Source organism: Capra hircus, chromosome 4 (assembly GCF_001704415.2).
Source record: "Capra hircus breed San Clemente chromosome 4, ASM170441v1, whole genome shotgun sequence".
Taxonomy (NCBI): Eukaryota; Metazoa; Chordata; class Mammalia; order Artiodactyla; family Bovidae; genus Capra; species Capra hircus.
In genome coordinates, this window is record NC_030811.1 from 81,288,823 (window position 1) to 82,442,255 (window position 1,153,433).

General features: G+C 37.1%; 2 protein-coding genes and 1 non-coding gene across 9 annotated transcripts; all 3 read right to left on the reverse strand.

The window, feature by feature from the left end:
* On the reverse strand, positions 16,697–16,768 carry TRNAC-ACA. The gene has a single exon. It is a non-coding gene; the product is annotated as a tRNA-Cys (tRNA).
* Positions 17,851–109,031, reverse strand: HGF (hepatocyte growth factor). Of its 2 annotated transcripts, none has more exons than XM_013963237.2 (18): positions 108,713–109,031; positions 101,630–101,795; positions 95,958–96,070; positions 94,125–94,239; positions 88,720–88,847; positions 82,657–82,777; positions 81,199–81,317; positions 61,779–61,953; positions 58,341–58,468; positions 44,783–44,885; positions 35,321–35,454; positions 31,102–31,140; positions 29,809–29,905; positions 27,334–27,408; positions 26,315–26,461; positions 25,731–25,837; positions 25,466–25,611; positions 17,851–21,496 (listed from the first exon to the last, which is right to left on the reverse strand). In XM_013963237.2, exons 1-18 carry the CDS (start codon positions 108,798–108,800, stop codon positions 21,320–21,322), a joined length of 2,178 nt encoding a protein of 725 aa, XP_013818691.1. In that variant the 5' UTR covers positions 108,801–109,031; the 3' UTR covers positions 17,851–21,319. The 2 variants fall into 2 exon arrangements, with proteins under 2 accessions (XP_013818691.1, XP_017902767.1); XM_018047278.1 differs by having other exon boundaries at positions 88,720–88,862.
* CACNA2D1 (calcium voltage-gated channel auxiliary subunit alpha2delta 1) lies at positions 376,996–912,451 on the reverse strand. 6 transcript variants are annotated; one of them, XM_018047279.1, is made up of 40 exons: positions 911,980–912,451; positions 800,956–801,037; positions 767,545–767,661; positions 623,273–623,332; positions 585,166–585,207; positions 566,666–566,795; positions 525,914–526,045; positions 508,860–508,929; positions 503,557–503,607; positions 499,656–499,755; positions 470,324–470,482; positions 465,169–465,273; positions 451,124–451,202; positions 450,224–450,273; positions 448,969–449,058; positions 443,795–443,872; positions 441,797–441,871; positions 441,507–441,581; positions 438,189–438,245; positions 434,914–434,985; positions 433,567–433,638; positions 430,684–430,745; positions 424,302–424,378; positions 423,002–423,022; positions 422,289–422,349; positions 414,274–414,371; positions 413,147–413,234; positions 411,254–411,316; positions 410,479–410,582; positions 409,488–409,574; positions 405,800–405,867; positions 405,402–405,440; positions 403,749–403,820; positions 402,213–402,365; positions 402,075–402,127; positions 400,423–400,478; positions 399,901–400,030; positions 397,788–397,897; positions 396,592–396,674; positions 376,996–381,042 (listed from the first exon to the last, which is right to left on the reverse strand). In XM_018047279.1, exons 1-40 carry the CDS (start codon positions 912,072–912,074, stop codon positions 380,926–380,928), a joined length of 3,333 nt encoding a protein of 1,110 aa, XP_017902768.1. In that variant the 5' UTR covers positions 912,075–912,451; the 3' UTR covers positions 376,996–380,925. The 6 variants fall into 6 exon arrangements, with proteins under 6 accessions (XP_017902768.1, XP_017902771.1, XP_017902770.1 ...); XM_018047282.1 differs by lacking the exon at positions 438,189–438,245 and having other exon boundaries at positions 434,914–434,970; XM_018047281.1 differs by lacking the exon at positions 438,189–438,245.

A 1,153,433-nucleotide genomic window follows, 5' to 3' on the forward strand; every position in this document is an offset into this window, starting at 1 on the left:
ACATTTAGAATAAGCTCAACCCCCTCACCATGGCCTACAAAGCTATAGATGATCTGTCTCCTTTCTGCATCCAAACCTCATCTTTCACTATTCTCCAAATCCTCTTCTAGACACTCAGGCTTTCTTGCTGCTCTCATTCTACAAGAATTTGATGTCTCATGTCTTTTATTTTCTCTTCTCTCCCTGTGGAGTACATTGTTTTCCTCCCTATATCCTCTTTCTCTATTCAGATATGATCTTCATGAAGAAAGAGGTCTTCCCTGATTATAGATCTAATACCACAGAGTGTTCTTCTTATCTTCCTACTCTTTTATTTAAAAGTTCTGAAAACATTTTTATATTTTAAAAATCTGTTTACTTGTTTATGCCTGGATCATTCATTGCTATGTTCCCAGTGCTTAGAAAAGTGCCCAACACATGACATCTGTTCAATAACTATATGCAAGTTAAATTAATTAACAAATGTTGTAACTTAGAGCAGGGCCTAGTTTCACATTCTTAAATAAAAGGCTTATTGTACTGCTTCAAGAAATTTTCATGAGTATCAACAAGCAAAAAATAATTGCCTTGACATATGTACTTAAAAACCAGGAAGACAGACCATAGAAATACAGCAACAACACTAGTATATCTGTCAAAATAGATGTTTTAGCTATTTCATCCTGGTATTCTGAAATAATGAGAATAGTGCATGTCATGGTAGAGGAAGATGAAAAAAATCTGTGGTTAAAAAGCACAAATTGGATGTGAACATTCAATAACTACCAACCATACCTACTTTCTAATATTCCATTAACTTTCAAGTAAAATGAAGATATACAGATATTTTAAAGTATTAAGTTAGAAATCTATATCCATTTCTTACTCTAGTGTCTGTCATATAAGAAATACTCAATAAATACTAGCTGTTTAATTTTTAATAAATATACTTTATATTTTAGGTATATAGCACATCACTTCTTTCAAGTAGATTACCAAATCATAAATATTTTTCAAATCAAATGTCTATTTGATAATGAAAAAGTAGGCACTGCATTGGATATACACATTAATGAGGAATTTGGCATTGTAGAATAAAACTTTCTAACATGTATACTATCATGTAAGAATTGAATCGCCAGTCTATGTCTGACACAGGATGCAGCATGCTTGGGGCTGGTGCATGGGGATGACCCAGAGAGATGTTATGGGGAGGGAGCTGGGAGGGGGGTTCATGTTTGGGAACGCATGTAAGAATTAAAGATTTTAAAATTTAAAAAATAAAAAACTAAAAATAAAATAAAATAAAATAAAATAAAAATAAAAGTGAAAAAAAAAAAAAAAACTTTCTTCCTCATAAGTACATAGACTCCACATAAGAAATTCCTGTAGAGTATCAGGCTTTGGTAATATTTTTAATCTATATGTTTTATCATGAGAATATAGTTATGTTTATTTAAATGGAGCATGCATAAAAAGTATTATTCCACTTTCTCTTCTGCATAAAATCCAACTCTTTCATAATTATTCAATATACAATGGAATCACATGAGTTTGCCTGAATACTCATGACAAGATGATAAAAACAGTTTTGTCTTTCTAATTTAAACAAGATATTGTTTATCAGGCACAGAGGGAACATACATTAACATAATACAGGTCATATATGACAAACCCACATTTAACATAATACTCAACAGTGAAAAGCTGAAAGCATTTCCTCTTAGATTAGCAACAGGACAAGGATGCCCACTCTCACCACTTTTATTCTACATAGTTTTAGGAGTCCTGGAAATAGCCGAGAAGAAAAATAACTAAAAGGAATCCAAGTTGGAAAGGAAGAAATAAAACTGTCACTGTTTGCAGATGACATGAACTACACATATAAAATTGTAAAGACACCACCAGAAAACTACCACAGCTCATTAAAGAGTTTGATAAAACTGAAGGATACAAAATCAATATACATAAATCTGTTTCATTTCTATACACTAACAACAAAAGATCAGAAAAAGAAATTAAAGAAGCAATCCCATTTACCATCACATTAAATATCATAAACTACCTAGGAATAAACCTAACTAAGGAGGCAAAAGACCTGTACTCTGAAAACTATGACTCTGATGAAAGAAACTGAAGACAGCACAAGCAGATGAAAAGGTGTATATATTCATGGATTGGAAGAATCCATACTGTTAAAATGACCATACCACTCAAGACAATCTACAGATTGAATGCAACCTCTATCAAAATACCAACAATTGTACACTGTAGATTCTTCCCCACAAAATTGATTACAATAAAAGTATACATAGTGAAAATTAAACTGTTTTAAAAAGTGAAATTGCAGGACTGTGATCAGATGAAAACAGTAAAAGAATGAATATAAAAGGAGAATGTGAGGGGATGTGAATTTTCCTCAGCGTATATTCCCATTCTCAGTCTAAATAACATGGAGTACTAATTTGAACCCCTTACAAATACCTGATTGTCCCTTTATATAGCCTGATCCTGTCATTTAAAGAAAATGTTATTATTACTAGATGAGTTACATAATTATGTCACTACTTCCTCTAAGTATGTGCATGCCTGCTAAGTTGCTTCAGTTGTGTCCAACTCTTTGCAACCCCATGGACTGTAGCCTGCCAAGCCCCTCTGTCCATGGGATTCTCCAGGCAAGAACACTGGAGTGGGTAGCCATGTCCTTCTCCAGGGGATCTACCTGACACAGGGATTTAACCTGTGTTTCTTATGTCTCCTGCATTGACAGGAGGGTTCTTTACCACTAGTGTTACCTGTATAATAATATTGACTTGTTATCTTTCCACCCTTTTCCTCTAAGCCCCATTACACAAAGAAGAGAGAGCTATATGTTAAGTTCAGTTCACTAGCTCAGTCGTGTCCGACTCTTTGCGACCCCATGAATTGCAGCATGACAGGCCTCCCTGTTCATCACCAACTCCCGGAGTTCACTCAAACTCACGTCCATTGAGTCAGTGATGCCATCCAGCCATCTCATCCTCTGATGTCCCCTTCTCCTCCTGCCCCCAATCCCTCCCAGCATCAGAGTCTTTTGCAATGAGTCAACTCTTCACATGAGGTGGCCAAAGCACTAATTCCTTCCAAATAACACCCAGGGCTGATCTCCTTTAGAATGGACTGGTTGGATCTCCTCGCAGTCCAAGGGACTCCCAAGAGTTTTTTCCAACACCACAGTTTAAAAGCATAAATTCTTTGGCACTCACCTTTCTTCACAGTCCAACTCTCACATCCATACATGACTACTGGAAAAACCATAGCCTTGACTAGACAGACCTTTGTTGACAAAGTAATGTCTCTGCTTTTGAATATGCTATCTAGGTTGGTCATAACTTTCCTTCCAAGGAGTAAGTGTCTTTTAATTTCATGGCTGCAATCACCATCTCCAGTGATTTTGGAGCCCCCAAAATAAAGTCTGACACTGTTTCCACTGTTTCCCCATCTATTTGCTATGAAGTGATGGGACCAGATGCCATGATCTTAGTTTTCTGAATGTTGAGCTTTAAGCCAACTTTTCCAGTCTCCTCTTTCACTTTCATCAAGAGGCTCCTTAGTTCCTCTTCACTTTCTGCCATAAGGGTGGTGTCATCTGCATATCTGAGGTTATTGATATTTCTCCCAGCAATCTTGATTCCAGCCTGTGCTTCTTCCAGCCCAGCGTTTCTCATAATGTAGTCTGCATAGAAGTTAAATAAGCAGGGTGAGAATATACAGCCTTGACGTACTCCTTTTCCTATTTGGAACCTGTCTGTTGTTCCATGTCCAGTTCTAACTGTTGCTTCCTGACCTTCATACAGGTTTCTCAAGAGACAGGTCAGGTGGTCTGGTATTCCCATCTCTTTCAGAATTTTCCAGTTTATTGTGATCCGGATAGTCAAAGGCTTTGGCATAGTCAAGAAAGCAGAAATAGATGTTTTTCTGGAACTCTCTTGCTTTTTCCATGATCCAGCGAATGTTGGCAATTTGATCTCTGGTTCCTCTGCCTTTTCTAAAGCCAGCTCGAACATCTGGAAGTTCACGGTTCATATATTGCTGAAGCTTGGCTTTTTAAGTAGTCACATAAAAAATTTAAATGTTTTCTTTAAATAAATAAATCTTCCCATCACATAGTTTGCTCTTAATAGCATTCCCCCAAATTCATTCTCCACTTCTTCCTTAAAAATAGCATCCACAATATTTACTTGGGCATATGGAGCCCAAGAGTCTACCAACTCTTTCAGCTAAAGTTTGTCCATGAGACTAAGTTATGGCCTGGTGACTCCTGGGAAGTGATCTCAAATGGAGGATGTCCTTCTAGCCTTCCTTTCTTTTTCCTGCTGTCTGGAAAACAGACTGTGATAGAACTCTGAGCAACTACTTTGGACCTGAAAAAGCACTGAGTACTGAAAATGATGCAGCAATAAAATAGATTCCTTGATTTACCATGCCAACCCTGGACTCCTACCTCCAGATTGTTTTTACATGAAACAGGAATAAAATTATTATTTTGAATTTTTGTCAATTGTAGCCAAACCTAATTTTAACTGAAAAACCCACCACTGTGGGACTTTTGTTTATATTACTGTCAGAATAGTTAATATTACAAACTATAACAACAACAACAAAAACCTACAAAAGTATAGATGGAAAGTTAAGTACTGATAATTAACTGAAGACTTAAGGGGATCCAAACTACTATTGATTAACTTAAAATCTAAAATTAAAATAAACCCAAGGTCATAATTATTTTTTAAATCATTCATGTGTATAATTTTCTAAATTCCATTTCATAGAAGGGAAGCAAAATATCAGAATCTGTGGTTCATTGATAAACACCCACTCCCCCTGCAGTCCTGAACGTATTCGGTGACATTTGATGTGGAAGCAGAAGCTCCAAGGAAGAGGGATCAACTGTGAGAATAACATCACAGGAGTTTTACATGTGACTGTTGTTCAACTCCAAAGGATTAGTCCCAGATAACAACCACAGAACTGAGATTGTGTTGCCCCAGGGAAGGTAGCTTCTTAAAGGATATTCATCTAAAAACAGATGGAATTGATCTAGAGCAGTGTTTTGCTCCCAGACAACAGGTCTGGCAGAAACTGAACAAGAAAGTGGGACCCAGCCAGTCAGCTGGTTAGGATAAAGGACAAGAGAAGGTTACACCTAGGGTCAAAAACTTATGAAGTTAGCAACTAATAGAGATGGTAGGCAGAACTACGTCAGGAAGACAGAAGACCATGAAAAAGTTATTGAGGGAAGAAACAGAGGAACAAATAAAAAGAAACAAATGGTAAAACACATCACCATTTTTTCAAGCAGCTACCGTGATATGTTTGCATGAAGCAGAGTTAACAAGGAGGGAAGAGGTATGGAGTGAGCTCTGAGGTCACTGAGAAGGTTGGTGTCTGCATCCTGGCAGATGCAGAGTCATATTTATGATCTGCCCTTGTCATGTGTGCCTTTTAAAAGGATCACTCTAACAGTATGGAAGAGGATGGTTTAAGGGAGAACCAATTTGTATTTAGCCTTTTACGATACTGAGGCAGTGGAGGGAAATAATGAGGGCTTCAACTAGGGGAGAAGAGGTAAAACGGAAGAGGAATGAGCCTTTTCAAGACATAATTAGCTGTCAAAATCAGCACACCTGGAGATCTGAGCTGTAGGGAGCAGGGAGAAGAATGGTATGAACAGGGCTGTCACTGTAAGAAGCCAGTGCTCTTGTTTGGTGGGCTTGCAGATGGTACTGCCATGACTGAAATAGAAAATGTTGGCAGAAAGTCAGGTTCAGTGGGAAATAACAAATTCTGGGTTTGGTACAGTTTTGTCTTTTTGAGTAAACCTCAGAAGAGCATTTTGGACTCTAGATACATTAAACTCAAAGCATAGCATGGCAACCCACTCCAGTATTCTTGCCTGGAAAATTCCATGAACAAAGGAGCCTGGCAGGCTATAGTCCATGGGGTTGCAAAGACACGACTGAGTGACTTCACTTTCTTTCACTTTACTTCATAACACTGTAAGAAAAAAAAATTAGTTGACTAAACCGTATGCCACATTATTATGAGGTTAATAAAAATAACATTTATTTTTAGCTTACTGTTACTATTACCAAAAAACCCCACAAAATCAAGCTTATCCACTGGACATCATTGACCATATACTTAAGTGACAAAACTTGGAATGATCCAGGGGCCACATTTGCCAACACTACTCCTTCCACCTTCAGGACTATAACATCAAGGAATGAGACTGCACGGTTCCCAGACAGGATCACTAAAGAAGGCTTTGGGTATGTTTTCAGACAGATGAACATCCTGAGAATGCTCAGGAGGTAGAGACAGAGTTTGAAAAATCAAACTGGTGAATTAAGGTAGCTGAGCAATATATAAATCATGTGTATAATATTGAGAACTATAAGTACTATTTCAATAAGCCTTTAATCTCAATGTATGACCTTGTATTTGGGAAATTTAAAGCTGGAGTTTTAAACTCATCTCCTTACAGTTTGCACAACCACAGAACACCACTGACTCCACATGAGGAACTGAAAGTAATTCTAATCTGCAAGCAAAACCAAACTTTTTAAAATTGCTTTAAAAAATAAAATCTCTGGGTGAAGAACTCTTGCCAGTTTCTGAATTGGTTAGCCCCAGGAGATTTATTTACCCAGGGGTCGGGAAGGACAGTCCTATGCACATCATTTCATTTTACGCTACTGCTTGTTAGCGTATGTTTTTGCTTCTTCTGCATTTCAACTCTGTTTCTGCCAAAAAACTAACACATCCCCACTCCTCCCCCACCCCACCCCCACTTGTCCTTAGAAGGCTTGTTCCCAGTCAGAGATGGGATCAGATCACAGACTGAGATAGGGAAGGAAGCCAGATGACACCCACCTTGGCTTATTCCTTAGTAGGAGTTTGCTGGATCTCTACCTGGGATTGGGCCTCTCTGCCAGGAATTAGGCCAGATTCCTTTAGGCTGTAAAATAAATTGAACTTCACTTTTGTCTGGGCAGCAATTTAAGTTTTTATTAACCCTTCTTTTTAAATTACTATTTTTTTAAACTATAGTACTTTTGAGGTTTTGACTAAATTTCAGTATTACATATTTTATGATCTTGGTTCAAAATAAGTAAATAATAAAACCAAAGTTTTGAATTTTATAAAGAAGTAGATTTTGTTTCTGGAACTGGCTCTGCCTCTAGCTATGTCGTAGCTAGTTATGTCTAGCTATGACATAACAGATAAGTCATTCTGTTTTTCCCTCTGTAATTTGCAAATGTGACTTTTAGTATAGCTTTGCATCTGTGAAAGTCTTTGATTCCACATGCGTGCTTGTCATTTCAGTCTTGTCTGACTCTTTTCAACCCTGTGAATGGTAGCCCGCCAGCCTCCTCTGTCCATTGGATTCTCCAGGCGAGAATACTGGAGTGGGCTGCCATGCACTTCTTCAGGGCATCTCCCACCCAGAGATTGAACCCATGTCTCCTGCATTGGCGGACAGGTTCTTTACCACTAGCACCACCTTGCAAGCCCTTGATTCCATGTAATATAGTGCAAAAAAAAAAAATGTGTAAATCAAGTTTTTCCAAGGACTGCAGTGACCATTTGTAAAAGATTATAATTTCCTTTGGAGCTTTTTCCCTCTTTCATATCGTACATTCTCGTATCTGCAATTACAGAGCAAGCACCATTACGCCTTTGCTTTAGAATAAATTCTGAGTTTTTTTCCCCCATTGGAGCTCTTTTGAATTCTTACCACCACATGTTTCTCTATGATTTTTATTACTTGTCTCACAAGGCTGTTGTATTTTTTTTGTCAATCAGTTCAGTTCAGTCGCTCAGTTGTGTCCGACTCTTTGTGACCCCATGAATCGCAGCACGCCAGGCCTCCCTGTCCATCACCATCTCCCGGAGTTCACTCAGACTCATGTCCATTGAGTCTGTGATGCCATCCAGCCATCTCATCCTCAGTCGTCCCCTTCTCCTTCTGCCCCCAATCCCTCCCAGCATCAGAGTCCTTTCCAGTGAGTCAACTCTTCGCATGAGGTGGCCAAAGTACTGGAGTTTCAGCTTTAGCATCATTCCTTCCAAAGAAATCCCAGGGCTGATCTCCTTCAGAATGGACTGGTTGGATCTCCTTGCAGTCCAAGGGACTCTCAAGAGTCTTCTCCCAATAGCTATTACCTAACTCTCCCATCAGAGGTAAAGAAACTTCCTCTGTGGAACTAGCTCCTCACCCCTCTGGCCTTCAACTCCATCATAAGTAGGAATACAAGTAACTCATCTTTTAGTCATTTACATTTAAAGGTGAGGAGGTCATACTCTTTTAGCTGATGATGACTCACGGAACTTTGGGGAAGGCCGGCTGAAAGCAGCTGTCCCTGGAACAGCTTTTTGCTCATATCCTGTCCAGATGATGGCAGTGTTTTCTTGTTTAAATAAGTTTCCCCCTTTGCCCTACTTTGCTAGAAAATAATTAAATATACATTAGATAGGCTAGAAGGGAAGAATTAAGCAGAATTAATATTGAAAATCTGCTCCTATGTTCTTTTTACAAGTTATTTGAACATCTCTTTTTTTCTAAAATTAATATAGTTATGAAAGTGAAGTTGCTCAGTCACATCCGACTCTTTGCGACCCCGTGGACTATAGCCTACCAGGCTCCTCCGTCCATGGAATTCTCCAGGCAAGAATACTGGAGTGGATTGCCATTTCCTTCTCCAGGGGATCTTCCTGACTGAGGGATCAAACCCAGATCTCCTGCATTGCAGGCAGATGCTTTACCCTCTGAGCCACCAGGGAAGGCCAATTATAGTTATAGAACCTGCCTATGTAACATTGCGATGCTGGTTAAATGAGATAAAGCAGAGTCTGACAAATAAAAAGCGCTGAATGGATGTTATCTATTGTTATTAAATCATCTTCAAATATAATTTAAAAGTTATCATGATAAACTTATCAGTCTTGCACTAGCAAAGGAAACCTTTATACATTTTCTTTTCTTTCTATCTTAATTTTTTTAAGGCAGAGTGGGGACTAGCCTAGGGGTGCAGTGGGTGTGGGCAGGCACTCTCTGACCAGAGGAAAAGATGTTTGTGGTTCTTTGAGTGACAGCCAGACATTCACTACATGGAACAGGATCAGAAGAAACCTTTATAATTTCATCTCTAAAACTTGTTAGTGTTCTCTCCCTTTGAGACGTTACATTATTCCCTTGATAATAAATGCATAAACCTCTTTGAATCTGCTAAAAACGTCAGAAGATTCTTGGAAATGTAAGGAAAAGGGTGCAGAATTTAAAAGATTAGTATCCTGGAAAACTGATTAATAAGGGAGAAGATGGAAAAAAAAAAGAAACTCTATACTTAATTAAATAATTAGTAATGCAATGAAGGAAATGTTCAAAAAATAGAATAAAACTTATATTCAAATTGTCAGGATTTTAGACTATAGCAGTACAGAAAGATTAAGGGAAGATAAACATAAAGCTCAGTGAAATCTTATCATATCCTTCTGAAGTTATTCACACTTCTCAGTTAACACTTGCAGGTCTTTATCTTATGCTTGTCTCCCAGACTTGTCTGTATTTATAATTAAAGTAGAAGCCAAATTTTATTTATTCATTATTATATTTCCAGCACCTAGTTCCATCACAGTAGGTGATCAATAAATATGATCAATAAATAAAATAGAAGTATGTCACAGAGGCTGATAGAAACCTCCTCCTTAACACGACTACTGAAGAAATTTGGAAGTGTTATTATTTTAATAGCAAACAAAATTTAATAATTTATGAAATTGGAATTGATTGAAAAATAAAATATCCTGCAAGCAGATAATTACTGATACATTTATTTTAAAAATATTATCATGTAATACTTAGTTGGTACTGAAGATGAATGTGTGAAGAATTTACTTTTAGCCCACATTCTCAGGGAGCTTACAATCTAGGAAGAGAGACTATGCAAATAACAATTTAATTAATGGAGATAAATGTTCCGAAATAAAAGTGCATCATACTTTGAGATGTGTAACTGGGTTGGGAGCACTGGTGTGGGGACAATTTGTGACATTTAAGTTGAAGAATGAAGTAAGCATTAGTCAGGGAAAAACTGGTGGGTGGAAGGTAATTCCAGGCAGAAAGAATAGCTGATACAAAGACTTTGAGGAAGTAAAGAGTTTAACATACTCCCACATGGAAAGAGTCTGATGTAGCTGAAATATAGTGAGCAAAGAGAAAAGAGTGGATGGTGGTTGAGTTAAATAGTCATGGACAGTTCATATAGACATAGTAGGCCAATAGGAATAAAGGAGTCTCTGGATTGTGATTTGGGCAAGCCAGATTGGTGTGCCTTTTGAAAAAAAGATTGAGGGGAAAGGAGGGAGTAGTCTTTAGTTTTGGAGTCATTCAGTTTAGATGATGAGGGTGCATCCAAGTAGTGATGTCAAGTGGGCAGCTAACTTTTGCCTTTGTGCCTCCATTTGATACCTCAGTTCTTCACTGTTATGCAGTCTCTCTGGAGTTCCAGCCATTTCATCTATTTGCTATGGCAGAGGAAAGATACTAAAGCCCTTGAAGGTGAGAAGGGTGTTATAATATTCCCCAGAGCAATATTAATATATTGAGAATTTTAATTTTTCCTTATTGGATCATGGGTATGATGTAATTGAGGAAGGCAGCAAGCAAAAAAGGAATGGAGATGATGAAAGAATAAAAATGGGACACTGACCGTGAATAGAGAAGATCTATACTCATACTCTATATTTGCTAACTTTAGGGTCACTCCTTATACTTAGTTTTTACAAGTGGATTTAGAAATACAGATGACTGTGACAAAGAAGGAAACAGACTAATAAAGAAAAATGCTTTACATAATTTTGTTGACTTTACTTCCAGGGACATGTAAACAACCTCCAGAAAACTTTCCCAGCTCCCTTCCAGATTTTTTTTTTCCCTTTTTCTCTTTCTTTTCTTTTTATAATCTTTTCTTGTCTTTTTTCCCTCTTGGTTTCCTCACTTCCAAATAATTTCAGCAGATGAGAGGATACTGTGAGCACTAGTAAAATGGGGGGGGGGGGGGAAATGGGCTATTTTCTTTTTTTCTATTTTTAGTTTTGGGTGGTAAAATATTGTTATCTTATGATTTTTGTGTTATCAATTTTGCTTTCATATTAATGATATGAAAGATCAGGTAAGTGGTACACATATACCAATAAGTATTTTCCTAAACTCCTCCTGTCTAAATTTTATGCAAGTACAAAAGGGAAAATCATGTAAAAAAAAAAAAGAGAGAGAGAGATTGATCTGGAAAAATATGCCAAATGGAAAGATTGCTGAGAGATGTTTTTTGGGAGACAGAAATTACTGTAGATTATTAAAGACAATAGCAAACTCATACTGTATAGTTACTACTTCCTCTAGTTCAGAAACTATGTAAATCTTTTCCTGTGCTTCATTTATCAGAACTTTAATGCAAGAGGTATAAATATCATCTTCATAATTGTAAGGAGGTTTTTGTAGTACAGTAAATTTGAAAAACATGCTATACCATACTCCTTTGTGTAGCTTCAAAACACATATGAACATCTGAAGGCCCTTGACAACTGTGCAGCTAAGTGACCTATTTAAAGCATCCGAGCGTCTCTAAAACTTATTCAAGCCCCAAACACTTTGTTCTCAGCACAGCTTTTAGTATCCTATAGAATGGTGGTCCATGACAGACTAGTCTGGGTGAACTTACCTAAGTCAATGAGGAAACATTTCCTATTTTAAGAAGTGTCCATAGTAAGAGGTTCTGAGCTTTCTTATTCATTTTTGTTTTTTATAGTCTTCAGAATTATGGAGCCCTACATGATACTTAAACTGACATAAATATTAATCTTATTTTCCCCAAATTCTTACATTCTTAATCACAAATATCTAAGCATTTATTTCCTCTCAGAATGACACTTTGAACAACCAAAGAATATGTTAAATCATGTGTGTACCTTCTCTGATAGACAGAGTGCCTGAAGAACTATGGAAGGAGGTTTGTGACATTTGTACATTGTACAAAAATGAGGAGGCAGGGATCAAGACCATCCCCAAGAGAAAGAAATTCAACAAAACAAAATGGTTGTCTGAGGAGGCCTTACAAGTAGATGTAAAAAGAAGACAAGTGAAAAGCAAAGGAGAAAAGGAAAGATATATCTATTTGAATGCAGAGTTCCAAAAAATAGCAAGGAGATATAAAAAAGCCTTTCTCAGTGATCAATGCAAAGAAATAGAGGAAAATAATAGAATGAGAAAAACTAGAGATCTCTTCAAGAAAATTAGAGATACCAAGGGAACATTTCATGCAAAGATGGGCACAATAAAGGACAGAAATGGTATGGACCTAACAGAAGCAGAAGATATGAAGAAGAGGTGGTAAGAATACATGGAAGAACTATACAAAAAAAATCTTCTGCTTCTACTTTATTGACTGTGTCAAAGCCTTTGACTGTGTGGATCACAACAAACTGGAAAATTCTGAAAGAGATGGGAATACCAGACCACCTGACCCGCCTCTTGAGAAATATGTATGCAGGTCAGGAAGCAACAATTAGAACTGGACATGGAACAACAGACTGGTTCCAAGCCAGGAAAATAGTACCTCGAGGCTGTATATTGTCACCCTGCTTATTTAACTTATATGCAAATACATCATGAGAAATGCTGGACTGGATAAAACACAAGCTGGAATCAAGATTGCTGGGAGAAATATCAATAATCTCAGATATGCAGATGATACCACCCTTATGGCAGAAAGTAAAGAACTAAAGAGACTCTTGATGAAAGTGAAAGAGGGGAATGAAAAAGTTGGCTTAAAACTCAACATTCAGAAAACAAAGATCATGGCATCTTGTCCCATCACTTCATGGCAAAGAGATGGGGAAATAGTGGAAACAGTAACAAACTTTTTTTGGGGGGGCTCCAAAATCACTGCAGATGGTGATTGCAGCCATAAAGTTAAAAGATGGTTACTCCTTAGAAGAAAAATTATGACCAACCTAGACAGCATATTAAAAAGCAGAGACATTATTCTGCCAACAAAGGTCCATCTAGTCAATATGGTTTTAAAGAAAGCTGAGCACAGAAGAATTGATGCTTTTGAATTGTGTTGTTGGAGAAGACTCTTGAGAATCCCTTGGAGTGCTAGGAGATCCAACCAGTCCATCCTAAAGGAAATCAGTCCTGAATATTCATTGGCAGGACTGATGCTGAAGCTGGAATTCCAGTACTTTGGCCACCTAATGCGAAGAAGTGACTCATTTGAAAAGACCCTGATGCTGGGAAAGATTGAAGGCAGGAGGAGAAAGGGACGACAGAGGATGAGATGGTTGAATGGCATCAGCAGCTCAACGGACATGAATTTGAGTAAACTCCGGGAGTTGGTGATGGACAGGGAGGCCTGGCGTGCTGCAGTGTATGGGATCATCAAGAGTCGGACGTGACCGAGCGACTGAACTGTACCTTCTCTATTTTGAAAAGACTTTATCAACTTTTAACACTCCATGGTGTCCAATTTCTACTTATTAAATATTTTATTATTATTATTTTATAGAAAATAAAGGTTTAGGGTATAGTCATATATTCCATACTTTCACTGAATTTTAGTTTAGCCACGTGAAAAATAAGATATATGAAAACTAGACAATATTTTGTAAAGCATTGAAATATATGGAAAAAAACCCCACTAAAATCCATATCTGCCTTTTCTGTTTTATTTTATTGCAACATTTTATCTGAGATTTCTATCAGTTAAGAAAATTCATCAAATCAGGATCTTTTGCTAATTGAGTAACAATATTGTGAAACTTTCAATGCACAGCAGATGGCATATTTTAACATAAGTCATAAGTGGACTATTCTTGACTCAGAATATTTTTGCAATAACTGACATAATCCCTTTCCCCTAAAAGATATGACATGAACATCCCCTCCAGCCCACACATACAAAATCAGACCAGAAAATGTTTACCAACCTAATCTAAATTATATTAGGTTGTATGAAGTAAATATCAGTGTCCATCAGTAAACTAAAATCTCTTTTCCATTTTCATTTTAATAACTACATTTATAAATTTAAATGTAAAACTCTTAAAGTTAATATTTCCTCTCTTTTCTAGTTGCATGTTCTAGTTTGTGAAATACAATAAACATTTTAAAATAGCCCCAATTACTAATTCAAATTAATAATGCAATTAAATATAAAACCCAAAATTCTTAACCTTCAGTGTGAGTTGCACAATTTGTATAAACACTTTAAGTCTCTGGATGATACTGATAAGCCTTCAAAATGAGAATGGACTATAAAATATTAATAATGATATGATTGGGGTATTATCATGTGAAAACATATAAAGGATATACAAATATTAATGACAAGATATTGCCGATGCCTTCAAGGAATTTAAACTGAGTGGAGGTAGGATGCACAGTGAAAACAAAGCAGAAGGTGTCCAGTGACTTTCTAACAGAAATACTGCAGGCCAGGAGAGAGTGCCAAAATACATTCAAACTGATGCAGGGACAAATCTAAAACCAAGAATACTCTACTCAGCAAAGCTGTCATTTAGATTTGAAGAAGAAATAAGAGGATTACAAACAATCAAAAGTTAAAAGAATTCAGCAGCACTGACTTTACCACAGCATAAAAGGAATTTCCCTAAGGGGAAAAGTGAGGGGAGAAGAGGGTGAGACTTAAGGGAAGAGTAAGGGAAACTTATATTACCATATGTAAAATAGATAGCCCAAGGCTCAGGAACCTCAAACAGGGGCTCTGTATCAACCTAGAGGGGTGGGATGGGAGGGAGATGGGAGGGAGGTTCAAAAGGGAGGGGATATATGTATACTTATGGCTGATTCATGTTGAGGTTTGACAGGAAACAGCAAAATTCTGTAAAGCAATTACCCTTCAAAAAAAATAAATTACTTGAAAACAACACAACAAGAAATGATAGAAAAGGTCAATGAAGCTAAGAGTTGGTTGTTTGAAAAGTTAAAATAAAACTGATAAATCTTCAGCTAGCTTCATCACTTCACTTCATGGCAAATAGATGGGGGCAAAGTGGAAACAGTGACATTTTATTTCCTTGGGCTCCAAAAATCATTGCAAATGGTGACTACAGCCACAAAATTAAAAGATGCTTGTGCTTTGGAAGAAAAGCTGTGTCAAACCTAGATAGCATATTAAAAGCAGAGACATCACTTTGCCAACAAAGGTCCATATAGTCAAAGCTATGGTTTTTCCAATAGTCATGTATGGATGTGAACATTGGACTATAAAAAGGGCTGAGTGCCGGAGAATTGTTTTCAAACTATGGTTCTGGAGAAGACTCTAAGAGTCCCTTGGACAGCAAGGATATCAAACCAATCAATCCTAAAGGAAAAAAACTCTGAATATTCTTTGGAAAGACTGATGCTGAAGCTCCAGTACTTTGGCCACCTGATGGGAAGAGCTGACTCATTTGAAGAAAGCATGATCCTGGGAAAACTGAGGGCAGGAAGTGAAGGTGGTGACAGAGAATAAGATGGTTGGATGGCATCACTGACTCAGTGGACATTAGTTTCAGCAAACTCCAGGAGACAGTGAAGGACAGGGAAGCCTGGAGAGCTGCAGTACATGGGGTCGCAAATAGTCGGACCCAACTCAGTGACTGGACAATGAATAACAAGATTCATGAAGAGAAACATAATGATTTTTCCAAATCAATAAAATCAGAAATAAAAAAGGAAAAGTTACTATACATACCACAGAAATACAAACAGTAAGAGATTACTATGAACAATTATATGCCCCCCAAAATGCACAACCTAAAAAAATGGATAAATTCCGAGAAACAGACAATCTCACAAGACTGAATCAGGAAGAAATAGAAAATATGTCCAGATCAGTTACCAGTAATGACTATGAATCAGTAATAAAAATCAACATCTGAACAAAGAAAAGTCTAAGACAAGATGGCTTCGCAGGTGAAGTCTACCAAACATTCCAACAGTTAACACTTACCCTGCTTAAATTATTCCCAAAAATTGACAGGGAAGGAACACATCTGAAGTCATTCCGTGACCAGATAAAGACACCATGAGGAAAAAAAAAAAACTTGCTCTTCAGAGTGCGTTTGTGCGTGCATGCTTAGTTGCTTCAGTCGTGTCCGACTCTGGGATCCTATGGATTGTAGCCTGCCACTGAACCCACGTCTCCTGTGTCTCCTGCATTGTAGGCGGGTTCTTTACTCACTGAGCCACCTGGGAAGCCCGTTCTTCATAGTACTATAAAATGTTTCCCAATTACCTTAAATATAGTTTTATCTTAAAGTTATTAATACTTTTAAAAACAGCTTTCCCGAACAACACATGCAATTGAGATATTTGCAAATTCATGAGCCAAAAGAAAAATTTGTACTGGCTAAAATAAGACTTTTAATATAAGTTATACATGAAAGTGGTGTAACTTGGTGAAATGATATGGAAAGCATGTCTAGGGCTGTGTAGATTAAGGATGGTGCCTGTGCACAGTAATAATGGAATGAAAGAAAGAAAGTGAAGTCGCTCAGTCATGTCCGACTCTTTGCACCCCTATAAACTGTAGTCTACCACACTCCTCCATCCATGGATTTTCCAGGCAAGAGTACTGGAGTGGGTTGCCATTACCTTCTCCAGAGCATCTTCCCAACCCAGGGATCGAACCTGGGTCTCCCGCATTGTAGGCAGATGCTTTACCATCTGAGCCACCCGGGAAGTTCTAATGGAATAGAATGGAAATAAAACTCCTGGATTAAAACACTGAGGAATTGCAAACCAAGGTGATTCTATTCAGGACACTGACAAGTGGTGACTAATTAAAGCATTATAATTTGTAAGAGTAAATAAAAACATTATATTAAGAAGCCAGCAAAATCCAAGTTTTCCTTCTCAGACCCCAGATATTATCACAACTTTCTCACTTGCTCTCTCACTTCACTGAGTATCCTATTATAATACCATCTCTCAAAGGAGCTTTCCTGGACTATTCTACTTAAAATAACACAATATAGGTTTAGGATGAAATGGAATTTTAGAAAAGAGTGAGAAAAAATTAAAAATTAGAAATATTAACAATATATACATTTGAAATGTTCTTATTGACACCAAAAATGAGTGAATACATATATTCTACTTAGATCATAACCATTAAAAAGATTAAATATTTTATAATGGGCTCTAGAATTAGATATATTAATCATCACTTGAGATGAGTATTTATGCCAGAAAAATTGGTAGAGCAACCTTTTTGAGGGAGAGATAGTATAATATAACTTGAAATAGTCAGTGGTGTTATCTCTTTTTGGTTAGATCAACTGATAATTAGTTCTTCCAATTTTGCCTCCAATTTGAATGAAAAGAGTGAATTTGATTCATATTTATTGTGAATTTAATGTGTACATTGAAGATAAATTCTAAAGTGATTAATTGACTTATAATACCCTTTGTAATATATAGTAACATGGTAAAGGAATTCAGACGATCATTCATGACAACTTGTATCATGGCATCACTCTAGCAAATATGAAGAATGAATAATTATATTTTGCAGTGGAAGAAACTGAAGTCCATAGAAATTTACAGTTTACGGAAGATCACTGATATTACCATAGATAGAAGTTGTAACAGAATAATAGCTTTTGTCTTAGTTCTATACACAAGTTATATGATCTTTCTTGCAATTAAGCATCTATAATTTCTGTCAATGAGATCACTGTCGTTTGTTTTCTGCATTAACCCCAGAGCAGATTCAAATATGTCCACTTATATAACTAAAATGAGGAGAGCATTTTGATAAAATATTTTATTAATAATAATAAGCATGGTTATAAAAATAACAACTTTATTAACTACAGAAAATTTATATACATGTCATAACCACAGTGTTCCCCTTTGGGTAAGCATCCAGCTATACCACTCAATAGGCAGCTTATCTATTTCCTATTTACATACAAGACAAACAGTAATAACATCCACAGTATTCCATTTTCAGTTTCCTAAAGACAGAAACTTTCTGTGCAAATGGAAGTGAACCTACTGAAAATCACACTGTCAATATTTATAGGGTCTAGAGAATTTTAACTTTTTTTATATTAGCAAATTCTTAGTTCAAAATTCAGTTGAATATTGAAAGATAAGTTCTTTAGGATTTTATTATGAAACATAATTTATTCACATAAAGATTATATCTCATTCAAATTAACTTCATTTCTCAAATGAGTTTGTCTATAAATATGGGATATAATTGATTGAAAGTAGTTCTTTTTTGGACTTATGTCAATTTAAAATATTTTTAGTGTGAGTTTATTAAAATTCTTCACCAAATGATCCCTATATTACAAAGCCAGTATTTTTTTTTTAATGTTTAGAAAAAGCAAGAAAATTCCTGACAGCAATTTCTTATTTCTTGACAGTGTTTTTTTCAAGAGAATGTTGTGGCTATAACATTCACTTTCTATAGTACCATTGGTACCAACAAGAAATATTCACAGGAATAAGTGAAATATAATTTTGTTATCACATGTCATTATTGTTATTTTTCTTGCCCTACAGTGTCTCACATTTCCCATAGTTTGAAACACTTAGATAGCAAGCAAGAGCCTGTTAATACTAGAGATTCACTCAATATAAACCATTTTACTGAGGACCTGCCCACAGCAGATAGGTAACAGTCATTACACATTTTACAATAAAATTAAAGAAGTACACAAAAGGATTATCATTCCTTCTGCACGGCAGAGGCATTATGACAAATATTTTAATTTTACATTACTATTCCTGGTAGACATAAGAAAATGTCCACAATTATAACAGCACATAACCATTATTCAAACAGCCAAAATAACAATATCATTGAAAACTTCTAATTTAAAGATTCTTTTTTCCATGACTCAAATGAAATGGATTTTTCCATAAATTGGATTTTTTATTTTTTATTAAGAAAAAAGAATGCCCAGGAAATAGTATTTTTCACCAGAGAAAAATGACACGGTTATTCCCCATTGCACCACCTAAAATAACATGGGTCTTGTTCATCTTGCTTTTATATCTATTCCATCAATCTCCTATAAAAAGGAAACTCCCAAAGAAAGGACTGCTTTTTTACACATGTCTGATAGTTATTGGTGGTCTTGTTTTATCCTTTAATAAATGGAAAACGCTGAGTTCAAAATGTCTATAAAGTTAGCTTCATTTTGTTATCTATGTCATCTCTATCCCTCAGTGGAAATTTAGAGGAAAAGACATAAAAGAAATATTTTTAAATGTGAGTATTTAAAAGAATTGCAATTTAGTAAGTGTTTTACAAATATCATTAATATGTGACAATAAAATTTTGTCATTTAGCAAGAAGAAACTGAAAAATACTTTAATATCTAGACAATTTACCTTGGAAATTTCTGTTTGATTATAATGGTATATTATATAAGGGACAGAAAAATACAATCAGATACACTGATATGTACTAGCAACTTGTTGGATTTCTCTTCACTTTCACTGTTTCTTGATACCAGCACATATATTATTACAAAAAATAAAGAAAATGGCACAATTTCAAAAATAATTTTGAATTTGCTGCCCATAATCTGAACTAAGTTCTTGAGTAAAATTAAAACCATTTTATTCAAGGTTGAACAGTGTCTTCTGGAATTTTTAGAGCGTCATTTGGATCCCTGGCCTTAATTGAGACCATCCAAAAGTTAGAGAAATGGACATACTAGATTCAAACTAATCAAATAATTATTTTTTAAAGAATTTTTATACAGGAATATTTTGTGAAACTTCAGAACATATAATAATTACTCTTTGTTATCTCATTTCTTGACAAATACATGATCTTTAGCTAATCATGACTAATATAGTAATAAATATGGTCTGGTTATTATCATACAGAATACAAAATCTGAAATTTCCCATGCATTAGGAAAGATCTATGTAAAATTAACTAAGATAAAACAAAGGTATTTTGATAAAATACCTCATTCAGCAGATTTAACTGTACTTTAAAAAATAATCGAATACAGAGTTTAGAGAAACTAGTTCCTTTCCCTTTACATTTTTTCCTTTACTGTAAAGTTTTATTAGACTAAAAGACCTCCAGATAGACAAAGTTATTTTTATTTCTTTCTTCATTATATATTTTAATGCATAATTTGGTGAAAGGCTATTTACAAATTTTAGAGACAGGGGAATTTTCCTCTTAAATATTTGTTTTTAAATTAAAGAAGATGAGAAAGAAGCCAATCACAGCAGCAAGTCTTAGACTTAACATCCTTAAATACATCTTAAGGACCAAAACACTTTTAAATTTCAATTAGTTATCTCTCACTTTTTTAACTACTTTAGGAAAAAAGATCTAAAAATGCCTTGCATAAATAAGTGTCCCTAAATTTGAAAGAAAGAATAAAATAGCCTATTCCCTTTAAGAATTAGGAACTATCTAAAATAACTTGGAAAATAAATATATGTAAGCACCTAGGTTAGGTGTTATTTAGCTTTGTGTGTCATGACCACACCTCAGTTGCCAAGGAGTAGAGGTCATCTGCAGATCATATGGAGGAGGATCTAGTCACTTCTATCTTGCACTTTTCCTTAATATTCCTACTAGTCTTTAGAAAATTTTCCTATATTTTTCTTAAGGAAAAACTATAAAATACAATTTCGGAATCTTTAGGGATTACATTAGATACACCACCGTTTGCACTGTAGTGTATGCACATGTGTACCCATGTATTTGCATATAGGTATATGTTTTTGTAAAAAAAGTATATGTACCAGTATTACAGGATACACGACGAGGAGGAATGACTGAACTATAATGTATAGCATATTAAAGGGAATATAATTTAATATAGAGTTACAGTTTAAGGACACAAGATGTAAATTGTTTTTGTGAGGTTGAAATAATGTTTAACTTATGGTTTATTTATTATTATGAAACTAACCTTGGAAAGCAGCTGAGAGAAATTAATTGATTTTTTCCATTATATCTTTAGCATCCAGCAATTATACCTTTGCATTTTTTAGTTCATTCAAGTATCTTCAGGAGATATGTTACTACACTTGCATGTACCTTAATTCATTTCAACATTTACAAAATAACACTGACAAAACGACAGCAAACGCCCATAAATATTAATGAGTATCTTAACAAACATGACACTCAAGTAGTTGTCTCAAGATTTTTAAGTTACATTTTAATTCCATGTACTCCAAAATCTTCATGTAAAAGAGACCTGTGTTATTGGAAGCTTCAGACAGTTATACCAGCTACGATTGTGGTGCCTTATACGTTAATATAATTTTGTGTATCCATTTTGCATAATATGCCACTCGGACAAAAATACCAGGACGATTTGGAATGGCACAGCCACGACCAGGAACAATGACACCAAGAACCATTCTCATTTTATGTTGTTCACAAACAAGTGGGCCACCATAATCTCCCTAGGAAGAAGACACGCAATAATAACAAGAAAGTATTATTTTAGAAATAAAAATTAACAAATCATTAACATTTCATATATCAATTTATATCTCAAATATATATATATGTAAAAAAGAGAATAACTTCAACTAATGATAATGTCAACTAATGTCAATATGAAGACATTCAATTGATGTACTAAACCATTGGTTGTCTTTCTATTAGACAACTCAAGACTGAGATAAGTACAAAGGTTCAAAGGTGTTCTATCATGTGTAGTAATCATTTAAGAATGATTTGTCTTTTCTAAAATAGTCACTCATGTTTTAAAGCGGTTTTTGCTTTTGTTCCATGCAGACTAATTAATACATAACCACTGATAGCTTTTTAAGAAAGTAAATTTTATATTCATTCTGGTTTTCTTCTGGTGTTCCGAGTATGTTCAATATAGAAAAAATGGAAAATATAGACAAATACAGTATCAAAAACACCTCACCTGTAATCATACAGTTTAAATGATTAAGCCACATTAACTTTTATCTAATTTCTTCCCTTCCCTCAACCCTGCCCCCAAAATGATTTTAACAAGTTAAACAAAAACTTGTAGGTAGTAAAATAATTCTATTTACTGTTTAGAAATTGCTTTTCTGGGCCTAAAGAAGGAATATTCCTGCACTTACTGTTAGTATTAGTAGTTAACAGAGTTAGTTATATTTATATTCTTAGTCTTTGTGGAAAGCTAGTATGGTAACTCTTGTATAATCATATCTTCATAAGTGATAGATAAAAGATGAGTAGATTAAGAAAAGGATTTGCATGTATATTTTTTTAATATAGACCTTATGTTTATACTCATTGTTATATGTCATCATTAGAATGTGCTGCATCACTTTTTTGTGCCATGTAGCCTCCTGGGATTGTAGTGACTGACTTTTGGCATCTTTTCATCTAGAAGAATGCTTGGGACTATCTTCATTTTCTCCCAACAGTGATGAGATAAACTAAACTACTGCAAAATTTAATTCTGTAATCCAAGTGGAAACACTCTATGATAGATAAAATCAAGGTGGGGGTGACTAGAAGATAAAATACTAAGGAAAATAGTTTATTCAAAGAGACTTGATGCAGATGTCCAGAAGGGACTTGTGGGCACAGCGGGGGAAAGAGAGGATGGGACAAACTGAAAGAGCAGAGTTGACATACACACACTACATGTGTAAGATAGATAGCTAGTGGGAAGCTGCTGTCGAGCACAGGGAACTTAGCTTGGTGCTCTGTGATTACCTAGAGGAGTGGGATGGGGAGGGGTGGGTGGGGATATATGTATACTTATAGCTGATTCATGTTGTTGTACAGTAGAAACCACAACACTGTAAGGCAATTATCCTTCAATTAAAAATAAATGAATAAATAACACACAAAAAAGTGCAATGAAGTGAAAGTCTTCTGAATGCCAAAATTCATCATAAACAATGTTCAAATAAAGCCACAGATTGAAAGAACACTTGAAACTCCTACAAATCAATTTGAAAAAGACAAATGACTTAACAGATAAATTTGAAAATGAATGAAAAAGTAATTAGAAAGTATGATGAAAACAGGAACAGATGCTTAAATGTGTGAGCAATAAAATCTGATTAAACAAAAATGAGATAAATTTTGAACTGGCTTCCCTGGAGCTCAGACAGTAAGGAATCTGCATGCAATGCAGGAGTTCTGGATTTGATCCCTGGATCAGGAAGATGCCCTGGAGAGGAAATGGCTACCCACTCCAGTATTCTTGCCTGGAGAATTCCATAGACAGAGGGCTACAGTCCATGGGGTCATAAAGAGTCGGACTAACACTTTCACTTCTTCATTTGTACCAAAATATTGAAAATTGACGATACTGAGGCTTAGCAATGGGAAAAGGGGATTTCTTTTTCATATAGTGTTTCCAGAAGAATAATTGATATAAACTTTTGAGGGCAATTTGACAGAATGTGTAAATTATCTAAATTTGCTTTAATGTTGTCATTCCATGTTAAGAATCTATCCTAAAGAACTTATGATTCAGACACATGCAAAAAGATTTCTCTATAGGAATATCAGTTATGCTGTGTGCTTAGTCTCTTAGTCATGTCCAACTCTTTGCAACCCCAAGGAGTGTAGCCCACCAGGCTCCTCTGTCCATGGGGATTCTCCAGGCAAGAATACTGGAGTGGGTTGCCATGCCCTCCTCCAGGGGATCTTCCCAATGCAGGGATCGAACCCAGGTCTCCTTAAACACAGGTGGATTCTTTACCATCTGAGCCAAGAGGGATAGCTCTGCTAATAGTAGCAAACAATTACAAACTAAACTAAGTATTCAATAAAGAGTAGGGGTTAATTTTTTAATTAAAAATAAAAGGGGATATATGCATACATATAACTGGTTGACACTGCTGTACAGCAGAAATTAACACAACATTATAAAGCAACTATATTCCAGTGATTTTTTTAAAAAAGACTTAATTAAACTCTGCCACATGAATTTATCTGGTTTTTAAATTTATGCACCGGTGTTCACTGATACAAATTGTTCAAGTCAATTACATTTTTAGAGACTTTCACTATATGTGATGCTATTGCTATCCTACAAATGTTTAAGAGATATCTTTTTCAAGTGTTTAGATTTCAGTGGTTTGGTGATTATCATTTCAAATAACAGTGATGTAAAAAAATTAAGCATTTTTAAGAAGTGGCTGAATCAATTTGAAGTAAATAGATAAAAAATAGCAAATATGTGATAATATGATAAATTTTTCAGTGCTAAAGTTAGGAATCTAAGAGTAAATAGATGATAAACCAGATTACAGGCTATCCAGAAGAGCAGTTGTCAAAGTAATATTGGCAGTAGGACTTGAATAAGTATAAACTTCCTAACTATCTCAAAGACTTGATTTAGCTCAACATTTTTGTATTTATAGAGCTCTTTGGGGAATAAATAAACAAATAGATAAAAAATATTCCTAGTAAATTTTCATTTGTTATAACAGGCTTAGTGATGTTAGATTTACTGGAACAAAAAACACCAAATTCCAAAGTGGTTATAAACACATAATCAGTTTCTTATCATATTATTTTCAAGCAATTTAAACTTTTTTTTAACTTAAAAATGTTTTATTTTATTTTCAAATCTCAAAACAATATATTCATAACATATGTACTTCAATACAAATTTACGCTCCGTAAATAGGGCATTTTCCTAAAACTCAAAAGATATTTCACCATTACTGAACTTATTCCATATTTTACTACACATAGTATTTTATAATTCCAGAGTTCTCAGGGTTGGAGAACTTGTCTCTTGAATTGAAAATACATCTAAAATAGCAGTTTAACAGCTTGTTTATGTTAAATAGGGATAGGAACACTGCCAAGTAGAAAGAACAGTTGCCTAAGAAATGAAAATGTCCAAACTCTTAAAGTCACAAACTTTGACCTTCTGGTTTTTTAAAATAGAAGTGTACACGCACACACGCACGCACGCACGCACACACACACACACACACACACACACACACACACACACACTGGCTTAACCAAAAACACATTTAAAGGTTTAAAACCAAGCATGGATCTCTGACTAAAATTAATAGAGTTAAGTTAGAATTTGGGAAGATCAGATAAATTTAGAAAAACATTTTAAAAAATGGAAGCTATGGTATCAAACTGCACGTTGGACACTTCTAATTTGAACAGCTTTCTCTTAGAGTTTTGGCTGTATTAATTTCTTGCTATATGAGAGATGAATGGCATCTTAGTTTGCTGCTAATGAAACATAGATTGTTCACTGTTTAGCTAAAAGAGATATACAAGAATAATAAAGGTTATATTTTCCAATTCCTCTCTCTTACGATAGGCAGATGTACAATGATTCTTATTTGAGAAAAATAGAAAAAAATTATAAACAGGAAAAAATATGCTATCTACCACATGTTACTTATTTTTAAATCCCCCTTTTTTACCTCACATGGTCCTGATACAATATTTTCAGCTCCAGCACATATTTCAGACTCATTCAGAGTCACCTTCCCTTGATGATATTGGCTGCATTTCTCATTCCCCATAATATAGAGATGTGCTACTCGTAGTAGGCCATCGGAGTTGATCACTGGAATGGTGCAAAATATGTATGGTTAATGAGCATAGGGTAAAGTGAAAAAATAAACAGTTAAAAATATTTTCGTAAAATAAATATGATATTGCTTTCTCTTTTTTAAAATAGCTTACATCCAGTGTAGCCCCAGCCATAAACACTGCAAGTGGTTTTTTCAGGAATTGTGCACCCATAATTAGGTAAATCAATTGTACTAACAAAATCATCCAAAATAGCAGGCCTGAAAAAAGAAAATATAATGGTAAGTACCTTTGATTGGATTCGGCACAAAATAAACATATTAAAATGTAGTGTGAAATACTTCAATACTTAAATACTTCATTTAGAAAGAATAAACAATTTTGCTTCAAGTAGGTAGTAGAGAAATGAATATTTATTTGAAAATATTTAAGAGTAAATGGTCATTGCTATTTTTAAATCATTATTTTACCTGTTAAAAGTTACCATATAATTGCTCACTAAGCTTGGTTTTAGACCAGGATAACCATATTGTTGGCCCAGTTTCATTTATTCACATATGAACAATTTGAAAATGCCACTCTCTTTGCCTCTGTATGCATATACACACATATATGACATGTGACATATGCTTTATGATATATTTACATGAGAGAGAAAGAATAACCACAGAGTTGAAGAAAAGGTTTCAACCATTCAAGTGTATGTTAAAAATATGAAACTGTCTAAAGGAACTAACCTAGCAAGCTTCAATAATACCAGATCTGATCCTTCAGGCCCATATACCAGTTGGGTAACATTTAGAACCTGTTTGCGTTTCTCATCTCCTCTCCCATGGACATCATGAATTCCAAGCCAAGCTTCATAATCTTTCAAGTCTTTGTTTCTAAGTAAAAAATTAAAATATAACTTTAAATTATGCAATATTATTTATATGTATTGTTATATTAGCTTACAGGGGCAGATAAATAACCTAAATTTAAAGTTCAAAGTATAATAAAGGGCAACACATTTTTTTTATTGGAAGATTCTGAATACTACAAGAACATATAAGCAAGAAGAGCCTTTAAATTGCTGAAATTCTAAATGGCTATTTTTTCAACTTGCTTATTCTTGCTAGAGAGTAGATCATTTATGAAAAATTCTCAGGTAAAGCATATTACAAGAATTATAATTTATTGCAAGTTTTCCTTTTTATCTCAAAGGTATATATGTTTGGCTTATGAGTCGGACACGACTGAGTGAACTGAACTGAACTGAACTGAACTGAAGATTTATAGTAACAAAATCAGTATAATCTTGATGAGAATCAAGAAGTAAGCTAACAAATGCTATCTCCTTATCTTTTCCTTAGGCTAATTTACTCTGAAAATCATTCTCAGTATTATTCTGAGGCTGGCTCTACATAAGAAAGAAGTGAGGACTGAAAGAAGTTTGTTGCTAATTCAGAAAAAGAATTTCTATCTAGAAATATAGACTTCAAGAAGGAGGTTAGGGTAAAAATTATTAACATAATTCTAGCAAAATTTTCTCCCAAATGAGAGTAGTGCTAATCATAGAAAGAGGTAGACAGAAGTAGTACTCATAAATAAGTATTAATTAAGTCAGTTTCATAAGCTAAATCTAAAATAAAAATAAATTAATTTGTTCACCCTATGCCGGTGAATGTCTGTTAAATGAATATACATTCTAGGGGGAATCTAGGGGGAAGCCATACATATTTTTAAATGCTTAAAACAAATATTGGTTTCACTTTACCGAGAAGGGAAACACTGTCTTGCAGTAAGAATCCAACTTTCCTTTATCAATGATCCTCCGCAGATATGTTTATTTCTAAAAGAAAGAGGAAAGAAAAACAAGTAACATCTGTACAGAAAGAGTGCTTGCCAATTAATGCAAAACCTATGGCTCCATTTGTTAAGCATAAACACATTGAGAGGAAACTGTAGATATTAACCCAAATAGAATAAAATGAGTATTTTTTATCAGAAGGATGATACTTGGTGATGTAGTATTAGAACTGGTTTTTCATAATGTGATTATAATTTTATATAATCAACTTTAGTGATCCATTACCAAACACATGTTCACATGTGTGTAGTCTATCCTTATAAGAGAAAGTATGTGCTATAAATATAGGATATTTAGACCTAATTTAAATTCAGTGTTTGATTATGAAAATGACAAATTTGAGTTTTTATTTAAATTCTGAAAACCATCTTGTAGTAACCATATATAATATTTATGCACTATTTGCTTCTTTCATTACCATTATTTAGTTCTGATATGTTAACTTAGGATATAACTGAGTAAATTTGTTTGTCCAGATTAATATCAACAATATAACATTTTTACTTATCAAATTAAAACAGTTTTTCAAGATATATCATCTAGGAAATTATAATATATTTGTAAAGAATAATAAATACTAGAATATTTATTTGATGATATTCAAAATCTATAAATGTGTTCTTTTTTGGCAAACACATGGGAAAAAGTACAACTACTCACAATTTACATTTCCAAAGAGTACAGATGTTCAGTGCTTCAGAGAGTAATAGAATAATATTCCCAGACTAAGACATTTATTTACGGCCTATACCACACAGGAGGATAAGAATATAGAGAGAGTTTTAGTTTCTATTCCTCTGTATGAGTTTTGGAAGAATAGATAAACAGCTGTTGTTACTAAGAACTTAGATTTAAAAGGAAAAGAGTACTTTTTAAAAAAAGTTTATACTACACTGATCTGGTGAAAAACAGTTTCACCTACTTCTCCAAAGATGGCAACTTCAAAAGGAAGTCTCCTATGAGTAAGAATAAATTCAAAAGTATTTAATGAGATTTGCAGAGATCCTCTAATTAGCTCAAAGATGTTGATTATTGGGAATTTTTCTACAGTAAAGAAAATACCACCCTCAAATTTTACAGCCTTCATTATGTCTTCACATTGCATGATTAACTTTAATATTCTGGTGAGTTTCATAATTCTATTTTAGTTACTACCCTACAATTATCAGCATAAAGCTTTATAAAAATTGATGAGTTACTCCTTGAAAGAAAGACACACTAAGGGAACTCTAGGTCATTTTCTACTTGGTGTCTAAAGAATATAAACCTCATGCTTATTAAGAACTGACTTATTCACTGAAAGAAAAATAGCCAGTTTCAAGTTGTCTCTATTCTACTTTAATGTCACTGTGATTTACTTATAGTAAAAATGAATTTTATTCCTAAATTCTAGGAGGCTAGAGTTAAAGAAACAGGGAAGGTTTAGAAAAAAAAAAAAAAAGGAGATATTCCAGTTTGTATTTAAAGAATAAAAATTTTGTAGGCATAAAATATGGAGGAAGAAAGTGCCCACAAACAGCACAAAGGCCAGAGGGAGAAACATGGAGCGTCTTGAAAACAAGAGAAAATGCGGCTAGAATTCGGGTGCACTTTGGGATATGTTGCATGATGACATTCCAATAGAGATAGATATAGAAAGAATAAATTTTAACATTCTGATTACCATATGGTATAATATGTGTAGTATATAGAAAGTTCTAAGATCAGGTTTTAAAGCTAGCTCCTATTTTCAGTATTTACTTCTTAAATAATTTTGTATAATAATATATTTTGAAAACCTATTTTACATAGAACATGGCATTGATTTTTACACTAAGCAATAGACATGTCTTATCATATCAAATATTATAATCTCAAGACTGTTCAACTATCAGTATAACTTATATTTTTCTTAATGAAAGAATATTCCAGTATTTTAAATTATTGCCATTTTTAATCAGAATGACAATGAAAAAATCAGAAATTAAAATCAGATATAACTGTTTTACTCTGATTGTGCATAAACATGTTAGAAAATAATCTCATAATATCCTTAATTGGGAAATTAACATGAGTATTACAACTACCATGGTTATATCAAAGTATAAGTAGGTTTCCTGTATAGTTGTCTTTTGCTTAACAAGAACTAAAATGTCACATCAGGGACAATGCCAACACATATGGGACTTTTGTAAACATTTAAAACAGCACTATCTCTGGAGGCACAAACTGCAAAATCCAGGGATGTTTGGTAAGCAGAACGTGATTAGTCCTTCTTGTGTCCCCCTCATATGGGCGCCTTGTGCAGGGCACAACCTCATGGCTGCATATGGCCATACTGCTGGGAATATAACTATTTGCAAATAATCCAAATATGTATGATTTGTGTCTATTAATAATTACCTGTATTTCAAACTAACCATCCATCCTACATTTGTTCGTGTTGGAATTCCATTTACAACTCGCAATTGTTTTGTTTTGGCGCAAGATATTACAGGATCTAAAAAGAGGACCAAACAACATTTTGACAAAACATTTTGAAACAACCTGTGCCTCTCAGCTCTCTTAAGCGTTGACGGTAACTACACAAATGTAACCACTGTAATTGTGTCAGAAGAATATTTTGGAAAAAATCAAAGGTAAATAGTGCGACTACAGTGCCAAATCAGACCCAAAATGTTTGCTCGCCTCATCTAAGTAGATAGATAACAAAGAAAAAGTAATCAACTCAAGGTCAGCAGAACTGACATCATAGTGACAATGACTTTGCTCTCTATGTACAAGTTCTTCAGGTCTAACAGCAATTGTATTTTCCTTACCAACCTCAACACAACAGAATGATGCTATTTACAGTGCCTTTTCCCCCAAATATCAATGGAAAGCCTTAGTGGGGGAAAAAATATATATATTTGATTTATTACTTCTGAATTTGTATAGTAAGAATGTAGAACTGTTTTGCAACGTGTTAACCAAAGTGATCTTAATTGAAATTTTATCCAAATGACATACTTATGTTTAAGTCATTATATCCAAATGATATAACACAGACTCTTTGAAGTAAACTTTTTCCTGACCCTCACCAGTGTTCTTTGCTTTATCCTATCCACTCTTGTCCATGGTCTAAAATAGATTTCCATTTGCTTCTTCAGCCTGGGACATAGCAGGTGGTCTCTCAAACCAAAACATTTGAGTAACTTCCTTCAGCCCAAGAAATGTGTGATACAAGCAGCTCCTAAACGCAGTTTAGATTTTCCTAAACTGAGGATTAACTAAACCTTTCACATTGTGTCATCTTTTGCCTCACAGAAAATGCAAAGAGCTTTAAAGATAGAGCAGGATAAAGACAGTGCATAACTTTCCAACCTTCTGGTTTCATTCTTTCTAACTTTAGCATCCTGATTTAATTTAAAGGATGGTGAAGGTCCACTGGATATATTCTGTCCCAAGTTAAAAGCACTATACATACTTTTTCAAAGTTTAATATAACATTTTCTAACAGAGCAATGAATTTTGATATATAGCATACAGTTGTCTTTGTAATACCTTTATACATTCACACAGGAAAAAGTGTTTAAATAAAACATTTTATTTTTATGATGGAAGTTTATATAATGATATTTTTAGGAAGCAAATAATGACATCATTTATGACACATAGGTACTGAGATATAATCAATTCTTTTGAAGGATTACTTACGGTCTAAATTGACTATTGTAGGTGTGGTATCCCCCTCACCTGTAAAAGCAAATATATACATGTATACATAATTCATGCATACATATTTCTGTTATATAAAAATAAAATGTACTATTCAATAGTACATCATTTTGTATTGAAACCCAAATATCCATGAATTGATAATTTAAGACAATTGTTTACATTTATTCAAAAAATAATGTAATAGTACCTTTTTGAATAATTCTGTATCACTTTTACTAGACAAAGTTGAAAGTATGGTAGTGGGTGATGTGAGGAAAGCCCTGTTTTATGATTTTTGAAGACTCTCAGGAATGTGGTTTGATGATGTTGGCAGTTTGAATTACACTGCTGGCACCGAGGAGCTGTCTCATTCTCCCAACATGCCAAACATTGTACACAATGAACATTCCACTGCTTATTATTGTTTCTTTGGGCCATTCATATAAACTATATAGCTTTACTGTAATTTTGGCCCATTTACATTTTTGCTGAAAATTACTTTTATCTTTTATATGATTAAGGATAACTGAATCTTCCCCTATGTTTCAGAAAACATTTTTTTAATAATTTGATAATATAGAAATCAACCTCACTCATGGAAAAAGAGGAATAACAAAATATAATTATGTTTTGTCAGAATATTTCAAAGATTGGTTTTTCTCAGTTGTAAAGGGAAAAGTATAAAAAAAAAAAGAGTACTGGAAACTGCAAATACATTATGGCTAACACTTCATACTTAATTCTTTTTTATAACCTCTCTACTGAGTGGGGTTTAACTGTTGCAAAGAGATTGGCTTGGAAGATTCTAGAATTTAAAAATACTTAAGTAGTAATGAATGAGACCCAAGACATTTCCTGGATTTTAATGTGTGACTGTTTAGAATTGATGACATAGAGTTTAGTCAGGCATTGTTTAGACTCAGCTGGTTGTTAGTCCCTAGAAGTGCCCTGAGATCAAATAAACCAGCAACAAAACAAAAAAGGCATATAGATTCCTTTGTAATAGATGCAAACTTGATTTTCATTTATGGGGAATTCTGAGAAAATTAACACATGCTAAACCGTTTTTGTTTATGCTCATTTTCCAGATCTAGATATTTTAAGTGAATGAGCATAAAGGTGAACTATGAATTTCATCATTTCCTTTTCCTTTTCGTTTATCCCGAGGGAGAGTTTTGTCTGAGAGTCAGCTGAAGTAGTTGTTTTAGTTCATAGTATAAATGTGGTCATTAAAACATCAAGGATATTGGTTTTTCCACCTAATTTCTAAGAATTCCAAACTGAAAAGCTATTTATTTCTTATATTGTTGTGGTGAGAAAAGACTAGACTATTCATTGTATTCTTTTTTTAAATAAATGTTTAATAAGATAACATTTGGGATAGAGCCTAAAGGGCACTTAAAAAAACAAAACATAAAACTATAGTTCTTAAAACAAAAGTTTAATCTCCGAAATTAAAAACTTTTGAGGCACTGTGATTCACTGCATATTCATTGTATTGTTAATTGCATGTCAAGTTTCCTATTTCTAAGCATCAAGTTAATAGTCCTGCAAAGTATTCAGTTTGTTATTGTGCTTCACTAAAATATTTAAAATTTTTTAAATGTTTAGATATTATAATTTAGAGGCTTTAATAATTATATATATGTATTTTTTTTTTCTGGAAGCCAATATTTAGAAAAGCTGTAAAACCACTTAAAGTCAGATTTCTAAATATTATGGGTAGTTTGTTAGATTTCAAATTTTTAAAAAGCATTGCTAGTTTCTTCAGCTTTCAAGGCCTTTTCCCTGTTGCTTTCCCTTTTCCCTTTTAAAATACTATTTTCACATCTCCTCTTTTACTTTTCCTTCATATCTCTACCATAGTACTCAAATATCAACAACTATATATGATACAAATCTTGTTTATATTGACTCAATTTAACTTTGAAGAAGGAAAACTTGTCAATGATAAAGGTTTTTCCTGTGGAACAGTAGAGATATATATATCTATGTGTTGATATATGGCCTCAGCAATGGCACCCCACTCCAGTACTCTTGCCTGGAAATTCCCATGGATGGAGGAGCCTGGTGGGCTGCAGTCCATGGGGTTGCTGAGAGTTGGACACGACTGAGTGACTTCACTTTCACTTTTCACTCTCATGCATTGGAAAAGAAAATGGCAACCCACTCCAGTGTTCTTGCCTGGAGAATCCCAGGGATGGCGGAGCCTGGTGGGCTGCCGTCTATGGGGTCGCACAGAGTCGGACACGACTGAAGCGACTTAGCAGCAGCAGTGAAAGCATAAAGAAAACTTTCTTTTAATAGATCCTTAAAGTTTCAACTCAAATTCAAAACTTTATGAACAATGCATATTTTCCAGGCTGACGTTTGTATTCCCATTTCATTATATATTTTAATATTAATATGTATGTGTTTAAATGACTGTATTTGTTATTAGGTATGTAGCTGTCTCTTCTCTACATTGAAAATGATTTAAGTACAGGAGACACTTTATATTTTCTATAACTAGAATGTTATATAGGGCTTTGCAAACAGTAGCAGCTCAATTTAAAATTATTAATAAATGAATAAGTAAATGCAAACTGAAGTGGAAGGAATTTACCCAAGGCACTTCAAGTGTTAGAACTACAATTTTCACCTGGGAAGTCAGAGTTGCAACTCTAAACCACTGTATTCTCTTAATACTTAGATACTTAAATATATATCTAATTAATACTTAGATACTATATAAGTAGATATATCTCTATTTAATACTAAGATATAGCGTGTGTTCATGTATAGACAAATATAAACATTTCTACAGTTTTACTTTTGCCTCTTGATAATCTTGAAATATATAACATATCATTTTGTAAATATTTTTTTAAAGGAATACAAAAAAAAGAAATACAAACCTTTGCATGTTTTGTAATTAATGCAAATGTACAGTGTGAAAATGATATATACAATCTCTGAAGTTAAATAGGTAAGAACTCAAATCTTCTGAAGATAAAATATTTTTAGCCTTTCACTAGTGATAAATGTAAGTAAATCCTGGTTATAAATATAGGTAGAACAATGACAGCAAAATATTTGCTGAAATTAATGTTCAGAATGCATTGAAATAAATGTTATCTGAAATAGCATTTAATCAAATGCTACTAACGCCCCCAAGTCTTTCAATACCACGTTACTAATTTTTAGTTTAAAAATGTTAGTTGAACATATGTTCTAAATTTTTTTAAATTAGGACTTCCCTGGTAGCTCAGTAGTAAAGAACCTGTCTGCCAGTGCAGGAAACACAGGTTCAGTCCCTGATCTGGGGAGATCCCATGTGGCAAGGAGCAACTAGGCCTGTGTGCCACAACTATTGCGCTTGTGCTCTAGAGCCTGTGTGTGTGTTAGTTGCTGAGTCGTGTCTGACTCTTTGTGACCCCATGGGGTATAACCATGGAGTGTAGCCAGGGGCCTCCGTCCATGGGATTTTCCAGACAAGAATACTGGAGTGGGTTGCCATTTCCTTCTCCAGGGGATCTTCCTGACCCAGGGATTGAACCAGGGTCTCCTGCATTGCAGGCAGAAAATCTTTACCATCTGGGCTAATAGGAAAACCCCCAAAGTGAAAGTCGCTCAGTCCTGTCCGACTCTTTGTGACCCAGGCCAGAATACTGGAGTGCCTTTTCACTTCTGCAGCAGATCTTTCCCACCCAGGAATTGAACTGGGGCCTCCTGCATTGCAGGCAGATGCTTTACCAACTGAGCTATCAGGAAAGCCCCAAGGAGACTGGAAAGGGTAGCCCGTCCTTTCTCGAGTGGATCTTCCTGACCCAGGAATTGAACCGGGGTGTCTCCTGCATTGCAGGCCAAGTCTTTACCAACTGAGCTATGAGGAAAGCCCTCCTGAATCAATATATATTGCTAATATCAAGTTTATTGATGGTGGAGCAACGCAGTCTTTCTAGCGCAGTCAGAACCATGGCCATGTATTGCTTCTGGATTCCAAATAGGAATCTTTTGAGGGAGGAAAAATCTCTTTTAAAAGGTCAGCAAAATGTCTCTTTGTCTAGAGGAGAGATGAAATTGTGTGTATATGTATTGCCGTCTGGAGTGCATCCTTATTTTGGGATCAACTCTAGCCCTCTTGTATTACTTCCACCTCTGATTGAATTATCATTGTAGGGCATGCAGTATATTTAAAATAATTCATCTGAAAAAGATCACAAAATGTACTTACAACGAGAAATAGGGCAATAATCCCAAGGAATGAGAGGATTCCCTGTGTAACACCAGGGACCATGGGCATCGTCATCAGGATTCCGACAGTAATTCTTATTCAGCTTAGTAGCATCTGGTTCCCAGAAGATATGCCTGCATAAACAGCAAACTGGGAACATCACAAGAAGCACACATCTTGTCCAAGAGAAACAAAACAAGAAGATACAACCCTAGCACATAATTTTCATTACAGGCACAACATAAACTACCTGCTGTGAATTTTTCTTTTTTATATTTTGAGACTTTGTTGTTGTTCTTGCAGTTTGGAAGCATGTTCTTTAACTGAGGAATAAGGCTGAATAATTAGCATAGATAAAATTATTTAAAAATTATTACATTGTTTCTATTAAATAATTATACTGGGAAGGTAACAATGCACCATGCAAGAAAGAAGCAGATGATAAAGATCTAAGTTATAAAATGTATAAAAATATAAGCTATTGCAAAAATATTTATTTTTTCATGTTTCAGAAACATGCAAACAAGCTTCACTAGCAACACTGCTATGACAACATACAGGAAGATACACTGAAAACACAGTGTGCTAATAAACTTATTAAATTTGAAAATTTCACTTGTCATTTAAGATATAGTTTTTGAAAGATAACTGAGTAACATTTCAGGCTATCCCATTTTACATCTTAACTAAATTTAGTACAAAAGAAAAGCAAAAAAATGCTCTATATTATTTTATTAGACCATGCCCACTCATATGTGTTCTGTGCTTAGTCTCTCAGTCATGCCAGACTCTTTGTGACTCCATAGACTGCAGCCCACCAGGCTCCTCTGTCCATGGGGATTCTCCAGGCAAGAATACTGAAGTGGGTTGCCATTCCCTCCTCCAGGGGATCTTCCCAACCTAGGGATTCAACCCAGGTCTCCCGCATTGCAGGTGGATTCTTTACCATTTGAGCCACCAGGGAAGCCTGCCCACTCATATCACATCAACATTAATTACCATCATGCTTGAATTTAATTAATGTGTCATTTTTTAAATTTGGGAAGAACTTCAACATAGAGACTTGGACTGTCTTTCCAAACTCAGGTTCACTTTTTGGACCAATAAAACAAGAAAGACCTGCATGTAACAGATTCTACTATGTAGACTTGCATACTTACTTAGGCCAACCTGAAGACAGGCTCTAAGATTATGCAACTTTGTATTTGAGGAAATTGAAATCCACAGAGAACAATTAATTTGTCTAGGGTCACATATTTTTTCAGCTGTAGATCAGGTGTTTGAACATGTAGCATTTTCCAGAGTATTCGTTCAAAATCATCACATTGCGTTACCTCTTCACGCAGTCACAGATTTGTTCTTAAACCAAAATGGTACCATGCAACTTACTCATTCATCAATAGCCTACAAGTTCTTTCCAAATGACTTTTAACTATTCCCAAAGGCAAATCAAAACACAGTGAATTTAAAATGATAATCATTGTAGTTTCTGAATAAATATGTCATAAATTTCCAGTGATATGTTGGTAAATATTTAGCAACTGAACTTTGAACTGTGTATGGAAGGAGTCTTTATTTGCTGTCCTTGCAGATTTCTGTAGCATAACTACTTTCACCATAAAACTGTCAAGCATCTAAAGCTGGAATTACTGAAGGCAGAGTTGGTTACAGTTATTTCTTACAAGCATGTGAAATGCAGGGCTGAATGGAGCACAAGCTGGAATCAAGATTGCTGGGAGAAATATCAATCACCTCAGATATGCAGATGACACCACCATTATGGCAGAAAGTGAAGAGAAACTAAAGAGCCTCTTGATGAAAGTGAAAGAGGAGTAAAACAGCTGGCTTAAAACTCACATGCAAAAAACTAAGATCATGGCAACCAGTCCCATCACTTCATGGCAAATAGAAGGGGAAACAGTGGAAACAGTGACAGACTTCATTTTCTTGGGCTCCAAAATAACTGCAGATGGTGACTGCAGCCATGAAATTAAAAGATGCTTGCTTACTCCTTGGGAGAAAAGCCATGACAAACCTAGATAGCATATTCAAAAGCAGAGACATCAGTTTTCTAACAAAGGTCCATCTAGTCAAAGCTATGGTTTTTCCAGTGGTCATGTATGGATGTGAGATTTGGATGATAAAAAAGCTGAGCACTGAAGAACTGATGCTCTTGAACTGTGGTGTTGGATAAGACTCTTGAGAGTCCCTTGGACTGCAAGGAGATCAAACTAGACAATCCTAAAGGAAATCAGTCCTGAATATTCATTGGAACGACTGATGCTGAAGCTGAAACTCCAATACTTTAGCCACTTGATATGAAGAACTGACTCACTGGTAAAGACCCTGATGCTGGGAAAGACTGAAGGCAGGAGGGGAAGGGGACAACAGAGGATGAAATGGTTGGATGGCATCACTGACTTGATGGACATGAGTCTGAGCATGCTTCAAGAGTTGGTGATAGACAGGGAAGCCTAGCATGCTGCAGTCCATGTGGTCGCAAAGAGTCAGACACAACTGAGTGAATAACAACAACAATGGATTTTTAAAAATATGGCATTGGCGTTGCTGTTTTCAGCCATTCCATACTAGAGAGTAAGATCCATGATGGCAGAATTCTACTTAATTTTGAATTCCTAGAACTGCAATTTCCAATAGAGTAACTACTAGCCAAATGTGGCAACAGACAAAGTAGTATGTGACCTCCAAACTGAAAGGTGCTGTAATTATAAATACACACCAAATTTTGAAGCTTTAATATAAAATGTAAAATATCTCATTAGTAATTTTATATTGAATACATATATGAAATGAAAAGCTTTAGAAATGCTGGATAATATAAACCTATTGTTTAAAATCAGATTGATTACATCCTTTGCAGCCAAAGATGGAGAAGCTCTATACAGTCAGTAAAAACAAGACTGGGAGCTGACTGTGGCTCAGATCCTGAACTCCTTATTGCAAAATTCAGACTTGAATTGAAGAAAGTAGGGAAAATCACTAGGCCATTCGGATATGACAAGTCAAATTCCTTATGACTGATTATACAGTGGAAGTGACAAATAAAAAGATTAGATCCATGGATAGAGGTTTGTAACAGGAGGTGGTGACCAAATCCATCCCCAAGAAAAAGATGCAACAAAACAAAATGGTTGTCTGAGGAGACATTAACAAATAGCTGAGAAAAGAAGAGAAATGGAAGGCAAAGGAGAAAAGGAAAGATGTACCCATCTGAATGCGGAGTTCCAAAGAATAGCAAGGAGAGACGAGAAACCCTTCTTAAGTGAACAATGCAAATAAATAGAGAAAAAGCAATAGAATGGGAAAGACTAGAAATGTCTTTGAGAAAATTAAAGATACCAAGGGAATATTTCATGCAAAATGGACACAATAAAGGATAGAAATGGTATGGACCTAATAGAAGCAGAAGATATTAAAAAGAGGTGGCAAGAATACACAGAACTGAACAAAAAAGGTCTTAGTCACCTGGATAACCACAATGGTATGATCTCTCACCTAGAGCCAGAATGTGAAGTCAAGCGGATCACAGGAAGCATAAGTACAAACAAAGCTAGTGGAGGTGATGGAATTCTAGCTGAGCTATTTCAAATCCTAAAAGATGATGCTGTGAAAGTGCTTCACTCAACGTGCCAGCAAATTTAGAAAACTCAGCAGTGGCCACAAGTCTGGAAAGTTCAGTTTTCATTCCAATCTTTAAGAAGGTCAATGCCAAAGAATGTTGAAACTACCCCACAACTCCTCCCATTTCACATGATAGTAAGATAATGCTCAAAATCCTTCAAACTGGGCTGCTGTCATAAGTGAATTGAGAACTTCCAGATGTAGGAGATGGGTCTCCTACAGAGGAACCAGAAATCAAATTGCCAACATATGTTGTATCATAGAAAAAGCAAGGGAGGTCCAGAAAAACATCTACTTCTGCATCATTGACTGCACTAAAACCTGTGACTGTGTGGATCACAACAAGCTGCGGAAAATTCTTAAAGCCATGGGAATACCAGACTACCTTACTTGCCTCCAGAGAAAACTTGTATGCAGGTCAGAAAGCAACAGTTAGAACCAGGCATGGAACAACAGACTGGTTCAAAATGGGAAAGGAGGACATCAAGGCAGTATATTGTCACCCTGCTTACTTAACTCACACCCAGAGTACCTCATGCAGAATGCCAGGCTGGATGAAGCACAAGCTCGGATCAGGATTGCCAGAAGAAATATCAGTAACCTCAGGTATACAGATGACACCACCCTAATGGCAGAAAATGAACAGGAGCTAAAGAGCCTCTTATTGAAGGTGAAAGAGGAGAGTGAAATCACTGGCTTAAAACTCAACATACAAAAAACTAAGATCATGGCATCTGGTCTCATCAGTTCATGTCAAACAGAGGGGGAAACAATGGAAACAGTGACAGGCTACTACAAAACTTAAAAGTGCAAGTGCGGCTTACATATTTGAATTGCATATTTGTGTTAGAGAACACTGCTTTAGAACTATCACTGTTCGTGACAGTAAGTCAATCGAAACTGAATAATCCACTAGTGAGTAAATTTTGAAACAGAATAAGAACATTAAAGTGGAACCGGGAGCAAAATAACTCACCTTCTCTAGATCCTTCAATTCTTATACACACACATAGAACTACCTTCGGTATATAATTATGATGGTCAAATGTGATAACAACTCATACAAAGCAACCATATTGTAGATACTTTATTAAATGACACTACCTTTCTTCCTCTTAATCCTTTTGCATATATTCTGGGATATTTAATAAAAATCTCTTCTATGTGAATAAATATGTCTTATATTTCTTTTATTATTTCAAACACACTAGTGATTTGCTGGGGAAAGATAAGTGGAAGGTAACTGCTTTTTTGTGAATATGTTCAATGTCAAAATCTCATTGTCTGAAATATGGGTTTTCAATTCCATATCTATTCCATCAATTATAGAAAAACAGTGTGTCAAAATAAAGGTATATAAGGAAGCATATCTCAATAGGTTTTTAGTAAAGTGGAATTTTAAAGTATCTAAGTTCATGAAGATGATAACATCAATTTTATAAACTACTATTAATAAATAATTATGAGAATATAATCATGTAATGTACTCTATGAAACACTAGATTTGACATTTATTCATGTCTTATCAAGTTGTATAATTGTTTTCTCAATATGAACATATGCTGCTTAAAGGTGAAGCCAAAACATATGTCTACTTTTTGTTAATGTCCCCAAGGCACCTTTTATAGACCAGAACGCACAGTAAATGCTCAATAAATATTTGCTGGTTTGAATTGTTTGCCACATAGGGAGAAAATGTTATATTGAGTTACACTGAATAATCAATCTAATGTTTCTATTAGGTTACTAAGATATATAAATGAATAGAAAGAAATACCAATGTATCTCCATACATCTACCTGCTGCTATCACTACATACTGTATATTTAAAGAAACAAATTGCTTTGGGTAGTATACTCATTTTCACTATATTGATTCTTCCGATCCATGAACATCGTATATTTCTCCATCTATTAGTGTCCTCTTTGATTTCTTTCATCAGTGTTTTATAGTTTTCTATATATAGGTCTTTAGTTTCTTTAGGTAGATATATTCCTAAGTATTTTATTCTTTTCGTTGCAATGGTGAATGGAATTGTTTCCTTAATTTCTTTTTCTACTTTCTCATTATTCGTGTATAGGAATGCAAGGGATTTCTGTGTGTTGATTTTATATCCTGCAACTTTACTATATTCATTGATTAGCTCTAGTAATTTTCTGGTGGAGTCTTTAGGGTTTTCCATGTAGAGGATCATGTCATCTGCAAAGAGTGAGAGTTTTACTTCTTCTTTTCCAATTTGGATTCCTTTTATTTCTTTTTCTGCTCTAATTGCTGTGGCCAAAACTTCCAGAACTATGTTGAATAGTAGCGGTGAAAGTGGACACCCTTGTCTTGTTCCTGACTTTAGGGGAAATGCTTTCAATTTTTCACCATTGAGGATAATGTTTGCTGTGGGTTTGTCATAGATAGCTTTTATTATGTTGAGGTATGTTCCTTCTATTCCTGCTTTCTGGAGAGTTTTTATCATAAATGGATGTTAAATTTTGTCAAAGGCCTTCTCTGCATCTATTGAGATAATCATATGGTTTTTATTTTTCAGTTTGTTAATGTGGTGAATTACATTGATTGATTTGCGGATATTGAAGAATCCTTGCATCCCTGGGATAAAGCCCACTTGGTCATGGTGTATGATCTTTTTAATGTGTTGTTGGATTCTGATTGCTAGAATTTTGTTGAGGATTTTTGCATCTATGTTCATCAGTGATATTGGCCTGTAGTTTTCTTTTTTTGTGACATCTTTGTCAGGTTTTGGTATTAGGGTGATGGTGGCCTCATAGAATGAGTTTGGAAGTTTACCTTCCTCTGCAATTTTCTGGAAGAGTTTGAGGAGAATAGGTGTTAGCTCCTCTCGAAATTTTTGGTAGAATTCAGCTGTGAAGCCATCTGGACCTGGGCTTTTGTTTGCTGGAAGATTTCTGATTACAGTTTCAATTTCCGTGCTTGTGATGGGTCTGTTAAGATTTTCTATTTCTTCCTGGTTCAGTTTTGGAAAATTGTACTTTTCTAAGAATTTGTCCATTTCTTCCACGTTGTCCATTTTATTGGCATACAATTGCTGATAGTAGTCTCTTATGATCCTTTGTATTTCTGTGTTGTCTGTTGTGATCTCTCCATTTTCATTTCTAATTTTATTGATTTGATTTTTCTCTCTTTGCTTCTTGATGAGTCTGGCTAATGGTTTGTCAATTTTATTTATCCTTTCAAAGAACCAGCTTTTGGCTTTGTTGATTTTTGCTATGGTCTCTTTTGTTTCTTTTGCATTTATTTCTGCCCTAATTTTTAAGATTTCTTTCCTTCTACTAACTCTGGGGTTCTCCAACTCTTCCTTTTCTAGTTGCTTTAGTTGTAGAGTTAGGTTATTTATTTGACTTTTTTCTTGTTTCTTAAGGTATGCCTGTATTGCTATGAACTTTCCTCTTAGCACTGCTTTTATAGTGTCCCACAGGTTTTGGGTTGTTGTGTTTTCATTTTCATTAGTTTCTATGCATATTTTGATTTCTTTTTTGATTTCTTCTGTGATTTGTTGGTTATTCAGAAGTGTGTTGTTCAACCTCCATATGTTGGAATTTTTAATAGTTTTTCTCCTGTAATTGAGATCTAATCTTAATGCATTATGGTCAGAAAAGATGCTTGGAATGATTTCGATTTTTTTGAATTTATCAAGTTTAGATTTATGGCCCAGGATGTGATCTATCCTGGAGAAGGTTGCATGAGCACTTGAAAAAAAGGTGAAATTCATTGTTTTGGGGTGAAATGTCCTATAGATATCAGTTAGGTCTAACTGATCTAATGTATCATTTAAAGTTTGCGTTTCTTTGTTAATTTTCTGTTTAGTTGATCTGTCCATAGGTGTGAGTGGGGTATTAAAGTCTCCCACTATTATTGTGTTATTGTTGATTTCCCCTTTCATACTTGTTAGCATTTCTCTCACATATTGCGGGGCTCCTATATTGGGGGCATATATATTTATAATTGTTATATCTTCTTCTTGGATTGTTCCTTTGATCATTATGTAGCGGCCTTCTTTGTCTCTTTTCACAGCCTTTGTTTTAAAGTCTATTTTATCGGATATGAGTATTGCCACTCCTGCTTTCTTTTGGTCCCTATCAAGCTACCAGCAACATTTTTCACAGAACTAGAACAAATAATTTCAAGATTTGTATGGAAATACAAAAAACCTCGAATAGCCAAAGCAATCTTGAGAAAGAAGAATGGAACTGGAGGAATCAACTTGCCTGACTTCAGGCTCTACTACAAAGCCACAGTCATCAAGACAGTATGGTACTGGCACAAAGACAGACATATAGATCAATGGAACAAAATAGAAAGCCCAGAGATAAATCCACACACATATGGACACCTTATCTTTGACAAAGGAGGCAAGAATATACAATGGAGTAAAGACAATCTTTAACAAGTGGTGCTGGGAAAACTGGTCAACCACTTGTAAAAGAATGAAACTAGATCACTTTCTAACACCGCACACAAAAATAAACTCAAAATGGATTAAAGATCTAAATGTAAGACCAGAAACTATAAAACTCCTAGAGGAGAACATAGGCAAAACACTCTCAGACATAAATCACAGCAGGATCCTCTATGATCCACCTCCCAGAATTCTGGAAATAAAAGCAAAAATAAACAAATGGGATCTAATTAAAATTAAAAGCTTCTGCACAACAAAGGAAAATATAAGCAAGGTGAAAAGACAGCCTTCTGAATGGGAGAAAATATAGCAAATGAAGCAACTGACAAACAACTAATCTCAAAAATATACAAGCAACTTATGCAGCTCAATTCCAGAAAAATAAACGACCCAATCAAAAAATGGGCCAAAGAACTAAATAGACATTTCTCCAAAGAAGACATACGGATGGCTAACAAACACATGAAAAGATGCTCAACATCACTCATTATTAGAGAAATGCAAATCAAAACCACAATGAGGTACCACTTCACACCAGTCAGAATGGCTGCGATCCAAAAATCTGCAAGCAATAAATGCTGGAGAGGGTGTGGAGAAAAGGGAACCCTCCTACACTGTTGGTGGGAATGCAAACTAGTACAGCCACTATGGAGAACAGTGTGGAGATTCCTGAAAAAATTGCAAATAGAACTACCTTATGACCCAGCAATCCCACTGCTGGGCATACACACCGAGGAAACCAGAATTGAAAGAGACACATGTACCCCAATGTTCATCGCAGCACTGTTTATAATAGCTAGGACATGGAAACAACCTAGATGTCCATCAGCAGATGAATGGATAAGAAAGCTGTGGTACATATACACAATGGAGTATTACTCAGCTGTTAAAAAGAATTCATTTGAATCAGTTCTGATGAGATGGATGAAACTGGAGCCGATTATACAGAGTGAAGTAAGCCAGAAAGAAAAACACCAATACAGTATACTAACACATATATATGGAATTTAGGAAGATGGCAATGACGACCCTGTATGCAAGACAGGGAAAGAGACACAGATGTGTATAATGGACTTTTGGACTCAGAGGGAGAGGGACAGGGTGAGATGATTTGGGAGAATGGCATTCTAACATGTATACTATCATGTAAGAATTGAATCGCCAGTCTATGTCTGACGCAGGATACAGCATGCTTGGAGCTGGTGCATGGGGATGACCCAGAGAGATGTTATGGGGAGGGGGGTGGGAGGGGGGTTCATGTTTGGGAACGCATGTAAGAATTAAAGATTTTAAAATTAAAAAAAATAAATAAATAAAACATTTTAAATCTTAAAAAAAAAAAAAAGAACAAAAACATCAAAAAAAAAAAAAAAAAAAGAAACAAATTTACATACCGGTGTAAGTCTTCCATGTTCTTATCCCACATCGAACATGTTAGTCCAGATCGTGTTTTGGATAAACTGCCCATGTAATTTTTGCCATTCCCACGATAACAATCTAAACATAAAATATATGAAAACTAATGAATACTAGGTAGTATAGAAAAAAAGACATTTTTACAAACATATGAATTCATGAAAATCAACATAAAAATGAAAGCAACACAGTGAAATATGTGCAAAGCAAAGGGACTTAACTATCTCTAATAAAATATTTTTTTAGCCAGATTCCTTCTTCATTAAAATGAAAGTTTGTACATCAAATTACAAATTTAAAAAAAAAATCCAAAGAAAAATTAAATAAGTGCCTCTTAGGAACATCAAAGAAAGAAAAACTTTGTGCTGTTTATTCGCTCAGTCGTGACCAACTTTTTGCAACCCCATGCACTACAGCATACTGGGGTTCCCTGTCCTTCACTATCTCCCAGAGTTTGCTCAAACTCATGTCCATTGAGTCAGTGATACCATCCAACCATCTCATCCTCTGTTGCCCCATTCTCCTCCTGCTCTTAATCTTTTCCAGCATCAGGCTCTTTTCCAACGAGTAGGTTCTTTGCATCATGTGGCCAAAGTGTTGGGAGTTTCAGCTTCTGTATCAGCCCATCCAATGAATATTCAGGGTTGATTTCCTTTAGAATTGACTGGTTTGATCTCCTTGCAGTCCAAGGGACTCTCAAGAGTCTTATCCAACACCACACTTCAAAAGCATCAATTCTTGGCCACTTACCCTCTTTCTCACATCCATACATGACTGCTGGAATAACCATAGCTTTGACTAGAGGGACCTTTGTCAGCAAAGTGATGTCTCTGCTTCTTAATATGCTGTCTAGGTTTGTCATAGCTTTTCTTCCAAGCAGCAAGCAAGCATCTTTTAATTTCATGGTTGCAGTCACCATCTGCAGTGATTCTGGAGCCCAAGAAAATAAAATCTGTCACTGTTTCCACTTTCTTTGCATCTATTTGCCATGAAGTGATGGGACCAGATGCTATGATCTTAGTTTTTTGCATGTGAGTTTTAAGCCAGCTTTTTCACTCTCCTCTTTCAACCACATCAAGAGGCTCTTTAGTTCCTCTTCCCTTTCTGCCATTAGAGTGGTATGATCTGTATATCTGAGGTTGTTGATATTTCTCCTGACAATTTTGATTCCAACTTGTAAGTCATCCAGCCTAGCATTCCACATGTTATACTCTACACATAAGTCAAATAAGCAGGGTGACAACATATAGCCTTGATGTACTCCTTTCCCAATTTCAAACCAGTCCATTGTTCTATCTCCAGTTATAACTGTTGCTTCTTGACCTGCTTACAGGTTTCTCTGGAGGCAGGAAAGTTGGTTTGGTATTCCCATCTCTTTAAGGATTTTCCGCATTTGTTGTGATCCACATGGTCAAAGGCTCAAGTACAGTCAATGAAGCAGATTTTTTTTTTAAATTCCATTATTTTCTCTGAGATCCAACAGATATTTGCAATCTGATCTCCAGTTCCTCTGATTTTTCTAAGCCCAGCTCCTACATCTGGAATTTCTTGGTTCACATACTGTTGAAGTCTAGCTTAAAGGACTTTGAGCATTACCTTTCTAGCATGTGAAATGAGTGCGATTGTACAGTAGTTTGAACATTCTTTTGCATTGCCTTTCTTTAATATATATTTTCCAATGGAAAAATTTTACTCCACAAAAGAGTCACAAGAGATAAAATGACTACTCATGGACCAGTCACATTTGTTGAATTGTGATTTTTGTCTTACATGAGGTTGACATTCTGGGTCATCCAAGCCAGCTGTCTCACAAACACTCTTTAATTTAACTTTGTCTGATTATCCTCATGAATGAAATCAAGTTAAATACATAAATATTATATAAGGTGATATTTTGTTGCATTTATAGCATTATTTCATGTGACACATGATGTCAGTTTTTTCAATTACTGGTGATGAGTTTGATAACCTGGTTATAAAAAGGAAAAACTTTGCTTCATATATAACAAAAACAAGCAAATAAAAAGTTTTGAGAACTTTGAGGCTGTCAACATCCTATTCCCAAACAAATTTTTTTTTAAATGGCTTAGGAATACTTTGATTAATACTGCATGAATCAGTTATTACTATGTGGGTTTTAAAATATTATCTTTCTTTCTTATGTTTCTTTCTTTCTTGGTGTTCTTCTCTAACAGAGTTTTACTTTTTCCGCCAACTCCCTTCATTTAAGTATTACTAAATACTTCTAGCAGTAGTACTAGTAACGGTATTGGCAGAACTACTAGTAGAAGTAGTAATGTAAAGAGGGACTCATGGATTCCCTTTTTACTCAACATGATGTATAATCTATTCCTGTTGTTCATTTTAATGCTCAAGTTGTTACAAATTTAGCCAATGGAAGCCATGTTAAAATGATTCCTGTGCCTTTTATCATGCCCCATGTGATTTTTTCACTTCTTTTCAACTGAGCAATTTGCATTCTGTTAAACATTGATAGGAGTGACCATATTCTTAACTTTAAAATTAAGAAAAAGAAGTTAAGTTCTTTCTAATATATATGTAGCAATTTCTATGTTTGAAAAAAGCACTACATATTCTTAAATAATCTTGCATATTTTAAAAGTAACTAAAAGTCCTGATTTTTATGTGAATAAATATGATAAAAGACTATAAAATGTTACCTAGAAATGTACATCAACATTAAGATTATTTTCTTTTAAATTTGGTAAGCCAAAGAATATTATCATTGGTTTTAAATATGCTATGTGATTAGAATAAATAATAGATGTTCTGTGCTTAGTGGTTCAGTCATGTCCGACTTTTTGTGACCCCCATGGACTGTAGCGCACTAGGAGCCTCTGTCCATGTGGATTCTCCAGGCAAGAATACTGGAGTGGGTTGTCATGCCCTCCTCCAGGGGCCCTTTCCAACCCAGGGATCCAACCCAGGTCTCCCACATTGCAGGCAGATTATTTACTATCTGAGCCACCAGGGAAGCCCAAGAATACTGAAGTGGGTACCCATCTTTTCTCCAGGGGATCTTCCTGACCCAGGAATCGAACCAGAGTCTCCTGCATGGCAGGCAAAATTTTTACTAGCTGAGCTATCAGGGAAGCCCTAAAATAATAGGTAGAAAGCTTAATAAAACTTTTAAATAAATTGTCCAGGAATTAATTTAGTAAAGTATATATTTATATTTACTAAAGTAAATATAATTTGTGAGTGAGTGAAGTCACTCGGTCGTGTCCGACTCTTTGCGACCCCATGGACTGTAGCCTACCAGGCTTCTCCGTCCTTGGGATTCTCCAGGCAAGAGTACTGGAGTGGGTTGCCATTTCCTTCTCCAGGGGATCTTCCTGACCCAGGGATCAAACCCGGGTCTCCCGCATTCCAGAAATATATTTTAGTAAAGTATATTAATTTAGTAAACTATATAAATTAATTTACTAAAGTATATATATATATACTTTAGTAAAGTATATATAAAATATACAGTAAGTATATTCAATAGCTGTGTTTTGGTATTCATGATTTAAACTTAAATATACAAATTCAAATGAGATAGGATTTGATACAAATAATATAGCAATCATTACAATACACAATAAAATTGTTTTCAGAAAGCATAATTTTGTAAAATCCAATTCTTGTATATATGCAGAATGTATCAGTTAAAATACTTTCCTCTGACAATTCTATTTTTTCCTTTATTATGAAATCTTAAACCTTTGGCTGTTAAATAGTAAATTATTTAAGTAAGCTCTCACTGAAGAAAACAATTGTGCAATGCAGTATATGGTACTGCTCTTTAATACATTTTTCATTTTACACCTATCTTTTCTGTATTAGAGAAAGAGGATGAGCTATAAGCTAGGTTTTTTTTTTTCTTAGTAAACTATATTCTAGAATAGCTTTTAATTTCCAAAAAAACGTGTAAGTTTGTACAAAGTTCTAATACACCATATAGTTTCCCCTACTATCTTATATTGGTATGATGGATTTAACACCACTATTCAACATTACTACTAACTGAAGACTATTTTGTTCCAATTTATTCATAGTTTTTACCTAGAGTACTTTTTGTGTTCTAGGACGATACCACATTACATTTAACTGTCTTGCTTTTTAGGCTCTTCTAGATGTAACAGTTTTTTCAGACTTTCTTTTTTGATGATCCTAACAGTTTTAATGAGAACTGGCATGTTATAAAATGTCCATCAGTTGGGTTTGTCTGATATTTTCTTCATGATTAGATCTAGGTTATAAGTTTTTGAGAGGGAGACATGAATTTTTGAGCACTTGCTAGCTTGCTGGCAAAAGATACTCCAGCCTTACTTTGTGCTTTTCTTGCCTTAGGCATGGATTCTTCAATTTCACCAGACAGTCATTGTTAATGATGAAAAGTAAGAGGACAAGAAACAGGTGTGCTCATTGCTATTTGGTACCATTTTTTTAGTCCCTTTCATTTGATAGAGCCAAGCTCTGTGTGTGTGTGTTCATGAATAACTGATCACTTCTAACTCCAGTCTAGTACAAGAATTTTTCCTCTTCTCTATTTTAATGGTGTATTTCCTTTCTCCCGTAGTAAGAACACTGACTGTAGGTACATGAATGTGTTTTTTCTCTTTCTCAGTTCTCCAGTGCACACAAAATAATGTCAAATCTGCTGCATCCTAACAACAAATTTATACTTTAAAGTTCAAAACACATTTATAGTTATCTACTTTTAAATGTATTTCAATGAGGCTATATATTAAAAAAATGTGTTTAAAAATAATTTTGAAATTTATTTTCCAAATTCTGTAGTAATGGTATCTCTTTGATATACAGATAGGCATACTTCTGTGCTTTCCCCCACATCTTTCTTGAGATTACTTTCTGAACATTTAAAACACTATTAAAACATTAGTATTGGTATATGAGAGTGTGTATTCAGACTGGTCTCATTTTCCCTCTTGCTTCTGTGTCATATTTGTACTCACTACTACTGACCATTAGAATAACCAATTTCATTAGTTTCTTGTTTATGGTGCTTATGTTTCTTTGTTTTTACTTTCCTGGCCAAAGATACATACCAAACATACATACATATATACATATGTAATATGAATATATAAATTATATGTATATGTTCTATATATAATATTATATCCCATTTTTTATTACTAGGAGTAAATACCTTTTATTAATAGAATACCAAATATATATTTTAGTGCCTTTTTTCATTACTAATATACTTGAAAATCACTTCATATTAATTCAAAAAAACTTTGTCATTCTTTTTGCAAATCCACAGTGTTCCATTGTGTGATTTTGCCAGAGTAGATTTGTGTTGTTTTGCTAACATAGAAAATGCTGAAATCAAAAACTCGTGCATATGAGTTTCCATATTATTGGAGCTATATATTCAGATAGTGTATTGTTAGGTGAAAAGATGGATGCATATGTAATTTAATTATTGCAATATTCCATTCCATAAGGATTTTACCATTTTTCATTCCCAAGAACAAAGTATGAGAGTTCATATTCCCATACAGTTTTGCCAAAAGATAGTGTTGACTAGATTTTGAATTTTTGTGAATCTATATGTGAAAAATAGAAGTCCCATATTATGAAAAATCTCTACTTATATTTTAATTTTTTCTTGTTACATGTGACTTTAAGCATACTTTTCATGTTCTCTAAAGAAGTCTTTATGTTCATATGTTTTGTCCATTATTTAATTTTTTGGTCTTATATTTTTCACTTTCATAGCTTCTATATATTAAAAATATTTCTCTTTATCTATGATATACATTTTAAAACTTGTTTCCAAATTTGTCATTTGTCTTTTGAAATTAAATATATAGATTTGATTATGTTTTTGTCATGACACCTTTTGTAGCTTATTTTTTTTCTTTTATTGCCTTTAGAATTTGAGTGTTAATTAGAAACCATTTTGCTACATCTAAGAAATAAAGGTATTTTTCCAAGTTTACTCCTAGTATCTATATGGTTTCCATTTTTATGCTCATATCTGTTATCCATTTGAAGTTTATTTTCAGGTATGGTGCAAAGCATAGGTTAATTTTATTATTTTTCCAAATACAACTTTATTGATCCACTATTATTTTTAAATTTTTACCCAGTGACATATTGTACCATTGTACATATTGTACCATTTTAAATATAATCTCAGTAAGGAGCCTATTTTTAGATCCTGTGTTCTGTTCTAATTGTCAATTTATTCTTGTGGTAGAACTACATTTTTTAAATTATAAACTTTTAAAAAATATTTTAGTATCTGATAAAGTTTTTTACCCCTATCACTTCTTTTTCACATTTTCCTTACTATAGTTACATGTTTATTCTTCTAGGAAAGATTTAGAATGCATTTGTTTGATATGAAAAAATTGGTAATCTATGTATTAATATCACATTAAATTTACAAATTAGCTTAGGTGAAACTGATGTATTTGTGAGGTTGAGATCTTATATCAAGAGCAAGTGATTTTTTCTGCATGCTAAAATATAATTTGGGACTTTCAGTAGTAATCTGAAATTTAATTACATAGATTTGCACATCTTTACTAAGTTTACTCCTAAGTTTTCATCAGTTTTGTTTCCTATTACAGATGTAGTTTTCTCTCTAATTATATCTTCAAACCCATATGTGAATGCTATTAATATTTGTATATTAATCATATATCATGCTACCTTAGTGATTTATTTTTTACTATTTGAATTCAGATTTCCAAGGATATTACAATTATATAATTTGTACAAAGATCTTTTGCATTTTTACTCAATCAGTAAATATGCCATCTTATCTAATTGTATAAAATGTCAACATAGCAATGTCAAAGAAAATATAATGTTAAAATATTTATAATATTAAATAGTAAGGGAGATAGTGGCCTTCCCTGGAGTCTCAGTAGTAAAGAATCCACCTGCCAATGCAGGAGATATGGGTTCCATCCCTGGTTTGAGAATATATCCTGGAAAGAGAAATCGCAACTAATTCCAGTATTCTTGCCTGGGAAATCCAATGAACAGAGAAGCCTGGCAAGCTATAGTCCATGGGATTGCAAAGAGGTGGACATGACTGAGGATGCTTTACATATATAGATATAGATATATATCTAGATACAGATATATATACAGATATAACTATATCTATATAGATACATGCTATATAATAATATAGATATAGATATATATCTAGATACAGATATATATAAAGATCTATCTATCTATCTATATATATATAGATAAATATATAGATACAGATGTATGGGTATATAAGTTAGTATGTATACCGAATATTCTTGAGTATTTTTATGAAGAATGCATGAATTTTGTCACAGTAATTACAGAATCTGTTGAGATTTGTTATATGGTTGCTTTTCTTACAACTAGGGTGAATTATATTAATGGGTTTCTAAAACTGAACCATTTTTGTACTCAGATTATATTCAATCATTATGTATTATTTTCTTAATTTCTTTATTAATTTGTTCATTCAAATTTCATTTAAGATTTTAAATTAATATTTACAAATGATATGAATGTATAGTTTTCTTCTCTGATACCTTTATCATATTTAAGACTCAATATTATAATTTCATCCAGAAATAATTTGAAATTTTTATTACATTTGTTAAGCTATAAGGACAATTAATGTAGCATTATGATCACTTGATTTGTGAATTCATCAAGGCATGATGTGGTTTTGGTGGAACAATTTATTATAAATTTCTATGTTTCTTCTATAGGAATGAGTCTAAATTTTCTTTCTCTAACATGAACAGTATGAAAAGGCAAAATGATAGGATACCAAAAGAGGAACTCCGCAGGTCATTAGGTGCCCAATATGCTACTGGAGATCAGTGGAGAAATAACTCCAGTAAGAATGAAGGGATGGAGCCAAAGCAAAAACAATACCCAGTTGTGGATGTAACTGGTGATAGAAGCAAGATCCAATGCTGTAAAGAGCAATATTGCATAGGAAACTGAAATGTGAGGTCCATGAATCAAGGCAAATTAGAAGTGGTCAAACAAGAGATGGCAAGGGTGAACGTCGACATTCTAGGAATCAGGGAACTAAAATGGACTGGAATGGGTGAATTTAACTCAGATGACCATTATATCTACTACTGTGGGCAGGAATCCCTCAGAAGAAATGAAGTAGCCATCGTGGTCAACAAAAGAGTCCGAAATGCAGTACTTGGATGCAGTCTCAAAAATGACAGAATGATCTCTGTTCGTCTCCAGGGCAAACCATTCAATATGAGAGTTATCCAAGTCTATGCCCCAACCAGTAACGCTGCAGAAGCTGAAGTTGAACGGTTCCATGAAGACCTACAAGACCTTTTAGAACTAACACCCAAAAAAGATGTCCTTTTCATTTTAGGGGACTGGAATGCTAAAGTAGGAATTCAAGAAACACCTGGAGTAACAGGCAAATTTGGCCTTGGAATGCAGAATGAAGCAGGGCAAAGACTAATAGAGTTTTGCCAAGAAAATGCACTGGTCATAGCAAACACCCTCTTCCAACAACACAAGAGAAGACTCTACACATGGACATCACCAGATGGTCAACACCGAAATCAGATTGATTATATTCTTTGCAGCCAAAGATGGAGAAGCTCTATACAGTCAACAAAAACAAGACCAGGAGCTGACTGTGGCTCAGATCATGAACTCCTTATTACCAAATTCAGAATCAAATTGAAGAAAGTAGGGAAAACCGCTAAACCATTCAGATATGAGCTAAATCAAATCCCCTATGATTATACAGTGGAAGTGAGAAATAGATTTAAGGGCCTAGATCTAATAGAGTGCCTGATGAACTATGGATGGAGGTTCATGACATTGCATAGGAGACAAGGATCAAGACCATCCCCATGGAAAAGAAATGCAAAAAAGCAAAATGGCTATATGGGGAGGCCTTACAAATAGCTGTGAAAAGAAGAGAGGTGAAAAGCAAAGGAGAAAAGGAAAGATATAAGCATCTGAATGCAGAGTTCCAAAGAATAGCAAGAAGAGATAAGAAAGCCTTCCTCAGCGATTAATGCAAAGAAACAGAGGCAAACAACAGAATGGGAAAGACTGGAGATCTCTTCAAGAAAATTTGAGATACCAAGGGAACATTTCATGCAAAGATGGGCTTGATAAAGGACAGAAATGGTCTGGACCTAACAGAAGCAGAAGATATTAAGAAGAGGTGGCAAGAATACATGGAAGAACTGTACAAAAAAGATCTTCACAACCCAGATAATCATGATGATGTGATCACTAATCTAAAGCCAGACATCTTGGAATGTGAAGTCAAATGGGCCTTAGAAAGCATCACTACAAAGCTAGTGGAGGTGATGGAATTCCAGTGGAGCTGTTTCAAATACTGAAAGATGATGCTGTGAAAGGGCTGCACTCAATATGCCAGCAAATTGGGAAAACTCAGCAGTGGCGACAGGACTGGAAAAGGTCAGTTTTCATTCCAATTCCAAAGAAAGGCAATGCCAAAGAATGCTCAAACTACCGCACAATTGCACTCATCTCACGGCTAGTAAAGTAATGCTCAAAATTCTCCAAGCCAGGCTTCAGCAATACGTGAACCGTGAACTCCCTGATGTTCAAGCTGGTTTTAGAAAAGGCAGAGGAACCAGGGATCAAATTGCCAACATCCACTGGATCATCAAGAAAGCAAGAGATTTCCAGAAAAACATCTATTTCTGCTTTATTGACTATGCCAAAGCCTTTGACTGTGTGGATCACAATAAACTGTGGAAAATTCTGAGAGATGGGAATACCAGACCACCTAACCTGCCTCTGGAGAAATCTGTATGCAGGTCAGGAAGCAACAGTTAGAACTGGACATGGAACAACAGACTGGTTCCAAATAGGAAGAGGAGTATGTCAAGGCTGTATATTGTCACCCTGCTTATTTAGATTATATATGGAGTACATCATGAGAAACGCTGGTCTGGAAGAAACACAAGATGGAATCAAGATTGCCAGGAGAAATATCAATAACCTCAGATATGCAGATGATGAAAGTGAAGAGGAACTAAAAAGCCTGTTGATGAAAGTGAAAGAGGAGAGTGAAAAAGTTGGCTTAAAGCTCAACATTCAGAAAACGAAGATCATGGCATCTGGTCCCATCACTCCATGGGAAATAGAAGGGGAAACAGTAGAAATAGTGTCAGACTTTATTTTTTTGGGCTCCAAAATCACTGCAGATGGTGACTGCAGCCATGAAATTAGAAGACGCTTACTCCTTGGAAGGAAAGTTATGACCAACCTAGATAGCATATTCAAAAGCAGAGACATTACTTTGCCGACTAAGGTCCGTCTAGTCAAGGCTATGGTTTTTCCAGTGGTCATGTATGGATGTGAGAGTTGGACTGTGAAGAAGGCTGACCACCGAAGAACTGATGCTTTTGAACTGTGGTGTTGGAGAAGACTCTTGAGAGTCCCTTGGACTGCAAGGAGATCCAACCAGTCCATTCTAAAGGAGATAAGCCCTGGGATTTCTTTGGAAGGAATGATGCTAAAGCTGAAACTCCAGTATTTTGGCCCCTCATGCGAAGAGTTGACTCATTGGAAAAGACTCTGATGCTGGGAGGGATTGGGGGCAGGAGGAGAAGGGGATGACAGAGGATGAGATGGCTGGATGGCATCACTGACTCGATGAACATGAGTCTGAGTGGACTCCGGGTGTTGGTGTTGGACAGGGAGGCCTGGCGTGCTGCAATTCATGGGGTCGCAAATATTCAGACACGACTGAGCGACTAAACTGAACTGAACAGGGTCAATTCAACTAAGTTGAATTTTCCTAGTGTATTATCCATTTTATTTTCATTTTCAGTTTTCATATGAGTTTGTATAAAATAATCTCATGTTTTCTAATTTTCCAGTTCATTGGTTATCTTTATCTAATTATTATTTTATATATTTATCATCTCTCTTGAGTCAGTTGGCTAATGGTTGTCCATTTGTTAATTTTTCAAAGAAGCATCATTTAGCTTTATTCATTAGTTCTACTATTTTTTCTTTACTTTTATAATGTCAGCTTTTCTCCTAGTTGTTTCCCTTCTTCTGTTGCTTTTGGTTTACTTTTTTATTTTTTATACTTCTTTGAGTGGGAAATTTCATTTCCCTGTCTTTATCATATATTTGGAGAAGGAAAAGGCACCCCACTCCAGTACTCTTGCCTGGAGAATCCCATGGACGGAGGAGCCTGGTAGACTGCAGTCCATGGGGTCGCAAAGAGTCGGACACGACTGAGCGACTTCCTCCTCCTATCATATATTATCGATATAAATATTTAAAGCTGTGAATTGTTTGTTTTCTACCTTAAATGTACCTGATATAATCTAATACAGTGTTTCATCAATATTTTTAAAGAAATTCTACAATTTTGATTTTTTTAACAGTTATTTAATATCCAAATGGAAAAGCTTTTATATATATGCTAATTCAGATGCTGCAAGATTTGTGCAAAAGTTTTTAACTCATCAACCTATATGTAAAATTTATGTTTCCTGTTATATACAGAGGGATAAGGGCACCATCCTTCATGTGTGTGGGTGGGGGAGGGTTGGATAGGTATGTGTATGTATGTGTCTCTCCATGCATACATATCATATACGTAACAATGCATACTATTAGCTTGGCAGTATTATACAATGATATAACTGTCTGATAAAATTTCACAACTCTGTAGGCTAACTGTCTCAATACAAATTACTCCACAGGACCCTGCAGATTGTTGTATATCATGTATATTGTTAAATAAAAAGATTATAATATATTGTTAAAATATTAATGAAAAGCAGTAAGCATGGTGGTAATAGAAAGGTCATTTTAAGGAGAATTCATGTAAATCCTAGTTGTGTTACTTTGAAAATTTAGGCAAGTTACTTGAATTCCACAAAACTAATTTCTTCATCTATTAATGTGTAGATTTACTATATAAGCAGTAACATCAACTTTGCTTCAAAACCAAAAGTCTATATTCTATTACCTGATCCTTTCATTAGTGATATATCTGTACATAAAAGCATCTTGATACACACCAGAAGCTTATAAAACAATTATTCTCATTTGCCTCTATCACTCAGAAATTAGCAGTAATTGTTTAAATGAATAAAGCAGGGACAAAATAGATCCAGCTGGTACCAAACCTTCTTTAATCATTGTTTTCAACTTTATTTCCAACTGACCTTTAAAGTCTGCCCAGGAAGAGTGAAACTGATTGAAAAGGGACTCACCCCTTCTTTCCTCTAGAACTGTTTTCGGAGTTGTTCACGAAAAATAGCACTGAGAGAAAGTCAGGGGATGGAAGAAGTATGTATAGGGCAATAAATCCATGAAACAAAGCTTTAAATTTGGTTTGGACTTTTTAGAATGATTTAGAACTGACCATGGCCATGACCATCAAAAGTAAATTTATGTGAAAGAATATGATTATTAAAAATCATAACTCCCAATTCATTCTATACCAATAAATGCCCAGAGGCCAACATTATTATTATTGTTTGACAAATGATTTTTTAAACCTGTTTCAGTGTGACTTTCCTTAACCACTGCTCCCTGAAACAATTATTTGCAATGGTTGTCTGTGTTTCCAAGTACAGTGGTGATTTATCTCAAAGCCCACTGTTGCATATCATCTCTACTGCTAACACTCCTGTCCACATCACTCTCGTTTCTTGCCTAGATTACCAAAACAATCATTCAACTGATCCCCTTGTTTTGGCCCTTGTCAGGAGCTCTGGCTATTTTTCATAATGCAGCCAGAGTCATCCAGTTAGAATTGAAATCAAACAGATCATTTAATTTCCCTTCTCAGAATCCTACAGCAGTCTCTTCTCTTTCAGAATAGCAGTGTAAATCCTTCCAGTTTGTACAAGACCTATGCAGTTTTAGCTCAGCTGCTCTCTAACCTCATCTTCTGCTACTCTCTACCTTGCTCATTCTGTAACAGCCACAATGATGTGCTGTTTCTTTCTTTTAACTTTTCAAGCACTTTCCCATCTCATCTCATTTTCATCTGCAATTTCCTCTCCCCAGAATGCTCTTTACAATTATGCACACGGTACATGCTGCTCTCCCACTCTTTCAGGTCCTGCTTAAATGTTACCTTATATGTAAGATATTCTCAGACCATTAAAATGTGAAATAGCAACCTCCTCCTCTCTCTAACTCTGGGACATTTATCTCTCTAGCACTTACACAAATTAGCTTACTATCCCCACCTCCATTTTAATTTTGCTTGTTTTTTGTTTGCTGGACATTAGTTCCATGGGGCCAGAGAATTTTCTCTACTGGTATATCCACAGTGCCTAAAACTGTCCCTGGCACTAGTACACAGTCACATAAATAAATGGATATTGAGCAAATTAATTTAAAAAAGAAATCAAACTTTGGACTTTTGTGATTTTGTTTGCTAACATACAATAAGAAATAGCTCATCTCCTATAAAATGTATACTCCCTTTAGGCATTTCCACTGAGTTTAATCATGCCCACACTGCAAAATGTCAGCTATTACCTTGTCCACTTGACACGTCACATTTTGGAATTTGGGAGCAGTAGCCAACTCGGATGTTTGGATCAGTGGTAAAACACCACGGTGACTCAGCCCCATCTGGATTTCGGCAATAATTTTCTCTTAGGTCCCTATTGAGAATAAGCATGTTAATGTGAATTGCCAGGGTTTCTTACATTGGTGAAGTCAGTGTTATTACATTTCTAGAATCCCAGAATGTATGCATTCTATAACTAGAACTCTACATTTTAGATTTGGGATAGTTTTAACAATTCAGAATTCAGTATACACAGCTGCCACTGCCCACATTACTGAAATAAATGCTGTCAGATGTCAGAATTCTTTTACTTTCACAGACCTGGAGTTTCACACAAATACTACTGCTTCATGAAAAAGAAAAATAGTACCACTTCATTATTCTCACTCATTTTTAAGACTTGGACTCTCTACTGTTATAATTTTTAAAGTCTGGTCTGTTACTCACTGTATTTTCATGGATCATAGATAATGTAGAAACAACGTTCTCTTTGCAGAAGAAAGACTATTATAATTAACAGTCTTTAATTACTCTTGTCTAAAAATGAAGTTCTACCTATTCAAACATTTGCCATGAAAAACATATTTATTCTTTAAATTCTGTATTTCTTTGATTGATTTAATTCACCACATAGATTTCTTTTAATTACAAAGTAGTTCTTTCTTGATTTAGAGATATTACCTGAAATTTTATATTTCTGTAAAATTAAGGCTTAATTACAATATAGAAAACCTACCTATAGAAAAAAGTTGTCAACATAACACATGTACTTCCTTTCCTCAGTGATATAGTTAGACATGTGTAGCTTGTGATAAGGAAAAAGTCTAAATTAATATTATCTGTATGTAGAAGGACTTTACCTTAATACAAAGTTCACGTTAAATAAAATGGGGAGTTCATGATTTGTTCCCCTGATAGTGCTCTCTAATTTGAAGAAAGTGTGTACTTTCTTTCCATAGATCTCTCTAATAATTTAACAAAATTTACATTCATTCTATAGGAAGGTATGCTATTTCACTTAGGCCCAATTAAAAATACTACACATTTAATACTACTCAGTTGACCATTAGAAACTGAAAACCATTTTTTAAAAAAGCTTGAGTTTGGTTATAAAATCAACAAGTAATAGTTTATCAAGCCAAAATAGGTCCTGACATAAACTATGTTATTTAAGGTTGTAAGAACAGTGAGTGCCAATAGATTTGACCATTCTATAGCAAATGTTCTTATTTATAACCCACATTTAAACCTTTACTCTTCTTATAAAATCATAAAATTAACTGGAGAGATGAAGAAAATCTTTTCTTCTAACTAGTTTATAATCACATTTTAAAAGATTATGTCAGTACAGTATATGTGCACTGAATTTTATATAAAATGTACAGAAATTTGCAATTTTAAATGAATAATTGCTTAGTTAACTTTTGAGTTGTAATTTAAGGCAAGATAATGGTAAAACATATATCTAAGGCTATCAAAAAACTTAAAGTTCCCCTTTTATAATCTATATCTAGAAGCACCTCATTAATCTAGATTAAACCAGAAAGTCAAGGTTTGCTCAAATATTTTTTTCTAAGTATTCATCTCACTTGAAGAATCAGTTACAATGATTAAAACAAATTAATGATTGTATGATTCATGTACATCATCACAGGCAGTATTTTTTTAGTTATAGTGCTTTAAAAATTGTCATTTGTAAGGAATCTCAGTACTGGGGCAAACAGTGTTTGGTACAACCAGAGACACCTGCCCAGTACTCCATTCTCTGCTAGCCCACAAATAGTAAATGCATCGATACTCTGAGCAAAATCATACATCAGATTTTATGTGTTTAATAACACAACTCACTTTTTGTTTTTTCATATTTATGTTTATCTTGACCAAATAACCAATTAAGAAAGAATAGCTTAGTGGTTGTGGTGGTTTAGTCACTAAGTTGTGTTTGACTCTTGCAACCCCATGGACTGTAGCCCGTGATTCTCCAGGCAAGAGTAATGAAGTGGGTTGCCATTTCCTTCTTCAGGGGATCCTCCCAACCCAGGGATCGAACCCGGGTCTCCTGCAATGCAGGCAGAGTCTTTACCCACTGAGCTACAAGGGAAGCCTTCCCCCAAAAAAGAATAGCTTAAATTCCAATAATATATAGCAACTAAACTTTTGATCATTTTTTATTGTGAAACGTGTGGATTCAATTTCTGTAATGATTTTCTTTTTCTTACAGATGAGTTTAATTTGGTTCACATATACAATCTTGAGTATTACCAGTCATTAGAAGTTAACCAGAAGTGTGCATGGCACTGATACTGTCTTCTTTGTCTCTCTTAACTATTCTTTTCTCATTTTCTTTGTTCTCTCTACTTTTATGTTTATTTCTGAGGTGTGAAACACATGGGTCAAAAATAGAGTGAATTGCTGTGAAGAAAATGAGGGAAATAAACAGAGTGGCAACAATACATTTATTATAAAATAATTTAAAAAATACAACAGGTGAGTATTTAGTATCTAAGCAAAGAACTCTGAATTGGTTAAAAAATTTTAAATCATATAAAAAACCATAAAATATATCCTCTCTCCAGTGAATGGGCCAACTAATGTTCATAGTTCTCCATCTTGAAATGTTAAGCCCTCTTATTAAAAGTCAGTTACATAAAGCCAATATATGTTATTTATAGGTGCTATTTCAGCAAGGCCACTATGAATGACACGTGTGTTATAAATTTTGAAAGCAATCATTTTATGTTCCTAATAACAAGGTGGACAATTTAAAAACACATGGCATTGTGGCTGTCCAACAAAATTCAAGTGGTGAAGAAAAGCAGCCATGGGGAAGAACATAACAAGTATATAACTGATACTCAAGGGCAGTTTCTTCAGCTTGATTCATTTATACAATTGTTTTACTTCTCTACTTGTTAAATAAAATTTTGAAACAATAAAACAATTTCATATAAAACTATAAATTTTTTTTTCAAGGCTGAAAACTCATCAGTTTACAATGTTGACTTAAATCAAGGTATGCCTTATAATCTCCCCTAAAGTTAATATGAAAATTTAAGGAAGCACTATTTTGAAAGTTTCCTGGTTATCGTTACCACTAATTTGTTCATTAAATAGACCTGCAAGAACAAAGCTGTGATCAGAAACCTAAAGATGTATTTCCCAAAGCATGGATGGTACATCAACCAACCATCTGATTCAGAATCAGCAAGAGTAGTTGCTAAAATGTACTATTTGCGGTCCAAATTTCAGACCTGAAGAATCAAAAATTTGGGGTGGATGTATCTGCCTTTTAATTGCTAAATTTTCCCTAGGCACACTAAAGATTAAGGATCACTAACATAGAAATTAGTAAAAATCAACCATTCTGCCTACTGAAATTTATAATATTTCCCTAATTTACTCACTTGCACTTGAAATTTTCAGGAGTAATGTCATGCTGGTGAGGATACTGGGAATCCCAACGCTGACAGGGAATTCCATTCCAAATGGTATTGATGGTGCCCCGGTAACCTTCTCCTTGACCTTGAATGCATTCAGTTGTTTGCATAGGGACATCTGTGTCATTCATAGTACTGTGGGCTATTGGTAAAAAGAAATAGAAATTTAAATAAAATAATTTAATTTGTCATCTAACTCTTAGAGTTCACTTGCATTTTATTTGTAGGATTTTCTGTCACATAAGTTTTTACAATAATTGAATGAAATAAAAAATTCAGTTAATCATTATTACTCTCTAATTCAACCAAAAGGAGGAATTAAAATGGTGGACTTAACTTGTTGACATTTTAAAAATATTACTTGCCCCTAAGCAGATTTATTTCTTGTCTTTTTGTTTGTCCAATTTCAGTGCTTACCATACCTGATAAAGTTCCTGAAAAATCTCAGTAAGAAAATATTTAAAGCACAAAATTAAACTTATAAAACTTGAGGTCTCTCTTTGTCTTAAAATATACTCACTTGTACAAAATATAACTCAAAGCATTCTGAAGCAACTAAAATTCATATATCTTCTCAAAACATGCATGAAAATGTTTATGTTTCCATGTAAACTCACCAGTTACCTTTAACCTAAATGGTTATTCAAGATGCCTCTGGATAAAACTCAAGTTGACACCCTCTAGGATAGTTTAAAAAGTGAACAAATGTCTTTTATTCATCTATTCTGGAATTTGATGTATCATTTCTCCAAAGGAGAGGTCAGAATTAGACATGTCTTCAGAGGCTAGGGATGTGTATAAAAATGTACCATATTTAACAGTGTAAATACTTTTAAAGTGACTCTTTAGCTTCATTTTGAATTTCTTTCTTTCTTGCAAATAATTATTACCTTATGTGGCTGAATGCTTTATTTCATCGAGTTCCTTGCAAAGGTAGTAGAGCCTAAGTTTGGAGTTGTTCTATGAAGCTTTGTGAAAAATAAAGATTAATTAATGACCATCTCAACCACTGGAATATTTTAAACACAGATTTTCACAAACTGCTTATTTAGTAATTTTTCTTTTAAAAAACTTCTTCTTCAGTTCATCTTAAAATGTGTTATTTCTTAAGTATGTGCTATAGGGAATAGAAATGCAGCTTAGAAACATCCTAAATTAAAAAGAAATCCAGATGGACATGAGAAAATGTCCACAGATTGACCCATAAAATGGACATTGAGAGTGGATGACTTAGAAATTAGTATCTGTTGATATGGGCAATGTATATTGATTCAGAGGGCTTCCCTCATAGCTCAGTTGGTAAAGAATCTGGCTGCAATGCAGGAGACCCCAGTTTGATGCCTGGGTTGGGAAGAGCTCCTGGAGAAGGGAAAGGCTACCCACTCCAGTATTCTGGCCTGGAGAATTCCATGGACTGTATAGTCCATGGCTGCAAAGAGTTAGACACAACTGAGCAACTTTCACTTCACTTCATTGGTTCAGGAAGAACAAAAATTTGGAACCGAGAAATTATCTGTATAGAAGTTCATACTATTCAAGTTCATTATGATTTTAATACTACCTGAAGTTCTTTAAGGAAATAGAAAATAAATTAAATTTCATAGATTCTGAGGGTTAGAACTATATTTCATTAAAACAAATGCTGCTAAGCTATTTTTTCTGATAATTTGAGTGGATTGTTAAATGACTTGAGGAGATTGGGTATGTGCGGGAAGTCTTTAAAGGGTGATGACTCTAAGACAGGTACTGACATATACATCTAATTATAAAACTACGATGTGAAAAAAGACAAAAGGAATGTCCCCAGGAGTCTGTCACTTCATTAGCTTAACATTTTAAGAAGAAAACTTTTCATCCCCCACTTCTTGGACACAAGCTCCTGGGCAGTAAACTTGTGACCTCAGTCAGGTCTCAGATTACTGACGATGGCAAGAAGGTCAGAGCTGGGGCAGGCAGAGCAAAAACACTTCCGCTACTCTCATGGACTTTGTTGCCTGACTTGCGTACTACAGCTCTCTTACTTTCCTAGTTATGTGTGTGTGTTTTGTTGTGAGTGTTAGTGATCCATCCTTCTCAGTATCATTTTGGCACTATGAACTTGCAGCTGAAGAATCCAGTCAGCCAGGGCCGCCTTTGGCTAGATAATGGGCCTTGCACGCCCATCAGAGGTGAACACACTCTGCTCCTTGTACCCCACTATAATTGTCTAGACATCAACCTAAACAATGTAAAAAGAGGAATGATAAAATTTTAAAGCTAGTAAAAGATAAATATTTTTCTAATTTGAGGTTAAGTTTTCAAATTTTTGGAGTCCTGGTGAAAAGAAATATCTACATTACAAAAACTCTAAGTCAAAGAAAAGACTACCTGTATAAGAATATTGAGGAAAATACTTCTTTGCTGATTAAGGCATTAAAAGTTCAGTGTCAAGTTCAGAGAAATGAATTGTTTTACTGACCTTGCACCACAACTGTAGAGGTTCCCAGAAAGTTTTAAAGAATTTGTTTTCACTTTAAAAGTAACTATCATAAAATCCTCATTTGAATAATTATGCTAAATATTTTTTTCTGAACTTTTATATTTTAAAAATGATATAAACTTATTTTAAGGAGTCACTATTATAATCACTAAAAGAGAGTGAAATTAAAATGGTTAGATAAAAACTAAATTTTTGGATTTGGATTAAATAATTGGATTTTTGAACAGATTCTAATTTGGAGGATTATTGAACAATTTCCAATTTTGAAATTATAAAAATTTATAGAAGACAAAGAATTTTTGCACATTAGTAAAAATACAATATGGTACAGAATAAATATAATCTCATTAGGTCTTGTTATAAACTGAATATTTGTGTCTTCCTCAAATTCATATGTCCATATCCTAATCCTCATGTTATGGTATTAGACAGTGGGGTCTTTGGCAAATGTTTAGGTTGTAACAGCAGAGCCCTCATAAATGGGGTTATAAAAGAGGACCCTGCAGAGCTCCCTTGCTTCTTCTACCACATGAAGACACAGGGAAGAGTTAGCCATCTATGAACCAGGAATCAGCCCCTCTATATGCCAAGCCTGCTGGCACCTTGACCTTGGACTTTCAGCATCCAGATCTATGGGAAATATATTTCTGTTGTTTAGAATCTAGCAAGTCTATGGTATTCTCTTATAGCAGCCTGAAATAAGTCTGGCCCTATCAAGATGTAAAGAATCTAAATAATATTATTGTTTTTGACTCTTTTAATAAGCACCTGTAACTTGCATTCTAAAGATCAGTCCTGGGTGTTCATTGGAAGGACTGATGCTAAAGCTGAAACTCCAACACTTTGGCCACCTCATGAGAAGAGTTGACTCATTGGAAAAGACCCTGATGCTGGGAGGGATTGGGAGCAGGAGGAGAAGGGGATGACAGAGGATGAGATGGCTGGATGGCATCACCGACTCGATGGACATGAGTTTGAGTGAACTCCGGGAGTTGTTGATGGACAGGGAGGCCTGACATGCTGCAATTCATGGGGTTGCAAAGAGTCGGACACAACTGAGCAACTGAACTGAACAGAACTGAACTTTGAAATATGTAACCTGAAACAACTTGATGATTTTACTTATTGTGGTGTTTTAATTCAGTAGAAATATTTCTTATGATTTAACTACAAACTATCAATATTTATATAGTATTTTTATTTACTTAAAAAGTACCCTCTGAAGTCAGTATTTATCCATTTCAGCTGCTAGAAGAGGCCCCATAAACAAAGCTACATAATTTGATGGTGATGTATAGAATAAATAATATAAGCAAAAAAAGATATATTAGTACAACAAGGTAACTACATAGTTTTTGTTAATTAGTAACAGTTATTGTGAGACTTTATGCAGCTATTTAATAAATATTATCTGAGGTGGACAATGAATGATTTGTCCATAGACCATTTAACTGATATAAATGTTTGATCTCTGCCGCCTACATGAATACTTATGATTCAAACAAAAGGAATTATTCCTGGTCTGCAATAAAATAGACTCCCTCAGCTGTCCTACTATATAAACATCAAAACTTGGAGCAAAAACAAAACAAATGTTTCATGCTATTTGATTTGAAAGGGCTGTTAAATGTTGGGAAATCTATTCTTTTGGACTTAATACTTAAACATTAGACCTGAATAAGGGAAGGCTTTGAAGAGTCTCCAGTGGCCTAGCAAAGTGTTAAAGAAGCACAGAAACATCCCCAGTATCAGCTGAAGATTATCAAGTTTAGCCAAAGCAACATGTTTTTAAAATATTCCATCGCAACATCCACAAATTTTTCTGCAAGTATGTCTACCAGGCTTACACCGAAAATACCAGGAACTCTTCTGAGAGTTTCTAACAAATAAAACATTTTGCCAGGGTTGTAAGTAGTGGTCACCCTTTGGAAGCAGATGCAAAGATATCTGTATGATCCTCAGTGGCCTATGAGTGAAGGAATGTTTTTCTTTGATGACTGACACAAAGTTTTCTATTTGGAAGTGCTTTAAGAAAAAAAAAAGTGCTATTGAAAAATGTCACTGTCTTGTTAGAACGTGATCAAATACAATGGGTGTCTCTTGGAACATTAACTTCACTTTGCTGGTATGGATGTGCTATGATCTTATTATTATACTATTTGGTAGAGAATTTTAAGGTCTGAATAGATTTTTTGAGAGAATTAACATTAATTGTTATGTAATTGCTAGGAAAACCCTCTTGCCTCCAAGACAATGTATAATAAATTGACCCTTTTTCTCTGTTAAAGGCTAGCCGAGTCCTTGCGGAGAGGCCACGAGGCCCTGACAGAGGTCTGTGAAAGGCAATGGAGAATGTGAGTTACACACGTACATGACAGAAAGCCACATCCAGGGCTCCATAACTTTTACATGGACAATTAGTAAATCTACATTTACAGTCCCCTTAGCCCTCCAAAAAATTTGGATTTGTTAGTGGTGACAAGCTATTGCTGTTCTTTTGCCTATAGCTAAGAACAAGTTGCTTCATAAGCCATTGGCTAAATACCTGATTATTCTTAGAATAATTCAACCCAACCTACTTCTTATTCCCAGCTACTGACGAGCAATTGAAATGTAGGATTTACTTTACGATGGTCCCTGGATATTTAGAACAATGTGTAAAGCTACTCTCCCATCATCAGACTTCTGCTCTTTGGGCCACAAAGGGCAGGATAAGGTTCAATGTAAATTTAAAGAGCTCCTTGTTTTAAACTGTCATGAGAGAATAGTATAAAGACCTCCAAAACACAAACCTCAAATTGCTTCCATGTTTTCTTTCCATGTGAACCTGGAATTCATGTCTGAAACTTTTCCCTGGACTTTTTCCAATTCTTTTCGGTTGTAAAATGCTCAGGAGACAAGACTTTCATGAAAGGTCTTCAATTTTATTCTCTTATTCCTTAGAAGATGACTTGGAAAAGACCTCCATTACAAGATCTTTCCCTTGAGAAAGGATATTGATAGCAATTTTTTCTTGACGCTGAATACAATGAGAGGACTATATTTCTATGAATCTCTGTTCTGGCCTTGAATTAATTAATAAAATTTAGACAAATAATTAGCTTTCTTTAAAGAAGAAAATGATTTACTAAAGTCAGTTTCCCAATACACAAAGACATTGAATTTTAAAAGGTTATATATTCCTTCCTTTAAGGTGATGCCAATGTACATTGGTTACTAGGAGAAAGGATTCTTCTAATTTAGTACCAATGGCAACATATCTTCTCAAGTCACCATAACAAAATAAAACTGGATAGCTTAATCAACAGTAATATATTTTCTTATTATTCTGGCAGCTATAAAGTCCAAGATTAAGGTGGTAACCAGTGATTCCTGGTGAGAGTTCTATTCCTGGCTTGTAGATGTAGGTATAGGCATACCCTTTTGGTATGTCCCCATATTGTAGAGAGAGAGATTATGCCCATCCTCTACTTTTAAGGCCACAAATCCTATTGTTTTAGGATCCCATCATCATACTTCATCATCCTTAATTGTCTCCTAAGAACCCAACTCCAAATACAATAAGGGTTTAGACTTCAGCGTATGAATTTTGAGTAGAAGAACACAAGTCAACCCATAATGATAATTTTGATGGAAATCTTAGCTATCAGAGATCTGCCTAGGCCACACTTCTGCAGTGAGGAGTTGTTCAACAAGTATGAAGTTTCAGTTATGCAAGATGAGTACGTTTTAGAGATCTAAGGTATGACAGAGTAACTATACTTGGCAATACTGTTATATACTAAACAACTGTTAAGAGAGTACACCTCAAGTTGTGTTCTTACCAAATACACACACAAAAAGGCAAGGGAAGTCAGGAGGAAACTTCTGAAGGTAATTAATATGGTTATTATTTTGATTGTAGAGATAGATTCATAGGCATATATTCAAAGCTATCAAACTGTGTTCATTAAATATGTGATATTTTTAAACATCCAGTTATAGCTCAGTAAAGCTCTTAAAAATATAAAATGGCTCTGGACACTTATATTATCAGAAGTTTAAAAAATAAGAGGGAAAAGAAAAAGGAGGCGAAAAAATAGGGAGGACGCCACAAGCTTTGTTTATTTTATTGAAGGAAAACCCATCAAGACAAGCAGCAAAGGAGCAAAACTAGCTCAGGGAAGCATGAAATCTGACAGTGAGTTGAAATGATAGGAAGAAGGTAAGAAGCAAGTCTTCCTAATTGGAAATGTTTGGGGAAAGCCGGCTTTTTACATGAAAATCAAAATGCATAGAATAAATTCCAAGAGACATTAAAAGAAAATGAAAAACTACCACTGATTAGGAAAGGAACAGTCATTCACTCAACAAAGACTTGAACTCCTGTCACGTGCAAGGCAATGTGGTTAAGTCTCTGGGCTACAAAAAAAGACACGGTCCTTACTCTTTTGGAGCTTAAAAATTTTGATAGAGAGAGCTATTAACCAAATAGCTTCAAAAATAAATGTGGAAACCAAACTCTGAGAAGTACATAGAAGGAAAGATTTATGTTGCTATAAATATACAGTAAGGAATTTGACCCAGTCTGGGAAGTCAAATGAAGAAATGATAACTGACTTGAAATTTGTACAATGGGTAGCTGTCAATTAGGTTAGGAAGGAAGAGAACATTTTTTAAGGCAGAGGAGATGGCAGGGGTTGAAGGAACTATAATGAGAATATGGAATATATGAGGTATAGGAAGGAACATGTCTGGCTGGAACAGAGAGCATGGAGAGACGTGTATATGAGGCTGGAGAGTCGGGTGAAGTAAAAGATGGTTTTGTTTTGTCTGTGTCCGAAGATCAAAGGCAGTGACTGCAGAGTTTTAAACTGGTGTGTGTGTGTGATGTGCTAGGCATAGGGAATGATATATTCAGATTTTTTTTTAATAGTCTATTTGCCAAGTGGAGAAGGAGTTGGAGGGGAAAAGCTTGTGAACATGGATATAGCTCTACTCAGAAGTCCATCTGAATATTCAAGAAAGTTCAAAAATAATTCTGTCTTAGATAAAAGTGATGAAGTGAAATGGAGATTTGAGAGCTACATAGAAAATAAAATTTACAGGCCTTAATGATGTAGCAAATGTGAGACATGAAAGAAAGAACATGTTTAGGATTATTTTAAGCTTTTGGATTTTAAACTGTGTAAATGGTGGTATCAGTCATGCAAAAAAGAGAATACAAAGCAGATTAGATCACCCTACAGGATAAATGAAGAAAACCTGAGAAAAAGAAAAGAAATGATGGAAGTCTCCAAGAAGGCCAGTTGCTGGTGATGAAGGGTGGGAACAGATATACAACAAGTATATCCTAATTAGAGTATTTTTATGGGACATCAACCTTACATATCTGACATGGAGCAAAAAAAGTTCTCAGAGGGATACCTGGCATTCCGGAGATCTTTGCAGGAATCTAGGAAGTCAAAACTGTTTTCATAACAATGCTAAAATGCCACTTGTCCTTTTTACAGTGGTATATCCAGGTGCACTTTGATGTATGATATCCCGAAAGACTGAATGCAGAAGACACTCAGCTATCTTCTTACAATTAAGGTAACATTAAAGAAATTTACCAAAAAAAAAAAAAAATCTAAACCATTATCACTGTTCTATTTTTCTGAAAAAAAAGTTATTTTTCCTTTAAAATGTTATATTTATTAACACTGAATGAGCTTATTATGTCTAATCAATTAATAAAGGTTTTTAATTTATGTTTTAATTTCTAATACATTAGATATTGACTCATGTAACTCAAACAGACCATTTGGTGTTCTCAATAATGTGTAAAGATAGCCTCAGTTTAATTGATTTAAACAATCAATGGGATACCTAAGGGACATCAGCCACAACATCAGGGACATAAACCACAACTTAGTTTTCCAGTTGCCAAAGAGCTACTAAAGTTCACTTCAGAAAAGCACAATTAGTCCTAACAAATGGTTTATTTCTCTCTGAAAAGCATGCTGCTGCTGCTGCTGCTGCTAAGTCGCGTCAGTCGTGTCCGACTCTGTGCGACCCCATAGATGGCATGAATTAATACATAAAACAAACTCTTACTCAGAATACAGAGTTCTTGTTATAGGGAAAAACCATTAAAAAATAAGTACTTCATTTAAGCACTACATGGGACCTCCAGTCTTACTACATGTTTGCAGTCTTTTAAAATTCTGTATTCTTAGAGGTCTGTTAAAGTTATAGAGCAGAGTATGTGTAAGCTCTGTCATCTGGGGAGACATCACCTTTTGAAGAATATGGTGTGAAGGAGGACTGAAAGGGCCTGTCCCAGAACAGCCTGGTACACATTTGTCAGGTGAGGAACTTTCAGTGATGCACTGATTTCAAGATGAGAAACTCAGAAGCAAAGTGAGAATCATAAACTCATAGTTCATTCAGCTTTCTCACAAATAACAGGAACTGAGAGCAGTGTTCAGAACTTTGGCTCTGGTGTAAAAACCCCATTGTCAAGGCATGTCATCTTTTACTTTAGTAGTTTATGATACAATTATGAAATTGCAATTTTATCATAGATTTTGCTCTGTTTTGTTCACTTCTCTATCCCCAGAATCTAAAAAAATGACATATAAGAGCTACTCAGTAAATATTTGTTTAATGTATTCTATAGAAAAGAGGCAAATACCTCTCTTTATGCTCTCTCTACAGTGGCAACCCACTCTAGCACTCTTGCCTGGAAAATCCATGGATGGAGGAGTCTGGTGGGCTGCAGTCCATGGGGTCACTATGAGTCGGACATGACTGAACGACTTCACTTTCACTTTTCACTTTCATGCATTGGAGAAGGAAATGCAACCCACTCCAGTATACTTGCCTGGAGAATCCCAGGGACAGCGGAGCCTGGTGGGCTGCCGTCTCTGGGGTCGCACAGAGTCGGACATGACTGAAGCGACTTAGCAGCAGCAGCAGCAGCAAGTTCTTTTTATGCTTCCTGGGAGTGCTGCTATGTCCAAGGCTTTTGCTTTCACTATTCACTTCTGATTTTGCATGACATTCATGGAAGACTGAACTTAAATATGCTTTGAGCACTGACATGAAGCACCTGCATCTCAATATAAACAGAACCAAACTTAATATCTTTCTCCTCAAATTTATTCCTCTTAAATATGCATCATTTAATCAACTTAGGAAAAAAAAACTTTAGACTTTACCTTTTCCCTACCTCATTTCCAAGTTCATCTAACTTGTCATTATAAATGGGACACTTTATATCATCATTATATATTTGAACTCTTTAATATTGTTCACATCCTTCTTCACCTTGTTATTGTCACTGTTTACTGCCTTAGTTCAAATTCTCTTTCTTACTTTACTGTTAAAATAAGCTCTTATGAGATGCACCTGCCTCCTTATTCAACACTATGCTGCTGCTGCTGCTGTTGCTAAGTCACTTCAGTCGTGTCCAACTCTGTGCGACCCCAGAGACAGCAGCCCACCAGGCTCCCCCGTCCCTAGGATTCTCCAGGCAAGAACACTGAAATGGGTTGCCATTTCCTTCTCCAATGCATGAAAGTGAAAGGTGAAAGTGAAGTCGCTCAATCATGTCTGTCTCTTCCGCGACCCCATGGACTGCAGCCTACCAGGCTCCTCCTTCCATGGCATTTGCCAGGCAAGAGTACTGGAGTGGGTTGCCAGTGCCTTCTCTGCAACACTATGCTAACCACCCAGAATATATACTAATTCTTATGGATCAGTTCAGTTCAGTCGCTCAGTTGTATTCAGCTCTTTGCAACCCCATGAATTGCAGCACACCAGGCCTCCCTGTCCATCACCAGCTCCCGGAATTCACCCAAACTTACATCCTTCGAGTCCGTGATGCCATCCAGCCATCTCATCCTCTGTTGTCCCTTTCTCCTCCTGCCCCCAATCCCTCCCAGCATCAGAGTCTTTTCCAATGAGTCAACTCTTCGCATGAGGTGGCCAAAGTATTGGAGTTTCAGCTTTAGCATCAGTCCTTCCAAAGAACACCCAGGACTGATCTCCTTTAGAATGGACCAGTAGTCTTCAAATGTTGGGGGTTTTTGTTTTTGGTTTTTGCTCTTGTTACTAAAATTATTATGAAAAATTATTTCTATTCCCTCTCATGTTTTTAAGTTGCCATCTACATTTTTATGCTAAGTTTAAATAGCTACAAAAGATGTGATTTCTAGCATGTTTTAACTATTGACAGTTTTAAAACAAAAAAATTTATATCACTCTTTTGAATGGATTTAAGGTTCTCTAAACACCACGGAGATTTATATCTACCTTTTTCTCAATAAAATGTACATTATCAAGTTCTTTTTCTCCTCAAATCATTTTCCATTCCACTTTAACCACAGGATGTTTCTTTAGTGTAATGTATTTTGTTTTATGTTGGAGAGTCTTTTATTGCTCATTTCTCATACTTTGCTGAAAGATTTTTATATATTCAAATCATTTAAAAATCTCTTGTGACTACAAAATTCTGACACAAATACACACTAAACACATGCACAGGCACAAATGTACAAATACTACACACATATATATGTGTGCATATTATGAACTGTCCTTGCTGTTTAAATGCTAAGTCATGTCCAACACTTTTGCAACAGCATGAACTGTAGCCCACCAGATAGATACCTGTGTCCATGGGATTCTCTAGGCAAGAATACATAAGTGGGTTGCAGTTTACTTCTCCAGGGGATCTTCTCGACCCAGGGATAGAACCCACATCTCCTGCATTGCAGGCCTATTACGTGCATTATGGATTGTTCTACAGTTGATGAGCTCTGTCTGACTCTGCAACTCCATGGACTGCAGCACGCCAGGCTTCCTTGTCCTTCACTATCTCTCGGAGTTGGCTCAAATTCAAGTCCATTGAGTCAATGATGTTATCTAACCATCTCATCCTATGCTGCTGCCTTCTCCTACTGCCCTCAGTCTTTCCCAGCATCAGGGTATTTCCCAGTGAGTTGGCTTTTCACATCAGGTGGCCAAAGTATTGGAGCTCCAGCTTCAGCATCAACCATTCCAATGAATAATCAGTGTTGTTTTCCTTTAGGATTGACTGGTTTGATCACCCAGCTGTCCAAGCAACTCTCAAGAGTCTTCTCCAGCACCACAATTTAAAAGCATTGATTTTTTAGCACTCAGCCTTCATGGTGGTCCAACTCTCACATCCATGAATGACTACTGAAAAAACCATAGCTTTGACTGTACGCACCTATGTCAGCAGAGTGATGTCTCTGCTTTTTAATACACTGTCTAGGTTTGTCATGGCTTTTCTTCCAAGGAACAAGCATCTTTTAATTTCATGTCTGCAGTCACTGTCTGCAGTGATTTTAAAACCCCAAAACATAAAATCTCTCAGTGCCATGAAGTCATTGAACTGGATGCCATGATCTTAGTTTTTTGAACATTTAAATGTAAGCCATTTTTTTCACTGATCTTTTTCACCCTCATCAAGAGGCTCTTTAGTTCCCCTTTGTTCTCTGCCATTAGTGGTATCGTCTGCATATCCCCTGACAGTTTTGATTACAGCTTGTGATTCATCCAGCCCAGCATTTCCCATTATGTACTCTACATAGAAGTTAAATAAGCAAGGTGACAATATATAGCATTGACCTACTCCTTTCCCAGTTTTGAACCAGTCCATTGTTCAGTGTGTCTGGTTCTAACTGCTGCTTCTTGACCTGCACACAGGTTTCTCAGGAGGTAGATAAGGTGGTCTGGTATTCTCATCTCTTTAAGAATTTTCCACAGCTTGTTGTTATCCACATAAAGATTTTAGCATAGTCAATGAAGCAGATGAAGATTTTTTTTTGGAATCTCTTTGATCTTTTTATGATCCAGCAGATGCTGGCAATTTGATCTCTGGTTACTATGCCTTTTCTAAATCCAGCTTGAACATGTGGAAATTTTTGGTTCATGTACTGTTGAAGCATAGCTTGAAGGATTTTGAGCATTACTTTGCTAGTATGTGAAATAAGTACAATTGTACAGTAGTTGAAACATACTTTAGCATTGCTTTTCTTTGGGATTGGAATGAAATTGACATTTTCTAGTCCAGTGGCCACTGCTGAGTTTTCCAAATTTGCTGGCATATTGGGTGAACTTTAATAGCTGCATCTTTCAGGATTTGAAATAGCTCAGGGGGAATTCCATCACCTCCACTAGTTTTGTTCATAGTAATGCTTCCTAAGACCCACTTGACATCATACTCCAGGATATCTGGCTCTAGGTGAGTTACCAAATCATCCTGGTTATCTGGGTCATTAAGACCTTCTTTGTATAGTTCTTCTGTGTATTCTTGCCACCTCTTCTTAATGTCTTCTGCTTCTGTTAGGTCCTTACTGTTTCTGTCCTTTATTGTGCTCATCTTTGCATGAAATGCTCCCTTGGTATCTCTAATTTTCTTGAAGAGATCTCTAGTCTTTCCCACTGTTTCCACACCGCCCCCGCCCACCCACCCCCCCACCTCTATTTCTTTGTATTGTTCACTTAAGGCTTTCTTATCTCTCCTTTCTATTCTCTGGAACTCTGCATTCAGTTGGTATATCTTTCCCTTTCTCCTTTTACTTTCACTTCTCTTCTTTTCTCAGCTATTCATAAGCCCTCCTCAGACAAAAACCTTACCTTCTTGCATTTATTTTTCTGGGGGATGGTTTTGGTTATCAGTTCCCATACGATGTTATAAACCTCTGTCCATAGTTCTCAGGGACTCTGTCTACCAGATCTAATCCCTTGAATCTACTTGTCACCTTCACTGTATAATCATAAGTGATTTGATTTAGGTCATATCTGAAAGTGGTTTTCCCTACGTTATTCATTTTAAGCCTGCTGTTTGCAATAAGGAGTTCATGATCTGAGCCATAGTCAGCTCCAGGTCTTGCTTTTGCTAACTGTATAGAGTTTCTCTCCATCTTTGGCTTCAAAGAACATAATCTCTCTGATTTCAGTACTGACCATCTGGTGATGTCTACTGGTGATGCCTGATGGTGATGACTCTGTAGAGTCATCTCTTGTGTTGTTGTTTGCTATGACGAGCATGTTCTCTTGGCAAAACTCTGTTATCCTTTGCCTTTCTTTACTGTGTACTCCAAGGTCAAACTTGCCTATTATTCCAGGTATCTCTTGACTTCCTACTTTTGCTTTCCAATCTCGTATGATGAAAAGGACATTTTTTTTTTCCTGGTGTTAGTTCTAGGAAGTGTTGTAGGCCTTCACAGAACTGGTCATCTTCCACTTCCTTGGCATCAGTGGTTGGGGCATAGACTCGAATTACTATGACTTGAAAATTTTGCCTTGGAAACAAACCAAGATCATTTTGTTGTTTTTGAGATTGCACCCAAGTACTGCATTTCAGACTCTTGTTGACTATGAGGGCTACTCCATTTCTTCTAACAGATTCTTGCCTGCTGTAGTAGATATAATGTCATCTGAATTAAATTTGCCCATTCTTGTCCATTTTAGTCCACTGATTCCTAAAATGTTGATGCTCACTCTTGCCATCTCCTGCTTGACCACTTCCAATTTACCTAGATCCATGGACCTAACATTCCACATTCCTATGAAATATTGTTCTATGAATATGTGTCCCATACATTCCTATGAAATAGTACAGCATCAGACTTTACTTTCACCATCAGGCACATCCACAGCTGAGTGTTGTTTCTGCTTTGGTCCAGCCTCTTCATTCTTTCTGGAGGAATTTCTCCACTCTTCCCCATTAACATATTGGACACCTACTGACTTAGGGAGATCATCTTCTGGTGTCATATCTTTTTTGCCTTTTCATACTGTCCATGGGATTCTTGAGGCAAGAATACTGAAATGGTTTGCCATTCCCTGCTCCAGTGAACCACATTTTGTCAGAACTCTCCACCATAGCCCATCCATCTTGGGTGGCCTTGTACGCCATGGCTCATAGCTTCACTGAGTTACACAAGCCTGTGATCCATATGATCATTTTGATTAGCTTTCTGTGATTGTGGTTTTTGTTCTGGAGGCTGTGAAATTAAAGTTCTTACTTCTTCTGTCTGCCTTCTGATGGATGAGAATAAGCTGCTAAGTCACTTCAGTCGTGTCCGACTCTGTGTGACCCCAGAGACGGCAGCCCACCAGGCTCCCCTGTCCCTGGGATTCTCTAGACAAGAACACTGGAGTGGGCTGCCATTTCCTTCTCCAAAGCATGAAAGTGAAAAGTGAAAGTGAAGTTGCTCAGTCGTGTCCGACTCTTCAGGACCCCATGGACTGCAGCCTACCAGGCTCCTCCACCCATGGGATTCTCCAGGCAAGAGTACTGGAGTGGGGTGCCATTGCCTTCTCCGAGAATTAGAGGCTTATGTAAACTTCTTGATGGGAGGGACTTGCTGTGGGAAAAGCACAGTCTTGTTCTGGTGGGCAAGGCCATGCTCAGTAAATCTTTAGTCAAACTGTCTTTTGATGGGAGGGCTGTGCTCCCACCTTGTTAGTTGTTTGGCCTAAGGTGAGTCCTAGAGTGTATAGGCTCTATGGCAGGGCTACTGGCAACCTCCAAAAAGGACTTATACCCAACACATGCCTCCCAGAACTGTTGCTTCCTGTGCCCCTGTCCCTGCAGCAGGCCACTTCCAACCCACACCTCTCCAAGAGACCCTCCAACACACACAGGCAGGTTTGGCTCAGTCTCTAGTGGGGTCACTGCTCTTTTCCCCTGGGTCCTGGTGTGCACAAGATTTTGTGCCCTCCAAGAGTCTCTGTTTCCCCCAGTCTTGTGGGAGTTCTGGAATCAAACCCACTGTCTTTAAAAGTCAGATTCCCTGGGGAGTCCCTTTGCCAGATCCCCTGGTTGCAAAGTCTGATGTGGGGCCTAGAACTTTCACAACAGTGTGAGCAGTTCTTTAGTATTATTGTGATATTGTTTGGTATTATCTGTTATGGATATAGTTATATTATTATTAGCAGTATGTAAATGATAAACAGCATGAATACATAGTATTTTCAAAGGTCTCTTTGTTTAGTGTCCCCAAGACTTTTACACCCAAGACAATATACCCCATTAATATTCAGGTAGGATTGACAGTTTACCTTTTTTCAGTACAGTAGCAAGAGGCAGTTGTCAGTGGACAGGTAGGATATTGAATTTGATTGACTCCTTAGCAATCCACGCACCTCAAGCAGAAGATTTTGAGAAAGAATTCATATGGAAAAAGAGGAGCTGAAATTTGAGGCTTTTAACCTATTCATGCCCTTAAATCCCTAGGACAGGCTTTTTGTTCCCCCGGGTTTCATGCACACTGATTTGGAAGCTACTGTCCTAGATGATGAACGAGATAAGATCATTCTCCCTGCTTAATTTTTCAGTGTTTCTCATGGCAGCTAGCTGGGATACTCTTCGATTCTACTTAATCTGCCTCACATTAATCTAATTGTCTCATCTCCTTCCATTTCTCTGTCTTTATCACATCCTTATCTATATCGACCTAATTACCATGTCATGAATATTGCAGTCTGCACCACTGATCATGTCTTTGCACACCTTTCATCACTGGCCTACCTAATCACAGCCATTTTGAGATAGAGATTATTATTAATAGATGGAAAGCACCTTTCAGTAGATGTTAAATAAATAATAGCAGTTATAATTTTCTTATACAGTTATTATATAATAAAACAAGAGTTTCAAAATCTGCCTTCAACTTTAGAGAAGACAAATGACACAGTCATAAACTCTATTCTTTTCTTCAAACATATTGAAAGCTCAGAATGAATTCAAGCAGTTGAGACTGAGAGATAACCAGAGATAGCCAGAGAGATAACCCAAGAATCAAATGATATAAGTAATACATAATAAACCAATATTCTTTTACAGCCAGTGCATATAAACATGTGTGTGATATACAGGATTCTAATACAGCCCTTAAGATTTCTGCCCATTGATGTATGTTCTGTAATCCCCTCCCCTTTAGTATGGGTATAACTTGTGAATAGCCACTTGGGAAAGCCACTCCTGTAATTAGTCTATGTTGTACAACAAAAGTGAGGAGACTTTTTTAGATGTAATTAAAGTTCCCAATCAGTTGACTTTAATTAAAGGAAGACTTCCTTGGGTGGGCTGACCTAATCAGGTGAGCTCTTTAAAAGGGTGCAGAGCTTTCTGTATCAAATCATACACAGAGTGAAGGCAAAAACTGGCCAGTTATTTTTCAATCATTTTCCCCAATAAAGATATACCATTTTCCCAGGAAAAATAAAACACTGTTATTTTTGCCTTTCACAACTCTGTGTTAAGATGAAAGAAATTATCTAGAAGCACTAAAAGATATAATTTCCTAACAGGTCCTTTTGAAATTCATCCCTAGTGCAGAATCTTGGAGAAAGCTGGCTTATAAAATTTTAATAACTTTGAAAAAAAAACTTAGTAAATAAATGAAAGAGGGTGCAGACATCAGAGGTTCAAAGTGACAGAAAGTTATGCTATTGGTCTTGAAGAAGAAAACCTCCGTATTATGAAGAGGGCCATGTGGGAGGAAACATCAGGCAGTTTCTAAGAGCTGAGCACCTTAGCACTATAACCACAAGAAACTGAACTGGAATGGGAACACTCAATCTTAGATGAGACAGTATGTCTGGTGGGCACCTGGATTGTGGACTTGTGAGATCCTAAGCAGAGAACACACCTGATTTATGCCTTAACTCCTGTCCCACAGAAAACCTGAGATAATACATATGTGTTATTTTAAGCTACCAAGTTTCTGATAATTTGATAGTTTCTGATAATTTGTTATATAGAAATAGAAAATTAGTACACAAATTTGTTATATAGAAATAGAAAATTAGTACACAAATTTCTTAATTTTTCATCATAGACTTTACTATATGTATAAGACAAAATATCTGGAAGAAAGTAATCTGTTACATTTTCCAAAATTCCTAAATGCCACTTTATTTCACTAATTTTGATTAAAGTATAGTCTCTCTATATGTTTACAAACTAAAACTTAAAATATTTTAAAAATATTCCCAAACCTTAAAATAATTTTATCTTAACTACAATTGATCCTTGAACAGCATGGATTTGAACTGCATAGGTCCATTTATATGCTGTTACGGTAGATGCTATTACCTATTAGTACTACAAGATCCCACAGTTGGTTGAATTCACAGATACAAGGGGAGCCAGGAGAGTCAGTGCCACCTAATCATCATGTTGTTCAAGGCCCAAATGTATAGAGGGTTGGTTCACAAATTCTACCACCATTTTCTTAGAATTAGTGTCCTATAAACACCACCCTCTGTTTAACAAATCCATCAGAATTGTTGCATGTTGTATAAATAGTCAACTCTGGACAGAAAAGAAAAAAAAAATCTACCTAACAGAAGTATCATATTCATTGTATTTTTTTTCCCTCTCCCAATGTCTTTTAAAAATAGCCAATCTTGTGCATGCCAGTTGAAAGGTGAATGTGCCAGTCAATATGCATGTGTGTGTGTGTGTGTTTATGTGTGTGTGTTACTACTGGTCTTATTCCAGAGACAATTTATGAGTGCCTAAAACACACACACACACACAAAAGGAAGGGAAACTATTGGTTTATTGTACCTGCTTGGTCTAGATAATGAACAGATTAATAACATTTAAAAAGTCAATGAGTTGCACTAACCCAGTCTATACAGAGAAACACTGTCACAAAAATCATCCTTTATTTTAAAGGACCAAACAGATGGTTCAGTTTCCTTGGAACACTGAGAGCCTTCCAGATTCTGCAGTTATTTCACATATGCCAGACATGTCTCTTTTCTATGGGTTTTATTTGAGTTGTCCAAAACATTTCTTTTTATTAGCAGCTTTAAGTGGAGAGATATTTACCTTGGCAGTATCACAGTGTAGATAATACTGAATAAGTTTTGTTCAAAGAAAGTCTCATCATACCAATCTAAGGAAATATGCAAATCCCTATGCATAGCCTAGTAATTGTATATTTATCATTTGGTGTGCTGGCACCTGATTATCTGCCTTTATATTTTTCTCTCCTTGTATACACATTTTTATATTAGCAAGACAATTTATAACATGATTACACTTACTAAGTTTTTGCAATGCTTACTAATTTGAAAGCATTTTAGGATCTTGTTGAAAAAAATAAGACTTCTTATACACAGAAGTAAAAGCATTATCTACATCTAATTATTATCCATGATAACTTTAGAGAAGAATAAAAATGTGTGAGTTAACCATGAAGAAGAGGACCAAGTGTACATATTTAAAGAGATATCACAAAGCAAGTAAGAAAAGAAGCCTTTATCATAAACTCAGGAGAGTAGGGTAAAGGCCAGGATGTAGACGGGCTATAGGACTGCTAAAATACAAGGTGAAAGAGAATGCAGGCCATGTACAAGGACAGCCAAAGCGGTGAAAATTAGCTACTAAAGATTAAAGATGTCTGTAAAATCTTCTATTAGACTGTTTTCTGCGTTGCCGCCTCTGTCATTCACCAGAAGAGGTCCGTAGTCAGTTGACTGCTCATGTTATGTCTGGGAGGATAGGTTAGGGAAAGGATACAGGATTGGTGGGTAAGAGTCTAAGGTCCTCACTCTTACAGCCCTAATGACATTATGATACTGCACATAATCCCTGATCTTTTTCTCATTCTGCTTTTTTCTTTTCTTCCTTTCCCTTGATAACATGAGAATGTGTAGGCCTTTACCATGAGTTTGTTTTGTGTGTATTTGACACTTGCATGTGTATCTCAAAATAATGGCTCTCTGAAAATGCAAAAGATTGGATAAGTTTATGTAACACATTCTTATATCGTTAAAACCTATACGCATTAAAGTATCAAATAGTTGTTAACCTGTCTCACTAATAATCGCCTGCTTAGATCCAGTCTGTGAGAGGAAAAGGAAGTAATAAATTAGACCCTAACTTACCGCACATTTTAATTGCACAGTACTCCCAGGGGGTGTCAGGGTCAAGAGTATAGCACCATGGCCTCGGCTTGCCATCAGGATTGCGGCAATAATTATCATCAAAGCCCTTGTCGGGATATCTGCAAACCACACCAAGAAAAGTGTCATGTAAATCTTCCTGGAACATTACCCAGCCCTCAGCTCACAAAATAACTTTTGACTTAGCTCGGATGCTATTAACTGGTGAAAGAAGAGATTTTTCTATGTTTTGCCTTACAAGGCCTGCTAATCATTGACTGCTGGGTCTATGAATCTGCATATAGCACTAAGGCTAGAGTACCATCTCCTTCAATAAGAAGTTAGGTCCATTTGGCACCTGTCCACCAGTTGAGGTCTCAAACTGAATCCCCTTCTCACAAGCCCAATTAAGGACAGAATTACATACATGTTGACCTTGTGTAGATTCTTTATTAAGAAAACAGGTCCTCTTCTAGAGCAGGCTTAAAGCTCAAACTGAAAGTTAGGTTTCAATAGCTATGTTACTAATGATAGCTCAATTTTGGAGCTAGAGCTTTCTAGGTCATGCCCTCACCTCCACCAGAGTAAAAGACAAACTCTATCACACCACTTTCTCTATACCCACCTCCCTTTAAATTAACAGGGTCCTGAATTGGTGGTTTGCTTTTAATTACTACCATATCCCTTCTGATCTCACTTGAAAGATGAGAGATGCGCTTTAAAATAAAGCAGTTTTAATTTCATCTAAAAGAGCAACAAGCAAAAAAGAGAAAAAAGAAAGCAAAAACACCATTTGGCAATTTCCAGAGAAAGGGGGAGAAAGACCTTCTTTTGTATTTATTTTTATTTTTATTCTTTATAATAAAAAAGGGGGAAATTTTCAACTAAAACATTGCCTGTTAAATTTATAGACCAAAATACATATAATTTTTAAACTCAACACGTTCGCCTGAGGAGAAAAGTAAACTTGGTTGCCTGACTTCCAGATAGGCAATTTAAGAATCTACCATAAGAAAGCAGCCAAGGAGTTGTTGATTCCACCTTTAGCCTGTGAGATGGTGTCATACAGTGACCCCACTTTACCTGAGTCACAGGAAGGGACAGCACAAGGAGGACATTGGCTTTTGGTTAACAACAATGCCATCCTCCCCAGCTTGGACATGTCAAAGTGGTTATTATTGAATGCACTTTTATCTTTTTTGCTTCCATGGAAGAGAAAGAGGAAGCATCTGTTAGTGTTTTCCTTTTGTACCCACTGATGCGCCTGTGTTCAGGAGCATCCTGATTTCAGGGACTCTCAACCTAATCAGCCAAGACCAGTTGACGCTGTAGTCAGCACTCTCATGTACCTCATCATAAATCCCTTTGTCCCAAGACTATCAGGAAAACATTATAGAGAGTTTCCATGTAATTTGTCATGTAAAGAGGATCACTTGGAAATGTGATTTGGTGGTATTTTACCTTTCTGGCAAGAATTTGTGCCGGTGTGGTGTCTGATGATCCCAGCGCTGACAAATCTTGCCTGTTTCTGTGTGATCCATGGGACCTCGGTAACTTTCCCCATTGCAGGTCATGCATTCAACTAATAAAATCAAAGCATGGCATATTAATTGCTTCTGACAGCAAAATCAAGAGCACCACTGTTCCATTTAAAGAACAGTAAATCACCTATACAGCAAGGGTATTTTTAGGAAAACTTATATACTATTTTAACTTTAAATTAGGGCTTAATGTCCATTAACAGTGGCATAAAATACTCCCTACAGAACTTTTCACACAGTTTAAATGGAATTTTTGTAGTTAGTGTCATACAAAATTACCATAGGGTCAAGATACTACCTTCCTAATTTTTGATAACTATCTGAAAGGTTCCTAGAAACTGAAAAGTCCTTGGGAATTTTCCCTTTGTTGGTCTATAATGCCCAGGATCTCAATATCTGTACTGTCAACATAATAGTGCTCCCCTTTCAACTCACCCTCCAATACATACACAGAAAATGCACCATTTAGAATGAGTACACATCATACTGCTAATAGTTAATGCAAAGATCAGGACCACACAGATTTGAGAGACCAGCTTCAAACAGTAATCTAGTACTATTTAAAGAATACAAATATTTTAAAAGAAAATTCACAGTCCCTTTCTATTAGTGAGCATCCACATCGAATAACTGAGCAGACTTACATTTGTATCTAAAGCTTAGGATATGACCTACTATTCAACTTCTTGTACTCACTGTTTTTAAAAATCTATAAACTGATCTAACTATGCTAAATATCACTGTTGATTCTGTGAGGTTAATTAATAGTTTTCTGGCTGGCACCTTAAGCCACACTGAAAAGTCTGAATTATATCAACTAGCTGAAAATGAGACTTCTCAAATGGACAGGTTGATTTGATGTAGCACAGCAGGCATCCTGTGGGATAAATCATTGCTTGGCTTTCCTACGAATCCGGCAAACTTCCCCAAACACATCATTTGTATCTTGTGATTACTGATCATCTAACATTAGCTAAGTGGGAAAAGATATCAGGGTTTCATTTTATCCACTGGGATCTAGGCTAGTGAGTATTTATAGTAATTTGGGATATACTATTGGAATCATCACTTTTGAAACTTTGATTTTTATAATCTAATAAGACATTAACAATTAAATCTCTAAAACATTAAACCATTTGGCCTGATCTATATACTTCTTTTCATGTAGGTTAATCTATGAAGTAAGACAAGAGACAGATTCAGCTTCCTCTCATTTGATACTGAGCTCCCCCAGACAACAGTCGGTAAACCCCTAAGGGGGTCCAAGAGCATGTAGATAAAAGTGCTCTGGTTGGCAAAGATCAAATCCACATAGGTTACGTATTATCACATTTCAGCTTTCCATCTGAATAGGATTACAAGCTTACTTAGTCTCCATTTTGAAAAGAATGTAAGGTTTGATAGGTTCACGTATCATCGATCATTGTTGTTTGCTCCTTTGTATTGAATGGAAGCATGTAATAAAATCCTACAATCACAGATAAGGAATAAGTATACACATGTACAATTTCTAATCTTTAATAGTACTTAAGAATCAGAATACACCTATTTGTGTCCATCAGAAAATGCAGTTTATAAGAATATATCCTTTTCAAATTAGAGCGAATAAAATTATTTTGGGGGAAATTGTTGTGGGGCATTATTAAAAGAATGTTTCTCCTGAAACTTTAGAATTTTTAAATTTCTAAAGGAAAAATAGCTACACAGATGAAACAGGTCATTCTATAAGATGACCACTTTCCAGCATGAGTGGTAGATCAGAGCTTCTCCAGACTTTAATACGCATAAACGTCACTTTGAGATCTTGTCCAATAAAGGACAAGTTCTGACTCAGTGAATCAGGGTTGGGGCATTACTAGCAACTTCCAGTGGATGCTGATGCTTCTGGTTTTTGGTTCTCACATTAAGTGGCAAGTTTGTAGTTAATCTGTTCAATTCTGAAAGTTCTTAGTGTTTGGCAGTAAGACTTTTAGGAGAGAATGGATTTTCCTTAGACCTTGAAGAATAGATGATATGTGGATAAACTATAAAGGGAGCAAAATAACCTAAATGGTACCCCAAAAATGAACTAGTATGCTATGTTTCTAGTATAGTGAAAGGAGAGTTATGCATGCAGGTGCAAACCTAATGAGGTTGAAAAAAAAATAAAACTTAACATGAATAATGCTCAGTTTTGGAAGGCAATGAAAGTTGTTGTTGGGGTGGGAATTTAAATATATCCTGTGAGGACTGAGATGCTAAAAATATAGTTACATATTTTTTGATCATTCAGTATTTTGAACATGTAAGAAATCATTTGATCCTTGCAATGAGGAAAGCAAAGCTCACAAAAGTTTTAAGGGACTTACCTAAAACAGAAAATGCCAGATCTGTAACTAGAGCACAGGTCAGACCCACAGTCCAGTGCTCTTTCCATTCCCCTAATTGCCTATCCATCCTATATATTTAATTTGTTTCCTACACATTCTAACTGGCCATACTTTAAGATAGACTAAAAACAAAACTTTTAGAAGGTCAGTCTCCCTGTCTTTTTTTAATATTGTCCTCATTACCCTCTTCCCTCTTTTTACAGTAGCCAGTTGTTCTGTTGGTTTCTCACCTATTGGAGGTTACAAGAAATGAGATTGGCTCTCTTATCCAAGGATGAAAAATGTGTGGTTCTTCCTTTGCATCCAACCATCAGGTTAGTCATAAAAATTACTTTGAGAAAGGCAAATTTTGATCCATATTTACTTCTCAATCTTCGAGAATTCTAAGACTCTTCTAAGTTTTCCCAGCTCATAGTCAAGCCATCCAGGTGTAAACCAAGTCCATCTAAGGACTCAGGTGAAAGCATTAGCTAGATAATAGTTCAAGAAGGTAAGCATTGCATCTCCCGTTCTATGTTCTTTTGACTCTCTCTGTTACGGCTAATGTATTACTTAACCATTCCTGAAAGCTCTCCTCTTAAAATTAAAAAAAAAAAATTATGTCCCAGTTCTCATAAATTCAAACAAAATCTCTATTCATAAGCAGAATATCTTTTTTTAATTACAGTTCTGCCCTAATTGAGAATAGAAAAGTACACACGCTACACATTAATCATAAGTAAGATTAATTTAACACCTTTCTGGTATACTAACCAACTAAACTCAAAAATTGCTCTGTTCCATTTTTCTCAGTCTTAAAGTCACAAGTGATCTGAGTTTACAGACCGAAACAACTGTTTTGAAAGTATCTCTCAGATAAATCCAAGCTGGTGATTACTTCAGCAAAACAGAATGTTTAAAATATGAATAGTCTCACAAACCCCCATTTATAAATAATAGTTTTATTTAAATCTTTGTTTTTATAAGTCTTTTGCCACACAGGAATTACACATTTAAAGTTATGGCAGAATTATTTGGTATTTTATGTGTAAGTATTTTAAAATATAATTATATAATTTTAAAATAATAAAATGCATTTACTTGAATATTTATCATTTTAAAAACCTGTTTCAATGACAAATGATTGCTTTATTTTAAATCCCAAGCAAATGTTAAAGCAAAAAGTCAGATTTCATATACCTCAATTTTCCATAATTTTTGAATTAAACATTAATGGTAGTATTTTCTTTACATAGTTATGTAAGGTTTTAAATGTGATAAATGAGTATTCATTTTCTTTTGGAATGCTTAATATACTTCAAAGGTTTAACTTATAAGAAAATAACTTCAATCTGTAAATATAAGATATATTTTTATGAACCAAAATTTCAAAATTTCAGATAATTATTTAAAGCAAATATTTTAATATAGTTAGAAAGATTTCAAAAAATATATAGAAAGATTTCAAAAAATATATACTGTTTTACTTGTCCTTTTCCAAATAGTCCAAAGTTGATTACAGGTACTTTAATTTTAAAATATACAAAATGATGGCATCTTCAATGTTTCATTCATATAAATAACCTTTGGAACTTGACATCTGCAATATCCATATATTAAAATGTCTCACCCATACTATTTAAACATTGTGAATTTTGTGGCTTTTTCCCTTATATATATATTTTAATAGAAATTTACATCATATATACATTATTTTGTATATTTTGTATTATCCATTTTGTAAATAACTCTTTCTCTATTAATGTTTGACTATGCTTCTTCTTATTTTAGATCTTCTTTATTAAAATCCTTCTAAAACATTGCTCATTTTAGTATGAGCTTAAATATCAAAGCTCAATTCACAGTCCCTGATATATATTTAGCCCCCAGGACAGGTGTTGGTTTACTTCTCTCACAGGAGAGTTTTGCAAGTACTGTCAGACTACTGAGTAGTTTCCAGAAAAAGTATATCTATAATCTTTGATGCCACGGTGACCAACAGCATCAAGTGCCATTCGTGCTACTGAACAATGTCCTTTTCTAAGGGAGGTGTGATAATCTCATATCATTAAAAAAAAACATTCGAGATGTATACCCTAATAAGAATGACCAGAAATTTTCCCAGTCATGTATTTTTTTAGCACACTTATTTTTTGCTATGTGAATATATTTCAATGAAGGTTCTTCTTATAAACCCGGGGTTGAAAAATCACATTCCCACAGACTAGGCACACAGAAAAAATGCTAAACTGTTTAAAGTTTGACCAATTTGCCTTTCCTTGAAAACACTGTCCCAGGTCAAACAAAACCAATAAATAAAACTCTTTGCCAATAATTTCCAACCTTAAGAAACTGTGATAGCGGAGAAATCCCTAGAAGTAGGGTTTTCTTCCATGTGCAAACGTAAGACAGATATTAAATACAGACTTATTCATACAAAACAGACTTATTCATAACGTTATCACAGATCAGTTTATTATTTTTAAAAGAAAAGAAAACAATGAAGAAGTTATAGTGAACAGAATATGATATGGAATGGAAAGTAAGAATTTACAAACAGAGTTGGGACTGGCTCTAGCACATTCATTCAAGAATTTTAAACTAACTAACAACAAAAAACAAATTCGACTTCTCTGTGACAATTAGCTGACAACGGCCTTTTAACGTGATAAATATCAACCTAATATTTAATTAATATTATGGAAGAAATAGTTCAACGGTATTTGGTTAATAACAAACAAGCAAGATATCTTACTATAAAAATTGGACAGCATTCCAGCAGTAACCCCCACCCCAAGTACTTCAAAACCCTACCAAATTTTTATGAGAATTTAATCCATGTTTCATTTTGATTTTTAGAATTTTAGTTTCTGACACAACTAAAAAGCCAGCTATTACCTAGCCAGAAACTAATAAAACCACGTACAATGCTGAAATGGTTACTTTTCCTTCTCTTCAGTCATTCATTTTCCACTGGAAAAGTAAGGATAGTGCCCTTTCATGCTGTGAGAGGAGATGAATACGCAGATGTGGAGTGGCTGCCTTCAAGACAGCTGGAATCTATAAATACTAAGTTCCAGACTACGTGTCAAATTTGACTACGCGTCAAATTTGGTTCTAGATACATATTCACCAAAACACATACAGGGCATTCGAAATTTCAGTTACCCCCTTCTTTATTCTCTTCTGGTTCTATATACCCTTGCCACACCACTTCAATATAGACTTGACAAAACATCTGCAGAAGCAGGTTCTGAATGTATAGAATTAGTGTTACAAATAAAGGGCTAAGTGTCATTTGGCTCCTTTTCAGTGAGTAGATTGAGGGAGTAGATTGAGGTATATGAGCTCAAAACAGTTGATGAGGAAGCCCAAATTTTACTCTACCCAGTGAGATACCTCAGGCTCCTTTGAAATTCAAACTAACTCCCTCCATTACTTTGCATTAATTTGATGATAATCAGTTTTTAACTTTTAAAACATCCTGTAAAAATGCTCAAATAATGATCTACAGTTGCATTTGAATGGACAGCATATTCATTGTGATTTAATTCAATTCTGTTAACCTTTAATGTGAGCTGCAGTTTTACACAAAGGGGGAACAGAGTGCCCCACATGGCATTCAGGTCATTTACCTTCTGAACACTGAGGAATGTCACAGACTTCGTAGCGTACCTCTGGATTGCTTGTGAAACACCAAGGTCCCCCTTCTTCCCCTCGAGGATTTCGACAGTAGTTTTCCTGTAGGTCTTTACCCCGATAGCTCGAAGGCAAAAAGCTAGTTTTAAAATGATAATCATTACAGTATAAGAGCATGCAACTTTGGGGGGCCTATTAATTTTACTAACTAGTGGATATATTTTCCTGAAAGTGGAGAAATTCTTTACTCTATCTCAGACAGCCATATATATTAACTTTAATTCTATCACTTCCATCCATTCTTAAAATACTTTAAATTTTATAGGCATTTACCTAACTGAATTCTTGTATTCTGCACCAATAAAGAATCATTCACCTCTGAATTTGCTAATCATTCTAGAACCTAATTGAACCATAGTTTCAAAGTTCCACTCAAAGGTAGCAAATGATAGCGGAGAGCCCCTGAGGAGAGAACTGTAGAAACACTGCACTAGGCATTGACATCTCACTATTACATTGTTTATCTGAGATAATTACTTGTTTTTTTACATATTTTCTTATGAATAATACCCCTCCCCTTTTCTTCACAATTGATAAACAAATTGATGAAGTAACAGAAACAAAGATTTTAGACTCAAACTAAACCCGGACTCAAATTTCAGCTCTATCTTACTAACTGGAGATCCCAGTGGGCAATGTAGCCTCTTTCAGCCTGTTAGCTTACCTGTACACTGAGTATAACTATAACTTGTAACATCTACACCTCATGCGGTTATTTTGAGAAGTTCAAAGAGACAAGAGTAACTGAGACTTAATAAATGCTACCTATTATTAAGCACACTCCACTTAGTTATTAGATGTCATAGTAAAAGACAGAAATGCTATTCTCTTTAAAAATTTTTAAAGTTTTCACTGTGACTGGAGTGTGGTGCTTTCAGGCTTAGTTCAAAGTATTTGGCCATAGACTGAAATACAGGACCTTTGTTTAAAATTTCTAATGCCCTAGTTATAATTTTGTTATCAGCATAAAGTATTTCAACATAAAAGCAGAAAACTCCAAAGCTCTCTTTATTCTTTTGTACTGCTTGTGACCTTGGCCTCAGTGATACTGCATGTGTCTCCTAGACTGCGCATATAAATAGCATAAGTAAAAATATCTGCAGGTAACATTAGTAAGCACTTTTTTGGAAAATCCAACTGTATTTTCAATATTCAGTACAATGTTTTCCATAAAGCTTAATTTCTACTTTTACTGATCTCTGAGTTCTAAATGGTACTTAAACTACAGTCAAATCCAAAGCTTTTAGTCTGTCAGTAAATGCTATTCAAATATGTTTCCTATGCACTTAAACTTTTAGTTAAGAAATAATGATTTTTCATTATGCTGTAGCACATAATAAATAGGAACATGCCTTGGGTACCAAGCAACATTTTGCAAAGAAATCATTTAATTTGGACATGGACATGAAATACAATAAAGTCCTCAGAAAATATAAATTATTGGTCAAAAATAGTCTAAGAGACTTACTACTAACTAAACAATTTCAAGATATGAATTAAGTATAATTAACATTCTAAAATGTCAAAATAGTTTAATTCTTATTTCACTAGCATTTTAAACACTGGAGAATAATAATTAAACATTTGGTCTTATGATTGATATAAATTATAATTAAAGTTTATCATGACTTTACAGTTCTTAACAGTATTTAATTTTCAAAGAAAACAATGGCATCTTTTGTCTTAGTTTTAGCTCTATTATTCCAGAATAAATTAAGATAATCTTTGTGCCATTGTATGAAATGTATTTTCCTTTCATTTTTGCCAGTTATCCAATTTTCCATAGTAAATTTATAATGAAATACTCATTTTTCTGATAGAATCAAAACTGAATTTTACTTTATATTTTTTTCATAAAGCATTGCTTTAACCAAATCTACCTTAAAAAACCCCCCTATAATTCTTTCTTAAAAGTTTGGCTTACTATAGTAATAAGAATAGGTTATTGTTAATCATGAAAATCTACATAGTTGCCCTATACATTTCACTTGACTGGTATACAACACTAGTCCTTAGGCAATTTACATGCTTTTTGGGTTTTCAACTTGACTTACAAAATTAATGGAGTGAATTAGATTGTTATAAGTTCCTTTATTTTTATCATTTCATGTATGAAGTTTAAAAACCTAGATGATTTAATGCACACATATAAAATACCTGAAGTTTTAGAGATTTTTTGTTACACACACACACACAACACATATACATATACACTACACAGACACAAACATATACCTTTCCAGTAGATTTGTAAAGTGAAAAAGAAGCTGTGAAGAAGTAATGAATGCATAAGTCAGCAGTTTAGTAGGAAAGATGCAAGTAGGAAGGGAGAGAGATAGAGTGAAAATCTAAAATAGGTATGGGTAAAAGAATAAAGTTTTCCCAACAGAGTTAATAAAAATGAAGAAGAGAAAAATATGTGCTACTTTCCACAATTCTGTATCAGTGCATATCAAACTCCTCTTTAGGACACGCAGGGTAAAGAGCAGTCTGCATCATCTCTTCTCTTCATCCTTTGGTATATATAACTTTCACCCAAATTAACTGGCATTCTTTAGTGTTCTGTGCTTTTCTTTAACATATCATACTTGACCAAGTGATGAAGCCTAACCCTGTTCTTTGTTCTTATGTGTTCATTCAGCACATATTTATGAAAATCTATTATACCCATGCCCTGTGCCAGGCAATAAGCTCTGTAATAAACTTTTACTCACATGCACACTATTTTTGGTTCTTTGTCCTTGTGAACAAAGCTTATTTTTAGAGAGATAAGTGAAAGAATATGTCAAATTGATTTATATCCAAATATACTTGGAAATATAAATTAGATCTTCTGGGTGCTAGCCACATTTTCTTTTCTTTTAATCTGAACTCTGTTTATAAGCAACTTGATCCATTCCATCATCTGCTTCTTTAATGAATGCTGGGTGGCCAGTGAAGGATATAGACGGAGATATCAGGTCACCTGATTTTCTAGTTAAGCTTCTATACTAATTTCATCATCTATCATCATCTTCCCATTAAGCCACTTGTAAAATATTTCAATTTAGGGAGTCCACAATAAATCACCCTTCTAGACAGAGACATATATAGATATATATTTATTTTTCCACTTTCCATACAATTAATCTAAAGTTATCACTTTAAAAGTGTTAACCTATCATTTAGATATTCCAAATAGCCACTAATTGATGAAAATGTGTTGCTCCCATTAAATACAAAAAATTGATTAACCTATGAAGTCTTCTCTTCCTTAAAGCTCTATATCATAAGGAAATGTTTGTTGATTAAATAGCTGATTGGACTGGGAAGCTAGTTCCCAGGGAGATCTATTTCACATGTACTCCTTCCTGTAGCAGAGACTCACAATCATAGAGAATTTGGGTTGAAATAAGACCTTTGCTGGGTCAGTCCAGTGCACTCTCCTTGACTACAGTAGGATTGATTTCAAACACTATTCCTTTGTTCATGAAATTCTTAGATCCATCTATTTAAGCAAAATGTTTTCCTCACTATGCAGGGACTGGCACCATGCAAATCCTATAAGAGGACAAAACCAATTATATTGTTTGCTTTGTACTATAATGATAAAACTATTTTTGGAGGTATTCATGCGTAATTATAAGTAATGAATTTGACAAAAATAATTAGTTGCTTTCTGTTATACAAACACTGTAAAGCTGATTCACTGGGACGCTTGCTGGTTGGCTTTAACTAGACCAGCATCAACGATTTCATCCCAGTGTAGACCAACCAACCAACCCTTTTTCTTTACATGTGGACCGATGAACTCTGTCTCTGTTTACTGAAGTAAATCATCTTGCATGGTTATTCCCCACCAAATGAATGAAAATGAACAAAGTGGGTTCATCAAGGCAAGTAAATCACCACTATTGCAAAAAGAAGTCACAGTATGTATCCTCCTGATTTGCTGAGTATTTAAGCCCTAAAGTTGTTAAAAGTACAGGTTTTAGAGTGGCACTGGCAGGCCTCAGATTCTGGATATACCACTTGCCAGCTGTGTGTGACTTTGAAAACTTACTCAGATCTTTGCCATTCAGTTTCACCATATAAAAAATAAAACTAATAAAATCACCTACTATGTGGTTCTTGGGGGCTTCCTAGGTGGTGCTAGTGATGTCAATGCAGGAGACACAAGAGACATGGGTTCGGTCCCTGGGTTGGGAAGATCCCCTGGAGTAGGAAATGGTAACCCACTCCAGTATTCTTGCCTAGAAAATTCCATGGGCTGAGGAGTGTGGCAGGCTACAGTCTATAGGGCCGCAAAGAGTCAGACATGACTTAGTGACTGAGCACACAGGTGGTTCTTTTTCATGTTTGGGAATGCATGTAAGAATTAAAGATTTTAAAATTTAAAAAATAAAAAAATAAATAAAATTTTAAAAAAATTAAGAGGATTAAATGAGATAACCTAGGTATACTGTTTAACAAGGTACTAGGCACATGGTAATCTATATCTTCCAGTGCATCTAATAACCAGCTAGAGCTATTTTAAACTAGTTCCTGTTAAAATTATTTCCAAAGTAAGTCTTGAGAAACTTTGGCTATATATAGCTCTCTAATGAGTAGATATCTGTTTCTCCTCCATGATGTTTAAAACTCTCAGACTAATGAGCCTATGGATATTTATTCAACTTTAAATAGTATTCATCTGTTATAATGAACACAATCCTTCTCTTAACTATAGACATTTAATTTCCAAGAAATAAGAAGTTTTCTACAGTCATTAGGTGCTAGGTGAAAAGGGAAAGTTGGTCATCTGAGACACTAATTTTTAGCAAAGCTCTATAGAAAAAACTGGTGCCTGGGTTATTTCTCCCAAAAGATTCTGATTTAATCAGTCTGTATTGACACCCAAGTGGTAGGATTCATTAAGGGCTTTTAGCAATTTTAATGTGCAGGCAAGTTTGAGAACCACCATGGTTAAACAACATTTGGCTCCTAGGAAAGATGAGAATTTCTCCATCTCCAACTTAGCACAGGCAACCTCTCCACTCCAGCTGCAGAGTGCTGTGCCTTCTCACAGGCAAAAAGAAGGAAAAAAGTTTTTATTACTTTTTTATTATTTCTTCCCAAACACCAAGATCTATAAATTGAGGTTTTGTGGTGAAATAATGTTAGGCTACATCTTAATGATATATATTTTTTAGTCTTTGGCTAAATATCAGTTATTAATTCGGATAAGCCTTAGACTAAGACACTTCAGCAAAGTTGGCTAAACTATTACAGAGCTGTAGGATTAATCTGAAGGACTAACCTGGGCCTGCTGACAGACCCGTCCAAGAAAAGCTCTATCCTCTTTTCTTCGTGCTAGACTTACCTGTGTTCGTGTGGTATCATGGAATTCCAGGGCTGGCATTTGATGCCACTTTTAGTGATAGATACCGTTCCCTTGTAGCTACCACCTTTACCAATGATACAGTTTCTAATGTAGTCTATTAAAAGAAAGCAGAGAAAAATGTTATAACCATGTGTAATATATGCTGTATATATTAAATATAAAAATATAAAATTCCATTTGAATCTTTAAGTAATTAATGCTTATAAACCACCACAAATACTGAAATTTCTTGCCTAAAACTTTAACTAATATTTTCAAAATAATGCATTTAGAGTAATCCAAAACAAACAAACAACAGACCATTGAGAAGTTTTAATTTTCTGAGTATATACCTGGGAAACTCTAGAGATTAGTCTACCTGTTTAATGCAGGTTATTCTATGCTCAATTGACGAGGCAAATTTAATTTGGCACAATTATTTGCTTAAGTGCAGAGCCCATTTTAAGAAAATATTAAAAATAAAAATTTGTAAACCTATTTGAATTCAAACAGTTACTTTGAGGTAATGGAAATAACTGATCATTTTGATATAAATGATCTGATTCATTTTTTTAATTAGAAGATAATTGTTTTACAAAGTTGTGTTGGTTTCTGCCATGCAACAATGCAAATGAGCCATAAGTGTATATAGGTCGCCACAGAGCACCAGGTTGGACTCCCTGTACTATGCAGCAGCTTCCAGCGAGCTATCTAGCTTACACATGGTAGTGTATATATGCCAATGCTATTGACTGTCTTTATATCAGTAAAACTGTGTGGGTTTTTGTGTATGTGTGTGTATGTGACAATTACATTATGCTGATTATTATTTTCCATATTTTTTCTAACAGATTGGCTACTAAATTATAGGACAATCAAATAGAAACAAGCTGCATATTCCTATCAAATAACAATATATTCAATTAGCAACCCAGAAGACTGAAGATGGTTTTACACAAGATTATGAATCATGTTTAGGATTTATAGAATTATTGAGGTGTATAGAGATCATCTTATTTTCTAACATGAATTAATTTTAATGTAATCTAAGCATTTTCCCTAATAACAAATAAATGTCTGTGTGTATTACTAAATAACTAAATTTATGAAAATATGATATAACAAAACATTAAAATTGAGACACAGTATTATCAAAAACATAATTCATGATTATTATTTTGTGTGATGAGAGATTATTTTATTGATATAAATCTGCTTTTGAGCAAAGTAAATACCTTGAGAATACAGTATCAAATTACCAGCATAGACAAATTAACAAATAATATGGTCTCAATTCTTTTAAAGATTTTTTTTAAGTATATAACTAGCAATAGATCAAATTAAGTTTTCAAAACCTCCACATTTTATTATTATCAGCCATCATAAGTATAACTTAGATTAATTATCCATAGATTAAAATTTAGTTATTAGAGAAAAGTTGTTAAAATTTAGAATACTATATAAATATACATTTATACATTTATATATATATAATGTCTTAAACTAATATAGATATATAAAACATCTTAAACTAATAACTTAAAGTGGCATATTCTAAAATGAATGTGGAGAATATCAGTCCCAGGAAATGTTACTAGAAATAAACAAAGAGAGAGGGGGTAATCTAATTATGGAAAATTTGGGAAAAGCTCTTTTTAAAGGGCCACACTGAAAACAGTCAAGACGTTAGTGTCATCTGGCTTAATGGATGAATCGACTGCATAACAGATCAGGATATGATGGAAAAATCAGTTAGAAAGAGCACTGTGGCAGGTAATTACATATACTTTATACTTCATTTCATTATGAAATATTTAGAGAAAAGCCAGTTACCTTTGTTTTCATAGAGGTCAAATTCATGGCCAAACTCTTTTTTTACTCCACTTGACATGCTATTGAAAGGGAACCAGAGGCATCGTTTTCTTGCTTTATCAAAAACAAAGGCCCTGAAAAAAATATCTGAATGAAAAGAAGGAATACTACTATTTATACAGCTTTTAAAGAATAGGTACATGGTTTAACCAAGGAAGATAATGTAAAGACAGATGAATTATTCCGTATACAGAAACGAGGATATTTGAACCTACAATTTTGATAGCGAAATGAGACAAAACAAAATTAAATTTTTATAGCTGTAGACTTAAATACAAGATAGAGTAAAATTTGAAATGGTGTCATGTTATTCTACATGAAATGTAGAAAACTGAGGGCTTCAACAAGCACAATCAATATACAGCACAATTACTTGGCTTATTTATGAAGATTTTATTATTTTTGTAAGTACACAGAAAGTTGGAAGGGTTTTTTTGTGGTTATATATAAATGATTATATTTGAAATATCATTTTTAATTTTTCCAAAGTTTATAATTTTAAAAAGCATATTCTAAACTGACATGTCCTAAAATGCAATAGACAAATCACAACCCCAAGAGATCCTGCTAGCAAAGAAGGATCTGAAATGAAATGTTTGGGAAATTTTACATATATATCCTTTCTTGTTGAGTTATAAAGCATTGAAACTTATTAAAGCCTATGAAAATCCCACTATTAGTTAGCTTTATATAAGTCAATGTTTCCTAAATAGATTTGCTTGCATAAGCATTTTTAATTTTTAAGAAACTATTAATATAATAGAGAATATGCTTCTGATATATCATCTTGACAAAAATAACTAAAATGTGTTAACTCTTAAAATCATCATTCCTACAGCTAAGTATTACATTGGATTTTTGTTGCGCACTAAAAAATGTGTTTCTAAAAAAAAAGTGTTTCTAAAGAAGAATGAAATGCAAAAATCTTTTAACTGAGAATAAAGTACTTAAAATTTTCAACACATTAAGTGTTACCATGTTTTACAATACAAAAAATAAAGTTAGAACTCTGAATTATTTTATTTCCATTAAGAAATAATAATAAAACTCCTTCTTACCATGTTCATGCTAACTATAATGCCACCATGTATAAGCATCAAATAAAGAGAAATACACAGACTTTCTAAGAATAAATAAAGATATTTCACTCCCAGGCCATATATTTTGAAACCTCAATTTTCTTGCAGTTTTAGATAGTTCAAGTTAGTCACTTATTTCTTAACATTTCAACAGTTTTTAAATAATTTTAAATGAGGGGAAATAACTTTTATAAAACAAATTTTTAAAAGATGCTATAAAATTATTTAAAATATTTTATCTGTTGTTATATTTTTACATAGTACATTTTAGTCTATAGCTAAATAACTTCAAAAATTATATATATAAAATCTGTGCTTTGGTTTGCATGTAGATGTTTTCAAATATCCACCTACAAGAACATTTTATACCTGTAATAGCATTAGAAAACAAACATAAAAATATATTGTTGCAACTGATAAGAAATAACTTAATAAGAGAAAAACTGACTAATGATAGATTTTCATTTTGATCTGGAATACAGTGAACTTATGCAATACGTGTTACATTTCCCTATTGTAGGGTGTTAGGGAAAGAATGTTAAATGACTTTGAAAGTGTAATAATTAGACAAAGAATACACATGAAGATGAAAAACTAAACAAATACCTAAAAGGAAATCTTAAAATTATAGAATCAAATACCTGCCACTTAACTTCACCTTAAAATGAAAATGTACCACACATACATATGTCTTTTCTGTCAATAACATGGCAGGTGACTCACTGAACCCCATCAAGAACATGTAAGATTGCTTATTTCATTCACCATTTTCTCACAATCCATGGTAATTCATATACTCTTAGAAAACTGTTTTTGCTTATATCATCTTACACCTCTATATGGACTGGATCCAAGCTAACAAATTCCATGAATTGCATATCTTCTTTTAAGTTTGATTTTTGGAGTCTTTATCTTAGTCATATTTTTAACTACCATCTTCCTTTCAAGAATTCATTTTGTTGAGTTGTTTACGGCAGGAGTGCACTTTCAATACCATTTACCCAGTCATAGTTAGAAATTTTCATCTCTTAAGTCAGTTCTTGAACGTAAATTTTCTGAAAAGCTTAGAATTTGGCGTTCTGGTCATCTTTCTCGTACAGCAAAAAAAAATATTTTCAGTCTCTATAAAATCAGTATTGTTGACACTTCCTCAAGAGGAAACAGTGTTTGAGACTTCCACCTCATGCCTCACTGAATCACAGATGCTTTCACACAGCATTGTTGGCATTTTCCAAACATTTTTGTGTAATTGCCATTGTTTTTTAATGATTCTAGTTCATGTTACAAGCTGCAAAAAGATCTTCAATTCATGAAGAACTTACTTTTAGAGTATTACAGTATGTCCATTCAATTCTGAATGGAATCACTAAATATATTACTTAAATAGGTGTGTGTGTGTGTGCACGCGTGTGTGTGCACGTGTGTGTGTGTATATATATATATCAGTTTAGTTCAATTGCTTAGTCGTGTCCTACTCTTTGAGACCCCATGGACTGCAGCATGCCAGGCCTCCCTGTCCATCACCAACTCCCAGAGTTTACCCAAACTCATGTCCGTTGAGTCGGTGATTCCATCCAACCATCTCATCTTCTGTTGTCCCCTTCTCCTCCCGCCTTCAATCTTTCCCAGCATCAGGGTCTTTTCAAATGAGTCAGTTCTTCGCACCAAGTGGCCAAAGTATTGGAATGTCAGCTTCAACATAACACTCACAATAAACACTCAGGACTGATCTCCTTTAGGATGGACTGGTTGGATCTCCTTGCAGTCCAAGGGACTCTCAAGACTCTTCAACACCACAGTTCAAAAGCATCAATTCTTCTGCACTCAGCTTTCTTTATAGTCCAACACTTCCATCCATGCATGACTACTGGAAAAACCATAGCCTTGACTAGACAGACCTTTGTTAGAAAAGTGATGTCTCTGCTTTTTACTATGCTGTCTAGGTTGGTCATAACTTTCCTTCCAAGGAGTAAGCGTCTTTTAATTTCATGGCTGCAGTCATTACCTGCAGTGATTTTGGAGCCCAGAAAACCAAAGTCAGCCACTGTTTCCATTGTTTCCCCATCTATTTCCCATGAACTGATGGGACCAGATGCCATGATTTTTGTTTTCTGAATGTTGAGCTTTAAGCCAACTTTTGCAGTCTCCTCTCACTTTCATCAAGAGGCTCTTTAGTTCTTCACTTTCTGCCACAGGGTGGTGTCATCTTCATATCTGAGGTTATTGATGTTTCTCCTGGCAATCTTGATTCCAGCTTGTGCTTCTTCCAGCCCAGCATTTCTCATGATGTACTCTGCATATAAGTTAAATAAGCAGGGTGACAATATCAAGCCTTGATGTACTCCTCTTCCTATTTGGAACCAGTCTGTTGTTCCATGTCCAGTTCTAACTGTTGCTTCCTGACCCACATACAGATTTCTCAGGAGGCAGGTCAGGTGGTCTGATATGCCCATCTCTTTCAGAATTTTCCACAGTTTGTTGTGATCCACACAGTCAAAGGCTTTGGCATAGTCAATAAAGCAGAAATAGTTGTTTGCATTTTTTATGATTCAGCAGATGTTGGCAATTTGAACTCTGGTTCCTCTGTCTTTTCTAAAACCAGCTTGAACATCTGGAAGTTCACAGTTCACATATTGTTGAAGTGCATACTAAGTCACTTGTGTCCAACTCTTTGTGACCTAATGGACTGTAACCTGCCAAGCTTCTATGCCCATGGCATTCTTCAGGCAAGAACACTGGAGCAGGTTGTCTTGCCCTCTTCCAGGGGATCTTTCCAAACTAGGGATCAAACCCATGTCTCTTACTTCTCCTGCACTGGCAGCTAGGTTTTTTTCCACTAGCGCTACCTGGGAAGCCTACATATATTTAGGATAGATAAGTGTGAAGGGTGACACCATTTCTGAGCAGAGAACTTTGGCTGCACATTGGTGTTACCAAAAGTGGTTTTCTGCACAGGTTGGCTTAAATTTGGTGACTTAATATAACTCAACCAGAATATGGTAGAAAAGTGTGAAACCTCATATACATGAGATATGTAGAGATTTATTAATCAGGTCACATGTCTTCCCCAACACAACAAAATCATTTTCATTTCTCCTAAATAAAACGAAGGGAAGTCTGTTTTGTTTTTTCTAGCCGAAGGCTGACTAGTGTAAAAACTGAGGCTTAGCAATACTTTCCTTACTTGTGGACCCAGGAGAGTGCATTTTCAGATTCAAAGTTAAAAATCAACAGTGAGATGTGGTTCTTCCCCCAATCCCTTTGCCCTGCCCTTCTAACCCTGAGAGGGAAAAACACAATAAATCCAACCTCCTCAATCACCAGAAGAACATCTCCATAAATCTACACAGCTGAGATGCTGATTGAAGGTAATTTTTCTATTTTTTTTTTTTAAATCTCAAGACTTCTCTAGGAAAGTCAGAGAAAGATGAAATTATCATAGGAATTACTTGCAAAGTTAATTCCCCACTCCCCGTGCCAGGAAATATCTCCCTGTAAGTGGCAATTTGGCTATAAGAATACTTCTAGAGGAGATATAAATGAAAAGAAAACAGATAGTCTGTCTTCCCACTAAATCTATGGAAGACTTCCTCTGACCATGTCCTTTCTCCTCAGACCCATAACACTTATTTCTCTGAGAAAGGCAATTTGAATATAGGAATTCTGGCCATGACATTCCTAAAATCTGTGTTCACTTCATGTGTCACAACCCAAATGTAATAGAGGAGACTTCAAAAGTGACAGGCGGCCCTGTGCAATGCTACTGAAATGGAATGAAATAGGGAATAAAACAGTGCAAAGTGAGAGGAGGGAATGTTTTTTCAAGAACTAGCACATGAATTTTCTTTGGGCAATTTGGAAGACTATTCAGATGAAATTGTCACCTTCATGGCCCCAAACTCCAAGTTTTATGCTCTGAGAGTACTGACAAAGTGGTAAGGAATTTTCCTGGGAGGTGCAGAAGAACTTTCAAAAAATAAGAAAACTCCCCATTTGAGTCCCCTCATGCCTCTTTGAATTGCTCCATCACTTTTCATCTAAAACTTCATTACACTACCTCCTAACTATTTTAAGAAGCTGTTTAAGTTTTTGCTGCTAACACCAATACCCCTAGGTTTTTATCTAATTATATCAACACTTTTTATTTCTAGCCCTAAAGACAATAAGTTGCAGTAAGTTTTGACTGTTGCCCAATTTATATTCTGAAAATTCCTCCACTCCTCTTGTGAGAAAAAAAAAGAAAAAGTGTACTCTGAACAGAATATTTTAAAATATTAGCAATAAAAAGTTAATCTAATTCAATTGTTCATAAAATGAGAAAATACACATTCCATAACTAAAACCACTGTGAATTCTAAACAATCTTGTGGTTCATGTGTTCTCCCTTACACATATTCCCATCAAGTGAGAGCTAAGCCTTCTGTTATAGCGAGTAAAAACTAAAATCAAGCTTATGATTTTAAGAGCACATCCCATTGAACACAAAACTGATGATGATAATGAGCACATTCTATATTGGGAAAATTATTCTAAGAACAAAATGAAGCAACTTACTTGCAAGTGAATGGAAGTCCTTTATTCCTAATACATCTATTGGCACATTGGTCTGCAGTGTTCATTTTTTTTGTTTTTATCTTCAGTAATGGGTCCTCTTTAATTAGAGTAGTCTTTGCTGACTTTTTGAATTCATGAAGTGTGTTTCTTCTTTTCTTCTGTCCTTCTATTAATAATAATAATTTTTTTAAACATAGGGGAAAATATTTTAAGGGTCATATAGTAAAATATCCTTTAAGAACCATCTACAAGATAGTGATTTGACAACATACCAGACCTCCAGGGCTTGGAGGTAGAATGATGTGGGGAATGATACTCTCAGATAATTAAGAGCAAGAAAGGAATACTTAATTGTGAAGAAAAAATAACTTCTCATACAGAGTCACTTATCTACATTCTTTCAAATGAAGGATGCTTTTAAAAATTAGGACACAGTTCACTCTTAAGAAATAAGTAACATGATATTCTCCAAACAGTATGAAAGCAAGCGCCAGGCATATCATATCATATTATGTTCTATAATTTAATTTGTCATTTCCTTCTACAATTGATCTTATGTAACTTATAGTATTAATACTAATTAGATAAGCCAATTCAACGACAGGTGAGAAACTTCTCCTTAAAAATGGTGCACTGGATAAATACTTGACTTGCTCTTTAAAATATTTCATTCTATTCATATTTTAGTCTTTCTCATTTCTTACATAAGTGTTTTCTGTGTTTGGGGGCACTATTTCTTAGTATCGCTGAACTGCTTGTTTTGAAATCAAGCCAAATGCTATAAATCAAATGAATGTAAAACTTCATCCTTTAATGAAACAATATCATTTTTCTTCATCATAGTATTCTACCAGGCCCCTAGATACATGAAGCCTCCTACTAAAAACCTAAAGAGCAGAGCCAAAACATCCCAAAAGACTTAAATCTTTGAATAATTTTGGAATATGAAGAACTTACTTCTTCATTCTTAATTTATCCAGAGTTACCTGATCTCTAATGATGATCTCTTTCACAATAAGGATCAAATTGTCTAAGAGACTTGTAGCCATTTTATAAAGGATGGACGTAACTGTGCCTTTTCCGTGCCTGTCCAACTTTCGAATACCCTTATAGCAAAGGTAGCAATAAATTTTTAAGATAAAGAAACCAAGATACAGGGGAAAACTGACAACTTGGAAGATCTGATTCAAAATCCAGCTGCCTGGATTCAGAACCCCAGAACTCTTAAATACTTACAATGCCATCTTCCGCTAAGATTTGCTAAGAGAGTATACAAAAATATGGCTTGTAAATAGTTTCTGAGGATTTGGTTAAAGCTATCAATAGAGAAATAACTTGCATGTCAGAACAAGAAATCGTTTCCGGTCTTTAAACATGGTGAAATGTGTCGAGAAAAGAGGATGAAAATTTTTGTGCAGAAAATTGGGAAATATGGCTTAACAGAGTGAGATAACAAGAATAGCATCATACTCTGAAGCTTGCCAGCAACTAGCTCCAGTTGTTTTATTAAACATGCAAATGCTGCTCACTAATATCCATCCTAACATGAAGTCCACAATAAATAGGAGAAAACATGAATTCCTCTGAATTTCTGGTTCTCTGTAAAACCCCAAAATATAATCCCCAAAAGACTGGAACTAATTTCTATAATAATGCTTACATTTTATTTTCTTTTCTTCAACTATTCTTTGCCCTACAAGATGAAATGGCTATGGTAGAAGAGATATAATTTAGAAGACATTTTAACATAGAAACTCAGTCAACCAAATAATCTATCAACATGTTATTCATTGAGTGTGGACCAAATGCCTTGCATAATGTTGGCAGACTGATGATAATTCTGGCATTCTTATTGACTTGCCAAGTGACTTTGTTTTATTACCTTAAATGCTAATATCCCATTATTCAATCTATTGATGCAAAATAAAAGTTATAGTTGCATTAAAAGGGGTGATTTAAACTATAATCATTTGGAAATCAATTTGGATTATGAAACATTATGAATATGCAAAATTTTACTTTTGTTTTTGAAATTTCATCCTTTAATTTCTGGCATAAGAGAAGAAACTGTTATTCTCCCAAGCTAAGAAGTGGTATTATTCTTTTCAAATTTTGATTTCTGCCACATGACCATGTTAATGGGAGCTAAGTTTCACCACTAAGAGTTTTTCCTTCTTTTGACCTTAGTGCACTATTTCATAGGTGCACTATTTCTTCAGATGATTTCATAAAAATCATCTGAATTTCTGTATAAATTGGAATATTTCTTAGAGACAAATGCTAATAAATGCAAAAAATATATTCAAAAAACTATTACCAAAATGGAAAAAATATGTAATATATATACATATATATAATCAATTAAATTAACTAAAAGTACAGAACTTAAATTGGCCTAATGTATATTGCATTTAAAACATATGTTTAAGTGTGAGAGAAGAATGTAAAACTAAATTTAAAAAGTCTAAGACAAACACTGAGTTCAGATCTACATTTTACTAATTACAAAAAATAGCACCCCTGGTCAGTGCTCTGTTTTTTCTCTCAGAACCAGACAACAGAAGGAAGGCATTGAGGATGACTGTAGAGAAAAGGGGTTTCTGTGGGATCGTTGGTTGTGTTTAATTCTGCAGATCCTCAGTTGACCTATAGAAATGTGTTAATGTGTGGCTGTACCTCATAAAAAGTCTACTCTTGCTGACAAACTTTCGATCACTACCTTTCATCTAAAGATCAAAAAGTATCCTGAAAAACAAATAAATCTATAATTTCCCTTTACTAGATAATAAATAGGAGAGAAAAGTTTGTCTGGGGTTACAAAGCTAATCAGAGCCAATCAGAACCAGACACTAGGATTCCCTTTTTACTCTTTATTTCTAATGACTTAGAAACTTTCCCTTATAGTGCAGTCATCTCTACTAGGTCAGTAAATGATTACTCAAAACTGCAAAGTTCAAGCTAGTTGTACATCATGTAATCCACACACCTATAAAATTAATTCCTTCTTCAATAAAAGAAAAATTCAAAACAGGAGTCATTCAAAAACAGCATCTGAAAAAAAATTCCTTTGCTAAAAATACTTTCAACTTTCTCTTCCATATGGCTTAACAACTGATGCTTGTTTTGATAAAAACAGTTAAAACACAAACTTAATTTTGGAGGAAACTCAAAAATATCTTTGGATCAGATTTTCCCTACTATTTTTTTGTGCATGACTGTTAGTTGAAGTTTATAAACAAAATACTGAGATGAAATCAAAGGGTAAGAGATCACTGCAACTTTGTCATGCTTTCCTGTATTTTAAACTGCAACTTCTTTTCCCTCTTCCCTCAGTATGGGAAAACATTCTCAAAGCTATATTTCCTAAAGAAACTTAAGTCCCAGTTTTAGAACTGAAATCATTAGGATCTTAGTGAAAACCTACAAACAGAAAGTAGGGTCAAATGTACCAAGGTGCTTGAAGAAAGACACATTTCTCCCTCTGGTCCCCAGGCCTCACACTCATTGCTCTCAGTACCTCATATATTTCTTCTCTGTATGGACTAACCATTGACTTCAAAGGAAAATCATGCAAAGGAAAGGATTTGCAGGGTGTGGAAAGAAGCAGGAATCTGGCTCCACATATTCTGAGAAACCTACCCACGTGATTAGTGATTAACAGCTTGAAGTGGCAAGATGTTAAGATGAAAGTACACAAATAATTAATGGAAGGGAATGGTGGTGACTGGAAACTTACTTCCCAGAGGCAAAAATCATAAAAACAAGTCCAACTCTTCATTGCTGTTATCTAGGACTTGCATTCATAAGCAGACAATTTTCTCCCCTTCTTTAGAGAAGTGAACAATATCACAAGTAAAGATGTCAAAAAAGGATCAAATCAGATTTCAATCAAATGTTAGTATTTGAGAAGCAGCATACTTATCTCTTCCAAAAATATTTACAAATGAAATGATGTTCAGGATGAGTTTAGGACCCTCCCTAGGCATCTCCCTCCTGCTACTTCATTCCACTTCCTCCTTCAGCCTCTTCCTGGTCTCTTGCTTCATTGTCTGTTTCTTTCTACAGCTCTCCTCCACACCCCAACCAAAGCAACCACACTTCATCCATGTATCTTGTGAACTCAAAACCATCTGGCTGTGATCCATAATTCTAAAATAATGTAATTTAGTGTGATGTTCAAGCATACGTATGCACCATGCTCAGTCGTGTCTGACTTTGTGGCCCCATGGGCTCGAGTCCACCAGGCTCCTCTGTTCATGGGATGTTCAAGGTAGGGATACTGGAGTGGGTTGCCATTTCCTTCTCCTCCAGGGGACCTTCCCAACCCAGGGATCGAATCTGCATCTTTTTTGTCTCTTGCATTGGCAGGCGGATGCTTTACCACTGTACCACCTGGGAAGCTCATATACATGCTAGTCTATCTTATTTTTCCAAACCCAGGTCATACTCTTCCTCCTCAGGCACTCAGTACACCACCCTTACATGATTACTTGTCCTTTGTTATACTTACTCATTTCAGTACCTTCAGCCACTTTATGTTTCCCTGACTTAAATACTGAGCATACTACTACCTATATTTTCATACTCCACTTGGGTACTACATACCCCCTAAACCTTATTTGATCTTCTAAGCTAGACAGGAACTCTCAACCATAACATAATACTACTTCTAACACAGAATCATCCTTGTATTACTAGCTAAAATAGATTTTTTAAGTAAGTTTTGATTGATTTCACTGCTGCTGTTTTCAATATAAATAAAAGAAAAAATGCACATTGCATATTTCATTCATGTAGATTTAAGTAAGAATCCCAGTTCTATCCATTATCTAAGATAATAAGACAAAATAGTGAAGATTTTAACTTCAGTTTCCTTATGTAAAATGAGTCAATCCAACTATGCCAATCTTATTAGAATTAAACAAGCTTTGTTTTAGAACCAGGTCCATAACAGTTGCTCAGCAAATGTAAGTCTTCGTGTCATTTGTGCATCAGTAAATCTTGCACAGACTCCTTGACAACAGGGGCTCCTTTAATGTTCCTTTGTTGTTGTTAGAGGGAATTGGATATTTGTATCCAGCGCAGGTGGGATGATGGAGGATAATCCTATGTGGACTAGTTTCTTATTAAGATGGCTTGGGTCTATAACAATCAATATTTCTTCCAGTTTTTTTTAAACTGTTCTAAAAATATCTCCATAATACATTCTGCTTATAACTGGTTATCACCTCATTATAATACCCACTTTGTTTTAAATATTGTGTTATCTCACAGTATGTAAATTGCAGACTCATCAGATAAATCAAAAAAGTATAACCTAAGCAAGTAACAGCAATAACAAAGTTCTCAATGTTCCATGTTAGATGTTATAAAAAAGAACAGACTTTCTTTGTATGTTCTAAGAGGGCTAGCCATGTTTTCTACTTTGAAGAATGTTATGTTTTTCTAAAAACTATCAAAATAAACTTGACAAAGGCACATCCTCTTTTTGATAACAATTTTAACATTATCCACTCTAGGAATTATTCTATTATCTGTAATTCCCAAGTGACTTCTTCTTGCTTGCAGCATTCTCTTGGGTTCCATTCTCCCTATATTCAGGAAATGCAGTCATTTCAACACTAGCCAAAGTGAAATATAATTACAAATGTAGATCTCCTGCCAAAGTTTCAAAATGCATGCCAAAAGCAAATAGACATTGTCTATGGTTGATCTACTGTTTGGGTTTTCCACACCGCAATCCCCATGTATTAGCACAGATGACTCCAGGTAACCATATTCTACTTCAGCCCATCAACATTTTAATCTTTGAAACAAAAATCCTCAAAATGTTAGCCATCATTTCAATTTAGGCTAAAATCCCCCAAACCAGCAATGTCATATAAGAATTAATTTTAACACGACACATCTCAAGGGTGGTAACCTGCTAGATTGATACTTTTTCCATCTCTTTAGAAATCTAACATAAATATTTTCAAACTGACCCTTTCCACACAGTGTTGTTTTCCAAAAAGAACACGTCACAAAATCAAAGAAAGCCAGGTGGGACTGAATGACTTTTCTTGTCATTTGCAAATTCTTGGTGTTTTCACCCTTTGGATTACATTGAAAACTAGATCAGAGGGCTGATAAATTTCATATTTAACTTATCTCAAAAAATATAGCCAGTTCTCTGTCTTGTATTATTTTTTTAAAAACCATGTCTACCGTCTGGGCATTTGTTCTATTCCTTTATTCCCCTGTGCCCACCTCTGATGCTCACTACCCTCTCCTGTTGGCATCCCAGCCACGACAGTGATAATACAACCAAATACAGATGTTTCCTCTTGCCCTGATAACAACAGAAAACTTCCCAAAGCAGCAAATGAAAGTCTAAACTTCCAGGCAATATGAGCTCCCAAGCAACTCCTTCCCAACCTGTAAATCCTGGGGAGAAAGCAGGACACCAAAAGGAGCAGTTCTGCAGCTGTAATCAAGTCACACAATTTTGGCCTCCCTTGCACTGCAGTGTCCAAAGGGCAGGCTTCCATACTCAGAAAGAATAAGACCTTAGAAAAGAGGCTTTCTCTTGCATTTTTATAACATGCATATACTCAGAGTTTAATCTGCCTTCTCCAAATGAAAACCTGTATTAAGTCATAATTTGGCCCTGAATGTTGACTGAGTGAGGTGAGATAGAGGACTGCCGTGGAAAATTGTCTCTTAAAAAAAAAAAAAAATTGTGTCCCTGCTGTACTGACCATCACTGTCCCCGTTCAGATCAGACCCTCTGTTCAGCTTTAAACTTCTCCAAGCCGGTGTTAGCACTCCTTTCCCATTCCACCATCCAGGACTATCAGGCTAAGTGAGATGGGGCTGGATCAATGGGGAGATGGGTGGAAACAACAGGGGGGATGCTGATTATCATTTTAAATGCTTTTCAAACAGCAAAAGAATGTCAAAAGAAAGCTAAATGAGAGGTTCTAAAAAAACCTTTCCGCAAGCTGAGTTAAGGAAGGATGCTGGGAGCAAGGCAAAGGGAGTTAGGGAAAGCAAAGGTTGGCAAGAGAGAGTTGAATAAGACTGTTAAAGGAGAAAACTAACCTGCATAGGGGATGGCGATGGGAAGCAGGAGGAGGTGTAGGAGGACGTGCTGCAGCAGCAGCACTGGCAGAAGTCTGATCACCCACATGGTCCTGCTGGGTGTGCTGGCGGATCCCACTGGAGCAGATGCCTGGGTGGAAGAATCCTGTTCCGACTCAGAGCCTAAAAGAGCCCGTCGGCTCTGAGCTGCTTTTTATTGCGATGAGCTAAGTTTGTTGTGTGATTAACTGGAAAGATCTAGGTCTGAACTCCCTCTTACGGTAAGAAACTGTTTAACAACAGCCCTTTACTCTCTCCCACCCCCCCTCCTTTCCTCACTAACCCCCCCCCACCCCCCCATCCCTTCGCCCACCACACCACCAAACAGATCCCAGCTCCCCACCCCCCACCCCCACTCTGCTTAGGAAAGAAACTTACAAAGAAAAGGTCACCTGGCCTGAGGCCAGCTGCAGTTTGGAAGTTGGAGCTCCAGATCCCAGTGGCTCCTATCCGAGTAAGGAAGGGAGGAGCAAGGCTCAGTCCAATAGCTAAATCAAGGCACAGGCAGAGGACCAATTCGCTAAGTTTAAACAGGAAAATACATGTGTTTACATATCTATTTGGGAAAAGAGGAAGGGGAAGCAGCATAAGAAGAAAGCAAAGCGCTGCCTTTCTGTTAAATGTGCTTCAACTCCTAATCTGTCTAGTTGCACTGCTAGAGCAATCTAGGGATTCCAAACACTGACGCAGTTTCCCTAGGGTGTTAGAGCCTGGGAAATAGCTGGGAGGCAGTCTGGGAGGCAGACGGCAGCAGGTCCAAGCCCAGGTAGAAAGAAGTGCCATGAGAACAGAGTATGATACTGTGGGGTAAAAATAAATGAACCAACAAAACAAAAACACCCACTATTGTCAGGCAGAAAAATTGCCCCTCTTCAGTGGGCTCAGAGCAGGTAGCTTTGTTCAGAAGCTCAGCTAAGCTCCCCAGTTACAGCAAGGGTACCAAAAGCACATAAACTTGTCTGATTTGGGGACTGTGATAAAATTTGGTCATGCCCTCTTCTTAAAGTGTCTAAAACATTGAGATTATCCACTGCCTCTCCCTGGCAGATAAATGTGGCATGGATTCCATGTTCTGCCTCTCCTCCCTTCCTCTTTTCTAGCTCCATCCCACATGCATGCACTTCCCAGCCTCCCTCAAAGTGGAGGGGATGAAGGGCTTGCACTGGGGAGGAGGGGAGAAGATAAGGGGCGGACACTTGTGATATAGAGGTTTGTCTTTGCACCTTGAGGTAGTGCTTTGATTATTTTAGGTAATAGCTTGTGTTATTTTTAATGAATTTGGGGGTACAGTTGCCCCATGTGTTTCTGAAATGGATGCAAATAAGAACAATGTCTCTGTCTACAGAGGAAGGGAAAATGGGCATAATGTGGTCTGTCTCTGGAGCTGTCCAGAGATGGTAGTGGGCAAAATTAAAGCCATCTTCAAAACAGCCTTTCCTCCACAGCTCTCATTCCTCATCCTTCAGTTCAGCCCGCCCCCACCTCCTGAAAGGACTTGAACCTGAGGAAGAGCTAGAAAGTGAAAGTGAAGTCACTCAGCAGTGTCTGACTCCTTGACCCCTTGGACTGTAGCCCACCAGGCTCCTCTGTTCATGGGATTCTCCAGGCAAGAATACTGGAGTGGGTTGCCATTTCCTTCTCCAGGGGATCTTCCCGACCCAGCTATTGAGCCCAGTGATTGAACCTGGGTCTCCTGCATTGGAGGCAGACGCTTTAACCTCTGAGCCACCAGGGAAGAGAACTAGTCTTGAGGAATCCACTTCATCTTACCTTTTCCTATTTTTAATCCTTTTCTTTTCTCATTTTCTCCATATAAAAACAAAACCAAGCAAACACACAAATAATTTGTCAACCTCTCCTAATGTCCTAAGTACTCATTTTACTTTACTTTTTAGTCCGACTCTTAGCAACCCCATGACTATGGCCCACCAGGCTCCTCTGTCCTTGGGATTTTCCAGGCAAGACTACTCGAGTGGGTTGCCATTTCTTTCCCCAAGGGGTCTTCCCAACCCAGGGATCAAACCAGGGTGTCCTCCATTGAAGGCAGATTGTTTATGGTCTGAGCCACCAGGGAAGCCCACACGCTATTACACTTCTTGCAAATTCTCAATTTCAGTATGTTACTGTGTGACCATGATCCTGATTTGCCCCATGGTAACTCCTGTGCTTGGCTAGGGATTCAGGCTCCTTTTAAAGAAGCTAGATTTTTTGATAAGTAAATTCTGTAGGTAAACAATGAAGGACCAATCTTCCTATTTGTTTTCTCTCTCTCAGACAAAGCAGAATCAGGGCTATAAGCATAATTTCAATTATCATTATAGCTTGGGGCAAAATCTATCCTGGATAAGAAACTTAGGGCACCAAAAAGAAACTGAACAATCTTATTTAACAAGTTACACATTTTCACAGTTTTTCTTGCCACATTAAATATAATTTATTTAGAATTATTATTTATATTTCTATTTTGACAGGTTATTTGGTTTATCTATATTGAAATGACAACTAATATGCATTGAATTTTTGGTGTATGCTAAGCATTGAAGGAGATCAGCCCTGGGATTTCTTTGGAAGGAATGATGCTAAAGCTGAAACTCCAGTACTTTGGCCACCTCATGCGAAGAGTTGACTCATTGGAAAAGACTTTGATGCTGGGAGGGATTAGGGGCAGGAGGAGAAGGGGATGACAGAGGATGAGATGGCTGGATGGAATCACTGACTCGATGGACGTGAATCTGAGTGAACTCCAGGAGTTGGTGATGGGCAGGGAGGCCTAGCTTGCTGCGATTCATGGGGTAGCAAAGAGTCGGACACGACTGAGCGACTGAACTGAACTGAAGCATTGTACCAAATACTCTTAAACAGATTCTTACTAATCTTTACAATAAACCTACATTAAAAAAATAATCCCCATATATAGTTGAAACAGCTTAAGTAAATTATTTTTATTCTTAAATAACTTGCTCTAGATCCCAAAGGAATAAGATTCAGGTGAGAGAGCTGAACATCGTTGATCACAACACATAGGATGGGATAAATTTCTATAAACCTTATAAGAACAAGATGTTAATCACTAAAATTATCCTGATACCAAACATATAGGAGGTGCTTAACAATAATTTACCAAATAAATGAAAGTATAAATAATTTTAAATCTCCCAAAAGTATGATGAAATACACAAAGTAATGAAACATGCTATTATTTTACTTTGTCTTGATAAAGATTCTCATTATTTTTTCAAGTCATAATCATATTTTTCCCATGCTCTGCTCTTCCTTTATACTCCTTAGTTGTTGAATTATATAAACCCCCAAAAGTGTGAAAAATTGTTTGATAAGACAGAAAATTTTATGAAGACAATATTTTAAATGCTACAACTTGTATAATTCCTTAAATACAAGATGGATCTTCATTGCCTACATAATATCATTTTAAATCTTCCATAAGTTTAAGTTTAATTCTAGTATTCCACACAAACTAGATTGATTGGGAAAAAAAAAAAGTACAAGTACACCCCTAATGTTTTTCAAAAGCCTGTACTTGATCCCCTCCACACCGTTCAAAAAAAATCCCTGTCTTCAAAAGCCTCATGTTTCTCAATCACAAGTGATGTTTGAGTACATTTACATTAGAGCAAAACTGATAGGACTTTGTGTTCTACATTCGTGGACAACCCATCTCATTTATTAAGTAATGGGCACATATATTGTGACATTCTGTTTGCTACTACTACTTTGTAGACTCAGTTTAGTCCTACACCTGGTTTCAAATCCCAGTTACTATCTTGCTAAAAGTTTTACTTTCATTTCAGTTTCCAAGGATTAATTAAAAAAAAAAAACACTCATTACACGCAAATAAACAATTTCAATATTTAGTAGAGGATTATTTAATTTCAATATATGACCATTAAAAGAAAAATGAAATAGACACAATGGAGTGTAACAACATGTGCATCACCAAATTGGGTCAGTCAACATCCAGACTTGAACAGCGTATTCTGGGAATTCCCAAGGAACAGCAGTTTGGAGTCTCAGTTGGGAAAAGGTCTAATGCAGTGCATCCGCTCCATGGGTGAGACTTCAAATTGCAGTTTTGGGGGTTCCCACATATAATCCTAGGCCTCAAACTGATATCATCATCACTGTACATGCAAAAATGCAGCTCTGGTTTTACTGTAACATTTTTACAGTGTTGTTTGTTTTATTTTGTGAGTCATAGGATTTCGTTAAACTCCAGGCATGGTTGGCCAGATCTCCAGGGGCTCAAGAATTCCAAGACCCACTCCCTTTCTTATCTAAAGTGCCACCTGACTAGCTGTGCTTGTGGGCAGGCATGGAATCTGGGCAGTGTCCAAGCAGATCAGAAGCAAAATCAGTAGACGGGCTCTTCTGCTTCTGAAACCTGAACAAGACTTCCTCCATTTTAATTTTCCTTACAGTCAGCCGCAGGATTGTTGAGGTTGAAGAACATAGGAATAAGGCAATATAACACGAGCAATCTTGTTAATTCTGTAGGTCAAATAACAATTCCAAACAGCCTAAAAGAAACAAGATAATTAAAGAAACAAGCAAGGGGTTAAACAATATAGAAAACCATTTCTGAGTGGTAGGGGATGTTGTAAAGAAAAAGTTTCACCATGAATTAGAAGTAAGATTTTGTACATTAACTCCTATTTCAATTAACTTATTGGCTGTAGTAGCAGTAACAACAGAGTGTTCTATCAAGGAACAATTCCTTTTTTCTATGAAATTTTGTAATACTTTAGTTCTTTGCAAAATCTTACATAGGGTGCTAAGGAAAAGCTAATATTAGCAACAGACAAAGTAGGAAATAGCATTTGAGTCAGTTCAGTTCAGTTCAGTCGCTCAGTTGTGTCTGACTCTTTGTGACCCCATGGACTGCAGCATGCCAAACACCCAGAGCTTGCTCAAACTCATGTCCATTGAGTTGGTGACATGGACATTTGAGTCAATAACACCTGAATTTTCATGGAGAGAAAATAATACATGGTCCCCTTCCAATATAAATGATCAACACATGTTAGACATCTGGAAAGGGCTTCCTAACAGATATATAGACGTAGTGTTTATATCATCAGTTACAATACATACTAATTCAGGGGCTATTTAAAAAAACATATCATAGGTTTTAGGGAAAACAATTCATTGACAATAGTTGATGGGTTCTCCAATATGTGGAGTTCCCCAAGTGCAAGAAGTTGGTCCACATAGTGGTCCCTCGTTACCCTTGTCACAGTCTATCAGTAAGTTGTTGCGATGATTACAGTGACACAGGAAATTGTCACATAATACTTGTGTTCAAGGCTTGAGCTGTATCTTTACCAGAGCTGTGAAATCTAGCTGCTGCTGCTGCTAAGTCACTTCAGTCGTGTCCGACTCTGTGCGACCCCAGAGATGGCAGCCCACCAGGCTCCCCCATCCCTGGGATTCTCAAGGCAAGAACCCTGGAATGGGTTGCCATTGCCTTCTGCAATGCATGAAAGTAAAAAGTAAAAATGAAGTCGCTCAGTCATGTCCGACCCTCAGCGACCCCATGGACTGCAGCCCACCAGGCTCCTCCGTCCATGGGATTTTCCAGGCAAGAGTACTGGAGTGGGGTACCGTTGCCTTCTCTGGTGTAATCTAGCAGACAGATACATTTTGTCTATGGAAAGGTAAAGTTAAGAAAAGACTGGCTTTAAAGTCTTTGGGGCAGATGAAGTTATCCTGAGTTCTGGTCTGGCTCAGCTTTCTCTAGCTGAAGATTCACCACCAGCTTTCTTTGTATTTTTCCTTCAATTGTAGCATATCCTTGAAGGTTGAAGCATGAAGGACAAGCTGCATTATAGCCAGGCTTCCAAGAATAATCTATTCATGAGAATAAAAACTCATGGGCTAATTTTCCAATACTCAATTGTTTCAGGATGGAAGTCTATTTTATGAGTTGGTAAGTTTGAAATGCCAGGAGAAATATCAATAACCTCAGATATGCAGATGATACCACCCTTATGGCAGAAAGTGAAGAGGAACTAAAAAGCCTCTTGATGAAAGTGAAAGAGGAGAGTGAAAAAGTTGGCTTAAAGCTCAACATTCAGAAAACTAAGATCATGGCATCTGGTCCCATCACTTCATGAGAAATAGATGGGGAAACAGTAGAAACAGTGTCAGACTTTATTTTGGGGGGCTCCAAAATCACTGCAGATGGTGATTGCAGCCATGAAATTAAAAAATGCTTACTCCTTGGAAGAAAAGTCATGACCAACCTAGATAACATATTCAAAAGCAGAGACATTACTTTGCCGGCTAAGGTCCGTCTAGTTAAGGCTATGGTTTTTCCAGTAGTCATGTATGGATGTGAGAGTTGGACTGTGAAGAAGGCTGAGCGCCAAAGAATTGATGCCTTTGAACTGTGGTGTTGGAGAAGACTCTTGAGAGTCCCTTGGACTGCAAGGAGATGCAACCAGTCCATTCTGAAGGAGATCAGCCCTGGGATTTCTTTGGAAGGAATGAAGCTAACGCTGAAACTCCAGTACTTTGGCCACCTCATGCGAAGAGTTAACTCACTGGAAAAGACTCTGATGCTGGGAGTGATTGGGGGTAGGAGGAGAGGGGGACGACAGAGGATGAGATGGCTGGATGGCATCACTGACTCGATGGACATGAATCTGAGTGAACTCTGGGAGTTGGTGATGGACAGGGAGGCCTGGCGTGCTGCGATTCATGGGGTCACAAAGAGTCAGACACGACTGAGTGACTGAAGTGAACTGAAGTTTGAAATACTCATTCTCATCAAAGGTGTTTCTGATTCTCCTATAGGTTTATTATTTAAAATATTGAGAGCATTATTTAAGTTGTGTGTGTGTGCATGCTAAGTCACTTCAGTTGTATCCGACTCTTTGCAACCCTCACGATCATAGCCCACCAGGCTCCTCTGTTCATGGGATTCTCCAGGCAAGAATACTGGACTGGGTTGCCTTGCCCTTCTCCAGGGGATCTTTCTGACCCAGGGATTGAACCCACGTCTCTTGCATCATCTGCATTGGCAAGTGGGTTCTGTATCACCAGTGCCACCTGGGAAGCCCCATATTTAAGTTAGTCCTCCAGTTCTTATAAGAGCCATCTCCAAGTTTAATTAATTGCTATTTAAGCATACCATTCATTCTATCAGTCAGGCTGCAGCTTGAGAATGATAAAGAATATGAAAGACCCATTGTATATTATGTTCCTGGGCAAATTTTTATATTAATTTACCTTTTAAAATGTCACCCATTGTCACTCTGAATTTGAAGTGCTACACCATAATATAGATTAATTATCTCCAATGTTTTAATAGTTATAGTCTGATTGGCTTTCCCAAGAAGAATAGCCACTAAATACTGAGAATAGGTGTCCACAGGAGTACACACTTATTGGCATCCTTTATCTCAGAATTAATGGACCAATATAGTCAATTTACCATATTTGCCCAGGCAGCTTGCCACATGCCAATTTTCCTTTGACTGATTGTAGAAAACTTCCAAGCTTGCTATGTTGACAAATTAGACATTGTAAAGAAACAGGTTTAATGAGATCCACAGTTAAGAAAATCTTGATCCTGAGCCCACCTGTATGTTGCTTTTCTCTCAGATGGCCACATTATTGGTGTGCCCACAAAGCCAAAGTGTTTAACTCTCTGGAGTCTGAGTAGACTTCTACTGCTTGGATTTGGGTTTGTTCATCTATAATAGAGATATACCATTGTTCCATAAAATTTGGAACACTGTGAGCATCAACATGAAAGACTGAAATATTAGTAGTTTAAACAATTTCCCAAACATCAAACCATAATTCCTTTTTCCATACTCTTCAGAGGTATTTGCCAGTTAATTTTTACCCATAGGGGAAGCAAGGTGGCTGATCCACTGGCTACTGATAAAAAAATCTGCGTGTATACAGCATTCAGTTAAATTATCTTGTACTACCTGATAAACAGCATATAACTAGGTAAATTGGCTACTTTTACCCTCCTCAGCATATGTCAGCAATTTAGTAGTGACTGAGTTATATGCTACCGCTTTCTTATATATTTAGCTGATCCATCAGTGAATCGTGTGTGCTGATTTTGTTGTGCAGTTAGAGAGTCAAATGGCTTTCCCATTTTACAGACAGCTCAGTTCTCATGTGTAACTATAGCCTCTTGCTCATGGCCTTCAATAGGAATTTCAGAAATCTCTTCATTCAAGGCAGTGACCCCATATGGCACAGATATAGCTTGCTCATGAATATACCATTTCCATTTTATTATGCTGGACTCCTGAACTTACCCAACTCTGTGAGTTTGGGGTAAACTTTGTACCCATTGCATGATTGGCACTTGATGTCTTAATATTACAGTATGATCTATAGTCAATTGTTTCATATCAATCAAAGCCCAATAATAAATGAATAGCTGTTTTTCAAAGGTAATGTAATTTCTCACAGCCTCTGGAAATTTCCTACTCCAGAAGCCCAAAGGCACTCATTTGCCTTGCTGTTTATGCCATAAGCTTCAATTAGCATATAGTTCATTGATAAATACATGTAATTTTATGTCCCCTGGTTATAGTTCTTGGGGTATCTGATCTCCCTCCAAAGATAGATTGCTGAGATAAGCTTTAGAATAATTCAATTAAACTTTTTAGCAATAAAACATAACAGTCAGTAACTATTTGAGAAGTGAGTCTTGGTCAACATAAATTTCAGTCAGTAAAGCTAGAATTTAATATTTAGTAAAATACATAATTGTGTGTAGCGGGGGGAAGGGGGGGCATTAACCCTGCAGTCAGGGAAGGTTTTATAAAATAAAAAATGAAGGTTTTGAAGGAGCCAGGAAAACACAAGTGACTGTCTTGGATTTCCCATAGCACCTACTGTTTTGTCTTCTATTATTTGATTATGTATTTTTACGTCTGGTTGTGCTGGCTCTGTGTTGCTGCCCTGGATTTTTTCCAGTTGCAGTGAGCGGGGACTGCCCTCCAGTTGCAGTGCTCAGCAGGCTTCTCATCGCGGTGGCTTCTCTTGTCACAGAGCATGGGCTCTAGGTGCACCGGCTTTAGTGGTCGTGGCTTGTGGACTCAGTAATTGTGGCTCCTGGACTGTCCAGCACAAGCTCAGTTGTGGTGCACAGGCTTAGTTGCTCCATGGCGCATGGGATCTTCCTAAACCAGGGATCAAGCCCGTGTCTCCTCCACTGACAGGCAGATTCTCTACCACTGAACTACCAGATAAGGCTCCAACTGTTTGATTTACAGCTATTGTTTATCCATGTTAAACTCCTTGATTTAGGAGTAGACTGTTGATATATTCTAAGGACATCAGGATAGCAAACGTCTGACAATGAATGGTTAATTTTTGTAGAAGGAGAATGAGCTTTATCTATGTCACAGTCTTCATAGATCATTGTGAAATAATATTTAATTTACCAAAGTAACAACAGATTTGAAAAACAAATATAAATAACTTAAAGGCAAAGAAATTCACGTTGTCTATTATCAATAGCCACATTGCAAGAACACTTTGTTCTCTCTCTCTCTCTCTCTCTTTTTTTAACGTGGAGGATAATTGCTTTACAATGTTGTGTTGGTTTCTGCTGAACAATATGTGAAACAGCCATAAGTATACATATGTCCCCTCCCTCTTGAACTTCCCTCTCATGCCTCCCACCCCATCCACACACACAGAGCACCAGGCTGAGCTGCCTGTTTTACACAGCAACTTCTCACTAGCTGGCTATTTTACATATGTACATGTATATGTTTTAATACTACTCTCTCAATTCTTCCCACCCTCTCCTTTCCCTACTGTGTCCACAAGTCTGTTCTCTCTGTCTGTGTCTCTTTCCCTGCCCTGCAAATAAGTTCATCAGTACCATTTTTCTACATTCCAAATACATGTGTCTATATATGATATTTGTTTTTCTCTTCTGACTTATTTCACTCTGTAAAACAGACTCTAGGTCCATCTTCCTCACTAGAACTGACTCAAATTTGTTCCTTTTTATACTGAGTAATATTCCGTTGTATGTATGTACCACAACTTCTTTATCCATTCATCTGTCGAGGGGCATCTACGTTGCTTCCATGTACTGGCTATTGTAAATAGTGCTGCAATGAACATTGGGATATAGATGTCTATTTAATTATGTTTTTTTCAAGCTATATGTCCAGTAGTGACATTGATGGGTCATATGGTACAAAAAAGATCTTCACGACCCAGATAATCATGATGGTGTGATCGCTCATCTAGAGCCAGACATCCTGGAATGTGAAGTCAAGTGGGCCTTAGAAAGCATCACTACGAACAAAGCTAGTGGAGGTGATGGAATTCCGGTTGAGCTGTTTCAAATCCTGAAAGATGATGCTGTGAAAGTGCTGTACTCAATATGCCAGCAAATGTGGAAAACTCAGCAGCGGCCACAAGTCTAAGGTCAGTTTTCATTCCAATCCTAAAGAAAGGCAACGACAAAGAATGCTCAAACTACCGCACAATTGCACTCATCTCACATGCTAGTAAAGTAATGTTCAAAATTCTCCAAGCCAGACTTCAGCAATACGTGAACCATGAACTTCCAGATGTTCAAGCTGGTTTTAGAAAAGGCAGAGGAACCAGAGACGAAATTGCAAACATCTGCTGAATCATCAAAAAAGCAACAGAGTTCCAGAAAAACATCTATTTCTGTTTCTTGACTATGCCAAAGCCTTTGACTGTGGGGATCACAATAAACTGTGGAAAATTCTGAAAGAGATGGGAATACCAGACCACCTGACCTGCCTCTTGAGAAATCTGTATGCAGGTCAGGAAGCAACAGTTAGGACTGGACATGGAACAACAGATTGGTTTCAAATAGGAAAAGGAGTATGTCAAGGCTGTATATTGTCACCCTGCTTATTTAACTTATATGCAGAGTACATCATGAGAAACACTGGACTGGAAGAAGCACAAGCTGGAATCAAGAATGCTGGGAGAAATATCAATCACCTCAGATATGCAGATGACACCACCCTTATGGCAGAAAGTGAAGAGGAACTAAAAAGCCTCTTGATGAAAGTGAAAGAAGAAAGTGAAACAGTTGGCTTAAAGCTCAACATTCAGAAAACGAAGATCATGGCATCTGGTCCCATCACTTCATGGCAAATAGATGGGGAAACAGTGGAAACCGTGTCAGACTTTATTTTTTTTTTGGCTCCAAAATCACTGCAGATGGTGACTGCAGCCATGAAATTAAAAGACGCTTAGTCCTTGGAAGAAAAGTCATGACCAACCTAGATAGCATATTCAAAAGCAGAGACATTACTTTGCTGACTAAGGTCCATCTAGTCAAGGCTATGGTTTTTCCAGTAGTCATGTATGGATGTGAGAGTTGGACTGTGAAGAAGGCTGAGTGCCGAAGAATTGATGCGTTTGAACTGTGGTGTTGGAGAAGACTTGAGAGTCCCTTGGACTGCAAGGAGATCCAACCAGTCCATTCTGAAGGAGATCAGCCCTGGGATTTCTTGGGAAATTACGATGCTAAAGCTGAAACTCCAGTACTTTGGCCACCTCATGCGAGGAGTTGACTCATTGGAAAAGACTCTGATGCTGGGAGGGATTGGGGGCAGGAGGAGAAGGGGACGACAGAGGATGAGATGGCTGGATGGCATCACGGACTCGATGGACGCGAGTCTGAGTGAACTCCGGGAGTTGATGATGGACAGGGAGGCCTGGCGTGCTGCGATTCATGGGGTCGCAAAGACACAACTGAGCGACTGAACTGAACTGATGGTAGCTTTAGACTTACCTCATGGCTCGGATGTTAAAGAATCTGTCTGCAATGCAAGAGAGACCCAGATTGGATCCCTAGGTCGGGAAGATCCCTTGGAGAAGGGAATGGCTACCCACTGTAGTATTCCTACTTGGGAAATCCCATGGACAGAGGAGCCTGGCAGAATATAATCCAGGGGTTCACAAGGAGTCAGACATGACTGAGTGACTAACACTTCACTTCACTTCATCATGGTAACTTTATTCTTAGTTTGTAAAGAAATCTCCACACTGTTCTCCACAGTGGCTGTGTCAGTTTACATTCCCACCAACTGTGCGAGTTGGTTCCCTTTTCTCCACATCCTCTCCAGCATTTATTGCTTGTAGATTTTTTGACGATGGCCATTCTGACTGGTGTGAGGTGAGACCTCATTGTTATTTTTATTTGCATTTCTCTGATAGCGATGTTGGGCATCTTTTCATGTGTTTATTGGCCGTCTGTATGTCTTCTTTGGGGAAAGGTCTGTTTCGGTCTACCTGTTTTTTTAATTTGGTTGTTTATTTTTCTGATATTGAGCTGCATGAGCTGCTTGTATATTTTGGAGATTAATCCTTTGTCAGTTCCTTCATTTTGAAGTATTGTATCCCGTTCTGGGGGTTGTCTTTTCATCTCGTTTATGGTTTCCTTGGCTGTGCAAAAGCTTTTAAGTTTAACTAGGTCCCTTTTGTTTATTTTTGCTTTTATTTCCATTACTCTAGGAGGTAGGTCATACAAGCTCTTGCTTCAACTTTTGTCAAAGAATATCAAGAAAACTGTTCTTTTAACCCAGAGAGAAAAGCTAATTCCAGTCAGATACCAGCTTATTGTTAATAACAAAATTTGTTTATCTAGGTAATCTTAATTATCTTAGATTTAGAAGGTCCTTTCTGTAAATTTTGAAGAGGTGATAGCAATTTTTTTGTTTTTTTTTTGGCAAAGGCATCAGAGTAAAACTATAGCTGCTGATGATGAAAGGCTTAAGAAGGTACATTTAAAGCCTGATTATATCCACATGACAAAGTAACTTGGTCACTGAGGTGACATGTAACAGTTTAATGTAATAACTAGAATTATGACTGACATTTTACCAGGACCTATCAGAACTTTATGAATTCTATATAATTTCTAGAATATCTGTATTAGTAACGTTTACCATACAATATAACCTTATTGAGAAGATTTATGACTTATTTGACAGTATTTCCCATGTAACTTTAGCATACCAAATGAACCTAATTAATTTAATATCTTTCTTTGGGATGGTTCAAGGGCCCTCTGAGGCACCACAAAGTTAACTAGAGGTCAAAAGAAGTTCATTGGAATTTGATTTTAGAAAATTCTGTCAAAATGAGTGAAAGGGTTTAGAACACTGTCAGATGAGATCATAGGTCACTATGAAACAATGCTATTCACTTAGACAAAGTAACAATAAAGATTTAAGAAGCTAATACAGAACATATCATTTAAGAGGTAAAGAAAGTTAATATCTGTTGTCAAAGGCAGTTCAACATCCCCAGGAAACTTGAACCATGCATAGAACTCTTCTCTCAGGATCCACTTTTCACAAACCTCTCTAATCACTCTATATTCATCACTTTATTTTCCCATTCAGAAACAGACACGTGTAAGTCAGACCTACTTTCTTGTTCCTTAATAAAATGCAATTCCATTCCTCGTGACTTCTGAAAACATACATCTACTTTCCTTAAGCAACTGTAAACTGTCCTTTATATTAGCATTCTTCTGATTGGTGAACATAAATACTAGTGATAATTTCTAAAACTTTTTTGCTTTCTTATAAAGAATATCTCAGGATGATACCAAACATATCCAATAATAGTTCTAAGTGTTTTGTTTCTCTGTTAAAAAAAAAAAAGCCAATGTTTAGTAATTATTGTTTCAGCATCTTATTTTATTTGAAAATGGCCTAATTATTTAAACTTCCATCATTTAACTTAATTTAGTACAGCTCTAGAAATGCAGATCATCAAAACCTGGAGAAACTCTTTTAGGTAGAAATTCATAAAGCATAATTATTCCTACACCTCTTCTCTCATTTACATTTTCTTTCCTTAAAAGTTTCTTCACAGCAAGTTACTTTGTAAAGTGGGTTCAATATCTGGCCCAAATATGGAATATGCTGTTGCCAGAAACCAATTGCCCTTTACATTTCTAGGTTCTTTAGCCCATTATATTTCCCAAAACTTTATAGTTTGGGTGGATCCCTGAATTTTGGAAGGATTAATCTCCCATCCCAAGTATCAGGGTACCAGTCTACCCCTGCTTTAGGTATTACCAGATGAACTTTCTTTTATGTTAACCTCACTGTGCCAATTTTGATATTTAGCTTACATAAATTTTATGGCAGCTTTTTCAGCTGCCAACTGAAATCTGGAGACTAGGTCAGCTAAAATATAATTTTGACATGGACAATTGTCTTAGCAAGTCACATAATTATTTCTGCAATTGTGACTTCTCCTGAAACAATTTTAATTTTTGGTTTCATGTACCTTACAGTTAACTAAGAGACACATTCTTGTCCTTTCTAAATTGATACACACCCCAAGCATACAATAACTTCAAAATGTTCTGCTGCTGCTGCTGCTGCTAAGTCGCTTCAGTCGTGTCCGACTCTGCGACCCCACATACGGCAGCCCACCAGGCTCCCCCGTCCCTGGGATTCTCCAGGCAAGAACACTGGAGTGGGTTGCCATTTCCTTCTCCAATGCGTGAAAGTGAAAAGTGAAAGGGAAGTCGCTCAGTCGTGTCTGACCCTCAGCGACACCATGGACTGCAGCCTTCCAGGCTCCTCTGTCCATGGGATTTTCCAGGCAAGAGTACTGGAGTGGGGTGCCATGTTCAGCCTGCTTTAATTCAGAGTCCCAATTTTCACACAATCCGGTGAGGGGGCCCTATTCACTAGTTAATGAGCACTAAGGGAAATCTTCCCGTTCGGGAATGAAAACTTCATTAATTTTAGCCTCTTTCCTATTAGAGTGGCATTTTGTTTCACAAATCCTGCTCACAGTGATAATTTATGTTTTGCCAAAAGTTTTACTTTTGTTTCAGATTCAAAGGATTCATGAACATAAGAAATCACTTGTTACACGCAATTTCAATATTTAATAGAGGATTATTTAACTTAATTTCAATATACAGTCTTTAAAAGAAAAGAGAAATAGAAACAATAGAGACGAGTAACAGCACATACATCACCAAGCTGGACCAGTCCGCATCCAGCCTTGAACAGCATGCTGGGAAGTCTCAAGTAACAGCAATCTGGAGTCTCAGTGGGGAAAAGGTCCCATGCAGTGCATCCGCTCCACTGGCGAAACTTCAGATTGCAGTTTGGGGGTGGTTCTAGCTTATAATCCTAAACTGCAAACTGATATCATCAGTGTGCGTGCAAAAATGCAGCTCTGCATTTTCTTTAACATTTGTACAGTGCTCTTTGTTTTTTCTTGTGAGTCATGGGATTTTGTTAAACTCCAGGCAAGGTTGGCCAGACCTCCAGGGCTCAAGAATTCTAAGACATTCCTTTTCTTATCTAAAGTGCCACCTGACTAGCTGCACTTATGGGCAGGCATGGAATCAGAGCAGTGTCCAAGCAGGTCAGAAGCAAGGTCAGAGGCCTGCTCTCCTGCTTCTGAAGCCTGAACAAGATTTCATCCATTTTAATTTCCCTAGAGTTACTAATTAAGAAAGTTAATTAATCTCCCTAAAACTCAGCTTCCTTACCACTAAAATGGGACACTATGTAGCAGTACTTTGCTCAACATTTCAAATGTATTATCTCACCCACCCACCCCTGTACAGAAGCTATGTAAGATGTATGTGTTATTACTGTCTCTCTGATTTACATATTAAAAAACTGAGATTTAGAGATGATGAGTAACTTGCATTTGTTAAACTGCTAATAACATGTGATTCTAAGCCATAGCTGCCTAGATATCAAGTCACTGCTATCAAATAGTATACTACAGGGACAGAGATCCAGATTGAAAGATTAGCAATCTTCTTCCTAGTTTTAAAATTTGACTATTCTACTTAATGCTCATTATACTTTTATACAATTCTGATCTTTCCACGTAAGAAAAAAGTTCCTATGTAATCTTTGAGATGGCTTATCTTTCCCATACAACCATATCTTCTCATTCTTTCCCCCTCTTATATGTTCCACCTTCTGAGTGGTAATTTTTCAAATGTAGGCTCACCACTGATAGTCGTGTTGACTACCTATAATATAGGAAATATTGTAAACTTCATTATGAGTTGTATTGATTTCCTTTCGATAACACAGAACATGTACATAAAATATTGATCAATATATCAATTTGCCTTCACTTATATTCAAAGTGCTACTATCTGAATGTTTTTGTCCCGCCCCCTCAAATTTGAATATGGAAATTATAACCCCCAAAATGATAGTATTAGGAGGCAAAGTCTTTGGGAATGGGATTAGTGTCTTTATCAAAGTACAAAAGAGCTCCCTTTCCCCTTCCACCATGTGAGGACACACAATAAGAGGCACCATCTATGGACCAGAAAGCAGGCCTTCACTAGACACCAATCTGCTGGTGCCCTGATCTTGAAATTCCAGCCTCCAGCACTGTGGGAAATAAATTTCTGCTCTACCAACCACCCAGTCTTTATATAGCAACTCAAACAGGCTAAGACACAGATATCTTTACCAGTAGTTCCTAATGAAAAAGGAGTATATGTTCTAAGGGATAGAAAATGATTATTGGGTAATTGCTTTTCAGAAAACAAATTTAAAGGTATGTCTAATGTACTAAAGTCTCAGTACTTAGTCTGAGTACTGAGTCTCATGTCTAATGTACTAAAGTCTCAGTATTCCGACTCAATACTAATGTCTAAAGTACTCAGTCTAACACTGAGTACTAGTGCAACTAAAACTTTGGACCAGATTTAAAACATTTATAAATAAGGGAAGCAGAATCAGAAAACAATATGATAAAAGTAAGCATGATGGCATATTTATTTGAAAATTTCTCCAAGACAGGATACAATGACCACATAAAAACCTTACCTTACCCTGTGCTCTCAGCATTGGGGGCAAAGCCGTATGTTGCTATGTAAAAACTTATATTAAGTAAAATTAATACTAAACTTTCAAAGTTGCATTAGCTATGTTTCAACTGCTTAGCAGTCAAATTTGTGTGGCTCCCATCACGAACAATGCAGATATAGAATATTTCCATCAATGCAGAAAGTTCTATTAGATAATGTTGATCTAGTCTAAGATGTCATTTAAATGTGATTATAGGCTCAAATAGCAGGGTAGAGTAAACAACGACTGTTAAAGATGGAAGAAAAATAGAATACTAAAAAATAATCTGTATGTTGGTGACATTTATTGATACTTTGAAAGCCTCCCACTTTCTATTAGTATTTTATATTGTTGGAACAAGTATAACAGGACTCCAGTTACTTTATCTTTTGAAAAAAATAGCTATGACAGAAGACAGCTCTCTAGCTCATTGTTTGCAGAATATGTCAGGCACGCAGGACAGACACACACACAGAACAATTTGTCATGAGAAAAACTTTTAAAATTAGGTATATTTTTAATAAGACACCTGTCTACTATGGAATGTGATACAATCCACACATACTGAGAAAGTGGCAAGTTTTTGTCTATTACATTTTTTTTATTGACCTAATTGAAAATGACTGGCAGGACTTAATGATACATTATAGATGTAATGTAAAGTACTTTAAATTGATTCAACATTGCTTAACCACTAAAATGATTAATGATTATTCAATCAAATCATACACTCAACCCTCACCCCGATTTTTGCCTCCCTCCCAGGAAATCTGTTGCCAAATTTGTGGTAAGACCAACCACAAGGCAACATCCAGAAAAATGACAATAACATCGTCACAGGTAGGAATTGTCAAGTGTGTAAAACAGCAGTGTTATTTTTTTTCCTCTAAAAATGTGTCATACATCACTTTTCTTTGTGAAGTTCATTAATGTCTATAAAGCAATAGCACAGTGGATTAAAAAAATTCTAAAATCAAAGGGTAGTCATATGATTAGAGCTGTTCCTTGTATTTAGGGAGTAAAGAGAAGATAGGCATTGAGAACACCAGGAAATCTGAGCTAAAACTAAACTCTATGATGTTGCATTTTCAGTTTTGTTTTCTGAGCCACAAGGGGCCATTCTTTGAATCTAGGGGGCCTAGTTAACTAACACTCATCACCTTGTGCTTAGAGGCCAGCTTTTATGTATTCCCAGCTGTTGGCTGCTTTGTTAAATCTGGGAGTGCCCCCAAACTTATAAACCCTAAGCATTCCACACCTGGGATGTTGGACACTAGTATATTAGTAAAATGTATGAATTTAGGGAATCCGTGTCTTTTCTCTGAATTTAGAACCCAACAATGATTAAATCATGGTGTAAGAAAACTGAAATTTTCACAATGAGGTGTTTTCCAAAGCAACTGTTTAATCCATTTATTTTACATCTTAAAAGCCACGTAATAAAACTGAGGTTTCCTTTTTTATTATATGTACACGTTGCATGTTTATTGTGGTCTTGGGGATAACTGAGGGCAACTCCATTTACCAGATGGCACTCCATACAAGGAATTACATTTCAAACCAGAGAGAAAAAGTCTTCACCCAGCTGAGTACTGCTTTCGTGTGAATGTGTATGTGGGCAGATGGGTGGGGTGCTTGGTTGCTTATACTGTACATAGCTCATCTGATCTATTGACTCTACTTATGAATTACTTAAAGAGATATCTAACTAATGCTATAGTAGCATAGTCCCATATAACATACTACCGGTAATTTTTTTTAATGACTGAATTTCTATCTAATTTAGTTCTAAGGCAATACAGTTTAGGTTGTTAAATAAGCTTACCCTTAAATTCCTAATCTGTGAACCTGGGACTTCTTTCTCTACATGGTAGGGTCCTTGGCTGATTTGCCTCTCTTGAGTTTGGCAGTATTTGAACCCCTACAGACTTTATAGAGCCAAGGGACTACCAAATCCATCAGAATGTTGAGTGAATATGTGGAGGCAATTCAATTTATGGTTCCTAAAACTATCTATATTCTTTACTTGTTTAATCTTGCTAAAACTTACATGCTTTTTCAATTCACAGCGATGTTTGGGGGAAATAGCAAACTTATGTAAAATGCCAGGCTTAAAGAACAGATGAAGAATGTTACTGGGTGTTTTAATCTAATACTGAATGAAGGGGGAAAAAATAATTCTAGAGTGAACCAAATGTCACCCTGAAACTCTAAAACAGAATTCTACCTCAAATATTGAATAGGTGATGACTTTTAGCAGAACACCCATAATGGAGAACACTAGATTGTAGTTATTTTAAACTTTTATTTTTTATGAGTAACCTTTTAAAAATAAAATATTTTCTTTATTCCATCTACCCTTCCCAAACAATATATTTATTTTAACATTTCTTATATTTAAATATTTTATTTTTCAGGTTTTAGGTTTTGGATTTTTGTTATTTTTGTTCATTTTTTTTTCTTTCTTTTTTTTTTTTTTTCCTGTGTTTTTCCTCAGAAACAACTTCCTGACTCTTTAAAGTAGTCTTCCACATTATGGTTATTCTGCATCATCTGATAACTTAAAAAAAAAACAAAACTGTGTCTTGCTTAATTTTTAATTCAGGATTTCTATACAATATATAACTTTAATGCCCTACAATTTACCATTTCTTGTTACAGATTTATTTAATTCTTTCTTAATGTATGTCAACAGTACAAAGTCAAGACCAGCTAATTCAAGTCCTAATTATCTAACTTACTGAGCAAACCTGGAAAAAATTAATTCATTTTATTCATTGGCAAAGTGATTATAGTAAGGGTTGTAATAATTTTTTTTTAAGTGAAAACAAATTTATTCAGGAAGATGCACACTTCATAGACAGTGTATGGGCCATCACAGAGGGTGAGAGGCCTGAGACATAGGGTGATTAGTTTTTACGGGCTGAGTAATTTCATAGGCTAATGAGTGGGAGGATTGTTCCAGCTATTTGGGGGAAGGGGAGGAGACTTCCAGGAATTGAATCACTGCTCACTTTTTGTCAGCCTTAGAACTGTCCTGCTGCCTGTGGGTGTGTCATTTAGCATACTTATATATTAGACTGAGGCTGAAGTTCTACTGGAAGTCAGATCTACCACCATCTTTGATTGTGTGGATCACAATAAACTGTGGAAAGTTCTGAAAAATATGGGAATACCCCACCACCTGACCCACCTGGTGGATTCTAATCAGTTTTTGTCATATCCTCAATGGCTAATAGTTGTGCCATGCTGACTTCCCTCCTGTCTCATTCCTCACTCGAAGATTTTACTCCCATAATTTTACGGGAAGCAGAAGGACAATGGTTTTTGAGAGCCCACAACAATGTCTGAAATACCCTAGTGAGTGACTAACAAAAGCTATTTAGATTCTGAATAAGCTTTATGAATTTTTACCTAACATATCAAAAAAATTTTGAAATTTTTCTTCAAACAGCATGACAAATAGTAGTAAATTCACCATTTAATTTTATGCACTTAAACACACAAATACACATGACTACATTAAAAAAAAAATTATATTGGCCAAAACTACCATAAACTCCTTTAAGGAAAGTCAGGTTACCATTTGGTAAACCACTAGATTTTTAAGTAAACCAAAGTCTGTCATTTTACAGAAAAGAAATTTAACCTGAAAGCAAAGTTCTGCTTTTGTAGAATACTGAAAGATCCCCTATTATCTGGCATACATCTTTAGACATTGATTGATGACAAAAACACAAGATTTATATCCATTGATACTCTATTGAGATTGATTTCAGCTCGAATAAATGCTATCTTAATAGTACATGATCTGTAATAGCAAAACTTAGAAACTATTACATGCATCAACATTATTTTTGATAATTAAACAAAATTAAAATTAAATCCAATGGTATATTTATAGGTCTACAGTTACTCTCACTTTTTCACTCTCCTCTTTCACTTTCATCAAGAGGTTTTTTAGTTCCCCTTCACTTTCTGCCATAAGGGTGGTATCATCTGCATATCTAAGGTTATTGATATTTCTCCCGGCAATCTTGATTCCAGCTTGTGCTTCCTCCAGCCCAGCGTTTCTCATGATGTACTCTGCATATAAGTTAAATAAGCAGGGTGACAATATGCAGCCTTGACGTACTCCTTTTCCTATTTGAAACCAGTCTGTTGTTCCATGTCCAGTTCTAACTATTGCTTCCTGACCTGCATATAGGTTTCTCAAGAGGTGGGTCAGGTGGTTGGGTATTCCCATATTTTTCAGAACTTTCCACAGTTTATTGTGATCCACACAATCAAAGGCTTTGGCATAGTCAATAAAGCAGAAATAGATGTTTTTCTGGAACTCTCTTGCTTTTCTATGATCCAGCGGATGTTGGCAATTTGCTCTCTGGTTCCTCTGCCTTTTCTAAAACCAGCTTGAACATCTGGAAGTTCAGTTCACGTACAGCTGAAGCCTGGCTTGGAGAATTTTGATATATACAGAGTACATCATGAGAAATGCTGGGCTGGATGAAGCACAAGCCTGAATCGAGATTGCCGGGAGAAATGTCAGTAACCTCAGATATGCAGATGACACCACCCTTATGGCAGAAAGCGAAGAAGAACTAAAGAGCCTCTTGATGAAAGTGAAGGAGAGAGTTAAAAAGTTGGTTTAAAGCTCAGCATTCAGAAAACTAAGATCATGGCATCTGGTCCCATTACTTATGGCAAATAGATGGGGAAACAGTGGAAACAGTGACAGACTTTATTTTGGGGGGCTCCAAAATCATTGCAGATGGTGACTGCAACCATGAAATTAAAAGACGCTTGCTCTTTGGAAGAAAACTTATGACAAACCTAGACAGCTTATTAAAAAGCAGACATTACCTTGCCAACAAAGGTCTGTCTAGTCAAACTATGGTTTTTCCAGTAGTCATGTATGGATGTGAGAGTTGGACTATAAAGAAAGCTGAGTGCCGAAGAAGAATTGATGCTTTTGAACTGTGGTGTTGGAGAAGACTCTTGAGAGTCCCTTGGACTGCAAGGAGATCCAACCAGTCCATTCTGAAGGAGATCAGCCCTGGGATTTCTTTGGAAGGAATGATGCTAAAGCTGAACCTCCAGTACTTTGGCCACCTCATGCGAAAAGTTGACTCATTGGAAAAGACTTTGGTGCTGGGAGGAATTGGGTCAGGAGGAGAAGGGGACGACAGAGGATGAGATGGCTGGATGGCATCACTGACTCGATGGACATGAATCTGAGTGACCTCCGGGAGTTGGTGATGGACAGGGAGGCCTGGCGTGCTGCAGTTCATGGGGTCGCAAAGAGTCGGACACGACTGAGCGACTGAACTGAACCTCCCTGAGTAGTTTGTAAAGTCTTTAAAGGTAGGAGTTGAGCTTTACATTTCCTTATTATTTTTCTAAATTACCTTTGAAAAGGTAATTTGAAGAGATGCTTTGACTTAGTATTTTCACTTGGTAAGTATTCAAAATGTTTTGATTAAATGATATAATAAGGAAGTTTTAAAAAAAAAAGTTTGTACTAACCAGTTTGTGATGGCAATCTTAACCTCATTGTGGTTTCTGCCTTGCCCTTTGCAATGATGCACTACTTGCTCTCTGAGAGAAATATTTTGCAACGTGCTGTTTACTCAAGTAATCAGGAGAAAGGAAAAAAAAAGACAGAAAAAGTCACACTTGACATTGCAGGAAGATTAGCAAACAATAGTGCTGTTTTGAAAGACAGAGATCTGTATCTTTGAAAGGGGAAGTTGCAAAACTGCCTTTTCCTTTATCTATTCAGATTCCTAAGGAAGGAGGATTTTATGACTAGTCTTATCCTTGTTGTAGATTCTTTAATATGTCTGGCACTCCTCCAGTCCAAGTTTATCTGATACCCTAAGACTTCCCAGAGCCTCCTCTGGGATGTAAATCCAAAGTTCTTGTGCAAAAAGTAACAAAAAATTGATGTAGCAGTGCAAAGAAAAAGTCGAATAATTTATTTCAAAGGAGCAGAAAAACAGTTAGAGGAATTACACGAAGTCTGTCAAACACAGGTGGGTTTTGCTAAAAGTTCTGGCCACATAATCTAAGACCTGTGGGTGTAAAGTGGGTAATTGAAAGTACTTTTATCCCCCAACCTCATTGGCCCATTTACTTTTCTTGGATGACTGTTGTATTTACACATCTTATTACTAACATAAATCATTTATTAAAACCTACTCCAATTCTTGCACCTGCTGGGAAATGACATTAATAATCATTGAGTGCCCAATGTACTAATAAATGTGAGATCATACAAAGGAATAGGAGACATGATCCCTTCCAAAGGATGAATTATCTACCAATAAGCCTAACAAGGATAACCTGAGAGAACCACTAGAGACATACTGAATTATTTCATGTATTTTTATATTTAATATTGTGTTTCCATTCTTTTAATTATATTTCTTATAATTTTTAAACTGTTGAGTAAACAAGTAGAACTAGGTTTATTGTCTTTGTTTCTTTCTCACTTATCATAGATTTTGGCGATGATGATCATTCATTACCAGCCTTATTATTGTTACTGTATTTTCTAATTTAAAAATAACTAGAAATACTATTTTCACTAATTTAAGAAATGTGCCTGGGAAATCATTAGGTTATCTCCCTTATTGATTTTGCAGCAAATAATTTAAATGCATTAACTCCAGATCATAAATAATAGTAAACATTAATGGGAGCGCTGTTTAATACACAATCTATATATTATACTTTTAAAATATCTTTTAAAAAAATCATCACAGCAGAGATAGGGATAGGTACTATTGTTATCTCCACTTTACAGATGAGGTTCTGAGTTTTACTATATACCAGTAGTGTATGGCAAATATACAATGGTACCAAAGCATTCTGCTTCTGAAGTCTATATTGCTAGCCTGTCCCCCCGCCCCCCCCAAAAAAAAATAGAGTAAAATACTGCACAGTAGCCTAAGACCAGAGGATTAAGAGTTTCCTCTCATTTGAATTTGAATTAAGGCTGGAAACTAAGGAGAAACCTGTCTATTAATATAACTGATATCCCCATCTGATAGGTGACAGTATGGATTAGTCACTTCTCTTAATCATTAGTCAGGGCTGCCTCACTCTGGTATACATCTATATAACTTTCCTTTTTTTTTTTTTTTCTGAACTCTTTTAGTGGTTAGTTTTCATAGCTTTTGAAATAAAATATTGATTCCAAAATCCTAGGTGCCCATTCTTGCAAATGACATGTGAACTAGTAGTCATTAGTCATACACTCTCTCTTATTTCTTTGAAGACTAGAAATCTGCCATCATTTTAAGTAGCTCTTTCTGTTGTTTAGCATTTGTGCTGTTAGATAATTCTCTTTCATCTTGATCTGAAGTCTACCAAGGCAGAAGATATTAAGAAGAGGTGGCAAGAATACACAGAAGAACTGTACAAAAAAGATCTTCATGACCAGATAATCATGATGGTGTGATCACTCACCTAGAGCCAGACATCCTGAATGTGAAGTCAAGTGGGTCTTAGAAAGCATCACTACGAACAAAGCTAGTGGAGGTGATGGAATTTCAGTGGAGCTATTTCAAATCCTGAAAGATGATGCTGTGAAAGTGCTATACTCAATATGCCAGCAAATTGGGAAAACTCAGCAGTGGCCACAGGACTGGAAAAGGTCAGTTTTCATTCCAATCCCAAAGAAAGGCAATGCCAAAGAATGCTCCAACTACCGCACAATTGCACTCATCTCACACGCTAGTTAAGTAATGCTCAAAATTCTCCAAGCCAGGCTTCAGCAATATGTGAACTGTGAACTTCCAGATGTTCAAGCTGGTTTTAGAAAAGGCAGAGGAACCAGAGATCAAATTGCCAACATCCGCTGGATCATGGAAAAAGCAAGAGAGTTCCAGAAATACATCTATTTCTGTTTTATTGACTATGCCAAAGCCTTTGACTGTGTGGATCACAATAAACTGTGGAAAAGTCTTAAAGACATGGGAATACCAGACCATCTGACCTGTCTCTTGAGAAACCTGCATGCAGGTCAGGAAGCAACAGTTAGAATTGGACATGGAATAACAGACTGGTTCCAAATAGGAAAAGGAGTACATCAAGGCTGTATATTGTCACCCTGCTTATTTAACTTATATGCAGAGTACATCATGAGAAACGCTGGGCTGCAGGAAGCACAAGCTAGAATCAAGATTGCCGGGATAAAGATCAATAACCTCAGATATGCAGATGACACCACCCTTATGGCAGAAAGTGAAGAGAAACTAAAAGCCTCTTGATGAAAGTGAAAGAGGAGAGTGAGAAAGTTGGCTTAAAGCTCAACATTCAGAAAACAAAGATCATGGCATCTCGTCCCATCACTTCATGGGAAATAGATGGGGAAACAGTAGAAATAGTGTCAGACTTTATTTTGGGGGGCTCCAAAATCGCTGCAGATGGTAATTGCAGCCATGAAATTAAAAGACGCTTACTCCTTGGAAGAAAAGTTATGACCAACCTAGATAGCATATTCAAAAGCAGAGACATTACTTTTTCAACAAAGGTCCATCTAGTCAAGGCTATGGTTTTTCCAGTGGTCATGTATGGATGTGAGAGTTGGACTGTGAAGAAAGCTGAGTACCGAAGAATTGATGCTTTTGAACTGTGGTGTTGGAGAAGACTCTTGAGAGTCCCTTGGACTTCAAGGAGATCCAACCTGTCCATCCTAAAGGAGATAAGTCCTGGGTGTTCATTGGAAGGACTGATGTTGAAGCTGAAACTCCAATACTTTGGCCACCTCATGCCAAGAGTTGACTCATTTGAAAAGACCCTAATGCTGGGAAGTATTGGGGGCAGGAGGAGCAGAGGACGACAGAGGATGAGATGGCTGGATGGCATCACTGGCTCGATGGACATGGGTTTGGGTGGACCCCGGGAGTTGGTGATGGACAGGGAGGCTTGGTGTGCTGCGATTCATGGGGTTGCAAAGAGTCAGACATGACTGAGCGACTGAACTGAACTGAAGTGAACTGCCTCCCAGAGTCAAAAAATTAAGACCACTCCCTTTCAAACACACAAAGATGTGTACTGCTTAAGTGGTACACCTCATTCCAGTCCTTTCAAACACTCACTTCAGCTTTTTCTTAAATTCAACTGCCCTGTTAAGTCACTAAGTCCATCATGAATTAAAAACTAAAGAGATGTAATTGGATTTAATTCTTATAATGCATCTATTGACAGATTATTATATGTCTAGAACTGGGAAATGGAGAAGGCAATGGCACCCCACTGCAGTACTCTTGCCTGCAAAATCCCATGGATGGAGGAGCCTGATAGGCTGCAGTCCATGGGGTCGTGAAGAGTCAAGACACGACTGAGCGACTTCACTTTCACTTTTCACTTTCATGCATTGGAGAAGGAAATGGCAACCCACTCCAGTGTTCTTGCCTGGAGAATCCCAGGGACGGGGGAGCCTGGTGGGCTGCCATCTATGGGGTCTCATAAAGTTGGACACGACTGAAGTAACTTAGCGGCAGCAGCAGCGGAACTGGCAAATAGTTTTGTTTAACACCATACAACTTAATCCTTATAATAATTGCGAGAGATAGATACTACTGTGGGGATCAAAGCAAACCATTTCAATCCAGGTGCAAATGTTGCTTCCCCACATTATGTTCACTGTGATCTCTCAGTGTCCACTCAGTGCCACTTATCAAGCAGTTTTGTGAATATTCACATATTTCATGGATACTTAAGAACAATTACAAATACAACTTAAGTATAAAATGTACATAAATATGTTTATAGGAGCATTAAAATGATGTAGTAAAGCTATTCCCACATAATAAATCCTCATAAATTTTAAGCTGTTATTTTCCCATGTAATCCATTGTTTAACTCATGCTTATAAGGTTATGTCAGCCTGTATATTTACATATGATTTGATTATTTAATATATACAGATAAATATTTGGTAATAGAATGTTTATCTTTTTTTTCAAAATTAAAATTCACTATAATAGGAGAAAAATGCATGTTATTAAGTGAAAGCTGTTTGAAACATAAAAATTGAAACAGCCCTGCAAAAACTATTCATAAATCACAAAGAAAAGCCTTTGAAATATTTACCCACATTTAAAACTAAATATCCTGCTTTTTAACTGAAATAAAATTTAATAATGATACCATTAGGATCAGGAATAACTGTCCAATAATGTGTTTTAAATTAACTAAATGACACCTTACACTCTTTCACATCTACTCTAGGAACTCCTGATCTTCATAGTTCACAAAAATATAAACAGACTTGTCAGACCTCACTAAATTTATTAGTGAGGTTTGGCAGAATGCCTGCAGGAGAAAAAAATTATATTGCAGATTAAAGTTTAAAATGAGTAAGAAAAATAACCTCTTGAAAGCAAAGCAGCAGAGCAAAGCAGGTTGAAACTAAATGATGAAATAATGAGTTCCTTTAGTATTTATCTATTATATGCTTACCATTCCTTTTGCTTTTTTTTTTTTTTTGAAATAAAGTTCTAAAATAGATTTGCTGCAACCTGAATTCTACTCATTCTGGCAAATGTAATCAAAATCTTACTGAAGTAAATGTGTCATGAAAATGAGTGACAAAGATGAATATAAACATTTTAACTAGATGATTCTGTCACATACAGTGATCTCTTAAATTTGTTTTCACCTAAAACTTGAATTTATATAGAACCTGGGTATATAGAACTTGGATCACCCTTGTATTACTGGACTTTAGGCATGGAATATTAGGCTGTGGCTTTTTCAAAAGAAACAATGAAATAATGGATAAGAAGGTTTTTTTAATATTTATAGAAAAAAATGCATCTAAATTGCCATTCTTTATTAAGAAAACAAGAAAATATTAATGAAACATGAATGCACATATATAAATATTTTAAATGTGTGCAGAGAAATTACTGTGTTGCTTTTATTTACAAAGATTTTGATAGCTATTCATTAAAGATCTGGAAGTATAGTATTTTTAAAAGACAAATCCATTTTAAAATTTAAAAGTGAGTCAAAATATTTAAGAATGAATTGTTGTCAATAGGATAAAAGTTACCCAAGGCCTTACTGATGTGGTACATTAACTGTGTTCATGATTAACCTAATTTTCTGCTGCTGTGGTTAAAAGTGTATATAAGATATAGTTATATAATAGAGAATGTGAACCTTCTAGATGGACCTATAAGTGATTGTTAATGACAGAAAGGAAAATGACTTTTGAAAAAATAGAATTGTTTTATAGATTCTTTGTTTTGTTTTAATTCTTGAAATAAAAACAAAGAGCCTCAATTTTTTTTTCACTTCCCATTGAATATATCATAATAACAAAAACATTCAAGATAAAATAGTCAAAACTCAAACAAATTTGGAGACTAAACTATTAAGTACACGATACCCCATGAGCTACAAATTGAGTATAACCCTAACTAAAATAAAAATTTTAGTGGTAGTAATTAAAATGTAATTTTAATTTTCTGCCAAGAGAAATACTGTTTTCATTGTTGCTAATCCTGTCCAGCTATTGAACCAGCACTAATGTTACACTTATCTCAAAATAGGGCCACTGATTTCAGAGGAAAATTATGATATGTAACAGGCCAAATAATGTGTTCTGATGTAGAAAAGGATAATTCCATTTAACTGTTCAGATGTAGCAACTATTTTCTATTGTTATTAAATACTTATTATACTATGTAAATGTGATCCAAAACCACATACAAATTTGTATTGCAGATATCACCATTGAAACATTTTAGGAATGTTTGGAGCAAAAAACCAAATTACTATACATTTTTAATGTATTGGGTTGGCCAAGAGTTTTTCTGTAGGATGTTATGGAAAAACCTGAATGATCTTTTTGACTAAGCCAGTATTACTTATCTTTGAATAAGACTGAAAGATGGAAAGGTAGAGTTAATAAGTTAGCATCTAACTAGGCCCTACATATTTTCCTATCTCGGAAGTTAATCAGTGAATACAATTTAATTTGTTATCCTATTAACCCAAATACTCACCACAGTGAATTTTCTCTTTTGGTTTTTATATTATTTTATCAGATTCGTATTATGTGTTTTTCATTTTCTTTTCCCTTGCATCAGTTTTGTCTCATACACCATATCTGGGCTGCTCTCCAGAGTTAAGTCTTTCATTTTGTCTTTATAGCTTAATACTTTCTCATAGAGAGGTGTTTTACAGTCATGGCTTATCTCCTTCACACCAAGTAATAAGCGTCACTAAATTATGAATCCTCAGTATTTAACTCAGAGACACGCATACATTTCAGCTTAATTATTTGCAGTTATTCCTTCTTTCACTTTTTTTTTTGTATAAAAATGTGTTCATTGTCTACTTCCTTCCATAAAAGTTCTAGGCTCTGAAGATACACTGGTAAACAAGATAAGCAAAGGCCCCTGGTCACCTGGATATATTTTAATGGGAAAAGACAGCAAACAAGTAAATAAAAAAATGACTCAGGCTATTTCAGAAATAATAAGTGTTATGAGAACATAGAACAGTGACAGGTAGAAATTTAGATTGAATTAAGGAAGACTAAGTGGGAGAGGTAACAAGAGAGTTAAGACTAGAATATCTAAAGGAAATAGGAGGTATAATTTAAAGTGGTATTTCCAGAGTAAGCTTGTCATGTGACCTACCCTCTTAATTATCTTTAGTTACCTACTGGTCATCTCAATAAATATTGAGATGTCAACTCAGAGTCAGTTTAGCAGACCACATTATTAACTTCCTCTTTAAACTTGCTAACCCTTTACCTTTAAAATATTTTTTGGTGATGTTACCATTTTTGGTACCAAGTTCAGAATCTTGGGGCTTCCCTGGTGGCTCAGATGGTAAAGAATCTGTCCACAATGTGGGAAACCTGGGTTCAGTCCCTGGGTTGGGAAGATTCCCTGGAGAAGGGAATGGCAACCCACTCTAGTGTTCTTGCCTGGAGAATCCCGTGGACAGAGGAGCCTGGCAGGCTACAGTCCATGGGGTTGCAAACAGTCTGACATGACTGAGCAACTAACACACTTTCAGAATCTTGAGTTAGCTGACACCCACTTCCTTTCTTTCCAGAAATCATCAGTCAATATTGTTTGGTCATGCTTTCCCATCTCTTTCCTCTTACTTTCCTGCAGGCATCAACCTAGACTAATTCCATGACTTTCATAAAACAAAGTTTCTTCTGTAAAGCAAAGGTAATAACTGTATATACTTCTAGAGGAAATAACATGGAAAGAGGCAAACGAATTTTAAATGTAGCTCATCACTTATTAGCTATGACCTCAGAAATGTACTAACTTAGTTTTTTTTTTTTTTTGCTTTTTTTGTAGTAACTTACTTTTTAATTTTTTCTTATTGAAGTATAGTTGATTTATAATATTATGTAAGTTTTACATATAAGTATATCCATTATTTTTTAGATTCTTTTCAAGAATAGGCCATAACAAAGTATTGAGTAGAGTTTTCTGTGCTATACAGGAGGTCCTTATTAGTTCTCTATTTTATATACAGTAGTGTGTATGTGTGGAGAAAGCAATGGCACCCCACTCCAGTACTCTTGCCTGGAAAATCCCATGGATGGAGAAGTCTGGTGGGCTGCAGTCCATGGGGTCGCTAAGAGTCGGACACGACTGAGCAACTTCCCTTTCACTTTTCACTTTCATGCATTGGAGAAGGAAATGGCAACCCACTCCAGTGTTCTTGCCTGGAGAATCCCAGGGACGGGGGAGCCTGGTGGGCTGCCGTCTATGGGGTCACACAGAGTTGGACACGACTGAAGCGACTTAGCAGCAACAGCAGTGTGTATGTGTCAATCCCAATCCTCCAGTTTATCGCTCCGCTTACCACCACCCCCCGCCAGTAACTATAAGTTTATTGTCTATATCTGTAACTCCATTTCTGTTTTGTAGATAAGTTCAGATTTTAGCTCTCTTTAAGATTACACATTTAAATGATATCAAATGGTGTTTTCCTTTCTCTGTCTGCCTTACTTCACTCAGTATGACAGTCTCTGTGTTCATCTATGTTGGTATAAATGGCATTATTTATTCTTTTATGGCTGAGTAATATCCCATTGTATGTGTGCACTGCATCATTTTATTCCATTCCTCTTTTGTTGAACTTTTAGATTGCATCCATGTCCTGGCTATTGGAAATAGTGTGCAATGAACATTGGGGTGCTTGTATATTTCCAAATTATAGTTTTCTCTGGATATATGCCCAGGAGAGGGATTGCTGAATCCTATGGTAGCTCTATTTTTAGTCTTTTTGAGGAATCTCCATACTGTTCTCCATAGTGGTTGTATAGGTTAATATTCCCACAAACAGTGTAGGAGAGTTCCCTTTTCTCCACACCCTCTTTATGTGACAACGTATTTAATCTCAGTTTCCTTATCTTAGAGAATTCATAAAGTAAATATGGTGTACTTGCTTCACAAGAGTTTTGTAAAAGATAGGGGAATGTATCACACCAAAAACCTAACAAGTATTTAGTTAGTGTTAAGCAAACTTCCACCAGCTTCCCTGGGGGTCAGACGGTAAAGCGTCTGCCTGTGATGCAGGAGACCCAGGTTTGATTGCTGGATTGGGAAGATATCCTGGAGAAGGAAATGGCAACCCACTCCAGTACTCTTGCCTGGAAAATCCCATGGACAGAGAAGTGTGGTAGGCTACTGTCCATGGGGTCGCAAAGAGTCAGACATGACTGAGAGGAGCAACCCCACGTCCAAGGAGCGGTGGCTGCGCAGGTGCAGGAGGGCCTAGAGAAGCTATTCCATGTTCAAGGTAAGGAGGGGTGGCAGTGAGGAAATACCCCTCATCTAAGGTAAGGAGCAGCGGCTGCACTTTGCTGGAGCAGCCCTGAAGAGATACCCCACGTCCAAGGTAAGAGAAACCCAAGTAAGATGGTAGGTGTTGCAAGAGGTATCAGAGGGCAGACACACTGAAACCATACTCACAGAAAACTAGTCAATCTAATCACACTAGGACCACAGCCTTGTCTAACTCAATGAAACTAAGCCATGCCTGTGGGGCCACCCAAGATGGGCGGGTCATGGTGGAGAGGTCTGACAGAATGTAGTCCACTGGAGAAGGCAATGGCAAACTACTTCAGTATTCTTGCCTTGAGAATCCCATGAACAGTATGAAAAGGCAAAAGGATAGGATACTGAAAGAGAAACTCCCCAGGTTGGTACATGCCCAATATGCTACTGGAGATCAGTGGAGAAATAACTCCAGAAAGGATGAATGAACAGATGGAGCCAAAGCAAAAACAACACCCAGTTGTGGATGCGCCTGGTGATGAAAGCAAAGTCTGATGCTGTAAAGAGCAATATTGCATAGGAACCTGGAATGTTAGGTCCATGAATCAAGGCAAATTGAAAGTGGTCAAATGGGAGATGGCAAGACTGAACATCGACATTCTAGGAATCAGCAAACTAAAATGGACTGGAATGGGTGAATTTAACTCAGATGACCATTATATCTACTACTGTGGGCAGGAATCTCTTAGAAGAAATGGAGTAGCCATCATGGTCAACAAAAGAGTCCAAAATGCAGTACTTGGATGCAATCTCAAAAATGACAGAATGATCTCTGTTTGTTTCCAAGGCAAACCATTCAATACAACAGTAATTCAAGTCTATGCCCCAACCAGTAATGCTGAAGAAGCTGAAGTTGAACAGTTCTATGAAGACCTACAAGACCTTTTATAACTAACACCCAAAAAAGATGTCCTTTTCATTATAGGGGACTGGAATGCAAAAGTAGGAAGTCAAGAAACACCTGGAGTAACAGGCAAATTTGGCCATGGAATACGGAATGAAGCACGGCAAAGGCTAATAGAATTTTGCCAGGAGAATGCACTGGTCATAGCAAACACCCTCTTCCAACAACACAAGAGAAGACTCTACACATGGACATCACCAGATGGTCAACCCCGAAATCAGATTGATTATATTCTTTGCAGCCAAAGATGGAGAAGCTCTATACAATCAACAAAAACAAGACCAGGAGCTGACTGTGGCTCAGATCATGAGCTCCTTATTGCCAAATTCAAACTTAAATTGAAGAAAGTAGGGAAAACCACTAGACCATTCAAGTATGACCTAAATCAAGTCCCTTATGATTATACAGTGGAAGTGAGAAATAGATTTAAGGGCCTAGATCTGATAGATAGAGTGCCTGATGAACTATGGATGGAGGTTCGTAACATTGTACAGGAGACAAGGATCAAGACCATCCCCATGAAAAGAAATGCAAAAAAGCAAAATGGCTGTCTGGGGAGGCCTTATGAATAGCTGTGAAAAGAAGAGAAGTGAAAAGCAAAGGAGAAAAGGAAAGATATAAGCATCTGAATGCAGAGTTCCAAAGAATAGCAAGGAGAGATATGAAAGCCTTCCTCAGTGATCAATGCAAAGAAACAGATGAAAACAACAGGATGGGAAGGACTAGAGATCACTTCAAGAAAATTAGAGATACCAAGGGAACATTTCATGCAAAGATAAGCTCGATAAAGGACAGAAATGGTCTGGACCTAACAGAAGCAGAAGATATTAAGAAGAGGTGGCAAGAATACACAGAACTGTACAAAAAAGATCTTTATGACCAAGATAATCACGATGGTGTGATCATTCACCTAGAGCCAGACATCCTGGAATGTGAAGTTAAGCGGGCCTTACAAAGCATCACTACGAACAAAGATAGGAGAGGTGATGGAATTCCAGTTGAGCTGTTTCAAATCCTGAAAGATGATGCTGTGAAAGTGCTATACTCAATATGCCAGCAAATTGGGAAAACTCAGCAGTGGCCACAGGACTGGAAAAGGTCAGTTTTCATTCCAATCCCAAAGAAAGGCAATGCCAAAGAATGCTCCAACTACCGCACAATTGCACTCATCTCACACGCTAGTAAAGTAATGCTCAAAATTCTCCAAGCCAGGCTTCAGCAATAGGTGAACCATGAACTTCTAGATGTTCAAGCTGGTTTTAGAAGAGGCAGAGGAACCAAGTTCAAATTGCCAACATCCGCTGAATCATCAAAAAAGCAAGAGAGTTCCAGAAAAACATCTATTTCTGCTTTATTGACTATGCCAAAGCCTTTGTGTGGATCACAATAAACTGTGGAAAAATCTTCAATAGATGGGAATACAAGACCACCTAATCTGCCTCTTGAGAAACCTATATGCAGGTCAGGAAGCAACAGTTAGAACTGGATGTGGAACAACAGACTGGTTCCAAGTAGGAAAAGGAGTACGTCAAGGCTGTATATTGTCACCTGCTTATTTAACTTATATGCAGAGTACATCATAAGAAACACTGGGCTAGAAGAAGCACAAGCTGGAATTAAGATTGCTGGGAGAAATATCAATAACCTCAGGTATGCAGATGACACCACCCTTATGGCAGAAAGTGAAGAGAAACTAAAAAGTCTCTTGATGAAAGTGAAAAAGGAGAGTGAAAAAGTTGGCTTAAAGCTCAACATTCAGAAAACGAAGATCATGGCATGTCGTCCCATCACTTCATGGGAAATAGATGGGGAAACAGTGGAAACAGTGTCAGAATTTATTTTTTGGGGCTCCAAAATCACTGCAGATGGTGACTGCAGCCATGAAATTAAAAGACGCTTACCCCTTGGAAGGAAAGTTATGACCAACCTAGATAGCATATTCAAAAGCAGAGACATTACTTTGCCAACAAAGGTCCGTCTAGTCAAGGCTATGGTTTTTCCAGTGGTAATGTATGGGATGTGAGATTTGGACTGTGAAGAAAGCTGAGTGCCAAAGAATTGATGCTTTTGAACTGTGGTATTGGAGAAGACTCTGGAGAGCCCCTTGGACTGCAAGAAGATCCAACCAGCATTCTAAAGGAGATCAGCCCTGGGATTTCTTTGGAAGGAATGATGCTAAAGCTGAAACTCCAGCACTTTGGCCACCTTATGCGAAGAGCAGACTCATTGGAAAAGCCTCTGATGCTGGGAGGGATTGGGGGCAGTAGGAGAAGGGGCCCACAGAGGATGAGATGGCTGGATGGCATCACCGACTGACTCAATGGACGTGAGTTTGAGTGAACTCGGGAGATGGTGATGGACAGGGAAGCCTGGTGTGCTGCGATTCACGGGGTCGCAAAGAGTCGGACACGACTGAGGGACTGAACTGAACTGAAGCAAACTTCCCTGTCCCTTTTGATTGTGGAACTGAATGATTTAAGAAACTACTTTATTGATGGTATAAAATATTTTGTCAAATACTTTGTTGTTTTCTTTTTTATTTTTTTCTTGCTCTACTGTCCTAATGTCACTATCTGATTCAAATCCTCATCTCTCCCAGTTGAATTTTTCTCTAATCTTTGGCTAAGGGAAAAATTCAGAATCCTTCTGTCTTTACCTCTCTTATCTAGCAAGTGGAAATTATTACATTGGAGCATACAGCCTGGGATTTGAGTAGAATTGATTACAGGAGATGAAAACAGTCATTGAGAAGAGCTGTGACAGTTCAAGTATCCTTTGATTTACCTCTACCAGAAATAGTCCCTTGGGAATGAAGGCCTAAGTCCGTGCAAGATAGAAGGAGGGTTCCAATCTCCATCAGAAGGAGAAACTTCTCCATTTAACTGTGACTCCTGAGTGGGTCGAAGCCAGGTCTATTCACCTCAGTATCACCCATGCCTAGTTTCTAACATAGTTCCTAGAACATGGTAGGTGCTTAAAATGTATTTATTTTCAAGTGATGCTAATATAGTCTTGAGTAAGTTTCCAATAAGATGGGGATATATTACTACATATGAAACTTCATCATACTTCCCATGATTGAGTTTCTAAGAGTGCAGAGATTCACATGGGGAAATCTGTGACCCCTGGCACTGTGTGGTTTGAGTGACTGGTTATTCTGAAAGGATTGCAGTCATTGAGCCAATTGAGAAGAGAGTCCTTGCTTAGTCCTGTAAACCCCACACCACCCCCTGTGATCAGGAGCCTGGCAGCTTACTCTGCAGATTTTGCCAACAGAGTGACTATAATATCATAAAGCAGGTCATAGCCCTCAAAGATCAAGAGAGAATCTCTTTTTGAAGCTATCATTCCCTGCACTGGGAGGTCCAGCAAAGAGGGTCTTTTGCTGTGGTTGCTTTATTTGGTTTTGGTTTTGTTTTGTTTTTGATTTTTTTTAAACCAAGTTCAAGGCCAAAGAAGTGTATCGCCCATAAAGTAACCCCAGAACTTCATGCCAGAGGAATTTCTGACAAAATGAATGGTTTCAAATGCAACAGCTTGCTACCAAGTTCCCAGCTTGCAATCTCCCTGGAATCTGCAGTTTCAGATTAACCCTCTGCTAAAAGCCCCTCATTCTGATGCCTCTGGCATCCAATTGTCTGCTCCAACTCTGGGGACTCTCCAGGCTGGAAAAGCTAATTTGGACGACTAGAAGTGTGGTCATCCTTAAAGTCCATTTTGTTCTATTCCTTCCAAATATATATATATATGTATATATATATATATTTTTTAAAAGAATGTAAGGAAAAAGTGCAAAGCCTCTTTAAATAAATTCAAAACACAGCAGATGGAACACAGGAAGTTTTACCAAGTAATTGGAGTGATTACATGCAAAGCCCTTTCCCATAATCAAGGAGTTTCAAAGGAGGGTAGAGAGTGATTGACAGTGTTGGCCACCCTTGAAACTACATCCTGATTGGAGGAAATAATTACAAACAGGGAAAAAGGGACCCAGTCTCTACATTCTTTATTTTCAGATCTAATCTGGCAGAAGAGAGCCAATAGTGGAAAATAAACTTTCAAAAGTTTAAAATCTTGTTCTTGGGGAATAAGCAAACAGGAGTTCCTGATATACCTATGACAGATTTCCTTTTCCTTTTTCTTTCTTTATTGTTCTTTTAAAATTCATTTACTGAACATCTACTGTGTTCCAGATTGTAAGAAAGATGAAAGGATATGATGCCATGAAAGCTATTCATGTGAACTGTAAACCTAAAAACAGACATAAGCAGTCAGTGTGGCTATTAACTTTTCAAATAAAGTGATTAGGGCAAAGAGGCAAGCTGTAAGGATTACTTGCTAACTGTCTGCTGGAAAGTACATGTATATACAAATAGTGAAAATAGGTGCAGAGCAACTTCAGCTGAAGCAGGCATGGCATTACTTGACTCCAGGAATTTTAGAGTTCAGGAGAGCACTTGGAAGCCACTAGGCTAGAAGAGCATTGATGCATCTTTCTGCTCTTGATACTTTGACCCTTCGGAAGGAACAAGGCTCTTTTCTTGATGTTTTTGAAATACTTCCTCCTTTTCCCCTTTGCCTTCTAACTTGTTTTCCATTAAGTGCTCCCACCTTCAATTCTTTTTTTTTTTTCTTTTCATCCTTTTTTTTTTTTTTTAATTTTCTAAAAACTCAAAAACCTGACCATCTTTCCTGAAGATTCCCAGATTCACATTTACCTTTTGATTTCCCTCATTTGCCCGTGGTAACTATTGAACGCATAGGACTTAATTGTATACATTTTTTTTATTACTTACTCAATGCATGAATTCTGGTAAGTCCCAAGAAGGTCATGAGATAATTACGTATATCTTTTAAAAAACTTATCAGGAGTGCCCAGTCTTGGAGTCAGCTTGCAAATGCTAGAATCCTGGTTCTACCACTTAATTGCCTCGGCCCTGTAAATAAGCTACTTACCATCTCTATGCTTCATTTTCTTCATCTATAAAATGGTGATAATACCAGCATTTAATTTTTATGGTTGTTTTAAGTGTTACAATAATAAGTGTGCAGTGTTTAGCATAGTGCCTTGCAGATACTACATACTCAGTACATTTCAATTACTATTGTTATTATCAGCATTAAGATTATTTTCTCAGGAAAATCAATCCAACTAAATGGAATTCTGTTGAATAAAAATTAGAATGGGTCTAATTTCCACATTCTTTCCCAAAGAGAAAAATGGAAACTTTTCAGAATGTCACCCATTCACAAAAACGCATTGCTGCAGCCAAATGGGAAGGAACTAGAAAATCCTGAATGGAACTGGCTAAGCAGAAAGTATGTTAGGCTAAACAGTGAGACTGGTGATGTAGAGGAATAAGCCGTTAATACAAAGAGCGCTGGCTTTGAAACCCCTGATCACCTGTGGTCACGCTGGTAGAGCAGGAAGCGATGTGGCTCAGCTGCCTTCCTCACCACGGCTTTGTCCATGATGCAGTCGTTTTCTTATCATAGACTGAATATCAACAGTATTTATTCCAACTCTCTGGTATTCCATTCCATTTTACAATTAATCATTCTCTAAGGTCCTTGGTGGACTTTTTAAAGTAATTATAGGTCGCAGAGTTTAGTTGGCCTAGAACCAAATGTGGAACTTGGATGTTTTTAGAGAATCAGATAACCAACTACACTCAGTGAAGGAACTGGACCACCAGTTCTGCTGAGTGCTTTTTAATTGTAAGAAAGTGCTGAACCATTCGTGCTGAGCAAAATTTTACATATACCAAACAGAAAGCAATATGGCCTTTACAAAATGAAGTATTCCACAAAAAGCAAGTACAATGAAGCACCTTAAAAGGATATATCTTTCAAATCATGTTTAAGTAAATTATTTAATCTTGTACATTTTTCTAATTCAGTTGACATTCTCTCAGAAATCTTGTTAGCTAAATACCTTATTTACTGGTCCAACACCATCTTATGTGTGAAAAAAGCTACTTTATAAATAACTGAAATTTTAATTATGTCATCCTATATGTGGCATACATATAGGATTAAAAAGCAAATTTTAAAGTAAATAAGCTATAAATTGCATCAGTCAGTCAGTTCAGTCACTCAGTCCTGTCCTGCTCTTTGCAAACCCATGGACTGCAGCATGCCAGGCCTCCCTGTCCATCACCAACTTCTGTAGCCTGCTCAAACTCATGTCTATCGAGTCGGTGATGCCATCCAACCATCTCATCCTCTGTGTCTCCTTCTCTTCCTGCTTTCAATCTTTCCCAGCATCAGGGTCTTTTCAAATGAGTCAGCTCTTCACATCAGGTAGCCAAAGTACTGGAGTTTCAGCTTCAGCATCAGTCCTTCCAAAGAATATGCAGGACTGATTTCCTTTAGGACTGGCTGCTTTGATCTCCTTGCAGTCCAAGGGACTGTCAAGAGTCTTCTCCAACAGCACAGTTCAAAAGCATCAATTCTTCAGCACTCAGCTTTCTTTATGGTCCAACTCTCACATCCATACATGACTGCTGGAAAAACCATGTCTTTTTGTTGGCAAAGTAATGTCTCTACTTTTTAATATGCGGTCTAAGTTGGTGATAGCTTCTCTTCCAAGGAGCAAGCATCTTTTAATTTCATAGTTGCAATCACAATCTGCAGTGATTTGGGAGCCCAATAAAATAAAGTCTGTCACTGTTTCCATTGTTTCCCCGTCTATTTGCCATGAAGTGATGGGACCAGATGCCATGATCTTAGTTCTTTGAATGTTGAATTTAATTCACTGAATACATTTGTGCTCTTAAGTAATTTCCCCAGACTCAGTATATAATGGACATTAATGGAGGCAGAATAAAAGAGATAGTATTTTTAATTTTTATTTTTAATAATTTCAGTTATTCTCCCTATATTTATAAGCCAAAGAATCAGGACAGAATTCAACCACTCCTTTAACATGTGGTTGAATACTCTCTATGGCTCTAGCAGTTATAATCCTCTGGTATGCAAAAAATTATTTATGTTTTATGATATATGCCTATGGTGTGTGAGTGCTCAGTCACATCAGTTGTGTCTGACTCTGTGACCCCGTGAACTGTAGACTGCCAGGCTCCTCTGTCCATGGAATTTTCCAGGCAAGAATGAGTGGGTTGCCATTTCCCACTCGAGGGGACCTTGCCAACCCAGTGATCGAACCAACATCTCTTGTGTTTCTTGCATTGCAGAAGGTCTCCTGCATTGCAGGTGAATTCTTTACTGACGATTCACCAGGGAAGCACTATATACATTAACTTGTGTGTATATATGCATATATGACCCTATGACATGTATATATAATAAATATATATTATATAACATAAAAATATATGACAAGTGAAAGTCACTCAGTCATGTCTGACTCTGCAACCCCATGGACTATACAGTCCATGGAATTCTCTAGGCCAAAATACTGAAGTGGGTAACCTTTATATATTTACATATAATAAATATATATAAATTAATATTATATATATATGTATATATATATCATCCAGCAACTACAGAGCTCTTTTTATGTCTTTCTGTGCTGGAAATTGTTCAAAGCACTTTACCCACTGATACTAATGGAATATGTATTATCTCCCATTTTGTAGATGAGTAAACTGAGACACAGATGTTAAACAAATGTCCTAAACTCATGTAACTATTAGTGCCTGTAAATTTGGATAATATCTATTCACAGAAGATGAGTGAATAGAAAAACCTAACTGAAAAAAAGTTTTAACAAGGAGAACAGAACAGAACAGTACATTTGTTTTTGCCAAGTTATTAGCTGTTGATGGCAGAAGTTTCCTTTCTTCTGAATTTGAGCAATAGGAGTTGATTTTCAAGAGAAACATTTTAATCATTTCTGATAAAACTGATTTCTCTTCTGTCCTTAAATCATTCTTTAATTGGTAGTATAATAGAGAGAGGTCTGGATCATAACACTTGTCATTTTTATATGTAGTTTATTAAAGATTATTTTTTAATAGTTGTAACATTCCAAAACAGAAATTTTTGAAAAAGATTCTTCAGCTCCAGTTTGAAATTTTACTTGCTTTTTTTTTTTAAATTACATCAAATTACTTCCCAAGCAGCAAGGCAAATGTCATTGTGTCCATTTAACAGATTTGAAAACTGTAGTATAAAAAGGACAAGGAACTTGAAAAATCCCATTGCACCAAACTGAGATGAGTCCTAAATCTCTTCATTTCCACTCCTGTTGTCCAGCCACTTAATGTTTCCTTCTCACATCAATTGTGCCTAATATTCTAGAAACAAATGATAGTTAACTACTGGGTTTAGATAGTTAGGATGATGTCGTCCTCCCACCCAGCATGTCCCTTCTCTTTCACCCATCCACTGTGTAATTTTGCTATCAATGTCCAGCATCTGTAACTCTTCATCTGAGGGTGACTGCAAGGACTTAGAAATTGTTATCTCTAAATGGTAAGCAATCCGGAAAGTTTCCAAAGTGCCCTTGCCTGGAGGCATAACACTGAGACAAGTCTTAAACTTCTGAGTTCCTCTACAGCGTCATGATGAAGCTACCCTCTGGAGGATTTGCCTGAGATGCTCCTTGGTTTGGCTTATTCCCCTTCCCTGTTTGCCTCTCCCCTCCTTTCCCACATTACCTGGGGTGACTCCTTCATAAATCACTCATACGTGTATCCTTGTTTCAGAGTCAGTCTCTGTGGAACTTAATCTAAGAGAGATGGTATTTATTCATTTATTATTAATATTATTCTAATTCTCGTCTCTTTTTGTTTGTTGTTCTTGCTTTCTGTACAGCCCAATGACTACAATACTGTTATGTCACATTTCTGCCTCTCCCTGAGATCTAGATTTGAGCTGGTAATTACTGAGCACCATCTATGTGAACATTTTGAAAGTCCTTCTAATATCCGAAAGTGACTTCATTGTCTTCTCTGCTGCTGCTGCTGCTAAGTCGCTTCAGTCGTGTCCGACTCTGTGCAACCCCACAGAAGGCAGCCCACCAGGCTCTGCTGTCCCTGGGATTCTCCAGGCAAGAACACTGGAGTGGGTTGCCATTTCCTTCTCCAATGCATGAAAGTGAAAGGTGAAAGTGAAGTGGCTCAGTCGTGTCCAACTCTTAGCGACCCCATGGACTGCAGCCCACCAGGCTCCTCCATCCATGGGATTTCCCAGGCAAGAGCACTGGAGTGGGGCGCCATTGCCTTCTCCGTTTGTCTTCTCTAAACACCCTTAATACCTTTCCATTTTATCTTCAGTAGTGGGAATTTTTTTAAGGAAGTAACAGCAATTATTTTAATTTTTTCTGCTTTGTTTAACCTTTTTGTATTAAATAAGTCCCTGCTATCTACCTGTTCGCCCATATTTTTCAAGTAACCTTTATTACTTTTTTTTTCTACTTATTTACATTTTTATCACTTTTTTCCTTGTACTACTCTAATAATATTCTAAATTTCTCCAGTGTCTCCATTATCTATCTCAAATTTATTCTACACTAGAATGATCTCAAAATATGGTCATGAAATTTATTTGCCAGAGAAACTGATGTGAATGTTGTTATTTTAGCTTTAACAGACCACAAGTTATGATCAGCTTTCAATGAGTATGGCTTCAATGTCATCTTCTGTTTCAAAGCCTTTTCAGTGCTCTTCTTATCAACTCCATGTATGTATCACCAGTGGCCAGCCTGCAGTCTTGGTGGTGGTCTGTCTCTTAATTCAGCTCTCAAAGTGTAGCTGGCTGTTAGATTCACATGTACACTTGGTGGTGAACCCAACCCAGTTCCAATCAAAATCTCCAGTTTCATCTATTGGCAAATTTCTCCACTCAAGGAAATGTCAAAGCTCAACAGAACTATTGGCAAGCTTTATAAATGTCCTGTGCACTTAACCCCAAAATACCCACAGAGGACCCCCTCTACTTGGAACACACTTGTCCCAGTTTATCTACCTCATGACCATTCATCATTCCATCTTATAATCCAACACCCTTACCGAATTATCTTCTCTGTCTTCACCAGACAAAAAGTAGTTCCTTCCTCTTGATTTGTACATTAACTGAATAAAATATTTATCACATGACTTCTCCCTCACTTTTGGCTCTTAGCTCCTTGAAAGCAAGCTAAGAGCTCCTTGAAAGCTAAAAATACATGTTAACATCGTGTATTTTTAGTTTGAAGCACATACTAGAGGAACAAAATATGAGTGTTGAAAGAACAAATGCTAAATATTTTGTGAATACAGAAGAGTATGTGTTTTAAAGTTTCTTACTAATTCTGAGGCATAGGTCAGTAGAGCTGCTAAATTACTTTCTTGAATTCAGAATTTTGTTGAACGCCTGTGCCAGTTCCAGCAAGCCCATAAACCAGTGTCCCATTTATTCATGGTTTGTCCACAGTCTGCTTGGAGACAATATTTTGGGTTTAATTTCATTGTTTTTATATGGGGGTAATTATATATATGTATATCTTACAAATAATATGTGAAACAACAAAAATAAAAATTCAGACATTCATCAGATTTTACAAATTCAGATGTTTAGTGTTGGCACTAAAGAGTAACAGCAAGAGAAGAAACGACCATTGAAAAAGTTCCTATTGGAAAACCATCCCCAAGATTTGTCAATTATATTTGAACAAACCCCTTCTTTTTTGAGAAAGCTTTAAGTCCACATTACAGTAAACAGTGCTCATCCTCTTAAACTGCTAATGGAAATGTCATATGGTACTCTTTCAAAAGACAAAATGTTAACACCTCTTAAGCCCCCAGAATCTTTCACATCAGTTCAGTTCAGTCACTCAGTCTTGTCTGACACTTTGTGACCCCATACACTGCAGCACACCAGGCCTCCTTGTCCATCACCAACTCCTGGAGTCCACTCAAACTCAAGCATTGAATCAGATATGCCATCCAGCCATCTCATCCTCTGTCGTCCCCTTCTCCTGCCCTCAATCTTTTCCAGCATCAGGGTCTTCACAAATGAAGCTCTTCTCATCAAGTGGTCAAACTATTGGAGTTTCAGCTTCAACATCAATCCTTCCAATGAATACTCAGGACTGATTCCTTTAGGATGGACTGGTTGTATCTTCTTACAGTCCAAGGGACTCTCAAGAGTCTTCTCCAAAACCCCAGTTCAAAAGCATCAATTCTTCTGTACTCAGCTTTCTTTATAGTCCAACTCTCACATACATACATGCTGCTGCTAAGTGGCTTCAGTCGTGTCTGACTCTGTGCGACCACATAGACGGCAACCCACCAGGCTCCCCCATCCCTGGGATTCCCCAGGCAAGAACACTGGAGTGGGTTGCCATTTCCTTCTCCAATGCATGAAAGTGAAAAGTGAAAGTGAAGTCCCTCAGTGGTGTCCAACTCTTAGCGACTCCACGGACTGCAGCCTACCAGGCTCCTCCGTCCATGGGATTTTCCAGGCAAGAGTGCTGGAGTGGGTTGCCATTGCCTTCTCCATCCATACATGACTACTGGAAAAACCATAGCCTTGACTAAATAGACCTTTGTCGGCAAAGTAATGTCTCTGCTTTTTAATATGCTGTCTAGGTTGGTTATAGCTATCCTTCCAAAGAGTAAGCGTCTTTTAATTTCATGGCTGCAATCACCATCTGCAGTGATTTTAGAGCCCAGAAAAATAAACTATGCCACTGTTTCCACTGTTTCCCAATATATTTGCCATGAAGTGATGGGACCAGATGCCATGATCTTCGTTTTCTGAATGTTGAGCTTCAAGCCAACTTTTTCACTCTCCTCTTTCACTTTCATCAAGAGGCTCTTTAGTTCCTCTTCACTTTCTGCCATAAGGGTGGTGTCATCTGCATATCTGAGGTTACTGATATTTCTCCCAGCAATCTTGAGTCCAGCTTGTGCTTCATCTAGCCCAGCGTTTCTCATGATGTACTCTGCATATAAGTTAAATAAGCAGGGTGACAATATACATTCTTGACATACTCCTTTTCCTATTTGGAACCAATCTGTTGTTCCATGTCCAGTTCTAACTGTTGATTCTTGACCCGTATACAGATTTCTCAGGAGGCAGGTCAGGTGGTCTAGTATTCCCATCTCTTTCAGAATTTTCCACAGTTTATTGTAATCCACATAGTCAAAGGCTTTGGCATAGTCAAAAATCAGATTTTTTTTTTTTTTTTTTGGATTCTCTTGCTTTTTTGACGATCCAGTGGATGTTGGCAATATGATCCCTGGTTCCTCTGCCTTTTTAAAATCCAGCTTGAACATCTGGAAGTTCATGGTTCATGTATTGTTGAAGCGTGGCTTGGAGAATTTTGAACATTACTAGCACGTGAGATGAGTGCAATTGAGCATTCTTTGGCATTGCCTTTCTTTGGGATTGGTATGAAAGCTGACTTTTTGCAGTCCTGTGGTCACTGCTGAGTTTTCCAAATTTGCTGGCATATTGAGTGCAGCACTTTCACAGCATCATCTTTCAGGATTTCAAATGGCTCAACTGGAATTCCATCACCTCCACTAGCTTTGTTCATAGTGTTGCTTCCTAAGGTCCACTTGACTTCACATTCCATGATGTCTGGCTCTAAGTGAGTTATCACAACATTGTGATTATCTGGGTCATGAAGATCTTTTTTATATAAGTCTTCTGTGTATTCTTGCCACCTGCTTCTGCTGGGTCCATACAATTTCTGTTCTTCATTGTGCCCACCTTTACATGAAATTTTCCCTTGGTATCTCTAATTTTCTTGAAGAGATCTCTAGTCTTTCCCATTCTATTGTTTTCCTCTATTTCTTTGCATTGATCACCGAAAGAAGGCTTTCTTATCTCTCCTTGCTATTCTTTGGAACTCTGCATTCAAATGGAAATGTCTTTCCTTTTCACCTCTCTTCTTTTCACAGGTATTTGTAAGGGCTTCTCAGGCAGCCATTTTGCTTTTTTGCATTTCTTTTTCTTGGGGATGCTCTTGATCCCTGTTTCCTGTACAACGTCATGAACCTCCATCCATAGTTCTTCAGGCACTCTGTCTATCAGATCTAGTCCTTTAAGTCTGTTTCTCACTTCCACTGTATAATCGTAAGGGATTTGCTTTAGGTCATACCTGGTCTGGTGGTTTTACCTGTTTTCTTCAATTAAAATCTGATTTTGGCAATAAGGAGTTCATGATCTGAGCCATAGTCAGTTCCCAATCTTGTTTTTGCTGACTGTATAGAGCTTCTCCATCTTCAGCTGCCAAGAATATGATCAATCTGATTTCAGCATTGACCATCTGGTGATGTCCATGTGTGGAGTCTTCTTTTGTATTGTTGGAAGAGGATGTTTGCTATGACCAGTGCATTCTCTTGGCAAGACTCTATTAGCCTTTGCCCTGCTTAATTTTGTACTCCAAGGCCAAATTTGCCTGTTACTCTAGGTGTTTCTTTACTTCCTACTTTTGCATTGCAGTCCCCTATAAAGAAAAGGACATCATTTGGGGTTGTTAGTTTTAAAATGTCTTGTAAGTCTTCATAGAACCGTTCAACTTCAGCTTCTTCAGCATTACTGGTCAAGGCATAGACTTGGTTTACCATAATATTGAATGGTTTACCTTGGAAATGAACAGAGATCATTCTGTCGTCTTTGAAATTGCATCCAAGTACTGTATTTCTTGCAGTACTCTTTTCTTGACAATGATGGCTCCATTTCTTCTAAGGGATTCTTGCCCACAGTAGTAGATATAATGGTCATCTGAGTTAAATTCTCCCATTCCAGTCCATTTTATTTCCCTGATTCCTAAAATGTCAACATTCACTCTTGCCGTCTCCTGTTTGACCACTTCCAATTTGCCTTGATTGATGGACCTAACATTCCAGGTTCCTATGCAATATTGCTCTTTACAGCATCAGACCTTACTTCCATCACCAGTCACATGCACAACTGGGCATTGTTTTTGCTTTGGCTCCATCTCTTCATTCTTTCTGGAGTTATTTTTCACTCTTTTCCAGTAGCATATTGGGCACCTACTGACCTGGAGAGCTCATCTTTCACTGTCCTATCTTTTTGCCTTTTCATACTGTTCATGGGATTCTCAAGGCAAGAATACTGAAGTGGTTTGCCATTCCCTTCTCCAGTGGACCACATTTTGTCAAACTCTCCCCCATGACCGGTCCATCTTGGGTAGCCCTACACAGTATGGCTTATAGTTTCATTGAGTTAGACAAGGCTGTTATCCATGTGATTAGATTGGTTAGTTTTCTATGATTGTGGTTTTCAGTCTGCCTGCCCTCTGATGCAGAAGGATAAGAGGCTAATGGAACCTTCCTGCTGAAAGAGACTGACTGAGGGTGAAACTGGATCTTGTTCTGATGGCCATGCTCAGTAAAGCTTTAATCCAATTTTCTATTGATGGGTGGAACTTTGTCCCCTCCCTGCTCTTTACCTGAGCCAAACTTGGTGGAGGTAATGAAGATAATGGCGACCTCCTGCACTCAGTGCCCCCAACCCTGCAGCAGGCCACCACCGACCCACGCCTACCCTGGAGAATCCTCAACACTCACAGGCAAGTCTGGGTCAGTCTCCTGTGGGGTCACTGCTCCTTATTCCTGGGTGCTGGTGCACACAAGGTTCTGTTGTGCCTTCCAAGAGTCTATCTCCCAGTCCTGTGTAAGTTCTGGCAGCTCTATGGTGGGGTTATTGGTGACTCCACCAGGAGGGCTTATGCCAACCCAAGTTTGCTGCACCCAGAGCCTCTGCCCCTGTGGCAGTCCACTGCTGGCCCATACCTCCACAGGACATGCTCAAACACAGTTCTGTCTCAGTCACTGTGGGGTCCTTAGGTCCTGGTGCATACAAGAATCTTCAGGGTATCAATTACTTTAGATTAAATCATTCAGGATATGCCATTAGAAGACCAACAGGGTTATTGTAGATTTGGTTGTTTCTAGATTTATTATAAGTAATTCTACATTAAATATCTCATTTCTAAAATATATTTTCATTAAGAAACAGGTTAAACATTGTAGATTATTTCTTCTGAAATGTGATTTATGTCTAACAGAATGATATCATTACTTCTAAATATTCTTTGGCTTCATGTAATTATTTGATCCCATAAAAGATAGAGATTGAATATTGAAAAGCATATGGAATTCTCCAGGCCGGAATACTGCAATGAGTAGCCTTTCCCTTCTCCAGGGGATCTTCCCAACCCAGGGATCAAACCCAGGTCTCCTGCATTGTGGGTGGATTCTTTACCAGCTGAGCCACAAGGGAAGTCCCAAAAAAGGTCCATCTAGTCAAAGGTCCATCTAGTCAAAGCTATGATTCTTCACGTAGTCTTATATGGATGTGAGAGTTGGACTATAAAGAAAGCTGAGTGCCAAAGAATTGATGCTTTTGAACTGTAGTGTTGGAGTAAACTCTTGAGAGTCCCTTGGATTGCAAGGAGATCCAACCAGTCCATCCTAAAGGAAATCAGTCCTGAATATACATTGGTAGGAATGATGCTAAAGCTGAAACTCCAATACTTTGGCCACCTGATGCGAAGAGCTGACTCATTGGAAAAGACCCTGATGCTGGGAAAGATTGAGGGCAGGAGGAGAAGGGGACACCCGAGGGTGAGATAGCTGGATGGCATCACCGACTCGATAGATATGAGTTTGAGTGGACTCCAGGAGTTGGTGATGAACAGGGAGGCCTGGTGTGCTGTGGTTCATGGAGTCACAAAGAGTCAGACACGACTGAGAGACTGAACTGAACTGAAGATAGAGATAGATATACAAATTTGCCTGTACATTTTGATTGCAAGTAAAAATATATGCTTTGTTAATTCAAAATGCATAAGAATGTTTAAAATTTCCAGATTTAAATCCTGGTATATTTACTCATGCCTCTAAGATTCTTTTTATAATCCCTACTTCTGATTTAAAAGAACTTTAAAATGTATGTATTTACAAATACTTAGATATTGTAATAAAAATCCCCAATTGATCTTTATCTCCCTAATAATACCTTAAGGAATTGTATTTCATTGTTACAAAGAATGCAAATGTTTTCAGGTGAATTCTATAACGCATGTTGTCCAGTGATGTTCTTGAGCTGGTATAAATGGTAAGAACTTTAACTTACTCCTGATGCAAATGTAGGTATAGGTTAGAAAACAGTCAAGGCTCAATAAGAAATATGTTTACCTTAAAATGTAGTGTGTATATTCCTTTATATTTGGGAAAATAAGTAGTAGTTATTTTCTTCATTGTGTTATAACCCTATGTTGAAAAGGTTTCTAATAGATTCTAACTAGTTAGATAATGGCTAAAAAGAATATTTGTATAGAATTTTAAATCCATTTACCAGTGTTGGTTAGAAAATCTCCACCTCTATTGCCAATATGTGAAATAAAAATGTAAATAAAGATCAAAGGCTTTGCACAGCTGGCGATGGGGGCCACTCAATTCACACCAGGCCTCACTGAGCAGTTAACAAAGTCATGTTTAATCGTTATGCTGAGTGTCAGTGTCACCCCCAAAGCTGTGTATAGTTGGAGAGCAGGGAAGGTAAATGGAGAGGGGGTGGTAAGAGAAACTAAAAATATTGGCAATATCCCCAGGAAAAACTTGCTCTACAGAGAAGAAAAGTGGTTTGGGATTTAAAATTATTTCATCTTTAATAAGCCGATTAATTTTATACATACTTTGCCTAAACTGTTTCTTGAACTAGTAAATATTTTGATTTTCAAACAAAACCACAGGACACTACCAAGTAACCTTAAATAAGATTTGACACACTGTACATCATCAATTCCTCTCTTTAATTCAGGCATGCAAATTCCAAGCCACTTGCTAGAGAACAGGAGTGAGTTATGTCTTGCTTGTATAAGGTTGCTCTATGCACAGAATCTTCATTCATGGATTCATTTCAAAGAGCATGATGATGAATATGAATTGAATTCTTCTAGAATGAGATTACTGTGCAGAGCAACAGTGGCTGGATCCCACAGTTTGAGAAATGGATCATTCCCCCACAACACCGCCCCAGCCAATTTCTCTTTATAATGCCCTTTAAAGTCTGTCGATAATACATCTGGTGTTTGTTCTCCTAGACCGAAAATAACTAGTAGACCACCAGTAATTTAAATTGTACCCTGTTCCAAGGATATTTGACATGTGGTCCCTTTGGAAGAACTAATGCAAAAAACTGGCTCTAACCCTGGAAATAAGGTTACCATAGACTCACAGAAGGTTGCAATTAACCAATATCAAGAAGGTTAACCTGCAAATTTTTCTCTCAAATACATACTAATCTCATTTGTAAACCATTTTATGCAGTTGCAAAGAATGAAATAATAAGGGTTATAATGTTTAATTCTGAATTTGACTTCTTTTCTCTGAAAGGAAAAATAAGAAGGAAATGTCACATTAAGTTAATAGTTACCAGTCTACCAAAGAACACACACATACACAGTGAATTTTATTCAATGCTTAAAATTTATAGATAGATCTGAGAGAGAGCCTTCTGAAGACCATGAAAATGGTTTTATTTCTATTTAATTATATTTAAAGGAAATAAATAAAACTTTATAGTTCGAAGTCTTTCTCATCATTCTCCATCATTGTGATTTCTTAGTGAGGTGGGGAGAAAGAATAGACTTATTAAAATATTGACAATATATTTGTAAATTAACCATTGCACTTTGTAGATCAGGAAACTAAAGCCCAGATCACTGAAGTGATTTGCTGAGTGTGCACTGACAGTTACTGGCAAACACGAGCTAGAGATCTGTTTTCCTGATTCAAAGACCAGAACACCTTTTTACAATTCCATAGTGTCTCTCATAAAATATTCTGCATGTATATCTGTAATTGACCAAACGTGTGTATATTTAACTAGAGGTTAAAATGGAAGCACATAAAACTAGGTGACAAATTTAAATAAATTCTTGTGGAAAGAAGTTTTCGAGATTTTTTTTTTTTAATGGAGTAGAGAAAAGAGTGTGAATTTCTGATAAAAAGAAGTAACCTGTTTATTTGATCCTTATAAAAAAACAAATATGATCATGAAACATTTAAGACTTACACGTACTTTAAAGAATTATTTTAGTTTTGTGTTGACTAATTGGAACAAAGCCCATAAACTGAAATAGGGAGGAACATTACTATGTACCCTTTGAGTTGTGATGCTATCCATCCGTGCATAATAAGGCCAATAGAATTCTTGTGATATTTTTTCCTTTTTTAACCTCTGTTGCTTAAGAAAGCATGTTACAGAACCATACACCAACTAAAAAAAGCAAAATAAAATAAAAATGGAAATGGACATGAAGTATTAATTTATAAGACAAAAATAGATTTGTCCATAATAAATAAATTATTATATAATCATCCCGAGAATAAGTAAGTTATTGATTATTTCAGTCATTTAAATTTTCCTTATAGCCCTGCAGCACCATCTCCCCAGTGACCACTCTCTTATGCCCTCCAGCTCTCTTTTTCCCTTGGCTGGTTTATCTATGGAAAAGTGGATCTTTCATTTATTTCTTCTATGTGAATATTAAATACTGAAACATAGCTCATAACACCACTAAATCCTAAAACCTTAAATACTGTTGCATTAAAATCATTCTTTATTTATATATATAATATATTTAAAATCAACAAAATTGAGAAACAAAGTTGACACTAAAAATGTGAACAATTTGACTGAAGTGCAGATCTTCAAAGTGGGAAAGGAAGCAAACATTTGAAGAACTTGAAACAATGTCACTGATAATAAAGTGAATAATGGGAATAAACTCAGCAATATCTACAACTGATACTTTTACAAAGGGAAATGAAAAGAAAAAAAACATTATTTTGCAAAGTAAAAATGTTAGAAAATGTTACTTTCTGATCATGAAATTGTAACATACTCTTGACAAATTTTACTCCTGGAAATTTGCTCTTGAAAAGTATCAGAAAGTCAGGAAAGATATCAAATTTGAGTAAAAACAGTATTCAGCAACTCCTTCATATATAAGTTAATTTCCAAAATAAGCTTAGGCTACAAATTTTATGCTCAATTTCCCTTCAAAGACTAGAAAGAAAATCTTGTAGAAGGTGACATGAAAAAGTAGCTATGAAACCACAGCGATTATCACTGTGACTCTCTTCGGTTTCCTGAACCACACTTTTCTCATCTGAAAAATATGGAAACTAATAACTGTCTTGCAGAGTTGTGCTGAGATTCACAAATAGCATGTGTAAAATGCCTGATGCAGAAGAGGAGTTTAATAAATGATGGCCTGTGCTCTTTATGTGATTAGAGGACATAAGTCCGGCAGAGCATGGGAGAAACTTCAGACAGAGGACAGGAATAGAAAACGCCAGTTGTGCTAGGTTTGGCTCTATTTAATATCATCTTGGCAAAAGCAAATAATTTGTACAGTGCAGGATTTCTTATGCAGGTGCAAATGCATGATTTATGCTCTTGTAAGTAAATCTGGCTTTATGCATGGCTGACTATATATATAAAATTGGGCTTTTTTTCCAGAGGATTGTGATCATGGTATTTCTGTATGAAAGAAAGTGGAATTATTGAGAACTCATAACAACAGGAATTGTGGAAATGATGTCAGGAAAAGACTGAAATACTCGCATATAATTCTTTTAATGCTGTTATACCCACGCCCATGTTCATGGTTCATGTTTTAGAAAATAATATCTAAAAGAAGTTCAAAATTAAATCATAGGCAGTGTGCTATCCATAAAGATCTACATGGAGGGGATTGCTAAACAAGAGGTAAATTATCAGTTATTCACTTGCTATTTGTTGGGCCATAGATAAAACACTGAACACATTGTTTTAGAAACAATAATGCAGGTCAATGTCTCACTGGCTTTTTATCATCTTATTTTATTTTATTTTTTGTTTAGTCATCAAGTCCTTACTTCAAAAGATATCTTACTTATATACCTGCTATCTAAGAAAAATAAAGCTCCATCTTCTCCAATTGAAGGGGAGATGGTACTTTGGCATTCTTCCAGCTTCGAGCATAACCTACGTACTCTGATCCCAACCATCTTACCATCTTAATGTACTGTGGAACCCAGTTTGAAACAATCTTTTCAGGAATTTTTTCAGAGATTTTTTTTTAAAAAAGAGTCTGATCCATTGAATCCTTAACAATGACTACACTGTTAACTAATTTTTTCCATTTATTTCGAAAAATATTTGATATGAATCATCCATCAGTTCAGTTCAGTCGCTCAGTCATGTCCACCTCTTTGCAACCCCAAGAACCACAGCACACGAGGCCTCCCTGTCCATCACCAACTCACAGAGTCCATACAAACCCATGTCCGTCGACTCAATGATGCCATCCAACCATCTCATCCTCTGTTGTCCCCTTCTCCTCCTGCCCTCTATCTTTCCCAGCATGAAAGTCTTTTCCAATGAGTCAGCTCTTCACATCAGGTGGCCAGAGTATTGGTTTCAGCCTCAATAGTGGAAAATTCTGAAAGAGATGGGAATACCAGACCACCTAACCTGCCTCTTGAAAAACCTATGCAGGTCAGGAAGCAACAGTTACAACTGGACATGGAACAACAGATTGGTTCCAAATAGGAAAAGGAGTACGTCAAGGCTGTACATTGTCACCCTGCTTATTTAATTTATATGCAGAGTATATCATGAGAGATGCTGGGCTGGAGAAAGCACAAGCTGGAAATCAAGATTGCTGGGAGAAATATTAATAACCTCAGATATGCAGATGACACCACCCTTATGGCAGAAAGTGAAGAAGAGCTGAAGAGCCTCTTGATGAAGGTGAAAGAGGAGTCATCCATAGTTATCCTGAAAAGCCATGTGGTATGAAATCTGGATTGGTTGTTTGCCTCCATTTTCAGCATGGGTGACCTTGGCAAAATCTAACCACTCCGAGCCTCTGTGCTCTCAGATGTCTAATGTGCGTGATGATCTCTACTTATCTCAAAGGATTGTTGTACGCTTCCAATAAGACAAATACATAAGAGTGTTTGTAATACTTATAGCATTCACATTATATACTATGACACTGATTTCCATATTCAGGTTAAGAACTTCTGTTCAGTATTCAAATTGGTTGCTGATTTACTTCTCACTTTAACTGTTTGAAAGTTAACTACATTTCTCATAATGCACATTTATACAGGCATCATTAAATATTATGGCATTTTTATACTTGTAATAATAAATACATTACTTAAATTACTAATAGAATTCAACATATGAAATACACAAGAATCTTTTACTCCAAAGGAAGTAAATATATGTGAAAAATAAATCTGAACTGGAGGGCCTGTTACTTTTAGTGGCATTGATATGCCAATTCGAGTTCATGGGAACTCAGTTACTTTTCATATGCACGCATGCTCAGTTGCTCAGTTGTGTCTGACTCTGTGACACCAGGAACTGTAGCTGGCCATACTCCATGTCTATGGGATTCTCCAGGCAAGAATGCTGGAGTGGGTTGCCATTTTCTCCTCCAGGGTATCTTCTCAACCCAGGGATTGAACCCGCATCTCCTGCATTGGCAGGCAGATTCTTTATCCCTCAGCCACCTGGGAAATCAACTTTTCATATACAAGCTGAGAAATGCCAAAATGACAAGGAAAAATTCACCTTTTTGACTTTCAAAAAGTGAAGTTGAAACCAAACCCAATTAGCAGAAGTAGGCCAAATAAAAAGTGAAGGAAAACTTTGGTGCATCTCTCAGTTGAGTTCAGTTGCTCAGTCGTGTCCAACTCTTTGTGACCCCATAGACTGCAGCACACCAGGCTTCCCTGTCCATCACCAATGCCTGGAGCCTGCTCAAACTCACATCTGTCGAGTCAGTGATGCTATCCAACTATCTCATCCTCTGCCATCCCTTCCTCCTCCTGCCTTCGATCTTTCCCAGCATCAGAGCCTTTTCTAATGAGTCAGTTTTTCACATCAGGAGGCCAAAGTATGAAATTACAGCTTCAACATCAGTCCTACCAATGAATATTCAGGACTAATTTCCTTTAGGATGGACTGGTTGGATCTGCTTGCAGTCCAGGGGACTCTCAAGACTCTCCTTCAACAACACAATTCAAAAGCATCAATTCTTCAGTGCTCAGCTTTCTTTATAGTCCAGCTCTCACATCCATACATGACTACTGGATAAACCATAGCTTTGACTAGACAGACCTTTGTTGGCAATGTAATGTCTCTGCTTTTTAATATGCTGTCTAGGTTGGTCATAGCTTTTCTTCCAAGGAGCAAGCAAGTATCTTTTAATTTCATGGCTGCAGTCACCATCCTGATTTTGGAGCCAAATAAAGTCTCTCACTGTTTCCATTGTTTCCCAACTAGTTACCACGAAGTGTTGGGACTCCATGCCATGATTTTAGTTTTTTGAATGTTGCATTTTTTCCAGCTTCTTCACTATCCTCTTTCAATTTTATCAAGGAGCTCTTTAGTTCCATTTCACTTTCTGCCATAAGGGTGGTGTCATCTGCATATCTGAGGTTATTGATATTTTTCCTGGCAATCTTGATTCCAGTTTGTGCTTCATCCAGCCCAGCATTTCACATGATGTACTCTGCACGTAAGTTAAATAAGCAGCGTGAAAACATACAATATTGACATACTCCCTTCCCAATTTGGACCCAGTTTGTTGTTCCATGTCCAGTTCTAACTGTTGCTCCTTGACCTGCATACAGATCAGGAGGCAGGTCAGGGGGTCTGGTAATACCATCTCTTTAGGAATTTTCCACAGTTTGTTGTGATCTACACAGTCAAAGGCTTTGCCATAATTGATAAAGCAGAAGTAGATATTTTTCTGGAACTCTTTTGCATTTTTGATGATCCAACAGATGTTGGCAATTTGATCTCTGGTTCCTCTGCCTTTTCTAGATCCATTGCACATCTGCAAGTTCACAGTTCATGTACTTTTGGAGCCTGGCTTGGAGAATTTTGAGTATTACTTTGCCAGCATGTGAGATGAGGTCAATTGTGTGGTAATTTGAACATTCTTTGGCATTGCCTTTCTTTGGGATTGGAATGAAAACTGACTTTTTCCAGTCCTGCGCCCTCTGCTGAGTTTTCCAAATTTGCTGGCATATTGAGTGCAACACTTTCACAGCATCATCTTTTAGGATTTGAAATAGCTTAACTGGATTTCCATCACCTCCACTAGCTTTGTTCATAGTGATGCTTCTTAAGGCCCACTTGACTTTACATTCCAGAATGTCTGGCTTTACGTGAGTGATCACACCACCATGATTATCTGGGACTTAAAGATCTTTTTTGTATAGTTCTTCTGTGTATTCTTGCCACCTCTACTTAATATCTTCTGCTTCTGTTAGGTCCGTACGATTTCTGTTCTTTTTGTGCCTAACTTTGCATGAAAAGTTCCTTGGTATCTCTAATCTTCTTGAAGAGATCTTTAGTCTTTCCCATTTTCTTGTTTTCCTCTATTTCTTTGCATTGATCACTGAAGAAGCCTTTCTTATCTCTCCTTGCTGTATCTCTAAATGTATTTAAACATCTCCTTGGTTCGTCTCTAAATATATTTAAACTTCATGAGTTCTTTCTTGTCTCCCATCTTTTTTTTTCCCTTTATTATGTCTTACTATTGGTTTGTGGAACTGATTATCATTTCAGATCTCTCTGAGGGTAGCACATAAAGATTTATTCAAGTTGTTTCTGTGTTTTAAACAAGGAGGGCCTGCTTCATGGGTATGCAACTGTGCATATCACAGAGCCCTGTCTTAGAAGATGTCCCTCGGCTTCATGCTCTGCTATAGCCATTTGGAATCTTAAATAAATTTTGAACAAAGGGCCCCCAATTTTTTTTCACTGGGCCCTGCAAATTATATGATTGTGTTCCTGAGCCTAAGTCTGCTCTTCCTTCTTGGGTCAGTTTTATTCTCATTGTTTGCCTTGTCCTGCTTCTTTTCTATGACTCTTCAAACCTCTTTGGTTGTTTGTCCAGTGTTTTTAAACTGAAAAGATTAAAAATGCTCTTGGTATTCCTGTGTACACAGACAAGGGCTTTGCTCTGTCTTAAAAGTGCTCAGGCAAGGAGCCATCCCCTTCTGCAGGGACTTAAAGCTTGTTCTTGGGACATTCAATTTCTCCCTGGAATAAATTTTTAATTAAGTGTAATACTGATAAAATCACCTTTCAAGCTAGGGTCACACCAAGGTACAAATGAAAACAAACCCATCTTTATCTCTCCCGCATGTAGCAGAATACAACTATATAAATTATTTTCCCAGAAAAATCCATCTTCTTTGGTGATCTTCTTATAATCTTATCATCAAACATTTAATAAATGATTCATTTCAAGAGTTAAACAGTAGAAAATTTTACAGCTGACTTAATGGAAGAAATGCTGTTTGAGTACCTAAAGGACTCTCTCATTATATGAAGTTGGTTCAGGCATAGAGAACTTCAAGATAAAATTCTTTAGTTTTTATTGTGAACTTGAGAAAATGTTAAGGCCTGTGTGTCCCATACACACATATGTGGGTATTTCAACCTCTATCTTTTTAATTATAGAAAGAGCTGGTGTATTAATAAGAGTTAGAAATGTTCAGAAAATCCTATCGATACTGAGAAAAATTAATAAAATCAAGTTACATTTTAATTGTCTCACTGTCACCCATATCATATTCAAAGTGTTGGTAATTTTAAAATTTGAAAAATACCCCAAAGTGCAATTTTTCCAGTAGTAATTTCCACCAGTAATTTTCTCAAAAAGTACTCAAAAGAATAAAAATTCACTGTATCATTTCAATCTATGTGACAAAAACACAACTTGAATTTGTAGCAAATTAAAATATGATTTTGCATTAATAATGTAATATAGAGCATACATAGTATATATAATCTATTATATAGTGTATATATTAGTATATTACCTAATATAGAATATAATTGGACATCATTACATATAAAAGTCATATTTCCTGGTTTAATTTCTGAGCACAAATTTTTATAAGTCAGTTCAGTTCAGTCACTCAGTCGTGTCCAACTCTTTGCAACCCCATAAACCGCAGCATGCCAGGCCTCCCTGTCCATCACCAACCCCCGGAGTCTACCTAAACCCATGTCCATCAGGTTGGTGATACCATCCAACCATCTCATCCTCTGTTGTCCCCTTCTCCTCCTGCCCCCAGTCCTTCCCAGCATCAGGGTCTTTTCTAATGAGTCAGCTCTTTGCATCAGGTGGCCAAAGTATTGAGTTTCAGCTTCAACATCAGTCCTTCCAATGAACACCCAGAACTGATCTCCTTTAGAATGGACTGGTTGGATCTCCTTACAGTCCAAGGGACTCTCAAGAGTCTTCTCCAACTCTCCAATTCTTCTGTGCTCAGCTTTCTTTATAGTCCAACTCTCACATCCATACATGACCACTGGAAAAACCATAGCCTTGACTAGCCACACCTTTGTTGACAAAGTAATGTCTCTGCTTTTGAATATGGTATCTAGGTTGGTCATAACTTTCCTTCCAAGGAGTAAGCATCTTTTAATTTCATGGCTGCAATCATTACCTGCAGTGATTTTGGAGCCGAGAAAAACAAAGTCAGCCACTGTTTCCATTGTTTCCCCATCTATTTCCCATGAACTGATGGGACTGGATGCCATGATTTTAGTTTTCTGAATGTTGAGCTTTAAGCCAACTTTTTCACTCTCCTCTTTCACTTTCATCAAGAGGCTCTTTAGCTCTTCTTCACTTTCTGCCATAAGGGTGGTGTCATCTGCATATATGAGGTTATTGATATTTCTCCCAGCAATCTTGATTCCCGCTTGTGCTTCTTTCAGCCCAGCATTTCTCATGATGTACTCTGCATATAAGTTAAATAAGTAGGGTGACAATATACAGCCTTGACATACTCCTTTTCCTATTTAGAAGCAATCTGTTGTTCCATGTCCAGTTGTAACTGTTGCTTCCTGACCTGCATACAGGTTTCTCAAGAGGGAGGTTAGGTGGTCTGGTATTCCCATCTCTTTCAGAATTTTCCAGTTTATTGTGATCCATTCAGTCAAAGGCTTTGGCATAGTCAATAAAGCAGAAATAAATAGGTTCTCAAATTTTAAAAAAGACTAAATTAAAATGAGAAGCATTACCATAAAATTGCTTCCTGAGAAATCTGTATGCAGGTCAAGAAGCAACAGTTAGAACTGAACATGGAACAACAGACTGGGTCCAAACTGGGAAAGGAGTACATCAAGGCTGTATATGGTCACCCTGCTTATTTAACTTATATGCAGAGTACATCATGCAAAATCCTGGGTTGGATGAAGCACAAGCTGGAATCAAGATTGCAAGGAGATATATCAATAACCTCTGTTATGCAAATGATACTGTTGCTGCTAAGTCACTTCAGTCATGGCTGAATCTGTGTGACCCCATAGACCGCAGCCCACCAGGCTCCTCCATCCCTGGGATTTTTCAGGGAAGAACACTGGAGTGGATTGCCATTGCCTTCTCTGGATATGCAGATGACACCACCCTTATGATAGAAGTGAAGAGGAACTAAAGAGCCACTTGTGAAAGTTAAAGAGGAGCGTGAAAAAGCCGGCTTAAAACTCAACATTCAAAAACTAAAACCATGGCATCCAGTCCCATCACTTCATGGCAGATAGATGGAAAACAATGGAAACAGTGACATACTTTATTATCTTGGGCTCCAAAAGCACTGCAGATGGTGATTGCAGCCATGAAATTAAAAGATGCTTGCTCTTTGGAAGAAAAGCTATGACAAACCTAGACAACATATTAAAATACAGAGACACTGGAAAAGGAAATGGCAATCCACTTCAATATTCTTGTCTGGAAAAGTCCACGGACAGAGGAGCCTGGCAGACTGAAGTCCATGGGGTTCCATGACTGAGCACGTATGCATGAGGAGGGTGAAGGGATATGAAACTGAAACTGAAGTCCCTCAGTCGTGTCCGGCTCTTCGTGACCCCATGGACTGTAGTCTACCAGGCTTCTCCATCCATGGGATTTTCCAGGCAAGAATACTGGGGTGGGTTGCCATTTCCTTCTCCAGAGGATCTTCCCAACCCAGGGACTGAACCCAGGTCTCCTGCATTGTAGGCAGACGCTTTACCATCTGAGTCACCAGGGAATCCCTGGAGGGATATGGGTTGGTAGCAATAAACTGGTAGAACTAAAAAAAAAAAAAAAAAAAAAAAAGGAAGCAGAGACATTACTATGTCAACAAAGGTCCATCTCTTCAAAGCTATGGTTTTTCCAATAGTCATGTATGGATGTGAGAGCTGGATTATAAAGAAAGCTGGGCACCACAGAATGATTGTGCTGTTGGAGAAGACTCTTGAGAGTCCCTTGGACTGCAAGGAGATCAAACCAGTCCATCCTAAAGGAAATCAGTCCTGAATATTCATTGGAAGGACTAATGTTGAAGCTGAAATTCTAATACTTTAGCCACCTGATGTGAAGAACTGACTCAATTGAAAAGACCCTGACGCTGAGAAAGATTGAAGGCTGGAGGAGAAGGGGATGACAGAGGATGAGATGGTTGGATGACATCACAGACTTGATGGACGTAACTTTGAGCAAGCTCTGGGAGTTGGTGATGGACAGGGAAGCCTGCCGCGCTGCCGTCCATCGGGTCACAAAGAGTCAGACATGACTGAGTGACTGAACTGAACTGAACCATAAAACTATTGTCACTAGAATGACTTTATTATACAATTAATGCCCAAACCATTTATGACTTGTGGGAAGTACATATGTCCATATGAATCTGATGAGTCTATGTTTGTGTGTGTTTCCCCTGAAAGAAGGAGACAAAGAAGTTTCAGAATTATCAAATCCACCAACCATGTGTATGAATGTTGACAAAGTTAAAAAAATCATTCTTTTTTATGAAACTAAGAATACAGAGCAGTGACAGAATTTGGGAAAAGTAGAGGGATATCTTTCTTCAACTTCTTATCCTTGCCACTCTAATAATTTGATTACCATTGTTTCGGAGAAAAATGAAAGATATGTTTAAGATTTGGTGATATAAAATTTCAATTAATAGGTTTCTCTGGCTCTAATTCTGAGATAGAAATCCCACAGCCATCATGGAGTCTGCCTGTTTTATTGTGAACAAGAGTGTTTTAAAAAATGATACCTCCTACTGTTTTCATCTAGGGAATGGGACTGATAGAGGATTTGGGCATCAATGACAAGGAGCTTTTTCTTTGAAAGTAGGGAATATGTGAATTTTTATTAAATTATTGACAATGTATTTATTACTGGTTTTGCTTTTAAAAATATGCAAGTAGCAAAAACAATTAAATTACTCTATTTAGATTAGAAAGATATGTTTTCAGAGAAAGCTATTTTAAACTCTGTACCATATAAAAAATTATTTTTCTAGAATAATACTGACTTTCATCTATAGCATCATTTACAGAGCCTTATTTTTGGTATGAACTTGATACTACAGAATTTTAAAAATAATATATTTAACATATATTTTTAGAATACATTTGAGTACACACATTATTTTCAAAGATCTCTGATTTTATATTTATTTTTATGAGAAGCAGCTATATGGAAGCACTTTCTGCATCCATTTTAAAGCAGCTGTTGATCGTGTCCATAGGGATTAATAGCATGAATCCAGAAGTAGGATTTGAATCCTAACACCATCCCTTATCATCTGAGTGTCTCTGGCAACTTATTTATTGAAATTACAGTCATCAATTGGTATCCCATCTCACAGGGAGATTGTGAGGATGAACAAAGGTAAAGCATCTCAGTGTCAGACAGACAACAGGCCCTTACCGAGTGTCGGGTGAGCTACTATCGCTGTGGTTCTTGCCACTGCCACGCATGACGAGCAGTGATACATTTGGATTGATTGCCTAGCAATCCATTTCCCCTTTTTAAAGACAATACTGATTTTCTGTTGGGGAATTTCCACTCCCACGCTTTGTGTGGCTTGAGGAGACTGTAAATTCAGCACCTTCTTTCCCACTAGGGAAGCCAGTGTGGTCCCTGAAAGCTCCTTACTTCAGAGCCTTCTTCACTCTTTCCATATAGCAGTTGCAAGTGATTGTATGTCACCAAACTCAGCCAGCCACTCCCATATGGGACTTTATCCTGAGCTCCTTACCCATATGAAGCCATTAAGAAAAAATATCCAATATGCTTTTTTGCTTTTGTGGGTGCAGCCTTATATCTTTCCTTCCCAGAAGGCGATAGGTTTACTCCCTCCCACTTTTTCCTTTTGCACTCTGGCCAGCGAGTGGGGGTGAGGAGGAACAAGACTAAGATTCCCCTTTAAAGTGTTTCATTTTCTCCTGAAAACTTCTGTCTCTGGGAGCAATGACCTGTAGTCTTATCAGATTATTAAATTTCACTCTCATTTCAGTGCAGTATTCCCTCTCCCCTCAGAATAATTTGCTTACCCATATTTATCTTGACCTGACAGGGCTACTAGCTACTGGCATAATGGGATGGGGTGGAGGTTGACATTGATGGCGAGAGAAGGAAAGCAGTTACAGCGTTCGAGTGACTGCCACAATTAAATGCCTGTTATAAAGGCAAACGTAATGGAAAAGTTGGACTCATTCATTAGAGCGATAGTGCCTGGGAGAAACTGTGAAATAGTGTCTACTATTGAGACAGGAGTCACCTTGTTATAGTAACAGACTCAGGGAGAGCAGGAAAGTGGTACTTACTGAACTGTTATTGCCTGAGAGTGGCTGTCATATCGGTCCAGCTGTTGAGACTCTTAAAAGTTTGCTTCCTCTTGGGTCCAAGTCTGGTTTTTTCTACTGTCCCTTTGAGTCTGCAAGCTGCATCATATCTTTTAGAGAATTCCTCAAGTTACCCAGAGGTGGTTTCTGCTCTTTGAAGCTGAAGACTAACTGAATCAATGATGGAGAGTGTCACTTATGAGATAAACTCCTGAAAATTGGTGGTAGGAGAAAATTTGCTTTCCTGGCTTTCTATCTCATGCTTCCCATGAGACGGTTTATTCTATTCCTCTTTTTTGCCTAGCCACTAGGAACTTTAGGACCAGAAATAGTTCATGACTATAGTGGTTTTCTTTAAGCTAGGATTTTGAGGAAAATAATAATGTCTTTTTTCTGCTATTAGTACTTCTTTACCTTATTTTTAAGTTTTTTTTTTAACTTACTTTAAATTTCAACAAAGGTTTGCCTTGTATTCCAAGTTGCTCCCTTTATGTTTAAAAAATAAATCAAAAATAGAGATGGTACTTATCTTTTATTTCAGACTCTAAAGCATTTTCATCTACTCTGCTGCTCTCCTATACATAGCCCGAAAGAATCAAATGGGAAGATATAAATTTTTATTCAGTGTAATAAATTAGTCTTTAAGTTTATTTTATCAGATTTCCTTTAAATCTGAAATTTGCTTACAGGTATAGTTATGAAACTTTAGTATCAGTAAGACAGATTATCATGAAAATTTGCAAGATTCTTTTCTCCTCTGATATTTAATGTCATTGGATCCTGTTCTTTATATTTAAACTCCTCAGTGACACTCACTAATGATTAATGACCCATTGGCTCGTGCTGCCTTATAACATGAAAGTCACCGAAATGCCTTTTCCTCAGAGAGCAATTATTCTATGGAACAATATCCCCTACCTGGTGCACTGAAGTCCCAAAGGCCGGCTGTTAAACTTGCAGTTGTAATTCGTGAAAAAGTCCAGAAAGCCAAGTTTTGAACTGCTGGGGATTTTATGCACAGTTTCATTTTACTAGAACAATTCGTTTCTTTTCTGCCTTTTCTTACAAAGATTTTGAATAAGTGGCAAGAGTGGCAAAGACTTGGTTTAGATATTTTTCTATTTAAGTCCAAGAATACCTAGCCAGGAGCTGTGTATCTTCCAGTTTTTTGATTCATGACAATATACGGCTGACATGAAAAAAATGCAGAAATTCAGGCCATGTATATGTGTTCAGATGCACATCCATTTTGATATTTCAATAGGGAAAGACAATTAGAAAGAGGATACATCTCAGACATTAGTTACATTTTGTAATAGTGAAGAATGTCAATATGTAATTCTGCCTGTAAATCTCTGGTCCATGAAATAAACGATGCACCTTATTCTGATACTTCACTTGTCAGCAGAATATTCAGAGTAGCTGCCTCATGATAGGTATATAAATAAAGTCAAAATGGTTAGACTTGTAAAATCTAAAGAAGTCACTGACCTCTTTGAGATATTTGATACTGAGGTATACCTTGCCAGCTTTTCCTACCTGCTTATAAAAAATAATAATGTATGTTTAGTGAATTAGCCTGGAGAAGGCAATGGCACCCCACTCCAGTACTCATGCCTGGAAAATCCCATGGATGGAGGAGCCTGGTAGGCTGCGGTCCATGGGGTCGCACAGAGTTGGACAGGACTGAAGCGACTTAGGAGCAGCAGCCGCAGTGAATTAGCCAATTAGTATAATATCACTTTTATGTGACTTGAATTGTTTTGGTGCTATGAAAAGTACAATTAACATTAGTTCTACACAATAAGTATATATAGTCTCTTTGGTAAAATAAACACACCATATCCATTAGAGCACGATGAAGGACCAAAGCAAATGATACTGATGAGAATCACATGAATTCAGAAAATGGAAACATCATTATGAACTTCCTTGATCATAGAAGATGGGGAAAATGATTTTGAGGTGGCCCTCCAAGTGTGGTTACAGTTTTAATAAAAGAGAGATAAGAAGGAAGAAAGATGAAGTATTCAAGCTAAAGTTTTGAAGGAGAAAGAAGGTGACTTTGTGCAGGAGAAGGTATGGAAAATGGCTTCCCTTGAGCTGAGAGTAAGGGTTAAGACTTTCCTAGAAAATAAACTTAGATTAGAAAGGTCCCAAATCCCAGAAGAAGTGTTTGAGCTAGCTAGTGGCTGTGCATATTGACGGGCCGCTGATCTGAGGCCAGGGTGGCAGATGATGGGGTGTAGGCCAGGGAGTCATCCTGAAGGCTCTTTCAGTAATTTAAGCCTGAGGTGATGAAAACCCTTAGTAGTGAGGTAGCTGAGGGAATCCAGCAGGGGAGGCAAAGATGAAGGTATGATAACTCTTGGGGATAGATCGTAATTAGATGATGAAGGAGCAGAATGAGTAAAAGATGTCTCCAAAATTGCCAGCCTCATTCAGATGACTAGAAGAATAATAGTATCTGTGAGAGATACGATGCAGTTAGGACTTGATAAACTTGATGCAGTGGCAAACAGTTCAGTGGCAATACCCTAAAAGTGATTGGAAATATGACTCAGGAGAGCTGCTGAAAGTTCTGATATATATCTCTTGAGATAAAAGTGTTTATATATCTCGAGATATAACTGTTTCTATGACACTCAGGTGCATACCATAGAAATTAGTAAACAGAAAATTAGGAAACAAATTAATTTCCATTCTGGTATAAGTAAAAACAAAATGCTATATTAGGAAATCCTATTTATTCAAACTTACTATCTGCAACCCCAGATAAGTGCTGCAGCCAGTTTGAATATCAGTCTCCTTATCTGGATGTTGGAGATAATAACCTTGGCCTTTCCAAGAACATATATCAAAAGGACATATATATATATATTTTTTTAATCTAAAAATGCTTTATATTAACTTTTTTAAAAATCCCTAGTTAATCAATTGCTGTGCTGTGTTGTGTTCAGTCATGCCTCTTTGCAACCCCATTGACTGTTGCCCACCAGGCTCCTCGATCCATGGAATATTCCAAGCAACAATATTGGAGTAGATTGTCCTTTCCTACTCCAAGGGCTATTTCCAACCCATGGATCAATCCCATGTCTCTTGCATCTGGTTAAGAGTCAGCCAGTAAGTAAAAAAATTCTTATTTTTTTTTTTCCTTTGGTGCCTGTGTGTGTGTATTTGATTTTGTTCTTATCGCTTAGTGATATAAAGATATTTGCATAAGATATAAAATATATATGGCAATTAATTTCTGACTACTACACACATCTGTATTGGCTACTTACTGATAGCTACCTCAACTAGCCAGGCAACAGGCTTACCCTATGTGTTATTGGAAAGTGTAACACTTACCTTACCCATATGATGGGGAACATGACCTGACTGATGTCTAATAAGTGTACTGCAACCCACCACAACTGTCTAATACCATTTCTTTCTGCTTATCTCATTCTAGAAGCCCATGGGAGCAGTGGGACATGGCTGCCTTGACAGTTGAGGAGGAGGGAAGACTGAGAAGAGTGCCCTGTGCCCCAGATGTCATTAGGTCGTTAGTAACCAGAGTATTCTACAGCTCTCCTGCTGCAGCAGAGAGGACATGAAAAGGAAAGAGGACAAAAAAGAAGCCAAGAGTGAAGTTGAGAAGGAGAGCATAACATAGGAAAGGAAGAAAACAGAGTAATTTTTAATCACCAGCAAATGTTCTAGTGAAGTGAAAGTCACTAAGTTGTGCCCAACTCTTTGGACCCCTTGGACTGTAGCCCACAAGGTTTCTCTTTCCATGGAGTTTTCCAGGCAAGAATACTGGAGTGGGTTGCCATTTCCTTCTCCAAAATGTTCTAGAATGCTTCACTCCTATTTCTTGGTCCCTAACTTCTGATAGTCAAGGTTGTATATTGTCACCCTGCTTATTTAACTTACATGCAGAGTACATCATGCCAAACACTGGGCTGGAGGAAGCACAAGCTGGAATCAAGATTGCCAGCAGAAATATCAATAACCTCAGATATGCAGATGACACCACACTTATGGCAGAAAGCAAAGAACTAAAGAGCCTCTTGATGAAAGTGAAAGAAAAGAGTGAAAAAGTTGGCTTAAAACTCAACATTCACAAAACTAAGATCATGACATCTGGTCCCATCACTTCATGGCAAATAGATGGGGAAACAGTGGAAACAGTGAGAGACTTTATTGGGCTCCAGAATCACTGCAGATGATGACTGCAGCCATGAAATTAAAAGACACTTGCTCCTTGGAAGAAAAGTTATGACCAACCTAGACAGCATTTTAAAAAGCACAGACATTACTTTGTCAACAAAGGTCTATCTAGTCAAAGCTATTGTTTTTCCAGTAGTCATGTATGGCTGTGAGAGCTGGACTATAAAGAAAGCTGAGCATTGAAGAATTGATGCTTTTGAACTGTGGTGTTGGAGAAGACTCTTGAGAGTGTCTTGGACTGCAAGGAGATCCAACCAGTCCATCCTAAAGGAGATCAGTCCTGAATATTCATTGGAAGGACTGATGCTGAAGCTGAATCTCCAATACTTTGGCCACCTGATGTGAAGAACTGACTCACTTGAAAAGATCCTGATGCTGGGGAAGATTGAAGGTGGTAGGAGAAGGGGACCACAGAGAATGAGATGGTTGGATAGCATCACTGACTCAATGGACAGGAATTTGATTAAACTCTGGGAGTTGGTGATTGACAGGGAGGCCTGGTGTGCTGCAGTCCATGGGGCTGCAAAGAGTTGGACATGATTGAGCGATTGAACTCACTGAACTTCTGATAATTGAATTCTGCTGTGTCTCCTCTGGCCTCTACCTGGAGCCCTTTCCAGAATCTCTAGGTTCAGAGTCTTGCAGACAGTGCCATTGGCCTACTGTTGGGGTAAGTGTTGTTTATCACCACCTCTCAGCATCTAGCAGGACATAAAAGGGATAGAACAGTAAGAAATGAGACAGTTTTCTGCCTTTACACTGTTGTGCCATCACAATGGTGACCTTCTTGACCTCAAAATTCACTATTATATAAAGAAGTCACTTTTTATGTCACTGAAGGTAAAGATTTTATATTCCTCTTCCTTTCCTGTCACTGTACACAATGCATTTTCAAAGATTTCTTAACATTTAAGCCTTGGGAATTCTATTTTCCATTGTTCTGTTCATAATGTGTTTGTTATAATTTTTTAATCTCTAAGTGAGATTCAGTCAATGATAATTTCTGATTTCTTGATTTTTTAATGAAATATTTGGAAACGTCTCTATATTTTTGTATGAAAAAAGCCCTGAACTAAAATCTTTATTTATTTAAATTTTTGGTCACACCAAGCCGCTTGCAGAATATTATTTTCCTGACAAAGGATCAAACCCACTCTTATGTAAATGATAGCACTGAGTCCTAACCATTGGACCACCAGGGAATTCCCTGAACCAATTTTTTTTTTTTTTAAATCTTATCCCAATTCTACCTCAGGGGCCTTAGGCAAATCACACTGATTTCAGTCTTTTTAAATGTATGTCATCTCTGAAATTTAGTCCCCTCAATGTAAATTTGAGATGATAATATTCATCTCACTGGGCTCTTGTGACCTTTCAAGTAAGTAATATACTTAGAACATTTGTTAACCATTAGTATTTGGAGATAGCTTTGAAGTTCTATTTTTTATTGCTTTTTAATGAGAGAATCACAAATGTTTTGCAATATGGGATGACATCAGTAATAGATTGCATAATGAAATTTAAAAAACAAGTTGTATAATGAATTAAACATCTTTGAATTATGTTTAATTCAATACTCTTGATTTTATGAAGATTTAAATATCCTTTTCAAATAGAGAAAAAGTTTGCATTTTAAGACAAAGGAAAGTTGGATAAAAATAGTATTAATAGATGTTTAGAACTTCAAACAAGTAGACAGACACATGTGCTATTGAAAGATGAAGCAGTCCCGACCCACTGACAGTTTGCCACTGGCAGAATTTTCCTCTCCCAGTTGCCCCCTACACTGTATCTAAATAACATTTAAGGCTCATCATCAAGGCTGTGTCAGGAAAACAGGTACAGAGGGAATCATCCAGGTGCCTACTTTCACAGATAAAACAGAAAACAAGCACTGACGATGTTCATAATGCTATTGCAAATAAATTTGTGAATATATATTTTAATTTAGCTTTAGTCTTTATTGATTATTAGAATCATGAAGATTAAATAAAAATTTTAACAAAAAATAAGCTCATACTAGAAATAGTTTTAAAGATTTATAACTTGCATATTACAAACACATCTCTTTTCTTTCCTTATATATTAATCCATTTGGGCACTAAGCTTATTTTATGCAAGTGAAATTATAAACTGCATCTGTATTCAATTAAAATTTAAGTAAATATTTTAAATAGAGCAATATAATATATGTATATTTTCCATTATAAGAAAAATTTCCTCAATTTGATAAACTTATGAACTTTCTACAGGCATTTCCATGTTTAATCAATGAAATGTAGAACAGTATGTTTATTCATCTGAAAATCAGTGATATTTTTCTCTATTAACTCACATTCTGAGGGAAACTCTCGTGTTTTGTGTTGTGATTCCTGTCATAAAGATACTGTACAAATTGTTCACAAGAATTCTGCTATATTCACTGGCACCAGCAACCTTCAATGGAAAAGATTCGGTTTCCTTTATTCCAGAGTTTGGTGTGTAGAATTCTTTTCATAAAATATTTTTTAGTTTCAGAGGCTTGGTCTTTACCATACCCAGAGATAACATCAAATGTATCTAAACGTTGAAATAAGACAGAGTTAGTCAAATATCAGCTCAGCTTCCAGGACAAGTCATTTCATTCCCCTTTGCCTTTTCTATGAAATAGGGCTAATCAGGCTTTTCTTTCTAGGCTGTTAGGAACAATCAATGAGGCAACTCTTACAGAGACAACATAAAACCTAATAAAACTGTTAAGCACCCCACCATGATTGGCCCTGTTCTGGGAACAGAGATTAAGGGCATGAGCTTGTGTACACACACACACACCACTCTCCTTCTTGGGGCTGAAAGACACAATGGCACTGTTCTGAAAAGCCTCTGTTCATTGTCTTCTAACAAAACCACAGTTTATAAATACAAGCTCGGTGCATACTAACATGAATTGCAATAGAAATGAGGCCATATTCTCCTTGGACCTCGAATATGTTACTCTCCCACTCACCACTCAAGAGAATGCAGTGGGGACAAGGTCTACTCTCTACCCTGGACTGCACAGCTGCAAAGAGGCATCGTCTCAGCCTCCTATCAGGTGGTTTATAACAATCTCCACTCAGATCTCACTTAGAGGAGCTCAAATCCAAGGGAAAGTCATTCTGTTTGAGACACTTCCCAAAACATTAAACTGAGCATTAAAACAAGTTTTAAAAGGAAACGAAATCTTAGAAGCCCAGCTTGAATGCCTCTTTGCTATGCTGCTTTGGGGTTATTGGCAGCCTGCTATGAGACACCTTACATGCTCATGAGAAAAACTTTCTTAGATTTTTTTTTTTTAAGTTTCATCTATAACTTGATCCCATCAGTCATAAGCACCAAGTGGGGGAAGTGAAGTTACGTATGTGGTCATACCAGAAACACCAAAGTTAATTTAGGGAACTTAGCAAGAGTTTGTGACACAAATATATTTATAGTGGTATAATCTTAACGTTTTGATACTTTCCAGAGTTGGCATCACCATGCTTAGAAGAGTTTGGTTTTAACTAAATATTAGAGCAATGGCCCTTTACAGATGAAAAGAGAAGCATGTGATACTGTCTTCAGAAGAAACCTTAGTCTCTTAGGGATCTGGAATGAAGAAAGACTACAAGCCTTGCTTACAGTGGTCAGTGAAAGACTCTGAACTCCCCACCAGCCTACATCGTCATGTGGTCCACCAGAGTCTTGTGCTGACAACATAGGGATTGCTTGCTGAGGCAGCAGGATTATTTTTAAGCATTATTTAATGGTCTTGAGTTCATTTTTTTTTTAAAGCAAATGAGAGAAAAATTCCTCTTTTTTTCCATAAGTAAGGCAATACATACATGGAGACTGACCAAATCACCAAGACCTGATACAGCAAAGTTAACCATGTGAAATGAAGTTCCACTTCTCAGCAGACTGCTTGGCACCACACAAAGCCTACTTTAGAGACAAAGAAAAGGCAGCAAATTCTGTAGTATCCATCCAAGAGTCTTCATTTCTGAAATTCCTGTACAATAGTTTGTGAGGAAAACCAGACACTGAATGAATAGGTCAGGCCAGCAGACCCTAATATTGAGTGACTCTTAACAACACTAACGGAAAGTACGTGTCTGTAAACACAGGACATGGAGTCACTATGGCCCACACTTCTGATCTTTGGGGATAAGGCAACGACGGTGAGATTGGGTTCGGCCAGCTATGCGACTTTCTAAAAGGCCTCACAGTTTGACAGTTCCCTAAGGAAGTTATACAATCTTCATAATTAAAAAGTGTAGAAATTTTAATCACCACATCAGAAGTGGTTGAAAGCAAATATATTAATCTTGTTCACAGTAAACTCTGGGTAAACCAGAATGACAATTATCAAGCTACAGCAAGAAATACAGTTGTATGGGAAATTGAAAACTTTGCCCATGTGACCAGCTCATTTTCTGTATTTGAGAGACTAGCACTGGGATCCAAACCAAAATTCAGGGTGAAGCACAAAATCAGAACAGAGAGAATTACGTTGGCAGCATCTGGATCATAAGCTAAAGAGCTTGCTAAAAAACCTAGATTATCTAACCATTCCCTGGAGACCATGGGGAGGGGGATGGGAATTGTACTTTGAAAGTAGCTCGGTTTTGGCACCACTTTGCGTGTGATGTGGAGATCATCCAGCGTGCCCTGGTCTCGCTCTATGTCAATCAAATGTGCTGACCTCCACATCAAACATATACCAGCCTTCTGGCTAAACAGCTCATACCCTTTTCTCCTGTCCCCTGGCTGTAAGTAAATGAGCACTGCCAGCGGAATTCCTTCTCAAAATGTCTATGGCTGAGTAACTGTTTTTAAAACCAACACCCTCTTTGTTTATATACATTGTTACCTCCCTTTGATTTTGGTATCACCTGGGATCTATTCTGTTTGCTCAAAGGCAGACTTCTCAGAAAATAGTTAAATTTATGGAGCACCAAGTTATTATGTATAAGACCTAATTAGTTCACACATATTTTCTCATATAAGGTTCACAATTGTCCTCATAACTTACTCCTATTTTACTAATAATGAAAAGGAATTTCAGAAAATTTAACATATTTGCCCAAAGTAAAACTAGTAGAAAAATGTGGTGAGACTAGAAATCAAATATATTTTGGGTTAATTTAAATCTCAGTGCCATAACCACTAGGCATATTTCCTTGTACTTAGTTTTAAACTTCAAGTCACAAAGAATATTGCAAATCCAAACAATTGCTGTCCTCTAACTGTTTTCTTTTTCCTCAGACTTGATATTTGAGAAATGTCTAACAATGCAGTTGCCAGATTCAGACAAAAGATTCTGAAATTTTATATATTTATTTATGTTGTCCCTTTCTTCATTCTACTCATAGGTTCAGTGAGAAAATATTTCAGTTCTACTAATAAGCAAACCTTGACTTTAATAGAATATTGGAAGATGGTCTAATATCAAGGAAAATTTCTTAAGTAAATTTTTATTATGGGGTTTAATAATATGTAGTCCCATTGACGGCAAGGAGATCCAACCAGTCCATTCTAAAGGCGATCAGTCCTGGGTGTTAACTGGAAAGACTGATGCTAAAGCTGAAACTCCAATACTTTGGCCACTTCATGTGAAGAGTTGACTCATTGGAAAAGACTGTGATGCTGGGAGGGATTGGGGGCAGGACGAGAAGGGGACGACAGAGGATGAGATGGCTGGATGGCATCACTGATTCGATAGACATTACTTTGCATGAAATCTGGGAGTTGGTGATAGACAGGGATGCCTGGCGTGCTGCGATTCATGGGGTCGCAAAGAGTCAGACGAGACTGAGCGACTGAACTAACAAATTAACTAGCAATTTTTATTAGGAGAATATGCACACATATGATGGAATAAGAAAGGGCTAATAAATATTGGATACACTTTTAATTCACCATTAGTCAGTCAGTTCAGTCGCTCAGTCGTGTCCAACTCTTTGCAACCCCATGAACTGCAGCATGCCAGGCCTCCCTGTCCATCACCAACTCCCGGAATTCACTCAGACTCATGTTCATCGAGTTGGTGATGCCATCCAGCCATCTCATCCTCTGTCATCCCCTTCTCCTCCTGCCCCCAATCCCTCCCAGCATCAGGGTCATTTCTAATGAGCCAACTCTTCACATCAGGTAGCTGAAGTATTGGAGTTTCAGCTTAAGCATCAGTCCTTCCAATGAACACCCAGGACTGATCTCATTTAGGATGGACTGGTTGGATCTCCTTGCAGTCCAAGGGACTCCCAAGAGTCTTCTCCAACACCACAGTTCAAAAGCATCAATTCTTCAGTGCTCAGCCTTCTTCACAGTCCAACTCTCACATCCATACATGACCACTGGAAAAACCATAGCCTTGACTAGACAGACCTTTGTTGGCAAAGTAATATCTCTGCTTTTGAACAGGCTATCTAGGTTGGTCATAACTTTCCTTCCAAGGAGTAAGCGTCTTTTAATTTCATGGCTGCATTTACCATCTGCAGTGATTTTGGAGCCCCCCAAAATAAAGTCTGACACTGTTTCCACTGTTTCCCCATCTATTTCCCATGAAGTGATGGGACCAGATGCCGTGATCTTAGTTTTCTGAATGTTGAGCTTTAAGCCAACTTTTTCACTCTCTTCTTTCACTTTCATCAAGAGGCTTTTTAGTTCCTCTTCACTTTCTGCCATAAGGGTGGTGTCATCTGCATATCTGAGGTGATTGATATTTCTCCCAGCAATCTTGATTCCAGCTTGTGCTTCTTCCAGCCCAGCGTTTTTCATGGCGTACTCCACATATAAGTTAAATAAGCAGGGTGACAATATACAGCCTTGACGTACTCCTTCTCCTGTTTAGAATTAGTCTGTTGTTCCATGTCCAGTTGTAACTGTTGCTTCCTGATCTGCATATAGGTTTCTCAAGAGGCAGGTCAGGTGGTCTGGTATTCTCATCCCTTTCAGAATCTTCCACAGTTTATTGTGATCGACACAGTCAAAGGCTTTGGCATAGTCAAGAAAGCAGAAATAGATGTTTTTCTGGAACTCTCTTGCTTTTTTGATGATTCTTTTAAAACATTCTTAACTTTGAAATTCAGGAGGTCAGGATAATTCCCTCCTCATTTTTGTTCCTTCCTTTCTTCACTCATGGTGTTAAGATTGCTGCTGATTTACTTCAGTCATGTCCGACTCTGTGCGACCCCATAGATGGCAGCCCACCAGGCTCCCCTGTCCCTGGGATTCTCCAGGCAAGAACACTGGAGTGGGTTGCCAATTCCTTCTCCAATGCATGAAAGTGAAAAGTGAAAGTGAGTCGTTCAGTCGAGTCTGACTCTTCGCGACCCCATGGACTGCAGCCCACCAGGCTCCTCCACCCATGGTATTCTCCAGGCAAGCGTACTGGAGTGGGTTGCCATTGCCTTCTCCGGGTGTTAAGATTAGGGCAGAGGATATCTTTGGTAATAGGAGGACTATACCAGCAAAGGCAAAGTTTACTTAGCTTTTGCAATGCTCCAATTGTAAATATATGAAATATTTTAAACCTCTTCCAGCAATGACAGGTAAGGCACCCCTAGCTGCCTTCAGGGAGCATAACATAGTCTTCATTATTGGAAGAATATCTCTCCTAAGTCATGAGCTAGGTGAATTGACAGAGAAGTGAAAAATTATGGAAGATAATGAGAAGAGAGAAGACAGTAAGAGAATAATGTCAAAAGATTTTAGAACATTGGAAAAGTCCTAATTGGGCTAAAAGTTAACTCAATAGGAAAAGGAAATAAACGTTTAGACATTGGATGGCCTCTAGATTTCACTAGCATTCTGTGTCATCTAAAACGATTTTTTTCTTTCAAGCAGAAGACTATATCTACATGTCCTGCCAGATGCTAAATATATAACAAAGAGATTAGCTTATTCACATTTTCTTCTAGCAGCTTGTCCAGAAATTAAAATAACGTCATTAAACCTCAAATTCTTCCAAAGTCCTCATCTTTAATTTTGCAAAAAATAGCATCATAATTGGCAAATGTTCATTCTATCTCCTCCATAATTTCATACTTGATTTGAAAATTGTTTAACTTTTATTCACTCAACAAACTTTTATTGAATAACTACTACCAAGGAATTCAGTCCTGAATATTCCTTGAAAGGAGTGATGCTGAAGCTGAAACTCCAGTACTTTGGCCACCTGATGTGAGGAACTGACTCATTGGAAAAGACCCTGTTGCTGGGAAAGATTTAAGGCAGGAGGAGAAGGGGATTACAGAGGATGAGATGAGATAGTTGGATGGCATGACTGACTCAATGGAGATGAGTTTGAGTAGACTCCGGGAGTTGGTGATGGACAGGGAGGCCTGGCATACTGCAGTCCACGGGGTCGCAAAGAATTGGACATGACTGAGCAACTGAACTGAGTTGAACTGATCAGTTTGCCTGTGAATTAAAACTTTACCAGTTTTTGTTGTCTTCAGTTCATAACAAATACCTTCCCAGGCTGTTTAAGGCTTCTTTACTTTCCACTCAAGGTCTGTCTTCTTGCTATCTCTTCTTGCATGTCTTACTACAATGGTATAAAAATTAAACATCTTTATATTTTAAAACTCAGGCCTAAATTTACCTAATCTCTTAAGCCTTTCTTGACCCCTCCCATCCCTCTAGAATTCCTGACACCAATTCCTTTGGTCTCTGATTAAGCTCTTCGCTATTTCTATAATAATACCTAAGTTATATAGCATATCCTTAAAATATTCATCACAAACATATTTTACCTTCTTAAATACTTTTTGGAAAATTATTTCTCCTCATTTTGGTTGCTACAGTTTGGGCTGAACTGATTCCACCTTCCTGCTCACAGGATAGACACACAAGCTAATTACAATACAAAATTCCTCTGGCCACAATGCTTAACTGAGGAAGAACAAATGACCGAAGTGGTAAGAGCCAGATGACAGTTTAAAACTGATATTGACACTTGAAAAGAAAGGCCTCTTTTCTAAGATTGCAATTGCTAGGCATCATGTAAATTTGAGGGTCGGATTTTCCCCCATTTATTGGAAGCATGCCTGAGAGTGAAGTTATTAAAAAGTAAAGAACAATAAAGAAGTCAAGAGGAAGAGAATGAACAGTAAAATGCTCTTTTAGTGCCAGAATTTAGCTTTGGCTGAAGCCATTTGTACCCCCTGGATATTCCAGGTATGCTTGCTAATGGACATTACTCTCAGCTAGTTTAGGCTGAGTTTTCATCATCTGCAACCAGAAGAGTCTGCACTATTACATCATGTCTGTGTCTCTCACTACACTGTGATGTAGAAATTGCCTCTTCTATCCTATGACAGGACTTGGAACAAATGTTTATCTACATTTAAGAAATGAAGAAATGAATGGATGAATGAAAGAAAGAAATAAGTGCAGTGTATCCTAGGAATACAGGAAAACACATATTTTTGTTGTAGTTCCAGCACACCAACAATTTGGTGCCCTTCTCTAAAAACCATTCCTGAGTAAAAATTATTTTCAAACTATTGTACTGCATGGTGCTGGGTGACAGTGATGTCTGATTCCAGAAAAAAACATCCCTAAAGTGGCTTACTCAAGTTTGATAGATTTAGTAAATATCTCAGGATAATCAAGCCCTTTATTTACTTCTTAACACCAAATGACATCATCCAGGTCCTAAAGTTACTTTAAATGACACATGAGATGGCGTCTCTGTCAGTCCCCTTGGGATTGAGTTTCATGGTTTAATCAGACTCACCATTAACGATCTTCTCCTGGACAGAAATGGAGCTAATATAGTGTGATGAGAGAGTGTTGGCCAGTGGCTCAACCAGCTCTGCAAGTCTGCACATGTGGATTCTATTTTCAAACCTATGATTGATTTACTTTCTGACCATGGCAAACCACTCCGTTCTCCCATATGATGCTTATCAACAAATGGTGTCTGCTCAACTCATTTATTGAGAAAATATAACTGCATTTCAAAAACTGGAGATTATTTCCCATGAATAATTTCAGTTTTTTTACCGCATTGTTATTCTCCATGTGTGATTTACTACCTGATCAAAATAGAGTTATTTTGGGATAGGGATTTAACATTTTAGGAATTCATTATTTCCTTTTAATAAAGATATTGACCTTTGTAGATAATTTGATATTTCTCTTATCTCAATTTACATGTCATTTATAATCGCTACTGTAAAAAAAATACCCTTTGAGGATGCATGCTTTTTAAATGTTCTCCAATTGGTTCTCTACAGATTGTAAACTACTTAGCGAGGAATAGGTATTATTGATTTGACTTACTGACTTGAACTTGATGCAATAATCATCAGTTTCCCATATTCATATGCAGTGATGTGTGTGTGTAATCTCCAAAGGCAAACCACTAGAGGGAAGGACTATTCACTTGGGATTCAGTTTTCTTTTGATGCTATACAAATTTGAGCCATATTGGGAGCTTGTGATGGGAGAAATGGCATGGGCTGTGAAAAGTAATTAGAGCTTCTAAACTACTGCTGTACCTTACACTCATGAGGGTAGGACAGATGACTTAAAGGGAGTAATTTTGTTACTTGAAAACTGATACTAGACAACAGGAGAGATTATATAAGGCATTCTCATGCATTAATTTTCTGTAAATTTTTAAAAATCTGTATGTGGGTTTATGTTCAGAGTTATGTTATTATACTTACTTGTCTCCATGTTATGGAACACACTAACTATCAGCATTGTCTATTCCTTCAAGGATTGAAAAAGAAAAGTTACCTGGGAAATTATCTAAGATGACACTGCAAGGAGTATACCCATGGCAGTTTGTTTCCATGGTTAATTGTTTGCTCAGTGTTCTCTTTTCTAGGATCACTTTGGTGTTGTTATTTTGCTTTTGTTTTTTAGTTAATTATGTAGTAGTGTTAGTCGCTCAGTAGTGTCTGACTCTGCAATGCCATGGACTGTAGCCCACCAGGCTCCTATGTCTGTGGAATTCTCCAGGCAAGAGTACTGGAGTGGGTTGCCGTTTCCTTCTTCAAGTTAATTATGTACTTTGGCTTCTTTTTGCAGAAAATCTTCCATTTCTTCTGTTTCTACATTCATTTACCTTTACTTTTGCAAAATAGGGCACTAAAAATTGTTTACCTCTGTGTCTGTGCCTTTTTACTTTCCAGGTTTTATGATTGTGTAACTATGTTTTGTTTCTTTATATAAATTATTTTATCTAAAAAATTTGGTTCTTCACTGTATTTTTTCTATTTGTTAACTAATGTATCACTGCTTTTAACTCTATTTGTTCCCTTCATTAATCTTCTGTTAGGTTTATTTTGTGATCTATTTTGTTGTATTAAATGTTTAATGTAATCTTCTGCATTATTATATATCAAATTAAGTAGCATTAATCTGTAAAGCTCTAAATTTTTCATCTAAGACCTAAGTTTAGCTCTTATCATATATTTTGTGTATGTGGTGATTTCATTTTGGATATTTTCTATTTATTCTGAATATTAAGTATATTCATAAACACAAATATATTCATATATATATATAAGAATGTTATCCAAAATATATTATTTTTTGGAAATGTTATAAAATAATAAGAAGTCTTACTTTAGTGCCACAATATTTTTTCATACATATATTTGGATCAATCTTATTTACAACTATGTACATTTATAATATTTTGTTTATCTCTGTGTTTTATCTGGGATTATAGGATTTCTTGAGTTACTCTCTTATTTGTCCTGTTTCTATAGATTTGTCTTTGAAAATCTGCCATTCTTGTTTGATAAATAGTTGACCCTTGAACAATATGTAGATTAAGAGCACTGACCTTCTGCATGTTAAAAAAAATCTGTGTATAACTTAGGCAGCCCTCTGTATCCATTTGACGATTCAACCAACTACAGTACTATAGTATTTACCATTGAAAAAAAGTCTGTGAATAAGTATAAGTAGACTTTTCAATTCAAATCTGTATTATCAACGGTCAACTATATTAAATGATTCATTCTCTAGTTCAGTAACATTAGGGACATCTCCTAGAAGTTTAGTTTTAATTCTGTGCCCAATATAAATTATCTTTAGCTGTGTGTTGTTTTTTTTCCAGGCTTCCCTGGTGGCTCAGACAGCAAAGAATCTGCCTGCAAAGCTGAAGACCCAGATTCAGTCCCTGGGTCAAGAAGATCCCCTGGAGAAGGGAATGGCTACCCACTCAAGTATTGTTGCCTGGGAAATCCCTTGGACAGAGGAGCCTGGCAGGCTATAGTCCATGGGGTTGCAAAGAGTTGGAAATAGCTGAGTGACTAATACTTTTGCTAACTACTTTCTATGTCTTTTTTTATGTCATTATTTTAGGTCTTAGATATGCATATTTATTTTTTCCTAATAGTCACTTATTTGTTCATTCTGTAATGATATGTTTTGATTCTCAATTTGTTTTCCTAATTCCACCATTTCAACATATGTCTGCCTGAGGTTTCATTATCTTAATCTTGATTTAATTTTTGTTTTATTGATTTCATCTTTCTTAGCATTTCATCTAAATTTGAAAGCATTTTTTAAGAAAATCTTTTTCAGTATTTGTGTAAATTCAATAAGAAGTGTTTTTAAGCTTGTATTGAATTTTATCTTCTTAAAATCGTGGTGGTATTTTTTTTCCATAGTGGTCAGTGTTTTTCTTTCCGTCTTTCTCATATTCAGTGTGGGTAGTTATATCTGAATATTTTTCTTCAGATATAGTTGATATAATTTCCTGTGATTCTTTTACATTCTTATCTGAATTCTTTCGGTGTTCACCCCAGACTGTCATGAAATTTGAGGGCTGATTATTTTTGCTTTGTGTTCTGTCTGTATTTCTGTGCTCTTATTTTAGATAGGAGGCGTGGATTCATCAGGAGAGGCTATGTGTTGATATGATTGGTACATTTGTTCTTTTACAAGTTTCTGCTAATGCAACAGGAGAAACATTTGAATGTTGAAGTCAAATTATGAAGACTCCATCTCTCAAGGATTCAATCAGAGGAGCTGAGTTCTGCACTTCTGCCAAACTTGCCTCAGTAGCTCTCCACATCCTTTCTGAACCAGAGGAGAGAAAACTAGACAAATTTTGTAGAGCTCAAATAGAGCTTCCTGTGAGGCCCTTCCCTTGGGTTCTTACACAACCTCAGAGATTCTCGTGTAAGTTACTTTCTTTCTTGTGTTTCTGTCTGGAAAATTTCATCTTTATTGTTGTTGCCTCCCTGCCCTTCTACCTGTAAGAAGACAAACTCATTCATCTTCAGTGAATAATTCTTATGATGATGATGACATTTGCCTTTTCTTCTCTTTAGCCATCTGTCTGCAGATAAAATTAATTATTCTGGAAATGAGGTTTGCCAATTATTTAGCTTGAAGTAATCCCATTTTCCACAGCTCAATCAAAATTCTGGGAGGTAGGTAAAACTTCTGAAACAAATGTTCTTCAAATCAACTATGTTCAGTCCACCAGAATACTCATTTTCTTCTGAATATATTCATTTTTATCTTTTGTAGCTCCATATTGATGATGAGATATGAAAATTTTATGAAAATTTTTATTTTTATTTTTTAAATTTTTTATTTTTATTTTTTAAAATTTTAATATTTCTATTCCCTGTGATTTCTACAACTAAAGACAAGGCTATTTCTTTAGCCTTGCCACACTAATTTGTCCTGGTCAAGCCAAAATATCATTTTAGTTCATGTGGTATTTAATTGTGAACAGCAATGGCTGGAGGATTTTAAGGGTCACTAGGTCCAGATGTTTGGTCATTAGTCACCACCATATAACCCACCTTCAATATAATAAATATGGATAAAATAAGGAAACACTTCAGCCGTCAACAAGATTAGTGTTCAAGACTAATAGGAGCCTGATTTCTGCTTTTTAACTTTGTTAACATTTAACCCTTTGAGGGCAGAGGATTTCACTTGAAGTAAATCTCTCCTCGCACACTCTGCTCTTATTTACTGAAGTTTATATATGTTCATTAATGACACGTCCATTCACCAAAGAAGTGCAGGCATGCTTTTAAGTACTTTAATACTTAACATCACACTTCATATCTTTTTCTTAACAACATATTGGAATGTTTAAGAAGGTGGTTTTGTTGGACAGTCAAGTAATTGTCTGATAAAGTGACCTATGTCTGTGGCTACGAGCAGCCTTTTTAGAAGAATTTATTGGACGTATTTGGCTAATCTGGACTCCCACAAACAATAGAGATCCTTTCCAAACCTTCTTTGTATGTTTACTTTTCTTTTTTGTATTTGTATAGCATGAATACCAAATATATTATTTGTTTTTATTGCTAATGTATTGAATAGTATTTCTCACCTGCTGCAGTAGAAGTAAAAATGTGCAACCATATGGTGCTGGCCTTGGATTCTAGCTGCCCTGGAAGTCAGCAGGTTCCCCTGCAGAAAATTGGGAATAATACTACTAATCAGGTAGAGTTGTTGTTTGCTTTTAATTTTACATAAGTAAGCTGTCAATGAATGTTAATTCTGCCTTTCTTATTTGCATAGATGTCATGCAATATTCTGACATATATACTTGCAAGTCAAATATCTACCAGGAAAAGTAGATGAGAGTATTGTCCACAAGGTCAAAGTACCCAGATTGGATACTTTTGCTGATATTTTGCTGGCATTTTGGCATTATGTACTTCTTACAATATCTATTATTTTATATCTAGCCCTTTTATAAAAGTTCTTATACTATATTATCAGATTAGCTATCTTGTTGGTTCCATATTAGGGTAAGTTTTTCTTCCTGTCAAATCAATCCTCATTCTGTACTGTGAATGTGTTGCTTAAATTCCAGGTTTATATTAAAAAGACTTAAAAGAAAACAAAGAAAAATATATACCTCTGGCTAGTTGATTCAGTTTATTAGCACGTATTTTTAATAAAGACAAGATGGCAATAGTGATACCCACCTTGAGTACAGATTATTTTTGTTCCATTCCATTGCTCCTTAACCCTAGGGCTGGCCTTGGTAAAATCATAGCTTGCCTTCCCCAGGACTTTGAATCCCTTTTTCCACTTGTCACAGGAGCAAAGTGGCAAAACTCCAGGTAAAAATAATAATTGTTCAACTGAAGAAAGCAGTGGGAAAACAATGGATCATCTAGTCCAACCAGGAAGTGGGGGTCAATTGATTCAGTCGCAAAACAGTCTCAGAAATTCTTCCTCCTTTTATGAATTGTAGGCTTTTCTGTTTCCTGCTCTCGCTACTCCTGCTTTCTCTTTTCTCTCTTTCTAAAATTTATTCATTCCTCTGTTCTAAACGTTAAGAAGACTAATCACATTCCATATGGTCTATCCTCACATTCCATTTTTTTGAAGACATAAAACAAGCAGTTTATTTATATACCAATTTTGTGATCATACAAAAATTTATATAGCCGTCTATGTAATAACTATCTGAATTATTCACTTTTTACTGAAATATTTTAATTTTGAAAACTCACCTTTTGGTTTTATTTACTTAGTTAAATGTAAACTTACCCATAACCTTTATTTTTCAAGATGAATTCTAAATCAAAATATATGAAGTGGCTACATTTAGCATGTGTGTGTAGCATGTGCATGAATAACGATTATTGAATAACTTTATGTTGTTCACACCAGTATATACATATGTACACCTACATATGCAAATTAATATGTGTGCAAATTAATTTGAATGCATTTGCTCCTGAAAAATCTAGAAATATGCTTTACAATTCTTATATCTATCCCTATTGAATCTTGGAACAGTATCACAATTTATGTATGAAGTGTATGTTATGTTCATACACTGTTATGAAGCTAACAGTGTATGAAGCTAAAATATCCAATTTCTTTTTCAAATGTCAACCAAACACTTTACAGAATTTCCCCTCCATCCCCTCCTGTAACTCTTTTAGTTAAATTAACACAGCTGTCTAAAAACTCAGATGTAAAGCCTTCAAACGTTTTCTTGGTTTTAGAACAGATGCCTCAGGAGACTTTCCCCCAGGAAGGGTACTTTAGATTAGCACAGCCTGCTTTCCTACTACATTCTTTAAACATAACTGACAGCCCCAAAATAGAAGGACAGTTTATTTTTAGGATGTGTATGGAATTTAAAGAGAGAGCATATTTTCACCATACCAGTATGAATAAGACCAGCATAGGTTTTTTAGGAAACAAGTGCACACCATTTCAATGAACAGTAAGAGGTCAGATAAGATACTTAAACATGGCAGGCTTCTATTAGTGAAATGGATGCTTGCAAATGAGAAGAAAGGTTTGATGGTGAAGAAAGTTAGTGTGTCAGCTTAGTAGAGCTATCACTCCAGGCATAATTCTGTGCTAAGGATACTTGACATATAATGGCATTTCTGAGTGTGCACACTATGATCTGGTTTTATTGGAACACACACATCAATAGAAGCCATGTTTATTGATTAGGCAGAAATGAGACATCATGAGATCTGAGACAGAATCTGCTACCCCTCAAGAGAAGAATAGGTTTAGCAAAGGATGCAGCACCTGCTGCATCTCACCGTGAGATTTAAGGACTTTTTTTTCCTCTTAACACTGAACTGAGAAAGTAGACTTTGATAATATAAGAGAATTAGGAAACACAACCCCAAGATGAAAGGTAAAGTTATGTCACAAATTATAGACAGCTGACTCATGAAAAATAAATAGGAAGTACAAGCAAAACAAAAATAATTCTCTTGCACTCCTCCAGTTATGTGTGTCTGGTGGTGGGGAATGAGTCTGAGTATAAACCTGTGCTTTGGGCTGCAATGCTGTTCCTTTTCCACCAAGGAATTTTCCATCATGAAATAGTAGCTTTTGTATACTGCATTCCAGCTTCTGACTAACATTATACAGACACTGATTATGCTAATAGTGTTATTCAAATAATGAGACACTTTACTACACAGTGAAGACCAACAATTCCCACACAAACAACCTGCACGTCTACTTTCACTTTATTATTTTGATAACAAAGTACACATTTTTAAAGAAACCTTTTTATTTTGTATTGGAATATAGCTGATTAACAATGTTGCAGTAGTTTCAGGTAAAGAGCAAATGGGTTCAGCCATATATATACATGTATCCATTCCCCCCAAAATTCCCCTCCCGTCCAGGCTGCCACATAACACTGATCAGAGGTCTATGTGCTATATAGTAGGTCCTTGTTTATTATCCATTTTAAATGTAGCAGTGACAAAGTGCACATTTTAATACATGTGAGGCAAAAATGCACCTAATTATGACTTTTCTAATTTTATATTTTAGAAAGGTATGCAAAATAGAATAATTTTCTTTAAAGAAACTAAATGGTAGACCCTCAACAACAAAATAATTATATATATGGTAAAGGTAAAAAGAAAAATATAAAATAGATAAGAGATACAATACTTGTTGAGTATTTAATATGGGCCAGTTGAATTTTGATTTCTGATGCAACATGGCAACCGCTTGGTAGTCATCATTCGCATCCAGGCATGAGAAATGCTACACAAACTGAAAATCAAGAAATCTTAGATACATCAGAGAACTAAGGCCGTAGCTCTGTTACTCTGACCACTAGAAAGACAGACAGGCAGATACAGAGAATCACTACTTAACCTGAAGCAGACTCACTGGAGCAGACTAGGAAGGCTCTAAGCTATGATTAAAGAATTGCTGGAGACACAGTGAGATTTAAAAACTCAGAGTTGGGGGCTTCCCTGGTGGTCCAGTGGTTAAGAGTCCACCTTGCAATGCAGAGGACACTGGTTCCATCCCTGATCTGGGAAGAACACACAGGTCTTGAAACAGCTAAGTCTGTGCGCCATCAAAGACAACCTACCTTCTAGAGCCCATGTCCACGGTTACTGAAGCCTGCATGCCGAGAGTCTTGAGCTCTTCAACTAAAGAAGCCACCAAAATGAGAAGCCCGTGCACCATGGCAGAGCAAGCCCCACTCGCCTCAGCTAGAGAAAGCCCGCATGTAGCAACAAAGACCCAGCACAGCAAAAAATATATATATATATACTAACTAAAATAAATAAATAGAAACTAATCTTCATTTAAAAAAAATCAGAGGTGGCACATTCTTGGTGGGAGAGGGGCACGCTTTCATGATTTTTACTCCCAGTTACCCTATCAAATTCTGTGAAGATTTGAGAAAAATTACTTCATGTTTGCAGCAGGTGACAGGAAAAAGTAATCTTTCTAATGTATTTTCAGAGTTCTCTGTTCCTGGCCCCAAGGAAACTATTTACCAAAGCCTAATTGACTGAGGTTCTATCAGAGGCTACCCACCTAGAGGAAAATACCCAACTCAAGCTTCATCTAGCCTTTGACATTAGAGAAGGGAAATATCCAACTGAGACTCACTTAAAAAAAAAAAAAAAGAGAGACTTAATTATGGTACTATAGGTAACTTTTCTTCCCCTACACCTTACCACCATATCAACAGGGCTCCTGTATAGTAGCAAGAATACAACTAAAAGAAGTTGAAACCTCAGACACTATTAAGAAGTCTCCAGGAGCCTGCTAGGCTGCAGTCCATGGGGTTGCTACTAGTCGGACACGACTGAGCGACTTCACTTTCACTTTTCACTTTCATGCATTGGCGAAGGAAATAGCAACCCACTCCAGTGTTCTTGCCTGGAGAATCCCAGGGACAGGGGAGCCTGGTGGGCCGCTGTCTATGGGATCACACAGAGTCGGACACGACTGAAGCGACTTAGCCGCAGCAGCAGTAGCAGGAAAACCCAGAATCACAGGAGAGGCAAAAACATAGACAGTAAATGAGATGTTAGTCTCTGAAACTATGGATACAGCAAGCATACACACAACCTAAGCCCTGGACAGAAAGATATAAAATCTCATACTAAAAGTCAAGCTACCTCATTTCTTTTGCCCGATAGTCATGACTAGCTTTCAACAAGAAAATCACAAGGCCTGGTAAAGATAAAAATACACTCTGAGAGGCAAAGTAAGTGTCAGAACCAAAGCCAGATATAATGGAGATTTTTAAATTGTCACACTAGGAATTTTAAGTAACGATGATTAATATTCTGAGGGCTGAAAAAGTGGACAACATGCAGGACCAAATAGGTACTGTAAGCCAAGAGATAAAACTTCTAAGAAAAAACCAAAAGGAAATAGTGATCACAAGACGATCAGGAAAAAGAATGTCTTTGGTGGCAATCTCATCAGAAGATTGTACATAGGTGTGGAAAGAATCAGTATTTAAAGATATATCAACAGAAACCTCCAAAACTGACTAATAAAAAAAAAATTAAAAAAAAAAAAGCTAGCCCCAGGCAAGGCTTCAAAGATTGTGGCCCCTGCAGTCATCTTTCCTGCAACTTCATGAGAGATCCTCATCAGAACCTCTCAGCTAAGCAGCTCTCATAGATCAACATTGCTTCTTCAACTCCCAGTAAGTCTTTCCCAAGATAATGTCCACTGGTTTTGTTTGAGCTATTTATTTAGGTGCTTGTGCGTTTTACTTATGATTTGAATTTGCCTTTTGGATATACAATTCCCAAATTAAGTTAACATCCATCTTCTGGAAAATCACTTGCAAACAAGGTCATTATTTAAAAAAAAAAAGAATCAGAATTTGAAAACCAAAATGAAAAAAAAAGAAAATGATGGAACAGACTATCCAGCAACTGATGAATGATTATAAAAATTGTAATATATGTATAATGGGAATACCAAAAGAAGAAGAAAGAAAAAGTAGAAGAAATTTTTGAAAAAAAAATGGCTGAGAATTTTCCAAAATTGATGATAGTCACCAAATCACAGATACAGGGGAAGCTCAAGAAACACCACACAGGAAAAATACCAGAAATTCTATACCTGAGCTCATCATATTCAAATTAAAAAAATCAAAAACAGTAAAACTTGATAGAAGCCCAAAGAGGAGAAAACTGCATTATCTACAGAGAAAGAGACATAAGAATTGCATTGGAATTCTCTTCAGAAACTATGCAAGCAAGATGAGAAATGGAATGGAATATTTAAGGTGTTAACAGAGGGGAAAAATACCAACCTAAAATTCTGAATCCAACAAAATTATCCTTCAAAGGAAAGGAGAGTACTTCAGTGATTATGATGAGCCTGTGTTGGTTCACCATTATAACAAGCATACCACTCTAGCAGGAGATATTGATAGTGGGGGAGATTGTGCACGTGTGAACAGAAAGTATTTGGGAAATGTCTGTATCTTCACCTCAGTTTTACTTTGAACATATAACTGCTAAAAAATAAAGTCTTTGAAAACATTGCATTTTTATATTTAGAAAAAAGTGAAGCAGAAATACTTTCTCAAACAAAAATTGAGAGACTGTTGCCCCTGGATTTGCCTTGCAAGAAATATTAAAAGAAGTTCTTCAAAAACAAGGCAAATTATACAGATCAGAAACTCAAGTCTACATGAAGAAAGGAAGAGTATGAGAGAAGGATAACCGGAGGTAAAATACCTTATTTTTCTATTCCTAATTGATCTAATAGATAACAGTTTGTTCAAAATAATGACGACAACATATTTGGTGATTATAGCTTGTGGATAGGTGAAATGAATGATAACCATGGCTTAAGGGAAGGGGATATTCTGTTATAGGTACTTGCACTGGGGCTTCCCTGATAACTCAGCTGGTTATCAGAATGTGCCTGATATCAGGCACATATCAGAACCAGAATGTGCCTGCAATGGAGGAGACCCTGACTCAATTCCTGGGTTGGAAAGAAACCCAGGTTCTATTTCTGTGTTGGGAAGATCCCCTGGAGGAAGGCTCCAGTAATCCCCACTCCAGTAATCCTGCCTGGAAAATCCCCATGGACAGAGGAGCCTGGTGAGCTACAGTCCATGGGGTCACAAAGAGTCGGACATGACTGAGCAACTAAGCTCAGCACTCAGCACAGGTTCTTGCATTACCCATTGGGAAATATAGTATTTGCACATGAATCTGGGTTAGTTGTAAATGTGTATTGCAAACTGTAGGCAAATATGGATCAGTCATTTGACATGGTTTAGCTACCATGATTCCTTCAACTCTGTAGCAAATACTGGTATTCTATTACAGATGTGAAAATTAAACATAGTTTGCAAAAGCAAACTAAATATTTTGTATATGAGAAAACTAAGACTCATAGATATTAGTTAAATAACATCAAGAGGACTCACAATGTTAACCCATTTCCATCACCTTTCAAATCTTATAATTTCCACACAGTTCATGATGCTTCTTATTTGTGAGCCATCTTTAAAAGATCAAGGAGCAAATTCATAATTAAATGATAAAAGAAAAGCAAAAAAATAACATTTTTCTTAAAATTTGTATCAGTGTAAGAAATATGTTTGAAAGTAGTAAATCTGTTTGCCATGTTAAATAAAGGGTAAAAATGGAGAATACATATCCAAAGAAGTCTTACTTTTTTTACATTCCTGAGACAGTACTATCATCAACCAACTTAAAGGTATATGTATTGCCAATACATAGGATATCTTCCTATGTCCTAGCTGCTGCTGCTGCTGCTAAGTTGCTTCAGTCATGTCCGACTCTGTGCAACCCCATAGATGGCAGCCCACTAGGCTCCTCTGTTTCTGGGATCCTCCAGGCAAGAATACTAGAGTAGGTTGCCATTTCCTTCTCCACCTATGTCCTAGAGAGGCATCCAAATCTTATCTCCCAACCCAATTCAAAGGTTTATTTATTCCTTCAATTAATATTTATCCACCAGGTGCAGCATGTTTTAAACAAGAAGATGCTCTGACGATTCTGTGCCAGAACAGCTCTAATCATTAGAAAGTCCTTTATTACATTGTACGAAAAGCTGCCTCATTAGTCTTAATCCTGTTTCTCAAATAACCATTACATTTTCCACACAGTAGCCCTGGACATATTTGAAGTATGTCTTATGACTTGTCTGGTCTAAACATTATGGTGTTTGTCCTTTGTGGGGAGAAAAGTCACAACTTGCATTCTTCTAGAGGCTACCCTGAGGAACAGTCCCATGTGTGCAGAATATTTTTCTTGGCCCATTACATAGCTAAAAAATCAGCTGCCAAAATTAAAAATCAGAAGGTAATAGACACTAATAAATATATCTCACATTTTGGTAAATACTTGAAGATCCCAAGATCAAAGACCCTTGGAGTGGTAGCCCCTTAACGGGTCAAGCACTGCCCAGTTTGCCATATGCTTTGCCTGTTCTAATTTCCTAGGGTGGCCAAACGGCAGTTGCCATTTAACATCTTGCTCCTCTCTTTGTTCCTCTCCACCCTTTTTCCTCCTTCCTGCTTTTCTCCCTTCCTGCCTTCCTTTCTTCTTTCTTTCAGTTCTAGGTCCACTTAACTTCTTTACAATACATACCTGGCACCTTAAGCAATTAAAATTGTTTCTAAATTGTATGTCTCTAGCTCTATACAGTCAACAAAAACAAGACCAGGAGCTGACTGTGGCTAAGATCATAAACTCCTTATTGCCAAATTCAACTCAAATTGAAAAAAGTAGGGAAAACCGCTAGACCATTCAGGTATGACCTCAATCAAATCCCTTATGATTATACAGTGGAAGTGAGAAATTGATTTAAGGGCCTAGATCTGATAGATAGAGTGCCTGATGAACTATGGATGGAGGTTCATGACATTGTACAGGAGACAGGGATCAAGACCATCCCCATTGAAAAGAAATGCAAAAAAGCAAAATGGCTGTCTGGGGAGGCCTTACAAATAGCTGTGAAAAGAAGAGAAGCAAAAAGCCAAGGAAAAAGGAAAGATATAAGCATCTGAATGCAGATTTCCAAAGAATAGCAAGAAGAGATAAGAAAGCCTTCTTCAGCGATCAATGCAAAGAAATAGAGGAAAACAACAGAATGGGAAAGACTAGGGATCTCTTTAAGAAAATTAGAGATACCAAGGGAACATTTTATGCAAAGATGGGCTCAATAAAGGACAGAAATGGTCTGGACCTAACAGAGGCAGAAGACATTCAGAAGAGGTGGCGAGAATACACAGAACTGTACAAAAAAAATCTTCACGACCCAGATAATCGTGATGATGTGATCACTCATCTAGAGCCAGACATCTTGGAATGTGGAGTCAAGTGGGCCTTAGAAAGCATCACTACGAACAAAGCTAGTGGAGGTGATGGAATTCCAGTTGAGCTGTTTCAAATCCTGAAAGATGATGCTGTGAAAGTGCTGCACTCAATATGCCAGCAAACTGGGAAAACTCAGCAGTGGCCACAGGACTGGAAAAGGTCAGTTTTCATTCCAAACCCAAAGAAAGGCAATGCCAAAGAATGCTCAAACTACTGCACAATTGCACTCATCTCACATGCTAGTAAAGTACTGCTCAAAATTCTCCAAGCCAGGCTTCAGCAATACGTGAACTGTGAACTCCCTGATGTTCAAACTGGTTTTAGAAAAGGCAGAGGAACCAGAGATCCAATTGCCAACATCCGCTGGATAATGGAAAAAGCAAGAGAATTCCAGAAAAACATCTATTTCCGCTCTCTTGACTATGTCAAAGCCTTTGACTGTGTGGATCACAATAAACTGTGGAAAATTCTGAAAGAGATGGGAATACCAGACCACCTGACCTGCCTCTTGAGAAATCTGTATGCAGGTCAGGAAGCAACAGTTAGATCTGGACATGGAACAACAGACTGGTTCCAAATAGGAAAAGGAGTACGTCAAGGCTGTATATTGTCACCTTGCTTATTTAACTTATATGCAGAGTACATCATGAGAAACGCTGGGCTGGAAGAAACACAAGTTGGAATCAAGATTGCCGGGAGAAATATCAACCTCAGATATATAGATGACACCACCCTTATGGCTGAAAGTGAAGAGGAGCTAAAAAGCCTCTTGATGAAAGTGAAAGAGTAGAGTGAGAAAGTTGGCTTAAAGCTCAACATTCAGAAAACAAAGATCATGGCATCTGGTCCCATCACTTCACGGGAAATAGATGGGGAAACAGTAGAAACAGTGACAGACTTCATTTTTGGGGGCTCCAAAATCACTGCAGATGGTGATTGCAGCCATGAAATTAAAAGACGCTTACTCCTTGGAAGAAAAGTTATGACCAACCTAGCATATTCAAAAGCAGAGACATTACTTTGCCGACTAAGGTCCATCTACTCAAGGCTATGGTTTTTCCTGTGGTCATGTATGAATGTGAGATTTGGACTGTGAAGAAAGCTGAGCCCCGAAGAATTGATGCTTTTGAAGTGTGGTGTTGGAGAAGACTCTTGAGAGTCCCTTGGACTGCAAGGAGATCCAACCAGTCTATTCTGAAGATCAACCCTGGGATTTCTTCGGAAGGACTGATGCTAAAGCTGAAACTCCAGTACTTTGGCCACCTCATCCGAAGAGTTGACTCATTGGAAAAGACTCTGATGCTGGGAGGGATTGAGGGCAGGAGGAGAAGGGGAGGACAGAGGATGAGATGGCTACATGGCATCACTGACTCGACGGATGTGAGTCTGAGTGAACTCTGGGAGATGGTGATGGACAGGGAGGCCTGGCGTGCTGCGATTCATGGGGTCGGAAAGAGTCGGACACGACTGAGCGACTGAACTGAACTGAACCCTCATAAAACTTTACATCCAGAACCAAGCACATTACAGCACTTTTTAGACCACTCTTATTGATCATGATGCTATATTCTTGTATGACAACTACATTATATTCCTGCTGCTGCTGCTAAGTCACTTCAGCAGTGTCCGGGTCTGTGCGACCCCATAGACGGCAGCCCACCATGCTCCCCCATCCCTGGGATTCTCCAGGCAAGAACACTGGAGTGGGTTTCCATTTCCTTCTCCAATGCATGAAAGTGAAACGTGAAAGTGAAGTTGGTTAGTTGTGTCCGACCCTCAGCGACCCCATGGACTGCAGCCTTCCAGGCTCCTCCGTCCATGGGATTTTCCAGGCAAGAGTACTGGAGTGGGGTGCCATTGCCTTCTCCAACATTATATTCCTAGGTATCTAAAATTAGCTTATATTGAATTCACAGTCAAGTAAAATTCCCCAGGCTGAAGCAGTACTCTCTATGCAGCTGGAATTCCTTGTAAACCACCCCCAGACTCAGTACTTCCTTACATTCTAGAGGAATACTTAGAGCTCTAGCTAACTATCAGACTAAACAGAAGTCACCCCTGCCATGACCTACAGCCATGTTCATATAACTCAGCTTTTACCTTATTCTCACTTGAGTCTCTATTCTAATTACTGAGTCACTGCATATTTACTTGTGCAGAAGCTCCTGCTTGGAACCTTGCGATTCCAAAACATGTGCCTGGACCCTAAGCCCTAGCACATTAACTGATGCTATCACTGACTTTAGACAAATGTTAAGTTGCTTGTATCTCACAGAGAATATGGCTGTAGTGTTTCCCTGCGATCCTAGCGTCCTCATTTGTAACTGTGCCTGTACTCCTGTTGTACTGATTTGTGTGCTTCCGCGTAGGCTCTGGATCCCTTAGTGTCAACTCCATGGGAACACAGGGCCAGATTCAGGCCCCGCTCTTGGTGATCTGCATGATCTGCTAAGCACTGATAAGTCATAGCTACTTTTATCTTTTAAAATGTAAATAGTAGTTAACTGAGTGTTGTGAGACAGTTTGAATTATTTTTAGTCTTAATAATAGTATTTACTACCCATATAATTAATGATGTAAGTATGTGACCATTTTAAAATTAGCATAGAGTTATAGTCCCAAAACATTCATAAAGGGCCTTTAGAGTGTTCATGTTTTCTTTTTGTTCTTTCCTTTTGGTTGCTCCATGTTGCTTGTTTTGGCAATAAACTGTAAGTTATAGTTTACTTTTTGAACCTCAGTATAGAAAACCCAGGTGCTGCTAGTGGTAAAGAACCCGCTTGCCAGTGCAGGAAACATAAGAGATACAGGTTCAGTCCCTTTGTTGGGGAGATGCCCTGAAGGAAGTCATGGCAACCCACTCTAGTCTACTAGCCTGGAGAATCCCATGGACAGAGGAGCCTGGCAGGCTGTCGTCCAAAGGGTCACAAAGAGTCAGACACTACTGAAGTGACTTAGTACACAGAAGACCCTGAGCTTCCCAGGCATTGCTAGTGGTAACGAACCCACCTGCCAATGCAGGAGACATAAGAGACCCAGGATCTATCCCTGGGTTGGGAAGATCCCCTGGAGAAGGAAATGGCAACACACTCCAATAGTCTTATCTGGGAAATACAACGGACACAGGAGCCTGGCAGGCTACAGTTCATGGGGTCGAAATAGCTTGACACAATTTAGCAACTAAACGACAAAAATAGAACTTCATTAGTGTCCCTACTACATTTGCCTAGTTAGATACATCATTTCATTTCATGTTTAAACACCTTTTCAACTGTAAGTTACACATATGCATTCCAGTTTTAAAGCTTCTGAAAAAAAATTATGATTATCCCCTTATATCTACTAAGTAACTAATGCAAACTTTGAACAAGGCAAGTGTAGAGACTTGCAGCTCTTTTATATAGACAATTCTCTGAGTTAATACATTCCTTGATTTACTCATTAGTAAATCTATGAGTTTTAGCCCATCCCTTCTTGCTACTATAACATTGATGTTGTTAGTAGTTGGAAAATATTCAACAAATAAATGTGTATTCTAGCATTTAAAATTCATAGTTAAAATTTCTTCTGCATTGGTAAAATACAAATATTTCAGGTAGAAATAGTAGGTATCTGATATAAGAGATATAAGTAAATATTTGAGTGTAGAATTTGCAGAACTTGGGCTAATTCCAAGTGAATTTTAAAAAAGGGGAGCAGAATGTGTTGTGTGTGAGGGAGTATATGCAGCACTGCAGCTAACAGAGGATGGAACTTAGGAAGAGGTAACTACAACAGTAAATGATACTGTAGATGTGTGGTGTGTCAGGTACCAGTGGGATATCCAGGCAGGGATGCAGAAAGCATAGATATGTTAATCTGGAGCTCTAGAAACTCTAGAGAGGAGAAAAAGATTTGGAGTTCATTAGTAAAACAGGCATGGTGTGACACCATAGGGAATGAAGTACTTGCTCAAGAAAAGCGTGCAGATGAGAAAGAGGAGCATGCAGAAGAAAGAATCATATGAGAGACGTTTACAGGAGACATCACAGTTCAGTTCTGTCACTCAGTCGTGTCCAACTCTTTGCAACCCCATGAATCGCAGCACGCCAGGCCTCCCTGTCCTACACCAACTCTCAGAGTTCACCCAGACTCATGCCCATTGAGGCAGTGATGCCATCCAGCCATCTCATCCTGGGTCGTCCCCTTCTCCTCCTGCCCCCAATCCCTCCCAGCATCAGAGTCTTTTCCACTGAGTCAACTCTTCGCATGAGGTGGCCAAAGTACTGGAGTTTCAGCTTCAGCATCAGTCCTTCCAAAGAAATCCCAGGGTTGATCTCCTTCAGAATGGACTGGTTGGATCTCTTTGCAGTCCAAGGGACTCTCAAGAGTCTTCTCCAACACCACACTTCAAAAGCATCAATTCTTTGGTGTTCAGCCTTCTTCACAGTCCAAATCTCACATCCATACATAACCACTGGAAAAACCATAGCCTTGACTAGACGAAACTTAGTCGGCAAAGTAATGTCTCTGCTTTTGAATATGCTATCTAGGTTGGTCATAACTTTTCTTCCAAGGAGTAGGCGTCTTTTAATTTCATGGCTGCAGTCACCATCTGCAGTGATTTTGGAGCCCCCCAAAATAAAGTCTGACACTGTTTCCACTGTTTCCCCATCTATTTCCCATGAAGTGATAGGACCAAATGCCACGATCTTTGTTTTCTGAATGTTGAGCTTTAAGCCAACTTTTTCACTCTCCTCTTTCACTTTCCAGAACTTGGTTAAATTGTGACATTAACTACCCAACTGGAAAGATAATATTTTAAAAACTGAACAGCTCCCTCCAAACTTCATACAACTCCACATGAGGTACCAAATCCAAATGATTCACAGAGAAGTTTCACAAACATTAAAATTTTCAAAGCATGCACCAGTGGATTTCAACCAGGGAGCAATTTTTTTGCCAGGAGACATTCATCATTTTGGGCAACATTTTTGATTGTCGCAACTGGGAAAGGGACTGGTGTAAGGAGAGTATTCTATTGGCCTCTAGTAGGAATAAGTCAGTTCAGTTCAGTCACTCAGTCATGTCCAACTCTTTGCAGCCCCATGGACTATAGCACAACAGGCTTCCCTGTCCATCACCAACTCCATCACCAACTCCTGGAGTTTGTCCATACTCATGTCTATCGAGTTGGTGATGCCATCCAACCATCTCATCCCTGTTATCCCCTTCTTCTCCTGCCTTCAGTCTTTTCCAGCATCAAGGTCTTTTCAAATGAGTCAGCTTTTTGCATCAGGTGGCCAAAGTATTGGAGTTTCAGCTTCAGCGTTAGTCCTTCCAATGCATATTCAGGACTGCTTTCCTTTAGGATGGACTGGTTTGATCTCCTTGCAGTCCAAGGGACTGTCACGAGTCTTCTCCAACACCACAGTTCAAAAGCATCAATTCTTCTGTGCTCAGCTTTCTTTATAGACCAGCACTCACATCCATACATAGGTACAGGAAAAACCATAGCTTTGACTAGATGGACCTTTGTTGGCTATGTAATGTCTCTGCTTTTTAATACCCTGTCTAGGTTGGTCATATCTTTTCTTCCAAGAAGTAAGTATCTTTTGATTTCATGGCTGCAGTCACCATCTGCAGTGATGTTGGAGCCCAAGAAAATAGTCTGTCACTGTTTCCATTGTTTTACAACTATTTGCCATGAACTGATGGGACCAGATGCCATGATCTTCATGTTTTGAATGATGAGTTTTAAGCCAACTTTTCACTGTTCTCTTTCATCAAGAGGCTCTTTAGTTCTTCTTCGCTTTCTGCCGTAAGTGTATTGTCATCTGCATATCTGAGGTTATTGATATTTCTGGCAATCTTGATTCCAACTTGTGCTTCATCCAGTCCAGCATTTCACATGATGTACTCTGCATATAAGTTAAATAGGCAGGGTGACAATATATAGCCTGGATCCAGTCTGTTCCACGTCCAGTCTAACTGTTGCTCCTTGACCTGTATATAGATTTCTCCGGAAGCAGATCAGGTGGTCTGGTATTCCCCATCTCTTTCAGAATTTTCCACAGTTTATTGTGATCCACACAGTCAAGGCTTTGGCATAGTCAATTAAGCAGAAATAGATATTTTTCTGGAACTCTTTTGCTTTTTCAATGATCCAACAAATGTTGACAATTTGATCTTTGATCCACTACTTTTTCTAAATCCAGGTTGAACATCTGGAAATTCATGGTTCACTTAGTGCTGAAGCCTGGCTTGGAGAATTTTAAGCATTACTTTATTAGCGTGTGAGATGAGTGCAATTGTACGGTAGTTTGTATATTCTTTGGCATTGCCTTTCTTTGGGATTGGAATGAAAACTGACATTTTCCAGTCCTGTGGCCACTGCTGAGTTTTCCCAATTTGCTGGCATATTGAGTGCAGCACTTTCACAGCATCATCTTTCAGGATTTGAAACAGCTCAACTGGAATTCCATCACCTCCGCTAGCTTTGTTCATAGTGATGCTTCCTAAGACCCACTTAACTTCACATTCCAGGATGTCTGCCTAGAGGTGAGTGATCACACCATCACATTTATGTGGGTCATGAAGATCTTTTCTGTATAGTTCTTCTATGTACTGTTGCCACCTCTTCTTAATATCTTCTGCTTCTCTTAGGTTCATACCATTTCTGTCATTTATTGTGCCCATCTTTGCATGAAAATTTCCCTTAGTATCACTAATTTTCTTGAAGAGAAGTCTAGTCTTTCCCATTTTATTCTTTTCCTGTATTTCTTTGCATTGATCACTGAGGAAGGCTTTCTTATCTCTCCTTGTTATTCTTTGAAACTCTACATTCAGATGGGTATATCTTTCCTTTTCTCCTTTGCCTTTAGCTTCCTTTCTTTTCTCAGCTATTGGTAAAGCCTCTACAGACAACCATTTTGCCTTTTTATATTTCCTTTTCTTGAGGATGGTCATATTCCAGTAGGAAAAGGAATAGGTCAAAATACTGTTAAACATCCTACAGTATACAGGAGTGCCTTAGAGCAACAAATTATTAGCCCAAAATGTCAAGAGTGCCAAAGTTGAGAAATTCTGGAATAGAAGAAAAAGTTGCAAAATGCAAAAAGCTTATTCTTGGTTTATATTTGAAGGGAAAAAATTTTAAAACTATCAAAGATAGTTGTGATAAAATTATTAATAAAGTTTGCTTCCAATGGTTGATGCAGTTATACCAATAAAATATGAATAAGGCCTATGTTTTTATTAAAATAATACACATGACAGAGAAGGCTTTATTTCAAAGTGCATGGCTGATTCAACAAAATCAAATCTGGCAATATTTAATATCAAAAATAATGGAGAAAAACTACATTTCAACATATCCCAAATAATACTCAAAAAATTTAATAGCCAATCCATATAAAAAATTATAATCCTATTCTAGTGAATGAAAGAAACTTTCTTAACTTGGTAAAAAGTATAAATTTTTAAAAAATCTTATTCAACAGTAAACTACTAAAGTTATTTCTAGTAGAATTAGGAAAAAGAAAAGTCTGACATACATCACCATGTCAGATTATTCTCTATATTATAATAACATAAGAAAAGATCTAATAATAATTTTTCAAGTGGAATAGAAAAAGTAATCATTATATATTTTGAATGCTTACAGAATTCAATAAAAATGAAAAATAGTCAAATTACTGAAAATATAGAAAATTTTCTTAAAGCAAGATTAAAAAATAATTTAATACCAGAAATAATCAACTAGTCATCAAATTAAAACTGTTATTCTTCACTCTAGTAATAATGATAATAAGCTTAAAATAGAGTCTACTTTAGCTTTTGGCTACCCACTGTCTCTTCCTCCTTTTCTGTACAGCAAACTCCTCACTCTATGGTGGGGATCTGGAGATGTCCATTACATGCTACTGTGTGGGTCCCCAGCTGGCCATCTGCTTTGTCTGAATCCATTATTTTTCTTTGTCTGTTTTTACCCTATAAAGGTTCAGTTGACTCGAAATGGTTTGTTAGAGTAGTTTTATTGCTGTCAACCAAAGAACTAAAAAACGAGGTATAAAGGACCAAAAGAAAGAAAAGTTCAATCACAAAGGAAAAGAACACATGAGCAATTAGGTGTGGGTTGCTCCTGGATAGAGAAACTCAATCAGTAAAGATCATTATTCCACTGTAAGGGTGTGGCTCAATTAATTTATTTGAAAAACAAGAAAATAGGACAACTTTACAACTATAGTTCAGTGGATCGTCCCATCAGTTAAAAAAAAAAAAAAGGCAGAACAAATAAGCTCTGTTTGTTGTAGGAAGGAGTAAAAAGAAACACATACATGAACAAATATAAAAGAAATTCTGGCAATCACTTCATAAATGATAAAATTTGAATTGAAAACTAGTGAAAAGTTATTCAAACAAGTTATACCCCCACATATTATAAGCACACACTCACATGGTCCAGTTTAATTAAAGGTGTAAATTTAAAGTATAGAACCATAAAAATTTAAGAAACATGTAAGAGACTATTTTCATCACCTTGGTGTAGTGGGGGTCTAGGTTTAGAAAAAAGAAGCTTTGAACAAACATCATAGGGAAAGAACAGATATATTTGTTTACATAAAACATAATAATAAAAGTTACTACACAGCAAAAGTTACCATAAACGAAGATTGGAAATTCATTTGACAAGTGAATATGTACTTTTCCTTAGTAATCCAAGAACTGCAATTTTAAACAGCTAGTCAAATTGAAAATGATTGAAAGACCTATTGAGAAGGAGGCTCCAAACACTGGATAGAGATAAGTATATTTCTGATGGGCAGTTTGGTAAAGGACCTTAAATTATAGAGAAGTGGAAGTCGCTCAGCCATGTCCAATTCTTTGTGACCTCATGGGCTATACAACTCATGGAATTCTCCAGGCCAGAATACTGAAGTGGGTAGCCTTACCCTTCTCCAAGAGATCTTTCGAATCTGGAGATTGAACCCAGGTCTCCTGCATTGTAGGCAGATTAAGTGCACAGCAATTTCGACTCACCAAATTAACTTCTAGAAATTTATTAAATGGAAATATTTTGACAAGTACAAAAATATGATATATGTTTGATCCTTTGAGTATAGTAATAACTTGGAAACAACTTGAATGATCAACAGTGGTGGATTATTCACACACACACAAAAAAATAAGCAAAACCATGCAGGAAAATATTTATTATACAGTCATTAAATATTCTGAATTATGACTAGAAGTAATAAACAGATGTTCATAAGACATCAAGTAATATAAAGCAGGTTACTATATTCAGTTTGTGTCTACACTATGCAGTATAATCCCAAAATATTAAGACCAAGTCTGGAAAAATATAAGTCTAATAATTAAAATGATCTCTGGAAGATAAAAAATTTTAAATTTTAGATTTTTACCTCATATATTTTTGTACTGCTTGAAGTTTTCACACAGATCAAATATTATTTTTATAATTACAAAACGTTAACATAAGATTAATTTTGAAAGAAAAGTTGGATCAGGAAAGTCATACATTTGGACCCAATAATCTCACTTATTCTAGTTAATCCAAAGAAAATAATTCAAAATAAGAAAAATCTACAGAACTAGTTTATTTATAAACTATAATTTATGATTTATAACTGTTAAATATTTAAAATAGCATATGTGTACAACAATAAGAGAATATGCTATTTGATGTGAAATTGTGCATCCATTAAAAAGTAATTATGAACCTTTATAGGAACTTTACAGAGCATATTTAACAAAAATAACAAGTGAAAAAGCAAGATCTAAATTGTATGTATTTAATGAATATCCAAGTGTGTTGCAATGGAAAATAGATTTAAATGGGCATTAAGTTCGATAGGATTCTTCTTAGTATGTATGTATGTTTAAATTTTAAACTCTTAGCAATATTATTTAATTTTCTTTCATGAAAATACTTAAAAATGAGCATGCTTTGTTTCTTTCCATTAAGTCCCATTGGCTGTTTTAGTCAACTCCAGGAGGTATTTGTTTTGCCATTGATTCTTTCAGTGCTATTTCATATCATTTATCACAGCTTGTGATTATTAGTTGTGTATTTACTGATTTTCAATCCTTTCAAATTTAATCATATATTCATAAGTTCTATTTTTTCCCATTTTACTGACTAAATTCTAAGGATGTTTATTTATACTCTTTTCTAGTAAATATATTGTAAAGGTTCCACATTTACCCCTAAATTTTATTAACCCTTCAGAAAATAAAAGCTGTCCAGATATGAGAAATATATCTATAAACAAGATAAAGGGGGAGAGAACAACACACGACACTCACATGGCCCCTCTTGGGTGCCAGGCACTGTTATAGCACTTTACAAACATTAACCCCTTCAATCCAGATTGTTCACTGTCTGAGCCACCAGGCAAGCTCACTGAATCTATGGAGTAGGTACTATTGGTAAACTTTTATAGATAAAGCTAAATTATAAAAGTTAAGGACTACATAAATCCTGGATATGAACTTAGGCAGTCTGGACTCACTGGCTACAGAGTCTGCAATGCTTTACCATTAGTGTTATCTAACATGGCTCTTTGGTACTGTTATTAAATACATCAACCAACTAGTGGAGGACAGGGAAGCCTGGCATGCTGCAGTTCATGGGGTCACAAAGAGTCAGACATGACTGAGAGACTGAACAACAACAAAATCAACTAATATCATGTGGTATACACATTGAATAATTCATTTACAGAAAACTGGTGAATATACACAAATGTGGTACACATAGTATTGGCAATTGGAGGTTTTGGGGTTTTTTGAGTATTTTATGTACTTACAGGAGTTGGTCTCAAGGAACCCACTAAAATCTATCTAAACTTTATTTTTGGTCTAATTAATAAAAAGTTCTTGGTAGGGGATTTGGGGGGAGAATGTATACATGTACACATATGGATGAGTCCCTTCGCTGTTCTCCAGAAACTATCACAACATTTTAAATCAGCTATATGCCAATATAAAACAATGTCTTTAAAAAGTTCTCTCTGAAAAACTTTCTGATTTCATTCCTTTTCTCTAATTCTAAGGTGTCATTTAAAATTAAGAAATGAAATTGCATATATTTAACTTACGCAGAATCTAGACTATTTGGGAAGTTCATCTGTCCTCACTGGTTTTTTGAGACAGAGTAAATAAAAGTTGTAATTGTAAAATTTGTTGTTGTTGTTGTTGTTGTTCAGTCCTTCAGTCTTTGCCCTGTCCATCACCATCTCCCAGAGTTTGTCAAACTCATGTGCATCAAGTCGGTGATGCCATCCAACCATCTCGTCCTCTGTTGTCTCCTTCTCCTGCCTTCAATCTTTCCCAGCATCAGGGTCTTTTCCAATAAGTTGGCTCTTTGCATCGGATGGCCAAAATATTGGAGCTTCAGCTTCAACATCAATCCTTCCAATGAATATTCAGAGTTGATTTCCTTTAGGATTGACTGGTTTGATCTCCTTGCAGTCCAAGGGACTCTCAAGAGTCTTCTCCAACATCACAGTTTAAAAGTATCAATTCTTTGGCACTCAGCCTTCTTTATCATCCAACTCTCACATCCATACATGACTACTGGAAAAAACATAGCTTTGATAGATGGACCTTTGTCAGCAAAGTGATGTGTCTGCTTTTTAATACACTGTCTAGGTTTCTCATAGCTTTTCTTTGAAGAAGCAAATTAAAAGTGTCTTTTAATTTCATGGCTGCAGTCACCATCTGCAGTGATTTTGGAGCCCAAGAAAATAAAGCCAGTGTTTACATTATAAAATATGATTCCTCAAATTTTCCCAAAGTTATCTTGATTGCTGGCAATGGAAGTGGAATTTCCATTATATAGAAAGGAGCAGTCAAGTATTCTTCTTAAAGCCAATGACTCAAAAGATTTGGTCAAAAAATGTTGTAAGCTCATTTGCAATGCAATGCAAAATGTATTTGCAGGAAAACAAAATGATTATGTTTAGTAAGTAGGGTCTTCCACATGTTAAAAATGTGTTCTTCATTGGTACTTCCTAAGTTCTTGGTGAACTGTGAATTTTACAGATTAACCTTTCACCTGTTATCAATGCCATACAAAGTCAAGATATTTAAACTATAAAAATGATTATACACCTTAGAGAGAATGATTTACAAACATATTCAAAAATTTATAGTTCTATTTTTCTCCCATTTCAAAATGGACTATTGATAGCTATACTTAGGATGGTCCTATCTCATCTAATGTTATTGTTTTGGGTACATTTGACAATAAGGTACATAGGTATCATTTTGACTTGGCAATGGTACTGTGAGACATTAACAATTAAAAAAACCAAAATACTTAAAAATGTCATACCTCTTTTAGGTCAAGCAAAAGGATAATAATGCTCTACAGTGTTGTGATATATGACAATTTTTGTTTTTCTTTATTTTTAAGTGTCCCATGACTTCATAGAGAGTGGATCATACTCCTCAAACCATGAATGTAAAACAAGGTAATATATGTAAAATCACCATGGAAAGTGTAAACTAGGTATTCTTCATCATTCTTACATTTTTTAAAAATTATATTACATCTCCCTCTCCCTATCCTTCAGCCTAAGTATCAAAATGCCCTCCCTTCATTCCACACATGGTAGATTTCTGACTAGTTATTAATCAATGAAGCCATTATATAGAGTGTGGTCAGGAAACTGACCATATCTCATATTCCAAAATTTTAATTTGCTATGTTTAAACAATGGCAAGAGATGATGGCACCAAAAAATCCAACATTTCTAGTTAAAGTGTTTGTGATTTGATACTTCCTTGTAGGTCTTTAAATTCCTATCTCCACCTTCCTCAAATACATCCTAGTTAGATTCACAGTAGGAAACATCAGGTGAAATTAAACACATGAACTCTGGAATCAGTGGAATCAGACAGAATTGGGCCCCCGTTCCTAGTTTGTTATTTTGTATTTGTGGATTTACCACTGAACTCACCATTGAACTACATAATCTTCCTCAATATCAGTGTCCATAGCTGTCTAGTGAGGACAGAAATAAAACCTCTTAAATTGTTATAAAGCTTAATATACAACCTACTACATTTAGTAAACTCTCTATGCATGAGATTTAGTACATTTTCCTATAACAATTAAGGTCAACTTGTATTTGGAGAGCTATTTATTTTTAAGTGTTTTTTAATGGTACCCATGTCATGTACAAAAATATTGTCTTGCTATGGTGTACACTTGAAGACTAATAAAATATTGTCAGTCAGTTAGACCTGAATTTGAGAAGAGTGGGGAGGGAGAGAAACTAGGGTGAGGAAGAGGAACAGGGGAGGAAGAAAAAGATGGATTGCCTTGAGGGGACGGGAGATAAAGGATAAAGAATGGAGTGCAAAGGGTAAAGAAAACAGGTGAGTGCAAAGGGTAAAGAAAATTAGGCCAACAAATACACTCCGAATGGTTGTTTTGTAAGTAAAATATCAAGATTTGGTTATCACGGTGTCATCAAGCACACAGTGACACACAGGCCTCACTTGACAGGGGAGCTCAGGACCGTCAAATGACACTGAAAGCTGAAGCTGAAAAATACCATGGTCCCATGACATTCAGAAATCCTATAAAAACATTTAAAAACTCTCTTACTCACCACTAAAAATGTAGAGAACATAAAAGGAGTGAAAGTAGGGTGGGTGGATGGTAAAGAGTCTGCCTGCAATGCAGAAGACCTGGGTTTGATCCTGGGTCAGAAAGATCCCCTGGAGAAGGGAATGGCAATTCACTCTAGTGTTCATGCCTGGAGAAGCCCCAGGGACAGAGGAGTCTGGAGGGCTACAGTCCAAAGAGTCAGACATGACCGAGCAACTAACACACACACATGTAATAGGAGCTATAAACTCTTTGCCTCTTTGTCTTAACAGGAGTGGCCGAATTATATGTAAACCAAATAGTCTAAAAAGTTCAAAGTGATATGGTATTTGTTTGAGAAGTAGATGTATCTTACAGACTAATTTGGATTCTTGATGTTTAGTTTCCTCTTTCATTCTGCTTGCAACCCAGATGATAACTGAAAAGAGATATAAGAAATGTTTACAGTTTAGTTTATCCTCTCGTGTTCTTCATTAACTTACTGTGGGTGTTCTTTTAGAAGGCCAAGGTTCACGGTTCTGTTTTTTAATTGCAATTCACTCTTTCCCACTTCTTCCAGGAGCTTCAGCTTTATCATTGCTGTGAGATTTACAGCACTTCCTTCCATCGTCAGCTTGCTAATAGGCAGTGGTTGAACTCCCTGGAGTCTAAACTAGGAAATATGAGCAGTATGTAACTGCTATGGCTGGAATCGCATTCCACTTCAGAAGCTTCTTAACAGCATTCTCAGATGTGTGAATATACATTAGTGACCCAAGGGGATTACTCCCTGGCACCAAGTTTACCTTTATGAGGGGCCTGGATGATGAGACCTTCCCTCCCATAAGCAGAAGGTAAGGAGAGGCAAAGGGCTCTGATGAATTCAGAAGAAAATGTGTGGGGAAAGAGAATGCTTTTAAAAGACAGACGTTCAAAAGAAAAACTATAAAATTTTGCCTTGGGGTATGTAAGTTTAGTATTTATATTGAGTAAATAGCTAACATGTTTATCAAAACATCCAAGGGCAATAAGGCTAAGTAACATGACTTGATCTTCCTGTGTCTGTTTATGTGGACGGTAATTGACAGTAACCAACACTGAACTTTCACTTCCTGTTCACTGTAACTAGGACAGACAATACTGGGAGGATGATTCAGTTGCTCCAGCAGTAACTGCCCTTTGAAGAAAAAGCTTCCTGATTTCACCATGTCTCTTTTTAAATATTTCTGCCCTTCCTGCCCCACCCCCAACACCTCTTCAGCTTCTCTTTTTGCAGCATCTCTAACCACTCTCCCCTGGAGGCCATAGCTATCAGAAAGGCTACCCTTCAGTTTTTAGAGCAAAGAATTTTGTTTTTTGCATGGATGTGCCTATTTCACAGAAGAGGGTCACAGGTTTTCTTGCAAAAACAATGACTACATTATCACATATGCACAATCAGTGTGAAAGTCTACTGTATACTCAAGAAATATGTACAGTAAAAGGATAAGCAAAGAGAAAAGTATGGGGTTAAATTTTAAAAACCCATGATATCAGCAAAATGAGGAAAGAGTTCATTCAAAATATCAGACTCTGGAAAGCATCTAGCCACATTGTATAGCCTTTCACAACTCCTAGTAGAAATCTTTGGTTCTAGTAATAAATACACTATTTATTGTTAGTACAGCAAATATAGGATTTAATAACATATGGTATAAAATTATAAATTTTGAATGTATATGTGAATGAGTGAATGAGTAAGGATAATTTAATTAGAATTAGAAATTTCTTAGGCTGAAAATAATGGCTCATATAGTTCACGAACATTTGGGTATTCAGATTTCATCCATTAGAGTGTGTTTCACAACCCTGGCTATACATTAGAATCACCTAGGGAGCTTTTTAAAAAATGCTGCCCGAGTCCCACCTCCAGAAATGCTGATTTAATTGGTCTGTGGTGGGCCTAGGCGTGGGTATTTATTGAAAACTCTCCAGGTGATTCTAATATGCAGCCATAGTTAAGAATCACACCATTACAGCCTCGTAGGTAGGCTTTTGGAATAACTTGCAGACTATAGGAATGAATATCTCTCATTGATCTCTTAGGGTGAGGGAGCTGTGGAAGAGATAGAGAAAGAGGGAAGGATATGGAGAAGGAAAAAGAAAGAAAGAGAAAGGAAGAAGAAAGGAAATAAGAAAAGTAAATTCTGGCTATTCCACATTAATATTGAGTTCTTACTGGATATCTGTTAAATATTGACCCTATAATAATGAATATAAACAGACTATTGTGGAGCTTATAGGCAATTGACAGAAAACAGACATAAGTAAAACAGAAATGCCTATAAAATTATAAAAACCTTGAAACAAAAGGTACATAGTGCTATAGGAAAGAGTTTTTCTCTACTGTTTGGGAGGCAGAGGTTTCTCAATGAAGTGATTTTGAACTGAGATCCTAGTTACAAGAAAAGATGAGGGAATGAAGTGATGTAAGACAGAGGGAGTGGCTTCCCTGGTACCTCAGCTGGTAAAGAATCCCCCTGCAATCCAGGAGACCCTGGTTCAATTCCTGGGTCAGGAAGATCCCCTGGAGAAGGGATAGGCTACTCAATCCAGTACTCTTGGGCTTCCCTGGTAGCTCAGATGGTAAAGAATCTGCCTGCAATGAGGGAGACCTAGGATCAATCCCTGGGTTGGGAAGATCCCCTGGAGGAGGGCATGGCAACTCACTCCAGTATTCTTGCCTGGACAATCCCCAAGGACAGAGGAGCCTGCTGGGCTACTGTCCATGGGGTTGCAAACAGTTGGACATGACTGAGCAACTAAGCACAGCAAGACAGAGGGGACTGCATGTGCAAAGGCTCTGAGTCTCCACTCTTTACTGAAAGGAAACTGGTAAGATTTCTCTATAGAGAATTTCAGTCTCTCCATCGGAGGATACAGAACTTTATTCACCTTACATCCATTGCAAAGCTTGGTAGAATATCTTCCACATAGTAGATTACCCTAATAACTGAAGTAAGGAGTCCATATGTAGGAATAATTTCCCAGAGGTGGTTAATTTCACCAATTTTTACTCTCACATCTCAAGACAATGGGAAGCACAAGAAGAAAATAAAAAGAACAGTTGTAGTCAACTTTCCAGGAGTGCTCACAACCACATATAAACCTCAAACAAGGTTCAGTCACAGTTTAGTTCAAACCAATACATCTGTGAGTTTCTTTTGCTGCAGCCAGTGCTCATTCTGTATATGCCAAGTCCCTGATTTTAGTGTTTTCCCTGATTTTATAGTTCCTATAGTTTCAGGGTCCTAAAACTGTTAAGCTTTTTATTTTTTATCATGCAGAGGTCAACTATGGCACCTACTTTAAAATTGAAAATGTAGAATTGCATATCAAAATATATCTGAAATATTTTAGGTAAATGAAAAAAGCATTTATATGCTAAGGTATTCATTTGCTAAGTTATAGCATCCAGTCCCATCACTGCATGGCAAATGGATGGGGAAAAGTAGAAGCAGTGACAGAATTTCTTTTCTTGGGCTCCAAAATTGCTATGGATGATGACCACAGACATGAAATTAAAAGACATTTCCTCCTTGGGAAGAAAGCTATGACAAATGTAGACAACATATTAAAAAGCAAAGACATTATTTTCTGACAAAGGTCCATATAGTCAAAGCTATCGTTTTTCCAGTCGTCATGTACAGTTATGAGAGTTGGACCACTTAGAATGTTGAGCACTGAAGAACTGATGCTTTTCAATTGTGGTGCTGGAGAAGACTCTTGAAAGCCCCTTGGACTGCAAGGAGATAAAACCAGTTAATCCTAAAGGAAATCAACTCTGAATATTTCCTGGAAGGACTGATGCTGAAACTGATGCTCCAATATTTTAGCCACCTGATGTGAAGAGCCGATTCACTGGAAAAGACCCTGATGCTGGGAAAGACTGAAAGCAAAAGGAGAAGAGGGTGGCAGAGGATGAGATGGTTAGATAACGTCACTGACCCAGTGGACATAATTTGAGCATAGTATAGTGAAGGACAGGGATGCCTGGTGAGTTGCAGCGTGTGGGGTTGCAAAGAGCAGGTAGGACACAACTTAGTGACTGAACAACAACAACAAAAATACATAACTATTTAATAGAAAATAAAACAGAAACTTCTAGTATATTCATTATTAAGAATATAGAATATTTTTATAGAACATAGGATAGGCATTTCTGATTTATGAGTAATACTCAAGTATGTTTACTATCAATCAAAAAGAGGAAAAGAAAGGAAAGAAAGGAAAAAAATAGATATTTTAGGATACAAGAAAGAAAAGTATGCTTTTATGTATTTTCAAATACATGTGGAATTTTATGAAAAAGTGATATATGTATTTGGGTATAATTCTGCTGCTCATATTCTTCTGCTCTGAAATAAACTGAATTGTATGGATCTAGGTAAGAAGGTACTGGAACAAGTTGCCAGGAATTGAACCTGTTCTGCCACCAGTACCTTGGGAAATTAATTTCATGTAGGTTTCAATGTGAAAAAATGACATAATAATAATACCTACTACAAAGTGTTGTTCAGAAAACCAAATTCTGTTTCAAATAGAGAAGTTAGCATAGCACCTGAATCAATAGTGGCCCAAGCATCTAAAACTTATATAAGAATATCCTGCAGTGTAAGGAACTGTTATTCACTTGTAGTTTTCATAACTATATTATGGTTATGTTTTTGTTTAAAGAATATGTGTCTTTTATAAATTTATTGATATATGTATAGATGAAATAATATAATGTCTCAGATTCACATGAAAATAATTTGGAGGGATGCAGTAGATAAGATAATTAGATATATTACTGAAATTAGAAGATACATACATGGGTTTCATTTTACTATTCCATTCAAAATACAAAAATAGCCAATACGATTAACTGATTGAACTACACTTTTTTGTGCATTATTTCTTATTTCTAGTGTCTGGAAAGCCCAGCTCTCAAGTAAGCAGCTGCCTTGCCTGTATGTCCACAGCATCAGTGACTGCCAAGATGACCAAAGTTTCCTGAAAGGTGAAGAAAATGCTTGATTCTGGAGCACCCTTCTAATAGCAAGTAGGTTTATTCCCCCTCCCTGTCCATCAGTTCAGTTCAGTTCAGTTTAGTTCATTTCAGTTGCTCAGTCGTGTCTGACTCTTTGAGAGCCAGTGAATCGCAGCACGCCAGGCCTCCCTGTCCATCACCAACTCCCGGAGCTCACTCAGACTCACGTCCATCGAGTCCGTGATGCCATCAAGCCATCTCATCCTCGGTCATCCCCTTCTCCTCCTGCCCCCAAATCCCTCCCAGCATCAGAGTCTTTTCCAATGAGTCAACTCTTCGCGTACATACAAATAAAGGAAAATTATATGCAAATAGAATATATTATATAAGAATGAACTGATTTTTCAGTAAATATGAGTAAGAACAATACTTTTTTGAGGCTCAAAGATTCAAAAGCCTAGTGGATTTACTGTAGAGTTGTATGTGTAGTTGTATAAACTCTGTATAGTTGGATGAAGCAAATCTATATATGATAAAACAGGAAGGAAGAAGGCAATTTCAGGATAAAGTTATATCAGAGTAAAGAAAATATGCTAAATGTTGGCCATATGACAAATTTTCTATGACTATAAAAATGTGAATACTTTTCCAAACTTTTACAAGCCCACCCTTATGGAAAACCTTTCTAAGTAACAAGATATGCTCTATGAGAATCAGAGGGAAATGCAAATATAACATTGAACTTCATTTAGCCTAACTAAATCCCACATAATTGATAGAAGGCAGTTTTCAAGAAATCTCAAAATAAATAAATTTATCTCAAGATAAAAAAGTATACATGCATTTGTTCCACTTAAATCTAATTTTGGCAGCCTTCCTTATTGGTTAGGTTTTCATTATAATTATCAGAAAAAGATTGCTCTTAATCTTAGTAATTATTTTTCATTTAATTCATTGTTAGATCATTGTTGTGATGAAGGCAAATTTTTGACTCCAAATGAATTTTTATGATAAGGAGGTATTGTACTTCAGAGTAATGTTGTAAAGTGACTTTGGTAACGGATGTGCTTTAATTAGACCCACTCTTACAAATGTCTTAAAGAAGCCTAGATTTGTTTGGTTTTATCCTTTAAAAATATATGACTTACTGACATCCAGATACTGGTAATTAAATATAGACCCAGTGTAAACATGAGAAGCCATAAATCATAGTATCTTTTCAAAACTAGCTAGCGCACCATGTAGGCATTTCAGAAAACCTGAAGCACTGTAAGCTTGCTCAAAAAAGCAAATAACACCCTGCTTATTGCCTTTGAATTTTATTGTTTTAATTGTGTGTGATTAAAAAAGCAATGGAGACAACATTCTGATTCATGAAAACTGAGGGGAAAAAGCCCTCTGGTTTAACCTCAGAACTTGTTCTGACTTATCATATAATCTTGATGATCAGACTATTGAAAAGGAGTCACCTTCTGTTAAAAAGGAAAAGGTTATACTGAACAATGTCATTTTTAAAAATAAATAACATTACAATTACAAAGTATGTGCTTTTCAGCTGAATTTATTAATATGCATGAACAGAATTCATGGCATTTTTCTACTTTAATGATTATTTACATACGGTTTGATTTATGTGCAAAGGATACATTTAGAAACCACACAGGTTATCACTTTTTTTTAACCTTGTGTTCTTAAGTTTATGGCAAAAAATTTAGCATCCACAAGTATTTTCGTCTAATTTTAAGCTTATGCTAACGATATATGAAAGGAAGTAAAATATGTCCAGATTAAGTCTCCAGAAGAAAATGCTTCAGGTTTTACAGTTTGGGGATATATTTGCTTTTTTTTTTTTGAAATGTACAAAAAGTTCCGTAGCTCACATGGAATTATTATAGGATGTTACTGACCGTTGATGATAACCCTTGACTTTTGTCATACTGTCAAGTGGTAGGCTGAAAAAACAAATAGATTGTGATACGACTGCCAGCTTTTCAGCTGGATTTAGACAGTATTAGTGTTAGGTTACATTGCATTCATCATGATGACATAAATACGAATAATGTAGTATAGGAAAAGACACTTGACCTAAACTTCTGAACTAAGAGTCATTCTCCTTCGCCTGGGTGCTTCTTGATCCCTGCTCTAAATAACAGGTCAACCCTTCAGTTTGCCTGACATGTTAATCAAACCTCAGCATTCAAGTGCATCAAAAGTCTCAAACTATGATTCAAACTGTTTGTATCTTACATTTTTAATTGTATTTTATTTTGTATTTCATTAAGTTACATTTTTTTTTCCTTTGTGTACATATCTCCTGATAAGAATTGCTATTTGGAGTAGCCCCTGAAATAAAAGTATGTTCTTATAATAGAAGGAAAAATTGGCCAAAATGTATTTAGCATTTGTCATAAGCATTATTTTAAAGAATAGGGAAAGAGAGAGGGAGATGTAATACAATAAAAGAGACAAAAATTATGACATAGCATTTAGGTACATATGAGTCTTGAAGGAAATATATTACCACTGATGTGAGGCAAAATGTTATTGCTCTTTGCTTTTTCTAATAGGTGAAGTATGTTTTCTAAGTTTTATGAAGCTCTCAATACAGGAAGGAAAATATATAATATATTCTTGATGTTTCAAAACTAAGATTTAGGAATAGTATTTTTAAGGAAATTTTGCAAAGGAATTGAACAGACATATGATAAGGACTATGTAAGCCTATGATCACTAGATTATACAAGCAGACAGCAATTTTAAGGTGTAAGTCTAACCAACTGTCATCATTATAGCCCAAAGATTATTGCACAGTTTTGCAGTATGATTAGCATAAGTATTTGGTCTTAGTGCTAAGTCAATGTGAAGAATATATTTAATAGGTACGAACTCTATGAGGTTACTGATGGTGTGATTATTGATCAGAAGTTATTCATTTGTTTCATTTTAAACCTATAATTCTTCCTCCCTATCCCTCCAAGGTGTGACTAATTTTTCAGTTTTGATATCTACTGTGGGTTATAAAGGCAGTAGGTATATGACTGTTTTTCATAAATCCCAGAATAATTTTTCCATCTACAACCTTGATATTGGTAAGCCCTTTCCTCAGAAAATATGTTTGGTGTGGGTTTTTTTGGTCCAATCCCTAGTGGAGAATAACTCTCTAGAATGATAAATTTTTTATTAGGGGTCAAAAAATCATAAATAAAATTTAAAATACATTAAACTTTTTTTTAATTTTTTTTAATTATTTTTTTTAATTTTAAAATCTTTAATTCTTACATGCGTTCCCAAACATGAACCCCCCTCCCACCTCCCTCCCCATAACATCTCTCTGGGTCATCCCCATGCACCAGCCCCAAGCATGCTGTATCCTGCGTCAGACATAGACTGGTGATTCGATTCTTACATGATAGTATACATGTTAGAATGCCATTCTCCCAAATCATCCCACCCTCTCCCTCTCCCTCTGAGTCCAAAAGTCCGTTATACACATCTGTGTCTTTTTTGCTGTCTTGCATACAGGGTCGTCATTGCCATCTTTCTAAATTCCATATATATGTGTTAGTATACTGTATTGGTGTTTTTCTTTCTGGCTTACTTCACTCTGTATAATCGGCTCCAGTTTCATCCATCTCGTCAGAACTGATTCAAATGAATTCTTTTTAATGGCTGAGTAATACTCCATTGTGTATATGTACCACTGCTTTCTTATCCATTCATCTGCTGATGGACATCTAGGTTGTTTCCATGTCCTGGCTATTATAAACAGTGCTGCGATGAACACTGGGGTACATGTGTCTCTTTCAGTTCTGGTTTCCTCGGTGTGTATGCCCAGAAGTGGGATTGCTGGGTCATAAGGTAGTTCTATTTGCAATTTTTTAAGGAATCTCCACACTGTTCTCCATAGTGGCTGTACTAGTTTGCATTCCCACCAACAGTGTAAGAGGGTTCCCTTTTCTCCACACCCTCTCCAGCATTTATTGCTTGCAGATTTTTGGATCGCAGACATTCTGACTGGTGTGAAGTGGTACCTCATTGTGGTTTTGATTTGCATTTCTCTAATAATGAGTGATGTTGAGCATCTTTTCATGTGTTTGTTAGCCATCCGTATGTCTTCTTTGGAGAAATGTCTATTTATTTCTTTGGCCCATTTTTTGATTGGGTCGTTTATTTTCCTGGAATTGAGCTGCAGAAGTTGCTTGTATATTTTTGAGATTAGTTGTTTGTCAGTTGCTTCATTTGCTATTGTTTTCTCCCATTCAGAAGGCTGTCTTTTCACCTTGCTTATATTTTCCTTTGTTGTGCAGAAGCTTTTAATTTTAATTAGATCCCATTTGTTTATTTTTGCTTTTATTTCCAGAATTCTGGGAGGTGGATCATAGAGGATCCTGCTGTGATTTATGTCGGAGAGTGTTTTCCCTATGTTCTCCTCTAGGAGTTTTATAGTTTCTGGTCTTACATTTAGATCTTTAATCCATTTTGAGTTTATTTTTGTGTGGGGTGTTAGAAAGTGATCTAGTTTCATTCTTTTACAAGTGGTTAACCAGTTTTCCCAGCACCACTTGTTAAAGAGATTGTCTTTACTCCATTGTATATTCTTGCCTCCTTTGTCAAAGATAAGGTGTCCATATGTGTGTGGATTTATCTCTGGGCTTTCTATTTTGTTCCATTGATCTATATGTCTGTCTTTGTGCCAGTACCATACTGTCTTGATGACTGTGGCTTTGTAGTAGAGCCCGAAGTCAGGCAAGTTGATTCCTCCAGCTCCATTCTTATTTCTCAAGATTGCTTTGGCTATTCGAGGTTTTTTGTATTTCCATACAAATCTTGAAATTATATGTTCTAGTTCTGTGAAAAATATGGCTGGTAGCTTGATAGGGATTGAATTGAATTTGTAAATTGCTTTGGGTAGTATACTCATTTTCACTATATTGATTCTTCCAATCCATGAACATGGTATATTTCTCCATCTATTAGTGTCCTCTTTGATTTCTTTCATCAGTGTTTTATAGTTTTCTATATATAGGTCTTTAGTTTCTTTAGGTAGATATATTCCTAAGTATTTTATTCTTTTCGTTGCAATGGTGAATGGAATTGTTTCCTTAATTTCTTTTTCTACTTTCTCATTATTAGTGTATAGGAATGCAAGGGATTTCTGTGTGTTGATTTTATATCCTGCAACTTTACTGTATTCATTGATTAGCTCTAGTAATTTTCTGGTGGAGTCTTTAAGGTTTTCTATGTAGAGGATCGTGTCATCTGCAAAGAGTGAGAGTTTTACTTCTTCTTTTCCAATTTGGATTCCTTTTATTTCTTTTTCTGCTCTGATTGCTGTGGCCAAAACTTCCAGAACTATGTTGAATAGTAGCGGTGAAAGTGGGCACCCTTGTCTTGTTCCTGACTATAGGGGAAATGCTTTCAATTTTTCACCATTGAGGATAATGTTTGCTGTGGGTTTGTCATAGATAGCTTTTATTATGTTGAGGTATGTTCCTTCTATTCCTGCTTTCTGGAGAGTTTTTATCATAAATGGATGTTGAATTTTGTCAAAGGCCTTCTCTGCATCTATTGAGATAATCATATGGTTTTTATTTTTCAATTTGTTAATGTGGTGAATTACATTGATTGATTTGCGGATATTGAAGAATCCTTGCATCCCTGGGATAAAGCCCACTTGGTCATGGTGTATGATCTTTTTAATGTGTTGTTGGATTCTGATTGCTATAATTTTGTTGAGGATTTTGCGTCTATGTTCATCAGTGATATTGGCCTGTAGTTTTCTTTTTTTGTGACATCTTTGTCAGGTTTTGGTATTGGGGTGATGGTGGCCTCATAGAATGAGTTTGGAAGTTTACCTTCCTCTGCAATTTTCTGGAAGAGTTTGAGTAGGATAGGTATTAGCTCTTCTCGAAATTTTTGGTAGAATTCAGCTGTGAAGCTGTCTGGACCTGGGCTTTTGTTTGCTGGAAGATTTCTGATTACAGTTTCAATCTCTGTGCTTATGATGGGTCTGTTAAGATTTTCTATTTCTTCCTGGTTCAGTTTTGGAAAATTGTACTTTTCTAAGAATTTGTCCATTTCTTCCACGTTGTCCATTTTATTGGCATACAACTGCTGATAGTAGTCTCTTATGATCCTTTGTATTCCTGTGTTGTCTGTTGTGATCTCTCCATTTTCATTTCTAATTTTATTGATTTGATTTTTCTCTCTCTGCTTCTTGATGAGTCTGGCTAATGGTTTGTCAATTTTATTTATCCTTTCAAAGAACCAGCTTTTGGCTTTGTTGACTTTTGGTATGGTCTCTTTTGTTTCTTTCACATTTATTTCTGCCCTAATTTTTAAGATTTCTTTCCTTCTACTAACTCTGGGGTTCTCTAATTCTTCCTTTTCTAGTTGCTTTAGTTGTAGAGTTAGGTTATTTATTTGGCTTTTTTCTTGTTTCTTGAGGTATGCCTGTATTGCTATGAACTTTCCTCTTAGCACTGCTTTTATAGTGTCCCACAGGTTTGGGGTTGTTGTGTTTCCATTTTCATTAGTTTCTATGCATATTTTGATTTCTTTTTTGATTTCTTCTGTGATTTGTTGGTTATTCAGAAGTGTGTTGTTCAACCTCCATATGTTGGAATTTTTAATAGTTTTTCTTCTGTAATTGAGATCTAATCTTAATGCATTATGGTCAGAAAAGATGCTTGGAATGATTTCGATTTTTTTGAATTTATCAAGTTTAGATTTATGGCCCAGGATGTGATCTATCCTGGAGAAGGTTCCATGAGCACTTGAAAAAAAGGTGAAATTCATTGTTTTGGGGTGAAATGTCCTATAGATATCAATTAGGTCTAACTGATCTAATGTATCATTTAAAGTTTGCGTTTCTTTGTTAATTTTCTGTTTAGTTGATCTGTCCATAGGTGTGAGTGGGGTATTAAAGTCTCCCACTATTATTGTGTTATTGTTGATTTCCCCTTTCATACTTGTTAGCATTTGTCTTACATATTGCGGTGCTCCTATATTGGATGCATATATATTTATAATTGTTATATCTTCTTCTTGGATTGTTCCTTTGATCATTATGTAGTGGCCTTCTTTGTCTCTTTTCACAGCCTTTGTTTTAAAGTCTATTTTATCGGATATAAGTATTGCCACTCCTGCTTTCTTTTGGTCTCTATTTGTGTGGTATATCTTTTTCCAGCCCTTCACTTTCAGTCTGTATGTGTCCCTTGTTTTGAGGTGGGTCTCTTGTAAGCAGCATATAGAGGGGTCTTGTTTTTGTATCCATTCGGCCAGTCTTTGCCTTTTGGTTGGGGCGTTCAACCCATTTACGTTTAAGGTAATTATTGATAAGTATGATCCCGTTACCATTTTCTTTATTGTTTTGGGTTCGGGTTTATACACCCTTTTTGTGTTTCCTGTCTAGAGAATATCCTTTAGAATTTGTTGGAGAGCTGGTTTGGTGGTGCTGAATTCTCTCAGCTTTTGCTTGTCTGTAAAGCTTTTGATTTCTCCTTCGTATTTGAATGAGATCCTTGCTGGTACAGTAATCTGGGCTGTAGGTTATTGTCTTTCATCACTTTAAGTATGTCTTGCCATTCCCTCCTGGCCTGAAGAGTTTCTATTGAAAGATCAGCTGTTATCCTTATAGGAATCCCCTTGTGTGTTATTTGTTGTTTTTCCCTTGCTGCTTTTAATATTTGTTCTTTGTGTTTGATCTTTGTTAATTTGATTAATATGTGTCTTGGCGTGTTTCGCCTTGGGTTTATCCTATTTGGAACTCTCTGTGTTTCTTGGACTTGGGTGATTATTTCCTTCCCCATTTTAGGGAAGTTTTCAACTATTATCTCCTCAAGGATTTTCTCATGATCTTTCTTTCTGTCTTCTTCTTCTGGGACTCCTATAATTCGAATGTTGGAGCGTTTCATATTGTCCTGGAGGTCTCTGAGATTGTCCTCATTTCTTTTAATTCGTTTTTCTTGTTTCCTCTCTGATTCATTTATTTCTACCATTCTATCTTCTATTTCACTAATCCTATTTTCGGCCTCCGTTATTCTACTATTTGTTGCCTCCAGAGTGTTTCTGATCTCATTTATTGTGTTATTCATTACATTTTGACTCTTTTTTATTTCTTCTAGGTCCTTGTTAAACCTTTCTTGCATCTTCTCAATCCTTGTCTCTAGGCTATTTATCTGTGATTCCGTTTTGATTTCAAGATTTTGGATCATTTTCACTATCAATATTCGGAATTCCTTCTCAGGTAGATTCCCTACTTCTTCCTCGTTTGTTTGGTTTGGTGGGCAACTCTCCTGTTCCTTTACCTGCTGAGTATTCCTCTGTCTCTTCATCTTGGTTATATTGCTGCGTTTGGGGTGGCCTTTTTATATTCTGGTAATTTGTGGGGTTCTCTTTATTATGGAGCTTCCTCACTGTGGGTGGGATTCTATCAGTGGCTTGTCAAGGTTTCCTGGTTAGGGAGGCTTGTGTTGGAGTTCTGGTGGGTGGAGCTGGGTTTCTTCTCTCTGGAGTGCAATGGAGTGACCAGTAATGGGTTATGAGACATCAAAGGTTTTGGGATAATTTTGAGCTGCCTGGATATTGAAGCTCAGGGGAGTGTTCCTGTGTTGCTGGAGAATTTGCGTGGTATGTCTTGTTTTGGAACTTGTTGGCCGTTGGGTGGAGCTTGGTTTCAGTGTAGGTATGAAGGCATTTGATGAGCTCCTATTGCTTAATGTTCCCTGAATTCAAGAGTTCTCTAATGTTTTCAGGCTTTGGATTTAAGCCTCCTGCTTCTGGTTTTCAGTTTTATTTTTACAGTAGCCTCTAGACTTCTCCATCAATACAGCACCAATGATAAAACTTCTAGGTTAAAGATGAAAAGTTTCTCCACATTGAGGGACACTCAGAGAGGTTCACTGTTTTTGAAGACAATGGTCTGCTTTTCTGGTTGCCTGATGTCCTCTGCCAGCCTACAGAAGTTGTTCTGTGGAGTTTGCTCAGCGTTGAAATGTTCTTTTGAGGAATGTGTGAGGGAGAAAGTGGTCTTCCCATCCTATTCCTCCACCATCTTTACCTCAATCTAAAATACATTAAATTTAAAACAAAGCATGGAACCACGTTCTTGCTTTAATCATTTTAAATTTTATTGAAGGAAATTCTCATTTACTACTTAGATATTTTACAAATATAATATTATACTACTTATTAACAAAGTAGTATAAGGAGTCATGTAATTCTAATGAAGATATATTATCATTAACATTTCAATGTTGTGAATTCTAGACTAGAATTATAGTGAGTTACATGGTGGCAGTCAAAAGATATGATTCTATCCTAATCCCAGAGCCAGAGAGTGTGATCTTCTTTGAAATAAAAAGTCTACTAAAATAAGGATGTCAAAATTAAATGATTATGCATTTATCAGGATGAGTCCTAAATCCAGTGATAAGTGTTCTTAGGAGAGACACACAAAGGAAAGACATGCAGGGAGAAGGAGAAAAGCCAGGTGAAGATAGAGTCAGAAATCATGGTTCAGCAGCTACAAATGAAGGAATGTCAGTGGCATCAGAAGCTAGAAGAGGCCTAGGAGGATTGTCCCCTAGAGCCTTCTCAGGGAACTTGGGTCTGCTGATACCTCAGTTTCACTTCTGACCTCTGAAACTGTGAAAATATACATGCTGTTGTTACAAGCCACCTACTTTGTGGTCATGTGTTTTGGCTGTAGGTGCTGTGCTGTGGTCAGTCATGTTCCACTCTGCAGTCCCATGGAAAGTAGCCTGCCAGGCTCCTTTGTCCTTGGAATTTCCCAGGCAGGAATACTGGAGCAGGATATCATTTCCTCCTCCAGGTTGTCACTTGCTCCAGATCTTCCCAACCTAGGGATCAAACCCGCGTCTCTTAGCAGGTGAGTTCTTTACCATAGTGCCACCTGGGGAGCCCAATTTATTTTGATAGCCCTAGGAAGCTAATCGGAGAAGGCAATGGCACCCCACTCCAGTACTCTTGCATGGAAAATCCCATGGACGGAGGAGCCTGGTAGGCTGCAGTCCATGGGGTCGCTAAGAGTTGGACACCACTGAGCGACTTCACTTTCACTTTTCACTTTCATGCATTGGAGAAGGCAATGGCAACCCACTCCAGTGTTCTTGCCTAGAGAATCCCAGGGACGGGGGAGCCTGGTGGGCTGTCGTCTATGGAGTCGCACAGAGTCGGACACGACTGAAGCGACTTAGCACCAGCAGCAGCAGGAAACTAATATAGTATCCAAGATTACAAATTAAAGAAAACACACCCTTCAGTTGTGATTACAGACAGTTAAATAGGTGCAGGCACCACCAAATGCAGAAAGTCAGGCACCTAGGGGGTGCTCAATAAATATGTGTGCTAAACGGCATCTAACTTCTCTCTTAATACCACAATTCGTGTAATGTGAATCATGTAGAGGACAAAAAGTAAAGCAAAGATTTATCCATGGGTTTTTAAAATTTCATTAATGTGATGGGGAAGCAAATTTTTAATATTTCTAATGTTAGCATGGAACCAACATGAATCAAAAAGCCTGAATGAGAACCTCACTCCTTCCTGTCCTTCATGAAAATACATTGTGCATTGCGTATCTTCTTCACAAAGGGAAAGTTTCAGTTGAAAACATTTGTGATTTATTATAACTTGCTTTTGCCACAACACCATGAATGAAACAGCACAAGAGATTTAAACTGTTTCTAGGTAATATGAGATGCATACAAGAGAAACAAGTATTAAATATTTCATAAATGGTATGAAGCACAGTGAGCTTCCCAGGTGGGACTAGCGGTAAAGAACCCATCTGCCAATGCAGGAAACATAAGATGGGTGGGTTCAATCCCTGGGTCAGGAAGATCCCTTGGAGGAAGGCATGGCAACCCACTCTAGTCTTCTTGCTGGAGAATCCCATGGACAGAGGAACCTAGCAGACTATAGTCCATGGGGTTGAAAAGGGTCAGAGTAACTTAGCACACACACATGAAGCACCGTAAAAGAGCAACCATGAATCCCATTCCGCCCTTCATTGAAGACTTAGAACATTGAGAATAAGGTAGTTTTTACCTTGTTGTCTTTCTTGGATTCATAACCCTTCCTCTTCCATCCACTCCACCTGTTTTATCTTTCTTGTGCTTCAGAAAAAAAATAAATAAATAACCAAATTAATGGCTTAGAACAATGCCCATGTGTTATCTCAGAACTTGAGTTCTCTGCCTCATGAAAAGATTTAAGTCACCTGGCCTCATTAATAAAAAGCTGCCATCTCCCTATACAATTAATTGGACCCAAAATGCTAGGTTTCTTAAGACTGCTTCTCAAGTTTTCTGACCCAGCATGCCAAGTGTATACTAAACCAATTGAGAAATAGATACAAGAATCAGATGGAACTTCAAATTTTCTCTTTATTTCCAGTAGAGCTAGATTAGAAAATGAGACTCAACTGCCAAACAAACTCAGAGGTCATGCTATTCCTTCTGCAACTGAGTTACCACCCAGCCAGAAGGAGCAAATGATAAACAGCAGAGCCCATCAACATAAGTTTACCATGAAGAACAGAAAGCATTAGGAAGCACATAGCCTGTGAAAGGCAATTTATCGATTCACCCAGGAGCAGAGTCTTTCAACTTCTTAACTTTCCTGAATAGTAGGCAGCTTCTTGCAAGTCCCTGGCTCCTTCTCACTGCCCATCCTCACACTGGTGTCTGCACTAACTGTTGCCTTATGTTAGGCTTCCCGCCTCCAAACAAGTTTACTGTAATGTCACCATCCTCCAGTGCCTCAGCTACCCAACAGGTCCTGTCCCTCAGTGTATTATAAGAAACTTGAACTAGAGCATTTAGACTCCGAGAGTACGATTGCAGACTGAAAGCCATGTTGAAATGTGGGTAAAATATAGTGGCCACAAATGAAGAAGCATTCTCAAATGTCCTTGTAAAGAGAGAAGAAGATATTGAAATATTCATTAATTTGATATATTCCTTAATATTTGATTGCTTTTTATTCCTTAACAGATTGCTAGCACTTTCTTCAAATAGTCACTGTAGCAATGTTGTTGCATTATATATATATTTGAGCTTCCCTGGTGGCTCAGTGGTAAAGAATCTGCCTACAATACAGGAAACACAGACTCAATCCCCAGACTGGGAATATACCCTGGAAAAGGAAATGACAGCCCACGCCAGTATTCTTGCCCAGGAAATCCCATAGACAGAGGAATCTATGGGGTTGCAGGGGAGTTGAACATGGCTTAGGGACTAAACAACAATGATACATATATTTACATATCTATCACTCTGATTAGATTATGAATATCTCAGAATAAGACATCATTCTTACTCATGTTTCTCTTTATAGTACTCAGTGTTATTGCTGGCTCTATAGGTACTCAAACAGTTTTGAGAAATGAAGATGTATTATGAGCTATGAAACTTTATGAGTGAACTTCAAGAAAAAAGTCTTAGCTACAGTGCTTAAGAAAAGATAATGCCAGTATTGTCAGAACTTTGTATTAAACCAGTTTGGAGATCTGACCTAGAGAATCTCTTTGATTAAAGAAGATGCCCAGCAGACCAAATTCTGTTATCCAAATGGATATGATCCACATAGGTTTGATTTTGACTGGCCTTTCTATTGAAGGTAGCCTGATTTGGTGGAGGAAAACCCAACAGCTGCAATCCTCAAGGAATCATATTACTTTGAGTAGGGGGCAATGTTACTGATCAGGATATCAGTTCATTTTAAAATAGTATATCAGTCCGCAAATGAAAGTACAGAGGAGAGAGTACAGGACTCATCTTTTCAATCCAGATGTGGGCCTCTGAGTAAGCTTTAAGTCTAATGAGGAAATTGCAGAGCTAATTAGCAATTGGAATAAGCTGAGTTGTAGGGAATGACTAAGAGGATAAGAGAAAACTCTAGATTAGTGGGTTTTCTGGTTTCCATAGTTCAATCACAGAAACTTCGGTACCTAAAAGTTTCAATATTAAATAATAGGAAGCATTTTACAAACTAGCCTTGGCCAGGAAGCTTCGTTTTCAGGTTAAAAGCATGTGTGTATAAATTTGAATGATACTTAAAAAGATGAGAACAGAATAGAATACTAAAAGCTTTAGAAGAAACATCAATAACTTGCAGCAGTGTAATATTTAGCTCCCTTAAGAAACGGCAATATAAAATTACACTAGTCATCCATTGTTTCATAAATCTGCATTACTTAAAGAGAATTACGTTTTTTCCATGATCTTAGTTTTCCTTTCAACAAGACAGGATCAAAAATGAGATATATTTGGTGGTTGTTTTTTCCTGAATATATGCTATTTGTGAACTCTTAATTTCCTGCATTCCTCTCAGTGCACAGATTTAAGGACTTTTACTATATTTGGCTATCAATCTCTTAGAGAACCTGTAACTATAATGACATAGACACTTTATTAGCATCTCCTGGGGATCTTCCTCACTTCACCTATTGGGACACAGCCTGATTACTCATATCTACTTCTCTTCCTAGGAATCTAGGAAGCTTATATTTCCAAGATCCCTTCAAATTAAGTTTGGACCAAGTGACTGGCTTCTCTTGCATTGGCTGTGGCCTCTTTTAGGCCTTTGTGTTTATCCTCACTCCACCTATTTCAGTAGTGATCTTGGAGGCCATATGATCAAGACAGCAGGATCACAAGGTGAAAGAACCTGGGCCCCTGAGTCACCACTTGCTCAGAATATTATCTTTTTTATTATATGAGCAAGAAATAAACCTTCATCATGTTAAACCATTGAATTTGGGTGGTTATACATTACAATCACATGCATTAATTAACTTGAGTAATACTTCTAGCCTGGGTTTAATGTCTTCCATCTCACTGTAGTAACATCATATTTATGCATCTCATAACTTTTGCCTCAGTAACTTTCCCCTTGCCTCTTTCTCTCACCACCACATTTTGCTTAAGATATAAACATGAGCCAAACTAGCTGAAAACATTAACAAGTAGTAACCACTATAAATGGTTGAGTTTTGTTTTGTTTTTTTTAGCATAGCTGAACTGTAAAGAAAATGAAGCTTTCAGTAGGAAATTTGAAGCTTCATTTCATTCCAGTAATAAAGAGGGAATGTCAAGGCAAATGGAAAATTCACTAGTTCATGCTTCAGCAGGAGAATTAGGCCCCAATATAGAATCCACATCTAGAGAGCTGCAGTTTTACAAAATTAACAAGAGAAAAAGTGCTATTGAATCTGAATTAAGTGTAGAGTTGGAAAAAAGACTTCGAAATACATCTGGAATTCACAACGTTTGTCCACTTAAGACAAAGAAGAGGGCCTAGAAAAAATAATTCTCCTTGTCCCAGGGTCACAACAGAGAAATTTTGCCTATGTCAGGATTTTGGTGCTGAGAACAGTCTTTCATACAAAGTAAGAATTCCAAGCTTTTACATAGTGCTGTGCACATGGCATCCTTTGGTGGAGGGGTGGGATTGTGATGGGGGAACCTCACAAATAAAAATTAGAAAGCCACAGTTAGAAAATATCTGCCATAAAGAAGAACCAGGAAATAAGAGGTCTGTCACAACAGACCCTCAGATCCATCTGTCAAAGCAGACATGCCAGACAACAGCTGCTGCTGCTGCTGCTGCTGCTGCTGCTGCTGCGGTGCTTCAGTCATGTCTGACTCTGTGCGACCCCATAGACAGCAGCCCACCAGGCTCCCCCATCCCTGGGATTCTCCAGGCAAGAACACTGGAGTGGGCTGCCATTTCCTTCTCCAATGCATGAAAGTGAAAAGTCAAAGTGAAGTCACTCAGTCGTGTCCTACTCTTCGCGACCCCATGAACTGCAGCCTACCAGGCTCCTCTGTCCTTGAGATTTTCCAGGCAAGAGTACTGGAGTGGGGTGCCATTGCCTCTTCCAAGACAACAGCTACTCTACCACAAACATAAGGAAAATGGCTTCTCCTCACTAGTATTGAGAGACATACATCTTTAAAAGCCTATATAACTGTAGACATTTCTTTTTAGGTATTTACTGTATTACTTTTCCAAGGCTGCTGTAACAAATTGCCACCAACTGGTTGGCTTAAAACTACAGAAATTTGGAGGCTTAGTCTAGGAGTCCAAAATCAAGTTGTTGGCAGGGCCATGATCCCTTGAATGACTGTAGGGGGAAATCCTTTCTTGCCTCTTCTAGTTTCTGGTGGCTCTAGCTATCCCTATCATTCTTTCATTTGTGGTAGCCCAGCTCCAATCTTTGCTCTGACTGAAGAGGACCTTATACCCTGCTATCCTCTCTATTTCTGTATCTCCAAATCTCCCTCTCCTTATTAAGAAATGAATCATTGGCTTTAGGGCCCACTTTAATCCAGTATGACCTCATCTTAAATTCATTAATCTGCGAAGGTTTTATTTCCAAATAAGGTCACATTCACAGGTACCTGGGATTAAAGCTTCAACATGTCTTTCTGGGACACAATTCAACCCATGGCAGATATATACATGCTTGTGATGATTTAAAGAAACAGACATTTCATAATGTGCTATCAAAGATTTGGCAACATTTCTGGAGGAAAATTAGCAGTAATTATTGAGATGTAAAATGTTCATATTTTTGGCACAATGATTTCACCTTGAGAAATGTATTCTCTAGAAAATAGTTACTGCTGCTGCTAAGTCGCTTCAGTCATGTCCGACTCTATGCGATCCCATAGATGGCAGCCCACCAGGCTCCCCATCCTTGGGATTCTCCAGGCAAGAACACTGGAGTGGGTTGCCATTTCCTTCTCCAATGCATGAAAGTGAAAAGTGAAAGTGAAGTCGCTTAGTCATGTCCAACCCTCAGCGACCCCATGGACTACAGCCTTCCAGGCTCCTCCATCCATGGGATTTTCCAGGCAAGAGTACTGGAGTGGGGTGCCATTGCCTTCTCCAGAAAATAGGTGAAAGTATGTAAAAAAAAAAAAAAAGTACAAAGCTATAAAGGCTTCATTTATGATAAAAATTTAAGTACATATTATTTACATTATAATAAAGCCTTTATGGGCTTCCCTGGTAGCTCAGTTGGTAAAGAATCTGCCTGCAATGCTGGAGACCCCAGTTTAATTCCTGGGTTAAGAAGATCCCCTGGAGGAAGGCATGCAACTCACTCCAGTATTCTTGCCTGGAGAATCCCCATGGACAAAGGAGCCTGGTGGGCTACAGTCCATGGGGTCCCAAAGAGTCGGACATGACCGAGTGACTAAGTAGCAGTAGCAAAGCCTTTATATTAAATAATTTTAGTTGATAGTAAAGTATCAATAAAATAATGTTAAAATTATGTACCACAGTTTTTTGAGGTATGTGTTTGTCAAAATGTATTTTTCTAGATGCTACTGGGTTTTTTTTTTTAACATATTTATCTTCTTTTTTTTTAAATTTTCTCTAATAGTCATACCCATGTGTTACTTTTACAAATCAGGAAAAAAAATAAAACAATGTTATTTCAAAACCCACCTATTCTGTGCTCATTCCAGCTGTAGTGACCTCTCAGTCTGCAGTTATAATAGATTATATCTGTTTATCTGCTTTTTTTGTCTTTTGTTTTTCTGAATTGTAATCACATCTTTCCTCAAACCCTTTTGATCAACACTGATATCGTTTTTCATATCCTACTGAAATAATACTCTGCTGGTGTGATCACAGACCTGCTGAGGTAAATAGAAAATGATTTTGAAAAACAGCTACTTAAAAAAATAAGAATGCTACAAAAATCTCTCATACATTTAGCAAGTTACACAACACTATAAAACATGCTGAGAAGTTATGCTATTTCACAAATATGGCAGAGAACCATCAATAAAAAGGTAGCAAAGTAACACTTCAAGGAAAGAAATGGAAAAAGAAAGACATAATAATCCAGAACTCAGAAACTGAATGACTGATTGGCTAAGATACACCTGGAATTTTCACATTATTTCAATGTAACAGAGGATTTCCAATCTTGTTGTGTTATCCTTGTTTTAATAAAAGGTATATCCTACCAAGCAGACTCTAAAATTCAGAAATGAGCACATGCTTATAATACTTTAAAGCCCAATGTGTGTCAAGCCCTGCTGCTGCTGCTAAGTCACTTTAGTCGTGTCCGACTCTGTGTGACCCCATAGACAGCAGCCCACCAGGCTCCCCCGTCCCTGGGATTCTCCAGGCAAGAACACTGGAGTGGGTTGCCATTTCCTTCTCCAATGTGTGAAAGTGAAAAGTGAAAGTGAAGTCACTCAGTTGTGTATGACTCGTAGCGACCCCATGGACTGCAGCCCACCAGGCTCCTCCATCCATAGGATTTTCCAGGCTAGAGTACTGGAGTGGTTTGGAATTGCCTTCTCCGGTGTGGAGCTCTATGGAGACTTAATCGGTCCATCCACTCTATTGGTCTGTGATGTAGGAATTTACGATCTCATCAGGAACAACCACTTGACATTTAGAACAGTGCACAAAATGTTAGATTAACTTTGAAAATAACCTTTCAGAATATGAAAATAATATAAAGTGATTAACTGAAAAGATAGAAATTAGACAAGAGATCATAAACTTTAAGTTGAAAACTGAAATCAAGAAAAGCACCAAGAAAAAGTCAAGAGGTAGGGAAACTTGAAGGGAAGAATAAGCTATGGCCCAATAATATCTCTGTTGTAAATATGTGTCTTGATGGCGTCCAAGGGGATGAGACTGAATTGTTGATATACTTGATATATCAGTAACAGAGGATAACTGAAACATCTTGGACTCTATTTGACTTCAGTCTTCCTCTAAAATCCTCATGGATGATAAAAGTTTTCAGATGTGTATATATAATATTTTAGTGAACTGAAGTCATATGTGGATGTTGCAGAGCTATGTGATTGCACTGAGGTGCCACTATTTCTTAATCTGTTATGTGCTTATTCTTAACATTAGATTTTTTTTTAACTACAAGCAATTATCAGTAAGAAAATTATTTAAAACATGCCTGGCTATTTTTCTTACATCAATTGTAAAACCAACAAAAATGACTGTCCTGAATGTTGGCCAGTACATGAAGAAATATACATTCTCGTGTGTTTTTCTAGGATTTGTGAATTGGTATCCAGTTTCTAGAGGGAAACTGCTGCCTCTGTTGACCAGGCCCACCTAAGAATTTTGCTTCTGGGATTCACCCCAAGGTAATAGAAGGATGCTGCTGCTGCTACTGCTAAGTCGCTTCAGTCGTGTCCAACTCTGGGCGACCCCATAAATGGCAGCCCACCAGGCTCCCCCATCCCTGGGATTCTCCAGGCAAGAACACTGGAGTGGGTTGCCATTTCCTTCTCCGATGCATGAAAGTGAAAAGTCAAAGTGAAGACACTCAGTCATGTCCAACTCTTAGTGACTCAATGGACCACAGCCTACCAGGCTCCTCCATCCATGGAATTTTCCAGGCAAGGGTACTGGAGTGGGTTGCCATTGCCTTCTCCAATTTAAAACTAAATATCTATAAATATAACCCTTTATAGAAGTTAATCAAAAAATAATGTAGATACAGGTTTATTGATATGGGAAAGTATCTCTACTATATTATTTACTAAAGAGAATTAAAAAGTAAATTTTAATTACTGAAGATTATCAAGAATATATATTTCAATGAACCTGTTTTTATGTAGTGTGTGACAGTACACACCAACAAGTTGCTAGTTGTGTGTGAACAATCAAATGTAAGGATATTTTTGCTTCTTTATTTTAACTAAGACTATACAATAGCCATGAGATGATAGATAATAGCAAAATAAAATGGGAAGGCAGTATATTCAATTCTTCAGCCATCTGGCCCACTAATTTGGATTGTTCTGTATGGTCATTGGCTTTTTAAAGATCTTAACATACTAACTTTCTAATAAGTCTTGAAACAAGAGTAAAAAAAATGGGTACATAATTGTTAAAAATTGTTTAAATATATTGTGAAAACATTTTTATTTTAATATTAGGTTGTAAAGTGGTCATTGTAATTATAGCAGAATATATGTACAGGGTCTCCCTTTAGCCCTTGGACAATTTTTGAGTAATTGAACTGAAGCTGTGCCTGAGAATTTCATCCAACAAATATCCATGGGATGCCTATTATGTACTAAGCCCTACTCTAGGCACTGTTCAGTTCAGTTGCTCAGTTGTGTCTGACTCTTTGTGACCCCATGGACTGTAGCATGCCATGCCTCCCTACCCATCATCAACTTCTGGAGTTCACTCAAACTCATGTCTGTTGAGTTGGTGATGCCATCCAACCATCTCATCCTCTGGCATCCCCTTATCCTCCCACCTTCAATCTTTCCCAGCATCAGGGTCTTTTCAAATGAGTCAGCTCATCACATCAGGTGGCCAAAGTATTGGAGTTTCAGCTTCAACATCAGTCCTTCCAGTAAACACTCAGGACTGATTTCCTTTAGGATAGACTGGTTGGATCTCCTTGCATTTCAAGGGACTCTCAAGAGTCTTCTCCAACACCACAGCATCAATTCTTCAGCACTCTGCTTTCTTTGTAGCCCAATTCTCACATCCATATATGACTACTGGAAAAACCATAGCCTTGACTAGATGGACCTTTGTTTGAAAGGAATATCTCTGCTTTTGAATATACCATCTAGGTTGGTCATACTTTCCTTCCAAGGAGTAAACATCTTTTAATTTCATGGCTGCAGTCACCATCTGCAGTGATTTTGGAGCCCCCCAAAATAAAGTCTGACACTGTTTCCACTGTTTTCCCATCTATTTGCCATGAAGTGAAGGGACTGGATGCCATGATCTTAGTTTTCTGAATGTTGAGCTTTAAGCCAACTTTTTCACTCTCCTCTTTCACTTTCATCAAGAGGCTCTTTAGTTCTTCTTCACTTCCTGCCATAAGTGTGGTGTCCTCTGCATATCTGAGATTATTGATATTTCTTCTGGCAATCTTGATTCCAGCTTGTTCTTCATCCAGCCCAGTATGTCTCATGATGTACTCTGCATATAAGTTAAATAAGCAGGATAAAGCTGAAACTCCAGTACTTTGGCCACCTCATGAGAGGAGTTGACTCATTGGAAAAGACTCTGATGCTGGGAGGGATTGAGAGCAGGAGGAGAAGGGAACAACAGAGGATGAGATGGCTGGATGGCATCACCGACTCGATGGACGTGAGTTTGAGTGAACTCTGGGAGTTGGACAGGGAGGCCTGGCGTGCTGCAATTCATGGGGTCGCAAAGAGTTGGACACGACTGAGTGACTGAAATGAACTGAACTGAACAATATACAGGCTTGACGTACACCCTTTCCTATTTGGAACCAGTCTCTTTTTCCATGTCCAGTTCTAACTGTTGCTTCCTGACCTGCATAGAGATTTCTCAAGAGGCAGATCAGGTGGTCTGGTATTCCCATCTCTTTCAGAATTTTCCACAGTTTACTGTTGCTTCCTGACCTGCATAGAGATTTCTCAAGAGGCAGATCAGGTGGTCTGGTATTCCCATCTCTTTCAGAATTTTCCACAGTTTACTGTGATCCACACAGTCAAAGGGTTTGGCACAGTCAAGAAAGCAGAAACAGATGTTTTTCTGGAACTCTCTTGCTTTTTCCATGATCCAGCGGATGTTGGCAATTTGTTCTCTGGTTCTTCTGCCTTTTCTAAAACCAGCTTGAAGATCTGGTGGTTCATGATTCATGTTCTGCTGAAGCCTGGCTTGGAGAATTTTGAGCATTATTTTACTACGGTATGAAGTGAAGTCATTCAGTCGTGTCTGACTTTTTGCAACCCCATGGACTGTAGCCTACCAGGCTCCTCTGTCCTTGGGATTTTCCATGCAAGAGTGCTGGAGTGGGTTGCCATTTCCTTCTCCAAGGGAATCTTCCCAACCCAGGGATCAAACCCAGGTCTCCTGCATTGCAGGCAGACTCTTTACTATCTGAGCCACCAGGGAGGCCCACTCACATGTGAGATGAGTGCAATTGTACGGTAGTTTGAATATTCTTTGGCATTGCCTTTCTTTGGGACTAGAATGAAAACTGACCTTTTCCAGTCCTGTGGCCACTCTAGGCACTGAGAATAGTGCAAAACAGGGAAATTCATGAAGCTCTCATTATAGTAGAAGAGACAAATAGTAGGCAAAATAGGTAAGTAAGCGGTAGTTTATTGAATATGACAGTGTTATTTGGGAAAAATTAAGGAGGGAGTGTGCAGATTTTAATAGGGAGGTCAGAGTTCAGAAAGGATGGTAGTTACACCCCTTTTGACTATTTAGATCCACTCTTCACACTTCTGTGTCCTGTCTTGTGCCCCAGAAAAATGATCACTATGACTGTATGTATCATCCAGTTCTCTTGTCCTCTGGATTTCTAGTTGAATTTGAGCAAAGAAGTTACCAGTAGGAGATATGAAGTGAGAGAAGTCTGATTATTTACTCCCCCCAACCAGCCACCATGTTTCATCTCTTTGGTGCACTAACCTAACCATGGTTACTGTTGGGAAACTTGTATACTATGGAGTAGCTCTCAAGTTTCTCTTAATAGTTTCCTACCTCTGTCTGTCAAGCCTAGGTATTTTAAGGGATTCTCATCAGTGAGTCTTTCTGGGTAATAGCAATGCAATAGCAATGCCATCTGCTATTGCTTCTCTTTGGGTTTCCCCTGGTGGCTCAATGGTAAGGAATCTACCTGCAATGCAGAAGCCACAGGAGATGTGGGTTTGATTCCTGGGACAGGAAGATTCCCTGGAGGAGGGCATGGCAACCCACTCCAGTATTCTTGCCTGGAAAATCCCATGGACAGAGAAGCCTGGCAGGTTATAGTACATAGGGTTGCAAAGAGTCAGGAACGACCAAAGTGACTTTGCACACATGCATTGCTTCTCTTCATTGTCCTTACACCTACCTAAATTGTTTCTCCACTAAACTGTTGAAATACTGTTTTGAGTATATTGTGTCCTGCTTGGCTAATTTCTAATATTATATTTTTTAGCAAATTTTGGCATCCCCAAATAGACCTTCTACATTAGATTTGGAACTATCGCTCATATATTGAAAGATGCAAACCAAGAATCTCCTTGTAGGAATAAATGGGACTCAATTTGTGGCTTGCATTGTATTAGCATTACTCAGATTACCACTGGTAGTGACATGGGATGGAACACTGGTGGAGAATAAGGCATCTGCAAATCCTGTAATAGTAAAGCCTTTGGTCATTCTGATAATGATGATGAAGAACTGTGGGATGAGCTAGTCATTTCTGAATAACTTAAAAACATGAAAACAGAGATATACTGAAAGCCCCAGTATATAGTCAAGACCTAGCATAATCCAGAGATCAGGCAATATAAGTGAAAATTATTTACAAGAGTATAGGGAAAAGTAGGATAAAATATTGATCTATTGATTTTGGCTGAACTTAGGGAAACTGGGATGCATCTTACATGTTAGCTTAAACACTTGGTAGCAGGGTTAACAGTGGCTTGATTCATTAACCAAGTGAAAACTGAACTCTGTGGTGAAGTACTATCAATGAAACTGAAATGACAACACTACCTGGCATGCCAGAGGAATGAGCGGGAAAGCCTAAGGGATGCTGGAGTGGATATACATGTGCTACTTGCGTAAGTGGCTCAGCCACATCCTGTCTTCTTGGAAACCCAGAAGTTATGCTCTTTCCCAAAGCATTAGTGAAAGCTGTGGAATGGCGGTCTTCTGTAGACCAGAGATAATGATGGAAATGAAATATCTGAGTTTAATTTTAATGCACAACTCCTGGTCAAATGTGCCAGAAACAGGCCTAAACCATTGAAGGCAATAGGTCATAAGTATTTGAAAAAGGACACTGCAATGTGACCACAAGTTATACCATGATTCTTTCTTTCAGTCTTCTCCAAATGGAGGGAGGGGGTGGTAGAACTCTATACCAGAGAAGAAAATGCAGTGTTTTCAGAAGGCTGTTAGACTTACACAGAGGCTCTTCACTAAAGCTAATCCCTATAACTCCAAAATCCCACTATAGCTACAGCTTAGAGTGGAGCTTTATCAAAGTAGAGTGATAGAGTCGATCTCAATCTGTCTCAGAGTGAAACCAGTAATCCATCCTGTGGTTATTTTTCTAGTCCAAGCACACTCAGTAAGAATGCATATACTAATTAGCAACTGGCCAAACTCCCCACATTAATTACCTGACCATGGAGTAAGGGCTATTATGATACAAAAAAAAAAAAAAAGTCCAGTGGAAGCCTCTATAAGTGTTGCTGTACACCCAAAATGGTACATTCAAAGCAACATTGCATCTCCTGGAGAATTACACAAATTAGCACTATCATTAAGGTCTTGAAAAATGCATGGTTTGTAATTCCTCACAGATCCCTGTTTAGCTTGTCTCTTTAGCGATTATAAAACCAAATATTTCTTGAATAATGACCGGATTTTCTTGAGGATGGTCAGTAGCTTGGGCTAATCATAGTTGCTTTTCTTGATATAATTGCAGCAAATCAGTTCTTGGTACCTGATATACAGCTGTTGATGAGACATCACTTTCTTTTCAGTTCTCACCAACAAAGAGAAGGAGCTGACTTGCACCTGGAAAGATGGAAGATTTGCTTGCTGGATGTGACATGCAAGCACAGTAGGTACACTCTGGTAGTCTGGTAGGATGTCATTATAATGAGCCAGGAGGATGACTGTGGTTCCTCTGGACTATAATACAACAGAGAGACGAGCTGGCATAACACTGAGGTAAGCAGTGAGCACAGACTTCTGATTTTTCCAGGTGCAAGCCAATTACTTCTACTTATCTTTCTTGGTGGGAACTGACTTTCAAAATGTCAATTTTGTGGCATGTAAAATATTTTGTTGGTAAGGTTATTATTTTTTTTGAGAAATAGTAGATTTTAGGAGTGGGGAAGGGATGAACACCTGTGATTATTTGTCATTTTACCATCAGATCTAGTCCCTCTCTTTGCCCCCACTCTGCGCTATTAGAGTATCTATCCAAGATTTCCTCACTCTTTGGCTTTTATTGAAATACAGCAAATGTAAGGCCCCACCAGTCAGCCATAGGATGAGAAGAAAGAGAAAGTGAGAGATCAGCATATTTACTTCCCCTTATCCTCTCCCTGATGAAGTATATAGTTTGTTAGCGCCTCTGTTTTTCTGTTTACAGGTACCAGCTTCTGTCAGGTAACTTGCCTCTTAATGTTACAGCTCTTACTACTGTCAGAGAAGAGTCTCTGTCCTTGGAGCTTTTAGCTAGGGATCGTAATGGCTTACAGCTGTTGCTAATTTTTGGCTGCTTCACCATCATTTTGTAGTTTAGTTTGCTTAAACCTTTACACAGCTTTTGCGAATAATCCCTGATGGTCACAAATCTGAGCTACCAACTCATTTCTGCCAGGACGCCGGCCGACATGGAAGGTCTGACAGGGGTATGGGAAGGTAAGATTTGCAAAAATATTTTCAGAGGGAGCTAGCAATATGAATATGTTTGGAAAGAGGGTTCTGTATTGAGATGAGAGAAACACTAAGGCCTTGAGGCGAGAGTATGACCATTTTCCTTGCTTAAGAAGCAGCAAAGAGGCAAGTTTTGATGAAGCGGTATAGGCAAGGAGAAGATCTGTAAGAAATGAGATTAGGAAGAGAGGTGCTTGGATGAACTTAACATTTGTTGTAGGGAATTTGGATTTCCCTCTGTAACATGGGGTGCCATTGGGAGGTTCAAGTGTAACAGATAAGTTATTGAACAGGATCATGCTGTCTGCTGTGCTGTGAACAGACTGTAGGAGCACGTGTGGCAGAGATAGTTGCAATAATCTTAATTCAGGCTAGAGATGACTGTGGCTTGGATCAAAGTGATAGCTGTGGAGGTAATGAGAAGTAGTCATATTCTCAGTGTATTTTGGAAGTAAACCTAACAATATTTACTTACGGTTTGCATAAAGAGTGTGAGCGAAATAATAGGAATGTCTACAACTGTTTTGTCTGACCAATGAGAAGAACAGACTCACAATGAATTGAGATGAACTTTGAATTGTTCTGAAGGAAAACAGAATACTCATTTTTATCATCAATTCATTCGTTAACCCTTCTGAAGAAACTCAATATTTTGTCTATCTGCTTTATCTTATAAAATATAAACTATGCTACAATATTGCTTTTCCTATTAAATGACAAATTCTGTAGTGCTATACAATTTTCAAAAGTTTCGCACACATGATTTCATATAATTCTGAAACAATCCTTTTCTTCTCTTACCCTTATTTTGCCCCTTTCCCATTCCCTCTCTCCACTGGTAATCACTTGCTTGTTTTCTATATTTGTGAGTCTATTTCTTTTTTGTTTTACTCACTAGTTCCATCTTTTATATTTCACATATAATTGGCATTATACACTTTCTCTGACTTATTTCACTTAACATAATGCCCCCCAAGTCCATACAAGCTGCTGAAAATGGCAAGACTTCATTACTTTTATGACTGATTAGCATTCCAGTGTGTGTGTATGAGTATGTGTTAGCCACATCTTTATTCATCTATTGATGGACACATGTTGCTTCCATGTCTTGGCTGCTGTAAATAGTGTTGCTCTGAACATTGGGATGTATGTTCTTTCTGATATATTTTTGTTTCTTTTAAGATATGTTACATATTGTTTTATTGTTGCTGTAAAAATATTCTCTAGGTCAGCAGTCCCCAACAATTTTGGCACCAGGGACTGATTTCCTGGAAGACAATTTTCCCACAGACCAGGGATTTGGGGGATGGTTTTGAAGCGCATTGTGCACTTTATTTCTAATATAATGCCATCACTGATCTGACAGCAGGTACCAGCTGACGTCCCAGAGGTTGGGGACCGCTGATCTAAATAGCAAACTAGTTGAAATTTTCACACTTTATTCATTTTATTTTATTTTTAACTTTAAAATACTGTATTGGTTTTGCCATACATCAACATGAATCTGCCACGGGTGTACATAACTTCCCACTCCTGAACCCCCCTCCCACCTCCCTCCTCTTACCATCCCTCTGGGTTATCCCAGTGCACCAGCTCCAAGCATCCTGTATCCTGCATCGAATACACACGTTTTCATGCTTTATTTTCATAACACAGTGTAAGAAGCTATATAAACCAAAAACTAATTTTTTAATAATGTCTACTCAATGTTTAGAATCATCCGTCTTTTTTTACATGTAAATAATATATTTATATTAGAAAATGAAAGCATTTCTGGGGAATGGCTAAGACGTCAAAGATCATAAAATGTAATGTCAAGGACACTTTAAAAAATGTTGCAAGAGAAAAATAGTACATGTGGTTAGGTCACTGGCGTCAAAGCAATCATGTGTCTCACAAGTATAGCTGTAGGGTTTTTTTAAATTGCATAAATTAAACTGTTTTCTTAGAAGTGTTTCAGTTTACAGTAATTAGAATCTGATGTTTATTTAAAAGAATCTGAAATTATTGCTATAACTGATCCTACCATTTGCATAAGATAAAAACAAACAGTATCAGTGAAATGTTAAGATAGTCAAGACTCTATATTTTTAAAAAGGATTTATTGAAACTTACAAAAAGAACTTTAATAAGTTTTTATGCAGAGATAATTTAATGAAGTTAAACATGACTGAACAAATACTCATTCTCAAACACAGATGCATTAAGAAAAAATGCAAAGGAACAGAAAGTTGCCTTTGATTCCTTTCAGTGCAAGCTTTGATGTATTCATTTTCCTCTGGAAATTATTCCTTTAGAGAACTGTTTTAATGATAGGCAACTGAAAGACTGTGTCTTAATCATTACAATTTCAAATGTAAACCTGACCAGGGTTTTCACACCATAACTTCAGTTCAGTTCAGTTGCTCAATCATGTCCCACTCTTTGAGACCCCATGAATCGCAGCACACCAGGCCTCCCTGTCCATCACCAACTCCTGGAATTCACCCAAACTCATGTGCATCGAGTCAGTGATGACATCCAACTATCTCATCCTCTGTCATCCCCTTCTCCTCCTGCCTACAATCCCTCCCACCATCAGAGTCTTTTCCAATGAGTCAACTCTTCCTATGAGGTGGCCAAACTACTGGAGTTTCAGCTTTAGCATCATTCCTTCCAAAGAAATCCCAGGGCTGATCTCCTTGCAGTTCAAGGGACTCTCAAGAGTCTTACCCAACACCACAATTCAAAAGCATCAATTCTTTGGTGCTCAGCTTTCTTCACAGTCCAATTCTCACATCCATATATGACCACTGGAAAAACCATAGCCTAACTAGATGGACCTTTGTTGGCAAAGTAATGTCTCTGCTTTTGAATATGCTATCCAGGTTGGTCATAACTTTTCTTCCAAGGAGTAAGTGTCTTTTAATTTCATGGCTGCAATCACCAACTGCAGTGATTTTGGAGCCCCCAAAATAAAGTCTGACACTGTTTCCACTGTTTCCCCATCTATTTCCCTTGAAGTGATGGAAGCAGTGGAAATGAGAAATAGGTTTAAGGGCCTTGATCTGATAGATAGAGTGCCTGATGAACTATGGAATGTGGTTCATGACATTGTACAGGAGACAGGGATCAAGACCATCCCCATGGAAAAGAAATGCAAAAAAGCAAAATGGCTGTCTGAGGAGGTCTTACAAATAGCAATGAAAAGAAGAGAGGCGAAAAGCAAAGATATAAGCATCTGAATGCAGAGTTCCAAAGAATAGCAAGAAGAGATAAGAAAGCCTTCTTCAGCGATCAGTGCAAAGAAATAGAGGAAAACAACAGAATGGGAAAGACTAGAGATCTCTTCAAGAAAATGAGAGATACCAAGGGAATATTTTATGCAAAGAAGGGCTCAATAAAGGACAGAAATGGTATGGACCTAACAGAAGCAGAAGATATTAAGAAGAGGTGGAAAGAATACATGGGAGAACTGTACAAAAAAGATCTTCACGACCCAGATAATCATGATGATGTGATCACTAATCTAGAGCCAGACATCATGGAAAGTGAAGTCAAGAGGGCCTTAGCAAGCATCACTATGAACAAAGCTACTGGAGGTGATGGAATTCCAGTTGAGCTGTTTCAAATCCTGAAAGATGATGCTGTGAAAGTGCTGCACTAAATATGCCAGCAAACTGGGAAAACTCAGCAGTGGCCACAGGACTGGAAAATGTCAGTTTTCATTCCAATCCCAAAGAAAGGCGATGCCAAAGAATGCTCAAACTACTGCACAATTGCACTCATGTCACATACTAGTAAAGTAATGCTCAAAATTCTCCAAGCCAGGCTTCAGCAATACATGAACCATAAACTCCCTGATGTTCAAGCTGGTTTTAAAAAAGGCAGAGGAACCAGAGATCAAATTGCCAACATCCGATGGATCATGGAAAAAGCAAGAGAGTTCCGGAAAAAGCAAGAGATTTCCAGTAAGACATCTATTTCTGCTTTATTGACTACGCCAAAGCCTTTGACTGTGTGGATCACAATAAACTGTGGAAAATTCTGAAAGAGATGGGAATACCAGACCACCTAACCTGCCTCTTGAGAAATCTGTATGCAGGTCAGGAAGCAACAGTTAGAACTGGACATGGAACAACAGACTGGTTCCAAATAGGAAAAAGGAGTACGTCAAGGCTGTATATTGTCACCCTGCTCATTTAACTTACATGCAGAGTACATCATGAGAAATGCTGGACTGGAAGAAACACAAGCTGGAATCAAGATTGCCGAGAGAAATATCAATCACCTCAGATATGCAGATGACACCAGCCTTATGGCATAAAGTGAAGAGGAACTAAAAAGCCTCTTGATGAAAGTGAAAGAGGAGAGTGAAAAAGTTGGCTTAAAGCTCAACATTCAGAAAACGAAGATCATGGCATCCAGTCCCATCACTTCATGGGAAATAGATGGGGAAACAGTGGAAACAGTGTCAGACTTTATTTTTGGGGGCTCCAAAATCACTGCAGATGGTGATTGCAGCCATGGAATAAAAGATGCCTACTCCTTGGAAGAAAAATTATGACCAACCCAGACAGTGTGTTCAAAAGCAGGGACATTACTTTGCTGACTAGGTCCATCTAGTCAAGGCTATGGTTTTTCCTGTGGTCATGTATGGATGTGAGAGTTGGACTTGAAGAAGGCTGAGTACCGAAGAATTGACACTTTTGAACTGTGGTGTTGGAGAAGACTCTTGAGAGTCCCTTGGACTAAAAGGAGATCCAACCAGTCCATTCTGAAGGAGATCAGCCCTGGGATTTCTTTGGAAGGAATGATGCTAAAGCTGAAACTCCAGTTCTTTGGCCACCTCATGCAAAGAGTTGACTCATTGGAAAAGACTCTGATGCTGGGAGGGATTGGGGGCAGGAGGAGAAGGGGACGACAGAGGATGAGATGGCTGGATGGCATCACGGACTCGATGGACGTGGGTCTGAGTGAACTCCGGGAGATAGTGATGGACAGGGAGGCCTGGCGTGCTGCGATTCATGGCGTTGCGAAAGTCGGACACGACTGAGTGACTGAACTGATGGAAGGAGATGCCATGATCTTCGTTTTCTGAATGTTGAGCTTTAAGCCAACTTTTTACTCTCCTCTTTTCACTTTCATCAAGAGGCTTTTTCACTTTCTGCCATAAGGATGTTAGAATACAAAAATTCCCTGGAAGGGACTTAGAGTGGTGGGTTTTTGAGGACTCAGTATCCTTTTAATCTTTCTCTGTGTATAGTCTTTTTTATAGTAACCTGCCTGATGGCATTTCCCAACTGTTGAAGTTGATCAAGTATTAATAATTCTTTCTTCATGTCTCTCAAACTGACCTATGCTTATCTTTGCTCCTTATTTTTCCCAGCCTCCCAAACTCTACCTCTAGAAACCAAATCCCAATGAGCAAACAAACCAACAATGAAACAATCCTCTCTGTCTTTTGTCTCAGTCATGCTGATTTCCTTGACCATTTATTTCCTGAATTGACCACACTCCCCCTCCTTGCCTCCAGTCTTTGTACATGTTTTGTCTCCACCAATTTTTAGAATAATATAAAAATTTCCTTTCAATAAGCCTTGTTAGGCCCCTCATCTTTTTAAGGACTGGTTTAGATGGTCTTCTTGTCACACCATAGCATCCCCATCTATTAGTCATTTTATTTGTCTCCCCTATCTTATTGGAATTTGCTTAAATATGTTCTGTATTTTTATTCCCAATGCTTAGTGGATCCCCACTGATTTGATGCAATCAACTTTAAATTTTTTGTGGAAAATTTATTTTATTTGAAGTCATCAAATAAAAGTTGCTAGCGCAACTAGGCAAAAATTATTATATTAATAATTACAGTTGTTGGAGTCCCCCACTTCACTCTGCAGACCTGCTCACCTAACAGTAGTCTTAACATAATAGACATGGGGCAGTTCCAGAGATAATTTAAAACAAAAGTAAATTGTTTTACTTTTTACATAGTCTATAAAGATTTATATGATCCAACCCCATCTCCTGTCACTCTCAGGCCTCCTCAAGCCTCTATAGCTGTCTTGGAGATTTCTGGACACTGGATCCTTTCCTTAGATCCTTATGCATGTAATTCTCTCTGTCCTGAGTTACTTGCACAGCCCTTCTCCCTCATTTAGGGCTTGCTCAAAAAACACTCAGAGAACAGGCTAATCTGGGCACCATGTCTAAAATATCAACGTCTTGTGTGTCATTACTCTCTTGGTTTATCCTAATAGCTGTGCTTTCTTAGTAACTCTTTTCAATATCTGTTTTGATTTGCATTTTTTTGGATTTATTACTCATCTAATTATAAGCCCAATGATAAGAAAGATTTGTCTTATAAACAGCTCTGTTTCTAGGACCTGGACCAGGGCCTCACACTGGGTATAATTTCAATGAGTATTGCTGGAAGGAAGGATAGATTAAAGATTTTAAACCATTAATTTTCATGAAAAAAGTTTATTCATTGCTTCAAATCAAATTGAGGAGATGACATTCTCATATACTCAGACTAGGCATGTAGTCATCTCTCTCTTAGTTAATCTCAAATAGCAACAACAGATTGATTAAATGGTGGATTTAGTGATTATGTAGGAATAATCTTGTCAGAATTAGTAGAAATCATCTAATACATTTTAATTCATTGTGACTACAGAGAAAATTTATATATATACATTGTAAAATTACAGTAATTCCAGTTTATCAACACAAGATGTTTCTTAAGTGCTTGGGCTTTTTTCAATGTTACTATTTTAACAAAGTTGTCTTTGGGATGGTAATTCCATAAATACTTGTTGAGAATTGTAAGGCACTGGAGACAGAGCAGGAACTCCAGCTGTATCACAAATGATATTTCATTCTCCCAGCCATAGTGGTTCATGTCAAAAAGTGCCCCAAATCGGCCCTTTTGAAAGGCAGATGGTTTTGAAAGTTGCTTTTTAAGCGATTTTGAAAGTATTTGGGTACAGAGTTGTAGATGGCTACTTCCACCCCCATCTTGTAGAGTAGTCCATCTATGGTTAAGAAAATTAAGGCGACCCACAGGAAGAAACAGAAACCAGCGACAAACAAAATCTTACAGGAGGTTGTTGTGTGATTTGAACTGGTCTAATTTTGAAGCTGTCTTTTCTAAAATTTGGGTGCTTAGCTTTTCTTTCAGGTCTCTGTGCTACCACAATATATGTCCAATACATTGCTTATTATTGATTAAGCTATTACCAATTGATTTCTGTCTTTGTAACTAATAAAATTTCTAACCAACATCATTATTCATAACAAAATACTTTTTTTGAAAATTAGTATACTTTAACCCTATGAAAGTTTATGATGCTGTTAAAGAAAATAAAGATACATAAATACTTGGAATTTGCCTTAGTGCATTATAAGAACAAATTAAAAATAGTTTATATCATAAGATACCATTGGGGCTGGAGGCGAAAGTGTTGAGGGGGAAACTTTATACATGGCATATTATAATTTTTGGTCATTTACAATATTTTTTATGTTTATATTTTTAATAAAATAAATGTAGAAATATTTAAAAAGTAAAAAAATGAAAGTTAAGGCAATTCAACTCATACTGAGAATACTAAGCCTGTGTCTATACCACTAAACCATGTTATGTGTATTTGTTAGGCTAAATTTTTGTCTTGTCTTTAAATTAGGAGTGTACTAGTAATCTGATTTTGAAAAATTTTGTGATTGCTATAAGCCACCAGCCATGATAAGGCAACTTCTTAGATATAAATCATGTTTCTAAGATCAAGTCAGTGCTTATTCAAGTTGTTTTATATATTACTGTACCGTAAGAGTTTAACAGTATGAAACAAAAGACATATAACAAAAGAAAAAATCTTTCTATAAAGAATTGAGAGAGGAATCACAGAGCTAGTGTTACATATAGATTATTTTGTGTATAGAAAAATTTTGGACCAATATTCTTTAACTGTATTATTATATAGAGAGAGTGAAGATGCTAGCCCTAGGGCTCATCTGCTCTGTGATTTCATAACAGACACAGATGCAAGAATTGCTCTACACTTTAGATCTAGAGTCTCACAGAATTATGATGTGACTTTCTAGCTGCTGGAATGCATTAAGTTCACATAGAATATACATGATTCTTCTCCTCACATAGGCACTGATGTTACCTGTGTCATCTGAACTAATTTCTGACTCAACATTGCCTGGATCCTTTTCATCAAGTAAAGATGATGCATCATAGCGGAAAAGAGCAGGACTTTTGAGTCATTCAAATCTGGGTTTGAAATCCTAATTCTTTTACTTGTAAGCCTTGGGATTTAGGCCTATTACTTAACTGTTTTATGCACAATTTCCCAATAGGAGAAATGGGCTGCTAATGTTGAACATACAGATTTTTTGTTAATTTTAATTGTGAGCAGTTTGACACATAATGTTGTTGTTCAGTTGCTCAGTCATGTCTGACTCCTTGCAACCCCCAGGGCTGCAGCACACCAGGCTTCCCTGTCCTTCACCATCTCCCGGAGCTTGTTCAAACTCATGTCCACTGAGTTGGTAATGCCGTCCAACCATCTCATCCCCTGTCGTCCCCTTCTCCTATAGTATCTCAATTATTTATAGGCATTGTTACCATTACTCTATTCAACATCCAGCTCAGTCACACCAAAGAGCTGTTTGAATAAAAGCCTTATAACAAATAATGACAGAGGGAAAGCCTCTTGTAATATTTTGCTATGAGCAATTAATTTAACCTTCATCAAATAAAATCATTGTTGTTGTTATTTTAAAATACACTTTGCTCAGACTATTAAATTGCCCTGTGTCAGTTCTAGTAACAATATAATAAATTCATTATGACTATAATAAAATCAGCATAAATCCTAACCTCTCAGGGATGATGTGTATGGTGAAATTATCTGGAATTGCACACATAAAAATATTCATTCTTTCTGGAATGTATCTAAAATGAACTGCCCAAATGTGCCTGTAAGATTTTATTAAAAGTTTATTCCAATGTATACTTTACCCTATAGTCATGGTTAATGCTTAAGAATTTACAGGGTTTAAGCATTCTCTTGAGAATAAAGATTGAAAATAAGATGAATTGATTAAGCAGCAAGACAACAAAAGACGTTTATTTTGGAGACTCAGGAAATTGTAACCCAAGTCTCTTCTGAGTGTTTGCTATAATGTAATCCTAATTGTTGTTGTTTAGTTGCTTAAATTGTGTCCTGCTCTTTGTAACACCATGGACTGTAGTCTGCCAGACTCCCCTATCCATGGGATTTCCCACTCAAGAATACTGGGGTAGATTGCTGTTTCATTCTCCAGGTGATTTTCCTGACAGTTCAAACCTGTGTTTTCTGGACTGGCAGGTGGATTCTTTACCACTGAGCTCAGAGAAGCCCAATCTAATTATGTGCTATATGATTTTTCGGTAACTTCTGAATTTGCACAGACAACAAAGCCACCAAGTGTGATTTCCTTAAATGTACAGATAAGGGGTATAGTGTCAATTTTATGAATCAATACTAGAGGACAGAACAGGTAACAGACCTTTAATGGGAAAATAAAAAGTGGCAAATAGGGTTTCATGCCTACATTGGATCAGGCCAACTTCTGATTAGTTCAATTGGATCAACTTCTGATCCTTTAAATTCAAATGTTTCAATAAATGTTGTAATCTATAGGCATATTTTTCTTAATAAGAAAAATATGTTTTATTAAGAAATAAAAAGAAGAATCTTATTTCTTATAAAAAGAAATAATCTTTTTATATCATAATAAGAAAATTCATGGTGATCCAGAAGCCATCCTGGGAGAGCTTTTCATTCATATGTTTTATATAACATTCAGTTCAACTCTTTATTTACAAACTTCAACAAATATTTGTTCATTCCACACTAGACCTTTACATCCCTGAACAGATCTTCTAGAAATGAACTTGCCTCTCTGCTTCCTCTAATAAATTGAGAGAATTATTCCCACAAGAGCTTTTTGGATACTAGATATCAGCAAAATATACTAAAGTATTCAGAATCTCAATATTGTATGGCTCTTATACAGCAGTATCTTACCTATAAAGCACATTTTAAAAATGAATTGTAGTATGTGATATTTTAGGAAATCCAAGATGGAGTCTTATCTCCTACAAAGTAATAATAGCAGCAAAATCTATATGGTTTTAAGTATAAATTATGAAAACAAACTAAAAGGAAATACAATTAAAGCAAATCTCATTCTAGCAGTTGACCACACAAAAACTGAACGTATCAAAAGCCTTAGAAATGATCATCATTTAGGACCCTATGATTTTTCTACAAGGAATTTATTATAAGTGAATTATCAACAATATACATATATACAATTTGATGTACAGAGATGTTTATTGCAAATAGATTGATGTTAATAAAAAAATAAAAACAAAACCTAGAAATCAACTCTAGGTCTAACAATAGAAGAATGACTAACTTTCATCTGTTATAAATATACATTTTCACACAATTTTAGGAGTTGGGATAATGCTCATGATACAATATTAAGTGAAAATTTGACACGTACTCTATGCAGTCCCATTGATGGAAAACAACAAAGGGAAATATTTATAACTATTTGGAGTGGTGGAATTGGGATGATTATTCTCTTCCTTTATTTTCAATTTTAAAAGGTCATATAGTAATTTCTGATTTTAAAAAATCATCATCATAAAACTAAATAATACAGACAGATGGTATATATAAGACTACATATGACTGAATAAAGAATCCACCTGCAGTGCAGGAGACACAGGAGATGTGATCCCTGGACTGGGAAGATCCCCTGGAGGAGGGCATGGCAACACACTCTGGTATTCTTGCCTGGAGAGTCTCATGGACAGAGGAGCCTGGTGGGCTGCAGTCCATGGGGTCCCACAGAGGCAGACACGACTGAGTGCCTGAGCGCTCATGCACACGTGTCTAGCTTCCTTTCATGTGTGCGAGGAAGATGCTCTACTTTTTTTCTCTTTCTCATCCAGTTCACATTAGTTTTTTTACTCTTACCTACCCAAAGAGAGTTTATGCATAGTTTAAAAAAAAAAACTAAGAAAAATTCCTATAAATGACCATTAAGTGATCAGTGAGATTAATGAGGTTTGCTCATGACAGCTTTCACTGAGGAAATTGTAATATCAGCACATTTTACTTTTGATCATCATATATGATTATTTTCTGAAAGTAATTTGATAACAGTAGTACATATGGGATAGTTTTTATCCCATATTATATATAAATATGTATATGTAAGAACCTTAGAACAATATCCCCTTAAATGGAAATAATACAGGATTTTGTCTGCTGTCTTCCTCAAGAATATCCTCTTGCCTTCCAGGGTAAAATGATGTTTGCTCTTCCAGTATGAAACAAGTTTTTTGACAATACAAAACTATGGGAATATAATACAAACTTTAAATCTTCTTAAAAATATTTTATGTCATATTGGAGTATAGTTGATTTACAATGTTGTGTTAGTTTCAGGTGTATGGCAAAGTACATATATACATATCCATACATACGTACATATATACATATCAATTTTTAAAGTATTTTCTCATTTATACTATTACAGAATATTTAGCACAGTCCCCTGTGTTATACATTAGGTCTTTGCTGGTTATCCTAATTTGTCCCTCCCCTGACCTTTCCCCTTTGGTAAACAAAACTTTGTTTTCTAAATCTGTGAATTTCTATTTTTTAGACAAGTTTATTTGCATTATTTTTTAGATTCTGCATATTAATGATATAATATGATATTTAGCTTTCTCTGTCTGACCTGTTTTACTTAGTACGATAATCTCCAGGTCCATTCACGTTGCTGCAAATGGCAATTTTTCCCCATTTTTCTTTTTAATGGCCGAGTAGTATTCCATTGTATGCATATACCACATCTTCTTTATCTCTTCCTCTGTTGATGGACATTTACATTGCTTCCGGGTCTTGACTGTTGCCAGTCATGCTGCAGTGAACATTGTTGTTGTTCATTCACTCAGTTGTGTCCAACTCTTTGTAACCCCATGTACTACAGCACATCAGGCTACCCTGTCCTTCACCATCTCCCAGAGTGTGCTCAAACTCATGTCCATTGAGTCAGTGATGCCATCCAACCATCTCATCCTCTGTCGCCCCCTTCTCATCATGCCCTCAGTCTTTCCCAGCAGTGAACACTGGGGTGCATGTATCCTTTCAAACCATGGTTTTCTCCAAATATAGGCGTAGGAGTGTGATTGTTAGATCATATGGTAGCTCTATTTTTAGTTTTTCAAGAACTTCCAGGGCTTCCCTGGTGTCCAGTGGTTAAGAATCTGCCTGTCAATGCAGGTGACACACATTTGATCCCTGCTCTGGGAAGGTTTCATATATGGCAGAGCAGTTAAGCCTGTGCACCTCAACTACTGAAGCCCGTGTGCCCAGAGCCCATACTCCAAAACAAAAGAAGATGCCACAACAAAGAGTAGCCCTGCTCTCTGCAACTAGAGAAAGCCCTCATATAGCAACAAAGATCCAGCACAGCCAAAAATAAATCTTAAAAAAAAAAATCTCCATATGCTCCTCCATAGTGGCTGTACCAACTTACATTCCCATCAGCAGTCAGAGGATTTCCTTTTCTCCACATCCTCTCCAGCATTTGTTATTTGTAGACTTTGGCATGATGGACATTCTGACTGGGGTGAGGTGACATTGATTTGCATTTCTCTAATAATTAGCCATGTTGAGCATCTTTTCATGTGCCTATTGGCCATCTGTAATACCTTCTTTGGAGATATGTCTATTTAGATCTTCTGCCTGTTTTTTAAGGTTTTTTTTTGTTTTGTTTTATATTGAGCTGCATGAGCGGTTTGCATATTTTGGAGATTAATCCCTTGCCAGTCGCCTAATTTGCAAATATTTTCTCCCATTCTTTGGATTGTCTTTTTGTTTTGCAAACACACACATCTGTGGTAATCAGTCTACAATAAAGGAAGCAAGACTTTACACTGGAGAAAAAGACAGTCTCTTCAATAAATGATGCCAGGAAAACTGGACACCTGCATGTAAAAGAATGAAGCTAGAACATTTTTTAACACTGTACACAAAAATAAACTCAAAATGGATTAAAGGGTCTAAGTATGAGGCATGATTCTATAAATGATAAAACAACTAGTGGAAAAACATAAAACAATTGAGGAAAACATAAGAACACTCTTTGATGTAAATTGCAGCAATATCTTTTTTGATCCATCTTCTAGAATAATGGAAATACAAAACAGGAATAAACAAATGGGACCTAATTAAGCTCAAAAGGATTTGAACAGTAAAGTATAAATCTTTTCTATTTAAAATCTTCCCTTACTCTGAGAATCCATTCCATCCAATTGTTGGACACACTAACCAGATCGTCCACTCACAGTACAATGACTGATTTTCTTCATTTACAAGCGCATTGCAGTGATAGAATGTTTAGTGTAATATTTTTAATTGACGTAAAATTAGTATATAACATTATATAATTAAAGATTTTAAAATAAAAAAAAATAAAAAAAAGAATGCAAAAAAAAATAATAACATTATATAAGTTTCTGGTGTCAATGTTATAATTTGAAATATGTATTCATTACAAAGTGTCATCACCAAATTCTAGTTACCATTCATCATCATAACTTGATGCCCTGTTGTTGTTCAGTTGCTTGGTCATGTCCAACTCTTTGCAACCCCATGGACTGCAGCACACCAGGCTTCTATGTCCTTCACTATCTCCCAGAGTTTGCTCAAATTCATGTCCATTGAGTCAGTGATGCCATTCCGCTATCTTATCCTCTGTCATCCCCTTTGCCTCCTGACCTCAACCTTTCCCAGCATCAGGATCTTTTCCAGTGAGTCCGCTCTTCATATCAGGTGGCCAAAGTATTGGGGCTTCAGCATCAGTCCTTCCAATGAATATTCAGGAATTATTTCTTTTAGGACTGACTTGATTGATCTCCTTTCTCTCAAAAGTCTTCTCCAGCACTACAGTTTGAAAGCATTAATTCTTTGGTGCCCAGCCCTCTTTATGGTCCAAGTCTCATTTCCATACATTACTGGAGAAACCATAGCTTTGACTATAGAGATCTTTGTTGGCAAAGTGATGTGTCTGCTTTTTAATACACTCTCTAAGTTTGTCATAGCTTTTCTTCCAAGGAGCAAACATCTTTTAATTTCATGGCTGCAGTCACACTTCATAGTGATTTTAGAGCCCAAGAAAGTAAAGTCTGTCACTGTTTCCATTTTTTCCCCATCTATTTGCCATGAAGTGATGGGACTGGTTGCCATGATCTTAGTTTTTTCCGTTTAGTCAAAGCTATGATTTTTCCAGTAGTCATGTATGGATGTGAGAGTTGGACTATAAAGAAAGCTGAGTGCTATCGAATTGATACTTTTTAACTGTGGTGTTGGAAAAGATACTTGAGAGTCCCTTGGACTGCAAGGAGATCCAACCAGTTCATCCTAAAGGAAATCAGTCCTGAGTATTCATTGGAAGGACTGATGCTGAAGCTGAAGCTCTAATACTTTGGCCACCTGATGTGAACTGACTCCTTGGACAAAACCCTGATGCTGGGAAAGATTGACAGCAGGAGGAGAAGGAGGCAACAGAAGATGAGATTTTTGGATGGCATCACCAACTCGATGGACCTGAGTTTGGGCAAGCCCCGGGAGCTGGTGATGGATGGCATGCTGCTGTCTGTAGGGTCACAGAGTCAGACACGACTGAGCAACTGAACTGAACTTTCACTCTACTCTTTCACTTTCTTAAAGAGGCTCTAGAACTCCTCTTTACTTTATGCCATTGGGGTGGTGTCATCTACATATCTGTTATTGATATTTCTCCTGGCTATCTTGATTCCAGCTTGAGCTTTATCCAGCCTGGCATTTCACATGATGTACTCTGCATATAAGTTGAATAAGCGGGATGACAATATATACAGTCTTGACATACTCCTTTTCCAATTTTGAGCCAGTCCATTGTTGACCCCCTAAATCATTTATAAAAGGAATTTCAAGACTAATGACATCTTTTGAAAGTTTAATGTAGGCCATTATATATGAGACAACACAAATGATAGATACTACATAATTTTTACCAGATAATGGCCTACATTAAAAAAATATGTATTTGACAATATGTTTCCAGATGTGTTTGTGTGTGTTTCCTATTCTCATAACAAACATGAGTTTCTGCCATTAGTATCTAACTTCCCTCAATCTTCTATCAAGTAATGAAGACAGTAACATCTATAATTGTAAGCTTTATTAGGAAAATAAGTAATGAATTGTTCGGGGGTGCATAATAAATAAGAGATAAAAATGATTCATCCATCAGGAGACTATTAAGATAATATCACTGGCTTTCAGAAATTCAACCCTAGTATAATAGAAAAAAGAGCACAGGCTTGATTCTAGCTCATACTTTATCCCTTCCTAACAGTGTGGATGTGGGAAAAATAATAACTACACTTCAGCAAGGAGTTACCCTCTCAGGTATCATAAATATATTTTTCCTAATCATTAAAAGTAGGTAAACAAACTTATCAGTGACTCGCATAGAGTAGGAACTTACTAAGTATTTATTATTATTAGTTTTAAATATTTATGTAGGTTCGAAGAGAAAGTCTCACATGACGCATAAAGACATCAATTTCACCTGCCAAGTCAAACATGAACAAACGTGTTTTATACAAGTGTGTTTAAAACAGGCAGTAATATTTCAAATGTTCTCTTCAGCTCTAAAAATTGTCCTGCCTTTCTTGTGGAACTTTTTGGCCTTGAACAGTCCTAGTAGTGTTATCACGGCCTGCCCTCATTTCACTCTCTCCCCAGGTCTAGTGGATACAATCACACCTCTCTGCCAACCATGGATTTTTCTTTGCCTTTAGTCAGTTTACAAAATCTGCATCTTCACAATTCTCACAGCAGCTCCTTTTGACAATCCAGTTTTTGTTCCACAGCTTTTTGCTGTTTAGTCACTAATCATGTATCCAGCTCTTTGTGATCCCATGTACTGTAGCCCCACCCGAGTCCTCTGCCCATGGGATTCTCCAGGCAAGAATACTGGAGTGGGTTGTCATTTCCTTCTCTAATACTGCATTTTAGAATCAGGAAAAGAGGATCAGGTATAAACTGACCACTGAAACAATTTTCATTATTGAAAACCCAAGACCTATTGCAAACTATGGGTGTTACTGAAGATACCCACGAAGATGGTACTCATACTAGTTGCAGAATGTTAAAAGACTTTTCTTTGGTGTTGCACTTTTTGTCATACGCATGGTCCACAGAGGCAGAAAAGTCCATATTTTACCTATAAACCTACAGATAAGTATTTTCAATTTTTTTCTATAGCTTAAAGGCAGAGAAGTTTTTATTTTAATGCCACTGTTTTGTTTCAGATGATCAAAGCTATTGACAGGAAAGCTTACACTGTCATGCTTGTTACCCTGGTCCCAGCTTACCTACAGTCTTTCAAGTTTTCTTACTCAGAGACGCCAGTTTCCTAGTCTTGTTGAAGTCTTGTATCTGCAGCACAAAATATACCCACCCTGATCTCTGATAGGCTGGATGTTGTCCACTCATGATTTCTCCACCCTGTCCTTGGGAGAATCTCCACAGAGGTGACTTTTATATGGCTCTTCAGATTTCTCATAAGCATTATGAACATTCAGTATAGTGATATTCCTCAGGTTTTCCTTCCACATGACTTTTGCTCAATGCTCTTCACTTTCTCACTACGTTTGGTCATACCAAATTTTTCATAGCTTCCCTCCATTTTCTTTTCACAATCATAGTCTTGGGCTACCAAATCCAAACTGGATAAGAGATCAGTCAATATGAAAGATAGCATCATTCATTCTAAAAAGTGAAAGTGAAGTCTCTCAGTCGCGCCCAACTCTTTACGACCCATGGACTGTAGCCCAAGCTCCTCCGTCCATGGGATTCTCCAGGCAAGGGTACTGGAGTGGGTTGCCATTTCCTTCTCCATTCTAAAAAGCAAATCTAAAACTGTAGATAAAGCTCTGATTATATCAATAAATCTCTTCCCAATAAATAATTAATTCTCACTTGATCAATAAGGAAACAGAAGTGCAGAAATGTTAAGAAACAAATCAACCTAACAAGCAGAAGTAACACCACAACCCACTGCCAGACCTTAACTGATTTTAAAGGCTCTGCTCTCGCTAGCCAATAGCTACTGTCAGCAACCACATGACATTCTTGCTTTCTTATAACTGATCTCAAGTCTGGGGCAGATGCTAATAGACCCTTTCTAGCACCCTTTCCAGCCAAATCTGAATTTAACTCTCAGTCTTTCTCAAAAGAAATTTGCACACAAGCACTAGCAATTGGCTTTAGTTAGCATTCAAACACAAAGCTATTTTCTATCACAAAGTTAGAATGCATTCTCTCCTTGAAATAATTTAGGTGTTTGTTTATTTATCTGCAGATTGGGAAATTTGAAGAGGAAAATCTCTAAACATTCTGCCACCCTGAAATTTTTATGAAGACCACCAATCTATATGTCCCCAGAGATTACATAATTTAGAAATTCCTAGGTGTTTTCTATTGAAAATATATTTGGAACACAGTATGTTTACAGTAGAAAAGTAGTTTTACCCATGAACTTACATTCATTTTGCACCCTTCAAATATTTTTCCTCAGGGTGGAAATTTCTCATGCTTGATCACAACCCAAAGATAATTTGGTCCTGGAAAATACACACACCATATCTTTATTCATCTAGAAGGTCTATCCTGTATGTGAAGAAAAAGGGGGAAAAAATGAAGAAGAACCACACACAGTTGAAATATTCCATGTGTCTGGTCTTCACTGAGGCATAGTCTCTTGAGAATAACCATTTGAAATATGTCTTACAAATTGAATTTTTAATGGAATATATGTAGTATGAGGTCAGGAGAAATTCTTTGTTATTTCTTTGAAGTTTAATGTTTTTAAAATGAGCCAATACAGATTTAGGAATCTTTCAAAATTACATAACTGTGGTTTAGCCTTACTTTTTAACCTAGAGGTATAATCTTTTTTTTTTTTTTCCTTTTGAAAGACATCAGCAAAGATGAGAAATCTCTCCCTTTCCCATCCCCTTGCCTTTTGGCCAAAATTATGCTCTCATCTGTCCAGAGCAGAGGAAGACCCAGCCACCACATGCAAGCCTTTGTGCTTTCAGCCTGCAGCCCAGGAAATTACTACCTGTGTGGGCAGATCCTCAGTGCACAACGGTGAGGTCCCACAAAACTGAGGACTCAGCAAAAAGAAGGAGGGGGAAGCAGAGGCTGACGGGCAAAGTGGAGAGAGAGAAAAGAGGAAAGAAAGAAATTTCTGCAATTTCACCAAAATACCATCTTTTAGGGTCATAGCCAGAGCTGCACACAAAGCAGAGAGCCGGGAGTGTGTGTTCCCTTATAGGTGAAAACAAAAAACACAGAGCACCCGTAATGACATTTAAGAATATTTTTACAAAAGTGAAAAATAATATATTTACCAAATGAAAGCTCTGTGCCAGAGTTTACCTATTTACTCATCACCTCAACTCTATTTTTTTGTTTGTTTGTTTTATTTGCTGTGGCTCAGACAGTAAAGCGTCTGCCTGCAATGAGGGAGACCCAGGTTCGATCCCTGGGTCAGGAAGATCCCCTGGAGAAGGAAATGGCAATCCACTCCAGTACTCTTGCCTGGAGAATTCCATGGACTGAGGAGGCTGGTGGGCTACAGTCCACGGAGTCGCAAAGAGTCGGACACGACTGAGCAACTTCACTTTCACTTTCACTCTTAAGTCTATTTAGTACAGATTATTATTTCTGTTTCGTACATGAAGAAATTGAGGCACAGAGAAGTTAAATAAATTATCCAAAGTTCTAGGGCTTAGGTAGTGGTGCTGGGAGTTGCCTCATGGTTCTCCGACTTCCACAAACTAGGACCCTGCCTGTGCTGTCCCACCACTAGAATCGATTTATGCATGAGATCTATACATCTTTTTTAGAACCTTCATAGTACCATAGATAATAAAGCATTATAACTATTTTTTTTAGTTTTTAATAAGAGAATATGGGGGGGATCTGCCGTTTTGGGGCCCCATCACTTCCACAAAGTTTTCAACTCTTAGCACATACTATTTTAGAAATTCCCTGTCATTCTCTCCTCAGCGACATCCCAAGACTCCCTCCTCTATAAGCCAATGAGGTGCCACATGACTCAGCCTCTTTCATTCTCTCACTCTTCAACAACTAATCAGATGATTTACTGTAGTACATGGCAGGGCAATGATACTGAATCTGGAAATTCTCTTCTTTAAAGACTCTGCAGTGCCCAACATCCCATAGTATATTGGATGGGTATATTCAGGGGAAGGAGTGTGACAGACATGTGGAGAATAATCACTTCATGTCATTGTTAGTGTTATCCCTAGAAATCATCCCTTCCAATTTAGTATTCTGCTGGATATAATAAAATTCTTTGAGGAATGTAAAAGCAGTATTGTGTGGTAGTCCAAGTTGACATTAATATATTTAATATATATCTAAGTAAGATGTGCAAATATGATGTTTTCCCACTTTGCATATGTAGCGCTTACTATTTATCTCTAGTTTAAATATCTAAACAGTCAACATTAAACAGCCTCAAAGCTATCTAAAAAAAAAAACCAGATTTGTCTCAGTCATTCTTGAGTTTTTCCTCCTCCCTTCCCTACACTGCAAGTGTTCACGCAAAGGGTGGTAGCCTACCTTCCAAGACAGTAATAGACAGAATACCTATATTAACAAAGTTTGGATGAGATAGTTCAAGAGTACATCCTGTTATTAGCATTTATGATCCTGGGATATTATATTGTATTTCTATATTAGGAATATAGAAAAGCATATAAATCTTAATTATGAGTCCCAAATTATTTAGAATATAATTTAAACCTAAACCAATTTCCATGTGAGTGGTGGTAAATTGAATTAGGTTTTAAAAAAATACTCTGGCTAGATTCCCTGTAGCTAATCTATATGGTTATGCCATGTGGTTGGGAACAGGAAACACCTGTCTCTCTGCTTGCTAGCACTCACTTAACATGATCCCTGGCAAAACAGTTTTTTCAGCCCCAGTTCAATTCACCAGAGGTCATTTCAGTATGGACTATTTCAACTTGCATTACAAACCATCAGTGTTTAACAATTTTCAAGCACTTTCTGGATATGAATCATTATATAGTCACCAGAGCTTTTTAAACTATTGTCCTGAGGTCCTCTGAAAGAGATCATTTGCAAATTCCAAATTCATTGGGATTTCAATACATAAAATACCTTATTTTTACATTTTTATTGTCATACAGAGACTGTATCTCACCTTGCAAAATGGAATGTGTATTTCTAGTTCTTTGTTTTTAAAAGCATAATAAATAAAATCTATTGTAAGAGTTTCAAATGTCAGTGCAATATATTTGCCTTAGGGCTTTTAGTTTCCTTTTTTGCCTTTTACAGTGCTTGAGAACAGAATCCTCATATTTAATATCCCACTCAGGTTCTGGCTTTGAGTTTTGCAATGCAAAGTTTGACAGTTACCACCAATACAGATGCCTCAGATATGCTAGCAATTTCGGCTTTGGGAATGAATATCTAGACTTTTTCCCCCCACATTTCCATGGTTTCATAATTGGCAGTCTGCCTGGGCTGACCAAGAAAGCAACAAGTTTGGGCATTCTCTTTGGCTGTGAGTAGACTCATTTTCAAAAGAAGGAGATTAGAATAAATAGATTAGACTTGCTTTTTTCTTCAGCTTGGAAAGGTTAAGAAGCAAATACTGACTTATAAACAGCACATTGCTGAATATATGTTATGAAAAACAGCCCACAAATATTGCGCTATTTAGTCAGTCATTCTGTAGAACTGTGTGGTTGCTTAAGAGATCTGTTTTCTTTGACGCAACTACTTTTTTCTCCTGTGCACCAGACAAAAGTATATGATATCCCAAATAAATACTATATAGGTCTGGCTCTGAGTTATTTATGGTGCTACCTATCTTAACCTCTAAATTATAATCTGCTCTGTATCATATTTTACAATCTGTTCTGTTAAAAGTCAACATGACAAACATCAACATAAGAGCAAGTATCTTCAATGGAAACAAACATAAATTATACATATAGATTAAAATTTGGAGGCCTACCTGTGAATGGTTTATGGTCCATTTACTTGCCTTTATATACAGGCAACTGTATATAACTAGTTAAACCTAGATTAGGTAATCAGACAATAATGCAAAACCAAGACCAAGGTTGATATTGTTTAGTTGCTTACATTGTGTCTGACTCTTTGTGACCCCTTGGACTGTAGCCTGCCAGGCTCCTCTGTCCATGGGATTTCCCAGCCAAGAATACTGGAGTGGGGTTGCCATTTCCTTCTCCAATGGTTGATGAGGTAGGTAGAATTAGAAATGCTGGCAGAGGGCCACCCCTTTGCAACCTCACCAAGCTGCATGCCATCTTCACTCCCCAGTATGTAGAGAAGCTTCTGAGACATCAACTGTTCCAGTAATGCGGTTAGTCCATGAAAAAAAGAGTGGAGTTGGAGGTTACCAGCAACAATGTATCAGAAACAGCTGCCAGTCCTGAGTTCTCTGGGTGTAAGTCCTGCCTAAACAGGCAGCCATATGTTAACTTGTTTTCAGGAATCAGTTTCTATCAATGGAGATGTTTCTCTAGACCAAGGGAATCTCTGACAACTCTAAATTTATTGTGTAACTTTAAGAAATACATTACACTTTGGGAGCCATATTACCAAGGGAACTATAATTCAGGTCAACAGGTAGCTCAGGAGAAGAAGAGTAGGCTTTTTCCTTAAATCAAGAATCTACCAGTTCCTATATAGAAATATATCAAGATTGAAATAAATTCTTAAATTACTCCTAGTTTAGCAAAACTCATAAAAATCTGTTTCCTGAAATACCCTTTAAACTATAAGTGAAGTTTCCTTGTCAGGATGACTCAGCACATTGTAGCCAATCAGTAATGACCTAAGTAAACTGCTTGGCCAAACCAATGAGAATTAAGTTCTATGAACTTCCAGTTTTTATACTCCATAAGCCTTACTGTAACCTTCCTGAAACAAACTTATTTCCAGTTTTGATTTTGAAACCTCCTTGTTCAGGAACAATTTGTCTTTAATCCAATAAAATAGCCATATCCTGAATTTTCTTTTGACACCTTTTACGCAAAAAAATCATTTTCCAAGTAAGTATTTTAAACTTCTTATTATGAAATATAGCGCATGCCCAGGAAAGTGCAAAGCATAAATGAATTATCACAAAACAACCCATAAGCAACCACAACTGCAGTACCCAAAGAAACTTATAAACTGCTACAAATCCTGTCAAAGTAACTGCTTTTCTGAGCTTTTCTTAAATTCTTTTTTTTTTTTTTTTACTATTTCTTCATAGGCATGCATCTCTAAATAATAGACTACCATAGTATCTGTATTTTGAATTTTTTATTAATGCAATTATACAATGTGTAATCTTTTGAATTACTCAGCATTTTGTTTGGAAGATTCACTCATGTTGTTGAATATAGCTCTAGTCCATCCTTTTTTATTAACTCAAGTATAGCTGATTTATAATACTATATTGATTTTGGGGATAGAAATAGTAATTCAATATTTTGTGGATTATACTTCATCTAAAATTATTATAAATTATTGACTGTATTCTCTGTGCTATATAATATATCCCTGTATCTTATTTTATACATAATAGTTTATCCATCTTAATCCCTTACCCCCATTTTTCCCCTCCCCCGTCCCTTCCCACACTGGTAACCATTACTTTGTTCTCTGTATCTGTGAGTCTGTTTCTGTTTTGTTATTCTCATTGGCTTCTTTTTTTTTTTTTAATTCCACATACGAGTGATAACATGCAATTCTCAAACTTCACTAAGCACAATACCCTCTAGGTTCATCAATGTTGTAGAAAATGTCAGAATTTCATTCTTTTTATGGCTAAGTAATGTTGCATTACTTTCTATATATGATTTCAAATCAACTATCCCTGTATAAAAATATAACTACCATGTGATTCAGAAATTTAAGTCCTGGATATGTACATATAAATGAAACAAAAACATTAATTTGAAACGATATATACATTATAAAAATCTTAATTTGAAGACAAAAAGGGAAAAAGGGAAGAAGAGCCAGGAAGGCAACACATTTTACGGGAAATTTGGATGAGATAAAAATAAAATTTTGACTCTGATTTGTCTTCAATGATAGCCTGAACAACTTGAGCCATCTCCCTGAGCAGAAATTTAGTGAGATTTTCCTGTTGTTGAACGTACTCCAGCCACAGGGTGATTATAAAGACACAGAAATAGTTAGCTTATAATTATTATCCCTCCCAAAAGATTTTAGGAGGGTATTTTTTAGGTCCTAATAATAATTGTCCTAAGTTTTTTTTTTTTTTTTTTTTTTTTAAGATCCAGCTAAAATTTCCCCTTCCCTGCAATCCTAACCTCTTCTCTTATCTTTTACCACCTCTCACCATGAGTTCACCAAAAATGGAAGCTCTTGTGAGTAAAATTTCATGTTGATTTTGAATTGGCTGATTGAATGTTTCTTAAGTTTTGGAAATCTGTTCAAAATAATCTGATTTCTCTTGTGAGGAAAAAATAAGGCAGAACATTTTCTCAGTGGTGATTTCTCTAATCAAGTCTGGCACGATAAAATCCTTGTTATATATTTTTGAAATAACTGGGAAACATGCTTCATGTTGTAATTTGAAATCCAGAAAAAAGTCTACCAAGGCAAGAGTTCTGGGGCCTTTGTTTAAAGGAGTGGAATATTTTAATCTAATTTTTGTGAACTCTAGGAAGGTCTTAAGAAAGGAAGAGCCATCAAAGACAGCATAGAGACATAAAGGCAATTTTCTTTTTTTTAAATCCTTCTCATGGACAAGTTTCTAAAATGACTCATTCCAAGAAGAATCCTACAGAACTTTAAAGGGACAGTTCTCTGTCACTTACTAAATAAAGTTCATATGGGCAAAGGCATAAAATTAAAATAAAATTGGGTTGTGATGGGAAAACTTTAGGCATCTCTGTATCAACTCTGCTATGTAGTATTTACCCCAGAATAGTAACATTTTCACCTCCTTTCCCCACAACATAATATGAAATTTCATGAATGTACCATGGGGCAGAGGATATATTAGATCTGTCTCATCTTTGCATAAAGGAGATAAAAGCTGAGACTGTAGCTGTAGTTTGGAAGCAAGGTATTTTATCAGAAAGGTACCCTTGCTAAATAGCTGAGAGTATTGCCAGAAAACACCAAGACTGGTAAACATAGGTAAATGTCTATTCTATAATCTATCCCAGGATACTTCCCAGAAAAATGGGGTATTGCTTCTCTCCCGCCCCCTACTAAACTCCTTGAGGTCAGTTTCTTTTCCCATTAAGGGTTCACAGAATTCAAAGGAAATTCTCCTTTTTCTGAACTGATTTCACTTAACATGGGTTTTTTTTTTTTTTGGTGGATATTTTTGCCTTGGCCTTAGAGGCAATATTATGGACTCTCCTAAAGTATTTAGTTTATTTATATAAGTTGCCACTCGAGGAAGAGATGGGAGATCAACAGTATATGAACTTTCCAATGCTGGAACTATTTCTGCAGAACAGAGTCAGGAGTCTATATATCAATTTCACTAACAGCAAGAATCTGAAGACACCTGGGAACCCTGCAGCCTTCTTTTGAAGATAACTGCTGCTCAGACAACCTCAGAATTGAAATGTGGATTTCTTTATTCACTTCTTGCCTGATAGAGACAACATCAGTAAGGTGTACCTTGCCAAAGATGATGTCAGCCTTGAAGACAAAAGAAAAGATTTGACATGATTTCAAAGAAATGTCAGAGATTTCTGGGTTTCCTTAACATAAGCCCTTACCTGGAGAAGTTGCTATGAGAATTCAGTTTCTGTTTGCTAACACATAGTTTTACGGGTGTGGATTTTCTGCAGTTTTCTGTTAAATAGAAAATGGTCGAAATTAATTGCTTGTCGACAATAGCATGTGCATTACCATATGAAAGACAACTCACCAAATCAAATTATTATTCATACCCACAATGGCAGTCTTCATATTGAGAGTTACTTGGAACAGAATTAAACTAATTTGCACAAACTGAACTCAGTGCCATTTTTAAGAAAAAGGGCTGTAGGCTTTGTAGCAAAATTATTGGAGAAAGACCTTAATTTTTAAAATATGATTTTTTAAATTTTCATTGTGAAATGAAAATTAATTTCTAATGCAATCTTAAGTAAATTTTTTACTACAAGTGTTTATACATATTAGAATAAGCAGAAAAGGAAGTTTTATAGATTTCTTCAGTCTTAAAAGTTTTGAGTCACTTTTTATAGGTTGCTTCTTTTATTGTTATATTGTTTTCAGTATTTAGCAATCTATACATTCTACCTGCATGAATTTAAAATTTCCCTCTTTTTTTTTTTTTTTTTTTGATGAGCAATGACAAATCTGACTTCTATGCGTGTGTTAGTCACTCAATCATGTCCGACTCTGCGACCCCATGGACTCTAGCCTGCCAGGCCCATCTGTCCCTGGGATTCTCCAGGGAAGAATACTGGGCTGGGTTGCCAGTTCCTTCTCCAGGTACATAAATATTCAATCACGAGAAAGGATGAAATTTAATCATACTCTAGATTCATTAAAATAACTCCTGAGTGAATTAGGAAATTTCAAGTAGTCGATCAACATGGAGAGAGCAGGAGATGGGATGCAAACCTAGGCCTGCCTGATGCCAAATGCTTGGTTTCCTAAGGACTGCTATTGATTTTTGTCAGTATTTTGTCAACATTTTTTGTCAGTCATGGAACTACAAAGGACATGTGTGATAAAAGGTCTAGCAAATTATCACTTTACGTCTATGATTCATTTACTTTTCATTATTTGACTTTATGTCCTTTAGAATACAAGTATATCACATTGTTATTTTTTATCTATTATAGTTCATTTATTAGAAATTACAATAATGACTATTTTTCAAATATGTTCTACCCTATTCTTGTTTGTATAATAAAATGAGACTTTGAGCAAGCTTTAAGATAGTAAAATAAAGATACTGTTTACTGTAATTCTGATTAACTTCCCTCCTTTGCCATAACAGTTAACAATCATCTGAGCAGTGATGATACATCAAGCATTTTGCTAACTGCCTTATGTAGCCCTTGAATCTGTGCTCTGAACTAGTAATTCATGTAGCATTCATTTTGCAGTGAGAAAAGTAAAGCACAGAGAGTTTTAAGTAACTTACTTGTTCATAATAGCTGGTAAGTCGTGGAGCAAGGATTTGAAAAGTGGCAGGGCTGCCTGAGCTTATCCCAACTACATTAGCCCTACTCTCTGTCTTAATTAAATATCTATTAACTCACTCATTAAATATATATTTACTGAATGCCCTCTGTACTCATCAATGGAGATACAGAATTCCTAGACTCAAGGGGTGACAAAAGAGGAAGTACAACAGCATTAGAACCCATGACCAAGTGGGCTTTATCCCAGGGATGCAAGGATTCTTCAATATCCACAAATCAATCAATGTAATTCACCACATTAACAAATTGAAAAATAAAAACCATATGATTATCTCAATAGATGCAGAGAAGGCCTTTGACAAAATTCAACATCCATTTATGATAAAAACTCTCCAGAAAGCAGGAATAGAAGGAAAATACCTCAACATAATAAAAGCTATCTATGACAAACCCACAGCAAACATTATCCTCAATGGTGAAAAATTGAAAGCATTTCCCCTAAAGTCAGGAACAAGACAAGGGTGCCCACTTTCACCGCTACTATTCAACATAGTTCTGGAAGTTTTGGCCACAGCAATCAGAGCAGAAAAAGAAATAAAAGGAATCCAAATTGGAAAAGAAGAAGTAAAACTCTCACTCTTTGCAGATGACATGATCCTCTACATGGAAAACCCTAAAGACTCCACCAGAAAATTACTAGAGCTCATCAATGAATATAGTAAAGTTGCAGGATATAAAATCAACACACAGAAATCCCTTGCATTCCTATACACGAATAATGAGAAAGTAGAAAAAGAAATTAAGGAAACAATTCCATTCACCATTGCAACGAAAAGAATAAAATACTTAGGAATATATCTACCTAGAGAAACTAAAGACCTATATATAGAAAACTATAAAACACTGATGAAAGAAGTCAAAGAGGACACTAATAGATGGAGAAATATACCATGTTCATGGATCGGAAGAATCAATATAGTGAAAATGAGTATACTACCCAAAGCAATTTACAAATTCAATGCAATCCCTCTCAAGCTACCAGCCACATTTTTCACAGAACTAGAACAAATAATTTCAAGATTTGTATGGAAATACAAAAAACCTCGAATAGCCAAAGCAATCTTGAGAAAGAACAATGGAACTGGAGGAATCAACTTGCCTGACTTCAGGCTCTACTACAAAGCCACAGTCATCAAAACAGTATGGTACTGGCACAAAGACAGACATATAGATCAATGGAACAAAATAGAAAGCCCAGAGATAAATCCACACACATATGGACACTTCAGTGTAATAAGAGCTAGATTTAAACAAAAGAAGAAACATTAAACTCAGAGACAAACTGTGAAAGGTAGGAGAATGAATTGGGAGCTGTGCATATCACAGAGACTAAAATCTGGAAAGGTTTTGTAGAGAAACCATGTGTAAGGATAAGTAGTTCACCTGTTGAAGAATATAATGAAGGGTGTTGAAGGTCAGGACACGGTGTGTAGCCATTCAGGGGAGCTAAGTGTAAGCCCCTCTAGAGAAGGAAGAAGGGAAGCAGAGGCTGTGCTGGAACACAGACTCAGTCTTACTTTGAAAATAATGAGAATTACATCCTGAAGGGGAAGAGAAATGAGTATGGAATTTAAGGCTGCTGTTGATTAGTTACAGAGTCATGTCCAACTCTTTTGCAGCCCCATGAACTGTAGTCTGCCACGCTTCTCTGTCCATGGAATTTCCCAGGCAAGAATACTGGAGTGGGTTACCATTTCCTTCTCCAGAGGATCTTCCAGTCCCAGGGACTAAACCTATGTCTCAGGAATTGGCAGGGAGGTTTTTTTAACCCTGAGTCACCAGGGAAGCCTTATGTAATTTGGGGCAGGAAAATGAATTTTTTAAATCTGAAAAGGATTACTGGCTGCTGCTGCTGCTGCTGCTGCTAAGTTGCTTCAGTCATGTCCGACTCTGTGCAACCCCATAGACAGCAGCCCTCCAGGCTCCCCCGTCCCTGGGATTCTCCAAGCAAGAACATTGGAGAGGGTTGCCATTTCCTTCTTCAATGCATGAACGTGAAAAGTTAAAGTGAAGTTGCTCAGTCGTGTCCGACTCTTAGTGACCCTAGTATGGAAAATGAAGTGAATCAAAGGGCAGTGGGAATCTAAAGCAAGAAGACACTTAGAAACATAAGTCAGAAATGATAGAGGTAGTGATGAGAACCAGGGCAAGACTTCTTAAATATGCTTTAAAAAGGGAGATCTGCAATGAATGAAAAGGAACTCTCTAAGTAAGGCATTGTATATTCTGTGCAGGATATAATGTCCGAAAACATTAGAAAAGGACATAATGATAAAAAGTACTGGCTCTGAAAAATGGCATCACTTTATAAAAAAATCTGAAATATATCAATGAATATTTTAATATACAAAACAAAGACTACCAAAAAGAATTGGGTATGACATCTAATACTAGTATACAAAAGAAGTATGCATTAATGTTGTCAGTATATTTCATATTAAATCCTTCTCCAGTGTTTTTCCTTTAATAAATCCTATGGTCCTACATAATATATCTTTATCATATGTCTTTTATACTAGAGTAAAATAAACTTTCTGTTTATTTTCCAGACACTTGCAAGGTTTTAGAGCAGATCCCCTGAAGCTACTGAACCTTGAATTTAATCTATTCCCGTATGGCTAAGAAACATGAAGTCAAAATATTTTCTTAAGTGACAGGGTTTTTTGGGAAAGGAATGCTCTTCTTCCCTTACAACTCAATTTGATGAATAGCTTCCATATTATATTAAAAACTAACTATTTTATAAACATAGTATGTGTGGATGCTAAGTCGCTTCAGTCATGTCCAACTCATTGCGACCCCATGGACTGTAGCCCGCCAGGCTCCTCTGTACATGGAATTCTTCAGGCAAGAATCCTAGAGTGGGTTGCAATGCCCTCCTCCAGGGAATCTCCCTGACCCAGGAATCAAAGCCATGCATTTCCAGCATTGCAGGTGGGTTCTTTACCGCTGAGCCAGCTGGGAAACCCCAAACATAGTACATAAATACTTAAAAACATTTAAAATTGGAGCCAAATAGTTATTTCCTCTATTGAATGTATTTTTTGCTTTTAGATTCTGTTTGTTAAGTACTATACTTTTGAATATCTATGAAGTCTGAAGGATTGTTTTTGTAGTTGGCCTCCCACTTTGCAATCATATTTATTAAAATTATTCAGAACACTATATGCTTAAATGCTTCAATATCTAACTGCTAGTGCTTTTATTTTCCTGTTTTAAAATATTTTTTATATGTTGAGAATATGTGTTAAATCTTTTTGAGCCATTTTCATATCTGAGAGAAACTTACTACAATTTCAAACATAAAAAATTCCAACTACAGATGAAAATTTTATTTGACATTTAATTTTAGAACTGCAGTGTTTATATGATTTCATGTTCTGAATCATCAACTTCAGTTCCAGTTTGATTTTTGTTCAATTTTGAATAATTTTTATTATCTTTTAAATGTACATTGCAGAATGATATAAAAATTTTTATTATATTGCTTTAATTTAAAATGTATTTGCTAAATTTTCACAACATAAGAAAGCCTGTTCATTTTCTGAATAACTGTCTTTTTAAGTATAGAGTTCATTACATATTTTGTTTTGTTGTTAATGCATTTTTATATCATATATAATTTTGTTACTTTATCAAGAATTCTCACACACTGATTCCTTTTTTCTCTGTTCTATGTGTATTTTTTTCTTAAGTGTAACCTACTTGTCCATTTACACTTCATTATAACACTACACTGAAAAAAATTCTAAGATTTTTTAAATCTACTTAATTTGTATGATGTCTACCCTATTTACCACCTAAAATATAAATTTTTACACTGCTACCAGTATTTTAGTTGTTAAAAGATTATTTTAAAAATCTTATTAATGAATAATAAATGTTTTACATAAGAGAGAATATCCTTATGTTGCTTCTTATCTTAGGAGGAAAGTACTTGGAATTTCACCACTATGTATAATGTTTCCTTTAGGTTATTCGTATTTTATCATATTGTGCAAATTTCCTTGTTATTAGTTTGTTAAGAGTTGTTGCTGTTATGAATTGTTGTTGCATTTTCTCTTTTTTTTTTTTTAGTTTGTAACTTTTTGATCCAATTTTGTTCATTTCCCCTACACTCTATGCCCTGTGCTGACAATCAGATTGTTTGTTTGTTTTTGCTGTAAAATTGTATGAGTTTTTAAAAATATATTTTGGATATCTACCCTTTATCAGATATATGACTTGAATATGTTTTCACCCATTTAATAGAATAGGTTTGTTTTGTTAATGGTTTCTTTTGCTGTTTAAGCTTTTAGTTCGACGTAGTCCCACTTTATTTTTGCTTAACTTGCTTTGTTTTTGGTGTCAAATCTAAATAATCATTGCCTGCACCAATGTCAAGGAGAGTACTACTGTGTTTTCATTTAGGAGTTTAATGGTTTCAGGTCTTACATTCAGTTTTTAATGTGTTTTGAGTGGATTTTTGTGTATATGATAGAAGATAATGGGCCAGTTTCAGTCTTCTGCATTTGTTTCACTCTTTTTGCATCTTTTGTGACTGTCCATTCTTTCCAACACCATTTACTGGAGAGACTGTCCTTTCCCATTTTATTTTCTTGCTACCTTTCTTGTAAATTAACTGATCACACACATCTGAGTTTATTTCTGGGCTCTCTATTCTCCTCTATTGATCTATATCTTTTTTTTTTTTTTTAATGCTTTACAAAATTTTGTGGTTTTCTGTCATACATCAAGAACCAGCCATAGGTACACCTATGTCCCCTCCCTCCCAACCCCTCTCACATCTCCCTCCCCAGTCCACCCTTCCAGACTATCACAGAGCCCCTGTTTGAGTCCCCTGAATCACACAGCAAATTCCCATTTAGTTCAGCTCAGTCACTCAATCGTGTCTGACTCTTTGCAATCCCGTGGACTGCAGCATGCTAGGCCTTCCTGGTCATCACCGACTCCTGGAGTTCACTCAAACTCATGTCCATTGAGTTGGTGATGCCATCCAACCATCTCATCCTCTGTCATCCCATTCTCCTCCTGCCTTCAATCTTTCCCACCATCAGGGTTTTTTCAAATGAGCCAGTTCTTTGCATTAGGTGGCCAATGTATTATTGGCTATCTATTTTACATATGGTATTGTAAATTTCCATGTTCAGTTCAGTTCAGTCGCTCAGTTGTGTCCGACTCTTTGCGACCCCATGAATCGCAGCATGCCAGGCCTCCCTGTCCATCACTAACTCCCGGAGTTCACTCCAGACTCACATCCATTGAGTCAGTGATGCCATCCAGCCATCTCATCCTTCTTCTCCTGCCCCCAATCCCTCCCAGCATCAGAGTCTTTTCCAATGAGTCAACTCTTCACATGAAATGGACAAAGTACTGGAGTTTCAGCTTTAGCATCATTCCTTCCAAAGAAATCCCAGGGCTGATCTCCTTCAGAAAGGACTGATTGGATCTCCTTGCAGTCCAGGGGACTCTCAAAAGTCTTCTCCAACACCACAGTTCAAAAGCATCAATTCTTCAGCACTCAGCCTTCTTCACAGTCCAACTCTCACATCCATACATGACCGCTGGAAAAACCATAGCCTTGACTAGACGGACCTTTGTCGGCAAAGTAATAACTGCTTTTGAATATGCTGTCTAGGTTGGTCATAACTTTTCTTCCAAGGAGTAAGCGTCTTTTAATTTCATGGCTGCAATCACCATCTGCAGTGATTTTGGATGTTACTCTCTCCATACATCTCACCTTCTCCCTCCTCCCTTCCCCCTGTGTCTATAGGTCTGTTCTCTATGTCTGTTTCTTCATTGCTGCCCTGAAAATAAATTCATGAGTACCATCTTTTTAGATTGCATATATATGTGTCAGTACACAATATTTATATTTCTCTTTATGACTTACTTCATTCTGTATAATAGGCTCTAGGTACATTCACCTCATTAGAACTGACTCAAATGTGTTCCTTTTTATGACTGAGTAGTATTCCATTGTATATATGTACCACAAATTCTTTATTCATAGATGTCATGTCTGTGGACATCTAGGTTGCTTCCATGTTCTAGCTATTGTAAATAGTGCTGCGATGAACATTGGGGTACATGTGTCTTTTTAAATTTTGGTTTCCTCTGGGTATATGCCTATGAATATGATTTCTAGGTCATATGGTGGTTTTGTTCCTAGTTTTTAAAGGAATCTCCATATCATATTACATAGTGACTGAATCAGTTTATATTCCCACCAGGAATCCAAAAGCATTCCTTCTTCTCCGTACCCTTTCCAGCATTTATTGTTTATAGACTCTTTGACGATGGCCATTCTGACTGGTGTAAAGTGGTATTTCATAGTTTTGATTTGCATTTCTCTAATAATGAGTTGATGTTGAGCAGCTTTTCATGTGCTTGTTAGCTATCTCTATGTCTTCTGTGGAGAAATGTCCTTTTAGGTCTTTTTTACCACTTTTTTATTGGGTTGCTTGTTTTTCTGGTATTGAGTTGTATGAGCTGCTTGTATATTTTGGAAATTAATTATTTGTCAGTTATTTCTTTTGCTATTATTTTCTCCTATTCTGAAGATTGTCTTTTCACCTTCTTTGTAGTTTCCTTGCTGTGCAAAAGCTTTTAAGTTTAATTAGGTTCCATTTGTTTATTTCTGTTTTTATTCCCATTACTCTAGGAGGTGGGTCATAGAAGATCTTGCTTTGATTTATATCATCAAGTGTTCTGCCTATGTTTTCCTCTAAGAGTTTAATAGTTCCTGGTCTTACATTTAGGTCTTTAATCCATTTTGATTTTATCTTTGTTTATGGCAAAGTTTTACCAGCACCACTAATTGAAGAGGCTGTCTTTGCCCCATTGTACATTCTTGTCTCCTTTTTCAAAAATAAGGTTACCCATGGGTGTGTGGATTTATCTCTGGTTGCTCTATTTTGTTCCATTTGTCTATATTTCTGGTTTTGTGCTAGTACCATACTGTCTTGATGACTAGGTTTGTAGTATAGTCTGAAGTCAGGAAGGTTGGTTCCTCCAACTCCAACTTCTTTCTTAAGACTGCTTTGGCTATTTGTGGTCTTTTGCATTTCCATATGAACTGTGAAATTTTTTGTTCTAGTTCTGTGAAAAATGCCATTGGTAACTTGATTGGGATTGCATTGAATCTGTAGTTTGCATTTGGCAATATAGTGACTTTCACAATATTGATTCTTCCTACTCAGGAACATGGAATGCCTCTCCATCTGTTTATGTTGTCTTTGATTTCTTTCATCAGTGTCTTATAATTTTATGTATACAGGTCTTTTGTCTCCTTAGGTAGGTTTATTCCTAGATATTTTATTCTTTTTGTTGGAATGGTGAATAGGATTGATTGCTTAATTTCTCTTTCTGATTTTTCGTTGTTCTTATATAGAAAGGCAAGTGATTTCTGTGTATTGCCATAGCTAGGAATTCCAAAGCTATGTTGAAAAATAGTGGTGAGAGTGGACACCCTTGTCTTGTTCCTGACCTTAGAGTGCTTTTATTTTTTCATCTTTGAGTGTAATGTTTGCTGTGGGTTTATCATATATGGCATTTACTATGTTGAGGCAGGTTCCTTCTATGCCCATTTGTTGAAGCTTATTTTTTAAATCATAAATGGATGCTGAATTTTGTTGAAAGTTTTTCTGCATCTATTGAGATGATCATATGGTTTTTATCTTTCCATTTGTTACTATGGCATATCACATTGATTGATTTGTGTATGTTGAAGAATCCTTGCATCCCTGAAATAAACCCAACTTGATCATTGCGTATGAGCATTTCAATGTGTTGGTGCATTGTTTGCTAGCATTTTGTTGAGGATTTTTGCATATATGTTCATCAGTGATCAGTCAGTTCAGTTCACTCAGTCATGTCTGACTCTTTGTGATCCCATGGACTGCAGCACACCAGGCTTCCCTGACCTTCACCAACTCCTGGAGCCTGCTCAAACTCATGTCTATTGAGTTGGTAATACCATCCAACCAGCTCATCCTCTGTCATCCCCTTTTTCCCTGCCTTCAGTCTTTCCCAGCATCAGGGTCTTTTCCAAGGAGTCAGTTCTTTGCATCAGGTGGCCAAAGTATTGGAGCTTCAGCTTCAGCCCTTCAAATGAATATTCAGTACTGATTTCCTCTAGGATTGACTGGTTTGATCTCCTTGCAGTCCAATGGACTCAAGAGTCTTCTCCAACACCACAGTTCAAAAGCATCAATTCTTCGGTGCTCAGCTTTCTTTATGGTCCAGTTCTCACATCCATACATGGAATACTGGAATAATCATAGCTTTGAGTAGACGGACCTTTGTCAGTAAAGTAATGTCTCTGCTTTTTAACATGCTATCTAGGTTGGTAATAGCTTTTTTTTCCCAAGGAGCAAGCGTCTTTTAATTTCATGGCTGCAGTCACCATCTGCAGAGATTTTGGAGCTCCAGAAAGTAAAGTCTGTCACTGTTTCCATTGTTTACTGGCCTATAATGTCTTTGTTTTGCCTTGTCTTTGCCTGGTTTGAGTATCAGGATGATTGTGACCTCATAGAATGAATTTGGAAGTGTTCCTTTCTCTGCAATTTTTTTGGAAGAGTTTCAGAAAAATAGGCGTTAACTCTTCTCTAAATGTTTGATAGAATTTCCCTGTGAAGCCATCTGGCCCTAGACTTTTTGTTTTTTGAGATTTTTGATCACTGTTTCGATTTTAGTGTTTTTGTAATTGGGTTTCATAATTTCTATTTCTTCCTGGTTCAGTTTTGAGAGGTTGAACTTTTCTAATAATCTGTCCATTTTCTTTAGGTTGTCCATTTTATAGCATATAGCTGCTCATAATATTCTCTTATGATCCTTTGTATCTCTGTGTTGTCTGTTGTAACCTTTCCTTTTTCATTTCTAATTTTCTTGATTCGATTTTTCTCCCTTTTCTTCTTGATGAGTCTGGCTAGTGATTTGTCAATTTTATCTTCTCAAAGAACCATCTCTTAGTTTTATTAATCTTTGTTATTGTTTCCTTCATTTCTTTTTCACTTATTTCTGCTCTGGTGTTCATGATGTCTTTCCTTCTGCTGACTTAAGGGGTTTTTAGTTCTTTTTCCAGCTGCTTTAGATGTAGAGTCAGGTTGTCTATTGATGTTTTCCTTGTTTCTTGAGGTATAATGGTATCACTATAAACTTCCCTCTTAGAACTGCTTTTGCTGAATCCCATAGGTTTTAATATCTTCCCTGTAGCTTACATGGTAAAGAATCTGCTTGCAAGGCAGGAGACCTGGGTTCAATCCCTGGGTCAGAAAAATCCTCTGGAGAAGGGAGTGACAAGCCATCCCAGTATTCTTGCCTGGAGAATCCCATGGATAGAGGAGCCTGGCGGGCTATAGTTCATGGGGTCGCAAAGAGTCAGACATGACTGAGTGACTAACACTGCTACTGCTATAGGTTTTAGGTTGTCATGTTTTCACTGTCATTTGTTTCTGGGAATCTTTTGATTTCCCTTCTTATTTCTCCTGTAGCCTCTTCTTTATTTACTAATGTATTCTTTAATGAGTTTGCATTCTTAATGCAGTTTTTTTTCCCTGTAGTTGATACCTACTCTCATAGCATTGTGGTCAGAGAAGATACTTGATACAAATTCAATTTTCTTAAATTACTGAGTCTTGATTTGTGGCCTGAGATGTGGTACATCCTCAAGAATGTTCCATATGCAGTTGAGAAGAAAGTGTACTCTTCTCCATTTGGAGAGAAAGTCCTGAAGCTATCAGTTAGGTCCATTTGGTCTGATAGTTTATTTAAGATTTTTGTTCCTTATTAATTTTCTGTTTTGATGATCTGTCATTGGTATATAGGGGGTGTTAAAGTCCCTGACTATTATTATGTTACTATTATGTCTGTTAGTGTTTGCCTTATGTATTAAGGTGCTCCTATGTTGGGTACATACATATTTACACTTGTTATATCATCTTCTTGGATTGACCCCTTGATTATTATGTACTGTCTTTCTTTGTCTCTCACAATATTACTTATTTTAAAGTCTATTTTGTCTGAAATAAGGATTGCCAGTCTAGCTTTCTTTTGGTTTCCATTCACATGGAATATCTTTTTCCATCCTTTCACTCAGTCTGTATGTGTCTCCAGGTCTAAAGTGGGTCTCTTGCAATCAGCGAATATATAGATCTTGTTTTTGTATCCATTCAGTCTGTATCTTTTGGTTGGTGCATTTAATCTCTTTACATTTAAGGTAATTATTGATACATACATTCCTATTGGCATTTTCTTAATTATCTTGGGCTTGTTTTTATAGGTCTTTCCTTTCTCTTGTGTTTACTGGCTATGTAATCCCTTCAGTATTTGTTGCAAGGCTGGTTTGGTGGCACTATATTCTCTTAATTTCTGCTTGTCTACAAAACATTTGATTTCTCCATCAAAAGTTGATGGAGAGTTGAATGAGATCTTTGCTGGTGTAGTAAACTTGGCTGTAGGTTTTTCTCTTTCAGTACTTAAAATATATCCTGCCATTCCCTTCTGGCCTGCAGAGTTTCTGCTGAAAGATCTGCTGTTAATTGTATGGGTTTCCCCTTGTACGTTATTTATTACTTTTCCCTTGCTGCTTTTAAAATTCTTTCTTTGTGCTTAATATCTGTTAGTTTGATTAATATGTGTCTCAATGTGTTTCTTCTTGGGTTTATCCTGTAAGGGACTCTCTGTGCATTTTGGACTTGATTGACTATTTCCTTTCCCATATTTGAGAAGTTTTCAACTATAATTTCTTCCAAAATTTTCTCAGTGCCTTTCTTTTTTTTTCTTCTTCCCCTGGAACCACTATAACTTGAATGTTGGTGCATTTAATATTGTCCGAAAGTCTCTGAGGCCACCCTCAATTCTTTTCATTCTTTTCCCTTTATTCTGCTCTTCAGCAATTATTTCCAGCATTCTATCTTCCAGTTCATTATCCATTCCTCTACCTCAGTTATTCTGCTATTGGTTCCTTCTAGAATATTTTTAATTTCAGTAATTTTATTACTCATCCCCTTTTATTTATTTCTTCTGTGTCATTGGTGATTGTATTAGCTGTGTTTCTTGCATTTTCTCCATTCGGTTTTCAAGTTTTCAGAGCATCTTTACTATCAGTATTATGAATTCTCTTTCAGGTAGATTGCTTATTTCTTCTTTGCTTACTTGGTCTTGTTAGTTTCTACCTTGCTCCTTTATTTGTGCTGTATTTTGCTGACTTTTCATCATTTTTTTTTTTCCCTAACTTTCTCTACTTGAGGTCTCCTTTTCCCAGGCTTTAGGGTTGCATTCCTTCTTCCTTTTGGTTTTTGCCCTTGGAGGGAAAGGTTGGTTGAATGGTTCATGCTGATTTCTTGTTAGTGGTGACTTTTGCCTGTGTTCTGCTAAGCCCTGAGCTTGCAGGCTCTCTGGCCTCAGGAGATGCTGGGTCCATCCCTCCTGGAGACTTCAGTCTTCATTAGAACATTTCTTTGTCCAGATCCAATCTGGAAACCTATGTGTCGGTTTTTATGACAAACTCATACTGTTTTTATTGCTGTTGCTTTGTGGTATAGTTTAAAATCAGGAAATGTGGTGCATCTAACTTTATTATTTTTCTCAGGATTGATTTGGTGATTCTAGTCTTTTGTGCTTCAAAAAAAAGTATAGGATTTTATTTCTATTTCTGTGAAAAATGCCATTAGAATTTTGTTAGGGGTTGCATTGAATCTTTAGATTGCATCTGTTCTTCAATCTTTAAGGTTACAGGTTTTTTACCTCCTTGGTTACATTTAATCCTAACATTTTTTATTCCTTTTTAAAATTTATTTTATTGAAATACAGTTGATTTGTTGCTTTTGTTTTTCAGTCACTGAGTCATGTGTGACTCTTTTGTGACCAATTGGACTGTAGCTTGCCAGGCTCCTCTGTTCATGGGATTTTCCAGACAAGAATACTGGACTGCAGTGCCATTTCCTTCTCCAGGGGATCTTTCCCACCCAGGGATCAAATCTGCATTTCCTGTATTGCAAACAGATTCTTTACCACTAAGCCATCTGGGAAGCCAACACAAAAACAAAAAGATTCCATGCTGTTTGGGGTACAGTCTGCATGCTTGGGGCCTTTCAAACATAAAGAGCCAGTTTGGAGATCAATCCAGTTTCTTTCTTTAGGGCAACAGCATTCTTTCCTAGCTGCTTAGGTCTCAATAGGAAAGATGTGTAGTCAGCAGGATTTGAACCTGTGCAAGGAAACCCCAATGGGTTTCTAGTCCATAGCCTTAACCACTCAGCCATGGCTACTTAGACATAGTCATCTTACAATGTGTTAATTTCTACTGTACAGCAAAGTAATTCAATTATACTTATATATGTATAAGCTCTCTTTTATATTATTTTTCATATTCTGTACGGTTTGTCACAGGATACTGAATGTAGTTCCCTGTGCTGTGCAATAGGACGTTGTTGTTTATCCATTCTATATATAATAGTTTGCCTCTTCTAATCCCAAACTCCCAGCCCATCTCTCATCCACATCCTTTGCCCTTTGGCAACTACAAGTTTGTTCTCTATGTCTCTTGAGTCTTTTTCTGTCTCATAAATAAGTTTGTGTCATATTTTAGATTCCACGTAAAAACAATATCATTCTTTTTCTGAGTTATTTCGCTTAGTATAACAATCTCTGGCTTTTATTATGGTGAGATATGTTCCCTCAATAGCCACTTCAATAAGAGATTTTATCATGAATGGATAAAATTGGATATTAAATTTTATCAACTGCTTTTTTCTGCACTGTTGAAATGATATGTTTTTTTGTCTTTCCCTCTGTTGATGTATCACACTGATTTGTATATATTGAACCATCCTTGTGACCATAGGATGAATTCAGCTTGGTGGTGGTACATGATCTTTTCTGTGTGTTGCTGAATTTGGTTTGCTAGTATTTTACTGAGACTTCTTATATCTATACTTGTCAAAGAAATTGGCCTCTAATTTTTTTTTTTTTTTTTGTAATGTCTTTGTCTGGTTTTGGTATCAGTGTGATAATAGCTTCATAGAATGTCTTTGGGAGTGCCCTTCCCTCTTCAATCTTTGGAAGATTTTGAGAAGGATCAGTATATGTTCTTTTTGTAAGGTTGGTAGAATTCACCTGTGAAGCCATCTGGTACTGAATGCTCCAGGTTTTTTATTCCATATTTTTATGGAGATTTTCCCTTAAAAATACAGATTTCATTCCACTTCTAGTGCTCTATCTGTTCAAATTATCTATTTCTTCCTAATTCAGTTTTGGTGGACAGCATGTTTCTAGAAATGTGTCCATTTCTTCTAGTTTGTCAAATTTATTTGCATATAATTATTCATACTATTCTCTTATATTTTGTAATATTTCTGCAGTATCAATTTTTACTTCTCATTTTTCATTTTACTTGGGTCCTCTCTCTTTACTTCTTGATAACCCTGGCCAAAAGATTTCTTTCCCCTGGTCAGATTTCTTTCCCTTTTCAAAGAATCAGCTCTTGATTTTATTGATTTTTTTTCTATTGTTTTGTGTATCTCTATTTTATACATATCCTCTCTGATCTTTATTATTTTCTTCCTTCTACTGACCTTAGATTTTGTTCTTCTTTTTCTAATTCTTTTCAGTGATAGGTTAGATTGTTTATAAAAAGGTTTTTTTGTTTGTTCTATGAGAAGGGCATGTATGGCTATTACGTCACTGCATTCCATAGATTTTATATGGTTGTGTTTGTATTCTTTTTTTTTTTAATTTTTATTTTTACTTTATTTTACTTTACAATACTGTATTGGTTTTGCCATACATTGACATGAATCCACCACGGGTGTACATGCGTTCCCAAACATGAACCCCCCTCCCCACTCCCTCCCCATAACATCCCTCTGGGTCATCCCCATGCACCAGCCCCAAGCATGCTGTATCCTGCATCAGACATAGACTGGCGATTCGATTCTTACATGATAGTATACATGTTAGAATGCCATTCTCCCAAATCTTCTCACCCTCTCCCTCTCCCTCGTAGTCCAAAAGTCTGCTATACACATCTTTTTTGCTGTCTTGCATACAGGGTCATCATTGCCATCTTTCTAAATTTCATATATATGTGTTAGCATACTGTATTGGTGTTTTTCTTTCTGGCTTACTTCACTCTGTATAATCGGCTCCAGTTTCATCCATCTCATCAGAACTGATTCAAATGTATTCTTTTTGATGGCTGAGTAATACTCCATTGTGTATATGTACCACAGCTTTCTTATCCATTCATCTGCTGATGGACATCTAGGTTGTTTCCATGTCCTGGCTATTATAAACAGTGCTGTGATGAACATTGGGGTACATGTGTCTCTTTCAATTCTGGTTTCCTCGGTGTGTATGCCCAGCAGTGGGATTGCTGGGTCATAAAGCAGTTCTATTTGCAATTTTTTAAGGAATCTCCACACTGTTCTCCAGAGTGGCTGTACTAGTTTGCATTCCCACCAACAGTGTAGGAGGGTTCCCTTTTCTCCACACCCTCTCCAGCATTTATTTCTTGCAGATTTTTGGATCGCAGCCATTCTGACTGGTGTGAAGTGGTACCTCATTGTGGTTTTGATTTGCATTTCTCTAATAATGAGTGACATTGAGCATCTTTTCATGTGTTTGTTAGCTATCTGTATGTCTTCTTTGGAGAATTATAAATGGGATTATTTTCTTAATTTATGTTACTAATACCTCATTGTTAGTGTATAAAATGCAATATACTTTTGTGTATTCATTTTATATTTCTGACACCTTTACTAAATTTATTAGTTCTAACAGCTTTTCAGTAGAGTTCTAATGATTTTCAATATGTAATAGCTTGTTATCTGCAAAAAGTTTACTTTTATTATCATTTGAATGTATTTTATTTTTTTATTTTGCCTAATTGCTCTGGCTAGGATTTCTAGTATAATATTGAGTAAAGGCAAAAATGGTAAGGATCCCTGTCTTGTTGAGGATTTTAGAGGGAAAGCTTTCAATTTTCATCATTGAATATGATGTTACCCATAGGCTTTCACATATGCTCATTATGTTGAGGTACATTACCTGTATACTCACTTTATTATACTTTTTTAATCATAGATTGATATTGAATTAAGTCAAGTGCTTTGCATTTAATTGGATTACATAATTCTTAACCTTCAATTTGTTAATATTGTATATCACAGTAATTGATTATGAAAAATAAACCATGTTTGCATGTCTGAAATGTGTTATTCTCAATAATGTTCTATGAACCTTTTAGAGTATTATTAAACTTGGTTTGCTAATATTTTGTTGAGAATATTTGCATCTGTGATCATTGGGCATATTGGCTTGTTATTTTCTCTTTTTAAATTTAATTTTTATTTGATAGTATAGTGTAATATCAAATAATTTTTATCTGATATTACAATGTTCTATGAGTTTCAGGTGCAAAGCAAAGTGATTCAGTTTTACATATGCATATATCCATTCTTTTTCAGATTATTTTCCCATATAGTTTATTAAAGAATATTGAATAGAGTTCCCTGTACTATATAGTAGGTCCTTGTTGATTATTAATTATATATATAGTAACGATTCATGGGGTTGCAGAGTCGGACACGACTGAGCAACTGAACTGAACTGAACTGAATGAGTATATGTTAATCCCAACCTCAGTGTACCCCTCCCTCCACCTTTCCACATTGGTGACCATAAGTTTATTGTCAAAGTCTATGTATCTGCTTTGTAAATAAGTTCATTTATATCATGCTTTTTAGATTCCACATGTAAATGAAATCATATGCTATTTGTCTTTGACATACTTCACTTATGATCATCTCTAGGTCCATGCATGTTTCTGCAAATGGCATTATTGCATTCTATTCTATGGCTGAGTAATATTACATTGTATGTATGTATTGCATCTCCTTTATCTACTCATCTGCAGATGGACATTTAGGTTGATTCTTAGCTCCTATAAATAGTGCTGCAATGAACACTGGAATGCATGTGCTTCTTTGAATCAAGGTTTCTTCCAGGTACATGTCCAGGAAAGGGAATGCTGGATCAAATGATAGCTTGATTTTTAGTTTTTAAAAGAATCCCCATGCTGTTCTCCATACTGGTTGTACCAATTTACATTCCTACAAACAGTGTAGGAGGGTTTCCTTTTGTCTACCCCCTCTCCAACATTTGTTATTTGTAGACATATTGATGATGGTCTTTTTTTTAAAACTGGAGAATAATTGCTTTACAATATTGTCTTGGTTTCTGCCATACATCAACATGATTCAGCCACAGGTATACACATGTCCCCTCCCTCCTGAACCCCTCCTGCCTTCTCCCACCCCATCTCACCCTATATGTATGAAATCTAGAAAGATGGTAATGATGAACCAATTTGCAGGGCAGTAATGGAGATGCAGATGTAGAGAACAGACTTGCAAACGCAGTGAGGGAAGGAGAGGGTGGGATGAGTTGAGAGTAACATGGAAACATATACATTACTATATGTAAAGTAGATAGCAAGTGGAAATTTGTTTTGTGACACAGGGAGCTCATTGAAGTCTTGATTTACATTTCTATAATAATTAGCAATGTTAAACGTCTTTTCACATGATATTTTTCATCTATCTGCATGTCTCCTAGTGGTTTTCTGGTAGCATCTTGAGGATTTTCTATTAATATGTACAGTCTCATGTCATCTGCAAACAGTGACAGTTTTACTTCTTCATTTCCAATGGGGACTCCTTGCATTTCTTTTTCTTCTCTGATTGCCTTGCATAGGACTTCAGAGAAGTTTAATAAAAGTTGTAGAGTGGCCATCCGTGTCTTGTTCCTGATCTTAGAGGAAGTGCTTTCAATTTTTCACCACTGAGAATGATGTTTGCTGTGGGTTTGTCACATATGGCCTTTGTTGTGCTGAAGAAGATCCTCTTTATGCACTTTCTGGAGAGTTTTTGTCATAAATTGATGTTGAATTTTGTCAAAAGCCTTCTCTGCCTCTGTTGAGATGATCATACGGTTTTTATTCTTCAACTTGTTGATGTGATGTATCACATGGATTCATTTGGGGATATTGAAAAATCCTTACAATCCTGGATAAATCCCACTTGATCACGGTGCATGATCCTTTTAATGTACAGTTGATTCAATTTGCTAGTATTTTGTTGAGAATTTTTGCAACTCTGTTCATCAGTGATATGAGCCTGTGATTTTATTTATTATTTTTTTTGTGTGTGGTATCTTTGTCTGCTTTTGAAATCAGGATGATGGTGACCTCATAAGTTTGGGAGAGTTCCTTCTTCTGTTTTTGGAAGAAGTGCAGAAGAATGGGTGTTGACTCTTTAAATGTTTGATAGAATTCAATTGTGAAGCCATGTAGTCCTAGACTTTTTTTAATAGAAATTTTCAAATTGCACTTTCAATTTCAATACTTGTGATTGGTCTGTTCATATTTTCTTTCTCTTCTTGGTTTAGTCTTAGAAGGTACCTCTTAGGTACCTCTCTAAGAATTTGTCCATTACTTCTAGGTTGTCCATTTTATTGGTATATAGTTGCTCATAGAAATCTTGTGATCTTTTGTATTTCTGTGGTGTCTATTTTAACATCTTTTTAATTTCCAATTTTATTCATTTGAGCTCACTCCTTTTTTTCCTAATGAATATAGCTAAAGCTTTATCAATTTTGTTCATCTTTTCAAAGAACCAGCTTTTAGTTTCATTGATCTTTGCTATTGTATTCTTAGTCTCTATTTCATGTATTTCAGTTTTGATCTTTGTGATTTATTTCCTTCTAGTAACTTCTGGTTTTGTTTGTTCTTTCTCTGGTTGCTCTACATGTAAGATTAGGCAAATTATTTGAGATTTTCCTTGTGTCCTGAGGAGACACTGTATTGTTATATACTTCCCTCTTAGAATTATTTTTGTGGTGTCCCATATGCTGTGGATTGTCATGCTTTCATTTTCATTTGTCCCTAGGAAATTTTTATTTCCTCTTTGATTTCTTCAATGATCAATTAGTAATGTATTGTTTAGCCTCCATGTGTTTGTGTTTTGTTGATTTCTAATCTCACAGTGTTGTAGTCAGAGAAGATGCTTAATATGATAAATATCCTGAGGTCTGTTTTGTGGCCCAGCTTATGATCTATCTTGGAGAATGTGTATTCCCCTGGTTTTGGATGGAATGCTGTATAAATATCAATTAAATCCACTGGGACTAATGTGTCTTTTAAGGCCTTTGCTTCCTTATTGATATTCTGTCTGGATGGTCTGTCCACTGATGAAAGTGGGGTGTTAAATTTATCCACTATTATTGTGTTACTATCAATTTTTCCTTTTATGGCTGCTAACATTTGCCTTATATATTAGGGTGCTCCTACATTGGGTGCATATATATATTTAAGATTGTTTTCTCTTCTTGGATTGATCCCTTGATAATTATGTAGTAACAGTATTTTGTCTAATATGAGTACTGTTACTCCAGCTTTCTTTTGATTTTACTTGCATAGAATAACTTTTTCCATCCCCTTACTTTCAGTCTATATATATATATATATCCCTAAATCTGAAGTGGTCTTTTGAAGACTGCATATATACAGGTCTTATTTTCATATCCATTCAGCCAATCTATGTCTCTTGGTTAAAGCATTCAATTAATTTACATTTAGGTAATTATCAATATGTATGTACCTATTTCCATTTTTTAAATTGTTTTGGTGTGTTTGTAAGTCTTTTTTCTTCTTTCTGCTTTTGTTCTCTTCTCCTGTGATTTGATCTCTAACTTTAGTGTTGTTTGGGTTGCTGTTCCTTTTTTGTTATCCACTGTTGAATTGCAGTTTGCATTTACCATGATGCTCTGATATAGCATTCTATATATATACATTGTTTTAAGTTCCTGGTTTCTTAATTTCAAAATGCATTTCCCATATTGTACATTAGAAGTTTCTCTTTTTCTCGCCATTGCTGCTTTTGGTATCATACTTGTATGTGGATGATTACCTTCCTTTACTGTATGTTTGGTTTTACTCATGAGCGTTTCCATTAATAATTTTCTTGTTTATAGTTGTGGTCATTTGTTTTTCATCTAGTGAAGTTCCTTTAACACTTGTAAAGCTGGTTTGGTGGTGTTGAATTCGCTTAGCTTTTATTTGTCTTTAAATCTTATGATTTCTCTCTCAAAACTCAACAAAAGGCTTGCTGAGTAGAATAGTCATGATTGTAGGTTGTTCCCTTCTATCACTTTAAATATATCATGCCACTTCCTTCTGGCCTGTAGAGTGTCTACTGGAAAATCAGCTGATAATCTTATGGGGATTTTCTTGTCTGTTATTTGTTCCTTTTCCTTTGTTGCTTTTAATGTTTTCTATTTGTTTTTAATTTTTCTCAATTTGATTAATATGTGTCTTTGTGTGTTGTTCCTTGGATTTATCCTGTATGAGACTGCTGAGCTTCTTTGATCTGAATGAATGTGTTTCTTTTCCATGTTAGGAAAGTCTTCAAATATTTTCTCAGGCCTTTTTCTTTTTTATTCTTCCAGGACCTCTATAATGTGAATGCTGGTGCATTTAATGTTGTCCCAGAGGTTTCTGAGACTGTCCTAATTTCTTTTCATTCTTTTTCCTTTGCTCTGCAGGAATGATTTCCATAATTCTGTCTTCAGTTCACTTATCCATTCTTTCTGCCTCCTTTATTCTGTTGATTCCTTCTAGTATTTTTTAATTTCAGTTATTGTATTATTCATCTCTGTTCTTTAGTTCTTTAAGTGTCTAGCTTTTTATTAAAGATCATGGCATCCAGTCCCATCACTCCATGGGAAATAGAATGGGAAACAGTGGAAACAGTGTCAGACTTTTTTTTTGGGGGGGGGCTCCAAAATCACTGCAGATGGTGATTGCAGCCATGAAATTAAAAGACGCTTACTCCTTGGAAGAAAAGTTATGACCAACCTAGATAGCATATTCAAAAGCAGAGACATTACTTTGCCGACAAAGGTCCGTCTAGTCAAGGCTATGGTTTTTCCTGTGGTCATGTATGGATGTGAGAGTTGGATTGTGAAGAAGGCTGAGCGTCGAAGAATTGATGCTTTTGAACTGTGGTGTTGGATAAGACTCTTGAGAGTCCCTTGGACTGCAAGGAGATCCAACCAGTCCATTCTGAAGGAGATCAACCCTGGGATTTCTTTGGAAGAAATGATGCTAAAGCTGAAACTCCAGTACTTTGGCCATTTCATGTGAAGAGTTGACTCATTGGAAAAGACTCTGATGCTGGGAGGGATTGGGGGCAGGAAGAGAAGGGGACGACCGAGGATGAGATGGCTGGATGGCATCACTGACTCGATGGATGCGAGTCTGAGTGAACTCCAGGAGTTGGTGATGGACAGGGAGGCCTGGTGTGCTGCGATTCATGGAGTCGCAAAGAGTCGGACATGACTGAGCAACTGAAATGAACTGAACTGAACTGAACTTTCCTCTTGGTCTATGCCACCAGCTTTCTAATAAGATCTTGGTTCATCTTTATTGTCATTACCATGAATTTGTTTCAGGTAGACTGCCTGTCTTCACTTCACTTTGTTGTTTTTCTTGGGTTTTATCTTATTCCTTGTCTGGAATATAGTTTTCTGTCTTCTCATTTTGTCTAACATTCTGTGTTTGTGGTCTCTGTTCCTCAGGCTGCAGGATTATAAATCTTCTGAGGTCTGATGTCTATCTGACAGGTGAAGCTGGTCCAAGGGCTTGTGCAGGCATCCTGATGGGAGGGACTGGTTCTCGCCCACTGGTGTGAAGTGAGTTTTCTCCCTAGGTGAGCAGGGCCATGTCAAAGGGTTTGTTTAAAAGCAGTTGTAGGGTCAGCTTGACCTTAGGCAGCCTGTGTACTTATGGGTGGGACTGTGTTCTCAACTTTTTGGTTGTTTGGCCTGAGGCGTTCCAGCACTGGAAACTGCAGGCTGTTGGGTGGGGCCAGGTCTGGTGCCACTGGCAGAACCCACATGGATGAGTTCTAACCTTCTTGAAGTTTTAACCTTCTTGAAGACGTCTCTAGTATTTCCCATTCTTTTATTTTCCTCTATTTCTTTGCCCTGATCACTCAAGAAGGCTTTCTTATCTCTCCTTGCTATTTTTTGGAACTCTGCATTCAAATGGGTATATCTTTCCTTTCTCCTTTCCCTTTCTCTTTTCTTCTTTTCTTAGCTATTTGTAAGGCCTCCACAGACAGCCATTTTGCTTTCTTGCTTTCTTTATCTTGGGGATGGTCTTGATCACTGCCTCCTATACAATGTCATGAACCTTAATCCATATTTCTTCAGGGACTCTATCAGATCTAATCCCTTGAATCTATTTATCACTTCCACTGTATAATCATAACGGATTTGATGTAGGTAATACCTAAATGGTCTAGCAGTTTTCCCTACTTTCTTCAATTTAAGTCTGAATTTGGCAATGATTTGACCCACAGTCAACTCCTGGTCTTGTTTTTGCTGACTGTGTAGAGCTTCTCCATCTTTGGCTGCAAAGAATATAATCAGTCTGATTTCAGTATTGACCATCTGGTGATGTCCATGTGTAAAGTTGTCTCTTGTGTTGTTGGAAGAGGGTGTGTGCTGTGACCAGTGTGTTCTCTTGGCAAAGCTCTGTTAGCCTTTGCTCTGCTTCATTCCATAATCCAAGGCCAAATTTGCTTGTTACTCCAGTATTTCTTGACTTCCTACTTTTTCCAGTCCCCTATAATGAAAAGGACATCTTTTTGGGGTGTTAGTTCTAGAAGATCTTGAGGGTCTTCATAGAACCGTTCAACTTCAGCTTCTTCAGCATTACTGGTCGGACCATAGACTTGGATTACTGTGATATTGTATGGTTTGCCTTAGAAACAAACACAAATCATTCTATCATTTTTGAGATTGCACCCAAGAACTGCATTTGAGACTCTCTTGTTGACTATGATGGCTACCCTATTTCTTCTAAGTGATTCTTTCCCACAGTGGTAGATATAATGGTCATCTGAGTTAAATTCACCCATTCCAGTCCACTTTATTTCACTGATCCTAAAATGTTGATGTTAACTCTTGCTATCTCTTGTTTGACCACTTCCAGTTTACCTTAATTCATGGACCTAACATTCCAGGTTCCTATGCAATATTGTTCTTTATAGCATCAGACTTTACTTCCATCACCAGGCACATCCACAGCTTGGCTTTGTTTTCACTTTGTTTTCATAGCTCCATCTCTTCATTCTTTCTGGAGTTATTTCTCCACTCTTCCCCAGTAGCATATTGGGCACCTACCAACCTGGGGAGTTCATCTTTCAGTGTCCTATCTTTTTGCCTTTTCATACTGTTCATAGGGTTCTCAAGGCAAGAATATTGCGTGGTATGCCATTCCCTTCTCCACTGGGCCACATTTTATCATTACTATGAACAAAGTTAGTGGAGGCGATGGAATTCCAGTTGAGCTATTTCAAATCCTAAAAGATGATGCTGTGAAAGTGTTGCACTCAGTGCAGTTCAGTTGCTAGGTCGTGTCTGACTCTTTGCAACCTCATGGACTGCAGCACACCAGGCTTCCCTGTCACCAACTCCTGGAGCTTACTCAAATTCATGTCTATTGAGTCGGTGATGCCATCCAACCATCTTATTCTCTGTCGTCCCCTTCTCCTCCTGCCTTCAATCTTTCCCAGCATCAAGGTCTTTTCCAGTGAGTCAGTTCATCACTTCAGATGGCTAAGTAAAGTACTGGAGTTTCAGCTTCAGCATCAGTAGTTCTAATGAATATTCAGGACTGATTTCCTTTAGGATGGACTGGTTGGATCTCCTTGCAGTCGAAGGGACTGTCAAGAATCTTCTCCAACACCACAGTTCAAAAGCATCAATTCTTCAGTGCTCAGCTTCCTTTATAGTCCACCTCTCACATACATACATGACTACTGGAAAAACGATAGCTTTGACTAGATGAACCTTTGCTGGCAAAACAGTGTCTCTGCTTTTTAACGTGCTATCTAGGTGGGTCACAACTTTTCTTTCAATGCCCAAATGTCTCTTTATTTCACAGCTGCAGTCACCATCTTCAGTGATTTTGTAGCCCTCAAAAATTAAATCACTATTTTCCATTGTTTCCCCCATCTATTTGCCATGAAGTGATGGGACCAGATGCCATGATCTTAGTTTTCTGAATGCTGAGTTTGAAGCCAAGTTTATCACTCTCCTTTTTCACTTTCATCAAGAGGCTCTTTAGTTCTTCTTGTTTTCTGCTGTAAGTGTGGTGTCATCTGCATGTTTGAGGTTATTGATATCTCTCCTGGCAATCTTGATTCCAGCTTGTGCCTCATGCAGTCCAGCATGTCTCATAATGTACTCTGCATATAAGTTATTTGGAAAACTCAGCAGTGGCCACAGAACTGGAAAAGGTCAGTTTTCATTCCAATCCCAAAGAAATGCAATGTCAAAAAATGTTTAAACTACCACACAATTGCACTCATCTCACACACTAGCATAGCAATGCTCAAAATTCTCCAAGCTATGCTTCAACAGTATGTGAACCGTGAATTTCCAGATGTTCAAGCTGGTTTTAGAAAAGGCAGAGGAACCAGACATCAAATTGCCAACATCCGCAGGATCATCAAAAAAGCAAGAGAGTTCCAGAAAATCATCTACTTCTGGTTTATTGACTATGCCAAAGCCTTTGACTGTTTTGATCACAACAAACTGGAAAATTCTTAAAGAGATGGGAATACAAAATCACCTTACCTGCCTCCTGAGAGACCTATATGCAAGTCAAGAAGCATCAGTTAGAACCAGACATGGAACAGACTGGTTCCAAATTGGAAAAGGAGCACATCAAAGTTGTATATTGTCACCTTGCTTATATAACTTATATGAAGAGTACATCATGTGAAATGCCAGGCTAGATGAAGCACAAACTGGAATTAGATTGCTGGAAGAAATATCAATAACCTCAGATGCATGGATGACACTACCCTTATGGCAAAAAGTGAAGAACTAAAGAGCCTTTTGATGAGAGTGAAAGAGGAGAGTGAAAACTTGGCTTAAAACTTAACATTGAGAAAACTACGATCATGGCATCCAGTCCCATCGCTTCATGGAAAATAGATGGAGAAACTATGGAAAGTGACAGATTTTATTTTCTTGGGCTCCAAAATCACTGCAGATGGTGACTGCAGCCACAAAATTAAAAGATGCTTCCTCCTTGGAAGAAAAGCCATGACCAACCTAGATGGCGTATAAAAAGCAGAGACATTGCTTTGCCAACAAAGGTCCATCTAGTCAAAGCTATGGTTTTTCCAGTGGTCATGTATGAATGTGAGAGTTAGACTGTAATGAAAGCTGACAGCTGAAGAAATGATGCTTTGAACTGTGGTATTGGAGAAGACTCTTGAGATTCCACTGAACTGCAAGGAGATCCAACCAGTCCATCCTAAAGAAAATCAGTCCTGAATATTCACTGGAAGGACTGATGCTGAAGCTGAAACTCCAATACTTTGGCCTCTTGATGTGAAGAACTGACTCATTGAAAAAGACCTTGATGATGGGAAAGATTGAAGGCAGGAGGAGAAGGGGACGACAGAAGATGAGATGGTTGGATGACATCACTGACTTGATGAACATGAGTTTGAGTAAGCTCTGGGCATTGGTGAAGGACAGGGAAAACAGTCATACTGCAGCCCATGGAGTCACAAAGAGTTGGAGATGACTGAGTGACTGAACTGAATTGAACTGATTCTTGGCTAGCAGTTTGTTGTTGTTTTTTCTTTGAGCAAGTATAATGTATCTTGCTCCTCCCTTCCGTGTTGCAGTGTTTACACTGAAAAATCTGCTGATACCCTTAGGGGGTTTCACTGTGTATAACAAGTTGTTTCTCTCTTGCTGCTTTTAAGATATTTCTCCTTGTCTTTATTTTTGACAATGAAATTATACTGTGTCTTCAAGTCAGTCTCTTTGGATTCCTCCTCTCTGAAACTCCAGCTTTCTGGATCTAGATATTTTATTTCTTTCCTCAACTAGAGAAGTTTTCAACCACCATTTCCTAAAGAAACTGCTGTTGTCTGTCTCTTCTCGTTCTGGGATCCCTATACAGCGAATATTGGTCTGTTTTATATTGTCCCATATGTCCCTGGTGGCTCAGCTGGTAAAGAATTCACCTGCAATGTGGGAGACCTGGGTTCAATCCCTAGTTTGGGAAGATTCCCTGGAGAAGGGAACAGCTACCCACTCCAATATTCTGGCCTGGAGAATTCTATGGATTGTATAATCCATGGGGTGGCAAAGAGTTGGAGACGACTGAGCGACTTTCACTTTCATAAGTCTCTTAAACTTTTTTTTCTCAATTTCTTTCCTCCCCTCATGATTGTAGGAATCTCACTGCCCTTCATCATTTGTTGATTGTTTCTTATGCTCCATCTAGTTTGCTGTTAAACCCTTCTTGAATTTTTCAGTGTGATTATTGTATTCTTTGGCTCTGGCTCTGTGGTTTCTGTTTGGTATTTTCTTATATTTTCTATCTCTTTATTGAAATTCTCACTTTGTTCTCGCATTGTTCTGGCATCAGTAGGCATGTCTGGGACCCTTATTTTGAGCTCTTTATCAGTGAATCTCTCTTCTCTCTTTTGTTAAGGTCTTTTTCATAAGTTTTATCTTTTTTTTTTTCAATTTGAAACATAATCCTTTGTTTTTTGTTAATGTATTTTTATTATCCTGACTCAGACAGGTTTCAATACATTTATTAAATAGCTATCTTTCCCAGTTAGTCTTGTCTGGGGAGATGAATCTTGCTGTTCAATCCTGACTTAGCTCTTAATTGTTTCTCAGACTTTTGTGATTGCCCAAGCAGCTACCTTTTTTCTTAGTGATGTCCAGTAGCTCAGAAGATCTTAGCACCTAAATGCAGGTAGATTGGAACCTGAACACTGGGCAGAAGATTTTAAGTAGGCAAATATGCTTCTTTTAGAGGAGATAGGTATTTTTAATCTCTTCCTATTTTGCACTGAGATCTGGGAAAACAGCCAAAAAACAAACAAACAAAAAACCTATTTTTCACCACCAACCCAATGAACTTGTGAATACAAGACTCACTGGTTACCATATCCAGGCTATCAATCACAAATCCTCCAAGTGACAACTACAGTAGCTGAGGGTGCCAAACATGTGAACCAACTCCTTTAATGGAGACACCAATCTGCTGATTCAAGGCAAAGGGAAAACATCAAAATGTTGTCTGCTGGCCTCATCAGTCTCTGGAGAGGATTGCAGTCAGACCCTGTATGTGTGTTAAATTAGACCTTCAGGCTTCATTTTTGTCTATTGCCTCAGCACTGGGCCATAATGAGTTCCCATGAGCCTGTTAAGACTATTTTTTTCAATGTATATATTTTATTAAAGTATAGTTGACTTACAATGTTTCAGGTACATAGCAAGGTGATCCAGTTATACAAACACACATATTATTTTTGAAATGATTTTCCATCATAAGTTTTTATAAGATATTGACTCTAATTCCCTATGCTATACAATAAACCTGTTGCGTTTTGCATATCTATTTATTAATTAGACATCTCACATTCTATTCATACTAAGTCAAACAAGTGAAATCAAAATGTCATAATTTTTTTTAGTTAGGCAAAAATCCATAAGTTTTTAAAAAATGTGTATTATACATATTTATATGTATATGTGTACAAAAGCTTTTCTACTACGCTTAATAAAGGCTTGAATTCAGTTCAGTTGCTCAGTCATGTCCGACTCTTCATGCCCCATGAACTGCAGCACGCCAGGCCTCCCTGTCCATCACCAACTCCCAGAGTTTACTCAGACTCATGTCCATTGAGTTGGTGATGCCATCTAACCATCTCATCCTCTGTCGTCCCCTTCTCCTCCTGCTTTCAATCTTTCCCAACATCAGGGTATTTTCAAATGAGTCAGCTCTTCACATCAGGTGGCCAAATACTGGAGTTTCAGCTTTAACATCAGTCCTTCCAATGAACACCCAGGACCAATTACCCTTAGGATGGACTGGTTGGATCTCCTTGCAGTCCAAGGGACTCTCAAGAGTCTTCTCCAACACCACAGTTCAAAAGCATCAATTCTTCTGCACTCAACCCTCTTTATAGTCCAACTCTCAAAGGCTTGAGAGAGAACATAAAAAATAAAAAGATGGAGAAATTAGAGAACATAAACTAAATGAAGTGGGAGCACTGAATATGAAATAGAAAAAGTGAAACAAATGATATAAAACAAAAGATCATCAGACAGTCCTGTTATTTTTAAACATGGTTGCTCCTTAGACATATATCTGGAGCTCTGGGGGAAAAAAGCAATACCTGAGCATTTGTATTTTTCAAAAAAATTTCAGTATAATTCTATATGCCTCTGGATTTTAAACAGTGATTACAGGTTTTTCTATTAGATCCTACTTTTGGTGATATGGAGTTCTATCATTTTTTGTTGGCCAATCATGATACAATGGTAGTGAGTAATAATTACATAATCGCAATAGTAAAAGGTGTTTATCAGTTTTCACAATCAATAGCTAGACAAAAAAATAAAAGATGATTACTGCTGGAAGCCATAATAGGCACATGATTAACTTAACATAAAATAATTGCATACAATTTGGGGGGGAGAGAGTCAAGCAGAGTAATGTGGTAAGTGGAATTGCATGCATACACATGTTTTCATCCACCCCATCAGTCTACGTCTTCTGGTTGGTGCATTGAATACATTTACATTTAAGTTAATTATCAATATGTATGATCTTATTACTATTTTCTTGTTTTGGGTTTATTTTCTGTAGGTCTTTTCTTTCTCTTGTGTTTCCTTCCTAGAGAAGTTTCTCTAGCATCTGTTGTAAAGCTGGTTTGGTGCTGCTGAATTCTCTTAACTTTTGCTTGTCTGGAAAGCTCTTGATTTCTCCATCAAATCTGAAAGAGAATCTTGCTGGGTAGATATTCTTGGCTCTAGGTTCTTCCCTTTCATTTCTTTAAATATATCATGCTATCCCCTGCTGGTTTGTAGAGTTTCTGTTGAGAAATCAGCTGATAGCCTGATGGGAGTTCCCTTTGTATGCTATTTAATATTTTTCCCTTGTTGCTTTTAATACTTTGTCTTTAATTTTTGTCAGTTTGATTACAGTGTGTCTTGGTGTGTTCCTCCTTGGGTTTATCCTGCCTGGGACTTTCTGTGCTGCCTGGACTTGGTTGACTATTTCCTTTCCCATGTTTGGGATGTTCTCACCTATTATCTCTTCAAATATTTTCTCAGGTCCTTTCTCTCTCTCTTCTTCTGGGACACCTATAATGCAAACATTGGCACATTTAATGTTGTCCCAGAGGTCTCTTAGGCTGTCTTCATTTCTATTCATTCTTTTTTCCTGTATTCTATTCTGTGGCAGTGATTTCTACCATTCTGTCCTCCAGGTCATTTATCCTTTCTGCCTCAGTTATTCTGATATTAATTCCTTCTAGGGTATTATTCATCTCTGTTTGTTTTTCCTCTGATGGACGAGGCTAAGAAGCTAAGAGAAACCCAAATAAGATGCTAAGTGTTGCAAGAAGGCATCAGAGGGCAGACACACTGAAACCATACTCACAGAAAACTAGTCAATCTTATCACACTAGGACCACAGCCTTGTCTAACTCAATGAAACCAAGCCATGCCTATGGGGCAACCCAAGACGGGCGGGTCATGGTAGAGAGGCCTGACAGAATGTGGTCCACTGGAGAAGGGAATGGCAAGCCACTTCAGTATTCTTGCCTTGAGAACCCCATGAACAGTATGAAAAGGCAAAATGATAGGATACCGAAAGAGGAACTGCCCAGGTCATTAGGTGCCCAATATGCTACTGGAGATCAGTGGAGAAATAACTCCAGAAAGAATGAAAGGATGGAGCCAAAGCAAAAACAATACCCAGTTGTGAATGTGACTGGTGATAGAAGCAAGATCCGATGCTGTAAAGAGCAATATTGCATAGGAACCTGGAATGTCAGGTCCATGAATCAAGGCAAATTAGAAGTGGTCAAACAAGAGATGGCAAAGGTGAACGTCGACATTTTAGGAATCAGCAAACTAAAATGGACTGGAATGGGTGAATTTAACTCAGATGACCATTACAACTACTACTGAGGGCAGGAATCCCTCAGAAGAAATGGAGTAGCCATCATGGTCAACAAAAGAGTTTGAAATGCAGTACTTGGATGCAATCTCAAAAACGACAGAATGATCTCTGTTTGTCTCCAAGGCAAACCATTCAATATCACAGTTATCCAAGTCTATGCCCCAACCAGTAATGCTGAAGAAACAAGTTGAACAGTTTTATGAAGACCTACAAGATCTTTTAGAACTAACACCCCAAAAAAGATGTCCTTTCCATTATAGGGGACTGGAATGCAAAAGTAGGAAGTCAAGAAACACCTGGAGTAACAGGCAAATTTGGCCTTGGAATGCAGAATGAAGCAGGGCAAAGACTAATAGAGTTTTACCAAGAAAATGCACTGGTCATAACAAACACCCTCTTCCAACAACACAAGAGAGGACTCTACACATGGACATCACTAGATGGTCAACACTGAAATCATATTGATTATATTCTTTGCAGCCAAAGATGGAGAAGCTCTATACAGTCAACAAAAACAAGACCAGGAGCTGACTATGGCTCAGATCATGAACTCCTTATTGCCAAATTCAGACTTAAATTGAAGAAAGTAGGGAAAACCACTAGACCATTCAGGTATGACCTAAATCAAATCCCTTATGGTTATACAGTGGAAGTGAGAAATAGATTTAAGGGTCTAGATTGATAGACAGAGTGCCTGATGAACTATGGAATGACGTTCGTGGCATTGTACAGGAGACAGGGATCAAGACAATCCCCATGGAAAAGAAATGCAAAAAAGCAAAATGGCTGTCTGGGGAGGTCTTACAAATAGCTGTGAAAAGAAGAGAGGTGAAAAGCAAAGATATAAGCGTCTGAATGCAGAGTTCCAAAGAATAGCAAGAAGAGATAAGAAAGCCTTCTTCAGTGATCAATGCAAAGAAATAGAGGCAAACAACAGAAAGGGAAAGACTAGAGATCTCTTCAAGAAAATTAGAGATACCAAGGGAACATTTCATGCAAAGATGGGCTCGATAAAGGACAGAAATGGTATAGAACTGACAGAAGCAGAAGATATTAAGAAGAGGTGGCAAGAATACACAGAAGAACTGTACAAAAAAGATCTTCACAACCCAGATAATCATGATGATGTGATCACTCATCTAGAGCCAGACATCTTGGAATGTGAACTCAAGTGGGCCTTAGAAAGCATCACTATGAACAAAGCTAGTGGAAGTGATGGAATTCCAGTGGAGCTCTTTCAAATCCTGAAAGATGATGCTGTGAAAGTGCTGCACTCAATATGCCAGCAAATTTGGAAAACTCAGCAGTGGCCACAGGACTGGAAAAGGTCAGTTTTCATTCCAATCCCAAAGAAAGGCAATGCAAAAGAATGCTCAAACTGCTGCACAATTGCACTCATCTCACATGCTAGTAAAGTAATGCCCAAAATTCTCCAAGCGACTTTAGCAATACGTGAACCATGAACTCCCTGATGTTCAAGCTGGTTTTAGAAAAGGCAGAGGAACCAGAGATCAAATTGCCAACATCTGCTGGATCATGGAAAAAGCAAGAGAGTTCCAGAAAAACATCTATTTCTGCTTTCTTGACTATGCCAGGGCCTTTGACTGTGTGAATCACAATAAACTCTGGAAAATTCTGAAAGAGATGGGAATACCAGACCACCTGACCTGCCTCTTGAGAAATCTGTATGCAGGTCAGGAAGCAACAGTTAGAACTGGACATGGAACAACAGACTGGTTCCAAATAGGAAAAGGAGTACGTCAAGGCTGTATGTTGTCACCCTGCTTATTTAACTTATATGCAGAATACATCATGAGAAACGCTGGGCTGGAAGAAACACAAGCTGGAATCAAGATTGCCAGGAGAAATATCAATAACCTCGGATATGCAGATGACACCACCCTTATGGCAGAAAGTGAAGAGGAGCTAAAAAGCCTCTTGATGAAAGTGAAAGAGGAGAGTGAGAAAGTTGGCTTAAAGCTCAACATTCAGAAAACGAAGATCATGGCATCTGGTCCCATCACTTCATGGGAAATAGATGGGGAAACAGTGGAAACAGTGTCAGACTTTATTTTTTGGGGCTCCAAAATCACTGCAGATGGTGACTGCAGCCATGAAATTAAAAGATGCTTACTCCTTGGAAGAAAAGTTATGACCAACCTAGATAGTATATTCAAAAGCAGAGACATTACTTTGCCGACTAAGGTCCTCCAATCAAGGCTATGGTTTTTCCTGTGGTCACGTATGGATGTGAGAGTTGGACTGCGAAGAAGGCTGAGCGCCGAAGAATTGATGCGTTTGAACTGTGGTGTTGGAGAAGACTCTTGAGAGTCCCTTGGACTGCAAGAAGATCCAACCAGTCCATTCTGAAGGAGATCAACCCTGGGATTTCTTTGGAAGGAATGATGCTAAAGCTGAAGCTACAGTACTTTAGCCACCTCATGCGAAGAGTTGACTCATTGGAAAGACTCTGATGCTGGGAGAGATTGGGGGCAGGAGGAGAAGGGGACGACCGAGGATGAGATGGCTGGGTGGCATCACGGACTCAATGGAAGTGAGTCTGAGTGAACTCCGGAAGATGGTGATGGACAGGGAGGCCTGGCATGCTGCGATTCATGGGGTTGCAAAGAGTCGGACACGACTGAGCAACTGAACTGAACTTGATGCGAGGGACTGGGTCTTGGTCTGGTGGGCAGGGCCTCACTCAGTAAAACTTTAATCCAATTATCTGCTGCTGGTTGGCATTGCACTTCTTCCCTGGTAGTCGTTTGGCCTGAGAGGACCCAGCCGTCGGGTCTTTTAGTGCCCCTGTCCCAGTGGTGAGTCATTGCCAGCTCACACCTCCCTAGGAGGCCCTCCAACACTAGCAGGTAGTTTTGGCCAGTGTCCTGCAGTGGCTAGCAGTCACTGCTCCTCTCCTCTGGGTCTTGGTGCACACAAAATCTTGTTTGTGCCCTCCAAGACTGGAGTGTCTGTTTCCCTCAGTTCTCTGGAAGTTATGTAATCAAATCCTGCTGGCCCTCAAAGCCAGATTCCCTGGGGATTCCCAGGCCTTTTGTCAGATCCCTAGCCTGGGAAGCCTGATGGCGGGTTCAGAACCTTCACAACAGTGGGAAAACTTCTTTGGTATTATTTTCCTCCAGTTTGAGGATCATCCATCCAGTGGGTATGGGATTTGATTTTATTATGCTTTAGTCCCTCCTACCATCAGGCTGCTCCTTTCTTCTTTGTCTTTGGATGTGGGGTATCATTTTTTGCTGGGTTCCAGCACCCTCCTGTCAGTGATTGTTCAACAGCTAGTTAATATTTTGGTGTTCTCACAGAAGGAGATGAGCACATGTCCTTCTGCTCCAGCATCTTGAACTAGAACTCAAGACTGTTTCTTAATTCTCTGTATCTTTGTGACTCTAAGGGGTGCAAACCCTGTGGGCTTTCTTAGGTATTTGATTTGGAGAATTGTCTCTGGGTAAGAATCCTAAAACCTGGAGCACCACATATGGATCCAAACCCTTCATTCTCTTTCTAGGTCTTTTTCAGGAAGAATTGTGTATATAGCTCTATATTTGGTATGCCCATGGGAGATTAGTTCAAGAGACTCCGATGGCACACTACTGAAGCAGAAATCCCCTTTGCCCTTTTAAAAACTGTATTGTATAGTACTTGCTTATGAGTTGAATGGATTTCTTGTGTATATTTATATTTTATATATTTTTATAATTATTTTTTAGATATACAGTTTGCAAGTATTTTTACCCATTCTGTAGGTTGTCTTTTTGCTTTGCTGATAGTTTTTTTTTTTCCTGTGCAGAAGCATTTTAGATGGCTATACTATGATTTGTCTATTTTGATTTTGTTATCTGTACTTTTGATGTCATATTTAGAAATTAATTGCCTAGACAAACATCAAGCAGGTTTTTATCTAGGTTTTATCTAGTATTTTTATGGTTTGGCCTGTGAGTTAAGGGTTCAATGATATTTCTCTGCATGTGGATATCTAATTTTTCTACCAGAATTTCTTGAATATAATATCCCTTCCACCATTGTGTATTCTCAGCACCCTATTCAAAGATCTGTTGAATATAGGTGTGGGGATTTATGTCTGAACTCTGTATTTTGTTCCACGGGTCTATATGTTTTGTACCTGACATACAGTTTTGACAGCTTTAGGAAGTGTGCTACCTCTAACTTTGTTCTTTGTCAAGATTGCTTTGGCGATTTGAAATTTATCATTATTCTTCATGAATTTTAGAATTTTTTCTATTTCTGTAAAAAATGTAATTGAGATTTTGATAGTAGAACTTGGTGTGGTATGAACACTTTAACAGTATTGATTCTTCCAGTTAATGAACTTGAGATATTTTTCCCAATTTGTTTGTGCCTTTAATTCCTTCATCAGTATTTAATCAGAATTTTCCACAGTTTATTATGATCCACACAGTCAAAGGCTTTGGCATAGTCAAAAAGCAGAAACAGATGTTTTTCTGGAACTCCCTTGCTTTTTCCATGATCCGGCGGATGTTGGCAATTTGATGTCTGGTTCCTCTGCCTTTTCTAAAACCAGCTTGTACATCAGGAAGTTCATGGTTCACGTACTGCTGAAGCCTGGCTTGGAGAATTTTGAGCATTACTTAACTAGCATGTGAGATGAGTGCAATTGTGCAGTAGTTTGAGCATTCTTCGGCATTGCCTTTCTTTGGAATTGGAATGAAAACTGGCCTTTTCCAGTCCTGTGACCACTGCTGAGTTTTCCAAATTTGCTGGCATATTGAGTGCAACACTTTCACAGCATCATCTTTCAGGATTTGAAATAGCTCAACTGGAATTCCATCGCCTCCATTAGCAACTAAACTACTGTTCGTAGTGATGCTTTCTAAGACCCACTTGACTTCACATTCCAGGATGTCTGGATCTAGAAGAGTGATGATACCATCGTGATTATCTGGGTCATGAAGCTCTTTTTCGTAGAGTTCTCGTGTGTATTCTTGCTACCTGTTCTTAATATCTTCTCAAGCAAGGTCTGATGCTGTAAAGAGCAATATTGCCTAGGGACCTGGAATGTTAGGTTCATGAATCAAGGCAAATTGGAAGTGGTCAAACAGGAGATGGCAACAGTGAACGTCGACATACTAGGAATCAGTGAACTAAAATGGACTGGAATGGGTGAATTTTACTCAGATGACCATTATATCTACTACTGTGGGCAGGAATGCCTTAGAAGAAATGGAGTAGCCATCATGGTCAACAAAAGAGTCTGAAATGCAGTACTTGGATGCAAGCTCAAAAACAACAGAATGATCTCTGTTCGTTTCCAAGGCAAACAATTCAATATCACCGTAATCCAAGTTATGCCCCAACCAATAATGCTAAAGAAGCTGAAGTTGAATGGTTCTATGAAGACCTACAAGACCTTTTAGATCTAACACCCCAAAAGGAAGTCCTTTCCATTATAGGGGACTGGAATGCAAAAGTAGGAAGTCAAGAAACACCGGGGGTAACAGGAATATTTGGCCTTGGAATACGGAATGAAGCACGGCAAAGGCTAATAGAGTTTTGCCAAGAGAACACACTGGTCATAGCAAACATCCTCTTCCAACAACACAAAAGAAGACTCTACACATGGACATCACTAGATGGTCAACACTGAAATCATATTGATTATATTCTTTGCAGCCAAAGATGGAGAAGCTCTATACAGTCAGCAAAAACAAGACCAGGAGCTGACTGTGGCTCAGATCATGAACTCCTTATTTCCAAATTTAGACTTAAATTGAAGAAAGTAGGGAAAACCGCTAGACCATTCAGGTATGACCTAAATCAAATCCCTTATGATTATACAGTGGAAGTGAGAAATAGATTTAAAGGCCTAGATCTGATAGACAGAGTGCCTGATGCACTATGGAATGAGGTTCATGACATTGTACAGGAGACAGGGATCAAGACCATCCCCATGGAAAAGAAATGCAAAAAAGCAAAATGGCTGTCTGGGGAGGCCTTACAAATAGCTGCAAAAAGAAGAGAAGTGAAAAGCAAAGGAGAAAAGGAAAGATGTAAGTATCTGAATGCAGAGTTCCAAAGAATAGCAAGGAGAGATACGAAAGCCTTCCTCAGCGATCCATGCAAAGAAATAGAGGAAAACAACAGAATGGGAAAGACTAGAGATCTCTTCAAGAAAATTAGAGATACCAAGGGAACATTTCATGCAAAGATGGGCTCGATAATGGACTATACTACTAACTTGCTGTATTATCATTTTAAAAACCAACCTAGTTTTATTGATTTGTTTTCTTTTCTTGGTGGTGTTATTCTGTATTTGACTTGTTTCTGCTATAATCTTTATTATTTCTTTCCTTCTGCTAAGTTTGAGCTTAGTTTGTCCTTTTTATTCTAGTTTTATGAGATATAAAGTTCAGTTACTTATTAAGAGTTTTTGATTTTTTTAATATAGACAAGTATCACGGTAAACTTCCCTCTTATATTTGGTTTTGCTATATCTCATAGGTTTTAGGGAAGCTTCTCAAGTGGTGGTAGTGGTAAAGAATCTGCCTGCCAATGCAGGAGACACAAGAAACATGGATTTGATCCCTGGGTTGGGAAGATCCCTTGGAGTAGGAAATGGCAACCTGCTCCAGTATTCTTGCCTAAACAATTCAGTGGACAGCTGGTGGGCTATAGTCCATGTGGCCACAAATCATCAGACGTGGCTGAGTGACTGAGCACAGCAGCATAGCCTTTAGGATATCACATTTTTCTTTTTGTCTGCCTTGAGATATTTTTAAATTCTGTTTCTTAAAAATTGTATTTGGTTGTTTTGTGGCTGTGCTCCATCTTTGTTCCTACATTCAGGCTTCCTCTAGTGGTGCAGAGCAGGGGTTACTCTCCAGTTGTGGTGCACGGGCTTCTCATTGTGGTTACTCCTCTTGCTGTGGAGCGTGGACTCTAGGGTGTGTGAACTTCATTAGTTGCTGCACATGGACTCAGTAGTGTGGCTTGTGGGCTCCAGAGCACAGGCTCAGTAACTGTGAAACTTGGGCTCCATTGTCCCATGACATGCGGGATCCCCCCAGACCAGGATCAGACTGGTGCCCTCTGCATTGCAAAGTGGATTTTTAAAGACTAGACCACCAGAGATGCCCTAAGTTCCCTTTTATTTCCTCTTCAGTGGTTGTTCAAGTATGTCTTGTTTTGTTTACATGTGAATATGAATTTTCCTGTTTTTAGCTGTTACTGACTTCTAGTTTTATTATATTTTATTTTATTATATATATTATATTACAGTTTTATAATAATAAAATATATATATAGTATTGATATTTCTCCTGGTAATCTTGATTCTAGCTTGTGCTTCTTCAGCACAGCATTTCTCATGATGTACTCTGCATATAAGTTAAATAAGCAGGGTGACAATATATAGCCTTGATGTACTCCTTTTCCTATTTGGAACCAGTCTGTTTCCCATGTCCAGTTCTAACTGTTGCTTCCTGACCTGCATACAGATTTCTCAAGAAGCAGGTCAGGTGGTCTGATATTCCCATCTCTTTCAGAATTTTCCAGAGTTTATTGTGATCCACACAGTCAAAGGCTTTGGCATAGTCAATAAAGCAGAAATAGATGTTTTTCTGGAACTCTCTTGCTTTTTCCATGATCCAGCGGATGTTGGCAATTGGATCTCTGGTTCCTCTGTCTTTTCTAAAACCAGCTTGAACATCTGAAAGTTCACAGTTCATGTACTTTTGAAACGTGGATTGGAGAATTTTGAGTATTACTTTGCTAGCATGTGAGATGAGTGCAATTGTGCAGTAGTTTGAGCATTGTTTGGCATTCCCTTTCTTTGGGATTGGAATGAAAACTGACCTTTTCCGGTCCCGTGGCCACTGATGAGTTTTCAAAATTGCTGGCATATTGAGTGTAGCACTCTCACAGCATCATCTTCCAGGATTTGAAATAGTTCAACTGGAATTCCATCACCTCCACTAGCTTTGTTTGTAGTGATGTTTCCTAAGGCCCACTTGACTTCACATTCCAGGATGTCTGGTTCTAGGAGACTGATGATAGCTTCATGATTATCTGGGTCGTGAAAATCTTTTTTGTACAGTTCTGTGTATTGTTTCCACATCTCTTTAATATTGGAGAAGGCAATGGCACCCTACTCCAGTACTCTTGCCTGGAAAATCCCATCAACAGAGGAGCAAGCTGCAGTCCATGGGGTCGCTGAGAGTCAGACACGACTGAGCAACTTCACTTTCACTTTTCACTTTAATGCATTGGAGAAGGAAATGGCAACCCACTCGACTGTTCTTGCCTGGAGAATCCCAGGGACGGGGAACCTGGTGGGCTGCCATCTATGGGTTCACACAGAGTCAGACATGAGTGATGTGACTTAGCAGCAGTAGCAGCTGCTTGATATCTTCTGCTTCTGTTAGGTCCATACCATTTCCGTCCTTTATTGAGCCCATCTTTGCATGAAACATTTCCTTGGTATCTCTAATTTTCTTGAAGAGATCTCTAGTTCTTCCCATTCTATTGTTTTCCTCTATTTCTTTGCACTGATCACTGAGGAAGGCTTTCTTATCTCTCCTTGCTGTTTTTTTGGAACTCTGCATTCAAAAGAGTATATCTTTCCTTTTCTCCTTTGCTTTTCGCTTCTCTTCTTTTCACAGATATTTGTAAGGCCTTCTCAGACAGCCATTTCGGTTTTTTGCATTTCTTTTTCTTGGAGATGGTCTTGCTCCCTGTCTCCTGTACAATGCATGAACCCCATTCCATAGTTCACCCTTACAGCAGAAAGTGAAGAACTAAGGAGCCTCTTGATAAAAGTGAAAAAGAAGAGTGAAAAAGTTGGCTTAAAGTGCAGCATTCAGAAAACAAAGATTATGGCATCCATTCCCACCCCTTTATAGCAAATAGATGGAGAAACATTAGAAACAGTGGCAAACTTTATTTTGAGGGGCTCAAAAATCACTGCAGATGGTGACTGCAGCCATGAAATTAAAAGACGCTTACTCCCTGACTGAACAGTTATGACCAACCTAGACAGCGTATTAAAAAGCAGAGACGTTATTTTGCCAACAGAGGTCTGTCTAGTCAAGGCTATGGTTTTACCAGTAGTCATGTATGGATGTAAGAGGTGGACTGTAAAGAAAGCTGAGCACCAAAGAATTGATGCTTTTGAACTATGGTGTTGGAGATTCTTGAGAGTCCCTTGGAGTACAAGGAGAGCCAACCAGTCCATGCTAAAGGAAATCAGTCCTTAATACTCATTGGCAGGGCTGATGCTGAAGCTGAAACTCCAGTACTTTGGCCATTTGATGCAAAGAATGGACTCATTTGAAAAGACTGTGATGCTGGGAAAGATTGAAGGCAGGAGGAGAAGGGGATGACAGAGGATGAGATGGTTGGATGGCATCACCAACTCAACGGACATGAATTTGAGTAAACTTCAGGAGTTAGGTGATGAACAGGAAGGCCTGGCATGCTGCAGTGTATGGGGTCGCAAAGAGCTGGACACGACTGAGCAACCGAACTGAACTGATGCTATAGCTCCAGTACTTCAGCCACCTGATGCAAAGAGCAAACTCATAGGAAAAAACTCTGATGATGGGAAAGATTGAAGGCAAAAGGATAAGAGGGTAGCAAAGGATGAGATGGTTAGATAGCATCACCAACTCAACAGACATGAATCTGAGCAAACTCTGGGAGACAGTGAAAGGAGAACTGGCATGCTGCAGCTCATGGATTGGCAAAGAGTCAGACACGACTTAGCAACTGAACAGTAACAATAAAAATACATTAATTCTTCTCTAAATGTTTGGTAGAATTCATCTATGAAGCCATCTGGTTCTGGACGTTTGTTTTTTGGAGTTTTAAAAATTATTATTACTGATTCAGTTTCATTACTGGCAGTTGGTTTGCTCTAGGAAACAGAAGACATAGTCTATATGTTCCTGCTTCAGTTTTATGAAAGTGTAAATGTCTAATAATTGTCCATTTCTTCTAAGCTGTCCATTCACTGGTGTACAGTTGATTATAACCTCTTGTGATCCTTCATATTTCTGTGGTATTGGCTGATGATTCCCCCTTTCCATTACTGACTTCATTGATTTGGGTTCCTGCCCCTGCCTCCCCACCTTAGTGAATCTGGTCAGAGGTTTATCAAGTTTATCTTTCCAGAGAGCCAGCTCTTACTTTCATTGATCTTCCTTACTGTTGCTTGTTTTTTCGTATCTATATCATTTATGTCTGCTCTTTTTTATGATTCTTTCCTTCTACTAACTTTGGATTTCATCCTTTTTATAGTTCTTTAGGTATAAGTTTAAGTTGTTTCTTTGAAATTTTTCTTGTTTCCTCATTGAGCTTGTATTGGTATAAACTTCTCTCTTACAACTGCATTTCTGCATCCCATAGATTTTGGGTCTTTGTGGTTTTGTTTTCATTTTTCTCCAGATATTATTTTATTTTCTCTTTGATATGTTCATTGACCCATTGATTGTTTAGTATCATATGGTTTGGCCATGTTTTTGTTTTTTGCAGTTTTTTCTTATAGTTTATTTCTAGTCCAGTAGTTTTATGGATACATAAGATGCTTTATAAGGGTTAAGGTTTCTTAAACTTATTGCGACTTGTTTTGTGGACTGCTATTGAAAGCTGTGAGACTTCAGTGGTCTTGGGACTGGTGTCCACGTGCTGGCTTAGGTATACTCAGGCTGGTACCAGCTCACCAGTGTGTGAGAATGGTAACAGGGCTAGAGCCAGCCCTCTGGTTTTGCGATAGGGCCTTAGGCCCTCTGATTTAGAACAGGGTCTTGGGCCTTCTGTTGGACAGGGCTATGTCCCAAGTTGGCTGAGTCAGGGCAGCCTGTCTGCTGATGGCTGTGTTCCTGTTCAGCTAGATGCACGGCCTGAGGCTTCCCAGTACCGATGCCAACAGACTGGTATTGGGGACTGGTTCCTAGTGCTAAATATGCTAGAAGCAAGATTCCAAATGACACTTGACATCACTAGTGTCCACATAATAGAAAGAGCTTCCAGAAACGGCACCAGCCAGTGTCTATGTCATTAGGGCAAGTTCTAGTTGCTTCCTCCTTCTTCAGGACACCCTCTGACATCAGCAAGTAGGTCTGACCTAGGCTCCTTTCAAATTATTGTTTCTTCCCTGGGACCTGGAGCTTATGAGATGTTGTATGTGCCTCTTAGAAGTGGAGTCTATTTCCCACAGCACTCTGCACCTCTCAAAAGTAAGCCCTGCTGGCCTTCAAAGCTAATCATTCTTGGGCTTATCTTTCTGTTACAGAACCCTTGGTCTGGGAAACCTGGCATTTGTCTCAGAACCATTGCTCTTTAAGGGAAACCTCTGTAATTGTAATTATTTTCTCATTTGTAATAAGGATCTTGACTATACCATGACTTTGCCCTGCCTCATCTCATTGTAATTGTTTTTTACTTATTTATTTGTAGAATATATTTTCTGCTAGATTTTAGTCTTTCTTAATAAATGCTCTGTTCAGTTCAGTTCAGTTGCTCAGTCGTGTCTGACTGTTTGTGACCCCATGAATTGCAGCACGCCAGGCCTCCCTGTCCATCACCAACTCCCGGAGTTCACTCAAACTCACATCCATCGAGTCAGTGATGCCATCCAGCCATCTCATCCTCTGTCGTCCCCTTCTCCTCCTGCCCCCAATCCCTCCCAGCATCAGAGTCTTTTTCAATGCGTCAACTCTTCACGTGAGGTGGCCAAAGTACTGGAGTTTCAGCTTTAGCATCATTCCTTCCAAAGAACACCCAGGGCTGATCTCCTTCAGAATGGACTGGTTGGACTTGCAGTCTAAGGGATTCTCAAGAGTCTTCTCCAACACCACAGTTTAAAAGCATCAGTTCTTTGTCACTCAGCCTTCTTCACAGTCCAACTCTCACATCCATACATGACCACTGGAAAAACCATAGCCTTGACTCCTCTGTAGATATTTGTAAATTTAGTGGGCCTATAAGTGGAGAGGATCTTTAACAGACATAGGACTATTTGGTTTACCTATTTCTTCAAGTTTAGGTATTTTGTGTCTTTCAAGGAAGTTATTTCATCTAGGTTATGGGCAAAGATTTTTTGGGGAGGGGTAGCATTTTTTATTATCCTTTTAATCAGTAGTTTTATCTCCATTTGATTCATGATATTGGTTAGTTTGTCTCCTTGCTTTTCTTCCTGGTTAGAATCCCTAGGTAGAATGTAGGCTTCACCTAATAAGACAGTGTGATTTATGGAGAGATACAAGGTTTTAATTTATGTTTTTCTCTAATAAAGCAGGAAGATAATTAAAGAAAGATATAGGCCAAGATAATTAAAAAGATCTAATTTATATACAACAAACTTTGTTCTATAAAAATGATGAAATTATCTTCTTTTGCAGAGTTCATGGAGTAGTCACAAAAGTTGACTATATAATATTTCACAAAGAAAGTGTTTTAAAAGTACTACCTTTATAGTAATGTTTTATATAGTATATTATATACTACCTATTTTCTGGTTACGCTGCACAAAAACCAAATGTTAATTAATGACAATTACCATAAACGACTATGGTAGTAGTTCTAGTTTTACTGGATATTAAGCAAGCTGTAGAAGAAACTGGGTAAATCAACTATATTTCAGTAAAAAGGACAAGAAAAATCTAGAATTGTCTTGCCTTGCAAAACAAGGCAAAATGAAACTAAATAAAGCTAACAAAGATATGCAGCTCCCCTTTGAAAAATTAGTAACTCAAACAAAATTGTCCTGGTGCATGGAACTATGTAAAAATTGCTGTGTACTTGTAATGAATAGCATATTGCAAAATTTTAAGTTCTTACACATGTTTTGTTTAAGAAGGTCTTTGCACAACATATCTTGGTTTGTGTCATGAATGTATAATGCTTTTATAAAACTTTAAAAAATGTATTCATTTTCAATTGAAGGGTAATTGCTTTACAATATTGGCTTGATTTCTGCTATACAACAGTGTGAGTTAGCCATAGGTGTACATATGTCCCCTCCCTCTTGAATCTCCCTTCTATCTTGTACCCTTTCCCACCCATCTTGGTTGTTACAGAGCCCAAGTTTAAGTTCCCTGAGTCATACAGTAAATTTTCATTGGCTATCTATTTTACATACAGTAGTGTATATGCTTCCATGCTTCTCTCTCCATTCATCTCACTGTCTCCTTCCTCCACCCTGCCCTTGTCCATAAGTCTGTTCTCTAGGTCTGTGTCTCTACTGCTGTCCTGCAAATAGACTCATCAGTATCATCTTCCTAGATTCCATATATATATGTTAATATATGACATTTGTTTTTCTCTTTCTTACTTACTTCACTCTGTATAATAGGCTCTTGGTTCATCCACCTCATTAGAACTGACTCAGATGTATTCCTTTTTATAGCTGAGTGGAGAAGGAAATGGCAACCCACTCCAGTGTTCTTGCCTGGAGAGTCCCAGGGACGGGGGAGCCTGGTGGGCTGCCGTCTATGGGGTCACACAGAGTTGAACACGACTGAAGTGACTTAGCAGTAGCAGTGGCAGTATTCCATTGCATATATGTACCACAGCGTCTTTATCCATTCATCTATCGATGGACATCTAGGCTGCTTCCATGTTCTAGCTATTATAAATAGTGCTACCATGAATTTTTGGGTACATGTGTCTTTTTCAGTTTTGGTTCCCTCAGGGTATATACCTAGAAGTGATATGGCTGGGTCGTATGGTGGTTTTATTAAACGCTGTTCACTGAAGAAGGCCTTCTTGTCCCTTCTAGCTATCCTTTGAAACTACATTTAATTGAATGTACCTTTCCCTCTCTCCCTTGTTTTTGTCTTCTCTTTGTTCTTCCACTATTTGTAAAGCCCACTCAAATAACCACTTTTTCCTCTTGCTTTTCTTTTTTCTTTTTTTGAAATGGTTTTGTTTGCTGCCTCCTGTACAATGTTACAGACCTCGGTCCTAGCTCTTCAGACACACTGTTGTCTAGATCTAATCCCTTGAATCTATTTATTACCGCTACTGTGAATTCATGTGGGATTTGATTTAACTCATACCTGGCTGGTCTAGTGTTTTTCCTGGTTTTCTTTAGTTTAAGCCAGAATTTTGCAATAAGAAGCTGACAATCTGAGCTACAGTCAGTTCAAGGTCTTGTTTTTGCTGACTGTATAGAGCTTCTCCATCTTCAGCTGCAAAGAATATAATCAATCTGATTTTGGCATTGACTATTTAGTGATATCCATACGTAGAGTCATCTCTTGTGTTCTTGGACAAGAGTGTTTGCTACGACCAGTGCATTCTCTTGGCAGAATTCAGTTAGCCTGTGCCATGCTTCATCTTGTTCTCCAAGTCCAAACTTGCCTGTTATTCCAGGTAGATATTGACTTCCTACTTTTGCATTCCAATCCCTGATGATGAATAGAGCATCTTTTTTAGGTGTTAGTTCTAGGATTTCTTCTAGGTCTTCATAGAACTGATCAACTTCAGCTTCTTTGGTATCAGTGGTAGGGGCATAAACTTGGATTACTGTGATGTTGAATGGCTTCCCTTGGAAGGGAACAGAGATCATTGTGTCATTTTTGGGTTGTACCCAATACTGTATTTTGGACTCTTTTGTTGATTATGAGGGTTATTCCATTTATTCTATGGGATTATTGCCCTCCCTAAGGGAGGATGGCATCAAAGTTTTGAATTCATTATGTCAGCAAATCTGGAAGACCCAGCAGTCTTTTCCAGACTGGAAAAGGTCAATTCTCATCCCAACTCCCAAGAAGGGTAGTTCCAAAGAATGTGCTAACCATTGGACAATTGTACTCATCTTCCATGCTAGGAAAGTCATGCTTAAAATCTTGCATGCTGGGCTTTAGCATTATGTGAATCAAGAACTTCCAGCTGTCCAAGCTGGGTTCAGAAAAGGAAGAGGAACTAGAGATCAAATTGCCAACATTTGCTGGATTGTAGAGAAGGCAATGGCACCCCACTCCAGTACTCTTGCCTAGAAAATCCCATGTGTGGAGGAACCTGGTAGGCTGCAGTCCATGGGGTTGCAAAGAGTCGGACACAACTGAGCGACTTCACTTTCACTTTTCACTTTCATGCATTGGAGAAGGAAATGGCAACCCACTCCAGTGTTCTTGCTTGGAAAATCCCAGGGATGGGAGAGTCTGGTGGGCTGCTGTCTATGGGGTCGCACAGATTTGGACACGACTGAAGCCACTTGGCAGCAGCAGAGAAAGCAAGGGGTCAGAAAAACATCTATCTGTGTTTCATCAACTGCGCTAAAGCCTTTGACTATGTAGATCATGACAAACCGTGGAAAGCTCTTGGAGAGATGGAATCACCAGAACATCTTACCTGTCTCCTGAGAAACCTGTGTGTGGGTCAAGAAGCAGCAGTTAGAACCCTGTGTGGAACAATTGGTTGGTTCAAGATTGAGAAAGGAGTATGACAGGGCTGCCTGCCATCACCCTGTTTGTTTAATCTATACTCTGAGAACATCATGAGAAATGCCAGGCTGGATGAGTTACAAGCCGGAATCAAGATAGATGGGAGAAACATCAACAGCCTCAGATATGTGAATGATACCACTCTAATGGCAGAAAACAAAGAGGAACTAAAAAGCCTCTTGATGACAGTGAAAGAGGAGAGTGAAAGAGCAAGGTTAAAACTAAATATTAAAAAAAAAAAAAAAAAAGATCACTGACCCAATGAACATGAACTCGGGCAAACTCTGGGAAATGGTGAGGGACAGGGAGGTCTGGGGTGCTGCAATCCATGGGGTCACAAACAGTCAGACATGACTGGGTGACTGAACAACAACAACAATGGTGGTTTTATTCCTAATTTTTTAAGGAATCTCCATACTGTCTTCCATAGTGGCTGTATCAGTTTACTTTCCCATCAGCAGCACAAAACGGTTCCCTTTTCTCCATACCTCTCCAGCACTTGTTGTTGATGGATTTCTTGATGACCATTCTGACCACTATGAGGTGATATCTCATTGCATTTTGACTTGCATTTCTCTAATAATGCGTGATATTGAGCATCTTTTCATGTGTTTATTAGCCGTGTATATGTCTTCTTTGGAGAAATGTCTCTTTACATCTTCTGCCCACTTGTTGATTGGGTTGTTTGTTTTTCTGGTATTGAGTTGCATGAGCTGCTTGTATATTTTGGAAATTAGTCCTTTGTCAGTTGCTTCATTTACTGTTATTTTCTCCCATTCTGAGAGCTGTCTTTTCACCTTGATTATAGTTTCCTTTGCCATGCAAAAGCTTTTTAAGTTTAATTAGTCCCCACTTGTTTATTTTTGCTTTTATTTCCATTATTCTAGGATGTGGGTCATAGAGATCTTGCTATGGTTTATGTCATATAGTGTTCTTCCTATGTTTTCTTCTAAGAGTTTTATAGTTTCTGATCTTACATTTAGTTCTTTAAACCATTTTATCTTTGTGTATGATGTTAAGAAGTGTTCTAATTTTATTCTTTTACACGTAGCTGTCCGATTCTCCCAGCATCACTATTGAGACTATCTTTGCCCCATTGTATATTCTTGCTCCTTTGTCAAAGATAAATTGCCCATAGATGTGTGGGTTTATCTCTGGGCTTTCTATCTTGTTTCATTGGTTTGTATTTCTGTTTTTGTGACAGTACCATACTGTCTTGATAACTTTAGCTTTGTAGTATAGTCTGAAATCAGGTAGGTTGGTTCCTCCAGTTCTATTCTTCTTTCTCAGGATTCCTCTGGCTATTTTTGGTCTTTTTTGTTTCCACACAAATTGTGAAAATTTTTGTTCTTCTTCTGTGAAAAATACCATTCATAATTTGATAGGAATTGCACTGAATCTGCAGATTGCATTTGGTAGTATAGTCATTTTCACAATATTGATTCTTCCAATTCAGGAGCATTGTATATCTCTCTGCCTGTTTATGTTGTCTTTGATTTCTTTCATCAGTGTCTTTTAATTTTCTGTATACAGCTCTTTTGTCTCCTTAGGTAGGTTTATTCTAGGTATTTCACTCTTTTATTGCAATGGTAAATGTGATTGATTCCTTAATTTCTATTACTGATTTTTTGTTGTTAGTATATAGGAATGCAAATGATTTCTTTGTATTGATTTTGTATCCTGCAACTTTACTAAATTCACTGATTAGCTCTAGTAATTTTCTGATAGTATCTTTAGGGTTTTCTACATAACAGTATCATGTCATCTGCAAATAGTGAGAGTTCTACTTCTTTTGCAGTCTGGATTCCTTTTATTTCTTTTGCTGCAACTAGGAGTTCCAAACCTATGGTGATTAATAGTGGCAAGAGTGGGTGCCCTTGTCTTTTTCCTAATCTTAGAGAGAAAGCTTTCAGTTTTTCACCATTGACAATAATGTTTGCTGTGGGTTTGTTATATATGGCCTTTATTATGTTGTGATCGGTTTCTTCTATGTTCATTTTTTAGAGAATTTTTATAATTATTGAGTTTTGAATTTTATTGGCAGCTTTTGCTGCATTTGTTGAGATTATCATATGGTTTTGATCATTCAATTTGTTAATATGGTGTATCACATTTATTGATTTGCTTATACTGAAGAACCCTTGCCTCCCTGGGATAAACTCAAATTGATCATGGTATATGATCTTTTTAATGCATTGTTGAATTCTATTTGCTAGAATTTTGTTGAGAAGTTTTGGATCTCTGTTCATCAGTGATGTATGCCTGTAATTTTCTTTTTTGTGTGATGTCTTTGTCTGGTTTTGGTTCAGGGTGATGATGGTCTTGTAGAATAAGTTTGGAAGTGTTCCTTCCTCTACAATTTTTTTGCAAGAATTTCAGAACAATAGGCATTAGCTCTTCTCTAAATGTTTGATAGAGTTCACCTGTGAAGTCATCTGGCCCTGGCCTTTTTGTTTTTCAGGAGATTTTTAAATCATAGTTTCTATTTCAGTCATTGTAATAGACTTATTCATAACTTCTATTTCTTTCTGGTATAGTCTTGTAAGGTTGAACTTTTCTAAGAATCTGTCCATCAGCTCTAGGTTGTCCATTTTATTAGCCTATAGTTGCTCATAGTAGTCTCTTATGATCCTTTGTATTTCTACATTGTCTGTTTTAATCTCTCCTTTTTCATTCCTAACTTTGTCGACTTGATTTTTCTCCCTTTTTTTCTTGAGTCTGGCTAACAGTTTGTCAATCTTGTTTCTCTTCTCAAAGAGCAGCTTTTAGTTTTATTAATCTTCACTATTGTTTCCTTCATTTCTTTTTCAATTATTTCTGTCTGATCTTTATGATTTATTTCCTTCTACTAACTTTATGGGGTTTTGGTTCTTTTTCCAGTTGTTTTATATGTAGACTTAGGTTGTCCATTAGATGTCTATCTTGTTTCTTGAAGTAGGATTGTATTGCTATAAACTTCCTTCATAGAAATGTTTTTGCTGTATTCCATAGGTTTTGAGTCATCATGCTTTCACTGTCATGTTTCTAGGAATTTTTTAAAATTTTCCTTTCTTATTTCTTCAGTAACCCATTCAATACTTAGAAATGAATTGCTCAATTTCCATGTGCTTGTGTTTTCTACAGTTTTTTTCCCCTGTAATTTATGTCTAGTCTTATAGTATTGCTGTCAGAAAATAACTTTATACAATTTCAATTTTCTTAAATACACTGAGGCTTGATTTGTACCCAAATGTGGTCTGGATATGTTCCATGTGCCCTTGGAAAGAAAGTGTATTCTGCATTTGGATATAAAGTACTGAAGAGATCAATTAGGTCCATTTGGTCTAATAATTCATTTAAGATTTGCATTCCTTATTAATTTTCTGTTTTGATGATCTGTCCATGGTGGGGTGTTAAAGTTCCATACTCTTTTAGTGTTTGACTTCCCTGGTGGCTCAGATGGTAAAGCGTCTGCCTACAATGTGGGAGACCCAGGCTCGATCCCTGGGTTGGGAAGATCCTCTGGGGAAGGAAATGGCAACCCACTCCAGTACTCTTGCCTGGAAAATCCTATGGACAGAGAAGTGTGGTAGGCTACAGTCCATGGGGTTGCAAACAGTCAGACATGACTGAGCGACTTCGCTTTCATTTTCACTTTCTTATGTAGTGAGGTGCTCCTACGTAAGGAGTATGACTGGTTGGAGCATTCAGTCCATTTACAATTAAAGTAATTATTGATATATATGCTGTTATTGGCATTTTCTTAATTGTTTCGGGTTTGTTTTTGTATGTCTTTCCTTCTCTTGTGTTTCCTGTCTGTATAAGTCTCTCTAACCTTTAACATCTGTTGTAAAGCTGATTTGGCAGTGCTAAATTCTTTTAACTTTTGCTTGTCTCTAAAGCTTTTGATTTCTCCATTAATTTTGAATGAGATCCTTGCTGTGTAGAGTAATCTTGGTTGTAGATTTTTTTTGTTTTCTTTCAGTACTTTAAATATATCCTGCCATTCCCTTCTGGCCTGCAGAGTTTCTGCTGAAAGATCAGTTGTTAATAGTATGGGTTTTTCCTTGTGTGTTCAGTTCAGTTCAGTCTCTCAGCCCTGTCTGACTCTTTGCGACTTCATGAATCGCAGCATGCCAGGCCTCCCTGTCCATCACCATCTCCCAGAGATTACTCAGACTCAAGTCCATCGAGTCCGTGATGCCATCCAGCCATCTCATCCTCAGTCGTCCCCTTCTCCTCCTGCCCCCAATCTCTCCCAGCATCAGAGTCTTTTCCAATGAGTCAACTCTTCGCATGAGGTGGCCAAAGTACTGGAGCTTCAGCTTTAGCATCATTCCATCCAAAGAAATCCCAGAGTTGATCTCCTTCAGCATGGACTGGTTGGATCTCCTTGCAGTCCGAGGGACTCTCAAGAGTCTTCTCCAACACCACAGTTCAAACACATCAATTCTTCGGTGCTCAGCCTTCTTCACAGTCCAACTCTCACATCCATACATGACCACTGGAAAAACCATAGCCTTGACTAGGAGGACCTTAGTCGGCAAAGTAATGTCTCTGCTTTTGAATATACTATCTAGGTTGGTCATAACTTTCCTTCCAAGGAGTAAGCGTCTTTTAATTTCATGGCTGCAATCACCATCTGCAGTGATTTTGGAGCCCCAAAAAATAAAGTCTGACACTGTTTCTACTGTTTCCCCATCTATTTCCCATGAAGTGATGGGACCGGATGCCATGATCTTTGTTTTCTGAATGTTGAGCTTTAAGCCAACTTTTTCACTCTCCTCTTTCACTTTCATCAAGAGGCTTTTTAGTTCCTCTTCACTTTCTGCCATAAGGGTGGTGTCATCTGCATATCTGAGGTTATTGATATTTCTCCTGGCAATCTTGATTCTAGCTTGTGTTTCTTCCAGCCCAGCGTTTCTCATGATGTACTCTGCAAAGAAGTTTAATAAGCAGGGTGACAATATACAGCCTTGATGTACTCCTTTTCCTATTTGGAACCAGTCTGTTGTTCCATGTCCAGTTCTAACTGTTGCTTCCTGACCTGCATACAGATTTCTCAAGAGGCAGCTCAGGTGGTCTGGTATTCCCATCTCTCTCAGAATTTTCCAGAGTTTATTGTGATTCACACAGTCAAAGGCTTTGGCATAGTCAAGAAAGCAGAAATAGATGTTTTTCTGGAACTCTCTTGCTTTTTCCATGATCCAGCAGATGTTGGCAATTTGATGTCTGGTTCCTCTGCCTTTTCTAAAACCAGCTTGGACATCAGGGAGTTCACGGTTCACGTATTGCTCAAGTCTGGCTTGGAGAATTTTGAGCATTACTTTACTAGCATGTGAGATGAGTGCAATTGGGCAGTAGTTTGAGCATTCTTTTGCATTGCCTTTCTTTGGGATTGGAATGAAAACTGACATTTTCCAGCCCTGCGGCCACTGCTGAGTTTTCCAAATTTGCTGGTGTAGTGAGTGCAGCACTTTCACAGCATCATCTTTCAGGATTTGAAAGAGCTCCACTGGAATTCCATCACCTCCACTAGCTTTTTCATAGTGATGCTTTCTAAGGCCCACTTGACTTCACATTCCAAGATGTCTGGCTCTAGATGAGTGATCACATCATCATGATTATCTGGGTCGTGAAGATCTTTTTTGTACAGTTCTTCCATGTATTCTTGCCACCTCTTCTTAATATCTTCTGCTTCTGTTAGGTCCATACCATTTCTGTCCTTTATCAAGCCCCTCTTTGCATAAAATGTTCCCTTGATATCTCTAATTTTCTTGAAGATATCTCTAGTCTTTCCCATTCTGTTGTTTTCCTCTGTTTCTTTGCATGTTACTCATTGCTTTTCTCTTGCTGCTTTTAATATTCTTTCTTAGTGTTTAATCTCTATTAGCTTGATTAGTATGTGTCTTAACGTGTTTATCCTTGGGTTTATCCTATATGGGGCTCTACACTTCTTGGACTTGATTGACTATTTCCTTTCCCATGTTGGGAAAATTTCCAAATATAATCTCTTCAAACATTTTTTTCAGACCCTCTATTTTTCTCTTCTTCCTCTGGGACTCCTATAATTCAAATGTTGGTGTGTTTAATATTGTCTCAGAAGTCTCTGAGGCTATTCTAAGTTCTTTTCATCCTTTTTGCTTTATTCTGCTTGTCAGCAGTTGCTTCCACCTTTGTATCCTCTAGTTCACTTTTTCGTTCTTCTGCCTCACTTATTATACTATTGGTTTCTTCTAGAGTATTTTTAATTTTGGTCATTGTGTTATTTGTCTCTATTTATTTCGTCTAGGTCCATGTTAATTGTGTTCATTGGTGCTTGCATTTTCTCCACTCTATTTTCAAGGCTTTGGAACATTTTTACTGTCATTACTCTGAATTCTTTTTCAGGTAGTTTGCCTATTTCCTCTTCATTGATTTGGTCTTGTGAGTTTCTACCTTGTTCTCCATTTGCACTATATTTCTCTGTCTTTTCTTTTTTCCAAACTTACTCCATTTGAGGTCTTCCTTTCCCAGGCTTTGGGGTTGATCTATTCCTTCTTCCTTTTGGTTTCTGCGTTTTGGTCCTTACCCACCACAAAGTGGTTTGTGTTGATTTCCTTTTGGGGGTGACTTTTGACTGTGTTCCAGTGGGAGGAGGTATTTTCTTTTTTCCCTCTGAGGGGCAGGGCTGTGTGAGGTGGTCTGTTTTGGAATGTCAGTAGGAATTCTGTCTGCTGATGACTGGTTTTGTGCTTTTGCCTTGCTTATTGTTTGGGTGAGGCATCCTGCACTAGGTGCTGTCAGCAGCTGGATGATACCATGCTTTGTATACAAGTGTAGGCCTTTGTGAAAGTTGTCGCTAATTAATACTCCCTGGAATTAGGAGTTCTCTGGCATTCTGTGGTCCTGGACTCAGTGCTCCCACTTCAATGGCTCAGGCCCAATCTCTGGCCAGGAGACCAAGACTCCACAGTCATTTGCTATGATATTAAAGGGGATTAAAACAAACACATAAAGAGAAAAAGCAAAACATAACAAGAAACAAAGGATGAACCGAGACAAATGGTAAATACAAGATTAGACATATAAATACAAAAACAATGGTATATACACAGAAATATAACCAAAATATTCCAAAGAAAAGAAAGTACAAGAGATTGACTTGATGAACAAGGAAAGCAAAAATGATATCGACCAGTTAAACACAGAGCTAACTAAAACTTAAACCAGGAAAATGAGCCAAAAAAGAGTGCCAACTGGGGAATAAAGCAAAGAAAACAAACATGATGAAAAAAGAGAGAGTGAAAGAAAAGAAAGAAAAGGGGAAAGAAAGGAGAAGAAAGCAAGGGAAGGATGACAAGAAAAAAAATAGAAAAGCAAAGCTAAATAGAAGTATATATAAATGATTTTATGTATGTATAGTAAGGAATAACTACAACAGGAGAAGGGCAATAAGAAAAACAGTCAAACAGAACAAAGAACTTGAAAAAAGAAAATTTCTAATTATTTTTAAAAAGGTAAAATCTACAGCATCGCAGAAGGCCAACACAGAGGTAGAAGTATGTAAGGGGAATGAACAATGATTTTTTAAAAAAGATAAAATCTCCCAAGGTTACAGTTCCTCTTAGCTGTGGGGTCTGCCCCCTGTGGGTGGGGTTGCACTAATACCCTCTGATGATTTCCTGGTTTGGGGGACTTGCACCAGTGTTCTAGTCAGTGGGGCTGGATCGCATTTCTCTGAAGGGCAGCACTGTGTCCATAGCAGGTTTTAGGGTGTCTGTAGGACTGGTATGGCTTTGGGCAGCCTGTCTGCTAGTGTGTAGTGTTGTGTTTCTATTTTGTTGAAGGATTGGCATGGGGCTATCTGGGCACTGGTGCTGGCTGACCTTTGGGTGGTCTTGCTTTTGGTATTGTCATAGAGGTCTTTTGGAGGGCTTTTGTCTATTAATGTTCCCTGGTGTCAGGAATTCTCTAGTGGTTCAAAGTCTTGGGCTTCTCACCTGAGGAGTTCAGGTTCAAAGCCCACTGAAACTCTAAGACCTCACAAGCCACACAGCACAAAATACAAGTCCCTAATACTCTACATGAATGCAATACTCAGCAGCCCAGAACACCCAGAGGCTTACACCAAAGTCCTCTAATATTTCTAGGAAGGTCTCTGGACCTGTTGTGGGAGCATGAGGTCAGTTCAGTTTCAGATCTGATCTTACTCCAGCCTGTAGTTGCTCTAAGGTTCACAGTTGCCCCTAGAGTCCACAGTGTGTTCCCCAACTGTGCAAAGGCCAAAGTTCATTAAGGCCCACTAGCTGTCTTGGGATGGGGAGAGGGGAGGATATGGTGGCCACAACTAGAATGTACCGGGGAGCACCTGAGGCAATAGAGACCTGCTAGAGTTCTTACAGTCTGGGTCAGGTAGTGATTTCTCCCAGAGGAAAAGGCCCCAGGTCGTGGGTCCCTAGAAAGAGCTCAGCTACTTAAACTCCCAGCAAGGTACAGGCAGTAACCTGTACCTGCTCACAGCCTGGTGGTAGCTGCAACCTCTGGGATTAGGACTACATCAGTGTTGTTTTGTTCACTGCCTCTGGCACCCCTCTGAGCTTTGGCAGTGGTAGTCATGTGTATTTCTGCAGCCATGTTGAAGCAGCCCTCTCAGCACAACCTCAGGGCAACCTCCCCCTACCTCTTCCTGGAATCTTTGCTGGAGCCTCCACCCCCTGTCCCACCCTTTGCTGCAGACCTAAGCTTGCTAGCCACTTCTCTCAGCTCCCCACCCCCACCCTCTGGTCTGGGCTGAGGCTTGTGAGCTGCTTATGGGCTGAGAAGTGGTATTCTGCAGCTTTCTCTGTATTTTGCCTTTTGAGTCCCCACTGTTGCATGCCACGTTGAGGTTCCACAGCTCGCCCTTGGTCCCACCTGTGAGGGAGTTTCCTAGTACATGGAAAACTTTTCCTCCTTCCTGACTCCCTCCTTCTCTTGGGGCACAAGCTCCTGTCCTGAAGTCCTCTGTTTTGTTTTGTTTTTTTAATTATTAATGTATTTATCTTTGTCCTACCTCAATCCAAAGAGATTAGCTTGTCATTTTGGAGTCTTTGTGTCTTTTGCTATCATTTAGAAGTTGTTCTGGAGGAGTTGTTCCATATTTTGATGAATTTTTTATGTATTTAAGGGAAGCCCACTTTCTTTTCACTGAGGTCATCCTAGAAACACTGGGAGAAGTGTTATGTTTTTGTTTCTTTAATTTTTATTTTTACTTTATTTTGCTTTACAATACTGTATTGGTTTTGCCATACATTGACATGAATCAGCCACAGGTGCACCTGAGTTCCCAATCCTGAACCCCCCTCCCACCTCCCACCCCATATCATCTCTCTGGATCATCCCCGTGCACCAGCCCCAATATGTTTTATTAATAGTCTAAGGTGGCACTAGTGATAAAGAATCTGCCTGCCAGTGCAGCAGACATAAGAGAAGCAGGTGAAAAGCCTAGATCAATAAATCCCTTGGAGGAGGGCATGGCAACCCACTCCAGTATTCTATTCATGCCTAGCAAATCCCATGGACAGAGGACCCTGGTGGGCTACATCTATAGGGTCACAAAGAGACAGACACAACTAAAGTGACAGGCTGGCATGGCATTAATAAATCCCATAGCTTATCTTAAAATATATCCATGTTTGTATTAATATCATAATGGAAGCATTTGCAATTTATATAATTATTATTACTTTTTTAATGACTTAGAGATAATGGAGATACAAGTACTAACTTGAGGTCAAACAATTTTTAAGGCATAGTACATGTATTTAATCCTGTACATTGAAAAATATTAATCTTAAAATACTATAAAATTTTTCTATACTAGCATCTGCAATCAAAAAGCTATCTCCCACATGTTAAGACTTGTATTGCATGACATATGCTACTGAAAGAAAAGTAAATCTCTCAAGCTTGCTAGAATTTTATGTCTGAAGAGAGTCGATGATATGTTAGTTACAAACAGTATCAAGAAGAGATTAGTAGTTACACTAAGAAAATCTGTTTGAAGCAGGATGATTGAATAATGTATGGTTACAACAAATAATTCAGACCTTACTGTCATCGTTATGAGACTGAGATTGAATAAAAAGATTTTCTATTGCAAAATTTAAAAAAATAAAGGGTTCCTGTCAATTTCATACTACAAATTAGTGATGACAATTGCCTCATATAAGTTTCCTCAGATTCTTTCAGTTCAGTTCAGTCGCTCAGTCATGTCCGACTCTTTGCGACCCCATGAATCGCAGCACGCCAGGCCTCTCTGTCCATCACCATCTCCCGGAGGTCACTCAGACTCAAGTCCATCGAGTCCGTGATGCCATCCAGCCATCTCATCCTCGGTCGTCCCCTTCTCCTCCTGCCGCCAATCTCTCCCAGCATCAGAGTCTTTTCCAATGAGTCAACTCTTCGCATGAGGTGGCCAAAGTACTGGAGCTTCAGCTTCAGCATCATTCCTTCCAAAGAAACCCCAGGGTTGATCTCCTTCAGCATGGACTGGTTGGATCTCCTTGCAGTCCAAGGGACCCTCAAGAGTCTTGTCCAACACCACAGTTAAAATGCATCAATTCTTCAGCGCTCAGCCTTCTTCACAGTCCAACTCTCACATCCATACATGACCACAGGAAAACCATAGCCTTGACTAGACGGACCTTAGTCGGCAAAGTAATGTCTCAGATTCTTTAGAGGCTGTTTGATTCCTACAGATTTTTCAATTCAAATGAAAATTTGGAAGAGGGTTAGAATGCATATTTGTTTCAAGAAGCAAAACAAACCCAGCCTTCCCCTATATCTTTTTACAGTTATTCTCTGAAAAACACATTGGCTCACTGGAAACATAGCATGCTTTTAATGCCGTTATCTCAATTCCTGTTTAATTCATCAAGGTTGTTTCTGTCCTTAACACACTTCATTGCAGTCACAGTCATTAAGGTCAGTCGTTTGCTGTCTTATACCTAATTTGTTTGATCTCATCAACACCATTAACCTAATAGGTTACTTTCTAGTTTCTCCCATACCCCACTCCTTCTCTCTTCTTTCTGTTTCTCTTTTTCATGGCACTTTCCTGATATGGGGCATGAAATAAATCTTCAGTTAATAAGTGAAAAATAATAATTTGCCATCTTCAGATAAACTGTATATGCTGTGCTTAGTCACTCAGCCATATCCAATTGTCAGGAGAGTGTGTAATTTCCTTGGTTCTGTCTTGCTGCAGAAAAGATTTGAAATGGTGGACCAGTGATACAGCTCTGTTATAGCTCAGTTTTATTCAGCAAGCAAAGGAAAGTACACCCTCAAGGCATTAGAGTGGACCAACCCCAATGGGAGGCATTAATCCATCTTGGCTTCCTCCTTTTATACACTTGTCTCCTCCCCCGACATTGAGCCTGCCCTATGCAAATTGGACGAGCTAGGAGGGCTGTTTGTTTCACCTAAGGTTCTCACTCTGGTCCTCGGATTTTCTTTTGTTCCATTTTCACAGGCTTTTTCCTTTCTTTGTCTTCTAGCCACTGCCATTTTGGACTCATTTTTTGTATTCTAGTTCAGTTCAGTTCAGTCGCTCAGTCGTGTCTGACTCTTTGCGACCCCATGAATCACAGCACGCCAGGCCTCCCTGTCCATCACCAACTCCCAGAGTTCACTCAGACTCACATCCATCGAGTCTGTGATTCCATCCTACCATCTCATCCTCGGTCGTCTCCTTCTCCTCCAGCCCCCAATCTCTCCCAGCATCAGAGTCTTTTCCAATGAGTCAACTCTTCGCATGAGGTGGCCAGAGTACTGGAGTTTCAGCTTCAGCATCATTCCTTCCAAAGGAACCCCAGGGTTGATCTCCTTCAGAATGGGCTGGTTGGATCTCCTTGCAGTCCAAGGGACTCTCAAGAGTCTTCTCCAACACCACAGTTCAAACGCATCAATTCTTCTGCACTCAGCCTTCTTCACAGTTCAACTCTCACATCCATACATGACCACAGGAAAACCATAGCCTTGACTAGACGGACCTTGGTCGGCAAAGTAATGTCTCTGCTTTTGAATATACTATCTAGGTTGGTCATAACTTTCCTTCCAAGGAGTAAGTGTCTTTTAATTTCATGGCTGCAGTCACCATCTGCAGTAATTTTGGAGCCCCCCAAAATAAAGTCTGACACTGTTTCCACATCTATTCCCATGAAGTGATGGGACTGGATGCCATGATCTTTCTTTTCTGAATGTTGAGTTTTAAGCCAACTTTTTCGCTCTCCTCTTTCACTTTCATCAAGAGGCTTTTTAGCTCCTCTTTACTTTCTGCCATAAGGGTGGTGTCATCTGCATATCTGAGGTTATTGATATTTCTACTGGCAATCTTGATTCCAGCTTGTGTTTCTTCCAGTCCAGCATTTCTCATGATGTACCCTGCATAGAAGTTAAATAAGCAGGGTGACAATATACAGCCTTGATGTACTCCTTTTCCTATTTGGAACCAATCTATTGTTCCATGTCCAGTTCTAACTGTTGCTTCCTGACCTGCATACAGATTTCTCAAGAGGCAGGTCAGGTGGTCTGGTATTCCCATCTCTTTCAGAATTTTCCAGAGTTTATTGTGATTCACACAGTCAAAGGCCCTGGCATAGTCAAGAAAGCAGAAATAGATGTTTTTCTGGAACTCTCTTGCTTTTTCCATGATCCAGCGGTTGTTGGCAATTTGATCTCTCTTTTCTAAAACCCACTTGAACATCAGGAAGTTCACGGTTCACGTTTTGCTGAAGCCTGGCTTGGAGAATTTTGAGCATTACCTTACTAGCATGTGAGCTACCTAACATTCCCCCCTCAAGAGATGGGAGGCCAGGGAGGCTCAGGCCCAATTCTTGGGGAATAGGGGCGTTGAAGTCTCTCTGGCTACTTCCTGCTGAGCTGGAATGGCAAGGGGCATTGGGTATTGGTTATCTATGACAAGTAAACTGGCTGGAGTGGGCTGCTTCAGTCCTGTTGAACCATTGTGAGGGAAGGCTTGGCACTTGACCTTGAGGCTCTTGGGTCCCAAGGGCACAGTGCCACCCAGTGTCCCAATTGATGGCATTAGTAGCAAGCCATTTTAGGAGACTTATCACGGTTTGGACACTCTTTGGCCCAATGTCCCACCTGTGTACAGATTAAGCATTTTCCTTGTGCCTTGTCCTTCAAGAACTAGGGTTTTGCCATAGGACTTCCCTGGAGGGCAGCCAGCATCTGGGCATGCTTTATCTCTCTCCTTCTCTCCCTTTCCTGGGCCTTGGCCTCCCTCTCCTGCTCTGTTGCAAAAGAGAGGCTGCCTGGACCATTTGATCTAGACAGGCAGCAGGGTCCTGCTGCTGTAGCTGTTGTAACTTTATCCTGATATCTGATGCACATTGGGACAGGAATTTGTCCTTTAAAATCACCTGTCCCTTGTAAGAGTCTAAGTCCAGATTGGTAAACTTTTGGAGGGCCTCTTTTAGCTTTTCCAGAAAGACAATAGAGTTCTCATAAGACTCCTGAGTTATTCCTGAGACCGGGCACAATCTCTCAACTAATATTCTTCCTTCTATTTCCATGGGTAGACTTCCTTTGAGGTGAGTCTTTCTGAAGCTTATCCTACCCACTACTGTTGCAACCTGAGAGCTAGGTGTCACTGGGTCAGGGTGCAGATCCCCAGGCAGGTTGAGGTGTGACAACCTCCTGGAGATATAATCCCCAGGCAGGATGAGGCATGTCAGCCTCCTGAGAGTTGGGTCCTTTGGCAGGTCGAGGCATGTCAACCTCCTGTGACCCCTGGACTGGTGTATCCCTGAGAAGGTTGAGGCATGACAACCTCCTGGAGACCAGATGTCAAGGCATATCAACTTTCTGGGACCCCTGGACTGGTGGATCCCTGAGCAGGTTGAGGCATGACAACCTCCTGGAGACCAAATACCTAGGCAGGTCAACCTTCTGGGACCCCAGGCTGGAGGATCCCCAAGCACGTTGAGGTGTGATGACCTCCCAGGGACTGGATCCCTAGGCAGGTTGACTTCCCAGGACCCCCAGGCTAGAATTGGGCATCCCCAAGTTCTCTGGTATGACTAGTGCTGGGTAGAATTAAGGGGTTGTAATCTTAACTCATTGCTGGTTTGTCCACCATGGATGGGAATAGATATCATGATGTAAAGTAAGCCAAGCCTGTGCATTGAGACTGGGAACCTGGCGAAATAGCTGTATCCTCTTATAGCTCTGAGGTAATATAAGTCACTGATTTCCTCCCCTAGTCCTCCATAAGAGCAGTTTAGGGGATTTCCAATGGTAAAAATTTTGTTATCATAGACCCACTCTAGGTAATAACTGAAGTAATAACAAAGGTGTGGGTTATTTGGTACTGTTAGGGGCTTTAAGAGTATTTTAATAATAAGCGGGATGGAGCAATGTTGCCTACAAGGGGGCAGGGTCTTGGTTGTAGGAGTTAGTAAGTGGCTTAAGAACAAATTGATGAGAGGCAACATACCAGATGTTCCATAAAAGTGGAGTGTAGATTTGATCCAGGGCATATGTTTTTAACTTTAGGAGAAGGGTGGTAAGGGTTTGGGCCCAAATGGCCTGCTGAGCTAACCCCCAAAATGGCAAACATTGTCCCTGGAAGCCCAATTGCCCTTGAAGGGATGCTACCAACAGATTGACTTCTAGCAGGCATTGTGTTCCTGTCACTCACCCTAGTGGGTTCACTAAGAGATATTGTTGACACACATGTTGTAGGAAACATAGAAGATGAAAGCCTAAATATCTAGTGGGATTGGATATTTTACAGTATTTCCCTTCCAAGGGCCAGCTATCTTCTGGTTGTCCCTCTAGAAGATTGTAGAGACAACACTGTGGCCCCAGATGGGGCTCACAAAAAGAGCATGAAACAGGAGGGAAGGGGGCGGGCAAAACTTTTGAAAGAATGACATAGCCCAACCAAATAACATAAATCTATTAAGATCAAATAAGCCCAAGATGGCAGACAAGTCAAATTCAACAAAATCTTGGTCCTCAGTCTGCAAGCTAAATGACACACCAAGAGGTGCCATGAAAATTTCAAAGCACTATCAAAAGACTAAGGAGGGGGTGGTTCCCCAACTGTTGGAATGATCCTCCCACTCATTAACATATAAAATCATCCAGCTCACAAAAACTAACCACACATTTCATGGCTTTCGGATACACCCTCTGTGATGGCACATGCTCTGTGGACTGTGCTTCTGTCTGAATCCAAATAAATCTACCTCTTTCCTATCACTGTGTCTCTCACTGAATTTTTCTGCAATGAGACCTCAAGAACCTGAGTTTAATTAGGTCCTGAAACCACACTCTGTGGGTTTTGGCTGGACTTAAGTCTGACTAAGCACAGCACAAAGTCCCTGCCACATTAGGGTTTGAGTCCTAATCTTAGGTAAACAGTTTCAAACACAACTTTCGGAAATGGAAAGATGATGAGCTGCCCAATACGTTGTAAACAGTGGCATAGATGCAGAGAGGAGCTGAAGGACGGGAGGAAAAAGCAGTGAGAAAAACGTGCCAAGGAATCCATTTCACAACTTGCTGGAAAAACTACTAAATGCCTGACCTGTGCCCACAATTTTCGTTGGCCTGATCCTTAGCACAAAGGAGGTTAAGGAGAGAAGAACCCACTTAAGGCAACAGTTACTAGGGTGCAGCTAATAATGGAGGCTTTGGGACACACTAGGGAGCAGTCCCTGCCAGAGTCCCTCAATTGCACACACTGCCACTCACCTTTTCAAAGGATATTTGAGGAAACAAGAAACAAGAGATTGTAAAGGAATTAAGATTTTGTTAGCTATATGTCCTTCCAGCCATAGGGATGAGGACCTCCTACCTTAACCAGAGGTCTTCTGGAATCTGAGACTGAGCAGTGTGAGCTTTCTGCCGAGTTTGTTTTCGTTGTCCCAGTTTCCAGCACCCTGGGCTTCTTGTCACTTCCACTGCACTTGGGTTTCCTTCATGTCCAGCTTCCACAGCGTGAGCTTTCACTGAGTTGGGCTTCTGTGCTTGGTCTCCGCCTCGCGAGGGCCAAGCCGAGGTTGTTTCAGCTAAGCTAAATCCAAGACATGGCACCAGATATGTCGGGGGGGGGGGGGGTGTGTAATTTCCTCGGTTCTGTCTCGTCACAGCAAAGATTTGCAATGGTGGACCAGTGTTACAGCTCAGTTACAGCTCAGAGTTTTATTCGGTGGCAAGCAAAGTACACCCTCAAGGTGTGAGGGTGGGCCGACCCCAAAGGAGAAACCTCAATCCCTCTTGGCTTCGTCATTTTATACAATTGTCTCCTCTCCCCCACCTTGAGCCTGCCCTTTGCAAATTGGGCCATCTAGAAGGGCTGTTTGTTTCACCTGAGGTCCTCACTTTGGTGCTTGGATTTTCTTTTGTTCCATTTTCACAGGCTTTTTCCTTTCTTTGTCTTTTAGCCATTGACATTTTGGACTCCATTTTCCTATTCTAACTACCTAACACAACTCTCTGTCACCCTAGAGACTGTAGCCCTCCAGGCTTCTCTCTCCGTGGGGTTTCTCCAGGCAAGAATACTGGAGTGAATTGCCATGCCCTCCTCCAGCAGATCTTCCTGACTCGGGAATCAAGCCAGGGGACCCTGCATTTCAGGCAGACTCTTTACCACCTGAGCTACCAGGGAAGCCCAAACTCTGTGTACATTGTGGCAAAAATATTCCAGAGGTGTAAAAACCTTTTCATATGATCTTAATGCCATTTATAAAATTCATTTGAAACCACATGCCTTTTCTAAATTATATCATAAAATGCACTTCAGTGATAAATTAACTGTATTGCTCAAAGGGTGTAAAATGAAAAACTTCTGAAACAAAGATGAATACAGGTGTTTTGTTAATTTACACATCTTAAATGTCATTTTTCAAACTGTTTCAGTGGCCTGAAGCCAAATTCTATGCTTCAGATGAATAGAAATCTATCCTTTTTAAATGAACACTATGGGGTGACAGTTCACTTAGAGAAAAGAAATGTTTAATATATTTTCTTTACTATAACTATCAATAATGATATAGATAAACTAAAAAATATAAAAGAACCTCTTTGTAAAGCATAATCTTTGTGTCACCCCTGTATGGATATATATGCAGTTTGTACTCACAGAAAAAACAACTTTTAAACTAAAATGTAGTACCATGCCCCATCAGTCTTATAAAGCTTACTTGTGTCTCAACCATATGGATGAACATCAGAAAAAAATAATGTCAACTAGATATATATTTTTAAGAAAAAAAATTGTATTTTCATTTCCTGACTTAAAATATTGCTGTTCTAAATGTTTCCCTCAAAACTCATTAATATACCATACATCTGAAGTAATACAGTGAATTATGAAACTGTAAACTAGTCAGTGTTTGAATAAATTAATAATGGATCTAAAAGTATGTAATAAATCCATGTAGCATGCAGCACACAATTAACTCTTCACAAGCTAATAATTTTTAAAACTCTGAAATCAGATTAGTTAGTTAGTTCAGTCGCTCAGTCGTGTCTGACTCTTTGTGACCCCATGAATCGCAGCACGCCAGGCCTCCCTGTCCATCACCATCTCCCGGAGTTCACTCAGACTCACGTCCATTGAGTCCATGATGCTATCCAGCCATCTCGTCCTCGGTCGTCCCCTTCTCCTCCTGCCCCCAATCCCTCCCAGCATCAGAGTCTTTTCCAATGAGTCAACTCTTCGCATGAGGTGGCCAAAGTACTGGAGCTTCAGCTTCAGCATCATTCCTTCCAAAGAAATCCCAGGGTTGATCTCCTTCAGAATGGATTGGTTGGATCTCCTTGCAGTCCAAGGGACTCTCAAGAGTCTTCTCCAACACCACAGTTCAAACGCATCAATTCTTCGGTGCTCAGCCTTCTTCACAGTCCAACTCTCACATCCATACATGACCACAGGAAAACCATAGCCTTGACTAGATGGACCTTGGTCGGCAAAGTAATGTCTCTGCTTTTGAATATACTATCTAGGTTGGTCATAACTTTTCTTCCAAGGAGTAAGTGTCTTTTAATCTCATGGCTGCAGTCACCATATGCAGTGATTTTGGAGCCCCAAAAAATAAAGTCTGACACTGTTTCCACTGTTTCCCCATCTTTTTCCCATGAAGTGATGGGACTGGATGCCATGATCTTTGTTTTCTGAATGTTGAGCCTTAAGCCAACTTTTTCACTCTCCTCTTTCACTTTCATCAAGAGGCTTTTTAGCTCCTCTTCACTTTCTGCCATAAGGATGGTGTCATCTGCATATCTGAGGTTATTGAAATTATTTTCTAATAAAACATGTCATAACAATTTATTTGTGATAAGAACATTAAGATTCAATAAATAGTGATGTCATCAAAGTTCATTGAATCAGTATGTAAAGACAAGCAACAGTGTTCTTATCTTCATTACAGCAAATATAGGAATGCTTAATAGTTTCAGTTACAGTTAAATAGAATGGATTCAAGTCTTGTTTATCTTAGAATCTACAGGAAGGAAATATATGATTTGGAAAACTGATGGAGGAAGAAATGAGGTCAAGGTGGGGTAAACTTTAGGAGATAGGAGGAAGGTCTTAGGAAAAACTCAAAGATGAAAAATGTGCGTCAGATCAGAAGACTACCACTGTTATGTCGTGTTCTAAGGAAGTGCAATGTTTTATCAGATTTAGTAAAAAGAATGAAACTGATCAACTACATAAATGCCTCCTATATCAAATGATCCTTGAAAGCCTAGTTTTTATATATGGATTTCTGAGGAGGAAGTGGTCAGACTTCTGTCTGTGATTCATCTGTGATGGAATGACTACTAGTCAGTGCCTTTATCCAGAAAATAATTCCTGCCTGGGCAAAAATCCCATTTTTTTTCATGCTGTCTCTGCTACGCTCAGTCACATCCGACTCTTTGCAACCCTATGGACTGTAGCCCGCCAGGCTTCGCTGTCCATGGGATTTTCCAGACCAGAATACTGGAGCAGATGGCCCTTCCCTTCTCCAGGGGATGTTCCTGAGCCACAGATGAAAGCCACCTCTCCTGCATCTCCTACGTGGGAGGCAGATTCTTTACCACTTTGTCACCTGGGATGCCCCATGTTTTCAGTCTTTCCTTTTCCTTGATGTAGTCTTTTCTAGACAACCAAAATATGATTATTAAAGTAATTTTCATTTTTTAGCTTATGAAAAATTAATATTATTACAGATATCATTGTCCTTATGAACTTTAAAATTAACATGTTTAAAAAATGAATTCCTATTATATTTTTTGTGCTATTTTAAAAAATTAATTTAGGGATAACATGTCTTTATTACAGACTTTCTAATCATGCTCAAAACACACTTTTCTAATTATTCATTTAAGTTCTTTTGTAGCATTTATTTTTAAACATGTTTTTCCACATTTCCTATTATCTTTTTCCCCTAGATATTTAATCTTTTTATTCCTACCTTCCAGTGTATTGTTTTATTGAGGAAGACTCCTAATATTGTATATTAATTTTGTACCTGTAAATTTATTATATAATTTAGTATTTGTATTATTCTCTAGAGTTTAACTATTACCATTTCATCAAAAATAATTTTATCTTCTCCTTTCCAATTTTTAAACTCATTTACTTTTTTCTTTCTTGTTGCATTATTTATATAGTATTATTCAAGATAACTTGAGCTAAAATGTCATAATTTCATTAGGTCATTTTTCAGTTTTTTGTGAAAGAATGTTTTGAAGTCCTGATAAACAGAATAAATGAGAATGTAACTAACAGGGTGATGTTTTGTGAGACGCTTCTGCAGTGGAACAGATGACTGATGGGGACACTGAATGTTGCAATGATTCGTCAGCCTCATATTGCTGACGTAGTGATCACAGCACAAGTAGCATCTGGCTTTCACTTTTTCTTTTGGTTTATCCAGCATCATTGGTTGCCTTTTTCTCCTAAGAAGCTTCTAATGCCAATAGTGTATATAGTGCTTAGTCACTCAGTCATGTCTGACTCTTGTGGCGCATGGCCTGTAACCTGCCAGTCTCCTCTGTCCGTGGAGTTTTCCAGACAAGGATACTAGAGCAGGTTTGCCATTTCATACTGCAGGGGATCTTCCCAACCCAGGGATCAAACCCGCATCTCTTGCATCTCCTTCATTGGCAGGCGGTTCTTTAATTCTCCTGCCACCTGCAAAGCCACGTAGGGCTTCTTCAGTCTACGCTGGCCATCACCTCTCTGTCTGTGGTCTTTTAGTACTGAGGGCCAAGTGTGGTCATCTCAAATGTGCTACCAGTTACTGGTTCCACTGGTCACTGATGTTAATCCTGGAGTGATAGCTCTGCCCACCCTTTGTTCTTTACTCCTATTACTGGAGCTAGACTTCGCTGAGCGGACTGAACCCCAGTCCATTGTCCTGTGACCTGCCACTTCAAGGACAAAACTTTAAAATGACCATGTAATCCATTAGTTCCCAACCTTGAATGCATATTAAAATTATCTGTTGAGCAAAAAAAATTGTATACATGTCTCTGTTTCAACCTCAGATGTCTGGATTTCAGCCTTAAACGTCCAATTTCAATAATCTGGAGTGGACTCAACAACCATGTAGTAGTTTGAGAACTGTGATCCTATTTGACTGTAATGAGAACTATGATCCTATGATCCTACTTGACTGTAAAATATGATCTGCCCATCTTCTCTGTCTGAATGACATTCTATCACTACTTGGACACCTATAGGGGACTAGGGCCTTAGATAAGCCTGGGTTTATCTTTTTTTTTTTTTTTTTTAACCACTGTTCTGTGTATTATTTCCCTGGTAGATGCTCTTTTGTTAGCCTGGCTCACCTGTCAGCCTATTGAAATCTGGTAAACTGTTTCCTCTCTCCATATGTAACCTAGGCTGTAGGGAGCCAGCATAATTTACACTTAAGTGTAGCTTACATGAGAAGTTAGAAGTAAGGCCTATAACCAGGTGTACTGACTTCTAGACATCTGTTTTTGCATTATGCCTTTAATTTAGTTCTTTATTTACTTTGCCATGTTCTAGATTCTCCCTCTTTTCCCACATTTGGGTCTAGTACAGTCAATAAATATAGATTAGTGATTATGTATTTTTTTTACACATTTTCTCCCTTTGTACACATATCTCATTTTAGACAATGCTGAAAAGATCATGATTCATTATTCCACATAGCAACTAACATCTGGAGTCAATTAAAGTGAGTCTAACTCGTATACCACATGGTACAGAAGCTGGATGAAGTTTTTATTGAAGATAGACATTGGTAATGTAATATGTAATGTATATTGACCCTTTATCACATTTCATTCCACATTTCCTTGAACTTAGATGTTATAAAAAGGCATGATCAGTTGATGAGAAATTATGATATCTTTTTTTTTCAGAGGCATAGGTCCCCACAACTATGTTTTAAAAAAATTGATAATACAAATTACTTTTCACACTCTAATACTAAAGAATCTTGAAATAAAATAGCAAGAATGTGACTTAAATCATTGGTTACTGATGTATCTTATAAGAAGTCATAATGTTCAATCTTTTTTCCCTCTTTAATATTTTGTCATTGATATTCGTCTTTAAAACCATTCTTAAGGATGATATTTCTGTAAATAAAGCTGTCATACTAGATATGCACATTACATTATAGAGTTTGCCCTTTGACCAGTAAAAACTTAAAGAAGTATCTATTTGTCCTACAAGAAATAATAGCAATTGTTGTGTTTTCTAAGTTATGTTATCAAATACAGGTGTATTAAAATGAAAAAAAAATCAACCTTTACATTTTAATCATAGAAAACCACATTCAAGTGGCTTTATATGTGAATCCCAGAGACATTTATAAATTTTAAAGATCAAAACAGAGCCTTAGATCACATTCTCTAAGTATCAGGTTACATTAAAGGCTGAAGTCTTATTCTTATCCATTCACTGATCATGGCATTTGTCTAAATGATGGAGAGTAAAACTGTACCCACCACATATGATTAAGAAATGGAATCAAGATTTTTGGAAAAGATTAAGCTTAGAATAAAAGTTTCTTCTCAATGGAAATGCCTAAAACTATATGCTAGTCTAAATTTAATTTTAATTGATTTTTATAAATAAAGCTTTCTTTGTTTCATTGATTCTGTGCAAAACTTTAATTTCTTTCATCTCTAATTCTAGTTAGCATCTTCATACCAGTCACATAATTGATTTACACACCCTTTAGTATGTACCCAGTACATAAAAGCATGCTTGCAACTTAGTGTCAAAGCATAGTTGCAACTTATATATTCGTGGCTGACACCAACTTGAAGAAGACTGGGAAATTTCTGAGTGTAATGCAAAATGTAGTTGGCATTTTGAACCAGCATGTCTGCTGAGAATTCATGGTGGAATGAGGTAAAAGGATCTTGTAGCTGAGGCTATACAAAGATAGTCCGGGCTGTACTGGGAGATGGCTGAGTTTAGAACATCAGTCTTTGCAACAAAGACTAAGATGGAACCAAGATTGACAGGAGGAGAACCAAAAAGCTCCAATTCAGAAAAAAATAGTGTATTTTTCTTATGAAATTAGAGACCATAAGTTATTCCATCTGGGAACCAATTATTGCAATGGAGATAGTCACCAACATCCTAGGCCAGGCATGGGAGGCTATCAAGGATAGACATCAGCACTTGCAGCAGACATAACTCTCCTAGGTACCTCCTGTTCCCACTAATCCCTTCTATTAACAAGAGAAGCAAGATAAGAGTCTCAAGAGCCCAAGCTTAAAAACCCTAAATATCTGAGTTACTGTGTGAATGGCCATATAGTAATTTCTACTGCCAAACACTATTTGGGATTCATGAGCTAAAAACAAATTTCAGTTTGAAAGAAATATGGATACTCTAAATGGACACTGCAATTATGCTCATTTCATAACTGTAATCATCTAAAGCATATTATAAGCTCTGAGTTAATTGCCCTACTCTCTTCTCACATTGAGAATTGCTTTTTTAGTCTGAAAATTATTATAGTCAACACTTACTAACAACTTATTAGGTCTAAGCACTGCACTAATCACTTTAAATTCTCACTCATAAACGATAGAAACTATTACTCCCTCCATTTTATAGTCCAAGTAACTTAAACACAAGTAAGTTGAATAAGTTAAAGTTAAATAAGTTGCCCCAGTCACGTGGTTAGTAAACTTCAGCTCCTGACTCTAGACCTCATTGCGTAGATACTATATCACTCAGACTCATGACAGGCATTTTCTCATTGCTTTCTGACTGGCTTTAAAAAAAGTGTCTTTAGAAACTTTTAATATATTCTCATTTATTTTTATGTGTGAGTCTTTTAAAGAGATGGGCATCTGATGAACCCCTTTATTTCTGGAAAGATGGCACAAGTGGTAAAGAACCCTCCTGCCAATGCAGGAAACTTAAGAGATGTGAGTTTGATCCTTGGGTCAGGAAGAACCCCTTGCGTGGAGATTCTCATGGACAGAGGAGCCTGGCAGGCTACAGTCCATAGGGTTGTATAGAGTCGGATATGACTGAAGCAACTTGGCAAGCACTCATGGGTCTCCTCTCCATCTTTTCTATTTTGTGTGAGCCTCCAGAAATGGGAATGATAAGGGCCGAATTCCAGGGTAAAATATCCGCAATAAAAGACTTGGATTCTCCCTCCCCCACCACCAATGTTTGGATAATACAATAGGCCAGATAAAATTAGTTTAGATTTTGCTGAATTAGCTAACAAATCAAAAATTTTAGTGACATTAGCAACAGTAGAGAATGGTTCCTTTGTTCCACATCTCTTCACGCTGGGTGTAGGCTGATAAAGCCACCAACATCTCAGTGTTGCTGGCCTGTGATTGATGGATGCAGAGTACTGCAAGGGTAACGACTAAATGATCTTGTGCTCAAATGGACACAGAGCACTATCTCTGATAGTTCATTGGTCATAATTAGTCACATGGTCCTGCACAACCAACAGTGAATTTGCTTGGGAATGAATATGTATTGTTTGTAATTTGTGTGTTCAAGATTAGAGGAAGGTCAGTTATTCAAAACTGACAATTTCACTGAATTTAAACCCTATTTTAAAATTTTATGTTTTAGCACAACTCCGCACTCTAATGTGACAGCTTCTGATAGTTTCTGTATGAAAACTTGCTCCCTCCTTCTTGCTTCCCTCCTAGTTTCACTTGGAGCTTCTCTCCCTCTGCAACAAAAGTGTTGCTCTTACTCCTTGGTCAGTGGTGCTCACTCTACTCTTGTTTTCTTAGTGTTATACTTTTTCTTTTTTTTAATTTAATTTTTATTTTATATGATAGTTCATTTGCAATGTTGTTTTATTTTCAGGAATACAGCAAAGTGATTCAGTTATCCCTATGTCTTTATCTATTACTTTTCCATTTTTTTCCCTCTTCAGGTTGTTATATAATATTGAGCAGAGTTCCCTGTGCTATGCAATAGGTCCTAGTTGGTTATCAATTTTAAATATAACAGTGTGTGTATGTCAACCCCAAACTCCCTAACTAACCCTCCCATTACCCTTTTCCCTTGGTAACCATAAATTCATTCTCTAAATGTCTGAGTCTGTTTCTGTTTTGTAAATAAGTTCATATGTACCACTTTTTTTAGACTCCATATATATGATATCTTAAGATATTTGTCTTGCTCTGTCTTCACGCAGTATGACAATCTCTAGGTCCATCCATGTTGCCCCAAATGGCATTATTTCATTCTATTTAATGGTTGAGTAATACTCCATTGTGTGTGTGTGTGTGTGTGTGTGTGTGTGTGTGTACGCACACACAACACATTTTGCTTATCCACTCATCTAGCAACAGATACTTACATTGTTTCCATGTCTGGGCTACTGAAAACAGTGCTGCAGTGAACATTGGGGTGCATGCATCCTTTTGGACCATGTTTTTCTCCAGACATATGCACAGAAGTAGGATTGCAGGATCATATTGTAGCTCTCTTTTTAGTGTTTTAAGGAGCCTCTATACTGTTCTCCAGAGTGGCTATCCCAGTGTGCTCTACCCCAGCAGTGTAAGAGCATTCCTTCTCTCCACATCCTCTCTAGCAATTATTGTGGATTTTTTGATGATAGCCATTCTAACTGGTGTGAGGTGATATCTTATTGTACTTTTGGTTTGCATTTCTCTAGTAATTAGTTGAGAAACCTATATGCAGGTCAGGAAGCAACAGTTAGAACTGGACATGGAACAACAGACTGGTTCCAAATAGGAAAAGGAGTATGTCAAGGCTGTATATTGTCACCCTGCTTATTTAACTTCTATGCAGAGTACATCATGAGAAACGCTGGGCTGGAAGAAACACAAGCTGGAATCAAGATTGCCAGGAGAAATATCAATAACCTCAGATATGCAGATAACACCACCCTTATGGCAGAAAGTGAAGAGGAACTAAAAAGCCTCTTGATGAAAGTGAAAGAGGAGAGTGAAAAAGTTGGCTTAAAGCTCAAGATTCAGAAAACAAAGATCATGGCATCTGGTCCCATGACTTCATGGGAAATAGATGGGGAAACAGTGGAAACAGTGGCAGACTTTATTTTGAGGGGCTCAAAATCACTGTAGATGGTGATTGCAGCCATGAAATTAAAAGATGCTTACTCCTTGGAAGAAAAGTTATGACCAACCTAAATAGCATATTGAAAAGCAGAGACATTACTTTGCCAACAAAGGTCCATCTAGTCAAGGCTATGGTTTTTCCCGTGGTCATGTATGGATATGAGAGTTGGACTGTGAAGAAGGCTGAGCGCTGAAGAACTGATGCTTTTGAATTGTGGTGTTGGAGAAGACTCTTGAGAGTCCCTTGGACTGCAAGGAGAACCAACCAGTCCATTCTGAAGGAGATCAGCCCTGGGATTTCTTTGGAGAGAATGATGCTAAAGCTGAAACTCCAGTACTTTGGCCACCTCATTTGAAGAGTTGACTCATTGGAAAAGACCCTGATGCTGGGAGGGATTAGGGGCAGGAGGAGAAGGGGATGACTGAGGATGAGATGGCTGGATGGCATCACTGGCTCGATGGACGTGAGTCTGAGTGAACTCCGGGAGTTGGTGATAGACAGGGTGTCCTGGTGTGCTGCGATTCATGGGGTCGCAAAGAGTCGGACTTCCCTGGTGGCTCAGATGGTAAAGCGTCTATGTACAATGCGGGAGACTTGGGTTCAGTCCCTGGGTCGGGAAGATCCCCTGGAGAAGGAAATGGCAATCCACTCCAGTACTCTTGCCTGGAAAATCCCATGGACAGAGGAGTCTGGTAGGCTACAGTCCGTGGGGTCACAAAGAGGTGGACAAGACTGAGCGACCTTACTTTCACAAAGAGTCGGACACGACTGAGCAACTGAACTGAACTGAATAATTAGTGATGCTGAACAGTTTTTCATGTGCCTCTTGCCATTTGTGTGGATTCTTTGGAGAAATGTCTGTTTAGATTTTCTACCCTGTATTTGATTTGGTTCCTTGTATTTATGATGTTAAGCTGTGCAAGTTGTTTGTGAGTTTTGGAGACTAATGCCGTCGGTCACATCATTTGCAAATATGTTCTCCCATTCTGTGGGTTGTCTTTTTGTTTTGTTTGTGGCTTTTTTGCTGTGCAAAAGCTTTTGAGTTTAATTTAGAACCCTTTTGTTTATTTTTGTTTTTATCTCCATTACTGTGAGAGGCAGCTCATAAAAGATATTGCTGCAATTTAGGTCAGATAGTGTTCTATGTTTTCCTCTAAGAGTTTTATAGTGTCCAGTCTCGATTTATGTCTTTAATCCACTTTGAGTTTATGTATGGTGTTAGAGTGTTCTAATTGAATTTTTTTTTTTACACGTAGCTGTCCAGTTTTCCCAGCATCATTTATTGAAGAGACTGTCTTTCCTCTATTGTATATTTGATTGGCACTTATAGTGCTTCCATATCTTGATCATTGTAAATACCACTGCTATGAATATAGTGATGCATATATCTTTTCTACTTAGTATTTTGGTTTTCTTCTGAAATACACCCAGGAGTGGAATTGCTAAGTTATAACGTAGTTCCCTTTTCAATTGTTGGAGGATTCTCCATACTTTTTCCATACTATCTGCACCAATTTGTATACCATCAAAAGGCTCCAGCACAAAAGTTCCCTTTCTCCATATCCTTGCCCATACTTGATATTTGTCGACTTTTTGATAATAGTTAAATTCTAACAGGAGTGAGGTAATATCTCATTGTAGTTTTGATTTGCATTTTCCTGATGATCAGTGATATTGCAAATCTTTTCATTGGGCTGATGACCATTTGTATGTCTTTGCAGTGAAAATATCTATTCAGATTCTCTACTTTTTATTTAATCAGGTTGTTTGCTTTCTTGAGGTGGAGTTGAAGGAGTTGTTTGTGTATTTTGAATATTAACCCCACATAGTCTCATCATATAAAACTATATTTTCCCATTCAGTAGCTGGTCCTTTTGTTGATAGTTTACTTCACTGTGCAAAGGCATTACAGGTTGACGTAATCCTATTTATGTTTGCTTTTGTTTCACCTGTGTGAAGAGACATAATCCAAAAAAAAAAGATAAATACCATGAGGGTCATTGTCAAACAGTGTAGAAACGTATTGCCAGTTTTCTCCTAGACATTTTATGGTTTCATTTGAATTTATTTTTATGCATAGTGTGACAGAGTAGTCCAGTTTGACTCTTTTGCGTGTGGCCGTCTAGTTTTCCCACTGCCATTTGTTAGAGAGTCTCTTTTTTCCCCCTATGTTCTTCCTTCTTTGTCATAGATTAGTTTTCTATATAAGTGTGAGTTCGTTTCTGGAATCTCTATTTGATTCTGTTAATCTGTGTGTGCTTTTTGTGTGTGCTACTATAGTTTTGGTTACTGTAGCTTTTATTACATTTTGAAACCAGGAAGTCTGCTACCTCCACCTTGGTTTTTCCCTTCTCCAGATTATTTTGGCTATTCAGAGTCTTTTGTGTTTCCGTACTAATTTTGGAATTATTTTTCCTAGCTTTGTGAAAAAGGCCATTGGTATTTTGATAAGAATTGCATTACCTGGGCAGGTATGGTCATTTTAACAATATTCTTCCAGTCCATGAATATACTATATTTTTTCCATTTTTATTTTACATGCAATTTCTTTCATTTATGTGTTAGTGCTTTTGGAATGCAAGTCTTCTACCTCCTTACTTAGATTAATTCCTAGGTTCTTTATGATGTCATGGTAAATGGGATTATTTTCTTTCTTTTTATTTGTTCTTCATATTGATCCACACTTTATTGTAATATATTAGAAATAAGTTCTGGTTAATTCTGTCATTCACTGAACTTCAGAACCATATGCAATAGTAATTTAATATGAAAATTACAAAAATGTTAATTTGAAGATTATAAATTAGGGTAGAATAGCATTTGGTCAGATGAGAACACATACATGTTAGAATTCAGTAAGATCTGATCTATTGAGTGGTTGAACATTGTTCTTCATGACTCTTTTATTTATAATTCTGGTACTACTGTGGAAGTACTTGTTAAATGTTTGATAAAGGTGAAAAATTATAAGACACTAATAAAAGAAATCAAAGACAACCTTAACAGATGGAGAGATAGTCCATGTTCCTGGGTAGGAAGAATCGATATTATGAAAATGACTATACTACCAAATGCAATCTAAAGATTCAGTGCAATCCCTATCAAATGACCAATGGCATTTTTCACAGAGCTAGAACAAAAAATTTCACAATTCATATGGAAACACAAAAGACCCTGAATAGCCAGTCAAGAAAAGAATGGAGCTGGAGGAATCAACCTTCTTGACTTCAGATTATACTAGAAAGCTACAGTCATCAAGACAATATGGTACTGGCACAAAAACAGAAATATAGACTAATGGAACAAGACAGAAAGCCCAGAAATAAACCCATGCATCTTGGGTACCATGGATACCTTATTTTGACAAAGGAGGCAAGACTATACAATGGAGCAAAGACAGCCTCTTCAATAAATGGTGCTGGGAAAACTGGACAGTTACATGTAAAAGAATGAATTAGAAAGCTTCCTACACTATACACAGAGATAAACTCAAAATGGGTTAAAGACCTAAATGTAAGACCAGAAACTATAAAACTCTTAGAGGAAAACATAGGCAGAATGCTCGATGACATAAAACAAAGCAAGATCTTCTATGACCCACCTCCTAGCGTAATGGAAATAAAAACCAAGTAAACAAGTGGGTCCTGATTAAACTTAAAAGCTTTTGCACAGCAAAGGAAACTATAAGCAACCCTCAGAATGGGAGAAAATGATAGCAAATGAAACAACTGACAAAAGATTAATTTCCAAAATATACAAGCAGCTCATACAACTCAATGCCAGAAAAACAAACAACCCAAACAAAAAGTGGGAAAAAGACCTAAACAGACATTTCTCCAAAGACATACAGATGGCTAACAAACACAGGAAAAGATGCCTACCATCACTTCTTAGAGAAATGCAAATGAAAGCCACAATGAGATATCACCTCACACAAGTCAGAATAAGTAAGTGTTAGTCACTCAGTCGTGCCTGACTCTTTGTGACACCATGAACTGCAGCCCACCAGGCTCCTTTGTCCATGAGATTTTCCAGGCAAGGATACTAGAGTGGGTTGCCATTTCTTCTCCAGGGGATCTTCCCAACCCAGGGATTGAAATCGGGTCTTTGGCACGGCAGGCAGATTCTTTACTGACTGAGCTGCAAGGGAAGTCCCAAGTCAGAATGGCCATCATCAGAAAGTCTACTAACAATAAATGCTGGAAAAGGTGTGGAGAAAAGCAAATACTATTGCACTGTTGGTGGGAATGTAAACTGATACAGCCACTAAGGAAGATGGTATAGAGATTCCTTTAAAAGCTAGGAATAAAGCCACCATATGACCCAGCAATCCCACTCCTAGGCATATACCCTGAGGAAACCAAAATTGAAAAAGACACATGTGTCCCATTGTTCACTGTAGCACTGTTTACAATAGCTAGAACATGGAAGCAACCTAGATGTCCATCAGCAGATGAATGGATAAAGAAGTTATGGTACATATACACAATGGAATATTACTTGGCCATAAAAAGGAACACATTTGAGTCAGTTCTGATGAGGTGGATGAACCTATTACACAGTGCGAAGTGAGTCAGAAAGAGAAAGATAAATATAATATTCTAAGACATATGTATGGAATCTAGAAAAATGGTACTGAAGTATTTATTTACAGGGCAGCAATGGAGAAACAGGAATAGAGAATAGACATATAGACATGGGAAAAAGGGAGGAGAGGGTGAGATGTATGGAAAGAGTAACATGGAAACTTACATTACCATATGTAAAATAGATAGCCATGGGGAAATCGCTGTATGGCTCAGGAAACTCAAACAGGGGCTCTCTATCAACCTATAGGGGTGGGATGGAGAGGGATATGGGAGGGAGGTTCAAAAGAAAGGGGATATATGTTTACCTATGGCTGATTCATGTTGAGGTTTGACAGAAAACAACAAAATTCTGTAAAGCAATTATCCTTCAATAAAAATTTTTTAAATGACTGAAATATATTTTTAATCACTACAAATTTGTACATTCTACATTTCACTTTCCACATTCTTTTTAAATCTTCATACATACATGTGTGAATTTTATATCCTATAATTTTAGACTACTCCTTGGGCTTCCCTGGTGGCTCAGAGGTTAAAGAGTCTGCCCGCAATGCGGGAGACCTGGGTTCGATCCCTGGGTTGGGAAGAAGGAAATGGCAACCCACTCCAGTATTCTTGCCTGGAGAATCCCATGGATGGAGGAGCCTGGTGGGCTACAGTCCGCGGGGTCGCAGACAGTCGGACACGACTGAGTGACTTCACTCACTCATTCAAAATTATAATTTTAGAGTATACTTTGCAATTTCTGGTTTTTTTTCTGTATAGTTGATTTACAATGTAGTATTAGTTTCATGTGTACCACTAAGTGATTCAGTTATTCATGTATGCTGCTGCTACTGCTGCTAAGTCGCTTCAGTCATGTCCGACTCTGTGCCACCCCAGAGACGGCAGCCCACCAGGCTCCCCTGTCCCTGGGATTCTCCAGGCAAGAACACTGGAGTGGGTTGCCATTTCCTTCTCCGATGCATGAAAGTGAAAAGTGAAAGTGAAATCGCTCAGTCGTGTCTGATTCTCACGACCCCGTGGATGGCAGCCCACCAGGCTCCTCCATCCATGGGATTTTCCAGGCAAGAGTACTGGAGTAGGGTCCTATATATATATATATTCTTTTCAGACTGTTTCCCATGTAGATGACTACAGAGTATTGAATTTATTTCCCAGTGCTATACCTAGAACCCTTTTGATTATCTGTTTCATATATAGTTGTGTATGTATGTTAATCCCCAAAGCCTAATTTATCACTCCCTGACATGTTTCCTCTTTGATAACTATAAGATTGTTTTAAAAGTCTGAGAGTCTGTTTACACTTTGTGAGTGAGTACCTTGGTATCATTTTTTATATACCACGTATAAGCTATATCACATAATCATCTTTCTCTGACCTACTTCACTTAGTATGATAATCTCTATGTCCATCCATGTTACTACAAATGGCATTATTTCTTTTTTTTATGACTGTGAAGTAATCCACTGTATATACGTACCACAGCTTCTTTACCCAGTCCTCTGTTGATGGACATTTAGGTTGTTTTCAGGTCTAGGCTACTGTCAATAGCACTGCAGTGAATACTGAAGTGCATTCGTCTTTTTGAATTAGGATTTTCTCTAGATATATGCCCAAAGGGGGACAGTTGGATCATGTGATAGTTCTAGTTTTAGTTTTTTTAAAGAACCTCCGTATTGTTCTCCATAGTGGTTTACCAACTTACATTCCCACCAACAGTGTAGGAGGAGTCTCCTCTCCACACCCTCTCCAGCATTTCTTGTTTGTAAACATTTTGGTGACAGCCATACAGACTTGTATGAGGTGATATTTCATTGTAGTTTTGATTTGCATTTCATCTAATAATCAGTGATGCTGCCCATCTTTTCATGTGTGTCATCTGTATGTCTCTCACTGCTTTTTGAATGACTTTTTAAAATTGTCTTTAGATGATTTTAATATCTTCTCTTTATTTTTCTAAAGTGTAATCAAAATACATCTAGGTTTGAACCATTTAAAGTGATGAATATTTGATAAACTCTACAGTCTAAATATGTTTCTCCTGTCAAATTTGTTTTTCTCCTCTCATTCGTATGAATTTCCAAATACTAGAGTTATAACGGATAAATGCTGGGGTACCAATGTCCACAGAAAAGGCTTGGATTTCCCACTCCCACCACCCCAACTTATAGATAAGACAGGCAAAATAAGAAAAGATTAGATTTTGCTGAGATAGCCAGCAAGCCAATAATCTTAGTGACTTTAAGATAGCAGAGACTGAGATCTTCCGTCCACATATCTTCGCTCTAGGTGTAGGCTGATAAAGCCACCAGCATCTCAATGTTGCTCTTCTGTTATTGATAGAAAGAGAGTCTGGAAGGGTAGTAGTTATGATCCAGCCTGCCAAAGTACACATGTCATTTTTCTGATTGTTCCTATGTCATAACCAATTACATGGTCCTGTGCAAACGTCTGGACTAGTTCTTGGGAGTGAACATGGGTTGCTGGTGATTTGAGTGTTCAACTTTGAAGAAAGACGAATGAGCTAAGGACAGTTATTCCATACTGACACTTGCAGTGAACTTCAGCTCTGTTTTCCATTTCCACGCTTTAGCATACTGCCTCACTGTCAGGTGAGAGTTCTGGAGAGATGCTGCGTGAAAACTTGGTCCTTCCTTCTTCCTTCTAGCCTATGCTCGGTTACATCTTCTATTCTACTTCAACAAAAGTGTTGATATTTCTTATTGGTCAGTAATACTGCCACACCTCTGGAATTCTGTGTTTTCCAGAGGACTCTCACTGAGACTTGGAGCAAAGCATCTGTCTGCAATGTGGGAGACCCGGGTTCGATCCCTGGGTTGGGAAGATCCCCTGGAGAAGGAAATGGTAACCCACTCTAATACTCTTGCCTGGAAAATTCCATGGACAGAGGAGCCTGGTAGGCTACAGTCCAAGGGGTCACAAAGAGTCAGACATGACTGAGCAACTTCATTAGGTATTATCTGGCATCTCAATCTGAAGCTGAATAGCAATTTTCCCCCTCTGTTCAGCCTCAGGTTTTATTCTTTCACTGAAACACACCTAAATGTATGAGAAAAAATACATAGAATGCTTTATGATCACCTCTTTTTACATATCAAAATTATGTTATGAATCTGTTCTTACTAGATTTATGGGACAGATATCAGGCTTTTAATTGCTATCACAATGAGATTACAAAAATAACCCGTTCTTGTTTGGAAGAGCTCAGAATTTATCACGGAAGGATGAGAAATAAACACAAACATACAGTGTTATTATTTTAAAATAACAAAACAACTAGGAAATTAGAGAATATATAAATTCCTTTTCCTGTTAAATGAATGAGAGGCTGCATGTGAGCGAAGTGAAGTTGCTCAGTCGTGTCCAACTCTTTGTGACCCTATGGACTGTAGCCTACCAGGCTTCTCCATCCATGGGATTTTCCAGGCAAGAGTACCTTCTCCAGGGGATCTTTCCCACCCAGGTATTGAACCCAGGTCTCCTGCATTATGGGCAGACTCTTTACACTCTGAGCCAAGAGGCTGCATGGGAGAAGTAATATTTGAAATGAATATTCCTCCCCTTCTTTTCCCACCCAGTCCTTTATTTCTCTTTCCATATCCTGGATTTTTCCACTGCTATAAGTTCATTTAGGCCAAGTATGGGACACATTCAATTTCTTCATCGGATTTACAAACAAAATCCTACTCAGTATTTAGTGTTTACTTCTCAGTTAATCTAAGACCTCAGACATAGCTTCTCTATAATATTTACCTAAACAATGAGAAATTACAAACATACCTGTGAAAATTAGCACCTTTCTTTAAAACATCCATTAGATCCTTTAAAATTCTATCTTTGTAAGAAATTTAAATAAATAAGATTGGTACAAACTATAGTTTAAAGTGAAAGTATTCATTAGAATAAATACCTGTTTATGGCCAAATATTCTTTTTATTTGCCTGGCTTTCCACATGTAAACTGATGGCTTCAAGTGGTATTTATAAATGGACCCCTATTTATAATATAAAAAATATATTTTATAAAATATAAAAAAAATTATATTTTCCCCTATGCATTTTCCTGCTGACTCTTATCCTACAGCTACATGATACCTTGTTATCTCTTGGGCACATATAACGAAACCTTGCCAGTTGAACTCACGGTTTCTCCTCCAATCCAGTCCCTCTCCTGACTTGCCTTACTTAGTGAATGGTTCCATCATGTGTCTAGAATCATGGTTCAACTTAGTCCATTTGTTTCCATTAGGGTTCTTTTGCTTCAAGAAACAAAGGGTGACTAAAATCTGAAGAATTCTTTATTATTTAATCACTGTCTTTCTAACACACTGGTGAGAGAGGAGTTCACCAGCCTAGAGTTATAGGGATGTCTGTACACAACCGCCAACTCTGGGCAGATGAGACCAACAGCAGTTCGGTTGATTAGTCACGTGTACCCATGGAGAGCAGCCCTGGGGTTTCTTTGGAAGGAATGATGCTAAAGCTGAAGCTCCAGTACTTTGGCCACCTCATGCGAAGAGTTGACTCACTGGAAAAGACCCTGATGCTGGGAGGGATTGAGGGCAGGAGGAGAAGGGGACAACAGAGGATGAGATGGCTGGATGGCATCACCGACTCGATGGATGTGAGTCTGAGTGAACTCCGGGAGATGGTGATGGACAGGGAGGCCTGGCGTGCTGCGATTCATGGGGTTGCAAAGAGTCGGACATGACTGAGCGACTGAACTGAACTGAACTGAACCCACAGCCTGGGTTAGGAGGACACAGTACACACCAGGAGTCCACCTGGGGATTACACTTGAAAAGACAGTGTGCCACCAGACATTAAAGGAGGCTTTGGGGTATCAGGAAGATAAAAGCTCTAAATCCAATAGAGAATGTGATTGGCTTCCTTGAAAAATTCCATGTGCTAACAGTGAACTGAAACTTGTTACAAGGGTAACAGCAGAAACTGTTCCTTGTATATTTGATAAAGAGACATCTTATCCACAGGAGCAGAGTTAGGAAGTTCCCATTGGGCCATTCCAGTTTCAGAGGTCCACCTGGCACTTAATAGTCAGACAATTTTAGTTAGGCCTTACACACCTATTTTGTGTTCTTTTTTCTTCTGGTTTTATTGAGATATAATTGACATAGAATTTGTATAAGTTGATGATATATGACCTTTTCATACTGTTCACAGGGTTCTCAAGGCAAGAATACTGAAGTGGTTTGCCATTCCCTTCTCCAGTGGACCATATTCTGTCAGACCTCTTCACCATGACCCATCCGTCTTGGGTGGCCCCACATGACATGGCTTAGTTTCATTGAGTTAGACAAGGCTGTGGTCCTTGTGATCAGATTGGCTAGTTTTCTGTGATTTTGGTTTCAGTGTGTCTGCCCTCTGATGCCTCTCGCAACACCTACCGTCTTACTTGGGTTTCTCTTACCTTGGACGTGGGGTATCTCTTCATGGCTGCTCCAGCAAAGTGCAGCCGCTGCTCCTTACCTTGGAGGAGGTCGCCCCTCCTGACCTTGAAAATCGAGTAGCTCCTCTCGGCCCTCCCACACCCATGCAGCTGCCACTCCTTGGACTTGGGGTTGCTCCTCTCAGTCACCGCCCCTGACCTCGGGCATGGGGTACCTCAGCTCAGCAGCTGTCCCTGGCCTACTACCAACAAAGCTAATGGAGGTGATGGAATCCAGTTGAGCTATTTCAAATCCTGAAAGATGATGCTTTGAAAGTGCTGCACTCACTACATCAGCAAATTTGGAAACCTCAGCAGGTGCCACAGGACTGGAAAAGGTCAGTTTTCATTCCAATCCCAAAGAAAGGCGATGCCAAACAATGTTCAAACTACTGCACAATTGCACTCATCTTACATGCTAGTAAAGTAATGCTCAAAATTTTCCAAGCCAAGCTTCAGGAATAAGTGAACTGTGAATTTCCAGATGTTCAAGTTGGTTTTAGAAAAGGAAGAGGAACCAGACATCAAATTGCCAACATCTGCTGAATCATGGATAAAGCAAGAGAGTTCCAGAAAAATATTTATTTATGCTTTATTGATTATGCCAAAGCCTTTGACTGTGTGGATCACAAGAAACTGTGAAAAATTCTGAAAGAGAAGAGAATACTAGACCACCTGACCTGCCTCTTGAGAAATCTGTATGCAGGTCAGGAAGCAACAGTTAGAACTGGATGTGGAACAACAGACTGGTTTCAAATAGGAAAGGTCAAGGCTGGATATTGTCACCCTGCTTATTTAACTTCTATGCAGAGTACATCATGAGAAATGCTGGGCTGGAAGAAGCACAAGCTGGAATCAAGATTGCCAGGAGAAATATCAATAACCTCAGATATGCAGATGACACCACCCTTATGGCAGAAAGTGAAGAGGAGCTAAAAAGCCCCTTGATGAAAGTGAAAGAGGAGAGTTAAAAAGTTAAAGTTCAACATTCAGAAAATGAAGATCATGGCATCTGGTCCCATCACTTCATGGGAAGTAGATTGGTAAACAGTGGGAACAGTGTCAGACTTTATTTTTTTGGGCTCCAAAATCACTGCAGATGGTGACTGCAGCCATGAAATTAAAAGATGCTTACTCCTTGGAAGGAGAGTTATGACCAACCTAGATAGCATATTGAAAAGCAGAGACATTAATTTGCCAACAAAGGTCCATCTAGTCAAGGCTATGGTTTTTCCAGTAGTCATGTATAGATGCGAAAGTTGGACAGTGAAGAAAGCTGAGCACTAAAGAATTGATGCTTTTGAACTGTGGTATTGCAGAAGACTCTTGAGAGTACCTTGGACTGCAAGGAGATCCAACCAGTCCATCCTAAAGGAGACCAGTCCTGGGTGTTCATTGGAAGGACTGATGCTGAAGCTGAAACTCTAATACTTTGGCCACCTCATGCAAAAAGTTGACTCATTGTAGAATACCCTGATGCTGGGAGGAATTGGTGGCAGGAGGAGAAGGGGATGACAGAGGATTAGATGGCTGGATGGCATCACCGACTCGATGCACATGAGTTTGGGTGAACCCTGGGAGTTGGTGATGGACAGGGAGGCCTGGCGTGCTGTGATTCATGGGGTCTCAAAGAGTTGGACACGACTGAGCAACTGAACTGATGATGTATAGGTTAATGATCTGACTTACATATATTATGAAGTGATAGTCACATAAGTTTAGTGAATATCCATCACCTCATATAGATACAAAATTAAAGAAATTCAGGGAAAAAAATTTCTTTGCCTAATGAGAGCCCTAAGGATCTACTCTCTTAAAAATATTCATATGTAACATAGGGCAGTATTAGTTATATTTATCATATTGTATAAATAGATTACATCCTTGGGACTTCTGTATCTTATAACAGGAAGTTTGCACATTTTGACTTCCTTCAGCCAATTCCTACCCACACCTCCTTTCCGATAACTACAAATATAACCTCTTTTTCCCATGAGATTGTTTGTTCATTTATTTTTGAAGTATACTTGATCTTCACACTGTGGTAATTCCTGATACAGAACATAGCGATTTAATATTTCTGTATCTTGCAAAACAATCACAATAAGTCTCATTATGATACATCACCATATAAACCTGTTTTATAGTTTAACTATATTTCCATCACTGTACATTTCATACCTGTAACTCATTTATTTTGCAATTGGAAGTTTGTACCTCTTAATATTTATGTACTTCTTTCCCTTCTGTACCAGCCTCTCCTCTGTTTGTTCTTTTTATGATTCTGTTTCTGATTTATATTTATTCATTTATTTTGCTGATTTTTATTTCACATATAAGTGAAATCACACTATTTGTCTCTCTTTGACTTTTTTCACTTAATAGAATACCCTTTAGATTCATCCATGTTTTTGTGAGTGGCAAGCTTTCATTCTTTTTCATGGCTAAGTATATTATCTTTACCCATTCATTTACTGATGGGTACTTAGGTTGCTTCCATATTTTGACAATTGTAAATAAGGCTGCCGTGAACATAAGGGTGCATATATCTTTTCTCCTCAGTGCTTTGGCTTTCTTCTGATATAGCCAGGAGAGGAATTTCCTATGTTAATATGCAGTTCCCTTTTTAATTGTTTGAGTAATCTCCCCACTATTTTACATACTGGCTTCATCAATTTACATACCCCCCAATCCTCCAGCACAGAGGTTCCCCTTCTTCATATCCTTACCAATACTTGCTATTCGTTGCCTTTTTGACAATAATTATTCTGACAGGTGTGAAGTGATATTTCATTGTGGTTTTGATTTGCATCTTCCTGATAATTAGGGATGTTGAAAATCTTTTCATTTGACTGATGACCATTTTTGTCATTCAGATTCTATACCCATTTTTTAAATCAGGTTTTTTGTTTCACTAGTGTGGAGTTTAAAGTGTTATTTGTATATTTGGGGTATTAATTTCATGTAAGTCACATCACTTAAAAATATTTTCTCCCAATCAGTTACTGGTCCTTTTGTTTTAGCAACATTTTAGTTCTCTGTGCAAAGGCCTTATACTTTGATGTAATCCCGTTTGCTTATTTTTGCTCTTGTTTCACCTGTGCAAGGAAACATAGCAAAAAAATAAAAATACTGTGAGAACCAGTGTCAAAATATGTATTGCCAGTTTTCTCCTAGAAGTTTAACGGCTTCATTCTGCATTTCGTTTTGTTCATAGTGTGAAAGAGCAGTCCAGTCTGACTCTTTCCCATGTCGCTCTCCCGTTTTCCCGCTGCCATTGGCCGAAGAGTCTGTCTTTTCCCCATTGTCTATTCTTGCCTTCTTTGTCATAGATTAATTTTCTATATAAGTGTGAGTTCACTTCTATAATTACTATTTTGTCCCATTAATCTATGTGTTTGATTTTCATGCCCAGGACTGTTTTGATTACTCTATTTTTACATTATAGTTTAAAATCATGGAGTGTAGTACTTCCAACTTTGATTTACTTCTCAAAATTGTATTTTTTAATATAAATTTATTTATTTTAATTGGAGGTTAATTACTTTACAATATTGTATTGGTTTTGCCATACATCAACATGAATCCGCCGCAAGTATACACGTGTTTCCCATCCTGAACCCCCTTCCCTCCTCCCTCCCCGTACCATCCCTCTGGGTCATCCCAGTGCACCAGTTTTGTCTTTTGTGTTTCCATAAAATTTTGGAATTCTTTGAAAAATGTCCTGATATTTTGATAGGAATTTCATTGAATCTGTACATTGCCTTGGGTAGTATGGTTATTTAAATGATATTCTTCCAATTTAGGAACACAGTTTATTTTTCCGCATTTGTGTTGTATAGAATTCCTTTCATTAGCATTCTAGAGTTCTTGGAATACAAGTCTTATAACCTCTTTGGTTTGATTATCCCTAGGTGTTTTGTTTGTTTGTTTTAGGCTGATGGTACAAGGCATTGTTTCCTTAATTTTTCTTTCTTTTTTTTAAATTTTTAACTTATAACACTCATTTAATAATGGAAAAGCTTCAACAAAATTCTGGGTGATTATGTCATTCAGTAAATTTTGGAATTTTCTTTATTCAGTGTATGGGACATCATTTACAATAGTAATGGAAAACTTTTTCTATTATTTAATTTTCATTTTGTATAAAAATGAATTTAAATCAATTTCATTTTTCTTTTTCTTTAATACTTTATATTAAAGTATAGTTGATTTACCTCGTGATATTAGTTTCAGATATATAGTTAAGTATTCAGTTACGCAAATACAGTCATTCCTTCTTTTTAGATTCTTTTCCCATATAGTTTACTGAAGAAAATTGAGTAGAGTTGCTGGTACTGTACAGTAGATCCTTGTTGATTATCTATTTCATATACAGTGTTTATATGTTTATACCAATCTCCTAATTTATCCCTCTTTCTCCTTTGGTAACCATAGATTATTTCTAATGTCTGAGTCTGTTTCTGTTTTGTAAATTAAGTTCATTTGTATCTTTTCTTTTAGGATTCACAGATAAGGGATGTCATGTGATATTTATCTTTCTATGTCTTACTGACTTCATTTAGTATGGTCATTGTTAAGTCCATCCATATTGATAAAAACGACATTATTTCGTTCTTTCAGATGCTGAGTAGTTGTCCTTTGAATATATGTACCATATCTTCTTTATCCATCCCTCTGTCGATGGACTTTTAGGTTGCTTCCAGCTCTTGACTACTGTCGATGGTATTGCAGCAACCACTGGAGTGTATGTATCTTTTCAGATTATGTTTTTCTCCTAATATATGGCCAGGAGTGAGATTACCGGATCATGTGGCATCTCTATTTCTTAAGGAACCTCCACACTGTCCTTCATACTGACTATTCCACTTCACATTCCCAACAGTGTAGGAGCGTTCCTTTTCTCCACACGCTTTCCATCATTTATAGTTTGTAGGCATTTTCATGATAGCCATTCTGACCAGTGTGATGTAATACCACATTGTAGTTTGGATTTGCATTTCTCTAATAATTAGCAAAGTTGGTCATCTTTTCGTATGCCTCTTGGCCATCTATATGTCTCTCATTGCTTTCTGAGTAGCTTTTAAACAAATGTCTTGAGAAGCTTTTAATATCTTCTCCTTTGTTTTTCTGAAGTTTAATGAAAATATGTCTAAATGTGAGCCTTTTAAAATTACAATGATGATCATTTAATGAACTTTCATTTTAAAAGTTGTGTCTCCTGATCAAGTCTGGTTTTCTCCTAGCCATCATGTTTCTGTATTTTGTGTGAACCTCCAAATAATAGAATAATAAGGTGTAAATCCTGTGGTACAAATGTGCAACCTAGACACTTGTATTTTCCACTCCCCCTCCTCTAATTTTTACATAAAATGACAGGCAAAATAAGAGTAGAGTAGACTTTGCTAAGATAACAAATAAGGCAAAACCTTAGTGACTTTAACAACAGTAGAGACTGGGTTCTCTTTTCTTCATTTCTTCACTCTGGGGGTAGGCTGATGAAGCCACCAGCATCTCAGTGTTGCTGGCCTGTAATTGATAGAAAGAGTGCTCTGGAAGGGTAATAGTTAAATGATTTAGCCCACAGAAGACACATACCATTTCTCTTGGTTGTTCATTCATTGTAACTAATCACATGGTCCTGTACAAGCAACAAGTGAAGTCGCTCAGTCGTGTCCAACTCTTAGCGACCCCAAGGACTGTAGCCCACCAGGCTCCTCTGTCCATGGCATTTTCCAGGCAAGAGTACTAGAGTGGATGGCCATTGCCTTCAGGACCATTTTAATTCCTTGTGATTTGTGTGTTCAAGTTCAGAGAAAGGTGAATTGTCATCAAAGGACAGTTATTTTGTACTAACACTTCAGCTCTGTTTGTCATTTCTGTGCTTTAAGCATACATCCTCAGTCTGAGGCGACAGCTTCTGACAGTTTCTCTGTGAAGACTTGCTCCTTCTTTCTTCCTTCTAGCCTATGCTTGGGAGCAGCGTCTCCTTCTCTTCATCAAAAGTTCATCTTTCACATTGATCAGTCAGCTGTTCTCCTTGGGGTTCTACTGTTTTCTTCCTCATAATTCATTCTATCTATTCCAGAGGAATCTGACAGAGAAAGGGTGCAAACTCTATGGATGAACTGACATCTTAAACTGCTTCGTGTTTTATTCTTTCTCTGAGACACACACACACACATATATGGAAAAATATGAGTGCTTTGAGATAACCTCTTTTTATACATCAAAAGTATATTATAGATGTGTTCTTACTAGATTTATTGGACAAATATCAGACTTTTAATATTCCTGTCGGAGTGGGATTACATAGATAACTGGCCCTTATTTTGTGGATGCTCAGGACTTATCAGGGTATCAGGGTGGGAAGACACATAAATAAAAATACACAGTCTTTTTTTTTTTTTTAACAAAACAACTAGGGAATTACAGAAGACAAATAAATTAGTTTCACCTGTTAAATGCAAGAAAATTGTACAGAGGAGAAGGAGTATTTGAAATGAATGTTCCTCTTCTTTAATCACCCAGGCATTTACTTCTCTTTCCATATTCTAGGTTTTTGGTGGTGGTTTTTTTTTTTTTTTTGCTGTCTCGTAAATTTATTTAAGCTAAGTATGGAACACATTCAATTCCTTTATCAGAATTTGAGAATATTCCTACTAAATACTTGCAGTGTGTTTCAACTATGATCTAAGACCTCAGATATACATTTGTTGTCAAACTTAATTAAAATGCAAGAAATTATTTGCAAATTAACACCTTTCTTTGAAACATTTGTTACATGGTTTCAAAATCTAAAATTTTAACAAATTTTTATGTATAAGATTTCCACAAAAGAAAGTTTAGTTAAATGATTCATTGGAATAAATACATGTTTTATTGCCAAATTTTCTTTTTATTTGCCTGAACTTCCACATCAAAACTAGTGACGTCAAATGCTATTTATATACTGACACTCCACATATGTCTACTTTCCTAAGAATTTTCCTGCTGAAATGTAGACTCATATCCTACAGCTAACATATACTTGGTTCATTGTGCTTCAGTTAGTTGCATTTGTTTCAGTTAGGGTTAGATTCATAAAATAAAAACTTAAAGTATTTATAATTATATCTTTGTGGTTATTGTAATTGTTGCTTTTTACACTGATGAGATGAATTCCCATGCTAGAGTTTTAGGGGTGTCTGAACACAATATCTAATACTGGACTGATGAGACTGATAGCAGTTGGATAATCACATACACCCACAGCCTGGGGTAGGAGGACTCGGTACTCACTAAAAGTGCTCCTGATGGCTGCACTTGGAAACAGCATGAACCACCAGGCCCTGGGGGAGCTTTGCAGTATCAAGGGAGTGAAATGTCCTCTGGGTTCATCGAGTGATTATGATTGGCTTCCTTGAATAATTCCATGTATTAGCAGGAAACTGAAACTTGTGACAAAGTATAAGTATAAACTGTCCCTGGCACAGTTGATAACGAAATATCTTATTCACAGGAACAGAGTGGGAAAGGGAACTTGCAGTTGGGCCATCCCAGTTTCAGATATCGATGGAGTACTTAATATTCAGACAATTGTAGTTAGGCCCTACACAAATATTAAGAGTTGTGCTCTTTTTTTCTTCCAGTTGTATTGAGATATAATTGACACATAGCTTGTATAAGTTTAAGGTATTTGGGGAAACAGTGGAAACAGTGTCAGACTTTATTTTTTTGGGCTCCAAAATCACTGCAGATGGTGATTGCAGCCATGAAATTAAATGACGCTTACTCCTTGGAAGAAAAGTTATGACCAACCCTAGATAGCATATTCAAAAGCAGAGGCATTACTTTGCCGACTAAAGTCCATCTAGTCAAGGCTATGGTTTTTCCAGTGGTTGTGTATGGATGTGAGAGTTGGACTGTGAAGAAGGCTGAGCACTGAAGAACTGATGCTTTTGAACTGTGGTGTTGGAGAAGACTCTTGAGAGTCCCTTGGACTGCAAGGAGATCCAACCAGTCCATCCTAAAGGAGATCAGCTCTGGGATTTCTTTGGAAGGAAAGATGCTAAAGCTGAAACTCCAGTACTTTGGCCACCTCATGAGAAGAGTTGACTCATTGGAAAAGCCTCTGATGCTGGGAGGGATTGGGGGCAGGAGGAGAAGGGGACCACCGAGGATGAGATGGCTGGATGGCATCACTGACTCGATGGACGTGAGTCTGAGTGAACTTCAGGATGAACAGGGAGGCCTGGCGTGCTGCGATTCATGGGGTCGCAAAGAGTCGGACACGGCTGAGCGACTGAACTGAACTAAACTGAAGGTATACAGCTTAAGGATTTGACTTACATACATCAAGAAGTGATTATCACAGTAAGTTTAGTGAATATCATCTCATTGATACAGGTTAAAAAAAATAAAGTTTCTTTGGTTGATGAAAGGCCTTAGGATTCACTCTTAACATTCATATACAACACAGGGCAGTGTTAGTTATTTTTATCATGTTGTAGGACCTATGTGTCTTATTACTGGAAATTTGTACATTTTGGCTGCCTTCATCCAATTCCTTGCAAAACCCCCCTTTCTGGTCAACACAAATCTTATCACTTTTTCTAGGAAATAGTTTGTTCATTCATTTTTGGAACATAATTGGCCTACAACACTGTGTTAGTTCCAAACACAGAATATATGACTTGATATTTTTATGCATTTCAGAATGATCACTGCAGTAAGTCTAGTTATACGTGTGTGTGCTGCTATGCTCAGTCATGTCCAACTCTGCAACCCCATGGACTGTGGCCCATCAGGCTTTTTTGTCCATGGAATTTCCCAGGCAAGAATACCAGAGTGGGTTGCCATTTCTTGCTCCAGTGGAGCTTTTCGACTCAAGGATCAGACCTGTGTTTCTAGTGCCTCCTGCATTGGCAGACAGATTCTTTACCACTGTACCTCCTGGGGAAGCCTTAGTTAGGATATGTTATCATACAAACATTTATATTGTTCTAGAATATATTTCCATCACTCATTTATTTTGACTCATTTATTTTGCAACTGGAAATTTGTACATCTTAAACTTCTTTACCTATTTCTTTCCTCCCCTCAACATCATTTCCTCTAGCAGTCACCTGTTTGTTTGTTTTTTTTTCTGTAACTATGACTCTGTTTCTGTTTTATACACTCCTTTGGTTTGTTTATGTAGATTTCACATCTAAGTGAAATCATGCATAATTTGTCTTTCTTTGTCTTATTTATTTCACATAGCATAATACCATATAGTTCCATTCACATTGTCATGAATTGCAAGATCTAGCTCTTTCTTCATGGCTTAGTAATATTCCATTGTATATATAGAGCATGTCGTTTTTACCCTTTCATTTATTGTTGAGCACTTAGGTTGCTTCCATATCTTAATGATTGTAAATAAGGCTGCAATGAACATAGGGGTGCATATATGTTTTCTACTTAGTGTTTTGGCTTTCTTCTGATATATACCTGGGAGTAGCATTGCCTATGGTTATATGGTAGCTCCATTTTTAATTGAGGAATCTCCATACTATTTTCCATATTGGCTATACCAATTTACATACCCTCAAATGTTCCAGTGGAGAAGGAAATGGCAACCCACTCCAGTGTTCTTGCCTGGAGAATCCCAGAGACAGTGGAGCCTAGTCTATGGGGTCGCACAGAGTCAGACATGCCTGACGCAACTTAGCAGCAGCAGTAGCAGCAAATGTTCCAGAGTGAAGGTACCTTTTCTTTATATTTTTGCCAACACTTGTTATTTGCTGTATTTGGTAGTAGTTATTCTGACAGGCATGAGGTGATATCTCCCTGTGGTTTTGATTTGTATTTCCCTGATGACTTGGAATGTTGAAAATCTTTTCATTTGTATGATGACCATTGTATACATTTCAGGGAAAATATCTATTTAGATCCTCTGCCCACTTTTTAACCAGGTTTTGTTGATGTTGAGTTGTATGAGTTTTTTGTATCTTTTGGATATTAACCCCTTTTAAGTCACAGAATTTGCAAATATCTTCTCCCAATCTACAGCTGGTCCTTTTGTTTTGTTGATGACTTATTTCCCTGTGTAAAATCTTCATAGTTTGATGTAATCCTATTTATTTTTAGTTTTGTTTCACCTGTGCAAGGAGCTACATCAAAAAAGAATATTGTGAGGACCAGTGGAAAAAAGTGTAGTGCCATTTTTTTCTAGGAGTTTCATGGCTCCATTTTGAATTTATTTTTGTGCATGGTGTGGTAGACAGTCCGGTTTCACTCACTTGTGTGTAGCTGTCCAGTTTTCCCACTACCATTTGCTAAAGACTCTATCTTTTCCCAACTGTATATTCTTGTCCTCTTTGTCATAGATTAATTTTCATTTAAGTGTGGGTTCATTTGTGGGAAATCTGTTTTGTTGCATTGTTCTATGTCTTTTTTTTTTGTACCTTTGTATTATTGTGTGAAGTCAGGGAGTATGCTACATTTAGCATTGACTAATCATCTCATGGTTGTTTGTGCTATGCAGGGATTTTTGTCTTTCCAGATAATTTTGGAATTTTTTGGTTCCAGCTCTTTGAAAAATGCCATTTATATTTTGATAGGAATGTCATTAAATCTGTAGATTGCTTTGGTTTTCATGGTCATTTAAATAATATTCTCTAACTTATGAACAGACTATCTTTTTCCCCTGTTTGTGCCATAGGCAGTTTTTTTTTTTTTCTTGTCATGTCTTAGAGCTTTTTGCGTACAAGTCTTTTAGCCCTTTGTTAGATTCATACCCAGGAATTATAAGTTTTTATGATGCGATGGTAGGTAGGAATTCTTAATTATTTTCTTTATTTCTAATTTACAGTCCACATTTTACTGTAGTGTGTTAGAAATCAGTTCAGGCTGATTATGTCTTTTACTAAATTTTAGAATTTTATTTGTTTACTATACGGGATATCATTTAAAAGGCTAATTTAATATAAAAATCACAAAAATATGATAAATCAAGGACTGTAAATTAGGATAGAATAATATTTGTTCAGATTAGAGCACATACCTGTTAGAATTTCAGTCAAGATCAGATCTATTGAGTAGGGAAGTGTTGTTCTCCATGACCCTTTTAATTATAATTTGAAATTGTTACATAACTAGTACTACTGTGGATGTACTATTTAAACATTTGATAATGGTAACAAACTGAAATATATATTTTAGTTGCTATAAATATGAACATTCTAGATTTCATTTTTCAACATTCTCTTTAAAATTTGACCTTTACATGTTTGTATTCCATATCATAGTCATAGTAAAGTATTATTTGAACTAATTTTTATTAGATATTGAAGTATAGCTGATATACAATGTTTTAGTTTCAGATATACAGCTAAGTGATTCAGTTGTACATATACACATATCTATATACCCATTCTACAGAATATTTAGTAGAATTATCTGTGCTATACAATAGATTCTTATTGATAATCTATTTCACATATAATAGTGTATGTATATTAATACCAACTTCCTAATTTATTCTTCCCTTTACCCCCTCGTTTACCCTTTGGTAAACATAAGACTGTTTTTTGAAGACATTGAGTCTGTTTTGTAAATAAGTTCATTTGTATCTGTTTTTCAAGATTCCACATATAAATGCTTTCAAATGATACTGTCTTTCTCTGTCTGACTTACTTCACTTATTATGATAATCTTTAGGTCCATCCAAAGAGCTGCATATGGAAAATTTATTCTTTCTTATAACTGCACAGAATTCCATTGTGTTCTGCATGTTGTGTTCCATGCATTCCATATACCGCAGCTTATTTATCCATTCGTATGTCAATGGACTATGTCTTGACTATTGTCAGTTGTGCTGCAATGAATATTAGGGTGCATGTATCTTTTCAAATTATGGTTTCTCTGGATATATGCTCATGAATGAGATTGTTAGATAATAACAGTTCTAATTTTAGTTTTTTGAAGAACCTTCATATTGTTCTCCATAATGGCTGTACCAGTTTACATTCCCACCAACAGTGTGGGAGGGTTCCCTTTTCTCCAAACCCTCTCCAGCATTTATTGTTTGTATACTTTTGGGTGATAGTCATCTTGACAGGTGTGAGGTATATCTCATTGTGGTTTTGATTTGCATTTCTCAAATAACTAGTGATGTTGCCCATTTTTTCATGTGCCTATTGGCACATCTATATTTCTCTCATTGCGTTTTGAGTGACTTTTTAAAATCTGTCTTTAGAAGCCATTAATATCTTTTATTTTTCTGAAGTGCAATGAAAATATGTCTAAGTGTAGGCCACTTAAAGTGATGCACTCTTTCATTCAGAAAATTGTATCTCCTCTCAAATCTGTTTCTCTCCTCTCCTTTGTGTGAATTTCCTAATTCTAGATCAATAAGGGATAAATACTGGAGTACCAACAGCCACAGAAAAGGCTTGGATTTTCTGTTCCCCCTACACCAACTTAGAGACGAGACAAAAGGCAAAATAAGAAAAGATTAGATCTTGCTAAGATAACAAAAAAGCCAATAAACTCAGTGACTTTAAGAACAGCAGAGATCTTTGTCCATATCTCTTTGCTCTGGGTATAGGCTGATAAAGCTGCCAGTGTTGCTGGCCTGTCATTGATGGAAAGAGAGCTCTCGAAGGGTAATAATTAAATGATCTGGCCTGCCAAAGACACGTCATTCTCTGGTTGTTCGTACATCATAACCAATGATGCTGCTGCTGCTGCTGCTGCAGCTAAGTCGCTTCAGTCATGTCCGACTCTGTGTGACCTCATAGATGGCAGCCCACCAGGCTTCCCTGTCCCTGGGATTCTCCAGGCAAGAACACTGGAGTGGGTTGCCATGTACTTCTCCAGTGCATGAAAGTGAAAAGTGAAAGTGAAGTCGCTCAGTTGTGTCGGACTCTTCACGACCCCATGGACTGCAGCCCACCAGGCTCCTCTGCCCATGGGATTTTCCAGGCAAGAGTATTGGAGTGGGGTGCCACTGCCTTCTCCGATCACACAGACCTCTGCAAACATCTGGACCAGTGCTTGGGAGTGAACATGGATTGCTAGTGATTTGCGTGTTCAACACTGAAGAAAGGTGAATGACCTTCTGTGGACAGTTGTTCCATACTGACACTTACAGTGAATTTCAGCTCTGTTTTCCATTTCCATGCTTAAGCATACCGTCTCACTCTCAGATGAGAGTTTTAGAGAGACTCTCTGTGAAAGCTTGCTCCTCCCTTCCTTCCTTCTAGCCTATGCTTGGTTGCACCTTCTATCCTACTTCAACAAAACTGTTGATATTTTTTCATTGGTCAGCAATTCTTCACCCTGCCTCCTATTCTCCTGGGTGTTATACTTTTTTCTTTCTTGTAATTCATCCCACATTTCCCAGAAGAATCTCACTGAGATGTGAAGCAAACTCTATGTGTTATCTGGCATCTCAATCTGAAGCTAAATAGTGTTTTTCCTTAATAGTTTATAGTTTGGCCTTGAAAGACTAAAGTCTTTCATTGGGACACACCTAAATATATGAGGAAAAATAGACCAAGTGCTTTCCAATCATCTCTTTTTATATATCAAAACTATATTATAGATCTCTTCTTACTAGATTTATGGGACAAATATCAAACTTTTCATCTTTGATGTCATAGTGAGATTTCAAAGATAACTGGCCCTTGTTTGGAAGATCTCAGGATTTATTAGGGAATGATGATAAATAAATACAACTATACAATTTTTTTAAGATAACAAAACAAGTAGAAAAATTACTTAATAGGAATAAATTCCTTTTCCTGTTATGCAAGAAAGTCTATATGGGAGAAGTCATATCTGAGATGAATGTTCCTCCTCTTCTTTTCCCACCTAGTCCTTTGCTTCTCTTTCTATATTCTATTTTTTTTTTCCACTGCTGTTGCCATAAGTTCATTTAAGCCAAGTGTGGGACATGTTCAATTCCTTCATAGGAATTTATGAAAAATCCTTCTCAATATTTAGTGTTTAATTCTTATATGATCTAAGATCTCATACATAGCTTCTCTATAAAATTTACCTAAAAAGCTAGAAATTATGGACATACCCATGGATATTAACACCTTTCTTTAAAACATCAGTATGATTCTTTAAAATTCTACCTTTATAAGAAATTTGAATAAATTGGCATAAAGTCAAAGGATTCATTGCAATAAATACATGTTTATTGCAATTTTTTAAATTTGCCTAGCCTTCTACATGTAAACGGATGACTTCAAGTGGTATTTATGAATGGAACCCTCACATTTGTATTTTTTCTATGCATTTTCCTGCTGAGATGTAGACTCTTATCCTACAGCTACACGATACCTCATTATTTCATGGCACACACATATAACCAAATCTTGCCAGCTGAACTCGTGGTTTCTCCTCCAGTCTAGTCTCTCTCCCGACTTCCCTTACTTAGTGAATGCTTCCATCATGTGTCTGGAATCATGGTTCAACTCAGTCCATTTGTTTCCATTAGGGTTCTTTTGCTTCAAGAAACAAAGGCTGACTAAAATCTGAAGAATCCTTTGTTTTATCTACTTGATTGTTTAATTGCTGCCTTTTTACCACACTGATGAGAGGAATTCACCAGCCTAGAGCTATAGGGATGTCTGTACACAACCTCCAACACTGGGAAGATGAGACCGACAACATCTGACTAGTCACATACACACATAGTCTGTGGTAGGAGGACACAGTGCACACTAAGGGTCCACCCGGGAGTTGCGCTTGAGAACAGAATGAACCACCAGACACTAGGGAGGCTTTCGAGCATCAGAAAGGTAAAACTGTATCTGAGTCCAGTGGAGACTTCCTTGAATAATTCCAAGTGCTAACAGTGAACTGAAATTTGTAACAAGGGTATAAGCAGAAACTGTTCCTATATATTTGGTAAAGAGACATCTTATCCACAGGAGCAGGGAGGAGAAGTTCCTGTTGGGCCATTTCAGGTTCAGAGGTCAACCTGGCACTTAATATTCAGACAACCTCAGTTAGGCCTTCAATTCAGTTCAGTTCAGCTCATTTCAGTCGCTCAGTCGTGTCTGACTCTTTGCGACCCCATGAATTGCAGCACACCAGGCCTCCCTGTCCATCACTAACTCCTGGAGTTCACTCAGATTCACGTCCATTGAGGCAGTGATGCCATCCAGCCATCTCACCCTCGGTCGTCCCCTTCTCCTCCTGCCCCCAATCCCTCCCAGCATCAGAGTCTTTTCCAATGACTTAACTCTTTGCATGAGGTGGCCAAAGTACTGGAGTTTCAGCTTTAGCATCATTCCTTCCAAAGAAATCCCAGGGCTGATCTCCTTCAGAATGGACTGGTTGGATCTCCTTGCAGTCCAAGGGACTCTCAACAGTTTTCTCCAACACCACAGTTCAAAAGCAGCAATTCTTTGGCGCTCAGCCTTCTTCACAGTCCAACTCTCACATCCATACATGACCACAGGAAAAACCATAGCCTTGACTAGACGGACTTTAGTCGACAAAGTAATGTCTCTGCTTTTGAATATGCTATCTAGGTTGGTCATAACTTTTCTTCCAAGGAGTAAGTGTCTTTTAATTTCATGGCTGCAATCACCATCTGCAGTGATTTTGGAGCCCCCCAAAATAAAGTCTGAAACACTAACACTGTTCAGTGTTAAATATGAAAGATACTGAGAGAAAATCCTAGGATTCTTACCAGATGAAAGTTTTTTTTTTCTGTTTCTTTAATTGTACTATGAGATGATGAATATTCACTAAACTTACTGTGGTAATTACTTCATGATATATGTAAGTCAAATCATTAAGTTATACATCCTAAACTTGTACAAGCTCTATGTCAATTACATCTCAGTAAACCGGAAGGGAAAAAGAACACATAACAGGTGTCTAAGGCCTAACTGTTTCTACTGTTTCCCCGAAACCACATGTTATGTGTTTTTTTTCCCTTCCGGTTTACTGAGATGTAATTGACATAGAGCTTGTATAAGTTTAGGATGTATAACTTAATGATTTGGCTTACATATATCATGAAGTAATTATCACAGTAAGTTTAGTGAATATTCATCATCTCATAGTACAATTAAAGAAATAGAAACAAACTTTCATCTGGTAAGAATCTTAGGATTTTCTCTCAGTATCATTCATATTTAACACTGAACAGTGTTAGTTATTTTTATCATGTTGTACATTATATTCCTAGTACTTATTTAGTTTATAATTGGAAGTTTGTATATTTCGACTGACTTTATCCAATTCCCATCTACTATCACCCTTTCTGGTAACCACAAATCTGAACTCTTTTTAAGATTATTTGTTTGTTTTAAGTATAGTTGACCTACTATACTTATTTTTTAAGTATAGTTGACCTACGATACTGTGTTAGTTACTGACACACAACATAGTGATTTGATAGTCTTGTACATTTCAAAACAATCATCACACTAAGTGTAGTTATGATGTCACCATATAAACTTGTTAAATAGTTCTGAACTATACTCCCATTACTGTACATATTATACCTGAAATTCATTTATTTTGCAACTGGTAGTTTGTACATCTTAAATTTCTTTACCTATTTCTTTCTTCTACCCACCACTGTACCTTCAGGTAATCACCTGTTTCTTTAGGTAACTATAACTCTGTTTCTGTATTATGCTGATTCATTTGTTTATGTAGATTTCACATATAAGTGAAATTATGCACTATTTTTCTTTCTTTGATTTATTTCACTTAGCATAATACCCTTTCCCACTCCAGTACTCTTGCCTGGAAAATCCCATGAACGGAGGAGCCTGGTGGGCTACAGTCCATGGGGTCACTAAGAGTCAGACACGACTAAGCGACTTCACTTTCACTTTTCACTTCCATGCATTGGAGAAGGAAATGGCAGCCCACTCCAGTGTTCTTGCGTGGAGAATCCCAGGAATGGGGGATCCTGGTGGGCTGCCATCTCTGGGCTTGCACAGAGTCGGACACGACTGAAGCGACTTAGCAGTTAGCAGCATAATACCCTTTAGATCCATCCATGTTGTCATGAATGACAAGATCTGGTTCTTTTCCATGATTAAGTAATATACTATTGTACATAGAAACCACATCTTCTTTACCCACTCATGTATTGATGGGCACTTAGATTATTCCATACCTTGACAATTGTACATAATACTGTAATAAATAGTTATGGTTGTTCTTGTTCAGTCACTAAGTCATGTCCAACTCTTTGTGACCCCATTGACTATAGCACAACAGGCTTCTCTGTCCTCCACTTTCTCCCAGAGTTTGCTCAGATTCATGCCCATTGAGTCCCGATGATGCTATATACTTTCTGTCACCCACTTCTAATTTTTCCTTCAATCTTTCCCAGTATCAGGGTCTTTTCCAATGAGTCAGCTCTTTGCATCAAGTGGCCAAAGTATTGGAGATTTAGCTTCAGCATCAGTCTTTCCAGTGGCTATTCAGGGTTGATTTCCTTTATGATTAACGCTTCTGACCTCCTTGCAGTCCAAGGGACTCTCAAGAGTCTTCTCCAGCACCACAGTTCGAAAGCATCAGTTCTTCAGCACTCAGCCTTCTTTATAGTCAAACTCTCACATCTGTACATGACTACTGGAAAAACCATAGTTTGACTGTATGGACCTTTGTTGACAAATTACTGTCTCTGCTTTTTAATGCACTGTTTCGATTTGTCATAGCTTTCCTTCCAAGGACCAACCATCTTTTAATTCCATGGATGCAGTCACTGTCTGCTGTGATTTTTTGAGCCCAAGAAAATAAAAATTGTCTCTGCTTCCAATTTTTCCCCTTGTATTTATCATGAAGAGACAGAAACAGATGCCATGATCTTAGTTTTTTAATGTTGAGTTTCAAGACAGTTTTTTTCACTCTCTTTTTTCACCTTCAGCAGGAGGCTCTTTAATTCCTTTTTGCTTTCTGCCATTAGAGTGACATCATTTCCATATCTGAGGTTGTTATATTTCTCCCTCCTACCAATTTTGATTCCAGCTTGTGATTCATCTGGTCCAGCATTTATCATGATGTACTCTGCATATAAGTTAAATAAATAGGGTGACAAGTACAGCCTTGTAGTACTCCTTTCTCAATCTTGAACCAGTCAGTTATACCATGTCCCAGTCTAACTGTTGCTTCTTACCTACATATAAGTTTCTCAGGAGACAGGTAAGGTGGTCTGGTATTCCCATCTCTTTAAGAATTTTCCACAGTTTTTTGTGATCTACACATTCCCAGTTGGCACTAGTGGTAAAGAACTCACCTGCCAATACAGGAGACATAAGAGACATGTGTTTGATCCCTGGGTTGGAAAGATTCCCCTGGAGGAGGGCATGGTAACCCATTCTAGTATTCTTGCCTGGAGAATCCCATGGACAGAGGAGCCTGGCAGACTACAGTTCATGGGCTTGCAAAAGAGTCAAGCAAGACTGAAGTGACTTAGCATGCATGCCTACACAAATGTTTAGTGAAGTCAAGGAAGCAGAAGTAGATGTTTTTCTGTAATTCTGTTGCTTTATCCATGATCCAACAAATGTTGACAGTTTGATCTCTGGTTCCTCTGCCTTTTCTAAACTCTTCTTGTACATCTGGAAATTCTTGATTCACATGCAGCTAATCATAGCTTAAAGGATTTTGAGCATTACCTTTGCTATCATGTGAAATGAGCACAATTGTTTTGTAGTTTGAACATTCTTTGGCATTGCCTTTCTTGGGATTGAAATGAAAACTGACCTTTTCCACTGCCAAGTTTCCCAAATTTGCTGACATATTGAATGCAGCACATTAACAGCATTATCTTTTAGGATTTGAAATAGCTCAGCTGGAATTCCATCACCTCCACTAGCTTTGCTCATAGTAATGCTTCCTAAGGCCCACTTGACTTTGAACTCTAAGATGTCTGGTTCTAGGCACGTGACCACACCATCATGGTTATCTGGATCCTAAGACCTTTTTGGTATAGTTCTTGTGTGCATTTCTGCCACTTCTTCTTAATCTCTTCTGCTTTTGTTAGGTCCCTACTGTTTCTGTCCTTTATCGTGCCCATCCTTGCATGAAATGTTCACCTGATATCTCCATCTTGAAGAGATCTCTAGTCTTTCCCATTCTATTGTTTTCCTCTACTTATTTGCATTTTCCAGTGAAGAAGTCCTTCTTATCTTTCCTTGCTGTTCTCTGGAACTCTGCATACAGTTGGATATATCTCCCTTGCCTTTCACTTCTCTTCTTTTCTCAGTTACTTGTAAAGCCTGCTAGACAATCACTTTGCTTTCTTGCATTTCTTTTTCTTTAGGACTGTATCAGTCACAGCCTCCGATACAATGTTACAAACCTCTGTCCGTGGTTCTTTACGCACTCTGTCTACCAGATCTATTACCTTGAATCTATTCATCACCTCAACTGTATAATCATAAAGGCTCTGATTTAGGTCATACCTGAATTGCCTAGTGGTTTTCCCTACTTTCTTGAATCTAAGCCTGAATTTTGTAATAAGGAGCTGATGATTTGAGTCACAGTCAGTTCCAGATCTTGTTTTTGCTGATGGTGTAGAGCCTCTCCATCTTCGGTTGCAAAGAATATATCAATCTGATTTTGGTATTGACTATCTGGTGATATCCATGTGTAGAGTCATCTCTTGTGTTCTTGGATAAGGATGCTTGCTATGACCAGTGTGTTCTCTTGACAGAGCTCTGTTAGGCTTTGTCCTGCTTCATTTTGTACTCCAAGACCAAACTTGCCTGTTACTCCAGATATCTCTTGACTTCCTACTTTTCCATTCTAATCCTCTATGATGAAAAGGACATCTGTTCTTGGTGTTAGTTCTAGAAGGTCTTGAAGTCTTCATAGCACCAGTCAACTTCAGATTCTTCAGCATTAGAATTTGGGGCATAGACTTGGATTACTGTAATGTTGAATTTTTTGCCTTGGAAACAAACTGAGATCATTCTGTCATTTTTGAGATTGCACCCAAGTACTGCATTTTGGACTCTTGTTGACTATGCGGGCTACCCCATTTCTTCTAAGGGATTTTTGCCCACAGTAGTAGATATAATGGTCATCTGAATTAAATTTGCCCATTCCTGTCTATTTTAATTCACTGATTCCTAAGTTGTTGACATTCACTTTTGCCATCTCCTGCTTGACCATGTCCAGTTCATCTTGATTCATGGACCTGACATTCCAGGTTCCTGTGCAATGTGGTTCTTTACAGCTTCAGACTACTTTCATCACCAGACACATCCACAACTAACTGTCATGTCTTCTTTGGCCCAGCCACTTCATTCTTTCTGGAGCTATTAGTAATTGCCCTCTGCTATTCCCCAGTAGTATATTGGATACCTTCCAACCTGCTGGGCTCATCTTCCAGTCTTTTTTTTTTTGGTCTCATTTATATTCTTCCTCGCATTCTTGCGGCAGTGATACTGAAGTGATTTGTCATTTCCTCCTCCAGTGGACCACGTTTCTTCTCTGTGATCTGTCTATCTTGGGTGGCTCTCCATGAATGGCTCATTGCTTCATTGAGCTATGCAAGCCCCTTTGCCACAAGTTTTGATTCCCATAGGGGAACCATGCACCAATTTACACACCCACAATCCCTTAGCATGAAATTTCCATTTTTTCATATCCTTACCAACACTTGTTATTTTATGTCTTTTTAATAATCATTATTCTGACAGTGTGAAGTGATATCTCATTGTGTTTTCTTTAAAGATTTTTAAAAATGTGGCCCATTTTTTAAAGTCTTTGTTGAAATTGTTATAATACTGCTTCTGTTTTATGTTTTGGTTTTTTGGCCATGAGGTATGTGGATCTTAGCTCCCTGACTAGGAATTAAACCCACTGCCCCCTGAACTGGAAAACGAAGTTTTAACCACTTGACAACCAGGGAAGTCCCTTCACTGTGGTTTCGATTTGCATTTCCTTGATGATTAGTGATGTTGAAAACTTTTTTATTTGCTGATGACCAAATATCTATTCAGAGCCTCTGCCCATTTTTTAATCAGACTGTTTATTTTGTTGATGTTGTGTTGTATAAGTTCTTTGTATCTTTTGGATATTAATCCCTTATAACTCATATCATTTACAAATATCTTCTCCCATTCTGTAGCTGATTCTTTTGTTGATAACTTATTTCTCTGTGCAAAACCTTCATGCTGCTGCTGCTGCTGCTAAGTCGCTTCAGTCATGTCCGACTCTGTGCGACCCTATAGATGGCAGCCCACGAGGCTCCTCTGTCCCTGGGATTCTCCAGGCAAGAACACTGGAGTGGGTTGCCATTTCCTTCTCCAATGCAGGAAAGTGAAAAGGGAAAGTGAAGTTGCTCAGTCATGTCTGACTCATAATTTGATGTAATCCTATTTGCTTATTTTTGCTTTTGTTTCACCTGTGCTGGGAGACATATAAAAAAATATTGTGAGGACCAACAGCAAAAATTGTACTGTCATTTTTTTGTAGAAGTTTTATGGCTTCATTTGTGAATTTATTTTGTGCATGGTGTGATAGAGCAGTCCAGTGTGATTCTTTTGAATGTAGCTGTTCAATTTTCCCATTGCCATTTGTTGAAGAGTCTTTTCCCCATTGTATATTCTTGCCCTCTTTATCATAGATTAGTTTTCCACGTAAATGTGAGTTTGCTTCTGGTATCTCTAATTAGGTCCATTAATCTATGTGTCTGTACTTTTGTGCCAAGTACTGTTTTGAATACTGTAGCTTTGTAGTAGAGTTTGACATCATGGAGTGTAATCTTCTCACTTTATTTTTCCTTCTCCAGATTGTTTTGGCTATTCATGGTGTTTTGTGTTTCCATATAAATTTTAGAATTACTTTTCCTAGCTCTGTGAAAAATTCCATTGGTATTTTGATAGGAATTGCATTGAATCTCTAGATTTCTTTGTATAGTATGGTCACTTAAACAATAGTCTTCCATTTTATAAACGAGTACATTTTCTCATGTTTGCATTATATATAGCTTTTTTTTTTTTAATTCATGTCTTAGAGTTTTGTGAGTACAAGTATTTTACCTCTGTAATTGGATATGTTCCTAAGTATTTTGTTCTTTTTGATGTAGTGGTAGATGGAATTGTTTTCTTAATTTTTCTGCTCCTTTTATCTAATTTTAATTTCTAATTGACATTTTACTGGAATGTGTTATAAATGAATTCTGGTTGATTTCATCATTCACTAAATTTTAGAATTCTTGTTCAATATATTGGACATAATTTATAGTAGTAATTTAATGTATAATGCTAATTTGTGGATTATAAATTAGGATAGAATAATGTTTTTTCAAATTAAACCACACACATAGTAGAATTTCAGTCAAGGTCAGATCTATTGAGTGGGGGAGCATTGTTCTTTGTGACCCTTTTCATTATGTTGAATCCATTACATAGAACTACTCTGGAAGTACTTGTTAAACATATGATAAAGCTAACAAAGTGACTGAAATATATTTTTAATTACTACAAATTTGCACATTCTAGATTTCACCTTTCACATTCTGTTTTAATCTTAACATTACATGTATAAATTTTATATCTAGTAATAATTAGTTATAATTTGCCTTTTAAAATCTTTTATTTTTAATTTTATTAGAGTACAGTTGATGTACAGTATTCTGTTGGTTTAAGGCTTACAGTTAAGTTATTCAGTAAAACAGATACATGTATCCTTTCTCTTTCAGATTCTTTTCTTTGAGGCATTCCAGTCCTGGAGCCTGCAGGCTGTTAGATGGCGCCTGGTCTTTGTGCCAAAATGGAGACCTTCAGGTGAACTCAAGCATATCACTATTTCCTGGGGCCTCTGCCACCAGTGTCCTTGGCCCTTCAATGAGCCATAGCCAACTATGACCTCCCCAGGAGATGCACCAGGACCCAGAGGTAAGTCTAACTCAGTAGCCTATGGAGTCACTACGTTGTGCTGGGTCCCAGTGCATGTGAATTTTCATGTGTGCCCTTCAAGAGTAGAATCTGTTTCTCCCAGTCCTTTTGAAATTCCTGCACTCAAGCCCTGCTGGTCCTTAAAACCAAATATTCTGGGATTGTCTCCTCCCAGTGCCAGACACCCAGGCTGGGGAGACTGATGTGTGGCTCAGAATTCTCACTCTGGTGGGAGAACCTCTATGATATAATCATTTTCCAATTTCTGCATTGTCCACCCAGTGGCTTATGGGACTTGATTACATGAAAACGCTCGCCACTACTGTTGTCTCATTGTGGCTTCTTCTCTGCCTTTGGATGTAAAATATTTTTGGTTGATTCCAAGTTTGTTTGTTTGTTTTAAATTTTTGTATGTATGGTTGTTCAGCATTTAGTTGTGATTTTGCTGATTTTGTGAAAGGAGGTGAGCTCAAGTCCTTCTAATCTGCCACCTTGTCTGGAATCGAGCAGCTGCTTTTACTCTGGATGCTTGCTGACTCTTTCCTCAGTGTGTCCCGGCCACTATTCCTCTGATATGGATTGCGCAGGTGTGGCAGCCAGTTCTTGCTCCCCAGAAGGCCTACACAGTGTTAGTGGCGGCACTGCTTGAGCTCTCCCAGGACAGCAGGGTCAGTTCTCGCTGTTGCTCATAGGTTCCCTAGCAGAGGCAGTTGCCCGTACCCGCTCCCCGGAGCTTCTGTAGGTAGTGTCCTGTTTCTTGAGAGCACACACGCAGGGAAAGAAGCTCCTAGGGTGGTCTTGCCCTCTCCTCATGCCCACCCCCCTCCCCTCCCCCGCAACAAGGGCACCTTGCCTCTCTGTGCGGGCACAGACCCCTTCTGACTGCACCTTCATTGAAACACTGCAGCCTCGTCAGCCTGCCTCTGTGCAGCCAACCTGAGTCCTTTCCCTGGGTCTCATCTCCAAAGGCTAAGCTTCAGTGCCCAGACTCCACCCACACGCACGGGGGAACATCTCAGGCTGGGGAGTGTGTGGCAGGAGTGTGGGCCAATAGGACAAGTATTTTTTATCATTAATGGGTGTTGTATTGTTGTCAAATGACTTTTTTCTACATATATTGAGATAATAATGTGATTTTTATATTTTATTCTATTAATGTGATATATTTCTTGATTAACATATTTAACTGTCCTTGTATCCCAACAAAAATAACCACTTTGTCATAGTGTATTATCCTTTTAATGTGTTCTTAGTTTCCTAATATTTTTTTGGAATTGTTGCATCTATAGTTATCCGAGATATTGGTGTAGTTGTTTTTGAGATTTGGATCAAATACCCAGGACAGTTTGGATCTTCCTTCTTCCCAGCCCTGTAACTAAACCCAATTCATTTTCCATCTGGCCCTGTTCTCTAGTTTGCTATTTGTCTCTTGTTACCAAAATATTTTATTGCAATGATTTTTTAGAGTTAGTAATAATATGTTTATCTATGTGAATTTTTGGATGAATTTTCTCCCCACATTCTTCTATAGCTTTTGCTGTTTGTATTTCTCATCAACGTCATCATTGTATCCATACTGTCCAGCAAGTAAAAAAATCTGAAGTTCTTGCAGTATCCCTCACACCTTAGAAATCCTCTTAATGCCAAGTTTCTCTAGGCACTCCTGAAATCATCAGCATCAGAATGATTGAGCTTCTGAAACAAGAAGCAGAGGCTGGACAGCAATTAGATAGTGACTATTAATTTTATACACAAATATTTGTGGAGTCAATAGTATAAGTAAGACTGATATGTAACAGTTAGAGGTGTTATATAATATGCACATGTTGGGGAGCTGGGATGTGGACCCAGGTAGTCTAACTGTAGACCCTGGCATCTCTATTATGTACCTAATGGCCTTGCTTCAGTAAGAGCTCTTTGAGGTTCTGTGGAATAGATGAATGGGGCAGTCTGACATCACTCTGAAGCACATATTTTTAGTGGATTTTTGAAAGTTTTGGTTAGCTTTTTATTAGGGAAGACATCATTTAATTAAATACAGTATCTATAGAAACCAGATTGTTATAATATTTCCTAATTTTATTCTGACTTGCAGTATCATTTCCATAAGAATGAACCTTATTGACTGAGTTCGCTGATAATGTTTATAGAAGTCTGTGGTTCATCTCTGAGTCATTTGATATCATCAATATGACTAATAGGAATAGAATTTCCTCTGGTAGAAATCATCTTAATGGTGGTCTTATCAACCATAATCAATGAAAACTTTATTGGTTATCAGCTATGTACAACTATAGAATCTGGATTAGAAGAGAAAATAAAACATTAAAAAGTATAGTCCTCAGAAAAATTGCAATTGAGTTGGAATCATTGGGTATGTTGCCAAAAAAGTGCTCAAAAAGGGGGTTAATTTAAAACTGAGCCAGTAACATATTGGTTTTGAAAAGTCTAATTCAGATAATCTGAACCAGAATTGTCACACCTGTCATTTAACATGCCCCCAAGTAGTGTAATGGTGACTGCACACTAGAAATACCTGAGATTCTGAATTAGAGTGGATCCTGAGTCAGTATTTTAAACAAAACGAACTAATACAGCCTCCAATAAGGGTTTCTAAGTAAGTCCGTGTTAAGAACCATTATTCTGGAGTATACATTCCAGGCATTAGAGAATGGGTCATCTTTGTATCCTCAGCACCTTGCAAAAGACCACTGACAGTATTTCTGGAGAGGAAGCCCTCATTTTCTCCTCTGCACTTGTCCCACCTGTCCCTATTTCTAGTACCCTCCACTCTTTCCTACCTTGGGGGACTGTATCATTCCACACAATATTAAACTTCAAAAACCTGGGAGTAACTGTACATTTTGTCCTTTCTTTTTTAGTACAAAGAAATCATGAAATTCTTTCCAGTTTCCCTTCTGAATACTTCTAAAATCAGTCCGCTTTTTCTATCTAGCTTCCTATATGCCAATCAACACGTTTCTCATCTTGACAATAGCCTCTTAATTGGTTCTTTCCTGTAGGAATCTTTCCTGTAGGTTCTTTCTACCAATAACCCATATTTCATCCAGTGTTTTCCCTGAAATGCCAACCTCATCAAACTGTTTTCTGCTTAAAAACCTTCAGCAGCTTCCAGTTACCTAACCCCATGTCATCTGGAGGGGACTCCAGGCTATGGCCCTTTTTATCTTCAGCATCATCTTCCACTTCATCTTTAGCTACGTATCACCCTACCCCCAAGCCATACTGAACTCATAATCAGCTCCCTCCAGGTTCTTGCACGCACCCCTCAGCTTTCACACACTCTCCAGTCTTGTAACTGTATTGCTGCCTCTTTCCCTTAACTCAGTATCATGGCAACCTCCTCTGGCCACTCATTCTAGCTAGGTTATCGTATTGTAAGCTCCCACAATATATATATATTATTTCTTATATCAGAGAAATAATTCATTTCTTATTTCTGTAAGAAATAAATGTGGGAGCAATCATTTCTTATAGCACTTTATCGTAAATTCTTGTTAAATTTTCAATATTCCTACCCAGCAGTTCCATTAAGGAAGGTGCTGCTTTTTATTTTAAATAAGGCTCTACTTCTAACACTTCAATTGAATAGAGAATCAATAAATATCTTCAAGTGACCAATGATGCAGTTAATTAGGATTTGAAAAGCTCTAGGTCAAAATGATGATGCTGGCTGGGAAGATGATTGTGGTAACAATACGTAATAATCATGGAGACCGTTGTTGAGAGCTGACAGTCTGGGCCCTATATATTAATTATATCATTTAGTCATCATTATCATCCTACTGTGCAGTTACTATTATTTTTTTAAGTATGAGGAAACTGAAGCTTGGAAACGTCACATAATTTGCACAGGGTTACACAGCTAGTAAGTAGTAAAGTCAGAAGCCAAATCTAAACAGCAGATTGCTGTCACTACTTGGCACACTGCTCTCATGATAAGGACTAGGTCAGTATCTATCAGATTTAGGAATTTTACAGAGCAATATAATTTTGCAATTAAAAAAGGAGGGATTAGAGTGCAGATAAAATGATATCTAACTGAAGTTTATTAACCGTTTCACTATTTACAAGTTATCAGCTATCCCATAATTTCACAAAAGGTCATTTTTTCTTAAACAGTTTGAGAAAACAGTCCTTCTCAATATAGAAAATTGCTATTGTTACTCCAACCTTGGTACATTATATTTTGTCCTTATATCAGCGAATATGTTTTACAAGTAAACTTTAAAGACATGTTAGGGTCCTGAGATACTAAAAAACTACTATGATAAAGTAGTTTTGAAAAACTAAACCCATGCATCCAAGAAACCTCAAACTTTGAAAAACTTTTCACGAGTATGCATTTTGGTAAATATATTTTAATCCACTACTACTTACAATGTATAGTCAGATGACCGAGTCCAGATTTAATCTTGAAAACATTCATGGCAGCAATAGAGAAACTGCCTAATTTATCATTACAATAAATGTGTTGAAGAAATGTTAAATCTAGCACACTTGACACTGGTGTATGTTTTTTTAAAATTTCTTTACAATAGATATGAACATGCGACATGATTATTAATTATAGCAAATTATATTGGCTTTCCAGTTACATAGTAATGTTAAATTTTTAAAAATATGCTTATTTAAAATAATCTATTAAATAAAAATATTATTATATATTGTTGATTATATACCAATTTATAGAAAAATGTATTGGTGCTTTGTGAATAATAACCCAACTTTAAGATATAAAGAATTTGAAAATCAAGAAGTGCCCAAGACCTTGAAGTTATCAGACCTTCATACAAGGAACTTAAAATTTTCAGCGGTAACCCAAAAGGTCAGAGATAACAAGCTTTTCATATCTAAAATTTAAAGGCCTCGTTGAGATATTGCAAAGAATAGATGTTAAAATACAGACACATTTTTAGGGTTATACTTGAGGAAGTATGGGCTTCCCTGGTGTCTCAGAGGTTAAAGCATCTGCCTGGAATGAGGGAGACCCAGGTTCGATCCCTGGGTCAGGAAGATCCTCTGGAGAAGGAAATGGCAACCCACTCCAGTACTCTTGTCTGGAGAATCCCATGGAGGAAGGAGCCTGGTAGGCTACTGTCCAAGGGGTTGCAAAGAGTTGGACATGACTGAGCGACTTCACTTCACTTCTTCACTTGAGGAAGTAATGGGGCAACTGTGCAGCAATGGATAGTTGATTTTACTGTCTTAAATTGTTGTTTAGTACTAAGTTGTGTCTTAAGTGGAGTCGCAGGTAGAGGGAAGAAAGCCTGTAGAAAAGGGAGACTGAATATGCTTGAGAAAGGAGAACTGATGAGGCATGGTCCCTAGGGAAGAGGTGGGGATGGGATCAAGATGATTGATAGAGGAAATGAGGGTAGCAGGGAGTAAGAGGATTGATTGAGGGGATAAATTGGTTCAGAATGAAGCCAGATGTTCAAGAAGCAAATGTTATTCACCTTTCCCTTTTTAGTAGTTTCCCTGTTAAAATGCCTTGATCAGAAACAAGGAGTCAGATTTTCCAGTAATCACCATCATTGGTAGCCCACATACTACATTTCTTTCCTGTGTTGGTGTTCTTGCTCTCTTTTTTAGAGTTCCCAAAATGAAAAATAGGCTTACATTATATTAGATTCTACAGACTACCAGGCTCATTACTTAATACGTGAGCATAGGAGGGCAGGTGGTAAGCTGGTCTAAATGTAAAAGGCATATACAAGTTAAAAAATTCTGTATATTATACTTCACTGTGCCAGCTTTTATTTGCTATAACATAGCTATCAGCTAGGAGAGACAGTTGCGTTAATCACATTATAAAAGTTATGTGCATTTCATATATTTCACTTGTTTCTTTCAAACTATTTCCCCAAAGTCTTTAAAGAAGCATGGAAACATTATTTTTGTATAGAAAAAAATTTCTTACATAAGTCAAAAGTTTGTTTTAATAAATTCCTAACTACCTTGATGGCAGAAGCACATGTGAGAAGGGTCCGAGTTATGCAAAGGAGTTGCAATTAAATTTGTGAGTTGAGATTGAAACTGTAAAAGCACTTTTGTAATGCCCGACTTTATTTTCACAATCTAGAATTCTCTCCATTGGAAAGCCTGCTTTCTTAAAACTGCATGTATGACACAGACCTCTGGTTCTTTGAACTGAATTTTAAATAATTAAATAATCAAAGCTGGTGACTTTAAATGATAAACTTTTATTCTGAATATACTGTTTTTGCACAAGATTTAACACAACATTTTCTGGGATTATAAATATTTTTATAACAGTAATATACAAATTTTTACAAAAATGTTTTTATCAGGCTAATTTCCACAAAAGTGTCAAGAGAACATAATAAAGGGGAGAAAGTATCTTTTGTTCACAAAGCCACTTGGCCTTTTTCATGGATGCACATTGAGCGTTTCAATAAAAGTATCCCTAACAGTAATGATCCAACAACATACAGCACAACACAAAAGACAGCTGTCAGGTCACACGGTAGACTTAATTGGCATCTTTCCAAGACAGTATCCCATTAGTCTCAGAATTTCTTTGAGTTAATTTTGTGAATTAGAAATAAAGTAGATGAAACTGTTGGTAAAGGTTTCCTAAGACTTTAACATTCTGGAACTTTTTCAAGAAATCAAGAAACTTCATACTTTTGCTTTATTGATTTGTTCTTTACAGAAATGTACATGGAATAATAGCAGTATTAACATTCTATGCTATGGGAAAACAACACAGGTTCTGGTTCCAGATAATTGTAACATATTTGAAACTGTGGGCAGGTGAAACCATCATTCTACTCTATCCTCTTGAGTCACAACATCCATTTTGCTTCCCTAGGTCAGCCTCTGTACCTCTAGACACTTTAATGTCAACTAACATGATTAATGGAATAGTTCAGAGTTTAAATTAAGACATAGAATTTAAGCTTTGGTGGAGAGAAAGATTTAAATGAGATGTAAAATACAAAAGAGCATCAAATAAGCAAGTAACACTTGGGTTGCAAAGGTCACTTAAAAGGGATACTGCCTATTTGAACCCAGTAAGGCCAGTTTTAAAGTTAATAAAAGGAATATTATAGGAAAACTTACAAATGGCAGCAACACTGTCTAGATTTTTTCCAAGTTAAGCAATAATGCCTCAAGCATTAGAAACATGAAAAAAGATCATACTAAAATCTTATTAGACCCAGGACCTAAAAATCTCTTCAAACTTGCTAACTATGTCATGTTAAAAACCTGTTACAAATATGGACCACGATTAGTGTTTGGCAGTAATGCTGGTTGTTCAAATGAAGAAAATATAAACAAATCATTAATGCAAAATCCATTCCTGTTATTTAACACCAATACAAGACTTATTTTGATTTTGTTTTAGTGAAAACTACACAGCTGCATGAGCATAGCAAAAAATTAGGGAAGAAAAAGGAGTTTAGAAGCTTTTTTCTTGATCTCTTGTACTATTTAGTCTTTGAAAATTAATATTATAACAGGCTGTGATTTAAGTTATTGTCCAACAATCAAAACTCAGAAAAATTGTAAAGTAAAAATAACAATTGGATGGGATGAGTGTTAAGGTTTTTCAAAATCATGAAGACTAAACAATTTTTAGTCAGAGAGCATGTTCTTACCCAATTCATTAACATATATGTGGCTGTCATAATATATGTTTAATTTACAGAAAATAAAGGATCATGGTAAGACTTATGTACATGAACATATTTTGATGGCAAATGAAATCAAATAGGACCCTGCCAGGAGATGCCAAGTTTCACTGTGATGAACACAACAACGTAGTTGATGAAAACACTTCGGTGACATTAGCCATGAAAATATATTTAATAGATTTTAAAGATAATTTTAAGGTAGTCTGTTGTATGCTGGAAGCAATTTGCTTGTTTTAATGTGCGTCGTTTATGTACACAAGCTAACATAACTATATTTCGATATCCCCTTCTCAACACTTTCATGATTTAAAAGAGTCTAGCAAAAGTTAACAATAAGTTTTAAATATTTAATTAACAAACAACATGATTTAAACATATTGTTGCTAGAGTGAGAAGTTCCATATTTTTTTTAAATCACTTTGGTGTTTTCTAAAATGTCAATACCAGTTACAAATGAGACTACAAAATCACAACAATGTATTAGAAATGGTAACTGATGTCAACTCTTAGAACAATAGTTGGCAAAGTGATTCCATTTCCCCCTAGCCCCATTTTTAAATAAAAAAATATTTTAAATAAGGAAATGTACACAAGTGGTACCTAGGGTATATTAGTGGTGAAGGGAATTACAAATGTGTGCAAAGCTAAAAACAAAACATCTATCTTTTAAACTATGCTAAAGAACTGGTTGTATCTTTGATATATGAAGCATATTAAAGCGTACTGGATAATGTTAGTAAGATTTTTACTTAAAAATGATATATAAGAAAATTTCCAGCATAGACACATACCAGTTTCTGGCATGTTTGAAAAAAGAACAAATATCTGCATACTTCCAGCCTTCAGCAGAATTATTCCCTATAATTGTTACACATTCATTGTTTTCATCCTTTCTTCAAATACTGTTTAACCCTGAAAATAATCTTTAAAAGCATAAATAAATTCTACCATATTACTCTATAATGAAATATCTGATTTAATACACTAACCATTTTCACTAATGAGGTTGTATAAAAACAATTTTGATTATTCACAATCAAGTATTCATGTGCATACATAGAGATTCAAGGTTTCCTATTTGTTCAGATTATTGTAAAACCCTCATCAAACTGTATGGAAATTTTGGTCAAGTGCTCATATCATTCAAAATGGAGGCAACAAAAGCAGCAGCGAATTTGGGATTGTACGTGCTACTATTCCAGCGAACAGAGAGGAAACCTAGGATGTCTCTTCACTGAGAACATATATGTACTCTTCAAAAAATAAATGTGTCAAATCTGATTTATGTACTTAAAATATCTGTACATAGGTTTTCAGGCAAAAGCACGAATCTGTATAAAATCCATTAATTCCCATTTCACCATTTACCTAATCCAATCATTCAGCATTTACATTGCACAGTATATTCAGAGTAGTTTAAAGACATTTTAAAAGATGACTTAAGTGCATTACACTGCAAGGTTCAGATTCTTACATAACAATAATGTCACTCAGTTAACTTTTCAATGGACTATACTCTACAGTTAAGAGAGAAACAAACCGAAAGTTAAAATAGCAGCAGCATCATGCAAAATACCCTTGGAAACCAAAGTTCATTTATCACAAGAAAAAACATTTCCCCTCCCCCCAACAAGCTTTTCTTAGAGCATTTTGAAGTATCTGGCTAGCACTACGGAACTTTACTGTGAACAAAAAGGACATTACATCGAAGCATTTATTAAGGGCTCACATTTATGAGGAAATATGTCGCATATTAATTCTACCCTCAAGCACCTTTAATTTAATTTCTTAGTTATTATTTTCAAACAACCAATTCATTATACCCACCAAAACTTGGCCATCATTCGTGTTATATTTCTGGCAGAGAAGCCATTCTTCATAAGGCATTTTATTCATGGCATTTTTTTTTTGTAGAAAATAAGCCATTATTTCTATTTTGTCAGATTATACCAATGTTAATTCTTTCTCCCTCTGTCTCTCTCTCTATTTTCCAATAATAACTACTCAAAGCAGGAAATAATTTTTAACAGAATAAGTGAAGGAAAAAAAAAAGTAACTCTTTTTCCCCAAGAGATTTTCTTGGTAAAAGAACAAGGATTGCAGCAAGTCAAAATTAAGACAATTTGCATGATCCATAAACAACTGTGTGGGGAGCCCTTTAACATGTAATCACCAACAATGCAACAACAAATTTTCAAATTTTCCAATACAGCATGTATAGAATTTTGCTTCGATGTTATACATGGATGATGCAGCATTCACACAAGTTGAACGACCTGACACCCTGACATGCAGCCAGTGGGTGCCTTATGAGTCTGCGTCTTAGATGGATGCCATGGGGTGGGCCCAGCGAGTGGTCTGCTGAATTCACAGTTGACCCTATTTTAATGCAGTTGAGGGCTCCTGTTTCAGCAGAGTCTGGAGTTTAATCTGCAGATTTGGTTTGAGAAGGTCATAACTGGTGGTGTCTGCTGCCAGATAAAAGCCAAAGTAGAACACACTGGATGCCGATGATGGACCACAGGGAGGGGTTTAATCCAGAGACACCACCACAGTCGGTATAATCCTCCTGTTGGAAAGAAAAGGGAAAAGAAAACTCCTGAAAAATATTTAGTAAGACATTTTCCAAGTACCCTATGTTTAGTCCACTTCTGAACTCACCTTATAATGCTGCTTTGCTTTGAATCCAGATACATTACATTGTCTTATATTTTACTATTCAACAATTTTGGATTAATCAATTTTCCCAGCACCATTTGAAGAATGCTTTACATTTTTAATTGTAGAGTCTGATGATTATTAAAGGAAATACTTTAATAATAAATGCTGAGTTGAGTGATACACACCAATTTCTAAAGTAAAAGAAAACCCTTACTTTCACAGTGTCATGCATCCTTATATATTTATAAATATAAGATATAAAAATGTAGCAGTCTGTTTTATAATTCCAAAGAATTAAAATATTAGCAATTATGCTCTATAAAGCAAAGTTTGAGACTGGTAGAATAAATAAATTTGAAAAATAAGCATTTATTTTCCATATCCAGCTTCAAAGGTTGTACATGGAGCATCTGGACCTTCATCGAGAATTAAATGAACAGTAATGTAGTTGAACCCTCAAGGAAGGACACTTTGAAAACGTATATCCAAAATAAAGAGCTAAGCTAGCAAGAGAGATTTGTTCTGTTTAGAGAACCATGAAATATAAGCTACCAATTTGCTCATTTGGACCCCCTATTGTCTACTGGTGGATCACTAGATTCCTTGGTAACACAAAATTACTTTTATTCCTAGCTTCTGTATTCTGTAATATTTTTTGTATCCTTTGATTCCTTTATGAATTGCATTGAAAAAAAACTTCCTGTCTTAAGAGGTAAAATATAAGATAAGTTACAAGGATATATTATACAACATGGGGAATGTAGCAATATTTTATAACTATAAATGGGATAAAAACCTTTAAAAATTGTGAATCACTATATTTTACACCTGGAACTTTAATATTATAGGTCAATTATACTTCAATTAAAAAAAAAAAACTCCACAAGAAAATCCCTTATCTCATTGTTTTCCTAAATATCTTTTAAGAATTCACTAATCCAAGGTTCATCTTCCAATAATCAGAATAACAGGTTATGAAAGAAAATAGGTTTTATAGTCAGAATATTTTTACAAAGACTCTGAGCTCCCAGACACTAAAACAATGGCTCTTTTTGCTCACTAGGGTCTAATAGAGTGCCTGTCACCGAGCATATATAATTTCTTCTTGAATTGTATCTTAAAGCAGAAGTCTGTTAAAGGTAAATCTGAAGAAAAATAATCCATTAAAGAACATTTTGTTTTCCACATCTCAGAGGTGGGATTCCTGGATCGTATAGTAATTACATTTTTAAATTTTTAAGGAACCTCAATATTGTTTTCCATAGTGGCTGCACCAATTCACACTCCCACCAACAATGTGTAAAGATGCTCCACAGCCTTGCCAGCATTTATCTCTTGTCATGTTGGTAATAGCCATTTGAACAGGTGAGGGGATACTCGTGGTTTTGACTTGTATTGTTCTGTTTAGTGACATTAAGCATCTTTTCATGTACTATTGGCCATCTGTATATCTTCTTTGTAAAAATGCTTATTGAGATCCTTTGCTAATTTTAAAATCAGATTATTTCTTTGATATTGAGTTATACGAGTTCTTTCTAGATTTTGGATCCTGGCCCCTTATCACGTACACGATTTGCAAACATTCCCTCCCATTCTATGGGCTGCCTTCTAATTTTTTTGTTTTCCTTTGCTGTGCAGAAAATTTTAAGTTTGATGTTATCCCACATTTTTGTTGTTGCCTTTGCTTTTCCTTGGTGACAAGTCCAAACAGTCATTACCAAAACCAGTGCCAAGGAGATTACTCCCTGTGTTTTCTTCTAGATTTATTTATGGGTTCAGGTCTTCAAGTCATTAATCCATTTTGAGTTGATTTTTGTGTATGGTGTTAAGACAGTGGTCCAGTTTCATTCTTCTGCATATGGCTGTTCAGTTTTCCTGTTACTGCAGGTGTTTAATATAGTTTCAAATCAAGATGTATCATGCATCCAACTTTTTGCTTTGGATATTTGGGTCTTCTGTCGTTTCATATATATATTTTAGTATTGTTCTACTTCTGTGAAAAATGTCATTGAAATGTTGATGGTGATTGCATGGAATCTGTGAATTACTTTGGGTGGTATGGACGTTTTAACAATTCTTCTAATCTATGAGCTCTGAATATCTTCCATTTATTTCTTTCATCTCTGCCTTATAGTTTTCAATACATAGGTCTTTCACTTCATTGGTTAAAATTATTTTTACTTATTCATTTTGATGGAATTGTAAGTGGAATTACTTTCTTAATTTCTCTGGGAGTTCATTATTATACAGAAATATAAATGTTCTTTGTACATTAATTTTATATTTTGCATTTTTACTGAATTTATTAACTCAGTTTCTTGGTTGAGTCTTTAAGACCTTCTATATATAATATCATGTAGTCTGTAAATAAAGGCAGTTTTAATTCTTCCTTTTCAATTTGGATGTCTTTTATTTCTTCATGCCTATTTGCTCTGGCTAGCACTTTCGGCAATATGTTGAATAAAAGTGGTAAGAGTGGGCATCCATATCTTGTTCCTGATCTTAGAAGGAAAAGCTTTCAGCTTTCACCGAGTATGTTAGCTGTGGTCTTATCATATATTTTGTTATGTTGATACACATTCCCTTTATATCCACTGTTTTGAGAGTTATCATAAACGGCTGTTGAATTCTTGCTGAATGCTTTTTCTGCATGTTAAGACGATCATATGATTTTTAGCCTTCATTTTGTTAATGTGTGTATCACATCAGTTGATTTTGTGGTTTGTGAACAATCATTGCATTCCAGGAATAAATCCCACTTGATCATGGTGTATGACCTTTTTAAAGTATTGTTGAATTAATCTGATAATGTTGAGGATTTTTTCATCTATTTTTATCAAGGATATTGACTTGCAATTTTCTTGTAGTGCCCTTGTTGGGTTTTGGTATCATGGTAATAAGACTGACTTTGTAAAAGTGAATTAGGAAGTATTCATTTCTCTCTTTATTTTTTGGGAGTTTAGAAGGGACAGGTATTAATTGTTCTTTGAATGTATGGTAGAATTCACAAGTGAGGCCATCTGGTTGTGGACTTTGTTGGAAGGCTTTTGATAACTGATTCAATCTTCTTACTAGTAACTGGCCTGTTTAGATTTTCTCTTTCTCCATGAATGGGTCTTGATAGGTTGTATGTTTTTGAAAAATTGTCAATTTCTTTTAGGCTGTTGGATTTTTTTGCAATTTTAAATTGTATTATTATTTCTTTGTCTGTTAATATTTGCTTTATATATTTATGTGCTCCTATGTTGGGTGCATAAATATTTACAAAATGTTTATATCCTTTTGTTAGACTGACTCCTTTATTATTATGTAATGATCATGTCGTCTCTTACTACAGTTTTTGTATTAAAGACTATTTTGTCTACATATATACCTATCCAGCTTTCTTCTGGTTTCTATTTGTATGGAATATTTTATTCCATTTCAGTCTGTGAATGTCTGTAAAGTTGAAATGGGACTCTATAGTTATTATAACTGTTATAACATTTATTTAAACCTCATAATATTTAGTGCTATATATACAATAAGTTATAACATCTTACTGACTTATTTTGAGACTTAAGTTCAAATGTATTCTAAAACTCTACTCTTTTCTCCATGTTCTATGCTTTTGATTTCACAATTTACGTAGTTTTAGTCTGTGTAAACATTGATTATTGTATGACAGTTATTTTTACTATATTAGTTTATGTGATTAACCCACTGTCATTACAATATTAGATTATTCTGAATTTAACTATCTATTTTTACCAGTGAGATTTATACTTTGATACGTTTTCCTGTTACTAATTAGTGCTGTTTTGTTTCAGTTTAAAGGAGTGCCTTTAACATTTCTCGTAAGGTCAGTCTAGTGGTAATGAACTCCAGTATCCGCTTGTCTACAACTCTTTATTTATCCTTTGAACTGGAGGGACAGTTCTACTAGATAAGAGTATTTTTGGTTGGTAGGTTTCTTTCTCAGTACTTCACATACATCATGCCACTCACATCAGGCTCACACATTTTGGTGGAAAGATACTGGTAGCCTTAAAGGTCTCTTTGCTTGTAACAAGTTGTTTTTCTTGCTGTTTTTAAGATTCTCTCCTATCATTTACTTTAAAATTTTTAAATATTTATTTTATATTAGAATATAGTTGATACACATTGTCATGTCAGTTTCAGGTGTCCTGCAAAGTGATTCATTTACACATAGACATGTATCTACTTTTGGGGATTATTTTCTTGTATAGTTTATTATAGAGTGTTGCATTTCCTGTGGTTTACAGTAGATCTTTGTTGATTATCTACTGTAGGTACATTAGTGTGTATATGTTAATCCCAATCCCAAAGTGTATACCTCCCCTGACATTTCCCTTCTGGTAACCATAAGTTTGTTTTTGAAGTCTGTCAATCTGTTTCTGTTTTGTAAATAAGTTCATTTGTATACCATATTTTTAAATTCCACATATAAGTGATATCATATGCTATTTGTCTTTGTCTGTCACTTAATTCACTTAGTGTGATAATCTCTAAATCCATCGATGACATTGCTGCAAATAGCAATATTTTGTTCTTTAATGGCCAAATAATATTCTGCTGCATATAGGTACCACAGTTTCTCTATCCATTCCTCTGAGGATTGACATGTAGGTTGCTTTCCTGTTCTGTCTACTGTAGATAGTGCTGTGATGAACACTGGGGTGTATGTCTCTTTTCCAATTACAGTTCTCTCCAGATACAGCCCCAAGAGTGGGAGTGCTAGATCATATGGTAACTCTGTTTTTAGCTTTTCAGGAACCTGCATATGGTTCTCCGTAGTGGCTACATTCCCGGCAACAATGCAGGAAGCTTCCCTTCCTGTGGACCCAGTGTTTATTGTTTGTGGACATTTTATGACAGTTGTTCTGATTGGTGCAAGGTGACACACCTCATTATAGCTCTGATTTCAACTTCTCTAGCAATTAGTGACGAGCATCTTTTCATGTGCTTTCGGCGATGTATGTTTTATTTATTTATAATTAATTTTTGTTAGTGTATAGTTGATTTGCAACATTGTTGGTTTTCTCTATATAGCAAAGTGAATCAGTTATATGTGTGTGTATAGATAGATGGATTCTTTTCCCATGTAGGTCATTACAGATTATTGAAAAGAGTTCACTGTGCAAATAGGTTTTTATAAATTATGATAAATAATTTATATAATAATTTTAACAAGTATAAATTATTTTATATACAGCAGTCTCTATGTCATTCCCAATCTCCCAATTCACCCCTCCTGCCCCCTTTTTCCCCCTTAATAACCATAAGTTTGTTTTCTATATCTATAACTCTACTTTTGCTTTGTAAATAGGTTCATTTGTACCATATTTTTAGATCCCACATATCATCTGTATGTCTGTGGAGAAATTTAGATCTTCTGCCCATTTTTGATTGGATTGTTTATTGATATGGAGCTGCATGAGCTATTTGCATGTTCTGGAGAGTAATCCCTTGCCAGTTGATTCACTGCAGGTATTTTCTCCCATTGTGTGGACTGTCTTTTCATTTTGTTTATGATTTCCTTTGCTGTGAAAAAACTCGAGTTTAATTAGGTTCCATCTGTTGTGTTCATTTTCATTACTCTAGGAGGCTGATCCAAAAAGATAGTGTTGTGATTCATGCCAGAGTATTCTGCCTGTGTTTCCTCTAAGTTTCATAGTATCCGGTTTTACAATCAGGTCTTTACTCCATTTTGAGTCTATTTTTGTTTGTGGTCTTCGAGAATGTTCTAGTGTCTTTCTTTCACAGGTAGCGGCCCGGTGTTCCTAGCACCACTTGTTGAAGAGGCTGTCTTTTCTTCTTTGTTGTCATAGATTTACTCTTGATAATTTAGAGACCCATACAAAGACACATTAATTAAAATATATTTGAAATAAAACACTATGTAAATTTAAGGTGTACATGTTAATTTGATAATTTATGTACTGTAATATAATTGCCATTGTAGTGATAATTAGCACCTATTGTATTACATAAATGCCTTTTTTTTTAGTAGTTGGAATAATTATTAGTCTCTTAGCAAGTTTGATGACTATAGTAGTTTTCTATATTCAGTGTACTGCATTAGCTCTCTAGAGCTTATTTACTACTTGCTCTAAGATTGTACCCTTGAACAACATCTGTCTTATCCCCTACCCCCTATTCCATGGTAACCACCACTTATTCTCTGTTTTTATGAGTTTGGCTTTTTAGATTTTACACACAGTACTTGTCTTCCTTATTTAGCATAATATGCCCCAAGTCCACCTATGTTGTTGCAAATGGCAGTTTGCATTTTCTCATGGCTGAAAAATATTATATTGTGTGCCTATATGCACACATAAGCGTAAATTCCCCCTCTTGTTTATCTGTTCACTGGTTTACAGACATCTAGGTTGTCTCCATATCTTCTTGACTATTGGGAATAATGCTACAATGAATGTGGAGTATGGTTATTGCCTCAAAATCCTGTTTTCATGTCTTTTGCATATATACCAAGAAATAGAATTGATGGATCATAATGGTAGATTTATTTTTATTTGAGGAACCTCCATATTGGTAGCACCAATTTACATTTCAACCAACAGAATATAAATGTTCCCTTTTATTCGTATCTCACCAATACTTGCTGTCTCTCATCTTCATGATGATATCCATTCCAACAGGTGTGAGGTGACAGGTCACTGTAGCTTGTGTTTCCTTGAAGAAAGGTCTATATAGTTTTTCTGCCTGTTTGTTAGTTGGATTATTTTGTTTTTGAGTTTGATGAGTTTATTATATATTTTGGATTTTGGATATAAAACCCTTTATCTGATACATGGTTTGCAAATTTTTTCTTGAAATCTGTTGCTTTTTCATCTGGTCAGTTGTTGTTTTTGCTGTGGAGAAGCATTTGAGTTTGATGTAGTCCCATTTGCTTATTTTTGCTTTTACTGTATGTACTTTTGGTGTTACATCCAAAAATCATTGCCAATAACAATGTTGAGGTGCTTCCTATGTTTCTACTAAGTTTTATAGTTATTAGGCTTTATATTTAAATCTGTTATCCATTTTGAGTTAATTTTTGTGAATGGTGTAAGATAGGGGTCTAATTTCATTGTTCTGCATGTGTTTATCCCACCTCCCCATCATCATTTGTTAAAGAGGATATTATTTCCCATTGGGTGTTCTTGGCTCCATTATCAAATATTAGTTGACAGTGTATGCAGGAATTTAATTCTGGGCTCTGTTCTGTTGGTCTCTGTCCATTTTTATGCCACTACCATACCTTTTAAAATAATTTATTATTACTGTAGCTTTGTAGTACAGTCAAAAACAGGACATGATACCTCTGGCTTTGTTATTTTTTCTGAGAAATGCTTTGACTATTTGCAGACTTTGTCACTTCATATAAATTTTGAGATTTTTTTTTCTATTTCTGTAAAGAATACCATTGGTATTTTGATGGAGATTGTGTTGAATCTACCGTTGACTTTGAGCAGTATAGATATTATAACAATATCAATTCTTATGGTCAATTAACATGGGATGTCTTTCCATCTATTTGTGTTGGCCTCACTTTCTTTCAGGAAAGGTTTGTGGTTTTAATTTAATGGAGAACTTTCATTTTGTTGGTTAAAGTTATTCCCAGATATTTCGTTGTTTTGATGGCACTGTGAATGTGACAGTTTTCGATGCTGCATCTTTACTGTGCAGAAATACAACTGATTTTTGTATGTTGGCTTTAGACCCTGAAATTTAATAAGACTGTTGATTAGTGACAGTTTTTGGGGTAGTTTTTGTATATAGAATTGTATCAAGTGCTAATAATGACAGGTTTACCTCTTCTTCACTATGAATTTGGAGGTATTTCCTCTTCCTTACTTGGTTTCCTTACTTCCTTACTTGGTTTGGGTTCCTCTTATCTGTAACTCTCTAGGCTTCCTAGATTTGGATAGCTGTGTCTTTTCTCAGGTTAGGAAAGTTTTCAATCATTATTTCTTCAAACAGTTTTCTACCCGTGTCTGCCTTTCTTTTCCTTCTGGGACAATAGAATGTGAATTACTTGATGATGTCTCGTAAGTTGCTTTAGCTATCTTCACTTTCTTTATTCTTTTGGTTCCTGATGGAATGAATCACTGCTCTGCTTGTGAGTTTACTGATACTTTCTTCCACTTCATCTAGCCTGCTATTTGAACCCCTCTCTATTGGCCTTTTCAGTATAGTTACTGTAGTTGTCAGCTCTGTGACATTTGTTTGATACTTTCTTGTCTATTCTCTGCTGAAATTCTCACTTCGTGCATTCTTTTCCTGACATGGTGACCATCTCTATGACCATATTTTGAACTCCTCATGTCAGTCACTCTTCTCTGTATCATTAAGGTCTGTTTGTGGAGTTCTTTTTCTTTTAAAACATATTTTTCTGTTGCTTCACTTTCCTTGACAACCTGTGTTGTGGTTTCCCTTTGGATCCTAGCAGTTGAGGGTGTGCTAACATCTGTCAGTGTCCCAGTGGGGACGATCTCAGTCAACACTCAGAAACAGGCTGATTGGAGGCTGGATCCTCAGGCAGCAGCTTCCAAAGTATGCGAAAAGACTGTGGGATGGGCATTTCTGTCTGCTTCCTCTGTGGTGAATTCTGAGGGGACAGGCGTTTGAGAACTATTTGTTTGCTATGGTTCTAGGTCCTTTGATGGATGAGAATGCGAGCCCTGCTGGCTCTCAGAGCCAAGTGACAAAAGGGTGTGTCCTTTGGGAAGCTACCTCAAAAGCCAAGGTGCCAGATGGGATCACAAAAGAAGCTGTCACTGACCTGGAGTGAGTCAGAGGATCAGTGGGCATAGTCAACCCTTTGCCTGTCTCCAGGGAGTCTTGAGGCAAGTCCCTAAATGTGACCTAAATTAGAAGCCTTACTTGCAGGCAATCTTTTAAAGTATGCAAATAGCCTCCCTAAGGGAAAGGTTGGGAGAAGTGCATTTCTCTCTGCTCCCTCTTCTGAGCTTTGGAAGGATAGCCACAGGGAGTCCTTGCAAATCTGTTAAAAATTGTTTCTTTGTATTTGTAGTCTGGTGGGTCTTATGGACACAAGCCCTATTAGGCTTTCAGAGCTAGAAATTTTGCAGGCCCATCCCTCAGGTTAGAGTCTTAAAAGTTGGGGTGCAGAGAAGTTGTACATATATACAGTGATTTCCATCGCTTAGCCATAAAAAGAAAACCGAGTAAAGTAAATCAGAAAGAGGAAAACTATTATCTTATATTGATGCATATATAAGGAATCTATAAAAAGGGTACCAATGAACCTGTTTTCAGGCAGAAACAGAGATGCAGAATGATTTGAGGATACAACTGAGGAAGGAGAGGGTGGGTGAACGGAGAGAGAAGCACTGACACATATACACTATTATGTGTAAAACAGATAACTGATGGGAAGCTGCTGTACCACACAGGGAGCTCAGCTCGGTGCTCTGTGATGACTAGATGGGTGAGATGGGGGCAGGGGTGAGTGAGGCTCAGAGGGAGGAGGGGATACATGTATATTTACAGCTGATTCATGTTCTTGCACAGGTGAAACTAACAACACTATAAAGCAATTATCCTCTAATTTAAAAATAACAATTTTAAAACTTAAAAAAAAATTGGGATGTTAGATGTTCAACCTAAACCCTGCACTGCTCAGGTCGAAGCTGGAAGCTGTGAGTTCCTTTCTAATTGTATGTTGCCATGCCAAGTGTGTGGTTTATGCAGACAATGTTCCTCAGCTTTTCCTACTCATTTGGATGTGTATTACATTCACTCAGTGCATGAGAGTTGCTCATCTACTTTCTACACTTCTCTCAGAGGGTATTGCTCTTTTTACAGCTGTGGGTTTGTTAGGTCTGTGGGTTAAGGTGAGTTTTAAGTCTACTCTGTCACCATCTTGGACCAGAAACTCAATAACTCATGCTTCTAAACCTTTACCCCTGAATGCGCCTCTGAACTCCACGTGCATTAAGCACTATCACCTCTCCTTTTGATTCTCAGAAATATCTTAAACTCGCCCCTAAACATTGTTTTTCTGAATGATATTGCTAGGAGTAATGGAGCAGGTCAAAGACAACATATAGTCTGTGAGTCTTCCTTTTTTCAAATCTAATCTATCAGCCTGTCCTCTTAACTCTCGTTTCAAAATATATCCCCAGACCTACTACTTACTATGTCATGTCCAGGTTACTATTACTTCTGGCCTACCCTCTTAAAAAAGCTGCCTCCTTTGACTCACTGCTTCTAGTCTTGCTCATTAACAATTTTCTCTCCAAAAAGCAGCCTTCTTGAAACCAAATCCTTTCATGCTCTTCTTGAAATTTCTCAGAACAAAATCCAAATTTCTTATAAAGGCCTACAAAGCCTTATGTGATGTGCATCTTGGCTGCCTCTCCATCCTCATCCTCCTCTATTCCTCCCGGCTTCACATTGCTCCAATAACACTAACTTTCTCTGCAACAACAGGTAAAGGTATTTGTTATCTTAGGACCTTTGCATTTCCTCTTCTCTTTGTTCAAATACCCTTCCCCCTAGGTAGATTTCAGGTGAAAAAAACAGGATGCTGAATTACATGTGAATTTGAGATAAAAATTCACATTTTAGTATAAATGTATCTTAATAATCTCAGGCATATAATAGTGGCCTGACACATAGTAGGTATACTACAAGTACTTGATAAATGAGTACTCGTACTCAAATAAAGCAGTGGTTGATTGATTAATTAGGAACACTACAAACATAAAATACCAACTTAAAGGCTTAATTGTCACTTCACTAGGAGAGCTTCCCAGTTCTGGTTACATATTAATTTGACAGAATACAAAATTAGCAAACATACAAGACCCGTTGCTGTATTAACGCAAAATACATCTGTATGTTCTAGAAATGTTATGGAGAGAAAAATATTCTTTCTGGCTCTGCTGCCATTGTTTATATTTTTATATTTCCAATGTTTTTTTTTGGGGGGGGGGTTAATTTCCTCTGTGTGATGATGAGATATGTCTGTTTCAGTCTGGGAGGTGGTAGTTCAGATAACTTATTTGGAGTCCCTGAAGTCTGCGTGTTGATCCACACTGAAAAATCTATTCCTTCAGTTTCCTGATCATGTTTTCTCAAATGTTTTGCATGGGCAACCACGTATACCAAGACTTGAAATTATTATATGAAAATAAATTATGAGATACATTCTAAAAACATTCTAAATCACAAATGCATAGATGTGGAGAAACCTCAGCACTTTTTTTTCCCCTATCTTAGAGAGACCAAAATCCCACTAACACCATAACCAGATAAATCAGTCTGATTTTTAAAGGTTAGTGGAGTAGATAACAGACTGGTACCTTGTTTCAGCTTCAAACAGTAAAGGAATAGTGTGCCAAAATTATTTACATATATTTTAAGATACAAAAGAATAATTTTAATGTCCTTCTAGGGACCTGTCTCAAAATACTCTTAGTAAAGATAACAACTAAGAATCCCTCATTCTTTTTTTTTCTGTCCCATTACTACTCAAGGAAAAAAACATCTAAACCATGTTCTTGCCCTGAGGCTTACTTTTTCATGATTTTGCCCCAAGGCTTACTTTTTAAGACCAGATATACCAGTAAGTAAAAATCTCTTTATTCTCCTCTTGTTAGGCAAGTATTCCTTAACTCTTACTCTTCCTTCCTTTCCCCACCCAGAACCTGGGATGAGTAACTAATTGCAAAGAGTAAGAGCTCAGTGTGTGTGTATATTCAGTAGTGTGTGACACTATGGACTGAAGCCTGCCAGGCTCCTCTGTCCATGGGATTTTCCTGGCAAGAAAACTGGAGTGGCTTCCCATTTCCTCCTCCAGAGAGTTAAGAGCTCAAAGCATTGGTAAAAAGCATCCACTAAATAAGAGCTAACTCTGGAATTCAGATAGGTCTATACTTATGGAGAAGGCAATGGCACCCCACTCCAGTACACTTGACTGGAAAATCCCATGGACGGAGGAGCCTGGTAGGCTGCAGTCCATGGGGTCACAAAGAGTCAGACACGACTGAGCGACTTTAGTTTCACTTTTCACTTTCCTGCACTGGAGAAGGAAATAGCAACCCACTCCAGTGTTCTTGCCTGGAGAATCCCAGGGACGGGGGAGCCTGGTGGGCTGCCGTCTATGCGGTCGCACAGTCGGACACGACTGAAGTGACTTTGCAGCAGCATACTTACATCGCCCACAGCAGCTTCAAAGAAAATGCATATTTAAAATTATTTACGCAGGTAGATACCACATATAACTCTCTTAATAGGAATAAGATCCCTAACAAATCATTTCCTACATAGCACCTTAATACACTTACCACATTCAATCATGAGGTAGGTTTAATGTATGTGTATGAATGCACACATATTTATTCTACATATTCATTTTTCATGTTCTCAATAACATGTATTTACCAATTATGTTTGCATAAAATAATAAACTTCCTCAATAGTACATGCTATTGATTTGCTTTGTTTTCCTCTACCACTTAAATCTTCAAAAGCATTATTTTATTATCCCAGAGCATTCTGACACTCCCTCTGCCATCCCACTTTTCTCTCCTGATGCGCGCACTCTTCAGTAATGGCCACATCTCCATCTAGTGGTTTCCTAACCAAAGACTGCCTGGACAGCAATGAAGGAAGAACCTAACAAATGCTGTCTGGTTACAACAGTCAGGATTCCAAAACATCAAAAAAGAAAAGAGACTGTAATGGAACTCTGACTATAAACTCAGGCCCTAAGATATCTATTCAGTCGGACTGAGTATGTAATTCAGAAATTCGTCAGAAAATGACAAATAATGATAATCCTAGCCTAGATAATGTAAATAATAGTAAGAAAAATTAACTTAGAAATAGTGATACTAAACTATTTCACTAAGAACATCAATATCTAAAGAAATGCTGTTTAGACAATATCCATTTACATAGGAAGGGAAAAATTAGGATAATGAGCTTAGAAGGTACTGAATAATGCTTGATAAAACTGAAATCTTTCATTAATTTTGTTAGCAACTTTTGAAACAAAACTTATGACCGTCTCTAATAATTGTCCTTAGCATATTTCTCTTAAGTAAGACATTGGGAAGAGTGTATACTTTTTTTCCACATTGACATAACCTTTAGTAAAATCTTAAGAAACATTTCCAGGTAAGAATACTGGAGTGGGGTGCCATTCCCTTCTCCAGGGGCTCTTCCTGTAAGAGACATTACTGATCTTTAACTAAATATAGGAAAGTGATATGCTCTATTCAGGATTAGAAATGTGTAATATTTGAACATTGTTATTTACAAAACAACATTACTACTGGCATTTTAATAACCTGGCTTCCAGACATTTATTGTAGTGGATTTAGGGATATGGATTACTTTTTTAAATTTCAAGCCAAACACAAAAAGAAAAATTAGAGAAAGTGACTGACCATCCACACCACATGAAAACTTGCAGTAAAATGAAGATAGGAGCTGACATCATGGTACAGGCACGACTCGTTGTGCATATAAGTTGATCCTATTAATAACGGGCAAAGTAGCAAGTACAGGAAAAGGAAAGAAAACACAGAAAAGAAGACATACAAGATGAGATTTCATGCAGTTTGCTGGCAGTTAGCAGTTTATGTGAGCCTCCATTCAGAGCAGATTCACAGTGACCATTGCAAATAAGCATTACCAAAATATTCCAGTGGCTAAAAAAACACAAGGCATTATTAGCACATTAAGCTACTGAGCAAGAGTCGTACTTTCACACACAATCCATTTTACAATTTATAGGAACTTTAATATTGGAAATTTCTGTCTTTGTAAAATCTTCCTTTTGTCGTGATCAAAAAATACAGTTTCTGACGGTGAAAATATTTTGGGTGATAGGTTTTTATATGATCTTGGAAGTGCACCTGAGTAAATTTAATGTCTTTGGTGACAAATAGTTGACAAGTGAATTTTCCCTAATGAGTGACACTAGCCTTGGGTCCAAAAATAACATTATTTGGGGAATAATCTGATGCAGCAAAACTCCTTAAGGTAGAGCAGGCAGAACAAAAGAGTCCTTAAATCTGGGTCTTACTTAAGCCTCACTGTAAAAGAGGAAAAAGTCAAGTAGCTCTAACTTTGAATCAGTTTTCCCCTTCAAAGAGGAACTGATCAACAGTCCTTATGGAGGTAAAAGGATTTAGTGGCTAAAACATTTTGCATTTTTACCCTTATTCCCCATCACTAATTTTACTTCCTATTCTGCTTTTAATCTGTATTATCTACTTACATAATATTTATCTATAGAAATTCTTAATCTTTTCTGAAACAAATGTGGTTATGTGTATTTGAGTAAATAAGTGCACAATAGGTACTGCTGCTGCTGCTGCTAAGTCGCTTCAGTCGTGTCCGACTCTGTGCAATCCCATAGACGGCAGCCCACCAGGCTCCCCCGTCCTTGGGATTCTCCAGGCAAGAACACTGGAGTGGGGTGCCATTTCCTTCTCCAATGCAAGAAAGTGTAAAAGTGAAAGTGAAGTCACTCAGTCGTGTCCGACCCTCAGCAACACAATAGGTAAATCAGTTCTAAATAAATAACTTCTAGAAATGCATATTACTGAATAAATGATTTGACATATTTTTAGAATAAGCATTTCCTAAGATGGTAATGCTTTGTTTGCAAACCTTCATGCAAAGAGACATGAAGACTGGAGAACTGAGAAATATTAAAGAAGTTTAGTTTTTATAAGTAGTGAGCACCTTAAATATGGGGTTTGATTCAGAATAAAGCGTATTAAAAAATTAAAATAATTTGAAAAGTATAAAGCTACTTATATATATAGTAGTCTGAATAGTGCTTATGAAAGGAAGACAGCTAACCTATAGGAAAAGGACTGCTCATCTCAGATAACATACATTAAATATGGTGTGTAAAATTTTGTCAACTTAATCCTGTGTTACTAACCTAGTCTAATTTCAAACAATATAAAAAGTAGTTAAGAAAAATAATACAAAGCTAATAGGTGATAGAATTAGAAACCAAGTAAAAAAGTAGAATTACAAAATAAGGGGACAATAGCGATTTAACAAGTTTTTAAATATACTGAATGAAGACTAAACAAATTAATAAAATACTATAATAAAAACTATCTTCAAGATTGGAATATAAATGAAGGTAGGCAACTCATATACTATTAATAATATTTACTGTCAGTTACTATTTATTAGAAAGCCTTTAAAATCATTAGATTTATGATCTTGGAACATTAGTAAACTGGCATTGTGTTTGAAAGTACAATTTCTGTGGAAAGGACAGATAGATAGAAGAAGCAACTGTTAAGCTTATGCTAACCATGAAAAAATACTGAAATGAAAAATCTATATACCAGCAAGTATGTCATGTTAATGAGAAATACTATGGTTAAGACATTATGTTGGAATTAAAGCTGTAATTTGTCCCCTGAAATTCTTTGGACACACTTACCAAAGCATTGTTATCAAAGCAGACATCAGGCCCTTTTCGGTATCTGGGTTGCTTCACCATATCACAAGGATCTGGACCATCAGCTAAAAAGACTTGTTAAGGGATATAAAGTTACTTGTTCCCCCCCACAGAACTGAAAAAATATAATGCCATATATTTATTTCTCAAAGCAAGCAGGAGAAACCTATGACATTATTCTAGTACCGTACGCTACTATAGGATTTAAGGAACTAAACGGCCACAAATTTTCTTTTGTTAGCCTAGGGACTGTGTGAAGAAATCAACTTTTTTTCTGTGCTGTACACAGCATGGTTGCTGGCACAAGAAAGCACTCGGTAAATATTTGTAGAATATAAGCGGCTGAAATGTGCAAATGATGCACCTGTAAGACGGAGTCATTCACATAAGACCATAACAGAGGACCTTGGTGCCTCCTATTCAGCAAGACGGAAACAGAAACTGATTCTAGTAATAAACGTCCATTCCAAACATAACATATGGGAGGACTGTCTTCCCAGAAACAGCAAAAGCCAGAGGCAGTCTACCAAAACTCAGCCTGTAATGCTTGGTGAGTCACTGCACTGTTACTTAGCATATTTGCCCGCAGAAGTAGTTTTAGCACTGCTGCCACTGCAGCTGTAGCGTATGACAGGGCTTACCTTCTCTGAAAGGCTGAATAGTATTCTCTTGTGGGTACAGACCGCATCCAACTCCATTAATGATGACTGGCTGTTGACAGCTTTCAAGGCACAGCAGACCCTTTTTCCCTTCTGTCCTATACCTGGGCGAGCTGACGAGTACTCCCTCATCTGGCACCGTGTGGAAGTTTGGGCCAACAAGCCCCAGGGAGCACTGGCAGAAACCCAGCATCCTCCCAACTACCACCAGCCCCAAGCCAGGTATTCCCTGATGCTCTCTAGCCATTTTCAGAGGTCCTTGGGAATCTGCACTGCTCTCTCCACAAAGACTCACTGTGCAAGTAAGAAGCCTCTCGCCTTCTCTGAGTGCACGTGTAGCATCATGAGTCTTGACATCCAGATGAAATTTTGTGTGAAGGGTCCATGCCGCCTCTGTGAGGTGATCTCAGCACTCTGCGGTATTTTTCTCTTTCTGGGCACGAGCAATGCGATGTGGTTAAAAATGCATGGCTTTAAGATGGAATTTTCATTCCCAACCTCTCCAACGTGAAAGGATACAAGTCTGCTCTGCTTGTATGAGCAACCGTGTGTCACAGGGACAAGTTCCCTTGCTCTCAACCATTATGAATATTAAGTTGGTGTTCATAAGTTTTTCTACATGGAAGATTCTGTAGAATACATAAAAGATTAGAGAAAATGTCATTTGAGAAAAAAATAGTTTTCAAAGACTGTTACGTATTAAAAAGAAAGAAAAGAAGACTTTTGAAACAAGGCATCACATGCATAAACAGTAAAACTGAATGAGAATGATTTCTGAAGAGAAGGATTAACATGGACATATTATCTCTCAAATAAATACTAAAAAAAATTCCAACAGGAGATGTTTCTTAAGCGATAAACCTCAATGCAAAATAAGTACCACTCTGTTGTTTAGAGTTGTAAGAAATGTTTTATTTTACATGTTTAAGGAAGTGTGGTATTTATCACTGAAAATGTCCCAGAGGTGCCTTATTTTACAGTGAAGGAAACTAGGAGTGTAAAATGACTCAGCATTTGCCCAAGCTCATGATAGGCTGAAGTCTAGATCGGGGTATTAAACAAACTTTCTGTGAAGATAGAAATGCCGTCCACTTTAACCAATATAGTAGACAAATGCTTGCCACAGGATGCTATATTGAGCACCCGAAATGGTGACTAGTGTTACTGAGGTACGAAACTATAATATTAATTAGTTGCAATGACTAATGACTAGATAACAGAAATTGCCATCTGTAGCTGGTTACTACTGAATTAGGACAACACAGGTCTAGACAGAATTAAGGGCTTTGAATTTCATGTAGTGTTTTTTTTCCCCCACATCTTAAGCTGTTACCTTTCACAATAAAAATGTAGGTCTGTTGTTAAAGAGTAATTGATTTTTCAAGGAAGTGAGGTTTTCTTTTTTTCTTAACCTATTTAAGTTGGGACACAAGCACAGAGCAAATCAAAAGTAACCGTGGTTCAACTTATTATACTGGTCTTTACATTACAGTTTAACTTAGTCATTTTTAAAGTATACATTGCTACTCTTGGACATCAATTAATGAAAGACAGAAGACTCTAAACTGATAAATCCACTTAACTTGCCACAGTTCTATTTTCTGAAAGTGAGGTTCTGATATGCTAATCTCTAAACAAGACGGTCTACTTTTTGCTGATTACATGCCTGACTCCACCCCTTTCCTCTCCTCTGCATACCCTCCACCTCCTCCTAGGACATGGAGGTTTAATAAAGTAAGTCATAAAAGCATACTGACCACATCGATTAAAAATTTGTGCTCGTTGCAGTTAACCCCTTCCTGAAAATACTTTTTTTAAAAAAGGCCTGTTTTAAACTTCTTTTCCAAATTCCCTAGCGACCAACTGTTCCTGCCCTGTCACCTGCTCAGATTACCTCACCTCCTCATGTTTCCTCTTCTCTCTGTTAACACTTCTTCTAGAATAAGCTGTCCTCAGTTACTAAAAACAAAGTATTCCAACTCTGCCTTCCTGCTCTGTTCTCAGGGATACTGTGACATAGATTATCCCTTTCCTCTCAAAACTTCAAAAATCTCCACCTTGCCATTCGTTCTTTCTCTTGATACAAATAAAATAAAATTTTCCATTTCTTCCAAAAATTTTTCAAAGTGTCTTATGGACAGTGGTGAGCAACACTGATTTTGACTTCAGGAAATATGTTCTTAGTTTTTTCAGTTTCAAATCAAAGATAAGTGAACACAACAACTAAAACAATTTCCCACCCAAGGATATGTCTGTTAACCTGTTTAGTAAGTATAATTCTAATCTTATCAAAATTAATATCATTTCTGAAACTATCTCTACATTAGAAAAAATTTAATATGGATTCTTTTAGACAAAATACAAATTCCTTTATATTCTGCCTAAAAGTGGGTATAATTTTCTTGATTACACAATTACTAAAATCAGTTGAAGGAATTACAACTTATTGAAGTCAGAATTAACGTTAAAAACCTTCAGAGAAACTGAAGATCTGTGATGTTTTCAACGTAAAGTAGTTACTCATCTCTCTCTCACTCAAATGACAATCGCTGTTATTTTCTGTAATGATTATAAAAGTGAGTACAATTTCTTAGGGAAACAAGACTAGTCCAGAATTGAAGAAACGAATTACCTGGAACAGTTTCCACAATCTAATACACCACTAAATGATTTACTATCGTTATCGAAAAAATATTGAGTTTGTTCAGTAATGCAACTCTGCTTTGACAGAGAGGCCGTAAAGTCATCATCTTCCATCTCAACTGTGGGGAAAACAAAGACCATTATTATGAGGGGTCTCCCAGAGCCTCCATTTCTCAAAGAGCAAAACAAATCAATCAGTATAAGGGCAGGCACCATAATTGGCTAGTTCCTCCGTTTGGTATAGTGGCAGCGCCTAAAGGTACCCAATAACTATCATTAGAATAAATCAATTTGAATATATAACAGCTACAAAACAGAAATCAATGTGACCTAGGAATGTTTCTAAGGCATTAGGAAAGTTGTGACAAAAAGAATGTAACCTACAAAAGTGTTAAATGGTCAATCTCTCTCTCTCTCACACACACACTTTCTCTCTCTCTCTGAATTTGAACTCAGCACACCCAAAAAGAAAATTTTAAGTTATTATGATAGCATCTGAGCTATTACATACCTGCCTCAAGAAGTCGTGGAAAGGTCAAACTCAAGAGAAACTGCTGTAGAATAGACCTAAATTTTAAATACAAAAAAACTATTGATAAAAAGCTAGGTGTTTTATTTTATAAATTATATCATAAAAACCAGAGTATTTTTGCATGTACACATAAACATATTCCTTTTTTCATCTTTCTGGAAAAACTGAGAGTTTGCAAGCATTTTTATAGAAGTGTTTTTTAAATTATATAAGACATTGTAAATTTCTTTCTGTAAAAGAAGTCATGAAGTCAGTTGTCCTCAGGACCCTGTGAAGGACACACAAAGTGTGAAGATACCTAATATAAAATCTGAGTGAGGAGAACTGATAACTCTAGGGAGAATGTCATCATTTTAGTGCATAGTTTTGACATTCAAGATTTTATCCTTATTTTAGATATTGAAGCTGTATGGTAGGGAAAAAACACCACAAAACAAAAATGACTGTGTACCATGGGTTTATTAACTATTTAAGGCAGCATAAAATAAAATCCATAACGTGGGATTCATGAAATAAAATATACCTATTTAATACAGGACATATGGCACATTTCAGTTTTACAATAAATGACAATTGAGCCAAATACTGGTAAAAACTCATCTGGAACTGAGTTTAGTTAAAAGTGGGGAGAAGGGAAGGGGAAGTTGAGGAGGAGGGATTTTCTGGCCAGAAAATAGCATAAAAACAATCAAATATTTCAGGATGACTATGAGATGTAGAAAACCTTTGTAAAGCCCATCTAAATAGCATTTTACAACAGAAAGTATCATTGTTCCATTCTTCATAATTTTTGAGAAATCAGATTTTTAATCTAAAATCTTTGCTACTTTAATAAAATGGCATAATCATTTAATTTTAGCTGGGAAAGCCTCAAAATCAAGTGAACATTATATATTAATCTACATGGAACAAAACTTACACAATACAGCAAGGTAACGATACAAAAGAGAAACAGGGAGGAAGGGAGGGAAGGGACCCAGACATAACAGGAGGATTAGTTACTTGACTGACCAGACCCAAACAATGACAAATTTGATCTCCCAGACTTTCCACAGTGCCTCAATAAGCAATTTAAAAGTCTTCTTTTCATTGGTGGCAGGATATAGGTAGAGGGGAAATGGGAGGAAGGGTAGAACCAGTGAAAAGAAAGAATTAGATCCGTTTCAGGAATATGGTGCCTCTAAAATGAGGCCAGCCTTTGTATGAAGAGTGAAGAAGTAGAAAGAGAAGTCATCATATCATGAATCTGATGGATGAAGATATTTAACATGGGTATTTAAGACAATAACTAGTAAATTTTTATAGATCAATGTGATGCCTAAAATTTAAGGACTGAGTACAATATAAACACAAAATACCAGTGAAAAGAATTTCAACAGATCCATAGATAAAAGAATCGCCTGAAGAGGCAGAAGTTTGCATAAAACTGTTTTCACAGAGAAAGCTGAATAACTGTAATGGTTTTACACTGATCATTTAAGAAAAGCACACTTATGACCATTAACAATATGTGCTGTAGGAAATAATGTAGTTGCCATAATAATTATCTACATGTCTGCATTTTCATCAAATTATTTCCTATGTTACAACACTTTTTTCTCATTACCAATAAAACTAAAATTTGGACTTACCAGGCAGCAGCAGTGGCCCACCAGCCAATGTGTAATATGTCGGCTATTGATGGCTATAAAACAGGATAAGAGAGTATTACACTAATGCCCACGGAGTGTCCCTCTGACACAATGGGAAGCTGCGTGGATATTACTGACCACGTATGCTGAGCGATGCCCTGCTCCTTGTTTTGGTGCAGCTCCTGGCTCACACACCGACTGATAATCGTAAGACTTGTTATAAGCATAAACTGATATATTAATCAGGTGTCTCATCAAACTTGGATCAATCTCTCCAAAAAACCTTCCAATCTGGTACAGAAAAAAATATTATTTGGCTTACATTTGAAACTTTATTAACACTTGAATCAGTACAAAGAAAAGAAATGATGCAAAGAAACTGAAATAAAACCACTGAGGAGCTTAAAAACAAAAGCAAGTAATAAATGAGTATATGACACTTTGAAAGAACTCCCATGAGATTAGGTGTTCTCATTACTGAATGGCTCCCAATGCTATCTGTGTAAGAAATGGACAGCTTACTATGCACTAAGTCACAATCAAATGAGATAAATGGTGAAATTAGAAAAAGAAACTTGCGAGGACTGTGATGAACTGGATTAAGTCCCGTCTATAGGGATAACCTAGATAGCATATTCAAAAGCAGAGACACTACTGTGCCGACTAAGGTCCATCTAGTTAAGGCTATGGTTTTTCCAGTGGTCATGTATGGATGTGAGAGTTGGATTGTGGAGAAAGCTGAGCGCTGAAGAATTGATGCTTTTGAAGCGTGGTGTTGGAGAAGACTCTTGAGAGTCCCTTGGACTGCAAGGAGACCCAACCAGTCCATTCTGAAGGAGATCAGCCCTGGGATTTCTTTGGAAGGAATGATGCTAAAGCTGAAACTCCAGTACTTTGGCCGCCTCATGCGAAGAGTTGAGTCATTGGAAAAGACTCTGATGTTGGGAGGGATTGGGGGCAGGGGGAGAAGGGGATGACAGAGGATGAGATGCCTGGATGGCATCACTGACTCAATGGACGTGAGTCTGAGTGAACTCCGGGAGATGGTGATGGACAGGGAGGCCTGACATGCTGTGATTCATGGGGTTGCAAAGAGTCGGACACGACTGAGAGACTGAACTGAACTGAACTGATAGGGACAACCTCGAACTCATCAATTCCAATCCATAAATAATGTCATTTAGGAAAACAGTCCAGGACTGAGAGATTTTTTTGTTTGTTTTTTAAAGAGAAGCCAGATATATCAATTCAGAAGTGGAATTATTTGGCAATTAATTCTACTTTGTTTAAAATCCTCTATGAACCAAAGAGCCTACATTGACAATTGGCAAATTTGGTGTTAGAACCTTCATCTGTTTCAAAGCAGTTTGTATTAAGACTCACATTATCAACAGACTAATATGTGAAAATTTTCTAAATTCCTGAGAAATCAAAAGCAAAAGAGTTCATACCATGTTAAAATCTTTAGCAAATAAGTTTTAACAGAAACAGTACCAGAAAGTAAAACTGACTAACAAGTAAAAGGAAAACTATTTTAAGGATGTATTTTTTAATGGTTTATATTACATTGAACACTTTGGTTATCAATTTTCATAGTGGTTTGGAGGAGTTTCATAATGTTGATCAAGGAAACACACTTTGGAAACTCTACCCCTTCCCACTTTGGGTACATACCTGGTTAGTATAATCATCATGATTTGCCATCAAAAGGAACCCACCATCATCTAGAATAACACAATCCATTACCTATCAAAATAAAAATAGCAGTTAATACATTTTTAAGGAAGGTTAAGTTACATTATGTCTCCATTTTATATAGACGATTATAACAATAAAAATAGGAGAAAAGCTTAAATAACTATATCTTATCTTGAAGGTATGTGCTCAGGAGATTCTGATGAAATAAGGGTGTACATAGATTGCTATCAAACCATCAGGGCTTGAAATTCCACCACCATCCAGCCATTAAAATTGTCAACTCAGTCTGAACAATACATAAGAACAAATCAGAAAAAATCCTTTTGTCACTCTGTGGTCATCTTAATGAACCAGGAAACTGGCTAAATCAAATATTTAATAATGTATCATTTTTAAAAATTATTATATTTAAACATGTACTTAAGATTTTGACAAGAAAGATATTTTAAAAAATCCATTTGGGGCACTATCCATCACAGACTTAAAAAGAAAAAGCAGCACCATGAGGTTATTTGTAATTGTTTTATATTAAAAATATTTGGGTAATTTGGGATGTAAAAGCAAGAATCAAGAGAAAAAAATGCTTTTAAGGAAATGTAATCATATATCCTAAAATGTTCCCAGTTTAAATTATGCTTAAATACATGAATCAATTTAATAGTTTTACCATATGAAATTACAATTAAAAGCATTGTTTTCAGAATTCAGGACATAATACATTCTGTTTTCCTAATACGGAAGAAGCTTGCTAAAACCTTTGCTCTAAAAACAGCTGATACATAGTCTATGTAAAATGAATGTTACAATAATAATTAAAATTACTGGCTTATGGCTTCTCAAGATTTAGCAGTGATAAAACAATACGAAACTCCTGCTTCCCTTGGAAACATTTAGACATACATACGAGGACTCAAAGAAAATAGGGGAATTCTTATTGAGTATGAAGAAGTGAAGTGAAGTTGCTCAGTCGTGTCCGACTCTTTGTGACCCCATGGACAGTGGCCTACCATGCTCCGCTGTATATGGGATTTTCCAGGCAAGAATACTGGAGTGGGTTGCCATTTCCTTCTCCAGGCGTAACTTATCTAGTATCATTCGTACAACATCTTAAACTGTAAACAAAAGGTTCATATTAGCTTTTTCAATTTCTCAAACAAAAATGGAAGTGATAGAATCCAATCCAGGCAAGTTAAACTCTGTTTATAATTCTAAGGTTCAGTTAAAAGAAACTTTCTCACCACTATAAATACAGCACAAAAATACTCAGATAAAATGCAAAAGATGAGGGAAGACTGCATTGATATTAAGTATGCTTCAGTTAGAAACCACGGTCAGAAACAAAGCTGAAATAAATATATGCAAAAGAATCTAACACAATTGGGTCCACAGAGAATATAGTTCGTATTGATACAGCTTTTAAATGAATATTTTTAAATGTTTCTAAAGTTTAAATTTAGGAATTAAAAGCATATAACTCAAATTCTCATCAGTGAATAAGTTCACAGTTCCATACAATATTATTTTGGTATCTGATGAAAACTTCCTGCATTTTTCTTTTTTACCATTAGTCTTAGAAAGAGTAACACAAAAAGTTGTATTTAAAGATTCCATTTTAAAGAGTTTTCTTACATCACTGTTTCTTTTACAGTCACAAACTGGACCCGCACACTGAAAGACAGAAAGTACAATTATCACCTCACATTTTCTTAATAACTGGATTTTAATTATATCATTTAATTATTACCATATTATAATAATTTAGCTAGTATAAAAGATTAAATGATAGTCTAATGATTAGTTTTACCTTTATAAATTAGAGAATATCAATAAATATTTAAATGGGCATTTTAAATTCTTACATTGATAAAAGTTTTATTATTGGTTGACTAAACAAAGAAAATCTCTGAAAAAAACAGGAATTCATAATTATGCTTCAGTGTAGTAGCATTAAAAGTTGATTTTGCCACTGTATTTGATTTTTTGAAACTAGTAAATGTAGCATAGGAATTAAAAAAAAAGTATCTTACCGGATCCCTGATTGATGTTTTGGTGAAATTCTCTATCCAGGAATTTACATCAATTTTAATTCCAACAACTGAAAAACCATGAAAAGAAAAATTAACACAAAATTTTTAAGAAATGTAGCCATAATTGTCACTTATCTTTCCTCTCACATTTGAAAATTTCTAAGGAGGCAAATAGTTTACAAATAGCTGTGAAAAGAAGAGAAGTGAAAAGCAAACGAGAAAAGGAAAGATATAAGCATCTGAATGCAGAGTTCCAAAGAATAGCAAGAAGAGATAAGAAAGCCTTCTTCAGTGATCAATACAAAGAAATGAGGAAAAGAACAGAATGGGAAAGACTAGAGATCTTTTCAAGAAAATAAGAGATATCAAGGGAACATTTCATGCAAAGATGGGCTCGATAAAGGACAGAAATGGTATGACCTAAAAGGAGCAGAAGATATTAAGAGGTGACAAGAATGCACAGAAAACTGTACAAAAAATATCTTCATGACCCGGATAATCACGATGGTGTGATCACTCATCTAGAGCCAGACATCTTGGAATGTGAAGTCAAGTGGGCCTTAGAAAGCATCACTATGAACAAAGCTACTGGAGGTGATGGAATTCCAGTTGAGCTATTTCAAATCCTGAAAGATGATGCTGTGAAAGTGCTGCACTCACTACACCAGCAAATTTGGAAAACTCAGCAGTGGCCACAGGACTGGAAAAGGCCAGTTTTCATTCCAATCCCAAAGAAAGGCAATGACGAAGAATGCTCAAACTACCGCACAATTGCACTCATCTCACATGCTAGTAAAGTAATGCTCAAAATTCTCCAAGCCAGGCTTCAGCAGTACGTGAACCGTGAACTTCCTGATGTACAAGCTGGTTTTAGAAAAGGCAGAGGAACCAGACATCAAATTGCCAACATCCGCTGGATCATGGAAAAAGCAAGAGAGTTTCAGAAAAACATCTATTTCTGCTTTCTTGACTATGCCAGGGCCTTTGACTGTGTGGATCACAATAAACTGTGGAAAATTCTGAAAGAGATGGGCATACCAGACCACCTGAGCTGCCTCTAGAGAAATCTGTATGCAGGTCAGAAAGCAACAGTTAGAACTGCCCATGAAACAACAGACTGGTTCCAAATAGGAAAAGGAGTACGTCAAGGCTGTATATTGTCACCCTGCTTATTTAACTTCTATGCAGAGTACCTCATGAGAAACGCTGGACTGGAAGAAACACAAGCTGGAATCAAGATTGCCGGGAGAAATATCAATAACCTCGGATATGCAGATGACACCACCCTTATGGCAGAAAGTGAAGAGGAACTAAAAAGCCTCTTGATGAAAGTGAAAGAGGAGAGTGAAAAAGTTGGCTTCAAGCTCAACATTCAGAAAACAAAGATCATGGCATCCGGTCCCATCACTTCATGGGAAATAGATGGGGAAACAGTGTCAGACTTTATTTTTTGGGGCTCCAAAATCACTGCAGATGGTGATTGCAGCCATGAAATTAAAAGACGCTTACTCCTTGGAAGAAAACTTACGACCAACCTAAATAGCATATTCAAAAGCAGAGACATTACTTTGCCGACTAAGGTCCATCTAGTCAAGGCTATGGTTTTTCCAGTGGTCATGTATGGATATGAGAGTTGGACTGTGAAGAAGGCTGAGTGCTGAAGAATTGATGCTTTTGAACTGTGGTGTTGGAGAAGACTCTTGAGAGTCCCTTGGACTGCAAGGAGACCCAACCAATCCATTCTGAAGGAGATGAGCCCTGTGATTTCTTTGGAAGGAATGATGCTAAAGCTGAAGGTCCAGTACTTTGGCCACCTCATGCGAAGAGTTGAGTCATTGGAAAAGACTCTGATGCTGGGAGGGATTGGGGGCAGGAGGAGAAGGGGACGACAAAGGATGCGATGCCTGGATGGCATCACTGACTCGATGGACGTGAGTCTGAGTGAACTCCGGGGATAGGTGATGGACAGGGAGGCCTGGCGTGCTGCAATTCATGGGGTCGCAAACAGTAGGACACGACTGAGAGACTGAACTGAACTGAACTGAACTGAAGGAGGCAAATGTAAGTTTCTTAAAAAAAAGAATATCCATTTAATTGCAGATACACTGAGAATGCTGATTCAAATTCATGTAAAAGGTTACACATTTAATTAGCTATATATATATTTTGCTAATGATAATTTAGGTAATTTATAAAATAGCATTAAATTGAATATAATTTTAAAATTAGAGATATGTTTCTTGATGTCTTCATCAAGAAGTAATATTAATAGCCCTTAAGTGAAGTCGCTCAGTTGTGTCTGACTCTTTGCGACCCCATGAACTGTAGGCCTACCAGGTTCCCCTGTCCATGGGATTTTCCAGGCAAGGGTACTGGAGTGGGTTGCCATTTCCTTCTCTAGGGGATCTTCCCAACCCAGGGATTGAACCCAGATCTACCCGCATTGTGGGCAGATGCTTTATCATCTGGGCCATTAGGGAAACCTAATGTTCAATAGCTCTTAAGCTATTACATAAACTTCTTTATATTCATAGTTTATTTTCTACAACCTTTCCAATTAATACAATAAGCTTAAAAAATCGCTAGTGTCAGGAATAGGTTTATAAATATGAAGTCATTTGCAGGGTGAGCTTGAAGGGGCTTCCCTAACCTAATCAGTGCACGCAGTAGCTGCTGAAGGCATGTTTGCTAAAGTGCGGATAAATGAGCGGGTGAGTGGGTAGGAAAGGGCACACGAATGAGAGACTGAAAGAGTAAGTAAGGCTAGATGAGTAAATAAGCACCTGCGTGAGTTGAAGAAGGAGCAAATGCGTTGGTCACCGCATGAGTGACAGTGAATCTATGTGGTTGAACCACTGAGGGCTAAAACTGCCCTCAGGAGCAGAAAGGGATTTATCAGCTTTCTCCATCTGGTCTTTCTAAACCCTTTATAGAATTCGAACAACACTGATTTACATAGTACTTTTTTTCCTTAACTTTTATTTATCTGTTTACTCTAGCCCACTTCTAACTCCCACGGATGCTCAGTTTTAAGAACGTTTGCATTTGCTTGACTTAGTTTACCAACAATTCCATATTCTTTATTCTAAGCTTTTAAAAAAGATCCCTACTTTTTAACAGATATATAATTAGATATAACATAATTTATCTTTCTCAATGATGGAAACAACTTTTTATGTTTAAAATATCATAGACATTTACATCCTTGGTGACATCTACTCTGCTACATGGCATGTGAGATCTTCGTTTCCCAGTCAGGGATCAGACCCGTGCCCTGTGCAGTGGAAGCGTGAAGTCCTAACCAACGGACTGCCAAGGAATTCCCTCTACTTTTGTATATTTGAAATACTCTATAGGTTAGATTTCTAGAGTGAGATTGCTACATCAGTCAAACATTTAGAATTTTGATATATAGTATAAAATTGACTCCATAAATTTGTGTCAACCGTGTATAAACATAAACACACTTCTTTGAAAAATTTGTCAACTCTTTATAGTATCAATTTAATTTTATCCCCAATCTCATAGGTAACTGTGTCTCATTTTCTTTTTCACACTCGCCTGTCTTTGACTGTATTTTGGTTGAAGCTTATTGATAGCCTTCATGATAAGTACTGCTAGTTGATATGAGAAACAGTAGGTCACATTTAATTTCAGTCTTGTGTATGTGGATAGTATATATACTTACCTGCAGGTTTAAGAAGTTTTCCTTGGATGTAAATTTCTACAGCTTTGCTTACCATAATGCCTGATTCATAAGCACCAGGTCCACTTTCTAAAAGAATAAAAAAAAAAGGAAAACAAACCGCTCTAGCTAAATCCAATTATATTATATTTCTTTATTTCTTTAAATATATATAGGAAAACAGTATTTTGCTTAAATATTCTAGCATAGATATGTTATCAAGGAGTGGATGGTCTCCTCTTCCCTTTTCTTCCTTTTTGTACCAGGCTAACTGGAGTGTCCATGAATTGGCTGCATTAATTGACTTTGGAATGGGACTTATTAGCTTGGCTGCATCACTCTCATAAGCTAAAGGATGCACACCAAATCTCTGGATTATGAAACCTGCTGAAATATTGAGGAGGCTGCTGAAGTGAAGCAGAAAGACTGATCTTAGATGCATGAAACTGCTGTAAAAGATACATGTCCCTGGAAAAAACTGAAATTCCCTGAACTTCAGTTTCCCCATTTGTAAAAATGACGGTAATAAGCCCAACCTCTAGAAAGGCTGAAGGATTAAAATAGAAAGTTTTAGGGAAACAACCCAATAGAATGTTTTTAAAATACAGACTAGTAATAATTTGTACAAATATTATGCAACTGATACTGATTAAAGCAGAGTAAACTGATTAATTACATTTTTAAAAATTCAGTAAACATTCTTCAGTGTATTTGCAGTTTGTGAAATTCGGGATCATCTACATCTGTTTCACGTGCATGTCTGTAGATATGCTGTATTCACATTACTGGTTGGCTGATTTCCTGCAGATGCATTTTACTTCTTCAGCTAAACAGATACTTCAGTCTTTCCAGTGTCATGCATATGGTTCATAATTAATAATGACTGATCCGAGCAACTATCATAAAATATATTGTTTGGCAGGAAAGCAGGTAGTAACAATAATTTATTTTTAAAAGGGGAATTCAGATGAATGAATTGTAAAGAAGTACTTACTGTTAAAGTAGGGAGCAGTGAAAACATAGTTATCGTTATCTAGACTTCTTTTATAGAAGCTGTCCTCATATGTTTCTGGGTTTTCTTGCCAATTTTCTCCAGCCCTAAGGAGGAAGTGGCTCATCATTTTTATTCTTTAATCTATTTGATAACTTACTTTTCCATTTGTGGACATCACTGAACTTTACAGATATGTCTGCATCTCTGGTACGTGTAAGGAAGTTAGTGGTAATTGATGGTGTAAATGACATTCATTACTAAGCAATAGATCAGCACACAGTTAAATTAAGGAGCAGAAAAAGCTGACTCCAAGTTTTACTCTGACGTTTACTAGCCAGGTAATTATGGACAAGTCATTTAGTAAGTCAATTAATATTAAAAAGCCTACAGAGCCCACTTTATGGACTCTTCTGAAGATAAACACAGATAAAATCCATACATGAGTGAAAATAATGAAGTGCTATGCAAATATTACCAATAGTCATATTCATAATAACATTATGTTCATTTAACCAGGTTAGTTATGTCTACAAAGAGAAAAATCTCTTTTAAAACTTCTTAAATTCTGTAATATAGGTGACAAGGAAAAATACAATTGAAGAATCATAGCATGTTTTTCAAGAATGGAGTTTTTAAATAATTAAGTACTTTAAATAAACTCTAATTTAATAGTGATCAGTTTCTCTGAAGAATAGCTTCCTAATAAAGTAACGCACAGATCCTTCGAGTAGTCCTCTGCAATGTACTAACTTTTACAGATGTTATTTGAACTTACTCTTTCGGATAAACTCTGGTAATCCCACCATCAGTCACAACAAATCGTGCTTTCACTCCCTTGCTGAAACAGAAGAAGGAAAGTTTCGTCCACCTGAGTCTTTGTACGATATTTAGATGATGGTACAAAGAGAAATAAAATGGGTTCCTAAGACAAAGCTGAAACTCCAGTACTTTGGCCACCTGATGTGAAGAGCTGACTCATTTGAAAAGACTCTGATGCTGGGAAAGATTGAGGGTAGGAGGAGAAGGGGACCACCGAGGATGAGATGATTGGATGGCATCACTGACTCAATGGACATGGGTTTGGGTGGGCTCTGGGAGTTGGTGATGGACAGGGAGGCCTGGCATGCTGTGGTTCATGGGGTCACAAAGAGTCGGACACGACTGAGCGACTGAACTGAACTGAAGACAAAGCAAGCCAAGGTAAATATATCAATAGTTGCACACTACAGTTTAACAGTTAAAATATCTAAGAAATAGTTAAAGATAGGATCTTCGAGGAAGACATTTTATAAGAAACAATGATATAGTAACATTTTGAAGACAAAATGGGACTTAACAGAGATGACAGGAAGACACCCCATGTAAAGCAAAGAGTACATGTGAGGCGAAGTTAGTGGAGAGTCGTAGCGTTTGGTGCACAAAAGCGTAAGGCACGAGCTGAGAAACAATAGGAAGTAACATTTCAAGTATAAGCTTCTGAAGAATGGTCAGCTCATCTATGATCCTGAAATCCAAGCTGGAGAGCCTGCTTCACCTTTATCCTGAAATTAGGACTCTGTCTTAAAAGTGAGACTCTGGCAAGTCTGTGTTATGTGGAGAATAGATGGGGACGGGCTATGGGCAGAGAAATCAGAAGCACTAAAGGCAGAAAAATCACCTGCTGTGATGTCCTAGAAATGGAAAAACATTAGAACCTCGAGAATGAAGAAGAGAGGAAAACTTTTTTAGAAAAAAATATTTATCATTTGGTGGCTGATTAGAAATGGAGTGGAGAAGAGACTGGAACAGAACAAATGTCAGATTTCTCAATTTCTTGACTGGCTGTTCTGCTGCTGCTGCTAAGTCGCTTCAGTCGTGTCCAACTCTGTGTGACCCCATAGATGGCAGCCCATCAGGCTCTGCCATCCCTGGGATTCTCCACGCAAGAACACTGGAGTGGGTTGCCATTTCCTTCTCCAATGCATGAAAGTGAAAAGTGAAAGTGCAGTTGCTCAGTTGTGTTGGACTCTTCGCGACTCCAGGGACTGCAGGCTACCAGGCTCCTCCGCCCATGGGATTTTCCCAGCAAGAGTACTGGAGTGGGTTGCCATTGCCTTCTCCGTGACTGGGTGTAGGGAAGTACTACTGAAACATGTATAATATTCATATAAGAAATGAATCGCCAGTCTAGGTTCGATGCAGGATACAGGATGCTTGGGGCTGGTGCACTGGGATGACCCAGAGAGATGGTGTGGGGAGGGAGTGGGAGAGGGGTTCAGGATTGGGAACACATGTACACCCATGGCAGATTTATGTTGAAGTATGGCAAAACCAACACAAAATTGTAAAGTAAAAAAAAATACATAAATTAAAAAAAAAAAGAAAGCTAACTGAACATTCACTAGAGATCCTATTTTACCTCAAACACTGAGACACATACAAGCACATCAGTTTAATTTGGTTATTCACAGTGAGGTGTGTAAATACGTAAAGCTGAGTAATGGCTGATGTTAGCTCCGACACACATCCAATACTAAAAATTCAACAACTGCAAAATGGTTTTCTTGAGAAATTGTTATTAAAGATAATAAACTTTAAATTTATGAGGCCAATTTCCCCCAAATTTCCCAGAGTTGCTAAACTGAAATATAGAATATTTATCTTTTTATTAATAAGAACAAATACTTACATGTTTTTCTGCTTACTCCAGTAATTTTGGACAAGTTCATTTGTAAAGCCTGCATCCAGCAAGACTCTATTAATCAAGTCTGTGTTGCCTAACACAGAAAAAGGAGAGGCTTAATTATATCCACATAGTTTAATTAGGATAATAATGAAAAATGTATTTTTTAAATTTCCAAAGCAATTTAGAGTGGGTAATATTTCTATGAATTTATAAATGTACCCTTATTAGTTATCTGCATTTTCATGTGTGTTCCTCTTCCTCCCAGTTTTCAGGTTATGGACATAATTAGAAGTGGAAAAGCCAATTGTAAATGGGCTAAGTTATTTTCTAAATGTTATCAAAAAATAGGGATTTCAAAGCATCATAATTTCATAGACTTCATTTCAATTCACTCTAGGAAAGGAGACCATTATTTTAATCTATAATATATATAAATCAATGTTGCAAGTAATTTCATAATTTCTTTTATATTTTCATTATGTTCTAAGCCTAAAAATGGTTCTTCCTCTTATTTCCTATGATCTCTGCATTTTCTGCTGATATTACTTTTAATAACTAGGGTATTTTTAGGAAAAAAAGAATAGTTAAGATTTTGAAATGTTTTAAGAGCCAAGAATCCATAAATCTCTATGAGGTTTCAGAGTAAAATGATGCAAATTTATCTAAAAGACAAATAAAATGGTTAAAAACTAGTAAAATTTATCTATTTCAACTTTATTTATTTTATACTATCAATATTAAAACTCATTATATGAATTGGAGGATATAAATAACTTGATAAAATTGTGTTGTTTTCCTCTACATAGCAAGAACAATGCAATGAAAAAAACCTTCAGAAGATCATTCCAAATTAAATTACTCAAATTTGAGAGGAGTAAAGGTAAGCCTATCTTACTTACAGATGACCATTTGCAAGTATTTAATATCAGGCTTTGAAAATTAAAGTTTACTTAATAACAGCATGAAATTTCTTTAATATATGCAAAAAATTGAGTCAAATTGTTTCATTTTACCATTAAAAATACAAAAAGTAAATAAACCAGCATAGCAACAAACTGAACTGAACCAAGATTTGATCACTTTGAATATAAACACAGTGAAACAATGATTGCATATAAATGCATACTTACATGATGGGTTGTTTGGCGTTTTTCTATCAATAAACTCATTAAAATTTAAAAGAAATTCGGTGTTGTTATCTGATATTTTAAGGTCATTGCAGTAATCTCTGAAAAACATTTTAGGATATTAGGTGTTAAACTCAAACCTTTAAAAAAATGTTCATAGCAATCATAGGTAGTGGAAACAATTTTTTATTTTTATTTTTTAAGTTAGTGCATGATTTTGTAAGCTGTTGAATTGTTATCTCCATTTCATCTCTATAACAGAACAATATTTTTTCATTAAGTGCTAAATGTTCTAGACAATATATATTAAGCTTTTGACCTCTGGACCAAAAGGTGCTCAATAAAAATTAACTTCCATTATTCCTGTGGGTTTGGTGGTTAAGTCACTAAACCATGTCTGATTCTTGCAATGTCAGGGACTGTACCCCTCCAGGCTAGTCTGTCCATGGGATTCTCCAGTCAAGAATACTGGAGTGGGTTGCCACTTCCTTCTCCAGGGGATCTTCCCAACCCAAGAATCGAATCCAGGTCTCCTGCACTGCAGGCAGATTCTTTGCTGATTGAGCTATTATTGAACGTTGTAGGTTAGTAATTTACATTTAGAAATTAACATCGAGAAATTAAAAAATTAGTATAAAGAAATTAAAATGTATTTATTAAATATCTCAATAAACCCATCACATGATAGCACTTTTATGAGAAATTATTGAATTTTCAGAAAATAGTCTAGAAAAAACAAGTGTCATTGATGTGCTTATTTGCAAATTTCTGTAACTCCTGACTTAATAGAAGACAAACATGCCTCTGCATTCAATTGACTGCAAGATTGTTTTGGCACATGAAAAACATCAGTCCTCATAAAAATAATCAGTTGGAACAGAGAGAATTATTTTAATTGTCTTCTCAGATAACATCACTATGCTTTAAAATAACACTAAAACTTGAATATTTGTAATTTCTTGCTTTGTCATTTGTGATACAGAATCTGAAACAATACCAATGAACTTCTCTACACTGTTACATTAAAATTCAATGCACCATCTTACATTTTGAGTGACTCTTTCACCCACCCATGATTTTCTCACATCATAAATTGGTTATTTGGAAAATGTGAATTATGTAGATCTTTCAAACAATGACACATTTCATTATACTATACTGAAAATTCACATTCATAAATTCTATCACTTATCTCATTAGATAAGTCTATAACTACTGCAAAGCAGTCCTGCTTATAGTAATAACTTTCCTAAAATTCTAACTTCTGTTTTAAAGTTCAGATTCTGTCATTGAGAACAATTACTTTCAGTCGTATTCTTCAAAGTAAAAGGCTCACGTAATGGATTTTTGAGAAAACGCCATCCCAAGTCTGAATAACCATACTTCATCTGCCATTCCTTCTTTCTAATAAAACATTTCGTGAAAAAAATCAAGACACTCCTATTTTAGCTCTCAATTCAAACAAGCACACAAGTGCTTTTCTTTCTTTCTTTTTTTTTTGGAGACAGCCAAGTTACTCTAGTATACAGTTAATTTCCATTTTCTTTATTCAGAGTATTAAAAGATACATGCTCAAGGATATTTTCAAGTGACACTGGCTTTCTTCCCAACGTGGGTGTCTTGCACTGACGATTAAGTGCCTAGCAGTACACTTTAGCACAACTGCCTCGATTCCCCATGCGGTGACAGCCCACCATTGCTTTTGTACTGTCACAGCACCGGAAATGTCAATATGATGAAAAAGACAAATGCCACTTAACACTGTTAGGAAAATAGCCTTGTCCTTGTGAATCCTTGGAAAAAATGTTTGGAAACCATTGTTTGGGCTTCATACTTTGAAAACTGCTGTCCCAAGCACTTTCAAAACTCAGAATAAATGTAAGGTCCCATAAATATAAGAAGACTGCAATCATAATAACTAGGTTAATACAACTAACAGGCTAAACAACCAAATATTCAAGACAAAAATGCAATTAAAAAGTAAACATTTTCAGATTCAAGCCCATGATTTCAAACACAAAGCCCCAGGGAGCAGAGAGCCACAGAATGTCATAACTTCTTGGTTCACTGAAAATTTTAGTTTGGAGGCAAGGTTTAAAAAGTTTTCATAATTAATACTCAGTTTTTGACAGAGCTAAAATCGACTTCTTCCCACAGTGTTATGCTTTTTGGGAAATAATACTAGCCTGCAAGTCAAAAGGCCAATAGATTGAAGTAGCATCTCACAGAACTAGAAACTGATGGCAAGATTTTAGAAGGATTAAGTAAAATGTTGTAGAAAGACTAAATAAAATAATTATTAATAAAAATCATTTAAAATTCCATGTTATTATTTAAAAGGCATTTCTAAAATTATTTGCTCATTTAATTCTAAAAATAACATTACCAGAAGATAATTTAATATTTCAATGGTGAGGAAACTGAGATGTAAAGATGTAAAAAGATTTACCAAAGGCACCTAACTGGCAAATGGTCAAGCCCAGAGGTGAAGCCAGTCTACAGATCCCAAATTAGTGTTTTAACACAATATACAATGTGCTTTAAACTTTTACTTCATGAGTTTTGATACTCACAAAGCTTCAAACCAAAAGCAGGTTCGACCTCTATCAACAGAAGGCTGTTCTGAGTAATTAATTTAGACAATGTCATAATGTTTTGCTTTTGTTTTTATCCTCACTGGCTGGATTATACCCAATTTTGAACTAGTCTCAAGATATTCTTGACTTGTTGATGTATTCTAATGGCAGAGCAGTGAAAGTGTTGGAGCTGCCATTAAGAAGAGAAGCTGAATTAGGATAGGAGCAGAAGTAAAAAAAAAAATTAACAGAAATGTGATAAAACAAAGTGTTGACTGTCAGAAGAATGAGTTGTCCAGTAATAAGAATGATCCTGGACAACAGAAAGTCACCCACCAGGCAGTAGGCAATAAGCAGCAATAGCCTGACTTAAATATCTGAGGTGTGAATGTGTGGCTAGACAGCACCAACGTCAGTTGCCTGTTAGCCTAATGATTGTTTAGCACATGGCTGGGAGCTTGACAACTGAAGATAATCACTACTTCTTGTTCCAGAGGAATCACCTGAGGCAAGTCTGTGACAGGCAACATTCTGTGGTTACCGCAATTGCTGACTTCCCCTCAGGATGAGTTGGAAAACTTGCTGGTAAACGTTCTATGATGCTCTGTTTTCCTATGAGAGACCTGGTTTACACACTTTGGATCATGATTTTTCTGAGGATTTTTTTTTCTCTTCTAAAAAAGATTAAGTAGCAAGATGGAGAAACCTCTGGATGGGTTTTGATCAATTTGCATTTCCTGAAAATACCTTTATGATCTGAAAGCTATATAATCTCATTTGCTCACTTTGTGTTTCCGACCAAACAAAATTTGTAACTTAAATTACTTTGAAACTAAAAGATCTTTGGTATCAGAAATTTGCCAAATTATTTCTAAAATACTGCTTGTTCTCATTCTATTTCACTTACATAGGTCATACATCACAAATTAGTCTTTAACTACTGGGGATCACATACTTTTATTTCTCATTCCAACATATCTTTGAAGTGCTTTCTTATTTCTGATTATCCCAGAAAGACAGAAAAATTAATTAATGTAATTCTCATAATGGGAGGAATAATGCTCAGCAATACGTGAACCGTGAACTCCCTGATGTACAAGCTGGTTTTAGAAAAGGCAGAGGAACCAGACATCAAATTGCCAACATCTGCTGGATCATGGAAAAAGCAAGAGAGTTCCAGAAAAACATCTATTTCTGCTTTCTTGACTACGCCAGGGCCTTTGACTGTGTGGATCACAATAAACTGTGGAAAATTCTGAAAGAGATGGGAATACCAGACCACCTGACCTGCCTCTTGAGAAATCTGTATGCAGGCCAGGAAGCAACAGTTAGAACTGGCCATGGAACAACAGACTGGTTCCAAATAGGAAAAGGAGTATGTCAAGGCTGTATATTGTCACCCTGCTTATTTAACTTATATGCAGAGTACATCATGAGAAACGCTGGGCTGGAAGAAACACAAGCTGGAATCAAGATTGCCGGGAGTAATATCAATGACCTCAGATATGCAGATGACACCATCCTTATGGCAGAAAGTGAAGAGGAGCTTAAAAAGCCCCTTGATGAAAGTGAAAGAGGAGAGTGAAAAAGTTGGCTTAAAGCTCAACATTCAGAAAACGAAGATCATGGCATCTGGTCCCATCACTTCATGGGAAATAGATGGGGAAACAGTGGAAACAGTGTCAGACTTTATTTTTTTGGGCTCCAAAATCACTGCAGATGATGACTGCAGCCATGAAATTAAAAGATGCTTACTCCTTGGAAGAAAACTTATGACCAACCTAGATAGCATATTCAAAAGCAGAGACATTACTTTGCCGACTAAGGTCCGTCTAGTCAAGGCTACGGTTTTTCCAGTGGTCATGTATGGATGTGAGAGTTGAACTGTGAAGAAGGCTCAGCACCAAAGAATTGATGCTTTTGAACTGTGGTGTTGGAGAAGACTCTTGAGAGTCCTGTGGACTGCAAGGAGATCCAACCAGTCCATTCTGAAGATCAACCCTGTGATTTCTTTGGAAGGAATGATGCTAAAGCTGAAACTCCAGTACTTTGGCCACCTCATGCAAAGAGCTGACTCATTGGAAAAGACTCTGATGCTGGGAGGGATTGGGGGCAGGAGGAGAAGGGGATGACAGAAGATGAGATGGCTGGATGGCATCACGGACTCGATGGACGTGAGTCTGAGTGAACTCCGGGAGATGGTGAGGGACAGGGAGGCCTGGCATGCTGCGATTCATGGGGTTGCAAAGAGTCGGACATGACTGAGCGACTGAACTGAACTGAAGTAGTTACATATTCAGTGTAGATATTTATACCTTAGAGTAGCAATGAAATGGATTCAAATCCCATATTATTTGCCACCTCTAAAATATTATATTCTTCTGAGGGGTAAATGTAATCATGGCATGTAAAAAGCTTAATATGTTAACTGAGGGAGACACCCATTGATTTATCCTACAAGCTACAATGTGTCTTTCTTTCTCTGGTATTTACTCCTTCCCTAAATTTACAGGCAGATTCCACTCTTCCAGCCATGATGCTGAACATACTTAAGGCTGCAATAGAGGTCCATATGCTAATCTTCGCTGAGTTAAACAAAATCGATTGCCTACAAATTGGGATTGAGAGATATATTCATCCTCTCTAGGAGAACTTGGACATTTACCATGCTTTCTACCTTGTTTAAGAGTGAAGTTGAAAAAGCCAATCTGCATGGTCTGCTATTTAAAAATTAAGAGAAATGAGTCAAGAAGCTACCCACAGAAAATCACTGATCTGAGATGGGAGGGAGAGTCTCATCAACAGAGCACACTCAGTATCTCAATGCCATTTCATCTCTGTGCTATACAATAATATTCTGCTTTTCATTTCCAACTAGTTTCAGCAGTTTAGTTGTTCAAAGTTACTTGTAGCAAAAAATTGTTTATAAGATTACAGGCATTATTAACATGATTTTAAAAATACTTTTCATATATTTATAGATTCTCCAGTCACCAAATATTTATGAAGCCCCTACTGTGTGCCAGGCAGCAGATGTGATATTGAATATTGAATGGTAAGCCAAAGAGCTGCCATCATGTCTCTGTTGGGGAAAGTAAATGAAATGTGGCCAGGGCTCTAGTATGGGAAATATAGGACTCTGTGAGGCAGTCAGCAAGGATGTCTAATCCAGTGAGGACAGGAAAGAAATTCCCAGGTGGAGGAGCTGTGAAGTTGAGTCTGGAAAGGACTGGTGGTGGGTGTGTTTGATTCAGAATAGCAGGTTAATGTAAGCAGGATAAATCGCATTTAGGAACTAAGAAAAGTTTAGTGTGGCTGGACTTTAAAGTAGAGGTTGGCAGATTGCTTCTTAAAGGGTAGGAGAGTGAATGATTCAGGTTCTGTGGGCTGAAAAGGTCCAGGTCACAAACAGAGACAGCACCTCAACAAATGGCCATGGCTAGGTTCCAGTAAAATTTCACGTTTAAAACAGGCAGCCAGTCTCCAGGCCAGTCTGTCAGCCCCTGATTTAGAGCATAGGGTACCACACTGGTAAACTGGTATCTAGTGACAGAATGTTTGAAAGCCATCCTTTGCAGAACAGATCATCATGAGGACAGTGCTAAGCCACTGGCTAATATTTAGCAGATGAGAACCACAACTTTATTGAAAGTTTAGAAATTCCCTCTAGTTACAAAAAGGAGACAGAAATAGGAAGTAAGGGAGAGATATTGGAGGCAGGGAGATCAGTTAGGAGGCAGCCTTACTAGTTTAGGTGAGAGAAGATACTGGCCTGAACAAAAGCAGCAGAATCTGACAGACATACTGGATACTCATAAGATAAATCCTGCTTGGCAAGACTTATTGATTGATCAGAAGTTAGACATCTTTGCTCCCTTTCTTTATGTCTATCAGCTTTTAAGAATGGCATTTAGGGAGGATAGTATTTTTGTTACTGAGGCAACATGGAAAGAAGAGCTCCCCCAAAAGAAGACAAATGTTCAGGAGATAATGAATTTGAAGCACCCTGAAGAGAGATTCCCATCAGGTTCCACAAACATGAATGTCTCATATTGAAATAGGTAGGGTATACATGAAGTCTAGAAATAGGTATACTGTTTGATCTTCTAACGTAAGGTTAATATACTATATATTATATCTATTGTGTTTCTGGATGATATGATCATCCTGGAGACATGGCAGCTGTCAGGCCAAACCAAAGCACAGAATACTTGAGAGTCTGTGGTGTATCTATCGATGCACAATACGAAGATAAGAGGGTCTAGGCCAGCAGCTCATGTGAGTGATGTGCACAAGAAGGGAAGCTCATGGAATAGACTGAGCATGCAGCTGGGGAGGGAGGGAGAAGCCTGGAAAAGTGTGTCAACAAGCAAGAGGAGGCAAGTGTTGAAAGAGATAGGATTAGCAGTGTCCACACTGAAGGAAATCCAAGCAAGAAAGCTGCTCCAGGGCAGTCACTTACAAAGCAGGAATATGCTTTGTTAACACAGATTTCTGAAAAAGTTTTATATATATGTGTGTGCATATATGTATGTATATATGCCTTATTTTCAAGAAGAAGAGAAAATTCAGATACGCTTATGCAGAAATAAAATGAAAGAATAACTGAGACCAATTTTTAGGAACCTTCTGAAAGGAATTTCTTTAAGAAGGAAAAAATGAGAGAAGTGAATACTACAAGCTTCTTAATGTATTTTATTCAATAATTTAGCCTAGGGTAATAGAAATTATGTTGATGTGTACTATTACATGTGTCTGCTAGAGACTGGGAGTCAAAAACTAAGGAAAGAAATAGAAATAAAGAATCATCTTGGATTCATGAATGGAGTCCCGAATAATTATATGAAGATAGAAGTAGAGATGAAGATGTACAGAGGTAGGGAAAGGGGGATTATATGAAAGAGAAGTAAAATTGTGAAGGAGGAAAAAGAATGCGCATCTTAAAATTATGTCAGAAAATCTCACTAAATTAAAATATATTTTCCCCAAATTTGTGTTAATAATGACGTTAGTCGTGCTCTGAGGTATACATATTCTTGTGTGTATACACACACATACAGGTATATATCTATACATATCCATCTGTATGTGTTTATGGATACAGAGCTGTATGTGGATAAACAGTCACAAATGCAAATACACAACTCTTCATTTTTGTTGAATACACTGTTGGCTCCAACAAAAACAGAACCTCCATCTGTCCTAGACACCACCTGATCCCCAAGTTGGCACACTGTTTAGCACAAGGCAGCTGCTAAGTACCTGAATGGGTGAATAAATGAATGAACAGAATTCTCCTTCAGTTTTAAACTTATTGTTTCCTTTGGTTCCATAATTTGACATGGCATAACCCAGAGCAGTCTTGACTCCCAACTCTGACCTATTCTTGAACGCCTGTACATCCACAATGAGCCTTAAAAGAGAAAACAAAACAAAACTCACCTTGGTGCTATGAATGTATAGCCAGATTCTTCAAAATTATCTGGTTTCAGAGTTTCTGAATCTGAAAACGTAATATTATAGGGTTAGATAAGAATTGGAATATGCATCCTGATATTTGATGTCAATAAGTCATTAGAAAGATAACCTAATAAGGAAAAACATAGACTTTCATCCTAAACTGAAACACATAGAGATCCCCCAATACTTCACAGTAATAAAATCAATTTTAATTTCATAACATGGATTACAATGGTCATATCAAAGACAATGCTAGGTCTATAATTTTCCCATTTACTAACTAACCCTGCTGTAACCAAGATATCCTTTAAAAAACGACTTAGGTCAGCATTACACCAGAAGTATTGATTTAAAATATCAACATAATATTTTACCAATATTATAATAAAATTATTACAATAAACCCATTAATGCCCTAGTGAATTAACGGCATTCGTCATATTAGTATGAATTAGTAAGTGGAAGGATAAACACACAAGTATCCAAGTTTAGGAAAAAAACAGAAAGTAGAACAGGTTATATATGAAAACACAGCTTATTCTTTCCCCGTTTTCTGCTACTAAGGTCTGAGTGATCATGGAGGAAAATCTAGCAAATGAGAAGCACAGAGGATAATATCCAATAGGAATGGAAATATCAGTGGAAATGTCAAGTGTACTAAAGAAAAAGAAATTGAGCAACAAGAAAATACTTGCCCTTCATTCTGCCCTTTTTGGCTGTGAAAATCCATCAGAAAGAGAAAGCAGGGAAACAAAAAAAAAAAGAGGGTAAAGCAAAGGGGGTCACAAACAATATTTTATTCAATGACTTTCTTGAATAAAAATATTGTGCATAGATCAAAGGTTTATTTATGTACAGCTGTAGTTCTGGAAAAAAAAGACACATATTTTTGAAGACTGGAAAGTATGTCCTGTCAATTACCACTAGAGCACCCTCTCTGTACTGTGGTTATTTCAAGGGTCTATTTTGCAAAGTGGCTAATTCAAGTGCAATCCCAATGATGCTAGCCTATACACAGAAGCATTTACCAATCATCAAAGACCCACTAGTCATCCCCTCATTTATCAAGTGACGAACTAGCTCATGCAAAGTCAGTGGTTGTTAAAAGACCATCATATCTATCAAGTGAAAGTAGAAATACAAATGTCTAAATTACCACAATTTACAATGAGAACTAGGACTGCGGAGAGCAAAAAAAGAACTGACATAGAAACAAAAGAAATTGCAGTTTATGTAAGGTCAGATATAAAAAGTGTATACATACATATATACACATACATTTTTTACTTTATCATAACAGGAAAAATTTCGGTGGTCAGGAATACTTGAGTGATATGCAGAGGATATGATGGTCATTTCACCTTGCTAAATCTAGTCATCCAAAACAAAATAAAGATTAATAATGACTTGAAATATGCGCTAGTGTTAATAATTACTCCACATTCCAAATGATGTTGTAAAAAAAAACAAATCCATTTAGGTTACTGAGGACATTAATTTGGATAATTAGAAGGGAGTTAATTGCTAACCCAAAGCCAAAGACCAGTGCAATTTATTCAAACAATGTCGCAGATGTGGAGTATATCATTTTTGCTGAATGCAAAAACAAGAAGAAAAGAAAGAAAGAAAAAAAAGGAACTTTACTAGCAGAGTGCCATGAGTAGAGACTATGCGGAACATGTTGCGCCAGTTAGCAGACCCTTAAAACAACAGCAACAGAGGACAGCAGCACTGCAATGATTCTATGAGCACAGAGCAAGGCAGGGGAGAGTGGTGGGGACTGCCAGTGAGGCTGGAGTACCCGCTCATATTCTATCCATGTAGAATATTTCTTGTTCCTTGCATGTTTGGAATGGGTTAGAATCATTGCTGTTGATTTGGTAATAACACCTACTAAAAGGTAGAAGCCTTGGGTATTCAAAAGTCTAGACGTATTTAAACCTCTGGTACTAGGAGATAACAAATAGACCCTGAAGTCACTTTTACAGTACTTACATCTGGCCTGAGTTATTGTCTCTTCTATTTTGGCTTTTATATAGTAAAAACTGTAGGTTGGTAATACCAAGGCCAAACTGCAATAGAAACAAGAGAAGCATAAACACAAACAAACAAAAATGAAACATAACTTAAAAAAAAAAAAGACACATCAAGTTCACGGGAAATCCAAAGATCTTCCTCATGGGAAGGAAAAGACATTACTTTGACAGGAAAATGCTTTCAGAAAATAAGGCACTTAATTTGTTTTGCCATCCAGAGTTATCCAGTACTCTACATTGCAGGGAATCAGAATAGACACAAGGAAAATTAGCTACTAAGGGTGCCCATAAATTAGTTGAAGAAAATGTCATGGATACTATATTTCAAGAAAAGTATATTGAAATACTTTGTGAAAAAAAAAAAAAGAATAATAGTAGGGACATGTTCGTTACAGCGCTTGCTAGCAAATGTACACTATTAACAATAACAAACATAAGAAGTATTATTAGTATTATACAATGCATACAATCATTTGAAATATTTTCTTTTGAAGGATTAAATACCTACTATTATAGAACTCATCTCTTTGCAATTTCCCCTGTGTCTTTTGAAGGGGAAATTCAGATTCCTTTGCTCATCCCATTGGTTCTTATCCAACAGTGTAACTGTATTTGTTTCAAGTTCATTAAATATGGATATCCCATATCATTTGGTAGATTGTTATAGGTACAACAGGAGAAACATCGTGATTTTTATAGTTTACAAGAGCCACAGGGTTACTTTAGTCTTATGGTAGATGTACACATTGAAGGAAATCTCCAGTGCAAGTCTTAAGCAAGATTCAGAACATTTTAGACACAAAGACTGTCAAGCCTGTCATCCAACCTTGTCTTAATATGACTGTACAAATGAAAAGACAGACAGGCAGGTAACCCTACTCATTTTGAAGATGCCAATTAAAGAACATATCCGTAAGAATTGTTAAAAAAAATCATAATATTATGCAGTTTCCCGTAACAATTGCATGCATGCAATTCTTCTACTCTCACAATGGCTGATAACATGTGCAGAACAGAATTATTCCTTATCCATACTGATAGTTGCAAATAACCTTTGCTATCCTTTGAATACAGAAGGAAACTAATACCAAAAATGAGGTAATCTCTTAAGATTCCCAATTAAACTATTATTTTAAAAATTTTAAAAAGTGATGCTTGATTAAAGTGACCAATTGAGTTGTTCAGATTCATTTTTACAATTTTTTTTTTTTACATTTTTACTAACCCCTAATTTAGCAATACACAGAAAAATGTGTCCATTTCTAGGCTTCTGAGATTTCTAGGTATTTGTAGAAGATCATCTTTTACATCACTCAAGCCTCATGTTTCCCAGGTTCTGAATACAGATGTCCAAACTATAATCCCATTATGCATTTTTAATGAACAATATTGAACAGGACAAAATATAAAATTCCAGGTTTTTCTTCTTATGAATATATGTTAAAAATTCATTCCATGAAGAGGAAAAAAGCAAGGGCTGATTTGCTACAATTTAATTATGCAGTCAAGATAGCAAAATAATTGGATGCTTGTTACCTCCAATTCCCAAATCTTTCTCCATCATTAAGTAATTCACAGACTTCCCTTATGGGTAAAGGTCAGAGAAACAAAATGTTATGTAGATCTAATGAAAATCTCTACGTTCATTTTAAAGGTAACTTCCTTTAAGGTAGAAGAGATTAAAAAAAAAACAAAACAGTGCAATTAGTCTGAAAGTAAGATGACCTTTCATGATTCACTTGCCATTTATAAAATGTAGCACAGAATTACTGAGCATTTGAAGATTGTCTCCCACAAATTCCTCTCAAGGGAAATTAGGACATTTTAATGCCCCATCAGCATTTATTACTAAGAGAAACTTCAAATTAAAACTGATAACAATATATCATGTGGCTGCTATAGTGTCACACTGCAAGCTTGGGTTACAGCTCATGTACCATAAAAATTAGTGTGGAAACCCATGAGGAACACAATAGAAATTTAAAAATTGACATATCATATATACATTTTATTGGCCTGCAAGTCTCAAGTTGCTATTATTAATATCTATATTTTATAGAAACATGTAATTACACATAATGATTTTTTATCTTAAGGCAATAGTTATTTTTTAAACCTATAGCAGATAAGATCTTTAATCAACATTCCAAGTCAATGATGCTGCCATATGCAGTCTTTGTTGTCTTTCTCCATATAAAACCAACTGACTAAGGCTGCTTTATTTTCTCCAAGGGATTAAAATCTAATAAAGGCAGTGGCCACCAGATGGATGGTACAGCCCAAGCAATATTTTTACAACTCCCATAAACATGGTTAACTTAGTTAAATGGAATATAACACACTTTTCTATTCCATCATTTATATCACCATAAAATCACTCTTCATCAAAAAGAAAATATTCTATTCAAATAATTTCTATACTTCAAAATATATTAAGTTATATCAAAGCTTAAGGAAACAGAAATCACTAAATAAGATTTGATAGCTCATACATTACATAAAAACACTTCCATTTTTTTCAATTTAGATGTAATGTTTTGTTCTACTTTGTTATTTGTGAATTTCTTTGTACAGAGATTCAAGGGAGTACTTACAATGAAAATAAATTTAATCTGTCCCAAAGTTATAGATTTGTGAAGGGAATGTGTGAAGAAAACATGCATAGATGATGAAATTGAGGCTTGTTCAGAGAATAGCAGTTACTGTGGGGAGGACAGTGGGGTAAATGACAGGGCAGAAAGGTTAGGCTAGAGACGTGCGATGTGAATTTCAAGCTTGTAAGTCTGAATTTGAATGAAAATGGGAAGAGACTAAAGTTCTGTGAACAAGGAGAGAAATGCTCAGAACTGAAGAAAAGAACATTAATCTGGTTACCTGAGTTACGACTGGGGGTGGGAGGGGAAGGGGAAGAATATCAGAGACATTTGTGAGATTATTAAAAATATTTAGGGATAATAATTTAAAATTCCCCCAGGGTGTAATTATGACAGCAGTAGGACCAACCATCAGAATGACTCACTGTCAGGGTCAAAAAGAAACCATTTTTCTAACTTGGAATTTATTTGTCTAACCAACAGAGGCAAAGAGCACATTCCTATCATGAAGTCATCTCTATAGAGACAGGACTCCCAGATTTCCTCTTGGCTATTACACCGTTTGTCAAGTTTATCCAAAAACATCAAGCTGGCAATACCCATGGAAGAGGAAGGGAAAAAAATGACCTATGTATATACTGATACATAAAAATGGTATATGTATAAAGAAATGCCTAATAGCAATGAGAGAAATCAAGATACATACAAGTAAAAGAGTCATACTGGTATTTTTCAGTGGATTCAAAATTATGTGAAAAACTAAAACAATGGAGAAATATTGGCATGTAGTGATGTATCATGACTTACTATCCATGGGCTCCTCTTCTAGATTGAGTCTGCATGCCATCCTAGCAACACAAAAGGCAATGGTCCCCTATGATAATATTACAGCTTTAAGAGGATCCCAGCACTCTAGATTCTCCAGCAAAGTTAGGTGTATGCTCTGAGGCAGAGGCAGGAGGAATATAGTTTGGTTTTATTAGGAAATGAATGGTTGAGTCTGCCACGGCCTATTAATTAGGCTACATATTAATCATACATTAATATGTAGTCAAAGAATCCTTCATATTTGAATATTTCAATGGAAGTTTGGACACTATTATTTGAATTTGACAGAAAGAAACAAGTTGAAAATCTACTTAACTGTCTAAAGATATATAGAATGTCTACTGTGTGCCCCTGCCTTATAATCTGAGGATTCAAAAGTGAATGAAGCAGGCAACAATCTTATAATCTCAGAGTTTAACAGTCTTAGAATGTTGCTTTCTTAGAACTTAATAGTGAGGGGGAGACAAACAATAAACAGTAGAAATAAATTTCTTTATATATGGTTCATATATATGTGTGAAGTGAAGTTGAAGTGAAGTTGCTCAGTCGTGTCCGACTCTTTGCGACCCCATGGACTGTAGCCTACCAGGTCCTCTGTCCATGGGATTTTCCAGGCAATAGTATTGGAGTGGATTGCCATTTCCTTCTCCAGGGGATCTTCCTGACCCAGGGATCGAACCCGGGTCTCCCACACTGTAGACAGATGCTTAACCATCTGAGCCCCCAGGGAAGTATATATGTGTACATACATATATATATATAATGTGAAATGATGAGGCACTTTACATCCTCAGAGAAATAAGTTAGGTGCAAAGGTCCTGAGGCAAAGTGGCTCCAGGTTTATGAGGAGCAGCAAGGAGGATGGAGATGAAGGTGGTTCAGGGAAGACTCTGAGACGACTTCAGAGAACTGATGGTAAATGAAGTCACATGCTGTAAGGCTTCTAATGGCTGCGGCAAACCTTACATTTTATAGACATTAAGACAGCAAATTATTGGAGTATTGTAGATAGATAAATGAAACAAGATAACTTAAGTATTAATACTATGACTCTTGTGAAATATGACCCTTGTGTTGTGACAAGAAATAGAGATTGGAGATGGAGAAACAGATCCAATTGTTATGTTCTATGGTGGGAGAAGGTCTCTTTTGATTGCTTCCTATTTCACTGAGAAAAATAGACGTTCAGATCAACAGAGAAAATGGATGGGAAAGAGATGGGTTTGAGGAGTGAAGCTATGAAAAGTCATCTAGAAGCCTCCTAAATTTATTGGACTATTGAGATCAGCAGGCGCCCCTGAAGTCTACTTGAGGTTGAGAGGTTTTAGACATTATCAGTCAAGGAATATTTTATTTTCCCCATCTGTAGCTGTGCAGATGCTGTGTGGTACTGGTAATAATTTAACTAGGATTGAAATTGGTCAAACTTCTCTTTGCTATACTTGATTACGAGTTGATGGCATTAATATAAGAGAGAGAACATAATAAGATCCAATGAATTTATGCTGAAATAACGGGTACACGCACATGAGGAAGGCAAGGACAATGAAAGGTCTCAGGAGTTGATGGATTTCAGGTCTCAACTGAGTCAAAGAATTGCTGCAGTTGGGCTATCAGAAGGAGGGGTTGGAAAGCTAAAATGTAGTCATCTGACAGTTGGATTAAAAAAAAAAAACCACCTCAAATTAAGACTATGAAGGGCTTGCAGTCTGAATGTTAGAGTTGCAGGACATGACTTTGAGGCAGATAGCTAAGCCTGGGAATTGACAAGATCATCAGAGAGAAGGAGACAGAAAAACCGGAGTCCAGGCACCAGAAAAATCACCTATGCCAGTGGTATTTAAAGTATGTCCAGGGAATCTGGCCCATTTGCCAACTACCCATTAGCAGGTCATGATTAGTTAAGTACAGAAAATGAGAGTGAGCATTTAGAAATTTTTATAGTAATCTGACAGACTAATTTTATGTCTATGAAATCCAATAAAAATTCTTGTCCACTTGACTTTTCATCTTTTAGTGTTTATTTTAGTAAACATTTTTTTTTAAATATAACTGTGGGTATGTCCCAAATAGTTTGAGAAACAGTGATCCACATGAATGGAGGAGAGGGTGGCAACCAGGCCAGGAATCAAAATCCCTGAAATGAGAAAGGGATGACTATTTAAAGAGAGGAATAGCAGGCGGTATTGTCTGGTGACATGAAATCCAAAGGTGGGGATGTGAAGGAGGAGGAAGACAGAATGAATAAGCAGGACATAATCGTATCAGCTTCAGTATTACGAGGCTGGAGAAAGCAGGACCACAGGGAAAGAGGTGACTTTAAAGTTAGAGCAAGCAAAGAAAATGCTCAGCAAGTGTTGAAGAATGAAGAATTTCCAAGAAATTTTAGGGTACTAGTCTGTCCAGTTTTTCAAAGTCCAGTCAACTAAAAGAAACCAGTATTTTACAGAATTTCTACTCATGGGGTTAAATTATATCAATTGAACATTTTATATCAGATTATATGATGATGTGAGAAGTTTTAAGTTAATTTGCAATCTAAATTTAAGTACTGTAAACTATATAACAATTTAAATGAGGAAGTCAGTGGAGGTCATGACTAAAAAGTAGGGAGATTTTGTCAACTTTTACTAACATAAATATACAAACTATCAAATATATGTATATCATACAAATTTTCATTTCTTAATTTTATATTTCTAGCTTTCCCCCATCTTACCCATTTTGAAAATAATAATATATAACTTTAATGCATTTTAATGTTGGAAAGGATAATATTTCTATTTTAATTACATTGAGAACAGCTTGAGAATATACAAAAACAATATTCATCCACTGGAAAAACAGATACTAAAAATAGGTAAAAGACACTGAACTGAATATTTTTTTATAAGCACACATATAAATATGGTTAATTACCTGTAATCTGTGCCATTGACAGGAGTCCATGTATATGTCCTGTTTCCCTTGTCAATATATCTCTAAAAAAGAGTTCAACTTGATTATGATCACTTTTTATATGTTAATTTATAAGAACAGCAGAACATTAGGCTCTATTTATAAATTCAGTGGTGATTCAATACCCTTCTTCACAAATGTCTGATCTATTCCACTCTACAATTATTTATTTTGTTATGTGTGTGTGTAATGCAAAGTTTTAGGAAAAAAAGTACCCACATGATAAATTTTAAGGACATTTAAGTGGAAAATCTTAATTTAAAATCAGTAATTTATGCCAAATTATTAACGTCAAAACTAAAAACATTTCTTAAAAAATAAATTTTAATAATGAAACATGACTGAAATATTACATAACACTCAGGTATTTCCATAGTAGAGTATGTTTAAGATAAACTGGTAAAATCAGGAATTTAATGCAGTGTCTAGATCCAAATGTATGATTAGCATATTACTCTTCTGATTAAGGGCTTCCCATGAAGCTCCGTGGTGAACATCTGCCTGCCAAGCAGGAGACACAGGTTCCATCCCTGGCTCAGGAAGATACCCTAGAGAAGGAAATGACCACCCACTCCAGTAATTCTTGCCTGGAGAATCCTGTGGACAGAGGAGCCTGGCAGACTACAGTCCATAAGTTTGCAAAGAATTAGACACAACTGAGCGACTAAACAGCAGGATCAGCAGTAGCAGTTCTTATTAAGCTATTATTACAGTATTTATCTTAGATACTAATTACTTAATATTAGTGATGGAGAAAAACAACTATATCCACCAGGGAAAGCACGAAAGAGCTAAATGACTTCATAGATATTGAATCTTTCTTATGTAGCTATTGAAGGGTAGTAAATAAATTATCATTCCTTCTTCCGTTAGATTTAGTGATGATACATATGCATTTTTTAAATATTTTCAGTTATCTCCAGTGTCATCATCCTCAGCAGGACAATAATATTCACCAAAGTTATTACTTGATATTAGGTAATATACAAAACATTTTACACTCCTTGTCTCATTTAATCAAGCCCCTGGAGGAAATGAAATACTCTTCTTTTCCACAATTTACTGATTCGGAATATGAATCTTCAAGAGGACTTTAACTGGCAGGATGAAGGAAAATGCATGATTTCAAGTTTATTTTATAACAACTACACAATGTTGTTTTATATATATCTTATATCCCCATGGCTTTGTTTATGTGTGTGGAAGACAGGGGAGAGCGGACAGGAAGCGCACAGGAAGTTTCTGGACTCAGAAAATTCCTAAAAGAATTATAAAAAAATGTTTATATATTTACTACTACTCCTAAAAAACTAGGGCAAACTAGTATTGTTCCATAAGTTATATATATATAAAAAAAGAATAACAAAAACAGTATCAAGTTAGAGAAATAAAGACACAAGACACCAGTTTCTTCAAGGTAATTAATATGAAAAGTCTATGGGGGGATATTGGTAAAAAAAAAAAAAGAGTTTACAGTAAGTTGGAGGAAAAAATTAAAAAGTGACAATAGAAACAAAACTGATCTATAAGTTGAAAAAAAGAAGGTACAGGTCAAAGAGTTCTTTTTGGCAGATCAACAGAGAGAAGTTGGCAGAATTGCTGAATGGTTTACCTCTTTTTTCAGAAAAGTGAAGGTATAAACAGCATGGCTAAATTCTAAGTAAACAGAGCTGACATTTCAACAACACATTTCAAATTTCAATACTGACACTGATGTATACCCCCTTGTGTTCTAGTAACAGGGACTCCTGATTAAAGTGAGAAAGCGCAGGTGCTAATGAAGGACTATGTTTGGATCCTGGCTTCATCTTAGGGAAAAAATTCTGCTGATTCAGATTCAGATTTGTTACACTTAAAATGGATTTAACAAACTCAGGAGAATCGTTACACTTAAAATGGATGAGATTATGAGGAAATAAGATATAAATTATACATAAAAGTTTAAATTAAATTTCTAGGCTCAAAAGCTGGTGGGTTCTATGTATTTTTCAAATACCCAAATATACAAACACATATCCGCATGTGACTGATAATGGATTGACACCTTTCAATACACAAGGAATTTCCCAATGTCATTATAAAACAATACAAGCATTACATAGTTGTACCAGTGATTTTACAGTGGTAGCTATGTTTTCTCGATTTAATTTCAGATTTAAATGCAGGGCAATCATGCAGAAAGAATAAAAGAAAATAAACCCAGCCAGAAACAAGTAAATAAGAAACAAAAAAATTAATATATGGAACTCAACAATTAAAACATCTGCATGCACAAGCCATACAAAACATACACCTATTAAGTACTGACTTCAAATCGTATGACTAAAATGGCCTAAAAGAACATGGCAGGACATTATACTGTGTGTTCTATTTTGTATTGTGATAGAAAAAATGGAGACATAAAATTCAATTTTTGAAGCCCAACAAGGACCTTCTGTAGAGCACAGGGAACTACATTCAATATTATGTAATAACCTAAAAGGAAAAGTATCTAAAAATAACATATATGTATGTATAGCTGAAACACTATGCTATATACTTGAAACATTGTAAATCAACTATACTTCAATAAAATTTAAAAAAAAATGTAAATTTCGAGAATATATTATTAGTGATGTAACAATACATTAAGAAACCATAGCAACATTATTTTATGAAAGTTTCAGATTTAAAAATCTTACTGAAAATATCCCTCCAGCAAGGAATGCTTTAAATAGATGTTTACTAGAAATATCTCTGTTTGATAAATAAATATTGTTTTACTAGATCAGACTGACCACTAATGTCAATTATTATTATTAATATATACATTTTATATAAGAATAAATCTGGCTTAATTCTTACCTCATCTTGAGATTTAACCAGAGTCTTGAATGTTTTTTCTCCGCTTTCTCCATCTATCATTTTATTTCGAATCTAAGGGAAATTGAAACAGTTACTTTATGCAGACACTCAACAGACCAACCAAGTGTGGAAATATTCTCTTAAAAGTTACTGCATTATTGTTATTTTAGGTTATCCTGTCAGAACACTTTACAACAGATATTCATTGTTTACTTAAAATATCCCAGCACTATGCCTCAGTCTAAGGTAATTATAATAAATAGACTTTATCGTTCTACACTGAGGGAGTAAATGTGTAAAATGTGGAAAGCAAGTACAAATGTGTGACCAACTGTAAAAGAAATATGAGAGTCTTTGAACAGATAAGAGACAGAGTTAATCCACTTGAAAGAATCTTAGAAATCTCTGCTCTGGCACATGAGAGCCAGGTTCAAATTCTGGTTCTGCTACTTACTATTAATAGCTGAGTAACTGGAGATAAGTTATGTAACCTCTTGTACCTCAAATAGATCAGTACAACAGACATAATAATAATAGTAATAGTAGTAATAACAACAAAAACAATGAACCTATTTCAGAAGCTCTTGAAAAGCCATGACTGACATATATCACATACTCAATAAGTGTTATTATTAATAATTATCTTTATTATTATGGAGGGCTTCCCTGGTAGCTCAGATGATAAAGAATCTGCCTGCAATGCAGGAGACCTGGGTTCTATCCTTGGGTTGGGAAGATGTCCTGGAGAAGGAAATGATAACCCACTCCAGTATTCTTGCCTGGAGAGTCCCACAGACAGAGCAGATAGTTCATAGGCTTGCAAAGAGTTGGACACAACTGAGCGACTAACACTTTCACTTTTTACTTTATTATTATGGAACGTCCCCTCAGAGGAAGTGGCATGCAATGCTGGTTTTGAAAGAAAACAGAAATTTTCTGACAATAGAGTAGTAAGAAAAACATGGCAGCTTCTTTCCTCATGTTGCTTATTGAGTGGTTAAATTCTCTGAAAATTTTCTTTCAATTTTATGGCAACATCCTCCTCCCTGTGTTTTTTCAATTGAAATTTACAAGTTATATTTGTATTGAAATACACAACTCTACCTGTAGAAGGAGAAAGAAAGAAAAAACTAAGGTCACACCCAATTTTAAATATTTATTCCTTTTCATATGATCTTTCGGATGAGGGAGCCTAGGATCTGGAAATTTTTAAAGACAAAAAACAGTCGTCTTTGTGCGTATAGTCCAAAGAGAGAACCAACACAATGAAAATGCTCAACAAATCCTGTGGACTACAAGAGTCCCAGCATCTGATGGGAAGGTGCTGTTCAGGCCAACTGCACTTACCTCCACTTTAATATCGTTCTCTAATTCTGCATCAAGGAAATCCAAAGTTACTGGCTCCTGAGATTTGGGGTTCTACACAGAGAATAATTAAGCATATAGGACATTGTAAAATGCTGTATAGAGAATAATTCAAGGGATATTTAAATAATAGAATTAATTCCATAAAAGTTACTTACCTAAGATATATGAAAAGCTGACTAAATAACTGTATAAATGTAGATTCTTTCATATATATTTTAAAGTAATAATAAGTAGGCTAGGAATTTGAGCCTTAATTGTGGCAAATTCTGATTATCACCAACTGAAGATACTTATATTTTGAGTCCTGTATTAGGTGGGACATTTATAATCACAAATCCTGTGGGAATATGACTTCTAAAGATCCACTTACAGCTTTTTTTTCTTTAATCAGGATGTGAAATGACCACGTGACATTTAAAAATTTTCTTAATCATAAAGTAAGGACATCAAAATATTTGATAAACAAACATATACTATTCTCTTGTAACACTAGTAATGCAACATGTCATAGTAGAATTTCAAAGTTCACTAGAACATAAAATCATAATACATGTCTATAATTTTACAACTTTTAAAATTTAGAAACTGGATTTTAATGTTTACTAAATTAGATACCATCAATATGTTATAACTAATTAGATAGAAGTAATAAACACAAATTATGCCATATTAGTGCAAGGTCACTGGAAGTTAAAAAATTACAGCCTCACAGGCTCTTCCAAAATATATTTGAATCACCATTATTTTAAACACTGTTTTACAACTGCTGACTATGAAAGAAAATGCCAAAAATGAAATGTATTAAATTAAATATTTATATCAAATGCTGAATAACACAATATACATAGCATGTATTTGTTTTATAATAATGACAGAAATGTCTTTAGGGAGTAATTCCATTTAAATAATGAAAAATATATGATTTCCATGGGTTTTGATGAATGGGAATTCTTAAAGAAAAAAAAGAAAAAAAAAACTGTGCCTGGAACATCTATTAAAAAATAATTCACTGCTTATGAAACTGATCTAAATTCAGAAGGTTCTAGACTATTGAAAATAAGTATTGGATTGTTCAACAGGTTAAAATACTGATTTTTTTTTTAGGCAGCATTTTACTGGTTTGGAAGTAAATACTCTTTTGAAAAGTAACATGTTTCTGAAGAAGAAAATAAAAATCAGCATTGAAAATAATTCTAGTCCTTTGCTTAAAGTATGAAATTGAGCACATTTCCATCAAAAGGAGACTCTAAAGTTGAGTTATTCTAAATTCCTTACTTAGAGTCATATGAAATAAATTATCTTTACACAAACACCCTATCAGCATGACAATTTTAACTCACTGCAAAACAAAGTCAAAATAAAATGATAAAATATAAACATAAATAAGAATATCATCTTACATGCAATGGATAATGCATAGCATGACCAGACCCAAACAGCATGCATGGAGGAGGCATTATCAGGAAGAATTGGCAATATGAAGATCATGTCCCAATCCAACATATAAAGACACAGAGAGGAAAAGGAAATCATAAAAGAAAAATGTCAATGCATCACTTGTACTTTGCATATGGCAATCTGGCTGACCAGTTTTTAAAAGACTCATCACAAGAAAAGTGACAGAAAAATTCAAAAGCAGACTCATATTGAAAAGCACCAAGAGACGCATGAGAACTGAATCCAGTCCCTGCGTTCCCAATAGTTTCATTTTTTAAATATTTTAAAGTATGTTTTAAATATCCAACAATCCTCACTTGAAAAATTTAAATATCAACTAATAAAATGATTAATACTATTTGTGGAACTAAAATAAAAGGCAGAATGTAATGTTCTTAAATTTTAAGTTGAAATAATTAACAGCATTATTAAAACTACTACATAGTTTAAAAAATATTTTCTAAATTTAGAAGTCTTGTGTGGTTGCTAGTTTGCCACTTGAAGTTTCCTTAACACAAAAATAAACCATTTTCCAGGTTGTTTTTTTAAATAACATCACAATATTTACATGCAGTATTTGAAAATATCACAAAACTAAAAATTCACTAAAATGCACATGACTGCAACGAGTATAATTTAAGGTAATACACAAAAAGAAACATGCAAGAGGAGTAACATAAAACAATTTAATAAATCAAGAAAAGACGAATTTTAACTGTAGAGGAACATAAAAGATATGAAGATTGACACAGCAACATGAAATTCAGATTGTCACAGAATTTTAGAGCTAGAAGGGAATTGAAGTTTTTATTAATCCAAAGGCTCAGTCCTTTAGAATTCCCTGGGAGTCTTTAAAGCTATTCATAAGCCTAGGGCCTATCCCTGGCCAAATTAAGTCAGAATTTTCAGGAGATGGAGCTGGGGATTTATATCTATATTTAACTTCCTCAGAATATCCTGTGTAGGATAGGAAATAATTATTAGTTTCATCTTCCTACTTTTCAGATGAAGAAACGGAAGTACCATGGGGTTTAGTGTACTACTCAAGGAGACAGTGTTGGTTATAAGTAGAACAAACTGGAGTTCAGTTCTACAAATTCATAGTGTAGCGATCCATTAATATCACACTTCAATATCACCATTTTTAAAAAAGAAATAGGCTTACATATAAAACCTTAAGTCATACTGAACTTTCTTCAAAATTTTGAAATGTTCTTACTAAACTTTACTAAACTATAGGAAGAATCCTTTCATGATTATTATTTTTAGTGTTAATGTTTTAAGTTATTTTCCCACCAGAGGAAAGATTTTGCAAACGAGTTTTCCAGACAATATTAATTTGCAATTTTGGACATTTTTAATTAGGTGACATGAACTTTCTCTAACTGCTAACCCGAAAATATACTTTTAGAGATCCCCCAGAATTTTTGCTTAAATTGTGTGATTCAGAGAAATTAGATATCAGAATTGTATTTTTATTTCCACTTAGAAGTTAATTTTACAACCAATTGTTAGGATTACATGGATTTGACACTGATTTCACAATAATATTTAATAACAAACCTAATTTTAATTTTGTGATTACTTGATTATCATTGTTACATAATTTGCTAGCAGTCTTTAGTCAGCAAATGCATACCCTCTGCCATCATTAATAACATTTTTGCTCCAATTTATTGAGAAATGATGCTCATCTCCATCTCATGCTCTGGAAGCTTGCTATCAAGAAAGGCGGCATTAATCATATGCTTTTAGGAAAAGAAGCTTGATCGCAACTCTGATTTAGCAAATTTGAAGGCACTGCTAACTTCAGTTACCTGAACATTGGGTCTCCTTTTTCTTAAATTAATTGTTGGTATACCTATGCCAATAGGCTGAAGCAACAGAAAGATGGTAATTCATCATACTATATATCAACCTAGGTAAAGCTTCTACCTTATCATCTATTTTGGTCAGATATTTCCTCAATCAGAAACAGGTATCATGAAGTTCATGATGACTTAATAAACTCAAGTTCAAAAATATTTTTAGTGAAAAAATATGTAAAGCTAGTAAAATTACTTAACATTGTTTAAAGCAAAATTACTAATATTTTCCTTTTATTCCTAACAAAAAAAGTAATAAAGTAGGAAAGGAGAAAGATGCTTTCTCTCAGACAATTTTTATGCTGATTTATTTTATTTTATTTTCACATGCTGCTTGGCTTGCAGGATCTTAGTTCCCTGACCAAGGATTGAACCCAAGCCTACGGCAGTGAAAACATCATGTCCTAACTATTGGACGGCCAGGGAATTCTCTATACTGTTTTAAAAATAAAACAAACAAACAAAAGCACAAAAGAGGAATATTTTAGAATGTATATGATTCATATATGTTAAAATATAAATATTATAGGATATTGAAAAGTTTTAATCTTAAACGCTTAAACTTGTGGCCTTGGTGGACTTTCCTGGTGGTTCTGTGGTTAAGACTCAATGCTTCTACTTGCAGAGGCAATAGAAGTTCCCCCTAGTCGGGGAACTAAGATCCTGCATGCTGCATGGAATGGCAAAAACAAACAAAAACCCTCAAATCTGGACCTTTGTTAGTGACATCAAATATTGTACCTATGGAACAAATGGTGAATTCAATCATAACACTGTAGGTTTATTTTAAATATTGACTTTTAAAATGTAAATTATTCACAATTTCCTATACAATAAATATTTCTTAAGACTGATAAAAAATGAGATATCTAGTAAGTATAGCTAATGTGGTTATGTCAATGAAACAAAATGGAGGAATTCTAAATTCTATTTTGGAATAAAGGAGGATACATAATTCAGCATTTGTCAAAATATAGTCATGGTGGAGACTCTGAAGAGTCACTTTGAGAAGATAAGTAATGATTACTTAGAAAATTAGATATGCAAAAGATTCACAGCTATTTTATTTTCCATTATTCTTGGCTGTAGGATACTTTTTCTGCCTTCTAAAAACTTCAGAATTGTACTCAAATAATTTGAATTAAGATTATAGTTTCAGGAGGAAACACAAGGCATTCAGCAAAGAATGTCTGCGTAAGATTAAATGTTGATCTTGCTAAAAAATAATGGGTACTATGGAACATGGTATTATTTTTCTATATTTTCACTGGTGAATTTTGAATGAAAAAGATTAAGATTAATTTTGCTGGCATGCTACTCTAACCATATTGGTCCTTTGTATTTATCAGTTTCTAAACAACTGTATTACACTGTATTATCCTTTATCAGGTTCTTGTATCTATCTGTATAACTAGTAACATTACCCACAAAAAGAAATTATAATATCTAACCTGTTAAGAATAAGCATATTTAATTCAAAAGCATGAACTTCAGAAAAAATATACTGATAGTTCAAACATTTTAAATGGTTCTCTAAAACTATTCTTTTAATAATTTCCTACATAAAAATATGAAAAATAACATAATCCTGAAGAAAAATCAACCATTTGGCCTTTACTATGAATTTATAAATAATTTATATTTTGTTTATAGCTTTCAAAATTTTAGTAAATTAATTATTCCAAATATGAGCCAGAAACATGTTTAAAGCATTCAAATAGTAATAAAATATTTTCCACATAAATACTGGTTATTAGTATAAGAATGTAGAAAAGGGGAAAAACTTTTCAAATAATTACCTCTAAATGATGGATTTATATATTTACATATATTCATTATTCTTCTTCTTTATTATTTTGTCTATGATATATTTTAGTTCCTCTGGGGAAGGAGCTTAGACTCACAATCATAAAATGTCCAGCGACATAAAAGTAGGGGTCCTTCACACTCTTCAGCACATTATATTATTATAGCATTTAAATCATGTTACTTATGGGAATATAATTTAAATATATTGGCTATACAACATAGTACAAAATAATACTATAAAGTTTTTACAAATCTTAAGATTCAGAAAGATAAAAATTTTCAATTACAAAAAAAATCATAATGTTAGCCAATCATAAACAGCTCTATTATAAGAAACGACATGTTTTTAAAGAGCTGTGACAGACTAATGATAACATGTGAAATGCTTATCTCATATTTACATTAAAGTAACAACTTTAAAAACAATTCAGGGTGATCAGTAGCTACAAATAATTAGGAAATATTTAGATAATGATGGATTTTGTATGGAAGTAATTTTCAGAGTGAGAAATAAAATGCAGACATTAGTTATAACAATAAATATGTTTTAATATTCAATATTAATGGTTCTTAATTATTACTTTTTGAATAATTTTTAATGACCCTACTTGATATCCTAAAATATCTCTAACATTAAATATCTATGCCTGGGGAGGAGGAAATAGTATGCAGAAGTCTGCATAGATTTCCCTGAAGCATGGTTTAAAGTATCTTTAATATTATCTTCAAAGTTAAATAATAACTTGAAGCTGCTTATAAATTAAAAACAAATAAGGTTTTGCCAGCTTTATATATAGATACATAAGCGCTTTACCTGGGAAGCTATTAATGAAAAGCAAAATGAATTGGATGAGATATTTAGGGAAGTGTTTTATACCCTGGGAAAATAGGAATAAAGATTTGGATAAAATCTTTAATGTATGGAATTTTATAACTTTCATATAAATCACTGATTAATAAACCCTTCCCAGTTACGAAGTCCATCTCACTGAGTTTTACTTACTCATTTCATACATATCTTTATAAGTCTGGGAGATGGAAAGGAGAGAGAATTACCAGAAACAAAGAGAGAGAGAAATGGCCTCTGCAGAGAGGAACATGAATAATGCTATCAGGTTTACACGCATCCAGGCAACCGCCTTTACTGCCTTACAGCCTAATGAAAACACCAAGGAGGATGTGCGAAGCTCAGGCCCAGGAGGTGATAATGACTGCCTCTGAGACAGGACTACTGGTTAGCTGGGTACTGGATAGGAATATTGCAGAGCTAAGCTGGTAAGCGAAAATGAAAACTGCTTTCACATCTTCGCGTAACTGTGGCTTTGTCGTGTATTAACATTACACATAAAATGCTTTTTTATACTTAGTGCTATATAGTGAATAAAAAATGATGAACCTAATTAAGAACATTAATCATTAATTTTACAGAACACTATCACTGTAAACAAATTATAGACATACCTTTGGCTGAAGATTTGGATGTAATAAAACATAACCATTAGGATCAATTGCGAAATAATAGCCGTTGGGGCACAACTGAAAAATAATAATAATAAATTCTTAAATACATATTTTAAAGCATAAAGAAAGGTAACACGATATTATAACATCCTTTTAAGAATTCTTTTAAATATTTAGTAGCTTTGCAAAGATAAATGCACAATTTTTGAGAATTTCTTAATGCTTTAAAGACAAGCTAAATTAGTACAGTTTTAAAATAAAAAAGATATCAAGAGAAAATTGCATCTTACTGTAAAACGTGGTGTTAGTCTTTTAATATCTTCCAAAGACACATCAACTCCCATTACACCAAGAATCAGCTGATTCTATAATAAGCAAAAAGGCAGTGTTTTTATATCAAAAATTGACACATTTCTATATAAAATTATAACATACATTCATCCTTTTGCTCAACAATGCTTGCATTTCACATTAGATTAAATATATATATATATTTTTATGTGTAAGGGTGAGGCACTTAATGTATCAGTTTGCAGTGATTCTCAGCTGTGATTTTTCTTTTCCTTCAACTGTATTGTTATTAGGTTAAAAGTGAAATCTTGATTATTTCAGCTAAAATACAAAAAAATATATGAAATCTTAAATTTGTTGCTTTTTGTACTAATTACCCCATAGTTTAATTGATACTATACAGTCAACAGCTGTAAGTGGGGGTTGTATGTATATTTGTGAGTATAAACTGACTTTGTGCTATAATACAATTCAGAAATCACGAAAGTTAATTAGACAATACCAAATAAAAAAACCATGTATTTTTGCTGCTGATAATACTAGTGTATATGTGAAAAGTATGTGATCTTATGTGTAATAAAATGGAAATTCTCACAACACTATTTCTGCTTGCTGTTAACTTCTAAATACCAAACAATGGGCATCACAGTTTTAGTTGCAAATCAAAGAATCCATGTGGTAAATTGTTATCATAGTTTTTTATGGGACATAAGGATGGAAATGGTGTTAAAATCTGGAATCACGAATCTGTTTTAAATATAGTTACACAAATTATAAAATAAAATGTTGCACAGAAAGTCATTAAATCCAATCAATAGTTATTATAAGCATATTGTAAACCCTGTGTAGGTACACACAGAACGAGAAAGTTAGGTCAACAGCTATGCTGTTTTCCCATGAACCAACCCAGAGCCAACTCAGAGCATGTTCCACAAATTTAAGCAATCCCTTACACAGTCTATATGAGGAGTTAAGAGAATTACTCCCTTCATGAGTTACAATAATTAGAACCAGCAGATATTTAAGAATGGTAATGGGCCCCCAAAGAGGAATAACCAATTTTTTCTATGGCCACATTATTAAAATAAGGAGTTCAACTGAATTTATAATAAGTGAACAAATAATGCTTAAGTGCAACATTCATTATATTATAAATTAGAAATAAATTTCCCTCAATCAGGAATGTCAGCCAAAATATAAAATCAGTATTTAGTATTTAAAAATCTTAAAATTCCTTCTAATGCTAGCTAAGACAAAGGAATGCAAATCTACTTTAAATAAAAAGTATTTTTTAAAATGAGATAATTTAGCAAGCACAAGATACATATTTTTCAACATTTGTAGAACTTTAGGTTGGTAGCATTGACAATGCCAGTGCTATAGAAATAAGTATTTTTATGACACTCATTAAGCATTTTCCTCAATCTTAAAAAAGAGAAAAACAGAAAGAGAACTATTCATTTAAATCATATCCTTAAGTTACATGATAATTAAAAAAAATAATTTGTTGTATGGGACTTGGAGGATAAGTGATCCTAAAAAGGTACCTATATATATCTGATACAAACATTACCATGTTATTTTTTTTTGCTTTGGATTTTTTTTTTTTTTTCTGAACTCCATGGGTATCTTAGATGCATTTAAAAATGTGCACAAAGTAGTACTGCCCTTTATCATGTATTCCGTAACATCTTACAGGAAACCCAAATGAACTTTCTGGTCCAAGCAATAATTACTCCCAGACCCTGAACTTGTGTTCTTGTCAAGCCACAGTTAAATAGAGTTAAGCTGAATCTTGTCTCTGGGGGAACTGAGAACTTGTCCTGCATTTCCTTTTTCCCAGGTGGTTATCACATAGACAGCTGCTGACTTTTACTTTCAGCCTCATGAGACAGTTACGTTCTATGTATTTCCTTATAGAAATATCTTGTCCACAATAAGCTTTAACGTCATAGTTTATCATTTATTATTATTAATTTTATCAATTAACTTTTAACCTTTAAGTTTGTCTTATTTTCATTTTGGCCGGTTATGTTGAAGACCGGAAGAGTTCCAGTAATGACAAGTCCCAGTTCCTAAAAATAGATTCACAGAAAAAAGTCAAATTCAAATAACAATTTAAACTTTGTCATTATGCATTAGTTTTTAAATATCTGACACTGTATTTTAGTTGCTTTATAAACAGTCATAAAAATTAGAAATTGATTTTGAAAGCTTATTTAAAGGTCAATGAAATAAATGTCTTAGAAATTAGTAGTATCTATTAGTCAGTTCTTTAAGCATGCAACATCTAAAATAATACTCTCAAGAGAGCATTGAAATAACCTTAAAAGTCAAATTACACTAAACCTTGTAGTAACCCTGTCCATCCACTCTTTTTTTTCATAGTGAGTCCACTATGAACAGAGTGATATTAAAATATTGTTTCAAATGATTTAACTTTTCTTTTTTTTTCAGCTCCATTCTTGAATTTTTTTCATGCCCTAAGCCAAACACTTCAGGCTAAATCACAGATGTGTAGCAAAGTAATATTACAAACAGAAAAAACATGCTACTGATAATACATTTCTAGGATACTCTAGGTAAGCATTATGATGTTCAAAAGAAGCAACATTGCTTCTATACGCTCTCCAAAATGAACGTTTTGACAAACTGAAATGATGCAGACAGGTGCAATAATCAAATATGAAAGTCTAGTCATGAAGCAGTTTAGTAGAGTAAAAATAATCACACAGAATTAATCAGCATGTAGATAATTTCATATGTTACATGAATACACAGAGATTAGTTGGAAAAAACTGATTTTCAGGTCAGAGGTTGCATTTTATGCTTGTCATCTGCAACAATTATATTTCTGTTACAAATATTTCATGTCAGAATATTTTTAACAAAATTGCTCTTTAAAATAATTTAAAAATTATTGTTGAAAATTCTGAATTTACTGAGAAATTATTAGTAATCTTTTTGTGAATAATGATTCCAAATCCAAATCTATTGACTCTTGTTCTAATTATAGAAACAGTAAAGTCTTATAAAGAAAATGGTTTAGGCCATGGTTTATTATTAATTATACACATGGGAAGCTCAAAAACAGTAGAAACTGAATTAGTGGGAAACGACAATCATACACTTTCAGCAGAACAAGGTATCAAATTATTTGGGACCAAGAAAATTAAGGAAATGATGACACATAGTTGGCTGCATGATAGGTATGTTGACTTTGTATTTAGTATTAAGGAAGAAAATTTGACCATGAAAACATCCTTAATTGAATATGTGAATTAATATCTGCAATGAAAACTTTCCACCTCAACAGTGTCAGATTATAGATAATTTATAAACCTAGTATCCAAAAGACACCAAAATCCATGGATATTCAAGTCCCTTATATAAACTGGGTACTATTTAAATATAACTCATGCTCATTCTTCCACACTTCAAATCATCTCTATATAACTTACAATACCTTTTACAATGCAAAAAGGTAAAGTAAAGTGGAAGTCGTTCAGTCATGTCTGATTCTTTGCAACCCTATGGACTGTAAAGCCTACTAGGCTCCTCAGTCCATGAAATTCTCCTGGCAAGAATATTGGAGTGGGCTGCCACTTCCTTCTCCAAGGGATTTTCCTGACCCAGGGATCGAACTGGGTCTCCTGTATTGCAGGCAGATTCTTTACCATCTGAGACATCAGGAAAGCCCCTTACAATGCAAATACCATGTAAACAGTTGTAAATACAATGTAGACGTTATGCAAACATTATGCCAGTGCCTGGCAAAATCAAGTTTTGCTTTTTAGAACTTTCTGAATCTTTTTCCTAAATACTTTCAATCTGCAATGATTGTACCTATAGACACAGGACACAGATATGGAGGACCAACTGTGTATATATTGAGTATATGCACAGTTTTAGGAATGGTAACATGGCTTAAAGCTCAACACTCAGAAAACTAAGATCATGGCATCTGGTCCCATCACTTCATGGAAAATAGATAGGGAAACAGTGCAAACAGTGTCAGACTTTATTTTTGGGGGCTCCAAAATCACTGCAGACAGTGATTGCAGCCATGAAATTAAAAGACACTTACTCCTTGGAAGAAAAGTTATGACCAACCTAGATAGCATATTCAAAAGCAGAGACATTACTTTGCCGACTAAGGTCCGTTTAGTCAAGGCTATGGTTTTTCCAGTAGTCATGTGTGGATGTGAGAGTTGGACAGTGAAGAAAGCTGAGCGTCGAAGAATTGATGCTTTTGAACTGTGGTGTTGGAGAAGACTCTTGAGAGTCCCTTGGACTGCAAGGAGATCCAACCAGTCCATTCTAAAGGAGATCAGTCCTGCGATTTCTTTGGAAGGAATGATGCTAAAGCTGAAGCTCCAGTACTTTGGCCACCTCGTGCAAAGAGTTGACTCATTGGAAAAGCCTCTGATGCTGGGAGGGATTGGGGGCAGGAGGAGAAGGGGATGACAGAGGATGAGATGGCTGGATGGCATCACCGACTCAATGGACGTGAGTTTGAGTGAACTCCGGGAGTTGGTGATGGACAGGGAGGCCTGGCGTACTGCGATTCATGGGGTCACAAAGAGTCGGACACGACTGAGCGACTGAACTAACTAACTAACATGGCATAAATAGAAGCAATCTTTTTCTTTGCATCACTTTCACATTGACACAGAATACAATAAATTTTTTTCTAAATATGGCAATATGTGCTCCCAAAGGAGATACAAGGCTTCTAACATATTAGACAAACTTATAGATATAAACTGCACTCAATTCCAAGGCACTGTGCAAGTTTCTAGAGAACTAAGAAGAGAAATGAAACAAGATATCTGCTCTCTTGGAATTTATTTGATATTTATTTTCGAGAGCAATTCTTTTCATCTAAAGAATCTTACTTTATCTCCCAAATAAAATGAACCCTCCACAATACAGTCCCAGTCTTGGTTTTAGTCTGATCTTCCATTATCTGCAAAAGTGACCAAACTATCATCCTTTCAATATACATAGCACTTGTCCAATTTTCATACTGCTATACATCACCAATTGTAGAAACCTTATGTAGACTCATATATTTAGCTAAAACAACACCATCTTTTTAACCTTATTCTATCACCAAATATGTGGCCTCTTTCTTCTGATTTTTAGAGTTCTTTTCACTTTTCTCATTATGTTTATTAAATTTTGTCTTGCAATATTTTACCTTTCTTTAAAAAAATAACTGTGAATCTGACCAGATTATTTTTTGAATGTGTTATGTGCAAAGACTATAAACAAGTAATTGGAAATAAAAATGGGTCATGTTTGAGTCTTAAGTTAGAAGAATGCACTATGTATCCACTGACCAGTCAATTAATGTGTCTCATTTTGTCCTTTTTTTTTTTTTTTTACATTTAGTCTCAGCTAGCAGAACAGCAGATTCAGAACTAAAATCACTTCCTAAAGTCATTTATGCTATCTGCAAGAACCTTACCAACAATGCAGACATGCTGGTTAATGAACTTCTGGTTCATAGGAAATACAAGAGGGAATAATTATTGACTCTTCCTATCATACTCTGTCCTGTGATGGATTTGAATGCATGAAACATTTTGACCACAGCTTCAGATGACCATGTGACCTTAAATAAATATGTGATGTCAAGAAGGAACACTGGACAGTAATTTTAGCAAGGGCTTGAGGTAAGCAAGCTTCATTTTATCATTCTTAGCGTGCAAGGCTGCTGCTAATAGTGACTGTTTTTCTCCTAAACTTCCTGTATATGTTTATTTTACAAGAACCAAATGATAAGTAATTCTTTCTAAATAGATTGCATTCTGCCCTGTGGGTTCATCACTGTACTCAGGAAAGTAGTATCAGCATATAATTAAACTCCAAGTAGGAAAAGGGGTTACTGAATCAGCATCTATTTTTCAGAGCTTACTATTTTAAGTCTCTCTGATGTTACACTAGCAAAATTGTTAATTAAGTCTTCTCTAATTAAGTTAAGCATATGAATAAATCTTATTACTATTTATAACTTTCATATTAGGAAAGAAAAAGTTATACTAAAATATGATTTCTCAATATCAGCCCTATTGACATTTTGAGCTGAATAATTCTTTGTTTTGTGTGTATGTGTATGCGTGCGTGTGTTGGGGATGTGTGTGATTCTCTTGTACATTGTGGGAATGTCTAACAGCATCCCTGACACCTATTCATTGGATGCCAGAGCAAACTCTGTCCCAGTCATGACAATCAATAATGCCTACAGATATCTCCAAGTGATCTGAGGGGCAAAATTGCCCCCAGTTGAGAAAGAACCACTGCTCTGAAATATGATGGCATGCCTATACTACAATTCCCACTGTGCAGTGGAAAACTAAACATGTTTTTATTTGTTATTTCACACCAGACTGTATCACTTCAATGGGCTATTTCCATAAATATTTGGGGTTGACTCTAAAGCAAGAAATTATAATATGAAGAGGTGATTAGGTTTGTGATTGTTCCAGGGTGGGGTAAGATATTTGTTTATCTAATTGCAAGTACTTCTGAGTTTTGTTGAGTCTGGTTTAAGATATGGAGGCTATCTCAAATATGGAGGAGACAGCAGACAGACTCCTGCTAGCTCAAAGTGTGAAAGTGTTAGTTGCTCAGTCATAGTCTGGGTCTTTGCGACCCTGTGGAGATTCTCCAGGCAAGAATACTGGAGTGGTTGCCATGCCCTCCTCCAGGCGATCTTCCCAACCCAGGGATCGAATCTGCGTCTCCAGCACCGCAGGCAGTTTCTTTACTGTCTGGGCTTCAAGCTTCTGCTAGCTGAAATCTACTTTAAAAATACTTTCTTCACAATTCTTGTTCAAAATCTACTAATTCATGTGAGTTTAGGATTTTTTTTTTTTACATAAAACTTCACAAAGTTACTAGAATGATCTTAAATTCAAGATTCGAGGTTTGAAACTCTATATCCTCAACGACAAATGAAAAATAACACTTTACATCTCTGGTTCTCTGTTGCACACAAGTCCAGATTTTTAAGTAAATTATGTAAATTCTAGCAAAGAAGGTGCGATAGAAGGAATTCTGAAAGGGTTTCATGAAGAGAAAAAGAGAAATGGAAGCCAGAGAGAAACAGAAGTTAGCTGTGTGCTTTTGTTATAACAGTTTTGGGCTGAACAGCCAAGCTTACCAGTGCATCCAGGTATACGTTTGTCCACTGGACTTGCTTAGCTTTGTCTCCAGCTAAAACCATTGGTCTTCCCAGAACATCCAAATATTCCTATATAAAAACACATTAAAAAATTTAAGTGGTTGATAATTAGGAATGCAGTTCTTTAAAAAACAACAACAACAACAACAACTCCACAGAGAAAAACTTACCTAGAGTAAAAATGAAGATAGAATTAAAATTATTGAGTGTTAAGCATATACTCATTCAATTTCTACTCTGGGTACTCCATAAATGATATGTCTGCATACTCAGAATTAACAATATTTGACTTGTATTATTTATACAATGTATCTACCACAGTTTTTTTTTTTTCCTCCTAACAAAACATTCTCTTTCTGAGGTACAGCCAAGGATAAGTGAAATAAGTTCCCTGTGAATTGTTTTATGTTAATCTAAACTATTTAAGGCTCTGTGATTTACTGGATGGAACTGCACAAATTTGAAATAATAAAGCAGCCACATACTTGTTTTCGTATCACAGATTGTTTGGCTGAAATTCAAAACTACATTTAAACATATCAAAAATAAATGAAATACTGTGCCAAAACTAGACATCAGACTTGAATGCAGCTGCTGTTTCATTTCAAAACTCAACATATTCAGTATTCATTTCCACAAAAGCCATGTTATTTGGGCTAAATTTTGACTTAGTCTATTCTGTAGACTTTCAGTTATGTTTAAAACTGAATAAATGATTTTAAACAGCAATTTATGAATATTTAAATTTACATTTAAATTAACTTATTGGTTCAATCTACCTATTTAACAAGTATGTTTTCAACTGAATGGCTGTAGAAAAACCATCTCCTTGTTGTAAGTTGCAAGTAATTATTGTTTAATTTTCTGTGTTGAACCTATAATTTGGGGAAACTCAGTTAAATGATTTGCTATAGAAACAAGTTGAAATTATATGATGAGATTGTTAGTAAATGATTTTATTTTCTATGATTTTTTAAAATAGGAGAAGACAAACATAATTATACATCTTTGTCTGAGTTTCAGATATTTAAAAACACTTGGAACTTTAATGAAATAAAAACCAATAAATTACCATGATACTCATTACAAATGTAATAGTATGAGTTATTTATTCATATAATACATCAATCATTTATTCATTTTCACCTATTTTCTTCATATTGAGCATATTTAAAGGAGCAGAGAAATATCTTAGTTTGAAAAAACACTTTAAACAAGTTTTAAAAAACCATACCTGAGTATTGATTCTTATTGCTCCAATGGAAGGAATTTCATAATAATAACCTGAAATATACACACATATATACAACAGATTTATATGTTTACATATTATGATATAATAAAATACACAGAACTATTTTATGGCTTTCTAGGAGAAACTGAGTACTTCTAATTCAGCAAACACTAAAATATCAATACCGCTGATCAGTTTGGAAAATGTGTGATTAACCTAAACTCATAGCAAATACACAAGCTTTATCAGAAACTTCACTACATTTCTTATATTGTATAAAATAAATGTCATTTTTCTAGAAAGCAGTAGAAAACCTATTATCAACAAAAATTGTTTTCATTGGAGAAATAATTAAAAGTATACAATGATGGGTATCTAATAATTTTATATCTGCCAAAATATAACTTTGAGGATAAATCTAGGCTCTTGCTATTGTCATGTAGCATTGTTCAAACAACATTTTTTTTCTGAGTATAAATGAAATATAGGTTCACTATACAAAGTCTGAATTATTTAGGAATGTATAAGATATTTAAAAAATAATTTAGCCACTCAGGAAAAAAGTACCATATAATGCTATACTTTCTGATATCTAAGTTTTATACAATTCAGATATTATTTGATTCTTAATTCTTCATGCAAAGTTATATTTGATCAGAATCAGAATCAGTATAATTCAATAAAATATAACACTATAATGTCAAAGTAATACTATAATGTAATGTAACACTGATGTCAATGTTTCTTGTGTGTTTTCTCTAGAGAAAACATATCTTATTCTTGCTTCGATTTAAAAATTAGCTACAACTTTAGAGTATTTTAAATGATAATATGTAGAAGTAACAACTACTAAATTCATCTTCTTATTCTAAAATGTGGTCATGTAAACAGACTTGTTACCTTTATTTTCACAGGCCATCCATTGAATAGGTCCTCTGTCATAATTATGTTGACCAACTGAAAATGTGAATACACGGACCTGATGAATTTAAAAATGGGTATCTGTTAGGCTGCATAAAATTTAATTGAAAGGCAAAACAAAAGAGCTAAAATAAAAGATAAATAAAAGCATGTTTTTCAGTTAATTTATGTGACAAGAAAATTGAGGCTGCTAAATCACTTGGAAGGCACCAGAGAGAAACTACATAATCTACTCTAAATATAGACTTTAGTTACTAAATTTAAGTTAGTACTTAGGTGCTCTGCATCATATCCCAATTCTGTGGCAGGATCATGACTAAGGTTTCATTAGTAGAAATGGCATCTTTCAGATTCACCTCAACATCAGCTGTCTCACCTAGTTAAAACATACTATTCACATGTCTATCTAGTCACTGCAAAAAAAAAAAAATCCTACTTAATAGGTACAAGGTTACAAAAATCTATATAGAAAGGAGGTCACTCTATGTTTAGTTGCTTAGAGCATTATACTTAATGATGGTTTCACTACTTTTCACATCATGAAAATATTTAATATGCATATGTATGAGTATGATATTAGTCATATGACTTACTTTCTATAAAGATGACTGGAACATATAAATAAATATTTTAAGCTCTGAGCATTTTTTAGAAGAATTAAAATATTGACTGCTTCTAATATGCAAATATTTTAAAATGTAATTGTGATACTGTTTAATTATTGTAATTTATATATTCATTGGAAGGCACTGAATTTAAATAGTATAAAAGTATAGAAAATAAATTCAGTGAGGTCAACAAATATTTAATAAAATGGTTACTTACACTGATTTTTACCAATTTAGTAATCAGAGAAAACCAATACTCTAAGTTCAACAGTTTAGCTTTTTCTAAAGATAAACATGCAGAAAAGCACTTTTCCATGAATTCATGGTCTGGTTTGAACTATGTTAAGAGCTTTTCCCTAATTCATGTCGATTGACTGTTTGAATTGACATTTTCTAATTGTTTCATCTGTTTCATCTTTCACATACGACTGCAGAGGACAAATCTCAAGAGATTCTACATCTGGTCTCTGTTCTTTTGCTGGTCTTGGCCACACAGAGATCACATCATAACAACCCTCGCCCCAGAAAGTACACTTGGGAGGGTGTTGTTTCACTTGTAAATTTCACTCAAGCCACTCATCCAGGTATGCCTTGGCTAGTTATGCAAGAAGGCATTTGGTAAATACATCAGAGTTTTAATCCCCCCAAACTGTAAAGACAGGTGACTGGTTCTAGCTTAACAGAAGTTGGTGTTACCCTCTCTTGCTACCCAAGTTGGTGTTACTTACTACCCTCTCTCCCTTAATCCTTCAAAATACAAAAATCTAGTTTCATTTCCTAAAATCTTCAATTGGTCATTTTGGGGGATATGCATTTTAGTGGAGTGTTACTACTTAACAGAGTTAAAATTACTCCTAAATGGATTATTTTTATGAACAGGTTGGCCACCCTACTGATAATTCAATTTAATTGCCATACCTTAAACAATTGTCATGAGAATTCAGGACACGGAAACAATCCAGATGTTCTAGAAAGCACCCGGGGATCACTTTCATGATTAACATTTGAAAGCATGTCTCACATTTTCAATTTAAAGCACTGCTTTGTCTGTTGTTTCTCTTACCACAACAGTATTCCAGTAAAATGGTTTCCATAAAGTACTTTCCAGTACAAGGACATAAAGGAATAAGACTAAATGAATTATTATTACATATCTACATCCTTAGAAATCAAGCATTTCTAATAACATAGAGGCTAGACATACACAGACATATACCATGTGAATATTTTGACTGATGTTATTCAAACAGTCCAAATAAACACAACACAGGCAAAAAAATATACTAGTAAAAAACAACAACAAAACATATTGCTTTATTTGTTTTACTACAGAAGTTTTGCCTGACCCTAATTGTTGGCCTACATGGAAACCTCAGGTATTGTTCAAATTAAAGAATTTAGAATCAGAGCTGGGTGTCAAAGTGTACATTGTCATATTTAATTATAATTTAATAAAAGTTTAATACACACTTTTTTTCTTTTTACTTTTTCTTCTCTATCTTTATTCATTTATCTCAGAGGTCCTTCCTTGTCTATTTGAATATAGGTAGGATGCATTAACTGATTTGAAAAGACCCTGATGCTGGGAAAGACTGAGGGCAGGTAGAGAAGGGGACGACAGAGGATGAGATGGTTGGATGGCATCACCGACTCAATGGACATGAGTTTGGATAAACTCCAGGAGTTGGTGATGGACGGGGAGGCCTGGCGTGCTGCGGTTCACTGGGTTTCAAAGAGTTGGACACGACTGAGCAACTGAACTGAACTGATTGAATCATTCCCATATTACAAATGTATAATTTTTAACTCACTTTGCAAGTTATATTTGCCTTGTGATAGATCTTTTTAAAGACATTTTTCTGAAAACATCCTCCCAATGGTTACTAAAATCTTAAAAATTACAAATTCACCCTTTCTATAGTTTCAGCAACTGTCTTACCATTACAATAATTACAAAATGTTTCTAGTATATCTAAAATACTTATTTTGTCTCTTGGTAGATATACATATACACAAAACATATGCATGTAAATAATGATTTTATAGATTACCTTATAATTTTCTTAAATGACTTGATAAATATATATATATTTGATTGAGAACAGTTTAATATAAATCATATCAAATATAAAAAGTTTAATATAAATCAAATATAAATTTTTAATTCTTTCTATGACAATGAAAAGATACACATGAATATTATACTTTAATCCCAGGTGCTGTACCACGCTGACTTTTGTCTTTGTTTTAAACATCTGAATTATGTAATAAGATTTTAACTAGATTGATTTCACAAGCAGGTGTGATACTCAACATTTCATAGTACATATATACAATGAATTGATGAAGTTTAAAAAATAATTTGTGAACTCTAACTTTCCACTTGGGAGTTTTACTTTCACTCTCCTATTCCACACTATATGACTGCCACCCTGTGGAAGAGTTAATGAACTCCAATGCCAAGTTTACAGAGGTGTTTGCTGTCCCCTCAGTCTGATGTTTTTCTCTTCTTTAAGTGTACCATTCTTCTTTAGCTATAAATTTGGGGAAATAAAATAATAAAGTGATTCCTTGAAACAGGCACAATTTAGAGATTAAGGTAAATTACATTCTCAAAGATGTGTATTTTCAGAAGTCTTTTCTTTACATGGTCTTACAGAAAAACAAATAAAGTGACATTAAAAAAAAACACAAAACCTTGAAACACTTAATGTGCAGCCACACAAGCTAAATATTTCATCTAAAGTCTCCATTAAGTAAATTACTTTAAATCAGGCCTCCATGAAAGCAAAGTCAGCTTTTGCGGAGAAAAAATTCCTTTACTTATGCCTAGTAGTACATTTATAATCACAACACTAGATCCATAGAACAAGTACGTACTGAAGACTCACTGTTCTAAGTGTAATATTCCTAGAAAATTTGCTAAATGATCCTGAACTGGTTGATGTTAGATAGGCTATGTTTTAGAATGTTCACTTCTGTGAGGGTCATATATGAAACATACATAGCTATAGATGGCTTTCAAAAATATTTTTCACATTGCTGGAGCCCAGATTTCTAACAGAAATAATATGGGAAGTTAGAAACTGAATAAACATTGGACTGGGTTAAAACAGTTTTAGGATTGCACTATTGTATCTATTACAGTACTTTATATAGATATGAAAATAAATATTTATTAAATGAAAAAAATTCAATAGCTAAGTGAGTGGTCTTAATGTTTTCCCAGAGGGATATAAGACACATTTTTATATCATCTGATATATAAATTAGTTCATTATAACAGAGTAGAGCCAAAACCAGAGTGATAGAAGCCTTGCATTCATAATTATGGGTTGTTTCATCACACTTATATCACGGCAAATTCGTAATCTTTTTTTTGCTGTTATTACATAGTATTTTGATAAATGAAGATGAACAAATTTCTTCAGGCAAGTTAAAGTATGTATAATACACATATCATTTATATGCTATATTATTCCTAGAGGAAAAAAAATAATTATTGACTCATGTTTAGTTATATAAGAATATTCACAAAATAAACTGAAATTTGAGAACAAGTTTAATAAAATTAAACTTAACTAAAAATCAGTCTCTAGTATTAGTTGCAATTTATATAATTTGGCCTTCACTTGGTCCAAAAATCATTTTTTCTCTGAACAGAAAATTATAATTCCAAAATGTAAATTTGAATTATAATTTACATGTTAAGCCTGGCCTATTTGACCAGAGAAAACTTTTAATTACCAGCAAATTGGGTCACTGATTTGCTTCTTAAAATACACTACTGATGTATCCTTTAGTTCTAGACTTCTGTTACTCTGCTTTTTATTTTGTCTTGTTTGTTGAAGACAAAAATACTTGTCTTCAATTAAGATTTTTCCAAAACCACAGGGTCAAAGTATTTTAAAAGTCATAGGAATTTCTTGTTTCCCAGCAGAACCCAGTTACTGGAAACTGTCACCTCAACAATTATCAGTTACCCAGAGTTCAAGTTTAATTTACAATAGGCAAATCTCCAAGGAATAATGGAAATGAGACTATGAAGAAAGAAAGCCAATAAAACTAAAATAAAAACTTCAGCTATCGAATCTTGTTAGAAAAACGATGTCAGAAACGGGTTTTATTAATTTACTGTGTGTACTAAAATTTTTGGCAATAAGCCTATAAAAATACTAGATTGGACTGAATATTTTAGGAGAAAATTCTACAGTAGTTTTCATAATTCACAAGTACACCAGGATCCACAGCGTTTAAAATAACCCACATCTCTAGGCTTATAGCATTATGAAATAAATAAAAATGTCCAAATGTACCTTTCACACTTAATTTATTTTATAAAGCCCAGTGATCTGAAAGGTTCTTGCAAGTCTGCAAAGATTTGATGGCTTAGGTTTAATCCATTTTAGCTTCTTAAAGCTGTGAGAAGCATGTTCCTTAGTGGTGAAGTCTTGCTATCCGACTAGAAGGAAGGATCCTGGGTGGGCAAATGATGACTGGCATGGCCCCAAGGCTGCCCTGGAGAGAGAGATACAGGACTAGCCAGCACACTCCACATGAGGTTATGAAATTTGGACTGCTGAACATTTAAATGATTGATTTTGCCTCTTAGTAGCTGTATAGCTTTCAGCAAGCTCGTTAAACTTCTCAAATTTTGGTTTTCTTATTTCCAAAATGGGGACGATGTTGATGGTGATAAAAACCTTTTTATCATATGGCTATTACAACTGTGAATGAAGTGATACATGAAAAGCTTTTGTATTATATGGAAAATTATAAGCACAATAAATATTAGCTACAGTAATAAAGATGACATCATGATGATGACGACTACAATGTCTTCTATAGTCAAACCATCAGAATTCAATGAGGTAACATTTTCCATTTTCACGCCTCAAAAAGAACTTAACTTGAAATAATACCTTCCCAGAGGGACAAATTTCATTTGCTCTACTGCATCTAAGATTAAACTCCAAAGAAAAAGATACTGTCTAAATGCCGCTGTGTCCATACAAGATATGCCTGTATGGAATTTCCCAGGGCCTGACAAAGGAACAAATTTAGTAAGTGACCAGTGAGTTTGTTTCAGTAAATCACACCGAGCAACTTTAAAAAGGAAAAGGAAATGCAGTAGTTTTTGCTTACATGATCTTAAAGACCTAGCTGATCTCTCTCTTACATGTCTTGCATGTGGGTATATAACAAAGATATATGCCCTTGGGATTATGGTCGTGTTTAAAAATGTTAACAATTACAATAAATCATCCTTGCATATTAAGATTATAAGGGAGTAAGTTCAGGTTCCCCTTCTATCTGCATGCACTGACAGGATTTGATAACAGAGGAAGAAGCTATGGATACATTTCATTTCTAAGCAATTTAGCTCTGCAGAGACGATTGTCAGCTGAGAGGTCACAACATAAGTGATATAGTTATTTCAGATGTTCCTCTTGGGTAACGCTAAATACTTCACTGACACAAATAATGAGAATACTCATGAAGAACTATGTGTTGGACTGATCAGTATGAAAGGAGAGGTGGCATCAATAAAATCGTTTTTTATATGAACTTAAGTCCCCCTAATTGTAAAATGGCATATACAAGGGTGGAACATTAATTTTACTCTACATTCCACTTTTGCCTTCTCATACTGTTCATGGGTTCAAAGAATGTTCAAACTACTGCACAACTGCACTCATTTCACATGCTAGCAAGGTAATGTTCAGTCCTCCAAAGCTAGGCTTCAACAGTAAGTGAACCGAGAACTTCCAGATGTAGAAGATGGATTCAGAAAAGGCAGAGGAAACAGAGATCAAATTGCAACATCTGTGGGATCATAGAAAAAGCTAGAGAATTCCAGAAAAACATCTACTCCTGCTTCATTGACTATGCTAATGCCTTTGACTTTGTCGATCACAATGAACTGTAGAAAATTCTTAAAGAGATGGGAATACCAGACCACCTTACCTGCCTCCTGAGAAACCTGTATGCAGGTAAAGAAGAACCAGTCATGGAACAATGGACTGGTTCAAAATCGAGAAAGAAGTATGTCAAGGCTGTATATTGTCACCCTGCTTATTTAAATTCTATGCAGAGTACATCATGTGAAATGCTGGGCTGAATGAAGCACAAGCCGGAATCAAGATTGTGGGGAGAAATAGCAATATCCTCAGATATAAAGATGATATCACCCTTATGGCAGAAAGCAAAGATCTAAAGAGCCTCTTGATAAAAGTGAAAGAGGAGAGTGAAAAGCTGGCTTGAAATTCAACTAAGATCATGGCATATGGTCTCATCACTTCATGGCAAATAGATAGGGAAGCTATGGAAACAATGACAGACTTTATTTTGTTGGGCTCCAAAATCACTGTAGATGTTGACTGTAGCCATAAAATTAAAAGACACTTGCTCCTTGGAGGAAAAGCTATGACAAACCTAGCAGCATATTAACAAAAAGACATTACTTTCCCAACAAAGGTCCATCTAGTCAAAGTCTGGTGTTTTCAGCAGTCATGTATGGATGTGAGATTTGTACCATAAAGAAGGCTGAGTGCCAAAGAACTGATGCTTGGTTTTGAAGACTCTCGAGAGTCCACTGGACTGCAAGGAGATCAAACCAGTAAATCCTAAAGGAAATAAACCCCAAATATTATTCATTGGAAAGGCTGATGCTGATGATGAAGCTCCAATACTTTGGCCACCCTGATGAGAAGAGCCAACTTACTGGAAAAGACCCCGATGCTGGGAAAGATTGAAGGCAGGAGGAGAAGGGGATGGCAGAGGATGAGATGACTGGATGGCATCACTGACTCAATGGACACGAGTTTGAGCAAACTCCAGGAGATGATGAAGGACAGGGAAACTTGGCACACTGCAGTCCATGGGGTTTCAAAGAGTTGGATACAACTCAGCAACTGAACAACAACAACAACAACATCCCACTTATAAGGAAAACATATAATTTTAAATTATTTTCTTGTAAAAGGTCAAAGCTATTGAGTATCATATATGAATGTTTTATATATAGTTTACTATCAGTTCAGTTCAGTCGCTCAGTTGTGCCCAACTCTGTGACCCCATGAATCGCAGCATGCCAGGCCTCCCTGTCCATCACCAACTCCCAGAGTTCACTCAAACTCATGTCCATCGAGTCGGTGATGCCATCCAGCCATCTCATCCTCTGTCGTCCCCTTCTGCTCCTGTCCTCAATCCCTCCCAGCATCAGGGTCTTTTCCAATGAGTCAACTCTTCGCATGAGGTGGCCAAAGTATTGGAGTTTCAGCATTAGCATCAATCCTTCCAATGAACACCCAGGACTGATCTCCTTTAGAATGGACTGGTTGGATCCCCTTGCAGTCCAAGGGACTCTCAAGAGTCTTCTCCAGCACCACAGTTCAAAAGCATCAATTCTTCAGCACTCAGCTTTCTTCACAGTCCAACTCTCACATCCATGCATGTCCACGGGAAAAACCATAGTCTTGACTAGACTTAGTTTACTATAGGAGATTATTAATTGCATATTTGCATTTATTCATTTATGTTGGGCATCTTCAGTAATTACTCAGCAACCACTGTGCATCAAGCCCTTCTTAGCCTCTAAGGAGTCAATGGTAGGTTTACAAGCTGATACAACCCCTACCTCTTAGAGCTTTCAACAGAAGAGAGTACAAGATAATGTAAATAAGTACATAATTAAAATAATTTTTTAAAAATGGTAATCTGGGAGAAAGAAAACAAAGAGGAAAGATGGTACTGAAATAGAGAATAATGAAGTGTATAGGAAAAGGGGACCACTCTAGAAAGTCTGAGCAGGGAAGATCTCTGTGTGGAGCTACATGGCAAGCAGAGCTTTCAATCTGAGAAGACAGCCTCAGGAAAAACAGAACAGAATGCCCTTCCTGGTATTGTGATTTCACATCAACAAAAGGCAATCCTAATTTTAGGTGGCACAATTCTACCTAGAAATTATTTCAAGTGTATTTGTGGCACTCTATGGCCTAATATACTTTCTGTTTAATGTAATACTTATTCTCACTTTTCAATGGATTTGTTCTAGCCATCAAATTAAGGATGCTGTAAAATGTGTGGAAGTAGGTAATACTCAGACCCAAAGAAACTGTTCCTTAGTTTAGGTAATGAATTATCAATACTAATTTCATTCAAAGAACACAAATGTAAACAAATCTGTCAGAGAAGGACACTACACAGATACACACGACATGAATTTTAAGTTGATCATCTACTGGCAGGGCCAATATAACTTAAAATTATTGTTTTTAGTTATACCTTAACTCTAGCACAAGTAATATATTTGGTTTTTATGAACACGGCTATAGTTTCCACTCTAAAACTGAAAATCCTTTGGAAATGGTTGAAAGTGCCAAATTACATGAAAATTTTTAAAAGCAGTGCATTTCTAAACAGTATTAAATATTCCACAAGTCTGAATATCCTCTATTATCAGAGGTTTGAACATTCCTTCCAAAGGCTTCATTCTTGCCTGATGGAGAAGTTAGGCAGAGACTACCAAGAAGGCAATGAATTATTTCCCATGAATTATTTTTCCTACCATGAGTTGAAAAAGTAGTTGATGATTTTCACTTTTACTGTATAAAAGTGAAAATATATATATTTTTATATACATATACAGATTTAGCCATTTGTGATTTGCTTTCGATTTTTGTAGGCTACGGATTATTTCTCTTCTGGATCTGACAAAAATTAGAAAGACTGCCAATCATTTTTGAAAGAATCTACAAAATAAAGCATCTATTGTCAGGCAATTATAATTTTTTAGCTATGCATTCTTTATTTTACAAAATTATTCCACATCTATCATATGCATTTTTCATTTATTCTTCTCATTTAGTTTACTAGCTATTTTGAAATTTTCATTTTATAGATTTTTGAATGTCTTTTTATTTTTGATTAATTCTGAGAATTAACCTAAGAATCCAAGAACAATTTTATAGCTGGCTAGACAATCTTAAGTGTATATTGCTAACCGATCTCTTTGCTAATCTACAGAAAATTAAGTTATCTTTACTTTTGCTAGACCTGGGAATTATCTTTCAACTCTGTGTCTGGTGTCAGTTTCCTTTGTTCATTTGTTTGGAATCTATGATAAAGTTCATTTTGGTTTTGGCTCCATTTTTAAGGCAGTCTCATACACATGGTTGAGCCCTAAGGAATGGCAGAGTTGCAGGTAAAGATTAGAAAGTGAATGCATTTTAATGTGGAACAGCTGTGTGAGGAGATTAACATGGACTCCGTTTTAAGCTGTACCTATCTATAATCAGGTAGATTAATTCCCAAGAGTAATACATTTCAAAAGAACCCAAACAATTTGTTCTAATTCTCAAACCTTTTGGCCTCATTAAATTGTGCTCTGTATCTGCAGGCTCATTCATCAGTTCTATGGGTGGACCTCATCACACCTATCTGGGTTGCTCTGAATGATTTCTAATGTCATCTGGATGACTAATGGGTTTAAATGAAGCATTCAGTCACATTCATGCCAAGCAAGAGGCCTGGGGAGAAAGTAGGATTCAAAAAGAGGTTTTCTGATTTTTTTTCTTTAAAAGCTCTCCAAATTTTGTGACTTTGCAATTTCAATATTTTTAAGCTACAAGTGAATGTCTATCTTAAGGGGCATGTTTTAAAGTAAAATTATAGTTGAATATAGAATTTTACATGTACTGAAAATTTTTATTTTACTACCTATCAAATTTCAGTTTTATACATTGGCTGTTTGAAAGAAAATGTAGCTAGTTAAGTTCTGAGTTGATAAATTTATTGCCTAATATATATGAATTTTACAGGTAAATAACTGGTCATACACATCCTTAGATGACACAGATAGACAAGGATCTTCCATGCATCCACATGTCTGAGGGTAGCAAATATTTCACACTGGGTGGATGAGTGGAAGGTAGAGAAGTCAGAATAAGCAGGGAAAGTGAGAAAGGGTTTGACAGTTCATCCCAAACCATTTGAAGACATATTGAAGATGATGGAAAAATCTCTCTTATACACACTAGTTGCATACATACACCCTTGGCATAAACAATTAACTGTGTAATGTTGTCTTGACAAAATACAAACACACTCAAAAACATAAGTGACTTAAAAATCGTCTGCTATCATCACTGTTAGTGGATAAGAACATGCAAATACCAAGAGACAAATTTTTTGTCTAACATAGTTTTCCACATTAGAAAATTTTAAAAAGCCATTGAACTTGGAAGCAGAGTGCAATGAAATATGGCCCAACAATGTTTTAAGAAATACAATTCCTAATTGTCTAATTCAGAAATCTGTGCTCTGTATTTCTCAATCCCTTCTCTTTCAAGGATCTCCATCATTTATCCTTTCTCTGTTTTGTATCTATAAGCTTTCTCTGTCTGGATATCCCTTTACTAACCTTAAGTTAAAATAATGACTTAGCTCTTCCACTGTAAAAAAAAAATGTATGTATGCACACGACTGTGTGCAAAACTTTACCCAGAGTTGACTGTCTTAATTTTTCCTAATTTTTCTTAGCAAATTTGCAAAGATTTTAGAAAAAAAATTAGTTTATGTTCAGATTTCTATTTCCTTATTCCTTGATCACTTTTTAACCGCTTGTCAGTGGTTGAAATTTATTCATAGCACTTTACATAAGAGAGCTAAGCCAAAGTTCCACACATGGTCCCTTGTTTCTAGAGATATGATTGACAGAATCAATGTCCACTTAAAACAGATATAAATGTGTGTTCATATGCCTGTGTATGTAAATATGTATACATGTATAAGAGTGTATATCACAGAACTTTGCTACAGCCCCTAAATTAGACTCCCATTAAAAAAAATGTAGTTTCTAATTCCAAGGACATCTTAATTTTTCTTAGCTAACTATACATTTATTTTAAAAATCATAGAAAGCACTGACAACTTAATTTTCAAAGTTTCTTTGGAATTCACAAAAATTCTATGTCCTTAGGAGAAGTGTGTGTCCTTACAGCAGAGAGATATTATTAACAGGCAAACAGCAAGACTGTTGAGTACAGATTAGATTCATAAGTTTTAAAGAAGTGAATGTGATATGAATCATTTCTTACGTGGTTTAGAATGTCACAAAATGACTTTGTTTAAAACGTGGAGTTCCTATAAAAGGTGAAGGAGATGAGAAGCAGTGTTTCAAGATAGTAATATTTAGATTGGACATTTTTTGGATATATACATAGAAAAATGGCTTTCAACTAGTAAATTTTTCACTTATTCAATCAACTAGACAATTTGTGAAAATGGAGGGTAGGATACAGTTGTTTTCCTTATGACATAAAATCTCTTTTATGGAAAAAGTGAAAATTATGATATGCCTCCAAGACAATAATGTTACTTCTGCATGCAAAAAGAGTTTTCAGAGAAGAAAAAAATAAATAACAAGTTGATTGTTTTTCTCTTTTTATACATTTAAATTCTTTTACTTAAACTTGTTAAACTTTTTTGTACTCTGAAATTAAAATATATCTCTGGCACAAATTGCAATACAGAATGCAATATTCATTTCCATATTTAAGAAACTCTTCCTTTTTGAAGAAAAATATTCAGAGCTGAATGATTCCTGCTGTTAGTTTGGATGATATCAAAATTAAAGAAAAGGTGATTTAACTAAACTTATATTCATTAAAAAATGAAAAGCACTGGGGCTTGTACTTATGCACCTCTGTCATAAGATAATAAAATAAACTTATGACAAGAAGATGCTAAAAAGTCCTTTCCAAATTATCAGTGTATGATTAGAATAATACTGAAATAAATGTATTATATTAATAGAAATGAATTTAGATTAAATTTATTTTATTACATTTGAATTCTTTAAAACATGGCAATTTTATATAACTGAGAATATTTAAATAAGTGAAATATTCTTTAACCCAGATTATTTTTTATGATTATGAATTTGTTCTATAATAGAAATCATGCTTCCAACTTTTGTTAGACACTCTCAAGTTTTAGTTATTGCCATGTATTGAGAATTAACTCTGAATCCGTGCTTCTTGTAGGATGCTAAGAGTTCATAGTTAAACAACACAGAGGCCTAGTCATGTGGGACCTTGTCATCCAGAGGGTGACCAGAGAAAAGATCTCATGGGTAGTGTCAGTGTGAAGAGACAGGGAGGGTCAGACAAACTGTGCTGTGGGATCAGAGCACAAGCACCTGAACAACCATGAAGTGGGAGCAAAGGATGTCAGGACATCCTCCAGGGGTGGCGACTGCCCTGAATTTTGAACAATGGGTGGTAGTTACTAAACAAAGTAAGAAAGCTACATTATATCTTAATGCATCTGTATTTTCCCATTACTTTTCATTCTGATGATATTTCTGAAACAAATATTCACAATAACAAGATACCACTCAAAATATTTATAGGCTATTGACAGTTCAGTCTATTTATCAACTTTTTCAAAAGGAATGGCTCTTCTATATAATCAAAGTCACTAGATGTTTAAAAAAACTTGACCCTTACATTAAACTTATATGACATTATACTTTAATAGCATATGCAGTTTCAAAGAGTTGAGTATTAAAACATTTTGTAAACAATTCAAAGTTATACATATGTATGTTGTCAACTCTTTGAAAGTACTGGTATTTTGAAGTGTTTCAAAAATTTTCATCAATACTCTACCCTATTATCCACAGTATTTTGCCTGCCAATATATATATAACTTATGTATATTTACCTAAATGTATTAATTTACCTTTTTCCTTCTTTTTAATCCTTCACACACACATAAAACAATTCTTTAGCATTAATGATGAGCCAATGATGAGACTTCTAATTAAAAGCAAAGTTGATGGGCATTTTACCCTGAAGGGTGCCTTGTGAAATATATTATTTCTGTTGAAGTTCCGAAAGCATAAGACGTAAGCTATAATTTTTCGTTACTTATTTATGGATTCTTGGCATTTAAGGAAATGAAGTTGAGAATCATTGCTCTCTTATAAAATATGGAGAGTATCAGAAAATTAAGCTGACAGTAGGAGTGATAGAAAAAATAGTTACATTTGATATCTTCCACAGTATCAGTAGGTTCAGCTACACTGGTGAACTTTCAAAACAGGCCTTTGTACAATACTTTTCTCTGCAGTAAAAAAGAAACAAATATATTCTATATAGGCCTCTATACAGGCCTCTATATAGGTTCAAATTATTTTATTAATAAATTAGTCATAAAGTACTTGTGAATTTCACAAAAGATATTTGACATTTAATTCAGTGATTGGCATATAATGCATGAGCTGTATGTCTTTATAGTCAGCACACTAATGTTTTAACCAAAAACATCTTCCCTTACCACTCTTGCCGTACTCTCTTAAAACCACCTAAATTAATATTAAATTTAAAATATCAGAAAAATTACACTCACCTTTTTGTCTTTGTTGTATTTGGTAAATATCTCCTGAGCTCTCTCTTCTCCTCCATCCGTGAACAACATGATAATCTTATTGCAGTTGGCTCTAGACACATTATACTGTAAAATACATCAATAAAATTGTATATCATTCATAGTAAAAGGGAGGCAGTATAAAAGCAAAATGGAAAGTGTGTGCAGATTGCAAGTGATGACTGAAGTATCTGTTCAATAGTCAATTCTAAGAACAGGTTCCTGGATCAAGCCAGGCCTGTGCCTCCCTACTCAGGCTCTGCCTCATTTTCAACACCCACCGCTCTCCCTTTCTTTGGGTATCTGATCAAATGTTACCTAACCTTTGAGGACTTTCCTAACAACTGCATTTTAAACTGCAATCTGCCCTCCCAAGCTGTACTCTTTACAGCATTTCACATTTGTTTATATGTAGTATATAATTTGTTTGTTTTTTATTATTGACTTCCCCCAATAGAATATTTTTTTTTGTTATTTTGTTTTTTTTTAAATTTTATTTATTTTTTTATTTTTAAAATTTTAAAATCTTTAATTCTTACATGTGTTCCCAAACATGAACCCCCCTCCCACCTCCCTCCCCATAACATCTCTCTGGGTCATAAGTGCCAAAAGGGTATAAAGTTTTGTCTTTTTTGTTCAATAGTTTCCTTGTCTGAACGAATGCCTAATACATAATAACCTCTCAGGGGTTAATTAATACTTGGGTTTTAAAGTGATTAATGGACATGGTATCAATTCTATACCTCTATAATATATACCAGAAACAAAAAATAATAAAACATACATATCCTTTCATGTATATTTTTAATCCATTTACAAATATTTGTTCGTCTCTTTACTCCTCCTTCCTCCTACTTTATTCAGTTTACATTTCTGAAATTGTAATGCTGATCCCAACACATAGTGCTCTTTCATATTTTAGTAAATGTCGACAGCTATTTTCAGAATATTGTTTTATCTGCTCTCAACCTGCCACATATGTTCTAATTCTGAAAGGCTCAATTCCAATGTTAAATCCTCTCTTACATTTTCTTTAAGGTCCCTCAAAGAGCTGGACTTAGGAAAACAATGGATTAGCATCAAAGGGCCACATGAAATATACAAAGCTGAGCTTCTTTGAGGCCTGAAATTATAATCTCAGCCTTTCTAATGTTGTAAAATATGTTTGCAAAATTGCTGAGAAGAAAAAAAAAATCACACTAATTAATGACTGCTCAGCTTCTTTGAAATGTCAGCCCTCTAGTTTAGTGATATTTAAAGGTGATAAAATCTGAAGCTAATTTGTAATTTTATCCCTCTAATGGCCACATTAAAAAATGTAATAAGAAATATCTGAAATTCTAATAATATATTTTATTTAACTCACTCAAAAATAGTCAATTTAACATCAAAACAATATAAAAATTGAGAAAATAAATATTTTTTCTTTCATAGTAAATTCTAAAATCTCAGTGTATTCTTATAACACGTTTCAGTTCAGACTATGCACATTGCAAGCACTCAACACCCACATGTGATTATGGTTTTACTGGACTGCTGCTGTTGCTGCTGCTAAGTCGCTTCAGTCGTGTCCGACTCTGTGCGACCCCAGAGACGGCAGCCCATCAGGCTCCCCTGTCCCTGGGATTCTCCAGGCAAGAAACTGGAGTGGGTTGCCATTTCCTTCGCCAGTGCATGAAAGTGAAAAGTGAAAGTGAAGTTGCTCAGTCATGTCAGACTCGTAGTGACCCCATGGACTGCAGCCCACCAGGCTCCTCCATCCATGGGATTTTCCAGGAAAGAGTACTGGAGTGGGTGTCATTGCCTTCTCCGACAACACAGTCTAAAAATCACTAATTCTCCAATAGTGTTTGAGTTTATTGAAGGTCCTTATTTCTATTTTTCAAAAAAGGTAAATCACATTTCCTGTTGGAAAAAGTAATGAGGACAGTATGTTGTTTTACCTGATGAAAAAATCCTGTTTCATATATTCTCACTCCACTGACTAGGCCATTAGCCCAGTGGCAGTTAAAGCTTTTAACTAAGCATTGTGAAAACTCAAGTAGTGACTAATTCTATTTATCACATTCAAAAACCATTCTTATCTTGGAAGGTAATTATCTGAAAATTTGACCATAAAATAGTTACATATTTTATCATCAATATACTTTTGTGAAAGGTGTTGAAATCCCTGAATCGAAAACTAAATTTTCTGATGACTTATCTTTTCTATCTGCATATATAAATGGGTAAAATAATATTTACTTAAAAGACCATCTCAAAAAAGTGACAGTTTTTAGCACAGGACTTGGTTTCATTTTTTTAAATAGTGGGAGTATTATTATTATGGAATATAAATATCAAAGTTAGCACACTGCATCTTGCTGTTCATTTTTAGTACACTCACAAAAGGAGAAATGAAGAAATGTTTTGTTTTCAACATTTTTTTTTCTAAGTAGACTCCTCAGGACTTGTGGTAGAATAGTCTACCTCAGCAAATTCTCACTGGATTTGCAACTATCTAAAGAATCACACTGTCACAACAATTATACAAAATTGGCTTAGAAGGAATTAAGGTAAGGAAAAACTTGATTACGTCAATAAAAATACAGTGGCTAGGGTTGGTAATTTACTTTAGTGTGGCATTTCATAGCACACTTTGCTATGTAGCTATGCAGCAGAGCATCTATTATATACACATTCAAAACTTTTTTTGAAAAATCCATCTCATATATTTGTCAATATTTTATGAAATGCTAACTGAAGACTAGTTCAAATCAATGTCTAATTCTATTGGACACTTGATTCAGGGATCTTAAGGGTAAACCGTGCCAGGACAAACAGAAGACAAGGAATGGTACTGTGTGTAAGAAAAAGACAAAACATGCTTCAGCTCAACAAGGCATGCTGTGCATTTGGGAAAATTATTTTTAAATGAAGAATTGTAATACCTAAGAGACATGTGGAAAGCAAAACATATGAGATTTACTACAGGAATAGCTGAGGACATGTTAAAAATCATTTACAACTTACAAAGGCAGTAGGAGAGGCCAATAGAGGTTAGACCATATTTTATAAGTAACTAATAATGAATGTGGGAGTTAACCTGGCCCACGTATTGTAACTGCCTGTGAAGAAGTACATCAGGCTTGAGATGCCTCCTCATCATTTCACAACAAAAACTTGAATATGAGGGAATGAGTGAGGCCAATTGACAACACTAAGGGTAATTAAAATGCTAAGCTCTAGAAAACTTGATTATTGACTCAAGAGAAAAAGAAGTTATGAAAAGCCCTCACATTCCTTTACTGCAGAAAGGATATATCCTATTTTAGTAATTACCTGTCCTTGAATTTCAAAAGTTTTGAGTTTTCATTTTTATTAATGCACATGCATCATTTAATAATCACATGAATTTTAACAAAGACAATTTCCCCTGAAAACTGCAGTGCTGAATTTCTTTGCTTTTCTACTATTTACTTGCTTATCTAATTGTACCTAAGAAAAATACTACTTCAAACTCCAAATAATCAAAAATTCTACACTCACCTTCCTTTAATGTAGACTCCTAGGCCACCCTCCACCTTGTTTTCCAGTTCAGAGAACTTGGAGTGACCCCCACTCCTTTCTCAGCAACCCCTCCTACCACTCCAATAGTTACTTGGTCCCTCACCTTAACATCACTTCTAATCCAACACCAGGATTTCTACAACAGCTTCTTAACTTAGAACACTCATCAGACCATATCATTCTCCTACCGCAAACTTTCCATTTGCTCTTACATACCTCACTTAAGGATAGCTCATGGCCCTTCCATTCTCATCATTTCTCCTTTACTGCTTATGGCCCAGCCATGTCAACAAACCTGCAGTTCTTTCAATGTGCACAACCCTTCATGCTTCTGTGCTTTTTTAATCTCTGGTGTTCTTTTAATCTGAAATGATTTCCCACCCGCCTCATTATCTATCTAGACTCTACTCATTCTTCACAATCCCATTTTCAAGGAAAAGCAACAACTTTCTGACTTCTTTGGGTAAGTTGAGCCACTTCCCTGAGATACCCTGAGCAAACACACTATGAATACCCTGTAACAGCACTACATGTTATATGAGAAATGATGACTTAGCAAGTTATGCTCAACTTTCTTGAGAGCAAATGGTCTTTCTTGCTTATTTCTATAATTTCATCAATGTGCTATGACAGGAAATTGTGAGGCATTGGGTAAATATTGGCTGAATGAACAAATGAATGAGTCATCATCCAATCAGAGACCTTGAAAACTGTTTAGAAGATACTCATAGGAGATAACAAAATCAAATTTGCAGAAAAGACTAAATATAACAGCTTATTCGATGACTTAGCAAATTTGATAGGAATTATAAGCTGATTCTGTACCAGCATCATGCTATTTATGTATTAATTTTTCATCAACCCAGTAACTACACACTCATGTGGTTGGCTATATCTGCAGATTCTATGGACATTCCTTCTACATCCCCAGTGAGGGAACCAAGGCAGACAGAGGTTAAATCTGTATTCTCAACCACTGCAATAATATTGCTTTATGAGAGATATAAATCTGAATGATAGCTCCTGCTTTCAAATAGTTCGAAATGAAACAGACAACATGGCCATTTGAAAATATTAGTCTGCAGTATGAGATTCATGTTATAACATTGTTATGATATGGGGTAGGGAGTAGGTGTGGAGAGTATAAAAGACTAACTATAGACATCAATGACTTATTCAAAGGAATTTTCACTTTGGAAGGAATCTCTGCTCTGACATTTATCCTTCTATCCACTTTGATTTTACCAGTTGGACCTTTCTATACATTTAGGAACAACCTAAAGACTCAAAAACCGATGTTTAACACTAAAACTAAAATATTTCTTCAGAAACCATTTGATGATTGAAAGCACAAGTTTCCAAATAAATATAGTACTAATTGAGATAAGAAAAAAATCTACATTTGAATTTCGTATTAAAAATTTTTTTTAAAAGCTCAAAAGATTTTTAAAGCCTGGATATATACACTTTCTAAATGAATGAAAAATAGCACTATTACCTAATCCTACAGAGCTATAACTACCAGGATACTGAAATTCAGATTTATAACTCAATAATAAAAGACAAAGGGGACAGCATTGATACTTACATTAAGCAGCTGTTCAAAAGCAAAACTAAATCCCTTCTTATAATCTGTGATTCCTTTTGCTGTGATATTATTCACTGCATCTTTCAACACTTTCTTATTTCTCACATTTGCTTGGACGAGGTGCTGAAAACAGCTTACATCCTGGGCATTGCTGTTAAACTGCAAAAGGTAAAAAGGTAAATATGAACATTAAAATCAATCATGTAATTTTCACTGAATTCATTTTATACTTCTCAATCCTAATGCACTGCTTTCTCTTTCAGAAAGAAAAGTGAGTAGACTGGTAACAAAGGTGCACTAAAGATCAAACAGTAATTTCATCTAAGCCCCAATTCCTACTGTAACAGTAATTAAGCCTCTCAGTTACATTCCTGAAGCTAGTTTGGTTTCCCTGATGATAAATTTGGGATTTGAGTTATGTGAGGTCCCTTCCAGCTCTCAAATTTTATGAGCATTTAGATTAAAAAAAAAAAAAACTCAACAAACAATGAAATAAATTCAGAATCCAGAAATGATATGATGATGCCTGCAGAGAATACAAGGAGAAACTGAGCATTTTACTTGCCTTGTGTAAGGAAAAGCTTAATGGAAATACAGTACATGGAATGATAGGAACAGAGGTTTAATATATTTGAAATTTGATGGTAGTCTCACCATGAGAGTTAAAACAGGAACGTAATCTGAAAGAATCAAGAACAAAAGTGGCCTTTCAGCACTATCACTCTAGAGGTTATACAAGGAAAACAGTTGAATCATGGAGCAAGAGAACGGGCAAGCAGGTCTCCGCAGAGTTATTGCTGTGAGCAATAAGGGCCTGAAGTCCAAAGAGGCTGCAGGAGGAGAAAATAGGCTCTAACATATCTGCCTCAAACTGAAATTTTAAGAAATATCACCACAGTAATTTCACCAACCATATACAAAGTATTCATATAGTTTACAGGATATTTCCAAAAAGATAGAAACAACAAGATTTCAGCAAGAGGACCAGGGAGCTGCTATGAGGGGGATCATCCTATCATTTATTACCTCTGCTGTGTGTACAAGCCCCTTAGGCTCTTGGGGCTAGACTGTCACATCTGGAATAGAATAATAATAATAATAATAAAAACATTCTTGCTAAAAGGGACTAGACAGATCAAATATTGAAGATATCCTCAGATCAGAAACATAGGTGTGGGAGGGGGAGAGGGAGGCTCAAGAGAGAAGGGATATATATATATAAACCCACTCCAGTATTCTTGCCTGGAGAATCCCATGGACAGAGGAGCCTGGTGGGATACAGTCCATGGGGTCACAAAGAGCCGGACACGACTGAGTGACTTCACACACACACACACACACACACACACACACATAATTATGGCTGATCTGTGTTGTACTGCAGAACCAACACAATACTATAAAGCAGTTACCCTCCAATTAAAAAATAAATTAAAAAAAAGTGGATCATAAGCCAAAACATAAATTTTACATAGTGATTATATATTCTTACAACTATCATTATTTTTTTCTCTGAAGGTCCTCCCTGAACACTAACATGATGAACTGTACAACTCATCACTCTATGAAGTGAACATTCACTGGCAGCCTGTTGTTATGTTCCGGACTGTGTGTGCCAGCCGAGAGCCCTGTGCCTTCAGACATGAGGTAAATTATCCACACACATACACAAGGTTTGCTTTGTGCTGCATTGACTATTTTCTCTACAAATATTAAGCATTTCTGCTTTTAAAATGATCTACAATTAAGTTATTAGTATCCATGAGAAACCTTAAGCATAGTTAAAAGACTTGCCCATACTCACACAGGAAATAGAGAATCAGGATTCAAGCCAGCACTGTGGCAGGAGTCTGGGATTTTAAGCACCCATGTAGCACCTCTCAAAATATTACAATAAGTCATGATGTGCTCTGTAAAGCCATATAATATTAAGCTCTAAGAGATAATGGGTTCTAATTCAGACTGTGAGCAGTGGGAGGAAAGTTTCCCCAAGAAATGGCATTTCCTGTGATTCCAAAGAAATGTTTCCTTGAAGACAGCAGAGGAAGAACATTCCAGACAAATGAACACATGCAAAAAGGCCCTTAGGTGACAGAGAGAAAGAAAGGAAAAAAAAGAAAAAACCCTCTTAGGGAAACATGAAAATGGAGATTTAGCTCAGTCATATAAAAATGACCTCAGGCAGGAGGCAGGGATGGACTGTGCAGTGTCTGATGGAAATGCTGAACAATTAGGAACATATTTTCTATTGAACAGCCAGTTACAAAAGGTTTTAAGCCAAATGTAAAATAATTTAACCTAGAACTTAAATAGCTCACCCTAGTTGCTGTTTGGGAAGTAGTTTTAAGGTGAGGAAGATGTAAAGGACGAAAAATAAGGAGAAGGCTACTGCAGTAACTTAGCTTTAGGAGACCAAGGGATTTTGTTATTCATGGAAGTGGTCAAAGAGAGGGATCCAAAACTTATTTTGGAGACAGAATCACTAGGCAGTGGTGGTGGAAAGTAAGAAAAGAGTGGTGTCTTGAATGACTGCCAGGTTTCTGACATGGGTGTCTCGGTGGACGGAGAAGGGATAGGTTCAGGGACACTAGAGGATTAGAGAAGAGAGGCAGAGAGTTCAAGTGCGGGTGAGATCTCAATATGTGAGATACACAAATGAAAATGTCAAGAAATCATCATGTTAAAAGCAACAGGCTCAAAAGAAGTCTTGATTAAAAAAAAATGGAAAGCTTCAGCAGAAAAATTTGGTTTAAAACCATGCGAATAAAAGTGAAGCAGAGGAGGAGTCCTTGAGAAAACTGAGTAGGAGTCAGTTCCCATGGAGGCAGGAAGGAAATCAGGAGATGGGACTGTCTTATGTCTTAGATGACGAGAGGCGAAAAAAGAAAACCAACGATCTCAAGTAGAACACATTGTGGTACAGAGACAGAAAAGATGAGGACTTAAAAGAGCCCATTGAACTCATCCAGTTACACAGGCAGCATCTGGAGGCGGCGTGGAACATAACTGGAACGACGGAATGCACTGAACAACAGTGAGAAGGATTAGCCTTGCAGAGGCAAGTGTTCAGAGCACCTCGGCTGAGAGGCAGAGAAGGAAAAGGGTGGTCCCTACGGAGACAAACTAGGGTCAAGGGAAGTCTTCAAAGCGAAGGGTCATCAGAGCAAGAGAGGATTTACATTAAGAGAAAAGGAAGAAAATGATGCGGGAAACAGAACAGAGGTGAAAACCAAAGCTCTTGCGAAGACGGGGAAGGATGGGATACGGATGGCTTGTAGAGGAACAACCCCTTAAGAAACCATGTATAGTATTCACTTCATTGTTCCAGGAAAGAAGACTGAGGGCTGAATACAGACATTGGGTGTATGGAAATGTGATGTGGGAAGATGACACTATTGCTTGTGGCTTTTGTCTCAAATGGACGATGAGGCAAGGTCATCAGGGTAAAGGCAGAGGTGGAAGGTTTGGAGGGAGTATAGATAAAACAGGAAGTAAAATGTCCTCATTAGAAAAGACCCTGATGCTGGGAAAGATTGAAGGCGGGAGGAGAAGGGGACGACAGAGGATGACTCAATGGACATGAGTTTGAGCAAGCTCCAGGAGATGGTGAAGGACAGGGAAGCCTGGCATGTTGCAGTTTATGGGGTCCCAAAGAGTTGGCCACGACTGAGTGACTGAACAACAACAAAAATGTCCTACACAGATAAATACTCAGTTCTTTGTCAGTTTTGCTTTGAACGCTATTTTCAGGTACATCATATATATGAGAACAATGCTCTGATATACTTGTTTTCTGTTTTTAATAAATTCAAACATTGAAAATTCTGTATCTTTTATTATTATTATTTTGTCTGTGCCATAGAGCATGTGGGATCTTAGTTCCCTGACCAGGTATCAAACCTGTGCCCCCTGCAGGGAAGAGTGGCGCCTTAGACACTGGACCAACAGGGAAGTCCCTGAATATTATCTTCAGATCTGAAATGCACTGCCTTTTTTCTCACATTATTTGAAAATTTGACACAATCTTAATCTACACATTCTGTTTTGAAAGTAGAAGAATGTGAGAATTCCCACGTTAGAAAGTAAAAATGAAATAAAATAAAGCAAATATAAATAATAGATTGCCAATACATTAATAGTAAAATGTCTGACCTTAAAGAACAATTAGACATTATTACAGGGAATGTTATTATGTGATTTAGTTAAATCATAAAACTTGATAAAGTTACAAGTTATGTAAAAAATGAACATTGAATAATGTATTGCCCTGAGTCTTTCAGTTGACCTTGACCTGCTTTTAACACAGAAAAGCAAAGTATCTCATTAAGTCACTTCAACACAAACTGATTAAATGTAAATTTGATTCATTAAATACAAATTCAGTGATGTATAACAGAAATACCACAATTAAAAATGCATAAATAATGCAGAGAAAAGAATAACTTATAAAGTATAAGTCCCTATGGCAAATTTTATTCTCAAAGAAAGAGATGAGAAATGTGAAAACTTCCAGCTTAGGTAAGTATATATTTCACAGATATCTTAGGCTTACTTGCTTTTAGAACAGAAAAAGAGTAACAGATTTTCTTTCATGAACTAAAACTGCACAACTTTCTTTCGACTAAACAACTTTACAACTGAACAACTATCACTCATAGAGCTTTGAAATACCACACGGTGATCGAAAATATACTTAAGGAGTTCTGCTTTTGCCATCTTTTAAGAAAATATTTATAACATATGTACACTTAACTAACCCTAAAAAGTGTGTTAGTTGCTCAGTTGTGTCTGACTCTTTGCGACCCATGGACTGTATAGCCTTGCCAGGCTCCTCTGTCCATGGAATTCTGCAAGCATGAATACTGGAATGGGTTCCCATTTCCTTTTCCAGGGGATCTTCTGGACCCGGGGATCAAATCCAGGTTTCTCTTCATTGCAGGCAGATTCTTTACCACCTCAGCTATCAGGAAAGCCCTAATTAACCCTGCTGCTGCTGCTAAGTCGCTTCAGTCGTGTCCGACTCTGTGCAACCCCATAGACGGCAGCCCATCAGGCTGCCCTGTCCCTGGGATTCTCCAGGCAAGTACACTGGAGTGGGTTGTCATTTCCTTCTCCAATGCATAAAAGCAAAAGTGAAGTCACTCAGTTGTGTCTGACTCCTCGCAACCCCATGGACTGCAGCCTACCAGGCTCTTCCGTCCACAGGATTTTCCAGGCAAAAGTACTGGAGTGGGCTGCCATTAACCCTACAGAGACTCAAATCCAAATTCACATCAAACTCGTTCCTTTCCTGATCCCAGAAAGTTCAACCAAGTAGGTTCCTTCCTAGAAGTGCTGAGAAAATCTGCTTAGCACACTGAGACAGGAAGGTGTGTGGGTTAACGTATGTATCTGGGGTAGAAATCAGGCGGGATGTGTCTCTGCCCCAGAACTCAGCATTCTTTCCTTCTCCTCTTTCATATACCCTGCTCCTTCCACTCTTTTCTTCACTTGCTTGTCCACTTACCTCAACAGCCTCTCCTTATAAAAGGCTTTCATGATCTTCCTTGACTAGGTCAAATCATCCCCATTAAAAGTTCTCATAGGCCTAAATCTATCTTTTATATGGAATACATCATGTTTATAATTCTATATTTCTTTGTATGATATTCTGATTAAACTTTCAACTGGATTAAAAGCCACCGTCAAAGAAAACATCCATCCTACCACTGTAATTGACATAGTAATAGGTATGCATATAGTTGGTATACAATAAACATAAACACAATATTTACTGAATGAATATGTGGACTTTAAGAAAATTAGAAAGCAGGGCACAAACCTCAAGCAATTATTGAGCTAAAGGCTTCTAAGTGTAGGAACTATATTTTAGTTCCCAATATCTTATTGAATGTGTACATCTGTAAATATACTTTGCCCAAACAGATACTACTAAAATATCCAAATGAAGATGTATACAGAAACATGGAGCCCAACACACAGTATATTTTAAATCAACTGCAACTCTATGGTTTTAAAAAGTATTTTAGTAAAACCATTAGTATACTCCACATGATGAAATAAGAATGGATTCCTACATTCACAAGACAGATTCATATAAGCAATATCAGGTTTAGTGAGCTTTACATAAAGTTCATTAGTGTAATGATACAAGTGTCCCTCAAACATTAGTTTAGTGATTGAAACAGTCTCTGAGCATAACCAGGAACAGTAAATGTTAATGCTTCCAATGAACTTTCCTATTAAATATCACAGTCAAGTACACACACCAAATTAAAAAATACTTTGGGGCCCAAACAAACTGTTAATATTTTGAAATATTTTAAACCCTTGGTTTTGTAAAGGCAGTGTCTATTTTTTGTTTTGATATCCTATGCTGAATAAGAAAAAAAAAAACCACGAAATATTTCTGAGAGAGGAGGCTCTACGGCTCTTTGGATTAATTTAGGATACAAACACTGAAAGGCTGGCATTGCCTGATACACACAAATCAAAGAAGCATCAAATTCCTAGAAAGCAACCCTGTTGAGGAATGGCACCTATAATAACCTTCACGGAGAACAAAAGCTCACCCTGAAGAGGTTGGTGGTCTCAAGCAGTTTTCCTCTGCAATGCTGAAGAAGCAAAGGGAAAATAAACCCAAAACAGATATTCTTCTACTTTGAACTGCAAAGAAAATGTGACCTATTAAATCTGTCAATCACTCAGTATGCCTTTAATTACTTCACCTCTGTATTTCAAATTCTTTCTTCTTTTGCCATGAAAAAGTAATATAGTGTAAAATTGTGGGCTCACACTATGTAGATAGTCAGCAAAAACAAATCAAATTCAGACTGGCCTGCCTTGGAACATGGGTATTTTTTAAAACTAGAAAATAGGTGTAAAATACTGTACATAGTTGACTACTATAAATAGTTTATATAACAAATTTATGTTATATAAAATAATTTAGATGGAGTATCTAAGTTAAATAAACTGCATAAAATTTTGCACATCAGGCAGTAGTTACAAATAATGGCATCAGAAGCTATCCACATTCTGGACACCAGATGGCGATGCAGGAAAAGCAAAGCAAATTGAACAGTGGGTGTGATCTTTAAAGTCTAGGTTGCTTTATTCCTACCAAAATATTTTCCCTTTATTTTGATTTTTCCAGTTTTTGTAGGAAACAAGTAAATATTATAAAGAAACAACACGGTTATCCTAAAATCCGAGAAAAGAGCTCATAGCACTTGCCCATATGCGTATGTACTTAGTAAAGTGAAAGTGAAGTTACTCAGTCGTGTCCGACTCTTTGTGACCCCATGGACACCAGGCTCCTCCATCCATGGGATTTTCTAGGCAAGATTACTGGAGTGGGTTGCCATTTCCTTCTCCAGGGAACTTCCCAACCCAGGGATCGAACCCAGGTCTCCCACATTGTAGACAGATGCTTTACTGACTGAGCCACCAGGGAAGTAATGCTCAAAATCTCTAAGCCAGGCTTCAGCAGTACGTGAACTGTGAACTTCCTGATGTTCAAGCTGGTTTTAGAAAAGGCAGAGGAACCAGAGATCAAATTGCCAACTTCTGCTGGATCATCAATAAAGCAAGGGTGTTCCAGAAAGACATCTATTTCTGCTTTCTTGACTATGCCAAAGCCTTTGACTGTGTGGATCATAATAAACTGTGGAAAATTCTGAAAGAGATGGGAATACCAACCACCTGACCTGCCTCTTGAGAAACCTGTACGCAGGTCAGGAAGCAACAGTTAGAACTGGACATGGAACAACAGACTAGTTCCAAGTAGAAAAAGGAGTATGTTAAGGCTGTATATTGTCACCCTGATTATTTAACTTATATGCAGAGTACATCATGAGAAACGCTGGACTGGAAGAAACACAAGCTGGAATCAAGATGGCTGGGAGAAATATCAATAACCTCAGACATGCAGATGACACCATCCTTATGGCAGAAAGTGAAGAAGAACTGAAGAGCCTCTTGATGAAAGAGAAAGAGAGTGAAAAAGCTGGCTTAAAACTCATCATTCAAAACATGAAGATCATGGCATCTGGTCCCATCACCTCATGGCAAACAGATGGGGAAACAGTGGAAACAGTAGCTGACTTTATGTTTTTCGGCTCCAAAATCACTGCAGATGGTGATTGCAGCCACAAAATTAAAAGACACTTACTCCTTGGAAGGAAAGTTATCACCAACCTAGACAGCATATTAAAAAGCAGAGACATTACTTTGTCAACAAAGATCCGTCTAGTCAAGGCTATGGTTTTTCCAGTAGTCATGTATGGATGTGAGAGTTGGAGTGTGAAGAGAGCTGAGCGCCGAAGAATTGATGTTTCTGAAATGTTGGAGAAGACTCTTGAGAGTCCCTTGGACTACAAGCAGATCCAGCTAATCCATTCTAAAGGAGATCAGTCCTGGGTGTTTATTGGAAGGACTGATGTTGAAGCTGAAACTCCAGTACTTTGGCCACCTGATGTGAAGAGCTGACTCATTTGAAAAGACCCTGATGCTGGGAAAGATTGAGGGCAGGAGGAGAAGGGTACGACAGAGGATGAGATGGTTGGATGGCATCACCGACTCAATGGACATGGGTTTGGGTGAACTCCGGGGGTTGGTGATGGACAGGGAGGCCTGGTGTGCTGCAGTTCATTGGGTCTCAAAGAGTTGGACACGATTGAGCAACTGAACTGAACTGCATATGTACCTACTCCTAGTCAATAATGATTTTAAGTTTTTATATATTGTCAAATTACTTTTCAGATAGATTGTGCCAATTTAAATATATGTGTAACAGTCTGATTTCACTCTCACAAACACAACATTTTTACTTGCTAGATTGTAATTCAAAAGAATATTTCAATATTCAATTATTACTACAATTTGTTGATGGCAAGTGAAGTGAAACTTTTTTCATAAATTAGTCGACATAAACCTGCGGATTGTAAGTTCTACTTTTTCCAGTTTGTTGTTTACCTTAAAATTTTAAATTTTGAACCTGGATTTTATGACTTCTTAAAATAGTTTTACGCTTAGAAAACCATCTACTATTAAGGTAAACACATGTCTGCACTCTCTATTAATATTTGATGCTTTGTTTGCTCATTTTACATTTTGGTGTTCAGTCATGGTAGAAATTATTACCCCAATATTATGAAATTACAATTAGATTAAAGTGCTTTTTCACATAGTCAATTTCCCTTTTATTGAATAATTTTTCATTCCTGACCCACCCTGTATAATAAAAATTATAGATACATTTCCTTTAATAACTGTAAATGTATTCCTTTTACTATTTTCATTTTACTGGCTTTTAGCTTTTTATTAGTAATAATTAATATATTAGCTAACACGTACTGAGAAGCACAACTATGCCAATCAAAACCTGTCACATATGTTAATCCACATAACCTTTACCAAGCTTAAGGTCTTAGCTGTATCATGGTTTCCACTGTACAGTTGAGGAAATGAGGCTTAGAGTGTCAAAGAAAGTGCTCAGAGTCATGGAGAAACCAAGGTCAGAACTCTACTTCAAACTCCAACACTTGAGACTTTCTCCGTGGTGCCTCGTCACTTTCAGTTTATACCAGGAGGATAAGCTGCCATACTTTGTCATGCTACTTTTTTCACTGAACTTCAGAATTATCTTCTGACAAATTAAAACCACATTTAGCAATAATTTTGGAACAAATTGGTATCTACACAAGAATCAACTTTTCAATCCAGGAAGAATTCTCCATCAACTTCAAGATATGTATGCATATATTTCAGATACTCGTCTCTCTGTCTTAAAGTGCAAGGCATCAATCAAGGTCACAGAGTAAGACCTGGATATGGATTTCACCTCCCCTGACAAACACATAAAAAATATCTATGTGTAGAACGGTTCTCACTGCAACTGACTGGAAAATGGGTAGGTAGGGAAGACAAGTAATGGATAGGGACCCATGCGCCTCAGAAGGCAAAGGGAAAGGGAGATCACACAGGAGGAGAGCCTCCTGGGGAGTGAACGGGGAGAGCCAAAGCCTGGGAGGCCTGATACTGGCAGCGTACTCAGGGAAGATGAGACCCTTTTGCTGGCTGGAAGGCCTCTGGAATGAACAGGAGGGCTGTGAGAGGCCTGGACCCCACTTGGGGGGCATGCATGAGCTAGCCTGCCCCTAAATCAGGGTGGAGAAGGTGGAGAGAGACTTCTCTAGTGGCTGCTGGTTTCCCACAAGCACCCTGCTGCTCACCTCAGTCCAAGCTGAGAGGACGCTCTGGCCCCACTCACTCTGTCATGCTGGGCAGTGGATTCAGGGTGGTCACAACCGAGCAGACTCAGCCCAGGGACACAAAGGTTACTCTGTCCCCAGCCAGAGCCCTGGTGGACTGGCAGCAGCCACTGCCATCACTTCCTCACACAGTGCCTCAGAAGAAGCCTGGGTTTCTGATGACAGCTGCTCCATCTCCATCACACCTCATGCCCCAGTACACTCGGAGAGTCCAGAAGGGCCCTGTGTGCCCTGAGATGTGTCTCTAGACAGAGTGGGGCAGCAAAGTCTCGGGGTTGTGATCAGCTATGAGGGACAAAAGGGACTTGCAGCCAAGGCTGTGTCTGAGCAGAGCAAGAAAACAAGGGCAGGTGCCTGAAGGAGGAGCTCATCGGGAACAACTCAGATCTCTGTCTGCAGACGAGATAAGCCAAGAGGTCACCGGGGCCCCCTAGCTTGAGCACCCCTCCTTCTCTGAGGCAAGGATCCCATCCTGGGGAGAGGGGAAAACACAGACTTCAAGAGAACAGAACCAACTCAGGCCTGACCACAAAGGCTTCTCCTCCACAAGGTGGGATCAGACCCCACATCCAATAGGGCAGTGATGTCCACAGAGCAAAGGGGAAGTCTTGCCTCACATCCAGCTCCAGCTTTCGCTCCTCTGCGTGCAGCCCCTCCTCTACCAAGGTGACAGATGTCAGCACATCCTGAAAGAAGATGTCACTTGCATTCCCATCAAACCAGCTCTCCCACGAAAGGGCAAATGAGCACACGCAGTCTGTATAGGGACAGACCGCACCCACATAAGAACACACATTTAAGACTGCCATAGGTAGCTGTTTCCCCTAAATTCACAGAGACAGAGGAGATTAAGCAAATTATAAGGCAGAGGAACTGCTCTCAACTGGAAAAGCAAGAGAAAACCCCTGAAAAGAACTAATGAAACAATTTACGAGATCAAGAATTCAAAGCATTGGTAATAAAAATGTTAATTTATTAAGGAAAACAATAGATGAATACAGTGAAAAATTTGAGAATCTAGGAAATAATATAAAGACCCAAACAGAAATAAAGAATACAATAACTAAAAAAAGACAAAAAGGAAAACCAATACCGTAAGGAATGCATGGGAGACTAAGTGATACAGAAGAATGCATAAGTGGTCTGGAAGACTGAATAATGAAAACCATCCTTTAGAAGAGCAAAAAGAAGAATTTCAAAAATGAAAACAGTTTGAACAGCTCTTTGGAACAACAATAAGTATACCAATATTTGCATTATAGAGGTCCCAAAGGAGAAGAGAGAGAAAAGGGCATTTAAAATGTATTTGAGGGAGCTATGGCTGACAAGAATAGGTCCCTCTGGCTAAAAGAGAGGGCATGATACATTCAAAGTCCTTAAAGGAAAAAATCTGCAACCTAAGATACTCTACCCAAGATTATAATTTCAAATAGAAGCAAGAGACAAAGAATTTCTCAGACAAGCAAAAAGTAAGAGACCATCAATACTAAACACAGCCTGAAAGAAATGTCAAAGGGTCTTCTCTAAATGAAAAAGAAGTAAAAATCTATATGAAAGGAAAAATCCTACTAGGAAATGCAAATATATTGAAACTACTAAGGATCAACCACTTACATATGCCAATATAAAGATTAAAAGACAAAAAACTGTAAAAGCAAACGTGCGTGCATACTGAGTTGCTTCAGTTGTGTCCAACTCTTTATGGCCCTATGCACTGTAGCCCGCCAGGCTTCTCTGTCCATGGGGATTCTCCAGGCGAGAATATTGGAGTGGATTCCCATGCCCTCCTCCTGGGGATCTCCCTGACCCAGGGATTAAATCCATGTCTCTTATGTCTCCTGCATTGGCAGGCAGGTTGTGTACCACTAGCACCACCTGGGAAGCCCCTTAAACAATCATAGCTACAATAACTATGGGATAAACATGAAAATATGACATCAAAAACACAAAATGTAGGGGACAGGAATAAAATACAGATCTTTCAGAATGTGTTTGAACTTAAACGACAATCAGTTGAAAACAATTAGATACAGTTATAGGTCAACATATATGAACCCCATAATAATCACAAATCAAAAACCAATAGATGCAGAAATTTTTTTAAAAAAAGGAACACAAGCATAAGAAAGAAACTTAGCAATCCAAAGGGAAGAAACGAAAAAAGAAAGAAATGGACAAAAAAGAACTACAAAAACAATCAGAAAACAATAAAACAGCAATAAGTATAAACCTACCAATAATTATTTTAAATATACATTTAATCCAAGAATACACAGAAAGGATCATACACCATGATCAAGTTAGATTTATTCTAAGGTACAAAGATGGCTCAACATTAGGAAAACAATTTGACATACCACATTGACAAAACAAAGACAAAAACCACACAACCATCTCAATAGATGCAGAAAAAGCCTTTGACAAAATCCATCATCCATTCATGATAAAAACTCTCATCAAAGTGGGTACAGAAGGAACATACCTCAACTTAATAAAGGCTATTTATGACAAACCCACAGTCAATGTAACATTCAACGCTGGGGGTATAAATTGGTGTGGCCACTATGGAAAACAGTATGGAGATTCCTCAAAAAACTAAAAAAGCATCTACCATATGATTCAGTAATTCTACTCCTAGGTTTACATCCAGCAAAAACAGAGACACTAATTCTAACTGACACATGCACCTCAACGTTCACAGTAGCACTGCTTAGCATAGCAATCCAAGTGTCCATCAATGGGCAAATATATGAAGAAGATGTGGGATACACGCAGTGGGATATTATTCAGTCATTACAAATGATAAAAATCTGCCACTTAAAACAATGAAGATGAACCTAGAGAATACTATGTGTAATGATATAAGTCAGAGAGACCTTTAACAAATCACTTTTATGTGGAATCTAAACAATAAAAACTGTATATAGTAAAATAGAATTACAGATATGGAAAAAAAACTAGTGGTTACCTTGGGAAGATGGAGGGGGCGGGAGAAGCTAGGGGTATGGGATTAAGATACACATACTACAGTGTATAAAATGGACAAGCAACAGGGCTATATTGTAAAGCACAGGGATTATCTTGTAATAACTTTTAATGAAGTATCTGTAAAGTATCTATTCAGTCTGTAAAAAATACTGAATCACTATCCTATATACTGAAAATTGGGACATAATTTTAAATCAATGATCCTTCAATAAAAATAGAGTAAAATGCATACCCTAAATATATTATTAAAAGTAATGTAAGTTAATGCACAGATTTGGCTAATATTGTGAATGTGCTTTTAATTTCTATTATTAATCTCTGTTTAGCAAAAATCAGAAAGTGTGGTCACCCTCCCTTGGTTAGAGGTGTCACAAAAATCTTTGCTAACCGCACTCTGGACTTGAATACTCCTGTTCTTAAGTTCAGAGAAGGCGATGGCACCCACTCCAGTACTCTTGCCTGGAAAATCCCATGGACGGAGGAGCCTGGTGGGCCGTAGTCCATGGGGTCGCTAAGAGTCGGACGTGACTGAGCGACTTCACTTTCACTTTTCACTTTCTTGCATTGGAGAAGGAAATGGCAACCCACTCCAGTGTTCTTGCCTGGAGAATCCCAGGGACGGAGGAGCCTCATGGGTTGCCGTCTATGGGGTCGCACAGAGTCGGACACAACTGAAGCGACTTAGCAGCAGCAGCAGCTGTTCTTAAATTGATGTTGCTGTCCCCAAATAATGGCTGCTCATTTAGTTTCCTTGACTTACAGAAAAATATATATATGTTTTTAATTTACCATTATTTAAGTTCAGTTTAGGAAATCAGGTTTAGTCCAGGCCCTGACTGTTATTGGAGAAGGAAATGGCAACCCGATCCAGTATTCTTGCCTGGAAAATTCCATGTACAGAGGAACCTGGCAGGGTAAAATCCATGCGTGGGGTTGGAAAGAGTGGGACACGACTGAGTGACTATCACTCACTCACTCTGCCTGTTATAAGCACCTAAGGTCAAGGTTTATTTAATTATCCCCTCTGAATTTCAGGTTTTTCTTTTCTGAAGTAAAACACTTCGGTAGATCTCTTGGAAAGCCCCTGAAATTCTAAAATCATATCATTTATATCTGTTAATTTTATCAATTAGGGAAAAGTTACATATGAATATGAATAATAAATTTTGTATAACCAAAAGAAAATGGCATCAATAGCATATGAAAATATTGAGAAGATTAAGGCAAAATTTATGTTTACCTCTAATTATAAATCATTGGCCATCAAAAGTTTTGATAAATGCTGTCATTTTCAAATATTTCCATTAAACTTGAATCATGACATGCTCAAAATTCAGTCTATTAAATTTTGTCAAAATGTTGAATGAATTCCTGAATAAGTTTCAAGTATCTTTTTAAATATATTCAATTTACATTTTGGGACAGAAAACTTTTAAACCTCTTTAATTATAGGCATTTAGAAGAATTTCAAGCAAGCATATGCTACTCTTTTGCTCTAGAATTAATTTGTATTTAGCTTCCTTGCTCATCTCTCCTTGATATTTGTATTTTCTCAAACAGCTTTATAAGTAACCAGTGTACAATTGTGATTCCAGAACACTCACCCAACTAGAAATATGGACAGCTGTCTCCCCAACATTCTCGAGATACAATAATCATATCAGTATTATTCTTAACACAAGTATATTTTCATAGCCCTGTGGAAATTTGAGTGCCAGCTCTCAGATGAAGCTGTACTGAAATGACCAAATGATCACGTATCAAGTGTTCTCACTCAAATTACCACTTTATCTTCACCAACACATGATGCAGAGCTATCAGTATGCTTAATATTTTAGTGGTCATGAAGCTGATTACCTGGCACATCTTACCTAGTTGAAAAAAGTGACGATGGCTGGATTTGCCTGAAGAACACAATGAGAAAGAACACCTCATGTGTTTACAGAGCAGAGATATGTCATGCTAACAATGAATCAGGATGACTCTGGTCACTTACAAACACAAAACTATTTCATCACTGATTCAAATTTACTATAAAATTCTGACATCTATGCAGAAATTTTTCCTCTAGCAAACTTTACTCTTGTCTTATTTTAAGAAATTGCCAGCTACCCCAACTTTCAGCAATCACCACCCTGATCAGGCAACCAACGGTCAGCATCAAGGAAACACCTTTCATCAGCAAAAAGATTAAAACTTACTGAAGGGTCAGATGATGATTAACATATTTTAGCATTAAAGTATTTTTAAATTACAGCATGTATTTTGGTTTTGCTAGATATAATGCTATTGCATTCTTGATAGACCATAGTATAGTGAAAACATACCTTTCATATGTATTGGGTAACTAAAAACATTAGTGAAACTTGCTTTATTGTGGTGCCTGGAACTGCACCTGCAATATCTCTGCGGTACAGCTGAACTTTGAAAACTGTACTCATAAATGCTGATCTGTTCTTACTGGATGTGAATTCTTTTCCTAATTCTTCCGGCCTCAACAAACAAGTCAATAAATCTCATAGTTTTTAAAAAAAACTACAGTTCAATTCAAAAAAAAGTATTTCCTCTGCCTCTCGGCCTCACCTTCCTTTGCTATTTCAAACTGCAAATACAACTAATTTCTAATTACCTAAAACTATCTTTAGTTCATCATGTAATTAATGGAAAATATAGTTATCATACTGTCAACACCTTCTTATAAACTTTCCTTATACATGCAGAGCAATTAAATTATCCTCTGGTATTCTCTCTTTTTAAAAACTAAATAACCTTGATTACTTGCCCTGTTGTTATCATTCCTAAATTTATCCTTTATATCAGTCTTTTCTGCACAGCCTATAATATTTATGTCTTTTAAATGAATAAAATTTTAAGAAGCACTCATTTTTTCTTTTGCTTTACAAGCAAACTTTTAATTTCCAAAGTATACAAGAAGCTCACACAACTCAATATCAGAAAAACAAACAACCCAATCAAAAAGTGGGCAAAAGACCTAAACACACACTTCTCTAAAGAAGGCATACAACTGGCTAATAAACACATGAAGAAATGCTCAACATCACTCATTATTAGAGAAATGCTAATCAGAACTACAATGAGATATCACCTCACACCAGAAAGAATGGCCATTAAAAAAAAAAAAATACACCAACAACAAATACTGGAGAGGGTGTGGAGCAAAGGGAACCCACCTACACTGCTGGTGGGGATGTAAATTGATACAGCCACTATGGAAGATGGAGATTCCTTAAAAACTAGGAATAAAACCACCATATGACCCAGCAATACCATTTCTAGGCATATACCCTGAAGAAACCAGAACTGAAAATGACACGTATCCCAATGTTCATTGCAGCACTATTTACAATAGCCAGGGCAAGAAAGCAACCTAGTTGCCTGTCAACAGATGAATGGATAAGGAAGCTGCAGTACATAAATAAAATGGAATACTATGCAGCCACTAAAAGGAATGCATTTGAGTCAGATCTAATGAGGTCAATGAACATAGAGCCCATTATACAGAATGAAGTGATAAAAACAAATATTGTATATTAACACATATATATGGAATCTAGATGGAGAAGGGAAATGGCAACCCACTCCAGCATTCTTGCCTGGAGAATCCCATGGACAGAGGAGCCTGGCAGGCCACAGTCTATGGGGTCGCAAGAGTCAGATATGACTGGGCTACCAAGCATAGCACTGCACATGGAATCTAGGAGGATGGTACTGATGAACCTGCTTCAAGAGCAGCAGTGGAGATGCAGGCATAGAGAACTGACTTATGGACAAGGGTAGAGGAGATGAGGGAGAGGGTGAGACGAATGGAGAGCAGCAAGGACGCATATGCACTAACATATGTAAATAGAGGGCCAATCGGAATTTGCTGTATGACTCATGGAGCCTCAAACTGAGGCTCTGTACTAACCTAGATGGGGGGAATGGGCAGGAGGTGGGAGAAAGATTCAACAGGGAGGGGACATATACCTATGGATAATTCATGTTGATGTATGACAGAAATCAAACCAACACTGTAAAGCAATCAATCAGTATCAAAAATTGATATATATTTGATTTACAATATTGTCTTAGTACAATATTGTACAAGTACTTAGTACAAGTACTTACTTGTATTCAAGTGTACAGCACAATGATTCAGATTTCTTTTTTCCCTTAAAAGTACAAGTATATAAAAGAGAGAAAACTTTGGTTCTTTTAATGAACATAATTCTACTCCTTCTTTCTGCTCTTTTTTAATACTTCCCTCCAAAAAGCAAATGGCTATAAAATAAAATATTCACAAATTTCCATAGTACTAGTAATTCTAATTACAAAGATGTCAAATTCTAAGACAATGATAAGCATGATTAGTCATAACAAGGCCCAGACAGGTGCCTCAATAGCGAAGTCTAATGACTTCGCTCACAGCACCTCCCTAAAGTACCCTGATTTACTCATTGCTTAATAATCACCTGAGAGACTAGCTAAATGCAGATTCTGGCTCCTTAAGTCTGGGGTGGAGTTTGAGATTCTGCATTTCTTACAGGCTGCAGGTGCTGCTCAGGCTGCTTGGCCAGAGACCTCACTTTAAATAAGAAGGGCATAAACGACAATATTCTTGTTCACTGACATAAAGGAGATATGAATCAACATCAAGTTTTCCTAGACGGATGACTATTTTATAAGACATGAAATGAAATCACTCTCCTCAAATTCATTTGTCATATAATTGTATTGGCATACTAAACATCTTTTATTATACTTGAATCCTGGCAAACAGGGCTTGTTTTGCAAGGGTGGAGAAATCACTTTTAAATTTAAATTTTGTGCCATAACCAACAAATGTGCTCACTGTCATATGCAGAGAAGGAAAGTTCCTATCTAAGAAAAGCATGCCCTTGTCTAGGAACACTCAAGGATATTTTAGAAAAAAACCTGAAATTTAAATCACATAGGAAAGTGAACAATCCAAATCATGTCTTTCTTGCATATACACTGTGATTTGATATTTAAACAAACCCCCACTCTGACATTAGCTGGTGTTAAACTGTCAAGCCAAGAACTGGGAAGTTTCTGAGATTTTATCCTTCTTGCAAGTTAACGAGTAATTCTCCTATAGTTTCACAGATATTGACAGAAAAATGGAAGCTTTTTGAGTCAGAGAGCAAAGACTGCTGCTTATTACTCACAGCAATACCAATCGCAGTATCAATAGCCAGAGTGCCATCTTAAATCCCCACAGAGGAATGGGAAGAGGGCTAGGGGTCATGCATAAGCAGTAGGTGTGTTTCAGGCAAGGGATCGCAAGATGAGGAAGTCCTGATTTTCCTTAGGGGCTGCTGACAGCTGACTCATCCCTCCTTTCGACAGATTGACAATATCTTAATTACTAGGCATTGTAAATCTCTATTGAGGAGGGAGACCTCTCTATCTGTACTTATCCAATAATGTATATAAATCTGAGCAAATTTATTAATGCTCAGACTTGAAGAAATGTGACATATTCACAAAGAACTGTCTGCTAATGGTTGGTAGAAAAGTGTTGGAAGATAACAAAAATAATAACCAGAATAATGTTTACAATTAAAAGAGCACTTTATATGTTATTCCATTTGGCTCTCAACAAAGGGTGGCAAGTTAAATATGATTCTGTCCATTTCAAAGAGAAGGAAAAGAGCTAATCTCTTAGGCCCTAGGTTGATTGTATAAGCTCACATGGTGGTGGTGAAGTCACTAAGTCGTGTCTGACTCTGTGACACCATGGACTATAGCCCACCAGGGTCCTTTGTCTATGGGGTTTCTCAAGCAAGAATACTGGAGTGCATTGCTATTTCTTTCTCCAGGGGATCTTCTGAGCCCAAGGATCAAAGCTGGGTCTCCTGCATTGTTGACAGATTCTTTACCAGCTGAGATACCAGGGAAGCCAACTGTATTACCTCTATGCAATTTTGTGAGTCCATCTAAGAGGCAGGATTGTGAGAAGGTTAGGACAGAGGACACTTAACCAGAGGTGAGCCTGACTACTGTTACCGGATCCTTTCATCATGATCATCCCTTCCCAGCCTCCTTAAGGCATTGGGGTCGCACATCTTATTTTGCCCTGGCGTTTACAGACTGTCACCTCTAGACCTATTGCTTCATGACTATAACTGGGCAGAGTAGAGTTTACTTACTTATTTTTAAAAGGCTATCTTGTACAACTAATAGCAAATATAAGGAACTATATTTTAATTATTCTTTTGATGAGTAATCAAAGATAGCATTTTATAATGACCATAAATTAGGAGGGCTTTCTATAAGAAAACTGACTCAAAGATTTACTAAATCATAAATTAACATTTAGATAGCATTTTATAATGACCATAAATTAGAAAAGCTTCCTACAAGAAAACTGACTCACAGATTTACTATATCATAAATAACATTTCAATCTAGTTCTTAAATAAAAAGATACGTGGTTTTTTTTTTGAAACACAAGACCATCTTCTTCAGTTGTTAATTTTTATATATTGCCCACCATCAGCTTACATCTTCTTTTCATCCTTCACTGGCTTGCAGTATTTTACTCCTAAAATGTCAAACTTGCTCACTTTCATAAACAAATTCCCCTCTTTGTGTCAACATTTGAAATTTTGCCTGTAAATCAGAACATGCTGTGATTGAATTGCTGCTCTTATCATCTACCACTTACTTCTATCAAAGCATATAACTGGATTAGTGGGAAAACAGCTACATTATGCGTGCATTAAAGCTTTGCCTAACAGCAGGCTTCCTTTCTGTAACAAAGAACAGCCCTGGAGATTACAGAAACACTAGGAAATGATGCAATATTTGTTTTGACATCCTATGCGTGATTGAAGCACAAAAATTACCGGTCTCAAAGAAAAGAAACTTAGATATATAAGCCTGAAGGTGAGAAGCTGCTTGATTTTTCTGTCTGGTGGTTCTAGGTAACGCTGGGAAAGCGTTCATACAGATTGCATCTTAACTCTGGATGGCAGACATGATCTTAGGTATGAGGATGGAGAGAAATGCATGCAGGCTTTGTGGGGAGATTATTGTCGAAGTTACAGAATCACTACCATGTTTCCTCAGTGCCTTGTTATTACGCCTCCCTGAAGTTACTAAAGCTAAAAGTTGTAATATCTCTTTCTTAGACTTTCAAATAGTTTCAGAAAGAAAAACATATTCAGGCACATCTGTGTGCCTACACACACACACACAGTCCAGGAGATTATAACTGTGTTAGTAGGTTTTATTTCCTGTTGAATCTCTATATCATTAGATTGTTACATTTCTATTTAATGAGAAAGGCCTTATCTGTTAAAGACAGAAATAGGATTTTATTTTCCTTTGACCCAAATGTTGCATAAGAATTAATTCTCTTTATATGTATTGCTTTTAGGTATTTTATTTTCACCTAACTAATAAAACTGAAGAATTTCTTTTCAATTATGAGGTTGATATTTTTGACATTAAATATTATATAAATGCAAATAACAATCTAGGTAGTTTGACTGAAACAAGAGGATATCTGATAAAGGAAGTAAATACATTTATAAAAAGATACCTAAGCAAAATGTATAATCCAGATACAATGTCTAAGTATTTATTTGTAATTATAATAATCCAATTCATATATGCTTTTTCAAGTAAACTAAAGCAGATTTCTTAAAAGAATTCCTCTAAGAAAGCATAATTTTCTTCTTCAAAAGTTAATAATAAATTTATACTTAAAAGAAGCATTTCTCCTTGTTTTCATAACCTAATCATACTTTACTTTTGAATTTCTAAGAATTCTAATAGTTTGGAATTTTACTTAAATACATCAGATATGCACTAAAATTAGTAAATTTATTTTACAATTTCCTTCAGGAGCCAGTCACATAACTTTGTGGATAAACCTACACTAATAAATGAAGATGGATATGCTCTAATCCTGGCTTCTCCCTTAGAAAAGCTACTACAAATAAAACCTTATGAGCACCAGGAGACCCCATAGAGACTGAGCCAGACTTGATTTTGAGTGTTTTGAGTGTCTCCTGCAGAGGTAAGGGTCAGCAGTGGCCTGCCACAGGGACTGGGGCTCTGGGTGTAGCAGACCTGGTATGGCATAAGCCCTCTTGGAGGAGGTTGCCACTCCCCACCATAGAGCCACCAGAATTTACACAGGACTGGGGAAACAGACTCTTGGAGGGCACAAACAAAACTCTGTGTACCAGAACACAGAAGAAAGGAGCAGTGACCCAACAAGAGGCTGACTCAGACTGGCCTATGAGTGTCCAGGGGTCTCAGTGGGGGTGTGGGTTGGCAGTGGCCTGCTGCAGGGTTGGGGGCAGTGAGTCTGTGCATGGACCTTTTGAAGGAGGTAGCCATTACTTTCATTACCTCCACCATAGCTTGGCCTCAAGTCAAACAACAGGGAGGGAACACAGCCCCGCCCATCAACAGAGAATTGGATTAAAGATTTACCAAGCATGGTGTTGCCCATCAGAACAAGACCCAGTTTCCCCTTCAGTCAGTATCTCCCATCAGGAAGCTTCCATAAGCCTCTTATCCTTATTCCTCAGAGGGCAGACAGAATGAAAACCACAATCACAGAAAATTAAAACAGTCTGATCACATGGACCACAGCCTTGTCTAACCCAATGAAACTATGAGCCAGGCCGTGCAGGGCCACACAAGACAGATAGGTCATGGTGGAGAGTTCTGACAAAACGTGGTCCACTGGAGAAGGGAATCGCATACCACTTCAGTATCCTTGCCTTGAGAACCCCCATGAACAGTATGAAAAGGCAAAAAGAGATGACACTGAAAGATGAACTCCCCAGCTCGGTAGGTGCCCAACATGCACGTGGAGAACAGTGGAAAAATAACTCCAGAAAGAATGAAGAGATGGAGCCAAAGTAAAAACAACGCCCAGTTGTGGATGTGACTGGTGATGCAAGTAAAGTCCGATGCTGTAAAGAACAATATTGGATAGGAACCTGGAATGTTAGGTCTATGAATCAAGGTAAATTGGAAGTGGTCAAACAGGAGATGGCAAGAGTGAACATCAATATTTTAGGTATCAGTGAACTAAAATGGGCTGGAATGGGTGAATTTAACTCATATGACCATTTTATCTACTACTGTGGGCAAGAATCCCTTAGAAGAAATGGAGTAGCCCTCATAGTCAACAAGAGTCTGAAATGCAGTACTTGGATGCAATCTCAAAAAGACAGAATTGTTAGGTCATTAGAATAGGAAAAAGGAGTCCAAAATGGTGGTGGCTAAAAGACAAAGAAGGGAAAAGCCCGCAAAAAATAGTACAAAGTAAGGTCTGAGGACCAGAGTGAGGACCTCAGGTAAAACAAACAGCCCTCCTGGCTAGCACAATTTACATAGGGCAGGTTCGGGGCGGGGGGGGGGAAGAAAAAAAAAAACATATAAAAAGAGGAGCCAAAATAGAGCCAGGGGACTGTCTTCTCTTTGCGTCTTTTGGGTTAGCATGCCCTCATGCCTCGAGGATGTATTTTCCTTTACTTTCTATATAAAACGGAGTTGTAACACAGAGCTGTAACACTGGTCCATCTGAGGGCTGTAACACTCGTCTGTCCATTGCTTCAAAGTTTTGTTGCGACAAGACAGAACCAAGGAAATTACAAATTCCCCTGACAGAATGATCTCTCTTCATCTCCAAGGCAAACCATTCAATATCGCAGTAATCCAAGTCTATGTCCCAACCAGTAATGCTGAAGAAGCTGAATGGTTCCACGAAGACCTACAAGACCTTCTAGAACTAACACCCCAAAAGGATACTTTTTTCATTATAGGGGACTGGAATGCAAAAAATAGGAAGTCAAGAGATACCTGGAGTAACAGGCAAATTTGGCCTTGGAGTACAAAATGAAGCAGGGAAAAGGCCAACAGAGTTTTGCCAAGAGAATACACTGGAAATAGCAAACTACATTTTCTATTTCTTTATAAAGTTTATAAAGGACTTCCCTGGTGGCTCAGACAGTAAAGCGTCTGTCTACAATGCGGGAGAGCTGGGTTTGATCCCTGGGTAGGGAAGATCTGCTGGAGAAGGAAATGGCAATCCACTCCAGTACTATTGCCTGGAAAATCCCATGGACAGAGGAGCCTGATAGGTTACAGGCCAGGGGTCACAAAGAGTCGGACACGACTGAGCGACTTCACTTTCCTTTCCTTTATAAAGTTTATGTCGGTAATATTATCTCCCTTACAATGTTGTTGTAGAGAACAAATGAGTAACTATTAAAAACACGTAGACCACTCCCTGCACATCACGAGCAGTGTTAAGAAAAATCAACTCTAATAATTCACTATGATATGATGAAATTAAGGATTAATACATAAACTAGATAAACAGTGATAAATATCTACTTTAGATCTTGTTTGTATTTATTTTCTGAAGAACAAATTTATGTCTGGAATAATATAAGTTATTATCATTTAGTGACTTTTCAATTCTGAAAATGTACTAATCGTTTTTCTCAGATAACAAAAGCAAACAAAAATATATAATTAATAAAAAATCAGAGTATAGTTGACAAAAGTATCTCCTTATGGTAAATAACAGCCATAAATCACTAAAATAAAGAAATTATACTAATGAATCTCAACCAAACAAGCCATTATACTAGGAACTAAGACCACTAATAAATTTCTCTAGGAGCAGAGTGTGAAATCACTATGACTTCATCTCTCAAATATTTTTTGCAATATTTACCTTAGAACTTGCACGAATTGTACATCTTTTAATATCATTCTTCTCCCTATTTTTGAATATGTAACTGAGATATTTCCATAATTTTAACCTGAGATATTGAGATACATTACTTCCATATCAAATGCATGCAGAGTTCTTTTTAAAAGCAACATATTTACTTTACTTACATGCTTTCAGACACATATTCAAGCTACATCATGTGAGCATGCCCCAGCAAGGATTTACTGTGAGCTGTCAGAGAGCTATCAATGCATCAGTCACAGAGATCACAAAGAAACATCTTGCAATTTTGTTTCAAAAGAACTTAGTTAACCACTCTCTTTAAAGAAACACACATTTGACAACTATATTTTCAGGAAAAGCAAAGGTCAATCACAATTCCATCTAAGTTCTTTATTTTAGTTAGGAAAGAATCATTAGTTGCTGGCTAAATGTTGAAAGCATAAAATTCATTCAAATTCATCTCTATTGTTTAGTCAGGAAGTCTTTTAAAACATACTTTTAAAAGTATTGTTCAGTTTCAACTTAAGTAGATGCTACTGGTACCCCACCCATATTTCCACACATGTCATCCCAAATTTAACTGCACAAGGTTTCTGGGAGCCTTCCGCTTGTGCCCAAGGTGGCGTGGGAATAATAGGAAATTAACATTCCTTGGGAGCCATCATTAACTTCAAATGCTCTAACATATCGTCCACTTGGAAAAAAAGAATAATTTCAATTCATGCAATCTACATTGGTTCTCAGAATTTCCAAGGAGCAGCTCTATTCACTCTGAGTGGTAACTTATTTGGTAGTCCATTCTGTGTTAGTTCTCTTCTTTTTTTGTTTTACTTCTTACATTTGTCTAAATCTTTCCCAGAATTACTTTCCATACAAGCCATTTGTACTTGAATCCCACCTCATGAAATATTTCAAAGGAGAATGGGGACATCCAATGAATAGGACTGAGAACACTGAACTTCCAGGTTCCCCTATACCCTCTGAATAGGCAGAAGTAACCTCTTCCCCTTAGAGTGTAGTAGTTTTTCCATGCTAGAGACCATACATGATGAAGCCTGCTGTCCTCAATATCTGAGCTCATCTTCCTCACAGTTCTAGGCAACACAGAGACCAGGTCTCAACATGGCTTACCTGGAAAAATAGTCTCTGTTCCAGGTTAACAGAAGAAGAAAATACGCAGCAAAAGAGACCCAATATTTGTTTAATATGAATCAGCAGATAGTGGGAGAACATGCCAGGGAATGGATGTTGATGGATTTTGAGGCAAAAACCACCTCGGCATTAACTTGGTGTGAAGGAGGAGTAAGCAGACAGATAAAAAAACACGTGGACTCTTGCACAGTGGCAAATGGCTTGGCTGGTTGGCCAATGCCCTTGAAGAATCAAGACTGGAAGACCTTCCCCAGACAAAGAGTTCTGGAGAAGAAGCATAAGGATGAATCTATGGGAGCAGGCATCAAATGTGCAGACGTCTGTTTGAAATCAGTCACTACTGGACAACATTCATTACAGAGGAGGTACTAAATAATGGGGTGGGGAGGAGGATTTGTCCACGGGAAGTCATCCAGCCTTTGTATGTACGAACTGCAAATAAATTCCATAACCAGGTAGCAGAGAGAGAGGGAATTTATGTGGACCTAAAAATATAGGCTCTTTCTCACCTAGCATGTATACCTATTGCCAATGGTGAATGGCCAGCCCACTGGAAATTATCCAATGGTGAGAATTCAATACAGTATCACTCTTCAAAAAGACATTTAACAACTTGATATCAAACAGGTTATAACCAGTCTTTATAATTCTGGAATGGGGTAAGGTCAATTTTGTTTTACTTGTTATTGACACATATTTCAGTTAAGTGTCCCTCTTCCTGTTTTCATTTCCTCATCCACTAAGATAATCCTCTGTACTATCTGATTTATCATGAAGGGTTATCATTATAGAATGTTGCATAACCTTGCCTCAAATAAAGCAATCTATTTTATGGTAAAGGAGGTCCAACAATAAACAAATGACCACAGAATCCACTGGGTCTATGATATAATGCATCACTTGGGAACTGCCAGTCTGGAAAAAAAAAAAAAAAAAACATTGGGATAGTCTCTTGTATGTGAAAGCTCCAACTTGGAGATTTCAGTCTTTGAATTAAAATGCTGTCTATCAAGATGCAGTTTATACTTTGTACGATGGCATGAAGTCCACTGATGTCCTGGCACAAGACTGTATCCACTCATAAAAAGACAATGGTTAACTTGTCAGGAACTTTTAAACGGTAAAAGGATCAATTCAACAAGAGAATATAGCACTTGTAAATAACTATGCACACGATATAGGAACACCTAAATACATAAAGCAAATATCAGCAGACACAAAAGGAAAGATGACTGTAATACAGTAATAGTGGGGGACTTGAAGACCCTGCTTTCATTAATGGCTAGACCATCTACATAAAAGAAATCAATGAGGAAACACTGGTCTTGAATGACATGTTAGATGCCATCTTTAAGGACTATTAACTGGATACAGTGGATTCTGGACAGGTTTCTAGCTACCTTCACCTGCAACTCTCTGTTTCAGTTCTCCCTCTGTGACCGGAGTCTATTATCTCCACCCATATGGAGTGCTGGCACACACATCACATGACCCACACTTCACAAACCCCAGTTCACATGACCTCGAGGCAGAATAACAGTTCATATACTATACAGCTTCTAGAGTTCCTCAGCAGGATTGAGTTCCTTTTAATTTCTTTAATTGGTTTCCTTCCTTTCCTTGTCTCATTTCCTTTAATTGGTTGTGTTTCTTGGGATCATGTCACAAATAAATCCATTTACACTGGAATCCATGAATAAGAGTCAGGAATATGCCATATTGAGACATTAATCATGTTTAATGGCAGCTGGTTTTATATAAATTTCATTTGATATGCCAAATCTGAACTGATTTTAATGTTTTTACAATTTCCTCTATTGCTATGCCAAACATAACATTTTGTTAGCAACCTTTTCAATGCAGTTATAATAAATATGTTTATGTATAAATTAAACTAATTGATTACCTTCTCTAATCAATTTATTTCACAGACTGACCATTACATTTTACTTGTACACATTTGGTTGAATATGTTATGAGCTAACACACGGAGTCAGGTTGTAAAATCAGACTAACATTAATCAGAGCTCTTACGCAGTATCAAACTTTACTAATAATATCAAGGATATAAACAAGCTAGGGTTTCCCTGGTCACTCAGAAGGTAAAGAATCTGCCTACAATGCAGGAAACCTGGTTTCGATTCCTAGGTTGGGAAGGTCCTCTGGAGAAGGGAATAGTGATTCCAGCATTCTTGCCTGGAGAAGTCTATGGACAGAGGACCCTAGCAGGCTATAGTCCATGGGGTCTCAAAGAGCTGGACATGACTGAATGAATAATACTTTCTTGGATAAGCTAAAGGACTGCTAAAAGCTCAGATAAAACATAGAAAGAACTGGGCATGGAGGGCAGTTCCTCGGTGTTAACGAGCTGAACTGTCTCCCTCTCAAATTCCTGTGCTGAAGTCCTAATCCCTACTATCTCCAAATGTAATAGTAACCATAGGTAATTTTTTTAAAATGAGGTGACAAAAAACAACAAAATTCTGTAAAGCAATCTTCCTTCAGTTAAAGAACAGATAAATTTTTAAAAAAGAGGGAGGGGACACATGGAAAAAAAAATGAGACCATCAGGGTAAGAGCATCTGACACCAATATCATTGGTGTCCTTATAAGAAGAGAAATCAGCCTGCACAGAGGGATGACCAAAGGAAGTGGCAGCAAGAGGGCAGCAGCTTGCAAGCCAAGACAGTGGCCTCAGGAGAAACTGACCCTGCTGGCACCACAGCCTTGGACTTCCACTCTCTAGAACCGTGAGAGAAAAACTTCTTCAGTTTAAGCCACCCAGTCTGCGTCATTCTGGTTAAGTGGCCTTAGAAAACTAATAGACCAGATCTTCTTTTACTGTATTGAAGACACTCTTCTGGGGCCAGATGAAATAAGTTTCAAAAGAGGTTTGCAGGGTTCCTTGTATAGTGGGAGTATTTAAATCATGAAATGTTTCCAGTTTATTACCCAGAGTGATATACTATCTACTAGGTATTTTTAAAGCCATATTGCCACACTGATCTTGAGTTCTATTTATGTTACCCTTGTGTGTGAAAGTCTCTCAGTTGCGTCTGACTCTTTGCAGACCCGTGGACTATACAGTCCATGGAATTGCCCAGGCCAGAATACTGGATAGGTAGCCTTTCCCTTCCCCAGGGGATCTTCCCAACACAGGGATTGAACTCAGGTCTCCCACGTTGCAGGCAGATCCTTTACCAGCTTAGTCACAAGGGAAGCCCTATGTTACCCTTAGCTAGGGATATTCCGCTAAAAGCACTTTCAAAGTAATTTGTCTTCCCCTTAGTAAACAATTTATCTAGCTACTTGAGGCTCTGGTTGACGAGATTAACTCAGTTCCTCTACGTTTTTCTTCCAGTGGATGCCCTTCCAGTGAAGGGAGTAAACTGACTGTAAACCACCTGCTTTAACTTCCTCCCACGTGGTTTCAGAGGCAGAGCCCTTCTCTTATGTTCAATACAAAACGACCTCACCACACTTACTTCTTCTTTTACTTTCACCTCTATGAATACAACCACTTCAAACATGAAATTAAATCAACCAGTGCACAGTCATGAAATTTTCTGCCAAAATACTATGAATTAAAATGAGATGTAGTAACATTCATTCTGTCCTGCTTTATTTGCTTCAGAATTCAAAGCTCTCTACTTATGAGAGGAAGGTCTAAAATGGTTCCTGGAAATAAGACTTTTAAGAAAGCACATTCAAACATCTATTAGTTCTCATGTTAATAATAATAAAAAATAAACTTTAAAAATATACTACATTATGGACATATGTCCAGTGTGAAAGTTGAGAATTATAATGAACAGAAAAGAGTCATACAATTATACTGCAAAGTCAATATTTATTGGGAGTTAAAATGACATCAATGAGTACAGGGGTGCATGTCAGCTTTTTAAGCTCCTCTGAGTTAAGGAGAATATATATATAATGTTTTCCCTTCATATTCATTGCTTTAATCATTTGTCTCATGGGCACAAACACTGAGAAAGGACCTTGGTGTGAAAGTATAGGAGAATGAGTAACAAGAGAGAACAGCTTAGTAAGACAGTCTTGTAATAGGACTAGAAATATCTCAGCCTATCTGTGACAAAACACAATCAGACACGTAAAATCAGAGAGAGATAAAAATTCTAGATTTAACTCAACAAAAATGCAATCATCATATACTTACTGAAGCTACATTCACAAAATCGTCATCTGAGAGGGTTTCCAACATTTCGGAGACAGATGTTCGGATCAGTTTAAGTGTCAATCCACTAACACTCCCGCTCCTATTTTAAAACAAAAAACGGATCCACACATGTTAATGATTATGCATTTAGTCAACATGAGACACCCTAAAGAAATGCAACTTATGCACTGACACTATATAATATTAACATAATTTTGTCTTTAAAATATCAGTACTAGAAAAAGTCCTACTTTTGATGGCAAGTAGAAATAAATTCGGAGAAGGCAATGGCATCCCTCTCCAGTACTCTTGCCTGGGAAATCCCATGGGCGGAGGAGCCTGGTTGGCTGCAGTCCATGGGGTCGCTAAGAGTTGGACACGACTGAGCAACTTCCCTTTCACTTTCATGCACTGGAGAAGGAAATGGCAACCCACTCCAGTGTTCTTGCCTGGAGAATCCCAGGGACAGCGAAGCCTGGTAGGCTACTGTCTATGGGGTCGCACAGAGTCGGACACAACTGAAGTGACTTAGCAGCAGCAGCAGAAATAAATTACAAGAAATTTGGTCTTTCTTTGCTACAAGCATCAGAATGTATTTATTTCTAATTACAAGGATGAAAATTACATTTCAAGTGATAATTTTAAGAAACTACAGATACTCATTGAATATTCACTTTTTCGAGAAATATATACTGAGTATCAGCTCCATTAGCCAATTTAGAAGTGAGGGCTACAGAGGTTAACATAATGCAGTCATTGCTCTAAGAGCCCACTATTTGACTTGATTAAACAATTATTATATAGCAGCATAAGAATTTGATAATAGATTTGTAAAGACAATGCCTTGTTTTATTCCTAAAGTAGATATTCTCAGGGATTTAGTCATCATTTATCTTGTCTTTATATATTTTATGATCCTGGATGACCTCACCTATTTGTGTGGTACATCTCCAGGCAATTTGTTGCTGTTTTTCATTTACTAAGTCATGTCCAACTCTTTGCGACCCCATGGAATACAGCATGCCAGGCTCCCCTATCTTTCACTATCTTCCTGGAGTTTCCTCAAATTCATGTCAATTGAATTGGCGATGCTATCTAACCATCTCATCGTCTGCCGCCCCCTTCTCCTTTTGCCTTCAATCTTTTCTAGCCACTGGGCAATTAACTTTCACTTCTGTATCTTTTGTATTCACTTTTGCAGCTCCTAACTTTTCCCCAGTTTTATTTTTCTAGCTGTTAAATGACTATGGGTTCAATGTCCACAATGACACATTAGTCCCAAAACTTATTTTTCTTTCCTACATATGCCCTTGATATCAACCACACTAGATCTCAGTCATTCAATTTCATTCTCCCTCTCAACTTTGCTTCCCATTCAGACAACTTCTGTTATTCATTGTACTTTACAGTATTCTCTCCATCCTCTTTCCATTCTAGCTTATGTGTTTACCACCTCAAGATCCAGAGCCAGAGTAACAACCATTCATCTCTTAGTTCCTTCTCTGCCCTGTGCTGCTGCTGCTGCTGCTGCTGCTGCTAAGTCGCTTCAGTCGTGTCCGACTCTTTGCGACCCCATAGACGGCAGCCCACCAGGCTCCCCCGTCCCTGGGATTCTCCAGGCAAGAGTACTGGAGTGGGGTGCCATTGCCTTCTCCAGTGCATGAAAGTAAAAAGTGAAAGTGAAGTCGCTCAGTCCTGTCTGACTCTTAGCAACCCCATGGACTGCAGCCCACCAGGCTCCTCCGTCCATGGGATTTTCCAGGCAAGAGTACTGGAGTGGGGTGCCATTGCCTGCCCCGTGCTAACAGGTGAAAATTCTGGCAGCATATCTTCACCCACCTCTGTTACCTATAAAATGTTGCTGTTTAATCACTAAGTCATATCTGGCAACTCTCCAACCCTATGGACTGTAGCCCGTAGGATCTCTGTACATGGGATTTCCCAGGCAAGAATACTGGAGTGGGTTGCTATTTCCTTCTCCAGGGAATTCTTCCCGACCCAGGAAGTGAACCTGTGTCTCCTGAGAGCAGGCAGATTCTTTACCACTGAGCCACCAGGGAAGCCTTACCTACAGAATAGTTACCTACAAAACATCCAAGAATCTTAAAAGCCTGCATTCAGAAAGTTTCATTGTCTTCTCTCTCTCCTACCTCCACCTTCTATACAGTCCCTCTATATGTTCTCAACAATGCCCCTTTGCTTCTGTCAATTCTCCCACCTGAAACTCCTCTCTTTTCTCTCCCTTCCATGCCTGCCTTGTTAAATCTTAGCTATAAGGATTCAATTCTAATTTTATCTCCTTAATGAAGTCTTTCCTGACACTTCAAATTGAAATGTGCTCTCTCATCTATGTATGCCTTCAGTGCCGTGTCATACTTTATATCTCGCACTTTCTATAATTGTTTTAAGTTATTTGTGAATATGGTTTCATTTCACTAATACATTTGAATCATCTTTGAGAGGAGGAACTGTGTCTTAATAATCTTTGTCTCTATATCATCATATTGCATATAAGATACTCTCAGTTTAGTTAAGTTGAAATAATTTTTTGAAATTACAACCTCATGTACATTTATTTTTAACTTCAGTAGACTTTATGCATTCTAAATATTTTAATATAAGAAATTATGCCTGGACATTAGCATATATCCGATAGGATTACAACATATTGCATTCCTATTTAAATTTATATTTACAGAAGACTATCAAGGATTAGCAAATGTACAAAATCTACAATAATTTAATTTAAAAAGATGAAGTTTAAACTCATTTTAACAAATGAAATTAAATTTAAATTTAAGTTATATTTGTTGATGTCATTTATCATCTCTTTCTCAGGCAAGATTATAAGATTTTAAACTTGTTTACTTCAGGTTATAATGGAAAAATTTTCAAATGCTGACAATATCCTGTGAAATGAATTTAGTTGCCTATAAAACATGAAATTTTGTTACCTCCAGTGGCAAAGAACAGATGAAAGTGAAAGTGTTAGTTGCTCAGTCATGTCGAAATCTCTCTAACTCCATGGACTGTACCTGCCAGGATACTCTGTCCATGGAATTCTCCAGGCAAGAATATTGGAGTGGGTTGCCATTCCCTTCTCCAGGGGGTCTTCCTGACGCAGGGATTGAACTCAAGTCTCCTGCACTGCAAGCAAATTCTTTTTGCACCACCAGGGAAGTAAGAACAGATGAGGATATAATCTTTTTCTCTCAGGGAAAATAATAAAAGCTTTTATACCTCATGTTTTTAATTCTGTAGTATTGCTCTTAAAAACTGAATCTTCATGGCAGGAAACTGTCTTCTCTATGTTCTACAGTTTCAAATTTCAATTTCAATCTTATTGGAAGATTATACACACATGCTTAACTTGAAGCAATGTGACAAATAAATAACCAATATAAAAACTAATGAATCTTTTTCTTGTATTTCAGCATTTCCCTTGAGAAAGTTCCAGTATGGACATGTAATATGTCTAGTAGTAATCTATTTTGTGACCAATCCCTAAAAGATATTTGGATCAATAGTGACTAAGTGCCATCTAAACAATTCTACATTTTTGGTAGCAGAAACTGATTGGTTTCAGCAACCATGTACTTTAATACTGTTTAACAAGCAAAAAGCTGGAAGCAAATTAATAATTTTTCAAAAAGCTTAGACTTCAGAACAAAGTCATAATTTTTAATTCTGACAAAGATTCCTCTCATTTTCAACAAGAGAATTTTTGTTTGTTTTGTTATTGTCTTAATTTGATTTCTTTGTCTGCATATAGACAGAGTCAAAATAATTATAATTGGTTTTTTTCTTCCCCACCTATTTCTAGTCTTAAACTATTACTACTACCAAAAACCCTTCCTATATTCTCAGTATATAAAAAATAATGTAATGTTTAACTACTTACACATCAACCAGAATAAGCATGTCTTTAGGAGATGCAGCTCCTTGGATGTACCTGAAACAAATACACTCATATGAGTATTTTTTTTTTCTCTTGTAAAATCTCAAACACTGATATTTGTTGAATTGCTATTTACTGATCTGAGACATTTTCCAAGCATGACCCTATGTCCTTCCTATCTGGGTAGATAAACTATTTAACTCATGATCCTGCAACATCAACTTAAAAACACAATATTTAACATAATAGAGATATTAGAGGTATAATATTTAAAGTATGTTTTAAAGGTATTGATAACAAAGGAAAAAGAGATGTGCTTTAATACTAGGAGTATAAGAAATTAACTTCTGGAAGAGTATTTCCCTAAGGGTGGAAAAAAGTTATCCTAAATTCCATTTTGCTGACCACAGTTTTCAAAATTCACTCTAAGGAATAATAACAAAAATAAATAATAAGATTATGTCATTAATTTAAATACACACACACAAAATTCCCACAAAAATAAATAGGTAGTCTAGAAAAGTGAAAAAGCAGTATCAAATTAAGGGAAATACAAAGAGACAATAAAGTAATTAGAAACAGAGCAATATATAATGTTATTTCTAAGAATTTCAAGTAGTGGTTTTCAAACTTTACAGTATCTAAAAGTCACCTGGAGAGTCAGTACAAAATGTTGATTATCACACTAAGCCCCAATCCTATAGATTCAGAAACTCTGTGTATGAAAAGAAACTCTAGGAGAATAGCTTAGTCACTGTAGACATAAAGTTAATTAAAGGTAAATAATCCCCAAAGCACATCGTGCCTGGCTGTAGACTGATGGGAACTAGGGGCCTGCCTTCCCTAACAAAAAGACCTGAGTCTGAACTCAGTGTTCTACTTATTGTCCATCACTCTAAATCTAACTTCTCAGAAGCTTGCCAGATAACTTGTCAATTAGCTTTCAGACAACATTCAGCACAGTTAGTAACTATTCAGGATTAACCTGGAGAAATATTAACAAGAATAATATGTGGATGAATAGCATCTGGTAATATTATACATGGCTGGTATTAATGTAAATTACTACTAGGACATTTAACAGAGCATTTAAAAATATATTAAATATATATTTAAATATATATTTAAAATATATTTCTTTGAATGGACCACTATGCATCTTAGAATTTGTCTGAATCCTAACACCATGTCCAAGGTAAGAGAAACCCAAGTAAGATGGCAGGTGTTGCAAGAGGGCATCAGAAGGCAGACACACTGAAAACATAATCACAGAAAACTAGTCAATCTAATCACACTAGGACCACAGCCTTGTCTAGCTCAGTGAAAATAAGCCATGCCCTGTGGGGTCACCCAAGACAGGCGGGCATGGTCAGGAGGTCTGACACAATGTGGTCCACTGGAGAAGGGAATAGCAAACCACTTCAGTATTCTTGCCTTGAGAACCCCATGAACAGTATGAAAAGGCAAAATGATAGGATACTGAAAGAGGAACTGCCCAGCGCAGTAGGTGCCCAATATGCTACTGGAGATCAGTGGAGAAATAACTCTAGAAGAATGAAGGGATGGAGCCAAAGCAAAAACAATACCCAGGTGTGGATGTGACTGGTGACAGAAGCAAGGTCCAATGCTGTAAAGAGCAATATTGCATAGGAACCTGGAATGTCAGGTCCATGAATCAAGGCAAATTGGAATTGGTCAAACAGGAGACGGCAAGAGTGAACGTCGACATTCTAGGAATCAGCCAACTAAAATAGACTGGAATGGATGAATTTAACTCAGATGACCATTATATCTACTACTGCGGGTGGGAATCCCTTAGAAGAAATGGAGTAGCCATCATGGTCAACAAAAGAGTCTGAAATGCAGTACTTGGATGCAATCTCAAAAATGAAAGAATGATCTCTGTTCATTTCAAAGACAAACCATTCAATATCACCGTAATTCAAGTCTATGCCCCAACAAGTAATGCTGAAGAAGCTCAAGTTGAACGGTTCCATAAAGACCTACAAGACCTTTTAGAAATAACACCCCCAAAAGATGTCCTTTTCATTATAGGGGACTGGAATGCAAAAGTAGGAAGTCAAGAAACACCTGGAGTAACAGGCAAATTTGGCCTTGGAGTACGGAATGAAGCAGGGCAAAGAAAATAGAGTTTTGCCAGAAAATGCACTGGTCATAGCAAACACCCTCTTCCAACAACACAAGAGAAGACTCTACACATGGACATCACCAGATGGTCAACACCAAAATCAGATTGAATATATTCTTTGCAGACAAAGATGGAAAAGCTCTATACAGTCAGCAAAAACAAGACCGGGAGCTGACTGTGGCTTAGATCATAAGCTCCTTATTGCCAAATTCAGACTTAAATTGAAGAAATTAGGGAAAACCACTAGACCATTCAGGTATGACCTAAATCAAATCCCTTATGATTATATAGTGGAAGTGAGAAATAGATTTAAGGGACTAGATCTGATAGATAGAGTGTCTGATGAACTATCGACAGAGGTTCGTGACATTGTACAAGAGACAGGGGTCAAGACCATCCCCATGGAAAAGAAATGCCAAAAAGCAAAATGGCTGTCTGAGTAGGCCTTACAAATAGCTGTGAAAAGAAGAGAAGTGAAAAGCAAAGGAGAAAAGGAAAGATGAAAGCGTCTGAATGCAGAGTTCCAAAGAATAGCAAGAAGAGATAAGAAGCCTTCCTCAGTGATCAATGCAAAGAAATAGAGGCAAATAACAGAATGGGAAAGACGAGAGATCACTTCAAGAAAATTAGAGATACCAAGGGAACATTTCATGCAAAGATGGGCTCGATAAAGGGTAGAAATGGTATGGACCTAACAGAAGCAGAAGATATTAAGAAGAGGTGGCAAGAATACACAGAAGAACTGTACAAAAATGATCTTCACGACCAAGATAATCATGATGGTGTGATCCCTCACCTAGAGCCAGATATCCTGGGATGTGAAGTCAAGTGGGCTTTAGAAAACATCACTATGAATAAAGCTAGTGGAGGTGATGGAATTCCAGTGGAGCTATTTCAAATCCTGAAAGACGATGCTGTGAAAGTGCTGCACTCAATATGCCAGCAGATTTGGAAAACTCAGCAGTGGCCACAGTACTAGAAAAGGTCAGTTTTTATTCCAATCCCAAAGAAAGGCAATGCAAAAGAATGCTCAAACTACCGCACAATCGCACTCATCTTACATGTTAGTAAAGTAATGCTCAGAATTCTCCAAGCCAGGCTTCAGCAATATGTAAACTGCAAACGTCCAGATGTTCGAGCTGGTTTTAGAAAAGGCAGAGGAACCAGACATCAAATTACCAACATCCGCTGGATCATGGAAAAAGCAAGGGAGTTCCAGAAAAACATCTGTTTCTGCTTTTTGACTATGCCAAAGCCTTTGACTGTGTGGATCATAATAAACTGTGGAAAACTCTGAAAGAGATGGGAATACCAGAACACCTGACCTGCCTCGTGAGAAACCTATATGCATGTCAGGAAGCAACAGTTAGAACTGGACATGGAACAACAGATTGGTTCCAAATAGGAAAAGGAGTATGTCAAGGCTGTATATTGTCACACTGGCTATTTAACTTCTATGCATAGTATATCATGTGAAACGTCAAGCTGGATGAAACATAAGCTGGAATCAAGATTGCCAGGAGAAACATCAATAACCTCAGATATGCAGATGATACCACCCTTATGGCAGAAAGTAAAGAGGAGCTAAAAAGCCTCTTGATGAAAGTGAAAGAGGAGAGTGAAAAGTTGGCTTAAAGGTCAACGTTCAGAAAATGAAGATCATGGCATCTTGTCCCATCATGTCACGGGAAATAGATGGGGAAACAGTGGAAACAGTGTCAGACTTTATTTTCTTGGGCTCCAAAATCACTGCAGATGGTGACTGCAGCCATGAAATTAAAAGATGCTTACTCCTTGGAAGAAAAGTTATGACCGACCTAGACAGCATATTCAAAACTGAGACATTACTTTGCCAACAAAGGTCCATCTAGTCAAGGCTACGGTTTTTCCAGTGGTCATGTATGAATGTGAGCTTTGGACTGTGAAGAAAGCTGAGTGCCAAAGAATTGATGCTTTTGAAGTGTGGTGTTGGAGAAGACTCTTGAGAGTCCCTTGGACTGTAAGGAGATCCAACCAGTCCATTCTGAAGGAGATCAGCCCTGGGATTTCTTTGGAAGGAATGATGCTAAAGCTGAAACTCCAATACTTTGGCCACCTCATGCGAAGAGTTGACTCATTGGAAAAGACTCTGATGCTGGGAGGGATTGGGGGCAGGAGCAGAAGGGGAGGACAGAGGATGAGATGGCTGGATGGCATCACGGACTTGATGAATGTGAGTCTGAGTGAACTCCAGGAGTTTGTGATGGACAGGGAGGCCTAGTGTGCTGTAATTCATGGTGTTGCAAAGAGTCAGACACGACTGAGAGACTGAACTGAACTGAACAAAAAGTGAGAAATATCTGATATGTCCATTAATAGAAGATTTTTAAAATTATTTACCATTTAGTCATTCTTTTAAAACGATAAGTGTGTTCCTTATGAAAAGGTACTCAAAGGTATTGCTATGAAATAGTAGCTTACAAAGCAATATACTGTATAATAACATGCATGGCCATTAAAAAATATATAGCCACACGTTACATACATTAAAAAAATCAATTAAATAAAGAAGTTTAACAATCATTTCCCAATGAGTGTAATTATGACTTTTTTTCGTATCCTTCTACTTATATATTAGGATGATTTTCTTTAGATGGAACAATTAAACTTTCTTTTTGGATAAATGAAACCTAAGCAATATGTCCTTAACTAGAGGCAGCTCTTTCCTTGGGGCTAGTTCTCATTAATTCACTGCCAGAGGCAAACTATCTTCTACTCCATCTGGACACTTTGTTAGAGCCCTACTACAAGGAAGTGGGAGTATTTCAACAGAAATCCCTAAAAGCTAAAAGAGATTTAGAGATGACATTAACTAAAAAGTTAATGGAAGTTCACATCAAATGCATTTGATGAATCAGTTCAACAATATTCATTATCAGTACCCACTGAACTCATCATTTTCATTTAACTTTAAAAGTAGAAGTGTATACAAAATGCATATGTATAGAAGAAAAAGAAAACACTAGAGCTCTATAATAATCAGACAAGATTGCCACTAATAATAGAACGAGTCCCTCCAACTTTTACACCAAAAAAAAAAAAAAAAGAGAGAGAAAGAAAAAGAAATAAAACCTATTTTGTCTTTTTCATCTTTTCATTATTATCCAAACATTCTTACCATGGTCTCCTGCGTACATCATAAAGGTCAATCTTGTTTGGAGTTCTACTGTTATCAACCCACGGAGAAGCTTTAAAAAAAGAGAGAAAGAATTATAACAAGAGAAGTTCAATTTAAAGTAGAGAATTAAAACCAAAATATTAGATGTTATCTGGGAAAGTAATACTTTTAAAAGTTACAAAGCACTAAGGACACATTCCACCTATCCACAGCAATGTTAAACTGGGAGATGCCAGAGTTTTATGCCTTTAATCTTTTTCTTTTTTAAATGGAAAACAACATAGCAATACAGAAGAAAGTGGCTAAAGTCATTTTTTTTCATATTATTTCAGAAATAAAATGAAGGCATAAGGATGTTCAGAGTGCCCATGAGTATGTTTCACCAAGTATCCAGAAAATATACATTTTCTTTCCTCTCTACTAACAGAAAAATTTAACAGAAAATTTATTTGCCACTAATGAAAATTGCACTTTACATTATTCGATCCTTTTATTTTCATTCAATGTTATACTGTTTTGGTCTATAAAAAGACTGTTTTTCTTGGACTGTTATCACGAAACAGCATAATTTTTCAACCTTGTTGTTGTGCTGTTCAGTCATTAAGTCATGTCCAACTCTTTGCAACCCTAGGAACTGCAGCATGCCTGGTTTCCCAGTCCTTCACTGTCTCCCAGAGTTTCTCAAACTCATGTCCATTGAGTCAGTGATGCTATCCAACCATCTCATTCTCTGTCACCCACTTCTCCTCCTACCCTCAATCTTTCCCAGCATCAGGGTCTTCTATGATGAGTTGGCTCTTCCAATCAGGTAGCCAAAGTACTGAACTTCAGATTCAGTTCAGTCACTGAGTTGTGTCCAATTCTTTGTGACCCCATGGACTGCAGCACACCAGACTTCCCTGTCCTTTACTATCTCCTTGAGTTTGCTCAAACTCATGTCTTTCCAGCAAGAGAAAGGCTGGAAAGCCCTCAGTTTTTCCCAGCATCAGGGTCTCTTCCAATGAGTCAGTTCTTCACATGTGATGGCCTAAGTATTGGAGCTTTAGCACCAGTCCTTCCAATGAATATTCAGGGATTATTTCCTTTAGGATTGACTGGTTTGATCTCCTGGCTGTCCAAGGGATTCTCAAGAATCTTTTCCAGCACCACAGTTCCAAAGTAATCAATTCTTCAGAGCTCATCTTTCATGGTCCAGCTCTCTCATCCATACATAACTACTGGAAAAACCATAGCTACGACTATATGGACTATATGGACCTTTGTTGGCAAAGTGATATGTTTGCTTTTTAATACGCTGTATAAGTCTGTCATAACTTTCCTTCCAAGGAGCAAGTGGCTTTTAATTTCATGCCTGAGGTCACTCTGCACAGTGATTTTTCAGCCCAAGAAAATAAAATCTGTCACTGCTTCCACTTTTTCCCCATCTATTTGCCATGAAGTGATGGGACTGGATGCCATGATCTTTGTTTTTTTGAATGTTGAGTTTTAAGCCATCTTTTCCACTCTTCTTTTTCACCATCATCAAGAGGCTCTTTAGTTCCTCTTCACTTTCTGCCATTAGAGTGGCATATTTGATAATGGCTAGTTCATTTAAAATTATAACTTAAAATCTAAACTATAATTAACATAACTGCACTGAAAAAAAACTTTTCCTGATATTTATTTGAATGATGTGAAATAATTCAAGTGCAGATTTGAGAATCTTCTATTAACTAACTGAAGATGTTTCAGAGTCTTTATCATTTTGCAATAAATAGAAAAAAGTGTGTTTAACTGCTTTTAAACTGTAATTATTTTATACTATTTCAATTAAGTAAAACTTACTTCAATTAAAACACTTTACAAAGCTTTACACATGCACACACACCTCTTTGACCCAATGGAGAATAATAAGTGCTTATGAATTGGATGATAATTTTATGTTGAAGTCCTCTTCTCGTTGAACACTTGGGAAACTCTTGGGAAAATTCCCAATAATACTTCATATGCTGTACGTCTCTCAATGTATTTTGCCCTTTATTGAGAAATGATGAAAATTATGTAGAACTTTTCTGAGAATCATGTTTATGAGCTGACTAAGATAATTTAGTTGGCTTAAAGCTCAACATTCAGAAAACAAAGATCATGGCATCTGGTCTCATCACTTCATGGGAAATAGATGGGGAAACAGTGGAAACAGTGTCAGACTTTATTTTTGGGGGCTCCAAAATCACTGCAGATGGTGACTGCAGCCATGAAATCAAATGATGCTTACTCCTTGGAAGAAAAGTTATGACCAACCTAGATAGTATATTCAAAAGCAGAGACATTACTTTGCCAACAAAGGACTGTCTAGTCAAGGCGGTCTAGTTAAGGTTTTTCCAGTAGTCATGTATGGATGTGAGAGTTGGACTGTGAAGAAGGCTGAGCGCCAAAGAACTGATGCATTTGAACCGTGGTGTTGGAGAAGACTCTTGAGAGTCACTTTGACTGCAAGGAGATCCAACCAGTCCATTCTGAAGGAGATCAACCCTGGGATTTCTTTGGAAGGAATGATGCTAAAGCTGAAACTCCAGTACTTTGGCCACCTCATGCGATGAGTTGACTCATTGGAAAAGACTATGATGCTGGGAGGGATTGGGGGCAGGAGGAGAAGGGGATGACAGAGGATGAGATGGCTGGATGGCATTACTGACTTGATGGACGCGAGTCTGAGTGAACTCTGGGAGGTGGTGATGGACAGGGAGGCTTGGCGTGCTGTGATTCATGGGGTCGCAGAGTCGGACACGACTGAGTGACTGAACTGAAGATAATTTGGCCAATTAGGATTTGTCAAAAATATATATTACTGAGCCTCTCCTTGACTGTGAAATGGCTTTCCTATTAGCACCTACATAATATTTATTCACTTAAAATAACTAATCATATTTATAAGAAACAGCTAAGTTTAAATATAGCACTGTCTCAACAGTATGTACTGATACAGTATGCAACTGAAATGGCAAATTTAGTTTAATTATTCCCATTAATATCTGCAGAAACTTAGTGAGCTAAATTATGACTTTTTTTTTTCCCTTTTTGTGGTAGTGCTAGAATTCAGCAACAAGCACACAGGCAGACATTTCAGTTCATATTCAACTATTATGTAATTCCTCAAGTCTGGGTCTTTGTAATAACTTCAAATTTATCGCATTCTTCTTTCAGTAAAATCCTGGGCTGGTTGTACATTTATTCCCTCTTAACTCCAAATTCACTCTCTTAACTTGTGTTATGAAAATGTCTCTTGGTCCCTTAAATATTTTTCTTTTACCTAACAAGGACAATTTAAGCTTTCTCAGCAGATGATGAAGAAAGACATTGTGAGAAAGGGTTTCTACATCCTGGTCTGGTTTGTTTGCTCCAAGGCTCTGGCATTAAGTGCAGCTTTCCTAGTGTGGCTCTGGCAATACGTATCCTCCAGAGCTCATGGATAGCTTCTCCAGAACAAGGCTTATGGAGCGCTGTCTGGCTCTCCAGCAGTACCCTCGGGGATTTTTTTGTGGAGAGCTGCTGATGAGACATCTGCAACTCAGAGGGTGAACTTCCAGCAAACTCTGTGACACTGCAGTACCTCCTCTGCCACTTCATGGGCCAGAACCATGTCCTCTGTAAAAGGATCTGCATCTCAGTCCAGGGGCACTTGGGGACCAAAGTCTCTTCCTTCAGTTACCTATTTTTGCCGTACGGGTGGTAGTTATACAATATTGTATCTGGAATTCCTGTATTATTTAGACTTATCTCTACTTATAGCCAATTCCTCTTTAATCCCTGCCAAAGTTTACATTATGTTAAAATTAAATAATGTACTTTCTTCTGTGATACTAATTAGTTGATTGTAAAATCCCCTTGTGGTACTTATATGGTACATTATTTACATAGGCTCAGGAAGAAGGAAGGTCAAATAGTAAAAAAAAGATAATAACCATATATTGCAAATCTCTGGAACAATCAGTTTCATAACGAGGTTTAATGAACGCTGTGTAAAAGAAAATCAGAGTTTCTACAAACCTTGCAAAAAGTGAAATGTTGCTCATTTTAAAAGTTCTTCTGGCTTTCCAATAAGATTTTGGAATGGCAGGATAAAGAAGTAGAAATGAAAGCCTACTATGTGGGCATCTCATTTCTGAAGGCCATCATTAATGGTGATAATGATCACTTGTTTTTTTTTAATCCTGATAAAAAATGAACTGTGGGTGTATCTCTGACTCAATCTACTGGATGGCATTTCTACTTTACATGACATTTAGGGTGTGCTATGTCAGTGATCAAACCACTAATTTGAAGTGTTTACCTATATGTTTGGAGAAGGAAATGGCAACTCACTCCAGTACTATTGTCTGGAAAATCCTGTGGATGGAGGAGCCTGATAGACTACAGTCCATGGGGTCACAAAGAGTTGGACACGACTGAGTGACTTCACTCACTCACTCACTCACTCACTCAGCTATATGTTAACTCAGAATACTGAAATATTCTTGAAAAAGTATGCACACGGTTGAGCCATTTTCTAGTAAATATGCTTAAAAATAAGAGTATGAGTTTTTCATTTCTGCTAGGAAGTAATAAAGTACAAAATGATGAACTGAAGGCTGATTCTCTGGTAACACCATTTTGAATGACATCTAATTGCATGTACAATTAACAAGTTAAAATGCATTTTTAAAATTCAAAAAGACTTCATATTTTTAGTCTCATGGAAAGACAAAAAAAGTAAGTTTTCTCATACTAAAAAATGCCTGTAAAAGCCAACTGTCATTCTATTGCTTGGATCTCTCTTTCTTTCTCTTTCTCTCTGTCACACACACACACACACACACACACACACACAGAGAGAGTTTACCTGCAGTTACTTACATTGCCATGCTTTTTTAAAAAGGGCATCTGCAAATAAATTCTGAAGAAAGATAAAATTTGATAGCTGTTGTAATCTACATTAAAAAACCAAGTTCTCTGAGAGAACAAAACAAAGAAAGACTTCTCTGGGGAAAGCCAAATGTATTCTATTTGGAATTACGGATAAGTTGTATATGACTGGAAATGGGGCTCTGGGATCAAAGCATATAGGGATAGGAACAATGGGGCAGGTTGTAAAAAATAAAACCAACTAAATACTACAGGGGGTAAAAACAATCTGGAGTACATTGAGAAGGTTTAACTGTACAGTAAGAGGTAAAACTCAAAATGTAGATTAGGTTAGATTCTTTGGATGGCCTGAAGCCACATTAAGTGAGCCAGATGTCATTTAGCGAACAATCCCAGACAGCTACATTTTACTAGAGAAGTGATAATCTAAGTTAACTCCAGATAACTTTTTAATAAATATACTAGATGTCTCTTTGCATTGCATGTTAATGTGTTTAAGACATTTCCTGTCTCATCTAGGTGTGAGCGTCTTCAGAGCAAAATTCTCTCCTATTGGTACCTGAATCCTTAGGAACCTCAGTTCCTTCAGAAACAGCAGTTTTGCTAGTTCTTATGTTTTCCTCCTTCCAACCTACACTTGAGTATATTGACATATTTAATCAAATTCTTTTTAGATTTTAATATTGTTTCTAAGAAATTAGACTTGATGTTCAATGATAGTATTGTATTGGTTTGAGAGTGCCTTTGACGTCTGAATGGTCATATGTCCAGAACACTTTTCTAATTTAGATAAATAAACATTGGAAATTCATACAGATATAAGATGCTGGGAGGGATTGGGGGTAGGAGGAGAAGGGGATGACAGAGGATGAGATGGCTGGATGGTATCACCGACTCGATGGACTTGAGTCTGAGTGAACTCCGGGCGTTGGTGATGGACAGGGAGGCCTGGCGTGCTGTGATTCATGGGGTGGCAAAGAGTCAGACATGACTGAGTGACTGAACTGAACTGAACTGAAGATATTACAGCCAAGGATAAATCATCATAAGTTTTAAAAATTAAAGCACTTGTTACAAAGCAATTTGCTGGTAATTCTGCATATATCAGACAGCCCATGTAAAACATTTCCATTTAACAAGAATTATTTGTTAGCAGAAGTAGCAGATAACAAGGAAAAGCTGTGAGATTAAATGAAATATTCAATAAAGTAAATGGTACACACATACTTAATCATTTAGATGGTCCATATGTTATTATTAGCTCCAGTGCAAAAATAAACTTGCACACAACAAGTTCTATTAAGTAAAACATGAAGAGAATTTTACTGGAAAATAATTTCAGATATATGCTAGACAGAGAAAAACTGAACTCTGACAGAGAAAAAAGTTTCTACTTTTGTAAGCAAATAAATCCAGTTAGGTGGTAATAGTGATATAAAAGTAAATTGTGATTCTATAGGAAAAAGATTCTGGTTTTTATAACTCAATAATCTTTTTAGAAAAAGGGGCTAAAGGATGTATTTCTTACAAATTTTATATTTGGTATATCTGAGAGAAGTGCTTAAAAAGTTGTCTGACAGTATGGTACTGGCACAAAGACAGACATATAGATCAATGGAACAAAATAGAAAGCCCAGAGATAAATCCACACACATATGGACACCTTATCTTTGACAAAGGAGGCAAGAATATACAATGGAGTAAAGACAATCTCTTTAACAAGTGGTGCTGGGAAAACTGGTCAACCACTTGTAAAAGAATGAAACTAGAACACTTTCTAACACCTCACACAAAAATAAACTCAAAATGGATTAAAGATCTAAATGTAAGACCAGAAACTATAAAACTCCTAGAGGAGAACATAGGCAAAACACTCTCCGACATAAATCACAGCAGGATCCTCTATGATCCACCTCCCAGAATTCTGGAAATAAAAGAAAAAATAAACAAATGGGATCTAATTAAAATGAAAACCTTCTGCACAACAAAGGAAAATATAAGCAAGGTGAAAAGACAGCCTTCTGAATGGGAGAAAATAATAGCAAATGAAACAACTGACAAACAACTAATCTCAAAAATATACAAGCAACTTATGCAGCTCAATTCCAGAAATATAAACGACCCAATCAAAAAATGGGCCAAAGAACTAAATAGACATTTCTCCAAAGAAGACATACGGATGGCTAACAAACACATGAAAAGATGCTCAACATCACTCATTATTAGAGAAATGCAAATCAAAACCACAATGAGGTACCACTTCACACCAGTCAGAATGGCTGCGATCCAAAAATCTGCAAGCAATAAATGCTGGAGAGGGTGTGGAGAAAAGGGAACCGTCCTACACTGTTGGTGGGAATGCAAACTAGTACAGCCACTATGGAGAACAGTCTGGAGAGTCCTTAAAAAATTGTAAATAGAACTGCCATATGACCCAGCAATCCCACTGCTGGGCATACACACCGAGGAAACCAGAATTGAAAGAGACACATGTACCCCAATGTTCATCGCAGCACTGTTTATAATAGCCAGGACATGGAAACAACCTAGATGTCCATCAGCAGATGAATGGATAAGAAAGCTGTGGTACATATACACAATGGAGTATTACTCAGCCATCAAAAAGAATACATTTGAATCAGTTCTGTTGAGATGGATGAAACTGGAGCCGATTATACAGAGTGAAGCAAGCCAGAAAGAAAAACATCAATACAGTATACTAACACATATATATAGAATTTAGAAAAATGCCAATGATGACCCTGTATGCAAGACAGCAAAAAAGACACAGATGTGTATAGCGGACTTTTGGACTCAGAGGGAGAGGGAGAGGGTGGGATGATTTGAGAGAATGGCATTGTAACATGTATACTATCATGCAAGAATCAAATCACCAGTCTATGTCCGATGCAGGATACAGCATGCTTGGGGCTGGTGCATGGGGATGACCCAGAGGGATGTTGTGGGGAGGGAGGTGGGAGGGGGGTTCATGTTCGGGATTGCATGTACACCCGTGGTGGATTCATGTCAATGTATGGCAAAACCAATACAGTATTGTAAAGTAAAATAAAGTAAAAATAAAAATTAAAAAATAAAAATAAAAAATTAAATGATATATTGTACATGGTTAGTAAAAGGATAATGAAAAAAGTGTGGAAATGATGAACACAATATACAGACTAGAGGTTACTTTGGGGTAAAGGAAAGAGGGCTACAATTAGAGAGATGTGTAAAAAAAAAAAGTCTGAATTTTGACAAGTGTTTTAAAGTTTTCTTAATAGAATATACTGAACACAACAAGAGCTGCACATCAAAGATGGTCCTATGTATCTAAAAATGGATTGCAAATTTAGCAATGTATCAAAGAGAAAGGAGTAAAATGAGCTACTTTAGAACTTAAAAAGAGCTAAAGATTTTTAACAATACTTATGCATATATTTAGGGCTTCCAGGTGGTGATAGTGGTAAAGAACCTGCCTGCCCATGCAGGAGACCTAAGAGAGGAAGTTTAATTTTTCCTGTGTCTGGAAGATCCCCTGGAGAAGGAAATGGCAACCCACTCCAGTATTCTTGCCTGGAGAATCCCGTGGACAGAGTAGCTTGGTGGGCTACAGTCCATATGGTTGCATGACTAAAGCGACTTGGCACAGACACAGACAGATGCAAACGTTTTACATACAATTTTATCCTCCATCAAATTATGAGCACATCCCATTTTCATATCAGGATCTTACTTAACTGCTCTCACTTGTGAAATAACTGGACCCATGGTTGACTGCAAAGTTAACAACTCTTCCACCCTTGTAAGTGAAAAATAAGACAGACTTGGCTAAGAGATGGGGTCATATAAAAGAAAACAAAAATAGGTTATAGAATTACCTCTATAAATTGGGATCCTGTGAGAATTTCAATAATATATTATTTTATGCCAATGTGTGTACATTTATCAGTTCAGTTCAGTTCAGTCACTCAGTCGTGTCTGACTCTTCGCGACCCCATGAATTGCAACACGCCAGGCCTCCCTGTCCATTACCAACTCCCGGAGTTCACTCAGACTCACGTCCATCGAGTCAGTGATGCCATCCAGCCATCTCATCCTCTGTCGTCCCCTTCTCCTCCTGCCCCCAACCCCTCCCAGCATCAGAGTCTTTTCCAATGAGTCAACTCTTCACATGAAATGGCCAAAGTACTGGAGTTTCAGCTTCAGCATCATTCCTTCCAAAGAAATCCCAGGGCTGATATCCTTCAGAATGTACTGGTTGGATCTCCTTGCAGTCCAAGGGACTCTCAAGAGTCTTCTCCAACACCACAGTTGAAAAGCATCAATTCTTCGGCGCTCAGCCTTCTTCACAGTCCAACTCTCACATCCATACATGACCACTGGAAAAACCATAGCCTTGACTAGACGGACCTTAGTCAGCAAAGTAATGTCTCTGCTTTTGAATATGCTATCTAGGTTGGTCATAACTTTTCTTCCAAGGAGTAAGCATCTTTTAATTTCATGGCTGCATATATATATATATATATATACACACATATATATATAGTGTTTTTGCAAGTAATACAACCTATCAATCGTACACAAATTGTATAATTTACAATATAAATTGAAGGTAAACTATGACCATGAGATCACTAAACTTTGGCCAATGTTGCATAAGAGAAAAGGTTTTGTTTGATTTCCAGAAAGTGCCTTAAAAACAGAGGGAATACTATTCTTTGTCCCATAAGAAAAAAAAAAAAACAAGTAACAATGGTGGACACTGCAGAATATATACTCAGAGAATGTCAGAGAAATAAGATGGAGAAGGCAAGGGCAACCCACTCCAGTACTCTTGCTTGGAAACTCTCATGGATGGAGGCGCCTGGAAGGCTGCAGTCCATGGGGTCGCGAAGTCGGACCACTCCAGTGTTCTTGCCTGGAGAATCCCAGGTATGGAGGTGCCTAGTAGGCTGCCGTCTATGGGGTCGCACAGAGTTGGACAGAACTAAAGCGATTTAGCAAGACAGGAGTGTAAACCCTTGTATGTGAGGCTTCCTTATCAGCCCTGTTCTATAACTGATATTCTTTGACTGAGTAAGAAATAAACCTCTATAGTGTTGAAATCACCATCGTTTTGGATTTCCTGTAACTGGTAGCTAGTTTTATTCCTAAATGATGCTTCGACTCTAATCATTATTAGTATAAAAAAGCAATAGGGGAATCATTTCAACTTAAAGTGTATTCATACAGCATTCAACAAATATAATTAAACATATTTATAGTTAAACTTCATATCCATTCACAAATATCAAAGTAAAAAAATCAGTCTTTTTCCTTTTTTAAGAAAACTTATCACTGAAAGCAGTTATTCTTTTATAAATAAATACCTCAAAATGCTGAGGCTCCATTGCTATTATGTTTTCTTCAAATTAACCAGCAATCTAGCAAATGCTCCCTTTATAAATAACTAAAAAGGCATTCTTTGGACTGCTCTGTCATCTGTTATTTGCTGTTTAAAACATTTTAAAGGTATTTTTCAAAAAGTTAAGCAGCTTAAGAATAATTGGCTATACACATGGCAAAATATGTCCCTCTATATACTCTGCACACAGGTTCCTTCACATTTTATTTTAGCAAAATCCTAGCAGATCCAAGAACAAGGAAGTGTCTCCATAAGAAATATTTAACAGTAATTCAACATATACCCGGAGAAGGCAATGGCACCCCACTCCAGTACTCTTGCCTGGAAAATCCCATGGATGGGGGAGCCTGGTGGGCTGCCATCTATGGGGTCGCACAGAGTCAGACACGATTGAGCGCTTTCACTTTCACTTTTCACTTTCATGCACTGGAGAAGGAAATGGCAACCCACTCCAGTGTTCTTGCCTGGAGAATCCCAGGGATGGGGGAGCCTGGTAGGCTGCTGTCTATGGGGTCACACAGAGTCGGACATGACTGAGGCGACTTAGCAGCAGTAGCAGCAACATACACTAGGTTCCTATTCAGTAAACCCATGTTTTTGAAATAAATAAATGAAAGAGGATGAAGAAAGAACAAATGTTTAATAAGACATTTAATTAAATGATTAACTAAAAATGCAACATGAAGTTTAAGAGATTAAGTTTTATCCTTTTTTTATAAGTGGAACTAATTACCAAAAAAAAATAAGCGCTGTCTATATTGGCATTCCGACAAGCCAGTAACTTCTAATTACAGTCCCAATTATTGCAGTAATTGGTACAATTTTAAGAGACACTAATAGATGAAATGTGTTGTCTATGCCTATAGTTTTTATGATGCATAAAAATTCAAATAGTTGATAGCTCTTGAAAGCAGTTTTAATAACATTAAGGTTAATTTATATAAATCAATTAAGGGCTTCTAAAGGAAGTGAAGTGAAAGTCGCTCAGTCATGTCTGCTTCTTTGCAACCGCATGGACTACAGACCATGGAATTCTCCAGGCCATAATACTGGAGTGGTAGCCTTTCCCTTCTCTAGCAGATCTTCCAAACACAGGAATTGAGGAAGCACTCATAAATTAAACTGATTGTCCAGTCAGCACATATTCAACAAGATGTCATCAGATATGGGTTCCAGCTTCAACTCTGCCATGACATGTGGTATGACTAGGGCAAGTACCTCTAGTTTATCCTATAAAACAAGGGCTGTGGTGTAGCAAATGAGGTCTAAATGCATAAGTAAATAAAGGTAGTGCCTGTGTTGGAAATCACCTTCTTCAATCATCCCAAGTTACTGGTTAAGAAATAGGTTCAGAGATATGACTCAGCCATTGAAAGTTTCAATATGAATCAAGAACTCCTCGCAATACAATGTTCCTCCTCCTATTATCACACAGCCTACCTATCTTCTAAGTTGGAGAAGAGAGAGGAGAAAAAGGAGAGGTGGAGAAGGAAGAGGAAAAGAAGGAGAAAAGGGGAAAAAAAGAAAAAGACATACAACCACCATTTTTATACCATATTTCCATACATATCAACCAAAATTAGAAAACAGACAAATTACTGATATTCACTCTAAGGACAGATGTTAGAGGTCAAATCCATCCCCAGTCATATCAAACTGCTATCCAGAATTGGCTCTGCAGAGGAGCCCTTATAATATGTTAGCTCTGGAGGCAGTAGTGCCTCCATGCAGTTTAAATAACCTGAAAAATGGAAATCAGCAGAGTGGCTAATCATCACTGGCTTTTTCCTAAATGTCTTAGCAAATAAGAAGCGTTTAATTTTTTTCTCCTCTTAATTCTACTTTATCCTTTTTGTTTAACAGCTCAAGTCTGAATATTTCCCCAATGGTACCATGATATCAAGATATGGCAGTGCAACTTAAATACTGGCTATCAGGTTATATACCTGGTTAACCCACTCAGACTATTAGCTCTGCTTTAAGCAGCATCTTACTATTTCCCAAGAACACATTTTATTTTAGATCTTATATTGTGAGTTAGAGGATTGTAGTTTCTACAAACTCATTTACAATAACATGGCAAAAAAGGCTTTAAAGGTAGTTTATAGAATTAAAAAAAAGAAGAAAAAGCACAAATTCTGCATTTATATTAATACATGAAATAGATTCTTGGATCCTCACAATGCCAGGAGGTAACAGGAAAGTTTATTTCTCATATTTTCTCATAAACTCAGTGCCCGTGAGATAGGATTAATAAATTTATGATAAGGAAATTAAGGACATCCAATTAAATTTCAATTTTAATTAAAAAAAATTTTTTAGAGTAAATACTAAATACTTTTTAAGAGTAAATATTTCTCAAACATCATATACTTACACTGAAAAATCCTTTGTTATCTGAAATTGAACTTTAACTGGGCATTCTTGAGAAGTGACTTAACTAAGGTCATAGGTTAAAACCTACATCTCTGACCAACTCCACCATGTGGAGTTACTGCGAGAACTTTTCATTATATTATCCCATCTATCACAACTCTCAGGGGATAAATCGAAACATTTGTTGTTGTTGTTTAGTCACCAATTCATGTCTGACTTTCATGACCCCATGAGCTGTAGCCCACCAGGTTCCTCCATCCATGGGATTTCCCAGGCAAAATTACTGGAGTGGGTTGCCATCTCCTTCTCCAGGGGATCTTCCCAACCCAGGGATTTAACTTGCTTTAAATCCCTGCCTTCAAAGAAGGCGGATTTTTTACCACTGAGCCACCTGGAAAGCCCCAAGATTTCAGTTTCCCAACCAGGGATCAAACCTGGGCTATCCAGTGGCTCAGTGTCCTAACCACTAGGCCACCAGGGAACTCTAAAATTGAAATATTAGTGCTCATATTTATTTTTAGATTTGATGACTAAGGCTCAGAAAATTTAGAAGACCCATCTAGTTTCTCACAGTTAGTAGGGAGATCCTAGCCTGAGGTCCAAATCTTGCCATGTAAAATCCAATTAGGTAATATGTATTCTATTTCAACTCACAAGTAAGATAATAATAATTAAAGGCTATTTTGACCTTCGTTTTAACAGACAGTAATCAGGGATGAGCTGTTTCACATTATTTTGTTCAGTATCAAAATGGAAAGACTAAAATCAGAGAGGAAAGTATGGCTTACTGAGAGATTTTTTAAAATCCTTCATTTAAAAAAACTCTTTAAACCTAAAGACATGCAAAATGTGTTAAAAGCATGCCTTAGCATACACAGAAATATAGAGGTCCACTTTTAAATTATAATAATGTCTTAGTGTCTTTACTAAAGACATTTGATTCTATTAGAGCATTATTATCATGAAGAGCAACTCATTTAGCCTCAAAAAAGACAAAAATCCTGCCATCTGTGACAACATCAATGAACCTGAGGAATATTATGCTAAACAAAATAAGCAGGCACAGAAGGACAAGTACTATATGGCTAGGTAGTTAGAATAGGAAAAAGGAGCCCAAAATGGTGGTGGCTAAAAGAAAAAGAAAGGAAAAGCCTGTAAAAATGGAACAAAAGAAAATCCCAGGACCATACTGAGAACCTCAGGTGAAACAAACAGCCTGGCTAGCCTAGTTTACATAGGGAAGGCTCAGGGGGAGGAGAGAAACCATATAAAAAGAGAAGCCAAGATTGAGCCTTCTCTTCTTTTGGGTCAACCACCCTTGTGCCATGGGGATGTATTTTCCTTTGCTTGCCAAATAAAACTGAGCTGTAACAGAGAGGTAACACTAGGTCCGTCATGTCAAATTTTTGCTGCAATGAGACAGACTGGAGGAAATTACACTGACCCCTAATGATATATCACTTACATGAGGAATCTAAAATAATCAAACTTATAGAAGGAAAGTAGAATGGTGGTTGCCAGGGGAAAGTACAAGTGGGGAAGTATCAGTTAAAGAGTTTACAAAGTTTCAGTGATACAAAACCACTAAGCCCTAGAGATCTTCTGTATAGCACAGAACCAGAAGGCAACAATACAGTATTGTACACTTAAAGTTTTGCTAAGAGGGTATGTTGGGCTGTGTTCCACAGGCCTGCAGCTTTAAGGCTAAAGAGCCTGGATATAGCGACAGAGACATCAATGGTTTAAAGGACTGGGGGATCTTATGGGTCTGAAGCAAGGTCCTGAACCAATACTCCACCATGTGTGGTTGCTGGTGGGCTGAAATATAGCCCACTCATAGCTGGAAGTGGAAAGTGGGGAGGGAGTGAGGGAAGGAAGTGGGGGAAGTTTCCAGTTATAGGGAGAATTGACACCAATCTCAGCTTAGCTCATAGGTTCCAAGTGAAAGCAGCAGAGACCATGCCCCTCACTGTTCTTTGATAAGCTATCAAGTATATAAAGCTGATATAAAGCTTAGAATAATCACAAGCTGGGGCTGGGAGCAAGTATGCAGGCATTTTTTCATTAGTTCTATCTGTTATTAAGAGTAAAGGTCAGTCAGGTGAATAGATTGTAGCTGAAGCAGGGACTAGATGAGTGGGGATGGACAGAGAACAAGAGAACAGTCATCTTGGCTGCTCATTCCTCCCTCCATGCAGGATAGATCTTATATTGTTTTTATAACACAAAATATACTAATAAATAAGAGAGTAGGAGGAAACTTTTCCAGATGATAAATAGGTGGATGACACTGATTGCGGTGATGGTATCACCAATGTATACTTATCTCCAAATTCATCTTGTTATATATATTAACTATGTACAGCTTTTCATATGTCAAAAGTTTTTTTAAATAAAAGAGCACCTCAGCAACGTACTCACTAAATAAAACTCAATGAAATTTCACCGAGTGTATTCCATAGCAATCAAGAGAGCCATTATGAGACTCAGAGATGATTTGTTGAGTTAAATCTTAAAAAGCATGGTATTATAGGAAAGCCCAGGGTTACTTCCACAACTAACATTCTAGGGGAACCATATGGATTCAGCTAAACTAAATCTTTATGGAGTTTTTCCAAGGTGAAAGTGGACAAATGTCAATATGTTAGGAAGTGTATGATTAGGCTTAAAAAAAAAATTAAAGCCATAATCCCTCAATTAGCATTTAAAAGAAAATTTATTGGTATGCTTAAAAGTTAACTACTTGTAAAAAGACTCATCTTGGAAAAATGTACATAGTAGGATCTATCTTTCCTCCCACCTCTTGATCCCAGTGTTCTCTCTCTCCTTCTTATACAATCTTTCCTTCCATTCTCCTTCCTATTCCTCTCTTATAATACTGTCTGTTCTTTCTTTTGCAGCATTATCAACTTCCCTGTAGTTCTGGGCTCTAGGTTTCTCATTATTATCATATTTTCTCTTACTTATCTTTTTCCTCCTATCCTCAGCTGCTCATAAATGGAATTTTGTATTAATACAGTTTAAAGCTACATAATGCTATAAGTTATTGATAAAAATAAATAATTATAGTCATGTACTGTGTTATTATATACTAATTATAAATTATAAATTTTATAAGACCTGCCATAATATTAAGGTTTATTATATTAGGCTTACTATGTACATGAGCAATAAATGCCTTTTTCTTTATATTACATATGAAAGTTTTCAAATTCCTGATATATGATATTGAACATATTAGTAATGTAAGAGTATTTTTTTTATATTATACTGAACAGTATTTCCAAGTAGAAAATTCATCTATTATAGCAAGCTATGTGATATCTCCCCAACATCTGGTATTAATGTTTACATTTTGGTAGTGTGCATGAATTTTTTTCAACAATGAAATACCAGTACGCCTTTCCTAGCCCACTGGATTTCTGCAAAAAGTAATTGTCAATGATCTTACTATCTGGCACTTATTGCAAGAAGTTATATATCTTCACCTAATTTTAGAGCTATTTAGTTTGATGATGCCCACATACTTTTATCCACAAAGACATACATTATCTAATCTCTATTTCACCCCCTTTTCACTGTTGTGACTTTTTATTGTTAACAACTCTAATGTTAAATGTTTTAAAAATGCAAGTCTAAATAAACTCTCATATATGCTATGTTTTTTAAAGCCTAATGACCTAGTATGCATCCCATAACTCTGTCTCACTTTGAGAAAGAAAATGCATTTGTGCTTGTCAGCTTGCTTGGAAAGGTGGAAAAGCTAAAAATACCAACACACATTTCACTTAAAGTCTTTTCAATAGATTCTCAGTATGTACTAGCGATTAATCTTTCATTTTCATTATAAATTTATTTCCTCTTAAACTTTTATATAAGAATAAAGGACATTACACAAGGATTTATTCATGTTAATTTTTAAAATATATTCTCATTTTAACAAATCCACATTTACTGATTAAAGAAAAGCATCAATAACTTTCAATATAAACACACAGACTTAAAATCTGGAAAGAGATCTTTCAATTAGTTTCTAAAATTTCTATTCAGTTCTCTAATGTGATTTGTAGCTTGGTCCATGCTATGCAGTTGGATTCTTAGAACTGTTTTAGGATTCATGACAACCTCCTGTTCCAGGTCACAGATACCTGCTCACAGCCTCAATGGCCCCGCCTGATTTCACATGACAATGGTTCCAGCTACTTCTCAGGTATTTTGACTTAAAAGTAATTTTGGTAGTTAAAGAGCCATGTAAGGAGAAATGTCTTTTCTTAAAAAAGCCATGTAATAACCATCTTTTACCTAATAGGAGAAGGTAACAGAGTGTTGTCAAGAAAAACTAGTCAAGTATTTACAATTTTACTTGATATCTATTGAATCACTAAGTACTTACCTGGATAATATCGGGCCAGGCCTGTGGCACTGCCAAACACCTGCCATAATAATGAAGGATCTTCTTCTCGATTTTTCTTGAAAACTTCATCTAAGGCACTTGTCCAGTTGAGTTCATTTAATACAATTGTTGCTACCAAAAGTGAAAGAATGGAAAAATCAATCAATTCAAATTTTTAATTAGTAACTGAGCCTGTTTTCATACATGTGCATAGTAATGTTATATATATTTCATTGCTTTATCTATAAAAGCACTCTGATCTGGTGGTAATCAAAAAGTTTAGACATGGAATCATTTCTTCAAACAAATGTTTATATGATGGTGGCCCTACTGACATTTAGGGGCTGGGTGACTTTTTTGTAGTGAGAGTTGTTTTGTGCTTTGTAGATGTTTACAAGCATCTCTGGCCTCTACACCCTAGAAGTCAGTCCATGTTCCCAGTTGTGATATGCAAAACTGTCTTTAGATATCATCACATAAGCCCTGAGGAACAAAATTACTTTCTAGTGAGAACCCCTGTGACATATACAATTTAAAACAGGCAATAGTCAAGCTCTGCTGGCTGAGAGGTGGTGGGAAGCATTCTTCCAATTGAGGCAGTTCTAAAGAAACCTACAGGGCACCTTAGGACAGAATTTGATGACTACTTTCCTCAACTATTGATGATTCTCTATGATATACTAACATGGTTTGATCTGTTACTTGAATTAAAAAAAAACAGATGTCTGTCATTGAGCATAGCTAATTAACTGTATTTCTGTAACAAAAAAATGCATACATGTTCATAAAGAAAAACTCATTCAGAGGCTTGACAACATCAGTAATAGAAGTAAGATGTAGCTGATACCTTATCACTAGCTTTATGAATAATACTTTTCTTTTTTCCGGTTAGTTCAACTAACAATTAGAGTGTAGTGCTAACAAGGGACAGGTCATTGATTTTGATACCTACTTATACTGACTGACTGATCCTGCATAGGTATCACAAACATATGCCAGTCATTATAATGAAAGAGGAACAATTATAATATAGCATATAACAGGGCTAAATATAGTTTATAATTATGGCTGTCCATGATCATAGCACCCTATGTCTAACATGATAAAAATTTAATCGGCTTAGAATATTATTTTCCCTTTACACAAAAAAGATGACATATGAGATAATCTCATCTTTCTTGGAGGGCCTTAATATATGTAAAATATGCATCATCCCCCCAGCAGATTAGCAGATTGGGAAAGCTGGCATTTGAGAATATATCTCCAAACCTAAATAATGGACATTAGCTTGGGATAATGATTAGAAATACTGCTTTTTTCCATTCATTTCTGTGACCACAGTAAGTAAAAGAAACAAATACAATCATGGTTAAAACATATGCAAGATGTTTTGAAGATAAAAGAACAAAGAGCTTCTTTCAAGAAAGATGTACAGCATATGTGTTTGTATTTTAAGGTTTTATCATTCACCCAAAAAATGAAAACAAGCATACTGCAAGTTGTTCTGGGACCAGCATCCTAATGCATTTCTCATTATTGGAAACTAATGAGTTTCCCATCTTTATGGATGTGATTACCTTCAGAAAGATCAGTTGTGTGTGTAAATATTCATGAGTTGGGTCAGATCCATAGCACATCTGAGATACTAGTGAATTTGAATTCAAAAGCATGATCCAATGAACACTGAATGACCAGTTATACGAAAATTTATATTCACATAGATAACCTAAACTGATACTCACCATCCATGAATATTTATGGTACTACACAAAATAGCACAGAAAAAGAGGGACATCCTCTACCTTTCTTTTTAAGCATTCATGAATTATACAGTTATATTCTACTCAACAAAATAATCATGTTTATTTATGTTCCAGATACTTAGAATAGATTGGGGATTAATGAAGTCTGTCTCTTCAGTTTCCTTGGTTCTTTAATTCACATTAAGCAAGAACTGAGATCTAATTATTTTTAATAAATTTTTCTTTGTTTTCAGAGTCTTACTCAGTTTTATTATCTAACAACTACTAAGTATTAGGCTCTTATACACTGACAATGAATTATACTTTTATGTAATGGGGGAAAAAGTCAAACTCTGAAATGCTATCATCATGGTGATCTGTTTTAAAATAGTAGTTTATATGTTTGAAAATTCTTTTTCAGATAAGACACTGCAAAATGATTTCCACAAAAGCTGTTCATATGCAAATGAGCAAAGTACATAAAGCTTTTTCAGAATAGACACCTGAAGTGATTTACTCAGGATGAAAGACATGGCAATGTGCAAAGTTTATAAAACTTGACGATGTGTAGCAAGAGAGCTGCATTTGTTGTTGTGTATTTATAAAGACTAGAGTGCAATAATTATTCTTGTAGCCACAATTTTTATTTGAATATCTATCACAAGAAAAAAATTCAAAGGATTTGCCATGGGAGTACAAAATTAGTGCAGAAGAGAGTTTGGCAAAAGTTGTCTATCAAAATGCAGTGATTAATCCAGCAATTCTATTTGAAAGAATTTATACTATGGGGAGACTACAGATATTCAGTCCTGAGGCAGAGAATTTTAGACTGAGAATAATTCTTTTAATTATACTGTTCAAATTCCTTAAAAAATGAAAATAAATTGCTGCAGTAGGAAATATTTTTCTTCAAATTACACTGGAAACAAGTTAAAAATGTAAAAGGAGACATGTAAAATATAGAAGCAAACAAATAAGTATGAATCCTCCTTTATATCCATCTTAGGTAGAAGGAAATGGCAACCCACTCCAGTATTCTTGCCTGGGAAATCCCATGGACAGAGGAGCCTGGCCGGCTACAGTCCATGGGGTCACAGAGAGTTGAACAAAACTGAGCAAATAACACAATAAACATACATTACTTTGGCATTCTATAATAAGTAGATTTTTACCTTCTTAACCTTGTAAAAACTAAATACTTAATCCAGAAATTACTGAAGTGCCCAACATTTCCCCAATTCTATGTTATCAGCATAAGTAAGGAAAAACAATACTGAAGTAACTGGGTCATTTGCAAATGATGGCATAATAAAACTAATGCAGAACACTAGCAATGCTGAAACTTTTCAAATGCAATTATTTTTTCTACAAAGCATGATCTTTATATAAATATCCTGAGCAAGAAACCAAGATACAAAGGAGTTTCTTTAATTGCATAAATATTGATATAAACTAGTAGCTCACCAATATTTTATGTAATAACTCCAGAATAAGTGCTTTTTCTAAAAGGCCTTGAAATACTTCTTGTCCACCAATAAAACTTAGCTTTCTATTTGGACAGATAACTCAAGAACATAGGGAATAGTTCTGATTGGTTTTCCATAAATCATTTGGCAGTCTTTAAAATTATATTGCATTTTAATTCTCAATTATACTGGATATGTATGGCCTTATTTAATATAGTGTATTCTGTATGCACCCACACCTTTCTTAATCTGCCTCCTAAAGTAGTAGTAATGTTTTACATTCACACATTCAAATTTCTAATTTCTTGCTTGAATGGAGTACATGGGTGTACACAGAAGTACATGAGTGGCTTATGTATTTTTCACTGTGTAAGACATACTGGCCAATTGTGATCTAGCCTTGAACCTGCTATCAATTACTAATGAACTTATTAGCTAACTGTTTTATGGCTTCCTTAGGAGTAACATGAGTACTGATTTTCTGTCAACTTTTCGGAAATTAAGATTTTAATCTTTGAAAATTAGAGTTTGTGAAAACATCTTTCATAGATATTCAAGGCTAAGTTTATTAAAAGCAATGAATGCTGGGAAAGCAAACCTTGACTTTGGGGCCTCTAATCTGAATGGTATAAAAGGATTTTACTGCTAATTGATTCAGAAAGCCAAGCATATGTTGCTTTCTATTCTTCTTATATTTAGTTTTCAAAAACATGGCCTTGGTATTCAGCAATTCTCTCTTGTAGAGGATTCTTTTGTTCAGTTTGGCTTCTCAAGGGAAGAAAGAAAAATCTAATTTGTAACAGCATAAAAAAAGGACCTTTCATTTGCTGCTAATTCTTCTAAAATACGTGACATAGCTGTATCTTGTTTATGACATGAATGTGGAATCATTAACAAGTTCAGAATCCAATTTTCTCCTGCGAACTTTAGCCAAGAAGTACTCCACTACTGCTCCCACTTAAGTCTGAATTTATTTTGTTGACTTATTCAGGGTTCTGGGCCTCACCATGTGTTGAAGGCACTATATAACTATTTGAAAAACCTTAAGATTATTTATACTATCAACTATAGCTTTGAAATGAAGCAGAAATATGCTAGAAAAAAGAAGAGAAACAATTTTTATGATTTACTGAAAATATAAAATAACTTTGATAAATATGCATCACAAATATACTTTATAAAACATAAAATATTTTGGCAGGTCTTTCCTAAGACTTATAAATCTTAAAGTTATATAAGGGAATGGATAGTAACAATTATTTTTAACAACACTAAATATGATAAAATTACATAATTTAAAACAGGGAACTGTCCAAAATGTTTACTACACTATTGCCATTTAATCATACCATTATCATAGACTTGCATTAATATAAAATCAGCATGTATTATTTAAACTATTTCCACTGATAGTAACAGTCAGTAATATTGTATTAAGAGCAAGCAGATTAGTTAACTATTTTCTATCCACTATCACATTTTACTAAAAAAATGACACTTAAAACAAGACACTATTAGGTTGGTACAAAAGTAATTGTGGTTTCAGACCATGAATTTTAAATCATCGTAACTAGGCTCCTGGAAAACTCAGCAGTGGCCACAGGACTGGAAAAGGTCAGTTTTCATTCCAATCCCAAAGAAAGGCAATGCCAAAGAATGCTCAAACTACCTCACAATTGCACTCATCTCACACACTAGTAAAGTGATGCTTAAAATTCTCCAAGCCAGGCTTCAGCAATACGTGAAACGTGAACTTCCAGATGTTCAAGCTGGTTTTAGAAAAGGCAGAGGAACCAGAGATCAAATTGCCAACATCCGCTGAATCACTGAAAAAGCAAGAGAGTTCCAGAAAAACATCTATTTATTTTCCACAATGAAAGAGATAGGAATACCAGACCACCTGACCAGCCTCTTGAGAAACCTATATGCAGGTCAGGAAGCAACAGTAAGAACTGGACATGGAACAACAGACTAGTTCCAAATAGGAAAAGGAGTACGTCAAGGCTGTATATTGTCACCCTGCTTATTTAACTATATGTAGAGTACATCATGAGAAATGCTGGGCTGGAGGAAGCAAAGCTGGAATCAAGATTGCTGGGAGAAATATCAATAACCTCAGATATGCAGATGATACCACCCTTATGGCAGAAAGTGAAGAAGAACTAAAAAGCCTCTTGATGAAAGTGAAAGAGGAGAGTGAAAAGTTGGCTTAAAGCTCAACATTCAGAAAATGAAGATCATGGCATCTGGTCCCATCACTTCATGGGAAATAGATGGGGAAACAGAGGAAACAGTGGCTGATTTTGTTTTCCTGGGCTCCAAAATCACTGCAGATGGTGACTGCAGCCATGAAATTAAAAGACGCTTACTTCTTGTAAGGAAAGTTATGATCAACGTAGACAGCATATTAAAAAGCAGAGACATTGCTTTGTCAACTTTTGTCTGTCTAGTAAAGGCTATGGTTTTTCCATGTATGGATGTGAGAGTTAGACTACACAGAAAGCTGAGCACAGAAGAATTAATGCTTTTGAACTGTGGTGTTGGAGAAGACTCTTGAGAGTCCCTTGGACTGCAAGGAGATCCAACCAGTCCATTCTAAAGGAGATCAGTCCTGGGTGTTCATTGGAAGGAATGATGCTAAAGCTGAAACTCCAGTACTTCGGCCACCTGATGTGAAGAGCTGACTCATTTGAAAGACCCTGTTACTGGGAAAGATTGATGGCTGGAGCAGAAAGGGACAACAGAGGATGAGATGGTTGGATGCCATCACAGACACAATGGACATGGGTTTGGGTGGACTCCGGGAGTCGGTTATGTACAGGGAGGCCTGGCGTGGTGTGGTTCATGGAGTCGCCAAGAGTCGGACACGACTGAGCAACTAAACTGAACTGAACTAGTCTCAAACATATCTTCATTAATCAAAATAGGAACCATTAACAATCAACACATTTTTGTCAATGAAAAATAAGTTTGTTTTTTCCTGTAGCACACAAATTTGTGCTTCAGGATTTGATGAACTCTTGGAAAGTACTGTCTGCCTCCTTCTGCTTATGGAAGCATTCTCCCTGCAAAAAGTTTTGGAGATGATTGAATAAGGTTGTGAGAGGTCAGGTGAATATGGCAGAATTGGCAAAACTTTGTAGTCAGTTCATTCAGTTTTTGAAGCAACTGGTTGAGCAATGTGTGGTCAAGTGCTGTCATGGAAAAGAACTAGGCCCTTTCTGTTGACCAATGCCGGCTGCAGGAGTTGCCATTTTTGGTGCATCACATCAATTTGCTGAGCATACTTCTCAGATGTAATGGTTTCTCTGGGATTCAGAAAACTGCAGTGGACCAGACTAGTAGTAGACCACAAAACAGTGACCATGACCTTTTTTTTGGTGTAAGTTTGGCTTTGGAAAGTGCTTTGGAGCTTCATCACAGGCCACTAAGCTGGTCATTGCTGATTGTCTTATAAAACCCACTTTTCATCATGTGTCACAATCTGAGCAAGATATAGTTTATTGTTGTTGCACAGAATAAGAGAAGAGGACATTTCAAAATAACAATTTTTTTTGACTTTCAGTCAGCTCATGAGGCACCCACTTATTGAGCTTTTTCACCTTTCCAATTTACTTCATATGCCTAATGACTGTAGAATGGTGGACGTTGAGTTGTTGGCCAAAGCTCATGCAGTTGTAAGAGGATCAGCTTCAATGACTGCTCTCAATTGGTCATTGTTGATTTCCTATGGCTGGCCACAATGCTCCTCACATTCAAGGCTCTCATGTGCTTTGCAAAACTTCTTGAGCCATCACTGCACTGTACATTCATTAGCAGTTCCTGGGTCAAATGTATTGTTGATGTTGTGAGCTGTCTGACCTGCTTTACAACCCATTTTGAACTCAAATACAAAAATTGCTCAAATTTGCTTTTTGTCAAATATCATTTCTAAAGTATAAAAGAAATGTAAAATAATCAACAATAAGTAATTACCAAAAAAAATACAGTGAGAAATGTACATTAAGATGATGTATAACAATCACATTTATATAAGAATGTATTCCAATTTCAAGTGGAAAAATTCAAAAATGCAAAATCACAATTACTTTTGCAGCAACCTAAAAATATTACTCTTTTTTAGATGATAAAAATAAAATCTAGAAAGAGTAATTTACCAAAATTCATACACAGGCAGTCATATAAGCACCCAAATAAGTCACATATCAACATCCTCACTGTTTATGAGCTGTTTATTTCTAGCTTTCATTATTTATATAGCTCTAATTTAGAATTTCAAATCTGAAAAAATAAAAATCACCTATGCATTTGTAAATACTGTTTCTCAATCAATTGAGATTGTTCCTTTCAGCAATATCTACAGATATTTTTGATGGTCAAGACAGGTAGTATAGTCTGAAGTTAGGATGGTTGATTCCTCCAGCTCCATTCTTCTTTCTTAACATTGCTTTGGCTATTTGAGGTCTTTTGTGTTTCCACATGAATTGTGAAAATTTTTGTTCTATAATAGTTCTGTGAAAATGCCATTGGTAATTTGATAGGGATTGCACTGAATCTGTAGATTGCTTTAGGCAGTATAGTCATTTTTACAATATTGATTCTTTCAATCCAAGAACATGCCATCTCTCTCCATCTGTTTATGTCACCTTAGATTTCACTCATCAGTGTCTTATAGTTTTCTGTATACAGCTCTCTTGACTCCTTAGGTAAGTTTATTCTTGGATATTTCATTCTTTTTGTTACAATAGTGAATGGGATTGCTTGCTTAATTTCTCTTTCTGATTTTTCATTGTTAAGTGTATAGGAATGCAAGAAATTTCTGTGTATTGATTTTGTATCCTGTGACTTTACTAGATTCACTGATTAGCTCCAATAGACATCACTCCAAAGAAGACATACTGATAGCTAATAAATTCATGAGAAAATGCTCAACATTGCTTATTATGAGAAAAATGTAAATCAGAACTACAATGAGATATAACTTCACACTGGTCAGAATGGCCATTATCAAAAATATACAAACAATTAATGCTGGAGAGGATGTGGAAAAAATAAACTCTCTTGCACTGCTGGTGAGAATGTAAATTGATACAGCCACTAGGGAGAATAGTCTGGAGATTTCTTTAAAAACTAAGAGTAAATCCACCATATGACTCAGCAAACCCACTACTGGGCATATACCCTGAGAAAACCACAATTCTAAAGGATACATGTACCCCAGTGTTCATTGCAGCACTATTTACAATAGCCAGGACATGGAAACAATCTAGACGTCCACTAACAGGTGAACAGATAAAGACATTTTGGTACGTATATACAATGGAATATTGCTCAGCCATAATAAAGGAACACATTTGAGTCAATTCTAGTGAGGTGGATGAACCCAGAGGCTGTTTTACAAGTTAAATAAGTAAGAAAGAGAAAAACAAATATCATATATTAACACATATATATGGAATCTAGAAAAATGGTACGGATGAATCTATTCATAGAGCAGCAAAAGAGACCAAGAACAGACGCAAGACGCAAGAGACTTGCGTACACAACGGGAAGACGAGACTGGGACAACTGAGAGTAGCATTGAAGCATATACATTACCATGTGCAAAATATATTGCCAGTAAGAATTTGCTGTATGATGCAAGGAGCTCAACCTGATGCTCTGTGACAACTTGGAAGGGTAGGATGGGGTAATGGGTGCAAGGGAGTTTCAAAGAGGGAGGGGACATATGTATACCTATGGCTGATTTATGCGGATGTATGGCAGAAACCAGCACAACATTGCAAAGCAAGTATCCTTCAATGAAAAATAAAGGAAAAAAAAAATAAAACAAAACACTAGTAGGAGGCAGGACTTCATTGGAGGTCCAGGATTTAAGATTCTGAGCTTCCAATGCAAGGGGCAAGGGTTTTATCCCTGGTCAGGGAACTAAGATCCCACATGCTACAAAGCAGGACCGAAATAATGGAAAAGAAAGACTACTAGGAGTTCTATCGGCATTTGGTAGGTAGAAATTCAAGACACTCTAAATATCCTACAATGCACAGGACAATCTCCACAACAATGAATCACCCAGCTCAAAACGTCAGTAGGGCACAAGTTAGGAAACTTTGCTCAAGTACAAATATAAACAAAATCAATTCACTTTGTTTAAAGCAATATTCCCAACAAATTCTGTCCACAAAAAGCCACAAGAAAAGTTCTTCAAATGAAAGCTGATACATTTAAAAATATTATTGTTTTACACTAAATTATGTCAATACTTCAGGCTGTATTTTGACTCTCTTTGGGTTGAGAAACTTCCATTTCAGTCCCAGAAATTCTAACACACTATTCTCATATAGTTGAAGAGATAGGTAAGGATTTCAAAGCTATGTTTTCAGTGCCATTGAATGAAATATTATACAGCCACAAAAGGAATGAAAATCAGAGAGTAAAGTAAGTCAGAAAGACAAAACAAATATCGTATATAAATATTCATATGGGTAATCCAGAAAAATTATACAGGTGATCTTATTTGCAAAGAATAAATAGGCACAAGGACATACAGAACAAATATATGAATACCAAGGGGGAAAGACGGGGTGGGACGAATTGGGAGATCCAGATTGACATATATACCCTATCGATACTATGTATAAGAAGTTAACTTATGAGAACATACTCTATAGTACAAGGAATCTACTACTTAACACACTGTGGTGACCTGAATGGGAAGGAAGGCAAAGTTCACTTCAGTTCAGTCACTCAATCGTGTCTGACTCTTTGCGACCCCATGAATTGCAGCATGCCAGGCCTCCCTGTCCATCACCAACTCTCGGAGTTTACTCAAACTCATGTCCATCGAGTCCGTGATGCCGTCCAGCCATCTCATCCTCTGTCCTCCCCTTCTCCTCCTGCCCCCAATCCCTCCCAGCATCAGAGTCTTTTCCAATGAGTCAACTCTTCGCATGAGGTGGCCAAAGTACTGGAGTTTCAGCTTTAGCATCATTCCTTCCAAAGAACACCCAGGACTGATCTCCTTTAGAATGTACTGGTTGGATTTCCCTGCAGTCCAAGGGACTCTCAAGAATCTTCTCCAACACTACAAAGGGAGGGGATATATGACTATGTATGGATGATTCATTTTGCTGTACAGTAGAAACTAATACAATGTTGTAAAGCAACTATACTCAAATAAAAATTAATTAAAAATAAATACACCAACTAAACAATAAAATGAATAAATTAATAAGAGGTCAAGTACTTACTGCTACACTCTTCCCCCAAAAATGTTATCCTTCTCTCTTCCTGTTCTTAGATATTCATAAAATATTATGAGTTTTGCTTTTTAAAAAAATGATTCAACATTGTATGATTCTAAACTAAATTTAATTTTATCTTTATAGCAAATGTTCATTTTATCCCACAGTATATAACACAATCATTAAAGGAGTTGCTTTTAGTCCCAGAGCTGAGCCAGATGTCACTAATTTAATTCATCAACCTTGATCTCAAAAAAGAAAAATGTTAATAAGAAACCCACTGATCCAATTAAGCACACAAACAAAAAAAATCCACTTTAAGGAACAAGCAGTGTTCATAAATATTAAAATGAACGAATCTTTTTGGTGGATTTGGCTAAAGGAATCTAATCTAATGCCAGTGTAAATGAAATATTAATAAAGTACAGGGAGATGGGAAGACCAAATCTAATCTCTCTAATCATATCTCAGGCACCACCACACACCTCCCACTGTGGGCCCTAATGAGGAGATAAGCCTTATTCCTACTGTTAATTTGGTACAAATATTAAAAGGTTCTTGTCCTTGTCTATTCTCTAACCCCTGTATTGCTGAGATTTCTGGTCTTGCTCCCAATGTCTCGTTTCCCATAGACTGAGCACCTGGCTAATACCCAGAACACAGCTGCTCTGCTTTAAAAAAAAAAAAAAAGTGCAAATTGCACATAGAAGGAGCCCAGGAGAAACCACTTTTATGAAAGAAAATAAGAATAATGCAAGGGGAATAGAAGACATTCAGACCTAGTGGGTTTGTTAATTGAGGATTTTTAATGTCATTTTTAATAAAATGATAATTATTTGCAAAATTTTTCTTGAAGGGGTAGAAGCATTATGCACAAGAATGTCATAAGATTAGGAGGCAAAATGTTTATCTTGCAAGCATTTTAAGTTTCTCTCTCATGGGCACAGCCTCAACTTCAAACTAGTCATTTAATGTCTTATACTTCTGTTGTCCTTTCATCTAAAAAAAAAAAAACAAAAACAAATAAACACATTAAGGGTGCCAGACAGAGTTAACATGAACGTCAAATAAGCCTACGAATAAAAGGATGTCAGGGTGCATGATATTATTATAGTCCTTTCCTTAGCTGGAATAAATATTTGTAAGATGCACATCTCCTTTAGATGTCACATAGAGAACAGGTCCTTTTTACATTTTGACATAAAAGTTTGTCAGTTATTTTCTTTTACTTGAACAATAACTTCTTTCAGATATAGCAACTTAAATATACCTCTATATTTCAATAAAACTACATTCCTTATGTCCACCCTCTAATTTATTTAAAACCTGTCACATCATGAGATACTCTTCACTGGAATCATATAGTGAAATACTATAATTTTACATTTTGGAAATACTGCATAATTTGTAAACATAAAGTTGGAATGCTACAGAAATTACCTGAGGAAGACAGCACAATTTCCTCCATTGACACTATTTCAAAAAGTCATTTTCATCATAAATGTGACTATTTATAACTAAAATTTTCGGAAAGATTGTTAAATATCCATTTTATGCATTAGAGCAATATTTAGTAAATACAGCTTGCTACATTCTGAACCAACAAAAAAACAGACAAAAATGTTCTAAACCTTTTTAAAATTTAAACTTTAAAAAGGGAAATAAAATATATAAGTTTAAAAAAGAAATAAGAAACTATGAGAACACAGAGGTGAAGTCTCAGCCATTTAAGAATAAATGCACAATTAAGACCAAATATAAAGAACTTCAAACTGAGGTGCTGTTTTCAGATGCCTCCTTATTTTGCTGATGATACTTTTTCCTTTAAATAAACCGGCGTTTTAGAGTTCCGTATACGCATGGCTTCCCTGGTGGCTCAAATGGTGAACCGGCCTGTAATCCAGGCGACCAGGGTTTCATCCCTGGGTTGGGAAGATCCCCAGGAGGAGGAAATGGCAACCCACTATAGTATTCTTGCCTGGAGAATCTCCATGGAAAGAGAAGCCTGGCAGGCTACAGTCCATGAGGTCGCAAAGAGCTGGACATGACGAGTGACTGAACAGAGAGCACATATGTACGTATGCAGTATGAGCAAAGAATATTGTTACTTACTGCCCTCCCACCGAAAGGCTGAGTCTCTGTGAAGCATCCATTTGACCTTGGGAAAGCATTTTCTCCTCTCTAAACCTCATTTTCCTTGCCTGCACAATGGGGATGACAATAGTGTTTGCCTCACAGATCTGTGCCAAGGATTACATGTACTTAAGAACACTTTTGTCACTTACTAACTGCACAATAAATGCTATCTGCCTGTATCATTATTTTCTTATTTACCTTTTAATACTAAGCATTTAAAAGATTTTTTAAAAATATATATTTATGGAGCCATTCTGACCATGCTGCTAAAATGCTAGGATGAGTGATAAAAATCTAACATCCTCTCTTTTCCTCAAAGAATCTTTGTTCTTTCTTTGGCCCTAAATTAATGTCCAGAAATACTACTTAATTTTCCTGTTATAAATATCAAGAAAACAGCTTGTTACCCTTCCCAAACCACTTACATTGTTACAAGAGAAGGCAAAAATGAAAAAGAAAAATCTCTGTAATGATAGTATGTAATGTACTGTATAATTTCAGTGAAGATAGTTTTTTCACATGGAATGTTCCCAGGGCTCTTGAAAATAAACCACAGTGGTGACTGTGGTTACAACTGGTGAATACAACATGAAAACATTAAAACTCTGCAAGGAGATATTAAATTATATAAGACCTAATATACATACCAGACACAACACAGGCATACACACACACACACAAGCACACACACACAAGCACACACACACAGAATGATGGGTACACAGTTCTTTTAAGGCAGAGAGGAAACTCTGGCCAAGAACTGCAGACTAAATTAGATATGGGAAATCTCTTGCCTTTGCTCTGAGACTGCCTAACTGCATAGGGAATTTAGTGTCTACATACAAATCTGGTCTACTGAATTCACAGAGAAGGATCAAAAAGTATTGGAGCTGACTAATGAGGTACGGTTGGAGAAGGATAACAAGGCTCCTGGGGGCAAGGGTGATACTGTCAATGAGGCACAGACTGCTTAGTACTTAAGAGTTTGTGTCAACTAGTTTCAGAACAAAGAGTTGCCTGGTGATTTTATGATGGAAAGATTAGATGCACTGAAATACAGCACATAGTAGATTGCTATAATTAAGAAGAACAATCGCTTAAACACCATGCACTGCTTCAGACTGAAATTAAACAAAAAATAAATCTTTTGTACGACAGATTGCTACTTACTGAGTCATGTTCCATAAAGGTATGGATGAAATCTGATTCTGTATCTAAGACAAAATGAGGTTATATCCTTGTAACTCTAGTTGAAATACAAATAAAGAATTGCCATATGCAAATAAGCATACATGCATATGGAGCACTCATAACTTATTTTATCATTTATAAAGATAGACATCTATATATAAAAAGAAAAAATATATTAACTGTATCAGTTTTCAGGATGCTTACTACATAGTAAGCATTACTTGTTCAGATTTTAATGTATTTGTTATAGTAATTGATGTCAAATTTATATTAACAATATTTATCAGTCCTAGCTACTGCCAGTTCAACAAATACCTTAAGAAATAATTCTTTTTCTATTCTAATAATTCATGAATTTTTAATTCTCATTCATAACTTAATATCCCACAAAAGTTTTCATGTATCAGTCAAATTGGTTGAATAAATTCAAGTTATTCTTACATAGCTTTAAACTACTGTAAAGGATTCCTCATAAAAAAATCATTTAGTGTAACTAGAAAAGTAGATTCATATGTCTCCTCAATGGCATCAAATGAATTCTTAAGTTATCACCCTGTATTCATTTATTTGGTCTTTTACCTAAAGAAAAATGCTCAAAAGAACAAGTAAACCTTTTTATAAAGTAAGAAAAAAATATTATAAAGGAGTTAATACCTGATCTAAACAAACAGTCTACACATAAACTTTTACAAGTGGCTTAAAGGTTTTTAATCTGATGAAATATCATAAGAGATAGTAAATGACCAGGTCACACTGGTTCTAGATCTGTGTATCTCTCAATCTTCTCTCACTCCAAGGCCAAACTCACTTATGTCTCTCACAACAACCTTTAGTCTCCCTGCCTCCAATTTCACCTCGTGTTCAGCCATTTTTCCCTATGGCCACTGCCATGGTGTTCTACATGGCAAATGACTTCCTGAATGAAAAGTCTTCAGTTAAGCCTCCATAAAAGGTGGTCTTTATGGATCCTTCTACCCCATCTCCAGACCTCCTTTCCCACTGCTCACTTTATCAATAGGAAGCTTTAGGGCCTAGCGCAGCATTTCAAGGGTAAATCTCACACAGTTTTGCTGCAGCACCAAAGCATCCAAACAAAAATACATGGCACAAAAGGAAGACTGCGGCATTAAAGATGGTTTGGGTCTTCTTACCGTAATAGACTAAATTCTCGAGGTCTAATTCTAGCATTGTATTCAGTCCCTCAAAGTACAATAATAACCCTTGACTCTGCTCTCAGAATCAAAGTTAATTGTGACCATTCTTCTCAGTTTGCTCTACATCTAATGGAGAAAGAGAGACACAGTGTCTTACATCCAATTTTGCTTTTGTATCATACATCCTATTAACAGTACTGCCCTCTCAGGAGGTGAGTAAATGTTTTGAGAGTCAAAAGGTTGGTGGTCAAAAAAGACTTCCAGGAGGAAGCGGTACAGTTTTAAAGAAGAGTAGTGAAGTGGGTGACTGATTCAGTGAATGCCTTATGCAGAAAACAGAGGCTGAAAAAAAAAGAAAAAAGAGAAAGTATAAGGCATTTCAGGAGCTCTACATGCTTCGCAATGGTGGAATAAATGAAGAATATGGGGGAAGCCTGGCATGCTGCAGTCCATGGGGTAGCAAAGAGCTGGACATGACTGAGCAACTAAACTGATGGCCCAAAGCAGCACAGCTAAGAATACAGACATCCTGTTATAATGATACAGATACTAAACAAAAATAATTGTATTCTGAGAATTACAGAGTCATAAAAGCTAAAATACAAAATAATCATATTTGTACTTGAGGTTTCAAGAAGCCAGCATGGAAGAAGATTGAAAGTGGACTGGGGAAAAGCCACATATGAATGGGGAGAAGACAAAAAGCTAGTACGGTTAGGCTGGACAGTAATGACAATGGATGGAACTAAAAAATCAGTGCTAGACATGGGGAGTGGAAGAAGATTAAATAATCCACAGACCATAGTGACAGATGGTGGGCAGGGGGAAGGAAGAGCCCTGGTTTTCTGCTTGGATCTGGCTGACACTACTAACAAAGATATGAACATCGAAGGAGGGGCATATTTGGAGACACTGATGTCATGATGTGAGGTGCCTTTTAATCCACTGAAAATGGTTATCCAAAAGGCAATCAGAGAAATGAATCTGCAGCTTAGCCATGGATCCATATGGAAGAAACAGATTTGGAAGTCATTGTTTCAGTGACAGTCAAAACTGTTTGAAGGATGTTCACGGTTACTGATATTAATAAGCGCTACAGATCCTTAAGTACTAAGGAAGCTTTACCTAGCTGACAGAGATTGCCAAAAGGAAACAACATGGACCTAACACTCACAAACAAGTCACCGTTTCCCATGAAAAATAACCAGGGCATAGTGTGCTGTGATACACACCTATTGTTTTGATTTATCAAAAGCCACAAAATATGCCTTTTGAATATAATTTTTACATCTGCATTAAAACAACTGCACTGAATTCAACTGCACAAATTCAGTGTATCTGTGCCCAACAGATCATCCATTAAGTCCATCAAGAAGAAATAATATGAAAAGATATTGGAACCAATAAAAACCCATTATCTTCTAATGCACTGTTTTGAATTTTGCCTTTTTAAAAGAGTTATTGACTTAAATGAAGTACCCAGGGATACAATGCCTGAAACTCTTGTATGTAGAGCACTTTATGCTTGCTGTGTACTTGAAGAATAAGCAACTCCCCTTATGCTCGGTTAGAATGATAAGGCAGTCTATTGTACCTCCACACTTACACAGAGCCCCCCAAGACTTAAACTTGGTGATTACATGGTCTTATAAGACCATAAAGTTCTACCACAGGAGTCGTGTATGTATTATAAAGACACTTCAAATTGCCGACCACGCTTTTCTTATCGTCATTGTGTGGCTCTCTTCTGCAAATTGCTTGTGCCTTTGACTTTCGTAAATGATTTAAACCTGCATCAGTAGCTCTAAATGAACAAGTGCCAACCACCCTCATTTATCTGATACACAAGAGTGACAAGATTTAATTACTTAACAGCATCTCAGATATTTATTTCTAAAACCAAAACTTCAATCGACCTTTTGGTAAAATTTAATATCACAAGGTTACATACAGATGAAGACTTCAAACCTTCTATTTCATAAAACATCAAATTAGGCAAGTGTAAAGAGGGTAATAAATTCCATTTAATTTTAAAAACATAGCTACCATTTTCTAATATAAACATGAATAATTTATTTAAATGATTTTACTATTCCTACACAAACTGTAGTTTCCTTGACATTAATCTTTTTCGTGATTTTGAAACAAGCCTTTACTTCCTTGTCACTTTGTGTTTCACATCAGACTGATAGAAGCCAGGATATTTTACATTATTTGTCAGGTTCTCTGGCCTATTAAATAAATCTGAAGTGAAGCTTTTTGATTTTGTTTTCTACTGTAATTTTTTCTTATGTATTCTACTTAAATATCAGTTTCTCCCTGTCTTGTCCCTTTACATGCTATTCCCAAATGTGACATGTCCAGCATTTTTTGTTTAAAAGCAAAAGTTTGTGCATTTTGTTGTTTATTTCCATATTTTTTTCTATTTTTAAAATGACATACCTTTAAACAAGGTAGCAATATCTTCTTAGACAAGAAGGTAGCAGTGTGCGGGTGTGTGTGTGTGTGTGTGTGTGCGCGGGTGTGTGTGTGTGTGTGCGCGGGTGTGTGTGTGTGTGTGTGTGTGTGTGTGTGTGTGTGTGTGTGCGGGTGTGTGTGTGTGTGTGTGTGTGTGTGTGTGTGTGTGTGTGTGTGTGTGTGTGTGTGTGTGTGTGTGTGTGTGTGTGTGTGTGTGTGTGTGTATCACTACGGGCACCAGATCATATAATTTAGATCTCTATTTAAAATGACACATGCTTATGATGGGCTTCCTGGGTGGCATCAGTGGTAAAGAACTCAACTGCCAATGCAGGAGACATAAGAGACTGGGTTTGATCCCTGGGTGGGGAAGATCCCCTGGAGGAGGGCATGGCAACTCACTCTAGTATTGTTGCCTGGAGAATCCCATGGACAGAGGACCCGGGTGGGTTACGGTCTATAAGGTCATACAGAGTTGGACACGACTGAAGTAACCTAGCATGTATACATGCTTATGATATACATAACCAATAACATAATTCATTTAGAAGCATTTATATAACAGCTCTTCTAGACACTGCCAAAACTGAATATAAATATTTTTAGAGAGGATAAACAAACTTTTTATGGCTTTAAAAAGTGCAAATATACTGAGATTGAGACTGGATTTACTGTTTCTTTGTAACACTCTGAATTTTTCTTTGTAATATTCTGACTTTTCCTGAGTGCACATTTATTTCCTCTCTTCCAAAGTTATGCCTAGTGTTGGAACCCATCTTACTATTTCACAGGAAATTTACTTTAAAAAAAAATCATTAAAAAACCTCATCTTATTGTCCAGAATTTAGTATCTTTTATTAAAGTTAACCTTTCACAGGTATTATCAGGTTTTTCTGGAGTATAAAGCTGTGTTCATTAAAATGAAAACTTGCCTGAAACACGCAATCATTGTTTGTTATTGTCATTTATCAACAATTTTCTTTTTTCTGTTAGCTCAGAACAATTTGAAACTTATGCTATCCGCATCAAAATACAGACTGGAAGCATACCCTTTTTCCTAGCTTAAGGTATTATTATCTGAAATTTGATTCATTGAACAGCTTACTGGGAAGAGTTCTATGCTTGAACAATATACATACATGAGACATATACATATGTGCATGTATGCCAAGTAACATGGGGATTACGTGGAGACTTGAAATAGTATCTTAAATATTTGAATTTTCAGAAAAATTTTCACACAAAGATTTTTTTTTCAAACTGCTGTTTATATTTTGGATTAAGACTGATTCTTTAAACTTCTTATACTTTTTCTGGCAAATGCTTTAATGTCATTTTCTAAGAGTTCACAATTATAGTTTTTGAAATGTAGCTTGTATTTTTGAAATGTAGAGAAACTGTAAATGTGATTTTTGCTATGTATAAATCATACTCAAGATCATGAGCTTTTAGATAAATTTTTGAATTGAAACAGATTACTTGGCACTATTTTACATGGAAATCTAGACCTTACTATGTATACCAAACACAAAGGAGACGCAAACATGATAAATGCGTAAGTGCAATATTCCTTTATCTTCTCCTTAACATGGAGGATTCTTATATATTATATAAACAGATTAAATTTCTGGTAACTATACACTAACGAAACATGAAATCAAAAGAGGTAAACAACTATGCGCATGCGCCACTCACTGCCACCAAGTGATTCTACAGTTGGAGATTAACAATGCCGCAGTCAGAACAGAATTCTTAACTTCCACTGTGAAGATCTGCCAGTCCCTTACTACTATAAAAGGTCGGAAGTAAGTCTGGCCAAAATCTAACCGAGAGAGGTCAGATGATGGGCCACAACTTCTACATTACTTGCACAGAAATTCAACCCATTAAAAACAGAAAATGTCAAATGAGACACTGAACTCCTAAGACAAACAAAAATCTAAACGTTCCAAAATAAAATTTCTTATAAAATGTACCTCACTGTTAAGCTGAAAATCAGAAAGGTATATAATATTGCTCTTTGATTGCAAACCTGCTATTTCATTAAAATTTTATGCTTCATAAGAATTAATGGAAAATATTTAAACTAAGGTCAGTATAGCAATGTCATACTTATAGTAATGGTATTTTAATATATGGACAACCGTAATGCAAAAATGTTATGTTTTTAAAATTTATACATTTGTACAATATGCACATTTTATATTTATATATATATAAGTATGTATCATTTACATATTATTTATGTATATATTTTATACATACATGTTTATATATATAATAAACATATTTATGGATATACTTTATAGCCTACTAACCCAGGTTAAATTCAAGTCTCTTCATTTGAATATGTACTATAGCCTAGTGATTACAGAATACATGTTAAATCAATTTTATTTTCTCATATATTATAAGCAGTATAATTCAGTGGGAAGGCAGTTAACATCACATATTGTGGATAATAGTTTACTGTTGAGTTTTATAAAACAAACTAATAAGTTTGGAGATAGTATTTTTTCAACATGTACAATTTATGTATTTTTGTACTAGTTTGCTGACTTGGAAATGAGCACAAATGTAGATCTTAAATTGTCAGAGTCTGAAATGAATCTATCATCCAGCCTCCTAAGAGAATAAGCAGTGAGTTTTTGTTTTCCCTAAGCTGGCGTAGTTTTAAAATCTGATTCAGGAGGAGAAAAATGAAAAATTAAGAATAAGAGAATGGAACTGACATTTATTTCCTAGCTCAATATAAATCTGTTTGATGAGGGCTTTAACACTTAGCAGATAGTAACTCTTAACATTTATTTTGGAGACAAAGTTTTAGATTGAAATTTTCAGTTTTTAAACATTCGGGGGAAAAATCCTGAGAAACTGAGAAAGTGAGATTAGTCATTTTGTAAATAGAATGATGATGTAAAGATAATTAGATGAAGAATGATATTTTAGGAAAATTAATTAGATAAAACTATGAGAAAATTATTTGCTATGTTAGCATGTATATGTGTATTTAAAGACATATAATTTCAGTGGATTAAATATCCAAGTAGTTCATTTGTCTATCTTTTGTTTCATTTCTCTATCATTTGTCTATCTTGTTTCATTTGTCTCATCCTACAAACCCAGAGCTTACTGCTGATGGAATCCAGGTATTGAAGAGGGGGTAGTCTCTAGTACGTGCCCATTCACCCTAGAGATGTAGACTGACAGAAGTTCCTTCCACGTGGTTCTACCCGTCTGATCCCGGGGCAGGAACAGAGTTCAAGAGTCTACTTCTGGCAATTTTAAATTCACCAACTTGAAAGTCACAGATATCACTTCCATAATAACCCACTGGCTAGCACTAGCCATGTACCTCCACCCTGGCGCAGGTGGGAAGAGATGTAATACTCCTACATGTCCAAAAGAGAGATTCAGAATTGCAGTGAAGCAATGCCGTCTATACTCAACCTTGTCATGTAGCACAACACACTGAAGAAGGTGTATTGGTGAATAATGATTTTTAATTTCATTTAAAAAACCTATAAACTAGACTGTAATGGCTTTTCATTTAATAATGACTTTATGTAGAAGAACACAACAGGAGCAACCTAATAAAAGACTGGTTTTGACCAAGCACTGAGTATAGGTTGGCCACTTATTGAAATTCTTGAAAGGTAAAATGAATATTATGATTATGCTACTATGTGACATACAGCCCTAATAACTAGTCTTTGTACCTAATTCTTAATGGTTACTATATATAATTTATACTATATATAGTCCAGTATGATATTATAACACACTAAAATACACATGAGCTTCAATCATCCAGTAGCCTTACTTTATGTATCAGTTCAGTTCAGTCGCTCAGTCGTGTCCGACTCTTTGTGACCCCATGAATCACAGTACCCCAGGCCTCTCTGTCCATTACCAACTCCTGGAGTTTACTTAAACTCACGTCCATCGAGACAGTGATGCCATCCAGCCATCTCATCCTCCGTCATCCCCTTCTCCTCCTGTCCCCAATCCCTTCCAGCATCAGGGTCTTTTCCAATGAGTCAACTCTTCACATGAGGTGGCCAAAGTACTGGAGCTTCAGCTTTAGCATCAGTCCTTCCAATGAACACCCAGGACTGATCTCCTTTAGAATGGACTGCTTGCATCTCCTTGCAGTCCAAGGGACGCTCAAGAGTCTTCTCCAACACCACAGTTCAAAAGCATCAATTCTTTGGTGCTTAGCTTTCTTCGCAGTCCAACTCTCACATCCATACATGACCACTGGAAAAACCATAGCCTTGACTAGATGGACCTCTGTTGGCAAAGTAATATCTCTACTTTTGAATATGCTATTTAGGTTGGTCATTTTTCCTTCCAAGGAGTAAGCATCTTTTAATTTCATGGCTGTAATCACCATCTGCAGTGATTCTGGAGCCCCAAAAATATAAAGTCGGACACTGTTTCCACTGTTTCCCCATCTATTTGCCAGGAAGTGATAGGACCAGATGCCATGATCTTCGTTTTCTGAATGTTGAGCTTTAGGCCAACTATTTCACTCTCCTCTTTCACTTTCATCAAGAGGCTTTTTAGTTCCTCTTCATTTTCTGCCATAAGGGTGGTATCATCTGCATATTTGAGGTTATTGATATTTCTCCTGACAATCTTGATTCCAGCTTGTGCTTCTTCCAGCCCAGCGTTTCTCATGGTGTACTCTGCATATAAGTTAAATAAGCAGGGTGACAATATACAGCCTTGACGTACTCCTTTTCCTATTTGGAACCAATCTGTTCCATGTCCAGTTCTAACTACTGCTTCTTGACATGCATACAGGTTTCTCACGAGGCAGGTCAGGTGGTCTGGTATTCCCATCTCTTTCAGAATTTTCCACAGTTTATTGTGATCCACACAGTCAAAGGCTTTGGCATAGTCAAGAAAGCAGAAATAGACATTATTCTGGAACTCTCTTGATTTTTGATGACCCACTGGATACTAGCAATTTGATCTCTGGTTCCTCTGCCTTTTCTAAAACCAGCTTGAAGATATGGAAGTTCATGGTTCACATATTGCTGAAGCCTGGCTTGGAGAATTTTGAGCATTTTTTTTTTTAGCGTGTGAGATGAGTGCAATTGTGCGATAGTTTGAGCATTCTTTGGCATTGCCTTTCTTTGGGATTGGAATGAAAACTGCCCTTTTCCAGTCCTGTGGCCACTGCTGAGTTTTCCAAATGTGCTGGCATATTGAGTGCAGCACTTTCACAGCATCATCTTTCAGGATTTGAAAGAGCTCAACTGGAATTCCATCACCTCCACTAGCTTTTTCATAGTGATGCTTTCTAAGGCCCACTTGACTTCACATTCCAGGATATCTGACTCTAGGTGAGTGAACACAACATTGCAATCATCTGGGTCATGAAGATCTTTTTTGTACAGTTTTCTGTGTATTCTTGCCACCTCTTCTTAATATCTTCTGCTTCTGTTAGGTCCATACCATTTCTATCCTTTATCGAGCCCATCCTTGCATGAAATGTTCCCTTGCTATCTCTCATTTTCTTAAAGAGATCTCTAGTCTTTCCCATTCTGTTGTTTTCCTCTATTTCTTTGCAATGATCGCAGAGGAAGATTTTCTTATCTCTCCTTGCTATTCTTTAGAACTCTGCATTCAGATGCTGATATCTTTCTTTTCCTCCTTCACTTTTCACTTCTCTTCTTTTCACAGCTATTTGCAAGGCGTCCTCAGACAGCCATTTTGCTTTTTTTGCATTTCTTTTCTTGGGGATGGTCTTGATCCCTATCTCCTGTACAATGTCATGAACCTCCGTCCATAGTTCATCAGGCACTCTATCAGACCTAGTCCCTTAAATCTATTTCTTCCTTCCACTGTATAATCATAAGGGATTTGATTTAGGTCATACCTGAATGGGCTAGTGGTTTTCCTACTTCCTTCAATTTAAGAGAGGAGCTACCCCACGTCCGAGGTCAGGGGCAGCGTCCAAGACAAGCTACTCCACGCCCAAGGTCAGGGACAGCGGCCTAGAGTAGCTACCGCATGCCTGAGGTCAGGGGTAGCAGCTGAGAGGAGATACCACAGGCCCGAGGTCAGGGGCGGTGGCTGAGAGGAGCAACCCCAAGTCCAAGGAGCTGCAGCTGCACGGGCGCAGGAGGGCCGAAGGGAGCTACTCCACGTTCAAGGTCAGGAGGGCCAGCCCTGAGGAGATACCCCTGTCCAAGGTAAGGAGCAGCAGCTGTGCTTTGCTGGAGCAGCCGTGAAGAGATACCCCACAACCAAGGCAAGAGAAGCCCAAGTAAGACTGTAGGTGTTGCGAGAGGGCATCAGAGGGCAGACACACTGAAACCTTAATCACAGAAAACTAGCCAATCTGATCACATGGACCACAGTCTTGTCTAACACAATGAAACTGAGCCATGCTGTGTGGGGCCACCCAAGACTGACGGGTCACGGTGGAGAGGTCTGACAGAATGTGGTCCACTGGAAAAGGGAATAGCAAACCACTTCAGTATTCTTGCTTTGAGAACCCCATGAACAGTATGAAAAGGCAAAAGGATAGGATACTGAAAGAGGACTCCCCAGGTCGGTAACTGCCCAATATGTTACTGGAGATCAGTGGAGAAATAACTCCAGAAAGAATGAAGGGATGGAGCCAAAGCAAAAACAATACCCAGTTGTGGATGTGACTGGCGATAGAAACAAGGTCTGATGCTGTAAAGAGCAATATTGCATAGGAACATGGAATGTCAGGTCCATGAATCAAGGCAAATTGGAAGTGGTCAAACAGGAGACGGCAAGAGTGAACATCGACATTCTAGGAATCAGCCAACTAAAATGGGCTGGAATGGGTGAATTTAACTCACATGACCATTATATCTACTACTGTGGGCATGAATCCCTTAGAAGAAATGGAGTAGCCATCATGGTCAACAAAAGAGTCCGAAATGCAGTACTTGGATGCAATCTCAAAAACAACAGAATAATCTCTGTTCGTTTCAAAGGCAAACCATTCAATATCACAGTTATCCAAGTCTATGCCCCAACCAGTAATGCTGAAAAAGCTGAACGGTGCTATGAAGACCTACAAGACCTTTTAGAACTAACGCTCAAAAAAGATGTCCTTTTCATTCTAGGGGACTGGAATGCAAAAGTAGGAAGTCAAGAAACACCTGGAGTAACAGGCAAATTTGGTCTTGGAGTACGAAATGAAGCAGGGCAAAGGCTAATAGAGTTTTGCCAAGAGAACGCACTGGTCATAGCAAACACCCTCTTCCAATAACACAAGAGAAGACTCTACACATGGACACCACCAGATGGTCAACACCAAAATCAGACTGATTATATTCTTTGCAGCCAAAGATGGAAAAGCTCTATACAGTCAGTAAAAACAAGACCAGGAGCTGACTGTGGCTCAGATCATGAACTCATTGCCAAATTTAGACTTAAATTGAAGGAAGTAAGGAACAAAGAACATAGAACCATATCTGAAAAAAGAACTATGAAGAAAACTAATCATTATCAAATATTTCTGAATTGTTTAAATTGCATTTAAAAAATTCCATAATTTATCAATATTTATTAAAACATTCATCTTTCTTAATCAATGAAAAAATGTGTACATGTTCTCAGTTCTATGCTAAGAACTTCTAGTAGATGACAATATTCTCATTAGACTTAGATAAAAGTGATTTATATTAAAAGACTGCAAGGAGATCAAACCAGTCAATCTTAAAGGAAACTAGTCCTAAATAGTCATTGGAAGGACTGATGCTGAAGCTAGCAAAGAGTTAGACATGAGTGAGCAACTGAACTGAACTGAATAGTTTCTCAGGAAAATAAAACTTGCTGATATATGAGACAGATTTTAGTTTAACATTCATCAAGGAGTGTTCTAGTTATTTTACATGTTTTTAAAATTTTCATAACAGTCCTTTGAGGTAAGTAAGGTATATATTAGATTAGTTTGACAAATGGCAACTTTGTCATGTACTGCTAAAAAGCTGTTTGTCTAAATATTCACTGACATATCAACACTGATAGCTGAAGAGGATAAAAGAATTACATTATTCTGGAATAAATATGTTTTTCTATGAGTCAAAGAAACCCTGTGGCTTAAAACAGATGAAGATTAAATAGAGAAGTCATTTTCAGTTTGAAAGAGACCATTCTTAATACATTCATTTCTTTCAAAATTAAAGTCTTTTGCCAATTCTCCTGGGGACTTACACTCTCTACCTAATAATAATGCTGATGTGTTTTTTTATATAATGGGTAGTGACTACCAACAATCATATAAAAAAGTACAGAAAGTACAGAAACAACAACTGGTCTTCACAGATCTGGCAGGATAGTAATGAGCCATTTCCTCAGTCATGGTCTAGTATGGACGGATGTAAGATAAAAAAGGCCCCACCATGAACTTCCTCACAGCTTCTAGTTGCTATCATTTGCAAGAAACAATTAAAAACAAAATGATTTTTATGTAAGACTGAAATAACCAGCAAGGACTGCAGTATTTTCTGTCATGTATTATTCATTAGGGTAAAATTGTATATGACTTGATTTGCTCTAATTACAAAAATACTGACTAAATTCCATCTCAATGCAAGCATAACTCATAGCTCCATACTTTAAAAACCTGATCTTGTATCTTGTCACAAAATAGCTTTGAAATCTTTAAACCCATTTAGAATCTTTCTCTTTGAATAATTGGATTTTAGAAATATCTTTTAAATGCCTCTTTATCTCTAGGGAGAAATCTGAGTAAGATCTTATCCATGAAGCAAAATGCCAGATGATTAAAAAATTCTCATCTCGAATTCCAGACCTCTATTTTCTCTTCAGTTGTCAATCCCTTTTTAATTTGCTGCGAACAGTACTGTCAGTCTGTTTTGGAAGCTGTTCTAATTTAATATTTCATTATCTTTCTTCTTCAGCCTTTGAATGGCCTGCCACTTGTTACAGCCATCATAAAAAGCTAGCCAAGTAAATGTCTGATCTCCAGCTATCAATTTATAGAGATTCTCAATTGTGCACATGTCCTTTTTGATGTCTTCCATGTTCCCTTTTTAATATCTTTTTATAAACAATGAGACAATGGATTTTTATTTGTATTCTCCTCTAAACAATTTTTTTTAAAAAACAGCAATAATTTGACCTTTAACAAATCCCTGAATATCTCTGTTCAGTAACAGATTTTATAAAATTAACAGAAAAAATTTTCACAACTTCAGATAAAATATGAAAAATGAATAGAAACTAAGGAACTTTAATAATCATATTATACAATATCTGAGGGCCCCCTTTCTTAGCAACAACACTGTGAAATATATTTCAGTTCCAAGAATTACAGAAAGATCTGCCATTTTTCTTTAGTGAGTTACAGAGTGCTGGGACCTAAGTGACTTCTACATGGACACTAACATTATTAGATAACACTGATGCAATACCAAGAGTAACCATGTATGCTGACAGAGATTCTTGAAATACTTTTCTGGACTCACCAAACAATCTTCATGAGGTTCCTTGGAATAAAAGACTTTCCAGTGGCCCTTTCTTAAATATTTATCCAAATATACAACAATATAAGAGAAACTTTGCAAAAAAAATAGTAAAAAACATACTGTAAAATATTAAGAATGATGCAACATTTTATGTCCAGATTTTGGCTGACTGGGTAGCATCTACTAAGGCTGCCATGCAGCACGAAGAATGCACTATTCTCTTATAGTATTGAGGAGACAAATCCAAAATGACCCCCAAAGCCACAGAAACCAGTAGCAGAACATCTTCACATGGTATAGAGATATGTGTCTGCTGGTTCAAAGGAACTACGGAGAGGATGCCCACATAAGAAATTTCTAAATAACCCATACAATTTCTCCCCCCAAAAAAAAGTTAGTTTAAATTATTTACTACATAACTACATTTACCTAGCCTTGGCAAAGTCAGCCAGCCAGATATTAACCATTCTTTGTCGTCCCTTGCCCTTAGCACTTCTACCTGGTGGAGGCAAACTACATACAGCTAGGAAGTACCCCATCCCTTCTGCCTCTTTTCCACTGTCGGCTTCCATTAGCCCTAACCTAGGGTGCAGGGTGGTAGAGCAGTAGGGGTTAATAATAAATCAAATTTGGAATTGAGACTGTGTTTTTGCTTTCTTATTTGGAGAAGGCGATGGCACGCCACTCCAATACTCTTGCCTGGAAAACCCCATGGATGGAGGGGACGGAGGAGCCTGGAGGCCTGCAGTCCATGGGGTTGCAAAGAGTCAGACACGACTGAGCAACTTCACTTTCACTTTTCACTTTCCTGTACTGGAGAAGGAAATGGCAACCCACTCCAATGTTCTTGCCTAGAGAATCCCAGGGATGGGGGAGTCTGGCGGGCTTCCGTCTATGGGGTTGCACAGAGTCGGACACGGCTGAAGTGACTTAGCAGCATACTGTATTTATGTCTAAAAGTGACTGAGACCATCTTATTATCTGTTATCAGGAAAGTCATCTTTATCCAGTCATTTACTGAAAAAGTGTGAGTCTAACAAAATAAAATTAAATCTTTACAAGAAAATGCCTGGCACAGCTGGACAAGGTGATTCAAGGAGAAAACAAGAATTGTAAATTTTATCAAAAGTATTGTGGCACTTGCCAATAATATAAAAATTTGGGGGTAGTGTTATTATTTGAATATATGCTTATAGTATGTTAATGTTATACAGTAATAGAAATATGAAAAATATCAGTAAAGTGACTTGAATTTTATTTATTTCTAGCATAATTTCTCTGCACTTTTAAAGATTAATAAGTACTAGGAATCTCCAAAGAGGAAGCTATACAACATTTCCCAAATTTGTTTGGCAAGCAAACCATTACCCCAATTAAGAATCTTGTTATAATTTCATTACCTATCACAGAATTGAGAAAACATGGCATGGTTGAATGAACAATGTAAATACATCATACGGAAGATGGATACAATCACCATGATAGATGTTTATATGCAAGAACTGAGTCGATCTTGCAGTAGAAGCTATCACAAGGGCTAACTAACGTACCACTTTATTTTCAATAAGATCTAGGGTTTTTTTAATAGATCTTAAATATAATTGTGGTTTAAAATATCCTTCAAATTTCAAACAAAAGACTAGAATGCTTCACAAATTCAACCAGGGGAGAGTATTATAATCACTTTGTAACATACACAGGACAACATTTACTGCACAGACAAGAAAAAACTTTGTCAGAGTGACTCTGGCACCATTTTGGACACACGATACACGATCAAATGAATGGACAGTCAGTCAAGTTGTTACAATATTCTTTTGCCCTCTCTTAAAAAATAACAAAACATAACCACACTTCAGTAGCTATAAATTTTAGGCTCTATATCTGCAGAGCCGATGGACCTATAAATTTAGGGAATGTTCCAAGAAAACAATCTAATTATTACTGCTATATATACCTAGAATTAAAATTAACTGTCTCTCCAGTAAACAGGTAAGTCTATTCACCTATTGAGTTGGCAAGCATTAACTGATTTCCACAGCCCTTCAAAGGGGAAGTACAGAAAATAAGAATTACAATTAACTGTCTCTCCAATAAACAGGTAAGTCTATTCACCTGTTGACTTGGCAAGCATTAACTGATTTCCACAGCACTTCAAAGGGGAAGTACAGAAAATAAGATTCTAAATTAAAATGCCAAAAATAGTTTTGCAAATCCAAATTTAAACAGCCAAATACTTTATACTCTAATATATGTTTAGAAGTATGACATAACCGACTTAAATTTTCAGCTCATTATATACCAGTTCAGTTTAGTCACGCAGTCGTGTCCAACACTTTGAGACCTCATGGACTGCAGCACGCCAGGCCTCCCTGTCCATCACCAACTCCCAGAGCTTGCTCAAACTCATGTCCATCACGTCGGTGATGCCATCCAACTATCTCATCATCTGTCATCCTCCTCTTCTCCTGCCTTCAATCTTTCCCAGGGGTCTTTTATCTTTTATCGGGGTCTTTTCCAATGAGTTGGTTCTCGGTATCAGGTGACCAAAGTATTGGAGTTTCAGCTTCAGCATCAGTCCTTGCAATGAATATTCAGGCCTGATTTCCTTTAGGATTGACTGGCTGGATCTTCTTGCAGTCCAAGGGACTCTCAAGAGATGTCTCCAATACTGTTATATATATATATAAACTTGAGTTTAAGCCTATTCCAATTTTTCCCTGGAAACAAAACTGTGTCTTAGCCAGCTTGGGTTACCATAATAAAATAACACAGGCTAGGTATATCCTCTGAGTTCTAGAGGCTGACAAGTCCAAGATCAAGGTGAGTGCCAATTTGGTTCCTGGTGAGAACTCTCTTTCAGGCTTGCAAACTGCTGCCTTTCCTGCTGTCTCCTCACATGGCCTTTTCTGTGCAGGAATACCTCTTCATATAAAACCACCAATCCTACCAGATTAGGGCCCCATCCTAATGACTTCATTTAACCTTGACTGTCCCCTAAAGATCCTATCCAAATATAGTTAGTCACCGCTGAGGGTTAGGACTCCAACATGTGAATCCATGTGGGACACAATTCAGTCCACAGCAATTTACAAGATCCATAAAACTGTTATTGCTAATTGGTCTGTTATTGCATAATTCTGAATGAATTAAAGGGCTAGTATCTGTAAGATCAGAAGAATACTATATTCTTTGGCATTTGGGTTTACTTTTGGTCAACACTTTCCTATCAGAAAATGAATACTATATTGCATCTTTAAGATGAATGTATTATAGAAACATCATTAGAGAAAAACAATGAAATGAAGTGCAAACTTTCCCTTGGAAGTGGAATTTCTTCTCTTTGTTTCATACTTATTAAGTATGATCAAATTATCCTATCCTAAAATTTTATTAGTACCTCATGTCTTCTCATGTTTCTACTATTTCACTGCTATGCTCTTAATGAGGAGTGATGCTAGTTAATTAAACTAAACCTTAAACACACACAGACACACACACACACACCCCCACAAGATGATCATTTCGTTAGAGAATCAATGCTATTTCTCAAAAGTGTCCTTTTTTTAGCCCTTACCAGATTTCTGATTTCATGGCTTAGGATCATGGCTTTATGATTTAAATAGCATTTTTAAAGAAAAAAGAAAAGCTACTTTGTTAATATGATAACCATGATAATATTTTAAAGTCATTCACTTTTTTAGTCTTTAAACATACAACTCTATAGCATGAACTGATGTATCACCCAGAATCTCAAAAACTTTGTTTTTGGTAATTATCTGCTGAAATAAAAATAACAGAACACAATTTATATTATTGTATATTAAACCAAAATCATATTTGTAATAAATAAAAGCACAGACAACAAATACTCTAAAAACAAACAGGTATAGAAGTAGTGGGAATTTCTCAGCTCTCTTTAATCATCAGAGCATTTTTTATCATTGGTAGGAGTATTTTGATAAGATTTTAATTAAAATGACTTCAATTAAAAATGAATGTAAATTTTTTCCATTTCTTTAATACTAAATTATATGAGATGTTCACTAAATCTTCTGTGCCAATCATTTCATGATATACGTAAGTCAAATTATATTTTACACATTAAAATTATATAGTTCTGTATGCCAATTATATTTCAAACTGAAAAAAAATAGGTAAATGCTTAATCTGCATCAACTGATACAGAATATAAAAGCATTATTAGACATCTAAAATACTCAATTATCGAGTCAGTTGTTTTGTTTCCAGGCATTATTCTTTCATTGCTATTTTGCTTGGCAATGTTTTCATTGAATTTTTCATTATTATTCATAAAGTAAAACTGTCTTATGATATATTTCTTTTTTTGTGCTACATCTTTTTTTTAAAATGAAGTGATATGAGTTAATTAACTTTTCACATTTCTAGAAAAAAATTCAAAACTTGAAAGTATTTATTTGAAAATTTTATAGAAATGACTCAAAATGAGTACTTTCTTTGGCCATAAATTTGAATGTGTTTCCAATTTATTTTATGATTACTGACATATTATTGAGTTGATCTGACTTTATTTTATAATAATTCATCCACTCTTCTTATACATTATAGCACTTTACTGTAAAGTTGCCCCTAATGCCCTTTCATGGTTTTAATCTCCATTTTCTGGGGTTATACTTCTTACTTTAAACATTTTTCTCTCATTTTCCAATAGCCTTGACAATCTCTTTTTAAAGCTTGTGATTTTATTGCTAAAGTATACTGAAACACATTTTGCTACTTAAAATTTTAAATGTATATATTTATCAAACAAAGTTCAGTTAAGCATAATCACTAAATTCAGCTAATCAGGTAAAAGGGAAAACTTTACAGTATATGTTGTGAAAGATCTAGCATAAGGGAAAATCAGGGTAATTTCTAAACATGTTTCTTACCATCCCTCAGACAAACTGCTGCTACACTTCACAGTGCCCTAGTATTTTATTTTACATAGCCATGGAACCTAGTGTTGAAAAAACATAGGACATTAATGCTGAAAGAAAAAGGCAGTAAACTATTTCAATATATTATCAATATTCTGCATATATCTCTAAAATATTAATTAAAAGATAATAGTGTCAATGAAAAATTGGAATTATAAAGGAACTAATTCATTGAAGGTATAATCTAATTTGGTACTTACCTGTAATATCAAGAAAATTTATCAATAGTTTTGTCCTTTTAATATCAGTTCTTATTTTATCTTAAGGTGATAATGAGAAATACAGAGATTTACTTATATCCCATGATAAAAAGTATTAAATATATAATAATACTTTCTGATAAGGTAAAAGTTCAGGTATAAACTTTGTAGGGTTTTATTGTATTTGCTTAGTAGGCAACAGGTCAGGTATAAATTTTGTAGTGTTTCAGTATATTTGCTTAGTAATTATATATTTGCTACTAGTACATTTAATGAACACATACACAGACATACTATATCTGTATCAGTGTAATTTTACATATTTTCCTTTACACTAGTTTGTATTTCATAAAATCATCATGTATTTATTTTATAGTGAGAAAAATAAGCATTTTAATGTTATATTTGCCTCAAAAGCAATTGTAAAGATCCTAAGATGTTTAACAGGAACACATATGTTATTCCAATCAAGATTCTGGAAGTGGAACAACCCTATTAACATTTTACTTCAAAGAAATAGATCATGAATTAAATTCAAGATTATTTGTTTTGTACAGAAAACAACAGCTAAAACACTACCATGCACATACCTATACATCAACAGTCATGAAGTTCAAAACTTGCCAGTACTGAGATGTGAATCCCAAACCAGAAGCCTATCACAGGAAATACACCAGGCAAGCCTGAAAAACGCTCAGCGGTTTGCACCAGTGTAAGGGTATGTAAGGATTTATGTAAACAGGCGAAATGAAATATGTCTATATATTTTCCCTCTGTTTTTCTGTAGGACTACTATCCCGTTTCTAACTTGTAACACTGAATGATGAGGAGGAAACTAACTTGCATGCAATTTATCTTCAAAAGAAAATTAAAAAGTTGTGAAGAAAGACACAGAAAAAAGGTCTTTTGATATTCTACTGAACTTGAATTAATTCAATACTCTTTAAAGATCTCAGGAAATTTATCTTAGTTTATTAGTTCTCAACTAAAAGTGCTTTTATAATGTTTATTTATGAGGATAAAATTTGTTTGCCACACTATTTTGAGTTAAGTTAATTGAATAGAATGTCTCCATCATATAAAATAAGAAGGAAAAATGTATATCTCAAAAATAGATTTACACAATTTTTAAAAATCAACTTATTTTTTAATTGAACGATAATTGCTTTACAGAATTTTGCTCTTTTCTGTCAAACCTCAACATGAATCAGCCATAGGTATACATTTATCCCCTCCCTTTTGAACCTCCCTCCCAATCCCACCCCTCTAGGTTGATACACAACCCCTGTTTGAGTTTCCTGAGCCACACAGCAAATTCCTGTTGGCTATTTATTTTACATACGGTAATGTAAGTTTCCATATTCCTCTTTCCATACATCTCATCCTCTCCTCCCCACTCCCCATCTGTAAGTCTATTCTTTATGTCCATTTCTCCTTTGCTGCCCTGTAAATAAAAATCCACATATTTTAATAGGTACACTTTTTTGAGCTACAATCTTGGTCCAAGGTCCCATCATTCTTCCTCAATTCTTGCCTTTTATGTCTGTTCTCAACCAACTATCCAGTATCTACCTTTTTATGAAAGTGTAATTCCTCATCCAAAAAACACCTCAGAGTTCCCTCTCTGTATGGACTTAATCTCTGTTTTCTCAAAACCTGTATGTTGAACACCTAATCTGCAATGCAACAGTACCAGTAAGTGGGGCCTCTGGGAGGTAATTAGGCATAGATGAGGTTATGAGGGTAGAACATTTGTAGTGGAATTAGTGTCTCACCTTCATAATCAGATTGCTGTCATATGAAAAGAGGAAAAAGTATCAGATCTCACTCTCTCTGCATGTGCACAAAGAAGTAGTCATCTGAGCACACGGCAAGATGGTGGCCATATATAAAACTGGAAGCTCTCTGTACCTCACCAGAAATCAAACCTGTCAGCAGGTTGGACTTCCAGTGCCCAAAACTATAAAAATAAACCTCTTATTATATAAGCCACTCTGTCTACAGCATTTTGTTAGAGCAGTTCAAATAGACTAAAACAATCTCAAAATGAAAATCAAAGTATTCTGCAATTATCCACAAGGCTGTATACAAGGAGGCCTCTGCTGCTACCCCTGCTCCTTCCCACCTGCTACCTCAGCTATGCCCACTCTGGTCTTTAGGCTCTTTATGAACCTACCAGGCTCAAGATCTTGGTGCTTTCTCTTCCCTCTGCCTGCAACAGTATCTAGAGAACTTCAACTCTCATGCTTACCAACTACAGACTATGTTATCTTATCCACAACGTCTTCCCTATCTCCATGTTTTAAATATCAACTCCCCAGCTCCTAACCCAGGAACTGCCTATGCTGTGCTGTGCTTAGTTGCTCAGTCATGTCCAGTTCTTTTCACCACCATGGACTATAGCCCGCCAGGCTTCTCTGTCCATGGGGATTCTCCAAGCAAGAATACTGGAGTGGGTTGCCAGCCCTCCTCCAGGGGATCTCCCCAACCCAGGAATCAAATCCAGGTCTCCCACATTGCAGGCAGATTCTTAACTGGGTCACCAGGGAAGCCAAAGAATACTGGAGTGGGTAGCCTATCCCTTCTCTGGGGGAATTTCCTGACTCAGGAATTGAAACGGGGTCTCCTATATTACAGGCGGATTCTTAATCAGCTGAGCTACCAGAGAATAGGGAAGCCCAGGAACTGCGTATAACCCTCCCTTATTTAATGTTTATCTCAAGCTTTTATTATGTTACAATATATCCCATCATTTAATTGTTTGTTTATTTTATGCCCTATCTCCATCACAATGTAAGCTCCCTGAGTACAGGGATTTTTTTAATCTGTCTGCTCACTGCTATATTTCCATTATAAACAGATTTTTAAAACAGCAAAAGTAAACTATTAGCACTCTCTAATTAAATAGTGCACATGTCCTGAAATAGACTAGTTGCTTATGAAAGACTATCACACAATCAGCAAAGGCCTAGCAGCTTCCTCTTCTGTAATTTTTACACTAACATAATTTTACATACAGTAGTTACATTTTCTATGACAAAACAAATGAACATTAAGAGAGGCAAGATAGGAGTAGGGGATTAAGAGATACAAACTAATATTTATAAAATAAATAAGCTACCAGGGTATATTGCACAGCATAGGGAATATAGGCAATATTTTATAGTACCTATAAACAGAATATAACCTTTAAAAAATTGTGGACCACTATGCTGTACATGTGAAATTTCTGTAATGCTGTACACAAACTATATTTCAATGTAAGAAGATAAATTAGAACACAGTATTAGTGATTACAGATCATTTAATTTATAAATTGTTAAAGTATATAAGACCTCCAAGGATATTAACACAACTCCAGAAAATTCTCCCGTCTTCCTCAATGAAAATCAATGTACATCTGTGACAGAAGTATGTTCATTTCTAAATTTCTAAAATAGAAATTATAAATTGCCTAGTTTACCTCAAAAGGTAGTATAAGGACAAAAGTATCTAGTACCTGAAAGTTACAAAAGTTGGAGTTCCCTACTGTTTTCTCTTAGTAATATATATTTTTTATAACTATAATAATTCTACAAATAAATATTAACATAAATGACCAATGACATTGACATTTGGTCTAATGACAAATGACCAAAATATTCTATAAAAGCATTCCCTATACTTGAATAAAAAATAATTAACACATTAATAAAGCTCTGTGATTAAAACAAATTGTCAGAATATTCAGCCCTTTCTATCGAGTTCACTATTTTTATACTGAAACAGATAAATGATTAAAAAATTAAGTGTAGTTTGAGTGCCCTCTAAAATAAAAGTATGAACCAGTAAAATCCTCAAAATTAAAAGCTTTCAGACAATATTTTAATTACATACACTATTTGAAAAGTTTAAATATATCATGGAGCAAAAGGAATCATATTGAATTCAAGGGAATTTCAAAAGTAATCACCTTTGGAAAGTTAGAACACAAGATATGAGAATTCAGGGACACAAACTGTCTTTGAATGAAAGAAGAGGCTGTTCCCTTCAGTTAAGCCTTCAATTAAAGTATGCTTTCCCATTTATTAAATTCAGAATCTAGAATGATTCTGTACATCTGATATGTTTTGATGAACTGCATAAAAAATGCCAGTAATTATTAAATTTTCAAGCTCTTGTTGACATTTCTGATTTTACTCCTATGTCATTTAGTCATATAGCTCATAACACCGGATATGAATTTTAAAGCAGTGCAGGCCAGGCAAGGTCAGAGTCTTACTGATAAGATTTCAGCAAAAAAGGAGAAGCCAATATTTCTTCAAGATAAATAGGACTACATACACAATCCAAAGACAGAGCTTCTTTTTCTTTTTTTAAATTATGCCATATACCAAAATTTCTTACAATTTCTGAAAATATCTATTTCAATATCTTATCTTCCTGATTTTCAAAGTAATCAAAGTAATACTTTTTTACTTTTTAGCCTCTGACACTATTAAAATCATCCTTTGTAAATATCCACTAACAGTTTATTCTAAATTAGAAACATTTACAAAAATTCAAAACTCTTCTGTAGGATTTTAAAAGATACCTATACTATGTGACATCAATATGAAGAAAGGATACTTGGATTTACTTTATGTGTCAATTTTATGTTTGTTCCAGCATAAAATAGATGAAGACATTAATGAATGTGACTTCAATGAAAAAAAAAAGAGCAAAAGAAATAAGAAAATGAAGATTCTCATGCAAAATCAGTATTTTACTGACTCCTGTGGAGTTACATCTTGGCTCGCAAGTAATATGAGTCAAAATTAAGTCGAAAGAAAACATTAGACTTTTATCTATTACAGTACTGTAAAGTATAAAGTTTAAAATTAGAATTTATATGAAACTTGACTCCATTTTTTATCAGTGGTGTGGACTTTCATTAAAGACTCAGCTTGAGTTTCCTCTTCAAAAATTTTTAACAAAGTTACAGTAATAAAATGAGACACTATAATTTACTGGTGTATAATTTACTAGACTGGTGAATTAGGTTCTAATGATTTTAGGTTCTAATTACCTAGGGAAAAATGCATTTTTCACTATTTATTCAATATCATTTCATTGAAAAGTTAATCAAAGTTATTTTGCTTTTCTATTCCCTGGATAACCTACTCCTAAAGAGATACCTTTCTCCTCTCTATTTTCAGCCTTTTAATAGTTTAACAACAACAAATCTCTCTACTATAAGCAAGGCAAGCAGAATAGGTTGGTGGGGAAGCAACGTGAAAAGCAATATGAAAAGTCCCATTTGGATTATTTCATTAGTTTGTGTTTGCATTTAAATACATATTTTATAAGACTATGCCCCAAACTGTTAGTCATGATTAGCTTCAGGAGGTGTTATTGTTTGACACCTTTATTTTCTATTTTAAACATGCATGCAATATTAAAATTTCTTCTACTGTTGGTGACACAGCTTTTAGAAAAAGAAATTTGTTTTTAAAATGTGTGAGGTTGCTGTGGCCCGGATTAGGCTGCTCCAAGATATGCCTCAGTGGCATATTGATTATTCTGAATTAAGAGTTATGTGAGAAACAGCCAATGGAAAATAAAGCATAAAAAAATATAACCATGTCTCTCTTACCCTCTAAAAGTAGGAAATACATCTTCCACATGAAGGTATGCACTCCTATCAGCAGGGGTAAGGAATACAAAGCTAAGCAAGCTGTATAAACATATGTTGTTACTTCGTTAGTCAGCTACCCCAAACACAAGCTGCCTTGTCTTATCTCTTCACATATTGTTTGTTTGTCTAAAAATGATATGTAATTGGCCTGCTTTGGACACTGTGAGGGTACCATTTCTATGACTTGCTCTACTCTGATCTGTCGTGTCTGACTCTTTACAGCCCCATTGACTATATCCTGCCAAGCTCCTCTGCCCCTGGGATTCTCCAGCAAGAATACTGGAGCACCCATTTCCTACTCCAGGTGATTTTCCCAACCCAGGCATCAAACTCATGTCTCTTGTGTCTCCTGCATTGGCAGGCATATTCTTTACCACTAGCACCACTCATATGTGCAATCTGATTTTAACTTAATCTATTAATCTGTCTTCTGTCAATTTTAGACCAGCCAAAATAACTCAGGAAGAACTGGGGAAGAGGGAGATTTCTCCCTGGACAAAGTTCTGTTATCCTTCTCAAGAATTTAATGGGAAGTTTGAGAATATCTGGATAATCACTATTAGCAACAAAACAGAAACACGATCATGAAAGTCTGCTAACAAATTAAAAACACTCAAGCTGGCCTCATGTTTGTTCAACATAGTGATACAGACCAGATAACAGCGACGTGATGACCACAGAGTAGCGACATACAAATGCTTTGACTCAGAAATTTTATATCCAACCAGTCTGTTCTTCTAAAGTGAATTCAAAAGAAAGATATAATTTTAGAATAATAAGATTATATCTTGCTGACAAACCCCCCCCCAAAAAAAAACAGGTGATAATATCTAATAGAAATAAAGTAGATGAAACATTATTTTTTAAGAAATGAGAAACACAACCACACAGCTCAGTATTATCTGATGTTGTTGTAAGTTACAAAATTTAACAGCAAACATCAAAAATACTTTCAAAAAAAGAAAGTAGCAAAGTAAAAACAAAAAAATATAAAAATCAAACCTGGATCCTAGTAATTTCTAAAAGGACTTAGAATCAATAGGGTTAAGTTGTAAAGAAATGAAATTATGTAACTGCTTACATACACCATATTGTTCCTATCATACAGCAAAATCATATGTTTAATATCTTTAAAGAAATGACATGATGAAAACATGTACTTTTAAAAATATTAAAAAGGTGAAACAAAATGAATGAATAAAATAAAACAGAAGATGAGATTTATATTATGAAATTAGTCAGGCATGTACTTAAAAATTCCCTTTTAAGCAACAATCTCAGAGTGAATCCAAAGAACAAAAGCTAATTTCTTGTATTTGTTCTGTACTTAGTTCATTTCGTCTAAACAAACTTTAGTCTTCCCTGTAGCTCAAACAGGAAAAAACCTGCCTGCAATGCAGGAGACCCAGGTTCGATCCCCAGTTCAGGAAAATCCTCTGGAGAAGAGAATGGCAATGCCCTCCAGTATTCTTGCCTGGAGAATCCCATGGACAGAGGAGCCTGGTGGGCTACAGTCTGTGGGATCGCAAAGAGTTGGACATGACTGATTGACTAACACTACTACTTAATAAAGTTCATTTGTAATTATTCATAAGAGCAAACATTTATATAATGCTTACTTTGAGTTTGGCACTATTGTGGAAACTCAAGTACATAAAACTTACTTTATTCTCAAATGAACTTTTGGGCTAGTAATTTTATCCCCATTTTACAGGTGCAAAAAATGCTTGCCCAGAAAGTTAATAAATTTGCCCAAGGAAATACTGCTAAAATTTAGGTTTGAAATTTAACTTAACCTAGGCTGTCTGTATCCAGAATCCAGACAATTATGCATATACTCTAGACACTCAATACACTTTACAGTGTTTTTAATTAAGGGGACTATTAGAAACACACTTTGAAAAATCTCAAGTGGTTCTTTCTCCTTACCATTTACTTATGTGAAAGGCAGGGTACAAGCAGGAAGGGTAGGAACTGGTTAGAAAAGGATAACATCTAAAACAAGAGTTGTGATTGGGCAAAGACTCTGCTTTCTGGGTCACAGCTCATCTTCCTATGCAATTACGTTGCCCTTAGGAGAATTCCTAGTTAGAACTGTCAGGCTCTGCCCTTATTAGCACATAGGGTGCCCAAGGAATATCACTGCCATAAGCTTCCTCCTCTGTATCTTCCTAAAAACTACTCTCCTCCCTTCCTTGCAGTGAAGCCTTCTCACTCAATTTGAAGTTTTTCTTTTTCTTTATGCTGCTAAGCTACTGCTAAGTCACTTCAGTTGTGTCCGACTCTGTGCAATCCCATAGATGGCAGCCCACCAGGCTCCCCCGTCCTTGGGATTCTCCAGGCAAGAACACTGGAGTGGGTTGCCATTTCCTTCTCCAATGCATGAAAGTGAAAAGTGAAAGTGAAGTCGCTCAGTCGTGTCAGACTCTTGGCGACCCCATGGACTGCAGCCCACCAGGCTCCTCCATCCATGGGATTCTCCAGGCAAGAGTGCTGGAGTGGGGTGCCATTGCCTTCATTTATTCCTTTACCCAACCCTTTTCTACCTTGAGTTCACAATATACTAAGAGGGAGGTATCTTTACATTGCAGGGTAAGGCAGAGATCAGAGAGAGAGAGAGAGACAGGTAAAATACAGTAAGTTGTGGTAAGAACTGGAGAGTCTACAATGTACATTGCTCTTTCTTTACCAGTTTGGTGTCTTTGTAAAAATATTTGTGTGCACTAATGCTACATAGTTTTAATTTTTTATAAATGCATGTATTACTTTGGAAGTTATTGATACCAACTGGAAAGGCAGAATTATTTGTTAAAATAGTAAGACACCTCCACGGCTACAGGCTCTCCCGCAATTATCCACATAGTGAGGCCCGATGACAATATACTACTCATGGAAATTAGGTTTCTTCTTTTGCATAAATCAGAGTTTACCATAGACTCTTAAATAACATGTAAATGAGAGCATCAAATTTGCTCCCTTTTTTTCTTTCAAAAATAAGATACATAAGATAGATTAAAAACATGGTATTACAAGAGTTGTGCACATCCTTTTACTTACAGCCCTCATAGATGTCAGTGGGAATATGAACAGCTGCGTGCTGATAGGATATTTGTCGCCCAAAATTAGCATCATCGATAAAAACAGGTTTTATCCTCTGGCTGCCTGGTTCACTATCATTCTTTTCTGGCTATAAAGAAAAGACAGACAATAAAGAGAATATTACAATGTATCCTAACACAGATATTCTCACATTCACTTCTTCATTTGCCAAATGCATATTCTTGTAAGAATATTTTAAAATATTCCCATGATAATATCAGACACCACAAATTTCCACTCAGCCACTAACATTCACGTTGTATCTTCATGATAGGATTCACATTATAACCTAATTTCTCTCCTAATTTCCTAAAAATTGGAGTCACCCAGGAACATCCTGAGAGGACCAGAGCTTTCCCATGTATAGCACTTATTAAAATGTTAAAGAATAGAATACAACCAAATGAAAAGTTCCCCCTTGAAATAAATGCAGCACTTATGCCACAACTTTATATAATTCTTGGTTTGATAACTAATCTTACACATGAACACAAGAAATGATAGCGGTGAAGGATTATTTTGTCATATTCCCTTGATTTTTGCATGTTTTCCATGTGTATCAATTTTTGCTTTAAAAAAGGAAAGTACAAATGCTCTGAAAGAAGAGATCTATTGTAACTCTAAGTACAATTGAATCTTAACTTCAACCAAGCTGTCTCCTGAGGTAGGAGCAAAGATTCAATCAATATTGATTCACGAAAATCCCACAGAGTTTAAGGCTGAAGATTAATTTTCTACCTATTTGAACTATGCTTCTGATTATTAAATTACCCTGGCAAGGTAATTTAGTTTCTCCTCTGGCAAGTAACTAAGAATCTCACTCATTTATCCAAAACGCATATCCCTAAATGTATTCCACTTTCCTAAGGTAATTTCCACAAAACAAAACTGAAAAAGGAACCACAACATTTGAGTATTTTACAGCACACTGCAGTAGTACAACTGATAAACCAGAGAAAGAACTTAAGTGGACAACTTCATAAGGGTGGTAGGATGTGGCAAAATCAAACTTTACAAACATGTGATAGTGTCCAATTTTCTAGATGGCTCTGAAAATTTGGACAACCAGACAACCCATTAGTATCCCAAGGTATTTTAATACGCGCTCTCTCTCTCTCTCTCTCTCTCTCTCACACACACACACACACACACACACACACACACATACACACACACTTCTTGGGGAAGCTGCAACATGGAAAAGATTATTTAGACACAAATGTTAGCAAAAGGGCTTTTAAAAAATCAATGATTTCTAAAGCTGCAAGTCCAACTCATTATTATGTAATGAAATCAATCATGACTAAATTATTTTTCAAATGAAACAATGTTGAAAGAAACCATGAAAATACATTCTCTATAATAAGGAGAAGGACTATATTTGACTTCCCTGGTGGCTCAGACGGTAAAGTGTCTGTCTACAATTTGGGAGACCCAGGTTCGATCCCTAGGTTGGGAAGATCCCCTGGAGAAGGAAATGGCAATCCACTCCAGGACTATTGCCTGGAAAATGCCATGGACAGAGGAGCCTGGTAGGCTGCAGTCCATGGGGTCACAAAGAGTCGGACACAACTGAGCAACTTCACACTACCGCACTATGGTTTAGTTAGATATGACTCTGTGTGTGTGTGTGCACATCTGGGTATATGATATTCCGACTGTAAAATTTGTCATCAATAAGCAGAGTTAAAGAAGGATCATTATTTTTAATCCATGTGAAAGGAACAAAGATATAATCGCCCCTCTAGTAACAAACTGAATATACAAAATAATGAAACAGTAGTGCTGAAAGTCTAAAATTTGACAAAAAGCCTACAAGCAGAAATTACTAATCCATATTATTTTCTAAAACAAAGGTTAGGTGTGTGCAATGTTAAGGATAAGAAAAAGAAAGAATGATAAGGCAAAGAAACACCACAGAACAAAACACTTAACACATCTACCATGATTCCAACTATTAATAAAGGAAAGAATAAAAATAATAACTGGGATTTGGTCCTGGATTCAGTCATGAATTTTCTTATAATTTAAAATTTATCCTCTATTCTATGATTATCTATGGGCACAACTGACTTGAATAAGAGGATGGAACATTAAAATAAACTACTTCCATTAATAATATGAATGTAAAGAGGGTCTCACCAAATAAATGATGTAATTATGCTTCCCCACTGCAAACATTCTGAATTCGTAAAAAGCCTCAATATTTACTTTAAAGCAGAGGCTTCTGACAGTTTAGTCCTTGAAGAAGCAATATCACCAACCACTGAAGCATTTTAGAATGCAAGTCAGAGGTTCCACCCTAGGTCCAGTCAATCAGAAATGCTGGGAAAGCGTTAGTCGCTCAATCGTGCCTGACTCTTTGCAATCCCATGGACTGCAGCCCACCAGGCTCCTCTGTCCATGAGATTTTCCAGGCAACGATACTGGAGTGGGTTGCCATTTCCTTCTCCAGGGGATCTTCCCAACCCAAGGATTGAACCCAGGTCTCCTGCATTGCAGGCAGATTCTTCACTGACTGAGCTACAAGGGAAGCCCCAATGTCAGGAAGGGGACCAGCAATTCAGTAAATCAACAAACCCTCTCAGGTGATTGTGGTACACATTAAAACTCCAAGTTCCTTGCTTTAAACTATTAATAAATTAGACACACAAATTTTTCATTAAAAAATTAGAATTGACTAGTAATAAGCATATTAACTGATGTCTCAATTTTTCTACCTTCCACAGGGCAGAGGGCAGAGGGTTATTATTACTGAATAACAGATGCATGCACACAGCAATATGGCCAGTAATATTTGTCAAAGGATATTTGAAGAGAAAACAGTCTCTGCAGATTCTATAAGGGTTGGATGCAACGTAAAATAAGTTGAGGTAGTAATACTCTTCTACTCTTCCATTAAGGAAATAACAAAGCACATTGGCACATCAAAACTCTGAGATAAGCTCCACTAAAGAAAATAACATTTACCCTCAGTGTTCTCAAGTTCATGTGATGCTGATTGTTTGTTTGTTTGTTTTCATATAAAACCTATTACAAACCACATACTTACAAAAAAACCACGGAAAGGCTTGGTAGAAAGTAAAGATATCAGAAGAGTTGGTTCTCCTCAGTTGTATTTAATAATGTCTTGGACTGTTTCTTAGACTTCAGCTTTCTGACTTAGGAATGATGCTGGGCTACCTATTAGGTGTGATACCTATTCCATGGGGCATATCAGAGTCACCTGGGAAACTTCTTCCCCCACCAATAAGCAGCAAATCACAGTGAGGAGGATGTTTTTGGAAAGAAACTCTCAGTTAATTCTAATATCCTCTCCTACCTAAATTAAGAACACTCAAACTAAAGAACGGAGAAGGCAATGACACCCTACTCCAGTACTCTTGCCTGGAAAATCCCATGGATGGAGGAGCCTGGTAGGCTACAGTCCATGGGGTCTCTGAGAGTTGGACATGACTCAGTGACTTCACTTTCACTTTTCACTTTCATGCATTGGAGAAGGAAATGGCAACACACTCCAGTGTTCTTGCCTGGAGAATCCCAAGGACGGGAGCCTGGTGGGCTGCCGTCTATGGGGTCGCACAGAGTCAGACACGACTGAAGTGACTTAGCAAACTAAAGAAACTATAAAGCTATTTTCAGTTATGGAAAAATTACAGTTCCATTTCTACAATTTTAGAAAATATTATGTTAGTTTTTATAAATACATTTTTCCCAGAAATCCTATTTATATCTTGATAAAATTTTAGATGTATGAAAAGTAGAAAGATCAGGTGATAGATAAGAGATAGCTAGTGAAGTATATATCTGAATTAAGATTAGGAATATGTGGATAAATGCAAATATTTCATTCATTCACTCAAGAAATATTTACTGGTAGAGTGGAGGAGAGAGGATTTAATGATAATTCTTATAGAAATGTCATTTAATATTCAAATCTTGAAACAAACATGCAACAATAGTAAAATGGTCACAATAATCTATTATGACAAATACAATTTAATGTTATTAAGTAATATAAAAGAGTAATTACATCAGGAATTACATATATGCTGTATTTGTTTTTTAATGTTTTTAGGTTTAAAAGTAGATGTTAAGCACAGAGTAGGAAGAGAAAAAATAGCCTATATTTTTAGAGGAATGAGAGGAAAAGAAAAATGAAAGGATGAGTGTATATAGGTAACATTATCAGCACTTTCATTGGCTTTATAGTTTTAATGGTATTCATCCTTCTGCTTTCTCATTGTTTCCAATATAATACAATAAACATGTATTATACTTGTAACTAAAATATTATGTTCTTTCTAGAGTACTATTAAGCATTATACAATTATCTTACTAAGGTGAAAGTTGCTTCTATTTCCTCTGAATCCTCTCACACTTAAAAAATTGTGCTTTAAATGCATTGTAATACTGGTTTCCTCGGTGTGTATGCCCAGCAGTGGGATTGCTGGGTCATAAGGCAGTTCTATTTGCAGTTTTATAAGGAATCTCCACACTGTTCTCCAGAGTGGCTGTACTAGTTTGCATTCCCACCAACAGTATAAGAGGGTTCCCTTTTCTCCACGCCCTCTCCAGCATTTATTGCTTGTAGACTTTTGGATCGCTGCCATTCTGACTTGTGTGAAATGGTACCTCATTGTGGTTTTGATTTGCATTTCTCTGATAATGAGTGATGTTGAGCATCTTTTCATGTGTTTGTTAGCCATCTATATGTCTTCTTTGGAGAAATGTCTATTTAGTTCTTTGGCCCATTTTTTGATTGGGTCATTTATTTTTCTGGACTTGAGCTGCATAAGTTGCTTGTATATTTTTAAGATTTGGGAGAATGGCATTGAAACATGTATACTATCAGGTAAGATACGAATTGCCAGTCTATGTTCGATACAGGATACAGGATGCTTGGGGCTGGTGCATGGGGATGATCCAGAGAGATGATACAGGGTGGGAGATGGGAGGGGTGTTCAGGATTGGGAACTCATGTACACCCATGACTGATTCATGTCAATGTATGGCAAAACCAATACAGTATTGTAAAACAAAATAAAGTGAAAGTAAAAATTTAAAAAAATGCATTTTAATAAAATATTTGCACTTTCAAACTTCCATGCAGGGAATTCCCAGGTGGTCCAGTGGTTAGACTCAATGCTTCAACTACTGGTACTTGGGTCAATCCTTGGTTGAGGAAATAAGATCCTGTGGGCTACATGCACAGCCAATAAAGAAATTAAATAAATCACCATATAGAGGGCTTTGAAGAGTAACTGAAAATAGTGTACTTCTCAACTTATATATTCATGTATCAAGTCTAGTTTTATTGTGCAGCTGCTAAATATATTAAGAGAAAATTATATTGCTGTTGTCCATGGCCCCCCTTTATTACAGTTTCCATAAACTGCAATAAGTTCATGAAAATATTAAACTTTCTAAAATACAACTCATTTGGTGAAACGTATGAAATTACTGTTTCTGATATCATAATCCATCTTTACTTTTCTTGGTATACTATGTAATTATATAGTATACTTAATATACAGCAAATACTGGACACAGAGGAATTGGCTAAGAAAAGGAACGTGAAGAAAAGCTACTTATTGTTTAATGTGTTAGTTTAAAATTTCAAATAAATTTTCCCCCTGGAACTAATATTTCCTTGTTTACCAGATCATATATTAAAAAAATTAAGTTAAAAGTGTCTCTTTTCAACATTTTTCTCCTAAAACAAATCTAGATTCTCCAGACTACCCTATATAAATGCATACAGAGACACTAAGGAGGTAAATTCCAAAATGTACTCAAATTTGCTAAAACACATAAGTGAAACATGAGAAGCATGTTCCTCGGGCTAATCATCTAAATGTAACTTCAGTTATTAAATAACAGATTGGATCACTCAAGAGACAGAGGTACCATCCAGTGCTGGGTGGGTCATTCAGTTTTACAAGCAGTACATACTACTAAAATTAATTTGGAAAGTCATAATGAAAACTCTATGACACACACAAAATAATTCTGCATATTTAATATATTTTTAAATGAAACACTAATAATTGATTTTTATAATAAAAATTTGTTTTTTTAAAATTTTGTTATCTTTTAATGTTAAAACTATTTCTAACAACAGCAGATCATTCAGAAATTTAAGGTTTATATATTTCACATAAATAGCATTAGAAACTAGCTTAATCACTATGCACAATACAAACTAAACATGTACGCTGAAAAACTTTGTTCACAATCACATTATGGCTAAGTTTACCTTCTCCTGCCCTCTGTCATTTTTTGTGTCCCTAAAACCAAAAGAAAATGAAAGCAAGTGAAGGTGAAAGTGAAAGCCGCTCAGTCGTGTCTGACTCTTTGAGACCCCACGGACTGTATAGTCCCCGGGGTTCTCCAGGCCAGAATACTGGAGTTGGTAGCCTTTCCCTTTTTCCAGGGGATCTTCCCAACCCAGGGATCAAACCCAGGTCTCCCGCATTGCAGACGGATTCTTTACTAGCTGAGCCACAAGGGAAGCCCAAGAATACTGGAGTGGGTAGCCTATCCCTTCTCCAGTGGATCTTCCCAACCCAGGAATCCAACCAGGGTCTTCTGCATTGCAGGTGGATTCTTTACCAACTGAGCTATGAGGGAAGCCAAGAGAAAATGAGTTAACACTTAATAAGAGCAGAGACTCTCCATAGAGGTATCACAATGGTTATTTTTATCTCACTAGTGAAGGGGTTGGAGAAGACAATGGCACCCCACTCCAGTACTCTTGCCTGGAAAATCCCATGGACGGAGGAGCCTGGTGGGCTGCAATCCATGGGGTCGCTAAGAGTCAGGCACGACTGAACGACTTCACTTTCTCTTTTCACTTTCATGCATTGGAGAAGGAAATGGCAACCCACTCCAGTGTTGTTGCCTGGAAAATCCCAAGGACGGGGGAGCCTGGTGGGCTGCCGTCTATGGGGTCGCACAGAGTTGGACATGACGGAAGCGACAGCAGCAGCAGCAGCAGTGAAGGGATTAAATGAATGGGTTCTTGTGTACTGAACCTACTGAACCAAGTTCTTCAAAACCAAAGACTATAGACTTGTATAAAATTTTCCAAAGTCTATATGTGTATATTTTAAAACTTCCACCCCCAAGTACATCCTTTTCTTTTTTACAATATCTACTTAATAGATATTATTTACAATAGGGCCTTGCCACTTTTACAATATAGATATTTTTGATTCTTGAAATTTTTTGTCACAGTTGTATTCCCAGTATCAAATAAAATTTTGGATACATAATGTGCCTCTAGGTATATTATCACCTAGTGAAAATAATAATCATAGACGTATGATATTTACAGTAGACTTTCATGGGACACCAAGACTAAAAGGCTGCTCTATACTGACATGTTATCAGCTCTATGGATTAAAAGATACAACTGGCTCTGTAACCACTATTTACCACTGGAATCTAAGCATGGAGGCTGGTTACCAGTTCTGACTGATATATAGGAAAGCCTCCCTTTCAGTAAATCACTTGCATCAATAAGCAGTGGAGACTCATCAGGGCAGCTGCAGCTGCCCATGCCCAGTTAATGAATAATGAATAGAGAGAAAAAGATGCTGAACCTTCAGCCAGTTATAATTTTTCTGGTCAGGGTGTTAGGCCACGCTGAATTGTAAATAATGAATTCAGTTATGGTGCAATACGAACACCATCCAGTCTCCTGAGTTAATTGGTTTAAGCTGCTATTTTTCTCCTTGAGGACGCTATGACTCAAAGATGCACTGCGTAAATGAGTAGAACTGAAATGGAAATATGAGTTGGATGACACTGAATATATGACACTAAAATGATACTAAGGATTTTGATATAATATTTGTACATATGCTCTATTGAATCACAACAATAAGAAAACAAAAAAAATTATAAAGAAATGAATAGCATATTATCTACAGAAAAAAAAATGAGTTCAGCTAATCATGGCTGATGAAGAAATAAAAGTTTTCTTCTAAATTCAGAAGATTTCTCCAGGTCGTCAAGTAGTTAAAATTTTTAACTCCTTCGATTTACTCTATGGAAAAACTATAACATGGATTCCTTAGAGGCAATTTACTCAATATATTAAGAAAAGAATGTTTCACAGTTAATATAAAAGATACACATAACATTAGTGGTCAGAAGAAACTTGAATGAATAATTCTATTTCTTAAAATTAGATGCACTGTTAAGTCTCCATGTGTTCTTCTACTACAATTACGATAAATAAAATAGAAAGAAGAAACAGTCTGAAATAACCTGACTTTGGTGGCAGGGAAAACAGTAAGCAACTTAAACTGTACAATAACACAGAGGAAAAGTTTAAAAACACATAGGGGATATTAAAGCAAAAAATACATACATTTTCTAAATATGATGAAATGATTCAAAGATAAATATGAATATGAAACATAAAATGGAACTAAAATGTAAAAAAGGGATAGTGATCACTGTAGTAACTTGCATATTAAATTTTAAAAGCAAAAATAGGCATTCTTCAAATAAAATATACTGAGATTGCTGATGAAAATTACAATGATAACGTTTGTGCTTAGTCGCTCAGTCATGTCCAACTCTTTATGACCCCAGGACTGCAGCCCATTAGGCTCCTCTGCCCAAGGGAATTCTCCAGGCAAGAATACTGGAGTGGGTTGCCAAGCCCTCCTCCAGGGGATCTACCCAACCCAAGGATCAAGCCCAGGTCTCCTGCAATGCAGGTGGATTCTTTACCATCTGAGCCGCTAGGGAAGCCGATAACATTAAGTAGGAATACAGGATCTGAGGATATTCTCAAAGTGAAATTGATGAATTTTTATTGATAGTTTGCATGCTGGATGAATGCTCATCAATCACCCATCCAGGACCTAGCACACAGTGAGCATGAAAGCCATCACAACCATAGTACAGGTCACTGTTATGACAAGAGCTGGAAGCTGATGTAAACTCTGTGAGCAGTATAAATTTGCAAATTATCACCATTAGAAAGGAATGGAATACTCTAAAAACATATACATATCTATTCTATATATAAATATGTAACCTAAATTTTAGGCAGTGACAGAAAGGGTATTTTCTCTACAAAGGGACTGTGAAATGATTTCTTGCCTATGAAAAGCACTATGTGATTTAAAATAGTCTAAAAGGTCACATAGCACTCCCACTGGAAAGCACGTAGTGGTATATACACACTGCATTATGAAAGATTTAAATGAGGCCAATCTATTTCTAAAAAAATTAAAAGCAAATTTTTATACTGTAAAGATTATGACAGACAGACATACTTAAAAAAAATACTGTCAGGGCAAAAGAAGTTTAAAAAAATTGGTAGAGTAAAAAGATCAATTTCTTATCCTTGACATCTGAGGCAGAGACTAACACCTTACAACTAATGTACAAAGAGCCCAGACTCCAGGAAACCAAAACCCTACTATATTTATAAAGAAATGAAGACCTCTCAATGGCTCACAAGACTCTGAAGGATCTACTTCTGGCCTCACTCTTCATGCACGTCTCCTGCCCTGTCCTCCTTGTTGTTCATGTTCTTGCTGCACGGGCCTGTTTTTCTGCTCCTTACACACATCCTGCTCTTCCTGGTTTAAGGCCCTTGTGCTTGTTGTTCCCATTGCCTGGTATGCTGTTTCCTGGTCTTTTTTAATAGTATCAGATTATTCTTCAACACTCTTGGAGATTTTCCCATCTAAATTACTGCCCATAAAATCATGGAAGGATTACATCATATTTATCACCTTGAGAGCAATGTGGATGTGACTGACTCTACGGAATTGCACATTAAGGTCTGTCAAACATTCATTAACACACAAAATTTAAGTCATATCCTAAGATATAACCTTAGGCTCTATCTTAACATGGGCAGAATTTGGATAGAATTCATGGCATCTGGTCCTATCCCTTCATGGCAAATAGATGGGGAAACAGTGGAAAAAGTGGCAGACTTTATTTTGAGGGGCTTCAAAACCACTGCAGATGGTGACTGTAGCCATGAAATTAACAGATGCTTACTCCTTGGAAGAAAAGTTATGACCAACCTAGACAGCATATTTGAAAGCAGAGACATTACTTTGCCAACAAAGGTCCATCTAGTCAAGGCTATAGGAGAAGGCAATGGCAACCCACTTCAGTACTCTTGCCTGGAAAATCACCTGGATGAAGGAGCCTGGTAGGCTACAGTCCATGGGGTTGCAAAGAGTGGGACATGGCTGAGTGACTTCACTTTCACTTTTCACTTTCATGCATTGGAGAAGGAAATGGCAATCCACTCCAGTATTCTTGCCTGGAGAATCCCAGGGACGGGGGAACTTGGTGGGCTGTTGTCTATGGGGTCATACAGAGTCGGACACGACTGAAGCAACTTAGCAGCAGCAGCGGCAGTTAAGGCTATGGTTTCCCCAGTATCATTTATGGATGTGAGAGTTGGACTATAAAGAAAGCTAAGTACTGAGAATTGATGCCTTTGAACTGTGCCATTGGAGAAGACTCTTGAGAGTCCCTTGTACTGCAAGGAGATCCAACCAGTCCATACTAAAGGAAATTGATCCTGAATATTCATTGGAAGCACTATGTTGGAGCTGAAACTCCAATACTTTGGCCACCTGATGCATTGAACTGACTCATTTGAAAAGCCCCTGATGCTGGGAAAGATTGAAGGCAGGAGGAGAAGGGGATGACAGAGGATGAGATGGTTGGATAGCATCATCGAATCAATGGACATGAGTTTGAGTAAGTTCTGGGAGTTGGTCATGGAAAGGGAGGCCTGGTATGCTGCAGTCTGTGGGGTAGCAAAGAGTCGGACATAACTGAGTGACTGCATTGAACTGATGTGTAAATTTACTTACTATTTTCTTAGCTTCAACCTACTCATATGTTCTACCAGCTTTAAAAGATGTCTGTAATTAATAGTAATTGAAATTGAAATTCTAGTAATGGCAGTCGCACTGAACAAAAAGGGAATGACGGAGATGATGCTTCCATTGCCAGCACTAGCTCTTCTTATTGAACTTCATTACCAGATACAAAAGTGATTCAATTAGTTCGACCAGTGACAGGGAGGCCTCGCATGCTGCGATTCATGGGGTCGCAAAGAGTCAGACACGACCGAGCGACTGAACTGAACTGAAACTAGTCAGAAAAGCTAACATCATCAAGAAGATTATTATAAATATGGGTTTAGATTTCTTAGTATTATATTGGTAACAAATCCCTGTGTTCATATGGCCTGGTGAGGTATTTCCAGTGGTAATAGAAAGTCATCACAATCAAAGGCATTTAGCAAGTAAGTATCTAGATAAAACTTTTTGCTTTTTTCTGGCAATTCTTATTGTGAAACGCCACTTAAACCGACACTTCATAAAACTTCACTTATCTTAAAAATTTGGAAGTCTCTTGGGAGGTTTCTCAGCATATCATTTCAGGTGTGTTTGTGTGTGTGTGCATGTGTGTGTTTACATATAATTTATAAGTAAATAGGTGATCTTTTTAAACTGATAAGTATATGCAAGAAAAGGTTGAAGATATCATTCAGAACAATCCAGTCCCCATACTTGTTTACCCAATGTTGTACATAGGGTGAGTAGATAATGCCCACATAATACCACCAAATTTTCCAAACTTAATTCAGTGAGTTCTAAATAAATACACCATACACTGCCCTCTGTAAAGGAAGAATTACATGTGGAATCTAAAAGAGAATTATGCATGCCACCACTCCAAAGCAGCTTAGGACCAATGTTTTTACTATCCTTGCAAAAGCAGCACATGCAGAAGTGTACAAAGCATTACAAAAATATTAAAACAGACTCAATTTTTGGAAGAAGGCCCCAAAAACACATGGCACTATTCCTACAGGAAATAGAATCTGAAATAATCTTCCTTATTATCAGTTTTAACAGTTCCCCATCCCATGAATTCTAATAAGGCTATATTTCACACAAAGGTGCATGCATTAATTTTAAGGGGTTCATGGTAAATATCACCGGGAATGATGGATCAGATCAGTGAAGATTTCTGATTTAAAGTCTAACCATCTTTTTTAATCACAGAGATTTTATTTTACCTACTTGCAAGTCACTGTTAACAACAGTTAAGGATGAAGCTGGCTGGATAAATAGAAGCCATATACATCAAAATTAAATATGGAAAGAATGATGGATAGGTATAATAAATTAAAAATTTAAATCAAAACCACCTTCAAAAATTTTAATGGAAAAATCTTGATTTATAACAGTTCCATCACAGGGTCCTTCCTATGCACCACGGATGCCCATGGCATATGCAGGGCAGCACAGCCCAGTGACACACGGCTCCGGCTGTGGATCACTCTGACTGCACTCCATTCAATCCTCTGCTCTTCCAAATACACATCTGTGACAGAGGACAAGTCGCTTAAGCTCACTAAATTTTACTTGACTTTTCTGAAAATTATTTAAATAATAGTATGGGCCACAAAAGATGAATGTGAATGATAACATTACCTACAAAGCATTTATTTCCTAGTTTAGAGTAAGTATGTGCATGCATGTTAAGTCACTTCAGTCATGCCCACTCTTTGCAACCCTATGGACTGTAGGCCACCAGGCTGTTCTGTCCATGGGATTCTCCAGGCAAGAATACTAGAGAGAGGTGCCATGCCTTCCCCTAGGGGATCTTCCCAACCCAGGGATGAAACTCAGTTTCTTATGCTTCTTGCACTGGCAGGCGGATTCTTTACCACTGGCACCACTTGGGAAGTCCATTAAGCTAACATAAGTTTGAGGGACTATTATAATACATATTTTATAATACAATTATAACTATTATTATAATCTAATCCAAACAAAGAGCATTGAAAATATTCAAACCATTTAGATTCACACACAAAAAAGGCAACTCTGATTATAGCATTTATTTTACTGAAGCAATTAATATTCTATCTCTATACTATCTCCTATGAGGATTCAACAATAATCATTAGCAGAGCCTCAAATAAAGGCCACATACTATCAGATAATTTTAAAAAGAGAGAGAGAAACCTAGACTTTGATTCCTTCTTTAATAATTAGAACATATTTCATCACTGTTTGATACATACCGCTTTTGGTTCATTCTAGAAGCAGACTGATATTTCTATAAAATAAAATGAATGATTGGCCTTTTAAAAAGACATTTAGAAATGACATTATGTTGGGATTAATTTTAATGTAGACAAGGTCAGTAAGAAAATAAATAGCAACATAAATATGCAAGGGAATTCAGCAGACTAGCCAAATGTCCCAGACAGGTCACATTTTTAATGCAATCAATAAAATAAAATGTAGCAAATAAATCAACCTAATTTATCGACATGGGAATTGTGGGTTGAATTTATTTCATTTGGATTTCAGTCCAAAACATAGATCTTAGAATTAGGTTAATAAGGGTTTGCAATGATCTGCTTTCTCTTTGCTTGCTCTGGGAATCAAGAAAATACTGCTGCATGCTAGCACAACTCAAACCTTCTGCAGAATCTACTTCGCTAAACCTTTAGGAAAGTTAAGGATTTATTGGGACAGATGTTTCTAAAAACCTAAACAAGAACCTAAATAAATTTCAAAACTAAGGAGAGGGCAGTTCCTCATTGGTATAGTGGTATCTCCACCCATCAAAACTAAGGAGAACCTGAACGTGGAATTTTATAACTAACTGTTGAATTGTTAGCTATTTTCCATTTTATTCAGACATTTAATTATCTTTTCTAATCTGGATATATACCACTCACAAGGATTTTACAACAAATTTCTGCTCACATGTGTTTCTAAATGTGTTTTAGAAGATTCTATTTCAATTTTTATTTTGTTAAGCATTTTCTTAAGTTTTTCACACAAATATAAGGATATTCTTAACAATAAAATTACTCAAATTAGTACTCTTTAATTATTGTTAACACACCCACAGGCATAAACGTGTCCCCATGTGGAACTAAAATCACTTCAAATCAATATTAAATGCATTGTAATAATATTAATAATTATTCATTTAAAAAATTACGCTCACTAATATTTCTAGATTGCCTACTGTAAGACAGGGAATGTTCTAAATGCTTTATATGCATTAACTAATTTAATTTTCACAGTAACTATATGAGGTAGGTATAACTATTACCTTTATTTTACAGGCCAAGAGGGAAAAAACAGAGGTTAGGTGACTGCCAAATCACCAGGCTAGAAAATGGCACATCTGGGATTCAAATGCTTGCAGTGGAACTCGGAATACAACCTCTTCAGTATCATACTCTGTTTCCTCCATATAACAATGTACTGATACATAGTAATTATACATGTATGTATTGTTATTAATTGGGGAAAACAGTTTCATATGGAAGAATTTAGGAGTGAAATATCATCTCTATTTTATCTTAAAATATTTAAGCAAATACTAGATACAGCATAGCTATGTACCTTAGGTACCTTATGTCTACCAGGAGAATTGTGGCTAACCAAATAACCAAATACTTTAGCCCAGTAATACATTTTGAAGTTTCAAAGCAAAAATCCGTGTGAATGACTATAGTCATAGTTTTTATGTAATATTAAACAATCCTAAGGGACATTACTTTTGCTCTTATTTCAGTCACCACTTTAGCTAAATCTGGCTGTCACTAAGTTTTTATTTTTATACCCAGAAGGTGAATATAAATAGTATTGATCTAGAGTAGCGTGGAGATTATAAAATGCCCCTGAGGAACTGTCTTATATCAAAGTCCTTGAAAAGCTTACAACGTGACAGCTCTCCACAAACGAATTCAGATGTAGCTAACAGAAAGTTAAACTCCAAAAAGATAACTGATCACCTTTAAATGCATGCTTTACCTGTAAGTGAGGCCATGTAGCATCATTATAATGAATAAAATCAATAGATTACATTTGAATATATCATTCTTTATATTCAAATCTTAACTTGGTGATGGACAAATAAACAAACATGGAAGAAAAATAGGAACAATTAGTCTTTAACTCAACATCAACTAAAGTTATGGGCTTTTACATATGACCTACTTCTATTATGAAAGCTACTTTTTCCTCATTTCCATCTACTCTTATTCTACACACCCTACCCTGCCTTCAAGACCGTTCCTTAAATGTTGGTGTGCTGAGGATTCTATCCCTGTATTATGTTAAGGCAATTCTACATTATTTTTTATGTGTGTAGATGTGTGATATAGACAGAGAATAAGACAACAAAGAGAGTGGAATTGGGGCAAGCTGGAAAATGTATGACATCCAAAGGCAATCAAACTCCTTGGCTTTTGTGTCAGCATATCAAAATATGTCTACAGTTAAATCTGGCCTCCCTATTTTCTACAGCTTCACATTACTGGCAAGACTCCAGCCCCTTGGTTTCAAAGTCCACTCATAGGTTAAATATATAACTATTCTAGAGAATAGAAAATTTATTTAGAACTCAGATATTTATATCCCATTCAAACATATGAGGACAAATTTATTAATTGATAACTCTATTTCAATATTTAGCATTCCAATTAGTTCCTGTGTTCATTAGCTATTAGATATTGATGTAGGAGATTATAAGCTCACATCATATAATCTCCAGTTGCCGATTTTTCATAATGAATATAGCTTTGTGGACTTTGAGCAATAAAAATATACAACTAAATTGGTATGTTAGACTCTCAGCCGTGCCCAACTCTTTGTGACCCCATGGACTGCAGCCTGCCAGGCTCCTCTGTCCGTGGGATTTTCCAGGAAGGACCTAGAGTGGGTTACCATTTCCTTCTCCAGGGGATCTTCCCAACCCAAAGCTTGAACCTGGGTCTCCTGCACTGCAAGCAACTGAGCTACCAGGGAAGCCCTAAACTGGTAAACAGAAAAGTGAAATAAATAACAGTGAGAGTCAGCCAATTCAAATTAAAACGAAATGGCATTATGTACACACATAATGTACAAATGTAGAAACATAATGTACTTATGTACAAATGTACAAACACTTGATAAATAAAAATATCATTACATATATAAAGTTGGAGTATAAGAACCAACTAAATCCAACCATATATTGCAAAATGTTTGGTGAGAGTGAATTAATTTCATCATCTTAAATAGGTCCAAATTCATCTGATAAGCAATAAACTTAAGGGAAAAAAAGCTATAACCACTATAAGTCCTAAAGTGAATATTTACTTCAGTATTTACTTACACTTCTTAACTGTCTTTCATTTTCTTAAAAAACTAGGAATAAACTCACCATATAACCCAGCAATCCCACGCCTAGGCATATACCCTGAGGAAACCAAAATTGAAAGAGAAACATGTGTCCCATTGTTCACTGTAGCACTATTTACAACAGTTAGAACATGGAAGCAACCTAGAATGTCCATCGACAGATGAATGGATAAGAAGTTGAGGTACATATACACAATGGAAAATTACTCAGCCTTAAAGAGGAACACATTTGAGTTAGTTCTAATGAGGTGGATGAACTTAGAACCTATTATACAGAGTGAAGTGAGTCAGAAAGAGAAAGATAAATACCATATTCTAATGCATATATACAGAATCTAGAAAAATGGTACTGAAGAATTTATTGACAAGGCAACAATGGAGAAACAGCCATAGAGAATAGACTTATGGCCATGGGGAGAGGGAAGGAGAGGGTGAGATGTATGGAAAGAGTAACATGGAAACTTACATTACCATGTATAAAATAGATAACCTACGGGAATTTGCTATATGGCTCAGGAAACTCAAACAGGGGCTCTGTATTAACCTAGAGGGGTGGGATGGGGAGGGAGATGGGAGGGAGGTTCAAAAGGGAGGGGATATATGTATACCTATGGCTGATTCATGTTGAGGTTTAACAGAAATAGCAAAATTCTGTAAAGCAATTATCCTTCAATAAAAAATTAATTAAAAATAAAGACTATATATTTCTATTGCAGAAAACATTTTGGTCACAGTGATCAAAACATATGCATTAAGAACTAAATAATACTAAACACAGCATAAAATGTTATAATCATTTTACTATACATAAGAATTTTTTGCTCCATTTCAAGTTGAAGAATTTGACTATATTAATATAAGTTTACTGTGGTGGTGTTGGAGAAGACTCTTGAGAGTCCCTTGGACTGCAAGGAGATCCAGTGAGTCCATCCTAAAGGAAATCAGTCCTGGGTGTTCACTGGAAGGAATGATGCTGAAGCTGAGACTCCAATACTTTGGCCACCTCATGCGAACAGTTGACTCATTGGAAAAGACCCTGATGCTGGGAGAAATTGGGGGCAGGAGGAGAAGGGGATGACAGAGGATGAGATGGCTGGATGGCATCACCGATTCAATGGACATGTGTTCGGGTGAACTCCGGGAGCTGGTGATGGACAGGGAGGCCTGGCATGATGCGGTTCATGGGGTCGCAAAGAGTCGGACGCGACTGAGCGACTGAACTGAACTGAACTGATAGAAGTCACTCAATTAAAGGGGTAGATGTGGGTACTAACTTCAATATGCCAGGAAGAGCAAATTGAAGTTAAGTATAGAAACTACTAATTAACTCCCAACTAGTATTCTCTCTATTCTTTCTTTGGTAATGGAACCTTATATTTTATTTGCCTACATGCTTATGGGGAGGTGGGAGGAGGATGGGGAATTACACTGCACATCTTCTGGCAACTAGGTAACACTAGTAATTAAGTAGTAGACAACAGGTGCAGACAGATGTGTCTTCTGTAATTTCCAGAATATGACCTTCAGTGCCATCTGACTCCTTTCTGATGTACAGAATGCAAATATCATTGTGGATACTGCAGCATCCACTTTGGACCATAAAATGGAAAAGCAATTTTGAGGAAAGGAAAAAATCATGAGAGAAAGATTTGCAGGGCCTGGATTATAGAGAGTCGCTCTATTAGGCCTTGCACACAGAAAGTGCCATTAGAGAGGAATAATCTTTTGTTTTGCTTTAGCCTTTTCAGGTTAGCATATTTCAGTCTCTCTGTAATAGGTGAACCAATATGCCAATCATAAAACAGTTCATTTATCATTCACCATCTAAGGGTTTACAAGAGCAATACTATTAACATATTTAGAGCACCTAAAACTACCCCAAAATAGTTATAATGAATTGTAAAATATATTATCTTACAATTCTTTACAAATTCTTAAAAATTTTATGTGAAATGGCCCAACTCCAGCAAACCTGATGAAGTTAGCAGGATTTCAAGAATATGTAGAACTAAAATGAAATTTTTGGGTAACAGAATTAACTGTAGCATGTCTAAGATGAGAGAAAACCAGTTTGACTGTAATAGGTGTTAATGCCTATAAGCACTACAATTTTAAGGCCGGATGGGAACATGAATCCAACTAAAGGTACTACATGGCCAGCTTGCTTAGAAAGCCATTCACCCTAGTCAAGTTTAGCCTGTAATGTAATGTAAAACTTTTAATACTCACATCAAGATCATCCTTTGCATTGTAGTAGACAACTTCATTGCTCTATGAAGAAAGGAAAAAGGAATGCTTTATTGATTTGATTAAAAACATACAAACATATTGGCTCAAACATTAAATATATTTTATTCACATATGAAATAATAAGCCTCACAGGGTAATCCTTTTATGATATATTCCACAAAGATGCATAAATATTAGCCAATATTTTCTACAAGAACATATTAAAACACTATATCAGTGACATTAGAAAATCATGTCTTGCAATAGGGCAAAATATCTCAGTGCAAATCTGAGGTCAATTTGTCAAGAAAAAATGGAAAAATCCTTAACACAATAATTTATACATATACACACACACTCTCTCTCTCTCTGTCTCTTTCACCTAAATCATGAAATGATAGGATAATTCTAGACAAGTGAATAACTGGCTTGTTAAAATTTGGCTAAAACCATGATGTTTAAAAAATATATATCAAGTGTTGAAATTATTCTTTGAAGAAAGTGTAACTGCATGATATTGGCAGGAATTTCTTCAGGAGATTCAGATAAGGAATCAAGATTGTCTGCGAATTTAGACAGCAAAAATAGCAGATAATCCAACACTCTAATGGTCTCATATTCTATTAAAGTAGCAAATGAGTGTTAACTTTTCAAGAATGAATGTGTGTGGACATTTTCACTAGATATCAATGTTGCTGAATATGTCAGCATAAGTATAAATTATGGACATAAATTGTGTTACAGAGGAAAAATGGAAAGGAAAGTGGATAAAACAACTATCAAGGAATTTTACATTCTTGTTTTTTCTATCTACAAGGCTAGTCCTATGCAATATAAAAATAATACATATATACTGATTTCTTTTTTATTTCTTTTCCTGAACTGATTGAAGATGCGTATTCTTTATCTTCTGTACGTCTTTTGTATTTTGAGTATCATGTAAAAGAGTACTTCTCTCTGTGTCTTAAACATTTATAAACAAGGACAATCCAAAAGTTTATTAACAAAAACACAATTGATAGAATTTTGTTTAATTACTTGGGGAAAATAGACTAAATTAGTGCTTCTTAAAGTATGTTCTAAAGAAAATTATTAGTTCTTAAAGATGTAATAGATTTTTTTATAGGCAAAACTATTCTATGGTCATGATTTCAGAATAAATGATAAAGTTAAAATTGTCTCTTTTCAGTAGGAATTCATACAGCTTCAGTGTATGAATGCACATTATAATCTCCAAAAGAAGAAAAGATTGAGATCTTGTTTTGTTTTGATTTGGGCAGGGTCACAGATTCTGCCTTTTTATTTGAGAAACATATTGTGATAATGAAGACTTATAAAATACAGATCTCTCTGAAGACCAAATAACCAACCAAACACTATATAGATAGATATAAGAATATATGATTTGTAATACTGAATGAAACTTGGGAGTTTTAATTTCATTTAGCATCATTAACATTTTTTAAATTACCATTTAATAGTAGTTTGTTTAAAAAGAATAAGTAGCTAGAGAATTTTCACACACATAAAACTTCTATATCATGGAACATTTCTTACTTATAGTATTAGGCTTGTAACAAAGGTAAAATACAAATCAGAACTCATCACATACATAAATCAAGAGAATCTTTGGAAATCTCCTGAGCCTCAGATCTAATTACTAGTTTATTGATCCTTCATGGAACCCTGTAATTTATACTTAGGAGACAATTTTCAATTTAGATTGTGGATTCTATCAAAAGTTAAAACACTGAATAAGTTTACTTCATTTTAGATATTATGTTTGCCAACTGATTACTTATATTTACCAAATTTGAACATGTGGAAAACAAGGAAAAATACCACGCGGTTCAGTAGCACCCTTTCAACACTCATTCAACACCTATTTGTAAATATATCTGTGCCAAGAAAGACACAAAGAAAGTTAAAGATACCTACCTCTATTTTTAGGTAAAACAAAATGTTCAGATAACTATATAAACTAACTCATTTATCTAGGATTACACTTGGTCCATGGAACCAGAGCTAATGGACTAAAATGATTACTTAAAATCTTTTCTTATGTGTGACACGTGGTCACAACAACAAAGAGAATTTACTTATTATATACAAGATGAAGAGTATCACACACAGTGTTAGAAGAGGGTAAGGTGTGGTAAAGAAACACTAGTTTTAACTCAAGCTAAGTATTTGACTCTATTAAGATCGACAGTGACTGAAGTTGAAATAAAAATTAAAATAGAGAAAAATCTTTTTGAGAATTTCAGTATTTTTCCTTTGTTACTGTATTGTACTTTATATAAAACCTCACCACTTGCCCTTTCTTTTAGAAGCTCTATATTGCTGCTAAAATTGTTATTAAAAATGTGTATTGCTAACTGTATGTAACTTTTATGTATGGATTTACAGACAATTTTCTTGAAATCAGATGACATATAATGCCAAACCTGGCTTAAAAAAAATTTTTTTTTAAGCACACTGAAAACAAAATATATTAGGCATAAAGTAATACCACATGCTAAACATCAGTACTTCTTGTGACTAGGTATTTTATATTTCTACATATAAGGAGCTTTTTCTTTATACAAAGCCCAAGTCTAACATGGTCAAAATATCAGTTCAGTTCAGTTCAGTAACCCAATCATGTCCAACTCTTTGCAACCCCATGGACTGCAGCACGCCAGGCCTCCCTGTCTATCACCAACGCCCAGAGTTTACTCAAACCCATGTCCATTGAGTTGGTGATGCCATGCCATCCAACCGTCTCATCCTCTGTCGTCCCCTTCTCCTCCCACCTTCAATCTTTCCCAGCATCAGGATCTTTTCAAAATAGGAAAAGGAGTATATCAAGGCTGTATATTGTCACCCTGCTTATTTAACTTTGATGCAGAATACATCATGAGAAATGCTGGACTGGATGAAGCACAAGCTAGAATCAAGATTGCTGGTCAAAATATAAACACAAAGAAAAACAAGTGTGTCTTTTTTTTAATGACAACAACGTTATCTCGGAAGTTCTTAATCAAACACATATGCTTAGACAGGCTGTCACATTTCAATAAGAGAACACAGACCTGAGTGGAATGTGCAACTCATTATGTCTACTGTATTAAAACAAAATTTCTTCTCTTCAATAAACATGACATTGCTTTTGGCTCAGAAGATTTTCTTTAACCTTTAAAAGTACACTTTCCTTTCTTAAACCTCAGGCTCTGCATTGATAGCATGCTGCTGCTAAGTCACTTCAGTTGTGTCTGACTCTGTGCGACCCCAGAGATGGCAGCCCACCAGGCTCCCCCGTCCCTGGGATTCTCCAGCCAAGAACAGTGGAGTGGGCTGCCATTTCCTTCTCCAATGCATGAAAGTGAAAAGTGAAAGTGAAGTTGCTCAGTTGTGTCCGACTCTTAGCGACCCCATGGACTGCAGCCCACCAGGCTCCTCCATCCATGGGATTTTCCAGGCAAGAGTACTGGAGTGGGGTGCCATTTTGATAGCATGAACACTGCATTATTCCCTTATTTTATCTAATAGAGAGGCTAAATTGATCAACATTAGTAAAGATAAATCACCACAGGGCATCAGGATTTGGGAAAACTGTAACTCTGTATTTAATCTGTCAACCTAGTCCACCTACATGGCAGCATGATGCTAAAATAAATGGCAAATATCCATGTGACCTTTAAATTGTGTAACTATATAAAAACATTTTATATCACAATTCATCATAATTTCTTGTAGAAAACTGCAGTGATTTGCTTTACTGTGGCTTTTGTTTACATAATTTCAGAATTATGTAATTGTGATTCAAAAATAATTTTGAATATAGACTTGAGAAAAATCATAATTTTAATAATAATGATAATCTTAATTCTCTTTCTTATCATATTCATTTCGAGCCATGTCTTCTGCCTCATAGAGGTACATATTAGCTCTGCTATTATATATATATGTTGTGTGTGTATATATAAATATATATATATATTTTTTTTTTCAGATGTGTGCTGCTACATTAAACTAAATCAGTCTGAAATTAAATCACATAAATCACTGAATCACCAGAATAAATCCAGAAACAATCTTTAGAAGATTGGGTTACGAACAATTTCCCGGAATAAAGGACAATTCACAGGGAATCAGGCCTACTTCTATGTCCTGATGTTTACATAGAGATAAATTTTGGTTAAAATGAACTCTATGCTAAAAGAAAATTAGGGAAAGATACTGTTTACAAACAGCTAATAGTTAACGGTCTGTGTGGGGGAAATTGCAGGAGAGGCAAGAGTATCAATCAGCAGAGTTCCTCCTCCCTTTACCCTGCTTCTGCCTCCATCTCACCTAGACTTTGTACAGGAAGATATGGAGGTCTCATGACCAAGGGATGAAGCCACACACCCCACTCATTCAACAGTACTCTTCTGACGCCACTCTGTGCAGGATGGTGGGGAAACAAAGATGAAGACTATTAACCCTGACCTAAGAGTCAAGTTCTGGCTCTCCTGATTCACATGTGACAAGATGTGGAGGCAGCTGGGCCAGCTGCTTCAATCTGCTATAACTGAAGAATATGTCTTATCATACATGGATGGTATGACCATATAACACAAAACCTTCCTAGACATTAAAACAGGTGGGAGTTAAGAATTTCAGATATTTGAGACATTCCTCCTCTGTTGATCAACTCAAGCATGCGTGTTTGCACATGTGTGTGTAAGGCTCTTCCTAAATTGTTTACCTATCATATCACTCAAAATTCTTTCAGTCTCTTTTCCAGAAGGTACACAGTTATATCAGTATCATTTAAGACTGCAAAACTATAGTATATAAACTAATTATCGCTGGCACAGATCATAGAATTGAATCATCATCTTTCCCTGCTATCCTTCTAGCTGAATATTTTCAGGCAAATTATTAAATAACATCATCTTAGAAGATATTTTACACCACGGGGGATATCCATGGATTTCAGTGCATTATGTGAAATCTGATAGGATAAAGCCTCAAACTAGATTCATAGATTAGTTACACCTTTAGAGAGCTATTTTTCCTAATTTAAGCACCACCAGATGACAGGAACAAATTGTTTCTGATTTTTAACCAAGTAGTTTAGTTATTTATTATCTCCTTGAAACAAATTTACCCAAATGGTTCATGCTAATACAATACTGCTGTTTACTGAAATTTAAAACATCCCCTAGCAAGCAGACAGATAAATGACTTTAGTTTCCTAGTGTCTACTGGGAGTCAAAAATTCAATCTGGACAAGATAGACCATTCCATCATAAAAACATATTGTGAATGACAGTACTTTGCATGCTACTTGCCTATAAAATGCAGCCTCTGATGAATAGTTCACGTTAAAAACCTGAACCATAAGCACAAAGCTTCAATCTGGGAATAAGATGTTGCCAAGGATAAGATTTAAGTGTTCGAACCAAATGTTAAGATTTTATAGCGAATATCTGAAATATATGACACATTTAAAACTCAAATAGATATTAACTTCCTGTCCAAGTTACTAACTTTATTTTTATGGGTTATATACTTGACTCTATATATGATCCACAGCATGAAAATTTTGGGGCAACTCTATTGCCTGCTAAATCACTTAAAAAAAAAACAACTCATTTTCATTTTATCTTTCTTTATTTCCAAATATGAAGTCTATAGGATAAACATTAAGGATGTGTGTGTGTGCGCGCACGCTATGCTCAGTAATGTCTCTTTGTGACCCTATGGACTATAGCCCACCAGGCTCCTCTGTCCATGGTGTTCTTCAGGCAAGAATAGTAGGATGGTTTGCCATTTCCTCCTCCAGGGGATCTTCCAGATCCAGGGACAGAACCCACTCCTCCTGCATCTCCTGCATTGCAGGCGAATTCTTTACCACTGAGCTACCAGGAAAGCTGAACATAAAGGATACTCTATGTTCCAAAGCAGTTGTGTTAATGATTCTTGCCCCCCAAAAAACAACATGATTTAGTTCAAATCATTTAAATTTCAATTTTTTTTGATTAACATATCATAGTAAAAATTTGACCTGGTAACCAGAACCAGCCTGCCAGTGAAGCAGACATAAGAGACATGGGTTTGATCCCTGGGTCTGGAAGAAACCCTGGAGGAGGGCTTAGCAACCCACTGCAAAATTCTTGCCTGGAGAATCCCAGGGACAGAGAAGCCTGGTGGGCTACAGTCTATAGGGTCACAAAGAATCCATCATGACTGAAGGGACTTCGCAGGCATGCATACAACCAGATACATCACTGCTATTGACTGTGCCCAAATCAACCATGGTGCATAAGACGGGATAACCAGCAGCACTGATTATAGCACTGTCTGAATAAAACAACTTAGGAAGATGTTTTGGTGAGGGGGGACGCAGAATGTGTATAACTTTGTGTATCTTCATGTGTGTTTGGGAGGTGGTGTGAATGTAAGTGAAGTTTCCAAAGACAGCTAAACGTAGCTTGAAGCACTAAAGACAGTGGTTCTTAAACAAAGGTTTTGTTTTTGTTTTAAATGCCATTATATCTGTTTGGGGTTTGGAATGATGAAAATGTTGTTTATGAAGAGAAAAAAAGAAAAACATGGGCACAGGTCCTTATAGAGATCTGTTCCTGGATCACTAGATTGAAAGCATGTGATAAACCGACACTGATTCACATTATGTATAAGAGACAATGAAGAATTGACATCAAGTGCTGAGCAGAGTGCCTGTATGGACCCCCTACAAATGATCAGCTATTGCTTTAAAAATCAGGAATATCCATAAAACTTATCTATTAGCTTTATCTGGTAATTACATATGAATGAAAGTAAATGTTTACAACTTTATGTTCTTAGATCACATACTATGCTATGAGTCTATTTAACTCATGTAAAGTCCCTTCTTCAAAGATTCCATATAGCAGAATGGTATTACTAGCTGTTATTTTTATTTTTAATCTGATAAATGAGGGGATTTATAAGAAAGTGTGTTGTCTGTAGCCTATCAGCCTCCTCCGTCCATGGGATTTTCCAGGCAAGAGTGCTGGAGTGGATTGCTATTTCCTTCTCTAGGGAATCTTCCCGACCCAGGAATCGGACCCAGGTCTCCTGCATTACAGCCAGAGACGCTTTACCATCTGAGCCACCAGGGAAGCCCCCTTTAATCTGATTAATGAGGGGATTTATAAGAAAGTGTGCCATCCATGTGGTCAAAAGAGTTGGACACAACTGAGCTACTGAATAATAACAAGTCTCCTACAAAGGGTAGTTGTTAGTTCTCACAATCCTGAATATTCATTGGAAGGACTGATGCTGAAGCTCTAATAATTTGACCATCTGATACAAAGAGTAAGACCTTGATGCTGAGAAAGACTGAAGGCAAAAGGAGAAGAGGACAACAGAGGATGAGATAGGTGGATGGCATCATCAACTCAATGTACATGAGTCTGAGCAAACTCCAGGAGATAGTGAAGGACAGGAAAGCCTGGCCGGCTGTAGTTCACTGGGTTGCAAAGAGTCAGACAACTTAGCAACTGAACAGTAACAATATGCAATCTGTCCATTTATTGTGTTCCTATGATCCAACCTTCTCTGTGATTGCAAGCGTACTCTTTCTAATCCCACATCTCCTTTAAACATCCATCCTCATCTACTCCTATCTAGAAAAACTCCAACTTTGTATTAGACCCAATATTTGTTTGTTAATCCTAACACCTAAACTGTGGAATCTTGCCAGCAAAAATTATACATGCTGTCCTCACATCAAGAAAGTTGGTGGTTCTTTGTTTGAAAAACTATAGTAGACGTGTGGGTTTGCTTAGGTCTATAATTTTTGTTTGTTTCTTTCAATCACGTGATTCTGATAGCTGGCAAATCATACCACCTTATTTCTCTCACCACAGAAATCAACAGGTGCCTAAATCTATCCCAAAATCGAATCTCATCTCCCTATTCCTTTTTCGTAAAAATACAATTCCTTAAGAGTAGTTATGGCTGCAGATGCTGTAATGCTTAAATCTTCAGCCTTTATGTGCCAGAGGCTACATCTTTCTGTTGGCTTCTTAATTATAGTCAATATTTTCTTCCTTAAGCTTTCTAGAATGTGTTTTCTAACTCCTACAACTGATAGCACCAATACAAATACAATGTGCTTTTTCATTCAAATTTCCTGTTACTAACAGGCAATAGTATTTGCTTGAATTTTAATTTCTGTTGGTGGCCTTATGAGACTATCTCTCTTCTAGAATGAACTCCCCTGTCCATGTCCTGGATGGGAGCCCCTCCTGCATCCAGAAAGATGCCATTGCTTCATCCCTGGTCTTTCCTGTGTGTCCATCTTCTCTTCAATTACATTCAGTAGTTTGCAAATATTTATGAGATAAAAATCCAGAAGTCTTATGGCATAAAACTTCTTTTTTGGTCTAGAATTTAAAATTCTAGCAGAAGATTAAAGCAAAAAATGAAGCAGCCAAGAGATGAAAATTTTCTTAGCTCATATGTGAAGAAAAACCATAAATATTTTTCAAACATTTCTCTAATGAACAAAGGTAAAAAATCTCTTAGTGTCAAGTTACTATTTTGTGAGAAGTAGATCAGCAAATTAGCTTTCAAAAAAAGTTTACCAATTTCTTCACATCAACTCACTAGCCTTTAGAAATTAGTTGCATGATACAATATGAAATGACTGTATAAATTTTGATTATATGCTTGAATACCACAGTTTCTGTCAAAGAGACAAAAGTAGCGTACTATTGCGAAGATGCTGTTCAATGACTGTAATGAAGAAACAATTATCTAGTCCTCTGAACTCTCAACATGCATTCGGAAGAATAAATATATATTGAGCTTTGTACACATTCCAAGTTCTATGCTAGAAGCCTAAGAACATGTGCTTTTTAGAGAATGTAATTGTTAAGATTAAATAGTGAGTAAGATACTATCAATCTCAATTTTGTAACTTAGAAAACCAAAACTAAGAGTACTAAAACCTAGTATAACAGAGGTCCTCTTATCCCTAATCGAATACTTACTCCTCTCATGTCCTGCTATATGGGAATGCAGAATGACCTACTTCTTAGGGACAGTGAGTCCTTTATATATGCAACATCCACATATTAATAGACTAGTTAATAATCATTAAAGCATATTTAGCTGTCATTTGTTCTTTCAACGTTGCTTTATCATTTGCTTTAAAATGTGAACAGAATTTAATACTAATTTCTTTAGCTTACTCAAAAAACTAGAAACTAATTTTGGCCTTTTTTAAAAGAAAGTTTGCTTCTTTTTTTTTTTTTACTAAGCACCATTTCACATTTATTTGTCAGGTAACTACCATTAGATTGCATATTTGCAGTACGGTTTTAACTTGTCACTATGATGCCTATAACTTGAAGTATTACCTAAGACCTGGCCTACTCCATGAACAAATCAACAAGCACAGTCACCTAAGACCCACCTAAGAAAAAGAGAATAACTTCAGGTGTCTTACCCTGTTTAATGACCTAATTACTAGTATGTTCCAGTACTCACACCCCAAGCAACATTTATTATGAGGCTCACGACACAACTGGAACTCCATCCTGATTGGAAAAAAGCACATAATGTTCACCAAAGGAAATGTTCATTCAGCTCAGTTCACTTCAGTCACTCAGTTGTGTCCAGCTCTTTGTGACTCCATGGACTGCAGCACACCAAGCCTCCCTGTCCTTCACCAATGCCCAGTTTACCCAAACGCATGTCCACTGAGTCACTGATGCCATCCAAACATCTCATCCTCTATCGTCCCCTTCTCCTCCTGCCTTCAATCTTTCCCAGCAACAGGGTCTTTTCAAATGAGTCAGTTTTTCAAATCAGGAGGCCAAAGTATTGGAGTTTCAGCCTCAGCATCAGTCCCTCTAATGAACATTCAGGACTGATTTCATTCAGGATGGACTGGTTGGATCTCCTTGTAGTTTAAGGGACTCTCAAGAGTCTTCTCCAACACCACAGTTCAAAAGCATCAATTCTTCGTTGCTCAGCTTTCTTTATAATACAATTCTCACATCCATACATGACTACTGGAAAAACCATAGCCTTAACTAGATGGACCTTTGTTGGCAAAGTAATGTCTCTGCTTTATAATATGGTATTTAGGCAGGTCATAACTTTTCTACCAAGGAGTAAGCATCTTTTAATTTCATGGCTGTAGTCACCATCTGCAGTGACTTTGGAGCCCCTCAAAATAAAATCTGTTACTATTTCCATTGTTTCTGCATCTATTTGCCATGAAGTAATGGGACCAGATATCATAATCTTAGGTTTCTGAATGTGGAGTCTTAAGCCAACTTTTTTACTCTCCTCTTTTACTTTCATCAGGAGGCTCTTCAGTTATTCTTCACTTTCTGCCGTAAAGGTGGTGTCATCTGCATATTTGAGGTTATTGATATTTCTCTCAGCAATCATGATTCCAGCTTGTGCTTCATCCAGCCTAGCGTTTCTCATGCTGTATTCTGCATAGAAGTTAAATAAGCAGGGTGACAATATACAGCCTTGACTTACTCTTTTTCCTGTTTGGAACCAGTCTGTTGTTCTATGTCCAGTTCTAACTGTTGCTTCCTGACCTGCATATAGGTTTCTCAAGAGGCAGGTCAGGTGGTCTGGTATTCCCATCTCTTTCAGAATTTTCCACAGTTTATTGTGATCCACACAGTCAGGTTTTTCTGGAACTCTCTTGCTTTGTCGATGATCCAGAGGATGCCAGAAATTTGATCTCTGGTTCCTCTGCCTTTTCTAAAGCCAGCTTGAACATCTGGAAGTTCAGGGATCAAGTGCTATTCAAGACTATCTTGGAAAATTTGGGGCATTCCTTTGCTAGCATGTGCTACTGCTGCTGCTGCTGCTGCTGCTAAGTCACATCAGTTGTGTCTGACTCTGTGCAACCCCAAAGCCAGCAGCCTACCAGGCTCCCCTGTCCCTGGGATTCTCCAGGCAAGAACACTGGAGTGGGTTCCCATTTCCTTCTCCGATGCATGAAAGTGAAAAGTGAAAGTGAAGTTGCGCAGTAGTGTCCGACCCTCAGCGACCCCATGCACCACAGCCTTCCAGGCTCCTCCGTCCATGGGATTTTCCAGGCAAGAATACTGGAGTGGGGTGCCATTGCCTTCTCTGTGCTAGCATGTAAGATGAGTGCAATTGTGCAGTAGTTTGAGCGTTCTTTGGCATTTCCTTTCTTTGGGATTGGAATGAAAACCGACCTTTTCCAGTACTGTGGCCATGCTGAGCATTCCAAATTTGCTGGCATATTGAGGGCAGCACTTTCACAGCATCATCTTTTAGGATTTGAAATAGTTCAACTGGAATTCCATCACCTCCACTAGCTTTGTTCGCAGTGATGCTTCCTAAGGTCCACTTGACTTCACATTCCAGGATGTCTGGCTCTAGGTGAGTGATCACATCATCGGGATTAATTGAGTCATGAAGATCCTTTTTGTACAGTTCTGTGTATTCTTCCCACCTCTTCTTAAGATCTTCTGCTTCTGTTAGGTCCATACCATTTCTCTCCTTTACTGTGTCCATCTTTGCATGAAATGTTCCCTTGGTATCTCTAATTTTCTTGAAGAGATATCTAGTCTTTCCCATTCTACTGTTTTCCTCTATTACTTTGCTTTGATCACTGAGGAAGGCTTTCTTATCTCTCCTAGCTATTCTTTGGAACTCTGCATTCAAATGGGTCTATCTTTCCTTTTCTCCATTGCTTTTTGCTTCTCTTCTTTTCACAGCTATTTGTAAGGCCTCCTCAGACAGCAATTTTGCTTTTTTGCATTTCTTTTTCTTCTTTTTCTGTGTAAATGCTCATTTCATCTACATTAAAAATGCAGTTTTTTAAAGCAGGAAAGTTAAGTTGTTTTGATTTGAGATAATGGTATGTGTATATTCAGTGCTACCATCTGAAATGTATGAAGTGCCATTGAACAGACAGATAATGGATAAATGACTATCATAAGCTTATAAAGAACTATTAGAAATCCTGGAGTAAAAATAACAACAAAATGCACATACCCATAAATGCTTGCATAAACATAGGCACATACACTGCATCAGAGTAAAGTATGTAACTTCTAAAAAGCCTCAAATGAGTTAAAATAGAGACCACTTTCACTCTTATAAGAAATTAAGGTGGAATTCCAAGTGGACTGTGATTTCAGAGTTTCATGTTTTTGAACTTCTGAGGAAATCAATTCCTATTAAACATTAAGTGCAGCAACTTATTTCTTCATCTGGTAAATTTTAATAAGAATCTGCTTGTAATCTTTTTTAGTGTTCCAAAGCACATCAATAAATACATTATTTAAACTATAGGATAAAACTCAAAGTAGAATATAATAAGATAAATATGTTATTTTCATCTACCAAATATCCCAGGAAATTCAGACCAGAACTGAACAAACACATCTAAAATGCTGACGACCTAGCTTTAATTTCCTTTAATCTATGATTCAATTGAAGCTTGGGATATCATCAACTAAAACATTAAAATTTAATCCACCAAAATATTCCAGTTTCTATACTTCTCCCTACTGATTTACACAACTCACAGATTTTGTTGACTCATGACCAAAAAGTTCACAGCACTTGATCTTAACAGCATATGATGTCCTAGCAGTAAATATGTGTTAATTTTTCCAAAGTTAGTACTGAAGGAGGAAACAGACAGAACAGGCTCCATCTTGAAAGCAGGACTCCATCTTGGGCTGGACTGTGGACTTTGAGCTATAAGCCCAATATCTATGGAAGTGACATACCAACTGGACAAGCAGACCCCCCCCCCCCGGATGGAAGAGCCCCAGGGCTCGAACCTAGATTCTCTGACACCTAAAAGAATACCCTAATTATCTGTGGGACTGAATCAAGTCATAAATTCTATTATGCTTATTGGGGTATGACCACAGGCTTATTGGTAATTGTCCACTGCTAACTACCTAGGCTTCAGAGAAGGCAATGACACCCCAGTCCAGTACTTTTGCCTGGAAAATCCCATGGACGGAGGAGCCTGGTAGGCTGCAGTCCATGGGGTCGCTAGAGTCGGGCACGACTGAGCAACTTCACTTTCACTTTTCACTTTCATGCATTGGAGAAGGAAATGGCAACCCACTCCAGTGTTCTTGCCTGGAGAATCTCAGGGACGGGGGAGCCTGGTGGGCTGCCGTCTATGGGGTCTCACACAGTCAGACACAACTGAAGCAACTTAGCAGCAACTACCTAGGCTTAAAGCATATGAATCACGGGTTAACTCTGATTGTATCTTTCTTTTTCTTTGTTCAGACTAGTTTCAGGGAATTTGGGGAGGTGGGTTTGGGCACGTACTTAGGGTATATAAGGTTTTCACAAAAACTGGTCGGGGTCCTTGGGGAGAAATTCTGGAGCAGACCAGAATGTGCCACCATTCCTAACTGAGATTCTGGAATAAATACTTTCCACACCTAAATTATAGCCAGGAAGTTTTCTTTGTTGCAGACAACTTCCCCAGCTTTTCTAATTCAAATCAAAGTTAGGTATCCCTGTTAATGTTCCTCACAGTACCATCTGATATTTTTATCCTCTATAAATCAGAGAGAACAACAGTAGTTATCATACTGGGTATTCCATGGAGTTAATGAGTGCAAGTCTGATCCAAAGATCAGTACAACCCTTTTTGCAGCCTGAGCCCTGTGAGGTGATAGTCTCCATCAATTTTGCACTCCACATGTGGCTGGAGGTCCATCACAGTTAGGTGCCTATGACCCTTGAACAAGCCTGTCCTCCTCTGCTCAATATCTTTACCCTCTACAGATGAGGTCTTTAACAAGAGGTTTCTAGCACTGTGTGAGTAGACACTGAGACTAGGTTTAATTAGGGAGGTGATCCCAGAAAATACTGCTAGGAAAGTGGGGAAGTAAGACATGGTGGTGGAGAAGTAAGACATGGTGGTAAAGCAATTCAAAACAAGGCATGCTAGAGAGCAGACACCAGGACTTCCCTGGTGGCTCAGACGGTAAAGCGTCTGTCTACAATGTGAGAGACCTAGGTTCGATCCCCGGGTTGGGAAGATTCCCTGGAGAAGGAAATGGCAACCCACTCCAGTACTCCTGCCTTGAAAATCCCATGGACTGAGGAGCTTGGTGCAGGCTACTATCCATGGGGTCGCAAAGAGTCGGGCACGACTGAGTGACTTCACTTTCACTTTCAGAGAGCAGACAGCCAACCAAGTTCCTCCAAGAATGCTAGGACGCTCTCAAACATGGCTCAACATTGTTATATCCGAAGAGTGAGAAGATTGCTAGTATTCACCCACACCAGTCATCACTGGTTGAAAGTGCTGAATTCTGTGAATTCCTGACTCCATAGAAAGCCCTCAAGCAAACATCTATGGATGCTTAGAGTAGGAAGCTAGACAACTGTGTGTGTGCTCTGAAGAGCTGTGGGCAGGAAACCAACATCTACCACTGCACATAGTGAATATATCAGAAATATTTACTGAGCATGTGGCTAAATCAACAAATGATTTTAAATACTGACTAGCGAAGGAGCCTGGTAGGCTGCAGTCCATGGGGTTGCTAAGAGTCACATACAACTGAGCGACTTCCCTTTCACTTTTTACTTTCATGCATTGAAGAAGGAAATGGCAACCCACTCCAGTGTTCTTGCCTGGAGAATCCCAGAGACAGGGGAGCCTGGTGGGCTGCCATCTATGGGGTCACACAGAGTCGGACATGACTGAAGTGACTTAGCAGCAGTAGCAGCAGCAGCTGGCATTGTGACTTCCTAAGGCTTCCATTCTTCAATTTTAAATGAGTCACTAGACAGCCATGGTCTCTAGAATTCTTCCATCTATATATTTTGATGTGTCCACTAAGTAACTATTTTTCTTTAGATTACACAAGACCCAGTAGCTGTCTGCCAACTATTTTGCTCAATGAGGCTTTGATAGGTTTGCTTCTCCTCTCATTTGAGCGTAAAACGAAACTCAATTGTCTTTCAATTCTTTAAAAAAAAGACAAAGCTATTTCTCCCCCACTTCCCCTCCCCTCTGCCCCGGTCCCCGCCACACTGGAAATGTTTCTGACATATTTCTGTAGAAACATGTAAAAGCATAAGAAGGTTCTATACTGTTATTTTTCTTTATGTCTTGAAACGTCAAGTCAAAGTATATTCACTCATCTCTGAAAATCAGTTAACTGTTTCTGAAGATGGATGTTTTGAGATAGAAGCATCCCCAAACTAGCTTAAATCAACCCCTTGCCTCCTAGCACACCTATTCTGGCACTCTCTTCATTATGGTGGAAAGGAACTGCTCTAGATCAGCTGCTGCTACCTTTCATTAATATAATGGAACGCCATTCAGTTTCATTTCACTGGAGTAGAAATCAGTGTTTTTCTAGAGGATAAATTACAGCTTAAATAATTTGAGCTACCTCTCTGTGAAAATAATTTTGCTCACCGTACAAAAAAGAAAAGTTATTGCAGAAGAAATAAATGAAATAATTTCTGACATTTCGAAGCAATCCATTCCATCTGAATAATACATAACTGCTTTGGAAACATTGACTTCCTAGTAGCATATACTTCATTAGCCTAGTTTTAGTAATTACATTTCATTAAGTCATAATTCAAACAGCTTTTTAAATTCAAACTGTTCACTGATTCAGATATAACTTATCTCTAATTAAAACATGTATGATTGCTAAAATGTTAACTTATGAAAGTCACAATCCAAAAGATTCTCAAGTAATCCAGAAGACTCAACATAGTCCTAAGGAGTATAATGCATTTCATCTGTTGTTCAAAATTTTTAAAGGACGGACAGGGAAAAGGAATTCTGTGGACCATGCTCGGTTCCTCAAATATGATGTTCTTTAGATTGACTGGTTTGATCTCCTTGTTGTCCAACGGACTCCCAAGAGTCTTCTCCGGCACCACAAATCGAAAGCATCTAAAAAGCACTTTTAGAATTCTATTCCTTTGTTCAATTCTTAGTCTGTGGCAGCAAACAAGTAAATCGATACAGCCAAAGTTGTTTTGTCATCTCATTTATTAGCTAGGCAAAGAACTCCAACTTCAAAGGGTTGCAATAATAAATTTAAGTTCTGACTTATAACTTTGAAATTTTAAGATGTACATAGATAATATATACTACTAATTTGTAGTATTCAAATTATTTTAGGACTATTTTATACAATTATAATCAATGCCATTACTTAAGTAACCAAAAAATATTTGTTTTAGAGATGTGATAATATAAACAGAGCAGACTAAGAGAAGGTTGAAATGGAAATAAATATTTCCTAACCTAAACATAAATAATGATTTTTGTTGCTGCTGTTGTTCAGTCACTGTCGTGTCTAACTTTTTGAGACCCGCAGAACTGCAGCATATCAGGCCTCCCTGTCCCTCACTATCTCCCAGAGTTTTCCCAAGTTCATGTCCATTGAATCAGTGATGCTATCCAAACATCTCATCTTCTGCTGCCCTCTTCTTTTGCCTTCAATCTTTCCCAGTATCAGGGTCTTTTCCAATGAGTCGGCTGTTCGCATCAGGTAGACGAAGTGTCAGAGCTTCAGAAATTTCAGTGAATGTTCAGGGTTAGTGTTCTTTGAGATAGATCACTGGTTTGATCTTCTTGCTGTCCAAGGGACTCCCAAGAGTCTTCTCCAGCACCACATAGCAAAAGCATCAGTTATTCAGCACTCAGCCTTCTTTATGGTCCAGCTCTCACATCCATATATGACTACTGGAAAAACCACAGCTTTGACTAAATGGACCTTTGTTGACAAAGTAATGTCTTTGTTTTTTAATACACTGTCTAGGTTTATCACAGCTTTTCTTTTCAATAATAATACTTAGACAGTTTTTAAACAAGAAACTGAGGGAAAAGAGAGATTGATCAGCTTAAGCACTTGACTAATTGAAGTTATTTTAACCACAAGAGGCTGGTGTCACTTTAGTGGAAAGCAGAAATCTTGTAAAAAAGCAAGCCAATTACAGAGTTGTCTACACTTTAAACTATGCTTCCAGATGTGTTACTGAACAAAGGAACACACAGACATACTCATCTTTTGATCAGAATCACTTCTCTCCTAGCACGTAAGAAACCCAGTATGAAAAATATTTTACATTTAAAGAAGAAAGAAATTTCAAAGTTACTATCTAGGTGAGAAGTAGGAATAGAATATATTAGCAGCCAATTAACCTTTACAGACACAATTTCCTCCCTAAAAAAATTAGAAGGCTGTGTTTTTTCCTCCAATCTGTTGCATATTTTGGCATCTTTCATTGATTATTTGTTAAAAAATAGCTCTTCTAGAAACACCCAAGAGAAGTAAGTAAACTGAAAGCAGATCAAGTGAAATTATCTTCTATATTTCATATTTTAAAGGTAAATTTGTCAACTATATATCAGCAGAATACAAGACAAAGCTAAAAATGATTAACCAAGCTGATAAATACTAACATACATAATGTCCTTCCCAGTCACCAAATAAATGATATAAAAGTTAGTTATATGATTGAAATAGTATCATTTAGAAATCTTTCAGAGACTATGCAAAAACAGACATAAGCATAGAAAGTTGATGAAAGCTTGAGCTAAGAATTTTCATTTAAGAGCTTAATACAAGTATTTAAAATACAATTTTCAAGATAAAACAGAGGATAATCAATCAAATTTGAATTTCAGACAATATTTTTTAGTAAAAATATGTTCCACACTTATAGTAAGAGATATATGTTAGTAATCTGAAATTCAAATATAACTGGGCATGCTGTTTTTTTTTTTAATGTGCTAAACCTGGCAACCCTAATTTACAATATAGTATTATATAATTTAAGTATATTTTATATTATTACAAACACTTTAAAAATTAAATGTTGTTGCATGAATTTTTTTTTTTTTTAGTTTTTTATTTTTTAAATTTTAAAATCTTTAATTCTTACATGCGTTCCCAAACGGGGAGAAGGATGCTGTATCATTAAACATTAGCTTTGATATGAAATTTGGAACAACAATCTCAAAGGAGTGATATCAAAATTACAAACTGCTTCAGTCTTTAGAAAACTTAACTACCCATAAAGGCCAAGGGATATTTGCTTTGCAAAGTTGGAATAAATGCTTAATCAAATGTACTGTATGCTTCAGTGGTATTGTCAATTTTACACATATATTTACCTGATATTGTTCATTTAGTTCTCATTTTGAAATATACTAAGGAATCATCAAAATGTTTATGTTGGTAACTTAGTAGCAGTATGTTAAATTTTGAAGGGTGTCATATCTATGATTGCACAGGTCACCTAAACTGATATCCCTGACATGACAAGTCAGGTACATACACACTTACATTGCAACTATAGTTTATTTGATCCTCCCACACTAGGTCAAATGGTATAACTTTCCCAGACAGAGGACATTCCTGTTATCAAAGTACAAAATTCTGACATCTTGGTAGAATCTGCAAACTATTTTAAGTGATGCCTAAGTACTGTCTATTCTGCTCCCACCAATCCTTTTGGTTCTCCCTGTCACCAAAGCATGACAGACACTAAAAAATACAGTGGGCAGAGATCTTCAAAGGTGTTTTCTGATCAAACACAAAAAAATTCTTTAAATAGCCACTCTCTGTCTTCCTCCCTCTCTGTTCCCGTAACTTCCATCCATAGTAAGTATTAACATATTTGCATAGAAAGACAACAGACAACGAGCTAATATCATTCTTTCAAGGTTGTTTTTACATTTGTCAGCACAAAACAGTAAATGAAATGTTTTCTTAAGAAATGTGTGAGTTTTGTATGTATACAAAGGAAAACCCGAGAATCTGAGATTATCAGCACTCATTTCTAATTTCAGCAGAAGAACAACATAATACATAAAATATTTATGCATGCTCACATAAACGCTGAAAAGACTTGCACTGAATTTAAGGAGGTATAAAATATGATTCAAAGAATAAATCCCAGTTAATCTTTATAGAGCTGTCTTTTGTAAAACAGGTTAGGAACAATAATAATGATAACATTATGTCATGTTACTGATAATTCAGTATGTAAACACACTATCTCATGCAGTGCTCATCTCAGATATTAAAATATGTATATTATTATAATTTGCAGATGAGAAAATGGAGGTTTGGGAAGGTAAGCCAATTTCTCAAAGTTACTTAGTAAGAAGCAACACAGAACTGGAATCCAGATATATGGTAAATATTCCATATTTTCCTCTGGAGCAAAAGAACATTCTCCTTTCACTTACTAATTTCACATCATATGCTATATATTTTAAACCTGTGAATGTTTAATGAATATAATGAACCAAACAAGCATCTTTAATATGGAAATATCAAAGGCTAAATCTCTCAATTTCTGAATAACAATGTTCCCTTCCAGTGAGCTTCTGAAATGGTATTTTTCCCATTAGCAAAAGGAAATCAGCTTCACAAAGCTAGACTTTTCTTTAAATTGGTCTTTGTGCTTCTTCAACTCTCCTCACTGATTATTACTAACAAGCCAAATTATTGATATAATGCAGATGGCATAAGGCGGAAAATGACAAAGGGGGAAAGGGTACAGAAAATAAGGTTTCACCAGCTCAAAGACTGTCTTCATTACTGTTTTCATTACTGTTCATTTCACTAGAGGGCAGCCTAAACAGACAGCTAAAAGTTAAGGAGAAACAGAAATACAGAAGCAAGATATAATTATATTTGGATAGGAACATATCCAGCATGGCATATTTGCTTATATCCTATCAGTATCATGTATTGTAATATTTTATTTGCTCCCTCATCTAATTCTTAACACATTTCAATTCACTTAAAAAAAAAGTCAAGTTTAGAAACAAATGAATTTTGCATCATTAAAGACTTGGTGCTAATATGTAAGATTCAAATTTTAAATGTATGCCAAGATATCATTACAAAATACCTGCTGGAAAGATGATAAAAAGTAATTTTACTCAAAATGTGTTGACACACTATGCAGACAAGTTAACTGCCCACACATTTGCTTTAATTCAATAAAACTTGGTTTTAAATTTAGTGACGATCAATGCCAATAAAGCCTATTTAGTGACCTATCTTGTTGTCATCTCTTTACTTTTGGTTTCTGTTTACTTTTGGGATCAGGTGTCCCAGCAGGAATCTGCCTGTCACCAAACTGGTACAAATAAAGCTGCCAGGAAGCTTGAGAGCAGTTAAGCTCCTGCCATACCTCAGTTTTTAACAAGGGAGAAGCTTGGAAATCAATCTACTAGCAACTCAGGCAACAGTTTGCCCAATTTTTCTGGGTAATCAACTTGCCCTTTATAGTCCCAAATAAATACATAGCCACCCTATTTTTTCTTAAGAAAATATTACATATATATATATATATAATGGATATATATGTAACATACATACATATATTACATTTTTAAGAAAAATTATATATATGTAATGAATATATACAATATACATTTCACATTTATATTAACTGCCCCTCTGAAAAATTATAATTGAAAAAGAACCATGATTTTTAGTAAAAGAGTAAATAAAGTCATATTTCTCAAAGAAAAAAAAAAACATTCATGTATATAATCTCAAGTAACAGATAATAACCAAACTATTCATCACTAAAAGGCTTCCCAGGTAGCGCAGCAGTAAAGAATTTGCCTGGGTCAGGAAAACTCCCTGGGTGAGGAAATGGCAACCTACTCCAGTACTCTTGCCTGGAAAATTTCACGGACAGAGGAGCCTGGCAGGCTACAGTCCATGGGCTCGCAGAGTCAAACACGACTGAGCAGACAAACTTTAACTTTAGTCCTCACAGCTAATCACTTAGAATATTTTTTCTTTCTCCTTTTGTAATCGGATGGAGAGGGGGAGTGGAAGGAAAGCTAAGGAAATCTCACTTCCTGATGAAAATATGCTTGCACTTTATAATCAGTTGTGAAAGTGTCTTATATTGTATAGTTTCTGTATTAGCAAATTGACTAGTACAAACATGATTCAACAGACTTTCTCTCAAACCATACAATAGATGTTTATACCTTTGAAGTCTAAGTATTTGATGAATTTAATTTGCTCAACAGTAACCTTGAATTTTACATCTCCTGAAGAACTTGAAAGCTATTGAAAGATATGATTCCTTGGCACTCAAGCAGAGCTCTGAATTATAGTACAATTGCCCATCTTCATTCTGAATTCACAAAGCTTTCAACATGGCCGAGCAGTGCTTTTGTAGCGAGACCTTGGCCTTTCTTGTCGTTGCTATATTTTTCTGAGTCACATGGCATGACTCAAGACAATTCATAATCATCAATGAAATACCCTTGACATTTCACTGAGAAAGGAAACAAGAGCAAGTAAGCCAGACAAAGCCTCAGATGCCAGACAATCCAGCATTCTGTAGTTCCACAACTCTTGGTGCTTATTCTGTGGCCGTTCAGATGAGAAAATAGAGTTTGATGAAAATGGTGTATAACTCATTTAAAGATTAAAATTATTCATGTTTCCCACCACTTGTCCTTGCTACTCCAAGCTGGTAGCTCATTATGAACCAAAATTTAAAACTAAAATCCTGTAATATAGAAGAAACCAGAGATTAAAATCTAGGTCATCAAATGAATGACTTTCTGAATCAGAATTTCAGAGAAAAACCTGTAGAAGTTAGACACTTCTGGGAAGCCTTAAGATTAACATCTATGATACTAAAATAACAGAAACACTGATATTCTCTGTCACGTAGTTTCATTTCCCTTCTAGTCAAAGAAATGGACTTAAGTCAGCTTGAATATACGATGTGGTCATTTTCACTCAGCACAAATATGATGAAAAAGAATTTAGTAGTAAAACATATTTTTTAGATTTATTACAACTTAAATTCTGTAATCTATTCTCTCCTGAGTATACTGCATGTTCTTTATTTCACAACCAAAACCCCGCAGAACAAAGAAACATTTATCAACTTGGATATGTTGATTCTGTACTGTTTGCCTTATTGACTATTTTTTTTAATCTTTACAACCATGTTTAAAGAGAAACAACACATTTGCAAGCATAATTTATCTCAATTAAATGGACTAATTATGTGTACGTGAAGGATGTTTCATGATAGCAGGATGCTGTCCACTTGAAACCAAGTCATGTTTTTAAATATAAATATAAATTTATATTTAAAATAAAAATAAATATAAATATAAATATAAATATAAGTCATGTTTTTAAAGAAAACTAAATTGGATTGCTAAGCAAATTTCAGTTATCTCAAATGCTTAAATCTACTTCTCAAAGACCTGTGTGAAGGCTTCCATGCATAATTTTCATTAAGTATCAAAATTCTGTGCTAACATTTCCAATATTATCCCCTTTTTATTGTTGAAAACAAAAAACCTGTGGTTTAGGCATTACTGTTACTGTTAAGTCACTTCAGTCGTGTCCGACTCTGTGCAACCCCACAGTCGGCATTGCTGCTGCTGCTGCTAAGTCGCTTCAGTCGTGTCCGACTCTGTGTGACCCCGTAGACGGCAGCCCACCAGGCTCCCCGTCCCTGGGATTAGTTAGCTAAAAATCACATAATAGGAAACAACCGAACTAAATATTTCTGGGACCCTGGTCAGCATTTATTATTATTTACCACTTCTAATATTATAGGTTTTGAATTGTTTCGTGGCTCAAAAAATAATTTTAGACTGAATGTTATGCAACAAAATAATCTATTGAATGAAACAAGCAGCACATTATAAGCTGAGAATCAATAATTCTAATGTACAAACGGTAACTGTAGGGTTTCTATTGAGTATTTCTGATTTCTCTATCTTCGTAATGGTTTACATTTTCTTTTCTTCATATTTTCTAATAATGTATTTAAAAGTGGAATTTATGATATCCAGCGGGTATCAAGTGGATAATTACATATACATATTAATATCTGCAGGAAAACATAAGTCAGACATTCCCTATTTTGACTTTGAAAATGTGATTAATAATACCAAGTTCTCACTGAAAAGCGTAAAAGAAAATAAATCCTGATAAGAAAGAGAAATGACAATCATCATACTGCTTCAAGAAAAGCCATGACTTAATTGTTTTTACCATGTCTTACAGACTTCTTGAATGTTAACAACTGGCTGAAAATGTACAAAGGGACACAGCTAAGACTGTTCCTCTTAGTGGAAAAGTCCTATGAGGAGAAGGCCTAAGCTATCTCTAAACTATATTTGGTTCTCTTTTTTTTAAAAAAACTTTCATCAACTTCTATCAAATCATTATTTAATGCGAAGATTCTGGAACCTGCACATAGCCATTTTGGAAAAGGGAGGGAAGATAGGAAAACTAACTTAACATGAAATTCTAAAATAAAAGAATTAAGATCCATGACTCTTTAGAGGGTCAGAGAAACTGTAGATCAATTCTTTAAATTAAAGGGTAGAGGGAGAAGGCAAGGGGGTAAAATAAAATAAAAGATACAGGAGTTCAAAATATTAGTTTATAAACCAATATAAGTTGGGAAAGAAGCTGCCAGAACATAGAGAAAGGTGGGAGACACAAAAAAAGATTATTTAGTGAAAAAAGACACAAGGAATCAACAAACGCACAGATGCAGGTGAAAAGACCATCATTCTAGACAGGCTTCAGAAAATCATGTCAAATGAAATGTAACTGAATAAAAATGTATTTTTTAAAAACTGTAACAGGGAATATACAGTTATGGAAAACAGAAATAGAGATCCAACTTTAAACAATATTCTTGAAAAACCATGAAGAATTACACACAGAAATATTCAAAACTATGCTGAAAGTAAACATGAACATCTCTGAAATGAAATTACAATTTTAATAAGAAGACATCAAACAATCAACAATCAGATGTATCATTCCTTGTTCAACCTCAAAAACAAAGAACATATCATTACAGAATCAGTGAAAAGAATCAAATCAATTAAGGATGGAAACCAGGGGCTCAAGTCAGAATAGCTTTAGGTAGGTAGGTAGGTTGTATGTGTGTGTGTGCGTGCGTGTGTGTGTGTGTGTGTGTGTGTGTGTGTGATTTAGTTGCTCAGTTGTGTCTGACTCTTTATGACCGCATGGATTGCAGCTTGTCTGTCCATGGAATTCTTCAGGCAAGAATATTGGAGTGGGTTGCCATTTCCTTCTCCATGGGATCTTCCCAACCAAGGGACTGAATCCTGGTCTCCCAAACTGCAGGCAGATTCTTTACTGTCAGAGTCACCAGGGAAGCCCCTTAAGAGTTCTTGATGGCCACGAAAACTGACAGAAGACTGTAAAGCAATGTCCCAAAATTTGGAGTGGGAGAAAATGCATACTTGGTCAAGGGTTTCAAGCCCAAAATGAAATGCTCAGATATTCTCAATCACACAAGAACTCAGGAATTAAGGAATCTCACAGCTCATCTCGATCCAACTACTTCAAACAAAATGCATTCAATCAAATTATGAATTTAAAGAGCAAAAAATAAGGGCAGTAATGGGAGAATTATGATAAAAGTTATACTGATAGCATTTAATCCATCAAGTTATAGAAGCAGTATTAAACACTGTGGTTATAGAAGATGAATCTTAAAAGTAATAGTTTAAGGAGATTGGGGGATGTATGGAGAAAGTGAGAGAACACACGAACATGCTAATCTATTCAAATAGAGCATACTCTCTGATTATAAGTCTGTACACTCTGTTATATTGACTATATCAACGAATTTTGTATGTATATCATGAAAAAATACATGAAAAAACTATAAACAGATAAACTGAACATGATGAGACAATGTAAACAAGGAATAAACCTTGCTATGGAGTTTAGGCAAGATTTCAAGTTTTCTTTTGTAATTATTTTAATTTTTAAATAATGATACTAAAACTTTTACAAAAACAATTAAGGTATTATAACTTTAGGGAAAAAGTGATTGCATAGCCCTGATTATTACTGTTATTGCCATTTTGTTATTAACTAAACCCAACTTCCCAAACTTCCCAGGTGGCACAGCAGTAAAGAACCTGCCTGTCAATGCAGGGCATGCAAGAGACATGGTTTTGAGGAGTGGGAAATGGCAACCTGCTCTAGTATGCTTGTCTGGAAAATTCCATGGACAGAGGAGCCTGCTGGGTTGCAACCCATGGGGTCCCAAGAGTTGGCCATGACTGAGCAACTGAGCAGCAATACTACTCAGATTTTTTGAGCTCTACTTGCTTATTATAATTTTTTTTCTGCCTCAGGTCTATTTACCATTTAGTCCCTTTTTTCCAACCTTTAGAACTGCATTTAGACTAATTATATTTATTTCCATAATTAGTAAGACTTCCAGTTAGTGTCTGTCAAGCTTTCTTCAGTTTTAAGACCCATGAAAGAGAAATCACATTCTAGTTATTTACACCGGCTCACTGCCGAAGAATTCTCAATGTCTTGACTTTACCTCACAGGATGTCACGGAGAACCTTATGGCGAGAACGTAATAAAAGACTTTGGAAAACAAAAAAAGGATTCCATTTGATTCTTAAGGATCCTAGGAGAGCTGTACACACACTGGCGAAACATTATAACAAAGTAGCTTTTTCTACTTTTATAATTTTTGAATCTAATAATTTAATTAACATATAACATATGGCACACAATACTACAGTTTCCATGAGAGCTGATTCTTACATCCAGCAATTACAAGCTCTCTTGATTACCTTCTCTCTCAGACCATAATGTCTTCTAACAAAGCAGAAGTAGGCACTTAGAAATTGCTATTTTACAACCAAATCCATACAAAACTTCACATTTTGTATCATTAATTTTGGCTAGAAGTAATGTTTGGCTTTTTTCCCCTCTTTTTGTTACCTGTGCTGCCTGGATTTTACTGTTGTTACTGCTACATACACATTTTTCACAGGTAGTTTGAGAAAAGCAGCCGTTATTACCTTCTACATTCAGCTTTGTGTTATTTAAACTATTCTGTTTTGATATTTGCCTGACTTATTAGTTTAAAATTTGTACATCTTGTTCATCTTCTTTGGTGTCTAAAATGTTTGTATCAGAAGGATATATAAAGCTTTATTTCCCACCATCTTATAAAATTGTGTTAATTCTTTTAAAAAATCTCATTCTCTTCTATTGAACTGACAGTCTAAAATCTTATTTAATTATGTATATGCTGGGCCACTAAAATTCTGTAAAACAAACCTGTGGATTCCCCCAGGACAGTAGAGTAGACTTCTGATTCATAATTTGATTAATAATTTCAAGATTATTCTGCCTGTGGGATCCCAGTAATTCAAATAAACATGGTGTTTGTAAAGAAGAAATGAATGGTTGCATGATATACATGGACTCGGAACAGAATTTACACACGAATCACAGTATGTGAGCAGTTATGGCAGAGGGAGAAACAAAGGACTGTGAGTGTGTGCCTGCGCTCAGTTGCTCAGTCGTGTCCCACTCTTTGCAACTCCATGGACTGCAGCCCACCAGACTCCTTAGTCCATGGGACTTTCCAGACATAAATAATGGCATGGGTTGCCATTTCCTACTCTAAGGGATCTTTCTGATCCAGCGATCGAATCTGTTTCTCTTGTGTCTCCTGCATTGACAGGCACCACGTGGGAAGTCCTGAAATAAAGGATTATGACTTAATTTTGGCTAGATGAGAACTTGATCTCATCTGAGGTGGAGAAATTAACAGATGATCAGGATACTGGGTGGTGGTGGTGGGTTGGTGGGGGAAGTAGGATGGAAACAACAGCTCTTCTGGGCATGTTAGTGCCATGCAAGTGAGGCATTTAAATGGAATCAGCAAATGATCAGTTGCATAAATGAGCCGAGAGCTCAGAAAAGAGATTTGGGTAGAATTCTATATAATTTCAACAAAATGGATGCAATGTCCTGGGAGAAAATATGGGCATTAAAAACAAGCAGGTTAAGACTGTTCCTTAAACTTAGAACAGTTCTAAGACTGTTCCCTAAATTTAAAGTGTTCCCTAAAATTAGAGCTACAGTACAGAAAGAAGTACCAAAAAAGGAGATTAAGAAGGAATAAATGGTGAGAAAATAGGAAAACCAGAAAAATGGAGTTTCCTGAAAACTAACAGAAGAAACGTGTCCTTGATGAAAGAATAAATAAGAAGTGGTACACTAAAATGATAGGAAAGCACCAAGCACAGAGATAAATTAAAAAGTTCATTAGGTTTGACGAGCTGAGGTAAGTGTGACCACTGAGAACATTCTCACCATGGATGAACTCTGTTGCTAGACTGGAGCTGGCTGGCCACTGGATGAAGACGAAAATGAAAAGGTGGAGCTGGTCTATTTTTTTTCTTTTTCTTTTTTCGAGACTTGAAGACTACAACAAAAGATAAGTGGCAAAACTAAAAGAGGTAACTTTTTTTTAATGATAAAAGGGAACCAGTTTGTTATGTTGATGAAAAAGTAAAACAAACAAAAATGTTGACAAACAGAAATGTTGACAACTTTGAATAGCATGAGGAATAAAATCCATTGACAAACTGGCTTGTAAGGTTAAAAGACGACACAAGCATGAACTTTAAAGAAGAAAGCTGATTTGCATGAATGGAAATAATAATTTCTCTAAATTTTCATAGTATTTTCCTATATGTAATCAACTCCAGCACTAAAGTCCAGTTAATATTTTTTAAATCATGTGGATCAATATTCTCTAGGTTTCATTGTCTTTCCTTTTAAACTTATAAGTTTAATCCAAAGACCTTTTTAAAATGCCTTCTGTCTACTTAAGAGACTTACTTGACAGACTTCTCATTGCAACATTCATACTCTCAACATTATCCAGACCCACGTTTCAACAGTTTTCATGTATTCGGAACACATATAATTCCTCCATTGAAACACAGTTCTCATGGTCATTTTCTAGGTGACTCCCAAAGTCAAAATGTATCCTACTAGTGACTAAATCCCATGACTGTATATTAATTGCTTGCATCTTATCGCTTTGCTTCTTTATAAAAAAGCTCCAAATTTCATCACTGTAGTGCCAGTCCTTCAGGAACAAAAGCTCTCTACTCCAGTTCTTCAATTCCTGAAGCCTTCTCTTTCCCATGGCAACATGTGCAAATATTAACATATCTATAATGCCATTACAGTGAACTGTTCCAACATCTAATGCTGCCAACATCTAATGCTGCTGCTGCTAAGTCGCTTCAGTCCTGTCCGACTCTGTGCAACCCTATAGACGGCAGCCCACCACGCTCCTCTGTCCCTGGGATTCTCCAGCAAGAATACTAGAGTGGGTTGCCACTTCTTTCTCCTACATCTAATGCTATTCTCAATATAAAACTTATCTCTGAGAATAGAGTTATTACCCTAGGGTCGATCATAAAGTATCTACAGTAAATAGAACTATGTATTAATCTCGGTACTTCCTAAGAATATCTTTAGATACAACTTCTTAAAAAATTCTAAGGTCTACCAGGGCTATTTTAGGCAGTGAATAAACTAGAACTTCATACAATCATAAAGACAAATATCAGTAAGAACAAAAACAGATTTCTTAGTCTCATGCTGAGTACCTGTCACTTCCAAATGCACTGATTTTTCATAAATGGAATGTAGGTAAAATGGATTTAAGTCAATTTAATAAGCAATCATCTACTGCCTATTAAGGGCAATACATATTTTCCTTCTTAAGCAGATATGCCCAGCCACACTTAATCATTAAGAAGCAATGAGAACTTCTTAAAAAGAATAAGGCTTGAAGGGGATAGTGCCTCCTCTATTAAAATGACCATTTTTGAGACCTTCCAAAGTGCTAAGCATAGTCCCATAAATTATCTCATTTAATTTCACAGAGCTTTTTGGAAATAAGAATGTATTGAAAAATAGAGGACATTCAGAATTGGAAGAAAGCTGAAAAATTATCAGAAATCTATTTTCATACATTCATTTGCTAGAGGAGGACTGTTTTCTACAAAAGGAGAAAAACATAAAGAAGAGTTTACAGGGATATTTATAAGATGAGGACAAGGTTAAGTCTCCTCAAAGACTCCTATGGAAAGGTGTTTCTGCCCTCTTTGAGAGAAGAATTAAATAAATGGGCTTTCCTGGTGGCTCAGACGATAAAGAATTTGCTTGCAATGAGGGAGACCTGGGTTTGCTTCCTGAGTTGGGAAGATTCCCTGGAGAAGGGAACAGCTACTCACTTTAGAATTTTGGCCTGGAGAACTCCATGGACAGAGGAGCCTGGCAGGCTACAGTCCATGGGATTGCAAAGAGACAGACATGACTGAGTGACTTTCACTTTCAATAAATGGGAATACGAGAATTAGCTCCACAGTCTGATGATGAGAAAGGCCTCAGGTTGTCATTTCTGTTAATGAGTTGTATGGGCTTCTTACATATTTTGGAGATAAACCTCTTATCAGATATATGGTTTGCAAATATTTTCTCCCATTCTTAGGCTGCTTTTTTTTCACTGTGTTGATTGTTCCCTTTGCTGTGCAGAAGCTTTTTAGTTCTGTGTAGTCTCATTTGTCTATTTTGGGCTTTGTTGCCTATGCTTATGGTGTCACTCCATCAAATCACTGCCAAGAATAATGTCGTGAAACTTTTCTGCTATGTTTAAGTGTCTTAAACAGTTTTAGATTTTTACTGTTAAGTCTTTAATGCATTAGATAACCAACAAGCATTGGTGAGGATGTAGAGAAACTGGAACCCTTGCAAACTACTGGTGAGAATCCAAAATGGTGCAATCATTACACAAAACAGTATCGTTTCTAAAAAAAAATTAAAAACGAAAAACAGAACTATCATTTAATCCAGCAATCCCATTTCCAGCTATGTGTCCAAAAGAATTAAAATCAAGATCTAGAAGAAATAATAACACTTTCATTTTCATTGTACCCTTATTTAAAATAGCTAAGATATGGAAATTTAGAAATTTGTTTGTAGTGATGCTTCCTAAGGGCCACTTGACTTTGCTTGCACTCCAGGATGTCTGGCACTAGGTGAGTGATCACACCACCGTGGTTATCTGGTCATGAAGATCTTTTTTGTATAGTTTCTCTCTGTATTCTTACCACTTCTTCTTAATATCTGCTCTGTTAGGTCCATACCATGTCTGTTCTTTCTTGTGCCCATCTTTGCATGAAATGTTCCCTTGGTACCTCTAATTTTCTTGAATAGATCTCCAGTCTTTCCTACTCTATAGTTTTCCTCTATTTCTTTGCAGTGATCCCTGAGAAAGGCATTCTTATCTCTCCTTGTTATTCTTTAGAACTCTGCATTTAAATGGGTGTATCTTTCCTTTTCTCCTTTGCCTTTAGCTTCCCTTTTTTTTTTTTTCCCTCAGCTATTTGTAAGGCCTCCTCAGATAACTATTTTGTCTTTTTGCATTTCTTTTTTTGGGGGGATGGTCTTGATCACTGCCTCCTGTACAATGTCACGAACCTCAGTCCATCGTTCTTCAGGCACTCTGTCTATGACCAACCTAGACAGCATACTAAAAAGCAGAGACATTACTTTGCCAACAAAGGTCCGTCTAGTCAAAGCTATAGCTTTTCACGTAGTCATGTATGGATGTGAGAGTTGGGCTGAGTGCCAAAGAATTGATGCTTTTGAACTGTGGTGTTGGAGAAGACTCTTGAGAGTCCCTTGGACTGCAAGGAGATCCAACCAGTCCATTCTGAAGGAGATCAATCCTGGGTGTTCATTGGAAGGAAGGATGCTGAAGCTGAAACTCCAATACTTTGGCCACCAGATATGAAGAACTGACTCATCGGGAAAGACCCTGATCTTGGGAAAGGCAGGAGGAGAAGGGACAACAGAGGATGAGATAGTTGGATGGCATCACCGACTCAATGGACGTGAGTTTCAGTAAGCTCCAGGAGTTGGTGATGGACAAGGAAGCCTAGAGTGCTGCAGTCCATGGGGTCACAAAGAGTCAGACACGACTGAGTGACTGAGCTGAACTGAAGATATGAAAACTATCAAAACATACATTGACAGATGAATGGATGAAAAAATTACGGTATATAAATAGAATATATTATTATTCAGCCTCTCTAAAAAGTAGAGGGCTTCACCGACAGCTCAGCTGGTAAAGAATCTGCCTGCCAATGTAAGAGACACAAGAGACACAAATTCGATCCCTGGATCAGGAAGATCTCTGGAGAAGGAAATGGCAACCCTCTCCAGTATTCTTGCCTGGAGAATTCCATAGACATAGGAGCCTGGGGGGCTACAGTCCATAGGGTTGCAAAGAGTTGGACATGACTAAATGCACACACACACACGCACAAAGTAAAGATTTTACAATAAATACAACATGGATGGATTTCAAAGACATTGCACTGAGCGAAATAAAGAAGACACAAAGACAAATAGTACGTGATTCCACTTATATGAAATAACTAAAACAGTCAACTTAATAAAATCAAAGACTGGAATGGTGGTTACCAGGGTTTGGGGAGGAGGAAGAAATGGGAGTCAGTAATCAATGGCATAAAACTTCAACCAAGCTGGAGAAACAGCTATGGGGATCAACCACACAACACTACCCTTAGGTAACAACGTATTGTACCCTTACTTATATTTAACAGGATAGATCTCATGTTGTGTTCTCATGACAATCCATTTTCTATAAAGAAAAGTAAGTTTGATATTTTGTTTACAGTGGATGTTTTGTATGAACTTTGACTTTTTAAAATGGTACATTAAAATATTATTTATCTAGGTTTTAAAAACTGTCTATGGTTAGGAATAAGGTCATTTACCCTCTTTCTGCACAGAATACCTGAATACTGCAGTTCAAAGGGCTTTACAGTTAGGGATGCACTAGTTGATAGCAGCCTGAGCAGAATGGTATTTCTTTCATTAGAGCAATGAAAAGAGCTCGAGTACCAGAGTCAATGCAGCTGGGAGATGCTCACTGAACTAGGCAAACAGCCATCACAGGTCTTGCACCAGCCTGGATGTGAGCACCTGAGATGTATCTCAGGGTTTCTAGTAAATAGCTTCTTTGTTATGGAGCTAGGGAGGACACAGAGCATCTCACAAAAATAATTATGCCAGTGGAGACAACAGAACCAAGAGTTTCTATATAAAAAAAAATTAATATCAAAAGATTGCTATTTTTCTGAAACTGCATTGCAAGTTAGTGGGAAAGCCAATACTTAAAGGAGATTTGCATACCTCCAAGCCCAGTGTTATGTAACTACACCACAGCTGTGGGCAAACATATTCAGACATTAAAAATGTGCAGTTTCAACAAACTTTAAAAATTATTTCTCCAGCAAAATTGACAATAAATGTTTAGAGTAAAAAATAGATATCTCAGTATTTTTTATTTTAAAATTACTTATTCATAGACTACTGTCTATTATTACTAGACTATAGTTATTTTGGTTATGCTTTAGCCAAAACTTTTTTATCCCCAAGAAGTTTACATTTCAGTGCTGAAAAAATGTGGTAAAAGGAAAATTATATAGGGAATATATACCTGAATATGAATACATACTCAGCATTAGAGGACCATATAAAACAAACAATAAATCCAAGATTGGTGGATCAAAACCAAAAGGAAATTGGGGAGAGATGAAAGATTCTAGGCAGAAATTTTCAAAAGGTGAGAAGAGGAAGGAAATACTGTCTAAGGAAAACATCAAGTAGTTTACTCTGCTTAGGACTCAGAATTTCAGGGAAAGGGTAATAACTACTGGGGAAATGTTGCAATGGAAAATTTACTAAAGATAAAATGGGGCAAGATCATGAAAGGCCTGGTATACCATTTATTAAAAATGGAAAGTAACTGCAGTTTTTTAAGTAAGAAAATGAATCGGATACAAGTTTATAGAGCAAATCTTTGTAGACTCTACATTGATTTGTAATGCTGATACATTTTTCTTCATCTTTTTATTTCTTTTGCGATTGAGAAATTAAGATAGTAAACCACACCTTAATGCAAATAAGGGGTATCCAAAAACTGTAATAAAATGCAGCTCAACTTATAAAGAAGTTAATAAAACGGGTACATTCAAAAGCTCTCTTGTGACAACTGCAATTTAATATCTGCCGATGATAATAACTGACTCTAACTTAAGTATCAATGAGGATGATTTTGTGTGTTCTTCATGATTATAATTTTTAGAACATGGCAGTAATTCCAGGAATCTCTCCTTAATGTAGTAACGTAAAATCAGCTCAATCCTGGGATACACAGGCAGCAGATTAGCCTTGGAAAATGTATAGGACTCCATCCACCTACCCATTTCCCAAAGTCCTCTCTACCTTCCTGAGAGGCGGGACACTTGCATTATTCCAGCACATATTGTCATGATGCTTTACCTGCAGGAGTTCTACTGTATCATCTTATACTATCATGTCACTCTGGCTTCAAAAGAAATAATAGTGAGGACAGAATAATTACTAGAATATATTAAAAAAAATTTTTATTATGAGTAAATATGTTGCTTCTCTTTTCAATATAAGGAAAAAAAGGGGTTATCAGGATAATGAATCATTTAAAGCCCCTGGTTGTTATTTTCTACTCTGGTGTCTTATAGTCATTTTACCATGGGCTTTTATGTGCATGCACAAACAAAAAGAGTCAGACAACACATATTTGTCTGGATCTTTTCTATTAAATTGGTTTCCCACAATATGGGGGTAAATCAGTTTTGCATTGTGGCTCCTTTTCATCTGTCTTGATGACGAGGAGAAAATTGATAAGACTCAAAAAAGCAGTAGTAAAAAACTGATTACTTCCCTAAGTATGAAGTGTTGCAAAAATACACTGAAATATGAGAGCTCTTGATTCCAAAAGATCGACTCTACCAAAGGCAGAAACTAACAAAGACTAAATCCAGCTACAGACTAAAGTATCTTAATAATCTATTAAATTCATTCATTCTTTCATTAAGACAAAATGCCACTTTGCCCACCATTTTTCATTCCTAGAAAGTCAGCACTTTCATATCCAGCACCTGTACAAATTTAGAGAAGTGTTTCTCTTATACCTGTAACCAAAATAAATATAGTATGATTTCATAGTTCCCATATTCACAACTGGTTGTGCTGTGATCAACAGAGGTAAGGCTATTTCATGAAATGCTAAGGATAGATGAAATAATAAATATACAATGCCAGTGCCTATTAGTTTAACTCATATAAACACGAAATTCTACACAGTACAACTTTTAAAGCAACATTTGAAAATATTATTAAAGTAATTTAAAAAATATATATATACACAACTAAAACTAAATTAGCCTGATTAACACTCAATAGCATTCAACTTCACTAGAAAAATTTCTACTGCCTAATTTAGTTTCTCTGTGAAGCTAGAGCTAAAAGGAGGCTCGTCAAATGTTTTATTTACTGGCCAATTTAGCCTGTCTGTACTCAGCCTTCATAGTAGCAAGCTGATGTTAGTAAGCCATACATAAAGATCCCACTTATTAAAATACAAATTAGGTACCCCTTATGTTTATACATGTGTAAGTACAATTAATATTGCAGGCTTAGTTGGAAACAAAATTGCTTTAGTTAACCAACCATTGCAATGCAATCAAATGTGATTTCAGAAGCAATTGGAAAAGATCTGTTCAGTAGAAATAAAAGCAATTATTTAATGTGGAACAATTAATTTTCCAAGCTCCTTTTTCCTTCTCCCACCTGCCCTTAATAAAATAATTTGCCCCATCATACATGACATAAAAAGTCCCCTTTAATGCCAGTAAATTGTATGCAGACCTGAAAGGAAGCTGGTAGACACAGCTTATTTACAAATATTGGTTTGAACTTGGAAATGCATGACCGCATAAATCTTAATCCATTTAGAGTATACGCCTTTTGTTCCCTCAATTGCACATCCAACTGGGAATTGAGTGGAGCTGAGGGACAGTGTGAATTACAGGAGCCCTTTCTTGTTGCCAGCATTTTAGTGCTTCGCCTTTTGTTCTTGTTCCTGAGATTTCTCTACAGTACAGACTACAGAATGTTGATCAACATTTTGCCTAAGTAATGTTAATGAAACCACCCTACTTATACTGGAGGGAAGAACTGGCATATTATATTTCTTTTTGAAATGTTAATGTACCTTTTAGTAAATTATTTCTGCCTTCAAATCATCCTAGTGTTAAATTATTAAAGGGTGGCATTAAAGAAATATTGCACTGATGCAAATAGTTAAATCCCTTAAAAGATAAAAGGCTTACAAAGTTTAAAAGAAGGATCTTTTGGAGTATGGAAGCATTTAACTTCAAATTAAACATTTTTAAATGTTTGGTTAAGAAATTGATAAAATTTGCAGTTGTTTTGTCTGTGTTCACAAAATAGAGATTTAATATCGATTTCTAATTTCCAACCACTCATGAAAGTGAACTTGATTTTTTTCACAGTCTTGAAGGATTTGTTTAACCTTAATGTATATAAATGAACTGTAGCATCGTCTAGTTTATCAGAGAAGAAAAGAAACAAAAAGGAGGAAAAGGATCTCCTATTTTTGCAATATTTATTTATTTGAATCCGAAGGCAATCTTCATCCAGGTTCTATTCTTCAAATATAAGATCACTATTGTCTCAACAGTCCCTCACCTGTGTTATTTCAAAGGGAAGGGCACCTGTAAAGACTTACATGGAAAATATCAATTCTCAACATGCAAATTGTGACAGATATGTGTACTGTGAACACCATTTATAGTTCATCAAGAAGGGTACTCAGGAAATGAGTTGACAGGGCTCTAAAGCACACTAATTTGTTTTCTCTTTAATGGTCTCTTTTAATGTCAATCACTATGTTCATAGATCTTGAATAAATTGGGAAGTAATTTAGAGGGAAATTTAGAACTGCATTTGTTCAAAATTCTCCCACACAGTGATGACTGTTTGCTAAGAACTCCTAAATCTGGGTAAATCATTTACTTTCTATTTAACAATAGAAGACCTAGTGATGGCATTACTGTCATTGTGTACCTGACTCGTTCTCTTGCATGACTTCTCCTAGCCATACTTCTGTACGGATACAGGCACTGAGAGAGTAGATTTTAGAAAGCTATATTTCAAGGCGGATTTTTACACATTTTGATATCTGAAAACTATAAATGCTGATTAAAATGGTTGATGTATCATAATTTGATTGGTTTATTTTTTTTCCTTCTTAGCTATACATAAATGGTAAAGTGCAATACAATCGATGATGGTTTAGATTAAATAAAACAGTAATGGCTAGCACACATTTAAGAGTTTTCATGTCATCCTTTAAGAGTTTTCATGTCATCTACAATGGTCACCCATTACTTCTATAAGGAAAAATAAATCATTGCCATAATGTTAATTTAGTGTTAATGAGTTTCCTGGGAAAGGAAATTTTATATACTACATTCCTACTTGTAGTTATTTTTATACAGCATTTCTCCCTAGAAAATTTGAAAAGACATACCACTAATAAATGACTGAAATATTACCAAATTCCTTTAATGCAAGAGAAGCTTTTGAGAAAAGCAGTCTAATGTATATACTATGCAATCTGATTTGAATGAACTTACAATTTTTAGATTCCCAGAATTACTCATGATTAAAACTAAAACAGCACCAACTTACTATATCAAGACTAGGCAGACTACAAGATCTAACTTTACAACTATTATGCTTTTACTATGCCACTTCTAAGAGGGGAGGAGAAATAAACAGCATTAATTATCAGTTCATTAAAAGAATATTTGGCTATTTTGGTTTATTCAAGCCACACCAAACAAATGCAAGTTTATTTTCCTTTCATGTAACAGCAATAAACTGGCCTGTAAAATCTTCACTGGATGAGTTTAAAATTTCTCCTCTATATTGAAAAAGATTGCATTTTAACTTAATCATTAATTTTTTTCTTTATATATATTTTATGGATGCCATATTGACCTGTGCACCTATAATAAGCAATTGTGGATTAAGCCAGTATCTACGTGATACCAATAAATCAAGCAATATGATCAATCCAAATGAAAGAACTGAACTGACAGTAATCAGAGTCTCAACTGAGTAGACTAGGAGTTTACTTAAGAAATATAAATTAGTCGAAAAGAGAGTAAAAGTAAATAATATCAGAACTAATAAACATGAAAGACTATTTAACTATTACCCTATAAGTAAATGAAGTGCCATTTACTACATTTTCCTTTGATATTCAATATAATCTCAGAAACACAAAGTAAAAGCGCTAATTTCTAAACCTTAAACCTCAATTCCTAAGCACTAAACAAGTTTAGTGCTGAATTGAAGCACAACTGTCTCACCTTGAAATCTGAGATTTTTGTTTTTCGAAGACAAATGGACAGTATATTCAAGCTGTCATTCTTGCTGTAATCATATTAGAGTGAGATACTTTAAATGTGGGGAGGACACAGTTAACATTCCCCAAATGAGTTGTCTGGAATTGTTCTTTAATCAGAAACTAAAGAGATATTCACTATAATTGAGACAACTCAAATATGTAACAAAAGTCTTAACTATTAAGGTCAGACTTCTTCAAGGACATACGAAGATAAGACACAGCTAGAGGTGGGAGGAAGGAAGGGAAGGCAAAAGGGAGGGAAGAAGGGAGAGAGAGACAGAAGAAAGAAAAGAGGGAAGGAGGAAGGGTCGGAGGGAGGGAGGCAAAAAAAAGAAGAAAATTCATCACAAGAATTTCTGAGATTTGTATAATTCACCCCAATGACTCTTGAAGAACAAAACTAGTTGATCAAAAAAACTCAGACAAAAGTTAGTATCATCTGATATTTGTAAAAGCAAGCCAGAGCAGACAAACGATAATGTCTAGCTAATGTGGAATAAATTAAAGAAATCTTAATACATTTATTCTAACTTCAATTGTATTGCCCACCAAAGTGGTTACATTATGCATGTCACTTCTTAGAAAATGCCACTTGTTTTCAACTACTATATTTTCATAATACATACAAAGATTATTCAAATGCTACAGCTTAATGTTATTTTTCTGTTATTAATTTTATAAATACTTTGGAGTATGGGAGAATACTTGAAGGTATTTTTTTAATGAAGTATAGTGAACAGTTTTTTTGTCCCACTGTCCATCACTAAAAATATATTTTAAATGCAACCGTTAGTTATCAAAACACAAGACATTAATGTAAATATTAATTCAAGTAGTTAAAAAGGGTGCTTACTGCGAAATCCTCTCTCCACTGGTGGGCTGCTTGAACTTTTTCTGCTTCCAAAGCTAGACGCTGCAAAGGAAACAAGATTCTTAGAATTCAAATGACCACATGATTATATAATTGTTATATAATGCTTGGGTTTTCAAATCAATTATTAAGACATAAAAGAAACGTTCCTTATTTGTGATTCATAAATTATAAATGATTTAATAACCTAATTTACTAAAGTTGATATATATGTATTTACTCTTCAGAAATGCAAATAGCATAGTACTCTTGAATACCATTAAGTTCACTACCTCTGCCTCTGCAGTAGTGAGATGCTATCTATCTATCAATGCTATCTGTCAATGACTAGCAAGTATTTAAGAGAAAAGCTTTGATCACTAGAGTATATTAATCTTAGTAAAATCTTGCTTTTAATGAATATCTTTATAACATATATTGGAAAGAAATGACATTAGGAAATCAATAAATATGGGCTAAATTTTATACACACACCTTCTTACTAGCAGTTTTGGCTTTCTTTTTTTACCCAAAAAAGACAAAATTCTAATAATTTTCTCCTTGCTGAAATACATTCTTAAGAGTTTATTCAGATACCTGTGAGGAGCAAACTATCAATCCACACACTCAAAAATGGCTAATTTCCCCTTCTTTCTTGTATTCCAAAGTCATTAGAGAATTCTAGCCTGACTTATTTACCTTTAGCACTTTTAAAAGGTTATTTCATTAGGTTTAGTTGGAAATGAAATACCTATTATCAGCCTGCTAATGCTTTTTTGCAGATAAATTTTTTTCCTTCATTTTGGAATTGAACCCATGTCTCCTGCATTGCAGGCAGATTCTTTACCAGCTGAGCCACAGGGAAGCCCAAGAATACTGGAGTGGGTAGCCTATTCCTTCTCCAGCGGATCTTCCCGACCCAGGAAACCAACCAGGTTCTCCTGCCTTGCAGGTGGATTTTTATCAACTGAGCTATCAGGAAAGCCCACTGAATCACTTTAAAAGAAAAATTCCCAGTGTGCTTAAATGACAATGGTTCCGGTTTATCAACTACTAGGGAGTGATGTAATGTAAGAGAATCTAATAAATGTTAGAAATTGTACCAGGGAGAGTAACCCAAAAAAGGTTCTTTTTACCTAACAAAGCCAAACTCCTAAACAGAGCAAAATCATGGGAAAAGTGTATTCAGTTCAGAAAGTCACACTGCATCACAATACATTTAGAAAATCACATACAGTATAAAAATGTTGCTTGAAAAATGAAAAAAATGGTAAAAGAAATGGAATTGGAAGCAATTTCTTTATAAGAAAACTTTACTAGGAAAAAAAGAAAAAAGAAAAGACAGAATGAGGGAAAAAATGCATATACTTTAGAAAATTCAGAATGTATGTCTTCCCCCGTTTTTAACAATCCATATAAGAACTAAATTACTCATACAAATGGGGCCAATAATAAACTTAAGCATTTTGTGAATTTAAACAAAATACTGGATAGAATATAAATAAGTTATATAATTTTTAGGGTAAGAAATATTAGAACTCTAAAATTTCTTGAAGAGGGATATTAAGATTTTTCCTTGCAAGACACACACGAGGAGGCTGCAAATCCAACAAAACACCTTGGGGGACATTCACCCACAGGACCATACATGGTTTTCAAGGCACCAGGTCTCACTCGACCATGCTGGTCTGTACTCTGATCTAACTCAGAATCACATGGTTCATAATATGAACATAATCCACGTTTAATAAGCCATAGTGATAGTAATCATCAGCTAATTATTTCTAGACAAAAACTAAACAGGGATGAACAACAGTCACAAACTATAAGACAATTCTCTTAGAGGGCAGAGAGTCCAAATAATCTTTCTTATACATATACATACATATATATATGTGAGAATTATATATATATGTATATATACACTAATTTTATGAAGTAAATGCCATTTATTGCAAGATTGTGAAATAGCTTTAGAAGCCTAAAGACCTGTATTTTTGTAGAAGCAAAAAAGTATTTTAAAATGTTAGTTGGGAGCTGAAAATTTGCTGAATTTTATATCCTCGGCTTGGAAATCAAGAGATATATTATGAAAATGCACTACTACTATCTTCTTTTTTCACAAAGAAATTAATAAAATCATTTTTTTACCTAGCATTTTTCATGAGAAAGCAAAATACAGAACTTTAGCTACTTAGCCTATCTTAGGAATCAAAACAAATAGTTGCTGATGGTGCCCTTTCTTGTGGCAAAAAACCAGCTAGTCATGACTCACAGAAAACAGACATCTTCTGGACACTGCAAGTCCCTAATTAGCTTTTATTCTGGTAAAGTGACATTTTATATTTTAAAGCCAATGATCTACCATTAAATGCCATGGGGAAATTGTGTTAAGACTGATAAAATTCCTACCTAATAAAATGTGAATGTTTGCTTAGTAGGAAATCTCTGTTTTCATAGTTGCCTATATATATAGACCCTGTAACAATAACTTGTTCAATCAAAGATCAAGTTGCCAACATCCATTGGATCATCAAAAAAGCGAGAGAGTTCCAGAAATACATCTACTTCTACTTTATTGACTTTGACTGTGTGGATCACAATAAACAGTGGAATATTCTGCAAGAGATGGGAATACCAGATGACCTGACCTGCCTCCTGAGAAATCTGTATTCAGGTCAAGAAGCTATAGTTAGAACTGGACATGGAACAACAGACTGGGAAAAGAGTACTTTCAAAAGCACTGTATATTGTCATCCCACTTATTTAACTTATACGCAGAGTACATCATGAGAAATGCTGGAATCAAGCTGGAATTAAACTGGAATCCAGATTGCCGTGAGAAAGATCAATAACCTCAGATATGCAGAGGACACCACGCTTATGGCAGAAAGTGAAGAAAAACTAAAGAGCCTCTTGATCAAAGTGAAAGAAGAGAGTGAAAACATTGGCTTAAAACTCAACATTCAGAAAGTAAGATCATGGCATATGGTCCCATCACTTCATGGCAAAGAGATGGGGAAACAATGGAAACAGCAACCGACTTTATTTTTCTGGGCTCCCAAATCACTGCAAATGGTGACTGCAGCCATGAAATTAAAACCCCTCTTGCTCCTTGGAAGAAAAGTTATGACCAACTTAGACAGCATATTAAAAAGCAGAGACATTATTTGCCAACAAAGGTCCATCTAGTCAAAGCTTTCATTTTTCAAGTAGTCATGTATGGATGTGAGAGTTGGACTATCGACAAACCTCAGCGCCAAAAAATTGATGCTTTTGAACTGTGGTGTTGGAGAAGACTCTTGGAGTCCCTTGGACTGCAAGGAGATCCAACCAGTCCATCCTAAAGGAAATCAGTCCTGAATATTCATTGGAAGGACTGATGCTGAAGCTGAACCTCCAACACTTTGGCCACCTGAATGCGAACAACTGACTCGTTGGAAAAGACTCTGATGCTAGGAATGAATGAAGGCGGGAGGATAAGGGGACGACAGATGATGAGATGATTAGATGGCATCACTGACTCAATGAACATGAGTTTGAGTAAGCTCTGGGAGTTGGTGATGGACAGAGAAGCCTGGCGCGCTGCATTCCATTGGGTTGCAAAGTCAGACATGACTGAGTGACTGAACTGAACTGAACAATAACTTACTTCAGAGAAAGAAAATGTATCACCTCTCATTTAATTTACAATACAGTTTAGTACAGTATCAAACACTAAAACCAGATGTAGCACCAGACAGAAACAAAAAACCGAGATCAGCATAAATACCTGCAAGAAAAAAAACTGAAGATTCTGTCATATTAAGATAAGCCAGAAAATTTCATTAAATGGCTTTATTGTAAGTAAAACAGCACATATGGATTTAAAAGTCCTTTGGGTATGGAATGATAAGTATAGATACAATGTCATTAAAGTACTAATAATATATACATCCCTACCTACCTGTCGGTTTGAGCATGTAAAATAAAAAATCATTTTAAAGATATATTTTAAGAGCAAGTTTAACAAAATGGACTTGAACCTAAGCCTTCCAACTCCAAAGCTTATTCTTATTCCACAAGACCAATCTTTACTTCCCACTAAACCTATCAAAGTGTTAATATCACTTGGCATTCATAGGATATACCCAGACACACAGCAGGATCAAAATTTAAAAAACAAACAAACAAAACAAAACACAGGCAGAAAACTATTTAAGGTTAATGGAAAAACGCCCAGTACTTCTTAGAATTTGCTAAAGACTACAAGAAAAACAGCACAGAATGTCATATGTCAGTTTGGATACTATCTTTTTCTTTGGTCTTGCCCTCAAATCCAGAGAGAATGTTGCTAATCAGGGAGAAAGCTTTTGATATGCAGTGATCTGCAAGGAAAAAAAGAAAAGAAAGAAACAGATAACGGGAGAGGTTTTATCAGATCAGAGAAAGATCAGCTCCCTTGAAGGTCTATTCATTCTCAACCTTCACCTTTTTGTCATATCTTTATCTTTTCCACTAGCACAGCATTCTATCAAGTGATGTGCAAGTTTAATAGAAGCAGTATAATTATACAGCGTAAGAAGAAATAATTCTATCATTCTCCTTAAAAATATCTAAAGATACTTTTTCTTGGGAATATTTTCCAAACCTGTAAAAAATTTACTTCCTAGACTGTATGCTAATTGCATATGAAAGATAAAGTTCTCTGATACATTCAATTACAAAGAATTTTCCTTTGATAGCTTTGAAAGGAAATCTTCAGGGATCAAATGGTATTTCTGCTAGAATCCAATAATGTTGATACTCAATGTTAATAATATCAAGAACTGAAATAGCATTCAAATAAATAACTAATTCAAAACTATTTCTTTGGTTAGTGTATGTCAAGATTTTTCTTTCTAATAAGTAAATACTAGTTCTCTACAATAGACTGGTAAAAGATGCAAGTATAATATAATCAATGTTCAAACAGTCAACAAACTGTAAGAATGAGCAAATTATTGTATTATGCCTCTGTTGATAAGTTTTCCCTATTTTCATCCAATGTTCTTAAGATACCTAAAGAATCAGGATAACCATTTGAATGATCTAACCACATCTACTGAAAACAGCAAACAAGTAAAAGAACAGACTTCTGTGTTCTGAAGAAAAGTGTACAGGCGCCATTGATAACTCTGGATAGTGACAGTGTAAGTTGCTCAGTCGTGTTTGACTCTTTGTGACCCCATGGACTGCAGTCCACCAGGCTCCTCTACCTGTGGAATTCTCCAGGCAATAATACTGGAGAATGGCTACTGGGTAGCCATTTCCTTCTCCAGGGGACCTTCCTGATCCAGGGATCAAACCTGGGTCTCCTGCATTGCAGGCAGATGCTTTAAAGTGTGAGCCACCAGGGAAGCCCTAGTATGAAAATAAGTTAAAAATTGTTAAAATAAGCATGCACTTTTGAATCAAACAGATCCAGTTTCCAATTCTGGTGCTGCTGTTCACTCACTATGGAATCACAGGAAATGGACTAAACATTTCTTCAGCATTTCACAACAGTATCTACTTTATATATTTTCTATTGATATTTCAATATCTACCATATTATAAACTCAATAAACTTTTACTTCCCTTTGAATCTTACAAACACAACTACAAAGGACAGAGTATATTAGCACTGTAATCACTGATAACCACTTCAATGTGTACATATATGAGTGAAATGAATGAAAACATCTTAATGGTCCCTAAGTTTTCACTGTATTTTGATCTGTAAAAAAGCTCTTATCTGTGGAACTACAGAGTGTACCAAAAGCAAACACAATTTAGGGAATATAGCAGTTTTACACAGTAGTCAGTAAAATGAGTTCTTCAGTCTTATTTCATTTTATCTTATAATAAATGAAATTAGAAACAAGAGCAGATCAGTATATGAACTCTATTTTTCCTTTCTAGTGTAAGATTTAAGGGAGTATCATATATGCAAAACATATAAATAAAAGTTGCTGAAATCAAGCCAGTCATTATTTATTCTTATATTTGTGGCCCAGTGAAAATTAAATCTTTTGGAACATGGCTTCTGGATCTTGTTGTATAGATTTCAGCCAGGATATAACATATTCAGGAAATGCTTCTGAAATTAACTACAAAGCTTCAAGTCTAATATTCCAAAAGGCAATTAGCTCCAAATAAATTGGCAGACTCTTGGAATATATAAGCCAGGGTAAAGGAGATGTCATCTGGTAAGAATAGCAAAACTCCTTTTAGCAATAGTGAAAGTAAATAATACACAACTGGCAATTATCACTATCTTTTTTTTTTTTTTGGCTCTGCAGCACAAACACTAAAATAAAAAGCTGTTGAACAGAAAGTAATTTCTACATCAGCTCTGTGATACCTGAAAGAGCTGATGCACACCTGATACATACCTCTTTGATACACTTTGATACCTGAAAACAATCACCAGATGAACCTGTTCAAATCACCTAGACCACATACAAACCCACTCAACTCCACCACCATTTGAAGATTCTGATTCAGGTATCATTCCCAGAAATCTACATTGTTTCATAGCGAACACCTTTTCCACAGACTAAACCTTGAAAAGGCTCCTCTAGAACAGCAGTACCCAACCTTCTTGGCATCAGGGACCGGTTTTGCAGAGGACAATTTTTCACAAACTGTAACAGTGTGGGGGTGGGGGTGGGGGGTGGGGAGTTCAGGATGATTCAATCACATTACATTTATTGTGCAATTTATTTCTATTATTATTACATTACCTCCACCTTAAATCATCTTAAATCATCAGGCATTAGATCCTGGAGGTTGGGAACCCATGCTCTAGAGGGGAATATTTTAGCTATACTAGACATGTGAATTTAATCACTTTGAAAAACACTGTTTGAAACAGTAGCACAAGTTGACAGACAAACAAAAATAACCCACTAGTTCCCTAGCCTTACACTATCCTGACTCCCATCACATACTTAACTCTCTCCATCCCTCCGTTGTCTCTCCGTCCTATTCCCTAATTCCCTTTTTCCTTCTCCTCTCTCTTTCTCTCTCTCTCTCTCAGACTTTCAATAAAACAATAACTGCAAGTTCATTAGGCACAGGACACATTTCTTTCACGTCTGTACACAGCCAACATTTCATGCCATGTGTAGCAGGGAACAGATTACTCAATTACTGTGTGTGGAAATGCATAAATAGTCACTTTTAAGTACTGTCAAGATTTTATCTCAGTTGTATCAGGATTCATAACTAGGTTCACTACATTATTATCATTCATTATCATGATACTTCAGGAGGTCACAAAACTCGTTCCTACAAGGGAAGCATATTCCTAGATCAACACATCACTATCTAATTCTTAAAACCTGCTGGATCAATTCATCACCCACCACATGATCCTTAAAATTTAGTAGAATTTGGCTACGAATGTGATATGGACCCAAACTTATCTATGTAATTATAATTCCACTCTGAGACTCTAAAACCAATTTATAATCAGTTGCCTTATTCTTCAAATGTTGAATACAAATGCCGATTCAGAACCCCAAGACATATATCCCTCATGGCCACCAGGTCCACTTTGGCTGCCTGAACCACAGCTACTCCTTTTGATTTTTAAACAATCTTAAATATGTCATCACTGTTCCCTATGAACTAATTCTATATCCAATCATGATTTGGGACATTCTCTCATGCTTATGCACATCCTGTGAACAGAAGTGGGGTAGATTCTGCTCTAAATTATCTTCTCAAGAATGTTTGTGTAACAAACAGCGTTGGAAGACAGAGTGTCTCCCTGCAGAGCAGAAGATATATTTATCTCTTCCTCAGGTAATGAAGCTAAAGCTGAAACTCCAGTACTTTGGCCACCTCATGAGAAAAGTTGACTCATTGGAAAAAACTCTGATGCTGGGAGGGATTGGGGGCAGGAGGAGAAGGGGACGACAGAGGATGAGATGGCTGGATGGCATCACGGACTTGATGGATGCAAGTCTGAGTGAACTCTGGGAGATGGTGATGGACAGGGAGGCCTGGCGTACTGCGATTCATGGGGTCGCAAAGAGTCGGACATGACTGAGCGACTGAACTGAACTGAACTGAACAGGTAAATATAAATAATCCCATGGGGCAAAACTTGGGCAGACTCCCTTTAAAAGAGGGACACATCCCAAGCCCACGGCTCCTCAACTGTGACACATGTTCACAAAATAGGCACAATCTATCAGGGCGACTCAGAAATGGCCTGCCCTGGACTTGATGGTAAGGAGTTACCTGTGGAACCTCCCATGCTGGGAGTTACCAAGTCCATTGTATATGACTCAGAGAGTCTCCTGAACCTATGAAACGGTATGGCTAGCTTGTTAGCGTGCACAAAGAGTAAAATCTCAGACCCTTCTCACTTCTCCACACACCATATCTGATTGAGTCCACTTCTATGAAAATGCTCACTCGTCCATCTTCCTATCCTCAAACTTTCACCATCATATAACTGATGTCATCTTTATTTTCTCTTCAGTTATTTCCTGAGCATGCATTTTGCACCCTTTTCAAATTATTCCTAGATCGGGGGGGGGGGGGCAGAGTCACCTGGGAATAGTTCAAATACCCATACTGTTAGATCCCATCTCAGCCCTGTTGAATCAGAAGCTCTATCGATCTGTATTTTACCAAGACCTCCCTGTGATTCTTTTTTTTTAATTAATTTATTTATTTTAATTGGAGGATAATTACTTTACAAATTTGTAGTAACTTTCACCATACATCAACACAAATCAGCCACAGCTGTACACAGGGTGAAATGAGTTGGAAGAATAGCCTACATTGACATGAATCAGCCATGGGTGTACATGTGTCCCCCATCCTGAACCCCACTCCCAACTCCCTCCCCTTCTCATCCCTCAGGGTTGTCCCAGTGCACCAGCTCTGAGTGCCCTGTCTTATGCATCGAACCTGAACTGGCAATCTATTTCACATATGATAATATACATGTTTCAATGCTATTCTTTCGAATCATTCCACCCTCACCTTCTCCCACAGAGTCCAAAATTCTGTTCTTTATCTCTGTGTTTCTTTTGCGCTCACATACAGGGTCATCGTTAACATCTTTCTAAATTCCATATAAATGCATTAATATATCATATCGGTGTTTTTCTTTCTGACATATTTCACTCTGTATAACAGGCTCCAGTATCATCCACCTCATTAGAACTGATTCAAACGTATTCTTTTTAATGGCTGAGTAATACTCCATTGTGTATATGTACCACAGCTTTCCTATCCATTCATCTGCAGATGGACATCTAGGTTGCTTCCATGTCCTGGCTATTATAAACAGTGCTGCAATGAACATTGGGGTACCTATGTCTCTTTCAATTCTGGTTTCCTCAGTGTGTATGTCCAGCAGTGGGATTGCTGGGTCATAAGGCAGTTCTATTCCAGTTTTTTAAGGAATCTCCACACTGTTCTCCATAGTGGCTGTACTAGTTTGCATTCCCACCAACAGTGTAAGAGGGTTCCCTTTTCTCCAGACCCTCTGCAGCATTTACTGTTTGTAGACTTTCTGATAGCAGTCATTCTGACCAGCATGAGATGGTACCTCATTGTGGTTTTAATTTGCATTTCTCTGATAATGAGTGATGTTGAACATCTTTTCATGTGTTTGTTAGCCATCTGTATGTCTTCTTTGGAAAAATGTCTGTTTAGTTCTTTGGCAAATTTTTTGATTGGGTCATTTATTTTTCTGGTATTGAGCTGCATGACCTGCTTGTATATTTTTGATATTAATTCTTTGTCAATTGCTTCATTTGATATTATTTTCTCCCACTCTGAAGCTTGTCTTTTCACCTTGCTTATAGTTTCCTTCATTGTGCAAAAGCCTTTAAGTTTAATTAGGTACCATTTGTTTATTTTTACTTTTATCTCCATTACTCTGGGAGGTGGGTCATAGAGGATCCTGCTGTGTTTATGTCAGAAGTGTTTTGCCTATGTTTTCCTCTAGGAGCAGTATAGTTTCTGGACTTACATTTAGATCTTTAATCCATTTTGAGTTTATTTTTGTCTACCTAGATAGCATATTGAAAAGCAGAGACTTACTTTGCCAACAAAGGTTTGTCTAGTCAAGGCTATGGTTTTTCCAGTGGTCATGTATGGATGTGAGAGACTGTGAAGAAAGCTGAGCACTGAAGAATTGATGCTTTTGAACTGTGGCGTTGGAGAAGACTCTTGAGAGTCCCTTGGACTGCAAGGAGATCCAACCAGTCCATCCTACAGGAGACCAGTCCTGGGTGTTCACTAGAAGGACTGATGCTGAGGCTGAAACTCCAATACTCTGGCCACCTGATGCAAAGAACTGACTCACTGGAAAAGACCCTGATGCTGGGAGTGATTGGGGGCAGGAGGAGAAGGGGACAACAGAGGATGAGATGGCTGGATGGCATCACCAACTGGATGGACATGCGTTTGGGTGAACTCTGGAAGTTGGGTGATGGACAGGGAGGCCTGGCGTGCTGCGATTCATGGGGTTGCAAAGAGTCGGACACGACTGAACCGATGGTGTTAGAAAGTGTTCGAGTTTCATTCTTTTACAAGTGGTTGACCAGTTTTCCCAACATCACTTGTTAAAGATATTGTTATTTTTTCCATTGTATATTCTTGCCACCTTTGTCAAAGATAAGGTGTCCATAGGTGTATGGATTTATCTCTGGGCTTTCCATTTTGCTCCATTGATCTCTATTTCTGTCTTTGTATAATACTGGCTTGATGACTGTGGTTTTGTAGTATAGTCTTCAGTCAAGCAGGTTGATTCCTCCAGTTCCATTCTTCTTTCTAAAGACTGCTTTGCCTATTCAAGGTTTTTTTGTATTTCCATACAAACTGTGAAATTATTTGTTCTAGTTCTGGGAAAAATACTCCTGATAGCTTGATAGTGATTGCATTGAATCTATAGATTGCTTTGGGTAGTATTCTCATTTTCACTATATTGAACGTTCTGATCCATGAATATGGTATATTTCTCCAACTATTTGTGTCACCTTTGATTTCTTTAATCAGTGTTTCATAGTTTTCTATATATAGGTAGATTTATTCCTAGGTGTTTTAGACTTTTCATTGCAATAATGAAGGAAATTGTTTCCTTAATTTCTCTGTTTTCTTATTGTTATTGTATAGGAATGCAAGGGATTTCTGTGTGTTAATTTTATATCCTGCAACTTTACTATATTCACTGATTAGCTCTAGCAATTTTTTGGTGGTGTCTTTAGGGTTTTCTATGTAGAAGATCATGTCATCTGCAGACACTGAGAGTTACACTTCTTTTCCAATCTGGATTCCTTTTATTTATTTTTTTTTTCTTCTCTGAATGCTGTGGCCAAAACTTCCAAAACTATGTTGAATAGTAGTGGTGACAGTGGGCACCCTTGTGTTGTTCCTGACTTTAGGGTAAAAGCTTTCAATTTTTCCCATTGAGGATAATGTTTGCTGTGGGTTTATCATATATGGCTTTTATTATGTTGAGGTATGTTCCTTCTATGCCTGCTTTCTGGAGGGTTTTTTTTTTTTAAATCATAAATGATGTTGAATTTTGTCAAAGGCTCTCTCTGCATCTATTGAGATAATCAACCAACACCTCCCTGTCCAGCCCCTGCACACTGGCTGGTGGCAGACGCGAGTGTCTGGGGTATTTCTTTGCTGGGAGTTGTGGTTAGGCACGTATTCTGTGGTTTCCCACCGCGCCCCCCCCCCCCCAGTTATGTTGCCCTCTGAGATTCCAAAATGCCCCACAGACCCACTGGTGAGAGAGTTTCCTGCTGTTTGGAAACTGCTCCTCCTTCACTACTCCCTCCCCAGGACAGGTCTCCATCTCTGACTCTTTTGTCTCTCTTTTTGTCCTACCTCCTGTCAAAGAGAATGGGCTGCCTTTCGGGGTGCCTGGTGTCCTCTGCCAGCATTGAGAAGTTGTTCTGTGGAAGGTGCTCAGCATTCAAATGATCTTTTGATGAATTTGTGGGGCAGAAAGTGGTTTCCCTGTCCTATTCCTCTGCCATCTTAGGACCCTCCTTGTGATTCTTATGTGAACTAAAGTTTGAGGAGCACTGTTCTAAAAAAAAAGGTCATAGCACTGTTCTACTGAAGTTTCTATTATCTTAACAGTAAGCTCTAAAAGCTGTAAGAAATAAAACAAGAATAAACTATTTGTTCTAAAGTCTTTTTAAAAAATAATAAACCTTGTAAATCAGATATACGAAAGATGAATACATGAGGCAAAAATCTCTGATTTGATTAACCCCAATCACAAGATAACAATTCAGAAGTCTACTTGTAATTTAGAGCCTGACTTTTACTGATTAATACAGTTTATGAACTTTGTATCTGAGATTATTAACTTTAATTTCAAAGCATTAAAATACTGAAAATAATACTTGCTAGTTTGAAAAATATGTAAAACAACTGCATAATGTTACAGAACAGAGTGTTAAATGCATATTACAAACTGGAGAAGTATCTTTGATTCTTCAATAAAATATACTAAAATATTATGAATTGAAATTAATAAAATTAAACTTTATAAATGCCTAAAATTGTCTATTTTTCCTTGAATATATTATCAAAACACATTGCCTTAATTTATAACTCACAGTTCTCTTCTTCTTTCTTCCCTTACTTCTTGCATCCTTCCCTTCCCATTTCCCTTCATTGTCTATACAGGACACTGAATGGGCTAAACTTTCTTAGTTCTTTTAAGCCCATCACTCACAATTTGCAGGTACTTTTGTAGGCTACAGGGCTTCATTTTGGTTTTTATATGTTGGTTGGCAAATACAGCATAAACCACAGAAGTGTAGACTAGTGAGAATGGTGGAAAAGGTGGTACTTCTAAATAAGGGATCAAATTTTGTAGGAAGCAGGTAATATAAAAGAACTGGTGAAGTATATAACCACTTTAAGAAGGAAAAGATGTGCAAAGAGCACTTTTCACAGTCTTACGCTTTGCGTGAGGCTCTGCCTTCCTACAAATCTAGGAATGCTCCAAAGTTCACTGAGTTTTACTAGTTTCTGAAAACAACAAAACTACTATTTAATTGAACATGATGCAAATTGACATAATTTTTAAAAGATGTAGTATAATAGGTAAGAAGTACCTTTGAAATTGTTTCTTAACACTTTATTTTGACCTTTTTGTTTGTTTTTAAGAAAAAAACAGAAGGTGAATCTAAAGGCTTTAACTCTCTTCAAAGACCATAACTAGAAGCAGGAATAGAAATAAATACACCTGGTCAAAGATTATATGTTTATAATGTACCTTTAGTTTTATATATGCATACATTTAAGTTTATATATTTAGCAATAAACTGATATTAAGTGGGAAAAAAATTATCAAGAACTGAAAGTCGGTCAGTCGTCTGTCCGACTCTTTGCGGCCCCATGGACTATACAGTCCATGGAACTCTCCAGGCCAGAATACTGGAGTGAGTAGCTGTTCCCTTCTCCAGGGGATCTTCCCAACCCAAGGATCAAACCCAGGTGTCCTTCATTGCAGGTGGATTCTTTACAAGCTGACCACAAGGGAAGCCCAAGAATACTGCAGTGGGTAGCCTATCCCTTCTCCAGGGGATTTTCCTGACCCAGGAATCCATCTGGGGTCTCCTGTATTGCAGTTGGTTTCTTTACCAGTTGAGCCAGTAGGGAAGCTCTATCAAGAAGGGTGGACTGAAAAATCTACAAAATTTTTTGTGATATCCTATACTGAAAACTGGATCATGGAAAAAGCAAGAGAGTTCCAGAAAAACATCTATTTCTGCTTTATTGACTATGCCAAAGCCTTTGACTGTGTGGATCACAAGAAACTGTGGAAAATTAAGAAAGAGATGCGAATAACAGACTACCTGACCTGCCTCTTGAGAAACCTATATGCAGGTTAGGAAGCAACAGTTAGAACTGGACAGGGAACAACAGCCTGGTTCCAAATAGGAAAAGGAGTACATCAAGGCTGTATATTGTCACCCTGCTTATTTAACTTATATGCAGAATACATCATGAGGAATGCTGGGCTGGAAGAAGCACAAGCTGGAATCAAGATTGCCAGGAGAAATATCAATAACCTCAGATATGCAGATGACACCGCCCTTATGGCATAAAGTGAAGAGGAGCTAAAAAGCCTCTTGATGAAAGAGAAAGGGGAGAGTGAAAAAGCTGGCTTAAAGCTCAACATTCAAAAAACTAAGATCATGGCATCTGGTCCCATCATGGGAAATAGATGGAGAAACAGTGGAAACAGTGTCAGACTTTATTTTGGGGGCTCCAAAATCACTGCAGATGATGATTACAGCCATGAAATTAAAAGACGCTTACTCCTTGGAAGGAAAGTTATGACCAACCTAGATAGCATATTCAAAAGCAGAGACATTACTTTGCCAACAAAGGTCCATCTAGTCAAGGCTATGGTTTTTCAAGTAGTCATGTATGGACGTGACAGTTGGACTGTGAAGAAAGCTGAGTGCCGAAGAACTGATGCTTTTGAACTGTGGTGTTGGAGAAGACTCTTGAGAGTCCCTTGGACTGCAAGGAGATCCAACCAGTCCATTCTGAGGGAGATCAACCCTGGGTGTTCTTTGGAAGGACTGATGCTAAAGCTGAAACTCCAGTACTTTGGCCACATCATGTGAAGAGTTGACTCATTGGAAAAGACTCTGATGCTGGGAGGGATTGGGGGCAGGAGGAGAAGGGGACGACAGAGGATGAGATGGCTGGATGGCATCACTGACTCGATGGATGTGAGTTTGAGTAAACTCCGCGAGTGGGTGATGGACAGGGAGGCCTGGAGTGCTGCAATTCATGGGCTCACAAAGAGTTGGACATGACTGAGTGACTGAACTGAACTGATACTGAAAACTTAAAACGTTTATCCTATTAGTAAAGGATCATTTCTTTTCAGATACAACATCTTTCAGCAATTATAACCAATAAAGCGTTTATAACTGTATTTCCCTTGTCATAATTAAAGAGTTTTAAAACAACCTGAATTATTAACCCTCTAAATCAACTCACAGACAAAAAGAAATTCATTATCTGCCATTGCCCTAAGCTGCTCTTTGAACAAATAACTAGAGAGGGTAGCTACTGCACATAAATTTAAAGTAACAGTAAATGCAGTAGCTTCATAATATTACACAGTAACCAAAGATATTACAGAATGTATTCAGCTATTCTGAACTTAATTTTGAGGTTAGTTTACAAACCACCACAATACTGTAAAGTAATTAGCCTCCAATTTAAATAAATAAATTAAAAATAAAATTAAATTTAAAAATAAAATATGCCAAAGGTCAAAAACATTAAAAAAAAATTTGTGCAGGGCTTGTTCAAGAAAAATTCAGGAAACCGTAAAAAAAAAAAGTATTGACTTTGAAAATATGGGCCAAGTTATTTAATTTCTCTGCACTTCTGTTTCTTCATCTGTAAAACAGATAATAGTACCCTTTTGCTGAATTATTTGGGCATTAGATAAGATTTTTGCTAAACAAACATAGCAGTGAAAACTATCCTTGTCAACAAAAGCTTTTAGAAATTAAGAACAGGAACAAGGAGCTTTTTCATTTTATTGAAGTATAATCAAACAGTTATATGTCACAGTAATCTAAATAAACTGCAGTACACCCAAGATCCTGTCAGATTACAGCTGCTTCAGCACCCTCCATCCTTTTAATTTTACAATAATGATTTGCCGACTTCAGCTCTCCTTCTCCAACCACTCTCCCTTTGATTCTTCTGTCAAAGGAGATTTGCTTCCTTTACCGCAGGCTACTCTCTAAGTGCTTGTAAACTATCATTCCTGCTATGTTATCTTAATTTTTTTTTTTTTACTTTTAAATAATCTACCTTTGAGTTTAATTAACTCACAGGTTGCCAATTTGGTGGGTGGGTTGTTGTCTCAGAAGAGAAAAAAAAATCTGATCTTAGACAGCAGGAAAATTTTGTTTTGAGAATGTTGCTACAGAAATACTCCTTTTATTTTCTGCTTTTGCTAATACATGAGTGGTGAATGTATCACATTGTGTGGCAGATAAAACTGCATGCTGTGTGCTCCTCCCCCACGTGTGTAATTTTTCCTCTAAGGATTTGGAAAATCACTGTGATGTGTAAATCAATCAAATTGGCAAAATATCCAATTTATTAGTCTTTATTTTTTACCATTTCAGAATCATCCACTACTAATCTGGAAAAAAAGAAATGCCATTTCTCAGCCTGGAAGGGGGGAATATGGGAGAGGATGGATACATGTATACATGTGGCTGAGTCCCTTTGCTGTTTACCTGCAACTATCACAACATTGCTTTAATTGGCTATACCCCAGTAAAAAATAAAAGATTATAATAAAAATAAATAAAAATTTAAAAAATTAAAATGCCATCCCTGTTCCTCCCTTTTCTATAGAATGTTTTTAAATGGCTATAAAAAATTCAAATGTGATTTTTCTTTAGAATTTAAATTACTTTTAAGTTATGAATTAAAAATTTACAGTAAATTAGTGAAATGATGGGAACCATAAACTTTATCACAGATACGTTTCAAAGATAAGCAATTTAAAATGAATTTATTATTTATTATTACCTGAACCTGCCTTACCTTGAAAAAATTTCTGTTACAGAATATGAAATCAAGTAGTGTAGTGTCCAACTACAGGAAATTGCCGTTTTTGGACTCTTTATTAAATGATAAAGTCAGAGAAGCAAAATTTTATAACTTTAAAAGTAAAAACCTTAGAAGCCAAGATAATATTGCTATTCACATTCACAGAATTATCTCCACAGTAATATAGTACTGCTCTTGTTCTATGCATGGAAAATTCAGCTTATCGATCAGTTTTTCTTTATCCTGAATGTGAGCCAATGTTTAATTGCTTCATATCCATAATTGTATTAACTTTGAATAAATTGTTTTAAATAAAAAATGTGTTCTATGACACAAAGGAGATTAATTACTAAAAGACAATAGCAATCCTTTGCTTTCAATCAAAAAGGCAGAAAAGCATGGCCACCTAATGAGGATTCAGCTTCATTAACTTTCCTCAAATCTCATTTGTATTATAAAAGACCACCATATATTCAATTCCCAGAAAGGTAAATTTAATCAACCCAATAGTGTGTGGATTTGTTTACACCACTATTGCTCATTATCTAACTGCAATCTCCTGCTCTCTTCAAATTGTAATATCATCTTATTAAATATTCTCTTCTAGTACCCTGGACTATTTTCAATTGAATAAGGGAATCCTCCAACATCCTAAACCCATCACCATGTCCTCTTGGCATTATGATAAAAAAATCAAGCCATAAAATCTTATGTTATTAAAGACTGGAAAGGATTTTAGAGGCTATTCCTCTCACAAAGGAATAACAAAACAAATTAGATAAAGACCCTTCTGTCTGGGCACTGAATAAAGCAACCCAAAAGGATTTTTGTTAGAAAGGAAGGTATGCTATCGAATGATACCATAAAATTACAAAATCTGTTCCACTACATATAATGTAAATATACTCACATTTAGTAAGTATATTGCTAATGAGGGCAATAATAAACATATGCTTAATAAAGAAGATCAAGGTTTTATGCACAACTCAATAAATCAAGTATCTATAGAGATTTGCTTTTCTTTCTTCATCCAGATCTCCATACGACCCCCTTCATGTATAATTACTAAAGATTTGTAAACAAATATCAGAGAGCTAAGGGGTCAAGAAGTTACCTCTTAAGTTAATTCACCTTAACTACTACCAGGAAATATATACTTACACTTTTACTGACTGTATATTTCATACATTTTAAGACATATTTTTGCATCTAGTCAATGTAAGGATATCCTAGTAGGCATATTTATTTAAATATCTTTATAATCTATTTCCAGCCTGGGAAATAACTTTTCAAAAGCTATTAATTTAGAAGACTTCTGCAGTATTAGTTTTCTGATAAAAGCTTTGAGAGCTTCCCAAAGCAATCTGAATTTATTGTGCTGCATTTCAACAAAAAGGTGTTTAATTAGTTGTCTCACACTTTTCTAAATCTGAAAACCTAATCACCACCTTCAAACTCAAAGAACATAGGCAAGCTGCTTTGAATATTATCCTGTACAAAACTTTTGGTTTTTCTTTCCACTCATTTCCACCTTCTATCCAGGAAAATTTTGACTTTAAAAGTATTCCATATCATTTAAAATCAAAGAAAAAATGTAAAACATCAAAGCATGAATAAACCCAACTAATTTCCTTTTCTCTTGTTAATGGAGCATACATATGTGTGAGTGTATGTGAATGTGTGCCTGTGTAATAATCTTCAAGCATAAATGGGCATTTGAGAGCAGCTAATCAAAGACAAGGACAAAGAAAAGTAAAGAAAATGAAAAAGCTGAATCACAGTATTAATGAATATATTTCAAAGGACAGGCTGCAATAAACAACTTTAGTCAGATATGATTTTCTCTCAATTTGGACTCACATTCATCTTAGAAACCCACAGAAAAATTATCACTACTTACTGAGAGTTTAAGCCCCACAACTCTCCAAAACAATCTCACCATATACTTCAAAGAACTTCTTAAAGTTGTATGTTCAGAAATCCACGTAGGTAAAAAAGCATGAGTCTTCTTTACTCAAATCCACTTTGTTCTGTGAGATATATGTACATATCTTTAAGCACCAAGATACAATTCTTGCCCTCAAGAATTTCACAATGTACAGAAAGAAAAAAGGAAAAAAAGTTTAATGGGATGATTAATGGAGTATCCTAAAGTCACTTAATCAACACTGGGGTTCCAAAGAAAAAATGAGAATGTGACTTTTAACCACCTAGTGCTGAGTGTCAGGTATTGCGCTAGATAATCTCACAATAACTCCATCAACGGTATTATTATCACCATGTTCAAAGCGTAAAAACCTTTTCCCAGCAGGCCTGAGGTCTGTTATGGAACAGGAAATATAAACATAAATATATATATATGTATTTTATATATATATGTTTCATTTACTATCAAATACAATCTTTAAAAATGGAGAATATTTTTTTAAGAAATAACGGTCCTGATAGTGTTTGCTTCATAGGAGAGACTGAAAAAAGTTAATTTCAATTTCTAAATCAAAATGGAATATGGGGACTGCATAGGGAAGAAGCAGAATAAGTGTGGCTGGCAGCACCAAAAATTATTCCTAGAAAAAATGAATTTTTCCTAAGGAGACTAAATCCTATGAAAAAGAAATGCATTTTGTTCTGCTGTGCATCTAGTTGGCTTTACATACACAAGTTTGGGAATCAAGCTAAGAAAACCAGAATTCTCTGCAGGTAAAATGAAATTACAGTTCTGAGGAAGGTAGGTGAGGAAGGAAATCCTGGAGGGTATTAGGAAGGAAAGAAGACACTTCAAGGTTGTATGTATATGTAGAGCAGATACAATGAGAGACTAGGGACAATTTCTCAACTGGGGACAGTCAAAAAAATTTTAAACAATTGAGAAGCTAAATTTTCAATTTAGCATGACTTTTGTGGCAGAGTTAATCCCTTACTATAACTTTCCCCTGAAATCTTCAGTATGGCACACATGATCACTTTGGGAAATTGAAGAAACATATTTAGCTTCTTTGGGGCCAATAAGGTATGTAAGAAAAAGGCTAAAACCGTGGAAGTAGAATTTGAATGCAAAAATAACATTGTTACTTTTAAAGGCACAAAATCTTGAAGACGGACTTTCTGAGGGAAACAGTATCTATTTGGTTTGGGAGTTATGGATTTTGAGATATATGTGGAATCTGGAAATCTGAGTAAGGTTTTAATGTTTTGGAATGAGGAACAATAGCTTAAAAATGCAGAAGTATTGACTGACAGCTATCTTCTCTGTGAAAATATTAAATGTGATCCTACAAGCAGACTATATAGAGAAAGGCAAAGAGAGTTGAGAGTTAATCTTTGAGAAATATCTATTTCTTACGTACAAGGATCAATAGAACCAGTAAAGAAAACAGAATGTCAGCATCCAAGATGATTCAAAACTGATTCCAAACTGTATAGGTCACAAGCTGAAATAACGGTGGTGTAAGTATCAAATAATCTCCCTTTGGCAGAGGCCCTGATAGGTTTTCTTATTTCTTTTATTCAGTATGCTCCATTGGCTCTGCATTTTCTACATAGATTTTCAAATGCTAGTAACTTGAACAGTCATTCCCTTTTAAAAAAATTTATTTAAACATCGGAATGAAATACTGTGTGTGCACATGCGTGTGCAAGCACACACACATACACACACACAACCATATAAGGGCATCTAAAATCCTGACCTCTATAAAAAATACTAGTTGATTAATGATATTTTAGTCATAATTTTCTTATTCCATTAAAGTTATCAAGTTTACCTCTGAATCGATAGATAAACTGGAACTACATTCCTAATCTAATTCCTAATCCCTTTTGTGTGATGTTTCTTCTGCCCAACTATACTGGTGAGTGATATGCTGATCTCAAGGGTATACAAATTTTATCCTGAGGCTTTATAGCTAGATTTGGATAGAGAACAGCATTAAGTAGAAAAGCATCTAACTCCTTATAATTCAAAATATCAAACAAGGCCAAACAGGTAAGAGAAGTGTTCGAATAGTATGAATGGTAGACACAGCTGGAAATTTTTCTGAAGTGATTTCAAACAATACACATTTATACATTATCGAGTTTTTTTGATGACTAATGGCCATATGACAATAGAAAATTAATCTCTTTTAACATTTGTGTCCAAAATAGATCCAGGCAAACTGACAAATATCTGGGAAATTTTAGCAGTGTTTGGAATTAACAAAAATTGCTTCACTGTAGTTTGCCAAATTTTTTGAGATGTGTGGGTTTGTAGGAGCATTTTTAAGTCTAATAAAGATTCAGCATGGACAAAATGAAAAGTCTAATTTCTATAGTTAAAACAATGAATCTTCACAAAACATGTACTATACCTGAACACATTGTAATATACAGAAATGCATACTACATTGAAATGAGTATTAAAATTAATGCACTGCATTTCATAGTTAAGAGTTTTTAAAATCATTTTAGCAATGTTTTAGAAACCTTGGAGAATGCCTGAGTACTTACCCTTTCAACTTCACCTAAAATTTAACATGGGAACAGTACATATTATTAATACTAAACACAAATTTATCATGATAGCTAATTATTATATTTATTATGTGTAACTTTATCTTTGATTAGCTGCTTTAAAACCAAAAAATTCATTTGATGTTTGTAAATAAAATCTAAGAATATATATATATATATACACACACTAATATGTATAAATGCTTTGCAAGTATTCCTTATATTTATGCATGTTTTATTGCTTTTATTTTATAAGTTTTTTTTTTTAAGTCACATTTGTACAACTAACTGCTTTCAGATTGGGCTGGGCTATCATTATAATAATTTGGCATCAAAATGAGGAGACTACATTGCTGCTCTGGTAGCAAATCCCCTTAAATAACACATTTTGTGTTGAATTAAATCTCTAAAACTAACCAACCAGCAGGATTTCAAAGCTGTTGCTGAGAGCAGAGGTTGGTACCAGTCATTAGCAGAGTCTCTGGTGTTCTTCCATGAGCTACTCAGAGGACCTGGGTATTTGCTATCACAAGCAACCTCCAGTTGGGTCTGCCTCCCTGAGTGCTTCTGGGAGTCACGTCAGGGCACAAAGCTCCTGTGACTGCCACAACTCTGTCCTTCAAGATGACAAACGTAATTATGTTTTGTGCGAAAATAGCAAATACCAAGTAAATAAACTTTCTCAAGTTCACATAGGATTAGGCTAACATGTTTCTACTTCCTTTACTGGAACAGCTAAAAAAATAATAATAATAATCCTAAAATGATTTGCATGCATAGGTGTTTCTGCATTAATTTGCATGCATAGGTGTTTCTGCATGTGGAAAAAACATTCAATAGTTGAGGTATTTACATGATGGATCTCATATCCATGTTTCCTTAAGTCTGTTTTTTTTAAATTAATTGCAGCTAGTAAGCTAAAGTTAAAGCAGAAGCATCAGAAATCTTCTAATGAGAAGATGAGGCAAATAAAATTATATGATATTTTTATTTGATATATATTATGCCATTTTAATAGAAAATTAATTTCAAAAACATGTTGAGATCAGATTTGGGGAAAAGACATAATAACAATGTTTGGCAAAAGTCATATCAAGGAAAAGAAATAGAGTAAAAAGAGAATAATATTCTCTGTAAGAAAGGGCTGCAAACCTATAATGAAAAGCAACTCTCTAGTGTATCTAGAGTGTATAACGAGATAAGATACAGTGAAAGTGCTTGATAGATGGAAGGTGAGCAGTACTGTAGTTTTCTATCTGCTCAGCACAAGGAGAGAATGAGACAGAATGAGGGTGAGGGGTAGGGAGAGCAGCAACACAAGAAGTAATACAAAGGTAACTTTTTGAATTTTACTCATCTTAAACAGAGAATGTTTTTGCTTCACAATTTTTAAATGTTTCAATTAGTGAACTAGACTCTATGTATTTCCACGTAATTCTGCAGATTTATAATATATCTCAGTTCAAAAATCCCATTAACAATTAATTTTCATTTACAAAAAAAAAGACACTACAATTGGTGTCAGGGATGTAAATACCAAAGAGAGTTCGTACATTAAAGAACTGCATAGTCTCATAAGGGAGAAAGACAAAACCACCATTATCCAGGTTGATGAGTGATTGGATGGGAGTAAGTAAGGTGCCAGAAAAACATAAATAGGAACAGCTAATGTAAAACGAGGTGGGGTGTGACATTAGGGGAAGTGCCCTTGAGAAGGTGATTCCTGAATTGTCTTAACATCAAATGGGAATTAATTAAGTAAGGAAGATGATGATGAAGGGTGTTCAAAGTGTTTTGATAAGATAAAGAATTTGGTATTTGAAGGACTGCTAGATAAATGGGGAACAAATATCTAAAGATTTTGCCTGCTATCAGAACTGGATTATTTTTAAAGGTCTCTAGGACACTATGGTGCAAGTGACTGCCTTCCTTCCTTGCAAGGTCAAATCTCCTTTCCCTAAGTCAGAATATTATCCCCTCTGATTCTGTAATTTCAGACCTTAAGAAGCAAAAAACCTCTTGCCTAGTGAAATCTTTATCAGATTAAACATTGTACCCTCTTGTCCTGATTCAGGTTGAAAGATCTACAGAGTAACTAACATTATTTATACACCAGACGCTAAGACACTACCTCCTACACTTGATGCAACCCTTAATAGTTTGGCTCAGGGGAAGAAGGGGAAATGATGGCAGAAAGGGTCCCCTTCAGCTGAAGAGTTATAATTTGCTGTGTGTGGGTTTGAAGGAATACCAGGGCTAAATCCGTTTCCCAGGAAATCTTAACCATTTTACAGAAATTCTCTCCCTGGAGATCTCTCAATGTGATCACATAGAAATGGTGATTCCCACCTCTGGAATGGCGTGTAAGTTTCTCCATTCAATGTAGATTCTGATGATTCAAGTCAGGCTCTTCTAGCTGGGGATTTATTGACTCACTCCAGGTATACTCTTCAATTTTTATTATCTAGCCTCAAGGAGAGACATTAGCAAAAGCTAGAAATAGATTTCGGAACCACTGTTTTCAAATGTAACATACACAGGCTAATAACTCTCTTTAGAACAGGGATACTTTACACTCATAATCCTCAGCTTTGGAGCCTAGGCAAAATTTCCAGATGAGAAGACTCTCATATCAACAATCAGTTTTATATGATATGAGGTTTAGAACATATCAAAATGCAATGCCACTAAAGAATTCTATGATGGATGTTTGGAAAGATAGATAGGAGAGATATATCTGAGGCAGAGATTTCTGTTAGGTACCTATCACACTAATACAGTAGGGCGACAACAATGGGAAACAAGATTAAACCCAAGGGTATGAGGAATGGTGATGTAAAAAAGATTCAGTGGAAGTGACAAGTAGATTCAAGGGATTAGAACTGACAGAGTGCTAGAAGAACTACGAATAGAGGTTTGAGACATTGTACAGGAGGCAGGGATCAAGACCATCCCTAAGAAAAAGAAATGCAAAAAGCCAAAATGATTGTTTGAGGAGGCCATACAAGTAGTTGCGAAAAGAAGAGAAGTGAAAGGCAAAGGAGAAAAGGAAAGATATACCCATATGAATGCAGAGTTCCAAAGAAGAACAAGGAGATCAGAAAGCCTTCCTTAGTGATCAATGCAAATAGAGGGAAACTATAGAATGGGAAAGACTAGAGATCTCTTCAAGAAAATTAGAGATACCAAGGGAACATTTCACGCAAAGGTGGGCAAAATAAAGGCAGAAATGGTCCTGACCTAACAGAAGCAGAAGATATTAAGAAGAGGGGGGCAAGAATATACAGAAGAACTATACAAAAATTATTTTCATGACCCAAATAATTACAATTTGTGATCACTCACCTAGAGCCAGAAATCCTGGAAAGCCAAGTCAAGTGGGCCTTAGGAAGCATCACTACAAACAAAGCTAGTGGAGGTGATTGAATTCCAGTTGAGCTATTTCAAATCCTAAAGATGATGCTGTGAAAGTGCTGCCAGCAAATCTGGAAAACTCAGCAGTGGCCACAAGAATGGAAAAGCTCAGTTTTTATTCCAATTCCAAAGAAAGGAAATGCCGAAGAATGATCAAACTATTGCACAATTGCACTCATTTCACACAAGAGCATGGTAATGCTCAAAATTCTCCAAGCCAGGCTTCAACAGTATGTGAAATGTGAACTTCCAGATGTTCAAGCCAGATTTAGAAAAGGCAGAGGAACCAGAGATCAAATTACCAACATCTGTAGGATCATCGAAAAAGCAACAGAGTTCCAGAAAAACATCTACTTCTGCTTTACTGACTATGCAAAAGCCTTGACCATGTAGATCACAGCAAACTGTGGAAAATGCCAGCCTGTAGATCACCTGACCTGCCTCCCGAGAAATCTGTATGCAGGTCAGAAAGCAATAGTTAGAACTGGACATGGAACAACAGACTGGTTCGAAATGGGGAAAGGAGTATGTCAAGGTTGTATATTGTCACCCTGCTTATTTAACTTCTATGCAGAGTACATCATGAGAAACATCAGGCTGGATGAAGCACAAGCTGGACTCAAGATTGCTGGGAGAACTATCAATAGCCTCAGATATGCAGATGACACCACACTCAAGGCAGAAAGTGAAGAAGAACTAAAGGGCTTCTTGATGAAAATGAAAGAAGAGGATGAAAAAGTTTGCTTCAAACTGAACATTCAGAAAACTAAGACCATGGATCTGGTCCCATCACTTCATGGCAAATAGATGGGAAACAGTGAAAAGAGTGGCAGACTTTATCTTTTGGGCTCCAAACTCACAGCAGTGGTGACTGCAGCCATTTAATTAAAAGATGCTTGCTCCTTGGAAGAAAACTTTTGACCAACATGGACAGCATATTAAAAAGCACAGACATTATTTTGCCAACAAAGGTCTGTCTAGTCAAAGCTATGGTTTTTACAGTAGTCACGAATGGATGTGAGAGTTGGACACATCCATAAAGAAAGGTGAGCACCAAAGAATTGATGCTTTTGAACTGTGATGTTGGAGAAGACTCTTGAGGGTCCCTTAGACAGCAAGTATATCCAGCCAGTTCATCCTAAAGGAAATCACTCCTGAATAATCATTGGAAGGACTGATGCTGAAGCTGAAACTCCAATACTTTAGCCACTTGATGGGAACAGACTCATTAGAAAAGACCTTGAGCTGGGAAAGATTGAAGGTGGGATGAGAAGGGAACGACAGGATGAGCTGGTTGGATGGCATCACCGACTCAATGGACACGAGTTTGAGTAAGGTCCAGGAGTTGGTGATGGACAGGGAAGCCTGGCGTGCTGCAGTCCATGGGGTCACAAAGAGTCGGAGCCGACTGAGTGGCTGAACTGAACTGAAGGAGACAGAATTGAGAGGATTGGGATACGGAGATCCTAGAACTACTGCTGCTATTGGGTTTTTTGGTTTTTTTACGGCCTTAGTTGGTCTGTATTTCCCTCCCCCCCCCCCCCTTTAAAGAAAAAACAGCAGAAAACAGCAATAGTTGATGGAGGAGAGTAAAGTCCTTAAAAACTTAGAAAGAGATACAAATAATAAAAGATTATTAGACTTGGGCAAAGTAGAGTATTATTTCCCTGGATCAGAAATAAAGGAGATGGATGAATATGGCTACATGTGAGAAAAGGCTGGGCAAAGAAATTGAGGATGTTCCCAACTGACATCCTCTATTTCATATCTGAATGAAAAGATGTCAGGAGTTTGAAAATCAAGGAAAATGTTAGAATGGGAGGAAAGGAGTACAGAGATGAAATAATGCATTTCTTTTGGTGATTTGAGTAACAGCATTACATGAGAACAAATAAATTTATTGTATAATTTTTTTAAGGAAAGATATCCTTGTCTTAATGAATTGTAGTATTCATTGTAGAAACCGTAGAAAACCTCAGTACTAGATTAAAAGTCAAGGAAAAATTGTGGCAAATTAATTAAGCATTTAACTATCACATAAATAACTTTATTATAACACATAAGAAAATAGATTATTTCATTAGAGATTAAAACTTGTATGCCAATAAATCTTTACTAAACATCATTTAATTTCAAACACTGTCCTGCGGCAGGATATAAAAGTTAGGAATGCTCAAAGAGAAAATCTAAAATTTAAGAGTAATTTATGAGGTGACTGGAAATAGGATATTTTTCATTTTACCTTATCTATGGTTCTCTGAATAATATCTGATGTCTTAGGTGCTTCAGAATACATTGCTAAAATAACCTGAGTTGTATAATTGAAAATCACTAGAAATATTTAGAATCATGTATGTGTTACAACTTTGTAAACCATAAATCAGAATATATATGTAAGGCATTCAACTGCAAAGATGAGAACTGACAGGCATATCATTTTCTAATATACGGGACAGAAAATTGTAAACTGGATCCCATGGCAAACACTTTCGTATGAACCACACCACGAAACTGGTCTCCCATTAGGGATGGGGTTGCCCTTTTGTCTTCCCATGTGCAATAATCATTGGTTGAAGAATGCATGAAGGAGGGAAGGGGAGCAAAACCTCTAGGGAGAATCTGTCACTTGAGGGAATTCAAGTATATTTTTTTGCATTTTGTGTCTCATAGTTCTAATCACATTTGTTTTCATCATTAGAGATTATGTTATTACTCACAAAAATACTTCAAACAATATATTATGTGTCTGAATAATCTGACCAGTATACAAATTCACAGATTTTCCCTAGAGGCCTGAGACCTAAGACAATTTTGTGTGTGTAAATGTGTGTGTGTGTGTGTGTGTGTGTGTACATACTCAGTCACGTCTGACTCTTTGCAACCCCATGGACTGTAGCCCGCCAGGTTTCTCTGTCCATAGAATGCTCCAGGAAAGAAGACTGGAATGGGTTGCCATTTACTCCTCCAGGGGATCTTCCCAACTCAGGTATCAAACACATGTCTTTTGCATCCATTGTATTGGAAGGTGGATTCTTTATCACTGCCCCACCTGGGAAGCTATTCTCTCTACATATATACATACATGCTGCTGCTGCTGCTGCTAAGTCGCTTCAGTCGTGTCTGACTCTGTGTGACCCCATAGATGGCAGCCCACCAGGCTCCCCCATCCCTGGGATTCTCCAGGCAAGAACACTGGAGTGGGTTGCCATTTCCTTCTCCAATGCATGAAAGTGAAAAGTGAAAGTGAAGTCCTCAGTCGTGTCCAACTCTTCACAACCCCATGGACTGCAGCCTACCAGGCTCCTCTGTCCATGGGATTTTCCAGGCAAGAGTACTGGAGTGGGGTGCCATTGCCTTCTCTGATACATATATTTTTTTTTAATTAAAAATTTAGTTGATATTCTTCTCCACTCTAGTAGAAATGGTCTTTAATTTTAAACTGAAGTTTAATTAACAATGTTATTAGTTTCTAGTGTGCAGCAAAGTGGTTCAGTTATATGTGTGTGTATAATTATTAAACTATATTTATGCATATTTACAGTGTGGATATATATAAATATGTATAGTAAATGCTTATTTATAAGACTTGATAGAACTCTTAGCTTATCAAGACTGCTTCCACTGGACTCAAACATAGAATAAACTTACAGTTATCAAAAGGGATACAAGGGACAAGGGAGAGATAAATTAGGAGTTTGAGATTAACATACACAACTATATAGAAACTAGGTAAGCAACAAAGACCTACCGTACAGCCCAGGGAACTATACTCAATAGCATGTAATAACCTTTAATGGAAAGAAATCTGAAAAAGTATATACATTTAAAGACACATACATACACCCACATAACTAAACCACTTTTTCGTGCACTGGAAACTAATACAATACTACAAATTAATTACACACACACACACACACACACACAGACCACTTCTACTAGAATGGAGAAGAATATACACTAAATTTTTACTTCCTTCCAGCTAACTATTGTTCCGAACTAAGTGATCTCTTATTCCCTGTAAGTGGGAAAATACTATTACAATGAAAATCTTAAAAATCTACAATAAAAAGCAGCCACCAACAATTTATCAAAACAGACTTATACAGGTTAATAAATTTATTCCACAGTATTCCATCTTCTAACCTCTTGGAATTGTACGTTGCTTACTTTGTCACTCATAATTTAATATAATACACAGATCTCTGCTATTTTAAGTTTCCCCCTCAAGTAATTTATCCTTTAAGTTTGCTCACTGTAATACCCCTCAGGGAAATTCTGATGTTAATTTCTGGGCAGTTTGTTCTCTATAAGCAATTGCAATAATAACTAGGATAGCATGACTATGTCTTTCCACAAGTGGAAGAAGACAAGTGAAATAAGAAAATAGTCATACTATATATTCTCCTTAAGAAACACCAACTAATTTTCAAGTCAGAAATGATTAAAACCCAAATATTTATTCTATGTTACTAGAAGAATGCAGGCCGTCGCAATTATTTTTATATTATATGTCATTTCAAATAACAGGTTTTCCTTAAAAAATCTGATTTTTAAAAACAGATCTACACAAATATAAACTCAACTCATATAATATGTAATTGTTGATGCATTGAAGTATTAAGAGGTTTAACCACAAAAACCATAGAGCTATGTTGAACCCTGAAACAGTCCCCATAGAAAAGACTAAATCAAATTTAACCAGTTCCCTACAGTAATTTCAATATTATACATGCCTTTTCTAATCTTCTTCAATTTGATAGAAAATATTAAACATTTTTATTTTAAAAATCATCTAATTAAAAGAAAGATACAAGCACCAATAATGTGCTTCAAAATGGAAATTTCCCATTAATATCCAAAGAAAACTTTGTTTCTGAGGCATATTGAACTTCTATTAATCATGACCTTAAAATATGCATTTAATAAAATATGAATGTGAATTTTATGGGTTCTTTTTAACTTTATTAACTAAATCCTAACCTGTTGCTTCTAAAAGCATATTTTAAAACAATAAGAGTCAATTAATTCCACACAAGCCATATATATTGTTATTTATTGGCAGATGTCTGTATTATATATATTTTTTATTCAAAATCTATGCTATTACATAATAAACTATCAAAAGTTTACCAATTTTTTTATCCCTTTGATGAATGAGGAAGATAGAGGATGTAAGCCTACAATAACCATAAAATTAAACATTTATCTTGATTGTGATAACTTTTTAGAAGTAACAACCATATATATTTTATTTCCTAATTTGTCAAATGGTAACAATACTACCACTATTAACATTCCATAAACCAAATTAGATACTTAGAAAATAAAATAATTAGCACCCTTCAAATCAAATGTTAAATGCATGCCAAAAAAAGTACAAATGTAATTAACAGGACAGTTTCTGTTGCTTCTTTAGGCAAAGGCTGAGGCTTATCACCTTCCCTCTCAGTCTCAGAACAGCAGGAGCAAACCACAGCATTTGGTAATGTAGTTTAATAATGGGATAGCAAATTTAAAAGAGGGTAAAAATTCCTGTCCTAATAATATTTCTAATTTGGAAGAATAACAAACGGAGTATATTAAAATGTATAGAAAGATACAGATATGTTTTTATGTGTATGTATTACAGCTAAATGTCAAAAGAGGAATGAGGAATTATAATTACTCATTTGTTATTTTACTAGTTCTATCTATAACATTCTTTAGAGAATAAAATTTTTTAACCATACAATCTTAGACTCATTTATTAAACACATGAAAACAGGAATTTAAAAATTCATATAAAATCATAAGACCACTTTCCCGGCATGTGCATGACTGTAAATGTTTCTCAAGAGAGGCATTACAGAATGTCTAGGTAGAAAAAGTCCTGGTTGTGGGGAACTATCCTTGGCCCTGCCCACTACACGCCAGCAGCTGTTCTAGTATGATAATCAAAACAGTCCCACACAAAAAGTCTCTTGCTGGGAAAGCAGAGGGAGAAAGTGTGATAGGAGGGGTATTACATCACCCCCTGGTTGAAAGCATGATCAAAAGGCTCTAAATGAAACAGACAGGATTCAGTAAACCTGATCCTAGCAGCTCTGTGATCTTAGGTAAATTACCGCTCTCTGTGCCTTGGTTTATTTTTCTGTGATGTGGATTCAACAAGAGTCGCCCTCAAGCCTTACAAAAATCCTTGTAAGGTGACAATGACCTGAAAAAGCTCTGCATAATGTCGGTGCCACACAAAATTGAAACATTTGGCTTCATTTAACAATTATCCGGTATGATACTTTTCAGGGTTCATTAAGAAAGATTTGAAGAAGAAGAAAAAAAAATAATGTATTACCGGTATTACTGTCTAATTTGAACAGAAACACTAATTTGAAGGCTCTGATTTTTTTCAGTTATCCAAGCCAGAAGCAATTTCGCTCCTGACCTTGTGTTACAGCCTGAATGTGGCTGCGGTCACCTGCAGGTAGCTCTGTCGGCAAAGGAAAAGAAGCTGGTACTTAGCAGGGATTCAAGAACCTCTTTGGCATTTGTTCTGAAAAAAATCCAGTTTGTTTTTTTTTTTTTTAACAACAATATGTCCATATTAACTTACTTCTATGGATTTAGTAAATTACAGACTTTTCCAGTCCATCATTCTTGTTTTTATTTTTTTGCCCTCAGTATTTTTACAAATATACACCAAAAAAAAGAAAAGGAAAAAAAAAAAACACACAGTACACCATCAGACGGGATCGTGTGTGTGCGCATGCACACAACCCTCTCTTTTCTTCATTACTGAAGAAAACTCTCAGCCTCATAAGGAGCTTATAAAGCTGTCTAAGTTTTAATGGGAAAAAGCAATGTCACATTACAACTTGCTGTGAACTTGTGCCATATGCCTTAAGGGTGAGAAAAGGTGGCTGTCACTTTATAGAGAGATTGGTGCTTCTGTAATAGAGTGACAAAAATCACAGTCTAACTGTGATAACGCAAGAAATACTAAAAAAAAAAAAGACTAATTATCAGATTTGTTCCCTAAAATTACTTCTCACTTTTTAAATGTTCAATAAATAAAACATATTATATGTATGCATATAATACACATGAAATAGTATTTAGAGTCTATTCTATGACATAAGCTTATTCTACAGCATTAATGGTTTGATATTTTTAATAATTTATCATAAATAATAGAATTTACACTAAAAATATTACAAGTATTTAATCTACCCAACAATTTTTTCTTTGCTATTTCTATATCACATGGCATAAATCCAAACAGCTCAGATTCAAATAATCAGGTTAACTCATCCACAAGCATCCACAAGTAACTTCATGTGCTTTTCAATAAAAACCACTTTCTTTGAAGAAAATTTAATCCCTGAAAATGAGTGACCTATTCTTATCACTCAGATTATATTAGTTATATATTTACCCAAGAAAATCCCAAATTATAAATAAAAGTGATCTCCAGTGATTGCTTTATAAATAATTTCCCATATTTTTAATCAATGAAGCAGCTGCACATTCAGACACACAGGGGCATGCACGTGCACTCATCACACACACAGAGAGCTTTAAAGACAATCCTGCAGGACAGATTTCAACCAAATGTATCTGGGGAAAATTAAACTGGGAAACAGAGACCATTCATGGATTCTAAGTATGCTAAGCATACACTCCCTGCCACTACTTTTCATTTGTGAAAGCTGCCATAAATCTATGTCCACTGATCCACTTGTATTTGGCAGAAGGGGTTGGTGGATTATTTATCGAAGGGATTTCTGTCAGGTTGGGATTAAGATGTCCTAAAAATTCCCAAATGGGCAATTCATCACAACACAATTTTAGAAAGCCACAATAGACCTTGGTAGCTAAGTGAAAGTGAGTGATAGGTGAAGCAAAACCCTCAGCCTGATCTAAAGAAAGCAGAAAACATATACCAGTGGTGTCAATCAAACTGCCTCTGAGCAGCTTCATGAATATGAAATAAGGAACAAACAGATTGGTTTTTCTTTTCTTGTTCCCAACAGTTATAAGAAGATATTCCAACGCTAATGAGCTCATTTCTGTACATATGCCAGAAAAGTTCTAATTCTTTCTTACAGTCAACGAAATAAAACAGGCATTATTTCTGAAATAATGGATGCTGTGAAATGGTTTGCTGTTGCCAAATTGCTCCTTATATAGCCAGTGCCACATTTTTGCACAGTACGAATCAAATAAACCTTGCCTCCGAGCTTCTATATTGAACAAATTAAGGCATATTTTTGGTACCTGCAGACCAACATTTACAACACAATCTAAAAATATCCTCAAGGTAAGTATAAGTATTAAATCATGTTAATTGTGAACTTAACAATTTTTAAAAAAGAGAATTGACATCTATAAAGCAAATGACCTTATGCACCAGAATTCTATGAAATCAGCAGTCATTTAGTTAAAACTTATCAAACATGAAATCTATTTTTTTCACAGAAGCTAATGTAAATAAAATGATGATCCCCAAGAACCATGCCTACTGAATGGCATGAACTGTACAAGTTTTCATGTCCTGATGCATTGAGAAGGTAATTAATAACAGATTCATTTTTTTGTGTATTAAGTTCAGAATGGGTCTCTTTAAGATTATGTTAAATTTGCAATAGTTTGAAGTTTTAATTCTAATATAAGTATTCCATATCTATTTATTGCCTTGGAGAGACACATTTTTTGTCCATTTTAATTGATATCTATAAAATCTGGATTGGTTTTAGAATGAATGATAACTCACAGTTTGCAGATTTTTTAAAAATGCAGTAGTATCCTGTGTCCTACAATGAAGGGGACATCCTAGATTTAAAGAGAATTTTTGAACTTAACATTTCTTTGACATCACTCTGAACACTGGCCATGTGAACTAACTCTAACGTCCACCATTGGATGTTACAGTTTATTTCCTGGTATTACAGCTTTGTCTGTATGTATTGTCTTCTAGATGGGACTGTGAGATTCTTAGAGCAGAGAATATTCTATAATGGTGTGAGGCACACACAGTTGTTCTACATCTAATGATTGATTTGAAAACCAAATAATTAGTTAACGCTCAGTTTGGAACGTTCTTTTGCCTTTCTGTCCTAACTTGCATAAAACTTCATAGTCTTGGATCAGCACAATCTGCTATCTTTTCTGCATCTAAAACATTTCCAAACTGGTACATGTTATAGTACATGCTCATGTCCCCCCAAAATTCATGTTGAAATCCTCATCAACAATGTAAGGTGTTTGGAGTTAAGTGTGTTAGTAGGGTAATCAGGTCAGGAAGGTGGAATCCTCAAGAATGGCTTTGTTGCTCTTATAAAAAGGAGAGACCCCTAAGGAGCTGCCTCTCCTCCTCTCCCATTTTCACTGTGTGAGGAGAAAAGAATGTGGCACTTGGCAACCCAGAAGAGAGATCTCACCAGAACCTCAGCAGGCTGGCACCATGATCTCACACTTCCAGGCTCCAGAATCATGAACAATTAATTTCTGTTGCTTATTAGTCACCCAGTCTATGGTATTTTGTTAGAGTTGCCAAAACCTAAGACAGTACATAATCACAGTAAACCAAACTCGCATTAATGTTTGCCTTTCAATTTATTAATATTTGCTACAACCCTCTCCTCTTCTCCTACCTCAGAGGAAAATATTCCTTTATTTTGAAGGAATTAAGGAATTCAAGAGATTAAGAGATGAAGGAATTAATCTCTCCTGGCCTATGTTTAGCAGCCTCTCTTTGATTCCTTCCTCTGGCAGCTTATCTACAGGCCTTTTCTCCCAGCATATCCTCAAGGCTTCCCTAACCAAAATAAAATTCTGTGTGCTTTTCCATGAATACATGAGTAGCAAGGGCTCTTTCACAGCCTGGTGAGAATTAGCTAATGTTCATCACATGCTGAGCAGTGAATAAATGGACATCATCACTGGTATTAGGTCCTAATAATATTAACAGGATAAATTGAGACACTTGGTCAAAAAATGCATAACTAATCTTTCATAGAATTATAATTACAGCAATGAGATACAATCAAAGTAAAGACAACGTTCCACATAGGTTTACTCTTCAACATAACTACAGTTACATTACCAAAATATTAGATAAGCAAAGCATAAATACCAGAGTATGATGAAATTCACTTTCTAAATTGCATGTCTCTGCTGCTGCTGCTAAGTCACTTCAGTCGTTTCCGACTCTGTGCGATCCCATGGACAGCAGCCTACCAGGCTTCCCCATCCCTGGGATTCTCCAGGCAAGAACACTGGAGTGGGTTGCCATTTCCTTCTCCAATGCATGAAAGTAAAAAGTGAAAGTGAAGTCGCTCAGTTGTGTCCAACCCTCAGCGACCCCATGGACTGCAGCCTGCCAGGCTCCTCTGTCCATGGGATTTTCCAGGCAAGAGTACTGGAGTGGGGTACCATTGCCTTCTCTGTGCATACCTCTAGCAAGGTAATATTTCCAAACACTGGAAGGAAAACTGACACACTAATATGTTTTTATACATTGCCCTGTATGTTTATAAAAGGATTCTCTAAATTACGTTGTGTGATAGCTAGTTCTGTCATGATTATTCTATTTATCAATTTACAAATCCAATCAGAAATTTTCATTATTATTTGCTTTCACTTCAGTACAGTTTAGTCTCTCAGTCGTGTCCAACTTTTTGCAACCCCATGGACCACAGCACGCTAGGCGTCCCTGGCCATCACCAACTCCCGGAGTTCACCCAAACTCATCTCCATTGAGTCGGTGATGCCATCCAACCATCTCATCTTCTGTCATCCCCTTCTCCTCCTGCCTTCAATCTTTCCCAGTATCAGGGTCTTTTCAAATGAGTCAGCTCTTCGCATCAGGTGGCCAAAGTATTGGAGTTTCAGCTTCAATATCAGTCCTTCCAATGAACAACTAGGACTGATGTCCTTTAGGATGGACTGGCTGTAATTCCATGCAGTCCAAAGGACTCTCAATACTCTTCTCCAAAACCACAGTTCAAAAGCATCAATTCTTCAGCGCTCAGCTTTCTTTATAGTCCAACTCTCACATCCATAAATGACTACTGGAAAAACTATAGCCTTGACTAGATGGACTTTTGTTGGCAAAGTAATGTCTCTGCTTTTCAATATGTTATCTAGGTTGGTCATAACATTCCTTCCAAGAAGGAATTGTCTTTTAATTTCATGACTGCAATCTCCATCTGCAGTGATTTTGGAGCCCAGAAAAACAAAATCAGCCACTCTTTCCTCTGTTTCCCCATCTATTTGCCATGAAGTGATGGCACTGCATCCTATGATCTTCATTTTCTGAATGTTGAGCTTTAAGCCAACTTTTTCCTCTCCTCTTTCCCTTTCATCAAGAGACTCTTTAGTTCCTCTTCACTTTCTGCTATAAGGGTGATGTCATCTGCATATCTCAGGTTATTGATATTTCTCCTGGCAATCTTGATTCCAGCTTGTGCTTCATCCAGCCCAGCACTTATCATAATGTACTCTGCATAGAAGTTAAATAAGCAGGGTGGCAATATACAACCTTGACTTACTCCCTTTCCTATTTGGAACCAGTCTTTTGTTCCATGTCCAGTTCTAACTGTTGCTTCTTGACCTGCATACAGATTTCTCAAGAGGCAGGTCAAGTGGTCTGGTATTCCCATCTCTTTTAGAATTTTCCACAGTTTATTGTGATCCACACAGTCAAAGGCTTTGCCATAGTCAAGAAAGCAGAAATAGAATGTTTTTTCTGGAACTCTCTTGCTTTTTCCATGATCCAACAGATGTTGGCAATTTGATCGCAGGTTCCTCTGCCTTTTCTAAAACCAGCTTAAACATCCGGAAGTTCACAGTTCACGTATTGCTGAAGCCTGCTTGGAGAATTTTGAGCATTACTTTACTAGCTTGTGAGATGAGTGTAATTGTGCAGTAGTTTGGGCATTCTTTGGCATTGCCTTTCTTTGGGATTGGAATGAAAACTGACCTTTTCCAGTCCTCTGGTCACTGCTGAGTTTTCCAAATGTTCTGGCATATTGAAGTGTAGCACTTTCAAGGCATCATCGTTTAGGATTTGAAACAGCTCAACTGGAATTCCATCACCTCCACTAGCTTTGTTCATAGTGATGCTTCCTAAGGCTCACTTGAGTTCACATTCCAGGATGTCTGCATCTAGGTGAGTGATCACACCATCCTGATTATTTGCTATGGAGAACATAATTTTAGCCTTATGAGCTTAATTTTCTTTGTGGCTCTTTGAGCTATGTTTTATATGATTCCATAGTATTTTTGTCAAAATTAGTGTTGAACTAGCAGCCATCTGAAGTGTTATGCAAGCCAATGAATTTCTTATCTTCAAAGAGTAGATGAGCCTCTGTGTAATACAGTCAGTGGGGTGGAGGCAAGGGACACCCAGTCAGTCAAATGAAATGTATGGTTAAACCATGAGTGTTGAGGATGTATTTGGATATGTGGCAAAACACTACTAAAATCTAGGTGCACAAGACTGAAGATGTGCAACAGAATCAGTCTTAGACACAAAAAAAGACAGTATTTTACATTAGTGGAAAGTATGAATTGATAGACAGTTGACTTTCAAAGAAGTTGAGTGATTACCATTTTTGTAAATATTTAACTACAGGGATAAAGTAGTATTTGATGGGACTGGAAAGTTTTGGCATCAACAGAATATTAGGTTAAGACAATGACTGTAGTTGTCTAAACATTAGATATTTCCCAATTGACCTGTAAGAGATAAACTTCAGTCTCCTTTGGAGAGATGTGTGAAGCAATTTAGGATACCCTTTTGGCTGCCTTCCTTCATGTGGTGGTTTAGTCGCTAAGTCGTGTCCAACTCTTACAACCCCATGGACTGCAGTCCTCCAGGCTCCTCAGTCCAGGGGATTTTCCAGGCAAGAATACTGGAGTGGGTTGCCATTTACTTCTCTAGGGGATCTTCCCAACCCAGGAATCGAACCTGGGTCTCCTTCATTGCAGACAGATTCTTTACTGACTGAGCTATGAGGGACATCCATTTCCTATCTGTACACACAGTTAAAGTGTGAATGAAACTCCCTAATGTGGGTCCACTCAGATCCCTGTTCTGGAGAATTTTAGCTGAACTTGTTTCTTAAACAGACAAAGCTAAACATCAATATGACTAACCTTCCTTGAAGTTCCTATTTTATTTTAAAAACTGCAATCCTCATTAATTTCTCTTCAGTCTTCTAAATAAAAGAACTAGAAAGTGAGGAGAATAATTCTTTGAACCTCTGGATTAAGGAAAGCAAATCAATGTGGTCAACTGGGATGGCTGGAGATTATATTTCCACTTCAAAACAGTCATTTGAACAACTTTAAGACTCTGGTTTTCTCTAATATTAGGTTTATTCTGATAGGCTTTCCTAAGTAAATTTCTATCTACTGTTTATCATACCTGCTACATGAAGGACAAACTGACCTCAGAAGGTTAAAGATATACTGAAAGAAGTCATCAGAGAAGAGTCAGTAGCTCTGGAAAAAGAATAACAACGCTGAAGTTTCAAGTCCCATGAACCGTCTCTAAACTGGGACTTTGGTGTTGGGGTGGAAGGTGAGAATGTCTCTCTCAGGCCAGATAACTATAGAAGCTAATTTTTAACCTTCCATGTGACTTCACTAGTAAGGGGTTATATGAGCTGTGAACTAGATCAAGAGTTTAGCTATCTGGATGGTCTGGTTTTTGGAACTAGGGCTGAACCTGTGGGTAGTGGGAAACAAACAGCTTCTGACTTTGGAACATGGAAATTGCAGAGCTATAACTGACAGTTCAACACAAGTAACTGAAGATTTCAGAACATTCATTCCCCCTCAGCTAGTAATTCCTCTCTGTTCCTAGGAAAATTTTCACTGGGGGTAGGGGTGGGGGTGGGGTGTGGGGGAGTGGAGGGGAAGTCAAAGGAACAAAGCTGTTCACCAGAATTATCTCATCATTCTTCTATTATGTCTTTTATTCCTATTCAGATAAAGCATGACGACTGAAACAATACTGACGTGCTCAATACATATTTGCTGAATGACTGCAGTCAATACTTTGGTATTAGAATTACTAGAACACTAATAGTATGTACAGTGGAAAGCACTAAGATTTTCTATGTGCCAGGCACTGTGCTAACAGCTTTAAAAGGATTATTTATGATGGAAACTCCTCGGGAGTCCTATTAGATATCATTTTTCTAAAACATTTTTATTTGTGTATATTTTTTGGTTTTCTATATGCACAGAATACTACTAGCACTTCGATTTTTATAATAAAATTATCTTTCTTCCTTTCTCAATCCATTTGCTTTAAGGTGGGAGAGTTTAGTTAAAGAAAGTACATACCCAGGCCTAATCAACACTCTATCACCCTGAACAGAGATAAGGGTTCAGAAACTGATAGGTTTCTAAGAAGGGTTGTCACATTTAGCAAATAAAAATACAGGATATCCAATTCCAGTTGAATTTCATATATACAGAGAAACTGTTTCTTAATGTAAGTGCATTCCATGCAATCTTTAACCTAAGATCTTAAAAAATGATTCATTTATTTGGAATTCAAATACCAAGATTTATACTGAACCATCAGACAAGAAGCACTTCATATTTTTCTGGTAAGGCTAAATTTGTAGTACATAAGACTATCATTGAGTGGGTGCCATCCTAGGCTAAACACGGAGAAAGTCAGCCTAGGAAGGAAACCTTTACAGAGTAGACTGGAGGTAAAGTTCTGATGGTGTCACCTGAACCCCTGGATTCAACATTGCCTCTGCATGTTGTCTCAATAGGGACAATTCAAAGTTATTATGCAAATATAATTTTACATTGAAACATGAGTTTCTATCACATTGCAATGAAATATTCTGACCTAATAAAGTCATGGTCATTCTCATAAATAAAGAAATCAATTATGATTTTGATAGATTTTTGGTCTTAGAATAAGTATGTGGTAGATTTGGGACTGAAAACAAAATATGAGTATAATATCCTAGTTCTCAACCTTCTAGACTGTCTTTCTAAAAAATAAATATATAACATGATAAACTGCAGAGAGTTCCTCAGAAACAAAACAAAAGAACATTTACACACACTCCAAGAGAGAGGCCCTCTAGAGAAGGGCCAGTCCCGTTTAGGCTGGCAGGTTAGAGGACATATCCCTGGCTGTATACACCTGGCTGATATAACCTGAGGCAAATGTATATCTCCAAACTGTACTCAAGAAACTCAGTACTCCCTCCTAAATGGCTGTACTTCTATAAACTCTGCTCTCTCTCTCATCCCAAACCACTTCATAGATTCAAAATCCAAGCTCATTAATAGCCAAAAAAATCTAAAACACAACCTAACTATAATTCAAATTAGAAAGGAATACACGCCTAAAACACAAACTTGATTATGGCAGTACCCTGCTAACTGCTGAGTCACTTCAGTTGTGTCCGACTCTGTGTGACCCCATGGACTGCAGCCCACCAGGCTCCTCCATCCATGGGATTTTCCAGGCAAGAGTACTGGAGTGGGGTGCCATTGCCTTCTCCATGGCAGAACACTGCTTACTGGTAAAGTATACTCCCCTTTACTGACACGCAAGAATTGTCATTGTCTGGCTTTTGTCCATTTCCATGTCTCAAAAACATTCTTGTATCTGTTGATCGGTCATGATGAACTTCTGGAAGTTCCATATAGGACCCATGCTTTTTAGTTTAACCTCCAAATACTTATGCTATTCTGTATCCCTAGAATGCCCTGCTATCAGTTGAAAGGTAAACTAATATAACTCCTCGGAAAAAGCCTTCTTTGATTTGTTTGTTCAGTTCAGTCATTCAGTCGTGTCCGACTCTTTACAACCCCATGGACTGCAGAATGCTAGACTTCCCTGTCCATCACCAGCTCCCAGAGCTGACTCAAACTCATGTCAGTCGAGTTGGTGATGCCATCCAACCATCTCATCCTCTGTCATCCCCTCCTCCTTCCGCCTTCAATCTCTCCCAGCATCAGGGTCTTTTCCAATGAGTCAGTTCTTCCCATCAGGTGGCCAAAGTACTGGAGTTTCAGCTTCAGCATCAGTCCTTCCAATGAATATTCAGGACTGATTTCCTTTAGGATGGACTGGTTGGATCTCCTTGCAGTCCAAGAGACTCTCAAGAGTCTTCTCCAACACCACAGTTCAAAAGTATCAATTCTTTGGAGTAAAGCTTCCTTTACAGTCCAACTCTCACATCCATAAATGACTACTGGAAAAACCATAGCTTTTCCTAGATGGACCTTTGCTGGCAAAGTCATGTCTCTGCATTTTAATATGCTGACTATGTTGGTCATAGGTTTTGTTTAAAGAAGCAAGCGTCTTTTAATTTCATGGCTGCAGTCACCATCTGCTGTGAGTTTGAAGCCCCCCCAAATAAAGTCTGTCACTGTTTCCAATGTTTCCCCATGTATTTGCCATGAAGTGACGGGACCAGATGCCATGATCTTAGTTTTCTGAATGTTGAGCTTTAAGCCAACTTCTTCACTCTCCTCTTTTACTTTCATCAAGAGGTTTTTTAGTTCTTCTTCACTTTCTGCCATAAAGGTGGTGTCATCTGCATATCTGAGGTTATTGATATTTCTCCCGGCAATCTTGATTCCAGCTTGTGCTTCTTCCAGCCCAGCATTTCTCATGATGTACTCTGCATATAAGTTAAATAAGCAAGGTGACAATATACAGCCTTGAAGTACTCCTTTTCCTATTTGGAACTAGTCTGTTGTTCCATGTCCACTTCTAACTGTTGCTTCCTGACCTGCATACAGGTTTTTCAGGAGTGAGGTCAGGTGGTCTGGTATTCCTATGTCTTGAAGAATTTTCGACAGTTTATTGTGATCCACACAGTCAAAGGCTTTGGCATAGTCAAAGCAGAAATATATGTTTTTCTGGAATCCTCTTGCATTTTTGATGATCCAGCAGATGTTGGTAATTTGATCTCTGGTTTCTCTGCCTTTTCTAAATCCAGTTTGCACATCTGGAAGTTCATGGTTCATGTATTGCTGAAACCTGGCTTGGAGAATTTTGAGCATTACTTTGCTAGCATGTGAGATGAGTGCAATTGTGCAGTAGCTTGAACATTCTTCTTGAACATTCTTTGGCATTGCCTTTCTTTGGGATTGGAATGAAAACTGACCTTTTCCAGTCCTGTAGCCACTGCTGAGTGTTCCAAATTTGCTGGCATTGAGTGCAGCACTTTTACAGCATCATCTTTCAGGATTTGAAATAGCTCAACTGAAATTCCATCACCTTCACTAGCTTTGTTCATAGTGATGCTTCCTAAGGCCCACTTGACTTCACATTCCAGGATGTCTATCTCTATGATTTGTTACTACCCCTTATTGGTGATATAATGCTCTTCAACTTATAAAAGAAATCAGTATATAGGTTGCCTCTTTCATTCTATATTTAACCTCTGATTAACCAGCCATTCACTGTAGGTCGTTTCTGAGGAAGGGGCACAACTTGAGTGGTTTTCTCTGGTTGACAACCTCAACTACCAAAGCTCTCAGTAGCTGTGAAAATGAAGAAAATATTCTGGTACCCTAAGAAGCATTTATAAATTTCCAAAGGGTTTAACCAATAATTCTTCACAGAATATGTCATTCCACCTTTATTAATAGTCTCTTCCTTTCCAGAAGTATCAGAAAGAAATCACTGAAGTTAATAATCCCAAGAACAATTAAAAGAAACTTTATAGAAAGAAGTTAGCCATATACTTGAACCATTGTAGCAAGTAAGAGAGGTTAAAATTTTGCTCCAAAAACATCCAAAATCTGAGCCTCACACTTCTATTTCACATTTCATAAAAGGAAATATTAGTTTCTCAGAATGATTTAGCAATAAGTGATACTATGTAACACATAGAGTCTAAATCAATTTATGTATGATCTCCTTTATAACTGTTTTTTAAAAACTTCCCCTGTTAAACCATTTCATTTATTCAGTATGTTCTGATATATAAGACATGTAAAATAATTTTATCCAATTAATACTCTTTTAAACTCCTATGCCATAGTCTTTTAATTATTTCTTCTTCGTCATGACTTAGTCTTTTATGCCAAAATTTCCTTGACAGCAATCATTTTCTTAAGCACTAAAATTAAAAATTTGCTTCAGTTAAAAATAATGTTTTTCTGATTAGTCCTACTAACATCTTTGCATCTTTTTCTTAATAATCAGATTTGCTCTAATAGTCACGAAAAATTCTGTGCAAAATAAACACTTCATATAGTCCAATTTAATCAGACATAAAAAATATGCAAAATAAATTCTGATTGTACCTTTGATTAACTAGTCAAAAACCATTTTACCTCAAATTGCGGGTTTGTGGGTTGTTTTTTTTTTTGCTTAATACATTACTTTTTTTTTCCTTATCACAGATTCCTTGGCCATACTATTTAATTATAAAACTGTGCTTCTTCATCTTCTAGTATGTGCTGTCCTCAGCATTAAGAGATGTTACACTGTGGGCTTCAAATAACTGGACCTCTTTATCCTAAAAAGTTATATATGGAGACCCAGAGGGATGGTACGGGGAGGGAGGTGGGTGGGGGGTTCAGGATGGGAAACACGTGTACACCCGTGGTGGATTCATGTTGATGTATGGCAAAATCAATACAATATTGTAAAGTAATTAGCCTCCAATTAAAATAAATAAATTTAAATTTAAAAAAAAAGCTTTCTAAGGCATCTCAAATGAATGCTGTGGGTGAGGGAGCTTTTTATAAACAACATGTCAGTCTAGAACCAACTCATTCCCATGTTTGGAATAATCCATTGAAAGGTCATAAGAAAACCAGAAGTGAGGGCCCATCAGAACAGACATCTGCAAACTATTTTCTGATCTTGAACATAGGCTTGTCCTTACAAAACACTGCAGTACTGAATTTGTTCTACCCTATTTTAAAAGTAATGGGTTCTTTTTCTTTCTTTCATTCTCCTAATATTCATACCACTTTTTTTGTTTCCAAATACATTTGTTTCAGGTCAAATAAATCTGATGCATTTCCAGTATATTTCTTATATTCTTTTAATTTCTCACCACACAAAGTAAAATTTTCTAGAAGAGAAATAACAGTAGAATATGAAGAAGTTTATCAAAATCAATTTGATTTGCTACATATTCATGAGATATTTCATAATAAACATTTCAAACTTTCCTTTTCTAAAAATTAAACTGCTGACATATTCTTATGTCTATGGAATATTCTGGAACTTAAAGCATCATCATGAGACACTTACTCTTAACAATGGATTTATTTTATCAAGTATTTCAGTTACCCAAATATCAGATTTCTAGCAAAATTAAATAACTAGAGATCAAAGGATCCAAAAGTAAAGTATAAAAGGAAACGATGTCCCAAATGCAAAGAAAACTCCATAAATAAGCAACCAAAACACCAGTGAATACACTAACGAACAATCAAAAAATAATTGTAAATTTAAAACCTCTTGATCTTCACACTAGCTATAAACTTAAATGAATATCATTAAAAGTTTCATGGCTGAAATACTTGAAAAGAAAAACATAAAAAATGGAAAGAAAGAAGAAATGGAGGGAGGGAAGAAAATAGATTCAAGGAATACACATCTTTTTCTAAAAGATGAGGTTGAAGACACTTTAAATCACAATATATGATATCCTTTTTATGTCACACCAGTGGAGAATTATTTTGCAGTCACCTACTTTAAAAGCGCTACTTTCTTTTTCTTTATAATGTCTTTGACCATCTCTATTAAGGACAGAAGCTATCACCTGTCTGACTGGCCTAGCATGTGAGAGATTCCTGTGAGTCAATTTGTTCCTCTCAACAATCCTTTTTTCTGAACTCTTTGAACAATACACTTTGAGTTAATTACAAGTCACACACACATGACAGTACCCTGAAGCTATGAGCTATAACACAGGAGGATAATCAGAACAGCTAGAAATCGAGACTCGTGCCTTATGTTATGCTGATGTCTGTTACATCCTGTGCTTGTTTGTTTTTGTTTTAATATCAGGAAAAAGATATAAAGACATAAATGTCAAAGCCAGGTCAAATAAATCTGATACATTTCCAAAGTCAACTAAAAATTCAAACAAAATTAAAGAGAGAAAGGAAATTTCATTTTCGGTAAAGATAAAATTGTAATCATTTTATGGCAGCTATTCTATTACTGCCACAAGCAAGATCTACTATCAGTCACGGTGAAGTTTCACACACATACAAACTAATATTTTTATCGTGGAAATATTTTATCAGGCTGGTACATAACCATATGTCTATCTCATTAATTTCAAATGAAAAGAAAGGAAAAATAAATTTAAGGATATTAAAACGCAGGATAGTTTCAGGAGCAAAATATCACTAATATTTCATTTTGAACATTTGTCCATTTCTTTCTTCATCATATTTGACACCATCAGCATAATCAACGTCAATCGAGCTAACACGCATTAAGTTGTTTTTTCTAATGTGGGAGATATAATGCTACAGCTTTACCGAGACTATTATTTAATTCTCAGATAAACTCTTATAGACGGTACTACTTTTATCCATACCTAAGAGATAAGAAAACTGATGCTTAAGGAGGCTCACTTACTGAAGTTTGCAGTTAGTAAATACTGATCTTAAAATAGAGAAAATTTTCTCTAGACCTGGATCTAGAGTTGAACACAACTGAGCGAGTAACACAGCTCAGACCTAGCATTATTAAGCCTGCAATATGCTTCTTCTCCAGGAAATGGCGAGGTTATCGGCAAGTATTTTTTCCCCAAAACTCTAAACTTTATTTTGTATTGGGTTATATCAAATTAACAATGTTGTGGTAGTTTCAGGTGAGCAGCAAAGGAACTCAGTCATACATATACATGTATCCATTCTCCCCCAAATCCCCTTCCATCCAGGCTGGCACATAAAATTGAGCAGAGTTCCATGTGCTACACAATAGGTCCTCACTGGTTATCCATTTTAAATATAGTAGTGTGTACAGGACCTTCCCAAAGTCCCTAACTATACCTTCCTCCCATCAACAGTAAGTTCATTTTTTAAGTCTCTGAGCCTCTTTCTGTTTCACAAGTAAGTTTACTTGTATTTCTTTTTAGATTCCACATATATGGGATGTCATAGAATATTTCTCCTTCTCTGTCTGACTTACTTCACTCAGTATGAATTCTATCCATGTTGCTGCAAATGGCATTATTTCATTATTTTTTAATGCCTGAGTAATATGTATCACATTTTCTTAATCCATTGCTCTATTGATGGGCATTTAAGTTATCTGCAAGTCTTTACTCCAAATTGTTTTCTACTTGATAATATTTCCAAAGATGCCCTATTATACAATAGGAGTGGAGGCTTTTTCTGCATTGCAAATTTAAAATTTTTTTTTAGTTACAAATTTATTAATCACCAAGAAAGAACTGATCAGAGAAGGAAGGTCCAACTTCTGATACTGATGCAAAGCTTCATTTTCTCTATAGTAGCTGAGAACCAGACACAATACAGGTCCATCTGAGTTTCATATCTTTACTGCCTTTTGTTAGAATTTTGTTCTGTTAGAATATTCTGCAGAATATTTTTCTCAAGAACTCTCCAGCAAGTGGCTTATGATATAAGCCAATTAAAATTTTGAACAGTTAGATACTTTGGACTGTGTGTTTTTTTAAATTTATTTTTAGTTGCAGGATAATTGCTTTACAAAATTTTATTGTTTTCTGTCAAAGTTCAATACAAATCAGCCATAGGTATACCTATAAACCCTCCCTTTTGAACCTCCCTCCCATCTTCCTCCCCATCCCATCCCTCTAGGTTGACACAAAGACCCTGTTTGAGTTTCCTGAGACATACAGCTTTTTTTTTTTTAAACATTTTAAAATAATCAGAATAAAGAAATTAGCCTGTAATTGTGGAGAAAGGAATCAGGGTAGGCAAGCTTTCCCTAAATGGCCTTCATGGGATCCTCCACTTCAGGACAGCTTTGTTTCTCTTCTGTGGTGCTAAAATTGATTTTAAATTGAAAATATGGATCAAAAAAGATGTTTCAAAAACTTGTTCACTTGTAAAATTACAGTGTAAGATCCCCTAAGGAATCTACAACTGTGTAAGTGATTTACCTAATATATACTTATCTAAAAAATATAAACGGTTTTAGGACAATAAAGACTTATGAGAGAACTAGACAACCTATAACCATATGGATACAAGTAGTATAGGTAAAACATTTATGTTTTGATTTAGTAAGAATTTCATTGTTTTATTACTAACAGCCATATAGTGCATACTTCATAAAAATTATTTTATATAGCTTTTCTTAAAACCTGGAGAGAACATGTAATTATTTTTTTCAGTTTCTTTGTCGTGTATATAACGGTATCATGATTCTACCTCCGGAATTTTATGCTTCCAATAGTAACAGAAAATCATAAGCTTTTCATGATTATTTTTGCTGTTTATATGTAATACTTACTAACAATTAAAAGACTAATATCTGTTGCATTTATTTTTAAATAAAGAATTATAACCAGAAGTATAAGTGACCTTATACTTTAACATTTTAGGAATATCTTAAAGGAAAGTTATTTTCTTTGAATAAAAAAGATATATTTTCATAGTTCCCCTGCTGTAAATTTTTATAAATAAGAAAACCGTTAGAAAAGTTCACAGGGTAACTTTAAATCTAGTCATACTTAAATAAAAAGTACAAACTTGATCCTAAAATTGAAACTACATTTTAGTTACAAAAATACCTGAACAACATTCTCATCTATGTTTTATGCTTAATTTTATCTTATTTTGATGAGAACATTGAAATATCAATATAAAAGGTACTTACCAAAAATAGAATACCCATACAAAATATTTTAGACATAGGAAAAGTCTACAATGTTGACAATTGATTTTCATACGTAGAATCTTTATGAAAGGATAAGTTCCCTTTTAATGATATAAAGATTACTGCAGATTTATTTATTGGTTTGTTCTTCAAAAGAAGTAAGCATGGCTTCTGAGAATGGCAGAAGTCACGACCATTAGTAAAAACCTTTTATAAGCATTTCACTTTGGGTTGCTATGAAAATTACTGTGGACTAGGTGGCTTAAGCAACAGAAGTTAAGTCAGGAAGGCTGGAAGTCACAATAAACATTCAATTTCATGATGTGTTAATACTCTTAAAAATTACTGAGGACTCCAAAAGGTTCTGGGTATGTGAGTTATATCTGTTAGGACTTATTCTATTAGCAATTAAACTAAGAGTCTTTAAATTATAACCTACTGATTATTTCAGTAAATATAATCATCATCATATTATATGATTAAATCACATAGTTTCATGAAAATAAACAGATTTTTTTAGAAAACAATGAGAAGAGTAGCAAAGATACATAGTGTGAAAATAAAGGAATATTTTAGTGTGTTTATAGAGAACTGTGGATAAATTTTTGTGATACCACATCATAACTCAACAATTAGAAATTTCTAAAATTTCTTAAAGGTTAGTGCAATGAAAAATCTGAAAGCCTATCAATGAACATTTCCTTCTGTATTACACTGAAATGGATTATTGGTATATTTTACATGGGAAGTAGGTTTTTTTTACTCATGAATAATGTGTAACTTGCACTCCCTCTCAAAGGGTTCTGTAGAGTCCCAGATGAGCCTCAACTACACTTTAAGAAGCAATGATTCTGAATGTTTAAATACAGACAACTTCTGAAATACTTTCACATTATACACATGCCAAATAAACATTACACTTCGAGTTTGCATATTACACATGACTTACTCCTAACACTTTGTCTACAATAGATTCTTGGAATTCCTACCAGAGCTAGGACATGGTCTTAGATTTCCAACCTCAGGGTGAAACAACTATTTGTTGTTAAATCAGCTCACTGTTAGAATTATATTAAACTATTTACAAATGCTAATAGCACATCAAAATGACTGCCAGACAAGTTACAGAATAATTCCTATAACAGTGCTTTTAAAGTCAATACCATGATTTTGATACAAAGAAAAATCCTTATAGTCAAAAGAGCTGAACAATTTTGAGTAATGAAAGGCCTGCTGGCTATAATACAAATAAGGGTTTTCTTTCAATCTCTCTATAATACCAATTGTTTTTACCACTATATGAGGAATCACCGCCCCTCTTCAAAATCAGGACCCATTTCTTTAGGTGCTAGTAAAATGTCATCCTAATATGAGCAAAATAATTAATAAAGGAGGAAACTGAAAGTTTCTCAGTCGTGTCCGGCTCTTTGCGACCCCGTGCACTGTACAGTCCATGGAATTCTCCAGGCAGAATACTGGAGGGGGTAGCTGTTGCCTTCACCATGGCTCCCCAGCCAGGGACTGAACCCAGATCTCGTGCATTGTAGGTGGATTCTTTACCAGCTAAGCCACCACAGAAGCTCAAAAATACTGGAGTAGGTAGCCTATCCCTTCTCCAGTGGATCTTCCTGACCCAGAAATTGAACCGGGGTCTCCTGCATTGCAGGCAGATTCTTGACCAGCTGAGCTATCAGGGAAGTCCCAGTAAAGGAGCGGTGGATGGAAAAAAGAGAGTTGCTGCTGGCCCCAGAATAGAAAAAGGCAGTCCAAAGATGAAGTTCAAATTGAAAAACAATAACTTATAAGAGTCATTATCAGAAGCTAATCTTTCATGGTCAGTTGAGATCTGGGTGGTGAGAAAAAGCTGTTCTAGGCTACAGATATATTAACTATAGTGATAGGGACCTATGGCTAAAGTTGTATGACTTTCTATACTGAAAAATGAACATTTTTATTGCATGAACCAAGTGAACTTTTCCACTGGGTCCAATCTAACAGAAGAGATTATTTATCAAAACTACTTTCTCCACTGTGACAACTTCCCTGCCATCCTGAAGACAAACACCTGCTTACTGATTTCTGGAAAGTGAAACTGTTAGTTGCTCGGTTGTGTTGGACTCTTTGTGATCTCCCGGACTGTAGCCTGCCAGGCTCCTTTGTCTATGGAAGTCTCCAGGCAAGAATACTGGAGCAGGCTGCCATTCCCTTCTCCAGGGGATCTTCTGACCCAGGGATAGAAACCAGGTCTCTTACATTGCCAGCAGATTCTTCAGTATCTGAGACACCAGGGAAGCTCTTCTACTTTCTAGAGAACACTTTATGGTTTCTTTTAAGCTATTATCATTTAGTGTACAGCTAAGCTCTTGAGGGCAGATATCATGTCTTACTCTTTGTATTAAATGTCAAGTTTCTAATTGCCACAGACTAGATACTAAACAAGTGTAATGATTATTTACTCATTAAATAAATATCCCATTAAAATTTGAAAGTTTTTTCAGGATTTTTTATTCTTCCTAGCTTCTTTTTTGTATTCTGCTTCTAGCGCTTTATCTAAAATGCTACATTGTCACTCAGCTTATTCCGAAAAATAGGATTTTACTTTCAATGCGCTGGATCTCTAAACATTAAAAACTCCAAAACCCACTGTACAACGTTTTCCATTCTTTTCAATCTGTCAGCCTTACAACCTTTCCTCAAAGTATCCACTACTGAAAATATCTACGGTACACACAAAAAGGTTACTTAGCCAGGCAACGTGATCAATGTGCAGTACTTGTCATTTGTCTTTTCTCCTTTATATCTAAATGTAGAAATAGGGGAACATAGTGAGCATCGTGCTATACTTGTACTTCAGCTGAAGGACCTTGTGGGCAAATCATACCTCTGCATGGTACTGACAGGGTTGTTGTATGGATTAGACAATATACATAGAAAGCATCCCATGCACAATAGGTATTTAACACATTACTGAGCCTTAAAAAAAATTTAAAAAATAAAAAAAACCTTCACTGCCATCAGGCTTGTCCAAAACACCATCATTTCTACTTAAACAACTGCAACTGCTCCTATTTGATTTTTCTGATTCCACGTCTGTCCCCCATTCCCAACACATGCAGTGATCCTTCTTAAAATATAAATCTGATGTTACTCTCTTGCTCAAAATCATCCAATGGCTTCCCTTTCTTGTACCTATTATGAAAGATTGGAAGCAATGTGCATTGCACTCCCACTGCCAACCTCATCTCCCATGGAGATATTCCTAACACGACTTTGCTGGCCGCCTTCTGGTTCTGTAAAGAGACTAGGCACACTCTGGCCTTGGAGACTTATTACATCTAAAGATCCACTGCCTGGAATTCTCTTCCTTTCACTTCCCTCACTTTACTTCAGCGGTCTACTCAAATGTTCCCTTATCATCATCCCTTCCTAGCAACCTCCTTCAACTCCACTCTGTCACTCTGTTTCATCCAGTCCTACCTGCTGAAGATCAAGAACAGTTTCTGCTACTTGGAGGCCCCTCAAAAGTATCTACTAAATGAATGAATATACAATTAATAATAATTCTTAAAAATTTCAGATACATGCAGAATTGTAAAATTATGGAAAAACACTTCTCATGAACTTAATTTTTTATTTAGCTATTATTACAGTGTTGTTGTTTTTTGTACTTTTTAACTTGGAGGATAATTGCTTTATAATGTTGTGTTGGTTTCTGTCATACAAAAATGTGAATCTGTCATAAGTATATTCATGTCCCCACTCTCCTGAACTTTCCTCCCATCCCTCCTCATCCCATCCCACCCCTTTAGGTTGCATGACCTTTAATTTAAAAATAAGAATAGCTAGTATTCATTGAAAGCTTATTTACCATACATCAGGCATTAACTGATTTGTTCCTCACACAAAACTGACACTGTAGGAATAATCATTGTCCCAGATGAAAAAACTGAGGTTCAATAAGCTAAATAATTAGCTCAAGGTTACACAGCGAAGGAAGGAATCTGATTTTTAACTCAGAGATTCTGGGTCCAGAGTCTATCTGATTCAACACACTAATTCCCAAGAAGAACTTCACAACAGAAATATTTTAAGTCCTATACATTCATTTTCTTGTAGGGTTCATAAAATCATTTTGATCTACTGTTTTATGTGTCAAATGATTTGTTGCAATTCAAGGAGCATTTTTTCCTGTCATGCTGGGAGGGTAGGAAATAAGACAGGACCTATTTCTCAGTCAGCCCACACTTGATAGTTCACAGAGGTCTGAGGAGACGTAGCTCTCTGTCTCAACAGAAACTGTATGAACTGCTCCTGTTCATCAATCATGCAGTGGCTGTTACTCATCCCCAGGCCGCATTTCTCTCCACATGGCATCTGGGTCTTCCTCTCAGCAAAGCTACAATGTGCAATGACAGATGAAATTCTGCTCCTGTTTGGATGTGAAATTCAAAACTAAGTTGGAATGCCTCACTGTTGGAAAACAAACTTAGATCACTAATGAGACACAAAGTTTATGCTTGATAAGACTGCGCAATGTAAAAATATATTCACTTTCAAATTCATGATGACAAGTTAATACATAGAACTATAAAAAAATCATTCTCTCTTGACTTTTGTTGTATTCTAATTTATAGATTAATTTCTGTCTAAGTGACCCTGCTACTTTGCTGAGAGAATTGTTCAAATGTAGAAAAATAAGTTGATAGAAATTAATGCAGGGAGCAGTAAGAATTATGACCAGAAGTAGTTATGTTATACAACATAGAACCTATTCTACAGGCTCTGCCAATTATGGAATTAAATCACTATGGATACAGCTAGGAAATAGGAGAATAGAATGCTAATATAAGAATTAAGAACTAGGCTTTTTGTTCTTTACAAAAGATAGCTGACTGGCTTACCTACTCTGTACTTCAATAGGCTCACTATAAAATTTATGTAATCACTTAGATTTTCTGCCTGACTCAAAGTTCAATGAAGAATGGTGCTGATTTTGAGATTCATGAAACACCAACCAGATTTAAATTCATCAATCTCTAGAAACTGCCCACAGTATTTTGTGTAGGCATTTATATGTCAATTTTTCTGTAAAAACTTCCACATCTTACACCAATTTTTCAAGGGAATCCATGACTTAACAGAGTTTAAGAAAAAATAGCCTACTCAATATAATCATGAAAAATAGGTGCTCTTTGATATTGGTGTATTTTACATGCATACACATGCATATACAAATATATGGAAGAGAAGCTTTATAAGACTTGCAACCAAGATTTCCGTTCGGGTTTAAGTCAACCTACATAAAGGAATATCAACTCATCCTCTACCAGAGCAGTTTTTAAATTACTAATTTATCAATGTGTTGAATAGACAGAGATAGTCCTTCTGATCCTATTTTCTATCAGCGTAAGTGTATTTCTGAAATGGCTGACAATGACCCGTTTAACTGAGCACCCATGCATATTTATCATGGCTCTCCATGCAGATACAGACTTGAAATAGGTCTAAGGTTTGTAGAGAAATTAAATGCTATAAAGATAACAGTTTATTCATCATTTAAAATGAAACCAATTCCCAAATGCAAAATACATGTTAAAAGATCCATCATAATTCTACTTTAGTGTTGTTTTAATACAAAATATATAATTATATTTAAAAAGTCATGTCCTAGGTAGTTGTTTAGTTGGTTTACTAGGTGGTCAGTCCTTCTTAGACATCTTTTGAAAAGTACAGGTGAATAAGAGTCCAACTGACTTTCTTACACCAAAGACTCACTGATTCTCATTGATTTAAGAAATATGAACAGCTCAAAATGCAGTCACCAACATGGCCTCCACAACTCACCAACCACCATTTACTGAGAGCTGACGCACACTCTGCTGGACATTTCACACATATTTTCTCATTTGTCCTCACAACAGATTGAAAGGAAGGCTACTGAAGTGCATTTTAAATAAGGTAAAGGATTATTACCTAGACCTCCTTTCTGGGTCAAAGGCTTTTCCTATTACACATTCTTTTGGAGAAAGGGAAGAACTGATTTAAGTTCTCAGACAAGTGTGCAGACTCTGAGACATTCTGTCATTCTGCTAGCATATGATCTCTTCAGAGGGATCGATTAAAAAACAGCTGAGCTACAGGGACAATGGAGCAGGCTTTCTGAGTACAGATAAGGAAAGGATACCTTCAATTATCCATCATATTAGAAATCAGAACAGATTCATTGGACACAACTGAAATGACTAAGCAGTAGCAATAGATCAAAAAAAAAAAAAGAAAAGAATATCCTAAAGGAAAAAGAAATATGAGATTCAGGGGCTTACTCCTGTAATATTAGACAGAGAAACTATCTTAACTGTTATTCAGCACTTCTCATTTAACTCCCAAATTGTATGTTTATATACTTCATTATATACTGGATCTTTTCGTCCTTCATTTAGTCCTTCTAAATGAAGCATCACTTGAACCAGATGCAGTGCTCAGTTTAACTTGTAGTATAAAAACTATTTTAGGAGGTTTTCACTTTGCATTCTATAAAACACATAAAATATTACAATTCTTGTCTGCACAAGGACAATGAAAAATTTTAGACTACCTTGAAATGATTTGCTCCTGAAATTTCATGCTAAAAATTAAAACTACCTTAAAAAAAAAAAACTTGAATACAGATTAATAAAATTGAAAGATGCTGCTCTAGAGCTACATACAGTCTCTAGGATATAAAGAGTTGAAAAAATAATAAAATAGTGTCCCTCCCCCACCTTTGTGGCAGCAAACTTATTCATACTGAAAGAGCTCAGGACCTTTGGTCTGAAAGGTTGGAAAAAGTTAAAAATGACCCAGCCAAAAATACATCATCGTCTTACATGGCTCACAAAGAACAGGAAAAGGTCTTTAAACGCTGAGATATTCAAGTGCAACTGATCTCCAAAAGTATGAGAAAATAAATTGTATAAACTACAAAGTTGAGAGTTTGCTATTGATTCTGGCAAAGGCTCTAGGATAGGTTTTGAGTCCTGAGAAGATTAAATTGCATCAAGTATCTGACTGGTTATTGGTTTAGAAAACTATTAAGATCTCTTCTGAACCAGAAATTATAGGCCTATCAGTAATAGGGACTGGTTTGGGTTCTCTGGATAAACATGTTCCTAAAATGATGAAGAAAATGTATTAGATTAACACAACTTAATAAAAACATCACATGATAGCAGTATATGGCCTAGGATTATGAGGGACTCCTCTGGATCTGATTACATCTGATTCTGTTCTTATTCCTGTTTCATAATTCTTTATCTGAAATTTTGAGGGCTAGAGTTTAGAATACTTTTAAAATTTCTACAGAGAAACTATATAGATGAATATATACAAATGAATAAGCTATTATATTCAACTTCCCAGCACCCAAGATTAAGCACAGTGAAATGTCAGTTGCACTGTGTTTAATACTGGGTTATGGGAGTTCAGTAAATAGCTCTCTATAAATAAGGGCTCATGTACCTATAGTTTTGTGACTTCACATTAATTATTTAATTGCTACAGGCAAATTATTTAGTTACTATGAATGTCAGTTCCCACATCTTGAAAAACAAGGTAACAACAACTATCTTAACGGATGCTGGTGATAATTTAATAAAAGAGCGTATGTAAAACACTGGATAGAAAACCAGGAATTACTATGACATACCCAGAACCAGACACTCTGGAATGCAAAGCCAAGTGGGCCTTAGAAAGCATTTACTAAGAACAAAGCTAGTGGAGGTGATGGAATTCCAGCTGAACTATTTCAAATCCTAAAAGATGATGCTGTGAAAATGTGCACTCAATATGCCAGCAAATTTGGAAAACTCAGCAGTGGCCACAGGACTGGAAAAGGTCAGTTTTCATTCCAATCCTAAAGAAAGGCAATGCAAAAGAATATTTAAACTACTGCACAATTGCACTCATCTCACACTAGCAAAGTAATGTCAACATTCTCTAAACGAGGCTCCAACAGTACATGAACTGAGAACCTCCAGATATTCAAGCTGGATTTAGAAAAGGCAGAGGAGCCAGAAATCAAATTGCCAACATCCATTGGATCATAGAGAAGGCAAGGGATTTGCAGAAAAACACATCCACTTCTGCTTCACTGACTACTCTAAAGCCTTAGACTTAAGAGCTGTGGATCGCAACAAACAGTGGAAAATTCTTAAAGATGGGAATACCAGATTGCTTTACTTGCCTCCTGAAAAATCTGTGTATGCAAGTTAAGAAGCAACATTTAAAACTGGAGATGGAACAGACTGGTTCCAACTTGGGAAAGGAGTACGACAAGGCTGTATAATATCACCCTGCTTATTTAACTTATATGTAGAGTGTATTAGTTGCTCAGTCATATCTGACTCTCTGACCTCATGGACTTCATAGCCTGCCAGGCTCCTCTGTCCATGGAATTCTCCAGGCAAGACTATTAGAGTGGGTACCCTCTTCCTTCTCCAGGGGATCTTCCCAACCCAGGGATAAGACCTGGGTCTCTCGCCCTACAGGCAGATTCTTTTATCATCTGAGCCACCAGGGAAGCCCCCAGTACATCATGTGAAATCCTGGGCTGGATGAATCACAAGCTGAAATAAATACTGCTAGAAGATACATCAATAACCTCAGATATGCAGATGATACCACCTTAATGGCAGAAAGTGAAGAGGAACTAAAGAGTCTCTGAACGATGATGAAAGAGGAACATGAAAAAGGTGGCTTAAAACTTAACATTCAAAATACTAAGATCATCCAGTCCTGTCACTTCATGGCAAGCAAATGAGGAAAAAAAATGGAAACAGTGACATATTTCATTTCCTTGGGCTCTAAAATCACTATGGACTGTGACTGTAGCCATGAAATCAAAAGACATTTCCTCCTTGGAAGAAAATCTATGACAAACCTAGTGAAGTGAGTGAAACTGCTTAGTCGTGTCCTACTCTTTGTGACCCCATGGACTGTAGCCTACCAGGCTCCTCTGCCCATGGGATTTTCCAGGCAAGAGTACTGGAGTGGGTTGCCATTTCCTTCTCCAGAGTATCTTCCCAAGCCAGGGACTGAACCCAGGTCTCCCACATTGTAAGCAGACGCTTTTACCGTCTGAGCCACTAGGGAAGTCCTAGACAGCATATTAAAAAGCAGAGACATCACTTTCAACAAAAGTCCATACAGTGAGAGCTAAGTTTTTTCCAAAAGTCAGGTACAAATGTGAGAGGTGGACCAGAAAAAAGGCTGTGCACCGAAGAACTGATGTTTTCAAACTACAGTGTTGGGGAAGACTCTTGAGTGTTCCCGGGACAGCAAGGAGATCAAACCAGTCAATACTAAAGGAAATCAACCCTGAATAATCATTGGAAGGACTGATGATGAAGCTCTAATACTTTGGTCATCTGATGCAAAGAGCTAACTCACTGGAAAAGCCCCTGATACTGGGAAGGATTGAGGGCAGGAGGAGAAGGGGACAACAGAGGATAAGATGGTTGAATGGCAATCTACTGATCACCGACTCAATGGACATGAGTTTGAGCAAACTCTGGGAGACAATGAAGGACAGGGAAGCACAGTGTGCTGCAGTCCATGGGGTTGCAAAGAGTCAGACATGACTTAGCAACTGAACAACAGCAACAAATTATTAATTTTGCAACCTTTGCTCTAAACACGTGGTTTAGTGGTCAATACCAGCCACACTAAAAACAAAAAGGGATCTTTTAAAAAAAAATAGTAATACCTGGGTCCCACACACTATCAGTTGCACTGGTATTTCTCTGCTGGTATGACCAGGAACATGACAGTTTTCAAAGCTCCCTCTTGATTCTGCTATCAGAGAGATTAAAAACCACCATTCTAAATATATCATCACTGGGAATCCTGGATGCTGCTGCTGCTCTTTTTTTTTTTTTTTCTTTTTGTAGCATCTAACGACTCTCTGAACAAATTCATCATCAAAAAAGGGAATGACCAATTGCTTAAGAAGATATGTTTGCCAGTTTACATAAATAGTCTTTCCATTAGAAATTTCTTAAATTAGTTCAGTGTGTATGGACTTAGATTACTCGGTGGTTGTTTTCTCACAGTCTAACTACTTTGAGGAAAACGTCTAGCCCCACAAATACAAGTGACTAAGGCTTAGATCCAAAGTGCACCAACTGTGAGGCTCTGGAAGGGCACATCACTTTCTTTAACCCTGTGTGTAAAGATTCCATTTGCACATGGCTCCTTCTTTGATGAGACCCTCTCAGACCCTGTATGACAACAGAGCTCTGACTCACAACTTCTGAAGCAACCAACTTGGGAAACCACACTACAATTCTGCAGCAACTTGCTCAGCACTGTCAGAACTTGGTCAAAGTTCTGCCAGCATCTCTATACTCTTGCCCTGTATTGCAACTCAGGATCAACCAAAGAAAGCCATCGGTGTGCCCAACCAATCACATAAGATGCCCCACATCTGGACAGTTCTCCGTAGCTTCCCCTTGCTAACATCTTCCTATCACAGAACACTCTAAGCCCTTCCGCTTTTTTTTGTAATGCTGCCCCACTCCCCTCCTTGCCCGTGTCTAAGCCAAGTACAAGTGATGGTGGCTGCCATATAAAGCTCAGAATAGACAGCCTCTGTCTTTTCTAACAGGCAAGGTCTTCATTTACTTCCAGAGTTCGGTGGATGAGTAGCATAAAGGCTAGGAACACAGCTCGATTTCCTGTTACATTTTTCCATCCATTCATTTAAACTCTGCGTGGAAGGACAACATACACGCAGAAAGTCATATCTCCCAAGCATAAAACTCAATGAATTTTTATAAACCAAAGCTATGGTTTTTCTAGTAGTCAAGTATGGATGTGAGAGTTGGACCATAAAGACAGCTGAACACTGAAGAATTGATGTCTTTGAACTGTGGTATTGGAGAAGACTCTTGAGAGTTCCTTAGACTGCAAGGAGATCAAAACAGTCAATTCTAAAAGAAATAAACCCTAAATATTCACTGGAAGGACTGACACTGAAGCTCCAATACTTTGGCCACCTGATGCAAAGAGCCAATTCATCAGAAAAGACCCTGATACTGGAAAGGACTGAGGGAGGAGGAGAAGGGTGCGACAGAGGATGAGATGGTTAGATAGCATCACTGAATCAATAGACAAGGGTGTGAGCAAACTCCAGGAGTAGGTGAAAGACAGGAAAGCCTGGCATGCTACAGTTCATGGGGTTCCAGAGTCAGAAACTACTTACCAACTGAACAACAATAACAAACACACCAGTGTAATGAGCTCTGAGGTGAAAAAACTCCACGTTCTGAGCAGCCCCCAAATACCCTCCTTTGCACTCCCTTCCAGGTACTAGAGTTTCCCCCAGAGTAGCTTCCATGCTAACTGCTAATCCCAGTGCAGCTTGGCTTGCTTGATATTTTATTGATATGGATGGAATTAGGGAAAAGTATCCACTTGCGGTGTCCAGCTTTCTTCACTCAAGGCTATGTTTCAGTTTTGTCCTTATTATAGCATATTTTCACTGCCATATCATATTCCCATGTCATAAAATGTACCACAGTTTATGCTTCTATTTTTACTGTCAATGGACATTTGAGTAGCTTCCAGTTTGATGCTACTAAAAATAGTGCTGATCACTATTTACAATAGCCAAGACATGGAAACACCTAAATGTCCATTGACAGATAAATGGATAAGGAAGATGTGGTACATATATACGATGGAATATTACTCCACCACTGAAAAGAATAAAATAACACCATCTGCAGCAACATGGATGGACCTAGAGATTACTTTAACAGTAAAGTACTGAGCGACTTCACTGTCATGCATTGGAGAAGGAAATGGCAACCCACTCCAGTGTTCTTGCCTGGAGAATCCCAGGTTCGGGGGAGCCTGGTGGGCTGCCGTCTATGGGGTCGCACAGAGTTGGACACGACTGAAGTGACTTAGCAGCAAAGTAAACCAGACAGGGGAAGACAAATACTAAATAGTATCACTTATATGTGGAATCTAACATACAACACGAACGAACATATCTATGAAAGGAAAAAAAAGAAACAGACTCAGAGATCTAGAAAACAGACTTTTGGTTGCCAAGGAGGAGAAGTGTGAGGAAGGGAAGGATTGGAAGTCTGGGATTAGCACGTGCAAACTATCAGATAGAGGATGGATAAACAACAGTCCTACTGTAGAGCACAGGGAACTATATTCACTACCCTGTGATAAGCCATAATGGAAAAGAACACGAAAAAGAATCTATGTAGTGCTCGCTTCGGCAGCACATATACTAAAATTGGAACGATACAGAGAAGATTAGCATGGCCCCTGCGCAAGGATGACACGCAAATTCGTGAAGCGTTCCATATTTTTTGATTTGGGAGAATGGCACTGAAACATTTATCCTATCATGTAAGAGATGAATCGCCAGTCTATGTTCAATGCAGGATACAGGATGCTTGGGGCTGGTGCACGGGGATGATCCAGAGAGATGATATGGGGTGGGAGGGGGGTTCAGGATTGGGAACTCATGTACACCCGTGGCGGATTCATGTCAATGTATGGCAAAACCAATACAGTATTGTAAAGTAAAATAAAGTAAAAATAAAAATTAACAACAAAAATAGAATCTATGTATACATGTATAACTGAGTCACTTTGCTCTACAGCAGAAATTAAAAACCACATTGTAAATCAACTACACTTCAATAAAATTTTTTAAAACTAGTACTGCTATGAACATTCTTGCACTGTTACATTCTTATATTCGTGTTAAGTGAAAGACAGGGAAGCCTGGTGTGCTGCAGTCCACGGGGTCACAAACAGTCAGACATGACTTAGTGACTGAACAACAGTAAATACTGCAGTGTATGTCTTGGGGCAACCTACATATTTCTATCAAGAAATGTATCTAAGAGCTGCAAGACCAAAAAAAAAAAAAAGCTGCAAGATTATAGTGTATACATATGTCTCACTTTGATAGATATAAAAGTTGGTCTCTAATTTAAAAAATAAATCATGGAAACCATGTACTGGCTCGCAGTTAAAACTAAAGGAAGAAATTTAGTGTCTGAATTGATAAAACCCCAACCTTGTATTCTCTATCGTGCTATTGTTATTTGAAAAGACTGCTTTAAACTTTTACTTCTGAAAAAAAAGAGAAAGAAAAACCCTGCAGATAGTATGCCAGTTTTACTTCTAGAAATATACAGACTAGCGTTTGTGAAATAAAATAATTTACATCTACTGGAAATAAATCTATCCAAGAATACCAGTATAATAAAAGCATCCTTGGCTTTCTTTTTATATAGTATAAAAAGAAAAGAAGCTGCTTCCATTTTAGAGAATCTTAAAATTAAGCAGGACAAACTTCTCCCTTATATAAGCTACTTGAGGTAGGGACCAGGTCAAATTCATCTTTATATTCCTACATTTATACTTCCAACGCATAGAAGGCTCTGGTTCAATGCTTATAAAATAAATGAATCCTCAAAAAGAAACATCAGCAAATGTTCCCCTTGAAATGTTCTTTTAATGAAGAGGTAGGACACTTAATAAAATTACTTAAATCTGCCTCCCCAGCTTGCCTTTTGTTGTTGTGCTTCAGGCCGCAATGCAAAGTGCAGAGACCCAGCCACAGCGGAAGACTGGAAAGGACTTGAACCAAAAGAAGAAAAGTAATTGTTTGCATTTTACCACTCTGGTTACATAAACTGCTCACCTATGATATGTGTAAGAGCTCTCCAACCCCAAGGCTGGATGGAGGGAGATTCTGCTTAATATCAATGTAGCTAGAACCGGGCACAAGAAGGAGAAGTCAGAAATGCAAGTGAGCCACCAAACCTGGAAGCTTCAATTCACATTTGTTGCCACATTAACTGTGTCTATTAAATAACTGGCATTAATCTTTTACATTTGCTAAGAGATGATAGCTCAGAGGGTAAGGAGTCTGCCTGCAATGTGGGAGACCAGGATTTGATCCCTGGGTTGGGAAGATCCCCTGGAGAAGGAAATGGCAACCCACTCCAGTATTCTTGCCTGGAAAATTCCATAGACGGAAGAGCCTGGCAGGCTACAGTCCATGGGGTTGCAAAGAGTTGGACAGGACTGAGTGACTTCACTTCACTTCACCTCAAGAGATGGTTAGGTCAGATTGCCAATAACATGTTTTGGGGAGAACCAGAGAAAGAACCCTGTAGCGAAACACTTCAATTTTGTAAGATTTCAATATACTACCACCAAAAAACAAAACTACACTGTAAGATAAATAGATACCAGTGTGACAAGAAAAATGTCATTGGTCTAATTGAAAAGCAAGTGCTCTGAAGTTTATTATGTACTCTCGCTCTCCACCTGATCGTGCCCAAGTGAAAAGAATGAAAATAACAATGATAGAGGAACATTATCACCCCTAATTCCACCACTTTAGCCCAAGAGATGTTTGTACTTTTCCTAATGCTTACAGTCTTTATTCAGCTGTACAATTCTAATAAATCATGATGTACATGTGCATACACTTTTAAACTTTTCCTTTACCCCATGACACGCTGTCTGTATTGAAACAAACATCGTATAGTATTTTTTTGTAAAATATAAAATACGCTACTCACTAAAAAAGTTAAAATTATAAATATTCTATTATTGAGTGATATTTAAAATTTGAACAACTTTCTACTATTCTGTGTTTGTGCTTTATAGCCCTTTTCCTACTTTATAAACTATTTTCTGAGGGCAAATACCCAGCAACAGGAATATGAGGCCAAAGAAAATACATTTTTTATTTCCAAAATACTTTTGCCAGTATTACAAATTTAAATTGTCCTAATGTTAAAATTTAAAATAAAGTAGCACCTCAAATTAGGATACCACACTCATTTAGCCCCAGTTCACATTACAATGATACATATCATCTGCAACATCAGGATTTTTCATCTGGCTAATGCTTTCATAAAGTGATATATGTTTTAAAGTAACATGTCCCCTCTTTGTGTTGCCAGCAAATCAGATAATCCACACAATTCTAACTGTATATTGAGATAAGATATCCATAGAGAAAAAAAAAAAGAATACACCAACTTTTATTGAAAACATATCATGTACCAGACCTTATGTTATAGACTTTCTCATGTGTTATCAAAAGCTGCAAAGCATATTGTAACTGTTCTCACTTGTACAAAATTCAGGGTAATGCACTTGGTTTCTATTATAACATCACAAATACACACAGAAAAGACTAAAACTAATATATATGCTTCAGGATTGCTTTCAAGCAGAAATCCTGAAATATTTTAAATCAGGTAGGTAATTTCTTACAACATAGAAGCAATTAATTCAGATAACATTTAGATGAAAACTTTTTCTTTCCTGACTTTCAGCTAATTATAGAAAATAAACCCTTCATAAAATTTATCTTAGATGAAAGAACTAATTCTAAAGCATCTTAAACTAAATTCATCATAAAAGTATGTTCCAGAAAACATTTTATCCCTAACATATCAATATTTTAGAACACAAACATTTCCAGAATTTTCTTCAGGTGCTCACAATTTTTTTTTCTTCCCCTTTTTAAGTTAGTTTACTGTTGAAAAATAGTATCCATACAGGAAAGTGTATCAAGTATAATGATTTGAACACGAAGGAAGTACTCATGATGCATTCACATCAAAACCAAATCACCAGCATCTCAGAAATGTCCCTTGTGCTCTAACACCAGAGATTAGTTTTGCCTTCACAGACATTTTTTAATCTAGCAAAGCTCTGATAAATTCTTTGTGACCTTTATTGAAGTATCCATTTAATTTCTGCTAGCTCTTTCATTTCTTCACTGAAGACAGAAATTTATCCCCTGAGATCAAGTAAAGCAGACTTGATGAAAATAGTAATATCAAATTGGCACTGATCGGGACAGCCTCTGAAAGTCTATCATTGGCGCATACTACACATTTGCAGGTTCTATTTTTCCCTTCCACTCTTACAATCACACCAAAACCAGAAAGATTATGTTTCACTAAAACAACTCAGAGATAGTAGTTATATTTGCATAACATGATTTATTCCTGCTTAGTTCACTACCATCTGTTTTCATATTTTAAGTAGAAAGATTTATACATGTAACGATCTTACATAACCTTTCACATCTATTTTAGAGAGCAGTTGGCCCAAATCTAGATAATTGTTTCTATGTATAGTCATTTCCAAAAGGTAGGACACAAACTCTTCATATCAGTAAATGTTCTCAGTATAAATAATTTAAAGCCTCATTACACTGTGATAAGAACAACTGCTTGTTCCATTTATTAATTATTAATTGAAATATGCATTAAGATATATTAAAATAATGTATATATTAAGATGATATGTTAAGATAAATAATGAATATATTAAGATGCCTCTTAATATAACCTCTTGATGTTAACCTCTTGAATCCTTTTGTAAAACATAAAGCATACACTGAACACAGGAGAAAAAACTTCAAAAATTTACTTTTCTTAATGTTTATTTTCTTAGAAGTGGTTCAAAATGCTCCTTCAAATCAATGATAAAATAGGATTATATGAGAAATTAGATAATTCTTTTAATTAAAATGTTAAGACTTAATTACCAAAAGCATATACATATGCTGTTTCACATCCTACTATTTTATTAAGTACCAAATAATATATAGCTAGCAGATTCATCATGTGAGACATCTTTTTAAACTATCTTATTAATATACCTACACTAAAATATCACAGAAGGTGGTATAAGGAATGTAATTATCCAGATATTACATTCACATAAGCATTAACAATTAACACTTATATATAAGCATATATATTTGTGCTATTAATATATAAAAATTAAATATCTGGCCACATGTTAGTTAAATATATATTCAATGAATCTGTGTCTTTATTATCCATCAAAAGTTTTTCAAGAATTTTTTTTTTTAGAAAAAGATAGCTATTTTTCAATATTGAAAAATTTTATATTATTTCACCACCAGGGGGCCATAATAATCTTCTTTGAATTTTTCAGACAACCCAGAGAAAACTGAAAGGGGAGTCAATCAATCAATGAAAATTTAAGTCGTTTAAGAAACATTTATTAATGCAAAGTATGATTTTTGAAAGTGAAAATGAATACAAATTACCTTGCTTTGTCCCATATATACTATTATTTGAAGAGAAAAACTTTTTCTTACTTCTCTCTCCTAAACAGGCATATCCCCTTGCCTCTGGGCTCATAATACAGTTTTACTTTAAATAAAATTAGTATTAAATATGATGGTCTTTGAGAATTACTAATAAAACTGTTACTATTTAACTGCTGCAACATATCACATGGCAAATATTAAACTCTACCCAATATCCAATGCAGTGAGCAGAGTAGAAACTTGGGAATGAGTAAAATTACTAAAACATGTTCACCAGGCTAAACAAGCAAACTAAAAGATGAAAGTAATGTCTAACAATGGTATGCTTTAATTCTGTCCCTCTTCCTTTTAATTAAAATTACTTATAAAACAGATGGACTGGTGAGCTATATTAAGCTACTAAACATTTTGCTCAAATATTCTCTGTGGTGCAATCGGCAAAAATCAACTCCTCTCTGCAGATAAAAATGATATAATGCTCGTCTCCTGAGAGAACAGTTGAGCCAGTGCTAAACGTAAAGTGTAACTAAACCGATTATATTTTAGCCCTTTAGCTGGTGCCTTGGGCCAGGTTATCCGGCACAACCACCAAAGGTAAATGGACTTGAATTAAAAAGACAGGGATGCTTCCTTCCACGCACTGGCAACATTATGAATTTGCTATTGCCAATGATCCTTTGCCAGAAACTCCATCCACTCCCACACATCACTTTAAATTCTGTTCAACCAGAGAAGTGAAAAGTGATGATGATGATGACGACAATGACAGAAATAGCTGAATAACCAAAGATTAATCAGAAGAATACTGATAAAAGATCTACTGATGATTCTTCTAATTTTATCTTTTTTATTGATTCTCACAGATTTTGCCTAAGATGCCAAGAAACAGTGACTGTCCAGTGACTCTGGTGGTTGGACTTTTAACTTTGGAGCGATCGAGGCATGACAAGCAGTTAAAGAAACAAGAATGACCTGCGTGTATTCTTAAAACGCCACCATGTAGGAGGCCCAATGATGTCTCTAGACTAAGGAGATGATATTTCTGCGTCTCGTTCCCCTCATCTCTCTAATGAAAATACACTCCCCACCAGCCCTACTGATGACTGACTTGTGCTAGGAACTAAGTAAGAACTTTCCATGAATGAACCCTACTAACACTCCCCAAAACTTATGGAAAAGCTAAGAAGAGAACAGAAACAAGCAGACTAACAATTGTTAACATTCTCAGTTGTGTAGCACTGTACTAACAAGAAGACACCTGCTTCCTAAGGAAAACCAAGATTTGAAGAGAAAAATGCAGCATCCAGAGAAAAGCCCTCTCTAGAAACTCTGCTGTTACTAGGTAAACCCCAAACTTACGGAAAGTGAACACCGACTTCCTAGGCAAGAATGCTGTTTCTAAGCAAACTTTCTGGGGCTTTGGATCCATTCCAAAGCACAGGCTCATTCGGCTCAAATGGAAAATAGAGACAGCATCATTCCAAGAGCCAACCTGCATTAAAAACAGTGCAGATCAATAGTGTACTTGGCATCTGTATGCCAAACCGGTAGGTGCTCCAGGCATGCATAACTAATGCACAAAGTCTTCATGTTTTTCAAAAGACCTTCAACAAGTTGCACTTGACATTCACAAAAGAGCACATGCTCGGTGATAATGCTATTTCTCTCTTTGGTTTTAAATTAAATGTGACACTCATAATTTAATCTCTACACTAACCAATTATATATCAGAAAAATTGACTCCGAGGAAGCCATTTTCTTCACTGATTTAAGTTACAAAGAGGAATTCAAATAAAGTTATCAGAAGCCTTCTTCTCCTCCCTTTCAGTAGTGTTGCCTACATTTCAGCTTTTTCTAAAAGTATCCAACTTCACAATATAAGAAAAGCAGAAGAAAAATGTTATTATTTTTAAGTTCTATTTGACTTATGTTCTTAACAATGTTTCCTCAGTAATGGCAGAGTTCCATGACATAAAACTAATTTGCCATCTACTGCAGGTTATTTTTATCTGAATTCTAAAATTTTATATTGAAGAGTGAAACAAAATTACAAATAACCCAGTTGGCTAGAACTTGTAAAAGGAAATCTGTTTCCTCAGCAATGGTGGAATCCACTTACACTTCTAACTAGGTATTTTAAATATAATTATAAATTTAAATAGTCTTTATTTTAATGGGTTCACCTAAATCATATACTAGCACCTATAGAATTGAAATTTGTCACATTAATTCTATAACACTGTGCTTACCATGAATATATTCTAAAGTGTCTAACAGCTGAAAACTTATCAAACACTTTTTTAAATTACAAAGAAACACAGAATCAAACTATCCTAAATCTAAAACTAAAGTTCTTATTTTCCTACTCTTAATAAATCTCAATAATAATAGTCCCTTCCCTTTACAGTCTCTTAAAATTGGGGGTAATGTTAGGAACTAAACAGAAAATTTAATAACTAGAACCTCTAAAACTACCTCAGTGAATTAATTACTCAACACATCAGAGTTGTATGTGTTTTTGGCAAAACATCAGACATATACATACAAACATATCTTTCTGTATGACTTTTTAGAGTTTTTTTTTCTGCTCATGTCTCCTGATATTTTTTCTACTGTGACTCTCAGTTATGAATAGGTTGTGTCAAACCCTCTGCAATTAAGTACTTCTAATTTTACAACTAAATCGTGAGCAGGTATTAACCTCATTTAAATATTCTGATCTCTAATGGAATTTCTTTCCAAAGTCAAAGCAATTGGTCCAACCAGTGGCTTACATGGAAACCAATTTAAAATTGGCTGGAAATGTCAATTTGAAAAATAAGGAAATATGAACCGGACTTAGGATGATACAAGCATTACCCACCATTACTGCTGTTCTCAGGTATTTAGGATTATACAGCAACAGTAATTCTTTCCACACACTATCTCCTAGATAACCTGCCATCATCTTCTCTACCGTCCTACATTTTAGACAGTATAGATACTATCTTGTTTTGGGGGGTGAGGAAAGTGAAATCACACAACAAATTCACACTGGAAACAAGAATACTAATAAGGATTCGGGATTATCTGTCCAAAAGTCCAGCATTCAACCACAAATGTGTGTCTTACAGAACCCATATTTCTTGTGTTCCTCACTAGCAGGTAGGCTTATGCTAACCTTTTGAGTAAGTTTTTATTATCACCAAAACTCACTTAAATATAGTCTAAAAGGAGAGAAGAAAAATCACATCACACCAGTGAGCATTCCCAAATGCATGCTGGAACTATTAATCAATCAAACCCGCCATGATCAGAACAGATCCAGTCTTCGTTTTCTTCTTCCAGTTTTACTGAGATATAACTGACATAGAGCACTACGTACATTTAGGGTGTACAGCATAATGACCACTTAAATACATCAAGACATGATTACCACAATAAGTTCAGTGAACAGCCATCATTTCTTATCAGTTCAGTTCAGTTCAGTAGCTCAGTCGTGTCAGACTCTTTGCGACCCTGTGGGACTGCAACAAGCCAGACTTCCTTGTCCATCACCAACTCCCAGAGCCTACTCAAACTTATCCGCATCGCGTTGGTGATGCCATTCAACCATCTCATCCTCTGTCATCCCCTTCTCTTCCCGCCTTCAATCCTTCCCAACATCAGGGTCTTTTCAAATGAGTCAGTTCTTCAAATCAGGAGGCCAAAGTATTGGAGTTTCAGCTTCAGTAACAGTCCTTCCACTGAATATTCAGGACTGATTTCCTTTAGGATGGACAGGTTGGATCTCCTTGCCGTCCAAGGGACTCTCAAGGGTCTTCTCTAACATCACAGTTCAAAAGCATCAATTCTTTGGTGCTCAGCTTTCTTTATAGTCCAACTCTCACATCCATACATGACTACTGGAAAAATCACAGCCTTGACTAGACAGACCTTTGTTGGCAAAGTAGTCTCTGCTTTCCAATACGCTATTTAGGTAGGTCACAGATTTTCTTCCAAGGAGCAAGTGGCTTTTAATTCCATGGCTGCAGTCACCATCTGCAGTGATTTTGGAGCCCCCCAAAATAAAGTATGTCACTGTTTTCATTGTTTCCCCATCTATTTGCCATGAAGTGATGGGACCGGATGCCATGATCTTCGTTTTCTGAATGTTGAGCTTTAAGCCAACTTTTTCACTCTCCTCTTGCACTTTCATCAAGAGTCAATAAGCTCTTTAGTTCTTCTTTGCTTTCTGCCATAAGGGTGGTGTCATCTGTGTATCTGAGGTTATTGATATTTCTCCCAGCAATCTTGATTCCAGGTTGTGCTTCATTCAGCCCAGTGTTTTGCATGATGTACTCTGCACATAAGTTAAATAAGCAGGGTGACAATATACAGCCTTCACATATTCCTTTCCCGATTTGGAACCAGTCTGTTGTTCCACATTCAGTTCTAACTGTTGCTTCTTTTTTTTTTTTTTTTTTTAATTCTTGTGAAAGTCTTTATTCAGCTTTATGTTTTCTTACTTAATTCATATTACCTCCTAAGCTTCTTGATCTGCATACAGATTTCTCAGGAGGCAGGTCAGGTGGTCTGGTATCCCCATCTCTTTCAGAATTTTCCACAATTTGTTGTGATCCACACAGTCAAAGGCATTGGCGTAGTAAATAAAGCAGAAGTAGATGTTATTCTGGAACTCTTTTGCTTGTTCGATGACCCAGCAGATGTTGGCAATTTGATCTCTGGTTCCTCTGTCTTTCTTATAGATACAAAATTTCTTGCTGTATAGTTGCTAAGTCATGTCCAACTATTTTGTGACCATGTGGACTGTAGCTCGTCAGGCTCCTCTGTCCATGGGATTTCCCAGGCAAGAACACTAGAGTGAGTTACCATTTCCTTCTCCAGGGGATCTCCCCAACCCAGGGATCAAACCTGCATCTTCTGCATTGGCAGGCGGGTTCTTTACCACTGAGCCACCGTAAAAGCCCCAGATACAAAGGAAGAGAAACAGAAAAAAATATATTTTCCTTGTGATGAGAATCCTTAGGATTTACCCTTTAACAACAACGTTAACTATATTAATTGTGTTGTACATTACATCCTTAGCACTTACTTACATTAACTGGAAGTTTGTACCTTTTGACTGCCTCTATCCAATTACCTCTCCCTCCCCCTCCTGCCTCTAGTAACCACAAACCTGATATTTTTTTCCATGAGTTTCTTTGTTTTGAAGTACAACTGCCCTGCAAGACTATGTTAGCTCTTGTTGCATAGGACAGTGATTTGATATTTCCATACATTTTAAAATGATCACCACAGTAAGTCTAGTTATGACCTGTTACAATACAAAGATATTACATAGTTACTGACTATTTCCCACACTAGACATATCATATATATCACTTGTTTATTTTGCAGTTAGAAGTTTGTACCTTTTAACCTCCCTTGTCTATTTATTTCCTCCCCTCTAGCAACTACCTGTTTGCTCTCTGTATCTATAACTGTTCCTATTTTGTTTGTTCATTTGTTATTTTTTTATATCATATGTAAGTGAAATCATACAGTATTTGTCTTTCTTTTTCTGACTTATTTCACTTAGTTCAATACCCTCTAGGTCTATTCATGCTGTTCCTAATGCCAAGATCTCATTCTTCTGTAACGGCTGAAATATATCCCACTGCACATAGATACCACGTCCTTTTCCATTTGTCTTACGCTGCTTCCATCCCTTGGCTACTGTGAATATGCTGCAATGAACACAGCGGCACATGTGTCTTTCCTAATTAGTGCATTTGTTCCTCAGATAAATACCCATTAGCAGAATCACTGGATCACACAGTATTAATAGCTGCATTTTGAACTTTTTGAGCAATCTCCATACTATTTCTTACAGTGGCTACACCGCTTTCCCACCAACCGTGCACGAGGTTTCCTTTTCTCCACATCCTCACCAACATTTTCTATTTCTTGTCTTTTTAATAACACACATTGTGACAGATGGGAGTTGGTGTCTAACTGTTGTTTTAATTTTCATTCCACTAATTTTGATTAGTGATGTTGAGAAAGCAGATCAGGTCTTAAGAGAAAACTTCAAAGACCAAAGTCACTGGACTTGAAAATGCTTAAGGATCCTAAGACTTTGAAAATAACATGGACTACAGGTCAAGAGCTAAAACCATCAGGAGTTTATGAACATATAACTAGAGCCAGGTATGGACACATTAGTCCCACCTCTAAAAGTGATTTCCAAAGTCTTTGCAAACTATTCTTCCCATCAAAATATCTCTCCCATAACAGAGCTCTTAGTATTTACGAATTAGGAAAATAAAAACAAAACCTGCTAGGAAATCAAAAATTCATTGAAATGATTTTCTTTTTTATTTATCATTATGTATCTATGGTAAACAAGAGATTCTGCTGAGGAACCAAATTCATAGGCACACAACACTTTGATATATATTTCACTTTTTCTATATTCTGTCTTTTATAATCTGTTCATCGTTAGGAATAAGATATGCAATTTTTAGACATCCATTAGATATGAACCTAGGAAACTCTCAATTAAGCTTAATTTAATTGAAAAAGTGTATGGAAGAAAAATTGAAGAAAGGTCTTTAATAAGTCCAACATAGCTAAAGATCATCTCTAACAACCTCGGGGCAGGGGTACACTCATCTGCCAAAAAATGCCTAGGGGAAGGACTATGTCATGGTCTCCTTATATTCACAGAGCCCAGGAAATTAAAGGTACTTGAAGAATTCAGTTGAACAAATAGCCTGCCAACTGTGAACAAACAGCCAGCTGGCCATGGGTCCTTAGCAGTGAAATATCTTGTTAATGAGAAATCGTCTGGCCTCTGGCCTTAGTCCTTTCCTGTTTGCACTCCTGGAGTGTTTTGTTGTTGTTGTTGTTGTTGTTTTAAGAAAACAACGTAGTCCATTTAAAGTCTCTTTATAGCTGCATGTCATTTTCAAGAAAAATTCCAATTCTTTAACATGACAGTCTCTGTTGCTACTGAAAGAACAGAAGAAAAAGATTTCTCTCTACCATGGTGTTTCTTTAGTCCCATCAAATTACTATTTTGTAGTTGCTGGCAAGCATACTTTCGCTTCAGCAATCCCTAAATCAGGTAGTAGCAATACCGTTCTTAATCCTAGCCCAACACAAGTAACCACTCCTTTCTCTGTACTTCCCAAAATCATGAAAGTAATTCTAACAGCCATAGTCAAAACAAACCATATACTTACACCTCCACTTACCAGAAGTCTCTGAGTTTTTTAAATGTACAGTTTAGACTTAGACACGGAGAAGGCAATGGCACCCTATTCCAGTATTCTTGCCTGGAAAAATCCCATGGACGGAGATGCCTGGTGGGCTGCAGTCGATGGGGTCGCTAAGAGTCGGACATGAATGAAGCGACTTAGCAGCAGCAGGCTTAGACACATTTGTATCTTCAAGGCTATAACTATGCCAGTCACAGGACAGACACTCATTAAATGCTCGCTGAATCGAAAACTGTCATTGCTTAATAACACACATGTAGTTGATTCTGATGGATCTGTCTTTATGGACAGACTAGATGTTGCTTGAGGACAACCACAACAAACTCATTCATCTCATTATTTCCAGAACTCATTATAATATCCAACACAAAACAGATGGGAAACAAACCTTTATAGAGTTAAAGAAAATTACTCGGTAGATGATGTATTAGGATAAGGACATTATGAGAAAACTAAAATATCACTAAGTAATAATCCTTAAGAGGCTCCTTATAATATGTTAGGAATTAATACATTAAACTGATAAAAAGATATCAATAACAGCAACCCAACAGAAGCTCTAGCAACCTGTGTTCATTTTTACAGCAGTATTTTAGTTAAATCCATCTCTTTACCCCTTTTTCTCTCATTTCTTTAAGAGCAACAGAATATTAATTTAGAAATACTATCATGACAGGAGAATAAAAGACACGAAAGAGTATGCTAAGCAGAAAGCTAAATCTTACTGCCTCTAATGACAATAAGTTGGTCAAATAAACCTGTATGTGGGCCATATGTGGTAAATTCAGAGTATGCTCCAAAAAAAGATCAGGCCTATATGAAAACACTGTAAGGGAAGGAATATTTAAGTTCCACTCAATCATGATTCAATGAACTGATAATTTTAAACTATTCAATAGGCCATATCCCCTCCAAAAATCAAAAGAAGCAAACAAATAAACAAAAAAATGCTACGATAGTGATACCTCCTCCTCATTTTCTCCAAGTTTTTCTTCGTTAGTAATTACAGAAGTAGCAGCTAAAAATAATTGTGTCATCTGGTAGTTTCTTCTAGTAAATTAATATTTTTTCTTTAAGGCACATTTTAAAAAGCTTTTCACAAAACAAAAAAAAAGAGTCATATTCCCAATATCCACAATAAAGATATCATAATTTATATTGTTGAAGCCAGTGCCAAGGCTTTTCCATAGAAGAGAAATCTAAATCATTTGCCTCATTTTAAATTATATTAGAAGCTTAATAAATGCTGAAAAAAAAAATTGCATTTTCCTGCCTAGCAAATGATTTTGTCCAAGGTAGGAAGGCCCTTTGAAGTATTTAGCCTGTCCACAAGGTCTACTTGAACTTGTCTATGTGCTTATGATGTATAAACATGCACGCACGCACACACACACACACACACACACCCCCACCCAACACCATGGAACAGTTCCCAGTGTCTTGACGTATGTACAAGATCTCAGCCACACTGCTCAAACTCTTTCCACAGTCCGTAGTAAAAAAGATAAAGACGTTAACTGCTAAAAAGTAAGAACAAATGTAAATGTTACATGTTTAACTAAGAATAGGAATATCAAAAATGTAGCTAGGACTGAGCAATGAACAGAACTACAGTTTCAGACTCTGTGGAACGTATGGAATAGAAAAAAGATCCTCATCTTTGGAGTCATACAGATTCAAATTTAAATCCCTCCCCTCACCCTCACCCTCACCCATCTACCAGCTGTATCACTCAGACAAATTAGTTAATAAGCCTCTGTTTCCTCCTCTAGAAAACTATAATAACATTGCTGAAATCATAAGTTTACTGTGGTTATTAAATCAAATGGAATCTGTAAAGCAACAGGCTCTCAATATATGTTATATCTTCTCCATCTCCTAATTTACAATAAACTTCAAGAGAATTTGAATTTCATTCCTGAGCTAATAATTTCATATAAAACTGAGTTTAGAAAAAATATTACCCTTTCATGACAATACAAAACATATTAATACAATGATCTTTAAAATCTCAGAGTTGAGCAGCAAGTATAACTATATTATCGATCTGGCAGTGTCAATGCATCAAAGAACTCTCACAAATCGTGTATCTTTATTTTTTTGTGGCCTTATATGCTAATTAATTCAAGTATCTTAATAATTTTTCTATTTAATAAAGTACTCTTCCTAAATTTTACGTAAAAGTCACCTTTAAGGTTTTGCATAAAAGGTGTTTTAGATTATCGTTATAGAATCAGTTAAAAACTGCAGTTGAATTAATAGTATGCAAATCAAAGAATCTAAAGCAGTCCTAAAAACATCTTTAATTTGGTTATTGGATCAGTATTCCAATGCTATCAGTTGTATGGTAGGACTGGAGTGAAGAAGTTGCTCAGTCGTGTCCAACTCTTTGCAACCCCATCGACAGTAGCCTACCAGGTTCCGCCATCCATGGGATTTTCCAGGCAAGAATACTGGAGTGGGCTGCTATTTCCTTCTCCAGGGGATCTTCCCAACCCAGGGATCGAACCCAGGTCTCCTGCATTGCAGACAGACACTTTACTGTCTGAGCCACCAGGGAAGCCTACAGTAGGACTGATGCAACTCAAATATATACTGAAAATAATTTTTTAGATTTTCTCAGTAGTAATAGCTCAATTATGAATCAGACATCTTTATAAGCTTTATTAATTAGATTAATGAATGCTTACTTATTAAAAATAAACTATGTTTCTATATTTCAAAATTTGACCTAAATACTTTTTATTCTATATTTTGCTCTCAACACTAGGAAGTAGCTTCAGAAAGAATCATGCTAATCTAGACTATATTTTGAATTAATTCAGGGACTTCTTAAGCTCCAGGGAAATGCTTTTCAACCTGCTTAAGGTCAGACAGCTGAAGACAGGCCAATACCCCACAAGGAAACTTCAGCAACCCTGGGAATACTCACTTCATCTCTGTGGGATCAATTTGGGAACTCATGGGAAAAGTGTTCCCAAGAGTTCTACTTATACCAACACAATCTCACCTTTTAGATGTTAATCTCCTAATCATTCTAGAATTGAGAGACTGAGAGATCATTGGGGAGAGAGAGTTGTATATGTGTGTGCCCGTGTGTGCCCGTGTGTGTGTGTGTGTGTGTGAGAGAGTGAGAGAGAGAGAGAGAGAGAGAGAGAGAGAGAGAGAGAGAGAGAGAGAGAGAGAGAGAGACAGAGTGTGTGTGTGTAACGAGAGGTGGGGAGACCAGGTCAGAAGAGATACTGCTGGACCCAAGTACACATAAGTGAAATAATTCCTATGTTCAGTGCTAACATTGCTGTATCAACAGTATGAACTTGTATACACTGGCAAGTTTCTAGAAGGAAAAAAAATTAAATTTAAAAGTAATAGGAGAATTATGCTAATAGGAGAAATACATGCTACTATTTTTAATTTCTCTAGGAGTAAAACTGACTAACTATGCATAGTATTGGTCTACTAAAAATCTTAGTACAGGAAAAAATACAACATCCTGAGCTGTAAGAGCAGAATTATGCTCGTACCTCCTCAAGTACATTTAATCTCAAATATAAGCTTCTAAGATTATTCTTAAAAATCTTCCTCACTCTCTTCACCTTTACAAAGAGGATAAATCTGTCATCCAAAGTCTGCTGTGAGGCTTGAATAAGACAAACTTATTCAGTATGTGACCTAGGGATTAATTATGGATTAATTAATATTATGTACATATAAACATTCTTGAAGTAACAAGTGAATTTTATTGCCAAAAAAACTAATATCAGAAAATAGCATATGATACACTAAACTAAAATAATCAGAATTATCTAATCTATCTGAAATATTATTATCTTTAAAAGTGAACATTCTAAGATGTAAAACTCTAGAAATTTAAAGTACAGTTAACAATAGACATAGCTATTATAAGCAATTCTCATAATGTTAAATGTTATTTACTCATATTCAAATTCACTACAACTATTTCACTTTTCTGTTAGACAAATAGTTTTATTTGTGGATCTAAGTATTCTATATTCATTTCTCCTGGTAAGATTTTCTAGGTTGCATCTTTTTAAATAAAGTCTACTTTTTCACCCTCATACCCTAAACTGACATTAAATTTTTTGTAGTAGTAGTCACTGAAAGAACATGGCTTTCTTAAATGCAAAAGATCTTACTCAGTAAATCAAGTAACAAGGAAGAGATTTTCATGATATAAAATATAAATTTTTTCTGCGGTAAATGAACTCACTGCATTCATTTTTGTTTGTTTGTTTGTTTTGGATTTACACATCTATACACTATAAAGCAATTTTTTTTAGTTGGCTCATTCCGAATTTATTTTAAAAAATACTTTGCAAAAGCAAGAAAAATATATTCTGTTCATATTTTATTAAGACTGTGCCTTAAAACCACAATTAGTGTCACAGTTAGGAAACAGTTCATCATATTATGAAAGTCAGTCTTCTTTTAAAATCACAAATTAAATGTTCAAGAAAATCTTTAAAGCATCAAAAATTTGTACATTTAACTCTGGAATGTTAGGATATCAAAATATTTTGTTACATGTTAAATAGATACATAATTAAATATCGATTTAAAATTTTGCAGAAAAACATTTTAAACTGCTGTTCTGACTTCTGTTTTATACTGAAACCAAACCTTTAACTGTGGTATATGAAATAAACCATTGACTTCTTGTTTATTTCACGTCTGCCCCATTTTGCACCCCCTCATCCCCTCCACCATCCCATCTTCCACAAGCACCACTAAAGAACACATTTTATTTATATTCTCCCAAAGAGAAGAGTCCTGGCTGGTTTCAGTTATAGATCATTTAAAAATTCAATCCTACAGTGGATTTCATGCTTTGTAAACATTTTTTTTTTAAAAAAGCTTGACATATGATTGCTTCATCTTTTCCTGAAATAGGGAAGTAAAATTCCCAATTAGAACAAATTAGCTATACAAATATTTACTTGCTATTGTCAGTTATTACTATCAAAGTATTATTAAAATAGCCAATTGTTAATGAGTACTTGCTATCTGCCAAGCAGATATGGTGTATTTCATACAATATCTCATCCAATCCTCACAATAAATCCAGGAACAATGTGTCAAGATTCCCCTGCAGAGGTGAGAAAGTTGAGGCACCAAAAGGTCACGTCTCTTACCCACTCTCACCCCACATACTACATGGGTGCAGCCAGAAGAAAACCCACATTGGAGGACTCTGTATCCCCAAACCTTAATCTTGATTCCACATGGCCTTCAGTAGTGAAATCACAGAATTATTTACATTTTCACTCAGGCTTTTGAGTTTTTAAAAGTATGATTTGTGGTTCTTGCATTTAAATATCAAAATTCCCATTTTCAAAGGTGACCGGAAATTTCATGCTGGTTTCAAGAAAGGAATAAAGACAAAAGACTTAAGAATTTTCAGGACTGAACTCACTGTGTTCTTTGACAGACTAATTTAGAGGTGTAAAGCCTTTCATATTTCACCTTGATTTGTATCTGTAAATGAGAGGGAAAAGTATTTTCCTTCATTCATTAATGTGCACATCAGCGAGATAATTTGTGGGTTTTGTTACTTTTTCAAAGGCATTGAGCCTCTCGAGGGAAAACATTTCATAGAAACAAAATACACTCTTGTTATTGGAACTGCCATTTTATCTCAATGGATAAATATTTCATATGTATATTCATTTATTAGGATTTTAATTAGCTTTAAGTTCAAATCCTTCATGACACTAAGGGATGAGGTATCCAAAGCTACACACAAATCCTTTTATTTATCAAAGAGGTTTCTACAATCCCATAAGACGAAAGAGCGAGCTTGAGGAAGAAAGAAACCTAAAATAACTACTGATCATATTTTCTTTTGTAAAATGGTCTTCACAGACATTTTTTGAGACACAAATTGGAATTTAGCTTTAATCTTAGTTGTCTACAGTAGACCACCATCACTAACCTATGCTAAACTGAATCAAGCAATAACTACCAGGAGCTGAGCTTAAAGTCCATGTAGAAATAACACAACAGGCCAAACACCTGCACATCAGTTGAAATACAAGGAAAATGAAATTAAATGAAGAAAAAGTAAATAAAAATATTTTCCTAATACTATCAACTTTCCAACTTTAACATATATAAACGCAGTTTAGTATTATTTTAAAGGTATAATTTTAACTATATTCCACTACTATAGACAAAGGCAATGTGCTTTCCATCAGCATCATATGAATTATACTTGGGGGATAAAATCTATGGTCATTACTGCCTCTCACACTTGGGAAAAGTATAATAAAATTGAAAATGGGGACTTCCCTGATGGTCCAGTGGTTAAGAATCTACCTTGCGATACAGGGGACATGGGTTCGATCCCTAATCAGGGAACTAAGATCCCACATGTTCAGAGCAACTAAGCCACAATATGCCGTAACAACTGAGACCACGAGCCACAGCTGAAGAGGCTGTGCATGGCAATGAACGATCCCGCGTGATGCAACAGAGATCCCACGTGCCACAACCAGGACCCAATGAAGTCAAATAAATAAATATTTAAAAAGAATAAAAAAATAAAAAAATAAAATTGAAAATGTAGCAACAGCTTAAAGCTGATTTTCTAAACCCAGGAATAGCAACGATTCTAACAAAAACTATGTAATATGTAACCTTGGCAGCATGTCCATGGCAAACCTTAGTCCAGCCATGGAACATCAATGTTTCATACTGTCAATGATAACTGTTTACTCTATTCACCTTCACCACAGGTGAAGCAAAATTCTCTGAATCCTCTTGAGCTTACAGACTGCTCAGGTCTGCACTGATGCATAATTTGTTTTTGTCTTGAATAAACCCCTGGATAATTATATATTCATGCAAAGTAGAGACTTTTTTTAGAATACTAAACTCTTCATTTTGGTATTTCCCAAGGGGGAAGAAAATTCTTATAATGGAATAACTAGACATTATATAGAGTAAGCTTGGTGAGGATATCTGGTCTACAAATAGAAGGGAACATCAAATGTTGTAAAAAACCCAAGCATTCTTAAATGTTCAGTTACTTAAAATGTTGAAAATTCTTTATCCAGCCACACACACACACACATCAAAAAACCCTTCAGTTTTGTAAAGTTCACTTCAAAGAAAATGTTGTCAAGTCTTCACTTTCACAGAGGAGAATACAGAATTTTATTAAAGGCTGTTAAATTAAAGAATAAAATATATATTGATGGCTAGTTATAAAAGCCCTGATAACTTTACCTTTTGGCACAGCATAAGTGAAGTCGCTCAGCTATGTCCGACTCTTATATTTAAATATCCCTCTATGACAGTTTCGGAGAAGGCAATGGCACCCCACTCCAGTACTCTTGCCTGGAAAATCCCATGGATGGAGGAGCCTGGTGGGCTGCAGTCCATGGGGTCGCTGAGGGTCGGACACGACTGAGCGACTTCACTTTCACTTTTCACATTCATGCATTAGAGAAGGAAATGGCAACCCACTCTAGTGTTTTTGCCTAGAGAATCCCAGGGACGGGGGAGCCTGGCGGGCTGCCATCTATGGGGTTGCACAGAGTCAGACATGACTGAAGTGACTCAGCTTAGCTTATGATAGTTTATCAGTATGTTACTTACTGCTATATATTCATTCTTTTTTTTTTTTAATTTTTTTTATATGTTCATTCTATGTGTGTATATATCAAAGTCTGTGGCCTCATCTCATTAAAAGTCAGATGTTACTTGTGCAAAGTCTCTGCTTGAAGCCTGGTCTGATCTATAGGGTATGTGTATTTGTGTGTGTTGGCAGGGCAAGGAGAATGCCAGTGTAGGGAGCAGGGCTGCCAGAAACGGCTTTATACTTTGATCGGCTGACACGGTAGTTGACATACGCGTATGAGCTCCTCCAATACCAGTTGCTTCATAAAAGTATCTAAACATATTGGAGGGAATATTTAGACAGTTTTGATAAGGGGAAGACAGAGGATGAGATGGCTGGGTGGCATCACCAACTCGATGGACGTGAATTTGAGTGAACTCCAGGAGATGGTGATGGACAGGGAGGCCTGGCATGCTGCAATTCATGGGGTCACAAAGAGTCGGACACGACTGAGCAACTGAACTGAACTGAACTGATTTTTATGAAGAGGGCAAACCATCCCTGGCTGGTGATACAGACACGAGGGCTGGGAGAGAGGGAGGTGGAGTCCTGGGACCCTTTTGACTTTACCCTGGTAGTTTTATATATCAAGATGCTCTACATTGTCACCCCCTACGTACTGCTACCTCACAAATACACGCACGTACACAGAGACCCAGGCACAGCAAGGGCACATGAGGTGCAGAGAGGCTTCCCGCTCCTAGCACCTTGTTCCAGATAACTCAGACCATCACTTATCTACCAAAGCAACAAGCTTTGAAAGGAACGGAAGCCACAATGTGCTGCACTGACCAAGAGGACAAGTGTAGGACTGCCAACCCTCTTAGCTCGCTTTCTCCTCTTTTATGTCTCTTGGGGTTTTAAAATAAGGATCTGAAGTGGAAAAATAACATTTCAGTAACTAATCTGGAATTAAATCATACTGATCTTTTTCAAGCCTATCTGAATGTGTAATTTAACCTGTAAGTGGCACTAATCCCATCATGAAGGCTCCACCCTCATCTATCACCTCCCCATTTTCCCCACCTAAACTATCACATTAGGTATTAAGTTTCAGCACATGAATCGGGGGTTAGGGGAGGGGGGAGCCTACAAGCATTCAGACCATAGCTGACAGTTTCCCTAGAGCTGAGTCTTAAAAAATAAATGGTAACTGGGGATTGAAGAAACATTATTAAACGAAGGATTTTAGGTAAAGGGACTTGAAGAAAAAATGGAATTTGATGGCAACAAGAGTATGGGACAATCTGGAAATTCTCCATAGATCACGCAAGTAGGTTAAAGAATATAGCAGGGAAGAGCCTGGAAATGAGGCTGAAAAATGTGCAAGAACCAGATAATGAAAGATGACTTTTGCCACATTAAAGAAAGAAAAGACATACCCTTAGCTTTGACCTTCTCCCTCTGTTAGGGTTAGCTTTAGCACAGCATCTTCAGCTTTGCCAACCTCATTGCTACAAAATGACCAGAAACTGCTGAAATCACACTTATTTTTATCCAGTAGGAGAACTGAGGTCACATTCTCAAAACAATTAAACAATATTCCAAATCCTAACTATTAGAACACTCTATAATCAAGCACAGATCTTGTACCGACTGATATGGGAAGATTTGATCTCCAATCCTGAACAGAGGTAGTTTAAACACTCAAAATCCACACATAAGTGATGGGTTCTGGGCCTAGATCAGTACAACCTAAATTTTTTGACTGGGTACTATAGGAAAACCTTGAGAAGGGAAAAGGTAGGAAATGGATTTTGAGTAGCCAACTAGCAAATCAGTCTCTAAATCTCCCCCCAATTTCTCTGCATTAAAAAAAAAAAAACTTAATAAAATCACCAGGGAAATAAAAATCAAAACCACAATGAGACATCACCTGTCAGAATGGCTATTATCAAAAATAATACAAAGAAATGCTGGCAATGATGTGGAGAAAACAGAATCCTCATACACTATTGGTTCCTCAAAAAACTAAAAACAAAACTACAGAACTACCATATGACCCAGAAACCCCACTCCTGGGTATATAATTGAAAAAGCAAAACACACATTTAGTAAGATACATGCATTATTTATAACTGTCAAGATACTGAAGCAACCTAGGTGCCCATCAACAGATGAATGGATAAAGAAGAGGAGTGAGTGAGAGAGAGAGAGAGCGAGAGAGAGAGAGAGAGAGAGAGAGAGAGAGAGAGTGTGTGTGTGTGTGTGTGTGTTCATGGGATTCTCCAGGCAAGAATACTGGAGTGGGTTGCCAGTTCCTTCTCCAGGTGTGTGTGTGTGTATTCAGTCTCAGAAAAGAATGAAATTTTGTCATACGTTAGATTCATTAAAATAACTCCTAAGTGAATTAGGAAATGTCAAGTAGTCAATCAGCATGCAGAGAGTACGAGATGGAAGGCAAACCTAGATCTGCCTGACGCCAAATGCCCGACTCCTTAAGGACATTTAACTATTTTTGCTAATGTTTTGTCAAGATTTTTTATCAGTCATAGGACTACAAAGGACATATGTGATAAAAAGTCTAGCAAATCAATACTTTATTTCTATGATTCATTTACTTTTCATTATTTGAATTTATGTCCTTAAAATATAAATATATCAATCTTTATCTACTACAGTTCATTTAATAAACATTACAATAATGACTATTTTCCAAATATGCTGTACCCTATTCTTATTTGTACTTTAAAATGAAATTGTGAGCAAGCTTTGGGATAGTGAAATAAAGATACTGTATACTGTAATTCTGATAAACTTTCCTCCTTTGCAATAACAGTTAACATTCATTTTAGCTCTGATGATATATCAACCATTTTGCTAACTGCCTTATGACCTTGCATCTATGCTTTGAGCTAGAAATCCATGTAATATTCATTTTCCAATCAGAAAAGTAAAGCACAGAGAGTTTAAGTAACTTACTTGTTCATAATAGCTGGTAACAGTAGAGCAAGGACTTGAAAAGTGGCCGGGCTGCCTGACCTTATCACAACTACATCAGTTCTACTCTCTGTCTTAATTAAACATGTATTAACACTCATTAAATATATATTGACTGAATGCCCTCTGTATTCATCAACAAAGATACAGAGTTCCTAAACTCAAGGATTTTCAAAACAGGAAGCATCACGGCACTAGAAAACGTCACTACGGTATTAGTAAGAGCTAAGTTGTTTAAGCAAAAGAAGAAACACTCAACTGAGACAAACTGTGGAAAGTAGAGAGAATGAGTTGGGAACAGTGCATATCAGAGAGACTAAAACCTAGAAAGCTTTTGTGGGGAAACACTTGTGTAAGGATAAGTAGCTCACCTGTTGAAGAATAAAATAAAGGGTGTTCAAAAGTTAGGACACAGCCTGTAGGCATTCAGGGAGGCTAAGTGTGAGAAGCTCCAGAGAAGAGGGGAAGCAGAGGCTGTGCTGGAACACAGACGCAGGCTGACTTTGAAAATAATGAGACTCTCATTCTAAAGGGGAAGAGAAATGAGTATGGAATTTGGTGCTGCTGTTGCTTAGTTGCTGAGTCACGTCCAACTCTTCTGAGACTCCATGGACTACAGTCTGCTGGATTCTTCTGTCCATGGGATTTCCCAGGCAAGAATACTGGAGTGGGTTGCCGTTTCCTCCTCTAGACGATCTTCCTGACCCAGACAGAGATTAAACCGGCATCTCGGGCACTGACAGGCGGGTTCTTTACTTACTGAGTCACCAGGGAAGCCTTATGGATTGGGGACCAGAAAATGAATTTTTTTAATCTGAAGAGGATGACTGGCAGTAGTGTGGAAAATGAAGTGAATCGAAGGCCAGTGGGAATTAAAAGCAAGAGGACACTTAGAAACACAAATTAGAAATGATAAACGCATGAACTGAGGTAGTGTGGAGGACTAGGGCAAGACTTCTTAAATGTGCTTTAAAAAAGGAGATCTGCAATGAGAGAAAAACTCTCTAAATATGGCATCATATATTCTTCGAATAATACAATGTACAAAAACATTAGTCAAGGACATAATGATAAATGTTTTTGTATATTGTATCATGTACAATGTACTGGCTCTGAAAAATGGCATCACTTTATAGGAAAATCTGAAATATATCAATAAATATTTTAATACACAAAATAAAGACTACCAAAAGAATCTGGTAGGACATATAATACTGGTATACAAACAAGAAATGTGCATTAATGCTGTGAATGTATTTCATATTAAATCTTTCTCCAGTGTTTTTCCTTTAATAAATCCTATGGTCCCACATAATGTATTTATCACATGATTTTTATACTAGAAATAAAATATACTTACAGTTTATTCTCCAGCCACTTGCAAGGTTTTAGAGCAGATTCCCTGAAGCTACTGAACCTTGAATTTAGTATATTCCCATATGGCTAAGTAACATGAGGTCAAATATTGTTTTAAGTGGCAGGTTTTTTGGAAAGGAATGTTCTTCTTCCCTGACAACTCAATTTGATGAGTAGCTTCACCCTCCCGCTGATCTGTGCTTGGGGAGTATTTCTGATCTGACTAAAAAACAAAATAACATCAAAGGTTGACTACATGAACATATTATTCATCTAACCTTTAGTTTAATCGACCAATAAGGATATACAAATTATATTTTTGCTTTGCTACTTACTAAATGTGTGTGTTAGTCACTTAGTGGTGTCCGACACTTTGTGACCCCATGGACTGGGGTGGGTCCGCCAGGCTCCTCTGTCCATGGAATTCTCCAGGCAAAAATGTTGGAGGGGGTTGCCATGCCCTCCTTCCAGGATATCTTCCTGACTCAGAGATTGAACTCTGGAATCCTAAATTGCAGGCAGATTCTTTACTGTCTAAGCCACCAGGGACACCCACTTATCAAGTGGGGACTATTAAAAAGTAAATTATATGTCACTATGGACTTAAAATTCCAATCCCTAAGAAAGGCAATGCCAAAGAATGCTCAAACTACTGCACAATTGCACTCATCTCACATGCTAGTAAAGTAATGCTCAAAATTCTCCAAGCCAGGCTTCAGCAATACGTAAACTGTGAACTTCCAGATGTTCAAGCTTGTTTTAGAAAAAGCAGAGGAACCAGAGATCAAATTGCCAACATCTACCAGATCATCAAAAAAGCAAGAGAGCTTCAGAAAAACATCTACTTCTGCTTTATTGACTATGCCAAAGCCTTTGACTGTGTGGATCACAATAAACTGTGGAAAATTCTGAAAGACATGGGAGTACCAGACCACCTGACCTGCCTCTTGAGAAATCTATATGCAGGTCAGGAAGCAACAGTTAGAACTGGACATGGAACAACAGACTGGTTCCAAATAGGAAAAGGAGTATGTCAAGGCTGTATATTGTCACCCTGCTTATTTAACATATGTGCAGAGTACATCATGAGAAACGCTGGGCTGGAAGAAGCAGAAGCTAGAATCAAGATTGTCGGGAGAAATATCAATAACCTCAGATATGCAGATGACACCACCCTTATGGCAGAAAGTGAAAAAGAACTAAAGAGTCTCTTGATGAAAGTAAAAGAGGAGAGTGAAAAAGTTAGCTTAAAGCTCAACATTCAGAAAAGGAAGATCATGGTATCTGGTCCCATCACTTCACAGCAAATAGATGGGGAAACAGTGGTTGACTTTATTTTTTGGGTTCCAAAATCACTGCAGATGGTGATTGCAGCCATGAAATTCAAAGACGCTTACTCCTTGGAAGGAAAGTTATGACCAACCTAGACAGCATATTCAAAAGCAGAGACATTACTTTGTCAACAAAGGTCCGTCTAGTCAAGGCTATGGGTTTTTCCAGTAGTCATGTATGGATGTGAGAGTTGGACTATAAAGAATGCTGAGCGCTGAAGAACTGGTGCTTTTGAACTGTGGTGTTGGAGAAGACTCTTGAGAGTCCCTTGGACTGCAAACAGATCCAACCAGTCCATTCTGAAGGAGATCAGTCCTGGATGTTCATTGGAAGGACTGGTGTTGAAGCTGAAACTCAATACTTTGGCCACCTGATGCGAAGAGCTGACTCATTTGAAAAGACCCTGATGCTGGGAAAGATTGAGGGCAGGAGGAGAAGGGGACGACAGAGGATGAGATGGTTGGATGGCATCACCGAGTCAATGGACATGAATTTGGGTGAACTCCAGGAGTTGGTGACGGACAGGGAGGCCCGGCGTGTTGTGATTCATGGGGTCCCAAAGAGTCGGACAGAAATGAGCGACTGAACTGATGGACTTAAAAAGATCGTATTCTCATTCCTCTCACCTTCTTCCATCTCTAGAATTCAACTTGGCTAGTTCTGATTCCTTCTATTCAAAACTGAATATAAAACAAATAAATTAGTAGTATTCAGCATAAATTCCATGGATATCCTGTGTTTTCCTGAAATATGCTTAATTGGTGGGGAGTGGGAGTGCAGGTAGTATAATTTGTAGCTAACTGTGCCATAAAGGAGCTATAAATGATTGCTTGTTTATGTATATCATTTTCTATTGGCTCACTTTTCTTTTGTTGGCACTCTGGTTATAATTCTTTGTCTGCCTTTTATTTAAAAAATTGACATGTACACACTACTATCTGTATTTATTGATTATATTTATTTATTACTTCTTTTTCCCAGCACTGCGCCTTTGTTGCTACATGCAGGCTTTCTCTAGTTCCAGAGAGCCGGGGCTACTCTCTAGTTGCAATGTACAGGGTTCTCATCACAGCAGCTTCTCGGTAGAGCACAGGCTCTAAGCACGCAGGCTTCAGTGGTTGCAGCTTGCAAGCCCAGAACACGGGCTCAGTAGCTGTGGTACACAGGCTTCATCGGCTCCACGGCATATGGAAGCTTCTAGGACCAGGGATCAAGTCCATGTCCCCTGCACTGGCAGGCAGATTCTTACCCACTGTGGCACCAGGCAAGTCCCTTCATGTGTCTAGTAGCGGAAGGCAGGACGTATTTAAGATCTAGCTGTAAAGCAGCATTTATGTCTCTTTAGGTTGCATGGTCTCCCTTTGCCTAAATAAGTATATCATTCTCTAAGTTAGCAATATAATATCAGTCCTACGATTTAAAACAATAATGGTCAGAAGTATGGCATTTTACATAGCATTGTTGATATGTGTAATGTTATGCTCATCATTCATGGTGTTGCTAACATATACAGGAAAAGTCGACAGGCTCAGGTTGTGAGAAAAACTCAAGAGATTGAACAGGTTCTATTTATTGCATTTAAATTGAAGATATTCTAGAATCGGGCTTTCAGCTTCAGATATTTAAAATCTTGGTTTCATCAGTGTACTTGAAGTAGATCTGAAGAAAAATCCAAACTCCCTGATCTATAAGATTCTACTTAGTATTACATACCCCTACCTTTTCCAGCTTTCTTTATATATTAAGACTCTAGTCTGCTCAGAACATTTGGTTTTCTCTGCTTGGAAAACTGTTCTCTCACTTGCTAAATACATTCTCTGAGCCTTTAGTTTCTTTTAAAAGTCATCTACAGATTCCACTTCCTCCAAAAAGCTCCTTCTCTCTCTCCCTGTTATTCTGTATTATATCATCATGTTCGCTTCCTTTATTGTGTTTTTCTCACTGAGAATGTATCTTGTCTACCTCACCATTTCACAGTGTAAGTTTTCCAAGGACAAGCAACTTGCCTGTTTATTTACCGATTTATCCTGGGTTTGAAATACAGCTGACCTATTAACAGATCCTGATAAACACTTCACAAGGGAAAGAACTAACTTGGTTCACAAAACTGTGCATGTGTGGTCAGTCACTTCATTTGTGTCCAACTCTGTGTGACACTATGGACTGTAGCCCACCAGGCTCCTCTGTCCAAGAGATTCTGCAGGTAAGAATACTGGAGTGGGTTGCTACGTCTTCCTGAGGGACTGAATCTGCTGCGTCTCATTCCTCCTGCGCTGGCAGCCATATTCTCTACCACTAGCACCACCTGGGAATCCCCACAAAACTGTGGTGTAATAGAAAACCATCAATTACTTCTAAGAAATAACACCGTCTGGATCACCATTGTTTGCATAACCTATACAGTAGTTTCACTGCAGGCAAAACTTCTTAAAAAGCCAAATGCTAAAAAGCTTTTGATCATGTAAGAAGAATAAGGGGCCTTAGATGAATTAAATAATTAAGGGGAATGGTGAGAATACATTATGCATCTAGGAATAATGTTGAGAATGATACCTAAATGTCAATAGCAATGGTGTTTCATGCTAAGCCCTGTCCAACACCCTGCAACCCCATGGACTGTAGCCTACCAGGCTCCTCTGTTCCATAACCAATGGCTAAGTGTCTCCCTCAAAAGGTAATGTTTAGACATGGAACAGGTTTTTTTTTATAAACTTCCTTCTTTCTTTACTTGAACTACTACTGATCAACTAACTGGCTAACTTAATTAGTAAGTCAGTTAACTAATTTAGTACTTTTATTTTTGAAGTAAGTGAATACATTCAGCCAAGTTATGGAAGCATTCTGGTTTTAGAATTCCTAAGAGTCATGCTTCAGCCATCCACTGAGTATATGTGCCTGTGTATATCAATTAAAATGACTATCAAATTTTGATCTTCTTTCCAAGTTGTGAGTTGCTTCAATTCCAGCTTCCAAGTTCTGATAAGAATATATAAAAATATAAATTTATTCTATATCTTCCATAATTCACTGTGTGTGCTTTCTAATATATTTTGCTATAATCACATTAAATTTAGTCACATGGTAATACTGACTATGGAGAGCATGTAATCATTATATGCATTTATAGATGTAAGGAAATAAAGATATATACTGCTATTTTATACACCAAAAAGAGAATAAAGAATATATAATTATGAGAACTGCTTTAAAAGTACATTTGAATCTTTCAGAGTGACTTTATTGTCCCATTTAGAAAACTTTAATTAGTTATAACCTACAATGAAGACCCTTAATCAAGCCATCCATTAAAGGATGTTATTATAATACTGCGACAAAAGAAACGCACAAAGAACTGAAGGAATCTGAATCCGTAAGTCACTCAAAATTTGAAGCAGAAAAACCTAAATAAGATATACTTCATAAAAAAATACCTGACTTAGTAGATGCTCCGATTACCATAATGGGTAATAATATATATTAATATATTGGAAGTTTCCAAAATGTAAAAATCTTACCCATAATAAGTTCAGATAATTGATTAGGGTTGATGCCAACAATGAAATAGGAGGAACAAATCTAACCCGAATTATTACAATTTGGAAGTATTTTGTCTGTATTTCCCCATACTAACCAGATAGATTATAGTAGATTGTTATTTGTATTTGTGTTAACCTTTAATACTTTTCATTACAAAGAAAAACAAAAATTCAGTGAGTTTCAGTCCAAAAAATAGTTCGTTCTTCCCTCCTTTAATGACACTCAGTATGGTATCTTACATATGGCATTTTAGTTGAGCAGATCAGCTCCAGTCAGCTCTGCTCCTCGAAGGGACTGGCATAGAATACGAGACAGGATTCTGGCCCCAAGCCCAAGGCAGTCTATATTTTACCACCAATCATATATATTACCCCTATCTTGACACTGAAAACACTCACTCTGTGCCAATCGTCTATTTTCAGGGAAAATGCATATGCATCTTGGGATAATTCCCATTTACAACTGGCAACATAATCCAAAGAATTAAATCACATTCCTTGTTTGATTCAAAGCCAATGTAGTGATGCCTAAAGTCTAAATACAGGCACTGAATTGCAACAATATCACAATAAAGAAATGAATTAATGAGAGCATATATTCTATACTCTAGGACTATGTAAACCCTAAAATAAGTTGTAAGAATAGAATAACCTAAATATGTCCTTCTTCTTTTATGGTGTTATTAATATAAGATGCTCTCTTTGAAGAAACTTAGTTTTGAGATATGGTAATTGTTAGTCATTTAGATGAATTCTTACATTTAAAAGAATATACTGGTCTGTGAAATCTAAAAATCTGGAAAGCTCTGGTAAAATCTGGCTATAAAGTAAAGAAAAAATATTTTAATTAAAAGGAACACAAACTTTAATAATATGTTTTGTTTGTAGATTTCTCTTAAAAAGATGGGAGATATTAGAACAGGCATAAACTTGTAAGCTTTGAGCCAAGAGACAGCAAAATGGAAGAGACTGAAAATAAAATAGGAACATAGATTGTGGAGGGAAACCCCAGTTTTGGGAGAGATGGGAAGCAAATGGTTTTAAAAACAGGCCATGACATTAACTTCTGACAGAGGAAAGTACATGTTTCTGGGTTGGAGGGAAACAGCTACAGGTAGAGATAAAGTCTGAAGATATTAGAGCTGAAAGAAGAAGAAAGTCTGACCTCAACTCTCACAACTAAAGTAAATCAAATACTCTCCATTCTGAAGAGTATATACTCACAATGACTTTTCCCCCTCTCCAATTCCTTTAGGGATTACAGTCCTGCAGTCAAATTGACTTACTCCTTTCTCCTTATGAAGAAAGAGGAAAAACAGTGCTTCTGTGAGTTTCATCCAAGATTTCCTGGTCAATCTGAAAACATATAAACCTAGTACAGTTTACACCAGCCTATGCAAACTTTACTGAGTCAGTAGGGTTTATAGAACTAAGGGTCCCAAATCATATCCTGTAGTACTCAGACAAACAATGAATTTCTAGTTTAAAATCTGGAGTGTCACTCGAAACAGTTTCAGATGACAAGATAAAATGTAACACCGAGAAAGCTCCATTGCAGGTATTTAAATATTAATCACATCCCTCTCTTCCAAACACACTGTTCTCTTTTCACTATATACTGAATCATTCATCTGAACCAACAGAGGAACACATAAGCCAATACTTTTGAAAGTGTTTCCTGCTTATTAGAAGAAAACTGTTACTACTCAAATTATAAAATCCTATAACTTATTCCTGAATAAACACTGGGATAGATATAGATAGAAAGGTAGATGATTAGGTGATATACATATAGACAGATATAGATGGATAGATGGACAATTAGACAGACAGACAGACATGCTTAGTATTGTAGGCCCTTTGAGGATTGTGTCATCTTCCATCCAAGAAAGGACCATTATGTCTGGCCTCAACACAAAAGTTTAGGTAGTGATAAGGTTAAAATACAAAATGTGCCTTTAATTTTATTTTAAATTATAGATATATTAGTGTACTTTTATAAACACACTTGTAACATTCATGTGAAGTGAAGTGAAGTGAAGTCGCTCAGTCTTGTCTGACTCTTTGCGACCCCATGACTGTAGCCTACCGGGCTACTCCGTCCATGCGATTTTCCAGGCAAGAGTACTGGATTGGGTTGCCATTTCCTTCTCCAGAGGATCTTCCTAATCCAGAGATCGAACCCGGGTCTCCCACATTGTAAGCAATCTAAAGCTTTAATGTGAACCTCTTTGCAATTTTCTGTGATATACATTTGAGTTATTTAGGCCATCAACTTAAATTTGAATGCAAATTATTCAGTCATTGACTTTAACTAAAGGCCTCTTTCGCTACTTAATATCACAGCCTCCCAATCTTGTTGGGGCAGTTATCTGTGTCCCTCCTTTATAAATGAGAACAATTAGGAATTGAAATGGCAGAACACTCTACAGATTTTGAGATTCCAAAGATTCTCTGGAATATATATTATTATATATATTATATATAATATATATTATTACATAATATATATGAAAGTGAAGTTGCTCAGTCATGTCCAACTCTTTACAACCCCATGGAATGTAGCCTACCAGGCTTCTCCATCCACGGGATTTTCCAGGCAAGAGTACCGGAATGCGTTGCCATTTCCTTCTCCAGGGAATATTTCCAACCCAGGGATTGAACCTGGGTCTCCCACATTGCAAGCAGATGCTTTACCCTTCTGAGCCACCAGGGACTCTTATAATATAATTAATAGTAATAATATTAATATATTATATGTTATTACTACTGTTATTATTATTATATTCTCTGGAATATATATATTGTCAAATGGCTAGTGAATATCATTTGAATAACTATTTAGAGAATTTTAGGAAATTTTTACAACATGAGAAATACAATAAGTCCTTTCCTATAAATGTCTACTGGAAGATAACATATTGGTAGCAGAACATCTCTGAGAATCATTCAGCTGATAAATTTAGTTCCAAGAAAGCAAGTCTAGAGGTGTGATGTTTGGTTTAATCAATAAGTAGTCAAGAGATAAAAGATAATGAGAACTTTTTGATTAAATACTTATAAGTACACATTAATTCAGTTCTAAATGCTAAAGGGGGTAAAAAGTAAATAGACACAATCGCAACTATCCAGCAACACTGATATTAGAAGGATAAAGAACTGAAAAACTAGAATTGCCTTGGGTCACAAGCTCATGCAGGTGGGAAGTGAGGACCAGGGATCTGCAACAAAGCCCTTTCTCTCCACATACTGCAGTGGTTATGAGCCTAGACTCTGGACGGACTTCCCTGGGGGTCCAGTGGTTAAGTCTGCACTTTCACTGCAGAGGGCATGAGTTCAGTTCCTGGTCAAGGAATTAAGATTCTGCATATCATGAAGTGTAGCCAAAAATATTTTAAAAAGCCTACACTCTGAAGTCCTATTCATTGGTTTGACTGCTAACTCAACCACTTATTAGCTTTGTGACCTTAAGCTACTTTTTTAATCTCTCCCTACTTTGCTTTTTGGCCCATAAAAATACATATACAGATACATTCACCCCCATAATAGCCAAATAATATCACGATGCTATATTACATACATACATATGATATCATTTGAATATATATGAAACACTGGATTAAATAAACTTAAATAGGTCTCCTAAATGTAGGACCTTTGCTGTTGTTTAGTCGCTCAGTTTTGTCCAATTCTTTTGTGACCCTACGGACTGTAGCCCACTAGGCTTCTCTGCCCATGCGATTTCCCAGGCAAAGATTACTGGAGTGTATTGCCATTTCTTTCTCCAGGGGATCTTCCCAATCCAGGGATCAAACCTGCGTTGCCTGCGTTGGCAGGAGGATTCTTTACCATTGAACTACCAGGGAAGTCCATTATATCACATATATACATATAATATCATATGAATATATATGAAATGCTGGACTAAACAAACTTAAATAAATCTCTGAAATATACGACCCTAATCCCAGGGTTTCATGAGTCTATGAAGATATATAAAGTATGTCCAAAATATAATGGATCATGGCCCCATTTTTCTAGAATCTCTCTAAACCTGGGTGCTATGGAACACGTTTTGGCAATCGCTGCATTGTATAATTACTGTTCCTCTCCTTAGCAGCAAGTATGGCTCTAGGAACTTCATTATCTGTAAACTTCTCAGACTAATCTTTTTTCTTTTTTCCCACATGACTGGTGTGACTGAGGACAGTGGATCAATTTCCTTTGACAAGTGCTGCACTACTGGCTCTTAATTTTTTATCTCCAGATTCTAATTTATGCTTTAGGCAAAAAATAAAGTATGCCCAGGATTTAAGAAAAAGGTATTTCCATTCTAATAACCCTCCCTTAGGCTGATGAAGTCTCCTTTCTGGTACAAATCAATTATGGGATAAGGACTGGTGAAAGGAACACTCTTTTAAGCATTTTTGAAACCTCTCTACCTGTATGTAAGGGCAGTATTCTACATAATCATTTCTAATAAAAAAATCATCTTATCACAGAGATGATAAACATCTGTATAAGGAAGAAAGGACATTAGAAATAGAAACAACAGTTCATCGTAAGTGGAAAAACTGAGACAAATGATATTTCGGTGTTGGTAAAGCTCAGGGTCTTACTGGTACTTTTCCTACAATGACCTTTGCGCTCACAGAGTTCAAGTAAATTAAACTTTGTTGAACACTTATTTGGAGGTAATGTCAATTCCAAGTGCTAGTGAGGAAGGCGACCAACCTATCCTTTCCATGCAACGTTTCTATGCTAACAAAAAGTAATAAGCTTTTCATTATTATTATTGTTGCTGTGCTACTATTATTTCATCATGTAATTCACTGAACTACAAGTAAAAATCTGCTGAAGATGATTCAAAACCTTACGTAAAAGAAAGAACACAAGAAGAGGGAGAGGGATTTGTTCCTCTTACGCTGCAGAAAGCATCATGCTTTGGTCATTTGGCTCCAGACAAACAGCCTAAGCTTAAATCATTAAACATGGATGCTATTATTTTTAAAACACTGCTATCAAGTTTTTTTTAAAAAAAACACCCTAGTATTTTTCCTTTAAAAAAGAAACAACAACAACAACAAAGAGATTGATCTTATTCACAGAATTAACTCTGAAATTACAAATGAATATGACTGAAAAAATATCAGATACGAGTGATTATCTTAACAGAGCATTAAAAAATTCTGCTTAGAGATGTCTTACAAGAGACATTAAAAATGAAACTAAACATATGAATATATTTAATGTTCTTTCAGTTTTAATGCTATTAGAACTAAATGGTAAGCCATTTCTCATGAACAAGAATAAAACCAGAAAAGCAAAGGTATGTTTAATTTTCCTCTTAATGGTATGAATAAATCTATATGGGTATGGTAAACAAAATAGAGATGGCTGCTTCAATCTCTGCAAATGAAACATATCACAATATGCTGCTTTTCCCCCATGACCAGGATAAAGCTATAAAGAAGCACATCATATGGGAAATTTTTTCTGTTAATTTGGAGAATATTCTAGTTTGACGTTATTATGTAGGCTCTCACTGTTTTCAAAAATTGCATTAGGCCCATAAACTCATTCTAATTGGCAGATTTTTAAAAATGATGTTTATGTTTACAGATCCTAATGCTTTTGAGAAAACAGACACCCATTTCCATTTCTTTGCTTCTCAACACGTCGCACTGGTGACAGATGTTTCTGAACTGTTTCAATGTCCCTATCCAAATATAAAATGCACACTTAATGATACCCATGTGTGTGCATTTATACTTCCAGTCATATCTTTATATATACAAAAAACCTCTTCCCCTTGGCAATTCTATTTCTATTCAATATTAATGAGTGACTGGTCAAGAAATGTCTTGTATTTATATATGCATACACAAAGGATGTTTTTGCACATTAAGATGATTATAGATATACACTTAAGTTTGCTTCAGTGTAAACAGCCACAATGTTTTGTTTTTCTGTTTTGAAAGCTTCAACCTCAAGTGCTGATTTTCAAGGCATACAGTATCATTTACTGTGAGAGAGTAAAAGAAATACAGCTTAGTGTCAGCTCGGCTGTCTTTGACTAATCTGCAAGCCACCCACTTTAATGGCTCTTCATAAATAATTCAAATTTTAATTATGCTGCCAGCCTCTGACCTGAAGAGAAATGAAGAAAGTAAAGGAAAAGAATGGACAAGGGAAAGCATGTCAGTTGAATCAAATTTTGCATCCAATTTATGACTTGGTGTCTCAAAGCTCTACTTTATTACTCAAGATGCACCTGCTTACTCACCTAAGATGTTTTAAACTAAAATTAGTGTGATGCAAGACTCACATTAATGATGGAGTAACTCACTCTAAAAAGAAGCATTTTCGCTCTAATTTTAAGGAGCTTTCTCTCTATCACATGTGTGTACGTACGTGTGTGTATAGACACACACACACAGAGACATCCAAATACATACCTACATTACAGCAGCCTCTCCCAATTAGGTCTCTCCTCTGTGTCTAATTTCAATCTCTCTCTTCTGTCCTGAAAATCCATTGAGGTTCACTGTATTATTAGGCATGTTCCTATCACTGCAGTGACACATCTGATCTCTGTTATATTAAAAAAGGGACATATAAGTCTTCTCCCAAACCCAGGTCTTACAAGTTATTGTTAGAAGGACTGCTGCCAAATTAATGGCTGGCTGAACAGACTTAGGAAAATCTAACTGCATCTGTCATGTGGAAAGCTGGCCAAGGTAGATCTGACAGGCAATACAAGCCTGAATGATCTCCTCCCACCTAAAAACATCTTTTAATTGCATCAGGTCTCTCAATACACAGTTGAGCATCTGCTCATTAGAAGCAAAGCACTATTTCTCAAATTGAAATGCTAAATTTCACTGCATCATTTTTTTTCTAAACATTGCCTTACATTTTTCCCAAAGCAATGCAGACCTAGTAGTATTTAATCTAAGATCTCTGGGGCCAAGCCTAACCAATACATATTAATGATTAATTTTTTTTCATTTTTTGATGCCTGTAGTGTTTTCATCCCTTTATTTAACAATGAATACATTTGGATTTCATTCAACAACATCCCCGAATCCCATTTGTAATAGGTCCTTTTGGCTTCTTTTATCAATGTACAGATACAAATCTAGAAATTTAATCTGCCTTGAGTTCCTTTTCTTCTCCGAATATCTGCCTGTTACTGTAAGCCCTTATGAAAGATTTGGAAAAGGCTTTTGGGCTACATGTAAGAGTATAATATAGCTGATCTCAAGAATAAATTTATCTTAAAACTGCATCTCACACTTCAACAACATGCCATTATTTGCAGCCCATTTTCCATTTTTTATATATTAAATTTTTGATTTTTCAATCATTCTTCTCTTTATTTTCCTTCTCCATTATCCAGGATTTGATCCTGAGAAATGAGAGACAATACAGAATCTTATATTTTTGGTTAGCTATTTTTTAATAGTTCTAGTTCTGTCTATATGACGTTAAAAGAATCAGATGGAAATACATTCTACCTCATTAAACCATCTATTAGATCTACATGGTAGTATTTTATTTGTGTGTGCATCTAATGCACTGTTTTTTTAATGAAATTATACAGAGACAGCCTTACCATAGCTATTCAATTACCTTTAAAAAGCCACAAAAGCATTTCCATTCAATAAGCCAGTTTCAAAAATGAAAGAGAAATTGCCTGGCCTTTAGATAATAGTGAGGTACATCTCCTTTGTCTACATGAAATCCAAGGTTTGATTTAAGATTTATAAGTGCAAGGTGCTACTAGTTATCAGCAGACAGACTCCTTCACTGGTATTAAAAATACACATGTACATGGTGGTGGTGGTGATTTAGTTGCTAAGTCGTGTCCAACTCTTGTGACCCCTTGGACTGTAGCCCACCAAGTTCCTCTGTCTATGGGGTTTGCCAGGCAAAAAATTGGAGTGGATTGCCATTAATTATATGCTTCTCCAAATGCTCTGAAGTTAGTTTAGAAGAACATTCAGTGACAATGGATCTGAGTTCATTCTCATCTACATCTAAAATATAATAAATCATAACAGTTGTAGAAATCAACTCATAAGAACTATCTTATAAAATCCCAAATATAGCAAGTCAGTGCCTGAAGCTTTCCATCACTGTCTATTGGTAGAAAAGGTCTTTGACTAATTCTTAACAGAAATATGTTTGAGCTTTTTCCTTGTCCAAATAAACTGTAAGGAGAACTATACTATCCTAAAGAAGAACCCATCCAGGATATATTCGATTTGTTCTATATCTACATCTCAATCACGGGACAAACTATTTCTGAAATATATTTTCTTCTACCAGATTCATCAACTAGATGCTTCCAATGAATGTATACAGAATCTGTGAATTTAGACTCAAATAGATTCAAGGTAAATATTAAAATCCAAAAATGTCCCTATTAAATATATTTAAAATATACACAGAGAAAAAGGATATATCAATATTTTGACTTGCATTTCTCTTGGACAGAACAAGCACTTTCGTATGTTACTGGTGAGGGAGTGTATGGGAGAGGCGGTGTGTAATGACTTTTCTTTTACATGGCTTTTCTTTGGATTAATTTTTTACTTGTGGCTATGTAGCAAGTATGACTTTTTGATATGCTCAGGATACAGTCCCTAAGTGTCACATTAATTTATGGCCTAGCACCAACTGGTATATCGAAATCAAGAAAATATCTCAGAATGATTTGTTTGCTAACAATTCATCTTAAGATATTCAATTATAGCACCTAAACATGTACTGAGATCTTATTTTAGTATTATTGGCACTCGTCTGTTTCTCCCAATAGTCTGTAAGTTTCCTGACTACAGGTACTAAATAACGTTCTTAGTATAACCAGTGGCTCACACTTTTCCTGAAAAGAACACAACTTGTGATTTTCCTACGGATTTGACAAAAGTAAAGATTTTAAAGCTAACGGGAGGTGGGATAGATTGGGAGTTTACAAATGACTTGTTCACACTGCTATATTTAAAATAGATAACTAACAAGGACCTACTGTATAGCACAGGAAACTCTGCCTGATGCTCTATAACCTAAGTGAGAAAAGATTCTGAAAAAGAATAGATCCATGTACTTGGATGACGGAATAACTTTTTTGTACACTTGATATTAACAAAACATTGTTGATAAGATATTCTCCAGTATAAAACAAAAATTAAAAAAACAATAAAGCCAACTTCTTTATACATATAGAATCTACAAGCTGCCTATCTGAAAAACAGAAAAATCAATAAACTATTATGTAGAAACTCTTTTACTACTTGTGGAAAATTAAGTCACCTCAATGTTTTATATAAGCAGAGGGAAAAATCTAGTTTGGGCATAAAGTTATGTTTCTAGTTTGTTTCTTTTTTAATTTTAGTGAATTAGTTGATGAAAGTCATTCAGTCGTGTTCAACTCTTTGCGAGCCCATGGATCATACAGTCCGTGGAATTCTCTAGGCCAGAATACTGGAGTGGGCAGGTTTTCCCTTCTTCAGGAGATCTTCCCAAACCAGGGATCGAACCCAGGTCTCCCACACTGAAGGCAGATTCTTTACCAGCTGAGCCACCAGGGAAGCTTTTTTAATTTTAGTAAAACATAAATGGAGAAAGATTGAAATTGATCAAAAGAAATAAACCACCATAATTACACCAAAGTTAAAACTGTCTTATAAAAAAATTTCATCATAGATGGCTACGATTTAATGTTTCAGATATAATTTCTATAAATGCTCAATAAGTACTTTAGTTGAAAGCATTCATAAAATATAATAAATATGAAATTAACTTCTAATGGTTCTTTCACAAAAACAGATGAAACAACCAATGACCTACTGATAATACGGAGAGAACCTGAGGTATACTGTTTGGGGTTTATTTAATCACAACCCTGTATGGACATCACCCAGTTACTCACTCTCCCTCCAAACAAACATGGTTCACCCTGATTTTTCTACACTCCACCCTATTTTTTAACCAAAACCAGACATACCCAAAAATAAGAGTTACTGGCTAGAGTCATGTGGACCATGTTTGGACAAAAAGTTGAAAAATCAGTTTTGCCACAAGGAGCAAGGTGTCTTGCACAGTGGCTTAAAGGATGAAAAGCAAAAAGGAGCTTTAGAGAAAGTGGGAATGAAAAGAGGACTGGAGAGATCCTGAGCCAAAAAGTAAGAGGATAAAATAAGGAGAGTGAACAGAACACTATGACAAGGAACCTTTCCAAGATGGTAAATCTGAAGAGTCTGCTAAACACCTTAGAACAGGAAAAAGACAAGAAGCGGGTGTCAGGAAGCTTCAATCCAGAGTTCCTGACCTGTATAAGAAAGTGAAGAGAGGAACTTGAAAAGAGGATGTTTCCTCAGGCCAGGATTACAGCACAAGATGAAAAACTGCCACAAAGTTTAAGTAGTCTGCAACCGAAAGTGGATGGCGCCCGTACACTCTCCCAACTGAAAAAGACCAGCATCCACCTGATTATCAGAAACATAAACATCTTTTTCTCAAAGGTCACATTCAGAGACTCATCATGAAGTGCATATTCTCCTCTTTTATCTCGCACCGCCAAGTGCAGTCATTCAGTCCTGTTCACTCTTTATGACCCCACGGACTGTACCCCGCCAGGCTCCTCTGTCCATGGGATTCTGCAGGCAAGATACTGGAATGGATTGCCATTTCCTTCTCCAAGGGATCTTCCCAACCCAGGGATCAGCAGGCAGATTCTAACATCTGAGCCACAATGGAGGCCTTCTACATTTGCATTAAAACAGCTTTCTTTCAAGATGTCTTCACTTTCTAGGATTTTTACAGCACTGGTCTTCCCCAATCTGACTTTGAAATCCTCTAGCCCATACAGTGCTAAAGCTGCCAAAATGAATTTTAAATAATACCGTTACTTATTTTCTTTCTTTATTAGTCACGAGAGGACTACCTTCACTAAAACAACAGCAAGCATGGATTTAAGCCTATAATTTTCACAATGCTTTAAAATGGACAACATTTTCTCTATCTTACTGGTTAAGTCATAAAATTCAAGTCCAGACATGTCCACTTTCAAGTGTAGAGGTTTCCCAGGGCACAGGCCATACAAGCCCCATTGATTATCTGGCTTCTATGGGCTTTCCTCATAGCTCATTTGGTAAAGAATCCACCTGCAATGCAGGAGACCCTGGTTCAATTCCTGCATCGGGAAGATCTGCTGGAGGAGGTATAGGCTCCCCACTCCAATATTCTTCGGCTTCCCTAGCTGGTAAAGAATCTGCCTGCAATGCAGAAGACCTGGGTTGTGAAGATCCCCTGGAGGATGGAAAGGCTACCCACTCCAGTATTCTGGCCTGGAAAAACCCAACAGTCCATGGGTCACACAGAGTCAGACACGACTGAGTGACTTTCACTTCACTTTACGGACTTACTGGTCTCGCATCTCATCATTTCCTTTATGCACAATAACCTTATTGTGTACCATCGGAAATTCTCTTAAGCTTTCTCTTCACCTCAAGAGTCAGAATTGTTCTCCCCACTTCTATGGTATTTGTACATCTATTAAAGTTGTTTGTCCAATGGATAAACAACAAGGTCCTACTGTATGGCAAAGGGAACTATATTCAATAATTCTGGTAATAAAACATAGTGGGAAAGAATATAAAAAAGGATACATATATATGTGTGTGTGTGTGTGTATATAAATGTGTGTATGTGTATATGTGTGTGTGTGTTTAACAGAACCACTTCACTGTACAGCAGAAATCAATAAAACATTGTAAATCAACTATAATTTTTAAAAATTTATTTTTGTCTATTTGACAGTCTTCCTCTAATGGACTGTAAGTTCCATAAGGCAAAGATACCATCGTTAAATTGTATATCCTTAGTACCCAGCTCAGCTCAATGTCTAGAACGTAAGAGGTACTTACTAAAAATTTTCTGAGCAAATAAATGACTGAGGCCTACCAGATATCAGGAAGAAAGCGGCAGGAAAGAACTAACCTCTTCATTTACATTCTCCATTCTTCCCAGCCCACAGCCTTAAACTGGGACTTCTAAGAGACATAAAAAGTAGGCAAGCGAGACTCTATTGTTTTATGTTGTTATACAGTTCTAAATGTCGTTCTGTCTCTCTGGTTTCCATATCTTGAATTAAAGACCCATCATTGGGCTTCTGCTAATTAAGTTCTTAACCAGTTCTCTTTAGCTATTTCTAACTTTCCCAATTGTTTCTTACGTTTTCAGGTTTATTCACATATATTTATGCTCCTTTGAGTCAAGAGCTATCCTCCCCTGTCCCCATGCCTGAGTTAACCACCATTCTAACCCCTGTTACTACAGATTAGTTTTGCTTGTTCCTGAACTTCACATATATCAAATTGTAGTATGTAGTCTTTTTTTTTTTTTTGGTCTGGTTTTCTGGGCTCTTATCTATACTTGGGAGATTTGTAACTGCTGTTGTGTGTAACAGTCCTTTCTTTTTATTTCTGTGCAACATTCCAAAGTATGAATTCACTAAAGTTTATCCAAAAATGTCTTTTGTTGAGGGACATTTGAGTTTTCAGACAAAAACTATTACAAATAATTTTCTATGACTATTGGTAGACACGGGTACTCATTTCTCCTGAGCATATTCTAAGAATTGGCTTGGTCATAGCATTCAGTTCAGTCACTCAATCATATCCGACTCTTTGCAACCCCATGGACTTCAGCACACCAGGCTTCCCTATCCACAACCAATTCCCGGAGCTTGCTCAAACTCATGTCCATTGAGTCGGTGGTGCCATCCAGCCATCTCCTCCTCTGTTGTCCCTTTCTCCACCTGCCTTCAATCTTTCCCTTTCCCAACATCAAGGTCCTTACCAATGAGGTGGCTCTTTGCATCAGGTGGTCAAAGCACTGGATCTTCAGCTTTAGCGTCAATCCTTCCAATGAATATTCAGGACTGATTTACTAGGGTGAGATACTCTCAAAAAATTTTCCACAAAGTTTGCTACAAAAATGGGTATCCTTACATCTAATGTATTTACATCCCAGAAATTGGCATGGTGAGTCTTTAAAAAATCTTTGGCGTAGTGAGTCTTCTAAAAAATTTGACATAATGAAACTTTTAAAAAATTTTGGCCATTCTGGTGAACTTGAAAAAACAGACTTCCTTACTGTCTCCATTACTCAACTTGTTCTAACTGCTTCTTTAGGTCTCATGCATGCTTTTACTTTTTTCATTATGTCCTCTGCCTAATTAATATCTACAATTTGTAGCTCAACTGTATTTTGTTTCATAATCACCTACTTAAACTGGATTTCTTACTTAACTGCAAACTCCTCCCCTCGCTGTACTTACTGGACATGTTAATTTCTTCATTCCTATGCAACTCTGGCTCTATTCCCTACTTCCACTTTATAAATATCGTATTTTCACTACAGATTCAACCTTCTGCTCTTGCTTTTCATGTCAACTGTCTGCATATAAAACTACATCTCTGTTATCATCCTTTCTCTGAAGCATCAATCCTCTGACTTCACTGGCTGTTAACCAGCTACAGCAAGAAAGACTACTACATCTCTGTTATCATCCTTTCTCTGAAGCATCAATCCTGACTTCACTGGCTGTTAACCAGCTACAGCAAGAAAGACTACGATCACCTCAAATTCCTCTGCAGGAAGTAAAGCCACTGCTTTCTCTAGAACCAAGCTTCCCATCTAGAGTTTCCTCGTACTACTCAAAAAAGTACCATTATTCACCCAATCATTCAATCTCAAAATACTAGTCATTTCTTTTTGCTCTTGTTTCTCCCCTATACTGTAGTCTATGAATTATCTTGATTCTCTCTCAAATTTTATTTCCATTCTTTATCCCATAAAATATACTCATTCTATCAAAATGGAGATTTTAACTCTAACTTTATGTATCTTCTTCTATCCATAAATTAATACACTCCAATTGGCCAGATTTCACGCAAGCTTGCTAGTTTTCAATCTGCTGATTTTGGTCCTCAGGCAATCACCACTATCACCACCACTAAGAAAGCAATAGCTAACTAATATTACAAGCATGCTGTGGATATAAAGCTCATTTATTATCCATACTTAGAAGCTGAGCAATGTTGAAGTTTAGAGAGTTATTAATTAGAGCCAAGGAGATAAACAGGTTTCAGAATAAAGTAACTGGCTAGAGTAAGGAATGTAGTTAATTACAGTATAAAACTCTAAATCATTTTCTTCTTTCCTATCTTAACCTATTTGAAATAAATAGAATTTATAATCCTAGATAGTAGATATAGAGTAACAATTCAAACAGTACATACAAACACAAATTATAAATTTATACAAGTCAAAACTCATTTAAGCAGAAATCCAAATAATGAATTTATGAATCAAAATGTATGACAGAATTTTACCCCTAGTACAATCTCTAAATGACAGGTATTCTAAACAACATGAATATAACCTAACTTGTAGCATTCCAAGCATTTTAAAATAAACAATTACGACAGCAAGGGAATTAGAATATATAATAAGCATGTAAAATAGCCCTTAATGAGTAAAATCTGTACTACAGACAGGGAGATGGTAGCATTGGTTGTCCAGTATTAACTGTAATAATACTGTCAATGTCCTATAATATGCCAGTGAGAAAATGCTAAAATCTCTTGAGCAACTTTAAACAATGTCTACAAACTCTTTGACAGCCCCTTCTTCAAGAGCTGAGGCGTGACTTAGTGACGGCATCTAATACGCAGAGAAAGTAATTCATCTAGCGAAGAAAAGAATAAGGCAAAGTCACACTGTCAGTGCTCTTCTCGAATACCATACGTCATCCAATGCTTGACTGCCTCTCGGAACTCTTTGAAACTCTCACACTTGTTCATTCAACTCCAGTCATCCTGGCCCTTCTATCCTGGGACCACGCAAAGCTCCATGGACCTGAGGGCTTTTGCACTTACCACCCCTGCCCTCTTCTTGGAGCAGCACCTTCATTCCTGAGCATGGCTCCTTCTTCCAATGCATTTTCCTCTCACATCAACACAGAGGAGCTTTACTGACTATCACATTCTGCCCAGGCAACAAATTAAGAATTATGTCCCTCTGGTTACCAATCTTCAGAACCTTCTTTTTTTTTCAGAGCACTTTTTACTATTAAAAAAAATCTCTTTTTTACTTTCTTGTTTGTTCATGGTCTATCTCCTTTAATTTATAAAATATAAGATTACAGCAGGAAATCTGTCCATCTTGGTAACTGCCGTACTCCTAGTCCCTAAAAATATGCCTACCCAATTGCAGCAATTCAAGTAATATTTTCTAATGAATGAGGGCTAGAGTGAACATCTTGTTGACCATCACCTAGTCTTCATACTGTCTCCCCTCTTGGCTTCTGTGGAGGGACTGTCCTCTTTTTCCTTCTTCATTTCTACTGTTTTCTCATTCACTGAAGTCTGTTACTGCTTGTTTATCCTTACTAAACCACAACAAAGGGTTAAGCAAAGTGGAGACCACAAGACCTACATCGGTAACAATATGTGGGCAGACCTCCCAATGCAACTGCATTCCTACATTCAAAGACTACTAGAATAGAAACTCCATGAGGGAGGTGATTAGTTTCTGTTTGCTGTTTCTAGCTCATAAATCAACACCTGATATAAATTAGGCACTCAAAAATAAATAAAATTGTTGAATACATATATTTATGTATTATTGAATGAGGGATCACCAATAAATTTTATCCCCTGCATTAGAGGAAACGTTGACTGAAACTGCCCACCTAGGCACCATAGTAACCATCTGCATGAGCTGTTTTAGGACAGGAGGTCCTGGTAAGGAACATGGAACTAATAAGAGTTCAGGAAAGGTCAAAATGAGACACCACGTGTCCTACCACCTCCCAGAATCCTTCTCATTGGAATCCATCCTGGCAGAGCAATGCATGTTCCACCAGGAAGGACCATGAGTCAGAATGATTGGCCAGAGACAATCTGGAAACTAATCCCATCAGCATGAAACCCAGGACTGTGAGTCACATGGCTGAGCAATTCTCCTGGGTTCCCTTACCCTACTGATCTCTGCCTGGGTGTCCCTTCCCAATAGTCTCTTGCTTTGTCAGCATATGTGTCTCCTTGGACAATTCATTTCCAAGTGTTAGACAAGAGCCCATTCTCAAGCCCTGGAAGGGGTCCCTCTTCTTGCAACACCTGCATCCATTAAAAAATGACATTAACTTCAGGGAATATGAAAAACAAGCCAAATGTAATTCTGTGCGAGGACATACACGCTGTGACTTCTAGCGTGTAGCAGTAAAAGTATAAAAGTATACAGAATGAAAATCACTTCTTCACGAACCAATTTCACGTGCAAATATTAAGTAAGTTTTATATGAAATATATACACTGCTATACAATGCAAGCTTTTTTCATCAAGCAGCCAGTTGTCTGGTGCTACCAATTAAGTCACAGTTTAAATTTATTACTTCATTAAACATTAAAATTTACCCAAGACCTACCAGATCTTTAGCTCTATCACCTAGTTCCCTGAAAAGACCAGGAAACAATACCACATTTGAACTGCTTTCCCAAGTAATCAAAATTTCAATAGCATCCCTACCCCCATTTATAATACTTCTTTAAATTCTGTCCAGCTCACAGCCACATATCCAGCAGCATGTGCTCATTATTTAACACTTTCTTTAAACTTCCCTGATCTTCCTAAATAGATGGCACAGCTGTGCCCCCAAGGTGAGGGCGGCATCCCCTATCAGGTTGCTCTCTGACTGGATCAGTTGCCAAAGCAGCTCTATCATTATCTCTGGATGGGGTCTTTCTGCAGAGAGCACACAGTTTGTATACGCTTCCCATACACTCTCCAGTGTGGCAAATATCATCTAGCTGGTTTTACACTGTCATTTCCATTGAAAGCCTGTAATTACTTTCCACAAGCAACACTTCATCCTGCCAGGCTGATTAAAGGCAATACGTACTGGAAGGCAAAGATCAACAGTGCTCAAGCGATGTATCTGTGAGTGTGTGTCTTGCAAAGCAACAGTGCCGGGGCATGCACACACTAAGCACTAAATAATTGTTTGAAAAGATATAACATTTGCCCTTTGACAGACGATGTAATTACTGATTTTCTGCTGAAACATAATAGATTTTTAAAGAGCAAATTGAGCAGATCATAATGGGCTTCTGAACTGTCACTTATTATATATATTCCACCATAAAGGATATGCTCTTCCAAGGTCTCCACTCACATTATCTCATTTACATCTATACCAATTAAGTAATTGTTTAACTGTTCTAATTTCCTGACAGGCAAACCAATCAAATAAGCAGTTTTACTTTAGCATGTTCTTGAAATGAGTTGAGTCTATTTTGCCCAGGCTGATTCAAGTAATCACGGAAACCTGAATGTCAAATTATTTCGACAGAGGCATGTTTAGAGATACTTAATTGCAGTAAGCTAAACTTCACAATAAGCTAAATTGTCTCAGTTTACTTATTTTTGACTTTCTATGTTTAGAGAATGTCTCAAGATATAAATTATGTTGGGAGGCAGTGCCCACATCAAGTACAGAAATCAAAAACCTATTTTGTCTATTTTCTTTGCCCCTGAGTTTTGACCGACCTCTTTGATTCAGCCAAGCTGATGCACCTGCCCTGGATTTTGAATGAGGTTTGTCACCCAGAGAAGCAGGGACACTGACACACTCAACCTGGCTGTAGCAGCAACATCCCGTTGCAAAGGCAACAACAAGAGCCCCAGGTGACCCATGCTGATGGCGGCAGCGTAAGCCACGGTACCCGTGTTTGGGGTGGTGGCAAATGTGTCCTCCTCGGCCTGGCTCTGTATGCAATGTCCTTCTGTAAGTTATCCAATATAATCATGCAATAAATACGTCTGCTATTTAAATTGGCTTGCCATTCTCTGTTACTTGAAACTTAAAAATGCCATGAAGACAACTTTCAAGGAATGGACACTTTGATAGGTTATAGACAGACACCATCTTTTTTTTTTTAATCAACTCATTTGACCTTTAGAGCTGATTCAAAGTGCTCCTATCTAAGAGCCAATGGTTTTATTGAACAACATATTCACAATGGTCTGCATAGCAGTGTTAGTAGGACTTTATATTTGAACTCTCAACTACAGTCCCCCCTTTTTTATTTTATGCAATGATTGCAGACTGGAAAAGTAATGTTGGAGATATTGGGCAAAGAATCATTAATATGATTACATTAATGGAGTTTGGACAATGATAGGAATTTGACCTAACAAAACTGACCAATCCCTAACGTTAACTGGAGATATGGAACCATTAGTGTGTGTATATACCCATGCATACGTACAAACAAAATGTTCAGAATTATCCTTGAAGCTTATATCATAAAAAGGGCCTACCAGGGGTTTCCCTGGTGGTCCAGTAGTTAAGAATCCAACATGCAACACAAGGGACACTGGTTTGATCCCTGGTACAGGAAGACCTCACATGCCACAGAGCAACTCAGCCTGTGTGCCACAGCTACTCAGGCCACATGCTCCAGGGCCTGTGCTCCTCAACAAGAAAAGACACCATAATGAGAAGCCCATGCACAGCAACTAGGAAGTAGCCCCTCCTCGCTGCAACTAGAGAAAGCCCCTGTGCAGCAACGGAGACCCACCACAACCAAAAAACAAAATAAATCTTTTTTATTTTTTTTAAAGAACATAACAGAAATTTCTATATATTTTTAGTTCTTTGATAGCAGGGCTTTTCTCTCTAAACATGTATAACTTTCATACATTCTACTTTTAGTAATGTATCACTTACAAACATAGGAGATTGCTGTAACAATTCAAATAAACTAATGATAAAGTACAAAATTGTAGTTTAATCTCAACGTTTAAAGTTATCTTTGAATAAGCTATTTGTCTATTCAAATGAATAGTTTCATTTGAATAAACATCCAAAATTTATATTAACAAAGGCACTGAAGGGAAATAGGGCATAAGACTTGAAAGGCAAGCATATATAAGTGTCCTGTGTGTCAGCAGAACACATGAGTGGGTCCTCAGTAATTTTCAAAGGTTTCTGGAAACCTAAGCAAAACCCAGTTGACTTCCTTTCCAACTCTTGACACACTTTAAAGCCTCCAACCAACCCTTAGCTACCTGTCCCAGTATTTCCATTTATAGAAACTTTGCAGAAAAATCAGCTCCAAAGTTTTCTTCCCTTTTCATGAAAACTTTGTTGTATTTTTGTGGGCAATTACATGATCTTCATATTTGAAGAGAAAAAAAAAAAAGAATCTTGCTATTAAGGTAATTCCCTTATGACTCATTTACCTATTCCAGGAAGAATCTGCATGTTCAAAAAGGAGCAATAAACTGAATTGTGTATGTTTTGGAAAAAATATAACATTACAGGGCCCTTTGGCTTCTCTTTTCTATTCCAGGCTGTAATCAGCCCATTTCCAGCAATAAAACAGATTGCCAATGAACAACTATTTCTGAAAAGGGGAGAAAACAAACTATATATTTTGCAGTTCATATACAGGACCTGATTTTCAACCAAAGAGTCATTGTTTCTTAGAAACTAAAATACCTGGCCAATAATGCTCCCTGTTTCCTTAGAAACAACACAGGGATAAATACCTCTTCTCCAAGTTTATTTTTATCTGAATGTAGACAAATCTACATGAGATTGAAACTAAACAAACTGCTTAAATAATACCCAATCTCCTCTTTGAGAGTTGCTATCATCTTAGGCTTTGGGTTTCCATAACCTACTGCCTTCTTTAATAGCTCTTTTAAAAATCAATTGGTTCATAGGACTTGGGAAAAGTCAGGTTTCCCTGAACAAATAACTATTATGGAAAATGCTTATTATCTGTACCTTGAAGCTTTGTATTTAATTTAAAAAAAAAAAACATTAAAATGTTATTAGGTTGTATCTTATGACAAGAATAAATATAGTCCAAATAATTTTCATGGGATGTAGTCTCATTCACAGCCGATAATATCAAAAGTAAGTTGTACTGGATAACTGTAAAAACACGAACAAAATTTCTTGTAATAGTCACACATTTTCTCATACCTTTACTTTAAGCACTATGAACAAAGTCGCAGTGATTAAAAAAGTAAAACATGACACCTGGCATCCACTTGCTAAAATGAATGTAAATCCTTGAATTAGAAAAAGGTCAGGAAATAAGATAAATTAATTTTAAAATAAAATAATGTAACTTGAGTCACAAGTGAAAATAAATGGTACCTATAATTATATTTTTAATTATTAGGTTTTGGCTAATTTCTAATTTAAGGCATTACTCAATATGCAAAATATGGACTAGGGGTTCAGGATTAACAGATGTAAAATATTATACAGATATAATAAACAACGAGGTCCAATGTATACCACAGGGAACTATATTTAATATCTTGTAATAAACAATAATGGAAAAGAATATGAAAATTATATATATGTATGTATAACTGAACTAATTTTCTATTCAGCAGAAATTAATCAGTTCAGTTCAGTTGCTCAGTCATGTGGGACTCTTTGCAACCCCATGGACTGCAACACACCAGGCCTCCCTGTCCATCACCAAAACCTGGAGCTTACTCAAACTCATGTCAATTGAGTTGCAGCTGCCATCCAACAATCTCATCCTCTGTCGTCCCCTTCTCCTCCCGCCATCAATCTTTCCCAGCATCAAAGTCTTTCCAAATGAGTCAGTTCTTCCCATCAGGTGGCCAAAGTATTGGAGTTTCAGCTTCAGCATCAGTCCCTCCAATGAAAAGCCAGAACTGATCTCCTTTAGAATGGGCGGGTTGGATCTCCTTGCAGTCTCGAGTCTTCTCCAACACTACAGTTCAAAAGCATAAATTCTTCAGTGCTCAGCTTTCTTTATGGTTCAACTCTCACATCCATACATGACTACTGGAAAAACCATAGCCTTGACTAGATGGACCTTTGTTGGCAAAGTAATGTCTCTGATTTTTAACATGCTGTCTAGGTTGGTCATAACTTGCCTTCCAAGGAGTAAGCGTCTTTTAATTTCATGGATGCAATCACCATCTGCAGTGATTTTGGAGCCCCCCAAAATAGTCTGTCACTAGTTTCCCCATCTATTTGCCATGAAGTGATGGACCAGATGCCATGATCTTAGTTTTCTGAATGTTGAGTTTTAAGCCAACTTTTTCACTCTCCTCTTGCATTTTCATCAAGAGGCTCTTTAGTTCTTCACTGTCTGCCATAAGGGTGGTGTCATCTGCATATCTGAGCTTATTGATATTTCTCCCAGGAATCTGGATTCCAGCTGTGCTTCATCCAGTCCAGCATTTCTCATGATGTACTCTGCATTTAAGTTAAATAAGCAGGGTGACAACATATAAGCTTGATGTGTTGCTTTCCTGATTTGGAACCAGTCTGTTGTTCCATGTCCAGTTCTAACTGTTGCTTCTTGACCTGCATACAGATTTCTCAGGAGGTAGGCAAGAAATTAACATAGCATTGTAAATTAACTATACTTGAAAAAAATAAAATATGTAAATCTGTTTGCATTTGTGTGTGTGTGCGTGTGTGCATACACCTGCACACATATCCACACATTCATATACAGGGGAAAGAAACATTTGAGTTACAAAAGTACTGAGACATCACAATGTCCAAAATCCCAGAGACAAAGGATTCCAAAGAAATAAAACTCAAAGCTCATGTAATCAATAAGGGAATTCTATCACATTTGTTGTTCGTGTTAATATCTTGCCAGATCAACTTTGTATCATCTTAATATACCCCAAAGAGTGCACAGGCCTACCACCCTAACCTCAAGGTCTGTAGTTTCCTCAGAAGAGCTTAGAGGTTAATGATCTTCATCATCAACCAAAATTCAGATTGTGCTTTATCCCTCCAACTTTTAATTCAGAAACCAATTTAGGATCAGAGGATTTTAGAATTTTAGAGCTAGAAGGAGCCTTTTATGTCATCTCATTATATCTTTTTACATAAAAATAACTTACTTGAATGAGATCAAACCACAAGTAAATGGAAGGCCTAAGAAAAGAATTTAGGCTTCTGATTTGGAATCCAGTTCAGTGCTAATTCCAAGACAAATATGTAGGGAGCCGCGTTAGGCATTACTGACAAAACGGAGGCACGACCCCAGCCCCCTCTCCTCATTCCACAGGCATGGACACGGGATGAAGGAGTTAGGCCTTGTAATTCTGACTTGTTTTTTCCTCTTCTCACCTGAGTTGACTGAAAAGGAATATTAAGGTGCTTATTGTTCTTGAGAGGAGCATGAGAAGGCACAAAGCCTTCTGCAGTTGTGCTCAGAGAATAATTTATAAAGTTAATCATTGACATTTGTTCAAGGACTTTTACGAAAGAGTGTTCCAGGATGAGCACATAGGCCGCAGCTTGAGGCCATGGGAGGGATTGCTATCTGAAGCCTATTTGTGAGGAAAATGTTTATGGCAAAGGAGTTTACTGAATTTAGGGCTTAGAAATAATTAAAATAGTTGGAAGCTAAAGATTTAAGGAATGTTGTAAAGTTAGCATATTTTACTATAGCTTATAGAAGTTAAGAATTTTTAGAGACACTATAGCTAGAAGCCTTTTTAAGAGATAGTGAGCTCAGGATGTTAGGGGCAAACAGGATTTAGGAAGTAATAAACTGAGGAATGTAGCATGAGTTATAATGTAATCACAAGTTAATTATAGGACACATTAGAGGAAGTAGATAATAGATGGTAAGGCTGACTCTGAGAGAATCACTAAGGCAGGAACTCTGTTTGAAGAGCAACAATGATTTATGGACATAATAAATCTGGGTGAGGGGGAACTGAAAATGTCAAACCTCTGACCTAATGCTTTTGTAAAAGTATAAAAGAGAATCTTAAACTTGAAATATAGGCACTCCAAGAAAACTGAGAGGCTGTCTCATCGCCGACACTGTTCATCTCTTCAGGTTGAATCCATGACTGATGGAGCTGGACTCCGGCACAAATACATCCACCCAGAAAATGGGTTTTCTTTCATGCGCAAATAACTGAAAACTTAAATTGGCCTCATCAGAAAGGGATTTATTAGATTGTGGCACAAGGAAGTCCAGATGTAAGATGAGTCAATGTTCATCAAGGATTCAAGATCTTATCATCCAATGGGTCCTCATATGTTCTTCAGTTCAGTTCAGTTCAGTCGCTCAGTCGTGTCCAACTCTTTGCGACCCCATGAATTGCAGCAGGCCTCCCGGTCCATCACCAACTCCAGGAGTTCACTCAAACTCATGTCCATTGAATCGGTAATGCCATCCAGCCATCTCATCCTCTGTCGTCCCCTTCTCCTCCTGCCCCCAATCCCTCCCAGTATCAGAGATGTTCTTCGAAGAACCAAATTCCGGGTCAGAAAGAGAGATGTTCTCTTCCTCACATAACTACTGAAGAAGAGATTTGAGCTTTGCACTGATGGGATCATGTGTTAACTGACCAAGCCCCGGGTTGTTACAAGAACCAGTCACAGTTTCAAGAGAGACAGTGCCATGTGAATGACTGGTCAGTGTCAACCAAACTAACTGGATGTTACACAGAGAAACAGAGTAGATTGGTTGCCAAAGAAACAGTCTCAATGCCTACTACACAAGACAATGGGGACCTTAACTTCCCATCAGTAGTTACTACTAATTATTATACTTTAAACTATGAACATTCTCAATTATATTGAGCTGAGATTTACATAGATTACTAAGTAACATTCTCCTGAACACCATTCTAGCCTTAGAACTGATCCCCTGTAGAAACTGAGGGACCACTAGATAAGTGAAGAAAGCTAACTGCAAAATAGTGTGTGTGTGTGTGTGTGTGTGTGTGTGTGTGTGTGTGTGGTATGTCATAAAATTCAAGCCTATATATGTATGTAAATCTCTTTCCATTTCTCTTTCTCCCTCCCCACTCCTCATATCTAGCTATAGCTCTACGTCTGACTCTTATCTTCATCTCTACCCCATTCAATCTTTAATCTTCCACATGGATATATATCCTCTCTCTTACCCCTCTGCCAGCAAGACACTTGCTTTAGATGAAACATACAAAAATATTGACACCAGCCATCTTTAGGTGGAAAAGAAGATTTTTTTCCCCTTTATACTGGAAGTTTCTAAATTGTTTATTTAAGAAAGCAAAAAAAAAAAAAAGATTTTTTTAAATGAGTTAAGTAAAGAGGATGATATCTGGAAGTCAAAGAAAAGAGTGGCACAGTAATTTGCATGACTTAAGAGTTGAAGCAAAGTGCCTATGTCTGAGTATACTAGAAGATTATAAGAAGGGTTAATGAAAAAGGAAGAAGAGATACATGTAAGGACATTACCAGGAAGTATCATTACAATTACTACAGAAATGTAAAACATTAAACATATGCAAAAGGTTATTATTACTAATGTTACCAGTGCTCTTGTAGCCTGAGCCAGCTCTAAGCACCCAGAGACTGCAAAATCTCTATTCCTCTATTACAGAAAAGACAGAAGGTATTTAACTAAGTAAATACTTGGGCAAACTCTAAATAAACCTAAATTTATAAAACAACCAGAAGTTTGCTGGTCTTAAGTTATGCCAGGAGTTATACCAGGAAAAACACAAGACTAACAACCATGATGGCAATGAGTCTGAGAGGGAGCAGGGGTGGCATCAGTGCTATGTATTTGGAAAGAAGTGTTTTAGAGGTGTAACTGATACATAAGAAGTCCCTGGAGTTGTCCAAGTATTTGCTATTTTCTCTCTCACCGTGGGGGTTAATAAAGATCGAAGTTGTTTGAATTGTCTCAACATACATTAGGGCCAGAATGGTCCAGTCCTTCATTCAGCTGACTCTGGGAAACTGCATGGATCAGTTACCTAAATGAGCCAAAGCCAACCTCCGTATGTTGATCCCTAGGTTGCTTATATCTTCCAAGCAGACAGCACCAAACTCAAAATTTATACAGCCGTTTAGAAAATAACCCAAACAGATGTTTTAAGCCTTTTAGTACCTGCATCCTTTGCAAACCCCCTCAAAAATCCTACCCCACATGTTCTAGTAACAACTAATTGTTAGACCCTAAGGTCTTCATCAGAGAAGGCGATGGCACCCCACTCCAGTACTCTTGCCTGGAAAATCCCATGGACAGAGGAGCCTGGTGGGCTGCAGTCCATGGGGTCACTACTAGTCGGACACGATTGAGCGACTTCACTTTCGCTTTTCACTTTCATGCATTAGAGAAGGAAATGGCAACCCACTCCAGTGTTCTTGCCTGGAGAATCCCAGGGACGGGGGAGCCTGGTGGGTTGCCGTCTATGGGGTCACACAGAGTCGGACACGACTGAAGCGACTTAGCAGCAGCAGCAGCAGCGAAGTCTTCATGGCTCAGAGCTTAAGACACCAACACTACTCTCTGACATGGGGGCTCCCTGCAGTACTGCCAAGTAACACCACCCACATATGGAAATCCCTCTCTGATGCCCCTCTTCTCCAGGAGTTCCTTTGTTCCACTCCATTTGGAAAGTGCTCCTTGTCCCATAAGCTTATGGACAGTCACATGCTATGGATCCCCCTTTTCACGCAGCCTTGTCCAAGTGCCACCCAATAAGGCGTGCTGTATTTTACTGCTTCCCATGGTCGTTACTTTTTCCTTGATCAGGTCCCAAATCCTTCAAAACCCCTACACAACCAAGCTCTGGATAATCCTGTAGTCCTAGCCAAGGACCAACTGTAGATGGCAAAGTGTCATAGTATGTAATAGCTACTCTTGAAATAGTTATTTCCTTATGTGCTCTTAACTTATAAAGAACTTAAAATATCTATTAATTTCAGTCTTTTAAGAGTCAAAATTTTTATAAGGAATCTTAGGTCCAATAAGGGGGTGATGAGAAAGTCTCAGAGACATGCCTGTAGACATATTATGACAGTTTTGGCTTGGAGTTCATTGAAGTAGACCATACAACATATCATTTATTTTTTTTTTTAGTTTTTTATTTTTTTAATTTTAAAATCTTTAATTCTTACATGTGTTCCCAAACATGAACCCCCCTCCCACCTCCCTCCCCATAACATCTCTGTGGGTCATCCCCATGCACCAGCCCCAAGCATGCTGTATCCTGCGTCAGACATAGACTGGCGATTCAATTCTTACATGATAGTATACATGTTAGAATGCCATTCTCCCAAATCATCCCACCCTCTCCCTCTCCCTCTGAGTCCAAAAGTCCGTTATACACAGCTGTGTCTTTTTTCCTGTCTTGCATACAGGGTCGTCATTGCCATCTTTCTAAATTCTATATATATGTGTTAGTATACTGTATTGGTGTTTTTCTTTCTATGGAACCCTTTCAAAAAAAGTAAAATTGAGTGGTATATATAAATGCACTGGATTACAGACAGAATCGGGACTTCCTTGGGCAGTTGGAACACAACGGTGCCCTCTTTAGTTTGGCGATAACATATCAATGAATTTGGGATGGAGCCCACAGGACCCTCTATGCAGAACACGGTTTACAAAGAAGCTCTCCCACTTTATGATGAGTTAAATAAGTTAAAGAGGTTCAACAAACATAGTTTATAAAATACAAGAGTATTTGAATAAATAATTAGTTCCATTATTTGCAGATCAAAGATGAAAAAAGCCAGAGTCTACTAAATTACTGCTTAGAAGACGAGAGCATTTTTAAAGGTAATCCAAAAACAGTATTTTGCTGTTCTCCTTTTGTCTTGTCTTTTTATCCCTCCTCCTTCACTGATCTCCATGCTTCTTAAACCACACCATCATTTCCTACTTTTCCTCCTGTTTTCCCTTCTCTCCCATGTCTTATGGGGAATATCTTACAGCATTCTTATGTCTGTTAATAGCGTTCATGATACTATGTGCCAAGCAGTAGGCCTAGTCATCCAGAGAACAACAGGAAACACTTTGGGGAAAATGGATCCTGGCTACTGAGAAACTTCACTGTGAGGGCCAGATAGAATGGCACTTCCCAGGAGTCTCTGCTCTTCCTACCTCTTCTCTGCCCCATCTAGGCTGTCCCTCTCCTTCCTGACTCTGCCAGTCCCCACACTACTTATATTCTTCCTATACTTCAGAGGAAGAAGTGGATTTATAGTCACTCACAGGAAATTTTGATCAAGTTTTACTTACACACACATATACTCCACTCAAAAAATTAAAAAAAAAACCTCGTTTCACTCTAAAAAAAAAATACAAATATCCTACAATTTTTTGCAATCTAAGATAACAAAACACAATATTATAGAAACATATCAAATTTTTTTTTCCCAAAGTCTTAAATGTTCTAGTTTGACTCCTAGAAACTCTAGTTTCCCTACGTTTCCCTACTTTCATATTCTGACAACTGACTCTGGTTATTGATGTAGCACAGCCTGGTCAGAGGAGGGCAGATTAGATCATGTCTCAATACTTCATCTGGCCTTAAAAAGCTTTAGTTTGTTCTGATAAGAAAGGAAGAAGGAAGCAAAAAGAAAATTGCCTTATTAAAATTTTCCCAATAGGTTTTTAACTATCACCAAGTTACTTTATCTTGTTGCTTTACATGTGTGTGTATGCACGCCATGCGTGCATATGTGTCTGTGAGTTTCCATTTATGAAGATAAAATGGACTCCAAGGGCTGCTGGGAACATATTTGACTTGTCTAGAGGTTTCAAAAGCACAGCATGTCCAGGGTATAGAAAAGGCAGGCAGGCACTCTCTGCCTCCTGCACCATTTAACAAGCACACACAGATTAAAAGTGTAATTTCCTCGTGTTTTAATCATCAGCTGGTCTAATTTACAGTTCATTTACAATTTATTATCACTGTCTTTTGAACATTCTTTTTTTAATAACCTATGTCTTCAACCTAGGGCAGTGACAATTAGCATCATTTTTTTTTTTTTAATGGATTTTCAGAAAGCAGCTTCAAGACCAACTGTCTGGTTACTAACATACAAATCAATTAACACATGGGAAGTCTAGCCTGGACTCTTTACTTGTCTTTTTCCACACTAGAGAATCTCTCATTTATTTCTAAAAACCAATTTCTTATGAATTTTAATTTTATTTAGACAGACCAAGTAAGTTGTAAGGTCAGGGGCCTCAAAAATTGATGCTACACTTGGCTGGGATGTTCTGGAGAAATAACCATATTGGATTCCATTACATCTCTTCCCAACCACATTCCATTGAACAGTTGAGTTTTTCAGTTTTCTTTCTCATACACAACATCTATCCTATACGCTTCAATGCAGTGTCTTTTCAGTGAAAAAAAAAAATTATAGTTGAGAAAGAAAACGAATATCAAATTCAGAACTCCCAGGAGTACTGACCCAAATCCTCAAATGATAGCATTAAAATGCACTTTCTACTTTCAGATCTGGGATATCACAATACAATCCTTTAATGATTCCAATGTCATGTATTTTGGCACGCTATCTTTGGCAAGCCTTTTTAAAAATGGTGCAGACAATTAAAATAATGAGAAAACAAACTATAAACTATCTAATGACATTACTATAAAGGGGTATAGCTCCAAGAGACACAAAGACTAAGAATAGAACTTGTTTATATTCTTACTTTTACCCTGGCTACAGACTTTCACAGTGTGATGCTTTTCTCAGCTCATATGTGGAGCAGAGCACTGGATGCTGGGTGCCTGCTAAAGTTGTCTGCTGTAGGAAATATTATGAATGCTTCAGGTACAATATTCCCAAGAATTTTATATAGGTCATCGAGTGTCAGAGTAAACATTTCTGCAGTTTTCATCTGTACATCCACTTCAATATTAGAAGTTGTTTTTGATATTCAGTATTTCTTTTAAAAAATGTTTTTCCTCGTTCCCTTTGGTCTCATGCCAGTCTTCCAAAAGTTATTCTATGAATTATTTTAAAGAAATTGAGGGGAGGGAGGATTGCTTTGAAGGTTAGCATAGAAGAAGGAACATTCACATCAAAACCTTAGGCTCCCTACATAATGAATACACGCACACACACACAACCAAGAATGCTTAGCTTCTTTACCAAGCCACTGAATTGATAAACTTTGTTGAATAGTCTAGGCAGATTAAAAATTAGTCCTACTTAAATATTTGCATCTCATAAATACACATCTGTCTCTTCCAGACACTAGTTTAATATTCCATATCTGTAAGGAATCTAATGCTAACTGAGCAGGCTTTCTTCTGGTATTAATTTTAATTATTTAGAGCAGCATGAAGCTCTTCGTAATTTCCCACCTGACAACTGGGACCCAAAACAGCTGCCTATGGTTTTATGCTACTATGAACATACTGGTTATCAGAGAATCAGTAAGCTCAGGCCTGCGTTCTCTGAGTGTTGCACTGAGGTTATGAAAATGAACCTCTTGGAGAGAGGGTTCTGAGAGATCTGCAACTATGAACAATGTCCACGCCACTGTGCAAAGTATGATGACAGTGAGACATCTCAAAGGAGCTGCAGGAAGACAGGCTCCCTGCTGAAATGAACACAGCCTGTGGTTAAATAATAAATCACAGCCACGTAGCCAGCCTGCAACAGCCACTACTATCAGAAGGGCACCATGATCACACAGCACAAATACTTAGTTCTGCACAGTTGTACATCTTGATAGGATCCAACTGAAATAGTTATCTATTTGTCTTTTCTAAAGGAAAAGATGAATGCTATTTGTTTATGGTGATGTGAGAACTGAAATGATATTATTTAAATGTATTCAATGCAGAAAAGGACAATGAAATCTAGTTATATATCCCCACATTTAAATATACCCCCTAGCCTGACTATAAGGATCAAATGCTCAACATGTAAATAATTTAACACAAACATCTCTGGACACTTCACATTTTTTTTCTCCTTTTGTGAAAGAACAAAAGGCTTCCTGTACGAACATACAGGATTATATTTGCTTTAAGATATGCCGATTCAGGATACAATGAATCAGATGAATTATTCATTTTGAAATTGCAATTGTTTGTGGATGGAAGTGTGCAGAGGTGCAGAATAAAAAGGTAAGTGAAAGTGAGAATAGAAATGAACAGAGAGAAAGAGGGCACACCATTCTCAAGAATGTAACCAACTACATAATTTATTTTTAACTTTGACTTATGATAATTGAAAACCTTTGATTAAAAAAAATAAATATTATTCTCAGTGAGTAAAAACATAAGAGAGAAAAAGAACCACCATTTAATATACCACAGCTGAAATATACTTCAATGATCCTGAATCTCTCTTGGCAAATACTTAGCCAACTATTGGCTCTGAAACCCCAGCCATTTCTATGAAAATGCTAATATTAACTGCCTTTCTACCAATGTGGCTGAAAAGAGAGGGGATTGTCTTTCTAATCTTTATAAACCTAGTAGCTAGCAGAGTGTCTGATCAATAACCAATAAATATTGTTGAGTGAATAATCTTATCACTGGCACCAGGAACAGTGACGTAAAATGCCTATCCTGAGATAATTAATTTCCAATGAAAGTATTTTGCATCATTTTCCCCTTAATTCATTTTTGTTTACTGAAAGAACTTGCATTCCTGTAGTGATTACTGCAATTTAACTTGTAAGTACTTTAGAACAAATGAAAGCATGAAAAGAGTAGGTGAGTAGAAAATCATTTCACAAGTTGTTGCTACATAACAGGTAAGAAGGAGTAAAAATCCAGGCTAAGATAGCATCTATAAAAAGAAGACTCAAGAACAGAGGCAAGCATACACAGAAAGATGCAAATCCTATGCTATGCTATGACAAGTCGCTTCAGCCATGTACAACTCTTAAGATCCCATGGACTGGAGCCTGCCAGGCTCCTCCTTCCAGGGCATTCTCCAGGCAAGAATACTGGAGTGGGTTGCCATGCCTTCCTCCAGGGGATCTTCCTGACCCAGGGACTGAACTCAGGTCTCTCACATCTCCTGTGTTGGCAAGCGGGTTCTTTACCACTAGTATCACCTAGGAAGCCCCAAAGAATGCCTCATATATCTATGTGCTAAGGCACAGAAAGAAGCGTGATAAACTGTTGCTATTTCAAATTCTTACTGAATGCAAAAATATAGGATTTCAAGAAGAAAATAATCTTTCAGCAGGTTTATAGTATCTAAAACTATACACACATGTTGCAAAGATACAAGTGTCCCAGCCAAATTTGTGGGGTAATACATAATTTTATAAAAGCAACACAAATGTAGTATATTTATTTCCAATTAGAAAATGCACAGAATATTTTATTGTTAATTAAACTTTATTTTCCCCGAATAATACAGATGCTTCATTTAAAAGTTAATCAGGGGCTTTCTTGGTGGCTAATTGGTTAAGAATCCACCTGGCAATGCAGGAGACTCAGGTTCAATGCTTGGGTTCCAGAAGACCCCTCATGCCATGGAGCAAAAAAGCCTGTGCACCATAGCTCCTGAGTCTGAACTCTAGAGGCTGGGAGCCACAGCTACTGAGCCCACTGAAGCGCCCGTCCCCTACAGCCTCTGCTCAACAACAAGAGAAGCCACTGCAATGAGAAGACTATGAACCGCAACTTAAGAGTAGGTCCGCTTGCCATAACTAGAGAAGACTCAGCACAGCCAAAATAAAAATAAACATTTTAATGTCAATAAGCATTATAACTCTTGAAAGAAAAATATTTCTTAAATTCCTGTTACACCTTTTTCAACACACAGTTGATCCCCCAAGTCAAGCATTTTCAATCATATTATCTTTCTTTTGTTATGTACCTCTATTTAAAAATGACATGCTAATATCCATAAAATTCCTCCTATGAAAAATTATGTCATCAGTGACTTATGTCACTTCCCTTTCCCTATCATACATACACACACACACACACATTTTCTTCCTCTGTCAATTTTACCAGTATAGTAAAATTGATTTTTTACCTAATTCAATGCTCAGTGTTGATACAATTATAATGTAGATATTACTCAAAGCAAATTCTGAAAGAGATGGGAATACCAGACCACCTGACCTGCCTCTTGAGAAATCTGTAAGCAGGTCAGGAAGCAATAGTTAGAACTGGACATGGAACAACAGACTGGTTCCAAATAGGAAAAAGAGTATATCAAGGCTGTATATTGTCACCCTGCTTATTTAACTTATATGCAGAGAACATCATGAGAAACGCTGGACTGGAAGAAACACAAGCTGGAATCAAGATTGCTGGGAGAAATATCAATAACCCCAGATATGCAGATGACACCACCCTTATGGCAGAAAGTGAAGAGGAGCTAAAAAGCCTCTTGATGAAAGTGAAAGAGGAGAGTGAAAAAGCTGGCTTAAAGCTCAACATTCAGAAAACGAAGATCATGGCATCCGGTCCCATCACTTCATGGGAAAAAGATGGGGAAACAGTAGAAACAGTGTCAGACTTTATTTTTGGGGGCTCCAAAATCACTGCAGATGGTGACTGCAGCCATGAAATTAAAAGACGCTTACTCCTTGGAAGAAAAGTTATGACCAATCTAGACAGCATATTCAAAAGCAGAGACATTACTTTGCCAACTACGGTCCCCCAAGTCAAGGCTATGGTTTTTCCAGTGATCACGTATGGATGTGAGATTTGGACTGTGAAGAAGGCTGAGCGCCGAAGAACTGATGCTTTTGAACTGTGGTGTTGGAAAAGACTCTTGAGAGTCCCTTGGACTGCAGGGAGATCCAACCAGTCCATTCTGAAGGAGATCAACCCTGGGACTTCTTTGGAAGAAATGATGCGCCAGTACTTTGGCCACCTCATGAGAAGAGTTGACTCATTGGAAAAGACTCTGATGCTGGGAAGGATTGGGGGCAGGAGGAGAAGGGGACGACCGAGGATGAGATGGCTGGATGGCATCACGGACTCGATGGACGTGAGTCTGAGTGAACTCCGGGAGATGGTGATGGACAGGGAGGCCTGGCGTGCTGCGATTCATGGGGTCACCAAGAGTCGGACATGACTGAGCGACTGATCTGAACTGAAGCCATGTAGTGTACTGGGAAAATAGTTTGTTTTTCTTACAACCTTGTAATATCTCTGGAGTTGCATATTGCCAGGTTGTCTGAAGGCAAAGTCAATCCTTCCAACAGGATCAACACACTGAGCAATCTAAAACTCATGTTTTCTTTGGAGATCTCACAGTGAACTTCGCCACCACCCTGCACATGTTTGAACCGAAAACTCTTGGCCTGCCATTCTGTTAACACGTAGTTCACTACCTTTTCTATTTTCATTTTCTTGTTTTTTTAAAACATCCATGCATTCCTTCTGTTACTTGCTTCCTCATTTTGTTTGGGAGTATTTACAGCAGTAGCTTCCTGAGAAAGAATGCATGGAAGGACAACTTTATAAGAATTTACTTACCCTATCTCACACTTGATTGATATGCAATCACACTTGACTAGATATGCAATCTTGTACAGAAATTATCATTTCTCAGAATTTTGAAAGCATTTCCCAATGTTGTTCTTCAAAAGTCTATTGTCTCTTGACTATTATTCCAATATAATATCTCTGATTTTTCTCTCTGGGCCAGAACTATCATCTCTTATCATCTCTAATGTTCTCAAACCTCCTGCCAATGACTTTTTTTCATATACTACCTAGTCAGTCTCATCAAACTGGGTTTCTTGATCATCAGTTACAGGGAATTAGGGTTTCCCTGGTGGCTCAGACTGTAATCTGCCTGCATTGCAGGAGAAAGTGTTAGTCGCTCAGCTGTGTCCAACTCTTTGCATCCCATGGACTGCAGTCCACCAGGCCCCTCCGTACGTGGAATTCTACAGGCACAAGTACTGGAGTGGGTTGTCATTCCCTTCTCTGGGAGATCTTCCCAACCCAGGGATAGATCCTAGATCTCCTACATTGCAGGCAGATTCTTTACCATCTGAGTCACCAAGGAAGCTCCATGTAGGAGACCTGGGTTCAATCCCTGGTTTGGGAAGATCCCCTGGAGAATGGAATGGCTACCCACTCCACTATTCTTGCCTGGAGAATCCCATGGACGGAGGAGCCTGGTGGGCTATGGTCCATTTCACCATCACACATAATGTAAATACATAAATATTTATGAATATATGAATATATAATATATATAAAATTCATAAGAAAAATCATATATATATATACACATAGCATTTCTTCCTATCCATTTCATTTTCCCTTTTTTGGAACTCTTATTTCGCTACAGACCTCCTAGACTAATTTTCTAAGATTCTGTCTCATTTCTTTTGGCTTTTTTTCCTAAGAAAGTGTCCTGAACTTTACGTTCCTTACCTTCTACATAATGTTTTTGTTTCTGTTACCAATTTTTACATGTTCTCTGAACATAACACTCCAGTCTTAATTCAGTAATGAAAGATCTCTTATCTAAGGATATTTATTATTGCTTAATTGACATTTTCTTTTGTTTCCTGCACTGTCTTTGTTGTCTCTGTTTTGCTTTTGTCTTTTTCCTTTTTATCCTGTTTTTCATTTTGATGTTCTCATTATATTCAAAGCTTTCCTCAAATATATGTGTTCTGTCTATTCCATGGACAGAGGAGCCTGGTGGGCTACAGTCCATGAGGTTGCAAAGAGTCCAACATGACTGAACAAACACATTCAATAAATAAGATTTGAAGATGTTAAAAGGTTTTCTACATGTAATTGAGATTATATATCTGCATAAATTCTTTTATATTTCAGGGTCTAGAATACTATGTTACTTTACTTAAAAAAATAACATTAAATGCATTATCTACCCCATTTAATAGTTTAAGAACAATCTTGATAATATAATGTGACATAAATGTCTCCTGACAGCTAATACTGAATAAAGATACTTTCTTTAGAGAGGTGAAGGTTGAAGACAATCTACCACTGGTTTTCCATATTTAACTGTGTCTAATTAGATGTGCATTTCTTCTAATCTTATTATAAAAGCAGTAATAGGAGGAATGTACAGAATTTCTGCGTATATCCTTAGTCGCTCAGTCATGTCCATTCTTTGAGACCCCATGGACTGCAGCCAGCCAGGCTCCTCTCCAGCAAGAATACTGGAGTGCTAGAAAACCTTAAGTAAGGTCAATTTTCATTCTCAAAGGAAATTAAAATGAAAAGAAGTTTCATTATGATTAAAGAATAAGTAGGATTCTCATTAAAAATAATAACAACAGATTTCTAAAATGTTGTGGCTACATTTATTCCTGCATTTACCTTCAGGTTTTTAATCTAGCTTTGAGGGCATGCTCATTGCCTCAGTCATGTTTCACTCTGTACAACCGCATAGACCATAGCTCTCCAAGCTCCTCTGTCCAGGGGATTTTGACAGGCAAGAAACCATCAGGGAAGCCCTAATCTAGCTTGGTCTTCACCAATCTGTGTCTTTCAGCATCATTCAGTTCATTCTATACAACACAAATTCTAAGGATTGTGTTATTTAAGGTGCTGAAAGCAAGTAATAAAGAATTTTACTATCTAACAGAATAAGTAATAAGCAAACTTATAAATAATTATGTCTTCATTCACCTTCCTAACAACCTTGTTCCCAAATGAGACTCAACATAATTTTCACAATCACTCTTGCAGTATGGATATCTCAGAGGTAGAATTTATTGCCAAGGGGCAGTTTTAATTAGAATCAAGCAGAATACAATTGGAGCTTTAATAATAAGAAGAAGATTTTCCTCATTAAATACATTAAAAGAAAATGATAAAATGCATGACTAATTAGAAAATATTATTCAAATTTTCAGTTCAATACAAAGAAACATGTACTGTCATTGTAGCACCATAAATATTACTTATAATTACTAAATAATATTTATTGTGAATTTTTAAAGTGCTCTAGTATTAAATAATGGCAGTAAATATCTGTATCACATAAATATTTTCTATAAACTTGAAATCTAACAGAGATGTAGACATTCCCACAGACTACTCATCTTTTTATTTCTGATTTTACTATAAATAATATTAGAGAAAAGGACTATAACTTTAATTTTCACTAAAAGATACACTATATTAGAGTCACATTATGAAATCCTCTGATTCCATTGTCTTCCTTTCTCATATGCTTATATATTTCAAGAGTTGTCATAATTCAGAGTTGTCATTATTCCATTCCCTTCTATAATACTGTTAACGTCTGAATGACAGTTATCTTCTATCTTTAAAACTACAGACTAGAACTTATGAACTAGTTTTCTCTCTTTATTTTACAGTTCATATTTATAGCTCAATCACACTATGGAATTTATTTAAACTGAAGTATCCTACAAATGTCTTTCACAATGATGAAAGTGATGGTAGGCACAAATTAATAAGGGAAAATAATGGTAACCACGAAACTATTTTTTTCTGACCTATGAATTGGAAAAAAAAACCCACTTGTTATATAGACATATGGTTAACATTAAAGAAGTACTACAGATAAAGTGAAACATCATCTTACAATAAACTTCTCTTAGCAGTTTTTTTGTTTTGTTTTGTTTTTAGAGGGGCTAGGTTAATGTAGGAACTTTTATTGGTCTTTTTTGTTTACTTTTGTTTTTTTCCAATCATGAAGTTCTAAGAAACAAAAGCAAAGATCATTTAATGTAAAAAGTAAGAATATGCTTATATAACATCAAAGTCTCCTCACTGTTATTTCATTCAAGCTTAGTTTTATTATTATTTGAGTAGCAATAAAACGTGATTCAAAATCATTTCTATAGCTCTAAAGGATTATGACTATAGCAAACCAGAAAATATTAGAGAGATCATTAAGGAAACAAAACTATATTTTAATCATGAAAGAACTTAAACATTCAGAAAATACTGACTGAATATTCATCATACATCAGATACTATTAGAGGCACTGCAGATACAATATTAATAAAAACTGAAAAGAACCCTAGTGGACACTTACTGCTTAGAAAGACAAAAAAAAAAAAAAACTTCAATAAGTACCAATTTGTGATCACTGTTTTAAAGGTAATATAGGAGTCTCTAATTCAGAATGATTTAAAAAATATAGTCAAACATGGATATTTTGACCAACTGACCTTCCCGATGAGATCTAAGTTGAGGGAGGAAACAGAATATGGAAATACTCTTAGGTGGGAATGAAGATAAAGACCCATGAACTGAAGCAGTGTGAAAGGATAAGAAGAATGAAGAAAACCAAAGAGAAAGAAACAAGCCAGATGTATAAAGGCTCAAAGGCATTGATAGGAATACAAACTTTATCTAAATAAGTAATATTTGCTAATATTTAATATGTAAGTGGATGAGAATTTGAAAGCTCTTGTATGACTTAACATGCAGATCACACTGTCTTTCTTAAACAAAACTGAAAACACTGAGTTATTCATAAAATTAGAGTTTTACACATAATATATATTAAAAGCCCCAGTGTTTTGCTATATTTTCTGTAACTATGCAGGAAATACCATTTGGGGGGCAGTAATTATTCCTATCTTCTTAAGTATAAATACAAGCAACCACACTTTTCAACAGAGGACCATAACTAAGAGTCAACCAAAAGAAGGCTTTTGAAGTTAGAATATTTAGCATACTGAGATGAAGGCATTCAGAATATTGGTAATTTACATCTAGTCCAGGTATCTGTCTTTGTAGTAGAATAAAAATAAAACAGAAAATGACATTAAATATCGTAAGTATATGTAATATAGTTTCTAAAATTAAAAATATATCCCTATAATCTGATCCTTGAAAAGAGATCCAAATTAATCCAATATAGTGATAAGGAAGTAGGATCTGGATGACTGGCATTAGGGATTATAAAGAATAGATGACAACTTCCAAATTTAAATGTTATAAAAGAAAAATCACCTGACAAACAACATCCAATATGAACAGTGACTGCATCCATGAAATTAAAAGATGCTTGCTCCTTGGAAGAAAACCCATGAGAAACCTAGACAGTATATAAAAAACAGAGACATCGCTTTGCTAACAAAGGTCCTTACAGTCAAAGTGATGGTTTTTCCAGTAATAATGTATGGATGTGAGAGGAGGACCATAAAGAAGGCTGAGTGCCGAAGAAGTGATGCTTTTGAAATGTGCTGGAGAAGACCCTTGAGAGTCCGTTGCTCAGCAAGGAGATCAAAGCAGTCAGTTCTAAAGGAAATCAACACTGAATATTCATTGGAAGGAGTGATGCAGAAGCTAAAGCTCTAACACTTTGGCCATCTGATGTGAAGAACTGACTCACTGGAAAAGACCCTGATGCTGGGGAAGACTGAAGGCAGGAGAAGAGGATGACAGAGAATGAGATGGCTTGATGGCATCATCAATTAAATGGACATGCGTTTGAATGTCCATCAGGAGCTGGGAGATGATGAAGGACAAAGAAGCCTGGCATGCTGCAGTCCATGGGGTCGCAAAGAGTCGGACATGACTGATCGACTGAACAACAAAATAACAGTCAAATTTAATCACTACAATTTAATTTACATATTAAAGTTTTCCTATACCTGCATAAACAGTGACATGGTAAGAAGGTGAAAGGTTAAAGGAAGTTTGTTAACCTAATAAACTAACCTTGTATGATTATGTGGCAGAAACTTTCAGAGCTTAAGGAAATGTAATAAAAAGCCTTGAAGCATGTACAGACTCAGCTCCATGATACCAAATTCTTACAATTCACTTAAGGAAGTAATTCAGAATTTGGGAAATGTCTACCTACAAGGATATGCATGCCAGCATTATTTACATACAGACAAATAGAAGTCAAACCTAAAAATGGAAGACTGTTAAGTAAATGGCATTATATGTTCAAGATAGTTTAGACGGTAATAAAAGCCATGTTATAAAGACATGGTCAATAATAATGGAAAATGTAGAAGGCATGGTGATATGGTAGGGAAATGAACAATATAACTTGTGAGAAAATCAGTTGTTATCAGTTTCAAATGATCTTGACTCTACTACTAATTATTCTTGTGATTTTGGAAAATACATTTATCTGAGTTGAGGTAATGCCTCTCTAAAATGATAATTATGAAGATTAAATGAGATAAGACATTTGAAATATTTTACAAGAGTCTGGTGAATGCATGTACAAGCATGTAAAATATCTTGGCATCAACAGTCCAGAGAACATTGTATTTTTACTTTTAACTTTTAAATATGCATACAGAAATAATTGAAAAATAAACACCAAAAATGTAAATCATGGTTGTCTCTGGATAACAGGATTTAATGTATTTCCATTTCTCATATTTCTTATATTGAACATGTTTATTTGTGAGACCAAAAAAAAAAAGTTACCTTAATAAGTACTGAATAAAAATTAAAACTATATTACATCAATGACTCTACCAATAGATTAAATATTTTTAAGGAAAAGTAGGGTACATTATTTTCAACAATTTTTATTTATATCTAATGCTGCTTTGAAAAAGCACAGGCTTTCTAAAAGAATCAGATGAATAATACTTCTGACATCATATTTTCAATATTAATAATGTTTGGTTTCTTTTATATCTGAATCTCAAGGGATCAAAGGATGCCGAGGTGCACAGGTAAATACTTCGGTTTGCTTGATTTTTTTCTATTTGTTATATTTTCCACCTTCCGTTTGTTAAAAAATGAAGAAAAAAAGCTTTATTTGTAACTTCATTGTTTTATTTTTTACAGTCACTAAAGGACTGTAGTTGTTTTCAAAATGCTAAAACCATTTATTCTCCCAGTCAGTTATATGTGCTGCTCATTAAAGAATGTAAGAAAACCATATAATAGTGTTTTTGTCCAATTTTTCAAAAAACCAGGATAATGAGACTTTCGGAAAAGTTTGCATTCTAAGTTACTCCTGTAGTCAGCATATCAAATAACCACAGTGTTATCAACAATATGTAGGAAGAACTGTAAGAAAATACAACATGCGCTATCTTAAAGCTCCTGAGAGAAATTATGCTGCTTGAACCTTTGCATGCCACTTCTGCCTTTAAAAAATACAAAAATCTTAGTTAATTTATAACTAAGGTTCAAATTTGGTTAAGGAATAAATATTCACCTATTTTAATTAGTGATTTTAAACAGCAGGCATTCTTTCCCAACTCAAAAAATGTCCAGTCACCCTAGCAGCAGTAATAATGACATTTTAAAGTGGTACAGAAATGCAAGAGATAACCTTGCTCATCATAATCATCATAATGAGATGATTCAAAGCAGATATGACTATAGTTATCAAAGGCTTCAGCACCCTCTGTTTCATCATTCCATTTCATATTACATTGTAAGGGAAAAAAAGGAATAATAGCTTGGTTTCTCTTGTTCTAGATTTTTCAGCACACTATCTTCTTATATAATATAGTCAGTGAGATACAATAAGATATCACCTCACAGGGGTCAAAATGGCCATAATTAAAAATGCCACAAATAACAAATGCTGTAAAGGATGTGGAGAAAAGGGAACCCTCCTACACCATTGGTGGGAATGTAAATTGGTGCAGCCACTATGCAGAACAGCATGCAAATTCCTTAAAAAACTAAATACAGACTTACCATATGATTCAGCAATCCCACTCTTGGGCATATACCCACGGGGAAAAAAAAAAAAACTATAATTCAAAAAGTTAAATGCATCCCTATGTCCACAGCACCACTATTCACAATAGCCAGGACACAGAAACAACCTAAATGTCCATCCACAGATGAACAGCTAAAGAAGACAAGGTAGATAGACACAAAGAAAGACTACTCAGCCACGGAAAGAAAAATGAAATCATGCCATCTGCAGCAATATGGATGAACCCAGAGATTATCATGCTAAGCAAAGTAAGTCAGAAAGAGAAAGTAAGTCAGAAAAAAATATGATATCATTTATATGTGGCATCTAAAAGATGACACAAATGAAACTATTTATGAAACTGACTCACAAGGACATAGAGAACAGATCTGTGGTTGCCAAGGGGTAGAGAGTTGAGTGAGGGATGGATTTAGGGGGGTTAGCCGATAGAAGCTATTTTATATAGAATGGATAAATGACAAGAGAACTATACTCAATATCCTATGATAAACCATAATGTAAAAGGATTTTTTAAAAAAGAATGCATTATACACATAACTGAATCACTTCGCTGTATAGCAGAAATTAACACAACACTGTAAATCAATTATTGTCGTTTAGTTGCTAAGTCATGTCAGACTCTCAGTGTAAATTGATTATTGTTGTTGTTTAGTTGCTAAGTCATGTCAGACTCTCGTGACCCCATGTACTGTAGCCCACCAGACCAACTATACTTCAGTAATAATAATAAAAAAAAATCCTCAGCCTTGTTGGTTCTAACTTCAATTCTTTTTCCCCACTCCCAACTTCTTATAAAGAGAAAAATCCAGTTCCTTAAAAAGAAAAAAAAAATAAAAGAGAGAGAAAAGAAAGTTGCTCATTCGTGTCCAACTTTTTGCGACCCCTTGGGGTATACAGTACATGGAATTCTCCAAGCCAGAATACTGGAGTGGGTAGCCTTTCCCTTCTCCAGAGGATCTTCCTAGCCCAGGGACTGAACCCAGGCCTCCCGCATTGCAGGCAGATTCTTTACCAGCTGAGCCACAAGGGAAACATGCTTATTGAGAACATCTTTGATAATGAGAACTGAATATAATGGAATGATTTCCTTTGACCAGAAAGCTAAAACAACTGAATCAGGATCTAATATATAAAATCAAAAATAATCTAATTCAGTAATACTCGAACAGGTAATACCACAAAGGGAACGAAAACAGGGTATACCAACATCATCAATGGCACAGTGGCACATCCCAGCCTTTCACTGGTCAATGTCAGTTGAACATTATCCAACTATTAAACATCAGCTGTACCACACACACAACTGGTATTTCTATAAGCTCCCAAGAGTCTTTTGGAACTGTTTCTTAAAATGCAAACATTATTTTCCTTTTTAAACACTGTCACTAAATGGAGAGGTTGGAAATTACTATTGTCACACAAACACAACAAAAGCGTTTTCTGCCAGCTACTTCTGTAATGGACACCTACTTAACATGGCAATAAAACACTGGCAGATCACAGGACTGATTCTCTTGTGTGTGTGCAGCTGAGAGCAAAAGTATGGCCTGCCTTGACAGAACCGCCTTTAAGTCTTTAAACTGTCCTGCTTCCAGTATTTATTCAGTGTGCCTTCTACCAAGCTGAGAAAAGCTGTTTCAAATCAGTGTCTGAGACTCTTCAGAAAGAGCAGCTGAGGAACTTCAAGGTGACTCAAACCTGGGGACTTTTCTCAAGATAGGCACTAGGTGCCACTTGCTGCTTCTTGATACGCTGATCTAGCTTCCATCAGTAAAGGAGCCACTGGTGTGAAATGTCAGCTAAGGACTAGACACCACCATTTAGTGAAGGGAAATTTGATCACAGAACTGCAGCAACAGTAAGCAGCCCTGATTTTCCTGGCCAGATGACAGGCAGACATTTGGCATCATTGAAATTAAAGAAAGAAGTATCCTCCTCCAAATTCCCAACTGATAATATCACTTCTGAATTATAAAGCAACGGTTCAGTTCAGTCACTCAGTTGTGTCCAACTCTTTGTGACCCCATGGACTACAGCACGCCAGGCCTCCCTGTCCATCACCAACTCCCACATCTTACTCAAACCCATGTCCATTGAGTCAGTGATGCCATCCAACCGTCTCATCCTCTGTTGTCCCCTTCTCCACCCGCCTTCAGTGTCTCCCAGCATCAGGGTCTTTTCCAATGAGTCAGTTCTTCCCATCAGGTGGCCAAAGTGTTGAAGTTTCAGCTTCAACATTGGTCCTTCCAATGAATACTCAGGACTCATTTCCTTTAGGATGGACTGATTGGGTCTCCTTGCAGCCCAAGGGACTCTCAAGACTCGTCTCCAACACCGCAGCTCAAAAGCATCAATTCTTTGGCACTCAGGTTTCTTTAAAATCCAACTCTCACATCCATACATGACTACTGGAAAAACCATAGCTTTGACTAGATGGACCTTTGTTCACAAAGTAATGTCTCTGATTTTTAATATGCTGTCTAGGTTGGTCATAACTTTTCTTCCAAGGAGCAAGCCTCTTTTAATTTCATGGCCACAGTCACCATTTGGGGACAAAGGGGTGACAGACAGTGACTATATTAAACATCTATACATTTGAAGAAGAATGAAACGTCTGGGAGTTGATCCAGGTTCCTTGTATTTTACTAACTCAGCTGGCCTCCCAGTTCTACCTTTCCTTCCCCCATGAGACCCCTTCCTCCCCTCTAAAGGAGTGATTTTGCCTTTTTAATATATACCATAGCTCTACCCTTCTCACAACTTTATTTTAAGAAAGGCTGACTGCCACATGCAGCACCTCATTTGGGTGTGTCTGGAGTTCTGGAAGCTGACTACCTGTTCTCCTACAAATACCCCATTAGAGCACTTTGGAGGTTCTAGCAGTTGAGTGCAGCTACTCTTGAAACCTTCACCAAAGAAATGTCTGCCTCTTTCAGAGAAGGTCATCCTCTTCTATCAGTGTACAGCTTCAGGGGAGATGCACTTGGAGCAATGAGGGAGGAAGGAATACCACTCAGTCCACCAGATCAGCAGAATCAACCCTAGTGATCAATGGGCTGACAAATGTCCACAGCCAGAGGGACCTCATATCCAGTTTCTCACTATTCATTATAATTGAAAGTTGGTTAATTTAAGAATACCTTAGGTTGAGACATGCAAATAGCCCACTTAGCTCTGCATCTCTGCCTTTAACCAATGTTTAGGAGATATTAAAATTTATTCCTTGAAATAACAAGTGAGAAGCACAGCAACAAAACAATGTTGTTGGTTTCATGGGTTACAGGTAGAGAGTGCATATCCACATAGTACTGAAGCTTGGGTTTAGAAACAAGAACCTTTCTAATTTTTATCTTTAGACCACAACTGTATATGCTGTACCAAGTAGACCACCCGAGTTTCCCTAAAACACTCTCAAAATATGCCCACTTTTTGGAGTAAAAGCCCCAGCAGCATGTGGCTTGTAGATACTCTAAAATTGTTGGTTTTCAGACATAAGCCCAAGTAATTACACTGGAATTCATTGGAAAAAACTCTGATGCTGGGAGGGATTGGGGGCAGGAGGAGAAGGGGATGACCGAGGATGAGATGGCTGGATGGCATCACAGATTCGATGGACATGAGTCTGAGTGAACTCCGGGAGATGGTGATGAACAGGGTGGCCTGGCGTGCTGCGATTCTTGGGGTCGCGAAGAGTCGGACACAACTGAGCGACTGAACTGAACTGAACTGAATTACACCGAGCATAATAACACTTTTGGATCTTATTAGCTCTATCTCCATCAGCAGACAACCACATATTTTTAGGTAAATACTTAAGGCAAGACAAAAACATTAAGGCTCGGGGCTTCCCAGGTGGCACAGTAGTAAAGAATCTGCCTCCAATGCAGGAGACACAAGAGACATGGGTTTGATCCTTGGGTGAGGAAGATCCCCTGGAGAAGGAAATGGCAGCCCCCTCCAGTATTCTTGCCTAGAGAATCCCATAGATAGAGGAGCCTGGCGGACCGCAGTCCATGGGCTCACAAAGAATTAGACGTGACTAAGCAACACTTTCACTTTCACTACTGCTTCTATACAACACATCTTACATAAAATAAAATACATTAATACATAATCCTATTTTGGAACAAAAATACCAACCTAGAGCGACATGACCTTGGATAATACACTTAAAAATTTTCTAATTCTATACTTCCTTACCTGATCATATTATATGCTCATTACAAGAAGCTGAAGGTCAAAGGAGGAGGAGAAAAAGTGGAAGACAAAGAGGAGGAACAGGGGAAGAGAAAGAGAGAAGTTATGAAACAGAAAATACATGTAAAATACTCAGCAGAGTGCCTGACACGTCATAAGTGAAAACCACAATTATAAAACTTGGCAATGAAATGCATCTGGTTTCAAATCCTTGGGGAAAATATATCTATTAAATAGTAACAATAATACATGAAGTGAAAGCATGTTGTAAGAATTAAATAAGTAAATGCAAATAAAGTCCTTAGCACAGGGCCTAGTATATCATTAGCACTTCGTAAAATATTATTACTATCTCTCAATATAAGATATCATATAATGCTATTTACAAAAACAATGTAATACTTAAACTAAAGATGCTATCACTCTCTAATGAGAATATGTGAGAATCAATTTCATTTCAAATAATATAATTAGTCAAAACATAATTATTAATAAAGGCATCATAAACTATACACTTGATTAATCTATTTTGATCTCTCAAGTTAAAAAATACCTATTTTAGAGGGGAGAGTTCATGTAAACAATATTATTTAATGAAAGTGAACTAATATTCTACAGGAGTCAAACCCATTACTGTGAACTAGCTGCAAGCAAAAAATGACCACTGAACATCCACATTTTAAAGAAACATCCAAAGCACACAAATACCATACTGGATGATTTATTTAATTATTTTGCTTTTTAAGAGGTCATATTATGTTGTTACACTAGGGAAAAAATGGTACAGGCAGTGATGTATAGGGCAATAAATTCTCTGTAAACCCTCTTGGAGAAAATGAGTCATTATTATTTATTACAGGACTTTCAAGTCGGCTGACCTAGAATTTTTTATAAAAGGCAGTGTAAATAATCAGGGGTGATTGGTTTGTCAGGCAACAATAGACCAACATTTCTAGGAGTAGCTGTAATTGGGGAGTAATGAGTCCTGGAACTAAATGAATAAATTCAACCAGAGAAAGAGTAGACAGAATCCTATAACGAATACATTGGCTGTCAAGACATAACTTGGATTTTGCTCTTAACTGGGCCTTGACAGTGTCAGCTGCCCTAGAATACACGGTTTGTGGGCAACAGGATCACGTATCCACAGTGCAGCATTTGGCACTCTGCCTGTGGCTGAGATAATGCATGCAAGTTAGAGCATATGAGCTGGTATGTGTAATCAGCAACTGCAACTCTTAGGCAGATTTTTTTTTTTTTAACAAATCTGGAAGACAGATGTTTGCCCCAGACAGCCTGTTAATTCTGAACTGATTATGTTGCCAACAACAAAGGCACTAATCTGTAGAGAACAGTATGAGTTTTTGACATTATTATAATAATTAAAAATATATATATCATTTAAAATTAAGTTCTGTGTACATATTTAAGTGACTATACTGGGCCAAATGCAACCTAGTCACTCCTACCTAAGTCTATCAGAAGTTCTGCTATCTAAAAACAAAGAAAAAGGAGGGAAGAAATCAGTGGAAAGATTAAAGCTTTCTATTTCCTTAAAAGAAAAATATAAATAATATCCCATAAGCTTTTTTATTCAATCATTCCATTTATATGTCTTAATTCAAATCATCAGTTTTCCCATATACAAAAGTATGACATAAAGAATATTAAATATTGTCTCTATAAAAAATATAGAAACTATCAATAGAAGACTGGTTAAATAATATACTCATATATACAAAGCCATAAGAAGCAATATAAGATGTCATATAATGACATATATTAATATCCACAGACATAAAAATCTTCTTTAAACACTCGCAAGTAACACACACACACACACATACACACACACATACTCTAAAGAGTCCTAAAGGGTAGTCATCACACTATAGAAGGTACTGTTTTTAACTCATAGGGACTTTTTTTTTCATTTTATATTGTTTAAATTATTTATAAGAATATATGATAAATTTAGCAACATAACATATATCAGAATCATCTAACATTCAGAGTGGTATCATCTAACACACAACCCACAGAGAATAAAGCAGTTCTCACTGTACCTGGATCACATGACCAAAAAAAAAAATGGCGAACTTGTTATACTATGCTTAATCAGATTACTCCTTAATAAAAGCACCACCTTCGATTGCATCCTCCATGTTTTAACAAAGTTGGAGGATATTTGATAATTTCCAGAATACAGAAATGAAAAAGAAACCAAAAATGTGTCTATACAGGGGAGTTAAATTACGGTTCATTAGATTACAGAGTACAGCATACTGTCAAAAAAAAACCAGAGGTTTTAGCAATCAGGGACACCTGAGTTGAAGATCTCTTCTACCTACTACCTGAGATGGTTCAATTTTGTTAGGTAATACCTCTATCTTTAGACACAACCTCAACACAACACACCTACCTCTTAGAGTTGTTTTGAAGATTAAGAGTTGTTCTGAGAACGTGTGTAAAGCATTTAACACGATGGCTGGCAATAAAGATTGCTCAGCAACTGAGAATCATCAACATGGATCTGCCAGGAACACTCAGCTATGAGGAGCTGCTGATGGGTCCTCCCACCCACAACACTCCCCCCCTACACACACACAGAGATACTCTTGTAAGGAGAAAGTCAAACAAATTTTAATGTATATAGGGAACAGAAAACAAAATAGATTTAAATTAGACAAGGACATCCATGTTAGAAATAATTTCCTGAATACTAAGCTAAGTAATAATTGTAGAAGCTTCATCGCCAAAAATAATCTGAGAGAAGAAACAGCTATCTTCTCAAACTTGGTGGTTTAGACATTCACCTACTTATGAGAAGAGGACCAGAAAACTGAATTCCCCAAATCTTTCAACTTTCATGTTTCTATGATAATTTAATTAAACTAATAGGACATTTCATCATTCTCCCAATAAATTGTGTCAGGGGGATTTAAGCAAAGCACAGACTTTGCAAATGTAGTTCGTGATTTTACAAGCTCTAAAAAAAAATTATTGGAATAGATTTAAAAGAATTCCTGTATATACAAAAAAAAAAAAATCTGGATGGCACTGGATATCTCACAAAGGGCTTCTGCTGCCTTCTGTTCTCCATTAAAGATGGAAAATTAATTTAGAGGAAGGTTAAGAGTTTATGTATTTCTGTAGGAGGATGATAAGGGGTTAATGGGGGCAAGGGGAAAACTAAGCATCAAAAGATTAAAAAATAAAGTTAGTAAGGACTCAGATAAAGTTAAGAATCAGAACATCATGGAAGGCTGAACTCTATAAACAGCACAAATAGTGTTTACCTTCCTTCAGCAAAGACTACTTGATCAGACTGTCTCCAAATGTACAGCATGTTATGAAGTTTTATTTAAAGATTCTATCATGTGAATCAAAGATGGTAACCTTGGATTAGCATTGCTTCTCTATATTTATTTTTCCCTTGTCAACATCATTCACTAGCACATTTAGATCAAAGCATGTCTATTGTTCTGCTGGGCTGAGTTTGTAATTTTCTGGAACAGAAGTGGAATGAAATACGGATCTTACTCTGACATTCTTTTACAATTATCATAGCTTTCGGAGACTTCTAAGTCTCCAGGTGGAGTTCAATGATTATCACTGTAGAAACAGCACAGCACACATGATTAAGAATCCCAGGTCCGATTCCAGTGCTGACTCTGACCACCTGGGTGTGAGGGCTGGCCAGCGCCGTGGGTGTGGGACCTGTGCAGTCACCCAGCTGGATCCCACAACTGGTCTAAAGCTCTGCGCTGCCCTCTAAATTCTGACTGACTTCTTTCAAGAGGCGCCCCACATTTTCATTTTGGACAAGACCCCACAAATTACACAGCTGTTACTGCCTGTGTGAGATTCCTAATTCAATTCATCTATCTAATTCTCATTATCTTTCATATGATCAACAACCCAACACTCACTCTTCCCCTAATTTTTGCAAATGAAGTGCTATCGGAGCACACATTACATTTGTTAATTTGTCAACACAATGATACTGCTGTGTGAACATTACTTTCTGATGCTAAATAATTAAGTCAACTCAAGTCTATGAAAATCATATTTCCAAAAGACTTTTTTTTTTAATAGAAGCAGACTATCAGTGTTGCCCAGAAGCTTTCCTTTTCTGAACACCTTCCATGAGAAAACTTTTCACTTTCACTTTACCATTAATTCTGCTCTCTGTCTTAAAGGTGTATTTGGCAGCTTTTTTTCCCAAAAGTGCCTTTGCTCAGACAATTCAGTGCAAACACTATTTCATGGAATGGACAAGGAAGAAAGTACTGTATAGCAGAGAGCGATTAACAGCAGGAAATGTTTAAAAAACACCTTGCTGCTAACCTTTAAATAATACAAATAACCTTCAAATAATCAGAACAGAACGTTATAAAAATTAAAGTGCTGAGTGTGGTAGTGAGCAGCAGCACCATTACGAGTATATGGATCTGTTTACTTTTGAGCATACTTTAAGAGGTTCCAAACACAGCACTTAGTGTTTCCCCATTCCTTCTGTCTGACCCCAAATTTCGATCATTATCATTACTTGAGATTTAAAATCCATAAAAATGCTGCTAAAGTACATAACTTGAGAGAGTAAATGTGCTGCTGTATCTGGAGATTTTCATTTAACACACTAGCAAATGGTATCAAGAAAGACAGGCATTTCCCATTTAAACCTGTCATCTACTTCAGAAAAATCATATGTTCTGAGTGAGAACTATGACATCATGTATTATGTTTATTTTGTTAAAAAAAAAAACCCTCATAGTTGTATCCAACCACATTCCCATATACATATACAGAAATTAATTCTTTGCTGTGTAAAGTTGAAAACTTTTTTCAAAATTCCTTGAGTTTTTACTTTTCAACTGTAAAATGAGAACAGTTACACCTATTTTGCTTAATGGACAATGTGTTCGAAATACATAGAAAGAACATAGCAAACTGCTTGGAATATAACTGACATTTAATAAGTGTTAACTACTTATTTGTTCCTATTAGAACTCCAGAGACTTTCACTCTTCTCCGTCAAAGAAAACCACTCATTCACTCATGCCTCAACCTTATCACCCAGAACTCTTAATTTCTTTCATTTCTATTATTTATCAAAAATTTTTTTCTCCACTGTTCATAACAGATTATCATAACAATGTTTACTCTTTTGAACTCACAGTTTCTAACCATTACCAAATCTACCCATGGTTCATGATTTCAAATATTTCAACTATCATTGACTAATTCTCAAGTACCCATGATATTTAAAAAATTTACTCTTACGAGTCTTAAAACATGGACTCAATAGTCCTTTCATTCTACTGCTGTTCATACTGTGCCAAGCCCTGTTAGAAAAAAAGCTGCTTTGACTACACATGCAATCATTATATTTTCAATAAAATATTCTTACAAAATGGGAATTTATATAAAAAGCCAAAGAAAGCAACATTTTCCTTCCCCTCCTCAGCTTCTTCAAAATGAATTTTCTCCAGACTTTCTTCCCTAAAACTCACATTCAGTCTTGAAAAGATTTGATGCAGACACTGGCTGGCTGGATCCACATTTTAATTAAGTACCACAATTCTGTAGAGAGATGTGGTGTCCCAGCTAAAAAACCTCTTATCTATTACTTCCCCTTGCAGCCAAGGGTAACCCAGTAGGATGAACGCAGAAGAAACAGAATGAGACTTCTGGAAATCTCTTGAGCTACCTACATCCAGGTTTCTTGCTCTGAGAGAAAATAAGCTTGCAATCTTTTTATATCCCTCTAGTTGGCTTATGCAATGTTGCTCTTTACAGCATCGGACCTTGCTTCTATCACCAGTCACATCCAAAGCTGGGTGTTGTTTTTGCTTTCTCTCCATCTCTTCATTCTTTCTGGAGTTATTTCTCCACTGATCTCAAGTAGCATAGTGGGTACCTACCAACCTGGGGAGTTCATCTTTCAGTGTCCTATCTTTTTGCCTTTTCACACTGTTCATGGGATTCTCAAGGTAAGAACAGGAAAAGGAGTATGTCAAGGTTGTATATTGTCACCTTGCTTATTTAACATATGCAGAGTACATCATGAGAAACGCTGGACTGAAGTACAAGCTGGAATCAAGATGCTGGGAGAAATATCAATAACCTCAGATATGCAGATGATACTACTTTTATGGCAGAAAGTGAAGAAGAACTAAAGAGCCTCTTGATGAAAGTGGAAGAGGAGAGTGAAAAAGTTGGCTTAAAACTCAGCGTTCAAAAAATGAAGAACATGGCATCCAGTCCCATCACTTCATGGCAAATAAATGGGGAAACAGTCACTGACTTTATTTTGGGGGGCTCCCAAATCACTGCAGATGGTGACTGCAGCCATGAAATTAAGACAGTTACTTCTTAGAAGGAAAGTTATGATCAACCTAGATAGCATATTAAAAATCAGAGACATTACTTTGTCCACAAAGGTCCGTCTAGTCAAGGCTATGGCTTTTCCAGTATGGATGTAAGAGTTGGACTATAAAGAAAGCTGAGTGCCAAAGAATTGATTCTTTTGAACTGTGTTGTTGGAGAAGACTCTTGAGAGTCTCTTGGACTGCAAGGAGATCAGTCCTGAATATTCATTAGAAGGACTGATGCTGAAGCTGAAACTCTAATACTTTGGTCACCTTATGCGAAGAATTGACTCATTGGAAAAGATTCTGATTCAATCGTGGGAAGACTGAAGGCAGGCTGAGAAGGGGAAGACAGAGGATGAGACAGTTAGATGGCAACACCAACTCGATGAACATGAGTTTGAGCAATCTCCGGGATTTGTTGACGGACAGTGAGTCCTGGCATGCTGCAGTCCACGGAATCACAGAGTCAGACACGACTGAGCAACTGAACTGAACTGATTCAAAGTACAGTCTTTGTAGCAGGACCATCACCTGTTTGCTTATTAGAAATTCAGTATATTTGGCCAGATCTACTGAATAAAAAGGGGCTTCCCAGCTAGCACACTGGTCAAGAATCCACCTGCAATGCAGGAGACGCAAAAGATGCAAGTTTGATCCAAAGGTTGGGGAGATCCTCTAGAGTAGGAAATGCCAACCTGCTTCAGTATTTTTGCCTGGGAAATCCTATGGATAGAGGAACCTGGAAGGTACAGTCCAGGGGCCGCAAAGAGTCAGACATGACTGAGCTCACAGACACACATACACATACACACACTAAATAAAAATCTGCATTTTAACAAGAGCCAGAGGTGAACCACATGCACATTAAAGTTTGAGAAACACTGGAATACACTGCTGGTTAAAAACATTTTTGGAAGAAAGTTAAAGGAATATTCAAAGACTCCATTTCCTTACTGAAAAATGAGACTACTAATGGCATATAGTGCACAGCATTATTATGAGATATAATCAGGTAACATTACTTGATAAGCACTCAATAAGGTATAATTGGCATTAAATTTGATCATCTACCTCAAATCTGTACATTCAAGATATACTTCCAATGTATTTATTTATGCAATTACATTGGTACCCCATGCAGATAAATTAAAGCTCCTTTAATACAGAAGTCTCCCTGAGTATAAGCCTATAACAAAAGTAGAAGTAAATTAATAATATACATTTATATTAATAATATAATAATCTTATATTCTTATATAATATTAATATATTGTATTCATTAATATGCATATTATATGAATGAATTTATGAATATGGATATGGATAAATTATGAATTTATTCATGAATTCATATTCATCTTATATTCATTTACAACACAATATAGAACCTGTTTTTTCATTATCCTCAAAATATTTCTCTTTCTAATAATGTATTTATTTCTATATATTCAAACAGTTAAATAAAAAATTTAGTTTGCAAACAAACATGAATCTTTCTCCCTCACATAAAACCTAACAAATTCTACATTTCATTAGTCATTAGGCTTTCTGTACTCTCCCATCATGTGCTTAAGATAGCCAGTGATCCCACAGGACTCAAATAATATACCAGGTATCTAGATCTTCAGTTCAGAATGATAAAAAATAAAGTCTCATTAAGCTTCCATTTTAATCCAGTCAAAGGCAAGATACATCCTACTGCATTCCAAGACCTTCTTCTAAGGACTGTGATGACCAGATTACCTGCTTCCTACATCCAGGGCAAAAAAAATATGTAAGCTGATAAAAATCAATATAAATGGAATCATTTTCAGTAGTCATTAGTGAATATTAATCACTTAAGAAGAAAGTAATTTTTATTAAACTTTTAATGAAAATATATTTACATCTATAAATGATGCTTTAAAGAGGTATTCATATAACAAAACCTGAAGATAATGTTATGAATCTTCTAATCATGAAAATTTGCCTTACCATTACACATTTCTTAAAAATTGTGCCTCACAGAGGACTCTGTAGACACTTCTCCAAAGAAGACATACACATGGCCATTAGGCTCGCGGAAAAATGGTCAAAATCGCTAGTTATTGGAGAAACACAAATGAAAACTACAATGAGGTACCACCTCACACTGGTGAAAATGGCCATCATTTAAAAGTCTAGAAATAAGCAAATACTGGAGAAAGTGTAGCAAAATGGGAACTCTCATACCTGTTGGTGGGAATATATGTTACTGTAGCCAATATGGAGAACAGTGTGGATATTCCTCAGAAAACTAAAAACAGAGTTACCAGCAATCCCACATCTAGGCATTTACCCAGACAAAACTATAATTCAAAAAGATACATGCATCCCTATGTTCATAGCACCACCATTCACAATAGCCAAGACATGGAAGCAACCTAAATATCCATTGACAGATAAATGGATAAAGATGACGTGGTACCATATATGTAATGGAATACTGCTCAGTCATCAAAAGCAACAGAATAATGCCACATGCAGGAACATAGATGCAACTAGAAATTATTATACTAGGTGAAGTCAGAAAGAGAAAGATAAAAGCCACATGTTATCAGTTATATGTGGAATCTAAAACATGGCACAAATGAACCTATCTACAAAACAAACACACTCACAGATGTACGAGAACAGACTTGTGGTTCAGCCAAGGGAAGGGAGTAGGGAGAAGGATGGACTGGGAGGTTGGGGTTAGTAGATGCAAACTACTACATTTAGACTGGATAAAAAACAAGTCCTACCGTGTAGCAAAGCAAAATATATCCAATCTCTTGAAATAAACCATAATAGAATATTTTAAAAGAGGGTATCAGTTCTGTTCAGTCGCTCAGTAGTGTCCGACTCTTTGTGACCCTATGAATTGCAGCACACCAGCCCTCCCTGTCCATCACCAACTCCTGGAGTTCACCCAATCTCACGTCTATCGAGTCGATGATGCCATCCAGCCATCTCATCCTCTGTCGTCCCCTTCTCCTCCTGCCCCCAATCCCTCCCAGCATCAGAGTCTTTTCCAATGAGTCAAGTCTTTGAAAGAGGTGGCCAAAGTACATAATGATATCAGTTCTTCCAAATTTTGTCTTAATTTGGAATTCGATGGAATACCATTTAAAATCCCAGTAAAAATTGTTTCAAATAATTGCATGCTGAATATAAATTTTAAATAATGTGTGAAAGTTCAGGACTAGCCAAGATCCTTTTGAAGAAGAATATGGTGAGAAGCTGAGCATACTAGCTTGATAAATGGGGCTTCATCAAGGGAAGGTAAAATATTTAATATATGGTCTCAGGAGAACTGATCAGAAAAAAAAATCATTTGTATTGTGACCTAAATTGTATATTGATATTAGCTACCTGTGGCTTAAATAGATATGAAAGAAATGGAATCTTTTACAATAAAATACACAAAAATATTTAGAACATCAGAGTAGGAAATGATTTTTTAAACGAAGCATACACCTCAAAATATTTTTTTTAAGTTGACTCTGACAGCATTAAAATTAAGAACTTATTTGATCAAAATATACCATTAAGACAATAAAAAGACAAGTCACAAACTGGAAAAAGAGATTTGCATCACGTGTAACTGAAATGAACTACCATCAACAATATACAATCTATGAATAAATTTAAATGATTAAAATGTGTAAAAGATATGAAGAAATATGTCACTGAAGAGGAAACAAGAATATTCAGAATACAAAACAGATAACCGTGTCATTAGGGATAAGCAGAGATGCCATTCGGCACCTACTCAGCTGCCTATAGTTAAGAACTCTGACATTGCCACTTATTGGCCAGAATACGGACCAATGGGGACTCAAATACTGGTAGTAGAGGTCTAAACTGATACAACTATTTTGGAAAATCAGTGTCATACTTATGTAATCTGATTTTATGAATACCCTATAGTCTAGTATTCTACTATCACATACTGATCCGTATTCTTGCACATACGTACCAAGAAACTCGTTCAAGAAAATGAAGCCACCCTATTCATGGTTCAATCCAAATAATAATTTACCAGCAGAGATTAAATGAATAAATTAAGATATATCTTCAGAAAATAATATTTTCCATGAATAAAAATGAATTAAATCTAAGAACAAACACCTAAAAAACTCATGCAAACATGTTGATGGAAGAAAGGAAGTGGCTGAAGACCACATACAGCATTATGACTAATACATGTCTAGCAAAACATTTATGTGAGGTACAGCTACTTTTAAAGAGCAAAGAAACAAGTAATCAAATATCTAGTGTACTGGCTATCTCTGGTATAGAAGCAGGGTGATGAGACAAAAACTACAAAGGCAGGTTTAATGACGCTTGCAATATTCAAGGATTTTACACTGTATGATCAGTTTAAACAGGATTATTACACATGATTACTTATATATGTATAAATAGATGTATATTCTAATTAAATATACTATTTCTCTGTATTAAAATCACCTAATATATACAAATAAAATAATAATTAGAAACAAGCTAATGCATTATTTCAAGTCCACAATGATACCATGATCTCATCTTTTATGAACATATATTGGATGAACACAGTTTCTCAGATAAAATAAGCATACTAAAGAAAACCTCCAAATAAAGCATGAAAGATAAATAATAAATGAGTAATACAGAATAATAAAATGAGTAGATACAATTTAAACTCACCACCAGGGCTTTGGATCTGTTGCTCAGAAGTTTTTCAATATCCCTGGCTGCAATTTCCACCAGCTGGCGTGCATTATTTGGCTCCACAGTATACAAATCTTGGTATTTCTCATAAATCTGTATGTAGAGGAAATAAAATTAGTAAGAACAATAATTGCTTATTTGGTTTCTGTCCTCTCATTAGAACGTATTTAAAACCATAAACAACTGATAAGAAAGACAAAACTGTTCCTCGCTTCATCTTGATCTTTTTAGAGTTCCAATATGTTCAAAATATATATATATATACATATACATGTATACATACATATACATATATTTATTTACATATACATATGTGTATATATGTGTGCATATACATATATATACATTTACATATGTTGATATACATATAAAGATCAATTAACTGTAAGACCACAAGCTCACCGAAACAGTATATCATGTTAAAAGGTTGTAAAACATCTTGTAACACAACAATTTGTGTGTGTAATTTTGCAAATTAAAGTTGTACCTCCAACCTCAAAGTGAAAAATTGAAAGTGAAAGTCGTGTCCAACTCTTTGCCACCCATGGACTATATAGTCCATGGAATTCTCCAGGCCAGAATACTGGAGTAGGTAGCTGTTCCCTTCTCCAGGGTATCTTTCTGACCCAGGAATTGAACTGGGGTATCCTGCATTGCAGGCAGATTCTTTACCAGCAACCCGGTATTTACTGCCTTCAGCGTTTTAAAGAAACAGGGAGGTTATTCTAGAAAATAGAAGAATTTAAGCATGGGACATCAAAACTGGAGGATGTGTGCACTGAACAAAAGTCGGGACAAGTGAATAAGATACTGCACTGAGGGAGACTGGCACCTTTTGCATCACTGAAGCTAAGATGTATGCTACTAAGCAGGCTTATAACCAAAAAGAGAAACACAGTGAATGAAGACCTTCCCCTCCTCAGATTCATCCTGGTGGCACAGGGAGCTTCACATTTCACAGTGAAGAACAAGGTCACCGAGGTCTACATTAAAATTTGGTTGAAGCTGTAATAGTATAAGCATTTATATTATGAAGCTAAATTTTTTTTAAAACTCACTGAATAAGACTATATTGAAAGTAACCTAGACAGCAAGAGAAAACAATTACATTTCTGGCTCACATCAGTATTTATGGAAGGATTTCCCTAGAGTAGCATAAGATGCACCTGGTTTATCAAGCGTGTATACTCCTGGCAGGAAATAAAGATTAAAAGAAAAGTGGAGGGGGGGTCAGGGAGGAGCACAAAGACAGTGACCTTGTCTGTGGCTGAAAGGCTGGGCTGAAAAGGAAATCCCTTATTCATCCAACAGATGGGTTGCACATGCATGACTAAACCATCTTCAAAGCCAGGGATTGGCAGGTTTTTACTGTCTTATGAGAAGTGAATCCAGGCACAAGCAGGAACCAGTTCAACCCTGCTTTTCACTGGCATAATGCCAGCATTCTGGTTACTACCAACAGGTTCTACAGCTTGGTCCCAGCTGACCATGGATGCTGCTGGTAAACACGGGTTTCAAAAGGAGCAATATACATTGGCTAACATTTATTTTTTGAAGTGTGTTGGTTTCACATGACGTTTCACAGTTTTAAATGCTTTAAAATATATCAACATTGTAATTAATAAGTTAAAATAATTAACTATATTAAAATTAATTATCTAATAAATATTTTTGAAGATTTAAATCAAACTTCTACTGCTAAAATTGTCATTTTTAAACCATGAGGCTTTTCCTCACACTTTGAATTTTGACCTTGTAAGTTCTCATCCCAATTATTCAAGGCACAGTAATTTAGTCATATAAAATCCCAAGAGTTAATGTCATTCAAGATTCCTGCACATTACTGGATTTTTTCTACTTTTTACTGATGGACAGATTATTGTGTCCTCTTTTTAAAGACCCAGGTTATCCATGAAGGACTCCCTCCAGTCCAAAGCTATCTCTTTTGTTTCAGCCTAAGACCTCATCCAGGAACATGAACTCCTAAACAGATTGATTTGAGGTACAAACAGATAAAACTCAAAATCACTTTAATTGATCAAGGATATTTAGCTCTTTGCAGAAAAACCAATATGACTAATTGCTGTGAAAGGCAGGTGTGCTTTGTATCATGAATATCTTGTTCATTTCTGTATAAAGTCTTACCTCCTTCCTGTGATATTGGGACTCTAATAGAATTGAAAGTTGGTAAAGAATAGTTCAGGACACAGTCTCTACTTCATATTATGTACTACAGTTAATGGCAATTATAGTCACTATCTAGGTATGTCAGACATATTAAATGCTATAAAGGATGAATGAATTATAAATAAGACAAAACTAGTTGAAGTATATTTTTTTTTCTCAAGCAGAGAATATTCTCTCAAGTTCAACTTATACAGTAATTTTTTAAAGTTTAGGAAATAAAAAATAAGATCCAGAATGCAAATAAACTTTAATAAATAAAGTCAAGGAAGCGTTAAGTCTAGAGTCCCAATGTAAATGCCCTGCCATACATTTTTAGGTATAATACCACATTTAAAATGTTTTCATTGTAATAAAACATGAATTAGAATCATGTAACAGCCACCATCAAAAGAAGTGGACTTTGCTTCTGGTTTCAAAGAATGTAATCTTGTTTTTGTTGTTGTATGAGATATTGCAATGGCTCTCAAGGAGAGAGAGCCTGGTGCATGTTTAGTGAACAATTTTCAGAGTAGACGGTTTCACATGGATTTTTAAGATATTGTATTTCCATAACTTACAGGTATTTACAATTCCTTCCACCACTAAAATAAACCACATTTCTATAATATTTAACATGCTAACTTGAATATTTTAAAGTATCTTAAACATCTTTTTTCTTCTTCCTAGTTTTTTCTTTTCCTTTATAAAAAAAATAATTATCTGCTTTACCACTTTACCCAATGTCTTTCCTGACAGAAAAACAGCATGATGGGAATAACATGAGTTTCTGGCACCAGACAGAGCTACATTCAAATCACACGTCAGCTCCTCACATGCTATGTGACACTGGCTTCTGTTTCTTCTACTAGAAAGAATGGAGCACATAAAGAGAATTCAAGACAGGATCATTTTCCTCCTGACTGAGAACACTAACATGCTTTTAATTTTTTCTATAGTTCAAACCTTCATACTGCTACCCTTGACACTAGTCTTGAAAAAAAGAATATTTGTCATCTTGTACATTCTTACCTTCTCATCATCTTAACTAGCTGGTTTTAATATTCTTTCACTACAAAACTCACAGGCCAAGATTTGCTGTGATAACAGAAACCATGGTTTCCCTACCTTTTTCACTGAAAACGTCCATTGAGTCTCTTTGCTCTATAGTTAAGCCCATGGTTCAGCGATAATTTTCAGAATAACACATTTAAAAATAACTCACCTGTAATTATCTAAAAAGTAACATCACTCACTGACACAATCTCTAAATAAACATAACTAATGAAATGTTTCAGAAATCATAATATTAGTATCATACCATGGAATTATACCATGAAATACAGTAATTCCCCTACATATGAATGAACTCCCTTCTGAGAGCACGTTCATAAGTCCAATTAGCTTGTAAGTCCAACAAAGTTAGCGAAGGTACCCAACTAACATGATCGGCTACATACTGCTGCTTTTACATTTGCTTTCAGGTATCCTGGGCTTGAAATAAAGATACTGTACTATACTATAAAGTACACAAAAGCACAAACACCTAGAGAGGATGTATGCATGGAATGAAGAATTTCACACATGTGAATTAAGGTGATTCAATCTCATGTGACTGAACATGAGAATGCACTTTTGCATCTTTGAAAGTTTCATCTTGCAGGTTCATAGGTAGGCTGCGCTGTGCTTAGTCCCTCAGTTCAGTCCAACTCTTTGCGACCCCATGGACCGTAGCCTACCAGGCTCCTCCATCCATTGAATTTTCCAGGCAAGAGTACTGGAGAGGGTTGCTGTTTCCTTCTCCAGGGGATCTTCCCAACCCAAGGATCGAACCTGGATCTCCCACATTGCTCGCAGACACTTTACCATCTGAGCCACCCAGGAAGCCAAAATCGTCCATGACTTTCAATTAATCATTTTATTACTGGGAACAGTGGGTGTCAAGCTTCAGAATGTAAGCATGGAGACACTTTAAGTCCCATTTCACATCGCTCAGGAGCAAACCACTGCCCAGAGCAGAAGGAAATGAAATCCTAATGTATCATAGTTACACAAAGGGAATCTGAATGCCACTCTCTATCTGGGACATCTCTTTATTTCAGCAGGATGTGCAGAAATATTCATAGCAAAGCCCCTTGGGATGAACAAATAAGGAAGCTGGAAATTAAGGATAATAATCTCTTCTAGGACATGACCTTGGTATGAGTTCAAGGGGATCCGAACGCAGACTGAATGGCCAGTGGGAAGCAGAGGTCCAGCTGAAGAATATTGGTGAAAACTATCTGGAAAGATTGACCATGTTCTTAGTACCAATAACATTAATATTCATGTCAACATGACAAAAGACAGTAAATACACCAGATATCTTATCATGTCAGTTTCCCTTGTACCCAGAGGCCCAGGAGAAAAGTCAAGAAAATCAGAGAATACTGAAAGGGAGTTGGAACTCTGAATTAACTGAATATAAAACTGATCACAAAAGACTGTTTTAAACTGAAAGAGCCTAACCTTGAAATTGTGAGAATAATTTTTCCCCCATTCTGGGAGAAAGAATGGCAGCTCAGTTAAGTCTTTGTTGATTAAGATTAGATCTCAATTACAGGAGAAAAACTATTAAAAATTCCAACATATGGAGGATGAACAACACACTTCTGAATAACCAACAAATCACAGAAGAAATCAAAAAAGAAATCAAAATATGCATAGAAACTAATGAAAATGAAAACACAACAACCCAAAACCTGTGGGACACTACAAAAGCAGTGCGAAGAGGAAAGTTCATAGCAATACAGGCATACCTCAAGAAACAAGAAAAAAGTCAAATAAATAACCTAACTCTACAACTAAAGCAACTAGAAAAGGAAGAGTTGGAGAACCCCAGAGTTAGTAGTAGGAAAGAAATCTTAAAAATTAGGGCAGAAATAAATGCAAAAGAAACAAAAGAGACCATAGCAAAAATCAACAAAGCCAAAACCTGGTTCTTTGAAAGGATAAATAAAATTGACAAACCATTAGCCAGACTCATCAAGAAGCAAAGAGAGAAAAATCAAATCAATAAAATTAGAAATGAAAATGGAGAGATCACAACAGACAACACAGAAATACAAAGGATCATAAGAGACTACTATCAGCAGTTGTATGCCAATAAAATGGACAACGTGGAAGAAATGGACAAATTCTTAGAAAAGTACAATTTTCCAAAACTGAACCAGGAAGAAATAGAAAATCTTAACAGACCCATCACAAGCACGGAAATTGAAACTGTAATCAGAAATCTTCCAGCAAACAAAAGCCCAGGTCCAGACGGCTTCACAGCTGAATTCTACCAAAAATTTCGAGAAGAGCTAACACCTATCCTCCTCAAACTCTTCCAGAAAACTGCAGAGGAAGGTAAACTTCCAAACTCATTCTATGAGACCACCATTACCCTAATACCAAAACCTGACAAAGATGTCACAAAAAAAGAAAACTACAGGCCAATATCACTGATGAACATAGATGCAAAAATCCTCAACAAAATTCTAGCAATCAGAATCCAACAACACATTAAAAAGATCATACACCATGACCAAGTGGGCTTTATCCCAGGGATGCAAGGATTCTTCAATATCCGCAAATCAATCAATGTAATTCACCACATTAACAAATTGAAAAATAAAAACCATATGATTATCTCAATAGATGCAGAGAAGGCCTTTGACAAAATTCAACATCCATTTATGATAAAAACTCTCCAGAGAGCAGGAATAGAAGGAACATACCTCAACATAATAAAAGCTATATATGACAAACCCACAGCAAACATTATCCTCAATGGTGAAAAATTGAAAGCATTTCCCCTAAAGTCAGGAACAAGACAAGGGTGTCCACTTTCACCGCTACTATTCAACATAGTTCTGGAAGTTTTGGCCACAGCAATCAGAGCAGAAAAAGAAATAAAAGGAATCCAAATTGGAAAAGAAGAAGTAAAACTCTCACTGTTTGCAGATGACATGATCCTCTACATGGAAAACCCTAAAGACTCCACCAGAAAATTACTAGAGCTCATCAATGAATATAGTAAAGTTGCAGGATATAAAATCAACACACAGAAATCCCTTGCATTCCTATACACGAATAATGAGAAAGTAGAAAAAGAAATTAAGGAAACAATTCCACTCACCATTGCAACGAAAAGAATAAAATACTTAGGAATATATCTACCTAAAGAAACTAGAGACCTATATATAGAAAACTATAAAACACTGATGAAAGAAATCAAAGAGGACACTAATAGATGAAGAAATATACCATGTTCATGGATTGGAAGACTCAATATAGTGAAAATGAGTATACTACCCAAAGCAATTTACAAATTCAATGCAATCCCTATCAAGCTACCAGCCACATTATTCACAGAACTAGAACAAATAATTTCAAGATTTGTATGGAAATACAAAAAACCTCGAATAGCCAAAGCAATCTTGAGAAAGAAGAATGGAACTGGAGGAATCAACTTGCCTGACTTCAGGCTCTACTACAAAGCCACAGTCATCAAGACAGTATGGTACTGGCACAAAGACAGACATATAGATCAATGGAACAAAATAGAAAGCCCAGAGATAAATCCACAAACATATGGACACCTTATCTTCGACAAAGGAGGCAAGAATATACAATGGAGTAAAGACAATCTCTTTAACAAGTGGTGCTGGGAAAACTGGTCAACCACTTGTAAAAGAATGAAACTAGATCACTTTCTAACAGTCCACACAAAAATAAACTCAAAATGGATTAAAGATCTAAATGTAAGATCAGAAACTATAAAACTCCTAGAGGAGAACATAGGCAAAACACTCTCCGACATAAATCACAGCAGGATCCTCTATGATCCACCTCCCAGAATTCTGGAAATAAAAGAAAAAATAAACAAATGGGATCTAATTAAAATGAAAAGCTTCTGCACAACAAAGGAAAATATAAGCAAGGTGAAAAGACAGCCTTCTGAATGGGAGAAAATAATAGCAAATGAAGCAACTGACAAACAACTAATCTCAAAAATATACAAGCAACTTATGCAGCTCAATTCCAGAAAAATAAACGACCCAATCAAAAAATGGGCCAAAGAACTAAATAGGCATTTCTCCAAAGAAGACATACGGATGGCTAACAAACACATGAAAAGATGCTCAACATCACTCATTATTAGAGAAATGCAAATCAAAACCACAATGAGGTACCACTTCACACCAGTCAGAATGGCTGCAATCCAAACATCTGCAAGCAATAAATGCTGGAGAGGGTGTGGAGAAAAGGGAACCCTCCTACACTGTTGGTGGGAATGCAAACTAGTACAGCCACTATGCAGAACAGTGTGGAGATTCCTTAAAAAATTGCAAATAGAACTACCTTATGACCTAGCAATCCCACTGCTGGGCATACACACTGAGGAAACCAGAATTGAAAGAGACACATGTACCCCAATGTTCATCGCAGCACTGTTTATAATAGCCAGGACATGGAAACAACCTAGATGTCCATCAGCAGATGAATGGATAAGAAAGCTGTGGTACATATACACAATGGAGTATTACTCAGCCGTTAAAAAGAATTCATTTGAATCAGTTCTGATGAGATGGATGAAACTGGAGCCGATTATACAGAGTGAAGTAAGCCAGAAAGAAAAACACCAATACAGTATACTAACACATATATATGGAATTTAGGAAGATGGCAATGACGACCCTGTATGCAAGACAGCAAAAAAGACACAGATGTGTATAACAGACTTTTGGACTCAGAGGGAGAGGGAGAGGGTGGTATGATTTGGGAGAATGGCATTCTAACATGTATACTATCATGTAAGAATTGAATCGCCAGTCCATGTCTGACGCAGGATACAGCATGCTTGGGGCTGGTGCATGGGGATGACCCAGAGAGATGTTATGGGGAGGGAAGTGGGTGGGGGGTTCATGTTTGGGAACGCATGTAAGAATTAAAGATTTTAAAATTTAAAAAATAAAAAACTGAAAAAAAAAAAGTCTTTGTTGGCAGTAAGTTAAGTTCCCTAAAGATAAACATAGTCAAATGTCTGCATAGTAAATCAAAATATGTACATTTTGATAGCTCCTTCAATAGTTGTACTTCCCTCCATTGGAACTTGTCCTGGACAAGCCATCAAGACCTCTGCCATCTTTCTGAGGGAAGTATTCCCATGGAAGTCACTGATGAAACAGGAGTCAGGGGAGTTTCCTTACAAATGGGTAGCAATATTTTCATGTAAGACCTTGCCATTGGCCCCTGTCCAATAGCATCAAGACATATCAGACCTAAAAATATATAAATAAATAAAAACAAAGGAGAATAGGAAAGATATATTCAATTGAATGCAGAGTTCCAAAGAGTAGCAAGGATAGATAAGAAAGCCTTACTCAGTGATCAATGAAAAGAAATAGAGGAAAACAAGAGAATGGGAAAGACCAGAGATCTCTTCAAGACAATTAGAGATACAAAGGGAACAACTCATGCAAACATGGGCACAATAAAGGACAGAAATGGTATGGACCTACAGAAGCAGAAAATATTAAGAAGAGGTGGCAAGAATACACAGAACAATACAAAAAAGATCTCTATGACTCAGATAATCACAATGTTGTGATCACTCATCTAGAGCAAGACATTCTGGAATGAGAAGTCAAGTGGGCCTTAGGAAGCATCACTATGAACAAAGCTAGTGGAAGTGATAGAATCCCGGTGGAGCTATTTCAAATCCTCAAAAATGATGCTATTAAAGTGCAGCACTCAATATGCCAGCAAATTTGGAAAACTCAGCAGTGACCACAGGACTGGAAAAGGTCAGTTTTCATCCAATCCCAAGAAAGGCAATGACAAAGAATACTCAAACTACCACACAATTGCACTCATCTCACATGCTAGTAAAGTAATGCTCAAAATTCTCCAAGCCAGGCTTTAGCAATACGTGAACCGTGAACTTTCAGATGTTCAAGCTGGTTTTAGAAAAGGCAGAGGAACCAGAGATCAAATTGCCAATATCCACTGGATCATGGAAAAAGCAAGAGAGTTCCAGAAAAACATATATTTCTGTTTTATCGACTATGCCAAAGCCTTTGACTGTGTGGATCACAATAAACTATGGAAAATTCTGAAAGACATGGGAATGCCACACCACCTTGCCTGCCTCCTGAGAAATCTGTATCCAGGTCAAGAAGCAACAGTTAGAATCAGACATGGAACAACAGACTGGTACCACATTGGAAAAGGAGTACATCAAGGCTATATATTGTCACCCTGTTTTTTTAACTTATATGCAGAGTACATCATGTGAAATGCTGGGCTGGATGAAACACAAGCTGGAATCAAGATTGCCGGGAGAAATATCAGTAACCTCAGATATGTAGATGACACCACTATTAAGGCAGAAAGTGAAGAGGAACTAAAGAACCTCTTGATGAAAATGAAAGAGAAGAGTGAAAAGGTTGGCTTAAAACTCAACATTCAAAAAATGAAGATCCTGACATCTGGTCCCATCACTTCATGGCAAATAGATGGCGAAACAGTGGAAACAGTGACAGACTTTATTTTCTTGGGCTCCAAAATCACTGCAGATGGTGACTGCAGTCATGAAATTAAAAGATGCTTGCTGCTTGGAAGAAAAGCTATGACCAACCTAGACAGCATATTAAAAACCACAGACATTACTTTGCTGAAAAAGGTCCGTCTAGTCAAAGCTATGGTTTTTCCAGTAGCCATGAATGGATGTGAGAGTTGGACCATAAAGAAAGCTGAGCACTGAAGAACTGATGCTTTTGAACTATGGTGTTGGAGAAGACTTTGAGAGTCCCTTGGACTGCAAGGAGATCCAACCAGTCCATCTAAAGGAGATCAGTCCTGGGTGTTCACTGGAAGGACTGATGTTGAAGCTGAAACTCCAATACTTTGGGCATCTGATGCAAAGAGCTGACTCTTTTGAAAAGACCCTGATGCTGGAAAAGATTGAGGGAGGAGGAGAAGAGGATGACAGAGGATGAGATGGTTGGATGGCATCAGTGACTCGCTGGACATGAGTTTGAGCAAGCTCCAAGAGTTGGTGATGGACAGGGAAGCCTGGAGTGCTGAAGTCCATGTGGTCGGAAAGAGTCGGAACTGATATCAGACATGGAAACAGCTAATTCCTGAAATAAGAATCTGTGAGGAATCAGATAGAAAAGATATACATGAACAAGGATAATATATTGAACAAATCAAGTTTTCTCCACATAGGATGACAGATGAGTCAAAGTTAAAAGCAGTAGCAAAAGTGAAAAGACTAGAAGCAGAAAAAGTGTGATAAATGATGGCTATGGATGGAGGAGCCTGGTAGGCTGCAGGCCATGGGGTCACAAAGAGTGGGACACGACTGAGGGCCTTCACTTTCTCTTTTCACTTTCATGCATTGGAGAAGAAAATGGCAACCCACTCCAGTGTTCTTGCCTGGAGAACCCCAGGGACAGAGGAGCCTGGTGGGCTGCCGTCTATGGGGTCGCACAGAGTCAGACACAACTGAAGAGACTGAGCAGCAGCAGCAGCATGGTATGTAAAGTAATGACTTCCCAAAGATAAACACATCCTTATCTCTAGAACCTGTGAATATTTTGTTACATGGCAAAGAGGAATTAATTTTGTAGATGAAGTTTTGCTAATCAGTTGCATTTAAAGAGATTATCCTGGATTGTCCTGGACAGTCCAATGTATTCACAAAGATCCTTAAAAACAGAAGAGGAAAACACAACCATGCAAGAGAAAAGCAAATGGATGATAATATGAGAAGAAATTATCACGTGTTGCCGGCTTTTAAGGGTGAGGAAAACGGACCATGAGGCAAGGAAAGGACTTCTCATCCACAGCATTGCTAAGATAATAAATGTGTTATGTCAATAAATTTAGAGTAATTTGTCACACTCACAACAGAAAACGAACACAATGAGTTAGCAGTGGAGACAATGCTAATACTCAGCCTCAGGGGCTGTCTTGGCTCTAGACCTTCCCTCCCACTGCCCAAACTATCTTCCAAACGCCTTAAATTCTTGCTGAAAACCAGACTCTTCCTGAGTTCGCTTAAATGTGGTACCATTATATTTCTTTTACATGTAGTTTTACAATAAATTCCCCAAGTGATTCACTCTACAAAAACTAAAAATGCTAAGAAGTATTTTTCTAAGTTGCGATTAACATTGTTTATTAAATACACTTTGAATGTCCATTTTATTAGTCATAAGACTCTTTTCACTGAAATGAAGAAATAAGCTCTATTGTGAAAATTGTACAGTTTCCATTAGACTTTATGAAATAATGAAGCTATCTCAGGACTCCCATTATAGCCTTCATAATTGTTTAGGAGCTTGAAAAGAAATATTAGAAAGAGGAGCTAAAAATATAAAGAACAGATGGCACACGCTGTACAAAAACATATATGAATTAGGTGAATAAATGTGATTCTACCTCATAATAATGAAAGGTGGGGGTAAGAGAAAAAGTTAGAATATACACCTCACCATCATTCCAATTTCACTATCTTTATTGACTAAATTCACATATCTTCAATACTGATGCAGGCAGGAAAAGAGGTTCACTACCCCCTCGATGGCTTTAGATAATCATAAAATCAATTTCATTTACTTTTAGTTGAATTCTGCAGTTTGGGATATTTTTTTTTCCCTTTGTAATAGTGTTCTGTGGGCTTCTGAATTACTTGTTTCCTAACAACTTAAGAACATCTTGCTTCTTAAAAGATGCAGTAAAACAAAAGTATGATATAATTGTTTTTCTTGGTCACTTTCAAAGATGAAAGTTCCCTTGAGAAATTTTTACAATTCAAAGGTACAGTCTTCCTTTAAATCTATTATAAATCTCATCATCATCTAAGCTGGCCAGCAGAGAGAGACATTAAGATATGTGAAGAATCCTTCATCTAAGGTAAGAGTAACTACTGACACCAAATCTGAATTGATGTTGGAATATATTTTATCAAAACCAAACAAAACCTTCTTCCTTCCTCCATTGAAAACTAGCTGAATTTTAAAAGGTGAAGTATGCCCAAAAAAATATGATTTCCTAATTAACCCCCTAAACTATTCAAACTCTTCCCTCTTGATTTAAAAAGCAAACAGTGCAATCTCAAACAAAAGTCAAGCTTTTAAAATGTGTTGCATCAGCTAACACAATTGGGTAAAAAAAATGAATGCCAACATCAACCGTATATTAATCCAATAGCATTTGCGTAAACTTATGAAGATGTAAGCATTCATAAGATGAAAGAATATGTTAATATCATTAAAAGAATCAGATTTGATTGTCTACAACTTCATTTTAAGTAAATTACAGTTCCTTTTTTCTTTCGATAACCTAGTTTTCTGAAATAGGATACTGCCTTTGAAATTTTTACATCTTCAGTTCTCTGTATGTTTGCTCCCTTTGAGCATATGCAAACATCATTAACATGTAAGTATCATGTTTATTATGTATTTCTTACTTCTCTTAATCACAATGTTAGTATCAAGAGGACAGATTTTTGTCCATTTTGTTTACTGGTTCAGCCCAGCACATAGTATAGTGCCTGGCATATAGCACACACTCAATAAATACTGATGACATGAATCAGTGAATGGACACTGATACTGCCACTATGTCAGGCTTTTCTAGCAATGTGAATGCTTATTTAACAAATTCTTCCTTATATTTTAAAAATGCATATCTATTTTGAACCCCTCAAAAAGGCTACATAAGGTGTTTTGCAGTTATATAATGAAATAAAAATACCTAAATGATAATTAGATTCCAATAATAAATACACAAATAAGGTATTGATCAATATGAGGAAGAGTATTATTACAATTCCATTGAAGAGGTACAGAAAATTTGGCTATCAAAATTCAAAGAAAAGATTACATGGATTGCGACAGTCAAAAGATGGTATTACAGCCATGTTTTAGAGGAAATATGCATTAATAGGAAAGAAAGATATCCGAATGAATGTGATGTAAGGAATTATTGGACAATATTGAAAGGCAAACTGGAACACTATAAGGAAAAGCTTTAAAATTCAGGATATTGGTTTGTATTTTACTGTGTAGTCAAGTCCAAGCTATTTTAAACTGATTCCTAGAACATCTAGTGCCTAGTATCACAATTCATACATAGGAAGAATTCATAGGCTTGTTTATTACAAACATGATCCAAATACTCATACATACATGTATACATAAACATATTCACATGTTAATCATGTACATACACACATATGCATAAACACACATATACAATATGTCGTGTTCTCACCTCTACCGTGCATGTTTTTCCTGTCATAATTACATCAAACAGGCATTCTACAATCAGACACCAGAGTTTGGTAATATTTTCCCTACTTCCGCTATTTGTTCCATTTGATACGACATAGTGTCTTAGCTGGGACAGGAACACATTTCAACTGGGACATCATTTTGAGGAAGAATATTAGGAAAGAAGTCAGAGTTAGTGACTCTTCCACAGCATACACTCCTTCTTGCCCTAATTCCTAGTAACAAGAATTTTATGGTGACGCTTTTGAGCAATATATTTTAAAATGTAAGAAAGAATAGAATAAGTGACAACCACAAATATGCCTGTTCACCATCTCCATACTACACATACGAATAGGTGATTATTTTCAACAAAAAATACAAGTGAAATACTAGGGGTCGTTTCTGGAATAAGGAAAACAACTCTAACAAAGACTGAGATGAGCATGAAAAAGATCCAGATCAAGAATTCTTCAGCTTTTAGGTTGGAGACATCGCCCACATATGGTAAGTTTTAAGTTTCTCTTAGAATACTTAAAATTAAAACAAGAAAAATATTAAGATATGTATAAAACCTACCTACTTAGTCTTCTGTTTGTTTTTGACTCCAGAAATAACTTGTTAAACTATTCTGTTTCCCTTTGAATGTCTGGAGGTATATGTGTTTTGACCAGAAAATTCATATGTAATTAAAAGAGATTATATTAGATTTTATAAAAACTAAATTTAAAAAATAATTAACCATAGGCTGAGTGAGAGGCTCTTTTAATATCCCTAACCTTAAACGACCTAAATTCATTTCACTGCCAACAAAAGAATTTTGAAGAGGAGCAGAGTTTAATTTGCCCTTAAACATAATACTTTATTAACGAACAGATTTTGGAAAGTAAAACTGCTGGCCAGAGATGCTGAGATCCAATTTTTACAACTTTATATTCATTTAAAGAATTCTGGGAGATTTATCCTTGCCTTAAAGTCTTCAGTCCTTCTAGAGCGGTTTTGCAAACTCAGCACTGCACCCTGGACATTTTTACTACATAAGTCTGTTGGGGGGTGGTGTCCTGTGCATTATGGGCTGTTTAGTAGCATCCTCAGTCTCCACACTAGATGCCTATAGCGCTCACCCCTCCCCCGCCCCTGGCTATGACAATCACAAATGTTTCCAAGCATTGACAAATGTCTCCTGCGGGACAAAACTGCCCCTGGCTGAGAACCACTGCTCTAGATATAAAGACATTACTGACAGACGTCTTTAGGGGGGGAAAAAGTAGCAGCAGTAGCTCTGTGTTGCATATTCAGAGTGTGCAGCAGTAAATCATTGTCTTTTATACCATTCATCTTCATTCTGGAGAAGAAGCCAACACTTGGCTACAATACTTAATGAGATTTTGGTTTTCCTCTCTTTGTGCAGCTCATAGACAAGCAAAGAACACAACTACTATACATTACTCTCTCTGTAATTATTATTACCAAATCATTTGACTGCTATTTGGAGAAACAATAACAAATCATTCATCCTTCAAGTACAGCATAATTTAAAGTATTAATTACTGATTGACAATGGAACAGGTTTGTAAGGTAGAAAACATCTGTAATAATCCTTCACTGTTCATGTGTGTGAAACAACAGTACTTAAAAATCTGTTAATAAAATATTGAAAGTCACTTTAAGATTAGAAATTCCCTTACTGTATTCTGTATCTTTGAAAATGAAGGTAATTAACTACAGTCTAAAAAAGAAAACAGTGTCTTACTTTAAAATTTCCAATAGTTAGTTGGGTAAAGGGGGTCCACAATCTCTACTGATAATATAGTCTATAGTCAAATAGAGTTCTTTCTCCTAAGAGAAAAAAAGTGTTTCACTCCTAAAATCATAATAATCTCAGGTTGCTGACATGCAATGGTAACTGATTTAATTACAACACGTCATCATTGAGGGAATAAGGCAAATCTACATAAAACCAGGACATATGAAACAAAAATAAATAGCTTTGTTTAAAAAGTAATTATATTACCTTTATAATCATTATACTGCCTTTATAAAGTAATTATAACTATATAAACTATATTGCTTTTACAAAGTAATACAAAGCTACATTTTTAAAAGTAATAAGAATTTAACTTCTTCACAACATCTACTATTGTTTCCACATCTCATGTTATTTTTCCTTTTACCCCTGTAATATTTCTATAAGCAAGGGAGAACATTACTATCTGCCTCACTGGACAGCAGTGAGGTTAGGTAAAGAGAAATCTAGCATCATGCTACTACTTAGCAGACCGAGAGCAGAGAAGAAGATTCCCCAATCCTGTTGTTGCCTAGTCACAATAACCAATGATTGATTATATTCTGATTCTAGAAAATATTTTATTTACATAAAGATGACATGACCACAGTGTCAGAGCATCAGTCTGTTAATCCCATAAGTAACTAATGAAAATAAATTTTTCACTTAAAACAGTTATGTAAATACTAACATAATTAAGAGTTCTGAATGTTCAATATTTAGACACATTTCATATTGACAGTTTTGAGAGCATATTAAAATATGAAGATATTAATTTCAACATAACTTTAAATCACAAAATCATAACAGTGAATCAAAAGCCAGGAAATTCTATGATAATGCCTTTGCAGCCTGAGTCTACTTCAAGAATAAACTTCCAGGAAAAATTAACCAGTAAGCTTCTTAAATGTGTTTGCACATTCTAGCCTAACATGTTAGAAATCCAGACAGAATTTACTTTTAAGAAGTATGTCTTATAAAAACAATGTGACAAGCATCATTTCAACTCTCTTAGATAACAAGAGGAACACAATAGTGTCTGTCAACAAAAAGTTGGATTTCCCTAACATCGTTCATTATAAGAAGACACAACACATTAGAATAGAAATAGAGGGGAAGTAGAGAGGAGTGTCCAATAATGGGGTAAAAATTTCAAAACGTACATATTGTTAACACTAGAGGAACAGCCACTGTACCTTACATTGACATAAGAGTCTGGGAGGCTTATAAAGCATCAAGTAAAGCTGCAAGAAAGACCAACATTATACGTTGGGGAGAAATGCACAGGGAAGAAAAGGTAGCCTGGAATTCCTGTGATGTTCAAAGGCTAAAACGCCTCTCCTTTGAGCCATGGGGAGCAGAAGACACTGAGCAAGTTAGCCTTTACTGTTCCTGGGCCCCAGAGCTAGGACTAGGGTGAGGCAACAAAATTTCAGGAGCCACTCACTCACTCTGAAGATCGTACAAGCTCCAGACTCTCAGGATGAGTGAGCCTCCCTAAATTCCCCACCCTGACTGCATCATGTGCCCCATCTTGTTCCAGATTCTGCAAATCCCCCACCCCCACCCAGTCCCTGCCAGAAAAGACAGACCTTGTCCTGAGGAGAAACTCTACCTCTTCCAAAATGCACCCTTCACACCTGCTTTCTAATATCAAATGTGTTCTGCTCAGGGATTAAAGTGAGTAAACAAAGATTTTTAAATAAGCAAGTGTAAGCGGTAACTATCAATCCCTTCCTTGGACTCCTAAAGGCAAAAGAAGAGGTGTGAAGAAAACTTTGCACAAAGGAGACAACAAAACTCCTGGATGACTGTGATTTACTTTACTGTTGGGGTTTGCTTTCCCCCAGGCAGAGGCAGTCAAGTACAACAACTGAACATTTCTGACAGACAGCAGATTTCACTTTCGTTTTAATATAATATTTTGTGGATTCAGAATCCCATCTTATAAAATCAACAATGGTTTCTAATCAATTTATTTTTAGATTTCTTTTAAATAAACCAAAATGTACTGTTATAGAGCCAATTCATTTAAACTATCTGATCATTTAGATATTGGTTGAAATTTAGCTACAGTTTTATCATTAAATGTTTTCTCAAATGAAATTCATTATTAAATTTATTACATATTAAGTATTACTAAATTATATTTAATATTTTACCATTTTAAAATATTAAATTAAATATTTTAATTTTTAATATATACTATCATTCACTATAGTATTAAATTATATATTACACAATGTTGAATGTTATTAAAGTATTAAATGAAAAATGGTTGCTAGAGAATGTTCTATAAACTTTGTTCCCAAAAATATTAAGACAAACAATATGCAAAGAATATTAAGACCACTTTAATTTTTAAAATGTCATCTATTTATTAATATATGATTATCAGCTTCATTCACCAGCATGATGGTAAAATGTTTGTTTGTATGTCTGTATATGAGTTTAAAAGTTATAAAATGTCTTTACTTTACTGAAACAAATTAGAAAAGACATAAATGGAAAGATATCCTGTGTACATGGAAGAATTAATATTGTTAAAATGACTATAGCACTGTGAAATGGAGTATTTCACAGTATTCAAATCAATAAGCAAGGACATCACAGTCATCAGGAATTCCAGCCCTCAAATCTGAGTTTCTGAGCCCAGGAAGAACAATGCCATTGAGCTGCCACCGCTCCTTACAATAAGCAAGGAACTACGGATAGATATAATAAAATCAAAGGATGCTGACCCTAGATAGATGAGATACATATGAAAGGAATGGTTTCAGTAAGCCCAGACTCTTGTGTCTTCTCATAAACAGAAAAGCACTAAATTCCTTAACTTGAGATATCTGGTTTTCCTTAATTAATAATAATCTTTTAATGGTCAAACTACCTGCTTTGTTACAAGTTTCTATAACCTAAATTCTACCTGCACCTCCTCAGAACAGTTCTCTCAAGGTCACCTGAGATGCTGTCTCCTGGTCTTGAATTTCTAAAAAATACCATTAAATAAAACATAACTCTCAACTTTTAGATTGCAGCTATTTTTTAACTTAACACTACCTAAAGTTATCTTTAGATTCAACGCAATCACCATCAAAGTACCAAAGGCATTCTTTACAGAAGCAGAAGAAACAATCATAAAATGTGTGTGGAATCACAGAAGACCTCAAATGGCCAAATCCATTCTGAGAACAAAGAACATAACTAGAAGTATCACACTTTCTGCTTTCAAACTACACTACAAAGCCATGGTAGTGGGGGGAAAAAAAAAAACAGCACAGAACTGGCATAAAATACATACACAGACCAGTGAAAGAGAATAAAGAGCCCAGAACTGAATTCCAGTATTACTGTTAACCATTCAGTTGTGTTACTCTTTGTGACCCTATGGACTGTAACCCACCAGGCTCCTCTATTCAAGGATTTCTCCAGGAAAGAATACTGGAGTGGGTTGCCATTCCCCTTTCCAGGTGATCTTCCCAACCCAGGGATCCAACATAGGTCTCCTGCACTGCAGGCAGATTCTTTACCATCTGAGCCAACAGGAAGCCCTAAAATTCCAGCACGTACAATCAACTAATATTCAACAAGAGAGCCAAGAATACCCAAGGGAGAAAGGATAGCCTCCTTGATGAATAATGCTGGTAAAACTGGAAAAACACAAGCCCAATACATAAATTGGACACCCATCACACACAACATGCAAAAATTGACTCATAATGGTTCAAAGACTCAAACATAAGACTTCATACCATAAAAATCCTACAAGAAAACATAGGTGAGAAGCTCACTGATATTCTTTTGGTGGTGACTTTTTGGACAATGCCAAAAGCACAAACAAGTAAAGCAAAATCAACAAATGGTACTGTATCAAACGAAAAAGCTTCTGCAAAGCAAAACAAAGCAATTAACAAAATCAAAAGGTAGTCTACAGAATGGGAGAAAATTGGCAGTCTCAAAATAAGTTAATTAGCAAAATATATAAAAACACAACATAATAATAATAATAAAATGACCCAATGAAAACAAATTAGCCTCAGAAATAGAAACTTCCTGAAAGAGGTCATCAAAATGAGCACAGGCACATGAGAAGATGCCCAACATCACTAATCATCAGGGAATGCAAACAAAAACCACAAGATATCACTTCATATCTGTTACAATGGCTATCATCAAGTAGATGCTGGGAGAAATACCAATAATCTCAGATATGCAGATGACCAGATCCACTCCATTCTGAAGGAGATCAACCCTGGGATTTCTTTGGAAGGAATGATGCTAAAGCTGAAACTCCAGTACTTTGGCCACCTCATGCGAACAGTTGACTCATTGGAAAAGACTCTGATGCTGGGAGGGATTGGGGGCAGGAGGATAAGGGGACGGCCGAGGATGAGATGGCTGGATGGCATTACTGACTCGATGGACGCGAGTCTGAGTGAACTCCAGGAGATGGTGATGGACAGGGAGGCCTGGCGTGCTGCGATTCATGGGGTCGCAAAGAGTCGGACACGACTGAGCGACTGAACTGAACTGATGTGGATGACACCACCCTTATGGCTGAAACCAAAGAACTAAAGAGCCTCTTGATGAAAGTGAAAGAGGAGAGTGAAAAAGTTGACTTAAAACTCAACATTCAGAAAATTAAGATCATGGCATCTGGTCCCACTGTTTCATGGCAAATAGATGGGGAAACAGGGGACAGACTTTATTTTTGCTGGGCTTCAGAATCACTACAGATGGCGACGGCAGCCATGAAATTAAAAGACGCTTACTCCTTGGAAGAAAAGTTATGACCAACCTAGACAGCATATTAAAAAGCAGAGACATTATTTTGTCAACAATGGTCCATCTAGTCAAGGCTATGGTTTCTCCAGTAGTCATGTATGGATGTAAAAGTTGGACTATAAAGAAAGCTGAGTGGCAAAGAATTGATGCTTTTGAACTGTGGTGTTGGAGAAGACTCTTGAGAATCCCTTGGACTGTAAGATTCAACCAGTCCATCCTAATGGAGATCAGTCCTGAATATTCACTGGAAGGACTGATGCTGAAGCTGAAATTCCAATATTTTGGCCACCTGATGTGAAGAGCTGACTCATTTGAAAAGTCCCTGATGCTGCGAAAGGTTGAAGGCGGGAGGAGAAGGGGATGACAGACGGTTGGATGGCATCACCGACTCAGAGGACATGAGTCTGAGTAAACTCCGGGAGTTGGTGATGGACAAGGAGGCCTGGCATGCTCCAGTCCATACAGTCGCAAATAGTCAGACACAACTGAGCAACTGAACTGAAGTCCTGACACATATTGGTGAAAAGGTAATCTTCATACCCGTGGGGTAGTATGTTAGTTCAAATACTATGGAAAACCATATGGATGGAAGTGTCTCAATAAGTTAAAAACAGATCTACTATATGGTCCAGAAATTCTACTTCTTGGAAGAAACCCAAAGTAAAGAACACAAAAGTTGGATGAGACATATGTACCTTCATGTGTACTGCAGCACTATTCACCACAGCCAAGAAATAAAAACAACCCAAATGCCGATGAGTGAATACAAAAGATGTGGTATATAGACAATAAAATATTGTATTTCAAGCCATGAAAAAGGAGGATATTCTGCCATTTTCAACAACATGGATGGATGCTGAGCACATTATATTAAGTGATACAAGCCAGAGAAAGACAAGTACTACAAGGAGATCCAACCAGTCCATCCTAAAGGAAATCAGTACTGAATAGTACTCTTGCCTGGAAACTGGCAGGCTGCAGTCCATGGGGTCACTAGGAGTCGGACATGACTAAGCAACTTCACTTTCACTTTTCACTTTCATGCACTGGAGAAGGAAATGGCAACCCACTCCAGTGTTCTTGCCTGGAGAATCCCAGGGACGGGGGAGCCTGGTGGGCTGCTGCCTATGGGGTTGCACAGAGTCAGACGCGACTGAAGCAACTTAGCAGCAGCAGCAGCATCCACTGGAAGGACTGATGCTGAAGCTGAAACTCTAATACTTTGGCCACTTGATGTGAAGAGCTTACTCATTTGAAAAGATCCTGATGCTTGAAAGGTTGAAGGCAGGAGGAGAAGGGGACAACAGACGGTTGGATGGCATCACCAATTCAGTGGACACAGGTGGAATCTCCAAAAATTCAAACATGATAAGAACCAACACACACACACAGACACACACAGAAGTCACTCAGTTGTGTCTGACTCTTTGCATCCCCATGGACTGTAGCCCACCAGGCTCCTCAGTCTATGGGATTTTCCAGGCATAAATACTGGAGTGGGTTATCGTTTCCTTCTCCAGGGGATCTTCCTGACCCAGGGATCAAACCCGAGTCTCCCGCATCTGAGGCAGATGCTTTACCATCTGAGCCAAACCAACAACAGAGTGTAAACTAGGGGTTACTGGAGGGCAACGGAATAAGATTAATAGTCTCTAAGGGTACAAACTTATAACAAGTACTAAAATAATGATGCAGATTTAATGAATGGGTTTACTGACCACAGATAAGAACATAAGTACATAATATGATAAATATTATTCAAATGCAAGCATACTAAAAAATATAAAGGAGTCAAAGTAACATTATGAATACCTTCAGTTCAGTTCAGTCACTCAGTCGTGTCCGACTCTTTGCGACCCCATGAATCGCAGCACACCAGGCCTCCCTGTCCATCACCAACTCCCGGAATTCACTCACACTCACATCCATCAAGTCAGTGATGCCATCTAGCCATCTCATCCTCGGTCGTCCCCTTCTCCTACTGCCCCCAATCCCTCCCAGCATCAGTCTTTTCCAATGAGTCAGCTCTTCACATGAGGTGGCCAATGTACTGGAGATTCAACTTTCGCATCATTCCTTCCAAAGAAATCCCAGGGCTAACCTACTTGCAGTTCAAGGGACTCTCAAGAGTCTTCTCCAACATCACGGTTCAAACGCATCAATTCTTTGGCACTCAGCCTTCTTCACAGTCCAACTCTCACATCCATACATGACTACTGGAAAAATCATAGCTTTGACTAGAAGGACCTTAGTTGGCAAAGTAATATCTCTGCTTTTGAATATGCTATCTAGGTTGGTCATAACTTTTCTTCCAAGGAGTAAACGTCTTTTATTTCATGGCTGCAGTCACCATCTGCAGTGATTTTGGAGCCCAAAAACATAAAGTCTGACACTGTTTCCACTGTTTCCCCATCTATTTCCCATGAAGTGATGTGACCAGGTGCCAAGATCTTCGTTTTCTGAATGTTGAGCTTTAAGCCACCTTTTTCACTCTCCACTTTCACTTTCATCAAGAGGCTTTTTAGTTCCTCTTCACTTTCTGCCATAACGGTGGTGTCATCTGCATATCTGAGGTGATTGATATTTCTCCCAGCAATCTTGATTTCAGCTTGTGTTTCTTCCAGTCCAGTGTTTCTCATGATGTTCTCTGCATATAAGTTAAATAAGCACAACTGAACAAATGAGCCTAAATAAATGACCACCTTCGCCCCCTTGTGTCAGGGTGGAAGTTAGATACTGAAGAGACTTACAAACAGAGGAAACCAAAGGAGAGGGAATTGCTTTGGAAGTGACAGGTGCAACAGATTAAAACCCTGTAACACTGACTACATTGGAAGGGACCTGTAGACCTTGAGACGAAGCATAAGCTGGAACAAGGAACTATCTGGAACTGAACTGACCTCACACTGCTATCGACAGCTCCAGAGAAATTCCTAGATATATTTTACTATTACCATTCTTGAATTTTTTTAATTTTTTTAATTTTTAAGTTTATTACTCCTTTAATTTTCATTGTTAAAACCTATTACCTTACCAAAAAAAGATGCTATTTTTAAAGCAACTTTCATATATGCTTTTTTATAACTTTTGCGATTTTGTTTTGTTTTTGTAATATTGCATTTTCGAGAGTCTAACCTTAACTCCAGACTTTTAATCTTTGCTTTTTGGCATTTGTTATCAATTTTGTACCTTTAAGAATCCAATCTTCAGTACGCATTTTTACTTAGGAGTGTGATTACTGGCTTGACTGCTCTCTCCCCTTTTGACACTTTTTCTCCCCCAGGTCACCTCTATCTCCTCCCTCCCCCTTCTCTTCTCTACTTAACCCTGTGAATCTCTTTCAGTGTTCCAGGATGTGGAGAACACTTAAAGAACAGATCCCTGGCTAGATTGGTCTCTCTCCTTTTGACTCCCCTTCCTCTCCTCGTGGTCACGTCTATCTCCTTCCTCCCTCTTCTCTTCCCTATGTAACTCCATGAACCTCTCTGAGTGCTCCAGACTGTGGAGAGCAAGTAGGGAATTGATTACTGGGCAGTTTGCTCTCTCCCCTTTTGATTCCCCCTCTTTTCCTTCTGGTCACCTCTATCTCCCTCTTCCCTCTTCTCTTCTCATGTAACTCTGTGAACCCCTCTGGGGGTCCCTCACTGTGGAGAATCTTTTCACCATTAGCCTATATGTTTTATGATCTGTGTTATATGGATGGAGAAGTCTTGAGGCTACTGTAAGATTAAGACTGAAAACCAGAGGTAGGAGGCTTAAGCCCAAAACGTGAGAACACCAGAAAACTCCTGACTCCAGGGAACATTAATCAACAAGAGCTCATCTAAAAGTCTCCATACCTACACTGAAACGAAGCTCCACCCAAGAGCCAACAAGTTTCAGAGAAAGACATAGCAAGCTAATTCTCTAACAACACAGGAACATAAACCTCAGCACAAAAATACAGGCAGCCAAAAGTCACATCAAACCCATAGACATCTCAAGACTGACTACTGGACACTTCATTGCACTCCAGAGAGAAGAGATATAGCTCTACCCACCAGAAAACGGACGTAAGCTTCCCTAACCAGGAAACCTTGACAAGCCACACATGCAACCCCAAACACAGGGAGGAACCTCCACAATAAAGAGGAACCACAAACTTACAGCATACAGAATGGCCACCCCAACACAACAATATAAACAAGATGAAAAGGCAGACAAATTTTTAGCAGGTAAGGGAACAAGATAAAAGTCCACCAAACCAAACAAGAGAGGAGGAGATAGGGAGTCTATCTGAAATTCAGAATGATAATAGTAAAAATGATCCAAATCTTGAAAACAAAATGGAGTTACAGATAAATAGCCTAGAGACAAGGATTGAGAAGATGCAAGAAAAATTTAACAAGGACCCAGAAGAAATTTTTAAAGGTCAATCAATAATGAATAATGCCATAACTTAGATCAAAAGCACTCTGGAGGGAACCAACAGTAGAATAACTGGGGCAGAAGATAGAATAAGTGAGTTAGAAGATAGAATGGTGGAAATAAATGAAGCAGAGAGGAAAAAAAAAAAAAGAATTAAAAGAAACGAGGACAACCTCAGAGACCTCCGGGACAATGTTAAAGGCCTCAACATTCTAACCATAAGAGTACCTGAAGATGACAAAAAGAAAGGCCATGAGAAAATACTTGGGGAGATAATAGTTGAAAACTTCCCTAACATGGCAAAGAAAATAGCCACCCAAGTCCAAGAAACCCATAGAATCCCACACAGGATAAACCCAAGGCAAAACATGGGATAAAGTTGATCTTTCAATAGAATTTTTTAAGCCAGAAGGGAATGGAAGGACATACTTAAAGTGATGAAAGAGAAAAACCTACAACCCAGATTACTGGATCTCATTCAGATATGAAGCAGAAATCAAAAGCTTTACACACAAGCAAAAACTCAGAGAATTCAGCACCACAAAACCAGCTCTCCAACAAATGCTAAAGGATCTCCTCTAGACAGGAAACACAGAAAGGGCTTATAAACTTGAACACAAAGGAACAAAGTAAATGGTAACGGGATCATACTTATCAAAAATTACTTTAAATGTAAATGGGTTGAATGCCCCAATCAAAAGACAAAGACTGGCTGAATGGATACAAAAACAAGACCCCTATGTATACAACAGACCCACCTCAAACCCAGGGACACATACAGACTGAAAGTCAAGGGCCGGAAAAAGATATTTCACACAAATGGAGACCAAAAGAAAGCAGGAATAGCAATACCCATATCAGATAAAATAGACTTTGAAATAAAGGCCGTGAAAAGAGACAAAGAAGAACACTATATAATGATCAAAGATCAATCCAAGAAGAAGATATAACAATTATAAATATATATGCACCCAACATAGGAGCACCACAGTATGCAAGGCAAATGATAACAAGTATGAAAGGGGACATTAACAGTAACACAATAATAGTAGGAGACTTTAATACCCCACTCACACCTATGGATAGATCAACTGAACAGAAAATTACCAAGGAAACACAAACTTTAAATGATACAATGGACCAGTTACATCTAATTGATATCTATATGACACTTCACCCTCGGTTCAGTTCAGTTCAGCTCAGTCGCTCAGTCGTGTCCGACTCTTTGCGACCCCATGAATCGCAGCACGCCAGACCTTCCTGTCCATCACCATCTCCTGGAGTTCACTCAGACTCACGTCCACTGAGTCAGTGATGGCATCCAGCCATCTCATCCTCTGTCGTCCCCTCTTCCTACTGCCCCAATCCCTCCCAGAATCAGAGTCTTTTACAATGAGTCAACTATTTGCATGAGGTGGCCAAAGTACTGGAGTTTCAGCTTTAGCATCATTCCTTCCAAAGAACGCCAAGGGCTGATCTCCTTTAGAATGGACTGGTTAGATCTCCTTGCAGTCCAAGGGACTCTCAAGAGTCTCCTCCAACACCACAGTTCAAAAGCATCAATTCTTCAGTGCTCAGCCTTCTTCACAGTCCAACTCTCACATCCATACATGACCACTGGAAAAACCACAGCCTTGACTAAACCGACCTTTGTTGGCAAAGTAATGTCTCTGTTTTTCAATATGCTATTTGGGTTGGTCATAACTTTCCTTCCAAGGAGTAAGCGTCTTTTAATTTCATGGCTGCAGTCACCATCTGCAGCAATTTTGGAGCCCAAAAAGATAAAGTCTGACACTGTTTCCATTGTTTCACCATCTCTTTCCCATGAAGCAATGGGACCAGATGCCATGATCTTTGTTTTCTGAATGCTGAGCTTTAAGCCAACTTTTTCACTCTCCTCTTTCACTTTCATCAAGAGGCTTTTTAGTTCCTCTTCACTTTCTGCCATAAGGGTGGTGTCATCTGCATATCTGAGGTTATTGATATTTCTCCCAGAAATCTTGATTCCAGCTTGTGCTTCTTCCAGCCCAGCGTTTCTCATGCTGTACTCTGTATATAAGTTAAATAAGCAGGGTGACAATATACAGCCTTGACGTGCTCCTTTTCCTATTTGGAACCAGTCTGTTGTTCCATGTCCAGTTCTAACTGTTGCTTTCTGACCTGCATACAAGTTTCTCAAGAGTCAGGTCAGGTGCTCTGCTATTCCCAACTCTTTCAGAATTTTCCACAGTTTGCTGTGATCCACACAGTCAAAGGCGTTGCCATAGTCAATAAAGCAGAAATAGATGTTTTTCTGGAACTCTCTTGCTTTTTCCATGATCCAGCAGATGTTGGCAATATGATCTCTGATTCCTCTGCCTTTTCTAAAACCAGCTTGAACATTTGGAAGTTCACGGTTCATGTATTGCTGAAGCCTGAATTTCACCTTTTTCTCAAGTGCACACAGAACCTTATCGAGGATAGTTCACATCCTCGGTCATAAATCTAGTCTGGTAAATTCAAAAAAACTGAAATCATCTCAAGCATCTTTTCTGATCACAATGTGGTAAGATTAGCTGTCAACTACAGGAAAAAAATATTAAAAATACAAACATATGGAGGCTAAACAACATACTTCTGAATAACCAACAAATCACAGAAGAAATCTAAAAAGAAATCAAAATATGCATAGAAATGAATGAAAATGAAAACACAACAACCCAAAACCTATGGGATTCAGTAAAAGCAGTGCTAAGGGGAAGGTTCATAGCAATACAAGCCTACCTCAAGAAACAGGAGAAAAATCAAATAAATCAGCTAACTCTACACCTACAGCAACTAGAAAAGAAGAAATGAAGCACCACAGGACTAGAAAAAGGAAAGAAATCATAAAAATTAGCGCAGAAATAAATCCAAAAGAAACAAAGGAAACCATAGCCCAAATCAACAAAGCTAAAAGCTGGTTCTTTGAGAAGATAAATAAAATAGACAAACCATTAGCCAGACTCATCAAGAAAAAAAGGCAGAAGAATCAAATCAACAAAATTAGAAATGAAAATGGAGAAATCACAACAGACAACACAGAAATACAAAGGATCATAAGAGACTACTATCAGCAACTATATGCCAATAAAATGGACAACTTGGAAGAAATGGACAAATTCTTAGAAAAGTATAACTTTCCAAACTGAACCAGGAAGAAATAGAAAATTTTAACAGACCCATCACAAGCACAGAAATCGAAAGTGTAATCAGAAATCTTCCAACAAACAAAAGCCCAGGACCAGATGGCTTCACAGCTGAATTCTACCAAAAATTTAGAGAACAGCTAACACCTATCCTACTCAAACTCTCCAGAGGAAAGTAAACTTCCAAACTCATTTTATGAGGCAACTATCACCCTAATACTAAACCCAGAAAAGATGCCAGATAAAAAAGAAAACAGGCCAATATCACTGATGAACATAGATGCAAAAATTCTTAACAAAATGCTAGCTAGCAAAATCCAACAACATGTTAAAAATATCATACATCATGACCAAGTGGGCTTTATCCCAGGGATGCAAGGATTCTTCAGTATTCACAAATCAATCAATGTGATACACCACATCAACAAATTGAAAGATAAAAACCATTTGATTACCTCAACAGATGCAGCGAAAGCCTTTGACAAATTCAACATCCATTCACGATAAAAACCCTCCAGAAAGCAGGCATAGAAGGAACATACTTCAACATGATAGAAGCCATATATGAAGCAAACATTATCCTCAATGGTGAAAAATTGAAAGCATTTCCCCTAAAATCAGGAACAAGACAAGGGTGCCCACTCTCACCATTACTATTCAACCTAGTTTTGGAAGTTTAAGCCACAGCAATAAGAAAAGAAAAAGAAATCAAAGAAATCCAGATTGGAAAAGAAGAAGTAAAACTCTCACTGTTTGCAGATGACATGATCCTCTACACAGAAAACGCTAAAGACTCCACCAGAAAAGGGAAGCTTCTTACACTGTTAGTGGGAATGCAAACTAGTACAGCCACTATGGAGAACAGTGTGGAGATTCCTTAAGAAACTGGAAATAGAACTGCCATATGACCCAGCAATCCCACTGCTGGGCATGCACACCGAGGAAACCAGAATTGAAGGAGACATGTGTAGCCCAATGTTCATCGCAGCACTAGAAGCAACCTATATGTCCATTGGCAGACAAATGGATAAGAAAGCCGTGGTACATATACACAATGGAATATTACTCAGCCATTAAAAAGAATGAGTTTGAATCAGTTCTAATGAGGTGGATGAAACTAGAGCCTATTATACAGAATGAAGTAAGTCAGAAAGAAAAACACCAATACAGTATATTAATGCATATATATGGAATTTAGAAAGATGGTAACAGTGACCCTAAATGGGAGACAGTGAAAGAGATGCAGATGTAACGAACAGACTCTTGGAATCTGTGGGAGAAGGGGAGGGTGAGATGATTTGAGAGAATAACATTGAAACATGTACATTATCATATGTGAAATAGATGGCCAGTCCAGGTTCAATGCATGAAACGGTGCTCAGGACTGGTGCACTGGGATGACCCAGAGGGATGGGATGGGGAACACATGTACACCCATGGCTGATTCATGTGAATATATGACAAAAACCACCACAATATTGTGAAGTAACTAGCCTCCAATTAAAATAAATTTTTAAAAAATGAGGACAGAATAGTATGCTAAATCTTTCTTCATAAATGTATAGTCAGTAACAGATAATTTTGTAAATGCATAAAGTTCCCATGTAATGTTGTGTGCAGGATAAAATTTGAGACTGTATTATATTTTACATAAAATGATCTTATAGAAAACAAAATACCATCTGTTTCATAATCTGGGAGTCTTTACTTTTCCTTCATCTACAACTTTATTCTTAATTACGTGTAAATATATATTCCATTTTGTATTAGCAGGTGTTTAATATATTTTTATATATAGTTGTTCAAATAATGATAGATTATCAGTGAAAGAATTATCAGTGAAAGACTACTAGTTATCCTTCACTCTTTGTTCTCATCTTCCACTGTTATAGAGGAGGTATATGACCACTCAGCTAAAGACTTCATTTTTCCAACTTCTTTTCAGTAAGATATGGCCCTGACAGTAAGTTCTGACCACTGGAATGGAAGCAAATATGACTGTGTACTTGCTTTGCTAGTCTCTCTCCCTTTGCATGAAGGCTGGAAAATAAGGGCAACTAGAAGGATCACCTTGGACCCAGGAAGGAAGCCATATACTGAGGATGGCAGAGCCACTATGTTGACCCTACATTGCTCACCTCCAGACTGTTATATGAGAGGAAAATATATGGTTAATTTATCTCTTTGCTACATTAATTCCATCTGTATCTCCAACTAATACAATATTATATCCTTATTTAATAAAACAAATGAATGACATTTGTTGAGTTCTGATTACAGGTCAGTGAATATTTTATATGGATTATGTCAACTATCTCAACAATTCCATGAGGTTAAACATCTTGGGTAGATCACAAAGCTATTAACCGAAAGAACCACAAGGTATAACAGTCTTAAAATGATATTTAAAAGAATATATTATAACATTATATAAAAACATAATTAACTACATTTCTTTCAGTTGAATGACCATGAAGACAAGAAAACCTTTCTGTACCATTCTTAGCAATTCTTCCAAAGCCACTTCCATGCACACCACAAGAATGAAAGTTTTAAAAATTATCCACATAAGTGTTGGTCTAAGAATTTCCTTCTACATTTTTCGTTTTTAAAGAATCTCAAATATAAATGTCCACAAGTGGATATTTGGTGGCAAAGCTTTGACTTCTCCTTTATATTTTTTATAAAAAGAGCAGTGGAATAAGGAGACATATTAACCTTGTACCTAACTGGGGATCTGCTCATTTTCTCAAAATACATGTGGCAATATAAAAACGTAAAATATTAACATATATTCTAAAGCCTAACAAGACTGTCTTCACTGTTGGAATTACATTCCATTTAGTAGCTGTATAACCTAGGAAAAAACTGTAACCTTGCAAACAATTTCTTCCTGCATATTAAAGATGATGATATTCATTTCACAAGGTTGTCCTAAAGATTAATAAAATAATGGGTGAGAAGAGCTTAGGACAGTACTTGAACTAATTTAGAAAGAAAACAAATGTAGCCTTTCAGTTGTATGTAAAAGGTTCTAATATTATATTAAGAAAAAGTACAATACATTTATCTCTTTATCCTAATTTTTTCCTCAATTATTTCATCTACTTTTGTGGATAATCATATGCAATTGAAGGACATATATATTCTTCCAATACAGTATTGGAAATGGAAAAATCCAATAAAAGATATCTTAGAAGTTGAAAGCATCGGGGTTTAGCAGTTTTATGTAGGCCTATTCACTGCGATCTTTAATAGAAGTTAGGTAGGTATCAGGGCTTCCCAGGTGGCACTAGAGGTAAAGAACCCTGCCAATGCATGAGACTCAAGAAACATGGGTTCAGTCCTGGGTTGGAAAGACCCCCTGGACATGGGAATGGCAACCCAGTCCATTATTCTGGCCTGGAGAATCCAATGGACAGAGGAGCCTGGCAGGGTACAGCCCATGGGCTCACAAAAGAGTTAAACATGACTGAAGCTACTTAGCATGCATGCATGCACGCAGGCAGGCACCTGGCAAAATCTTAAAGGACTGCATTTATTCAATACTATTTATCAGTCTTCTCTGAGCTAATATTTCATGATGCCATAAAGTTGCAAAAAGATCCTGTTTAGCTATGTTCACTCACTGTGGTTGAGCCTGCAGGTAAAAAGCAAGATGTGTCCTGTGAAGTCAGTAAAAACTAAATTTGGTACTTTTGGAAGATCCATCATTTTAAAATATTGAATTTCAAGCCAGAAACCTGCTAAATTCCTCTATTTACTCAAGTTTTGTCTGCAGCATGCATCTAACAACCCCAGTCTCAGCAGAAAGCTCACTCTCAACTCTGGTGTCCTTCAGCTAGCCTGTGCTTTGAGTTCTTGTGGCCAAAAAGAAATGCACCTCTTTTGTCCCCGTCGTTTACCTTTTCTCTGGATGAAAGGGAAAAGACATATAAACTCATTCATTTACCTTCTTGTCCCCTAATACTTAAATTCCAATAGTAAAGTTCGCTCTTTCCCTCCCTGTTACATACATATGATTTTTTTTTATCTGTATTTTCCCTGTGACTGTAATAAGGTACATGTCTTATAAAAGCAACATTGTAAGGATTTTCTTCCATCTGGTCAATTCTCTTTCGTTATCCTAATTCAGACAAGGCCATTTCCTCATTCATCAGTATTCACACTCTTCTTAGTAACCCACACCTCATAAAGCATAATGGAAATGAGATGACACTTATTTTTTCCCTTATGGATTCATTAAAAACTGCAGATTTGGTGAGAGAGGGTCCACATATAAACACCAGAAGTGAAAAAGAGGTCAGCCAAGAAGCTGGTTTTTGAGGCTGGAGAAACACTGCAGGAGGGAAGGAGAGCTCCCAAGAGCAGCTTATTTTTAATTTCAGTTTGTCATGCAATTTTTAACCAGAACCTGTCAATTGTCATTTATTTTTTCTTATTCCACTAACACCATGACTTTCATAGAGGCTTACTTATTACCCTCCACATTTTCATATTTCAATTTATTCTCCCACAAAGAATCACTGCAGTTCCCAAATATCAGCTTACAATAGTTTTCAGGCCTCTTTGCACTTCAAAAATGGAGATTTTTGATTATTAGGTTGTAAGTTCTCTGAGGAGAGGAACTGTGTCTCCATAAACCCTTGATAGCGCACAGTGCCTGGGACATAGCATGTGTCCAATAAGTATTCATTAGAATTAAGTGTGATAATTGTTATTAACAAAGAACACTTTTCATTTCAAAGCATATTCTTATGTCATCTCACAGATATTTAAATTTACTCAACATATTCAGTTTGAAAACTACAATTGTTTTACAAAGAGATTCTGGAATAATATATTGAAGTATATGCTTAGCATGTTTTCCTTATGAATTCCTAGTAATTCACAAGGTAACCAACCATTCATTCTAGTTTCCCCCAGAAAGGAATATTCACATATAAAGAAAATACTCACACATCATACATGAAACCACTTTTACACCATTTCACCTCATTGATCCCACCACTTTTTTTTGGAAAACAAAAGACCTCACTGCATCACTAGGAACACAGATGAGATACTTTCAAATTGTTAGATTACTTACATTAAAATGGAAGTAGTGAGACTCCAAAGAAATTACATTTACTTTTTAATAAATCTTATAGAACTTCTATATGCATATGTTCTTACCCAAGGAACATGATCTATTTAAGATACCACACAAGTATTTATATGTTGCTATCATTTTCAAAAATCACTTTAGAGTGACATTCATAGCCATTTCATAATCATAAGAAAAACTATCTTTTACAAAAGGGTCTGTTTCTCTTGCACAAAAGTCTGTATTACCCATCTCAGTGATTCGCTCATGTCTTCAGGCATGGCTGTAAACACTGGAAACCACTTTTGAAAATAAAATCTACCCTCAAAGAATGAAGATATGTTCCCACTGAGGATACTCAAAAGAATCCATCATAAGTCTTAAAGTAACCACTACAGGTGAGATTCCAATATGCTCTGAAGGATGGAGGAAACAGGATATCCTGATTTGAATTGCAGAAATGAATATATATCATGTGAACTCATGTTAAGTGGGGGTTGTATATAAACACCTCACTAACTATGGGATGGTAATAAATAGCAATACCAGGAGTTTCTCTCAGAATTTCACTATCATATTCCCATGAAAAATTATGTACTATTTAAAACACAGAAATAAAGTTTCTTAGAAAAATTGCACTCAAATTAAAGAAATGATTTCTAAGTTTGGAGGAACCTTACTCACATCGACAAGCTGATTGACTCCACTTGCTGTTTTTGCCAGGGTGACGAGGTCTTCTTGCATCTTATCCACCCATGACTTGATACTGCAGAAATCAGAGGAAAGAATGTTCTATCAAATCTCTGGCAAAGTAAGGTCATAGACTGACATTTGATATGTACAGATTATCCACAGATAATTCTTAAATTACCTTTAAATATTTCTCCTCCCTTCTAGGTCCTACTATGCCTATACCTCCCCGGCCCACTTTTAAGTTATAAGACCAATGAACCTTTAAGGGCAAATCTCTTAGGATGCTAAAATATCAACAACTCAAACAGAGAGAAATTATAAACATATGCTTAATTTTTATGAAAATTCCATTAAAATAAGTTAATAAATGGAATATTCTAAACTAAACTTTATCTTTTGGCTTATAAGTCTTCTTAAAGTGAAGTAACAGTGTCATGCCTGACTCTTGCAACTCCATGGACTGTAGCCTGCCAGGCTCCTCTGGCCATGGAATTCTCCAGGAAAGAATACTGGAGTGGGTAGCTGTTCCCTTCTCCAGGAGATCTTCCCAACCCAGGGATCAAACCAAGTATCCCACATTGCAGGTGGACTCTTTACCATCTGAGCCACCAGGGAAGTTTAAGAATACTGGCATGGGTAGCCTATTCCTTCTCCATGGGATCTTCCTGACCTAGGAATTGAACTGGGATCTCCTGAATTACAGGTGGATCCTTTACCAGCTGAGCTACCAAGGAAGCCCAAGTCTTCTTAATATAATACTAAGGGTGTGATAAATGAGTATTTGAAAAATTCAAGAAAATAATAAATATTTTAAAATTTCTTATAATTCCAATGCCCAAAGATGGCCACTCTTAACATTTTGATTCACTCCCCTCCCAGTCTTTTTAAAGCATTTTGTATAGTTGAGCACATACTATGTAAAATTCATGTCTTTGACATCAGTCACGTGATACTCTTCCCTGTCATTACAAGTGTTACAAATACTGCATTTTAATGGCCATCTAATATTCCATTATCTCTAAATCACTTAATATGCTTGACCATACTCCTTTTTAGAAAAAATAAATAAATATATAGCTAGAATGTCTTCAGCTTTAACCACTAAAAATTTCACTGCAACAAATATCTTAGTACATAAAGCTTAAAAGCTTAGTCCTTAGCTAGACTTAGATTTGGAATTACTGGACCAAGACTTAAGTTCTAAAGAAATGGTTTTGAGGGTTAAAATCATGGCTGAAGGATCCAGTTCAAATCCTTTCCATGTAGAGTTGAGCCTTGAACAATGTTGGAGGTTAAAAGTACCAAGCCCCCAGCAGTTGAAAATCCACAAATGACTTACAGTCATCCCTCCATATTCATGGGTTGACATCCACAGATTCAGCTAATGATATATCATGTAGTACTGTGCATTTACTGAAAATCAACCTACTATAAGTAGACCCACAAAGTTTAAACCCATGTTGTTTGAGGGACAATTGTACATACTTTAGATTAATGTAACAGAGATCTTAAAATAGGAGGTATGGATGTCTAGAGATCTTAGAAAAATTCTAAACTGATGGTTGTATTTTTCCCGCTACTAGAGATTACCAAATACCACACAATTTTCCCCATTCTAATAAATTAATTTGAAATCCCTTCATATATTTTACTTATTCATCCTCATGTTGCAAAAAGTGTGTAATCTTTTCTGTCCATTCAAATAGAAATAAAACACTAATAAAAAAATAGGAAGTAATGATTCACCAGTATTTTAATTTTAATTTTTCTTTCTCTATATACATGGCATGTGTAGCTATATGTTGCTTATCTCTTCTATTCTTTGGATTTCATTGGCACCAAATGTTTAATGCTTTTTTTTCGACTGACAGTGTTTTCTTTCCTTTTTCTTTTGACAGTGTGATCTAGTTTCATTATACTGCAATAGCAAATAATTCACACATTTAAAATATAACTCTTAAGATATGTTCATCTTAGAGTGAACATAAACTTTCAAACAAATTTATTTATGAAACAGAAACAGACTCACAGACATAGAGAATAGACTTGCGGTTGTGAAGGAGAAAGTGGGGTGGGAGAGGGAAGTATTGGACGTTTTGGATTGGCAGATGTAAACTAGTATATATAGAACAGATAAGCAACAAGGTCCTACTATAAAGCACAAGGAACTATATTCAACATCCTGTGATAAATCAAAAGGAAAGAATATAAAAAAGAATATACATATACGTACGTGTGTGTGTGCGTGCGTGCGTGCGTGTGCGTGTGCGCTTCCCTGGTGGCTTAGCTGGTAAAGAATCTGCCTGCAATGTGGGAGACCAGGGTTCAATCCCTGGCTTGGGAAGATCCCCTGGAGAAGGGACTAGCTACCCACTCTAGTATTCTTGTATTCTGGCCTGGAGGATTCCATGGACTGTGTAGTCCATGGGGTCGCAAAGAGTTGGACATGACTGGGCAACTGTCACTTTTCATATATTTTTATATACATATACACACACGTATAAATGAGTCACTTTGCTATACACCAGAAATTACCACAACACTGTAAATCAACTATATTTCAATTTTAAAAAAAATTTTTAAAGGTAACTCTTCTATCAGTAAACTAAGTCAAGGACTGAAGCCGGTCTGCCCACAGTAGTACTGACTCTGTCCAGTCAGCATTCACACCAAACTGAGCCTGCCCCCTCCTGACTACTAGCCTTCTCAATGGAATGACAAGGGGCATGGCTTTGAAAATGTCTAAGAGCAGATGTCATCTCTGCTGATTCTACCAGGAAACTCTAAATGTACGGATTCTTTAAAATGCTAGAGAATGAGCTCATCAGTGGACTGACTCTGTGGAAGAACAATAATCCTGGTCCCTCTCCCTATTCTCCAGAAGTTTGTGAGTGGCTCTCAAACATTTCAGAAAAATTTTCCCTGAGGAAAATCACATTATTCATGATTAGTATCTAAAAGGCACTTATGCACATTTTCACTTAGGAAATAGAGCGATGAAGAGTAACACTGAACCACTGTCTTACTCTGACTGACCAACAATTTGAATCTGAAATGGTAGGCGGCTACATCGCCTCTATCAAGGGAACTGGTTCTCATTATTTCAAAGCCCAGCCCTGTTCACTACTGGTTTCACTGCCCTAGTTTCCACTTCTCCTAGAACGGAGTAGAAAAGTGCTGTTTTGAAAATAAACTTTGTATTTCACAAGTGGGAATCACCGGAATTTAACTTAGCATGCATGTCTTCTCCTTAGACAAAAATTTTGGCAGAACTACAAGGTCATCAGCTTTTTTCAGCTAATTTTGAATGGAACAGTATTAAAACTTAAATGTAGAAGTCTAACTTCTACATGGGAAAGGGATTTAAATTAGGTATACACAGGAGAACATATAAAAGAATAACGAGCTGATTAACTAAAGAAGAACAAGGAAAATTGAAAATCAATCATGAAAAAGGATGGAATGCCTTAGAAGAAAACACAGAGGCTTGATTTACATGTGAAACAAAATAGGTGGTAAATGAAACACATAAAAACAGGGGGTACTTTTCACACAAATGAAAATAAGAAAGAATATTTATTGAATTATGCTGTATGAGTATGATTTTAAACATGATTATCAAGAAACAAGAAATAAATGGAAAAAGGGTGTAAAATTAAGAAAAATTTATAGTACCATTAAAGTAAGTGATGCACACCACATTATTAGAATAACATTATACTTTGTACTACTTACAAGCTGGTGCATTTATTTGAAAAATATTATAAATGCTAATAATTCTTACTACTCTATTAAGTAAGTATAAATGTAATCCACTTTTATATCAAGAACAAAAAATTACAGTAACGGATGGGTAGGAGAAAAAAACATAGATATCATCTTCTAAATTCAGAGAAACTATTTCATTTCTCCAAGCAATTACTGAACAAATCCTAAAACCCAGAGAAAATGAATCACCTCTTCTCAAATATAATTCCCAACTTTGACAAATAGTGTTCCCAGCAAAAAAAGAAAAAAAAAAAGTAAGAAGCGTTACACAAGTCTTCGGCTGGGAAACTGAGAGACAAAGACTATATATGTAAAAAAACTTAACTCTAGAATGCTGGTTTATGCTAAACTGATCCAAAACGTGCTTTCTATCTTGACACCTGAGTCTGCTGTCACTGCCAGTGTTCACTGGGGTGAGCCTGTTTTGGCTGAAAAGTAATTCAGGGCCCGTCCAGTCTTCTCTGTCCCACTGACAAGCTGTCAAGAACATTTTATAGGAGCAAAGATTATCTTTTATAGACATAAGGTGTTACCTGGCTTTTCTAAAATGTATAGGCACTTTGCTTTTCAAACCTGGAATTAGAAAATAATAATGGCTAGGATATAAGCGAAGATTTCATTGATCACAAGGGAAAATATTCACATGGGCAAATTCTCCATCAGTCTTTCTCTTTTCAGGCAAATTGTCAAGCACATATGTACAATCACCAGGTCTCCCGCATTTCAGGTGGATTCTTTACCAGCTGAGCCAAAAGGGAAGCCCAAGAATACTGGAGTGGGTAGACGACCCCTTCTCCAGCGGATCTTCCCAACCCAGAAATCAAACTGGGGTCTCCTGCTTTGCAGGCAGATTCTTTACCAACTGAGCTATCAGGGAAGCCTTGTATAATCACTGCTGCTGCTGCTGCTGCTGCTGCTGCTGCTGCTGCTGCTGATCACTCTGTAATCACTAAGCACTATTAAATGTCTCCATAGAGAAAGTTACAGAAGACATAGCCTTTTAAGATGATAAGAAACTAACATAACACTCCATGAGGAAGAATGTGCTATTTCTTCTCTGTCTGCCCATATAACACAGCACTGTTGGAAAAGATACTAAAACCTGGAGGGGTAGAAATGAAGGATATATGTCTTACTATCTGGTTGAGCTTTAAACTGAGTCTGACAGGAAAGAGGCAGAAGAGAAAAAGAATAAGGTGATATAGGGGAGGAAAAAGTATCTTTTTCTTCTACCTTTCTAAATTCCTGGCTGAGAACCTTGTAACAAAAGACAGATTAATATGTGAAATGCATACAAATTTATCTAATTTAAGTTTTATATGACACAAGAACCTTTAAAAGGAAAGGAAGATCACCTCAAAAAATTGTTAAGCCTAATTAAAAAATGGTTATGTATAATATCTTTATGCTAGATTTGATGAAAAGCAGAAAGATATGATACGGATTTCCCTGGCAGTCTAATAGTTAAGATTCTGCGTTTTCATTGCCTAGGGCCCAGGTTCAATGATATGCCATGTGGGAAGCTAAGATTCTACATAGCAGTGTGGCCAAAAAATTAAGTTAAAAAAAAAGATACGCTGGGACAAAGAATATCAGCTAAGTATAGTAAACTGGGGAAAACAACACATTTCTATTGCTGCCCCATGTCTTAAAAGATAAGGATGCCTTTTTCTTCTGAGTACAGGGAAGACAACGTTCACCAGAGAGGAAGGTCAGGAGGTCCTTCCCAAACATACCACTTCCCAAAGACCTTCAGCTTAAAATACTCAATAGGCCATGTAACCATATTTTGGGGTAGCATATACTCAATCCCATCAGTACCACATGAGAGTCCCTTTAAGTTTACCAGACAGTTGTGTGGGAGGCTGGACAGAGGAGGCTTTCTGAACTAGCTGCTTAAATTAAGATATGAAATACAAGTGGAATTTGACAAAATAGAGAAGGGAAGGAAGTAATAACAAAGGCAGAGGGAATGTAAACCATGGCCTAGTCAGCAACCACAAGTAGCCTGTATAGCCAGAGTCCAAGGCTGGCTCAACAAATTATACAAAGCAGGCAGGAATGGTCGGGAAGAAATTCAAGCAAATAGTTGCCAGACCCAGGGTCTTAAATTATATTCTAAAGCATTTAAACTGTATCCTCAAAATAAAGGAGAGATGATAGAAATGTGAAGTTAGCAAGTAACAAGATCAATTAAGTATATAATGACATTATTTTATAATTCCTGCGATAGCCGAGTGGATGGTAGCTCAAAGAGAAAACAAAAAGTGAGGAGGGAAGGTCAAGACAAGACATAAGAAATGAGTAGCATTCAAAACAGCCCAGTATCAGCGAGAGAAGACAGGGAAACAAAACGAAGACCAAGCAGGGGCTTTCCTGGTCCAGTAGTTAGGGACACTGTACTTCCACTGCAGGGGCACAGGCTCAACCCCTGGTCAGGGAACTAAGATCCTACATGCCAAGCCATGCCACGCCATAGGAGTGTCCAAAAATAGAGAGGGAGAAAGTAGAAGAAACCAGCTCAACAAAATCCTGAAGGATGGCCAACAGGATTTCAAGTCTTACTTGATTTAAATAGTGAATGCAGATGACTCGTGGAATTTCTCAGCTAGACAATGATAGTACAAGAGGAAGAACAAGTTAGAGGAACATTGATGAGTTTTTTTTGCTATCGGTTGAGGTAGAGACATTTTTGAGATTGACGTATGGAAACTCAGTAGCAACTAAATATACATAGATTCGAAGCTCTCAGAAGTTTCCGTAGAATTGAAAGATCTGGTTGTTACAAAGGACAAACATAAACTAATGCATGATTCCCATAGGAGAAGTTTAGAGGGGGAAGAAAACACACGGTAGCTAGAACTCTGTAAATAACACTAAAAGAGGAGACGCAGCAATCTAAGTAGTGGCAAGAGAGAAGGGAATCCAAGAAGAATGGTATCAAAAAAAGTCAGGGAAGGGGAGACTCTCCAAAGAGAGTTACCAAATAAGAAGAGAGAAATTTATCAATCTTATATGTGAGGAGAGAGAGAGAACAGTGTGGAACCTAGGAATAAATGGAGAACAAGTAGTTTAGTGCTCCTTTTTGTTTGTTTTTCAGCCATGCCACACTGCACGTGAGATCTCAGTTCACTGACCAAGGATCGAACCAATGTCCCCTGCATTGGGACACAGAGCCTTAAACACTAGATTGTCACAAGAGACAAAGACATGGTTTCATGCAGAAGGAGAAGGCAAGGAGAAAAGGGGACATCAGAGAGATTTCAGGAGAGAACATGTAACTTACTGACAAGGCAAGGTTTCAAAAGACTCCAAATTCATTCAGCTTTTTCTTGCTCACCCCCTATATTCCAAACATGATGAGATGGCGGATGAGTGAAGAGATAAGCAGAACACAGGAGAAACTTAATCCATGGCTAGAAGGCGGGTTACTTCTTCCATGGAGACTGAAGGGAAAATGTAAAAGGTTTTAAGTAAATGGAAATAACTGTAATAACTAGGAAAAACAAAAAACAAAAAACTGGAGACAAGTTCTTTTTCTTTTTAATAACAGAAACAGAGACACAGTCCTCTGTTCAGAGAGAGGCAGGAGGTTTTAAGGTAGGGTAGTTTAAAAGTTGCAGGTTTAAAAAGAACAATAGCTGGAGAGTAAGGACCAGTCCTATACTGGAGATCATCAATTTTTAGCAGTACTAATCAGCTTAACTGAATTTGTCTACCAGTACTAAGCTAAAGAGGGCAAGATGGGAGAAAAAAAGGCATTCAGATGACTATGCAGCAGATACCAGCAGATGGGGGAATAAAGGACCGGGAAAAGTAAATTGAAGGACCTGAAAATTTTAAGATCTCTACTAATTCTAAGTAACAAAGACCACCAAAAATAATCATTAAAATGTTACAGTATTATATTCATATACAATGCTTATTTTCTTAAACACTTTTCTCATGGAACCAAAAATACTATTACAGAATTTCCAGGAAAATGTAAAAATACTACATTACCAAATTTCAAATTTCTCATCATTTGGGACATTTTTAGACTAATAATCTCACAAAATAATATGTTGGAAGACTAAATGAAGAAAGTGGCCTGAACACATATCTCACTTTAAGTCACCTGAAACAACATATAATTTCTAAAAGAAAAAATTCTTAAAATTATTGAAATAAAACATATTACTCCCAGGAAGCTTAATAGTTTGCTTGAACATCTTTCTCTTAGAAATAAATACATATTACAATATCTGAACAGTTCAAAACAAGTTGAATCAATGTAGATCTGGTTATATAGATACAACAGAACTTGACTAATAGGTATAGTGTTTCCATGAGAAAATGCATGGGATTTTTCAAATTGTGATGTCGGGAACACACTTACTCTGCTTATTAGAAACATAACCATGGCTTCGAGTGTTAAATGGTTTAACAGAGGCTTCAAGGTAACAAGGATAGGACTAGAGCATGATCTAAGCAGGAGAGTGAGAATGCATATTTATAGAGGAAAACGGTGAGAAGTTCCAGAGACTGGGTATGTAGTCAACCACAGAATGGAACACAACTACTTCCTATTTCTCTGCTACCCCTGTATCCCAATTTTCCAATGTTTTCTGAAACCCTGTGTTTTTCAAGCTTCTACAACCCTAAAAAGTCAAAATCTCATGACTTCAATTACCACCTTTACATATGTAATTTGAGCTCCAGTTCTGTCTTAACTATTTGCCAGATTACACCCTTTTGATTTTCCACCATTTTTTCCCAAAAATCTATCAAACTGAACTCAAAATCTTTCCTCCCAATAGCACTAATCTTCCCATGTTCCTTCTACTTGTTGGCCAACCATATTCTCAGTCATCCATGTCCCTGCCATCAATTTCATCATCATATCCCTTCTTCAATCAATCCTTTGTATCTCAGTGTTTTTCCAACACACACTTGATAGCTAAATGCACTGAGATCTTATTTTCTGCCAAAATTCTTGCCTAAGTATTTAACATTCTCTCTTGGTCATCAGAAAAACAGTGCTCATGTTTCATTGATGAGAAAACAAAGTTTAGAGAAATTCGAAATTCAACTGTTCAGCCTTCTAGCTTCTACTTTTCTAAGCCATTTACTTCCACCAACCTCCCATAATTCCATGTGCGTAGACTGTCCTTTTTCACATTCTGCTTTTGCTCTATAACTTCTCCCTGAAATTAAGCCTCTACCATCATTGTGAATAAATTTCACAAATACTTTAATATCACCTTTCACAAACTCCCAAACTAAAACTATGCTCTGTGCTTCTTTTTCTGTAGACTCTCCTGCTTAGATATACTTTTATTCTCATTTGTCACTCAATCAATATTATACTGCCTTGCATATAGCAGGCACACATATATTTATTGAATAAATAGAAAAGTGTATTGAAATGTAATCGTAATGGTTTTTAAAATGTACAATTATCTTTACATAATGCATACAGAGTAAGTGATTTATTTACTAAATTCCCTCTTCTCTCCAAAATTCACATGAGAAAAACATAATCTGCTGAATCCATGTTTCTATAAAAAGCACACACTTTTCAACAAGTAGAAGAATTATAAAATATGACTTAACAGTTTAAATATTTTTTAAATCTCTAGCATGCATATACCTTATATTATAATTCTAAATCTTCCAACTGGATATTAAATTTCACCGGAAAAAAATTAAGTCTTGTAATCCTTCTCTAACTCTACAATAACTCATTACAAAATCAAAGACTAGTATATGCTTCCAATTGTTTTGTGATGTCTGCAGATCCAGTGTAATCTGGAGAGATTGCTAAAAATTGAGGCAAATATTTTATTGAATAGTTGAGATAATCTTTTATAGCCTCTACTTCACTTTACTGTACACAAACAGCACAAATTCTGAAGGCAAATAATATAGTCAAGTTTTCACTAAATTTGAGAAAAAAAATACTAGTCATGCAATTAATATTGTTCCTTTTGAGATGACATTTGCCTGTCAGATGGCTTTCAAAAGAGCATTGCATAGTTCAGGAAATTTTATTAAAAAAAAAAAAAAGAAAGAAAGAGATGGTAATTCATTTCATTTTGCATGCATTTGAGAAACATCAAATTCAGAACAGCACAAATTACACCCTGCTCCATCTATTGTAAAGTGTAGCAGTTGAGTACAAAGTGTCAAGTTTGTATAGTTATCTATTTAATTGTTTTAAATGTTACAGAGAGAATTTGCCTTTTTACTGGTTGGAATAATACAGCCAAACTGATAGCTAAGAAATGTTGTAACGGGTCCTACAGAGGCTGACTGTCTTCCTTCCTACACTCACATAGTTAAGTCCTCAGTTAGAAAAAAAGTGCGAACTTCCTGCTATTAGAAATAGAGTATTGAAACAGACATCTTTTCCCTACATCCATCTTGCATTATCCCACTAGTAATTATATAGACAAGAGTAAAAAAGGAAGATATTGATGTGTATATGTCAATCTCAATGTCCCACTTTATCCCCCTTCCCAACCCCCACTTCCCCCTTGGTAACCAGAAGTTTGGTTTCTACAAAAGAACCTCCTGAATAGCACAGGAACTCTGCTCAATACTCTGTATGATCTATATGGGAAAAGAATCATTAAAGAAGTGGATACATGCATATGTATAGTGATTCACTTTGCTGTACAGCAAAAACTAAAACCACATTATAAATCAACTATACTCCAATAAAAATTAATCTTTAAAAATCTTTTTAAGTTATTGGAGATACACAGAAAATAAATGCAAACAGAAGAGGGCTGGAACAGTATGAGATTGAGAGGAAGAAGAGGAAGAGGAGAGTGAGAAGCCCATGCTCTCTGGAGTCCTTGTCCTAAGGCAATTCTCAGCCTACGCTAATATTTTTAAGAAATAATTTTATTTTTAACCCAAGGAAATCAGAAACAATTCTGCCCTGTGGGCCTGGGAAAACATAAAAATATCACAAGGTCTAATAAACTGACCGTTTCAATTGTGTTGATATATAGCTTATTCATAAATTTGAAATAATAAGACCATATATTTCAAAACTGTTCCACTTGCTATAAATATCCCACCAATGCCAAACTTCTCCCAGTTTTGTTATATAATAAAACACCCACAGTGTTCTCATAGTTGGATAAAAAATAACATAAGTAAGCCAAAGATTTAAATAGCCTACACATACTATTTTATTAAATATGCATTTCTGATAACATGGGTAACTGTATTATGAAATACTATGTGTGTATGTGTGTGTGAAAGGAACACTTGGTATCTACAATAAACATAAAATGCTTGTGAGATGCATGTCATGACAGGAACCTTAGTTCCTGAAATTATCCTCTATTTAAACCATTTTCAATAACACTGCTGCTCTGTTTTTAGAAAGCTGTTTAGACTTGTGAAATGTCTTACTATTTCATTTTTGTCTGGAGTCAATCCTGAAAGAAATGCAGAGAAGGATGTGATCGTGCTAATCAGGGTGGAAAACTAAAGTACTTGAGAATAGAAGCAAAAAGGTTTTCCCACTAAAAACGGATTCTTATGCTGTTGTGTTCCTCTGCCTTCATTGTCTGTTTGCTTTTCACTGTCGTGTCTGTCTGTTTAATCTGCTTTACAAATATATATACTCATACACACTCATAATACAAATATATACAAATATATATACTATACATATTACTATATGTAATATATATCCTCTACATATATAATACAAATATATACAAATATATATACTCGTAATTCTCAAAGACCAAAGATTCTTCATGAGATCTACCTTTCCCACCATCTTGGATTGATTTTTGTTTTATCCCAGCATTTTCATTGTTTCTTTATTTAGCTAATATTTTTGCCTCAGCTGCAGCAATGTGCTGCCAGCTTCCAAGACAACAAATAAGCAATACACTTCAGGGCTGATGTTAGTGTAGTTCCCTGGATTAGCTAGAGGAGAGAGGGTTCTCATACAAGGGATTTGCTCCCTGGAGGCCTGAAGAGCTTTGTTTTTTATGCTTCCACAGCACCCTTAGTTACAACCTGCAGCATTGTCCCTCCAGCCTGGTGCCAAGGGAGGTGTCCCAAATGGCCACACAATCTGCTGGTGTTTCTATGAACCAAATGAGCTGAATTTCTAATTGCACATTATAAAACCTCCATTCACTTTCATGAGGATCTTCTCTTTCATTGTTTATCTATATTTTTTCTTAGGGATTGCAGATAGTTCACAAATTTTATTTTACCCTAATTCAAGCATGTAAAGATTATTTAATGTCAGAATCAAATTATCCTCATTTCCTTTCTTCTCTGTATTATTTACTGCACATCCACAATATTTCCAATACTGCAAAATCCTTAAATATTTATTATGTTCGGATTCTGACTTAAACAGCCCATCTACTTCCCTTCATAGATCGGTATCTGAAGTGCGGCCAGTTTAAGAGTTTCACAAACATGTCAGTTTTGTCATGTTATTTAATCACATTTTCCACTAGCTTCAAACGACCTCTCTTAAGTCTCTTCAGTGCCTGAAAATCATTTTTCAAGTCGATATTTCAGTTCCTTCTTCTGGGCAAGTCCTCAACCCCTCAAAAACTTTCTTTTTTCTAAGTTCCTAAAAATAGACATAGCCTGTCCTACAAAACATCACACACACTGACATATTGTCTTTCGTTAGTATGATTTTTCCCCAACAATGCTTGATCTCCCTGAGTGGATGGGTCACAGCTTCTCGTTCTGTATTCAGAGAGTATCTAGCACATTTCTGAACAGACAGTAAATGCTCAGCAGACAACGGACAGCATCTAGCACACACCTATGTGCCAACAGCTGTTCTACACACATTATGTGAACAAACTCTTTAATTCTCACAAAAGTTCTATGAGGCAGATGCTATTACAAATCACACTTTACAGATAAGGAAACTGAAGCATAGAGAGGTTATATTACTTGTCCATGGTCACAGAATTAGTAAGTGACGGAGCTGAGCACTTTACCCTTAGAAGCCAATAGTCTACCGTCTTAATAAATGCTAATCGATGTCATTTGAAACATGGCTTGTTCTCATCTCTTATCTCACCAGACAGTACTCTCTAATTCTCTTCTCATCCTCACTTACAAAACTCTTATGTTTTCACTTTTATACACTTTCATAGGCCTAGGTTCTAAGTGTATTTCATTGATATAAATAGAGGAAACAACAATTACCAAAGTTTTATTTTTACACAGTCAGAAAAGAATTAGTTATATTTAGAAAATAACAATTTAAAAACCATAACTGAGAAAACCCAGGCATCTTCCTAAGAAGAAATGTGTGACTATTTATGTAACAATTTTTTCTCAGATTAAGTTTTATCCAGATTATCAAATAAACAGCATTAGTTGTTGTATTTATAAAACCATGAATTTTGCTGCTTTCATTAACATAATATCATGGTTCCTCAGCATTTAGGTACATAGCCAGACTCTCGTATTATACACAATACAAACAAAGATTTGACATGGAGCAGCAGGTCAGATGTAGAGTCAGCCCTGATGTGTTTTTAAATATAAAATATTCTAGAAGCAACATTACATCCTTCAACTATGAATGGAAAACAAGACTCTCTCAGCTGGCCTTCATTGTGTTCACACTGCAAGTTCAGATCACAAACAAATGCAAGAATACAAAAGTCTGGGCCCAGACCAACTTGTATGATGCTCCATTTAAAGACAGCTCATAGTGTTATTTGTCTGATAGCTATTCCGGGACAAAGTTAATTTATCAATCAAAAAGATTTTCATGCAAATTTATTTATTAATGCACAAATTAGAAAAACAATAACTTTCTTTCTGAAGACCATCAGAAGGAACATTTTAAAAGTAGCCCATTGGTAACACTTTTATTCCTGAATATTTAAGCACAGGATTCTAGAAAAATAAAATTCAAATATGAAATAGTACATACCTTCCCAGCTCAGAAAATACACTACAATTTAATTGCTTTCAACCTTTTTGTCCTCACAGACATGTGGTTCTCTTTGACCCTCTTTGCCTGAGTAGTATGTTCACTGCCCTGGCACTCCTCTCTGATGGTCTGAGAGCACACAAGTATTCCAAGTAGAAAATTGCTTCTTCGGTAGAGATTACAACCAGCTGCTCTTCCTGATCTGAGCGCAATAGAAACACAAAGTTGAACTACTTTTTTTAATCAAATAGGTTTTCTTCCATTAACGTAGTGAAATTAACAATGCAAACTGCATTTAACAATGAATTTATGCTTATGGAACAGTGAAAGAATTACAACTTTTGGCACTATCAAATAACTCCTTGCAAAGACTGTCAACCACTGGTGAAAATTTTATATACATGTCAAAGAATACAGGAAAAGAAATCATTTTCAGTCCCTTGGTCACAATTTTGAACATGTATTATTCAAATAATTAATTTTCCAAATTATGTCATAATTGCTATTGTTTAATCAACGACATTGTAAGATTATGACCTTTGATGCAGTATATGTGGAAAGATGGGTCAAAATCCAGGCAATTAAATAGAAAAAATATCAAAGAGGAAAAAGTTTGCACTTTATATAATGAAATCCTATTGAAGTTTCTTTGTCATGCATTTAGTAAGTTTTAAAAAAATTGTATGAATTCCCTGGTGATGCAGTGGTTAGGATTTGGCACTGCCACTGCCGTGGCCCCAGTGTGATCCCCTGGGATCACAAGGAACTGAGGTCCTATAAGCCGTGCAGTGAGGCCAAAATACATTTTAAAATGAATGAAAGACAAGAAAAGAAAAAAAAAAAAACACTGTAAAGCATGACTTATGTACGAATAGTTACTTAGAAGTCCAATTTAAATACAAACTAAAAAAATTTTTTCTAGTTAAAAATCAATCTTTATTATCAGATAATTCACATTAACAAAAAATTTAAAAAATCAAAGTCTTAGGCATATTTTCCCTTATCATACAGTGAACAAGATGGTTACTTGAATTTAAATTATTTCTATACATATAAACACTTTAAAATACAATGGTTAATCTCTTCAAAGTCTTATTTGTGCTAATGTTTGTAAGGGCTTCCCTGGTGGTACAGAGGTAAAAGACCTGGGTTCGATCCCTGGGTCGGGAAGATCCCCTGGAGAAGGAAATGGCAACCCACTCCAGTATCCTTGCCAGCAGAATCCCATGGACGGAGGAGCTTGGTGGGCTACAGCCCACAGGTTGCAGAGTTGGACACAACTAAGTGATTTCACTTCATTTTGTATCTTCCAGGGCTTTCCTGGTGGCTCAGTCGGTCAAGAATCTGCCTGCAATCTGGGAGACCTGGGTTCAATCCCTAGGTCGGGATGATCCCCTGGAGAAGGGACTGCCTAACTATTCCAGTATTCTTGCCTGGAGAATTCCATGGACAGAGTAGCCTGGTGGGCTACACTTTGGGGTTGCAAAGAGTAAGACACAACTGAGCAACGAATACTCACTTTCACTTTGTGTCTTCCACATTTGAAATACTCATTCTACAATCAGAAGGGAAGATGAGAAACTGATCTCATTCAGCCATTTTAGAAACAGGGAGGAAGCATTTCATAAGCCCTCATGCAAAGAGGAAACTTTGGCTCCAGAGGTCTACGGTAGGATGGCACGTCCATGGAACTCATCATCTTCATGAAACAGAAAGGAATCACAAAGAAGCCAGCAGCATGAATTAAAAATCAACATTCCGAAAGAGCTGCTTCTAATTTTTTTCATTAATAGTTATTCTGTTAGTGTTCCTCATGTTCCATTTAGACACCTCAATGTGGATTTCAACAAGCAGTTTTGAAACAGACCACCCTGTACTGTAATACAAAAATCTAAAGATTTCTGAAGCCAGATCTGTGAATCATATGTGACTCAGCAGCCTCCCACAGGCCTGACATCCCATATATTTTCCCAGAAAATGTTCCTTCTGTAAAAGAGAGGCTAAATGGACACCCCTATTACTATTCAGAAAACACAAAGGAATTTGAGCTCAGGCGCTCCATTAGAATTCACAATACCACTTTTAGGTCACTGTAGTATAGAGGGAAAAAAAGGAAAAAAGAAAAAGCCCATTGCCACATCTCTTGCCATCTAGAGAACTGTCTTTTTAACTATTCATATTATATTGCCCTCAAGTTCCAGATCATGCTGTCTTATCTCTTGACCACATCAGGGAAAGAGTAACCTCATAGGCATTTATATCACCTTTGAATATCTTGCAACTAAATCTTTAACTCAAGTTATTTTTCCAGTTAATTCAGGCAATAAACATTATTTCAGTTCTAAAAACTGGAGAAGAATACACCTCAGGCCTGCAGTCCATTTTCCTACTTAATGGATGATTTTCATATCATTACCGCTAAAAAATGATCATGTCAATTCACCCAAATACTTCCCAGAGTAGGTGTTCATTATTGTAAGTACCCTACATACTGCAGACAAGTTCTCTTCCGAGAGCCTGTTCATAAGTCCAATTTGTTCCTATGTCTAACAGACTTAGCCTAAGGAACCCAACTAACACAATCGGCGATATAGTACTGTAAAAGATTTATAGTACTTTTGACACAAATAATACATAAAACCAAAGAAAAAATTGAACATATTTAATCTTACAGTATAGTACCTTGAAAACTACAGTAGTTCAGTGCAGCTGGCATACACGGGCTGGCACTGAGTGAACAGACAAGAAGAATTACTGAACAGAGGAGAGAGGAGATGGGAGATGGTAGAGCTTAAGAATCGTCAGCAACAGGAGACAACAGGCAAGTTGCAACTTCACCTATGGCTGATGTTGATGGCACAGGTTCCCTGCGATTCAATTCTATTTACCATCTTGAAAAATGTGATCCAGTGATGTATGAGTTGCTGCTGCTGCTGCTGCTAAGTCGCTTCAGTCGTGTCCGACTCTGTGCAACCCCATAGACGGCAGCTCACCAGGCTCCACAGTCCCTGGGATTCTCCAGGCAAGAACACTGGAGTGGGTTGCCATTTCCTTCTCCAATGCATGAAAATGAGAAGTGAAAGTGAACTCGCTCAGTCGTGTCCAACTCCCAGCGACCCCATGGACTGCAGCCCACCAGGCTCCTCCACCCATGGGATCCTCCAGGCAAGAGTACTGCAGTGGGTCGCCATTGCCTTCTCCAATGTATGAGTAGTAGCTCTTTTTTTCTCATCATACATAACACAGTAGCATTGGACTGCATTCTGAATAACCTCTGCAATCTTCATACCAGTCTAAATTCAGGGCCTGTGATTCAAAAACTAACAGTGCCTCCTCAACTAAAGAAAATCCCTTTACCATTTCCTGTGTCGTGAATCTCTTCAGTTACTTCTTCCTCTTGCCTCTCTTCATCCTTTCTCTGGGCCTCTAATTCCATCAGGTTAGTAAGCTCCTCATGGTGTAGAACAAGGATTCCCATGAAGTTATCCACTTGCAGATCTAGCTCCAGCTTCTCACTGAGGGTCATTAAGTTCCTGAATACCTCTCTGAACTACTCATCTAACTTCTCAAATTCACAAAAATCATGAACAAAGTACAGGCAAAGGTTCTTCCAAATTCCATTCTTGGTGACAGCCAAAACCACATGCCAAGCAAAGTCAATATGTTTTATGGCTTTGTAGATGTAATAATCCTTCCAAAATTGTCACAGGGTTGTTCATGATTCATCACTTGCCTTTAGCACCTAACAAAAACTGTAATGTAAACAGTATTTCTTGAAAGTCACTATAACTCCTTGGTCCATTGGTTGAATAGCATGGTAATGTTCGGTGATGGATGTACTACTTTGATGTTGGGATGAAAGCTGTCCATCTTTGGGGGGTGGCCCAGGCTACTCACTGTTGAGTAGCAAAAGAATGTTGAATGGGACATCCTTCTCCAAGCAGCATTTTTCTACATCTGGGATAAAGCAATGGGAAAACCACTCCTGGAAAATGGTCTGTGTAACCCATGTTTGGAGGCTTACTCTTCCATAAAAGAGGAGGAGAGCCCTTGGCTATGTTTTTAAGGGCTCTTGGGTTCTCTGAATGATAAACTAAGAGAGGCTTCCGCTTCATATCACCAGAAGAACTGCCACCAAACAACAGAGTCAGCCTAGCCTTTGCTGCTTTACAAGGTGGCATCAATTTTTCTTTCTTACTGATGTAACTTTGGCCTAGCATTCATCCTCTTCCAGTACAGTCCTATCTCAACCACATTAAAAACTTGATCAGAATAACTCAAAATGCATTGAAGATCTAGATGTAAGACAAGAAACTATAAAACTCTTAGAGGAAAACATAGGCAGAACAATCTCTGACAAAAATCACAGCAAGATCCTCTATGAACCACCTCCCTGAGTAATGGAAATGAAAACAAAAATAAACAAATAGGACCTTATTCAACTTAAAAGCTTTTGCATAACAAAGGAAACTATGAGCAAAGTGAAAAGGCAGCCTTCAGAATGTAAGAAAATAATAGCAAATGAAACAACTGACAAAGAATTCATCTCCAATATATACAAGCAGCTCATGCAGCTCAATGCCAGGAAAATGAACAATCCAATCAAAAAGTAGATGAAAGAACTAAACAAACATTTCTCCAAAGAAGACAAAGAGATAGTTAATAAACACATGAAAAGATGCTCAATGTCACTCATTATTAGAGAAATGCAAATCAAAATCACAATGAAGTATCATCTCACACTAATCAGAATGGCTGCGATCAAAAAGTCTACAAACAATAAATGCTGGAGAGGGTGTGGAGAAAAGGCAACCCTCTTACACTGTTAGTGGGAATGCAAACTGGTACAACACTGTTCAGAGAACAGTGTAGAGGTTCCTTAAAAAACTGCAAACAGAACTGCCAAATGACCCAGCAATCCCACTGCTGGGCATACACACTGAGGAAACCAGACCTGAAAGAGACACATGCACCCCAGTGTTCACTGCAGCACTGTTTACAGTAGCCAGGACATGGAAGCAAGCTGTGTGTCCATTGGCAGATGAATGCATAAGGAAGTTATGGTACATATACACAATGGAATATTACTCAGCTATAAAAAGGAATACATTGAGTCAGTTGTAATGAGGTGGATGAACCTGGAGACATTTATACAGAGTGAAATAAGTCAAAAAGAGAAACACCAATACTGTATATTAATGCATATATATATGGAATTTAGAAAGATGATAACAATGATCCTATATTCAAGGCCTCAAAAGAGACAAAGATGTAAAGAACAGACTTTGGGACTATGTGGGAGAAGGAGAGGGTGGGATGATTTGAGAGAATAGCATTGAAACATGTATATTACCATATGTAAAATAGATGACCAGGACAAGTTTGATGCAAGAAGCAGGGCACTCAAAGCTGGTGCTCTGGGACAACCCAGAGGGATAGGGTGGGGAGGAAGGGGGAGGGGATTTCAGGATGCGGGGGACACATGTACAACCTTAGCTGATTCATGTTGATGTATGGCAAAAACCACCACGGTACTGTAAAGCAATTATCCTCCAATTAAAATAAATTAACTAGTTTAAAAAAAATCTTGCTTGGGTAAATACTGTAAATTCCTTATCAATAATTTCTCAGATCAGTTCAGGAAATTCCCGGGCAACTACCATATCTGCACTCGCTGCCTCGTCACTTAATGTTATGAAAGATGGCTCTAGCCATGAACTACTGAAGCCAGTCATCAGTTCAATTCAGTTCAGTCGCTCAGTCCATTGAGTCAGTGATGTCATCCAACTATCTCATCCTCTGTCAATCCCCTTCTCCTACTATCTTGTATATTTCCCAGAATCACAGTCTTTTCCAATGAGTCGGTTCTTTGCATCAGGTGGCCAAAGTATTGGAGTTTCAGCTTCAGTATCAGTCCTTCCAGTGAACACCCAGGACTGATCTCCTTTAGGATGGACTGGTTGGATCGCTTTGCAGTCCAAGGGACTCTCAAGAGTTTTCTCCAACACCACAGTTCAAAAGCATCAATTCTTTGGCACTCAGCTTTCTTCACAGTCCAACTCTCACATCCATACATGACCACTGGAAAAACCATAGCCTTGACCAGACGGACCTTTGTTGGCAAAGTAATATCACTGCTTTTCAATATACTATTTAGGTTGGTCATAACCTTCCTTCCAAGGAGTAAGCGTCTTTTAATTTCATGGCTGCAATTACCATCTGCAGTGATTTGGGGGCCCAAAAAAATCAAGTCTGACACTGTTTCCACTGTTTCCCCATCTATTTCCCATGAAGTGATGGGACCAGATGCCATGATCTTGGTTTTCTGAATGTTGAGCTTTAAGCCAACTTTTTCACTCTCCTCTTTCTTTCACTTTCATCAAGAGGCTCTTTAGTTCTTCTTCACTTTCTGCCATAAGGTTGGTATCATCTGCATATCTGAGGTTATGGATATTTCTCCCAGAAATCTTGACTCCAGCTTGTGCTTCATCCAGCCTGGCATTTCCTATGATGTACTCTGCATATAAATTAAATAAGAAGGGTGACAATATACAGCCTTGATGTACTCCTTTCCTGATTTGGAACCAGTCTGTTGTTCCATGTCCAGTTCTAACTGTTGCTTCTTGACCTGCATACAGATTTCTCAGGAGCCAGTCATGGAAGGCATTAAAAGGTGTACCCTCTGCTTCTTTGCTGTGTTTCTTCAAGTCTTCAGAAATGTTTTCAGCTTTCTCTTGAATCAGCATTAAGCTGTGTGGGACTCGACACTGATGCTAATCCTACATCCACACACTGATAATTTTCTCCATCTCCTCCATCACTCCATGCTTCTTCAAAATTATAGTTGACATCATTGGCACAGCAGACTTCACATGTTCCATGGTTTTGTCCTAACCATGCTGATGGTTGAACAATTCATGTTAGAAGAACGAATAATGTCTACCATCTTTTCACCTCACTCCACTCTCTCAATTATGTTCACTTTTGTTCCAGGTGTTATCACTTGGCACTTCTTAGCAGTATGAGCTACATCATCACTACTTTTATGCTTGCTTCTGGACATCCTACGCTTGAAACAAAGATACTGTAGTACTGTACTCTATACAGAACTATAAAGTACACAAAAGCACAACCACTGGGAGAGGATGCACACACATGAGAATGTACACCAGACATGTGAACTAACATGATACACACTCGCATCTTTGAAAGTTTGCAACTTGAAGGTTCGTGTGAAGGGGGCTTACTGTATCTTACTGACAATCTTTTTAAGGGCAGAACTATTAGAAAGTCCTTCTGGTGAAAAAAAATCATGGTATATTTATCTTATAAAATATTAGGCAAGTATCCAAGATACCTTTTATATACGTTTCTATATGGTTTGATTTTTATCATCACTTTGAAATTTACAAATGAAATTATAAAATTTTCAGAAAAACAATTGTCTTCAGACATGCCTAGCAAAAGAACAATGAATGCAGTTAATAAAGTTGTGGCCATCTGACTGCTCTACTTGTATTTGTCTTTATAATAAGATTTAAACAAAATAAAAAGGAAAACAAAATACACGTATGTAAAGGAAAAAATGAGAATTTATATTTTCTCCTTCCTATTAAAAAAAGAAAAAACAATCAGCAACTAAAGGCAAACAGGTAATGATTATTGAACATCCCATATAAGTTTAATAAAATATTTTTCTGGTCAAATGGTAAGTTCTAGAACCTGGGTTTGGGTTTAGGTGTAGACTGGGCCTGGCTTCAGTCAGGTTCTTTGGATTATAGATGTTAAAGAAGAGCTAGCAGCCAGTGTCCAAAAGGAAAGTTGGAGCCAAGAACCAAAGAAGTTGCCCATAGAAATAAAGGTTCGAGTAAGCTGGGTAAAAAGAGAACAGGGACTCTAGGAAGAGGATAGCAATTGGAGACAATAATACAGCAAAAGACAAAAATAGAGCATGACTGGGGATCAAAAGAGTGGTCCAATAATTTCACAAAGTGGTTAAGGACTTATCTATGGAATTCCTGTGTTCCTGTCCATCTGTGGATTCAAAGGGAGCTGCTAAAAGCCCTGACTGGGCTATGGTCATGAAGGTTTGTTTAAGCCCTCTACCATCTTTACAAGGGCTTCCCTGGTAACTCAGCTGGTAAAGAATCTGCCTGCAATGAAGAAGAGCCTGGTTTGATTCCTGTGTCAGGAAGATCTCCTAGGGAAGCAATAAGCTATCCACTCCAATACTGGGGTTCCCTGGTGGCTCAGACGGTAAAGAATCAGCCTGCAATGTGGAAGACCTAGGTTCAATCCCTGGCTCAGGAAGATCTCCTGAAGGAAGGCATAGCAACCCACTCCAGTATTCTTGCTTGGAAAATCCCCATGGACAGAGGAGCCTGGTGGGCTGTGGTCCATGGGGTCTCAAAGAGTCAGACACGAGTAAGCAACTAACCACATCTATTTAAATTCTTACTCTGAGATCCCAAAGTGCATCATGCAGAATGTCACTACAATGGGAAGTTCATTTGGTTTTACTATTTCTTTTGGACAACTGAAGTTTAAGAAGTAAATATACTCATCTTTATGTTAATGCCAGAGCTCAAATTAGAACCTTATTCTTGACTCTCTCAATCAATTCTTCCTGCTGGATTTTTCAAAAAGGCCAAGGGACTATCTTTGGATAAATTCAAGAATAGTATATATACTTTCCATCTAAAGGAAACACCTTTATCAGGACTATGGTAAAGGTGTTCTCATTTCCATCCAAGCTGGTCTTATTCTCTACGTTCACTCTTCTAATTTGACAGGAGGAGAAGTGTGTGCAATGAATGGGCAGGCAACAGAATTAATGGGAGAGACTCCATTACACCCATCACAGTATTTCTACTCTTCATTAGAAAAATCCAGGCGTGCACAGAACTGGAAAACCCAGGGGAAATAACATGCTCCTGATTAACCAACTCTCCCTGAATTTATAACATAGTCACCTGGTAGTGTTCTTGCCTGGAGAATCTCAGGGACAGGGGAGCCTGGTGGGCTGCTGTCTATGGGGTCGCACAGAGTCGGACACGACTGAAGCGACTTAGCAGCAATAGTAGCAGCAGTAGATATGATTACATGAAGGAAAATGAAACAGAAGAAATTGAAAGAGATTCGATGGATTCAAAGGAAAAGAAAGAAAGAAATCACAAGAAATGAGGAATAGGGACACACAGAATTTGGGAAGAGTGAGAAGGAGAGTATACAAAAAAAAAGGATATTAAAAAATCTGCCTATTTCTAAAAGTCAACTGAATTCTAAGAAGATGAAAATTTACTTTTGCACCTCTGAAAAATTTTGGTTTATCACCAGAAACTTTAAGCATTATTTATATTATTTACATAATCACTGCAACTTTTGAGATATAGAATTAATAGTCATATACACTGATATAACCTTTAATCCGGTTATAATGTGATATATGATTGCTTTGCTCTATTTCTCATGGAATTATGAAATCAAATCACTTTTAAGACTATGTTCATTCATATGAATTCTTGCTTACATTCAATTTATTGTTAGGAAAAAACAATGTTCATTCATCTTTGCTATTCAAGTATACATCTTTTCAGTGTGGACAAATATTTGAAAAACACTGATTTTTGCTGTGTAGATCAATGACATACCAATAAATGAATGATAATTTGTTTACAGCAATCATACAATTGGTTCCCTGCAGAGAAGCGGAGCTCATATTTGTGCATCTTCACGTCTTAGCTACACTGATAGCTGAACATACCTGTGAAAGACTTAAGTTCATTTTACTGCACTAAATGCTGAAATCCATTGCATATGCTACTTCTACACTTTTGGCCGCCATCTTTCACCTTCTCTTTCGGAGTTCTATGTGGTTAATAAGGGAGATTTAGAGGAGAGCTAAGGTCATACTGTTTGATTTGCATAACCATACATGTTATTTTCCACTGAACACAGTGGATGACACAGGATCTGGGAAGTCAAGCTACTGTGGGGAGGTAGTCTTGATAGTGCTTTATAACCTGGCTGCGGGTTTTACTTCCTAACTTTTCAGCTAATGAATTGGAGATTCTTTAGCGCTTGGACCTTCAAAATGGAAAATGAACCCAAATGCCAAGTAACTCCTAAGCCAACTCTCCTCCTAGATAGCTCAATGCTATAGCAGAGATATAAGAGACTTAGATCTCAAACTTGCCACTCTAGAATTTGACACCATCACTGAATAGCATGTTCTTATCCACTCTTTCTTCTGCCTACCAAATTTCCTTTCCATGGCTTCTCATTTCTCCTCATTCCTTTCAAACCCAGGGCAAGGACACATTCCCAACCACACTAGCTAAACCAACTCTTTGTCCTGCCTCCTGTCCATTTCAGGCTCTTATTGTTTCTTAAGTATACTCACAATTAATAGAATGGAGATTAGGTAAACATAATGTTGGCTGACACAGAGACCATAAAGTTTCTATTAATTCATATGGAAAAAATTTACATTTCAAATGTCTGAATTTTCATGCAAAATGTCCATAAAATTATGTCAGGTCAGTTTTGAATGAGAAAAATAAAAGGATCATTGTTTTCCTATAGCAAAAAGTAGACAATCCAACTGGGATGATGCCATTGTATCAGAAACAGCAATGCAATCAGAGTAACAATTTCTGGACACTGTCCATCTCCACCAGGTGGGATCCAGCACTGCACACCACTGTCAATCTGCCCAGCTACCTAAACTTCAGCAGCTTTGATAGTGGAAATGTTTCTCATCATTTGCAGAAACTTCAACACAAGGAACTAAGGAGGGCTTCCCTGGTGGCTCAGATGGGAAAAAGTCTGCCTACAATGTGGATACCTGGGTTCGAGCCCTGGGTCAGGAAGATCCCCTGGAGAAGGAAATGGAAACCCACTCCAGTATTCTTGCCTACAAAAGTCCATGAATGGAGGAGCCTAGCAGACTACAGTCCATGGGGTCGCAGAATCGGACACAACTGAATGACTTTCACATACATACATACATACTTTCCCTATGAAGTTGCAAGTACTGGAATACAAGTGTAATTTTTAGATTCTTTGGAGAACAGCACCTACACAAATTGTGTAGAAATATAATTTAATATTTAAATATTAAATAATTAAGTATTAAATAATATTTAAATATTACTATTTAATATTGTCTGACTTTATTAATGGCTAAAATTACTTTTAAAAGCTCATTAAGTTCTATGAATCAGTAAAGTAATGATACCATAGCTGATATCTTATTCAGTCAAAAGCAGAATCTAAAATTAAAGTAGAAACAAAATATCTCTATTTTTAGACTTTAAACAAATCAATATACCATTTTTATTTTAAATGTCTAGAGACTATTAATTCCAAGGAATGCATTATTTTACATATTTTACAAATGCTTTAATCTAGTCTCATTTTCCTAGGTAGTTGCTTTGGGATTGGCATTCTATTATTGAATAATAGTAACAACAACAAATTAAAGCCTTACAAATTTGTTACTCAGAATAAACAGAACTTATCATTTCACTCCCTGTCCAGAAATTTCCAGGTACATCCCATTTATTTACCTTTTAATGTTCTATGAGCAGCTTCCACAAACTGGTACCTCCTATATTTACAATCCTTTTTCTATCAGTATTTTCTCTTTTGCTGTATGTAATAAATAATGATAAATTATTATCATTCTCATCCCAGAATAACATGAGTTCAACAAAACATTATTCTGCATAAAAATTCAGAAAGTCAAAATAATTTAGGTATAGCTCATTACTAACAACATCACATACTCTTTTTTCCTAATGTACAAACTCTCTGCATTCTAATTTCTCTACTGGAAACATCTCTTCCTTGAAATCTTTCTCCTGGAAAATTCCTTGTTAGGCCAAATTCAAATACCAACTTCTCAGCAAATCTCTCCTGGATATCATACATTTTACTTATAATATTACAATGGTATTAAATTTCACAGTAATTATTTGTCAACAAGCTCACCATTAAACTCTTGGCTTCATGGCAACAATCAAAGTGACTAGCTTGACAGCTAGTATGAATTCATTAAATGTTTAATGAATTAATGTTAATTCTACTAAATGGTTCTCAATGCCATTGTTTTTAAGGACTTTTCCGTCTAGTGCACAGACTATTGCAGTAGTCCCCTACCTGGTCAAACTGACTCTATCTTCCTCTGTCTTCCAGCAATTGCAACTCCAAGTTACCACATAAGGATTACTGTGCCCTTTATACACAGTCCCTCTGAAAAATCACTTGTTCTATATAAGATTTTAAAAAATAACTTTCATTATAATGAAATTCCAGGAGATGCTTAATGTGCGATTTCATTACAAGGCTACAGGCCTGGAATGTTGTACAACTGTTTGTCATTTTCATCCTTTTATTAAAATCCCCCTCAGTACTTTTTCTATGTTTAATAAACATTCTATTATTAGAAAAAGAAAATGAAATAAACTGGTTCCCAATTTTACATATTAAATTAATAAGATAAGAAGCTTAAAAACTGTAGTTATTTGATTTGTATTATCATTAGAATACATTTTTGTATACTATAAAAAGTATGCTCAGTTACAGCATTAACTTACATTTAACTTCCATTCTAAGACGATATTCTCAAAAATATATATAACATAAGCATTAATACAAAATAAACTATAAAGATTAAGATATTATGAGTCAAATCATTCCTCAAAAAATTTGTTCAGTCTTCTGGAAATTAGTGTGAGATTCCTCACTGCATTTAAGATGTGCACAAATTAGTTCTCTAAGCAATAACTTACAGAATTGATACAAGAAAAAAAATAAATTCAGTAAGGTAAAATGTCATTCAGTATAAAATTACAGCAATATATGATACAAAGTAGATTTTTATTTTCCAATCTTACCTAAACAATAGAAGAAAATAACCGTATCCAAATTTAGAATATAGTTTACAAATAATATTCCTGAGTACTATAAAAACCTGAAATATTGATAAAATTTGTGAAAGGGAGGACTTGTAAAGAACCTACAATGGATGATTAAATTTTACTGTGTTCAGAGTCAAGAGATGGCTTCTAGTTTCCTTTATATATTCTTATATTTTACTATCTTAAGATATAATTAGAAAAAAAATTTACTGATAAGAACAATACCAAACAGAGAACTGACCAGACCTGAGAATTGCTGGATTACTAGACTGCCTTAAAGCGCATGACTCTTTTGGGAAGAGGCTTCTAACCAAAGTTACTACAATCAACAACTCTTTATTCATTTCCTGAATATCATATTAACCTCCTTCTCCTTTGTTATGGAAAACCACAGTTCACAAAAAAACACTCCAAACACTTTAAACAAGATCAGTCTTCTAGTCAAGCAGGCCTTGACTATCATGATTCATTTTTAAGAACTTAATTTCTGTGCTGTCAATTCTCCCTTTTTAATTGTTGCAGGATCTCATACATAATACATAATTTTATCAGAACACGTCATATTGCCTTGTGACACAGCATGAGCTGTCAAGTAAAGCGTAATAATCTTTGGCCTCAACACACCCACTGACATCAATAAAAAATGAAAATTACACCTACAAGCTGGCTAAAAGGCTTTTATACTGTGGTACTCTAGTAACTGTCCAGATAATGTAACAAATACTACTCAGCTCCTTAGACACTCTCCATTCTACTACAAATCTTTTCCTGTTTTGTTCTCAAGAGTTAGATTTATAAACACTCACTATTATTCACTGAGTAAACCTACACATTAGTCCATGTATATTCTAGAAATCGGTTAAGTGTGATCTTACCATTAAAAAAAAAATGCAATTGGTCTTTCATTTGCTTATATCTAAACACACCTAGAAAAAAAGCAAATTATACTTTTAAACAATACAGCATCAACTTTATTTGGGGCAATATCTTCTAATGAAAACCTCCCAGAGAAAAGAAGGCTATTTAACAAAAACCGTATTACCCACGGGAAGCTCCCCTCTGTTGCCAGCTAAAGGTTGATAAGGGTCACTCCACATGAAACTGGACATGAGTGACACTCATGGTAAACCAGTTCCAATACATACGCTCACTTTCTAGGCAACATTACACTTCTCCAAGACAGTGTAAATGTTTTAAGGTCAAAAGAACATAATGCCTGTCAAAGTGTTCTGTGTATGTTAAAAAGACAGGTAATTTAGGAAGCGTCTCTGACATTTAAAAGGGAATCATGCATTCACAGTCTCCCTCTCCTCCAACTTGACACCTAATTAAGCATCAATACAAAACAATATAATTGAACAGATGTACTAGTCATTCACAGGAATTACCCATTCTCCTATCAAATCAGAATGTACAGAGAGGGCTCTATTTGTAATAGGTTGACTTAATTGCCTGAGAATTCCCCGGAGAAATATACAAATGGATCAAGACATCTCACATGCACACACACAAACACCGCCCACAGACAAACACAGACACTCCTTCTAAGCTTTGTTCCATGTTTTAGTCATTGCTATATCCATCTTTGCAAATGAGAATTTATGGTGGCTGCATTCAGTACTCGAAGATCAGATAACTAGATGGAAAAATAAATAAAGCTAAATGAAAGCTAACATAATTCAGATTCAGGAATACCTTACTACAAATTTCTTATACAGCAATGCTTTTCATAAAATAGCTGTTTTTCAAAAATTACTAAAAACAGAGCACAATAAACAAAAACATCCAACAAAGCAAAACAAAAAACATACACACAATATACAGAATAAGTGAATCTCCTGGCAATTAACTGTGAAACATTTGTTTCGTCACAAGAACCTGATTCACAATTACTGCAGTTGCAGGGTTTTTTGACGCTCAGAAGTTCTGAAATATGCCAGGCAGTTCTCACATCTTCATGCAAAGCAGGGAATCCAGGAAGTTAACACAATCATGTTTTCTTGTCCTTCTGATTAACAGCCCTCTTGGAGATGTATACAGTATCTGCTGACCAAAATAACTCACTTTACCATAAGGAAAGTCTCTCTTAACCAAAAGCATTTAAAAAGGAGGAAAATAAGGCATCTTCATAATGGCTTAAAGATGTAGCTAGATTTTAGAATTTACAAAACAGATTCCAGTATTCTAATCCTCAACAAGCTAAGGGCATTAAATTGACGGAATATAAGAGATTTATCCCTAAGAGTATAATATTGGACCTAAGTTTTGTGGGATAACACAAATGAAAGGTTTGGGTCAGAGATATATAAAATAAAAACAAGGAGCAGAAAAGAGGTAGAAAAACAACTCCAAACTGAATGCTCCTAACACACACACACACACACACACACACACACACACACTCAGAGCAGTTAGGTTTGCCACAATTCTGCCATATCCCATCATCCATAATGGGGTCTTCAGAATACAGAAAAGCCTCACCTAGCACCCCATCACCCTACGCCATATTGCAGGCCACTAGAGAATATAAAGGCACTTATTTCAAAGACTACTTGCGTTTCAGATTCTAGCAACGCCATGTCAGAACTGTTCCTAGCATTTTCAGTGACAGAGAGATACCCTGGTCACATCACAAAATCTCTCCTATTGGAACTTCAAGCGCCCGATTAAAGTCCCAGCCATATTGATCACAGGAGTGTGGAGACATGGGAGTGTGTGCTCTGCTCAAGCCTTTTCCCTTACAAATAATTCCCAGTTGTTACAGCTCCACCGCACCCTCCTCTCTCTCCAATTTCTTATTAGAGTTAATAAGCTGCCTGTGTGTACTTTCTCATCCACAAAGATGCAGATTTTTGTGGGCAGGAAACAAACACATGTGGCACCAAGCTTATAAATATGCTTAATGCCCCCCCAAAGATTATTGATTTCACTCTAGACTGTCTTAATTGCCTACAGCCCCAAATGCCGTGTCTGTGAGGTCTCTGGGGTGAAAAATCAAGTTACGGGTGATTGCCTTGGGCTCTCTTGGCTTCAGGAGCAAGCTTAATGACTAAAAACACACTGGCTGTCCGTCAGTGGAACAAGGCCACATGTCACTGAATTTGTGTGTCAGCCAGAGCTGGGGTACAGAAAATAGATGTCACAAAGGAGATCTTCAGGGAATTGAGCACCCTACCATCTTGTAAAATATAGGAAATCTGTGTTTCTTGACTCAAAACAAAACAAACGAAAAAGTACAGCTGATTTTATCCAATTCACCAGCATGGGAGGTTGGTAAGAAATGTAGTTGGATCCCACACACTGCCAAATTTAGTTTTGAATTCTTTAAAAATATTTTTCAAGGGGCTAGAAGCTTTTAATGAATATTTTTCCATCTTGCTATATGTCTTAAGCAACTCAATAAATACCTGTCATTCACAAACTCACAATGAAACAGGCTTTAATGCACACAGCACCACTGTAAAGTTTGTCCTACTGCTATAAGAAACATGAAGCAGCTGGAAACTTCACAATGCCAGCATAACACTCATGATTTCCAGTACATGTTGTCCTTGCTTGACTTCCTTATTCAAGGCTAATATCCCCTTCAAAGAGAAATAACCACGAGGTAAAATATAATCTTTGATTATGAACCATATATTCTTGTCACAGTTATTAACAGTGAACAATATATATTCCAAAACAGCAAGTATCTTAGTTCAGTAATGTCAGCAAAGGTTAAAATCTTCTCATCTGAAATGAATAGTTCCATACTTCTTTTCCAAATATATACTTCTGTATCTGATTTAAAAGAATTCATGTGGGTTAGACTCTTAAATCTATATATGCACAGAATTTCCATATACTAGCTAGGATGATTAATTTTCTTCCTTGTAACTAGCCTTCCTAGACACTGATAAGCAAAATATTTCACTTTCAACAGCATTGAGCTCACCGTTGAGGGAAAGTAAGCTGTAATGAGCAATGTCAGGCTTATACTTTTAAGGCAATCTCAAGCGATGAGGGTAAACGGAAACGAAACCAACACAACTTAGAGGAAAATGCTGAACAACGAAATAGAAGGTTATTAACTTTCTGCCACTTGAATATTGTTTTCTACCCATTCGCATGCTGAGATAATTATATACACATGACAGTATTATACGCACTGCTTGCCTACTTAAAAACTGTTCTCCAACAAAAGTATTATTGATTGAAGCTTCTTGTGCATCATGTTTAAGCCACACACACACAAAAAAAATTGCCCAGTTTCTACTGGAGCTAATCCATTACTCAAATTTTGTCAAGGAAATTCTAGATTACTAGGCAAAACTGCCAGGCTCCATTCCTAATAAAAATTGATCCTTTTTTAATTGGGTCATGTAGTCACTTTCAAAATTCTAACATCTCTTCTTTTGCCAAAACCTAACATTCCAGTTATTGATTAAAGCTTCAGATTTGCTTTGGAAGGTATCAGATTCTCTTCTTCATTTAGATCAGGATCATTATACTAGACCAAGGTTGTGGCCATCTGTCAGATTCAGCTATCCATATTGGCTTGTCTCAGTCCAGAGTTTATCTACAGTTACTACAACCAGTATGATTCTTAGGGAGTTTGGCAAAATTGTCAAGAACGTAGGAAAAAGAATCCAAGTGAGGGAATATTTTTGCTTTCTTTCCACTGCTTGAAATATTTTTCTCTATCCTCCTGAATGGGATCTCACCCTCTCAGTCTGTCCTACCTAAAAGGATTTCATAATCTCACTGCTTCACACTTGAAATAATGATTCTCCAGTGACTACTATTAGTAATAATCAGCAATCACTGTGTTTTAAAGGGCAAGGATTCTTTAAGAGAAAAGATCTCTCTCTCTGTTGCACTCTTTGCTCTTTGCCACATGATTATCTGACCTCAGACTACATCATTCTCCTTCTCTTCCTGGTTCTAAGAATTTGGATGGAAAAGAAAGCAGAAGTCCTGTGGATCAAGCTTTCTTTTTCTGTCGTGCTTCAACTCTCACTGTTTCCGCAAGTACTCAAGCATAATGGGCTCGAATTTTAGATACACAGAGGTTATTTACAGCTAACTCATTAGCTCCAAACATTGCATGAGGCCATCAATCACTCTGTGAGCACCCATGATAGTACTTTTGCCCGTGAATTATGTGCCTTTATAAAAAAACTTCTCTGAAAAAGCAAAACAAAACAAACAAAAAAAAAAGTTTGGCAAGAATTCATGCATTTCTAGATCTTTTTTGGTATAACCACTGAGCAAGACCAAAATACTTTTTTTTAACTCCCAACATGATAACATCCAAACTCTACTAGGTGGCAAACAGGACTGACCTTCCTACCTTCTATCATTAAATAAAGCAACTGTAACTATTACATAGTTGTTATATAGTTATTACATTAATAGTTATTACATAACTATTGATATGACTATTGGTCATATCAATCTGGTTCCAATGTAAAATTGAAGAAAATCATTTATTTACTTAACATTAAAAAAAAGAAAAGAAAACCACTAATGTTATCTAACTCAAATCCTCTTCCAAACATAGGTAACCTGAGTATATTAAACTATGACTTCATCTTCTTATTTGGGAGTTCAAAGTTCAGAAGAGCTGAGATTCGATCCCCTGCCATGTACAGCCTGTGAGATCATAAGCAGGACAAATAATCGTGAATGCTTATTTTTCTCGCCTGTAAGATTGGAGTTATTTAACCCATACCTTCTAGGAATGTTGTACGGATTTTAAAAAGTGACAGATTAAAGGGATTTAAAAGTATTTAATATATAAGTTCTCAATAAAGAGCAATTATTATAATTGTATTAAAGATGATTAAAGACAAGCTCATTTTTTGAGAGTTTTGAAACCATATTCTGCCACCATGTAACTTTCACTCAGTAGCCTAAATTTCTGATGTTTTCATTATATCTACTTCTGTTATGAATTCTTTTGGTTTGTTTAAAAAACACCAAATTATTAGAATATGATTCTCTGTTACTTGAGCATCCTAGTCTCCTTAAAAATAATTTAATTTGTCAATCAGCTTATTAAATAAAATTTCAACTTCGAGACCTGAAGCCAACATACAAATTGTCATCTGACCAGGATAGAGTTTTGGGTCTCAGCAGGGATGAGGTTTTGCTTATAGTCAGCTGGTTACTGGTGCTGCTGGATTGCGTACGTGTCATGTATGTTAAACTCAGGTGCTGCACCTAAGCCAGTTCTTCTCCACTCTGTACTACAGACAGTAAACTTACACTAAGAATTTTTATTTTACTTGTGAAACTGTTTTTTTTTAATGAAAGTGAAAAAGACGACCAGGGAAAGTAGTACTATTTTTTAGTGATCTGTACCAGTTACTGTTTATTCACAGTTTCTCAAAGTATTTTCTCCAACCATTTGCATTATAATAAATTCTGCTAAGTTGCTAAGTCGTGTCCTACTCTGTGCAACTCCACAGACAGCAGCCCACTAGGATCCCCCGTCCCTGGGATTCTCCAGGCAAGAAGACTGGAGTGGGTTGCCATTTCCTTCTCCTATAATAAATTAGATGCCTTCAAAAGTTACATATTTGTTGTACATACACAAGGGAATATTATTGAGCCATTAAAAAGAATGAAATAATGCCATTTGCAGCAACATGGATGGACCTAGGGATGATCATAACACATGAAGTAAGTTAGAGAAAGACAAGTAGCACATGATGTCACATATATGTGGAGCCAAACAACCAAATACAAATGAAGTTATTTACAAAACAGAAATAGGCCCGCAGACACGGAAGGCAAACTTTTGGTTACCAGGGGAGAAGAGCTGTGGTGCGGACTTGGGGGCGGGATAAACTGGCAGTTTGCCATTGACATGTACACACTACTATATTTAGATAGATGACCAACAAGGACCTACCACATAGCACAGAGACCTCAGTTCAATATTCTTAAACTACCTAAATGAGAAAAGAATTTGAAAAAGGATAGATACACGTATATGCATAACTGAATCACATTGCTATACACCTGAAACTAACACAACATTGTTTTAATTGGAAAAAAAAAATCTTACATGCTTCCATTATTTATCAAGTTAGTTTTTAAAATTTTTTCTAGGGAGAAGTAAATATATAATAACTTTATGAGAAAAATGGTTTTAGAATTATGTTTCCATGGATTCCTTTGGCCCCTACTAGGAAATTCATTATTTAGCAGGCATGGAGCTGGAACAACAAATGTGTAATTTTTTTTAATTTTATTTTATATTGGAGTGTAGTTAGTTGATTAATATAAAATAAAACTTTAAAAAATTAAACATTTGCTAGTCCAGCCCCATGCCTGCTGAATAATGAATTTCAGAGCATGAGCCAAAAGAATCCATGGAAGCATAATTTACAAAACATTTTTTCTCATAAAGTTATTAAATATTCACTTCTCCCTAGAAAAACATTTCAAAGACAATCTTGAAAAATAATAGAAGCATATAACTTTTTTACCATTTAAAATTCATATTTTATCATACTCTTAATTACCTCTTTCAGTTCAGTCGCTCAGTCGTGTCCGACTCTTTGCGACCCCATGAATCGCAGCACGCCAAGCCTCCCTGTCCATCACCATCTCCCAGAGTTCACTCAGACTCATGTTCATCAACACAGTGATGCCATCCAGCCATCTCATCCTCTGTCATCCCCTTCTCCTCCTGCCCCCAATCCCTCCCAGCATCAGAGTCTTTTCCAATGAGTCAACTCTTCGCATGAGGTGGCCAAAGTACTGGAGTTTCAGCTTTAGCATCATTCCTTCCAAAGAAATCCCAGGGCTGATCTCCTTCGCAATGGATTGGTTGGATCTCCTTGCAGTCCAAGGGACTCTCAAGAGTCTTCTCCAACACCACAGTTCAAAAGCATCAATTCTTTGGGGCTCAGCCTTCTTCACAGTCCAACTCTCACGTCCATACGTGACCACTGGAAAAACAATAGCCTTGACTAGACCGACCTTAGTTGGCAAAGTAATGTCTCTGCTTTTCAATATGCTGTCTAGGTTGGTCATAACTTTCCTTTCCAGGAGTAAGCATCTTTTATTTCATGGCTGCACTCACCATCTGCAGTGATTTTGAAGCCCAAAAAAAGAAAGTCTGACACTGTTTCCACTGTTTCCCCATCTATTTCCCATGAAGTGATGGGATCAGATGCCATGATCTTCGTTTTCTGAATGTTGAGCTTTAAGCTAACTTTTTCACTCTTCTCTTTCACTTTCATCAAGAGGCTTTTGAGTTCCTCTTCACTTTCTGCCGTAAGGGTGGTGTCATCTGCATATCTGAGGTTATTGATATTTCTCCCGGCAATCTTCATTCCAGCTTGGGTTTCTTCCAGTCCAGCATTTCTCACGATGTAATCTGCATAGAAGTTAAATAAGCAAGGTGACAATATACAGCCTTGACGTACTCCTTTTCCTCTTTGAAACCAGTCTGTTATTCCATGTCCAGTTCTAACTGTTGCTTCCTGACCTGCATACAGATTTCTCAAGAGGCAGGTTAGGTGGTCTGGTATTCCCATCTCTTTCAGAATCTTCCACAGTTTATTGTGATCCACAGTCAAAGGCTTTGGCATAGTCAAGAAAGCAGAAATAAATGTTTTTCTGGAACTCTCTTGCTTTTTCAGTGATCCAGCGGATGTTGGCAATTTGATCTCTGGTTCCTCTGCCTTTTCTAAAACCAGGTTGGATATCAGGAAGTTCACGGTTCACGTATTGCTGAAGCCTGGCTTGGAGAATTTTGAGCATTACTTTACTAGCATGTGAGATGAGTGCAATTGTGCAGTAGTTTGAGCATTCTTTGGCATTGCCTTTCTTTGGGATTGGAATGAAAACTGACCTTTTCCAGTCCTGTGGCCACTGCTGAGTTTTCCACATTTGCTGGCATATTGAGTGCAGCACTTTCACAGCAGCATCTTTCAGGATTTGAAATAGCTCAACTGGAATTCCATCACCTCCACTAGCTTTGTTCGTAGTGATGCTTTCTAAGGCCCACTTGATTCCCCATTCCAGGATGTCTGGCTCTAGATGAATGATCACATCATCATGATTATCTGGGTCGTGAAGATCTTTTTCGTACAGTTCTTTTGTGCAACAACTGAATAAACTGATTTTACCAAAAAAAAATTATGCTTTTGTAATTATTTACACTTATCTGAATTTCTCTCAAAATTGCATTTAGGAAAATGTGTGTTTTAAGTTTTGTATTATCTTAGGACATGTTAAAATATTACTGACTACTCAGAAAGTGGTCTGTAGTTTCACACATAATATATCCAGTGAATTGCTCATCGTCCCTTTGAAAATATAAAAGTAATACATGGTATGTATGGAAAGTTATAAAATTAAAAGCAAATGTTTCCTCTCATTCCCTACCCAGTTTTTTCCATGGAAATACAATTATTTTCTCCAGTTTCTCTTTATATGCCTCGTTTTGGTCATGTTCAGAACTTGAAATATTCTGTTTTCACTTCCATTTCTTGATTTTTCAGCTGTAGAGAGTACCACTCACTCTTTCAATGAGGTATATTGAAATCAGCTCACATGTATGCCTTTCCTCTCCTCCACCATAAACCCATCTATCTTTTTCTCTCTCTTCTTCCAACTTTTGCCATAATGTGACTTTTAACTTTTCCATTATTTTCATTTTAACAATTAAATAATATCCTAATTAGTATTATTATTATTGGCACTGGAGAGATGGATTGGGATTCAAGGATTAGCACATGCATTGATAGAAAGATAGATAGATGTGGTTAAAGAACAAGATCCTAGTGTACAGCACAGGGAACTATATTCAATATCCTGTGATAAACCACAATAGAAAAAATATGAAAAAGAATGTATGTCTGTATATGAATAACTGATCGTTTTGCTGCACAGTAGAATTTAACACAACATCGGAAATCAACTATACCTCAAAAAAATAAGTGTTAAAAAAAACTCTATTGGACTATCCATAGGCTTTAGGAAATATTACTCAGATGTTAAGTATTAGAAGTGAAAAAATTAGTACCATGCCACATCCCTCTACCACCTAACCCCCACTCATAACCCAGATTCTCTCCATTACAGAATTACTTTTAATTTGTCAGCATTTATTACATTTACATTCTGTTCTCTAACTGCAATTGTCTTCCATTGCATTCCACAAGAAACAGAATGCTTCCATGTGGCATTACAGCATGGTTCACCTTAAATCTCAAATATAAATAAAATATTTATATAGAAAAAATTAAATAAAAAATAAAATTTAAATAGAAAAATTAGTTTTATGAGTAATTAGAAAGGTATAAGTCACCTCATATCTCAGAGCCACTTGCACCTTCAAAGAGGTACTGCATTCTGCCTGTGGAAATGTGTATCTTTATAAATAAACTCACTTTGACTTAAAAAAAAAAAAGGTATCAGTCAAATAGGTCTATAACTTTAGCTTGTGCTTTCTGATAACTCATAATATCAACTTTGTGTCAACAGTTTCTACGTATCAGAAAAAAACAACAACAACAACATAACTCCATGGTTATCGGTTATTTCAAGAATTACTGTGTCTGGCTCTGCAACCCCATGGACTACAGCATGCTAGGCTTCCCTGTCCCTCACTATCTCCCAGAGTTTGCTCAAACTGATGTCCATTTGTGTCAGTGATGTCATCCAACCATCTCATCCTCTGCCGCTCCCTTCTCATCTTGCTTTCCACCTTTCCCAGCACCAGGGTATTTCCAACGAGTTAGCTCACCCATCAGGGAGCCAAAGTACAGGAGTTTCAGCTCCAGAATCAGTTCTTCACAATGAATATTCAGGATTCATTTCCTTTAGGATTGACAGGTTTGATCTGCTTACTGTTCAAGTGATCCTCAAGAGCCTTCTCCAGCATCACAGTTTGAAAGCATCAATTTTGCAGCACTCAGCCTTCTTTATGGTCCAACTCTCACATCTGTATATGACTACTGGAAAAACCATTGCTTTGACTGTATGGACCTTTGTTAGCAAAGCAATGTCTCTACTTTTTAATACACTGCTGCTGCTAAGTCACTTCAGTCGTGTCCAACTCTGTGCGACTCCATAGATGGCAGCCCACCAAGCACCCCTGTCCCTGGGATTCTCCAGGCAAGAACACTGGAGTGGATTGCCATTTCCTTCTCCAATGTGTGAAAGTGAAAAGTGAAAGTAAAGTCGCTCAGTCGTGTCCAACTTACAGCCACCCCAAGGACTGCAGCCTACCAGGCTCCTTTGTCCATGGCATTTTCTAGACAAGAGTACTGGAGTGGCTTGCCATTGCCTCTTCCAAGCAGCGAGCATCTTTTAATTTCCTGGCTGCAGTCACCATCTGCAGTGATTCTGAAGCCCAAGAAATAAAACCAGTCACACTTTATACTTTTTCTCCATCTACTGGCCATGAAGTCATGGGACCAGATGCCATGATCTTAGTTTTCTGAATGTTGACTTTTAAGCCAGGTTTTTCACCCTCTTCTTTCATTTCATCAAGAGGCTCTTTATTTCCTGAGCTTTCTGCCATTAGAGTAGCATTATCTACATATCTGAGGTTGTTGATATTTCTCCCTGCAATCACGATTCCAGTTTGTGCTTCATCCAGCCTGATATTTTGCATGATGTACTCTGCATATAAGTTAAAAAGTGGGAGTGACAATACACAACCTTGAAGTACTCCTTTCCCAATTTGGAACCAGTCCGTTGTTCCATGTCTGGTTCTAACTGTTGCTTCTTGACCTGTATACAGGTTTCTTTGGAGACAGGTAAGGTGGTTTTGTATTCCCATCTCTTTAAGAATTTTCTACAGTTTGTTGTGATCCAAAACAGTGATCACAGTCAAAGGTTTTAGCATAGTCAATGAAGCAGATTTTTTTTGGAATTCCCTTGCTTTTTCTATGATCCAAGGGTGTTGGCAATTCGATCTCCGGTTCCTCTGCCTTTTCTGAATCCAGCTTCTGAAAGCACATCTGGAAGTTCTCAGTTCATGTACCATTGAAGCCTATTTTGAAGGATTTTGAGCATGACCTTACTAGCATGTGGGGCTTCCCTGATGGCTTGTGAATTTTTAGAGACTACATAATACCCTGTGGTTTACATATTACACTCAAACTATTCTTGCCTCTTATTCATATTTACTCTTTTCCTGTCTTTAACTTTGTATTATTTTCATATTTTATCATATTATTTTATATTCTTGTATTTCTATAAATATAAAACATTAATAGATATAATTTTTTCCAAATAGATTTGTTTTGCCTATATCACAAAAGAGAAATATTTAATCAAACTATACATTGGGGAGAGACATAAACTAACTTGAAGAATGCATCCTCTCAATAAAGATACTTTGAAGGCCACAGTAACAGCAATAGTCTAAATTGAAGCTGAGTTGTATACATACAGAGTTCTAGAAAGAAGGAAGATATATATGATGAATAGCCCCATATAGGATTCATTTAAATGTAAGGGAATTTTCTGACTTTCAGATGAGCAGAGTTTTGTCTTTCATCTCTTAAATGCACTAGAAGTTGGGTGAAAGGAAAACAGAAGCAACTAGTCCTTACAGGCATTCTCATCCCGGAATCTCCTCTGTCAAGTGGGTGATTTAGACCCTAAAGTGTTCCTTTGTTTTCTCTGTCTGAAGTCATTCCCAGATTAGTCTGAGACTTGCCTGCACATGTTTCCCAGCAGTGATTCTGGGCTATCCCATTCACTTCTGACCTGCACCTGCTCTTTTCAAGTGTTGTACCAAGAGTGCCTGAGGCCTAAACAGAGGCGTGCTGGCCCATTCACTGAGACTATTCAGAGAAATGTTAGGGGAGGGGCAGTGGGCGGGATGGTGGCCCTCCACAGAAGAAAGGAAAGTGACCCCTTAAATCAGAAAATGACCTTCTATTTGTCATTGGTTGTCTAAGTAATGTAAGGGAACCACCTCCTCTATAATACGCTTTGTGATACCGTAAATGTTACATGGCCTAAAACAGGGCTTCTGAAAAGATTAAATAAATTATTGGTATTTAGAACTAATCAAGTGACATGCTTAGATATACAGAAAAAATACAAAATCTATTATATAACTGGCATTCATAAATATTTATTATGTTTGTTCCAAAAATAAAACAGTAAGTGTATCTAAGACTTTTCTGCCTGAAGACATATAATGGTATTAAGAGATATGAAGAAGACAGGTCTCCCACTATTTAACTGCATTTATTAAAATGGTACTCTGAGTTCCTCCAAATCATCAGTTTCAGAGTGGTAGAAGAAAGATTCACACTGATAGTTTACCTAGTAATGTAAAAGTCAGTAGAAATTGAGAAATAAACCATTAGGGATATTTACACATTTGTCAGTTAGAATACAGTTTTGACCAGAAAATAGATCATAATTGATACTAGGGACTTTTCCTCCACTAGAGTTTACAGAACTTGTGCTGCAGCTTCTTTTATTGAGATTTTTGGGCCATTGATCTATTCCAAAACAGAAGAATTAGTGCTAAGACTAAACTATTCCATCCCAAGGATGTTTGTAGGCAAGACCGCCAGCTAGAGCACTGACACTCCGAACTAAAAACTACTTGCCATTCAATTATTCATATTCGGCCCTTGTTGGGAAGAGAAAACAATAAGGAGAACTAGAGCAGCAAATACAAGAAGGAAGGAAGAGGATTTATAATAGTTATGCAGGAAAGAAGCATCACAGAAGAAAGGTGATACTGAAACAAGGGATATACACAATGTCCTCAGAAATTCTAATAAAAATAGCATCCTTGGTCTTCATACATTCAAACTAAATTAGTAGCAAATATGTATGAAAAATTCAAAGAAATGCTGAATGAGCCGAGGCTTTGAGAGTAGGAACAAGCACAGTATTTATATTGCTTTCTGTTTTTCACCTGAACTCGACTCTCTGCACACGTCATTTTTACATATTTGAAAAACAAAATGATTTACTTAAAACTAAACAAGCCAAAAGCAGCTTCTGGAAAAATTTGCAAGTCTATATGAAATACATACTTACCATGCATAGCCAAGTGAGTGCTGAAAATATGAAATAAAATATACAGAAAAAGTATATAGCTCCTTTTCAGTTAGAGCATACACTTGAATCTCTCATTTCTCAAGTTTCACTTGACAAAAGCACTAGAAAATTAATGCAGCAATTAGACAAAACTCAGGGTTGTTGCTGTTGTTTTCAATTTCAATGGTGTGGACTCAATTGTGAAGCCCTAATCCTTAATGTGACTGACTGAATTTGGAGATGGGATCTTTGGAAAATAATTCAGGTTAGATGAGATCATGCAGGTAGGGCCTTTATGATGGAATTAAAGGCTTTATAAGAAGAGGAAGAGAGAAATGTTCCCTCCTTGCCATGTGAAGACACAGCAAAAAGGTTGCAAAGCTGGAAGAGGGTTCTTGCCAAGAACCAAATCTGCCATCACCTTGATCTTGAACTTCTCAGTCTCTACAACCATGAGGAAAAAAGTCTGTTGTTAACACCCAATCTATGGTATTTTGTTATAGCAGCCCAAGCAGACTAACACAATTAGTTGTAAAATATTTTGGAAAAAACAAAAAACAAAAAAATAGATAACTGACAGTCAAACTGAAAAAAGAAAGAAAAAAAAATACTTTTGCTCTAGAAAGAATTATATTCTATGGTATGAATTAAATGCTGCATTCAAATACTCAAAATAAAAGAAATGTAAAGTTATTCGTTCAGTTCAGTTGCTCAGTCACGTCTGACTCTTTGTGACCCCATGAACTGCAGCACGCCAGGCCTCCCTGTCTATCACCAACTCCCGGAGTTTACCCAAACTCATGTGCATCAAGTTGGTGATGCCATCCAGCCATCTCATACTCTGTCGTCCCCTTCTCCTCCTGCCCCCAAACCCTCCCAGCATCAGGGTCTTTTCCAATGAGTCAACTCTTCGCATGAGATGACCAAAGTATTGGAGTTTCAGCCTCATAAGTTATTTGTTAGCCTTATGTATAAATGATAAACATGCCTGGTTAGTTGAGGAAGAGATTTTTCATATAATCTGAAATCAGTAAAAGTTAGTATAGAAATCAACAGAAAGTAAGTATATTTCACTACTGAGAAAAAAGCAAAGATGGACTTGTTTTCAACTGCAAGACACAAGGGAAAATGGGGCATGATGTAAGAATCAATTAATGCATGTAGATGGAACATAAATCACATTAATGTACTGAAATGCTCCTGCATCTTCATCCTCTACTGAAACACTGGGCTTTGCAAATCTTTCTCTTCTGCCTGCATTACTAGCTTCCTCCTCCTCTTTTCAACATCTACAAAACTTCGCTATTTCACAAGACAACAAATCAAAGAACTGCCTGCCTGCCCTCTGGATCGCAAGCTCCCTGAGGCACAGAATCACATTTTGTTCAACTTGTCCTTTGCTGTGTTTCCCTTTCCACTCCTGCTACTGTTGCCCAAAGAGCTGGAGAGTGTCTTCTCTCCCACTGCTGGAAAAGGGAAGATAGTTTAGAATGTCAAAGTGGAATGGGCAAAAACCTACCATGAGAGGATTATTAAATCTTTGAAGAAAGGCAGAGAAAGATATTACAAAAAAAAAAAAAGAAAATTGCAGGCCAGTTCTCACTGATGAACATCGATGCAAAATCATCAACAAAATACTGGCAAACTGAGCCTAAGAATACATTAAAAGGATCATACACCATGATCAAGTGAGATTTATCCCAGAGATGCAAGGATTTTTCAATATCCATAAAACAATCAGTGGGGTACACCACATCAACAAATTGAAAAATAAAAAACTATATGATCATCTCAATAGATGCTTGAAAAGCTTTTGACAAAATTCAGATCATAAACACCCATTTATAATTTAAAAAACTCTATAGAAAATGGGCAGAGTACCCAGTGTGCTGTGCTCAGCCGCTCAGTTGTATCCAGTCTTTGCAGCCCCATGGACTGTATCCCTCCAGGCTTCTCTGTACATGGAATTTTCCAGGCAAGAACACTGGAGTGGGTGGCCATTTCTTTTTCCACCAGATATTCCTGATGCAGGGACTGAATGCATGTCTCCTGCATTGGCAGGTAGATTCTTTACCACTGAGCCATCTGGGAAACCCAGAGGGAACATACCTCAACATAATAAAGGCCATGTATAACAAACCCACAGCTAACATCACACTCAACAGTGAAAAGCTGAAAGTGTCTCCTCTAAGATCAGGAATAAGAAAAGGATGTCCACTCTTACCACTTTTACTCAACATAGTCTGGAAGCCCTAGCCATGGCAAACAGAGAAATAGAGAAAAAGACTTTTCCAAATATATTTCTTTTGCCCTCCACAACTTCATCATTCATCCAAAGTGCCTATGTGTCCCCCACTGATGTTCATAGTGAGTAAATGAGCAAAAGACCTGATGGTAAAATAATTTTTTTGTGTAGGACATCTGGTTCAAATGGGCTTTACAAACTGAGATGGGAAACTACTGCTTTTATGATAAAATAAATGCTCATTTTCCAAAGAATATACTTACAAATTCTGGATCACTACAGAAAGATACCACCTATACTGGCTATACTTTCTGACTTTTTATTTAAGTTTGTTTTTCATTATATAACATTAACTACATGCTGGCATTTATATTTAGGTTTAGAACTACCAACACATTTAGAAATAAGTGAGCTAAGACTTTTTCAGGCGATTTCAAAATATTTTTGGTTCATGGAATGACTATGTATCCTTGAAACCTTTTGCAAAGTCCCCTAGAGACCACTTGCTACCATTAAGTAAGCAGCAGGTTCTGCTTGTTTAAATGGCAATGAACATGGCAATAGACACATTCGGCAAAGGTGAAAAAATTTCTATAGTATTGAATATCCCTCTGTTTTAATCAACCAGATTCCCATTTCTTATTTTGTGCTTTATTCTCCAGAGGAAACTTTTATATCAAATGCAACTGTACATCATAAGAAAGAGAAAAATACATAAGACAATACATTAGAGATACATTTCCACATGAGACTGAGGGAAGAAATTAGTTCTTGTTTCAAACTACATTTTAATATAATAAAAACTTTTTGAAGCCAAGGGAGTATCCATTGAGAACCAGTATCTAGCAGAAATACACATGCAGGTATGAAGAATGAAATAAAATACACTACTACACCGATTCAAAGCCTCTAAATCCACTATTGTTTCAGTGTAAAAAACATACTATGTTAACTTGTCTTTTAATGATGAATTTAAAATTATTATAAAGCAATTAGATTAGTACCCTCCACACACATACACATACAGTGTATAAAGTGGTAGCAACTTAAAGTATTTATCGGGTGGTTAAAGAATAATGTGGTAATTAATTATTGCACTTAAAGATATTTCTTTGAAAAAATATATCATTTGCAATGGCCACATGTCCTTTATAAATCATTAAATGCCCCTACTTTGAGAGCTAGTATAGGAATCCACAGTTAGCCCTTCCCCAGACTTTGTTTTTTTATAATAAACCACCATAAAAGTAACACTAATGAAGAACGAAATTTTTTGTGAAATAACCCTTGGATATTGGCTTCCCTGGTGGCTCAGAGGTTAGAGCGTCTGCCTGCAATGCAGGAGACCTGGGTTCAATCCCTGGGTTGGGAAGATCCCCTGGAGAAGGAAATGGCAACCCACTCCAGTATTCATGCCTGGAGAATCCCATGGACGGAGGAGCCTGGTGGGCTACAGTCCTCGGGGTCGCAAAGACTCGGACACGACTGAGCGACTTCACTCACTTCACTATAAGCATATAAGCACTCTCATCCTTCAACTTTTAAATCATTCTTTGTTCCAATCTGTTAGCATGAGTTCGTGTGCCCAGCATGGAGTGAGGCCAAATACACCAAAACCTTGGGAGTTTGGAGCAGAGAAAGATTTACTTCAGGGCCATTCAAGGAGACTAGAAAGCAACCCCCACCCTCAACACCAAATAAAATATCTAAAGAAGTTCTTTTTAAAAAAAAAAAAAAAGGAGGACTAAAAAGTCCTAAGTTCCCCCAAAGAGTTTGGTAAAGTATTTTTAAAGCCAGATGAGGGAAATGGGTCTCAGAGTTAAGCAATCAGTTCATGTACAATTCTCTGACTGGCTGATGGTGCAATAATAGAATGGAGTCACAGGAGTTAACATTATCAGTCCTTAGGCTCTGGAAAGCCTGGAAATATGGTCTCCAAGTAGTTAACACCTTTTATTTGGTGGGAGGGGTTTCATATCTGTAAAACAACTCATGAAATGTGCCTCAAATACTGCTATCTAGCTAGGTACTTCACAGAGGCACTAAAGCAGAGGATACGACAGAAGCCTCATAGGGTCCTGCTCAGTAACACATCCCCACCTTAAACAGCGTTTTTTGGAATATTATCCTCTTTGTGAAACTGAAGATCAATGCTAGATAAATGAAGACCAGATCTGAGTGAAATACCACACATTTTTAGTAATATTGTTAGTTTGTTCTGCACTGCCAAATTTAATCAATGTTTCTACAAATTCACAAATGTTTTCTCATGCTCAGAAGTGCAGAGGATGGCAAATCTTATTTATGAAGTTACAATGTATTGATACGATGATCCAACAATGAAAATTACCATGAAAATATTAGTTTTCATATTGCAAATGAAATTTTCTGAGCTATTAAATTTTCTGAACTATTCAGATAATCAAAACCTGGCTTTCCCATAATATATTACATGTTTTTCATTTCAAAATACCTGAGAACACAGTATGAATGCTTCTGCTCTTTTTTTAGCTAAATGCAAATAAGTAGCAAAGAAAATTAAAATACATTAGAATACCATAAAGCATTCCAGGTGAAGACTCCTCAGTTCAAATTCAAATCAGAGCTAATCTCTAGATCTGACTTTCCACCAGCAGGGTTATCTTCTCATTACAGGAAAACAGAGAAGTATTGATTTTCTGCCTATAAATCCACTTTCAGTCTACGAATTAGCAAATATTCTATAAGTTTCATTATACCTTGTTAGGTAGTTAGAGTAGGAAAAAGGAGTCCAAAATGGCAGTGGCTAAACGACAAAGTAAGGAAAGAGCCCACAAAAACAGAACAAAGGAAGGTCCTCAGACCTGAGAACCTCAGGTGAAACAAACAGCCCCCCTGGCTAGCCCAGTTTACACAGGGCAGACTCAGAGGGAGGAGAAAAACAGGAGCCAAAATTGAGCCTGGGGCCTCTCTTCTCTTCACGTCTTTTGGGTCAGCCCGCTCTCTTGCCTCAAGGATATATTTTCCTTTGCTTGCCAAATAAAACTGAGCTGTAACACTCTTCCGTCCGTTGCCTCAAATTTTTGCTGCGGCGGGACAGAACCGAGGAAGCTATACACTCCCGACATATATGGTGCCGTTTCTCGGATTTAACCTGGCTGAAACAACTTCAGGTTGGCCACTGTGAGGTGGAGGCCAAGCACAGAAGAAGCCCAACTTGTCAAACACGAAGAAAACCCAGCGCAGTGGAAGTGACAAGAAGCTCAGCATGCAAGAACCCAGGACAGCAAAAACAAACTCAGCAGAAAGCTCATGCAGCTCAGTCTCAGATTCCAGAAGACCTCCGGTTGGAGTAGGAAATCCTCCACCCTATGGCTGGAAGGACATATGGCTGACAACGTCTTAATTCCTTTACAATCTCTCATTTCTTGTTTCATCAAATCCCCTGGGAACAGGTGAGTGGCAGTGGGTGCCCCAGGGTGTCCTGAAGGCTCTACTATCTGCTGTTGCCAAGGTGTGGGGGTTCTTCTTTCCTTAATCTTCTTTGTGCCAATAATCAGGCCACTGAAAACTGTGAGCACAGGTCAGGTATTTAGCAGATTTTCTGGCAGGTTATGAAGGGGATTCCTCAGCACATTTTTCCCACTGCTTTTTCCTCCCATCCTTCAGCTCCTCTCTCCATCTATGCCACTGTTTGATAGGGTAGGTCATCATCTTTCCATTTCTAAAAGTTCTGTTTGAAACCGTTTACCTAAGATTGGGATTCAAACCCACGTGGCAGGGACTCTGTGCTATGCTTAGTCACTTATTCGTGTCCAACTGGGATTTGAGCCCTGCCAAAACGCACGGTGCCTGTTTTCAGGACCTAATGAATCTCAGGTTCTTGATGTCTCATTGAAAAAGCTCAGTGAGAGACAGAGTAATAGGTAAGAGGTAGATTTGTTCAGATTTAGAGAGAAGCACACTCCACAGGGTGTGGGCCATCACAGAGGGCAAGTGCAGAGGCCATGGAATGTAGTGTTGTTTTCCTGAACTGGGTGATTTCATATGCTAATAAGTTGGAGGATCATTCCAAGAACTGGGGAACCACCCACTCCTCAGACTTTTGACAGTGCCTTAGAACTGTCCTGACACCTCTAGGTGTGTCATTTAGCTTGTACACTGAGGATCAAGGTTTAGTTGAATTTGACTTGTCACCTTAGATCCATTTGATTTTAATCAGTTTATGTTCTGCCCTTGGGCTATGTCATTCTTTCAAAAGTTGTGCCCCGCCCCCTTCCCTCCTGTTTCATGCTCTTTTCCTGAGCCCCATCTGGGCCCACAATGTTGCCTCTACAATCTTCTGGAGGGACAACCAGAAAACAGCTGGCCCTTGGGAGCGAAATACTGTATAATATTCAATCCCTCTTGATATTCAGGCCTTCATTTTCCATGTTTCCTACAACATGCACAACAACACCATCTCAGTGAACCCACTAGGTCTGGTGACAGGCACACAATGCCTGCTAGAACTCCGTCTGTTGGTGGCATCCCTTCAAGAGCAATTGGGCTTCTAGGGGTAATGTTTGCCACTTTGGGAGTTAGCCCTGCAGGCCGTTTGGGCCCAAACCCTTACCACCCTTCTCCTAAAGTTTCAAACATACCCCTGGATCAAATCTCCACTCCATTTTTACAGAACATTCAGTCTGTTGCCTCTTATCAATCTGTTCTTAAGCCACTTACTAACTCCTACAACCAGGACCCTGCCCCCTTGAAGGCAACATTGCTCCATATCACCTATTAAAATATTCCTAATTCAGACTTTATTTTTTGAGGCTCCGAAATCACTGCAGATGGTGACTGCAGCCATGAAATTAAAAGACGCTTACTCCTTGGAAGAAAAGTTATGACCAACCTAGATAGCATATTCAAAAGCAGAGACATTACTTTGCCAACAAACGTCCATCTAGTCAAGACTACGGTTTTTCCAGTGGTCATGTGTGGATGTGAGAGTTGGACTGTGAAGAAAGCTGAAAGCCAAAGAATTGATGCTTTTGAACTATGGTGTTGGAGAAGACTCTTGAGAGTCCCCTGGACTGCAAGGAGATCCAACCAGTCCATTCTGAAGGAGATCAGCCCTGGGATTTCTTTGGAGGGAATGATGCTGAAGCTGAAACTCCAGTACTTTGGCCACCTCATGCGAAGAGTTGACTCATTGGAAAAGACTCTGATGCTGGGAGGGATTGGGGGCAGGAGGAGAAGGGGACAACAGAGGATGAGATGGCTGGATGGCATCACTGACTCGATAGATGTGAGTCTGAGTGAACTCCAGGAGTTGGTGATGGACAGGGAGGCCTGGCGTGCTGCAATTAAAGAGTCGGACACAACTGAGCGACTGAACTGAACTGAACTGAATGCCCCTAACAGAACCAAATCACCCACTCCTTTGTCATTATCTCTGTTATTACCTAAAGTGGGTCTATGACAATGAAATATTTACCTTTAAAAAACCCTAAGATGTTCTTATGGAGAACTAAGGGAGGAAGTCAGTGACTTACATTCCCTCAGAGCAATAAGAGGGTAAGGCTTATGGCTGTTTCACCAGGTTCCAAGTCTCAGGGCACAGATATGGATTGTTTTGCATCAGGTTATCTATTCACATCTGCAGTGGACAAACCAGCAATGAGTGAAGATTATAACCCCTTACTCCTAGCCAGCATTGGTCACACTGGAGACCTTGGGGATGCCCAACTCCAGTCTGGGGGTCCCAGGAGGTCGACACGCCTCGACCTGCCCAGGGACCCAATTCTAAGGAGGCTGACCTGCCTCGACCTGCCTGGGGAGTCAATCTCTATGAGACTGTCACACCTCAGCCTGCCTGTGGAACTGCACCCTGACCCGGGAATGCTGGCTTTCAGGTTGCAACAGTATTGGGTAGAACAGTCTTCAGAAAGACTCACCCCTAAGGAGTCCACCCATAAAAACAGTAAGGACTATTAGTTTTTTTCTTTTTTCATTTCCTCCCTGTCATCACTGTCTTTCACATGGTAAATAACCAATCCACTTCCAGATAGACGCCCTTGAGATGCATCCTTGATAACAGAAGCTGTTTGATCCTCTAACTCTAAGGAGAAGTCGCTTAAAATTCTTTTGTACCACTGTGTGGCCGTGGTACCTCTGGGTGACAAGGAACACTGGCCTGAGGATGGGAATTTAAATTACAATACAATCCTGCAGCTAGACTTATTCTGCAAAAGACAAGGGAATGGACAGAGACCCTCTATGTCCAAATTTTCTTCTGGCTAAGAGATGAAGGAACTCTGTCTTAAGTATGGGTTTGTTATATGCCCTAAAAGTGAGCCTACTAGGCAAATGGTATTAGGCACAGACAACCAAAAGAAGGAAGCCCCCCATGAAGGCTCACCTCCCATGGCTCCTGAGTTGCCCGGTGTTTCTTCCTTGTATCCAAATGTGCCTCCATATCCAAGAGCACCCCCTCCACAAAAGCCAACTCAAATTTGTCCCTTAGTTGAAATGGGGAGAATTCGGACCAACCCTGGTCCCTAAGCCTTTCTCTCTCTTAGAACTAAAGACCTGGGAAGCTATATGGATGACCCAGGCAAATATATAGATATATTCCAACACATTACCTTGGCCATTGACTTGACTTGGAAGGACATCATGGTCATATTTAGTCAAACTTTATCTGACCCTGAGCATGCTAGTGTCTTAAAGGAAGCCAGAAGGTATGCTACAGGGCTTCACATGTCAAGTGATAAATAGCCAGTAGGAAAAACTGTGGTCACCTCCTTAGATGCTAATTGGAATTATAATGACCCTGAGCACATCTAGGAAAGGGATCATTTTCTGATCTGTGTAAAGGACTATAAGCAGCCTAGCAAAAAGTAATAAGCTATGCCCGGGTCTCAGCAACAACTCAGGAGCCCAACAAGAACCCCATTACCTTTCTGGAAAGGCTAAAAGAGACCCTCCAAAAGTTTACCAATCTGGACTTAGACTCTTATAAGGGATAGGTGATTTTAAAAGACAAATTCCTGTCCCAATGTGAATCAGACATCAGGATAAAGTTACAGCTGCTATAGCAGCAGGACCCTGCTGCCCCTTTAGATGAGATGGTCCAGACAGCAACCAATACCCTTTGTAACAGAGAACAGGAGAGGGAGGCCAAGGCCCAGGAAAGGGAGAGAAGGAAAGAGAAAAGGCATGCCCAGATGCTGGTCGCCCTCCAGGGAAGCACTATAACAAACCCTGGGTCCTTGAACAACAAGGCATGAGGCAAATGCCTAATCTGTGGACAGGTGGGACACTGGGCCAAAGAGTGTCCAAACCATGACAGGTTTCCTAAAATGGCTTGCTACAAAGGCCATCAATTGGGACATTGGGCAGCATTCTGCCCTGGGGACCCAAGAGTCTCAAGGTCAAGTGCCAAGCCTTCCCTCACAATGGTTTAACAGGACTGAAGAGGCCCATTCCAGCCAGCCCGCCTGTCACAAATAACCATCATGGGGCTGGAGCCAAGGCTGCAACTGGATGTGGCAGGTAGGTCTGAGAATTTCTTGACTGACACAGGGGCTACCTACTCTGTCCTGACCTCCTACTCTGGAGCCTTCTCCTTCCAAACCTGTACCATTTTGGGTGCTACAGGAAAAACAATTACAGAAAGATTCACCCAAGCACTTCTTTGTTCCTGGGATGGACAAATCTTTTCCCACCAGTTTCTGGTGGCCCCTGAGAGTCCTACTCCCTCACTGGGAAGTGATCTTTCCCTGCCTTCAAAATCCTGCAGCTATTGCGGTCCTGAAAGAAGATGTGTGAAAACTCTCTTTTGGGGGCAAACTATTTTTACCACCCACCAAGTGAAACAACTCCTGAATGGGAGAGGTCATTATAGACGTCCGATCAATGAATCCTCAGATATCAAATAGTACTGATGGAAAATCCAAACAAAACAAGAAAAAACAAAACAAGAAAACTACAGGCCAATATTAGTGATGAATACAGATGCAAAAATCCTTAACAAAATTCTAGCAAACAGAATCCAACAACAATATTAAAAAGATCATACATCATGACCAAGTGAGTTTTATCCCAGGAATGCAAGGATTCTTCAATATTCATAAGTCAATCAATGTGATACACCACATTAACAAATTGAAAGACAAAAACCATATGATTATCTCAATAGATGCAGAGAAAGCCTTTGACAAAATTCAACATCCATTTATGATAAAAACCCTCCAGAAAACAGGCATAGAAGGAACATACCTCAACATAATAAAAGCCATATATGACAAACCTACAACAAACATTATCCTCATGGTGAAAAATTGAAAATATTTCCCCTAAAGTCAGGAACAAGACAAGGGTACCCACTCTCACCACTACTATTCAACATAGTTTTGGAAGTTTAAGCCACAGCAGTCAGAGAAGAAAAAGAAACAAAAGGAATCCAGATTGGAAAAGAAGAGGTAAAACTCTCACTGTTTGCAGATGACATGATCCTCTACATAGAAAACCCTAAAGACTCCACCAGAAAATTACTACAGCTAATCAATGAACATAGTAAAGATGCAGGATATAAAAGTAACACACAGAAATCCCTTGCATTCTATACACTAACAATGAGAAAACAGAAAGAAAAATTAAGGAAACTACTCCATTCACCATTGCAATGAAAAGAATAAAATATTTAGGAATAAATCTACCTGAAGAAATAAAAGACCTATATATAGAAAACTATAAAACACTGATGAAAGAAATCAAAGAGGACACTAATAGATGGAGAAATATACCATGTTCATGGATCGGAAGAATCAATATAGTGAAAATGAGTATACTACCCAAAGCAATCTACAGATTCAATGTAACTCCTATGAAGCTACCAATGGTATTTTTCACCGAACTAGAACAAATAATTTCACAATTTGTATGGAAATACAAAAAACCGCAAACAGCCAAAGCAATCTTGAGAAAGAAGAATGGAACTGGAGGAATCTACCTGCCTGACTTCAAGCTCTACTACAAAGCCACAGTCATCAAGACAGTATGGTACTGGCACAAAGACAGAAATATAGATCAATGGAACAAAATAGAAAGCCCAGAGATAAATCCACACACCTACGGATATCTTATCTTTGACAAAGGAGGGAAGACTATACAATGGAGAAAAGACAATCGCTTCACCAAGTGGTGCTGGGAAAACTGGTCAACCACTTGTAAAAGAATGAAACTAGAACACTTTCTAACACCATTCACAAAAATAAACTCAAAATGGATTAAAGACCTAAAAGTAAGACCAGAAACTATAAAACTCCTAGAGGAAAACATAGGCAAAACACTCTATGACATAAAACACAGCAGGATCCTCCATGACCCACCTCCCAGAGAAATGGAAATAAAAGCAAAAATAAACAAATGGGACCTAATTAAACTTAAAAGCTTTTGCACAATGAAGGAAACTATAACCAAGGTGAAATGATAGCCTTCAGAACGGAAGAAAATAATAGCAAATGAAGCAACTGACAAAGAAATAATCTCAAAAATATACAAGCAACTCCTACAGCTCAATTACAGAAAAATAAACGACCCAATCAAAATATGGGCCAAAGAACTAAACAGACATTTTTCAAAAAAAAAAAAACATACAGATGGCTAACACACACATGAAAAGATGCTCAACATCATTCATTATCAGAGAAATGCAAATCAAAATCACAATGAGGTGCCATCTCATGCCGGTCAGAATGGCTGCTGTCAAAAAGTCTACAAACAATAAATGCTGGAGAGGGTGCGGAGAAAAGGGAGCACTCTTACACTGTTGGTGGGAATGCAAACTAGTACAGCCACTATGGAGAACAGTGTGGAAATTTCTTTAAAAACTGGAAATAGAACTGCTATATGACCCAGCAATCCCACTGCTGGGCATACACATCAAGGAGACCAGAAATGAAAGAGCCATGGGTACCCCAATGTTCATCGCAGCACTGTTTACAATAGCTAGGATGTGGAAACAACCTAGGTGTCCATTGGCAGATGAATGGATAAGAAAGCTGTGGTACATATACACAATGGAATATTACTCAACTATTGAAAAGAATGCATTTGAATCAATTCTAATGAGGTGGATGAAACTGGAGCTTATTATACAGAGTGAAGTAAGTCAGAAAGAAAAACACCAATACAGTATATTAATGCATATATATGGAATTTAGAAAGATGGTAAGGATGACCCTATATGCGAGACAGCGTATTGCAAAAACCACTAAAATATTGTTAAGTAATTAGCTTCCAGTTAAAATAAATTAATTTTTTTTTAAAGAAAAATAAAGAAAATCCAGGCCTGACTATATCCCCTTGTGAGGGTCTTAACCCAGCTACCCTCCTGCCTACCTGAGGTCTCTCTCCCCTTTCACTCTTGCCTAGAAACTTTGGACCACTGGACAAAACCCCGAGAGGGACTGTCAGAAGATCCTCTGACCAATTCTGAGGAAATGTGGTACACTGATGGAAGCAGCTTTGTCTTGGATGGAAAAAGAAGAGCCAGATATGCAGTAGTCTACAATTTTGAGACCACAGAGACTAAGCCACTGACACCAGGTACTTCAACCCAATTAGCTGAGTTCATTGCCCTGACTCAACCTTTAGAGCTGGGAAAAGGAAAAAGAGTAGCCATTTACACTGACTCCAAGCCTGCCTTTCTGGTGCTACATGCACATGCTGCTATTTGGAAATAAAGAGGCCACTTGACCACATCCTTAGGATCTTGGAGGCAGTCCATCTCCCCCCCAAGGTTTCCGTCCCCCATTGCAAAGTACACCAAAAACGGAGCATGAAGTAGTGGCACGAAGGAACTAAACTGCCTATTAGGCAGCTAAGAGCACACCATTACAGAACAATGACCTAATAGGGGTTGCCACCTTAGTTCCACAGACTAATTTGCCAGAAACTCCATCATATACTGAAGGTAAGACTCTTAGAGTGAGGACTTTCAAGAAGATCTTACGGGGTGGTTCCAAAAGAAGGGACTCCTTTTTCTGCCTAGGAACTGCCAATGGAAGTTGGCTAACTCCTTACATGCCACCACTCATTTACGTGAAAAGGCCCTCCAAAGATTACTAAAAAGGTCCTTCAGAGGAACAGGCCTCCAAACAACTATAAGGCAGGCAGTCTCCCCCTATTTCACCTGCCAGTTAAACAACCTCCAAATAGCTCGAAGACCCCAGACAGCCCAGCCCATCCAACAACGTGGGACCTACCCAGGAGAGGACTGGCAGATGGACTTCACCAGATGCCAGTTTCTCAAGGATATAAATACCTATTAGTCATGACAGATACATTCACAGGATGGATTGAAGACTTTCCCAGACTGAGAAGGCTGAGGAGGTGGTTAAAAAAAACTGCTCCATGAAATCATTCCAAGATTTGGTCTGCCCAAGTCATTACAAAGTGACAATGGGACATCATTTACTTCTAAGGTCACTCAAGGGGTCTCAAAAGCATTGGGCATTATTTATTATCTCCACTGTACCTGGAGGCCTCAGTCTTCAGAAAAAGTAGAAAGAGCCAAACAATTCTTAAAATCAGTGATAAAAAATAATAACCCAGGAGACCTCTCTCAGATGGAAGAAGGCTTTACCAATAGCCCTCCTCCAAACCATATTGCCCCTAAGGAACAGGTTGGTCTTTGTCCTTATGAGATGCTATATGGGAGATCTTTTGTTTATGTCAGTGACCTCTTCCTAGATCCAGAGGCTCAGACCCTCTGGTCTTATGCCATGGCCATTGGGCAATTCCAACAGGATATATGTTTGTGGGGTGTCAAGTGGGACCCAAAAGATTCCAAAGAGTCACCACTATATGCTCCAGGAACTCAAGTTCTAATTAAAGTCTGGAAAGATGGGTCCCCAGAGGCTCAACTCCAGCCCACATGGAAGGGCACCTACCCTGTAATACTTTCTATCCTCACAGCAGTCAAGGTACCAGGACACGACTCCTGGATTCACTATTCATGGGTCAAGCTTTGGAAGAAAACAGAAGAGAACACTCAATATACCTGCGAGCCCCTGGGAGCTATCAGATACCTACTCTGGACTACAGATGAGTGTCCTTCTAACGAACACCTCCAAAATTAAGTTTCTGGGGATAAGATTTCTCAGGACAGCTCTAATGAGCCAACACAGTTTGGCAGGGATTGTACTTCACAACAGACAGGAGATAGATCTCCTGATCCCTGAACAAGGAGGGACTTGAGCCATCTTGAATGAGACGTGTTGTTTCTGGGTAAATACCTCCAGCTAAGTTAAAGAAAGTCTTACAGTCCTCAAGAAAAACAGTCCAAAGCCTACAGGATCTCAAAGAACAAGCTGGAGAGTCCTCGGGGTGGCTACAATTTCTCTTTGGGGGATCCTTCTCCTGGCGAGGGGGAATTTGGAGTTGGCTAATGCCCCTACTAATCCTTGTTATCACCATATTGATGCTGCTTATGATTGCTCCATGTATTATCAATTGTCTAACCTGTTTTGTCTCTGCCCAGGTCAACAAACCGCAACATGCAGTGCCAGTTCAACAAGGATATATAAAACTACAGCTAACCGCAGAAAATATCACTCACCCTTAGATGGACACCACAATGAGGACTTCGAGGCTTAAGACTAGCAAGAGAGAGAGGCCCAATGCCCCTCACCATCCCATCTGCAGGAAGTAGCCAGAGAGACCTCGGACACCCCTATTCCCAAAAACTTGGGCCTCCCGTCTCCTAAAGGGGGAATGTTAGGTAGTTAGAATAAGAAAAAGGAGTCCAAAATGGTGGTGCCTAAAAGATAAAGAAAGGGAAAAGCCTGTGAAAATAGAACAAAGGAAGGTCCAAGGACCTGAGTGAGAACCTCAGGTGAAACAAACAGCCCCCTGGCTAGTCCAATTTACACAGGGCAGGCTCAGGGGGAGGATAAAAAACATGTAAAAAGAGGAGCCAAAATTGAGCCTAGGGCCTCTCTCCTCTTCATGTCTTTTGGGTCAGCCCGCCCTCATGTCTCAATTTTCCTTTGCTTGCCAAATAAAACTGAGCTTAACACTTGTCCACCCATTTCTTCAAATTTTTGCTGCGGTGAGACAGAACCAAGGAAATTAAAAACTCCCCTGACAACCTGATATTCAAAAAAGCAGGTTATGTTTTGGCTTTGTGTTGGCTTACTTTACTAGTGGCTAAATGGAGGTGTGATGAGCTCTTAAAGGACAGATTAGAATTCCAGATGCTCCAGCCACCACAGTACTCTGTTCTGGGAGCAAAATTCACAGAACTGTGAAAATCAGTTCAGGTGGGTTGCTCATTTTGCACAGCATTTTCCATTTCACATACAGTCCACGAAGTCAGAGGCCCTATGCCCCATGCTTCGTGAGGGAATAAGCCATAGGATGTTGTCTAACAGGCCAGAGAGCAGCCAAGCAACATTCAAGGCCATCAAAGTTCACCAAACTTGAGGCTCACTGGCTTCTCTAGAGCAGTATTTTCTTCTCAGGGGAAAAAAGAGCAAAAAAGACTTGTTTGAAGTAAGTGTGAGCCCCTGTAGAGTGTGCACCTTTTGAAGACTGGAAAGAGCAATTCCTCTTTTGGGGTCTTCACCTGCCTGGATCAGAAAGCAGAGCCACCAGTCTTTACCTGTGTGCTAATATCCCTGTTTTCTTGAGTAACAGAAAAGTCTGCTGGGAAAGTCTCCCAGTGCTCAGGTAACTGTGTGAACCTGGAGGTAAATTAGAGTTGAAGCTTCAAAGACTCTTTAGGGATTCCTGAAAGCAGGTCTTAAGGACTACATCATCAACAAGAAACAGCCAATTAACAATAAAATAACAGCAGAGGTACAAAATACCACTTCTAGAAAAGGGATTGATTAACTGAGAATGTGTACAGTTTCAGAGAACTGAGGAAGCCTGGTCCCCATCTTTTTTTCCCCTTGAGATGTTTACAGTCATGGGACAGCACCTCCCACACATACTTAAACACAATACATACAAAACTATGTCTCTAATGTAGAAAATGCTAATTACTGAATGGATTAACAGAGTTCTAAAAGTGAAACTATCACTTTAATGCTTGTCACAGAAATTATTTTGAATGTAGTATTATTTTCATTTTTCAAGAACTTCATTGAGATAAAATTTACATACAATTTCTCACTAGAAATGTAAAGTCTAGTATTCTTTTTTAGTCAAGTCAAAGGATTGTGCAATCATTACTACTATGTAATTTTACATCACTTCTGTACCCCCTGAAAGAACCTATGCATCCATTAGTAAGCAATTTTCTATTTCTTCTACCTGTCCTCCCCATACTAAGTCCAGAGCTGTTGCTAATCTACTTTGTCTCTGTAACTTCTCTCTTTTAAACTTTATACAAATGAAATCATACACTATGTAGTCTTCTTTGTCTAGTTTATTTCACTTAACATAAGGTTTACAAAGTTCATTTTTTCTCTTATTTTTCATTTTTAAATATTTTTCATAAGACTAAATGTAAGACTTTACATTCAACCCTATATAATTTCATCTTTTTAGTTATGGCTCATGTTCTGACCTATCAAAAATACTTTTAACTTACAACAATTCTTCAAACAGTTATTATTTTACTAACAAAAAATGGTGACAGCATGGTCACTGGTAGGGGATTAAAAAAAAGTGAGAGAGAGAAAGAGACAGTAATTGCCATTTATGGGTGCTCAGTCAGTCAGTCATGTCTGACTCACTGTGACCCTATGGACTGTAGTCCTCCAGTCTCCTCTGTCCATGGGATGTTACAGGCAAGAATACTGGAGTGGGTTGCCATTTCCTTCTCCAGAGGATCTTCCCCAGCAGGGTATGAAACCTCAGTCTCCTGCACTGATAGATGGGTTCTTTACCACTAAGCCACCTGGGAAGCTTTATAAAGCAATTAATTCATGCTAGTGAAGTCACTCAGTCATGTCCGACTCTTTGCGACCCCATGGACTGTAGCCTACCAGGCTCCTCCATCTGTGGGATTCTCCAGGCAAGAGTACTGGAGTGGGTTGCCATTTCCTTCTCCAGGAGATCTTCCCAACCCAGGGACTGAACCCAGGTCTCCCGCATTGCAGGCAGACGCTTTACCATCTGAGCCACTAGGGAATCTACTTCTAGAATAATTTGCATATAAGTAGCACTACCCATATAACAACAGTACTCCATTTTATAAACAAACGAAAGCTTAAGCCATGAAAGTAATTTGCTTATGCTCACACAGCAAGGAAGCTATAAGTCTGGGATTCAAATCCAGATCTTTCTGATTTTCTGAAGCCCATACTTTAAGCCAGTAGACTCCATGATCTCCCATGACATTCTTTAGTTCCCAGTTATGTAACAATATCCAGGAGCAATACTATGTACATTTTCTATACATATATTACTTCATCTTAGTAAATGGAAAACATAATAAAATAGATATTGTGATCTTCAACATACATTAAAAGAATCTTAAATTCAGAAGGGTTATGAAATCTGTCCAAGTTTACCAACTAGTGTGTGACAGAGCTGGTGTTTATATACATTCTTTTTCATAATGTAGCAACTCCATTTACTAACAATGGTTTCACCTAAGGTTGATGCAATCCCGATACTCACCTTTTCTACCCATGAAGAAACACAAAAGAATCTTTGGATTCTTTTCTTCCTTCCCAGGTACTCAGTAGAGAAAAGCAGTGGGGTAAAGAAGACAAAAACTCTCCCAAATATCTGTACTTCTAAGGAAGACTACTGGCCCATTAACAAATGTCTCCATCAGTATCTTACCATCTGCTGTTTGTACTATACTTGTCAATATTGAGCATCACTTGCAGTTCATACGATCATAAAAAATCTCAGAAACCACAGAGTACCAGCGTGAAAAAAAAAAAAAGCTAATTCAAAGATGGTTTTAGAATCAGATAACACATTCACTGCACAAGTATATAACTAGATGGAAACAAGTTATATCCTCTGCATGTTTTCTATGTCCATGAAAATGTATTCAATTTCTAGCACTAGATTGAACAGGACTGGCAAATTACACAGTGTAATCTCCACTTCTGCTGACCCACTTGACGTTTTTCCCACTCATCTAATTCTCAAGTCTCAGATTATCCAAACTAATCTGTTTAAATTCAAAATACAATGAAATTTAATTATCCATGTCATAAAGAGTACTGATATTATGGCAGACTAAGGTAGACTACAGCACAAAAATATTATATTTGGCCTTTAAATACCTTAAATATTTTCACACAATAGATTTTTCTTTTCTTAAGACTTATTTTGTTCCCTGTACAAATTCAAACCAAACAGAAGGTAAAGTTGGTAGTCCCATATGGCAGCATTTAAATGGAGCTAGAAAGATTAACTACCTTCCCACTTGTAATTAGTCATTCCTTGTTTTATATAAACTTTGCTCCCTTTCGTGAAATGTTCTTTTATTTCAGAATGCCCCTGTGAGGGGTGACATATTAAAGCACTATCAGCTGAGAATGAATGAATTTATTATGATTAAGAAAACAGATAAAAAAATATTTTTTAACAATAAGTACCTCAGAGAAAAAGAAGATCATCACTGGGTTCTATCCCATGTCAGTGCAAAAATTCAGATTATAAATACTGCCCCTTAGATGTAAAGGTTCAAGTGTCTCTGTAAGTCATCAGGAAAGAGCAAAGATAGGAAATAAATTTATTATCTTTCATTTTGAAGCATAGTGTTCCCCCTATCCAAGTCATAAATATTCTAGGAGTGATAACAATTTGATTGTATTATCAATAATTTTCATGAATTTTGTAAATATAAAGTTGTAAGCAGTCTTCAAGCTCAGTGGTGAAAGATTCAAATACAATAAAACGACAGCCTACAAAAAAAGCAAAGGGCAGTAATTCTTGAATCACCTTGAGACAGCATCTGCATGCAGAATTTTTACCTATATATGGAGATGCACTATTTTTATGCAATAGGGAAATGCTATTTCTTACAGAAAGAATAATGCTGCATATGTTCTTACATGGAAAGCATACGTATAATCCAAGCTAAATGCTACACAGATGTGCTCGTTATACAATCAACTCAAATAATAGTACTGTATCTACATTAACAAAAATGTAGACAAATAAAAAGAGAGGCTAATAGGATATATATCTACATTAGAAAATGGATTTTAAAATAAAACTTAATGATTCCCTCATGGTCCAGTGGTTAAGAATCCACCCTGCAATGAGAAGGACACAGTTTCTTCCTAGAAGATTCCACATGCCTCAGGGCACCTAAGAACATGCGCCACAACTACTGAGCCTCCTCTTTAGAGCCCAGGAGCCGCAACTACTGAGCCCATGTGCTTCAACTACTGAAGTCTACGTGCCTAGAGCCTGTGCTTCACAAGCGAAGCCACCACAGTGAAAAGCCCGAACACCACGATGAAAAGTAGCCCCTACTCTTGGCAACTACAGAAACTTTGTTGTGTGTAGCAACAAAGAAGACCCACCAGAGTCAAAATATATAATATAAAAAATAAGTAAATAAAAAAATTTTTAAAAAAAAACTTAATCATTTGAGTATTTTATTTTAATGTAATAAGCAACCAAAAAAGATGTACTTTCTGTCCATTCTTAAATTATTTTAATATAAAAAATAAAAACTTGAAAAAACTTTTCCAACACATAAAATCCATTTATCAGAATACCTAATAATAAATGATCTATCTTAGGCATAGCTACCAAATGTTGCAATGTGTGGTGCTAATGGTAAAGAACTCACCTCGCTTGCCAAAGTATGAGATGTAAGAGATGGCAGGTTCGATCTCTGGGTCAGGAAGATCCCCTGGAAGAGGGCATGGCAACCCATTCTAATATTCTTACCTGGAGAATCCCAGGGACAGAAGAGCCTGGCAGGCTAAGGTCCATACGGTCTCAAAGAGTCGGAAATGACTGAAGTAATTTAGCACACATGCACATTTACACTAAAACTTTCACTTGTGTCTGACATAAAGACTAAAAAAAAAATTGTAAACAACTATTTATTCTTGATATTCTAAAATGTAAAATCATCATATAAACAGAAAATAACTAGATACCTGACTTGCTGATATATGTACATGTGTGTGTGTACATATAACTTTCATATTTTATTTACAGATAATCTTGTACACCCCTAATGCAATACCAGTGGGAAAATAGCAGAAAGAACAGAAACTTAGAATGAGAAGTGAAAAAAATTCTGCTAAAGGTCAGAAGTAAAACATAAACATCTACTGAGCCTTTGGTGAGTGCCAAGTATACAATATGAGGAATGGTAATAAAAAAGATTTCATTTTTACTCAGATAACACAGAAAATATATTAAAATAAATTAAGTACAGTAAGTACATCAATAAAGGCAAGTACAAGTGCAACATGACCTAGAGGAGGGTTCGATTAACTCTGAGATGAAATGGATGATGAGAGGATTTGATGTGGGCTTTAGAGCAGGGGTTCCCAGCCTCCAGGATCTAACGTTAGATGATCTGAAGTGGAGCTAATGTAATAATAGTAATAGAAATAAAGTGTACAATAAACGTAACGCATTTAAATCATCTCAAAACGACCCCTCCCTAACTCCATCCATGGAAAAATTGTCTTCCAAGAAACTGGTCCCTGGTGTCAAAAAAGTTGGGGACTGTTGCTCTAGAGAATACATCTACCTGAATTTCAGTAAGAACTTAGTGATTTTATCATTAATACCTTCAATCCTCTTTATAGTTTAAAAGAATAGAAAGAAGGAAGGGAGGGAGGGAGAATGAAGAAAACTAGAAGAAAGGAAGATAGGAAGTAAAAAAGGAAAGAAAGGAAGGGAAAAAATAAAACTAAATTTTCCATGCTGAAATCTATCATGATAGATAAGGGCGCTCGAGTGTCAGGTTATCAGTAATCAATCACTTGTCAGCTAGTTTGCTTCTCAGACCCTTTTGTGAAAGCAGTGTATCCTGCATAGAGAACATGGAGTAAGAGACCACTCTCAAAGAAGCAACATGCATAACAAATATCTGGGGGATTTTAGGGACTTGTTTGGTTTTGCTTGTTGGTTGTTGGCTTATTTGTGCTTGTTTTCCTAGAATGCTTCCTATTATTTTAAAAAAGGGGATTTCTCCCCAAAAAATGACAAATATATCAAGCTATTAACATGTAGTATATTATAAAAAGTTCCTAAGCCCTTATAATATTGGACTAGACCCATGACCTTCCAAATTAATTTTACATTTTGGAGAAGAAAATTATACACTAGTCACTAATTTAATTAGCTTCAACTATTGCTTATAAAAGCATGAAGAGAAGAAGAAGTGATAGGGAAGAGAAAAATAGAGCCACGACACCAATGGTTTAAGTTCCAAGTCTAACACTTGATAAAACCCAACCATCAGAAGTAAAAGAATCAAAGACGATTATCTGTGAAAGGAGATGAAAAGGGATAACTAGAACAGAAGACGAAGCCAAGAGGGTCAAGGCCACTTGAAACCTTTATTAGTCGGGACTTACATGAAGCCATCACCTTCCTCTCTGTTTAACTAAATAGAATCAATCACCAGATACTTTACCAGAATGGAGTCCTAACCCAATACACCGGCTCTCTTATTTAGAACAGTCTACAATGTCTTGTCTTTTAAACCTCCTTCACCCTCAGCCACAATATAGACACTAATAATGATAATGATGATAATAAGCATAGCAGAAAGAAGAGAAGGCATCTCCTATTTGCCAAAAGTTATGGTAAATGGTAAATGGCCTACTTTCAAAGCAACGTGTGAGTAGATAATACAGTCAGTCCTTTGTAAATGTATTTTAAGAAATACTTATTGAATGTGTATTACACATAGGACACTACTCTAGACATTCAGAATACAATATTGAACAAAAAACATAAAACATAACTCTGATAGATTACACAATCTGGCTGAGTAAACTGAGCTACAGAGAACTTAAATGATATTTGCCCAGCAATGAACACCAGGTAAGTGACAAGGGCAATGTCTATCAATTTGATTCTGGGACTCATTTCCTCATACCATGGACTTTACTGCTTTGGACTTTAACAGCACACTGGCCAGGGCTCAGACATGGCACTCTACTTTTCAGATTTTATATTTTTCCACTTAATACTATATAAGGAGTAATTCAATTGTAATACAGTTACATTTTTTTAAAAAAGAAAACCTCTAAGCACAAAACTCAAAAAGCAGGCAAGGTGAAAATACTAACTCTAAAAGTGTTTGAGGAACTAAACTGAATATTGTAACGGTCATTGATATAAATAGTTGATTACAATTAATAGTTTATATGAGTTCATTTATACTCTAAAGGAAGTTAGAATAGCATGCATATCTATCTCTACTTACAATACAACATTTCACATTTTGGTCAATGTTTCGTAGTAAGAGCATATTTTCTCAGCCTAAAGAAATATTCTATAACAGAAAGAAAGTTGCAATTAGAGTCAAGCAGATAACTCTAACTACTCTGAGTCTCCATCGATGTATTTTAAAATAAATAAATAAATAATGGGCATAACATACATTCCTGGCATTTGTTTGACAGGCTTAAGTAAGATAAATGTAAAAATGCTATGCAAACTAAAGAATGCAGCGTTCTTTATCATTCTCTCCTCACAGAACTACAGAATTATTTGAACTTCCTAATATACTCTATTATTTTGGTAATTATTAAACTTTGCCTATGTACAATTCAAAATAAAATACTCTGCCCTTAACTCCTTAACCCAAACTCAAGTTTTAGTAACCATTATTTCTGAGTTGATACTACCTTCTGAACTGCCATATTGCTCCCTCACTCTCCAAGTTTTTTCTTTGCCACTTTCAAGTTCTATACAATTTTTAAGCAATGCAGAGTGCTAGGTATAACTATATAAGTTCCATAATCTAGGTCTTTATAAAGATGAAGATATTTGGATAATCTTAAATCAGCTAATATTTCTTTCATATTAGCACTTCTCAGGGCTGATTCACCACTTAGTGGCTACACAATATACTTCTTGCCTAGGGATTCCTTGTACGTGCTACTCCTTTACTTCTGAATAATTATTCCTCAATTTGTAATATGTGCATGTGCTCTTATTCCCTTGGTAGTGTCCAACCTTTTGCAACCCCATGGACTGTATCTAGCCAGGCTCCTCTGTCCATGGGGATTCTCCAGGCAAGAACTACCCTCCTCAATTTGTAATACTGCCCTTCAATTGTGTTCACTGTGTAGAACCTTTTATGTAAAACTCACTATTGTTCTGAAGTTTGGTTTTCCTGGCAGCTATCTTGCTACTTTACGTATTCAAAAATGAAGGAATCGTATCACTTGCACATGGAATCTAAAAAAATGATATAAATTTTTGCAAAGTATAAACAGGCCCCCAAACAAAGAAGACAAACTTATGATTACCAAAGGAGAAAGGGCATGAGGGAAGTATAGTGAATATATTTACAGACTTTATATATTTGTGTTTATGGGAATATTTTAGATTATAAGTGATCATTCTTAATAACAATATTCATTTTGCATAGAATTGAGCATTTGAAAATGTAAACATCTATGCTGATGGAGCCCACAAACTCGTGCAAGAAATACAGGGCAAGGGAGTGATAACAATATAATGTATTTATAATGAGGTATCTGACAATGAAAGGGCAGTATTAGTATTGTAGGCAGCAACAAATTTTCCTCTGATTGCCAAATGTACTGAACATATATTGCCATATTATAGAATGTACTAAGCCCATATGACTTCATTTAATCAGCATTGCTGTGTCTGTGACAGGGGCTTATATGGATGAGACACACAGAGGTTAAACAACTTACCAAAGTAATACAGTAGTGGAGTCAAGATTCACTTTCAAGATAAAACAGGGTCTTGAAAGATGAAATGTTTCTCTTTAGGTGATAAAAGTGGGAAAGAGTAGGCTAGTGATGGGAATAAAATGTACTAACAGCCAATAGACATGAGTATGTGAAAGAGACACCAGAGGGACAGGATTGGACAGGTGATGAGAGCTGCCCAAGGCCAGGCCTCATAAACAGGCTGCCTCCAACTGCTTTTCTACCTAATGTCATCCATTGAACATTGCGTCTATAGGAAACTCAGGTTAAACCGCAACTATCAACATACAAGATAGAAAGATTCAGCAGCCTTAGAGCCCCAGACCTAATAAATACTTAGGAGACAGACTCACAGACAGTAAAGAAGAAAGAATACTGAGCTGGGAGAAAAGGATCAAGATCTCCTCTTGATTTTTAGTCCAGCGAATCAGTTGATTTTCCACTCCTACAGTTGAACTGTCTTTGCCACAGTACAAACATTATTCCATTTACAGACACTTATTTCAACAATGGAGTTTTCAAGTCAGAGTCTGTATGTTTTAATTCTTTATTATGTACTATGTGTTGAACTATTACATAAATATATGCATGTGTACATATGTGTGTGTACTTATCTATTCACATTACGGTACTATACCCAGAGATGCAATATGCTATTAGACACAATGAATAAAATGAATAACATTTTAGAATTGCTTTACTCATTTCTGAGTGAGGTTTCACTGAAAAATCAAAGTAGTTTGTCTCTTTCCTTCTTTACTTCTATCCTCCCTCCCTTTCATCCGTTTTTGCTTCTTTTCTTCTTCCTTGTTTTGTTCATCCTCTGTTCTGAATTATCAGCTAGGAGTTATTTCGATATTGGAACAGAGAACCTTCTACAATTAAGTCACCCATTCAACTCAGACCAATACGGTCAGTCACCAAAATCTTACTGGACTATGACTATTATGAAATTGAGTAAAGTTTTCCATCTCATAAAAGTCATAATCAACATGAATAGGCTCTCTTGCTTCCACTCAATTCTGTTTGTCTCCATTGTGATTTAACAATGCTTTATGTTTTACATAGCTATGTAGGAACTTAACTTTTCCACCAGATAGTAAAATAATTTAGAAAAAAAAAATGCTCTTAATAGTAGAACAAGTTTAGGTTTACAATTCCCTTTTATAAACTAGTAAAACTTTTATATAACAGTTTTATTTGTAAATGGGTAAAAACTAAACGCTCTATCTCCCACTCACCTTTTCTTTTTTTTTTGCACCCTCCATCTCAAAAAAAGACCAAAAAAAAAAAAAAAGCCCAGAATAAGGCACTGAAGAGTTACCATTACAATTCACATCCACATTCTCTAAAGCTAAATGCACCTAAACTATGATCGACACCTCATGAGAAGAGTTGACTCATTGGAAAAGACTCTGATGCTGGGAGGGATTGGGGGCAGGAGGAGAAGGGGACAACCCAGGATGAGATGGCTGGATGGCATCATGGACTCGATGGACGTGAGTCTGAGTGAACTCCAGGAGATGGTGATGAACAGGGAGGCCTGGCGTGCTGCGATTCATGGGGTCGTAAAGAGTCAGACACGACTGAGCGACTCAACTGAACTGAACTGAACCTTCTGTATTTAAATCACATTCTTCCAATTTTCAGGTTTATAGCATCACTCATTCATTTATTCAGGCAACTGTTTTTTGGTACCTAAGATATGCTAGCTTTTATGTTAGGCATTAAAATAAAAGATATATAAAACATTCATTCATTTACTATGCAGACCACAAAATCAGCATAGAAGAGAAATATTTTCTTCCTTACTTACTGAAAATAGTCTTAAACATCATTCTAACCAGCTCTATCATTCCCACCACTGTCACAGGGATGGGATTACACTGAATAGCATGGAATGAGGGCTGACCTAAGCTATGTAGATGCCACAGAGTGGGGGAAAACTGGAATGAATGATGAGGAAGTATTTCCAGTGTCCTGCTCAATTGCCTTCCAAAGCTGACAGTGGTTCTTATTATTCCATTTCCTTAAGGGAGAATCTCACATCCCTATGGATCTGAGTACTGGACTATAAAGAAAGCTGAGTGCTGAAGAATTGATGCTTTTGAACTGTAGTGTAGGAGAAGACTCTTGAGAGTCCCTTGGACAACAAGGAGATCCAACCAGCCCATCCTAAAGGAAATCAGTCCTGAATATTCATTGGAAGGAATGATGCTGAAGCTCCAATACTTTGGCCACCTGATGCAAAGAACTGATTCGTTTGAAAAGACCCTGATACTGGGAAAGATTGAAGGTGGGAGGAGAAGGGGACAACAGAAGATGAGATGGTTGGCTGGCATCATCAACTTGATGGACATGAGTTTGAGTAAGCACTGGGAGTCGGTGATGGACAGGGAATTCTGGCGTGCTGCAGTCCATGGGGTCACAAAGAACTGGACATGACTGAGCAACTGAACTGAACTGAACTGAAGAGAGAATATTTTTCAAACATCACATTGAAGAAAAAGTTATTTATCTATGATTTACAGGCTTTTTAAGGATCGATTAAGGTTCCAGCATCACCCAAATTCAACTATACTCCTTTACCAAATGTAATGACAATAGAAATATTCCAACTCTACGAGGAAAATATATTAAAACTGTAAATACAGAATAATTTTTAATATGTGCAAAGGAATTAAAAAGGGGAGGTGGATTTCCCTCATAGCTTAGTCGGTAAAGAATCTGCCTGCAATGCAGGAGACTCGGGTTCAATTTCTGGGTCTGGAAGATACCCTGAAGAAGGAAATGGCAACCCACTTCAGTATTCTTCCCTGGATAATCCCATGGACAGAGGAGCCTGGCACGCTACAGTCCATGGATGGCAAGAGTCTTACACGACTTAGTGACTAAACCACTAAAGGGATAAAACCTACTGCAGTGAACTGAATTCACTTTCTTCCCCCTTTCTCTACCCTCCACTCCCAACCCCTACACTGAGTCAGTAGCCAAAGGAGGACACCAAAGTACAAAGATGAAAGAAAAGAGTCAAATTCTTGGATGAGAGTTCTAAGTTCTTGAAACCCTGGCCAAGAGAGATGTGAAGGTGGTTGAGGCCAGTGACCTGAAGGAACCTCGGGGTTGCAATAAGGAGGACACACAGTGACATGTGGAGGAACATGCATATCTAAGCATCTGCAGCAGGGACAGAGGCCAAACTCATGTCACTTCACAGAAAGTTAGACAAAACCTTCCTTTCTAAAGCCGGAGAAACTACCTAAGCCATCCTCGGATCTTAAACTGCCAGCCCTGGTTCAAATGGGTTCAAATTGATTGAGGTCAGTTATAAGTAACTAGCTTAAGTTCTCTATCATTATTCTTAAGGCTCAAATTCCAAATCAAGTTCAATCATAGGGGAATAAATTTTATTATATTTCCTGTATGCTTGCTTTTGTATGTATCATAGAACTTTCGATTAAAGCCAAACTTTAATTCTGCATTTGCACCACAAGATAACTTTAACACTACTTCATTATTTCTCACCCTCTAATTTTACACTCAGGAAAGAAAACCAGGAGCCTGTGTGCCCTATGTCTCATATAGTTTCTCCCTCTGGTGTCAACAGAAAAGATATTTGCTAGATCAGTAAAGTCCAGAGAGCGCAGTGATTTGCCAAATATGGTCCACTAGAGCACTGAGAATTTAGGGTTAGGTTTCAGCATTTGTTGCTGTCACTCAGATACTAAATCTATATTTACTTGAAGCAGTGAGTGGAGATTTAAATAGAAAAATCCAAAGCATCCAAGGTACTTTCCTTTCCTGACTTGGCTGTTTTTGAGAGTTACCTTCATGGAGCTATAGTCTTTCAAAACTGGTTAAATAAAATTCTATTGGTATTATCATAAATTTTGTAGAAGATTAGCAAAAAAAATTAACTTTCTCTTTACCATTTTATGATTATCTGACTGGTCATTTCATGTCACTGTTCATGGGGATTTCAAACATAAAATATGACCAATGCTGAAATACAATGTGTTCTCAATTTAAAAATAAAGATGTATGTCTAAATATGATAATAGTAACATGAAAATAATAGACCATTAATACACATTACTTTTAAATATATTAAAATTAAAATATAAAATTGTATATTAAAATTCAGCAGAATTATCTGAAGACATAGAATTAAGGTTTAAAATCACCATATAAATTCAGATGTACAGATCAGGTGAACAAAATCATATTTCTAAAATTGGGGAAATTATTTATCAGTAAAGGCAATACAACATTCCTGCCCACCCCCTAAAAAAGCCAAAAAACAAAACCTGGATAAAATATAGAAGCTGGTCAGTAGGAAAATAATGGATGAAGTCTAGGAATTCACACTGTGGCTGGTGGGCCAGTAGCAATATTGTAGGCGGAATGTAGAAGGGGATTCCAAAGAACATGGCTCAGCATGTATCATACAGCACAAATTATCTAGCCTGTACAAATGCAACCATTTTTCAAGTGTGGGGACTAGAGTTTGAATGGTGTTGGTTGGAAGACACCCCCCAAACTAACATCACAGAGCATCACATCCTCAAGCGTTCCTATCTCTGAGCAACAGTCTGGATTCTTGTGCTTTACGTAAAAGGAAAAGGATGCGGACACTGCAGCTGTGCACATGTGGAGCCAGGAGGGATGCGGGAAATCAATGTACTACTCTCTTCTCAATTTTGCTGTGAACATAAAGCTACTCTAAAATGTAGTGTAGTCGCTCAGTCGTGTCTGACTCTCCATGACCCGATGGACTGCAGCCCCCCAAGCTCCTCTGTCCATGGGATTCTTCAGGCAAGATCACTGGAGTAGGCTTCCATTTCCTTTTCCAGGACTCTAAAACATAAAATCTTTTATAAAAATTCTCATTTTGGGGAAAACCTAGCTCAGAAATCATAGCTTTAGTGTTCAACACATTGCTTTTCTTTTCTGTAAATCCTTACCTATTTTAATCTTGGAAGCTTTTTTCCCCATCTCTACTTGGTTAATTTTAGACTTTCCACTTTCTTTACAACCTCACCAGCTAATCAGTTTTAAACTTTTTTCAGTAATTATAGTGAATTAATGGTTATTTTTAAGCAATTTCAAATGATAGGTCCATATATATATATAAACTAACGTCAACAATCACATATTCTATTTACTATTGCCGGGAGAAATATCAATAACCTCAGATATGCAGATGACACCACCCTTATGGCAGAAAGTGAAGAGGAATTGAAAAGCCTCTTGATGAAAGTAAAAGAGGAGAGTGAAAAAGTTGGCTTAAAGCTCAACATTCAGAAAACTAAGATCATGGTATCCAGTCCCATCACTTCATGGGAAATAGATGGGGAAACAGTGGAAACAGTGTCAGACTTTATTTTTGGGGCTCCAAAATCACTGCAGATAGTGATTGCAGCCATGAAATTAAGACGATTACTCCTTGGAAGGAAAGTTATGACCAACCTTGACAGCATATTAAAAAGCAGAGACATTACTTTGTCCACAAAGGTCCGTCTAGTCAAGGCTATGTTTTTTCCAGTAGTCATGTATGGATGTGAGAGTTGGACTGTGAAGAAAGCTGACGACTGAAGAATTGATGCTTTTGAACTGTGGTGTTGGAGAAGACTCTTGAGAGTCCCTTGAACTGCAAGGAGATCCAACCAGTCCATCCTAAAGGAGATCAGTCCTGAATGTTCATTGGAAGACTGATGCTGAAGCTGAAACTCCAATACTTTGGCCACCTGATGCAAAGAGCTGACTCATTTGAAAAGACCCTGATGCTGGGAAAGATTGAGGGCAGGAGGAGAAGGAGACAACAGAGGACGAGATGGTTGGATGGTATCACCGACTCAATGGACATGGGTTTGGGTAGACTCTGGGAGTTGGTGATGGACAGGGAGGCCTGGTGTGCTGCAGTTCGTGGGGTCACAAAGAGTTAGACACAACTGAGCGACTGAACTGAACTGAACCCCTCTAAAAATATTATAAGGAGTCCAATAAGGCAGATATGTTAATGGTAAAAGTATTCTGCCGAACTGAAGAATGTGATTGGCACAGACAGAAAACTCTACCACAGCTTAATTTAATAGCTGCCTGACAGTTGTCTCCAATTCTTCGTTCTTTTCTGAGGGATCTGCCTACCACCCTAAGTAGTGTGAACACAAAGAGCACACACACTAGGTGTGTGAGCTTACTTTTATAGAGCTATGAAAATGTATTTGAAACGTGAAGAGGCAATGGGAAATGAATTTGACATCCCTATTAATGTAGTTTTACTTCAGTGGGAGTTTTTCATATCACTAGATAAATAAAACATGCATATCCAAACTGTCTCATATTTCTGTACCTCCATAAAATATACATTCCTGTATGTCCCAAATATTGGAAAAGTACTGCTATTTTAATATACTTATTAACTAAGTTTTTCTTGATAATCTCCACATTGGCAAAAAAAAAAAAAAAAAACTAAGAGCTTGCTGCTAGAATTTTGAATCAGGGTTCTTTTTAACAAAAAGGAATGGCACATGTCCAAATATCTATTGAGAACACCAACACTGACATAAAGTTGAGAAATAGCAATAATTATTATGAACATGATAGTTTTTTATGTCTACGCTATAGATAATGTGTGGTGTCCATAGGGTTTCAACCAGTTTCTTGCCTCTACTTACACATAGACTAGGTCAGAGCTTGTACTAAGGAAGACCAGCAAGAGGGTTTAACACTACAATGAAGTAATTTTACTCTGTACTCTAGACATAATATTGACACCTAATGGTATTTACATAGTTTTTCTTGAAAGAGTATCTGCCACCAAGAAAGACAATTCAAAAAACATGTTGGTCAAATTTAGTGACTTATTAGATCTTTGCAGGAAGAATATTATACAATTTAATACATAAATTTTCTCTTGCTTAATATAATCTTTCTTAACACAACATGTCAAACTGTGAATTCTCTTTTGGTATAAAGAAACACGCAAGGAGTGGTATCTCTCATAGCCTTACATGTCACACATTTCATAAAGAGAAAGTTATATAACATAAGATGAACTTATTTCCATGCTGAAAGTCAAAAATTGATAATATTTGGAACACTAGGGCTTCCCTGGTGGCACAGTGGTGAAGAATCTGCCAGCAAAGTAGGAGACCTGGGTTCAGTCCCTGGGTCAGGAAGGTCCCCTGGAATAGGAAATGGCAACCCATTTCAGCATTCTCGCCTGGGAAGGGCTACAGTCCATGAGCTCCCAAAGAGTCGGACACGACTGAGCACAGCACAGATACACGAGGTCACAGCCTGCTGCGTATTAATTCATGGTGACAGAACTTTTAAGAAGTTTGTTTGAAATAAAACATAAAGGTTCAAAGAAACAAAGCAGACAGCAGAGAAACATTTTAAATGCCCGCTCCTCTATTTTGGCAGCTTTATGTGAATAGACGGGAAATTTTAAAAATGTTACCCAGACCAATCCTACTGACACTGCCTCTGATCGTCCCTACTATTCACATATGTATCATGTAACTAAATTCTGCCTTCTCTTACAGCTATCTCTTCTTTCCATACTTCCATTTCTTTAACCACTTGAGTTGAAACCATCCAGACCACTTCAAAAGCCTGGTGATCCCTGTTTCACCTTCCTCTGCTAGAAGCCATCATTGTTGCAACTGGGCACACAAAAACACCAACAAGGACCCAATTATCCATACGGCTAGTTCAGTCGTAAGACATGTAAAGGGTAGATGCTGTGTCATAGTTCTCTTTCTCTCCAAAGTGTGTAGCACAGTATATTATATAGAGAGTTCAGGATTAAAAGCACTCACTAATGCAACTCCATTCCCAGAGACTACATACAGTGTAGAACACAATATGTATTCAATAGAACAGGTTTTGAATGAATAAGCATTTTTATTGAACTAATATAACCTATACATTCTTGCCAGATAAGCCTCCTAAAATACCTAAAACATATTCCCACTTCAAAAATTTTCAGTGGCTACCTGCTTCCATCTGGATGAAATCCATCAAAGGCATTCCACAACCCAGTCTCTCCCTGGTACTTTCCTTCTGTCTCTGCTCATTAATCCTTTCTAGAAGGCAACACGGCAGAGTAAAAAGGCACTGCTTTTGATATCGGAATGGTTACTGAGTTGTGTGTGAGTCTTGACTTGATGGCTTACTGATGTAAGATATTATAAACTCTTTGAACCTCACATTGTCCTAAATAAAAGCAATTACTACCTGGCAGAAGTTGTAAACAAAACATAATAATCACAATACACTTACCAGATAGGGCACAGGAAGGAAGAACTGTATGAACTCTGGCTTCTACTGCAGTAGAGTTTCTTTCTCAATCAGATTATAGACTCTTAACCTTTGTTTAGTATGTTCCTCCTGATAGCTGAAACAGAGAATTCAACCTACTATTACTGACACCTAAACTCTGTTCATTCTGTGAGGCCAGCTCAAAAGCTACTCTGGTCTTACATAAGCATCATATTCAAGCACCAAGCAGATGTAAACACAACTGGTAATCAGCTAATTAAGGGTGGGCCCAAGATAATGTTGTTATTCAGTAAGAAAATAATTATCTATAAGGGAAGAACAGATAGGTCTAAATTAGTGATCTGATCTCAGAACTTTAAGCCACCGACAAAAAGTTCCCTCTCAGTCTCTGAGGCTTTAAAAGAAAAGCTGTGATGGGGAGGACTGCAAACGAGCAACTTGGTAAACGCTGCAAGTGTCATACCTTCTATGAACTCTCTCCCTCTCCACGACAGCATACGCCCAGAGTTGTTACGCTTTCTGCGTTCACTGTAGCACTACTGTACACTGCGGTAAAGCACACATAGCTTTTGAATGTTAATTACTTCTCAAGTTATACTTATTAGTTCACCAGATCACAAATTCTTTCACAACAAAACAATGCCAGATTCTTCAGGCTTTCCATCAGTGTTTTCTACATAGTAGGTATTCAACAAATATTTGAATGACCATTATATGTAGATGATCAGATAATGAAAGCATTGTGCTCTTTCTTTTTTAATTAATGCTAGTACATTTAGAAATGTTATTTTCTATAAATCATGCAAGCCAAATATAAATGGTTGCATGTAACTCTGAACGCAACTTACACAGCTCTCCAGTTTTAAAATGTTATTTCTTCTAATAGTCCTTAATACAGGACACTGACATATTGAAGTATGGTACCCAAGATGATGTAGATGTTGGCAAAAGCAAACTAATTGCTGAGTTCTCTAAGTCAGTAGCCCTCAACACTGGCTATACCATAAAATCATCTGGGGAAAAAATCTTTTTAATACCAATACCAAGCCAATTATTATAGTCTCTAGGACAGGAACTAAATAATGGTTTTTTGAAAACTTCCCAGGTAATTCAAATATGCATATGTGCTTAAAACCACTGAATCACGCTAATTTCAATGAACAACATGAATTGCTAACAGTTTCTGAGAAAGTCACTAAGATCTCTTCTGCTCACTACTGTTTCCTGGGTTTTAAATATTTAAGTATTTGAAACACATACTCTTTATTAAGTATTTTTCCATCACTCTTGCACCACTATCTATCCAACACTCTTTTATTGTGATTACCTCAGCCTTAAGAAAAAAGTAATGCATGTCAACAGTCAGATAAAAATTACCTCTCTTAACGAGCTCAATGAGTGAAGAAGCAAGCTACCTCAGGGTGGCTGACGAAAGGTGACTGGTCTGCAACATTTAGGAAGTCCCTTATACCTGTCGAGGGAGGCAAAGACTGCAAGAGAGAGGCTGAGTCTGACTGAGCAGGCGCAGAAGGGCAAACAATGCTCCAACTACTGTTGGCAGAGCTCTAAAAATAAAACTACAAAAGCACTGGGAAGGCAGAATGAATTCCTAACACTTGTTCTCTTCTATTTTAGTCTGTTATGAAGCAGGTGACCTCAGCACCAAGCAATGAGTCTGTTAACTTTCTGTATCCCTCACTTTCAGAAATGATCCTCAGTTATGTTGCCATGCCTGAATTCATTCCAACTGTTTCATATTCATAATCATAAAGAGAATCTTTTTTTAATCTTTCAAGACTGCTCTCTCGTAGGATCACACTCTAAAATAAGCATCTTTGATATTCATTTGCCTATCTTACTTTGAAGATTTCTTTCACATGTATTATTCTGGGGAAAAACTGTTTATCTGTTAATATTTTATGTATTCTTTCTGGGACTCTTGGTCTAAGAAGCAAGAGTTAAAAGAGTTATTAACACATCCAGAGAAATAGCAATTTAAATGTCTTCCACTGAAAAATCACTGGCCCAGAGAAAGGAAAATTACAGACTTCCTAATAACATATTTCATGAGCCAAATAAGGTCATCCTTATTTTAAATGCTATTTTAAATGCTTGGTCCAGAATAGTTCTGCATGAGAAGGTAATAAAACGTTGAGGAGGAGAGCAAGTCTGGCATCAGCTCAGAGCTGCATCCCGTGTCCACTGTTGCTGGTCTGAAGCACAGAATTCGGCTGCTCAAGACCTCAGCTGTTTCTTCATTTATTAAAGATGAAAATAATGTCTATCCCTATTTTATTAAGTTGAGGTCAGAATTAAATAAGACAGTATCATCAGGACACTAGCTTACTGTCTGGCCCCTAGCACTCAATAAATACTATAGATGATGGTTACTGGTGACAATAATCTATTGATACTAGTCAATGAGCAGCAGATGATTGAACCATCAAGAAGCAATACTGTTTTAACTGCTGCTGATGTTTTTAAGTAGGCACATACTATTTACATCTAAGAATCCAAAATCTCCAAGCCTTTTTTCTAAACAGGTTTGCCTCTTCTGTTTTTCTGGCAGAAAGAGCATAATAGAAGTGAAAAATATCTTGGGGAATTTTTTTTTTGTCCTGGGTGGTAAACTTTGTTAGAGGAAATTTTGCATTTTGGTTCATTTCTCACAACATGCATATACTACAGATGCCTATATTTGATGAAAAGTTGAAATTATTTCATAGAAATTGATAGTGCCTCAAAACATTTAACTCCTAAGCTCAAGCCAAAACAAAAACTACACACACACACACACAATCCATTAATACAGATCCCAGAAAAATCCTGATTCATGATTAATCATTATCACTTTACCTAAATCTCAAACAATGTAATAGAGTTTCCTCCCACCAAGGTGTCATGGAATACATGAGAAGTCATTTTTAAAAAGTAAACTTTGATCAAAATTCGGGTTCATCTCACAGGCATCACCACTGGACTCTTGAGCTGTCTTCCCAGAGACTGTTCACATGTTACATTTTTGTATTTGTATCTGAAGCTATCTGTGTCCTAACTGCTTCAGCCATTTTCTCTGGTTTGGTTCTCAAAGAAAATAGAAACCAGTTGTAAATCTAGTGAAAACTAGTTTTATTTTTTAAACAGTATATATACTAAGTTGCTTCTCGCCTTATGCTTTAGACCAGAAGTCATTAATTATTGGTATAAAAGAGGAAAATTATGCAAAAATTTATGTTAAAAATACTTGAAGTTCAGAAAGTCCATTTAGAGTAAACATCATATACCTCCCTTGAGATTAACAAGACATTGAATTAAACTCAGAAGTAACTGAAATATTTCCCAAGTTCTTTCAGATGTAAAATGATGAGGGGGAAAAAAGCTCCAAAATGCTTATAAACTACTAGCAAGTATATAAGTATAAACTAGAAGTTTATACTTATTTCTAAGTAAGTATAACTAAGTAAGTTTGCTAAAAGTAAGGTATTTAGTTTGCTAAAGTATTTTAACTATATTCAATGTATCTAAAAAGGAAATGATACTATTTGAATTAGTTTGCATATCTGTTATACAAACTAAACAGATTTACACAGCCTACATGAGTATTTCTTGGATAACTTTTCTGAGCATTTCTCAAGTGGATATTTCTCAATCACTTTTTTTGACTGCAGAACTATTCTTATGTCTGTACAAGAGGAACAGTACATTGACTTATTAATTTTCCTTCTATAATATCTAACATTTGCCCAAAGGAAAATGGGTCATCAGCAAGTTTATTTCTATTCATGCTCTGATTTCTCAGCCAAATAAGTGACAGGTCTGCACTTTCAGGCCTGGGCTGAGACTGTTTCTTCAGACGTCTTCCCATCTCTATGAGTTGCTGGTCATATTCTTATGACCAGCAAGTCCCTGAGGGGCTCCAGAACAATGTCTGACACTGATTTTGGCTAGAGTCTCATTATTCCTCAGAAAAATAAATGGAGCTTATTCTATTGTATGGGTGGTTTACAAAAAAAACGAGTTGTTTTTTGTTTTTAATTCTTGATTACAACCAAAACACTTGTTAACCCAAAATAATCTAGAAAAAAATAATAAAAGTAAAATTAGTATCAATAAGTAAAAATAAGTATTCTTATAACTGTCCTATGAATTATCTAAGCTATGATCTTGCGCAATGCCTTTGTTTCTTCAACAACTAACATACTGCCTAGCCCATGACTGACAATGTTTAATCATTCTGTTGTTGTTCAGTTGCTCAGCTGTGTCCTGCTCTTTGTGACCCCATGGACAAATATATATATATATATACACACACACACACACACACACACACACACAATCTTACTAATCTAATTAATTAGTATATGTTACATATACACACATATTTACATCTGTTCAGTTGCTCAGTCATGTCCAACTCTGTGACTCCATGGATCCCAGCACAGCAGGCTTCCCTGTCATCACCAACTCCCAGAGCTTGCCCAGACTCAAGTCCATCAAGTTGGTGATGCCATCCAATCATCTCGTCCTCTGTACCTATATATTATCTACATGCAATACATATCTGATACATGAGATACATTATGTGTATATGCATCTGTAGATACAATGCATATTTACAGCAACATTACACTGAATATTTTAATAATGAGGTTATATTTTCATGAATGGTATTTATGACAATCTATATGCCAGAAATACTAGAATACCAATGAAATACTAAAATGATAAACAAAGACAAAATTGTAACACAGTCATAATTTTAAAATTATAGAACACAAATGCTAGTGTCTAAACAAGATGGTGGGTGTCTACGTGCTTGCCTAGTCACTTCAGTCATATCCGACTCTATGCGATGCTATGGACTATATAGCCTGCCAGGCTCTTCTGTCCATGGGATTCTCCAGGCAAGAATACTAGAGTGGGCTGCTGTGCTCTCTCCTCCAAGAGATCTTCCTGACCTAGGAATAGAACCCTTGTCTTTTACATCTACCTGCATGGGTAGGTGGGTTCTTTACCACTAGCACCATCTGGGAAGCCAACTCTGCTTTTCAAACATAAGATGAGCACAGAAAAAGGAAGGAACAGAACCACCAATCTTAATGATGGGTTTAATATTATACAAATCCAACACACTGGCTTAAATGAGGAAAATGAATAGCCTAACGTCACATATCAATATTGTGCTCTACAGCTGATTCAAAGTATTCCATAATATCACCACATTTGAATGTCACAACCACACAGTGAGCTCAGTAAGAAAGATCATCTGAAAGCATTTTACTGATGAGGAAATGGAGACTGAAGTGTCAAACACTGTAAACATGGGCCCATGGCTAGCAAGAAAGCCTAGGTCACAACCGACCCTACATATATACTATAGAGCTGGTTACTGGAAACATCAAACAAGCTTCAGGAAAAATGACAAGTGTAAAGAACTACTAAGCATAATAACAATGAAATATAGAGTGTTATCTATCGTAAGGAAGAGTAGCAATGAGTGTTAGAAGTACATATCAAGCGTCTATCCAGGGAGACCAGGGTGCAAAGAGCATCAAATCTTGAAAGAACACACATGCAGTATTGATTCCGCAGACAAGTGGTTGTGACCCACTCTAGGGAGGTTTACGTGTCTAAAAGGCTTTATTATAACAATGTTTTCTTCAAGAAGGTGGACACAGTACCAGCACTGATAATTCACAGTGAGCCCCACCTCCGATTCTGTAAGACTGTACATGCTGGGAGTGTACACCTCAGGGAAAACACGTATTTAACATCCTGGCACTAGCTATCATTTATACTTATAATCACATCATCAGCATCCTAAAAGTGTACAGAGTAACAAATTCATACTCTTCTAACAGAAAATGTCCCAACTAGAAGGTACTATTATCATATTATTTTATGAGAAAAAATAAAAGCTTTCCAATTTGGCCTCTGTTTTTGTTTTTGTTTTTGTTTTTAATTAAACTAATCTTTACAGGCCTAAGGGTTCTGTTTATTTCTTGGGAAGTCTGTCTGGCAAGAATCATCCTATTCATCCATCACATATTTTCCTAAATCTGGAGCAGACCTGTTGGTGTTGTGCCAGGGAGGAGTACCAGCGTAATAATATCAGATAAAAGTCTCTCTTTGTAAGGGAAGGCCAGAAAAATGCCTTCAGCATGAAGTCTAGGAGCTGCATCAAACTCCCTAGAATTTTTACCTCTGAGATCTCAAAGACAAGCTCCGTTGCTGCATACATCTTGTTTCTAGTCTAGTCAGGTGGGTTTTGCACAACTCTTACCCAGTGCACAGGCTGTTTAGGAATATGCAACAGTAGCCTTTGAATATTTTCCCTTAGCTTAAATGTATTGCACTTTATCTTTCATTAGTTCAATCTTAATTTTTAAAAGAAAAAAACATCTCAAAGCCAAGCCAGTTAGCAGGTAACCATATATGTGTATGGATAGTACATGATGCTGAAGCTGAAGCTGTAATACTTTGGGCCCCTGATGGGAAGAGTCAACTCACTGGAAAAGACCCTGATGCTGGGAAAGATCAGGGAAGGCAGGAGGAGAAGCAGATGAAAGAGGATGAGATGGTTGGATGACATTACCAACTCAATGGACATGAGTTTGATCAAGCTCCAGGAGATGGTGAAGGAGAGGGAAGCCTGGGGTGCTGCAGTCCACGGAGTCACAAAGAGTCAGACACCACTGAGTGGACAACAAGTACATATATACCCACCCAGTAAAAAAATATTGGGAGTATAAATACATGAAGCATTCACAGTTAAATGTTCTACAGGAATTATTTTTAATGATGTCTCATTTAAAATGAAACCACTGAAATAATCATGGTATCTGATGACAGTCTGAGCCACCAGATACTGAATGTCTCAGTGTGATATCCTGACCTCCTCAGCAGAGGATCTCAGATGTCTGTACTACTGTACTGAGGCTGCCATAAAGCAAAGCACCACAAAACGGGTGGCGCAGAGCAGAAATCTACCATCTTACAGGTCTGAGGGTTAGAAGTTTAAGATCAAGATGTCAGCAGGGCCACGCTCCCCCTGGAGGCACTAGGGAGGAACTGTTCCAGGCCCCTCGCCTAGTTTCTGGTGGGTCCTTGGCTTTGGGCAGCACGTGCACTGTCCCTATGTTTGCGTCAGGGTCCAAATTTTCTCTTTCTATATGGATACTTGTCATAGACTACAGCCCACCTTCCTGCAGCTGGAACTAATTTAAACTGATTACAGCTGCAAAGACCTCATTATAAACTAAAGACACATTCTGAAGCAAAGGTGGTTAGAGCTTCAACACAGGGATTCTGGGAGAACACAAGTCAACCTATGATAGTGTCCCATGCAGGGACTCAAAAGCAGTCTCACACATAATACATAAGTTAAGAATGTTCTTCATATTAATCGTTTGCATAGCTTGATAATTCACAGCTGTATAGAAAGTTTAATATTGTATGAGTATATATACAAAAGCTATTCTACTATGCTTGATAAAAGCTTGAGAAAGAACATCAAAAGAAACAACAGAAGGAGAGATGGAGAAACTGGAAACCATAAACTAAATGAAATGGGAGCACTGAAACTGAAATAGAGACAGTGAAACAAATGAGATAAAAGAAAAAGATCAGTCATAATGAGTACAGTAGATATACTTTAGAAGACTTGTGAATTTTTGCCTAACTAAAAACTTTGACATTTTGATTCTACTTGTTTGCCTCAGTATGAAAAGAATGTTAGATTCTTATTTAAAAAAAAAAAAAGATATGCAACAAGGAACAGGTTTACTGTTAGCATAGGGAACTATAGTCAATATCTTGTAATAACATGAAAAGGAAAATAATTTCAAAAATAATATATGTGTATAACTGACCATTTTGTGGTGTACCTAAAACTATACTTCAATAAAATATGTATCTTAAGAAAAAAAATGGATAGCCAACAAGAACCTGCTATATAGCACAGTGAACTCTGCTCAGTGTTCAGTGACAGCCTGGATACTAGGGGAGTTTAGGGGAGAATGGATACGTGTATGCATGGCTGAGTCTCTTCACTGTTCACCTGAAACTATCACAACACTGTTAATTGGCTATACCCCAACACAGAATAAAAATATTTTTAAAAGATTAATATTCTGTGATACATAATAAATATCCCACTTCTCGATGTATTTAAGGAAAGCATATATTCAGGATAAGAAGCTAGAACAAGCACATCTCAACTATTTTGTTTTTTAGAGTTGATATAGCTACAATCCAGACATATGTATATTAGCTTATAAATACTCAATATTTTACTATATGTTACATATACATTAATAATATGCAATCTAAATTTCCTACTAATGACAGCATATACTGGAATGCATGGTAAGGCACACTGGTGATGGAGCCTGAGCAAAACGTGACTATATAATTTGGTGTCTGAACCTGGACACTTTGAAAGTGACAGCTGTAGAATTAACAAGCAGGGTGGGTAACAAGCAGAAACCAAATGGGTCCTGGTCAAGCCCAACATGAGGATAAGTAAGAAAAAGAACTGGGCTGAACTAAACTGCTGGAAGGTAGATATCTTTTCCTTTATTAGTCTATAGTAGAGAATGGCAAAGCCAGTGATTATTCTACTCACGTAGGAATACCTATAAGGAAAACACCTATAAGAAGAGAGAAATGTGAGGAAATGCACTAGATTTTCCATAGCATCAGAGTATAATATGTATTTGTGAATAAAATGATATGCCTGAGAAAAGTATGAGATTGGACAATATGAAAAGGAAACATTGTTCATCACATAAAAGGGGATCGTCCTAGCCTCTCCTAAATATATATGAGTAGAAAACACTTCTGAATTATTTCAGTTCAGTTCAGCCAATCTGTCTTGTCCAACTCTTTGCCACCCCATGGACTGCAGCATGCCAGGCCTCCCTGTCCATCACCAACTCCCGAAGTTCACTCAACTCAAGTCCATCAAGTAGGTGATGCCATCCAACCATCTCATCCTCTGTCATCCCCTTTCCTCCCACCTTCAATCTTTCCCAGCATCAGGGTCTTTTTGAATGAGTCAGCTCTTCCCACCAGGTGGGCAAAGTACTGGAGTTTCAGCTTCAGCATCAGTCCTTCCAATAAACATCCAGGACTGAATTCCTTTAGGATGGACTAGTTGGATCTCCTTGCTGGCCAAGGGACTCTCAAGGGTCTTCTCCAACATCACAGTTCAAAGGCATCAATTCTTTGGGGCTCATTTTTCTTTACAGTCCAACTCTCACATCCATACAGGACTACTGGAAAAACCACAGCTTTGACTAGACGGACCTTTGCTGGCAAAGTAATGTCTCTGCTTTTTAACATGCCATCTATGTTGGTTGTAACTTTTCTTCCAAGGAGCAAGTGTCTTTTAATTTCATGGCTGGAGTCACCAATCTGCAGTGATTTTGGAGCCCAAAAAATGAAGTCTACCACTGTTTCCACTGTTCCCCCACCTATCTGCCATGAAGTGATGTGACCAGATGCCATGATCTTAGATTTCTGAATGTTGAGCTTTAAGCCAACTTTTTCATTCTCCTCTTTCACTTTCATCAAAAGGCTCTATAGTTCTTCTTCACTTTCTGTCACAAGGATGGTGTCACCTGCATATCTGGTATTTCTCCCAGGAATCTTGATTCCAGCTTGGGCTTCATCCAGCCCAGTATTTCTCATGATGTACTCTGCATATAAGTTAAATAAGCAGGGTGACAATATACAGCCTTGACGTACTCCTTTCCTATTTGGAACCAGTCTGTTGTTCCATGTCCAGTTCTAACTGTTGCTTCCTGACCTGCATGGCTTTCTCAGGAGGCAGGTCAGGTGGTCTGGTATTCCCATCTCTTTCAGAATTTTCCACAATTTGCTGTGATCCACACAGTCAAAGGCTTTGGCGTAGTCAATAAAGCAGAAGTAGATATTCTTCTGGAACTCTCTTGCTTTTTCTATGATCCAAGATGTTGGAAATTTGACCTCTGCCTTATCTAGAACTAGCTTAAACATCTGGAAGTTCACGGTTCATGTACTGTTGAAGCCTGGCTTGGAAAATTTTGAGCATTACTTTACAAGCACGTGAGATGAGTGCAATTGTGTGGTAGTTTGAGCATTCTTTGGCATTGCCTTTCTTTGGAACTGGAATGAAAACTGACCTTTTCCAGTCCTGTGGCCACTGCTGAGTTTTCCAAATTTGCTGGCATGTTGAGTGCAGCACTTTCACAGCATCATCTTTTAGGATTTGAAATAGCTCAACTGGAATTCCATCACCTCCATTAGCTTTGTTCATAGTGATGCTTCATAAGGCCCACTGGGCTTCCCATTCCCAGGATATCTGGTTCTAGATGAGTGATCACACCATCGTGATTATCTGGGTCATGAAGATCCTTTTTGTATAGACCTTCTGTTTATTGTTGCCACCTCTTCTTAATATCTTCTGCTTCTGTTAGGTCCATACCATTTCTATCGTTTATTGTGCCCATCTTTGCTTGAAAAGTTCCCTTGGTAGCTCTAATTTTCATGAAGAGATCTCTAGTCTTTCCCATTTTATTGTATTTCTCTATTTCTTTGTCTTGATCTCTGAGGAAGGCTCTCTTATCTCTCTTTGCTATTCTTTGGAACTCTGCATTCAAATGGGTGTATCTTTCCTTTTCTCCTTTGCCTTTCACTTCTCCTCTTTTCATAGCTATTTGTAAGGCCTCCTCCAACAACCATTTTGCCTTTTTGTATTTCTTTTTCTTGGGGATGGTCTTGATCCCTGCCTCCTGCACAATGTCACAAACCTTCATCCATAGTTCTTCAGGCACTCAGTCTATCAGATCCAATTCCTTAAATCTGTTTGTCACTTCCACCATATAATCGTAAGGGATTTGATTTAGGTCATACCTGAATGGACTCATTGGAAAAGACCCTGATGCTGGGAGGGATTGGAGGCAGGAGGAGAAGGGGACGACAAACGATGAGATGGCTGGGTGGCATCTGATGGACATGAATTTGAGTAAACTTCGGTAGTTGGTAATGGACAGGGAGGCCAGGCGTGCTGCGATTCACGGGGTCACAAAGAGTCAGACACGACTGAGTCACTGAACTGAACTGAATGGTCTAGTGGTTTTTCCCTACTTTCTTCAATTTAAGTCTGAATTTAGCAATAAGGAGTTCATGATCTGAGCCACAGTCAGCTCCCGGTCTTGTTTTTGCTGACTGTACAGAACTTCTCCATCTTTGGCTGAAAAGAATATAATCAAGTGACCATCTGGTGATGACCATGTGTAGAGTCTTCTCTTGTGTTGTTGGAAGTGGGTGTTTGCTATGACCAGTGTGTTCTCTTGGCAAAACTCTGTTAACCTTTGCCCTGCTTCATTCTCTACTTCAAGGCCAGATTTGCCTTTTACTCCACGTATCTCCTGACTTCCTGCTTTTGCATTCCAGTCCCCTATAATCTTTTTTGGGTGTTAGTTCTAGAAGGTCTTGTATGTCTTCATAAAACCGTTCAGTTTCAGCTTCTTCACCATTATTGGCCGGGGCATAGACTTGTATCACTGTGATATTGAATGGTTTGCCTTGGAAACAAACAAGAGATCATTCTGTCATTTTTGAGATGGTATCCAAGTACTGCATTTTGGACTCTTTTGGGGTCTTATCCCCATTTAAGCCAATCAACTAAAAAGGGAAACTACTTGTATTTTTTTAACAACAGAAATAAAAGAAGCAAAGAAATTTCTTTTGACTGAACAACAGGAAAAAAAAAAAGAGTATCTTGGACCAGAGATTCTGGGTTTCCATTTTCACTTATTTAATAGCATTCCCTCCCAACCAATGTAGACAGTGATTTACAGTGGGATTACTGTTTCTATACTACACCACTTTGTGTTGCCATTCTTGTAAGTACACTGTCCTAAAAGAGAACAATCAGCATGTAGCTATTCTCCATTTACAGAAAATAGTAGATGAGCAGAAACACCTGGTACTCATTTCATAGTCATCAAGATATTTTTGTGTGTAATCAGTTCAGACCAGCACTATAAAATTTCAAAGCTCCATATAAGACAGAACGCTATACAGTATACCTACAAATAGAACTGAGCAGTGCCATGACTTTGTCCCAGTAGTACTTGTACTCTTTCAGGGACTCTGTCAATTGTTCTCCCCTGAAAAAAAACGGAGTAGTTTCAACCAAGAAGAATCTTTATTAGTTTACTATGCCACTTTCTCAGGTGAAGCAAATACCCACAAGGAACGTGTATGTCCATGCTAATTACACTTTGCCCACAGGCCACTCTGGCAACTGTCCAGCATTTCTGGTATCTACAAAGCATTTTATTCAGTGTGCACAAGGACAGGAGAGATTGTCTCATTTCCGCTCCAGACTCAGCAGGAAAGAGCACACACCAATATGCTTCTGTTAAAGACAAGTTTCACTACAAAATTTTCCTTCAGGAAATTCAGAGATCTCCAGGAACAGGAGAATTTTACCCTTGCACAAGTGACTATATGTTAAATAATTACACTTCCTGCTTCAGCAAGCACTAAATTTAACCGCTTAACTTAGAAAATATTTTGAATTAGCTAATTCACCCTTTTAGTGGCATACTTATTATCAGGAATCAATGAATAAAACTCACTGGTGTGACAAAATGTCAGCAAAATGCAAACACCACCTAAGCATTGTGGGAATGGGCCAAAAATAGACATCATGCAAGAGGAATACATATCAGGGGCCAATTTATTGCGCAGATTCCATCTAGATCAGTGGTTCTCAACCAGGAGTGATTGCGCACCCAAGAAGACATCCGACAGTGTCTGGAGATGTTTTTTTTTATTACTATGACTTGGAGAATTGCCACTAGCCTCTAACAGGTAGACCGACAATGCTGCTAAGTACAAAGCACGCCACAGACCACTGTCAGAAAGAACTATCTAGTCCAAAATATCAATAGCGCCAAGCCCGAGAAAGCCAGCCTTACAATGTATGGGAAAATTAGTGGTTTTTAAAAATAAATTCCATGTGGTAATACTATTTTTCCTAGGTACATCTTAATAGACTTCAATAGTTATTTTCAGTGAAGCTTCTTTGGTTTCATTTTTCTAACTTGTCAAAATTATAATTTTGAATTGTTCCCAAATACTATAAAATTATTATGAAATGCTAAGAAAAATACTATAAAATTAAAACAAAATAGTCTAGCCTTTATCATACTGTCTGAATTTAGGAGAAATGAAGATTGGTAAGAAATATAAATGAATCAAAACTGAACTGCATGTAATATCAAATGCCAACTTCAAAAACCTCTTAATTTCCAGTTTTCACCTCAAAACCAACTCGTGGTCCGGTTTTATTTTTATAAAACACCACTTTTAACTCACCACATCATTAAGGCCAGAAACAGACCCATGCTTACTGAAAGATAAAAGAATGAGAAACGCTTTCAAAAATGTACCTAAATGAACATAAAGAGGAAATCTATTGCTGTATCTTGAAAAAATGCTAGAGTATCTTCTCTGCGATATACTTTACAGAATAATTGCTTTAAGCAGTTTGAGGTTCTTGTTTCCATATTTTCAACAACAACAATTTTGGAGAATACATGCTTTTGATAAATTTGTATTATGTTTTACATGGAGCAGATTTTCAATCTTCAATTCAAAATGTAAAGTATTCAGAAAAATCAGAGTAGGAAGTAAGTCATAAGGCCACAGCTTCCTCTAACACTGGCTGTGTCACTTATTTCTCGATGATTCAGTTATCCCTTATACTTTTTCAAGTGCAAGTCCTTCAAAATACCTTTATCTTTTTATTCCAATGGTCTTCCCTTCTTAATTTACCACACTGGGATTCCACTAACCATAATTATGCAAAATAGCATTCTTGCTTCATTATTATAAAATATCACATATATTCAGGGTAGTTCTATACTAGCTCTGTCCAGCTTCTTATCAGCACTTTATTATGTGCCACAGTTCAGCTCAGTCACTCAGTCATGTCCGACGCTTTGAGAACCCATGGACTGCAGCATGCCAGGCCTCCCTGTCCATCACCAACCCCCGGAGTTCACCCAAACTCATGTGCATAGAGTCAGTGATGCCATCAAGCCATCTCATCCTCTGTCGTCCCCTTCTCCTCCTGCCTTCAATCTTTCGCAGCTTCAGGGTGTTTTCAAATGAGTCAGCTCTTCGCATCAGGTGGCCAAAGTATTGGAGTTTCAGCTTCAACACCAGTCCTTCCAATGAACACCCAGAACTGATCTCCTTCAGGACGGACTGGCTGGATCTCCCTGCAGTCTAAGGGACTCTCAAGAGTCTTCTCCAACACCACAGTTCAAAAGCATCAATTCTTCGGCGCTCAGCTTTCTTTATAGTGCCACTGATAACTATCTACAAAGACTTTAGAATAGTATCAGGAGTTCTAAGGGGTAGTATCTGAAGTTACATAGAAAACCCCAAGAAATCATGCACTCACAGCTTTTTCCAGGACTCTACGGCAAACCACTGGTGAGAAAACTTTGAGAAGCGGAAAGCCCAGATGATTTTTACCTGACAGTGTTTGACAGCTGCAATCACAAAGTCAAAACAGAACCAGAGAAAACTCCTCCCTAAACTATGATTTGCATGTATACGGTCTACATAATGAGGATATACCACTGGTAATAGACTCCCTTTAAAATCACCTCTATGGGAAGATTCTGTTTATCCCATGTTTCAGAGAGAAGAGGTCCTTTGAATTCTTTTAAAGTGGGGGGTGGGTCTCAAATGTTGGATGGAGCATAAACCCAAGGAAGAGCTTGTGTACACCTGTTCCATCAGGAAAGGAGTAAATATAGTGGTAGAGGGATAGGGAAAGAGGCAGATAAGACACAAAGGCACATTCCAACACAGTAGGTTACTGGCTCCATAGTATTAAATATGAGTCCACGTCAGTTCTTTTGGATAGCCCGCCTATGGGTTAAAGGGTTAAAGGGGACTTAGTTATATGTGCTTCTAAAGACTTTGACTTACTGTGTATTTTCTGCATCTTTTACACTCTTATTTCTCCCTGCCTATCCCACATCCCAAATTACTTTTAGAAAGACAAGGATTTCACAAAAAGGCTTACATAAGGAACTCGAAGCACAGGAAAAGACAGAGCCAACAGAATGAAAAATAATCATCTATTTTTCATTGTTTTATATCACAACACACCTGCCTCTTCCTTTTTGCTTAATAAGCATTCTCTGTAACCTTCGGACTCCTTTCATATCCCTAAGTTTTATAATATACATACATAATATAGCAGTTTGGCTCAAAAAAAAAAAAAATCATGACAGTCTTATTTTAATTCAGTCTTAGAACATTAACTTAAATAAATGGCCTCTGGTAAACAAACCTAAAACAGCATAATTATCATTAAAACGGATTCAGTGTTAGGGTTGCTGCTGCTGCTGAGTCGCTTCAGTTGTGTCCAACTCTGTGCGACCCCATAGACAGCAGCCCACCAGGCTCCTCTGTCCCTGGGATTCTCCAGGCAAGAATACTGGAGTGGGTTGCCATTTCCTTCTCCAATGTTAGGATATTTCTAAATAATAATATTTCCAATAATATTTCTAAATAATAATATTTCATATCCTGAAAGATGATGCTGTGAAAGTGCTGCACTCAATATGCCAGCAAATTTGGAAAACTCAGCAGTGGCCACAGGACTGGAAAAAGGTCAGTTTTCATTCCAATTCCAAAGAAAGGCAATGCCAAAGAATGCTCAAACTACCGCACAATTGTACTCATCTCACACGCTAGTAAACTAATGCTCAAAATTCTGCAAGCCAGGCTTCAGCAATACGTGAACCGTGAACTTCCAGATGTTCAAGCTGGTTTTAGAAAAGGCAGAGGAACCAGAGATCAAATTGCCAACATCCGCTGGATCACTGAAAAAGCAAGAGAGTTCCAGAAAAACATCTATTTCTGCTTTATTGACTATGCCAAAGCCTTTGACTGTGTGGATCACAATAAACTGTGGAAAAATCTTCAAGAGATGGGAATACCAGACTACCTGACCTGCCTCTTGAGAAACCTATATGCAGATCAGGAAGCAACAGTTATAACTGGACATGGAACAACAGACTGGTTCCAAATAGGAAAAGGAGTACGTCAAGGCTGTATACTGTCACCCTGCTTATTTAACTTATATGCAGTGTACATCATGAGAAATACTGGACCGGAAGAAGGCCAAGCTGGAATCAAGATTGCTGGGAGAAATATCAATAACTTCAGATATGCAGATGACAGCACCCTTATGGCAGAAAGTGAAGAGGAACTCAAAAGCCTCTTGATGAAGTGAAAGTGGAGAGTGAAAAAGTTAGTTTAAAGCTCAACATTCAGAAATCTAAGATCATGGCATCTGGTCCCATCATGTCATGAGAAATAGATGGGGAAACAGAGGAACAGTGTCAGACTTTATTTGGGGGGGCTCCAAAATCACTGCAGATAGTGATTGCAGCCATGAAATTAAAAGACGCTTACTCCTTGGAAGAAAAGTTATGATCAACCTAGATAGCATATTCAAAAGCAGAGACATTACTTTGCCCACAAAGGTCTGTCTAGTCAAGGCTATGGTTTTTCCTGTGGTCATGTATTGATGCGAGAGTTGGACTGTGAAGAAAGCTGAGCATCGAAGAATTGATGCTTTTGAACTATGGTGTTAGAGAAGACTCTTGCGAGTCCCTTGGACTGCAAGGAGATCCAACCAGTCCATTCTGAAGAAGATCAGCCCTGGGATTTCTTTGGAAGGAATGATGCGAAAGCTGAAACTCCAGTACTTTGGCCACCTCATGCGAAGAGTTGATTCACTAGAATAGACTCTGATGCTGGAAGGGATTGGGGGCAGGAGGAGAAGGGGACGACAGAGGATGAGATGGCTGGATGGCATCACTGACTCAATGGATGTGAGTCTGAGTGAACTCCGGGAGTTGGTGATGGACAGGGAGGCCTGGTGTGCTGCAATTCATGGGGTCACAAAGAGTCGGACACAACTGAGCAACTGAACTGAACTGAAATAATAAAGAGAGGCCATTACCAGAAGGATAAAAGGTGTTTTCTTGGGTGTTACATAAGGAAAGAAGACTGATTTGATATGCTGTAAGTTTCTTAAGTGCAAAAATACCTTGTCGCTATTTACTCAAATGCACCGGAATATTGGGGGTTTCAATATTCACTCACATAACAAATCACTAGTCACAGGCATAAGTTTCTGGAAAAATTTCCTGGTCAGTAATGTGTTAAGTCAGCAAGTTCCAATTTCATTCAAAACATAAATTTATAGTGAAAACAACTATGCTCATAAATTACTATATTGTAGACTTCCTGTCACATTCTTTTCATATTAGTATTTTTAATATAATATTTTGCTATGCCAAAAACACAGAAAACTATGATTAATACGTATATGTGAACATCTTCTAACCCAGAAACCATCATAACATAAACAAACGTGGGTTCTCGTACGCAAACATCTTAGGAAAGAATATGCACTCAGCATTACCAAAATATTTTTAAGGGTAAGAATCACAAAACTATCAAAATGAAAACTGTTGAACTTGAATGCTGGAAACTCTGATTCATTCTAGTCTTCCCTGGAAGTAAGTGCCTTTCTAACCAGTTTCTGGTACTTCATTTGCCCGTAAGGTGTCGTTTTTAAAATATGTTCTGAGGTGTTTTCACCTACACTAGGTCTGCCACATCTAAGTCAAACTTCTCAAAGTAAGCTGCCAGCTCGTTACTCTTAAAAGTCATCATAACATGGAAATTCATAAGCATCACCTGGCAGGGCTGTTAAAAAGCAGGTTCCTGGGCCCACCTTAGAACCTGAGTAAATTCATGACTGATACAGATGGTCTGTGGAGCACACTGACAGATGCTATCTTCTTCAGTACAGTCTAGAGTAATGTGGACTCACACAACAGAAAATTCTACAAGAATGAGACTTTCTCTAATTTCCATACAAGAGTAACTTTTCATTCTCTTTTATTTTGGGGTTTTGTTTGTTTGTTCTTAAGTGTTTATTGCAGTATAGTTGCTTTACAATGCTGTGTTAGTTTCTACTATACAGCAAAGTGAACCAGCTGTATGTATAAATATATCCCCTCTTTTCTGAAAGGCATTAAGTTTATTAAAACAAAGACTGGAATAAAACTTTAAAGGACATTTTTAAAAGGACTTCAACTTCATCATATCTTCTCCTAACTTTTATTTTCATTGAGAAATTGTGCAAGGTTAAGTTTATATTTTTCTAGGTTCTGGCTTAAGACAAGAACCAGGTAATCCCATCCTCATTTCTGATTCTACCGCTAGAACTTCAGGATCACTAAACAAATGTTGAAACACACCACTTTAAATACAAGTTTTAAAACAAGTTTATCTATAAATAAAACTTTGCTTCTGTCAAATGAAAAATCATGGATGGAGCATAAAACCAAGAAAGAGCTTGTATACACCTGTTCCATCAAGAAAGGAAGAAATATAGTGGCAGACAAATAGCAAAAAAGAGGCAGATGGAGACAAAAGCACATTCCAACACAGTTGGAGACTGCCTCCATACCACTGAATATGATGCTTGTCAGTTCTAAGCAGCTCCCCTGGAGGAAGGGCTGCTCAGACTGAATCAGATCACGTGTGCACAGGTGTGCCTGAAATGAAATCTAATTTAAAAACTGAGGATGGTCAGGGAAAAGAAACAATACTGCAGTGACTTTCATTTCTGGGCCATCTAAGGTCAACAGAATAACCTCTCAGATAAAAATAAAATAAAAATTTTATTTAATTTTAAGCAGCAAAGGTTCTGTTTTTCTTGTTCATATAGTCTTTAACCATATTTTCCCTACCTATTGTTTCATGCAGCTCTAAGAAACAGCCCTAACTAACCACTAACCAAAGCTGCTCACTATGAAGATAATACTTTATTTTCAGATGTGACATTTAAAAGGCAATGACATCTGGTTCTAAATTTCTAGCCATATTTTTGGCCGAATTGCAAATATATTAAATTACATTAAAATATTCATGTATGAAGGTCATCTTGGCAAGATATTTTAAATGATATGCACATAAAATGTAATAATTGATATTTTATTGCAATAATTAGCTATAATGGTTACCAAGGTGTTGGACAATTTCATTGGTAAGATTTCAGCTGATTTCTTAAAATCAATGGCCTTTGTAATGTGCTGAATTGAACATCCTTTTCAAGAAATCTTTCTTCACACTACACAGAAACAGCTACAATTTTTACTATGCAAAATCCATGAAGTTTTAAGAATTTGTCAGCAAGGTATTTTTTGTGAGATTATCCTGAAAGTCATTTAAAAGAGATTACCATTCTGGGAAGTTTAGCAAGAGTTTGTCTAGCACTGTTAAGACTGGTATTGTTCTTGACCTGACATCACAACTGTTAGCTGAAAGAAGCAACATCTTTATAAAAAGATCTAGTGTAATTCAATTCGTTTTAAGTAATCCACTAAAGAACAGAGTAAGAATCCTTTAAGACATTCTTAAAACATATAATTCTGACTTTTTAGGAAGCTAATTTCTCAGCAGTCTGGAAAATTCATATAAAAATCCTTGAGACAACTGTTCAGGAATAAGTGTATAGAGAAATATATTACTCAGAAGGACTGCAAGAAAAGACAGAAAATAAAGAGCAGCTAATCTTATTGTGCCACTCTACTGATATAATTTAATATGCCTCAGTTTTGTTAGGTAAAATCATATATGTAACTTAAGGACATCTTTGGTAACAAACTGTCAGAAAAATCTCTAATTGAACCAACAGAAAGCAAAAATATTCTTGTCCAATAAAGCTTTATAATGTACATGTCAACTTTAAAGTGCACAGATGCATATGGAGTAAGTGAATTCTACAAAATGAAAAAGCTCTTGAATTCTCATTACTTACTAAGTAAACATTTGAACCAAAGATAAACGGCACATTGTATTCTTTGAAAAAAAAAATTAATTGCCTTTTGCAAGAATCATTTTGATTCTGGATGTTATTCAACACAGTGAAAATGTTTATACTTTTACACTTCAGCAGACACTGAAATCTGAGAAATAGGTAGACATTTTTATATAGCCTCAGCCTCAGAGACCAACTACACCTAATACATATAATTTTTTAAAGACAAGGTAAGGAAGGGGGAAAGGAAAAAAACCTCACCTACCTCAGGAATGTTTAAGATGTTTTCATCTTGATTCTGGGACATAAAATCTTTGTGCAGTAACAATTTTGTGTCCCTCTGTTTTTGAATATATCCAAATAATTCCATAATCCATCAAGGGAATACTAGTTATCTTCACATGAGTCCTGACTTAATGAAATGGTCCTAAAAAGGGTATGCAGCCCATTTAACTTCATTACAGTACCAAAATATTTGCTTTACTGATAGCAAATGTTTATACCTATGGCAAACAGTAAATGTTCTAAAGAAAACACATTAAAAGTCAAATAAATTTGCTTGTGAAGAACATAAAATTCCGGTAAGGAACTACAGCATGTAACAATGTGAAACTGGCAGCTCCTTCCAAGCCAAAGTATTACGATGACTTCGAGAAAAAATGCCATTTCTATCTAATAGCCAAAATAAAAGATAAGCATTAAAATAGGTCATATCACTTAAAAAAAATCTTTTAATATGAAAACCTTCAATTTTGGGAGTTTTGTTTTTTTTATGCCACTTTAAACTGAAAACATTTAGTTACCTTAAATAGCCAAATCAATTTAACTAGTTACTCAGATTACACGCTGCAAATCCAGCTCAGGTAAAGTACAGAAATGGAGGGTATTTAGACACTTTGATAACAGTCTGAAAAAGTAATGTTATGACTAGCAAATATAATTGTTTAAAAACAAGGATTCATACCTCTCTAAATCTTATTTTTCTACTGATTTTCATTGTATGCTACAAAAATACACATTTGCAATGAATATGAAATTTACAAAAAATAAACAAACTCTGTTCCTTTAGCACAGTTAGCGTGAAAAGCACTGAATTAGACAATTACTTTGGCCAGAATCCCGTTATGTTAGCAAATTAATTACTGCTAGAGGTATAATAAGACAAATCCTGAATAAATCAGACAATCAGCAGTACTTCTAAAACAAAGTCAGTAGGCACGCATGGTCCAGAGCAAAGGCACACCTACATGCAAGATAAGAGGGGCCTTCTTTTTTTCCAGGTAAACTTATTATTGAGAACCCAGTACTTAGGTACTGTGAAGAAGTATCTTATAATATTTTCATTGAAAAGCAGAAGCCGCAGCTATTCACCTGAATCTAGTCAGTGAAGAGGAGAAATCACATATGGATGCTTTCAGTGACATATGATCATTCCTGCATTAATACTCTGTAACTGGGGCATTAGTTAGAAAACATGACCATACCGTAAATACATATAAGCAAAACTAGATGCTGATTAAGTTTACAGAATCACCTAGTTTATACAGGCAGGGAAAGGCACATAATTTAGGGAGAGAGCTAAGCTTTCATGAATTAGAAGTAACTTGATCCTTACATTACAAAAGAACTGTCTTACAGTTTTTCCACACATTTATTAACAATAATTGTGTAAACTGGCTTAAACCACAGTACAGAGAATCATTTTCTTTGTAGAGGGTGAAAAGTTCAGCTAACTAACTACACTAGTGTGAGCAGTTAATAAGCTTTTGGGATTTGCTTTCCTGACTCCTGATGGGATGGATCAGCACCAATGTGGCAAAGCACAGATCGCCTGAGGCAAAAATGATGATAATTATGTGCTTCTTCAAAGTGTGTGAACATCTTAAGTGAAAAGGAGTAAGCTTTCCCATTTTCTAGCTTTCAGTGTTTATATGAAAGTTGTCTAATAATAGAACTCAAGGGAAGAAGAATTCTGGGACAGTTCGCACGCGTCATCCACTTTCCTGGTGTAGGGGTGGGACCTGGGATCAAGAAGGGCTCTCACTTCCATGATTGTTACATGGCTAAAGCGAAGGGATTCTATAGATATAATCAAGATTGCAAATAGTCTAACTTAACTAATTGAAGGTCCTTAAAGAGGGATTGGGACCCCTTTCTGATCAGAGATCTTACTGCTGGCCTTGAAAGAGTAAACTGCCATGTTGTGACAAGACCTTTGAGAGGTCCTTGGGGAAAGGAAGTGAGTGGCCTCCAAGAGCTGAGAACAAACAGGAAGTGGGGAGGTAGTCCCACAACCACAAGTAAGTATCCACAACCACAAAAGCCTGAAAAAAGAGCAGAGAGTAGCCCTGGAAAGGAATGCAAGCCAGTCAACACCTTATTGCAACCATGTGAGACTTTGAGGAAAGGAACAAGCAAAGCCATGGCTAGACTCATCACCATGGAAACGGTGAAAAAAGAAATGCCCATTGTATGAAACCACTGAATTTGTGGTAATCACGGCATAGAAGACATCAAACTAAAATAAACACAAGAGTCTAGATTACTTAATTCTAAACAAAGGATTCATTTTCTCTCTCAATCTTCACCTAAAATGCCTTTACAAAGATTCTGTATGGTTTGTTTCATTCACTATACTTTAAACCAGTGGTCATGGTCTGTTCAATCTCCTTTGTATAGTCTGATTCACATCTTTCTTGCATAAATTGTGAGGATTTAACTGTTTCTCTAACTTCTCTCATTTAGGAATTTCCTTACTATGCTGCTGCTGCTAAGTTGCTTCAGTCATGTCTGACTCTGTGCGACCACATAGACGGCAGCCCACCAGGCTCCCCCGTCCCTGGGATTCTCCAGGCAAGAACACTGGAGTGGGTTGCCATTCCCTTCTCCAATGCATGAAAGTGAAAAGTGAAAGTGAAGTCGCTCAGTCGTGTCCAACTCTTCATGACTCCATGGACTGTAGCCCACCAAGTCCCTCCGTCCATGGGATTTTCCAGGCAAGAGTACTGGAGTGGGGTGTCATTGCCTTCTCCATTCCTTACTATGAGGAAAGCTGGTCAACTGGGCACAAGGAAAGGCCATACTTCATGTGATTCTACACATATACCTCTTTCAAACTTTAAGATGTATAATGAGCCCTAATATTAATTCTTCTTGAAAAATTAGATATTTTAAACAGTACAATATAACTGAGTTCTACTCTTCTAAAAACACTCATAATATTCATTTATTTCATGGGTAATATATGATAACGTGGTTTTTGCTCATCGTAAAGAAAAAGAAAGCACTATTCTATGTTACACACAATTATTACTGATACTTTGAAGTTACCATTTTCAGACAGTTTGCAACCATTACTAGAAATATATTATCAAATGAGAACATCTAGGGCCTCCTTCACAGAACCAAAACCTCATATATCAATAGGCCACTAACATTATTTCTCTGCACACAAGAATGCAAGGTCACTGACCTCCTTATATATTCATTTGTGGGCCCTTCAATCAAATAAAGAAAGGAGTCTGAGACCATACCACGCTTAAGTACAAGTGGGGATAGCACAGAGAGTTAAAAAAGGGGGAAAACATCAAATTTTACCACTTTTGCTATCAGAAAGATTATTAGAGAGAAAACTAAAATGTGGGGGCTGGAGGTGAGAACTCTTCAGAAGCATCCTCACCGGTAGTGGAATACTTGGGTACCAAGAAACATCTCATTTATGCTCAACAGACACGTGAATGCAAATGCATGACAGCTAAACCCAACTTGTTCAGAAATGATTGGGCAGTGAGTAATTATAGAAAGTGCCAAAGCCAGGAATTCTTCCTTACAAGATACTGGTGGAGGCAAAAAGGAACTCAAGTCACCTGACTCCACTAAATTCTCTTGCTTCTAGTCAAATTATATTTTCCAGTGCTTTTTTTTGTGCCATGCTTCATATGAATTAGCATTCTTAATTCTCACAACAACCTTATGAAGTTTTAGCAATGAAACAGTTAACTCATTCAAATGGTAGAGCTGATCTCTGAACCCACACTACTGGCCAACCAGGCAAATTCCAGGAGGGAATTAAGCCCTAATATTCAAAAGCATCCATTATTAACTTCACCCTATACCTTTGGAATGGTCACTAAAATCATTATCTGTTCTGTGGTTCAGATGGGGAAACCTGGTCAGGAAGGCTACAACCACACCACAAATGATCACTTTCTAGAACTCAGAAGTACTTAATAGTCACCTCAAAGAACACAGCTTCGATGGCACTCAGCACAGAACCAACATCTAATATTTATAAACTATGTATATATGTGTGTGTTTATACACATTTACAGTTTTTTATATATATAGTTGATGCATTTCTTTGTAATTAAGAAGAAAGATTAAAATGCAATACAGAAGAAAAATACAGAAAAAAAACATAAAAATGAAATTGAAAAACAGACTCTGAGCAACCTTCTGAACTCAGGTTTTAGATCCTTGTGTTTATTATAAAAGCAGGAAATCCCAGGAGCCAATCTAAATCACTTACAGGGAAAAAAAGCCAGAGGTATAGGACCAAATCCAAAGTTTGCAACCTTCAAGTCGCCCCTCTGTCAGGATCATTTACACCCAGGGTCTCAGCTGGCTTTTACACACCACATAGACAGGTCGCATCACCTCTGATAACTTAAGGAGATAAATGACCTCATCTAATTATCATGCATGGTTTGCTCTGTGATGAGCTACCATTCCCCTATGTTTATTTATTACCATCAAGTATTACTATAAATTTTAAACAATTACTCACTAGCAGATCTTAACATCATGGATCAACCCCCTGGGAACTGAGCTACACAGGCACAATAAAATTTCACCTCATGAAAATTGATTCTGGTTTCTACATTTACATCAACAGGAAAATCAGGTGTTTTGAGAGACAACCAAGCTTTCTACATGTTTAATTTAGAGCAATCTGCACACCCCTCATTGTGCCCATCCTCCTGAGGCTTCACATGGCCCATTTGTTTCTCTCTCCTAACATTTTCACAGATGCAAATTTAAGTCAATTCTAATGTAATGGTAAAGAAGCGTTGGTATTTTTAAAGTGACAGACATCATAAGAATTTTACACATTCCTTTCTGTAGCAAATGTCAAAAAGACTGCCATAAGAAGGCAGGTTCCTGGCACTGGAACACTTACTGTTTCAATGGTTATCCTCAAGTTGTGCTCATTAGTCGTTTGTATTAAAACACAGTTTCATCTAAAACATCTCTCCCCTCCATAAATCGATCAGAAATGTGCAGCAGAAATTTAAGCGTTTTATTTCTACCAAAATGGGAAAAGTATTTGTGAAAGGCTAGCCTCCATTTATATTGTAAAGTGAAGGGGTGGGGTTCAATGAGTTTAACTATCATCAGTTGGATGAGTCAGATGAAAAAAAATTGGCCTTTTTCAGTATGCTCTTGGCAGATTTTTTTTTTTTCTGACTTCTGTGTTGGTTGCTAAAAATGCAACTGGTCTCAATTTTACTATTCTGTGCTCGTTCAGTTTTCAGGGTTGTCTGGAATCGTTTCTATAAACATCATAGATAGACTGCTTTATTCACTTTCAAATATTCTGTCTTGAAGCTGATAACTTCCGTCTTTGACAATGAGAGGTTATCAGTGGCAAAATTATGACGTTTAAAAATAGATGCAACCTCCTGTGGCACAGAACTCATACAACAGGTGCTGGCTGAAATGCCAAGATGAAGCACATCAAATCCCTTGAGGTCCTGTTTCTTTCGGTCCCTTTTAAGATATAGGTTGTGTCCTGAACCTAGAGACAAAACACTTCCCTCACTGGAATCCGCTGCATCTCTTCTCATTTCCTCTTTATCGTTTAAGGCTACACTACTTGTAAGAAGACACATTTTTAAGGCCAGCTAAGCATCCCTTTTCTCATTCATTTTAGTTTTTTCTGTTGACCCAAATGATGTACTAGTACAGTAATCTAACTCACTAACCCTTAGGCATCAATTCATGACCTCTTGAAGGCAGAAAAAATAATATGTGGTACAAATAATAAAGCCTGGCTCTAAAATGGTCCCTCAAGGTTCCCAACACATCCTCTCATGTGATGCCCATAATGGAATACCATGATTCAAGATTAGCTTAATATTACCCTTGATCTGCAGATAGAGGAACTGGACTTACTGTTAATTCTGCTCTACTTTACAATGACTCTTTTCCCCCCTTGGCCTCCTTGCTAGAATATGCAGCCAGCCACAAATTGAACAGGTAAGATAATGGATGCAAAGACATCCAGGTTACTGCCAGGGAAAGCCAGCAAAGTATAGCAGGTAAGCGTAGGACTCTGTAATCAAGCTGCTTGGGGACAAACTTGATTCCTAAAAAAACTCAGAAAACTCCTTCATACTCAAAACTTAACATTCCTCACCTATAAAATAGGGATAATATTTATCTTAGGGGAGTCACTTAAAGGTTAGATGGATTAAAAAATAAGCAGAGTATTAATTCACAGTGCCTGGCATTTGAGAGCCCAAAAATTAAATTATGGAAAGCAATATCACAATAACTGAAAGATAGCTGTGAGTAATTATTAGTGTCCAGCCATTCTGCAGGTAGAGACATCAAAATTAGTTCCCGCAAACTGTGACTACCTATGGAAGAGAAAAAAGAGTAGAGTCACAAAGTGGAAATAAATATGCACCCTGATTCTCCTCTTCTCTTGTTACAGACCACAAGGGTAGTTTTTTCACACTGCAGTGGGACCAATGAGATCAAGACTGATTCTTAGATCTGCCAGCATTTGTGACCCTAACCATTCATTCAGTCATCTCGGAAACTCAGAGAACTGCTGAGATAGCAGTTGCTAGTGATTTTCAGACCTTCAAGAGACCTGAGATGCCTCTATATGGGTTGACCAGGGACATGCTCTGCTGGAATATTCTATCAGTGGTTTGCTGTGTTATCAAATGCACTTTTTTTAAAACAATCTTGTTTCAACTCAAATTTCCGGCCTCTGCTAAAGAATGGACATGGGGTTGGGAGGTGGAGGGAAGCACAGGCAAGGCAGGGCTGTAAACCAGCTATAAATTGTTCCTGCTGCTGCTGCTAAGTCGCTTCAGTCATGTCCGACCCTGTGCAACCCCATAGATGGCAGCCCACCAGGCTCCTCTGTCCATGGGATTTTCCAGGCAAGAATACTGGAGTGGGGTGCCTTTGCCTTCTCCATAAATTGTTCTTATCTGCCAAAAAATCTATAAGTGAATAATGGTAAATTGCCCCAAACAAGAACTATTTGCTTTTTTTGTTTGTTTCCTCTTCCTTGATGTTTATGAAACATCTTTCTATCATAAGCATATACACTTATTAAAACCAATGACATTTTGCAAAACTACAGGGATCTTCAGGATGATCATCTCTACCTTAAAAAGAAAGAAAAGAAAAAGAAACAAACATTGCTGTGTCCAAAGGAAACACAGTGACATACTAGAGTCTTGTTACTACCAAGAAAAGAAAAACTCTGGTCTGTATATCTCAAAATGTGAACATTACTAATGTGCATTTATTACATTTCTGAATGTCATGCCTTCTTGAGAATGGAATATATAATTTGGAACAATCCTCCAAAAACATCTCCAGTTTATTAAAAGTGCATCTATCCTATATTCCAACCAACTGTTTTAATTCTCAGGGCTGTTTCATATTTCAAAAGTTACTTTGTAAGACATTGTTTTTAGTCTTGATCCCTTTCTCACCTGCCTTGGTCAGAACATTCACCCATCAATCATGGCCTCTCTCATCCCTTCCATCTCTCTGCCATTTGGTCTCGTCTGATATGCTCAAGTTTCCCTCTGGTAACACTTATTTAGTAGTCTTTTACAACCTCTCCCACCCAGCAGATGCCTTCTTAAAAGAACTGCCTCTTCCTCTATCCATGGTACTAGCAATTGGCCTGTTGCAATGCAATACCTCCTAACGAGACTTGACCAGGATGTGAGAAGTGACCCAAACTGAGGCAACCAAAACCTTTTTAAATCCCATCTCCTAATCTCAAATGAATGGGCTATTGATGACTATCTGACCCATATTCAGATTACCAACACATCGTCTTTAGCAGGCTATGTTTTGGACTAGGATTCTAGTCTCAAGCTGGTTCAAAGTTTCAATGGGAAAAAAAATGTCCATTCAACAAAATGAGCTCCAGGAAGCAGATAAAGCCTTAGCAGGGAAAGGGAAGAGTAACGAGTCAAAGAAAACCAGAGGCTAGAAAAAGAGATGATCCTGATAAAAACTCCACCCCTTTCTGCAACTGGGGGCATATTCCTTCTGCTGATTCCCATGACTGAGCATCCAATTTTGCTACCTTTGAAAAATATTTCGCTTTTTGGTTCAAGATACTCCTGTAGTTTTCTACTACCTGCAATCCCAAATAACCTATTATAACTCCTACTCTTTAAGCAAAACAAAAGGAAGCCAAATCCCTTCCACCTTCCTCTAAAGTTGCTATCACTCTCCCTTTCCTCACACTGCCAAGTTCCTTGAAAGAATCTGCACTTGCTGCCTTCATATGCTCACTCTTCACGGCTTCCCTGGTGGCTCAGACGGTGAACAATCTGCCTGCAGTGCGGGAGACCCAGGTTCAATCCCTGGGTCAGGAAGATCCCCTGGAGAAGGAACAGGCAACCCACTCCAGTATTCTTGCCTGGGAAATCCAATGGACAGAGGAACCTTGCCTAGGAAATCCCACGGACAAAGGAGCCTAGAGGGCTACAGTCCATGGGGTCACAGAGTCAGACATGACTGAGCAACTACCTCACACACATCAACTCTTCAAGGCACGGAAGCCATGCTTACATCCAAAACATGCTACTGAAATTGCTGTCATGTCAGCAAAGGTCTGGTTACTTCCTTAAAGCGCCCATTGTCGACCTCTCTGCAAAATGAAACTGTAGATCAAGATTCATCTTTTGAAACTCACAGTGCTTATCATGCTGCTGCTGCTGCTAAGTCGCTTCAGTCGTGTCCGACTCTATGTGGCCCCACAGACGGCAGCCCACCAGGCTCCCCCATCTCTGGGATTCTCCAGGCAAGAACACTGGAGTGGGTTGCCACTGCCTTCTCCAATGCATGAAAGTGAAAAGTGAAAAGCGAAGTCGCTTAGTCGTGTCCAACTCTTCGCGACCCCATGGACTGCAGCCCACCAGGCTCCTCGGTCCATGGGATTTTCCAGGCAAGAGTACTGGAGTGGGTTGCCATCGCCTTCTTCCAGTGCATATCATAAAAGATACTAAATAGGTATTTTCTAAGTAAATGGAAGGATCCATTTTCAAAGATACTCATTTTGCCTCCAAATCCCCTTCAGATAGGTATTTCTAACAGCTTAATAGTCATCTCTAGAGATGCCTCAATGTCAAAATGCCCAACAGCGAGCATGTTACCTCACTCACCATCAACTTGCTATTCTTTCTTCATTACCTTTCAAAGAGCTTGGAGGACTTCCCTGCTGGTCCAGTGGTTAAGAATCCCAGGGACATAAGTTCAGTCCCTGGTCCAGGAAGATTCCCACATGCCATGGGGCAAGTAAGCCCACACGCCACAACTGCTGAGCCCACACTCTAGAACCCATGCACCACAGCTACTGAAGCCTGTGTGCCCTAGAGCCCATGCTCTGAGACCAAAGCCCGCGCACAGCAACAGAGAGTAGCCCCCACTCACCACACCTGGAGAGAGCCCGCGGACAGCAGTGAAAACTCGGCACAGTCAAAACTGAATAAAACTTAACAAATAAAGACTTTAGAGCCATCTCTAACACTCTCTCTTCCTGATTCCCCCAACCCTGTAACCATCAGCACCTGGATATGTGCCTCCACACTGCGTTTCCCGATTCCCCCAGCCCTACAACCAACAGCACCTGGATATGTGCCTCCACACTGCGTTTCCCTGATTCCCCCAGCCCTACAACCAACAGCACCTGAGTATGTGCCTCTACACTGCGTTTCCCAATTCCCCCAGCCCTACAACCAACAGCACCTGGATATGTGCCTCCACACTGCGTTTCCCCGATTCCCCCAGCCCTGTAACCAACAGCACCTGGATATGTGCCTCCACACTGCGTTTCCCGATTCCCCCAGCCCTGTAACCAACAGCACCTGGATATGTGCCTCCACACTGCGTTTCCCGAGTCCCCCAGCCCTGTAACCAACAGCACCTGAGTATGTGCCTCCACACTGCGTTTCGTCCCTGCTTTGCTTTCCCACTGCCACTCTTCGTCTTTCCGCGTCTCTCTCTCTAGGATGCTGCAAGAATCTACTAACTGCTCCCACTGTCCCTTTGAATAATGGTCCTCTTTAATCCATCCTCCACATATTATGACTTAAAACCCATTATTTTTATTTTTAATTACCGAGTCTTAGGATGAAAACCGAATTTGTTTGAGAAAACAGAGCTGGGCTACCACACTGCCCAACTCCCCTTCAGGTCATGTGAGAAGGTAACTCTGATGCAAAAACTGTATAACCTAGCCTCAGACTGATGGTTCAGTCTCAACCTCTCTTCATGCCCAGGAGTCCCATGCCTGACGTGAAACAACCCATGGGTACTTCTTCACCACGCTGTGTGTTTTTCCCTGGTCATGCTCTGTTAGATTCCACTGCTTCACAGGCAGCCTGGAGTTTGGGAATGTCTTCCTTGGGTATGCTCTTCCTCAATCTGGACTCTCAGCATGTAACTCAGTGAAGTACATAATTTGCTCTGGATAACAGTAACTGCATTAATTGTTGAATTAAATTACATTTGATGTCAAAAATCTGTGAAGTTGTTAAAAGAGACAGCATATATCAAAATTATTCTTAAAAAATAAGATGTACTATGTATCAGAGGTCTAAATAGTCTTCAGTGTACTACCTAGAAGCCTATAACCTTCAAGATTTCATTTCTTATAATCTAACGGAAGAAATTTACTAAGATAATTTTCTTGATTATTAGTATTTAAGCTTTTGATAAAGTATTACACCAATATGTCTTATCCAATGAACCCCATTTTCCCAAGGCTCTATTAAAAAATAAAAGAATGTTTAATTGCTTCTATTTTTTTTAATCTAGACAATTTTATCGTCTTTGTTTTCTCAGGTGAATTTCCAATATATGAATATTTACGTCAGTATATTCAAAAATGTGAAGTAAACATCATTTCCAGGATAACCAAGCTCACATGGAAAATGCTGGGTGGGGAGAAGAAAATAAAACCAAATAAAATAATCAACAGCCACCTTTAGCATCTTTAATGTAATTTCACACCTCATGTATCTAAGGGTTCCTTTGTCTGCCTCCACTTAAATACATACCATTCCTCACAGCATATTCACCACAACGCCTTTTGATTACTTTTTTAAAACAGATTTTTTTTTCCCCTGTATGCCTAAGTGCATTTATTTTTCTGAGTCATTCCTCCTTTGACCCTCAAAATAAAACATTATTAATGTCTGACAATCCTTTTATATAGCCTGACAGTACGTACCTTAGTCAGAGAACAATCTCATCAGCTCTTCTCACTCTTTCCCCAATTATTCCCAGAGTATATAGGCAAATGTCAAAAGCAACAATCATCCAAACCATCTGACAATTCTGATCAAAGTACTTATAATGTATCACAGATTTATCTATGCATCGAAACCTCTAAACAATATCCCTACAGAGAGAAAAATCTAGTAGTAAAAGGAAGTCCCCTGCAACAGAGAGTGAAAATTCAAGTCTGAAGGACCTAAATTGAAGGTCTGGTTACAGGTAACCTGATGGAAAACAAATCAAAAACTTTTTTCTCCAATTGATTTGACATTATGTACAAATAAAAATCAAGTATGACTAATACTAATTGTGTTGGGGGGGTGGTACGGAAGAGAGAAAGAAAAGTTGGCAACTAATTATCTGAATAAAAGAATACAGGAATTGTTTTTCATAATTTGCCAGGAGACTACTGCAATAAAATTTTAAGTACTCAGGGAAAAGAACTTCAGATAAACAGATTATTCCCAAGTCTGAATCATTTAAAATGGGCAACACCATTATTTTCCATTGCTATCATTTCTAGCTTAAGTTGTTCTTCCATTTATGATATAGAATTTTAAATGTATCCTAATTTTTTAAATCCAACAGAAGCATATGGTTAAAAAAAATCAGCAGAAGCAAATGTTAAAATAACATTGAGCCAGAAATATCCCACATTCATATTCAAAGAGACCTTTAAATATTGCTTCATACATAACAGCCTGATTCTGTATTATTGAAATTAACGGTAAAAGTGTGCCAGTTTGTTGAGGCCACAATGTCAATCTTTTCCTTAAGATCTTGTTAGAATCTATGTAAATGGCAAATTTTAAAGGAGCAATGGAATTCAATTACCACAAATTACATAAAGCCTATAAGAAAGAAAAGTTTAGGTTTTACGAACACAATTTTAAAACCTGTGCACATTTATCCTTCAACTCTAAAACATGGTGCGCCAAATGTTTAATTCTTAAAAATTTCAAGTATCCTATATCTAAGTGGTAGAAATAAAATTGCTTAGATGCAAAGACCTTTCAATAAGCACTCAACAGTTCAAGTGCAATAGCCTCTTCCTCCTTTTGTTTTGTCTAAAAGACAGTAAGCCTATCTTCAAAACCGCATTTCTTTTGTCACTCATCAATTGTGTTAATAACTTGTCTAACAGGACCTGAACATTTTGAATCGTTCATCTGATTCTCTTCATGAAATATTTTTAGATGCTGCTGTTATAAAATTATTCTGAATGAGATTTACTCCCTGTGAACAGTGTGGACTGGCAGGGAGCTTTCAGCATGCACCTTTGTTAATCAACTTATCTTACTGAGGTTCTTCTACTCTAATAAGCCACTTGGAGAATTAAGAAAAAAAAAAGCGGGTGTGTATACACACATATGGAGATAAATAGATACATACAGATATAGACAGACATAAAATACTATGTATTAAATACAATATTATAATAAGATAAACTATACAAATTATATAATGATGCAATGCTAATATATTTTAAACCCTCAAAAAAAAAAAGGTGGTTAATACAGTATTTTTCACAAAGTGCTACCATTTTCATCTCAATTGACACTGAAGTCCATCATTTTTTTTTCCTTAAACTCTGTAAACAATAATGACACAGTAATTTCCAAGTTTTGTGCACACAGAAGAAAACAAACCATGTGTAAGCTACATGGGTGACTATCTCGGTGCCGTTTCAAGTTTACTGGAAAGCCACCATATGAAAGCCTAGGGAACAGTGGTAGTACAATGCATAAATAGTCCAGGAAAAGAAAGACTGGCTGGCACAGTGTGACACAGTGCCTGATACATAGCATGTGCCTTAGGTAAACATGCAATAGATGTCAGAGAACAGAGATCAGTTACACATTATAAGAAACTTACATGCTTTCTGAAATCCTATGACAGACAGTTCTTTTATTACAAATGATGGAAGCTGTCACCTGAATAGCAATGAAATGTTACTTTTTAGAAATACTGAAACAAATTCTGATTTTTTTCCCCAAACTTTCATCCAAATATGCTCATGTGAGGGTTGATTATGTCCACACATGGAATACACTGAATGAAATCAATAAACAGGATAATTGCCCAAAATATTTCAATTTAACCACGTAAATCTCCACTTTAAGGTTCTCAACAGCTTGAAGACACACATTAGGTACAAGATATGAATTCAGAAGAACAGATTACTTTCTTGGATATTTGCATCAGTACTGAAAACTAACAAGAAATTTCTGTGTATGTATTGTATATAGTGATACTTCAGAGAACACATTAATTAAATAATACAGTGATTGGGGGCAGGAGGAGAACCGAGGATGAGATGGCTGGATGGCATCACGGACTCGATGGACGTGAGTCTGAGTGAACTCCGGGAGATGGTGATGGACAGGGAGGCCTGGCATGCTGCGATTCATGGGGTCGCAGAGTCGGACACGACTGAGCGACTGAACTGAACTAAACTGATGGACATAATTTCTGTATTGATTTTAAAATTTCTAAGTGCATTGTTATTTCTTATGAATATACACTTTTAAATATAAACAGTAAATCTGAATACATAATTTGCATGTGTTATTTATGTTCTGCAAACCTTACAACGTATCAATGTAGGAGAAACACTGGAAAGTTGTCTACAAAGCAAGATTTCTTTGAAGGAAGAGAATGGTAAAATTTTATCTATTTTCACAACGAACAATGTGCTATAGTCTCTGTCTGATTTTATATTTCTTTTTAAAATTAAAATTGGTGAAAGCCAAAGAAAAATAATAAAGGCACATTTTATTTCCTTTTATAAACCATAATAAGCTTAGACTCTTGTACCTTTCTAAAATGTTTAGACTATATTCATTTCAACCTGTCTAATGTATATTCAAATGCCAATCCAAACAACTACACATATACCCACTAAATTTAATATGTTACAACTTATCTGGAAAAATGTATCTATCGTTGCATACTTTAAAGATACACCTGTGGAAAAATATTGTCATGTGATGAAGCTGATGAGAACAAATCAAAGATCTGAGAAAGGGATTTATTAATGTTCATCATTTTTAGGTTTTATTTTACAATCTAATACATTAGCTCATATTTTATCATAAGGTACATTTTGTTCTATATATAGTATGCAAATTAAAATTGCTAAGCCCAAATAAGATTATATCACTTCTAATACATGAAAAAGATATCCATTCCAATGAAAATATTTATTTTTAATAGCCTTTAAATATAAATTTGTCTCATAATATATAAAAAATGTATAAACTAAGTAGTTAAACCCCAAGGTACTATTCTTTTATGAGATGCCATATTTCCTATAGATCCTGTAACTCTTACCAATATATTTATCCCATTATATAGTTTAAATATATTAAAAATCCCCATATGCCAATGGGCTCTCAGCCAATTATTATGGACATATCGGCATTTTGATATGATGAGATAAAAGTTTAAAATGAACAGTAGTTATAACTATGTTTCTTTTAAAAAAATTGGATTTGTAAATAGATTCTAAAATTAGAACTGACAAATTCAAATTAACATTACAATACTGGCTACCATACATAATACTCTTTGAGTTTTAAAATAGAAGTGTTTTCACATATGAGCCAAATTATTTCTAGAACAAGGGAGAACTCCCTTTTAGAAAACTACATTTTAAACTATCAATATAACATGTGCATACTGTAACATGAAAATTATGTATTTTCCATTTATATACAAACCAATATGCATGACGTGGCTGCAACCATATGGCATATTTATGTTTCACACCTTACTAAAACAATCATTTCCAAAAGAAAAACCTAAACTAGCAAAAGAACTGTATCAAAATTCCTCCCCTTGTCTGTAAAAAAAAAAAAGCTATTTTAGTGTTAATTCTTAGAACAATTTAATCACTATTTTAACTCAGAATATGCTATATGAGAATGTATGTTAAACCAGAGAAAATTAAAGAAAATATTTAAAATGTTTATGTTTTTATAATAATATTTAAGCCCTTTATTGTAAAAATTCTAAAAAACAAAACAAAAAACTTTGTATTACTAAATCAGATCCCACTCCAATAAGTGCATAATGAATTTTATACTGTTAGTGGCATATTCTTCCTCTCCTGATAAAAAATTTATTACATTACTGTTTTCTGGAAAAACTAGACTGATCAAGAAAACCAAAAGAATTTACTAATGAAAAATGTATATAGACAAGCACAGTAATTGTCTTTAGTGATGCTATAATCTTTGTACTGAGTTTTTAATGAACTTGGAATTTTTTCCAAAGATTGAAATTTATCCTCATAAATACGCCATATGAACTCTTTGTGCAAGAAAAGCAAATGGCACTGCATCATGATATAATTAATGCTACACTTTTTTTAATTTCATAAAGTTTATTCAGAAATCTAACATGAAGTACATCTTCCTCAGAAGATAAGGAGAAATGACTGACTTTTCAAATTAATAATTAAAGATGCAGAAGCTTTATAAAAATACTATTTCCTACAAGACACTGATATATACAAAATCTTTTAAGTCTTTTTTTTACAAAATAATTAGTTTCAAATTATTTGAAAATATCTCAAATTTTCATTGTTAGAAAATAAATTTTAAATCCTTTGAAAGAAAAATTGTGGCTTTCTAATTCCTATTTTTGCCAGCTATTCACTTTTCTTATCTTTAGTGAATTTCTGACCATGAAAATTTAGCTATTTTAATTTTGGGAAAACACTTATTGCAGCTGTCCTTCTTACAACAAGAATTTTTTACATTAATATTTTACCATGGTCTGTTCAGAAATAAACGACTATATTTTGTTGTATCTTTAAAAGTCATAGTTTGCCCCTATGGTGTGATGATGCATTCCCTCCAAATGATAGAAATATTGATAAACTGCCAGTTAAAAATAACACTTTAAAAATCTGTAAACTGAACACACTGACTCCTTTTTAAAGGATCACTTTTTTGACACAAAACGCAAGCGACTCACTTCAGTTTTCAATTTATAGGCCAAGCTACAAAAAGACTTAAAAAAGAATATAAGTGTAATTTCTTAATCTTTAGTGTAATTCTTACTCTTTTCATGTTTCAAAATATCCGCTTGGAATATGCTGCCAATTAAAAGAAGATCTACAGATGGCATTTACCCTTTTGCTTAATAACAAAAAGGATCTGCTATTATTTTTATGGAAGATTATCTAAAAAAGAACATGACTGTAAATCATGACAAAAATATTAGACACTCCCCTTCTCCAGGTTAGAATGAGCATCCTTCGGGTTCTTGCACTGACACCTAATGCAATAAATACTTTAAGCTGAATCTTAAATAATAACTGCAGGGTTTCAACTAGTGAAGCTTTAAGGTCAGTATCCACCAACAACTCCAGTTTTCAGCACTCTGCCAACAAAGGACAGCAAATAATTCCCAACAGCAAAAATACCGGGAAGGCTACCTTGGGCTTTGTTTTTGTTATGTAAAATGCATTAAAGTGACTCATCCACTTACCATTACCTACTCTTACAAGCTTTAAAGTAGCTTCAACAACCAAAATAAATGCTTTCCCAGAATGCCTAATAGGCTATTCAGCACATTTAAAAAATATGTATATATTTTTATGTGCCACTGACTTTGATTCTTTTCTCCAACACGAGAGAATTATTATTTTTCACTCCCTTCCTGCCGTGTGACTATACAGCTACCTTCAAACACTCTATTTCCAGAACAGCAGCGAGGTTTTCTTAAGCTATTTTAGAAATGTTAAAAATAAGAAAAAAAAAATTGCAGGAGACTCTGGAAAACGCTCAGTCCCTCCCCCCACCCCCCACCCCCCACCCCCAAGGAATAGAGGGTTCTATTCATTCTAACAACAGGAACCGCGTGTCTGCCGACACTGTTTCAAATAGAGGGTGAGGGAGGTTGGATGGCAGGGTCTCAATTCCTGCGAGCCCCTGGGGGTGGACAGCACCCTTGCCGCGAGGGGCAAGCACTCCTCATATCAGAAAGGCTGTCAAGTGCGCCCAGTAATTTGGGACCTAAACGAGTTTGGATACCACAGCAATTAGCATCTCAGAGGCCAAGTGCGAGAGAAGTCCATGCTACCCAGGCCAGCCTGCAGTTACTTATTTGCAAAATGCCCTACCCAAACACAACTTTTTACTGGAGTCGGTTTGATGAGAGCGGGTATGTGGCTGGAAACTTTTTCCCACAGTGCAGCTAAACTCTTATAAGTCCAAGGAATCCTTTTAGAGATCGGCTGAGGTGCCGCAAGTCGCCAGCAGACCTTTCCTGGGACAGCCCGGCCCCGCCGAGGATCCCGAGACGCCGGTTCCGTGCGCATTCCGGCGAAGAGCCGCGCGTACCTCCCGCTCGGCCTCTCCAGATCCGAGCCCGGCTCGCTCCCCACCCCCACGGGCAGAAAAGCCCCCTCAACTCGGGAACGGAGCCCCCGTCCTACTTCCACGGCACCTCCTGGCCCGCACTCTCCGCCCTGCTGGCCCGGCCCGAGCACTTACGTGACGGCCGAAGGGAACGGCTCCTCCGACGAGGGGCCGATCAACAAAGATTGGAAAAGTGTCAGAGTCAAGGCCAGCAGGCAGCCAGCAGCCATCTTCGCGATCGAAGATCAATCTGGCTTCCCTCCGGAGCCGGGGGAAGGACCGGTGCTGGAAACCGCGGGAGGAGAAGGAGCAAGGTCCGCCCGGACTAGAGGCGTCTGCGAGCCGGCGCGGCCGAGGCTGGGGCTGGGGCGCGGGCTGGCGTGGGGGTGCCGCAGGGGCCAAGGCCGGCGCGGGGGAAGGGGCGGCGGGCGGACCCACTAGCGCGCGTCGGCAGCTCCGCGCCGCAGCTGCCTCGCCTCAGCCGCCATCAAGGGCGACTTTGGAAACAGACCTGGGCGAGCCCGCCGGCGCTGGCGCGCTCTCGCTCCCTCTCGGTTTCCTCCCTGATTTATTCCCCCGATTGCCGGGGAGAAGGCGGGGGGCGGAGGCGGGGGCGGAGAAGGGGTGACGGCACTGGGGAGGGTGGGGGTGGCTGCAGGAATGGGGGAATGGCAGGCGGAGAGACTTGTGGCAGAGAGAGAGGCTTCGTCTGGCTTCTCCCGGCAAGTCAGAGGGAGGTGGCTGGGGGTGGACTGCGGGAGGGCTGGGCGTCAGAGCACTCGGGCGGAGACGGGCAGGAGCGGCCCTCCATACAAGGCAGAAAGGAACTCCCAAAGTCGGCGCCGGCTTGCTCCCGCCACCCGGCGTACGGAACGAGAGCGGGGCGGGCCCCGCGGAGCTCCCCGGGGACCGCTAGCCGCTGGGTGGGTATCCACAGGGAGCCGGGGCTCCGGGCCAGCACTTGGCTGGCGTCTTCGGGGGTTATTTTTCCCAGGCAGGCAGTGTTCCCCCGGCCCTTCTCTCAGGCGCAGAATCCACTGCCTGCCTGAAAATCGTGGGGCAGTGATTTGACAACGAATGTAGGAGGGGTTTATATTTGCATTTTAAAACACCACTTCTGACTCCCTACCAGGTGGCACTATTTATTTGCCCTGGAGTGCCAGAGGCTAGAGCCTCGGGCGAGGCTGAGTGCCAACTGTGGCAGCGCGGCCCGACGCCCAGGTACCTCTCACCTGGCAAGACAGAGCAAGGCAAGACAGACCTGGCAAGGTCCGGGCTGAGAACAATCAGAGAAGGGCCGATGCTGTAAAATCGTCCTAGTCTGGCCATGTGTTAGGTAGGACCGAGGGGTGGAAGGACAAATTCTATACCCGAGGAGCACTGTGCCGCGAGAAAAGCATTGTGCTACTTCCAAAAGTCCCTCAAATGCCCTGCCCTGACAAGGTTGCTGCGAAACAAGTTCACTTGGTCTGGATGAAGGCGTGAAAAGGGTAAGCAGAAACAGGTGGCAATTTGCGAAACGCGCCTAAAATATGGAGGAGGAACTGAGGGAGAGAGCTAGAAGAGCACTGCAGTACAGAGTAGTTTCACCTGCATCCGCAGGCAGGCGTGCCCAGGCCTTCTATTAGAAAAAACAGGTGGGTCTCGCGTAGGCCTCTTGGACCGCACAGGCTTCCTTCAGGAAGAAGCTGGTGCGCCAGATGAAAAGGTTTCCCTGAACACCTTAAATTATTAAGCCCCCTCTAGTAGTGTATTAGAGCACTTTGACACCATTTCTGACTGGGGGAAAAAAAATCACCATCCTGCATATACCTAAAAGTTGTCATTATGGGGAGGACCGAGATTTTTAATTAGCCCTTCTCTAGTTTCTTGAGATTATGAAAACAGAAAGACCCTTATTAATTCGGAATTGATTTGCCATCTCTCTAAAAGCAATCTGCTCAAACAGAAGACTATTAATACTTAATAGCAACATTTTAAAATGTGATGTGATTTTATGATTCTTGACCCAGTGATGATGTTTCCTTCCTCCTAACCTCTCGCGTGTGTGTGTGTGTGTGTGTGTGTGTGTCCGCGCGCGCCTTGTTTTCTTTAATTCTGTACGTATCTATCTTGCTCTCTGTTTCTTTCCTCTTATTCTGAGTGACCTCACAAAAGGCACCCCACCGTGACTTGACTTAGTTTGTTATATGCTAAACCAAAAGAATGTGGCGGCAGGAGCAAGCAAATGAGCGATGAAGTGAGATGGGATGGAATAGGACTGAGAACTCAGCTCACAAAGATAGTTTATATAACCATAGATAGCTTTCCACTCCAAAATTAGATAACTAAATAGTAAAGTCCATCTTTTTTTCTTCCAATTTTTAATGATTCAAAAGCAAATTTTCTTCCCCAGCATGGGGATTAAGAATGGCAGAATCAGATGCCTCTTACTGTCTACATGATACGTTGGTATAATAGCCACACTGCAGAAAAATATTTTAATAAATTCTGAAATAATTATTTCAATAATGACTTCAGACTTCCTACTAAGGTACACCATTTCCAATTTTATATCTTTAAGAGAAAGAGCTTAAGGAATAAAAGAATGTAATAAACTTCTCGAGAAGGTAGTCAGCCTTCATTATTAACTTCGTTGGCCTTTGAGCCAAATCTCAGTTCCTTTGGATCACTCTGATGAAACACCGTGTTCTCTCATTTCTGAAGCTGTTGAAGAAAGATATTACATCTACAATTCTTTCTGATGGGGTTGATTGTCAACTGTAAGCTTAAATCATTGCTTAATCCTCTGTTGTGTTCATTGCTTTTTATCAATCTAAACCTTTTTAATGAAGATATTCAAAATGTGGCTTTTGTTTCTTTCCTAAGAAACTAAACCAAGGCCATTTTCACAATACAGCATTATGTGTCAATTGATTAACCATAGCAATTCTATAATGTACAGTTTCTGTCCGGTTCTGTTATTTTGGAAAATTTCATGAAGATTAGATCATAGCCTATCAATTTTAATAAAATTTTGCTAAGTCACCAAAATTTGCCATTCAAGATAAAATGTTTATATTCCATAAGGATTGATGATAAAACTTGAATTATGGGCCTTATGTGAGCAAGATGTAAGAAACCAGTATCTACTATTCATTTAGGAGGAAATATTCTAAAAAGAAAGTAAAGATTAATGAAAAGTTAGATGTCTATATTTAATCATTCCTTTAATAAAGTTTAAAGTTTTCATGCAGAGCTTTTTTACTCATAACGTATTTATAATCTGTCACTTTTAGCTAACCATCAATTGCTATAATATGTAAATGTTTAATTTGTTCATATAATTTCATTTTTATTAATTAAGAATGAACAAAGAACAATATGAATAGGACAGCCATAAAATGTTCCCTCTTTCTGCCTTTTTGTGTTAGGTTATACTATGTGTATTGCTAGCATAAAATTCTATTTCTGTTGGATGTTCCTATATTTTTCTATGTATGTATGAGCATGCTTTCTATTATAATTATTTTTCAGTAAGTCAAATCTAACTTCTTCAACATTTGAGATTAAGAAAAGGACAAAGAAATTCTAAAAATGGCCTCTCTTCCCCTCACTTTCCCCCCTCTCATGTACAAACACTAGAAAGGAAAATAATCCTCCTTAGTTCAAAAAGTTTTAAAGAAAATGATGAATTTTTAGTTTTTTGTCATATCTCTAGAAAACTAAGGGAAAATTTGTGACGAAAGACCTCCTTTTTTACATGCAAATAGAGTAAAAGACCTGGTTCTAAGATCAATATATATGGAAGAACATCAGAAATACTTCTGATTTGAGGTGCTGTCATGCTGCCTTGTACAGATGTGTGCTGAGGAAAGCAAAGTTGAAGACAAATGGAAAGAAAGCTTCCGCTATTTGTGTCCTTGGGGAATGTTTTCAGGAGATGGGAATACGAAAGAAAGCAACTCAGAAGCATCATTTCCCAGGAGAATGGTTAAGAGAGTGTGTAGTGGTTTTTAAGTCAGCGTTCACATTCAGTACTTTTAAACTGAAGCAGCATATAGGGGCCATGATACAAAGCAACATGGAATAGACACTTAGATGAACAAATACGGTCAAATATTTCCTAAAATCAGGACAAATATTTAGAAGACATTTTTCCTTGGCCTAAATAATACCCCTGTCGACAGATACCACATTAAGCTTTTGAGGAAATACCTTTTCTAAAATGGACACAAAGTAACAGTTAAAAGTATTTGTTGGAAGTTTATCATTTGTCCACCCAAGTCTCTTGCTAGCAAATTTATGCTAACTTAAGTATGTAGAAAAATAAGCTGTTGTATTTAAAATACCATTGTATCTTCAACAAGCAATAGCTTTAGGCCATTCTATTTTTCAGTCTCTGCTAATCATAGAATTTTTCATTCATTTTTGTTTTATTTTTCTCTTCTTCTTCCTCCACCATTAAACGCAAACACATCTCAGAAAAAGTCAGCATCTACAGTATGACTTTCCATTAAAAAAAAACAAAACTCAGACTCCAAAATCTATATTTCATAGTAAGATCCTTCTCTATAAATAGAGGTGGAGTTTGTTGTTTGAACTATAATTTATAGCACAAAGTATATAGAATCCATTTACTTAGGCCTACAAATGAATGTAGATAATTTAGTTATTTATCTAAGTATTCACTAACAACAAAAACAATGTGAAGTGATTAATAAGGAGTAGGTAGTAACATTTGAAATAATCATAGCTAATAACTCTTGGTGCTCTTTTTTTTGTTTTGTTTTTTAATTTCATGGATGTAGCCTTCCATGAGAAAGAAAGGAAAAATCATTTTTTATATTATTTTTCTGACACTAGGTTTTTAAATATACTTTATATAATAAAACACAATTATAACCCAGCATATTTCTATAAACATTTTGATATGTTAGGGATCAAATTCACTTTCTGTACACATAACATGATTAATTAGATGAGTGTCCACAGAAGCACCACAAAAGGGTGTTGCTAGGAATTTCTACTGAAATAAGCATGGGGTAGAAAATAAAAGACCAATCATTTGAGTTTGGAGCCACATATTTTAGATTTAGGTGATTAAAATGCCAACTGTTAGTACAAAGAAGATAAACTTAGGAGTTAAAATCCCATATTCCATTGATAAATAACAATGATATGATGTCTTTTTTACTCCCTTATTACAAATGGGAGATATAAACTTCTAATTTGGGTATCAAGAAACATTGGAAAATCAATAGAGCAAACATTTTTATATGATAACTATTTTCTTCAAGATATATAAGGTGGTGGGATATAATGGGGTTTATGGTAATTTGGGGAAGAAATACTGTAATGCCTAATAGACTGAAGGATATTGTCATATGCTATGAAATATTATATTGTTTTTTCATAATTAAATCAGTAATATTTCAACATTTTATACCTCTAAAACTAAGAACAGAACAGTTCTAAAGATAGCTTGCACTGTGTACAACCGGAATTTATATGAATTGATTTTTCTTTCTTATTCAAATTCCTTAGATTTTATTCTAAGGCTTGTTCTTAAAGAATATGGTACTCTCAGAATGTCCATAACCAGCTAGAAGAGAATTGATTTCATAAATTTGCCAACCTGGGTGATGATAGTCCAAAGTAAAATGGTAAACTAAATTCTGAGTTTCAAACTGAGCCTATTTATTACCTGGACATTACTGCCAGTCTTTCTGTTACACAGAGATCAATCTATCTTTTGCCAGGATCTCATTCATTTTATGGATAGAATTAATGCTGTCAGAATACATGCAGATTAATTTTTTGTAAGTTAAATGCATAACTTTATCAAATGAATAACTTCAAAATAAATATCTTTGTTTTTATAATATTTTAATAACATTTCACAATCTAGCTGCCATTGAGAGTGAAATACTTTAGTTATGTCATTCATGTGAGTAGTAGTCATTTGTATTAGAAACAAGCATGTTTTGGTTGAGAGGACTATGTAGCTTCACTCATCTCTATATCTTTCTCTGTTAGTATCTAAAAATTCTCTATATTCAAGACCTGATGGTTTTCAAAAGATTATGAGAGTACTTTTGGATTTCTTACTTATTGGACTGATTATACATTTCCTTTAAATTTCTTCTTTTTCCCTCAAAATGTGTACAATATTTCCCTTTCAATTACAAGGAAATACTTATCAAAGATGAACTGTCATCATAAACTTAGTTAAATCTTGGTGACAAAACTTCAATTCAAGCCTTAACAAATGTCCATGATTCACCCCTGTTCAACAGAACGAAGTTCTGCTATTCTCTCCCCTTTTCTTCCCCAAGTCAACCAACCAGCCCCACTCCGCCCCTTCTCCACCCCTTCTTTTGATCTTTTTTTCTTCCCCCACATACAATAGTTGACTGTCTTTAACACAATACCACAAGAGGGACTTTCTTTTTTTTAAGTAACAAGGAGAAAAGTGGGGAAACAATCAAGGGATGCAAAGAGAAATTATCCAGGGAAGAGAAAAATGGATACATGAAGAGCAATGTAAAAGGAAGAATGGGTTTATTCCTATAACACAGATGAACACAGTGCAAAGAAGAAAGAAGTAGAGCAGAGACAGAAACTTATAGGCCAAAACTGAGAATAAAACTGGTAGCATTCATGACACAAATGAGTAGGGCAAATCACTGATTTCAATATTTAATCATCCAAAATTGTTATTGCTAAATAAATATGATACATCATGAATGTACAAAAATATGAAAAAAACACAATTCTTTTTCTATTTGTTTCTTTCTTTTTCTACTTTAAAAGTAGCCAGGTTATGGACTTCCCTGGTAGTCCAGTGGTTAAGAATCGCATACCAACAGAACCTGTGCTCCGCAACAAGAGAAACTACTGCAATGAGCAGCCCGACTGGAGAGTAACCCCCCCCCCCCACACCACAACCAGAGAAAACCTGGGGAAGGCAATGAAGACTCAGCACAGCCCAAAATTAATTAAGTTAAAAATTATCTCAATAAATCAGGGATTTTCAAGGGTCAATTTAGGTAGGCAAATATGACTGGAAAAAAAATAGATACTGGAAATATATGATAAGGTCTTTATTTCCCCCAATTTTTGTTCTTTTTAGTAGCTTTACTGATAATTAAAAAGTCATATAATTCACCATTTAAAGGATATGGTCCCAAACACACACACACACACACACACACACAGACACACAAAAAACAAAAACAGAAATACAGATCAATGGAACAGAATAGAAAACTAAGAGATAAACCCACGTACTTATGGTCACCTAATCTATGACAAAGGAGGCAAGAATATATAATGGAGGAAAGATAGTCTCTTCAATAAGTGGTGTAGGAATAACTGGACAGCTATATGTAAAAGAATAAAATCAGAACACTCCCTAACACCATACACAAAATAAACTCAAAATGGATTAAAGACCTAAGTGTAAAACCGGATACTATAAAACTCCTAGAGGAAAACATAGGAAGAACACTCTGACAGAAATCACAGCGAGATCTTTTTTGAGCCACTTCCTAGAGTAATGTAAATAAACAAATGGGCCCAGTTAAAAACTTTTGCACAGCAAAGAAAACTATAAATGAGACAAAAAGACAACCCTCAGAATGGGAGACAATATTTGCAAATGAAGCAACTGACAAGGGATCGATCTCCAAAATATACAAACAGACGATGAAACTCAGTATCAAAAAAATAAAAAAATAAAATAAAAAAATGGGCAGAAGACCTAAATAGGCATTTCCCCAAAGAAGACATACAGATGGCCAAAAGGCACATGAAAAGATGCTCAACATCTCTAATTATTAGAGAAATGCAGATCAAAACTATAATGAGATATCACCTCACTTGAGTCAGAATGGCCATTATCAAAAAACTCTCCAAACAATAAATGCTGAAGAGGATTTGGAGAAAAGGATACTCTCCTACACTGTCGGTGGTAATATAAATTAGTACAGTCACAATGGAGAACAGTATGGAGATTCCTTAGAAAACTAAAAGCAAATCACCAAGCAGTCCCACTCCTGGACATATATGCTCTAAGAAAACTACAATTCAAAAAATGCATGCATCCCATTGTTAGCACGATTTACAATAGCCAGGACATGGAAGTAACCTAAATGTCCATCAAGGATGGATAAAGATATGGAATATTAGCAATAAAAAGGAACAATATTGGGTCATTTGTAGAGATATGGATGGACATAGTATCTGTAATACAGAATGAAGTAAATCAGAAAGACAACAAATATTGAATATTAATGAATATATATGGAATCTAGAGAAATTGATACAGATGAACCTATTTGCAGGGCAGAAATAGAGATGCAGATGTAAATAACGAACTGTGGACACAGTGAGGGGAGAGGGAAGAGGGGAGTGGAATGAATTGGGAGACTGGGACTGACATCTGTCACTGCCATTTGTAAAACAGATAGCAGTGGAAGACTGCTATATAGTGCAGGGAGCTCAGCTCGGTGCTCTGTGGTGACCTTAGATGGGTGGAATGGGGGCGTGGGGTGGGAGGGAGGGCCAGGAGGGAGGGGATATATGCATACATACAGCTGATTTACTTTGTTGTACAGCAGAAGTGAACACAACATTGTAAAGCAACTATACCCCAATTTTAAAAATAAAGAGTATGGTCGAATGGCTTTTAGTTTTGTAGAAAGGTTTTCACTATCATTTCTACTTTTAAAATATCAGTTATTACATATTTAAACTAGGAAAGTATTTTATGAGATCTGCAAGTATTAGCTATGTAGACGTGTAGCATATGTTAATCAAAGTAACATTAATGTTAAACAAATTTTAACAACCCTGATACTTAAGTTATACAAATTACTGCTAACAGCCACAGGGTATTTCCAAATATAGAACCTTAGCCTATATCCTTCACATAGTCCACCTCAAGCAACTAATCACTATAAAAGTTTCTATTTAAATTTAAATGATAAAAATAATCACTTTGAGCTCACTCTGATAGAGTCATAAAAACAAATTATAATTCAGATTGACATATGCACCTGCTTCTTCATTTCTATCATTTAAGTATATAATATACAGTTCATTTTGTATTACCATGTTTACATTGAGAATAGTATTTATGATACTGAAGGATATGAAGCTGTGAATGGCACTTGCATTCATCAGATACATCAGCTCTGCTTCTACATTGAATCTCAGGCTAGAGCTATTTATTGCTTTATGTACTGTTTTTCCATAAACAGCAATACCTCAGTAGCACACCAGGACACCTTCATAGTACTGACTTTTGAGCCTTTCCATGGAGATGAGAAAAGCAGAAACATTTTATAGAGATGAAACAATCTCACCCTGATCAAATAAATAAGAAGCTTTAAAAACTGAATATGAAAACACCAGAAAAAAGATCAATAAAATTCATAACTAAATGCATTTTATTTTGATAATTTCTATGAGATCCTCAAATCTACCATATGTGGAGGATTTGTCATTTTATTGCTCAATAAAATCATAACAGTTACTGAATTGAGTGCTTTCTCTTAGAAGTATTGTTAAAAACTTAAAGTAAATGGCAAAAACCACTACAATATTGTAATTAGCCTCCAATTAAAATCAATTAATTTTTAAAAAACTTAAGTAAAAATACTTTCTAAGCACCATTATAGTAATAGTAATCTGAAAATACATACAGTCAATCTCCAACTTATAAATATGTTTCAAACAATTATATTTATATCAGTATTTTGAAACCCAGGTTGCATTTTCTCATAGAGAGATGTGAATTTTAGTTAGCAACCTGAGCAGGTATTTAAATTCCCACTTAGCTTCAAATGCTATGTATAGAATTACCACTTCTAGTCACAAAGTCTAACAGACCTCAAATACAGTTAAATTAATAACCTTGGAAGTACCAGTTGATTAACGTGGATTTATTTTCATCACTTAATCTCATTAATAGCATTGAGTAATTTACCCCCACTCACAACTAGAGAAAGCCCATGTGCAGCAACAAAGACCCAGTGCAGCCAAAAATAAAATAAAGAGTAATTTATTATATCCCATTTACAAAAAAAGCCATGTCTTCCCTTTCACACATGTAGCATATATACATGAGTACATAAAGAACATAGTATATTGTTTGATGTAAACTAGAAACTTAGATGTGTCTTTATTTATTTGTTCATATTATATTCTTTCAGTCAGTCATCTATTCGTCATTAAGACCTTGCTAAGAGCTATATATTCTAATAGGAATCATCAGTTCAGTTCAGCTCAGTTCAGTTGCTCAGTCATGTCCGACTCTTTGCGACTCCATGAATCGCAGCACGCCAGGCCTCCCTGTCCATCATCATCTCCCGGAGTTCACTCAGACTCGCGTCCATCGAGTCCGTGATGCCATCCAGCCATCTCATCCTAGGTCGTCCCCTTCTCCTCCTGCCCTCAATCCCTCCCAGCATCAGAGTCTTTTCCAATGAGTCAACTCTTCGCATGAGGTGTCCAAAGTACTGGAGCTTCAGCTTTAGCATCATTCCTTCCAAAGAAATCCCAGGGCTCATCTCCTTCAGAATGGATTGGTTGGATCTCCTTGCAGTCCAAGGGACTCTCAAGAGTCTTCTCCAACACCACACTTCAAAAGCATCAATTCTTTGGCACTCATCCTTCTTCACAGTCCAACTCTACATCCACACATGACCACTGGAAAAACCATAGCCTTGACTAGACGGACCTTAGTTGACAAAGTAATGTCTCTGCTTTGAATATGCTATCTAGATTGGTCATAACTTTCCTTCCAAGGAGTAAGTGTCTTTTAATTTCATGGCTGCAGTCACCATCTGCAGTGATTTTGGAGCCCAAAAATATAAAGTCTGACACTGTTTCTACTGTTTCCCCATCTATTTCCCATGAAGTGATGGGACCAGATGCCATGATCTTCGTTTCCTGAATGTTGAGCTTTAAGCCAACTTTTTCACTCTCCTCTTTCACTTTCATCAAGAGGCTTTTTAGCTCCTCTTCACTTTCCGCCAGAATCATAAGCTTCGTAAATTTATATATGTTTCTACTCACCATCCAGGAATTGAGTGAAATGTGTGTGTGTGTGTAGGTGATACATACATTCGATGAGATATCCACTTATTTTCTAGCCTTAAGGCAAAGTACAACATGCCCTTTAGTACTAAAAACAAAGTTTTAGAACTTGAAACTTATATCCAGAATACTAGGTCAAAAACCATTGTAAATTATACTATGCATGGGCAACAGCTTTGGAAAAGGTTAAGCTTAGAGTTACCATACGCCCAACAACTCAATTCCCAGGTATTTCTCCAAAAGGGATGAAAATTTATGTCTGCAGAAAAACATGTACCTGATGTGTTCAGAGCAGCAATATTTATAATAGCCAAAAAGCAGAAACAAGCCAAATGTCAATCAACTGAAAAACAGATACATAAAATGTGGTATATCCATCCATTCAATGAAATATTATTTGACAATAAAAAATACTGAAGTACTGATCATACTAAACATGGATAAACCCTGAAAATATGTTAAGTGAGAGAAGCCAGTCACAAAAGGCTAAATAATGTAATTCTATGTATTAATACATGACATGTCTAAAATAAGCAATTCCATAATGGAAGTACATTACTGCCACTTCAGACTAAAGTAGGTTGTTAGGTGAAACGGGGAGTGACTGCAAATTGGTATGGGGTTTCTTTTGGAGTAACGAAATGTTCTAAGATTGTGTAAAACATTTGATTGATTGTGGTTATGGCAGCCACCTTTGTAAATATACTAAAAACCACTGAATAGTACATTTTACATGGGTGAGTGGCATATCAACTTTACCTGAATTACAGTTCATATATGCTATATAATCTATGTGTGTGTATATGTGTATTTACAACATTGCAAATTTTATACAAAATACTGCCTTTAGTTAAGTATCTGGGCTGTGAAAGACACTCTATGACTGTATTATGAAAGAAGCAAAACAGAAGATAAATGAACCAAAAGTACTACATGCAAGAAAAACTAATCAAAATTTGGTATTCTGTATATTTAAAGTAAATCTGGTATAACTGAAATTTCTTCTAAATATCCCCCTAAGAGCCAAGATCAATTCCTGGGAGGTGTGAATTCATAGAGAAGAGGATTTATCCCTCCTAAGAATTTCAAAGGACATATTCAGTCCGTAATCAGTTTCCTGAGATAGAGGCTGGACTGAGATGTTACAGAGAAAAAAAATCCTAATGACAGGAGAAAGCTATAGTGATAACACTGAAGGTACTGTACCATTCACACAAATCAATGGTTCTCAAATTTGATTAGGCATCATAAACACCTGGTTCAGTTCAGTTCAGTCGCTCAGTCGTGTCCGACTCTTTGCGACTCCATGAATCGCAGCACGCCAGGCCTCCCTGTCCATCACCAACTCTTAGAGTTCACTCAGACTCGTGTCCATTGAGTCAGTGATGCCATCCAGCTATCTCATCCTGGGTCGTCCCCTACTCCTCCTGCCCCCAATCCCTCCCAGCATCAGAGTCTTTTCCAATGAGTCAACTCTTCGCATGAGGTGGCCAAAGTACTGGAGTTTCAGCTTTAGCATCATTCCTTCCAAAGAAATCCCAGGGCTGATCTCCTTCAGAATGGACTGGTTGGATCTCCTTGCAGTCCAAGGGACTCTCAAGAGTCTTCTCCAACACCATAGTTCATAAACACCTGGAAGACCTGTTAAAACATAAATGCTTCCAAGCCCTGAATTTTTTTTTCCATAGACCAGAATCTCCATGTCTAACAAATTCACAAGTGATAGTGATCTCGCTGATCAGGGAAATTCTGCTGCTTACTCATAAATTAAATGTTTGTAAGTGGGAAGTGATGTGAGGCGATTCAGGAAAAAATAAAGGGGATGACATACTGAATACAAATTCTGTAAGTTGATAAACCAACTCAGAGCAGAGTTGCCAATACTGGTGGATTATCTTGGTACCTGGTGAGAGGGATGATTCAGTAAGGGAGTTTTACTACCAGATGATACCCTTAATACCAATTCCTGGGCAAAATTGCCATCAGATCTCCTGCTTCCTTTCATGTTTCAAATTAACTGATATTGGCATGCCCCTACAATAGTTCTAGCAACATGTGAGGCCAAGTTGGAAGGTCACCCTTCAGTATGAGAGTTGGAATATGTCAAAGACCTCACTCTTCCCCAAACATATACCCTCAAAACCACCTCTCTCCCCTACTTAGCTTAAAACAGTTATCAAATTTATTACATTAGGTTAATTAATAAGTATATTCAAATGCACAAGCTATTAGGGTGGAAATACCACTCCCATTGAGAGGTAACAAATATTCATTTGTTCTTATCAAAAATTGTTTTATCAGCTGAACTAGTTATCACCTTGAAAGGAGATTTCCAAGCTCTATGAGAAATTATTTTTGTTTTGGTAAGGAAAGTCAGTACAGATTTAAATCACTGCAACCACTTCACTCTGAAATGAAATTATTATGATATTTTATTTAATTTACCATGAAAATAAATTTGTAAGAACAATAATCAACAAGAAACATTATTAACAAAGAGTGCTTTAAACATAGTCTTATTATTAGTTGTTTCTCAAATCTACTTTATGTGACCCTAAAGGACAATTTCATTCTTTTTAATAAGACCTAGAGAAGGCAATGGCAACCCACTCCAGTAATCTTGCCTGGAAAATCACATGGACGCAGGAGCCTGCTAGGCTGCAGTTCATGGGGTCAGCAAGAGTCGGACACGACTGAGCGGCTTCACTTTCACTTTTCACTTTCATGCATTGGAGAAGGAAATGGCAACCCACTCCAGTGTTCTTGCCTGGAGAATCCCAGGGACGGGGGCGCCTGGCAGGCTGCCGTCTATGGGGTCGCACAGAGTCGCACACGACTGAAGTGACTTAGCAGCAGCAGCAGCAGAGCCTCATATAGGTCACAGAATCCTTTCAGAGAGCAAAAACTAAAAACAAAATCCTTATTGGATTAAAAAAAAAAAAAAGGAACTGTCCTTAATGCCTTGGGCAGAAAAGTAATCTGGATGCTCCAAAGAAAATATGGTTATGAAATTAAAAGGATTTGATAGAGAAAGTACAGAAACTGTAATCCAGTCTTCCTCTTCCTTCAGTTCCCCAGGTTTTCCAAAGAAATGTGTATCATCTGGAGATAGATGTTTGTTCCCTACTTGTATTATGTCAATACGAATAAACAGGTAGGCACACTAATATGGAGACTGGCACTGGTAAATACATGGGTTGTGTTACTGTAAGATTTGGAAGTTTAAATTGGATTTTGTGACTTTTGAAAACCATCTGCAAAACCAAAATATATATATGTTTTAATTTATAAGAAATACAGCACTATAATTGTAACTATTTGATTATTCACTATTACATTTAATATGCATTATGTGACTCAGCAAGGTAATTCTAGGGATTAAATTAAACTATAAGTAACATTATTAAAGTATCTTGATATCATAAAAAAAATTGAGCCCCTGAAATGTTGGGGCTACTTTAGCTGTAGTTTATAACTGAATAGGTTGATTCTTACTATGATATACTCAACATTTCCAAGTGTTATCACCTATGAAATTTGGTTCTGCTTACTTCTTTTATATAAAACAATAATACTGTTGTTAATACACACACACACACACACACACACATATACATGTTTTCCTTTAATACAAAATTTTTCACAGAATGTTGGAGTTGATATGATAGGATCATATTCACATATATCTTAATATAGCTAAGACCCTTAAGAATATAAATTGGAGATCATGCTAGATTCTATCAATGTATTTTATATTATTCTTACTTCTAAAGGAATATTCAACAGAATAGGCATTTTTGTACCTAAATAATCACATATTTGGCATTCATTAAAATAGTCACAGAACTAATTATCTATGAAATCATGCTCTGTAAAATTTTGGTATTTCAATGGGGGGAAAATGAACATCCTCTTAAGTTAATGTTTTGGTTTATGAGATTAAGGTGTATTTTGTTTTTTGTTTGTTTTTCTAACTAATTATATATGTAATTCTATATTAGGTTAACATTGATTTATGTGAGAAATATAACTTTACATCTCAGGACTTTTTTGTTTTGTTTTTGCTCATTTAGTAATCCATTGCAGGCTTGCTTGTCACCAAGCAGATTGTACTTAGTGGTAACTAAAGGAAACAGGGGCTTTCCTGTTCATAGCTCTTGTTACCCAGAGTCCTGGAGTCCTTTGCATCCAATCAAAGGTAAAAAGGCAGACTGGATAAGGAATCTCCACTTCTTAGCAGCTACTTCTCTTATTCCTTTGTAGTAACTAGTCCAGTGGCCATGCCTACACGAAAGCGGAGGTTGACAGATGAAGATCTCTGTCAGAGCAGTAACTTCCCATAAATACAACAGAAGGTGGGGCACAAATTTTGATGACCTGTCTCTCCCGCAAGAGAGCCAATGTCAAAATAATGCAGAATGAGAACGATTTGACCATCCACCAGTAGCTTTTAAAATGTAAGAAGAACATGCGCTAAGGAATTCAAGGGTCTCTAAATGCTGAAAGTGGGGGCTGGGGGGTGGAAACAGACTGCATCCCAGAAGGAGTTTAGGCTTACCAGTATTTTATTTTAGTCTAGTGAGAGTCATTTTGAATTTCTGGCCTCCGAAACTCTAAGATAATAAATTTGTGTTGTTTTAAGTCTCTATATTTGTGGTAATCTATAATCAGTTCAGTTCAGTCGCTCAGTCACGTCCAACTCTTTGCAACCCATGAAACACACCATGCCAGACCTCCCTATCCATCACTAACTGCTGGAGTCTACCCAAACCCATGTCCATTGAGTCAGTGATGCCATCCAATCATCTCATCCTTTGTCATCCCCTTCTCCTCCTGCCCTCAATCTTTCCCAGCATCAGGGTCTTTTCAAATGAGTCAGCTCTTCACATCAAGTGGCCAAAGTTTTGGAGTTTCAGCTTCAGCATCAGTCACTCCAATGAACACCCAGGACCAATCTCCTTTAGAATGGTCTGGTTGGATCTCCTTGCAGTCCAAGGGACTCGCAAGAGTCTTCTCCAATACCACAGTTCAAAAGCATCAATTCTTCGGTGCTTGGCTTTCTTTGTAGTCCAACTCTCACATCCATACGTGACCACAGGAAAAACCATAGCCTTGACCAGACGGACCTTTGTGGACAAAGTAATGTCTCTGCTTTTTAACATGCTGTCTAGGTTGGTCATAACTTTCCTTCCAAGGAGTAAGCGTCTTTTAATTTCATGGTGCAATCACCATCTGCAGTGATTTTGGAACCCCCAAAAATGAAGTCAGCCACTGTTTCCATTGTTTCTCCATCTATTTGCCATGAAGTGATGGGACCAGATGCCATGATCTAAGTTTTCTGAATGTTGAGCTTTAAGCCAACTTTTTCATTCTCCTCTTTCACTTTCATTAAGAGGCTTTTTAGTTCTTCATTTTCTGCCATAAGGGTGGTGTCATCTGCATATCTGAGGTTATTGATATTTCTCCCAGCAATCTTGATTCCAGCTTGTGCTTCCTCCAGCCCAGCGTTTCTCATGATGTGCTCTGCATATAAGTTAAATAAGCAGGGTGACAATATACAGCCTTAACGTATTCCTTTTCCTATTTGGAACCAGTCTGTTGTTCCATGTCCAGTTCTAACTGTTGCTTCCTGACCTGCATACAGGTTTCTCAAGAGGCAGGTCAGGTGGTCTGGTATAGCAGCAATAGATTTTGGATCTCAATTCCCATTACGATAAATTAGCAGGTCACGGAAACTTCAAAAAAAAATTTTTTTAGGCCAGCCTCATGTTTTGTTCTTAACAATAAAATTCTCTAAAAATTTAGAGACTTCAGATCTAATTAGTTCCATCAATACCCAAGTTACCATTATCATACTCAAAAGTTCTTAGACATCATACTCAAATCAGCTTTAGTCCTTTTCTTTTCTTCCTTCTCTCTTTATTTCTCTCTCTCTTCCCTTAATATAAGTTGCATTAAGACCACATGACCGCATGAGATTATAAACATCTTTGGACTGAAATACTCTTAATCTCTGCCATAGGGCTGAACTTTTCATTCTGTTTTTTCATGAGCCCTTCTTATCAAATTCCTTTCAGTCACACAAGAACCATCCATTATCTTTATTATGGTTTTTTTCTTCCCCTTATCTCTTTTCTAGAAAGAACTATAGGTCTGGTAGCTATGTAGTTTCCTTATTAAATTTTGCTAGTGATACCCTGATGAAATCTGCATAATATGTTTCTCTTTTCCTAGTCTGTTAGATCAGTTTCTTTGCTGACCACCTCCTGACCACTGACCCAATGCTGCACATTTTAGGCTTTGGTTCTGGTATCACCCCAGCTCAAAGAATCCATAATTGCATTAGTTTGAGAATGTTGACTATCTCACCAATAACCCCATATGTTTCAGTGGTTCGCCAAAAAGAAAAAACATGGGCATTCTCGTTTTTCTCACTTTGCTAACAGTACAATATGGGGATTCACCTAGATGTTTTCCATTTGTGGTCCGAACCTCCGTGAAACTCACAGTCACCAGCAGGAGATGAAGAGGAGAAGGCAGGCTTTCTTTTTTTCTAAAAAGATTTAGTATAAGAGCACGTCACAGAATTTCTGTTCACTTTTCAGTGGAGAGACATGATCCTCTCTAGATGCAAATAGGCTAAGAAGTCTAGCCTCTTTTCATAGCATGGCCTCTCTAAAGTCAGTTTTATACTATGAAAGGAGAGCTACACATTTTGTTAGACAGTGAACTGTTTTTGCTACTAATCCATATTCATCATATTCGAAAAAGAGTATTTTAAAGTTTTTCTTATTTATAAAAGCTTTGCTAACTAGGACGATGTCCTCAGCCAGGATGGAAAACCACTGGTTTTGAGGTATTATGCTACATCTCAGAGGAGAAGTAGCAAGCAAAAATGTTGATTCTTTGGAGAATGATGTACTTGAATACGTACTGATAGAAAGTTCCGGATAACACAAGGACTGTAATAGGTTCTGGGGAAAAAAAAGATTAAAAAAAAAAAGCACAAGGATCCCTTTTGGACCTTACAATTTTGTCAAGGAAAAGCATTAAATAAGTCACACATACAATTACAAGAGCTGAGAAGTGCTACAGATGAAAAATCTAAAGTACTATAAGAGAATCCAACAATAAGACTTAATACCGGTAAGTCATTTCTCAGAGAAAGACATGCAGAAGAAGAATGATCGTTAGGTAAAGAGTGGATCAGAGACATCCCAAAGAAAGGATAACTGTGTGAAGGCGTGGAGGCACGTTTCCCATTCTGATAGAATGAGGCAGCTTGTAGCATACCAGTCTCTTTTAAGAACAACTTAAAAAGTCACATAAAATGTTCAGAAAGCACCAAAGATCTTCAAAACCAACCATGGTAAAGAGACCAGAAGTTTGGAGAAATGGGAAATGAAGAGGGGGTGAGCTAATATTCCTCAGCAAATGTCCAAGAGTATGGACTTTTCTTGGGCAAAAATGATTGCTGAAGGATAGGGAAATGACTACAGATCTCAGCAGTCTGGTAAGGTTGGGGGTTGGGGGCGCTGTAAGGAGATCTCTGGGGCTAAGATCAAAGATCCTGATAAGAAGAGACGTTTGGAGAATTGTGCTTGACACACGATCAGTTTAATAAACTAAGATGAATGCTTCTGAAAACCCTAAGAGAGGTTGCAATAGTTTCACTGTGCCTAGAGGATAAGAATTAGAGTTCTAGACTGCCAGAAAAAGATTTCAAACATTCATTTTAAAGCCCTAGGGGAATATGCTCCAGGAGAAATCCAGAAGTCAACAAAATACCATCAAAACTTCAACCCATAAGTCTGTGATTATATTGAGGAGATCAGTCTCAATATATTTTCTTAGAAAAGAAAAGAAGATAACATAATTTAAAATCTCCATTTTTTCAATGCCTAATGTCCAGTATTTAGTCAGACATTTTTCTAGAGATGCTGTAAGATCAAATCACATAACTAAACATTTAGAAAATTTAAGAAAATACAAATAGATTTACAGCGTTCTAAATAGTAGATATAGCAGATAATAGCATTCAAATATTATTAATATACTCAAGAAAACAGAGAAGACCATGCATAATAAAAAAGATTCAGAACATTTTTTCTAGAAAATCAAAAACTAAAAGGATCAAATGAAAATTTTATAACTGAAAAAGAGGTGCATTTAACAGTGTATTAAATATGCAAAAGACAAAACTGAGGAATTGGAATACAGACTTATCAAAACTATCTATATTAAACTATCCAGATTAAAAAGAAAAGTATATGTATAGACATGCAAGACAGAGTGAAAAAGGTCTAACACACATGTAATTGGAGTCTGAAATGGAAAGGACAGAGAATGGTTGAGAATTTCTAAAATTGTGGAAAGATGTCAGCTCAGCTATCTAGGGGAGAAGGCAATGGCACCCCACTCCAGTACTCTTGCCTGGAAAATCTCATGGAGGGAGGAGCCTGGTAGGCTGCAGTCCATGCGGTTGCGAAGGGTCGGACATGACTGAGCGACTTCACTTTCACTTTTCACTTTCATGCACTGGAGAAGGAAATGGCAACCCACTCCAGTATTCTTGCCTGGAGAATCCCAGGGACAGAGAAGCCTGGTAGGCTGCTGTCTATGGGGTCGCACAGAGTCAGACAGGACTGACGCAACTTAGCAGCAGCTGCAGCTATCCAGGAAGCACTGTGAAACTCAATTAGTATATTTAAAAGGAAAATCACATTCAGGCACATAGCAAATTGCTGAAAATAAAAAAAAAAAAACGAGACATTTTTGAAAGCAGTTCAATGAAACAGGCAGAAAGAGTTTGTCACATTCAAGGAAACAAAATTTTAAAGCTAAACGTGTTGGTCTTCAGTTAGTAAATAAATAAACAAAGGAGTGATTCAATATGAGGCTGCAAAAGGAAGAAATAGGAAAAGTTATAGAGAATCTTGTAGGGTTTTAGATTTTATCTTAGTATAATAAAAAGTCCCTGAAGGACTTAATTGGGGAATTGAATGATCAGATATGCACAATTAAAAGCTTTACCTTTGCAGTTCTAAAGAGAATGGATTAGGGCCAAGTATAAATAAGGGAGATCAGAAATCTGGTTACCAGAATTAAGAATAAAAAGTATTAAAGTAAGATGGAGGCACATTGGGAACAACTAGGCACAATTTCAAAGAACAACTACAAGCAAAGTCTCTAAGTATTGAGTGAGATTTTGTAAAAATGTCTCTAACCAGTGGTTGTTAGGATACTGGCAAGGCTGAGATTACCTGACAGGGTCCAGTGATCACTGATGAAACCAGTGGGAAATTAAAGGCTGCCAAGGTGAGGATCTAGGGACTTCCCTGGTGGCTCAGATGGTAAAGCGTCTGTCTACAATGCAGGAGACCTGGGTTCGATCCTTGGGTCGGGAAGATTCCCTGGAGAAGGAAATGGCAACCCACTCCAGTACTCTTGCCTAGAAAATCCCATGGACGGAGGAGCCTGGTGCAGGCTACTGCCCATGGGGTCACAAAGAGTCAGACACAGCTGATCAGCTTCACTTCACAAAGGTGAGGATCTAGCAATGTAATACTCCTCACAGATCCTTGGAAGATATTTTGTTCATTATTTTGTTTTTATCTATGTAATTTTAGAGATGTTGAGGTTACATATAGTTACTATGGTGGGAAAATCTAAATGAATTAATGGAAGTTAAGGAAACTAATCTATTTGCCTTTTCAGTTTTCATTCCAATCCCAAAGAAGGACAATGCCAAAGAATTTTCAAACTACTGCACAATTGCACTCATTTCACATGCTAGCAAAGTAATGATCAAAATTCTCCAAGCCAGGCTACAACAGTATGTGAACTGAGAACTTCCAGATGTTCAAGTTGAATTTAGAAAAGGCAGAGGAACTAGAGATCAAATTGCCCATATCCACTGGATCATAGAAAAAGCAAGAGAATTCCAGAAAAACATCTTCTGCTTCATTGACTATGCTAAATCCTTTGACTCTGTGGATCATAACAAACTGTGGAAAATTCTTCAAGAGATGGGAATACCAGACCACTTGACCTGCCTCCTGAGAAACCTGTATGCAGGTCAATAAGCAACAGTTAGAACTGGACATGGAACAATGGACTGGTTCCTAATTGGGAAAGGAGTATGTCAAGGCTGTATATTGTCACCCTGCTTATTTAACTTACATGCAGAGTACACCAATGTGAAATGTAAGGCTGGATGAAGCACAAGCTAGAATCAAGATTGCCAGAAGAAATATCAATAACCTCAGATATGCAGATGACACTACCCTTATGACAGAAAGTGAAGAGGAACTAAAGAGCCTCTTGATGAAGATGAAAGAGGAGAGTGAAAAAGCTGGCTTAAAACTAAACATACAAAAAACGAAGATCATGGCATCCAGTCCCATCATTTCATGGCAAATAGATAGGGAAACAGTGGAAACAGTGACAGACTATTTTGGGGGGGCTCCAAAATCACTGTAGATGGTGCCTGAAGCCATGAAATTAAAAGACTCATGCTACTTTGAAGAAAAGCTATGACAAACCTATTAAAGACAGCATATAATATAATATGTTTAAGACAGCATATTAAAAAGCAGACATGACTTTGCTGACAAGTGTCTATATTGTCAAAGCTGTGGTTTTCCCAGTAGTCATGTATGAATGTGAGAGTTGGACCATAAAGAAGGCTGAACAACAAAGAACTGATGCTTTTGAACTGTGCTGTTGGAGAAGAATCTTGAAAGTCCTTTGGACTGCAAGGAGATCCAACCAGTCCAAACTAAGGGAAATCAGTCCTGAATATTCACTGGAGAGATTGATGCTGAGCCTGAAACTCCGATACTTTGGCTGCCTGGTGTGAAGAGCTGACTCATTGGAAAAGACCCTGTTGCTGGGAAGGATTTAGTGCAGGAGAAGGAAGTGACAGATGGTTGGATAGCATCACTGAGTCAATGGACATGAGTCTGAGCAAACTCTGGGAGATGGTGAAGAACAAGGAAGCCTGGAGAGCTGCACTTCATGAGGTCGCAAAATCGGACATGACTGAGCAACTGAACAACAACAAAGGAAACTAGCAAGTATTCAAGTCATGCACTGTGTTATATGTATATGTTCAGTTCAGTCGCTTAGTCATGTCCAACTCTGCGTATCTATGTCTATTCATCTATATATCTACATATATATATGCCGTCTCACTGAATTTTTACACCCACCGTATGAAGGAGGTCTTTATTTCCCTTACACAGGTGAGAAAATTGAAACTAAGTCTAAACGATTTGTTGAGGGAAACAAGGATTATGAAACTTGTTTAGCAAGGCACGCTGTCAAATAGCAGAACTAAAAATAAACAGAGGTCACTGACTTAAAGCCTGTGTGGTGTTTTTACTCTATCTTGCTCTTTAGAGCTTCACATTCTTATTCACACTTTTCAGGAAATACTAAAGAGGGAATTTAGGTTCTAGAGGAAGTTAGACTGGTAAAGGCATAATCACTGCCTTTAATCCCATTGTAGATGGGTTGTAGAACGACAGGATAGAATAATAAACAGAAGGTGACTTAGTTTCAGTGATCATTATGATTATTTTTCCCCAACTTGGTGAGTCACATATAATTTTATGATGACTTCTGCTAACAAGACTGATAAAATATTTTTTTGATAAAATATTAATAAGCATATATAATTCCACAGAATAAGGTCATCACAGTGATAGAAGAAATAAGAGACAGTTACAACACATGGTGACATTTTGGAAAAATATATAGTACCTTGTCATTCTTCTTTGTAATAATTTGTAATTGTTCCTGGGTATTAATCTCTAAGCTTGGCATCATCCTGAGTAAGCTTTTAGTTAAGACTGAGATAAAATTATGGGAAATAATTTCATCCAATTTTAATCTTTAATGAAAGACTATGTGACACACAGAAAATCCTATACATCACATAAGACTTAGTCTTTGTTTCGGAAGAAGGAATTGAAATAGAAATGCAGTAATGCACAAGAATGCCTTTATTATAAGTGATCTAATACCTTCGCTACAGATTCCAAACTCAGTATCTCATGAAGATGACTACTCTTGAGAACGGGCAGGAAACTTTATCTTAAAAGGTGAAAATAGAAGCTTGAACAGACTTTCAATCTTACAGCCTCTCACACAGTCTGCCTAAAATCTATTAGTCCAAACAAAGTTCCCATAAATGACCTAGTAGAGTCTAGGACAGACTGAGGGAGGTTCATGGAAGTGTTTCCAGATAGACTATGAAAAATCAATCACTCATCTGGAGACCATGATTCTAGAAGACTTTATGATGTTAAGAAATTTATAACTATGTCTGGTAAATGGATGGTTAACTAGACTTATTGTGATGATCATTTTACAGTATATACAGATATTGAATCATTATGTTATATGCCTGAAACTGACAGGTTAAATGTCAATTAGACCTCAATTAAAACAACCAAAGAAGAAGGAAGCAGCCCATCTGGAATGGGATTAAAATCCCCCTTCTGCCACTTATCAGCATGAAACCTTTTCAAGTTTACTCGGATTTTATTTGCTTAGTTTAGCAATGTGAAAAATGGAAATAGTAGACCTATCCCATGAAGTTTTGGAAATGATTAAATGAATTAGTGTACATAAACTGAAAACACTGTCTGGGAAATAACTACTACTCCATAAACATTAACTACTATATCATCATTGTCATCATCATTTTAATGTTATTGTTAATATGTCAGCATGACCAACATTTTCCTGTTATTTTCAACTTTCCCTTTGGGATTTCTGTTTGCTCAGACTGCTCAACTAATTTACTCCTCTCTTGGTCATTATATTTTATCTTTATTTGTCCATGCTTTTTCCTTCCTCTCTCGCTTACTTCTTTCTTTTCCTTTATAACTCCATGTTTTAAATTATTTTAAATTTAATATTTGATATGCACAAAATAGTAAAACATTTATTATGGATTGTAAGCTAAAATCAGTAATAAAAATTGAACACTTCCATTCCTGCCACTCAGGTTAGGAAACAAAGTATTACCAGAATATCTTGAAAGCCCCTCCTTGTCCCATCCTAGTTCCATCAACCCTTCTCACTTACCATGAATTCACAATTATCTAACTTTTAGTTTACCATAATCTTTTCTCTAAGCTTTTTTTTTTCTTTTCTTAATTTGGCCATGCCACACAGTTTGCAGGATCTTAGTTCCCCAGCCAGTGATGGACGTTGGGCCCTGGCAGTGATAGAGCTGAGTCCTAATAACTACTAGGCCACCAGGAAACTCCCAATTTTTATGTAAATTTATCTATGTCTTTATTTAATATTAATGCATTGTTTTATGGTACATGTTTAAAATTTATATAAATGGAATTTTACTGTATTTAGTCTTCCATATCTAATTTCCCTATTTAATCTCATGACTCCAAGGAAGATTCATGCTAAGTTTAGCTAAAGAGCATTCATTTTCTTGCTAGTTAACATTTCATTGCATAAATTTATCACAATTCTTTGAATTATTTTATTGCTGATAGATCCTTACATACCTCCTAATTCTTTATTCTCACAGTGTTTCTGTGAACATTTTTGCACCTATTTCTTGCCTCATGTATTTGAGAATTTCTCCAATATACAAGCCTAAGAATGAATTGTTGAGTAGCTGGGAATGCACAACTTTACTAGACAATGTCAAATTATTTTCACAGTAGCTACCATGCTTTGTGACCCAACTAACAATATGTTAGAATATGGGATATTCCAGAGCCTCACTTACACTTGATAGTATCTTTTTTTTTTCTCCTGCTACAGCAAGAGCTTAAAAGGAAATTTACCTAGAATTCAAAACCTAATGGTCTACAGTATTTTGCTAAGTTTAAAGACATGTATTGTTTTATCATAGCCAGTTAAGTTTCATCTTTGAAACTTCTCATATTTTTACATAGATGAGAACGTTGGAAATAATAGTTTGCAAAAACAGATTTTTTTAGTTTTTGTACCATACCATAATTTGACTGTGTGGATCACAATAAACTGTGGAAAATTCTGAGAGAGATGGGAATACCAGACCACCTGACCTGCCTCTTGAGAAATCTGTATGCAGGTCAGGAAGCAACAGTTAAAACTGGACATGGAACAACAGACTGGTTTCAAATAGGAAAAGGAGTGCGGCAAGGCTGTATATTGTCACCCTGCTTATTTAACTTATATGCAGAGTACATCATGAGAAATGCTGGACTGGAAGAAACACAAGCTGGAATCAAGATTGCCGGGAGAAATATCAATAACCTCAGATATGCAGATGACACCACCCTTATGGCAGAAAGTGAAGGGGAACTCAAAAGCCTCTTGATGAAAGTGAAAGAGGAGAGTGAAAAAGTTGGCTTAAAGCTCAACATTCAGAAAACTAAAATCATGGTATCTGGTCCCATCACTTCATGGGAAATAGATGGGGAAACAGTAGAAACAGTGTCAGACTTTATTTTTGGGGGGTCCAAAATCACTGCAGATGGTGACTGCAGCCATGAAATTAAAAGACACTTACTCCTTGGAAGAAAAGTTATGACCAATCTAGATAGCATATTCAAAAGCAGAGACATTATTTTGCCAACTAAGGTCCGTCTAGTCAAGGCTATGGTTTTTCCAGTGGTCATGTATGGATGTGAGAGTTGGACTGTGAAGAAGTCTGAGCGCCGAAGAATTGATGCTTTTGAAGTGTGGTGTTGGAGAAGACTCTTGAGAGTCCCTTGGACTGCAAGGAGATCCAACCAATCCATTCTGAAGGAGATCAGCCCTGGGATTTCTTTGGAAGGAATGATGCTAAAGCTGAAACTCCAGTACTTTGGCTACCTCATGTGAAGAGCTGACTCATTGGAAAGGGCTCTGATGCTGGGAGGGATTGGGGGCAGGAGGAGAAGGGGACGACCGAGGATGAGATGGCTGGATGGCATCATGGACTCGATGGACGTGAGTGTGAGTGAACTCTGGGAGTTGGTGATGGACAGGGAGGCCTGGCGTGCTGCAATTCATGGGGTCGCAAAGAGTCGGACACGCCTGAGCGACTGAACTGGACTGAACTGAACTGAACTGAACTGATAATTGGCCCTCCCATGATCAAGCACATAAAGGAAAAAAAAAAGATTTAACACAGCAGGATATGGTTAGACAGTTGGAAACATATCATTGCTATATGAAGATGTTGTCAAGTTGGAGGACATTCTCTATTAAAAGATTAGGGATTAAGAATATAGAGATGAAAATTTTTTGCCATGACTTTGGAAACAGTTTTGAGTCATGCCACAAAGCTTGGTGTGAAGGCTGACTTCTCTCAAACCATTTGCATTCTATGGCTCTTCAATTCCAGTGACAATGGCTAAAATATTCAGATGAAATAAGTTGCACTTTCTATTGAAACTATCTGTATATATGATCTTAATAATGCTTGAGAAAGAATAAAATCTATTTATCTATATTTAATATTATCATAGAAATTCCTGTAGTGTCCAATGTTAGAGAAGTATAAAATCTCATCTCATTAGCAAAAAAGTATATATATACACACACACATACATATATATTTATTATATATATATATGCTGGGGGGTGAGGGTAGGCAAAGACTGTTTGGGAAGCAAGAGTCTTACAAAAATGATCAGGCCCACAAAAATTCCATTTGAGCTGCCAAATTTGCATTAGTCCCGCCCACAGTTTGAAATGTCACCCCGCCCTCTCTTTGCCATCTGCACCACCACCCACTGATTCCTATGTCTCTAGTCTTAGAGAACAGAAGCATCTGCCTATGACAGGCACATTTAGATTTGCCCCCCAAACACAGATTCAAATGAAAAATTTAAAAAATATATTAAAGAAAAGTCAGGATGTATATTTATTTTAGAGTCAGAATTGTACCATCATAAGTGTTTTAGGGTAGTTTCTTTTTTTCCCTGATTTCTTTCATTTTATAGGCATATAAAAAAGCTTATAAAAATATTATCATGATGCATTTAAAATTACTTTTCTGGATTAGTAACATACAACTCCTGCAAATTTCTTTACTTGTTGCTAATTAAAGGATGCAGGTGTTTTCTACTGATTACTTGCCATTTATTAGCTGAGTCCTTCAATACATATTTGGCCATATGATAAATTTATGATCAATAAAATGTTTTCTGTATTCCTGAAGACCATGATCTACAGTGGTAGCAATCCAAAGGAAATATAATGAGTGGCATATATGAACATTTAAAATTTTTCAGTAGCCAGGTTAAAGGGAGTAAAATTAGTGAAATTAATTTAAATAATATATTTTATCTCAATATATTTGAGATGTTAAAATTTTAATAGGTAATCAATATAAAAACTTTATTGTGATATTTTACATTCTTTTTGGTACTATGTTCAACATGCAGTACATATTTTACATTTACATCTTAATTCAACCTGGACTAACTACATTTCAATAGTTTACTAGTCACATGTCATTGGTGGCTGCTGAACTAGGCAATTCAGTTAGCAAATAGATGCTATTCATTCATAATTCCAGCCTGAGGAAAATAGCAAATAAAAACATTGCAATCAAGGTGCGATACAAGTGATGAAGGGTATTTACAGAGAGACCAGCTAATTTTAAGAGACTGGGAAGGTTTTCCAAAAAATTTTTAAGCCAAACAGAGAAGCACAAGAGAGAATTTCCAGATCAAGTGAATAATGTGTGATACATTGAGGCTGTTTCGTAAGTCCAGGAAAGGGAAGGACATGGCCTAGACATGGCAATTGATTATATAGAGGACTAATGTTCAAGATGCAGTGAAGAAAGGTACAGTTATATGGTTAGGAATGAGGGCAAAATTTTAGCCAGAACATGAAGAATGAATAGTTTTAAAAATGGATGAGGATTGGGAAGAAGAGGAGGTTTCTCAGGCAAGGTGTAAAGCTTAAAGCTGTGAAAACAGCATGGCAACATGGGAAATATGAGGTAGTTCCTTTAGGCTGATGATTAGGGTGTTTCTGGAAATGGCAGGAAATGAATCCTGAGTGATTTGGGGACCAGATCACAAAGGACATTGTTTGCCAGGATCAGTATTAACTTTGTGCCACAGACTTGCTGTTATTGAAGAAGCAAGCCAATGTCATGATTAGGTTGGCGCAGTAGAGCCATCAGTCTGCATTGGACAGGTCCTATCAGTGAGCAGGAAGACTGTAGGGAAATGCCATTTAGGAGGCCCATGATCTCTCAGAACTGCCTTATTTCTCTTATCTGAAGAATATATGTAGTAATATTGGAATTCTTATTCGACTCTTGTGGGCTTCCCTGATGGCTCAGATGATAAATAATCTGCCTCTGAGGCAGGAGACCTGGGTTTGATCCCTGGGTTGGGAAGATCCCCTGGTGAAGGAAATGGCAGCCCAACCCAGCATTCTTGCCTGGAGAATTTCACATACAGAGGAGCCTGGCGGGGCTACAGTCCCTGCCGTCTCAGAGAGTCAGACACGACTGAGTGACTTTCACTTATTTGACTTTCCTGTTCATTTTGGCATATGGATCATCATGAAATTTCAGACTTTTGATTGGCACCATGTGTTAGTCAGGTTGGGCAGCCACAACAAAATACTATAGATTGGGTGGCTTCAAAAACATAAATTTACTTTCTTGTTCTGGAGGCTTGGAGTCTAAGATCAGGGTGCCAGCATGGTTGGGTTCTGGTAAAAGCTCCCTTCCTAGCTTGTAGGTGGCTCCCTTCTTGCTATGTCCTCTCATGGAAGAGAAAGAGATCTGATGTCTCTTCCTCTTGGTACCAGGACACCACTCCTACTGGATAAGGGCTCTACCCTTATGAACTTGTTTAACCTTAGTCACTTCCTTAAAGACCATCTCCAGCTTCAGCATATGAATCGTGGGCTATAGCACAGCCCAAGTAGACCAAAACACTTAGCCTTGGATCCTAGATAGTGCCCTGTTTCCTGGCAGGGTAACAGGAAAAGTCCAAAATCTGAGCATGTCAGCCTCAAACCAATCTCAAATCTCTAATTTTTTTCCTTCGTAAACCTATAAAGTGAATTGTTACATTTTCTTATATCCCAAGCTATCATATTTTAGTTTCCAGAGTCTTGTAAAACAAAGAAAATTCTTGCTTCTTCATCCCTATATTGTTGCCTTGGTAACCTGGTACTTTATGACTTTAGCCTTTGTCACTTTGCCTTTTCTCATCTTAAAATTCCAATGAAAACCAACATTTTGATAATAGAACCTAGTATCCTAGAAGCTGGACACACATGAACACTGCTAAGTATGTTTGCAGTTCTTTACTTGGACCTGATTGATATTTAGGTTCTGACTAGGTCTTGATAAACTGTATGAATTCTTCAAGGTCTGTTTTATTTGCCATCTACTAAATATTTTTCACATTTCATTCATTGGAAATGACTTCTCTTTCATTTGAACTCTACATAACTTACTAGTATATTTTAAATAATAAAAGCTTTCCTTGTCTAAGTTTGTCTTATATTTTCTATAACAGGATTGCAATTTGCAATTGATACACTATAGTCTGGTTGGCAGTGAAAAGAATTGTAAAGGGAAAGCTTTGGCGTTATGGTAGTAAAAATATATATGTTTGCCTTCCTTTGATCGTGGTCATAAAGGAGCTTGCTGATGAAAGGACATTTGATCAAAGAACTCAATGAAGTAAATGAGCAAGCTAAGGGACCACTAAATGTCAAACCCATAGAATGGGTTCTTAGACCCTAATGCAGGCATACCTTATATTGACAAAGGAATAATCATGAGGTCAGTGAGGCTCTAGCAGAGTGAGCAGTAGTTGGTGAGTGCATCAGAAATGTACTAAGGACTAGATGAAGAGTAGCCTCCTAGACCACAGTGAGAGACTTGGATATTTTATTGTGAGCGCACTGTGAAATTATTGTAGGGCTTAAGCCAAGAGACATAATATGACATATCTTGAAAATATCATATTGACAGATGTGTGTATGTGCAGAATAGACAAAGTAGGCAAAACTAGCATCAGGAAAAAACAGTTAAGACATTATTAGGCAAAAGATGATAGTGGCTTAGATTCAAATGGGAGCAGAAGACATGGGTGGGAAGCAATCAGATTTTGAGTGTGCTTTAAATTCAGAGATGGTCAAACCTGGTAATGGACTTGAAATAAAGTATTAGTTAAAGGGTGGAGTCAAGAATGAGGTTGAAGACTTTCAACTAAACAAGTGAGTAAGGTGAACATTTATTGAGATAGAAAAAGCAGGAAGAGGAATAAATGCAAGGGTAAGGAATATGATTTCCATTCTAGGTATGCTAGTTATTTATCTATTTATTTATTTATTTTAATTGGAGGCTAATTACTTTACAATATTGTAGTGGTTTTGCCATACATTCACATGAATCAGCCATGGGTGTACATGTGTTCCCCATCCTAAGCCCCACTTCCACCTCCCTTCCCATCCCATCTAGGTATGCTAGTTTTGAGGGGGCATGTTAGTTTCAAGGTTTCAATTTGTCATCCAAAGGGAAATGCTGAGTAGACAATTGGGTATGCATGTTAAAGTTCAAAAGTGAGGTCTGGACTACAGATAGACATTTTTGAGATTTGGACTATGGCTAGACATTTGTGGCAAAGAGGTAGCCACAGACTTATACACTGTTCGGAGGATCCTTACTGGCTTCCACTGTGGGTCAGTTGGTCTCACCAAGTTTCTAGTGAGATGGGCTCTGATCCTTTGTTGCACCCTGCTAACATTCTCTAAAGCTCTGCATTTCAAGCATTTGTGCTTGCTTGTGGAAAACCTCTGTTTCTACCTTTCACACCAACCTTCCATTCCCCTGAGGTACCTCCATCTAGACAACTCCTTTCCTGCTATGCTTGGGATGGATCATATAGGAGAATTCTCCAGTTATCTTTCAACCTTTTCTATGACTGCCCAGAAAACTGAGCTATTGATTTCAAATATTTTCCATTTCCTCTGATACTTGTTTTGATATATCTACAGTGTTTTTCAAACTCACACAATCTCATGGAAAATAGGAAAATATTTTTCTTTTTTCTCTCTTGTAATTTCTCCTTGCTGTCTACCTTCAAAACCTCTTTAAAACATTTTCTTCCACAAATGCCACTTCACTTTCTTGATGTTCCTCTATCTCACAAGAGCTCGAACACTCCAGCTGAGAGGGCTGAGATCTTAGTATGCTTACAGACACTTAAGGAATATAGAAAATCAGGACTTCCCTGGTGGTCCTATGGCTTAGACTCTGTGCTCCCAATCTAGGGGGCCTGGGTTTGATCCCTGGTCAGCTAAATAAATCCCACATGCTGCAACCTGACACAAATAAATAAATAAAATCAATATTTTTAAGAAAAGAACATATAAAATCCCTTTCTTTGTCAAAACACTTGGAGATTAGACAGTTTCTTACAAGACAAATACCCCACAAACTACTTTTGGTCTTAAAAGCTGAGCAGTAATGTCTTTCTCTTTCCTTAACAACCCTAATTCCTTACCCACTCTGCCCTCCCTGCCCTAACCAACACACACAAAAATAGCTGATGAGATTACAGAGGACAGAAAGGTAAAAGAAAAAAGCACTGTAATATATTTTAAAGGATTTTACATCTATCACATGAGTGTGTATGAAATTTTTTCAAATTCCTTTTAATATAAGTTCCATTGAACACTGATTTTGCTTTACTCTTTTTCTTTAATTTAAAAATATTTACTGAGTACCTACTATGTCAAGGCACTATCCCACGTGCTATACAAATAAGGATTAACAAGATAAAGATTTCCCTAGCTTCACTGAGTGCTAGGAAGAAAACACAGGACAATGGGCTATCTAATATAGCAGTCAGGATGTTTCTTGCCTCAAGTTACCAGAAAAAAGATTTTTTTGGTCAGTAAGGACATTTATTATCTCACATAATATGAATTCAGGGGCTAGAAAAGTTCCAGGATGATTAATTCAAAAGCTCAGTTGCCTTATTATTTATAGAAATGCTTTCTTCTTTGCCATTTTCAGCACGTTTGCCAGTATTTTTGCCTAGATATCCTCAGGATTTCAAAATAGCTGAGAGTGTCTCAGATGTTAGATATCCTGGGGTAGTAAAGGGAGCATTCTTTAAAAAAAAAAAAAAAAAAGAGATACAATTTTCTAGAAGCACAATTCCTTGGCCCCATCCAGAGCTTCCTGTGAATTGTTTGATAGGCTTATGTTTTAAAATAACTGAGTCATGCCTTGGCATTGGGAAGGGTCTAGTCTCCCTTGAAAACTCTGTTCTAACAATTTTAGTGAATGTGAAGGTTCTGTTACCAAAGAAGAAAAACTTTGTAATAAGCAAATAAGAGTGTCTGCTACAGTGAATGGCTAGTTTGGAAGGAGTGGGAGCCCCAAGAAATCTCTCTGAGATAAAATCGAGTCAAGATGTGACGGATGAGAAGGACACAGCCACGCAGAAATCTAGGGGAAGAGTATTCGAGGCAAAGTGAAGACCGAGAGAAATGTACCCAAGATGGGGGAGTTTGATGTGCTTGACAAACATGAAAGACAGTGTGACTGAAGTTCAGAAAATATCAGGGAGAATGCATGAGAAGGGGACCAAGAAACAAGCACTACCTAAAGCTACAAGATCTTGGAGGCTACTAGGAGGTGGTTTTATTTCTACTGATAACTGGAAGTCATAGTAAGATTTTCAAGCCGGAGAAAATTTTAAGCCATTTTAGAATGGCCAGATCACACTGTTACAACCCCAGCATTTACTTAGTGCAAATACTGATACACAATATTGTGGAAGGTTCCTCTATCCACAAAAATATTGTAAACTTTATGTTTATTTCATTGTTGTGACTAACATCTTGTCAAATGTAACATTTAGCTTTTAAGGAAAAAGGTGAAAAGTCAAAGTGTTTATGACCCTCTGCACTGTAGGCTGCCAGACTTCTCTGACTATGGAATTCTCCAGACAAGAATACTGGAATGGGTGGCCATTCCCTACTCCAGGGGATCTTCCTGACCCAGGGATCAAACCGAGGTCTCCTGCATTGCTGGCAGAGTCAGAAACAGAATCTACATCTTTCATACTTAATCCAGTGTCAAACTGGTTGCCATATAGGGATGAATTACAGTGAGCCAAGAGTAAAAGCATTTTAAGAAGCTAATGAACAGGCAAGAAATGATAATAGCTAGGATAATAGTTGTGTGTGAAAGATGGTTAAAAGCAGTCAGATGACAGGTTTATGTTGGGATGATGCTGATGTGATTTACTAATGGATCATTTGTCAAGGATATGGAAAAGAGAATCCAAACATAACTTCTGAATGTGGTTGGAGCTTGAGCAAACAAGCTGATATTTGGAGGGAATTATTAAGAAGAAATTGATCCCATTGAGCTGGGGTTTATTAAAAACTCTTTTTTGGATATGCTGAGTTTGACATACCAGTTGTATCCTAGTAGAAATATAAAGAGAGAGTTGGATATACAGCCTAGATATCTAGAAAGGGTTCTCAGCTGGCAATTTTAATTTGGGGGACTGAATGAGATCACCTAGGACAAAGTCAGATGGAGAAGAGGGCTAACAACTTTATCCAAAGTCATGTAAATGAAAAATATTTCCAGCCATATCAGTAAAGAAAGGATGTTGCAGCCATCAAGCCATCACAATACAGCTGCCCTGATGGTGAACCCTGATGGAATCCAGGATGGACACAAATGGGCTGCCCACTGCCAAGTCCATCTAGCAGTCAGCCACTGCAACCACCCTCGCTGGTGCACCCTGATGAAACTCAGGATGAGAAAACACTGGATACTTGCCCCAGATAGCTTAAGTGCATATGAAAGGAATAATTTCAGTGAGCCAAGAATCTTGTATCCTCCCATACATAGAAGAGCACTAAAGTCCTTAACTTGAGATATCCAGTTTGCTTTAACAGTAATCTTTTGATGTTCTTGCTACCTGGTCTTTTTTTGTTTTTTGCAAAAAATTCTATATATCCTGACTCCCTCTACATTATCTCTTTGGAGCAGTCCCTCAGAATAAGCTGAACGTTTTATCTTCCAGGACTATAAGTCCTCAGAATGTCCACCAAATAAAACATCGCTCAACTTTTAGATTGTCTTTTTTTATATCAGCAGATAGGCACCCTAAAATGTAGAGTTTTGTCAGATGAATAAAGTTTAGTGAAGTAACCTAGACAGTAGCTACCAATAAGGTAAGAGTAAAATCAAGGTATTGTAACATCTTGCATATTTTTGAAGGAAGTGCTTCAGGACTGAGAGGTAGTCAACTTTGTCAGTACTGAAGAGTGGTGCAGTAGAAGAAATTTGGATTGACCGATGATTCAGCAAAATGAAGGTTGTTGGTGACGTTGACAATATAGTCAACTCTTATTTAAAGAGTTGAGTTAAAACAGTATTTTGGGTTTGCTTTATTTTCTACCTCACTATTATCTTAAATTCCAATTGTGATTGACACCTGAAAGGTAAACAGTTTTAATATAACACAGTGTAAAAATATAACACAATATTTTCACTGTATGCGGCTTTAATGATTAGTCACTCATGAAGTGAAGCGAAGTTGCTCAGTTGTGTTCAACTCTTTGTGCCCCATGGACTGTAGCCTACCAGGCTCCTCCGTCCATGGGATTTTCCAGGCAAGAACACTGGGGTGGGTTGCCATTTCCTTCTCTAGGAGATTTTCCCAACCCAGGGATTGAACCCAGGACTCTGGCATTGTAGGCAAATGCTTTACCGTCTAAGCCACCAGGGAAGTCACTCATACACAGTTTGATTTAACACACAGTTGGGACTAATTCTCCATACATCTCTTTGGTTTCTGTACATCTTGACAGCTTTTGTTCTGAACTACCTTCCTAGGGATGTCTGAACATACAGGGAATAATCTTCGAAACTGAAGAGTCTCTCTCTGGAGCAAAAATCTGGTTTATTTACTGTTGCATGCAAATATATATAATGTCTCCTACTGGGGCAAAGGTCGGTCAGACTTAATGTTCATTTTAAAGGACTTGTTCCCTAAGCTCAGGATTCCTCTCAGTAACGTAACCCACAATGTATATGAATAACATTTGTGCTCAGTTGCTCAGCTGTATCTGACTCTTTACAACCCTATGGACTGTAGCCCTCCAGGTTCCTCTGTCCATGGGATTTCCCAGGCAAGAATCCTGGAGTGGGTGTCCATTTCCCACTCCAGGGGATCTTCCCAACCCAGGATTCCTGCATTGGCAGGTGGACTCTTTACCACTGTACCATCTGGGAAGCCCATGAATAACATCTACCCAGCTTCAATACCCTGCTGAAATTGGGACACAGACACAGACGTCAATACTCTAATATTAGCTCATATAACAAGGAATAAAGTCCTCTGTCTTTGACACAGAAGTCTCATGTCTTTTGTCAGCAACCATGAAACTGTGGCATGCCAACCTGTATGCTTGAAAGTATGATAAAATTTCCAGTCTATTTGATACATATATGTACCACAGTGATCTAAGCTAAAGGTCATGAAAACAATGATTTCTTTCTAGCTTTTGATATTTAGTCCCCAATAACTCTCCATTTAAGTTTTTGCTCTATGAAAACTTACAAAAACTCAGCACTATCAAGCCTTAACTAAGTGATTTTAACTGTTATTTCCTCTAGAAAAAGAGCTGTTAGTTGCAAACATTTGGTAAAATGAGGTATCTTGAAAAGACACAGGGTGTATATTATAATAGGATTTCTAAAACTCTCTAGAGATTATACCAATGTTCGGGGTTTATATTCTACTTTTTTAAAAATTAGAAATACAAATGAAATTATTATGCTTTGAAGTTAACACATTTGTTTCTGTGAAGAGAAAAAAGTACTGCCATTCTGTGGTAATAAATATTGCTTCAATAATATATGATGATTTATTTTATCCATCCTCACATACTCAGAATAATAAATTACAGAGCTAGAAGAACCTCAGAGAGCATAATTTCTAACTCCTACTTTTGCATATGAAGAAACAAAAACTCAGACATGCTAAGGGACTTGCTTTTGTTGGTTATAATACAGGAATGAATTGAGACTTCTGATTGTCAGGTAATTTCCCCTTTCACAGGTTATTCCCTCTTTTCCCTCTTAATCCTGCAGCACCAAGAAAAAGTAACATTTGGAAAAACAATGTATTTTGAAGAAAGAAATAATGCAGCAGGAAAGTGAGAGAAAAAGTTAAGACTCCTCAGTCTCCACTGGCCTGCTATTTCCAGCAAATCCTATTTAAAACAAAAAGCAAAAAACAAACAAACAAACCCACGCATCTGCTGGATGGCATCACTGACTCAATGGACGTGAGTCTGAGAGAACTCCGGGAGTTGGTGATGGACAGGGAGGCCTGGCATGCTGCAATTCATGGGGTCACAAAGAGTCGGACATGACTGAGCGACTGAACTGAACATCTGGAATTTCACAATTTTGCTTACTTAAAAAATAAATCCTACTGGCTAGGAATTCAGAGAAATCACGAGCAAACGATCAACACATAAGGGATGTTGGACATGTTACTGGCATTGCAACAATCATTTATTCCTTTGATTAGTTCCCTGGACTGGTCAGTTGAGAGAATAAGCCAAATTTGTGATTATTTATGATAAAAACTTAGGTGCTTGATATACAAACATTTTTTTCCTTTACAACATGTTTTTAGGCTTACATAGAGATAGAGTAAGAATTATTTTCCAAGTGGAGACACTACAAGACGTTTTAACAGACTGAATCAATTTAGATGGGGTCTAGTTTGTCTACATTTAATTTTTTTTGCAGAGTAGATACTAATTGAAAATTTATATTTTTCTCCTAAGCACAGTAACAATCTTTTATTTCATGTTCCAAAGTTGATTACAATTCCTCTTGAATATACTGAAAAGTATATCAAGAAACTTTCACATCATTTTTTCCTTTTATGTGTACTCTTGTTTACAACTCTACTTGTGGAGCAGCATAACTTTAAGAATTATTGATTTCTATCTCTAACCAACCTTAAGAATTTTATTTTAAATCAACTCCAAAGAGTTTCTAATTTTACTCGTACCTAGGAGCTGTAAAGCTACCCCATCTAGTCAGCAACAGATAAAATATTATTTCACAAGTTCTCGATATTTGGCTGGTAACTAGCAGGTTTATCCACTGCCAGCTAAACAGTGAAAACGATCTTTTACAGACATCAGTCATTTCCATGTTTAAATGAGAAGCAACAGCATGGAGAGTCTGAGCACAGCAGTGAACAGCTGTTATGACAGACACAGTTTTCTTTTAAATTAGCACCACCAATACATCCTATTGCCAGTTAGACCACTTCTGGTGTTTCCTAGTTTCATAAGACTTTTAAAGGTATTTGAATTTGTATAGTTAGGAAACCATGAGTAATCAAAGGTTTCCTTATCTAAACCAACATATATTTGAACTCATCCTGATTTCTTAATCAACTGATCTTTCAAAGAATATGCAGAATAAGTAGTCACAGTACATCTAACAGAGTTTGAGTTTATCAATTATGTTTATTCCAAGACTGAGTATATCAACATGTTTATTCCTTAACTTGCCAATAGATGTCACTTACTATTTAATAAGTGAGATTCAGTTTCACAGCACAGCTAAACTTAGATGTGGTTTTGTTAGGGGAAGCAAACTGGCTGAAACCGCCGACCCTGGCCAGGCACCATAGGAACCATTGGCAGGAGTTTTAGGACAGACGGTCCTGGTAAGGAACACGGAACTAATAAGCCACCACCGACCGGAAGAGTTCCGGAAAGATCAAAAGGAGAGACCACATGTCTGACCACCTCCCAGAATCCTCGCTGGCATCCATCTTGGCTGAACAAGGCATCAGTTCAGTTCAGTTCAGTCGCTCAGTCATGTCCGACTCTTGGTGACCCCATGAATCGCAGCACGCCAGGCCTCCCTGTCCATCACCAACTCCCGGAGTTCACTCAGACTCACATCCATCAAGTCCGTGATGCCATCCAGCCATCTCATCCTCTGTCGTCCCCTTCTCCTCCTGCCCCCAGTCCCTCCCAGCATCAGAGTCTTTTCCAATGAGTCAACTCTTCGCATGAGGTGGCCAAAGTACTGGAGTTTCAGCTTTAGTATCATTCCTTCCAAAGAAATCCCAGGGCTGATCTCCTTCAGAATGGACTGGTTGGATCTCCTTGCAGTCCAAGGGACTCGCAAGAGTCTTCTCCAACACCACAGTTCAAAAGCATCAATTCTTTGGCGTTCAGCCTTCTTCACAGTCCAACTCTCCATACATGACCACTGGAAAAACCATAGCCTTGACTAGACGAACCTTAGTCGGCAAAGTAATGTCTCTGCTTTTGAATATACTATCTAGGTTGGTCATAACTTTTCTTCCAAGGAGTAAGCGTCTTTTAATTTCATGGCTGCAGTCACCATCTGCAGTGATTTTGGAGCCCCCCAAAATAAAGTCTGACACTATTTCTATTGTTTCCCCATCTATTTCCCATGAAGTGATGGGACCAGATGCCATGATCTTTGTTTTCTGAATGTTGAGCTTTAAGCCACCTTTTTCACTCTCCTCTTTCACTAATCTAGAGCCAGACATCTTATTTTTTTTTTTATTTTTTTTTTGTCTTCAATGCAAAGTTTATTTTTTTTTTTTTTAATTTTAAAATCTTTAATTCTTACATGCGTTCCCAAACATGAACCCCCCTCCCACCTCCCTCCCCACAACATCTCTCTGGGTCATCCCCATGCACCTGCCCCAAGCAAGCTGCACCCTACGTCAGACATGGACTGGCGATTCAATTCTTACATGACAGTATATATGTTAGAATTCCCATTCTCCCAAATCATCCCACCCTCTCCCTCTCCCTCTGAGTCCAAAAGTCCGTTATACACATCTGTGTCTTTTTTCCTGTCTTGCATACAGGGTCGTCATTGCCATCTTCCTAAATTCCATATATATGTGTTAGTATACTGTATTGGTGTTTTTCTTTCTGGCTTACTTCACTCTGTATAATTGGCTCCAGTTTCATCCATCTCATCAGAACTGATTCAAATGAATTCTTTTTAACGGCTGAGTAATACTCCATTGTGTATATGTACCACAGCTTTCTTATCCATTCATCTGCTGATGGACATCTAGGTTGTTTCCATGTCCTGGCTATTATAAACAGTGCTGCGATGAACATTGGGGTACATGTGTCTCTTTCAATTCTGGTTTCCTCCGTGTGTATGCCCAGAAGTGGGATTGCTGGGTCATAAGGTAGTTCTATTTGCAATTTTTTAAGGAATCTCCACACTGTTCTCCATAGTGGCTGTACTAGTTTGCATTCCCACCAACAGTGTAGGAGGGTTCCCTTTTCTCCACACCCTCTCCAGCATTTATTGCTTGCAGATTTTTGGATCGCAGCCATTCTGACTGGTGTGAAGTGGTACCTCATTGTGGTTTTGATTTGCATTTCTCTAATAATGAGTGATGTTGAGCATCTTTTCATGTGTTTGTTGGCCATCCGTATGTCTTCTTTGGAGAAATGTCTATTTAGTTCTTTGGCCCATTTTTTGATTGGGTCGTTTATTTTTCTGGAATTGAGCTGCAGAAGTTGCTTGTATATTTTTGAGATTAGTTGTTTGTCAGTTGTTTCAGTTGCTATTATTTTCTCCCATTCAGAAGGCTGTCTTTTCACCTTGCTTATATTTTCCTTTGTTGTACAGAAGCTTTTAATTTTAATTAGATCCCATTTGTTTATTTTTGCTTTTATTTCCAGAATTCTGGGAGGTGGATCATAGAGGATCCTGCTGTGATTTATGTCTGAGAGTGTTTTGCCTATGTTCTCCTCTAGGAGTTTTATAGTTTCTGATCTTACATTTAGATCTTTAATCCATTTTGAGTTTATTTTTGTGTGCGGTGTTAGAAAGTGATCTAGTTTCATTCTTTTACAAGTGGTTGACCAGTTTTCCCAGCACCACTTGTTAAAGAGATTGTCTTTACTCCATTGTATATTCTTGCCTCCTTTGTCAAAGATAAGGTGTCCATATGTGTGTGGATTTATCTCTGGGCTTTCTATTTTGTTCCATTGATCTATATGTCTGTCTTTGTGCCAGTACCATACTGTCTTGATGACTGTGGCTTTGTAGTAGAGCCTGAAGTCAGGCAAGTTGATTCCTCCAGTTCCATTCTTCTTTCTCAAGATTGCTTTGGCTATTCGAGGTTTTTTGTGTTTCCATACAAATCTTGAAATTATTTGTTCTAGTTCTGTGAAAAATGTGGCTGGTAGCTTGACAGGGATTGCATTAAATTTGTAAATTGCTTTGGGTAGTATACTCATTTTCACTATATTGATTCTTCCGATCCATGAACATGGTATATTTCTCCATCTATTAGTGTCCTCTTTGATTTCTTTCATCAGTGTTTTATAGTTTTCTATATATAGGTCTTTAGTTTCTTTAGGTAGATATATTCCTAAGTATTTTATTCTTTTCGTTGCAATGGTGAATGGAATTGTTTCCTTAATTTCTTTTTCGAGCCAGACATCTTAGAATGTGAAGTTAAGTGGGCCTTAGAAAGCATCACTACGAACAAAGCTAGTGGAGGTGATGGAATTCCAGTGAAGCTGTTTCAAATCCTGGAAGATGATGCTGTGAAAGTGCTGCACTCAATATGCCAGCAAATTTGGAAAACTCAGCAGTGACCACAGGACTGGAAAAGGTCAGTTTTCATTCCAATTCCAAAGAAAGGCAATGCAAAAGAATGCTCAAACTACTGCACAATTGCACTCATCTCACATGCTAGTAAAGTAATGCTCAAAATTCTCCAAGCCAGGCTTCAGCAATAAGTGAACCGTGAACTCCCTGATGTTCAAGCTGGTTTTAGAAAAGGCAGAGGAACCAGAGATCAAATTGCCAACATCTGCTGGATCATGGAAAAAGCAAGAGAGTTCCAGAAAAACATCTATTTCTGCTTTATTGACTATGCCGAAGCCTTTGACTGTGTGGATCACAATAAACTGTGGAAAATTCCAAAAGAGATGGGAATACCAGACCACCTAACTTGCCTCTTGAGAAATCTGTATGAAGGTCAGGAAGCAACAGTTAGAACTGGACATGGAACAACAGACTGGTTCCAAATAGGAAAAGAAGTACGTCAAGGCTGTATATTGTCACCCTGCTTATTTAACTTATATGCAGAGTACATCATGAGAAACACTGGGCTGGAAGAAATACAAGCTGGAATTCAGATTGCCGGGAGAAATATCAATAACCTCAGATATGCAGATGACACCACCCTTATGGCAGAAAGTGAAGAGGAACTAAAAAGCCTCTTGATGAAAGTAAACAAGGCATGCATCACCAGAAAGGACTCTGAGTCAGAATGATTGGCTAAAGACAACCCGGAAACTAATCCTATCACCATAAAGCCTGAGACTGCAAGCCACAGAGCAGTTCTCCTGGGTTCCCATATCCTACTCCTCTCCACCTGGGCACCCTTTCCAGTAAAATCTCTTGCTTTGTCAGCACATGTGTCTCCTCGGACAATTCATTTCTGAGTGTTAGACAAGAGCCCACTTTCAGGCCCAGGAACGGGGTCCCCTTTCCTTCAACAGTTTCATTATTCATGAAGAGACAAACCAAAATGGATTTCTCAGAAAGCGTTCATCAGTTAAAGTGAGTCTCTTTAAGTTCATCATACATTATCCTTCCATCTTAAAAGCTGTGACAGAAAGTGCAGTGTTCTGTCTTGTGGCCACTGTATACTTAATTCAAAGGTTTGCTTATTCTGTCTTGTAAAGTCCCTTGCTTTCTTGATGGTATTTCGATGGCTCACTCCCAAGATAATCTTGCCAGCCTGTCATTTCTTTATGATCAAATATAAGTGAAAATACCTTAATAATGTTTTTCTGGCTTTCTTTAGGAAAACCTTTACCCATAACCACTGTTTTTATACTCTCACTCCCTTCCTAGTTGCTATGATTCACTCATGTTGGTTTGATGCCATTATACTATCCAGAAAAAAAAAAAAATCCACAGCATTAACACTAAGTGACTGCATATGTATGTGTATTCATATTCATCTTTTAATATTTTGTATATTATGGACCATTTTTGTATTGAAGTAAATACGGGTTAATCTCTTATTAAACTATGTTTAGTCAATTTCTAAAATATTGATAGATGATAAATATATAGCACTTAATGAAACACTGTTATATTTCACCTGTGGAAATATAGGGGCTTTTTCAAAATTAAATGATCAAGGGAATTCCCTAAAATGAGAATTAGGAAATTATCTTAGCTAAACTATTTATAGTTTACCAGGATCTTAATAGACAATTATCCGCTCTAGACAACTTGCTTTTAAATTAAGCCTAAATTATCTGCAATAAACTCAAAACCTAAATTATCTGCAATAAACTCAAAGGATAAAATAAGGATAAACTCAAAAAACTCAAAGTTTATTTATCTACAATAAACTCAAATTTACCTATTTTATTTAAACTTACCTATTAACCTTACAGGAGGGCATGGTCACAAAGAGTTGGAGAGAATAAGCATGCTGCTACTGCTGCTGCTAAGTCACTTCAGTCGTGTCCAACTCTGTGCAACCCCATAGACGGCAGCCCACCAGGCTCTCCCATCCCTGGGATTCTTCAGGCAAGAACACTGGAGTGGGTTGCCATTTCCTTCTCCAATACATGTAAGTGAAAAGTGAAAGTGAAGTCTCTCAGTCGTGTCTGACTCTTAGCGACCCCATGGACTACAGCTTACCAGGCTCCTCTGTCCATGGGATTCTCCAGGCAAGAGTACTGGAGTGGGGTGCCATTGCCTTCTCCAGTGACTAAGCATAGCACAGCAGTAATCTTAATTTTCAAATCTGAAGCAAATTATTCAAAGTTAAACTGTCTTTGCAAAAGCATGCAGGCATTCTTTATCTTATACCTGTGCTGAGCTGTTCTTACTCACTGAGTCATGTCTGCCTCTTTGCGACCCCATGAAGTGTAGCCCGCCAGGCTCCTCTGTCCATGGGGATTTTCCAGGCAAGATTACTGGAGTGGGTTGCCCTGCCCTCCTCCAGTGGATCTTCCCAACCCAGGAGTCAAACCAAGGTCTCCTGCATTGCAGGCAGATCCTTTACCAGCTGAGCTACCAGGGAAGCCCTACCTACTCTTATAATTGGCCTATTCCTTTTCGACTCCTAGTAATGTTAGTCTGTCCTAAACACTTCTGTAAAATCAATCTTAAACTACAGGTATTGTACATTATTCTGTGGGAAAGCATTCAGTAAGTCAGATTTTCTCTTAGATAGAGGACAAAAGTCTTAGACATTCAAAACCCTTCATAATCTGAATCCAATCTTCTTCAAAACTTATTCCCTTCTGTACTCTTTCATGGATTTTAATAGCTTACAGAACTAAACTGCAAGTTATTTACTACAAATAGTTATAAGCTGTCACATGCTCCTTTTTAATCTTTTGATATATGTTTGTTGAGGTAACACTAACTGAAGCAGTGATAATAAACACACCATTGCATTTTTTCCAATTTGCAAAAATGTTGTCTAATATATAGTTACGTTTTATTTCTTAAAAACTCTGTGATGGGACTACCATAGTTGGAATTATCTTCTATTTTTACATCAAGAAACTGAAGCTCAAAAGTTGCATCTGCTTGATATCACTTAAGTGGCAGAGTCAGAAATAGGATCCACATCTTTCATACTTAATCCAGTGTTTATTTTTTTCACACTAGGAAACTGCCTCAGTATCATGTTATCATATAAACACCTTTTAGCATCATCAACCTTACTATTAAACAAAAAAGAAAAGACAGGTGACGAATCAAAATATAAATGTAAATCAATATCACTAAGTAACTTATATAATTAAATATTTACTAATATAGCTTTAACAGAGTAGCAAAAGCAAATATGAAAACAGATGAAAAATGTCAGTCAGTTCTGACCATGGAGTAATATATACTGTATAGATGTGGCATGAAATTAAAAATCTATATGGTTTGATAATTCAGAAAATAGGATTTTTAGATATGACATATCATTGGGAAGTTTTATGATCCTAGGAATTTAAGAAATAGAAATGAATAATAAGCAAAAATGGGCATAAACTTTAAGACTATATGGTGAGATATGAGGATTTGATAACTTTTAACAGTGTGTTGTTTCCACGTAGCAGAACTTAACTGCTTCTAAGTAACTGAAGCCAAGGGGCTTCCCTGGTGGCTCAGCGGTGAAGAATCACCTGCTAGTGCAGGAGACATGGGTTCCATCCCTGGCCCAGGAGGATCCCTTGGAGAAGTAAACGGCAATACTCCAGTATCCCTGCTTGGGAAATTCCATGGACAGAGGAGCCTGGTGGGCTACAGTCCATGGGGCCGCAAAGAGTTGGACATGACCTAGAGACTAAAAAAAAAACAAAATTGAAGCCCAAAATTTATCAGTGTATGAGCAGCTATACTTCCTGGGTTAAAGTCTTGACCTCACCATATACTGGCATAAGATTTTGAGCAAGTTAATGAATCTCTTTCTTAGTTTATCTGTAGAACAAAGACAACGATACTACCTACCTCGTAGGTTTGTCTTGAGGACTGGATGAGTTAATTTATCTAACACACTCAGGATAGTTTTTGGTACATTTAAAGAGATCATTATTGACTCTAAACACTGCCTCCTTCAATAATGCCAATCATCAGCACGGTCATCAGGTTCATCACCAAAAACAGTAATAAGTCTATGAAATTAATACTTGTACAATTTGGAAAGGAAGCATATACCTAGAAGATTACAGATTTTCCAACAGCACTTTCAGGTTAAAAATAAAAGAACCAAATGATACCTGGCCGTGAGTCTTAACCAAGTCAAATTTAAAACATCTAATTTATGACTAAAGTGGAGACAATCTGAAGAAGTCTGTAAGCCTTTCTGATACTTATAAAGTACATTTAGGATTTATCATGAATTCCAACCAATCTACCATTTTTCACAAGTGTATTGCCAGATTTCCCTTCAACCACAGAGTGCATAGTTATCCTTCAAACATTTAATGTAATTACTGGTTTATCTTATTAAATTGACTCTATTGGATTTATCTGAGTAATAAATGATCAAAATAACTAAAACATAGCTTTTGGTTCATTTTCAAATAAATCCGTTTCAAAATAAGGAACAAAATGTCACACCAACAACAAAGGAGAGCTATATTTCCAATTATGTGGCTCAAATCAAAACATTAAATCATGTGTTGATAAATTATCTCAAAGTATAACTATTTTCCTACGATAAAATTCTGTGAAGGTAAATAATACTTTAAGGTGGAATAAATGGTCCTATATTGATTAAATAAAGTGTTGTTTTGCAGAAATGTTTTCATATGAAATTGTGACTGTTTTTCATTTCACCCTCTAGTGGCCTTAGGCTAACACTGCGTTATCTCTTTTTGTCAATTCACAGTAATCTCTGCTGTCTTCGGCAAAGAATTGTTCAATGTTAAATAACATCTCTAAATTCATGCATAACAGCTTTTTAGCGTATGCTAAAATACTACTCTTATAGCCATAGAAAGGAAATGAATTTATTTTATTGTCTTAGTGATGTTCATCTACTCACTCTTTTCTAATTAAGTATTTTTGCTGAGTATGCCATACCTCCAAAATCTGCTCTGAAGATCCTCATGGAAGGAAAAAGTAATTGGCTTTCTCCTGGATATTCCTCATCTTTGACTCAATTTAAAAATCATGAGGTGGTAAAAAAAAGACCATTACCTTGACAAAAGAAGGAAAAATGTACACCTTTAAGCAATCTAATTTGTAAGTTTGAAATATATATCAGTTTCTACATAATGGCTGAAGTGAAGTGAAGTCGCTCAGTCGTGTCCGACTCTTGGCAACCCCAGGGACTGTAGCCTACCAGGCTTCTCCGTCCATCAGATTTTCCAGGCAAGGGTACTGGAGTGGGTTGCCATTTCCTTCTCCAAATATAATGCCTAGCTGATGAAAAAATGTGCTATTTTGGTTTCTGTCTTTAAGGTTAACCATTTATGTTGATGTGATGTGTTTTTATCAAAATGTCAACTAAGCAAACGTGAAATAGTCTGATCTGACTCATGGATTCCCTCAGTGACCCTGAATGTATGTAAAAAATGTTTGTAAACAAACCATGCAAGTAACTTTCCATTAAGACACAGTAGGGAGAAAATGATGGTCTATGGGAGATTTTTTAAATTTGTCAAGTAGCACTCTTTTTTCTCCCAATAACTTTATGGGAGAATTCAGAATTCAAGTATTTTATTATTTGATAGCAACACTGATAATATTATCAGGTCACAATATATTTTTTATGGTTTTTGGATTAAAAAAAATTTTTTTTTGTAGATCATTATTGTTTGTTTTACAGTATTGTTTCTGTTTTATGTTTTGGTCACCAGGCATACGAGATCTTAGCTTCCTGACTAGGGATCAAACCCATATCCCCTGCATTGGAAGACAAAGTCTTAACCACTCAACTGCCAGGGAGTTCCTATTCCTCATGTTTTTAATTATCCCAATAACACTAAAGTTTGCCCACCTTTAATTATTACATAATAAAGTTTGAATTTTAATGATTTTTCTCATCATTTGTTTGCTGTTCTGACTGAAAAGAAATTAAATATTGCCTACAAAATTTGTGGTTGATAATACTTGATAACTACATGCATAATTTTTGGAGCAAATTTAATCATACAGAAGACTGTACATTATTGAATCTTTGCTTCTGTGCTCTTGGCACAGAATCAAGACATGACAAGAAAAAAATAAGCAGTTTTAGAAATTAGCTGGAGTTTCATTAAATTTGATGAACATCTAATAAGTGTCAAAGCAGGCAAGACCTTTGCTTTCAGGTATATTCTATTCTTCTAATGTACAGAATAATAATATAAATAAGGATATGACTACAAATTCTACAATGAAGGAAAAGTAAGGATATGTTGAAGATCAGAAGTATGTGAGTTAGATTTGGACAGGTAGGTAAGCCTTTGCTGAGGAAATAATATTTAAATTGAAACCTGAAAGGTAAGAATCAGAAAAAAAGTGAGAAACAAGCTTTTCAGGCAGCAGAACTTAAAAGTCCTAAGGTAGGGAATACTTAGGTTGGTAGGTGTATAGGATACTGTTGATAGGAATATAAGTTGGTGTGGCCACTATGGAAAACAGTATGAAGGTTTCTCAGAAAACCAAAAATAGAATTACCATACGATCCTGCAATCTAACTCCTAGGCATATATCCAGACAAAACTATAATTCGAAAAGAGCAAATGCACTCCTATGTTTATAGAAGCACTATTCACAACAGACAAGACATGGAGACAATTTAAATGTCCATCAGCAGAGGAATGGATGGAGAGGGTGCGGCACATACGATGGAATATCACTCAGTCATTAAAAAAAAAAAAAGACAATGCCTTTTGCAGCAACAAGAATGCAACTGTCGATCATACTAGTTGAAATAAGTTAGAAAGAGAAAGACAAATACCATACGGTATGGTATACCTTATATGTGGAATCTAAAATATGACAGAAATGGACCTATCCATGAAACAGAAACAGACTCACAGACACAGGGAACAGGCTGTGTTGTCAAGGAGCGGGGACTGGGGCAGGGATGGACTAGGAGGTTGGGGTTAGCAGATATAAGCTATTATATACGGAATGGATAAACAACAAGGCCATACTGCATAGCACAGAGAACTATATTCAGTATCCTATGGTAAACCATAATGGAAAAATATGGAACCGAGTGTGTGTGTGTATATATATGTGTGTGTATATATGTATATATATATACATACATAAACGTATAAAAACTGAACCACTTTGCTGTACAGCAGAAATCAATGCAACATTGTAAATCAACTGTATTTCCTTCATTAAAAAAAAGTTTTTCCTAGGTTAAAAAAAAAGCCCTAAAGTTGGAAAATAGCTAGAAAGTGAATTACCAAGTCATATTTACAATTAATCCTTACACTACAAAACTGTACTTTTATTCTCTTCATGTTTTTTTGTGGAATTTTTTTGGTGTATGAACATCCCTATATTATCACATAATTTATTCACAATATCTGTGTAAACTGGGTAATTCAGTAGGTGAAAATTATGATCAGTATTTATGTATATGTATACATATATGTATGTGTATATATTACATATATTTGTATATTTGTATGTATATATATGGTGAAGTGAAGTGAATGAAGTGAATTTGCTCAGTCGTGTCTGACTCTTTGCGACCCCATGGATATAGCCTACCAGGCTCCCCTGTTCATGGGATTTTACAGGCAATAGTACTGGAGTGGATTGCCATTTCCTTCTCCAGAGGATCTTCCCAACCCAAGGATTGAACCCGGGTCTCCCGCATTGTAGACAGACACTTTACCATCTGAGCCACCAGGGGAAATCCCTATATGGTAGGCATGGTTAAAAGAATTTTACTATTAAAAGAACTTTTTCAACTTTTCTGTTTCTTAAAAAACAAAGAGTACTACTGACCTATATAGAATGCAGCATATTCAAAAGAATATGGGCTGAGTGTGGGCTATCTCATACAGCCAATACGTTTTGGAGAGCATCAGCCAGATCTTTTTGTTTTTGTTGGTGGTATGCTTGTTGCACCTCTATTACTTCATACAGTAACAACCTTAGCAATAATGTTTTAATCCAGAAGACTTGAACTATAAGGTCAGATAAATTCCCAAGATAGCAAACCACCACTCTAGAATCTTAGGAGTGGCACACTCAAAATTTTGTAGAAAGACATAATTGTTCAATGACAAGCCCATTCTTTCTTACTTCTTAAAACAAAGGCGCCTAAATACAAACCAGAGCTTATTATCTAAAGTTTGTTTTTTGTTGTTGTTTTTTTACACAAGATATACTAAAAGTAAAAGTAAGACCTATGTCTTGGTCTTTACTGTGGTTATAGCTAATTTTTAATGATGCCCTCTCTGACTTTCAGAAGTGTCCCGGATTAAGATCATGAATTACATCATTACCTTACCTACAAGACATTAATGGGTCCAAAGCATAACCCATCAACAATAGCATGTCACGCTGAAATCCCCTAACTATTATGAGAAATTGCCTGCTACCAGTCAATGTCACGAGTTACAAGCCACAAAAGCTCTGTGGGAAAAGGCAAAAAAATGAATTTCTTGGAAGCATATTATGAGAAAACTGGAAAGCCAGTGTCCTAGTGCCCAGGAACTGGAACAGCTCCTGGAGGCTAGGTAAGAGAAACTAATGGACTATCTTTTTAGGGTGCTACAAATTGGGGTATTTTGCCTCAGAGTTCCAGAGTTGGTGGCACTCTGCCAAGATTTCAGTTCCAAGGACAGGGAATCTGATTCATTTGGGTCATGTGTCTCTCTCAACGTTAGAGAAGGTCAGGGCGCTTTCACTGGCAAATCCCCTACAATGGAGAATGAAAAACAGGAGTGAAGTCAAAGGAAAGGGTGCTGGGCAGGAAAACCACAAAAGCCTGTTTATATATACTGTTGGGTAGCACTGAAGAATCATCATCACAGGGGATGTTTTAACAGTGAGAAATCCTCTTTCAGAGACATGAATTCATTAAGATTGATAAAGATGTTCATATCACTTTAGCCAACTGTTTAAATTTTTTACGTATTTGCTTTTGCAAAAATCTCTTCTCAGGTCAAAGAAAAGAGGCATGTAATGAACAACTGCTGTTTTCAGCTAAACAAGTTCATCACTTTTTAACTGATCCAGATCTTAAGTTTATGTTTTGATTTATGGATGTAGTGACCCAGAACCCAAATGAAAATATTAATACACTGTTTGAGATCCATACTTCTCAATCTGGCATTTAATATCCTCCATAAGAAAACCCAATCTTACTTTTACTGCTTTTTCACATATATTCAAATATCCTGGGAAATATATCAACTTGCCAAGTCCAAACACATATAGCCCGTGCTTGATCCTTTGCTGATACCACCCTTCTCCTTATCATACTCAGCTGTGACATATCCTTGTATGTCAACATGCATTTACTGTGAACAACTTTATTTGCCCATCTTAGGTTAGAGATATTTATCTCATGCCCTAACTGCCTGGTAATTGCACTGTCTTGCATAAATTATATATCATATGAACATGTCTTATACTTTCCATAGTATCATAAATTTCTTAAATGCAGAAGTTTTTATCACACACACACACACATATATATATATATATATATTTATCCACACCAGTGGACCTTGACATTTGCAGATTAAATACTAGTCTAGATTTTAAGTAGCAATAATCAATGTCCAGATAAACCTAAATAATTGCTTTACTCCCTGAGATTTAAATATGTATGTTCAAAATAAAACATTATCCTACCTTCTTTAGTAGGTTTATTTTAGAAAGTCTCCATACCTTTTAAATAACACTGGGATCTAAGCCAGTTAGGCCAATTAGCTCATATCTGCTTACAGATGCAGACTGGGTACACATCTCTTGCATGACTCTAGTTGATGTAATTCAATATACTTTTATGACCTAAAAAGAGAGTGATGGTAATTTAAAAAATGACTAGTCCTGTGAATCCAGGCATTTGAATCATTCAGTTAATTTCACTATTTGTATTAAATGCTAAAGAACACATTCCTCCAGATAGCTTATAATAGATGAGCTCTGTATACTACTGCTAAATTTCTTACAATATAGAGTTGTTGACAAACATCAAGCATTTGGCTGGTTTTATATAAATCTTTGAAAGAGTTTGGGAAAAATTCAAAAGCAACATGCAATTCTTTTATTAAAAACATCTATTACTGCCCCAAATTTATTCCTGTAACTATAGTCATGGTATTCTTGTGTTCTAGAATTTTTTTTGCTAAAATATAGTACTATATTTGATGAAAACTCCTTCCTGCCACCTATAATGGAGTTTTCTGGTGCCTCAAAACCTCTTTTATTCTACATACACAAACATAGCTCAAAGATTTAATTTAGCTTAATTAAATTTAATATAACACATATATATGTTTTAGGGCTAGCTTTATATATATGTCTAGCTTTATGATTGATATATATATATATATATATATATATCTCATAACTTTGTCCTTTGCTCTGAATTGGTGGTTCTAACTTTTATAGTAGTAACTTTAACATGACATTGAAAATCTATAATTTTTATCACAAATTTCTAGTGTTTCTTTATCAAATGCTATTCCCATGGCTTCAAGAATGTTTCAGTTAAAGTTTTAAAGTCTAAATGGAGTCTAAGTTTCTGTCTAAATTAAGATCTACAGATCCTCTGAAGCTATATGCACTTATTTGAACATCCCTCTAAGCAGTCACTTCATATAAGTATAGTTCTTTGTGATTTGACATATACACATGGAACTGTTTAGAGCTGTGGCATTGTCAGGTCAAGAGTGTCCCCAGTTCTATAAATGTAAGTGACAGTGTAGGTATTGGAAAGCATAGTACTCATTTAATCTTCTATCAAAGCAAATACATATGCTTTAAAAGTCCAGGGTTCTGTAACATACAGAAATGTAGCCAAGATCACACTGTAACCACTCCAATATTTACTAAGTGCAAATATTGATACACAAGATTGTGGAATGTTTCTCTATTCACAAAAATATTTTAAACTCTATGTTTATTTTCATGACTAACAACTTGTCAAATATAACATCTTGCTTTTAAGGAAGAAGGTGAAAGAAGTCAAAGTGTTAGTCACTCAGTCATGTCTGACTCTTTGCGACCCCCTGGTTCATAGGCTGCCAGACTCCTCTGTCCATGGAATTCTCCAGGCAGGAATACTGGAGTGGATTACCATTCCCGTCTCCAGGGGATCTTCCTGACTCAGAGATCAAACCCAGGCTTCCTGCACTGCCGGCGGATTCTTCACTGTCAGCCAATATGACTCTGCAAACATCACAGCATCTTACTGACCTGCCCAATGAGTGCCCAAGTAGCATTTGTTTTCTTTTCATAAAATCTCTCTGTACACATCACTGTATCCATGCTTTGGTGTCCAGCTCTTGTGTGTGTCTGTGTGGGGGTGGGGTGGGGTCATTATAGGTATGATTGATTGAATCACTCACCACATGACTGAATTGATTCTCCAGGGCCTTCTCCTCCCTAGGGGTCAGGCTAATGATATGTGGCTCAAAGCCTCAGTCCTCCAATCACACAGTTTGTTCTCTATGGCCTGAATTGCCACCTTTCTGAGTCACCTTGCCAGCATAAACTATGCTGGAGCCTACTGTAAGTTACCTGATTGGCATAATTATCAGGGCCCAACACGAAAACAAAGACATTCCTATCACTCAGGAAATTCCAAGGATTGAAAGTCTGCCCCCCAGGAACCAGGGAAGAAGACCAGTCAAAATTTTATCATACACTCCCTTAGCTCAAATCACCAATATCTCTTGCCTGGACTATGCAATGGCCCCCCAAATGGTATTCCTCTATTCTTCTACTTTCTTTCAGCCCATTCTCCAAACATTAGTTAAAGTATCCTCTCCAATGGCTCCTTAGTTCACTCATTGTAGAAGTTACCGTTTTCCTTGGTAAAGGAGTCTGACACGATTGGCCCCTGATCACATATCTAAACTCATCTTCTCTCAGTCTCCTCCTTCACTCTTTTCCAGCCATGAAAAGTTTGTAACTACTCAAATTTTCAATACAGTCTTAGAAAAAAGTTTTGCACTTATTCCCATGGCTCTCTTCCTTTATTTTACCTTCACATGTGTCTCATGTGTGGTATAGTTACACTCATTTGCATGTTGCTCAGAAAAACTCCACTGGGTACTGCATAGTCTGAATACAATACTACAGTGCTCCAACTGAGATTAAAAAGTATCAGCAATTCAACAAATTTAAAATTTTAGATTCAACATGTTTTAATAAAGGGGCTTAAACAAATTTGACTTTCCAGTTAATACATTTATTATTTTCTTTAACTCACAATACTGAATGTACCACGCTAACGAAAATTAATCTAAAAATATTTACACCAATAAATGATTGTTTAAATAGCTAAAGACTCCTTTATTAACCAAATAATGAATTATTGAGGATAGTTGGCAGTTCTTCTTTGTGATGAAAATATTTCACACTTCTCATTTCAGCTTCTGGGTTGGATTAATATACTAGTATCATGAGAAGGTAAAGCGAAACTCGTAAAGCAAGAGTTGGCACACTTCTTCCTCTAAAGGTACAGAGAGAAAAAATTTTCAGTGTCGTGTGCCATAATGTTTCTGTCATGACTATTCAACTCTGACATTGTACTGCAAATGTAGCCACACACATGTTAAAAACCTGGTGTGATTGTGAGCCAATCTAACTTTGCTTACCAAAGCAGGCAATGGGTGAGATGTGCCCTATGAGTCACAGGAGAAATAAAAAAGGATATTAGGTAACTCCTTATTTGTGTCAGACAGAATTTTCTCACTACAAGGCTAAAAAAAAACTATGAAAATAAATTGGATGCTGAAGGTCATCTGAGACGTCCATCAAATAGTCTTACTGTCCTCACTGATAATAAATAAAAGTTATACATTTAGATATAAAAAATAAATTTCTTTTTGAATTTCCATTTACAGGAAGATGGAGTAGATTCTTTTTCTCTTATCTCCCAGTAATTACAACTAAAAATCATGGACATTATATATAAAACAAAAATAGCAATTCTCAAAGGTAGAGAGAAGAGGCAGATCAGCTAGATATCTTGGGACCAGAAAAAAGAAAGCATGATATTAAAAGCATGGGTTTTCTTTCAGCCCCATATATCCCAGACTGCATGCTGGAAAAGTGGTAACCTGGAAATACAAACAGGGGCAGACAAAAATAACTCCAACAAAAGCTTGTGCTCTCCAGCCCAAAGATCAGGAAATGGGCAGCTTAGCCACAGAGAAATATTTTAAACAATAAATAACTACTCCAGCCAGACATCAGAGAAAAAAAAACTATGGTTCCAACTTGGCCTCTGACCCCAGCAAAGGTTGAAGAAAGTTGTCTCTAGACTGTAACAAATTTCAGCAACCCACTTCTGGAATGGTGCCAGAGAAGACCAAGTTGGAAGCTAAGACTTCATCTCCACTGAGCAATAAAGCACTCCTTTCCCACAGTATCCATGGAGACCATGGGGAGGAGGGCCTCCCACCACTACCTGCCTTGGCTAAGCATCCCTTCTCCTCCCTACCAAGGTGAATGGCAGGTGAGGATTGTTGAAGAATTAGGACTTTCCCCAAAACCCTGTGATACTGAAGTCACTCCTTCTCCCCTGATATCACTGGAGGCCAGGATGCCCACTCACACTCTGTAGACAGGAAGCATTCCTAGGCAGGGTCGTGTCAGCAGAGTCCTAGAGGGGAACTGGAGTTTCATCCCTACCCAGCAGGAAAAGACACTCCCCAGTCTCCCTGGAAGCTGAGTAGGAAATTGGACATCTATTTGGCAGTTACAGGAGGGCATCTCTTTCTTCCCCTGCTCCAGCAGTGCCAGAGAAAGCCAACTTCTTGGCAGAGATTTGTGTGAAATCCAGAGTCTCATAAACTTAATACCTTATATGTACAGCTTTTAAGTTTTCTAACATCATATCTCATATTGATAAATAGGAAAATCACAATTTGAATTTAAAAAGAAAATAAATATAAACCCTGAAATGACACATTAGAAATATGTAAGATTTTAAAGAAGGAATTTTAAAATGCTTCAACCAGTATTATAAAAATGTTGGAAACAAATGAACAAATGGACAGTTTCAGAAAAGAAAGTCTCAGCAAAGAAATAAAAGGAAAAAAGAACCAAATGGAAATTTATGGCATGCAGTAACTGCCATAAAGAAAACTCAACAGCAGAAGAGAGAGGATTGAGGAAAGAATCAATGATGTCTAAGATGGAATGATATATATTAGCTGTTGGAAGAACAGAAAGAAAATAGATCCCATATGATCCAGCAACCCCAATCCTGGGCATATATCCAGAGAAAACCATAAATAGAAAGGATACATGCACCCAATATTCATTGTAGCACTACTTACAATAGCCAGAACATGGAACCAACCAAAATGTCCATCAGCAGAGGAATGGATAAAGAAGACGTGGTACATAATACGCGGTACAAACGAGCCACTTGCAAAACAGAAGTGGAGTCACAGATGCAGAAACCAAATTTGTGGTTACCAGCGGAAAAAGGTGGGGGGAGCAGGAAGGATAAATTGTGAGATTGAGTCTGACACGTACTTATTGCTATATATAGGATAGATATAAGAACCCTGTGAATAGCCCAGGGAACCCTATTCAATGCTATGTAATGACCTTCATGGGAATAGAATCTGAAAAGAGTGGATGTATGTGTATGTATAACTGACTCACTCTATTGGACAGCAGAAACACAACACTGTAAATCAACTGTACTTCAATTTGTTGTTCAATTGCTGAGGTTGTGTTCAACTGTTTCGTGATCCCATGAACTAGCCCACCAGGCTCCTCTGTCCAAGGGATTTCCCAGGCAAGAATTCTGGAGTGGGTTGCCATTTCTTTCTCCAGTGGATCGTCCCAACTCAGGGACTGAACCTGTGTCTCCTGTATTAGCAGGCAGATTCTTTACTACTGATCCACTAGGTAAAATTTTTAAAAACTACACCGCCACCCCAACCCCCTCGCCCCGCCGCCCCCATCAACATCACCTTGGGAACTTGTGGGATAATAACAAAAGATCTAACATTTCTATCATTCCAGGAGTCTTGGAAGGAAAGTAGAAGAGAGGGCAGGGCTGAAAAAGTACTAAGACATAATGACTGAAAAACAGGATCTAGAATAACAAGGAACTTTCAAAACTCCATGCTGCTGCTGCTGCTAAGTCGCTTCAGTCGTGTCCGACTCTGTGCGACCCCATAGACAGCAGCCCACCAGGCTCCCCATCCCTGGGATTCTGTAGGCAAGAACACTGGAATGGGTTGCCATTTCCTTCTCCAAGGCATGAAAGTGAAAAGTGAAAGTGAAGTCGCTCAGTTGTGTCCGAGTCTTAGCGACCCCATGGACTGCAGCCCACCAGGCTCCATAGCAGAAAACTAAACTCAAAAAGAAAATGAACAAAAGACATGAGAGCTAAGTTAAGGTAAGTCTCAAATAGTTTAATTTCCTCCCAATCCAGCTGGAAGTCTGAGAGTACATAAAACAAAAAGAGGAACTGCTTCACTCATTTTGGATAACGTGGAGTTTTTGAGCTCATAGAAACTGTACTCATTCAAATATACCCCCAGGGTAGATACATGACTTAAAGAGCTCTCTTTCTGCATATCAATTACTTTTGGTGACAACACCTTTAAAGTGGGCTGGTTTCCCCTGTGTTTCCTTTTAGAGGATTGCATTTATTGACTATAAAAGGCTGATGACAATACCAAAAAGAACAGTGGTTCCTACCATCACATTTTGCTGTGACTTAATGGAAAAAAAATTATGCAGAAATCTTTATTTTATACAAGAATACCCAAGACTATACGACACAGCTCTGGTTTTATATCATACATCTATCATATCAGTGTGAATGCAGAGCACTGCTAGAGACTACATGCAGGGTGATTCTTGTGGCGAGCAGCTATTTGTCATATATTATTTAACACTGATTTCTTTTTTTTTTTTTTAGGGGAGGGGAGGGGGAGGAAAAGGAGGACGGAGAAGAGGAGAAAATGGGGAAGGAGGAGATGGCAGGGCTGGTGGTGGCCTTGGCGCTGCCAGTGGCGGTGCTGGTGGTTTTGGCGTTGACGGAGGCAGTGGCAGTGGGCAGCCCCTCTTTCCCGCTGGGTGAGGGTCCAGATCATCTGCTCCAGCGAAGCCAAGCGTGCTGTCCCAGGACTCCTCATGGGCTCAGGTCCGAAGCTCCCTAGCACTTGTCCCCCTCTGTCCCCATTCGGCTCCAGCCATATACTACTGGTCAATAGTCTGACCTTCCTGAGCTGAGCCATGGGGGTGCAAGGGGTGCCCCCGTGCCAGAGGGCAGGGGCTGCAATTCAGGAGCTACTTTTTCGGGCCCTTGAGACCTGCTCAGAAGCCAACTGGTGGGATGAATGTTGGCCCTGGGTCACAGCCCGGCTTAACACTGATTTCTTTGCTTAAATTCAGTCATGTATTTACTTCTACTGACAACTCAGTGTATAGCAGCCTTGATAAACTCTGTGGGAGGTAAATATTTGATTTTCACAAACATAGCCACAAACATAGCAGGCTAAATAATTCCATAAGGATTCTCTAACAGTATTCTTAAAGTTACTACATATAATTATTTAGAATTCAGCTTTAAACAAGAATTTAGTTAACAAACACACCGATAGTTTTCCCTTATTTATAATAAATGGTCTAAGTTAGAAGAAATATTTATTATATATATGACCAAAATATATGTTTTTTTTAAGAGACGATCACTGTCTCATATGCAACTACATAGTTATTCCCCTTTGGGCTACTGAGAGTTCTTTCAATACTCAATACTCAACGTATTTATCAAATGAATGAATTTGTATCAGTAATATTCACTTTCCTTGAAATATTTACCCTACATTTAGTTACCACTTTTAAGGACTATATTCTGCAAATTTACCACTGGAATGAAAAGTAACTCACTTCTTACTATGCTTTGAGCCTTGATTTAAAAAAAAAAGGGAAGAGAAAAGCAGTTCTCGGCAGCCTAAAACTGGTCTGACATTGACATTGTCAGAAACTGGCCTGGTGCTTACCGCTAGACCATGCTGTCCTGTTGAATATTGGACATTCTTACAGAACACCAACATTAGACAAGACCACACTGAAACAAAACAAGGTCACTTAGTAATTTTATTTAAACAGACCCAACAAGGTCTCTATGTCACCTACAAACTAGTGAACACCTCCCTTTTCCAAGAAATATGAGTAACATCTTTTTAACTAATTACTGTTTTATTATTCTAATTGGCTCTTACTATAGATTTTTTATTGAGATATTCCATTTTTAAATTGTCCCCACTTTCCTTTTTCTAAAATCATCTCTAAGTCAGATGTGTCATGGATTGTCAGAGGACTTGAAGGTATTCGATAACACCTCTCTTTTACCTTTTGAAAAACTGTAAACCTACCAAATAGTTGAACGAACAGAACAAAAACAAGCATAAGCCCTCCATCTAGATTCAGCTGTTGTTAACATTTTGCTATATTTGGTTACCTGTGTGTTTATGGTTGTGCATATGCATATATATTTTTAATACATACATACATATATATATACTTAAACTGCAGATTTATTCCTAGTTAACTATGTTTCTCCTAAATATAAAAAGAATTTCCTAAATAACACAATACCATTGAGTTAGGCAAAATCATGCTTCCCTCCTACTCCACCATTCCAAAGTTCTACTCTTAGAATTTATAAATTACCTAACAGTGAAAAAGACACTTTGCAGATGTGATTAAATTAAAGACCTTGGGATGGGGAGTTATTCTGGTTAATCTGAGCGGGCTCAGTCTAATTACATGGATCCTTAAAGGTACAAAGCCTTTCCTGTTGTGGTCCGAGGCAGGTGTGATTACAAAAAGAACAGTTAGAGCGATGCAATATTTGCTAACTTAGAAGATGGAAGAAGACAGCTCCCCAGCCATTGAATGCTGGTGACCTCTAAAGGCTCAAAGAGCCTCCAGAAAGGAACGTAGTTCTGTCAACACTTCAATTTTAGCTCAGCTAGACCCATGTGGGACTTCTAACCTACAACTCTTTAAGATAAAGAATGTGTATTATTTTTAATCAAGTTTTGGGCAATCTGGTACAGTAGCAATTTTAAAAATTCCACCATTTTCACCTGTAAAAAATTAACAATAATTCCCTGTAATCAATACATAGTTCACATGAAAATTTTCTCTAATTGTCTCCAAAATATCTGTCAAAGCTTCCCCCCATGCAGATCCAGGATCCCATGAAAGTTTACATGTTAACAATATTGTTCTGTCTCTCTAGTCTCTGTTATCTAGAACAATAGCCTTGTCTTTGTTTCTCATAACACTGACTGCTTTACTGAAGATTCCAGGTCAATTGGCCTGCAGAAGGGCCTTCATTCTGGATTTGTCTGGATCCTTTTCACATGATTGGATTCCAGTTAGATAACTTTTGGCAAGGATTCTTCACAGAAAATGACATGTATCTTCTATTGCTTCAAGTCCTTGCAGGGATTAAGTCATTTAATCTTCATAACTGTCCCATGAGATAAGGACCACTATTTTCCTTATTTTAAAGAAAAGGAAACTGAAGCACAGAATTAGTAAAGGCAACTTCTCAAGGCCACAAAGAATTTATAGAGGTCTTAGGATTCAAACACAGGATTTTTGAATCTAGAGCTCTTATTTTTAGCCATCATGCTCCTAGAACCCATATACTCTTAAGACAGCTAGGGTGATACAATAGTTCCTCCAGAAGCTGCAGAAGGCAAGGAATATTCTACCAAGAGCTAGTACAAAGGAATTCAACCCTGTCCATACCTTGGGCTTTAGTCAATGATACCCATTAGACTTCTAAACTATAGAACTGTTAATGGTAAATTTCTATTGTTTCAGTTCAGTTCAGTTCAGTTGCTCAGTTGTGTCCGACTCTTTGCAACCCCATGAGTCGCAGCACACCAGGCCTCCCTGTCCATCACCATCTCCCGGAGTTCACTCAGACTCACTTCCATCGAGTCAGTGATGCCATCCAGCCATCTCATCCTCTGTCGTCCCCTTCTCCTCCTGCCCCTAAACCCTCCCAGCATCAGAGTCTTTTCCAATGAGTCAACTCTTCGCATGAGGTGGCCAAAGTACTGGAGTTTCAGCTTTAGCATCATTCCTTCCAAAGAAATCCCAGGGCTGATCTCCTTCAGAATGAAGACAGGAAATGTGTGGTAATTTGTTATAGCAGATAAAAAGTTCATACAGAGATTAAAGGAGATGTGTAAAGGCAATGATCATAGTGCTTATCTGAAGTCCAGGCCTATTGCCTAAATATTATATATTATTATTATTGCTTTTATTATTGATCATTAATAATGTCATTCTGAATGTCTGAGAAAACTTCAAAGAGCAGTTGTAGCCTGAATAGTTCTTGAAATATGGATAAGCTATAAATATTAGGAATTTCTAGGTAGAAGGAAAAATCTTGGCAAAAATATGACAATGGAATAACACAGGGTTTACTAAGTGCTAGATTTTGTTGGTCCTTCAATAACAAACTTCATCCTGTTAGAAACTTTTACAGTTGTTGTTATATTGGAAAATTTGTTTTTGAGTTTAATCTGCTATGTAATTAATTGACAGAGGAAGTTTAAGAAAAAGATACTAATGCTAGTACTGAGATTACAGCATGAACTAAGGGAGCAAGTAGAATGAGGAAGAATAGGATGAAGAATACAAGTTCCTGAAGGCCAGCATTGTGCCTTCCTTTCTTGGGCATATCTAAGAGAGGATGCAGCCTCTGAACACTGAATATGTACTAGTTTAACAAGTGGGAAAAAGGTAGGAGAAAAGCTTACAAAAGAATGGCACATCTCCAACTTAATTGTAAATCTTCCAAGTTCTGGGTTAACATCTAACATCGTTCTTTAAGTCTCAGGGTCTAGATCAGTGTTTCCACCAAAGCTCAAAAGAAGATGTATTTTTGAAGAGGTGATAATCAGATCTTTAAGCGTGGGCAAACAAAATATTAGCATATAGTATCAGTTCAATTCAGTTGCTCAGTCGTGTCCAACTCTTTGCAACCCCATGGGCTGCACCATGCCAGGCTTCCGTGTCCATCAACAACCCCTGGAGCTTACTCAAACTCATGTCCATTAGTTGATGATGCCATCCAACCATCCCATCCTCTGTTATCTCCTTTTTCTCCCACCTTCAATCTTTCCCAGCATCAGGATCTTTTCCAGTGAGTCAATTCTTTGCATCAGGTGGCCAGAGTATTAGAGTTTCAGCTTCAGCATCAGTCCTTCCAATGAATATTTAGGACTCATTTCCTTTAGGATGGACTGGTTGGATCTCCTTGCAGTCCAAGGGACTCTCAAGAGTTTTCTCCAACACCACAGTTCAAAAGCATCAGTTCTTCAGTGCTCCGCTTTCTTTATAGTCCAAATCTCGCACCCATACATGTGAGAAACCATAGCTTTGACTAGATGGACTTTTGTTGGCAAAGTAATGTCTCTGCTTTTTAATATGCTGTCTAGATTGGTCATAGCTTTTTTCCAAGGAGCAAGGATCTTTTAATTTCATGGCTTCAGTCACTATCTGCAGTGAATTTGGAGCCCAAGAAAATAAAGTCTCTCTCTGTTCCGTTGTTTTCCCATATAGCATACATTGTATACTATATGTATACTATATACAATGTATAGTATACATTGTTTCCCCAAATAGCATACAGTATACACAATCCAGTGATTTCTATGGCTTCCCAGAACCTGAATTTTGAGCTTATCACTTCTTGACCAGTGTATTTATGCTGTGCCACAGTTGTCTAATTAGAAATATTAAGCAACTAGTATTTATTAACATTTTTTAACCAGAAAATACATCTATCTCCAACATTACTGTGCTTATTAACCAAATGTTTCTTATAATGTACATCTCAGAAGGCAGACACTGAAGATATAAAAGTATTTGAAATAATTCAGAAAAAATTACAATTTCTATATCAGCAAGGATTAATATCCTTTTGTTTGTTCCTAACAAAAGAATCATGAGCTGTTTCCACCCATTAAATCATTTGATTTTATACTCAGTCCTGTAAAAGTTTCCAAATGTCATCCAGCTTTAACATGGTATTTATTTGTGTGCATGTGCATATATTGGGAAAGGTGTATTTGCTAATAAATTTAAGACAGCATGGCTGCATTTTATATGGCATATAACCTGAGAACTGTGAAACATTGTCATGGTTACCTGCAAATCAGCAGGATGTATGTGGGTGAAAGACAAGATTCAAACAGCGTAAGAATAGGCTCTTTAACAGAGACCGAGAATTATGGACAAAGAGAGGAAAATGGAGAAAGGTAGCAGCAAGTGTGAGCAGACCAGGATTCAGCTGATTTAAAATAGGCACTGATTAAATAATTCTTTTCTATAGTTATGATCTGATAATTTTGTATATATATGTGTGATTGTTCAGTCACTCAGTCATGTCTAACTCTTTGCAACTCCCTGGACTGTAGCCAGTCAGGCTTCTCTGTCTTTAGGATTTTCCCAGGCAAGAATACTTAAGTGGGTTACCGAGTCCTTCTCCAGGGGATCTTTCCAACCCAGGGATTAAACCCATGTCTCCTGCATTGGTAGGCGAATTCCTTATCTGGAAAGACTGATCTGATAATTATTTGCTTCAAATCACCTTATCTCAGAAATTGCTTTCTTCACAGAACTGAAGAACATGAGAGGAAATTTAAAAGATACAATAGTTAGAAAAAATTTTTAAAGAAAATGATGAATGTTTTCATTAGGGCAAGATGAATGTTTTCATTATGGTCCTCTTATTTCAGGTATTTTGAGATTATTAATAATCCATCTTACAAACAATACCTTCACCAAGAATATTGTCAATTTTTGCAATTAAAGCACTTGGCAATGATAACTTGTTCTTTGTGAATCTTCTGAAAAATAAAATTTCTTTCAATACAGTTGAAATTTGTTGACCTTTGAATAATGCACAGATTAATATGCCTACAATTTATACTTGGTCCTGGTATCCACATTTCCTCAGCATCTACAGAGTCAACCAACTTTGAAAGGTGTGGCACTGCAGTATTTACTATTGAAATATATTCATGTATAAGTGCACTCTTGCAGTTCAAACCCGTATTGTAAGGGTCAACTTGTAGTTATTAAACGTTATTTGCTTAGATTCCTCAAAATCTACTCTGATATATCTCTTGTAAAAATTTGTTTCATTTTGTTCCTTACTTTTTGATGTTTTCAAATTGTGGTGCTGGAAAAGGCCCTTGAGAGTCCCTTGGACAGCAAGGAGATCAAACCAGTCACTCCTAAAGGAAATCAACCCTGAATATTCACTGGAAGGACCGAGGATGAAGCTAAAGCTCCAATATTTTGGCCACCCAATGCAAAGAGCTGACCTACTGGAAAAGCCCCTGATGCTGGGAAAGATTGAGGGCAAGAGGAGAAGGGAGTGACAGAGGATAAGATGGTTGGATGGCATCACTGACTAAATGGACATGAGTTTCAGCAAACTCTGGGAGATGGTGGAAGACAGGGAAGGCTGGTGTGCAGCGTGCAGTTCATGGGGTGGCAAAGAGCTAGACATGACTTAGTGAGTGAACAGTAACAACAACTTTTCAGCAGCTTGGTCAAAGTAAAATATTCTCTTATTATTTTTACAGTCCTCTATGAATTTACAGGAAAGAGAAAATGATTATAAAGACCTAGTTTTAAAATCTAGATAACCCAATATTAAATTCAACAAATATCTAGCTAGCCCTTAGCAAGCACTAATCTAAGTAGTGAAACAACACAACTAATAAAATATGATCTCTGACATCTGGAATCTCACAATATTGAGAAAAATGTCACACGCACAAAAAACACAAGCAGACAAATAAAATAAGGCCCGAGCTAGGCTGAGGAACAAAGGCACTGGAGGCTAGAATAAAAAGAGCAATTAAAAACAGACTAAATTTGTCAACAAAGAGTATTCAAAACATAACTAAGACACAAGATTTCTTTATTAGTCCTATAACAAATGTGAGAATTGGCATTTAAAATAATTTTCTAAATATCATCCTTTAGTAATAACAGACAGCTAGAAACATCATGTAATCCAAAGAAAGAAGCAAATCTTTTACGAAAGATGTCGATCCCTTCAATCCTGTTGTTCTATCTGAACTTTCCGAGTTCTGCAAATAATCTTAATTTATATAATTTTAATGACTGGAAATTATTTTGTTTCTCTTCCCATAGATTTACAATTTAAAAATATATATACATAATATAAACATAGGTTAAATTACTCAATACAATGAAAACAAGTTTTCTGTCAAATACACAACTTCATGACATAGGATCAGATTTATGAAGCTGTTATTTTCATGAAGTTTAGTTAAGTCTTTCCTTCTAATAAATATTTTAGTATCATCATCTCTGTGGTTTAAATTGATGCTAAAATGTATAAGGATAAAACTGTTAAGAAAGGAGCCATGGTTTTCTTATTCCCAGAAGAAAACCCTCAAGCTGAAGAAGCACAATTTTTCCCCAATTAAAACAGAGCCAATTACGTTTTGTGATGTATCCATGCCTCCTTCCAATTCTTCTATATGCCCATGGAGTAAAAGTTTCCACTTATCTGTGTCAGAATTTACTAATGTGGATTCCATATAGTGCTTCATCAATCAACGGCACTTTAGCTCCAAGGGTAAAATGAGAACTAAAATGTGTTTCACTGGTTTTTCAAATAATATCACTTTTATGACATGTTAAAGAGCAGGCACTAACTCAGATTAAGTTAGGGAGCTCAAAGTAAGAACCAATAAAAGTAAACAGCCTCAAACGATGGTATAATTTAGCTCATAAAAATATTACAACTGCCTTTCGCTGTCCATTTCCCTAGAATTAAAAAATAAATCTTTTAAGAATACGAATCTAAAATCTCAGTCTACAGACCCCAAATCTGTAAAAGTGTTGTGAACATGCTGTGAACAAAAGCAAACCTATCACTGCACAGGAGGTGCTCTCTAATTTTCATAATTGGAAAACGATTCAGAGAGCAGTATGAACATTTGCAAAGGAGAGAGTCTTTCCTTATAAGCTGCTGGTGCGGCATCTCTTTAAAGTGGATTGAGCTGTCATTCTTTTATTCTATAAATAAAACCTTACTGTTTTAAAGCCAGCTGGTTTACCCCCTCCGAATACAATTTATAATGGAAAAAGGACTTTTTTCTTGAAGAATGAGATTTTCTTATTTAATAACACTATCTTCTAATTCTTGCTTTGTCTTTCCAGAATATGCAATAAGAAAGAATTCTGTGATAACCAGAAGAATTTTTTTCAACTAATAAATATTTTACAGTACACTTGGTATTAAAATTTTAGAGGTGAAAGAAATTTAGAACTCTCTTGATCTAGATGCTCAATTTTACAGGTGTTAAGTTTGAGGTCCATAGAAGTTCCCTGGCCAAGATCTCCTGTGAGAGTCAGAAATGACACCAGGACTGAGACCTTCTGTTAAATTTTCATTTCTTTTTAGAGATGGAAAACCTTGAATCAAATATTTGATTACTTTAAAAAAATAACGGAGCAACAATATCATAATGATTCTGGGTCAACAGGATAGACTAAAAGCTTATGTTTAACTCCTCTCTCCCCATATAACAGAACAATGATAATAATAGAATTCTTAAAAGTGTATTCTACTATATGAAAGTAGAGCAGACAAGAGGTTTAATCAAATATCTAAAACAGTAAGTGGATTAAAGCATGCCAACAGACAGAGAAATCCACTGTACAATTCTGACAGAGGAAGTGAAGGAAGAGGAGGGAGTCCAGATTTGAACATGGAAATGTCATGAATTACTGAGCTCTAGGCATTTGGCACTCCTTTCCCAAACTTCCTGCTGTTAGCTAGTACCCAATACAACTTCTAACAGAGTAGAGTGCTCTAAATAACTTAATAGAATTCTACTGAGAAGTAAAACAAGTATGATTATTGGCATCCCAGCACAAATTTCTTCTAATCCTGGAATTCAAGGCACACATAGCATAAATGCCAGGTCCCTGACACTATCTTTAAAATAATCAATCAATATAATATATGAATATATAAAATGTGCCCCTTCCTCTTTCTTATAACTAGGAATTGACACCAAGATATTATCCACAATATCATTATGAACTGATAATCAAGGTGTTTGAAAGTAAAAGATCAAAATGAAAAATAAAGACTAACTTGAAGGAAACTAATTTACACAACTGAAGATAACACTTTAAAAAATCGTTTCTTGTCTTTAAAGACATTCACTAAGATATTGCATCCATGAAAAATAATCAATGTTATGGAAAAGTAGCAAATAAAAAACCTTCTGGAAATAAAATGTACAATTGATGAACATAAATCATATATTAAATTTGGAAAATAGAGTAAATAAGTTCTCCCTGATTATAGATCAAAAGAATATAGAGCAAAAAAAAAAAAAAGGATGAAAACTCTAAGACATAAATGATTAATCTAAATGCCTCAATATCTGATGAAATTTAATTCAGATTGAGTTTAAGTTAGAGAAAACAGAACTGTTGGGAACAGAGGGAATAATGAAAGAAAAAACATATACCAGGGACAAAAAAAAAAGTTCAGATCAAATACTCCCTCAGGGTTGATGCAGATGAATGAAAAAAGATCTAAGAATAAAGGTAAGATCTCTGATGCCTGTGGGTGTGCGTGAGAGAGAGAGAGAGCAAGAGAGACTGCATTAGCATAAGAATAAGAGAGATCAATTAAAGGATATACTTTGGCAAAATAATGGATTCACTATACTGGTTCCAAATTGGGAAAGGAGTATGTCAAGGCTGTATATTGTCACCCTGCTTATTTAACTTATATGCAGAGTACATCATATGAAATGCTGGGCTGGAAGAAGCGCAAGTTGGAATCAAGATTGCCAGGAGAAATACCAATAACCTCCCATACACAGATGACACCACCCTTATGGCAGAAAGCAAACAAAAACTATAGAGCCTCTTGATGAAAATGAAAGAGGAGAGTGAAAAAGTTGGCTTAAAACTCAACATTCAGAAAACTTAGATCATGGCATCTGGTCCCATCACTTCATGGCAAATAGATAGGGGAACAATGGAAGCAGTGAGAGAGACTTTATTTTTGGGGGCTCCAAAATAACTGCAGATGGTGACTGCAGCCATGAAATTAAAAGACACTTGCTCCTTGGAAGAAAAGTTATGACCAACCTAGACAGCTATTTAAAAGCAGAGACATTACTCTGTGGACAAAGATCCGTTTAGCTGAAGCTATTGTTTTTCCAGTAGTCACATAATGGATGTGAGAGTTGGATCATTAAGAAGGCTGAGCACTGAAAATTGATGCTTTTGAACTGTGGTTTTGGAGAAGACTCTTGAGAGTCCCTTTGACTGCAAGGAGATCCAACCAGTCAGTCCTAAAGGAATTCAGTCCTAAATATTCATTAGGATTGATGCTGAAGCTGAAGTTCCAATACTTTGGCCACCTAATGCAAAGAACTGACTCATTAGAAAAGACCCTGATGCTGGGAAAGATTGAAGGTAGAAGGAGAAGGGGACAACAGAGGATGAGGTGGTTGGAGGGCATCATCAACTCAATGGACGTGAGTTTGAGCAAGCTCTGGGAGATGGTGAAGGACAGGAAAGCCTAGTGTGCTGGAGTTTGTCGGGTTGAAGAGTCCAACATGACTGAGCGACTGAATAAGAACAAGAATGGTTAAGAAACTGGCTCTAAAAAACTGGCTCTAGAAGTTAAGGCAGGTCCTAAGGTGACAGTTATACAGCAGGCCTAAAAGGTATAAAAAATTAATAAACAGAAATCTTAAATTAAAAGAATAAGGGGACTAGAACTGTGAGTTCTCATGCCCGGCTACAATAGCAGAGCCCAGTAGGAAGAAGAAAAACTCCTTCCCTGGCAATGACTCAGCCAATGAAAAGTCATGGACTCTTTGTTTATGGGGTCTTCTCAACTTCCTTTTCCATCTATAAAACAGTCCTCCATTTTTCCGGTAACTTGCACATTCACCACAGTGGTGGTTTAATCCTTAAGTTGTGTCTGACTCTTATGACCCCATGGGTGTAGCCCACCAGGCTCTTTTGTCCATGAGATTTCCCAGGCAAGAATACTGGAGCAAGTTATCTTTTCCTTTCTCAGGGGATCTTCCTAACCCAAGGATTGAAACCATGTCTCATGCTTGGCAGGAGGATTCTTTACCACTGAGCCATCTGAAAAGCCCATAAATATAGGTCTATAAATGTACATCTTACATACCCATTCTTGTTAAAGTGTCTATGAAGCACTTATAAAAACTGACTATAAATGGTTTTCATAGTTTGAAATCTCCAGAAGCAGAAGATGAGACAGGAATTTGGATGCCTGTCATTTATTGCAGAGAAGGCAGTGGCAACCCACTCCAGTACCCTTGCCTGGAAAATCCCATGGACGCAGGAGCCTGGTAGGCTGCAGTCCATGGGGTCGCGAAGAGTCAGACACGACTGGGAGACTTCACTTTCACTTTCATGCATTGGAGAAGGAAATGGGAATCCACTCCAGTGTTCTTGCCTGGAAAATCCCAGGGATGGCAGAGGCTGGTGGGTTGCCGTCTATGGGGTCGCACAGAGTCGAACATGACTGAAGCGACTTAGCAGCAGAGGCAGTGCTTCTCAGAAGCAAGCTCTGCCTGGTTACCCCTTCTTGCACTGCACCCTGATGATTCTCTCCAGGCAGTAAACTAGAGCTATTGCAGAGCTCATCTTGTTTGTTTTCCTTGTTGCTAATCCTCCATGGCATTTCTACATGATCTGTGACAGTTTTTGTCCTGGACTATATTTTCAAAGATGTTTGTATAACAAACATAGTTTTCCCTCTGGGGCAGAGGAGAGATATCTGACCAAGATAATAAATACAATGTCTTCCTCTAGGGCATGGGTTGGCCAGGCTTGCTTGGAGTTTCCTGATATGATTGGGAGTCTCCTAAGTTCAAGATACTTCTCCCTAGTGTAACGCACCACCAGTGGGTATACAGGTAACGCTTGTAGGAACTGAATTCTGGAAAATCAGTTCTAACTTGTTACTGTTGCTATAAGAATCACACTGTCCAGATCCATTTTGGTTCACTGTCTTCCTTTCTGTGGCAAATCAACCTAGCAGCTGCCACCATGCCCCTGCTTTAGGAACTGCTGGACTACGTGACATTGCCTCTCTCTAGTGTCACCTTCCTGTGCTGTCTGATGTCAAAAGTCTGAAGATCATTGTTTAATATATTTTACATTGATTTTCAATTGTTTCAGATGTGAGAGTAAATCCAGTTCCTATTACTTCACGGTGAAAGTGAAGTCGCTCAGTTGTGTCCGACTCTTTGCGACCCCATGGACTGTAGCCTATCAGGCTCCTCCATCCATGGGATTTTCCAGGCAAGAGTGCTGGAGTGGGTTGCCATTGCCTTCTCCAGAGGATCTTCCCAACCCAGGAATTGGACCCCGGAATCAAACCCAGGTCTCCCGCATTGCAGGCAGACGCTTTACCGTCTGAGCCACCAGGGAAGCCAAAAGTCAAAAGCAAAAGTCCCCTAAGATAAGTTTTTCAAATAAAACTAATAATAATTAAAAGAGATACTTGGCAAACCTACTGAAGGTAAGTCAGAGAAAACCCAAATTCAAAGAACTAGAAATGAGAAAATTTTGTAACGTGTTCAAAGAAGACTAAGCATTATAGAATAATACTCATGGTGGATACTGTTTCTTGGCTGACCTAAGATATATTCTCAAAGTTTTGCTCTTAGGCCCTAGGGCAGTCTCTGTGACAATAAGTGGTAAGTGGAAATTGGCTTGGCTAGTGCTCCCAGGAGAAAAAAATATTTTTTTTTTCCTGGCAAAATTAATGGTCTCATCCATTGTTTTTTCTCTTCTCTCATTTTCCTATCCGGTAAATAGATGAGGCCTATACTCTGAGAATAAACCGTGCTTGAAAAGGTGACAAAGCAGAGAAATTGAAAGAATCCAAATCATGATGATTCTTTAGCAACTGCATTATTACTGCACCACTCATCTCAAGATTTTTATTTACATATTTATTTATTTTAGAAAAACATTTTTATTTTAGCCAGTAATATTTCAACTTTCTGTTATTTGCAGTCAAAAGCATTTCTTATAATAACTATAAAATATCTGATATGTTACCCTTTTTGCAAGCTCAAAGTAATGCTGACAGTTTCATAGAAGCTGGCAGAAGACACAAGACTACCAAGTTATAGACAAAGGATAGCGGATTACCCCCAGCAGCATCAAAAGCTAGAGCATCATCATTTTCTTGTGCCAATTTCTCAAGTTCCCATCCTCTACAAGTGTTACGATAAGGGTTCTCACCACACAGTGGGTTGTGTTACAAGAGAGAAAACCTCAGTCTTCTATTACATGCTGCAAGCAAACCTGCTCAATGTTTGCCCCAGAGGGAAGCATCTTAATTACACTGGGTAGCAAAAAGAAAACAAAACTGTCCTCTGCTCTGAAAGAATCTCTATCATCCAAAGCTGTTTGCTAAGTCTAAGAAAAAAAGATAGTCTAAGGAAAAACAACAACAACAACAACAGCTCACAATTCATGTAGAAAACATTATGAATAATTGCCAACGAATGCCTTTTCTCACAAGATGTGCACAACTGTGATATCAGACAATTGTTTTTCAAAATTTGTAACTGCCGTGGCTTAGAATTTTGTCCTTATTATTCTGCCCTGTGAGAATTTTGAAATGACTAGATCTCTTTTAAAAAATTTATACATTAAATAAGTTTAAACTTGAAATTATTGGAAAGGCTATTGGTACAGGAAAGTGAAATCAGTTAATGAAAAGTTATCCACTCTTTCTTTTTTCCCTTCCCTTCCTAAACAACTTGGTCCCAAGTCTATTAGGTGTGGCAGGGAAAAGTAGGTGTCTGTAGTGGAGTGGGAAGGGGAGAGTCCCAAAGTGGGGTGTCAATCCAAGCAGCTATAGGAGTTGCTCACCATGGGAAGTCAGAACCCAAGCAGGGGAAGGAGGATATCACTTCACGGAACTGTGGCCTGGAATGAAGTGTCAGAACTGAGCAAAATAAAGATGGCATCTTTATAGGAGTGTTGCCTAACAAGGTAGGGTGTCACAGCCCAAGCTGGGTGTGGAGGGTAATGATACACTAGGCTCAGACAGGTTGAGTTGACATTCACTCCAGGGAAATAGGGAGAATGCTGTGAAGAGTTAGATGCAAAAGGAACAGGGATGCTTCTATGTGGGGAAAGGGTGGCAGGGAAATTCTGAAATAGGTCATGAACAGGGGGTCAAATAAGTAAATATAGTAAGTACCATGAGAACCACATTTTTCAGTATCCTAGAGGGGAGTTTGGGGTGTGGATGGGCAACAGATGAAAATGTGGTGTTGACTTGGAATTGCATGTGTTAGTGTGAACTAGAGTTTCCAATATAGAGGCATAGACAGACAAAGCAATAAATAGAGTGCACATTGTGTGTGTGTCTGTGTGTGCGTGCTTGTGTATACACTTGGAGAAGGAAATGGCAGCCCACTCCAGTGTTCTTGCCTGGAGAATCCCAGGGACGGCGGAGCCTGGTGGGCTGCCGTCTATGGGGTCGCACATGCATATACTCTGTAGCTCTGTTCTCTGTCTGGAACTAATGACATTTGAATAACATAAGCAAACAGAACTCAGATTTGGCTTCTCAAAGCCATTTATACTAAAAGCAACCAGGGCTCCTGGAAGAAATGGTACTATCATGTTTGATCAAGGAAATTACAAGATAAATCTAGAATATCTTGTGCCAGAGACTAGGCATTGCTCAAAGAATGATGGGAACAGGTAAAGAGGACACAAGAGCTGGCTTGAGATGGCTCCCATTAGTCTCATATATTCAGAAAGAATATAAACAGTCCAATAGTGATAGTTTTGAATTATACCATGAAAGTGAAAGTGAAGTCGCTCAGTCGTGTCCGACTCTTTGCGACCCCGTGGACTGCAGGCTTCCAGGCTCCTCCATCCATGGGATTTTCCAGGCAAGAGTACTAGAGTGGGTTGCCATTTCCTTCTCCAGGGGATCTTCCCAAACCAGGGATCAAACCTGGGTCTTCCGGATTATAGGTCGACTCTTTACCGACCATGAATCCATACCCAAAATAACTTAGTAAATACACAGAGAACATATTTACATGGCCTTAAACTATTTCCACAGAAAATATCTACTAATTTAAAAAGAAAGGGTAACCTGACACTGGACAATTCTGGTAGACATCACCTTATCAAGGGGTCAAAGTGAGCCACCAACAGTAATGGGAAATATTGAAACCATTTGTCACCTGAAAGGATGCTAAGAGGAGGATGCAGCCACTTCTGCTACAGTCCTGTCAAAGATCCATACATGAAATCAATCATAAGAAAACATCAGATAAATCCAAATTTTTTTTCTGTTAAGTTGTAAGAATTTATTTTTAAATAACCTACACTTGATTAAAAGGGAATTCATGATAAAAATAGAAGATATTTGAGGAAAGATGTGGGAAATGGACTGCACGCACACTAAACTAACAATGCCTCTAAAACCAATGATTAGAGCAAAAAATGTCTTTACATTAAAATTCTGCTTTTTATGTGTTGTTACCCCATTTTTTACACAATTACAAAAGAAAAATAAAAGCCCTAAAATCTTGATTATTTTTCCTTTTTTTTGGACCAAATACTCATTTCCTCTAAATTTTTTACCTGTGGGACTTTTATACAATAAAATCTTTCAAGTGACAGACTGGGTTTTAAATGAAAAAGATGGGTATCTGAAAGGGCATAGAGAATGCTCAGAACAAAGGATGATGGGAAAATGGTTTCAGTCACTGATTATTTATTATCCTTAGACTTGCTCACCCCTCTTCCCTCCCTAGCCCCAATCTACATGATCTTTAAGATCAAGAAAAAGGTTTAAATATTTTAAAATAATTAAAAAGAAATAAAAATTCACATTTAAAAAGGAACACTCAAGCCAAGAAATATTGTAAACTACCCTGATGGCTCAGATGGAAAAGAATCTGCCTGCAACACAGGAGACCTAGGTTTGATGTCTGGGTTGGGAAGATTCCTGAGGGAAGGAATGGCTACCCACTTTAGCATTCCTACCTAGAGAATTTCATGGACAGACAAGCCTGGTGGGCTATAGTCCATGGGGTTGCAAACAGTTGGACACGATTGAGAGACTAATGCTTTCACAGCAATACCAAGGTCACCAAAATCAAGTAAACAATTCTCCCAGAGTGAAGAAGACTAAAGAGATATGAAAGCTAAGTGTAGCCAGTAGTTACAAACTGAACCATTTTGTAGAAAAGATATTTTTGGAACAATTAGTGAAACTTGAATGGTATCCAAGGATTAGATGATTATGTGTTAGTTTGGATAGGGGGCATGTTTTTGTTTATAAGAATTACACAATATGGTATTTGAGGGTGATATGCTATCAGTTTGACAAACTTTTAAATCATTCATTATAAAGTCTCACTCTTCTAGTCTGAGAAAGATAACTATCATTGGCTATCACTTAAATGTAGAATCAAAATTCTGATACAAATGAACTTATTTACAAAACAGAGAAAGACTCACAGACATAGAAAACTAACTTATGGTTGCTAAAAGGGAAGGAGGAGAGGAATAAATTAGGAATTTGTGATGAATAGATACATACTAATACATATATGTAAAAACAGATAAACTACAAGGTCCAACTGTGTAACACATAGGAATATATTCAGTATTTTGTAACAACTTAAAAGTGAAAAGAATAATAAATATATATATATATACACATATATATCTGAATCACTTTGCTATATACCAGAAACTAACACACTGTAAATCAACTATACTTCAACAATAATAAAATCTTAGTCTTTTGTAAGTTTTGTGATTATTTCACAATAAAAATATTAAAAACATAAAAATATGTTGATTTAGAAATACTCTTAAAATGATTCTGAAACCAAAAAGTTTGATTCTATACTTTCAAAATAAATTATTTCATATTTTAATGGAATATGTGATTTTCACACTGTAACTGGTACAGAATCTAGGCATAATAGTTCAATTTGGTGTATGAAGCTAACATTCTGACACTCAAATGTCAAACAATATAGTATATATGACAGAAAACATTTCTGTGAATGTAATACAAAATCCTAAATGAATACCACCATTCCAAATTTCAGAGTACATCATGAGCAATTAGGGTCAAGAGTAAGAATAGAAGGTTTATATAAAATGTAATGATGAAAAGCATGGGCTAAAATATGAAGTAAAATATCATGGCCTTGAATCCTTGAGCTGGTGCTTGCTAGCTGAGTGAATTTGGCTAGGTTCCCAAACCTCTTTAAGCCTCAGTTTTTTCCTTAAAACCTAGTTCATAATGTTGTGGGAAATCATTCAAATAAGCTTACATACACACACACACACACGTGCACTAATTATTTTTAAAAGTAGAAGATACATCAGTAATTATCTAATTAGAAAAAATTAACAGTAGCTGCCTTTGCTTCTAACAGAATAGTTAATGAAGTATAATACCTAATATGCCTAATCTGGGACAGAATTCTCTTTCTCACACCCACTCATAGCAATAAAATATTTTTTCTTTAATAAAATAGAGAATATAAAACTATTTTAGCCACCTGTTGCTACATAGTAAATTACCTCAAAATTTAGTGGCTTAAGACAATAATAAACTTTTATATCACTCTCAATTTCTGTGGATACAAAATTCAGAAGAGATAAGATAGAGGAGCTCTGCCTCAGACCCTCTTGTGACATGGTAACAAGATGCTCTTTGAGGCTGTAGTCATCTGAAAGCTTAAACAGGGTTCAAAATTCTGTTTCCCATGTTGCCAAAACAGTATGGCTCTTCAGATGAGACTAGCAGTTGGAGAAAGCCAGGGTTTTGTCTACGTGAGGCTCTCTTTAGGGCTGTTTGAGAGGTCTCATGACACGGTACATGGCTTCCATTAGAGTGAGCAATCCAAGAAAGCAAGGCCAAAGTTACAACACCTTTTATTAACTAGCCTTAGATATCATTCCATCACATTCACAGCATTCACACAGAGCAAACCATTCATGGTGGAAGAGAATTACACAGGATGAGAATATCAAGAATGAAGGACTGGAAGCCATCTCAGAGCCCGGCTATCACAGGACATTAAACCAACAACCAATACCTCGTTTAGGACGACACCTGGAGTGGACAACTTTTGGCTGACTCCACAGTCCTCCCGTGAACCTCCTTTTTAAAGTGACATCTGCTGCTGCTGCTGCTAAGTCGCTTCAGTCATGTCCGACTCTGCGACCCCATAGACGGCAGCCCACCAGGCTCCCCCATCCCTGGGATTCTCCAGGCAAGAAAACTGGAGTGGGTTGCCATTTCCTTCTCCAATGCATGAAAGTGGAAAGTGAAAGTGAGGTCACTGAGTCATGTCCAACTCTCAGCGACCCCATGGACTGCAGCCCACCAGGCTCCTCTGTCCATGGGATTTTCCAGGCAAGAGTACTGGAGTGGGGTGCCATTGTCTTCTCCGGAAGTGATATCCATGATCCATAAATAAAGAAAGATGCATCAGATACCTTCTGCTTACTGGAACTGACTCAAGGCCATGACCACATTTATTTGGTCACATGACTCAGAGTAGGCCAGGCAGTATTTGCTGCCTATAAATTTGCCTTGGGAGAAGAACTTTCTAATGTAAGCCTGGCTATCTTCTTGAAGGAAGTATTCTAAACTCGGCTCTGGCAGCCAGCAGTCACTTTACAGTGTGAGAGAGAGAGAGAAAAAAAAAGAAACTCTGAACAAAGAGAAAATGATGTGAACAGGAGAAAGACTATATGCTGCAGTAGTTACTGGTTGGCTGCCCATGGAACATCTATTTTCTCTTTCTGAATTATTAGCACATCTATGTCTCCTTTAGGTGGCATGAGAGATGCTCCTATCACTCCTGTCTTATGAAGCAAACCATATAATCAAGGCAGGGCTGATCATCACATTCCATCTTCTGGAAATAAAAATGGCCTGGTGCCTTATGAGCATAGTAAGCATTTGGTCTTAGTGAATCTCAGATTTTTAAAGACACTTGAACTTTCTTAAATGAATAAGGATGCAGGTAGCCCTGGGATGCACTGCCATATTGGAATCAGGCTTAGCATCAAGCTGGCGCTGAGAAGGGCAGAAGGTAATAACAGGAAAAACTTGACCCTTATTAAAGTATTTGAGAAATTATGGTCAGCTTTATACGAATCCTTACCCATCTCTAGACTTCTCATTTATATGAGCTAACAAAGTATCTTTATTTTTTGAATGCTAGAGGCATGTCTATTTTGCAGCTATCGGAATGTAATAACACCTTTTTTTTCCCCAAAGATTTGCTGGGATATAACAACAATAATTCCCAGATCTTGAAAGTAACTAATGTGAGAATATTTTTAGATCTGGCAGTGTTTTTAAATATCTCTTTTATTTACAGAGCTTCTTTCTCTTTTATGGTTTAGTAGAAAAGTTAGGGCTCTGATTATGTAGGATTCACCCACAATGGGGATGTTTTTCTATTTATATGATCATCAACTTAACAAAAAGTCTTCATTCTTCCTTCTGGCTTTCTTAATACAATTTGAATTCATGTCCACATTTCACATAAGATGGTTTTTTGGTATTTCTATCTGTTTTTTTCCTCCTCAAACTTTTCATTAAAAAAAAAAAAATTCAAATCCTCAGAAATGTTAAAAGAAATGACAAAGAATACCCCTAAACTCTTTGCCTAGATTACTGACAAACTGTTACTGGTTTGCCACATTTGTTCTCTTCCCCATTTGTGTGTGTTAATGTACGCGTGTGTATAGACACACATATATCCACAGACACACACAGATTCTGTTTCGGTTATCTATTGCTGGAATTTGCATACCCCCAAACTTAGGGGCTTAAAACACAGTTGATTATTACCTTTCACTGTTCTGTGGGTTGCTGGGCTCAGCTCGGTGGTTTTTGTTCCAGGTCTTTTATATGGCTGAAGTCAGTTGAAGTTTTTAGTTAATTGAACCCTCGAGATGGTCCACTCACATCGCCTCCTGTACTAACTATATTTTCTTATTTTCTGCATTCTCCATCTCCCACAGCATCATTAATCATTTATTTATCAAGAGAAACTATTCCTTAGCCCACATACTCATAGTTCCATAGTTTCAAGGTTCAGGAACACAGATCAGTGGCAAACTTCCATGAAAGCAACCCAAAGAAATTCTTACATTCAGAATCGCTTATGAACTCTGAAGGATACCAGCCTTCCTCATCTCCTCAAAATCATCTATGGAATCATAATTTCTGTAGAAATCTGCATATGCCTTCCTTATTGGCTCAGGCACAGCATCTTATAGAAAGCTTCAATTTACTGGGAGACAACAAATGCTCGTGCCATAACTCTGAGGTTTCATCAAAGAACCAGAAGCCATGGTAGTTATTCTCCTGACCAACAAGGCTTTTCCAGACAGATGGAGAAATAGAACATTGTCTGTATTATTGGTATACTGGCCTCTGAGGCATTGTTGACTGGAGAGAAAGAGACTGCCCCTCCCGGGGTTGGCCACTTCTGGGAGACAGCTTATGACTCACGGGAAGCATGCCCTTTGTATGCAAATGACTGGTCTAGAGCCCTTATTCTTTCTGCCTCTTCTATTCTGGCTCTTACACTCCAGGAGGCAGTCTTCCCTCTGGTCTAATCATCCCAGCACCAGCACCAGATCAGTAAAGACAGTCCCTAGATGACAAAGCCTGCTGAAATTATTCAAACTAGCCAATCCTAAAACTTCTTACCCTGTTTGCCTTGCCTTCCCTCTGGAGATCATAATAAAGATTCCATCACTTTAAGATACTTTTCCGTCACTCCTTCTGCCTCCTGACCCACCCTGGTGAATCCCCGTGTGGCCCTGAATTGTACAGTGCATCCTTTCCTCTTGAGAATTGTGAGCAACACACTATTTTTTTCCAAAGGTAGTTGTTTCCTGAACTGCTGGTCTTATCATAGCTGAATAATAACCAAATCTATACTTAAAAACACCTCTTAGGTTTCTCACAGCATGGTGACTGTCCATAGGATGTAGAGTCTTCCAGTCTTCTGATGCTTGGGCCCAGAAACTAGCGCTGTTCCACTTCTGCCATGTTCTATTGGCCAGAGCAAAGACAGAGTCTTCCTGCATTCAAGGAGATGGTACACAGACTTCACCTCTTACTGGAATGAACAGTGTGGCCATCATTAGTCTGCCATAGTCCATCTTAGGTCTATAAATTATTTACATTTCTTTCATATGAAAATGTACTTAGCACCTTTACCATCCCAAGAACCCAAAGTCTCATGAGTACAGCATTAGCCTAAAGGTCCTATCGTCTAATTCAAGTCCAGGTGCCTGTGAAGCTACATGGATGATATATATTGAGCATGACTGCTTTCAATCTGAAGGCCTATCAACCAAAGAGAGAATTCACCTGTTGTCTACAAACCCAACATAAAATGGTGAAGCTGAGATACAATAATCACAGCAGACACTCCCATTGAAAGGGAGGGGAGAGTGGGAAACAGAATCTTAGTACTAAGTTACTCATCCTCTGCAATCCTCAATGCCAGCTAAGCATTTGTGTTTCCATTGATTAGAATCCAGTCCTATTCCCTGGGAATAATTCTACAAAACTCCTGGATCCATCATCTGGGCTCTTGCCTGGTTCTACTGGCTGAGTCATCTGGTCATTTCGATAAGAAATAGCCTGTACTTGCAACTGAATAGATTTCTGGATTTTCTACTTGCCCTTGGAAGGTTCAGGAGCCAAAAGGCTGTTTTCACTTTGTGGTATCTCTGCTCGTACTTTTTTATGAATCATAATGGGATTCAACCTATTATTTAAAAGTCATACTTGCAGATCTCTTCAGACAAGACTCTCTTTATTTTGTACCCAAAGTGAAGCTTCTGGTGGACAGTGCCCTTAAGGTTGCCAGAAATCTATTGTTTAATCAAGATGGACTACAAGGAAACATCTTCAGAACCTCAGAAAGTTTGTTTCACTGAAACGGTCAACTTGTTCTTTCTCTTACAGAAATAGAAGGTTCTCCAGGGGTAGGTATCCTGTATTGATCTTTGCCCCTAAGTCCTGTTTTATGTTGTGATTTTTTTTTTTTCTGGGAAAGGTTGGGGATATGAAACAATTGTATTTTTAAATCCAGAATGTCCTTGCTCCTTTGTGTTATTTTATAGATTCCCTAAAACCAAACAGACTCTTTGTTAGTCCATCCCTTTATTCATTTATCACAGACAGTATATTAATTTCCTTGAACTGCATAATAAATTGCCACCAACTGGGTGGCAACAGAAATTTATTCTTTCACAGTTCTGATGGATAAAAGTACAAAACCAAGTGTTGGTAGGGGATCATGCTCTCTCGAAAGATTCTGCAGGAGAATCTGTTCCATTTCTTTCTCTCTGCTCTTGGTATTGCCAGCAGTCCATGGTGTTCCTTGGCCTATAAACACATCACTACAATATTTGCCTCTGTTGTAACATAAGATTTTCCTTGGGTATCTATGTGTTTATGGTTTCTCCTCTTCTTTCAAGGACACCAGTCACATTGGACTAGGGCCCACCTAGTCCTAGTTACCTCATTTAACTTAATTACATTTGAAAACACTTTATTTCCAGATAAGGTCAAATTCACTAATTTGAAGTTAGTACTTTAAATATCTTTTGGGTATGGGGACGCCATTCAACCTATAGAGGGCAGCCGCAAACAGCCAGTTGCTGCTTTCTCAATTCTTGGAAATCTTTGCAGCCAGGTCGACAAACTAACTAGGTACACGCTCTATTTATTTTTTTAATTGCAAGTGCCAGTATTACCAAACTTTCCCTTACACTACAACAAGGATTCCCTTCTCTCCATCTCATGCTAACATTTTCAAGCCCTTACTAACCATCTTCCAACTTAAGGCTCTTCCAACTTTAACGAGCCTTTCCCGAAGTCAGTGCCACGTGTTTGGTGCTTTTGGGTACATCAGTCAGTCTCCCTCTGTCTCCTCCACCATATACTCCCAGGTGCACTGCACACACACTTACACAGTGAGAATAATTTTCAGACATCATGACTCTACACATCATCTCTCAGTACTTTGGCAAGTTTTTCCTAAGAAATGGGCTGTTCTCTTTTATTACCACAACTACTTAATTCAATAAATTTAACTTTGATACAATCTGTTTACTTAATATATGCTTTTGTAAACTAAAATTATGACGAGAAGAAAAGTATCTTATATCAATATGCAAAGTCCTATCTAGCAATGTTTTGAATGAACTGATTTGACTTCTGACACTTTACGATTCTTCTAACTCCAAGTGTTTTAGTGACTACATAGTGTTGATTATACTACTTCATTAAAATGCTAAATAAAATGTCATTTATAAGCTTCAGTTTTTAAATATTTGGCATGTCAAAACTCCACTTTTTCATGTAGTAACTTTGAAATGAGACAATTAATCAATACGCGAGTTTATTCACTGCAGATTTCTCCTATAGGGAGACTGTGTGAGTGTGTACTAGGTTGCTTCAGTTGTGTCTGACTCTTTGGAACCCTAAGAACTGTAGCCTGCCAGGCTCTTCTGTCCAGGAAATTCTCCAGGCAAGAATACCAGAGTGGGTTGCCATGTACTCCTCCAAGGATCTTCCCCACCTGAGGATCGCACCTGAATCAACTCATGCCTTCCGCATTGGCAGGCGGGGTCTTTACCACTAGCACCATCTGATTAGCAAAGATTGTATTGTTTTGTTTCACACTATTTTCTTGCAATGAATGGATGGTAAATAGAATATTAAATTATATATGCACATTGAATTTAAGAAATATGACAGAAGCATTTTATAAAATTTTTACCATATAATTAAAAAACTAAGCTGCATCTCATATCAAAAAAACCTCAAAGAAGGTAAAATGTGTTCAGATGAGGAAGGGACCTCAAGTCTTAATATTTATCCTTTATTCCTTAATATTTTTATTGAATCCTCAAAAAGGAAAGAATCAATAAGTAAATGTAAGTCACTGTAAAATTAAAAGATTCAAATAGTACTCATTTTTTTTTTTAAATTTTAAAATCTTTAATTCTTACATGCGTTCCCAAACATGAACCCCCCTCCCACCTCCCTCCCCACAGAAACTTTAAATCATAAATACCCATGATAGTGCACTACATTTTTGATAAAGTATTTTTAAGTTCAGTTTTTCCTTAAAATTACCCTTCATATCAAGTCACTATGGAACCAAGAATTACAGGTAGAAACAAATAAATATATATATTTCTGCATTAATTCAGCTCCAATTTAGGGGAGCATTTCAGACATGCTGAATTCATTAGAAACCCATTTCCACACAGCTAGTCCACTTTAGGTTAAAGTTTCAAAGCTTACTTTCTTCCGAGCCTAAGACCTAAGACATTTTATATTAATCTTCAGAAAAGACAAAAGCAAATCTGGAGTAATATATGTCTCAGAGAAAGCAGAGAATTAAAATGGAATTCACAATATCCATATAGAAGGGTATTGTTGCATGATGTTTGATCATTAGTCTACTGTGTCTTAAATGAAGCAGGAATAATACTGAAGGTTATTAATCATTTAATTTTCACAGCAGTGCACCAGCATGAATTTATTTAGCACAGCCACTTACACTGTTTTGATACATTAGGAAAAAAAACTTGTTTTGTCTAACTGGCCTTCGGACCCCACTTCCACCAGGATGCTAGGTTAATCTATTATTATTTCATGTGCTATGTGGTGCAGAGTGAACACAGCCTGGTTTCAGATATACTAACAAAGTTCCACTGTGTCATCCATGTATTCCCTTTAATCACTCTCTCCTTCTACAGCTGCTTTAAAAGGATGCATCTTCAAAGAAGGTAAAGAAAGACATTGCATCTGCAGTAGCATTTTCTACACAAAGCCACTGTGGAATCTCACTGTCTGAACAACTGATAGTTTTGAGGGTTGAGATGAGAGGCATAGCGCCCTGTGGCAGGATTGTCAAAAATACCTTTTTTTTCTTCATTTGATTATCTCCAAGTAAGTAAACTCATTAGAGTATGACTGAGAATTGTTCACTGCCCAGATTCCCTCAAGATAAGATGAAGTCAAGATAAAGTAATTTCACAGGAAAATAATCTAACAAACATGGTATCATTCCCTTTAGAACCACATCACAACATTCATTAATAAATAAACATGAACCTAGAGCCTGTTATACAGAGTGAAGTCAGAAAAACAAGTATCATAAATTAAAGCATATATATGAATCCAGAAAAATGGCACGAATGAACCTATTTGCAGGACAGAAATAGACACAGATGTAAAAGAATGGACTTGTGGACACATTAGGGGAAGGAGAGGGTGGAACAAACTGAGAGATTAGCACAGACATACATACACTGCTGCTAAGTCGCTTCAGTCGTGTCCAGCTCTGTGCGACCCCATAGATGGCAGCCCACCAGGCTCTCCTGTCCCTGGGATTCTCCAGGCGAGAATACTGGAGTGGGTTGCCATTTCCTTCCCCAGTTCATGAAAGTGAAAAGTGAAAATGAAGTCGCTCAGTCGTGTCTGACTCTTAGTGACCCCATGGACTGCAGCCTACCAGGCTCCTCCATCCATGGGATTTTCCAGGCAAGAGTACTGGAGTGGGGTGCCATTGCCTTCTCTGATACATACACTTCCATGGGTAAAATAGATAGCTAATCTGTATGCAGGTCAGGAAGCAACAGTTAGAACTGGACATAGAACAACAGACTGGTTCCAAATAGGAAAAGGAATACGTTAAGGCTGTATATTGTCACCCTGCTTATTTAACTTCTATGCAGAGAACATCATGAGAAATGCTGGGCTGGAAGAAGCACAAGCTGGAATCAAGATTGCCAGGAGAAATATCAATAACCTCAGATATGCAGATAACACCACCCTTATGGCAAAAAGTGAAGAGGAACTAGAAAGCCTCTTGATGAAAGTGAAAGAGGAGAGTGAAAAAGTTGGCTTAAAGCTCAACAGTCAGAAAATGAAGATCATAGCATCCGGTCCCATCACTTCATGGGAAATAGATGGGGAAACAGTGTCAGACTTTGTTTATTTTTTGGCTCCAAAATCACTGCAGATGGTGACTGCAGCCATGAAATTAAAAGACGCTTACTCCTTGGAAGAAAAGTTATGACCAACCTAGACAGCATATTCAAAAGCAGAGACATTACTTTGCCAACTAAGGTCTATCTAGTCAAGGCTATGGTTTTTCCTGTAATCATGTATGGATGTGAGAGTTGGACTGTGAAGAAGGCTGAGTGCCAAAGAATTGATGCTTTTGAACTGTGGTGTTGGAGAAGACTCTTGCAAGTCCCTTGGAGTGCAAGGAGATCCAACCAGTCCATTCTAAAGGAGATCAGCCCTGGGTATTCTTTGGAAGGAATGATGCTAAAGCTGAAACTCCAGTACTTTGGCCACCTCATGTGAAGAGCTGACTCATTGGAAAAGACTCTGATTCTGGGAGAGATTGGGGGCAGGAGGAGAAGGGGACGACAGAGGATGAGATGGCTGGATGGCATCACGGACTCGATGGACGTGAGTCTGAGTGAACTCCGGGAGTTGGTGATGGACAGGGAGGCCTGGTGTGCTGTGATTCATGGGGTCGCAAAGAGTTGGACACGACTGAGCGACTGAATGGAACGGAACTGAGGAAGACACTACGTAATACAAGGAGCCCAGCTTGGCATTCCCTGACAACCTAGAGGTATGGGATGGGAGGGTGGGGTAGGATAAGGGGGTGAGGTGGAAGAGAAGTTCAAAAGGGTGGGGATATACAGACACTCAAGGCTGATTAGCATTGTTGTATGGCAGAAGCCAACACAATTTTGTAAAGAAATTATCCTCCAATTAAAAAAAATATATATAGACAGATGCTTTTACTTAGAAGAAAAATCCAACCAAAAAGCCCTTTCTGGGTTTCTAGGACCATTTCATATTCCTCTTTTCTTTTCAAACTTCTAGTTCCTCACTGTTTCTTTAATCTTACTTACTCTCTCACCTTTTATGTGACTTGTGAAATGAGAAGCCTTCACCGAGGAACTCTGAATTCCTCCCATAAGTAACCTACCTACATCTGTACACAGACACACCACCTTCACTGTTGCTGTGGATGAAACTTCCTTGCTTTTATCAAAGATGAACTTTAACTTCTTTGCTTGAGTTCTGGACGCCATCACCTCTCAGCTCAGCAACTTTGTGCCCGTCATTACTCTTCTCCTTATATCAGTGGTTTCTTCCTATCTACTGGATAGTTCCACCAGCAGGCAAACATGCTTGAATACCACTTAAAATCTTAAAATAAGTAATCTGCTTTGTCCCACATCCTTGCCAGCTGCCTCACAGTTTCAGTTTTCACAACAAAACATCTTGAAATAGATGCCCAGGATCACTGTCTCCACAGTTATCAACCTTTATTATTGGCATTTTTGCCCTTCTTGCTTCTTCTAATTCTACTCCTCACCACCGCTTTTTTTCACTGACAAATTTAAAAACAAATCTCAAACATCATTCCCTATTGCTCATACTTTTCCATACCTCTCAGATAGTCAACTCTAAATAAATATGCTATTAATTCTATACCTAACAAAATAATAGTCATCCTAAATGACCTAATACCTCATTACTGCTCATTTTTTTTTCAGTTGTATTTTTTAAAAAAGTGTTCCTTTATCCTCTTAAACTGCTGTTTTTTGATGAAGCAGTTGGATCACATATACATGGGTTTTAACTAATTACATTTTCCTGGTTTCATTGAACACATCCCTATATCTCTCATAGTTCCCCTGAGATGATAGAGAAATTTAATTAGATTAAGCTTTGATTATATATATATATTATGACCAACCTAGATAGCATATTGAAAAGCAGAGACATTACTTTGTCAACAAAGGTCCATCTAGTCAAGGCTATGGTTTTTCCAGTAGTCATGTATGGATGTGAGAGTTGGACTGTAAAGAAAGCTGAGTGCTGAAGAATTGATGCTTTGAACTGTGGTGTTGGAGAAGACTCTTGAGAGCCCCTTGGACTGCAAGGAGATCCAACCAGTCCATTCTGAAGGAGATCAACCCTGGGATTTCTTTGGAAGGAATGATGCTAAAGCTGAAGCTCCAGTACTTTGGCCACCTCCTGCGAAGAGTTGACTCATTGGAAAAGACTCTGATGCTGGGAGGAATTGGGGGCAGAAGGAGAAGGGGACGACAGAGGATGAGATGGCTGGATGGCATCACGGACTTGATGGACATGAATCTGAGTGAACTCCAGGAGTTGGTGATGGACAGGGAGGCCTGGCGTGCTGCGATTCACAGGGTTGCAAAGAGTTGGACACAACTGAGTGACTGAACTAACTAACTAACTATATATATATATATTCCCCCCGTCCCCCCGGTTGAGGTGTTAATATTGGCTATGATGGTAACACTCCCCAGGATTCCCACCTCAAAAAATAAAGTTCTTTTTTTTTCCCCCAGTTCTCCACTTTAATAAAATTTATTTCTTTGAGCTCTTAACCATGCTACTTCTCCCATCTTCTACGTTATGTTCAACAGGTATCTTCTCTGCTATGTCAGATTAGAAGTTGTTAGAAAGAAAACTGCTCAATATTCTGCCAGTGGCTTAGTAAATGTTCCCAAATAAACACTTGGACATTTTGTTTCTGTTAAAGTCGGAAGTGATGTCATTTTTCCTACCTGAGACTCTTCTACCCCTTCTCAGGAAAATTGCTACGTTGACCTCTCTATTCTAGTTCAACTTCTTTTTTTTCTGCCTTTATTCCATTAGTATTTTAAAAAGTTTCCATTTAGAAAATAATGAAAGAACTCTCTTTTAGTTCCCTAACCCTCTCCAGCTATCTTCTTCATCATGATTCATAACAAAACAAGTTGAAAGAATTTTCTACACTTGTAATGAATTCTTTCTTACCTCCCACCCACTTCTCAACCCATTGCAATCTGGCTTCTTCCTATCAATAATCTCATTGAAATTACAGTTGCTAAGGAAATCAATGATTTCCCCAACACTAATCAGAAGAACACTTCTTAGTTCTTATGCTGATTTAGTGCCTAGAAGTACTTGACAGTCTTGATGGCTCCCTTCTTGAAAACTTTCTCTATTTTGTTAAAAGACAAGGTGACCTTGGCATTCCTAGAAAAGCAACAAATAAAATCAAGCACTCTCAGCTACTCAGGAGCCACCCTAAAATAAATGATTTTACTAATTGCCACTTCTCTTGGTGGGACACAATAACCACAGAGGATATAATTGCTACTTCTGGAATATAATGAGAGCAGAGGTCCTAATGCCCACTTTCTTTGTAGAGAGAGTTTTAATCAGATAGTTAACTACTTAGGGCTTCCCACACGGCGCTAGTGGTAAAGAACCTGCCTGCCAATGCAGGAGACATAAGAGATGCGGGTTCAATCCTTAGGTCAGGAAGATCCCCTGGAGAAGGAAATGGCAAGCCATGCCAGTGTTCTTCTCTGAGAGTCTCATGAACAGAGGAGCCGGGCAGGCTACAGTTCAAAGGATTTTAAAGACTGGGATATGACTGAAGCAACTTAGCACACAACTACATAGGGGGAGAATCAGTTTTAAAAGAAGTATATATACCCTTTTTGACTCACAGACTTAAAAAATGAATTTATGGTTGCCGGGGGAGAGAGAGAGTTAGGGAATTTGGAAAGGTCATGTATACACTGCTATATTCAAAACAGATAACCAACAAGGACCTACGGTATAGTATGGGAATTCTACTCAATGTTATGAGCCAGCCTGGATGAGAGGGAGATTTGGAGGAGAATGGATACGTATATACCTATGGCTGAGTTCCTTTGCTGTTCACTTGAAATCACCACATCATTGTTAATCGACTATACCCCAATACAAAATTAAAAGTTTAAAATTTGAAAAAAAAATTTAAAAATTAAAAAAAAAAAGAAGAAGTATACTCTTTTTATTTTGTTCAGGGCAAATAATACCTCACATTTTCTGTCTATAAAGCAAGCTAATTAGAAAAGTGAATAGGATCTGTAAATAGAATTCCTGACCACCATATTTAAGGAATGGTTCTGCAATTGATATGACAACATTAAAAAACAAAACAAAACAAAACAACACACCTTGAGTCACAAGGAATTAATTAAAAGTGGATTATAATAAAGAATACCAGGGCTAGATAGGTCTTCTTGGGCAAATTATTTTTATATTATAACAATTAGCTAAATTCCAATAATTCTACTATATACTAGCATCCTTTTTCTCATTGCTCATTTGTAAGTAGAACATTTTCTAGTCAAATTCATTAATTTCTTAAAAAATATTACTGAACAAAATTTCTCAATAAAGATACCTTGTGATTTCTTTTTTAATAAACATACTCTAAAGAAGTGGCACTGATACCAAAAAACAACTAACGCAATTTCAATTAGATTTTAGATAATAATTTGCCATCCTTGTTAAGTTTGTTGGATGACCACTTTGGTTTTAGCTCCACAGCATTACAGAGAATTTTATCAACGCAATCAACATAGATGTTACTGTCTAGACTTTATGTCATGTATGACCTGACAGCACACACGGTAATACAATGATACCAGAGGAAAGTCCAGTTTTTTAATATTACCTGCTAGCTATCATAGACGGAGAAGGCAATAGCACCCCACTCCAGTACTCTTTCCTGGAAAATCCCAGGGATGGGGGGAGCCTGGTGGGCTGCCGTCTATGGGGTCACACAGAGTCAGACACAACTGAAGTGACTTAGCAGCAGCAGCAGCAGCAGCTATCATAGAAAACTTGACTAAAAGTCAGGGTAAGTATTACTTATAATATATGTTAAGACCAGTTCTGGTTTTTTTTTGTGCATAAATTAACAACATATTTTATTATTATCTGGCAGCACTTTCTACTGAGTTTTTATTAAATGGGTTCAAAATTGAAATCTTTTGGATCAGTTATTTCATAACTGGTCAAATTATTACTATAACACAGTATATGGTACAGCTAACCATACTATTAAATTCTATACCTTGAAATAGATATATCTTTACTATTATGTATACTTAAGAAAGATACAGTGGTTATATAAGGTGTACATAGTATATAAAACCCATAAATTCAGACCAAGAACTCTGAAAGCCCAAGGATCTGAGGGCTTTAAAATGTAAAACTGAGGACTTTCCTGGAGGCCCAGTGGATAAGAATCAGCCTGCTAATGCAGGCGATGCAAGAGACATGGGTTTGATTCCCGGGTCAGGATGGTCCTCTGGAATAGGAAATGACAACCCACTCCAGTATTCGTGCCTGGAGACTTCCATGGGGAGAGGAACACGGCAGACTACAAAGAGTCAGAGGCAGCTCAGTACATACACACAGTGGGATAGATTTCAGAGTACAACTATTTAAGTGACCTCTTCTATAGGTGTAGTAACTGAAACCCATATAGCCTAGACAGCTGCTCAATTTCATGTAACGGGCAAAGCAGGAGTAAATGGAGAAGGCAGTGGTACCCCACTCTAGGATTCTTGCCTGGAAAATCCCATGGATGGAGGAGCCTGGTAGGCTGCAGTCCATGGGGTCGCGAAGAGTCGAACACGACTGAGCGACTTCACTTTCTCTTTTCACTTTCATGTATTGGAGAAGGAAATGGCAACCCACTCCAGTGTTCTTGCCTGGAGAATCCCAGGGACGGGGGAGCCTGGCGGGCTGCCGTTTATGGGGTCGCACAGAGTCGGACACGACTGAAGCGACTTAGCAGCAGCAGCAGCAGGAGTAAAACACATTTTTTCCAATTTTAGTACACTTCCGTAATCTGAACAGGCGACAATTCTCATACATATTTCTGGTTAAAATTCTTTTTCTTCTGCTAAATTTATGTTTGTTCATAATATTCATCCATGTTGAGGTGGAGGGGAGTAACAGATTCAATACAAATAAAACAAAAGCAGCAGGAAGTGAAAGGAAAGGGAAGCCCTTGCACAAGTGTAGCTAATGATCCAGTGTTTGAAATTTTAAAGTGAACTACATGTCACATGAGTGAGAGGGTCACATCTTCAAACGACAGAGGCCAGTGTACTTCCTGTCCCGATGGTAATACAAATGACATCTAAGTAAGTGAAACTCTGGGTCATGTTTTGCTGTGAATTTTAAGAATGGCATCAAGAGCAAATCACATGAAGGCTAAAAAACTGCATGTGTTCTCTGTTTATTGATTTTTATGTTAGGCACACAATGACATATGGTGAAGGGGGGGGTTATATTACCATTTTCTTGTTTACTTACCTTGGGGTCTAACAGTACAGATTTTCTTTACAAATACATTTCTCTGAGTCATTTATATAAATATACTTTACAACATTATAAAAAAGACATCCGTTTTAGGGTTTTGTTTTTTTTGTTTTTTTTTTGAGGCTTGCTTTCTTTGAGGTATTTGTTGCTTTTAAATATCAGGGGAAATAGTCAAAATCAATTATATTTCATTGCAAGACATAAAAGGACAAAAGATCTTTTGTATGGTTTGAGAGTGCAGTGATTTTTCTATAGCAATGCTGTATGGCCTCTTTTGATCTGGTCATGTATAAATTAAGACTGAAATTCCATTACACATTTCTATGTATTTCCTAGTCCAACCATACTGAACCACTAAGTTATTATTTAAGTTGTACTTTGCTAAGCACTGCTACGTAGTGTGCTAAGCACTTTACGTACATAATATGAAACTTAAAAAACTGGCAGAGGTATTATTATAATCATTTCACTGCAGAAGAAACAGAAATCTAAACAAAGTCAGGCAAGGCTGCAGTATCCCTGTTTGTAGCAGATGCAAGATTTCCAATCTCCATGTGATCCCAAACCTTATATTCTAAGCTGATATATAGCCTCCTCCTCACTTCTCATAAACCACCATGCTACTTAACACACTCATGTCTTACAGCCTCAACTTCCCTAACTAGAAATAGCCTTATTCTTGTTCATCAGAAAAATCCTGTATATCCTTCCATTGAAGTCACAGATCAAGCTTTTCTGGTCACTTCAGTCTCCACCATGATACTTAACATAGGAAGCTGTAACTGCTTGTTTCCTAATAGGATTTTCTTGGGCTCTGAGTTCCTTGAGAGTAGAGATCACGTATTATACATCTTTGATAATACAGTCTATCACAGAGCTTAGCTCTGGAAAAGCAACATAGAATAAACACCCACAAGAACACGGTATCATTATGTATCTCTGACACTAAACGCTACTGTATAAAGAGTGGCTGCTATACTCCATAAGTGAAATATTTTCTTGTTAGCTCACTGAGCACATAATTAAATCCTGTAAATATTAAATCTGTTCTTTACACTTCCTCTTTTCTTTTTCTTTTTAATTTTAGGTGCAAACAGTGTGATTTAACCCTTATTGAATTTACATGGTGGGAGATTTGAGAGCAGTTTTTCTAAGATAGCCAACTGGTGCCTGTTGGGAAGTGGGCCTGTATAGGGCAGAGAACTCCATGCACTAGCTGCCTTCTCTCTTTTTTGCTTTTGATCAACTTCTTACCCTATAAATCTCCTAAGGCCCTGCCTTCAGCTTAGGATGGCAATAAATAACCACTTGACCCATTCCTACTCTGGGAAGAGTGACAAGGGGGTAGTGCTCACAGGGCTTAAGGGCTTGATAATGAGGCCTGGAGGAACAGGAACCTCCTTGGTAACCACAGCACCAGAGGTCGTGTTAAAAATTACACTTCTCATGCTGGAACAATTACTCTCCTGTTAACATATGTTTTGTAAATTATGTCAAAAGGATGCCCATATCTAGCCAAGATCTTATACAAGTTTGCCCTTTGTATTAGTGTTTGGGCTCCAGAATGTGGGAGTAGGAGATAAGATATCAAATCTCTACACACTCACAAAATATTAATCCTTATTCTATTAGATCTCCGCCTTTAAAAACTGCCAAAACTGCCTGGTCATTAGAATCACCTGAGAAGCCATCTTAATTATAATTCAGAACATAAATATTGATGCTATGGAAACTTTATTTTTTAAATAAAGCTTCCCAATATTCTGGTAATATTATAGGTTTGGAGGTATTGTCTTATATCCTGAGACCAACTAAATTATTCTTATCAGTGTTTACTACTTCTATCCCCTATATTAAAACATACTTCTTCCATCATTTATTCTGAGACACTAATGTCTCTTGAATTATGTTAGTAATAAGGATATAATTTGAGGTGCGAATACTGAAGTAGTTTGCCATTCCATTCTCCAGTAGACCACATTTTATCAGAACTCTCCACCATGACCAATCCATCCTGACTGTCCCTGCATGGCATGGCTCATAGTTTCATTGAGTTAGACAAGGCTGTGATCCAAGTGATCGGTTTGGTTAGTTTTATGTACTTGTGGTTTCCTTTTTGGCTGCCCTCTGATGGATAAGAATAAGAGGCTTATGCATGGATGCTAGGTGGTCCTCGGAGGTTGGAAAGGGAGTTCAAGGAGATGTGTTAGATGTGGCACCAGGACCTCCTCGGGGTCACGGCTACCACCATCATGCTGAGGATAATGAAGCTGCCACTCTGGAGGTCTGTGAGTGTCTAGGAGCCTCTGATAGAGGCATGGAGCCAAGAATACTAAGAACCCCATGAACAGTATGAAAAAGCAAAAAGATATGATACTAAAAGGTGAACTCCCCAAGTTGGTAGGTGCCCAATATGCTACTGGAGAAGAGTGGAGAGAGAGCTCCAGAAAGAATGAAGAGCTAAGACAAAGTGAAAACAATGCTCAGTTGTGAATGTGACTGGTGATGGAAGTAAAGTCCAATGTTGTAAAGAACAGTATTGCATGTTACTGTTGGAACACAGCATGGAATGTTAGGTCCATGAATCAAGGTAAATTGGAAGTGGTCAAACAGGATATGGCAGGAGTGAACATCAACAGTTTAGGAATCAGTGAACTAAAATGGACTGGAATGGGCAAATTTAATTCAGATAACCATTATATCTACTACTGTGGGCAGGAATCCCTTAGAAGAAATGGAGTAGCCATCATAGTCAACAAAAGAGTACAACAAATGCAGTGCTTGGGCACAATCTCAAAAATGACAGAGTGATCTCTGTTCGTTTCCTAGGCAAACCATTCAATATCTCAGTAGTCCAAGTCTATGCCCTGAAACAGTAATGCTGAAGAAGCTGAAGTTGAACGGTTCTGTAAGACCTACAAGACGTTTTAGAACTAACACCCCCAAAAGATGTCCTTTTCATTACAGGGGACTGGAATGCAAAAGTAGGAAGTCAAGAGATACCTGGAGTAACAGGCAATTTGGCCTTGGAGTACAAAATGAAGCAGGGCAAAGGCTAGTAGAGTTTTGCCAAGAGAACACACTGGTCACAGCAAATACCCTTTTCCAACAACACAAGAGAAGACTCTACACATGGACATCACCAGATGGTCAATACCAAAATCAGACTGATTATATTCTTTGCAGCCAAAGATGGAGAAGCTCTATTCAGTCAGCAAGAACAAGACCAGGAGCTGACTGTGGCTCAGATCATGAACTCCTTATTGCTAAATACAGACTTAAATTGAATAAAGTAGGGAAAACCACTAGACCATTCAGGTATGACCTAAATCAAATCCCTTATGATTATACTTACCTGGTGTAAGAGGAAATCATGATACCCTAGAGAAGACATGTCCTCACAAAGAAGATGATATTTGGCTCGGCTTTGAAGAATGAGTAGATTCTGAATAAGTGTACTGAAGCAGAAGAAAACAGTAAAGTTTGGGAACATGATATGAGTGTCATATTTACATGTATGTATTATCTTAAACTCAGTGATGGTGCAATTAATAATTTTCAGATTAAAAAAAAAAGAAACACCCGATTAAATACTGCTTCTGTGTGTGTGTGTGTGTGTGTTTTTCTTTTTTTCTTTGTGTGGTTAAAAGTAATCAGTCTGGACTAAAAACATGGTAACTGTTTTAGATTCAAAATGACTTTCAGGCCCCTATATTACATCCAATAGAAGATTTAATATATGTGTTATTTCATTAGAAGGAAAAGGAATGGGAGAAAAAAGAAACAAATACTGTAAATGTAGATACACAGAAGAACTGCGTGTTGCTGGCAGATTCTAGTGTTTATAAAAGTAGACATTTAATTGGTGAAACTCTGCAGAGATAAAAAGAAAAATTGAATCAGGTAGGTTCATAGGAGATCCTCCTTTGAAATTTACTTGGAAATAGGTATTGTGAAATTTCAGTACCTTATGAGTATAACATAATTAGTAAGATTAAGCATTTTCTATACAGCCAATAGATATAAATTCTATGTCAACAATGAAAATATAAATATGGCATAGACAAGAAACAGAGAGTTGAAACAGAAGCCCATGAGCTACATATCTGAGTAAAAATAGAAAATGCGTTAAACAAGGGAGACTACTGGTGTTTGTTGGCAGAATTGTTTTATACTTTTGTCCCAGTTTTAACTGTAAAACACTCTCATTTTAAAATAAGACACACACATGCAAATAAGACATAAACATACAATATTAAAAAATACTTTCTTATATTCTTTAAATTGAGCTCCAGTTAACATCAAATAATCATTACTTATGTTTAGTACCTTTTCTGAGAACAAGCTTCCTTTGCACATGTAATTTATACATCACTCAAAGAGAATTCTAGGCTTTTTAATAATAATTTATGCTACTCTTGGTGATATAACAAACACTGAGTTCTTGATAAAGACCTTTCTTGACTTTAATAGTTGCCATAAAAATTAGGAATATTTTAGTTACTTGTGTCCCACTTTTAAGTCATTCCTTCACAAGTATTAAAAATAAATCTGTAAAGCAATCACAGTCAAAACTATTATGTTTTTCTCTTGAAATCCTTATTAGATCTAGTTTTTCCTAAGAGGGAAAGGGAGCTGGAATGAACTTCAAAGGATGGAGCAAGTCTGACACATATATAAGTACTACCAAGACTCCCTGTGGTTTTAGAAGAAATTTTAATGGCTGGTATTAATTCTTGACAGTTTTATTTCTAATGTCATCTGGTTGACATAAAAGAGCCACTGTCAATTTAGAAAATGAGGAAAGTAAAATGAGAAAAGCAGTGTAATCTAGGAACGAAATCTAATGCACTTAAAGGTGACTTTGTTTTTAATTGAAAGGAAAAAAAAAAACTTGGCCTCCGAAAACACTGACTTTCCAAATTTCAAATTAATAGTAACTACATATTTTACATCTTTTCTCCCTATTTTACATAAAAATGCAGTAATGCCTCTTTAGAAGCTCTCTTGTTGACGAAACATTTCATTTTTGGCACCTTTGATTACATGAGGTGATGTGCCTGACAAATAGGTTTCAGTTTCTCTGACGTGCAAATAGAATCCATTTCTACTTTGCTCTTACACACTTTTTGCAAAATCATTAACAGTAAGTGAGGGTGGTCCAAGACACCTTAGGTTCACAATGAATAGTCAATGAAATAATATGGGTAGGTCGTTTAATACAGTTGTAATCGATCGCTGCTGTTGCCTTTCTGGCCAAGCTGTTGTGCAGGAACAGATTTTTAATTAAATAAATAGCTGGGTCGACAGGCAGGTGCGCCTGGGCAAGCAACCTGCCCCGGGATTTGGTTTGCAGCAGTTGCTTGGCAACACAACACAGGCAGCCTCTGAACAACAGCTGCACCCTCTGTTAACAGCGAGCAGATGCTCACACCTCAGAGAATGGCTTCAGAAATAATGATTTGTGAAGAATAGTATGTGGAGCTCTCTAATAAATAGGAAAAAAAACATCCGAATGATAAAGGTCAAAGATATTCTGGTCTGTTATAGTGAACATGAATTTGGATCTGGTGAAATTATCAGAAAGCAATAAAGATAAAATATTATCATAGCTAAAAAATAAGCTTCTATTCTGTATGAGATAAAGTGAGAGGTTTTTCATATATATTATCTTATTGAATTCTCAAAAAAAGGAAGTGTGGCTGCATTTCAGCAGATGAGACATGAAATTTCAGAGAATTTAAATCACTTAAAAATGTAAAGTTTTCACTATTATTTTAGTGTGCTAATTTAAAGTTGTGCTGAAAGTAGGAACCAAAGTTGGAAGGTTTAACATATCACAAGAGAAAATACACAAAATATAGTAACTGTTACTACTAGCAACTGGTGGCCATCTCTTTTTATAATGACATTTCTCAAGCTGTGTCTATAGGCTCATGCTTGAATTTAATATAACCAAAAGTTTCAGTAATTTGATTTGCTATGGCCAAATTAAAAATAGTATAAAAAGAAGGTCTGGAAATTCTTAATTTCTGTACTCATAAGGTTGTATAATTAGGTTGTGACAAACCAGAACCTCCTACTATTTTATTCTTATCTGATTATTCCATGTCATGAACACATGGCTCCAATTTTAATGTTTCTCTTGGTACAAATTCAGTAGAAGGGAATCATTAGAGGGCTGTCTATTTGCATTTTGATAGAATTTTAAAATTGCTTCAACATTTATTTTAAAATTTATAAGATCTGTATTTTACAAGAGGCTTAACAATTTTTTTAAGGCAGTTTATGAATATTTTTCCAGTCCAGCATCCTATGCACATATGGGATACAAGGACCAAAGTACAGATATAAATTACATAATCACACAGAAAAACCTGTCTTTTTTCACTATGGCACCCATATGTACAATGTGCTCCTCTTTTCCCTTACCTTACAAGTAATGAAGTTAAGTAATGAGGGAACTCTGCTATAAAAATACATAAAGTCAAAATTTTCATTTTGAATGATTTTCTTTAGTAAATTAAGTATATTTTCCTTCAAAGATATGTTTATATATAAAAACACATCTTCACAAATAGTCTTTGATCATCCTAATATTTGTCTATGAACATTTGGATGAAAGATATTGACTCATTTTCCCTTTCAAAACTTTAAAAATTTAAGTTATTAAAACAGTCTTTTATGCTTTATCACATTTTTGAATAGGTACAGTTCTTATAGAAGAAAATAAAAACAACAAAATCCCTCCCCAACAATTAAATATATAATTTTGTGCTACAGCAATAAGATTAATTTAATATAGAATAAAGATACTAAATTAACCCTTATTGGGTCAACAAATATGTTTTGGGTAATCTAGATAGTGTTTATTTCCTGTTCTTTTCCAAGATACAAACAAACATTATGAATGAGAGAATATGCATATGAAAAGTTGGATGCCCTTAAAATTAAATTCCTAAGAGAATAGTACTGTTTTTATCTTTTTAAAGAGGGCTATGTTTACTGATTAGACACGTTGTTGAATTCCAGGAAAAAACCTCCACTCTCGTTTATCCTTAAGACAGACCTACAGAATGACTGTCATCCAAAAATCTTCAAATAATAAATGCTGAAGAAAAGGGAACCCTCCTTACACTGTCGGTGGGAATGTAAATTGGTACTAGGTAGTCACTATGTGGAACAGTATGGAGGTTCCCTGGAACTAAAAATACAACAACCCCATATGACCCAGCAATCCCACTCCTGGGTGTATACCCCAAGGAAACCACAATTCAAAAAGACACATGCACCCCAATATTCACTGAAGCACTATTTGTAATAAACATAAAGCAATCTAAATGTCTATCAGCAGATAAATGGATAAAGAAGATGTGGTATATATATACAATGGAATATTAGCCATAAAAGTGAATGAAATAGTGCCATTTGCAGAGATGTGAATAGACCTAGAGGCTGTCATACAGAGTGAAGGAAAAAAATCATGTAATATTGCTTATATGTAGAATCTAGAAAAATGATACAGATGAACTTATTTGCAAAAGCAAAAGTAGAGACACAGATGTAGAGAATTTATGGTTACAAAGAGGGAAAAGAGGGGTGGGGTGGGTTGAATTGGGAGGTTGGGATTGACATATATACACTACTATATATGTGTGTGTTAGTTGCTTAGTTGTGTCCAATACTTTGCAACTCCATGAACTGTATAGCCCTCTAGTCTCCTCTGTCCATGGAGTTCTCCAGGCAAGAATACAGGAGTGGCCCTCAGAATGGGAGAAAATAATAGCAAACAAAGCAGCTGACAAAGAATTAATATCCAAAATATACAAGAAACTCATGCAACTCAATGCCAGAAAAACACAACCCAATCAAAAAGTGGGCAAAAGACCTAAACAGACATTTCTCCAAAGAAGACATACAGTTGGCTAATAAACAAAAGAAAAGATGCTCAACATCACTTATTATTAGAAAAATGCAAATCAAAACCACGATGAGGTATCATCTCATGCTGGTCAGTATGGCTACCATCAAAAAGTCTACAAACAATAAATGGTGGAGAGGGTGCAGAGAAAAGTCAACCCTCTTACACTGTTCATGGAAATAAAAACTGGTACAGCCACTAGGGAGAACAATGTGGAGATTCCTTTAAAAACTGCAAATAGAATTGCCATATGACCCAGCAATCCCACTGCTGGGCATAGGCATACACAACAAGGAAACCAGAATTGAAAGAGACACATGTACCCCAGTGTTCATTGAAGCACTATTTATAATAGCTAGGACATGGAAGCAACCTAGATGTTCATCAGTAGACGAATGGATAAGGAAGTAGTGGTACATATACACAATGGAATATTACTCAGATATAAAAAGAACACATTTGAGTCAGTTCTAATGAGGTGGATGAACCTGGAGCCTATTATACAGGGTGAAGTGAGTCAGGGAGAGAAAGACAAATACTGTATATTAACACATATATGTGGAATTAGAAAGACAGTACCAATGATCCTACATGCAGGGCAGCGAAGGAGACACAGATGTAAAGAACAGACTTCTGGACTCAGTCGGAGATGGCAAGGATGGGATGATCTGAGAGAATAGCATTAAAACATGTTTATTAGCATATGTAAAACAGATGGCCATTACAAGGCAGGGCACCCAAAGCTGGTGCTCTGGGACAACCCCGAGGGGCAGAGTGGGAAAGGAGGTGGGAGAGGGGTTCTGCATAAGGCAGGGCACACATATACATGTGGCTGACTCATGTTGATGTATGGCAAAAACCATCACAATATTGTAAAGTAATTATTCTCCATTCAATAAAATTAATTAATTAAAAAAAAAAAAGAATACTGGAATGGGTTTCCAGGATTCCTCCTTCAGGATCTTCCCAACCCAGGGATCAATCCCAGGTCTCCTGCATTGCAGATAGATTCTTTACCACTGAGCCACCTGGGAAAAGAGGTAACTAATAACCTACTGTATAGCCCAGGGAACTCAGTATTCTGTGGTGAGCCAAACGGCAAGGAAGTCTAAGAGAGGACGTATGTATATCTATAACTGATGCACTAGCACAACATTGTAAAGCAACTATACTTCAATAAAAATTAATTAAAAAAATCTTCTAAGGAAGTATGACTATATTTTAGCAGATGAGACATGAAACTTCAGAGAATTTAATTCACTTATAAACGTAAAGTTTTCACTATTATTTTAGTGTGCTAACTTAAAATTGCGTTGAAAATAGGAAGCAAAGACAGAATGCTTAATATATTACAAGAGAAAATAATGTAGTAACTGTTACTCCTAGCAACTAGTCGCCATGTCTGTTTATACTGATATTTCTCATCCTGTGTCTATAGGCTCATGCTTGGATTTAATACAACCAAAAGTTTCAGTACTTTGAATTATTATAGCTAAATAAAAAATAGTGTAAAAAGGTCTGGAAATTCTTAATTTCTGTACTCATAAGGATGCACAATTAGATTCTGACAAACCAGAACCTCCTACTATTTTTTATCTGATTATTCCATGCCATGAACACATGGCCCCAATTTTAATGTCTCTTTTGATACAAATTAAATAGAATGGAATCATTAGAGGCCTGTGCATTTTGAGAGAATTAAAAATTGCTTCATTATTTAAAATTTATAAGATTTGTATTTTACAACTAATACTCAAACAACTCAACTCATTCGCTCATCGGTGTCACATGTGAATGAAGACAAGGGATAAGAAACGCCCTCTCCAATTGCCTGTTCAGACATTTTTAGATTAAGTGGATCACGTAGAGTTTTCTTCAGCATCAGAACCAGGTCCTCTAGGTTATGCAGGTAAATTTATTAATAATTAGTAAGGGGATTAACTGTCCTCGCAGTTAACCTTCTTCAAGGAGATTAGTATGAATCTTTGACTTATAAAACCAACAGAAAAAAATATAATATAAAGGACTTTATTATATAAGGTCTAATGTGAATAAGTGGAGAAGGCGATGGCACCCTACTCCAGTACTCTTGCCTGGAAAATCCCATGGATGGAGGAGCCTGGTAGGCTGCAGTCCATGGGGTCGCGAAGAGTCAGACACGACTGAGCGACTTCACTTTTACTTTTCACTTTCATGCATTGGAGAAGGAAATGGCAACCCACTCCAGTGTTCTTGCCTGGAGAATCCCAGGGATGAGGGAGCCTGGTGGGCTGCCGTCTACGGGGTCGCACAGAGTCGGATACGACTGAAGCGACTTAGCAGCAGCAATGTGAATAAGACTATCACTATGAAAGAGAAAAGTGAAAATCTGCCTTTGTATTATAATTTAAGGAGTTCTGTGAGTATATCCTAATGCGAGGTAATGAGCATATTCTGGTATTACTGCTAAAAAGACAGTTCAGTTTAACCATAAAAAAAGAAAGATAAAGAGAAATTGAGGGGTATTTCCAACATAATCTACCAGTATCCTTCAAAAAAGCTCCTGAAATAAAAGAAAGAATGAAGAGTTATTCCAGACTTACAGAAGATTACAGGGAAATTATAATTAAATTCAATGTGTGATCCTTAATTAGATCATGGACTAGAAAAAAGACATCAGTGGGGGAGCTGAAAAAGGTCTATGATTAGAAAATATGAACAGTATTGTATCAATATTAATTTCCTGATTTATTTCATTTTACTGTGGTTTAATAAAATATCAACGTTTAAGAAATCTAGTGGAAGGGTAAACAAAAAAATTTTAGGCTATTTTTGCCTAATTGTATATATGATTAATTTCAAAGGAAAAATTAAAAAAACTAGTTTCTAACATCAAGTCATTGTTGGATACAAATCAATATCTATTAAGAAAGAGTCCTATATTAAGCTCTTTTTAGCATCAATATCACTTTCTTGGTAATGATGACTGATGTCACTAAGGATAAAAGGAAATATATACATATACATGTGGATTAAACCAGATTTTCTGAAAGTAAAATGGGGAATTATAAGTATTGGTACAATAGGAGTAAACAGGGAGTGTTCAGAGTGTGCTGGAGTGTATGGTTATCCTATTTAGAGCAGAACTTTCTGAGTTTACTGAGAAACACACTATAATAGCAGCAACTCATCCATCTAACCCATTTTTGTATTCCAACCACTTAGCATAGTGCCTTGTGTATACTAAAAAGTCAATACATGTTTATTGAATCACACAGAGGCTTGGCAAAGAAGTCAGCTTCCTATAGGGGGAAAATGGCATATTTTATGTTTCACAGTTTAATGTGGGACTGGCTGACTTTATTTACTGAGTTAGTAAATGAAGTTTAGGAAAATATCTTTCTCACTCTATTGTATTTTTAGAATTATTAGCACCCTTGGTATTTATTACCACATATTGATAAAAATCCCAGACCCAGATGACCCTGTCAACTTAGCAGGAGGCTCAGAAAGAAAGGATGAGCAGTAGGACATTCAATAGAAATGCTAGAAATTTCTCTCTGTGTGTGTGTGTGTGTGTGTGTGTGTGTGTGTGTGTTTTAAAGGGTGGTTTTTTTTTTTTTTTTTAAGAGGAAGCACAAGCAACGAGTCATTATTGAATAGAGAAACTACTTTGTAGATGGCAATCTAATTGTTGAATGTGCCTGCTGGTGGTGCAAATGAGAAAATCGTTGAACACTACTTGTTCCCAAATTCTCTCTCATGACACATAAACAAAAGCCTCAACATTCAATCAAGCAATTCATTCAGAATCCAGTGCTGTGTCAAAAAGATGGCCAAATGCTACTTATTAAACTGCTACTATCTTTCAGTAATTAAGAATATGCTTTCCTATGTTTCCTCTCAGTAAAAAACATATTCTCATATATTCCTTTCTTTAATTACATGTAATTAAATTTATTTTTAAATTAAAAATTAAATAAATAAAATATATTTATTAACTATATTTCTGTCTTTCACAAATAATACCAGCAAATCTTTGGGCTGCTTTAGACTGCATGAAGACAACACAGTCCATTCCCCTGGACAGGTTAGCATTCTCAGGCATGAATTCTATGTACAATTATTACTAATTTAAAGGAGTGGGTGCCACTTTACCTTCTCTGACTAACAGTCTCAGATTAAGGAATAATTAACAAAGCTTACATATTTGTGATAACATTACATAATGAGAATGGGCAAAGATTTCATTTTCTATGTTCACCACTTGAATCAATAATGTTATATTTCTCTAAGTGTGAATGTTTATTTAAAATACAAAATGATTTATGGAAAGTCTGGGTGAGGATGGCAGGGTGTCATTAGACCATAGGAGCTTAGCAAAACCTTTACAAAAATTTAAAAATTTTATTTAGGAAAAAGTCTCTTACTTAAAAACATGATAAAAGAAATATAAGTATTTATACACTACTTGCTCGGAAACTTAGTCATTTCCAACTCTTTGTGACCCTATGGACTGTAGCCTCCCAGGCTCCTCTGTCTATGGGATTCTTTAGGCAAGAATGCTGGAGTGGATTCTCATTTCCCCTTCCAGGGGATCCTCCTAGCCAGTGGATCAAACCCATGTCTCTTGAGTCTCCTGCATTGGCAGGCAGATTCCTTACCACTAGTGACACCTGGGAAGCCTGTTTAGACACTAGGATTATATATATCTGAACTATGAACATAGGTTGCTGATCACAGACTCTAACTAAAAAAAACAATCTTCAACGATATTTTTTACATTTCAGAAAAATGGCTTCTCATTTCCCCAAGGAAAAAGAAATCAGAAAACAAGCTTAAATATTTATTCTCTACCTTGAATAAGTGGACCTCTAACTGAAATTGAATAAGAAAGGTAATATTTAAAGACACTCTTAAAGAGATGGAAATACCAGACCACCTGACCTGCCTCCTGAGAAATCTGTATGCAGGTCACTAAGCAATAGTTAGAACGGGACTTGGAACAACAGACTGGTTCCAAAATGGGGAAGAAGTACATCAAGGCTGTATATTGTCACCCTGCTTATTTAATTTATATGCAGAGTACATCATGAGAAATGTCAGGCTGGATGAAGCACAAGCTGGAAACAAGATTGCCAGGAGAAACATCAATAACTTCATATGCAGATAACAAATTCTAATGGCAAAAAGTGAAGAACTAAACAGCCTCTTGATGAAAGTGAAACATGAGAGTGAAAACGTTGGCTTAAAACTCAACATTCAGGAAACTGAGATCATGGTATCTGATCCCATCACTTCATGACAAATATATGGAGAAACAATGGAAACAGTGAGAGAGTTTATTTTCTTGGGCCCCAAAATCACTGCAGATGGTGACTGAAGCCATGAAACTAAAAGATGCTTGCTCCTTGGAAGAAAAGCTTGGCCAACTTAGACAGCACATTAAAAAGCAGAGATATTACTTTGTCAACATAGGTCAGTCTAGTCAAAGCTATGGTTTTTCCAGTAGTCATGTATGGATGTGAGAGTTGGGCTATAAAGAAAGCTGAGGGCCGGAGAATTGATGCCTTTCAACTGTGGAGTTGGAGAAGACTCTTGAAAGTCCCTTGGACTGCAAGGAGGTCCAACCAGTCCATCCTAAAGGAAATCAGTCCTGAATATTCACTGGAAGGACTGATGCTGAAGCTGAAACTCCAACACTTTGGCCACCTGATGCAAAGAACTGACTCATTAGAAAAGACCCTGATGCTGGCAAAGATTGAAGGTGGGAGGAGAAGGGGATGATAGAGGATGAGATGGTTGGACGGCATCATCGACTCGATGGACATGAGTTTGACTAAGGAGATGGTGATGGATAGGGAAGCCTGGTGTGCTGCAGTCCATGGGGTCACAAATAGTCAGACACAACTGAGCAACTGAACTGAACTGAACTGGAAGTTGGAGTGGAGGGGTGGCGGAGAGTGTTAATTATGTTACACAAATTTTCCAAGACATGAAGAATGTTCATTCATCAGAACCAATGCAACTGAAGGTTTTTCAAAGCAAAATTTTTACTTCATTATTTAAGATGTCTTCAAAACCTTACTCCTTTTATTCATATATTTCTCAGAAAGCATAGCATATCTGTGATCCTAAGCACTAGACAGTAGTTGAGGGGTTGAGCATGGTAAGAAGGGAAGAGAAAACGGAAAGGAAAGTTAGTATTGTTTCTTCCTTCTTCTTTAAAGCCCAGACAAAAAGGAGAGTAGCGAGTTTGAAAGAGTCTATATTCCTTGAGATAGATAACATGCAAATAAACAGGATTTTATTGCTATTAAAATTTTCTGGGCCAGGTACAAGTCATGTATGGAAAACTTTTCCATTTTACTCACAGTTTAAACATGAAGAAATGGTTAAAACTGGCTCATTTGTTATTTAAACTTAAGTACCTTCACTTTTGCTGCCATCCATTTCCCACGTTAGGTATAGTCATAGTCTCATGAGACATTGCCCCAACCCCTAGTCTTAGTAAATATCAACTGCAACTTCAATGTATAATATATCACAATGGGTTGTCTTTATAAGCCTTTAAAAACATTATTTCCTAGTGATCATAATACAGAAGCACATAAACAGAGGATTTGAAATGGGTTCCCTCTTGGATACTCAAGGCTTTTAGGTAAACAGGTGCTTGTTTACAAAAACCACAGAAATCACCTATAAAGCTTTCAAAAATACTGATGTCCAGTATTGCTTACTGGACAGACCAATTAAATCAAAGTCTCTAGGCTGGAACCTGTGAAACAGTATTCTTTAGATTTTTAAAAATTCCTGAGATGCTTGTATTGAGCACCGGTTGAGAAACAGTGAGGTAATGCTTTATTAAGGATTAGGCTCTCTTTAGTAAAGGGTTCTTGGCTCCCCGCTTGCCCCCACACCCTAGGTGTGTGATCTTTGCCTAGTGTCCTCATTTACAAAATAAGGATGGAGAAAGAGTGACCATGTTATGGGATGCTGAACAAATTAAATAAGTTGAGATATGTAAGGTAATTAGGACAGTAGCCATGACTATGTAAATTTCTATTAAATAAGAAATTAAAATCCTATCAATTAAACAGAAATTAGGAAGTTAAATTTCTATTAAGTAAATGTGAAAAATAAACCAGGCTTTGGGGGTTAGCAGGAACAAATTCCAGGACAGCAAGGGAGTCAGAGTAGCAGCCTGAAGTCCTCAGAGCTTTCCCAGCAGTTCAGTTCAGTTCAGTTCAGTCGCTCAGTCGTGTCCGACTCTTGGCGACCCCATGAATCGCGGCACGCCAGGCCTCCCTGTCCATCACCAACTCCCGGGGTTCACTCAGACTCACGTCCATCGAGTCAGTGATGCTGTCCAGCCATCTCATCCTCTGTCGTCCCCTTCTCCTCCTGCCCCCAATCTCTCCCAGCATCAGAGTCTTTTCCAATGAGTCAACTCTTTGCATGAGGTGGCCAAAGTACTGCAGCTTCAGCTTTAGCATCATTCCCTCCAAAGAAATCCCAGGGTTGATCTCCTTCAGAATGGACTGATTGGATCTCCTTGCAGTCCAAGGGACTCGCAAGAGTCTTCTCCGACACCACAGTTCAAAAGCATCAATTCTTTGGCGTTCAGCCTTCTTCACAGTCCAACTCTCACATCCATACATGACCACTGGAAAAACCATAGCCTTGACTAGGCGGACCTTAGTCGGCAAAGTAATGTCTCTGCTTTTGAATATACTATCTAGGTTGGTCATAACTTTTCTTCCAAGGAGTAAGCGTCGTTTAATTTCATGGCTGCAGTCACCATCTGCAGTGATTTTGGAGCCCCCCAAAATAAAGTCTGACACTGTTTCCACTGTTTCCCCATCTATTTCCCAGGAAGTGATGGGACCGGATGCCACGATCTTCGTTTTCTGAATGTTGAGCTTTAAGCCAACATTTTCACTCTCCTCTTTCACTTTCATCAAGAGGCTTTTTAGCTCCTCTTCATTCTCTGCCATAAGGGTGGTATCATCTGCATATCTGAGGTTATTGATATTTCTCCCGGCAATCTTGATTCCAGCTTGTGTTTCTTCCAGGCCAGCATTTCTCATGATGTACTCTGCGTATAAGTTGGAACATCATTAAAGGTTTAGCTTGGGCTTGTTCAAGAAATCCAATCAAACAGAAATGGGAATATTTTGATGCTTTATTTAGTTGTAAATGACTAAAACCGACTAAGAGTATTGACACACATAACTGAAAAGACTAGTGGGCTCAAATGAAATGATCAAGATTTGGAAACACTTTCTCCTCTTTCTTGACCTCACTTTCCTTTCTAGGCTTCATTCTGAGGCGCGCTACTTCTCTTAATGGCAGGAGTTACGCCTTACATGCGTTCCACTCGGTGGCTCAGAAAACAAAGATATTTCTTCCTCTGTAAGTCCAGGCAAAGTCCCAAGATTGAGTTTCACTGGCTCTAGTTTGTCCCACTCAGAATGTTGTTAATGTCTTTGTTTTCCTTACATCAGAGCCTCTTGGTTTGAGGCTAATGGTAAATAATCACTGAGCTTGGGAGAATGTGATGCTCTGATTAATTAAATTTAAATCATAGGCTCATTTTGGGAGCCAGAGTTGGAATTAACCCTACACAAGTCAGAAGAGTAAGAGATTGACAATCCCTTACAGAAAAATAGGATGCTATTCCCAAGAAAGGTTAAATGGATTTGGGCAGATTAACAAGAATAGGTGTCAGCATGCGTGCATGCTAAGTTGCTTCAGTTGTACTCAACTCTGTGCAACCCTATGGACTGTAGGCTCCTCTGTCCATGGGATTCTCCAGGCAAGAGTACTGGAGTGAGTTGCCATTTCCTCCTCCAGGGGATCTTTCTGACCCAGGGATTGAACCGGCATCTCTTGCATCTCCTGCATTGGCAGGCAGGTTTCTTTACCGCTAGCACCACTTGCGAAGCCAGGTGTCACCATGATTCAGTTCAGTTCAGTCGCTCAGTCATATCCAACTCTTTGCAACCCCATGGACTGCAGGACGACAGGCCTCCCTGTGTATCACCAACCCCCACAGCTTACTCAAACTCATGTCCATCGAGTTGGTGATGCCATCCAACCATCTCATCCTCTGTCATTCCCTTCTCCTCCCGCTTTCAATCTTTCCCAGCATCAGGGTCTTTTCTAATGAGTCAGTTCAGCTTCAGCATCAGTCCTTCCAATGAATATTCAGGACTGATTTCCTTTAGGATGGACTGGTTGGATCTCCTTGCAGTCCAAGGGACTCTCAAGAGTCTTCTCCAACACCACAGCTCAAAAGCATCAATTCTTCGGCACTCAGCTTTCTTTATAGTCCAACTCTCACAACCATGCATGACTACTGGAAAAACCATAGCTTTGACTAGACAGAGTATAATTAAGGTATAATATTTCTAGGTCCCCAGAGACTTCTTTATTAAATTTCTATGTTTAGCTAGATTTGAAACCTATGGATTGGCATACTTAGAGACCAGGGAAGGATCGTCTCCAACTGTCAAGTCTTCCTGCTTCCTAATTTTTGAAATTCTTTGGAGAGAATGAAGAATTTATGCTAAGACTTAATATGCAAAATAACCCTGGGATAGAGAACACACGTATCTAGACTCAAATTAAAATATAACTGACTGATATGAGATGCTCTCTGAGGTGGTTTTTTTTTTTTTTTTTTTTTATGGTTTTAATGGCAAGAGAGGAGAGAGAAGCCAAGGAACAATAAACAGGCCCAGAAAGGTGAAGCCTTGGATACTCTGGGCAAACAGCCTACTTCCCGTGGCTGCCAAAGCTGGCCATGTCCCTTGTCAGAACTCTAAAAAACTAGATTCTCAGCTCATTACATTCTGACATCTTGGAGTGCTAAATGCAGTTCAAAATTTCAAAATCTGCCTCAAGTACCTTTGATTCAAAATCAATTCTTTGGGTGGTTATAGATGGGATGGATTGCGGCCGCCAAAATAATCCCTCAATTCAGTGAAGGACTTGATTGTTTGACTTAGGTAGATTAAATAGTGTGGTTATTGACTAATTTCTTTCACATTTAAAGACGCTGGGACATCATGCAGACAAGCGAGTTTTATTTTTAGTTCAAGCAACTGCCAGAAATGGTACTGTAACTTTAAGATTTAAACACTTTTATCTCATCTGGGAAACCTGGCCATTGGAACACTATGCCAGATTTCGCTTCCCGCACACCCTCTTTGGAGCGCTATGCTTGCCTGCCCCACTTTTGACCTCCATCTGTATTTACTCTTGGTTAACAAGTGTCTACTAAGTGATAACTATACATCTGCCCAGTCTTCTAGGCAGACTAATAAAGTGATTTTTTTAAAAAAATCAGCATTTTTATGACCTCTGAAATGAACGTGTTTAAATCTCTGTCTTTAAATTTGGTTTCCATTTTTTTTTTCCGCTGAATCTGGACTGTTGATTGTATCCTCCTATTTCTCTGCCTTCTGCTTCTGTTTCTTCACTTTGCTGTCTAGAAATATAGGAAGGTATCTTTGCTTCTATGACATCAGAGTCCTTGGGTTTCCCCTAACTCCTTTCTGCTGGCTCCTTTTCTGTGTTCCTGATCTAACATGTAAGTGTTCTTTTAATCAAATTTATGTATCCTTCTAAGCTGGGTTAACTATCCCTTCTATGTGTTCCCATAATACAAGAATTAATTACACTACATTGAAGTAAGTTGTTTACATATTAGTACCCTTATTGAACTTAAACTTGAGAAAAGAAACTAGATATTAATCACTGTTTGAACTCTACTACCCAGCCCCACCAGTACAACTGCAAATAACCACTTCATCCATGATATAATATATCCGAGACTCTTTGCCTGAAGGAATTGCATAACAGGGAACTTCCGGCCACTCCAGGTATACATTACGGTAACGTTAGATCTGATGCTGTGTGGCAGCTGTTCCTCAAACTAGAAAATGATGATGGTCTTCTTCTCTAGGCCTATGGAATCAGAATCTGTCAATCACCAGATATTTGTGATGTTGTGCACACCAAGTCAGGTCCTTATACCTAACACATTTAAAAGGAAGTTAAATCTCAACACAGATGGATTCTGATGCAAAGAAAATAACTATAGATCAGGGGGTATATGAATGTACATGGATAGTGATAATTATTAAACCATTTCAGTAAAAAAAGATTCTGTGCATCCTTTAAGAAGTACATATTCACCTGACCAATAAACTTACTTCCAGAAAGATGAATGCTGATGAGAATAATAAAATATGGAGAAAACAATCATACTGGAAGGGAGTATTGCTGAGACAATATTCATGGATAGTCAAGAACAGCTTGGGTCTTGCACAGGTAGATGGGTTGGCCACTGTTAAGAGCACAGAGAGTCTTTTGTGTAACAAGAGAGAGGCACACTCTGGGCAGAGACATAAGTGAGATTGCATAAATCCTTCTCTGTTCGCTTCTGTTTTTACATTGGAATAAGCAGCAGGTCATTAGTTGAGGGTGAGGAGGTACTTGAAATTTGAAGACAATTCTAAAATATGATAAAGGATTTTCTAACAGAATAGGACAACAGTGAATGACTTCCACCTTGCTAAATCCACTGTTGCACAATTTGAATGACAGACAGCAATTTACATAATGTATCACTCCTTTTCTCTTAAGATATTGCCTTCACATACTTTCCTGATTTTCTCCCAACTTCCTGACCACTCATCTCAGCCTCCTTTGCTGGCCCTATAAACTCTATGAAGTGCCCCACAGCTCAGATAATTAAACTCTTCTATTTAACACTCCCTAGATGCTCTTATCCATTCTTCTGATTTAAAAACTAAAAAAATAAAATAAAATAAAAAAATAAAAATAAAAACTCTCTAGGTGCAGATGGCTCTCCAATTCATATCTCCAGCCCAGAATTCTCCACTGAACTCCAGGTTAATATAAGCAATTGCCTGCTTCATGTCTTCACTTGGAATTTTGCTCTACCTCTCAAGCTTAACATGTTCAAGATGGAGTCCCTGACATATCTCCACTTGCTACTAAACTTCTCCTGGGTTCCTTCCAATCTTAGTAGCTGGCAGCTCCAGTCTTCTGAGTCTTTTGATTATTCATACACAAAACTTGGAGTTGTGCTTGACTGGTCTCTTTCAGCTCACCTCATTTACAATTCACCAAAAAAAATTTTTTTGTCTATAATTTCAAAATATATCCAGATATCCAAATACATCACATTTTCCCCAGACCAATTGCCACCGCTCTGATCTACGCTACGGTCAACTTTAGCTTTTTAATTAGGTACTTTTTTTAATTTACTCTTTCTCTTCATCCATCTATTTTAGTTACGTTACCCACCTCAGTGCTACTAGAATATACTAGGCATGTTCCCAATTTAGAGCTTTTGTACTTACTATTTTCTCTGCCTTTAAAACTGCTTCACTGTTCTCCTTGTTAGCCATATGGCCTATTCCCTCACTCTCTCAAAGTCTTTACAGACGCATAGAAAAAGTATGCAAGATTATATGTCGAATGTTATCTTTACTTTTTATAGAATACACACATGTTAAACTAGTTCTCTTCACATGGTGGAATTTAAGGTGATCTTTAAATTTATATTTGAATACCTAAATATTTTCTTAGTTTACTCCAATGATAATAATGAAACTAACACATTTCAAAATAATGCTTTTTTTTTTTCCACATGGAGTTAAACAGTCTCATGACTTATAAAGTTGCTATTCACTTCCACCCTCATTGATGTAACTATTTGGGATAAATATTATCTGCTTTATTCCCATCCCGCTAAACTTCTCTCATCCATTACTCGATTCAACTTTGTACATACATCAGTGAGGATTTAGAGATGTAACACTTGAGGTCTATAATTGCCTCTTAAATCCTGTATTCACCTTCTACTGATTTTATAAACTAGTATACACACATCTGGAATCACTTACACTGCGGTGACTCCTGCAGGGACAACTGGGACAGCAATGATGACAGTAACAGCTGACACTGCTGAAGGCTTCCTCAGACTCCATCAAAAACAGCACCTTCTTCAGCCATCACTAGGAACAAAGCTAGTGGAGGGGATGGAATTCCAGTGGAGCTCTTTCAAATCCTGAAAGATGATGCTGTGAGAGTGCTGCACTCGATATGCCAGCAAGTTTGGAAAACTCAGCAGTGGCCACAGGACTGGAAAAGGTCAGTTTTCATTCCAATTCCAAACAAAGGCAATGCCAAAGAATGCTCAAACTACCGCACAATTGCATTCTTCTCACACGCTAGTAAAGTAATGCTTAAAATTCTCCAAGCCAGGCTTCAGCAATACATGAACCGTCAACTTCCTGATGTTCAAGCTGGTTTTAGAAAAGGCAGAGGAACCAGAGATCAAATTGCCAACATCCGCTAGATCATCGAAAAAGCAAGAGAGTTCCAGGACATCTATTTCTGCTTTATTGACTATGCCAAAGCCTTTGACTGTGTGGGTCACAATAAACTGTGGAAAATTCTGAAAGAGATGGGAATACCAGACTACCTGACCTGCCTCTTGAGAAACCTATATGCAAGTCAGGAAGCAACAGTTAGAACTGGACATGGAACAACAGACTGGTTCCAAATAGGAAAAGGAGTACGTCAAGGCTGTATATTGTCACCCTGCTTATTTAACTTATATGCAGAGTACATCATGAGAAATGCTGGGCTGGAAGAAGCACAAGCTGGAATCAAGATTGCCGGGAGAAATATCAATAACAAATGACACTACCCTATGGCAGAAAGTGAAGAGGAACTCAAAAGCCTCTTGATGAAAATGGAAGAGGGGAGTGAAAAAGTTGGCTTAAAGCTCAACATTCAGAAAACAAAGATCATGGCATCTGATCCCATCAATTCATGGGAAATAGATGGGGAAACAGTGGAAACAGTGTCAGACTTTATTTTGTTTGGCTCCAAAATCAGTGCACATGGTGATTGCGGCCATGAAATTAAAAGACGCTTACTCCTTGGAAGGAAAGTTATGACCAACCTACATTGTATATTCAAAAGCAAAGACATTACTTTGCCAACAAAGGTCTGTCTAGTCAAGGCTATGGTTTTTCCTGTGGTCATGTATGGATGTGAGAGTTGGACTGTGAAGAAGGCTGAGAGTTGAAGAATTGATGCTTTTGAACTGTGGTGTCGGAGAAGACTCTTGAGAGTCCCTTGGACTGCAAGGAGATCCAACCAGTCCATTCTGAAGGAGATCAGCCCTGGGTATTCTTTGGAAGGAATGATGCTAAAGCTGAAACTCCAGTACTTTGGCCACCTCCTGTGAAGAGTTGACTCATTGGAAAATACTCTGATGCTGGGAGGGATTGGGGGCAGGAGGAGAAGGGGATGACAGAGGATGAGATGGCTGGATGGCATCACTGACTCGATGGATGTGAGTTTGAGTGAATTCCGGGAGTTGGTTTTGGACAGGAAGGCCTGTCATGCTGCAGTTCATGGGGTAGCAACGATTCGGACACGACTGAGCTACTGAACTGAACTGAATTGAAGTGATTCAACCTCAGACTAGCTCCATAAAAGAGGTAGTTGGCAATCCCCTTTAAAGAGAGTTTAGATAAGAGATTAATTAATTTGCCCAAGATTACATAACAAGTAGGACTTCCCTGGTGGCTCAGATGATAAACAACTGCCCGCAATGCCGGAGACCTGGGTTCAGACTCTGGGTTGGGAAGATTCCCTGGAGAAGGGAACAGCTACCCACTCTAGTATTCTAGCCTGGAAGAATTCCATGGACTGTACAGCTCATGGGGTCATAAAGAGTCAGACATGACTGAGAGACTTCCGCATATAACAAGTAAACCATTTGGAATTCAAAATGAGGACTGACTTCAATGACTTTGGTCTGAACACTACCGTGCTTCACATTAAGTTGCTTCAGTTGTGTCTGACTCTGTGAAACCCTATGGACTGCAACCTCCCAGGCTCCTCTGTCCATGGGATTCACCAAAGAATACTGGGATGGGTTGCCATGCCCTCCTCCAGGGGATCTTTCTGACCCAGGGGTTGAACCCACATCTGTTATGTCTAACCTGCATTGGCAGGCAGGTTCTTTACCAATAGCACCACTATACAACAAAAAGGTCATCTCTGTGATAATAGCTTCCAAAAGAGGACAAGGAGATTAATTAAATCCAGAATCAGGCAGCAGAGAAACCTATCAGATGGATTTTTTCACTAGGCACCAGAAGACTCCTAAATCTCCTAAGGTTTCCTGTTAAAATGAGCTGTAAAATGATTGGTTAAAGACACAGAATATAAGGCAATATGAACAAACATTAACTTCTGGCCCTTTTTATTTTACCTAATTGTGTATAATTTTTCAAGAAGTCCTTTCTATATCACAGCTTTTCCATTGTAAAATTAGTGGGTTTTGATTCATTGTTCTCTGATAACATTTTCAATTCAGCATTTAAAAAATATTTTATAAATGTTTGCCTCGACTGTGGAAACACACAAACAACAATTCTGTATTCTAGTTGGAGTCTCAACTAATTTTATAGTGAATTATTAAAAATATGAGATTCGATAAATAAATTTCAGATTCCTATAATGTCAATAAGAGTGGTGGTGAAGGCTATCATGAAAATTGAAGTTTCAAGGGATGACCTTACATATTTTCAACAGATAATGCTTAAACAAAAGCACGCTACCAGGACTCTGATAATTACTACTCTTTCTCTTAAAATGAGGTTAGAAGAATAGAGTGGTTTGTCTTTAGAAATATTTGTCTTATGTAGTAAAAATCTCATAAAGTAGATTCTTAAGAGTTATAAAGGGAATGTTGAATGTTCCAAGCTTTTTGTAATGTTAGAGCATACTGTCCAATGGAGAACTCTGACCATTTGAACACTCTGAACATGGCACCACTTGGCTAACCAACATCAAGTTGAATGTAGACAGAGATTGGCACTGCTATAGTAATACATTGTGAGCTGATGTACTGGGGAAATCACACTAAATTTTCCTTAAATTTTTAAAATTACTATCATTATTTAAAAATTTAGAAAAGTAAATAGAATGCAAAATAAACTTTAACTAGTCTAATGGCCAATAAAAGTTATCTGAACATGCAGGTTGAAGAAGAATTTAGCATTTAGAAGAATTTGGCATTAGCTGAAAAGTTAGGAAGTTTTATCAGACCTAACAAGGAAAATAACATCTTTAGAAACAGTGAGGAAGAAGCATTCATTCTAACTACAGCAAAACCTACCATAACCAAAAAGTCTGCCTTAAAAATACAACTGAATAAAACATAGGTTGCTTTTTTTTTTTCCCAAGTGCCCAGGCCTGACTACTGAAGCTAGCCCGTTTCCAGCCTTCCGCTGCAGAAGCTAAAGCCATTCATTCCCATCCCTGCTATGGTTTGGCGCCACCTGGTGGAAATAAAGCTCTCTGTTTTAAGTGGTCAATAGAGGATCATCATTTTCCGTTAGAGAACTGGTGAAAGTCAGAGAAGCCTTTTCAAATACTGAAAAAAATTATTTAAATAAGAATCAAAGAAGCAAAGCATACAGATCTATGCCCTAGGCCAACACTTTAGAAATCTGAGGAAGCAAAGTGTGTATTAGTCAGTTTGGGCTGCTATAACAAAATAACACAGAATGAGAGCTTCCCTGAAAGCTTCCCTGGTAGCTCAGCTGGTAAAAAATCCACCTGCAAAGCTAGAGACCCTGATTCGATTCCAGAGTCGGGAAGATCCCCTGACGAAGGGACATGCTACCCACTCCAGTATTCCTGGGCTTCCCTGGTGGCTCAGATGGTAAAGAATCTGCCTGCAATGCGGGAGACTTGGGTTTGAACTCTGGGTTGGGAAGATCCTCTGGAGGAGGGCATGGCGACCCACTCCAGTATTCTTGCCTGGAGAATCCCCATGGATGGAGGAGCCTGGTGGGTTACAGTCCATGGGGTCATAAAAAGCTGGACGTGACTGAGTGACTAAGCACACACAGAATGAGAGGTTTAAACAGTAGACATTTACCTCTCACAGTTCTGGAGGATAGGAAGTCCAAGGTCAGGGTACCAGCACAGTGGAGAAGTTCTCTCCTTACATGTACACAGCTGCCTTCACACTCTCCAGGACAGGGGGAGGCACAAACCCCATCATGAGGGACCCAACCTCATGACCACATCCAAACCTAACGACCTCCCAAAGGCCCCATCTACAAATATACCACCACATTGGGGGCTGGAGCTCCAAATTAGGAATTTTGAAGGGACACAATCATTTGGTCCCTAACAGAGTGAGAAATATCTTACAAATTGGACTTATCTGTCTGGACAAAATAGCAGTTGTGGTAATGATATATAGATTTTTCTCTATTCAATTTTTACGAAAACTTCCATTCAGTCGCTCAGTCGTGTCCGACTCTTTGTGACCCAATGAATTGCAGCACACTAGGCCTCCCTGTCCATCACCAACTCCCGGGGTTCACTCAGACTCACGTCCATCGAGTCAGTGATGCCATCCAGCCATCTCATCCTCTGTCGTCCCCTTCTCCTCCTGCCCCCAATCCTTCCCAGCATCAGAGTCTTTTCCAGTGAGTCAACTCTTCACAGGAGATGGCCAAAGTACTGGAGTTTCAGCTTTAGCATCATTCCTTCCAAAGAAATCCCAGGGTTGATCTCCTTCAGAATGGACTGGTTGGATCTCCTTGCAGTCCAAGGGACTCTCAAGAGTCTTCTCCAACACCACAGTTCAAAAGCATCAGTTCTTCAGCACTCAGCCTTCTTCACAGTCCAACTCTCACATCCACACATGACCACTGGAAAAACCATAGCCTTGACTAGATGGACCTTTGTTGGAAAAGTAATGTCTCTGCTTTTCAACATGCTATCTAGGTTGGTCATAACTTTTCTTCCAAGGAGTAAGCGTCGTTTAATTTCATGGCTGCAGTCACCATCTACAGTGATTTTGGAGCCCCCCAAAATAAAGTCTGACACTGTTTCCACTGTTTCCCCATCTATTTCCCATGAAGTGATGGGACCAGATGCCATGATTTTCATTTTCTGAATATTGAGCTTTAAGCCAACTTTTTCACTCTCCACTTTCACTTTCATCAAGAGGCTTTTGAGTTCCTCTTCACTTTCTGCCATAAGGGTGGTGTCATCTGCATATCGGAGTTTATTGATATTTCTCCCGGCAGTCTTGATTCCAGCTTGCGGAAGGAAACTTCAGACTAGCTAAATATAGAAAGCAATGATTGCCATTTAAAACCTTGTATATGTGGTTAGACAATGTACTGGAATATATAGATTCTGGGCAATATTGGTTTTTGTCTATTTTCAAGTTTCTTTTTATTCCACCTTTATTGGGAAGATTTGCCTCACTTCACTCCTCTAGGTCTCAGTTTTCTTATGTGTAAAATTACAATGTTAGATTAGATACTCTGTGTTCTGTCCTAGGGTTAATACCATAATAACTATACTGTTATCATAAATAACATATTTGGACAACACTTTATGCTTTAGAAAATGCTTCCATATGTTATCAGTTAATTCCCAATAGCCTCAAAAGCCAAAGTTTGTAATAAGTCATTTTACAAATAAGAGGGAACAGGCTTTAAGCAATTTTTCTATGTGAGAATAATTGGTAGGTGCTGGGGCTAAGATTCAAACCTGAAATTTCTGATTCCAAATTTCATGTTTTCATTACCAGGCCAAGTATTTCCTCATCTGGGAGGTCAGGGATGTATCTAATTTTCTACTCTCAAAAAGATCCTCAGTACTCATGTGGGATATTCCATATTTCTCTGCTCCCACAGTCCCTCTCTTTTGAAAGTGGCTAGTTTCTGAGCTATGGAAAAGGTGCTAAGGGTCCTATTCAAGAGAGATGATAGCAGGGATTCTAAGCAAGTACAACCAGGTTTGCACAACAGCCTAATTGCTAAATTAGCCTCCTACCTCCAGAAAGGAGGTGATGGAGAAGACTCTTGAGAGTCACTTGGACTGCAAGGAGATCAAACCAGTTAATCCTCAAGGAAATCAACACTGAATCATTGGGAGGACTGATGCTGAAGCTGAAGCTCCAATACTTTGTCCACCTGATGTGAAAAGACGACTCATTGGAAGAGATCCTGATGCTGGGAAAGATTGAAGGCAAAATGAGAAGGGGGAAGGAGAGGATGAGAGAGTTCAATAGGATCATGACTCTGTGGACATGAATCTGAGCCAAATCCAGAAGATATTGGAGGATAGAGGAGCATGGTGTACTGCAGTCCATGGAGTCACAAAGAGTCAGACATGACTTAGCAACTGAACACCACCACCTCCAGAAAGGTCCAAACAACTTGAGAGATGGAGGAGAGATACCAGGAGAGGTAGTCAGAGGACTATTCCAGCAGGACTGCAGGCTTTGATACCAGATGAAACTGGGTTCATGTCTTGCCTTCCCCTATCAAGGTATGTTAATCTTGCTTAACTCTGTTGACTGATTAGAGTATAGATCTTATCTGCAAAATACCTACAACATGTAGCACTGGGGAGGTTGAAATGCCACAAATGTATAAAAAAGCACCTAATTCAGTGTCAAGAGCATTGATGACATCTGACAATATTAAGTTTATTTATAGATACCAGATAGTTCAACTGAAATTAGTTAATTAAATCTCCACATGCATTTACTATTCTGTCACCTAAAAACATTCTGGACTATTATTTTTTTTTTAAGTTTTAATGTCACCAATACAGTAACATCAGTTCAGTGCAGTTGCTCAGTCGTGTCCGACTCTTTGTGACCCCATGAATCGCAGCACGCCAGGCCTCCCTGTCCATCACCAACTCCCGGAGTTCACTCAGACTCACGTCCATCAAGCCGGTGATGCTGTCCAGCCATCTCATCCTCTGTCGTCCCCTTCTCCTCCTGCCTCCAATCCCTCCCAGCATCAGAGTTTTTTCCAATGAGTCAACTCTTCACATGAGGTGGCCAAAGTACTGGAGTTTCAGGTTTAGCATCATTCCCTCCAAAGAACACCAGGACCGATCTCCTTCAGAATGGACTGGTTGGATCTTCTTGCAGTCCAAGGGACTCTCAGGAGTCTTCTCCAACACCACAGTTCAAAAGCATCAATTCTTCGGCGCTCAGCTTTCTTCACAGTCCAACTCTCACATCTATACATGACCACAGTAACATAAGTAATCCTAAATAATGTTAAACTGTATGCTTTGACCTTAGAAATCCGAATACGCAGTGAAGAAATCTGTCCATTCAGCAAATATTTATAGAGCATCTACTAATGCTCAGTGCTGGGGAACAAAATAGAATTTTTTTTGTATCATGTCATTTATATTTTATCTACACTTTTACTTAATTATCTACATGTAGTAGACTGTACTTTTTAGAAAAATCTTGCCATTGATAAGTCCAAATTTACTTTTAACTTTGGTATAAACTTTCCTTGACAACTCTAACTCCCACAAGTATAACAAGGCAATAGATATGTTTGGCAGAGCAACTATTTATGTCCTGTCTTCTGTGTTGCCGGGGTGATGGTAGCAATATCGAAAACATTGGAGGTGGTTGTTATTGGCAAGGATCCTAACTTTCATTTCCAAATGGAAGAACCGTAAAAAGCAAAATGTAGGCTGGGATGTGGGCTGTAGACTGGTCATGGCTATACATAAACTAGATGAATGGATTATTGGTGATTAACCAAGTGTGGATGCTGTTCTTGGAAAACTAATACCGATAGGCAATATTTCCTTAATATTTAAAAATTAATGACATTTGGTCATTACACCAAATACTTTTATTAAAAAGCTAATATCATATCATTGCACAATATTACATTTTTTTTTTGTCCACGTTTCTGTCCTTTCATGGAAAACAATTCAAAAGGTTTACTGAACTTTTGGTTCTTGGATATACATTGAAATGTTGCTATGGTTCAAATTCAGTTTCTAAAGGATTTTTTAAACATGTTGATTATGTACTTTAAAGGGAATAAATGATTATATACTAACCCTGAAAGAAAAAGTTATCTCTTACATTGCCTGAATTTTTGGTCATATTTGAAAGCACCACATATTTGAAAGTACCAGGGAGTAAGTAATTGGTGAATTCTCTCCCTCACCACCTATTTCAATCTTTTAACTCCAAGCCAACTAATACATTGGCAGTGAATTAATTTAAAAAGAAACTTTTTGTAATGGATGCTGTGCATTGACCCAAACTCTGGGTGGCAATAGAAAGTACGGTGTGGAGGGAAACAAGCGAAGGTCAAGACTGAAGACACAGAGACCAAGACTACATTTCTTTGCTGCTTGGTTTTTTGTTTGCTTTCTTTTTTAGGTTTCAAATGTGTTTCCTTTCTTCAATTATATTATAATGAGCAACTGAGAGCTTAGATGACAAACTGATTTAGAAACAATTCTGTATTAGAGCAACTGTGATGGTCGCTTATCTCTCTACCCCTTTAGGATGTCTCTACGAGGTTCCATTCTAGTCCATCCTGTGATAGCAAGCACTCATATGACAACACAGAAAATGGTTCTGCTAGCTACCACAATGTTACCAAACGTGCCATGGAAATCCAGTGAATATTTTAAGTGGTTCTTTCTTGCCATAAATTTCTGAATGCTTAGATTTTTGAGACTACAGTTGACCCTTGAACAATGAGGAGATTTGGGGTGTCCATCCTCTGTGCAGTCAGAAATCTAGGAATAACTTATAGTTGGCCCCTCGTGTATATGGTGTCCCCATCCGAAGATTCAACCAATCACATATCTTGAACCATAGTATTTACTACTGGAAAAGAAATCCACATATAAGTAGACTTGCACAGTTCAAACCTGTGTTGTTCAATGTTAATTGTACTTAGTGCATTTCTGGCCAAGGAAAACATCATCAAGGTATGATAGAATTGCAATTGATTGCATCTGTAAGGAGACCTGGTAGGAACTGGGAAACTCCAATGCTTTCCTTATAAAGTTCAAGATTCTGCTTCTATAAAAAAAAAAAAAAAATCTGAAAAAGCCAAATGGAACACAGGCATAAAACAAAGTACGGGTGGGTGGGGGGCTTTAGACCCCGGTGGGTGCACCAGCACATCCCTGTGTTCACCAACCTAGAAGCTCCACTGCTGGTTCTCTTGATGCAAATTACATTTTGGCTATTACATGCAATGTTGTAATATTTGAAAGGCAGGACTAATATAGAGACATTTTGTATGTTTGATCTGGTTTGTTTATGCCACTAATCAAAGTCATATGGATACAAAGTTTGGCAGCAGCTTTAAAACTTTTCTGGCAGAGTCTTAGTGTCTACTTACTAGCTTCTTGGGTTTTGAGAAGCATTGTGCAGCCAACTCTGAAGATCGAGGCTGGTGTTCACTTCTTAAACTGTTTCAACAATTTTTCAATTACCAAATCCTCTGTTAAGTCACTTTCTGTGCAAAATACCTAAAGTAATTTTGGTTTTCTATATCAACCTTGTTGAATATACTCTCATGTTCTTCTCTGCTTGGGAATCTAAGTACTTAACATTACATGAAATGGGCTGTATAATGATAAATTTCTCACAGTTATATATATATCTTTTAAAAAAAAAGTCCCTTTTTTAATTCCCAGATTCATTTATTCACAATCCTGGTTAGATGATCATAGGAGGTTTATCATATAAAGGAAGATAGATAAATCTACCTTCCTTCAAATTCTCATTCTAATCCACCATTATACGATAACCTCCTATGATCACCTAACAAGAATCGATCTCATTCTTCCCTAGCTGAACTCATCAGCATTTGTGTTTCTTTAGGATCTTGTTAACCCAATACTCAATACCATTCAATTTCAAATGAACATTGAAAAATCTCTCTCCCAATTTATATCATCCATTTATTTACCCCCAAATTATCAAGTGTTTAACCACAAGCCAGTCATCAAGCTAGACACTAGAGTGAGGTATGAATACGTAGTCACTGTCATATTAAATTTTTTACCTTAATAAGGTAGAGAAGTATTAAATAGACCTAAATGAATATTAAAGTGTCAATTCTGATAAGTTCTATAAAAAGCAGTGCTATGTGCCTATCTAGGGGATATTATCTGGTTTGAGGGATAGGAAAAGCTACCTATGGAAGTGACACTGGAGGTAATACCTAATGGATGGTTAGACTTTAAGTGGAGTAGGAAGGAATCCTGGCAACATGGCATGTCAGTAAGTCTTGCTAAACAGGCACTTAAGAAGGAAATGGAGTCCCTGCTCCTTCAACAGGGAGCCCTCATCTCTGTGTGATTCTTATGAAGCCTCCTTAATTTCCTTTGGATGTGGAGGAGACACCTTTCCTCGTACAGAAAGAATGCCATTAAAGAAAACACTTCCATTCCACAGGGCTTGCTACCCGCATGCCTTCTACGTATCTCTTCTCCAGGTTTTCCACACACACACACACAGCCGCCCACATGTACACGCACCTGGGAGAATGGTTGTATTAACTATTAAATGTGTATAATACACATTTATTACTTATCTAGGCCCAGTTAATTTCCTGTTATCTATGCCTGTGCTGGCATTTAATCTTCACAATAATCCTATGAAGTAGGAATTTGCCAAGGAGGACACTGCAGCGCAGAAATTATCCAGTAGTATTACTAACTGCTAGGTATAAGCACATTGAGCATTTACCTTGCCAAGTGTAAGTGCTGTGAGCACTATTTTCTAGTTATTATTATTCTCATTTTATTGGGGAGGCTGCAGGGAAGGGAGATTAAGTAACTTGCTCATAGATACACAGTGTGGCCAGGTCTGGATTTGAAGCAAGCCAACTCAATACAGCACCTGTGCATTAATACTAGCCACTCTGTAGTATTACAGAGTGTAATACGTAGTAATGTAGTATTACATTAATATGTAGTAATGTGGTATTACGTTAATACTAACCACTCTGTAGCTTTCCAGGGCTGGTTCTTATCCTGCCTGGTAAACCCTACAGAGAGGATTCTGAATTCCATTTTTGGAATATCTCTTCAGAAAGCGAGTACCTCCTCAAATGCAAGCTTTGGGTTCTAGTCACCAATTCTGGAACAACTGGAAAATGCCTAGTCGGTCATCCTATTATATATGAGAAATTTCCTCTGTCATTTAATAAACTTCTGAATTTCTGTCTCTTCTAGGGTAATATATACTGAGAAATGCATACAAGTTTATATTAAACATAAATGAAATATAATTAGGGTCTTAAATTGTTTTAAATAAGTGTATGTAAACAACTGAAACTTGTGAATAATATATTATTTTAGATGACTCACAACATCACTTACTTTCATTAGTTTGTACTAGTGAGAATCAAATTATAGTAGAAAGATAAGAATTAATACATTTGAATCAAGAATGAACAAGAAAATATCACCAAGGTGATTTTGCTGGCAAAAAGACCAGCAAAATGAAAAAAAGAAATCTGCCGTAGAAGTGACTTATAGAAAAATGATCTTACCACTCTTTTATTGATTCCTTTGCCATTACATGAAAATGTAGAAGCAGGGTTTTAAACAGGTCCTGAATTGAATCTTAGAGATTCTCTGGAAGAGTACTAAGGTGTCAGTAAACACCGCTAAACTTTATGTGACATTTGTGTTTATTTGTGTGCATGTGTTTTTTTCCTGGGGGAACGAGTCCGCAGCTTTTTACCAGCTTTCCAAGTGGTACCCCCAAAAGGTTAAGCAACACTGACGCAACACAGTGATATAATTATGTAATTGTCAATATTATACACACTCAAGATAATATATTGTATTTATAACTACTAAAAGAAATCACTCATCACTCTCTATTAAATAAAAAAAAAATTGTGGTTTTAAAGACGGACTATATAAACCACTAAAATAAGCACTGATATATACACCTCTGCACTGGATGAAGATAAGATGGGCCCCATGCCGATGGACCACATGGAACTGTTACCCAGCAGCAATTTTTCCTTCTATCAGTAGCCTATTTTACCTTCAATCTTATATCCTTTAAAAAAAAAATCTGAGGTGATTACAAGTGATATAAAGTTCTCAGATCTAATAACTTTTCAAGTTTAAAATATTCTTATAAATAAATAGTTAATAAAGGTGAATTCTCCTTTCTCTCATCTGACTCAGTTCAGTTCAGTTGCTCAGTCATGTCCGACTCTGCGACCCCATGAACTGCAGCACTCCAGGCCTCCCTGTCCATCACCAACTCCGGGAATTCACTCAGACTCATGTCCATCAAGTCGGTGATGCCATCCAGCCATTTCATCCTCCGTCGTCCCCTTCTCCTCCTGCCCCCAATCCCTCCCAGCATCAGGGTCTTTTCCAATGAGTCAACTCTTCACATGAGGTGGCAAACAGGGCATAATTATTGGGGTCTCACTGGTGATAGCAGAGATATTGCAACAGAATAATCTGATGGATAGTTACCTTCATTGCTCAAAACTGGTCCTTCTTCCTTAGGCAGTTTTAGAAAGTCAGCTTATAATCATATTGTTTGTTTACAAGGTTATTTTGTTATTGACTAATTTGTATGAGTCTAAAAAAGTAAATTTGTGTGATTTAGAATTTTAAAAATTAAAGACAATATGTACATGTACATACACAAAAATATATAAGAAAATTTTAACAATTTAATACATTTATATAGTTAATATCATATCTGTCTGATAATACACTTATTTTAAGAACTATTTTATTTAATGAAATTTTAGAAACATAGATCAAATTGGATCACACACTTGATCATGTATAATATACTTGCATTTTCTTATCTCTGAATAATCTGCCCAGCATTTGGATTATGTTGCTAAAAATGTCTTCATATATTTAATGAACCTTGAAGTAAAACATCCTTTGAAAATCCTAATATTAGAAGATTTTCTAAAAGACTGAGGGACTACCGAAAATGAACATATATGAGAAAATTAATTGACTTTAAACAAAATAAAACAAACACCAAAAGGGAAGGAGAAGGAAACAGGAGATGAAGAGTGCAGCCTTTGTGGCACTCTGCTGGTGGTCCTCTAATTCTGTACTTTCATCCTGATGTATGACTGGTCTATATTTCTCCAGGTCTCTAGAGACTGATTTATCTCAAATGGAGTGGGCTGGAAGAACTATATGCCAACTTCTAGATCTAAGTTTTCAGATTTCCACATTCTCCTGCCAATTCCACTCAGACTGGACCATGACCATGATATCAACATCATAGAAAAAGAGCTTTCAACCTGTAACCTAAGGGCTAAAACTAGACAGAACTCACTGTACTCATGATATTTGGATAGTGAAGATTTTTATCCTCATTTTTATTAATTTAAGATTTTCTTCTGTTGAAAACAGAGACAATACACTGTAGTACATGCAGCTTCGGCAAAAACAGAAATTACAGGTATCTTCAAATCATTATAGTCAGTGCAGATATTTTAAGATATTGCTTATGTCCACAATTGCTTCAAAATTATGGTACTTATACCCATAATACAGACTTTTTACATCATAATTTAAACTTTTAAGGAAGTATACATTTATATATTTTGATTATGGTGTTTTAATGTAATTTGTTCCCTTTTAATCTGATGTGTTTTATTTTATGCATGTTTCCTTTTTAATCTGATGTATTTTATTTTATGCATTTATGATAAGAAAGTCCATACACTTTAGTAGATTACCAAACAGGTCCATAACACAAAAAGTTTGAGAACCCTGACTGCCCTGCAGAATGGGAGAAGCAAGAACATGGAAGGAACTCAAGCCCCTGAATGGCCACAAGGGAAAAATAACTCCCTGCAGAACTTCCTGGCAGCCTAAAAAAGGCAATCCAAATTTTTTCATGAGGGAAAGAAACATCTTTGCCATATAAGCCAATCTACTTTTCAGTCCTTTTTGTGGCAGCACTCTGCACATAACTAGCACATCCTTTATTATCAACTTCTGTTTAGTTATTAGAGGAAAGAGACACTTTATAACTTTTTACTAAGAATTAAAAGAATAAGGAAAAATATTTTTAAGAATTAAAATAGCAACTATTTTTTATATAGAATTAAAGAATGTTTGGGCCTCCTTGGTGGCTCACAGGGTAAAGTGTTTGCCTGCAATGCGGAAAACCTGGGTTTGATTCCTGGGTTGGGACGATCCCCTGGAGAAGGAAATGACAACCAACTCCAGCCTGGAAAATCCCATGGATGGAAAAGCCTGGTAGGGTCCATGGGGTCACAAAGAGTTGGATATGACTGAGTGACTTCACTTCACTTAAGAGCGTTCAATGTTTTAATACAATAAAATACCTATGCAAACATTAAACTTTAAGCTATAAAAATATAAGCAAAAATTTAATCCATTTTACTTTGGTATATGGTGTTAGGAAATGTTCTAATTTCATTTTTTAACATGTAGCTTTCCGGTTTTCCCAGCACCACTTAAAAGATACTGTCTTTTCTCTAATATACAGTGTGGCATGGCTTGTCATAGATTAATAGACCATAAGTGTATAGGTTTGTTTCTGGGCTCTCTATTCTGTTCTACTGATCTATAAATCTGTGTGTGCACATGTGTGTGTGTGTTTGGGCCAGTGCCATACTGTTTTGATTACTATAGCTTTGTAGTACAGTCTGAAGTCAGGAAGAATATGACTTTCAGTCTTTCTTTCTCAAAAAAAATGTATAAAGTTTTTTAAGGTCTTTTGTTTTTCCATACAAAATTTTAAATTAGTTGTTCTACTTCTGTGAAATTAATCTACAACAAAGTAGGCAAGAATATATAATGATGACAAAAGTTTGTGCAACAAGTGGTCCTGAGAAAACTGGACAGTTAAATGTAAAAAATTCAATTAGAACATTTTCTCACAACACATACAAAAATAAAATCAAAATGGATTAAAGACTTAAATTTAAGGCCAGAAACCATAAAACTCCTAGAAGAAAACATAGGCAGATTCTCTTTGACAGAAACCATAGTAATGTTTCTGGATCTTGTTTCTAAAGTAAAACAAAACAAAATAAAACAAAACCAAATGGGATCTAATTAAACTTATGAACTTTTGCACAGCAAAGGAAACTAATGAGAAATGGAAAAGGCAACCTACTGAATGGGAGAAATCATCTGTAAATGATATGACCCATAAGAGATTAATATCCAAAATATATCAATGGTTTGCACAACTCAACATTTAAAAAAAAAAGCAAACTCAATTGAAAAATGGGCAGAAGGTATGAATAGACATCATTCCAAAGAAGATATACAGGTGGCCAATAGGCACATGAAGAGATGCTCAACACTGTTAATCAGAAAAATGCAATTTAAAACCACAATGAGATATTACATCATACCAGTCAGAATGGCTATTATAAAAAAGAATACTAATAACAAATATTGGTGAGGATGTGGAAAGAGGGAACCTCTGTATACTGTTGGTGGGAATGTAAATTAGTGCAGCCACTGTGAAAAACAGTGTGGAGTTTTCTCAAAAAACTAAAACCAGAATGAGCACATGACCCAGCAATTTCACTCCTATTCAAAACAAAAACACTAATTCAAAGTGAAACATGCATCCCAATATTCATAGCAGCATTATTTTCAATAGCTGAGCTACAGAGGCAATCTGTGTCTAAGAACCAATAAATGAGTAAAGAACATATATATATATATATATGCACAATGGAATATTATTCAACTAAAAAAAGAATGAAAAATTTCCATTTTAAACAACACAGATAGACTTGGAGGGCATTATGCTAAAGTGAAACATGTCAAAATACAAATACTGTATGGTATCACATAATTCAGTTCAGTCTAGTCACTCAGTCGTGTTTGACTCTTTGCGACCCCGTGGACTGCAGCAAGCCAGGCCTCCCTGTCCATCATTAACTCCTGGAGTTTACTCAAATTCATGTCCATTGAGTTGGTGATGCCATCCAAGCATCTCATCCTCTGTCGTCCCCTTCTCCTCCCACCTTCAATCTTCCCCAGCATCAGAGTCTCTTCAAATGAGTCAGTTCTTCACATCAGGTGGCCAAAGTGTTGGAGTTTCAGCTTCAGCATCAGTCCTTCCAATGAACATTCAGGACTGATCTCCTTTAGGATGGACAGGTTGGATCTCCTTGCAGTCTAAGGGACTCCCAAGAATCGTCTCCAACATCACAGTTCATAAGCATCAATTCTTCAGCACTAAGCCTTCTTTACAGTCCAACTCTCACATCCATGCATGACTACTGGAAAAACCATAGCTTTCACTAGACAGACCTTTGTTGGCAAAGTAATGTCTCTGCTGTTTAATATGCTGTCTAGATTAGTCATAACTTTTCTTCCAAGGAGCAAGCATCTTATGAAGCATCATGAGTTTCTTTACAAAGAAGTCATACCTCTCTGTACTCCTGGAAGTAAGATATGGCATCCTTGTTTCAAATCCTTGCTGTTATTTGAAACTGTTAGTCTCTACTTTTTGTCAACCTGATGAATATGAAATGATGCTGTGGATTTAACTCAAATTTTGGTTACTAATACAGTAAGTATTCTTATTGAAATTGAAAAATTTCTTAAATATGGTATAGTTTCTTTTTTAAATCTTGATTAAAAAGTTTGCAATTTTTGCCATTTTAAATTCTGCTTAAGAACATCTTTCTTAACACAATTTCATGAGGGTATTCTCTTATACTGCCATCTTAAATATTTTGTCCTGTAAGTCTTTCCATTTGAAATTATTTCTGAGATATGTGAAGTAGGTATCTATTCCAGGATTGTTTATTAAATAATCCATCCTTTCTTTGCTTATATGGTTTCCATATTTCTTTGGGTCTATTTATGAATTCTCTATTCTCTCCCTTTGTCTAACAGTCACCAATATGATACTACCATTATTAGTATAGCTTTAATATAGTCTTAGTATCTCTTAGAGAATCTCTCTCTAGTATATATATATTCTTCAGTAATGAGTTAGTTTTTTTGGCTCACTTGTTCTTCCACATGCATGAATGAATTGAATTGAAGTCGTTTAGTCGTGCCTGACTTTTTGCGACCCCACGCACTGTAGCCTACCAGGCTTCTCAGTCCATGGGATTTTCCAGGCAAGAGTACTAGAGCGGGTTGCCATTTCTTTCTCCAGGGGATCTTCCCAACCCAGGGATCGAACCCAGGTCTCCCACATTGGAGGCAGACACCCACTGAGCCACCATATTTTAGAATAAATCTGATTTTAAAGAAAACTTCACTTAAAATTGCTGTAACCCCTTATCCAACATTTTAAATCATTTTCTTGTCTCTACTTTCTGTTCACAGTAAAGGACTATCTTCTAAGATACTACATGGTTTATTTATTCATATGCCTATTGTTATTTTTTCTCCCTCTCACCTAGCCATCTCCCACCAGCTAGACTATAAACTCAAAATTGGCAGGGTTATTTTTGAATTTGTTCATTGGTACATCTCAAGTACCTAAAATAAATCTTGCCTGAGTAAAGACATGTACTCAGTAGATATTTACTGAGTGAGTGAATTTGGCTTGAATTTATGACTTATCTGAAGAAAGCTGATATCTTTATAACATTCAGTTTTTTTGATTCATGAATATGATGGCTCTCCTCATCTATAAAGATTTTCTTTAAATTATTTTAATAAGGCTTCATAAGTTTCCTACGTGATGTTTTCACAAAATTTATTAGATTTATTCCTCTAAACCTTATACATTTGCTATTGTTGACACTATTGCTATGTATGTAATGTTATTGATATATATTTTTGTCTAGTCTCTATTAAATGTAAATATAAATATATTTAATATTTATAATAATATAAAGGTCAATATAATATCTGTGTAAATATTTTCTGCCAGGTTTATTAAGGTATAGTTTTCATACTGCAAAATTCACCAGAAGTACATAATTCAATGAGTTTTGATAAATGTACAGAGTTATCACCACCACAATCGAGATACTGAAAACTTTCAATCACTCCAAAAGGTTCCTTTCAGCCTCACTGCAGGCAATTCCATTCCCCTACCCCTAGCCTCTGGCAAACTCTGATCCATTTTCTATTACTACTATTTTGCCTTTTCTAGAATGCCATATAAACAGAATCATGCAGTATACAGTCTTTTGTGTCTGGCTTCTTCAGTATAACGCATTTGAAATCCATCCATATTGTACCTTTCAGCAGTTCTTCCCTTTTTAATGCTGCTCACATTCTATGGATTTAATCCACTTGCCTTTTGACAGACATATGAATTGTTTCTAGATTTTGGTTATTATGAATAAAGCTGCTATGAATATTCACCTAATGGATTTTGTTTTGATTTCTGTTGGGTTAATTTCTAGAGTGGAACTGCTGGGACATGTAAAAAATTCTTTAGTTTTGTAAGAAATTAAAAAACCTGTTTTCCAGAATATTTGTGCCATTGTTTTTTCATTCCCACCAGTACAGTGAAAGAACTCCTGTTGTTCTACATTTTTACCAGCAGTTGGTATTGAGTCTTGTCCATTCTAGTTGGTATGTCAGGTTATCTCCTGAAGACTTTAGCTTACATTTCCCTAACAGCTAATGCCATTGAGCATCTTTTCAAGCTCTAATTTGTCATTCATGTTTTCTGCTCTTGTAGAGTATCTCTTTAAGTCTCTTGCCAATTTTTAAATCGAGTTTTTGGTTTCTTATTATTGAACTGTGAGGGTTATTTATGTATTCTGGATATAAGCCCTCTTCTTTACAGCTCCACAGTAGCCTTGAAAATGATCAGCCTCAAAACCACAGAGCTATGAGAACCAGAAACCTTGCAGTCATTGGACAGGGGAAGCCTGGATTTGAGGCTTGGCAAGAAGGCCCATGGCCGAAGAACTGTCATTACGTAACCTTATATCTCCCTGGAAAATACCTGTCTATGGAGTGCTGTCATTATTTGACCTGAAATGGAACTCACTTGAAGGATATATCTGGTATGGGACTTGTGTCTAGAACATATAAAAATAACCTACAACTCAATAGTAAAAAGACAGTCTAATCAAATTTGGGTAAAGAATTTGCATAGACATCTGTTCAAAGATGATATATAAATGGTGAATAAGCAAATGAAATGAGTATCTACATGAACCATTAGGAAAATACAAAGAAAAACCACGATGAGAGACTTCTTCACATCTAGTAAAATGACTAAAAACAAAAACACAGAAAATAAGTGTTGATGAAGTTGTAGAGAAATCAGTCTTCAACCACTGCAGGTGGGAGGTGGGGGTAAAATAGTGAAGCTACTTTGGAAAACAATTTGGTAGTTCCTCAAAATGTTAAATAAACAGAGTTACCATACATATAATCCAGCAATTTCACTCCTAAATATATAGCTAAGAGAAATGAAAATGTGTGTCCATCCCTGGGTGGGGAAAATCTCCTGGTGGAGGACATGGCAACCCACTCCAGTATTCTTGCCTGGAGAATCCCGTGGAAGAGAAGCCTGGCAGGCTACAGCACATAGGGTTGCTCATTGGACACGATTGAAGCAACTGAGCATGCATGCACATCCATATAAAGGCTGGTATACAAATGTTCATAGCAATATCATTCATAAGAATCAAAACATGGGAAAAACTCAAGTGTCCATTAACTGAGGAATGGATAAACAAAGTGCAATATATCCATACAATGAACTATTATTCAGTAATATAAAGAAATGAAATACTGATACATGTGAACACTGACAATCCTTGAAAACATTATGCTAAGAGAAGCCAGTCATAAAAGATCACAAATTGTATGCTCTCGTTTATATGAAATACTCAGATTAGACAAATCTATATAGACAAAAAGCACTGCCTATGACTGAGCAGAAGATTATGGAGAGTGACTCCTAATGCGTTCTTTCTGGAGTGATAAAAATGTTCCAAAATACAGTTGTGTTGATGGTGATGTAATTGTGAATATGTTAAAATTCACTGAATTTCATTCTCAAACTTATAAACAATGAAATACCATTTTAACTAGGCTGGTAAATTTTAAAAGCCTGCTAATGCTACCAAGATCAGGGAATATCCAAAGCCTAATGAGCACTCCCATCCACTGATGTTGGAAGTATACATTAGTGCAGTCACTTAAAAAAGCAATTTTGCATTTAGCCATATTTTGCCTAGATATATACTGCAGTGAAACTTTTGCACATATCCACTAAAAGAATCAGGCTACTCATAAGAGCCTTGTTCTTAAGAAATTAACATGGAAAACAGAACAAATATCCACAAGAGAATGAGTAAATACAATACACCGTATGCCTACAGTGACATACTATGTGCCTGTGTAAATGACTGAAATATATCTCACATGTTAATATGGCTGATTACCTAAAATATATTTCAATGAAAAATTAAGTCACAAAGTACAGACTGAACAGTCATGTAAACCAAATAGAAAAACAAAATATTTTTGTGGAGAAAAATGGTGAAAATGGTCATCTGAGTTAAATTCACCCATTCCAGTCCATTTTAGTTTGCTGATTTCTAAAATGTCAACATTCACTCTCGCCATCTCCTGTTTGACCACTTCCAATTTGCCTTGATTCATGGACTTAGCATTCCAAGTACCAATGCAATATTGCTCTTTACAGCATCGGACCTTGCCTCTATCACCAGTCGCATCCACAGCTGGGTGTTGTTTTCGCTTTGGCTCCATCTCTTCATTCTTTCTGGAGTTATTTTTCCACTGACTTCCAGTAGCATATTGGGCACCTACTGACCTGGGGGGTTCATCTTTCAGTGTCCTATCTTTTTGCCTTTTCATACTGTTCATGGGGTTCTCAAGGCAAGAACACTGAAGTGGTTTGCCATTCCCATCTCCAGTGGACCACATTCTGTCAGCTCTCTCTGCCATGACCCATCCATCTTGGGTGGTGCTACACGGCATGGCTCATATGTTTATTGAGTTATACAACGCTGTGGTCCATGTGATCAGATTGGTTAGTTTTCTGTGATTGTGGTTTTCAGTCAGTCTGCCCTCTGATGGAGAAGGGTAAGAGGCTTAAGCTTCCTGATGGGAGAGACTGACTGAGGGGAAAACTGAGTCTTGTTCGGATGGGCGGTGCCATGCTCAGTTCAGTTCAGTTCAGTCTCTCAGTCGTGTCCGACTCTTTGCAACCCAATGAATCGTAGCACACCAAGCCTCCCTGTCCATCACCAACTCCCGGACTTCACTCAGACTCATGTCCATTGAGTCAGTGATGCCATCCAGCCATCTCATCCTCTGGCGTCCCCTTCTCCTCCTGCCCCCAACCCCTGCCAGCATCAGTCTTTTCCAATGAGTCAACTCTTCGCAGGAGGTGGTCAAAGTACTGGAGTTTCAGAGTTTTGCCAAGAGAACGCTCTGGTCATAGCAAACACCCTCTTCCAAAAACACAAGAGAACACTCTACACATGGACATCACCAGATGGTGAACACCGAAATGAGATTGATTATATTGTTTGCAGCCAAAGATGAAGAAGCTCTATACAGTCAACAAAAACAAGACCAGGAGCTGACTGTGGCTCAAATCATGAACTCCTTATTGCCAAATTCAGACTTAAATTGAAGAAAGTAAGGAAAACCACTAGACCATTCAGGTATGACTTAAATCAAATCCCTTATGATTATACAGTGGAAGTGAGAAATAGATTTAAGGGACTAGATCTGATAGATAGACTGCATGATGAACTATGGACGGAGGTTCGTGACACTGTACAGAAGACAAGGATCAAGACCATCCCCATGGAAACGAAATGCAAAAAAGTGAAATGGCTGTCTGGGGAGGCCTTACAAATAGCTCTGAAAAGAAGAGAAGCAAAAAGAAAGGAGAAAAGGAAAGATATAAGCATCTGAATGCAGAGTTCCAAAGAATAGCAAGAAAAGATAAGAAAGCCTTCCTCAGCAATCAACGCAAAGAAATAGAGGCAAACAACAGAATGAGAAAGACTAGAGATCTCGTCAAGAAAATTAGAGATACCAAGGGAACATTTCATGTAAAGAAGGGCTCAATAAAGGACAGAAATGGTATGGACCTAACAGAAGCAGAAGATATTAAGAAGAGGTGGCAAGAATACACAGAAGAACTACAGAAAAAAGATCTTCATGACCAAGATAATCACGATGGTGTGATCACTCACCTAGAGCCAGACATCCTGGAATGTGAAGTCAAGTGGGCCTTAGAAAGCATCACTATGAACAAAGCTAGTGGAGGTGATGGCATTCCAGTTGAGCTCTTTCAAATCCTGAAAAATGATGCTGTGAAAGTGCTGCACTCAATACGCCAGCAAATGTGGAAAACTCAGCAGTGGCCACAGGACTGGAAAAGGTCAGTTTTCGTTCCAGTTCCAAAGAAAGGCAATCCTAAAGAATGCTCCAACTACCGCACAATTGCACTCATTTCAACGCTAGTAAAGTAATGCTCAAAATTCTCCAAGGCAGGTTTCAGCAATATGTGAACCATGAACTTCCAGATATCTAAGCTGGTTTTAGAAAAGGCAGAGGAATCAGAGATCAAACTGCCAACATCCGCTGGATCATGGAAAAAGCAAGAGAGTTCCAGAAAAACATCTATTTCTGCTTTCTTGACTATGCCAAAGCCTTTGACTGTGTGGATCACAATAAACTGTGGAAAATTCTGAAAGAGATGGGAATACCAGACCACCTGACCTGCCTCCTGAGAAATCTGCATGCAGGTCAGGAAGCAACAGTTACAACAGGACATGGAACAACAGACTGGTTCCAAATAGGAAAAGGAGTACGTCAAGGCTGTATATTGTCACCCTGCTTATTTAACTTATATGCAGAGTACATCATGAGAAACGCTGGACTGGCAGAAACCCAAGCTGGAATCAAGACTGCCGGGAGAAATATCAATAACCTCAGATATGGAGATGATACCACCCTTATGTCAGAAAGTGAAGAGGAACTCAAAAGCCTCTTGATGAAAGTGAAAGAGGAGAGTGAAAAAGGTGGCTTAAAGCTCAACATTCAGAAAACGAAGATGATGGCATCTGGTCACATCACATCATGGGAAATAGATGCAGAAACAGTGGAAACAGTGTCAGACTTTATTTTTGGGGGCTCCAAAATCACTGTAGATGGCGACTGCAGCCATGAAATTACAAGTCACTTACTCCTTGGAAGAAAAGTTATGTCCAACCTAGATAGTATATTCAGAAGCAGAGACATTACTTTGCCGACTAAGGTCCGTCTAGTCAAGGCTATGGTTTTTCCTGTGGTCATGTATGGATGTGAGAGTTGGACTGTGAAGAAGGCTGAGCGCTGAAGAATTGATGCTTTTGAACTGTGGTGTTGGAGAAGACTCTTGAGGGTCCCTTGGACTGCAAGGAGATCCAACCAGTCCATTCTAAAGGAGTTCAGTCCTGGGTGTTCATTGGAAGGACTGATGCTAAAGCTGAAGCTCCAGTACTTTGGCCACCTCATGCGAAGAGCTGACTCATTGGAAAAGACTCTGATGCTGGGAGGGATTGAGGGCAGGAGGAGAAGGGGACAGTCGAGGATCAGATGGCTGGATGGCATCACGGACTCGATTGACGTGAGTCTGAGTGAACTCCGGGAGTTGGTGATGAACAGGGAGGCCTGGCGTGCTGCGATTCATGGGGTCGCAAAGAGTCGGACACGACTGAGCGACTGAACTGAACTGAACTATGGTGGAGGTAATGAAGATAACCCACCAGGCTCCTCTGTCTATGGGAATCTCCAGGCAAGAATACTGGAGTGGGTTGCCATTTCCTTCTCCAGGGGATCTTCCCAACCCAGGGATTGAATCCAGGTCTCCTGCATTGCAGGCAGATGCTTTAACCTCAGAGCCGCCAGGGAAGCCCAAAGATAATGGCTGCTGCTGCTGCTGCTGCTTCTAGGTCGCTTCAGTCATGTCCGATTCTGTGCGACCCCATAAATGGCAGCCCACCAGGCTCCCCTATCCCTGGGATTCTCCAGGCAAGAACACTGGAGTGGGTTGCCATTTCCTTCTCCAATGCAGGAAAATGAAAAGTGAATGTGAAGTCACTCTTTGCGATCCCATGGACTGCAGCCTTCCAGGCTCCTCCACCCATGCGATTTTCCAGGCAAGAATACTGGAGATAATGGCAACCTCCTTCAAAAGATCCAATGCATGCAGTGCTATACTAAGTGCCCCTAACCGTGCAGCAAGCCACCACAAACCCATGCCTCTGCTGGAGACCCCTGGACACTGCCGAGCAAGTCTGGTCAGTCTCTTTTGGGGTCTCTGCTCCTTTCTCCTGGGTCCTAGTGCTCACAAGGTTGTCTTTAAGCCTTCAGTTCAGTTCAGTTCAGTTCAATCACTCAGTTGTGTCTGACTCTTTGTGACCCCATGAATCGCAGCACGCCAGGCATCTCTCGGAGTTCACTCAGACTATTGTCCATCGAGTTCGTGATGTTATCCAGCCATCTCATTCTCGGTCGTCCCCTTCTCCTCCTGCCTCCAATCTCTTCCAGCATCAGAGTCTTTTCCAATGAGTCAACTCTTCGCATGAGGTGGCCAAAGTACTGGAGCTTCAGCTTTAGCATCAGTCCTTCCAAAGAAATCCCAGGGTTGATCTCCTTCAGAACGGACTAGTTGGATCGCTTTGCAGTCCAAGGGACTTTCAAGAGTCTTCTCCAACACCACAGTTCAAAAGCATCAGTTCTTCGGCGCTCAGCCTTCTTCACAGTCCAACTCTCACATCCATACATGACCATAGGAAAAACCATAGCCTTGACTAGACGGACCTTAGTTGGCAAAGTAATGTCTCTGTTTCTGAATATACTATCTAGGTTGGTCGTAACTTTTCTTCCAAGGAGTAAGTGACTTTTAATTTCATGGCTGCATTCACCATCTGCAGTGATTTTGGTGCCCCTCAAAATAAAGTCTGACACTGTTTCCACTGTTTCTGCATCTATTTCCAATGAAGTGATGTGACCGGATGCCATGATCTTCGTTTTCTGAATGTTGAGTTTTAAGCCACCTTTTTCACTTTCCTCTTTCACTTTCATCAAGAGGCTTTTTAGCTCCTCTTCACTTTCTGACATAAGGGTGGTATCATCTGCATATCTGAGGTTATTGATATTTCTCCCGGCAATCTTCATTCCAGCTTGGGTTTCTGTCAGTCCAGCATTTCTCATGATGTACTCTGCATATAAGTTAAATAAGCAGGGTGACAATATACAGCCTTGACGTACTCCTTTTCCTATTTGGAACCAGTCTGTTGTTCCATGTCCTGTTGTAACTGTTGCTTCCTGACCTGCATACAGATTTCTCAGGAGGCAGGTCAGGTGGTCTGGTATTCCCATCTCTTTCAGAATTTTCCACAGTTTATTGTGATCCACACAGTCAAAGGCTTTGGCATAGTCAAGAATGCAGAAATAAATGTTCTGGAACTCTCTTGCTTTTTCCATGATCCAGCAGATGTTGGCAATTTGATCTCTGGTTCCTCTGCCTTTCTAATACCAGCTTGAACTTCAGGGAGTTCACGGTTCACATATTGCTGAAGCCTGCCTTGGAGAATTTTGAGCATTACTTTACTAGCATGTGAGATGAGTGCAATTGTGCGGTAGTTGGAGCATTCTTTGGGATTGCCTTTCTTTGGAATTGGAATGAAAAGTAACCTTTTCCAGTCCTGTGGCCACTGCTGAGTTTTCCAAACTTGCTGGCATATTGAGTGCAGCACTTTCACAGCATCATTTAGGATTTGGAAGAGCTCAACTGGAATTCCATCACCTCCACTAGCTTTGTTCGTAGTGATGCTTTCTAAGGCCCACTTGACTTCACATTCCAAGATGTCTGGCTCTAGATGAGTGATCACATCATCATGATTATCTGCATCATGAAGATCTTTTTTGTACAGTTCTTCCATGTATTCTTGCCACCTCTTCTTAATATCTTCTGCTTCTGTTAGGTCCATACAGTTTCTCCTTTATCTAGCCCATCTTTGAATGAAATGCTCCCTTGGTATCTCTAATTTTCTTGACGAGATCTCTAGTCTTTCCCATTCTGCTGTTTTCCTCTATTTCTTTACATTGATCTCTGAAGAAGGCTTTCTTATCTCTCCTTGGTATTCTTTGGAACTCTGCATTCAGACGCTTATATCTTTCCTTTTCTCCTTTGCTTTTTGCCTCTCTTCTTTTCACAGCTATTTGTAATGCCTCCCCAGACAGCCACTTTGCTTTTTTGCATTTCTTTTCCATGGGGATGGTCTTGATCCCTGTCTCCTGTACAATGTCATGGACCTCATTCCATAGTTCATCAGGCACTCGATCTATCAGATCTAGGCCCTTAAGTCTATTGAGAACCCCATGAACAGCATGGAAGGCAAAATGATAGGATACCAAAAGAGGAACTCCCCAGGTCATTAGGTGCCCAATATGCTACTGAAGATCAGTGGAGAAACAACTTCAGAAAGAATGAAAGATAGAGCCAAAGCAAACCCAGTTGTGGATGTGACTGGTGATAGAAGCAAGATCCAATGCTGTAAAGAGCAATATTGCATAGGAACCTGGAATTTCAGGTCCATGAATCAAGGCAAATTGGAAGTGGTCAAACAAGAGATGGCAAGGGTGAAAGTTGACATTCTAGGAATCAGTGAACTAAGATGGACTGGAATGGGTGAATTTAACTCAGATGACCATTATATCTACTACTGCGGGCAGGAATCCCTCAGAAGAAATGGAGTAGCCATCATGGTCAACAAAAGAGTCCAAAATGCAGTACTTGGATGCAATCTCAAAAACGACAGAATGATCTCTATTTGTTTCCAAGGCAAACCATTCAATATCACGGTAATCCAAGCCTATGCCCCAACCAGTAATGCTGAAGAAGCTGAAGAAGCTGAAGTTGAATGGTTTTATGAAGACCTACAAGACCTTTTAGAACTAACACCCCAAAAGAGATGTCCTTTTCATTATAGGGGACTGGAATGGAAAAGTAAGCAGTCAAGAAACACCTGGAGTAACAGGCAATTTTGGCCTTGGAGTACAGAATGAAGCAGGGCAAAGGCTAATAGAGTTTTGCCAAGAGAACACACCAGCTATAGCAAATACCCTATTCCAACAAAACAGAAGAAATTGCTACACATGGACATAACCTGAAGGTCAACAGTGACATCAAATTGATTATATTCTTTGCAGCCAAAGATGGAGAAGCTCTATACAGTCAGCAAAAACAAGGCCGGGAGCTGACTGTGGCTCAGATTATGAACTCTTTATTGCTAAATTCAGACTTATATTGAAGAAAGTAGGGAAAACCACTAGACCATTCAGGTATGACCTAAATCAAATCCCTTACAATTATACAGTGGAAGTGAGAAATAGATTCAAGGGATTAGATCTGTTAAACAGAGTGCCTGATGAACTATGGACGGAGGTTCATGACATCATATAGCAGACAGGGAGCAAGACCATCCCCAAGAAAAATAAATGCAAAAAAGCAAATTGGCTAACTGAGGGGCCTTACAAATAGCTTTGAAAAGAAGAGAAGTGAAAGGCAAAAGAGAAAAGGAAAGATATACCCATTTGAATGCAGAGTTCCAAAGAATAGCAAGGAGAGATAACAAAGACTTCGTCAGGGATCAATGCAAAGAAATAGAGGAAAACAATAGAATGAGAATTTGGAGAAGGCAATGGCAACCCACTCCAATGTTCTTGCCTGGAGAATCCCATGGACATGGGGGCCTGGAAGGCTACAGTCCATGGGGTCGTGAAGAGTCGGACACAACTGAGCGACTTCACTTTCACTTTTCACTTTCATGCATTGGAGAAGGAAATGGCAACCCACTCCAGTGTTCTTGCCTGGAGAATCCCAGGGGCAGGGGAGCCTGGTGGGCTGCCATCTATGGGGTCACACAGAATCAGACACGACTGAAGCGACTTACCAGCAGCAGCATCAGAGATCTCTTCAAGAAAATTAGAGATATCAAGGGAACATTTCATTCAAAGATGGCCTCAATAAAGGACAGAAATGGTATGGACCTAACAGGAGCAGAAAATATTAAGAAGAGGTGGGAAGAATACACAGAAAAACTGTACAAAAAAGATTGTCATGACCCAGATAATCACGATGGTGTGGTCACTCACCTATAGCCATACATCCTGGAATGGGAAATCAAGTGGGCCTTAGGAAGCATCACTATGAACAAGGCTAGTGGAGGTGATGGAATTCCAATTGAACTATTTCAAATCCTAAAAGATGATGCTAGTAAAGTGCTGCACTGAATATGCCAGTAAATTTAAAAAACTTAGCAGTGGCCACAGGACTGGAAAAGGTCAGTTTTCATTCCAATCCCAAAGAAAGGCAATCCCAAAGAATGCTCCAACTACCACACAATTGCACTCATCTCACATGCTAGTAAAGTAATGCTCAAAATTCTCCAAGCCAGGCTTCAGCAGTACGTGAACCGTGAACTCTCAGATGTTCAAGCTGGATTTAGAAAAGGCAGAGGAACCAGAGATCAAATTGCCAACATCCATTAGATTATCAAAAATGCTAGACAGTTCAAAAAAAACATCTACTTTTGCTTTATTGACTATGCCAAAGCCTTTGACTGTGTGGATCACCACAAACTGGAAAATTTTGAAAGAGACAGGAATACCAGACCACCTGACCTGCCTCCTGAGAAATCTGTATGCAGGTCAGGAAGCAACAGTTAGAACTGGACATGGAACAACAGACTGGTTCCAAATAGGAAAAGGAGTGTGTCAAGGATGTATATTGTCACCCTGCTTATTTAACTTCTATGCAGAGTACATCATGAGAAACACTGAGCTCAAAGAAGCACAAGTTGGAATGAAGATTGCCGGGAGAAATATCAATAACCTCAGATATGCAGATGACACCACACTTATGGCAGAAAGTGAAGAAGATTGAAGAGCCTCTTGATGAAAGTGAAAGAGGAGAGTGAAAAAGGTGGCTTAAAACTCAACATTCAGAAACTAAGATCATGGCATCTGGTCTCATGACTTCATGGGAAATAGATGGGGAAACAGTGGAAACAGTGGCTGACTTTATTTTGGGGGCTCCAAAATCAGTGTAGATGGTGACAGCAGCCATGAAATTAAAAGATGCTTACTCCTTGAAAGGAAAGTTATGACCAACCTAGATAGCATATTGAAAAGCAGAGACATTACTTTGTCAACAAAGGTCCATCTAGTCAAGGCTATGGTTTTTCCAGTGGTCATGTATGGATGTGAGAGTTGGACTGTAAAGAAAGCTGAGTGCCAAAGAATTGATGCTTTTGAACTGTGGTGTTGGAGAAGACTCTTGAGTGTCCCTTGGACTGCAAGGAGATCCAACCAGCCCATTCTAAAGATCAGTCCTGGGTGTTCATTGGAAGGACTGATGTTGAAGCTGAAACTCCAATACTTTGGCCACCTGATGTGAAGAGCTGACTAATTTGAAAAGACCTAGATGCTGGGAAAGATTGAGGGCAGGAGAAGGGGATGACAGAGGTTGAGATGGTTGGATGGCATCACTGTCTCAATGGACATAAGTTTGAGTAAACTCCAGGATTTGGTTATGGACAGGGAGGCCTGGTGTGCTGCAGTCCATGGGGTCTCAAAGAGTCGGACACGACTGAGCAACTAAACTGAACTCCTCTGATTCTAGATGTATTTCAACAACACATTTATACATATATATTTGAAATATATATATGCATATAACATATATTTGAAAATATATTTCAGATGTCTTTTTTAATGTGTTTGTGTTAAGAACAGTGTAATTAGCATTATTTAAATATTTTGCCGAGAGAAACAAAAACATTACAAATTTAAATGCTGAAAGAAATGAGACTATTTTTTATGTCATTTCCTATCACCACTTCGATTACTTCTCTTGTCTTTTAGAAGTTAAAGATTTTCTTGATCATTACTGATTTTTATTTCCTATTTTTCTTCAAGGAATGACTGTTGTTATACATGGATTTTTGTGTTTTCAGGTTAAAATTGCACTCAGTGAAATATTACTTCTCTCTAGAGTTAAGTCAAAAGGGGAAAGATCAATCTCTAATAGAATGATGTAGAGAAACCCTGGCTGGAAAATATCTGGCAGCAGAAGCAGAAGCGCCTCTCTGAGGGCTAAAGGTTATCTTTTCTCACCAAGCTATCTATTCTCCACCACTAATGAAATTGAAAAAGAACCTTTTAAAACTATTTTCCATCTTCCTGATATCAAATTATTTATACTGATGTTAATAAACATGGGCATTTAATATATATTTATATATTATTATTTAATAATTTTGCTATTGAAATAGTGACTCCATGCATAAATTAAAGGTGTGCAATAAGATCTTAAACAATTTTGTTTCTTTTTTCACAGGCTCATTCTCTCATTGTGTAATTAGAATAATGGAATTTTGAGGACATCTTCATCTCCATTTGTCCATCCATTTAAAAATTAATCATGTATTTTTGGTATTTTTCATTTATTTACTCAACCATCTATTTAAAAAAATTATATTACTTATGTCTTCCCTGACACTATACTTATTTCTGGGGATACAGTAAGAATAACTGGTTAAAAGATCACTGCTTCCTCAAAATCTAGGATCTGTCTGCAGAGATAAATAATTGTGATTATCACTTATACATTGTATTAGTAACTAGTGCTACATTGTGGTGAGTGATACAGAGGTATTTGGTGGTTTCGGTGAAGAACTTTCAGTAGAACTCAGATGAGTGGGCATTAATAAAGGAGACAAGCATGTAAAAAGCCATACAGTAGCAGCACTGTAGGTATAAGAACAGAGAGAGGCTTCAAGAAGAAAGAGTAAGAAGGAATGTGATATAGTGAGCATGGAAAGGCTAGGAGATTTCAAGTCAGGCAGGACTTGATTAAACTATGGATAAAACACTAGAAAAACACTGAGGCATTAGGCAATAGAGACATTACCTGACTTGCGTTTTGAGATCACTTAGCTGTATTTTTCAGCACGTGTTCTGCAGTTATTCAGTCAACACTTTTAGTGAGTTGCCATTTATCGTCATAACTGCTGCAGTGTTCCAAAAATCCACCTCCATTATCTGCCTGCCCTCTTTTATGCATCTGTGTTTCAGAACTCAGAATAGAATTTAAGTTCTTCTAAGATGCATTAGACTTTAAATTCTTCTAAGGTCTAATGGGCAATAAATACCTATAAACATCCACTTACCATACAACATGGTAAGAGCTCAAGGAGAGACATAAAGTGCAAAAGGAAACAGCAGAGGGAGGCAATTAATCCACCTGGAGAGACATGGAAAGCATACAAAGAAGAGAGAGAATTTATTCCATCTAAGGTGTCTGAGAGGTTGCCTTGTTTTGTTTTTTAAATTAAAAAATGGGAACAGCATCCTGAGATAAGAGAATTTTGTAAAATCACAGAAATTTCCTGGGAGATGATGAGAAATTTGATATATGGGAAAGGACAGAGGGAATTTGGGAAAGAAGCTCAAGATGGATTCTGAGAGATATTTTATGACAAGATAAAACAGAGATTCCATCCCTAAGGCACTAGGGAGCCAAAGGCAGGGTTTAAACTGGGAGTGACTTTGAAGGTTAATCTTAGCACTGTGATATCTGCTTACAGGATTAGAATTCATCTTTCTGAATGTCCAATTACTTTATGTAGCTGCCAAAACTATTTTGTGGGCAGCTCCCAGCTTAACCCCCACCCCTCACAAAGAAGGCTGAGAAAGAACTGATGCTTTCTAACTGTGGTACGGGAGAAGACTCCTGAGAGTCCCTTGGATTGCAAAGAGATCAAATCAATCAGTCTTAAAGAAAATCAACTCTGAATATTGGAAGGACTGATGCTGAAACTGAAGCTCCAAAACTTTGGCCAACTGATGCGAAGAGCTGACTCGTTGGAAAAGACTCTGATGTTGGGACAGATTGAAGGCAGGAGGAGAAGGGGACAACAGAGGATGCGATGACTGGATGGCATCACCAACTCAATGGACATGAGTCTGAGCAAACGAAGGGAGATGGTGGTTAAGGACAGGGAAACTTGGCAAGTTGCAGTCCATAGAGTCACAAAGAGTCAGACATGACTGAGCTACTGAACAACAACAACCACCTACTTTATATTGTGTGTACAGACCACCACACTTACATGCTCCAGTTCAGATACCATCAATTTTGCTCCTTGCATTTCATCCTCATTCCTGTTAGCAGACTAGGCACATGGAACAGTATTGATGCTGACCTAGAGGCCATGCTTTCTTCTCTAGTTTGACTTCCAAGTTCAAAAAATTTTGGCCTTCTCTAAACACCAAAACTTTTCTGCTTACCCAAACATCTAACCTTAACAACTCAAACATACCTGTATTTCTGTGAGATCGTATTTCCTCTCATACTTAATTAATTGTAATTTAAAAGACATTTGGCTCATAAACATATATCATTACCTATTTTATTAAGACAAAATAAGTATAACTTCTAAGAAAATAAGATGTAAACATTGATAGAATGGGAAAAATGAATGTTCTAGCACAAGGGCAAGTGCCAGTTTGTGAATTATACATAGTGATGATTCATGGGCATAACCATCAATCTTAAAGAACAGAGCACATCTATCTTGGGGGACTGTCAGGAGCATATGGAACCTTCAGGGGCTGCAGTGACTAATGAGTATTCCTATGTTGGAGTGAAATTCAGCTTAATGCCTATGTCTACATAAGTACATGACCAAAACTCCCATTATTGTGGTACTCCACCATCCCCCCCCCCACTAATTTGTTATGAGTTCCAAAAGATAAAATTATTGCTAAGTAAATCAGAGATGGTTAGGCAGCCTCACCAACCAACTTCATGGACGTGAGTTTGAGCAAACTCCAGGAGATAGTAAAGGACAGGAAAGCCTGGTATGCTGCAGTCCATGAGGTCGCAAAGAGTTTAACACAACTTAATGATTGAACTGTAAATCCAATATCAAGTGATTTATTTAAATATTCAGTTCAGTTCAGTTCAGTCTCTCAGTCGTGTTCGACTTTTGCAACCCCATGGATGGCAGCACGCCAGGATTCCCTATCCATCACCAACTCTCGGAGCTTACTCAAACTCATGTCCATCGAGTCAGTGATGCCATCCAAGCATCTCATCCTCTGTCATCCCCTTCTCCCACTGCCCTCAATCTTTCCCAGTATCAAGGTCTTTTCAAATGACTCAGTTGTTTGCATCTGGTGGCCGAAGTATTGGAGTTTCAGCTTCAGCATCAGTCCTTCCAAAAAATATTCAGGACTGGTTTCCTTTAGGATGGATTGGTTGGATCTCCTTGCAGTCCAAGGGACTCTCAAGAGTCTTCTCCAACACCATAGTTCAAAAGCATCAATTCTTCAGTGCTCAGTTTTCATTATAGTCCAAATCTCACATCCATACACGACTACTGGAAAAACCACAGCTTTGACTTAGATGGACCTTTGTTGGCAAAGTAATGTCTCTCCTTTCTAATATGTTGTCTAGGTTGGTCATAGGTTTTCTTCCAAGGAGCAAGCATCTTTTAATTTCATGGCTGTAGTCACCACCTGCAATGATTTTGAAGCCCAGAAAAATTAAGTTTGTCACTTTTTCCATTGTTTCTCCATCTATTTTCCATGAAGTGGTAGGACCATATGCTATGATCTAAGTTTTCTGAATGTTGAGCTTTAAGCCAACTTTTTCATTCTCCTCTTTTACTTTCATCAAGAGGCTCTTTAGTTCTTTTCGTTTTCTGCCGTAAGGGTGGGGTCATCTGTGTGTTGGAGGTTATTGATATTTCTCCCAGCAATCTTGATTCCAGCTTGTTCTTCTTCCAGCCCAGCATTTCACATGATGTACTCTGCATAGAAGTTAAATAAGCAGGGTGACAATATACAGCCTTGATGTACTCCTTTCCCAGTTGGGAACCAGTCTGTTGTTCCATGTCCAGTTCTAACTGTTGCTTCTTGACCTGCATATGGATTTCTTAACAGGCAGGTAAAGTGGTGTGGTATTCCCATCTCTCGAAGAATTTTCTAGTTTGTTGTGATCCCCATAGTCAAAGGCTCTGGTGTAGTGAGTAAAGCAGAAGTAGATGTTTCTCTGGAACTCTCTTGCTTTTTTCAAAAAATAGAATGATCATAAAGATTACAGTCTCTGTGCACATGCATGTCTACACCTGTGTGAGTTTAATGTACACAATGGAAACCTAGTGAATCCCCTGGCCCTTTGTGAACGTTTGAACCAGTCTTTTTTTTTTTTTTGTATTGATTTATAAAACACAGAGATGATTTTTTTTTTAAGTAATGCTTAATAAAAGAGGAGGCTGGACAAAAAGATAGAAAACGATTTCTGATATGGGAAGATGTTATCTGACCCAATATCTCCAATTTTGAGCTGGATAGCTACCCATGAGCTTGGTTAAACAGAAAAGGTTCAGCCTAGTACAGAGGCTGGTAAGGAATAGTGAGGATGAGAACTAATTTAAATCCTTCCATGTCTCTAACACTCTTACATGGCTAAGACAGAAAGCCCGTATTTAAAAGCTGATGTAGTACTTTGCCCTCCTTTGGGAAGCAACAGCACTCTAATCAAAGGGAAAAGAAAAAGAAAAGTTCCTCCTTGCAGCGAAGGAAGAGACGGGCCACGGGCAACGGACGCTGCTGTGCTGCTCCGTTTCAGTGAAACTGAGCTGAGAGGAAACTGCCTTGGTTTTTGTTACATCAGCGCCTCTGGATCCCACTTGCACAAAGCTTTCAATATCTAGCCAGCCTCGGGGGACTCCATTTCTCACAGCTACTTCAGGATCATTCTTTGTACTAAACCAAACAGGTAACTTTTAAGTCTTGAGAGCCATGGTACCAGGTGGGGAGCAAAAAAAGAGTGAGGGGTCAGACTCCGGGAGTTTTCAGATTCAGTCACTAAAAGCCCACTAAGCAGAATTAAATGCATCCACCTCCTAAATTTTTAAAACATGATTTAAAATACTTTGCTTTAAAAAAGACCTTTTGGAGTTGTTTTGTATGCAGAGAAATTCAGAAAACATGACCAAAACAACAACAACAAAATTTAAGCTCTCATGGTGGATTTGAAAGCTCACATCCATCATGTTTAATTCTGTCTACTAGGAGGAAGGCAGGCCATTCTGACAGGCACAGCACAGATTTTATTTGGCCTCTTCCCATTTTCTTCTGTGTGTCTACAATTTGATTTTTGTTTATTTCTCCCAGGGATTTTTTTTTCCAATGAATAATTAATTATAGTCTATGTCAATTTTCCATGACTATTGAATTCTGCAGAAATCTTCCTACAATAGAGCTTTCGATCTGTAAAAAGTGGTTTGGTACATAGTCTGCTTTTCTTGCAATTTTAAGGTTGTCTAAATCCATATGAGATTTGTCATTAAAAATTCAATTAAGTATCACAGTTAATCCCTGATACACTTTCCCTGTTACACTGTCATTTTTCTCATTTCAACCAATACTCCAAGAAACTGTTATTATAGCTTGAATAATGTTTTATTAATTTGACTATGATTCAACAGCCACTTAGCCCCCATGATATACTAGGTTATAAAAAATATGTAGCTGTGGTCTGTTCTTAGGAAATTTTTAACCTTTATTTTATGGAAACATTCTAATAATTTCTGTACTTAAAAACAGCCCACAAATAAATCATTGTATACATAATACAATCAAAGATTTTAAAACAAAATTGAGAGAAGAAAACACAAAATCCATTTATGGTAATCCTTACTCTAATATATGGTGGATGATTCTGCCACTTTCCTCAATCATCTTAAATACTTATCATTTGTACCTGAAGAATAGTTTCATTCACAACTAGTATATTCCATATATTGAAAACAAATTCTCCTTCCTCAAATAAAGGGTTTTTGTTTTTGTTTTAAGTATCCTTTTGGGTTCACTTTTTAAAAATTTCTCCTATATTTTGACCTTTGTAAACCATTTAAAGCTTCGATTCCTTCCTTAGATGGGAAATCGAAATTGAGTCCAGTATAGGTTCAGTTGATTCTGAGGAGGAGACGCTCTGATTCATTTCATCACTGGCTCACTGACTTTTCCATACAGTTGAATATACAGTTGTACTGACTTGGATTCAGTTAAGCTCACTAAAATATGCAGACTCTCACCTTTTTTATTAGCATATGTTTCTTTTTTCCTGATTATTTCTCAAATCTATTAATATTGATAACAATCCTGATATTGTCAAAACATTGTTATATTTGCTTGGAATTCACAGTCATGCACTCTTTCACTTTTCTTACGTTACCATTCATAGAGATAGAGTTCTTTTTCCTGTGACCTCAGTTTTCCTGTCCCTCACCACTACTTTCTCCCTCCTCCTCTTATTCTTCTTTTCATTTTTTACCAAAATAACTATTGATTTTTTCCCTAACTTCCATAAAGTTTTTCTTTTAGTGACCATTCTAAGTAAAAGCTCAAATCACTAACATTTCACAGCAATCATTTGTTGTGCAAATTAATTTGACTATGCTCTCATTCAACAAAATTTCTCGAGCACCTATTGTTTGTCAGGCAACACTGAGTAAAACAGAAACAAATCTGTGTCTTAAGGAGGCTTGTATTCTAGTGAGACAGACCATAAACAACAACAAAAAACCCCCACAGCATATAGAAAGGTAAAAAGGTAAGCAAAGCAAGGGAAGACGAGAGACTGAACTTACGGGGATGCGGGTTTTGATTCTATTTTATTTTTTTCTCTTGGTTTCCTATCAAGTGCCACCTTCTCAAACACAAGATCATTTTGAACTGAATGTCAGATTACACATGAAAAATCATAGAATAATTTGAGGCTCTAATTATAATCTCTGTGAGGGCTGATCTGTTTTCATGCTACTCTTATTAAAGGACAAGATGGCCTTTTAGGTTGTGAACAAAGCCTCAGCAAGTCTTGGAGTCCTATTTTAACTCCTCTGCCCTGTGAATCAGTCAGGATTTCTGCTCGGCTTCTGAGCATCCCAGCTGCCGCTTGCAGACCCCACGTAGAGTACCGTGGTTGGAAGTGAAATGGGCAGCAGGTGGGAGTTGCTGACAATTTTAAATAGTTGCCAGAGGCCCCTGCACTGACACTGCTATAAAATGCAGCGTCTTAGATTTTTAAGCAGCAACAATAATGTGTGAAACCGTGAAAAAATAGCTGGGGCTTCCTTGAAGGACTCATCCTTTTTCAGCCAGATCTTACACTTTGAGAGGAGGGTCACCTCCTACCTGCAGCTGTTACTCTGCGGTCTGTTCAGGCCTTGTGGACAGAGGTCAGATGCAGGAACTCCTCAGTAAGGAAGCGCCAGCCTCATCGAAGTCGTTTAAAACTGCTGCTTCTCATAAACTTTAGGTCTCTGCTCCATAACACTTCAAGTAAAATTAGTTTCTAAAACTAACTTCTAGACACTCAAGAAGGTAGGAAAACCTCCTTGTCCACTGTCTTACCTTATCTAGTGACCCAGTCCCAGTTGGAAGAGTAAAACCTATCTACCATTTCCTCTTCTACTCTGTTAACTGTTTTTTTTTTTTTTTTAAAAGAGCAGGTGAAATTTTATTTTATTGTATTCTATTTTTTTTTTACAAAGAATATATATTTATTTTGTTGAAGTATATTTGATTTACAATGTTGTGTTCATTTCAGGTATACACCAGTGATTCACCTCTATATATAACATATACAAATATACATACTTTTGAAGGTTCTTTTCCCTTATAGGTTATTACAAAATATTGAGCCTAGTTCCCTGTATTGTACACTAGATCCTCGTTGGTTATCTATTTTATATATAGTAGTGTGTATTTGTTAATCCCAATATCACTCCACCACCTGTCTCCTTTAGTAACCATAAGTTTGTTTTCTATGTCTGTAGGTCTATTTCTGTTTTATAAAAATGTTAGTTCACTTGTATCTTTTAAATTGTTTTTTAGATTCTACATGTAAATTGCTATAGCCACTATGGAGGACAGTATGGAAGTTTCTTAAAAATCTAGAGTTACCATATAATCCTGCAACCCACTCCTGAGCATATTTTCAAAGAAAACTAATTCAAAAAGATGCATGCCATTTCAGCACTAATTACAGTAGCCAAGACATGGAAGCAACCTAAATGCCCATCAACAGAGAAATGGATAAAGATACGGCACATATATACAGTGGAATATTAATCAGGCATAAAAAGAAACAAAATAGGGCCATTTGCAAAGATGTGGATAGACCCAGAGATGATTATACTATGTGAAGTAAGAGAAAGACAAATATCATATAGCACCTACTCTGGAAGTCTTTCATCCTTTCCTTCTTCCACAGTTTTTCAGGAACAGAAAAGACAAACTTTCCTTTTCCTTGAAAGTATCTCTATCACTTCCCGGCAAGTGATCTCTATCACTTCTCTATGGGGCTTCCCTGATAGCTCAGTTGGTCAAGAATCCACCTGCAATGCAGGAGACCCCAGTTCAATTCCTGGGTTGTGAAGATTCGCTGGAGAAGGGATAGGCTACCCACTTCAGTATTCTTGGGATTCCTTTGTGGCTCAACTGGCAAAGAATCTGCATGCAACGCGGGAGACCTGAGTTTGATCCCTGGGTTGGGAAGGTCTGCTGGAGAAGGGAAAGGCTTACCACTCCAGCATTGTGGTGTAGAGAATTCCATGGGCTGTATAATCCATGGGGTCACAAAGAGTCAGACACAACTGAGCCGAATTTCACTTACATCTCTAGCACAGGCATTATGTCCAAAGAGTTGGGCGCCGTCTGTAGAAGAAACCAGGTCTTCCTATTTAGCAAAATCAGTCAGTTCAGTTCAGTCGCTCAGTTGTGTCCAACTATTTGCGATCCCATGAATCGCAGCACACCAGGCCTCCCTGTCCACCACCAACTCCCGGAGTTTACTCAAACTCATGTCCATTGAGTAAGTGATGCCATCCAGCCATCTCATCCTCTGTCGTCCCCTTCTCCTCCTGCCCCCAATCCCTCCCAGCATCAGGGTCTTTTCCAATGAGTCAACTCTTCACATGAGGTGGCCAAAGTATTGGAGTTTCAGCATTATCATCATTCCTTCCAAAGAACACCCAGGGCTGATCTCCTTTAGGATGGACTGGTTGGATCTTCTTGTAGTTTAAGGGACTCTCAAGAGTCTTCTCCAACACCACAGTTCAAAAGCATCAGTTCTTTGGCGCTCAGTTTTCTTCATAGTCCAACTCTCACATCCATACATGACCACTGGAAAAACCATAGCCTTGACTAGACAGATCTTTGTTGGGAAAGTAATGTCTCTGCTTTTCAATATGCTATCTAGGTTGGTCATAACTTTTCTCCCAAGGAGTAAGCGTCTTTTAACTTTATGGATGCAATCACCATCTATAGTGATTCTGGAGCCCCAAAATAAAGTCTGACACTGTTTCCACTGTTTTCCCATCTATTTCCCATGAAGTGATGGGACCAGATGCCATGATCTTAGTTTTCTGAATGTTGAGTTTTAAGCCAACTTTTTCACTCTCTACTTTCACTTTCATCAAGAGGCTCTTTAGTTCCTGTTCACCCTCTGCCGTAGGGTGGTGTCATCTGCATATCTGAGGTTACTGATATTTCTCCTGGCAATCTTGATTCCAGCTTGTGCTTCTTCCAGTCCAGCATTTCTCATGATGTACTCTGCATATAAGTTAAATAAGCAGGGTGACAATATACAGCCTTGACGTACTCCTTTTCCTATTTGGAACCAGTCTGTTGTTCCATGTCCAGTTCTAATTGTTGCTTTTTGACCTGCATATAGATTTCTCAAGAGGCAGGTCAGGTAGTCTGGTATTCCCATCTCTTTCAGCATTTTCCACAGTTAATTGTGATCCACACAGTCAAAAGCTTTGGCATAGTCAAGAAAGCAGAAGTAGACATTTTTCTGGAACTCTCTTGCTTTTTCCATGATCCAGCAGATGTTGGCAATTTGATCTCTGGTTCCTCTGCCTTTTCTAAAACCAGCTTGAACTTCAGGGAGTTCACGGTTCACGTATTGCTGAAGCCTGCCTTGGAGAATTTTGAGCATTACTTTACTAGCATGTGAGATGAGTGCAATTGTGCGGTAGTTGGAGCATTCTTTGGCATTGCCTTTCTTTGGAATTGGAATGAAAACTGACCTTTTCCAGTCCCGTGGCCACTGCTGAGTTTTCCACATTTGCTGGCATATTGAGTGCAGCACTTTCACAGCATCATCTTTCAGGATTTGAAAGAGCTCCACTGGAATTCCATCACCTCCACTAGCTTTGTTCATAGTGATGCTTTCTAAGGCCCACTTGACTTCACATTCCAGGATGTCTGGCTCTAGGTGAGTGATCACACCATCATGATTATCTGGGTCATGAAGATCTTTTTTGTACAGTTCTGTGTATTCTTGCCACCTTTTCTTAATATCTTCTGCTTCTGTTAGGTCCATACAGTTTCTCCTTTATCGAGCCCATCTTTGCATGAAATGTTCTCTTGGTATGTCTAATTTAGCAAAATACCCCACCATAAAATCAAACCTTGAAAATATTATCCTGTAAAAGGCAACACATTTTTACTGCCATACTCCACCCTCTTGTTACCTTGAGTGCTAATCCTCAAGATAGGGTTTACAGATGGATCCTTATCTAATGAGGATCCTTATCTAATGATGGAAATTAAAACATCAGCTTAATCTTTACAAAGATAAAGTAGGAAAGCTCTCTTACTAAACAATGCCCTCATAAGTACAGCTGTGTGTGTGTGTGTGTGTGTGTGTGTGTGTGTTAGTCACTCAGTTCTGTCTGACTCTTTGCAACCCCATGGACTGTAGCCCTCCAGGCTCCTCTGTCCATGGGATTCTCCAGGCAAGAATACTGGAGTGGGTTGCCATTCCCTTCTTCAGGGGATCTTCCCAATCCAGGGATCGAACCCTAGTCTTCTGCATTGCAGGATGATTCTTTACCGACTGAGGCTTCTTAGGCTTGTTCTGATTTTGCCATTTGGGTTCAAGGGACTATTTCAGCAATTAAATGCTAATACCCTGTGTGAGAATTTAGTACCCAGTGCAGATTTTTTTTTTTAAATCACCAAGGTCAGTCAGAAAGTAGTAGTTTAAAATAAAGCATCAAGTGTTAAGCATTCTAAAAAGAAATGCTTATACAAACATTTTTTTCCCCATCTGATTCAAGATTTCATAAAACCCCACTGAGTATAACTTGGTACAAAGGAATTAGGTGCCTTGTACTGATTGATTTGTCTTCTACAGCCCCTAGGACTATGATGACTGGTCACTGGCAGAATGCTGGTGTTAAGGGTAGACTCACTACATCTTTTCTACAAATTTTAATCATGTCCTTCCTATGGACAGCAGAGCCTGGTGGGCTACAGTCCGTGGAACTGCCAAGAGTCACACGACTGAGCACACACACACCACTCTAATGTAGTATTAATCCCTATCTACATCAGAATTTATTATTTAAACTTGTTATGGCGGTAATAAGGCATCCATAGACTTTGACATGAAATAGACTACAATTAAAGTGACATTTGGCAAACTGGGCAGTGAGACTTGGGAAGTAATACTTCTGGGGCAAATGTATCATGGAATCTAGTGATTTCTGTGAAGAGAGGTACTCTTTCCATGTTACTTTAAGAACATGGACTGAAATAGACTGCCTGGGTTCAGATGCCATCTCTGTCATTTTTTAGCTATCACAAAATATTCACAGTGGTACAGCGCTAGAGATACTCTCTTGGTGAATAATAGACTTGTAACTGCGGCTCCTTAAGATTGTTCCAATCATGCCATTTCCATTTAGGAAATGATTTCACCAATCATATTCTAATAGGTTCTGGGAAGATCTAGATTTAGTACACACTTCTATTTTTATATTTCTCTGTTCCCTAGTTCCCTCTCTTGTAAATTGGAGATAATGATAATGACTGTCTTATTGGGTTGTTTGAAAGATTAAATGAATGTTTAATGTTTGTAAAAGCACTTAGAAGAGCCTGGAACATACTACATATTGAATAAATAAAAAAAAATCAACATATGCCCAGAAGCTACTTTTCTATTAAAAACTCAGTATTATATAAAACACTTTCTATTTCTATAGTGGATAAGACAGAATTAAACAGAACAGAGCTAAAAGCAGAAGACAAAGCTAAAAAAATATACGAAGAATATAAACAATTTCTTTGATAATAAACTAGACAAAGAAAGTCTCAGGGGTCCATGTTAACACTCTCTTAAATTCTAAGAGTGCACAGATTTTACCGTAGCTAGAGATAAAAGTAGATAGAAATTCTGTACACAAAGTCTAAACTGTAAACAGTTCTCTGTGCAATTGTTAGTAAATACCACAGCATCAAGCAGCAATGACAACAATGCAGACAGAGCAGGATATGAGCCTCATGGGACTTTGCAAAGGCCAGGAGGTGGTGCAGAGCTGAAAGATGAAAGAAGATAGAAATCTGAGTAGGGATAGCTTGGACAGCTTCGGGTTTTCACCGGATCCTTGTGAGAAGCTTGCAGAAGTTAAAACCACATGTATAAGTACTTCTGGTTTGAGGTATATGTATGCATGTATATGGACACAGCTTGGCAACTAAACCATCACCACCATATGAATATACACACACATCAGCATACACACACACACGATTAAATGATTTTCATCTCATAGAGCCCTTTAGTCACTTTCAGTAAATTCTCTTGAATAACCAACATTAAAAAGTAAATTATTGTACCTAACTGCATAGATAGGGGTCTGAATTAGGAAAACTCTAAAAATAGACAGTCAGACACATGCATGCTTAGTCACTAAAACATGTCCAACTTTTTGGGACCCCCATGGACTGTGGCTCGCCAGGCTCCTCTTTCCATGGGATTTTCCAGGTAAGAATACTGGAGTGGTTTGATATTTCCTCCTCTAGGGGATTTTCCCAGCCCCAACCCATGTCTCTTTTACTCCTGCATTGGCAGGTGGATTATTTACCTATGAGCTACCTGGGAAGCCCAGACAGTCCATAGCCCAGACTTTACAAAATGATGCTCTTCTAAATAATAATAACAAATACCATGTGGAATTATAACATTGTACATGTTCATAGGAACTTTAAAGTATAGGAAGGAATTCATGGAGAGGTGCATTCTGAAATTAAAACTGAAAAAAAATATTTTTTTCTTGAGCATTAAACTATTTGTCAATTTGATGTTAGTTTTTAAACTAACATGTGGCTATGGTTAACTCTTCAAACCGCTCAAGTGGAAGACGTGCAAAGAAAACCTCAAAACTCATTAAGATTATGTATATGCACCTTTATCAACAGTCAGCACCACAGACTAAATATCTTTGTTCTATTTTCCTGTTTTTGTATATTCCTTATATCATTGTCCAGTTAGAACTGGACATAGAACAACAGACTGGTTTCAAATCAGGAAAGGAGTATGTGAATATTGTCACCCTGCTTATTTAACTTCTATGCAGAGTACATCATGAGAAACGCTGGGCTGGAGGAAGCACAAGCTGGGATCAAGATTGCCGGGAGAAATATCAATAACCTCAGATATGCAGATGACACCACCCTTATGGCAGAAAGTGAAGAGGAACTAAAGAGCCTCTTGATGAAAGTGAAAGTGGAGAGTGAAAAAGTTGGCTTAAAGCTCAACATTCAGAAAATGAAGATCATGGCATCTGGTCCCTTCACCTCATGAGAAATAGATGGGGAAACAGTGTCAGACTTTATTTTTTTGTGCTCCAAAATCACTGCAGATAGTGATTGCAACCATGAAATGAAAAGACACTTACTCCTTGGAAGGAAGGTTATGACCAACCTAGATAGCATATTCAAAAGCAGAGACATTACTTTGCCAACAAAGGTCCGTCTAGGCAAGGCTATGGTTTTTCCAGTGGTCATGTACGGATATGAGAGTTGGACTGTGAAGAAAGCTGAGTGCCAGAGAACTGATGCTTTTGAACTATGGTGTTGGAGAAGACTCTTGAAAATCCCTTGGACTGAAAGGAGATCCAACCAGTCCATCCTAAAGGAAATCAGTCCTGAATATTCATTGGAAGGAGTGATGCTGAAGCTGAAACTCCAATACTTTGGCCACCTGATGTGAAGAGCTGACTCATTTGAAAAAACCCTGATGCTGAGAAAGATTCAGGGCGGGAGGAGAAGGGGATGACAGAGGATGAGACGGTTGGATGGCGTCACTGACTCCAAATGGATATGAGTTTGAGTAAACTCTGGGAGTTGGTAATACACAGGGAGGCCTGATGTGCTTCAGTACATGGGGTGGCAGGGAGTTGGACACGACTGAGCAACTGAGCTGAACTACTATATCATTGTCATTTGTATTTGACAACTTTTTAGAGATTCAGTGATATCATTTTGATTCTTTCTGAAGAGTTCAGTAATACTTGAAGAGCCCCATGCATGCTATGAATTGTGTGATCTTGAGCACAATACAGGACCTGCATTTCAGTTTCCGCTTGTAAGACAGGAATGTTAATAACACCTAACTCACAGGACTACTGGGATTCCCAGGTGGTGCTAATAGTAAAGAACCCTCCTGCCAATGCAGGATACTTGAGTTCGATCCCTGGATTGGGAAGACCCCTTGGAGTAGGAAACAGCAACCTCACTCCAGAAAATTCTATGGACAGAGGAGCCTGGTTAGCTACAGTCCATGGGGTTCCAAAGAGTTGGACACAACTGAGTGACTGAGCTCACACATGCATGCACAGGGGTATTAGAGGGATTGAATGAGTTAGTATACTTTAAGCACTGAACTATTTTAAGGGCTATTGTTCCTATGAAATATTATTTGTTAATACACAATGCCTATCTGTCAATCACTTTTTGCATTCTCTTTATTTCAGTTTCAGTTCAGTCGCTCAGTCATGTCCAACCCCATGAATTGCAGCACGCCAGGCCTCCCTGTCCATCACCAACTCCCAGAGTTCACTCAGACTCACGTCCGTCGAGTCAGTGATGCCATCCAGACATCTCATCCTCTGTCATCCCCTTCTCCTCCTGCCCCCAATCCCTCTCAGCATCAGAGTCTTTTCCAATGAGTCAACTCTTCGCATGAGGTGGCCAAAGTACTGGAGCTTCAGCTTTAGCATCAGTCCTTCCAAAGAAATCCCAGGGTTGATCTCCTTCAGAATGGACTGGTTGGCTCTCCTTGCAGTCCAAGGGACTCTCAAGAGTCTTCTCCAACACGACAGTTCAAAAGCATCAGTTCTTCAGTGCTCAGCCTTCTTCACAGTCCAACTCTCACATCCATACATGACCACTGGAAAAACCATAGCCTTGGCTAGGCGGACCTTAGTTGGCAAAGTAATGTCTCTGCTTTTGAATATACTATCTAGGTTGGTCATAACTTTTCTTCCAAGGAGTAAGCGTCTTTTAATTTCATGGCTGCAGTCTCGTTATATTTGATTATTTTTTGTGACAACTAATATTGATTACGCCTTCCTATTTTTCTTGTATTATCTACTTTTCATGCACTATTTGATTTATTCATTGTTCTTTGTGTTAATTCTTCCGTTAAACAGATACAAACATTTTTATACTTCTAAAATAGACATAGAATGTAAAAATAATATTATCTATAAAAATGAATACTCTGTTTTACTACATATTAAAGTGAATGAAAAAACTCCTAATTTCCTATTCACCCTAATTTTCCTGGATCATTATCTTCCCACACACTTGGAAATGACTTTTCTCTTGAGTATTGTATGTTCAGGCCCTTTTATAGATTTACTAGGTTCCACCTGTCATTTTCATCATCACTGTAATCAACATTTTCATTTTTACTGTTATTTTATTGTTCAGGTTATCAGAATTGACCATTAAGAGCTGGTTTAAGTTAGGCATTGATTCTTTTTAGCACTGCCCCTGAAAGCTTTGAAGAATCTTTCAGAGAATGATCAGCACTATCCTGATAGTTCCTGCGCTGGCACAGGTAACCAGTCATTCTCCAAAAATCACTGAATCCTTAGAGGGGTGAAAATAGGATAGAACCAAAAAGTGGACACTAGAAATGCACTGGAGGAATTAGAGTCAGAAGAAAGATGTACAGAAAGAAAGATGCAGCTCTTGGCCTACTAGTTATTACACAACTGGAATATAATTTCCATAAGGCCAAAACTTCTGTCTACGGTTATGAGTTTATACTGCTCATTCCATTTTTTCCCATATGTTACACTGCCATCCCATACTTTTATGTAAGTGTCTTCTAGTAGATACTAGTATCTACTACCAAAATTTTCTTCTGCTCTGTTAACAAAGTAACAATTTTCATTATATTTTTAAAATCCATGCCCTTAGACTATTTATTGCCCTAAAGGCATAAGCTGCATTTTTGGCCATCAGTCTACCAGTGATAAAAAATTTTTCTTTGACATAGTTTCAGTTTTAAATTAAAGAAACGAAGTGCAGAGAATCTTTTTTAAAATTAATTAATATAAAAACCTTTTGATCTTATTTAATATTAACATATAAAATGGTCAAACTATATGTTACATTAAACATTTTTTGCTTCTCTTGCTTTCCTTTTATCACAAGCTCAAAATCTTCCATGTTCTAAATTTATATACCTATTTTTGCCTTATTAAAGAACTAAGGTTTTGTTGATGAATAGATAACAAACTATTACATACTACAGTGTACATACACTGATACATTCAGTCTCACTGATACGTGAAACAATCCAGAGATGTGACAAACCCTTGGAAAAGAGGGTCCCAGTTTGTCTGAAACTCTAACTCTTAGTAAAATTCTCAACATTTTAAGGCCCTGGAGACAAACTAGCATATAAATTCACAGATTTTGAATGTGAATTGTAAAGTGACTCTGTAAGTCAATTCCTATGAAGAAAATCTGCCCGTCAAACCTGTATCTAACCATTTCCTTTTTTAAATTTAATTAATTAATTTATTTTTGGCTGTGCTGGGTTTTCACTGCCATGCAGGCTTTTCTCTGGTTGCGGTGAGCAGGGGTTACTCTGTAGTTGTGGTGAGCAGGGGTTACTCTGTAGCTGCGGTGAGCAGGGTTACTCTCTGGTTGTGGTGAGCAGGGGTTACTCTCTAGCTGCGGTGAGCAGGGGTTACTCTCTGGTTGTGGTGAGCAGGGGTTACTCTCTAGCTGCGGTGAGCAGGGGTTACTCTCTGGTTGTGGTGAGCAGGGGTTACTCTCCAGCAGCGGTGAGCAGGCGTTACTCTCCAGCTGCGGTGAGCAGGGTTACTCTCCAGTTGTGGTGAGCAGGGGTTACTCTGTAGTTGTGGTGAGCAGGGGTTACTCTGTAGCTGCGGTGAGCAGGGGTTACTCTGTAGCTGCGGTGAGCAGGGGTTACTCTCCAGCTGCGGTGAGCAGGGTTACTCTCCAGCTGCGGTGTGCGGACTTTCTCATCTCAGTGGCTTCTCTTTTTGCAGAGCACGGCCCTGTGAACATGAGCTCAGTAGTTGTGGCTCTCAGGCTGTTGAGCACAGGCTCAGTAGCTGCACAGAATTTAAAGGCTCAAGAGACAGTTTTCTATGACAGGTTAACCTGGGGAATCCTCTAATGCACATTAATTAAGTCTCCTTTATGTACGGTTGGGTAGATCCCCTGGAGGAGGAGCTAGCAACCCACTGCAGTATTTTTGCCTATAGAACTCCATGGTCAGAGGAGCCTGGTGAGCTATAGTCCATGGGGTTGCAAAGTCGAACACAACTGAGCGACTAATCCTACTAAGACTCAGTCGTTGTGGGGCACAGGCTTAGTTGCTCTGCAGCATGCAGGATTTCCTGGATCAGGGAGTGAACTGTTCTCCTGCTTCGGCATGTGGATTCTTTACCACGGAGCCACCAGGGAACCCCCAATCATTGTCATTTTAAATAAATCGCATGAATTCAGAGTAAACCTACTTATAAGATTAGGTATGAAAACTATAGTATCTTGTTACATTTCCTTTAGGGAAATGAACTTTTGCAACATCTCTGAAGGAAAATTTGGTAAGATTATTACTATAATAAATACAGAAAAAAATTTTTTTCAGTATAATAGTTCGGCAGCAATTAGAGTGCTAATTACATATCAGAAATAAGAGCCTTGAAATCAGATTTTAATTAAACTCCTGGCTCTAGCATCCACATCCAGTAAAACTTAGGGCAAGTTTACCTAACCGCTATAAGCTTTGTTTTCCTACATTTGAAACAGGTATAATGTTTGCCTCTTAGATTTACTGTGAGAATTACATGAGGTAACATTTAAAGCAACAGTGCACGTGACTAACTAAAGAAGTTATTACTAAATGAGTTTTCTTTATAGATTTATTGTATGATTCTAAAAGGCCCTTCTTCCTTGGAGTAACAGTATTATTACATGTAGATCTTTTCTTGATGTCTAGTGAACTGTGATGTTCCTCAAGACCTGGCATTTTTGGAAGCAACTAATGCTCCTGGAAAGAGCAGAAAATAGTATTGTAAACCAACTATCCTATGGTAAAAAAAAAAAAAAAAAAAAAAAGAGTCTGCAGGTGGCAGTGGAGGAGAAGGAAGATTTTGAGAACTCTACCTATATCTCACTATATGGTTAGCTATAGCAGGTTCTCTCTTAAAAAAAAATTCCCCGATATTATTTTGAACCTGACTTTTCCTATTGAGCTGAGTGGAAAGACACATGGGACTATTCCATCTTCAAACTTGAATAGATAGTTCATTATTCTCATTTAGGGCTTTTCAAAACTTAGACAAAGAATTTCTTGTTTACTGAGACTTAGTAAGATGTTGCTACTTGAATTTATGGAAAAGCTCTTTAATGATGTTATTATTGAGGGAAATTAAATGACATCAATTTCTTCAGTGTAGTTAAGGTCAAATTTCAAGGACCACCATGAACCTTTGTTTGGGAGAAATATTTATTAAACAATGATGGCCCCCATTAGTATCACAATGAAAGGGCTTATATGGGGAAATAATACTGCAGGTTTGATCATTAAATTCTTAATTCTAATCTAGAAATGTTTAACACATGGCCCTGGCGCCCCTTAGCGTACAAATGGATTATTACAGTTACACTGATACTCTGGCTCGTCCCTAACTACAAGTGAAATAAATCTTTCAGATCTTTGAGAAAAAATGCTAATATATAAATCACAATGTACACATGTTAAGAATATCTGCATCACCACTCACTTTGTGATGTATTTAACAATCTTTACTGCTTCTGTATTGACAAACTTCTCCTATTCAATGAACCTGATAAATTTAGAACCTGATAAATGCTGCAGTCTGGAACAACCTTGATGCCATATATTAGCGTTATTGCTGTGCCATGTGAGTAAACCAGGATAAAATAGATTTCCTCACTGTGTGAATGTGGTCTAGACTGTTCATGCTATACAAAGCCATAAATTTAAGGTTTTTTTCCCCTTATTTGAAATATGTGGTCTTAATTTAGGTTGACAGAGGACGAGATGGCTGGATGGCATCAGTGACTTGATGAACATGAGTCTGAGTGAACTCTGGGAGATGGTGATGGACAGGGAGGCCTGGCGTGCTGCGATTCATGGGGTTGCAAAGAGTCGGACACGACTGAACGACTGAACTGAACTGAACTGAACTGAACTGAATTTAGGTTGAAAATGTTCTACTGTGCTTTTCTAATTAAAAAATCAGATTGTGATTCTCTATGATCGGTAACAAGTAAACTGGATTAAGAAGAAAATATTAAAATCTTGGCAACTCTAAATATTTTTCAATTCCAATAGCTTGTTGGAAATTTAGCCAAGGAAAATTTTATTAGTTTTTAATTTACCTCAAATCAACAATAAGTTTTATTGCTCTGAGTTTTATAATTGATTTACATTGTTCCTTACAGTTCTTATTAATGCTCTTCATCAAGTATTTCCAGTGCTCTGAACACGCAGAATTGCAGTTCTCTGATCCAGTAAATTTAGGCAGTCGTCATATGTCTTGCCTTGGCCACCAATGTGTGGGTACTATTACACATTTTACTTTGGGAGGTAAAATTCAGGAATAAATTACTTAATTCCCCTCCCTCTTTTTCTTTCTCCCTTCACAACCATTGAGAAAGTACTCCAGATGGAGGCTGCCTAGTGTCCCAGGAGGAAAATGATGCCGGGTAGAGACCTCAGATGACCTGTTTGGAAATGGAGCACGAATGAGAATTTAAACCTTTGTTAACTTTAGACCATAAAGATTTGGAGGTTGTTCCAGATTGCAGCATCATGTAGCCTATTGTAACAGACATACTTCTCTTTTTAGATGCACTTACTTTTTAAACTGACTCTTTTGGTGAAATTACTATGAATTACTGATAGCTTTCGTAAAGTATGCTTTAAAATAGAATCTACAAGAGAGGGAAAAAAAGTACAGAAAAAATAATAAACCCCACCTCTTGTGAAAGATATAAATTTATAGAGCCAACAAAACTCAAGCTTCAAGCAAAATTTGTAAGCAGGAAGTAAATGGTCCTATTTGGAAGCTTCTGGAAACAAGAAGAAATTTTTAAAAAAAGATACAGAAAATACACAGGTGATTTCAGCAAACCTTGACTGCATACAATAAAAAATAATGCCATAATTATTAAAAGACAGAGTGAAATGATATGACAATAAATTATAAGTTTAGAAGGAGTCAAGTACTCTGCGGGAAGAGGGAATAAGTATATTTTCTAATGCTAAGTTTCATACGTAGGTAAATACTGAAATAGATACACAGAGTATAATCTTCATAATAGGAGGGGAGATGAAAAAGATGACAGAAATAATCAACTTAGAGTTCTATAACCAGAAAATGTATCATACTTATATAAATTTCATATACAGGTATTTTCAGATAAGTCAAAATATCATCCCCACTCCTAATTTTCCCCTATTTGTTTTTTTAATTTCAAAAAAATTCTAGAAAATGTACTCTGCCTAAAAAATAGTGGGGTGGGGAGGTAAGAAAGCAAGAACACTGTATGGAGTTGCATTAGTTTACTGGGGCTTCCCTGGTAGCTCAACGGTAAAAAATCCTCCCGCCAATGCAGGAGACACAGGTTTGATCCTGGGTCAGGAAGATCCCCTGGAGAAGGAAATGGCAACCCACGCCAGTACTCTTGCCTGAGGAATACCATGGACAGAGCATCCTGGCAGCTACAGTCCATGGGGTCATCAAGAGTCCGATATCACTTAGCAACAGAAACAACAGCAAGCGATAAGTTTACTGGGACTGCCCTAAAAAGATGGGTTAGCTTAAACAACAGAAAAATGCATTTTCTCACAGTTCTTGGAAGCTGGAAGTCCAAGATAGAGAGAGAGAGTTGACTTCCTCTGAGGTCTCTCTCCTGTTGCTGCCCCTTCACATAGCTCTCCTTACGTGCACAGGTGTCCCTGGCTTGTCTCCGTATCTTTGTCTCCTCTTCTGATGAGGACACCAGTCAGATTGATGAGGGTTAACTTTAACAAACTTATTTTCACTTCACTACTTCTCTGCAGGCCCTATCTCTAAATAACAGCTATATTTTGAGAAACCAGAGGTCAGGGCTTCAAGATAGGAGTTTTGGAGGAACACAATTTAAACCACAGCAGGGGTCTATGAAACAAGACTAGTAAAAAAAAACCCAAAACACATTCTTCTCAGGGATGATACTTTAATGAACTTCCCAGTATGACAGCTTCAGCAGGCCAGAGAGTATCCAGTTCATCTTGAAACAGGAAGATACAAGATTCCCACAGTGATTTTCACAGTAGAAACAGTAAACTCAGATTTAGCTGAGTGCTTAACAATGTTGAGAGGATGTTACTCTTCTGCGGATATCTCAAGGTGAAGTGGTAATGTGTACACAGAAAACTAAGCAAATAAAGAATGTGGCAGTTATAAAATCCCTGCAGAAGAAAAGAGTTGCACAAGAAAGGAAACACTAGCATAGTGTATTACATGCCTAATTATGAATAAGATTTCCATAGTTATAGCGATAAAAACACTTTTTTTTAAAATGAAAACTAATAACTATCAAAAAGATGAACAGGGAAAATGTAAAAGGAAAATTCTCAGCTTTTGTAACAGAAAGTCAATACATAATACCTAAAACTGAAAAAACAATTCAACAAATGGTTGTATAGCATGTTATTAGATATATAAAAGAACCCCAGAGTTTAAAAAGTTTACTTCTGGGAGTGAAATAAAGGAAGTAACTAGATAAGTAGAGGTGTGCTTCCCTCATAGCTCAGTTGGTAAAGAATCTGCCTGCAATGCAGGAGACCCTGGTTCAATTCCTGGGTCAGGAAGATATAGTCCACGGGGTCACAATGAGCAGAACACGACTAAGTGACTTTCTCTTCACTTCAAATGAAAGGCGAGGCAGGACACTACCTTTACATTAATAGAAAATTTGATTTATTAAACTATTGAGGTCGTTTTAGTTGCTAAGTAGTGTCTAACTCTTTTGCAACCCCACGGACTGTAGTCTGTCAGGCTCCTCTGTTCATAGGATTTTCTAGGCAAGAATACTGGAGTGGGATCTAGTATTCCTTCTCCAGGGGATCTTCCTTCTCCAGGGGATCTTCTCGACCCAGGTGTTGAACCCAAGTCTGCTGCATTGCAGGTAGATTCTTTACCACTGAGCCACCTGGGCAAGTCCCTGTTATACTATAGATGTATCACAACTTTATACATAATTAAATAAGATTCAAAACAATTTCTATTTAAGAACTCTATGCCAATAATTGCCAAACTAAATTCTAGTTCAAGTATGTCTCTGGACCTGTCTTACTGCCTTTTGACATCCGCATTGCCTGATTCATAACTGCCTTCTTATTCCTCAGCCTGCTGCTGCTTGCTCAACACCCACTCCTCAGACCCTCCCCTCTTCTTACATTATTTCCAAGCAGGAAGTAGCACAGTTACTCAGCCAATCACCCAACTCAGGAAACCAAACATCATGATTTACTCCCAACATATAACCACTAAATTTTATTAATCCTACCTCTTTATAGTATTGGAAATCTGTTTTCTTTTCTCCATCTCTGTTGAATCTTACTTAGCCCTGGTGTTATTAAACTCACAGTTAGATATGAATGTGTCGAGTACTCTCTTGTCTTTAGTTCTAATCACATACTGATCTTTCTGCTTGGGCGAATTTTCTGTCTTTCTCTTTTAGGGATCAGCAAAAGCACTGGCTCTTCCAGAAAGCTCTTCCTGATATATTCATCCCATTACTTGTTCTTACCTAGGTATTTTATTTGTGCCCATCCTAACTACTGATACAAAGGAGATACTTAACTTTGTTTAAAGAATGAATAAATATACCATATGATTCAGCAATCCTACCCTGGGCATATATCCAGACAAAACTGTAATTCAAAAAGACACATGAATCCTTACATTCACAGCAGCACTATTTATAACAGCCAAAAAATGGAAATGACCTGTATGTCCATCGATAATGACTGCGTTATAATGTGGTACGTATATACAATGGAATGCTACTTGGCTATATAAAAAAATGAAATAATGTCCTTTGCAGCAACATGGATGCAACTAGAGATCATCAACTAAATGAAGTCATAAAGAGAAAGACAAATACCAAATTGTATCACTTATACAGTATGTGGAATCTAAAATATAACACAAATAAACCTGTCTATGAAACAGTAACTGAATCACAGACATAGAAGTAGACTGGTGGTTGCCAAGGGGGAGAGGTGTTGGAGAGGCATGGAGTGGGAGTTTGGGATTAATAGATGCAAACTGGTATATATAGAACAGATAAACAACAAGGTACTACTGTATAGCACAGGGAACTGTATTCAGTATCCTGTGATAAAGCATGCTAAGTCACTTCTTGTGTCCAACTGAGCAACTCCATGGACTGCATCCCTCCAGGCTCCTCTGTCTAGGCAAGAATATTAGAGTGGGTTGCCGTGGCCTCTTCCAGGGGATCTTCCCAATGCAGGGATCAAACCCACATCTCTTACATCTAACCTGCATTGGCTGCTGGGTTCTGTACCACTGGCACCACCTGGAAAGCCCATGATAAAGTATAATGGAAAATAATAGGAAAAGGAAAGTATACATATGTATAACTGAGTCATTTTGCTGTACAGCAGTAGTTAACACAACATTGCAAATCAACTATCCTTAAATTAAAAATTTCAAAGAAAGAATGAATAAATAAATGGATCAAATAAATTGGAATTGATAAATTCTAAGAGAACAGGTCTTTTTCTTTGATCACTGGGGAGCAGTCATTTCCAGGTTACTGAGGTACGGGAAGAAAACTGTATGTCTTTTCCACCTAAGTTCTATATTGCCCAGAAAAACTTTAAACTATTTTAACGAGAACTCCAAATGTTCTATCAGCTGCAAATTCAAATACGGTTTTTATGTGAAGTTGGAAGCTGCCTGTCAGTGTAGGTGTTTTCTTCTAACACATAGATATTGTGAAAGAAACGTCTTTCTGCTAAGGAGGTTAAACTTAGTGGAAGCACAGTGTCTGCTTAGAAGACAACCATGAGAGATTTAGCTATGTCTTTTCCCCCTTTCTTTGCTTAGTGGAACAACTGTCAGTGCCAGGAAAGACCTCAACCCTTGCTCTTCTAGGATGTCAGGGAAACGCATATTCATTTAAGATGGCTAGGGACAGGGTGAACTTGAGTGGCTGTATTTATTTTTAGAGGAAATTTATTTTAAGATAAAAAAAATTCTCCCTCACATTATGATATAATTTTGACAGCTCAGCGGGTAAACAGTCACGAGAGGTTGTTGAGTGGAAAAATTCTAGTAGAGCTAACTTTAGGAAGAATTTTGAAAGAAACAATTGTTGTATAAGCAACATAATTACCTTTGTCATCTCCTTCAACTTTTCAGAACTGGAACTTTCTAGCAGCCGAGCACGTAACTGGAATGAATCTAATTTCCTCGTATGCATTTATAAGTAGGAAGTGGAAAAATACAATTATGCAGTTGTGTATTTACCCCATTTTCTTTTTCTGTGAGTGTGATGTGGTGGAAAACAACTGCACTGGGAAACAGAAGCTGTCTGTTCTACCAAGGTTCATTCCTTACTTTGTGACCATAAAACAAATTATTTCAGCAATTCAAAGCTCAGTTTCAATTTCTACAAAATGAGGATAAGATGTCTTAGCAAATACTAAATTTTAAAAAATATATCAAATTTATATGGAAGGATATTACAACTATTAAAGGTACTTTGCAAATGTAAAATATTATTTCTTGGATAATACATAGTTTACTATTTTGAGAACATTTTAGTAAGAAGCACTATAATTATATGTCATAATCAATTTACAATTTATAATATTTTATCAATAAATTAATATATTATATATAATTTGCTGTGTTAAATTCATATTGTATATATTATGACTACACATTAAATTATATGTAATTATATACTTAGTATTAAAGTTTTCAAATAGAAGAATAAGCTGGTTAGAGAAACACTGTATTCAACAGAGATTTATTGTTTACATGGTTTGCATATCGTATAAGAAGAGTGAACACAGAGTAGAGTAACTCTAGAGCAGGTAAGGGTTGTGCTATTAAAGTGCTTAATAGTATGATTAGGAGTTATGACATGATTTGCTGTCAATAAAAAGAATCATTTTTATTCATGCTTTTATTCATTGAAATCTATTAGTTCTCTAGTATATTTGAACTACTGCTAAGTAATTAGCTCTGTGTTAGATATTGAGAATAAAAAGATAAGGCTCACTCAGTCTCTGTTATCTAGCCATGCACAGCCTAGTAGGGATAAGAAAAAAATTGCAATAAAATACACATGCTATAGCATGTTATAAAACCATAAATTCAATAAACCATAATGGAAAATAACATGAAAAATTATGCATACATATGTATAACTGAGTCAGTTTGCTGTACAGCAGTAATTAACACAACACTGTAAATCAACTATGTAAGTAATAACTTTGAATAGAGCAAAGACAGGTCCAGAAATGAATGCTCCATAAGAGAAAGGCCTAAAATGTGAAGGATAAATAAGGGGGAAAGGTGAAATAAAAAGAAATCTAAAGTGATAAAAGCAGAGTAGCATAAATGGCATAACTAAATCTGGGTCTGAGAAGCTGGCTGGGGCCCAAGGTCAGGGAGCATGACAAGGAAAAACTGACGATCAGTGAAGAAAAGGAAGCAGATCATGAAGAGCCTATAATGCTAAGAAACTGAAACTTTGTTCTGCAGACAGTGGGCTATCCCAAAGAGTTTCAAACACATGTGTTCAAATCAGATTGTGTGTTTCTGTGTGTATGTAGTGTGGAGAATTAATGGGAAATCTGAAAGTAGTGTGGAGAATTAATTCCAGTATGAAGAGGATAGATTATTGTAACGGATTTTTGAAACATCGAAACTGTGAAATAAAGTGATTTTCATGAGGAAGAAGGCTTGGAGGTGATGTGGGTGAATATTTTAGGATTACAGTAATAAAATACTAATGAAATGTGATGGGAAAGTCAACATCCAAGGTGGGTTTGAGGTATTACTGGTGAACAAACTTACTTTTAAGATATGTTGAGTTTTACCTTTAGATCATTTAAAAGGAAGTTTTTACTAAATTACGTCAGTGTAGTACGTCTAGCCTCTGTAGAGAATTAACAGGAATGCTGCTACTGCTAAGTCGCTTCAGTTTTGTCCAACTCTTAGCGAGCCCGTGGACTGCAGCCTACCAGGCTCCTCCATCCACGGGATTTTTCCAGGTAGGAGTACTGGAGTGGGGTGCATTGCCTTCTCCATAACAGGCATGAGAAAGGGATAAATATTAAAATTATTTTATAAAGTTGATATTCAAATTTTTGGATGATGGTTAAAGAGCTTAAAAAGGATGCTAAGCCTGGTGCTTTTCGATGACCTAGAGGGGTGGAATGCAGGCAGGGGAGGGAGGCTCCAGAGGGAGGGGACATAAGCATAGTTATGGCTGATTCATGCTGTTGTGTGCCTGAAACCTACACAACATTGCAAAGCAATTTTCCTCCAATTAAAAAAAGTATATATAAGTAAGAATAAATATAACTATGGGCTTTCCAGGTGGCACTAGTGGGAAAGAGCACTAGTGGGAAAATGCAGGAGACAGGAGACTCAGGTCAGGAAGATCCCCTGGAATAGGAAACGGCAACCCACGCGAATATTCTTGCCTGGAAAATTCTATGGACGGAGGAGGCTGGCAGGAGAAGAGTCAGACACGTATATATATATACACATATATGAGGCAGCAGAGTCAGACATGACTATTATATATATATATATATATGTGTGAAGGCTGTTGAATGTTAAAGCTTATAGGAAGAATTCTGTTTCCTCACAATTGTCATCAGGTCAAGGAATAATACTGAAATATTTCATGACTTTGAAGTGTTATTCTTTACTGAAATGGAATTAATGGTATTCACTTGTTACTCATAAATGCATAGCAATATTATGTCAGGATATCCAATAGAATAGAACTTTTACATAAAAATTCCTGGGTATAAGTTGTACAGAACTTTCTAAATCTCAGGATTCTATTGATGAGAACCCAGCTGAAGGATAATACAGGCAATCTGAGACAATTTATTGCTTCTTATGTCTTAGGTTCTTCAACTTGAAAATGAGGATATTAGGAGAACATGACAGTGATGAATAGTTCTTTCCTGTTCTACACACTCAGGCAGGGTTGGATTGGCATCCAGGCTGTGCCACTTATTGGAATGATCCTGCATCACTAGCTTTAACCATCTTACTACATTTAACCATTTTATGATATTGGTGGTTCTGAGGACCAGACAAAGAGACTGGAGGTATCATCAAAATACTAATCAGCTCAGTTCATTTCAGTTCAGTCGCTCAGTCGTGTCTGAATCTTTGCGACCCCATGAATCGCAGCATGCCAGGCCTCCCTGTCCATCACCAACTTCCGAGTTCACTCAAACTCATGTCCATCGAGTCAGTGATGCCATCCAGCCATCCCATCCTCGGTCGTCCCCTTCTCCTCCTGCCCTCAATCCCTCCCAGCATCAAAGTCTTCTCCAATGAGTCAACTCTTCGCATGAGGTGGCCAAAGTACTGGAGCTTCAGCTTTAGCATCAGTCCTTCCAAAGAAATCCCAGGGCTGATCTCCTTCAGAATGGACTGGTTGGATCTCCTTGCAGTCCAAGGGAATCTCAAGAGTCTTCTCCAACACCACAGTTCAAAAGCACCAATTCTTCAGTGCTCAGCTTTCTTCACAGTCCAACTCTCACATCCATACATGACCACTGGAAAAACCATAGCCTTGACTAGATGGATCTTTGTTGGCAAAGTAATGTCTCTGCTTTTCAATGTGCTATCTAGGTTGGTCATAACTTAGGAGTAAGCGTCTTTTAATTTCATGGCTGCAGTCACTAATAGCTAAGCAAAATAATAAAAGATGGGTGACACTTAGGTATCTAGACATGTTTGTCTAACTGTTAATAAGGACATCAAATCTTATCTATCCATTTCCATTTTAAAAATTTACTTATGTGAAATGAGGACGCATCCTTTTTTTAAAAAAAGAGAAATAAGAGGGAACAGTCCTATCACTTGATCTCTGATTTTAAAATTCAAGCTTAAAGACAGGTTTGTTGTCATGATTCAGTCTTGATTTTTGGAGAAAAATAGGTAAGGTTTGCATATATTCTATTACTAAAGTTACTTTAGTTGATCGGTTCCCAAGAATGTAATTACCTTCATGGCACAAAATATATCTTTCTTCATGTCACTTTTTAGAAATGAAATATACAATATTCAATATGCATCCACATTATTTAAGAACAGAAGGCAATAAGCAATAATTTTTTCATCTTTAATTGCTGGCAAGATACCTCCTTTATCATTTTGGCCTATCGGCCATGCTGTATCATTCTATGACTTTATTGCATCATTGATTTTTGTGTGTGTGTGTTTTATTTATTTTTTTAAAATATAAATTTATTTATTTTAGTTGGAGGCTAATTACAATATTGTATTGGTTTTGCCATACATCAACATGAATCCGCCACGGGTGTACATGTGTTCCCCATCCTGAACCCCCCTCCTGCCTCCCTCCCCATACCATTCCTCTGGGTCATCCCAGTGTACCAGCCCCAAGCCTCCAGTATCATGCATTGAACCTGGACTGGTGATTCATTTCATATATGATATTATACATGTTTCAATGCCATTCTCCCAAATCATCCCACCCTCTTCCTCTCCTATAGAGTCCAAAAGACTGTTCTATACATCTGTGTCTCTTTTGCTGTCTCACATACAGGGTTATCGTTACCATCTTTCTAAATTCCATATATATGCGTTAGTATACTGTATTGGTGTTTTTCTTTCTGGCTTACTTCACTCTGTTTCATCCATCTCATTAGAACTGATTCAAATGTATTCTTTTTAATGGCTGAGTAATACTCCATTGTGTATATGTACCACAGCCTTCTTATCCATAGACAGCCTTCAGAATGGGAGAAAATAATAGCAAATGAAGCAACTGACAAACAACTAATCTGAAAAATATACAAGCAACTCCTGCAGCTCAATTCCAGAAAAATAAACAAGCCAATCAAAAAATGGGCCAAGGAACTAAACAGACATTTCTACAAAGAAGACATACAGATGGCTAACAAACACATGAAAAGATGCTCAACATCACTCATTATTAGAGAAATGCAAATCAAAACCACAATGAGGTACCATTTCATGCCAGTCAGAATGGCTGCTATCCAAAAGTCTACAGGCAATAAATACTTGAGAGGGTGTGGAGAAAAGGGAACCCTCTTACACTGTTGGTGGGAATGCAAACTAGTACAGCCACTATGGAGAACAGTGTGGAGATTCCTTAAAAAACTGGAAATAGAACTGCCTTATGATCCAGCAATCCCACTACTGGGCATACACACCGAGGAAACCAGAATTGAAAGAGACATGTGTACCCCAATGTTCATTGCAGCACTGTTTATAATAGCCAGGACATGGAAGCAACCTAGATGCATCATTGATTTAATATTTCTGTAAATGCGCCTATTTGTGGATAAACTTGAGAATTATGCGTCTACAAAAAATTTGTCTTTTTATACAACTTACTGCTGTTGTTTTTTTCTTTTACTTTTGCAAACATTTAAGGTTTTTTCTCTAATTTTTTTTTGGCCCCACTCCACAGCATGTGGGATCCTAGTTCCCTGGCCAGAGATCCAATCTCTTCCCTCTGCATCGAAAGTGCAGAATTCCAACCACTAGACCACTGGGAAGTTCCCTTAAGACTTGTTTTTTGTTTGAGGGTTTTTTTTTTTTTTTTTTTTGATATGGAACATTTTAAAAGTCTTTATTGAATTTGTTACAACACTGCTTCTATTTTATGCATTGATTTTTTGCTGCAAGGCATGTAGGATCTTAGCTCCCCAGCTAGGGATAGAACCCAACCCCTGCAATGGAAGGCAAAGTCTTAACCTCTGGACTGCCAGGGAAGTTTTAATATTTAAGCTTTGAAAAAATATGATTTTAAAATCATATGCTTTACTTTCATTCTCTAAAAAATATAATTTACTTCCATTATATTGACATAAAACATATCATCTCATCCTCTTTATTATTTTTCCATTAATGTCCCTTTTTAAAAAGTAATTTGAAAAAAAGTAATTTGATATTAAATACCTATACATATATTTAGCATTATTTTCAGAATTTTGATAAAATATTTTTTATATTAAGGTTTTTGCAGTCTCAGTTTTTATTTATTTTAATCAGCTAATAATTTTTTTAGTCTGTGGGCTCTAGGTTGCCAACCAACCTCTGAGTTAAAGGATGTTTCAGCAAAATTTGAATATTATTAAAATAGTTAAGAAAATGTTACAGCAATTTTCACTGTAGCTATATGATTTAACGAATAACAAAAATGAAACCCAATATTATTATCTATAGATGTGTATGGAAAATTCAGTTCAAGCTGGTTTTAGAAAAGGCAGAGGAACCAGAGATCAAATTGCCAACATCCACTGGATCATCAAAAAAGCAAGAGAGTTCCAGAAAAACATCTATTTCTGCTTTATTGACTATGCTAAAGCCTTTGACTGTGTGGATCACAATAAACTGTGGAAAATTCCAAAAGAGATGGGAATACCCAACCTCTTGACCTGCCTCTTGAGAAACCTATCTGCAGGTCAGGAAGTAACAGTTAGAACTGGACATGGAACAGACTGGTTCCAAATAGGAAAAGGAGTACGTAAAACGCTGGACTGGAAGAAGCACAAGCTGGAATGAAGATTGCCGGGAGAAATATCAGTAACCTCAGATATGCAGATGACACCACCCTTATGGCAGAAAGTGAATAGGAACTCAAAAGCCTCTTGATGAAAGTGAAAGTGGAGAGTGAAAAAGTTGGCTTAAAGCTCAACATTCAGAAAACGAAGATCATGGCATTTGGTCCCATCACTTCATGGGAAATAGATGGGGAAACAGTGGAAACAGTGTCAGACTTTATTTTTTGGGCTCCAAAATCAGTGCAGATGGTGATTGCAGCCATGACATTAAAAGACGCTTACTCCTTGGAAGAAAAGTTATGACCAACCTAGATAGCATATTCAAAAGCAGAGACATTACTTTGCCAACAAAGGTCCATCTAGTCAAGGCTATGGTTTTTCCTGTGGTCATGTGTGGATGTGAGAGTTGGACTATGAAGAAAGCTGAGCACTGAAGAACTGATGCTTTTGAACTGTGCTGTTGGAGAAGACTCTTGCGAGTCCCTTGGACTGCAAGGAGATCCAACCAATCCATTCTGAAGGAGATAAGCCCTGGGTGTTCTTGGAAGGAATGATGCTAAAGCTGAAACTCCAGTACTTTGGCCACCTCCTGTAAAGAGTTGACTCATTGGAAAAGACTCTGATGCTGGGAGGGATTGAGGGCTGGAGGAGAAGGGGATGACAGAGGATGAGATGGCTGGATGGATCACGGACTCGATGGACATGAGTCTGAGTGAACTCTGGGAGATGGTGATGGACAGGGAGGCCTGGCGTGCTGCAATTTATGGGTTCGCAAAGAGTCGACACAACTGAGCGACTGAACTGAACTGAACTGATTGTAACTTTTCATCAACTTGATGCTTAATTATCCCAACTACAAGTCAATGAGTCATTGTTGGCAAATGCAAGAAGACTTGTATGCAGATGAATCTGCATACCATTAATATTATTATATAGTTTTCATCCAAGAATGGGAATCATGCTACTGATTTCTTTTCAGGTCTTACAAGGATAGGTATTTTGTTTTGCTGTCCCATGGGTGGAAAAATTATATATGAACATTTTACAAAATTTTCCAGAGACATAAGTGACTACAGAGAGGCTTCCCATGAAGCCATGGAGTGGTTCAACCGTGATTCCATGAAGTCCTGAATCCATAACCTTCTTACCTGGATACGTGGGGAAATGACCACTACATAAAGATTCAGCTCCAGTCTTAGCAATGGAAACTGTGTCTTTCATCCTCAGAAATTTAAGGACTATTCCGAATTCAGAAACTGAGGAGATTCAGTGTTAAGCTTCTCTTTTGTTTCTGCTTTCATGCCAGAAGTACGAACTCAGCTACATGGTTATATTGGATTTTTACCCTTGCCCCAGAGGTTTGGTCTCAATATGTTGCCCTTCAAATTTGAGTGTGACCTCAAGTAACCTAGCCAGCTCCTGTTTCCTCTAGTGCTTCAGCCAAGATTGCAGTTGGCCTGTGAACCTCAGCTTTGACACCAAGTCACCGCTGTCTATCTTGGACCTTTGGACACTGCATTCTGGTCTTGGGTCTCCAGAGTCTGGCCAACAACAGAATCTTTATTTCAGGGCCTTGCTAGTGCTTAGAAATCATGTTTCCCAAATGTCTGCTCATCATCTGGGGCCAGTAAATGAGTTTCTGTACTGAAAAAAATTAAGAAAACTATATTGAAAAATGACTGTTTAATATATTTTATTTTTAGTTTCATCCTTCCCAATCTTGATGTTAAAATACCCTTTAATTTGTGGTTTAATACTGGCATTTAGTGTTTAATATTTAAGTCTCCAGTTGAAAAAGCAAGCTGATAATATGTTTGCCGAAAGTTTTGAAATTTTACAACTTCATAAAAATCCCAAATGTCGGAACAGAGGACAGTCTGAACAACAAATAGCAATTACTTGTCTCTAGTCTGCCCAGATGCTCACAGCCTGTCCACTACCCTGGGTTGCCAATTATTCTGCTAATTGGCAAGATTTCACCTTGTTCTATAGCCTGAAGAATTCTCTGTCCCCAAGGATGGCTGTTTGGTGAGGTGTTATTTTCTATATTTTATCAGTCTAGATACTGATGACTACAGGGCTCCAGTGACAGGGCTACGTGCTCGATCAAAATGGTGGCTAAAATGAATACTAGCAGTTCAGCAAGTGACTACAAATCAGAGTGACTGAATCTATTCATCACATCCAATTCTGTTACAGGAAATAGGCTTGATGAAAAGCAGTAACTTAATCCACCAAAAACAATGTGCTGTGTCCATCAAGCAAGACATCACTTTCATATTTTTCCTTTGGAAACAACTCTACTTCCATATAGAAACTTTCTAGATTTGTCTGAACATCTCTTTGTGCTTTGCCTCCCTGTAGACTTGTGTTGATCTCATTTAGGCATTTAAGAGTACCATATTAGATTTTCATCCACCAAGTGTTAACAAGCTATGGAGGTTAACATGCATTTACACGCACATTTGCACTGTGCTCGTTAGGCATGGTTTATTAACTATTATCATGATAAGTGTACTAGCTAAGCTTACAGAGGTGTTTCAGTGTTATGTAGGCAACTGCAAACAGTTTTAACGGCTCTATTTTGGAACCATCTCTCTGCTACATTTTCCCACTTATGCAAAGACATTATATAACAAGCGTCATCTTAGATGTATATTATGTAACCAGGTCACTACTCAAGAACTGAAAATACCACAGAGATGAAAATAAATTTCAGAGTAAAAAATGCGTTAGGATGTGCCAACACTTCCAATTCCCCAAGTGCCTGTGCTTAATCACAATCAGCTTTGTAGTAGAAGACCGAAGGACAATTGCAGAAGTGTTGTTTATCTGCTTGGAGAGGATTCATTACCTCCAGCATTATTTGACATGAAAACAGATGTACCTCTGTCGCTGCTTTGACCTCTCTAATAAGATGAAAAACTAGGCTGATACAGTTATTGATCAGAGTGAAACCCATTCCACCGGAAATAGATGTACATGTACAGCAGTATAAATGAGGATTTAACATCTGTTCCCAGTAGATTGGCTATTAATCTGGAATCTAAAATGACACAACTAGCTGTTTGGCAGTGCTACCTCTTATTGTAGGTATACGGATGAAATCACTTCTTGTGTTGCTCAGCAGGCAATGTTTTATAAATATGGGTAACTGTATATGAAACTTGTAAATCAAATATCCCAAACTTGGTCGGCATTCTAAGTGTGTTGAATATTGGAAGTGTTTATCATTTTGCAATTAACTTGTCTTGTTTTCTAAAGGTATCAAGAAGCATTTGTGAATATTAGTGGGTACCAATAAGTATTTTGTACTGATTCAGATGATCTTTCACTATTGTTAATATTTATATAATATAATCTTACTAAAAATGTTACATTAATAAAATGTCAAAATAAAACCTGCATGTAATGAACTACAAACAGCATTTTGAACAAGTGTTTTAAACAAACACATGACTTTGTTTAAGTTAGCTAGAGGCAATTTTATAAACCCTGACAGTTCTAAATCTTTTCCCAAGTTCTTGTATGGGTTTATTTTTTCAAGACTCTTAAGTACTAAAAAAAATAAAAAGCAACTAATGACTATTTAGTACAAATTATATATATATAGATAACCAGGTAAGGACCATGAATCATTCGGTAACGAGTCTGATTCAATTCAATTAAGGTGCGTACATGTCTCGGGAAAAGGACAGTGGGAAAGCAGGACGGAATGATGGGGTCTGAATATATTTCCATTTCTCCTGAGTTACTCTTTCCTGTCATAAAATGGAAATAAATTCATGTTTTAAAATTTCAGTTGGATGAATACCACACACACATATACCTCAGACTGTACTTTCTGTCCATTTAGTCAAACTTATAAAAGAAAAGAAGAATGTGTTTTCTGGGGCAAATAATTTGTACCAGGAATGCACAAATCGATAGATTTAAAAAAATGATCTCAACAGAACTTCTGTGCCAACTCATAAGATACAAATATTAGACGTGCCATACTGAAATTGCCTTTTTCCCATAGAGATTTACTGACAAATTCGAACCCTTAGACATTTTAAATGTAGAGTTTAAGCAGTGATAAATGTCATTAACCATTCTGTCTACGGATCTATGCCCTTTTATTAGCTGTCATAAAGAGAAGAAAGTTCAATTTGTTCCTCTTAGTTTAATTGTTTTTCATACAAAAGAAATGAAAATTGATTAAAAATAATTTTTAAAAATGATAAAAAAGAATTAAAAAATAGAAATGAAAATTGACTAATTGAAATTCCATGTGATGAAATTGTTTATAAAGTTTTAAATTAAAAAATGAATAAATTATAAAGACAATGCTCTCAGACTCAAAAGGTCAGTGAAATCTTGACACAGTTAAACATTTAAGAACGTTTGGATGATTTCTTCATAGGTAACAATTATTCTACCTTTGAAAAACAGTCCATTAATTTGAAAGTATAACACCTATTACATAATGGCTACAACAGTACAAATGGACTAAAGAGATGTCACCCCTATGCAAGTCGAACATACTTGTAGCACAGACAATTTATTATCAATCTTCTTAACTACTGAAATTCTTCTTACAGTTGCTTAACTATAGTGTTTGCTAAAAATTTTAGGAGCTTCCCAGGTGGCTCAGTGGGTAAGAATCCGCCTGCAATGCAGGAGACACAGGTAGACGTGAATTCAATCCCAGGGTCAGGAAGATCCCCTGGAGAAGGAAATGGCAACCCACTTCAGTATTTTTGCCTGGAAAATCCCATCGACAGAGAAGCCTGGTGGGCTATATAGTCCATAGGGTCCCAAAGAGTAGGACATGACTTAAACAAGTTAGAGGTGGTAAAAAAGAATTGAATAGAAAGAATGCTAAAATATCCTTGAGCCCTTTTCTTTCAGATAAAGGCATAAGGGTCATAAACCAGATATAGTATCTTGATGTTATCAGGATTATTACCTACCACTTGTAATGATTAATATACCTATACCACATTAGTGGAGAAAAAAGTTTTCATTTACATTTCTCATTTGATCTTTAAACTGATCTTAATAGGTAGATAGGTAAATAAAGCTGTTTCTCATCATCAATTAACAATATGGAAAATCAGTTTAAGAGACTTGTCCAAGATCTTATGTTGAGCAGCAGGAGAGCAGAAACTCAACCACTAGTCTTCTGATTCCAACTACAGTGTCTTTCCCTATTACGCTAAGCTGTTAATACAGTCAATTCCCAAATTTAGCTTATCTGCCTTAGAATTTATTAAATGACATTCAGGCACTGCTCTCACTTCTGCCAGACCTTCATTTTAATAACATTCTGCCACTTTTAAATTCGAGGAGTCATGTGAGAGAATCTGTGACATTTGTGACTATTAAACAGAGAAAAGTCAGGTGCAAAGAAAAATTTCAGAACACTATTGTATTAATATTACAAGTCTAGATTTTGAGCCAGGATACTATTAGAAAGCTGAAGTACTTGGAATTTATACATTTTCATAATTTTACAGAAACACCTAGATTATTATTTTAAAAAATTTTCTCACCCCTTCCCCATCACCAGTTTTTTGGAAAAGCTATCTGTTGAAATCCTCTTTTAACTTTTCCTCCACCTCCACAGAATCTTTTAAGCTTTCTTACTGCAATATCTCTCTCACAGAAGCTTTGTTAGTGACCAAATGCACTACCTGGACAGGCTAGCAGGATTGATGATAATAGGCTGAAATTCAGGGAAAACATCCCCTGTAGATGGCATTTTATTGATCATGAGCATCATAAATATATTATATTCAATTTTATGTTCTTAGTGCCTAGCAGACTGACAAGCATATAGTGAAATAATAGTGAATGTTTACTATTAATGAGTGAATACGTAATAAGTCATATAAATTGCATTGGCAAGAGTCAGTAAGTAACTGCCAGAAAAATTACAAGATATTATAACAGAATCCATAGTAATATCATAAGCAAAATTTGAATTGACCATTTTCTTTCACGTTTTTCTCCTGTGCATATTGCATGCACAGAAGTCAATAAATTATAGATTTTTATCACAATAATTCTGACATTTTGAGAAGATGTTTCTATGACTATATCCCTAAACATAATTTTTTTATGTTTGCCTAATGGTACACTAAAAGGGTACAAGTATTTACCTCAACATTTCTCCATTAGATGCCATTTAGGCTGCTTCAATTATTTCGTAATTTTTAAAATGACTATCTGTTTATAAATATATCTGTTTAAAAAGCTTGGATTATTTCTTTAGGATAGATTCCTAAGAAAATAATTTAGAGTAGAAGGATATAAATAATTTTTAAGGAGAAAATTTTTTAAAAATCTAGCTCAATTTAATTTTCATAAGTAGTACTTGAATATACCAATTTCTCTGTTCACTAGCTATTATCATCTTTATTATGTTAATGTGATAAAAAAATGTCAGCTTATTCAGTTAACTGACCTGTCTTTTATTCTTTTGAGTTTGAACATTTCTGTTGACTAATCAATGATCAATATTTTCTTTTATAATACAATGTCTTTCATTAACTTATTCAATAATATTTACTGAATGCTTTTTCTCTATCAAACACTAGTTAACACTAAGAATTTAAAGTTGAAAGGAAAGTCCTTACTTTCATACTGTTTGCAGTCTAGCCTGGTAGGCTGCAGTCCATGGGGTCGCTAAGAGTCGGACACAACTGAGCGACTTCACTTTCACTTTTCACTTTCATGCATTGGAGAAGGAAATGGCAACCCACTCCAGTGTTCTTGCCTGGAGAATCCCAGGGACGGGGGAGCCTGGTGGGCTGCCGTCTCTGGGGTCGCACAGAGTCGGACACGACTGAAGCGACTTAGCAGCAGCAGCAGCAGCAGCAGACAAAAAAGCCATAGGGAGGCAAAAATTAATTGCTGATGTTAATTTCTTCCTTTTGTAATTTGTTATTAAGTAGTTTCCATTATCTGACAAAATATAATCTAAGAACTTTCTCCTTGAAGTATAGATAAAAAAGTAGATAAAGCACACATTGTTAATATGAACTACAATTATAAAATGAACACAAAGCTGCTGAGATACAAAGCACAGGAATTTGATAATGTCAAATGAGCCTCTTAGTAACACAACATTGCCTATATATGATTTTAAAATGCAGATAATCTCTTCTCCTTTATAAAATTTCCAAGTCTTCTTTTGTGACATTTGATTAAAATATTTTTTCTGCACAATATTGTTTCTTTCCAAAATTCCTGACTATTATCACATCTGTTTAAAATAACAGCCATCAGCATTCTGTTCATTTTATTCCATGATCACTTTTAGGACATTGTCATTTGAAAAGTTAGGATAATTATGTAACATATTTAAGTCCATGGATCAATCTTGGAACCCATTGGAGCTAATAGTTAACATTTGTGTCATTGTCTGTAATTTACAAAATACACTCAGGATAATAACATCTTGGAATCTGCAGCAAGACTTGGGAGAAAAGATGATGCGTCACAGTCCTCTTCCAGCAATACTGTTATGGAAAGAGCTAGAAGCCTCTAGCAAGATATATAACACAGTTATCATAAACTTTCACAGTTATAACAGTTATCATAAACTTTCTTCCCACCTATCCTCCATTTTTTCTCTCTAAATATCTTTGGGCCTCACGATTACTCTTTCCTCTTCAATTAACATCTTTACTACAACTAATTAGAAAATTTCTACCAATATCTAATGTGCCTAATGTCTCCCTATATTTTTCCTCATCTCTACTTTCCTTCATGCTCTGGGAAAACTCATTTCTGTTTGTTCCCACAGCATTTTGTAACTTCCCTTACACCATCACTAATGGTAATACTGTTAAATATTTTTTGTTTCTTCCTCTCCCTCCCTCCGTCCCCACTCCCCCTCCAACCCCGCCTTGCCAAGAATTCAGCACCTAGGACCACTCCTGATGTGTGCTGGGTGCTTAAGTGACTGTCGGCAGCAAGCATGATAACTGAATTGATTATACAAGTTTAGAGCACGGCAGGTTAGGGTAGAGACAGTTCATGTGAACCTGTCTGTAGTGCTGAGTGTGCTTAGTCACTCAGTCGTGTCTGCCTCTTTGCGACCCCATGGACTGTAGCCCTCCAGGCTCCTCTGTCCATGGGATTCTTCAGGCAAGAACTAGAATGGGCTGTCATTCTCTCCTCCAGGGGATCTTCCCAACCCAGGGATCAAACCCAGGTCTCCCACACTGCAGGCAGATTCTTTACTGACTGAGCCGCCAGGGAAGCCCTAAGTGTACAGATTCTGGGGAAGACAGGAAAAGAAAATGGAGTAGGCTTACCAATAAACTTAGTCAGGATTCCATCTTTAGGAGTTTGTCCGAAAAGCCCTAAGAACTTAATTATCATTAAGTCCCTTTCATTTTATCTGAAATTCCATTGGGTTAACTTGTTCTACAGGGCATTTAAACACACCTCATAATTTGAAACATTTTGTATGAATATAATAAACATAAAATATTTTATTCCCCTGAAAGTGAAAGTGAAAGTGAAGTTGCTCAGTTGTGCCCAACTCTTTGGGACCCCATGGACTGCAGCCTACTAGGTTCCTCTGTCCATGGGATTTTCCAGGCAAGAATACTGGAGTGGGTTGCCATTTCCTTCTCCAGGAGATCTCCCCAACCCAGGGATTGAACCCCAGTCTCCAGCATTGTAGGTAGACGCTTTACCATCTGAGCTACCAGGGAAGTCCTTTATTCCCCTATAAAAGGAAATTTAGTTTTTATCACTACTTTTAATTTTTGATGAAGAAATAGTTGTTTACACTGCACTTACTTTTGTACAACAGAACATTTAAAAAGTGGAGGAATATTTTATAAAACTCTGGAAAATTAATCTTACCTTAGACTATAGATTATTACTGTTAAAGGTAACAAAGTAAATCTATCTCATATATTTGTTCTTTGGAGAAAAATTCTAACAAAAAGACAGGTACACAATACCTTTTCAGAAATTCCAAGAATCTTATGTATTTTGGAACTTAGTATGGCTTGGATTTCTGAAAGGTAAAATATTGATAATATTCAGTAACACTTAAGTCCTCAGTGGGGTCTGAAGCAGCACTCCATAATCAAGCACATTAATATTTGTGCAATGAATCATATATTCAAAATAAATAATATAAATAAAAACTAAACAGACTTTATTTTCTTTTTTTTCCTGACAAAGTTTATAGCTGCATGATCTATGGGAAAAATTTTGACTTGAAGGACTCTCTTAAATTTTATGACCATGGATAAGAGATTATAAAATTGAACTGTTTAAGCTTCTATTATAGACTGTTTATGTGAAAGTAGAAACAAACAACAGTGAAACATAATTCCTAAGTTTATATACTCAAGCTTAATATCTTAAAATCTCTATCTAGGTACCATATTGAACTGTCATAGTTTCTAAACTTAAACTTGAATGAATAAGCTCGCATGCATAAAAAGTTTCTGTTTGCCAATGCTCATAGAACATTCACATATATTGATCCTACATTGGCCATGAGATGAATATCAATGCATTACAAGGTTAACAAGCTGTAGAGAATGTTTATTGATCATGTTTGATATTAAACTATAAACTACAAAAAGAAACCCTAAAAAAAAAACAATTTCTATCCTCTTAATCAGTTCAGTTTAGTTCAGTCACTCAGTCATGTCCGACTCTTTATAACCCAATGGACTGTAGCATGCCAGGCTTCCCTTTCTATCACCAACTCCCAGAGCTTATTCAAACTCATGTCCATCGAGCTGGTGATGCCATCCAACCATCTCATCCTCTGTACTCTTCTCCTCCCACCTTCAATCTTTCCCAGTATCAGGGTCTTTTCCAAGGAGTCAGTTCTTTGCATCAGGTGGCCAAAGTATTGGAATTCCAGCTTCACCATCAGTCCTTCCAATGAATATTCAGGACTGATTTCCTTTAGGATGGACTGGTTGGATCTCATTCCAGTCCAAGGGACTCTCAAGAGTCTTCTCCAACATTGCAATTCAAAAGCATCAATTCTTCGGTGCTCAGTTTTCTTTATAGTCAACTCTCACATCCATATATGACTACTGGAAAAACCATAGCTTTGACTAGACAGACCTTTGTTGGCAAAGTAATGTCTCTGCTTTTTAATATAGTGTCTCGGTTGGTCATTACTTTTCTTCCAAGGAGCAAGTGTCTTTTAATTTCATGGCTACCCCATGGACTGTAGCCCACCAGGCTCCTCTGTCCATGGGATTTACAGTCACCATCTGCTGCTTATTTAACTTCTATGCAGAGCACATCATGAGAAACGCTGGACTGGAAGAAACACAAGCTGGAATCAAGATTGCTGGGAGAAATATCAATAACCTCAGATATGCAAATGACACCACCCTTATGGCGGAAAGTGAAGAGGAGCTAAAAAGCCTCTTGATGAAAGTGAAAGTGGAGAGTGAAAAAGTTGGCTTAAAGCTCAAAATTCAGAAAATGAAGATCATGGCATCCAGTCCCATCACTTCATGGGAAATAGATGGGGAAACAGTGGAAACAGTCTCAGACTTTATTATTTTGGGCTCCAAAATCACTGCAGATGGTGACTGTAGTCATGAAATTAAAAGATGCTTACTCCTTGGCAGAAAAGTTATAACCAAACTGGATAGTATATTCAAAAGCAGAGACATTACTTTGCCAACTGAGGCAAACTAATCAAGGCTATGGTTTTTCCAGTAGTCATGTATGGATGTGAGAGTTGGACTGTGAAGAAGGCTGAGTGCCGAAGAATTGATGCTTTGGAACTGTGGTGTTGGAAAAGACTCTTGAGAGTCCCTTGGACTGCAAGGAGATCCAACCAGTCCATTCTGAAGGAGATTTCTTTGGAAGGACTGATGCTAAAGCTGAAACTCCAGTACTTTGGCCACCTCATGTGAAGAGTTGACTCATTGGAAAAGACTTTGATGCTGGGAGGGATTGGGGGCAAGAGGAGAAGGGGACGACAGAGGATGAGATGGCTGGATGGCATCACGGACTCGATGGACGTGAGTCTGAGTGAACTCCGGGAGTTGGTGATGGACAGGGAGGCCTGGCGTGCTGTGATTCATGGGGTCGCAAAGAGTCGGACATGACTGAGCAACTGAACTGAACTGAAAAATTAAGTCTCTCACTGTTTCCATTATTTTCCCATCTATTTGCCATGAAATGATGGGACCAGATGCCATGATCTTAATATTATTATTATAAAAATCTTTCCCTAATAATTCTTATGCAAAAAAGGAAAAAACACCAAGAAATTACAATTTTCCTATAAAAACGATATGAATTTCTGAATATAGGAAACTATAGCAGAGCTTGTCGGAAAAGATATAGACTAAGTCACTGAATTAATGAAGAAAATGTTAAATAAATGAATTAAAACATTATATCTAAAAAGAAAAATTAATAAAAACAAAAGCTAAAATAAGCAAAGGGTATAATCCGTAAAGATAAGAAATTAGATAATCTATAGGAAATAATCTGGGAAATATCTTTTTTTCATGAACAGTAAAATTATTTGCAAACCTAGTTAAAAGTAAAAGGAAGCAAATATACAAAATAAGGAAGAAAATGGATAGAAACATACAGTGGAATTAACTATGAGTTATTACTTTTTCAAGATCTCTGAAAACAGCAATGGAGTATTACTCAGCCATTAAAAAGAATACATTTGAATCAGTTCTAATGAGGTGGATGAAACTGGAGCCGATTATACAGAGTGAAGTAAGCCAGAAAGAAAAACACCAGTAGAGTATACTAACACATATATATGGAATTTAGAAAGATGGTAATGATAACCCAGTATGCGAGACAGCAAAAGAGACACAGATGTATAGAACAAACTTTTGGACTCTGTGGGAGAGAGAGAGGGTGGGATGATTTGGGAGAATGGCATCAAAACATGTACACTATCATGTAAGAAATGAATCGCTAGTTGAGGTTCGATATAGGATACAGGATGCTTGGGGCTGGTACACTGGGATGACCCAGAGAGATGATATGGGGAGGGTGGTGGGAGGGGGGTTCAAAGTTGGGAACTCATGTACACCTGTGGTGGATTCATGTCAATGTATGGCAAAACCAATACAGTATTGTAAAGTAAAAAAATAAAAAATAAAAAAAAAGTGAAAAAAAAGAAAATATAAATGAAAGGATAATTTTCTAGAAAAATACTAATAAAACTGACTACAGAAGAGACAGAAATTCAGACCAACTTTTATAAAAGAAACTGAAAACATAATCAAATAATTCCAATTCTCTCAAAATGTTAAACATTGAATTCTATAAAATACTTAAGGAAAAATCTTGATAGACTGTTTAAACCATTTCAAAGCATAAAAAAGGAAAACTTCCTAATTCTTATAAAGGAACAGACATAGCTTTAATATATAAAACATTACAGAAAAAAGAATAAAGCTGGAGAATAATTTTAATTTTATCTATTAATGAAAAAATGAAAACCTAAATAAAATACTAGGAAAAATAATACAGCCAACTGAAGCTAATGTTACAAGAGTGAATTTGCTTCACCACAAGAGAAAAATCATAGAATCTTCTCCATTGACATGCAAAGGCATCTGAACATTTAATGTGCATCCTTAATAACAAATAAACAGGTAATTTCTTAATATACCATAACAAATATTCAATGATCAATACTGAAAAAAGTTTCTTTAAAATGAGCTACCGAAAAAGAATGTCTATCATAACCTCATTTAAAATTGTGAGGGCTATACTGGCAGACTTTACTAGAAAAGATGAAATAAAATTACATTTCTGCTTCCAACCAAGAAATATAATGAAAAATTGACCCTTGCTGTCTTGTGGAAGACATACTCTAGGATTATCCCAAATGAGTCATATCCTTGTGTAGGGAACAAGGTATAAAGAAGGTTGAGAAGTGCTTGCAAACGAGACTCTCAACCAGGTCTGAACATTCTTGCAAACGAGATGTTCAGCTAAGAATCCTGTTTGTTCCCGTGGGAAAAAAACATTTCTTGCACACAAAGATGTTTCTCTGATTCCTCAAAAGGAGCAGACCCTGAGACAAAACAGATTCTAAGTTGATACAAAAGTTCCCCAAAACAAAGTCTTAGCTGCAGTAAATAAGTCAAGGTAAGCTAATCAAAAAGGATCCTGTCCTGAATGCGCCTGACTCTAAAATTCTGCCCTAGACATAGTTGCCATGTTCTAAGGGACACAAGTAAATACAGGTGGCTTCTGATAACTGTGACAGGCCCCTGGGTAAGAGTTGACAAGAAAACGGAGACCTCAGGCCTAGAGCCACAAGGAGCTTGAGTTCTGTTAACAGACACAAGAGCTTAGAAGAGGACTCCAAGGTCCAGGAAAGAATTTAGTTTCACCAACACCCAGATTTCAGGCTTATGAGACCCTGACGAGAGGACCCAATTATGCTATGCCTGGACTTCCGACCTAGGGAAACTGTAAGATAAGTGTATGTGTGTTGCTTTAAGCCACTTAGTTTGTGGCCATTTAATATACAAATCCCTTATGATTATACAGTGGAAGTGAGAAATAGATTTAAGGGCCTAGATCTGATAGATAGAGTGCCTGAAGAACTATGGAATGAGGTTCGTGACACTGTACAGGAGACAGGGATCAAGACCATCCCCATGGAAAAGAAATGCAAAAAAGCAAAACGATTGTCTGGGGAGGGCTTACAAATAGCTGTGAAAAGAAGAGAGACAAAAAGCAAAGGAGAAAAGGAAAGATATAAGCATCTGAATACAGAATTCCAGAGAATAGCAAGAAGAGATAAGAAAGCCTTCTTTCAGCGATCAATGCAAAGAAATAGAGGAAAACAACAGAATGGGAAAGACTAGAGATCTCTTCAAGAAAATTAGAGATACCAAGGGAACATTTCATGCAAAGATGGGCTCAATAAAGGACAGAAATGGTGTGGACCTAACAGAAGCAGAAGATATTAAGAAGAGGTGGCAAGAATACACAGAACTGTACAAAAAAGATCTTCACGACCCAGATAATCATGATGGTGTGACCACTCATCTAGAGCCAGACATCTTGGAATGTTAAGTCAAGTGGCCCTTAGAAAGCATCACTATGAACAAAGCTAGTGGAGGTGATGGAATTCCAGTGGAGCTCTTTCAAATCCTGAAAGATGATGCTGTGAAAGTGCTGCACTCAATATGCCAGCAAGTTTGGAAAACTCAGCAGTGGCCACAGGACTGGAAAAGGTCAGCTTTCATTCCAATCCCAAACAAAGGCAATGCCAAAGAATGCTAAAACTACCGCACAATTGCAATCATCTCACATGCTAGTAAAGTAATGCTCAAAATTCTGCAAGCCAGGCTTCAGCAATACGTGAACCGTGAACTTCCTGATGTTCAAGCTGGTTTTAGAGGAGGCAGAGGAACCAGAGATCAAATTGCCAACATCCGCTGGATCATGGAAAAAGCAAGAGAGTTCCAGAAAAATATCTATTTCTGCTTTATTGACTATGTCAAAGCCTTTGACTGTGTGGATCACAATAAACTGTGGAAAATTCTGAAAGAGATGGGAATACCAGACCACCTGACCTGCCTCCTGAGAAATCTGTATGCAGGTCAGGAAGCAACAGTTAGAACTGGACATGGAACAACAGACTGGTTCCAAATAGGAAAAGGAGTACGTCAAGGCTGTATATTGTCACCCTGCTTATTTAACTTATATGCAGAGTACATCATGAGAAATGCTGGGTTGGAAGAAACACAAGCTGGACTCAAGATTGCTGGGAGAAATATCAATAACCTCAGATATGCAGATGACACCACCCTTATGGTAGAAAGTGAAGAGGAACTAAAAAGCCTCTTGATGAAAGTGAAAGTGGAAAGTGAAAAAGCTGGCTTAAAGCTCAACATTCAGAAAATGAAGATCATGGCATCCAGTCCCATAACTTCATGGGAAATAGATGGGGAACAGTGGAAACAGTGTCAGACTTTATTTTGTGGGGCTCCAAAATCACTGCAGATGGTAACTGCAGTCATGAAATTAAAAGATGCTTACTCCTTGGAAGAAAAGTTACGACCAACCTAGATAGCATATTCAAAAGCAGAGATATTACTTTGTCAACTGAGGCAAACTAGTCAAGGCTATGGTTTTTCCTGTGGTCATGTATGGATGTGAGAGTCGGACTGTGAAGAAGGCTGAGTGCCGAAGAATTGATGCTTTTGAACTGTGTTGGAGAAGACTCTTGAGAGTCCCTTGGACTGCAAGGAGACCCAACCAGTCCATTCTGAAGATCAGCCTTGGGATTTCTTTGGAAGGAATGATGCTAAAGCTGAAACTCCAGTACTTTGGCCACCTCATGCGAAGAGTTGGCTCATTGGAAAAGACTTTGATGCTGGGAGGGATTGGGGGCAAGAGGAGAAGGGGACGACAGAGGATGAGATGGCTGGATGGCATCACGGACTCGATGGACATGAGTCTGAGTGAACTCCGGGAGTTGGTGATGGACAGGGAGGCCTGGCGTGCTGCGATTCATGGGGTCGCAAAGAGTCGGACACGACTGAGGACTGAACTGACTGACTAATACACATGTGAGAAAAGAATAAACAGAAACTTCCATTAAATAGAGTTGGAAGACCAGAAAGGGGAGCTCTCATGCCCTGTCACAGTAGCAGAGCCCAACAGGAGAAAGACTGCTCTTCTTTCCTTGGTAAGGACTCAGCCAAGGAAAAGTCCTAGGCTCTTCGTTTACTTCTGATAAAGACTTAAAGAGAGCCTCAAAAAGGTTTTTACTGTTTTTTATTAATGCAACTGCTTCTCAAAACAAAATGCAAAATGATTTTTAGGAACACAACAAAAGTCAGCAATCAACAATAACAACAAAACTCACAACATCAATAACACAATATCCGGTATCCAGTAAAAGAAAATTACCAGGTAGGTGAAAGAAGAGAATGTAAAATATACTCCATAATTAGGAGAAAAAAATTAGTAATAGAAACCAACTATGAAGTAACAGAGATGGTAGATCTGGCACACAGACAGGCGGGCACTGAAACAGTATTGTACAAATGCTGTGTTCGTTCAAGGAAGCAGAGGAAAACATGAGCACAATGAGTGAAATGAAAGATATTTTAAGACACAATGCAATCTCTATAAATAAAAGATACTATCACTGAAATGAAGAATATACTGAATTAGGCAGTGCAGGAAAACATATCAGTGAAATTGAAGAAATAGCAACTGTTTAACACTAAGCATATAAGGAACTTGGTTCCTGGTAAAAAATCCATGTAATTTTTCAGGTCTGACCACAGGCCATTATGGAGACAAGCCGCATTGGGAAAACTGTCCTTCCCACACCAGACTTGGGCATATTCGTTTCTGAACAGAGTTGAGGTCAAGGACTCAATTGGCTGGCCAGCTGTTTGCATATTTGCATTCCTAGTCCAGGTGCTTTCTCTCTCAGATATCTTTATCTGGGGCCTTGAGCAGAGGTCTGCAAGTACTTCTGCTCAGTCCTCCTTTCAGGTCAGGGGAGAGGTTGGGCCTTAAGGACAGAAGGAAACACTGAAGACATTTCACCCTCTCCTCCAGTACCCAGTCCCTCTCCACCTCTAGCCCTTCCCTCTTGCCTTCTTGTCTACCCCAGTAAACACAAAATTGCCTAGGCCTTTTGTTGTCTGTGTTGCGCTGGGAGGCGTGGGTATAGGTCAACAGTGAGAAAACAAGTCTGCAGTGATCCAATCCACTTTAACCTCCAAGAGGTGTATTCTATGGGAGATAATGAACAGAAGTGGAAACTTTCTCCGGTTTATCCTCTTGCTTATACCATCACAGTAAGTGCTGAAGGCTTAACCCTTATTTTGGGCTAGTTGCTTTCATGAGCTACTCAACACTTGTAGATCAGCTCTCTTCCAGCTTAGCAGAGTTCCTAACAGCACAGAAATAAAAAAGACTGAAATATAATGAAAAATATCTATGACCTATGAAAAAATATCATACAGTTTAACATCATGTAATTGGCAACCCAAAAAAAGAGTTGAGGGTGGTATGCAGGAAAAAAAAAACCAAAAAACTAAACTAAAAATAATAGCTCAGATTTTCTAAATTTTGAAGAAAATCATAAATCCACAGATCCAAAAAGTTTGAGTCCCAAAGAATTTTGAAAAGGAAGATATAAACTCTCATTTGTAAATAATATGATTTTATACTTAAACATTTGATAAAAATGTATTTTAACAACATAACCCAGTAACATGTTACACAATTAAAAATTAATAGCCATATATTTGGAAGAAAAATTTTTTTACAGTAGTAAAAAAAACAACTAAATTATCTAGAAATAATACTTGTAAGATTTTGCAAAACCTAACTTCTGAAAGTGAGGAAATAAATATTGATTTATTCTAAATATATACCTTATTCTACAGAATATTCTTGAATAGAAAATCTCATTATAAAGTAATGCCAATTTTCTCTAAATGAATTCCAATGAAATACCAAAATAATTTTTAGTTGATAAGAGAAGATTACTAAATTTCATAAAAGATATGGAACACATGGGAAAAAAGTAAGACTAATTCTATTATTGCATTAAGCCATATGAACTAAAAAACAATTTCATATTGAGGCATAAACATAGTAAGAAATGGAGATTTTAAAAAATAGACATAAATAATTAGTATGTGGCAAATAAGGCATTTCCAATCAGTGGAGTAAATATTGATCAATAAGTGGTCTCAAGGAAGTGTATAAAATTTTAAAGGTTAAGGGGAATGGCTATAAAACAAGCTGGATTTTTTCCATGTTCCTTTTGCCTGTGAGAATTCCAGAAGAGTCAAAGATTTAACTGGGAAAAAATATCTTCTAAAATGTTTTTAAAGATTAAAAAATAATCATGAGCATGAAGGTCTTTCTAAACATGACTCCAAACATTAGACTATTAAAGAATTAATTTGATCACCTAAAATTCTTAATGTATGTATAAAATGAATATTATAAACATAAAACATGCCTCTATGTGTTTTGTAAGAAGCAAGTATTTCACAAAAAGAATGATAAGAGTTTTATAATATATTAAAAAGTTCAAACATCAATAAAACTACTGGTTAACAATGGGAAATAAAGTACATAAATAGGTACCATATTCCTTAAGTTTATACATATATCTGCATATATATCACTATATACCTTACATTTTTAAAAATATCTTTAAAAACTCTTTGTAAATTAGTAAATTTCAGATTAACAAAATTATTCAACATTAACCAGCACAATGGCTGAGAGTCATTCTTATAATTTATTTTCTAAGTACAATAGAATTTTGTTTTTTGACAACTGAGTAATTATAGATTTAAAAATGAGTTATTTGGAAAGCCCACTACACATGCGATTTATAATCTGAAATTTTAGTTTGACTCAGTTGACTTATTTTTACCGAGCCTAGCTATCTGCACAGGATTTACAACTTCTATTTTGATTCATTGATTCCTAATTTATTTAGCTTACCTAGTAACTTAATAGTGGGATAAAACTACATGAAATGTGTGTGTGCGTTTGTATAAGCCATTGCCAGTGATACAGAAGAAATCTAAGAAGCTACAACTGGGCAATTTGATTTTTAAAAATCAAGAAGAGGAATTTCTTTAGTTTTACTCCCTAAACGAACAGTATGTGAAAGGACAGAACCACCTGACCATTTTCCCCTGACTCCATATAAGGCCTTGGCTAAGAACTTTTCCATGTCCTTACACTACACATAGCATTGTCTACTCAAATTTGGGGGATTCACGAACGTTTTGAATTCATCTTTAACACTTAATTTTTGTCCCTCCTGTATCAGGCACTGTTTCACTTCTTGGTTCTCTGAAGTTTTGTTTTGTTCAGTGCTTTGTTCAGCTGCCTGTAGAGGGAATGCTTGTGAGGAAAGCACCAGCTTTTCTTTACATAGTTTGAGAATCATCTGATGGAAGCAACAGAGTATCTCTCTGGAATCAATTGTCTACAAGTTTAGATGTTCCATGAAAATACCAGTGGGGAAAGATCACCAAAGATATAAGTAAAAGACTTGCTATCTTAAGGCACTCTTTTATACATAACAATTTAGCAAGAACAAATTCGGAATGACCCAATGCTGCCGTAGCTACAGCACCGAGCTGTACATACCAACCACTGCTACGGGACTGTGATGACTTCAGCCCTAGCAAAGTGAAGAAGGTAGCTGTGCAAAGTAAAATTATTTGATGGATGACAATAATATTACTGAGCATTTATACACTGAGTAAAAATAAAAACAAGTTTATGAATAAAGGTACTCACGGTAGCATTACTTATGCTATTTTTTTAAAAGATGGAAATAATCTAAGGAGATGAGTCCATAATCATAGAATCTCAATATAATGTAACATTGTATAAGCCTCTTAACATGGAAACATTTTGAAATATTAAAAAAACAAAATCATACATAATGGTATTGACCACAGCTCATTAAACAACTGAGGTATCTCCAGGATCAAACGTGTACTTAGCTTTACTCTCAGAAATAAAGGAAAGTGAAGTCACTCAGTCATGTCTGACTCTATGCGGCCCCATGGACTGTAGCCCTACCAGGCTCCTCTGTCCATGGGATTTTCTAGGCAAGCATACTGGAGTGGGTTGCCATTTCCTTCTCCAGGAGATCTTCCTGAGCCAGGAATTGAACCCGGGTCTCCCGCATTGTAGGCAGACACTTTACTCACAGAGCATATTTTCAATATATATGGCACCTCAATATAAAAGAGTTGGTGTATTAAGCAATACTTATTATGAAGAAGGGCTTCCTTCATAGCTCAGTCGGTAAAGCATCTATCTGCAATGCAGGAGACCTGGGTTGAATTCCTGGGTCAGGAAGATCCCCTGGAGAAGGAAATGGCAACCCACTCCAGTATTCTTGCTTGGAGAATCCCATGGACAAAGGAGCCTGGTAGGCTACAGTCCATGGAGTCACAAGAGTCAGACATGACTTAGTGACTAAACCACCACCATTATGAAGAAAAATGTCTTATAAATTGGATACAGACTAGACAGAAAGATACAGTCAACCTATTTTGTCTCCATTTTATTGCTGTGATTTACTGCTTTGGAGAGGTACTACTCTGGAAGGTCTACCTTAGGGATGAAATATACTTCACTTACTTCTTACAGCTGTAAGAAGTAGGCTGCAAGACTAGATAGCTCCACAGACCACTGATGATGTAATTCCATCTCCACCTTCATACCAGTTTAAGTGTGCCAAGTAGCAAAAACAGTCTATACACATCACCTGAAATAACATTGTTACTGAACACGAAAACTGAAATCTGTATTCAGATAATCTGGATCCAAATACATGTTTTACCAAATAAATGATTTTTCACAAGGAATCCTCAGGTCGTCCTTAAAAGGCAAACAGCTAATGCGTTTATCATTAATTCATTGGGAAAATTTGGTTTAAGCAAATTTTAAACTGAACTTTTGCTCCATATGTTATAATATACCTGTGCCAGGAAGTAGTTTGAATTACTCCAAATCATGCGACTGAACATTTTTCTGTTCAAGCTCAACAAGTTTATTAATAATTTCTTCTTAATAGTGTGTTTGCTCCTAGGGAACAAATAATGACAAGAATTCTGCGCTGCTCCTTCAACAGGTATCCTCGGGGCTGAATCTGTGATTTACATTTCAGTCTTTATTCTCTGGCCTCTCAAATATAATTTGCTCCTCAGAAGAAAAATTCTTCCTGTTCCTCATGGGCCAGTGTCTCATAAAACCCCGTATGAGAGGAAATCTGTGACCCACCATGGTCTGGCGCTAGATCAACCTCAACACACCTAACAGCTACTCTTTCACCTTCATCCTCACCAGGGCAGGGCTGCCAGGGCTGCCACAGAGTCTCCCATGAGTCAGGCAGCAGAGGAATCCAGATCCGACTTTTCAGTTGAAAAATATGTGCCTCAGCCTCTTAGCTGCTTAGTTACAGAGGCACAGATGCCACCCTGAAAGCTTAACAGAAGGTGGGAAACTTTATTTTAAAGCTTCATCTGTGCAGGAAAACAAAGAAAGAAGACACAACCCTTAGTTTATTAAGTTTGTTTATTAACCTAAGCAGAGTGGCAAAGGGCTGAGTTAAAAAAATCCTCCTAGAAGCTTGCATTGTATTCTGTTTACCAGTTATTTATAGGTTGCTCATTAAATGGACATGTTGTTCAGTTGCTAAGTCGTGTTGGACTTCTGCAACCCCACGGACTGCAGCCCACCAGGTTCCTCCATCATGGGGTTCCCCAGGCACCAATACCAGAGTGGTTGCATTTCCTTCTCCAAAAGGAGCATGGACTCACAGATTTAGGAAAGATGGACTCCATTTAACTTATTAGGTCTGAATTACCAATGTAATAATATTTTATTACCTATATTCTAGTAGGATAAATTCAATTTTTCTTATTTAACTGTACCTCCACTATATATATATATATATATATGTATATATATCAGCCATTGAATTATAGTCAAAAGGCTTGTATAAACATTTTTTCACTGCTCTTTTGAAAATTATTAAATGTGTAGGTAAACTATACAGTAAATATTTGTTTTCAATGGAAAATGGTATGATGTTTATGCCTAATGATTATGAATTTTAATTTTTAGTGTAAACTTCACAATATTCTACCTATATCAACATTTTTGTGTTTGACATTTTAGCAATGATGTGTATGGAATGAGTAATTAGAGGAGAAGGGCATCTGTCTGGCCAGATGCATCAGATAAACTCATTCTGGCCATAAATAAATAAAATAAAATTTCACAACTGGATCATTTCACCTTTTAACTAGCTATGAGATCTCTAGAGTAATAATGTACAGGCTAGCACATTTATTCCATGTATTTCACTGAGCATTTGCTCTATGGTAGATACTGAATAAGATAACAAGATTTTGAAAGACCACATTCCTTTCCCAATGAAGCCAAGAGAGTCTAGTGGGTGGGCCTAAGAAAATCTGCCAAACCATCATGAAGATACAGTATCATTGGGAATATGATAGAATTAGGTACAGTTTCCCAGAGGATTATAGTGAACAGTCATTCATTGCTTCATATAAGTTAGGAACTTACCATCCCCCCATATCTATGATATTTATTTCTGCATAATAAATAGAGATGCTTCCATGTGACCTAAGGAGGTGATAGGTATTTCATAGAGTACACAATTTATGCAAAAGCAAAGAGACAAGAAGAGCCACATGTGGTCTGAATGTTCACAGAGGACTGAGTGCAGAGTCCCTCTGTGGGTATGGTGAGAGGTGAGGTTTTTTCATGAAAGGTTAATACTTATACAGTCTTACACATCATATCAAAGAAATTAAGTTCATCTTGCAGAGGAATCTGCAGGTTTGGAGAATGAAAGAACAGACCCCTTTTTGAAATATGTTCAGAAGTTTGGAGAAAGAGTATGAGAGTGGGACTGACAGGAAACAATGAAGAGTTAATACTTGTCAGGATTCCAACAAACAGCACCCTCAGCCTAGGATAAACCAGGAAGGGTGTGCACATGGAATGATTTCAAAGACATGGGCAGAGCATAGGGGCATCAGGAAGGATGATGCCTGAAACAAGCACTTTGAACAGAAGGATGAGGAGAATGAAAGGTTATAGGAACCTGGGCAAAGAGTTATGCAAAGAGGCTGGTTTGAAAAGGAGCAGCGACCTGTTGTCACAACACAGACATCCTTAAAGACATGGAAGGAACCAGGAGATTCAATACCCCCAATCTCATTCTTCCCCAACTCTAATCTCCTACTAAGGCTTTCTGTAGCCAAACCCAACTGAAACTAGGGGGCACAGCCTCCCTGGGGACAAGACCAGTAAAGAAGGCAAGGAAGTCGATCTTTGGAGGATAGACAAACAATATCCAATATTGTAGTGATATTAATTTAATAACATAAGCAAAAGTGTTGGGAATAAAGAAGATGGTAGCATTTGAAAAATATATAGAAAGCATAGTAACCAGGATGTGACCTAATGGTACCAAATGGAGACAAATAATAGGCAAATATGACTCTAAGACTTCTAGTTTGGGCTGAGGAGATGTAAGTGATGGTGTTAGTGATGTACTTCCACACACCTTGTTACCCCTGCTGATTTGGACTATTTTCACTCCTAATTCTAGACTGTTACTCTCCTATCTTCTTTAGCCTCATCCTCTTTCAAAGTTCATATTAGTAATCCAACTATGACTCTTTTTGTTCTATAATCTAGTAATGCTAATGACCTCCCAGTCACTCCTATGGGTTCCTGAACTCTGAGTTCTAGCCCTCACTTAAATCTGCATGGATTAGACTCAGTTCAGTTCAGTTCAGTTCAGTCGCTCAGTCGTGTCCAACTCTTTGTGACCCCATGAATTTCAGCACGCCAGGCCTCCCTGACCATCACCAACTCTCAGAGTTCACTCAGACTCACGTCCATCGAGTCAGTGATGCCATCTAGCCATCTCATCCTCTGTCGTCCCCTTCTCCTCCTGTCCCCAATCCCTCCCAGCATCAAAGTCTTCTCCAATGAGTCAACTCTTCGCAGGAGGTGGCCAAAGTACTGGAGTTTCAGCTTTAGCATCATTCCTTCCAAAGAAATCCCAGGGTTGATCTCCTTCAGAATGGACTGGTTGGATCTCCTTGCAGTCCAAGGGATTCTCAAAAGTCTTCAACACCACAGTTCAAAAGCATCAATTCTTCAGTGCTCAGCCTTCTTCACAGTCCAACTCTCACATCCATACATGACTACTGGAAAAACCATAGCCTTGACTAGATGGACCTTAGTTGGCAAAGTAATGTCTCTGCTTTTGAATATACTATGTAGGTTGGTCATAACTTTTCTTCCAAGGAGTAAGCCTCTTTTAATTTCATGGCTGCAGTCACCATCTGCAGTGATTTTGGAGCCACTGACACTGTCTGAATAAATAAAGTCTGACACTGTTTCCACTGTTTCCCCATCTATTTCCCATGGAGTGATCAACAACTAAATCTAGTATCAGCTGTTACATCTCTGGATGATATCTGGATCATGGCATCATCCTGTACTTTTGAGGTTTAGAAAAACTCTTAATTATATCCTCTTAATTATATCTAAGAAATATTGTACAGAGCTAACTGACAAGCTCTTCCAGTCCATTCCTTGTATATGTCTTACATATTTGTCTAAATACATTAATTAAACTATGTACATGATACATTGGTATCTCAGAGGAAAGAGATTTTTTTTTTTGCTTATCAAGGTTAGGCTTCACAAAGAATGTCAATGTAATACATAACTCAAACAGACTTGTAACAGATTACAAGTCTGTTAGTTTCACAAAAAGCAAAAGGATCTTCTATGAACAGAACATTATGATCAATCATATGAAGGTATAAATACTATGTATAGTAGGAATTGGAAATAGTTCATTGCTAGATAGGATTATAAAGTGAGAGATGACAGACTCAAGGTAGAAAGCATGAGGAAATTTTATATTAGGTAAATATGACTTTATAAGGGCTACTAGAATAGTACATCAGGAAAAGTAATTTATATTATCAATTGAATGAATTCAATAATAGATTTTTAATAAGCTCTATAATAGCTATTAATATATAAAGAGGTATATATAATAGCAGTATATAGGAACATGATCTTATCTACTGTATTTTTTCAGCTCATAGGCTGGGTGGTTTAAAAACTGAAATTTATTTTCTCAAAGTTCTGGAGACTTGAAAGTCCAAGAAAAAGGTTTTGGCAGGATTTGGCTCCTGGTGAGAGTCCTCTTCCTGGCTTGTAAATAGATAAACTTTAGGTGGTTTTCCCTCTGAGCATGAACAAAGGCAGCAACAGCCAAATCTCTAGTGTCTCTTCTTATAAGGACACTAATCCACTGGATCAAGGTCCCAGCTTTATTATCCTATTCAACCTTAATTATTTACTTGAAGTCACATTGGAGGTTAGGGCTTCAACATTTAAATTTAGGAGGAACACAAACATTCAGTCCGTGACATTTCACTCCAACACCCAAATTCATGTTTTTCTCTCAAGCAAAAAAACATTCATTTCATCCCAACAGCCTTAAAAGTCTTATTCCTGCATCAACTCTAAAGTCTAAGGTCCAAAGTGAAATGAAGTCGCTCAGTCGTGTCCGACTCTTTGCGAGTCCATGGACTGTAGCCCACCAGGCTCCTCTGTCCATGGAATTTTCCAGGCAAGAATGCTGGAGTGGGTTGCTATTTCTTTTTCCAGCGGATCTTGCTGACCCAGGGATCGAACCCAGATTTCCCGCGTTGCAGGCAGACGCTTTACCATCTGAGCCACCAGAAAGTGTCATTTAAATATCATCTATATTCATTCGGATGAGAGTCCCAATGTGATTCAGTTTGAGGTGAATTGCCTTGCCTGTAAAGACCAGGCAAGCTGTATGCTTCCAAGATACAATGACAGGACAGGCAGGCACATGGTGGACATTCTCATTCCAAAAGGAAAAACCTGGGGAAAAAATGGGGTGATAGACCCCAATCAAGGTGAAATCCTAGCTAAGCTGAATTCCACTAGCTCTTAAGGCACCAGAATATTCCTCTGGCTTGATGTTCTGCTCTCCAGACCTACTGTGGGGGCCACATCACCCCTTTGGCTGTGGAGCAGCTCTGCCCTGGTCACACTGGGCCAAGTTCTTGCCCTGAGGCACTCAGTATAGCCCCACTACTTGAAATGAAGGACCCAGCCTTGTCCCCAAGCCCTGGAGGAAGTGGTGGGGGCAGTAGCCCTAAGATCTCTCAGTCCCCTTTGTATCAATCTTTTTCTTGAAGGATAAAGCATGTTTAAAGCTGAAGAGCACTATGGTCTCATCCAGTAGACTCATTCTATGGCCTTTCCTATGAGCATGCACAGAGGATGTGAGCTCTGATGTGTTTTTCAAAGGGCACCCACCCTATCAGATCAGGCCCTACCCTTATGACCTCATTTATCTTCATTTCCTCACTCTAAATACAGCCAGACTGCAGGTGGGGGCTTCAACATTTGAATTTGGGGGATACACAACCAGTCCATATGTCTTTCTATATCTAACCTATTGAAACAGAGAAGACAATTATTCTACAAAAATAAGCATCCACTTAATTGGATACATCAGCCAATTCTGTCAAATACTAAACCTGACTGTCAGGTTTACTAAATAGAAAGTATACTTTTTATTGTTTATGATCAAAGCATATAGAGTTGATTTTCAAATTTCTTGCATTCTTTTTTGCACAGTTGAATTCTAAAAGCTTTTGTTATTTTAGTCAAAAAATTTCCTTAGCAGATGTCCACAACAGATTGTGTAAAATGAGACCACTGATAAGTGGATGCTATTGAGCAGAGGAGTGCTGCTCTTCCTAAAGAATTTTCCAGACCAGGTGGCCAGTGAATGAGTCCATTATGAACAGTTTAAACATCTAAAGTGCTGAGCAATGCTAACAGCCCTAAAACTTATAGCATATAGTCTTACAAATAACTAGAGTTTTACAAAATGCAAGAATAGATTTCATTTCTCTCTTTGTACCAGAATCACTGAATTTCAAATCAGACACATAGCATCACTACTACATTCTCCTCAACTCATAGATTTAACTATGGAGCGCTGTGGGTTATTCATCCTGTATCTCTCACTATAAATTCACAAAACTTGGTTGAATGAAAAATGTGTTGTCTACTATAGTCTAGTCATTCTGTCTTGCAAGCCAAGCACAGCATTTAATGCCAAATGTGGAACTCTGATTGGAGCTCAGTGTAGCTTCAACATCAGCTTCTAGTTTATCCAGACAGAGCTAGTTTTACCCAATGTGTCATTTTTATATTAAATGAACCATTTCACCATTAAGTGCTAAAGGAAAATGAACTTGCTTTTATTCCTTTGTGAATGAATTTATGCTCTCCATGATGCATTAAAAAAGTATGTAGAAAAATTGAGGGGGTTTAGGACCAAGATACTCACTTTCAGAGAATATTCTAATGTCTAATGTAGAGAATAATTTCTTACATTTTAGTTTTTTTTTTCCTATTTTTGTTTATCTAGTATAATAACTTCCTGAAATTGACCATAAAACATCAAGGTGGCTTTTTTTTGGTTTGTTTTCAGTCAAATTAGAATAACTGAACACAGTTTCTCCTTTCAGGAGATAAATGTTGTGTTCACACAGTCTCTCCCCTGGTGGAGATTCTGGAGTTTAGAAGTGTGGGTTAGTAATTAATGATCATCCAGGAAGTACTTCTAACCACTGCTAATGAGACCTCCATGCCTCTTTTGGAGTACCTTAATCACGGCACTGTCAACTGTATGCTTGTCTCCACCATTAAATAAAGCTCTTCAGGGCAGGAATATATCTTATACATCTTTACATTCCTAGGTAGGGCCTAGGGTATTTATTGGTACACAGTGAAGAGCAAACATTTAATTTTAAGAACCAATATTTAAAACTGTTCAACAATACTTTCTTCCAAGTTAAACAGACCTAGATCTGAGGAACAACCACCAATGGATAGCTGTGTGATCCTAGGCAAATGTAGGCAACATCTTTGTTTTCATTTCTACCATGATTCCCCTTCTTTCTGTGGTGGAACCCTAAGTTTTTCCCTCCTATGGGAGAAAGAGGATATTCATCAGATGGTCTGACACCAGCCCTAGTTGGAAAGATGGTCACATGACCCAGGCTAACTAAACTGTACTTGTCTCCTAAACAGGTGCATGGTCCAGACTTTTCCAGGTAAGCCTGGGGCTTCTTAAAGCTATGGTGGAAGAGAGAGCCTCTCGTCAAAGGACAGAACTAAAACAATTCAGTAACAAGATTGCTGTCCTTTAATCCAGGGAAAATGATCCATAGATTGAAGTACAATGCCTCACAAGTCGGAGAATTCTGTTCCCAAGGGATCTGGGGCAAGAGTGAATGTTACAGAGAGTTAAAAGAGGCAACATTGAAACAGGCAGGGCTTGGCCAGGAGTTTGGGGATCTTCTAAGGCTACCAGGTCCTGTTTTCTATAGCAAGGGAAGCTAAGCTAAATTAGAAGATTGTGTTTGGTATATGTTAGGATTCCTTGACCGTTGTTTCCCATTAGTACAGGCTAACACTGGTTTAGAGTTGTGATATGGACCAGGCCACTAGGGCACCTTCCATCTTGTGGGTCACAAGAACCAACTTGATCATTCTTTTCAGATAGGAGTTAGCAGAAAGGGTGAGGCAGAGACAGGGTATACAGCTGCCCTCCCAAAGTAATGATATAGAAATAACACAGGTCTTGACACCATTATTTGAACTCCATGAATACAGATCTTGCCTAGATCTATCTCTAGAACTTTCAGCTATACAATTCAGTAAAATCCATTTTTTAAAAAAGCGCTAGATCTGACATTTAATGGAAAAGATCCTAATTCATCAAGTTTTTTAAATTCTTGAAGATATAGTGTCCGCACGTATAAAAGGGGGGTAATACAAAATTTACAGTTGGAGTAAGAAATCTTAATAATACAGTATAAAATTATACACTATATATTCATAAACATGATAGTCAGTGCTTTTAGAGCTCTATTTTCCAGATGTGTCTGAAATGCTTTACACATATTAACACATTAATCCACTTGACAATTCTTTGAGTTAGGTATTTTGCAGATGAAGAAATTAAGGCACAGAATTGAAAGAACTATTTACAGCCCTAGAGCTCTTAAATGGCAAGGGTGGGGATTCAAGCCTTAAAGTCTGGTTCCAGAGTCTATGCTGTTAATCACTGAGCTACATTGTCCTTGGGCAACGTTTATAAAGCCCAGTGCTTTTCACAAAGTAAGGTTTTCACAGGCTTATTATCATTGCTCTATTTTGTAGGTGTGCAGTGAATACTTCATTTCTACAGCCACTTTTGCACCTTCCCACAGCTGATGCTACTTTAAAGCAATGCTTCTTAGTTGGAGTTTGGCATCCAAATCACCTGCAAAGCTTGTTGAAGCTCTGACTGCAGGACCTACCCAGAGCTCTTCTAATTCCAAGTAATTAGCAGTTTTAATCAATGTTACGTGTTGCTGCAGCAGCTGATCCACCCACCACCATCTATATCCTCTGAGAATCACTGCTGCAAAGTTGCCTTGCAGACTTTCGTGTTGATTGTTTCAAGGAAGAGGAGGGATCTGGGGAGATAGTTCGTCTCATAACTAAGGGGAACACATTTTAGTATTTCTATGACTTGAAGGATTTAAGCAGGTTCCTAAAGTCTCCTAAATAACTGAATTCCAAAAATTTCACAGGGAGCTGCAGCAAGCATGTGTGTATAAAATACCAAACATGAGGTCAGAGTTCATGCAATAAAAGAAGCAATATTATTCAATAGCAGTTAAGGGTTTTAGGGGCATTTTTGTTTGCAGAACAGGACTCCAGTTCTTTAAAAAAAAAAAAAAGACAACTTATTTTTTTCCCACTAGGATATTCCTCTGGAAACAGTATAACTCACATGACTCATAATCTAGATAAGAATGTCTTAAAAACACATTCCATACCCTAGGAAATTCTCATTCCAAATTTCAATAAATTTATCAGAACTTAACATCTGTATTTTATTTCATGATTGTGCTTTCTGAACCCCTCAATTCCACTTTATATCCTCCAGTTTCGTTTCGGCTTTAACCCAAATGTGAGACTCAGTCTGTTTTCCTTAGATTGACCAAAACCAAACAGAAAGTCACACAAATGTATGTATGGACCTGAGCAAAGACTAAAAGAGAAAGCTTTGCATTTTAACCAAAGCATTTGTTTACCAGTTTCTCACTGACTATCAAACTCTCTTCACCACAACAAAATCAAAGTGTTTACTCTCATTACATGTGTGTGTTAGTCTCTGAGTCATGTCCAGCTCTTTGGGACCCTAAGGACAGTAGCCCTCAGCCAGACTCCTCTGTCCATGGAATCCTCCTGGCAAGAATACTGGAGTGTGTTGCCATTTCCTTATCCAGGGGATCTTCCTGGCCCACAGATCAACTCCAGGTCTCCCTCATTGCAGGCAGATTCTTAACCATCTGAGCCACCAGGAAAGCCTGCTCTCATTACTTAAACAAATTCTATTTTCTTTTCTCCTGTTCTGAGACAGAAGCAGGCAAATTAAGAGAATGAAAAAGGATGAAGGAAGTGAAACAATGGCAAGTTCTCATTCTCTTATGCAGCTTTTTGGTACGACACTAAAACTTCTTTAATGGGAAATTTGACTTGAATTCCCAAATAATGGGTATCACTAATGGCACATCAGCTTAAATTCATGCAAAGATACAAATGACTACACCTGTATGCCCAGACTTTACAGCACTATAAACAGAAAAAAATCTAGCCACATAAATAGCCCCAAATTCCTCTTTTGACACCAAGCTGCATAGTAGGACCTCGCGTTCTATGAACTGCACCGTTTTGCAGTGATTCACGAGACTTCCCCAAAGTGAAAATAATGTACACGCCGAGAAAGAGCACCTTCTGAGACCTCGCACTTCTCTCCAACACTGCTACCCCATACATCCCGCAAACATTCAGTTCTCCTGTTCTCGGAACATGGGAAGTAAAGGGAGTTCATGCAGGAGAAGGCAGGTTCGCCTCTCATTAAACACTAAGCCAGCTGTTATCACCTGAGCACCAAAGTAACAACGCTGCTCTCAGAAAGCCTCATGAAAACAACGACCATATACTCTGCTCTAATACTTCTTTTTTGTTTAAATTTATTTATTTTTAATTGGAGGATAATTGCTTCATAGTATTATATTGGTTTCTGCCATAGATAGGGTGGGAGGTGGAAAGGAAGTTCAAAAGGGAGGGGAAATACCTGTACCTACAACTGATTTATGTTGATATATGCCCTAATACTTTATCTTACAGGGTGATTCCCAATGGGAACAGAGAAGAAATAAGACACATTACTCTAGGAAACTGCAAGCTGTACCACCCATCTCCTTACTCTGAATAACAGAGAAGCTCTTATGGGCAGTATTACATTCCTCAGGAGTGCACGAGTGGAAAAAATCAACACTAGACTCCTTGCAGGACAGTGTTTCTCATATGTGTCTGTAGAGTAAATTTACCTGAAGAGCTTTCAAAAAAATACTAATGCCCTGAGAACAAGACCAATTAAATTAGAGTATCTGGAAGTGGCAGTGGGCCTGAGATTTTGTTGTTTGGCTTTTAAAATTTCTCTTAGCACCTGCATTCATTATCTCAGGATGCTATAACAAAACACCATAGTCAAAGTAGCTTAAATAACAAAGCTTTCTTACCATTCAGGAGGTTGAGAAGTACCAGATAAACCTCCTAGCAAAGCAAGTTTCCTTCAGAGGCCTCACTTCTCAGCCTGTGAGTCGTTGCCATCTTGCTTTGTGCATATGTGACCTCTCTGCACATGGCAGGTAGGGAGAAAGCGCTCAGGCATCTCTTTTCATGAGGGTGTGCCTGCGAGTGTGCTCAGCTGCTGAGTCATGTCTGACTCTTTTGCGACCCGATGGACTGCCTACCAGGCTCCTCTGTCCATGGAATTTTTCCAGCAAGAATTCTGGAGAATAATGGAGTCTCCTGCATTGGCAGGTGGACTCTTTACCACTGAGCCTCCAGGCAAGCCCTTTCATGAGCACAGCTATCCAATTATGAGGGACCTGCCATGGGACTTCATCTAACCCTAATTACCTTGCAGAGACTCAGCTCTGAATACCATCACATTTGGGAGATAGAGCTTCAACATATGAATTTGGAAGGAAAACACACATTCAGGTCATCACAGCTTCCCAGGTGATTCCAGTATGCTGCTAGAATAAAATAACTCTTGTAGGGATGTCAAGCCTACTATTGAACTGTTATGTGTTTTTAACTCTTCTTTGGCCCCTCAAAACATACAGTGCAAAGATTCACCTGAGGAAGATACTTTACATATGTTTGCTAAATAAATGAATTGTGCCATATAAAAGCAGAGGCCTTATAATATCCTTTGTATGGCTTTACTACTTAATGAAAATCACTAGCATAGAATTTTGACTCTTACTCTGGGCTTCTCGACTTTCACTACCTAATTTCCAAAAAGATAATTTTACATTACTACAACCATAAATAGAAACATCAAACAAAATTGTCAGCCTTGTAAAAGGCAAATTTAGTGTTTGGAGAAATCATGACAGTTACACGCATGTTGACAGTCACATGATTCACACATCAGTGAAAAACAAATTTCAAAATCATGCTCTCATTCTTGAGTGGTCCAAGAAATATCACATAAACATCACACAGACCACAATTGTTACATCAAGAGAGAGGAAAAGTATCCATACCATTATTTCTCAAATGAGAATTTTCTTTGGTATATATAAAGCTAGGGTTGGCTTTTAGTGTATCAGAGGTTTCTTGAACTGTTTCTAAACACCATGATTGAGTGATGCTCTATTTTAAATCTTGTCCGTTAAGTAACTAGGGATGGCTTAGTGTGTCTCTCAGGCATATACAGGAGGCTTATAAGATGTCTGATGCTCTTTCCTGAGCCTAGCAATGCTGTGATGAAGAAGTGGCAGCAAAAAGTCAGGTACTGTATGAACGCAGTATTTTGGTTCCTGGTTTTAAATAACTTCTGCTGCAAAATATTACCTTCCTCCAATTAAAAAAAAGAGAAAACTATTAAAAACTTTGGATATGAATTTAAGCATTATTTTTAGCTTCCTAAAATTAATATATTGTTTTAATAAACTCTTCCTACTGCTGAATGCCACTATAAAGAATTATCTGCCATTGTTCACTTGTTCAAAAGAATGTATTAACATTTATTACCACAAATGTCCTCATTAATATTTTATAGAATGGCTGGCTCAGAAAGTGGCATTAAATCTCTGAGATGCTGCTGTCTTGTTTAGTCTATGCCTTTACTTGAATTTTGAAGCCACAGTATAGGATCAAAGTTTGTAAGTGATTCCACTGGATTTTAGACAAATTCAGACAACAGTCACTTTTTAATTTATTCTTTGTTACCGTCCCCCTTCTAAATATAAAGTATGTTAATTAGTGAGGAGATAACAATATTTGAGCTTCAAAAAAAATAGATAAGTAACTATTAATCTTTTAAAAGAACCCTTGCATATGGATCCTATGTTAAACACTGTTGCTACTGTGGAAGTTTGGCAAAACTTCTTCCCCACTGCATGTCTATGCTATAGAGCAGCCCTTTCCCACAGAAAGTTCTGTGATGATGAAGTGTCCTGTGTCTGCTGCACAGAGGATTATGGAAGCCACTATGCACATATAGCTTTGAGCGCTTGAAATCTGCCCACTGTGACTTTGGAACTAAATTGTGAATTGTATTTTTTAACTATTTGCAGCAATAATACTGGTCCTAGAGATTATCATACTAAGTGAAGTCAGAAAGATAAAGACAAATAGCATATCATACCCACTTATATGCAGAATCTTAAGAAAATGGTTCAAATAAACTTACTCACAAAAGAGAAATGGACTCACAGACTTAGCAAACATATTTGTGGTTACCTAAGGAGAAAGGTGGGGGGAGAGATAGATCTGAAGAGTTTGGGATTAACAGATACACACTACTATATATAAAATAGATAACCAAAAAGGACTTGCTATAAAGCACAGGAAACTCTACTTAATATTCTATAATAACACAAATGGGAAAAGGATTTGAAAAAGAATATATACATATGATTCAATTATATATAACTGAATCATTTTACTTTGTACTTGAAACACAACATTGTAAATCAACTATAGTCCAATAAAAATAATTACTTTACATTTACATTTAAATAATCACATGTGGCTTAGGGCTATAAAATTGGGCAGGCTGGCTATAGAAGTTAAAAAACTAAGAATTCATCTTCTCTGTATCCCTTTACAGTTGAGTGTGGCCATGTGTCATAGTTATGATTAATGAGACTGTATCTCAGAGGGTAGTCATGAGAGCAGAACCACTTGATATATAATAACAGTGATGATAATGATATGATGATGATAATAATGATGATGATGATAATGGTGATACACAATTGTTGGAAGGGCTGAGTATCCTAATTTATCAGTTAGGAATTTATTCTACAGCAAGAAACAGCTTTCAGGAAATCTATAAAGGAGGGTATTATTATCAATGGAATAGATCTGCCATTGAAAAAATGACAATGATTCCTTCTGAATCTCAACTAGGAAGAATTCAAATAATGACGAGATGAATCTTCCATTTCCAGAATCCCTTTCAATGACAACTTTCCGTTTCTATTTTGGACCTGCTGATGTTAGGTTTATTGTTGTTGTTGTCGGTTATTATTTCTCTTGCTGCTATTTTCTTTCTCCCTGAAATACTACTTTAGTGCACCATCACTGGCTACATTGTAACAGGAAGGAAATAACTAGCTAATGATATTCAATAAATGAATTCTCTAGATTACTCTACTTTTAGGATCATAACTAATCTCTCAAAGTAGTACATTCAATTAGAAAAGTTGAATGTTGGCTTATTAGAAGAACATAATATTCTTTGAGTTTGTTCTGAGAAATAAGACATTTAGACACAGCTGAACGTCTTTAAATAATGCTTCAAGGGCACTAGGTTTCTAAAGAGGCAGTAGGTATGCACAGTCAATGACCAAGTGGATAATTTAGGACATTGTCATTTTCCTGATTAGAAATGTTTGATGGTTTCCCTTTGACCAAAAAGATAAATCCTGAATTTCAAAACATGTGCATCAATATGACCTTAAATTGTCCATAGTATCTCCTTTTCCTGTCTCTTCACCATTAAAAGAAAATGCCCCATGCTCCCATGTTTCCCTGCCTTACACTCACTTCCTTTAGCTTGATTCTTTTTCTGCCCTTCTGTTCAGGGTTTTAACTCTAAGAGGATCCTCATTGTCCCCTGTCTATTACCGCTTCTATCTCAGTGTCTTATGTTTAATACCATATTCCCCTTCTCTACCACTGAAATCTTTGTTCTAAGAAAGCATGGAAAGTTTTGCTAATCTCTTCTATCACATAATGTTTGGCATGTGATGTATGTTCAAGAGATGGTCGATAAATTACTTTATCAATTACCTTACATCAGAATAGGCTCCAGGTAAAAACTGAAAACAAACAAACAAACAACTTAGAGGGCTCATTCCTTCCAGACAACCAAAGCTTTATTCCTAGGTCAAGTTATATGTTTATCACAGGGCATGTTCTGCTCCGTGTCATCTACATTCTGGGGGAACAGGCCCTAGGCTTAAGGAACAGCTTATCTGAGACATTGCTGATTTCAGGAGAGAGTCAGAGTAGAGGCACTAGACCTCACAGTGGTCCTTAAAGCTTTTTCTAGAAAGTGGTCCTTTCATTCACAGTTCATTAGCCAAAGCAAATCCAGGAAATCCATAGGATGAAAATATAAAATCTTTTTATAGGAAAGGAAAAAACATTTTTAATCATAATACAGTTTAATACAATTACCCATGCTGCTGCTGCTGCTGCTAAGTCGCTTCAGTCGTGTCTGACTCTGTGCGACCCCATAGGCGGCAGCCCACCAGGCTCCGTCATCCCTGGGATTCTCCAGGCAAGAACACTGGAGTGGGCTGCCATTTCCTTCTCCAATGCAGGAAAGTGAAAAGGGAAAGTGAAGTTGCTCAGTTGCGACCCCATGGACTGCAGCCCACCAGGCTTCTCCGTCCATGGGATTTTCCAGGCAAGAGTACTGGAGTGGGGTGCCATTGCCTTCCCTACAATTACCCATAATGACCCCAAATTGTTAATCACTTAATATATCAAGCATAGTGCTAAATATTGTACTTTATTATTGTACTATTATTCCTCAGAAGAAACTTGAATGCCCCCTAGAAGTCAAACACGACTTGGCAACTAAACAACGGCAACAAAAAGAGGTCAAGTAATTTGTTAGGTCACACAGCTATAAATGGCAGAGCCTAGTGGCAAAGATAGGTTAATCTGAAGACTAAACATTTGAGGCTTTGTATTGCTTCCCAGGTGGCTCAATGGCAAAGAATCCACTTGTCAATGCAGGAGCCACAGGTGACATGGGTTCGATCTCTGGGTCATGAAGATCCCCTGGAAGAGGAAATGGCAAACCACTCCAGTATTCTTGCCTGGAGAATCCCATAGACAGAGGAGCCTGGCAGGCTACAGTCCATGGAGTCGCAAAGAGTGGGACACATCTGAGAATGCATGCAATGCTTCCCCATAAAAATCAATGAATAAATATAATTCTCAAGAAAAAGAGCAGAACTAAGGGCAGCAGTCTGCCTATTTAAATCATGGTTTTTATGGCTAACTAACTAGATGATAAATTAAGACTTCCCTGGTGACTCAGATGGTAAAGAATCTGCCTGCGATGCAGGAAACCCCGGTTCGATTCCTGGGTTGGGAAGATCCCCTAGAGAAGGAAATGGCAACCTACTCTAGTACTCTTGCCTGGAGAATTCCATGGATAGAGGAAAACGGTGTGCTACAGTCCATGGGGTCACAAAGAGCTGGACACAACTAAGTGACTAACACTTACTTAGATGATAAAGTACAGGTTCTGATGCAGTTTTTCACACATTTTTATCTAGGGCAGTGGATCTCAGCCAGGGCTAATTTTGTCACTACCGGCAAGGGGAGGCTGTTGCTACTGCCATCCAGTGGGTAGAGGCTGGGGGATCTGGAAAACATTCTGCAATACACAGAAGAGCCGCACAACCAAAACACCATTTGGCCCAAAATGTCAAGAGTGCCAAGTCTGAGAAACCTTGGTCTAGGGTACAGATAAAAATATAGGTCACCCTGGGATATGAAAAACTTAATTCTTCAAGTAAATAATTATAGATAGTCATTTTCTGCCTTGATTAGAAGCTTATTAATTTGTCCTTCATATCAATGTAAACAACCCCTAAATTTTTGTGTTCACATTTTTCTATAAATCATCCACAATTGATTTAGAAGCAATTCAAGCTCAGTACAAGCAATTCAAGTTCAAATGGAAGAGATCATTCAGCAGGAATGTGACATTTGGAGGAAAGGCTTAGAGCACCACAGAGTGGGGTGGCCAGCCAAGGAGCAGAAGAGGAAGAGCTGCTGAGAGGTCAGTTGGCTCTTGGAATTTAATCACTTTGGATATAGTCTAGTGACATTTTCTCTCTCCTGGTCTCACAAATTGCACTTTATGTTAATTGGCTAACGGCTCAAGTGTTTTAGTAACAAAAATTCAAATAAGTAATCAGTTCCATCAGTGTCCATTTGTCCTCCTCTTTTGAACAAGAGTAACTTAAATTTGCATAATATCGACAGTATTCTTTCCTTATTACATTAGACATTTTTCTTATTCATGATATACCCCTTGGATATTTCTAAAAATTTTCACATTACTGCAAAGTTTAAAAGAGCATTTTCTAAGGTATTTTGTGACACATCTAGGCATTATTAAATATCTTCACTAATTTTGCAATTTATATTCTGATCTTTCTCTTATTTATTTTATTTACTCATCAAATGAGTCAAGGGGTATCATCAGATAATGACAAAATAAGTACAAGTTTTAATAGCGCTGCAAGTGTTTTTACATGGTGACAGGAGGTGAAGAATCGAGTAGTCAATACTGAATCAATGTCCAGAATCCTTACCTGGCATGTTGTTCATACAAACAAAATTGATCTGTTTACGCAGGGCAGCTATAGTGAGGTTTTGAGAAAATCCACTAGTACAAGGGTTGTCAAGTTCTTTCTATAAAGGACAGAATTTTTTTTCAGACTTTTGGGTTTTATGCATCTACTTAATTCAGCCATTGTAGCACAGAAGTTGTCACAGAAACAATGCAAACAAATGAAGCTGGCTGTGTTCCCATCAGTTCAGTTCAGTTGCTCAGTCCTGTCCGACTCTTTGCAACCCCATGGACTGCAGTATACCAGGCTTCCTTGTCCATCATCAACTCTCAGAGTTTACTCAAACGCATGTCCATCAAATTGGTGATGCCCTCCAACCATCTCATCCTCTGATGTCCCCTTCTCCTCCCGCCTTCAATCTTTCCCAGCATCACGGTCTTTTCCAAGGAGTCAGTTCTTTGCATCAGGTGGCCAAAGTATTAGAGTTTCAGCTTCAGCATCAGTCCTTCCAACGAATATTCAGGACTGATTTCCTTTAGGACGGACTAGTTGGATCTCCTTGTAGTCCAAGGGACTCTCAAGAGTCATCTCCAACACCACAGTTCAAAAGCATTAATTCTTCTGACCTCAGCTTTCTTTATAGTCCAACACTCACATCCATACATGACTCCTGGAAAAACCATAGCTTAGACTAGACGGACCTTTGTTGGCAAAGTAATGTCACTCTCTGCTTTTTAATATGATGTCTCGGTTGGTCATAACTTTTCTTCCAAGGAGCAAGCGTCTTTTAGTTTCGTGGCTGCAGTCACCATCTGCAGTGATTTTAGAGCCCCTCAAAATAAAGTCTGTCACTGTTTCCATTGCTTCACCATCTATTTGCCATGAAATGATGGGACTGGATGCCATGATCTTAGTTTTCTGAATGTTGAGTTTTAAGCCAATTTTTTCACTCTCCTCTTTAAATTTCAAGAGGCTCCTTAGTTCTTTTTCGCTTTCTGCCATAAGGGTGGTGTCATCTGCATATCTGAGGTTATTGACATTTCTCCTGGCAATCTTGTGCTTCATCCAGCCCAGCATTTCACATGATGTACTCTGCATAGAAATTAAAAAAGCAGAGTGACAATATACAGCCTTGACGTACTCCTTTCCCAATTGGGAACCAGTCTGTTGTTCCATGTCCAGTTCTAACTGTTGCTTCTTTACCTGCATACAGACTTCTCAGGAGGCAGATCAGGGTATGGTATTCCCATCTCTTTCAGAATTTTCCACAGTTTGTTGTGATCCACACAGTCAAAGGCTTTGGCACAGTCAATAAGGCAGAAGTAGATGTTTTTCTGGAACTCTCTTGATTTTTTAATGATCCAACAGATGTTAGCAATTTGATCTCTGGTTCCTCTGCCTTTTCTAAATCCAGCTTGAACATCTGGAAGTTCATGGTTCACATACTGATGAAGCCTGGCTTGGAGAATTTTGAGTATTACTTTACTAGTGTGTGAGATGAGTACAGTTGTGCAGTAGTTTGTACATTTTTTGGCATTGCTTTTCTTTGGGATTGGAATGAACACTGACCTTTTCCAGTCCTGTGGCCACTGCTGAGTTTTCCACATTTGCTGGCATATCGAGTGCAGCACGTTCACAGCATCATCTTTGAGGATTTGAAATAGCTCAGCTTGAATTCCATCACCTCTACTACCTTTGTTCATAGTGATGCTTCCTAGGGCCCATTTGACTTCCCTTTCCAGGATGTCTGGCTCTAGGTGAGTGATCACACCATCGTGGTTATCTGGGTCATAGAGATCTTTTTTGTATAGTTCTGTGTATTGTTGGTGCCTCTTCTTAATACCTTCTGCTTCTGTTAGGTCCATACTATTTCTGTCCTTCATTGTGCTCATCTTTGCATGAAATGTTCCGTTGATATCTCTAATTTTCTTGAAGAGATCTCTAATCTTTCCAATTCTATTGTTATCCTCTATTTCTTTGAATTGATCACTGAGGAAGGCTTTCTTATCTCTCCCTGCTATTCTTTGGAATTCTGCATTCAAATGGGTATATCTTTCCTTTTCTCCTCGGTTTTAGCTTCTTTTCTTTTCACAGCTATTTGCAAAGCCTCCTCTGACAACCATTTTGCCTTTTTCATTTCTTTTTCTTAAAGCAAGAATCAAAAAAACACTGGTTGGTAGAAATTGCTCTGTGAGAAATACTGAGAAATGTTCATCTGATAAAATCATACATATAACACAAGCTCTCTAGGCAGGTAGTCGGAGCTCTCTACTGTCTGACCCAAACTCTGTTTTCAGTTTTTTCTTTCTCCTATGTCTCTTTGCATACCTCATGTGCTAAGTCGCTTCAGTTGTGTCTGACTGTTGTGACCCCACAGACTGTATGTAGCCCACCAGGCTCCTCTGTCCATGGGGTTTTCCAGACAAGAATACTGTAGTGGGTTGCCATTCCCTTCTCTAGGTGATCTTCCCAGCCACGGGATGGAACCCTCGTTTCTCACGTCTGCTGCACTGGCAGACAGATTCTTTACCACTAGTACCGCCTGGGAAGCATACCTCATTAGCAACCTCAATGAACCATTCCTGATCCCTATGAAAGTTATTAATTCCATACCTGTTTTTCCTACCTCCCTTAATATTTACCATTATTTCACTGTAAAATTTTGCTGTCTAAGTGATGCTTCCTACTGGAGGATGATCCTGTCATTGTCATTAACTCTGGCAAGTAGTTTTATGCATCCAACACTGGAAAGTCATGGAAAAGGAATGGAATTTGGGGCTGGACATATATAGGTTCGAATCTCAGCTTTGCCACTTATAAGTTTTATGACTTTGTGCAAAATACTTTTCCTTTTTGAAGTTTATTTTTTTCCGTTTGTGACACTGAATAATTAATGCCTGCATTGAAGTATGGTGGTTAGGAATAAATTAAATAATTCAATGTGGCAAATTGAACAATTCAATGAGGTAGTGAATACAGGTGTTTAGGGAAAGTCAGGTGTACCCCACTTCCTCCCACTTCTAGGGTGTCATAATTGGGGCTGGTGCATGGGGATGACCCACAGAGATGTTATGGGGAGGGAGGAGGGAGGGGAGTTCATGTTTGGGAATGCATGTAAGAATTAAAGATTTTAAAATAAAAAAAATTAAATAAATAAAATGTTTCTTAATAAACATTTACTTATGTTTACAGGAGAGTCACTCAATAAAATGTACCTATTCTTATTGAACATACTTAAGGTAGTAAGGCAGAGAAAATAAAAGGCCAGAGCAATGAAACAGAAAAGAGTTTTTTTTTTTTTTTTTTTTTTTTAATATACAGACCTAAACACCTAGGGGGATTAGATAATTAGATTAATGGTAATTGTGGCATATCAGAATTTTAAGTACAGGGCTTCCCTGGTGACTCAGTGGTAAGAATCCTCCTACCAATGCAGGAGACACAGGTTTAATCCCTGCTCCGGGAAGATCACCGGAGAAGGCAATGGCACCCCACTCCAGTACTCTTGCCTGGAGAATTTCACGGACAGAGGCGGCTGGTAGGCTGCAGTCCACGGGGTCACTAGGAGTCAGACACGACTGAGCGACTTCACTTTCACTTTTCACTTTCATGCATTGGAGAAGGAAATGGCAACCCACTCCAGTGTCCTTGCCTGGAGAATCCCAGGGATGGGGGAGCCTGGTGGGCTGCCGTCTCTGGGGTCACACAGAGTCGGACACGACTGAAGCGACTTAGCAGCAGCAGCAGCAGCAGCAGGGAAGATCACAAAGGCTGCAGAGTAACTCAGCCCATGCTCCACAACTACCGAAGCCTGCATGCTCTGGAGCCCGTGTTCCCCACAAGAGAAGCCCCTCAGTGAGAAGTCCACACGCTGCAACTATAGACCCCACTAGTGGCAACTAGAGAAAAGCCCCATAGCAACAAAGACTCAGCACTGCCATAGACAAATACATGTTTAAAAAATGTATCATTCAAGAAGTGGTATGAAAACTACTACAAATTGGAACAAACAATCAAAAAAGATGTTTCCAATAGCACAAAGGAGTAAACATTTAAAAAAATGAAGTTATAGAGATGAAGGATAAGGATAAGGGATAGTTAAGGAGTTTGGAATGGACATGTACATGTAGCTATATTTAAAATGGATAGCCAAAAAGGACTTACTGTGGAACTCAGCTTGTTACATGGCAACCTGGATGGGAGGGGAGTTTCAGAGTGAACATACATATATTGTTGAGTCCCTTCACTGTTCACCTGAAACTATCACAACATTCTTAATCAACTTATCCCAATACAAAATCAAATGTTTAAAAGATCTTTAAAAATTGACAAATGAAAGCTAGGTTACTAGATACATAAGGTTGTGCTTAAAACGCTGCTTTACCCAAAATTATTATGAATATGTATTTCTGCTTATTACCCATAGTAAAAATAGAAATAAAATTAGAAATTACAGGGGGAAATGAGGCTATTAAAACAAATGAAGAAAGTGTGAGTGAATCTAGTCACAATATTGGCACACAGAAAGGTTTTCTGAATAGCTTTAACTAAAGGATTGAAAAATTTGATCTTATGAAATTAACAACAAAACTTCCAGAACATAATAGATTTCACAACCAAAATTGAAAAATTAATAACAATGTAAAAATCATTTTATGTATATAACCAAATATAATTTTCTTAATTTATAAAGAACTTATGCAAATCAGTAAGAAAAGATGAACAAACTAAGTTCTGAAAAGAGAAAGGCATGTTTTCAAAAATATAAACAACAATAAATTGCATGTAAAAAATGCTCAATTTCAGTATCAGTGGAAAAATGCAAATTATGAAAAAGTATTCGTTCGTTGGTGAAGTCACTCAGTCGTGCCCAATTCTTTTTGACCCCATGGACTATACAGTCCATAGAACTCTCCAGGCCAGAATACTGGGGTGCATAGCCTTTCCCTTCTCCAGCCTTTCCTAAGCCAGGGATTGAAGCCAGGTCTCCCACATTGAGGCGGATTCTTTAACAGCTGAGCCACAAGGGAAGCCCTTGTGGAAAAGTATATTATTCTGCTATTACACTGTCAAACTTTAAAATACTTTGATTTTTCCAGTGGTGGCCAGAGTGTGAATAAATGGTCCGTCACGTACTTTGTTGTAGGGTAATAAATTGCTCCATTCTTTTTGGAGGACAATTTCACAACATCTATCAAAATTTAAAATACAAATACCTTTAGCCCATTGGTTGAAATTTAATCTATTAATATCCTTACAAAAGCCTGTCAAAATTTATGTACAAGGATATTCAGTACAGAAATTTTCATAAGAGCAAAATGCTAAAAACAGACAAAATGCTATTTATCAGAAGAGGACAGATTAATATATTACAATGTATGTATATGATGGTACACTCTACCATATGATAAATGATAAAATATTGATATATGTTCTAGAGTGAACAGATCTCTAAGATGCATGTTAGTGGAAAAAAGAAAGATACAGAATTATATATTACGATCCTTTTTGTGAAAGTAAATTCAAAACTAATTATGAGTATGTAAATAAATATGTATTTTGTTGAGGGAAACGAATCATGTTTTTGTTAAGTCACTAAGTCGTGAGTGACTCTTTTTGTGACTCCATGGACTGTAGGCCACCAGGCTCCTCCATCCATGGGATTTATCAGGCAAGGACACTGGAGTGGATTGCCATTTCCTTCTCCAGGGGATCTTCCCTATCCAGGGATTGAACTCTCATCTCCTGCATTGCAGGTGATTCCTTACTGCTGAGCCATCAGGGAAGCCCAAAGGAATCATAAGAAACTGTTAATAGTGGGTGTTTTGAGGGGAGAAGCCTGTGGTAAGCATTTTGCAGTTTCCTGAAAAACATAATTTTCTAACTTTATGTAATACTTTACATTACTTGTCATAGGAGTCAAGAGGGTAAGAATATGGTACTTGAAAGTTACTGAGAGTAGATCTTAAGCATTCTCACCATCAAAAAAAAAAGTTAACTTTATGAGGTGTAGAATGTGTTCATTATATTAACCTTGGTAATCATTGCATATTATATATGTGTATTAACTTATCACATTGTGTACTTTAAATGTATACAATTTTATTTGTCATTTATACCCAATTATTACCCAGTAATAAAAAATAAAATGGTAAGAATTTGGGCTCCTTTAAATATTCTTCTGTAGTTTGAAAAAAAGATACACACATGTTTTTAAAGGCTAAGCTAGTCTCAAGAAATTGTTTCCAAGGAGAGTATGTGGTTGGTATCAGAGTGTGTTAAATACAAGGTAGATAAAGAAAGAACAAGATGCCAAACTCCAAGAAAATGATCATTTAACAGCTCACTTGATATTTTAGTTTTTTGGTCAATTTTTCTCCTTTCAACAACTATTTCTTAAAATATTTATGAGCTCCCTAATGTATTTTGTTGAGGAATTACTAGTTCTACATTCTCTCTATATTTTTTTCATTTTTGTTCAATTTTGTAGGACTCCATTGAGAAAATGTGGTCTTTTATTCTTTACATCTGCTAATTTATATGTATTCCATGTTTTCTCCCAGAATCTTTAAGGCAAGATTCAAGTGTATACATGGTCAACATCATAATGGGAAGGGTAGAAATAACCTTCACTGAAGTGTGCAGTATATTTTAACCAATAAATGGCTTGGGTAGTTTAAACCGTCAGGTTGGTACTGTGACTACAGACAGACTCCCAAAATTGCATATTGCAAATCTAACTACACTTCATACATGTAATCAACACTGCTTTCAAAATATTTTTAAAAGGCCAGTTGTATAGCTTGTTGTAATGTTGCGAGATGCTGGTGAAAATTTATAGGGCAGATTCAGCCCTACTTATACTTTTCCTTGGTGCTGGTCCAAACTATTGTACCTGTCTTGTTATTTTTTTCCCCCCACTTCTCACATCAGCTTTCCTAAAGGCCACTACATTTCTTAAAATCTTTGTATTAACATCGGTTACATTTTTTTCTCAGAAAATGGACAGTCTTCTATTAAGGGAACTTAATGTGGGGTAGAATGGGGAGAGGATAGATGAAGTCTGTATGAAGTTTAAATTATTAATTAAAAATGTAACTTTGACTCAGTATGCTAAAAAAATCTTTTTGTAATAGAAATTACTTTCCAAGACTTCAACTTTTTTCTCTAACAGTTGTATCTCACTTCCAAACTTCCTTTGATCAAGAAAACGCCTTTCACTGTTGTTATAAAAGTTTCATTCATGATTTCATTTTCTTTGTTGCACTTGAAAATTGAAAGTTATAAAGCTATAACCTTAAGACACATTGACGCTGTCAAACTGAAGGCCATGTAATTTATTCTTTGCATTCTTCCATGGTTCTTAGCATGTCAAGGATGACTAGTCACTTTCATTAAGCACTATGACTCGGGTATGAAAATCCAGATATTGCAGGGCTTGTCAGAATAGCTTAGCTCATTTAGCATCTTCTGTGCCATTTATTTTAAAGTTTAAGAAGTAGAAGTTCAGTTCAGTTCAGTTGCTCAGTCATGTACGACTCTTTGCCACCCCATGAACAGCAGCATGCCAGGCCTCCCTGTCCATCACCAACTCCTGAAACTTACTCAAACTAATGTCCATCAAGCAGGTGATGCCATCCACCATCTCATTCTCTGTCATCCACATTTCCCACCTTCAATGTTTCCCAGCATCAGGGTCTTTTCCAAGGAGTCAGCTCTTTGCATCAGGTGGCCAAAGTATTGGAGTTTCAGCTTCAATATCAGTCCTTCCAATGAAAATTCAGGACTGATTTCCTTTAGGATGGATTGGTTGGATCTCATTCCAGTCCAAGGGACTCTCAAGTGTCTCCTCAAACACGATATTTCAAAAACATCAGTTCTTTGGCACTCAGCTTTCTTTATTATCCAACTCTCAAATCCATACATGACTACTAGAAAAACCATAGCTTTGACTAGATGGACCTTTGCTGGCAAATTAATGTCTCTGCTTTTTAATATGGTGTCTCAGTTGGTCATAACTTTTCTTCCAAGGAGCAAGTGTCTTTTAGTTTCATGGTAGCAGTCACCATCTGCAGTGATTTTAGAGGTCCCCAAAATAAAGTCTGTCACTGTTTCCATTGCTTTACCGTCTATTTGCCATGAAATGACGGGACCAGATGCCATGATATTATTTTTTTTTGAATGTCGAGCTTTAAGCCAACTTTTCACTCTCCTCTTTAAATTTCAAGAGACTCCTTAGTTCTTTTTCGCTTTCTGCCATAAAGGTGGTGTCATTTGCATATCTGAGGTTATTGACATTTCTCCTGGCAATCTTGATTCCAGCTTGTGCTTTATCCAGCCCAGCATTTCACATGATGTACTCTGCATAGAAGTTAAATAAGCAGGGTGACAATATACAGCCTTGATGTACTCTTTTCCCAATTGGGAACCAGTCTGTTGTTCCATGTCCAGTTCTAACTGTTGCTTCTTGACCTGCATACAGATTTTTCAGGAGGCAGGTCAGGTGGCATGGTATTCTCATCTCTTTCAGAATTTTCCATAGTTTCTTGTGATCCACACTGTCAAAGGCTTTGCCATAGTCAGTAAGGCAGAAGTAGATGTTTTTCTGGAACTCTCTTGCTTTTTCAATGATCCAACAGATGTTAGCAATTTGATCTCTGTTTCTTCTGCCTTTTCTAAATCCAGCTTGAACATCTGGAAGTTAACGGTTCACGTATTGCTGAAGCCTGGCTTGGAGAATTTTGAGCATTACGTTGCTAACATGTGAAATGAGTGCAATTGTGCAGTAGTTTGAACATTTTTTGGCATTGCCTTTCTTTGGGATTGGAATGAACACTGACCTTTTCCAGTCCTGTGGCCACTGCTGAGTTTTCCACATTTGCTGGCATATTGAGTGCAGCACGTTCAGAGCATCATCTTTGAGGATTTGAAACAGCTCAGCTGGAATTCCATCACCGCCACTACCTTTGTTCATAGTGATGCTTCCTAAGGCCCACTTGACTTCCCATTCCAGGATGTCTGGCTCTAGGTGAGTGATCACACCATCATGATTATCTGGGTCATAGAGATCTTTTTTGTATAGTTCTGTGTATTGTTGCTGCCTCTTCTTAATACCTTCTGCTTCTGTTAGTTCCATACCATTTCTGTCCTTCATTGTGCTCATCTTTGCATGAAATGTTCCATTGATATCTCTAATTTTTTGAAGAGATCTCTAATTTTTCCCATTCTATTGTTTTCCTCTTTCTTTGCATTGATCACTGAGGAAGGCTTTCTTATCTTTCCTTGCTATTCTTTGGAACTCTGCATTCCAATGGGTATATCTTTCCTTTTCTCCTTGCCTTTAGCTTCCCTTCTTTTCACAGCTATTTGTAAGCCCTCCTCAGACAACCATTTTGCTTTTTGCATTTCTTTTTCTTGGGGATGATCTTGATCACTGCCTCCTGTACAATGTCATGAACCTCCATCCATAGTTCTTCAGGCACTCTGTCTATCAGACTTAATCCCTTGAATCTATTTCTCTCTTCCACTGTATATTCATAAGGGACTTGATTTAGGTCATACCAGGATGGGCTAGTGGGTGAATTTAACTCAGATGACCATTATATCTACTACTGTGGTCAAGAATCCCTTAGAAGAAATGGAGTAGCCATCATAGTCAACAAAAGAGTCCAAAATGCAGTACTTGGATGCAGTCTCAAAAATGACAGAATGATCTCTGTTTGTTTCCAAGACAAACCATTCAGTGTCACAGTAATCCAAGTCTATGCCCTGATCAATAATGCTGAAGAACTTGAAGTTGAATGGTTCTATGAAGACCTACAAGACCTTCTAGAACTAACACCCAAAAGAGATGTCCTTTTCATTATAGGGGACTGGAATGCAAAAGTAGGAAATCAATAAATACCTGCAGTAATGGGCAAATTTGGCCTTGGATTACAAAATGAAGCAGGGCAAATTCTTATGGAGTTTTGCCAAGAAAACGCACTAGTCATAGCAAACACCCTCTTCCAACAACACAGGAGAAGACTCTACACATGGACATCACCAGATGGTCAATACCGAAATCAGATTGATTATATTCTTTGCAGCCAAAGATGGAGAAACTCTATACAGTCAGCAAAAACAAGACCGGGAGATGACTGTGGCTCAGATCATGAACTCCTTATTGCCAAATTCAGACTTAAATTGAAGAAAGGAAGAAGTAGAGATCAGGGAGTTATTGAATAATAGCACAATTATAGTTAACAACTGTAAACAATAACAAATTGTCCTTGGTGTTTAGTAGTGTTTATATGAAAGTCAGCTTGGAATACAGGGCACAAAGTTAAATGTCAAAGTTAACTTGGCAGGTTATGTAGCCAAGTGAACCTGAACCAGGTTGAACTTAGTAACCGGGAGGACTGAGGGAAACAGGATCATAGTCATGGTCTAAAGGAGTTGTCACTGCTCAGGAGGAGTGAACTGTTGCCATGAAAAATGGTGGGCTCAGTGTGGCCAGATCTGATTTTTAAAAGAGAAAGCAGAAAACAGAGTTTGTTTGAATTCTCCTGAAATTTAAATGTTGCCAAATATATCAAATTTACTTAAAAACAAATTTACCTAATGACGATACTTTCAAGGATTATTTCTACAGCTCATTCCCAGGGAAGTGTCTCTGACCATGTAGAGTACTTCTGGGGGCTTCCCTGGTGGCTCTTCCCTGGTGGTGGTAAAGAATCTGCTTGCAATGCGGGAGACCTGGAGTCAATCCCTGGATTGGGAAGATCCCCTGGAGAAAGAAATGGCAACCCACTCCAGTATTCTTTTCTGGAGAATCCCATGGACAGAGGAGCCTGGTGGGCTACAGTCCATGGGGTCACAAAGAGTCAGACACGAATGAGTGACTAACACTTTTACTTTCACCTAAAACCAAAACTAAACAATAATGTTTGAGTCAGTGTCAGCTCACTCACTGGTTACTGGGTGCCAACTGGTTAAAATCTATTAAGAAGAGAAGAGTTCATCCCCACAATATGGTTTCCGTACAATATATTTACATCAAGTTTCCAGGACTAAACATTTATTTGCAGCCACATATGTAGTTAACTGCATATTTTTGTGAAAACAAATGGACTTTGACCAATGATTACTGTTTTCTTTACATTTAGATTACTAGTTAAACACCTAATTAATATTTCAGTCAGTCTTATTCAGTAAGTTAAAAACTGATTGGGAGAATGCACAGTATGTAGGGTAAGAAAGTGCAGGTGCAGGAAGGCCTTAATATTTTTAAAATCAGGGATATTGATGTCAGGGACATTACAAAAGCACTGGAAAAAGTGAACATTCAAACACAAGTTAATGTAATATACTAAGCAATCCATCACTGCAAATTAATAAAATGTAGTTAACTGTTTGTTAGGTGAGGCAGGTTTCCATTAGTGTATCAAAGCAAGTTCATTTTTAAGGAATGCAATGCTAGTGATAAATAGAAAATATAAAGAGGAAATACAAAAGAGGAAATCTTTCACTATGTCCTGGATATAAATATACACTTGTGATTTTATATGGATATGTGTTATAAATCGATGAATGACTCTCATATTCATCACCGATATAATAAAAAATGACATCAGCTTAATCACTTAGGCTATAGCCATACTTCCTGGCCTTACAGGTCAGCTTTACTATTTGTGGCTTGTGGACTTGAGCTTGCTACTTCAGCTACCCCTCAGTTTCCCCATATCATAAGGTTGTTACTGGGAAGATATAATAAGTACTTGCAGCTGGGAATGTCACATTTTAAGCACTCAATAAACATTAGTAAAGCATTTCTCAAAAGTGTATCATGATTGGCTGATGGACTGCTTCATTTCTTGATTCTCCAAGCTTTTTTTCTGCTGAAGTAGGTAAATATTAGCTGAAGCAGGTTAGGTGATTCAGTGAAGTCGATTAAGTATTGGGTTTTAAAGCAAGAATGAGAGAAAGATGTCAGTTCTATGCTGGAAGTGCTCAGTTGTTAGTAGAGGAAGTAGAAATGTAAGTGTGCCCAAACTTTCCAGACAACGTGAGTTACGTTAATAGAGAACTTTTACAAAATATTAAGGACTATACAAGAGCCTGCAATAGTTAAAGAAAACTTAATACAGAGGTGATATTTTAAGCTGAGTGAGTCTTACAGGGAAAGCAGAAGTTTTCAATGGAGAAAAGAAAGGAATCCAGAGTGAAGGAAGAAGCAGCATGCGTATATTGTTTTCAAGGACACGCTGACGCTAGTAGGAAATGGAAAGTAGCTTTGATGCAGTGGGCAGTTGAGATGCCTGGGTCATCTTGAGAGTCATCGCGGTACTCTTGTGGATCATATTAATTTGCACACAAAACTCCTAACTTTTATATGGAGTTTCTTATGCACCAGTCTCTAAGTATTTTGCTTTCAATCCCCACAACTCTATGAGGTTAGTACTGTTGTTGTCATTCCATTTTTACAAATAAGAACAAAAAATTGAACAATAATTATGTTCAATTGCTGTTCGGACAACACACAAATATTGTAGTAAACAGTAGAGCTGGGTCCTGAGCTGGGTCATCTGACTCCATGCTCATGCCTACAGTAATATGGTGCTCATATAGTCATACTTTCTCAACATAAGCTTAGTAGGATATTTAAAAAACTTTATATCTTTGAAGATATTCATTTTTACACATAAGAATATAGGAAAGAAAGTAATGGTTAGGTCATTTTAAAAAAACAACAATTTTATTACTTTTATTTCAGAAAAACTAGTTATTTTCTATAATTATTTATAATTCTACATAATGAATTATATTTATATGATTGACTTGCTTACTTTTTATGCTGTTCTCATGAATATCTTGATATTTCACAAAAGAAGATATGAGATTTCAGAATTGTGCCCCAAATTAATTATATTGATGAACTTATTATTAAGACTACCAATAATATATTTTATCACAAAATATTTAGTAAAATGGGATTTATAGTCAGCAAAATACCAACACCACTGTGAAACGTAATAAAATATTAGCAAGTGACATGGATATCTATCCTTTTCCTTTCTTAATATGAAGGACTTCATACAAGCAAAAGCAAATACCAAGACAATGAAGTTAATTAAGCTTCACATGCTAGGCTCCACTTTTTTCTCTTTCCAAAATAAACACTAAGGTAGACTGACCACCTTAGTCTTTCTCTCCTATAACAACTTCCTAAAAATTTTTCAGTCTTGGTAATAATTTAATTTCCCTGCTGTTTTCCCCCATTCCATATTTCTGGGCTTTAATAGAGAATTAGAAAAGCATGCAGGTAGGACTTCCCTGGTGGCTGAGTGGTAAAGAATCTGCCTGCCAATGCAGGAGACACGGGTTTGATCCCTTATCTGGGAAGATCCCACCTGCTCCAGAGCAACTCAGCCTGAGCACAACAACTATTGATCCTGTGCTCTAGAGCCTGGGAACTGCAGCTACTGAGCTCATGTGCCACAACTACTGAAGTCACCCTAGAGCCTGTCCTTTGCAACATGAGAAGGCACTGCAATGAAAAGCCCACTCATGCCAACGAGAGAGCAGCCCCTGCTTATGCAACTACAGAAAAGCCCAAGGAGGAACAAAGACCCAGCAGAGCCAAAAATCAAATAAATAAATAAATAAATAAATAAAATTTATAAAGAAAAAAAAAGAAGTATTCAGGTAGGGATCACTACAAACGGTGTGGGCTACAGTCTCTCCTGGAGCCGCTATGCAACACTGCCTGGTGACTTTAGATTTTCCATCTTTTTTAAAGCTGTTCTCACTGAGGTTATTTTCTTCCCTTATTTCTTAAGTCCAACCACCTCTCCTCTCACCATCAGAATTCCTGACCAAGGAAATATGAAGCAAGAAGCTTTGCAACTTCCAATCACTTACCTACAGATTCTTATTCATCCACAGCCATCCTTGCCTCCGTGGGTGCAGCATTGGTCTCTGGCCCAGGGGTCCACAATCCATCTTCTCTGGCATGAGCAAGTTTCCTGCCCGGTTCTCCAGGTTCTGTGGTTCACCATTCACTCTGCCTTCTGTGTCCACTTGTAACACCTGGGCACAGTCCCCATGATGGTCTGCTTCTCTTCATCATCAAAGAGGTGTGTGTGAATTAGATTTCTTTCCTCTTTTGTGCCCTGTGCATTTAGAATCTTTGTCATCACCATATAAAGGTGAATTCGAGGATAAGCTATTCTGTAAGGAAAGGTCAGAGTAATCAGAAGAAACTATAAGAGAGGAAATTATGTCACATGTGACACCCCCGCCCCATAATTTAAAGGCAAAGCATTTAAGAAATACAATTTTCTAAAGAAGATCCTAATTCAAACAGAAGCAATACAATTCTTATGGAAATCTAAAATTTGGAATCGTGAGGTATGCGGGCATTGGGACAGAGTCATTTAAATGTCATCTCTGTAAGAAAAGGATCTAGTTATATGTTTATACTAAAGGATAACTCCTCCTATTCTTTTTCACCCAAGGCTTGATTGTACAACTTTTCTCAATTTCTCTGGTACTTTGTGAGCACATTTTTAGTAAAAACCACCCAGTGAGTTTCATTTACTTACATTTGAAAGAGGCCTAACTACTAGCCTGTGACATGGACACCGAAGAAAAATTAGGGGCAAAAGAAAAGACAAACAATAAGTATAAGAAAAGCTGCTCAGTATCATCAGTCATTAGGGAAATGCAAATTTAAACCAAAACAAAATGTTACTATACACCCACTAGAATATCAAAAATTTAAAACTTAGAAAATACTAAGTATTGGTAAGAATATGAAGTAATCAGAAATTTCATATATTGCTTGTGGGAGTAGAAAATTGCACAGCCACTCTAGAAGATGGTTCTGCAGTTTCTTGTAAAGCTAAGCATACCCTTAGTATGTAATTGAGCAATTTAATTCCTAACTACTTATCCAGGAGAAATGAAAGCACATGTACAACTGAAGGCTGCACACTTGTATTCATAATAACCCCAAACTGCAGACAACTAAATGCCCATCAGCAGGTGAATATAATGAACGCCTGATATTTGTATAGAACAATAACGTAACATCGTCATGCTAGGCGAAAGAAGCCATATACAAAAGTATACATGCTGTATCATTTCACTTATTTGAAAGTTTAGAAAAGGCAAATTACCTCAGAAAACAAGTGACCATTTGCTCTAGAAAACAATGAATTAACTTCTAAAGATAAAAAGTAACTTTCTATGGCAATGGATATGTCCTATATCTTGATTGTGATAGTGATTACATGACAATACGTATCTGTCTACTTAGCTAGATTTTATTGCATGTGACTTCTTTCTCAGTAAAGGAAAAAATAGGAAAAGAAAAATAGGAGCACAATTAAGTTATGTCTTTGGATTAATTGCCTAAGATGTGCTTGCTAGCTTTGCATCATTCCAGCATGAAAATAATTAAAAGATTCACTTGTAGATGTCTGTGGTTATGTCTTAGTACTTCCAACAACACTTAGTAAAGCCACATTAAACATTGTGATTATTAAATAAATACCCACAAATTAGACTAAGATAAATTTTTTTTCCTTTCAACTAGTACATATAGATATCCTACCTTATGTTATACTGATAAAACTGTTTATTGAGCTATTTGTTAACCAGAATTTTTTGCTTTTTGTTGATAATGTTCTAAATACACTCATACACTTTAAAAGGAATTATAAAGGTGATAATAAATCTACCTCTTGGTCTGCATCTGGGAAGGGTAATTTCACAGTTAAGTAGGAAACCCTGGAAAGTTGTATGATTTTCATTGATCTCTACCCAATATGTTTTTTTTATTAATGAGAATTCTCATTATCAAACATAAAGAGAAACAAGTCTAGGTTTTTCAGTGAAACCCAAATATTACCACCAGGATAAGATGACCAAATAATTCTCTCAAAGGCAGTTTAAATGAGATTAGAAGTTAATGTTTTTATGAATTGCATATTTACCAAGATAATTTCAAAAGTTTCCTATGATTTCTATGCATTTTCCTTTAGAGAACATTCTTAGATGAAAATCTACTTTTTCTCTAACTGAAATTGCTGAGTATCACCTGTAATATAAGACTTTATAAATATTCTATCCTGATTCCTCAAAAGATTTAGTTGAAATTTTACCTATGATGACAGATGGGATAAGGAAGACAGGGCAACAGTCTTTACTCTGCACATATTCTGAGCAGAATGGATTTATGTTCCTATTTTCTACCAAGGACAGAAGATGCTAGGCTTCTATCATAAATCTATTTACATTTGGTGCTGAATGTCTGAGTAGATTTGAAAGAGTCATTCTGTTTCAGTGTAGGAAAAACATGGGATGCTGAAAGAATGTTATCAGTGGTGTGCTAGCACATGCTTAAAAGCCAACTCTCTGAAAAAAAGAAAGCAGAAGCACAAAACCCAACCCTAATTTGTAGCATTTGCTGATATTCCTGATATAAATACTCCTAACATTTGCATTTCAAGTCATCAGCATCATGTCAAATGGTTTATAAATTCCTAAAACACCAATGCTTGTGACAGCCATTACATGCTGATCTCAGAATATAAGTGAATTAAACATTAAAATTTATTTTTAGCAATGAGTTTTAAGCTCATCAATGACCTAATCAAAAAAGAATGACATTTCCCCTTTAAAGTGAAAGCAGAAAATGAGCTTTAGCCCTCACTGTACCAAAGAGATGCTACTTTATTACTGTTTTAAACATAGAAGAAAAAATAAAAATAATCTTTGGGAAAATGGTGCAAAGTATCTCATTTTTCATATGGCAGATTGTTTTGGGTGTGGTCTTTCTGCAGGTACCTACATACTTTGAGATCTACATTTAGAAAAATAAATCATGGAATTTAGGAAGTGAATGGAAACAGTCTTTATTTATTTTTTTTAATTTTATTTTTACTTTATTTTACTTTACAATACTGTATTGGTTTTGCCATACATTGACATGAATCCACCATGGGTGTATACAAGCTCCCAATCCTGAATTCCCCTCCCACCTCCCACCCCATATCATCTCTCTGGATCATCCCCATGCACCAGCCCCAAGCATCCTGTATCCTGTATCGAACATAGACTGGCACTTCGTTTCTTACATGATAGTATACATGTTTCAATGCCAATCTCCCAAATCATCCCACCCTCCCCCTCTCCCTCAGAGTCCAAAAGTCCGTTCTATACATCTGTGTCTCTTTTGCTGTCTCACATCCAGGGTCATCATTACCATCTTTCTAAATTCCGTATATATGTGTCAGTATACTGTATTGGTGTTTTTCTTCCTGGCTTACTTCACTCTGTATAATCGGCTCCAGTTTCATCCATCTCATCAGAACTGATTCAAATGTATTCTTTTTAATGGCTGAGTAATACTCCATTGTGTATATGTACCACAGCTTTCTTATCCATTCATCTGCTGACGGACATCTAGGTTGCTTCCATGTCCTGGCTATTATAAATAGTGCTGCGATGAACATTGGGGTACACGTGTCTCTTTCAATTCTTGTTTCCTCAGTGTGTATGCCCAGCAGTGGTATTGCTGGGTCATAAGGCAGCTCTATTTGCAATTTTTTAAGGAATCTCCACACTGTTTTCCATAGCGGCTGTACTAGTTTGCATTCCCAGGAACAGTGTAAGAGGGTTCCCTTTTCTCCACATCCTCTCCAGCATTTCTTGCTTGTAGACTTTTGGATCACAGCCATTCTGACTGGTGTGAAATGGTACCTCATTGTGGTCTTGATTTGCATTTCTCTGATAATGAGTGATGTTGAGCATCTTTTCATGTGTTTGTTGGCCATCCATATGTCTTCTTTGGAGAACTGCCTATTTAGTTCTTCGGCCCATTTTTTGATTGAGTCGTTTATTTTTCTGGAGTTGAGCTGCATAAGTTGCTTCTACATTTTTGAGATTAGTTGTTTGTCAGTTGCTTCATTTGCTATTGTTTTCTCCCATTCAGAAGCCTGTCTTTTCACCTTACTTATAGTTTCCTATGTTGTGCAGAAGCTTTTGATTTTAATTAGATCCCATTTGTTTATTTTTGCTTTTATTTCCAGTATTCTGGGAGGTGGATCATAGAGGATCCTGCTGTGATTTATGTTGGAGAGTGTTTTGCCTATGTTTTCCTCTAGGAGTTTTATAGTTTCTGGTCTTACGTTTAGATCTTTAATCCATTTTGAGTTTATTTTTGTATGTGGTGTTAGAAAGTGGTCTAGTTTCATTCTTTTACAAGTGGTTGACCAGTTTTCCCAGTACCACTTGTTAAAGAGATTGTCTTTACTCCATTGTATATTCTGGCTGCCTTTGTCGAAGATAAGGTGTCCATAGGTGTGTGGATTTATCTCTGGGCTTTCTATTTTGTTCCATTGATCTATATTTCTGTCTTTGCGCCAGTACCATACTGTCTTGATGACTGTGGCTTTGTAGTAGAGCCTGAAGTCAGGCAAGTTGATTCCTCCAGTTCCATTCTTCTTTCTCAAGATAGCTTTGGCTATTCGAGGTTTTTTGTATTTCCATACAAATCTTGAAATTATTTGTTCTAGTTCTGTGAAAAGTACCACTGGTAGCTTGATAGGGATTGCATTGAATCTGTAAATTGCTTTGGGTAGTATACTTGTTTTCACTATATTGATTCTTCCAATCCATGAACATGGTATATTTTTTCATCTATTAGTGTCCTCTTTGATTTCTTTCATCAGTGTTTTATAGTTTTCGATATATAGGTATTTAGTTTCTTTAGGTAGGTATATTCCTAAGTATTTTATTCTTTTCGTTGCAATGGTGAATGGAATTGTGGAAACAGCCTTTAAGGTGATTGCAGTAGTACACAATTTCTCGGATTAACATCATAATAGTGTGTCAAGTGATCAGAATAATTCTTATGTATAGACAATGCCAGAAGTAAAAGGACGTTAGTATTCAGCTATATCTCTCAAAATGTACTCAATGCATATAAAATTACTATTTATAATACAATTTTAAAATTCCAATCAAAAGGAAAACACAAGATACCCATTGGAGAGAAAAAATTCCAATCATATAATCAGAAAGTTTTCATAAGGCAAATTCTTCTTATTATTTTGCACATAGAAACTGAAATACAGAGAGCTTAAATGATCTGCCTAAGGTCACACTGTTGGTCAGTGACAGAGCCAGGACTCAATCCAAAGTCCAGGCTTTTTTCCATTTGACACAGCATCTGAACAAATGATGCTTTTGAATTGTGGTGCTGGAGAAGACTCTTGAGAGTACCTTGGACAGCAAGGAGATCAAACCAGTCAATCCTAAAGGAAATCAACCCTGAATATTCATTGGAAGGACTGATGCTGAAGCTGAAGCACCGATACTCTAGCCACCTGATGTGAAAAGCTTACTCATTAGAAAAGAACCTGATACTGGGGAAGACTGAGGCCAAAGGAGAAGGCGGCAGCAGAGGATAATATCACTGACTTAAAGGATACAAATTTGAGCAAACTCTAGGAGACAGTGGAGGACAGAGGAACCTGGCATGCTGCAGTCCATGGTGTTACAAACGGTCGAAACAACTTAGCCACTGAACAACAATGAACAACTGAACAATATCCCTTTAACATTTACGATTTAGGATCATCTATGCATCAGTTGTTAGCAGAAAAGACTTGTTTACATTTCCTCAAGTAATCTGGGAATATTAAAAACGGGAATAGTATTTTGCAGCTAAATCTCATTGGGACCTAGAAAAAGCTGCTGCTGCTGCTAAGTCGCTTCAGTCGTGTTTGACTCTGTGCGACCCCAGAGACGGCAGCCCACCAGGCTTCCCTGTCCCTGGGATTCTCCAGGCAAGAACACTGTAGTGGGTTGCCATTTCCTTCTCCAATGCATGAAAGTGAAAAGTGAAAGGGAAGTCGCTCAGTCGTGTCTGACTCTTGGCGACCCCATGGACTGCAGCCTACCAGGCTCCTCGGTCCATGGGATTTTCCAGGCAAGAGTACTGGAATGGAGTGCCATTGCCTTCTCCGTAGAAAAAGCTACATACCCACTTTTCAGGGAAGAGACAAGAAGTGCTACAGCCACACCTCATCGGAAGCTACACCATTCTGAATTCAATATGACTGTGACTTTCACATGATCTTGCCACCTCTAGAGAAAAAGTTCATTGATTTCTAAAACTGTATTCTAGAACCAATTTGACCCCACTTGCACAAAATGTAGAAAAAGAAACTCTGTTGAAGCCAATCAATTAACATTGTCCCTATATAAGCAGAGCTGTGTGCCAAGTTATCTTCATAAAAGACACTGATTATTAAGCAGAGGGAGGGAGTGGGAGAAATTAGGGCTTCAAGCTTTGGTAACTAGAGGGATATGAGTATCATTCATCACAATAAAAAGTATAGGAGAATAATAGGATGATGATTTCAGTGTTGGGAGACCTGAGTTTTAGTGCCCACAAAATACACACTAGGGGCTCCTCATTAGCAATACAAATTTAATGGTCCACAGGTCAAGTGAGTCCCTTAGACAGGGACCCATCAGTGTACTTGTCATGGTTAAATTAGGATGTCTCTTACTCAAATGATAACTTAGTCTCAAATCCCTCCTTATTTTCTTTTTAAAGCTGTGTTTTAATTAAATATTTAAATTCAATCCCAATGCATTTTTTGGGGTGAAGTTTTAATTAAAAGTCAGTACACTGTGGTTTTCTCATGTAAATTTGTAGCTTGAAGGCTACCTGGCAAATAAAGAAAGATAAAACAGAAAATGTCTTTGAGGTAAACTCAGCAGAATCATAGATGCAGTTCCTCTGAGTACCGCTGCAGTGAAAATCCCTCCAGAGATAGGAAAAAAAAAAAAAAACAACATTTCTGTCTGCAATGCTGCACATTCCCTAAACTATAGTCTTTTGAAGCAGTCATTAACATCTGCATCCTCAGTGTATAGTGCTTTATGCCTCACTGTATGTGACAACATTAAACACTGTAAAAGGGGTAATTAGAATCAAAATGGAAAGTTCTATATATCTTTTGAAATACATCAGATGTAGCTCGTCCTTGAAACAGAGAAAGGGCACAGTAATCAAGTGAGCTTTTCTCCCTTCTAAAATATGTACACGGATAGAATAAAGAAGTCTCTACATTGCTAAAAGACACACTTAATAACTCATTTAAAAATGCTAAAAATATGAAAATTCAGCGCTTTATAGAATCCTTAATTGAAAGAATTAAAAAAATACTTTATATTTACTCATTAATTTGTCTTTGGCTGCCCTGGGTCTTCGTTGCTGTGCATGCTTTCCTCTGGTTGCAGAGAGCGAGGGCTTCTCTCTAGTTGCGGTGCCTGGACTTCTCATTGCGGTGGCTTCTCTTGTGGAGCATGGGCTCTAGGGTGTGTGGGCTTCAGCAGCTGAGGCATATGGGACCACTAGTTGTGGCTTCTGGGCTCTAGAGCACAGGGTCAGTAGTTGCGGAGCTCGGGCCTCGCTGCTCTGTGGCGTGTTCGATCTCCTCAGATCAGGGATCAAACCTGTGTCTCCTGCATTGGCAGATGGATTCTTTACCACTGAGCTACCAGGGAAGACTGAAAGAATGTTCTTAAGGTAATGGCTATCTTAGCAAAAGAAAAGATACCCAGTTCTTTTAGGGGAAGCACACTGATTGAAACCGCCCACCCTGGCCAGGCACCATAGTAACCATTTGCATGAGTTGTTTTATGACAGGAGATCCTGATAAGGAGTGCGGAACTAATAAGCCACCACCAACAGGAAGAGTTTGGGAAAGGTCTAAAGGAGATACTGCATGTCTGTCCAATTCCCAGAATCCCTCTCGCTGGCATCCATCTTGGCTGAGCGATGCGTGCGCCACCAGGAAAGACTCTGAATTAGAATGATTGGCCAAAGACCACCTGGAAACTAATCCCATCACCATAAAACCCGACAATGTGAGCCATGCGGCAGAGCAGTTCTGGGTTCCCTTATCCTACTGCTCTCCACCCGGGTGCCCTTTCCCAATAAAATCTCTTGCTTTGTCAGCACATATGTCTCCTAGGACAATTCATTCCCCAGTGTTAGACAACAGCCCAGTTTCGGGCCCTGGAAGGGATCCGCCTTCCTGCAACAATTCCATAGAGAGAATGATCGAAAATTATAAAGTCAAATATTTAGCAACAAATGTTTCACTATACATTCTCCTCCAGGACCATTAACTGGGAAGCAAACAATACTTTTTAAATTGTTTAAAATAAGAAATTCATTTTCTACATGGTCTCTAGTAAATTTTTCTATCAACTAACTATATACTAAATAGTGTAAGAGTTTCATAGGAATATTGAATACGAAATATAAATTTTGGGGAAATGGTTACAAACTGTGACTCTACTGAATATAAAGTGATCTTTTTGCTCCAGCAATGGGAGATGGAGGTTTAATTTAAAAGATCATTCTTATTTTGATGAGGATAAATGTATGCTTTAGCTTTGAGTTTAGGGAGAGCTTAACCGGTACATGTTGATTACGCTCGGGGCTTGATTTCAACTACATGCTCTAAACAACCTCCACTAGAAAACTACTACACAGTTAAATGCATGTACTATTTATAAATAGCTTTTTATAAAATACTTTAAAATGTATTATAAAAATTAAATTTTAATTACTTTAAATTACATTTTAATGCTTGTAAACATTAAAAATCCCATTAAAAATTAAATATATTTCTGATAAATAGGCTAGTTATTGTGAGAAATACTTCCAAAATTGTTCAAATATTCACGTTAGAGACAGTCTGGGGGCCTCCCTGGTGGCTCAGTGGTAAAGAATCTGCCTACAATGCAGAAGATTCGGGTTTGATTCCTGGGTCAGGAAGATCCCCTGGAGAAGGAAATTGCAACCCATTCTAGTATCCTTGCCTGGGAAATGCCAGGGACAGAGGAGCTTGCCAGGCTACAGTCCATGGGGTTACAAAAGAGTTGGACACAATTTAGCGACTACAAACAACAACAGAGATGACTAATTCTCTAATGTACTTGGAGATTCAAAGCCACGATTCCATTGAGAATTAATTTACATTCTGCTTCGGGAAACAAGATGTCTTTCACTTCTCCATCATTCAGTGTTAAGCTCAGTTCAGTACAGCCACTCAGTCGTGTCCAACTCTTTGCGACCCATGAATCGCAGCTCACCAGGCCTCCCTGTCCATCACCAACTCCCAGAGTTCACTCAGACTCATGTCCATCGAGTCCATGATGCCATTCAGCCATCTCATCCTTGGTCATCCCCTTTTCCTCCTGCCCCCAATCCCTCCCAGCATCAGAGTCTTTTCCAATGAGTCAACTCTTCACAGGAGGTGGCCAAAGTACTGGAGCTTCAGCTTTAGCATCATTCCTTCCAAAGAAATCCCAGGGCTGATCTCCTTCAGAATGGACTGGTTGGATCTCCTTGCAGTCCAAGGGACTCTCAAGAGTCTTCCTCAACACCACAGTTCAAAAGCATCAATTATTCGACGCTCAGCCTTCTTCACAGTCCAACTCTCACATCCATATATGACCACAGGAAAAACCATAGCCTTGACTAGGACCTTTGTTAGCAAAGTAATGTCTCTGCTTTTGAATATGCTATCTAGGTTGGTCATAACTTTCCTTCCAAGGAGTAAGCATCTTTTAGTTTCATGGCTGCAATCACCATCTGCACTGATTTTGGAGCCCCACAAAATAAAGTCTGACACTGTTTCCACTGTTTTCCCATCTATTTCCCATGGAGTGACGGGACCAGATGCCATGATCTTCGTTTTCTGAATGTTGAGCTTTAAGCCAACTTTTTCACTTTCCACTTTCACTTTCATTAAGAGGCTTTTTCATTCTTCTTCACTTTCTGCCATAAGGGTGGTGTCATCTGCATATCTGAGGTTATTGATATTTCTCCTGGCAATCTTGATTCCAGCTTGTGCTTCTTCCAGCCCAGCATTTCTCATGATGTACTTTGCATATAAGTTTAATAAGCAGGGTGACAATATACAGCCTTGTGTACTCCTTTTCCTATTTGGAACCAGTCTGTTGTTCCATGTCCAATTCTAACTGTTGCTTCCTGACCTGCATATAGGTTTCTCAAGAGGCAGGTCAGGTGGTCTGGTATTCCCATCTCTTTCAGAATTTTCCACAGTTTATTGTGATCCACACAGTCAAAGGCTTTGGCATAGTCAATAAAGCAGAAATAGATGTTTTTCTGGAACTCTCTTGCTTTTTCCATGATCCAGTGGATGTTGGCAATTTGGTCTCTGGTTCCTTTGCCTTTTCTAAAACCAGCTTGAACATCTGGAAGTTCACGGTTCATGTATTTCTGAAGCTTGGCTTGGAGAATTTTGAGCATTACTTTACTAGGGTGTCAGATGAGTGCAATTGTGCGGTAGTTTGAGCATTCTTTGGCATTGCCTTTCTTTAGGATTGGAATGAAAACTGACCTTTTCCAGTCCTGTGGCCACTGCTGAGTTCTCCACATTTGCTGGCATATTGAGTGCAGCACTTTCACAGCATCATGTTTCAGGGTTTGAAAGAGCTCCACTGGAATTCCATCACCTCCGCTAGCTTTGTTCATAGTGATGCTTTCTAAGGCCCACTTGACTTCACATTCCAGGATGTCTGGCTCTAGGTGAGTGATCACACCATCATGATTATCTTGGTCATGAAGACCTTTTTTGTATAGTTCTTCTGTGTATTCTTGCCACCTCTTTTTAATATCAGCTGCTTCTGTTAGGTCCATACCATTTGTCCTTTATCGAGCCCAATTTTAGCCTCAAGCCTGTATGGGGATTAAGGAGCAGGCACCGGAAAAGATTGACAAGGCTAAATTGAAAGATGGACAAAGTCCTGCTTTAGAAACTTTTTTAGCACTGAATTTAAATTTGTAACCAGCATCATATATTTATATCAGTGAAATAAAATTTATATATTATGGCAAGACAAGAAAAATTTAAACAATCTTTTCTCTGCTCCTTTGGGTCTCGTCCCTCCTCTTTAGTGTGTGTTGTGTATTTGCATTAACCAGACCTCTTTAGGAGATAACATTCCTTCTCAGTCTTGTAAAGATGACCCACTATTGCCTTTGTATCTGCAGATCTGGTTTGCGTAAACTATCACTATGTCATTTGACAGCAACCCTATGCCTCAGAAATTATATATATAACTGTGCTTTGACCTCAGAGCTTTCTTTAAAAAAACTGTATTAAGGTATAGATTTAGGTATAGCAAAGATACAGCAAAGCAATTCAGTTATACATACACATATGTTACATATGTTAGGTTTTTATAGTATATTAGATTCTTTTCCATTAGATTATTACAAGATACTGAATATAGCCCCTTGTGCCATACCGTAGGTCCTTGTCTATTTATTTTATATATAATAGTGTATATCTGTTAATCCCAAATTCTAAATTTATTCCTCCCACCTTTTCCCCTTTAGTAACTTTAGGTGTTTCTATGTCTGTGAGTCTATTTATGCTTTATAATTAAGTTCATTTGTATCTCTCTCTCTCTTTTTTTTTAAGATTCCACATATAAGTGATACCATACCATTGTCTTTCTCTGTCTGACTTAGCTCAGTCAGTATGACAATCTCTCAGTCTATTCATATTGCTGCAAATGGCATTATTTCATTCTTCTCTATGGCTGAGTAATAGTCCACTTCGTGTAAGTACCACATCTTTATTCATTCCTCTGTCAATGGACATTTATGTTGCTTCCATGTCTTGGCTAAGTATTTGTAAACTGTGCTTCTATATACATTGAGGTGCATGTGTCTGTTCAAATTATAGTTTTCTCCAGATATATACCCAGAAGTGGGATCTCTGGATCATATGGTAATTTCAGGTTTTTTTTTTTTTTTAAAGGAAACTCTATGAAAAAACTCTGTGCGACCCCATGGATGGTAGCCCACCAGGCTCCTCTGTCCCTGGGATTCTCCAGGCAAGAACACTGGAGTGGGTTGCCCTTTCCTTCTCCAATGCATGAAAGTGAAAAGTGAAAGTGAAGTCGCTCAGTCATGTCCGACTCTTCGTGACCCCATGGACTGCAGCCTACCAGGCTCCTCTGTCCATGGGATTTTATAGGCAAGAGTACTGGAGTGGGGTGCCATTGCCTTCTCCACACAGAGTCGGACACAACTGAAGTGACTTAGCAGCAGTAGCAGCTATGAAAAAAAGTGAAAGTGTCAGTCACTCAGTCATGTCTGACTCTTTGTGTTCTCACGGACTGTAATCTACTAGGCTCCTCTGTCCATGGAATTCTTCAGGCAAGAATACTGGAGTGGATAGCCACTCTCTTCTCCATGGGATCTTCCTGACCCAGGGATCTAACCCAGGTCTCCGGCATTGCAAGTGGATTCTTTACCGTCTGAGCCACCAGGGACTTCAGGGAACCTCTATACTGTTCACTATAGTGGCTGTAACAATTTGCATTCTCACCAACAGCGTGGAAAGGTGCCCTTTTTTCCACACCCTCTCCAGCATTTACTACTTGTAGACTTTTTGCTGATAGCCATTCTAAATGCTTTGAAGAGGTAGCTCATTGTAGCTCTCATGTTGAGGATCTTGCACGTGCCTATTGGCCATCTGTATGTCTCCTTTGGGAAAATGTCTGCTTAGGTCTTCTACTCACTTTTTGTTTTTATTTTATATATTTTTTTAAATTTTTTAAATTTTAAAATCTTTAATTCTTACAAGCGTTCCCAAACATGAACCCCCCTCCCACCTCCCTCCCCACAACATCTCTCTGGGTCATCCCCATGCACCAGCCCCAAGCAAGCTGCACCCTACGTCAGACATGGACTGGCGATTCAATTCTTACATGACAGTATACATGTTAGAATTCCCATTCTCCCAAATCATCCCACCCTCTCCCTCTCCCTCTGAGTCCAAAAGTCCGCTATACACATCTGTGTCTTTTTTCCTGTCTTGCATACAGGGTCGTCATTGCCATCTTCCTAAATTCCATATATATGTGTTAGTATACTGTATTGGTGTTTTTCTTTCTGGCTTACTTCACTCTGTATAATTGGCTCCAGTTTCATCCATCTCATCAGAACTGATTCAAATGAATTCTTTTTAATGGCTGAGTAATACTCCATTGTGTATATGTACCACAGCTTTCTTATCCATTCATCTGCTGATGGACATCTAGGTTGTTTCCATGTCCTGGCTATTATAAACAGTGCTGCGATGAACATTGGGGTACATGTGTCTCTTTCAATTCTGGTTTCCTCAGTGTGTATGCCCAGCAGTGGGATTGCTGGGTCATAAGGTAGTTCTATTTGCAATTTTTTAAGGAATCTCCACACTGTTCTCCATAGTGGCTGTACTAGTTTGCATTCCCACCAACAGTGTAGGAGGGTTCCCTTTTCTCCACACCCTCTCCAGCATTTATTGCTTGCAGATTTTTGGATCGCAGCCATTCTGACTGGTGTGAAGTGGTACCTCATTGTGGTTTTGATTTGCATTTCTCTAATAATGTCTACTCACTTTTTGATTGGATTGTTTGTTTTTTTGATATTGAACTGTGTAAGTTGTTCATATATTTTGGAAATTAAACCCCTGTTGGTTGTATCATTTGCAAGTATTTTCTCCCATTCTGTAAGTTGTCTTTTTGTTTTGTTCATTGTTTCTTTTGCTGTGCAAAGCTTTTCAGTTTATTTCCATATACTAAAATGAAATATCAGAAATAAAACTTAAGAAAACAATCCCATTTACTATTGCATGCAAAAGAATAACATATCTAGAAATGAACCTACCTAAGGAGGCAAAAGACCTGTACTCCGAAAACTAGAAGATGCTGATGATAGAAATTGAAGCCCACACACAGATGGAAAGATAAACCATCTTCTTGAATAGGAAGAATCAATAGTGTTAAAATGACCATATGATCCAAGGCGGTCTATAGATTCAATGCAATCCCTATCAAATTACCAACACCATTTTCCACAGAATTAGAACAAATAACTTAAAAATTTAATGGAAACATGAAAAACCCTGAACGATCTTGAGACAGAAAAATAGAGCTGGAGGAATTGGGCTCCCTGACTCCAGACTATACTACAAGGTCACAGTCATGAAAACAGTATGAAACTGGCACAAAAGCAAACGCATAGATCAATGGAACAGAATAGAAAGCCCAGAAATAAAACTACACACTTATGGCCAATTAATCTATGACTAAGGAGGCAAGAATATGCAATGGAGAAAATTTATTCTCCAATAAGTAGTGCTGGGAAAACTGGACAGCTACAAGTAAAAAAATGAAATTAGAACATTCTCTAAAAGCATATACAAAAATAAACTAAAAACATATCAAAGACCTAAATGTGTCATACCAAGTAGCTTCAGTCATTTCCAGCTCTTTGCAACCCCACAGACTGTAGCTCATCAGGTTCCTCTGTCCATGGGATTCTCCAGGCAAGAATACTGGAGTGGGATACCATTTCCTTCTCCAGGGGGTACTTCCCAATGCAGCGATCGAACATAAGTCTCCTGCATTGCAGCCAGATTTTTTACCATCTGAGCTACCAGAGAAGCTTCAAATGTAAGAAGACCTAAACGTAAGATGGGATACTATAGAAGTCCTAGAGGAAAACATAGTCAGAACACTCTTTGACATAAGTCTCAACATCTTTTTTTATCTGACTCCTATAGCAATGGAAACAGAAGCAAAAATAAATAAATGGGACTTAATTAACCTTAAAGTCTTCTGCACAACAAAGGAAACTAGTTTCTTCAAACTATTGATTAAACTTTTTCATTGACAATATAAAAACCACCTTGAAGGTTAAAGAATAAAAAAGAAATTTAAATTTTAATATTCACTCAGAAGAAGCCCTTAAACACACCTGCTTGATGCATGTTGGTACTATAGACATCTTGGTTTCAATGAAGAAAATTTGCAAAGATCCTTACAAAGGCTTCCTTTTAGAAATCCAGACAGAGAGAGCCTAGCCATTCAGTTGATGATCGGGGGCTGCACTTCCTAGTATGATTTCCTTGTTACTACTGAGTATCTCTGTCTTTGGTGTGCCTTTCAGACATTCCACGGAGACTTGTTTATTCAAAGTGTGGACCAAAGACCAATAGTTTTGGGAATCATGTGAAAACTTGTTAGAAATGCAAAATCTAAGGCCCCACTCAAGGCCTAATGGACAAGAATCTAGGTGATTTATTTGCACTGAGAAGCACTGTTTTAAGCGCTTCAGGGGCTCACCAGCCACACCCTTCTCATTGCCCTTCCTCTTTGAAATAAAATATTTCTGAAAGCATTACTTCGCTCCTCTACTAAAATAACCGAGTTCCAGTTTCCCTTCTGTGTGTGTGCTTTTTTAAAATTAATTTTTAGTTGTTGCTGTTGCTGCTCAATCGTTTTCTCTTTGTGGCAAGTGTGGGCTACTCCTCACTGTGGTGTGTGTGCTTTTCACTGAGGTGGGTTCTCCTAATTTGGAGCACAAGCTCTAGAGAGTGGATTAAGTGGTTGTGTTGCATGGGCTTAGTTGCTTCTCGGCATGTGGGAACTTCCTAGCCCAGGAAGTGGATTGGAAGGCAGATTCTTAACCACTGGACCACCAGGGAAGCCCTCCTTCTGTGTTTTAAAATTTTCCTTCTAAGTTGCTGTGTTTAAGTTTCTTCTCCTGGGGAGTAGGGAGGATGATATCAAGTAGGAAGGATGATATTTGCCTTGGAAGGGGGCGAAATGACCTTGGGTTCCTTGGACTCTCAAGTTCCAATTAATGTTTTTTTTCAAGTATCTATAATAGTAAACATATCTTGGACTTTGAGAATTATTTTTCTTCTGAAACCCCCAGTTTGTCTATCAGTTCAGTTCAGTCGTTCAGTCGTATCCGACTGTTTGTGACCCCATGAATCGCAGCACACCAGGCCTCCCTGTCCATCACCAACTCCCGGAGTTCACTCAAACTCATGTCCACTGAGTCAGTGATGCCATCCAGCCATCTCATCCTCTGTCATCCCCTTCTCCTCCTGCCCCCAATCCCTCCCAGCATCAGAGTCTTTGCTTTAGCATCATTCCTTCCAATGAACACCCAGGACTGATCTCCTTCAGAATGGACTGGTTGGATCTCCTTGCAGTCCAAGGGACTCTCAAGAGTCTTCTCCAACACCACAGTTCAAAAGCACCAATTCTTTGGCACTCAGCTTTCTTCACAGTCCAACTCTCACATCCATACATAACCACTGGAGAAACCATAGCCTTGACTAGACGGATCTTTGTTGGCAAAGTAATGTCTCTGCTATATTAGACATGATATTCCCATTAGCACATAACTTAGACCCTATTTTACTAAAAGAGAATTTTCACCTGACCCTACCTCCAAAGATGTAAGAGACAGGGGTTTGAATCCTGGGTCAGGAATATCCTTTAGAGGAGGGCATGGCAATCCACTCCAAAGAGGGTCTTCTGAAGGAGTGGTTACTTACATGATGAATTTCTTCAAATGCTTCCTTTTCTGGCATGTTTCTTCCAGTTTCATCATATTAAACTGTAGAAAATCCCTCTTGAATACAGTAACCTGTAATTATGAAAACAAATTGAGTTTTAATGACTTACTGCCTAAGAGAACACCTTATACTGACAATTCAAAATGGCAGCTCATCAGGAGAATGAGAGCAAGTTTGTGTTGCTTCCTGCATTGGACACTGAAGTTCTTAGGGCGGGATATCAGAAGCAGAGTGTGCCTTTGGATTGGCTAATTTCTTTTTTTTTTTTTTTATTACGTTTATTGTATGTTTATTTATTTTTATTTTTATTTTTTTTTTCTTACATGCGTTCAAAGGATGGAAGTGAGGTGAAATTCTAAGGGAAGAAAACCTGTCACGAGAGTCATTAAACACACTGTGCAGGTGTAATCTCAGAATGGATGAGAGAGGTAATTCTCTTTCTCAGGAAGGTGGAGAAGAAAGGCAATTAAACTAAAATGTTATACTTTTCACAAATTAAAATTTCTCTTCTGCAATTATTTTTTGTATGAATCATACTTCAACAGAACTTCAAAAGCACAAGACAAAATACCAAATGAAAAGGCACCTTGCCCTCAACAACTAAAAGCTTTGTTAAATCAGTTCTATCCCTGTACTATGTGTCTGTGAAAATAACTTGTTTTCACATAACTGAAATATTTCAGAATAGGAAGATAGCTATATAAATCCTTCATTTAATGGATGCGAAAAAGAGAAATAAACTTTCTACTGACTATTGTGAATCCATTTGTTTTTCTTTTCCTTTGTATACTAATGACTACAATTTAGTATTCACAATGCCCAGTTCTGAGTTTTCCATGGTGTGCAGCAAAAACAGATTCAGCCTGTGTTTTCCTGTAACATCATTTCATGGGTGAGACACACACAAGTCAGATAGTCATACAACTGGACATATAATTACAAACTGCGACAATGCTGCTCTTTACTGGATCCCTGTGATACTGGAAAACAGCGTTGGTTAAAGAAATCCCTGACTCCTTCGTCTAGGAAACTGCTTACTGCAGAGAACCATACTTCCTCAGATGATTCTGATAAGATTCATGGATGTACTCCAGTGTTTACCCACATCAAAGCCAAATAGAGATGCTCCAAATTCCTATTCTTTGCCTCAGAAATGATTCGCTGAGCTGCTTGTCCCCACTGATGAATGGAACAAAATGATTGTTAAACCTGTTTCAGCTTCTCTTCTTCCTTCGTGCACCTGAACTTTGACCCATCGTCAGCCTCAGGCAGCATACCACATGTCTTAAGTATCCACTGGCCTCAAGGCAAACATTCTTTGATGTGCTATCCAACCAAGTCACCTTTCCACTCTGCTTCCCTACACCACTTCTTTCCAGTCTTGTCTCTTGCAAGTGTGCTAAGCTGCTTCAATCATGTCCTACTTTTTGAGACTCTAAGGGCTGTGGCCTGCCAGGCTCTTCTGTCCCTGGGGGCTCTCCAGGCAAGAATACTGAAGTGGGTTGCCATGCCCTCCTCCAAGGGATCTTCCCAACCCAGGGATCACATCCGTGTCTCTTCACTACGAGTGCCACCTGCGAAGCCCTGTTTCCTCTTCACTGTAAAACAAAGACCCTTTTTGCCTAACCATAGAGAAGCTAGGCTTCAACAGTATGTGAACTGAGAATTTCCAGAGGTAGAAACTGGATTTAGAAAAGGCAGAGGAATCAGAGATCAGATTACCAACATCCACTGGATCACAGGAAAAAAAAAAAGGAATTTCAAACTACTCTTTCAATCTACTCTGCTTCACTGACTATGCTAAAGCCTTTGACTGTGTGAAAGTCAAAGTGCTAGTCATTCAGTCAGGTCTGACTCTTTGTGACCCCATGGACTGTAGCCCACCAGGTTCCTCTGTCCATGGGGATTCTCCAGGCAAGGATACTAGAGTGGATTGCCATTCCCTTCTCCAGGGGATCTTCCTGACCCAGGGATAGAAACTGGGTCTCCTGCACTTCAGGTGAATTCTTTACCCTCTGAGCCACCAGTGACTGCGTGGATCACAACGAACATCTGTAGAAAATTCTTAAAAACATGGGAATACCTGATTATGCTACCTGTCTGCTGGAAACTTGTAGGCAGGTCAAGAAGCAACAGTTAGAGTTGGCCATGGAAAAACAGACTGGTTCAAAATTGGAAAAGGAGTACGACAAGGCTGTATACTGTCACCCTGTT

What these genes read in the sequence shown, in the direction of transcription:
- HGF (XM_018047278.1), bottom strand. Translation starts at nt 108,800, where the DNA reads ATGTGGGTGATCAGACTTCTGCCAGTGCTGCTGCTGCAGCACGTCCTC. An exon ending in CTGTGCAATTAAAATGTGCG is followed by an intron (nt 61,954 to 81,198) that starts GTAAGTTAGGGT and finishes TTTTACCAATAG; the next exon opens with CCCACAGTACTATGAATGAC. An exon ending in GTATTATTGAAGCTTGCTAG is followed by an intron (nt 25,838 to 26,314) that starts GTTAGTTCCTTT and finishes TTCTTTTTTCAG; the next exon opens with GCCTGCTATTTTGGATGATT.
- CACNA2D1 (XM_018047279.1), bottom strand. Translation starts at nt 912,074, where the DNA reads ATGGCTGCTGGCTGCCTGCTGGCCTTGACTCTGACACTTTTCCAATCT. An exon ending in AGTGGAGAGAGGATTTCGCA is followed by an intron (nt 585,208 to 623,272) that starts GTAAGCACCCTT and finishes CTTTCTTCATAG; the next exon opens with AGCAATGAAGTTGTCTACTA. An exon ending in AGAACGATATTAAAGTGGAG is followed by an intron (nt 433,639 to 434,913) that starts GTAAGTGCAGTT and finishes AATTTCCCTTAG; the next exon opens with ATTCGAAATAAAATGATAGA.